Consider the following 1,132,500-nt stretch of genomic DNA (forward strand, 5'->3'; position numbering starts at 1 on the left):
AGGAATGAGTAAATAACTAAAAAATTAGTTTTATTCCTCTTAAATTAGGAATAAAATATTTTCCAATAATTAGGGTTGTTTTCATTTCAGCCCATGATTTGAACCGATTTGGTACTGAACATGTCATTTTGTAGTTGGTCTTAATGATTAGGGATAATAAAGCTGTCTTTATTAACTTCACAACAACAGTAATTTGGGACAAAGATACATTCACCCCCACCAATACCAGCTTCAGCTGAACCGTTTTGTTTATATGTGTGACATTGCTCACAAAAGCTAAATATTTGTAGGGAAGACATGTACTTCCATATTGAAAGCATGCTGCTATAAATGTTTTCATGCCCTAATGGGGACCTTGGGGTGTTGTTCCAAGAAACAATATCCCTTTCTCATGTGATACACACAGAAAGTAGATGTTGGAGCCTTTTTATTATCGGTTTACATTTTCCTTGAATGTTGGTGTCAGCACTTAAGGCTCTGTAGATCACATATCCCCTGGTGTATTTTATATCATTGCCGTTTTAAAAAATTGTTCCATCTTGTAGGCGTTTAAAAACTTACTAGATACAATCTAAATTATGAAGATAACAATATATATGTGTGTATTTTATAACCTTAAATAAAAATAGGATGTCAGTCATCCCAGGGCTGGATTTCTTTGTTTCAGTCTTCCAGGACCATCAGTTCTGCTTATAATTCAGGTAGAAAGGGCCAGGGGGAATTTCAAGTGCATGACCCTTGCCACCTGTGGACCACAGTACTCCTAAGGCTGGACACACTGGGCCTTCTACTGCTCTCTGATCCCATCTTTTCTACTCTCCTGACTTGAATGCTTTTGTCACTACATCTCAGTGCGTGTGTGCCCAGTAATTCCTTTTCCTCTAGAATACCCCTTCAGACCCAACCTTCTGAGATGCAATACTCCACAACACTTTGCAAGATGGCTCTAGAACAGTGGTTCTCAAGCTGTAGGGTCATGACCCCTTTGGTGCCAAGCAACCCTCTTACAGGGGTCACCTGAGATCATCCAGATATTTACATTATATTATGATTCATAAACAGGAGCAAAATTATAGTTATGAGACAGTAATGAATAATGTTTTGGTAGGGGTCACCACAACAGGAGGAGGTATACTAAAGGGTCCCAGCGTTAGGAAGTTTGAGAACCACTGCTCTAGAAGAAAATGGTCTCCCCTTCCTTTGAATCAATCCCCTCTCACGCCTGTCACAGTTCTCATCCTACACCTTAGTCTGTGTGTAGAATCTGAAGGACTGGGTCAGGCTTCATTATCCATTAGAACTTCACAACACCTAAGTAGTGCTCAGTACCAGGGAGACCTGAGAAATATTTATAAATTGAAGGCATAAATGTAACACATCTCACCTATTTGCAAATATAGCTCTAATATATTTGCATGAGAGAGATTTAACTAGCTTCTCCAATACCTTACATAGCTAGCATGGTGATGTGTATTAAATAGCAATAATGTATGAAGACCTTCAACTGGATATCAGTGTAATGAACCCATCTATGTGGGCATCCTCCATGTAAATTATTTAAATGCTTGATCCAAACATCTATTAACACTGGTAGGAACTCTTATACTTCCTGTATTTGAGTTTCCACTAAGGCTACTCTGATAGACCAAGTCTTTCTGATTCAGTTCCTACCTTTTTATATATTAGTGAACTTAGCAGCAGAGTCTTTGAAAGAACAAGGCCAGGGCAGATATTCCTGCTTAAGATTTTGAGGGGGCAAAATCATTTTATGCATCTCATTACCTAATAGAGCCAAAGGACAGTAAGGTTTAGATCTGATAAATGAGATAGTGACCAGATAAAAATGCCTTATTTAAAATAGCAAATGACAATTTGTGGGACTGCTTTGTCCAACCCAAGTTCTGGATAATTTAGGAGATCTTTCCCACACCCTAACTTTCTGGTTGTTCTCCAAATTTACTTGATATGAGACACTTGCTCACATCATGAAACAAAAACCCAAGGCAGCTAAAGGAAAGAGATAAATCACTAGCCAAGGTAAATGTTTTAATACTAAGTTTATAACCTTTTCTTTCCTTTGATATGTGAAGATGCTTAAACTAAATAACAGAAAACTCTTCCTTCCTTCCTCCCTTCCTCCCTTCCTCGCTCTCCACTCTCTCTCCCTCCCTCCTCTTTCTCTAAATATTTAGAGTTTGAGTCACAAAAAATGGAATAAATGTTATATGTAGTGGTAGATTTGTAAAGAAAAGACTCAAGGGAGAAGTGAGTATTATTAATTTTAATAATCTTTGAGTTTTGGTCCACTTTTTAATTAAAAACCTCAAAACTGAATATAGTTGGTAAATATACCCTTCACAGATAATAGTGTATAAATGAATGCTGTACCTACCAAACTTGTCCAGTTGATCTCTGTATTGTTTAGAATAATGTATGTGTGTGATCATACACACTTGTATGTGTATGTGTTTGTGCATGTGTGTGCCTGTGTGCATGTCCGTGTGTGTGTATGTGTCTGTATGTGTGCATCCATTCGTGTATGTGTGTGCATGTGTGTATACATGTTTATGCTTATGCATCCATACATACATGTTTGTGTGTGTGTGTGTGTGTGTGTGTGTGTGTGTGTGTGTGTGTATGTGTGTGTACATGCCTGTGTGTCAATCACATTGCTTTCACACTAATTCCATGAGTCAAGATTAGAATCTCCTGTCCTGGCCCACTGTAAACTACATAAGAAAAATGTATGATGTGAACTGTTTCAGAAGTGTGTATGATTCCCACAGCATGTCCTTTGAAGTGAAAATGCTCATGTTTTAAAATGCATTTCCTAAGGTAAATCATCTGATTTTGGCAATATGAGGAGTTACGTTTGCCAGTACTGAGGAAGCTTGAAGCTTTCCATTTTCCATTTAAGAGACATAAAGGAGGCAGTACTGATTCTATACAATTCAAGAAGATATTTCTCGTGGATCAATATAAAATTAGTTATCCCAAGGTTCTTAAATTTGATTAGAGAGTCTGACCTACAACTAGATATAAACAGTGACTCAACAAGTATAATATCTTCAAAGACTGAATCTTGGAAATACAATGGATGGTTAGTAGAGGGAGGGAGATGTGATGAGCATTTTGTTTCTTGCAGGTGATATTCAGAGTATGAAATGAAGAATGAACGTGGCTGTCTGCAGACTGCCAAGGGCTTCCATTGGAAGCCATGAGTGAAACTGGCAATGGAATGAGTTGTTTGGCTCCTGTTTTCAAATGTGATTACTTTCTGTAGCCAGAGTTCAGATTTGTGGGAAATACTAAATGCATGAATTGATTTTCCCAGGATAGATCTTAATTACCTACCTGCCTTACCTTCTATCTATGTCTCCCTCTGCTTCCTTATCCCAGCCTGTTGTTGTTTTAGTCTCTCTGTCTCCTCTGTAAAGTCATCAGAAAAGAGCTGTCATTGAAGTACACAACCATTCACATCGAGATCCTCCTCCCCATATTTAAAAAAATGGCTTTTTTGAAGTAACTTCAAAACTACCCTATCAATCAGAAATTTTGCTTTTTGAGTAGGAGTTATAAAGGCATCAAGAGGAAAATAGTCACTTAGATCTCTGTTTTGATTGGCTGAGCCCTTTTAAATAATTTATAGACAACTGTAATCACAATATTTCTTGCCTGATGAGCTTATATAACGGAATCAATGATGGGGAAAAAAACCAATACACTAAGTTGTTGCTAGTAACCCCTGAGGGAAATATTTCTCTACCAAGACATCCTTACTACAACTATTGGAGATCTGGAAACGTAACAAAAAATTGAAATTATGAAACCACTGAAGGAAACTATTGCTTGTAATCACCGCCGTCTCTCTCACAGCTTGACTCGATGACAGTTTGATAGGTTTATTGCAGCTGGCATTGGGTTGCTTTGGCTCGCTAAATGGCAGCTATCTCATATGCCCTTGATTGTGCTCAAATTAATCAAACGCTTTTGAAGTGATGGCTTTTGTGTACAGGGGGAAGAAGCATCAATTTTAAGAGTGTTGCATCTTACAAAAAAAATGATGCAGAGATATGAAGAGATGTAAAAGGAAAGCCCATTACTGTGCCACTCGGTCTCAAGAAAGACCAGTGTCTGGGGCTTTTCCGTAGTTTTTCTAATAACAGTAACTACTAATTGTGCTGCAAGTATATTAGCCCAGGGGGTACACCACTAAGACTGTTCTCCGTCAAGCATTTTTTAAAGTGTGATACAGGACAGAGGAAAATAGCAAACAAAATTGACTGAATTTAATGCCAGAAATGTAGTACATGTGTTTGTGTGTGTGTGTGTGTGTGTGTGTGTGTGTGTGTGTGTGTGTGTGTGTGTGTGTGTGTGTATGTCACATTTTTTTCCCATTTTTATCTGTCATGAGGGGGAAAGGTAAAAAATGACTAACTCATCATGAGTTGTTAATCAGGCTAAGCCCTTTATTTCCAAAGTACCTATAACAATGAGAAGGAAATCAAAATTAATGAAAAATAATCCTCTAACTCACTGGGCTCCATTCTGTTCAGTGACCTAGCTATGCTCTGATGGAAAGTAAATTGCTAAGGGAGGGACATTAATTATTTCAGACCACTAGGTTACAAATGCATTAAGGCCACTGGTAGTAACCGACATTTGAGGACAGACTTAGTAAATGGGCAAATAGAATCCATTTAATTGATAGTTATGTAAAGTTATGGGCTACCTGTGACATTTTTTATTTAATACTTAGCAATGGCTCCAGTGGCTTCACTACCACACAGTTGCTCTGTGCTGTGATCTGCAGTATATCTACCATTACCGTAAATCCTTTGTTTTAAAAAAAATTCAGAATAGTTTATACAAATTTTCTCCCCCTCCACCTCAAAAAGTATAGGAAAATTAACACAGGCTTTTCCTTCTATTTTATCATATAGTAATCAAAATACAGAGTCCTAGAAAACTAAGGTGTAAAAGAGATCTGGAAAAGTCATTACTGACTTCTTACTTGGATAATTTGTAAATTTCACAGCATTATTCAGCAAATGCAATGCCATATTTTATTAGCAGAAAAATACCCTCAATTACAACACATACATTTACCCTAACAAGTTTTTTCAAAAGAACAAAAAAATTCAGTTTGTAAAAATCCCAGTTAAAAGAAAAATAAAATGTAAAAAAAAAAAAAATACATGCTTTACAACACAGTGATATTCTGATTGGGAAATTCAGAACCAAAGTTAGTTTTGAATTGTTTTAGGAAATGAGTGACTACATTGAGGGTGGGGATCAGGTTTTCCTGAGCCTCTTTCCATTTTGTTCTTGCTAATTTCTGTTACTAGCTTTATCATATTTTTTGAGGGATGGTGCATTTATATACCTCTTTGTGACCCCATGACCTAATCAGAAATTGTGGATGGTAATATTTAAAAGATTTCTATGTAAAGAACAAAAGTAATTGAAAGATGATTTTCTTCATGAATACCCAGCAAAGATGGGTGAGATAATTTTTTATATTTTTGTTTTTTGAGACAGGGTTTCTCTGTGTAGCTTGGATCCTATCCTGGCACTCGCTCTGGATACCAGGCTGGCCTCGAATTCACAGAGATCCACCTGCATCTGCTTCCTGAGTGCTGGGATTAAAGGCATGTGCCACCAATGCCCAGCAAGTGAGATAATTTTTAAAGAAATAAGGAAACATCCAGTTACATATGCTTGCTCCTTTGAAGGTTTTGCCTCTATGACATTTCTCTATGCATGGTATATATTCAAGAGCTAATTACTAAATTAGCATTGAAATGAATGAAGTTATCTATAATTATTTGGAAAAATGAAGGGAAGAAGTCTAACCAGTAGTTATTTAATAAAGAAAAGCAATGGCTGAATAATGACAGCATCATCAGAGGTAGATGTTAATTTTCTGGTCATTGGTAGTGAAATTATAAAAGGTAACATAATTAAAAAGTGTGACAGGATCAGAAAGCAATTTATTTACCTCACAGAACTCCTGATTGGCCAACTCTAAAGAGATAGACAATGAAGATAGAATATTTCTTTAGGCTCTCGTCTGAGTCTAGATAAATTTGAATCCCTACTAAGGACCAAGTCTGGGGCCATCTCCAAAGACCCTCACCAGAGTCAATATTAGGATTTTTCGTTACTACACTCCCGGTGGGACTTAAAAATTGGAAAACATAATCAGTGTTTGGTTGATTATTCCTCTAAAGCAGTGAATGTTAACCTTAGCTACTCATTACTGTCACCTAGGGAGCCTTTGAAAAAATCCAGATGCAGAGGCCAACCCCTAGAGAATTGAATTTAATTGCTTCAGGGTGAGATTCCAGCAAAGGTATCCTTTAAAAACTCCCCAGACGGTTTTAATGTGTACCCAGGGTTAAGAAGCACTGCTCTAAAAGAAGATAAAATCCACACATTCCACTGTTCATCTCCACTGAAAGAGGAAGGTTTCAGCCACTCTTAAGACAGTCTTTTTTTTTTTTTCCTCCCTGGATGCAACTGGAGTATTGTGGAGATAGCATCAAGTCTGGAAGCAAGCGGCCATGCTTCATTCCATTTCTTGCCATTCTACCTAGGTAATATCAGTCAGGAGAGTCTTGTGGAACAAGAACAATGCTTTCTTCCCTACCTTACAAAATTTGAGGCAGTGTTAAATAAAACAAATACATCATGTACAGGGAAGTCCCTGTGGAGAACACAAAACTGTTATTTTCATCTCCCAGAATTTAACTGCTAGCAATAATTGACAGGTGTAATTAGGACTCTGAGAGACAAGTGTAAGTCTTTAGTGTCAGTCTTAGTGACTCATCAAACATGGAAATTTGTTAGGTTTGGGTTTTTTTTCCCTCTACACGTTTATTCATACATGTACATATTTGCAAAAGAGAAATAAATTGTGGAGTTTCAGTTGAACTTCACTGTTACATGCAAATAGTTAGGAGAAGAACTCTGAGGAGCCAAAGCAAACAAGGCTCCCTAATAGGCCAGAGTGGTCTACATGTAGCTCATATGGAAGATTCTCAGAGACTGGCCTGTCAGTTGTCCTGGTAAAGCAGAAGTTAGCACAGGATACCTGGTGGGGAAGTGCCTCCTCTTTAATGGACAATCAAATTAGGCAGCAATTTCAGAACCTCTTGTTCAAAAGTCATTAGGCACAGAGTTTCCATTCACTCATTGGCTTTTGCATAAGGGCACACAGTGACGGCTCTCTCACCAGGGTCTATGACTGGTAGAGGAACCTGAGGCCTGGAAAAGTCATGACAACCTCACGCTAAACCCAACAGTAACAGAATCCCCAATAAGATAATCAGGAGGAGAATGTCTAACAAGGCAATAATGTTTGCACTGTAGAGCAAATATGAGTTTCTCTCACTGATCTCCAATGGTCTGTTTTCCAGGAAATGTCAACCCAGACCCACTGAATGACTTTCCATCCTGAAGAAGGAGCCCTCTGTCTGCCCAGTCCAAAGTCTTCTACCAAAACAAAGGATTTCCCATTCTTTGGGCGAGTCAAATGACATTCTTTGCTTCTTAAAGACACCCTCTTAGTGCTTGGGAGTTTATTGTTTATAAAACCCAGTCCTTATGTGAATTCTCAAAATACCCCAACTTAACAGTATCAGAAAACAAGCTGGTTCTTTTGCTCTGTCAGTTTAAGAGTACAAGAAAAGATAGGAAAACAGTGGCCCAACTCCTTTACCCTTTGAGATATAACAGGTACAGAAAGAACTAATGTGTTAGGGGAGTAGCCTACATTTTGAGTAAATGGAAACTTACTGCTGAGAACAGAAATTCAAAAGGTTTATTTCCTATTTAAAGAAAAAAAATCCCACAAAAAAGCAACCACTACCAACCACAAACTAGGACTATTATTTTCTCTCTTCTTCCATCCTAGGGGCCTATGGCCTCATTCCCACCTTTGAGTTGTCCCTCTGGCTATTGATGAAGGAGGAACATTGTGCTCTCTCTTTGATGATGTCCATCTAACAGGAGGGATGTGATGCTGATAGATAGCACTCAGTTGTATGTCCACTCAGAGGAAGGAAGATCCATAAGTTCCATATAGAAGTCAGACAGGAGGTTCATGGAGAGTTCCATTTTAGGACCATTTCTGTATTGATTTTCTTCATTCTTTTGAATACAAATTTTATGAGATCGATAAGGAGTCAGAAATAAATATCAGTGAAATTATAACTGAAGATCCCCAAAAGGGTAGAAACCAGATGATCAGCCACCATAAGGTAGGTTCAGGTAGACAGGAGAGAAGCAGGATTTGAAAGGGGAAACACAATGTACACACACACTCTGGAGGGCAAGAGGCAGGCATAACGCTACTATCTGAGGAAGGCCACTTATAAACAAGAGTTTAAGGCCCTTGACTGGCTTGTAGGAGTCCACAGAGTCTGGTCATTTCTCTCCGGTGCCTTTCTCATACATCTCAGGGATCCATAAAATTAAATGAGCTTGATAGACTCAGTCCTACCCTACCATGTGGGCTTAAGAGACAGACCCAAGTCACCTATACAAGTACAAGGGGAAATTTTTTATAGTCTGTTTTGGAATATTTAACTATGTAAAGATGTGTTACATTTATTTATGCTGCAAAATATTACTTTAAGTGTGTAAAGGTATGTTACATTTGCTTCTGCTGCATTTGCTTTATTATGAAGAGATGTGTTGCTGTTTCACCTTGCCTGCCTAAGGCATCTGATTGATTTAATAAAGAGGTGAACGGCCAATAGCTGGGCAGAAGAGGGATAGGTAAGGCTAGTAAGCAGAGAGAATAAATAGGAGGAGAAATCTAGGCTCAAAAAGAACTAGAGGAAGATGATACAATGAGGGAGAAAGAGAGGGACACACCTGGGACAGAAGCCAGGCAGCCACCAGACAGACACAAAAAGCAGTGATTGTAAGCTGTACAAAAGGAAGAAAAGGTTAAAAAAAAGCCCCGAGGCAAAACATTCATTAAGAGAAATGGGGTAAGTTATAAGAGCTAGCAAGAAACGAGCCTAAGCTAAAGCTAAGCATTCATAACTAATAAGTTTCTGTGTCATGATTTGGGAGTTGGTTGGTGGCTCAAAAGAAAAAGTCTGGTACAATAGTCCTCTCCAAGAACAGCACAAGAAGTCTTACATAGAAATAAGGCTAAATGAGTGGTTTTTTTTTATTAAAATAGCTACTCATATATTTTCAAAAAGAGTAAGATCACATTGTCTGGGTGTTTTTGAGACAGGTGAAAGCAAGAGACTAGAGTCAGATCCATGAAGCATGGGCCTTGGACACCAACCTTCATAGGCATCTCTTCAGAATTCCTTTACCTTCTGTTCTGCTTTCCTATTGGGTGTTAAAACCATTTGCATGATGTAAATTAACCATTTATTTTCACTTGATTTTTTTTGTCAAGAAAATTCAGAGAATCATAATAAATGCTTTGATAATTTATGCTCCACAAACTGAAAATTTTAAAAGGAATGGATAAATTTCTCAATACATATGACCTACCAAAATTAAATCAAGATGTAGTAAATAGCTTAAACAAACCCATAATAACCAATGAGTTAGAGGCAGCAAGTAAAAAATCTCCCCTGCAAACCAGGTCCAAATGGAGACATAGCAGAAATCTACCAGCACTTCAAAGAACTAATACCAATACTCCTCAAATTATTCCACAAAATAGAAGAGAAAGGAAGACTTCCAAACTTATTTTACAAAGTCAAGATTACCCTGGTAAGAAAACCAAAGATCAAAAAAATATTGGTCAATCTTCCTTATGAACATAAAAAAAGCCTCTCAATAAAATACCTGCAAACAGAATTTAAGGACATACAAAAAGATTATCCACTTTATTAAATCGGCTTCCAGTGATGGTTCAATAGATGAAAATCAAAAGCTATAATCTACTGCATAAACAGACTCAAGGTTAGAAAACACATGATCACCTCATTAGATGCAGAAAAGGCCTTTGACAAAATCCAGCACCCTTCATGATAAAAATTTGATATCTTAATAACTTTCTCATTTTTTATGATTTAATGGATTCTTTCCAGTTTTCTTTTATATTCTAGAAAAATCCAACCATCTCAACTTAGGTCAAAGTTTTATCACACACACACACACATTCACAAAATCTTCCCTTGCCAGAAATATCTCTATTCTTGTATTCTTTCTTACTTTCCTCTCTTACTAGACTAAACCCTGTGTTTAAGATCAAACATACATATATTGTATGAATAATCATGAGGATTTCTAAGTTTTGAGGTAAACTCAATAAAATACAGAGGACAGCCAAAAATTTTGTTTCTTGTACATTCCAGAGAATGATCTGCCAGACTTGTTTTGGGGTTTTGAATGAGTGTAGGTATCAGATAATGACAAGCAGCAGTCATCTAGCAAAACATCATCAAATCTAAGTTTGCTTAGATTCTTAGTTGGGGTCATCCTTGTGGATCTCTGGACATTTCCCTAGTGCCAGCTTTCTCTTTAAACCTATAATGTCTCCTTCTATTAAGGTATCTCTTTTCTTGCTCTCCTCTATTCTTCCCCTGACTAAATCTTCCTGCTCCCTCATGCTCCCCTTCTATTTCTCCTCCCTCCCTCCCTGCGTGCTCCCAATTTTCTGTTTGCAACCTTGAACAATCAGCCCAAGGAAACTCTTAACAGATTTTAAGAACAATATAGGTTTAAGGCTTCAGTGCTCTTACTCATGAGCCATGTTGTTCTCCTTTCTCCACATCACAGGGTCAGGCAACTATATTGACTCAAGACAGGAGATTTTGACAGACATTTTCAGGCAAACATTATTGGCTCTGAAGAGAAAGGGCCAAATCCTCAGATACAGAGCAGTGACTCAGTGAGTTCAAATAGCACATGACAATAATATATACAAAATGCATTTATTTTCTTATAAAATATAACGATAGCAAACAGGTAGTTTTCTTAAAGGATCAGAAAAGAGAAACTGAAAGAAGAGAGGCAAAGAGAGAGAGAGATCTTGTATCCAGGAGATCTGTTGAATTTAGTGAGAATAGGCTAGATTAAAGTATCTATCCTTTGAACAGTTTACATGAATTTGTTTACATGGGTCCTATCCTGTTATGTCATGCATTGGGAATAGAGATTAACAAAGAGGCAATAAACAGTTGATGCCTTGTCATTGTATGGCTTGGGTCCCAGAACCCTGACCAGGGGCAGCCTGTGAAAGAACAAAGAAAAGACAAACACATGGACTCTCTGATAGAGAAGCAGAAACAACCTGTAAGCTCGCTTATTGTATATTGTGTAACAGGGAGTCATAATTATTGCAAACACCTGAATAAGGAGGTAGGGTTATTACATGCAGATAAACAAGGAGTTCAGTACACAACTGAATCAAGAACGCAGGTTTAGCTAATCTGAGTAGGAGTACTCTGTATAGGGAACAGTCTTCAGGCATAAATATCTGGGGATAGAAAGATACATTTTCTGCACACACTGTCAACACTAACATCTGGGAAATAAACTATTGGGATGGAAGAAATAGAAAACACTCAGGAAGAATAGGTTGTCTCCCCAGTCATAGGCTTCCTCTTACCAAGGAGGCAAGCTAGGCTGTTGGGTACTCAGAGAGAAAATGTTCTTTTCTCCAGACAAGTACCCCTGGACTCTGGAGACTCTCTTCATAGCCTGCCACATATATCTGGTGTCCTGCATAAATTGGAACTAGGGACTGCCACGTTGCTCACTGTTTGTCCACCTAGTGGGCACTATGTGTACCCTATGTATCTCTAGTACTGCCCATCTTAGAGACACTGAAGTTGACATGTGACATGAAATCCACACGTCAGGGAAGCCAGACAACATTTAAAGCTCATCTGTGGCAGGGAGTATCTCAGCTTGCTTGTGGGCTGAGCCTTTAACATATCCATTAAACATTTGCTGACGTGTAGTTTTTATTTAAATTTGTCATTTGTCAGTTTGAGTTCAGATTATTGACTTGATTAAATATTTTTAGTATTGAACAATAATTTTAAGTATGTGTCTTTTATGAAATTATTCTTAATATAAGTGAGGTAGAAAACACTTGATTTTGAAAACACAGAGGGGGAAGTGTAATTAATAGTTTCATATTAGGTATGTTTTTAGACGGTAGCGGTGATTTTATGCTACCCATGACAATAAAATAGAATAAAATTTTGTGACCTCAATTCCAGGACTTTACTAGACTCACTCAGTGAACAACATGAAAGTCTGAAATCTCATTTACATGAATAAATATCATTTTAAGATTCTATGAAACATTTAATAGACCTAAAGATGATTTGCTTTAATATTGGAAGTGTGAATGGAAGCTCTGCCCTCTGTCCTAGACTAGGAGAATCTCTTTGTAATTTGTCACGTGTAATTTGGGTTCAAGTGTGTCTATCACCTAGAGATGATAGAGCAAACAAAAGCTTGGAAGGAGGTGGCACCCTGAATGGCTTGTTTTCCTTAGCTCTGCCAAAAGTAAATATAAAAGGGCAAGGTACTTATGGCATCATGGGTGCGGCAAAAGCAAAGTCACAAAAGGGTGGGGCAAAGGAATCTCAAAGGGGAAAAGATGCAGATTTAGTCAAAGAATGGCAGGCCAGGAAATGCCAGGCGAGAGGGCAAACATTAAGAGACAAGGGGGCCAGAACCTCCAGTTGCTAGGATTCCTATCCAACTATTTAAAGGAGGGACCAAGAGATTGGTTTCTAGGTTTGAGAAAAATACCCCACTTCCAAGACAGAGGCATGGTTGCAAGGCTATGAGGAACATATGACTGATGTGGAGATTTTCCCAGGCACTAGCTAGAAGCTGAGAGAAATAATGCTCTGGGAATTGTCCTGATTTTCTCCACCCTGAGCAGTAGTCTTAGGTTTGGGTTGGACCAGAAGAGAAATGGGAGAGCAAAGCACACTGTGCTTTAACATACTGCTTAGGGCTTTTTTTTTTTTAGATGAACCAGGGTGAAGGGAGCTACGAGGGAGGCTCCAGTGCACATAGGTGCTCTTCAGGAGGATCTCCCCCACCCAAGCACACATCAGTGAGCAGTCTGTCGCCTGTATGTCATGGTGATTTGGAGCCATATCACCTTCTCAGTTGTCTCATAGATGTTACAGGAAACAACAAGGTAAATTGTACATGCACACCAGCATGCAAAGACCTCCCTGAGAATCTTCTGAAATCACACAGTGAATTTGTTTCTCTCATTGTATTGTTCACTCAAATTGCATCATTAAAGAGTGGATCGTTTTTTACTTTCACATCTAAGTGTGTCATCATCACAAACAGCTACATTAAATCCTTGCAGAAGTTCTGAATTGGTCCTGTTCTCTACATTTATCATAGTTTTACAGCATTTAAAGAGATTTAAAAAAAAGCCACTGTACTACTACCAGTTTTTGCTTTTTTTTTTTTCCAAGACAGGGTTTCTTCATGTAACAGTCCTGGCTGTCTTGAAACTCACTCTGTAGACCAGGCTGGCCTCGAACTCACAGAGATCCATCTGCCTCTGCCTCCCGAGTGCTGGGATCAAAGGCATGCACCACTTTGCCCACCCTTTATTTACTAAAATGTTATATTTTAAAGGTACAGATACATGGATAGAATTGCTGGGACTACATACATGTTCAAGAGGGTTATCAACCCTTGCTTCCAGAAAATTCATTGATAAAATTGCAACTGCTTTGTCTAATCTCCTCTCTGAGACCTGATTCGTAGAGGCTTGATCTTTTTTCTCCTCCTCTTTTCCTTTCAGCTATTGGCCAGAGCCTAAATAAGCTTTCTCTTTGGGCTTTTTCCCTAGTTCCCTGAAGCTCCCCTCCCTGACAAGTGCTTACTTGTTTGTTAACTGGCTATGTGCCTGCCATGTGGCTGACCTCCACCTCAGTCTAACTCAAATTACACAGCTTTTTCTCCTCTTCTCTCCTGACTTTCTCCTCCAGGCAGCTGCCAGGATTTATGATTTGCCTTTCCTGGGGTTTTGCTTTTAAACTCTCATAAAAGTTTCCTCGGGTTGTAGAAAAAATTGAGATTCTTTTTTTTTCCAGGAAGGGGTCAGGAGAGACAGTGTCTTGAATGTTAAATATGTAGAAACTCAGTTTTGTCCATTGGTCTACCATTAAGAAGAGCTAGAAAAGTTAACTGCCTCTAACCAGCTCAGCAAGATATGGGTTGTGGAGGTCACAGTGAGTTTATTTAAGACATGTTTATTGTTATGTCTACTCTGCAACAAATTCCGTGCAAACCACAATAGATTTTATAGTATAAGTTTTGAGGATCCTCCTGTCCCCTCAACCCTCACTATTTTTGTATACTGTGGCCCTTCCTGGTTCCTACTTTCAAAAGAAACATATGAATTGCTTGCCACACAGGAGTAACCCTCAAGCAAGGTCTTGGGGGAGGGGCCTTTAACTAATATATACACTCTACACTGGCTCTCAGTTTCCCCATATTTACATCATATCTTCATTTAGCCACTATATAAATCAGATGCCCTCAACAAATTGTTGAGGTATCTTCCTGGGGCCATAACAATGAAGATCCATCTGGTGCTTGTCTTCAAAGATGTAGGAAGATAAAGGAAATCACAGTAATAATTCAGACACAGGGGGCAAATTTTTTAACCAATGTGGATGATTTTTTTGGTAAGAATGTAGAATAGAACACTTCTCTATCACACTTAGATTCAAACTGTCCAGAAGAACTATAGGTGTGTATGCATAATAGGTCCTTTTCAACATAGTGTGGCCTCTAGAGGCACTTCCTGGTAACTTAATTTTATGTCTGAAGATTTTCTAGAATGTGCCACCCCAGGAGTATTACACTTATCTACACTGGTTACAGTTTTTACTATTTACAGTGTCAGAAAGACAATTTCTTAACTATGTGCTTAAGACTTAGAAGATAGTTTTTCCTCTAACTCCTCATATATAGACTATTTCAATGGACTACTAGCCTCATTGAAAAACAACTAATTCACATTTGAAGCTTTCTATGACTTATCAAAACTTATGAAACATTAAATACTAATACCAGAGATCAATAGGAAATAATCAACTTTCTTCTTTTTGCACATTTAAAAAATAGATTTATTATGTCTTACAGAAAATCCTGTCATTTTTATCCCTCACCCCCCTTAAGAAAAGTATTTTATGATCAAACCCATGGCTTACATCCAGCTTAAGTGTAAAGATTGCAAACAGTGTGTTTCTGAAATATCCTCAATGACACGATTTGTCATCTGTACCTGTCATTCCAAGACAAGGCCATTGCCAATAGACATGGGACTTTTTTTCCTCCAGCTTTAATTTCTACCGAAGAAGTTTAAAAAGCCAAATGGTTTATTAGCTAATATTGTTGCCATCAGGTCTTTGACCCTTAAAACATTAACCTATCATTTTAATTAACATGTGCCTAATGTGCTAGCAAAATTGACTTTGGAGAGCCATAAAAGCCTAAGCATAAAGGAGTATTGTCTGTACTGTTTTAAAAAAAAAGGTAAAATAAGATAAGATATCCCAGTCTCTTTCAAAGATCTTAATTTCCATATTTTGAAACACACTGGGAAATGTCAGGAAAATCTGCTCTCAGACACATCAATCACAGGACATTGGGTAGCAAAGAACAAAGCTTTGCAAGGAACAGATTTTGCAAGGCTGGTTGAACCTTCTAAGCAATATAGTTTGTCCTTAAATCGTCTAGTATGTAGTCAATTAAGCAATGGATAAAAATAAAAGCTATGTGAGAGAAATTATAGTTAAGTGAATTACTACTTAAGAGGAGCAATAAATTAATGGCTCAGACAATTTCTGGTGTTAATTCACCATTCTTGATCTCAACTCTGCATAACATTAGGGTGTATATGTATGCAGGGATGTCTTTCTATCTTCAGGTCATTCAAGGTAAGAAAGAATTTGGAGGGAAGACTGAAAACAATTGGGAGGAAGATGTATTTATCAGGATGTCTAAGTTCTTGCTAGCTTGGAGCACCTTCCACCTTATTTCTATTGACCCCCAGAGGAAAGACACTGGCCCAAAAGACTCTACCTTATGATGTTTCAAGAATATAACACATCTTTGTTCCTGTTTCTTCCTCCCATTGCCAGAAATGTCTTCTCAAACTCCTACCTCTTAACATCTTCTTCAGGAACTGGGTTATGGTGTCACATGCTTTTAATCCCAGCACTTGGGAAGCAGAAGTGAGCAGATGTCTATGAGTTTGAGGTCAGCCTGGTCTGTAGAGAGAATCCCAGGAAAGCCAAGGATACACAGAGAACCCCAAAGGCCAGTTCTTCACTATTCTTTCCTTCTCTGAGTGGCATGTGTGAATGCTATCAGTGACATGTATAAAATGTGTGTTTATTGCCTTCTAAGAAATCTCATAAACTCAGAGTAGACAATGATTTGCCCATTCCATTTATATTTACCAAGGTGGGTCCTAGAGTGTAGAGTATAATAGCTGGTCATCATGTGTCTCAAAAGGACTGTTTTGAGATACAATAGGCAAAAAGCAAGAGGGTTATACTGTGGTCTCTGAAAGGAAATATATAGGAAGGAAAATAAAAATATTTAGATGAAAGCATACTCATCCAAACAGCATCTGTAATCTTGTCCACAACATTCAAGAATTAAGTTTCTTTAGATTAGTATTAGAGAATATAATTCCAAGAAATATGTGAACACACAAAATTGAATGCCTCACCAACATGGACACACAGAATCCATGTAGAATTTCAAGTGTGTTCCCAACCTCATAGCTCCGGATTCATTGCTTATGCCCTCCTAATAGCTCTTTGTGTCTATATAAGCCAGATTTTTCATTAGGTCGAAAGTAAGCTGGCTAGATCCAGGCTCAGTTCAGTTCCATGATCTTTTACTAGGACTATGAAGTTTTCTTTAACAGCACACTACAAGATTTGCTTGCAGTCTCTTCTCATTGAAGAACAAAGAACACCTTTGTCATCTTACATTCCTGATTGATGAACATCGGCATGGGATGCTTCAGATCAATTAGGGAGTCTGTATGGGGGTAAGGGCTAGAATAGAAGCTGCTATGTCCAGATGCATAGATACTGTGGAAGGCAAGTCAACACATGAAAAGAGTATTCTGGGGCAACCACAGTGGTATTCAAACACAAAGTCTGGGCAAGAATGGATACAGCAGAAAACGAAACTCTTTCAAACTAGTTGGGGCAATAACTCCTCTAAGTTTCAGGTGAACATTTGTAAAGAAATATAACAAAGTTGAAAGAAACAAAAGAACCTGAGAGGCATGTAGGGGAAGCTGTAGCCATGCCTACTTAGGGGCTGGCTACAGGTGTGCCTGACCACGCCCTCGCATTAAACATCAGTAAGATAACTGAGATTTCTAAGAATATAGGTTGTATTCTCCCCCAAAAAAGGAAAGCTAACACATATGCAGCCAATGTCTCTAAATATTCAGCAGACCATTCTGGGAATGTTCATTTTGCCATAGAACCAAAAGAGACTTAACATCAAAAGAACATTCAGTTTGGTATGCGAATAGATTTCCCAAGAATAAACCTGAGAACTGCCAGGGAGACAAGCCTGATCTTTGGAGCCAGAGGTTTCCTCTAACTCCTCAGCCACAAGCCAACTAGCCCCAAACTCTGTCCATTCTGACTACTACATGGCTTTCTTTCCATTTGGTACTCTTCATCTTCACAGCCACTTCTTTACCTTAGACATCACCTCCCTTTCAGCTGTGATGTTTCAACTGCCCTGTAACAGCACACTGCCTCCCCTTACTCCATGCTATCTGAAACATGTTGAGTTACCTAGTAGAGGGAAAAGTTAATGATCATGCCTCCCCATATGCTTAAAATTTCTGATTAATCTTAAGGTTGAAACTCAAACTCATGCCCAAATCTCCCAGACCCTGGCTTTCTTAACAAACTCTTTTGCAATCTAGCATGCCAAACTCATAATTCTGACCTGTGTTTTTATACCCCCTGTGACTTTATCTTCTTCCATTGCTGTACTTCTAAGCGAGTTCTTCATTACAGAATTCTTCTTACTCTTCCAAGCATAATTTGTTACATTCTTAATAATTGGCACTGACTTGTGTTTGAATCTCTGATTGGATTTGCCTGGTGATATGTGTCTTTCCTCTGTGGGCCACTGGCCTCTCCATAGTAAGACCTGTTTCTCTACCATCTTTGTCTAAGTGGTCCCTAGCACAACACCTGGTTTATGGTTAAAGCTTACTAAATCTTGGGTTCCAAATTCAAGGGATTAATTAAAGCAACTCCAACTTTGAAATGTCAAATACAGAATTATTTTTAAAGATGTTTTAGATGTTTTAGGTAGAAACAAAATTGAACTAACTACTGATATGCATATGTGAAGCCTGTTGGGGGAGGAAATGGAGGTTTTAAGAAGAAATAAATCTTCTAAGATTGATAAAAAAAGAATGGAAAGTTTGGGGGAGTGTTTTTATTTTTATAAATCAATCAGACTCCTTTTTACTTTACTCTTCTGCTTCACCCTCCATGGTTGCTGAAGCAAATCCTTGAATCAAACATTTTATTCTTCAGTCAGACATATGGCATTTTCAATAACATATTCCTGTGTCATGTTTGCTTTAAGGAAAAGTAAGATGCCCAACTTACTTGACTAAATCTGTGAAGAAGGGTTGTGCTGCTATTGCAAATGCATTGTCTTTCCTGCCCTGTCAGTCACAACCGATTTTAAAATATGGGCCTAATCACCTGTATTCCAGGGGGCTTGCCACATGCAGGAGCGGGATATGGAAGAGCTAGAAATCACAGCAAGTATGGATGTGGGCTCCTAGGCGCCAACTGGCGCACATGCAGCCTCCAGCTGGTGTGCACCTGCACTTGGGATCCCACCTCACCAGGACAAGCTCAAGTTCTTGCCCTCCGCCTTGGCACGAGACGGGGAGGGGGAGGGCAGGCCTCTTAGCCAACCTGTAAGAGATTCTGTCACACTTTGGAACCCCAGTAGCTCTGTGAGATGTGCTTGAGAGAGCCAGGTGGTTGGATGTCCTTTTAATCAGAGAACAGAAGCCACATGTTTGCCAATGTTCTGGGGCAGAATTTTTCAGGTCGACCTAGAAATAGAAATCCATTTTTAAAGGAGCATGAGTTTCAAGAACAGTATATCATGTTGCTATTGTGAATTTTATGTGCAATTTCTTCAACTCTAAGGGGTTCAGATAAACTAAACATTTAATATTAACCTAAACAGGCATCATTGTGGGCTGTCCTATGGTGTTAAGAAACACACAGACCAAGTGTCCTTTTTGCCTGAATATACTGCTTTACGAAGAACAGATATGCAACTGTGGAGGATAAAGGGGACTCCCAACAAGCCAGTGTGATCACTTGAAAAAAAACACTGATAATCAGTGGGGTGGCTTGTCACAGCCAGGTCACCCTCACATTCTAAAATGTGTCTGCCATTAGGTCACCTTGGTGCATTAATTTATTTTGGGCCCATGGAATTGAGCTAGGTTTCAAATGTTGTACATTAGAGAAAACACATATGCTGTCTGAGAATGCCCTCCCACATTAATTATAACTAACTCTTCTCAATCATGCTCTCCTTACTCTGTCAGTCTCAAAGCTTTCATGTGTCATGTTGAGATTCTAGTATCGGTATTAATTTCTCATTTATAACAGACTATCCAAGTTTCATTTTCATTTGTGTACTTCCCTTTCATGGACACATATTTACAGTTACTGAATTAATTTCACACATGTAGACTTCAACAGTCATTAGTGTCATAATAATTACAGTAATTATAGGAATAATGAGCCTCAAGTGATCATAGAAAGGCAACTTACTGTAAGTGAGGGACAAAGTCAGCTACTCTTGGTGACCAATATAATCAGGTCCAGGTTGCTTAATGTGACTTTAAAGTTGTTTTCCTGTTGTTTTGGAGAGGAGATTGACCATCCAGCTAAAATTTGACTGATCTAATGGTCTAGTATTTGATGAAGAATGTGATGAGGCTTGCATGTTTATTAAACCCTGTTTTCTAGTTATCATGAGTCAGACCATCAATGTACATAATTCAAAGGACTACAAAGAAGAGATGTGCATGTAATTGATATAAATACCACAAGTTATCTTATTCAGTAGTCAGCAATTACACTTGGTTAATTGTCTCATTAGGAATTCAACAATGGATTTTTTTTCCTTCCAAAAGTGGTTCCATGTGAGGTTAGAATCTTGGGGATCTGTTCTCACTGACTGCAAATTCCTGATCACCTTGACCTTTAAAACTGCATCTGTCTCCACTTTCTGTACACAGCCATGGAGAATGGAGTGACGGCATTGGTAGGCACAAACACTAAAGTCTCATGAGAACCATCTGGTAAACTGAGAACTCTTTGAGGACAAAATGATTCTCATTCATCTTTCTTTCTATTCCCAATGCCATTCTGATTTGTCTTCATTTACACACATAAACACAAGCAAACATGCATGCAGATACATATTGCCTCCCTTAAATATGACACTAGCATCTTAACTGGATTATTTTAACATTCAATAAATAAAAGTAACAGTTTATCAATCCTCACATACACATTCACATGGACACACACAGAGAGAAGAAAAGAGAAAGAGAACAATGATTCAACTTCTGCTCTGCTCCTTACTTCAAGGGTTAGAGTAATATATCATAGTTATGTAAAATATTTACATAACATGTGACATACATCTCTTACCTTTTTCAACAACCTGCAATTGGATTTTGTGTGAAATGTATACTGAATGGATCCAAATGCATATGGATAACATCAGAGTATTAACTGAAAAATTCAAAGAACTTTTACTTTTTGGTTTTCCATATCATGTTGGTATTTAGCAATTTTTTGTCTATACCTGTCTCTGGTATTTAACAATATTATCCATTGGTGAATTATGCCATGATTATCATGTCTTTCTTCTTATTTCTTTCCTTTCCTTCTTTCATTCTTTCTATGTTTCTTCCTTCCTTTCTTCCTTCCTTCCTTCCTATCTTTCTTTCTTTCTTCTTTCAACGTGTGTGTGTGTGTGTGTGTGTGTGTGTGTGTGTGTGTGTGTGTGTGTGATGAGGAAGGGCACATATATGTGTGCAAGTACATGCACTGATGTTTACATGAGAGGTCAAATGAGGACACCAGGTACCCTGCTTTATGACTTTTATTTTCTTCCCTTGAGATGGAGTCTCTCACTGAACCTAGAGCAAGGTTAGTGGGATTTATTTGCTTTGTTTTGTCTCATATATACTTCATAGACAATCTTAAGAATCCCTCTTGTCTTGGAAACACCACTGAACTTTCTGTTAGTCCCTTTAGTTTCATCTATTTCTTTCTAAATTGTAGAACCTCTAAAGGAGACTAGTCTTGGAATCCTGTTAGATGTAGGTATATGAATCTAGGTTTGGAAGTCCATACATTTCTGTTGATTATCTTTTTCTCCATAAAACAAATTGAAATTCAGAAGACAGTACATGTAATACTGAATTTTTCAGATACTAGCCAAAGATCAGCTGCATCAAAGAGTACTGAAAGACTTAAAAGTATGTATTTCAAGTTTCAGTAAGGCTAGGCACCTCCCCTCATATTAAGGCTGGGCAAGGTGACCCAGTATGAAGAACAGAATCCTAAAAGCTGGCAAAGGAGTCAGAGACAGCCCCTTCTCCCACTGTTGGGAGCACTTGGTCCTACATGATGACCAAGCTACACTACTGTAACATATATGCAGAGGGCCTAGGTCAGTTCCATGTAGGTTCACTGGCTGACAATTCAGTCTGTGTGAGCCTCTATGAGCCCAGGTTAGTCGGTTCTGTGGGGTTTTCTGGCAACGCTCTTGACCCCTCTAGCTCCTACAACCCTTTCTCCTCCACCTCTGAAGATTTCCTGAACTTCACCTAATGTTAGGCTGTGGGTTTGTATCTCTTTTGATCAGTTGCTGGATGAAACCTCTCTGATGGCCATTGGACTAGGCACCAAATATAAATATAGCAGAATCTCGTAAGCCATCATTCCATTGATGTGTTTCACGTTTGGTTGATATCCATGGGAGGCCAGCACTTCTTGGACCAGAAATGGAGGAGGAGTGGATTTGGGGTAAAGAGGGAAGGTGGCAGGGACTGGAGGAAGTGGAGGGTGGGAAAACTGTGGTCAAGATGTAATAATGACAACAATAATATTAATTAATAAAATAAAAATTAAGATAAAAGTACAATAGGAAAGTGACATTAGAGTAGGATGCAGCTACAGAACAAGGCTTATCTAATACTTTATGTAAGTGACAATTCACAGTGACTTGCCAATTTAACATCTAACTCTATAGCTCTGCTTAAAGACATTAACTATGAAGGGGTGACCATAAAGAAAGCTGCTTGTTAAATGAAATGGCTGGTAAATATCCCCGGGGTCATCTATGTGTGTCACCAATGACTTAAAGAGGATATGTTGCTGGAGTTGAGGGTCTTCTAGCCCAGGACTCCTTATAATTGGATAATAACATGCCTGTTGGCAGACTGCGTATTTCACTGTTCTCCCCTAACAGATTCTCATCACTTCTTTAAATCCTTCAGTAATGTGACCAGTGTAACTCTGTCCATCACTGTTTTTAAAGGTTGGGCAGTGGGATTCCCCCCAAAAGCATATATTTCAAGCCCTCTCCTCATCCCTGTTGACTTAGAAGCTCTTTCAGCAATGCTCATAGACTCCATTTGAAATAAGTAGTTCTCTCCCCCATCCTTCAGGCAGTAAGTTTGAGAACCTACTCTAAAATTATTGTAGACATATAGGTTCAGCATTAGATAACTTGAGTAGTTGTATGTGTTTCATTCTTTGTAGTTTTTTCTTGTATTCCAGTTATGTTTTTGTTTTGTTCTTTAATACTATGTCATTTGAAATAAAGGAATTAAATATTTCCCAAAAAGTAATAATATATTCCGTGTGTGTGTGTGTGTGTGTGTGTGTGTGTGTGTGTGTGTGTGTTTCTGTGTGTGTGTGTGTTTGTGTTATGTGTGTATACAAGCACTACACAGCAGACACAGAGCCTTCTTTATCAAATCCAAAAATTATATTAATGTATTAACTGAGTTTATGTGCTGGTCTCTCTCGGGAAAGAACCAAAAAAATTAACATCTATAAAACAAATGTGTTTTCAATGGTAGTAGCCAGTTACCTGGGTACATTAATGTAAAAACCAAAGCTCTATAGCAACTCAAAAGGAATCCTTATGGATAATCTTGATTCTCAGTGTTTTTCATATTGTTGTGGTGACATGCATGGTACTTCTTTTATATCCTCTGATATGATGTGATACATCAATGTATGGATTTCTGACTGGAGTCTATTAATTACACATAAAATTAAGAATATGTTTTGCTTGATAACATTAAAATTTGTTACTAAATAATCAAAAGTTTTAAAATAGCAAATTTTTAAATCTTTAAATCTTTAGAGAATTATCTGTGGATCTTCCAAAATGAAGATTCGAGAATTTAAATTTTTCTTTTAATTTTCCTTGAAAAATCAGATAATATAAAGCTACTTTTTTGCCAGCAGACATCTTACACTTTATTGTGTTGACCTTCTGTTAACAAGCTTTAGAGTCAGAATGAAGTGCACAACTGATTCTTTCCCCATATAGGAGTTTTAGAAGTCTCTTAAATATAGTATTTGTGACACACAGTGACACTGTGCAATACCCTTTTGATTAATCTATTTACTCTTTAATGCACAGTGCTAGCAAACATTATGTAAAAGGCAGGTGTTCTCTGACTGGGCATTGCACAGATACTCAAGTAGCTTAATATGTTAGGAGGTTACCTCAGCATGATTGCAATTGTTCTTGGTTGATTAAGATCCGACACTGTGGTATGTCACAAAACATGTTATTCAGTATGTTGCAAGTTGTTCTTTAAAAGAAATATTAACAATGTGATTGCTTGTATTGATTTTCTTGATCATGAATGTATTATAGACAATATGGCAGATAGACGTGGTATATATTTGCATCATTCCTTATTCCTAAGTGGGCTTTAAGGAGGGTAAAGTTCATAAATGAATCATTGAAGACACAAACGAGTGAAGGACAACACTCTATTTTTACTTATTCTTTATCCCCAGAGTGCTTTGTTACAAACAGATTTCATCTTCTCAAAGTTCCTTTGACTACAATCCTCTCTTCACTTTCAGGGACTATATTAGACTATCTCGTTACTCTATTCCCTGTTGTATTAGCTCAGCTTTTCCTTCAGTAACACAATTTATTTTTATCTCGAAATTAGTAGTAGCTTTGTGACTTTTGACAACTCCACATCACCTTCAAAGTCATCCTTACCCTCACCTTTAGATACAGAATGTTCAAATTCAAACTATATTCCTTTTTGAAATACCAATTAGATTTAGAGGTGATATTAAGGTAAAAATGAAAGTAGAAAACACTAGAGCTTTGCTTAATAATGTTATCATCAGTCTCCATGCCTCGGGACTGAGTTTAAGTTGAAACATAGTCCTAACAAGCTCCTTCTAATATGTTCAATAACTCATTTTCCTTGAATGAAGTCCAAGGTACTTCTGATATTACTAACTTTCGCATGATATCGACTATTGAATCTTGTGAGGTTCGACTATATCGAGGGGTCAAATCTTATATTTTGGGGCTCTTTTCATCTTTCAACTTACTGGCCTCTCTCATCAAAATGGAGGTGGTAGGTAGTTTATGTAAGTTTACAGAACATCTACCTTGAATACCAAGTGAAAATAGCCATCAAGGAAAACTCCATGTCATGTAACTATTGTTGCTACCTATTTGACATAAATTCTTTGAATGAATTCTGGTTTTCCCAATGCATAGAACTTGGTATGTAGAAGTCAAGTGAACTAAATAATATGAGTTTCAAATACCAGTAGGAAGTAGTAGCAATCTCCCAAGATGCTACTTGGTAAGTGGAATCTCCTCAGGAACCACTTCCCACATCAATCCAGTCTGTCCATAAAAAACATACTTAAATTTTCCTCCCTGAGCCTGCTGCTAACAGAGGTATTCTTCCATTATGTATGAGACTTTGCTTGTTGCACAAGCAAACTACATAGTGTTCCATTAGTGATTTTCAATTTCATGCTAAGCTTTGCAATTTATTAGTGTTATTTAGGCTAATGTACTATTATTTTGCATATTTTATACCATTTGCTATTTACGAAATGTGATATTTAAGTATTGGGGATCGATAAGTCTAGTATTTACAAATTTGTATGATTAAAGACTAATACCATTGAATTTCCTGCATTGACTTTGTTATGGGAATTATTCTCTATGAAATGCATGTTCTATATTTTTTTGTTAAATCTTTGGACCAGTTTTTACAAAGCTCTATACTAATAAAGAATACTATGCCTTAGGAATATAAAATAACATGTGGGCCAGTCAAGATTATTTTTCATAAATTTTGCTAGGTATCTAGGAAATTTGTATACTGTGTATACTTAATTTGTCATATGCATGCATTTCTACAGTACTCTTAGATACTAGAATACAAACTCTGCTAGACAAATTCTTACATTTGTCTAGCTAGGCTAAATTACTAATGATTAAGGAAGGATCTGTATGATGTATATGGTATGTATAATAGACAATGTTTTCACATAGAACAGCCTCCCTGCCTGGCACACTTGACTTCAAATTTTCATTGTTTGTCACCAAGTTGCAAGGGTGAGAACAGAGATCAAGCTAGAAACTCTTTATCTGGGTTCACACAGCTATTAAAGCACTCTCCTTAAGAATAAGAATTGTCCCAGAGCAAGAAGTAAAGTTAGACTCATACTAAATACAAATCTCTCCTATATTTATTGAAAAGACATGTTAATAACTATTATAGATTATGCCCTATGCTCTCTCTTCCTGCTCATACCATAGAAGAGCAAATGTGCTTCCCTGGAGGAAGGGCAGTCGGTGGGTGCAGCCTTTTATTCCATGCTATTGCTATCTTATGTCTTCCTTCAGGATTTTGGTTTCTGGCTATTTCTGTTTAATACAGCTTTTCACTACTTATGAAAAATTCTGCTGGCTCTATCTCATATGCATTGTCTCTTTTCTTCCCTTTTACTCATCTGTAGGCATTTGAAGGTATTTTCTTACATGGTTTTTCTACATGTTTTGCAGTGAGGGGGGATGTAAACATAGGTCTTGTGCATGTTGAGCAGGTGCTATACCACTGCGCTCACACCTCATTCTCCTGTGTGTTTCAGTTTTTTTCTTTCCTGAATATTTACTGTTTCCCTGACTATCTGGTTTTCTATGAATACCATTACAGTGTTAGAGATGTGCATTGTCCAAACACCTGAATTTGTCTAGAAATACATAAACTAAACAATAAATGAATTTTGGACTTTTAAAAGCTACTTTACCTTTTACAAATCCAGATTTGGGGACGTAAACAATATTGCTGAGTATTTGTGCATCTCTGATGGAGTGATGTAGGATAAATTTATAGGGAGAGTTAGATTCCTGATAGAACACAAAGTGTCCTCGTAAGGGAATTTCTTGGAAAATTATTGTCAAATAAGTCTAATTTTCCTGTTAATGATTCAGTAATAATTTCCTTGGAAATATTTTGGTCCAGTTTTTGGTGAACTCTGGAGGACAATAAAACTATTTTGCCTGAACCTGTATTTACTCACCTCAGAGTTTCCCTTTTTTGTAAAGTAAATGTTCTCATTGTTGGAGTTCAACAATTCGTTCTGTGAAGAAATATTTTTTTGGCCAATCATTTGATACTAAAGGCCAGGAACATAATAAGAAGAAACACACACACACACACACACACACACACACACACACACACACACACACACACACACACACACACAGTGTTGTATCCTACTTTTGAGTGTAGATATCTGTTAGAGCCATTGCCACAGGTGATTTTTGTGTGTACGGTAGTCTATAGTCCACATTCAATGTAGAATGCCTTTAAATATAGAACACTAACTACAAAATTATATGTTGTAAGAGGAAATGACTGTGTAAATAAAATGACACATGAAACCAAAATTGAATTTTATTCACTGTATCAGTATGAGATGCCCTCATTCCCCATATTCCACACCCAGAGAATAATAACGTGGGGTTTACAATGAGTGGCCATTCTGTCCTGTGGTGAGACATTGATGCTCTGAGAACACCAACAGCTGTAAGTTTCGAGGAAATTGGTGACTCCACAATTTCCCTATGGATACACGATAGACATGAATACCCCCTCGATAGTAGCTTCACTGTTCATACCCCTACACCTTTAACATTAGGGTCATTTTCACTACTTAAATCTAAAAAATAAAAGAGCTTTCTGTTGTCTTTGTTGTTAAGATTTAACATCTTTTGGGTAAAGGGAGACACTGAGGTCTGATCTCTCTAAAGGCTGAGGAAGTGTCCTTTGCATAGCATAACATGTGATCTGCCCTCCAGCCTACCCTATGCATGGCCTCACTGGCTACTTGGCTTACCATGTGATCTGTCCTCCATCCTACCCTGCAATGGCCTGCATTGAACACATTTTCTTATTCAGAAAAATTAAATCCATTTAGTAACCAATATCAATGCATTTACTTTTTAACTTCCTCCTTTTCATGAGAAGTTGATCTTTACTGCTGACAAAAGTGTTTATTACATAGACCATATATGTAGATAAATATATATTTAGCAACATACTGACTAAATGCTGTGTATTTTCATGCAAGTGACAAGTATTTTCATAGGTATACTGAGATAGACACTATATTTAAGCACCATTTTTAATATATATTATATAATAACTTTATTTGTATGTAATATTTCTGTCTATTAATATTCCCAGACTAAAAGCTATAGCCTATTATAAGATGTCTTTCAAAGATTATTCAAAAATAATCTTGAAAAAAGCATCTATAAGACTATAATTTTTGCCAGAGACTGCTCTATGTATAATTGCAAAGCCATTTTAAAACTGAAAACAAAATTCACAATGTTAGTCCTTACACAATGGATATTATTTGCAACTGGATTTTGAACTGGAAAATTGTTTCATTTTTAACACATTAATTGGGTGCACAGCATAAATGGAATGTTGAAAGCTTTTAAAATGTGTGATTTATCCCTCCTTTGCCAACAGGCACATCAATACTTTACTGTTCTTAGAAATCATGGGGTTTAGAAGACTCTCATCTAAAAACTTATGTGAATTAAGAAAGCACAAGTTTTGCCAATGTCTGCAGAGGCCCCTCTGGAGCCCTAAATTCACTAAGTACACAGAACCATATCATTTGAACCAGAATTTAAGCCAGAAGACATATGCCTGGTTTAGTGACTCTGGCTTTACTAAAAATGGGTGAAATAGCAATGTTGGAGGGAGATGGCATGACACTATTGGTTGGTGATGAATTCAGAAATGTGATCCTTTCTGTGGTATCAATGAGTTATATTCTCTAGGAAGGTGTCTTGAGTTTTCATGAATGGCCTTCCTTCAGTGAGAGACAGAGAACACTGGCTGTGCACTATGTAACTCAATAATGATTTATCCCAAATGGAGTCAATCTGCCTCTATTTACACTAAGCAGTAATGAAAATCAGAGGGTTTCTATCAAATATAACAAAATTAATCCAAACTTCAAAATGAACTCCAATGGCATTTAGTTTTATCAACTTCCTTGTTGGAAGTGAATAATAAAATAATGAAAATTGGAAATACAAAGATTCAAATGGATGACTCTAGTTAAGGAGAAAGTAACTTTGAGGGATGTATGGAGGGGATTCCTAGAAAATCTGGTGACCTGATGAGTCAGGGTCAGCCACGAATCTCCAAAAATAGCTTTTCAAAGCCTACTTGAGTCTGAAATGTCTTAGATATTAGAGGATTAGGAGATAGAGACTGTGCCAGCTAATCCACAGCTGGAAAAAACTGCATATTCCTTTCTGAGTCAGCTGGGTTGAACATACAGAGCATCCCACACATCCATTTGTTTTGTGGGCCTCAGATGGGTAAGAAAGAAATAAAGGTTTAGCATAAAATTTACAGTTCACTTACAGACTCCCAGTAAGGACTCACATCTCAGCTACAGTTAAGGGTCATCTAGATAATAGATCGGCACCCAAGCAGTTAGGAGAAAACGCCTTCATTAATTGAGTATATAATGAAAGAGGAAATAGTGTCCTCCCAACCAACAAATAGAAAGGGGATAGATGTCACTAAAATCACTGTACAAATCGATTTCTTCTTATGAAAGAAGAAGCAACATCCTGGGAGATATGTAGGCACTTACCAACATCTTAGTTGGACTATTACTTCCATCTTCGAGTTGTGTGAATAAAACTAATAAAATTGTGTACAAGCCTTTTACCAAATTACATTGTTGCCCTAACTAAAACATTTCCAGTGCTGATGAGCAAAGTCATTTCCCTATTGTTGTCACAGTAAGTTGTCTCATGCAAAAAAAAGAAAAAAAAACATCTCTAGAGAAAATGATTAATTAGATTTCAATTATGCTCCAGGAAAAAAAATGTACTTTATATACTCACACTAAAAAGCATTATAGTGTTTCTTTAATGTGTTTAAAAATTCAAAAATATTTTTAAAAGCCACTTAAAAAGTCAAAGCCAAAGCAAGCTAATGGAATATAGTGTCATCCTTCAAGTTGATGTATGCGGCTTCCCCAGGTCTTTATGTATGACATTATGCAGACATTGTTGGTATTTTTCTGAATTATCTTTGAAAATTCTGAAGCACTCATTAGGTTCTCTTGACAGATACACGAATAATCCATGTGGCTCTGCCATAGCTTAAAAAGAAGTCTTGACAAGGCAGAGCTGCCATCTTAGGCATGGGGTTGGGTTGAGTCTCTCTCTCTCTCTCTCTCTCTCTCTCTCTCTCTCTCTCTCTCTCTCTCTCTCTCTCTCTGCCTCCCCACTTTCATCTCCTTTGCTCTTCACACTCTTCCTTCAGTTCCCCCATTGCTTTCAGTTTGTCACACTACTTCCATACTGACATTTTCATTTTTGTATTTATTCTCATTTCCTTCAGTTCTCCTTAGACCTATTTCTCATTTTCTTTTGCTTCTAGGTAACTCTTTCCACATTCTATAAAAACTGCAAATATGTTTCTAACAGCTTTAACTATACTTTGTTAGTCAATATGGTTTCATTAACAAGAGATAAAATTTTAATAACACAGAATAAATCATCGTATACGTTGTTAATAGGAATTTGATACATTTTCTATCAAATATGGCTTGAAATAAGTTTTGGTATTTACTTCTTTCAAATGACATTTAAAGTTTTTTTTAAATGACATTTGTTTGAAAAAGCTACATAGGAAGTTTATATTTCTCATAACTTTCAGAGTGTAACAAAAATTCCTATTTCTAAAGTGCAGTAATATATGGCTTTTACTGAAAGACTTTTAGATTTTTCCTTCAAAGTTTGTGCTACCACATGGGTGTTGGGAACCGAACCCAGGTCTCTTAGACAAGCAGGAAGTGCTCTTAACTACTGAGACATCTCTCCAATCCCCTTAACTCTAATTGTTAAAAATCTTCCATGACAGGAAAAGAAATTTGTTACGTGAGTGGCTATATGTTATTTGCATACATACATACTTCTACTTTATTATTCTTACATTTGAATAAAAATTTTAACATACATAGAAGTGTGACAAAAATTTGCCAGGTTATGTGGCTCCATTTGATGTTTCAATGCACATTTCTGATATGTAAAGCTTAAATCGGGTTATCTATGCTGATATCCTCAAAGATTCAGCCTTTGTGGTTAAAATATTCAAAATCCTTTCTTCTAGTCTTTAAAAATTATAGACATTAATGTTTTCTATGCTCCCCTGTCATGCAAACACACTTAGAATTCTATATCAACTCATTGACCAATACCCCCTTTTCCTCCTAACCCCTACTCTCCCTGACCTCTAATAGCTTTCTTCCTAGTAATAACTTGTATGTAATTGGCTTCTGTATATCCCACCTATGAGTGAGACCAGGTGGTACTTCGTTTTCTATATCTAGCTTATTTCACTTAACATGATCTACAGGTCTATCTGTGTTGCTGAAATTGACAAAATTCCATACTTCTTATGACTGGATAGTGTATGTATATGTATCTCATTTTCTTTCTTTTCTCACCAGTTGATAGATATTAAGTTTGTTACCCATTGAGGGTTATTATGGGTATTGTTTCAATAATTACCTAAGTGTAAATACCTTGTCTACATAATAACTTCATTTCCTTTGGATATAATTCTCAGGAATGAAAATTAATGGATCCAGTGGTAGTTCTATTTCTACATGTTTCATGGACCTTGATATTGATTTGCATAAGGGCTATACTAATGTACATTTCTGTATCCACATATTCACTAGTACTTCTTACTATTATCTTTCATATTATTCATTCTTGCTGGATTATGGAGGTATCTTACTGTGGCCTTGATGTAGATTTTCCCAATTAGTGATGTTGAGGATACTGTATATATGCTTGTTGGAAAAGTATATGTCTGTCCTATTTGAGAAAGTTCGGTTTAGACCTATTAATGGCTGGGGGATAGGGAATTGTTTTGGTGCTGGAACTCAGGGTCTTACACATGCTAGTGAAATGCTATTGTCGTGAGCTATGTATTTAGCCCATATTGCTCACTTTTTGTTAAGTGAGGTTTCCCTTTAACTCTGAATTCCATACACATTCTGAACATCAACCACTTGTCATGTGTGTCCTTTGGAGATACTTTGTCACATTTACTAGGTTGTCTCTTTAACATGTAGCTGTTTCTTCTACTACAATCTAGTTCCTTTTGTTATTGTTGATATTTATTGTTTTTTATTTTATTTCTCTCTCTCACACACAAACACCTCCCATCCCAGTTTCTAGCATCTTACATCTATTTTGAGTGCTTGTTTAACAGGTGAGTGGCAGGGTCTAGTCTGCTTCTCTGTATATTGATATTTAATTTCCTATTCTATTCCCTGAGAAGACTGCTTTCTCACTCTGGTGTTCCTTCCTATATAGAAGATCAGTTTGCCACATATGCATATGTTCACTCCTGGACTCTGTTCTGTTCCCTTTGTGTTTGTGCCCAATGATAGCTCTGACCATGAACTTTTTGTGCTATATGCAAATTGTAGTATTGATTTTTCTGCCTCCATGAAGAATCATATTGATATTTCAATTGGGATTATACTAAATATGTAGAAAGTTTGGGTAACATAAATGTTTTAATAGTCTTGATTGTCCAAATTTATAAATGTCTTTCTTTCCTTCTTTCTTTTCCTTTTCTTTCTTGTATGTTTTCATCTTGGTTAGATTGTCTCATAATTTTTTACAGATTTTGTTACAGAAAGTCTTACCTCTTAGGTTTAAATTTTGTTAGATTATTCCATTATTTTAACTATCATAAATGAGATTACTCTTGATATCTGATTCTGATCTTTGGTACACTGTGTCATGACTGATTGTTGCATGTTGATTTTGTTCCCTACAACCTTGCTGTCTCTTTGATTTGACGGGATTTTCCTGGCCTTTTTGTGATTTTCTAGATAGAAGGCCGTATCATTTGTGAACAGTGACATTTGATATATTTTCCCATTTAGAAGCTTTTGCTCTTTAATTATCTAGTGTTTCTGCTCGAACTTCTAATGTTATGAATAAAAGTGGGTATTGTTATCTGTTATGTCACTCCAGATATTAAAGAATTTTTCAGCTTTTCCCTACTTGGTATAGTGTTATTTATTAAATTTATCATTTATTATGTAAAGGTGCATTTCTTCTATGCCTAATATGTTTTGCATTTTTATCATATAATATGTTGAATTATACCAAAAGTGTTTTCTTTATCCTTCTTTCCAATAGCACATTGTATGATGTTTATTGACTTTTCCCATGCTGAAACTTCCTTGAATACCTGTGATGAATTTTCCTGGATGTGTTTAAATAGTATTTAACCCGTATTTATGTGCTTGCTTTTGGGTTGCTTTTCTAATTTCCATTATTTTTTATATTTGTAGTTATGTTCCTCAAGAATACTGGCCTCTCACTTTGTTTTCTTGTTGTCCCTGTCTGGTTGTAATATCAAATAGGCTAGCTTTACTATCTAGAATGTGTCCAGAAGAATCCTGTCCTCTTCATTCTATAGAATTTGCAGAGGTACCAGCCTTCTGTAGTTCAGAGAATCTGGGAATAATGTGCAGATTTGGCAAGAAAAACACACAGACCTTTTTTTTCTGAGGGATAAAGCTTCCTCATTTTATTATTTTTTCTGTCCCTTGTTTTACTCTTTTATTTTCCTGTTTCCATTCTTCTGTTCTGAAGTTTTACTTTCCAGTGTGTTCCTTCTTCTCACTTATTCATATTTTTCCTTATAGCTTACATATTCCATCAAACTCCAAGCAATTACCATGTGACTATGTTCTATTTTTAAGTGAATGATTACAATACATAAAAGTAAAAAACCATGTTTCTCATTTCCCTTACATGATTAAACATTTTACTTATTACAGGTGAAAAACAAATTATCCCCAAGAATCCACATACATTCATGTCCAAGCAACTTGTTATAGATTAACAAAGTGTAGGTGAGCAAGGTATTTTTCTCAGCTAGTTCTTCTACTGGCAGGATGCATTTTGTAATTACAAAGAAAGACGAATCACTTAATTATCTCAAAAGGATATCTTACTTAAAAATTCTTACAGAAATCACAAATCTAAACTTTTATGTATGAAAACAATCCATCGGCTCTACTTTAAATCCTCAGGGTACCTACCCACTCATCAACATATACATATATATGAGATATATATATATATAGAAGCTGAGAGTATAAATGGGTACAAGGAATTAATCACCACCTTTTTGCAATTTCTTTTGTTGTTTTCAAATTATTTTATAAATTTTATTTAAATTAGAAACAATCTTATTTTACATATCAATCCCAATTCTCTTTCCCTCCCACCCCCCATGCTCCCCACTGATCCCTCCCAATCCAATCTCCCAACCACTCCCCAGAGAGGGTGCGGCCTTCCACGAGGGATCATCAAAAATCTGTCAAGTCATTTGGGGCAGGGCCTAGGCCCTCCCCAGTAACCACCACCTTTGATGACCAACCCATCCTAGCAATACAGGAAAGTCTGCCATCAATTGCCATGCTATCATTGTTTTGGTCCTCTGACCTCAACAAGTCCCTTGTTCAACTATTAAAAGTATGCCTTTCTAATTTTTAAATTGTTCCCCAAGGTTTTCTACCTCAAAGCCATTAGCAAAAACACCATAACTTAATTTTTCTAACAATTCTACATGTCTAAATTCTTTCTAAAAGTGGTGGTTGAATCACTAATCTTCTCCAGCAACCACACTTGGAAAAAGTCAAGTACTATTACTTTAAGTACCAGTAAAACTGCCCATTGAGTTGCTGGAAAGCCCCTAAGTTTTCATACAACTGGTTAGATTATGAAGGATGTGGTAACCATGTAGACAGCAGATTTATGCTCAGTGTGGCTTTGCAGATTGTTCATCCTTGTTCCACGAGTTCCAGTGAGGCCTGGTGGTCCCCTCCCATGGCCTCTGACATAGAACACTTTAAGGATAATTGATATTGGCTCCTGAAATATTTGGAAAGCTGAGGTAAGAGTACCTGAAGCACAAGCATGACAACCGTAATACACATGCCCAGAGCCCACTTAAATGCTGAGTTGGCTGCAAGTACCTCCAACCACAGAACTCTTAGGGTGCAGAAACAGGAAGATCACTACTATTTGATGACTGCAGCCTAATTACTGTTCATACAGCATGACACCAACCTCCTCCTTTGGCCTCTACACATATACATGGCTTTGCACAACTGAACACACACACATACACACAGACTGATCACACACACACACACACACACACACAGAGAGAGAGAGAGAGAGAGAGAGAGAGAGAGAGAGAGAGAGAGAGAGAGAGAGAGAGAGAGAGAAGAAACATAAAAGGATAGAGTAGTGGATGGAATTCAGGATTGCAGCCATCTGGCACTGGAGTTTTCCTTAGCGGAAACATTTTATAGCACCCTCAGTCTCATTGCTTACTATTAAATTGCTAGTGCTTTTGATTCCTTCATGATTCAGTCTTAGTAAAGGACCACATCAAGGAATTTGTCTAACTTTAAGTTACAAAATCTATCAATGCATAGTCACTTTAATGTTTTAAAATAGAAAAGTTCAAGTTTACTTATTATTGGAATCTTTATGAGAACATCATAGATTTTATGGGTGATCTGCTGTGCCTAGTAAGCTTTCTCCTTTGTTTCATTGAAATCTCTCAGAGATATTACCTGTTGGCTTCTCCTTAAAATAGTTTCTTATGTGAATTTCCTTTTATATTTGATTTTCTACTTAATTCCACCCCGCCCTTTCAAAATTATGTGATCTCCATGTTGCATTGCTAGAGAAGGTAAGCAGCCTCAGGATGACAGGGTTTGCTGCTAAAAGAGGTGGCAGACAGGATGGACCTGGCATGAAAGCCATTAGGAAAGGGGCAGCTACCTTTGCCATAGAACATAACTCCTGAGCCAGTGATCTATGTGCAACTGAGTTTATTTCAGAACCCCTCTTGTGCCAACTCCCTCCAAAATATCTCCTCAACAGGTGAGACCTAAGTATCTGGACCCTGAACACTACAAAGGACTCTTAATAACTGGCTTTGTGCCCTGCATGAGATCTACTTGCTTTTTCAAGAGCGCTTTCAGGGTAGGCAGAGGCTTAGTAACTTAAGATGCTTGCTGTGGAAATGCACAGACCTGATTTTGACCCCCAGAAACCATAGAAAATGGCATGGCATAGTAACATGCACTTGTAACCCCAAATGTAAAACACTTGTACAGGAAGGCAGAGAGACAGGTGACTTTTTGGGGTTCAGTAGCCTGCCAGATCTATGTAATTGGTGAGTTCTAAGCCAATGAGAGACTATCTTAAAAAATAAGGAAGAGAACCTTCAAGGAACAACATTGAAGGATTATGTGAGCACCCACATACATATGTTCGCACTTGGGTACAGACAAATACACACACACACACACACACACACACACACACACACACACAAATACACAAATAGTTTCTTTTACAAAGCAACCTCCTTACTTTTTTAGCAAAAACCCATTACTTTCCATGAGGCCCAGTTCATATTAGCATTCATGCTCCATGCCTTCCACAAAACTCCATGATTCAGCTGTAGGACACAGTTATAGTGGTCTCTGTCCCAACCCTCAATTATCCAAATTGAAAATACATCATCATGGGTTGAAATGAATAGCATCACTCGAGGAACATGAGTTGAGTTTTAGTATACCACAAAAAAAGACATTAAAGAAAGTTATCCTTTACAAGTATGAGTTTTTACAAGGTTCTGTCTTCCATGCCGTAGGATAGGTACATCCTGTTGGCCTGGCATTACAACTGAGAACTGAGAAACTGTGCAGGTAACAGGTGGGCAAACACATGACTCAAAGACAGTAATAATATTCGGAATAAATAACAGATCCAGTTTAAGGAAAATAAAAATTTGCCTAACTAAAAGATATGCTTAGAGAGGCATACACGCAATGCAAATTTGGAGCCCCTGTCATCTTTCCTGGAATTCTAAACTTTGCTTGGAGGCCTACTGTGTGTACAAAATACCATGTCCATTATCATTTATTTGAGAGCCTGTAAACTTGGTCACTGGACACACTTCTCCATGCATGAAGCATGTATGACCAATAGATTTAAAGTACCTCAAGTGGGGCTGGAGAGATAACTACGCCATGAACAGGACTTGATGCTCTTGCAGAGGACTTGAGTTTATTTCTAGTACCCAATCATGACTCACAATTACATGTATTTCAGTTCCAGAACATGTCTTTCTCTGGCCCCCATGATCACCAGGCTCATAGGTAGGATGGATATATAATATATATATATATATATATAATATATATATATATATATAATTATATATATATATATATATCCAAACATTCATACATACAAAATAAAGCTAAAGAAATATTTAAAACTAAAATAAAAGGACTTCTAGTGCCACTAGTTATTTAGTTGAGATTATTGCCAAACTCAGAGTTCTGGTTTTGGTAACCCAGGACCTTTTTGTTGTTGTTGTTACCTGGGGAAAGGTTCTAATGAGATAGTTATTGAAGCATTAGTAATGCACAACATTTTTTATAACACACATTATTTTTAAAGCCAATAGTTAGGGTTATTTTAATTCCAGTAATTGAGACCATGATAATTTCTTAAAGTGCAAAGCAGAATACATAGCAAAGACTGACACACTATCAACAGTAAAAATGATTCTCACACCTCAGAGCTGAAGTGAGCACATGTGTGTAAAAGGGGGTTGTGCTGGTCTAAATAGTAAAACCCGAGTGATATATAGAGGAAAATGCTGAGACATCAGAGAGAAGGAGCAAGCCACAGCTACACCTTAACTCCTTAACATTTCAGCAGACCAGAGAACAAGTTCCTGTTTCTCCATTCTTCTGTCCTGTTTCCACCCAGCTATCTTACTTCCTCTCTGTCTGTACAGACCTCCAGAAATCTATTGTTAGCTAGTGGCAAGCTCCATTCTCTTACCTTCAGACAGTCTTTATATGTATAAGCAAGATATCACCCTACATATTCCCCTTTTTGTCTAAAAATAAAAAAGTTTGTAACTAATATAAGAAAAACTATATACAATAAGTATATACAATATAGACAGGCAATAAGTACATTACAAGGTCTAGTCCATTAACATTTGACAAATTCAGAGAAAATACTACATTATCTTTTTGTTTGTTTGGTTTTGGGTTTTTTTTGAGACAGGGTTTCTCTGTGGCTTTGTAGGCTGTCCTGGAACTAGCTCTTGTAGACCAGGCTGGTCTTGAACTCACAGAGATCCGCCTGCCTCTGCCTCCTGAGTGCTGGGATTAAAGGCGTGTGCCACCACCCAGTGTATCACTTCTATTTTCATGTCACATAAACAGCACTCACAATGAGAGAAAACATGTAATGCCCTTGTGAGACTGGATTATTTTGCACAATATGATGATACTATGCACTTGCATCCATTATCCACAAAATGGAATAATTTCATTCTTCTTTATGTCTGAATAAAGCTCCATTGCTGCAGATACCATCTTTTCTCAGTCTATTCAGCTGTTGATGGATAGCTAAGCTTAGTCTATAACATGGCTATTGCAAAAAGTACTATAGTAAACATGACTGTACAAGATCTCTGTGGCATGCTGACTTAGAGTCCTCTGGTAAAAACTCATGGAATCACCTGTGTTGAAATCTTTGTTTAATTTTTTTGGAGCCAGTGAAACCTTATTTTAGAAAGTTTTTGCCTGTATCTGTCTCAAAATATTCTCCTCCTGCAGCTTCAAAAGTTCAGATATTGTATTAAGGTTTTCTGACCTATTTTTGAATTGGTTTCTGTACAATGTGAGAGATGGGTGTCCAGTTTCATCCTTTCAGATTGAGGATATTCAGTTTTCCCAACACCATCTTTTTTACCAATGTATGTTTTGAGCATCTTTTTTAAAATTTAGGTAGCTGTAGCTATGTGGGTTTATTTCTAGGTCTCCTATTCTGTCCACTTGAGGGCATTTCTTTTTGTACAGTACCATGCTGTATTTGTTACTATAGATTTCAAGTATAGCCCAAAATATGGTATTGTGTTACTGCCAAAATCATTCTTTTTGTTGAGATTGCTTTGGCTTCCTGGAATCTTTTGTGCTTTCCTGTGAATTTTAGGATTATGTTTTTCTGTTTGAGAGGAGAATGTAATTAAGATGTTAGCGGGAATTGAATTGAATCCATAAATAAATTTTAGTGATACAGTCACTAAGCTTTCCATTGCATGAGCTTGGAAGGTCTATCCATGTTCTATTAAAATGAAGAGTATTCTGTTGTGATTTTTCCAGTAGTTTATTCTTGAAGTAGGGGACTGACATGATTAATCAATGGATTAAAAATGATTGTTTGCTGCAAAAGATTCCTGTCCACCTAAGTTCAACACCTGGGTCCCTTAATGGAAGGAGAGAACTGACTCTCCAAAATTATTCTATGATGTCCACACTGTGTATACTTGAACATATACACTATTTTCTTTTTTAAAGACTTACATAATATATACAATTGGCACAAATCAATCAAAAGAACTGATGTATATGCTCCACCATTTCTTATGTACTAAGCATTTAATTATCCCAAAATTATATGAAGTCACTGTCATGGTCTTACCCCTGTTGAAGGTAACAAACAGAGATGGTTGTAAAGGTCAAGAATTCAGGGATAGTAGCAATGATTGCAGAATACTATGGGTGTCCTTAATGCCACCAAACTGTATGCTTAAAAATAGTTAAAGGTAGGCGAGATGGCTCAGAAGACATGGGCACCTACCCCCAAACTTGGTATTCTGAGTTTGATCCCTGGGTCCCACATGTGGGTAGGAGAGAATTAACTTCTCCAAATTGTCCACTGACCTCGATGTATGCTCAGTGGTATGTGCATACCTCCAGATACATGATATATGTCTGAAAAGGTAAGTGTCATGCTATAATCATTCTACCAAGATAAAAAACAATAAATACAATAAACTAACAAGTAATTCCAGGAAAAGCAACCAGACAGTATAGGATATCTTAAAGATTAAGGTAATTACTTCAGACTAGTTAAGAAAGAACCATTCCTGAAACAAGTGGCAGTTTGTTGCCTTCATACTTTTAAGCAACTAGAAACTGAACCTTACAAAGTCAGTGCCGAGTAAACTTACTGACTGATTGACCATTAGCTAGACACTTCCTGGATATGTGACATAGGCAAGATTGCCTAACAGGACGATGTCTCCACACAATAAACACAGTAAAGACGACAGCTAATACTCTCGTGTCTAATTTCAAAGTTCCTTGCTTTATAATAACTTTTATGGAGCATTATAAGTTGCCAAACTAGAATTATTATTCATGAAACTCTTGAAATGACATTGGATTTTATGTGTTTAAGCCATGTTCTATGAAAATATAAATGATCCCATAACATTTGCAATCTAATCGGAATTCATCTTATAATGGCAAACACATTTGCTAATTTTGTTAATTATATCACTCTCGTTGACTTTCTCAGCTCACTTTCACTTTTGGTGAAGAGACACTTGTGACATTTAGTGTTTAATGTCATTAGCTTTCTTTCTGAGATGGGAGGGAATATTGTTCAGGAATTTAGAAAGCTAATGTGAGTAAATGCAGGATATAGGTACATCTGTTGACTATGTGCATGCTGAACAATCATGGTCGCTAGGGAATCTCAGCAATCTAGAGAAGAAGGGCTTCACTCTGGGGAAGAAATGGTCCAAGGGAGTTAAGAGGGAGTGCCTGGGCAGATTGCTTTGCCCAGCATGCTCTAATATCTCTTTCCAAAGTGTACTGGCAAACTAAACCAAGCAATCTTGATAAGGCTGACTTAATTAAAGTGCTGTAAGCATAGGTCTTTGCCTTCATGAAAGAAAAGATTTTCATCAAAAGAATTTTATTACAAACCAAGCAGGATTTTTAAAATATTTTATTCACTTATAGCTATCCCACTGATCACTATATGGCTGGAAGTATGGCACAACCAGTCAGTTCTTAATAATGGCTTTTAAAAATCACAGCATGTTCGTCAGTCCCCCAGTACAGGATGAATGTGACATCGGGGACACAAATATCATTACCTTGATAAATTACTGACGGCATAATGATTATGGAAATTGTCATCGACTGATCATCAGTCACAATTTATTTCAAATCAATGTCTACGATTTGTAGACTGGAGGGAAGTTTTATCAAAACCCCTCTGGTAGAGTTGAGCTCTTTGGAGCTCAGTTTCCTCAGAAAATTCCAGCTTTTTCATGCATCATCTGCCATTCATGAATGGAACCACTCAACAGTTCCATGGCCTCGAGCAATCCAAATTAGTGAGAACACTGGGACAGTGCACATGCCTAGGCAAATTGGTGGAGAAAAGCCGTTTAATTTAGGAACCAGTAAATGTGTGCACTGCAGAATCCATCCCTAGGTAGTTTCCTTTCCCGAGTCTTCCAACTGGAAGTAAATGATGATGGCCAGCTGACTTTACTGTACTGTTGAGTTGAAAATAAATCAGTACAAAACCATGGCCTGATAGGCATGTGAGTCTTCAAGCCAATCTACATAACAGGATATTGCCTGCTTTTGTCTGACCCTTGCTGATGTTTCATTACTTTTTTCCCAACACATTTAACCTCTCAAGTCATTTGGGGTCAGTGGGGTCCAAGGAACCAATCTCTGAGGTGTATTTATGTACTGTTTGTCTAATTTTTAAGTTAATCATAATGTATTAAGGTCACAAGGTAACCTGTCAGTGCTAGCTAATGAATGTGTCTAAGGAACACTGTCAGATTCGTGCACACTTCAATAGGTACAGAGATTTGATTTAAATATGGGCAAAAATACTTTCTTTTTAAGCTGCATCTTCAATTGTTGCTACTTTTCCAGAGAACAGAAATCATCTGTGCTTACCCAGTTTTGTTGGGATAGACAAGCTGATGCATAAATTTGTAAAAGGAAACAAACATGTGTGGTACTGAATTCTGTTTTAAATTTGTGTTAGAAAGTTGATGGACTAAAAAAAAACTTGTGTGTGTGTGTGTGTGTGTGTGTGTGTGTGTGTGTGTGTGTGTGTGTGTGTGTAGGGAAGTTGTGCTCATGTGTGTGGGTGCCTGTGGAAACCAGAGACATTGGTCCCTCTGTAATTATAGGAGGTTGTGAGTTACTTGACATGGTTATAAGGAACCTAACTGAAATCCCCTGAAAGAGCAGACAATGCTCTTAAATTCAGTTTTTAAAATGTTTGTATAATTGGTTAATGAAAGTAGATTAAAATAAAATGTATTTTGAAGCTCGTTATGGTGTTACAAAATAGAACAAGCTTTTTTTGTGTTTCTGTAAAGTTTGACAATAGTAATACTAGTCTTAATGCTTTAATACTTTTATTGGTTCTTTGAAAATTCGGTACAATATGTTTTACCACTAGTCCTTCATTATATAGTTGTACTTTCAATTTTGCATGTAATTAGACACTTAGCAAATGTTTTCTGAATAAGAACACAGTGTGGTCAGCAGCCAAGTTTAAAGTTGGCATATACCACTCTAGATCCATCTACATGGCAACTTCCCCAAATCTTAATTTAAAACCAAATAAGATTGAAGCATTAATGTTAAAAAATGCAAAGTATCAGTTATTAGTTGAGCATCCTGTTCAGTGTCATGGGGCATATTTTGGTATCACTCTCACAAGAACCTCCCACAGAAAAGTTGAACCCTCTTTAGTTCAAACTAAAGGAAAAGAATGAAAACTGCTTACAACCAGAAATCAATAGAGAGGCAGATCTGTCTGAACATAAGATAGTTTTTCTTCATGACATGTGAAAATCATGGAAACAAGATTTGTTATTTTGTATTTGATTTTTTGTTTTGCTTTGACTTAGTTTTTTGGTTTTTTGGGTGTTTTGTTCATTTGTTTGTTTGTTGAGACATGCTTTCTCTGTGTAACAGCACTGGATGTTCTGGAACTTGCTTTGAGAACAGGCTAGCCTCAGAAGACCAGACTGGCCTCACTAGATCCTTCTTCCTCTGCCTCCCAAGTGCTGGGCTTAAAGGCATACTTTATCACACCCACCTGTAAACAAGATTATTTCAGTTTTCCTTTTAGAATATGCCTATAATTGGCTTTTGAATCACGAGTTATGTTAGTAAATTTATACCAAGGGTTGGGAGAAAGAAATGAGAAAACAAGGGAGGGAAACTAAGGGAAGGGGAGAAAAGGGAGAGAAGTCATGCTTCCACTTTGGTTTCTTTCTGTGGGAAATTGAAATAATTTGTTGCTTATCTACTTCTGTTGGGATAGACAGGCTACAGAAAAATATGGCATGAAATGAATACATGAACACCGAATTCTGTTCTATTTGGTGTAATAATTTTGATGGATTTCTCTCAAAAAAAAAAAAACATACTGAAACATTGGCCAATAAAAGTAGATTCACCATTCTATCGATTCTGATTCTTCATGCTTGATACCTTGGTGATGAATGCTAAATTATTACCAATATATTTATAAGTGGCCCATCGAGAAGACATTATGGTCCCTCAATGGACACTTCTATGATGACTAGCAGTGTGAGACAGTTCTGTGGTCAAATTTTTATCAATAGTCTGCAGATAGCTGCTTCTCCTGGACTGGCAGGTGCTTTGTTATCTGTTAAATTCATCTTGAATCTAGGACCTCTGCTCTGAACATACTAGAGAAAGCCAGTGTTCATCAGTAAATGACAAATTTGGTGTCTGTGAGACCATCAGCATCTGGGGGAGAGTAGGAGGCAACACGAAGTTGTCCTTTATTGGATGGGTATTTCAAGATGAAGTAGTCATTGACAAGTATTTATAGGCCTTCTTCTTTTCTGGTGGAGAGACATAAAAAAGGGGAAGGAATAAACTAAGTAAATAAGCTTATTCCAAATATAGCCAATGCCTGTGAGAAATTTGGGTGATAGAGAATTATGGGAGAGAAAGGGAGTCACTGAATTAGATTTGAAAGAGAAGACATTACTGAAGAGAAATGTTATAAAATGAGCTTAGGAACCATCCAAGGAAAAGCTTGGAGGTTGGGGGGGGGAATAAATGCAACGAGCTCCCAGAAAAAAAGAAGGGTAGAGTGACTGGAGGACTGGAGGGCTGGAGGGGACAGCATCTCAGCAGTCATAGAAAGAATGCAGACTTTCCTCACATGTAACAGGACAGCCAATGGCAATGGTGGAAAGCAGGGTCCTGTCATTTCTCTTCCAGCCCAAAAGCTTGACTATCTACTGAGGGAGAGGAGTACAGTAAGGACTGTTGCAGGAGCAAAGACTGTTGTTAGGCAGTTGCAGTCAGAGGGGACAAGACAAGTCATTGGAGCAAGCCAAGCAAGGGATTTGGTAACATGGTGCCCTGGGCTGATGCAGCCTTTATAATGTGGTTTTACATGTAGGATTAGCTTTTGTGTGCACTGATAGTCTTTATTTGATTATGAAGTATATTGTGTTTACATTTATAGATTGCAGATTCAGTCCAAATGTATTGTGTGATTGATTTACTTTGTCCTTTGTCATACTCCCACTCTCGGGAGGTTATAGAGAAACCAGGGAGAAATAATCTGGGACTAGTGTCATAGCATAGTTATTTCTAAATGATACTGATGAGGAGAACTAAATGCTGGGCTATTGCTCTGGGTGTGGTAGTATGACTGTCCTACCATGGCTGTTCATAAAGTGCCATATAATACAGGATACTGTGCTAAAAATGACAGGACATGCAAGGAAGAAGGGGGTCAGCTCCTGCTCACATGCAATTTACAGCTTCATGCAGAGGAACATGTTCCAGGCCAAGTCATCACACCGGACAGCATCTTCTCCTCCAAACCAGAACCTAGGGACTTGTGAGGGAGGAGAGACTGAAAGAAACAAAATCACAGTAAAAGAAGAAAGCAAGCCTAAAGCCTTTCAAAGGAGGTGGGGCAGACTGGAGCAGGGAATTCACATGGGCTGCTGTGTTATAATGGAACAGTGGGAAATGAGGCAAGAAAAGAAAATTGGAAGCAGATTGTAGAGGGCTTAATGCTTGATGAGGAATGTGGACTTTGTTCTGTTGGTATTGGGCAGTTCTTGCAGAGTTTGGAGGGAAGAGACATGATGGAGAGGTATTTGGGGGAGATTAATCCAACAGCTGTGTGCAGGCCAGGAGATGACTCAGAAAACATCTGCAATAGGTGACTAGACTTGAGAGGCATTTCGATTTGGTTGGTTCTTCCAAAGTGAAATCACTGTACGACTATGTCAAAGCCCCCGCCTCCCAATGCTCGTTTTGTTAGTGCCTTGTGAGCTATCTAATAAAGCGATTGCTTCTATCAAGTCCTTCATGTAAAATTAAAACAAAGAGTCCCCTTCTACAAAAACTATTTGCCCTTTTCTCCATTATTTTCCTGATTCATAGTGACAAGCTAACTAAAAAACCTGACAAGGACACAGCGAAAGCATAGGAAATTATGAAAACAAGTGAGTGTTTGGCTAAGGAAATGTTTATCACTGCGCCTCTCATCATTATGAGTTAATTACAGGCTCTCAGCAAATACCCCATTGTGAGCTCAGAGGTGCAATATGTTTTATTTGAAAAAGTGAAATAGTGGTTTCCTTTGCAGTTGTTCAGTTGTATTTCCTGCTATTTTAAGGCTACTCAGTGGTACCAATGTACTTTGACAACCAATTATCCCAGCATGCCTTCACAGGGTATTTTAACTATAATGCTTTTTAAAAGCTTGAATTGCAAAAACACAGTTCTGTCTTAATTGATCAGCTGCACATCTAGAGTTGTCTGAACACAGTTTGTGTAATATCTGAATAAATTATAAATTAACTGACCTACGTGAAGTAGGGAGAGAAGAAGCACACCTGTTGGAATGAGAGACATTGAACTTCTTCCTCAAGGATTTTCTCTACACCCTTTCTCATCGTCACTTCAGAGGAAAGATCACATGGAGCCATGGAATGTGACTAAAACCAATCATAAAAGTGTACCATTGGCTTGTCCTCCACAAGTTTTCATCTGGTTTACAGAAATCAGTTGCTAATGATTATTATTGCTATAGCTGTGAACTTGTAAATCTCAGACTTTTTTTGTGTGTGTGTGTGTGTGTGTGTATGTGTGGTATGCCTGCATACACACACATTCATGGAGCCAGTGGAGGCTAGAGGTCAACTTAGGTATCTCTTTTGATTACTCTCTATCTTAATTTTTGAGCTCACTAGTGCTGGATCTCATAGATTAGGCAGGCCTGGCCAGCCAGCCCATAACCTCCAGGGTTCCATCTGTCTCTGTTACCACTGGGGTTGCAGATAGATGTCAAAGAGGCTGGCTATTATGTGGGTGCTAGGGATCTGGACTCTGCTACTCACGCCTACGTTTCTCATGAGTAGTTTTCCAGTTGAGCTAGCTCCCCAGCCCCTACACCACTGTTTTTGGCAAGCTTGATTCAAAAATAGTCAATGCCATCTTCCAAGGGAAAGGTTGTAGTGATAGGTAAATATCTCACAAAAGGTGACTTTAAAAAGTAAACAGTCTCTCTGTTCACATTATCTTACTGTCTGTTAACTGTAATCATCGCTTAAAAGTCGGCATCTATGATTGATTAAGGCATAGGGCCTTTGCTTCATTTACTATGGATTGATTTTTGTTCTTTTTCATCTAGCCATCCCAGTTGGCTTCTCCCAAGTGGGAAATTCAGACAGTAGTTACCACTTTGGAAAGAAAAGATAAGCTGAAAACTGTGGGATGCATTTTTTTCTTAGGACTCCTTTGCCAAGTGTTACACAACTGTATCAAATTTTGTTAGACGTTGATAATGAGAAACAGACACTTCCATGGAAATATAACCAAGAGATTTGCAGTAATAGATGATTTCAGAAAGACACATGGTTCTAAATGGCACTAAGATTATGAGCTTTAGGGTTCTGAATCTTTCATTTTTTTCATGTTTGAGTAGGTCCTATGGTTGATTATCAGGTTGAAGAAGGGCAGAGGGCCTGTCTGCTGATTATAAATGTGCATGTGTGTAAAATTTTCACACATAATATAATATTTCAAAGTTATTTTTATGGGGGCTCAGGGGTCCCAGAACTTAAACAAAACTGCCGATCATTGGCTCCAAGAATTACTTAGAAGGAATCATTGTTATTTTTTACATCCCAAGGAGCCATTCGCAGACTTTTGGACTACAGATCACATAATGTTTATTTTTTCAGCTGACTTTGGAGATTTGAACACTATTTGGAAGCACTTGAGTCTTTGCCATGCTTAATAAAAGTAGGCTAAAAGGTAGAGCTACAACGTTCTTATTTCCAAAAGGCTCCCACAAACAGGGATGGGTATTGGCAAAAATGTAATTCTGAAATTAAAAGAACACAAGTCCAGAAAGAAGCACATCTCACATTGTCTTTAAGAAATCTTTATCGAGCCCTATGTCCTCTGTACTGTAAAGCTCAAGCGTATATTTTACAAGAATGCGGTAAAATGTAACTTTCATTATTCTTTCTGATCATCCATAACAAACAAGACCTCATCCATCTCCTAAGAATGATATTTAACACTAGATGTGTAATTTAGTTGGTATTAATAGTAAGCTTTATGTCACAAAGTCAGCTCGTTGGTCTCTATGAAAGAAGGTGAAATAAATATTTCATGCCAATGGCTCCTGAGGAACATTCTCCTTTCAAATGTGAAGCAATCTTTCAGTGTGCGTGCCAATCAGAAGCCTTTAGCAGATGTAAAATGTGTCTTTTTTACTGCCTTTGAAAATATAAGGAACGCAAGATGCAACTGAAATATTCATTACATGGACAATGTGCAACAAGGTTGGGAGAGCAGAGGGTTTCAGACAGTATTTACCCAATTCTTTCTTTGCTTTTTCTTTCCTTCACTCTCTTTATTGCCACCAAAACTCTTAAATACTTCCAAAGGCTGGTTGAAATGTCTTTCTTTTATAGTTTTCAGGGGTTTTTTTTGCAAATTTTTCACAATATTTAACATCCCCATAATCTTTTCTTTGCTTAGCTCAGTGATGGCTTAAAGGAAGATTACTTTGGTATCATGATCCATATCCATTTAATTTATTGTGTATGAAACTGTATTTTATTATTTTTAATATTATTACCTGATTATTTTGATGATTGGAGGTACAAGCCCAGTTTAATTTGATAGAAAATAGCCTTTGTGAAATAAAATATATGACACATAAGACATAAGAATAATGCATTTTGATGCTAAGACAATATATTTCATAAGAAGCCAATACATCCATTCTTATTGAAGCTACCCATGGACATAGGTATAAGCACAAACAAGAGAAGTTCAGTTCAGACATCAGAAGTACAGAGGAGTTTCCATACTATATAAGGAGCAAATGAAAGTAAATTCTGTGTGTTTTGTAAACAGCAACATAACTGTATTGGGAGAGGTGTTGCTGGCTTATACTGACTCTTGCCTAGGTGATTTTAAAACATGCTACATTATTCATAAGCTGAAAATAATGGAACTTGGAAGAAATTAACAGTCTGTTAGCTATATTAATTTCACCAGTTGCAAGATGAATTAGATGCTATCAGTAACCATGTTTCCTCCTTTTGATTGTGTTTCTTTGTGGCTGAACATTCATGCTTCTTTAAAGAACCATAAGCAATGCATTTTCAACAAAATCACAGTGATGCTGTTACTTTTGTGGAGATTTATTAATACTGACTACTAAATAAAAATGTCACAGACACACTAAATATCATGCCTAAAAAGCATAAAGAAAGGCTACATTACTCTGAGGACAAATAGGAAATGTGATTTGCATTCTGAGAAAAAAATGAGTATCTGGAAATGGGAAAAAATGGGTTAGTAGCAAAGATGATAATGTTCCTCATGATATCTAGGTAAGAAGCTGAAACTGAAACAAATTTGGGTTCTCTGATGTACAAATAAAGTTGATCCTTGGCAAGATTATCAAGAGGCTGGCTGCTATTGACATCTCTTCCTGGGGTGTCTAATATCCCTAAACCTCTCTTTTGGATCCAAGATCTAAAAGTATCTGACAACAGCCAACAATCCTTTTATTAAGTGTCCCATTCATTAAACTTTTTGTGCCTGTCGCCATTCTTTAAGGGGATGAGCCTCAAATCTTTGGGCTGTGCCTCCCTTAGGAATAGACAAAGCTCCATGTAATTCTACTCAGCAAGAAAAACAATAATATGTACTTTAGCAGGAACAACTCACTATCTACCATATCAATAGCACAGCAATTGTACAACAAATCCAAATGATGATCAAATATGAAAGCTAATGATAATGGCATAAATATGTTAATTCATCTAAGTTTGACAATTGAAAACATCGATACTAATCTTGTGTCCCTCCTTAGATCTTAGGAATTCTGATGATTTTCATGTTAAGTTATGTAGCAGAAACATAGGCAAGCACTCAAGCATTGGTGCAGGCAGATACCCTGGCAGAATTATGGTTTAGCACTGTTAATTCTGGAAGTGTGCTAATATTAGTTTATGAACAGCACCTTCTACTACCTCAGCAAATATAAGTAAATACTCATTATCATTTATGAAACTGTACATGATTCAACTTCAGAGGACAAGATGAGTTTTCTAACCACAGTGCAGAACCTTGAAGTGCCACTAAGGTCTGCAGCACAGGGTTGAGTTTGAGAAACTTGGGCATGGATTCATTGACTATGAGCTGGAGAGAAAGAGGCTTTCCCTAGATGGAGGGTCCATCTTCACCTTTGTTCTCTCAGGTACTAATATCTATAAAACTGAAACCACCCATGCTGCTGAGGATGAAATGAGAGGGGAGAAAGATGAGGAGGAGTGAGAGTCTATTATGCCAGAGAAAGCAACAAAGACCTGTCTCCCCCTTCAAAATACATCTTATAACTAACAATTGGAAAACCAGTGTGAGGAATTGAGTTGATCACAATGTTCTCAGTCATTGTTTCAATCCAGGTGTAGAGTACAATCAAATAAGCCAGTCCCAAAAGACAAAGTACCACATGCTTCTTATCAGATGTGAAATCGGTGGTGGGACATGAGTATAGAAGAGGACTTACTAAGATGGAGAAGAGTAAAAGGGAGAAGGAGAGGCATGAAAAACAGGAGCAAATACTATTTATTATGTGCATTTGTGGAAATATATTGAATCCCCTGACTTTGCACAATTAAGAACAGTTACAAGAGGACTGGTGAGGTGAGAATATATGAGACCCAATTTGATATGGTAGACGACTTGCTCTCTCAAGTTTCAATTTGTATCTTAGCTTGCAGCTGTTCCAGATGTAGACCCAATGTGCAGAGAAGTCTTGGCTAGTGCTCACAGTGTTGAATTGCTCTTGGTTATTGAAGCCTCTGTATTTTCAGAGGACAGCCTTCCTTACAAAGGTCCTTGCATTAACAACATCCGACTAGCAGGCCACATTTCCTGTTTATTGTTATCCATTTGCTCCCCAGTGAAGTGATTCACTGTGTCACACCGAGGCCTGTGACATCTACATGTCCAAACATGCCAGCTGTCTGTACAAAAGGAAGTGTGTTGTAATGTGAAATCGAAGAATTTTCATCCTGTTAGCAATCTCTATTACATTATCCAAGTGCTACTAAGTCAATTTACAAGTATCTTTGCCTGTATGTGAGGCCTACAGTTAGCAAAAGTAATTAATGTATTTCAGCAGAGTTGATAGTAGACAATGCTGGTTGAAAGGTAGCAATATGGTTTTGGATATTAGCTTTGGAAGAGGAATTCATATCTTAATATCTACTGTCAATGGCTATTGGTCTAGAATAAATCCTTAATGGGAAGTCCCACCCTGAAAATTTGAGACTTTACTTCCAGAGAAGCCACGGACAAATGTCAATTTGGCTTTTGGTTTGTTTTCCCCTCTTCCTCTTCTTTTTCTTGTCAGTTCATTGAGGATGACAGCGCTGAAGGCAATAGGGGACAGGGAGACATATATGCATTGTGTGGTGGTGGTGGTTTCAGATAGCTTAGGTGTTCTGCTAAAAAATTCTTGTCTAGTTGACTCTTGGATCCTCTTGATGTTGGATCATAGACACACAGAGTGTGGTGAAAATGAGGGGCTTGACTGCTTGCTATAGCATTTTCCTCATTGATGAAATTGGCAGTGACCATAATCAGTGACTTTCTCTGCTTTTTAGTGCTGAAAGAAATGACCATTTTTTTCTACTCTATTTTCATCATAGACTTTTTCCCTCTGATCTTCAGATATATTGTATGTCGCAAGGTCTGTAGTACTTCAGAAATCCAGTCATTAACTCCTCTGGCTGCACTACACTTCCTCTTCTGATGCACCCCTAATGTGTATGCAAACATACTCACTGGGGAAAAAAAACAAAATATAGAAAAAAGATCTATGAGCATTGGAAATGGACAATCTATGACCATAATCCATTTAGTTACAACTCTCTATGAAACTACATAGGATGCAAATTGTCCCAACAAGTTTCTTTAAATCTCTTCTCTATATCTTCAAGAAAAATCAAATTGCTAAAAGCTAAAAATATGCTTTTCAAGATAAGAGGTAATAGCAAGTGATGATTTTAAGTTACCTGATATTCAGAAACCACAGTTTTGATAGCATGGATAAACTCAATAGCATCATAAGTAATTATTGGACACACACTAGCATGCAATGTCCATCTTCTGTAATTTTCTGACATTTGTTACCTGATCCATTTTATTGGGAACCAGGCAGTATCCACTTTTTGTGGCAGCTGAGGTTAAATAAGTTAACACTCCTGATTCTTCTAGAAGAGTGCTTCATGCTTCTTCGTGAGCATGGTGTATAATCATCTCTGTGAACACTCAAATGTACTATGGAGGACTCGAGCTTTGTTTTGACTGCAGGTTTTCCCACTTGCCCAGAGTCAACCTGAGTCTCCTGGCTGCACAAGCCACCCAGGTCATAAGTGAATCCTAAAATTCTGATGTGCAACGGGCTCTGAGATTCATCACTCTGAGTTTATACTCAGCACAAAAACAATTATACAGTGGACCGTCCTTTTTCTTAGACATGACAGCTCAAAGTGACATATTGCACCATGAAGAGCTCTGGCATTTCATGTCCACAGAACTCTAGGTGGTTTAAAGAGGGAAACAGCTGAATCACCTGCGGGGACTTCTAGTGTACTAAATGTAATCACCTGCAGAGATCTGTAGCACACTGAATTATCTGCAGAGACAGAACCCTGGTGTACTAAGTTCAATCACTGGGAGGTCCTCCTCATGTGTTGAGTGTCACTAGCAGACTTAGAACATTCAAAAGAGCCATTCATAGGAGTAAGTGTCCACCATGGCATAGTGTATCTCCATCTAGGGTAACTTCAGAGCTCTTAACATCTATTCAGCACAGGAAAGTGCAGATTCAGGAACATTTTTATTACTAATATTTCCATACAAAAACTAAACTGAGTATCATGTAAGCTCCATGGCCCATAGCTTTTGTAATTACCTTGGCTCTAGCCAAGTCAAGAAAAAAAGAAAAACAATCATTTTCCACAGTAGACCTTGCTTGAATTGCACAGCATTCCAGTCTCTGGACACATTCTTTGTTCTGAAACACACAGCTTGATTTTCCTAATGTCAGGCTCCCCTGAAGATCATTCCATCTCCCGGGTGCCTTCTCCCCCTGCCAATAAGGGAGTCTGTCCCTCTTCTTCCTATTTACATGCTCCTGACTGGATGTTTGCCTGAGTAGGCCCTTCCCTGCTATTCTCTCTCTCTCTCTCTCTCTCTCTCTCTCTCTCTCTCTCTCTCTCTCTCTCTCTCTCCCAATGAATCAAATCCATTCCTCCACTACAGACTCTTCAGATACCACTACCCATTGTCATTATAACCCATTGTGTCAGTCACTCCCAATGAAGACAGAGTGTGACTCATACCCTTCTTATTCACGGCTGAAAGCCAGTCACCTTGCTATTGCATTGCTGTCTGCAATATAGTAAAAGATTCAGTGTCTTGTATGAAAAGTTTCTTCTTGGTTCCAATACCTCTAAAAGAAAAAAGCATTCTATCAACCTGAGCTGAATTAAATTTCCCCCACACTTTATGTCCATACATTCAAAGGTTGGAAGTATTTTGTCCCATGCACCTGAACTGCTATTCCCACCCACTCCTTCCTATTGCAGCTGACATCTCACCTATTCAGGAAAATGATCCAGTCCTCCTGTTGCACTCAAGTAGCCTCTTCTGCCTTCTAATCTCCTAGCCTCTACCCTCCTTTGTTAGTGCAGTCATCTGAGATGTTTGTCACATCTGCTTGTTTACCTCATTTTCTCCAGGAAGAGTTTTGTTTTGCATTGCTACAACTCTATACCACTTACAGAGAAACTGACTGGGAAAAAATGGTATCACAAATGTGTATGTGAAGAAACAGCATCAGGACCGGCCCTCACTCCACAGTTTTTGTAATTTCTTGGTTCTAGCCAAGTCAAGAAACAAGAGGGTTTTTTTGTTTTTTGTTTGTTTGTGTGTGTGTGTGTGTGTGTGTGTGTGTGTGTGTGTGTGTGTTATGTGTGTGTGTGTGTGTGTGTGTGTGTGTGTGCATGAGCATTTGAGTGAATTACTTATTTTTTAGACTTATATAGATTCATATACGAAAGTAAAGACTAGACATCTAAAAGAATGTTTTATGACATAGTGCATTTCTTGTTCTCCTCCTTCAGGCTTGAACCACACTGATTTCTTTGGTTTGGTGACACAAGAAATCTGCCACCCAACTGAGAAAGAATATACCTTTGGGTAAGTACCATAAACATTTCAAAATTATACCAAAACCACAAAGTTTATGTTTTCTTGCTTCATTTTATTTTAAGCCCTTTCTCTCTCTGTCTTACACACACACACACACACATACACACACACACACACACACACACACACACACACACACACACACGCACACATAAATAAATGAAACTTTAAATAAAAACTTCAAATCTTGGTACATTTGGAGAAAAGATAGATTTAGTAGAGAAATTTTCAAAAAAAATTATGGGTTTTTTAGACATTAGCATAAAATCTTTCAGTTTTGTACAATGCTATGGAAACTCCATATCTTTCCTGAAGGAATTTATACTTAGGGTAAAATGTTCTGAAATACAACATGTATTCTGCAAAATGTGCACTATTCTGCATAGCCCCATAGACCTTCTCACAGTGAACATGTTATGTACCAGCAACAAGACTCACTTACGTGGCATTTATTTCTCCAAGATCCCAGCGGGCCCCATCCCTGGCTCCCCTGCTTCCCATATAGCCACCTTCTCTCAGTCCCTTTAGAAGTAACCACAAACCAAATTTCTAACACTGAAAATTGGTTCACCATTCTGGAAGTTACTGTCTTTTTAAAAGACTCAAAATTAAAAAACAAATGAGAAAATATGAGCAGGAGGGCCACGTGACTTCCTCATCTGTGTAACAGCTGTTTACCTGATGATTGGACAACTAATTGGGCTGGTATTGCTGTTATCCTGAATCCCAGCAAACATCACCTGTTTAATTGAGGGTCACTGCTGACTCAGCACTATATTCAGGTTCCCCCTCCCTTTAATATTTGCTTTAATAAATTATGCCCTGCCCGAGATTAGGAAAGGTGTTCACCACAGCCAACGTTTACAACAAATGTCTTTCGTGATTCGAACAAAAGATTCTTTTCACATTGACTGATTAAATTGGCAATTAACATGGACTACTCTAAGGATCCAAGGAAACACACAAAAATACACTTAGGCCAACCAAAGTCTTAATCACACATTTGTTGAAGACTCTGTTGTACTTAGCATAATAAATGAGAAATAAGATCACAGGTTTTTATCCCCACAAAGATAACTGTCTCTCTAGCCATTTCCTATAGAAGGACTACTACCTATCTCCTAATTCCTTACTGATTTTTAGACCTCTTCCCAAGCAAGAGCAGTTACTTTCTGACACCTGAGTGTCTCACTGATTCCAGCAGTATCATGTTGGCTGAGTGTTGGAGAAAAAGATAAGATTTCTCCTTACTCAATATCCTAAAAATAAATGGTTAAATTTTATGGCATTCTTAAATGTTACTGATACTTCTTCACACACTATTAATTTTTATGTTAGTATATTTCTTAAAATAATGTCATACATATCTCATCTCTTTACATTTAATGTCATTAATTATGTGTGGCATTTGGTACAGTCTTGTACATTGCATGTTAAGAAATCTGCTCTGTGGAGGAACTGTTTGACCTAGGTCCTAAATTTTAGGCTATGCATCAGTTTAAAAGGATCTGTAATCCTGCCTTATCTGTCACCTAAATACGCTCTTAAATATGTACTAAATCTGTCTTTAGTTACAGGAATTATGCATGTAAGAAAAATGCTTAAAATTAATAGTTTGAAATCAAGTTTTATGTAACCCTAATGTGTTTCTATACATCTTAAAGGATTTATATGTCATAAAATAGAGTTGAAAAATAAGAATTAATACTAAAAGACAACATTATAGTATTCAAACTTTTTTAAAAAATGGTAATGTTTACAAAAATAATAGTTGGACTATATTCCATTCTGCTATCAATATGTATAAGTGTGAAAAACAAGGAGATCTTTCTGTAATAAAGACACCACGGTCAGACCCACTCACCCAGCTGCAATAGGCCACCACTGTCTCATTTCTATGGTGGGATTCATTTGCCCTGTCCTTGAACTGCAGCTCCATGCAATGACACAATGTCTGCTTTATTTACTTGGAAATTCATCATTTGCTATGACATTTCTTAGTTTCATCTGTGCTGTTGAGTATAGCAGTAGTTATGTGTTTATTATTTTGCTGTTTGGTAGCATTGAATTTAGCAACTGTGCTGCACTTAATTATCATTTTGCAAGACATAGGGTTTGTTTTCAAGTTTTAGATATTATGAATAGAGCTGCTATGAGCATTTTTTGAAGAAATCCTTTTGTGATGACGTGTGTGTGTGTGTGTGTGTGTGTGTGTGTGTGTGTGTGTGTGTGTGTGTGTGTTCATTTCTGTTCAGATAATTTCTGGGTAATAGAATGAGTGTGTTTAATTCTATGAAAAACTCTGTAGGAATGTCACATCTTAACAGATTGCCTACCCCATTTTTATACTCCCACAAGACTGTTTCACAGTTACATTTCTCCCAAATAATCCTTTACATTTAATGTCATTAATCTTCTGGGTTTGGACCTATCTTGTTATCTCCCTATAGTTTTAATTTATACTACTCTATGGCTAGTGATGCAGAACCTATTTTCATTACTTATTGGCTATTCGTGTATTTTTCTTTTTATTTTGGAATATTTCTTCAAGGTATTTGCCCATTAAATGTATTTGACTTGTTTTCAAAATATTTTGAGACATAAACTCTTTGGCAAATATTGTCCAATATGAATATTTCCACCTCATCTGAAATTTGTCTATTTTCTTAACCATACTTTCAATGAATGTAATTTGGGGAGGTCTAATCATTCTATTTTCCTTTATACTGTGTGCTTCTGTGTTAGTCAGGGTTTCTATTGCTGTGAAGAGACACCATGACCATGGCAACTCTTGAAGAAAAACATTTCATTGGGGCTAGCTTACAATTTCAGAGGTTTAGTTCATTATTATCATGGTGGTACCTGACAGTATGCATTTATCTATGGTGCTGGATAAGGAGCTGATGTTTCCATATCTTGATCTGTAGGCAACAGAAAGTGAACTACGTTCCACACTGGGCAAAACCAAGCATAGGAGACCTCAAAGCCAACAGTTACATACTTCCTCCAATAAGGCCATACCTACTCCAACAAAGCCAATAGTGCCACTCCCTATGGAACCCATTTTATTTCTTTTTTTTTCAATATTAATTTCAAACTGTTTGGTCTATTGCTCAGGTTTATTGCTTACTCATACTTTTAAATAATAAATTTTTTATTAATTTATTTTTTACATTCCAAACCCAGTTCCCCCTCCCTCCTCTTCTCCTGCTCTCCCCACTACCCCCTTCTCCCATCTGCTTCATGGAGAAGGTAAAGCCATAGGAAGTCTGCTAAGTCTGTCCCATCATCTAGTTGAGGCAGGACCAAGGTATCTCTCCACCCCTACACCCATGTGTCTAGGCTGGGCACATCTCTCTATATAGAATGGGCTCCACTAAGTGAGTTTGTACATTAATGTTAGGGCTTGGACCCACTACCAGTGACCTCATATATTGTCCCAGTCACACCATTGTCACCTATATTAAGGGAGTCTAGTTTGGACTTATGCAGGTTCCCCGTTTGTAAGACCTGAATCAGTGATCTCTCACTAGCTCTGGTCAACTGATTCCCTGGGTTTCCCCATCATGGTCTTGACTCCTTTGTTTGTATTATTGCTCCTCCCTCACTTTGATTGTACTCTAGGAGCTTGGCCCATTGGTTAGTTGCAGATTTCTGCTTCCATCTGTTTCTGGAAGAGTGTTCAAGCTTCCCTGGGGTTATGGATTGTAGGCTGGATATCTTTTACTTTATGTCTGGTATCAACTTATGAGTGAGTACATACTAAATTTGTCTTTTTGGTTTGGAGTTACATCACTTAGGATTTTTTTTCTAGTTCTGTCCATTTGCCTGCAAATTTTAGGACGTCATTGTTTCTTACTGCTGAGTGTAAGCATACCTTTATATTTTTAATCCATTCTTCAGTTGAGGGGCATCTAGGCTATTTCCAAGATCTGACTATTACAAATAATGTTGCTATGAACATAGTTGAACAAATGTCCTTGTGATGTGAATGTGCCTCCTTTGGGTATGTGCTCAACAGTGGTATTGCAGGGTCTTGAGGTAGGTTGATCCCTAGTTTTCTGAGGAACCACCATACTGATTTCCACAGCAGCTATTCAAGTTTACACTCCCACCAGCAATAAAAAAGTGTTGCCCTTTCTCCACATCCTCTCCACCATAAGCTGTCATTGGTGTTTTTGCTTTTAGCCATTCTGATCGGTGTACAATGATATCTCAGAGTGGTTTTGGTTTGCATCTCCCTGATGACTAAGGATGTTGAACTTTTCCTTAAGTGTCTTTCTGTCATTTGAGATTGTTCTGTTGAGAATTCTCTATTTAGATCTGTACCCCATTTTTGTTTGATTATTTGGTACTTTGATTACTGGTTTCTTGGGTTCTTTGTATATTTTGAAAACCAGCCCTCTGTCAGATATGGAGTTGGTGAACAGCTTTTCCCATTTTGTAGGGAGCTGTTGTGTCTTGTTGACATTGTTCTTTGCTTTACAGAAGGCTCTCAGTTTCAGAAGTACCACTTATTAATTGTTGCTCTAAGATTCTGTGCTACTGGTGTTCTATTTAGGAGGTAATCTCCTCTGTCTATGCTTTCAAATGTATTTTCCACTTTCTCTTCTATGAGGTTCAGTGTGGATGGATTTATATTGAGGTCTTCGATCCATTTGGACTTGAGTATTATGCATGGTGACACATATGGATCTATTTGCATTCTTCTGTATATTGACAGCCAGTTATACCAGCGCCATTTGTTGAATATATTTTCTTTTTTCCAATTGAGGTTTTTAGATTCTTTGTCAAAAATTAGGTGTTCATAGGTGTGTGGGGTCTTCAGTTCAATTCCTTTGGTCCACCTGTCTGTTTTTATGCCAATACCAAGCTGTTTTCATTACTATAGCTTTATAGTATATCGTAAAGTCTGGGATAATGCCCCCAGATTTGTTTTATTCATATTCACCATGAATATGAATAAAGCTACCATATTCACTCCCTGGCCTCCATAAGCTTGTAGACATATCATAATACAAAAATGTATTCAATACAACTTCAAAAGTCCTCATATTCCTAAATAATAGTCTTGAACTTATTTCAAATTATAAAGTTCCAACTCTCTTCTGAGATTCATACAATATCTTAACTGAAATCCCCTGTAAAATCAAAATAAAAAAGCAGATTATATACATATATATATAATACTTCCAACACACAAAGGCACAGGATATACATTACAGGATATATTCTCACAGTTTAGTGAGGAATTACTGGGCCAAAGGCAAACTCCAAACTGCATTTCCATGTCTGATGTCAAAGTGCTCTTCAGATCTCCAACTCCCTTCTGCTTTGTTGACTGTCACACACTCTTTATCTTAGGCTGGTTCCACCCCCTGTTAGCAGCTTTCCTTAGGCTCTCCAAGGCAATCCAGGCTTCTATTTCTAGTTTCACAAATAGCTTCTCTAGGCCTCCACTCTAGGACACCCCTGACACATACCTGGACTCAATATCATTTGTTAGCCATGAAGGAAGATTACATAACTCCTTTCTTCTGTCCTTGACTCTAAAGCCAGAATGATGTGACTGAAGCTGCCAAGTTCTGCTTCTTGCTGGGGCTGGAACATGGCCCCCTCATTCAACAACATGCTAACCAGCTTTCAGTTTTCCATGATGTCCTTCACTGCCTAAGTTGGATATCCTGAAACTGGATCTGTAGACCAGGCTGACCTCAAATTCAGAGAGCCACCTGCTTTTACCTCTGGAGTGCTAGGATTACACGCATGTAAAATCACACTTGGCTAGAAGCATTTCTTTAATTCCTTTTCACAAGTTGGAAACTTAGCTGGTTAGGATCTGCCCTGAAGTCACCATTCTCTTTATTCTGTTTCTTTATCAGTTCATCTCCTTGAACACAGGACTTAGCCCCATTCTACTACTTCTGTGTTCCTTTTCTCCTCAAATTGTACATTTTATATTTTTGCCTTTCTCGGTTGCTCCTTTTCATTATAAATCTTCATTAGAGTTAACACTAACAATTTCATGACAGAGTTTATACTAAGCTATTTTGAGATTTCCTCTGACAATGGAATTAATCCACATCTCTTCACTTTAGCCTCATATAGAATCTTCAGTCAAAGGCAAAAAACAGCCATGTTATTCACCAAAATTCCACAAGAACAATTTCTAGGCAACATACTAAAAATCTTCTCTGAAACCTCCTGAGCCAGGACACCACAGTTCAAGTCACCCTCAGCACCACTTCCATGGCTTCCATGTTTCTGCTAATATGAGCCATTAAGCAGTGCTGGTGGAAGTAGAAGCAAACACCCACAACTAATCACCGAACTGAACTAGAAGCCAGATTCAGAGAAGGACGAGTGAAGAGCACAGAAGTCCAGACCAGGCTGGTGAAACCCACAGAAACAGCTGACCTGAACATCGGGGAACTCTTGCTCCCCAGACTGATAGCTGGAATACCAGCATGGGAATGATCCAGACCCCAGGAACATGGGTTTCTGTGAGGAAACCTCAGAAATCTACGGGACCTCCTGTAGAAGTTCAGTACTTATCCCTAGCATAGGTGTGGACTTTGGGAGCCCATTCCATATAGAGGAATACTCCCTGAGCCAACACACACAGGAGTGGGCCTAGGCTCTATCCCAAAGGATACAATAGACTCTGATGACACCCTATGGAAGGCCTCACTATCCAGGGGGCCAGAAAGTATGTGATAGATAGAGTTTTAGTTTGGGGGGGTGGTAGGGGAGGACTGGTGGGAGAAGGGAACTGGGATTGTCATGTAAATCAATCCTGTTTCTAATTAAAATAAAAAAAGTTGAAAAGGAAAAAAAAGCAGTTCACTGCTTTCCTACTCCAAATTTCTTCAAGCAAAAGCATTGTCAGGCCTATCACAACAATACCCCAGTCCCTGGTACCAACTTATGTTAGTTAGCATTTCTATTTCTGTGAAGAGATACCATTAATAAATCAAGTTCATAAAAGAAGTATTTAATTGGGGATAGCTTAAAGTTTCAGAAATTTGGTAAATTATCTCATGGTAGAACATGTTGGCCTACAGACATGGTGTTGGAAAAGGATTTGGAGTGTCTACATATTAATCTGAAGACAATAAAATGAACTGTGTTCCATACTAGACACAGCTTAAACATAAGGGACTTCAGAGTCCACCCCCACAGTGACACACTCCCTCCAATAAGGCCACACCTACTCCAACAAAACCATACCTCTTAATAATGCCTCTCCCTATGGGGGTCATTTTCTTTCAAACCAAGGATTCTGGGAAGCATATGCCAAAACCAAGTTAAATATCTTTATATAGTACTGGCACTTAAAATTAAATGTGTGATTACCTTGAATTAATTGCATGTGTGGTGTGAGGAAGATCTTAATACCCATCATATATAGTTTTCCTAGTGCAATTTGTTAATAAATTACCCCCTTCAAAATTTGATTCCTGCTTGAATGTCAGCAGATCATCTATGTGTCCTTCTGAACTTGGTATTGTATTTAGTTGAATCATTCCATCATGGCAATTAACCCCACTGCCTGGAGTACCATGAGCCTATAACTGTGATGAGACAGATCACCAACTGTCTTCTTTCTTATGATTTATTTATCTATTTTGAATATGAACTCTACAAAGAAGAGATATGACTATAGTAACCATGTTTACTCCTCCAACCCAAGAACATGTGGCAATATCCTCTCATTTAATCTGTCTTTATATTTTATAAGTTTCCATTGGCACTTTCATTCATCTTTCAAGTTTATTCTTAAATGTTTCATTCTTGTATTGTAATATAAATCAAAGGAGTTTTACTTCTTCTCTATTGTCTGCTGACAGTATATAGATGCATAATTGACTTTTAAAGTATTGACCTGTGTCCTACAAACATTCAAATCTCCTTGTTATTTCCAGTGGTGTTTTGCTGTGTTTTTCCTTTGGATATTTTTGTATTTTAAATAAGCTTAGTTATAAAAATTTACAAATATATAAAAATATCACACACCAAAATTGACCGAGTGTAAATCTGTACAAGGGAATGAACAGAGTTGTCATTGCTATACTATGCAATTAGTCATTTTAATATAATTATTTTTCTTTGTCGTTTACAAACTTTATGCCTCTTTTATGTCCTTCTCTTTTTTGTACAATCTTAGACTATTCAAACAATGTTGAACAGGAGTACTGAGAACAGACATGTTACTGATCCTTTTTTTGTTTGTTTGTTTTTTTGGTTTTTCGAGACAGAGTTTCTCTGTCTAACTTTGGAGCCTTTCCTGGCACTCGCTCTGGAGACCAGGTTGGCCTCAAACTCAACACCTGCCTCTGCCTCTGCCTCCCAAGTGCTAGGATTAAAGGCGTGCGCCACCAATGCCCGGCCCTTGTTCCTGATCTTTAAAGGAAAATGTTCAATGTTTTATAAGTATGATAATGATTTTAGACTTTGTGTGAAGGCCTTCTCAAACAAAGAAAATTTACTTGTATCCTGGTTTTAAACTATTCGATACAATTAACAAATACTGAATTTCATCAAAAGATTTTTTTCTTTCTGCATATACTTAAATGATCATAAGGTGTTTCTACCTTTTCTGATACACTGGTGAATAAAATAGATATTTTCAGGCTAACATTACCCTGCATTCCTTTTATATCCCTTACTTAGTAATAGTGTATGGCTATCTTATATCTTCCAAAGTTTGACTTCATGGTATTGTTAAATAATTTATTTTTATTTATTCAAGAGAGATATGAGTCTCTAACTTTTCTTGAAATATACTTTTGGGTTTTAATACCAGGGTGATGCTGACCTCATTAAATGTCTTGAAAAGTATTTTATTTCATCTTATCTTTTTTTAAAATAATTTATATAGTTATATATCACACAAAACTTGTATAGATGACCACAAGAAAATTCATCAACCTTGATGTTTCTTGGTAAGATTTCTAATTATAAATTCAAATTGCTAAGATATAGAGTTATCAATGTTTTCAGCTTTTTTATTTTAACTTTTGTCGGTTGTATTTTTCAGTGTTTCTACTCCAAGTTGTAAAACATGTCCCAATTAATGTCCAAAGTCCTCCTCCCTTACTCTTAAAAACATGCATGAATATACTCTAATCACATTTCTAATGCATTTTCATTACTGGGTACATTTGAAGTTTAAGTCAGAAGTTCTTTATCAACTAACCCTTCTTTACAATGAAATATTCCTTTAGTCTTAGCACTCAAAGTAGTCTGCATCAATACATATTCATCCTGTATAACCATAGATTTACAAAAAAAAAAGAGATTGGTTCTCAACTTTGCAATAAACAGCCACTCTTCACCTAAATATATGTATAACTCACAGAGAATCTCTGTTCCAACAAAATTCCTCCCTCTATTCCTACCTGCACTCCTTGTTTTTGAATCTGTGTGACTGTACTACCTTATAGAAGAGAAAAGGCAGATTTAGTTTAGCACATGGTTTTAGAGTGTTCTAATCTATCATAACAAGAAATTCATGGCAAAGCCTCTGTGGCAGTGGAAGTGTGTAGTAGAGGCTCTTCACATCACAGATTCTTCTAAAAAGCCCAGCCAGCACCAAAGCTACTAGAAGCTGCTTCCAAAGGCCCGTTGTCAGTACCTACTGTTACCAGGTAGGCCTCCTTTCTAACAGTTCCAATAGATTCTCAAAAGAATACTACCAGCTGGGGAACAAGCACTCAAAACATGAGCATGTGGAAGACATTTCATATTCAAATCATAACACTACTCTATTCATATTCTTTCTGGTACCCTGCCTTGCAAATTCCAGACAATCCAGCAACCTGGTGTCTTTTATCACATGCCTCCGTCTGGTGATGACACAGCTCTCTACTTTGGCTCTACTTCTTTTGATGCCATCTGGAAATTGCCACAAAACAGGAAGCCAGAACAAATATTGCATTCTCTTCATGGGTTTCCTTTCTATGGAGAGTCGTAGTCCTGACTACATGATATCATTGCCCCAAAACACTATCATTTTTTGTCCAGTTTCATTGTTCTTTACAATAAAAAAGTATGTCTAGTGGCAATTACCCTATCAGGCCAGGCAGAGGTTCTTTTGTCATTATTTTATTATCAGGTCAGATAAATGTGATGAGTCTCTGTCTTCACTTTGCAAAGTTAAAAGATATCTCATCATCTTCAACTCTAGACAAATAAAGTAACAAATAAGTGGACACATTTCCCAATTTCTTAAGGTGGTCCCACTTTAAAGCCAATTTTAAATAGCTCCTCAAAAGTATCCCAACTCTCAAAAATATCCCAATTTTTGTAATAATTTGCCCACTTTTTCGAATTATAACACTAAATGTTATACTGATGATTTTTAGAATGAACATCTTATAGTTAAACTTTACCTTCATTATAGAATAGCTTCAATACTCAGTTTATTCTTTCTAAATTACATAGTTACTTCTGTTTTAGGAATAACTTTCTTCTATAACAGTTTGCATACTACCAACTGTTCATTATCTTTAAAATATGTTCCAAATATGGTCACAATATATATTTTAAACAAATCAGCTGCACACAGAAAACATATTTCTATTAGAAAATGTGTTTGGATAGGATACATGTATCCCATTTGCTCAGAAATGCATGCCTTTTAAGAAGGATGTTTGATAAACTTGCCCTTGTTGACTTACTGAGCTCCGAGAACTCTCTGTCTAGGGCTGTGGCTTAGAACCATGTGATACTGGATAAAGGCATTTAAGTGTTATTGGGAGGAGCAATTAAGGCTTGTTATTACAAGCCTTGTTATTCGGAATCCCTCTTTCTTCAGTTAATGGAAGTCTTAGTCATTTACACAACAGATAAGAAGAACTGGCTTTCTGAAAGACAGTAGGGATCTTGAATACACTCAAGAACCTTCAGGAAAAGGAAGATACAAAGAGAAGCATTCCACATTTTCTTATACTTACAGAAGAATGAGTGCCTGTGGTAGATTTGGGAGTAAATGTGTTTTCATTGGCTGTAAATGTGAGGCCCTGTCTTACATTCCTAGTCATACTGTCCCACCTTGGTAACTTAGTAAGCATGATATCAGTTTCTTGCTCACTATTCATCTGTCTTTGAACTTACACCTAGTTCATGCAAACTGAAAATGTGAATGCTTATCCAGTTACTTTTCAATCACCAAGTTATATATCACACTGAAGGCTATAATACATGTTGAACTTACAAATCATATGCAAATATGTTGTATTTTCATACAACTCCTATCCAGCCATGTATTGTTTTTATGTTTTTACATTGAAACCTATTCATAACCTGTTTAATGGCAAGCTTGTGCCTAAAGAAAAATGTGGAGGATACCTTCCATTAAGTAGCAGATTTTCTTTGATGCCAGTCTTCATTGAAGACTTACACTGTTAGTCAGGGCCATGTGTTTTGAAAGGAGCAGCTTGGGTACTGTGCTGTGTCCCCTCTGTTTTAAAACACCCTGAAGGATGCTGTCAGCTGGAAATTTCCGTACCTACCATCTACTAAATCAGATCAGGCCATTTTTATATGATGGTTTGCAAATGTGGGGTTTTTTTTTGAATGTTAAATCTGTTTCTATTTTTCCATCAATTTAAAATGTGTAGAAAAAGTGTTCTGATTGTATATTATCCAATTTTCATCAGCTGCCGGAAGGAAATGCTGTGAAAAATCTGTGATTTAAAACCCTTAAAACTTCTGCTTGAAATGCATGTTTTGTTAAGAACATTAGATATGCGAAGTGTTTTGAACAGAATTTTGATGTCTTTATTAATAGCATTTAAAAGTTTTGGATTTTAGATACTCATAGATTTTGTTCTCCTTGATTACAAGGTCAGATATTTTAGATATGTATTTCAGGAAGATGGTTGAGATTGTAAAGGGGATTTCAAAAAGGAGAGGAAAATAATTATATTATCAATAATAATAAATCAGTACTTCCTAAGAGTTATTAGGAAACTGCATTATTATAATATGTATACATAATCATAAATATCAAAAACACACTTTAAAGTTCATTGTAGATACATCATTTGCTTATGACCTGAATGAAATACAAAAAATCTTGTGATCTAGTTAAATAAAAACTACCAAATGGAGGGCTTCCCTAATTGCTATTGGATTGTAGATGAGAAAAAAAGTATATCCCTTCTATCTAGTGGGATTCTAGTGAAGAATGGAGGCAGTGCATCACAACAGCGCATGATTGAAATGTACTGAGTCAAACAAATTTAAGCACATTTTCACTAAAACTAGCAACCTGCATTTGATATGAAAAATTAGTAGTAGTGAGCATAAAATAAGCCAGTGCAGCAGATGATTTGCTCTTTTGAAGTTATATATGGTTTTGTATTAATTGGAAAAAGGAAAGACAAACCTGTTAATTAATACTCTGTTGGTTGTTTATATTTAGAGTTCTTGTTCTATCAGTGTTCATATTCATCCCTAAGTAAGAGATTGCCAAGGGAAAAAGATAATCACGACTAAAGCACATAGGAGCTTATTTTCTCTTCTAAGGCAAACCTCAAGTAGAGAATGGAAGTCTTGTGAGTTCATTCTGACTTATGTGGCCATTTAGTATAACTCTGTGGCATTAAATCAGGTCCATGGTAGTAACTAACCTTCCAGCCCACACATCTTTCTTTTAGCCTACAGCAAGAGGAAAGGGCAAAGATTTTGTTAGCGCTTCCTATCAAAAGCCTTCCAGGAGGTATCATTAATTCATTAATATACTTTGTTTATATACCTATGGCCTGATGTTGCCAAACACACACACACACACACACACACACACACACACACACACACACACACACACACACTTTCCTACCTGGTGGTTACAAATGCAGTTATCAGATGGATGTCACTCTACCCCAGCTAAAGATGTGGGTTATATTGGTTAAGATGACAACACATTGGAGAGTAGAGGAAGCATATAGAAATTTCTGTCATTCCTAGTAAACATTTTTAATGTTCATAATGCACACTATGGCATTACTAGTTCAAGATGAGCCTGCATGGTATTTGCATGTGACATTACATATAAGGGATATTGTTTATCAGGTTTATGTATTCTAAGTCCAGAAATGTTATTCAGTCCTTAGGTAGGATCCACCCATTCCAACTGTGTGCCTACAATAGAATTATGCAAAGTAATGGATGACTATTAACTTAGGTACAAATGGTAGATAATCTAGTTGCATGGCTGACACACATGTGTGAGTGTGTGTGTGTGTGTGTGTGTGTAGAGAAAGAGAGAGAGAGAGAGAGAGAGAGAGAGAGAGAGAGAGAGAGAGAGAGAACTATGCAGGTAATAGGTTGTATGTTAGGATCATAGAAAAACATCATAGAAAAGGTGATGATAGGGAAAGGGAAAAGAAGAGAAAAATGAAAACTAAATGAAGGACATCAGGAGAATGTCCTAGCAATATATTGGTATCTACTCTGATCAAATGTATCTCTCCATATTGACTATAGTTGTCATAGTATAGTGCATGTTTTTGTCCTGGCTGCTGTTTTATTTATCAACTTATTATATTTGTGGGTGATTATTTTCACATTTATAAATGCTTCGAGTTTACCTTACAAACTTCTCTGAGAAAGCTTTTTGTTCTAACAGTTGAATAAATGACAGCTGCCCCTGTTCCTTAGCAAGGAGATGGCTCTAACACCCTCCTGATTTTTCTCCCTAACAACCGGTCCCCAGTCATTTCTGTACTCTTGTCTTCCAGATATATTTCCCCATCACCCTAGCATCTTAGAAGGATTGAACTGGAGTCTAATCCTTCTTCAGTTAGAAGTCAGCTTCTCGGTGAGTCCTAGACAGGCAGGGACCATTCTGAGGCTGCTCCATGATAACCTATATGTCCTCCTATACTATATAGCCCTTGAACATGGAAGACCAGCCCTTTCTGCCTGGTGGTTCACATGGAGAAAAATAAGGGTCAGGCAACAGGAGTCAGCACCATCAAGTGGTCTAAATCGGAAAGATCAACATTCAGCTCAATGTTTGTACATGAGAAGCTGCCTCAAAAAAAAAAAAAAAAAGAAAGAGAAGAAGAAAGAGGAGGAGGAGGGGGGAGGAGAAGGAGAGGGAAGAAGAAGAAGAAGAAGAAGAAGAAGAAGAAGAAGAAGAAGAAGAAGAAGAAGAAGAAGAAGAAGAAGAAGAAGAAGAAGAAGAAGAAAGCCACAAGAAGAGACTAAGGGAAAAGGGAGAGGGAAGGGAATTGCCTCCAAGGATTTGTTAGAGATTTTCTCCAGCCATGTTATGTTTTTAGCAGCCTTCTTAGCCAATGTTGTGGAGTACAAATTCCCTGTTCCTCTTGAGCAATAGTTGCAGTCTGGCAGAAACTAGGTGGAATTGAGAGAAGGTAGAACAGCAGTGAGCAGAAATGGCTGCCAACTTAAGAAGAGGGAGCCAAGTGAGCGATTCCACTCCTAATGCTCTCATGAGAGTTGATCCCTCATCTATAGGTCTATAGCCCCATTAGAACCTATGAGGGCATTATTTTTAAAATTTGGTGCACAGAAATAACAAGTCAGAGAGAAAACTTTTCAGGTTTTCTTGAAATTTTCCTGTGTTTATCTTACCCATTAAATATTAAAGATCGCTAGTAAGAGGCCCAGATGTGATGCTGTGCTATTTAGCAGAGGCCTTGTACTCTTAAACTTCCTCTTATAAAATTAGTAGGCACACTTGTGGCACCTAGTTGATTGCACAAGCCAAAGTGATCTGCTGAATTCTGCACCTGCAAGCTCCATGCACAAACTGACATTATGGGGGGTGGGGAGGGAGTAGAATTGTTATTTTATTTTTTTATTTTATTTTTCATGATAAGTTTGGACTAAAAAAATACCAGTAGACTTTTTTAGTGTGTCTAAGTTAATTTTTTTCAAAATCCAGCACTTGCAAGTCAATGGGGATGCGATAAATAGGCTGGGATTTTCATTTGCATTGCCCTTCCTGTTCTCTGAAATAATTTATTATAATTTTCATGAGACTTCGTAATATTATTCATTCACTTCATAATTGAAACCTTGTTAAATTCTGCCTCATGTTGATTGCTGACCTATACCAGCCAAAGGCACCTTCCTCCGTGTCTGTACTTTCCAGGTATGAAAGTTAGCAAGTTCAATGGCCACTGCTCACCTTCATGTGTAATTGTAATCCCAGGGAATCACAAAATGGATAGGAGATGTAGTGGGCAGGGTTTAGGAGTGGATAGTGAATTAACCAATGAAAGAGTGGTATAAAGCTTCACGTATGAAAATGCTGGCAATTGTTGAAGTTTAAAACAACAAAAGGCACTAGAACATGAAAGGATGGATTTGGTTTTATCAGCAACAATTAGTTTATCACTTTGATATAAAGTATCATTTAAAAATAAATAAGCGGCCATTTGTCATACTCAAAACACAATGTCACCGTGATACAAGTTAAAGAATATGAAGAAAATCATTGCCAGTCAGAATAGTGCTTGATATTTAGTATGTACTAAATAAAATTATATTTGGTGAATTAAATCATAAAAGAAACCCAATTGAGTTTGGCAACATTCTGTCATGGATGCAGAAGGGCTCATGAAGTACCATCCCCTTCCTTAAGGATGCATAGGCTATTAAGGCTTCTGGGAAATAGAAAAGAAAAAAAAAACAGGTCAAAGAAAAGCTGTGAAAGTTGGAAGTAGCTGATCAGATGAAAGAAAGGGGTAAGAAGTTGGGGAGGGGGGTCAAGAAAAGAGACAGGAAAGAGGGTAAATAAGATCCAACTACATTATGTCCCCGACTGGAGATCTCAGAATGCAGCTCAGAGCATATAATTAGCACATGCTAATAAACCTTAAAAATGTATTTACTAAACCTATACCCTACCTTTGAAAACTGATTAGGAACAAAGACAAGATATGCTCTTTTGCTTGAGTAAAATATTCCTGTAAACAAAAGAGCTCCAGGTTCCCTGGTAAGTGACAAGCCCTTCATCCTTTGACAAAGGCAATGAAATCCATGAAGCGTTTGAAGAAAGCTCCTCCGAGAACTAACTTCAGTAGCCAGGCCCCGGTGGATCTCTGAGAGGTCAGAACCAGATCAGTTCTGTTCCTGAAACGTGTCATGTTCCTTTATTTATTATGTAGTCTACATTCTGTTATTTTACTTGAACTAATTTGAATATTCGGTGAGACTAGCAGCTTGAACATAAAGGTACTTCCTCCATATTCTCATTTATGAGCAGCCCCAACACTAATTCTCCTCCATAATCCCAGGGAGAAATAGGTTCTTGCAATGTTGGTAAAGGGATATAAGTGTAAAACCACATATAGATAGAATGGTTAGTATACTGTTAGTTTTGGTTTTTCAAACCTGAAACCAACAGGAAACAGCTAAATCTATGGAAATGATTCACAGAGAGAAGGTAAAATGCAAAATAAAGGAGATTAAGGAGGCCAGATTTAAATAGAATAATCTAAGATAAATTTGAGCAAAAATGCTTTGCCAGGTCACTAGGGGAGGGGGAGCTATTTGGAACCAGTATTGACTGACCACCAAGCATTAGCTTAGGTCTGGAAATAAGTCTCCCCCTCTTACCCCAGTGTTCCATTGCCTTCCTTCTGTTAGTGTAGTTGGTATGCATTAAAATTATGACAATCCAAAGACATGTGAGTGACATAAGTGTGTTTTCTGGAGACTTAAAGAGCTTGTGGCAGATACAAGGTCTAAACCCTGCCAGGCCAGATCTTAACCCTTGGGTTCCCTGGGTTTCTAACCCTGGAAGCCAAGGCCAGTGATTATGGAAACAGTAACACTTCAGCTAAATGATTAATGTACTTACCCTTTACTGAGCAGCTCGACCATATAATTAACCTAATTTTTAGTTTCAGGCTTTTGACATGCATCCTTCTCAATTAGAGTGATTATTTTTTGCATTATCCCTCACATTCATGTAACTTCTAGGATTTTTTTTTCCCATACATTTCTGAATGAGAGGAAAATATGCACATAGCTCAAAGTCAGAAATTGTAGGCTGGAAACAGCCTGGTGTAATTTTTAACTTTATTTTGGAAGTTGGAGGTTTTAGATAAAAGAACATACATTTCCAAGGACTTCCACAGGCCTTCCTGTTTTCTTGTAGAGTTCTGTAGCAGTAGCCTGGCTCTCTGAGCTCTGACATCATTACAAGAAAACCATTTTTGTGGAGGGAATCTATTCAGTTCTAGTAATAAATTTTAAGGAAGGGACAGAATGAAAACGAGAGGCAAATGTATTAATTATTCGTCTACATGGGAGCTGGGAATTCATTCATTATGTTTGTTCTCCATCACTTTGTGTGCACTAGGGTTTCTGTAGAGAAAGCACACTAAATGAGAAATGAAAGGGATGAGTTATTTCTTCATTCTTGTAATTTCTGTTTCAGCATTTCAGAATAGAGCACAATCTGCCAGACAGGCCACTTCTTGAGTTGCAGGGTAGAAATTTATAAAGCATGTACCCCTTTTAAATTGCATCATAGTCCTTCAAGGAAAACAAAACTAAGACCACAGACCTGAGTTATAACCCTAACTCTGCCCCTCACTAGTTATATTACCTTACACATTTAGCATAAAAGACCTCATTTGTAGAAACAGCACATTAAGACCAATTATTTCTAAGGTCTGCTATTCTAAAATTTTATATTTCCATATAATTATAGGCTTATGTTACTGGAAAGGGCTTTGGTGATATTTCCACAATTTATTCATCAACTCCAACACTGAAAATGAAAGTATAGAAGTAACTACTTAAAGCCATCAGAACAAGCTCTCAATGGCAGTGTTAAAAGAAATAGATGAATAAGGTATGGAGTTATTTCAAATGAGCCACTAAGTTCAAGTTAATCAGAGACCAATCTTGAACATTACTGATCAGTGTTTTTGCTCCTATACCCTTGGGGTTTTTAAAAATCTGTTCCTGAAAAGTCCATCCCTACTCAAATTAATGACTAGGGTTTTGTTTGCATTCTGAATTTGTAAGCTCTTGTACTTATCTGTTATGATAAAGTGGGAAAGGGACCTTGGTGGATCCCATGGTAGGCAAGGGTGACTGGGTTGGAGGAACAAACATGCCAGGCAGACAGAGCTTAAGTGAGAAATTTTATTAGAAATGGGAGGGGAGGAGATAAAGAGACACAGAAACAGGGAGAGGACAGAAGAGAAGAGGGAGACAGGAAAAGTCCTGTCTGCCCTAGGGGAACAGCTGGAAAGAGAGAGAAGAAAGAGAAAAGCAGATGGAGAGGATCAGGGAAAGAGAGAGCAGAAAGAGAGCTGGGAAAAGAAGATCATAAAGGGAGCATAAGTGGGCGGAGTCTTTCTATTAGAGAGGTCCTTTGTATCTGGACTCACCAGGGTACTGCCTGAGTGCATTCTGCCAGGTGACAGGGGCAGGACAGCATAATGCCTGAATCCTTAAACTTACTGAATGTTATATGTTTTTGCAAATAACTTTCTTTGCTTAAATAATATATCTATTGAAAGTAAGATAACTAATGTAGTTTGTATAGCATTTTAAGTAGTGGGTTTAAAAAGTGTCTGTTTGTCTTCCTAAACTGTAGGCTAGCCAAAGACTGAGACATAGTAATCAACATAAAATATATGTTTTAAAAATTTCTGAGTGTGTGTACATGTTTTTGTGTGTATGTGTATCTAGTTGAATTAAAGAAAGCTTAATTGATCCATCCACATCATCCTTATTAGATGTGTTCAGCAAACCTAATGAGAACACTCATATCAAATACCATGTTCACTAACAAAACTGTATTTATACTGTTATTTATTTACAGTTCAATTCTTTTCACCAGGAAGCAATATGCAACAAAAAAAGTCCTACAGTGTTGTTAACTATACATAGAGATAAAAGATTAATACCAGGGACAAAAAGCAGATAATATAAATGTGCCAATCATAAGATGAGTCTTAAGCTGAGCATCATATTTCACTGGAGCTCTCCAGCAGCCAGGGGGAAAGAAAAGTAAGCATGTTCAGTACCAAGGTCCTCATTAGAAGCTGGCAGAAAGCACACAGTCCCTCAAGGGAAATAACACGTTTTGATAAGCATGTTAAACAGGTGTGTTCTCCAGACAAAACCATGTGGAGCCAATCTCATTATTTACAATTCTACATGAATTTATCAGTTTTCTATTGCATCCTGATAGGTTTATCTAGCAATTGGTTGCTGTATGGAACTTTGCTTAGAATTAGCCAGTTCTTTACCATGGTTCACTTACACATCTGTTTGGAATAGAGAAATAACTTAAGTTGAACTGAGTAAGGATCTTTTTTTATTTTCTTATTTTTGTAACCTCTCCAACATGATGATTAGATATAACATATGATTTATCTTTAATCCAGTTTCAGTGGTATTGCTATATCACCATTTTTAAGAACTTTTTCATCATTTAAATAAAAACTGTTCTCATCAAACAGTGTATGCCCATTCTCACCCTCTTTACCTCTAATAAATCTACTTTCAGCCTTTACAGTTTCTGGATTATATGTATCACGTAAGAGTAATTCAAATAACATGTGTCTTTTGTTTATTAGTAGTAATTACACATAATAATGAGTCATTGTGATTTTTGACCAAACATATTTGGTCATATCTACCTCTACCATTCCCCTGATACCTTTATTCATTTCTAATAATGTTCATCCTTTGGCACTGGCTTATTTCACCTGATATAATGTTATCAGGATATTGTGTGAATTTCCCTGGGAATCCATTTCTATTCATACCAGATGTCAAGGACAATATCAGATCAAAGAAACCTATTCACCTAAATCCATATTGGTTCACTAAGTTTACTGGAATTATTTATGGGGAAATAGGAGATAGTTTACTTACAGGACATTGGTGATTTGGGTAGCTGAGTTGCTGAGCCTCCCTGCTCTCTCCAAAATGAAAACAACGATACAACACATGGTCATTCTTTCATGTGTAGCATATGAACAGAATTTTGCTTAAGATCAGAATAATTCACTCCACACATATGAGATACATGCATACATGGATGGACACACACACACACACACACACACACACACACACACACACACACACTTTTCCAGTCTTAAGATACTTTTCATCTCCTTTAGGTTATTAAAATACTCACAGAATTCTTAAGTGAAATCTGTCATTTTTCTAAATACAGTGAGTTCCAAGTTCAGGGAGAAACTCTGCCTTAAAACACAAAGTAGAGATCAACTGAGGATGATATTCAACAATGACCTCCAGTCATTGTTACACATGCAAATACATGCATGCATATGTATATATACATACCTGAAAATGCACACACATAGAGGTACACACAAAAACTGACTTGAATTTTTCCCTGACTTCTCTGTTTCATTCAGTGATAACACTTAATAATGACATATAAGTGTGCATACATATACATGAGCACTCACACAAAGACAGATTTTTGAATTCTATATTTTATACATTGTTGACACTTAACAATTTACATGTTCCCTATATATTTAATGTAAAATAAATAATAAATAATTATGCTGTGGACATATACAAAGCAGTCAGGAATCTATTACCACATTTTCAGGAAAGTCTCCTGTATTCTTCTTTTTGCTACTCATGCCTTCATTTCACATTCAAATTAAAACCTACAATAATCAAAAATATGATTTTAAAATCTTGCATTGTTACTAGCTTAATTTTGATATTATACCTTACTAATAAACTTTAGTTAATGATCAGTTTTAATTCAATTTAATTCAGTGATATTTCTAAATTGGGTAATTAATATCTGACATTATTCCTAGTGCCTGACACCTGCTTGAATGTCCTTTACCATGAGGAAAGTTCTCCATTGAGCCAACATAAATAAAATCTGGAAGCTACAGAAAATAACTGCCTGGAAGAAATTTGGCTCATAAAAGCCCAGCAAATACTTAAAATGCTTTTCTGTTTTATTTCATGAATGCTCACACTGCACACTCCTAAAAGTTTTCCTGATGGCTCACCTTGTTTACCCTAAGGCCTATTCCAGTGGTCTCAGTCACAAAGAGCACCATGAAAACAATCTGCCTTTCTGGACATCATACTGGATTCAGTTGATGACTGGGTTGTCCCAACACAATGCTATATTTTTATGAAAATGTGACAATGGGGGCCTGGAGCGTAACACAGAGGAAGAACAGTTGCCTAGCTTTGTATAAGGCTCTGGATTCTAGCCCCAGAACCACATAAAAGAAATAAAGGGAAAGAGAGACAGAGGGAGGGAGAGAGGTAAGGAGGGAGGGAGGAAAAAAGGAGGAGAGGGGAGTGAGGGAGGGAGGGAAGGTGTCATAAGGAAAACCATAATGTGTTTTGTATATAAAATCATTGTTAAAGGAAATGAAGTGAAAACATAACATGGATGGCAATCATCACATGTATCTGTGAGTTTTATAGACACAAAGGTATTTTATAGCCAGAGAAAGTTTAAAACCCTCCAGATGGGCTAATTCATGCACCTGGTTTACTATGTTGTTACCATAGGCATAATGATAACCATGAGAAATCTGTTATCTGATGACTGGCCATTTTCAATTTCCCTCCATTGAGGTTCATGTCACCTTTAATTTATATGGGTACAGAACTGTCCTGTCCACATGTGTCGTCTTTTCTCATCATTCTTCTCTTCATTCTCTTTTTGCTCTGTGTCCTGGCCAGTCTCCATTGAGGTGAAGGCCCCCTAAGCCAGACCAAAATCACACCTGCCACTGCCAAGTGCATAGGGTCTTCCTATTGACGAATGTGCCTTTCCAACATCTTCTACTATAAAACTCCACACCAAGTGCATCTTACGCAAGATCAGTGTCCCTGTACTGCATACTGTCTAATTCATCTCTCAGGCTCCAGGATACGTTATACAATTTTATATATTCTTAATGTTTTGTGATGCAGCCTCAAATCTGGAACAACTGAAAATACACAACATGACATAGAAGTCTTGAATTCAAGTTATTCTCTTTTAAAGTGTCAGCCATACTCCTGTCACCAAAAGGCAGCAAGGATTTAACAAGTAGGCTGTGAAAGGTGTGTGTGTGTGTGTGTGTGTGTGTGTGTGTGTGTGTGTGTGTACACGTGCATGCACGCATATGTGAGTGTGTATGAGAGGACACAGTGACACAAAATACAAGAATAGAACAAGCTACTAAAATTCATACAATTTGTTTGCCATGGTGGCTGCCACATGCCTTAATTTCAGCGCCTGAGGGCAGAAACAAATGGATCTCTATAAGTTCAAGTCCAGCCTATCTACATAGGGAGTTCTTGGCCAGTCAGGCTGTGCAGTGAGACCCTGATATTAAAAAAATAATTGTATAATTTGAAATTGGTAGTACTCAGTGTTGTTCTCTCAGAAAGGCTTATCTACAAATTGTATATAGTCCATGAAAAGGACAAATTCAGTTCAGACTCTGACCATCCACTGTAGTATTCCAGATCCTCCAAAATTTATGTGTATGGGACTGGGGGGTACTATAGAAACTGACTTGTAAGATTATGGGGGCCTAGGATCTCGAAGCCTGATGTCTGAAGAAAACCAGGGAAGTCATGTTGGAAGTCTAAGTTGGAGGGTTGTATAGATGCTGTGGTCTAAATTCCAGGAGCAGCAATTTCTAAAGGCAAGAAGAGATTGATGGCCAAATTCAAGCATTGGACATTTCAACAACCCCATGTGTCATGGTACATTCATGTCCTCACATACATATACTGATAAGAGGAAGTCTTCCTTACCTGGTCCACCTACACAAATGATAATCTCTGCCCAAAACATCATCACCAAAGCAATGCTTCCTGATCTCTGGGCATCCCACAGACCACTCAAGTAGACATACATCATCATGTGATGTTAGATAGCATATGAATTTTAAGGCATTGTCTGGTATCCAGTTACTCCTGCTTAATTACAACAGTGATGCTTATGGAGAAGGTTTCTGAACAACCTTATTGAATGGCAATAATTAGAAAATTTTCCCTAAGTTTAGTGTTCTCATGACTTCCCTGGTTTTGCAAAACAAAAACAGCATAAACCTGTAACAATTAGAATTGTATTTCCTATTGTAAAATTGTCAACATCTTTTACTGCTCATGAAGTCTATTCATGTAAATGTTACAGTTATGCCCTGGAATAAAGGTAATCTGATTTTATTTTTTATTCTCATTATGTTAATTAATTGGGATTTTATTTATAAGCCCAACAATCTGAATTCCACTGATTCTTAATGAATAATATAGGAAAATATAATTTTCTTTGAATGTTTGGTTGATTGTAAAATGTCATCCTTTGACCTACTCAGACTTGCTAATCAAGAAGCTTAGTCAGAGGAACTTGTGGGTAGATTACAACCCATCAACTGCCCCCAAAATTTATTGAAATTACAGTTTTTGCCAGGTATCACATTTACTGTACCTGAACAAAGCCCAGCCAACATGGTTGAGAGCATATATAGCCATGTCCACAATAATTGAATACTGAGCTGTTTCACCTTAAGCTGTTTTGAATTAATGCAAGACACCAGCCACTGGCTTTAAGTTGTTTAATTATCAGAATTGTCACATTATAGTTATCAGCCCAAAGGGTACATGCTGGGGTTGAATGTGAACATGTGGTACTACCTGATACAGGTTAGTTGATGGCCAGATATGGGTCACTTCAGAAACAGACTTAATAGGATGGAGCACTGTCCCAGTTCTGAAATATTTGTGACTAGCAATCAGATTTGTTCAAAGACTACCTCTATACAAAGCCGCTAAGTGTCAAAAATTAAGAAAACAGAGCTATTAGAATCCTGGGCTAATATGCAGAATTTTTACTACTATTAAAAGGTTTCTAAATGTCAATATTCATTGTGGATTTTTTATTTTGCATATTGGATTATTAAAATCATGATGCTTGTTCTAATGTGTCAGACTGAAATGTGCCCCACTCTATTATTAGAATATTTATAACCTGGGTAGAATACAGCCCTGTCTGTTATTCTCATACAAAGGAACTCACACTTACCTGGAAAATATTCAGTCCCTCAAGGCTGGTGCAGTTTCCATTACCAGGTGTTTAACTGCTCTGTTACTGTGGGGAGGGGTGAGAGCTTAGCTACAGAGCCTCCAGTCCCAATGACCATGGTACTGCCCTGAATTCTATTGTTTTCCTGGATGCTATTGCTTTCCTGAAGCATCAGTAAAAACAAAAAAAAAGAAAAGAAAAAAGAAAAAAAATGGAACTAATTCTTCTGAGTCACCGCACTCTTATCCCAGTTTCCATTCTGACAGTATTGACTACAATCTAAGCATTTTGCTTCACTCAACACAGCTCTTAAAGGGCTTTCCCTTTTGAAGGCACACTCTCGGTGGGTGGTCAATACCCTCATGAAATTGTCAGGCTTGAAAGTAAGATGGATTGTTACTGGAACATTAAGTAGGACAGACAGCAGATGAAATTTAAATACAAAGTTGCAGCTGTTCATGGGCTCAGAAACTTAAATTAGTTCAGCCAAACTGCTAAATTCCAGTAAGAAACAAACAGAAGTGAACCGGCTACCCATTCTCTCATAGGAGGATGATTGCCTTTAAAGAAATTGAAATCTTGACACCTTAGGTAAACAAATTTTGCCTAAAATAACCCCCACCCTAATAAACACTTTCAATCTCATTCATTTATAGTCCCCTGAAGAACAAATATAGGACCCTAAATTTAGTATTTTATTAATATTGAGCACCCTTCATCTGTACAACTTTTAGTGTCATGCTTCCCTCTGCATCACTCCCTTTGAGCATCCCCCTTACAGCCTTCCCGACACCTTTCTTATTTCTGCTTTATTGCCTTTCTGTCCTCTCCCACTCAGCTCTTTCCACATACAGTCTCTTGAGTTAGTACTTTGTCTCTTTTCCTGAAAAATTCTCAGACTGCTTCTCTTTTGTTGCCATCAGTGGGAGCATCATCTACCATTCTCCTTTCCAATCCCTGAACCTGAATTTATTTACAAATATTCATGTTCAAGCATGTGGTCACATTGTGAAGTCAGATTCAATTGTGTTTATTGGTGCAAGTGACTTCCTTGTCTAACTTCCTCCTATCCTATGACTATAATAACCCTTCCTAAATTCAGGGTTTGCCAGTGGGATAGCTTAAGAGATGAATGGCATGATGTTCTTCTTATAAGACAGCTTGACATGGTCAATCCTGACTTCCTGACCTTCTGTGAGCTCAAGATGCCCATCCTGGAAGCAGGAATCACTCTCCGTATGTGCTACCACATGGTTTTAGACTTGCCAGCCACCAGAACCCTCACATGAGTTCCCATTTATTTTATGTTACCCAATCTTTGCACTTGGTTATAGCAGTACCAAATGGGCTAAGAGCCTTTCCAGTTCTGTTAACAGTTTGCCTGTCCCCCTAAATAACAAGACTGTGATGATTTTTCTCTGTCTTGAACAGATGCTATATTGTCTTTTGAGATGCTCTGAATGGATCAAACCCTTGAGGCTACTAGACAAATGTTCCACCACTGAAAATGAACTGCATTCTGGGGTTACCTTGTATCTCTCTCTCTCTCTCTCTCTCTCTCTCTCTCTCTCTCTCTCTCTCTCTCTCTCTCTCTCTCTCTCTCTCTCGATCTCTGTCTCCCTCCCTCCCTCCCTCTTCCTCACTCCCTCCCTCTCCCTCTCTCCAGCATAGCCATTAAGCACTAGTACATGTGCTTCATGGCGTGTCGCTTTGCCACACCTTCCCTTCATTAAGGATTTATATGAACTTCTTTACAAACATTAGGATAGACTTAAAATTCTAGGCCAGCACTTAGACCTATGTGAAAGGAACCTATTTTATCAGTTTTCCACTATTCTCCTGTCTAAAGCTTTTTGCCTTTTTGTCTCCAAAGGCTGCTGACTATTTTTTTTAAAAAGAGGTTCTTTTAATAATTTTTATTAAAATAGAATTACAACACTGTCCATCACCCATTTCCTAACTGTAAACCCTCCCTGGAATCCTGCATTTCTTCCAATCTCAAGTTGGTAGCATCTTTTTCTTTGATTAACATTGTTTTACACACACACACACACACACACACACACACCCTCCACATATACAAATAAATGTATTTATAATCATATATAATATATACATATATATTATATGTGTATATAAACACACATATATATTCACAACTTGCTGAGTCTGGTTTTGTTGGTGGTATGTATATGGAATCAGAACTGTTCACCTTACACTAGACTATCAATGAAGAGTCTCATTTCTGTAATAAGCTAGTTTTCACTCTTCCAGAGTGAAACTAATGACTATTAGTTGCCTGTCATTCTTTGTCTAAAGATGGGAACCCTTGAAGTTTTCCCCCCTTCTGTATTAATATATCCATTGATATTGCCACTATTTTGGTCTTGTTTACACACCCATTTCTAAGAAAGATCGTTTAAAGCTGGCTTTGATCGTTTTTTCCCCTCTTCCAGTGTTCCCTGAGCCAGAGATACAGGGGCTGTGATGTAGATGAATCTGTTGGAGCTGGCCTCCTCCATGATAGGATCTCTGAATTGTGCCCTGTTGTGACTTCCTGTGATGGTTTTCTGGGTTGGCTTCTTTGGTGAGGGGTGGTAGCTACTCTTATCCGTGGGCAGAAGCATAAGATTTAGACTGCGCTAAGAAATTGTGCTGGTCTAGCAATGAATGATATTATTTTACATTCATCTAAAATTATACACAATGCACCCCACAAAAACCATGCGCTAACAAAAACCTATATGGGCACAAGACACTTCCTTTTAAATGACTGGTCAAAACAGTCCAGTTGACTTCCAAAATGATACACTTTATGGACGAAGCCCTTGGTTGCTTCTCAGGAATTGAGTGTGGTCCCTTATTGCTGAGGACACCTCACACTTAGAGCACAGGACTTGGAGAATTTGAGCTGGATCTGACCTGAAAGCCTCTTTCCTGCAGTCTAGCTTCCAGGTTTCAGGAAAAACTCTGCAGGCTGCCAAGGGAGAGAAGCAATTAAACAGCCCTACCCAGCTGTAACACCTGTGAACCACAATTACCAGCATGGCAAGACATGCATAAAGGTGCACTAAGTGGCACTCACATGTCGGTGGCAACCAAAAGCAGTCTAATTGGACTTAAGGTTCACTCACCAGGAGGGAATTCATGCCTGGTCCTGGAAACTTAGCCAGCTTCCAGGGACTAGGGAGTTCATGGATCTTTTTAAAGAAACTACTACTGCCCCTTTACAAGGCCAGAATAATACCTTACGAGATTTTTACCTCTTATCGACTCTCTTAGCCAATTTTGCTTCCTGACATGTTCACATTCACCTTTGCTCCCTTCTTCCTCCCTTCTCTCTCTGCTCTATACCAACCATCTTTAACACTCAGCCAGACACTTGCCCATATACAGACTGGTACCTTAACCAATACCCACCCACGATGCTTTTTCTCCTGTTTTTGAATTGACTCAGAATGACACATACAGTCTGTGGCAGTCTTCAAATGTTATAGGCTGCTTCCAAATTGTTTTCTAATTTACGGAGGATGGATGAATTTCCTCTCAAACAAGATTTAACATTCCTGAGGAGGGGAAACTGTGAATGGTACCATTTTAAATGTGTGAATTCTGCCATTGAATTTAAAAATAACTATTCCTAGGTTCTGGGATGTTTCCCCAATTCAGTTATTTCTGATCCCTGTGTGAGTATCAGAGGAACTAGATCTTTAATGGCATAATCAGATCCCATGTCAAATAAATGACATTAAAAGTGTCATTAATATGATTCAGTATTCCCAGGATGTTCTGGAAGGTTTATATGTATTCTCATTTATTATAAATATATTGAAGCATGATTAAATGAAAGAGACTGAATAAAAAGGAATTTCAATGATAAAATAAGATGTTCTATGGATGTAAGCACTCATGTCTACCTTCTAAGTAACTCTAAGTAAGTGTGTAAAACCAGTGTGATCCTGCCTATTGCACCATCCTCTGGATTCATTTCATATTATTCTACCCACAAAAATCACACACCTATGAAGCAGAACTGAATATAGCATGTATTATACATAAAGGCATATATAATAATTTGATATGTTAGTAATATGCTCACAATAATATATCTGATGGATTCAAGACTGCCAAGACACATTTGTGAAAATATGAAAGTAGGTTATTATCTTCCTCTACCTCACTCCATCCCCATTCCTCTTAGTACCTACTGAGAGTCTGTAGATTCCTAATAGATATCAGTAATTGTAACATTTTGCCTCTGTTTTATCATCTTTATAATATAAAATCCAGCCATATTTGTGATTTAATGTAACTACATATTACAAATGAAATGCTCCTGTGACTAAGAAAGAAAGGAGTTGGCTGATATTTGAGTTTGTTTCCGTGTTTTATTTGCTCTATATTTTATAAATTCTTGTCAAAATAAGACAGTGTATGTATAATCTAAGAGTTTCAGCAATACCAGATAATCCCACACAATTCTAAACCCTTTTCTCTGAAACTTCGGAACTACTTTAAATTTTTTAATTCTCCCACAACTTCAACTACTACATGTTACAGAGCATTCAAATTGTAGCAAAACATATTTTAAAATACTGTGTGTGATATGGGCATGTATCATACATATGATGATACATATGCATGAATGTGTTTGTGGATGTGCAAGCACGGGCATGCTTGCATGTCTGTCTGTGTGTCAGACACATGCATGTGTACAGGTCAGGGAACAATATATGCGGGAGTACACTTCTCCCAGCATTTGCTTCTTTTGAGGATTGAACTCATATTGTCAGGTTTGAGAGCAAATGTCTTTACCAACTGAAGCCATCTTGTCAGCCAGCAAAACATTTTAAATGCCCAGACATGTGCCAACAAGCAAGCATCATTCATAAAGATATCAATTTTCAAATAACCAAGTGAAAGGCTCAGGTAGCATTATGTGTTCCATATCCCTGAGAACCTACTAAGAAGAGACAGTCATCTTCCAGGTGACGGGACAGAATCATTTATTCATTGTGAAGAAAGTGCCACTGATGCTAAATTTTAAAGTTTTATGATAATGAATTGGTATTAATTACTGGAATATGAGTCAGCAACACTATTCTCAAAGATAGCAATGCTGCCTTTTAATCTAAACCCAAATGTGCATTGGTCATCATGCTATAAGATAGCAAGCACTTAGTGCCCTAAGTCTCCAAGAGCTGGGACAGATAAAAGCATTGGGGTAGTTCTAATACCTTCAGATTTGTGTATCATGGAGACCTACCTGCAATGCTCAGACTCCACACGGAGGTACTCCTATCTCTAGGCCTGCCATGGCTGGTTTCACCAAAATAGTAATCCAGTATTTGCTGGCAGCTGATAAATCCATCAAAAAGCAACCAATAAGAACTTATTTGAAGAGTGACATTATCTTGCTCCTGTCAGGGAGCATGAGCAAACTAGCCATCGGTTTACTGTATTTACAAAGAGGAGGGGTGTTTGGAAGTAGAAGGCTTTTTTAAGGTCAGAACCCTTAATCCAAAGCTGCAGAAGATTTGATACTTTGTAAAATGGTAAGTTTTATCAGGCATCAGACTGGAGATTTTTCTAGGTGAACAATCTCCAAGTCAGTTACAGTGAAAAAAGGGAGGGAGTTGGTAGGATGTTGGGGGAAAATTAGAACTTCTACAGCTTAAGATAGAATGATGTCAACTCCCAGATGTCAACAGAATGGGTCCCTGGATATCATTTACATCCAGTTAAGGGTGTTACAGGTGGCAAGGTGTGCATATTCATGCATGGAATGTGCAAAGGGGGACTAATGGCCATAAACATGAAAGGGATTAGAAAATTCATTAATGAGGGTCATTTGTGCAATTCTATTGTCAACTTTAATCATTTGTTTCAAGTGACGTCTCCTTTAGCAAGTCAATCCACAGAAGTTATTTATTTATTCATCAAGAATATTGTGTGGGACTCTTGGCTGCTTCACCTGTAATGTAATTCCTGAAAATGCATTCATTTCCTTCTAATAAGCAGGTCGCTGGGCTTAACAAGTTAACATGATACATTAATAAGTGCTTATTAACTGAATTAGATTTCATTTCTGTCAGTGGAGACAGTGTGATTTCATTTTACAAGAATGCATCCATTATCAGCTTTTTTTTTCTTTTAGAGAGATCCTAAACAAAATCTGTATTTTGTTCAAAAAAATTCTATTTGTATAAATTGAAGCCTCTTTCACAGCTTAGGTCATTCTATAAACAGAATTGTCAGGGATCCAAATTATCTACCTCCCATTAAATATCATTTAGCCAAGTTTATTTAGCACACAGTTACATACAAAGATGGTCCCATTCACTGACTAGCCATCCCCTTCTTGTCCCACTATGCAGCCTTCTCTCTCATTCTCTCTTTTTTCTTTTTGGTGCTTCGAATCACACATAGTAGGTAAACATTTTACCCCTGAGCTGCATTCTCATACTATGGTGTGTGTGTGTGTGTGTGTGTGTGAGAGAGAGAGAGAGAGAGAGAGAGAGAGAGAGACAGAGACAGAGACAGAGAGAGAGAGAGAGACAGAGAGACAGAGACAGAGACAGAGACAGAGACAGAGAGAGCCCTCCCTACCCTTTCTGTGCCCACATCAAGATTCCGCTGTATTTTATTTAATCATGGACCTATTGGAAAACATCTCTCTCACACACCCAAGCTTTTGGGCAGGGGTGGTGGGGCTTATTAGAAAACAGTTATTTTAATTTGTAAGCTCAGTTTCTGGCTCCTCACACCAATATACTAATTGTTTGCTTTACTATCCTTCCTTCTAGGTTAAGTATTAAGTTTAGAAAGTATACTTTTTAGCAGTCACTCTCTGCTGACTGTCAAGTTCTGAATTAGGGGAACAGGCATATCCATAGAAGGGAGCTAGCTGTGAGCTTGGTGGGAGGGAGGGAGGGGGGGAGGAAGGGAGGGAGGGAGTGATGAGTTAAGAAGTGAAGAAAGAAATAGACTTTTTATTCCTTCAAATCTAAAAGCTAAAGAATTAGTTCAACTTTTTTTTCATTTTTATGAAAATGACCTTAGGCAAGTCACTTAATCCCTCTAGACCTCCATTTCATTGCCTATAAAATGAAAGTGTTGAATAAGCCCATCATGATCCCTTTTAAAATTAAAATTCTTCATTCTGATATGTCACACAAAGATGTTGAAGAACTGAAAAGTTTTGCTGAAGTTGAGAACAACGTTCTCAAAAACACTCCACTCTTCCCCATACTTAAAAGTTAACTTCTGCTTTCATCTTGGAATATGCCAGCTCAAACTTTTCCAAGATGCATTTCAAAGTCAGATGGGACAATATTAAAGTGCTCTGGGACCAAGAATGAAGAACTGGACAAAATGTAAAAGGGGGAACCATTTCTTTACAGTGGAGCTGTTCATAAAAAGCAAGATGTATTTTGAGAGAGAGGAGGACAAGGACTTATGGCTTCCAGTTCCCTTTTGCTGTTGATGATGATGTTACCATGGTAACTAGACTGGATTATCTGCAACACAGTTCTCTCCAGGCAGTAGCTTCCCAGCCCTTCCCTGGCCTTCCCTTCATCCTCCTCACAGTTACACTCTAATGGATCTCAGAGGACTCTGCCCAGCTGGTAATACTTGGACCATGGTCATGTTGTGGGAAGGGATCCAAATTTTAGTTTCTCCTATGAGAAAACCACAAGTAAGTCTTCATACTGAAAGACACCCATTACTTGGAAATCTTTTGAGGATTCCTATTCCTTTTACCCACCCTGTGCAGTTTTTCATATTCTTCATAGCCCTTATTGTTAGTAACTTGGGGGCTGCTGTGACCATGTTGCATGACAGAAACAGCTTAAGGAAGGAAGGAAGGATGTGAAGGAAGGAAGGATACAGTTTTGATGGTTTCAGTGCATCGTGGCGGGGTGGGGGGAGGCTGGTGAAGTGGCATGATTCCTGGTGGTAGGAGTATGAGGTAGAGGCTGCTCACATCACAGTGGTCCAGGGAGCAGAGAGCACTGCAGGGACTGAGTCAGGTGTAATCTTCAAAGACCTATCCCTGGAATCTACTTAACAAGGCTGTGGGCTTCTTCCTGATATGACCTTTTTTCTTTCCCCCCCTTCTTTTTTTCTGTTTTGAGCTTCATTCCATAAGAAGATCAATCTGCTCTCCTCGAAAAGAACTTGCTTTATGCACCTGTTTATTATTACTACACTCTCCAGAGCTGATGCTATATTAGAGCATCCTAGGAACTACACATAATTCACCAGCAATTCTTTTTTCCTAAAAAAAAAATGCAGTGGAAGGTGAGAGGCTGTTAGACATGTAACATCCACCTTGGGCTGTTAAGTCCAAATGAAGCACCATTAACTCACTTCATGAGAACCAACTTCATTGAGAAAAGGGAAAGTTCTAACCCCTGATAAAATAGCTGGATGGTACTTCCTGACTTGTGTTAAAATACACTCTGTGAAAGAACGGTAATATATAAGTCAGCTGCTACAGCATTGGAGAGTCACAGAAATAAAGCTATTTAGTTGAATGTTCACACAGTATGAAATTAAACATTTTAGACCATTTTTGTTTCATTTTTAAGTTTTTATGTGGATTCATAACAAAAGTATATTATCTACCCTAAATATTTTATTATTGAAGACCAATATCATTTCTTTCTCCTATTGTATTTATTCTTGCTTTTAGGACAATTTCACAACAGTTCATTGTGAATTGGTTGTAACACCTATTGCTGAGATTAATTTACTACTACATTTTTACACATTGATAAATTTCTGAAAATATCCATTTCTGTATTAAAATTTTCACACACCATCACAACCAAAAGTTGAGTTTATTTTCAAATTTTGAGAAAGGCCTTAGTTCTTTTTTAAAATTTTTTTATTTTAGAAACAATCTTATTTTACATATCAATCCCAGTTCCCTCTCCCTCCCATCCTCCCATGCCCCCACCGACCCCCCCAAACTACCCCTCACCCACTCCCCAAGGATAGTGGAATCCACAGGAAATCATCAAAGTCTGTCACATCCTTTGCAGGAGGGCCTAGGCCCTCTTTTGTGTATATGGGCTGCCATAGTATCCCTCCATAGACAATGGGCTCCCAAAGTCCATTTGTGCTCTAGGGATAAACACTGGCTCCACTGTTAGAGGTCACATAGAATGTCCAGGGCCTCCTAGCTGGCACCCACATTCAGAGGGCTTGGTTCCTTCCACTGATGGTTCCCCAGCTTTATGACTATGATCTCTGTGTCAACTGTTTCTGTGTTCTTAATTGATTCATAAGAACATTTAAAGAAGTATTTTCCCAATGGAAAAAATAAATTTTTATATTGATTCAAACTCAAAAGCAAATAACTTACATTTCAAGTTTAATGAATGATCTTCCTACTAGGATCCATAACAAATGGCAGGGGTGGGGATATCTTCCATTAGTTTACCTGATTTGGATCATTCAAAAGTTTATAAAACTCTAAAGAACAATAAAGAAAATGTGGCTCAAAGTTTAGCATGCTGATAGTTATAAATTCATGTATTCTTTCACATACTGTATATACATGCTCCAAGGAGTACCGTTGACAATGCTACCTGCTCAGCAGTTCCAATATGTTTATTTGTTGTTTGTTTCCCATTCAAGATACATACATCTCCAGGTCCCAATAGACAAATCCCGAGATTTAAAACTCCATTCTCTGCTTACACTGGACCTTCTTGCAATATACTCTTGATGGCTCTCAGTCCCACGAGTCCTCTTCTTCCTTCAGTGCAATTCAATAAATTCAATTCCATGAGCATTAATTGGGCATCTTCCCCGTGTAAAGCACTCAGAGTGAAGTAGAACAAAGGATAAGTTTTGGTCCTTGTCTGTGATTTCACCACAGGAGAGAACTGCTTGCTTCCTTTCCCCTAGAGAGAGAGAGATGTCCCTGGGAACAGAAGTACCACATTTGGGTATTACTAGATTCTTTATTCTCTCTCAAGTGGCAAGTCACTTCATCAAATGTGCCTCTAGTTTCTTCCTGGTTTTAGGACATGCGCTTGTATGTACACACACTCATCCCTATCACTTTATCTAAGGCAACTAAACATTAACAATTTTTATTGTATTTCAAATTCTTCCCTTCCTTGAAGACAACAGTGATTCCTCATTTGTCTAGTCAAAAGGGTTCATTCCAAATACTTTGCTCTCATTTCAGAGCACAATAAAGTTTCCCTTCACTAATGCAAAACAAGCAAACAAACAGAAACCTCTGCAGAACAGCATAATGGAATAAAGCAGAAAATAAAAATTAAATGTATCTGAGTCCCTCAAAGCAACATCAGGGTTGGTATTTTCTCCATCTAATGAGTAGAACATGTTCTATAAACCACTGCTTGGCAAAGTTGAAAACCCATTGGGGAAAGCACAGATATGAGTCTTTCACTTACCTACATCTCTATATAACATATGTCATAGTAAAGTGTAATTCCATTTAGTCAAGGAGCAGCCTGAACAACTATCTATTCAATAGTTAGTCTTCTGACTGTCAGAATTTTTCAAAATGGCTGACAGTTGGTTTATGACTAGCAGTTTGTTTGGTGTGCATGGATATTGACTCAATGGGCTACCCAACCAGGGTACCTAGGCAGCAGCTCTCCTGTGGACACACAATTGAGTTTGGAAACTAAGGAAACTAAGGACTGACTTGTAGCTCGTCTTCCCAATGATATCAAGAGATAGGAGGAATTTGACCACAGCTTTCCTTTTAAAATACCAGGACTTCTATGAAGAAATGGGTAGTGGTATGAGGATACCTAACTATGGACAATGACAGCTATGCAGGTGCATATATTCTATCTCTGTTAACAAAAATAGATCCTATCTACAACAATGATCAAAATTATTGAGTAGTGAATATAATTGCTGGGCTAAAGTGTTGTGGAGAGTTTATTCATGTTGTGACCTGATCTACTGTAAGGGTCTTGAATGAAATTTGGAAATTCATTTGTTGCCAAAAAAAAACCAGAAACCAAACCATTTCTGCTTTTCTCTGGCCACCCAGAATTCGATCCAACATTGAGGCTAAATTCAGTTTTTGATGTCCCAAATTAAAAGAAAGGAAATCTGTGTTAACAAAAATATTTTCCTTAGGTAAGCTGCTTACTATCTCTGGGAGGATTACATTGGAGATCACCCATGGGATTTATTCATTCCAGGGTAGGCGTCTAGCAGCGTACAATATTTTCCCCTGTGGTATGTGCTCTATAATATTTGCAGATATTTACTAAAAACACTCACAGCTGAAGCCCCTCTGCTCACATCTCTCCCATCAGCACACACATTCACACTCTTTCCAGCTGCCCGCTATATTTAAAATCATAGTATTTTGTCACAATATTTTCCCACTCTTGGATCTTGTTTGGTGTAAAGTTCTGAATTAAAATGTAAAATACCAGCCCCAAATACCAATTATATCAATTATATCTAACTATTATATAGTGAAATTTTAGGTTTTAATCAAATTTTATATCCTTCAGAGCCCTTGTAAGCTGTGCAAGAATCATTATAACAAGTTATTTTTCACCTTCCCTGATGGGAATTCCCACTTCTAGTTAAGGATATGTAACAAAACAAATCAAGTACTACTACTGGCTAGTTTTAGTTAAACTAAAGCCATACAATGACAGATGACACATATGGTCTGACCTAAGCCCATATGTTTTTAATAAAGAGGTAAATATGTATGTGCATGTGTACACATATACACATACCTACATGTATATAACCTATATTCTGTTTTTGTTTTTAGCATCCCAGGGGGTTTATTTTTATTGTTGCTTGATGTTCAGGCTAGTACACAGATTTTAGAGCTGTGCTTTTGAAGTCATTAACCCTATATAAAAGAGAAGGATTTAGCTGTCATAATTAAAAATAAAAGAATGAGCTTCTATTACAGCAGTGGAAAAACTCTTATGACATGATCCCCAAGTGTACTCACAAAGTTTCCATCCCTGCCATTGGTTTCTGAACCCACAATCCATCTTGTTATCCAGGCACACATACATTTAGATACTTTTGGTATGTATTATGAGAGAACAGAAATGGATTTCCACATGGCATTGTGTGACGGGATGTATATTACTTGAAAGCAGAATTCTTTATTGAATATTTGGTTTTACAATAGGTATTCAACTTTGCAAAATCTGTATGAATATAAATTATTAATTTGATAATGAATTCTTACATCTGTGCATTGTGATTTCTTGATCCTATCAGTGATTTCCTAGTAAGGACCAGTAGATTTCACTTGCTTGCTCAATAAATATTAACTGGTTGCCAAGCCTAATGCTAATGGTACAATATACCCCTGAGCTCTGTGAGGAAGCATTATGGGTTTGAAGGTGTGACAGATGGGTAGAGCATTTGCCTATCATTTATGAAACCCTAGGCTCCATCCCATCATACAAAAAAAGAAGGCCAAAAGCAATCAACCACATTGCTTTAGGATATACTGATTTCTAGTTTTGTAAAGAATCCAACTACACAGTCAGTTTTGTATACATACATAGTTGCTAAAGATTGTTCAAGTCATCCACCAATTAAAATAGTGTGAATAATGAACAAAACACTTGCCTCCCACTTAGCAGCTAGCTAGTATGTGAAACCGCACCCTCCATACATCACGCTACAGAGTAGCTTGCCTTGGCACATCAATGGCAGGAGCATTTCTAAGACACAGGTTCAAAAGCAATGCCCATGAGTGTTTCTAGTTCCTTCTTTTCCTGCTCAGAGATAGGAATGACAGGTAACAGTTCCAACTGCATGACAGGATGCTCACTCCAACCCAGCCTGTCATCTCTCCAACAGAATATATCATCCATCATCAACTAAAACCAATTACAATGACATTGGGTCATTAAGTTCTCTGAGGTTCATTCTTTATTTCTATAAAGTGCAAGACTTGCAAAAATATTATTGCCAAGGTCCTTCCATGCCGAAAAACACTGTTGCTCTAAAATCTTAAAACCTTTTGCAAATGTGCTTCCTTTCCCGTATATCAAAAGATGTAGCTAATCTTTCAATGAAGACCACATCCCTGGTTTCCCCTACTGTTCTAGACAATCCTTATTTCCTTTGATGATCCTTGTTCTAGGTCTGGACCCATGATGTTATGTGACCAAGATTAAATCCTCAAGCCTCTTCCCTCCTCTTTTCTGTTTTACACTGAAGTCCTGATGATCTCAAACTAATTGCATTGTCTTAAACTCCACATGTATAGGGCAATTATTTAGTCCCAACTTCTTTGCTAAACTTTAAATACATAAGCTGCCTGTTCAATGATGTGTGTATGTTCTTGGAGCATTTAAAACTTAAAGTCTAAAAGTTAACTTTGACTGCCCGGCCATTTTCTACAATCTTGATATTCTTCCAAGGCTCTACGGCTCTGTTAGTCTCACCATCATCTGATCAGTTACATGGTCAAAAACCAGGTATTCTTTTCATCTGCTTTTATTGCACATCAGCCATCAAGGCTGGCAACCTTTAAGATATCCATAAGTTGAACATCTCACACCCTCTGCAGGTACTATATGTAGTCCATATCACCACCACCCTCACCTGGTCTAGGGAAACATGTGACAGGTTTTCTGCTTCCTGTCTTTGTTCCCTGCAACTCAGCATCTGCTTCTTCACAGTCTTTCAGAACAAAGTAGATCAAATAACTCAGGCAAATGAAATATTCCAAGGATTTATGATTGCTCTTAAAGCCCAAGTGTGTACATACTGCCTAAGAGAGTCAGTTAAATGTGGCTCCTAGGAAAATTCACTCCATCAGTGACCTCACTGTCACTGTGCACCACTCTGGTACTGCTGCCCCTGAAGGAACACACAGTTCTCTTCTTCATTTCACTCAAGGCCCTGCTCAAATTCTGCATCTTCAGTCTGACTGACAGAAAATTATCTGTTCCCACTTTGTCTCTCTCCCATTACTTTGCCTGATTTTATAACACATACTATTCTTGTTATAATGTTATACATAATAATGCAATGATAGAGGGGTTTGATAAATGATCTGTGGAATGTGTCATTAGGTTGTTGTATTAGTGAAGACAGTGTTGTGTGTACTTAGACCAACTAAATTAGTTGCAATATCATTAGGTGAGGTAAAATAATGGGATCACAGTTGTGTATTTAATCTATCATTGGTCGAAATGTCCCATGGCACATGATTGCATTTTAATTTTATGGTATGTTTATTGTCCCCTCTATCAATATAGAGACATCTTTAGAGCAATAATGGGTATGTTTTCCTTGTATATTTATAGCTATATATCTTTTATCTATATTTATATTATCTGTGCTTATATCTATTCCTCACATAGATGTAAAGTACCCAGAACGGTGCCAGATACATTATACACATTGAACAAATGTTATACCAGTGATAGACAGCATTCATTCATGGGTTCCAGGCATCTGGACAAATACAGACTGTGTTGCTGTGGAGATCCTGTGTGAGAGATCATCTCCTGTCAAACCTGACAGGGATGTTTGCTATTTCTTTACCTTACTTAGTATTCAAAACCAAACTGCCTGTGATGCCTTGTGCATCTGGTTTCTTCTTGAAATAAGAAACCAGAAGTATAAGTTTTGCAAATAAGAAATGACAAAAAAGGATCAAACTGCAGGAGAACCCAAAGCTATGCAGACCCTGTGTTACTCAGTTTTGCATGGTAATGCAGAACTATACTGAAAGGGGGGATATAGGACAGAAAACATCCAGTGTCCTCTGTCTTGCTTTCATTGTCAGCTCACATTTTATAGAAATCTGGATATAGATAGCTATACCTTGTCTGTTAAAAAAGGAAGTCATTAAACCATGGTGGCACTTCAAAGTGAGGTGCTGCTGTAAATGAAGTTAGATCACCATAGAGCTGTGGGGAGTCACCAATTGTCCTTAGCCTGTTGTGTCCAGGAAGGGGCATAGTTTCCCAGAGCTACCAAAGCATCTACTTTCTTTACTGAATCTAGAAATACAAACATTTAGGTGATACTTCTCTAAAGTTTTGCATCTGTTAGCCACTATCCAGCACTAGATACTGTATGAGGTCTATCTGTCATCCATGACGTGTAGTTTCTATCAACCAAAGAACCCTGATAGCAAATCCTAGCCTGAGTCCTGTGCCTGATATTAGAGCTGGGGACTGGGAAGAGAAGAAATTGAGATGATAAAGCAAGAGACAATTCAGAGAATCCTCCTAAGGAAAAAAGTCAAAGCTAAAAGAAGGCAGTAACCGTATCATATGGCATCATGTAGCCCACACATATATAAAGACTTCTTTATTTTCCCCTGTGGAACAAAGTTCTATTTATTTCATCTCCAAATGTCTTCCCTGTGCATCATACCATTCATTTACATGTAATCAGAGGAGTGGCAGACACGGGTAAACTCAGATTCTGCCATTGCCGCAGTGGACCAAGTTATCTTGGAAGCCCTCTCAAAAGCAGAGGCAGGACAAACTGCAAACTAAATGCCAGAAAAAGCTCTTCTTAGACCCATAGATCTGTTCATTCTGGCTTAGTCCAGTACATCGACGCTTGTTTGTTTGTTCTTGAGACATAGCAATACTGGCGATGTAAGCATTAATATTAATAGCACCCAAAGAGTCCACATAGTGGAGGGCTGTGACGGCAGGAGCCCCATCAATGAGACAGGAACCGGGATTTTCATGTCTAGTCTCACTGAGAATATCTAGAGACTTCTAAGCATAAGTCGCAAGTGAGATTTGAACAGACTCTGAAAGAGGCAGAATGTTGAATTGGGAAGCTTGTGTTTGGGGTTCAGATAAGATGGTGAATAGTGCATGGAATGTGCTACACACTGAAGAAGTGCATGCACTGAGCTGAGGCGTACATTCTTGTCATCACACACTTGCCAGGAAGAGGCCAGAGGGGAGGAGTTCACAGTTATTTTCCACGACATGGAGAGTTCAAGGCAGCATGGCTGGTTCGTGACCCCATCTCATTAATCCAAAGGCACTAAAAATGAAAACAAATCCTTAATTACAAATTAAAACTTCTATCATATACAAAATTTATACAAAATCCAATTCTGTATAGAAAGGTTTTTAGCCATATTATTACGCGTCTACGTATGCTTTTGGTTTTAACTAAAGTTTAGGACTGAGGCATTGTGCCTTGAAGAATCTATTTTTAAGAAAATCTGTTATGTATTTATATTTCATACCCGAGAGTACAGGTGACTGCATTCACATTACCCCTCCCTTCGTATGTATTTATAGAGATTATTCTAAAAACCCAGTTGATTTTCATTTGATTGAGGACACAGAAAAAGCTTAGAAAATTCAGTATGGCCACATTTTTATGTTGCTACCAGTAATTATGCAATGACCTAAAGTGTCTGGTGATAATGGTTCCCTGGCAGTCACTTTTCTATTCCCTTGTCCTGAAGACTTTTGGTTTGCAGCTCTTAAAGTGATGTTTGCAAGCATATCTCTGCTGGAAAGCAGAGCTGTCCACCGACATAACCCCACTACACTGTTTCTACAATTATAAATTAAATAATAATTTAATTTTAAAATATTTAAATTTAATATTTACATTCAATATTGGACAATACATTTTGAAGACAGCAATTTTCTGATGAATGCTTTTAATTTTCAGCCCTCCAATATAAGGAATAATAAAAATGACATTTTAGACTATTCTGAATTTAGGAGCATAAATAGAGAAATTCGGGGCCTAGTTTTCAAGAATAGATACTAACAGGGTAAACAACATTAAACCTGTCATACAAATATGTTTGTTCATCCTGTACATGGTATAATAATATGCAATTTATGGGGTTTACAGACAGTTTAATTTTTTGGTTTAATGTAAAATATTGCATATCACAGTGTGGGTGATGTAATAAGTTATCACTGTTATGTGTGTGACCCATAGAAGATGAGTTCACTAAACATGCCTCAGAGGCCAAGCTCCTACTCATCAAATGGAGTATAGATCTGATTCATGGAAAGAGTTGTGTTATACTTACATGTGTAGAAACACATACGTTATTTTCTGTTTACCCTGAAAAACCACATTAATCCATTCGCTGACTGAATTCAAACAAATGGATTCACACTGCAGAGGAATTCTATACCTTTAATTATTTGTATGTGAATGTATCCATGGTCCATGTGCATACAGTAATGTATGCATACTTGCCCAAATGTGTACAGTGGAATGTTCAGGTACATGTTCAGCCACCACAAATGACCAGTCTTGTCATGGGAACTAGGGATCCGAACTCAGGTTCTCAAGCTTGCCCGACAGGTACTGTATCAAGTGAACCGTCTCCACCGCCTCTTGCAAGCTTATTTTTTCACTTGTTCTTGAAAAGTTTCTGTGAAAATTGTGTACACAGTGTGTCTCTGAAGAAGTCATTGTAAGCTGTTTTTTGGTATGGTTTTCCATAACTTACACACTAGCACCTTTTTAAGAACACACTTACTTGTTGCCAGTTCATAGCTGTTATGAACTCTGCTGCAATGAACCTACTTTTATTTATGTCTCAGGAAAATTTGTTGAGTATATTATGGTGGCTCTCAAGGTACCTAAGTAATTCATTCATAATTTTTAAATGTTTCTTTGGAATCACTTTAATATCTGGGCCTTGCAAAAATCACTGTCCATTATACAGATTTTAAAATATTTTGAGAGGGGAGACACATGAGAACAACACTTCCCAGCCTCCTTCTTATCTTTTCTTATGATCTCAAGCTACATTTCCAAAGAGGTCCAAAAGAAAGGTCATTTGGAAAAAACGGGCCTCTTCAATGAATGGATTAAGGTGGTTGTTGATAAGCCTTTAAAAGATGGCAAAGAAAAAGATGCAAAGAGAGCCATGCTGTGCATTTTTCCCCCCACAGTCTGACCTCTTTGGAGTTACACTAAAGCCAAGCTTCTCTCTTCCCTTGTTTACCAGGTTCTATGAGAGTGAATAAAAGGAAAGATATTCCTGTTGATGAAAATGATGACAGATAAAATGTGTTTGAAGGCTATAAAAGCTCCTCGCATCTGGAGCAGCTGGCAGCATGGGATTGGACTCTAAGGGGAACTCATAGATATCTAATTTGAGCGCTGGTTAAAAGTGAACTTGGGAACAGCTGATTCAGTGCAGTTATCTCTGGCTCTGGGAAGTTTTTGTGATGTTCAGAGGCTGGTGCATAAAAATCCACACAACACATATTTGCTGAGTCTAATATCCTTATGAAAATGAACAGGGATGATTTACAGGAATATATTAGTCACAGCTGTTCTTGTATAAACCAGGATATAGCATGCTATAGCAGGTAATGAGCCATTAAAATTGGCAGAAAAGACTTTCTAATGTCTCAATAATTATGTATATTAAAATACACAGATAGCATACAAATATCAGTGGCATAGAAATCAATTAGATTACATAAAGTATCAGACATGACATGCAGCAAATATTTTCAACCTGCCACAAATAAGGCTTCTCAATAAGACCCAAGGCATCACATCATCTTTGTACCTCACTGTATCTCAAGATCTTATACTAGTGATGGTGTATCAAAGAGAGGGAGTCTAGCACTGTGAAGGAAACAAGTGGGGACCATACAGCAAAGAGATCAAGCCATTGGAACCTATTTAAAGTGTGGTGATTTTAACCACTACAGCGTTTTTTCTTCTACTGTAGAATAAGGTTTTTTTTGAGAGAGAGAGCCGCTTAAAACAATGGTGGAAGCAGAAACCAAATGGCACCATAACCATCCAACTGGTGGGCTCCTCCTGCCTTCCTTTCCCTGCCTCAAACATTCTTCTTTCTCCCCAAAGCTATCTTTCTAAAGTCCCATATGTACTTGATTGCAAATATTCAATTGCCCTCATTCCAAAAGATGGCAAAGTTATCACAACAGAGGCCCCTCTCACTTGATGATATTCAGTGCAGTTGACTCCAGTTGCTCCTCATGCTTTTCACATTCTAGATCTCTCACTTCTCTGAAGGCTGAGCCTATAGCAGAGAATGTGAACCAGTAACCTCAGGCCTTCTGTGTGACGTCTCCCTTGATTCCCCTGGGAAGAACTAGTTCCTCACTTCAATATTCCCACTAAAAAATTTCCGGCACCACAATTATATTGTTGGATCGCATTCAGCAAATATGAGTGTGTTAATTAACTTTGTTTCTCATGCTGTAGTTCAAAATTTAAAATGATTTGTGTTCATCTTCACAGACTTGGCACAATGCATGTTTTGCATCTGTTGTATTTCAATGCTTTTGGATGGATGGATGCATAGATGCATGGATGGATGGATGGATGCTAGGATGGATGGATAGATAGATAGGTACTAAGATACAGGACTTTGAGACTGGAAACGAGTGAATATGTCAGAGAATAAGTAAAGGAAATGATAGGCGATAACTGGCAAAGGTGGATCCTGAGCATGTGATAATGACCTATAGTGGCCTAGATGACTAGGCCACTGGAACCGAGTACCTGGAAAGAAAGAGTCTGATTTTCACCTGAATCAGAAAGCTATGGGCAGGAGACAGTGAACAAAAGGATGATCACTGATGCCCTTTCTGTATGTCAGATACTGGATAGGTTCCTAGCATTCCTCTTTGTTTATCATCACTGCCAGCTTTTAAGTTTATAGATGTGAAAAACAACCATGAGAGTTTTAGGAGTTAGTTGCATTCACAGAAATAAACTTTGAACCCAGAACCATCTGTTTCCTCCAAGATTCAAGAACTTTCTATGAAATAAAAATCAGTATTTGGTGGAATCTATAATAAAAGTCCAAGGGAGCTGGGAAGATGGTTCAGTGGTTAAGAACACTGACTGCTCTCCCAGAGGACCTGGATTCAAATCCTAGCGCCCATGTGGCAGCTCACAACTGTCTGTAACTCCAAGATCTGACACCCTCACACAGACTTGAGTAAAAAACACTAATATAAATAAAATAAAAATAACCATTATTTTAAAAAATATCTTTGAACCTATAATAAAATATCAGGAATTTGAGTCATTTTAGGTGGTTTGAAGTCAGCATTAAAGTGACCTACACTAATCCTGAATTGAAGGATTTTATAAACCATTATTACACACACACATTAACACAGGCAAACTTTGTTCCCCTGTATTTATCAAACTAGGCTAAAATAGAAAAGTTCATTGTTGCCTAGCATTGGTGGCACATGCCTTTAATCACAACACTTGGGAGGCAGAGGCAGGCAGATCTCTATGAATTCAAGGACAGCCTGGTCTACAGATCGAGTGCCAGGATAGGTTCCAAAGCTACACAGAGAAACCCTGTCTTGAAAAACCAAAAAAAAAGAAAGAAAAAGAAAAAGAAAAGTTCACTGTTATGTTTTAGAATTTGCAACAGCCTCATGTATGATTTCAAAATTTATCCAAAATTTGGAATGACCATTCATTCATTTTATAGATATTTGCCAATCCCTACTGGTAATCAAAAAGGAATGAAGAATAATCAGACATAGTCCTTAATGAAATATCTTATTGGAGCTCAGCTACATATACAACACTCTCTCATGACGTAAAACGCCCCATGTGTTATGTGAGTAATGCAAAATAAAGCAAAATCCAATCATTGTTATAAAGCTAATAATGCAAGTGAGAAATACAGTAAAGCCAGGGTGTAGAATAGGCCTTCTCTCAGAAAAATGGATGAAGAGATGGTGAGAAGAATTGAGAGAGAGAAAATGAGGGAAGGCAGAGAGAGAGAAAAGAGAGGGGGGGGTAGGAGAGGAAGGAAGGAAGGAAGGAAAGAAGGAAGGAAGGAAGGAAGGAAGGAAGGAAGGAAAAGAACGAAAGAGAGAACAGGAGGGAAGGGAGAGAAAACAGGGAACAGGACCTGAGAAGAAAGGAAGAAATAACGGAAAGGGGAGAAGGAGGAAGAAGAAAGGACAAGGGAAAAGAGATGAGAAGGAGGAGGACAGAGAGGAAAGAAGAAAGAATAAATGAAAGTCCGTGAGTGTCACAACAATCACAAGCCACGACACTCCAGTGTGCACCATAGGAGAAGGCTACCATTAAAACAATGACTAAGATGTGCAATTTAATTACAGGTTACAGTATTATTAAAATCAGTACCTAGTCAGCAAAAAGGAGCCAGTGGGGCTTGAGAACTCCAGAGCAGTCAGTGTGACTTTACAGATTGTCTTATTAACTTTATTCTTCAATTAAAATCCTTCTGTGGTTTCCTGTTGCTGTCAGGGTGAAGTTTGAAATCCATCAGGACTCTCATACGTCAATCACCTGATTTGCATTGACTGCTGAGGTTTCGACCTTGGAAGATGCTCTCACTCCTCCCTCCCAGAGGCTTCTCTGCTTCTGTTCTTCTGAAAGTTCTTCACCTCTTCCCTTAAAGGGTGTCTCTCTTCATGCCAACTCTCATTTTGTGCATCCCTTTCTCTAGAACATACTTCTCAGATACTCCAGGCTATGTTAGTTCCCCTTTCCATACTCTTACAGCAAGACATCCATTCCAATGAAATTGCAAGTATCATTCTGAAGATATCTGTCTCCCACATTGAACTAAAGTTTCATGGAAGCAAGGATTGCGTACCACCAACTAATATAATTGCCTTTACATCTAACACAAAGAAAGTATATAAGTCAGCTTAGGACTGTGGACTTGGGGATAACTTATTTGATGCAAGAACTAAAGTTAAAAATACAAGGAAGTGATGGTGGAGAGATGGTTCAATGCATGAACTTCTCTCTGCCTCTCTGAAGGACACAAAATTCTCTGCTGGCCTCTGAGAATGCCTATCATTATACATGCACTGGCCTGCACACACATACACACAGACAAGCGGGCAGACAGACAGAAACAGATACAGAGAAATACATGCTGAGAGAGAAAAACCCATGCATATATACATACATACATACACACACACACACACACACACACACACACACACACATATATGGGTTTGGCCAAACGACATATATGGCCAAACTATGAGTGGAATGATTCAATGGCGATATCCTGTTTGGGGTTCAATATTCCAAGGTCTCTACTCTGCATAATGTCTAGCTGTAGGTCTCTGTAATCATTCCCATCTACTTGAGGATGAAGTTTCTCTGATAATGGCTGAGCAAGGAACTTGTCTATGAATGTAACAGAATGTCATTGGAAGTTGTTTTATTGTTACTTTTTATTAGAAACAGTGACATTTTATTTTACCCTTGGTCTTTGGAGTATGTAGTCTCTGGTTCTTAGTCAACCAAGCAATTTTGAGCATGGGTTCCATCTCATGAAGTGGACCTTAAACCAAACCACATGTTGGTTGGTTACTCCTGTAAGCTTTGTGCCACCATTGTACTAACAAGCAAGGAAGACTCCATTGTAGATTAAAAGGTTTGTGGCTGGGTTGGTTTTATGTTTCTCCTTTGGCAGTGAGTGGAATAACTTCCTGTAACATAGATGCTAACACATAGAGGTGAGGCTTTATGTAGACACCAGCCCAACTTCTCTATATTCAATGAATTGTGTTGGTGTTGGCTTCAGCAATGGGACTTTGCCATTGCTTTGCAGAGAGTAACTATAGTCTTGGCAACAACCTTGCTTGTTTAGGTATTCCCATCATCTATTTGGCCAACAATTTAATTATATGTAATCCAATCCCATTACTGGAAGCCTCATTTGGTGACAAGAGATGTCCGGTTGGGGATTGCCCCCTTCACCATTCGTCGGCAATTTCATTTAGATTGCCTTCATAAATGTCTATATTTTAGGAAGCTTCTACTATATTAAGTTTCCTTACTACCCCCTAAATGATTCTTAATTTTATCTGAATCTCCCCATAATCTCTCTCATTCTTCTCTTCCTCCCCCTCCCCACTTGATTTCTCCCATTCCAGCTCCTCCCTTCCCATGCATCCATAACTATCTATTTCATTTACATTCCCTAGGAAGATCTAACTATCCCCACCTAGTCCCTTGCTCTATACCTTATTTCTGTGGTTCTATGGATTGTAGCTCGGTTGTCATTGACTTAGCAGTTCATAATCACATATGAGTGAATACATCCCTTATTTGTCCTTCTGAGTCTGAGGTACTTCCATCAGGATGATTTTTTTTTTTTTTAGTTCTATCCATTTTCCTCTATGAATTTGCCTCTTAGAACAACCTTCAAACCCCTTAAGTTTGAGTATGATGGGTGTTCATTTTCATCCAATCATAGAGTCTTTCATTTCTTTCCTAATTTTTGTCTTGACCCTTTTTTTTATTCAATAATGAGTTGGTAAGTTTCCATGAATTAGTAAGCTTTCTGTTGCTGATACCCAGTTTTAATCCATGATAGTCAGATAGGATGCAGGATGCTATTTCAGTTTTCTTTTGTATGTTGAGACTTGCTTTGTTTCCAAAAATACGGTCAATTTTGGAGAAAGGTTCATAAGGTGCAGAGAAGGTGAATTCTTTTGTGTTTGGGTGAAATGTTCTATAAATCTCTGTTGGATCCATTTGGTTTATAACATCAGTTAGTTCCGGTATTTCTCTGTTCAGTTTTTGTTTGGATAACTTTCTACTTGCAAGAGGAGGGTACAGAAGTCTCTCACTATTAGTGTGTGAGGGTCAATATGTGATTATTAACTTGGGTGTCCTTGTATTTAGTGCATAGATAGCAAGAATTGCAAGGTCCTCTTGGAGTCTCCTTATTAGAACTAGGAAGAAAGAGCCTGGACCAGGGCCTCCATCACCAGTGAGGAAGAATTCCCAGAACAAATTCAGGCTCAAAATTCCATCCCTTTTTCTCGGACTTCTAGCCAATGTGCTTTATTGTTTGTTTGTTTGTTATATTGGAAATTTCTAAGCTATTCATTCATTGCTCACTTTCATCTATTTTTTTCTCTAAAATAATTCACGATCCATGGACATACATGAAAGCACTGGACAATGTAGTCTATTCACGAAGTATCTTTTCCTATAAAAATTTGTTACATTTAGTTTTTCACTCATGAATTATAATCTTGTGGCTTTTTGAATAACACTAATAAAATTTGCATATTCATCATAACAGTAAATAACACAATATAAAATAATAAATATTTAATAGCTTTTCTTCAACAGAGAACAGTTGGAACAATCCAAACTGTTAAGACCTGTTTACTTAAAAACTGACTTTCTCAAAACAGAAGGTAAACATATTGTAAAAATTGTCTGAACTCATGCAAGAGGAATGGAACAAATTAACTCCTTCAGGATCTTAGCCTTCAGGTAGATTCATTTGTAACTGAAAACACACATTCGCCACACAGAATCCAATCATTTAAGTCCAGAACACAAAATTAAAAGTTAAATATCCAGTTATTACTTTTCATTAATTTTATTATTAGGGTGATTTTTTCATATTAAATTAAACGTACTAGATTGGCATACTCTAATTTATGCTGAGACTGGAAGCTTGCTCATGAGTTGGAGGCCAGTCTTGACTGTACAGCAAGACTCCTTCCAAAAATCCAAGTCAACAATGGACTAGTGAGATGGCTCCATCTTTAAGAGCACTGGCTGCTCTTCCAAAGGACCTAGGTTCAGTTCCTAGCACCCACATGATGATTGGCAGCCCTCTGTAACAACTGTTGCTGGGGTTTAAATGTCCTTTTCTGGCTTCCATGGGCACTGAGTGTATGTGGTACATATACATGCAGACAAGACACTCAGATTCATAAAATACAAATACATAAATGTGCTGGATCATGGTAGCACATGCCTTTCATCCCAGCACTTGGGAGGCAAAGGCAGGTGGATCTCTGTGAGTTCGAGGACAGCCTGGTCTACAAGAGCTAGTTCCAGGACAGCCTCCAAAGCCACAGAGAAACCCTGTCTCAAAAAACCAAAAAAATAAAATACATAAACGTTTAACAGTTTTAAAAATACAAAATAACAACAAGGAAGAACAAAGATGTTTTTCAAGTGCTTACAAATTTTTAGTTAGTAAAATAACTAATTCCAAATATTCTGGATTTCCAGTGTTAGTTAGGGATAGACCACCCTTTGCATTTTTCACTTCCTCCTAGCCTGTCTAGTTCTCTCACTCACTTATTCATATTAAACTTCTGTCCTGAGAATATATAAGTTATATACTCAACCCACTGATCATAGAAATACAGCAGGAAGAATGGTCTTCATTTCTCAAAAAGCTTGCAATGTAGTAAGATAATAAAGTAAATAAATTAAGTAGAAAAGACAATTTTAGCAAGACACATCATCTATTTCTTCTGGTTATGTTAACCTTCGTGATAAGATGAAGCACATGTAACTGTAATTCTGGCTTATACTCACAGCCCAAAGCCAATTTCCAGTTTTTGTTACTCAGCGGAGCCCAGTGGGATGTTTAGGCAACAGATCTACAATCAGAAGTTTCTCAGTTGATAACATCTACACCAGAAAGTTGCCATCCTGCTGTCTTAGTTTTCCTGCTTAAGACAAGGTGTGAGTGAGTGTGTATGGGTGTTTATATGTATGTGTATTTGTGTGGGTGGGTGTGACAGATAGACCTGAAATATCTTTCGTAGAGAAAAAAAAAAAGAGTCTATCAATCTCTCTAGAATGTGTCTGTTGGTTTGAGAATATTTAAATATGTGAAGATAATCTTGTTACTTGAAAACGAGTTTTGAAGATGAGTGCTCTTTGCCTTATAGATACAATTCCTAAACACATCTGTAGGAACAGTTGAGAAAGATGATCTTCCCTAGCTCTTCCGGGCCACTGTATGTCTTAGTTTTCTTAACAATGTAAATCCATGACTTGTCTTTGCCGAGATCATTTCTCAGGGCCATGTTTATAAAAGCAACTTGAGGTAATGCCTCCCTCTGGGACAAAGACCAGAGTTTCTTGCTACTTGTTATAAAGGTGAAAGGTTCACTCTCACTCTCTCACTGTTCCTTAGCCTTGTGCAAACCCATTGTGGATTGCATCAATCCGGGCTCATGCATACTACAGTCATGAGAAGGAAAGAACATGATAACACGTATGTTCCTGTGGGGGCTTTGACCTATGGGGTTCTGTCTTTTGTCCAAATCCATAAAAATGTATTACTCAGACCTAGGTTTGCAGCAATGGCCCAGTAGTTAAGAGCACTTATTTCTTTTGCAGAGGACTATAGCTCATTCCTGACACCCACATGGTGGCTCTCAGCCATCTGTAACTCCAGTTCCAGAGGATACAGTCCCCTTGTGTTGGCTCCAAAGGCAACATGTACATACACAGTATATCAACATAGTAATTAAATCTTTTTAACAATTTTCAGGCATGACAACCATTATTGGTACATGGCTGACTAGGTATAGCCCTCTACAACATTCAAAATACTTATTGCCAATGTTGTGTTACTATTTTTTCTTTTTGGAAAATTCTAATTGATAATTCATTAAAGCAGACTAATAGCATGTGAGTCAGAATATTCTTAATTTTACTGTGTTCAGCTTTTACATATCATCCCTCAAACAAGCTTGCACACATTTAAACCAGGCTCAGCTCATCCTCACCATGTGCACCTTCCCTCTCCTGTCTTCAGCAACTTAGAGGATTGACTTTCCCTTCATCTCCTAGACATGTTTGAACACACCCACACAAAGTGAACACAATGTCCACTGAAAGCACACAGGGAGCAAGAGTGGCCTATCGGTCACTTCTCCACTCACTGTAACATCAATTGCTACTTGGACATGTCAAGAGTTATAACAAAATATAGCAGCATGCAATATAATAAGCAGATTGGCAACATATAAATATTGCCATAATTGTATAGATGGCAGGCTGCAGTCAGATAATTATGAGGATGAATAGCCTTATTAATGTCAAATACAATAGCATTTTCAGTAAGCTTACGACAGACTATCTTCTGTTCCTTTGCAACCAATACTGAAGACTTGTGGAAATATGAACTTTCTCTCAGATTCATAAAAGCATATAAAGTGATAGTGACATAATTATAATTATATTAAGAAGCATGGATGACTGCTTGTCAGCACACTTTACATTTAACAATCCTGGGTGTTTTTACATGATAATGGCATAATGACAGTAATGAACTTAGGAGTTATTCTTAGCAGAGTGTCACAGCATAGTGCAATCGATTTCTGCAAAAACCAGAACGCAATCCTCAACCTTATAGGTTATTGTGAATGCAAGGCACAAATTCTCATTCATAACTACTTAATTAAAGAACATTATTGGTTTACCTGTAATTGCTTTAATTTATCACAGTGTTACAATTTATAAGTAATGTGTGTTATTCTTCACTAGTTTTATTGTAATTACACATAATTTACAATTCACATTACTGGATTTCTAATTAGCCTCTAAATATTCTTGCTTATAAAAATGAAAATACTATTTTAAGGAGACTAGGATAATTAACAATGTATTAAATCTATTGGCTATCAAGCATTTGCCAAACAATAAAGTCAACTAATTCAGGCTATTTAGTCAATGGGTTATAAAATTTTATAAAGATATGGACTACTACTTAGTCCCTGAGGTGCCAACAATATTATGTCCATTTCAAAATAATCTTGTCAAAACTCTGGTCCACAGTGTATTTAGCAAATAGAAACATTTACAACCCCTTACCTACCTGGGTGGCTAGTTTGGAAGATGGTTGTATAGGGCTAATCAGAATAACCCTGAATGACTTCTCTATTCTTTGAATTCTCAACTTGCTCAGATCAGTTGGTTATGGCAAAAATGAAAGCAATTAATACTGATAAGTTTTAAAAATAAGGAAAAAAAGGTGTGTTTTATAAAAAACTCCATTGTTTTGGATTTTTGAAAGTTTTTCTGGAGCAGTTTGGGTATAATGCAGCAATAAATCAAAGTCACATGACCTGCCCTTTTTACTCAATGACAAAAGACATGGGCTGCATGTAAATGTTTTATATAGTATGCAGCCACCTGGACAGTATATCTGAAAAAACCTTGAAAATTGATTATCTCACTAAATCAGCCAAAAATTCCTAGGACAATATTCTTGGTCCAGCATTAACCCAGAGCACTTACATAAATGTAAATAACAGTTTTGGTTTATCATTGTTGTTGTTATTTACTAGGAATGAAGCATCAAATGAATTTCTTTTTAGATGAGGTTCTATGTGGGGTTGAAGGAATAGAAGTACTAAGCGATTAAGGAAGAGGAGGTAACAATAGAGGGCTGTGTTGAGGATTCTTCAGAAAAGTTACCAAAAAAAGTACTTATGGTGGGGTGGAAATCTGTAAAGAAATCAAGGGGCCCCCAAGAATCTTCCAGGACAGAATAGAAGACATGGAGCAGAATTGCTACTTTCAAAGACAAGTGTCCCTTGCTTAGAAATTTGGCCTAAGGCCAGCCATCAAATCACCCTGATAAGATTTTTTAATTTTTTGAAGCTGTTATACATCTATAACCTTTAGTGAAAGTGGAACTTTCTACAATTCAGAAAAAAATTGATTATAAGTTTATAAATGGGAAGCAAAGATAAAGTCTTAGAATCTTAAGTTTCACATACCCTTCAAGGCAGCTAGGTCCATAGCTGTGAATTGTCTACTGATTTCATCTGCGTTGCAGTTGGGTTGTGATGAATCAGACAGTGGCATCTGCATTCACTTTCAACTATGGGTAGTCATGGGCTATTAACAGGACTTGTCTGTTCTATTAACTTTCATCTTATGGCTTTGAAAATGCCCACACTCTTAGTCAGTATCATACTGTATACAGGGGCATGATGTAAATAGCTCCTAAAGATTGTGGCCATGTCAGGCAAACTAAGAGTTAACTTCTTCCATGAGTGGGTGTTACTCTGAGGGAATAGACAAAGCCCTGCTCTGAGGACCTCTGCAGAGGCACGGAAGCCTTTTGTGATAATGGTCCCCATTGTAACTGGTCTTGACCCACAGTTAACTCATAGCGGCAACCCAAAGTGTGCATTTCCCCACAGTCAATATAACACTAGCCTAAGGAAGCTTTGTAGTCAGCCCAGAGTATCACAAGAAATACTGTGGAAACAGTGACTCAATCTATTTCTTGTTCAGTTATAATTCATGGAGCCTTGCCTTCATCTCTATCAGACTGTCTTTACCAATGTGCTCAAATTAACTATTAGTTTAGATTATAAATACAACCTGCTTAGGCCTAAAAGCAGGTTTATGAAGTGTTGTAGTACAATATTCCTTGCTTTCTCCGTGTGTTCGTGTGTGTGATTTTAAATCACACTTAAACATACATGGGAATATTGTGTTGGAAACTGCAGTCATCGAAGCAGAGTTTAATGGACCTCATAAAGGGGAAGGACATGCCATCCCTCACTTGATTGCTTCTCAATTAGGACACAGAACGCAATTCCATTCTTCCTTTTGGGTATGACTCGAATCTGTACAGTGCACTACATAAATGATTTTCCATGGCTTTTTAAAAGGCGGTACATATTAATATTTTAAACTGAAGTAATTGCTTCTTGCTCAGCAATGGGTTTCATTTATGAGTGTTTATCCTCAGCAAATGGAAAGTATGGTTAATCTAAGTTAAAAATGGGTTCTTTAAATAGCTCTAATTACATTCTGTTTATATTTGTGTGTATTAGACACTTAAGATTTAATCGGTAGCAGTTCTAACAAACCATAATGTTTATTAGCTGGTTTTAAATTATTGTTATGGATGGCAGTTGAATGGGAAAATAAATGATTTGTCTGCTACAAAACACAGTAAATAAAAGATGGGCCAAAGTTTAGGGAAAGAAAAGATTTTTTAGTACAACTTTAAATTTTAAAATAATTTATTAGGAAGTGGTTATATAAGGTAGGTTCATTTCTGTTTTTATTTTTTATTCCTCCTTACTCTGATGGTAGGACACATTATCCCAATGGTATTATGTTAGGAACATTTTATTTTTAAAATGTCATAATTATCATGTTAAGGCATCAGAAAATGAGAGACTATGATTCACATTTTAATTCCCTTTTTGTAGGTCTGAAGGAAAGTAAATATCAGAAATAATACTAATGTGCTGATTTTAAAAAATGCTTGTTGAAAACATGTGTTTTACATTTGTGTAGCTCCAGATTAAATCAATTCAATTTGCTTGAATTCTGTTTTGAGTAACCAGAAAAGACCTTTGGTTTCTTATTTCTTCCTGAAAAGCCTTTAAAAGGGCTTTCTTATTGTTAGGGAAGATTCTGGAATTGCACATGCATCACATGTTCACACCAGGATGTAAGAGATTCTTAGTCATTTCTGAGATTTTCAAGAGATGCAAAACAAAGTACCCATCAAGAGGCATCCATTAGTAACAGAAGCCAAATCTCTGTGTCACTACTAGCATTCATGACTATAAAATTGAGTGGCATTCCTAGGAAAGAAGCTTCTCCAGTTATCGGTGCCATGTTTTAGACAAGGAAGCAGTCGTGGAAATAATACTTCTCTGTATGACAGATGAGTAAGGGGGAAATATTGTTTTAGTTCACACTTCCTAAGAAGCTCTACTTAGAGAGTCATGTGACACTGAGGGAGACACTCTACCTTTCTCACTTCAATGTCCTTATTAGTAAATATGAAGATAATGGTGGTGTCTGCTTCACAGAGTAAGCTCAATGAAATGATACAGGAAAGCACATTCAACAATGGTCCCTCATAGACATTAGGATGCCTATATATTAACTTCATCTCCACCCCTGCACTATCTTCCTATCACCTCATCTTAGACAGAATCCCACCATTCTTGCTTACTGACCCATTGCCTTGACTCTTACACAAATGACCTCTTTGTACAACATCCCTGAATATTAAGCTTCCTAAAACCAATGTACTCCCTCTCTGCCCTGCTACAACGATGCATGTCTCCAGAAGCAACCATGTTCCTCCTTCCCTTCACACCCAAACCTGCCCAAAGCCTTCCTCTCTTTGCTGAGGACAGTCCCATGCTCACATCCCTGTCACAGGACATTTAAGAACCTAGAGCCATCACTTACTATGCCAAGCTTTTGTGTTACATCCAGCCAGACCTCATTCTTCATATCAGAGCTGCCCCAAGCTGCAATGGGGCCTTTAAATATTCTTGCAAAGCACTTTAATATGTCAGCCTTGTAAATTTTCTCCATCTCTTCAACTGAGACAAACATCACTTCCTTTACAACCTGTTCCCAAGCTTATCCACCTCTCCCTTGCAAATGCATTTGTTTTATGCTGCTTGTAGGTCCCTTATCCTTGGTGTTTCAGTGTAACTATTTATAAACATATCTTCCATAGTTCCTTGCTCATATCTTCAACTTGTAACTCTGTGACATAGTACATACACAAAAAATATCAATAAGGTATTTATCATATGAATAAATAAGTGTTACTCAGTGCTATCGTCTGTCTTGCAGAACTGAGAATGAAGGAATTAAATGGTAAATATCTAATTAATTAATTAGTTAAGCCATTGTAAAAAATGTAAATGCTTGACATGTTTTCCTGTGCCCATATCCTCACTCAATAACCAAGCCTTTCTGAGTTATTTTCCTATGCTGTTTTTTCGGTTATTTTCCTCCTTCTTTTGAGATAAAGTTTTACTCTTTAGCCCAGGCTGACATGAAACTCACTCTGTAGCCTGGTTTGGGCTCCATCTCCCAATGATTCCCCTGGTTTATCCTTCTGAAAGACTTCAAACATGGCCATTACTCCAACCTCAGTATGAAATGTCCCAATTTCATACTGTTGCTAACAGCTTTAGTACCAGAGGTTTAGGTCTTTGTCACTACTAATAACAATCCTAGAGGATGGCAGTAAAGGTAAATATGCAAAATACTACTGGGCTGTGGTTAATGCTAGCTTAGGGACCGTCAGAATTGTAGGAACAAACAGCTATGGAACTAGCTTAGCCTAGGAGCCAGAGAAATACTCAAAAAAGTTGTGATTTGTGAACCAACACCCAAGGAAAGCACAGAAGTGACCAAAAGAACAGGGAGAAGGAATATGTCTTAGTGTTTCTATTGCTGTGAAGACCATGGCAACTCTTATAAAGGAAAATTGAGATCCACTTACAGTTCAGAGAGTTAGTCTATTATCAACATGGTCTGTGGCAATCAGGCAGACATGGTGCTGGGAGGGGAGTTGAAAGTTCTCCTTGTTGATCTTCAGGCAGCAGAAGGAAAAACTGTGTGACACTGACCAGACTTGAACTTATAAGAATTCAAAGCCCACCTCCATAGGCCTCCAGCAAGGCCACTTCCTCTACAAAGCCACGCCTACTCCAACAAGGTCACAACTCCTAATAGTGCCACTCACTTTGGACCAAGCATTTAAATATATTAGTTTATGGGGCTCATATCTATTCAGACTATCACAGGGTGTCCATGCTAGGCTCCAGATCCAAAAGTGAAATGACAAAATAAAATAAAAGAAGAAAAAGAAAGCCCAACCCATATAATACAATTCTACCTAAGAAGTAAAAAGCCCTTGGTTCAGCCCTCAGCATGATATAAAGAAAGCATGGTTGTACATGTCTGTTTCCTCAGCACTCTGGAAGTGGATACAGGAAGATCAGAAATTCAAGGTCATTCTTAGCTACATAGTACGTTTCAGGATATAAAAAACTCAAACTAACAGCAACAACATAATAGTAATAGTAATTGTTATCACTATCATCTATTATTATAGGGCATGGAGAGATTTGTCGGTGGGTAAAAGCACGGTGAAAGCATGGAGAACTGATTCAAGTCGCCAGAATCCACATAAAAGATAGTCATGACCACTCTTGCCTCTAGTCCCTGTACTAGGGAACAAAAGGCAGATCTTGTGAAGTCCCTGGCCAGCAGAGTAGCTAAAACACCAAGCTTCAAGTCAGTGGGAGACCTTATCTTAAAATAAGGGGAAAGCCGGGCATTGGTGGTGCATGCCTTTATTCCCAGTACTTAGAGACAGAGGCAGGCGGATCTCTGTGAGTTCGACACCAGCCTGGTCTACAAGAGCTAGTTCCAGGACAGCCTCCAAAGCCACAGAGAAACCCTGTCTTGAAAAACCAAAAAAAAAAAAGGTGAAGAGTAAGAAGAAGGAAGGAATACTCCTAATGTTCTTCTCTGACCTCCACACAAATGCAGCCTCATGTACAACTGGGCATATCACGCGCGCACACACACACACACACACACACACACACACACACACACACTCAATAATAATATTAAATAATGAATAAGAATATTTGCAATAAGCAGTATGAACAAAGCAATCAGCTTGCTGTTGGAAAGAGATAAAGGGTGAGAAAGATACAGGTAATAAGTTTGTGAAAACAATCCTTTTGGAAGCTGATGCCATTTAATCTAAACCTGCAAGACAAGAAGAAAGTCTCAATAAGTAAACGAAAGTGCCCCAGTGAAGGGTTGGTCTGGGCAGAGCTTCCCTGGTGGGGAAGAACATGGACTATACAGAGGAGAGCAAAAGGCCAGGCCACCACCAAAGCTATGAATAGGAGAGGACATTTGGTGAACCATGAATGGGATGTGGACAAAGGATTAGAATAACCTAGAGCCATCACTTACTATGCCAAGCAGTTTTGTGTTACATCCAGCCAGACCTCATTCTTCATATCAGAGCTGCCCCAAGCTGCAATGGGGCCTTTAAATATTCTTGCAAAGCACTTTAATATGTCAGCCCTGTAAAATTTTCTCCATCTCCAACTGAGACAACATCACTTCCTTTACAACCTGTTCCCAAGCTTATCCACCTCTCCCTTGCAAATGCATTTGTTTTATGCTATGTAGGTCCCTTGGGACTCATGGTGTTTCAAGTGTAGACTATTATAAACATATCTTCCATAGGTTCCTTGCAACATTCTTCACTTTCAAACTCTGGGTGCCTGCTTCTATGTCCACCAGCTATCATATGAATGAAGGTTTAGTACTGTGGCATATGAAATAGTCATCAATCTCATTATCAGGAGAAGGCATTTAAGGTAGCCTCTCCTCTGTTGCTTCATGGTTATGTTTCATCTTTGTAACTCTCAGACATTCTCTTTAAACCTATATGTCTCCCTCACTATTTAGCCTGGTTTGGGATCCATCTTGATTCCCTGGTTTATCCCTGAAAGACTTCAAATCAACTCAACCTCTATGAAATGTCCCTTTCATACTGTTCTAACAGCTTTAGTACCAGAAAAGTAACTAATACATATATGTTATTCCACAAAAGTATAACATTTCATCTTCATCTAGTAGCTGCAGAAAGAACTGGATTCAAATTCTAACCAGATTGCTTATTAGTTGGGAAAATGGTTCTATGTCTTTCCTTCTTTTTCAGTTTTAAAAGGAGACATTTCTACTTTGCAAAACAGTCAAGATGGTTAAAGATGTTTGCATCAAACTCATGACAAAAAAAAAAAACTGTGAAATGGCAGGTACATGTTGTCCTGTATCAGAAGGAGAACAACTTGACTTGGCAGCTCCCATTGAAAGGGCTTACATATTCTCTAGGATCCTCTGAGCAATCAGGTGTACAATTTATAATTTTCACCAGAAATGCCACCCTTAGCAAAAAAAAGCTAAAGCAACATTTCAACCAGGTCAGGCACCCAGAATAAAAGACTCTTTAAAAGGGGGAATAATCTATCAGTTTTGTGAAAGGGCTTTTGGAAAGGCTGGAAGTGTAATGCAATCATAAAACTAAGTGGTACATTGTCCTGGTTTTAAAAGTGGAAATTGTATGCCTCCACTAAAGAAAGAATTTCATTTGCCTCACCCTGCCTGTAGACTATGCCACGCAGACAACTTTATTTTCTATAGGTTAGTAAGTGCCATGAGGGATGATGGGGCGTGGTTCAAATGAAGTTAATTTTAATAGTACAATTAATAAGTTGGGCTCTTCTCCACAGTTAAAACATGAAGAAAAGAATCTGTTTCTTCTCCAAAGCTAAAGATGTCTCCTTACCAGCTGAACAGAAACTCAGCAAGGGGAGGGCTCCGCAGAGCTTATTTCTGGTAAGAGCCACTTGAGGGCGCTCTCGAGTTCACTGCAGCCTGTCCATTCACTCAAAGGGTAAGCAAGTTGCCAAAGAATATCGCTGAAGGTTTGAAGCTGAATCCTCTAAGCAAACATGTCCAGAAAAGATGTAAAAAAAAGCCTTGAAAAAGATAGGGGCCAAGGGTTAACCAATCAGCACTGTGAAGGCCTAGCCAAGGTGCAATAAAACTCGGTATGCCATGAAAGAAAGTCCCTCTGGGCTAACAGTAAATAACCACTGCCTAGGAGTGGAATTGCAATTTCCAACTCCCACCCAGTCTCTTTTATTCTGTCCAAACAAAGACAGTTGCCTGCTGATCCAGAAATTTGTGCATTCCAAATTTACAATGGAAAGCATGATCATTTTTTGAATAAGTATTTTCCTGAGGGCAGCTGTCTGGCAGGAAAACAGGGATGTCAGAGGTGACAGCTACTGTAAACCCAATCACAGCATCACTTAACTCTTACACTAATCCAGGCTCCTATGTGTACTAGTCATTCAATGGCCTACATAGCCAATATGTCTTCTAAGGTTATTTCATTCCTACAAACTCATAAACTGACTGTCCAGCTGTGGTTATACTCAGGGGGACCACCAAAGGTCAGATAAATTAGACAGAGTGGTTTAACATTGAAATATTTGGAAAGCCCTTATGGTACCTGACAAAGATTAACCAGAATAGAACTCCCCATTAAAGTGGACTCATCAGCAGAAAAACAGGATACATGAGCCTGGCCAGGACTGTAATATCATGATAAAACAGGATGAGGCTTCATTGAAAAAGGCAACATTTTGCGAAGACTTGGTAACAAAGAAAATGGGCTCAATGAAAAGAATTAGATAAATATCAGGAGAAAGAGTCCAAAAGAGTTCAAAGTTCCTGTGGTAACTTCAAGATCCCTTACTAGAGGGAAACAATCCTTCTGCATAACTCTTTTTTTTAAGACTTCATGTTGATAGGGAAAGAATTCCAGACATACATACAGCATAATACATGCATCTCATTCCATACATACATACATACATACATACATACATACATCTATAAGCCAATACAGTCACCCAAATTAGAATTCATTGAGTTGGAAATGATTCCAGATTGGTGTAAGCATGGAAATTTTGGCTGCACTAAAGAAAGATTTAAATTTCCACATGTGAGGACATTGGTGTGAGAAAGGGAAAATAAAATAATTCCATGATCATTTTCCATTGAAACTAAATTTTTTGAAGAAGACAGAGTTACATCAAACCAAATTTTCCAAAGAGGAGTTTTTAGTCATATGCAGAAGAAAGGAGGAAGAGGAGGCCTATAGACATGCCTGGATATTAGGATGAGGGTGGTTCATAAAAAAAAAACACAGTAGTCACAGCCATCACAAATGTTTCCTGACTGAGTATTACTGAAGACATTATGCTGTATCTGTCTCAGGTTTAAATGCAAGGAAATTAACTTACCAAGTTTAAGTTAAACATGTCTTAAAAATTGGGTTTTAGTTTATAAAATTCACACCTAGTGATTCCCTCTCTCTTCTTTCCTTTTGTTGAGAATATAAAAATAGATTACATTTTTCCCTTTCATTGGTTGTTTTCCTTAATTAATCCTGAAATTACAGTTCTGATCTACCCCTTCTCTGGGAGAGTCTTATCAAAAGGAATGCAAGCTATGGGGCTAAGATAACAATCGGTCATTAGCTTCAGTGTGTGATGCTGGCTGTGGTCCATGGGCATGGAATTCAAAGCCCATTGTACACAGTAATGTCCAGGGCTTAGTGCTCTATGGCCGAGAGACAAAACAAACTATGCAGAACAGTATCTTTACACAGCCTACATGGATTCACCCCAGAGCAAACGGTCTGAAATATTCATAGTGTGGCATGTGCATTGACATTGGGTCCTGCCGTGTCAGATTACAAAAGAGATAGTTCATTTCAGGGATGCCAACTGAAGTAAACAAGCAAAAAACGATCACTTTCCAAGCACAATTATTTTGGTAACAGTGATTTACAATGATAAAGCTATCACTTAGCATTAAGACAGATAGACCAAAATAGAGAGAGAGAGAGAGAGAGAGAGAGAGAGAGGAGAGAGAGAGAGAGAGAGAGAGAGAGAGAGATTGTGTCTTTCTACTGTTTGATATACTACCTCTATGCGGTAGCTCTTACTAACATAATTTGACTGTCTTCTAAATAATGAGAGAGTTTGAATAAATATTTGTTGCCTGATGATCTGAATCAGATGTAGTCCAGATAAATATAACACATCTGCTGGACTACTCACCAAGCAGATGTATTCAGCATCTGTACTTCATTCTGAAGTGTAGCTTTTCCTTTTTGGCTTAGACACTCAGGATCTCTAGTACCTCTTTCCTTTTGGGAATCTGAAGAATGGAGTTGATGATTTCTTTGCATTTGTGCAAGCAACCAAAGAAACATCTCAGAATGTTTTGGCACAGTGAGTCATCTTCCATTTTCTGGTACCCTTTTCAGATTCAAGATGACTTTTCTGATCTTTAAATATTTTTACACAGCTGGCATTTACAACTTGTCACTAATGCTGGGCACTCTTCTAGATAGTTCAAAAATAGAAGCAAGGCACATGTACCTCAGTGAAGTGTGCAATTCAAAATGGTGATTTTTTAAAATATTTTTTAACAATTTTAAGGTTATTATCCCAAACAAATACACCGATCTAGACATTACACATTGCAGAGATGGATTGAGAACGTAGAGTTATTAAATGTCAATTACAAATGTGAGTAGTTAGTTAGCAGGCTTGAAAGTCATTGAGGTTAGGTACTGTCCTCAGAGTGAGCACCTTGTAAAGCACAGAACTGAAACCCCAGGACTTGGATCACTGGTCCAAAGAATGTGTTCTGAGTCCTATCGCTGACCCCTCTAAACTGCTAGAAAGATTGTACGTATCACTTTTAGCCCAGAGGCTCTCTGATAAAGAACAAGCTCACACGATTATTCTTTCCTCTGAACATAGCATAAAGTCCTAATCCAAATGGGCCTGTGAGTCACCTGTATGAAAAAACTTCTCCCAGGAGAAGTTATCTGTTTCTGAAACTTCCAGGAATTTGGTTTAAAGCCTACTGAATCACATAGGTTGGCATAATGGTCTCTTTGGCCACAGATGGCTGGAGGATGACTCATGATTAAGAGCACTTGCTGCTCTTATAGAGGATTCACCTTAAGTTCCTAGCACCTACACAACCACCTATAATTCTGTAGTTCCACGGTCCTCCACTGTAGCCTCCATAGTAATGGGGCATACCTATGCTACACACACACACACACACACACACATGCAGGTAAAGCACTCATATGCATAAAAATAAATAATTATTTTTTTAAAAAAGCTATTTTTCTTCATGGAGCATGCATGCGTGGTAAAGGTATACACGTCCTTACCAGGAGAGATGGGCATACAACTTGTTTCATGGTTGGTGATTAAAAATGGAAGGTATTTAAAGGTCATTAAGAAAATATGATTTTTTTTCAGCCGGGCGTTGGTGGTGCACGCCTTTAAACCAGCACTCGGGAGGCAGAGGCAGGTGGATCTCTGTGAGTTTGAGGCCAGCCTGGTCTCCAGAGCAAGTGCCAAGATAGGCTCCAAAGCTACACAGAGATACCCTGTCTCGAAAAACAAAACAAACAAACAAACAAACAAAGAAAATATGATTTTTTTTTTTGTTTTTCCAGACAGGGTTTTCCTGTGGCTTTGGAGACTGTCCTGGAACTAGCTCTTGTAGACCAGGCTGGTCTCGAACTCACAGAGATCCGCCTGTCTTTGCCTCCCGAGTGCTGGCATTAAAGGCATGTGCCACCACCGCCCGGTGAAAATATGAATTTTTTAAAAATAATTTTTATTATGTTTCAGTTCTCAAGCACTGTAGCATCAGTGTTCATACCCTTCCAACTTCAAATGTAGAAAGTCTGAGGATGAGCCCTCTGGGACAGGAATTAGTTTTATTATTGAGGTGACCTTGAGGCCTCTACGTCTCTTATGCCATGTAACGATACAGAGAGAAGCTATTTGTGACTCAGGAAGTAGGCCTTCTCTAGACAACACATTTGCCTTAATCTTGGAGTTCCTTGTACCTCGAGCTATGAGAAATGAATTGCTGATGTCTATAAGCAGCCTAGCTGACAATATTCTATTAGAATTGCCTCAATGGACCAAGACATCAGGGGAGACTCTTTTTCATGTACATAGAGAACTTAGTTTAATTCCTTTCATTCTACTTTTCATCAGAATTACGTCAATCTACATTATTATAATAGTTTTCACATTGATTTGGCATCACATAACATTTTTAAAGCATAAATCTTATTATTATAGCTTATGATCTAGCACTCTCTGTGTCGAAGACAGTTCTGAGTTCATCTTATATCCTCTCTAGTATCCAGGAATTCTCTTGGTTTGGTGGTTTCTTATTGTCTGCCAATTCAAGTCAGTCTGAGTCTAGGATTGGAGTACGTCCATAATCTGCAACCAAGTTGATCTGGCTGCATTTGTCTTTAACTTTTCCTGCAGTGTGCATCTATTGCAGACAGGCCTCCCTTTATCTCACTAGCCCCTTCGTGCCATGCTTTGTTCTGCCTTTGATAATTCCACCACAGAAGTGCTCTCAGACCAATGGAAAAACTATAAGGCTTTGTGCTTTCTATCCTTCGTCCAGGATGGCCTTCCACATGCTTTCCTGGTGCAAACTCACTTTTCAAGTGTCAGGCAAAAGGTCACCTTTTTCAGGTGTGAGTGACATTTCAATTCCATTAGTTACTCCCTCACGGATAAGGAAGGGCAAAGTAGCAGGTGAGAGGAGACACTAGGGATGTCCAGGCAATTCTGTTCTTCCCTCTTATTTCCATCTGAAAATGTAATGTTAATCTCTTCAAATATTATAATTATTAATGTCTTAGGATTAGAAAACTGGCTTTTAAAGTTTCACCTGCATCAACACCATGAGGTATATATTTTTTTTATTTAATGGTTAAGGAGGTTGAAAAGAAGCCATGCCCAATATTTATTCCAATGTTTATCCTAAAACCATCCCAAGACACAGGGCCCTGTGTGCCCCATCAATTGATTTCCATCAAAGGCACAAAAGTAATTTAATGGGAAAGAATATTCTTCTCAATAAAATGCAGAAAAAAATTAAATGTATCTTGTTGTTTACTGTAAACTCTAAACAAAATTTAACTCAAAATATAGAGCAACACTAGCTATGGGGTGAATTATCTACTTTTCCTCTCCTATGATTAAAAAAAAGAAGAACCTGATGAAAGCAAATTAAAGGAGAAAGAGCTTATTTTGCTCACACAGTTCAACAGTACAGCTTATCCTGGCAGGGAAGTCCTAACTGTGGGAGCTTGAGGTGGTCAGAAAGAAGGTAGTGGTGGCTGTTGCTGGACCTGAACCCGTGGGATAGTGCCACTCATGCTGAGGGTGGGTTGTCTTATGTCTCTTAACCCAATCTATAAAAATTCCCTTATAGGTGTGCCAAGACGCTGTGTTTTACTCAGAGAGTCTACCCTGTATCAAGTTGATAATCAATATTAACCACCACAAGGAGGTAAATGTAAAAATTTTAACTATATAACTTAAAATTTTAAAAATGTCTTAATCTTTAAAATGTATAAAGCCATAAAACTTAAAAAGCCCTATAAATTAGACTTCTCAAAGTTGACCTTCATCAATTTAAATATTAAAGATATGAAGTCAAGCTTCCAATTAGTAGCATCTAGAATATGTAATAAATCTTTACAACTCACTTATGAAAAATAAATATTAAAAAGGCCAGAAAATGAACATATTTTTGCAAATAGAGAGAAACAAATAGCAGTTAAGCACATAAAAGTCCTTTATTTCAATAGTCATTATAAAAATGCAAACTAATAAACCACAATGAGGTATCATAGCTCACTCATTAAGAAAGACTAATATTCACAAAATTGAGCACAACAAGTATGGGAGAAGTAGAAAACACTGTAGCTCCTATCTTTCACACTGTCATGGGTTGCTGGTGGCTGTGATGTAATGAAATCACATAATCACTGGGAAAAAGCCTTTTCTGTTTTGTTTTTACTGTTGTTCATCTTGCTGTATTGTTGGAGTTTGAATCTAGGGCTTTGTACATGTTGGACAACTGTTCTCCCACTGAGCTAATATCAGCAGTTCTTCATTTAATTTCTTTTAAGACAATGTCTTACTTTGTTGCTCAGGATGACGTTGAACTTGTGGTCTTCCTGCTTCAGCTTCTCAAGAGCACAGGTCTGCATCACTATGGCCGTTTAGTTTTGTTTCTTTTATAAAATTAAGATACTTTTGCTCTCTGACTCAGTAACGGTGACTCAGAAATTTACCCAAGAGAAAAAGAAACAGGTCCTTATGGAGACTTTATGCAAATGATCACAGAAACTCTATTTATAGTAGTTAAGTCTGCAAATGACTAAAAGCACCCATCAATGAATATAATGATAAATAAATATGTATGTACATATTCAGTGGAATAGCACTCCTAAATGAAAGGGAATGGGCTACTGATTTGGGCAATTACTGGCACACACATATACTAGAACTCTATTTTAGAGCTATGGATGTAGCTCAGAGTACAGTGCTTGCCCCACAGGTGAAACAAAGGTCCTGAGTTAATTCCCCTGCACTTACAAAAATATTTTTTAATAAAATTCATAAAGAATAAATATAACCTATAGTGACAAAAGACATTTTCTTAGAAGATGTGCATGGGATTAACTGGGAAAGGTTACAAAAATGCTAAGTATTATTTATTAGACAACAATAAAATATTATTAATTATTAGTAAATTAAATAAGCAATAAATTAAAAATATTAAATATTAATGATAATAAAAGGTTACAAATGATATATTCAGAGCCACAAAAATGTTCTAAGCATTAATTGTGGTACAAGTTCCATTATGTATAAATATGTGAAAACTCATTTATATGTACACTCAAATAAGTGAATTTTATATATGTAAAATTACCTCCATTGACCTAATATGAAAGAAGGAGTACTGAGACATGGTGGTATGAAGGTATGTGCTTGTCAGGGTGTGTAGTCATATATTTACATGATCAAGGAAATACACAATCATATCTTTCTTCTGTGTGATCAAGTCTTTAGGTATAATCCCCTGACATTCACAGAGGTAATATTGGAATTGGCACTTTCATTCTGAATCACATATAATAACAATTTTGGCTTCATGAGATCCCATTGAGGTCTACATTGAGGAGAATACACTAAATACTTAGAACTGTGCCTAACAATTGGTAAAGACACAGAAGTGGGATTTGCTATCCACATGCAATGCCACCCATTATCATTACATATTTATGAATATGAATGAATATTTGTATGATTCTCCTAAAGTTTATCTCCAGAAGACTTACATAACTTACACTCACACCAACTACATATATATATTATCTACATAAGAGTATGCTCTCAGCCAAAAGGGATTCTACATTTGATTTTACATTTCATGTTATGGCAGACATATATACCCACATTTCTATTTATTAAACTCATTCAACTGAGTATGACTATAATCCTAGCACTGTGGAGGCTCAAGTGGAATGGAGTGGAAAGATCATGAGATTAAGACCATCCTGGGATACATAGGGAGACCCTGGTTCAAAGTCAAAAACTCTGTCAAGACCTAAATGCTATCATGACCTTTCCTGAATGCCCTTGAATTATGGAGGCCATTTGTCCTACAAGCTCCCATTAAATTTACCACACATGATTTTGTGTTACAGTTATTATTCTTAATCGTGTATATTCTTAATTCTGGCTCTGACTTAACAACACAGCCAAAGACTATGCCCTGTTTACCTTTATGTCAATTCTAAGCCCTCACTAGAGTTACTGTTACACAGTAAGAAAGTGGTCACTTCTAAAATACGCAAGTACAGGAAGGAAAAAAAGAGAGAGAGATGAATGGAATTCTATTGGAAATGAATCATATTTTACAAAGAAAATGTTGTTCATGTTTGCTGTATTCTCATAGCATGATGAGAAAACAGTTTTTAAGTCTCATCAAATGAGGAGACAATCATAATATATATATATATATAATATATATAATATAATCATTGTGTATCTCACATGTGATACTTCAGAGAGGAAGATCTCTTACTCCCGTGAAATCATTTTCTCCTGTGTTCAGTACATCATCAGCAACACCAAATGAGAATCACCTCATGTCTTTGGACTTGGGGAAATTCATAAAGATGCTCTGGGTTTCCATTTCCTCTTCCTTAAAACAGATGTAATGCTAACAGTCTTGCCCTACTCATGGGGTGATTCTTTATTTTTACTAGAGTTGTTTACCAGGCACTCCTGTGACTGGGCCACAGAGGCTGTGGTCTTGCCTTCACTGTGGGAATCACTTGAGATCCTGTGTGTGAGCATGAGATCAGAATAATAAGTTGATGTTTACACACTGATGAGTACCACCTTATGTTTATGGCAGTCCATTCTGCTATTTATAAACACAGAATTAAGTGTGTTTACTCTATTGAAGGTTTTCCTTGCATTAAAAATACAAGCTTCCTGTTTGACACACAGGTTTTTGATCTACAATATCAAGTTTTACTAGACCTATGAATGTTCTGAGTTCAAAATATGTACAGATACTGATATTTCTACAGTCTGATTTCAATATCCCCATTTATCTTTTGTACTTCTGCTCATAATTTTAAAGATTTTTTTAAAGAATGGCAGTGCTTTGGGACCAAATGTGTCGGCCCTCCCCTGTAATCCCATCATGCAGGAAGAGGACAAGTTTGAGGTCAGCCTATGATACCCTATGATACCATGTCTCAAAAAAAAAAAAACCTAAAATACTAAATAATAAAAGATCAAATGCTTGATGATACTACCATTTCCTTCTCAGCATATTAAACACCTCCCTGGGTATTTAAAAACTGTTATTGATAAAGACACAGCAAATTCCATCAGTAAATGGAATAGTAAATAGTAACATCTTCGAGATATTTGCACCTGTCTTGACAGAGAAGTCATTTTTCTCCAGAAGTTCTCAGGAGAGGGGAGAGTAAGCCCTCTTTGCTCTCCTGTGTTGACCTGTGTGAGTCTGAATTAGTGCAGTATCAGTGGCCAGATCTGAACTGTAAAATGAATCTGTTGGGATTAAGGGTTTAGCTGTTGCATGGCTAAATGGGTCAAGCTCTCTTAACTGATGGATTAAACCCATGCCACCCACAAGAGGAAAAGTTTCGAGTTGAACAAACCTGCCAGCTTTCAGTATTTCTACTGTATCACCTTCTCCCCCACAAGACTCTCCACCTCTCAAGTTTCAGAAGGGAGATGAAAAAATAAATTCACAACTCCAACTCCTTTCTGAGCCAGCCTTATTAAAGTGAGCACTCACTCGCCAAGCATCTGGCCAAGGAAGGCACAGCTGTTATTTGGGAACTGAAGTTTGAAATCTAGAACTGTTGACATCTATCCAGCTTTAACTGTGCTAGTATTTATTCCAACTTGTAAGAATGCTACAAAATATACCTCGCTATTAGCAGGAACACAGAGTTCCTCTCTTGATAACTGTTACTTAGGAAAGGATAAAAAGGACTACAGTGGACCTAACATATATAGGACATTTTAATTGGATAAATCAATAGAAAGCAAAAACAATTTCCTGTAACCTTAAGAGCAAAGAAATGTTTAGACCTGTGGGTGACCCAGTGCAGGAAGTCCAAACTCATGCTTATCCACTTCCAATGGTTTCTTCAACTCTTTCAAGTATCTTGCCTTTCTTCTCATTTTAAGTAAAAAGCCTAAGATGTCACCCAGTTCTTATTGACAGTCTTCTTAATTTTCTATCAATTTGCTTACAGTAAACATTAGAATCATATGTAATGAGTGCTATCAATTTAAATAGAAAGCATGACCCTGAGTGATCTGGGGAAATTACCTTTTTTTAAAAATGTTCCCCTGAAGAGAACCAGAGTCTTGGCTGGCTATGATGTCCCCCAGCCTCTTTCTCCTCTCCCTAACAGGAGGGGTAAGTATACAGAAAGAGAGGCTTTTCTGTTTTATTCCCACAGAGAGTGTGTTCTCCTGCAAGGGCTTGTATCACTGCCTAATGCAGTAATCAGCCAGTGTGCAGTGGAGGAGTGGCAGAGCACGAGAGGAGGAACCATCCTAAAAGGTCTATTATCCTGTCAATATGCACACAGAACTCTCATTAATGTTAATTAGATTTACCCCCAGTACAAGGCGGGGGGGGGGCTAGACCTCAAACAGCAAGTTAAAAAAAAAGCCCATCCAGCAATGCAAAACATAGGGAAAAAATCAGAAATCATTCCTGCCTCCAAGCAAGCTTAACTTGTGTAAAGACATTTATGTGGCCATTAACCCGAGCAGAAATTAGACTTGTCAGCATTACACACAGGATGTATGTAAGGGTAACTGTTCAAGAACAATTTCTCAAATGAACTAAGTGCAAACAGTAGATGTACTCAGTCCATCATCTTTTTAACAGAACAGCAGAGAATGGTTTCATTTAATAGACCCTCTATTCATGCTTGTCTTTGAGACAGAAGAGAATGGATTATATATATATAAAAAAAAAGAATTTCTGACCATGTTAGGAAAACCCACAGAATCAGCTGACCCGAGCTAGTGAGAGATGGGGAACCTGAATAAGACCAAACTAGACTCCCTTAATATAGGTGACAATGGTGTGACTGGGACAATATATGAGGCCACTGGCAGTGAGTCCAAGACCTAACACTAATGTACAAATTGACTTAGTGGAGCCCATTCTATATGAAGAGATACCTTGCTTAGCCTAAGCACGGGGGTGTGGGGTGGAGAGGTGCCTTGGTCCTGCCTCAACAAGATGATGGGACAGACTCAGTAGACTTCCTAGAGGACACCTTGCCCTCTCCAAGGAACAGATGGGAGAGCAGAAGAAGAGGAGAGAAGGGGAACTGGGATTGAAATGTAAAAAATAAATTAATAAAAAGAAAATAAATAAAAGATTAAACATAGGAAGGGAGGGAGGGAGAGAGGGAGGAGGGAGAGAGGGAGGAGGGAGGAGGGGAGGGGGAGGGAGGGGGAGGGAGGGAGGGAGGGAGGGAAGGACCGAGGATGAGAATGAGGATAAGGCTTACCCTTCAGTGTTACATCCCCTGTGAACTACCTTCCCCAAATTGGACCTACCAATGGATTTCTACCACCTCCCTCCACTGCCACCAAACTGTCAATATAATACATCAGTAATTGATTAAGTCAATGATTAAGCCACAATCCATCACATGGCCACCAAACCTTTAACATATGAGTCTTGAGTGGGACCCTTTATATTCAATCCCTCTAAGCACTCTCTGACTCCACGTGTTCCCATCCACTAGCCACTCCCCCAGCTCTAATTTTTTTCAGGCCTCTATGCAGAGTTCACCTCCCCAGAGCTCTCTCTACTACCCACCATCATTGACACAACACGCCCCCTACCCAGCTTCTTGTTTTCCCCTTGTATTTCTCTGCCGCATTTCACTCCACAACATACATGTGTTAAGGCATCTGTCTGCAGCTGTCTACCCTAGAAGAAGGTAAGCTCCCTAAGGCACTTTGTCAGGGCCTCTGCTATTGGACTATCACCCTGGACAGTGGCCCAAATACAGTACCCCTTAAATGAATAAAACAAAATATTGTTATATTCATTGGAGGCAAACTGTATTTGTGCTCTGTCATCAACAGTCAATGAACCAAGATACTATGGCAACCCTATATTACAATAATGTAAAAAGATACATAATGTACATGTTATGTATAAAGATACAGCCATATGTCAGCTCTAAAAACCCTAAATCAAATAGCACCACCTTCCCAGATTTTCTTATTCCTCTTTCACACTGGAATAGCTTATGCATAATCTGGGGATCTAACTCTGTGATAAAGCAGCTACCCAACATGCATAAAATGCTGAGTTTAAGCCTCAACATTGAAAAGCAAAATTTCTTATGTATTAAGTGTTTGGGATTTTTAAATGCTGTCCTTAAGACACATACATAGTTTTCATCCATCCTAATTTAATGTAACAAAAATGTCCATGGACAATGGTCACTTTCATTTTGTTTTACTTATTTTATCCTTGGACTTTTCTCAAAATCAAACTTGCAATGAGAAAAGAGGCAATATCTTCCATTTCATAATCAGAACTGCTAGAAAAACCAGCTTGTGCAAGAGTACACTGACCTGAATTATGAAATCTACTAGTTTTGTGTGTGTGACATGCTGACAGAGGTTGACACTTAGTGGGTTAGTAACACGTAGTTGTCAGCTGGCATTAAGACTTGCAGTCCATTCTGCAGTCAAAATAAAGAAAGAATGACAAGGCCCATATTTGAAATCTGCACTCTAGCACTGTGGAAGCCTGTGTCGTTTGTTTCCATTTGCTAGGCAGCAGTCAGCACTCACTCTGCTTTGCTGAGCAGAGAGATGGGTTCCTTGATGCTTAAACAGTGGATCCATTAGCTATTCACACCTAAATGTACTCTGTTCATAGTGGCCATAAAAAAACAGACTTTTCTCATCAAATTTTTATGCATTTTTCTTAAGTTAATTACAGTCGTATATAATAGAAAAATATGCAAGGAGGAAATCACAGAGAAAGCATGTCTCACAGAAGACAGGATGTTTACTATAACCCCAGTAGTTCCGTGAAATAGTGCAGAAAGTTTGAACCCATCATTAAAGAGTTCAAATAGGGTATATTCTGTTAGCACTGTGTAGGGTCTCTGTAATCCCTGCTGCTCTTCTAAAGGGGTATATTCTACATTATTAAATACACTTACTTGATACGAATATGTCATAATGAAACTCATTTGTTTTGTCTGCCACTTTAGAAATTCATTAAGAGAAAAAGACTACCAATTTGAAAGTCTACATTATTTCCATATGACATTGCATAACAGTCGATCATGGAATAAGACTGTCTAAGAGCCATGGTCTATTTCTCCTTTGTCATAATGCCTATCATGAGTAAAGCAAGCTTTTAAATTCATAAACGTAGTGAGGGATGTGATCTGTGGGTTGCGTTTATATTGTGATCAAGCTATTTATGTCGCCTTTCTTTTAGAAGTGAATCACCCTGCTTCTGAATTGGGACATTTTTCTTGTCCTCAATTGTGAGATTGTGCCTTCTTTGTCTGTGTAATGAATGAGAGCCTTATCTGGAAATTGTTGCATAGCCACACTCCTTTTTAGATTGACTTGGAAATTCAGTTTCATCTTTTCTCTCTGAGTGAATGAATGGACGGAGGAAATCTTCTACCTGTCTGACACTGGTAATTGAATTACTGTACAACACATTAAGCAAAAAAAATGCAAAGTGGAATCAATTAAATTATGTTCTCATGTTTCAGAGAGAGAGAAGGAGGCCAAATGTTGCCAAGTGATGGGCACTGATACTAGGATGGGAAAAGAGATGATAATTCATGAGTCCTTAAGCTAGCCAGGCTCTCCCACAAGGAATGAAAGGAATGAATAACTCAGACTTGTGTAAAGTCATTTCCTTTTTGGGTCGCTTCCAAATGAGCCAATCCATTAGGCAAAGGACATGTAAGATCCAGGTACAGGCATGGAGATAGGTCTCTCCACCTTCTCTCAAAATAGGATGTCAAATTTGGGAGTCAACTGAGTGTGCACCCAAAATTGAACTTCAAAGGGTTCAGTAAAGCTCTTAACATAAAACTCAGCTAAAGAAGGCACATCAGTACCTAGACTCTCAGCCACTGACAAGGGCCACAGTGGCCCAAGGCAGACTGATAATACTGCATATGCATACATGATCTCAGTTAGCCACAGTTGACACACTCAACAACCCTAAAATGCAAGTCTCATTTTTCATCTTCATTAAAATATGTAATGATAATGGGTGGCATTGCATGTGGATAGCAAATCCCACTTCTGTGTCTTTACCAATTGTTAGGCACAGTTCTAAGTATTTAGTGTATTCTCCTCAATGTAGACCTCAATGGGATCTCATGAAGCCAAAATTGTTATTATATGTGATTCAGAATGAAAGTGCCAATTCCAATATTACCTCTGTGAATGTCAGGGGATTATACCTAAAGACTTGATCACACAGAAGAAAGATATGATTGTGTATTTCCTTGATCATGTAAATATATGACTACACACCCTGACAAGCACATACCTTCATACCACCATGTCTCAGTACTCCTTCTTTCATATTAGGTCAATGGAGGTAATTTTACATATATAAAATTCACTTATTTGAGTGTACATATAAATGAGTTTTCACATATTTATACATAATGGAACTTGTACCACAATTAATGCTTAGAACATTTTTGTGGCTCTGAATATATCATTTGTAACCTTTTATTATCATTAATATTTAATATTTTTAATTTATTGCTTATTTAATTTACTAATAATTAATAATATTTTATTGTTGTCTAATAAATAATACTTAGCATTTTTGTAACCTTTCCCAGTTAATCCCATGCACATCTTCTAAGAAAATGTCTTTTGTCACTATAGGTTATATTTATTCTTTATGAATTTTATTAAAAAATATTTTTGTAAGTGCAGGGGAATTAACTCAGGACCTTTGTTTCACCTGTGGGGCAAGCACTGTACTCTGAGCTACATCCATAGCTCTAAAATAGAGTTCTAGTATATGTGTGTGCCAGTAATTGCCCAAATCAGTAGCCCATTCCCTTTCATTTAGGAGTGCTATTCCACTGAATATGTACATACATATTTATTTATCATTATATTCATTGATGGGTGCTTTTAGTCATTTGCAGACTTAACTACTATAAATAGAGTTTCTGTGATCATTTGCATAAAGTCTCCATAAGGACCTGTTTCTTTTTCTCTTGGGTAAATTTCTGAGTCACCGTTACTGAGTCAGAGAGCAAAAGTATCTTAATTTTATAAAAGAAACAAAACTAAACGGCCATAGTGATGCAGACCTGTGCTCTTGAGAAGCTGAAGCAGGAAGACCACAAGTTCAACGTCATCCTGAGCAACAAAGTAAGACATTGTCTTAAAAGAAATTAAATGAAGAACTGCTGATATTAGCTCAGTGGGAGAACAGTTGTCCAACATGTACAAAGCCCTAGATTCAAACTCCAACAATACAGCAAGATGAACAACAGTAAAAACAAAACAGAAAAGGCTTTTTCCCAGTGATTATGTGATTTCATTACATCACAGCCACCAGCAACCCATGACAGTGTGAAAGATAGGAGCTACAGTGTTTTCTACTTCTCCCATACTTGTTGTGCTCAATTTTGTGAATATTAGTCTTTCTTAATGAGTGAGCTATGATACCTCATTGTGGTTTATTAGTTTGCATTTTTATAATGACTATTGAAATAAAGGACTTTTATGTGCTTAACTGCTATTTGTTTCTCTCTATTTGCAAAAATATGTTCATTTTCTGGCCTTTTTAATATTTATTTTTCATAAGTGAGTTGTAAAGATTTATTACATATTCTAGATGCTACTAATTGGAAGCTTGACTTCATATCTTTAATATTTAAATTGATGAAGGTCAACTTTGAGAAGTCTAATTTATAGGGCTTTTTAAGTTTTATGGCTTTATACATTTTAAAGATTAAGACATTTTTAAAATTTTAAGTTATATAGTTAAAATTTTTACATTTACCTCCTTGTGGTGGTTAATATTGATTATCAACTTGATACAGGGTAGACTCTCTGAGTAAAACACAGCGTCTTGGCACACCTATAAGGGAATTTTTATAGATTGGGTTAAGAGACATAAGACAACCCACCCTCAGCATGAGTGGCACTATCCCACGGGTTCAGGTCCAGCAACAGCCACCACTACCTTCTTTCTGACCACCTCAAGCTCCCACAGTTAGGACTTCCCTGCCAGGATAAGCTGTACTGTTGAACTGTGTGAGCAAAATAAGCTCTTTCTCCTTTAATTTGCTTTCATCAGGTTCTTCTTTTTTTTAATCATAGGAGAGGAAAAGTAGATAATTCACCCCATAGCTAGTGTTGCTCTATATTTTGAGTTAAATTTTGTTTAGAGTTTACAGTAAACAACAAGATACATTTAATTTTTTTCTGCATTTTATTGAGAAGAATATTCTTTCCCATTAAATTACTTTTGTGCCTTTGATGGAAATCAATTGATGGGGCACACAGGGCCCTGTGTCTTGGGATGGTTTTAGGATAAACATTGGAATAAATATTGGGCATGGCTTCTTTTCAACCTCCTTAACCATTAAATAAAAAAAATATATACCTCATGGTGTTGATGCAGGTGAAACTTTAAAAGCCAGTTTTCTAATCCTAAGACATTAATAATTATAATATTTGAAGAGATTAACATTACATTTTCAGATGGAAATAAGAGGGAAGAACAGAATTGCCTGGACATCCCTAGTGTCTCCTCTCACCTGCTACTTTGCCCTTCCTTATCCGTGAGGGAGTAACTAATGGAATTGAAATGTCACTCACACCTGAAAAAGGTGACCTTTTGCCTGACACTTGAAAAGTGAGTTTGCACCAGGAAAGCATGTGGAAGGCCATCCTGGACGAAGGATAGAAAGCACAAAGCCTTATAGTTTTTCCATTGGTCTGAGAGCACTTCTGTGGTGGAATTATCAAAGGCAGAACAAAGCATGGCACGAAGGGGCTAGTGAGATAAAGGGAGGCCTGTCTGCAATAGATGCACACTGCAGGAAAAGTTAAAGACAAATGCAGCCAGATCAACTTGGTTGCAGATTATGGACGTACTCCAATCCTAGACTCAGACTGACTTGAATTGGCAGACAATAAGAAACCACCAAACCAAGAGAATTCCTGGATACTAGAGAGGATATAAGATGAACTCAGAACTGTCTTCGACACAGAGAGTGCTAGATCATAAGCTATAATAATAAGATTTATGCTTTAAAAATGTTATGTGATGCCAAATCAATGTGAAAACTATTATAATAATGTAGATTGACGTAATTCTGATGAAAAGTAGAATGAAAGGAATTAAACTAAGTTCTCTATGTACATGAAAAAGAGTCTCCCCTGATGTCTTGGTCCATTGAGGCAATTCTAATAGAATATTGTCAGCTAGGCTGCTTATAGACATCAGCAATTCATTTCTCATAGCTCGAGGTACAAGGAACTCCAAGATTAAGGCAAATGTGTTGTCTAGAGAAGGCCTACTTCCTGAGTCACAAATAGCTTCTCTCTGTATCGTTACATGGCATAAGAGACGTAGAGGCCTCAAGGTCACCTCAATAATAAAACTAATTCCTGTCCCAGAGGGCTCATCCTCAGACTTTCTACATTTGAAGTTGGAAGGGTATGAACACTGATGCTACAGTGCTTGAGAACTGAAACATAATAAAAATTATTTTTAAAAAATTCATATTTTCACCGGGCGGTGGTGGCACATGCCTTTAATGCCAGCACTCGGGAGGCAAAGACAGGCGGATCTCTGTGAGTTCGAGACCAGCCTGGTCTACAAGAGCTAGTTCCAGGACAGTCTCCAAAGCCACAGGAAAACCCTGTCTGGAAAAACAAAAAAAAAAATCATATTTTCTTTGTTTGTTTGTTTGTTTGTTTTGTTTTTCGAGACAGGGTATCTCTGTGTAGCTTTGGAGCCTATCTTGGCACTTGCTCTGGAGACCAGGCTGGCCTCAAACTCACAGAGATCCACCTGCCTCTGCCTCCCGAGTGCTGGTTTAAAGGCGTGCACCACCAACGCCCGGCTGAAAAAAAATCATATTTTCTTAATGACCTTTAAATACCTTCCATTTTTAATCACCAACCATGAAACAAGTTGTATGCCCATCTCTCCTGGTAAGGACGTGTATACCTTTACCACGCATGCATGCTCCATGAAGAAAAATAGCTTTTTTAAAAAAATAATTATTTATTTTTATGCATATGAGTGCTTTACCTGCATGTGTGTGTGTGTGTGTGTGTGTGTAGCATAGGTATGCCCCATTACTATGGAGGCTACAGTGGAGGACCGTGGAACTACAGAATTATAGGTGGTTGTGTAGGTGCTAGGAACTTAAGGTGAATCCTCTATAAGAGCAGCAAGTGCTCTTAATCATGAGTCATCCTCCAGCCATCTGTGGCCAAAGAGACCATTATGCCAACCTATGTGATTCAGTAGGCTTTAAACCAAATTCCTGGAAGTTTCAGAAACAGATAACTTCTCCTGGGAGAAGTTTTTTCATACAGGTGACTCACAGGCCCATTTGGATTAGGACTTTATGCTATGTTCAGAGGAAAGAATAATCGTGTGAGCTTGTTCTTTATCAGAGAGCCTCTGGGCTAAAAGTGATACGTACAATCTTTCTAGCAGTTTAGAGGGGTCAGCGATAGGACTCAGAACACATTCTTTGGACCAGTGATCCAAGTCCTGGGGTTTCAGTTCTGTGCTTTACAAGGTGCTCACTCTGAGGACAGTACCTAACCTCAATGACTTTCAAGCCTGCTAACTAACTACTCACATTTGTAATTGACATTTAATAACTCTACGTTCTCAATCCATCTCTGCAATGTGTAATGTCTAGATCGGTGTATTTGTTTGGGATAATAACCTTAAAATTGTTAAAAAATATTTTAAAAAATCACCATTTTGAATTGCACACTTCACTGAGGTACATGTGCCTTGCTTCTATTTTTGAACTATCTAGAAGAGTGCCCAGCATTAGTGACAAGTTGTAAATGCCAGCTGTGTAAAAATATTTAAAGATCAGAAAAGTCATCTTGAATCTGAAAAGGGTACCAGAAAATGGAAGATGACTCACTGTGCCAAAACATTCTGAGATGTTTCTTTGGTTGCTTGCACAAATGCAAAGAAATCATCAACTCCATTCTTCAGATTCCCAAAAGGAAAGAGGTACTAGAGATCCTGAGTGTCTAAGCCAAAAAGGAAAAGCTACACTTCAGAATGAAGTACAGATGCTGAATACATCTGCTTGGTGAGTAGTCCAGCAGATGTGTTATATTTATCTGGACTACATCTGATTCAGATCATCAGGCAACAAATATTTATTCAAACTCTCTCATTATTTAGAAGACAGTCAAATTATGTTAGTAAGAGCTACCGCATAGAGGTAGTATATCAAACAGTAGAAAGACACAATCTCTCTCTCTCTCTCTCTCTCTCTCTCTCTCTCTCTCTCTCTCTCTCTCTCTCTCTCTCTCTATTTTGGTCTATCTGTCTTAATGCTAAGTGATAGCTTTATCATTGTAAATCACTGTTACCAAAATAATTGTGCTTGGAAAGTGATCGTTTTTTGCTTGTTTACTTCAGTTGGCATCCCTGAAATGAACTATCTCTTTTGTAATCTGACACGGCAGGACCCAATGTCAATGCACATGCCACACTATGAATATTTCAGACCGTTTGCTCTGGGGTGAATCCATGTAGGCTGTGTAAAGATACTGTTCTGCATAGTTTGTTTTGTCTCTCGGCCATAGAGCACTAAGCCCTGGACATTACTGTGTACAATGGGCTTTGAATTCCATGCCCATGGACCACAGCCAGCATCACACACTGAAGCTAATGACCGATTGTTATCTTAGCCCCATAGCTTGCATTCCTTTTGATAAGACTCTCCCAGAGAAGGGGTAGATCAGAAAGTACAGGATTAATTAAGGTCAAATCCCAATGAAACATGTAATCTATTTTTCTCAAGGAAAGAAGTTGGAGGAATCACAGGGTGAATTTTATAAACTAAAACCCAATTTTTAAAATGTTTAATTAAACTTGAAAGTTAATTTCCTTCATTTAAAGAGACAGATACAGCATAATTTAAGTATTTCAGTATATAATCAGTCAGGAAACATTCATCATTTCTGTGAACTACTGTGTTTTACCTTGGTGATGAACCACCCTGAGCATCCTAATATTCCAGGCATGTCTAAATAGTCCAACAATGATGACTCAAGTTTATTAGCATATGACAGTAAAAATTGGTCTCTGGAAAACCATTGAGTTTAGATCCAGTAGTGTACAGTTCTTCAAAAAATGTGAGTTTCAATGGAAAATGATCAAAGAAGTGACCCTGTGGCTCAAGGAACTCCTCACTTCTGTTTAAATACTTTGTAAAAATTTCATTCTCAAATAATGGAATCATAAACAATGAAAATACTTTGCTGAGTTTCTGAATCTCTTATAAAACATGTTGTTTGGGGACAGGGAATGAGCATGGAATGAGATCAGGGTACTTTTCTCATAATCCCCTGTGAATTTTTCCTATCATATCATGAAGTCTTAAATGTAAAAGTGTCTCTCTTGGTTGTCTTACTGTTCTAGGTAAGACTTCAAGTACTGAATTGAATAGATTTGTAGAAAGTAGACAACTTTCTCTTGCTCCTGATATTAGTGGAATTGCTTTGAGTTTCTCTCCATTTATTCTGATGTTGGCTATGGGCTTGCTGCAAATTGCCTTTATTATGTTGAAGCATGCCCTTTGCATCCCTAATCTCTCTAGGACTTTTATCATGAAGGGGTATTGGTTTTTTTATTAAATTATTAATATTTTCACATATACTTTCCCTCTCCCTCTCCCTCCCCCCACCCCATTCCTTCTCCCCCACCTCCAACCTACCCCCCACCCTATCCACCCGCCACTCCCCAGGCAGGGTAGGGCCCCCAACCAGGGTTGGGGTATTGGTTTTTGCCTAAAGCTTTTTCTGCATCTATAGAGATGATCATCCCATTCTTGTCTTTCAGTTTCTTTATATGGTGGATTACACTTATCAAATACATATTTTGAACCATCTCTACATCTTGGAGATGAAGCCTACTTGCTAAACATAGTCACATAATCTTAGGGAGTCTGTCCCCATATTTCCAAACACTAGCACTATAGGGATGACCATATGCCTCTGCAGGGACACCGGAGAACAAATAAGTTCAAAAAAAAAAAAGGACAAATATCTTCAATGGCCCTTCCAGATGTCTGAATGTTTGGCTGTTTAGAACTCTGTCAGTAAATACTGTTAGAAACTATAACTAGCTGGGAATTTGTAAACCTAAATTGTTTGATGGTAAACATAATTGTAAATTAAGATGACAGTAATCATATCAGTAATTCAGAAATGATATGAACAAATGATAGCTTTTTCTTCCACTTCACATGTGATTGTTTTTAAAATAAATTGTAACTTTCTAGAGACTTGGAAAGTTGAGCAAACTATCTAAAGTTTATGAGTTTCACTTCATGTCCATATGGAATGACAATCCCGGCAACTGTCTGTAAAGACATCTTTGCTGACCTCAGACAAGAAAGACATGGCTCTCGCATGTGCTCCCTACCATATTTTGAATAGTCCCACAGAAACTTGAATAGTCATGGTGTCTATCCCCTATGTGTCTGCTAGATTGGACACATCAGGAACCAAAAACAAACTCCCTTAAATACATTCTGAGAGCCTAACAGAAACAATATTATAAGATCTAGCTTTTTAAAACCAATAATAGTAAGTAATCTAATAACCTATTTAGTCCACAGGACCAACTGTCTCATGTTTTGTGGTCATAACTAGAACTGATCTCCCACACACACACATTCACCACCATCATAATCTAGCCCCTTAATCTGTGAGCCAAAACCAATCCTTCTGTCCTTACTTTGCTTTTGTAAGATTGCTTTTGTCACAGCATAGGAAAAGTCATTAATATATGAGTATTCATGTATTGGCATACCATCTGCACATCCCTGTAAATTTCCTGCCCCTACCCCCATCCCCATTCATTTGAGAAGGGCTATATCAATCACTTTTCCTGCTCAGGCCAAATACTTGATAGAAACAACATAAAGGAAGAGAGAAGTGTTTCATCCTCTGGCTCAGGTAATATGGCATCATGGTAGGGAAGATGTAATTTCTGAGATTCCATCTGTCAGTGGCTGGAATTTGGAACTGTGAGACAAGCTAAACCTTTCTGTCCTTAATTTGCCTTTGTCACAGCATATGGCAAGTCATTAATACACATTGGCACACAGCACTCTCTCTGTACCTTCTATACCTGTCCACTCCCATTCATTTGCTTTTGTTACATCTCTGTGGCCATCAAGACACAGGGAGAACCTGGGTCCTAACCAGATACCACAATGACACTCAAGGCTTGCCTTCTTCCAGTGAGGCCCCCACATCCTAAAGGTTCTACAACCTCTCAAAGCAATTCCACCAGCCAGGGACCAATTGATCAATGTATGAGCATGTCCAGACACTTCCCATTCAAATGGTAACAGGGGGGAGAAACTTACATGCCAACAGAGGTTGAAGGAAAAAAAAGTTCAGATTACAATTTTTACATTGTTAACATATCCTCATATAAAATATACTGAACAGAGTTATTAAGTCTCAGAATTACAAATGGATGGAATTTGGGTAGGAAACAGATAACAAGACACATACCACTTAAGTAGGCATTTAAATTCTCTTTATAAAGTAGACGTTAAGAAAAATAAATGCCTGTAGTCTAATAGTTAGGGGTAGAGATAACTTGGGATCCCATCATTTAAACTGGAATTTTGGGCTTTATGTTGCTAAGCAGATGAAAGATGTCAAATAAAGTTCAAGGGCAAAGTTATGCAAATGGAAAATTAATGGCTTTATTTTTCTCTGTTAGGCATCATTTCCTAAGTGTTTGAAGCAAAGTGTATGTTTAAACCACATTTAGATTTATCTTTGACATCTTTCTAAAGAAAAATAGGAATTAAAATGCAATTTATGTATACTGTATTCTTGTACTTCATAGTCTTTCCATTTATTTAGCACTAATGTTGTAGGGAGAGCTATTTTTTTTCAGGAAATGTCAAAAAGTACAAATTACTCAAAATGGTACTGTTGGTTCTAAGTAGACCACTTTGCTTTATAATCATGTAATGAATTCTCTAAATATTAGGACATATTTTCAACAATTTTTAAGCTAATTTTCATGACTCATGATAAGAAAACTGAATGATAAGGAGAAACATACTGGAAAAAAATATCCTAGTACATTTCTGTACCAGCCAGTCATTTCTTCAGGGCAACTTTAAATCTAAGTCAAGTCACAAATGAATTGAGACTGGTAGTCTCACGTCGTCCTTTGGAAAACTATGTATATCACAAAATCTGTATACATTCTGACATAGTTGGCAGCCACTCTTTGAAATAGGCTCAGAATCAACTGAGCATAGAAACTCAATTTGCCTGAGGATATACTGGCCTTTAAATAAAGAGGCCAATATTCTCGGGTAGAACAATGGAGAAATCTCCCAACATCTATAATGTTATGTATGCTAAAACTGTAGCAATCTTGGTTTCAAGTCATCAGCTGCTCATAAAATGATTATATATACTTTTGAGAACCAGAAGTATAATAAATGTGCTTTTAAGCTTACTTGAACACATATTTTTAGGGGACTGATTTCATTACATATTTTCTTTTATTTCTCCCAGAAGATTGTTTTTTCTGTTATCACTCCAGCAGCCCTGGTCATGCAGAATACCACCTGCTGATCACATAGTCCTGTGACAGCCACTGCAGATTGCTAATGGTAACAAGGCACTGGTAAACTGATGACTCTGGATGTCTGATCTAACCCAAGGGTGCAAAAGGCCTGCTCAGAGAAGGCATGATAAAGCTACTTAGGAATAGTAAGACCCAAATTAGGAATAAGTAGATGTGTAAGCAATTATCCATGGGCACATACTACCTTAAAATAATTGGAACCACTGTGCACATTACTTAAAAGTCCCTGATGCCCACTATCAACTTGTATCTTGACTTCTATGCTGGCCCTAAAAAATATAGGAGAAAATATACAATACTCTGTACATAGGCAGTTATTTTACATGAATACATTTTATTATTATTCTGTGATTTAGAAGTGATCTTGGAGCAGATCACTCAGAAATTTACCTGTGGAGAACTTCAATGTTATTTTATAAAACAAACTAATGAATAAGTATGAATACATATTTAACATGTGTATACATTTGTAAGTGGATGAATTTATAAATACATACATAGAGATGTATATTGGAGGAGGTTTGAGGACTACTGCCAGGGTCTCATGCATGCTCTACACACATTTTACCATTCCAATACCCACCAATCAGTCCCCTATGTTTTTAAATGTTTTCTCTGTGTTTAGTTACTTTTCTGTTGTTGTGATAGAACACTATGAGCAAGTCAACTTATAGAAGGAAGAGTTTATTTGCTCTTACGGGTGCAAAGGGATAAGACGCCATCTCCATCGCAGTGTAAAAAGATGGGGGCAGGCAGGTATAGTGAGTGGAGCCTGATGCTGAGAGCTCACATTTCAAACCATAAACATGAAGCAGGGAGAGGGAACTGGAAATGGCCTAAATCCTCCAACTCTCAAAGGCCATCTCCAGTGACATCATTCCTCCAAAACTCCACAACTTCTAAACCTCCACAAACAGTGCCACAAAATAGGCACCAAGTTTAAATGAGAATGTGGGGGACACCTCATTCAAACCACTACATTCTACTCCTTGATCCCCATAGTCTCATGGTCATATCATAATGCAAAATGCATTTAGTTCAACTACAAGAATCCTCATCATCTTTTCACCAAGACATCTGAAGAGCAAAAGTACATTGTCTGTATGGGTTGTTTCTTAGGTGTTCTGTTTTGTTTTTTCATAAAGTCTTTTATTTGAGATATTTAAAAATGTTAATTGTGAAAACTTCAATGACCTTAAATGGGCAAAAAACTAGCTTGTCAGGCTTACTGCTGCTCAAATTTACTTTTTACTTTATTTTATGGTGACCTGCTAGCTTTGGTCACATAAATTTTAAGTTTTATGCCACCATCTTCAGTAAATGTAAGTGAAGATAATTAAAAATCAAAGTTAACAAAAGGAAAAGGGGAGCAGGAGAGAAAGAGGGAGGAAGGAAGGAAAGAAGAAAGGAAAGGAAGAAAGGAAGGAGGGAGGGAGGGAGGGAGGGGGAGGGAGGGAAGAAAAACCAGTATACAACAACTAGACTGAGAACAGGTTTGATTGTAGTCATTAGAACAATTCTCTTACCACCAGCAAAGGTCACTGAGCTTCATGAAGAAGCTACTCCAATTGCCTTCTATATCTCTAATATGAATAGACATAAGCAAGGGCTTTGAAATACTCAAACTGTATCTTAAGTTATTCTAATCGCCTTTCCCACTCTAATTTTAATGTATCCAAATCATCTCTATCATATAAATGATGTTTGAAAATGTCAGCCAGAATCCAAATTCCATAATTTTATTAACAACAAATAGTTGAGTCGAGTCATTGTGGGATCGGTAAGGAGAGCTGATATCTTTACCTGTTCTCCAGGGCCTTTGCCTCTGGGGGAATCCTTCAGACAGTTAAGTACAATAGGTGTTCACCCCTGGGCGCTCTCAGTTTGGGTAATGTTGTTTCTCTTACCTTGCACACCCAGAAAAGTTTGCTTCCCAGCTCAATGGATTAAGGGAAGAGATTTATTTGTTTTGGATAGAGCACTTTGGGCTAGTGGCAAACGCAATCTACAGTGGAGAATCTCTCTGTATTATCTTGTATGTGATAAAGCAAACCCACATGAGTTGCATGGCACAGTGACCCCTCCCCTTTGTAATACCGTAAATCAGGGGCTTGTCCCTTGCCTCCAAAGTAATGTTTACAGTTGCAGCTAACTGTGTATAAGATACTCGAGCCATACTTAAAATAAAAACCACTCCACTCTTCTCGGGATTTTAGCATTCAAATGCCAGCACTGAAATATCAAACTCCTTATCAGTACATAGACTGGAGGAAATAAAATTAAAGAAATGATACATTGAGATTTTTTAAGCTGGATCTACATGGATCTACCTAGTTATTAGGGAAGGGGTGTGTGTGTACTGAGTAGCCTCCCTTTCTCAAGCAGACAGCAGCTACACCTATTTTACTCCAACCTGTGATTGTTAATGTATCTTAAGCTTTCCCAGACAGTGAGGTTTATGCCTTGATGTGTACTGTGAGCTGGTTTCTTTGAATACATTGTAGAATGGATTTCTTCTGAAGATACAGCATGTTACCACTGTTGCAAGGGAAATAATTAGATTTGCTAATTATTTCCCTTGCAGTGCTTACACAGGAGTGATCCCAACTCTTCAGTGAGCATAAAGAAATGAAGTTCAGAATAATGATCTATTTCAGAAAAAAAATGAGTGAGACATAAAAGTAAAATAATGGCTATTTAAACACAAGGATGATTCTAGGTACTGTGTTTTGTGTTCTGAATTCCCCCTTTTTTCTCTGTCATCCCTTCTCTTTCGTTTAATCTGCTGTATAATGTGTCAGAACCAGTGCCTGCCTGAAGCAATATTTGTTTTTATTAAATTTCAAACCCTGAATTTACCCAACAGAACAAAGAAAACAATTTTGAAATTTTGATCTTATCACCAAGTTTCCATTCTACAAGGGATATACATACTGCAGGCCAAGTTTGGCCATAATTCCCTAAGAAAATGTAGACATTTGAATTCTGGAGGAACTGGGATTTTTGTGGGTATGGGAAGTATCTAGGTCTCAGTTACAAATAATAAGCTGCAAACTTGCATGGCCCAAAGCTAAGTCCTCCATGAATTGTATATATTAAATCCAAGCCTCCATCTTCAAAGGCCCCTTGCAGAGGGTAGAATGCCAGGATGAAAGGCCTGATGAAGAGAATTAATGAGAGCTTAATGGAAGGTTGTTGTCTAAGTAGGTGCAAAGAAAAAAATTATCATCATTTTAGGTATTCACAGGGAATTTCTAAAGAGTTTTGTGTTTTATAAGTAATTAACTTGGGGTGATTAACACTCAAAGGTGACTCCCTAAAATTCCGTGGGTCAAGGCTAAATGGCTAGGTGTCACTTCTGTTATGGTTTATAACTATTTTATACTCCATATAAGAAAAAGTCACTAAATCCAGGAAAACTAGAGAAGAGCTGACCTCTCCAGAAATGTTCTATGAATTGATTCAGACTAATACCATGACCTTTTGATTTTGAGGTCTCTCCTAAAAGGCCTCCAGGGAATAAAGGGCATGATACATTCTTGTCGGGGAAAGGATAGACTGATTAAGACCTTTGACAGGCCGTTTCAGAAATTACAAGTGCACCTCCCCTTAAGTGGTGGACATGGAGGCTTTTGTTCCAACTGCACCCAGACACAGGCACTCAGCAATTGGTTGAGCCACCCACAAGGTGATGTGTAGACACAGGATATCAGCAAAATGGGTGGTAACTTTACCAGGTTTTTCAGGGCTTCAGACTCCAGTAACAAGTCCATCTAGTTAATGGTAGATACTCTTGTCAGCCTGTGTCAGGTGATTTGCACTGGAACGTGTTTTTGTTTTGTTTTGTTTTTTCATATACATTCTGTTTGAAGACAAGTCTCACCGTTTTGTTTTGGTTTTTCATATACATCCTGTTTGAAGACAAGTCTCACCGTGTTCTTTTCATTATGTCATTCATTTGTATAGTACTGGAGCATTGCATCCTTCTCACCCCAGCATTCCACATCAGCTAAGTCCTTCTACTCTCTCCCTCGCCCTCCACAACACACTGAGTTCCTTAACGAAGGCAGGAGAAAAAGTGGTCCTCCTGAACATCATACCACAATTGTGTTGATGGCTTTGTCTTCTTCTCATCTGTATTGTGTTACTTGTTTACTGTACACACTCTGCTGAATGTTGCCAACATATGACAAGCACCAGCAGGAAGTCGGCTGTAAAAGCCTGCATTTGCCACAGGTGAGAGCGTAAACATAGATGCAGGGACAAACATTAGCAAAACAAACATGAAAATTAAGATGGAAAAAGAAAGAGAGTGTGGAGTAAGGCATTGATTAGTTGGGTATCTTTTGTCTCTTATTTGGACTGCCAGACTCTAGATGGGAAAAGTTCAATACAATAAATGTAGAAATGTCTTCAGCCTTTTGCATGACCATCTGAGGTCACTGAACACATGAAACATAAGAACAGCAGCTATTAGAAAACTGACAAACTCTAAAAAGCTTAAAAATAAAATTCTCAGGTTGGAGAAATACTTCAGCTGGTTAAGTGCTTGTCTTACAGCCTTGTATACCAAATTTCCATCACCAGGACCCAGGTCAAAATGCCAGAAGCCAGACATGGGGGACACATGATTACAGTCCCATCAATGAGGAAACAGAACTTGGGTTCCCTGGGCAGCAGGTCTAGTCTAATTGGTAAGCTCCAGGCCAATGAGAGAACCTGTCTCCAAACAAGTGTATGGTCTTCTTAAGGATGACAACCAAAGCTGTCCTCTGACCTTCATGAACTGTGGGCACACACATATGTACCCAGACATATGCAAATATGCACAAGCCATAAATACACATAAAAATGAACGAAAAAGTCTCAGATTTAAAAATCTTATTTTCAATTCAATGTTCTTAGTAACTAAGTGAGTTGTGAAATTTAATTGCAAGCCTTTGAAAATAAAATAACTTGCATAGCTAAGCAGGTCACAATGCAGAGACATGTTTATGTCCTTCTTTGTTTATTCCTATAATGGCACCATGTCATCATGCCACCTTACACTAAAAGTAACAACAGCTAACATGCATACTGTCTTATTTCAATTTCTCTGGTTATCTCAAAAAATGTAATTACATGCTTAATTTGTTAAGACAGGGTCAAATATCTCCCCTAAGCGTTAATAACCTATCCTTTTAAATGCTATTTATTTGTTGATGCAATTCAAAAACATGAATCAAGGCATGGTACTCCATTCACAGGTGCTTTGTCTCACGTCTCATCATCTCATTGGCTGTATCTCATAGAGTGATGTGAAGATTGATTGGTGAATTCAGGTGATATCTGCTAATCTATTCATTTATCAAGGTCCTTGTTCTTTCCCCTCAAAATCCTAGTATCCTTAGTTGATTACTGCCTGGGTCCAACATTCCATTAGGGATGACAAAAATAGTGATTGTATAAAACTATCCACTCTTCATCAACTCATTTAAATGCCTGCATATCAATGTGACTGCAAAGCACAACCTTGACACTCTTCTCATAGCCAACAAGAAAGGCTACAATTATTTCTGACAGCAAATGAAGTCACAGACAACATCGGCATCACAGAATCCACAAAGGGCTTAAGGCAAGATATTGAGCAGGGTGAGTTATGGAGACTTCCTCAACAGTTATCAAAACAATTTCTGTGTCATTAGTTTTGACCTGGTGTGGATGAAAGGGGAAAAAAAAGATCATACCTGGTCTCCAGTCTGTCCTAAGATATTTGGTACTCCCCTATATGGCACACTATTTTTCTTCACTTAATATTACAAAGCTGTCCTCCAAGCTCTCTATAGATTTTCTCTATTAGATTATATCACAGGGCCACACAGCTAATGTTGAGCCAACTTCTCACTTTATATAAAAGTTGAGCCGGCAGAAAGCTGAAAATTCCTTTCAAGACCGGGTGTCTTCTGTCTTCCCCAAATAAAGCCGATCCAGGAGAATTAAATGTGAGCTGAAATAAGCTTATCCCCTGGAAGGCCCAAGGGCAAATGTAAGGTTCCATCAAGAATTAGTAAAGGCTCCGAGAATGAAATAAATCCTTGTTTCAAATATAATTTGGGGACATTGTGGACTAGCACCAACCTAATCTTGGAGAGAATAAAAACAAGTTCATCTTTCAAATACACAAAACTCTTTCCACAATGGCTGGGAAATTGGTTCCCACCTGCACTGTCACTCTAGACACAGAAGTAGTAAACACTGTCTCTACTTGACTGATGGAGACTTCTCTTTGACCCACCTCTGCCACCTTGAGAATTCTGAAAAAGGCAAATAAGCATCTCCCTGCTTCCTCTGAAGTAGGTGATAAATACTTAATCCTCCTTCTAACACCCTATTTTTTCGTCTTCTTTCCTTTTCCTTAGATTTTTACTGCAGTTACTTTTTTTAAAAAAAAGGCGGGGGCTTTTTCTGAAAGGTTTCTCTCTCCACTCATCTTCACCATGTATTTTTTTCTAGAGGTACAAACCAAGAGTGATTTGCATTTGCTGTCATCTCGGTTGAGAGAGAGGGTAGTAGCTTTGGTGCCAGCAAGGCTGAGGTTAAAATATGGGCATAGCCAGCCCTCCAATCTGCCTTTCTCTCCCTTCTCCTAACTCCAGCTTTCTCTTCAGTAAAATTAAGTTTATATCTTCCTTTGTGGGTATTAAGTGATATGTGGAATATACCTGAATCAGTGCCTGTAGCGTAGAGGACACTCATTAAATGGCTCCATGGTAGCAGCTACTATTAGTTTTAGAAAGTACCCAGTTACTTAGCACTAACTTAAACTCTGTAAAGTTGAAATTAAGTAAGGCCGTCTGTCCCTGACTTGTTGTCCATGGGCTAGAGGGCATTACCCTGTTGTTCTAACCAGGAGTTTGCATTGCCATCTGGGACTGCACTGCAGGCTGATGATGTTGCTTTGGGTGGGGTCAAGAGAACCACTTTCAAGCCTCCCAAACACTTCCCTATCATGTAGCACAAACTCCAGTCTCTGGGTTTGTAATGACTACCAGCCAGTAGCTCTGTGCAGTGGAATGAAGTGTCTTCTTCCACAGTGGGGACTCTGACACAGCTGTGCTTCTTAGGTTTTGCAACCAGCTCAGCTCTTGACTCAGGCCTCAGCTTTTAACTAACTTGGGCTGTCAGCCTTCTCTCTACAGGCTCTTCCCTGATTTGACCCAATTTTGGTTTTGTTTTGAGAACAAAACTCATCTTATAGACACACACATTGTCCCTCCCACCTGTCACCACCTTCACTGGGCTGGGTGAAGAGTCTACAGTATAGACTTCCAAATTCTATTTCATTGGTATAAGCATTGCTACAGGCTGGCTGATTTTTTTTTTTTTTTTTTTTTTGGCTGTGCTTTGGCGCTTCTGTTTCTCAATGCATAACCAATCTGGGGACTGAAAGTTGTTACACTATATGTAACCCTCTCCTGAAAAGAGTATTCTTCAGTCTCAGCGGATGAAGCCAGTTACACAGACTCTGTGCCATATTTTAGCTTGGGAACCCACATGTGTAACTCTCCTGATGGGGGATGTCCTTCTGTATATATGTTTCTCTTACTGGTTGATGACTAAAACACTGTATGGCCAATAGCCAATAAAGGCAGAAAGATAGGCAGAACTAGGAGACAAGGAAAATACTGGGAAAGGTAGACAGAGAGGTGCCACAGAGGACACCATGAAGAGACAAGGAGGATAGGACACCCCAAGCATTCTCTGGTAAGATAAGGCCTTGTAGAAATACATAGATTAGTAGTTATGGGTTAGTAATTAAGACAGAGCTAGCCAACAAGAAGCCCTGGCATCAGCCAACAATTTCATAATTAATATAGCACACATGTGTTTATTTGGGGCTGAGAAGTGGCAGCAGGACCAGGTGAGACAAGAAACACTGTAACACACCCCTTCCAGCAGATCTTTATGATGATTTATATTTAGTATTAAGTTGGCACTATCTAAAGTCATCTAGCACACAAACCTTTTGGCATGTCTGTGAGAAAGTTTCTAGAGTAGGTTACTTGAGATAGGCAGATGTTTTCTTATTTTTCCTGTTGTTGTGATAAAATGCCCAGTCAAAGGCAAGTTAAGAGACAAAAGGTTTAATTTGAATCAAAGTTCAAAGTTTAAGATTATTGTAGATGGAAGTTTCTGTCCTGACCAGTCCCACAGTCATTTAGTCCCAAATAAACACACAGAGGCTTATATTAATTATAAACTGTTAAGGAGATGGCTCAGGCTTCTTGTTGGCTAGCTCTCTCTCTCTTAATTATTAACCCATTTCTATTAATCTCAGTATTTCCACATGATTTTGGCTTACTAGTGATGCCCATGCCTCTTCTTCCTCAACAGCTACATGCTCTCTCTCTCTCTCTCTCTCTCTCTCTCTCTCTCTCTCTCTCTCTCTCTCTCTCTCTCAACTCCTGGTAGCCCTACCTATACTTCCTGCCTGGCTATCTCCTGCCTGGCCATGGCTGGAACATTATTCATCAACCAATAGAAGAAACATATATTCACAGCATACAGGACATCCCCCATCAGATTATAGTTCATGAAGGCAGAGAAGTCACAGAAGGAGGAGCTTAGGGCAATTGGTCCTGTTACATACAGAGCCAACAGCAGGAGGCATGAATGCTTATCTCGCTTTCTCCATTTTATTAAATTGAATTATTATTATTATTAGTGTGTGTGTGTGTGTGTGTGTGTGTGTGTGTGTGTGAGTATGTGTACACACAGAGATGTATTTGGATGTTTTGAATAAACATGATGGTAGAGCATGCATGCCACAGTGCTTATGTAGAAATAAGAAGCCAAGTTTATAGACTAAACTCTATCTTTCTACCTTTAAGTAGGCTCTAGGAAGGAAACTAGAGGGACAAGGCTTTCACAGCAAGAACATCTACCCACTGAGCCACCTTACAAGCCCTCATTTTGTCCCCATTATAGAGTCCAGGATCAGAGCTCAGGGAATGTTGCTACTCATAGTGGGTATGTCCCCCCAGCTCTTAAGATCATCTGACAGAGACCCAATATCTTAGGTGATTCTACATCCAAACAAGTTGACAATTGAGATTAATCATCGAAGAGGACTCACCCTTAATGCTGAGAGTAGCATTGTATGGCCTGGCATGGAGACTGACTAAAACTGAGAAAGTGAGTTGAATATCAGTATTGATGTTTCTCTGCTCCCATCTGATGTGACCCACTGCCTAGCCATCTGCTATCATGAGGAATTTTACCCTCAAACTGTGAGGCAAAATAAGCCTTCCTTAAGTTGCTTTTGTCAGGTCTTTTTATCACAACGAAAGTAACTAATACAGTTACATCTGGCATACCTGGCTGAGCCTTAAGGCAAGCCATCTAAATTCCAAATAGTCACAACTGCCTCTACCCAGATGAAGTCACCACAATTGGGTCATGGTAGAGGTCTCTGAATGGAAGCTCTCAACCCACAATGGGTTTACATATCTTTTACAATAGAAGATATGTAAAGGGAATAAAGAGCAAGAGAGTGTGTGTGTGAGAGAGAGAGAGAGAAAGAGAGGGAGAGAAACAGAGAGAGGCAGAGACAGAGACACAGAGAGAACCTGTGTATTTCCTGTGTTTAGTTTGTGTATTTAGTCCAAACATCTTGGTCTTGACTCATAAAACACATTACTGGAAAGTATCTGGAAACTTAATGGACCAAATACTCAAAACAAAAGGTACAGGCATTAGAAGAAATAATTTAATGAAGCCAGTAGTCACTAATGATCACTAATTATTGTTAATACTTTAAGACCTTTTTAATTCGAAGTGTATAAAGTTTTATTTGTGCTACACTGTTCTAGATATCTGCTTGTTAACACTATAACTAGAGTTAACAATATTGAGTCAACCAGAAGGTAGAAGTAATGTTAAATTTTCTCACCACAATTTAGAAACTGAAAATTGTTGCATACAAGCACATTAAACATTCTAATGCAAAACTGACATTAGTCTATCATGATGACATTAACTTCAAAACAAGAAATAAAAATTTACAAGATCCAGAAAAATCCAATTGAGGGTATTGTTTCTCTGGTAAGCTTGTTATAAATATTGACTAAATTAATACTTATTGTCACTTGGAAAATTGCCACTGGTTACTTGAAATTATTGATATAATGTCTTATCATGGTTCAGGAAAATATTTTGAGCCTCTTCAATATTTTGTAGTTAGGTAACTGGGAAAAGCCTGGTTTAATTTCTTTTGCTATTGTGTGTTATCAGTCAAAGTTTAAGGCACCTGAGTTTCTGGACTCTGTTGGTCACTGTTACTGCAGTGCTACCTAAAATACCCAATAAAAGCAATGTAGGGGAGAAAGCAATTGTTTTCCTCGATGTTTCAGGTGATTCTGTCTATCATGGAGGGAAGATGCTGTGGGGCAGCCAATGCATGCCATAGCAGCCAGAAGTAGAGGAGAGGACAGGCTAGAACAGAGTTGCCTTACTTCCCTCTTGCTCCATCTAGGCCTGCAGCCCAGGAGATAGTGTCGCCCACAGTCAGGGTGGGTCTTCAGTTTCTTCTCTCTGAAAATACCTTTATAGACATATCCAAAGAAGATCCGCTAATCTAGGCATTTCTTAATCCATTCAAGTTGACAATCTAAAAAAGTAGATTGTCCCATGAACCTTCACCTTTGGACTACTGATATTCCTTGAGAATAACATTTCCTTGCATGTGATTCACTAGAATTGCTCAACGTGTTTTCCATCCTACTATCCAAGGTCTGGAAATCCCTCAGTATACCAGGCACCATGTGCACTAAAAGTCCCATTAAGATATTCTAATGCAAATGAAGGTGAATTTAGGCTACCTAAATACACAAAAATAAACAAACTTACCTAAATTAAGCCTACCAGTGTTTTACAACAAAGAAAATGCATAATAAATTAGTAAGAGCTAAACCAAATATGGTACTATTATTTCCTTAATTATAATAAAGTGGAAGGTCTATTTCTCACTTTGCAGAAATCTTACCCAGGTGGGCAAACATTTTGCAAGTTTGGATTCCACCTGACAAGAAACAATTAAGAAACTCAGTGTTTAATTTGCTAATTTGTTACCTGATTTAAATTAAAGATAAATTAAGCTGTGTTCTTTATTTATTAGCAAGATTCCGGTAAACAAAGTTTAGAGGAATAAATAGAATTGAATTTCTTTGTGACTGATTTTAATTATGAACAAACTATGAAAGACAGCTCCCCCAACTTGTTCCATTTAGAATGATTCCAGGAAGCAAATCTCTGCACCATAATTGGTAGCTTTCAAATAACACCTTCATCTCAAATATTTGTTATTGAAGCTAAGCAACATTCTAGGCAGAAATTCTGAGTTTTATCGATTCTTAAACTGAATTCCTAGCCGTCATTTTAATATTAATGAATGTGATGAATATGTAAATAAATGTGAAATGTAAAATTTCCAGTATTTATAAAACAATTATAATTAATGAGCTTTCACTGTCAATATTGATGGGATGTTAGCACACCATGCTACTAAGAGCTACAGGGTAGTTATAATTAAGCTTGTTAGGCCACCAAAAATTATTGTCACTATTGCTGACTTTAGAATTTTTCTGAGAGAAACTTTATCCCAACTATCAAGATAAAAGAAAAAATACTCTTTTGTCTATCATCTTAAACCTTCCACTTCCTGGGGCTCAATCTGAAAGGCAATGCATCTGCTTAACATCAAGCAGTTGTTAGAACTCTCCTTGAGAATTTTTCCACCATCAGTGATTCACAACCACTTCCTTTATGTGAGCCTATGATATATCTTTTAAAGTCTGCGTTTTAAAGTTATTTCGGGGGCCCACTTAATCAGGGTTACAGAAGCCCTGCAGACTTGCCTTTATGTCCTCCCCACTTGGAGTTTGTCTCTGCATCCTGCGACCTTGTCTCATGGCAGCTCAAACCATAGACTGCAACATTCACTGGTTCAAACAAGCAAGTCTGTGTTTGCTCCATACTATTTGGAGAATAGATGAAAAAACAAACCATATTCATTTTGAGCTATTAAACAGATGTAGCCCCAGGAAATGCCAAGAAACAATAGAGGGGTTTAAAGGTGATTTTAAATATTAACACTCCATTGCTGGTTAGTATTAATGGCATGTAAGAAATAGTAATATCACTACAAAGGGATGGCAAGAACAAGCCCTATGCACAGGGAGTCAATTCTGCTCTGCTTATACTTTCTGTGTCCCTGCTCCTTGCCTGATGCCTGGCATGAAGACAATAATAATACAATAACTGTAAAAACAAATATCCAGGCCTGGTGGACAGGCTTGTCATATCAGCTATTGAGGAGGTTGAGATAGGAGAATGACTAGTGTAAGACAATCCTCAGCCACAGGATGATTTAAAGGCCAGTGTGAACAGTTAGTGAAAGCCCATTGAAAAATTAAAAGCAAAAATAAATTTTGGAGTTATACATCAGTGGTCCAGAAATTTCCTAGCATGCATGAAACCCTAGCACAGAAAAATAATCATGAAAGCAAAGAGAAAGGGAAGAAAAAGAAGAGAAGAAAGAACAAGGGTACACAGTGTCCTCACATTAATGGCAGGGCAGGCATGTTTGGCAAGTCCCATAAACAGAAGAGAACTGGTGTTCTCTCAGTTGACAGGATCCCATGCTCTCATCCTCATTGAGTCAGAATGTCCAGGGGTAAAGAGTTGGCATCTCTATGTGGACATGTGAGTCTGATCGGCTGCGATGAATTTGATTGCAGTAGAAGCCAAAAACTCTGTCCCACCATTTTGCTATAACTCTGAAATATTGTATATGGAATATAGGTCAGGGAATACAAGGAAGGATGCATGGGCTTTGAGGAGCTCCCACAACGAGAAACCACAGACTTTTGAAGTCAAGGTAAAAGTGGGCACGGCTCCCTCAGAGGGCCACTCTGTTGTTTCTGGTAGCCTCAAGCACTTTTTAGCTCACTGGTAGTGTTGTCCCTGTGTCTGACTTTATTTTCCTTGTGAATGTGTCTGACGCAGAATTCTTTAGGAAAGTTACATGAGGGTTTAACTTAATGGCTGAATTTTAATATGCCACCTACAAAGATCTTATTTCTAAGTAAGGTCCTGTTCATGGGTATTACAGGTTGGAATTCAACATCTCTTTGGAAGACACTGTTCTACCTAGAAACAGGTTGTAGTGCAGAGTGTGGTTCTGGGGACAGAAGACAGACTGAGACACTCTGTGCAGAGTTTCAGCACAGGACACCGCCAACTGAGACATTTATACAGTAAAGGAGTTTATGTGTGCTGATACCTTGTAAATCAATGTCAAAACCCTTTAAATGAGTGGAAAATGGTATTCTAGTGCTGAATGTTCTCTTAATATATTATTTTTTTACATTCCAATCCCAGTTCCCACTCCCTCCTCTCCTCCCAATCCTCTCAGTTCTTTCCCATCACACCTCTCATCTACTCCTCTGAGAGAGTAAGCTCTCCCCTAGGAAGTTTACTAAGTCTGTCCCATCATCTCATTGAGGCAGGACCAAGGGAACCCCCTACCCCAGTGTCTAGGCTGAGGAAAGTATCTCTCCATATAGAATGGACTCCACTAAGTAAGTCAGTTTGTGCATTAGAGTTAAATCTTGGACCCACTGCCTGTGGCCTCATATATTACCCCAGCAGCACCATTGTCACCGCAATTCAGGGAGTCTAGTTCAGTCTTATGCAGGTTCCACAGTTATCAGACTAGAGTCATCAATCTCTCACTAGCTCAGGCCAGCTGATTCTAGGGAGGTAATCCAGACCCAGAAAAACAAATATAGTATGTACTCATTCATAAGTGGACACCAGACATAAAGCAAATGATACCCAGCCTACAATCCATAACCCTAGAGAAGCTAGAACCCTCTTCTAGAAACAGATGGAAGCAGATGCAGAAATCCACAACTAACCAATGGGCCAAGGTCCTGGAGTACAGTCAAAGTGAGGGAGACACAATAATATGAACAAAGGGTTTGGGGTATTTTAGTGAAGATAACTAGCTCAAAATCCTGGAGACTGGAAACTACAAAGACATGGTAGTTTCCACATGGTAAGGAGAGGACAATGGTTTCTCATAGAAGAAAAGACAAAGGCAGTACACACAAACTTGCAGAAAAGCTCACATGTACAGCAAAGGCACTCTGATAAAACTTACCCCCCACCACTTCTTCCAGAGCTGTGGTTCTTAACCTTCCTAATGCTATGACCCTTTGATACAATTCCTGATGTTGCAATTTTTGTTGTTACTTTAGAAGTGTAATTTTGCTATTGTTATGAGCCATAATGTAAATATCTGTGTTTTCCTATGGTCTTAGGAGTCCCCTATGAAATGTTTGACCCCCCAAAAGAGCCAAGACCCACAGATTGGGTCTTGCTCCAGAGAGCCTTGATCCAAAAAGTTCTCACAACCTTAATACTCAAAACATCTCTGAACTGAGAATTAAGATTTCAACACATGCTTTTGGGGGGGGGAGTGAGGGAGTACTCCCATAAGCTCACTATAAACCTAGGTAAGACTGGAATTTGCAATCCTCTTGCCTCAAACTCCCAAATGCTGAAATTACAGACATTAGCCCACATGCCTGCAAACACATGAACTACTACTGCTGAACATATTCAAAGCACTAACCCAAAATATGGAGGACTAGACAAACAATAGATTTGGATACAGTCAGTTTGAGATGTTTGTTACCAACCAAGTGGGAATATCAAATAGGCAATTATAGATTCATCAATCAAAGTCCAGAAGACACAACCCGTGTCCAAGCTAAAGAATGTGGACTGGAGAGTTGTCAGTAAAGAGATGGACTGTATCTAAAGTCATGATACTTGATAAGTTAAAGATTTTCATTCCAAAGGAATTAAAGACCACAAGGCCATTGACAGTGACCAAACAAACGGATAAGAGGAAAAATAAGGCTAGGACTCTGCCACTCATGGTGCCAGGAACTGCATACAGAATCAGCACCATGACCTATATATTTTTTAATGTTTCCTCTCTAATCCCTACAAAGCTAACAAGCAGATGTTATCCTCATTTGTTCAGATGAGTGAGCTCAAGCTCGGAGTAACTAAGAGACAGAGAAAGGGAAGAAGTTGGGGGAGAGCTACAGGCAGCATGACACTGTGCAGAAAAGCAAGATCCAGACTAGTCTGCTCGGCATCATCTTCCATCCTTTTCTCTCATTTGCTGTGCAATCCCCTCTCTGTTCTTCAGAGGCCTGGGCTTTTAAATGTACCAGTCATTGCACAGCATGATTTCATTACATACGTTTAAACTAAAACCCATGTTTAAAGTTCTTTGCACAGATCATACACTATACCATTGCCTGTTGATAACTTTACAGAAACTGCGGAAGCCAAAACTCAGCTGATTCCATACCAGAGGTGGAAACTGAACCTAGGACTCTGTGTGTTCACACTCCATCCAGCTTCCATCCTATCACAGTGAATGTGGCTCTTTCCTGAGCATTAGCATAGATTAATTAATCTAATTAGGGAAACTGATGGTTTGGAAAAATGGAGAGACAGTTCTTAAAGATGTTTGACTAAATGAGAAATGAAGTTTTGAGAGGATGAGTTGCCATGAAAATGTGAAAGCAATGAGCAAGAGAACCCTAAGAAAACCCAATCCCCATTTTCTTTGTCTCTATATAAGGAAAAAAAGTACCCAATGTAGGGTTTTTAGGAAAACTGAGACCAATGGCTTTGCTGCACACTGGTCTTACTGGAACTGCCCCTTTCTTCTGTGTTCACCACCAGCTGTGGGATAGCCATGAGTCCCTGATGTCCATGTGGAGGAAAATAATCAGAGAGAATCAGCCTGGCCTGGTTGCAGAGAGTTCAAACTAAGAACAATCAGCATCAGAGACAATAGCAAAGTCAAGGAGACTCATGACTCTGTGAGAGAGGCAGTTCATGCTGATTATGAAGAGGCTAAGCCATCCCAAGTAAAGGTGCTGTGAACAAAGTAGCTCTGGAAGGCCTACAAGCCAGGAAGACAGGGTGTGGGGGCTTCCCAGATAATCATGCAAAGTGCAGGTGGGTGGAATGAATCATTAAGGTAGCATAATGAGAGAGTTAGACCAATGAGGCCAGAATTTTAGGACTAGAAAGGCTTGATGATGCCACTGTCTTATTACAGTGAATGACCCAAATTCACACCATTGGTGATAGGCAGAGCCTGAACTGTTCATGAACAACTGACCTGAGCAGTTTCCTTAAGGGGGGAAGGAACTTTGCTGTCTGACCTTCTCTTGAAAAGAGAGGAAAGAGTATAAATTTGATACAGAATGTTCTAATGGGGACCAAGCACAGAAGGGTACCACACTATCTAGAAGGTAACAAAGTATAAAAATCTAATAAGCCATTGGGAGGCTTGAACCACCTTGTCTTTCTGCTTAAACCAAAATGGAAAATCTTGGGAAATGACACAGTGAGTGAGGCTATAGAAGCTAAGAGTTAGGAGAGTTTGAAATCTCTGTATTTATTAAGTAAAAAACAAATTATCTATAAAAGCAGAAACAAACTAATTTTTTTTTAGAAAAAAACTTAGCTATTCCAGATTCTTGTTGAAAAAGCAAAATATATACTAAATTAAGCCTGATTCTATACATTAAAAACCTCTTGGATGACTACCATGCTGTAGACTAGGGAATTCAGCTTGAAATTTACAGCGCTTATATAGAGTTTTTCCTCCATATTTCTTATGTTTGTATTGCAGTAATGAAGAAATATGGAAGCCGTCTGGAGGCCAAATAATATCTGTAAATTCCCATGGATAAAGCCTCTCTTTATATGTCAAAGTTATGAAGTTCATGTACCGATATGGTCCTACTTTTATTAGTTTTTCTGCCATCAATGCAATTACTGATTGATTAATTCTTATTGGCTTTCTAAAGTAGAAAAAAATATGGCCAGCATAAAACACTGTAAAGAAAGGGGGAGTGAGGTATATACACAGTGAAACTCTCAGGTCTAGGTCTGGTGCCCATATCCCAGCCGTCTCTGCACATGGGCCTGGAGAAGGAGATTTGACTCAAATGGGAGGTTCTGAAGGGACAGAATTGCTGGCAGGTAGGAACAAGGGAGACCAATGTTGTTTCCCAGGCTTGGGGCCAAATGGTGTCAAGTAGCATGAGCTTAACCTAATGAACAACTGCATAGAACACATCTCTGCTCTACCCTTCTGCTCTTCAATGATGAGAACTGACACTAGGGAAAGCAAAACTGACTTGCTTGGTGTCACATAGCTAGTCTCCCTCGCTTCTACTCACACATTTTTTCCATAGGTTCCTGATCAATCTTGTCCTGCCATCATCACAAAAGAAGTCAAAATCAATGACATGTCCATAGCTGATATTTTAAATGATGGAGAATTGCTGGCAAGATGGCTTGGCAGGTAAAGGTGCTGGCTGCCCAGCCCAAGGCTCTGAGCTGGATCCCTGGGATCAGCAGTCAGGAGAAAACTGATACCCACAAGATAACCTCTAACCTCTACATACTCACTGTGGAACACATCTCTCTCTCTCTCTCTCTCTCTCTCTCTCTCTCTCTCTCTCTCTCTCTCTCCTTCTCTCTCTCACACACATCATATATATATTAATGACTTTAAAATGATAGAGGAGTAGACTATCCATTCCCCAAAGTCAGGGGCAAGTTTTTGTCTCCAAGGATAACTTTTATATTAATAAATTCATCTCTCTGGTAGATGGCAGTCTCCTCTGGGGATTCAGGTGTGTTGACTTCAGTGGGTTGTCTCCCATGTAGCTCATGTCTCTTGCCTTGCAAACATTCCTGTGAGGTCTTAAGTCAACTAGGAAAGCTTGGTCTTGTAAGTGAACCCAAACCAAGAATTGATAAAAGATCATATGTATAAAATGAAAGTCTTAGATAAACATATTTCCTTGTATGTATTTTGGAACATAAGAAATTAGCATTTAAGAGTTATCAGAATGACAGAATTATGGAAATTTTATGTATTCACTCAATATATGTCCCTCAGCCACAGTTTAATAGTAAAGTCTGACCAAATTAGCTTATTTACATTGTCCTAAGATCCTAAAAATCCATAGCTCTTTTGCGATATAACTAATTTCTAATTTTCATTTACTTATTTTTTATTAGTTTGTTTATTTGTTCCTGTCTTATTGAGACAGAGTTTTGGTATGTAGCTCAGAATGTCTTAGACCTCACAACAAAGCCCAGACTGGCCTCAAACTAACAAGCTCTTTACCTCAATCTCTTGGGTCTTGAGATTTCATGCACATGCCACTATTCCCAGCCCCAATTCCCAATTTTTACATGCAAAACACCCAATTTTTATTTAATGCAAGCTAGAAAAAAAATGAAAATGTTTACCATGCAAAGAAGCAAGAAACTATTGGGTCAGAAATAGTGCTTTCTGTTACATACAATAGAATGTGCCTTTGAGTCTCATTTTTATGAAATCTTAAAATCTTGTTCTATTTTTTCTTCCAAAGTTGTTTTTACTTTAATGAATTAAATATACTCAAGACAAATCTACTAGACTCAGCATGAAACATAGACCAAGAAGTTAAAAGTTAATGGAAAAATTAGAGGATGCTATCATGAAGAAGTAAGCCTATTACTTCTATACAAAGTGCATGTTGGGAGTTTTACCTTCGTGCAACATTCCTCCTCCCAGAATTCCCATGATCTTTAATGTCATCTCCCCTCTACCATAAATATCCAAGCTTCATTCATGCATTCCCAAATATTTTCAGGATGCATTCTCTTATTATAATAGTTTATATTCCTCAAAATAGGATATATATATATATATATATATATATAATATGTGTGTGTGTGTGTGTGTGTGTGTGTGTGTGTGTGTGTTCATTGGGTTAAATAGCATCCATTTTATTAGTTCTGGTGGCCTAGTTCATTTGTTTCTATTTGCTTTGGGCCACCTAAAAGAGTGTTGTGCTTAAATGAGCAATTGAGGACCTATCCAATGGTCAATCAAATGCACAGGAGTTCCCAGAACTTGTGAAAGAAGGTTGTGAGTTTGAGACCACCCTGGGCTACATAGTGAAGTCCGTTGTAACAGGTGTAAACTCTGGACTTCAAGAACATTGGTCTCTATTCAAATCCATGGACATCCAAACATAGTGATATAAGACAAGAGATCATGCACAGGTTACATCAATATTGGATGCCTTTATCCTTTCTATGTTAAGAAATAAGCTTTTCACCAAGAGTACCTAGGTAAAAGAAAGTGTTCAATTGCTTCCACTTAATCCAGTCAATGTTGGAGAGAGTTTGGACAGAAGAAGAGATGAAAGGAGACATGAAATGTCATACGAAGAAGGGATAACTAAACTGAAAACTTATAGGACATTAAAATAGGGGAAGATAGTGATCATTCAATGTGATACAAATAGAGTAGAAAAAAGAATCCATGACCTGAAATTGTGAGTCTGTGTCTTAGAATAAAGTGAGAGGTTGGCACTGTTAGACAATGTTTTCCTTGCTGCTTCCATTGAGAGGCCCTGTGGCTGAAGAATTTGAGCTGTGATGAGTTGATCCCGGTGATGGAATCCATATGTTTTCATTACGGACTGAACTGGTGAGGAGTTGCTCAATTTAAGATAACCCTATAGAGTGGAATCCAATTTCAGGAGCTGTAAAGAAGAAAGTAGCTGGTTGCCCGGAAGGGCAGATCACACCCACAGAAGACCTTGAACCTGGGGGAAATCAATAAAGCCCTGTGGGTGTAGCAACCAAGAGGGAGCCAGACTGGGGTCCATAATAAATATCAGTGGGAGCAGAAGGGAAAACAATATGAAAGGGAGATGATAGCCATTGGAGAAATAATAGGAAGAGCACTAAAAGGTGATTTCCGAGGTGGGAATTTCAGAGGGGCGATTAAGCAGCGTGAAATCAACTGAGGCAAAATGACAAAAAAAAAAAAAAGAAAGAAAAAAGAAAAAGAAAAAAAGACCATGTTGAAGAACTAATAGCTACTGTGATATTTCAAATTCCAGAGAAAGAGGTCAGTGAGAATCTTTCCAAAAATAAACCTTGTCTGTAATGGGGTGAGGGGGGAACCAGAGTTTTAGGATGTGTGCTTTGGGGAACGGGATGTGCAGTATTAAAACACAGGGGTGAATTTAAAGCATCTTAAAGAATGCCTCCTTTTACAAAGAATGATTACACACGAGCTGCTTCCATTGAGTCAGGCACTCTTCCCGAGAGTAACTTAGGCACTTCAGGGTTGCATTAATCTTCTTCTGTCCCTGGAGCGCCATTAAGTACAGGCAGCGGTAATTTACTAAATTGCATACTCGAAGCCTGAAAGAGTTAATGCGCCTCGGAAAGTGCCTAACATTTACCCAGGGAGTAATTTACACACTGGAAGCATCTGGCTGAATATGGATTCAATTGTTTACTGTACTGCGGGCCTCGCAGAAAGGGGGTCACATGCTTTCTCTTATTGAAAAGTTCTGGGGAACAATTTCTTTCATTTAAGAAATATCCACCTACTGCCACATTCTCCTCTGGTAATCTGTTTTTATCGCGCCGAAAAGAAAAGATGTAGCAAGAAATAAACTTACACTGTTTGATTTGCCAAAGCAAATGCCTTGATTGTAATTTCACCTTTGTTACAGAATGGCTTGGGGTTCTGTCAGGGTGAGTGATACAGGTTTGGGACTGGTTTTGATTTTTCTCTCTGGAAGAGGACATCCTACAAATCTGTACAAATGTTTGTATTTTACCTCTCAGCATGCCAGAGGACCTTAAGGAACGCCATCTAATAAAGAACAGGAGAATTGGAAGACATTCACACATGAATCAATGCCAAGTTATTCTAAGACAGTGCATCAGTACGCATGTTCAGGACTGTTCAAATGTCAACAGACCCACTATGGTAACAATGGTTTTTAAAGCCCTCTGCCTGTGATACAGTCAGTACCACGGAGAGTACACTGTAGGAAGAGAGGGAACACTCAATCCAGAGACATCCTGTGACCCGAGGGGAAGGAGCCCGATAAACTGATAAACAGACAAGTGCGTGTAGAGTTCCAGACATTACGAGAGATGCTTTCAAGACAGCTTTTAACTGCCAAGATAATGATGCCGTTTCCCAGGATGACTGAAACCCAAGGCTGGGATATAATTGCTTGTACATCTCCAGTGCTTGCTTATATTCACAACCGGCATCTTCTGTGTCAGCAACAGAAATGTGTGATCATTTTTACTGACACTACGTCCATTTGCTTAGAAAGTCTAGCATTGCTAAATCTTACAGCCCCTTTTGAAATCCGGGCTCCTTTTTGGGTCAAAGTTTATCTTACCTCTTCAAAACTCATATTAGGTACAGATTTGAGCAGAAAAAAATTTAACACAAGGGCATTTTGTTTTTAAATGATTTTCTGTTATCTACATAATCTATTCCTATTTACTGCTTGTCTGTGCACCAGCATTGATTTTTTACAAATAAAATAATGTTTATTCTTTACTTCTAATTGAAAAAAATGTTGTACTGAAACACACAACACAGAAGAATTTAATCTTAACAGAAAGATTTCCTCACAAAATCCCAATTTTTTTCTACTCTCTACCTGTGGTATTTTAAAAAATATGAAATGTTTTTAAGACACTGTCTATTGCTAACATGTTGCAGTTGATACAAACACAAGTGAATATATGTGCCAAAATCATTGGAGCATACATCATATCTGTTCATGCTTTTAGGCTTGAAATACAAAGAAATTTATAGAAATTATATGCATATTACAGTCTTGCAAAATATATTAGGCCAGCAATGGTACTTTCTGTTTTATGAACTTAAAACAAAAATTAGGAAGACTGAAAATTTGGCTTCTTTTTCCTCTCTAGAATTCCTTCCAGTTGCTCTCACCTAGGTGGAATCGTGAATTTGATATTATTTACTCATATTATGTGTGTGTGCGTATTTCATTTCTTTGTGATTGAAAAAAAACTTTTTGCCAAGGAAAATAAGCCGTGTGTTATTTACCCATTAACCTAGAGCCAAAATGGTCAAGCTAGAATGTTGTAAAAAGCAAAGCAATCATCAGGAAATTATGGAGTAAACATAGTAGGGATTGCTGTGACATTGCCACATGAAGAAATACATTTTAAAAGAAATGCCAAAATCTCACAGGCTTTTATGCCTTGCTTTTTGGCTAAAAGGAATCATATGTGAACACATAGATACCCTTGAAAGAAAGACAAGAATTTGTCTCTAAATATGAACATGGCTGGATTAGAGGAAAAATAACTCAGTAGAGAAATGACAGAGGAGCCTTAGAAGGAAAAGAATGGAAAATAAAAGCATAGTGGTAAGTTGCTGACATGGTCACAAATGGGAGTACCAATGGGAGGCCTTCGGGTGCAATCATTAAGAAAGGGGGTGGGAGCAGATAAGCTCTCACTCTCCAGCCCTGAGTTTCAGTTGCAACACATCTCACTTATTTCAGAATGAAGGCAGTAACTGTGTACACAAAGTCTGTACTTGCTGTTTTCAAAAATACCCTGATAGAAATTTGCATAATTTTCCATGGCTGTGTGCATAAGAGAAAAGTATGCAAGGCGTTTGAAACTTCAGAGTCCCCAGGATGTCCCACATTCCCTGCAAACATCAGGAGCTTTTATGGCAGCAAGGCCACTAAGGTTCCCAGGGAGAAAAAGACAATAGTCTACTATGGGAATTGAGGACACAGACTTTTTATCTGCAAAAGGCTGAGACTGCTATATTGATATCAGGTCATTAATCATCATTAGGTAAAATAATCCTCATCTCTGAACTGGGTAGAGATTACTCTCTTGGTTTTATGAATGGAGGGAATGGACCAGGGTTTAAAAGCCTGATCCCAAGCCACATCCTCCCACCCTGCAATGAAGCTGATCTACCAAATCCTAAATCTATCCACTTTAGCTTCTGCTTAAGCAAAACAATGAGAGCAACCCTGGAACTGGACATAGGTGTGTCCTGGAAAATTGCTTGCAAACTGAATCTGTGTCTAGCAGTTGTGTTTAAAATAAACAAAGAACAACCCAAGCAACCACATATGGATCTTTTTTGTAACATAATTCTTTTATAATATGTTATAAAAACCATCACGTATCGATTTTAAACTTCTTGAGAATAATTTAATGGCTGTTTTTTTAAGGAACCTCAGCCTATGTGACTTTTTTATTCTTTCCTCAAATCCTCTCATATACCACTCCTTGTTCTCTTTCAAATTAGTGACCTCTTTTTTCATTATTTGTTCTTATTGGCTATACTTTTTGTTTATTCCAGTTTCCAATTTTAGAGTTTGTTTTTGAGAGGGAGAAAGAACGTGAAGTTGGGTGGGTAGGGAGGTAGGGAAGGCTTGGGAGAAGTTGGAGGAGAGGAAAGAATATGTTTAAAATACATTGCATGAAAACTGTTTAAGACAATAATGAGAATCTATTAAAAAAAAGAAGAAATCTACAGTCATTTAGCCAATTAGAGTCCAAATAAAATAGTGGGCATTTGTGGGTTTGACTATCCAACTAACGGGTTTGACTTTGACTAATGGGTCATGTCCAGTATACGGACAGAGACAGAACCATTTATGAAGACAGTATAAAATATCTAAAATGGAAAACATATAAAAGAACAAAGAGAAGTGTGCATGTCATTAGAGGCCATTGAACAAAGGCAAGAGAACAGTTTACCCAGAAAGAGCCACCATAAGAAAAGCATACAAGAAATAGGGAATTCATTTTGATTTAGCTTGCTACTCCTGAGCATAGAGCCTGCGCTGGGGTGTGGCTGGTATATTCAGTGACACACAATTAGGAAAAAATGATTTCTCTTTTTCCCAACAGATATCACTGGTGTCTGTTTCACATTCTTGGTGCTATGGTTTTGTCGGGTTTAAACTTGAGCAAGTCTTCCATGTGTTGTCAGGCTCTATGAGCTCATGTGTGAATCTGCCTGTTGTGTGTGGAAAACATCATTTCCTTCCAGTCATTCACCACCTCTGAACTTGCAATTTTGCTGCCACTTCTTAGGCATAGATCTGAGTCTTGATATGAAAAAAAATATAAGATGCCATTTAGAGCTGAGTACTTCAAAGTCTCTCACTGTCTGCACCTTGTCCAGGTGGGGGAGCGGGGGTGTCTCTGTGTTCATTCCCATCTGCCACCAGAAGCATCTCTGATGAGGGTTGAGTGATGTGCTGAGGCCATGACCCGCACAGTTTGGTCCTGGTACCCTGACCAGGGTCAGTGAGAAAATGAAGGAAGAACAGATACATGTACAGAAAACCTGGAATCATGAGGAACATGTGGCATCAAATTCCATAGCAACATAGAAGAGTGGGATTAGCTACTCTTGGTTGGAGGTTCCCCTATATAAGCCATCTCAGGTGGTAAACATATTGGAGGAGGAAGCTGTGGTTGCTAGTGTTTGCACACACTGGCCAATCATTTGTGATCACTTATACTTGGACCAGATGAAAGCTTTGCCTTCCCAAGCCTGACCCAGGAAGAATAACTTTGCCAATCTCCAATGGGTCTGAGACATAGTTCCTTGCCAAGGCTGTGTCCACATCAACAATATACATTTACTCAGGACTTCATCTGTGCTTTACACATTTCTATTGCTGTGACACACCACCACCATAACCAAAAGCAACTTAGGGTAGAAAGAATTTTTTCATTTACAAATCTCAATCATAGCTGGCACTGACAGAAAATCAAAGTAGAAACTCAAGACAGGAACTTAAAGACAAGAGCTGATGGAGAGGCCATGGAAGAATGCTGCTTACCAGCTCCCTCACCATGACTTGCTCAGCCTACTTTCTTATACAACCCAGGACCACCTGCCCAGGGATGGCACTGCCCATTGTGGGTTAAGCTCTCCCATATCAGTAATTAATCAAGAAAATGCCCCTACAGACTTCACTTTAAGCTAATTTAGATGATGAATACCTTTTCCCAAATGAGCTTTCCCCTTCCTAGAAAACTGTATTTTATATGAAGGTGACCAAAAGTAACCAGTACAGTGTTCATTTCATCTCATTTCTCATTTTTCCCCATTTTTCTTAAAGAACAAATTTTCACATTGCATTGTGAGACAACACTGTGTTTCAGGGTACCACACCACCCTGCATTTTGTTTCCATGTCCCACCCCTCCATTATATTTAATATCACTCAAATACTGCAGCTCTGCTATGTTATTTCCAAGATTTTTAGGAGCTTGTTTGTTCTTAATCCTCATCCTTATTATCTTCTCAGGACTCCAAGGAAGGTCTTTATTTCTAAATCTATTGGAGACAAGTTTGTCTATGACTTAACCCCTGTGACCTCTCTCCAACATCCCTCAAGTCTTTGCTCACACCCAGAGTATTGTGGGATGTTTGCTCTCCATCTTGCTAAAGCAGGTCTTGCCAACTTCTTTCGTACCCTACCTTCATTTATATGCAAGTCTTCAAGCCCTATCCTTAATTCTCCTTCCCTTTATATGTTTTCTTATGGGTCATACCTAGAGCTACAAAGTCTTCACAGGACTAACAGGAGGCAGAAACTCATATGTAACCATTAAGTGGTGATAGAGACACACATATGTGCACAAAAGAAAAGATACTTGTCTGCAAAGTGACTCATAGGAAAATATTAGTAACTAAGAAGTAGCAAACATGTTTATCAAAATGTGAAAGAAGTTCTGTTTTGGAAGACAGACATGTGTTTATTGGTTTCTCCAATGCATGTGATCTCTGCATACATAGCTACAAATCTCTATTTCTGGAAGCCCTGAGTGAATATGGAACCAACCCACCTGAAACAAAACTCGTGGACTTAGGACGTGAACCTGGCTCCTTCCAATGTTTCATCTTTGAGATCTATCAGTCTCTCTGTCATTTCTTCTTCTGCCTTTGATCTCAAACTAACCTTGTGGCCATTTTTCCCCATTTATATCTTACCAAAATTGAATTGCATCTGATTCCAAATGTCCTGCTTATACCAATATCCCCAACCTCTGGAAATTAGGAAACAGGAACAAACGTTTCCTCTGAAGTCGTGGGAGGGAATCCAATGAGATGAACACTTCAGGAGCTGCTGGGAGTTGGATAAATGACTGTTCACCCTTCATCATATGCTACACGTCCAACTGTAGTGCTCAACAATCTTGTTCTCAGTTTGATACGGATTCAAAGGAATTGTGTTTCTCAGTTAGGCTGACAATCCTTTTTCACAGCCTTAACCATCATTCATTTGATCCCCTTGCCACAGGTTGCAACTGAAACCTGAGCTGCTACCTTCTCTCTAAATATGCATACAGTACTGCCCTTCAGTTTGCCATTTAAAATGAAGGACTCCTGCAGAATCACATTTTGGTCTAGCTATTTTTCTAAATTTCTGTCAGACAACACCACAAGGAAAATGTCATAGCTGAAGTACACATTTCTAATTCCCATTGGCTTGGCCGGTGTGTTGTGTTTGGGGGGGGATCAGAGAGAGGAAGAGAGACTGACAGAGACAGAGAGAAACAATAAGTGTAAGAAAGGCAGAAGGAAGAAACGACACTCATTATGAAGACTCTGCTAAGTTTTCATGAAAAGAGCACTGTCTCCTTGGTGAAATATGGAGAGTGCCGAGCTACAAGGAAGACAAGGAGGGCAAGCAGAAACAGAAACAGGGTAGTTTAGTAATTAAATGGGGTAGGGGGTTAAACAATGAAATGAATATTTTTTAAATGACAGTCAAAAGAAATTATAACTCCCAGCCCAATTTGCAAAAGAAATAGGATCTGTCCCTTGCTTCTTGCCCTGGTGGCCCTTCTGCTAGCCCACCACCAGGTTTTGATTCTCCTTTCTTGGGGTGGGGCTTTAATTCAACGATAGCTCCTTCTACTTCTTCCACCCTTGCTTAATGCAATCTGAAAAAAGAAGAAGAAGAAGAAGAAGAAGAAGAAGAAGAAGAAGAAGAAGAAGAAGAAGAAGAAGAAGAAGAAGAAGAAGAAGAAGAAAGGAAATTGTTGGTGGTTTTGTTGTCACTTTTCTTGAGGAAGAAGAGGGGGGAAATGAGGGAGAAGGGAAAGGAGTTAGTTCCAGCTTCTACGTGAAAAGGTGAGAGGGAGGGGAACTGTAGGGAAGCCTGGTGCTTTGTCCTCAGTGCTGTGAGTAGCTGTTTGTTAGACATTCAAGGCGAAGCTGGCTCTTAGGTTTACAGCATCTTTTCTTGAAAATGTGGGGCATCTGTTAACACTGAGGTTATCGTGGGACACCTCTTTCGCCAAAGATATACCCATGTCCTGAGATGATGCACACTAGAATCTTAGGATTTACCGTTTTCCTACATACTGGGAGTCACTTGTTAGTGGTTAAGACATCTTTGCTTAATTCTCATGTGTGTGTCTGTGTCTATCTGTGTGTGTGTGTGTGTGTGTGTGTGTGTGTGTGTGTGTGTGTGTGTAACAACAACTAATTGAAAAGAGGCCATGAATGTGAAAGACAGAAAGGGGCAAGCCATAAAAAGGGTTGGAGAAAAGAAAGGGAAGGGAAGAAATCATGTAGTTATATTATAACTTCAAAACTGGAATATATATATATATATATATATATATATATATATATATATATATATGATGGTGCATCCTTTGACAGAGCAGGAAGAATAAGTTACCTGTTAGTAAATGTGGATTGCATAAAGCCTGATTCCCCAGCTATTAGAAACTCTCTCCAGACATTTTCTTTACTATATCTGTACAGTCTTTAACTTATGTTTAAATTTTATATCGTTGTTATAAGAAGATAAATACAAGACCAGACTGGATGTCTACATGCACAAAATAAAAGGTCTACACTATAACCATCAGTTTACATTAGCTACTCTGGTCATTAATGATCACTGATCTCTTTGTATGCAATACTGGTATTAATTTGCCACAATATACTAAATAAGGAACCCTTTCCCAACTGGACTTATTCTGCGATGTTTGCATTTGAAAAATCAACAGATAAGTGATTTGAATAATTGAGGAGTAGGGGGATCATAATCAGATACAATTAGATACATGGGTAAATATTTTAATAAGAAATGCAGTAATCCTGGCTTGAGATAGGTAATGCACTTACTAATTGCGAGCTTAGTCTCAAGGAGCAGGGGAGCTGCTTGATTGTATATCTAAAAGTAATTTGTTACTAAATGATCAATATTTTCAGTCTAATAAAGGCCAGCTTCTGCATGCTGCATGTGGAAACTCTCCTTTAGTATGCATGTATAGTCCTAGCAGCTACAAAAAGGAGTTTGGGTTTATATCTACCTCTCTATAAAAATGTGTTCTAGTAAAAATATTCTTAAAGTATAATTAAGCTAAACTCAGTCTAAATACATGATTAGTATTGTTATAAATATAGCCATTAAAATACCAAAACAGGAAGGACTGTCATTGGTGAATGGCTATTCTCTTCACATCAGCAAATTCAGGGTAGCCATGGACAGACTGTGTGAACCTCCGTGCTCAGTATGCCGTTTCTAAAATGTGTGCCCCTTTCTAAATTACCCTGGCTTCAGCTTTTCCTTAAATAATAGTGATCCAGTGTCATCAATCATCTCAAAGAAACAAATGCTACATTCCAGCCTCCCACACTTAGGGAAACCAGAGGCATATGACTTCGATCCTGAGAGAAAATTTTCCTACTGGAAGGCAGGAGTGATTCGAGCAGCTCCAAAGCCACGGGAGAGACTTGTGTATAAAATCTTACTTACCTGCTTTTTCTCTTTGGGTTAATGTTGTGTGGCAATAAGCAGCAGGCAAGGAGGTTTTATCAATAGATTGCTGCTGCTAACAGAAGCCCACCAACGGCCTCTCCCTCCCTTACAATTACAGCTAAAGGAAACTGCAAATGACAAACTAATAATAATAAATAAACATTAACATCGAACCACAGCTTCCTCGCCATGGAGAGCCAAATGAACAATAAATAAAGAAATAAAAACAAAAGGCATAATGCCTGGGTCACTGAATGACGATACCAATAGCAAACAGGCTCCAGAAAAATACCTATGAAGGGACACAGGTAAATAACAAAGTAACATAAAGTAAATAATTCCATAAAGTAGGTAAACATACAGGAAGAGAATAAAGGGTAAAGATAATCCACACATCATTCACAATCATTTGTTTTCTCTGAGGCAGGATTATATGTGTTTGGGGCAGGCTTTTTTGTATTTTCTAAAAATACAGTAGTGAACATGAATTACTTACACGAATAGAAAATAGTTTTAAATTAAAACTGCATACAAATTAAATGCATTATTTGACACAAAATATTCTCAAGGAAGAAAGGAAAGGAAGTTCCCAAAATTCAACTATTTTTAATAAAGACAGACAGAGACAGAGAACATGTTTTCTACCTTTTCAAGTCTTTTTCCTTCCTCACTAGCAGGAAGGAAAAAAAATACCAAACAAAAGATAAAAGCTGATTCCACTCTCAGCTTCAATGTGGATTCACACTAACCTGTCTTTTCCATTTCAATAATCATGGTGGGCAGAGCAATGGAAGTAAGTCACATGAAAGGTTTCTGCCTGGTTGTTGTTTTAATTAGTCTGGGTCCCTGAATGACACACAGACTTAATCAGGTGGTATGGAACCTGTAGCTGTTAAGTAATTGGTTTGAACCCAAGCACGAGCTGTGATCAGTTGTCACCGTCCAGTGACTACTCATTGGCCCATGTGAAATGGGCTGGTGGTCTCAGTCAAATTCCTTGGGGACCAGCGTCAAGCTCATGAAAAGCATTTCCTAAAGTAGCACTGATTGGTTGACGTTCTCAGCATGAATGAGTGAATAAAGAGTTTGAAATCTAAAATAGTGTTCAAACTTGGGCTACAGATAATAATGCCCAGTATGGCGTTTGAGGGGTTACTACTGTCACCAGCCATTGTGGGAAGACAGGAGTCCCAGGATCTTAATCCAATCCCTGTGTTCATAAACAGTCCAAGCTGAACTCAAGAAAATGGAAACTTCTCTGGACTTCTAAAAATCTTGTGCTCGCCCTTCACAATGCTGCTTTTTACTTAGACATCCCCAGGGAAATTTGAGCAAAGATATTTTACCAAAGGCAACAGGCTGAAACTGACTCTTGTAAACCTTTAAGAAATTCTCAAATGGAGATGTAGCTTCATTATTACCAAACAGTGTGTGTTCATCACTTTAATTATAGGAAAAATCGATAGGGCATAGAAAAGAACATGGCATATTTTGCCTGACATTTGTGCTAGTTCACTTTATTAAGCATGCCTTTCTGAGCAGAAATAACAGGGTAGAATTTACCCAAAGACGAAGGATTGGGGAGCAAAGATTTCTGTTGCATTCAGTTCATCTCCTCTATGGTGGCTTTACCACCTCAAATGGCATATTTTTAGTAAGTGAACATGCAAACAAATTAAAAAGGCAATAATGGATGCATTCCCCCATTAGTGCAACCAGGCATATTACTAATTCACAAATATTGAAACTAGCACTGATTGAGATGAATGAACTTCTCATAACTTAATAATGCAAATTGCACACACAGCAGAGGCCTCTGGTATAACCGGTAGGACTAGAGAAAGGCCTATGAGTGTTGACTGATGGATGACATGCCAGTAGAACTATTTATCTTGTTGCATTTTCCAGAATCCTTTTTACTTTTATGATATTTATTCTCTACTCCTCATCTCTTTCCCTTTTACCTATTTTAAACAAATGCTCCTTTCTTTAAAAGTCACCCTGCCTAGAATTATGACAGCCAGAATTTTCAAGTTAATAATTTCATTTTTCAATAAAGTATATTTTGATCAGTGACACACTGGGGGAGACATTAGCTCCTTTAAATGGAGTAAACACTACTAGAAACAGTTTTCAAAATTTATCACACAAAAATAATCCCTGGTATCATCATTTTATCACACACCAAAAATGAGGGAAACATAAACTTCCTTTCAAAGAAAAATAATCAATGAAATGTCCTTATATCTAAGACTTGTTGTCAGATAAAATATACTACTTAAGACATGGTTTAAGCAGCTCTATAACTCTAAACTTCTACCATGAAGCTTCATTAAAGTATATAAATTAATACCACTGTCAGAGATGGCATTAAGTATTCAACAAGAGTAGACTTAATGCAATTAATAGCAATTAAAATTATACTTTTATGATGTCAGCCACCAGCATTGTAAAGACATAATTGCCTGTAAGGACTTTTATACCATATTTATCCTCTAAAACTGTCCAATTTATATGAAAAATGCCAAAAACAGATCCCATATGGGTACCATTATCTTCTCGGATTTTTAGAAGTAATCTATCTTATCCAGCATGTGCACATTAGGCTAATTTGCTTTAATTAGTTTTTTCTCATTTTGTTAATAGGCATGTTGATGTTAAGTTTTTATTTCCGAGGTACAGATGCTAACTTCACTCGTTATGTTCCTATTAAGGGGTCAGTATCCTTTGTGATATGCAGGACCTACCACTTAAATAGCATCGTCCTTTGAAATATTAAATGATGTAACTTACTGAACATAAAAACTACGTTGCCATAATGGTGATAGTGAACAACTAGGATTCTAGCTAATTAATTAGTAGTTAAATACGAGAGAAGGGTTTCACTCTTTCTGCTGTGACAAGATGTTTCGGTGAGGATATTATAAATTGGGTAAACTAATGATCTCAGAAACAGCCATTGGGGCTTCTCAAAACACTCTGAAGAATTACCACAAGTCTAGTCCACTGTTTAGATTTAATTCGCTGTTTGGGTAAAATAAGAAACTCCTACATCCCAAAGCCAATCACCAACCTTGCCTCAATCCTTACAAGTATTTTTGCTAAAGCAGATAAATTGAAATAATTTTATTAATTATTATTAATCATCTGTAAAGTTTTCTAATGCTGAACTCCCATAAAGAAAGCATATATATATATGAGAGACTATGCAAAGACAAAAACAAATAATTAAAAACTTGCCCATCAGTTCTCTGGGGACAGAAATTTTTATGGGAGTAATTTAGAAGATTGAGCACAACCTCCTGATGACACTTAGAAGGCTTAGGGGAAATATTAGGAGTAGGTTTGCTCTTCTGGAGTTGGTATATATATCCATGTCATGAAATATATTCCTGATGTTCTTACAATCATTTTTTCATCTTGGTTTATTTTCACTATTTCACTGGTTTTGTTTTCTCATGGTGCAATAGATAGAGACATAAAACGTGCAATTTTTTATTATAAAAGTAATGAAATCATAGAGTCACTTTAATGTGTGAAAGCATTATATACTAAGAGTGAATGTTTATCCAATAACCAAAATAAATCAAGTGAGTTCAAACTAGTATTTTCTAGGAAATTTCACAAGAGTTAAAATTGTGAGATAGGGTAAATGTATTAAGAAAATGAAGAATAGATGATTTGGAGATCTTTTAAATAAGAAATAGACAGTAAAAAGTTACTAAAACACATAATTATTTTACATAAATGATGTTGTACATACGAGATTTTGTTCTCCACATGCCTCTGTCTGTTCACAAAAGACATGCTATTTAGATGACAATGCAAATCAATAGTGTTTTATTAAATACCAGCTTTATTCATTTTAGTTTTTTTTATTTCCTGATACACTCACTTAATTCATACTCTCCTAAAATGGGCCAAAATTGTTTTCTTCAGGCAGCCAATATTTGTATTGATAATATCTACAAATTGAACCTTTTGTGTAACTAACTGAAATAATTAAGAAATCAACAAATTGAAAGAATCCAAAATTCAATTGCAAAATTCATGCTCTTTAATGATTACTTTACAAGACTGAATCAGTTTTCTCTAGCAAGAATGTTTCACTCACACACAAAAAAGGAAAGTAAATAACAGAAAGTGAAATAAATTAGCAAGTAAAGGTCCTTTGCAGCCTATTACGTAAGCTTTTTAGATACAATTTGAATGTAACAAGTTCTTCTCTATTCCTTTTGTCTCAGTTGTATTATAAAGCATAGTGATTACTATTCATTGGGATTGAATTACTCTTGTTTATATTTAGTTCCTTGTTTCTAAGAAAAAAATACAATGAATTATACATCTGCCTCTGTCCAATTTGTACAGTGAGCATACACTCTAAGTCAATTGTTCAGCAACAATGGGATGAGTTCAGGATAAAGCAAGACTGCAAGAAAATGTATATGAGAACACAGCTTGGTAACAGAATACAAGCATAATTATTTTGCATTACAAATAATTCTGAAATTGCCACCAGGTTGTATTCAGAAAAGGCATTTATATAGAAGTTAGTTGTTTAGGTATACAATTTCCCATAGAAAATAGCTTAGATGGTTGTCCTAAACTTAATTAACCATGAATATAAATGAATTCTGAAGCATTCGTCTGTGTTTTTGTGTGGAAAGTGACACATGTGTGTGGGGGGAGGTGGGGGATCTTTTCTGAACAGATCTCTTGCTACAGATTCATCTTGGTGTTTAGTATTTTAAACACATTTGAAATCTACTAAAACAGATATCATCACGGTGCCCTTTCACAGATGACAAAATCATTATGCTTCTCAAGATTGACAATTAGGTCCTTTGTTTCCAACTCAGATGTGGTACATATCTAGACTAAGAAAGATTAGCAGGCAAGAGTGTCTATCATTTTTTATGGCCCTGCATTTGTCTCTCAGTAGACAAATGCAGTGTTCTGGTCCCCTGTCTCAGGGATTCTATTGCTGTGCTAATACACCATGACCAAAAGCAACTTGTGGAGGAATGGGTTTTTCAGCTTTCAGTTCTCAGTTCATGCTCCATCACCTGAGGGAAGTCAGGGCCCAAGTTCAGGTAGGATCCTGGAGGTAGGATCTGAACAGAGGCCATAGAGGAGTACTGCTTACTGGTTTGCTCCCCATGTCTTGCTTAGCCTGCTTCCTGAAACACCTCAGGACTTCCTGCTCAGGGAAGGTACTGTCCATAGTGGGTGGAACCTTCCACATTAATCATTACTCAAATAATAATAATAATAATAATAATAATAATAATAATAATAAAGGCTTGCTCACAAACTAGTCTGGTGGGAGCATCTTCTCAACTTAGGTTTCCTCTTCACAGAGGACTCTAGCTTGCTTCAAGTTGAAAACAAAATACCTCCCCTCCCACAACATTCTTGACTTGAAATGGACTTACATTGTCTTTCAACAAACTGCCTTACCCAGAGCAGCCAACTAGTGTGGTTCAAAGGAGCCTGTTGTGAAGGTGGAGGATGCTATGAATTGAGAATCCATGATAGTCCAGACTCCATTCCATTGGCAAAACCAGGGGGTTGACAATAAATTCTCATTATTTTTGCCTGCAAGTTTACCTTCTCTCTTGGGAAGAAGGTCAATTTTGAAAGCAAATGAACAAAAAATGAACAAAACTATCAAAAACTATAGGGGTGGTGTAACCATGGAGAGTAGGGGATCAGTGGAAGAATGAATGGGAGAATTTCCTGGAGCAGATAGCTTTTTCACTAGAGACAGACAGATGGACAGACCTCAGGGTAAGGGCATACATACTGGACAACTCTAACCTAGCAGTTTGAAGAAACAAAAGGAGAGAAGGATGGAAAGAGAAGTGGAGAGAATCAAGCAGACATGGCAGCATTGGTTTGTCATATAGCTTGCTTTTGTGGCATTTTGATGGACTGTCTCCTAGAAACAATGGACAAGAGCAGAGGTTTGTTTTCAACAGATGGTGTTTTTTAGAAAGTTTTAGATTATTATAGGGACAAGCAATGTGCAGGAACTTATCCACAATAGGAGAGTAGAAGTCAAAGTTCACTTATGGCTGACCAGGAAAGAAAGAGGACACTGGGATCAGGGGCTGTTACGATAAATCTTTCCACCAAAAGCCACAAAGCCCCACCGCCACGTGGGCGCTTTACACCAGCCACCCGCCTGAGTTAGGGCCCCAATTAATGCACAGAGAGACTTGTATTAGGTACAATGCTGCTTGGTAAATGACTAGGATTCTCATCTGTTAACTCAGTCTCAATTATCATAAATCTATATATTTTATAAGACTTATCTTATCGGATGCCTTATTGGCATCCCTCCTTGTCGGTGGATCAAATTGCACCTTTGGAGGAAGAGCAGAGGGGAAAAGAGCACTTCCTGTTTCTCCTTGTTAAAATATGAGTCTCCTTTCTATGTCACTTCCTGCCTGGATCACCACTTCTCAACTACATTTCCAAGAATCCTCTTTGACTCCTGGTCCTGTCTAACTTGCTGTTTCGTTGGCCAAACAGAACTTTATTCAACAATCAATAAGATAAACATATACAGAAGTACTTCACCATCAAGGGGCCAGACTGTAACCTTCAAAAATCTACTCCTAGTGACTTCCTTCTACCACTAAGATCCACTTCTAAAGTTTCCATAGCCTCCCCCAAATAGTACCAGAGGTTGAGGATATTCAAAAACTGAGTTATGAATTGAGTCTGACATTTCAGACTCAAATCATAACAGTTATCCAAAGAACATTATTAGGGAAGTGGTGAGGTGAGGACCGGTTTTGATCTCTCTTTTCTCCATCCTCTGTCTGCCAGTTAGAGAATGCACCACGGGGCACAGGTAAGAATGGGATGGAAATGGGAAGCTGAGAGACAATTGTGGGTACTTCAAAGGTATTCTAGCAGAACTGAAGAAAGATGCTCAGGTTTGGGAATATTTCTAAGCAGAAAGAACAAAAAGCAATTAGACTTGCTTCATTGACAGTAAGATCAAAGATGGACACTAGGTTTGTGACTTGTGACCATGGCTTTAGGATGGTGGAATTCTCTGGGGTGGAGATTCTTTCTGGGAGAAGACTACTTTGGATTGGCCCTTTTTTTTCAGAATGGATCATGATGGAGAAAGCCAAAATTAATGCACAGTTGTAATAAAAAGAAATACAACTTAATGAGATCTTAACCATGCAGTAGTAAATTAATAGGGTTGGACATAGATTTTTGAGACAAGCTGTAAGATAAATTATAATTACTATATACATCATTTCTATCTTAATTTTTAGATTCCTTTCACTTACTTGCATCAAACATGAATTATCTGAGACCTCTAGCTGATTCCTAGATACCTAAGCTGGATTGCTTGCTAGAAAAGCAAAAATAAGTGTCCCCTCCTCCTCACACAATCCCCCTTCTTTTCCTCCTGCTTCTCAAATGCTTTCTTCTCTTTCCCTTTCTCTTCCTCTTCTTCCTCTTTGAAACAGCCTTGTTCTTCCCCACCCCCAGAGTACTGAACTTTCAGGTGTATACCACAATATCCAGGTTGCTCTTTTAACTTAATGAATTACTTTTGAAATTTGATCCTTGGTAATATAGTATGAGATTACCCATAATGAATGGTGCCTTTCAATAAAGAAGAAAGACATGAACCTCCTCAATGGAGGAGGGAGAAAGTATATGTGCATGTGTTCATGTCTGATGATCCTAGATTGCTGTATAGAGTAAGGTTTATATTTAATATGATGAGATCATGCTTGGCCTCATATTCTCTTAGAGGAGACATAGATGCCTAGTGCTCTCTGTTATTGATATGTCCCATTCCTCAAAAGGTTCTATCAAAACACCAGGCACAAAGGAAATACTACTGATGCATGTTTGCCAAAAACACGATGGTCAAGGTAAAGTTGGTGACTAATACATGGCCCCACTGAGATGATCCACATACTGAGGATGCATTTCTGGGAAGGTTAGAATAAACCCTAGTACAATGCATTGTGGTATACAACATAGGTCACTGGCTCAGGTGTCTTCAGCTTAACGTGATGTGTGTGTGTGTGTGTGTGTGTGTGTGTGTGTGTGTGTGTGTGTGTAGTCATATAGATAGATGATAGATAGATAGATAGATAGATAGATAGATAGATAGATAGATAGATAGTCACATCTACTCCACAAGATATTGTTTTTAAGAATAGTTTTCAAGGACACAAAAATATTTTGTTGACACAAGAATGGGGTTTTTAACCATGCTTGAATAGAATAATTTACTACAATTTGCCTAGATTGAAAATTTGTTCAGATTTTAAAGTCTACTAAGGCAAGAAGATTCTTATAGATGCTCAGTTTCAGTAACTGGTAACAAAATAACACATTTCTACAGCAGTTATTTTTATAGTGTGGCTATCCCTCACAACACTTCTCTGAATCACTGAGAGTCCATGTGACAAACACATAATAAGGGTTGTATTCTTATAGACAACTTGTGGGATACATTGTCATGCCCAGATTAATTGCCTTTTTAATGGTAAAGAATGAATAACATTCTTTACCTGAGACTCATCTACTGACCCACATGTTAACTGAGAGTGATCACACTCACAAGGAAGATTTATATGGGCACCATCCATAGAGGCCACTATTAAGTACATGAAGAAGAGCAAATGAGGAGCCCAGAATGCTAGGATATCTACATGCATTGCTAGGTCCTATCCTTGAATTCATCTCTGACACTGAGATATCCCTTAGAAGAAGCGTTATTTTCCATAGACACTAGCCATATACCAAACTGACCAAACAGCATCTAAATAACCCTACCGGATAATTTTTGTTCAGCTTTCAGTGTGCAGTTAACAACTTCACTCCAAAATCAGTATCTCCAATTTCCCAGAAGACTACTTAAGCCAGATCCATTGATGAAAGTCCCACCCACATGCTTCAAAAGAATAGGCAGAACTCACCAGACATTCTGTCATCATTAATCCCAGCCCCCATTAGAAGTGCCTGTTAGCTCCAACAACCACATTTGCTTTGGATATCATGAGAAAGTCTTGGTCCCTAACAGGTATATTGAAATAGCCCAAGATAGGGCTTGGGATATTGGATTTTTACAAGACTAGAAATGGTTTGGGCAAAATAATTGGACTCTGAATTTCATGTGATATGGTCATAATAATATATCATTGGTTGTAGGGAGAATTTGAAACAGTGCATAAAAAGCTGCAGAATTCTAAGCTTGTAGTTAAGTAAGAGCTCCTTGCTATACTAGGTTTATTTTCCCTAAGTCTTTCAATTGCCAGCCATTCCTAGCACCAGCAACCTTGTCTCTCTTTCTGCTACAGGATATGTCTGAACTTATCTGTTTCCTATTTCTTACTAAAAAACAAACTGAATTTGGAGTTGAGCATGAGAGGAAAAATCAAGACTTCAACACCAGACAGGTGATCCACTGAAGGCAGGTTGTCCTAGCATGACCAATGTACCTACCAACGGAACTAGGAACCACAGCAGACATGTGAAGTGCTGAGATTGCTCAAATGTACTGTCTAGCCTGGTGCATTTGCAATTGACATTCCATGAATGTGACAGGAAAATCTGTTTTGCCATTGATTCTAGGGGACTTGGTGTGGATAATGAGTCACATAACATGCACACAAAACTCACGAAGTGCTGAGAACACAGTGTTACCATAAAGCATTAACATCACAGCATCCCTGTAAATATATGACTTGAAGTTATTGGCATTTGAGAGTGAATGTGCAACATAAGCTCCCAAATGTCATACAGAAAATCAAAAGTACAGAAGAAAACTTCTAGAATTTTTCAGTATTAAAATAGGCTACATCTCTTTCCAAAACATAATCCACCTGTGAGTCTGTATCACCATAAAATCCAGTAAATAGATTTGTTACTATTGAAATACAAATAGAGCAATGCTTTGTTCAAGGTAAAAAAAAAAAAAAAAAAAAAAAAAAACAAGGAAGATATAATTTTTCACCTCACAGTAAGTTGTCCAATTTTGGTACAAATTCATTGTGGAAAAGAATGGCAGTTCATTAACTTCTAGAAAATTTATGCTTATTAAGTATTTAATGAGTTTAACCTTTATGCTAAATATAAAATAATAAGAAACCCTGTACTTTCCAAACTTTTCAACTATGGCTAAAATCATCATCTATAGACTTCAGAAAATTTAATCTAATTAATTTTAGTGAATGTTTTAGCTTTGGATTAGCCACTTCCCATCAATTGGTTGTCTTCTTTCTCTTCAGCTGAACTCACCGACATGGGATTATTTCATTTCCGAAGACTATTTTTATACAAGCTGAGTAGCTGTTCAGTGAAATATAATCCAAAACTACCCCTTCCGCAGCCAGTAAAATCGTCAGTCAGTGTTGGGGGAGCAACCGTTGAAATGATGAAATAGCAGGAGTGCAGAAAATAAGCAATGGAAAATTCTGCAAAGGCTAAAATTATACCACTGGGACCTCCTGGATCACCGCAACCCTTCTCTGGCTGAGATTTGGGGCTCCCTGAGAATGGAGAACCTGTCCTTTGAAAGGAATCGGTTCTCATGGGGCAAAAATCACCTTCTAAGGGAGCCCTGGCCTTTGAGTGACTGCCTGATATTTATAAGGTGGTGACCACTTAACCCTTTCATGGAACCAACCATCTTGCCTTGATTCAAGGTGATCAATCTGCTATCAGAGAAATCCTACTACATTGACATAATAAGATACAAAGAAGGCCTAGGCACTGGTGCAAAGCTACTTTTAAAATATCTAATCCGAAACAATATAAGCACGAGAATAACTTCATGAGAAGTAACACATTGTAAAAGTTTGTAGTGTGCATTAATTACATCCTCTGTGAAAACAGGAGTCCATAGCTGACTTGAGAGGCCTGGGGAGGTTATCGTTTACTGAACTGGGAAAAAAATAAAAACACGGGAGGAAAATAGGTGATAGGTTAAAATTCTTCATATTAGCTTGAATTTATCAGGAGGAGGAGGTTGATTATTAATAAGGAAACCCAAACTCATCATTTTGAACAGGAAAATTTAAAAAAGAAGCCAAATGTTGGGAATGTTTTGAAGAATTAAATCAAAGAGAGCCAAGGAGTGACTGAAGCAGAGGGAGGCAGTTTTCTTCTTTTCTCTTTTTAAAAGAATCATAATAATTCATGTAATATAGAACAAACCAAAAAATCTTATTTCTTCCTAAGCTTCAGAACTAGCAACACCAACACCACCCACAAAAGCAGTTTATGTTCCAACCGCTCTCTACAATGTCTCGCTTTCATCCTGTTACAGAACCTACTTGTGGTCAATCAGTTCAGCATTAGGTAGTTCCTATAAAATATTTTTCCTAGCTTAATGGATCCTGGTGTTTTTAAATATGAAAAGAAAAACAATGTGCAAAATTGGCTGGCCATTGAAGAAATTAAAAAAAAAAGCATGGCTAGCAAGTATGGGTGGTCGGATGAAACTATCATTTGTCTTGGCAGAAGTAGAGGTGGTCTCTGTTCCTTGTTTTCTATGTATGCACAATTGCTGGATTTGTGAGGCTTTTGGCTTTGGTTTCTCACCATGGTTAGTTCATTCTCATTGTCAGCCTCATAGACTCATAATAAAATAGAGAGTATTAAAGAAGACTTTGGGGGTGTGTCTACCAGGGAGTTTCCAGAGAGGGTCAACTGAGCAGAGGAGACCTACCCTGAATATAGACATCATTACCATATATGCAAGGGTGCCAGACTGTATAAAAAGGAAAAGGTAAAAGACAGACAGGTTTGCTCCACTGTTCAAACCTCTCTACTTCTTGACCCATCCATATATGAGCAAGCAGCCTCATGAGCCTGCTGCCACACTGTCTCTGGACCCATCTCTATATGAACAAGCAGCCTCATGAGCCTGCTTACACATTGTCTCCTGACCAATCCCGATATGAGCAAGCAGGCTTGTGACCACACTGCCTCCTCTGTGATGGACTGGACACTCTCAAAATGGTGTGAGATAATGCATTCTTCCTCCCATAATTCATTTCTGTCAGATTTTTCTGTTGTTGTTGCTACTAAAACAAAAAAGTAGCTGATCTGCCCTCTACTAAACAGAGCCTGCTTATATGTGACAAAGCATTCCAAGTTCTTGATTGGTAACTACCAAGCAAAACGTGGAACCAAAATGTTCCTATAAAGTCTGTTTCTATTGGAGCTGAAGTGGTTCTTTCCCAATATAATACTACTTATTAAATTATACCTTCTGTTAACTACTACTTTTAGTACTTGTTTATCCTAAAAAAAGAAATACAAGATTGTCATAATAAGCACTGATGAACAACTTAAAGAATTTAGTTGCATGTTTCAAAGCACACTGAGTCCTTTAAAGGAATGTGGGCAACTCCTGTGGTCCATGTGAGAAATTCAGAGAAATAAGAAACATCAAAAGTGAAAACAGCCTTTCCTAAAACTTCCCAAGTATATTGAATTCAATCTGCAAATTATAAAGTATTTCTAAAATGAAGAAAAGAGACACTAGATCAAACTGATTAGCTCAATGCTTGTACTATGAAATTCCACTAACATTTCTTTAGCAGAAGCCTGGAATAAACTTACCAAGCTCTTAAAATCACACATCGCTGAAAAAGGCTTCTACATCACTGTCAATTTCCCAAGTTCCAAGTGAACTTCTCATCTTCCCTGTGCTGGTTTTCAACCGGTTGAAGGGAAATGTTCATTATGTTTCCTTTAGAATAGGAGTGACATAAAAATCCCTCCAAAGGCGACCTTGACCCTTTTCATATGAGATCTTTACCATACATAGAACACTTAAAGATACAGAGCCTAACCTGAGGTAGGAAGCTTGTTTATGTCACTGCACTCATTGGTGTTTCACCGGAAGCTGCCGATGCGCGAGGGCACAGGTGGTCAGTGGAGACTTCAGACACAGCGCTTCTCCACCTACTCAGTAAAGAACTAGAACTGATTACCTCTCACAGTCTTTATCACTGTGTTTCCTCCCGCTCTGAGATTGAATTAGGTTTTTCCTGTCTTCTGACTCTTTGTTAAGCCTGTTCTCGTGTTGGGGGTACCAGGAGGCTCGCCTTGGCTATAAACCCAACATTCTGAATTGGTTTCTCTGGGATTAGTACTGCTTTTCTCCAGGGTTGGGGTCCTGTCTCACTCTCCTGTGATCTAGTTCTTACCTGCTGTTGCAACTAATGATTCTAGGTTTAACTTGGATTTTCCTCTTGAGTCTTCAGATCATGGATGAACTTATTAAAAGTAACAAACTGGCACTTGGGCAAATAATGCTGGTCAAGAAATATTGAATTCAGGACTTGGGGTGTTTGTTTCTGTGGACAAGGCTATCGGTCCTTCCTATGGTCTCTGACATCTGTGCTGCTGAAGAAGTATCACTCAAACAACCTATACTTGGTAACATGTTTTAATTCTCATCTGTGGCAGAAAAATCTGAAGTTACTCTTAACTCTTCCTCTGGTCATCACTTTTTATACAGTGGAACATTAGATTTAGGCTAACATCAGTATTGGCACACCTGAACATTTGTAGACATTGTCACTCAATCAACTGCCATATTATACTTGTTCAAATGAGATATGTCGGTTACTTGTTTAATTGGAGGGCCACTAGTGATTTGAATAATGGGTACTTCTGGAAATACAAACACTATATGCACAGCATGAAGGTGAGTTAAGTACCAACTCTACCTGGGAGCCAGCAGGTATTCTTGGTGACTAATTACCACATTTACTTTCTCATAGTTCAGCACCTTTCTAATTACAATTATATTTCATGGCCATCCTATCAGGGTCCTTGAAGAGAATAAAATATAAATCAATATAAGCAAGTAGACTACCAACATTTTTGTACAATTTGAAATATTGTTATCTAAGCATACAGCCGGTAATTCCTTCCAATAACCTGATGTCACATAACATTATATACAGGAGAGTGAAAAATAGACCTAATAGAATCCATGGATTGCCAGATTAAAATGAATTAAATATAGATACATATTTCCATTATGAAATAGCTCATAATTATGTGTCTTAAACTAAGTACTGCAGGTTCTCCAGTCATTTAATTTTTTTTCTAATTTTTTAAAGTAGATTATTACTGTTAAATGCACAGTTAACATGATACTGACTTTTTTCTTATTATTCAGTCATTGTGCAGTGGAGGTTCACAAGAGCGTTCATATGTCACTGATATTTGTCAGTTGATACAGATGTCAAGTGCTATAACATTCTGTACGGGGAAGAATAGATTATCACCCTAGTCCACATGCTCTTATGCCTGTGTCGTACCTTCTTCCCCTGGAGCTGCTTTTCATTTTATGGGTCTTTGAAATATCAAAAAAACATTGCCCGTGCCTAAGGGTGTTGCTTCGTCTTAGATATCTCACATGTTATTATTTGACTAATTCAAGAATATTGAGAAATAATTATCAGGTGTTTTAAGTGTTAATCTGCTTTCTTAGTCTTGTTATTTTAATATCATTGAAAAGACTTATTTTATAAGTGAAGAACTTATGAAAAATACTGAATCAATAGCCATATGGTGGTTAGCTCAAGCCAAAAATATTTAAGTCTTTATAAAAACATTCTTTATAAAAGTATAATGAAGCATTACTTTATTCTTTAAACATAATATCAAAATAAATTTTATTTTGGAAAAGGAAAATTCATATTATGCTTAATAATTCTCCTGAATACATATATCCATATATTTACATATAAATGCTAAAATGGAAAATTAGAAATAGAAATGAGCTTTAGAGAAATGATCAAAATATAAGTGATGAACACTTGACATTTTTATATACAGATCATGTAAATATGCATAATCCAATTCATAAAGAATTAAATAACTTCTGACCAAAAAATAAACCACTCAACTTAATAAGTTTTTTAAAATGATGGATTTTAAAATCAGCTAATTCAAATATGACTTTACAGCCAAACAGTTTTATTAGTATAGATTATTATCCTAAGCTCAGGTTTCACACTCAACAATATACTAAATACTTTCTGCTGTTTTCTAATACTTGTAGTAGTGTAATATCAAGTTTCATAGGCACAGTATTATATTACACTTTATTCAAATCATACTTTACTTTTAATGTAAAATACAGGAAGTTAAAATAGGAACAAAACCTTTTGGTTTGTTAGTAAGTTCCTGTATGTCCTGATAAGAAGTGGAGACTTTGGACCTGGACATATTAAAACCAGTTAACATGTTTTGAGACCATGTGAAGCCTTACAATCTTTAACATGTCTGCTGTGACTTCCGCAGGACCACTGCCTTCAACATCACACTAGCTTCTCAGTGGTATCTTCTCCAACCACTTTGCAGAATTATTCTTCTGTAATCGACAGACATGGAATTTTAAATGTCTTCATGCTCCCAGGAAAATGGCATCTATGCCAGTGGCTATACTTACTACCTAAACTACATCTGAAACACATACTTCTAAGCTTGACATCTCCTTGGAAGTACAATTATACTTGAAAATGTCCAGTCGTATCTTGATGAAGATGGAAACTGAGCACATAATTTTTCCCCTTCAAACACTGATGCTCCTCCAATCACCCCCTGATTGACTGACAGACACCATGCAACACTTGCAGTTGCACAGCCTAGAAGTGGAAGCCATTCTCAGCATCACCACCACCCCTTTCTCACTTCTCATATCTTCAGTTATTTATTTTACTTCCTATTGATGTCTTAGATTCAGTCACCTTCCCTATATCTTGCCATTGTCCTCTCCCAAATTCTTCTACACATTGTCTTATTTATCACTTGGATTTTCTAAATGGATTCCTAACATCCAGTTTTGCATCTCTCCAGCCCGTTATCTGTGCTGTAACAAACCATAGTCTGATAGTCTCATGTGCACACTTCTTAATCACTCTTCATAAACATGAGAATTTCAGCATAAAATAAAGTGTTCTTTCCCATGTGTTCCCTGCCCACCTCACCAGCTTTATCTTGAGCTACATTTCCATGGACTTCTGCATGTCAATTATGACTGTATTGTGGTTTCCAAAACTGGTCAGGTGTGTGTATATGCATATGTGATGGGACACACTCATGACTCTGTGCTCATGAAGAGGTCAGAAGGCCACTTTGTGAAGTCAGTTGCTTCCTTCCACCTTTGCATGGATTCCAGGGACCTAACTCGGGTATCACCAGGCTTGCACAGTAAATACCTTTACCTGCTGAGCCATCTCATCAGCCCTCACCATCATGTAATTTTACAGGACATGATACCATCAGCCTCTCTAATAAACTTCTCATCACTCTGCTGTCCTTAATGTCAATTCTTCACATCTCTTTTCCAGTGAATAGTGGACATTCTAAGAGACAAGCAGAGATGTTAACCGCATCCAAAGCCATCCAGAATCAGTCACCAGTCTCCATGAGTGATATATTCTATACACATAATTTTGAAGATTCGGGTACTCTACAATTAGCTTTTAAAAAATCATCACTTTTATAACTAAAAGACTGGTTCTATTTTCTATTAGCCCCCTCTCCTATCAAATAGAGCATAGATAGCAGATATATGGCCTTATTTAGTGGGTCCATGGTAACATCACTAACCAGTCATTTCAAAAAAAAAAAAAAAACAATCTAGATGACATTTGATGATCCTTATTTATCATAGACATATAAGCAGGCACCATTAGTCAGCCAAAACTGGCTCAAAAGGAATTGAAATTTATTTTCCATTTTAGAAATAGGAGTGAGCCAATTTCCTCCAAAGAGTGTAGTATGAAAGTGTAGATTTTGTGGGAAAGGGGAAAGAATGGAAGACCCAGAGGCGGTGGCAGGGCCCCTCTTATGGCTCTCCCACAGCAGCACATTGGACTCAATTAGATTTATTAAATTAGCTAATTGTCATGTTGGAAGGCACAGGCAAGCTGATCCTGAGATGAGAAACAAAACAAATAGGTTGCAGCGGAATGGATGGGGCACTGGGGAAGCGTTTAGCCTCACTAAACTCTGGGAAGCCCATTCTAATGAGGTGCACCAGGGGCAGAAGAGTCTGCAGAAGTCTCCAAGCTCAGCAAGCATGCTGTGGGACCAAAGGCCTAGCAAGGAGGGATCAGCCACTCCAACTAACATGCAGGGAGACTAAGGAGATGTTTAATTAATGGTAAAGTTTATCAAACCTAGCATGCCAGTCCTGGCTGTGTTTGCTATGAACGAAAAGTCCACGATGAGGAGAAATCTGTGCTATGGACAAATGTGATTCGGGATGCTTAAATTAAGTAACACAAAACCCCTAGAAGTACATTTGCCTACATATTTCCCTTGTCAAATGTACCTCATTTCCAAAAGGGAAGAGGAACCCCCGCCACACACACTCTACTTTTCCTTTCTACTTTGTCAGAATGACTGTTCATGGAAACCTTTATCCTGTTGGCTGATGCCAGGAACCAAATCTGACGGTTGTGTGTGTGCCCAGGCCTCCTTGGGGACCACCACCAGCTGCCCTCCACCCTCTTAAAAAGACTGTTTAGTTGTCAGTGATGACAGAGGATTCAGCTATACGTAATGGCAGCCAGGTGGTCTTATAGTTCCTCAAATCCCCTTTTGTCTTGTTAGAATGTTAATATCAAGGGGGGAAATAAAAGTCACACTTAAAAATAGCATCATGAACATCTTTGTTTTTCTCCATTTGGACTTCCTACTGGATTTCATAAAATGGCAGCCATCATCAAGAAGAGTCATTTCCTTTGCAGGTGTTCAAAAACCTTGGAAATTTTAGTGTTTTGCATTCTTTAATTCATAATTTTAAATTTTAAAGATGACCATATTCATCATATTTTGTTTCTAGTACCTTAGATAAAACCAAGGATATTTGCAGCAAAAAAAATTATTAACCTAATCCTGCATGACATTTGACTTATATTGGGAAACACTTTATATAAGTCAATCATTGTTGATGACTTTAGGAAGCTGATATCATTTTCAGCCAAACAGCATACCTAAGTGGGGGAGATCCCTCTCTGATGATCCGTTTAACATGGTCCATGTTGAGTTTTTTCCTGTTAGAGGAACATTCATGCTACCATGATGAGATGATGTGGATGACTGAAGTATGATGTGAAAACACACTGTACAACAAAAATATCATTATGTACGTGTTTCTAGTCTTTCTTCACAACCTCTCCAGCTTTTAGTACAACGAGTACCAGAGATTACCTGGCTTGCAGGAATCACACTCAGATGTTTTTTCTCTACTTACAAAATCATACTAGATTCTAAATGATCTCGTGTGAATATTGCACTGCTTCTGAATCTTCATGGGTGAGGCAAGCTTTGGTGTTCAGGACATTAGTAAAGGTGGTTTCCACAGCCACTTTGGACAACTCCACTGATGCACCACACTAAGGACTTTGAGTTGATGCCACAGGCATTCTACCTGTGGGACTTTGGTGGGAATTTTGAAAAATTTGGGATTGTGTTGTTAACTAGAGAATGAGATCCACTACCAACATTCATGCCTTCAATGTTCTTAAGAAACCTTGATTTCCTTAGCAAAGCATAAGAAACACCTGTTTGAGTCTGATGTGCCTGTCACATTATTAAAAACGTTATTACGAACATCAGAACTACAAGTAATTCCTTCCCAATAATATGCCAATAACATATATAAATTTAATTTTTTGTTTTGTTTTCTGGGGAATATTTTTATTGGTGGTTTTTTTGTCTTGTTTCTTTTCTTTTAATTTTGTTTTGGATATTCTCAATGACAACCCAAGGGTTTTTTAAAAAATCATTTCTTTCATTTTTGAGATTGTAATATAATTCACAATTTTTTTTTCTTTCCTTTCCTACCTCCAAGTCCTCCCATATACCCCTTCTTGCTCTCTTTCAAATTCATGGCCTCCTTTTTTTTTCATTATTTGTCATTACATAGATATTCCTAAATACATGAAAACAATCTGCTAGGTCTGTACTGCCTTACTTGTTGTGTATGTTTTCAGGGCTAATGACTTGGTAGTAGATAACCAACTGCTGTGCTCTTCCCCAAGAGAGACTATTTCTTGGGCTTTCACAAGTTCTTAGTTCCCTGTAATCAGAGCCCCACCCATAAAGTCTCACCAACATGACTCCATAAATGTGAGCTGAACAAAGGCAACCACAGTTGACTTGCTGACATGGACAGGGGAAGCCCACAAAGCCTCACCCTACACAAAGTTTTGTTGTTGCTGCTGTTGTTTTGGGGTTTCTTTGTTTGTTGTTTAGTATCAGGGATTTAACTCCCGGACATCCTAGGCAAACACTCTACCAACAAATTGCCCTGGATCACTCTTTTCTTTTCAAAGCATTCCCTGCAAATTTGGTATTTTTATTTACTTTAGATTGTTTTCCCAACATTAATCTATTTTATGTAATAATAGTAAAGAGTAACCACTTTTAATGTCAGTGTACCAGTACAAATTGCAATACTAATAATTTAAGGTCTCTATGACAGCATTAATGGGATGGTCGATTTCAGGGTTTTTCCAGATTTCACTTACTAGAAGTCATAAAAACATCCTCCCACATTGTTCTCGAATTTTTCTTTATAGTTACAAAACATTCCAAACACAGTCCATGCACATGTAGGCCCTTTTCTGGTTTTAGATTTGGAACACAGAGCAAATTTGGACTCAGCTACTATGTTTGCTCTCCCTTAGAGCCACCAGTCCTGCCCTGCTGTCCCTCTGTCCTGCCCTTGTTCCCGAAAGCCTCCACTCCCACCCAGGTTATACTGCAGCCTCTTGCTATGTTCCTCCCATTCCTGCCACCAAGTGGAGCAAAAAGCTCCCAGCTCTGAACAAGGGAAGGCTGACCTTGTTTAGAATTTTCTGCTCTATCTAATAGAGATCACCTTGGTGGTATACATATGAAAATGGACTCTTTCCTGGACCAGAAGAGAGGCATTGTATTTCACATGTGTATCATATTTAGTTTGCTTAGAAAAGAGAATATGATTTCCATGAATCTTTTCTTCACCATAAACTTTTGATTCATTGCTTCATTTGTGAAAAATACAGATACAACACACACACACACACACACACAAACACACTGAGCATATACCTATATACACATGCACATATACACATACATGCACACAAACATACACAAACACGCATGCATATTCAGTCTTATATAGAAGCCTAAGATAGAATAAAGTATAATAGGATAGAATAAGACAATGTCAGGTTTTAAAGGAATTTTTATCCTGGCTCTTGCCTTGTATAATACCCACTGGAAAGGAGTTTTAAAATCCTGTAATTTGTCATAGTATTGATTTGCATAACAAACATACATGAACACCCAAACTGGGACATCTTATGAGGCCACCAGCATTGTTAGAAAGACTGACTAAGACAATTTCCTTTTGCTTCTTCACAAATTGAATCACACTTTAGGATTTATTTGGGGTGTCTTTAGGGGGAAAGAAAACAGAGCAGATGTCTTAGAGCTACTGAGAAAGGTAAGGAGCTTATGCTGTTCTATCAAACAATGATGCAAACCACAGAAATCTGTGGTGAGGCTGGAAAATAAATTGTATGTTTCCCTAGAGCAGAAAGCACTGCCAGGATCATTTGGAGCTAGGGACTATCTAATTCTAAGGGAGTGCTTATTTGTATAACCAGATAAAGTACTGTTCATATCTCATCTAGTAAAGGATGCTTCTTGGGATTTTTCAATATTAATTAATTTATGTGCTATGATATTGAATCAGTAACTTTCTCTCCTTTAAGTAGTAGATTTCTGCTAAGAGAATTCTTTGCCCTCCATCCTCTGCAGCCGTCTCCTCTGATTAGCCAATACCACTGTCTCAGAAATTTGTAGTATTTTGTTTTGTTAATTACTTGCTTAAGTCAGGAATGTGAGCTGAATGGGAGAGAGGGGAATTGGCTGAGCTGCAATCATTTGGCCTGTCTGAACTGATTTGAATGGATGGGAACTATTTGCTCCTGAAAGCGTTTTTGTCCAGCAAAACACCTAAGAACTGTACCAGAAAGGCAGCATTCTAATCCCAAACTCTGCTGTTCTTTGACAAGTGACTTTGGTTCCACACTTCCCTCTGACCTTTACATAATGAAGATAATAATATTTGCCCAGCGGTATGGATGAAATCTTCCATTGTGTTGCTGGCAATTCTTCACATTGATGAAGTAGTCCCTGCGTTAAGACTCTCTGTGCTCTGTAAATAAGATGGACTTCACAGTTTGATTCTTTTCCTGAAAAGGTGCATAAATGATGGGATTCAGAAACCACTAGTTACCAAGTATCTGGGGCTGCACTCATAGCTAATATTTGCTGGCAGTTTCCTCGTGATAGACATTGGGCAATATCTCATTTAATGCTATCGCATCTCTGGAAATACTATATTTCCTTTACATTAGAAAAAGAATAGAAACATTGAAAGAGTGAGACAGTTCCCCAGATAACCCAGTGAGCGAATGAAGGGGCCAAAACATGATATAAACATCTACCACGTCCAAGGATTGTGAAAATTAAACCATGCTGAAGTTGTGTCTGAGTGTGTAAGGGAACACTCTTACTCAGATTGCATTTTGGCGTTAGAATAGGGTTAGCTATCTGGTTAGTTACATTACTTCCTTCTGAAACTGCTCTCATAAAATCATTTAATGGATTATTGGTTTATAGTGACAGCAGCCTGGTACCCTACTTCTGGTAGTAACCCCACCCTTTGGAGATCTATCCTTCTATTCTCTAAATTCCTGGGAAAGTAAATGAAAAATAAATTCTCTGAGTCAGATAAACCATGTTTGTTGTTTTCTGGTGGCCTAGTTCTTTGCAAACTGTGACAATGGCAAACCTGTCATCCAATGCTCACTGAAGCCTACACTGAGAGAGGTAGATGGCATGCTAGAGATAATCTCTCTAACATCTCTAGTTCTATAAATGCAATTCCCATCCCATAACTACAGCCACAATGATCAAGTTCTATGGTTTTTTTTTCCCCCATGGAAACATCTTGCTTGCATATACCAGTCCTATTAGGAATGATGAGATCAAAACAAGTCTTGAAAAATCAAATAGACCTTTTACCTCTAGTCTTGACATGATTTCCCTTGGGAAAATTATAGTAGAGAAAATATTTACTTGAGTTTTTCTGGTTGGAAGCATGAGATATGGATGCCTAAAAAGAGCCAGCAAATTAGATATGCTAATTACTGCACAGAGCTAAGTGTCATTAACCAGCCCTGTTCAAAAATGTCCTTGGCTTCCCCTTTCCATGAAACATGTCTGGTAGAGCCTTGGGAACAACTCAAACCATACTTAGCTATGTTTTAAAAGCCAACGCCTTAAGTTGTCACTTGATGTCAATCATGGCACTCCCTAGCATTACATCTGCCAGTGATTTTCCATCACTCCAAAGGTAAGAAAGGAAAACCAGTTTCACATCGACTTTTAAGGTTCTGCATACCCATGTTTTCAGCCCCCAGCCCTGCCTGAGACTGCTTCCTGCTTTCTGTTCGCCAATGAGTCCTGAGAGTTCTTTTCCACACCAGCACAATCAATACAGGGCTTACCTCATGATGGACCTTCCTCTTTACTGGCAAACTTCTCCTAGTATTTCTACTTATTTATCATCACACACACACACCACTTAAAAATACACCCAAATTCATGAGAAATTCTGTTATACCTTACAAAGAATATCATTCTTTTCTAACAAAATGGTTTATCAAACTTTATAGTGTGTGTGTGTGTGTGTGTGTGTGTGTGTGTGTGTGTGTGTGTGTGTGTGTGCTATATTTATACAGAGCATGCATGCTAGTATGCAAGTATACACATCTGTACAGGTACAGTGGAAGCCAGAAAATCAGGACATAGCTTTCTTCTATTACTCTCACTCTAAAGTTATTGCCTCACGGTAGGGTCTCTACCTATGGAGTCAGAAATTTGCCTGTTTCTTTCTTTCTTTCTTTCTTCTTCTTCTTCTTCTTCTTCTTCTTCTTCTTCTTCTTCTTCTTCTTCTTCTTCTTCTTCTTCCTCTCTCTCTCTCTCTCTCTCTCCCTCTCTCTCTCTCTCTCTTTCTCTCTCTGTGGCTGTGCTGAACTTTTGAGGTCCACCTATCTCTGCCCTTTGCCCTCCAAGTCTAAGATTACAGGCACATCCAACCACTCTTGGCACTTGTCTTTCCCATAGGTGCTAGGATTTGATTTCAGAAGAAGCACTCTTATTTATTGGGCCATTTCTCAAGCTCTGTTTAATTCATTTCTCTTCTGGCTTAAAAGCCATCTGGACTTTTCCTACTATATGCAAGCTGCAAGAGGAGAAAAGTTATCCACAGTCCTACCTACCCAGTGATAAATCCTGAGAATTACAATAAGAACTTGAAATCAAGATATGTATAAGCAGTGTGATAGTGGCAGTAGTGTCTTGGAGGTAACCAATGGTTTAAGGACAACTCCAGAGAAGGGAAGTCAATGCTTGGTACTATAAACCTCACCAAGAATCTAGGGGTGGAACACCAAGAAACTGAGGGTGGAATGGTATAGACCCTAGAAGAGAACCTACCTCTACTATTTTGCTAAACTGATACTGTATCCAACTATTTTCTAAATACTTCCGTTGATGCCCATAAATAATTGTAGCTCTAACCCCTCATTAAGGAAGCTTCCTTTTGAAGAAGACAGAGGCAACTACAGAGAACCATATGGGATCAAAGTCTGGAGAATAACTGACTGAGGAATGCCCATTACCACATGGGACATCAATAACACAATCCTTACATCCAAGGCTCAGGGAACATTGTGTTGGTGTGGGCAGAAAGTTGTAAGAGCCAGAGAACCAGCAGCACTGCTGTGAAATATTGTCTTCCATACATGACAGGGATGATTCACCCATCAACTCTTAATAATGTAGCTGCCTTCATAAGACCACATCAATCAATATTCTAGCATGGACGTGAGGAGGGTACATGAGTTTGAAGAGGAGGGATATGGGGAACATGGGAGAGAGGGGGAAAATGATAAAAATACATTGTACTCTTGTTTGAAAGTCTCACGAAGAAACTTTAAATTTTTAATTTAAAAAGTGTTTGGATGGTAAAGAGTAAATATTTAATAAATAAATTGTGAGTAAATAAATATAAGGGGAGAAAGTAAAAATGCTAATAATAGCCTACCTTTCACTCTTCCTTTGAAATTCTTACTTTAAAGACATTGGATCATCTTTCTAATAAAGAAAAAAGAAAAGAGAAAGATCATTTACAGCCTCCCTAAGCACCTGGCATGACAGAAGGAGACACGGATTAGACAAAGGCTCTTAGGCTAACAAACAACAAACCATGGGTTTCAAGTTCACTGTTTTCATTTGCATTTTCAAAGTCAAGCTAGTATACAAAGCTTTCCAGAGAAGGAAAAAGATTCACTCCATTCCTAACCCATTTGTATATACCAAACATCATGCACTGTCAGAAAAGTGTTAACACCTAAGTGAATGAAAATATAATCGATAACGAATGTGGAAATTCAATGTGTGCCTCTACATCTTCAGAATGGCTGTTCTAACTGTATAGAAGCTGGTGAGACGTACCGATGTAGGGTGTGGCTAATCTCTCTGCCTGCTGTATTCTATTTGCAGGTTATTTACAAAAAAGTTTTGATAATAAACAAGAAACACACTTTAAGAATGTATCACATTAATAATAACCCTCCAGCCAAATAAGTTAAAATCTTTAAATAACATTCCTTGCCCTCGGTAGATAGTGACTAAGGGTAGTGGCTAAGTTGCAATAGAAAAGAAAACAACCACAAAAGGAAGAACTGGCTTGTTTTTTCCGAATATAAAAGTGTGCCCCCAGCAGATGCACTTCCTTCGCAGAACACTGTCAGCAGCAGTGGGCCTAATTGCCTTTCATGGAAATTAGCAATGTGTACCTTTGTTTAAGCAATAATTTAGGTCAAGATGAGGGGTCAGTCTATTTGTTCTAGCTTATTTGGGGCTTTGAAGTGGCACCTAAAGCATCACATAAACGTTATTCCTGAAGTCCATTTATTTAAGAAAATGTGATCTTCAAAATAGGGTTTTTGTTTGTTTGTTTGTTTGTTTTTTAGGGGAAGTGGTTTGTCTTTTTTGTTTGTTTGTTTGTTTTATTTTATGTATTTAGCTACTGAATCTCCACTTACCGCTAATAGTAAGACTCCACATATCATGAAGGCGTTCAAAAATATTTCACAGCTTTATTATAGGACACTTGAGATTTGGGGGAGGGAGGGAGGATGCTGCTACAAGTTTTGAGACTTTTTATACTGATGGAAGCTTGCAAGCTTGCAGAACCCGAGACTATGTCGAGAACGTAAATAGGGACCTGGAGCCATTTGCTGCAGCCTCGCCACACAATTCCTGTAGGTTTTACTCCCCACCCCCACCCCCACACCCAATCATTGGACGTTGGGTATCCAGGGGGGAAAAAAGTTATTAGAACTACCCTGTTTGCCAGGCAAATTTTGGACATAGATTATGTCCCAGGGAGGCACTTCGACTGACCCTTCTGGTTTATGACACCGGTGAGCTTAAGTGCCTGTGACTGATCGCTGGCGCCCTGCGCACAGAAAATTGTATCTCAGCAGGTTCTAGCTGGAATCGGGTAAAGAGGTTTGTTCATTTGTCTGTGTGTGTTTTAAGCATTTCATGCCAAGGGGATATTTTGTGGACAATGCACCACAAAGAAAGTGTGTTATTTTTTAAAGATCAAAGAACATTTTTTTCTTATTTGTATAATTCCCAGGTTCAAAGTTCAGTGTAATTGTCATCTGTTGGTTTGTCCTTCTCTCAGGAATGTGGTGATGTGTTATTAATAAAAGAATTCAGAGCCATTCCAGGACCATGGAATTAATGGAGTTACATGGGTCTCAAATAGAAGCATTTTCTATCAAGGGAACTAATTTCACCACTATTGTACTATCAAGATGTTTTATTCTACTCTAAGGGAGAATTTTACAGTAATGTGCTCATGAGTGTATTTTTACTTTTAAGTGCCTTATTAACAATGAAGAAAAATACTGAATATAAAATATAGATTTGGGCCAAAAACCAAAAAAATTACATCAAAGGTCAGGAAGAAAATATTAAATGAAGTTCTCTAAGAGAAATAGTTTTCTGTGAGAAGCTAAAATACTCTTTACCACAAGAAATGTTAAGGCCATCCACTGTTTTGTTTTGTGTCTGTTTTGCTTATAAGAAACTAAATTTGGTGGCCGGGGAGAGGGCTCTGGTGGGCAAAGTCCTTGTTACAGAAGCACAAACACAGGAAGGGATTTCCAGCATCCATATAAAGTCAGGTAGCACACATCTGTAAACCCGGTTTGGGAGAGTGATGCTGTAGATCCTGGGACTTTCTTATACATTACTGGAACCTTCCTAAGACCATATGCAATCATTTTTCAAAGCCTCCAATTCTGAGCTAAAAACTTGTTTCCACCATAAATGAGTCAAAGTTTGATCTCTTTTTTTTATTTTGTGGGCGTATGATGTCCAAACTTTTCATTTATATCACTACTGCTTTTCCATTGTGATTGAAAGATGAGAGCAGAACCCAAATCAGCAAATTGAGCTTGCTATTAAAAAATAACAGCAGGACAAACACATTAGTTCATGCAGTTTCTGGTGAGAAATATTTAAGTAATGTTACTTCAATCAGCAAAATTAATAGCATTCTCTGGTCTCATTGACTAGTTTAATTGTTGTGTTTATCTTTGGGGTAGCCAATAAACTTCAGCATTTTGAAAACTTTAGAATGTATAGGAAAAATTCTGGAGCTCCCTACCAATAGAATTAAGGGAACTCTGTAAGTTCTACACATTAGATGTGAACATGACATTATCTGTGGACTATTGTCACTAACCTCATCACCTGAATTTCACTCAGATCATCCTTCTTGCTACTCCATGGCTGTATCCTGTTTCTCTGGCCCTCTTGCTTCTCCTGTGTTGAGAACACCCCTTTCCAGTGAGCTGCTTGCTATTGCAAGTTGCCTTCTGGTTAATGACCTCAAAATACAAGTGCAATCAAGACTCTTCTACCTTGGATTCTTCCAATGGTCTGTGGATAAAAATTAAAAACCTTATCATGCCACAACACTACTAATTTATGTTGGACTCTCCACAACCCTCTCTGTTATCCAAACTCATTATGTTCCCACATAACCCCCATGGGTTCGTGTGCTTGAAAAACTAATCCCCAAATGGTTGCACTGTTAGGGGTGGTTGTAGAGATTTTGATCCATGTGGCCTTAGTACCAGAGGTGGAACACTGGAAGTGGGTCTTGATATAACCATATCATCTATATGTCCATTTCTGTTGATCTGCCCAGATGTGCAGGAATGCCACCTCAAATCATACTCCAGCTACTGCAAGCATTCACTGCCATGGTGGAAGCTAAGTAACAATAAAGCATTGTTTTCCTATGCCCCTCAACTCTCCAACTATGAGCCAAAAGTAAGTCATCCCTCTCTTACGTTGCTTCTATTAGATATTTTGTCACAGTACCAAGTAAAATACGTACTGTGCCTTTGGCCTCCTGGTTTATAAGCCAACATTTTTCAAACCCATTTTCCACTCTTGCTCCACTGGACCTAAGTGAGCCTCACCACTCTTCCAGGTTTCTATTAGAAATACCTCTTCTCCCACAGAAGTGTCCCATGGCTTCTTGGGTTTTTCTGCCTGATGGTGTTACATCATTTATCTTTACCATGTATGTGTACCATGTGTGTATTAGTGTGAAATTTTGATTAACATCTGTTACTGCTACCTGAGACAAATGCTGTGTCTGGTTTTGCTTACCTTTATCCCTCATAAACCTGAAATAGGACCTGACATGATAGGCACATCATCAGTTTACAGAACAAAAGGAATGAATAAGTAAATACTAACAGCTTTCAAAGAATCTGCCATTCATCACTCTGCTTTCATCTGTGCAGCAAGATTGCTTGAACAAATTTTGGAAGCAGAAATATCTTTCTTTCCTTCTTTCTTTTTTCTTTCTTTTTTTCCTTTCCTTCCTTCCTTGCTTCCTTCTTTCTTTCTTTCCTTGCTCAGATGAAAATGGCAAGTGAGCCCTGCAAATGTTAACTTTGCTGATTGGGAAAATGTGTAATAAAAATTACACAAATTTATGGATCCATTTTAAGTTGTCATATATGTCAAGATCTGTTCATGGTTTGAAATTGTTTCAACAGTCAACAGAGCTCAGAGTGTCCTGTGGGCTAGTTGACATTTTGTTAAGGTACTCTCCTTTAGTCTCCCAAATAGGTCTTCCTCTTGTGTGTTTTGTGATTTTAATAAAGTAATGGATCTTTCTCATGTATTTCTATAGTAAACAGAATGGAAAAAACAAAACAGCATTGTGTGTACATACACACACACACACACACACACACACACACATATATGTATAGTACTCTCATTTGTTAAGCTGTAAATACTACATACCTCCAAACACCTACCTCCAAACTTCTCTATAACATGCAATGCATTCTTTTGTGAGTCACATTACTAGACTTTGTGAGCAACTGTTTATTCACAAAAGATGATTGTCTGCTATCCGAACAGTCCAGTCCAATGGTGTCTATACAAAAATGAACACTCACCTCAAAGCAAGGCAGTAGCATTTTTTAAAACAATACTATTTGCTTTCATTGGTATCTTAAATTCTGTATGCGTACAGTGTTTGTTTACAGTGTTAAACTAATCAGTTTGCAGAGAAAAAATCGGCATCTTATTGTAGAGCTCACCAGGGTTTGTTTCATGACAAAACTGAACCCTGCTGGGGACCACTGAAAGATGTTAAGTATCTGGGAAGAATTTAATCACCCTAAACGGAAAAAAAGCAAGTCCTGTTATACTTTCTCCTTTGTCTGATTTTGCACTTCTTCAGTACACTTGTTCTGTCCTTTGTCATTTGTTTCAAGATAGCCTATGCTAATTGAAAAGCTAGTTGGTGCTAAAGACTATGACTACTTTCATTTGAGTCCAATTAATCTCATGCTTCTGTTTCTGGATATATATATATATATATATATATATATATATATTATATATAGAGAGAGAGAGAGAGAGAGAGAGAGAGAGAGACGAGCTGATTAGGACACATAGAAGTATAATTTAGACTTTTAAATTGTTTTAAAATTAGCTATGGTTATTTTTAGTTTAGAGTTACAATCTTCACTGTAAGTAAAAACAATGTATAGAATTATGTTTTTGTTTTGTTTACTTGTTGAAATAAGTTCATACTATAGTGCCCACCTTTGCCATGAATCCATGGTCTTCCTGCCTGAGCATCTCCTAACCATGTCCAACAGTCGCCATTGGGACACATGAGTCCCAGGATAGGTATATTTGTATATGACGGCGTCACAGTGCAGTGCTTTTTTAATTTTAATTAGAAAGAAAATTATTTTACATGTCAATCCCAGGTCCCTTTCCCTCCCCTCTTCCCCTGCCCCCCCCAACATCCTACTTATTTTATACCCTTTGTGATCCCAAGGGAGGGTGAGACCTTCCATAGGGGGTCTTCAAAGTCTGTCTTATTCTTTGGGATGGGGCCTAGGCCAACCCCCTTGTGTCTAGGCTTAGGGAGTATCCCTCCATGTGGGATGGGCTCCAAAAGTCCATTCCTGTGCTAGGGATAAGTCCTGATCCACTACAAGAGGTCCCATAGATTTCCAAGGTCTCCTCACTGACACCCACATTCATGGGGTCTGGATCAGTCCCATGCTGGTTTCCCAGCTATCAGTCTGGGGACCAAGAGCTCTCCCTTTTTCAGGTCAGCTGTTTCTGTGGGTTTCACTAGGCTGGTTCTGGACCCCTTTGCTCATCAGTCCTCCTTCTCTGCAACTGGATTCCAGTTCAATTCAAGGTTTAGCTGTGGGTGTCTGCTTCTACTTCCACCAGCTGTTGGATGAAGGCTATAAAATGTCATATGAATTAGTCATCAATCTCATTATCAGGAGAGGGCATTTAAGGTAGCCTCTCCTCTGTTGCTTAGATTGTTAGTTGGGGTCATCTTTGTAGCTCTCCAGACATTTCTCTTTAAACCCATAATGTCTCCCTCTATTATATTATCTCTTATCTTGCTCTCTTCTTTTCTTCCCTCAACTCAACCTCCCTGTCCCATCATGTCTTCCTCACCCCTCCTCTTCTCCCCTTCTCATTCTCCTAGTTCCCACCCCTCTCCCCCACCCCGTGCTCCCAATTTTTTCAGGAGATCTTGTCCCTTTCCCCTTCTCCAGGAGACCATGTATGTCTCTCTTGGGGTCCTCCTTGTTTACTAGCTTCTCTGGCAGTGTGAATTGTAGGCAGAGAGATGGCTCAGCAGTTAAGGGCACTGACTCTTCTTCCAGAGGTTCTGAGTTCAATTCCCAGCACCCACATGGTGGCTCACAACCACCTTGAATGAGATCTGGTACCCTCTGCTGGCACACAGGCAGAAGAGTGTGTACATAATAAGTAAATGAAAAGAAAATAATCTTTAAAACAAACAAACAAACAAAAAAAGTGCAGTGCTTAAAGCTTGGCCACCCTACCTCCTTAATCCCCCCTGTGAGCATTTACCAGTATGCTAGGCATATCTTCAGATTTTTCCAGCCGTCTTCCAAGTGTTTCACTTTATCCTTCTCATGGCAAACCCATGGGAAATTCCATTTCATACCATTTGGTAGAGGAACCCATTAAGGCATAGAAACTTTAACCTGACTTCAAGGTCACAAGGACATAGCTGACAAACAGAAGGGCCACAACTTTCAGTTTAAGTCCAATGCCAAGCTATAAACTTCCTGAATTTCCTCAAGAAACTCTAAAATATATATTTGAAAGGTGAAACTCAAATCTAGATAGTCTAGATTTACTGTACGCATACAGAATTTAAGATACCAATGAAAGCAAATAGTCTCTCCAAGTCTGGAGTTCCAGGAGCTGCCTGGAGACTTGCAGTTCAGAGCTAGGCTATTTACCTACTTTCTTTCCCAAGCATGGTGATGCCAATATGAGTGTTCAGGTATATTTTAAGCCTATTTGCTTGGTTAAAAGATGATTTTCAGCCGGGCTTTGGTCGTGCACGCCTTTAATCCCAGCACTCAGGAGGCAGAAGCAGAGGCAGAGGCAGAGGCAGGCAGATCTCTGTGAGTTCAAGGCCAGCCTGGTCTACAGAGCCAGTTCCACGATAGGCTCCAAAACAATACAGAGAAACCGTCTCAGAAAAAAAAAAAAGATGATTTTCTTGCTTGATTGCTTCTTTTCTATCTTCTTTCCTTTCTTCCTTCTGTACTGATCTGTGCTTACAGATTGCCATATATGCAGCAATCTATGAGCTGAATTACTTTCTTCTGTTCAAGAATCCATTTGAAACATCAGGAAACCTCATCCATTCTCTCCTCCCCCCATGCCCTGAATATTTTTTAGGATGCTCCCTCACCAGGGTTCATGAATAGTTATAGGCTATTCTGTAGCAGCACTGCTGCGTACATAGGCATCAGTATGAAGAGTATAAAGGTTTTAAAATAAAACACACACACACACACACACACACACACACACACACACACACACACACACACGGAGTTATATAGCATCCTACTTCCACTTGTATTAATCAATGTGAGAGGTAAACATGGGTGATATTATAACATAGATGACTATATAAATATAAATCCTCATATACATACACGTGCATTTTTGATACATATAGACTGAGCCTGAGAAATCCAAGTATCTATGGTAACAGTAAAGAAAAGATATCAGGAAGTAAGCTAATCTTGATCTATAGTTACTTTCCCTTCCCCATATGATACCTTGCAAATACCTAAAATAATAAAATCATCCAGTAACTATTGCTAAATAAAGCAATAAGTAAAAAAAAAAAATAGAGGGAGTGGGAGAAAGAAGAGAAGCATAAGAGAAAATGGGGAGACAGGGAGGCTTAATCAGTAATTCAGTTGACAATAATTTAGTGCAGTCCAGTCCCCACAGTCTTGGTTCTCTGCTCTCTTCTATAGTTTTATGTGCCTCCTTGTTGCTTTTGTATTTCTCAAAGTAAATCTTCATCTTGGGTTACTCCAATCTTTTATCTTCTCAAATGCCGACTGATGTAGAAACTTCATGAGAAAATCATGAAAGACTCCCCAAGTCAGCTCTGGATAAAGCTGTTTGTTCACTCTCCCTGGATTCCTCCCTGATCTTCTGTGTCCTGTATCTGTAACTCAGAACCTCATGGCGTGATCAGTCCCCTCAGCTTCCTCCACACTGCTCACTTTGTCAAGTCACACATTCTATACAGACCTCACTTCAAAATAACTTCCTACCACATAGAAGATAATGATATTTCTCTTCCTCTCCAAGACAAACTTCCCACCTGCCATTGGTCCTTGTTACCCTATCCACCCCCTTCCTCTGACGTCTGCAGCCTGTCTCTTGCTGCTGGTCTCATGTTCCCACTTTGTGGTGTGCTCACACTGACTGATCCATATCAACCCAGAAAGTCTCTCCTCACCCACACTGATGAAAACATTTCCCTCTACTCTGAAATTTCTCCCCACCCTGTTCCTGGTCATAATCTCACCACCACCACCACCACCACCACCACCACCACCACCACCACCTCCTTTTTCCTCTACCTCTTCCTTCTCCTTCTCCTCTTCCCTCTCCTCTTCCTCCTCCTTCCTCTTCTTTCTCTCCTCTTTCTCCTTCCTCTACCTCTTCTTCTTCTGTAATCTTTTCTCCCAGCCACCATTTGAAGAAAAACTGTGTTAGAAGTTAAAGATGTTCTAGATTGTCAGATTCTGCGATTTCCCACCTATTTTCATTGGGCACCATCAACCATTTCTTCCTTCTTGAATAATCTGTCTAACCCTTCCAAGTGACTCCTTGTCCCTGAGTCCCATCCTTCCCACACTTACTACCTTCTGCCTCTTGTACTGCTTCCTTGTTACCCCCCATTCCTTTCAGGCAGATATTTCCTCAGATTGTAAGCCATTCCCCCCATCTCTTGAAGGGTTAGACCTATTTTGACTGGGGAGATGGCTTAGCAGGTAAACTGGTCACCACTTAAGTGTGAGAACCTGAATCCAAATATCCAGAATGCATGCAATGCTGGGAAAAGGCCTAGTGGAAGAGTGTGCTTTTGGATTACCATGTACCCCCATATGTAATGGGAAGTTCACAGGCCAGTCTGTCTAGCCTACAAAGCACAAGAAAACAGAGCATGCTTCTCAAACAAACTGAAGGCAAGAACCCACACCTGTGGCTGTCCTGTGTTCATCACAAACACATGCTACACTGGCATGTGTGTACCTGAACTCACCCATACCGACTCATGCATAAACATGCAAAGAGAAATATTTTATAAAAATATTGATACCCATTTTATGACTTCCAACCTCATAATTCAACATTTTTAACTAACCTATGAGCCAGACACAAATCTGATCTCTTGACTTGTGTTTGAAAAAATGTGCCTCCTGCTTTCTGAAACAAGTTGCTCCTAATTCCTCTTTTTCTGTTAATTACATCAATTACAAAGTCAATGATATGAATGTCTAAATGCTCTTTTTAAATTTTTAAAATTTTTAAAAATGTATTCTTTGGCAAAGCCATACATGAATATAATGTATGTAGACCATCCTTACTCGATGAGGGGTAAGAACTGCCTCTGACTTGTCTTCATGACTCCCCCAAACTTCTTATAGATTCCTTTCATCGCCCTCCCAACTTTATGTCATCTTCTTTCTCTTTCTCCCCATCCCTCCTTCTCTTCTTCTTTTTCTATAAGCTGTTTCTATAAAGCCATCCACAGGAACGTAAGGTAACCTACCATGTGTCACACCACTGAAAGAAACTGATTCTCATAGCTATCAGCTTCCAAAAGCTGCTCAGCCATGCATAGAAGCTCATAACCACCACCTTGCAGAATGGGATGCTGAAGGGCTTGATCTTATGCAGATCTTGTGTAAGCAACCACAACTGCAATGGATACAAGCATGCAATGGCCCTATCATTTCTGGAAGGATTACTTTGTGTCAGTCTCTCCAATGGGTTTTACAATCTTTCCGCCCAGTTTCTATAAAGTTTCTTCAATGTTGAGAAGAAGGAGGTGTGATACAAGTGTCCCCATTTAGGGATAAGCACTCCAAAGTTCTCTGCACTTTGAGTCTCTCTATTAAAACCATCCTTACTTGATGAGGGGTAAGAACTGCCTCTGACTTGTCTTCAGGACTCCTGAGTCCTCCACATTTTTTTTTGTTTGTTTGTTGATGTTGTTTGGTTAGTTGGTCCTCAGTGTTAGGGGACAGAAGGAAACAAAAGGAACACAAAGGTTTCGATTCAATGTTTGACACACGGAAAGCAGCTCCAAGGGGCTAAATGTTAAAACAAGAAACTCCGGGAATTGGTTTGATTGTGTGAAATGTTTTTGCTCTTTTAGCTTTTGTGGGGAGCCACCATCCAGCTCCCAAGTAAATCACAGAGGCTTATTTTTAAATCACACCAGTCACACACAGTCCTTAGCTTGGCTTGTTTCTAGCCAGCTTTTCTTATCCTAAATTAACCCAACCCATCCACCTTTTCCTCCTGGGCTTTTATCTTTCTGACTTCTGGATATCTTACTTACCTTTTTATTCCCTGGCTGGCTGGGTGGCTGGATGGCTGGGTGGCTGTGTGGCTGGGTGGCTGGGTGGCAAGGTGGCTGGCCTGTCTTCCTCTTCCCTTTGTTCTCTCATTGCTCTCCTCTTCCTTGTTTCTCTTTCTATTTATCCTCTCTGGCTGCCAGCCCCACTTATCCTTGCTATTGGCCATTCAGCTCTTTATTAGGACCACCAGGAGTTTTAGTCAAACACAGTAACACAGCTTCACAGAGTTAAACAAATGCAGCATAAACAAAAGTCACACACCTTAAAATAATATTCCCCAACAGTTTAAGTTCAATAATGGCTTTAAATGACATGCAAAAATAAACATCTCCTGCAATTCACTTTTCATTGACCTTACTGTCGTGACGGCATGTCTCAAGCTTTAACCCACAACAGCCATAAAGTTCTACCTGAGTGGGGGTGTGTGGACCTGGAAGCTCCTAGCAACCCAGCGACGATAAGGACCAAACACAGGCATCTTGTCATCTTCAGAGAGCTCTCAGTTCCATGTTGTAGAACTAGAGTCATTTCTTTATTAGCCATCTCTTCTGGTGTTTCTTAACCATCCTGCCATAACCATGAGGGAACCATCTCTCTTTGTTCTCCTCTCTCCTCGCTCTCTGGTTGCTTGCCCCTAACTCTTAACCTCCCATCCTCACAAGTTACTCACACACCTCTGTCCCTCCTGCCCAGCCCAGGTGAGGGCCTATTCAGATGCTTAGGAGCATAGAGATGCAAATTAGGAGGCATATTACCCTGAGACCAAGGTAAACAATAGTAGCCCTACTGGCATTAACAATACAATGGTGAGGCCGGAGCTTTCCAGTGCTCCATGTTTACTGGAGCTAGAGACTTTGGGCCCCAAAATATTCCATAATAGAATTATTCGGTCCCCCACATCTAACTAAAACCTAATACCTGAAGTTCATTCAGTAGTGAATATATTCCTGACTCCTGGTTACACAAATATAATCTGAGCAGTCTCCAGTTCTTGGTCTAACCTATATTCTGGTGCTATGTAACTGGTGAAGGGACCAGCTCCCCATTTCGGCAGCCATGACAGTAACACATGCTCACTATGACCTTGTCTTAGTCACTAGAGGTTAGGTGCCTGCCTCATGACAAGGAACCAATCAGAAGTTAGCTGGTGGCGCTATGCTTTATGACCCTGGGTGTACTTTATGGACAAGCGCACAGCAATGATGAACAGAGCATAGCAACCACCCGGGGGTCTAACACTGGAATTAGGGATGAGGGGAAGGAAAGACTTTAAACAATTTGGGAAGGTCACATGTTTTAGGTAAATCCCACAACACCTCACTTTTTTTTTTTTTTTTTTTAAGACAGGGTTTCTCTGTGTAGCTTTGGAGCCTATCCTGGCACTCGCTCTGGAGACCAGGCTGGCCTCGAACTCACAGAGATACGCCTACCTCTGCCTCCCCAGTGCTGGGATTAAAGGTGTGTGCCACCAACACCTAGCCACCTCAATTTTGTAAAGGTAAATAAGTCATGCAAAATTCTTCCTTTGCAACTGTAGGGAAAATGTCAAGTGATTCTGCAGTGTTGGGCTTATGGAATCAAGCTTCACTTAGCACACTGCTCAGGAGCTTCTCTCTCTCTCTCTCTCTGTCTGTCTCTCTCTCTCTCTCTCTCTCTCTCTCTCTCTCTCTCTCTCTCTCTCTCTCTCTCTTTCTTGCCCTGGAGACTAATCCCAGGCTCTCATGAACATGCTAGGCAAGTACTCTTCTACTCAGGTAGATCATCAGTCCTCTTTTAACCATTAATGTTGAAATATATTCTCCCTGGCTTGCCAAGTGAGGCCTTGAACTCACCGTGTAGCCCAGCCTCACCTTGAATTTATCTTCCTGCCTTTACCTCCCAAATAGCTGGGATTATAGGCCCTTGCTGACAGTTTTGTTTTGTTTGTTTCTTTGTTTGTTTAATAAATACTAACCAATTTTTCGTGTTTCATTGTTAGAACCCAGCGTACACCGTGTTAGAATTCAGCTTTTACTTTTGAGAAGTTCGAACCTTACATTTTCACATAGAATATCAATAACCCTTTGATCCAGTTTACATCTTTCCGTGTTTTCTATTCCAGGTCAACGGATTTCCTAAGACAAAGAGATTTGGAATTTCAGCGAAAGTGAAGGAGCTGAAGACCTCTTTGCAGAAGAGAAGGTAAGTTGACTTGGGGATCGAGGTGTCCAGCGGGGAGGCTTCCTATGGACCACAATCTGTGGTAACAAAGCAAGTTTGGCAAAGGGGCCACTGAGCCTGGTTTTCACGGCCCCACATCGTTTATGTCAGGGATTCTGTAAGAAGCACCATTGGTCGTATTTGCACTGTTTTTTGTTTTGTTTTTGTTTTTTTGGATAACAAACAAACAAAAAACTTCTATAGACTTTTTTTTTCTGGAAGATTAAGACTAAATGAATGAGGATATTCTAAAATACAGACTCTCAGCACGAGTCAGCTACCAGCAGAAAGCAGGCCAAGCACAATGGACTGTGAGTGTGCATGTTTCCTCCGCTTGGAAGTGAGTTGTTTGGGAGCTATCTTGTTCACGGGAAAGTCTTAATCCTTTCTGAGAAGCACTTACACGGCGACCTTAGAAAATCCAACTTGTACGTGGTTATGTTTTCCCCCTCTTCTTGGTATTGCTCCGTGCGTTTTCTCAATGGTAACCGTGGTCTAGTAATTTAAAGCTTTTGAACCTTGTGAACGGATTCATTGAAAATCACATTCTGAAGGGTTTCCACAAAATGGGAAGTGTCTTCTACCAAATGCTACAAAAGAATTTACACCGGGGAAAGTGACAAGTGTTGTGCTGAGAACGTGGGCACAACAGCTATTTCTAGGAGTTCCGGGTCCCCGGAGCAAATCATTCAAAAGTCCCCGCTCACTGGGCTTAATGAGTTCTGAGTTTCCTTGCTTTCTCCCAATTGACAGTTTCTTCTTTTAATACCATGCAGCATTAAGTTCCCACGAAGCAGAGGGCTTTCTAAATTACGGACTCAGTGCAAAACGCCAGTATATAAAAATAGCAAGATTTTATATGGGGAGCAAAAATAAGTTGTGAGTATAGTTTGTTTTCTCTATTATTAATTCAAATATATTATACCACTTCATGTAGAAATCACTGCAGAGGTTTAGAAGCCAGGAACACAGCTTAAAACTCTATGGCTATCTATAGACAATGTGGTTTTGTTGATGGTATTATTTTGTATTCGAGTTACTAGATTTAAATTAACTTTGTATCCGAAAGAAGAGACTTATTTTTTTAATGTGTGAATTGACATAAATTCAGTACCTGAAAAAAAGAATTACTGTAAAATTCCTCCTGTGAAAGGGGACAGGATAGTTTTTTTTTTTAATCTCTTAATAATAAAATTGTGGTTTGTTTGTTACATAAAATACCAGTGCCTACTGCTGTTTCTTTTTAATATCCTTCCTAGGGAACGATTTTTACTTTTCCCCTAAGGGTGTCTTGGAAAAAGTGATAAGCGAGCCCTTTAATAAGTGCTCTTGTGAGCTCACACATACATTCTTGTATGCTTGGTGGGTAATTAATCAAACCTATGGGCTGTGTGCCGTCTCCTGCATGAGGGGTATCTCTCCTTGCTGGACCTCTGTTTAGATAATGGGGAGGTCTTTGTTTTATTTTGTTTCTCTATTAACATGAAAGCAGCTAATAGAAGGTAGATTTTAATAATTTATTGTCATATATTTCCTCAATAAATGTCCTTGTAAGATCCTTGTAAAAAGATTTAGCATGACCTTTTACACTCAACACATGGAGCAATGGCCCAGGAAGTGTAGTACAATGTTTACCTATACACAGCTTAAAGGACAATGTGTCTAATTTGCTTTGCTGAATTTTTTTCTCTCAACTCCCCCTCCTGACTTGCCTTTTCATTCACGTGTGAATTGTGACAAATCACACTCTGCTAAAGACCTGTCTGCAGAGCTTTATAACAGACATCAAGTAAATGACATTTTTAGTATAAGTTATCATAGTAAATGATAAATTACCATTCCTAGAGAATTCCAGAAAGTAGGTGCATGGCTTCTCTTATTACTGACAGGAATCAGACACTTGAGGCTGGAATGTGAGCACATGGATGTTTTCTGCTAGAAAGATACAGCTTGAACTTCCCTGTAAGCTCAACACCAGCTTCTCAGGTCACTGGTACTGGTGAAACTCCTCCAAGTCCCTAGAGTTCCCAGTATCTCACCTTAGAAAACACTTTCTTTGAATGCCACTCTAATAAAACATGCCAACCTCCCCTTGTCTTTTAAGTACCCTCTCTTCAAACCCTTCTCTTGTCTATTCATGGAAACCACTCTCCCTATACTAGGAGGTTCGCTAGGACAAGCATTTAGTCTGTGGTAGCTAATATATAAACTTGAATGTCTTAGTGTTCCTCTGAGATGGGCACTGAAGGAGATCACTTCATGGGCTGTAATATAGGTCAGCTGCTGCCTATGCGATCCATTCATAAGCACATATTCTGATGAGGAGACAGAGATCTCATTCATGGATCTCCAAACTCTCCCCATATCAGGCAGGACCTCAATGAACCATCCAGACTAGGAGAAGCACAAATATGTATATATACACACACATATGTATGTGCAAGCAACAAGTAAAAACTAAAAGAGAAACTATAAAAGACTTTGTTTCATTAATGAGAGTTCTTGGAGTTCACTTGTTCTGATTTAGATCAGTGAGAAAAATATATAATGTGTATATAATAACTATATTATTATAGTTATATATATTATATATTTTACTAGTTGAATGTATTCTATATTATGTACTATATAGTTTTTCAAGACAGGGTTTTTCTGTGTAGCCCTGGCTGTCCTGAAACTAACTCTGTAGACCAGGCTGTCCTCAAACTTAGAGATCCACATGCCTCTGCCTCCCAAGCTCTGGGATTAAAGGTGTGCCACCACCCAGTTGAGAAAAATATTTTTAAGGTCTGTGTTTTAAACAAAACAGCTAGATTTCATGGTCAGGTACTCTACACCTTTACATGGATACTCAAATAATTTAATTAAGCCTAACAGAGTTTCATAAACAAGCTAGGTATGATGACTCTTGCTCATGATCCCAGCACCTTGGGGGAAGAGGCCAGAGAATCAGGAGTTTGAGGACAGCCATGGTTACATGGTTAAGTCTGATGTCACCCTGGACAATTTAAGACACTGCTAAACAAACAAACAGAAACTAGTAACCAATGCTCAGAAACATTTCCTAAATATGAAAACTAGAGAATGTTGTTTGTCAAAAGTGACACCATCAACTGAATAATCATACAATTTCCCTGGGATGAGGTTTGCTCTTGTTTAAGAGTCAGTGGGAAAATGAAAAAAAAAATGAAATGCAATACAATAATATGTGGAGTCTTGCATAAATGGGTTAAAAGGATACTGTAAACTATTGAAAGTCACAGATTAGCCAAGGGTATCCTTTTCAGTCAGTAAGTGCTACCTATTTCCATGTCTTTATAAAAATTAAGCACAGCACTTCAAAACCTGTGGCTTGAGTGCACACCCTTGGCCTTTGTTTTACCTGCTGTGTTGACCAAAAGAAAAAAAGGTATACAAAATGCCTACTCACACAGGGCTCAAACTGTGTGTTCCCTCCTTCCTCCCTCCTTCCTTCCTCCCTGGGGCTGCTGAGCTCATTATATCACTAGTTGTTAGATAATCAGAGAATTGGATGAGATGAAAGAAACAGCATAAATTAACAATGTCAGAAAACAACATAAGCCATCCTGATGAGTATAAGTAGCTCCATGTTTGTTGTTGTGTAGAACAAAAATCAGAATGGCTGACTGCGGATCTTACCCTTCATCTGGCTGTTTCCGAGTTTTGCAGACACAGCATTTGGAGCAAAGGAAAAGTTTCAAATTTGTGAGATACTGTGGTAATTTTTCACCACGCTGCAGCTTCGAGAAGCTTGATGTCAGGGAGTCTCAAGGGGCCTGAATCCAAGATAAGTGTTCAGGCTTTGACCATTTCTGTTTGCATCAAATTCTGTAGGAACTCTCCCAGTATGATCTCTTCTCCTGTCTTCTATCTAGCCACAGTGGCATTCAGCCTCCATTGCCAAAATCAAAAAACAAACTATAATGGATGTAAGCAGCTTGTTTTTTTTTTTTTTCTAAAATACTTAACTTACGACAGAACATGGATGTAAGAAGAAGTTTATATACAAGCCCAGGAGATAGTTCAGTTACAAAAATTGCCTTGATAGCACGAAAGACTTGAGCCTGATTTCCAAAATCTATGTAAAAGCCTGGGTGCAGTGACATGTACCTGTTAGTACTGGGAAACAGAGTGAGGCTGCATTTTGGGGCTCAGTTGTCAACCTACTTGGCAGGTTCAAGGTTCTTGAAAGACCACCATGAAGATGGTAAATGACACCTGAGGAATAATAACCAAGCTTGTCCTCTGACCCCTCACAACAGTCTTCCCATGTACCTGCACATAATAGCATATACATCCAAAAAATTAGTATTCATGCTTATGTCACTGGATATTTTAAATTGTCAATTAAATTTGAATAGCAGTTTACCTATGGGAAGTTATGAAGTGAATAAAATAGAATTAGGGGTATATTGTCTCAAAGACAGAAATACCTAGTTAAGCCTGTAGGGCTATTGGCAAACTCACGTCTAAGCATGTTACAAAGCACCATTGGGAATTTTGTTTTTTGTTTTTTGTTTCCCCATTTTTGTCTAGGACCATATATGAATTAGTCTAAAGACATTCACAGCCCTTGACAGTTTGAATGTAATCTTTCTTTGTGTTAGATGGGAACCATACTGTAAGATGGCATGATGAATAGCTTTTGGCATAGGTGCATGGCCTGATGATCAGTTCTGAATGCCCGTAGAGGTGAATTTGCAGATGTGGAAAACAATATCTTTGTAGAATACTGTGGAGTGGCTATATATACTAAGATATGACCTTCCCTCCACTAGCTATGCTCTTGTCCCAGTGTCTTCTGTCACCAAATTCTCCCAACCAGGCCCACCATATAGTCTCTGTGATGTGGCAAGAGACACTACCACTGTAGAAGAATGCCATCCATAGTATAAGATGACTCTAAACCTTCTCAATTGCTTCTGGAAACCAAAATAATCAATTTGACAGCACATGGACCACATCAGGGATGGCCAACTAAGAAACAACTTCGCAACATGCCACCACCAGAGAAAAGTCAGGACAGAGGCTAAGTAAGACAAGCAAAGGTAGGAGTTGGAGACAATACTTCTCCAAAGATTAGATAGACTAGCACCCTTTTTTTGCTTTTAGATTTCCAAACAATAAACAAAAAGTAAATAAATAAAGGCAAAATAGTTTTGCATTCCTATTGCTTCACTGTCTAATTCCAACCCTTGTCAATCTTAATTCATTTATCTCTCTCAGTTCCTTAATCTGTAAAATGGAAATGATATATCGCCCTAGCTCTATTTGATGAACACAAAGTTTGGTTACTATTCTAAGGTACCTATGTATCAATTCAAAGTGAGGATGGCAGTACATGACGTACATAGCAATGTGTACCTACTATTTCATTTTCGACAATCCTTTTCCAAGAATGCCATGTTCTATCAGGACTCTATTTTAAATTCCCATTCTTTAGACTCTTGGAATTCAGTGCAGATATTAGCCATGGTCTTATCTTCTATCATATCTCGTTAACTAAGAAATGATGAAACCCTGAAATTAGTGAGTGGAAGACAAGATGAGACTGTGTAATGCTAGTGACTTTTTTTTTTTTTAACAGAGATGGCAGAACTCAAACAAGCCAGGTTTTAACTCTGACCACAATGCAATGAGACAGTTGAGCATTGTGTGATAAAGACCAAAAAGTTTTACATCCAGGAAATGTAGCCAATTGCCAGTCTTCACACACAAAGTCATTTTTTCTTGTTAGGTTCGGAATAAAAAGGTCTGCTACAGGGTTATTTACATAGGTAAATAACCCTGATAAACAGGCAGGCTAAAATGGATAGCAAAAATGCTAAGTGCCCATGTCTTGCATCAGAGAACTCTAGCACTAAAAAGACTATTGCTTTTCTTTTCCCTGATTCCTCCCGAATACATACAAAACACTACCATACTACATGTCTAGCATGTAAGAAGAGATTCATCAATATCTGCAAAACTGCATGAAAGTTTATTGTTTTCCTGGAAAATAACAAACTGGACAGTACTCCTTCTAATAGCAAAGAAATGATGTCTAATACTAAGACTGACACTCTTAACCTTGTGTGGAGGCAGTGAGTCTGCCTGCTTTGAGCTTGACTATATTGGATTTCAATACTGTATACACACTCTCCCCCATCTATCTGCTGTGTGTATCTAGATCATGCATGATTAGATGTACATTCAAATTGGGATCTCTTGCTTGCCATCTTTTGTTGTGGAGCTATTTGTATGACATAGTTCTCTAGAGCTGACTTACTTATTGCTTTGTGAACCTGATCACATAAGAAATATCATAGCAAATGAACTCCATGACCTGTGTATCCTGGTCAAGAAGAAGCTCCAGGGAGTATTCTATGAGGCAGTATAGTTAGCACTCAGATAATACCTACATAAACTTCATCAACATCTATCATTACTAATAGTCTTCCATATGGAAATTCATTTATTTTTTGTATTTTCATACATTCCCCAAATTTTATGTAAGCTCTATATTTTACAATTTTAGGTATTCCATGATTCAAATGAAGATAGATACTCAAGTATAATGGAATATGATTATCCAGAAAGGGATGTTTCCCTAATAATAAATAATTTTAATTAGCATTATACGCAAAAAATACTATCAGAGGAAAAGATTGGCTTCATAGCTTCCAATACATTTTTATTTCTTTCTTCCTCCTCCTTCGTTCCCCTGAGAAAGCCATTTCCTTACTTTATAGACTCTGTGATGTTTACTTTACCCAACCCAGAATTATCACCAGAGGATGCCCCTTGCTGCTTTGTAGCATCTAGATGAGGCTAATAATGATAAATGGTTCCACCATAGCAAGTTTTATAAGAGTCAGGTTTCCAAAAAATTCAATTTGTGAACACAACAAAGCCCCATTGAATTAACAAAGGCGACTTCAACTGAATAGCACATTCAGAGCAAAAGATATTTTTTGTACTTCTATAAAGGCAACTTTTTTCTTTTTACACATATATCATTCAAGTGCCAAAAAAGTCCCTCTCCAGCACTGTTTATCGGGGAAAAAAATATTCCCAGGAGCCAATCTCCCTTCTCCAGCAGAGCAGCAACCCACCTTTCTAAAAGAGGAGCAGATGAGGCTTTTGAAAACACTGCCTGCATGTTGCAACACATTTATTTAAAAATACTGTCCCTATTATTCCAGAACACTCAGAGTAAACCCTTGTTGTAAATGGTGTGATCACCAGGAATGCCAAGTTGTTTTCATGCAAGAAGTTCAAAATCTCCTCTGATGTGGTCAATTAGGGGAGCTTTATATAACTCCTTAGGACTGACTAAGGGGACATTTTGTTGTCAGTTTTTTTAGTGAAGGTTCTCATGTCATCCTGACCTACATAGCATGGGGGAGTCAACCAACAGTTGGAACTTCTCAGAGTTGCTCAAGAAGAGAGTGGCAATTTGTGTGGTGGATCCTGTGAGTGTCTATTTATATGTCTGGCTATAGATCTACCTACCACCCTTTCTCTCTGTTCAATTACTTACCATTGACACACTTCATGAACAAAAGGTCTTTGGTGGGAGCATGATCTTAGAGTAGATTTATACAGAGTGCAATAGGCCGCCATCCAAAGAATGAGGTGTGCAAAGAAAACCCAGGATCAGAACTCCCTCTTCTGTGTCAGATTTTGACCTCAAGACCTGTCTTAGTGCAGTTTATAGCCAGTTTGAAGAGTTCCTTTCCTCTAGCTTGGAAAAGGACAGTGGGAGGTGGGCGGAGAAAGTGCTCCAGCTATTCTTCTCTTCAGAGTGGCCAGCAACCTACTGTCACCTCCTGGGTCCTATACGCCCATTTAAACACCACCAGTTAGAGTCAGCTGGGAAGTTCATTCTGCAAAGCAGTCAAGAGAATGTCTTTCACTGACGTGAACCATTTTCCTGTTCTTTATAGATTTTTAAGACCACAATTACATTAAATGGCAAGCTCTAAAATCAAGGAAAAGTGGCACTCCACCAGAGACCTGATTACTACTTAAGAGGAAAGGGAAACTCTAGGAAGAATTTGAGTAGCAGTAATAGATCATTGTGCCCTGGAGATGGCTTAAATAATGTTTATCTTTAATATATGTGAGATCTGTGATTATACAGAACTATCCTTGAGGAGTATCTCAGTGTCGATCAATGGCCAAGGGCTTTGGCATTGGGTCTCTCACCCTTAAAATATTAACTCATACATAGAAATTGCACCTTTTGTACAACCTGTGTTTTAGGGGAAAAATGGCTTGAAGGAGAAGCTGAGACCCTGAAGGCAGGAGCACTTATTAACACATGTATTTATTCAATACATGTGGGCTTATTATAGGCATTTTGAAGAGTACATAAGCTTAATCAAACTTATGTGTGCCTCACAAAGAGTGCTCAGTGTGATAAAAGGAGGGTCCAAAGCAAAACACATCAAATGAAGCCATTTGTGATTCAGGCCAGGTCCCCACAACTTCTTGTTGCAAAGACTAGTGGAGGACTGCTTAAAGAAAATTCTCTTCTTCAGGCTACTGGGGGGGGGCATTTCAAATGATCTCCAGAGGTCAACTAGAAGCATGAGAGAGTCTGTCTGCTAGGGCAATGTCCAGAGCCCCCACTCTGTTAACTTCACAGGTCATACTGTTCTTGGTATACACTCATTCATTGATAGAAAGACAACTCGCTACACCCGAGGTGACAGCAAGTAGATTATTTTCCTTTTCTTAAGACAAATTATTTATTCACTTAGCAAATTCCCTGGGTTAATACTGCTATGAAGGAAACATGATATTGTCTGGGTATATAATTTATGATTATCAAAAAAGCTCCCCATATCATGTAATTAGATGCTTCAAAACTTTGAGACTTTCAGTACTTTGTTTTTAATTTGGCTTTTTCTACTGTGTAGCCCTGGCTATCCTAGAACTCACTCTGTAGACCAGGCTGAATTTGAACTCAGAGATCTGTCTGCCTCTGCCTCCCAAGTACTGGGACTAGAGGCATGTGCCAACACTCGTGTCTAAGATTTTAAATACTTTAAATACTTATGATCATTGTGACAATATAGTTCTCTCATCAGAAAGTTGTGTTAGACATAAAGCATGAAAGGTTAGCTTAAAGGGGGAGTTTCAAATGTCACTCAGGTTAAAGTTATCAAGAGGGACAGTACTGCCACTTAGGGGACAGTTGGCAATAGCAGGATTCCTTTTCGCTTGCCACACCTCTGAGAGAAATGGTATCATCAGCCAGGAAGTAGAGGCTGAAGATGCCACTAAAGGCTTTACAATACACAGACTGACTCACCAGAACAAAGATTCACACACCTCACATGTTATCAGCACCAAGAAGTTTAAGGATCCCTCCTGATGCTACCAAGACAAGCCCCGTCTTAAGGAAGTCTTCATGGGGAAGACTGATGTGCACATATCCTTAGAAAGGAAGACACTATATCTGTGTCATCAGCAACCCCAGCTAGTTTTTGATCATATCATCACAAGCAAGAGCATAGGGTTAAGGAAACAAAAGTGGAGAAAGCATAGAATGCACACTCTTCTGAACTCAGAAACCAGCAGATAGAAGCCAACATTGAAAGTTACCCTGGGAGGCATCATTTCTCAAGGGTCTACTATGCTATTGAAGGCTGACCACTTACTGATGTCCATTTATTGGCAACAAGCCTCTAGCTGTCTTCTTATTTCCATACTCACCAACCATGCATCTTACCCTTCAGTGGTTTCCATTGTATCTCACTGTATGTCACCACCCTGCTCCATCTTCCCTCAGCTGGGTACTCTACTAGGCTACCAAGCCAGCATGTGGATAAAAAGTGGGGGCTACAAGACCTGCTTTTATAGACAGGGGGACATTGGGAGCAGTGTATTTTAACAAATTCCATATAGAGATATAAATTCTTTCCCCCAAAATAAATATTTTTATGACCAGGATTTAAACTCTGGGTTTCCAGTTTTTTGTTTTTTTTTAAGTATTCTGAAACTCTGATGACCCTTTACATTAATGCATCTTAATGCATTTTGGATTTGAAACACGATTTTTTTATTGCACTTTGGTAATACTGCTTTATAACCAACTAATATGTAACACTTCCACGATACTTCAGGCAGTTTTGCAAACTCCCCTGCAAACCTCAAATAATCCACCCAGAAATTGGCAGTTGCAATACAAATTTCCCATCCTTATCTCATTTGTGTTTCACATGAGCCAAGAAGAGTTGGAATTCTTTTAGCACAATGCTTAGCATTTAGTGGATGCACAATAAATAGCTGATCGATGCACCTGTACCCAAACTGTCACCATGATTAAAAACCCATTCTGATTGTTAAAACATCTTGCCCTGGGAAACATGGTTTCTTGGTGTGAGAAGACCGTTGGATGACCTACTGATCATCCAGGGCTCCTTCAGGCTGCCTTCCAGTGTTTAACTAGACTAGGATAGACATACAGCCACAGGGGTCTACAGTAGCATCTGGGTATTCTCCAGATTCTAGCATGGCAGCTCACCTCATGTAGAGGACTCTTGGCATCCTCTGGACACCCTAGTCCTGCTGGATTGCCTTGTACATCTCCACCTAGGGAGGTCACTGGGGGTAATTCTATCAGAGACAGATCTCCCTATTGTGTAAGAACAGGGGATCCTGATTTTGATTGATTTTGTATTTTGCCACAGGGCTGAGCACACCCTAGAGGTACTTAGTCTGTTAGCTTGAATTGATCTCAGATGTTGGGCTTGGCCTGACACGAACATTCACACAGTAGGATTCAGCCAGTCCTTAAGACTCACTTAACTTTAGATCCAAGGCCCCTGACAGTTGCAACCAACTCTCTTTAAGGTCCACAGGTCCAGTCAAAGATATTAGGTTTGACAGTAGATGAACTCAAAACAAAGATATGTCCTTCCTTCTATGTAAGTTGAAGATATAAGAGCATAATGGGGCAAGAATATCCATCTTCAGTTCAGGAACTATCATTTAAAAGGGGAAAGTCCATAGCCCAGCATTCACTCCTAATTTACCCTTTCATGATGATTCCTTATTGATTATTTTCATCTTCCCTGTGCTCCCCCAGGCCAAACTATATATTTTTTAGTCCAAACAAGAGATTCATACTATTTTCTCCATAACAAGGACCTCTCTCTTCTCATCCCCTGATGGCTGCCCTTTCTCTATCACCCAGTATGCCTGATTCATCCACTCTTTTGATCAAATAACTCTTAATATCCTGATGTTGGGCAATATGCTAAGTGCTTGGAACACAGACATGGCAAGATTCACAGGATCAATTGTGGAGTTAAATTGGGCAATGATGTACATGAAGCAGACACATGGATTGATAACCAATTGTGATGTATTGTTGGAAGAGAAGTTAATCAGAACTTTAGACAGAAAATAAGAGGAGACTGATGCTTAATAGGGGAGGTCATGGGAGAGCAGCAAAGAGTCAAGCTGAGCATTAGAGACATGTGACAGTTAGAGAAAGAGCATTCCAGGGTAAGGAACAGCCAGTGCAACTCTGAGGCAAGAAAACCCCACCTACAAACCTGTTCCCATGATACTTCCCTCATCACCAACCTGCCATGCTGGTCCCAAACCAGAAATAGCCTGTACTTCCTTCAGCTCCTGTGTACCCCATCTGTTCCTCTTTTGTGATGAATCTCACTCTCTGTCTCAGAATAAAGTCATTTATCTCTCTTTACTTGAGGGAACTGTATATGCTGAAGACATTTTTTGAAGTCCCCTTAGAGTGGAACAATAGCAATCCTTGCCTCTTTCTTTTTCTTTAAAGGTTTAGGTGTATGTATGTGTGTGCACACGTGCATGTGTCACATATGTGCAAGTCCCCTCAAAGGCCAGAGAGGGTGTCAGATCCCTTAAAGCTAAAGGTACAAGTAGTTGTGAATGGTCCAATGTGAATGCTGGAAACTGAACTCTGATCCTCTGGAAAAGTGGCAGGTGCTCTTAACTGCTGAGCTATCTTTCCAGTTCCCCTGGCCTCTTTCTGTTGGCTTTTCAAATTACCAACCTTAGAAAGGTAGGCTAATAGGATAAACTCTTGTCACCCAACAGAGGCAGGCAACTTTCTGGACTTTCCAAGAAGTTCCAAGATCCCTATTCAATCCTTTCCTTGCTCCACAAAGTCTAGGCTGAATAAAGAAGAAGCACTGGGTTATCTTGTAGCATTCAAAAGTTAAGATGCTAGTCGCCACTATATTGGTTGCAATTTTGTGGATGCATGGGTGACAACTAAAACACATGACTCGAGTATTTAATTCTGAATTGGGACATGTATCATATTTTTACCTGAAGGTCTCCATCAACATGTCACAGATGTGCTAGCCCTCTAGTGCCTACTGCAGCACTGATTACAGTAGCTGAGAGTCAGAATTAGGATTTCTATTGCTGTGATGAAACACCATCGCCAAGAAAAGGTTGGGGAGGAAAGGATTTATTAGGCTTATACTTCAGCATTGCTGTTCATCACTGAAGGAAGTCAGGACAGGAACTAAAACAGGGCAGGACCCTGAAGATGGCAACTGTCACAAAGGTCTTGTAAGGAAGCTGCTTGCTGGCTTGTTTCCTATGGCCTGTTCAACCACCTTCTTAAAGAACCCATGATCAGCAGCCCAGGGATGGCACCACCCACCATAGGCTGGGCCCTCCCCTGTTGATCACTAAATGAGAAAATGCCTTACAGCTGGATCTCATAGAGGCATTTCCTCAGCTGAGGTTTCTTCCTCTGATGACACTATAGCTTGTATAAAGTTGATACGCAAAACCAGCCAGTATACTGGGTCATAAAAACAACCTATGTCCATCAAGGGAGGAATGGATGAAGAAAATAAAAATGAAATATGTATGCACAATGGAGTTTTTTTCAGCTGTAAGGAAAAATAAGGGGCTATGTAGATAGCTCAGTGGGTAAAACACTTGCCCAGGTCCCCAGCATCAGCAATGATGCTGGATGGGTGCAACAGCCTGCCTATTATTCCAGTACTAAGGAGGGAAAGACAAGAAATTCCACAGAACCAAGCTACCCAGCTAGATTCAATCAGTGAGTTCTGGGTTCTTCTGAGAGACCCTGTCTCAATACATGAAATGCAAAGCAATTGATAGAGGACAAGCAGTGTTGACCTCAGACATCCACATACACAAACATGGCTGCTCACCTGTACACACATATGTGTCCACACAGATGCAAGTACAAATCTTCACATATCACACACACACAAACATGAGACTGAAGTCATAATCCCATGAAAGAAAATGTATGCAAGTGGAGATAATCTTTTTAAGTGATTTAAGTTCATCTCAAAAAGAAAAATACCAGATTTTTTTCTCATTTATGGGTCCTGTTTTATATAGACACATAAATCATATATGTACATATAACTTTTGAGTATAAGTAACTGTCCATGGGAACAAAGGGGACTAAAACAAAGGATTAAAAGTCATAAGGGGAAGGTACCTGGGTATGAGGGATATGCACAAAGTACATTATATATTGGATATTGTTTAAACAAGCATGTACATATTATATATGATGATAGCAGAGAATATGTTGAAAGAGAACAGATGAATTACATAATATTCTCACATGCAGGATAAGAATACAGACTTGGTAAGCAATTTCAAGTCAATGGTCGATGGAAGAGTTAAAAATCAGAACGCACACACACACACACACACAGAAAATGGTTTCACAAAAGAAAACCAGTGTTCTTCAATTGTGTTGTTATGGTATTGAATTCTGCTCAAGAAAATTAGGAGTGGTGTTCTCTTGTTTACTTGCCATTAAAGAACTCAGTGGTACATCTCAGTATCCCTACTAAGGTCCCACTGAGTTTTGTGAAATTCTCCAAAACCCTGTCTGAGTGGAGCATTTGTAAGCTCTGCATGTTGAACCATCTCAGTGTGGGAAACTGACTGAGAGATCTAAGACTGACTGTACGCAGCTCAGTTCCAATTTGTTTTTTAGCAATGACTTTGACATGTTGTACATTATGTCACGTTACAATTTGGGGATAAACGGCTTCCTGTGTCCAACAAGAAATACATTTTAAGAAACATGTCAACCGCACTGTTATATTCCTTGCTGTTTTCAACGTCAGGCATTATACCACATCTTCTTTCTTCAGAAGTTCAGTTACCAGCAACATAATTGATTCCTGGTTGGGGAGGAGAACCAGGGCATTCTAATTTAAATGACCATGGTTCTGTCCAATTCAAAGATCAAACTGGAATACTTCTCATTTTACACAGACTAAGGCATCGTTAAAAAGATCCCAGTGGCAGAGGTTCCATGAATCACACTGGAAATTTTGAAAAAAAAAATATTCTTTTACAACCTAATAAGAATGAAGTGTTAAAGGTGTACCTCAATAGGAGAGCATGCACTTCAAGAGTAAAGTCCCATGTTCCATCCCCAGAAAAGAAAGAAATGAGAAAGGGGAAGAAGGTAGAACAGGAAGAACAGAGAAAGGACCCTATCTGGGGCTAAATACAGATACATGCATGGCACGTTCTTTGAACACAGCAAATATCCTTTATCTGTTGACTGCTTGGTGTTATCCACAATCCCTGCTCAGTATCACAGAACCACCCTTAGAGGGGCAGAGAAACATCCATACACTCGGAGACCTGCCAGTAGAGGAATGTGGGGGTGGGGGGGCAATGAGGGGGGAGGGGGGAGAACAGGAATTCTTACAAAAGTTTGGTAATATCTAAAACTGAGTTAGGGGGTCCTAGTGGAATTCCTCCCCCTTTTAACAACAAAGTACAGAGGGAAAGAATATGCCCAGCTTACTTTGTCTTCCTACTCCGTTTGATCTGAAAGAACAATCAGATACGGCTGATTTCTGAAGAGTGTTCAGAATAGAGGACTCTCAGGATGCCCCAGTGATAGCTATCATTGTCAACAGGAGGCTTCCTGGGTACTGACACCAGCGCTGACAACGCTCAGATGCTCAGCACTTTATCTTTCCTTTCAAACCCGACTGCTGGGAATTCTCTTTATCCAACACACTAGATGATAAGTGTTTAGAGGAGAAATGGATCCGGAGGAGAATAAAGCATGGACCTCAGACACCGCCAATGAGTGCAAGAGGAATCTGGTGTTTTAACGTGAAAACAGAGAGATTGCTGGTGGGGACCCAGGCAAACACAGAAACTGAAATTGAGAGTTGCAGAAAGAAAGAAGAAAAAAGTTCTATCTACCTAGACTCATGTCTCTCTTTTGACCTCTCTTTGGTCACATGGCCCTTTCCCCACCTGCATACCCAGTACCCTCATTAAGTAATCAGACAGGTTGACATAGCATCTAACATAATGAGAAGGCCTTTTTACCGCAAAGGACTCGAAGACCAGATAGGAATCCCCTTAGAGAGTTTCTGCCAAGAAATTCAGCACCCTTGTATCCCAGATAAAGACCTCAAGTTTTAAGGGATAGAGCAGGTTAATCGCTTTTTTAAAATCAGTTTTTAAGACATGGATGTCATGGACTATGCTAAACGTATAAAAGAACAATTGTAACTGAATTACACGATGGGGTTGCCTGTATCGTAAAGTTACAGGGCAGAACTTCAGGTGTTTCTAATTCTGTTATTGTTTAAAGATTTTTTATTAATTCTTTGAGACTTTCATTCAGTATGCTTTTTTTTTAAATCAAATTCTTTCAGTAATACCTCTCAAAACCATCTTCTATAAGCCTTTTTTTCCTTTTGTCTATTTTTATTTAAATTAGAAACAGCTTGTTTTACATGTCAATCCCAGTTCCCTCTCCCTCCCCTCCTCCCCTGTCCCCTACCCCCCACTAGCCCTCTATCCCATCCCCTTTCTGCTCCCCAGGGAGGGTGAGGCCTTCCATGGGGAATCTTTAAGTCTGTCATTCATTTGGAGCAGGGCCTAGGCCCTCCCTCATGTGTCTAGGCTTAGAGAGTATCCCTCTATGTGGAATGGGCTCCCAAAGTCCATTCGTACGCTAGGGATAAATACTGTTATACTACCAGAGGCTCCATAGATTTCTGAGGCCTCCACACTGACATTCAGGGGGTCTGGATAAGTCCTATGCTGGCTTCCCAGCTATCAGTCTGGCGTCCATGAGCGGTTTCTGTCGGTTTCACCAGCCTGGTCTTGACCCCTTTGCTCAACACTCCTCACTTTCTGCAACTGGATTCCAGGAGTTCAGTTCAGTGTTTAGCTGTGGGAGTCTGCTTCTGCTACTGGATGAAGGCTCATGTTTGTCTTTTTTGTGACTGGGTTTTTAAACTGTAAAATTCAGGAGATACTTAATACTTTTCAAGCAAGAACACAGTTGCACTGGGATATACCTGATTTTTTTTCCTCTGTCGAAACTACATTTTAGGGCTATAGATGGTTCCATAGCTACCAGTTGGTGGCATATGAGAGCCAGGAGAAGGTTTGTTACCACTGTCTTCAGTGTCTCTAACCAAATAACTACCAAGAAGCAACTTCCATGTGGGAGGGTTTGTTTAGACCTACAATTCCAGACATAGTCCATGCAGGAAGTCATGGTGGCAGGAACTTGAGACAGGTGGTCAAATTGAGTTCAAAGTCAAGAAGATCACAGGACATGGAGCTGGTCTAAGAAACGTCAAGGTCCCCTGCCCCAGTGGCCCCCTTCTTCCAGCCGGCCCTCAAGACTTGTCCTCATCTGGGACACATTAGCCTACAGGGTATTCTACAATCAATCTATGACAGCAGTAAACTAGATACAGTTTTTTAAATGGAAAACCTAGCAAGAATCAAAAAAAATGAGTATATGTAAGGGACCAATGTTTACTTTACTTCATGCACTTGTTAAATATATTTAGAAAAATTGACATTTAGATTTTTAGATTCTGGTTATACAGTAAACATGGTTACAAAGATGAGGGGGAAGCTGCTTTTTCTGAAACAGCAAGTTCGCTATGGAGTGTACTCCTCTACCTTCTCACTTAAAGAAGAGAACCATAGTGAGAAGCAATAAATACCCCACTTCACAGCTCCCTGGTGCAACTCTTCAGTTGCGTGTAAAACTCTATGAAATAAATAATTTTTTATCAAACTGATTTTTAGTTGGCATTTTATTCCCTGAGAAATTATTTGAAGTCCTTAATCTATGATTATTAAAATGTTTCCCTTCGACTTACGAAGGAAAAATATTTTAATCTTTGAAGAAATGAAATAATTGGCAAGGTGCTCCAGTGTGTAATGAGAGCAGATGAAAGAAATGTGAAATCTTTTTTTTTTTTTTTTTTTTTTTTACTATTTTTGAAAAAGCCGGAACTTCTGAGGGAGAACTCACAGCTCTTTATGCTTTTTTTCTAAGTGAGTGAGGAAGAAAAGGTCAGTCCTAGTACCAAATGCCCAGTGAGTGTCTGGGACAAGATGAAGATGAGGGAAGGATGAGGGTGAGGACGTGGGTGGTGCATGATGGGAGAGGAGCACAGCATCTGCAAGGCAATGGGGGCAAGAATAAAAATCAAAATGTGCTGTTTCATAAGCAGACACAATGCAGTCTGCATCTACAGCCCCAGCTCCGGTTTTAACTGCTATGCCTACATTTGGTTTTCAAAAACACTAGATTTAATATCTGTTATCTGTTTCATTGAGCTTTGTATTGTCTTTTGAAAAACATATCTTAATTTTTACTATATCTGAAAGGAATTCTATTGCTTAAAATATATCAAGATCAAAATTTCTAATTCACCAAAATGCACATTCAAACTGTATCATAAATTCATTTTGCTGATGTGACTTTTAGGTTTCCACGGCATTCCTAAAGCACATGTTATAGTCATTTTTTCATATGATAAGGACAATTTTGGTGCCCTGTAATAGAGAAGGTCCTCTAAAATGATGCATGATAGTATGGATAAATATATGTATTTCTTTTTAAGAAAAAAGCTCCAAAACTGGTATTTTCTTAAGAATTATCTAAAAGTTATGTAGAAACATAGCATAAAAATATTCTATAGTAAGTCCCAAGTTTGAAGGTCAGATTGTGATACGCACAAACACACAAGTTTGCACACACACAAAGAAACAGATGGACTCAAAATGAACTTAAAATATCACAGAGAATTGAAATACCAAAGAACACATATATGTAGAAACTAGTAAGCCTGTCGATTAGGCAGGCAAGTGCATTTTATAGGATCTGTAGCTCTAATAATAGCATATGAGATTGAAACTCATTTAAGATAGCTCTTTGTTTGGGATTAAATAAATTTGTTGCCTCCTTCAATATGCTGCCTGTCTACAAGTTCAGGATTCAGTTCAAGTTTGGCCTAGTAGGTGAAGTGTACCATATCAACCTGCACATTGATATGCACAACATATCAATGTTTGGGCTGTTTCCTATGAAATGATTGAATTAAAAATACCAGAAAGTCAAGTGTGTACGTGTGTGTGTGTGTGTGTGTGTGTGTGTGTGTGTGTGTGTGTGTGGTTTGTGGCTTCTTAGAATTTGTGAGAATTTCAGTCCTACCCAAATAAGCTCTGTTGTCAAGATGGGAGTTAAATAAAGGACTGGAGAGATGGTTCAACAGTTAAGAGCATCCCCTCCCCTTATAGATTACCAAATCCTGTTCCCAGCATTCACACTACTGCTCACAACCTTCTGTCACTCCAGTTCCAGGGGATTTGTCGCCCTCTTCTGGCCTCTGTGGATAAAGCACACGTGTGGTACACACACCCACAAATGCAGACAAAATACTCATGCACATAAACAAACAAATCTTTTTTTTTTCCAAAAAAGAAAGAGTGTCCAATACATTTGTGTTTACTCATCTCTGCAGTAGGCAAACTCAGTGGCAACTGTCTTAGCTGTCACATGTATGTGTGACTTTTAAAGTAAAAAATTTAATTAAATATTTGTACTTTTGGAACCACAGTGAATAGCAAAATTAATAATAAATTCTGAAAGCTTTATGCATATCATAGGTGAACATTTCAGAGACTGCCTCTCCACTCCTCTTCATTGATACTGCTAGCTGTGCTTGGCAAGTCTCATTTAAGCCAGACTTTCAGGCTAACTGTTGAATGTCTTTCATAATTTATGAAATAACGACTCAAAGGTCAGTCTAACATTAGAATGTCTGGACACCTATGAAGAGGACAATGAGTCTCTTTCACAATTTAGTATTTTTTTCACTCAAGATAATGATATGACCAGTAGAATCCATGTTCAAATAGAATAAATATAGAAATATTATAAACTCTAGCTATAAAATCAGGAGATGTCTTTCCCTGTTGATTCTTTGTGAATTATATTGATGAAAGATTATTTTTATTTTTCCATTTGGTGGCCACAATACCTATGCCTAGTATTATTTTTTGCACATACAGTTACACTGTGTTGATGGATTTTGTAGCCTTTTTATGACAGGACAATAAAAAAAAAAAAAAAACCTTTCCACAACCACCAAAGAAAGCATTGGGGTTAAATGACAGGGCTCCCCTAGCTATTTCTCCTGTCACAGAGAACAGTAAATTGCAGCCTGTCTCCTGAGTTGGTGTTTAGACACATTCTGAGATTGATGGTTTTGCATAGACACTTTGGACTCTGAGAGATTTGGAGATGAGTTCAACTAAGAATACCATCAACTTTAAGCTAAGCAAAAGGGCTTTGAAGTGCAGTGTTATAAGCTCTACATAAATAAGATTGTATTGAAACAGTTTTTGTTTCATTTTAATATTGAAAATTACAGGGCCTTCATTGTGTGTCCGACAAAAAGCCAGGTTTTTAATAAATCATAGTGCCTCATCTTAGTGGTTTCTCTTTCTTTGGAAACTGGATCATAGAGGGATGTTGTTAGGGTTTTTGTTTTGCTGTATAGTACTAAAAATAGAACCTAGGCCCTTGAGCATACCCAATAAGCACTCTCCCACTGAGTTGTATAGCCGACCCTCTTTTATGTTTTTAATTTGAGACCCAGTCTCTCTGAGTTTCCCAGGTGGGCCTTGAACTCACTGTAGCCCAGTCAGGCATTGCACTTGGCTCAGCCTCCATGGTAAGGGATTCCAGGCCTGTACCACCCTCCAAAGAAGTTATTTTATTTCTACTGAAGCTTTTCCAACAAGACCCTGCTTTTGTTTGTAAAGATGCAGATGTCCAAAGCAACTCAGATATGATAAATGAACAATCTCAAATAAAAAGTTAGTGTCACATGAGAAAACAATTTAGCTAAGAATATGCTTATTCATTTGTTTTCAATAGCGTCAGTTTATTTTTAGTGCTATGGGAGAATCTGATACATAGTCTTCCAGCTGGTGAATTTGAAAACTTTAAAGGTGATGAACTGAATATTGAAATAAGCAGAAGTCACACAAAGGAATAAGTGTATAGTGACTTAAGCTTGCATTTTTTAGCAGTTATGCTGACTATTTCTGTAAATTAATTTCTCTATATGGACCTATCAAGAAACTCATGAGAGTAAGAGGTTTAAAGTAACAGGTTCACATACAGTGATTTCTTTTCCCTTTAGTCTCAATGTTGGTTCAAGTAAGCAGTTGGATAAAAATAAGTTTTAGCACCTAGTATTTTAAGCACGTTAGCCGTATGTTAAAATGAAGAATATTTTTCTAATGTTCAATCTATTTGCTTAAATGCTCCCATGACATCAAAAAAGTATATTTAGTCAAAGATTGAAGAGATAAAACTGGATCTTATCAAGAATGTTAACAAATGAATCTATATAACAATATTATATTTCCTGGCTGGTAATCTATAAGAACTATTGAACAAATAATTATTGAATAACTATTGTGAACAAGATACTGTGCTAGACAAGGTCACAGATCTAACATCTACTAGGCATGGTTCCTTAGAGTGATCTTATTAGTCATATGTGTGGCAATGTAGATTGTGCAAGATAAATGGCAACTTCAGCCAGAAAACATATAATCTCTTATAAGACTTTCAATGAAAAGAATACACTTCTGACTCAGAGGGTCAGGAGTATTAGAGGAAGGCAAAAGCCAACAAAGGGAACTTTGGAGGTGGAATCGGGAACAACATGCAGATGTAGGTGTTACCAAGTAAGGCTTGCACCCAAATGCACAAGTTTGAACAAATATACTTGAGTCCAAGTCTCACCTACAACCTTCACAAGTTGTATGTTTTATTTGCTATCTCTACCCATCTCTTATTGCCCCACTTGTATGTCTTCATTGTTGAACACTGTAAAAATTTAAATGAGATACCTAAAGTTGTGATATTTTGCTTGTACAAATAAATCCTGTCTGAAGGTCAGAGAATAGAGCATGCCACTAGCTAACCACAGAGGTCTGGGGTCTGTACAGACAGACAGGAAGTAATGTAACTGGGCAGAAACAGGATATAAGCAGAGAGAAACAGGAACTTGCTCTCTGATCTGCTGAAATGCAAAGGAGGTAAGGTGTGGCTGTGGCTTGTTCCTTCTTCTTTCTGATCTCTCAGCATTTTCCTGTATATTTGACTCTGTTGTTTTTTTTTTTTTTATCTAGACCAATTAAGAACTCCCTTTACATAAAGTAGTTGCTACTACCTACATTATTTTTGAGGAAGAAGCCAGACAGTGGTGGTGCACACCTCTAATCCCAGCACTTGGGAGGCAGAGGCAGGTAGAGCTTTGAGCTCAGGGCCAGCCTGGTCTACAAATCACGTTCCAGGATAGCCAGGGCTGCACAAAGAGACCCTGTCTCAAAATAAGAAATAAAATTTTTGAGGCAGAAGAAAAATCCAATTTAACCTTATATGGTCATAGACAATGTATCTGAACAGGTGCAGACAACTCTGAGTGAAGTAAGACATGTGACCTCATTGAGAAATCACCAGAAACTCATTCAAAATGTTTTGGCTAAGAAAATACTGTTAAAATAGCGATTCCAACTGGCCCATGACCATAAGTGAGTCTGGTGTTAGACATAGAGTGGGACAAGAACAGGAAGGACTGTTTGGAAAAAGAAACAGTGAACTCATTTTTTGGTTATAGGACATCGCCATAAAATCCTTTTACTCACTAAAAGCTTTCTGTACTTTTCACTGACGTACAGGTCACTGTAGGAAAAAAACAAAGCAGAGGTGATGGTACCAGCTTGTTTTCTTTTGTTCTGTTTGGATTACTTTCCTTTTGTTGAGATGTTTGTTTGCAAACAAGGGTAAGCTAAGAACACTGGATTGCAGCTGTATTTCTTACACCTGTTCATTTTAGATTTTCCTCCATTTTACTTCCCTGGGTTATTTCTCCCTTCATCAAACACAGTCAATGTCCCTCTGAAACAATACAGAATAGGGATATTCTAAGGCAGACGGGAGAATGTAGGCTCTCTCTATTTTTTTTTTCTGTTCTGTTACCCAAGCATTTTTCTTGGTGGTTTTTTCACTGTCACAGAAATAGAGAGAATGGGCTTCAGTTTATTTCAGTGAGAGTAGGAGTCTGGACCTACTGCTTTGGGCTCTTGTTAGTGGAATTGGAATAAACATTTGTATACAAATATTTCAGTAGGTGTTTTCCATTTTGAGACTCTGTACCAAGAAGTTAATGGTTCATGTGGTAGCTGTGTTTAGCTTTTTTTAGAACAGTTTTCCCAGTGACTTATAGTATTTTAAGTTCTCACCAGCAATGAATGTACATGTGTTTATTTACACACACACACACACACACACACACACACACACACACACACACACACACCATTTGTTTTTAAGACAGGGTCTGACCCTGTAGCCTGAGCTTGCCTTGAACTCAGTCCTCTTGCCTTAGCCTGCAGCCATTTTTGTACAATCACCCATAAGATATATTATATTAAATTAGTAAGCTGCCTTGTGCCTTATGAAGTCACTGAGAACCTAGCTCTAGAAGTGAACTTGCTCCCTCCATTTCAGAACCAAATGTGTGTGTCTCAAAGTGTCCTGCAAGTCTTCTGCAGAGGGGGAGGCTGCTTCCCCACCTCTGTGCTGTGCCATTGAGAAAGGCTGAGAGGATAAACTACGTCCAGCAAACATTACTGTTGTTTACCCCATGGCTTTAAAAATACCTCAGCCAAGGCAAGCTCAGCCATGGCAAGCAAACTCTATTAGGAACTGCAGCTGAGTGCTTCACTGCCCTGGTCAGTTTCTGCTGGAGGTTGTGCACCCTGGTTTGATGAGGTGATCTCTCTCTCTGTTACTATTTGTTCTTTACTGGGAAGATTCACCAGAGCAGATACTCCTAGCTGCCCTGGGACTCCACTGGGAATTCCAGCTGACTGCCCAACAGGACTTCTTTAGTCAATTTCTGCTGGATGTTTTGAGTGCCCAATTTAATTATATTCTCTCTCCCCTTCCCTTACCCCTATGCCTCTTCCTTCTTCTCCCTTTTCTTGTCCCCTACTCTGAGTCTGTCTTGCTATAATCTTAACACTCATCTCAAGCTGAAAATTTGGCCTTTGTTCATTATTTCCCACACCATACAGCACACAACCAGCCTAGTGAGCATAAAATGATTTCTTATTATGGTTTTCTTATACATGCTACCATTAAGCATCTTTTCCTATGCACATTGGCCATCTACAGATCGTCTTTGTCAAAGTGTATATTCAAGTCAACTTACATGTGAGTAGATGTATAAAGTACTGCATAGAAAACAATGAGTTATTCATCAATAGTAACTAGTGAAAACAGCATCGATAATTATAATAATCACAAGGAGATTGAGGTTCTGGCCTGTATTGCACTTCAGTCTACATTTGTGCCTTAAGTTACATTCATAATAAATTAACTTAAGGACAGAAATTTAAAAAGTCCCAGTTCTTCCTTGGATCCTATCAATCACTTGTTCACTGATGTATGTGTTTGCTGTTGTTAAAAATAGGGTTCTTTTAACTATTTTACTTCTCTGTACATAAAAATAGGGTTCTCAAATAAGTTAGCATACAGGGGACCCATTTACATAATTCCATGCCACACTTTTGAATGGCATCTCCTTCTACTATACTGGAACCTTAGTGGGTATCTGCTCTTAGAGCCGCCTTATCTTTATCAGTCCAAGCGTCTTAAATCTTTCTTCCTCTGTCTGCCTGTCTGCCACCTCCCTCCCCACCCTTTACACTGCATCCCTTTGGATCCAAACAGAGAAGAGTAAGACCACTGTGCTGAGAGACATGTAGCATGCCTTTCAAGAACTTTGAGATATTAGCCTTATCTGTCCTGGTTGAGTGATGCTGAAATACAGCTGCAGCAGCTAGATATGACATCTTTGGCCAAGACACATCTTAGATGGATGGAGTGTTCGTGAAAGGACCTGATGGTGCTGGGCTGTAGCTAACATCGAGCATTTTATTCATCCTATAAATGAGTTCCTCCCCAAACCTTACTTGGACTTTGGCGTATCTCAGTGACAGCTGCAAGGGCATTATGTATGTTTAGTTTTAGTTAGAGACCCTAAATAAAAAGGCAGCACAACACTATCAACCGATGATGTGCCTGACCAAGGCTTCAAGAGATACAACCTGGGGCAATAATTAAAACTAGTCTTCCAGAATATATCAAATCCCAGGAGCAGCAAAGGATAAAGAAAGCCTTGGGTGGGCTTTGAAGAGCTCTAAGTTGCCTGCAGAAGCTGAATTCTGCCTCCTGAGATAGAGTCGACTCAGTTGCAGGAGGAGTGGTGATTTCTCCAAGGCCATTCCAATGTGGAGGGACTCCCTGCTCTGTGAGGGACTACCCATTCCTGGTCTCTGCAGATTTTAATCTCCTTACTCTGAAACACTTTTTAATTATGGTTTAAAAGTTTGTGTTATCATTGACTGGCAGTCTGATTTCTCTATCGGGTTCTTTTTTAAAGACTATCTCGTTTTTTTTCCTGTGTTGTTACATTATTGTGAGCTTAGCTGTAATTATTTACACTGTGTTGGTGGATGGTCCTATCTCACACACACACACACAAACACACACATACACATATGCAAAGGAATTTCTAGAATGCCCTGTATGTCATAGAACCCACTGGGTATAATGTGCATGAGTCAATTTCTTGAGACAGACAAGGATATTTTCCATAGCATGTATAGAAACTAAAGCTCAGAAAATTCCAGAAGCTAGCTTACAGAGTCGTGATTTGAATATACCTATGTGGAACCTCAAACCTTAGTTTTGTTTCTCCCAAATCTTCTGACACTTAGACTAAAGCATCTTTGTAATGGTGTTGGAAGAGAGTAACTGAGACAAAGACTGGTGTTCTCAGAGTGATAAATGTCCCCTATAAGCTGGTATACTTGGGGAAACTCTAACCAAACAAGTGAAAGACATGTATGACAAGAATTTAAGTCTTCAGAGAAAGAAATTAAAGAAGATACCAGACAAGGGAAAGATCTCCCATGCTCTTGGATAGGTAGGATTAACATAGTAAAAATGACAATCTTACCAAAAGCAATCTACTGATTTAATGCAATCCCCACCAAAATCCCAGCACAATTCTTCACAGACCTTGAAAGAATAATACTCAGCCATATGGAAAAACAAAAAATACAGGATAGCCAAAACAACCCTGTATAATAAAGGAACTTCCATCCCTGATCTCATCACCATCCCTGATCTCAAGTTCTGCTATAGAGATATAGCAATTGGTATGGTATGGTATGGTATGGTATGGTATAGTATGGTATAGTATAGAATAGTATAGGTCTTGGCACAAATACAGACAGGTAGACCAAAAGAATCAAATTTTAGACCCTGATATTAGCCCACACACCTATGAACACCTGATTTTGACAAAGAAGCTAAAATTATACGATGGTAAAAAATAAAGTATCCTCAATAAATGGTGAAGGCATAACTATATGCTGAAATGTAGAAGATTGCAGATAGATCCATATCTATCCCCAAACACAAAACTTAAATGCAAATGGATCAAAGACCTCAACATAAATCCAGCCACACTGAACCTCTTAGAAGAGAAAATGGGAAGTACCCTTAAACTAATTGGTACAGGAAACCACTTCCTGAACTTAACACTGGTAACATAGACACTGAGATCGACAATTAATAAATGGGACCTCCTGAAACTGAGAAGCTTCTGTAAAGCAAAGGACACAGTCAACAAGACAAAATGGCAGCCCACAGAATAGGAAAAGATCTTCACCAACCCCACATCTGACAGAGGCCTGATCTCTAAAATACATAAAGAACTCAAGAAGCTAGTCACCAAAACACCAAATAATCCAAAAGTGGGGTACAAAACTAAATAGAGAATTCTCAATAGAGGACCTCAAATGGCTGAAAGACACATAAGAAAGTGCTCAACATGCTTAGCCATCAGGGAAATGCAAATCAAAACAATGCTGAGATACCATCTTACTCCTGTCAGAATGGCTAAAATCAAAAACAAAAATGACAGTTCATGCTGGAGAGGATGTGGAGAAAGGGGAACACGCCTCCACTGCTGGTGGGAGTGCCAACTCATACAGTCACTTTGGAAATCAGTATGGCAGTTCTTCAGGAAAATGGAAATCAGTCTGCAATAAGATTCAGCAATTCCACTTAGGCATATACCCAAAAGATGCACATTCATACACAAGGACATCTGTTCAACTATGTTCATAGCAGCATTATTTGTAATAGCCAGAACATGGAAGCAACCTAGATGGCCCTCAACTGAAGAATGGATAAAGAAAATGTGGTACATTTACACAATGGAGTACTACTAAGCTGTAAAAAAAAAAAAAAAAAAAATGGCATCTTGAAATTCGCAGGCAAATGGATGGAACTAGAAGAAACCATCCTGAGTGAGGTAACAGACACAGAAAGAAAAACATGATATGTCCACACTCATAAGTGTATGTTAGACATAGAGCAAAGTATAACCAGCCTACAATCCACAACACTAGAGAAGCTAGGAAACAAGGATGACCCTAAGAGAGACATACATGGAGCCACAGAGAAGTGCAAAGGGACAAGATCTCCTGAGCAAACTGGGAGCACGGCAGTTGGGGGCGGGTAGGAGAAAGAGGCAGGGAGAAGGGGAGAGGGGAAGAGAACATGAGGGATCAGGAAAGTTGAGTTGGGAGGAGAACAAGAAAAGAGATACTTTAATAGAAGGAGCCATTATGGGTTTTAAAAGAAATCTGGCACTAGGGAAATCTCCAGGGATCCACAAGGATGACCCCAACTAAGAATATAAGCAATAGTGGAGAGGCTACCTTAAATGTCCTTCACCTATAATGAGATTGGTGACTACCTTAAATGCCATCATAGAGCCTTCACCCAGTAGCTGATAGAAACAAAGCAGAGATTCACAGCTAATCACTGAGCCCAACTCCTGTAATCCAGTTGTTGAGAGGGAGGAGTGATGAGCAAATGGGTCAAGACCATGATGTGGAAACCCACAGAAACAGTTAACCTGAGCAAATGGGAGCTAACCCCAGTCTGACAGCTGGGGAACCACCATAGGGCCCAACCAGGCCCTCTGAACATGGGTGTCAGTTGGGGAGCCTGGACAGTCTATGGCACCTCTTGCTGTGGAAGGAGTATTTATCCCTAATGCACAAATAGGCTTTGGAAGCCCATTCCCTATGGAGAGATATTCTCTCAGCCTACAAACACAGGGGAGGACCTAGGTCCTGCCCCAAATGATGTGACAGACTTTGAAGATCCCCCATGGGAGCCTCACCCTCCCCTGAGGAGTGGATGGGGGGTAGGATCAGAGGTTGGTTGGGGAAATGGCAGGACAGGAGGGAGAAGAAACTGGAATTGGTATGTAAAATAAAAAAATGTTTTTAATTTAAATAAAAATTAATAAAGAAGCAACAAAAACAAAAATATTCATCTTAAGAGCTAATGTATCCTACTGAAGCCAAAATATGGGGGAGTGGGGAGGGGAATGTAATTTTTTTCTCTGCTTGATAGAAACAGCTTTCAACATTATATTCTCAAAAGAATATTTAATTGGCTTTTAAGTAATAGTAAGAAACTTCCTTTCTTTTTATTGCAAGTTTTCCTAAGGTATCTTAGTAATATGTCTTACTCACATATGCACAAAGATGTCACAAATAATAATATTTTTGGTGATGGATTTTAATGAGTCCTACCAAATATTCAAGGAATAGTCTACAAACATGAAGGATATGGATTATGAACGATGAATAAGTATGTTAATTATTTATATTCAAACTTGATACTATGCATTATCTATGAGTATGAGCATTAAAAATAAACATTTTACATTATACTGAAATACGTGTTGTAAATTGATACAAATCAATAGGCACTAGATGTTATACAAACTTCCACATGGAAAGGAGATTTTAAAAAGTTAAGAGACTATTATGGGGCAAACCATCACAAAATAAAATGAGTTAGAGTATGTTTAGAAAGTCTTGTCAGCCCACAGTTCACTGAATGAAGAAACCAGAATTTGTGAGGGAGTGAGGTCACAAGTGATGAAAACTAGCTTATGTCCATAGTGCATCCAGTCAAAAGCAGAAGGAAAAAACTGAATTTAAATAATTTATAGTGGGAACTTTGGGAAAATAGAATAATAAATGAGATAGAATAGTTGTCAATTATGCCACAGGGAGCCAAATACTCCTGTTAGGTTTCCAACATGAAATGATCAAACATTTCATTTTTAGGTATTTTAGTGTTTTATCGCTTTGTTTTGTATCCCAAGAAATAAAACCATCCTTTTCAATATCCTCCTTCTCTGGCCTTATCATGCTAACTAGAATTAGAAGAGACTGGCTGGAAGGCCCTGATTAGAGCCATATCTGCAGTAATTTCAACCAGTTCCCATCTGCTATATGTCACTAACACCTTCTTCATGGGCCCTTCAATTTTAACATACCCCCTGTATTTGACTGCCCTATGTTAGGCCTAATCAAGTGGGCAAATTTTAAATTCAGAATCTCCCAGATATGTTCTACACTAGTCAAGTGTTAACTGTTTTTCTTTTTTTTAATAAAACTGGGAACACTCATCAGAAACACATATACATGGATGCATAAATATGTAAATGTGCATGAGTACATACACAGTCTTTCACACATAAGAGAAAAAGGAATAGGGTTCCCATTACACACATTTTTCACCCCTCTTCTTCAAGGTCAAGATGGCCAGCTAAATAGATGGTGTGACACAATGCATTTTAATAATATGGCATGATATTTGTGATCATTGACATATGACTAGGATGGCAGGAAATGCTTCCCAGGGTCATAGTTGAGCTGAGTGTTGAATATGAGTGTTTAAGGAATGAAGAAAGCCAAGAGCATTCCGAGCTACCACAGGTTTAGTGGAGACACTGAAGCATGACATTGCCATGTAGGCTTTGGTCTTCCAAGGAATTGCATATGGTTGAGGTTCAGAGTGAAGCAGTAGTGGGAAACAGACTACAACTGTGGGTAGACATATTATTAGTGAGATCATGTTCATTCCCCCTTGATTGTATACCTCCTTTAAGGGTAGATCAAGCTTACGTTTGTTTTTGCATAGTTACACAGTCTCTAATAACACCACACAGAGAAGGAGGGAGGAAGGGGTAGAGAGAGAATGTAAAGATATAAGGGTGAAAATAGCTAGCCAGAAAAACACAAAATCAGTCATATGTAAATCAGAAATGCAAAGTTGAAGGTGAAGCCAGGTTTGTAAAATGAAGTTGATTTTCAGCTGCTTTCTGAGGAAAGAGGTTCGTTCCTTTCCATTACAAAGGAGAAATGACTGTCTGAAAGATCACATCCTGTAACGAAGATGAAACTATCATATGCCATCATCTCCTTCTATAACTTGAGAACCCCATTGTGCTTTATCAGTTTACCATGCCCTGAGTCTGCTTCCTGCTTTTTCCAGGGAGTAGTCCCTCTCTGCCCCCCCCCATGGAACAGCTTATGCTCTGCCTCCCCCACTTGAACCACCAACCTCTCTTCATTTGTATTCCGTTTGTCCTCTAGCTAGGACATTAATGGTGAATCCAGAAAACCTGGATCCTGGTCCCAAAGCCATCTGTAGCTTCCAAAACTTCAGTACACAAAGCACTGGTCCCTTTTCCCATTGGGGGGGCATCAATATAAACACAAATTAAGGAAGGTTATTCAATTGAAATGCTGTGGATGAATCAATGTGGATGGCTGTTTTATTTTCAAAATATGTCCTCATTTTTTCCTGTTCCCCGAGACCTGGCTTGAAGAAAACAAACATCCTCCAAAGGCTGGGTTTTCTGGGTCATCTCTGTGACAGTGTCTTCAAATGTAAACCGTTGGCACCATTCCACTATTCCTCCCTGCTGGGCTACCTGCAGGATCCTGTATAATCATGAAATTCTTTTTAGACTCAAAGATTGACTAATTCCTTTCTCTCTCCATTTGTATTATCATCAACATACATAATGGTACTTCTAAATCATTTCTTATACCCTTCACATTTCTTCTTAATCATTTCTCCTTCTGGCAACTCCTATATTTGAGAGATTTTTTTAAAGTCTTCTAATGGCTACAGAAACCTAAAATCATATTCAAAAGATATCTTAAAGTTCAGTAGCCAAATAATGAGGGGAAAAAGTAGCTGTCTTTGAGAAGTACCAATACACCCAGGAAAAGCTTATTTGGGTGAAGTAAAAGATTATACTGTGTCTGATTAAACATTCATAGCATGTCAGTTACTCTTGGAATTATTGTGGACAAATACATGACAGAAATGACTTAAAGGAGGAGGGATTTATTGAGGCTCGTGATCTCAAAGGTATCAGTCCATCCATCGTGGTGGGAAACACATACTGGTCAGAGCTTGTTGGCCACAGCATAGTTAGTCAGGAAGCAGAGAGAAGGATGCTGCCATTCAGGTGGTATTCTCTTTAGCATTCTTTCTGGGTACCTGGCTCATGTATGGTTCATCCCCTGGGCATTTCCCCATCAATTAATCTCTGGAAATACCATCACCAACACACCTACAGTCTCTTAGACGGTAATCAATCAAGGCAAGTAGATAATGAAGATTAGCCATCACACATAGCTCAAAGCTGTTTGAATCGATCCAACTGTTTTATCTTCATGCCCTGTTTTCAAGAAGATATTTCTACTGCTCAACTGCCATTAAATTGTTTTGAAAATATCAAGTACTTTATGAAATTCCCGAGTATTGTTGCCAGGCTCCTTCTCTGTCCCACCAGCCAGCTGTCAAATAATGACACAGAGACTTCTTATTAATTGTGAAAGCTCTACCTTAGCTTAGGCTTGTCCCACTAGCTCTTTTAACTTAATTTAACCTGTTCTATTCATCTACTTTTGCCTAGGAGCCTTTTATCTTTCTTTCATTCTGTAAGTCCTACTTACCTTTTTCCTCTATGTCTGTCTGTCTGGCCCCTGACATCTTCTTGGCATCTCTATTTCTTTCTTTCCCCGAGCCTAAATTCCTCCTCCTACTTATCCTCCCTGCCAGGAAGTCGAATCTATGCCTCCTCCCTCACTATTGGCTGTTCAGCTTTTTATTAGATCAATCAGGTTCCTTAGGCAGGCAAGATAAAACAGCAACACATCATTACATAATTAAGCAAATACAATGCATCTTTACATAGATAAATGCAACACATCTTTGCATAGTTAAACAAATATTCTGCAATAGAGTATACATCTATTGACTACCAGAGGCAAGGCCCTGAATTTGATTTCTCAGGACCACCAAATAAAAATAATAATTAAGTACCATCTGTAGTCCTCTTCAACAAACAATCATCAATTCGATGGCTCTCCATTGTTGTCTCCTGAGACAAGGTAGAATGTGTTCCCTATGAATCAAGCACTAGTCTTAAACAGCACTGATAATCTCCTTACAGTTTTCAGTGGAATGACAACAATCCATCAACCATGAACTTATTGTTTGTGTCACTGAGCTACAACCTCAGTCCAGTCAACTTGTAGGGACTGGATTCTAAGCAGTAGCCTAATTCATGCTAGGTAAGTACTGTATCAGAGATACACTCTCAGCCCAGCTGAATTATGTGACTGTTGTCATTTATTGGTTTGGCTGATTGGATTTTTCTGGAATTGAAAAGGTCTCACAGGTGCTAGATAAGCCCTCATCACTGGGCCACATCCCAGTTCATAGTTTTCCTGCTGTCAAAGTAAGTGAAATGTACTGCAAAGAGGCAAGAGTGGGTAGATACAGTTTTTCTGGATCAGAAAAAAAAAAACTAAATATAATTTTCAAATTCCTACCAATGATAATGAAATTGAATATTTGAAATGGTGAAGCAATGTGTACTTCTGCTGTAGTCATAATTTGATGGCTTGCAAAGTAAACTCTGAAACAACCAGTTGTTCTTCATCTTCTTTATGTTCCCTGAACTCTTTCTTCCAGCAAAACATTCTGTTGCTCAATCCACTCTGTCTGTTTCTTATGCTCAATACCACTAGGCCAAATTGGCTAATCCAGGAAGCAGGAGAGGGACCCAAAAGGTAGAAAATGATGTTGCAGAGATTAAAATGGGGAGGTCTTGGGGGGGACAAAGTCGTTGAAAGTCAGAGCCTGGACTCTGAGTAAGTCTTCAGTCTTGCCCACATCTCAATCCTTGCCCTGGGGAAAAATTGGGGCTTTCACCAACTTTTTGATCCAGGCAACTGGGCTCAGACAAAAACTAGATGAAAACTGAGATTCCCTGTGGAGCATCCCAGCTGCACCATCCACCTCCCCAGGCACAGTGTTGGCACACCGTCCCCTAGGACCATCTACTTTGCCCCTTCACTATTTGGACAAGGCAGGAAGACATTAACAGAATTAACAGCGTGGGATTAAACTAGTGACTGACTCTTTCTGATCAGAATAAGGTTTTCTACATAATTTTTGGTACCGACAAATTCCAAACTGCTGTAGCATGCATCTTTTTTAATTTAATAAATACTAAAAATTAGTTATTAAGTCTCCTGACTGAGTTCCTGCTCTCTGACAGCCTGCCTTTGCAAGAAGATTCTAGTTGAAACTACTTTCCAAAAGCCAGACCATTTTTTTCTCTCTCTCTCCAAATACAAAATTTGTGTAACTGGATCACACCTTGGCCCTGTGACTACCCTTGGCTCAGCAGCATCCATAGTAGGGGCTTCACTTTTTATGGATCGAGATATCAGCAGTAAGGTAGCAGGGATGCTCAGGAAGACCCCCAGATCAACCAGGGTGTCCACAGATTAAAGAGCATTCCATAGACTTCACCAGGCTTCTAAATCAGGTATCATGAAGAGCACATGGAACAATGGGTGTGGCAGGCTATTTTTAACAACCAGGCAAAGAAAGAAAAACATTATATGAAGGAATCCAAAGAACCCTTTTGGGAATATAACTCAAGCTACCCTCAGAAAACCTTTCTTTGGAGCAACAGTTTTTGTTTGAGGAGGAATTAAAAATAAAACTGCACTGAAAAGCAGCAACAAAAGCTGTTGTGACTCCAGGCTTAGGGATGAGAGATGGAAACTACAGTACTGGGATGCAGGGCAGGCAGCAAGAGGGGCTGGATTGTTGACTTTGCAGGTAAGATGTGGTCTGTGAGAAATTAATGAGAGAAAAGGGTGAAAGGTATGTTGAAAGGAATTAAAGCAGAGATTATGACCTGCAAGCAGACATTCATCAATGAGCTCCATTATGTCTAATCGAAGGGGTGTGTGTGTGTGTGTGTGTGTGTGTGTGTGTGTGTGTGTGTGTGTGTGTGTGTGTGTGTGTGTGTAAGAGAGAGAGAGAGAGGAGGTGACTTTTCAGACAGCTTCATGAGAACAGGAGATGACAGGGAAGGAAAGGGAATGTGTTGGCTCTCTTCCAAATTAAGGGTCACTTCAAACTTCATGTCCAGATGATGACATAGTAGGCCACCAATTCACACAGCCATGGGGTTGCGCTACATGATTAAAGATGGCCAAAGTGGAGACACTGCCTCTGCTAACTCCACCCAGTGTGACTCAGCTATAGCCTGTGTCAGCCCTCACCTAAGAATGCATCCCATATTGCTACACAACATGATTTTTAGAAAAACATCAAAGAAATAAAGATTTTTATATACATATCCTTTTGTAGCTGCAATACTTTATATATATATATATATATATATATATATATATATGCACTCTATGAGCAAATAAAGGGCTGTCTGTGAGCTAAATTTGCTTTCTCTATCACTAATCAGTTTGTCTTTTTCAATAGACCATGTTTAGGGTTACCCAGTCCCCTTCACCCCAAGTCAATGAGACCCTAGTTCATTCCCTTCTGTCTTATAATTGCCCTGGACAAGAGCTTTCCAAATTCTACATGTGCATTGCTTGTCTGGGGAATTTCAGATGGTTCATCTCTACATTCCAGGTCTTCCATACTCTTTTTCAGGCTTCACTTGATACAGATTTCACCATGAACTTGGAATGAGAAGCTTCATCTCCCCAAACTAGAAAAGTCCTATGTATTCCTCTACAGATAAATTTTTTTCATCTCTTCAGTCTCATCTCAGTTCTAATGATAGTCCTTACCTTCTTCCTTGTAACCAAATGCTTCATCTTCAGATCCCTTAATACAGCACTCACAGGCTGGTAAGATGGCTCAGCGGGCAAGGGCACTTGCTGCCAATGCAGATGACCTGAGGGACTCCACTGTGGAAGGGGAGAACTGACTCCTTAGAGTGACTCTCTGACCTCCACATATGTGCCATCCCCGAGAACCCCCAACACACACACAAAAATAATAAATCAGTGTTTTAAAAAAATCACTCACACGTCCTTTATTTTGGTGAGGTCCCTTTTGTGGACAATTAAATACATTTATCCCTCCATAGCCATGGGAATGAGTTCGGGAACCCCTGGCAGATAGGGCAATCTTCAGTGCTTTGCACACCAGCTGCACAATTCCACCCAGATACTTCAAATCATCTCCGTTATTTATAATACCCAACTCAATCTGAAAGTTATAGAAATAATTGTAAGGCTACATTGTTCAGGGAACAACAACAAGAAAAATGTGTGTGTGTGTGTGTGTGTGTGTGTGTGTGTGTGTGTGTGTGTGTGTGTGTGTGTGTGTGTGTTTCAGCACAAAAGTACACACCACCTGCCCCCTAATATTTTCCTTCCTCAGTCGATTGGCTCCATAGATGCAGAACACATCACAGAGGGCTGACTGAACCTTCAAGCACTCCTCCATGAATCTTCTAGCATGTCTTTTTGAAGCCATAGCTCATTCAATATTTTTTTGGAGTTTTGCAGCAGTTTCTCCCACTCAACCCTGAAAGTTTAACTCGGAGATTAACAAATCCTTTCTGAAAAGGGCCAAATAGTAAATATTTTTGACTTTATGGGCCTTATGATCTCTGTGATAACCACCCAGATCTGCTCTTGTACTACGACAGCAACCAGTTACGGTCAGGATGTAAGTCATGTGCTCATAAAACTCTGTTTACAAAAACCATGGATGGCCAGCTTGGTTCAAGGGCTGAGGTTTGCCGAATCTTTAAGACAAGGGTGGAGGGTGGGGGTATTCTTGCAATTAATTGTAGAACTGATGTTTGCTTTAAAATTAAGCCCTCAGAACTCAATTCCAGCTTCTTCCATATACTTTCATTGTACTCAAGGACATGACAGGATTTTTTTCTTTGTGGGTGTGTGTATGTGTGTTCATGCATGAGGGTATGCAAACACATGAGTGTACGTGAATGTCGAGGCCAGAGAATAATTTTGGATGTCATTCTTCAGTCCCTGTGTACCTTTATTTTTTGAGATATGGCCTTTAACTGTCCTGGAGATTATCTCACAGTCTGGCTGGCCAGTGACCCTCAGGGATCTGTCTGTGTCTTCCTACCCTGCACTGTGACTACATACATGCACCACAATACCCTGATTTTTCTCCTTTTCTAGGGATTGAAACCAAGTCCCTGTGTTTGCAAGGCCTTACCTATGGAGTCTTCTCTCCAGCCCACAACAGGATTTTTCAACTTCTAGCTATCTACAAGTATATGTTGTCTAGGTACATCACATGATCATCACTATCATTGAGTGACAATCACTCAAACTTCTAGGTCCAGTAAAGGTTGATGAACATAGTTTTTAGAGCCTCTTGTTCTGAAATCCTGGAAGTGAATTGTCTATCTTTTCACTGTTATGTACTTGAGGGTTTTGGTTCCCTGCTCCTTGGATAATTATGAGGTTCCAGAGAATATGAGCAAGTCCAGTTCCTTAGATGACTAAAATGCCTAACACAGTATTGTTGCCATGGTGTTTACTCATCTCTTCATTCAGTATATAGCTTTAGGTAAATGTGATATTTGGCACACACCAAGTGCAATTGTTTCTGTTGTCATCAAGGAGTCTGGTTAACTAGTGATAATACTAGTGCTCTAATAGAAATTACATGGGTGATAACAACATCTCATAAAGAAAGCAAACAAATCCTGCCTTAGAGAGAGGCATGAAAGGCTTTGCCTCAGAAATTATGCTACAGTGGATTCAGTACTCACCAAGAGTTTCCTTAGTACCTATTATTTATCAGGCATAAGTTTAAATGCTTGCATACTGTGGTGATCAAAACAAATACAAGTTCCTGTATGCCTGTACTTGTTTCCTTGTGGGAAAAGTAGAATGAGTAAATATTAGATGGAGAAGAAGAGTTTTAGTGACATCCCAGAAAGGGCAGGGAACAACATAAACAATGGTCCTAAGTAGATGGGAGCATGGAACCTGTGCAAGGGGACTGTGGTTCTAACACGAAGATCCAGCTACTGAAGGTGCACACAGGTGTGTTAGATCGTGGTCATAAATGACCTATATGACCCTCATCACCTTTAAGGCCTGATATTCTTGAGAGTGAAAGACTAAATGTTAATGATTGCAACAAGCAAAAACCCAGCGAAGACCAACAAACATATTGGGTATACTACCCATAAACTACACAATGATTCTAACATGACCACATTTGCAGTTTTTGAGATAATCCTCTACATGACTAAAACGGTGGCTGGAGGCAGAGCTATGTCAACATGAGGGAATAAATGGCCAGAATATCACTTATTAACTATTATTTGATATTTGTTGCATTTTGATGATTAGCTATTGTAGACATGAAAGGGAGAGTGGGGATGGAGTAGAATGGGAAGAGTTTGCTGAAAGGAAAACAGAGTGAACATAGAGATTCAGACGCCAAGACCAAGACCTCCTCTTGGCACCAGCAGCAAAGCCCCTGGGGAGTCTTTCCAGCTCTGGTCTTGATGAATCTGAAGATTGCAGTGAGCACCACTGCTTCCATTAGTGATTATTAGTGAGAGTATAATAGAGGCTTTGATACTGGGGAAAGGCTGGTAGAGCTAAGTGTTCCCCACTGGACAATGAGTAACAATTTGTGCTCTTGTCAAAATTGCAGACAGATTTCATGTACTCTGAGGACATTAAATGGGAAATCTTGGTGGTTTTCCTGACTCAAGACACAGAATGAAGAGCAAGGAGGTGGAAGGCAGTTTAATATTGAGGGTTCGATATTGGGCACTAGAATACCAGCGTCAACAGTGAAAAGTTATAGGAAGTGACAACCAGAACAGCAAATAAGGGGGTGAGAGCTGTGATTTGTAAGATTGATGTTTTGTGGAAATTTAGCTGAAACTCTCAGCCATGGCTATATTTAGAAGCTAGGTATTATACATAATTCAAAACTGACCTTCACTCCTCGAAGTTTTAAATGAGATGTTGAAATTGTTCAGCAATGGTTCTGATGACTCTTAGTTACTTCTTTCTCTGGCCAAAGCGCACTCTCTGGACAGGAGAATTTTGTTGAGAGAACTGAACACAGTTGGAGCTTTCAGTCAACATGATTGCATTTGACCAGGGAGGCTTCGGTAGAGATGTCACTTCTACTCTTTCCCTGCAGGCACAATGAGGTGGGAGAGCAAGAAAAACTGAATGACCAAGGCTCTGGACCAGAGGTCAACAATCCTTAGTCCCTTCCCTATCACACCTTACTGCTGCTGGCTTCAATGATGATTATTGTTCTATCTTATCTAGGAGCGGTCATTTCAAGCAGGCCCTGTGGAAGACATTCACACAGGTTAGCCATGCAGAGATCCTGAAGAAGGAAGAATAGATTGAACAGGGAGCCTTGCTGATGTGTACACCTTGTGTTTGTTCTTGCAATGTGCTCATTGCTCACTTCTCTATAATCCATTTGAAAACTAATGCGCCAGTAGTGAAATGTAGGTAGAGATACAGTCCTGTGAAATCACTTCTTTCCAAATCCATGCATTCAAAAACAGCCATTAAATGTGATGTTCTACAAATATTTTCATAACATCAGATGTTTGTGATAAATTACTAGTTTAAATTATATGTCAGAATTTATATACAAGTACAATTAATTTTTTAAAAAACAGAAAAGAAACAGCTTGAAAAGTAAAATCCTGAAATGTCTCAGAAGTGTAAAATAATATCTTTAGATTGTCCAATTTTTTTTTACAACTGTGTTATAACTTGTGCCATAAGAAAACATATGTCAGGGCTGAGAATAGAGTTCAGTTGTAGAATCCTTGCCTAGCATGGGTAAGTCCCTGGATTCAATCCCTATGGCCAAACAGAAAACAAACGGGTCTTAAAATATAACATTCAGGGACTGGAAAGGGGCTCAGGATTTCAGAGTAGTTGCTGTTCTTCCAAAGAACCTGAATTCAGCTCCCAGCACCTGTATTAGCAGCTCACACCAGCCTGTAAACCTAGCTCCGGGAGATCTGATACCATCTTCTGGCATTTTTTTGGACACAGGCACACATGGTATAGACCACACAGACACACATACATATATATGAATAAAAACAAAAATAAAGTCTTTAAGAAAATATGTAATTCCAGCATTCATAAAAATACATAGAAGCTTCACTATACTGTAATCCAATAAAGAGAAAATAAGTCTATAACATACCAACATAATGTAATGGCTAAGAATTCCAAGGCCAAGAGTCAGTTTTGTTTTGTTTTTTCCTTTTATCTATCATGTGTGTCCTGGGGATTGAACTCAGGTCCTCAAAGTGTCTTTACCAGCCATGTCATTTTACCAGTCCCATAGCTGTCACATTTGTAAATTAAAGATCATAAAGGTTGTAATCCAGAGTTGTGTGTGTGTGTGTGTGTGTGTGTGTATACACACTTATTAACTAATTAGCATATGGCAGGCTCCCAGTAAACAGTCTTACCAGTCTTACCTTATTTAGGTAATAATCATTTTAAATAGGTACTAAGTTTCTCAAGTTCAGTCAGTGTGTGTGTGTGTGTGTGTGTGTGTGTGTGTGTGTGTGTGCAAAACAAAACAAAACAAAAAACAAAAACAAAATGGTGCTTTAAAGAAATTCAACTCTGGGACTGAAGAGGTGCCTCAGTGGTTAAGAACACTTTCTGCTCTTCCAAAGGACCCAGGTTCAGTCCCCAGCATATCAGGTGACACACAACTTCCTCTAATGGCAGTGTCATGAAATCCAATACCCTCTTCAGGTATCTATGGTCACCTGCACATACATGGCACACATTCACACAGATAAAACACACACACAGCACACACACACACACACACACACACACACACACACACACACACATGCACGCACACGCACACGCGCGCACACACACACACAAACTTTTGAGGATGAGGAAAAAGAAGAAGCAGTAGCTGTCACCTAACTCAAGTGAAGGCAGTGCCAACAAAATACACAAGCTGTGTTTTCATGGGCAAACTATTAGACAGGGAGACTGACTTTTCCCTTACATGCAACTATGTCACTGCCTTCCTGATGTTATTGGCCTCAAATTCTTCTCCAAACAGTTCAGAATGCTACCACCAAAAGATGAAAAGTATCTGATATTTTTGCTAAACTTTTAGGTCACTCTTGTCACTGAGCTGTGTCCTCTATTTTTGGCCCATCTGGATAATTTCAAAGAGGCTAATTGACAATGGCAGCATCTTATTGGCTTAGGCCCTTTATTAGAAATAAGAGCAGGTAGTAAGCGTATATTTGTAGGAAATCAGCCTCACCTAGGAGGACATGGGTAGGCTTAGTTCAAAAATAAATGTATTCACTGAAAAGCCTGAAAGACTCACTTGCATTAACTTGCCCCTCCCTCTAGCTATCTGAACCAAGAAAATGGTACCTTTGAGTTGAGCCTCCTTAACTGATGCTCGCCTCTGACCTGAGCTTAAGTGGAGCAGCTACTGTTTCCTGTTCTATGTCATATGGTCCCTGAATACTGGCAAGCCAATCCATTCAACACTGACAATCACAAATACAGTTACGTGGCAACATGATATCACAGGAGCCGGGTTGTTTTCATGAATGTGCAATACTCAACCCAGTTTATTCGAAGCATTCCTGGTGGTTTTTACTAACGGACATCAAATGTGAATTTGGTGTGATATGAGAAAAAGTCAGCGTCCTTGACAATGTAATATGCCAGACTAATTCTCTCGCGATCTCTCTCTCTCTTTTTTTTTTGAGATGTCAAATATCTACTTTATTATGGTGAGAAAGTGACAGTCAATTTAAATCAAAATTTATGAAGAACATTAGGAGCTGGAAGGGCTTTGGCTAATCACTGTAATGTCCCCAACAAATGGTAAATGAAAGCATAAGGATATTGAGTTAACACAAGTTAAAAGTTCACATACTTACAGAATTATATTAGAAGACCTACAACTTAATTGAATTATCTGAAACTGCTCATTTAGCTTCCATTGTACTAGTGAACATTTATGCAATTTTACTGTTAGATATATAGTAAGTAATAGGCTTGGATTGGGTCAAATTGGAAGAACCCTAATGAGGCAGAACAAAGGAAAGTTTAATCCATCATGAAGCATCATCCTGAATCTTTATATTGAATATTATTAAACAGAGATTTCCCTGGTTAGTTGGTGACTCTCTGGTGTCTATCATTCTGACATTTTGAATAATTGAAAAATCAAACAGGAATTTTGTACATGGGAAAAAATAATCGGGTGGAGAAGAAATATGTTATTGATTACATCATCTGTGGTTTTTCTTTTCAATCTTGCATTTGCTTTATCCACTGTGGATGATGAAGAAGTACCTAATGCTGGGATTTTTAAGATCAAAGCCTTGCTAATAGCTCTCACACAAAAGGTAATTTAGAGATGTAAACAACAGAAACCAGGGTGTCTAATCACACAATTAATATTTACTTCTCTACTTCGTATTAGTTTAAGGTCAGTGAGTTCTTACATCCCAGAGTCTTAGAAAAAGATTTATGCCTTTGAAATTTTTCCGCACATACTCATATACAATTATCATAAATTCCATTCACTATGGGACATCTCCCTTTGCACGGCCCTCCACTTCACAAACGAGCTGATCTTCATAACTGAGTTGCCACAAACTACATGTGTATTGGCTCTTCCCAGGATGGAGCCCCCGCTCTCTCAAGAAGAATGCTAGAGAAAGCTTTTGCTGCTCTTGAAGAAGTGTGACCTTTTAAATTCAATCCTTAGAAAACAACTTAGATTGTAAAGGTGTAATTTTTTAAGCCAGAAACCTTTGGGGAAATTGAGACCACCTTCCCCCTTCCCTGTCAGAACGATATTGAAAGAATAAATTATTTGCCTCCACCCTTGGTAACATGCACATGCACACACTAAGAAATGAATAAGGTAAAAAAAAAAATGGGGCCTCCTGCAGACTTGTTCTTATCTGCTTTCTGGGGGTAGAGATATAAGCTGCCTCCACCCCACTGCATTTACAGAATTAATTCTCATATGAAATGAAAGGTCCCGTCCAATCCTATTTCACGGTAGCTTTGTGTGCTTGACTGTACCAAAGCCAAGGGCATTGCCTGATTGTTCCCTGTTGACATCACTTCACACCAGAAGGTGGCAATTGTTTTAATAATCACACTAACAAATCTGTTTTGCCTTCAGATTGGACTTTTTGAGATAATGTTCATTTGGTTCTTGCCAAGATGATTCCTTTTGAAAGTCAGTAGCGGTTACGTCTACTTATGTCTCAAAATGGAGTTTCCACTCCCATTAGCTCGATAAAAGGTGGTAGCTCTTTTAAGATAAAATGAGCAGCAAAGTTTCTTTATTTCCCCTTATTAAGCCTCGTTTGTTCACTGGGGGAAATCAAAGGGAGACCATTTAAGGTGAAAACTCTAACCCAGCTAGAAAGTGGCAAAGTTTTAATGCATCATAACACCCCCTCCAATAACTCAAAGAAGTCCCTAATTTCTTGTTTTAAAAAATGAATTTCTTCAGTCGACAATGCTATCTGAGAAGGATGGTGTTCAATAAAATTTATGTCAATGAGCGACAAGGAATCTTTCATGTATAAATCACGAGGCATTTATGTGTCACTTACCTCACAAGGTGGCAGCTTCCCATAAATCCCTCAGTTAAACTTGAGCTGAAGAGAAACACCACGTTATGCAAACAGTCTGGACACCTTCTTAACATGTGACAAAACACACAGAAGTATCCAAAATGCTAACAACACACCATCACCACCTGAGGATGTAACTCCTAAGACCAGTTCTCCAGACTCTGCCATCTTTAGATTGTTTGCCATCTGTAAACAGAGAGCTAGAGAAGACAGGAGTGGTAGAGATTAACATTGGCTCAGTAGGACCACCAGTGCCCTTCCCAGATGGCCGCTTTTTCCACAGTAGGTTACCTACATGACAAAAGGAGCAGAGGCCAGGGGTGAGCACTTGAGGATTTTTTTTTTTAAACTGAGCATTCCAGACATTTGTCATCTAGAGAAACAGGTCTGCCTATCAGCAAGAAAGAATTTTAAAAACTGTTTCTTAGTAGCTTTCTCTATTTAGACTTTTTCAACTTTTCACACATGCCTGTTCTACACAAAAGTCAAAAGAAGCCAAAGTATCGCCACAGCTCGTCACCACCAGCACCCCCATAAATCACAAGAAATTGCAAAGGATTTTTTTATTTTTTTTAACATTATGCTATTAGCTCCCATAATACAGAAAAACATTTTATAATATATAGCATATTAAAGCAATAGGAAATAGCATGTCAGATTTCTCATTAGTAAATTCCAATAATGGCTAACATAAAATGTAACTATCGATTAATATTTTCTCTTCCATTCACATCTAAAAGAAAAATATTACAATGTCTTTTAGTATCCGTGCAATCCTGGTGCAGGAATTTATTACAACAAAATGATTTGGCATTCCTAAAGTAGCATGAACAATATGAAAATTTAAAGATAGCTGAGTGCCCATTCTTTAATTTTACTAAAATAATGAAAAACATATATTATTGGAGCTTTCAAAACATGTAAATACTAATTCAAATGAAGCCTCTGTTTTGTACGTACATGGTGCGTGTTTCTGCTTCGTATTAAAAGCCATTTCTCTTCCTTTCATTTACTTCCCTTTGTCCTCTAAAAGTAAAGAGACATGGGCATCTTGAAAATCATCTTCCAGCCGTTTCTCAGCGCTCCTACCCTGGGAACTTTCCTCTTTAACTTTGAAGAATGATCTAGAAGTTGAACTGTGTAATTAAACAATAGAAATTCTGACTCTGTGCATTAGATGCTCCTGCTTTGAACCAGACTGACACTAGATGAAGATGATAACAGGTTCTGATTAATTGACAGGAAATATGCAAATGCAACCTATAGATGATGAAAGCAGGATTGTGAGCAGGAATTAATAGCTGGGTTGCCGCATTTTATATCCCAATTTCTGTTCTGACCCTAGTACAAGCCTCCCAACGAACCTCACCCTAAACTTACATATTATCTGCCATGTATCCTGACATGACAGCTCAATACTCGCTGTATAGGTTACCATTAAGTGAAACCCTGAACACTACGTGAAACCCTGCACGTTTCAGGAGAGTGGTAAAGACACCATGACCCATTTACAAACTCTAGCCACCTTTACATATTTAAAAAAGAGAAACAGAGAGGCAGTCTGCTGCCTCCAATGTCTGTTCACACACATGTCGCCAACCTCATGCACAGATCTCTTTATTACATGAGAAAAAGGGAAGGGAAGCCATGTTGAGAGGAAGAAGTAGGGCACATTGAAATATGTTCAGTTCTCGTTCAGTTTCATTTTATGGTTGCTGTACAAAATAGTGTTTTCGTTTTTGCTTCCGTTTTGGCATACGCTAAGCTTGAGTTTGCTTCTGAGTAAAGACTGAAGGATAGATAAAAGGCACAGTGCAAAGACAAACTGCAGGAGAATGAAGTTACACTTGTGAAAACCTGCCAAATGTTTTGTTTTGTTTGTGGTTCAAGTGCGCTGAGAGATAAAATGGGTCTCTAAATCACAGATGTGCTCAGGGGAGTCTAAACCATGTCTTTTGAGCACAGGGAATATGACATTAGAAAGTCTTAGAAGGACCAAGTTTGCCAAATGCTCATGGAGTGATATCTCTGTCTGTTAAGTTTTTGTCTTCCAATCTGATTTGGTTTGATTTGGTTTGGGATAAAAGATTCCTTTTGTAGCTGAGGTGAGCCTTGAACCTAATCTCCTGGCACTTGTACAGGGATTGCCAACATGTGCCACCATACTCATCTTCACTGCATATGTTTGAACAAAACTTATAACTTCTCTCAAGTTATAAGTTATAAGCCTTAGTTCTTGATCTTCAGGATTATTAGAACATTGTAAGCTATTATTTTGCATTCTACCAAAGTATGTTTGGTCTAAGAAAGTAGTATTACGAGTGGGGAAGGGGGTCGTTGTATGCTTTCTTTAACTTGAGCAACAAAGATTTTCATTATACATAGCTAGCCAGGAACAGATATGGTCCCATACTATCTGAGCTAATCAAAAGTCCACAGCTGCCTTGCGTACATAACTGCAAAAATAGGACTTTTATGACTGAGTACAAATAGAGTAATTGAAAATTTTTCTAATGAAGAGAAATACTTATGTAATGTTGACTTAAAAAATAAGTTAATGTGTGCATGCCATCTGTTTTCATTCAGGTTTAATGTAAGTCAATAGATACGCAAATTGTGTAAAAGTTAATATAAAATACTTTGAGGGCACAGAAAATCAGTATTCTGACCAATTGATACTGAAGGGAAATTCCTCTTCATTGGATAAAAAGGAGGCACATGATGTAATATGAGACCACTTGGTGCTTGATGTCAATGAATATATAAGGAAGTGTCAGAACTATTTTTCTTGTATTAAGCTTTTAGGCTATATTTTGCCAACTTGCACTGGTTGAAGACAGCATTAATATTAATGAAGGATGGAAGTCTGAGATTTAGTGACTCTCATGCCCCAACCCCCACCTTACTTCCTTTCATGCTAAATCCATTAGTATAGATGGATAGACATTAATAAACAAGAAGGACAAAATAGCTCTCCATTCAGGGACAGTTTGATTTGACCCTTGCTATGCACTGCCCATCCAGGGCCTCAAGATCTTTGACCCACTCAAATGACATTTATTTATTGATTTACTTATTCTGTGCATTTCAGACTAACTTTTCCCTAGGTATCTTACACTTTATGTATGCTTAAATTATATGAAAAAAAAAAAGCTAAAATCTCTGACAGAGAGCAATTTATCAAAAACAAATGAAGGACAGAGAATCTGTGTTATCAAAAACAAATGGAGAACAGAGTCTGTATTATCTTTGGAAGCACAGGAAGTCTGAGCCTGGAAAACATTTTTGCACAGTGGCTTCTGCACAGTAGGCACTCCATAAATGCTCACTGAATGGAACTGAACAGAATTGCATTTGTCAAATTCTGAACCATTTCATGTGATCTTATCCTTATTTCACCCTGTATCAGACACATACCTGAAGGGGTGTGCGTGTGTGTGCGTGTGTGCACGCTAGTGTGTTTGAGTCCTTTAAAGAAATAATTTCATACCCAGGAATCCACAGAAAACAGTGGATTTTTTTCAATGATTTATAAATGATTTTTGTTATGAGGCTGGCTATGGTTTTTCTGACTAGTGAAAGAACTTTAGTTTAAAACAATACTTTGTATAATAAGAGGAATACAGAATTCTTCTGGTCTTGTGGGTATTCCTTGTCACCAGGTACCTCTTCAGATGCCACTAAAAGGAATGATGAGAAATGAAGAGGGTTGGGTGTTCTCCCTATCGACCCCTTCAACTGAGAATGCCTAATTCATTTGGTTTATACTATGGTAGATTGGACTTCTCTCTTTTAATGGAACAGCAATGTCACTGCTTTAAACAAATCAAAGCCACCAAGCTTTATTTTGTATTATTTTACTTACTTATTTTCTTGGTGCTGGCTGGTGGTTGAAAGCAGGTTGAATTCAGGCTGGCAAGGTCTCCGCTGCTAATCTCCATCTCCAGTCCTTTATACATTTAAAACAACAGGGAACTAGTAAATAAGATTGAATATGTACAGGTTCCCAATACCTGCAGGTTGAAAGACTATCTTCCAAATTCACCACAAGTTGTCCAAGTTCATCCTTTGGCTGTAATTAAGTCAAAACATCAGCCTCATGAGCATTGTTAGTTTCCTTATAGATGTGACCACAGAGAGCTCTGTCACCTATGTCATTGTAAGAACACAGCATCTACAAAGCTAGGAGTAGTCCCTTACCAGACACCAAGTCAGTCAGAGCCTTATTTCAAACTTCCCCACTTGAAAGAGTAAGAACTAAACATAGCTTTGTAGCTAAACTGTGAGGTTTACAGCATTAGCTCTGTCAGCCTAAATGGACTAATATAACCATTTTACACAAAAAAAAAAAGGGTGAGAGAAAGATAAACCCTCATAGATTAGCCTGAATACATGTCAACCCAAATCTTATAGCCACCACCACATGAACACAAAGGGAGCTGAAAATCAACTACAAATCAATTAAGACACTAACGAACATTGACTTATACTCCCCACTAGCCGCAATAATTTACAACAGGCCATGCCTAATGTGGATGTACTGATGAGAAAAATAAAAGAAACTTAGATTCTCTCATTCCGATGGCAGAAGATGATGTTTTCCTAGCTTTTAAAAAAACCTTACTGCTACTAAAGAATATAGGTAATTACTTAGTTCTTTCAGAATCCTAGAATCTATTTTTATCTCACTCCATCAGGACAAGACTATTTGTTCATTCTATAATTGTATTCTTTAACTTGATAAGATTTACATTTGAAGTTTTATTTTCATTAATTGCTATGACATTTTTATTTATTAGTGTCCCACCAATAATTTTTAAAATGTTAGCCAATACCAACAAATACAAATCAGTACAATAAAGGGTTAGCCATGATTCTTTGACAGATATGCATAGTTTCTTAGATTACAGTGAACTTTAGTACTTCAAATTCTATTTTAGTCATAAAAAGAATATTGGCTCAGCCCACTCGATTTCTAAGCTACAAGGAAAATAATTCTTTTCATTGGTGTCTAAAGAATTATTTATTCGGTTGTTAAACTTAAGCTTTCGACCTCTAAAGAGCCATAGATGGTAGATGACTTTGTGTTCTTTATACAGTTTGCTCAGGTTAATTCACCTTTAGCTAAACGATTGCTCAGAGTGACATTATGCCAAAGACAATGAGGAACTTTTACAGCCAGTCTCTGAGAAAATGGGAGGGTATGCTTTTTCAATTGATAAGCAGAAGCAGTCATGTTTGGCAACAGACCGCCCCAGAGTGGGAACCGCTTTTCAACCTGGGTTTTGTCAGACCAGCAGCTGTTCCATCGGTCAATTAGTGACAGGGGACAGAATGTAGTTTTTAAAATTAATTAGCACTCCCTCCAACTGAGTAAAGATCCCTGGTATGCTTTCACCAACCAAACCAGAGCTAGGGGTGAATACAGGTAAGGAGGTCATAAAGTCTTAGAAATAGTAGTCTTAAAACATAAGAAGGCCATGCAGAGGTTAGTGGACCATACCAAACTGTTGGCAGGAATCCAGAATCCCACCCTGGGGAAATGTAAAGTGTGTGTGTGTGTGTGTGTGTGTGTGTGTGTGTGTGTGTGTGTTGTTGTTGTTGTTGTTGTTGTTGTTGTTGTTGTTGTTGTTGTCTTCAGACAATGATATTCCCTAGTATTTCTCAGCAGCTCATTGTCCTAGTGGCCTTCTCCATAAGGATGTCATCCAGACTCTGTTCCGCATTCAGTCCCCTGAATGCATCCACATCCCACCTCAAGTTTACTGATTATCTTCCTTGAAATCATTAATAATTCTAATGTCAACATCCGTTCTGTCTTCTTCAGGGGGAAAAATGTATTTAATCTTGTGTCTTAGGTTTTATCTTCTACTCCTTCTGTTCTTATATTTGAAATAACATTGTTATCCAAAGTCTAACCTTTTATATAATGGTTTTCATATATGTATGCTTTAATAAAACAAAGTTTTAAAATTATTTTGTATTATAATAACAAGTTGAATGTTTTCTTTTTAATTTAAATTAAAAACAATTTTATTTTACATACCAATCCCAGTTCCCTGTCCCTCCTGTCCTCCCATCCCCCAAGTCAAATGTTTTCTAGATAGTTGAAAAAGCTCTTCTTTACACATGTCTGTTGACCAAGTTTTAGAATCCAGAGAAGTAAATCCCCACTTAGAAGAACGACAAAAGCACGCCCTGCAGCAATATCCAACAGGGATTCAACGGAAATATGGTGAGTTGGGAAGAGCAACACAAAAACAACACCAGTTCGAACAACGCCTAACTACACTTAGGATTTATGTATGTGTGTGAGGCTGTGGATTAAGGCCAGGACTTAGGCATGCTAGACAAGTATTCTAATGCTGGCTTCCCCCCCACCCTCAGCACTCCGTATGCAATTCAGTCTACCTTTGAACCCACTAGGAAACCCGTGATGATTTCAAATTTATGATGTTTCTGCTGCATTCTCCATAGTTCTGGGAATGCAGATGTATACCACCCTGGACTGGCTTCAGACCTGGCATGTTAAACTGAAGAAACTCGATGCCAGGTCTTAGTTGAAAGTGTGAAAGAGAAAAGTGGGTTCAAGTTTACCTAAATGACAATAAAACGGGGAACAAATACAACCCTAGAACTGAGGTGGTTCTCAGTAGTAGTAATTTCAGAAAATACCTGTCAATCCCAGGCCAGGAGAACTGGAGAAAGACAGTAAGATTTCCAAGATGAAGAGCTCAGAATCCAGGGTGCCTGGCACTCAGAAAACTGAGCTTTAACAAGCAAAGAACACGTGCCCATAAGGGGCACAGAATCAAAGTCCTAGGAATATTAAGGCATCTAGAGGCAGAAGTTTTGGTTGTTTTACAGTACAATGGTGATGTCAACAGGATATGGCACCTGAAAGTCCTTTGTCCTCCTCCTTGCCTTCCCATGTCTACCCTTTACAGACTTGACAGGAAATCAACTGCACCATATGAGAAATGTATTTTTGCAGATTTCTACCCCTAACACCGTGATACACAATTCAGAAAAGTAGGCTTAACGCCAAGAGATAATAAGCAAATAATCAGGGCATATTCGAGTCTGAAATAACTCGCTAAGATGCTATCCTGTTCTTTAGAAGACAGGTCATAGCAAGTTTGCAGTTGTGCACCAATCAGTGGCCCAGCAGTTGGTAGAGTTAAACAGATAATTACATTTTTGAGGCAGTATAAAAATATTAAGAATGACATTCGTCTGGGTATTGTATGCCTTTCTCTGCCTGCTTGGTGACTGAGGCAACCAGTCCAGCTCCCAAGCATGGAAAGGTAATCTTTAGTCAGGACAAAATATGTGCTAATAAAATTAAAGTAGAAATGTCTCACCCTCATAGAAGCTTTTCAAGCACTCTGAGGTTTGGCTGGTGATAGGCAAAACCCCAAGTACGTACAGTGTGTCTGGTTCCAGTATGCCTACCTAAGGCTCCCTCCTTGTTGTCTGTTGTGTGCTGGAAGTTGGATCTCTGCCATTTATCTCAATTCCAAAATTCTATTTGCCATGTGCAGCCCTCTCTCATCTTTTACTGCCACTTGTCAATAGATTAACAAAGCCTGGCTCCTGAAAAAATTCACTCTAATGTGTGAGTGACTGATTATTCCCCCTTAGCCATTCCAGAGATGCTTGTAACTTAAAGTATGATAATTACCTACAAGTCAATCCTTTATGATTAAAATTTAGAAAGAAGAGCTTATTTGGGAGCAATTTAGGCAAATAGGGTGGCTCCCACTATTAAACTGAGACTTAAAACTTAATAAAAGTTTTGAAAAAGAAAATGTGGCAGAGGCAGTAGTTTGCTTTTTTTTTTTTTTTTTTTTGTCTCTCTGAACCCTCTCATATAAGAAAAGATTCAAAGGGAACTGTGTGTGAAACCCCAAGACTACATTAACGACAAAGGTAGATGGTAATACGTCCCTATGCATAGCAAAATATAAGCCAGTGAGGAAGAAGTCACCAGCATCCCATAGAAATGCATGCTACGGAGATCTGCGTAAAAGAATGCAGAGAGAAGTGACAATATTTCAGAGAACATGACACCTCCCCCCATCACCACCATATAGCCAACATGTCAACTGTTATGCACCGAGGAGTACAGTGAGCCAGCTTGATGAGGACAGGAGCCATGGGGAGACTTTTGCACAATGCAATACCAAGTAAGTGTAATGGACTCACAAAGGCTGAGAAGAAGGATCGGGATAGTCTGCCATGAGGAATCCTCAAACACAACCCATGGTGTCACTCTTCTACAATAAGGTTTCCCTTAAGGCTGAGTTATTCATCACATCTACATGGCCTTGGAGTCAGGCATGGATTGAAAGAGCTGTGAAATGCTCTAATTTCATTTAAAATCAGACAGGGAAAAAAATTAGCTTGAAGGGAATGTTTTACTATATAACAATATGTCTATGTTTACGTCTGTGTACTTGTAACATATGATTTTTTATGTCTGTTAGTGGAGGAAGCTAGGGCCCACACAAGTTATATCACAGACTCCACACAGAGTAGAAGCAGCAGGCACTGTCATCAACACTGAACAAGATGGGGTCACCTGAGAGAAAGTCAAGGGAAAGTCCCAGACTAATGGCAAAGCCAGTGGAGAGCCGCATGGTCTAAGGACGCTGCCACCGTGCTTTTGAACATCCAGAAAAGCAACAGAGGAGAAAGCTCTGGGAGACTGGAACCACTACCCTGAATCCAGCCTTGTTCTTAAGGTTAAAGAAAACTAATTTCATATAGACGTGAACAACAGAGAAGGACGGAGGTCAGACCCCACACAATGCTATGATAAGAAAAGGAAAGCATGCGCAGCCGAATGACACCCCCACAGACAATGAAAGCACACTAGAGAGATGTGTCCTCAAAAAAGATCAAAACAGCAACCTGCCATTTCAAAACAAGCTAAGACATTACGGAAGCGATACAATACATGAAAGAACGACATGAATCAGGATGAGCGCTCGGCAATGAAGTGGCAGACTTCAGGAAAGAGTTAGAAATTAGAGTGAAAGCCATCTTAGAAATAAAGAATAAACCAGAGCACCAGGGCTTATAAACACAATAGGTGATAGAAATAGAAGGTTTTAAAAGGGGGGAGGGTGTTGGATATCAGAAAGAAAACAATGGAAATATTCCAGAGAATGTGATTAGTAGTGAATGGAGCAAAATTCAAGACAAGAAAGAAGAATAAATACGAAAAGCACTCATGTCATTCAAGAAAACTAACCTGAAATGGTAACTTAAAAATCTATTTTGAAAGGATACACCAGGTTTCTGGAAATCCTGAATAACCAACATCAAGACAGCATCTGATAAAATTAAGAGAATCTATATGTTAATGCTACTGTGTATTTTGTGGTGAGTGTAAAAAAGCACCTCACTGTGTATAAGGAAAAGAAAATCAGACTATCATAGGACTTTACAAAAGCGGTGCTTTGTGCCAGAATTAGTCATGTGTTCAAAATATACAAAGAAATAAAACGTGAACATGAGATTTAACACACAGCAAAGTTGACTTACACATGGAAAAGACATGAACAAACTGTTCCCAACCTGCACAAACACAAGGAGTATTGTCCCTATGAACTCTTCTTGGATAATTAGTGGACAAAAGCCTCTTCAGACAACACATTCCCTAGAGAGACATTAACTTAAGGGCCAGTGCTGATCATTAAATATATATTTGTCCTGGAAAGGAAGGCTAGGTCTGTGCTAAAAGGCAGAGGTACGTATAGTACATAGTGGCTGTGTGCTGTGACAGCATAGAATATAACTACTAAAATTGTAGCTAGACAATATATACGTGTTTGTAAATTGTCAGTGGCTTTGTTGTTGGTGATATGTATGTTGTTTTGAGACTGTTGTATGTAAAATAACAAAAACAAATGAGTAACATGAGATTATTACCTAATTGAATTATTTTCTACCTTCCTAAGAATCAGGGTAGATGCTAGGAAGAGAAAAAGAGGTAGTCGTGGAAGACTGGAACAAACCTGATGTCACAAAGGAGTTAACAGGAGATCTGTCATCTCCAACTTAAACACATGTATTTAAGGCCCTAGTATCTAATCTTTCAACACATGCATTCACTTGGCCCATTGAAAAGGATGTAAAGCAATGACAGCCTCATTGTACTGAGCATCACTCACTCTTATAGCCTGGAGATTTGAATCTTTCCCCCCTGAAGGAAACAAAGATTTCATGAAAAAATAATGGCTGGTTCCAGTTCTGGACCCAGCAAAAAATAAAATGAATGTGGTATATTGTGTGATAGGAGTTAGTTAAGAAGTGAGGTATCAAAGGACTTTAACAGTAAGGGTCAAGCCCAAAGTAGGAGTGTGTGGAAAGGCCATCACTGGCCATATAAAATTAAACTTCAATGGTGATAATCATAACAGTGATTTTCAACATGATATTTCATAAATCTGTGAATTCATAGTGATACTTTCAAGTCACATTCAAAGTATGAGAAACAAATTCATTATCATGAAAACTACTATAAATAAGGGAAAACATACCATTATTTTCCCCTATTTTGTAGTTTCCAAGATAATAACAAGGATCCAAGTAGCAGAAGATAATATCTATGTCAATGTCCCAAATGATAAATTAAAAGGAAATGATATAATTACAAAACCACAATTTTCAACCCCAATGAGTGAGGGTATAGAGACATTAAGTTCCAATGAATACCAAAATAATGAACAAGACAATTAGATAGCATGTGTCTTATGAAGTCTTGCCAAAAGTCCTTGCAAGAATAATGACTAAAAAAGGAACACCAGTATATAGAAAAATCACTCTTAGCCTTGCCAAAGGATGGACCTGGGTCTGACCAGTCCTGGATTCAGATGCCAGTATGCAGAAAATTCCAAAGACAGAGGAACATATTGAAGCCTACACAGAGAATCAGTCAGCAACATGCAGACCAGGAAAATGCTACAAGCTAGCAATCCAAGCTCTCCCACCTAATGAAAGGTAATTAAAAAAAAAAAAAAGAAGATGGGAAAGAAATCTGTGGATAAAGAGACTGCAAATAGATCTACTTTTTAATTGAGCACAATTCCACTATATTTCCTAGGAGTGCACAATTATATGATAAAATAATAAAATTTAAAAACTTAGGGATGTTATTACCAATAAAGTTATACTAATAGCCACTCCCATCTGGACAGAGTGTGTGATTGGATGGGGTGTGCGGAAGGAACTGCTGCTATAGCTGACTCTGTGGTATTTCTTCACCTGGGTGGTATTTGCCTTATAGATTTTGAGCCAGGTGTTTGATTTATGTGTTTTATGTGTCTTAGTTTTACCTTACAATGACAGATTTTGAAACTGAAAGGGCCCTGGAGTGGCTTTTTGTTTCACTCTCTTACCTCCCATCTCCTTAAAGCAACTTCTTGAACTTAGTGTCAGCAGTTCTATCCTGCTGCATCTCCCAAGGCTCCGTGCATTGATGTGACTCTCCCTTCTTTGTTGTTACAGTAGATGGGCAATGAATACTAGACAAAGGTACATCCTAAAATGTGCGACCTTATCAGTTTTCCCTGCTCACACACCTATCCTAAAACAGCAGTAAATTGAGATCAGGCCAGCAAGATGGTTCAGCAGGTAATGGAGCTGGGTGCACAAGCCTGTCTACCTAAGTTCTACTCTGAGTACACATGGAAAAGTGGAAGGAAAGAACCAACTCCATAAAAGTTGTTCTCCGACCTCTACATGCATGCTGTGGCACATGTAACTCCCACACCACATGTTAGAAGCAAACATAGCCTGAAATCCTTATGTCTGAGCTATTATGCTTTGTTTTATTGGTCACTCTCTAGAGGAGGAAATAAGGACATAAATATTTATTTGGCATATATACAATAAGTACATAATACTATATAACAGTGAACAACAGAGACTCTTCTGAGTCTCTATAATATAGAGACTGTGGGCTATGAAGGCTCTGAGGAATACATCATGATTATCATCATCATCATGGATGTTGTCAGCATCTTGCCAGAAGCAGCTGCATAGCTAATCTTTAAGTGTTTATTACTATATGTCAAGCACCTGGATATCATGGTCTCTTGTCTGGTTCTGGTTGCACCTACATAATAATTATTATGATTATATTCATTTCACAGAAAACAAATGAATTTCAGAAACCAAACAATTTGGTTTATGAAACTAGTAAGTGCTAGATCTGGAATTCAAAGCCAAGCCATCAAAATTCAGAGCTCAAGAACTGTAAACTTGATAACTGTTAAGCCAATAAGTGTTCTCTCAATTGGTGATAATTAGTAAACCATTAATGAATATATGAATCCAAATCAGAGAATTTCTAACCAAGGACAAACTATAGCCTACTGGTTGTATGTAGTCACACCACATGTCTTTTTATGGATCTCAAGCTAAGAACAGCATCTTAATACATTTTTATATAACAGAATATCAGAGACTGAGTAATTTATATAGAATAACATTCTATTGGCTCACAAGTTTGAGCAAGTCCAATACCAAGGAGCTACATGAGGTGAAGATTCATGCTGGTTTATAGCATAGCAGGAAGCACACTCAGTGAGAGGCCTTAATGGGGAGAAGGAGATAACAGAAAAGGAGACCAAACCTATATTTTAATTAGTAACATACTACCTCAATAACAATATGAACCCATTCACGAGGGCTGAACTCATGATAGAGTCACTTCTTGAAGGTCCCTCTTCTCAAAGCTATTGTGGTAAGATTAAATTTTCCCATGCAGAGATATATTCAAACCATAGAAATCTGCTTCTGATGCACGAAATTTGTGTCTTTCTCACATGGAAATATATTTATTCCTTTCATTCCTAATTATCGCACCATGAATCTATAAGTACAAAATCTAGAGTCTGAATCTAAGTAAGATGTGAATGAAACCTAGGGCATAATTCAAGACCAAGAATTAGGAGAGAGCTAAGTAGCAGATCATTCAGTGAGCAGCGTAGCTGCTTGTAATCACATACAGCAAGATGCAAATGGAGAGATGCAATTTAATGGTAATATAATTAGAAGCAGAGTAGAACGATTTAGAAAAGTCACAACATGATGACGTGAAGAACACACACACACAATAAACATGGTTGGAAGAACAGTCTAAGGGTGTGGTAATGCTACTGTGCTACAGAGATTAATATGGTTAGAGGGAGCATGTGGGATTCTATCAAGACAATAGAAAAACAACAGCACCGCCATATCAACAATAAACCTGAAGTCATTACAGTGGCCTTTAAGGCTTTTTCTCCCACCACAGGTCCAACAAAACTTTGAGGACAAGTGTTCCCCTTTTTCCCCTCCGCTGCTTCTCCAGCAGCGCAATGTGATCCACCAGCAAGAGAGGGTGCCAGCAGAAGGCATCCTCTATAAGATAAGTCTTATAAAATATATAGATTTATGATAATTAAGACTGAGCTAACAGATGAGAATCCTAGACATTGGCCAAGCAGCATTGTACCTAAATCAAGTCTCTCTGTACATTATTTGGGGCCCTAACTCGGGTGGGCGGCTAGTGTAGAGCTCACATGTGGTGGTGGGGTAGCTTTTGGCAGAAAGATTTATCATAACAGAATGGTGTCAGGAGTGGGATGACCCCATGCTCCGAGGTTCCCAGAGAAAGTGGGAAACCTGCTCTGCGACAGCCTGCCCTGAGAAGCATCCGAGCAGCTTCCTTATGCTCGCACCGTCCCGGCGCTTCTGGGGTTTAAACTCGGTACTCCCAAGATGATAAAGACAGATCCAGATAGAGAAAAACCTCTAAAGGTTTACACTATGTTTAAAAATATATGTAGGCTTGTGTGAGAAAAAAATAACAGGAGGAAATAGAGTAGCCAGTTATGGTGGTGCATGCAGGTAGGATTTGCTGAAGGAAACAGAGGCAGGCAGATTTCCACAGAGAAACCTTGCCTCAGGAAAAAAGAAACAAAAGAAAGTAATAGTAAAGTAATAAAAAAGCCACATAAAGATAAAACATACACACAGAATCTGCATACTATATGCCATATTGTTGTCTTTAAATTGTTTGATTGCCAAGGAAAGACTTACTGCTGCTAAAATACAATTGATTATAAATGCTGCTAAATTAATCCAACTTATACATTTTAAAAATGCTTTGACTTCAAAATTTAAGTCTAAGGACAGGCTACTTGGAAAAAGAATTTCTGTTTGTGTTTCCACAGAAAATAAAAAGCTATCTATTCCTTCCAGACTAATATGGTTTGATCAAGCAAGAACCCCTAAAGCTAAGATGATACAGTCTTACAGACTACAAAATCAAGGACTTGGTCAGATTTCTATGTTTTATCATGATCCTAATGGTATGAACATCGCCCCAAATCAGCAGGAAGCAGTTTAGAAAGAAAGATGCCCATTATCCCAAATATTGTTTATAAATGTTTGTTTTCATTTAAATGGGGTTGGTTATAAATAATAATGAGCATAGTCAATCTCTTTTTAAAGAATAAAAGAGGGAATAGGATATAGGAATGAATACTTTACATTGGTATGGATTTTCATTTATTGATACAACTTTAAGGTCAATTTTGTGATATGTATGTCTCCTCTTATTTAGGTATTGGGTTTATACAGATCTTTTAAAATGATACACATAATTAAATAAGATTATATAATCACCTATGATAGTCAGAACTTATAATTAGGTTAGTTAGGTTTTCCAGATTTACAGAGATGTATTTGAGATGGTTAGGTATTCTTCAAACCTTTCAAAGACCTACAGAAATATGGCATTTAAATGGTTTAGGGTATTTCTTGGCAGTGAGACACAACTGCTCTTGGCACACCAATTATGTCAGAAAGGAGGATGGGCATTGAAGAAACTCGTTATGGAGTTTGCTTTCAACATGGCAAGATTAGCCATTTGGGCAAGAAACTGCTCTTGCCTGGAATGTTTGTTGCTGTATAAACTGGACATGCAGGACCCACAAAAAAATGACTGTTGAACTTACAAAACAAAACAGTACTGAAGGGTTCCTGTTAAAATGGTGAAGTGTGCTAGACACACTGTGGCCTATAGGCTGAAGATGGATGCCCCAACATTACAGAGGAACTTTGGTTGACTGTCCAGGGAGCGAGATGTCCTGTCAATTCTAGAGTTTATATATTTTCCTTCTGTGGCCTTTGATAGAGTTGAAGACAGATAGTTATGGTTACAGTTTTCTTCAGTTATTATAAAAGATAAGTTATCTTTCTTTTTATTTAGACAGAAAAGAGGAGATGATGGGGAATGTACTTCTGTGTATGTTTATCTTATTGATTGTTGAATAAAATACTGTTGGCCAATGAGACAGCAAGTTAGACAGGACTAGGAGTCAAAGAGGATTCTGGGAAATGTAGTAGAGAAGTGGTGATCCAGGCAGGAAGTGACATAGCAAGGAGACTCGTATTTAAGCAAAGGAAATAGGAAGTGTTCCCCCTTTTCCTCTCCACTCCTCCTCTAGCAGCTCAATGTGATCCAACAGCAAGAGAGGGTGCCAGCAGAAGGCATCCTCTATAAGATAAGTCTTATAAAATATATAGATTTATGATAATTAAGACTGAGCTAACAGATGAGAATCCTAGTCATTGGCCAAGTAGCATTGTACCTAATATAAGTCTCTCTGTGCATTATTTGGGGCCCTAACTCATGCGGGTGGCTGGCGTAGAGCTCACATGTGGCAGTGGGGTTTGGCATAAAGATTTATCATAGCAGACAAGATTTTAGGAGAACTAAGACAGACCTGATCTGTCTGTACTTGTGTCTTGGCGCAGTGCTTTTGGGTTACCCAGCTTGTGGCTCCAGGGCCTCAGGTGTAGTTCCGGTATTTTAAGGCTACAAGTGGTGAGTCTTGGCAGTGTTTATGTTGTTCTGATGCTTCGGCCATGGCTGACAACTGGTGGCTTCATCTGTGTTTCAAATGGTTTCTGGGAGGTGTAAGCAAAACATTGCCATATCACAGTGAGCTCATATTTATGAGGGAATTGGTAGGGGTTGGGCTGCAAAAGGAGACAGGGAACCGCTAACTGATAAGAAACTGGGAAGTTCCAGAAAGTTCTTTGAAAAAAAACCACAACAATAATAGAGCTTCAAGATTGGCAAAGCTAGCGATGCAGCAGCAAGTGGACTACCTAGTATTGGAAGAAATACTTTCATGTTTCTACATAAGATTCAAACTCTTTGAGGATGGTTTGACTGATTAACTAGAGTGGTTCAATCAAATACCAGTCAATTACTGGCAATAATTAGAAGACAAAGCCTGTTATATAAGTGCTTGTGATATGCTCTCTAATACCATGGAAAGAATTAAAATGTCCTTTCTAGTAACTTCATCTAATTGTCTCAAGTGATATGCAGGAGAGCTTCCAAGAAACCCTCTTAGATCCAGTTAAAATTGTTTTAGAGTTACACATACAGTGGATTCATTCTGGGATTTGTTCTGGCTTTGTAGCACCATGAGCATGAGACCAAATGGGAAGAGATGAAGAGCACCGCCTTGGGTATCAGATCATCTAACCCAGGCCTCTGCCTCTCAGAAGTTCTATGACCTTATCCTGCTTCTCAGCCCTTTAAGCTTTCCTCTCCTTATCTGTAAACTGGGATCGGGATTGTGTTTATCTCCCAGAGTTAGTGGGAGGATTAGCTGAGATAAGGTATATTTAGTACTTAGGAGAGCGTCTTGGCACTCAGTAAGTGCTCAATAAATGTTCCCAGGCCTCTCAACTGTGTTCCTGCCTATACCAGAAAAGCCATCAAAGTGGTGATTTAAGCATACACTGAGAAAATGAATTAGCTCTATGAAAAAAAAAGCATTCAATTAAAATTAAGATTCTGCTTATATAAACCCCCTTTTAAGTGATCTGAAAGGTACCATTTAAAAAATAAGCTCACAAGAAACAAAGGAGCACAAAGACCTACATTCAAGTGGTATTTACAAATCTGCCATACATGCATGTATTGATGTGTACTGTGTTAGTCAGTTGGTTTACCACCTAAAAACTTCCCTGGATTTTTAAATATGCCTAATCAGTTCCTTCTAGAGAAATAAAATGTAAACCCAACTAAGATAATTTTAAAATGGCCCAAGGCACTAGATAAATATTTTAAATACTAAAATCTGGTGAAAGTAGAGGCCAAAAGCAGCCATCCTTTCATTTTGCCTCTAAGATCTTTACAATTAAGCTCAGAAAAAGAACTTTACATTCATTTGACAGTACTAGTTTTGAGTTCAATCAGTTGCCCCTACTAATTAATAGAGCTGCTTATCTCCCACTCTAAAGTTACAATGAAAGGCGAGCTAGAAAGGGATAGCAGTGCATGGGCAATGCAGGGTGTGCCTGCATCTTCACTGCCAGGCGAAGCCACATAGAAAAGATCTGCTGCCCAGAGCCTCCCATCACTCATTGCATTGGCTCTAGGGGTCCCTTTTTCTGTTGATGACAAACTGAAGAAAAAGAATCCCTTTAGTCAACTTCAAAAAAAATCACCATTTTGACATCAAAGCTTGACTATTAGGGCTCTTTTTGAACCATTATGTTTGTGTCATTATAATAATGGCCATGTGAAAACTGAGTGACAAGTGATTCTTGATATTTAAAGGATGCTTTTCAAGCTTTCTGTGGTGTCGCCCATAGAACTAGAATGTGCCCTGTCTTCTACAGGTTGATACAGATATGCAAATAGCCTTGATGGTACCAGACAATCAATCTTTTTGTTTGCAGCTATTGCACTCTACATTCTTCTAAAGGCCAAGTCCCTAAAACTAAATCACAGTTGTCTTAATCCATGTAGGTAAAAGGATGAGAAAATGATCACTGTTACCCTTCAGCACTATCATGAGTTGGCACCAGGGTAACACTGGTAAATAATAGCTAGTGGGGTCAGAACTATATAGTGTGTCGATTTCTATTCAGTAACTATTCCCTCTGATGACCACTCCCCTTTTTCATTGTTTGTCTAGCTTTGCCTTTTTATATTTTGCATGCATGTGTATATATGTATATGTACACATGTGTAAAGACATCTATGTGTGTATGTGTGTGCCAGAGCTAAATATCAGGTGGCCATCTTCATCACTCCCCGCCTTAATTTTTGAGGCAGGATTTCTCACTGGAGACACTGGCTAAGGTTAAGACTACATGTCGTCACTCTAAAATTTATATCACGAGTTCAGGGAATCAGAACTTAAGTCCTCAGTCTTGAGCATCATGCATTTTACGCACTCAACCATCGCCCTAACTTCCCCAATGACCAATTCCAACTTACCAGTGTGATTCTCACTGAACACAGAACTGTGAAAAAATATACACAACCAGCACTTGAATTTGTCATAAGCCAGAGCCAGCTCATTGCTGGCTTGAACTCAAATTGTCTGAACCATATGTTCCAATGGAAAGCATGACCAGATTGAAAAAGCAGAAATCCAAGTGATACTAGGTAACTACCCAGACTCATCACTGACTCTTGCCTTCTACACAGGGATATTTTCCAGTATTGTAACCTGGGATGCTGAGACTAAAGATACAAGGCTGGTTGCTTCCTAGAATTCTTCAACCTATTTTTTTCTTTAAATGAGGTTAAAGTCTTCTGAAGTTGGTTTTTTATTCTATAAGACAGTGGTACTCACCTTTAGAGTACAGGAAAATCACTAGGGCACTCGATTAATAATGTCACTTCCCAACCTTCCCTTGCCTTTCTGATTCAGTGGGTTTGAATGCTCTGAGATCAGTCACCCCAGGGAGCTCTGTTGTTGGAGACTGAATCTAAGCTCACTGCAGTGGCTGGGCATCTACAACGCTTAAGAGGAATAATACACACAAGACCTTGTCACTTCTGACATCATTTTCAAGTTTGGAACGTTCCAAAAGCCATCAGTTTCAAGAATTTGCCAGACTCCCAAATTTAACAGACAGACTGTATACTCACAAGTCCTTGCTTATTAGAGAGATATGACTCAGGCCAAAGGTAGTCAAGGATACAAGGAGATAGGGTAGATGCTATTGATGTTCTTTTCCCCAAGAAGTCTGGACAAATTGTCAGAATGTAACACTAATTGGAGTATTCCCTATTGTCAAATATATAAAAATTGGAGGCTCCATTTCAGAGGGAAGACTGATTGATCTGTTGCTCCGAGCTTGGTCTCAGCTTCCAGGTTCCTTAATTCAAAGTGCCTCCCCTACACCACAATGTTGGACTTCCTTTTTCTTTTCTGACACCTCTTCTAAGGTGTGAGCAGCCCCATGCTAAGTTGTGTTGTTATTATCTGCTACCCCAAGGCCTACACATATTGCTTCTAGTACAAATCATCCTTCTTCTAGAACAATGATTAAGCTTTTAGTGAACACCCACACCTCAGTGAGATCTCCTGAAAGGTAAGCAGTCAGACTTCTGCCTTTCAAACCACCTTCACCATAAAAATAAAATTCTTAACATCTCGATGAATTAAACTCTATCACAGATATACGTGTATCTACTTTAAGAAGTAGTACATAGGGTACTATGTTATCTATGCTTTCAAGAATCCACCAGAGATCATGGGATATAGTTTTCTTAGAATGAGTGTATAAGAGAAGAAAGGAAGACGTGCTAGTTACTTTTGTCGTTGCCATGACAACATTCCTGACAAAAGCAAATTGAGAGCAGAGGAGCATATTGTGGCTTACTGTCTGAGTGTATGGTCCATCATGGCGGAGAATGCATGGCAGCATGCATATGGGGAAGCTGTTCAGACTGTTTCTGCAGTCAGAAAGCCAAGAGGTCAATGCAGATTCTCAGCTCCCTTTCTCCTTTGTATTAAGTCTGGCATCCCACCCTGAGGGTTGGTGCCACTCACATTTAGGATGTGTCTTGCCTCCACAGTTCAAACTCTCTGGAAACACCCAGAGTTGTGTGTCTCCTATGTGACTCTAAATCCTGACAATTGACAATGAAGATGAACTATTGAATGAATGGTCAATGGATCTGTGGCCAGCTGAAAGTTGTCTAGCAAATGGCAATGTATCGTTATAACACCAGAACCTGACTCCAGGGAAGCGAAAACACAGCCCACGAAACTAGCGAATGCGTGCCTTTGAAAGAAGGGCAGCTCCTTTAGAAGATTGCCTTGCTCTCTCCATCTTTATGTTAATCATGTTCCTAAGTGACTTGAAGATTTGATAGGAAGTTTGCTGACTTACTAAGTATCTTAGATATTTTTCCTTATGATGCTTAACTTCAAGAGCGTGGTGTAGTCAGAGCCATTGTACCACTAAAGGGCTTACTTCCAAATAGTTTTATAGCCCTTAGAGTATCAAAATTGTTACTTTACCCATTTTTTAGATAGGTAAGTGCAATACAATAAAAAGATTAGCATTTTCAAGGAGCATAAATCAGGGTTCTTAAAGTCACTTTAAATGTGTTTTGACATCTTATGTACTTTATCACAATCAGAGAAGTACTCATTTATGCCACTAATAAAACAAGTGATATAACATTCTGTGCCCTCTGTTAACCCCTGCAGCGGCTACACTCGCCATTGCCATCAGCCAGCTTGCTGCTGAGCTTGCAACGTCAGTGAGTGCCCAGCTGTGTGAGACCTTTATTTAACACTCAGCCCCAAGCCCTCAGCAGTATAAATCACGTTTTTACTCAAAAGTATAGAGCTAGCTCTGTTTATATTGGAAGTTATAGAAAATGTTTATCTGCTGTGAAAATACTCACAGTTGGAGATAATAATGCTCCAATAAGAGAACCTTGGATATATGGCTTTATTTCTTTTGCTTTCCAGAAGCTCTTGGGCAAAGATAACTGAGTCAGGGGTACTGTTCCTTCTATACTAAAGTAAAGGTGGAAATAGATGATAGTTTTTCCTGTAGTTAATCTAAGCGAATTGATTTTCAGCACCATTTGATTTACTCCTCTGTAGACATCTGTTTTTTAAAGATTTGCTTCACTCTTTTTAAAGTTATTTGTGTGTGTGTGTGTGTGTGTGTGTGTGTGCGCGCGCGCGCGCGCGCGCGCGCGCGCGCGCATATGGTGTGAAGCCAGAAAAGAAGGCTGGACGCCCTGGAGCTGGAGTTGTGAGACTATCTATATGTGTGCTGGGAACTTAACTCTGGTCCTACACCAGAACAGCAACCCCAGTCCACAACAAGCTCTTTTAGGGGTTGAACCATGTCTCCAGCACCCTCTATAGGATTATATTAAGCAGCCAAGCTAATCTATGCATTTTTGATAAGTCCTGGAAGTAGGATATAAGATTTTTCTGATCCCTCTGAGAGCCTGTAGGCCAACATGAAGAGAAGCTTATGACATCATGAAGTACTAATTCCAATAACAACCTGAATTTTAATAGGCTACAAGTGAAAAATTGAGAAATATGTATAAGGACTATAACAGATCTCAAAACTCAAAATATGATAGCAGACATCTTTCTCTTGTTTCTTTAATTGAATCACTTCACAAGACTTTCACTTTTGTTAACTCTAGGGCTGGATATAGGTTAGTGGTAGAGTGCTTGCCCTGCATGCAGGATAACCTAGGTTCAATCCCTAATACTTCCAAAATATATAAAGAAGGAAGGAAGAATTCCTCCTCTTCCTCCTTTTATTCCCATTCTTCTTTGAAGAAAGGGTCTCATTACTCCTGTGTTCAAGCTATTCTTCCTTAATCTCCTGAGCGCTAGGGCTACAACTCAAGTCTACACTGCCACACTGTCTAGTTCTCCTGATTCATTTTTATATTAGAATAATAAAAATAAGTAGTTCATCACCAAGGAAAATACACAAATTGCCATATATTTAACCCAGTTTCTTGCAGCTAAACATTCTAATCGTTAAAAATATTTCTAAATGCATGCTATGACAATTAGATTAAACTTTGAATCTGAATTTCACCTGTATGACCAACATATTAGCACTAAAGCCTATAAAGTCCTTATTTCAAAAATATAATTTTGGACCAGGTATGGTGGCATGTGCCTGTAATCAGAACAACTAAGAGACAGAGTTAGGATTGCCACAAGTTTGAGGCTGGCCTGGTTGCCACGGTGAGTTCCAGGCCATCCAAGGTTACATAGTGAGACCTCATCTCAACAACAAAAAAAGTTTAGGGCTAATATTTTGATGCAAAAAAATTCTTATGAGGTAGATCCAGATGCTATGACTATAACATATGATTTAGATACTATTTATGTATACTTAATTTTCACATATTTATAACTATAATTTATAGATAGATTATACTATGATTTATATAATATACATATATACATATATATAATGCATATATTTTATACATATATAATGCTATAATTTATGTGTGCTATATACTATTTAAAGCATATTGTATATGATAGTATTATAGTATATAACATATTATGCATATAATGTGTAGACTATAATTTGCAACTATGTATGCAATGATTACTCTATAATTTTATGCATGTAAAAAAAGATTTGAACCATATAATTGAACAGTTTAGATACTGATTTGTTTTTATTATGGTAGAAACATACTACATTTACTTCATCTACTATGAAAGCAAACTCATTCATTTTGCAAAATGGAACCAATAAGAAAATGAGTACATTTTGACACAAAGACAGGCAAGCCCCACGCATAAGTAATGCATCAAGAACAGGTACACATCTGTGACTTACAACTGCCTTGGTTATGTGACTCAACCAGGGTCAATGTAGTGAGGTCTGATTTTCCGTCACTCCCCTAACCATCCCCTTCTAGATTTTATTAAAGCAAGGAATCTATGAAATGTGAATTAAAATCAAAGGCCCTCTATCCTACAAGAACATGAGTATATGGGGCTTGGAAAACGATGAAACTATAGCTTTCAAAACAGAGTTTATCAGACTAGGACTCCTGCACCAAACCCAGCCTACATGATCCTCATCCAGCTTGTCTCATGACTCAAGATATAAGATTAAATTTTTACATCTAATGATTGTTAGCGGGGGCAGAGGGATATTCCTTAAGCAAAAATCCTACAAGAACGTCAACTTCACTCTCCATGAATACAATTTTATTGGCACCCAGCCATGTTCACTCTTCAGGGTCTAGGCCAGGGCTGCTTTCAGCTGTTCTGGCTGAGCTGAGAAGCTGTGGCACACACCCTACAGCCCGCAAAGCCAAGAAAATATTTACCATCTGGTTCTTCTGAGAAAAAGTTTTCTGATCCTGTTCAAGACTACAGACACTTGAGCAGCTCTTTTTGGATCTTGAAAGCCTAATCCAGAATTAAGGAGTGGGGGTTTTCAATTGTGACAGCGGGATTGCTGATAATCATAAGAAAAATCTTCCCATATGTGATGTTAGCTTGATTCCCGATGTACTTTCAAATGCAAGAGTGGAATTCTTCAAAGATGTGAGAAGATGGAATAGACAGCCAGCAATTTGGCATAATTTAGACGTAGGCTTGCCTGAAAGAGCAAGCTGATTTCAGGGAACAAACAGATGACTCAGATGATAGTGACTCCAAAACTATTATACTTCACATGGTGTAGGTAACTTTTTAGACTATGTGAAAATGTACAACTTGGAAACTGTTTAACCAACTAAGACATGCAAGTGATATTGTTAGCATATTGGGGGCTTCCTATAATCTTTTGCAGGCATTCCCAAGTTCTTAAAATCCAAAGCAAAGCATGTCAAATGGCAGGAATACAAATGACTGTATACAGTTTTTTCAGGGTCTCCTATGAAAACATCCTGGACTTGGATTAAGACATTAAGAATTCAGTAACTTTAAATCAGTACTTAATATTTTCTCTCATTTTTTTGTAATTAGCATTCTTTTAGAGCCAATGAAGTCTGACAGGTAAATCAGTATTTAGAGATGTTTATTATTCAAGTGCTAATGCTGGCTTTCTTGCATACATGCTAGAGTTCTGCTCCTTGAAGCAATAAATTATATTGGTGTCCCTCTCACTAAGATCTTTAAATTCATGGATCAAAAGCATGATAAACCATAAGAACCACTCCATACCTTTTTGTCTAGAACATCATGGTTTTGACAGCCAAAGCCAGAACAACTTTCAATGGATGAGGAGGTTCCCACTCAAGAACAGACAGAAAGTGTTTGCAGATACACATCCAATTGGAAGATAACACACTGTAAACAAATATTGACTTCTAAACAGATATGTGCTAAAGGAGTGTTTAATATATGTCCTTAATTTGACAATCTACCTTCAGAGTTCTGCTACAGCCTCCCTCATTTTAAGGAAGACAGTTACAGAGAATCCATGTTCTTATATTGGAGGAAGGTATTTTGGCATAACTAAGATGAGGTATGGGATACACATCCTTTCTTCCTGTGACAAACTCTGAAAAGTAGAGGACTACAAATTGGTGAATATCTTGTTTCCAGGTTATTCATCTGGAGTATAAATAGTCTTGCCTGAATCATAGCTAACATGTTTTCTCAACTCAAAAATTTCCAAATATACAGCTGGCTAGAAAGCCTCCATCCACCACCTACAGTCACATGTTGTTAGGTTTTTCATAATTGTGACAAACGTCTGAGATAAACAGTTCAGTGGAGTGAAGAATTATTTGGACTCATGGTTTCGGCAATTTCAGCCCATGGTCAGATGGCTCTGTTGCTAAGGGCCTAAGATGTGCTGAGACAGAAAGTGATGGCATCGGGGAGTAGTGAAGGAAAGATGTTCATGCTGCCAAGAAGCAGAGAGAGAGAGAGAACAAGAAGGCACGGAAACTAAGATCTAACTTCCAACAACATAGATATACCTCCTCCAACCAGACCCCACCTCTGGAAGTTCCCTTCCCCTCCTCCTCATAAGGCCATTAGATTGCAAATTCCTCAGAAGATGACTCCATTGATGGCAGAAGAGGCTTCAGGTTCCAGTCACATCTTCAAAGCCCATTATCTGGCAAGCAAGAACATATAAAGACATTTTGAGAGATATGTCCGATTCAAACCACAATAAACTCCTGCCTATTTTTTCCTTCAATTTTTGTGCCTCCTACACTTACTAAAAATTTCTCCTTTCTCCAAGATACTATATTTTTCTTAATTAACATTGCTGTGTGGTAATCTCATCCCAGATTTTTTTTTTAAGTTCATCTTGGAGGGAAGATCTTTAAGATACAGCATGTTCTCAAGGGAGGTGAAACATTGCATCCTGCAGGTAAGTTCAGTAAACATCTCAAAGGTGTCAGGAATTCCCTGAAGCTGAGCAGAAACACTAAGCCCCTCACTTCCTAAACTTATATAAGCAGTAAGGTCTGATAAGAGATACACTCAGACAGGCTGACGATCCAACCAGCCAAGGCACCTGGAAGATGTAGAAACAGGCTGAGGTGTCTAGAAGACCCGTATGCCAGCCAAGATGCCTATGAGAGGTTCAGACCAACTGAGACACCTGAAATGTCCCCCATTAGCCTGTTGAACTTCAAGTAGACTTGCAGTGCACTACAGGTTTTCAGATTTCTTGACCTGTCACCTTCTTTGGGGTGAGCTTTTAGTAATGCAACTGTCTCTGAGTCATTTCTGATCTTTAAGTAAACCCCCATTCATACTCCTGGAAGCAATCTCAACTCATTGGCTCATCAGGGTGGCCTTTGGTGATATCTTTACTTTGGTCTGTCACTGGTTCCTCATTTGTTCAAGAACAGTGTCATGTAGCAAACATGACCCCAGACTGTTTGTCAGCACCCTCTCTAGATGGATTTTCTTGTCCTTACTTGGGGTACTATTTGTCAGAGCTGCATTTACATCTGATCCCTCTTTCCTACTCTTATTGCCTCATGGGGGACAAAGACTTTCCCTATACAAGACTCATCAGATTAGACCCCTGCCATGAATTTTACAAAGAACAAGAAAACAGCATCCCTGATAATGCTTAAAAATATTCTGACCTTTTGTATCATCAAAGATAAGGCTAGTTTATAGAATTTTATTGAGTCTTCACAGGGAAAAGGAATCAATGGTTATTGACATCACCCAGTACAATGTGTGTGAAATTATAGTGTCCTTTTTCTATGTGTCTGTGAGGAACTTGTCTTTGTTTAATGCAGCTTTTCCACTGGGACAAGGGAACTAACCTGAATATCTACTCTCCTGTATTTATTAAATGCCAGACATTAAAATGGTACACAGGTTTGAGTATATATATTTTATGCAGTTGTATCAGTCTTTTCATTCTTGGATGTGGTTCATTGCCACACCAGTATCTCCTCTGAATGATGTTCTTCAAGATTAGCTGCTAAGACCTTGGAGTTTCAGCTTCATATCGATTCTTCCTCGGATAAATGCTGTTCACTCTTACTAAAAAAAAAAAGTCAATACTATTGCTAGTTAAGGAGCAGCTGGGAAGCTGGTCCTGATGCTAGCTGTCTGGAGATTATACCTGTAAGATATTCTTAATTCTATAGTTAATAATTTTATTAAACCAGCACTTATTTGTCCTCCTTGTCTGCAAATTGTAAAATATATAGAGCTATTATGTTTAAAACTCCAACTGATTCTTTGAAAGTTAAAACACATTTATACTTAGAAGAAACAGCCTTCTAAAAAGGATTAAATGCTTTACAAAATAGCACCATTTAATGAAGAACATTTGACTCTTCTTTGGTATGGACCAATGTTTCAGAGACAATGTTTGAAAAGGCAGCACAGCTTTTTTTTTCCATATAGAGTTATTGATTGTGTTTTCTATCTTAATTTTAGGAAGATTTTGAGAACATCCTCATATTTGGGTTGGTTTTCTCCCTTGGGATTTTTTTAAGGTCATTCCATAGTTGAAATGAGTCTACAAAGGAGGGGAATGAGAGATAGCAGTGCGTCTTGTAAAGAACTCAGAAAGAAGAGATTGAAAGTTGTGTTCAGGGACTAGAAATAGATTTCACCTGTTCATTTTATCCCTACTCTCTATTACCAGAGATAATTGAGAGTTGACTGAATCTAAATGAATGGTGAATATATACCAGCATAATTTTCAATGTATGAAATGAAAATGTAATATTATTTCAAGTACTTAAATCTTAATACATCTATGTTTTTTTAATCTATATTTTCTTAAATGTAAGTAGAGTCAACATCAAGCATCAAATAAGTATTACACATGAATAAACTATACATGTGCTGGAAGAAGAATGAGAAAGAAGGGATAGAGTAGACATGAGAGAGAAGAAGAAGGAAAGAGAAATCAGAAAGAGGGAAAGAAAGAGAATTAATTACCATAAAATTCTAGTGCCTTAAAAAACACAAAGATTCACTCTTATTACCTCTAATGATTTTGATGGAACTCTATCTAAATGTACTGTTTTAAATGTTTTGCCCAGAATATGCTAAGATAGACACATAACTTCACCTTTTCCTAATGATTCAGGGCCACCATCATAAATATTAAAGAGGAGAGCTCTTACAAATACTGAACGATGGCCAGACATTTGCCCTTTATATTATCTAAAGTCACACTGCCTGGCTGTTTTTCAGTAATTCTGTCTACTTTTAATGTTTTTCAGTTTCCCTCTTTTAAGCACTTCTTTTCTGCATTTGAAACACTTCACATTTCAAAGCTGTGAATGGGTTTGTTAAAATGATATATCAAGAGATAGCAGTCACTTGCAACAAACTTTGGAATGAGTGGCATGAATAGGTAGGTGCATTCTTTTAGTTGGGAATTTTAGATATCTGTTTAAAGCACTCATAATAATCCTAAACTTGTTCCTCCCTTTTCTCGCCTTATTTTTTGCTTGGCCATAACACACATAGCCATACTATTAACTTCCACATGTGAAACTGTAAATTCGAATGAATTGACAATAAAGATGACTTATATAAAATGTGCTTGTGCAAATGAAATGTATTTCTACAAATACATTTGTATTGGACAAATGATGGCTATTTTCTTAGTAAGGGAAGTATATATGAGTACAATTCAGAGCTAGGTGAATATTCACAGGACAAAATCCCCATTGTACACACAACATTATGATTGTGGGAAAATGATTATGTACAACCCCTATTCACAAGGCTTGTGTTTCAAGAATACAGTGGATACCAAAAAAAACTCATAGATAATGCCAACCCCTTTCTGCACTGTTTTCTCTTGTACACACATAGTTATAATATAGATTAATTTAGGAACTGTTCCTGGTACGTGATTAACAACAATATCATAGATCTATAAAACTCCTTTGAATGGTGATCTTTGACTTTTCACTTAAAGGAAGCACTTCCCAACTTCTCTTCCACACATCCAAAGTGAGTATCCTGACTTGTGTTTTGGTGATGTTGCTGAGTATAAAAGGGTGATTTGAACACAGACCCTACATAATTCCAACAATGGAACTAATAGTAAAGGTAATGGCAGGTAAGATACACAGTATAGATACACTGACCAAAGACATGAGTTATTTTTTGATCAAGAGGAAGCAATACAGAATGGGACTATGTCTTGGTACTCAAAATGCCATGTAATTTAACACAGATGGCTTGCTTCTGGAATTTTCTGCTTACTGGTTTTAAGCTATTGTTACGAAGTTGTAAGAAGTGAAACCACTAATAAGTGGGAATGTTGTATAATTGATGTGTACTCAAAACACATATAAATGAACTTTTTCTATATTTGTACATACAATCTATTGCTTTATTTTTGTATACAAGATATAGATGAACAAAATCTGTAAGTTCTTCCCTCAGATGCCTTAAGTTTTAGCATCCATGTTTATGTTTTCACCATTGAAGAGACAATCATGGAATATACATGATTTTACACAGTGTTCTATATGCTTGAAATGGAAAAGTTATGGCTTAGAGTCCCAACGTTCAAAACTCAAAAATTGTTCATGGAAAGTTAAATATTCAAAGCAGCTATCATCCAGTTGTAACCACTCTTTGGGTGTCCTTTATGTACTGGATTCAATATACAGTAATTGAAAAGTTAGTGCTGTAGGATGGCTTTGATACTGCAGTCAATGAGAAGTAGGATTTACTGAGAAGAGGCATTCTACACTAAGAAAAGGCTTACTAAGCCTCAACAACACAGCAAGAGTTTCAGAGGCTAACACCTTGCAATTTCCCATGCAAAAATGTTCAAGTTTCCAGGCATTGACGGTTCACACACCTTTAATCCCAGCACTTGGGATGCAAATGCGTGGACTAAAAAAAATATTTGGGCTCATCTTGGTGTTTTCTTTTCCAGAGAGTGTGCACAAAAGTATACTGACATGACACTTACTCATCTCTATAGTTGTCATACCAAATAGTTTCTCTGCCACAAATCCTCATGCTCTACCTATTCATCACTTCCTTTTCTATTCTTTGGCAACCATTGATCTTTTCACTGTCCACACACCCTTTTCTAGAATGTAATATAGATGGAATCATATAATATGTAGTCTGCTGAGACTGCCTTCTTCCATCTAGTAGTGTGTATTCACATTTTCTCTGGGCTCTTTTTACCACTGAGTAACATCCCATTGCCAAGAAGTACCATATTCAATTTTCCTCTCACCCACTGAAGGGTATCTTGGTGGCTTCCACATTTGGGCAATTATGAATAATGCTTTTATGAATATCTCTGAGGAAGTATGTGTGTGTGTGTGTTTGTGTGTGTGTGTGTGTGTGTGCGCGCGCGTGTGCGTGCACGCGCGCGCATGCGTGTTAAGTTTTTAACACATTTGGGTAAGTGCCCAAGACAATGATAGTTAGTTTTGGTATTAAAGGTATGTTTAGTTTTATAGGGAAATTAAAAACCCCTGTCCAAAGGGCTGCATCCTTTTACATTTCCAACTAAATGAAGGAGAGTTTTTGACGCTCCATATTCTCACCTGCATTTATTATTGTCAGATATTTGAATTCTGATAGGTGTGTGGTGACACTTTCTTGTTCTTTTGACTTGCAACTGTTTAGTGATGTGTTCTTGAACAATTTACATATCATGACTTGACCTATGTATAGCTGCCTAATGTGGCCTTTAATCATGTTGGCCCATTTTGAGGGACGTTCATTTTCACATTGCTGGGTTTCCTGTCTTTTTTGTACATTTTGTCTAGCCATCCATTTTTAGAGATACCTTCTGCAAATTTCTTCTCTGAGATTGTAACTTATTTTCTCATTCTCTAGAGGTTGCATTTTGTAGGGAATAATGTAAAATTGTGGTTAATCCAGCTTATTATTTGTTGGTAATATTTGTTAATAAAGGCATGGGCAATACCATTAATGTTGTACATAAGGGCATTTCCAAACATAACATCATTTAGATTGTCCCCTGTGCTATCTTCTGGAAGTTTTGTAGCTTTACATTTACACTTAAGTCTTAAATCATTCTGAATTAATTTGGAGGAAGGGTATATCTACACTCATTTGTTACATATGAATATCTATTTGTTAAAACAATCCATACCAATGCCTTCATTTCTTTGTTGAAGATTAATTGTATAGTTGTGTGAATCTAATTCAGGGCTCTTTGGTATGTCCCATTGACCTATTCTTTTACCAGCCCCACATTGTATTGATTGTGCCTCTTACAGTGTGTCTTGATGTTGGGTTATGCCAGACTCATGACTTACTTCTTCTCATTGAATGCTGATTTAACCATTCTAGATCTTGTGCCTCTCCATAAAAACTACACAATCAGTTTGTTAATTTTAACACCAAAAGAAAAGAAACATGCTGAGATTTAAGCTGGGATTGCATTGATCTACAGATCAAGATGTAAGAAACTAGTACTTTGTAAACATTGAGTCTAGGCCAGTGAAATGGCTTTAGAGAACTTGAGAACTTGAGTTTTGTCCCTGGAACCCACATGGTAAAGAAAAAAAAATGATTCTTGAAAGCCTGTCTTCTGAATTTCACCTCTTAGCATGGGTGTACACACACACACACACACACACACACACACACACACACACACACACACACACAAAGTATGTACACAGTAAAGGTCTGAATCATAATATCTGCAGATATGGAATACTTCTCCCTTTATTTAATCATTTGACATCATTAATTCCAGTTTACAGTTTTCTTCATAGAGACCTTATACATCACATTCATTTTAACTCTTAGTACTTTTTTAAAAAATTATATGTGATAATATTTTTAATTTCAAACTCCACTTATTAACTGCTGATAAACAATACAGAAACAACTTTGTGCATTAGCATTATTTCCTCCATATATTATTATCACTTGTGATGCCATGACTTATAGAGGTGTTTCTTAGCTTCTTTCAGCTGTTTTTGTATAACTGATCTTGCCATCTGTAAGCAAAGACAGTTATGTTTCTTCACTCCTCATCTGTATACATTGTATTTGCTTTTCCTACCTGATTACATAAGCTGAACCATGTTAGGATATAGTACTGAGAGACAATAAATTGGAGGCCTTCAAGCTTCTAATCACTATAAGATATGTGCTGAATTGTCACTAAAATGGAAAATAAAGAATATCTTTCCTCTTCCTTCCTTCCTTCCTTCCCTCCTTCCTTCCTTCCTTCCTTTATTTCTTTCTTTGAGACAAGTTCTCAGTCTTTTGCCCTGGCTAGTCTAGAACTCACCATGTAAACAAGGCTGGCTTTGAACACTCAGAGATCTGCTTGCCTCTGCTTCCCTAGTAGATGCTGGATTTTGTCAACTATCCTTTGTGCATCCATTGACATAATAACATAGCCTTTGTTCATTAGGTTCTTGGTGGGATGGACTGTATTAATCCATCTTTGAACCAGCCTTGTATAACTCAAATGAGTCCCACTTGGTCATGGTGTGTGATTCTCTGACACATCATTGGATTTGACTTGCTAATATTTTGTCAGGAATGCTTGCTTCTGTGCTCAGATGTGTGAAAAATACCTGTCATGTTTGGAATGTAGGTTTGCTGAAAGGCAGATATGAAATGCTAGTTACAAAGAAAGTGCTGCATATCTTTCCACCTTTAGCAAGGTGTAGGAGGAAGGGGAGAATTCCATGGACCTAGACCTATTATTATGTCTCTGTTTTGAGAAACCTGTGTCCCAGTCTGTGAACTTCATGGGTGCTTCTCATCCCTCTCTCCTACTCCTCCAGCACCCCTTCACGCCATGGGAAAGGATGTTGCAAGAGCAGTAGAAACCTACTTCCCCTCCCCCAAGTAGACAAGGCTCAAATAGAATGTTAGGACATTCAACTTTCATAAAAGAGTTTCTCCCGAGGACAGAACTTACTCAGAAGAACACAAAGTTCTAGCATAATTCAGAATGGTTCTTTCTCTCTGCACATAGCATGAGATAATAACTCTTTTGTGTTTACCATGAGAACCTGGTAGAGATTTGGGGGATTTCAGACACCACCAGACTGTGATTTACCCCATCACCGAGTGCCTGCTCTGTTCATCTCTTACATTTGGGTGCTCTGAGCTTCCAGAGATTCATCAATTATAGCTCAGGGGTTCCTCCATTGCATGATTCCCTCTAAGAGCTCTGCTTGTCTGTTTCTCAAATTTGGGGATCCAGTTATTCCCTGTGGCTTCACGTCTTTCATGGGTCTAGGAAGAATCATTCTTATTTCTTTTGGTCAGGTGTTTTTACTTGTTATGAAAAAAAAAATGAGAATAGCTTAGAGCCCGTACTAAAAACTGAGTGGAAACTAAGTTCAAGATTAATATAACCTACAGTTTGTGAGCACACGAGCGTGCTTGGGTGCGCGCGTGCGCGCGCGCGCGCGCGCACACACACACACACACACACACACACACACACACACATTTCTTTACTGTTAGACACATCTCCTAAAAGAGGTCCAGACACTTAATGAAATGATAAGGTCCTGTAGTAAATCTGGTAGGCTGTAAGAGCTATTCTTTTGATATGACTGGGATTCACTTAGGGGAAGTGTAGTCAATTAAAACTTCACAGAATTTCTTCAGTTTTCATTCTGACACTGGCAATCAGTGGCAATATTCTCAATCTGTCCAAAATTAAATAATAAATACTTTAGAAAATCACACTCCCCCTCCCTTCCCAAGCTATTGTATGTTGTTATATCCTTTATTTTCATTGTCTTCCTTAGTCCTGCAATCACAATTGCTTCATTCAATGGGTATTTATTGAACAGTTTTTATGTCCCGGCCTCAACCATGGATGTTGGTTATTTTTCAGTAAATATAACAAAGACTACTCTTAAATCTATCACATGCTTGGGGAGGTGGCCTAAAGTGGGATAACAAACCCATATAAGACCACAGATAATTATAGGTACAGATTGTATACATAATGTGTATATGTATGTATATATGAGGAGGTAAATTATCTATGATGTTATAAATCAATAAGAGCTATGGAAAAATATACAACACAGTTGGATACATGAGATCAGGAGTGCCAATGGTTGACAGACAGGTCATTTGTCATTTTAAATGGGGTGGTCCAGTAAAGCCTCATTGAAAAAAAGATATGTGAAGGCAGACTTGGAGAAAGTGATGAAAGAAAATGAGTCAGTCCAAAAGCCCAGGGAATACAAAGTGCCTGGTCCCAAACAGGCTCAATATGATCAAGGAAAAGCAAGGAAATCCAATCACCTGGAATGGAACGAAAGAGAAAGAAGGCTCTAAAAGTTGAAGTCTGAGAGGTCATGGGGAATCTGATTGTTTGGGGCCTAGAGATTCATTGACTGTGACCTTTGCCCTCGGGGACACTTGAGATGGGCAGAGTTTTAATTAAAGCCATGATATGATCAGACTTACATTTGTTTGTTTTTGAACATGCCATAGCCAAGAATGATACAGAAATAACAAAGTAACATCTAGTATGCAAATTTGCTCTTTATCTTTGTATCCCATTCAGAATCCTGATCCACTTGAAAGTGATGCCAATTAGGTATTGATCTCACTTCTGATTGAAATAACTAGCTCTAAAATGCATATTAAGGTTAAAATCATGTTGAAAGTCTACTACAGTTATAAAGATTTGCAATAAAAGAGTCTCTAATTGGCTATTTGAAGACATTTTTGACTGCCTGAGACATTACTCATTCCATATTTAGTTTTTCACAGAATAAAGTAGGTTGAATCAGCTTGATTAACCAGAGTCAAACTGCCCCCAAATAAATCCTATATCCTAGAGATGTAGAAAAAACTTTAAAGTAGATCAAGACCATGTTTCTCCACAACATCCAGGACAGCTATGAAGATTCTCACCAGAGTCCAACAAAATAGTACCCTGACATCCCTCCCCATTCACTATTGTCTAAAACTGTGAACTGGAGATGCTCTTGGCATCTTCCCTTCCACATCAACATGGTTGCTCAGCCAGGGCAACTCCAAACACACAATCCTCCTCCAGCTGTGTACCCAGGTCAACAGTAGATCCACACTGCACCATGCTGTTGCCATCACCCACCACACTTCATCTCAATCACTCCACTCCCTTCACCTCACAGTGTAAATCAAGTATAACCAAAGCTGAGCATATTCATATGACTTTTCTTTTAGCATACTGTTGTTTTTCTATATATGGCCTCTGTTTTAGTATACAGTAATAGTTTTCCGTTACATTATCATTTCTTACTGTATCTCCTTTATAAATTAAACTAACTAGAGTTTTGCATGTATAAGTAAAACAGACATTGGTTCTTTCTGCGGTTTCTGGCACTGACTATGAGTCTTGAATGGCATCTCCCGATGAGGAACAAAAGCAACACTATCAAAGAACTATGCATTTGTGTCACTCGTGAGTCCGATTTCCAAGAGAAGTGAGGTTCTTCAGTAACGAAGAATGTTCTAGCTTAGGCACAGATTTAGACAGACAGCCTCAGAATGACTCACAGTGAGATTTCTTTTTGTGAAGCAAACTATATTCAGCTCAAAAATGCCTTAGTCCTGTGGTAATGTTATCTTCTTGCTCTGTCCATGGGATCCTGGGGGATTCTCAGCCAGACCTGCCCAGCCCTTTTCTGTTTTTGTGTGCACCACACTGCTTTAGTGACTACTGATGAAACTGACCACATTTGCAGGAATAACTGAAACCAAAAAAGGGAAGGGAAGAGAAAGGGAGGGGGAGGAAGGGGAGGGGAGGGGAGGGGAATGGAGAGAAGGGAAGGGAAGGGAAGGAAAGGAAAGGGAAGGAAAGGAAAGGAAAGGAAAGGAAAGGAAAGGAAAGGAAAGGAAAGGAAAGGAAAGGAAAGGAAAGGAAAGGAAAGCTCACAACAAAACTTTGTGTAGCTGACCATCTGAGAGCCCCATATGCTCTGGCCAGGTGTCCGCCCCTACAGCCTTAACCTGACTGAGTCCATGAAATCCCAAGACTTCCACACTTCCACTTAGTCCTTAACATGGACTCTTCTAATAGAGAGCTTTCCTGGGAGAGAGGAATGTCATAGATATTATATTTCATGGCCACAAATCACTGATCTGCCATTGCAAAATGTGGCTTTCTGTTGCATACATACATACATACATACATACATACATACATACATACATACATACATACGCATATGTGGTATTTAACACATGCTAATGAGATCAGTCCTGGGAGAATTTATTTGTAGGTTACCCTATATGTATGAAGTTATATTAAAATTGGGGGGCTTCCCATGTAAGGGATTAAATAAAAATGACTTTCAAAGTGTTCATCCACAGGAGCTGCCTTTGTGTTTCTTAGGAATGCATGTGCAAAGGGTTAATGCTATATGTATGGTAGACATTAATGGATAAATTTAAAAGCAGCTAAGAACATAGCATCCTGTGCACAACTTTCACAATTGTGCGTTCCTCCAGAGATAATGGATATCATTATCAGCAGCGCCTGTCCTAGGAAACTTGGCAAGGTTATGATTGTTTGTTACAGCTTTGGTTATATTAACATACACATTAATATTTATAAATATTTGATGTCATGTTAATTTTTCATATAAGATGATTTATGTAATGTTGCAGTGCCCTGTTAGAGGGCATTTGCAATATGCTTCAAAAGGGATCTGAATTGATGTATGTTCTTTAAGGGACTTTGCCTGTATATCACTGTTCTTACAACGCATTATTCTGAACAAAAGTGTTTCAAAATAAATTATGTGAATTGTGGATTTACTCCATTAACATTTTAAATAAAACATAAAGGAAAAGATCATGCTGAACCGACTCGCTACATTTTTTTAAAGGATCTCTGTTCCCCAGAACAGAATAAAGTTTGCTGAATTACTCTTTTTCGAAAATGAACTTACTCAGTAAGCAATGGCTTTCAAATTTTTCTTTAAATAATATTATCTGTGTTATATAGAATGTCACATAGGATGTTCAGAAAAAGGGTTTAAGCTGGGATGGAAAAGTTATAGTATTTTGCGTGTGGTTTCTTTGGTGGTTTTATTCCCTGCAAATTTTCTGTTACTAAAGTATGTTTTACTATGACAATAACAATAGTTGGATATCAAGGGAACCAAACATGAATTAAGGAGGATGTGTTTGACAAATTAAATGTAAGTTATTAAATGAATATTTGCTTTGGGTGGGAAAATATTAATTTGCATCTAGGATGTTAAGGAGGCTTTAATGAGAAAATTAGTTTATGTGTGTTTGTATGTTAAGCCACTATGAAACAATGCATTTGTTTAGCACAACAGTTTTATAAGGTAGTTCATTAGTTCACATTAAGCCAACGACATTATTAATGAAGTTTTATTTATTTTCATTTGGGTCAAAAAGACTGTTGAATATAATCTGGGGAAATGAAATCAGAAAATCAGTTTTGTATAATGAATCATTTCCACATCATAGCAGATGCTGCATCCATGCATTTTCTATAGGGTGTTTAGTTTCCAAGCATGCTCTGCCACTATGCTGTTAATACAAGACTTATTAATAAGATTTGAGCTTTGATGCTTCTGCCCCTTCTTCAACTTCAGTTATTGCTTTTATTGTTCCCCTTTTCTATATTGAGATTCAACTTGCCCTAAAGGCAAAGAAGTTGTTATCCCTTGTTCTTTTGTGTGTGTCCCAGAATGAAACATCACACTACGCTGCAACACCCAAAACTGATTTACTAAAGCTGAGCGTCTGGGAAATCCTTATTTACAATGTGTACCTTGAATGGAACATCTGCCTCTTTTAATCTGTCCTTCCAGATCATTAAGTAGTAGCTGTTAACTTTTCCTTGAGAAACTGAAGAAATCAACTCAAGAAATTAACTTTGATTTGACATTATGAAATTTGGCTTTCTCTTTCCATCTAGTTTCATAAAATTGACAATTAATTTCAGTAAAATGTAATAGACCTTTTCCCTCATATTTTCATACTCAAATTAATTCTGTCATTCCAATTATTCACATTACAAAAAAATTATAGTAGGTCACAAGGGAGAAAAATGCTTTAATTTGAGGCCACCTAGAAAGATCTTTGGCTACAAAGCAAATGGAAATATAGGGAGTAAAGGTTATGTCCCCAGGTGACAGTGAGCCAGAACTGCCCAATGTATAACTAGTGATTCATTTTGCATTCACCTCATACTCATCCTAAAAGAGCTGTTGATATGTATTGTCAAAAAATGAAGTGAGCATGTAACTAAACCGTGTGTTTAAATGACTTGAGTTAGGTTAAAAGTATATTTAGACTAGTCTATTTATGCTACAGACAGGAAACCTATTTATAGCACATAAAGTATGATACAGAGAAAAAGAAAACGTGGACATAAAATATGCAGTATGCTTTAGTTTGAAAACTCTATCCTGCCAGAGATTAATAGGCTATATCCTTCAAAAGTCTGAAAAAAAAATAAGAATCAGAAATTTAAAAAATGTGTGGTCAAAAAGTTGAGAATCATAGTAAATAAAATTGTAAGCATGGTATTAAGACCATATAGCTATGAGGGAAAAAAAAAAAAACCAGTAGATTACCCATTCCAGGGGGGAAAAAAAACAGAAGTTAAAGCTGTAAGTAAAGAGAATGTGTGTGTGTGTGTGTGTGTGTGTGTGTGTGTGTGTGTGTGTGTGTGTAGATAGATAGTTAGATAGATAGATAGATAGATAGATAGATAGATAGATAGATAGATAGATGGACGGATGATGGATGGATGGATAGACAGGTAGATCACATATGTATATAGGTATAGGTATTTAAAGATACTCAAATACATCTGTGTTTCTAAACACAGCTCTATATTATTGCTGTTGTAAACATTCTACTATATTTATAAAATGACAAGAAAATCTAGACATACACAGAAGAGCATACTGACCCACAGTATATTGTTGTATTTTATCTAAATCTAGGAGAAATAAGTTTTTCTTAAATATGCTGTAAGAAATTCATGGATGATTAGGAACAAGATCTAACACAGGATAGGTTATTAACTGGTAATGTGTAATTCAGAATTTCATATTTGAAGATATAAAAAGCATCAAGAATTAAAGAAAGTATGGCATTTGTAAATAAATATTTCATTGACTTAAAGCACTATGTCTAAGTATTTTCCTAGATGTTTGTGGAGAAAAATTCCACTTATTATATTCCTGGAAAAACTGGAGGCCAAAAAAGATAATCCATAGTAGATCAACACTTATAGAAGTAATGGATCAAACTTACACACATACAAATCACAATGCTCTTCAGGGACAATAATACCATTTTTATATTACCACAGCCACCGCATACTTTGCCATGCACTTAAGTATCCTGGAAATAAGTTAAGCCTTAGCATAAATTGCACATAGGTTAGTTTTCAAGAATTCTGCTTTCTTAGTTGAGACTCAGTTTGCAGATTTTTCAAAGAAAGTCAGTGCTGAATAAACATTGTACTGAGCATCATATACCACAAGAAGAAAAAGTTTGTAACCCCGTATTTGTTTTCCTTTGTCTTTAGAGCTGTTCAGTTGTTAGGAAATCTTTACAATTAAGACAAAGTTACAAGGTTGTAGCACCAAGTTACCTGATTATTTGAGTATGTCTATGATTAAAATAACTAGCAGCAATTTTAATTTTTGCTATATGAATTGAAAGGTAAGAACATCTACTGGTTACAAAACCAGGAAATGCTACTCATAAAGGCAAACCTTTCAAGGTTAATAATACCATCTCACTGGATGTTTTCAAAACCTAAGATGAGAGCCTAGAGAGGGGACTTTCTATCCCTTTTTACATGACAAATTTAATCCCAAGATGAACCAAAATTGTTATTCGACTATGTGTTCCTTTTGTTAGACATGATAGCAAAATGAAAGCAAACAGCTCTGGCCAGGTCACCTGAAAAACCACATGGAATTTAATTATTTCTATCACTCTCTATTATATGACCCATGTTGATGTAAATATAAAATATACATGTGGCGGGAGTAAGAAAATGAAGAACAGACAAAGGGATTGCTTTCTACAACTTAACCCTGAACATATGGCATGTCTATACATGTAAAATTAATGTGACCAGTATAATCAATCATTTAACAGTTGATCAGTCACTGCAGGTCACAGCAAAATACTTTGGGCTGCACTAATGTGCGTCTGTTAAGACAAGAAGCCTAAATGGAGAAAGGGAGGTGAAGCCTTAATCGCCTCTCTTCCTGTTTATGAATATAATATGAGTCTGCTTTTTTATTACACCAATTCTGTCACTTACAACTATGGTGTCACCATTAAAACTAGGAAGTGTTTAATGTTTATAATTGAAATTAACATTCTTATCACTAATATGTCATTTTAACTAAAGAAACAAAGGTAGATGTCAGCTTTCTTTCCCGCTCTGATTTCAGCCATTGATGTTAAATTCTGTCTTCATGAAGCACTATGGGTAAACTGTAGGCTTATTCTTTTACTGTGTGATGAGATATAAGAGAAAAACCATTAAAAAGTCTTAGAATGAATGCACAGGGGCCAATACAGATGCGTGGTTTTCCTTCCACTGTGATCTATTGTTATTCACATGAAGTGATTAAACAGGTTCATTATTGTTTTGCTACCACACAGAAACCATCACTATCCCCATTCATTCCCCAAGGTGCCCTCTAACAGACAGTTTTTCAATGATCTGTGATTTCAAGGAGCAGTAAGCTTGCAATTCACCCTGTTTAACTTTCCTTATGCTTTGAAAAAGATGACCAAATTCTAGAATCTAAAGGCCTTTGGAACAGTTACAGCCCTCTTGGAAATTCTTTATCAGAGTGACAAGTATTTATCTTCCCCCAACTGCAGCCAGTCTTTAAAACAGTGATTTTGTTTTACCATCATAGGCTGTACTATAGAAAGAACCATCATTCCAGAATGGAATTTGTGGGCTAGTGTGTCTTTAACTAAGAGTGGCAATGATTTTAGAGCAACGGATAAAGGAATTATAAAATGTGTTACATTTGGACAATTTTATTATAAATCTGGATTGCACATAAAATGGATAATCATGCTGTGGCACAATGGGACCTAAGGTTTTGTCAAATTTAATTATTTGAAGTTACAACTTCAAAAACGGACCCACACAACAACACCAAAGCAGTTTCTTTGTGTGGTTCTGGGCTGAAAACGTAGCTCAATGGTAGAGTTTTTGCCTAGTATACATGGGACCAAGTTGTCAGTCTCCAGTATTGCAAAAAGTAAAAGCATGTCTCTTTCATTAAACTCTAGAATGTATTTCAGCCAATTAATTTTATTTGTGTATAAATGAAGTTATCATCAGAAAAAGTTCCATGTCTCCTGGAGCTATTTATTACTGTTTATGTGTTTGAGCTTTACAATCAAATTTACTTACTCTGATTCTACTGATACTGGACAAACTTTTCACTCTGTCATTGTTCTGAATTTTATAATGGGGAAAATGATGATAACTATTTGGACAGATAAGAGAAAGTTTGTGTGAGATGATGTATGTTGTGTTCTATCTACCATCTATTATCTGTCAATCATCTATCTGTTTAACACTGTAGCAAACTCATGCAAGAAATGTGAGTTAGAAGGAGGGAGAGTAAGGTGAGACCTGGTAGAATGTGGCAATGGCACTAGTGACAAAGCAGAAAGATTTACTTAAACACTTTCTCCATTACTCATAATAAAACCCTTTCATTTACAGTGGATGGAGAAATGGGATTATATCCTTATGTGTGTAATGCTTCTTGTTAAAACCACATCATTGAGACACAAGCAATTGTAAAGGAAATAGGTGATGTGGTGTGTAGACATGGTGCCTTATGTTTAGGAGATATTCAAGGATTTTCATCATGAACATCACTCCTGAGTATCACCTGAGAGCAGTATGAAGTGCTGACTCATAAATGCCCAATGCCAAGGTATATCTTTTTGCCTTTTTGATAGTCTAACTCTGGAATTTTCTCAAAAGGCATTATGTGTTGAATTGACTCCCATTCTATTTCACAAAAGCTTCTTTAATTTCTGACAATATAATATATACTAAATATATATATGTATATATATATATAAGTTCATTTAAAACCAGCATAATCTTAAATAACAGACACAATATTGAACAGTATAATCAGTAATGGTTCCTTTTTTAACTTATCATGCTAGAGATTGAACCCAAGGCTTCATGTGTTCTAACATGAACATGACCACATTATTACATGATATACTCCCATCAGCACAATACACAGAGAGTTCTCTGACAAAAACAGATAATACTGTCCCAGATTCTAAGTTCTTCTATCTACTATGCTTTGGAATGATTCAAAATCTGATTTGGTGGTATCACTGAGCTTTCAGCTTGAATTTCTCTAGAATTCCCTAAAATTTCTCAAGCATTCTTACCATGTTTATGTTATGTGATTTGGTTTCTTAAATGATAATCTCTCATCCAAAAGAATAATTAAATTTCTTTGCAACAATGTTTTGTAAAAAAATCCAGAGAATGATAAAAGCTAAAGTATGCATTAATTTACTGTAGAATTTAATCCAGAACAGTATGTCTTAAACTTTTCTGTATATAAGGGTGATCTAGAAGACTTATGGTACTGTTACTACACTTGGCTCTATCCTTGGAGACTCAGGTTCTGTGTAGCTGAGGCAGGACCTAGGACTGTATATACACTTTCCTAAGAGGTGACTCTAATGAGATAGTACAAAGGTTACACTGTAAAATATTGATCCAGAAAAAGAGTTTTTCCCAAGGAAGAAGACACCAATTGATTATCTAGTGCCTGGATTTTCTCAGCCTTGAAAAGATATACAAATGGCATCATACGAAGTGAATAGGTTGTATTTACTGCTGAAAAAGAGAGGATATGAATTTGAGAGAGAAGCAAAAGGAGAGGGTACATGTGAGGGGTTGGAGAGAGGAAAGGAAGGATGGAAATGATGTAACTACATTGTAATGTAATATAAAAATATATCTAGATAAAATTTGCTGTAGGGGTCAGCAAGATGACTCAATGAATAAGACATGCAGGACTTACACTTTGATTGCAATCCCTGGAACCCAGGTAAGCATGGGAAGAAAGAACAGATTCCATGGTGCCCTTCTCTGGCCTCTATATGCACAAGTGGACACACACACACACACACACACATACACACACACACACACACACACACACACACACACGAGAAACAGAGAGAGATGTATACTAATAAATAAAGGAAAATAGCTTCAAAATGGTTCCAAATTTTTACAGCCTGTTATCAGGATAATCTACAAATTACAGTACAATTATCATCTTCAAATTAATGGAATCAGCCAGATGTGATCGCTTATGCCTATAAGTTCCAGCACTTGGAGGCTGAAACAAGAGGTTTGCTGTAAGCCTGGACTCCATAGCTGACTCCAGGCAAGAGTGGGATGCAAAGTGAGACTGACAAAAAAATCTTCAAAATAAATCCAGGGTGATTATTAATAAGTTTGAAAATAAATATTACCTGTATCAATTCCAGTTCTCAAATCACAGGACAAATTCCTGAGACAAGTCCAGCCTTCTCTCACCAGTGTGCATAGACTCAAAGCCCGAAACGTGCACCTCCATTAAAGCAGCTTGCTATGCCAGGATATCAAATGCACCTTTTCGTTCCAGCCAGCTCTTAGTTTAGCTTTTCGTTTAAGCTTATTCACCCTTCTCATTCCACTAACTCAGTCTCTCTCTTTCTCTGCCAATTTCCTTCCTCTCTTATAGACTCTTAGTTTGTAATCTTCTCATGGCCTACTTTCTGCCCTCCCCCCTTCTAGATATCTTATCCAAGGATAAAAGAGGGGAGGGTGAATCCTGGTCTTTCATAGTTTTTTTTTTTTTTTTTTTTTTTTTTTTTATTTTGTGGTGGGGAAGGGGGATGAAAAGTGCTGTATATGGAGGATAGGGCTAGGAGAAAGCATTGAGCATTAAATACACACAGAAAGAGAGTCAATGACTGGGCTAGAATTTTCTTTCTTGCATTCTGCTCTGGGAAGGAAGACCTAGTTGGCTTTTCACATTTTCCCCCAAACCGAACAAAATCAGAGCTGTATCTGCACTAGAGAAAGTAAATATCAAGTCACATTGCCACACGAGTTAGTTTATCGTTCAGGAGCCTTTGACCATGGACTGGCCTTCATCTACAACATCCTTTTTATGGAAATTACCACGTGGCAGGCCAAATCATGCTTATTTTAGCACATTAGAAGCCAGCCAACGCTGTAGGCAAAAAGAATGCCTTTACTGGACCAGCAAGATGGCTCTGTGGGCAATGTGCTTGATGACACCAGGTTAATCTCCTAGACACAAATGGTGTATGGTGAGAATGGACTCCTGAAAGGTGTCCTCTGCCACTCCCACACATACAAATAAAATCCAAGTTTTAAAAATCTCTCTGAAAAGCTTTACTCAGAGAGAAGTGGTGTTCCTGATATCTCCTTTAAATGAGGGAGCAAATCCAAGACCTTTTGCCTTCTTAGTTACAAAATCACATGACTGAAATTAGGATTAATGGATGATTCAGGTTTGATTTCTAAAAGAAATCAATTGTGTATCAAATAAGCATAACTTTGGATCTAAAATTAAGAAGAAAGGAGACATCGGTCCTTTGTTGTATTTCAGTCTAAAGCTTTAAGGAAGTTGTTTGCCTTGTTGTGCCTACTTGGGATGTATCTAATGGTCCACTTTGAGGACACTATACACAGGGCTAGAGTGTTATCATGAACCCTAACCCTAACCCTAACCCTAGCCCTAAAGTAGTAGTGCCATCAATGGTAGGAACACCTCTCCTCAGGCATCTTCAGACAAAACTATAACTTCTATGATCAGCAACACACAACTATCCATAGGTACAATGTGAAAGTCACCTCTCTGCACATATGTATTTAGTTGATTTTCCACAGAGGAGAAGTTTTCAGAGACAAAAATTCTAAATGATCTGCTGATGATTCCGATTTTAAACTGTTCATTTTGAACACTGGTTCTTATAATCAAATTTGACATGAAAATAGTACTGTCATTAAATTCAAGGAAATACCACCATTTAATGCTTCATCACATTAAATTTCAGATAATCAGTATGTCACGAAGCTGTATGTTGGAAACATGAATTTGAACTTTACTACTGAGCAGACCATACGGCTACATAGCCATTTAGTCTCAGAGCACTTCAGTATTCAGTTGTAGCTTCAGAGAGATGCTTTGTGAGAAAATAACCCATTTATTAATTCCATTTATGGGTTTTAGAGAATACATGTGCATAATTTAAATGTCAATGCTGGCAAATATTGCACTCATATGAACTGCTAGTAGCACCGGAGTCTTTCTTTCGACAGTAAAACTAGTGTCCCTGTACCTGTCTTGGCATAGTCAGGACTATTCTTAGGCTCTGGTATGATGTGTTCTTGTGTCAGACAGTTGTAAATGTTTGTTCTTGACATTTTATGTTATTTTTGCATGTAGATGTGGTCTGAGAGATGGCAGTGTCAGTTTACATAGTAAATTCTGGGAAGGCTGAATCAAAGGGTTAATTCTCAATCGAAATCATTAAAATTATGGTGAACAATACTATTAGGGCATTAACATATGCATTAGAAGTCACCTGCACCCACGGTTTTACTGCTTCTTCATAATTCCACTCACTTGACACCAGTGGCTTTGTCTGACTGCTCTAACCCATCATGATACTTTGAATAAAACAACTGATATCTTTCAATTAGAAGTTGGGTTCAATTATAGAGGAGAGTCCATGATAGTAGCTTATATGATCCATGATGCAAAGGATTGCACAGTTTGAATGGTGGGAAAGAAAAGCTGAAGAAAACTTTAGTGTTGTGGGTTTTTTTTTTTTAAAGTAAAGTTAACATTGTTCTTAAGTGTTTTTAAATGTTCTACTAAGTGTTCTACTCAAAGGTGTTCAATAGTCATCTCCCTACAATAGAAATCCAAGCTTCTTGGGACTTCCAGAAAGATCTTCCAGCAAGAGAGCTCCCATCCCAGTATGACACTGTGTTAAACTTCATCCACTTGTCCAGCTAATTCTTATGCTCCTTCAATTTTACTAGATATGATGTTTTTATTGGGGTTCAGGGAAGCATGGCTAATGACATCAGCAAGCTTTGTAATTTCCCACTGCCAGTCTTCTACACAGCTTACACTTTTGTCACTCAAACTGCACCAAATTGTTCCAACAATTAATCGCAAAGCACAGGAGTGGCGGGGGGACTTTTAAATGGACCCCTTCTTGGGATTTTGTGTTAGAAACAGAAAAGTTCCCATGAACGAAGAGGGTAAGTCAGCTTCTGCAGCCTCTGCCGCTCCCAGAGTCTCACTTTTCTCGGCCACCTCCCAAAAGGAATGAATTAATTTCTCTTCTTGTCCTTTAAATGAATAGTGTAGTTTGGGTGAAATTATCGGGCAATTGCATGCCTTTTATGCAGATAATGCCATTTGATGAAAGCGGTGTTTTGATCTGCTGAGGATAATACAGATCCAGGGTTGGATTCATTGGTGAGAGTGAAGCTGTCTTCTGTGATAACTTCATCTCAGCATGAGGTCAGACGGGGAAAACTGGGATGGGGGATTAAAAAATGACACAGTCGGAGCGGTATTCAGTTCCCTGCTGTGCTCCTGGCTGCACACTATAGCTTATGTTTCTGATCTGTTATGGTATTGTCTGCCTTTCTCTCTCGGAGCAGAAAAGATTGCTTAAAACTTTTCTTTTTTCAGCTGGAGGGATTAGTTCTGTGCAGCCTTTTTAATTAAAGAAACTGTATCTTTTGCCAGGCATTTGAAAGCTGCACACAGGAAGGGCCATCAACATCCAGAACTTAGTACTATTATCTATAACAAAGTGTCAGCTCAAAATTTGATATTCAGAAAGAGGGTAAGGAGGCTACAGAATTATGTTGCATTTTCCTAACCTTCCTGGTGGCTCAAATCCCTAAATGAAGAATAGTAAATACATTATTTTGCATGTGTCCTGAATGTGTATCCATAAGCAATAACTTTGCAGCCACTTTGCTTTCTAGCTCAACTGAGCTGGCTTAATTAAATCTTCTTGAGGATAGCAGTCTGTACTTGGACATGGTATAAGAGGAAATAGATTTTGCTATATATCCCTTTTCTTTACCGAGAGATAATTTTTTAAACATTTCTATTCTGTTGAAAGTAAAAGCAGTAGGAAAGATCTGCTTAATATGTGCAATTTGCATTTAAACAGTGCAACATATAACACGGTGGTACTTTATCACTGAGAACCTTTGCGAGTGTGATCCACGGCCATCATCTTTATTAATCTGGGAGGAGCATGGGTTGAGTCTATCCAACACGATGATGAATTTGTCAGCATGGATGTATATATTTGAGTTGGATTTCTAGTTCAGTGTAACCCAGGTTAATGTTGAAAAATCCTCAAATGTTTCAAATAAGGCCCATATGGTTATCACTTTACAAAGCTCACAGGCTCTGTGCTGTGGTTGCCACATACACATCTCCAAATAAATTCCATGCCAGATCAATTAGAAACAGTCATCCTGAGAAGACAGGAACAAACAGAGATTGTTTCCCCAATACCAGCTGAACCCTTGTCTTGAAGAAATGCAAAGTAGTCACCAGAAGCTTTATACTTCTGACCATTAAAAGTCCACAGGCAATAAAGGTGTTATAACAATGTCACTTTTAATATAAAATACTTAAAGATTATCTCCTTGGTATGAAGCTTACGACCTTTCTCCCTCAGTTTTCAGTAAATACTGCATTTTTCTGCAAGGGAGAAGTGAAATTTACTCTTTGCTTTTCCTATTATTTTTTGTCTTTCTTATGATTATGTTTCTGAAGATAAGGAAGCTACTTGAGCGGTGAGTCCCTATAATGACTAGTATTTCCTAACTATGTATCATGAAAGAGCTCCTGTCAGAGAAGCAGAGAAATATACTTAATAGACACATTTTCCAAGGCTAAATTTATTTTATGGCATATAATTTTTAAAAAGAAGGTCAGAATGATTTGATGTAATAACGACATTTTAATCTTGTATCTATCCATTATTTAAGCATTTATTCAGTGTGTTCTATAGGCTCGTCCAGGAACTAGAACCTGTGGGTTAAGATGATTAAGGTCATGCCTGTACTGCTGTGAAATTCTACTAGGAAGGACCCATGTAAACACAAACAATAACAACAAACAGGGAAGGACCATCACTGCCACACACAGAAAGTACAGTGGAAACCCTGTTAGGCAGAATAGCATTAACCAGGACTTTAAAATCAAGGCATTCCAGGATCAAGGTTATTCCAGATTAAAGAGGCACCAATAGGAGGAGAAAGAGATGAGCATTTCTTGGAATGGTGTTCAGCTCATATTCTACTCAACTATACTATCTCGATACCTATAGTTTAATCTATATTTACAAATTAATTCATAAAGCAGACTATGATATAGCTAAAGGATGTGGTTTTCATAACAAAACTGCCCTTCCATGTCATTAATGCATGGTAAACTTGTTTGAATGCCTACTACCAATACACTATATTGACTACCTATTAAAACTCATCCATTTAATAACAAGTTTAAAAGGGATTCCCTGATAACCATTCATTATAAAGAGTCCATCTTTCCATGTGAACCATATGTTCAACATTGTATGAAGTGCAAGGAAAACTGAGAGCACTTCATGTTCAAAAGATGGTTTGGTGTTGAGAACCCGTCCTAGACCTTGGGGCCTTTTGTGGTGCTCTAGCAAAACTGTGTCAGCAGTTAGGGGTCTGCCCCACACCTGTACTCCATAACAGAGATGGAAGCCACCAGAAGCTCTGTTCACTCAACAACACAAAGTAATGTGCTGGGAAGACAAGGTCCAATTTAAAGGACATGGTGTCTCATCACCAGCCCACTCCATGGTACCACAATGTGGCTACTAAGAGGAGCCTGCATTGCTTCTGTTGAGATAATGGTAATGGAGGTACACTTTCTACTACAAACTTAGTAGTATTTAAATATTTAAATATTTGTTTTAGTTTCCCTCGGAGAATCTGACAAAGGAAAAAAGTTATTTTTGTGAGTGGAGAGCCTGAGAGTCTTGCTAGCTACTTCAGAGACTTGTGTATCAAGTCTAAGTTCTGGTACTGCGAATTATTACAGAACAAGTGATTTTCTAGCTTCAAAGTGACTGGGGAGAACTTTAGGTACCTAGACCTCAGCGTCATTAGTGACCTCACGGTCCATCAAGTCTCTTGTTCCTTATTCTGGTTAAGACATAACCCCTTGGGGAGATCTGTGGATTGGTGGCTTTCCTGGGCTTGTCAAGGGTTGGGTTGGTTGCTCTGGTGTCTGAGATTTAGCTGTCAATGTCCTTCCTGTTAGCCTTTTCCGTGTCTGAGATCCCTTAAGTAGGAGAGATGGCAGATCTGCAACAATTTGGCCTGAGCCTGGCAGTGGGGTCCTCATGCAGGTCTTCATGGTTAAATCAGAAAGACCAGAGACTACCTTCAAATTAGAGTTATGTCTACACTCTCTAGAGAAAAAGGCCACACCTGCCTGACTCAGTGCTCCCCTTCTGTGAGCTTGAAAGATTTTCAAGTCAAAAGAGAAAGTGGGCTTTGGTGACATCTGCTCCCCATCTGAGGGAGGTGGGAACAGCTCACACCTAGTCTCTTAGCTCCAGGCTGGACCTCTGGGCAAGAGAAACCAGACAGCCTTCAAAACACCCTCCAGAAATGGCAAGCATCACCTTACATGTCCAAAGACATGTGGCAGAGGTTGCCATGGTGGGGGAGTGGAACAGCAGAGTAGAGGGCTGTTTGCTCAGCAGCTGGTCAAGAGACTGGCTTTTAGTGCCCTGGTCCAGTTCTGATGGCCCAGGTGTGTTCTTCCTAACCCCAAAGGGAACCTAGAGTTTCCTAGCACTTTTAAATCCTTCTAAGGACACAGGAAACAAGGGGAGACTAAGAGAAGGAGATCAATGCAGCCAGCTTCTTGTCATTGTCATTGGCCAAGCATGGGTCAGACCAGCTGTGTAAAGACTGCAAAGTCTCCTAGGTTTGCAGGGAAGTTTGCTGTGCAGGGCAACACTGACAGCAACAACTTGTATTTCTTCTGCCACTCCAGTTTGTATTGCTGCCAAAGTGAGCTATTCCCTCCCCTGATAGCAGCTCAGCCACAGGCAGAGCAGGGATGGTCACATATCCAGCAGCTTCACTGCTTTCCAGGGATGCATTTGGAGCAAGAAGGCCTTGTACTGTTTGGTTTTGCCAACCAACATTTCCTAAGGGAAATGATGGGACTTCTGAGAAGTAAGTGTGTGTGTGTGTGTGTGTGTGTGTGTGTGTGTCCACTTAGTGTGAAGGTTCAGCAACATGAAAAACTTAAACATCACTTAACAGGAAAGTAGGCTAGAGACAGTCTCCAAGATTTACTGCCATTTCTACATTGTATGACTTCCTTAATTCCTTTCTTCATTTATCAGTAGTGTTAGCCTTAATGAGGCTTTTCAGGAAAAAAAAAAAAAAAAAAGCTGAAGTAAACACTACCCCTCCCCATCTGCCCCTGCAGGAAGCTATTGTGTTTTGGCATCTCCGGGCTGGGGTTGTGTGTCTTTGTTGTATACTCCGGATATCAACATATGAAAGAACAAGAGAGGGGGTTTTGATTTCTGGCCAATTATAATAGTTGCACTCCCAGAATGTTTTTGTGGAAACTGAGCTACAAGGTGATTTATAAAACATCCTTAGATTTTCCTTATGATCATGTCATGGATGTCAATTTGGAGAGAGTTTACTTGATTTTCTTGTAATATCTAGAGCCATACATTCATAATTGACAAACTTGTTATGGTAATGAAGATGGGACGGTGTAATTCATGAGAGTCTGCTTCCTTAGTCTTTTTTGAAGTGTGAAATTCATGTGGAGGTAAAGAGGCTGTACCATCCTGGGGTAACTCCAGATTGTTCCAGAAAGATGTGCCAGGGGGCCTTTGAGTCATTAATGCTCATAGAAACAGGTCGGATTCACTTACTGCTAAGACTTTACAATGCCCAGCCTTGCATTCAGTGGCTTAGCGTCAAGCGAACTCAAACCATGGGTTTGGACGCTCTAGGTAGAGTTTACAAGTCCCTGTGACTTCCACGCTAAACTTTGGAAAAATATCAGAAAGGTTCAGGCTTTTCCCTGTTTATCCAATTGCTAGATTTGTTCTTTTGAACGTTAAAAATACAAATGTATATTTTGATTCCGGCTAAGACAAATTAGGTACCGATTGGTGGAGTCCTCTGTTCTGAAGTTCCTTCACAGAGGAAGGTGGGAGCCAAGGGCTCCGCTGGAGTCTGTTCCCTCTGCCAGCTGCGGGGGACTGACTGGTTGGCAGTAGCTCTGGGCAGGCCTGGGGACTCCCAGTTGCACCGGTGGCTCCAGGCTGGGACCTGGGACCGCCCGGGAGCTCCTCCTCAAGGGGCCATGCTCAGTAATCCTCTCCAAGGCGCACGACCCATGCCTATCTCGGACAGAAAGGTGCCTGACCCATGCCTAGGTGGCAGGAGGCAGGGAGCCAGAAAGCGGCTCGGTAAAGGTTTGGAGAAACTCAAACCACCCGAACTTTCTGCAGTTAAAAAGGCTCCTAGGGTGGGCTTTCCGTTGCCAGGGGTGAGGGCGGGCGGGGCCTGGGGCTGGAGCTCTCCCACCCCCCATGCCCAGTAGAGTTTTGGCGGAAACTTACAAACTGGCCTTGTCCTGGAGGGGAGTAAACTTTTTCCGCTCCCACTGCAAACCAAGTTGTGAAGCAGGGGCAGTGTTGGGCTGCTAATCTGAGGGAAGAAAGGAGAGACACCGGGGTGGTGCTGGTGGTTTGCTGAGTGTGTCCCTGATAGTGGGTACTGGCTGGAGGTCCAGGTACTTGAACCCGGGGGCGGACACTTGTTCTAAACAGAGCAGAGCTGGGGCTTCTGGGGAAGTCTGAGTGTTCAGTGCAGCCCTCCGCTGCCGGAGTCCGAAGGTCATTTGCGCTTTTCGGTCTCCGACAAGAGGACACTACTGGAAGGAAAGACGCAGGTCATTTTCGAAAGGCTCTGTAAAGGACGGGCCGCCTACCAGGGGTGGCAATCCTTAATTACACCCTTCTGTCTAGGAATCCATCTTCCCCGGCAGAGTCTTGCACTCCCACCTCCTCGGGTGACTCAGCTGACCCGAAATGCCCACCCTATGGAAGATCAAGAAAAGTAGTTTTCTAAGAAGGTTAGAGGTTTGATTACACAGAGAAGTGTTTCCACTTAAGTCCAAGGCAATTACCCGCCCCTTCCCCCTGGTCTTCCTCCCGGTCACCCGGAGAAGAAAAGGACAGACTCCCACGCACGTACCCCGCACTTTGTTGGTGCGTGTGAATTTCAAATGGCGCTGTAAGTTCATTAGTGTTTGCAATCAGCGGCCGGCAGACCCCTCATCAGAGCCGAAAGCCGGCAAGAGCCATTCATCAGCATGAAGTGTTATTCATGGCTGACCCCTAAATCACGGCGAGAGTAGTAGATACACTGATTGGTCACAGCATGGGAGCCTCGGTGCTTTCCTCGTACCCAGCGTGGCTGGGAGGAGGGATGGAGGGAGGGGCGGCGGCGTGGACGTGGTTCAGTCCGGCAAATCCCATTTGACAGCGAAAAAAGCAGAAAACCGGGAATCTCATTTTTTGAATAAAGAAGAAGAAGAAATAAAGTACCTGTCATCTTGACAAGTGGCGTAGCGGAGGAGTCAAGGATTATAAATGATCACAGCGAGGTCCAGCTCGCCCTGTGATTGGGCTCTCCCGCGATCAGCACCAGGGAAGCGCATGGTAGGCTCCGCTCCTCTCTCTTACACACACACACACACACACACACACACACACACACACACACACACACACACACTCACACACACACGTGTACGCGCCTGGTCTCGGGCACACTAACCCAGAACGTCCCCCGCCCTTGCCCACAATTACGGTCCTGGATGCTGCTCCCTGGCACAGCGCCCTGCTCGCCTGCTCACCTTTCCTTTCTCTCCCTCCTCCCTCGCCTTCTCCATCCTTCCACTCCCCGGGCCGAGAAGCGAGGACTCGGGCCGGTGGAGGAGGCTGGAGGGACCCGGCAGGAAGCGCGAGGGGGAGCGCGCGGGGGAGAAAAAGAAAGTGAACTCATTGGCGCCCGCGCGCTTCCCTCCCCTCGCCGCGTCCCCGGGCCGCCCGGCTGTGGGCAGCGGAGGAAGTTGTAACACTTGCATCTCCCCCTCCCTCCCCTCTCCTCCACGGCCCCCCTCCCCTGCGCCCGGCGCCTTTGAATTTGGCCGGGGCGAGCGCAGGGGCGGACGCGGCGGCGGTGGCCGGGAAACGAGCGGGCGGCGCGGGCGAGCGGAGCGCGGTAAGTGCGGCGCCGTGCGCCCTCTTTCCTTTCTGGGGTCCTAGCGCCCGGGCCTCGGGCGCGGAGCGAGCGGGGACGCGCGTTTTCCTCCTCGAACCGCTGCTCCGAGAGGCCGCTGCGAGTTGGCCAGCCCTGCAGGAGGCAGAGCATCCCAGCTCGCAGACTCTCGGCGCTGAGGCGTCCGGGTTCCCGCCTCGGGTCCCCGCCCCTCCCTGGCGTCTGCCACCCCTACTGCCGGCTCAGGTGGGAACTTTGGCGGTGCCTCCCACCTGGCAGCTGGGCAGGGTTTTGGGAACTCTGGACTCCCCGGGTTCCACCAGAAAGGTGGTTCCCTGGAGCCTGTAGGGGCAGGGGGTGTAGATGACCTGGCTCCCTCTTGGGGTGCTACCCAGTTTGGGAACACAGGCTCTGGTTCTCTGGGAAGGTATCTGGAGGACTCCAGTGGGACTTCCTGGGAGCTGGAAGTCTTGGGATGTCAGCATTTGCCCGGGAAGTGGAGAGGAGGCTTCCCCAACTGCCAGGCGGCTAAGTTGCCAAGGAGTGAAAGAACTAGGGGCTGAGGGTTCTGAGAGGAGCGGTGATCTCGGCTGAAACTTGATTTGGAAACTCTGGATGGGATTGGAAGCAAACAAAACATACCCTGACCAGTGCATTAAAAAAAAAAAAAAATTACAGATGGAAGAGCCTGTTACTCACTTCAAGTCATTATCGTGTTTTACAACCGATTAAAGGGGGTTTCAGATGTTTCAGTTTGGGGCAAATGATGTGTGATGTTTGCTGAGCCACTTACTAAATGCAATCCAAATTCCCTTCGTGGTGGCACTCTGGTAGGACAGTTGGAAAGGTTAACTTGTTAATTATTATCATGGAGAAACGGTAGCGAGTAATTCCATAGGGTAATAATCCAGCGAGTGCATTTGTTCTCTGAAGTTCTTAGGATTCTAAGCTAGAGAAAAGTTCTCAGGACTTTGGAGTAGATGGAATGGCAATGAAACCCTAAGAACTGGCCTGGCACTTTTTCCAGGGCTCCAGAAAGCTGATCTACCAGAGACCAGGACTCTCCCTCAATAATACTTTTACTTCGTATCCTCTGGCTTTTTGTTTGTCAAACATTTGTAGACTCTGGCTGAATCCACTGGGTGATCTTTTCACAAGGAAAAGCAATGTGTGTGGGCATTACCTTGGTCTTCTGTGGTCAGGTTGGAAAGAAAGAAAAAGAGATAGATGATGGATGGATGGATGGATGGATGGATGGATGGATGGATGGATGAGAGAGACAGGAGATAAATGAGAGGAGGGGAGATAGCTGGCATCTTTGGAAATCTTGAAGAAGAACCCCTTAAAGTAGTATTACAGCTTAACCGGACTGAATCGATTCCCTCTGTCTTTAAAATATGATGCATGACCCCATACCTGTTTGAAAGAAATATTTATAGCCGCTCTACAAATATTAGGAATTTAGAATTAGGAATAGCTATATAATTATAATTTATTATAAATTATAATGTTAAAACCTGTTTTATACATAGCTCAGTAGTCTTATCCTGTGTGTTCCAGAGTACACTTTTAGGACCCAAAACTTCTGTTTTGTATTTCTTAATACATGAAGTTCTTGTTGAAACCTTGAAAGTTTCGATTTTTGATTCTAAATTCAGAGCAAATATTTAATTCTTTATGTAAGAGTAAGAGGTTAGTTCGGTAATAAGACTTGCTAATCCCACTGTAAAATGTCATGGCATTCACAAATTATTCCTAAATTCTTCAAAGATAGGGGTTTATAATGACATTAGTTATTCTAGTGTATATTTCAGAACTGTGTGCATCTCTCTTCCTGTTACATTTTCCTTAACACTGTTACCTTTTAAAATGAAAAGTTTTAACATTTTTTTCCTTTAAAAAGTACTGCTTTAATTGCAGGAAGTATTTATCTTAAATAACTTTAAAATAATATATAATATTATTAAAAAGTAATTCTTTTGAATAAGATGTGATATATCTTACATATACTGAACAGGTTTTGGAAAATGTATTTTGACAGGAACTATACCAGTATTTATGAATTTGGGAAATAATGAGATTCCCCTGTCAATCATATTAAAATTAGCAACCCAGAGTCAAGAATATTGACTCTAATGAATATTAGTTCAATATTTAAAAAAAAACAGATATAGTAGACTTGTGGATAGTTATTTTGTTGAAATGGAATTGTTTTGTGCAGCTGTATTTTCTAGAAATAAGTGAAAGAGGTGAAGTATGGAGGCTTTTCTTACTCTGGTCTTGTAGGAGTCTTCCTGTTTGAGAAAGGAACCTGCTTTATTAGGGTGAGGACAAAGGAAGAGAAGGATGCTTACCTTTGAGTAGAAACAATGCTACCAAATAAAGCAAAAGTTTTACATTTATTTGAAAGGGAGGTAGAGCTAACGGGAATGATCCAGTTAGCTGGTTGAAGCTAATCTTTCTTAGCTTTGCTTTGGAGAACTGAGAGTAATGCCTCTCTTTGTAAAGAGTCAAGCAAATAAGAGACTAGGGAAAACTGAGTGGCTATCACTGTGAGCAGAGTGATCTGTCAGAAGCCCTGAATCAGTGGTGGGCTGTAGGCATGAAAATGATGTTTTTGCAACAGCTGTGGAAGTGCATTTGGGAATACTGGGGTTTATCTTACCTGCAGTGAAGAGTCTAGAAATAAATCCAGCCTGTGATCATGTCCTGTATGAAAGTGCCACCCAACCAACTTCCTTAGGTTATAAATAGTGGTGATTTTAATCTATTTGCACTTTCTCTTTACTAACCTTCATTGCAAATCCCTACCTTTTGGATTGTGAGGTGGTAACAGAATGCCACGGAGGTACTCTGTGGGTGTGAAGCAGGGTGTTCAGGAGTAGTGTGAATTGTCTGTCCCTTTGTTGAAGCTGGGCTTTGGAGACCTGTTAAGCAGCCTGTCTTACATGTAGCTGGTCCACTCGGTGTTTCCTTTGACAGTCAGGTGTCCATTTTAACTCTGAGAGCATCCTTTTCTTTACATAGGTTGAGAACATAATGACTTGCAACTCTGCTTTTACTGTAATCTGAAATTGGTTATGGCTCCTTTGGGTTTTCAGTGGAAATCTGTGTTCGTATTTTCTTCATGAGTGGGCTGTGATAGTCTAGGGAAGAACTTAACTCACACTTGCAGAAGGAAGCTTTGCCCTGAAGAAGTAGCACAATAACACAGCTTATTTCAAAGTTTCAGTAGCCAAGTTGGAAAAATCATTTCTTATACGCTTCTTTTAGAACACATTTAAAACCTAATTTTAGAGATACCAGCTGTTTTAAGAGTCCTAATGGAAATTTTGTGCCTCCAAAAAAGAGGTGGAAAAAAATGTCTTAGTCTGAAAACTGATTAATTGTTGTGTCTTATAAAACCTGATTTATTTTATACTTTTTTTTTATACCAAGCATTACCATTATGAAGCATTCCTTCTAATTGAGATTAATGTTTCGGAGCAAAGAAGTGGTTTGGAGGGGGGCATTCATTTTGAGTGCCGTTGTAATCAATTTTAGATACAGTATTCCACAATGGATCAGTTTGCATCCAAACCTGCCTTATTATGTAGAATTAACTTGTTGGTGATTGATAGTAATACTTCTCTGTCTTGAAAAGTCATTTGTTTCCAAACAAGTGTGATGGTTCGTGAAAGTTTCAACATAGCACTTCTCATAATGAAAATATCTTGGTTGTGGAAACCTAATTTGAGCTTCTTCTTTTTTTTAATAAAAAAGGAAGCATATAAAGCATACGGAAACAAACCATTAATTCATTTCCAACAAAAGTCTCCCTTTTCCTCCCAAAATATAGTTTGTATCAGAGTGTACACTCTCGCACATCAAAAGAGATTATTGTATTTTGAGCCACAAATGGTTATCATTGCTCTTCTTAGGTAATCCCCTCCTGTTTTTTATTTACATCAACATTCCAGTTGAGTATTTTGGAGCTTTTTTAGAACTAGAAATGTGAAAGTGTTATGATTTTATTTCCTAAGTTGAGAGCTACTCTCCTGTCATATCTGCTGGATTGTATCACCCCACTGTGATGTTGGCATTTGTTTCTTATCTGTATCTGCTTGTCTTCAGTTTTGTCAGGTTCTTCCAAAGTATACATTAAGATTTTCTTAGACATTGGTCTGTACTGCAGTATGGATTGGAATACCTGCTTGAAGGCTCTGGAAAACAAAACATTGGAAGTTTAGAAGATTAATCCAGAAAAGTATTCTGCTACAGCTGTGAAATAAAGGGCTTCAGAAGAAAGATAGCTTTGTGTGATGATCTCATAGTGACATTGCTCTGTTGGTCCTAGAGGAGCTTCTTGCTTTATTTTAAGCTTCTGGATAACAGTAGATTTTTGGCCTTGGATTTGTTTTTTTCCAGTTTAAAACACTCATTTGGAAGTTTAAACTGTTAAAATAAAGCAGGTGAAATACCATTTTGAAAGTGTTATCCTAGACACCCATTTTGATACAAACTATGAAAATGCAGAAGCATGTTCTAATATGAATAGATGTTTCACACACCTAAACTAGGATAGGATCCATTCATTTGAAGACATCTTGATAACTTTTTTCATACTTTGACTGAATAACTGAGGTAATTGTAGAGTCAGATCAAACCACATAGACTTTGTTAATGATGATGTACTCAAGCCTGTGCCTTTAGTCATTTGTACGTTAATGTCAGTATCAAGCAACATACTCATAAGTCAGATGAATAGATAGTTGAAAGTAATGAGATGATGATGATGATAATGGTGCCTCTTGATAGTTTCTTGAACTCTTGGAGATGAGGGTTGACAACAAATCTGTGATAGGTGGCAGTCTTAACTGACTTCCATGACTTTGTTCAGATAATAGACAGTTACAATAAGTCTAGAAATATGTGAAGTTACATGTAACACATCAGCAAATTCTTTTTGTATATTTGAAAGTTGATCATAGTTCATAGAGATGATCTTTCTTTCCTTCCTTCCTTTCTTCTTCCTTCCTTCCTTCCTTCCTTCCTTCCTTCCTTCCTTCCTTCCATCTTTTAGCATTTCCCTCATATTTGTGCCAGTCTTCTAGAAACAGGCAATACCTTTTGAAGATTAAATTATTTAATAAATCATAGTGAGCAAAATCACACTTACATATAGAAGCCATTGTGGAATACTATTGGCTGACAAGGTATTCACAAACATTGTGGAATATTAAGTATTGGGAGAGGGGAGAGAATGATGTCATTTGGGTATCATAATGCTCCCATATTATTTAGCAATAGCTAGCTATTTTATAAGTGGGCTGACTGGGTCTCTCTGCCTTAAGCCCAAAAGGAGATAAAGGAAAGAAGGGAGGAAAAGAGGAGGAAGGAAGAAAAGGATAGAGGGGGTGAAAGATGGACTCTGAGTACGTTTTAAAAAGAGTTATGGTCCAAGTGTGTTCTGTGTACAGCACTGGGGTCCACAAGAAAAGCAACATAAAGAGCATATTTTGACATTTAACTTGATTGGGTAAGTACAGATGAAAATTAATGTAGAATTTTTCCATTTTGAAGTATTTGGATTTTAGAACCATGCATGAAAATTAGAACCCTGCTTTCTGAAACTGATTCAAGAATTCCAAATCTTGTGAATAAGTTATATTATAGAGGAAAGACAATGTCTTAACAGTCCATTTTATAGGTGTGCCAATTTTATAGGTGTGTGAATATGGGGCCAAGCATAAGTTTCCATATAGAGATTTAAATAAAAACTCAAAACTTGAATAATGAATAAGATCATTAAGAGGTAACTGACAAAGGTCACTTACATTTGATGATAAGGTTCTTAATCAATGTATTTCCATCATTCTGTCATTTCCTCAATTAATAGTTAAGAGTATGCTGATAATTCTGCTTCCACTTATTAAAACTTAGGAAGCAATAGCAGCCTGGTAATAACTGTCTTCCTACAGTCAGACTTTGAAGCAGCTCTAGTGCCACAACTCTGAGAGTAGACTTGTGTGACAGTGATGACTCCACCACCCCCCACCCTGAGCAAAAGAAAGGAAAGCTGTCTTTAAAAAAGAAAGTGGAATGAGTTATTTCATCTTGAGCTAAGCTCAAATCATATTCTACAGTTCGAATTGCTAGCCCCCTATCAGCACGAGGAGGTGTCTTTTTGAACAACAACGTGATCCCAAAGAAGAGGTCTTCATTCAAGACCGACTCCAGCATCTCTATTGTGTCCAGCATTTGACTCGTGTGCTGGGATGGTCTCTTAGGAGAGCTAATGCATGTGGACTGCCTTCTGGAAGGTATGTTATACAGAAAGTGAAAAGACATGGTCGAATATTTTACTTTTAACTTACAATGAGAAATGCATACAGTATTTTAATATGTTTGCATGAAGCCTTGCATTATATATTAATACTGGGATATGTTTATTTTGATCATTATAAAAGTGAAGCTATTGAAAAGTACATCTATTGTTTGTTTTCAGTCTACCAGATGGTCTTTTAATGTGTAACATCTCTGCTCATACTTTTAATTAAGGAATTTGGAATTTATCTACATGTAGGTGGGAAAAACTTGGCAAGAGACTCTAAAAGCTTCAGCAATGGGCCTCCCTTTATCTAAAATAATAACTGAAAACCTGCAATAGATTTGGCTACAAATTTTATTATTTTCAGAATTGCCAATCATTTCTAGCTAAAGCCATTTTGAAAAAGAAATTTTTAACTTTTTTCCTCCTAGGAATAAAAACAAAAACTCCAATAATGTCATGTTATTTTTATGTGGAGAAGAACAAATGAAATCAATATTTCAGATGATTTTTCCTATTTTGTGTAATTATTAATAGCAAATGTAGGTTAAAATATTGCAAATAAAAATTCAGTGAAGTAAATACAGATAATGGCTCCTAATAGGAAGGAATAGAGGCTCTTGTATGAATAACCATGTTTTGTCTTATGTAAAAGACAACTAATGCTTCTCAGAGGAATATTTCTGAGTCTATTGAGAGTGTCATTAATAACAGAAGAATTACCTGATAAGTTAAAATAGCAAAAAACTTAGCCTTCATCTTCTTAGATAGCACTTTAAATTTTCTCCAATCAATGTTAAAGCACTGGGAAAAACCATAACCCTCCTGGAAACAAGAGAATGTGTGTGTTGCTCTCTGAAACTATCGATGAATTGGAGTTCAGAATAGGGTGAGACTTAGAGAGATGCCCAGATGTTACTCTCAGCAATCAGAACAGAACAGATGTGTCCATCGACACGGTGGTGATAAGCTGGTGTTTCTGTGTTAAGTTAGCCTTCCTCCCCGAGGGCGAATGTTTACAATTGCAATGAATTTTAATTTGGGCAAGAATCAAAATTGTCACTCAAAGATGAGGTACCCTTCTCAGGTATAAGTAGATTGTCCTATCATTTTTTCTGATTAAAAAAAAATAAAGAAACCAAAGTTCTTCCTTAGTCATTGTTTTTGTCCCAATATGTATAATCTCTCAGTGACAGGTCTCTGACACAAGTATTTTTACATACAGTACTCATGTAATTTGAATTACCAACAAAATTTTTTTCACAAATAGTAGTTTTAAAACTTTTATTGTGGCAGGAACTTTGAATCAGTATAAAGTATAAAATGATTTTAAAATGTTTGCTATTTTGTGTTTTTATCCTGATTTAATTTAATTTCTGTAGTGTTTTAATTTGTAAGGTAGTAGACATAATATTTTCAGCAGTCCTAACTTAAAGAAAATAATATAATGCAAAGATATAAATTAAATTTATTTTTAAAATTATTCATGCATGGATATAAAAATTCCTTTATTTAAAATATATTTTAAAACAAAGCAGACCTATGTTATAAATTTGAAAATTCAAATATTGTGTCATTGTGATCATTTATTTATGCATATGGTTTTTATGTGTTACATTTTTCTATTACCTAGGAAACTCTAGATTTTTTTTACATGAATAATATGTCCTCCAGTCCATAATTTAGAAATTAAAAAGATTAGTAAGCAAAATATACAGAAACTCACATCTGTTTTTAAGTTAACTTAAAACCAAAAATCATCCAATATGTCTGGATGTCTAAAAAAATCATCAATATACCTTAATTTAATGTATATCACATTTTACTTTATTTAGACATTTAGATATTTGGAAAATATCATTAAACTATGTATATATACAATCTACATAGATATTCAAATTAATAATATAAATACACCACTCTTCTTTCAAGTATGTAGTACCTTCTTGAATTTGAAGTCATAAACCATGAGTGCATTTGTAAAGTTAAGACCATATTTCAAAGAGTATCAATTCATGGTATTCCAGGTTAATATAATTTCAATAATGTTAATATAATCTTCATTACCATATGATGCTAGCAAGTTGGGTTAACCCTTAGTCAATAATAGAATGGAAGTCTATGTCTTTTCTATGGCCATAATGGAAGTCTAATGTCTTTTCCCTTAAGTTTTAAATGCTATCTTCAGTTTCAAACAAAATAACTCAACTCCAGTCTGCAGATATGGGTACTTGTTTTGTTTGATGCCATCAGTTAGTTCTCTTAACATCATCTGATGAAAGTAGCATTTAAAAACTGTATTGTACTTCAGGTAGGATTTTTAACATATCAAATTTGGTGAATTTTATATTTAGCTATATGCCAAGATTAATGTATACTGCTTAAGTCATTAATGTATCACATTTAATTTAAATAGCAGAGGTTCCTCAATTGACTGTGTAATTAGCATTTAAGTTGTGAAAAGACTATATAATTTGTTTTGAAATTTTTAAATGTTGAAAAAAGATAAGTTTAAATATTTCTCTATCTTGAAAACAATGTTATTAATAATAAGCCATTAGGGGAATCTGTTTATTATTTTTATCTTCCTTTAGAGTACACGTTCTAAGGTATTTTATCATTTAAAATGTAGAACATAATAATTTGCTTTCAGAGTAGACATAAGTTACTAATGCACATAATGATTTTTATTTTCCAAAGGAAGTGTCTTGAGGCTTTGTATTTGAGGCTCTGATTCCTTTAAGATTAACAATCGTTTGTATAAATGGCTAATTTTTTGTGGAAGACTGTTATATACTTTTTATGTTCTCATTATGACTTTGAAAGAGTAGCTCATGGAGCAGAGGCAGCTTGGGGCTTGGCTGACACTCTTTGATGAAGGATTACATATTCTCCTCTAATCTGTGATCCCAGGATCTATTACACAATAGTTTTATCAAGGAGAACTGGGCTAGCTGGGTATGGTTTCATTTCCTCTAAACAGCTGATTCCTTGTCCAGATCCAATATGTATGTGGAATTTTATACTAAATATACATCGGGGGCATGAATCGGTACAATGCTTAAAATCCAAGATCAAAAACACTGAGGCAAAAAAGTTTGTGGAGGGTGCTTTTTGATTAGGTGCAGATGATCAGAGCCCCCCAGGGATTGTGGGGTCCCCAGTCACCAAGTACTAGATAGAGTATCCGGGATGGGGATGTCAATATAGTCTCTTCCCTCTTGCTAATTAATGCTCATAGCAACTTAGTATCTAATGACATACAAAAAGGAAACCATCATAGAAAGGTTTATTAATTTTTTTCTGGCCAGGTATCTAAACTAGGGAGCATGTTATATGCTTTGGTCATGGCTTAAAAGGTTGAAAGCACATTGTGTTTCATGTAGGCATGAGAGGTCAAAATAAGTGTGTCATGGAGAGCTTCTATTTTGGTTTAAGAAATACCTTAAAAACTAAATGGTCAGATGTGCTTATGTTTATATCAGTTCCATTTAGTGAATACCAAATAGAAGACAAAAACTTAAAAAAAATCAAATAGTGTTTAATTGGCACATTTCAATTGTAAAACACAAGTAATGCAAAGTAATAAAAGTAAAATTTATTGTGTGTAATTAATTTGCTTAAATAAATGCACTGTTTCTTCCGAGGCTACTAGCTTGTAAAACTTAAAAAAAAAAAAAAAATATCGGAGTGGCTTATAAAATAGCACAGTGAGAAGTGACAGTAAATTTTCCTGCAGTCTCAGATATTCTACTGTTCTGATGCCTGTTTGTGGAAGTGTGCATCAGCTTCACAAGATGACTGCACTGTGATCAGATTCCTATTTTGAGTTATTTGTGCAAATCCAAAAACTGTTTTCTGTTCCTAAATGCTAAGTTGAAAGTATTTGTCACATGAACTCCCTACTTTATAGCTATTATAATATATGATGCTTAAAATGAATATGGCCATCAAGCTACCTAGATTATGTACCCAAAATTTAATTTGCATCATTTTTGAAGAGAAAGTTTAAATAACATCCTCCACTATCTTACGTAAATAATGTTCAAATTCCCTATTTATGGCTGGCAAAACACAGGGTTTCATATGTGTTTTAAATAGTCAAAGACTTGAGAATCATTCATCCACTTCCCTGTTTCTAGTTCATAGAATATATGTACTTTAATTTAGTGCTTTGGAGTAATGCGGATTAAGGATTTTGAAGAGCTGACTTCCTTCCCGTGTCTCATCAGCCCTGTAGCTGAACCCTTACAATCCCTCTCTTCATTATTCTAAGCCGTTATCGGATTCTAATCTCTTCTGTTGCCACAGCTGTTGGAGAATTTGTTTTTCAATTGTAATTACAAATATGCCACGCACTTCCTATAAATGTTTATAAATGAAGGTAAGGCAAGCAGAACTCTAATGTTTATAGATCCTTAGATTAATCTATTATTGGAAAATTATAGTGTCAGTAGTTACAGAGGAGAATTAGATGTAGTCATGCTCAACAGTGTTGCTCAACTGATACTAAGTGGAAAATAAAAACAGAAAAGTGAGCAATTCCTTAAGAGTGGGTGTGTTTTGATATAATTAACCACGGTGAATCAAGTGGCTACCATACTTCTACTACTACTTCCTAAAAAAGATGGGCCTAGAGAAAACACTTCGGTGTCTCCTTCACCTTTTAAAAATCATCCAAGTATAATGTTATAGAGGAAAATTCCTAAACATTTGTGTTGAATTTGATGTGCCAAGTGGGAATGTGATTAACATCACCTGTGTGCTTAAGACATAGGCATCAATTTAACCCTGTAGAAATGAAAGAGGATGTCACATTTTGGAGAACAATAACAAAATGGAAAAGTCTAGTCATATAGAATCCTTAAATGTTTCATTTGTTGGGGCTGGAGAGATGGCTCAGTGGTTATGGGCACTGACTGCTCTTCCAAAGGATATGAGTTAGATTCACGAAACCCACTTGGGGGCTCAAACTCATCTGTAAGACAGGTTTCTGGGATCCAACACCATCATCTGGTCCCTGAAGGCTCTAGACACGCACAGATGCACAGATATGCATGTAAGTACAGCATCCATACACATGAAATAATAAAAAGAAAGTTACATTTGCCAACTTTTAAGTTCCACAGATCTTATTTCTTTGTGGTTTTCATTTTATCAACATTTGACTTTCTACGATGTGGTGTGACTTGCTAATGTTAGAAATACATGGCAGTGTTTTCCATTAGAAAATTATTGAGTTCAATACTTACATTAATTGTCAAAGGTGCTGCATATAAACAGAGTCCTATTTCTTTTCTACATATTTGAAACTCTGGAGAGCACTTGTTCTCGGCTGCAAGCTCTCTGAAGTACAAAGATGATGAGGGATGGTATGGGGTGGGCTTGTTTTGGAGAAAACAGATGTCTCCATGTGTATGTGGTTCCCTGTTTTCCATGAGAACACACTGACTGTGGCAGATGGCATTCAGAATATGAGGTCAAAATATTTTTTAATGACTGGTACAAGGGAACTTTTGAGAATTTATCAGATGAGCAAATTAATTTATCAATAAAAACTTGAGAATTTTCTCTTTCATAGCTGATATGTTTAGAAATGAATAAGGAGCTCATGCCACTGAGCTTTTAGAAGTCCTAAGGATAAATGTCTATATACACACACATTGCAGTTCTGATTTGAATGTGTCTCTGTTTTTAATGTGTGCTCTATTTACTGAACTTTGTTTTCCTGTGCCAACTCATTCAAATCCAACCCTGAACATATCTAAGTGGTTGTGTCCTAGGAAGCATTGTGAGAAATCAGACTTTATTCCAGACCCATAGAAAGTGTGTGTGTATATTTGAGGCTTGGGTGGAAGAGATAACAGATGGTGATCAAGGTCAGCCAGAAAAGCCAAGAAAGGTAATGAGAGAATTACTAACTTGGTGAAATTGTACTCTAATGGCTCTTTGGATTCCCAAAGAACTGGTGGCATGTTAGCACTAATGTCGCTGGCATGCACCCTTCATGCAGCACACAGCTGTTTTCAGTACCTTGAAGCTTTGTGTTACACTGGAACGATCCTAAAGCAGTAGCTACTACAAACCAACCAATGAATCCTGGGGTTCTATACCACCCATGGCTGTTGGTACACACCAAAGTGGGCTACTGGACACCAGTTACCAAGAAAGAGCAAATCTGAGCAGTTGTCATTTTCCCTGTTGGATTAAATGACAGAATGTGTTTTTGCATGCCTGCTTACAAACACTGAAAGTGAAAGGGCCTGTGTGGCCTGTGTCTGGTTCTCAGGACAGCCTCAGCCACTACACCTCCTGCTGTAGCACTGTCCATCAGTAAATAATTGATGCAGGGATGAAATCTTCCCTCATTCTCCATCAAAATAAAGTATATCCACTAATGGATAGATCTTCTCCACAAAATATCTGTGACATAGACACAGGTAGTCACCTGGGACTGGTCAAGTTTATCCAAGTCTTTAGGCTTTGTGAAGTGTAAATTACCAACAAAGAGGGGTCAGTCAGTATTTAAATAAGAACTAATGCTATGGCTGTGTTCTATGAACCTCTAGAACAAGACAGATGTGATGAAGTTAGATCAGGAGTTTCCAGGGATGGCAGACAGGCAAGGAGGGAATCAACAGAAGCCATCCTAAAGTCATGGACAGCAATAATGCCAGAAAGTAACAGTGATGAGTGGAATTGGCGAGGTCATTTACACATTGCATTTTTATCCCTACAAACATAAGCATTCTCCAATATCCTTCACAGTGTGTAGCTCCTCTTGGGTGACTTTTGACCATGTTTGAAGGAAACATAGGTGGAGAGAAAGACAGTGCAGCACGTTTGATAAATGAAGTCAACATAGCCTGAGAGTCAGAGACAACGCAAGTAGTAAAGACTTCACACAAAAGGACAGACATTTCATCCAAAAGGAGACACCCCATAGAAATAGTTGTTGTCTTGTAAGAATGAAACCTCATGTTGCCAGATTGTGAGATTTTTCAAGAAATGCCACAATATGAATTATGTGAATCTCTAGATCTTTAAATGTTGGCTCATTGGGGGAAAAAAAACACAACACCGCAAAACACACAGATAAAACAAAACACGCTTGCAGGCTGGGCTTGGCAGTTGGGCCACCAGTTTGCAACCTGTGACAGAGAAGCCGAGATCTGCATTATGTATTGGAAAGGCTGCAGATGAGCAGTAGGGCTGGAGCGGAGAATCCCCTGGGAGAAATCTGTGAAGAGCTTGGAGAGGGAGTTTGGGTCCAGATTGTGGATTATCTTAAATGTCATCCTCTTCTACCCATTTTGGAGAAGAAAATGTTTTCAGTTTGCAGTACACTTTTTTCTGCTTTGAAACAGAAACCCAGCCTGCCAGCAAGCCTTCTGTAAGCCCTGTCTGTGCCAAGACAAGGAAGGGTTAAGCCCTAGGAGGACCTATTCCTTTGCTCTAGGATCCAACCACTATAGATCCTGCCGTCCTTGTCTCCATGGTTGGAATATTAGGCTTTGTGTGCGTGTGTGTGTGTGTGTGTGTGTGTGTGTGTGTGTGTGTGTGTGTGTGTGTGTCTGTGTAGGTCAAAGGCAACCTAGATGTTGTTCTTCAAATACCACTATTTTTTTATCTTAATTTTAATTTTTGGTGGGAGTTCTGTCATTAGCTTGAGACCGCCTCCAAGTAGGCTAGGCTGACTAGATAATGAACACCAGAACACCTGTGTTCACCACCCACCTCTCTTTGCCAGGACAAGCAAGCTGTATCAAACCTAGCTTTTAAAAATGGATTCTGGGTATTGAGAGCAGGTCCTTGCGCTTGTAAAGCAAGCACATCTTACCAACAGAATTTATCCTTAGTCCCCCACCCCCAGTACTAGTCTCTTCCCTCCCTTAATACTACCTCTCACTTGCAGGGAACTCCAATAGAAAATTGACAGTCAATTAATATTATTATTACTGTCACAAGTATTCTTCTGATTTTGCTAGCATTAGAATGTTGTCTGAATCCCAATGCTGAATTCTCTAAGAAGGAAAAATCAAAAGTAAAGAGGCCAGTGCATTCCTGTGGGCACACTGCTTCTCATTTGTTTGTGCTGAGTGAATTTGGCTCCTTAGAGACGTCCTCTGGTCACGTTTCTATCATTTGTTGGTTGTGTGACTTCGAGTGAAGCCATGTCCCTTCATGGCTCTTTGCCCTCACCTGGTGCCTGCATGTATTAACATGGTGATGTTGATGACAATGTAGTCATCATGGTCATTGTCAGTGACACTTTATGGCAGATACTATACTCATCAGGATGGTTTTTATGTAGGTTTTAGAATCAAATTTGGGACCAAAGTTCACTTCCCCAGCTATGCCGCATGGTTGATTTATTCCTCTTTCTTTTGTTGTTGGTTTTGCTCTTGGACAATTTCACAAATAAACACACACACATATACAGATATGTGTGTGTGAGAATTACAGATTAACTATACATATACATATATAGTAAATTTTAGTTTTTTTGCTTCCCTATTCACTTCTCTCACACCTCTCCCTTCCACTTAAACCGTTTGTCCTAACAAGTTGTCCTCCCACTGCCGTGTTTTCTTTTTAAGTGTGGCCCACTGAGCTTAATAAGAGTGGGTTTAACTTTAACACAGTTGCTGAAACAGCAGCTCTGGGGTATTTGTGAAGATGGAATGAACAAAACCATGGAGCGGGCTTTCTGCAGGCTTGGGCGCAGAGTGAGCAGCATACAGGGTAGAGCATAGGTGCCAGTAGGTCCTGAAGATGATGCCTGCTTTCCTACAGCTACTCTCTGACTTGGGTAAGAATGACTCAGACTGTCTTAGGCCTTCTGCTGTTGACCTCAAGGGCTGCTTTTAATTTATAAATGACTACTAACAACATTGTTTGACTCGATGAGTTACCCTGTCAATGGTGAGAGGAGAGTTGAAATACGACTTCTGGTTTGGCCCAGAGGGACCAGGGAAGCGACAGCCTGTGATGTCTCATCAAGCAACACACAGTAGCAGGGGAGTATGAAAGGTCCCTGGGGTGATCCCCAAGTCACTTAAGAAAGAGGGTAAAGTCTGTGATGCATTTTAGATATGTGTATAGAAACGATGAGAAGATTCTTGACATTTCAAGGGTATGAAGTTTATCTTTAGCACTTATCTAGATACACTTAGTGATATCACATAGAAAAGAATCTGTTGTGAAGACAGCATTTTACATCTATTCTGTTCATTAAGAAAAGAGAAAACAAATGGTTGTTTCGTCTACATTACTGCTGATGACCTAAAGGTATATTATTTACATTGTAATATTTAGAGATCCCAGGAAATATTATGGGAATTTTGCACTTGAACTGTATAGCATATTTTAAATGCACTGGCTAGGAAAACTTTGTGCCTCAATTTAATAATATATATGAAATATAATAGTATAGCTCGTATAATAAATGCCAAACCAAAAGTAATAATAATAGGCTCTACTCAACTAAGAATAACACCATCTGATTATTTTATGCTGTTTCCCCTATTTTAATCTTACGCATTTATTCATTGCTTTAAATTGTGAGATAGGGTCTTGCTGTGTAACCGAGAGTGTCTAGGCTATTTCTGGCTTCCACCTTCCCAAGCCTTTGATTCCAGGCTCATGCCACCCCCATTTGTTTGTTTCTTTTTAAAATATATGATGCATATATATCCTTTCATATATTAGTTAGCTCAATATATTTCTTAACATTTTGCTGAAAAGGCAACTCTTAGACATTTGTCTGTGAAATGTTAGTTGGCTCCAGCGTAAAGTAGTCTCTTGTGTCTTTCAGCTCTCATGTCTTCGGGAAGCTTTTGTTTATTAAGCATGGGAGCCCAACCAATGGCGTAAGCTTGGGCAGAATTAAAGAAGCCTTAACCAAGTGGTAACTAGAGAAGAATACTGACGGTGTAGGGATATTTAACTCTATTAATTCTGGAGATGTGTAAGGAGCTGTGTTTTCAGTGAAAACTCAAAAACCAGGCATGTAGGGCATGATCCGTGTGGCATTGCCTTAACCTCATCATTTCCAAGGCAGTATTCTTGGTCACTCTCTGGTGCTGTGACAACTTACTGAAACTGTTTTATTTATGGACAGTAGGGATTTATTGTTTACAGTTATGGAGACTGAGGAGTTCAAGACCAAGATTCTTGTAGGTTCGGTGTCTGTGAGAGGGCTAGCCTCTGCTTCTAAGATAACACTGTGAAAGCTGTGTTGACTGGGGAAGGCAGAGGGTGGGAATACAAAGAGACTCTTAGCTAGTTCTTTCCAGTGTAGACCTTGTGGTGTAATCAGCACCTAATTTCCCTCCTCTTGGTGCTGTTTTATAAGGAGGTTAAGCATCATGAATTTCAGTGACTTCACCAACATTCAAATTGTAGTAGTTAGTGTTCTCAGACTGAAGGAGCAAAGCAACCTCTTTGCCCCATTCTCCTGACTTCCCACCCTGTCTCACCCTCCCCGCTTTGGTCACCAGTACTAGAAGTCTAAGTATCTTCTTTATACCAGCTTCATTTGTCACAGCTCCTGTCTAATCAGTCATCCAGCTATCTGATTTTCCTTCCATGGAGTGAGTTTCTGGTACCTAAAGCTCCCTTTCATTCTCACTGCCAGTTTCCTCATCTGGGCTCTGAGCATCCTTCATCTTGATGACTGCAGAATATCGTCCACCTGGGCTTCCTGCCACTGCCTTTCATCTCTCCAATCCATTTTTGTAGATTGCTTCAGAGAATATTCGTCCTCACACCTTGATACGATCATGTCACTCCCCTCATGAACTCCAGTGGCCCGCCTTTACAGGATGAATCCCAAACTCCTTAGCATGACAGTTGATGGCCACACCTCATGCTCTGACTAAGGACCATCTCACTCCATTTCCCAGTGTTTTTGGGTGGTCTATTTTAAGAGTACAAAATCCTTTAGAAATCATACAAGTTAGGTGCTTTATTTTCAAGTGGGACAAAACTTGAAATTTAAAAATGTACCCGTGTGCAATCTTGCCCCATCTCTGCCTGTCTCTATATCTGTCTCTATCTCTTTTATATTGAGTCTCACTGTGTAGCTCTGGCTAGCCCAGAATTCATGATGGCTGGCCTGGAACTTACATAGATCCACTTTCTTCTGCCTCAGACTCTGCCTCCTGAGTGTGGTAATAAAGGCATCCACCACCACACCCTACCGGTGTCTACTTTTCATTATTCTCACACTTGATCTCAGAAACCATCCTGACATAGAGCTTCATTCCCATTTCTGGGTGACAGTCCTCGGCACTTTTCAACACCATCTCAGCCACTCCCTCATCATTTTGTCTTCTTCCAGTTGGGTTGAACATACAGGACTTGCTAACAAACTGGCCTTTAGTCTCCACCCTGTAACCATGTGAACCTTCTCCACACTCGCTGTTATACATACCTATGGTGTCTCGGTTAACTCGATAGGCAGTTCACTGACCACTGAAAGCTTCTCTGAGCTCCAGATCTGTAAACCTTACAGATTATCATCCAAACAGGGCTACTTCAGAAGTGGGCACTGAGCGGAGGCCAGACACTGCTGAAAAGAGCCAGAAGAATGCACCAGCAGACACCAATGGTCATCTTATAACCATTAAACTATGTGACGTGTTCTCTGGGTATCTCAAAGGCTCCAGAAATGAATGTTTTCTAAATTGATAACACTTTCAGAAAATGTGTTCTCCTGCTATGCCCAAACTCTGAGGACAGCATCACTGTCCATCAGATTACCAGGATGGAAGCCGTGCAGGTGTCTGTGGTCCTTTTCTTTGCCTTGTTCCCTACATCTAGTTTGATTTTGCTTCTAGTACCTCTCCAAATCAGAGATTTCTTTTATCTCTACTCATGCCAGTTCAATCTAGGCATGCAGGGCAACTGGACTCAACTCCCACTATGACTTCCTAATGGATTTATGGGCAGTCCTCATTCGTCCCTCTCTGACTTCCCTCTCAGTCTGAATGATCTTCTGAAAATGCTAGTGAATCTTTTTGTTCCTAGTTTAAAATCAACTCATAGTAGAGGAAAACTTACCGCATCTTTTCTTTCTACTTGGTTGTAATGTCCATAAAGCTCAAGACCTTGTTTATTTCATTTCCCTTCATTTAACCAAGAACATAACGTAGTAAGTATCTCATACATAATTGCTGTCTATTGATTGTGTGAGCCAGTGAATGGAGGACTCCGGGTTCCCAGAGTTCACTTCTGAGAATGACTTTGAGACTCTGCGTCCTCCCTCACGCCCCTACCCAGAAAACTTTAAGCTTTTTTGAGTGTATTGACTAAGGCTTTCCATTATTTATTAATTTTGTTGTGTCATTTGGAAAGTGAGATATCCCGTTTATCATATTGTTTATTTGATATCTTCAATCATACCTACCCTTTACAGTTGCATAGAGAACTCTCAAAAAGGACCAGTGCTAGAATCTTACTTCAAATGAATGAATTCAGATTTTCTAAGACTGAACGTTGGTCACAAAGTGGGGGCTGTGAAATGTCTTCCTAGTTTCTAAGACAATCATAGGTGAGAGACCACTGGTTTCAATCTAATCATTGCTCCAGCCCCATATCAAACACCCTGTCCTCCAGGGAAATATCAGGATCCTTCATTTTTCCTTCGCATTTAGTAGCATGTAGTGAAGTGATTATCTGATCAATACTTATTTCATTATTTTAGGATGGCTGTGCTCTTAGATCCATTAGGGCTGAGCTTGGGCATCACATTAGAAACTTGCTGAGGACCGAAAAGTTCCTTTATAATGACTTCCTTTGATTTGACCTGTGTCCATTTGTCACTTTTCAAATACTTATGGAGATAAGCAAATTCAGTATTTAGAAATGAACTTTTGATTGGTGGCTGCCTGAATGGTTTGACAGCCAACACGTTTCTCATCTATTACGTTTTGTTACTGATGTATTAGTGAACTATCTTGAGTAGGTGTTCTGCCCAGTGCCCAGTCTTTAGCCAGGAAAGAGGTAAACATGTATCTTACACTACTCGGAAAATCAACTTTCCCAGTATCTGTAGAATCTTAAACAATGCTTCTAAACTTCCCTGCATTCCTTTGGTTACTATTCTTCCAGTTTCCAATGTGCAACAGACTGAGGAAATCTAAAATGAACACTGTTGAGCTGTCTTTGGGGACTGGGCAGGTATGGATGTAAAACACAGTGTCTGAAGTGTTTGTGTATGCTTAGTGGCTGTGTTTACTACATGGTCCCCTTGGTTTAGGGTGGTCTCTTTCTAAGTCTGTTTCCCTTAAGGCTAGTCAAATGGCAGGTTTGAAAATTATTTCTTTTTTTTCCCCCTGAGGCAAGGTTTCTCTGTATTGTTTTTGGAGCCTGTCCTGAAACTCCCTCTGTAGACCAGACTGGCCTTGAACTCACAGATCAGCCTGCCTCTGCCTCCTGAGTGCTGGGATTAAAGGCATGTGCCACCAATGCCTGGCTGAAAATTATTTCTTTAGGCATGTTTGGTACTTTCCTTAGGGAACAAGAGAGGAAGATGGGATCATTCTCTATGAGGATTGTATCTAGGAGGATAGGGCTTAGTTACTCAGAGATGAACCAAGGAGGATGCCTCTATGTGGGGAGACCTCTTTGCTGCTGCCATGACACAGGAACTTGACACTTCAGAGCCACAACTGTAAAGCCCAGAAGAATCTTAGTATTTCCTTTTAGTGGCCTCATCAACTAAAGTAGATTTTGGCATCATTTTTACAGTTGTCAGAATTTTTTTTTTTGTGGCAGATCCTCCCAAACCACAAAACATTTAGCAGAAAAAAATGGCCACAGTGTGGTACCAATATTTTGAGTAGTCTTATGATAAACTTGGAAATTTGTTTCTTACCAAAATCCTGCTGGCCCTAAAAACATCCAGATGTTTTGCTTGTACATAATTATTTACTGTAATTGTTATTATCAAGTTTCTTTAAGACTTGAAGCAGCAGGAAGTAAAAGAGAAAAAGCAGGCTGCATTTAGAACTTTAACCAAATTTGTTTTGTGGGTGATACTTTGTGTTGAAATTAAAAGGGGCTTCTTATTGAAGTGAGCTTCCAGTAAGATGGGCTTGATCAAATAGAGGTTTAGTGTATGCTGTGTAGGAGGGAACCCCGAAGAGCTAAGTGTCCTTCAAGTTCAGGACTTCTGTAAAACCAGTAAGGTAACAACATCTCACTATGTAATACTTGCCGGGCTCAAGCTGACTGACTACAATGGCTGGCATTTTCCCTGTTCTCACACTTACAAAAATAAAATCAGAAAGCACGAGAGGAAGCAAAAAGACATCTGGTAGCACAAAATGAAGACATTTATCGAAAGGATGCCTTTTTCCCTCTTAAAAGCTGCAAAATGTTCATGGCATCCCATCTTGTTTCAAAGTATAAATTTCACCTAATCAGTTAAAAAAATGTGAAAAGATGACAGAGGATTGAAGACAATATTTTTCTCATATTAAATATCAGCCTATCTTTATCTTCCTGCTGTGTCATGCTTCAATGCATGTGTTACGCTAACTCATGATCTAGAATCCTTAATTAAAAGGACATTTTTGCATTACTAGAATACCTTAAAGAATGGCAATGATGCATGAGGCAAAACGGATTTGGGTGCAGACTTGTGTCTTTCAAAGTCTTGACTTATACTGTCTTTTGCAGAACACCACTTGCTTAATGATAGTTCTTACATTCAATTTTGATGTCATTTTAATTATATTTAGTATTAAAGACAAGCTTGAACTTCTGCTCATGCTGTTATACCTCTCAGTTACATAGAGCTGTGTGAGTTTCATAGAATAAGAAACAAAAAGGACTACTAGACTTAAAAGCCAGACGTGGAATTAATCATGACATCTTATGGAGCTCTTTCGGCATCTACAAATGTCTCATGGATGTGTTGCTGTGACTTAACATGACAAAGGCAGTTGTCACATCTGTAAACTCATTGTGCCATGTGAAGATATGTAACGTGTATCTTCCAGGTGTCACACCAAGTATCAGCTTGAAAAATGTACTCAACTTTTGGAGATTTGCCTTGAATTGGATTCAAGTTGCTATCCCTCTTATCACTACTAATGAGTCAGCCCATTTTATCCTTTCTTACTGATACCAACCGTTTTTCATTTATAAGCCTTGGCAATAAAAAAAAAACTTATATAATTACTATATTTGCCCAAGTTTTAGAACATTGCTTTCTATGTATAAGTTTAAAAATCATTCGGTTATGACTATCAAATTAAAAGGCCCAGTTATTTGGAGAAAGGCAGGTAGAATATATATACATTGATATAATGTGTATGCATTATATATATATTTCTACACAGTGACACACACTTTGTATTAATGAACCATTTCCAAAGTGCTGTATATCAGACTACTATTAATCAGTGGATCTTGAAAATTAATGAGATTAGCTCATAAATCAAATGGTTTTGAAGCCTCTCACCTGGTTAGTTATAGTTAGATTGGTTAATTCTGTTCTCTTTAATACAGTAACTGGGTACAAAGACACCAGCACAGGGCTTTAGAGGGGCCAGATGATCCCACCGTCACCACCCAGCTTTTACTATAAAAGTACTTTCATACTCTAATGGGAGAGATAGCAGAATTTCCCCCCAAATTCAAGCTAAAAAAAATCTGTGCCCTTAGTAAAAGACAGACAGACAGACAGAGACAGAGAGAGAGAAAGAGAGAGAGAAAGAGAGAGAGAGACAGAGGGATTGAGAGAGAGTCTCTTGTGGCAGGTTGAAATCTTCTGAAGAGAAAAATATATAATTTACTACCATGTAAGAAATTAATGAAGCTATAAATGAGGGACTTCTGAGAGGAGACTTTATTTTCCATTTCTTATCAGGAAGTACTGCACATTTGAACTCTTTCTTAGGCTTCACCAAAACGGAATTTTTAGTAATAATGAAACATGTATGACTCCTGGCCATTTTGTTTACCTGATACCTATTGTGAGAGATCTCTGTGGACTGCAGAACTTCTGGCATAATTTACACTGGATTTTGTTAGCAGCAGAAGACCCCTGTCTGCATTGGGGGGTTAAGAATATCCAGTCTCTTAAAGCTGACATACCTAACATGTAGCTATGTCAGCTACAGCTGTTTCTCAACATCAGTAACAAAATTATAGACAGGTTTTGAAGCTTCTGTGGTAGGAATGAATACATATGAGGATTCAACTTGCTGACAGTGTTTATGTAATTTAATCTTACCATCTGGTAGAAAGTAAACATTTTTTTATAAAATTAAAGTTTATAAAGTGAATCACTTACACTTTCCAATTGTTGCGAATGACAAATTTACGAGTCGTTTCAGTGGGGACTAAATGGAGATTCTGCCTGTATTTTCGAACGAAACACTGGAATGCAACTGATGTTGCTGTTTAATCGACAGTGGTTTCTTAAACAGAAAACAAGGCGGCACTTTCATCTCGGATGCAGTGCCCGTCTTTCATGCATTCCCTAAAGACAGCATGCATATTTTTTTTTATTTCTTTCTGTTTTTCTGCAAAGAGACCAAGACTCAGAAATGTTATATGTCACTTACCTCCAGATAAGTGATGTCACAAGTAACGCAATCTGCACTGAAAATATACGCTGTCTTCATTGCATTCTACATGTTTTCTGTAACACAGTGTTCTCAACATAACACAGACTTAGCTGTTATGTGAGTTATTGTGGCAGAATCCAGTGTTTTCATTTTGCAAAAAGCACCTTTCTGTCTCTGAAGTTGGCAAATTAGCAGATTTGTGAAGCTGACAAATTGTTCTGCAAACCCTGCCAAGTTCAAACTTTATAAATCTGACCTAGACGATTTATTTGAAATAAATGTACAGGCTGTTGTGTTTATAGCTCTGCCCTGTGTTAAATTGAAAGTCTATGTTCTATGTTGATGTAATAAAATTTAATTAGTTGTAAGTCAGGTTTTGGTTTAGTAGTAATTAGTTTAGTGTATAATTATTACTTCTAATAGCAATCTGAAATCTACAAGCATTTTGATCTTTTTCAAGTTAAGAAAAAGAAAAAGAAACACCACTGTTAGACTTACAACAGAAATAGCAGTACTGAAATCCCATCAGTTAATTTCATTAGGCAAATTGTGGTACATATTAAGAGACAAAGTAAAATTTCATTAGTGATATACTATGTCCTGTTGATAGGACACCAGCTTTTAAAGTGAATTTCTTTTTTTGAAATATTTATTTGTTTTTATGTTGTCGGCATTTGTGTTTTTCTTGCATGTATGTCTGTGTGAGGGTGTCAGATTCCCAGAAACTGGAGCTGCCATTCGGATGCTGAGTCTTGACCAGGGTCCTCTGGAGTAGCAGTCAGTGCTCTCAAAGGCTTGTGCCATCTCTTCATCCCCGAAAGTGCATTTCTAATGAGGCTGTGTAAAGTGTGCTATCTGTAATTTGACATGATGATGCTATATATTGTTTTCCATGTAAAAGCTGTAGTTGAATGACCAGCATTATCACAAGCTTTACAAGTCATGAGACTATAGAAATACTGCAGGAACAAACTAGTAATGAATTCAGCAAGTATTAATACAGCAATATTGTATTAATTAATTAATTAATTAATTAATTCAGTATTAATACAGCAATACTGTAGTAGCAACCTGTAGTAAAGACTGTAGGGATACTGTAGTAATAAACTGTAGTAATGAATGTGATAAAACTACATTCAATTCAATGAGTTCTGACTCAATTGAAGGGGACCCTATGCAAGCTCCCCTAGCTCTCCTTTATTCCAAATGTCTTATGTTTTGCTTGCTTCTGTGAAAAGTAGCTGTCACTGATGAAGCACTTGTACACAGATATCCTGTTCCACTCAGTCTACAACAGCTTTGAAATAGTATGTTTATGAATTAAGTAATATCTTCATGAGTTACTGTCACAGTGATACTCAACTGGTCTATCAGAATCCAGGACAAATTTGAAAAACCAGAGAGCCTTTCCCTGCTTCTTCCAGTTAGTTCTCTTCCTGACCAGAAACTCATCTTTCCTTGTTGCATAAAATTATGTCTCATTTATAATTTTAAAAATATTTTAGCAGCTTTGTCATCCCTCCCCAACCCCCAAATTTTATTGTCATTTTTAACTTAAAGTTTATGATCTGGACAGATTGGCTGAAATCCACAATAAAATTCCAGACCATGTGTGTGTTTTCTATACCAAAGATTATATATGTCATCCTTTGGCTGTTTTGCTTTAGAACATTTTTTAAAGAAAAATGAAAAGTTCAATAAAGAATGTGGAGTGTAGAAAGCATGGTCTCACTAAGAGCAGCTGAGCCTGTATCACAAGGCTATTATTAAACAGTTTAAAATACAAATTTTATAGCTAAATAACTGATTTTATAAGCTGAGCTTAAGTTTACAACCAACATATAGAAAATATTTAAATTTTATACTTCTTGATAATATTTTACCCCTTTATTCTCCTTTATTAGTAAAGGGCCTGTTTTGACTTCAAAAGAGGTCTTCTGTTATGAACGTTTCCATTTGGCAAGGAGAAAGAAGTGATTTGACATAAAATATTCATGAACTGACATAATTAAAAATATTAACCAAGACATCTCAATTGGCCTTTATAGTATAAGATTATAAATATTTATTTAGATCTTTGTGAAATGTCTTTTGTGTTCTGCATATGTTTTTGGTTTGGAGATTTTTTTTTTTTTAATACAGAGGCTAGCCTTTCAGGTTACATTTATTAACATGTGTTAATCCGGTGTTCACATTCAATATTTATTTGTTCAAGAGGTGTGAACTGCAGACCTAGTGGGTGCAAGACATGAGACAGTGGGAGATGAAAAGATTGCAGAGTGGATGTTCCAACCACTGCCATGTTGGCAGTCTTCAAAGTGGCATATGACATGCCTGTTAAAGTTAGCAATACCAAATAACATAATTAGCTGCCAAATGAGAGAGATTTAATAAAAGATGAGGTTGGCTTGTTGCTTTAGGCAATTTCTGAGACAGTTCCCATCCGTCCTTAGTTTTGTTCTCAATCTTACACAAATTTAACTTTCATCATCTCCATGGCTGCAAAAAGATTTTGTTAATCAAATGCACCAAATATTGTTTAATCAATTAATATAATTTCATGTATTATATTTCAGGCTATCCCTCTGCCCTAAGTGTTTCTCCTGGTTATATTTGTGCACTGACAAGGCATGTAGAAAGCTGAGAAACTACAGTTAAAGTTCTGGGGGAACACAGTGTGGGTTTGCATGTCTACCATGCTGGAACTGTAAATGGTGGCTGAGCCAAGAGGACGAAGGAGTCAAAGACAGCCTGGGCTATACAGCAGGAAATTTTGGAAAACAAAAGCAGAGAAGGGTCTGGAGAGGTAGCCCAGTGGCTAAAGTGCTCATTGCACAAGTAAGAGCACCTGAGTGTGGTTCTGCAGCATCCACATAAGCAAAGCCATTGCAGTGAAGTACAGGAGACGGCAGGCAGACCCAAGGTCCTCCCTGACCTTACAGTTTACCCAAATCAGGGAGCTCCCAAGTCTAGCAAGAGACTCTGTCTTTAAAAAAAGAAAAAGGTGGATCATGATCGAAAGAAGACACTTGAAGTCAGTCTCTGGTTTCCACAGGCACAAGCGTGGGCAGGCTCAGCTGGATACTTGAGGACATGCATACATATAACACACACATAACAAAGAAAAAAATAGCCACTGGTTCAATTAAAAAAAAAATCTTTTTTCAGGGCTGGAAATATGGCCCAGGGGATAAAAGCATATACTGCTCTTGCAGAGGACCTGGCTTCAAGTCCCAGTATCCAGGTTGGATGGCTTGAAACCACCTGTAACTCCAGCTCTGGGGGAATCTGACGCCCTCTTCTGGCCTCTGTGGTCACTGCATGTATATGCCTATGCCACCGTCTCCCCATGAGATAAATAATAAATCTTAAAAACATTATTCATAAGTTCATTCATTAGTGATTCAGTCCTATGATATACAAAAGCTATGTTACAATAAATACAAGAAATATTGGGGGTGGGCTACACTCAGAAACAGGGTGGTAAAGTAAATAAAATTAGACTTAAAGCAATAACTGTAATATTCTGGTGAAATTTTTTACCCAATTCATGCTAGAACCTAGAGACTTCTTACTGTAAAGTAATACTATGAAGTGGAAATGCCCACTGTGGAGTAAATTTAATAATTCTTTCCTGCATGCAAACATTAATAAACATGAACAGTTGAGGAAACTTGGTAACCACGTGCGCATGAATAAAAAGAAGAGTAAATAGGAAGTGTCTAAAGAAAACGGCTGAAATTTTTGTCCTGAATTCTGAGAATAAATGTTTTTATAAAAAGCTATTTTATATTCCCAGCGTGACTCTCTTAATAAATTTTCATGTTTCTATCAAATGAAAATGAAGAATGACACGAAGTTTTAAAATATTCATATATTCATTTAGTCAACAAATGTTTTTTTTTATGTGCCACACACCTAAGGATCCAGCACCTAAGAAACTGCTCTTGGACATACATTTCTCTCTGAAGACAGACCCGCTCTTTCTCTCGTGCATATGAGATGTCTGTGGGATAGCAGAGTGGAATCTGGTAGGATTTGAAGTTCATGCCCAAAGTTTGGTGCAATACATCAGAAGTTTTTGATGATATGCATTTAGAAGTCTTGGTTAAACCCAGGGAAGTTTCAGAAGACATGAAAGAAGGACCTACAGACAAAAATTTTGCAGGAAGCTTTCAATTAGGAAGCAATGTAAGCCTGAGAAACCAGTATTGAGAGTGGGAGTCATGTTTATGGATGTTGGGAAAAATGAAGACAGTCACACCCAAAGTCATTAACCCAAGTGACCAGAAGGTTTTGAACTAGGATGACTGATACAGAATGTGGGGAATAAAGTTTGTATGAACACTTTTGGGTTTGAGTAGAAGGGAGCTGCCATCTGCCTGTTGACCCAAGAATACAGTAGTTGAAAAAATGGGTCATTGAGTATGTAAAATTTTTAGAAATCACTTATAAAGCATATTATTACTCTAACAACAACAGAACGCCAGAAAAGGCTCCAGGATAATAATAATAATAGTGTGTGGTTAAGGATCAAGAACAATTTTTCCTTAACTGTGCTAAAGTTTTAATGAGGACATTTGTGGTGACTTTCGGTTGGCTTTAGGGTTGTTTCTTTGCTAGCACCCTATACACTTCGTTATTTTATTTTTGAGAGTATGACATAAACACACCCTTTCTTCCTTCCCTCTCCTCCCTCCATGCCATCTCATATACCTCTACTTGCTCTTTTCCAAATGCATGGCCTCTTGTTGGGGAGACTTTATGGGCATAGCCTCTGACAGTGCTAGGAGAAACATAGATTTTTTCTTATTTTAATGAAAAGCTCTGGAGTCACCTATTCTGTAACCTGTAACACACCATTCAAAAACCAGAACTTACACAAACCTGATAACTAGACACTGCCTTTCCAGAAATGAAATTAACTCATGCCTGGTGAGCTGTTGACCCTGATGATGAAATTGTGCTGACTCCAGGAATTTTTGTGATTCTACAAAGTAAATTTAGACACCAGGAGTAGTCTGTATGAAAGTATGAATTGTGTCCTAAATTGATAGATTCATAAAAATTAAAATAAAATATACTATATACTATACTATAAAATATACTATATATACATATATAGTATTAACTGGGAACCGATTCCTTTTTTTTTCTTATTTTCTCCATGTTTGGGGAGGAATTCTTTGAAGATAAATGTAGGTTATATGTAGGTTATAGTATCCCATGTCCAGGAGACAACAGCTGGGTCCTGCTCAGCTTAATCGTCCTGTCCCTGGTTTGAGGGAAGTGTGTGTATTAAGAAATAGTAGGTAGAAAAATTATTGATACTAAAGAAAAGACAGAGACACAGGACAGAGTTGGGAGGGCACTCCAGTGAATGCTGGGAAAAAAGCACCAAGTTTATTCCACACAGTCCTTATATAACCCAATCAAAAGGGGAGAAAGCAAAAAGACTTCCTTACCAAGAACAAACAAACATAATTACCTTCTCAATACCCAAAACATCAAATAACCACACCCTACACTAAACTACCTTGTTGGTAAGGTAAAACAACCATTAGTTACTCCTTAGGCCAAATATTCTATTTTCAAGGCAAAACACAATAGCCACACCTTAGGCTAAAAATTCTGTTGTTTAATCTTGAAAGGGCAATAGTGGGTTTGAACTTTGTGACCTTAAGTCAAGATGAAGCAGAGCCTTTTCTGTGAACCCCAACAGCAGGCTGTGTGTTATGACCAGGAAACAAAAGCCCCGGAGACTACTCACTTCCATTTCAAATCTAGAACTTGCACTCTTCCTATGATTCTCACTACCCAGGAATTCATGTACAAAAAAAAAAAAAAAGTCCCTCAGTGGGAATTCAGTCTCCCTGTCTCTGTCTCCTCTCTATCTCTCTCTCCCCCATTCACATTTTAACATGAAACTGGAATCCCTTAAGTTCATGTTACCCAGAAGAAACACAATATCACAGTTGGTCAAGCATTTGGAAGCCTCACCAGGGAGAGGAATGTAGTAGACTAGTTATTGGGAAATCAGGAAAATAATTGAAACCGGAGAACTCTGGTCCATTAATCTGGAGGTTCCTTGTATGGCCAATGAGCTTTGATATCCAATTTAGTGAAAGATGCTCATTTCACTTTCCAGAGCAGGAAAATTAATTGGCAGCTATAATTTAAATTTGGTTTCCTTTTAATTGAAAGAATGTCTAAAGGGAAAGGGAAATTTTTCTTTCCACTCATTTACATGTTTTAAAATCTCTTTTTAAAAAAGTTTTTGTTATTCCAAGTACTGACATTTTCATTATTTCAATTGGGATGTTTAGTTGATTACACACCATCACTAAGACGGAGAAAGAAAGTCTGTAAAGGCAGGAAGAACTGGCCTGGGTCAGCATTGGAGGAATTGCACTTTAAGGCAGCTCATGTGATCATAATACATTTTATATTTTTCTGTTAGAAATTTTGTCAGTGATTCCTCACAACCCACTATTTCTTGTTTCTGTTTGTTTTAAAGAATTTCAGTGGTAGATGGTCAGCTCTGGTGCTGTATTGAAAGCCTCTTTATGCACTTGAAGCAAGGGTAGGTTTCACCTTTATTACCTCAGGTCTTAGTTCAGCCCTTTTTTTTTTTTTTTTAAAGTCTATGTGCTAGTAAATGCAGAAGTATTTTTAAATGCTGTGTGTGTGTGTGTGTGTGTGAGAGAGAGAGAGAGAGAGAGAGAGAGAGAGAGAGAGAGAGAGAGAGAATTATTCCATTGCATAATTTTAAATTCAATTCCCAAACCCCGAAGGGTTCTTGCAGGTCCACCACCAGAACAAAGAGGCAGGCCCATAGGCGTGTGGCCTATTTAAAATATCTGAAAATAACTTCACGATGACCCCCCTCCTTTGTCTTCTGCTGAGACACTGACAACACAGGAAAACATCCAGCTGTTTGAGTGTGAGCCTCTCCTCTGGTAAGAAGATAGACGGGGCTGGAAAGTGGTGTCCCTTAAGAACGATTGCTTCTCTAGATAGGTCAGGGTCTCTAGTCTTCGAGGCAGTATAGAAGGAACCAGTGTCATTGATTTGCTGAGATCTGAAGTGGGAAAGCCAGTTACTATTTTTTCGTTTTTTAATTTTGTTTTTTTGTGTGTATTTCGAAACAGGGTTTCTCTGTGTAGCTTTGTAGACCAGGCTGTCCTTGAACTCTCAAGTACTGGGATTAAAGGCATGTACCACCACTGCCCAGCTTACTATTCTTTTTTTTCTCTTCTTCTTCTTTTTTTTTTTTTTTTTTTTTTTTTTTTTTTTTGGTTTTTCGAGAGACAGGGTTGCTCTGTGTAGCCTTGGCTGTCCTGGAACTCACTCTGTAGACTACGCTAGCCTTGAACTCACAGAGATCTGCCTGCTTCTGCCTCCTGAGTGCTAGGATTAAAGGCGTGCACAACCACTGCCCTGCACAGCCTTCTCTCTCTCTCTCTCCTTTCTCTCTCTCTCTCTCTCTCTCTCTCTCTCTCTCTCTCTCTCTCTCTCTCTCCATTTTTTAGTTTAAATTAGAAACAAGGTTGTTTTACATGTCAATCCCAGTTCCCTCTACTGGACAGATATCCCTTACCAAAATTGAATCAAGAACAGCCTTTTCTTTTCTTAAAAAGAGTCTTATGCCCCCTGAGCTGATCATAAGTTCAGACTTCGCTGAGCATGGCCCTGAACTCCTGGTCATCCTTCTTCTGCCTTCTAAATGGCGTGAATGTAAACAAGCACTCCCAATGCTGGGGATGGAACTCAGGGCAATCCTGAACATTAGGTAAGCACTTACCCCAAATGAGTGCTGAATCCCCAGCTGTTCAGCACCTTTCAAAGAAGCTTATCAGTTTGCAGTTTGCTTTTCGCTTTTGCACATCATATGCCTTTTAGACACTGAGCATTTTGGGGGGATCTGAGAGAAGGGTCTTCATTACACAGATGTAACGAATTGCTACATCACACCCTCACCCGCCTTTTGCTATGGCAGACATGACTCATTTGCTCAAAATTAACTTATTGATTGTTAATTAATAATGTTAATAGTTTAATTTGGGGTTGGGTTTAGTTATAGTGAATCATGTTTTATTTGGTGAGTTACATCTTTAAGAAATGTATGCGGTAAATATAGTTTCCTAAACTCACAGCCTCTCTATCCATCCAAGACATGCTTAGTAGAGGGTGTAGTTTAAGGTAAGTATGTGATTAATAGTTCTAGGAGGATGAATAAATAGTTATATAATTGGCACACCCGAGAGACAGTATACTATAGTACTTAAAAGTGTGGGCTTCAATAAAAATGCATTTTTAAAAATTTTGTCTTCAATGGTAGCTCTGTCATCTCCTGTTTTATGGGTTGTGAGGTACATTCTCTTTTTGGGCTTCAGGGTCATTGCTTTCAAAATGGATACGATGGGACTTACATCACAGGTTTGTAGTGTGTCTCAAAGTTTATTTGCATGAGGCTGGAGGTGTAACTCATTTGTAAAAGTGAAGGTCCTTGGAGGAGGGCTTGTCTATCACTAAAGCCCTGGCTTTAATCCCCAGTACTTTGTAAAACTAGGTGTGATGACACATGCCTGTAATCCAAGCACTTAGAAGGTAGCTGCAGTAGAATCAGGAGTTCAAGGTTATCTCTAACTACACATGAAGTTTGAAGCAGGCCTGGGCTATGTGAGACCATGTATTTAAAAACTGGGAGGCAGTGCCAGGGAGGAAGGAGTTAATAGGGGTTACCCTTAACCCTTAAAGGTAAAAATGCTGGTAAGCTTTCATTACTTTTAATATTGTTTAAACGTATACTATTTAACATATTTTCTTGGGCTCTTCTCTCAAAAATACCTGAATTGGTTCTGGTTGTTGAAAGTTTTACAATTTAACAGTTAAAGACAACAATCAAATGGTTCCGAGAGCATGTAAGCACTTAATCCATGGGCAAAACATACATACTTTTGTTTGATGATTTATTTATTTTGGTACTTCTTTTTCTTGCTGTAGAGATCTTCAGAAAATGCTCATGTATGTGTTTTATGAATTGCAGACTGTGTGAGACTTCCTAATAAATATAGCTACCCCATAGGTAGGAGCTACATTTTATAATTACTTCATCCTACAAGGCATAGCTTCACATGTAATATGTAATACAAATCAACTATTAAATAAACACAGAGTTGATTCTCTCATCCATAACATACATAGCTCAAACTGCTATGTCTTTAATAATCCCAAATGTCTCTAAAATTTGTGGCAACTGAGAATATCCAGATAACCAAGTTTTATTCTTTGAGATAGATGTCATCAATTTCTACTGCCTCACCAAAAATTATGTGGGCCAGAAATAGGCCTTCCCTTATAAATTTTACAGCCAGTTCCTTCGAGGCCAGGGAGAGATCATTACCTTCAAAAGCTGTTGGTCTCTGTGGCTTCTATAGTGATCCAAACAGTGTGGCAATAGCCACGCCCATGGACCAGTACAATAGAATTAAAGGAATGTGGGCCCACAAATATCATATTAACCCTTCCTGAAACCCACATGCTGTGTGTTCAAGAAATCTCTTGTATTCATCTAATTTCTGATAACACATACGTGTTTCTTTTCTAAATATAATAGCAGTTTTATTAACTGCAGAATGTTTTAGTGAAACATTTTGTAAAAAGATTAAATTTATCATTTCTTCAAAAATAATAAAACAACTTATGATCACTTTCCTATAGTGTCCTTAGGCTTCCAACTTTCTCCACACATTTATGACTATGTATTTGTCCTAAGAAAAAGTAAGTCTTATATGATCTTTTGTTTTTCCTAGTTAGTCTTCTTATGTTAGTGGGATTCTAGTTCTTTACCTATGCAGACATGCAGATTTTCAATGCTAAGTATTTCATCCCAAAAGTCAATATTGGTGTGAATGAAATGTATTTTAAAGGAGTAAAACAAGCTTTTCAACCTTTATAGCACTTTAATTCTCAAGTCCCTGCTAGCTGGGGAACTTTTAGTGTCTTCAAGGTAAGAATTTTTCTATTAAGTCACTGAAATAAAGTTAAAAAATTGCTGAGCCAAACACCTAATTCACGTATTCAAACTAGATTTAATTTCAAAATGCTCTTGAGGACCCCTTTCCGCTTATCCCCTTGGGGGTCTTTCAAAGACCAGGTGTCTGGGATTGTCCCCAGCCTTCACTGAAGCACCCCAGGCTCTGGATTAATGTGTGAGAGGGGCCTTTTATTTTACAATGCTTATTTACATAATGCCTGTTCATTTAACCTCACTTGGAATGTGTGGCTAAGATGAACCCACACCCAAGTAGGTCTGCAGTGCATAGCCTTGTCTTTCTGTTGAATTGATTCCCAAATATCCTTCAAATTACATGGGCGGTGGGATACTGTAGAGGCATTTCTTCATTCAAACACCTCATCCTTAAGGGCAACTGAAGGATATGTGTTGTGTTATTATAATAGACAATAGGACAGAAACATTTTAAATCAATATATTTTATTAATCATTCCAGGAGCACAAATCATACTGTGATAACTTTTGTAACCTAATAGCAAAGTATCTTACAAATGTCAATATCATCTCTGATCTGAAACTGTCTTTTCTGTCTTTCATGGAATATATTCATTCACGTAATCCACTGATTCAGCTTCCCAGTTCACAAGGCGTCTTTCTTCATGGATGTATGAATGAAATAACTTCTCCCATGTGCCTTTTGTTTGCTAAATATTCTTTAGTTTAATGCAGCAAGTCAAATGTAATATTAGAAACAAGATGCTGCTTTGATTTTAGACATTTAGAATTTTGAATGTATTTGTGTGTTAGTCAAGAAATCCCAATCTCTGGTATTTCTTCAGATTACACTTTTAATTTTATTCCCGTGCTCTTTCCTCATGAGGGTATAAAGCTTTGTTATGAGCAAGAATGAACTTGGCTATGTCACAGCTTGACTGAAGTTTTATTTAAGAATTTGTAGATGGACAGTCCTCAGTCATCACTGTTGTATGCATTCAAGAAATCTGAATAAAATGTACATACTTTCTGTGTGCAGATAATTCCAGGAAGCATTTTCTTCTTAAAATAAGTGGGCTGTCAATCAGGAAAGTTGAGCTTTGAAAAGCTTGCTTCCATTTTTAGTTTCTTAATGCTTGTTTTCCCCTGGTTTCTATCCAGTGACTTGGAGATGTTGATGTTGCTATTTAGTTAAGTATTTATGGAGGATGACAGTTGCACCCATGTGTCTGTGTACTAGCCTCCTAAGACTAGAGTTCCTGTGACATTTATCAGCTGTCATACTTTACTTATTGGTTTAGAAGTCCTACTTTGACAACTTTCTCAAAGGTATGCAAACTTCATTTGCAACATCTCTTGATGCTGCATGTTAATAGAACCCAACTGCTACTTCAAGTCTGAATCAGTTTCATAGCAAAGCCAGTCTATCTGGACCGGCTCTTTCTAATTCCAATATAAGTACATATGCAAAAATATAAATTATAAAAACATATAAATATATTAACAGCTCAAATATTTTATGGTTCTTGATAATAGGCATTTTCCCTAAGGATTTTAATGGGATCTCTATTTCCTAAGTAAGATTTAACTTTGCTTTCTTTTCCTGTATTAGAACATCATTGTTCTTCCCCCTAACAAATCACATCAGTTCAACAAGATCCCCTCCCTCCCTTTCTCCCTCTCTCTCCCCCTCCTCTCCTTCTTTCTCTCCCCATTCTCTTCCCTCCTTCCCCTCTCTCCCTCTTCCTCCCTCGCCTCCCCTTCCTTCCTTCTCCTTCCCCCTCTTTTTCTCCCCCTCCCTTCCCCTCGATGCAACCCCTTCCTTCCTCCTCCCTCCATCCCCCTCCCTTCCTCTTCTCTGACTCGTTTTATTGCTCCTTTCTTCTTTCTTGTCATCTAAAACTCCAGTGATCCTTTTTTCCTGTCACCTAAATCCCAGAGATTTTTTTTATGAATTTTAAAATTTGTTGTAATGAACCTAGTTTTCTCTGACCCAAAAGACATATGAGTCTCTTTGGGATGCTAGAACTCAAAGACAGCAGACAAACACAGCAACAAAACACTGCAAACATAAAGTGTGTAGGACTGTCTCATTTCTATCTTTATTCTTTGCCTGAGTCTTGAACCCAACAGTATGAAATTTTAAAAACTCCAAATCCTGCTACAACTTCTAAGCTAACATTTTTAAGAGGCATTTGACTGTGTCTGGATGTGAAAAAGAATGTTCTCCCAGATCTTCTGGGGCCCTCCTCTGAGAGTCTTTATTTCTCCTTTGTGGTAGTCACCAGGCTCAACTTTTTAACAAAGCAAGCATCAGAGAGGAGATCAAAACCAAGCCTCTGATATCTGATATGCATAGACTTTGGCTATCTTTTCATAAAGCTAAACAACCTGTTAAAGAATGTGTGTGTATGTGTGTGTGTGTGTGCGTGTGTGTGTGTGTGTGTGTGTGTGTGTGTGTGTGTGTGTGTGTGTGTGTGTGTGTGTAAAAGGTGCTATTCAGGAAGCAATTCTAGTACACAATACAGAATCCAAACGTTTGAGACTGTAGTAACTGTTTATTTAACTACAAAAATGGTCTAATTGATTTCAACAGAGCCAGTTAATCAGTTTGGTTAAGACTTAAAAACTTCATTCATGTGCACATGGCCTGCATGAATGCAAGAGTGTTCCTAACACACATGTCATAGTGTGCTAGGTGAGTGGCCTTCAGCATTGCCTTAGCTTCACGTCACACTTGGATAAATATGAAATTATAGTTCCTTCAGTCAGTCACCAGTACTATTTCCTGGAAAGGTAATAAATTGTAAATGTTGCAGGATGTAGCTAGCCAATACTGTGATTTTAAACTTTTATTATTCATGTGTGTGTTTGTGTTTGAAGGAATTTTGTAGTTAGCAAATTCTGTGGCTTTAAAACAAAGTAATGAGCACTTGTCTCTGTACTCAGGGCATAAACTGTTTAGTGAACTGAGACAAGGGAATCCCAACATGAATGTATGAAACTCACATTCTCATTTGGGGGTAGGATTGCTAATGGGAGCTATTACCCTGTCTGATTGGATAGTTAAACCCTTCTAAATTAGCCACAAGTAGGATAAGAAGACTGGGCTTTAACAGGAGTAGGACTTGGGGATGTGTTGTCATTTATAGCGAACCCCACTCTACAGCAATCTCTTCTGTTACTTTGTGATGTCTGAATTATTTTAGGGCTCTGTGGGTAAAACTGCTTGCTGCTAGGCCCAATAACATGTGGTTGACTCCTGTGACCCACGTGGTAGAAGGAGAAAACTCTCCTCCAAGTTCTCTCTTTCTCTCTCTGTCTTTCTGCCTCTGTCTTTCTCTCTCCCTTAATGCCCAGTTGTGAGCTTGGTGCATAAAAACAAATTGTAACAATAAATTATGCTAGTAGAATTTCTATTAATTAGGGGTGAATTAGCAATTCCCCATTAAAATGTTACTATCTCTTGGTCAGTTATTTCTAAGGTTGAACTTTTAAATGTCGGAATTTGTCCTGTGTGAAGAGAATTAGGAAAGTTCAGAGGGTAAAGTCTGGATGCTCACTGGGATAGATAGCAGATCCTTAACACCAAGTAACATTGTCCTGGAGCAAAGCTCTCTTGAGGGGGGCCATGGGCAGTTCAGGAACAGGAACTGTACGTGTCCCTGTGGGACAGGGATTTATCAGAGGACCTGCCTCTCTTGGATATAGGGTCTTTGCTAATGGCAGCAGTACAAACTGGACCACTACAGTGTGGGGTTTTAAGCCATTTATCAGTTTGTTTGCTTATTTATGAGACAGTGCCTCTACCCTTCAATTTTTCTGTGAGGGTGTGCGTGAATACTTGTGCACTTTCACGTGTGTGCAGACGCACATCTGTGAGCGGCTGTCTGAACACAGTGTTCCTATGCATGCGGCACCACAGATGAACATGCTATTCCTCAGGCATCATCTACTTATTTAGTGACAGGGTCTTTTAATGACCTCTGACTCAAGCAGGCTAGGCTAGCTGACAGGCACCTTCCGGGGATCCTCCTCTCTCTGATACCCCAGTCGGCCTTGAACTTTCAACTCTTCTCACAGGCCTCCCAAGAGCGGGATTCAAGGTAGGAGCCACCACCCTGATGAGAACAAGACCCTAAGTGGAGGCATCCTGACCTCAGTCCAGCTTCGCTCTTGATTTATGTGTGCTCCTATGTGAGCCTAGTCTTCTCTCATGTAAAATGCTCACCTACCTGGATTGTTGAGAAAGTGAAGTATATGCAAAAAAAGACATGTTGTCAGCTATTTTACACATTCTTTTATTTTTTTTCTGATGACCCAAATGCTGCACACAAACAGTTGTATGTATTTTAAACATTTACCCCCAATCTATTTTGATCCACTTTGAAAAACTCAGGACAAACCCTTTTCCACCCTTGCACGTAGATCCCTTTAGTATAATTAAATTATTCTAATTAGAAGAAAATGATTGAACTCAAAAGGTAATCAAATAAGTGTGACACAGAGTGGAATAACCTAAAGCTACATGATCATGATGCTTTGCACGTCAAGATTAGATTCCATGCACCTCTGCGGGCAAACTAGATGTTTGGTTTCATCCGGGTGGGTTCTCTGACTAGACGTTAGTATATTCAGTTAACTTCATTTAACTTTGTGTCAGGTTTTGTTTTTTTTTTTTTTTTTCCTCCCTACACAACCGAGTCACTACAAAGACAGTGTACTATATTCTGAAGCCATAATTCATCAAAAACAATTTACTTTCAATAGTTTTCATTTATATACATTTTTTATTAACATTAATAATTCATGGATTTTTTTAAAGGAATTATGTGGTCAGCTTTCTAACTTATATCCAAGGAGAAGGGATTTTCCTCATGGTTTGTGAATTGATTTTTTTTTTTTTTGTAAATACCAAGTGGCACACCTTTAATCCCATCAGTGGCTGAGGCAGGTGTGTCTCTGTGAGTTTGAGGCCAGACTGGTCTAAGGAACAAGTTCTATGAGAGACGGGCTTACATAGAGCAACCCTGTCTCAAAAAAAAAAAAAAAGAAAGAAGAAAGAAAGAAAGAAAGAAAGAAAGAAAGAAAGAAAGAAAGAAAAGAAAGGAAAGGAAAAAAGAAAGAAAGAAAACATAAGAAAAGTCTTAAGGGGAAAAAACTAATAATAACTAAAATTGTAGAATTTTAATTAAGTATCTGGTTGACTTGTTGTGCAGTAAAATAGGTAGAAAGGTATGCATGTTTAAAAGGCCTCACTTTTGTTATGACTAGAAGAAATACCCATCAACTTGATAAGAATATTACATGAAAACTTGAACTGTTAAATCACATTAACAGCTTTTTTAAAATATAAATTTTCAGATAATTAAAGATGAAATTAGGCTTTTGAAGGCTAGAAGTGCATTTTAGAAGAAGCCAGAATTCCCCAGGAAATCTTGAAGGCTGTAAACACAAAAGGCAGCCTGGAGACATCACACTTTTTAATCTGTTCCTGAGAGCACTTCATACTCCAAAAGGATGGAGAGAGGTCCTTGTCCACACTGCTTCCTTGAGGAGGAGACCTTGATTGCAGTCCATTAAAATGCAGTTGTGGAACCAAGGATCGCTTTGGTAGAAATAATTTCGCCTGCCATGAACTTAAGGGAAGTCTCCAAGAGTGATAAGGAATGGATTGGGGACGGATAATTTCCTTCCATTCCTTGCTAGTTATTCCAGTTGAAGTTCAGCATACTGAGAGAACAGATAACATATGTCCATTTGTTATCAGCATTTTCATTTTTCCCAGGTCCTGAACTATGTGCATATTGGCAGAACTGTCCCAAGTAGAAACTTGCCAAGATTGTGGGAGGTATTTCATAAAAAGTGGCAAATCTTCTCTGGGCCCTATTAATATATTCATACCACATAGGTTTATTTTTATGTGTTTTTTTATTTCTTGGCTCAGTTGTTCTACTTTTACATTTTTAGTGGAGAATAAGATGGCAAGTTTTTAAGTATCCTCAAATTTCTGAGTTTGGTAAACTTATAAATATAGTCTATATTAAAACTTCAAATGGTGTTTGCTACATATATATGAAAACCCAATAGTTATGCTTTCATTTTGATATAGAAAGCAAAGTTTCTGTCTGTTTTATTATTCCAAAATAAATTTTTTATAGATTGCATAAAATGCTGACCAGCAGTCTGAATTTCTAAAGTTGATGAAGTTCTGAATTAGAAGAACTTGTTTGAAATTACAGCAAGAGTGCTGTAGGTTAGACAAGCAGAACATTTTTGTACAACAAAGATTTTTTTTTTTAAAGCAGGCTGCACTAGAAGGTTATTACAAGTTCATTCCCAGTAGATCTCTAGGTTCCTAAGACCGAAGTTTCTGAGGTAGAAGTTAATCAAATCCTTTTATTGAGTATGCAAATCACTTTTCTGGGCCTCTGGAGGCTTGCATGGATGTTTCTTTCTTTAAAGAGTTTACTATTTGATGTAGAAATGAGATAAAATCATATGGAAACATTCCCCCCCCCCAAATTCTCTAAAAATTGCTATTGCATTTCAAACATAAACATAATGAAAATATATCTGAGAACTCTGCAACCAAAGTAGACAGGGAAGCACAGGCGAGTATTTTCTTTTTATGAAGTGGGCTTCCCATTGCTTTCTTACAGATACTAAAAAACTAAGTGAACTTCAAAATCAGCCAGACCTCTTCAAGATAACACATCCATGATTGTTTTGTTATTTGCAGAATGTAATCCAACACACACATTTTGGAAGAGCTGCAGGTTGAACTAGCTAGTTAATGCTCAGAGAGAGAACATGAAATTGTCTGCAATAGGAAGATGAGTTTCACTCTCTTTCTTGAGCCAAAATTATTTTGCCAAAGTCATGTGACAAACATCTATTTTATTCAGATTTTTGGGTGGAAAACGGAAGCTGTCTAAAAGGGGATCGTGAATAGGGCTTGGTTATGTGTTCCATGGGCCTGAAAAATCATCTTATTTCCTTTCCTTTATCTAAGGAGTTGTCCATGCTTCAGGACCGATTTTCTCAGTCCCGTTAACTTTAGTACTGTCTCTGGCTTCCAGTTATCAGTTGAATGAAGTTTGAAGTTGGTGGCCCTGTAGTCCGAAGGGCTTCTTTTGAAATGTTTACTATTGTTTGAGCAGGAGCCCTTTTCCATATCCTTCAGAGTGATCTGCTATTTAGCCTGCTTTGGGAAGGTGATCAAAGGTAGTGTGAGTCGCCCTGGCTCCTTGGCTTTTCTGAATGTAAGTTCGGCATTTGAATGAAGAAGCCAGAAAGGAATAGAAATAAATAACAGCATCCATTCTTACCCTGACAACAAAGATCTTTTAGCCATTGCTATCTTGTTAGTCTTTCTGAGGAGTCTCACTGGACAGCTGGCTCGTTGGTTATAATTCCATCATTACTCCTTCTAACAGCTCCTTAAGCCTTATGTGCTTCAAAGTAGGGCTGAGCAGCCCAGAGCCCTGTCTGTGTCTGGTCCCACCACTCAGAGCAAGAGGCTGAAACAAAATGATGCCAACTGACTTTAAGGCAATTTCCTTTTCTCTGTGGAAATTTCTGCTTCTCATATTGAATCGATTCACGGAGTGAAACTTGACCTCTTGTTACAGTGCATACACTTTGCAATGTGCGCAAGTAATTCAAAATGAAATACAAGTTGTATGTAGAAAATACAAAACCCTCACTCACTATTGTGTGTCCAGCTTATTGTGAAAAATGAAAATGCCTTAAAATCTGCTTTTCTCTTAAGAAGACTGCACTTACCAATGCATTACATTTTTCTGTTCATTGTAAGGTAATTAAAGTAATGGATTCTTACTTGGACTACATTGTAAGCAAATAGTTGATTATATATATATATTTTTTTCATATATATGTATATATATGGAAATGGGAAAATTATGCAATTAATTGAAAGAAAGGAAAAGCCCTCCTTATTAAATACTAGTTTTGACCTTAAGTATTAAAGTAGCAGTTTCATGTCTCAAATTTCCTACATGTGTGTGCATACCCATGTGAGAGAGAGAGAGAGAGAGAGAGAGAGAGAGAGAGAGAGAGAGAGAGAGAGAGAATATAAAAAGATGATCCACTGAAGACAAAACATTAATTTTAACTTTTGTCAATATTTACTATGTGGTAGGGAAAGTTACCAGGTTTGAAAGTAAGAACTAAAAGTATTTGGATGAAAAATGTATAATCACTTTTAAATATATATGTGTCTTATTTAAATTATACCTTTGACGTTGTCCCATTTCAACAGTAACTTCTAATATGTATGCATCCACGCTGTTGAATTCATATTGAAGGAAAGCGGGTTCATGTTTTTAGTAACAGAAGAGTCTTTGCTGGTGTTTAATTGTTGAAGATGATGTCACTGGAACCTCTATCTTCACCACCACTAGTTAGTGGCAAGCATTGCTGAGATGTGTCTGTACACATGAGGAATGCCTGCCAACAGTTTACTGAGTTCTCCACCAATACTGATTATTGTGTTTGTCTTAGGATTTTTGAATTCTGTTCATCAGCCTGGATACCTTGGGTTAGATAAACAGGGGCATATCTCATGCAGATTATAGCTATTTATAGAAAATTCTACCTTGTTGAATAACTTGTGTTAGACATCTCTCTTCTCTAGATGGGGAAGCATTGAGGCAGCTGGTGTGAGGGTGGAGGTGGGAGTATTGGCAGAGATATTGCCTCTGCTCCAGATCTTTAATAAATGTAATTAGTTGAGTTTTGTGCCTTGCCTTTTTTTAAAAATAGTGAAGCAATTGTAGTGTAAAAAGAGCAGTTGTTTGATTATATTATTTAATTAAACAGTTTCCTTTCTTATTCTTTGAAAAGAAAAGCAACTAGTCAAAGCATACAAATAAGAAGAGATTAAAATAAAGGCCCATAAACTCTGCAGAGTACATGAGGCAATCTCATTAATTCTGGATATTTAAAATAGAAATAAAAATCTTAAATATGACAAAACACAAGAACGAGGCTCTTAAGGAAAACCACATTCAGAATGCTTGCTGGTTCTTTGTTTTCAATACACTTATCACATAATTATAAATAAGTTCAGGGCTGGTGTCGGAATGGCAGTGGATTTCCTAGTAGCAAACACATCTGCAGATGATCGCATTTGTGAAGCACAGTTATCTTTGAGAGGTAACTAGCCCTTCAGCATGTCTGGATGCGCCTTGCTTTTCAGTACACTTGTGCAGGCGGTCCTTAGTATTTCCCAGCTTTCCTCAATGGAAGACTAACATGCTAATGCAGAAGTTCCCATCTTAAAAACGGCTTTTCCACTCACCCACCCTTTTATTTATTTACTTTTTTGAAGCGTTGAGCTCAGAAATGGGATTGCTCATTTTATGAAGGCCCTGCTTCTGATGGCAGAAGCCATAAAAGGAAAAAATTCTTTGGTTGAACAGAAATTAATTAGGAAAAAATGAGGAAGGAAAGAGAAGCTCTTAAGTCAGTGGCTTTAAAAAACATTCTAACAGCTGTAATATGAGAGAACAGACTAACACATTTTTTAATATAATTATATGAAAAAGACATTTTTATATTTCCCCCTTCTAGCATAAAAAGAGTTTTTTGTCAAGCTGTAACAATTTATTCCTTATGGAAACTGCTGTATTATTGTCTGATGGCCATTTTAGATCCATAAAACGAAATGGATTAAAGAAAATTAAACAGTATTTTTAAGTGTCTACAGCTTGTGGCATGCTAACAACAATGTATGTGAAACAGTATTAAGCCTTCATTTCCAAGACTTTGTGTGTGTGCTGTAAGATCATACTTAAGTGTTTATCCCTGAAAGTTCATTTTAAGATGTGACTTTGAAATTCTCAATAATTTGGGGGAAATAAAAGAGGTTTCCGACAAATGTAAAGCCATATATGTAAGATTATATATTATACATAACATCTGTTTTATTATACATCACATTGCATTAAGTACTTTATAACTTTGATCACCAAGAAGAATGTTTCTGGCAGTCAAGAAAATTGTAATTGGTTTTAGCATCTCTCACAGATTTTGTGAACTTTGGTAACTGGTCCTGCTTCCCTGTTTGTTGGTGAGAAGACAAGAACACTCCTTTGAATTCTCAGAATATCTAGGAATTCTAACTAGTATCCAGACATTCCTCTGACATGATATGAAATACCCAGAATTGTTCTGTATCTTTACAGATATTTAATTCCCTAGCCAAATATTTACTAGAGGCTTGTAAACTACTGGAGGTGAGTTTCATTTACATGATGCCAAGAGCGGCTTGAAGTTGATGTGTGTGTATGTGTGATTGTGTGTGTGTGTTCACATGTGTATGGGTACTCATGTGTGTTTGCCTGTGTAGAGACCACAGATGTCATTCTCAGTGTGTCTTCCTTAGGTGTCATCCTTAGGAACAGCATCTACATTCTCAAAAATCCTTCACTGGCCTTGAACTCTCCAACTGGGATAGACTGACTGGCCAGTGGGCCCCAAGGATCCTCTTAGCACCAGGATTCCAAGTGCATACCATCATACCTGACTTTTCTTACTCTGATTCTGGGGGTTGAACTCCATGATAAGCACTGAGCCACCTCCCCAGTACAAAGACAGTATTTTGAATGGAGTTGAATATCACTGAGCTATTTCATTCTTCTGAATGCCATTCAATAAGTTCATGAAGGTTAAATGGCACAAAATATTGGCCAACAAAGTCAAGGACAGTGATGTGACAACATCAAGGGATTACGATGCGATCATGGGGTCACTGCAAACAGGAAAGCCTGATGCAGCAAAACAGGAGACCTCTGATGATTGGAGGCTTCCCCATAGCACCTTACCCTGCTGAGTGCTGTAGATATGCAACCACTCTTTCCGAACTGGTGCAAATGTGCTGGGCTAGTTTTAATCATTGGTTTAATTGAATGTCATTCAGCAATTTTAATTCTTGGAGAATTTCAACCAATGTATTTGGATCCTATTCACCTCCCCATCCTTCCCTGACACCTCTTCTCCCTTCCAACTTCTATGCCACAATCTGTAAAGAGGTGCCTACTATAATTAAGTAGTGGTGGTATTAAGTACCCACAGAGTAAAACATGTTTTTAAGTAAAATCCCTAACGGAAATCGGGTGAACAAATTAAAAGAATGATATTACATTTGACACAGTTCTGCTGTGTTTTCTCTATATAGGAATGTACAGTGAATTTTCCTGTCCTCCTCATCTCGTTTTCTACTGACAGAAAGTAACAGGTGACTTTGTTGTGCAGTTCTTGGTGGCCTTCATTTCTGTGCTGGCAGACTATGAAACTCTAGCTCTGGGAGATTTTTCTGGATTAAGTGGCTATGGTAGCTTGAGTGTCACTAGCACATCAATGATTTACAATGTCACTTCATGCAATGAAATGTTCAATATGGAACAAAGGTTCTGTAATGAGGGAGGGAGTGTAACTTTTTGTGCTACACTCATAAAATTGTAGCACAGCCAGGAGTACTCGGTTAGATGTGTGCCCCTAAAACAGTCAAAAGTTGAAGGAAAATCCCTGTTGGGAAATCACACATGGACAGTGCCCAGCACATGACCTTGAGATGAGAAGAATGATTCTGTGGGGCACACAGTCTAGGTTCATTCTGAGGCATCTCCAGGGGCATTCTGGGTGAGCATAGTTTCAGTTCACAACTATACCCATCTCCAAAGTTAGTGATCTTGACCACTTCCAAGAGAGCGTAGACTACAGTGTTTGGAAAAGCATAATTAGCCATGCCCATAAATCAGAAAACACCACAAGTGTGTGTGTGTGTGTGTGTGTGTGTGTGTGTGTAACATGCCCTCATGAGTTTGCTCATATTCTTTATTCATGGCTGGCCCTCAGTTGAGAACTCATTGAGAACTGAATGCTTCTAAGGCCTTCTCTATCCAGAATTATCTTACATAGTTAGACCCAGACTTGTGCGTGTGTACAGCAGGCACCTGCACTTTCCAAGTAGAGTTTTGTGGGTTTCACCCTTATGTTGTTTTTATGCTTTGTGTTGTTTTTAGGATTCTTATCTTCTGAGAAACTGCTCTGCTGTTTCTTCTAGGAAAAAACAAAGTACAATGACAAATGAGATGGGAAGATCAACACACTCCCTATTTAAATTTCCCATTACTTTTTTCTCATCTTACTGGAGGCATGTATATATTTATTGGTATTTTTTGAAAGTTTGAAGAAAATTAAAAATTATTTTCTCATTCTGGGATTTTAGGTTTTTTTTTAATTCATGGATATTAAATTCTGGTAGAATAGAAAGGGCTCGACAAATATTTCCAGAATTCATTGGCTCTAATAGAGTTGTGGGAGGATTTCTGGTGTAGCTCTGAGCATATAAATAATTAAGACAACTAGAGAAACCAGTGTCTACACATCAGCAGACAGTATTTTAAAATGTGCTGTGTTCTTAGGTGCACTTCGCTCTGAAGGTCTCAACCTGAAAACACCTGTACACACAGAGAATTTCTGGGTCTTCATTCACTAGAGCTGTAATTGGCCCTCCTCTGAGCAGTTTGTTTCATGTGATTCATAATAGCACAAGGCTGCAACCAAGTGTAAGAGCAAGCAACTGAAACTGATAATCCCTTTATACTGTACTCTGATGAGAATTAATAGACCATTGGATATTTGAGAACTGAATTACCTGAAGGGGTCAAGTTTAATGTCAAGATTGTTTTCCAAATTTCCTCCTCTCATGTGCTATATATGTCTTACTGTGTTCTCACTGGATACAATTAAGGGTAATTTATTACTGATAAAAATCACATTTGCTTATACCAAACACATACACACACACACACACACACACACACACACACACACACACACACAGAGAGAGAGAGAGAGAGAGAGAGAGAGAGAGAGAGAGAGAGAGAGAGAGAGAGAGAGACTAGGAGCATTTAAGTGTCTCAAATCTACATGACATAATGAAAAACTAGATGTTTTTTACTATTATCTCTTAAATTCCAAAATTACATTTTATTTCATTTGCCCAATGACTTAATGACTTATTTGTTTGCTAAATACTTCCTCTATGCTAAACCTTATTTTAAAATTCACAGATTCCCAACATTTCATTGAAGCATGTTGGCCCTGTGTGAAACAGCAGTGGAAGAAGGATTTTAGGAACTAATGTGTGGCTATAAGTTATTTTATGACAAATTTCATTTTGTGATTAGAATACTATTGAACATAGAGGATAAGGAATATTTCAGACTGACCGATGTGTCATTTGTATAAGTTCTTAAAATTTGGGGCATTCATTTGCATAAGGATTCAGTCTAAATTTTCCAAGGTAGCATTCACAATCTTTCTTAATAGGAATCCATCATTATTTCTTGTCTGTTATTGGCTCATCATTTGAACTATTTTGAGGATCTTCTTGGCTCCCAGAAAAAGTATCTTTCCTACTCCTTTGCCTTCTCTCTCTCTTTTTATAATTCATTATTCTTTCTGTTATGTGTGTGAGCACTTGCAAGAGTTTATATACACTATGTGTGTTCAGGTACCCTCAGACGCCAGAGGGCATCAAATTCGCTGGAACTAGACTTATAAGCTGCTTGATAGGGATTCTGGGAATCAAACCCTGGTCTTCTGGAAGGGCAGCCAGTGTCTTCAGTCACTTCTCTGGCCCTCCTCTGCCTTTTCTCAAACCCATTCTACTTAAGTTCCTTTTTTTCCATTTCCAGTCAAGCACATGCCTATGATTAATAGATAGTCTTAGATGTATCTTCACTTAAGGTGCCATAATGGATCATCCACAACAGCAAAAGGACTCGCTCCCTGTCCTTACAGTGCACATGGTACATCTCACAGGCTAAGCACATGCAGCTAGTTTGATCTGGAACTATTGCTTATCCTTTTTGGATGATTAAAATCTGGGTTTTATAAGTGGGGCTTTAGAGTTTATCTTTTTATCACATTTATCTACAAATATGTCATAGTTCTGTTGACACTAGCAAGGATAGCCAGTTTCCTGGGTTGCATTTTATTCTGTACTCTCTTACCTTGTGCCAGAAACTCCAGGAGAAGCTGGAGATGTTTTCTTGTTGGGATTTAATTTCAGAAATGCTGCTGGATTCATTGTGTTGCTTTTGACTAAATTCCAACTGACTTTCAGATTAGAAACTATGGCTAATCCACTTTTGCAACCCCTATTAGTTGTGGTTTTGTTTTAATTGTAGGAACCAATACAACATTCTGCTATTTATTACATAATTATTGCATTAAAAGAAGAGTCTGTAAACCCAGGTCAGATTCAGACCCTCCACCTGTTTTCGCATGGCTTGCGTGCTAAAGGGTGATTTTCAGACCTTTAAGTGGATGATGGAAGAAATTACAAGAATAGTATTAGATGGCAGAGAAAATTATATGGAATACAACTTTGCATCTGTAAATAGTTTTATTGGCTCACTACCATGCCCTCTTGTTTACATCTTGTCTGCGGATGTTAGGTCTGCCTGTTTGTGTTAGAGTTGAATGGTTAAGACGGAGCCCAGGTAGCTCTGTGAGGCAGAACAGCTCTCTGCATTTTTTCAGCAAGGCATATATATATATATATATATATATATATATATATATATTCATAAATATCCTATGGACTGCAAAACCTTTGACGACAAGACCCATCTTTGGCTCCACACTGCCATTTCTAGTCTATGGATGTGGGCACTTGATTACATGTGTGTATGTGTGTGTGTGGGGGGGGCTGATCTGATGCCTGGCAGTCAGGTCTCCACCCTGTGGACTTTCAGGCAGAGCTGTTTACTGCAGTATGACTTGCGCTGTTTGTTATTAACTGGCACACAGCACAAGTCAGCAGAGAATCAAAACAATTTTTGGCCTGCAACGTGTTCATTATTATTTGGATACTTGGGCTAGTTTTCTGACATGCCATTCTTTCATGTTTTACAGAAAACACTAATTCTCACTTTGCAGTGTGGTTTCCATTTATCCCCAAGGGTACCTATGCATTAGTTTTTGATTAATGGAATGTTTTCTCCTCTCCCAAGATAAGTGTGGGGGATGTGGCCTATCTAAATTGCATCTGCTATGTGTATAAGGGCTGAACAACTGCTTTGTGAGTTAAGCACAGTTAAGTCTATGGATTTGGGTAAAAAAAATAAGCAAATAAATAAAAAGACCCTGGATCTTTCTTCTGTATGCCAGGCACAAAGCTTTCTTAAACTTCTCTCTGTGGCTGGAAAAAATAAAGACCGCATGTGAATTCTTGTGCAATCTTGTTCTATTTAGGCCCATGCACTGAACCAGGAATTACTCACCTAATCCGCCTATCATTATCATGTTTCGTTTGCTTATTGAATTTTAGCAAGAGAGTTTCCAGTACCTTCTTTCATCATGACATTAAGGTAAGCATTGTGCGTTCCCATGAGTGTCTTATTTGGCATGAAGCACTCCGTCATGGGTTTGGAATTTAAGAAAACTAGGAAGAGACTCTTTTAGAAAAAAAAAAAAAAAAAAAACATGTTTCATTGATAAACAGGGTTCTGAAAAAAATGAATGGCAAGACTATGTCAGGAATATAAAAATGTGTGTAACCTTCATTAAAGTGTTTGTTAAATAATGTATTCAGCCTGACTGTGTTTCCCAGCCTCTCCTTTACCCATTATATGTTCTAGTAAATTAAAGCTGGGGAACCTTTGTCAGAGTTATAATACTCAAACTGACATCTAATTCCCCCAGACAATAGGTACAAGTCTACGAGCCTCTCTCATTTCTTTCCAGTCTTTACATTTATTGATTCTTTTGTAGTACTGTTTCATTCAATCTATTACAAACAGCACTGGTTAAAAGTGTGAAGTTTACCACATTTGACCAGAGGCACATTAAAAAACAATAGCATCCTGGCAAACCCTCCACACATCCCTGGGGTGTAACTCTTAATCTGAGGAACATTTTCATCTATAATTACTACATTAAATTTGAAGTGCTGGCTTGATTAAAAAGATTGGCATGTTGATTTTTTTTTTTTGGCTGACCTATTTGGGTAAATGTGGGTTTGATTCATCTATTGTATTACAAATATTTCATTAGTAAGGCCAGTATGATGTTTTGTTTCAGGGTCACCATTTTATCAGAAAGTCTACATTCTTTGTTATCATAGTTAAACAAGAAACTATGTGTGCCTGGCATCTCGCTTTCCCAGATATTATAAATAGATACATGTGTTTCAGAATGCATTTTAGAGTTCAGTATTATTGAGATTGTTATTGAAACATTTATAACCTACTACACCAAATGGCCTCTGCAAGCTGATGGCCTCCGTTAAGCTTTCCCAGAATTAGCATAATATACTTTTTTATTGGACACCATTCCTCAGGATTATGCCTTCTCTACACATCTGATGTTGTAAAACATACTGTGTAAATAATTGATAATAAACAAACAAATTCTACTTTTGCCCTGGTGTACTTCACCAGTTTCAAGACTTTGAAGTCCCTTAAATAATTTATGGTACTTATTAGTTCAGGCAAATCAAACGGTACCCTTGATCCGAGCAGCTTTTTGTCCTCCTTGTTTCTGAGCAGAATTGTTAAGTGGTCTTTCTGATTGGTAGCTAAACCAAAAGCTGCTGAGAACCGCTGTGTCTGTGGTGTTCATGCCAATATATGCTGATGCCTAGGCATTGACACTCCCTGAGTATTTACACTGATGGAATTTGTGGAATTCAGAGAATATAGTCTCAAATCGAAAACTTTGTATATCTTTGAAGGAAGAGGAAAAAAACTTTCATCAAAAATGTTTTATTTTACCTATACCTTCTTCCTCAGTGCTTGTTGAGATGGGGATTGTGACTCAATATGCATTCCTTGGCAAAGATACAAACATGCAGGGAGAAAAAAACACCAACTAAAATATCAAAAGACAGATTATATGAGCCTTTTTTAACCTCATAAAAGCTTGGGCAGTATGCCAGGCCGCCAGACTAAATACTATGCAGTAGTACAATAGACTGACCCGGGTGTGGAAGGCATAGCTACCTGATGGTGAACCGTGAAGTATCTGAAGTTATGAAAGATTTATGGCAAGTGTTGTTTTTTTCTCTCCATGGTCTTCTATGTTATTTATGATTACACGAATCTTAAGCAGAGGTTTCATTGATTTCATAATGAATTCAAGTAAAGATTTTTAGTTCCTGAGTGACCTTTAAAGGTTAGACTGATTACGTTTTTTTGTTTTTTTTTTTTTCTCTCTAAAAGTTTTTGTTGTTGTTGTGATAGAGTTTATGAGAGTATTCAGACGTAATAGTTAGGGTCACTACAGACTGTAAGTATTACTTCAAGGCAGTGAAATAAAACAAGTGCTGGACACGGTCTCACACATACACAACTTTTATGCTTCGGAATTCCTCTTTATAACCCTTCTACTTAAACAAGCGACATATTATAAAGTTTGTTCTATCTTTTCTGTTTTTGAAGGGGTCAGGAAAAGCAGTCTGTAATGGGTCTGCCTTAATATATTGCTGCCTTTTGGTGGGGTTTTGTTTGTAAAGAAGGACCCACAAAATGAGCCGTTCCTTCTCATTACCACGCATGTCTGTGCTGCTCACTTCTAAATGGTGATGATTGTCAACTGGGCACCTGGCACTGGGGATGTAGGTCTGTGGGAAAGCATTTGTCTATAATGTAAGTGGCTATGGGTTAAATCCCTAACCTTGTAGAGAGGAGGGAAAGAAAGAAACAACTGGTCAACCTGTCCCATTGAAGTGAATATTAGAAAGTATTTTGAACTCTGTAGGTATACACAGACACAGATGCACTGTATGTAATTGAATACATAGACAGTGATTCCTTATGACTTTTTTACACATCATTACTGTTGTTTTTCCTCATTCTCCTTCTGTACTTTCCTCCCTTTCTCTTCTCCAGTAAGAGGTCCCCAGCCCAGTTTTTCATTTTTCTTTTCCCTTTCAAATCACTTGTACTCTATTAGCCCCCCTGTCTGCTGGTCCTCCCTCACCATGCTCCCTTTTTCCTTTTCTGGTTTCTGAGGTTACTCCAGGGTGTGTAGACACATCCGAAGGCTTGCAGCTAGGATGCTCAGGTAGAAAGAACACAGCATTTGTCTTCCTGGGTCTGGCTTACTCACTCACTCAATATGATCTCTACTTCCATCCATTGATCTGCCACATTAAACATGGCATTACATTTTTCTTCTAAAAGATTCTTGAAATAGTAGGATAAGCCCAGAACCAGTATTCTCTGAATGTTAATTACTAATCATAACCCTTAATTAATTTGTCAATATGCTGTGTAAAGAATTTTAAAAGAAATTCAAGTGCCAAACCCACAAGATTTCCATTTGTTAAAACCATTAACTCACTTAACTTCAAGTTCCAATTATTACTATTTATGAGGGAAATCATGACCTGCCATTATATTCCCAGAAAAAAATGAACTTCTAACCTTGAAAATCTGCCCCAGGGCTTTAGATAAGTTTCAAGTCCTGCAAGCAGCTTGTAGCTTTGAAATCAATAACCCCTCTGGCAAATTCTTTTTGGAGCCAAGATTAACTAACCTAGAAAGAGAACTTATCTTGGATGGTGCTGCAAAGCCAACTGGCATCCCTCATCTCTTTCCCTGGTATCTCTCTGCTTGGATGGTCCTCAACATGACCCATGGAAGATGCTGCAAAGAAAATCATGTTCTTGTTCTCATACCATCCATATGAAGAAGGGGTTTCCTGGGACTGCAGTAGGCACTAGGCATAGAGTTGCTTAGATCCCACCATCAGATGGCTTAGGAAGAGCTGGGAAGTGTGGCATCCTGAAAATTAGTGTGGGATTGCCTGTCCCAAGGGTCAGTTATTCTCTATGGCTGGTCTTTGATTTTAGGACTTTCCTTGTATCTGTGGTCTCTGGCATCAGACTATCTGGTTGGAAATCTTCACTGGGATGTAAGTTGTTGGGTATAGTAGCATGACATGGATTAATGGTGGAAAAGGGACAGCACACCTGGATGTGTTTCTTTTGAGACTTCTGGTAATATCCATCTTACCAGTTGTGTTACTTTCAGAAAAAAATGGTGATCATTTAAGAATATTTCTCTCCCTCCCTGTTTTCTCCTCCCAACCCCTCCCTCTCCCTGTCTCGGTGTCATTTCTCATACATTTGAGAGGATCATACCATGACATTTTAAAAACAGTTGTTCCCTGCTAGAATGACATCTCCTCACTGCCTTAGTCATGGTTTTTAGTGCTGTGATAAAACACTACGGCCAAAAGCAACTTGGGAAGGAATGGCTTTGTTCTAACTTACAACTCTCAAGTCACAGTTTATCATTGAAAGAACTTGGGGTAGAAGCTGATGAACTCAGGTCGTGAACCAATACCACTTGCTCTTTGAGACTTGCTCAGACTGCTAACTAATACAACCCAGAACCACCTGTCCAGGGTGGCACCACACACAATAGACTGGGTCTTCCCACATCAATCATGAATTAAGCAAATGCACCATAGTTTTGCCTACAGGCAAGTCTAGTGGGAGTGTTTTCTCAATTGAGATTCCTCCTTTCCAAATGACTCTAGGCCATGTCAAGTTGACGTTAACACTAGCCAAAATACATGCAGCAAACCCCATCATTCCTCTCAGACTACATATGCTTGTTCTTGGCTGTAATTGTTCCTCTTCTCTGTTCATGGAATGTCATACATTAGTTTTGATCATCTTTCTGGAGATAGAAGAGCTTCACACTTGAGTACCCAGGTCTTCATTTGTTACCCTCACTAGCTCCAGCAGGTTTTCTTCATTCTTAGTAAAGCCATGGTGGTTAGCAGCCATATATTACAATGTAAAATCCTTGTAGCTGTTTTCTGGTTCTGACTACTATTATTCTATCTGAGAGTCTGCTCCCTATTCTAATAATAAGCTTTGTTGATACTGTGTTTCTTCAAAAATCTCTCGAGTCCAGTGAGTTGGACATTCAATATTTATTATTGGCTAGCTCGATTTTGCTAAGTAAATTGTTCACACTTGGGTTAATAGTAAGCATTAATATTCTTACTATTGAGTGTATTGTCTCTAAGCGGTGGGTTGAAAACTGGGCCATGATTCACTCTGGCCTTGCAGGGTTCAGGGTTCTGGAATTGGAGACATTCTGTTACATTCTGAGATCTGTACTCCAATTTTAACAAAATCTGTTCTGCTTTCTTCTCCCCAAGAGTTCATTTACCACAGAGGACATTATTCAGAAGATAAAGAAAAGTTTCCAAACCACTGCTTTAATTACTTAATAAATACTCAATAAATAATTATCCCACCACGGTATTGCATAGGGAAATAACAAGCTGTGATCCAATAATACAAAAGGAAAAACTGTGTGAAGGGCCGGGAATGGGTACTATGGTGTAAGAGCAAGTATCTTTTGCATATAAATGGTTTACATAGTGACAATAACTTCAGCTTAATTATTTAGCCTAACAGATTTAGAGCAGCAAGCCAGCCGTACATTATCCAGAGTGTCCTTTCCACAGGGCTTCGAATAGTCTCAAAAGTGCAGTGGTAGTTTGTGAGCTCCGATCTCCCATTCTGCAGTAAGATGAAGAGTCAGCGGGAAGGTTTGGAGCAGCCTTCTAATCCCAGGATGCTTTCCTGTTTCCCAACACCTTCTCTAGGCTTTCTAACCACCTGAGATTCGCTTGCATTAGTAAACTCCCTTCCCAGCACAGATGGTTCAGATGATCAGTCCCAGACACTTTAGTGAGCATTGCTTTAGTCAGGTCACCCTGAGAGAAATAACTCTTTTCTGTATTCCAGGAGGAGAGAAGGTGAGATAACATGTGAATTCCCGCATAGTGAGATAGAGGCATACCCGTAGGTGGTACATCAGAGCAGAGCAGGAAGATCCAGCCATGGGGCTCTGGGTTGACTCCATCCTATCAACTCTTGCAGCCACTGGTTGTATCTGTGGACACATGCTGATAGCCTCCTGCCTTGCTAAGAAAGGGATAAATGTCCCAGTGTAGATGGAAGTGGGGTGTGAAGCACTTAGAATGAGGCTGTCCAGGCTTGCTCAATGGCAGTGGGAATGGGTGGGAGCCATAGATGCAAGGGGTGTGTTGCTTTTGTTCCATTGGCATGATGTTGGGAGTAGGAATATCTTTTGTTTTCTGGGTCAGGCTTCCTGGATAATGATGACCCTACAGGGATAGACAGAGAGAGGGAAGAAATAGTGGCACATTTTTTTAAATTCTTTTTTTATATTTTATTTGTAATCTGCATGTATGCTTGCACACAAGAAGAGGGCACCAGATCTCATTACAGATGGCTGTGAGCCACCATGTGGTTGCTGGGAATTGAACTCAGATCCCCTGGAAGAGCAGTCAGTGCTCTTAACCTCTGAGCCATCTCTCCAGCCCCTAGTGGCACATTTTTAACCTGCAAGAAATGAAATCCATGGAGAAAACAAAAGCAACATGGAAGCCATCATTTCTCCAGGCAGAAATCAACATTAGAACAAGACCACAAAAAGTCCCTGGGACCTGAGGAGATGGCTTTGCCAGCACCAGCATGAAGATGTGAGGTTAAGTCTGTGCAACTCATGGAGAAGCTTGGAGGCACAGTGGCATGGCCCTTTAGCCCCAGCATTGGCTGTGGGGGACAGGTGGAGACAGGAGGATCACTAGGACTTGCTGGCTACCTGCTTAGCTCCAGATTCAGTCAGAAATCTTTTTTCAAGGGAGTAATAGGGTGGCACAGAGGATGTCCAGCCTCCTCTTTTGGTCTACACACACACACACCACAATGGAATTCTTAGCATGTATCTTCAGATAACACACTGCTGAAACCCACTTTTTCTCATTTTATATAAACCAGAAGATAGTGTATGCTAGTAAGTTTTGGAGTAAAAAGAAAATGAGTAAAGTTTAGATAGTGTTGAGGGGTAGCTGAGTACGGTCACACTGGAAATGTCGTCATAACCTACATAGTACCAGTGACATGAATGAAGGTCAGTGATGGAGACAATACATTTAGAAACATATATTCCAGTTGTGAATACCAAGAGAAAGAAAGATTGGAGGTGACTGAGAAAAACTGAACCTTCTAGACAATGGATAAATGAGACAAAAACTCAAATAATGGAGAATGAGTTTGTATTCTTGTTTAGCTAACCAGAAAACACCTTCCTCCAAATTTGTCATAAATATAAAGCCCCAGGTCAGATCTTAAGTCACTGGATGTGTATTTTTAAAATTTATCCAAATATGTTTCAATTAAAATATATGTATTTTATGACATGGTTTATATATTTGTAGATACACATATATATGTATCTATATATGCACATGCTTGTTTATATACATTAAATTTATATGTATTTTAATGTATGTATAAAATATAAACATAAGTGGGTTTTATAAGACATCATTTCATATTTTAAAATATACTTTGCTCCTTTTTTACCAGGCTGTAATTTATTTTTTTTATTTATTTTGAAAATTGTATTAAAAAATAGTGGTTTCAAAGACAGAGTTCTTAAAGGTCTACAAATGATTTCTGGAGTACAGAGGACTAAAGAAAATGCCAATATTTCTTGCATAGTTATAGAAAAAGGATCAGTTCAAATTGGCCCTTTTTTTCTAAAAATAGCACTAAAATAGAAATGTGAAGTATTAGAAGTTGCATTATTGAACCAGATTCATCTTTAAAACTTATTTCAGTAACTTAGAATCAAACACTGTGAATAATGTGAATAAAGGGTTTAAAGTAAAAAAAAAAAAAATACATCCAGTTCACACTTCAGGAAAATGAAAATACTACAAACCAAGAGAGCATTCCTACTGAGCTTTTTCCCCCCCAATGCTCTCAATTTAACCAGCTGGAATTATTTTTAAAGTACATTCAATTCAACCTTTTAAAATGACAGATTTGCCTTTTAATGGGAAATATGTATTTCATCATAACGATGGAGCAGAGTGCCCTTGGCGAAGCTACTCTCCACAGAAGGATGCTCCTTTTTTGTCCTCTATGTTCAGACTATAAGGAAGCAAACAGATTACAGAAGATTGACTCTTGGCACGGAAGACCAGCAGTATACAGGCAGACTGATAGAGAGTGATTAAAAATGCAAACTGTTTCTCCCAGTATCTCGCATTCACACAGTGCTGTTGATGACTGTGTAATGAACAGTCCATACGAATAGAACCAGGCAAAGGAGAAGAGTAAGTCTAGAAACTAGAATTCATTTTATAGTGATAAAACATACAAACCACTGATTTGAGTGGTCAAGTACTTTAGAAAAGGTAATCTGTAAATCCCCCTGTTTGAGGACATTTTGGTACCTCGTTCTTAAGTCTACATTTGTTTCAACCTTTCCCACCCCTTTGGCGGGGTGGGGACAGAAAGTATCTCCAGTACCTAAGTAAAAACAAACCACCGATAACAACAGTGCTGAATTAAGCTATCTCAGTGTTTATGTTGATAAAACGGACACACTTTCAATTAAGATTGACGCTTCTGAGACTGGGCTTGATGGATACCGTTTGACAAAACAGGGTCTGGGAGAGGGTAAACATTCCCGGGACTGTGTAGAGTGGGGAGCTGAGGTCAAACAAAGATGCTTATGCAAAATAGAGCAAGAGTCACAAGCATGTTGTGACCCTCGATGAAAGGAGGGGTACAGTAGGAGGAACGGGAGGACCCAAGATGCTCCAGGATCAAGGGCAGGAGGGCGCCCCAGGGGTCTAGAAGCAGTGGGAGGAAGCTCATATTGTCTATACTTCAGGGCTCACTATAGCAACAGCACAAGAACCGGTTTTTAAGAAGGGAAGTTCTGAAGATGTTGATGTCAAAGATAGTGTTCTGGGGCTGAAGGGAGAGATACCAAAGCCAGAAAAACATAATGGACTCGGTAATGGCTCAGGCAGAGTGGACAATAGAAAGAGAAGAATCAAGGGTTCGGATGAGATTCTGAGCCTCAAGATCACACACAAAAAATAAGGAGTCCAGAATAGATAGCAGGATGGAAGATGAGGGTGGTAATGAGTCTGATTCAGACCGATACTTGTTGTGTTGACTAGGGAGGTGTTATCTATAGGCTCGTAAAAGAGAATAGCTTCAAAATTTGTAAAGCTATTATTTTAAGTGGCGGGGGGGGGGAGTTAGGGGAGAGAAAGGTGAAAACTTGTACTTACAAACTAACTTGTCAATCACTTTTCTTTGGAAGGAGTAATTAATCCAAAACGAATTTAGCTTTAAAATATAATAACAATAAGTAAGTGATCACATTGAGATGCTTTGTTACTGTTATTGAACACTGTGAGACATTCAACTGTGGCTTTCAGTACCATGGCTTTTCAGCTCAAGTTATTCATGATGACAAAAGTTGTTCTTCACCAGGACTTCATATAGTGTGCATGTGACAGTCTTTGCAGTCATAGTATTGTTTTCTAAGCCATCACATTAATAAGAATATTATAATGCAATTTCATGGTCCTAAAATTCTTTCTCTGTAAAGCTTACACAATCCAGTTGTTTCAGTTTCATTAAACAAGGTAATAAGTGGGTGTGGTCGCACATGCTAATAATTTAAGCACTCTGGAGGCTGAGGCAGAAGAATCGTGAGTTTGAGGACAGCCTTGGAGTCATGGTGAGTTCTAGGCTACTTGTAACTCTGTCTCAAAAAAGCAAAATAATAATAATAATAATAATAATAATAACAATAATAAAACAGTTTAAATGAATTAAAAGCAAAATAATGCAAATCTCTAAGATCAATTAAAGTGAAACCTTTAATGTTTCTATGCAGTCATTATTCATATTTGAATATTCATGTATACAACACATATGAATGCATATATAGGTTGTAGTTAGAGACTGCTTTTAAAAATTACATAAGATATTCACGACAAATGAATTTGTATTATTTCCCATTCCCCAGAAAGTACTTCTACTTTTCTTTTTCAGCCCCCATAGAGCAGCTGATTCATTGTCCCAGCAGATTTGCCTGCATGCTCATTCTCCATCTCTTTTCCAAATATAAAACAACCCATATGAGGTAAAATGTAGTTTGCAAATAATTCTCTAATGCTTATTGGATAATTTAATACCTCCTTAAGCCCCCAACTCTAAAAGCACACATTGGCTTTGGCTAAAAACAAAGCAAATAGGAAGACTGGAGATGAAGCTAAGTTAGTAGAGTACTTGTCCAGCATGCAGAAGACCCTGGTTGATTCCGCCAGTCCAGCACTGTATATCCTGGGCATGAGGACATATATCTGTAATCCCAGCTTTCAGAGGGTGGAGCAGGAGCAGCAGAAGTTCAAAGTTATCCTTGACTATGTAAGGCATTTGAGGCCAGCCAGGGCTACAGGAGACCCTTCACAAAAGAAACACAACAAACAAAACAAATGAAGCCCCTTCCATACCTGTTCACACTTACCGACCACAGAAATTTTGCAACTGTTTCTTCCTTTGTTACTTTGGCTCTTGTAACTGGATTAGTTCATGTGCTTTTAATTAATAAATAAGCAGCTGTGTTAACTTCAGCTGTGCACGTTACAACTCATGAAAGTCTTCACATGGCTCCCAGCATCCTCTCCTCCTGGCATACCTCTCCCAGGTGCATCTGATGTGCCCATCTCTCAGCAAGGCTGGTCCCAGGCCTGAGCACCCCACTCTCCATTTACCATGAATATATTTCCTTTGAGTCTCGGGGTGCAACAGAGCATTTCTGTGGCTGATTTACACATAGCCATTCTCCTCATGGGGACTCCCCTGGGCTCCCCCAAATCACCCTGCTACATCTGGCAACCAAGCTTGCTCTCGAGCTTCAGTTTTGTTCATTGTGCCCTTGGCACATCATTTTCAAGTCGACAACTCCACGAACAGTCTTATTTATTTGTGTATTTATATATTTGCAAATTCTCTCTCTGACACTTTGCTACACTCATTCCCAGGTGTAAATTTTATTCTTAGAAGCTTGGGGGATTCTCTGAGGTATGGCTCAGGGTGCCCAACACAGATCCGAAGAGGAAGCTGCCATTGTACATTTGAGTCAACTTCAAGTGTACTTGGAAGAATATTGAAAAGTTAAATGAACTGACAATTAATAGTGAGAATTCACACTTCACATTTGAAATGTGAACTGCCTGTCTCCAACCACTGGGTATTTTATTTTTCTGTGAAGCTAGTCAAAAGTAGTTTTTTTTTCTTTTTTTAAAAAAAAATCATTAATTTAGACAATTCATTGAATAGGAAATTTAACATGGGGAGAAAATTCGGCTAAACTAACACATGAACTAATAAAAATAATGGTTGCTTGTGGTTTTTTAAATGTCTGCATGAATGCCCCAAAAGTACATTGCCGCAGAAAACAATACAATTTCACACAAACATCAAGTGATAGGATTCATTACCTTCCCACTTGAAAACGGTTTCCTGGGCTCTGATGCCCAGAATTGTGAGGAAGGAGGAGGACCGAACCTACTCTGCCGTAGGTTTTATTTTCCTTTTGAGTGACGATTGCTCTGTTCCCAGAGCCTCGGGAGAGTTCAAACTCTTAAACGGTAAATGCTGCCACTCCACCCTGATTCTTCCCACTCCGAAGCAGTGCAAAGACTCCATTACCACTCAGCCCTGTGAGAGATTAAACCATTGAGACTTCTTGCACAGTCCAGAAAATGTCTCCTTCTTCCTATACTGTCATCCAAGCCTTGTAATCCCGACACCAAGAATGATTCCTTTACGAATGCCTCATCCCATTGCTAACCTCCTGCTATTTACTGAGAAGTCTGCCAGCACATTTTATGGAGATGCCGGTCCTGGATACATATCACAGACACGGACTCATTCATTCAACAAATATTGACATGGAGACCCATTCGAGTTCTGCATTGGTGAATGTCAGTGGCGATTGCTCATGTGCATGGTGGTTTCTGCTTGCTTCTTTCTTCTCCAGGTCTGTTCCAGATCCCTCGTCCCTTTCCAGTAAATCAATTTCACGTACTTTTCCCGAGGAATGAAAAATGAGTAGGAACTGCTAAGTATTCCTTTGGAGAACTTCTTCCTCGAAGGGAATTTGGCATATCTGCCTGAGCTCTCCAGACTTTCAAATTCTTGGTCTCTCTGGCTCTTTTTAAACGTGTGCTATCCCTCTCAGCCGTTATTATCTCGAAAGCCCCTGCATGTTTTCCGATGTTATGCACTCAACATAAATGTGAGACTCTCGGAAATTTGTTTGCTAAATCATCTGGCAAATGGTCTTGTTGATGTCTGCTGGGCTGCTTAGAGCCCACAGTTGTTAAGTCCTCATTACAGGAGCCCAACAGGGCAAATTAAGAAAACTCCATGTTTGCTTGTTATTTTAGGACTATTTATTATTCTGTGCTTCGGAGGGGGCTGCATATTGGACCTTCTGACCTGAAAGGACTTGCTGTTCTTTAGTCAGAGGTTGCTGTGTGGAATCGGAATCTTTGACCTGACAACAATAAAAGTGATTATCTTTGAGGGGGAGAATGCTCTCATTGCTTTTCCTAGTTCAGCCTGCTGCAAAGTGCAATGTGCTTATTTAAGCGGCTCTGGGTTCATTTGCTATGTCATGTTTTATAACTAATCTGGGGCTTTTGATACTTACAAATTATTTACTTCATTTTTTTTGGTGAGGGGGGCTTAAGCTCTTTGTGGAAATATCATTCCCACATTTGTTCTCTCTGCTCACGGCCAGCATTCCTCCCAACTACTACAAGAAGATATGTGAAGTGGTCCAGCTGCTGCTAAGTGATTGCTGATGACCCTGGCTTTTCTTGGAAGGACCAGTCACAAACTGAAGCTGCTGTATAAGTAACTTACACGTCACCGGGGGTACATCAGTAGAACTACAAGGGCCCTTTGTTCTTTCTAATCCAAAGCAGCTTGGAGGCATCTGAAAAATTTCTCAGTGTGATAAAAGCTGGGAAGAGATGATCCAAAAGCATGTTATGTTTATCAACATTAGGGCCGCTAAATAGGCCTGTTTTCGGTTTTAAGAAGTAAGCCGAAACCCGGAATTGATTATTGACATCCCTTTAAAATTTCATCTTTTGTAATGCACTGTACCCTGTCCAAAGCTTTGACTTTGGCACCTCCTTTTGGCATCATGGCTGTGCTTAAAATACCTCCCCAGTAGCTTAAGTGGTTGCTCCCAAGGATTCTCGGATTTTTCATCTGGTCAAAAATGCTGATGCTGCTCTGGCTTGGAAGAGAATATCCTTGAAGGAGCATGTCTCCCCAAAACTTTACAATCAGTTTGACATACCTAAAAAATGTAAGTGTTGGGCTGGGCAGTGGTGGTGAATGGCTTTAATCCCAGCACTTGGGAGGCAGAGGCAGACAGATCTTTGTGAGTCTGAGGCCAGCCTGGTCTACAGAGCAAGTTCCACGACAGCCAGGGCTACTCAGAGAAACCCTGTCTCAAACAAACAAATAAACAAGAAACAAACAAACAAACAAACAAAAAACCCTAAGTGTTGGGGCCATTGAGATGGCTCAGCAGTTGAAGGTGGTTGGTGCCAACCCTGACAACATGTTTGATCCCTGGGGTCCACATTGTTGAAGCAGAGAGTCAAGTCCTGAAAGTTAATCTCTGACCTCCTCATCAGAGTCATGGAGTGCATACACACCCACACACCTCCCCACTGCACTAAATAAATACATACATGTAAACACTACGTTCTAAATTTCTAAGAGTTGCAAAAACAAGTTGGCCTTTCCTTTGGAAGTAGAGGGGTGGTGTGTGTGTGTGTGTGTGTGTGTGTGTGTGTGTGTGTGTGTGTGTGTGTGTGTGTGTGTGTGTGTGTGTGTGTGTGTGTGTGTGTGTGTGTGTGTGTGTGTGTGTGTGTGTGTGTGTGTGTGTGTGTGTGTGTGTGTGTGTGTGTGTGTGTGTGTGTGTTACTCAGGACCAAACCTAGGTCCTCCCACATGCCAAGCATTGAATGCTGTCCCTGATCCTGTTTTTATTTTTTATTTTGAGAAAAGGTCTCATTAAATTATTTTAACTAGCCTGGGCCATGCCATCCTCCTCCTTTGTCTTCTTAAGAAGCAGAGATCACAGGCCTATCCATCTCTACCTGGCAGGACAGATGATGTTTATACAAATATATTAGCTGTTTAAACAGTAAATGCACACTGTGTGTCCAGTGTGTCTTTGTTCAGCAACAAGCTTTATTGTTCCTAATTGAATTTTGTTGTTCATAAATGCTTTACATTGTTGTTAAATATTGATGACTAGTAAAGTAGCTCCCTCCCACCTTTAGAAAGTTGTGGTCTTCTCTGAATGTCTCTCAAGGTGCCATATTCTATGCTGTTTCTCGGGGGCCATTTATTGCACATCTGCTGATTATCCTCCAGTCTTAGAGAACCACTCACTTCTCATGTAGACTAGAGGGCAGGTGTCATTCAGATGTTGGTCAGTATTTTAGGCTTTCTATGCCAAGTGACCAGACGAAAGTGCTGAAATAACCAGAGGAAATAACTTCCACAATATTTTAAAAACTCAAAAGATAAATAATACTGGATTTTCGGGGGAGGGGTAATGCAAGTCTATTAGTGAGAAAAATGCATGTGGGTGATTGGCATTCTTTGCTTAATTGGAGTTCAAAGTTAGTATTCCCTGTTGGGAAAGTCATTGTAATATGAATAATCAAAACCGTTTTCCACTAAAAGACCATGTATAAATTGGAGTCGGCTGGATTTGGCCTACAGGACTGTAATATGCCTTTCTCTTAAGTGGCTTTTCTGAACTTAGAGCCTGGAAGCATCTGAGTACATGTCACCAAGGTGGCTCATTACATCTGCAGATGCCAGGGCCTCGACAGGTCTTCTCAATCTCTTTTGTCAGAGTTCCTGTTTTGTGTAACTTTGGATTAGCAGACAGAGTGCACTCCTGTCTGTAGAGAATCCATTCTTGCCTGGGCTCTTCACCCAATGCCTTCCCACGGCCACGCTCTCTCCCCTTTAAAACAACACATCATTTTACCTTCCTGTATCTTAGCTAACATCCATTACCTTTCAAACCTGGGTGCTTCGTTTCCCATGCCCCCTGTGGTCAAAGCCATAGATCATTCTTTCCGCCTTCATCACTGCATCAAACAGCCCTCAAGCATCACTGTCATTCTTCCCTTGCCACTCTAGTCTTCGTTATCTGAAACCTCTGCTGGTCACTTGACCCTTGTAGAGACACAACTCCCAAATCTTACCCTCTGCTGATTCCCTCATAGTATATATGAGTAAGGTCGTTGAAAGAGTCATAACCCAGCTCCAGGGGTGACTTCTTCAGGCCTGCTAGTCATTTGTTGGTTAGTGTTTCCATGCAGTGGGTGTAGGGACTAGCTTGAAAAGTCAGTAGGTGAGTAGAACCTTGCACATGGCAAGGGCAAGAGTCTAGTGGTCTGTGAGGTCTGTGGGAACTGAAGAGGAATGTTCAGTTTCAAAAGACTGTGAAACTGGAGATCTGATTGATCCTTTTCTGTCTATTGATAATGGATAAATGATGTCACTGGTGAGCAGGTATGACTGAATTAACTAATTCGTAATCTGTCTCTCTCTCTATGCTTCTTAATATGTCTTGAGACACACACACACACACACACACACACACACACACACACACACACACACAGCTCCTGCTTCCTCTCCCTTCTCTACCGGTTCATTCTTACTCCACCCTCTCCCACCCCCCAAAAGACTTTCTTATGTTATCACATCCTTTTGGATTGATGGCTCCATTTACACTGTAGTCTCTGCCTCTCCATCTCTGGAGAAGCTCCACAGTGGTCTGACTTGCTAAAGCACTTACATGAATTCTAAGTGCTTATCTTTAACTCATCATATCAAAATAGAAAAAAAGAAATTCCCCTCATAACATGCTTCTTTCCCTAACTCATTTTAATCAATTGCTTTCTAGTTTTCTCAGCTTGTAATTGTTACTCTTTATCATTCTTCTCCTATGTCTGAATTCCTCCAACATTTTAGCCCATTTATTTTAGATTACTGAATATTACAATTATATATCTTTTATGTAATGTTTACTAGAGTCCATCAAATTTCTGAAATGTTGTGAATTGGGGCATGGTTTTAGTGTTTTTTTTTTTTTAAATATTACATTTAAAATTTGAGGTAGATTGTTTGGCGTGTTGTGGCACACGTATGGGGTGTCAGAAGACCACGCTTATGAGGCAGCTCCCTCCTTCCACCATGTGGGTCCCAGGAATCAAACTCACATTATCAGGTTTGTTAGCAATTGTCTTTATCCACTTAGCCATCTTGCTGGCTCTGGACATAATTGTTAACTCAATCTTGCTGCCTTTGTTTTTTTCTAATTCTGTTTTATGCATCATTGTCCTAATAAGCTTCTCGAGGTACCTTGTTCCAGGAGTTCTGATGTCAACCATGGCTCTCAATGACCTATTGGGTTTATATTTAAACCTCATATCCCCAGATCTATTCCTGTACCGTGTTCTCTCACTTTTCGGTCTTCTCACACCGGGCTCCATTCTGTTCTTACAGGCTATGCTCCTTCTATATGAGATTTTGTTTGTAGCCTTCCTCAGTCTGGCTACCTCCCTTCCAAAAACTGTGGTTTCTTGCAGAGAAAATACTCTTCCTAGCAAAAAGGAATGTGTCAGTCAATTCCTTCCCCCCCAAAAAAAATCTCATCGGCTCTTTACAGTGGCTCACTTGTTTAACTATAGGTGACCAAAGGAGCCCAGTCACTCACTGTTTGACCTTATGCCACCCTCTCCTCTGTTAGGTGACTTCTAATAAGTAGAGTAATATATAGTGACTCAGGATAAATCAGTCAGCATGTGTCCTGTTGTCACTGTCCTCAGTCTGTCTCCTGAATTTTAACCTCATCTCCAGCAGAGGTGGCCTAGTAGCCTTGTGACTCTTCAAGATTGTTTCTTTTTCTGGCATGAGGTCAAGAGTCATGACTCTTTTTAAAAGCAAGGAGAGTATTAATAAAACTCTTTGAACCCATGACTAAAAGATGTGACTGCTGTTAGGAAGAAGAATAAATACATTACATGGACTGTTTTATATCCATTTGTCTACTTTTTTCTGGTAGGAATCAAAGATAAATTTTGGAAGGGTGCACTAATAAATTAGATTCAAGTGCACCTCTATGATTAATTGTGTTGCAATTAAATATTAACCACTGCAGCATGTCTTATATTTATGCAGTGACTCCCTTTTCTATTTGATATTGTTTAATTATATACAGAGGTATATTAAAAATTAGGCTGTAATCTGAAATATATGAAAGTGAAGCTGAAAAGAAATTTGAGGTGATTGTGAAAATAAACTCCCAGCACCAATTATCTGAGACCCGGTAGATTATTCAGAAATCAAGTTATGACCATCTACTAAAAACTAGTAATCAAATAGTTCAGCTTATTAATTTGTAGAAAGACACAGAATCCTTACCTGCAGAAAGATGGCAATTTGGTGTGATGCTGAAAACTGAATTTCTTCAATAGGCCAGAATTGCTTTCTGAATTACCAGAGAAAATTCATTTCATATTTAGCCTATTTAGTTGTTTTTGTCCTTCATTGTGGGAAATTGATTGTTTACTGACCACATAACTCTAGACAGACAGAGTCCTTAATCCTTGCAGAACCTCCATTTACTCCCCTGCAAGTGGGAGACAAGCCAGTTAGTTATTGGCAGGTTTCTAGTCATGAGTAATAGTATATACATCATGTAGCATAAAGCCTAGGTATATGAAATACACTGAAGTGCCACTAGAAATTTATGTTTCGCCAATTAGTGAAAAGATTCAGTTATCCAAAGCTCACGTACCTGTCTTGACTGGAGGGAAGCAATAGGATTTGGTATTTATTCTCATCTCTACTTTCAGACACAGAGGAGCAAAACTAAACGAACACATAGGGATTCCCTTATCTCTTTCATGGAATTTTATGAAAGATTTGCACTTTTTTTTTTTTTTTCAAGCAAAGCCACAGCTAAGCTTGGGCTGTGCCTGGCTCCCGGGAACATGCAGAGACATGCCCCTTGATGCTTAGTGTCCAGCCTTCCAGCACTTATCTTCTGCACTGTTTCCAGAGACAGAAATCAGATACCCACAGCATCAGCCAAAGAGTGGAACAAGCAGCTTGAAGAGGAGTGGGACAGCTGCAAACACAGCCACGGGGACAAGAGCCCTGGCGGCTGTGCAGGCGGCCATGAGCCACCTCTGCCAGAGACTCCCTTGTTGTCAGGACTCTGGCTAATAATAAAAGGTCAGCAATTGGAGGCTCTCTTTATCTCGACTACTTAAAAAACACCAAAAACTTATGTCAAGTGAGCACTTTACATGTTGTTCACCCACTTAGCCAGTGCTTCCTTTGAAGCAGAAATAGATTGCTTACATACAATAGCGAGAACTGCCTCCACCATCTTCTAGTGCTGCTTGCTTCCCTTCAAGCTGCGCTTTCCTGATCCTTTGATCCCAATACAGTTGAACTCTTTTGAGAGTGGAACAGAAAGGACAGAGTTGAGATTTTAGTGTGACAAGTGGAAGAAAATCAATTTTGACTTCCCAAAGATAGAACTAGTGGGTGCAGAAGATCACTAGTCACAAATACATGTTCTTCACCCGTTGTCTTGGGTGCCAAAAATAAAACTAAAAAACCAATGAGGCACTATTCTGTATAGATAGTACTTTTTTGTCTTTATTCAGAAATAATGGAAGAAATTAAACCTGATATTGGGACCACAGAAGAAACATCAACACCCAGTCTGTTCTATTATTCCTGGTGTTTTGGCTTGATGTTACAGATTTTAAGCCCTCTAGCATTCCACTGGAGGATTTACACATTGATTAGCAGTTAAAAGCATTTGTCTGCAAGTTTAGTTGGATGACTGTTTCTTTAGGAAAACCAGATCTTGCCTGTAATTGGCAGTCCTATTATAAGTGGATATTCTGTTAAGCTCCTAAGAACTTATTAAGTAATTGAATAAAGCAGAGTGCATTTAGTCTCTCAGTTGCACCATATTTCAGAATATCACATAACCTATGAGTCAGTTCAGATGTTATATGTAAGTGATAAAGCATGGGATAAAATTCGATATTGAAACAACATTATGTGAACTATCATACCACCTACAAATACGTTGCATATCAGCCCAGTCACCATTTTCCATAATGATACTATGAAAGATTTAGTGACAACTATTTTTATCCTCAGAATAAAGCTATTATGCCCCCAAAAGGTGCAAAGAAATCAAGATAGACTTTCCATAATTCATAGCATGGTTGTTTCGGATGAGCTTAATTATGATCACGATTCACTTCAATACAGCGGTGATTTATTGCTGTTTGAGAGCTGCCTGTGAATGTCTCATTAGGAAGAGGAAGCAGAGGATGCAATACAATCTCTTGGAAGGCCTATTTAATGTAATCTCCATAATGGAGACACTGCTTCGTCAGGTCTATTTGCATTCCAAAAACTCCCAGCAACAAATGAACCCCACTAATACAATAGAATTTAAAAATTAGTCTACATTTTATGGCTATTGTCTAGAGATAAGAGATGCAGCTTTTCTTAAATGAGAGGGAAAATGTATGCACTTTAGGGAAACTAGGATTTAAATCTACAGGAAAATCTGGGTATTAAGGCAGCATATTACATTGCTTTTTGGAAATAAGATATAATTCTGCTTTTTACCACCTGAGGTGTTTCTTAAACACATGCTTACCTTCTGATCGTCAATGAAGTGTAATAAATTTCACTGTAACATAAGAAAGATAGATTTGTTGGCTTGGCATCTCGTGTATAGTTAGTTCAGCTGTGGTCTTTCAAAACTTGATTCAATGGATATGATCACCTAGAGTTTTCCGTCATTGATCAAAAAGACATATTCAGTACTGTGCTTGTGGATGTCTATAATTAACCTGTATTTGGCTGTATTTGGGGGTGGGGGCTTAAATTCCACTTATTTTTGAAGACACCCCTCATGAAGTGTGAACTGTTTTAAGTTTCTTCCTATGTATAAATGTATTAGTAGAATGATGTAAATGAAGTGTGTAATATTGGCAGGGATTATATCATTAGTGTTACAATGCTATGACAGAGGACCAGTCATCTTAGTAAATGAAATGCATCATGTAATTACACCAGTTTAGGATTAGACATATTGTCATCATTTAAGTATATTCATTTTGGATTTTCCTTCTTGGTCTACAATCTTGAGATCAAAACAAAACAAAACAAAAAACACCATGAAGTTTTCTTTACAACTCCATCTAACTAAATTATGATTCACAAGCAAAATTCCAATTGGAGTTGAGGGACATGTCTGCAATGGTTTGTCATGATTACAGGTGTGACACTCTCCAGTGAAAGAACACATCAGAAACTTTGAAAGAAATGGCCCTGCACTACAGTGCAAATGAAGTGCAAAGAGCCAGAGCTGTCACCTGGGCAGCAGGCTTGAGAGCTTGTAAATGGTGTTTTCAAGAGCTTTAATAGTGGGCAAGGACAAGCAGTTAGTCTAGTTGACTCCTTAGAACAGATGTCATTAAAGGAAAGTGTTGCGCGAATGACTGACTCAATCATTATTAATAAAAAGAAAGAAAGAAAATATGACACCTCCAAAATGAGGCAGTTAGAGTTGAATTGTGGCAAACTATTTTGAAACACTGACTAAATTACCACTTCACTTGACTAGTTTCTATAAAAGATGCAATAGAGGTCTCACAGAGGTCCTGTGGAGGCCTCTGTGGGATGGTATTTTGCATTGGAAAGGTACCATTTTTTCAACCTACAGGATTTTTAAGGGCAGATTTGCCTAGTTTCCTAGAGCAAATCAAAATGTGTCAAAAGCCAAATCTTTCCATTACAGGAGCAGTTCTGTAGTAACATCTGAATCAGTGATCTGTGAACTATGGAGTAGAGAATGGATCACAGAAATCTATAAATCCTATAGGCTTAAGGTATTAGCATGGTAACGGGGTCATCTTTGAATACACAAGGTCTTCTTATTCATATTTGCACACAGCAACAAAACAGGATTTGACTGCAAAGGGACCAGATTTGCACTTACTTTCTCTTCATACTTATGGTGGGCCCCAAATCCCAGGGCTCTACAGACTTCTCTAAGGTAACTGCTCCTTTGAGTCTAAGATACAGATACAGTAACTCACTTTCTCAAGTAATAAACCCTGAATTGGAAGTGACACACTAATTGAATGTGAGGGGAGAGCTTAAACTGAGAGCAGGGGAGAAGTAAAACAAAGGGAATTGCCCCTCTCCTCCTCCCCCACTGGGTGGTCTTAGAGTCCTATTCTCTGCTGACCCCCCACCCCCTTCCATTTTGTTTTCTGGTTAATATCTCCAAAGGCCTGTGAGTTATCTGCAATTGTTCATTTCCAAACTAGTGGAAACTCTGTTGTTTGTCTGCCATTGTATTAGCCAGTCAGAGACAATTGCCTATACACAGCCTCCAGAATGTGTGGTTTCTTGCCAGGTCAGACTGTATCCACAAAAGAGAGGGAAATATTCCCCACCATGCACTCCCGGTGGTTTTCATTGAGGTTCAGATTACTGTGCATAAAATGCCAGAGGTTACTAGGCAAAGCCCCAGTTGCCTTCAAGGCAGTGAGGCCTCTTTTCAGCTTGTTCAGTTCCCATGTGATCCTGTCCTTGACATTCCACTACATTAGGTCAACAAATTCATGTTCTGGCAGGCCATCCCTTGGTACCTTTGGCCATTTCTGTAGAGCATCCATCATCTGGCTTTAATAGTCAACTGTGGTATTATTTACCTGACAGTTTGGTTATTCTACCTCCATCACCAATTTTGCCTAAATAGGAAAATTGTAGGTCACATTTTTAAAGATGATGATTATATAGTTGTGTTTGTTGTGTCTTATACTTTATTTACCAGAGTTTTCTAAGAATAAATGATGCCCCCACCAAGATAGGCTCATGTAGCTCAGGATGACTTTGAACTTTAGGTCCTGCTATCCCAACTTCCATAGTGTAGGGAATGCAGGCGACTTTTGTTGTACTTTATCTGCTTGAGTTTCTAAGAGTAAATGATGCTCTCAATGCATCATTTGTGTAGCCCAGGATAACCTTGAACTTTCCATACTTCTGTCTCAAGTTCCCTAATGTGGGGAATACAGGCATATTCTGTCATGATGAACTTAGACCATCTTTCTAGTTTACTATTGAATTCCTAACTCCAGTCGTTGTGTTTGATATGTTGGTGGTGTCCATAAATGCTGAACTGAGTGATTCTCCACTCCAAAGTACTTATTCACAATCTTCAGACAGTGCTGGTAATCCTACTATTGTAGGCCTTTTCTGGTTCAGTATAAGGTTTATATTCCATCAAACAAGCCACTGGCCATCTTGGTATTAAGTGTTACCAGAATGAAAATGAATGTAATTCAAACTGTTTCAGGTGTGACTTCCACAGTCAATGTAGAAACGCATTTGGCCAGTTTCCCCATCATTTCTGTATGTAACTTTTCTGCAGTTAGTATTTGAGAAGCATTGCTGCAAAAGGGACCGTGACCTGAATGTGACTCCATATGAGATCAAGTGCCTGCAGTTATTATAAAATACCATCATGCCATGTCTGAATAGTCTAAAGAAACGTATTCCAGGTACAAATGCCTCATTAATACCTGTGATAATGGTAACTGACATGGATCGAGTACTTGCTCTATGCCAGGCACTGTTCCAAGCAATATACAAGTATTTATACCTTAAATCCTCCTAGCACACTGATATAACTGACAGGTAATATTTACCATTCCAAAGTTACCAGACAATTAGTTCACACACACCTGCAGCCAGTTATGCAGTAGAACAAACTTGGGACTGGATATTGTGGCCTGAGTTTTGTTCTTTTGGGGGTTTTGGGGCGGGTGGTTGAGGCAGGGTTTCTCTGTGGCTTTGGAGGCTGTCCTGGAACTAGCTCTTGTAGACCAGGCTTATCTCAGACTCACAGAGATCCACCTGCCTCTGCCTCCCAGTGCTGGGATTAAAGACATGAGCTATCACCACACAGCTTTTCTTTTAATCTACATGCATTACTACTGACTGCTGTTATTGAGAATTTCCCTTTTGATTTTTTTAGAATGAATACTAATTTTATGGAACCATAAAGAAAAAGATATTGTCTGTGAAAAAACGGTCTTAAGTATGAAGAACATGACAGCATGGATAAAATAGTTTCCTTGGAAATCAGCCACAGTTAAAGGACGTGACCAAGACAGCTATCATTGTGACAGTAAGGAGAGCTTGAGTAACAGTTAATATTTATTTTATGTTCTTTGTCTGGAGGACATTATTTTAAAGCAGCAGAGGTTCTCTACCTGTGGGTCAGGACCCTTTGGAGGACAAAGGACCATTTTACTGGGGTGGCCTCATAACATCAGAAAACACAGATATTTACGTTACAATTCATAACAGTAGCAAAATTATGATTATGAAGTGGCAACAAAATAATTTTATGGTTGAGGGTCACCACAGTATGAGGAACTGTATGTATTAGAGGGTCACAGCACTAGGAAGGTTGAGAAGCACTGCTCTAAGGGCTATAATGCATTTACTTAGGTGTAGTAAGTCCTGTATTGTAGATGTCCAAGTTAGTTGACCTACGTCATACAGGTTTTAATTGACATGCAGGGTCACTGATTCAAATGATATGACCTCAAAATCTATGTGCTGCATCCATACAGTGAGCAAGAAGACACCTTGAAAATTGCACATTCTTGTGCTATAATCTTGGGTAGAGGGAGGAATGAGGTTTTCTATGCTCATGAATGTCATATCCTTTGAAGATATTTAGCTGTGATTACCACTGAACGTGTTATACAGACAGCTATTGCTCCTTCACAGTGCAATAATTTCATGATAGCTTCCTGGGTGTTAGTCACTGCACAGCTTTAGCCATTATTGCATTTAAACTGCCTGATGACCCTGATAAATAGGTATTATTATCCACGTTTTGTAAAGGAGGAAATTGAGACAGGATCAATTGCTAAAGTTATATAGTAGGCATTCTGAAAGCCCACTGTCTTTCCTGTATGGTATGTAATGTTCTTCCAAATCAGAGGGAGCTGTATGAGAGTGACATTTTAGGAAGTAAAGAATGGTTATATATAGGCAGTTTCATATTATACAGCCTAACCCGTTAAGTGACCATTCCTTTAACTGGTTCTCACTATTAATCTTTGCATACTTTGAAAGGGAATACCGATATATTGGCAAGCATTAATGCATAAGAAAAATTATGAAAATTTGACAAGACTGGTACCTTGGTCTGTAGAAGTGTTAGTAAGCAGCTGACCACAGGTTATAGTTCATTTTATTTATATATATTTAATATCTGACATTATTTGAAAATAATAAAAATTAAAAATTAATTAAAAAATTAATTAAAATTAAAAAACAAACATACATTTCTATTGGTTTGGCTATTCCATAAATACATGTTTTAAAGACCTTATGAGGTAAAACCTGAATGCTTCATTTTATCTAGCCTTGACAAAACATGTGATCCAGCATCTTTAAAAATCAATTTTAAAATATCCAAATGATGCTTTATAATAATTGTTTCTGTTTACACTGCAAACTCATGCAAATTGACATTTATCAAATTCCGCCATCAGTCAGTCTAATGGTAAAGTTTGCTCAATCCCCTAAAGATAAAAACAAACAAACCTCTGTTGTGGAAAAATCCTTCCCATATTATTTGTGAGGACTCTTCTCTGAATTGAATATTTCATATGCTGTGTATGCACTGGGCTTTGCAGTTGCTTGGAAAACATTTTGCATAGGCCAACTTTAAATTTGGCTGTGTAACGTGCAAAAAAAGAGCTCAAAAATCCATTGCCCATGGCCCTGAGTTGTGGTGGCTTGTAGCAAGTCTAGCTGATAAAGAAGACTATATATACTTGGTCTCAGCATTGTTGTACTAAACCATCGATGGGCCTGGTAGGTGGACCCTTCTCTCCTGCCTGCATTCTATTCTGGGATCGCACGGCAAGCTGAAATTCAGGGCAGTGTCCAGAAAAGGGAACCACTCAGTGGAGCCTGGCTCACAGTTAGAATGAGGAACTTTACCAGGAAGCTCTGGCTCCTGGCTAGCCAGTGATCCCTTGGCAGGTAGACATATTTACTTACAAATCTGAAGGCTGGTAAAAGTAGGAGTTTTCTGATTATATTACATGATGTGTTATAATTACCTAATAGCTAGCAGATGGATAGTATACTCGGAGGGGTTGATGGAGTCTTAAGTCTTAACCCCTTTCAGGTTGCCTCAGTAACAGTATTGAATAGTGTGATATATAAATGACCTATAACTACATGGAGGTCACTGTATAGTTTTTTTTTTCCCTTGAGAGACTATCCTTATATATTAAATGTGTTTCTTAGAGTAAGTTTTGAGCCTAACAAAAAGGATGAAGAAAGCTCTATTCACAGAACAGAAAAATTGCCTGTGAATTTTAACCATGAGAATGGTAGGAAGTGCCCGAGGAGAGTGCCTCTCCATCTCTGTATCCTTTAGCAGGGTCTCATTTTACCCCTTCACTCATAAATAATGAAGGTATATGTATGTCAGATTATTTAGAATTCTAGATGAAAGCATGCTTGTTCTGTGTGTGCTTAAGTATCTTCGCTCAAACTCAGTTACACTGCTGCAGGAAATGCCAACGTTTTTAAGCAGTTCTTGATTTCATTTGCACTGATCTTTTTTTATCAAAATAGGAAAGGAAGCAAAGGATTGTTGTGTTTTTGTTCGCTGTAGTTCAAGGGGCAGTTTCTTTTTCAGGTGCTCCCTGCTAAAAGTTAACCGCTTTAAGCCTAGAGAATCCAGTGAATAACATTAGAATATTTAATTGTTTGAAGGATTTGCCATGACATTTATTTCGTTAAAAACAAGCAAATTTATTGAAGTTGAACCTTTGCAACGTGGCTTTTGGACTGTATCCGTTGTCCTAAAATAAAGAGATAATCTAGGAATTGCTACGAAGTGGCAACAACCCAAACTCTGGTTGAGGACCACATGGAAGAGGATTTTAGAATAAAAATACCGGAGCTAAAATCATGACGATCCTGGCAGCCTAACATTGGAAACTATATTAGTTTCCCGTCTTTTAATTGTCGAGTTTGATAACTGACTAATTACAAATTGAGCTGCCTTTCACATGTACACTCAGTCCATTCTCAGAGGTCATGCCTTCACATACATATGCAAGTTTATGTGTCAAGTATTGACTCACGAATTCATTAGAAAAAGGCATGAGGAAATATTTTTCAACATAACATTTTAAGTGCTTTTTTTTTTAATCCTGGCATTTGATATCATATAGACTCAATCTAAGAGCAGGGCATTTTCAGTTTTTCATCAGAATTCAGCACATATTGTATGCAAATGTCATCCTCTCGTTGGAAATACCTTGCATTTTAAGCAAGATCCTATTTTGACAGTTCTTTATGCTGTGGGGGAAGAGTTCTTGTGGAGAGTAAAAAAAAAAAAAAACAGTTTTTGCCTTGGCATATTCATCTTAATTTGATCATTTGTCTTCTATCACGTTTAACCCCTCAATCAAACCACCTGGAAGTCCTTGTTAAAGTTCAAGGCGTCCATCTTCCCCCATCACCGATTCTAAGCAGGAGGTTTACCCATGTTCAACCACCAGAATGTAAGTTGTTCTTCAGGATTGCCCCAGGGAGGTTTTTGACTGCATTTTTGCCAATTGAATTATGATGTGAGATGGCATGGATATTGATCAAATTTCTAAACTGAATTTCCCAATCTTTAGACTGTGGTGTAAACTAACCCACAGGTTGTCATAACCAATCCAGTATGTTTTTAACAATAGTTACTGAAGCATGGAGGGCTTTAAAACTCATTGAAATGTAGAAGGTTGTCTTCACATGTGCTATCAGCAAATTTCCCTTAACCCCTTCCTCCCCGAATTTGGAACAAGCAGCAGAATTCATAGAGAGGGCATTGGTTGTGGGGGGTGGGGTGGGGTGGGGTCCCTGTGTCTGTGTGTGAATGTGCATGAGGTGGAGTAGTCTGTTCTTATTTAACCGGGTTTATGTGGGGAAGCAGGATGTGCTGTGTTTATTTGCTTTATTGTTTATTATGAACATAGAACACAGAGGAATGTTATAGTATCCTAGATAGCATTTCATTGTTCCACAGTAGGGCTTTTTTATTATAAAAATAAAATAAAAAAACCACTATGATGCATTCTCTTTTCAGTAACAGGTTATATATTTTGTATATATCAAGAGCATCATTCTGCCTCATCATTTGCCTTCTAACTTTTAGATATTTACATTTTTTATTAAGGCATTTTTCACTTAGGGTAGATAGAGTCTGAGGGCCCTTCCACAATCTGATGTCTGCTCTGGAAATGGGTTTCTGAAATAACACATGATTTTTTTTTCTGCTGCTGCAATTCACAGGTAAGGGTCCTAACTGATGTGTTAGCCTGCAGTGACACACATCCACCCCTGAGAGATTGTCTGGACCACGTCATTCTTTAAGAGGGTCAGGCTTTGTACATCTTCTGGGTGACCCCTGCCTGGTTTGTTTCTACAGTCTGCAAACCATGTCTGCCCAGGTTCACCATTCATTCAGCATCTCTCCAGTAATAAAGAGGGAGGGCAGAGAGAGGGATGGAACAAGGAATGTGGGGGAGACTGAAAGGCAAAACAAAAAAATCTTTATAAGAAGCTTGTATGACAAATGAGATGGAAAGAGATAATGCCTCTTGCCCCCCCCCCGTGTGTGTGTGTGTGTGTGTGTGTGTGTGTGTGTGTGCGTTGAGACAGTGTTCCTATATGTACCTTAAGCTAGCCTTGAGCTCACTAAGAAATCCAGGTTGGCCTTGAACTCTTAACCCACCTACCTTAACCTCCCCAGCGCTGGGACTACAGTGTTTAGCTTTGTGTCATCATCCACCCCCCCACCCCCGCCTGCCAGTATGTCATTCTACTTTAGTCTCATCTGCTGCAGTGAATCGCATATTTTTGCCTCAAAATTGAGTCAGGCAAAGGAAAAATAGCACAAGAAAGGAAATATATACATAAAGTCAGTACTACATTTAGAATATAACAAAAATATGTTCTCAATCTTTAAATTGCATGGCTCCTTTATTAACATGTCTGTATTTATGGGGTGCCTAATTGGCTCATGGTGGTGAGAGCTGCTTGGTCTGCACGGATATAGAATACAGCCATGAAGTCAGTATTAACAAATGTATGGTTGTTAAGTTGCATGCTTGCACCACATTTTACAACATCCCTCAGTACACCTGATAAGATTCCTTGTGCATCTAAAAACAAAACAAAAAAGTCCTTTAAAGAAGAAAGCAAGTCATATCTCCCTAACAGTAAATGAAAACACTGAGGCTCACAGACATTAAATGCTGTGAATAAATTGTCATAGTTGCCCTTTGTGGTAAGTCTTTGTATAATACTGTTTTCGTGCATGCGAATGTGTGTGTGTGTGTGTGTGTGTGTGTGTGTGTGTGTGTGTGTGTGTGTGTGTGTGTATGCAGTTACAGAACCCTGGCACAAATGGAGATAGATAGGTAAAAAGAAGGAGTTGAATTGACAGGTAAATTATGAGCACTTATATATATATATACCACTTGGCAGCATGGGATCGCCCTTGGTGTGTTAATGTAAGCTGCGGAATGTCCAACAGACAGTTTCAATCCAATTAAAGTGATCTGTTGTGACTGTATTTGACTGGAGGCAATGGAAGAAAGATGGTTCAAACATCTTTCCAAGATTATCGTCTTTCAGAATCCAAAACTTGAGAGAAAAAAAATGATTATGACGTGACTTATTTTACACACTCCCCAATATATAATTGAGCCATAAATCAAGCTGTTTCTGTTAAGATTTTAAGTATCATTGACTGGATTTCTTTAATATTGTAATGGAAACCTGAGACAACTACTTACAGTTTGTATTTCTGGTAGGCATATGAGGGCCTTTAATTAGTACATCCGTTTTTTTTTTCTTGTTGAATATTCAAAATTAGGTAGTGTATGGAAAAGGAAGTTCTGGCTTTCCTGGCTTTCCCAGGGATGGTCTCCAGGCCCTATATTTCTGGCTGGGATTCACAAACAGGAGACAGTTCTTTTCCTGGCATGAATTGTGTGGCAGTTGTCTCTACCTTGAAGCCTCGCTGACTCTACCAAAAGTAATCTTCCCCATGAAATGACTCTGTTTTCACAGGTGAAATTATATAGCTTGGTGTTTATTGCACTGTTTTTAAATTTCACAAATCCCTTTTTACTTAAAGTGTGTATTTAAGTTGTTTGTGGACTGTAAAAATGTGTGTTTGACCATGCTCGAATGAGTACATGGACAAGAAAAATTAATTGGACCTGGTGGATTTGGGGAGTGGGTGGGAGGAGGACACAGGGTGGTAAGGTGGACCTGGGGAGAATAGGAGGTGGGTGTGATCAAGGTGCATTGTATGGAATTCCCAGATAATTTAAAAAATATTATGTTTGGGGAAAATGGGGGTGTAAATGAACCACGTCCTGGTCCAGGTGAGGCCAGGAGAAAATGGTGAGGAGGCATGTACACAGCTGATAACCTATCATGCCAGACTGGTTCATACCTGCATAAGTCAGTAGAGGACACAGGTGAGAAATGTCAGCTCTGTAGTTGTTACATATCCTTTGTTCTGACTCCGTGGGCAACTTATTTCACTCTTGTAGCCTGACTTCCTCCGTGATTATAGATACCTACCTTATGGGTTTTTTTCTGGGAATAAAATGAAATAAGCTCAACCTTGTAGCTTTATGCCTGGTAGAATATTCTTGTACAGCCAATGCACAGCAGCAATTTAGACTACTTTTGGTCTCAGAGTGGATAACTCTTGAAATGGCCCATAATAAAGAATCTTCCTGTTAGTCATCACAGAGATGAGTTTGTCCAAACACAGCACAAACAGACAGACAGACACTGTACTCAGATGGTGAGACAGAGCCTGTCTCTGCATCTGAGAATGTTAGTCAGAAATGTGGGTGTTGGAAAGTCATGTCTTCCAAATTGAGTGGTTATAGTTTTTATCGAGAGCATGGGCCCAACAGCCAAACTTCCATGACACAGGGCCCCCACCATGGCAAGAGCACCTGATTTTCTCAAAGATGAATTTTAATGGGACCTATCAAACTGGGGCCAGACAAATGGAATGATGTAGGACTCTCTAGAGCTGGAACCACCAAGAATTAAACAAAGAGCAGAGTAGATAGCTGGATTTTAGTACAAAATTAGCTGAGGACCAGGGGAGAGGTTGTGGGGTCAGGAGGCAAAGCTTCTGTGACAATGAGGGGCTATGGCAATTGTAGAATTTCAAGGGGCCAACAAGGAAATTGGCAGCATCTCCAAACTGTATGAAGAACCACTTAAAAGCCCCGGGAAAGAGCTTCAAGGATGAAGGGAACTCTTTCTTACTTCGGACACTTGGAAATCACATAAAGGATTGGTCTTTGCTTGGAGTGTAGCCTAGAACACAGATTTCAATATATGATCCAATTTAGCATTAGTGGCAATTTTGTAATCCATCCATGGGGCCCCGAGCAGCTCAGTTCAACAGTAAGCACCATTTGAGAGAGGCCTGAAGTCATCAGGACACATGGATCAAGGACAGTAGCCCTGAACATTATCTAATAGAGCTGGAACCTATATAGCTTCCCTTTGTTCATGGAGTTTGATGGTTCATCCTTTTCCTTGCTAGTGAGTGGGATCCTTAAATGATACAGTCCTGTATTTTCAGAGACATCAGAGGCTGAAAAGCTATGCATGATGTCCCACTCTTGCTGGGCTGGGAGAAAGGAAATTGAAAATTCAGAGAAAGTGACAATCCATAAAAGGAAAGGGGGAGGGAGGGAGAGAGGGAGGGAGAAAGAGAGAGGTGGGGGAGGGCGAGATTGTTTGTTTATAAAGGCTGGATGCTTAGACTCTGCTGCTAAGGGGGAAATGAACCCATCTAGAGCCAGACCTTGAAGGAGATGAAGAAGACAGGAGTCCAAGGGCAAGGGATCTATTTATTCTTGATTGCCTCAATCTAGACATCAGAACTGTACAAGAAAAGAAAGATGACTAATGGAATTTAATGAGTTTCTATTTCAACAATGCTCAAATCGGCCTCTTTAACTTAGTTCATCAAGAACAAAGATATTAATTGAGAAAAACTAAAATAACATGAAAATAAACTAGAGTCAAGATGATGATGAGCCTCTGTGGGGGGGTATGAGAGAGAGAGAGAGAGAGAGAGAGAGAGAGAGAGAGAGAGAGAGAGAGAGAGAGAGGAATGTATAAGTGCATTTTCTTTACTGCAGTTGTGTATGTTTGAAATCCTCAAGCTCCCTTGGTGACCATAGAATGGGAAAAATTTTTACTACCTTGTCTACTAAGCAGAATGTCCCTCTACCTGCTTCTAAGCTGGATAACTCTACAATAGCTAGATGTGGTCTTGGGTAATTGTCTTCCCAATAGCTACAAGAGTGCACGTAATTTTCCTCAACTTCCTTAGTGGTAGTTATAATGTGTTATCTCATTCCTTCTGCTGTGACTCCTAACCTGCTAATCTTTCATCTCCCATCAATAATTCTCTGAATTGGTAAATTCAGTTACTGCCGAAGACAGATCCAAGAGTAGATGCTCATTCTTTCCATAAAATTGAGCCGCAGTGACATTTTTTTTTTTTTTTTGACATTAGCTGAACTCGTGGATCCTTTAAGAAGTAACGGTGCACCTTTTATTGGTCCAGTTTCCCCACTTGTTTTGCAGAGTGGTTAGTCCACAATGCTGGCCTGCATTGTGTTGGTACCCTGGTAGCTCAGTCACTGTCCTGTAGCTATGGATCCAAACACCTCAGCCTTGAAAGCTCAGTCCTTCTCTGACGGCAATCACTTGGTTGTTGGTCAGTGTCATGGCTGTGTGGTCAAAATGAGCCATGGTGGGTAGAGAATTGTGATACATTCTGAATCTTGTATGCTAGAGATGGCTTCAGTTTCTGCTCACAGCACATAGTCTATGTGTGAGAAGCAACAGTTTCCGTGAAATTAGCTTTGAAGAAGCCTAGATTTGGCCTCTTATTATCTTTGTGTATATATGTGGTTGCTTTTTAAATTATTATTTAATTATTATATTTTGTTGTCCTTTCAGTACTCTTTCTTTTTTCATGGCTTTGGAGGAAAGTATCAGTAGTCATGTGTGCCACGCATTCCTGCCCCAGTAGGAAATCCTTTTTCAGCTTTGTAAACTCTCCCCTTTCTTCTTCCATTAGCACCGAGGTTCAGTGCCTTTGAAATTGTTTTTAAAGGAAACCATAGTCCAGTAAGATGACTGCGACCATACTCTGTTAGGAAGGGTCGAGTAAGAAAAACAGTGCCCACTGACTTTGAGAAGTTACTTCCCAGCACAGCCTTTTGGTTTTCTTACAAATAAAATGAAATTTTAGGTGATGGTGTCATATGCTCTCACGTACAGAATCTTGTTTAGAAACTCAAACATATCAAAATTGGGAATAAAATAGTAGTTGGCAGAATCGCGATTGGGGTCAAAGGATTCAAAGTAAAAAAAAAAAAAAAAGAATGTGTAAGATGAAAACCAGTGTAGAGCTCTAATGTCAAACATGAGGACTGTAGCTCAAAATACCGTATGCTACTATGGATCTTCTCTGAGTCGATTTTAATGGCTTTGGCTGTGCCCCCAAATACTGTGACTATATGGGATGATTGACATGTTGATTAGCTCCACTACTGTGTTTGCCATCCCATCGTCATGATACATGTTTCAAACCGTAAACATACATGCAATAAATGTATTTGCATATGTGCAACATGTTATCTGTATACATTAAAGGATGCATGCCAGTTAAATGAATAATTCACTGGTTCCATGTTATACATCGGACAACTGACTCTAAGAACAGATACTTGCTGTCACATTGCACCCTATTGATTTCTCTCCTGGTGCCTCTTCAGGCTACATTTGAGGGCCTACCAGTTCAAAAGGGAGCAGAAGAGATGAAGTCAGCCTTGTCACTGCTAATTGGTGTCTTACATAGATAAATTATCTCGTTATCAGGTGTCGCTTCACTTTGTGACAACACAGCGTCAAGAACATTCGTTAAGAATGCTTAGAGAATGTATTTTTATACTCACAGATATTTTTTGGGGATGAACTATCAAGCTTTTGAAGGACAGGAGCTGATTTCAGAAATCTCTCCTTCATTCCCAACAGTATGGTAGGATTCCTATCTTTGTCTCATTCTATAAAATGATGAATTTTTGTAGGGTGACTAAAAAGTTCTGTCTAAAATGTCTCTGCAGATTTTTTAGCACAAAGGCACCAGTTTCTTTCCCTTTGTAATTCAGAAATCTGAAGTTTTTGTGGTGTCCCACTGTGTAGTGCCAGAGTCCATACATCTGAGGTCACCAGCAAGTCACCCTTGGCTTGAGCTGGTGCATAAATCTTGACCCTGCTCTTATACTAGTTTGGAGACTCCTGGTTTCATGGCTCAGATTATGTAAATATGTTGTTAATGATATTGATGATGGATTAAACACCCAAGTATCTTTGTTTTATATTCTGTGTCTTTGCCAGAAAATAGGCTGTATGGAATATCCCAGTAGAGTTGCATTTAAACTTCCCTCACTTTACATTAACGACGTTTTAATATCAGCTTCAACCTACTTCTCTCCCCCACCTCTCTTTTTGGTAAACAAATACAGTGCCTATGTTGAGTCGAGGATTTGGGGGGAGCTCCAGGAAAATCATTCCTCACATTTTAAAGGTTGTCTGTAATAACTTTGCTTATGCCATAAAAATGTTAATAGCTTTTGAAGAATAAAAACCCCATAATAATTGCCCATCTATAAGCAGAGTCTTACGGTTTTAGCTGCAATCTCTGGTCCCGAGTGGAGAAAGAGTAACATAATACCTTCTATTTATGCATGGTTTATGAACTGATTTTCACATGGGGCTTTGTATTTATAAAAATGCATCTCACTTCATATGCATTTTAACCATTTAATATTTGATTTGCCAAGAGGGCACCATTTTGTTTTTAAGATGCACCAATATGATCTTAGACAATGGATGTCTACACTATTCTGTGCATCCTAAAAGAGTTCTGAAAGATGACTTTGTAAGATCAGACCCCAATTATAGGTCCTTGGGCATTTTAGTAATTCATAAAGCTCAATTTCCATTTCTCTTGCTAACATAAGTCATACGCAAGTAACAAAGAAATTCCTTAATGAATTGGTTGAATATAGTGTATGTTTGAAGAATGTTTCCAATTCTAAAATTTGGAAGGATGGTGTTTAAAAGCACTGTAGTTAGTTATCTCAACAGGTGGTAGCTGGTAATTGATAATTATATTTAAAGTATGTGCATTCATTGTGGTTGGTAGTAATATAGCATTTTTATCCCCAGATCTCAAAGCATGTGTGAATAAATATGCATTATTTCCCTATTTTAAATAGCCAGAGACTCACTGAACGTTAATTAGATATAAGCAGACAGAGAAATTTCATGTCCTCTGCTTGCTTGGAGCTACTAAAAAAGTCTTCCCTAAAACTGGGATAAAGAACACAATGTACCTGCTCTTAAAATAACTGCTTTCTGGGGCTTGGTTCCAGCTCCAAGTGAAGCCCTTCAGAGCACACAATGCCCTTGCACATCCTTTCCTCTGCGGTCCTCACACCCACGCCCACATCCCAAAGAGGCCTCGCTCAGTAATCCTTCTGAATCCTCATCTTCTACCTCTAGCCATTCAGCAGGTGAACCAAGGATAGCCAGATGACAGCATTTCTCCCACCTTTCAGAGGACTTCCAAACCTTAATGAACCCTTTAATTGGGGAAATATTTACTGGCTATCCACCATATGGCGAGTGCTTTTTTAGATGCTGCAACAGAGCGATGATGAGACAGTCAGGCCTCTAATGGAGCTGGCACTCCTGGATGAAAAGATTATGTGAGCTTGCTTCCACCTACTCGAAGCCTTAGCCTGCCCATCTGCACCCATCAACACAAGAAGATGTCTTACCTCATCTGGGAAAGACTTCCCCATCCTGCATATCTCCATTAAGCATGGGAAAGTTTCTGAGCTCTGTTTTCTACAGTTTCTACTAGTTGAATTTTTATTTATGTTAAAAAAAACAATAGGTATATTAAGAGTGGCTTTTCATGCTTCATCAAAACCAACTCCTCCCCTTCTACCCCCTATACTGCCATGATCACAGTACACAGAAAGGCAAAATGGCAAATTTCCCTAGCAAAGAATTGGGTGCAATTCTTCCAGCTAAAAATCTGGAACAATGAGCATGCTACCTGACCCAGGACCTCTCTACTATTCACAGTTATCTAGTCCAAGCCAGGTCTGTGCTGAAGGAAGGAGTAAGCCTCTTGCTAGAGACTCTAGGTTATGGGGTTTGAAGAGACTTTGAAGAGGCTCTGGTTTTCATGCAAGACATCTTTCTTTCCAGGAGGTTCCAGAAACATCTGAGTTTTATTTTCCCATCTCTATCCTCTCCATTCTCCTCAGTATCAGCTTCAAGTCACTAAACATTTGAAACTCTAGACTGCTTCCCAGAATTCCAGACTCACTGTGATCAGGACATTGGACACAAAGGTGTTGGTGTGATGATAGAGATGGAACAGGTTAGCTTTCCTCCTACAGAAATCATCCCGGGGCAGCAAGGAATGGAGAGTCATTATCTTTATACCTACAATCTCTTCTAACACGCACCAATATGCCTATTTTAAAGTCTAGATTAGTCCAACCTTACTGTCTTTCTTAGCTGTAGTCCATTAAATGCGGTACCGCTGTATCCATTAGCTCAGGCTTATATTTCCTGGGCAGCTGTTCACATCTTTAACACAGGGACAGAACCTTGGCAAGCAGTAGAGGGAGGTTCTGGCCAAAGGGTGATGTCCAGGCAGGAATGTCCCTGCTTCTCACCGCACAAGGACCTCTCAGCTGTTTCAAGAGTGACACTGCTCTCCTAGAATAGCATTGCCATACAGCTGATGGGTGCCAGCAACCCTTGCTTTTTGTACTAGGTCTGCCTCTGCAACAGCTGGTCTTCTCACACATCGATGGCATCCCAGGCTTCCCATGCACTGGTTCGGGCCCCAGCAAAAGTCCCAAAGAGTTGTTGAGGGATATGCAACCTCTTCCAACCATTTCTAAAGATCTGGGGGTGGAGGGAGAGAAAATAATAGCTGGAAAGTACCCTGGATTAAATTGGCCAGAGGCCTGCCTGTTTTGCATAGTTTTGTGTGTGCATGTAATATGCATTTCAAATAGTTCGCCTGAACTCTCTGCTCACTGAAAGTGCAATTAAACACTCCCAATTCTGAATTCTCATTCCTCGAACCACAGGCATCTCCAGCAGTTTTGTTTGGTCTTAATTTGCCGTGTTTGAAGAGATTGTTAGTAACTTGCATATAAATGTCCATTGCCAGAGATAGCTTTTATAACCCTGCTGGCCTTCAGGCTGAAAGGGCTTAACAGTTCATCCTTATTCAGGACTCTGGCTCTTCCCTCTGCCCTGGCTCCACAGTTAGTCTTGGAAAAAGTACCTCCTTCACTGCAGACTAAGCACGATTAAATCAAAGAGGGAAGAAACACCCCAGAACCTATCACCAGCATGGTGAGACCAGATTTATAGGAGGCTTAGCAAATGACCTATTGTGTACATGTTACATCTACCAAGGGGGCTGGTTGGTTGTCCATTAAAGACATCATAGACACCATTACCTTTGAAGTATAGAGGGGAAGTGGTTCCAGCAGGAGGAAGACCTTACATGTTACCTGAGCATGTCCTTCAGGTAATCCGCCTAAGTCAGAACATGCAGAAATTTCTCTCAGTGACCCAAATTCCGAGGGACCTTCTCAATAATCAGTTTAGCAATTGGAAGGATGGCAAGCAATGAGGGAGATTCCTTCATGTCTGCCACTAGAGTTTTCAGCGGGTGGAAATGTGACCACCTGGGTGGGAGGTCCAGTGCATGCTCCCCTGATGCATTTCTCTTCGAGCGGGCTGCTCGTTCACCAGTCAAATGATACTGCTGTACGTTATGGGTTCATTTGACTTAGGAAACTGACCACCATGTATGTTACAGTTTTGGTGGGAAAACGTGCATTCCAAATTCCTACATGACTGCCTTAAAAACAAACTTCTGAAATACAACCTGTTTGTAAGTTGTGGACCGCCTGTATTTAATACTTTTTTGGCAGTACAGTATACTTTCAAATTTTTATGCTTCTTATGGAAAAGGACATTCTGGAGACTGTTTAAAATTCGCCGAAGTTTCTTTCTCTAGCATATATTTCATTTCTTCTCTGGCCATTTACTTAACACAAAGCTAGGTCACTGGTGCAGGTTATTTCCGAGCAGATATTCCACACTGTCCATTTCAGTGAAATGTTTTATGGTAAATCCTTCACCAAAAGATAATAGCCTAGGTAACAAGACGCCTTCACTTTTCCCTCCATTATGCAATGTGTTACTTAGGTTGGAATCATTCTCCCTCCTTCAGGAGGGACCAAGGCATGCACTGTCTGCTAGAAATCCCTTAATCTTGATTAAGCCGCTTTCCTATGTTTCAGTCTCTGGAACTTTCTGGATCCTTTGAGTGTTTGTATCATATTTTTTCCAAGGTGGGGAGTTATGATGTGGTGCTCGACTCCTTTATGAGCCTGTGTCACCCTGGAAACAGAGTTAATGTAAGGCCTTAGATCGGTGGTTCTCAAACTCCTTGATGCTGTGACACTTTAATGCCATTCTTCCTGTTGTGATGACCCTCCCACCAACCATCTAAGTATTTGGTTGCTACTTCATAACTGTAATTTTGCTGCCATTAAGAATCATAATGGAAATAACTGATATGCAGGATATCTGATATGTGACCCCCAAAAGGGTCATGACCCACAGGTGGAGAACCATTGCCATAGAGTTGCTGACAAATGCAGAACCTTCAAGTGTACTGTGACGCCTGCATGCTATAGACCATCCTTTCTATGTTCCAAACCCCTAGATTTCCCATTTCAGCCTCTCCAACCTCTGACTTAAAAAGAAAGAATCCAAGCTTATGATCCACAAAGGGCTGGGCTCCTTCAGCAGGGCAGCCTCCATTCTAGGAACAATCCTGCCCTGGGGACACATCTCTCCCTACCAGCAACGCTGCCACACTACTGCAGTTGTTTGCACAGACAGTAAATTGGCAAACAAACCCGTTCCTTCTTCTTATGGTCAAGCCTATGTATATATCAATGGAAACTCTTCAGTGATGAAGTTAGAACTATAGAGAGAGTATAGCTTTGTTTGTTTTTAGAAGAAAGTGGGTGTGCTTTGACATGGATAAATTGTTACACGGTGTCATGGTTATACTGCTGCAGATGGGCACTACATGGAAAAATGAGGAAGAGAAGAGTAAGTGGGAAACCCTGGCTGGGGGTCACATTAGTCTGGGCAGTGTCTAAAAAAAACAAAACAAAACAAAATGCATAGACATCAGGGCAATGAAAGGTATTTGTGGTGGTTTGAATGAGAATGGCCCCATAGACTCATATATTTGAATACTTGGTCTCTAGTTGTTGGAACTGTTTAGGAAAGTTCAGGAAGTGTGACCCTGTTGGGAGGGGTATGTCCCTGGGGGCAGGTTTGACATTTTTAAAGCCATACCATTCCCAGTTAGAGCTCTCTGCCTTGTGGTTTTGTCTCAAGATGTAAGTTCTCAGCTACTGTCCCAGTACCATACCTGCCTGATGCCCTGCCCTGCCATGATGGTCAGGGACTCTAACCCTCTGAAACTGTGAGCCTGAAATCAAACCCTACCTTTTATAAGTTGTCTTGGCTGTAGTGTTTTATCAGAACCAAAGGAAAGTAACTAAGACAGTATTCTATGCCAAGACGTCAAGGCTAATGTGAGTAAATAGACGATCGGTTGGGACCCAGTATGGAGGGCAATGAACACTGTCAATAGCTGATGCACAGTGTATCTCTGTTTATACCCACATCCCCACCTCCACCATTGCACAACCGCACTAGATCTCAGCGGCCTCATTGTAGAGTATTCCAGGAGTGCATCATACTTGTTGGCCACAGCCAACACCTGGGAACACAGCAATGATTCTGAATTGCAAGCATGTGAGCATTTATAAGGGTAAATATTAATAGGTTAAAAAATATGCCCGGTGTCTATAATCTCAGACTTCAAAATATATGTGGTTAGGCATCCTGTCTATATGATGGAGACCTTATGGAACTTATATCAAAAATGCACCTCCTTAGGTAGGTAGTGGTTCTTTGGAGGGAGTGTATCGTGCATATTACCAGTATGATGTGCACAAATTCTCAAGCTGCAGTTTCTGCGGAGCAGAAGAATTGGCCTCCGTGTGCATCAGAGTTTGGGGTAATAATAAAAAGAATGCTATCAGCAGCCTTCAGCGACAGAGTGGATTACCTCTGGTATACATATGCACACATACACACACACACACACACACACACACACACACACACACACACACACACACACACACTCATGCACAGCATGTCTCAGACACAAACTTATTGAATCGGTGAGATTCACAAACTGAATGTCAGGAGGAAGAAGGAAGGTTTGTTTGGGCTTTCATTCATTCTGAGTGTGTAATGCGCTCTCATTATGTCCTATCCTTGTGGGGTTCCGTCTTTGTGTGGAGATGAAGCACCACTGAGTGAGATGTTGCAAACAGGGAGAAAGTACAAAGCAAAGAAGGAAATGGTTCCAAGGGACCTTGATCTTGTCTCCAACTTCAAAGTAGACCATAGTGGTTTCTGTTGGACAGTGTATCATGAGTGAAGAGGAAAAGGGATTGTGAGAAATGTGATCTAAGAAAAGAGAGGCAGCTGGGACTCTACCTGGAGGCAGAGCAGGAGAAGGCAAGAGCTAACTGGTAGACTTTCATATAGGATGCAGTGTACCACTTACATACAACTGTTGGGCACCTACCATGTGCAAGTAACACTGTAATGCTGAGGCTGAAGCAGTAAGCAAACTAGTGTATAGAATTCCCTGTCCTTTCCCTTTCAGGGCTTTGTTTTTAGGTTTATTTATTTGAATTTATGTGTGTGAATGTTTTGTCTACATGTGTGTGTGTGCACCATGTCTCTTCCTGGTACTTGTGATGGTCACAGAAGGACTCTGGGTCCCCTGGAACTGGAGTTACGGGTGGCTTTAGTTGTCATGAGGGTACTGAGAACCAAACCCAGGTCCTCTGCAAGGGGTGCTCTTAACTGCAGAGCTATCTCTCTAGCCCCAACTTTACTTTTTAATTAAAAAAAGATTAAAAATGTGTTTATGTATGTGCACCGGTGTGTCTGAGTCTGTCTGCCACGATGTTCATGGAGATCAAAGGACAACTTGTGGGGGTTGGTTCTCTCTTCCCAAGATGTGAGGCTTGGGGGTTAATCACAGATCTTCAGGTTTGGTGGCAAGTGCCTTTCCCGGTGGATTCCTGTCCTAACCCAGGTGCTTCTTTTAGAGAGGAACTTTCACTGCATCAAAGAAAAGTAATGAGTGGCTTGAAGCAGGTGAGAGAGCCAGCAGCACAATCAAATTTGCATTTCCTTAGCTCTTTGTACAAATAATTCCAAGGGAGGGACTGTGAGTAGGTGGAGGCAAACACAATGGCAGAATCCCTTCTAATTCCCCTTTAGCCAATTACTTCTCTTTCAATGCATTATATACTCTTTTCTCCAAGAACAAAAGTTCACTGAGATTTTGTGGCTTTTGTTTAGCTACCAAACAATGGGTACGTAATTACCTAAAGCTTTACATTTTATAATAAGGCATCATATTTCTGAAATTCAGGCTCTTGGAATAGCATGTTTAAGGAATGCTCCTTAATGGCCACTTCCTGCTAATCTGCTTGCAGTTTCTCTTGTTACTCCTATGTCCATGTGGCTGATAAGAAATGACAAACTATAGCATGTTTGGTTAAATAGACCATCTGCCTATTTGTACTATGGCATTAATTCTCATAAATGTGCCTTCAGTTATGCTAAATGCCTGATCTCTCTGCATGATATGTACATCCATAGCCAGTTACTTCTCTTTCTTATGAGTTTTATAACGAACCATACACATGTGGTTTTTGTAAATCTTAAATTATTTAATGTGAAATTTATATGTGAAATGTTTATACATTAAAAAATTTGCATGTGAGGCCAATTCAACAAGGTCATTCTGATCTATGAAGTGTGAATCTTGTTTTTAAAGAAGTAAAACACAGAGTTCAAAGGGGTCTGAGTTTAAAACAGATCATCGAAGGCTTTGAAGCAGTGAATTTCAGTTGTCTTACATAAGTGCAGATAATGCTGTTGAGCTCACCCTGTGTTTGCTATGTAACATTAAACTCATGGATCCTATAACATTCTATAACCCAGACTCACCCGGACGCCAAAGGATATTTTTTTAAACATGAAGAGTGATATGGTAGTCATGGCTAACACAAATAACAGAGTCCGAAGCTGCACCTGGGAAATAAACACACGGACATTTCTTCCATAAAACTCATGAATATTCAGAATTAGGGAGAACAAAACATGTGTAAGTGAGTACAGGGCTTTTTTTTTCACCCAGTAAGTTTTCTTCATTGTTTTCATAGCTTTCTCCTTTCTAGGCTTTTTACTACTGATAAGAGATTGTGGATTTATAACTGAATTCCAAAGAAATTTTGGAAAAAGTTCAAGTCTGGACTGTGGCATTTAGACCCAGAAATGACAAATGTGTCTGGAAGTGCTGTTCTCCTCAGGAGGAGTACATAGGTTTTTTTGTTTACCACACAACAATATAGCTACTGGCTTAGCTAATGGGTCTGCTTTTAAATAAAGCAAGGAAATGAATGAATTGAATCTAAGAGTAAAGAAGCCTGCAACTCAAATTGCTCATTACTCCCACGTCTTCCTCATGTTTTAGCTGCTTTATCCTCCAGATCAGAGTCTGTGGTCAGTTGTGCCCTGATCCTTCTGAAGACCTTACAGTCGATTGCCCATCGTTTTCCAAGAAAGAAATAAAAGAGATGGGTTAAACCAAGACTTCTGAATGTGGGTGTCAGTTTGGAGGACTGGACAGTCTATGGGGCCTCTGACAGTGGAACTAGTATTTATCCCTAGTACACAAATGGACTTTGGAAGCCCATTTCCCAAAGTGGGATACTCTTTCAACCCAAATGCACATACACGAGGAAGGGAGGAAGGCCTAGATCCTCCCCCAAATGACGTGATAGACTTTGATGATCCCCATGGAAGGCTTCAACCTCCTTGGGAATTGGATGGGGGGTGGCTTGTGAATCAGTGGGGGCATGGGAGAATAAGAGGGAGAGGGAACTGGGAATGATATGTAAATTATGATTGCTTTTAAACTAAATAAATAAATTTAAAAAACAAAACAAACAAACAAACAAAAACAAAGGCCAGGGCAAGTCAAGTGCATGCCTTCTGTCAAGACATTTTGCTCTATTTCTTGCTGACTAGAATGTCTTCCACCAATGATGTCCCTGTCTTGGGTCCCTGTCATTGTTTAGGTGACATCCTTAGAGACAGTTGACCAGCCATCCCCCCAGCCATGTCTCTTTGCCTGTCCTTACACTCTGAAATACAGGGTGCTGTATTAACCTCTTGTTTACCTGAACCACCCCACCCCACATTGTCTGTGTTCCCTTAGGGGAGTAGCTTTCTGTTCTCTAATGGATCTTCCTCCCTCCCTCCCTCCCTCCCTCCCTCCCTCCCTCCCTCCCTCCCTCCTTCCTTCCCTCCCTCCCTCCCTCCTTCCTTCCCTCCCTCCCTCCTTCCCTTCCTCCTTCCCTTCCTCTTTCCCTCCCTCCCTCTTTCTCTCTTTCTCTCTCTCTGATTTGGGTTTTTTTTTTCCTTTTTGAGACACAGTTTCTCTGTGTAACAGCCCTGACTGTCCTGAACTCACTTGGAAAACCAGGCTGGCCTTGAACTCACAGAGATCCACCTGCCTCTGCCTCTAGAGCACTGGTATTAAAGACTTGAGTCACCACAGCCAGCTCTGCTGATTCTCTTAAGACCTAGGATAGTGACATCACTCAGGAAGCTAGTCTTAAAGGAACCATGAGTATATGAGTATGACCATTACTGTTGATGTGTAACAGTCATAGAAAGGATGAAATTCATTTTCACCCATCTTTATTGTAAAAGAATGGTGAAAGAATTTTAAAGCTTCACAACAGTGGGAACACTAGTATTCTTTTTCCCCAGTTATAGTCCATGTCTGTAGATCTGGTGTCTTGTACTGACACCAGAGTCCTTCTGTATCAGAAGCGATTGAGAATACAGGGACAGAAATAAAGGATGGAGATAATTCTTGAGCAGCTATCCTGGATAATTGCCATCTCTGTCTGTATGTTCATAGAGGATAATAATATGTGTTCTCTAAGGATATCCAAGCACATGTGTGGTTCAAAGTCTGGCCTAGAGCCCATATATTACAAATACTGTTCCATTTAGTGCTCGGCTTATTGACCTTTTTTCATTGTTAGTAAATTACATTTTTGTTTCTAAAATTTGGCAGAAGGCTCATTATAATAATACCATTTATGATATTGTGTGTTTCAAAAATATTGGTATTTTCATGCCATCATGCCAATAAATTGTTTCCTTTTTCTCTGTCCTACAAGGATAAAAAAAAAAAACTTACTGTTTTTTTTTCTTTATCTAGTTGAAAATCAGATTGAAAAGATTCCAAATCAAATAGTGGCAGAAAGAGAGAAGAGATAAAATAGAATTGTTGATACTCAGATTAAAACAAAAAGGAAGGGAAACTGCACCTAATGCTTGCTGTTTATAGTAGAACATAATATCCAAAACTATAAAAAAAAAGCTTATGTGGGAAAATTATTATACCTATCTGGTTTTTAATATAATATACTATATATATATATATATATATATATATATATATCAGTTTGATGAATAGTTTGTTATTTTCAGAGTGTAAAAATTGGGTAATTAATTTTAGATCATTTGGCATAATTTGGATTTCTAAAATTAAGTTTCTTGGAAAAATAGAGGAAGAAACTTCACAAAGCAGCATTAATTAAAATGATTGGAGAAAACAATATCGTGGAGATAGTTTCATCTTCGGTGATTATTACACTGAGTAGCATTGATTTCCCCACTTTGCTGGTGACCTTGGTGATGAAGAATCTGGGAAATAAAAAGAAAAGGTTACTGGCCTTTTCCTTACTCTCCATGTTTATCAAGACCTTAATCAGTCCTAGCCACCAAAAATTTCCAAAGATAGACCACTTCCTATATAGACTACTGTCATTGCCTCTGCGTTTGCAACCAGAAACTGGCCTGTGTACTCAGGCCTGCCTCTCATGGCTGCCAACTGAAATGCCAACTGTAACCATAGATTTGGGAGGAAGACACAGATGCATGCTCTCAACATTCTTTAAATATTTTCTCCAGCTACAGTCACAACCTCTGTCTTATCGGGATTAATCCTTTTTCTGGTTCTCTTTGAACACAGTCCCCAGTTAGGCCTCTCAGATGCTGAATAAATTGTGAAACTGTGGTGTCAGGCTTAGAGATAAAAGGAGAGATGCAGACCACGTGTCATCAGCTTACTGATCTTGGGTGAGAATGCCTCAGCCTTGCTTCAAGTTATCCCATGTGAACTTTGAGCAGGTGGGTATTTGCCATCAGATCCCAGCAATTCTTCCCTCAAAGGCCTGGCCTGGCTGCCTGGGAATGCAGAGAAGGGTGCGGTCTGGAGGATTCTGGTCCTTTATAGCTGAGAGGAAGCCTCATGGATCTCCCTCTCCACTTACAGAGTGGAGAGTACATAACTCCCCAGGAATGCAACTCAAGAGCCTACTGGTTTACCTCTATTATCTGATTACTGTATTGAAGTGCCTGAAACCAGACCCATGTGTGGGTCTTCACAAATCTGGTCTCCCAGCCCTCTGAGTCATGTGGATTGTGACTGCCTCTTTTACACTATTATTCTAATGGCTCCATTCAGTAATTTCTCCTTTGAAGCCACCACCTGCCAACCTCATGATCACCCTCCTGTATCTTTTAAGCCTTGGGTATCTGGTTTGAAGATTTTTCTTTTCACAGGGTTCCCTTAGCTGGCCCAGTGTTCTTGTTGATTTGATATGCAATGCTGAAATCTCATCCTCTGGGGAGCTGGTTGTTTTTGAAAGAAGTGGGTAGCTTCATTCTGGTTTACAACGGGCTTCCTGGTGCTTTGCTCACACCAGGCATTTGGTAAAAGTGCACCGATCAATACCTCATCCTTTGATCTCTATTTTGTCTCTGTCTCTGACACTCTCTTCTAATTCATTAAGAAATGTGAGGCTGTCATATATGTACTCTAGCCTTTTCTTCCTTCATCATCCAATAGAGGAAGATCTTCATCCATTCTGTTCAGGGTTGTCTGTCCATCCGTACGCTTTGTGGGATTCCCTTTGCTTCCTGTGGCTCCTCAGATTGTTCTCTATGTCCCTGTATCTACATTTGCTTCCCTTTGCCTTTTTTTTTCCCAGTAGGTTTTAAAACACTGAAGCCCTTACAAGGTCCCTTTGAAAACACATTTTCAACCTTGCCTCCCCTATAACGACTGTCTCACCACCACATTCCTGCCTTGACCTTTGTTCTAGAAAGGGCAGATGATGCTTCAGTGCATGTAAGCACTGCTACTCATTCTATTGCTCCTCTACCTCTGCCTCTGCACATCCACCGAGAAGACAGATCCTCATTGCATTCATAAAGGATGATTTTCCTCCCATGCAACTGATCTCTCTGAAGCCTACTTTGATTTTCTTACTTAAGTTTCCTTTTTTTTCCTCTTTTTTTTTCTTTGCTTGCTTGTTTGTTTTACATCACTGAGAATCAACCCAGGCCATCAAACAGTTTAAGCAAGTGACCTACCCTGAGTCCCCACTAGATGAGACATATGGTAGTTTGCATTTGGGTGGTGGTGATCAAATACAGAAACACAATGGAGAAGAGAGGATGGAAGGATGGAGAGGGCAGTTGGCAAGATGTTCTCGAGGCTTCTGACTTGCATGCCTGAGGCAGTAGTGAAGTCATTCACTGGGTTAGGGAGAATCTGAGTAGACTGTGGGAAGGGTATGCTTAGTTTGGAGTGTCTCTGGGCCATGTGTCAAGTAGGTTTAGAGCTTGGAAAAGGCTAAGGGAAGAATACATAGCTGGTGCATCTGTAGAGATCGTGAAAGGGAAGAAGCAGATGAGAGCTTACGGAATGGATGCGTAGAGGAGAATATCAAGTCTAGAAGAACTGGAGGATTGGGGAGGGCTAGGCACATATGAAAGACTGTTAATGAGACATGGGAGACACTGAGAAGTTCAAGATACTTAAAGCAGACTAAAATACTGGCAAGTTACTCAGCAAGTTCCCATGGCTGATGTCTAACAGCCAAAGGCCTCATAATGACATTTTGCTCAAGGTCAAAGCACTTACATGGTGCTGTCCCATCAGATTCTGTTTTGCAGCAACAGGTAACCTTGATTCATGTACACTTGATGATGTTGACATGGTGATGAAATCACCTACTGACATGTCTCAGGACACATGCTGTAGTTGAGTGATGATTGATATCAGTGGAAGAATTGGAAACACATACCTGTTGTGGGCAAAACATTGTTTTTCTTTTTGTGACTGAAGTTCCAGTACTGAGATAAGGAAATCAAAGGAACTGAGGCCACTGAGGCTGTGTCTCCGTCTCCTTCCTGTGTTTGAAGGATAGGGTCATTCACTCTTTCTGGTACAATGCAGAAACAAGATTGTCCAGAAAATCAGAATGTAATTAAAACTGGTTTTCCTTGCCTAACCTAATCAAAATGTATTATGTTGATGCGTGGAATTGTTTGAACCAGCTGTACGTGTTGGAACAATTTACAGATACTCATTAAGAAGATTTTATTGGAACATGGGAAGCCTGCAAATTACTGTCTTTTCCATCCAAAGCCATTGGTTCCCATGGTCTTCCAAGGTGGCCAGGGCTGTTTCGTTCCCATTTTGTGATTGTAAAGTATGTAAGTTTAGTCATTTGGCCTGACTTCTCAGCTGTTGGAGAAATAGGAAATGTGGAAACAAGGGCCTGCTTGTCTAGATTTCTAACTACAGAACCACTACCCTAGCAGTCCAGGAATATTATTGTGCCCATCATGGATTTGTGCAGTTCTCATGGTTGGCTAATTCTCAAAGAGAAAACAAATATTGTGCAGCCTGATATATAGCTATTTAGGAAATGTCTTTTACAACTTCCCATTTTTCTAAAAGGTTGCAAATATCACTTTACTCCCCACAGGAATATATATTCATGCAAATCAAATCCTATTGAACTTTATTAACTATGCCTGGCTATTTATGTTCTAATTAAACTAATGAGCATCTTGCATTTCATCACAAAATTAACTTTCTAGAGTTTTATTTTATTTCAGTGTCTTCAATCTATAACCAATGAGTCCTTTCCATCTCCTGAATGATGGAATTTTTTGCCTGCTCAGGAAACAGATCCATGGCTTCAGAGCCATTTTTTTTAAAGCCGTCAACTTCTATGCTCTGCTATTATTCCTTTAATGAACAGAGGTCAATTGCTGTGGGGATATTGGCAGTCCATGGCCTGCTGAAATCAGTCTCTTTTTGCACAGGACAGGGTCACTGGATGACTTTACTTAATCTGTGCCCTTTATTCCTTGAGATCCTCTCAAGGCACCAGATGCAATTGTTTTCACGAGCAGAGTCTTCAGAGAATGGGCCTCAGCAACTTTGTTCTGTCTGCTGAGACAGAGATCCTCCAGTCTCATTCAGAAAAAAAACGAAAAAAAGCAAGAGGCCAGGAATCTATCTGATCTTCATGTCTTTGTTGTTGTTGTTTGTTTGTGTCACACATTGCTTTTCAGGTGGCCCCAAGAGTCCATCACAGATTCCTATTGAGGGTATATATTTTGTTTTGATTTTCCATTCCTTTTCAGCCTGCAGTGCTCTCCTTTAAATCCTGTCACAGATCCTAAATGAAGGCAGTGCAGCAGCCCAATTTATTTCAGTTTAGCAACTGTGGTCTGTTTTGAACTGTGGCCATCCAGATGTTACGTCGCCTCTTTAGATTTCATCTGATGGCTATAATCTGTTGAAACTGCACAGGCCCAGATACTTCAATATTACATAGCCGTGGGACGGAAAAATTAATTCTACTCTAGGACCAACCTCAAGAGAGACAGGTGTCAAATGTTACTGCTGTGGTGGGAAGTCAGCAACTGGCTTTAAGATTCTGAACTGTTTTATGTGTGCAGGGGATAGCCATCTGCAGGGGTGACTGTGTGTGAAGGTGGCCATGTGTTCATGCACACATGTGTGTGCAGGCTTGTGTGTATGGAGGCCAGGGATCAGCCCAGAGGGTCATTATTTAGGAGTTGTGCATCTTGGTTTTTTGTTTGTTTTTGGTGTTTTGAGGTAGTCTCTGCCACTGAGATCTGGAGTGCACCAGGAGGCTAGGCAAATTGGCCAGTGACCCACAAAGTCACCTGTTTTCCTAGTGCTGTAGTGGCAAGCAAACAGCATCACACTCAGTGTTCCGAACCGGGTGCTGGGAATTGAACTCAGGACCCTATGCTCATGTGGCAAGTACCTCAGTGAGTCAGCTATCTATCACTCTAGCCTCGGCGCTGTTTTTGTTGTTGTTATGTTCTGCTTTCAAATAAATAGTCAGTAGACTAGTAACTGTCCTTGATGATTTTTATAAGCTTGTCACAGTTAGCAGAGCTAAGAATTTTGAAATGGCAACTTCTGATTTTATTCAGTACCGATGTAACACTCTATGGGAGGGGGCTTCTCTGTGACTCTAGTTCCCAGTGACTCCTCGTTCTAGAAAGCACAGCGAATATCACAGGAGCTGTGCTGTTATGAAACTGCATAGACAGGTACAGAAGGAACAGCACCTGAGGGTGTACATTTCCTGTATGTCCTGAAATAAGGTCTTCTGGAACTCGTCTTCTGATGCCCAATATTCTAGTAGCTAATAGTGACCACTGTCTAGTTAATTGTGGCCTAAGACAGCAGTGGAATTTGCCACCAGCAGTAGCAGCCCCAAGGCCAAGGAAAAGGAAAAGAATTAGAAGAGATTAAGGTATAAAAACAAAAAGAGGTTGGGGAAAATAAAACAGTGCTTATGGATCAGACTCATGTAATAATTGTCACAGTTCCTATGATTAATATTAGACATCGGGCTGGAGACTTAACTCAGTGGATAAAAGCTGTTGTTGCTCTTCCAGACAACCCGGGAACCCAGGTTGGTTTCCCAGAACCCACATGGTGGCTCACAACAGTCCGTAACTGCTGGTCTGGAGGATCGTGCGCCATCTTCTGGCCTCCGCGGGCACTGCATGTACATGGTACACAGCCGCACATGCTGGCCTACCACACACAAACATGAAACAAATATGCATAAATTGATTTAAAAGAGTAATGTTAGACATTGGAATAAAATAGACAATATCAGCCTAGCTTGTGGAGCATTTCTCGAGGTAGGCAGAGATTCATTGTCTAATACATGAATGGTTTGGGGACCAAAGGCATTGACAGGAAGTAGGTAAGATGAAAACGTGGCCTGAGAAAACGGGACTGAAAGGGACAATTCTTGACATCTAGGACGTAGCAATGGAATCCTATCAAGTAAGAACGGTCGTATCTGTGTATGAAAGGTTTTCTGATTTTAGACAGATTTGACATGGATCTCAGAAAGACTTGTGCAAATACTGATTGTATCAACAAGGAATGTGGCAATATAAATCCTCATAGGGTCCATGGATGCCATTTAGCACCCCCTCCCATTTGCCATGCAGTCTCTGCTTTGGAATAAAGCAGAGAGCTTCATTTTCTAGGGAGGAAATTGCCAGTGAGTACATCAATTAAAGCAAGCTATACTCAGACACTTGAATTAAGAAAACTGTGACATAAAGCAATGACGAGAGAGGTTGCAACCATGAGTGACGGTTGTAAGAGGCTTACAACCATGAGTGACGGTTGTAAGAGGTGGTGGTGATGGACTTACTAAAACTTAAGAGACAAGAAGGACACAGGCATGTAGGAAACCATCAGAAAAGAACAGAGATTGGGAAATGTAGGTTCACAAATTGTAGAGTCAATATTTCTGAAGAGTAGAGAAGTATTGGTATGGAGGAAGGAGAAGCCAGTGGGATGATTTTTGGAAAGGGAAGAGTAAGACATTTCACTCTGTGCTGGTTCAGTCACGTATTTCAGCAAGACACTGATACGAGGGAGTGAACACAAAAATTCTGAGGTTTTTTTTTATATAAAAAATGCCATATGAAAATAGCAATTGGAATTGGAAGTAGTTATCTTGAGAAAAGGCAGCTTTGGGGAGGAGAACTGTGGTAGGTGTCTGTGGAATTGAGACATGTTCCATTGGAAAAACTGTCAGGCTATGGCTCTCGAGAGAGAGTGGCCATTCCCCTGATGCGAGCCCTGTTAGAGGTGAGCTGACTTTGGCTGAGGTGGAAGAACTTTGGGCTCTATTCAAAGATGGAATAGCCAGCATCCTAGAGCAGTGGTTTCCGGTTATTAAAAGCTACTAGGCAAGACTGGACAACTATTGGATTCAAAGATATTTTTTAACATAAGTGTGGTACCCAGCAGTGGGTACTGGTCAATGTTTTCTAAAATCATGAATGAATAAGATACTACAGTGACAGTTTGACTAGAGGTCGGCCCTTCAGACGACTATTAAGTCCAGTGTCCTAGACTTGAGGATCCTATGGTTCTAAGCAGGATTGCTTTCAATCTTAGAAAGTCATTTATTTGGGAAAAATAAAGAGCTCTTCACTTGGTGAGGATTCCTAAAGGTAACTTCTCAAATGATAGCCAATACACTGTAGCTTTCAGATTGCAGCATTTCCAGTATTAATTCCCTTGTGTTTCCTAAACCAGAAAAGGCAATAACACAATCACTCTTTTGTAACAACAACATAGAAACTACTATGTAACTTTCAGGGAGTTTTCAGATAATTTGACTTTCAAGTAAAGAATGGGCTATTTTTTCCATTATTATTTTTGTTATTTATTCTTTTTAATTTTTTAATGACCATGCAAGGATTCAGTTTCATTATGGTATTTTTATACAAAATTTGTTTTCTGTTGATCTTCTCCCTCCCCACAGTCATCCTCCTGAATCTCCCCTTGCACCCATCTAACCCCAGTAGCCTCTTTTCTACATTCCTATCACACATGTTCTATTTCTGTCTTCTTACTTCCTTTACACCTTTATCCCCCTCGTACTTCCCTTTCTAGTTATATGACCTATATCTGACCCCCATATAGAAATAGGTATCAACATTTAAAGGTGGGATCTGTATATGGGAGAGAACATTCAGTATTTGTCTTTCTGAGTCTAGGTTCACTCACTAATAGATTTTCCAGGTTCATCCATTTTCCTTCAAGTTACAGTTCTCTCTATTGCTGAATAAAGTTCTCTTCTGTGTATGCACCGTTTACAAAAATAAAAGTCTTGAGCCTTGACCTGAAATTTATAATTTATGATTGCTTTTGGGCTTTTCACCAAACAGATGTGAAATGAATTTTATTATTTTTTTACTCATTATATTTGGTTAAAATTTACTTTCAAGCCATGGGTTTCCTTTTAAAAATATAATCTCAGTAGGCTTAGCTTTAATATTAAAGAGGAAATAATTCTCAGACTGCTTTCATAACTCAGAGTATTGACAATGTTGACTATTGTATATCCATCAAAGGCATTTCTCCGGCACATTCTTTAAGTGAAGTCAATTCTTGTTATTTGCAGTGCCAGTATTCTGATCTCCACCAAGAAGTGAAGACATGTAGTAATATTTTTATTTAATGTCTAGATGTAGTAAGTTGAAAATGCAAGTAGGTAGTTAGGTGCACCCAGTGCCTGGAATGAGCTTGTGTATATCAAGCTTTGACTACCAGAACTGGCTGGAATTCAGCCAGGAAAACTAAAACTTAAAGTCAGGCCTGTTATCCCAGCTCCTCAGGAGGCCAGGCCAGGCTAGTCACAGGGTCAAGTCCTACATATGCTACTGAGTGAGTTCTGGGTTAGCCTGAACCACTTGCTGAGAACAGGTTCAAATTTTAGGAAAAAAAGAAAGCATTAATTGATTAACTAATAATTCATTAAAATAGCTGAGGATATAGCTCAGCAATTAACTACTTACATAGCATGCATGACTCCAGGTCCAATCTCTAGTACCAAGAAGAAAAAAAAAAGAAGACATAAATTTTAAAATAGAGTCTGTATTGAATGGACCACGAAGGAGACCACATGCAACAAATACTTCATGATTCACTGTGTGCCAGGTAGAGTTGGAAGTGCATGGAGGCTTAGTGCAGGCTTAGAGAACACAACAAAACAACAAATCCCCTCTTGTAACACTCCGAAGCCCTAAAGGGTTGTAAGTGAATATTCCTTAAAGCAGTGTCCATGAGCCAAGTGTGACAGTGGATACCCATAATTACAGAACTTGGGAGGTGGAAACAAGAAGAGGAATTCACAGTCTGCCATTCTTGGCTATATCTGTACTGACGCTGTCTAAGAAAAGCAACCAAAGGAACAAAATACCAGCCCTGCAAACTCCAGATACCTGCATGACTGGAGAGTTCACAGAATATACGTTTGTAAATACCACCGGCTTTATTAAAAATGGGGATAGTCACAGCAATGAAATAATAGGACTCACAAGTTCTGTTTGCCATGGGCCAAGAAGTCTTCAAAAGCCCTGTGAAGGAATACTCCCTTTTCAGAGCCCCATTGTCATGTATGTGTTGAAGAGTTAATCTTTCAAAGTAAGAACATTTTTTGTTTCTGTTGACTGAAAAAGGCATCTTCAGAAGTCCTGGTATAGTACACAGAATGCTAAACAGGGGAGAGTTCATTGATAAGGCTTCCTGCTTCAGCTCCCCCAACCCTAAAGTTCTAGCTGGAAGTTTATTTAATGGTGCAGTATTTTCAGAGGGATGTAATAATCTGTTATGCAAACATGGAGTTTGCTCACATTCGATTTTCTTAAATATTTAAAGGTCTCTACAACAGCAGAGACAATTTACCCAGAGTGAGGCGTGCAGCCTTCCTTCACATCAGCAGAGACGCTTTGTGTGTTTTCACAGAGGTTTTTTTGTTGTTGTTATTGTTCCTACTGTAGTTTTTCATGTGATGGGATTAAGTAAATGCATTTTTGAGCTCCGGGGTTTCCAGGTTCTCAGTTGGAGGAACTGAATGTGGCACTCTCATTCACAAAGTTGTATCATGGAGCTGTCTTAATTGTTAGAATGGAGCAAAGTGAGGAGAAGAGGAAATGACAACTGTGCTTTCTGGTGGGTGGCAGGTGGGTCTGCTCAACGAGCAGGGAGTCTGCTCTTTCCAACTCTGAATGTGAGATGTAAAATAAGATGGTTGATTGTTAGTGATCACTAGAGTTCTATTTTTCCCCCCGAAGGCATAAATTTTATCTTTATCCCTTTTCCCCCCCTCTGTGCTGGGATCCAAGTTTTTCCATCTTCTTTAATGGGAGAAATCTGTTTTAGGTTTATGATATATTCTGACAATTTATATCCTGCTAAAGATACTCCCTCAAACTTTGAGTTGGTGCCTGCACATGTAATTCTTGGTCAGTGTGAATGAGATTTGTATCAGGTACACAGACTGGTTTTATTCATTTCACGACAGTGATGGGGACCTCTACATTGGAATTCAGATGTGGCTGTTGCTGCTGTCCCATGCCCAGACTTGTCAATTGTTCTTAATTATTTAAATATAGATACAACTTCCTTTTATGGTACTCCTGATAAGTCAAGCCAATATGAAGTCAAAGCTTTTAAGACCTTTAAAATCTCCCCATCAGACGTGTACTGCTGTGCAAGTAGAAATTGCTTTCATGGAGATTTAGAAGGTGGAAAAATTAAATAACTATGTGATTTAGTGTGCAGTTGGCAAATCAGCATACTTAAAATACATGAATATTAAAATAAAGACTGCAATAAACAGAACTACTGACTTCCTATTTATCGTGCAGCTGACTTTTAAAAAAAAAAGTTTTTTTCATTAAAATTTCCTTTATGGACCTTCAGAGTTCCTTCTCTTGTTATCTTTGCAGATTATGTGTGTGTGTGGAGGCCAGTCCCAGTCACACAATTCACTTGCATATTTAAATTGACATAATTACTCCATAAAGTTTCTGGAACACCTTTGGACAGAGCATTTCAGTGGAGAATGTTTATACATAAAAAGGCACCTAGCTCATAAAGAAAGGCAAGTAGCATTTATTCAATGTCTAGTAAATGCCACAGGCTATTCTGTGTGTCCCCTTTAACTGCATCACAGCTATCCTTTCAATCTGGAACAATACTGCCCTTTGTTGGGCAGACAAGGAAACCCCAGACCATGTAGGCTAAATGTCCGCCTGAAGTCATAGAATTTGTAGAGCAAGGATCTGGACCCAGATTTCTCTGTATCAAGAACCTTGGCTGTGTTTCCTCATCAGTACTGCCCACACACTTGGGAATTTAAAGAAACTGATTTCTTTTCTTTCAATAAAGCCTTTGATCTCTCTGTGTCACACTTTATTTTAAAGTTTAATTCAGTCCTGTGGCTGTGCAGAAACACTACCCTCTTCTTGATCCATCTTTCTCAGTGAGAATTACACAGAGAAGATGATGGGATTATTTGAAATTTCCTTGGCTCCAGGCTAAATAAAACACTTTAATATGGAAGGCATAATTCTGATATGTTAGGCAAAGAAATATTTTCTTAGATTAAAGGAAAAAAAAGAGGTTGGCCTTTGTTTTCTTAAGTGTCCTCTCTGCTTTCCCTTCTCAAAATCATTGACTTCTGGGACAGAAGCACTATCTTTGTAAAGTGAAGCAAGCTTGTGTAAGATTAATTGCCATCATCTAATCTGCATCGCTTGAAAAATGTTAATAGTTACAAGAGGTATTGAGAATGTGACCTTCGCCTCTGCATTGAGATAGTAGATGTCACAAACCAGCAAATGGCTTTTAGGGAAATTGTTTATAGTAAAAAGTGAACTTTTTCTGAAAGAAGACCCTTTTTGTTAAAATAATAGTTCACTTGGCCAATTTTCAAAAGTAACATGGAAGAGTTGAGAGTGTGATTCAGTGGTACAGAGCTTGTCTAGCAGGCCATGAAGCCACCGGTTCAACTCCTAGCATCACAAAAAAATGAATAGAGATGAAATCTGTATAATGAACATGTGGTGTTTGCTTTCAGTCAGCCTACATGTCTTTTACTGATAGCAACATCATCTCTCTTCTTTGAACACTATATTCTCTTTACTTTACATCCTTTCATATAAAGAAGGAAGTTCTAATTATTACATTGAAGGGGGTGGGTATCTTTTTCTTGATGCTAAGGCATGACCTGTTTGGTTGGGAATATATTCCCCTAAGAGGAAAGCCCCAGATCAGATAATCTGTGCAGAGTTTGCATGCATGTGCGTGCTTTAAAACAAAGGCGTGTTCTGAATTCACAGCAACAGGGAAGCTGGATACAGAAAATGGTGGTTTGAGATGATGTCCTGATTCTTGTGTATGACCTCATGAATCAATAATCCTTCATCCCTTCCACCCATGATCTCTTTCTTTTTGTAAGGCCCTCATTTTGGGAAGTTACTGATGTTTTAAAATGGGATGGGGAAAAAATTCTCATTTAAAATTTTCTAAAAGAGGATAAAATAAGAATATTTCACAAGAGTATCAGTTGCTTTAGAAGGATGAATTGGAAAGCCATTCTTCCTGTATTTAGCACCGGGGAAGTATCCACCTTGAGGAAAGGCTTAGATATTCCTTATCCTTTCAGGACTTTTTAAGTAGTAGAAAGCTGTGGTTAAATTCACAGAGTTCTCCTTATTTAGGTAGATGTTAAAGAAAAAGTGGTAATCCTTTTGAAGTGCAATTTTTTTTCATTTAAACGTATCATTACCTGGAGAAATTCGGACATGTGTAAAAAAATCCTTTTATTTCTTTTGCCACAACCTATTATTTCCCTTAAGTTATAAATTTTAGTTATCATAGGATGCTTATGTTCTCAGTTTCAGATTCCCAGAGATATTGAACTAGAACAATCCAGTCAGTGAAGATGATATAACAAATGTATCAGTACCTATTACTTGGACCAACTCCTAGCAAAGCAACTATGATTGACAAAGTCCAGTAGTCTCAGTGCTCTGGGTTTTGATGATATGTTTACACATAGTGTGTATATATTTAGTTATGTAGAGGGACGTCATTTGTCCCTCACGCAGTTCAGTCTGTTCATCCAGCAAAGGACTGAAGGCTGGCAGAGCACTGGAAACTGGAGCAGATTTGAATACAGTAGAAAATAGCGCATTTGTACTATCAACTGCAGGGGTTAGATACTAATTTAGATTTTTAGACCTTGATTTTTGTGTCATCTGGCAAAAATGACAGCCCTTTGGGACTACACTGGCTCTTCCCTTCCTGTGTTAGATGCTTTCATAGTCCTTGTATTGGGAAGACTCTCCTAAGCCAGTGTGAGTACAGAGGTGTCTGTGAGCCCACCATCAAAAGGCAGTCTCAAAGCACAAACCTCATAAACATTTTCAAACATCTAACTGAGAAAATCACTAGCTTGTCTTCAGGAAGAGGGCTGATGGGCAGTGGACATACCATAGAATATAAGGGAAATGAGCCAGGCTTCACTCAAGGGCAAGAGCCACTGTGTTCTGAGCTTTCCACACTGTGGTGTGGAAAGAAGTCAGGACTGAGAATCTGTTGCTTCCTGGGACTATGTTATGCTTTCCCATAGAGAATCTGAGGCTCCAAAATAACCCACTCTTCAAGCCAGTGTTGCCAGCAAGGGCTTGATGTTGATGCCAGTGGGTCTGGATCAGTGTGGAGCCCGGGGCTCCATGTGATAGGGATGGCAGTGCATATCCCTGGGAGGAGTGGTGGCAGGTAGCCAGGGGAGACTTTCCCTCCCAGGTTACCAGGCCTTCCAGACTTGGGCTTCTGTGACTATGGGACAAGATGAATCTAGACAATAGACAATTTGACTGATGTAGATGGCCATTTTGAAAATCCCCATTCTGCCTTGATAGCAATTTTACCCCTGTAGAATAAGGCTGAGGTACTAAAAACGTCTACTCTCAAAGTCTGTTCTTCACCCAACACCATGCCAGGCCTTGACTTTCATACCCTTTGTGTATTTCTCCTTCATTCAGTTATTTCTTTCATTCCACCCGAAGACTTGCTTTTCTTTGTTCTTTTAGAACCTGCTAACTACCCAATCTGGAACTTTCACCTACACATAGCATGGCAGGTGTTGGGATCGTAACCGAGAAACCAGAGTTCTTCTTCCTGGGATTTCTGGAGGTTATTCTGATAATCCAAATTATTTCAACTCACAAGGTTATAAGAATAAAATGCATGAGATAATTGTCTTTTTCCCCCCTTGGCCACAGCTGTAAAGAAGAATGGATCAAATTAGAATATATTATGGGTTCCATCCATTTCAGCTTGTCTTGAGTGTGGGACTATTTCCACATACAGTGTGAGCAGCAGATGATATATTCACAGGGGCAGTTAATAACTTGAAAACTTTCTTCTGAAATAACAAAATTGCCTGATCTTCTGTCAGAGCTACCGATTTGAACATGAATAACAGTAAAGACTTTTGAGTCTACAGTACTGCTTTACCCCGGAGATCGGACTTCTGTTGAAAGTGCAACTAAAGTCCTTAAGACAAGGCAACTCTATATTTTTAATCTGTGACCCACGAATAATTCACAAACCAGGCTATATTATTGGTTATTCTGGATGGTTTTCCTTCCTTACCTGCTTTTCTCTTGTAGTTGAGGCCTTTGGGGCTTTTTTACCACTGGTCTGGCTCTACAACCATGAGTTTTATTTCATGTGTTTATTTAGAAATTTTAATGAATTTTGATATTCTTGTTTCTATATGGAAAAGATTTGGCTGTGTTGGAACCTTTCCATTTGTATAATAGCCCAATATAATGCTAAGTTCAATGGAAATAGTTGTGGGCCAAATTCTCTTGGATTATTATTTTTAGCTTTCTCCTTTCTTTTAACCACTGCTTTAAAAATAACTATTTTTAAAAAAAGCCACCCCTGAGTGCCATTTTCTTCTCTTAGCTTCACAGAGAGCTCCCTCGGAGTGGAATTGGTGTCAAAAAGGGTTCTGATTACATTGAAGGGTTCCTTGTTTGTGGCTACCTTAGGGCATAATGGTTTTACATTTGGCAGCAGATCTCCAACTTGAGTTTTCTAGAGACCCTTGAAGGGCTTCTTAAGGACATCTCATTACTACACCAGGGTGGGGCTCAAGGATTTGCATTTCTAGGGTTTGGGGGTGTAAATGAGTTAGTGAAGTCTTTGTCTTACAAAAAAAAACGAGGACCTGAATTTGATTACTACAACCTACAGGAAAGAAAGAAAAAAAGAGGGAGAGGGATTAGGAAAGGGAGAAGGAGAGAGAGGGAGAAGGAAGGAAGGAAGGAAGGAAGGAAGGGAGGGAGGGAGGGAGGGAGGGAGGGAGGGAGGGAGGGAGGGAGGGGAAGGGCGGGTGGGCATAGATTTGTAATCCCAGAACTGGAGAGTTAAAGACTGATCCCTGGGGATTGCTGGCTCACTACCCTGGGCTGCTTAGTGATTTCAAGGCCAGTGAGAGATATTTCAAAGAAAACAAGGTGGGTGGTGTTTAAGGAAGGGCCCTCAAGGTTGTTCTCTGGTCTACTACATGCGTGGGCACACAAGTACATGCACACTGTTAACACATATGCACCTGCACAAGGGCACACACACATATATGTATATTATATGCACATATTGTATATATAATAATATATTATATAATAATAATATGTATATTATCCATGCATATTGTATATCTCTATATTATAATACCTAGTGTAATGGCAGGGCTATGCAAATGGTTTCTTTACTGTATTGTGTAGGAGGTGGTGAAAGAAAAACTGCCTGTACATGTTTAGTACAGTTGAAAACCATTTCTAATAGTTTCTGTGCACAGATGGCTGAATCCACAGATGTGCATGAAACTAGAGAGCTGCTTATATATTTTTTGTACGCTGAATTGTGGTACAATCCAAGCAAACCTCTGAATCACAGCTGTCCCACAAACCTTAGAGGACACTATGGTTAATGACTCTGTAGAAAGGGCCATGCCAGTAATAGCCTTAAAGTGACTAGTTTGTTTGGAAACAGCAAGGTAATGGAAGTGAGTTCAGAGGACACTGCGTTTGAGGTGAAAGGATGTGAGCATCTGGAGGACACAGTGTACTATGCTTCCACACACTGCCCAAGGACACATCCCTATGGCATTAATGTAAAACCCTGGCTGAATATCTATGAAGGAAATGGACAGTCGCCAAACACAAAGAGACCCACTGGGTTACCTGTGGGTGTTGTCTTGTTTAATTGCAGCCCAGTGACACAGATATGGCTGCCCTCCTTTTCTGATAAGAAACTTAAATGGGGGGCAGTACTGTCCAATGTCATAAAACTATTATATTCAAGAGCTGAGATTCAAACCTGTTCAACCCTCAAACACATCTCTTCTGTGATGCTATACCAATGAGGAAGGAACAAGTGTTTGCTATTTATATTATGATGTCCATTCCCCACATCACTAAATCTTAACGCCAATTTTGTTACTCTTCCTATTTTGATGGTATATTAATGTGTTGTGCATATAAAATAGTCTTGCAATTTAGGTACATATGGTATAAATGTATAAAACAAACATATGTCTGTTGAGATTCTAGGAGAGGTGCTTGCTGTTAAACCTGATGGCCTGAGTTTAAAACCCTGGATCTAGGTTGTAGTGGAAGGAGAGAGGCAACTACTGCAGATCACCGTCTGACCATCACACACACACACACACACACACACACACACACACACACACACACTGTGGCTGGTACATGTTTTCTCTCTCTGTGTGTGTGTGTGTGTCTCTCTCTCCTCTCTCTCTCTCTCCTCTCTGTCTCTCTCTCTCTGACACACACACTATTTAAAAAAAATCAAAGGGAAATTTGCGCATATAAGTAACATAAAATATGTAGTCTACATGTGTAGTATACATTTCCAATCTTTCTATGCATTTATGGGTATGTATACTTTTTAGTGTACATAAAATGCTGTTTTCCTAAGTTCTAAGCCAGTAAATAGGTTGTTAGCTGAATAAACCTCACCAAACAATTTACATGAAATAGTTTACATGATTCCTAATGACCTCATTAAAGAATTAAAACTTATGTCCAGAAATGTTCTCATACGCAAGAGCAGATTCAGTTTTTGGCTCTAAAACTGTGCAGGAGGAGCAATGTCACTGTGACTATTCCAATTGCTTGCTTGGTAAATTATTACAGTAAGCACATGGCCTGCTGAAGAATGTCAAATGTAGGGAGAATTGTGGGATTTCGAGAATACAAAAACAGATCTACTCAAAACAGTGTTTATGCACACTTTTCAAATAAATGGTATGGGTTACTCAATAAGTTTAGTCTTCGCCAACAAGCAGGTAAATTCTTTGTGCATATTATCAACAACACAGGAACACAAAATACTTGAACTGAAATATTAATAACTCTAAAAAATTGATCAGTTACTAGATTGCAATGATTATCGGGGTGCCAAAAAGTAGTAAATAGCAAGGATTTAGGGATAATTCATTAGTTTTAAGACAGACTCTTATTCATTAAATATTTATTGAGTGCATAGTAAAGTTTTAGGCATGGACACCGATGTTTCTTTCATATTGCAAGCTAGCAAGCTTGTCATTCTAAAAGTTGCATTAGTTTTTAACTAAAGCCTTTCACATCTCCAGCACAGAAGTGAGCATTGTCCTTCAGAGACTGGTCCCCAGGAAGGTTAGGGCTGTCCCCATGTTGTGATGGCCTTGGTCTTCTCTGGGACAGACTGGTGATAGACATGTAAGAGCTGGGTACAATTCATCTGGATACCCAGTATTTGAACCTCAGTGTTTCTAGTTATTCACACGTGTGTCTTTACTCTGAAATACTAGGTGTTTAAGCTAGCAAAGTTCCTGCTCAAGATGAGCTGTTTTCTTGCCCCCCCCCCAGGACAGTAAGGAAACTAAGAGAAAGTAATAGGTGCATCGAAGACTACTTGTCAAGATTTGTTCCAGAGTAGGTCCCAAGGGAAGCGTCGTCCAAATCAGGGAAACGCTTCTGAATCTACCTGCTTTGCAGGGTCCCTCTACTTCATTTGAAGGGTGCCAGCGTGTTGGTTTAAAACATGAGGTTATCTCAGGTGCAATTGCATATTACACAGTCTAGGGCATCACCCCATCACCCCTCATGTTATGACTGGATATCACACACACAATTCCAGGTCCTGGTGAGTCATTTTAGCTTGCATTCCATCCAGCAAGAACAAAGGCCATTAGATCCCTTACCACTGAGTTTGAGAATCCCCAGAGAGCTCTAACTATTTAACCCTTTTCCTGAATAAATATTGCCAAGACTGTGCCTCAGCACTCTGAGATTGCTGTTTTGTAGTCCATGAATCACTGGTAGGAGGGCACACAGTTTCAGTGACTTGGATAACACCTACTGAAAAATTTGACAGCAACCAGGAGGTAGGTATTTGATAAACCCATAGCTACATGGCCTTTGTAACAACTAAAGGACACAACTTAAATGAAATTGTAAAGGTTTAATTCAGAAGTTATATTTAAATTGTTGCAAACTATGCGGATGTACTCAAACTTCCTTTGCTTTGAATCTGTAGCAGGTTCATGGTCTTATCAGATAATTCAGTCATGCCCATGTTAGTCCAGGTTTGAGGAACTTTTTTCATCCCTTCATGTTCCCTGAGAATACCTGCTAGTGTCTGTATTGATCCACAGCCATGTTTCTGTAAAGAACCAGGGTACCGGGGAACCAGGCACCATTGTATCAGCATGTCAAGGCCCGGTACTGGGTGGGGTTTCAGACATCTGCTGAGGTGAAAAGGACAGGAAGAAACACAGGGGGAGAAGTTAAAGCCAAGTGATTTCTTTTCACAAAAACAGTGGCGCACAAGCTCCAGGACAGTTGACGTGGGGAGACTGATGCCTACCTGCCTAGAAGTCACTCTGCAAGGCTGTGGAGTGCTTAAAGGAATGAACGAGCAATGCAGCAGGGAAAGGCTGGATGAACTGTCACTGAGGGTGACAAGGAACATGACCCTCTCCGTGGGATCCTCGCTGCACCCACACCCAGTCCATGTCCAGTTGGACAGATCCAGTGCTGGCTCCCCTGCTGCCTTTCCCTGGCCGCCATCAAACACTGAAATCTAAGGGATTTCAGTGGATATCTGAGGAAGCCCAAGCCTTACCCCCAAATCACCACTTTTAAGAAATGTCCAGGTAGAACATGATTAATTAAATTCACCAGTGTATAACCTGGACCCTTTTAGAACAGGCATCTTATAATCAGATATTTTTTCAAGATAGGGTCTCTCTACATAGTCCTAGCTGCCTGGAACTCATTACATAGACCATGCTGGCCTCGAACTCACAGTGAGATAGATCTACCTGCCTCTGCCCCCAGAGGGCTAAGACTAAAGGTGTTTGCCACCACAACTGACTGGGATTCTATAACCAGGATATACTTAATTTTTCCTTTGCTCAGCACTTCAAAGTTCTATCACAGCCAAGTGTTACAGCTATGAAACACCTCTGAAAATTCCATTATGCTGACCTTTCACCTAAGTGTGCAGCCTCTAGAGCTGTCTGACAGGTCTGTAAAACTTCGTGTTACACAAACGTTGACAATAGGTACTGGTTTGCATCCTGTGCTGTCCAATTTCTTAATCCTTGCAGGGCCTATGTTCTCTTAACTCCAGCCGTGGTTGGGTTGTGGAGAATTGTCCTGCTCAGACACCTATTTTCTTGAGGACCCTTATCATGTTTCCTTAGTATCAGCTTATAAGCAATCAATTATTGTCTTACAGCCAGGTTATCCGTCTTTCTGGGAAGTCCAGTATCTAACAACTCCCTTCCTACGTGCTACTGCAAAGACCTCCCTTGAAATCTAGTCTTCAGGGCATCCATTAATTTAGAAAGACCCCAGTTCAGGGTCAGAAGAACTAAGTAGGATGAAAGCAATCCTTGCAAATGAAGCCTTTCCATCCCTTTGTTATGCCTAGGTGAGGTAGGGTGCATCTGTGAACAGGTGCAGCCAGTGGTGCATTGCAATTCTTGTCACAAAAGAAAGGGACATGTCCTTGAAAACTGCTTTGCCTACTTTTCACCGGAGCTAAGAAGGAGGACACTGTGCGAGAGGGAAACAGTAGGGATTTGGAGATGTTTTGATTTCTCTGCTACATGTGATATCTTTGTCTTGGGACCTCAATCCTATAAGCAGTGGCAATATTTTTACAGGGCTTCCCATCTTCAATAAATTGTATAACAGTAATTAATTCTCACAGCATCCATTTGACTAAAGCATTATTATCCCTGTATTATAGAGAAGAAAACTGATTTGCCAAACCCCACAAAGAAAGCCAATGTCAGAGTAAGGATTATCGCTCAGGAGGGTCTAATCTCAGCTCTGAGATGCGCTTTTATTTTTAATTTTTTTTTCCTGTAGGAACAAATGCAGTAGGGATTTTCCAGGTAAATTTACTAAGGGTGTGAACATGGAAGGTGGCTCTGCCCTCGCTGAGCCTTTGTGACCATTTTGCTAGCCTAAGCTGATTAGCTGTAGTTTGTTTTCACAGGGTTCTCTTATAGACAGAACAACATGGGGTGAATTATTTAGTGATAAACATAACCACAAGTTTGGATCAGCTCTTTCCTCATGTACCTAGCCAAGGTACAAGGCAGAAAGGTTGAAAGTACAGGATCTCGTGTGGTCTCCGAGGGCCTGAAACTATGTGAGTGGGTATGGCCTTGAATTTATGATCCTCCTACCTCCACTCCCCAGAGTTGGAGTTACAGACCTGTACCATTTGTAAGATGTACATTCTCAGGGGATCATATTCAGGGATTAGTGAGTGCTAACATCATTCTACTAAATGAGCCATATCCCCAGCCTTGAATAGACTTTTTTTTTTTTTTGCAAATATTGAGTGAAGATATTTGGTTTGTAATCTTTTCCAAAATAATGACTCACTTAAGTGAAGGTCATTAATCTCCACTCTTGAGACTGTAACTCAGTGGAAATGTAGAGATAAGCTGAAGAACCCCCCCTACAATGTTGTTCTATGGTGTATAAACCAAAACTGCATCTCCAGTATGCATTGCTCATGAGTAAATGCCTCAGAATTGGTAATAAGCAAATACATTGAAAGTAGAGAAAACTTGCTAGAGGCCACCACCCAGGAAGCTCAAATCTGATTCTGTGAGAGTGGAGGAGCAGAAGTAGAAAAATTTTAGCAGATATTAACATATCCCAAAATCGGTCTAGGTGTGAAGCTGCATACTATAGGCCCCACACTCAGGAACCCAGGTCAAGAGGGTATCATGTTTGAGATCAGCAACGTGGAATTCTGGACCAGGCCAGGCTCTGTAAAGTGAACTGATGGATCTCCAAGAGCAGCAATAATAAAACACACAACAGAAACAAAATTATAAAATATCGTATCAGTCCCAAACCATGAGTCTACTGTAGATGCAAAGTCATATAAATACTATAGGGAGCTTTAATGTCAATATAATGTTATAATTGATTCAAGGGTAGCCATTTGCAATAATACTTGGGGGTCCTCTTTATCAGGTGAATATTTATTGAATAGGATAGATGGGATCTGTGTCCTCAGAGTGAATCTAGGAAGGACAAAGGTTGATGTGTGTGGCCAAAGCATGCCATCTTGTGATAAGTACTAGGAGAGGAATGAGAAACAGCATGATGGAGTGGTATGTGCTGCCCGAGAGGCAGGAGCAAGGTGACAGAGCCTGTGTTGTGACTCCTATATGGTCTCAACAAATTTTAAACTGGTGAGTGTGATAGTTCTGACTTAAATTTGTAAAAGACAATCCATTTTGAGGCAAGGAGATTAAAGAGAAGAGACAATGAGGCCGGGAAGGGAGACAAGAGTTCAGTAATCCCTGATGGAAACAGGACTGCCTTCTAGACAAGATGACTAACACTGTGTGTGCATGCTAGTCCAGACATTGGGTGCTGGACTTCCGAAGCAGCCCTTTGCCTGAGGTGCCCCTACTCCTTACCCTGCAGCTAAGCCAAGCAGAGCAGGCAGAGGGACTTCAGTGCCTAGAAATGGCGTAGCCAGTTCATAACCATAAATGTACTCAGTTGACATTGTCAGACTTGTGATAATTTCCTAACAGAGAGCATTTCTCACTCCATGTCAATACCTGACAGATATATGACAGAGAGAGGGGGAGCAAACCCTAAGAAGTGTGATGGGGGCAAACTCTTTCTCATTCTTGTGAGTGAATTGACAACATGATACGGGTACAAGCCTCAGCTTTGTTTCTTTCTAACTAAATACTCTCTTAAACATCTTCCAGGAAGGTGTTGTGGATTGTACCACATTTCAATAGTACATGTTGCTTATAAGGGGAAGAAATGCGTACATTCTGTTAGGAGGCAGGTGCAAAACAATTAAGGAGAAATCAGGACAAAAACAGTTGGAGAGCTTGCTTTACCCTATTCAGACTGGAGGAGCAGGCCACATTCAACACAAGGCAATTTAAGGTTCTGAATACCAGGCTTTCCCCTGACAAAGGGACTGTGTAAATTGAGAAATGTGAAGGAATGCCAATTCGGAAATTTGAGCTTTACAAAAATATTTTGGTTTAAGTTTAATTAAAGAGCTTTGTATTGTAAAGATTAAAGCAGGAACATAGTTATCTTTCTAGGAAGGATGTTTCTCCTGTTAATGCTTCAAACCAGAGAGCTGCATCTTCTCAAGTGTCCATTCAGAAGCTCTTTCTCCCACCCGTGGGTTTCTTAGAGCAAGAGCAGGAACCAACAATAGTGTGAGAGCAACACACTGGGAATAGCCTTGCTTGAGGCTAGAGCCAGTGAGAAGGGCAAACCGAAGATAAGGAGGGATGTAGGAACAGGTGCCAAAGAATGCAGAAACTGCTTAACACAAGGTTCCTGTAGTGTAAGAAGAAACTTCTGGAGAGAGCTGGCTCAGAAAATGTTCGAATTGATGGGTATGTAATTTACCTGAGCCAGGCTTCTTGTGTTGTTGCTGTTCAAGTTGTTATTTAATTGTAGTCTTCTGACTGTCTTTTTACTGAGTGTCTTCTTAATGCTTCAGGGACAATGCATTGTAGGGCTAGGGGACATTCTGAGAAGGCAGGAATCCTTGCTGGTGGTAATCCCTAAGGATGGAGATGGTGTTTGGCACAACCACCAACCAGATTCTCCTGATGATCTGTCACCCCCAGTGGACATTTGACAGAAGCCAAGGAGAGGGGAGAGGGGACCTGTTTAGGTGAAGAAAACAAGCCTGGCAAGGTGGTGGGACTTGGCTGGTTCTTTCATTCCTATCCTACTTGAGTTACATAAAAATGAGCCTTCATATGTTTTCACATACAGATGTTCTACGCATTTAAAGATGTTAACTTGTGTCTGCTATAAGAAACTTGCAAAACCATCATTTTGACCACTTGCTAATGAGTTTTTGAGAGGAGCAGATAGAGAAGGCATGGTGGGAGCGGTGCCGGATTCTGCTGCACCCTGGGACTAAAGTGGATTAATATCTGTTCTCATGCAACTTGCATTTTCCTGTGGTAATTAAATAGGAAAGAGACTAAGGTGCAGCTCAGTGGTGATTGTGTGCTAGGCATTGAATGTCCTCCTTAACACAGGAAAAGTGGGAGAGAGATAGGGAGGAGCAAGAAGAGAAGGAGGGGGAGAAGAGGAAGAAGAGGCAATATATAAGAGAACAAGATAATCCCAAAAGGCTTAAGTGCTGTATCTTTGTTTAATTTTTTAAGCTGTTACCTATTAGAGTGCAGAGGAAATTACTTAAGTGGGCTGATGAAGCAAGGCCCTACTGGGGCATGGATTTCACTGAGCCCCAAATAACCAGGACTTACGAGGGGCACTGGGGTCCTTCCAAGGCCAACTCAAAATCCTAGATTGAGGGACGTTGCTGTTCTGCTGGAGCAGTGGACACATCATTTGCCATTTAGCACAGAACATGGCAGATTTTGCCCTTCACAGTCCAAACCAGATGTCTCTCATTGACCTTTGATCGAATGAACTGGACAGAACTGAAGGAAACTGAAGTGGTTATCAGGGGACCATATGTGACATTGTGTTTTATAGAGCAGAGCACTCTTAGGGCCTTTGGCCCTCCAGCCCTCTCTGAGATGAACATTTGTGATAGTGTGTTACACAGCACAGACAGTTTTAGTCAGTCCCTTGCTGTCCCCACCAAGAGGGACCTGCAGTGTATCACTTTTTTAAACGCCAAGAATCAGTAAATATTACTATAAATGAATCTTTAATAAAATCATCAAAAGTATTTTCCCACCCAAAGTGAGTTAATCACTGCCATATTTCTAAACACTGCTGTCCAATTGTTTTAAATAATGCACAGCATTTAGCTTGGTTATTTGCCTGGAGGAAATAATGTTTCAATGAAAATTGTCAGTTAAATTTTCTTAGGCTATCTGATTTTCCATTGTTTATCTTATGCCTATTATCTTTCAAAGTGACATATTTAGTATATTTAGTCTGTGTATATATAGACTTTTCCGCTTGGCATATTTTGATATTCCTCCGATATGTGTAAAGTCTCCGAAATAAAATGAATGGAGCTTTGTGTTATTTACAATTCTACCTTGTTAGACAGAAAGAGCCGTGTTAACTTTCTTTTCACTATTATAAAGACTCATATGGAAGGAGTAAGAAGCAGTCACAAAAAGCCTGCTTGGTCTTTTACGCCCCTGTCTGGCTGTACTGTCTTGACTTGTGAATGAAATGGGGGTATAACATGGAGCTTTCCTGTGAGGTCAGGTCCTTTTACTTTGGGATAGTCTTAAAACCAAGTACAAACGAGGCGGTGAGTGATTGGGGAATTTTGCAACGTGGTCAGAGGAAGATGGAGTTTGGTAGAATTAGTTCATGTTGAATATTCACGGCAAGATTACATGGCATTGCTAACCAAATCCACAGATTTTCCTGCGGTGAAAATATCTCATTTCAGAGAAACCTTATGTTAGGCAAGTATGTTCTTAGAGGTAGAGTTGGGGGGTTTTATGTTGGGATTTTTCTTTTTTGCATTTTTTTATTGTTTTCTTTTCCATCTGTCGAAGGGAAATCAGGTATTTTCAAGCATTCTTTAATATGACAACTGTTAAAAAGCAAAATTATACACTACATTTTGGGATGTGGGTTGCTCGAAGGTAGACGGAATAATAAGCTTCCTGTTCATAAAAAGGAATGTTGTTATTATTGTTTATTTTTATAGCTACTTGTAATAGTATAGACCTTTCTGGCTGAGTTGTTTGGCTGTGTGTCTCCCAGGGACAAATGAGTTACTTAAGCAGTGTGACACTGCCTTACGAAGAGATGACAAAATAAAAGAGTCCACGCTCTGGAACATGTCCTCCGCTGAAAGCAAAACTGCACTTGTTGCCAATAAAATGACTATTTTTTTCTTTATTGTGCCATGTGGCCCATCTCTGTCAATAAATGCTACTCAGCAGGGAATTTTAAATTTTAGGCACCTGAGGAAAATTTCGAAAGCCTTCAATTTAAACAGTAGTGCATTTTGCATAGATAATGTTCACAACTTAGGGAGTAGGCCAACCTTTGGCCTGAAGGACCCCTCTCTGCTCCAGCGCTGTCATGGCGATGCCATTTTGCTCGGCCTTGATCTGGTTGTCCTTTTATGTCTTGTGTGTGTGTGTGTGTGTGTGTGTGTGTGTGTGTGTGTGTGTGTGTGTGTGTTTTCTATGCAAACTGGAGAACAATTTAAACTCATTAGCTGGGTGACCCGTACACACAACCTCCCTGAATTTCCCTTTCCTCCACTAAACACAAGAACAATAGTAAGAAGATCTCTTGGAGCTGACATGCGCACAGCCCATTGTGCACCCCAACGTTATCTTTTGTTGCCATGGTCATGAAAGTGACTTTAGGTAGGATGTGCCACAGAGTCTGCTGTTCCTGGTCGAACTCTACCAGTGGCTTATCATCTAACCTTTCTCAAGTATCACAAGTTCTTAGTGTGCAAGAAGAAAGGAACTGGAATAATCTCCACCTCTTGTGACATTTCAGGATTTGGTTAATTCAAGCTGTTGAAGAGCAGTTGGCCTTTCATCAATGGAGAAGAAAGCCAGTTGAGTACTGTGGGCAGCTTGGTGCTAGAACAGGGTTGGGAATCATGGAGATTTAAGGCAAACACCTATGTCAAGTGCTGCATGTTCCCTGGGTATATATTTAAGTGCCAGAGAGGAGAGGCCATGGAAGCCCACAGTTACAAGATTGAAATGGGACAGCCTGTCAGGTCAGGGAGGGGATACTCAGACCTGAGACCAGAGAGTGAGGAAAATCTCTCACCTCATCACATAAACCAAAATGTGAGAATCCTTGGCTAGCCTGAGAAACCTACTTCAGCGACTAAAATTGCCTCCTTTCTCTTTTTAATGATCTACAGTTTCTGTATTTGCTTCAGCTCTTTTATCATAGCCACATAGTCATTTCTTTTTTCTCCTTTCCATGTGGGCTTTCAAAGTATTTCTGTTGAACATGGCAGATTTAATACACTTAGACGGCTATGGCTCTATATACATGTATATAGTTATTGCATATAATATTATTTAGAATTATTGTCAGTATCATCTTTGACATAAAATATGGATCAAACTCTTCATACCCTGGAAGTGCAATGAAATGCATCATGTGTATGTTATGTTTTGACAACATCACCTATCTTCCTGTGGGCAGTGTTCTGTGACATAAGATGAATGGGTGAGCCACTCATCCCATTCAGAACGTAGCAGTGCAGTAACTCCAGTGGCTAGGCAAGAGGATGCCAAGCTCAAAACATTCCTAGGTGACACAGGGAGATGCTGCCTCCAAAAGCTAAGAAATATGGAGAGCTTCTCCAAGAAGCGTAATTATTAGATGTATAAAATAAGGAGATGCAATAGCATTTATGTGGCCTGTCTCCTTCCTTGGCTCCTTACAAACTTCTCTTTTCAAGCCTTCTGTTTCTCTGCTCTTCTCAGAGGTGATCTCTGTCTGTTGTGGAGAACTCTCAGCAGTCATTCTCCCCATTTGCTTTGTAAGTTTTTCCTGGGAACTCCTCTTCAGCCAGAAGCCTGAGAGCTCCAGTTGCCTGCTGTGTCCCTGGGGAACTCTTTCACGTGAGGCTCTGCTGGGCCCTAGGGGTTGCCTAGCCATTTTTATTTAATTCTTCTATCAAAGGTTCACCAGGGTTGTGAAAACAGTTCTGACACTGCACACTGCTGAGGCTCTTTTTCCACCAGCAGCTTGAGTTCCTCTTTGCCGAGAGGAGACGTGGGCCCAAAGACAGCATCTCCCCCCAGCCACCTTCTCAGAGATAGAACAGGTTCACACAAAGGACAAACCCAGCTTCCCCAGTTCAGGGAGCCAGTGTGGGTATGAGAACCCCACCCCCACGCCTGGTGACAGGCTTCTCAGACTTCAGGCGGGTCAGCAATCCTGACTGCTTCTCATTTAGGGCTTGTCCTTATTTGTAGCCTTCCCCTGAGGCTTTCAAATCAGGTTTTCTCTTTGTTCCTGAGATAGGGTTTGAACCGAGGGTCTTGTATGAACTCTACCATTGAGCTACACCTTAGGCCCCATATTTTTTTTAATATTTGTGACGATACATTTAGCGACCAGTTACTCAGTGTGTATACAACCTGGCGGTATTGGGAGGGAGCTGTTCCTCCTGGTGTTCACTGGCTCACTCAGTCACCAGGTTTCCTTGGATGAGAGGGGAAAAAAGGTGAATGCTGACAATTTTTATGTTCGTTGCACAGAATGGAATTTTTGTCCATAACATTTAGAATACTTCCCATATTTAACAGGAAAAATGTATTCTTAACCAAATGTGAAATCATCTTTGAATAAAAAACTAACCATCTTTTCCTCACCTTCATATTGTATGTCAAGAGTCCTATTTCAGCACATAGATCAGGCTTCAAGTCCTGTGTCATAGAACATGGAACTCTGGAGATGGGTGGAAACACCTGTCAAGCTAGTGTGAAGACCTGACCGCAAGTCCACAGAACCCACACAAACTCATCCCTATGGGGAGATAGATGGGAGAAGGACAGGGTGGTCTCCAGAAGCTCAGGGGTCAGCTAGCCTGAAATATGCAGCGGAGAAGCAGCTAAGAGACTGTCTCAAAGCAAGATGGAAGGTGAGGGCTGAGACCCAAGATTGTCCTTTGACCTGGTGTGCATAATGGCATGTGGGTACCCACAAGGACACACACACACACACACACACACACACACACACACACACACACACACACAATCAAAAGGAACGCTGCTGAAATACCTTGGTACAGGTTCTAACTAGGCTACAAAGGAGGTGGGGAGTATATTTGCTGCTGAAACTCTTTGGGAATCATGTATTAAAAGGGAGTCCTCAATCCCTTTTAACCTCCAGGAAAGAATGGTAGTGTTCTCTTGATGCTCCCAGAGAAGTTTCAGTGGCACCTGTCACAATCCTAGAAGGATCAGCATTTGCAAACCACGGGACAAAATGCCTGTCTTAAATCTAAGATGTGACAGTGTCAGGGAACATAGTGGAGGAATGTCTGTGATTCTTCCATATTGGGTAATTTCTGCTATAAACTCTTGCTAGCCATCTTTAATGAAGTAAAAAATCTCATTGAGTAAGAGATTAGTGTCTGGTCTCTTTCACAGCTTTAAGTAATAAAGCTATCTCTTCTTTTTCTTTAATAGGAACCATCCTGAGTAAACTGGGACAGGTTGTAGTAACCTATCTTTAATGGTTAAGGGAGATAGTTTTGATAGAGTTTCTTGCAATTTAGAAATATTTAATAGTATATAAGCATGCATTTTATTGACATTTGTCTTTTTAATTGTCACTTTAATAACAGATACATTCGAAGATAGTCCCATAGAATGGACATAAACGAAAACTTAAGACCTCTTTCTTGGAAATGTATTTTGGCCATTATATACCATCTCCCACTGAATTTGACTGACTATAGCCCAATGCTGAGTCAATCACAACAATACTACCACCAAAGTGCAATTAGTTTTACCTTGAATATTTTCCTGAGCAAAGAAAGAGAATCATATATTTAACTATAGCTGTGACATGCTTAGGGCCCAACATGATCCAATAATCATTGCTATTTAATAATTAGTTCGAATTTATAGGGCGTTAATTAGAATCCAATAAACAACTTTGTTGTTACTATCTTTTAAGAGAATCTCTGAGGAAAATGTTTTGTTTTTTTAAGACATCATTTATAAATTGCAATTTGTTGGTGCATGGTAGTGGTAAGGAATGAAGCAGGGCTTTAGCTTGTTAGGCCAATGTCCTGTTGAGAGCTGTGCACATACCCTTTGTTTTTTTTTTTTTTTTTGAGATTGGATCTCTTATAAAGCCCAGGCTGGCTTCAAATTTGTAATCCCCCTGCCTCTGCCTAAAGACTGCTGACTTCCCAGGATTACAAAGGAACATTTCCACACCTGGTTTTTAAGATGCTTTGATTATTCAAACAGCAGCTTTGGATGAGACCTCAAGAGTTCTTATAGCACAGTCAGTCATCTTCCTGTGGCCATATGAAGCCCTAAACTCTGAGGAGCAGAGTGTCTTCAGGTTAGTTCAAGGACAGTCGTGACAGTTTGTGGTTTTTATATCGAGGTGGATTTTTGTTGTTGTTTTGTTTTTGCTTAATTTCTCCTTTATAGTGGTTTCCCTTTGTCTTTACATGCTAGTTGCAAAAGCACAGATAAAATTTTTCAGGAGCTCTCATTCCAGAGGTGTGCATTGTCTTCAATAGTTTCAGTTAGGATAATATGTAAAAATGATAATTGAGAAGTATGAATCTGTCATCAATAGACTTTCAGGATTTCTTTTCTTTGTGTAAAACCTAAAATTTTGTTATAAAACTAGAGAAAGAGACTGGATAAAATTATAATCTCGTATCTCCTTCCCTATGCTCATGTCAGTAGTACAGCTCATGAACTATTATTTTAATAAAGAATACAATAGAACTGTCATTACTACAGTCCATTGACAGTTTTCAGCCCAGTATTGGGATCTACAAAAAACTGAGACTTCCCTATTTTAAATGATTTAGAAACTTTTACACTTTAGAAAATTGACCTGAAATAGCAATAGCATTCACCCCTCCCCCCGGAAAAAAACCTTCCATTTTAGGACTCGGAACGAAGCTCGTGAATAGAGAGTGCTCAGAGCCCTTGGCCCCTAGCACCTTACAAATTGTGCATGGTCGTGCAAAACCTGTAATCTCAGCATGTTGGAAAAAGAAGCAGGAGGATCTCAAGGTTAGGGCCATCCTTAGCTACTTCATGAGTTGAGACCAGCCTAGGGTACATGAGACCATGTCTCAGAACAAAGCAACCAACCAACAAGAAATATAATTATAAAAATAATAAAAATAAAAGTATACTTTTAATCTTATAATAATTAAAGCAGTAATTCTCATATAGGTGTATATAATGCATCTATTGTATAATGATTTTCTTCATATTAAATTGAAGGAATTTAAGATAATGGTCATAAGAGCCCTTGTCTTCCTAGCCCAGTGTGCACTTTACACAGCTATGTGTCACCAGGCTCAACATTCTTTCTGGTCTCAAGTGAGAAGGCATCAAAATAATGGAGGGTGTAAACAGCCTTTGGAGCAATTTAGACATAGTAAAGTGGTTTTTATCAGGTCAGTTTTCAATACAGTTTCCAGGTAAAGAAACATTTGTTCGTGAATCCTGTTTGCTTCGGAAGAGCGTATTAGGATTTCTTCATAACTCCCAGCTTTTAATTAACTAGCTTACTTATTTACTGGGGCAGTGTCTCACTATGTCATCTAAGCAAGCTTAGAACTCACAGCTCTGCCTCAGCCTCCAAAAAGAGCTGCAATTGCAGATGTACACCATCTTGCCCAGTATGGGATATTCTGAAATCAGAAATCTCATTAGTCAATTTGGAATCTCCAAAAATGTGCTAGAATCAAGAAAAACAGATGAATGCTTCCATACATGGTGACATGAAAAGCTACCTGAGATTTGCTTTAAAATATTTCTAAAAATAAAACAAAAAGAAAAGGCTGATAGGGTAATAATTTGTGAGGGGAGATGATAGACATATAAGGTTGTTGTCTTTTTTCATAATATAAAAGAATATTTTTCTATAATATAAAAGAATACTAAAACAAAACAAACAAAAAACAGTACAGGAAGCATTAACCCACTCGTGCATCTGGCTTCGTGCTTTTGGTAGTTTGTGGGACCATGGTCCTGAAGCATCCTCTGTGTATCACTTCAACATTGCATCATAGTTTTTTTTTGTTTGTTTGTTTGCTTGTTTGTTTTTGCCTAAAGTGACCATTCTATGGTTTTTCACCTTTTAAAAACGGTTTTAAAGAATCCTTTTTATAAAACCAGAACTTTGAAGAAATAAGAGAGTTTAATTAAAGTTAAAAGATATAAATAAAAAGTTAAGGTTAGAGTTTTATTTCAGGTTACAAAAGCCTGCCCCTCTCCACTGGCCAGTATCACTTTCAGGTGGAAATGAATGAATGAAACTTGAGCCCTGCCTGCTTGCCAGAATTCTTTCTAGTCTGCGATTTATAGGCTGTAGTATTCTGTTCGTGGATTTCCCAGATGATTCCAGAGAGAGACGTATTAACAGGTGTTAATCTTCCACAAATAGCTTATTACAATTTTCATTTTTTTAAAAATGTGGCTTATATGTACAGTGCCATTGGTAACTAAGTAGTCCAGTATTTTAAATATATTTCCCGGCTGATATTGGTCAGTATCACACCATCAGGTAATGCTGAGGTATATTCAGTGCACTGAGATAAAACGAAGGGGTATATGATAAGCCTGTGTTTATGACTGGGGAGGAAGTCTGGCACTCCATTGCATCCTTATTATTTTCCATACCCTCAGCTAAATAGATTAATGGCTGCTAGGAAGCTGTCAGGGGAAGTGTGTCAAACACTAGGTGTATCATACAGTCAGACTGGTGTCGGGTTGGAAAAGTCAGTAATAGGGAAAAGAAAAAAAAAAGGTGACCTTGTACTCTCCACATTGTCTTTACAGTGAGTAGAACAGATGAAACTGTGAATTATTCAGAGCTCCGAAAGCTTATAATTGTTAGCAGTGGTGGCAGCGATAGAAGAGAGAGCCCAGGCTGGTTTAGTCCAAATGTCTGATTCTATTAAACATCAAAGGAATCTTCTCTAAAAACCATCTTTGGGAATTGCGGTGCTGTGGACCCCGTGAAGAATCCTTTCCCCAGTTTGATACCTTTTCAGGAATCTGGGTCAAAGAGGCACAAGTTAATATTTAGCATAGCTTTTTTTTTTTTTTTTTTTAATGCAGAGTCAAGGAACAAAGACGTTCTACTAGGGAGAGGATTTGCTGTTTCAGCAGGTAATCGTCTAGAGTCAGTTCTGCCTGTGACAAAATATTACCTCTGAACTCCGAGGGGGTGGGCAGTTTATGTAAATGATCTTATCTCATTAGTGTAGGTTGGATAGGAGTTTAGACTGGAGAGAAACAGCCTTGTCCACATGGCTGTTAATTGCATTTTTTAAAAATGAACTCTGTGAGACAATAGTCAGGGAGCATTTTTAGCAGTTTTACATGAAGTCTAGCCTTCTTTGGCCATATCTTAGTGGTGTGTGTGTGTGTGTGTGTGTGTGTGTGTGTGTGTGTGTGTGTGTGTGTGTGTGTTATGCATATACTTGGGATCAAATCCAAGGCATCGCTTTGTTCTATTCTCTTGGCCTGTGTTTTGCCAAACTTGTATGTACTTATCCAGAATTCATGGAAGTAACTTTGATGTAAAAGTAGGTTTTATATAGATTTTTCTTACTTAACTTTAGCATGGATATTGGTTTATAACTTTCAGTAATTTCTCTAAAGTTCCTTTTATTTTTCACTTTTCTCCCCAAAGTGAAAAATATTTGTATTTCTCTTTCTCAAAAGTCATAATATTGATGGCACTTTGAAATTTCCATGACATATCTAAAGACCCATGTGGTGCTTGTGTATAGAATTAAAATTTAACATCAGAATTACTTTTAAATGTCAAGACTTTGAAGAAAGACATTTTAATAATATTTACTGCATAATATAAAATGTCATTTTTTTCTATTTTAAGACATTTCATAAAGATTGACTTATAATGTCAAAAATCATTTTACTCATGGAATAAATGGCTAAAGATACTGATGCTTTGCCCCCTGCAGCTCTCCAAACACCCTCGTTTAGTTTGCTCCTGAGTCTCCTTTCTCTATATAATAATCTGATGAGCACACAGCCCCCTCTGTTCTGGGCACTCTTCCATGTTTAGAATTAGCGTGTTCATGGTGCAATTTTTTCTTAAAACACGAATTCTTCTCTTTGTAGAGTCTTTCATGAGCAGGGTTAGAAGAGGCTCCGAATGCTGGCGTTTGGCAGAGCACAGATGAGACATCCCCTTCAAAGCAATAGTGATCAACATGTCATAGGCTTCAGGATAATTACCTCCTTATTATCAGGATCTAACATGTATCCTGTACAATCTCACAGTATATCCACTAATTATATTTAGCTTTCCCAACAGTGGAGAAGAGAGTATCACCTATTCTTCATAGAGGGCACTTTCTAACCCCAAGCCAGCAAACACACAGAAAAACAGACACTCCCATGAGTGTGTTGAATTCTGTGATTCATCTTTATAATGAGGAGAATGTATGGAGGGGACAGCTTTTTCTGTGCCCCTGTGCTCTGATTTCAGGGTGTGTCGGGCTGCTGGCTTTGCCACTTACCTGATGCTGGTGGTAGCATTTTCATTCAACTAAAGGACTCGTAGACTTGAGCATTACAGTTTATTTTTAATGAAGAAAACTATTTTTAAGCAGCATGTACTTATGGGCTAGTATATTGAATAGATGATATTCTTCTAAAGGTTAGTGGTATGACTAGTCATTTTAGGCTAAAGTTAGGAAAGGATGTAAAATGGAGATCATGATGGTTAAAATGAGAATATTTGAGTAGATAAAGGTGAAATTGTACAAAAATGGGCAGATACATACATGGAATTATGACAAGATATGGCTTCTTTGCTCAGGGGACAATGATATCTTGAGAGATAAACTAATGTTAGATACTGTGTGTGTGTGTGTGTGTGTGTGTGTGTGTGTGTGTGTGTGTGTGTATGTGTGATATTGTGACATTAAATGATACTTTTCAGAGGTAATACTTGATCATTGAGAGTTAAAATTGGTTGTTGACAATGGTAATCATTTTGTAGCAGGTGTCACTCTAGGAAACACTTCGTGTGGCTTTCTTGGCTTCTGCTCCTGGCATGGGTACCATTCTGGTGACATTCAGTGCTACAACTTAATTCTTTGCTTTAACCTTATGCTTCTGGGGTCCTGGGGTCTCCTAAATGGGGGAGCAGTTCTTTGTTTTTTTTTAAGTAGGCATTGTCAAGGGCATAGACAAGATAGCTTGAGTCAGCCATCTTCTATCACCATCCAGTGTATAAGACAGCCTCCTAATCACAGAGGGCACTAGGATTGCAGCCTGCTCTGTGTCTCTGTGCAACACCCTACCATCTTCTCCAGTTCCCCTTCCCCATCTGAGATAGGTTCAGTGTGGAACATGAACCAGCTGGTGTCTTGAGCAGAGACTTGGATGCCACTTTCCATCTTCTGTCAGCACCACTATTTCTGCCTCCCAGCTTTGGTTTTCAGTTGATAGGAGAAGATTTTCACCCACAGTTCCCTGAGGCTGATGGGCCCCAGACTCCCCTCTCTCTTCCCACCAACCCTTCCTTGTATATGTAGAAAGTGGTAGGTTATGATGTGGTGGACAGGCCTACCTCTTGCCAAGTCCTGGAAGCGGTGCTTAACCCCAGTTGTGGACAGTTTTCAGAGCATGAGGCACCCAGTGCTTTGCAATCGACTTTGTTCACTGATGGTAAATTCTGGGCAAATTTGTCAACTCATTTGGCTGAAGAATATCATTACATGGGTTACCTCAGAGACCGGGGCTCCCTGTATCCAGCCTTGCTCTCTCTATTTCTCTCCACTTTGCATCCAGTTTTTGAATGGTTGGAACACAAACTGGATTACATCAACCCCACCTGAACGCCTCCAAATACTTTTCAGTGATGGTCAGGTGAAATTGAAGCATTAAGCCAGTATGATGTGAGTGCTGCCTGGCTCTTTCCTCTCCTCACCCCTTCACATTCTGCTTCTGTCTTCATAAACCACACAGGCTAGCTGCTGATGTCTGTAATATGTTAAGCTGGTGTTCAGACAATTCCCTTCTCTTTCTGGACTTTTTCTGGAAATTCCCCTTCCCCAGATCTCTCCCAGTCTCCGTCGTCCTTTTTATTTCCAACGACTGCATCTGTTTATAAGTTCAACTAGCATTTCCTAAGAAATGATTGCCTGACCATCGAAGGAAAGAAAATGTTCCTCCCCTGGAGCGTCCTTTTATTTTTTATTACCCTTCTTTTTTCTCAAAGTACTTGTTACTGAAATGTGTAGACCCTGTTAGTTATGTACATGCATATGTGTTGTGTAAGTCCCATGGATTTTGCATATTTCATTACTGCAGACCCAACATCCAGAAATGTACCTGTTAGGGAGTGAGCTCTCATTCTCAGTCACCAACTGTGAAATGGGTAGGTGCATGGGTTAATTCAGTGCTTAGCTCAAATCCTACATGGCAAGTCTATGGTAGAATGATTAAAGACAGAGGACACCGCTTTTCCACGGTTTGGATGGAGGAGTTACCTTCAGACTGGTATATAAATTGATATCAAACACACTTCAATCTGACCCTGAAGACCTAACTACATTTCTACCAGTAGTCTGGAGCATCCTCATGGACTATGGGGCTATATCCCTAAGCATGGAATAGTTTTCTCTGGGCTAGGACACACAATCAATGAGAGAAAGAAAAAAAAATTAGAAGGGTTGGTGCAGCAATGCATTAAAACAAATCAGGAGACAACTAGTTTTCAAGGATCCATTTTCAAACACATGTAGATGTTTTGAGGAAAAAGGGAAATGAAACATTTACTGAATTTTTTTAGACTAAATGTCAAAGCCATTGTTTATAAAGACCTGTTTCTGTCTCTACTCTCTGGTATATGCCATCACACCTCCTTGGAGGAGGTGGTCATCAGCTCCATTTAAACACAGGTGTCAGAGCTGCCTTGTGGCCACATGAACAACAGTCAAAGATTGATTTAAACACTACAAATGGCTCCTAACTCTCAATGGCTCAGCTTAAAAAAAAAAAAATTTCCTATATGAGAGCAGAAAGACGATCCTATTCAGCAGGAATTGTGTGTTTCAAATTCTGAATCTTGCTCTTATTCTGGGTTAGCTATGATGCTAGACAGTGACATGGAGTCACAGATTCCAGTTAGTCATGCAAGGGGAGGCAAGCAAGCACCGAGGTAGATTGCTTGTTCAGCTGTCGTGTCCGTGGGGTGTATGAAATGTATTTTCTGCTTATGGTCTTTTTGGTATATGATGGGCTTATGAGGACACAGGCCAGTGCACGTGTGTATATTTTAACAAAATTTTATTGAGGGAAATGTTGATAGAAATATAAAGCTTTAGGAAAAGTGAAGTCATAGAGACTCTCCCTTCTCTGGGTTAATGACATTTATTTAGAAGCAAACCCATTCACAGTTTAGTTTAAACATGAACTGAGAATCATGTATATAAGGCTCAGAGGTGTACAAAGGTGGGGCAAAATTATGGCCTGGTAGGAGTTTTAATTTACTGAGATAATTGAGTTTCATACTGTTTTCAGAATACTCTTCCCTGTTATGATGAGCAAGTTGCATCACTGTCTGTTTGCACACGACCCCTGTGTGCTCATCTCTCTACATTATAGGTTAGACTTCAGAAAGATACATATATGCCCCCAGCTTGTTCTTCCTCTGCTCTCCCCCCAATTCGTCCTCAACTCTGATGTACTTCTGATTGTTAGACCCCCGAAAACTCAAGTATCCGGGGTCCCAGGCCAGGTTCGCGGTTACCCCAATCACCAGGCGGATTCGAGAGCTTGCTGCAAACTGCACGAGGCTTTATTCTAATTTAACGAGCTAACCCCATGTTAGCTCGGGTCTTTCACCCACCCGCCATGGCGGATGGCTAGAAAAGACGGCTCCTAGGGTCTCCCAAAAGATCTTATAGGGCAGCGTAAGGGGAGTGTCTAGGGGTACGCACAGGCTTACGATTGGTGTGCCTCCAGCCTTGGAGGGCTTGCCCTGTGTTGATTGGTCAACTGGTTGTTATGGCCCATAGGCCCTCCCAGGGTGGTTGCTATGCTCTCTACATCATTGCTGTGCGCTTGTCCGTAAAGCACACCCAGGGTCGTAAAGCATAGCGCCACCAGCTAACTTCTGATTGGTTCCTTCCCACGAGACAGGCATCTGACTTTCTAGTGACTAAGGTTCCTTGTCACTAGACAGGCATCTGACCTCTAAGTGACCAAGGCAGGTTTATGGCAAGCACGTGTTCGGCTGTTATGGCTGCCAAAAGGGAAGCTGGTTCCTTCATAGGTTATCTTAAAGAGCTACCTCTAAGACTGTCTCCAAAGAAAGTTAGAGGCCAGGAAACAGACTGGAAGAGCCTAGTCATATTGGAATGCCACATCAGTTAAAGATCTAAAGTAGATGCCAGAATTAGATGCCAGAATGATGTAGGAAATAGAGCACGAGGATTGGAAGCAACCATATGTGGTGGTTTGAATAAGAATGGCCCCAAAGACTTTCATATTTGAGTGCTTAGTCATCAGGTAGCGTCATTATTTGAGGAGGATTAGGAGGTATGTCTTTTGGAGTAGGTGTGGCCTTGTTAAACGAATGTTTAAAGTTTCAAAAGCCCATGCTAGGCCAAGTTCTCTCTCTCTCTCTCTCTCTCTCTCTCTCTCTCTCTCTCTCTCTCTGTCTGTCTCTCTCTCTCGCTTGCTTGCTCTCTCTCTGTCTCCCCTCTCCTCTCTCCTCTTCTCCAGAGAGAGCTCTGTCTTTCTCTCTCTCTTCTTATAGCTCAGGATGTAGCTCTCAGCTACAGCACCATGCATACCTACTGCCAGGCTCCCACCCATGATGATAATGGACTAAGGTTTCTGAACCTGTGAGTGAGCCTACAATGAAATGCTTTCCATTATAAGAGTTGTCTCAGTTGTGGTGTCTTTTCACAACAATAGAACAGTGACTAAGACACCATAGATTTGAATTCTATTGTGTGTCAGATCTGGTTCAGAATGATTATATGTCACTGCAATATAGAATCCCAGAGATTGCTGGCTGAGAGGCTGTATGCCATGCAACAAGCCAGACAGCAAAGAAATTGTTAGAGCTACAATCAAAGCCAGCCTGACTTTAGAACATGCATCCTACCCTACCCTGTTTCTTCTCCAAGATTTTGATGGGTGAACAGAGATGCAAAGATGGAGAAGCAGAGCAGAGGACCCAGTGTCCTCCCAGAGTCTGCCCAGAGATGTCCCCTTCACAGAACGCCTTCCCTGCAAGCATGCTCCAGGCCCTTTGAGGCTCAGAGGAGGGGGAGAGACTCTTAATTATATCCCAGGAGTCTTGGTTATATTATTGTTCCCTAGAATGCTTTCTTAGTAATCTTATTAAAACTCGGACATATGCAATAAGGGCCCATAAAAAAGTTTCCCCCCCAAACATTTTTTTCTGCTTGTCTTTTTTCTTTTTTCAGCCCATGAAAAAGCTGTTTTGGCCATACGAGTGCCTGCTGTTGTTTATGGAACAAACTACAATGCTAAAGAACAATTTGGCACTGCTATATTTCTTTTAATGAGAAAAATGTGAGGCCATAAAGATTTATTGTTGGAATATAAGCGACTAGAAGGTGGCCATGTATCATGATACCTGCATCTCAGCTAAGAGACAAAACAAACCTAGCCATTTCCAAGAGTCACCTTGGGACAGGGGAGGCATCTCAGAGACCTTCTACTGTGCACGTATTTGGGAATGTAAAATTCTATGTAAAATTCACCTTGTAAAAAGTGAACAATGCATATCTCTGTAATAGAATTGTTTATCCCACTGAATTAGATTTTGATCCCTTAGGATCCATCCAAGCACAAGAAACGTTTCTCTAAAATATTGTTTTTCCATTGGTATAAGATGTTAGCATTCGGGAACTTTTTACCTGTATTGTTAGAAACGAACTGTGTCAACATCTGCCTCCAATTCAAAAGGACACATTCTTTGTTCACAGAACCTTTAAGATCGCCAGTCTCCATGGCCCTGTGGGTACACACTCATTGCTTTGATCTCTTCTCTTTCTCCACTCTCTGAAAATAGGGATCGTGCTGGGCACTCTCTGCACACTGTGCTTAGGGAATACCGTGCTTCCCGCATTTACTCTTTGTCCTTAAAGAACTTACCATGGGCCAGCCTTGGTGGTACATGGCCAAATCACAGTGCTGGGAGGATGAGACAGGAGGATTGTAAATTCGAGTGTAGCTTAGGCTTGTGCGCAGCAAGACCCTGACTCAAAACAAGCAAAGTGCACTCACAAAATTAACTTGAATGCGAAGCTGAATAAACAAGGCCACTTGAAGGGTGCTAATATAAAATGCTAAGGGGTTGTGGAGGATTCTGCTCACTGTTTCCCATATGGCAGGTTATCACAGTAGAGAGCGGAGGGATAAAATCAGTGTTCACACAGGACACAACTGAGGTGTGAGAGACTCAAGTAGGGGCAAGCACCATACAGTCTGGGGTCTGAGTTTACCATCATGAACACACACACACACACACACACGGCTTGTGCTGAGTACCTCTGTGCTTTGCAACCTTGTCTCATTGCAGCTTTGCTGTAGCCCTGTAAGGTAAGCATTTAATCCCCTGTTTTTTAGCTTCACTGAAGGCTATCACTGCAAGTGAATTCCACGATCAGGATATGAACTTGGTAGGTCATATGTTCCTGTCCTAATGGCTTCTTTGGGGACACTTGGCATGGGAATTCAAAGCGAGCTCCATCCAAACCAGGCTTGGGAAGCAGAGGCAGCCATAAGGTGAGCTGTCAGTTATCTGAGCCCAGGTGGCTTAGGAACTGGGGGGAAGAAACACTGTCTTCCAGGCAGGGAAATCTGGAGACCTGAGTGTGGGCCCCATTCACAGTAGAGAGGGTGGAGTGAAGCATCTGTCTTTCTCTTTCTTAACCTCCTACGCTTTCTCCCCTTCTTAAAATAGGAACGTTGTCCCAGTGAGTATGAACTAAGGAACAGTGTAACTTGTAGCCTGTGCACGAATCCTTGTATATTAGCTAGTGGTGATGTTGGTGCTTTTCACTGGTGTCCTGGCACTGTGCCTGTTTGTTTCTGACACAAGCTAGAGCCCTCCTGGAAGAGAGCACTTCAGTGGAGAAAATCACCCACAGACTTGCCTGCAGGCTCATCTGATGGAGGCATTTTCTCTATTCATGTTTGATGTGGGAGGGTTCAGCCCGTTGTGGCCGGTGCCACCTCTGGCCAGGTGGGTGCATTAAAAAAAATAAAATAAAAAGCAAGCTGAAACTGAGCCAGGGAGAGCAATCCAGTAAGCATGGGTCCTCCATGGTCTCTGATTTAGTTCCTGCCTTGAGCTCCTGCCCTGATTTCCTTTCAGGACCTGTTAGCCAAATAAATCCCTTTCTCCCCAAGTTACTTTGGGTTATGGTGTTTATTGCAATGATGAAAAGCCATCTGGAGCAGATGCCTTAAGACCCTGTGCAAAACAATGGAACAGCCAAAGTTTGCCTCATATACCCTGGCTTCTTCTGGATCTTTCCAGCACTCTCTGACCCTCTGTCCTCAGGCCTCCTCTACATCCCTTACAGGCTCCCAGGGTTCCCTTCCAAAGTTTCCCTCCCTTTGGCCCACCTCAATCAAAACTCTCTTTCCCTGAGCCCTCAATTAATTAGACCTGATTATCTAATTAAACTAATTCGCACTGAGGTATGAATGAGGCTCCACCCTCCCTAGGGATATTTGCATTTTAAAAGGGGAGCTTGTTAACCCAAATGCTTAGACACTGGTGATTAGTGGGACATGAAGGGAAATGTTGAGGGGACTTTCCTGGGTTCCATGTTGCCTAGTTCTTCACAGGCCTGGGTTAACCTCAAGATCTCCTCTTCCAGGGTCAAAAATTTTGGAGTCAGAACTGCAGCTGTCACTGAGGGTGTCCCATTCCATTTGCCTTTAATAAATAGATGACTTTTATTTAAGTTGTGATTTTAGAGGGTTTTCTGCTAGGACCATGAAACTTGAGTTAGGATTGTGAAGTCTTAGACCAGCCTAGTGACTGATAAAAGCTTTAATCACATTTTTTTAAACATTTTCTGCTGTTTGAAACTATGAGCTCTTAATGTTGCTGGAGTTTTTGTTGTTATTGTCTTGCTGCAACGTTAGTGGAGGTCCAAGGACTCTAGTGGCAAACATTTAAGAGTCACACATGGAAGAGTTCTCGGCACGGCCACCCTGAAACAGTCCACATTCACCAGCTCTAACCCGTGGACACATGCTGCTCTTTTCTTGGAAGAATGACGTATTTGTAGTCCAGCCTTGAATTGACATGGGCCAGATGTTGACCACAGCAAGAGCATCTGGGAGGAGACAGCTTTGAAAGCCTCTGGTGTGCCTGTGGCCCTTTCTGTGAAAAGCTCTAAAGGCTGTTTTGTTCCCCAAGGCCAGAAAAGGAGATGTGAAGTCGGAGGTTAAAGCTAGATTCAAGTTAAAGGAAAGCTTCTGAGATCCTTCCCGGAAGCTGTGTCACTACTGACCACAGCCCCACATTAACAAGACAGCTCTTGAGTCCCATGTATAGACACCTCAAATGTAGGTTGTTCTTCTTTAAGACAAGACTTGGACATCCTGAAAATCAGCATAACTTGGATGCCCATTATCGATTATTGATTCCTTAAAGTCCCTGAATGCAACATTATTTTTATTATGCTTTATATTTGCATCTTTCCTTGTTTTTAAATAACTTTAATAGCTCTCTGTTCTTAAAATGTTTAGAGGTAGAAGGAGGCCATTGGCTGCTGTTTGAAATGATTGACAAAAATTGGGTGAGACAGGGTAAGAGAATTATTTTTGTGTGACTGCTAAATGGTTTTACATAATTTCTTCCTGTAATATTAAATTAATTATAGTTCTTGGCATGATAAGAAAAATGGCGTGTATTATCAGTGATATAAGATATAGTGTATCATTCACTTGGGAATATATTTGGAAACTAGTGGTCCGTGTGTACTTTTATACTTTACTATTGCATCAAACTTTTGCAGCAAAAAACAACAATATTAATACTTTAGGGCTTCAAAAAGCAGAAAACTCATATGCAAGTGCAAAACAAATAATAAAATGGGAAACAGTAAAAATTGTGATTAAACCTTTCATCCGATTATTTTTTATTTCCTATGCTACTTGGGTTTTTCTCTTTTGCTTCATGGGAGAAATAAGGATGACATCTGGACTAGAAGGGCGTAACTGTTTACGATGGATGTTTTAGCTGTCGGGGCCTGAAAATTAAAGCGGAGAACTGACCAGCTGGGGACAAACGAAATTGAGTTAGGCTTAAATACTTTGGATTCATGTAAGCATACAGTAATTGTAAAAATTGCTATGAAATCATTCACTATCTTAATATGTTTTACACCAAAATATTTGTTTTCCTCTTAAATGCATGGAAACTGTTGGAGTATTTGAACAAAGTTGTTTTTTTTTTCCTTAGAAAAGGATGGAGAATAAATCATTAAAGGATGAAGGCAATGGATGATTTGGATTTATCTGCAAGTTATATACATCATAAAAGAAATTTCTAAACCAGAAATGTTTATAGTCAGGGCAACCCTTGATCTACCAGAAGATTGTCTGGAAGCTAATTGGCTGTAGCTAGTGGAGTTTTTTTTCCCATGGGTGGGGGACATTATAGACCTTCAGTTCAAGTTTAAAACCTCTGCTTTGTGTCACTGCATTCACTCTGCTCTCCTTCTTTTGCTTATAAAATGAGCTCACTGCCTTTTACAGTGATGTCTTGTCACCAATGTATTTTCAAATAGTATAGGATTGAGACAGTACATTTTTTTCTTGCAACACTGTGGCTCAAACCCAGGACCTATGCTTGTTCTATAAGCACTCTATGGCTAAGGAGGCTCCAGGCTCCATTACTTATTTATCTAATTTTAGGGTGCTAAGGACTGAACCCAAGGCATGGTATATGCTAAGTACCTGCTCTGTCATTGATCTATACCCCGACCACAATACCTCATTTTAAAAAGAACATGTTGTTTGTGGAATGTTTCCTCTCAATATTCTGAGATGTTTTTTGTTTATGATTTTGATAGAATAGCCTCCTCAAAAAAAGAATGTATATTTCTTTTTGAATAGGGTAAGACAATGCTAGAAAAATAAAGACTGAACCTCAAGTAGCCAGGGAAGAAGCATTAGCTGCTACTTTCCTTCTGCAGTGTCTTGTCAGTGAACCTGTAATGATGGCCACACCCCTTGGGCGTGGCTTCATGCAGATGGAAGTGGAAAGAGGAAAGCTTGAGGCCTGGCTTCTTTTTGTGCAGTCTTTTCTCTTGTGTCAGCCAATCCATTAGGACGGGCAGAGAAGCGCTCCCAAGGTTCTTTATATTTATCTGTGGAAGTGTTCACCAATAAACACCCATTTTTCATTTATCTTGTGTCTAGTGAAATCTTTACACCCAGGCCTTCAGCACAGTATATTGGAGTTAATCTCTTAAGATCACTAGTTTCTTACCTTCAAGATGCCAGTCATGTTACACATGTGTATGGAGAACTTCTGACCATCATGCATCAGTTAGTGGGAAGGGATACATTCTAGATTCCTTTCTGTCCTCCCTTTTCTTGGTGAAGCATTTAAATCTAGATGACTTGATTGTTGTCAGAAAGAAAGCCAATCCATGCTTCCCAAAGATCAGCTCTTTTGCTTGTTCGTGCATTTACTAAGCTGTGTGACAGTTCCACTTTTCCTGACAAAAATAGGAAATTGGTAATTTTATATGGTTTGGCCCCACACCTAAATAACTACTTTCCACAATCAATAGGTAATTTAGGAAGCAGGACAGATTCTTTTTCTGACTCTCCCTGCTCTCTGAAGCAAAGGTGCTCTTTAAAATGCATCCTTTTATTCTGGACTTCCCTTCTACACCACAGAATGAAAATGGCGGCCTCTGCTTCTTTGTTACCTCTTAGACTAAAAGCTCTTTTATTGTCGAGGCCCTAGTCCATCAAGGTGCCTAACATCAAGACACATTTCTCTGGCTTTCCTAGAGCTGTGTATCAGCCTTAGGGCTAAGAATAGCTCCTTGTATTAGCCATCCACTCATAATAGCTCCTTGTGGGGTTGACATTCCCTACTTTTCTCATTTAGGCTCTTTTAGGTGGCAAGGCCAAAGAGAGTAGATTGCTTCATGGTAGATACAAAGGGAGAACACAAAACAGCCTCTGGGCATCAGCCACAGTGAAAGCCTGACTAGGCCATTTGTAAGTAACCAGAGTTCAGTACTACTGTAGTTCTTCTGTCCCAGGGCAGGGACTCAATGACAGCTCCAGTGACTCAGTTCCTCCCTCAGGACCTATTGTTTCTTTTAGTCATACATAGAGCTTTCTCTGGCCTCCTCTCTGCTCCATGGCCCACGCAGTTCCCATGGCTATTCTGTGTCTACATTTTTGTGCAAGTCCTTGGTGCTCTTGGAAGGCCATCTGTCAGCCCTTGACCAAGGGGGTGCATCCATCTTAGTTTGATCTCAGAGAGAACCATCTTCTGTCCATTCCTGCATGTGTGCTCACTTCACTGATTCCCCCCTTTTCACTGTGACCTCATAGCCTTATGTAGTTCCTTATTTATTTTTCTCTTTCCACTGAACTAAGAAGTGTATGAGGTCAGGGTACTTGCCCACCCTTCAAGGCCTGGTGGGCAACACAGATCCCAGCACCTAGGAGGTCTTTGACAAAGATTTAAATAATGAATAAACATTCAAATGTAAAAGAAACTCCTTAGGAGAGCTTTCAGTAATGTGACCGAAATCCCAGGCCTTCTCAGGGAGCAAAAGAAGCCAGTAAATTGAGTGGTAGTGCCACATGCCTTTAATCCCAGCACTTGGGAGGCAGAGGCAGGTGGATCTCAGTTAGTTCAAGGCCAGCATGGTCTACAAAATGAGTTGCAGGACAGCTAGGATTACTCAGAGAAACCCTGTCGAAAGAAAGAAAGAAAGAAAGAAAGAAAGAAAGAAAGAAAGAAAGAAAGGAAGGAAGAAAGAAAGAAAGAAAGAAAGAAAAAGAAAAATGGAGCCAGTAGAGTCTCTCTTCAGCTACAGGTAGTTGAAGTGTGGCTGTGCTGGAAGGCTGCTTCTGAGGTGGGCACAATTGGTGGAAGTCTGAGATTTTGTGTGTGTTTGCCCTTGTTAGCTTGGACACTGTTATTTGAAGAAATGGAAGCAGAAAAGAAACATATAGTAGAAAACAAATTTCTACTGACAAGGTTTAAGGGCAGTTCAAGAAAGTGTAGTCTCAGGATGAAATACTAATATAGAAAGAGATACTATGGGTTCTAAGAGTGGAAGAGAAGAACTATGGTAGTGAAGACCGGGGAAAAAACAAAAAACAATAAAAAACAAATCTGAGTCTGCAATGATTAAAGTGTGCTAGGAAGACATCCAGAGGGATGGTTGCAGAATAGATGTTTAGGGGAGTGAAGCTGGGGCACAGCGGTCTGGGAGCCACTGAAGGCTCACGCCTGAAGGAATCCGAGGGTATGGGAAACAGCGAATTATCTAATATTCTGCATAAGTTTTTCAAGTCATACTAGTCTCTCCTCCTTGTTATTAACATCTGCTTTGTTGAAATTTGAGAAAAGGTTGGAGCAAAGCCGTTTGCAGATCTGTAGGTTTTCGATTCAAAGAGTCTTTCTTAATTGGCTATTTTCTGAAATCCTAATGTAAAACTTGACAAAGTCTTCACAACTTGATTGAACCAATGTGGATCAAAGCAAAGGAACTGGGGCCCCTGTTCCTCTCACTGAAGAATATGGATTTGGAATTCATTTATTTTACCCAATGAGATAATGAAGCCACAATATCGTTTTCTAAGGAACACAAAAGATGGTACACCGTGCAGCTTATCTTTGTTCATGTTACAGAGGAACACAGACACTTTGCTGTGGATCAAGGTCATAGAAATTAGGGAAGATTACGCTCTGTCTTTGAGAAGTCTCTAAATTATAGATCTCTGGGTTAGCAGGCAACTTGGGATAATTTAAACCTAGCCATTACTTCCCAAAAGACAAGGTGTTATTATCTCCCGTCGTAGAAATGAGAGAAGTAAATTAAATTACCTGCTGTGGTCACATGACTGAAAAGTGACTGATGGCCGAGCATGCAAAAGATAGGAGGGTGGCAGGCCAGGCTAGAGAAAGCCAGGCCCACCATGCTATTAGGGTGTGTTTTCCATTACACTACAAGCAGAATGATTATTTTCCATTTTGATGTAAACGCTGAGAAAGCCCCACTGTACTCAAGGAGGTCATTTGTCAAGATGTTTCTTTGCTTCCTGGCCAAAAAAAAAAAAAAAAAAAAGAAAGAAAGGAAAGGGAAAAGGGAAAAGAGGAAGGAAGGGCAGAGAAGGAAAGGAAAGGAAGAAAAGAAGGTAGGAAGGAGGCAAAGAAAGAGGAAAAGGAGTAAAGAAGAAAGAGATGTCTACTGAAGTGGCCATTCTAATCCAGATATTGGAAAGGAAGACAGAAGTAACTTTGCTTTATCCTTTTCTGTATTTTAAGTTAAGAGATCCGAAGTCGTGCATCTTAACAAATACAGACATTGAGACATAGGGTTCGTATTGCTGGGTCACAGGCCTGACAATTGTGCTGAGCATCTTGGAAAGTGCTGAAGTGGACAATGACAGCTTCAGAGGTGACAGGTATGGAGTGAGGTTCAAGTCTCTTCCTGTCTTACATTTGCTATTGTTAATTGTAATTTTTTATTGGGATAATGGTCCTGCACAGCTGAGGAGAATGTACTTCACTTTCCAAGTCATAGATATTTCTAGCTAGTTGTATGAGCATGTGTATATGTGTGCTTGCTCGCAGACGCACGCCTTCATATGCACATACCACACCACATATGTAGAAGCCAGAAGAAAACTTTCAGGAATCAGTTCCTTCCATCATGTAGACTCTGAGGATTGAATTTGAGTCCCCAGGCTTGATACTAAGTGCCTTTTCCTGAGGAGCCCTGACCATGACATTCAGAAGACAAAGACTCTGCTACAAGTCATTGGCTCCACCTAACCTTCAGAAAAGCAGTGAAATTAAAAAAAAAAAAGATAGAAATGAGTTGACAGTCTTTCAGTTCCATGAGCAATCCAATTTAATGATTTATTCCCAAATAAGTGACTTCATTTTGTTCTGAAGTGACCTTTGATCTTGTCTCTTAACTTGGCCTTTCTAGTCTACCCATGATGTTTAGGAGGGGAAAATGTACTCTTTGTAATCCATTGCTTCTGTTGCTTTTGAATTATGAAGATATCCTTTATACAGAAGAATAATATCCAGGAGTGGTGGCTCATGTCTGCAATTTCAGAACCTGAAAGATACAAATAGGATCATCCCAAATGATGATACACATAGCAAGACCCTGTCTCAAACAAACAAACAAACAAACACACAAAAATGTGTGTGTGTGTATGTACATGCAGGCTTGTGTAAGAACATGTTCAGGCACATGAGCATTTCAAAGGAAATTGAAAAGAACTGCCTGTTGTACATATTAAACTTTAGTAGCAAAGAGAATTACATGTGGGTTTACCATATCCCACATTTCTTTCAACTTTCTTAAAAACTCTCCATATAGACAGGATGTTTGCAACAGATAGAGAATTATTGTGGGCCAACTATAGCTTGCACCATTCTACCACCCCATAGTGGCTTCACCGAAATTTCTTCCTTCCTTTGCTTCAAGTTACAGTCACATTTGGAACTTGTCTGAGCTTGCCTGTATGAAATTGTTTGTATTTTTAAATAATATCTACAAACATAACATATCCCTCCCTCTATTATTAGCTTTCTGTCACCTCAGCTTTCAGCATAAATACAATTTTGACAAGTAGCATAGTGAGATTTGGAGGAGGGGCTGGAGTTAATTGAGATTAGTGAGAAAAATACTACTGTCAATTTCAAAATTGTTTTCTTTAATTATTTTCAACTCGTGAATAATCAATTGAATGAAGAAGCAATACACACTGAAGACAGTCTTTTAAAAGTCCTGTTCCGAGAGCATTGGAGAAAAGGAAGGGTCTCATTTGATGCTATCCACAATAGAACACACCACTGACTTTTTACAGGTGATGGAGTGGTTTTCTTTTATTCTCCATTTTCCTTCTTTTGACGTGACAGATTGAATAGACTAGTGTGTTGATTACTTGTTTTTTGTCAACTCGACACAAACTTAGACTTCCTTGGAATAAGGGAATCTCAACTGAGGATTACCTCTATCAAATCAGCCTGTGGCCATTTCTGTGAAGTGTTTTCATGATAGCATATTGATGTAGGAGGGTGGGAGCAGCTCGCTGGAGGCTGTGTCACCCTGGGCAGGTGGACCTGAGCTGTATAAGGAAGTTAGCTGAACAATGCAAGGGAGAGCAAGCTGGGAAGCAGCATTCCTCCATGATGTCTCCTTAGCCCTTGCCTCCAGGCTTCTGCCTTGAGTTCCTGTCTTGACCTCCCTTGATGGACTGTGAGCTGTAAGCCCAATGACAGTTTGGTTGCACTGTAGCACCTGGAATAAGTTCACCATCCAAGTACAGAAACGGGGAGGGGGGTTCTCTGTACTTACACATAGGGTTCAGTCACGAGGATACTTGCAGGCATTAGAAGCTAAATTCACACCCCCGGCCCTCATGTAAAAAGCTGAGTTAGAGTCACATGTCTGTAATCTCATCACTGGAGAGGGACTGATAAGCTGAGCTCACTGGCCAAGTGGAGAGGGACTGATAACTGGAGTTCACTTGCCAAGGAACTTAGCTGAATCCAGGAGCTCTGGATTCACCGAGAGACTTTGTCTCAGAAAATAAATAGAGCCTAACTGAGGAAGAAGCCCTACATCAGCTTCTGGCCTTCATACGTATAGGCATGAGTCTCTGCTCCCCCACATACACAAATGCTTCTGGGAGCCGAGGATATAGTTACGCCTCACACCCACAAGGTTCTGGGTTAGATTCCCAGAGCTATAAAAGAGGAAGGAATGTTTCTGTGATCTGAACACACCAGCTGTAGCATCACTGTAGGTTGTTACTTATGGGTCATCATTCACTTGTGTGTTTTTACTCAGCAAACTTTTTGAAGCATCTTTGGATATTGAGGGGGCAACTCTACTTTGCCAAGGGTTCCTGTATTAGCAGTTCGAAAACTAAGATGCATCACACAAAGATTTTTGGTGATCTATGATACGTAGTTTTCCTCTTTGTATCTGTAATCCTTTCCTTTTAACAATGTGAAATGGTGTTTTTCTTTAAAAAGCTAAATTGAAAGGCACCATTAGTTATGATTGGCTAAAAGCAGTGGTCAAAAGAAGATACATACCGGAAGCCAGGACATTGGTGCTGAAGACAATATTAAAGAAATCCATGATAAATCTGTATTTTATTTACTTCTGAAATGGAAAGATAGCTGGGGCTTTCTTAAGGTTTGGGTTGAGAGCTACTCATCTGACAGGTCATTTTTCCTGGCGAGCACCGCTCTGGGGGCATGCATTTTTTCTCATTTCCATCTGGGGAGACAGACTTCTGTCATTAAGAACTGGGCTTCCAGGTCTGAAGACCTGAAATGTCCATGTATGGGAGTCATCGCTTTGACTAATGGAGGACCCTGAGCACACATCATCCTAAGCAGCCCTTCACGGTGTGTCGTTTTTTCCAGCTCAGTTGACTTTTGATAGATCTCACTTTATCAGCCATTGAGCTGGAAATTTCATCACTCTCCTATGCTTTTTGAGTTTTTCTTAGTGTTTGTTTTGTAATAGTTTTTATGGGTGATTAGTTATGTGAATTTCAACGTTCTTGGTTGATGGCAGCCTGTCTTAATTTTGCTCCTGTCTTTCGTAAACCACACCATAAAACACAGGTATATTTGATTTTGGCTTAAGCCTACCTTACCCAAATTAGTATATGTACTTTTCATTTCTGTTTAGTGTGGAAAAATAATCACTGAAATTATTTGCATTGGCTCCAGTGTTTCAGCATAAGCCTACCTACCTGTGTTTGTATATCCTGGTTACTATGCTGGGACACGCGACTGTCTGATAGCTATCAGATGTCAAGATTTTACCAAAGCCCCACTGAACAGTATCATGACAGAAGGCTAATATTTCTGTTCCTGCTGCTGGTGATCATTTTGCCTTAAAAGCTTTCGCAGTCAAGTACAAGAATTGATATTACCTGGCATCTGATTTTACCTAGTTTACATGCATGCACCATCTCCTGTAGTCATATGTCCCGGACAAATGTTCTGAGTTGATACACTGCAGATCTCATGTGCAGCCTGTGCAGGGCTGTGTAGGAGCCGTGTGACCTTGAATGAGTTACTTATTTCCTAAGTCAAAGTCGTCTTATTTGTAAACAAAGGCTAATAAAATAGCTAACGTGTGGTTTTCTCTAGAAATTAAATGAAGTGTAAAACTAACGTTATGGAGTTCTTGCTATGATTTAGTTCAAGACATAAGCGGTTTCGGTGTTTGGTTATTTGTTTTGTGCTGGAAATTGAACTTGGGGTTTTATGATAGTATGAAAAAAAGGATCTCTACCATTGGGCTACATCTCAAACCCTTTTTTTGTCACAGGTTCTCTCTAAGATGCCTATGATAGTTTTGAATACACTATATAGTCTAGGCAAGCTCTAAGCCTTCCATCTTCCTCTTTCTACCACATAGCAGCTGAGATAAGAAGCTTCCACCACTAGACCCAGTTTATGCTTTTCCTAGTCCCTATTCAGAGACATTTTGCACTACCTTGCAAGGATGTAAGGATCATCATATTAAGTGGACATGGTGATTTTTAATAGCTAATATTTAACTCAAAGCTTTCTCCTCCTGTTATTATATTGCATGTTTATCATTAGAATATTTTGCTCTGCCATTACTCTTTTTTGAGACATGTAATTTTTACCCCATAAAAGTCATAGAGACAAGTAAATACAGCATGGTTTTCACGTAGTAGGTTCCTTGCTATTATCATCCGATTCCTACATTCAGGAGAACATAATGAAATAGAGTATAAAAACTCTATCAGATTGACAAGTGGAAAAAATGCACAGCTGCCTTTGAACCAAATCTAATAGTGGCAGGATTTCAAGAAAGTTAAACTTTCTATTAAAATCACCTGCTCTATATCACTAGGGTTTATTGAACAACAAACCATACATAAATCAGAAAATATTATTAAAGACATTATGTGGAAGACATTTAAAAAAATAGTATTTCATTTGGGTTCAGTGGCACACTCCTTTAATCCAAGGGCTGATGAGGCAGAGGCAGGTGGATCTCTGTGAGTTCCAGGTCAGCCTAGTCTACATGGAGAGTTCTAGAAACAAATGGAGACTCTGTCTCAAAAATCAATCAAACAAAAAAGATAGCATTTCAGGATATAAATTTAAAGTAGAAAAGGGCCATGGTAATTGGATAAAAAGTGGTAGTTTGAGAAATTTTTAATTAGAATAAGTCCTTCCTCTTCCAAGCCATTATACCCCAAATTGGGTTCAGTTGGAAACAATGATGTAGCATGGATACCCACTAGAGATCTGTGGGGTTGGATTACTGTATCATGGTCTGGAATACTTTCAGCCAATACAGTCTGGCCTTGTTCATGCAGCTGGAAGTGAGATCCATCAGTCAGTAGACTGCCACCCCCCTGCCCTGGCCTCTTTGCCCATCCCATTTACTTTAAAAGGGAGACCCATGATGGTGGTGGGGTCTAGCTTGCAGAAAGTTCCCCTGTGCTGGTGGAGAACATGGTCCATGTCACGTGGTGCATGTGGCCACCACCGAGCATCATATAGTCAAGCTGGTTTCAGGATTTATTTTTACACGTTTACTGACACATAGCTGTTCTCCCTTGGAAGTAGGGAAGAGGAGATAATGAAGGCAGTGAACCCTTCTGTTTAAAAAAGCAGTAGATTGTTAGCAAGTAACAAGCCTTGAAGACCAGTGAGTGGAGGAATGGGGCTGCTTTTATTCTTTACTGAAACTGTAAGGCATTGATTTACTATAGAAATAATTGCATTATAATTGCGTGTGACTTTTCAGTGCTGTTTGGAATCCTTTATTCCTTTCAGAGTGCCACCAAAATGTTTAGTGCTTCAAAGTATGCCATAAACACTCTAGCGGAGCATTTGTTGAACTAGAAAATTAGGTGTGATTAGACTAATAAACCATTCTCTCGGGGAGCTATTCACAGAGATGGGAGTTTCTTCAGAACCCGTTTTGATGGTATTCAGCTTCTTGACATTTTAGCCATAATTTGTCTTTTAAACCAGATGCTTTCAGATGCAACCCGTTTCTGTTTTCCTATTCTAGTGCTGTCTTCTGCTTCACTGTCTTGCCTTTCCCTGGAAGGATAACTCCCATGGGCGGATTACCATCCAACTGCAGTCCTGTGTATGAGCATGGGTCATGGCACTGGATGAGAGTGATGTGTGGTGCTTACCTCACCAAAGCCAGTTTCATGCTCCTGGTGGTAGTGTCCATAGGAAAGCAACGTTTGTATCTGATTTAAAAACGTTAGGAAGGATCAGAGTTCTGGTCACATTGTCTTTCCCTTCCTAAATTCCTCAGATCTTACAGAAAGGGGTGAGGTGAGAAGAAGGGCTCTATCCTTCAATAGGGATAGGGACAATAGGGAACGCAGCAAGTGATCTTTTCCCATTATGTTAGTATGTATAGACTACAGTGATTTGTAATATATTTGTTTAAAAAAGAAGCAACCCCCATCTGTTCTCTCATAGGTCAGGAAGGCACATTTACATTTGAAATATGTCTTCTGATCTGGGTTAATGAAGCTAACTCATGAGAGCATATATGAACATGTTTGTAAATTAGATTACGTTCTGTAAACATGTTATAAATTAATCTAGACATTCTCTATTTGAATCCTTGAATTATTTGGACCCATTGCTCAACAAACATTTATCACAAAATATTCTAACAAAAAAATCCAATTATGGTAATTGAGACTTTCTATTTATTTTTCATTACTTTTATCATGACAAGTTTTTTGATACTCATAGCATTATGAACTCCATCAAAGGGAAGCCCCACAGGCCTTAAGGAATTATGTTCATAGTGTGAACAGTAAGTCCTGTCAAGTGTATACTTCATCTGCCTGTGTTTTGAGGTTTTCAAGTTGTATCCACTAGGAAGAGCCTGTAGATAAAGGATGAGAGGAAAAGGCATTAGGTACATTAGTTGAAATTGGCATCATGTTGCCAAACTGTAATAAGCCTTTAGGGGAGCTCACTGTTGAATCTACTCAATTGAATGCTGCAATTTCCCATAACAATTTAAAAGGCCTGCAGGCATGCTAAAGTCATAGCTGGATCTTTCAGTTAACACTCTGTAACATGACCCCAAAGCCTCATTTACATCAGAGCAATTAAAATATAGTCCACATTACATGCTTACTACCATGTACTAGAAAAATAATCCAATGAAACATGGCGTTTTCCAAAAATAATCATGAAAATCAGAAAATTCACAAGGTCTTCTTTGCAAAGTGGTATTAACATAACATACATAGTTACTGGAGGTCTTAGTGGCTACAAAAGGGCAGAGGGCAGAGCGGGGGAAGAGGGTGCAATTCAGACTCTTAATAACTAGCAGTCAGGACTACTTGGTGACCCACATGAAATTAGGTTAGTGGTCTCAGTCTGCTCCATTGGTGACAGGTGTCCATTATGCAAAATAATTACCGTAATCAGTGCTAATTGGCCCCCTACTAGTAACTAGAAAGTAGAGGGACCAAAAATTAAATGAGTATTAAAATAATACACCGCCTACCTGCAGAAGTGCAGTCCCCAGACTAGGGTAGCAACTGCCACCATGCTCAGTTGAGAAGCTTATGGAAAAGTTCACTAGTGCTCACATTGGAAGTTAAGTATTTGCACAAATTGGAGTCCTTTGGTAGTGCTACATCCAAATTAAATTTAAAAATCCTCCTGGCATATGGATCATCAGTATTAACTGATAGCACACCTATTGTTCCCGAGATGAACAGCAACTTAAGTTACTTTGCAGCAAAGCCACAGTGGCCAGAGTGAGATCACATCTCAACAGTGGCTGTCACACTTTGGTAATGCCTTTCTAACAGAAGAAACACAGACTAAATTGACTTACTTCACCTTGTTGTGGTGGCTTAATATTTATCGAGTAGCCACAATTTACCTGCTTACCTTGAAAGTGTGGTTTTTAATAATTGCCCTAACACATCACCATGGCATAAAACAGTGGCAAATGTCCAGCTTCCACACTTGGCAGGGAGTCCTCGGGGGAACCAAGGAGACAGACCTTCTCTGTGTGTCTACTAGAACACTCTTGCTTGCAATGCCCTTTTGTGGTCAAGAAGAGCTCTGAAAGAACCCTGCTTCAGCAGACATCTGAGAAGGCAACATTTTTATCTGCTGCCTAGCTGCACTTTAACTCTCTGCTTTATAACTTTATAACTTTAATTCTTGCTTTATAACTACTATTAGTGAAAACGTGAGAAAGATTTTAATGGCTCTTCTAGCTCCTGAGTCTTTGCTCTCATTATCGAAAGGGACTTCTTTTGTACCCACACAGTCCCCTCCTAGGCACTGACAATGACCAACAACATGGCAACCTCAACAGGTGCTCCTAATCCTAGATGAGCCATGTCTACCGGACTTGTAAAGTTTTATAATTATGCATTTACCTATCTTTATGATGTAAAACTTCGAAAAAAATCCAGGGCTAAGTAATTGAGTGCATCTTTCTTATTTTTACTTATCTAATTGGCAGCATTTTTATCATAGTATTTGAGTGTGGTGTGCCATGCATATGCACTTTATGGTGTGTGACTAAACTTAAGATGTCAAAACATTAAATTAGGTGAGTCTGCACCTCGTGAAGAATATTTATATTCCTTGATACTGTTGCATTTCAGTCTGTTTAAACACAAATAGTAAACACTGATGATGAAAAATATTAAAGGGAATCAAATCTTTTATCGTGAAATGCACAGCCCACTTTGCAGGCTGCTTCTAATAACATTGGCCCCAATTCCCATGACGTTAGATGCTACATCTAGACCTTAGTAGCCTGCACCATCTCCACAGCACACAAAAAGAAGGTTTGTTTCTTTTCCAGTGCGTGCGTGCGTGCGTGTGTGTGTGTGTGTGTATCAATGTATCAATGTTTATGTGTATGCCAGTACATATTTGTGTTTGGTGTATATGTATATCTGTTTGCATGTGCATAGAGCCCACAACTCAACCTCACGTGTCATCCTCAGGGATGCTGTCTACTTCCTCTGAGATGGGATCTCTCACTAAACCTTGAGCCCACCCATTCAGAACCCCACCGGTTAGCAAGCACCATACGTCCAACTGGCTTCACTTCCCTGTGCTGGATTGACAGGCTTGTGCCACAACACCCAGAATTTTTATGTGTGTTCTGAGGTTTGAACTTAAGTCCAGATTATCTCCTGATCTCCCAGGAGCATTTCAGCAGCTTTTCAAACAACTCGGGCTCTCAGATTGAACCCAGCTTCACTTTGAAACCTTGAAGCAACTCTGTCACTGGCCTGTCCATCTACCTAGGGCATCGCCACTTCAGCGAGGAAGTGGGATTTGGGGACCTGTTCATACCTTTCTCTTTGCTCCATTGGACAATGTAACATTGAGGGATGGCACTCCCCTCCAACACTGGACCCTGTCTCTCTCTCTCTTCAGGAATCTGCGAAGGTGCCATTTGGCTAGGCTAGCACTTTTCAGAGTTGAGATGAAAACTGTCTGGTGGGCAGGAGACAGAGTGCATGTTTATTATAGCAATTTTGCCTGTGGGTTACTGAGGCATGAATAACTGCAGTTATCCTTTATTCTCCAAGTACTTGTGGGTAGTTATCGGGTGTCCACCCAGTTGTTACCAAAATAAACCTAACACAGCTCTTTCAATCTAGAACCTCTTAACCAGTTTTATTGCTGCCCTTGAAAGCCCTTCCCATGTTTGCCTAGTGCTCTCTACAACCAAGACGTAAATATTTGGGTAATGTTATATGTGAAATCCTTCTTGAAATTATTAGTGTGGGAACTGTGTTTTCCACCTCCTTCAGTGACAGAATTTCTGAATAAGCTCATAAAAATTCAAAACTAAAATTCCATTGAAAACATTTTAGGAAAATACCAGTTTCCTTTTGCGTGTCTAATTCCTTATGCTCTCACTCCCATAACAGATCCATTTTTAACCCAGTGAGCATTCTCAGATGGTTCAGGTGGGAGCCTAATGGTTGTGGACATTATTCTTGGACATGGGACAAAGTTCTTGACTTAATGGTAGTAGCTGGCTTTTGCCAAGTATGCATGTGCCAGCCACCATGCTAAACACCTTTAAATTTATTTTAATCTCCATGGTCTCTCCATAAGAAAGTTATTATCATATGCCTGTTAGAAAATGAAATACAGGAAACAAAGCCCTAAAGACTTTATGTCACCACTCAAGGCCACATGTCTCATCCATGGTAAATAGAGAGAGTTAGACTTTACACGTGGGTTTGTATGATTAAAACTCCTGCGCTCTCTTGTTCTCCGCACTTGTATCAGTATAGATATTTTTAGTTGAAAAATCCAGGGTAGGAACATACTGTTTCTGAATCTGTTTCTAAATTGTATTTCTGTCTCTGAGGTCTGTTTCTTCTTTATAGACTGCAATGGCAGGCGGTCTTTCTCCAGAAATGCAAACAAGCTCTGAGTTTACAACCTCCCAGATTAGTAACAGCAATGAAAAGAGTAGGCTCATAGCCAGTGGCTTTATCAGATGTCCCGGGACTGACCTTACAGGCATGAATTAGGTCACAGGTCCACTCCTGCACCAAGCATGGACATTCAGTGGAGGGAGTTCCAGGACTGTAGTGCTTGGAGTCTGTGCCACGCAAGCCTGATTCCTCATGCTCACTGAGGGAAACACAAGGAAGATCCCAGTTGCCCTTACAACCACCACAAGAGAAGCTTGCCACTATGGGTAACTAGACCATATAGGATGGGAGACAGCTAAAGGGAATTGGTCCTATGTCCCTATCTGAAACACATAGTATCACTTTCCCCTTATTCTCAGAGAAGCATCTTGGAAATGTTTTCAGTCTGTTCAAGTGTCTTGTTGACCCTAGATTGTCTTTCTTACTCCTCAGTTGAGTTTCATTTGGTTTTTATTTTTTTGTTTTCCCAGTACTGGGATCTCAGCACATTTAAATATCATGGTATTTTCAGTATGACAACCTCATGACTGTTAATAGTGGGCCTCTTGATAACCCAATGCAGTTTATTAAAATTCTTTGCTATTCCCCCTCCTCCCTTTTCTGTTTCCTTGTTTTTTGTTTTGTTTTGTTGTTGAATTTCATTGTTTGTTGGCTTGTTTGTTTGTTATGAGGCATAGTCTCCTTATATAGCTAAGACTTCCCTGGAAATTTCTGTGTAGACCATGCTTACCTTGAACCTGACATTTTTGTACCTCAGCCTCCTGAGTAATTGAATTGTTAGTGAAGTTTCTTTAATGTTTAATATTTCTTCTTCTAAGATTTTGATGTGAAGTTCAGTGATTAAGGGTACAGATTTGGAGACTTGGAATAAAACTCAGTCTGTAAAGTGGTCCCAAGAAGTCCTGATTTTGATCCCTAGAACCTTCACAAAAAAACCAGGTGTGGGGATATGTGCTTGTCATCTTGTCCCTGGGGGGGGGGGCACAGACAGGAAAATGCCTGTGCATCCATGCCAGCTAAGACTATCCTACAAGGTAAGTCCCAGGCAAGTGAGAGACCCTGTCTCAAAATAAAACAGTGAACAGCACCAAGGGAACAATGTCAGAAGTTGTCCAAAGGCCTACACACACTCACCAGCACATATACACACTCACACACAGGTACATGCATCAATACATACACATTCTCTTTCTCTCTCTCTCTCTCTCTCTCTCTCTCTCTCTCTCTCTCTCTCTCTCTCACACACACACACACACACACACACACACACAAACACACACACACACACACACACACACACAGGAACAGACATACACTCATGCACTGCATGTGTATACACAGAGACACAAAAAAGAGACTTGGAATAAACAGGAATGGGTTCAAATTCTGATAAACTGCTTTCTATATGACCTTAGGCAAATCAGTTAGTCCCTTTGGGCCTAAGCTCTCTTATGTGAAATGGGATTTATAATTCTTACTTAGCAAGGTTATTATAAGGGTTAAGTGAGGGCATATATGTAAAGTACCTGGCATATTTTAAGCACTCGATAAATAATCAAGCTCAAAATTAATAATTCACCAGGAGCTTTTCTGGCCACTCTTAAGGTGAGGACTCAAAGCTGCACTTAGAAATGACATCTACTCCTTATCTCGGGAGCTCCTCCCAACTGTCACCAGGGCCATCAGGCAGGACTTGAAGTCAAGCACAATGTAGCCAGCTCCAGCTGTTTTTAAACCATCTGGAACACTAGCTTGTCTTCTTTACCACCTAAGGTTTGGATTCTGAGTTGGTGCTCCCCGGTACCTATGGTTTATCAACAGCAAAGAAATAAAGGAAGAGCGGGATACTTGAGTGTGAGCCCCAGTGTGAGTGAGCCCCTGAGTGTGAGACCCAGTGTGACCCATACAGTGGCTGGACTGGAGGCTTTGTGTTCGTTGCATTAATTTTATTTCATCTTTTGTAAAACGGGAAAGAAACTAGGAATTGCCACCAGCAAAATACTTTGTGTGGTAAAGTGTTTTACGAATGGATGTTGTTATTATCAACTTGCATCTGAATGCAGCCCACACATACAGCCAGATCACTCATCCCTTTGAAGATTGGAAGGGCCTCCTTTAGCCAGAACCACACAGCTGGAACAGTATCCAACTTGTCTCTCTGGTTTTTGTTTTACCTGGTGAACATTTGAGGCCATTTTGTTGCCATGCTATTACATATATGACACATAAATGTGTTCTTCAGTTCTCCTTTCAGATGTGATTAGTCCTAGAATTTTAAGGACCAGGCTCGTACTGAGGCATGGGTGGACAAAGCAGCAGTCTCTATTTGGAGAGCTGTGGTTTAAGCCACGGAAAGGAATGCGTAGATAGAGATGATGGGCATTGGTCGATCCAGGCAAGCAGAAACTTTCAGAAATATTATTTACATTTTACTCTAAATGTCTCCAAGCTGGGAAGGCTTCATTTGATTCAGCTCTATTGGATTCTTGAGTGCATTTCCCATTTGTTCTAAGTGTAGCGATTATGGTCTCCCTGCAGCCAGTTTTGCAGCCATGCATAACTATCAAGATGTTGATGAACTCTATTAAATATTCCTTTTTATAATTTTTATCAGAAAAAAATCACTTACACATCCAATCATGCAAAAAAAAACCCTTTAAATTGTTTTGAAATCATGGAAGAAAACATCCCCATTTTATATTACTTAGTAAATAAGTCTCATTATCTGTTTTCTTTCTTTTCTGTTTCCATTTACTTGTAAATATTTTTGAGAGACTTTTTTTAACAATTTGATGAGAATTAAGCCATTTTTTCTTACTGCCTAAGGCACTGTTCTACATATTTTCCAATTAAAAATTTCCCTGTATTCACTTCTATTCCAAAGCTATTTTAGCACACGGTTCCTATTTATTTCATTATCCAAATTTACATATTTGCTGTCTTTGTGAAAAAACATGATGGGTGGCTTTGAGTTTTAAAACAATAAGCTTCCTATTTATTATTTTTAAAATAAAGGCACGAGTCCATCTTTGCTCACAGCTTGACAATATGGTAAGGGAATGTGTTACAAGACTGTGCACGTTAAATATGTACACACCTATGCACATATTCACATATATACAGATTCACAGAAAAACCAAACAGCAAAATGTCACAGAGGGAGTTCTTTTCTTGGTTTATTTTGAATGTTTTCCTTTCTACAAGGGACACATTTTATGTGCTCAGTACGTGATGTCAGTGAGAGAGCAGCAAACACAGGAAGGTGCTGAGCAGTGTTTGGGGAACGGCCTCTTTGCTCAGCTCCTGGAGGAGCCCCTTTGGCCAGTTGTTCTAGCCTAGGTCCCAGTACCCATCCCGGCTCTCTCCTTTTCTTCTCTTCAGGGTCAACCAGCATCACTGCTCACTACTTCTCTGACCTGGTCACTTCTCTACATCCACACTGCGACTTTAGGCACATTTCAGACTGACGCCTTTGCCTGGACTTTCTACATGAAGCTCGGCCACGAGCATTTTCTGTTTCCTCCCTTGTCCTGGATACTCTACCTGCTGAGGATTTTCTAAATTGAAAACCTTCCAGTAACATCATTTGCTTGTTACAACCCTGAAATGGCCACATAATACTGGTGGAGCTTGATGAAGCAACTCAGCCTGCCCTTTGCAGCCCGGTTTTCACCTTGGGGTCCCTCCACATTCACCCCAGGCCTCTCCCTTCACTTGGCCCTATTGGCACTTATCTGCCAAACCCTCCCAGGCTCCCTGTTTTCTGAGTGTTACTCTCTTCGTTGGTCCTATTCTACCTCAAACCCTTTCACTGTACCATGTGTTTTTGTGCCCAGACTAAATCTTATTTCTCCTGATTGTCTTACCTAGATGCCAATTATTCATGCATTCATTTGTTCACTCATTGATTCCATTTGTTTATTTCAGAAAAGTCTGGTTTTAGCCCTTGGTCTCAATTAGATCTCCTCCTCCTCTAGTCTGTCTCTTGGTAACATAACTTTTTAAAGACTTCATATATTCCTGAACTGTTTTTATTTGTGTCATCCGTTCTTTGGCTTGCTTTGCCTGTATCAGAATGAAAGAGCAAACGTCCTGTATCTTGTGTCTCCATTCCCAGCGCTTCTTGCTGTTCCTTGCACATGATAGGCATTCTCTATATGTCTGATAAATACATAAAAAAATCGATGATCAGTGTGCCCTGTATCCATCTGGGTCAGATGAAGATCCACTGCTATGTCTTCTAAATTGCTCCAGTCCATTGCTCCGCATAGGCTAGCTTTGCTTTTTCAACTGACTAGACCCTGCCTAGTGAATGTTGTGATGAGATCACTTACATCAGATGTAGTTGTTGATATCTTTGGGTGAGGCTTTTTCCTTTTGCATCCAGTTATTTTTAACATTTTCATTTGCTTTTAACAATGCTGGGTATCCAACCCACTTGCCTCATTTGCTATTAGCCTCTCAGGATCTTAGAATGTGTTAACTGGGGACAGACCTTTGCATTTTTGGGGATGTATAGATCATTTCTGTTTAATACAGTTATTGACTTAGCTATGTTTATCTGTCATATTGACTCCTGTTGTTTGAAAGTCCTACCATTTCTTTGCTCCTGGCTTCTGATTCTTCTGTATTCTTTACTACTTAATTTTTATTTCTTTTATCAGTTAACAATCTTTTCCTGGCTTATGAGTTGTAACTTCTTGCCTAGTTATTTTAGAGATTTAGGATGTACAGTATCTGGCTTTAACAGTTTACCGTTATTGTTCCATTTTGTGTGCAGTATAAAAAGCTTACAACACTGCTTCTTACTCCCTTCCTTTATGCTATTGTTGCAGTGTGTCTCCATCACACACACTACGAACCCTGAAATACATTGCCATCGTTTTCATTTAAGCAGTCGTTGCACTGCCAAAGATTTAAACATTATCTTACATATTTCACTGCACACTCAACGTTGCCAAGTGCGGTTCTTTGCTTAGCACATCCAGGTTGCTATGCCTCCTTTTCACTGGGTGGCTTCCTTTACATTTTTATGTCATAGAGTCTGCTGATGATCAGCTTTGGTGTATATGAAAATGCATTTATTTGAGCTTAATTTCTGAAATGCTTTCTTTGGGCATAGAACTTCAGATGACTTTTTTTTCCTTCCCGTGCTTTAAAATATATTGCCCTCCTGTCTGTGTGCTTACATTATTTCCATTTGGATGCTCTCAATATACCACACTATTTTCTTTTCTCTGTCCTTGAAAGCATTTCTTTACTACTGGGTTGGACAATTTTCATCATAATTAAATGTGTTGGTGTAGTTTTCTTCACATTTCTTCTGCTTGGTTCTTGAGTTTCTGGGATCTATACATTTTCAGTGTTCATCAGATTTGAAATATTTACACTTACTTTTTTCTTCAAATATTTTCTGTCCTCTCAGTTATCTTATCCCTCAGGGTTCTGTTATCACACTGACTTATTAAAGTAGGTCTGTATCTCAGCAATGACTAGTTCATTGATAGACTTATTAATCCATTAATTTTATTGTATATTGTTTCCAGTTGTCTTCCTGGGTCTGCTACCTCTTTCTTCTTCTGTTTTTATCTAATTTACCATTCTTCATCTTAGACATTGTAGAGTCGCCCTATATTTGACTCTAAGTTTCTTTTTTTTTTCCTATCCTCTATTTAAACTTCAAGTATATGGATACAGTTATACTACTTAGTTACTTTTCTACTACTGTGATGAACACCTCGAGCTAGGTAATTTACAGAAGGAAAGGTTTATTTGGTCATACAGTTCCAGAGGGGTAAGAGTCCATCACCATCGTGACAGGGAAGTGTGATAGCCGGCAGGCATGGTGACTGGAGTTGGTAGCTGAGAGCTGAGGTCTCACATCTCCAGCCACAAACAAGAAACAAAGAAGGATCCCTGGAAACTGGACTTTTGAAAGCTCAAAGCCCTGCCCCAGAGACATACTTCCTCCCAAAAGGCCTCACTTTCTAAACCTACTCAAACAGTGCCACTAACTGGGGACCAAGTAATGCAATGCCCAGTAATATAGGGCCATCTCATTCAAACTACCCTACCACACCTGCCTTCATTTCCATGTCTAATAGCCAGTCTCAATTAGTTGTCTTTCTCTTCAATACTTTCTTGCTCTTTTTACACACCTGGATAAGAAGCACTGTGGATTTAATCTTGTTCAATAATGAATACTTTTATTTATTTTTCTACAATATTCTTTAGCTTTAAGGAAGCACAATTAAGCTATTTGGAAACAGCTGTCCATGTGTGGTCCTGTTTTAAGATTTATGAAGTAGGACCAGAATTGTCTTTGTTTCAGGCCTGCATTCCACACAAAACTGAAGCATTATTTCCCAGTGCAGTCTAGGACTCTTGCAGAGTAGCTGGTGTAAGAGATGGCATATATAGATGAGCCCTGGATACGTTCTCCCAATGTAGGGCCCACAAGTTTTACCCTTGGCAACATATGTCATTGTCTGGAAACATGTTGGTCATGAACTGCTACTGTAGGCACTTAGAAGGTAGAGGTTAGGAATATCCCAATAAACATCACACTACAGTGTAGCACCTCTAAAAAGGAATTTTTTTTCCTTCTAAGAAGTCAGTGGTACTGAGGATGGGAACCCTGCCATAAGCAGCAGCTAGAAAACTGAACCCGGGTCCCCTGCATCAACAGCAAGTGCTCCTAACTACTGAACTAATCTCCAGCTCTCACCTTTGCTCTTTTAGACAGGAAAATAAATTTAGTCCCCCTGACGGGTCTTGCAAGTAAGAAAAAGTGGACTTTATATTTATAGCTGTTTTCTAATATTATCCTTAATAACTGTCCTGTTAAAGAAAACACCTTTGGAGTGTTGTCCTTCTTCTCAAACATCACTTCTGTGACTTACAGTGACACCCTCTGCTTGGATTGTCTTTCATATTTACTTGTGTTTTCAATGAACCATTCTCTCTCTCTCGTGAGAAACTGGAAATCCAAATTATTGGTACCCCATAAACTTAACATTACCAAGGAAGTTACCATAATTTGATTTTATTTTTATACTTAATTATTTCAATTCTTTGGTTTACAAGTTTGCCTCAGAAAATATAATTTTCACTAAAAGGAACAATAACAATTGATTTACTCTTGTGTTCAATTGCTGTTCATCTATTCAATAAAAGAAATACTTCGAAATGTGCACAATACAGGAAGTTATGTTTACTGTTTGATTAACATAACTGGTAATAATTCATAAATAGTAACTTACTAAGGAAATGTGACTGGTAAGAAAAAGGTGAAAATTTCTTGCTATTGTGTATGAATGACTTAATTTAAGTCTTTAATCTAAAATGTTAGGGTGATAAATCAGTGTTTCTCCAAAAATCTACTTATCCTTGGGGGTAAGTTTTTCAGCTCTGAAGTGAGTGGGAGGGTGTTCTGTGCTCAAAGGTCTTCAAGGTAACACTTAAGGATTTGTAGCTCTTAAAGAAAGTAGACCCCAGTGGAAACATGAGTGACTAACTAACGGGTTCTTTCTCTTTGGGGCTTACATGTTCATTTTTTATCTCAGCTCTTGGAATTTTAGAAGTACATTTGACTTTAGAATGTCGATGATAGATCAAAAATTAGAATCCTTGGTATCAAGAAGAGTTTTAAAAATACACAAACTCCAATTAAAAACCAGGTTAGTTTCTAACTGTAGAATTTTTTGAAAGTTGGTATTTGGGGACTTATTATTACTATTGTTATGAAGAACATGTTTTTATTGAGTTCAGTTTGCTGTCAGGTTCAAAGTAGATTTAAATGCTGTATCTGTGGGCTGAAGAAAAGGGCGAGTGGTTAGGAGCATTTGCAGCTCTTGCAGAAGACTAGAGTTTGGTTCCCAACACCCACATGGGGCAGCTCACAACAGCCTGGAACTCCAGCTCTAGGAGATCTGATGTAATCTTCTGGTGTCTTTGGTCTCCTGCATGCATGTGCACATACATACATAGAGACACACACACACACACACACACACACACACACACACACACACACACACACACACACACACACACTCCATAAATAAATACGTGATAAAATAAATCTTTAAATACTGCAGCTACAGTTGAAGTTAGGGTGAACCTATATCAGTGTCCATAAAGGTGGAACTACCTGCCTATTCATCTATTCATTTGTTTACTCATATCTCTTGAGGTACAGATACTCATTCACTGCTCTTGCACTGTACCCCAAGAAACCAGTGTGACCCAGAAGTATCATACGCTGCAATACTCCAAGTACATTAAACCTACTGAGCCTCATAGCACAGTGCATAGGAGTATTGCTCCCTCACCTCTGTGACTGTAAGGAGCTGTGGCTCACCATCACAGCCCAGAATCACAAGGAACATGATTCCACACAAGTCACTAGCCCAACGAAAAGATCACAGTTCCAAGTATAGCATCTACTGAATGTATATCGCTTTCACATCATCATATATGTACGGTCAGAAAATCGAGTGTGTCTCGTTTGTCAGGACCTCTGTGTTGAGAAACAACAAATAACCTAGGTATACAGATGTTTTAAATCTGGCTATGACTTCCAAAGTACTATGAATTTTTTTTAATTGACCTGTTTTTTTCAAGGAGGCAATGGAAATTGTCTGTGTCTAGCAATATAATGTTGTTCTCCTGTCAATTCAATAAGTACAATTTTGGTTGACTTCCTTTGCAATAACTTCATTTTCCAAAGGCTGCACTTCCTGCCCCATTTATTAAGTTCTTTATGTGGAGCCTACGCAAAAATGACCTTCTCCTTTTCGAGAAACCGGAAGTCCCTATCAAAAGATGTCAACAGTTTAGCACTTCTCAAGCAGTTGCAGTTCTTAATCTTCTCATTCTCAGCTGTGAGTGGAGGAGATAACCCAGAAAGCTGCCTTTGAAATCATATTGAACTCATTGACTTCCATCAGAAATGCGTCAGTTGTTGCAAGTGTTACAGTGTAGATTAAATCCTCAAAGAGTTTGAACTATGTACAAAAGTGGAATGGTAGATACAGAGAACTTTTTGTTGTTTTGAGTGCCTAGGGTCAAATTGCCTCTGTCTTTGATATTATATTTGATTTATCTTGATTTATCGTGGCAACTTAGAATTGCTTTGCAAACAAAACTTTGCTTTCGGTGTTATGAATGACCTATAATGTTAAAGTACTGGTCTGACACTGGTGGTGTACTACTGTAGGGTCAGCATGCACAAAGCTGAGACACACAGGATCACAAGTTCAAGGTCAGCCTGGCCTGTATAACATAGCAGAAACCCTCCTCCCCAAAAAAGTAACTGGATAAAAAGTTTAAGACTAGTCTTCCCACTAAAGGAAAAGCAGACAACAAATAATAAGACATTAAAAAGTGAGGCTGATAAGCAGCTAGCTCAGTGGTATGGTACTTCCCTATCATACCCATGGCCCAAGGTTGGTTTCCAGCACCATAAACAAAACGAAAGTTACCTTTAATGCCAATATCTTAACATTTAATTAATGTTACAGTACTGAAATGTTCTCCATTTTCTGTGATAATACACTCGTGTTGCCATATCAGAGAGCCGAATGAGTACCTAGTTTATAAGATCATAAAATTGGATCATGAAAATTAGAAAGAGGGTTCTTTCTCAATTTAAAAGTGGATCTTGAAGCATGACAAAGCATTGTACTTTGGGGTATGGTTTTGCTGATCCTCTTCATCAGGAATGCTATTTTTTGAAATGGATACCAACTTAGGTTGCAACATAGAAGTTCTGCAATGCCTTGGAATTCCAAATGTCTATTGCTGAAAATGCTTGAACTATATTTTCTGGTCAATTAAAAGGCTTTTTGATGACCATTTAATGTCGAGAGTCTGTATAGCGTTTCCTCCAAAGAGCCAAACACTAGTTTAGAAAGGAAATTTGTGTTGAACTTAAGACAAATTTATTCCATGTGTCAAAGGATGAAATTATAACAATGTAATTTAAAGATCATTAAGGCCAATTAATGTCTTTTTCTTAAGATTCCAGATCACTCTGAAACATAGAGTCAGTATTTTAATGGTTTCAGCAGACAGTTTGTTTTTATAAACAGAAAAGGGCTGTTTAAAAAGTGGAAGCAAAGAATGACCAGTCATTTGGAAATTATGCTTCCTGTAAGGTGAGAACAGAAAGAGAAACGGGCTGGCTAGCAATTTCTTCCAGATTAGTTTTTTTAAGAAATAAAGCAATGAGACCATGGTTACCATATTGATTGACACTGGCTCCTTTAGTGAACTTGGATGGATCTCTTTCTCAGAAGGTTAAAAGATATCCCATGGTTTTTGCTCTGAACCCTAGAAGGGCCCATTTGGAGCCTAGTGTAGGAGCCTAGTCTACATTGACTTCCTATAATTTCTATTTAACCATCCCATTGGAAAGCATGTTACTATTTCACTATTTTTTATTCACTCCTGGGTCCTCAGCATCATGGAATGCATTCAGGAAATATTTACCTAAGATAGTTTATGTTTTGTTAGAATAATAAAACCCTCATTGTCTCTGTCCCATTATCTTAGGCTATTTTTCTTTTTCTTTTCTTTCTTTCTTTTTTTTTTCAATTTTTCTAGACAGGGTTTCTCTGTGTAGATTTGGAGCCTGACCTGGCACTCTCTCTGTAGACCAGGCTGGCCTCGAACTCACAGAGATCCGCCTGCCTCTGCCTCCGGAGTGCTGGGATTAAGGGTGTTGCATCACCACCACCCGGAGCTTAAGATATTTTTCATTGTAACTTAAAAGGAAAGCTACGATAAAAAACATTTCAAGTTTTATTAAGAACTGTTAGAAGAATTTGTAGGAGAATAATGTAGTAGTGAATCAGAAAGAGCCAGTAAAAAACACTACATTAAAAATACAGTCATGACAAATGAAAAAGTGATGGAGAAATGAAGATCCTTTTGCACAATATGAAATATTAATAGCTACTTTGAATGGCCTAGTGCAGCTCAAAAGTAGAGAAATGTGGAACACCATTTGAGGAAAGCCCTGATTGGTCATCCATGTAGTGAGGCATGCCATTTGGCTGAAGACGTGGCTTGGAGAGTATTCCAAATGTTTGTAAGCAAACACAGTTGATTATTCGATCATCCCAGTCCAGAGTTTTGTCCCCTCTTTGAGTATCTGGAAGGAAGGCTGAAGCTCAGAGTTAGAGGCCCAGTAGCTGTTGTAGGTAGGGTTTTTCTGTCCAGCCAGCCACTTCCAAATAACTACACTGAGGCTTATATTAGTTGTAAATGCTCAGCCAATAGCTTAGGCTTATTACTAAGTAGCTCTCATATTTTACGTTTACCATATTCCTCATTAATGTTCTGCAACCAGGCATGTTCGCTCATCTCTGTGTGTCTGGCTGGCGACTCTTCTGACTCTGCCCTTCCTCATCCCATCATTCTCAGTTTGGCTTTCCTGCCTAGCTGCATCCTGTTCAGCTATTGGCCCAGTCATAGCGATATATATTTACACGGTGTAAAGGAATATTCCACAGCAAGCTGCCATGTTAAGTGGAAACAATAAAGACTTGTTGACAAGATCAGTGTAAGCAGTGTCCACGTGGGTGAGTCAGAGGCTCCAAGACTCCACATCGGAAGCACATTAAAACGCAGTGAGATGCGTCAAATGATAGTAGACGGTGGAGAAGGGATAGGAGACTCTTTTGCATGGGGAATCTACATGCAAGAAAATGCCTAAATGGAAGTCACAGCCCTATGGATTCAGAAGCAAAGAGAGGACCTGGGGCTAGCCAGGAGTCTATTTCAAATTGATTATGGGATCACTGGGATAAAAAGTAGATTTAGGAAAGTGGGATTGGGGTGGGACAATACATGGAGTATTGAAGGCGGAGCACCTGGGAACCTTTAGGTTAAAATGAAGGACCAAATGGGAAACAATAAAGACAAAAGAGGATCACACAATGCGGATTATCCTTGGGCAGCGTTCCCTCTCCCAGATAGCAGTGGACCCTGAGCCCTCTCTCCTCTGTCAGTTCGGCAAATTCAGGATAAAGACAGTTGCTAAGCAGAGAAATACAATTTTCTCTGTTCCTTCTAATGGATTCTTGCTATTGGCAGTTACAATAAATAAATAAAAAAAGAAAGAAAGAAAGAAAAAGTGCCCCCATCAAATTAGCCACTTGAATTGCCTTAAATATCAGGGTAGGATTGATTGAGTTCACATGCTAGGGAAAAAATAAGTGCTTTTTAAGAAGAGGGGTTTGAGAGGGGGACCAGCTCTTTCCATAGTTCAAGACATTTACGTCCTTAACACATGAAAATTGCCCTCTGAAGCAAAAGTCTTTGTAAGAAAATGAATAAACTATTCAATGCACTTGATGAACTTCCAGTTATAAGAATCTCCAAATTTGCTCCTGTACTTTAAAGAGGTGAATAATAACAATAACATGCTTTTTTTGGTAAGGAAAAAAAGGAAATTTATTTGTATAAAAAGTAAATACTATGGGTGAAAATTTTTTTCCAGTATGGGATATTAAACAAACTACTGCAGCCAATTTTTTTAGCAGCTTCTATCGTGATATTCAACCCTGAGTTTAATTTATATTTTGTATTAATGTGGTGGTATATGTGTATGGGGGGATCATATAATGTGCTTTGTATGAATGTCCAAAGCAGAACCTATTGCCATTATAGACTGTGTTATTAGACTTCCACAGATGCCAATTTGGTATTGAAAATGGGATTCTGCCTAGCAAAGCTGTTCAGCCCATCAGCTGAGAAGGCTAGCAAAGCGTCAGCCTTGAGATGACGATTACGCTGACAGTCATGCCCACCTTTTATCTTTGCAGAAGGGCCAGTGAGACTTGAACTCTGAGCGTGGAAGTTCTAGCAACCAGGACCGATGTGCCCAGAGAAGGAATGAAGTATGGATGTGAAAGAACGTAGGCCTTACTGCTCCTTGACCAAGAGCAGACGAGAAAAAGAACGTCGGTATACGAACTCGTCCGCGGACAATGAGGAGTGCAGGGTCCCCACACAGAAGTCTTACAGCTCCAGCGAAACCTTGAAAGCTTTTGATCATGATTCTTCACGGCTGCTTTATGGAAACAGAGTAAAGGATCTGGTCCACAGAGAAGCAGACGAGTACACTAGACAAGGTAGGTGCACAGTCCAGTAGAACACAAGGCATGCACTTGTGTTCCTAACTTAGAGGTGCCCCTGGGTTTCAAGCCCTAGAGGATAAAATGATTTGCTTTGTCCTGGTTGCTGGTTCTGTTTTTGAAATAGCCAATGGGTCACACAGTGTGCCTGATGAGAGATAGAAAGCCATCCATGACACATGGCCTCACAGACCTTCGTACTGACACAGGTGGAGACTGAATCCTCAGCCCAACATCTATGCATTTATGTGAGAGGTTGAGAATTTCCTACATGATCAAAGTACACGTACAGAAACCTGAAATTCAAGGTTTTCTGAGTTCAAAGAAGGCACTCACAAATACTGCTATTGGAGTTAGAGATGGCGAAGGAAAAGAGGTGTTGAGAGAGAAAAATCTCACAAGAACCCATAAGAATAGAGTTAGGGTTCTAGATCATCTCACGCTCTATCCAGCCCAGCCATCTACTAGTGTCTGTATTATACAAGAGTGAGCCACAATGCACCCTCACACCTTAACACAGCCAACATTTCCCCTATGACTTGCTCATTTGCATATATTCCCTGACCATTTTACACTCTTTTTTCTATCTTCCTGTCTTTCCCAATAATAGAGTGACTTCTGTAACTTTTGTTTGCCATCATAGAATGACTGGTTCTCATACTTTTAAATGAGTAGCTTGTTTTAAGTAAGGCACAGAGTTAACTTTGTCTTGGACAGTATTGAGATGTGGACAAGACTTACCCAGTGAGAATAAAATCCTCTTAGACGTGCATTTCAAATTCCATAGAGTGAATGCCCCTTGGCTAATGTCATCAGGAAACAGAAAAGTATACATGCATACGTTTCCAGCCACCTCACTGACAAAACATGACCAAGAACTTTATATTAGGCTTGAGCAAATCTAGGAAACTTTAAAAAGTGGTGACTCAGAATACCTGTCATTCAGGAGTCTAACACTTGCTCATGACTCCTTTCTCCTGTGTTACCAGAGAAGCCATCCTAAATAACGTGCAAGGGTATCCATTTGTCCAGATCAGTTTGTATTCTAAAATAAATTCATTGGATTTCTTGGAGAGAAATTCCCCCTCCAAAGCATGATGTACTAAATGCTGAAATTTCATGAAAAGGGGGCATGAGAGCTTCCAATTTTTAATTCAGTTCAAAAGAGATACAGAACCCTTTTGGCTGTGTACCCTTGGTTAGTCAGAGGAAACTCACGTGATCCTTATACCATATATTATAATGCCCGAACCCATTTTCCCCCTCTCATATTGTCTACACAGCTGAAAGGCATTATCAACATACATTTTTCTTCATTTTTTAAAAAGCAGGCAATGCATGCCATCTGAACCCTACATGAAGTCTTGCTTTTTTATAACAAAAATGACTGGTTGGTGCCATGTTGTGGGAAAAGTAGTAGAAAGGCCCTCCATTGTCAAGGAGAAAACTCAGTCACACATGTGGCAAAAAGCATCGGGGAGGCTCATCCCCACCCCAAGCAAGCATTTCATTTTGGCAGAGCAGAGGATGCTTAAACAGGTTAAAAATAGCTCACTTAGATTTTCACCTCCTAGGCAGTGCTAATCCAGCACAGACTGTTGTTAACGACATTGGCGACACCATCTGTGGAAACTGTGGAACCCGAGTTCTTAGGGGACCAAAGAGTACTATTACTCAGCTCCTTGCAAGTCAGGGACTAGTGAAGGAGAAAGTGAGCCAGGCTGGCAGATGGAGGCCTCTCATCTGGATCTTAGTGGAGGAGTTGCCGGGAGGGGGACACTTATGAGCAGAAAGGAAAGGAAAAGCCAAAGTGCAGTGTTTCCAGGTACTAGGACCCAGTCCTTAGCTCCCTGAATTAGAATTCATCAAAACCATCAATGCAATGTACTGCTAAGTCTTGCTAAGGTATACCTTGCAGATTGTGCCCTGATGCACTAAGTGGGCTGTGTGTGGTCACCTGATGGAGGCCCCACAGCAAACTCCCAGTAAGACTGGGAGATGTCATGGCTAGCTAGCTCTCCCAGAGTTGCAACTTGCATGTAGGACCATTGAACCTCCAGCCTCTAGTGCTAAAGCTCTGTGCAGGTGACAAAGGGGAAAATAAGTATTAAAATTTCCACTTGCTTTATTACAGTACATTTTCTTTGATTCCCCACTACCCTGTGACGGTTTGGCTAAGGAGAAGTGAGCACATCCAAGCCACCTACAGGATATAAAATTGGTCTGGATTTGTGATAGGAAGATGGGTATGAGCACTAGGAAAGCCTTGTGAATGCTCTCTCTCTCTCTCTCTCTCTCTCTCTCTCTCTCTCTCTCTCTCTCTCTCTCTCTCTCCCCCTCTCCTCTCCCTCCCCTCTCTCCCCTCTCTTCTCTCTCTCTCTCTCTCTCGTCCTCTTCTCTCTCTCTGTGTGTGTGTGTGTATGTGTGTGTGTGTGTGTGTGTGTGTGTGTGTGTGTGTGTGTGTGTGTGTGTGCTGTGTTCCTTTGACAGCCAGAGGTTGACATCCACCTGTGTGCTTTTTCCATGGGTGCTAGAATCTGAACTCACATGAGCCAAGTCCCCAGCCCAGACTTCTCCTCTGTCCTCCTTTTTGCAGCAGAATTGGTAGGTGTAGCATAGAAGTGAATACGCAAGCTTGCTATCAAATTATGTTTTTCTTGAGCAAGCATAATGGAAAATTCTCCCAGGCTTTCTTTTGCTTTGAACCTGACAAATGTCAGTTTTTCCTTACTGGCTATTATGCTGTGGGATTAATTATTTAATTGACAAAATGTGCTCCCTGCCACAGCTCCTGACATCATACACACAATAAAAATGAAAGATTAACAATATTAACGGTAGCCAGAGATCTTTGAAACAGTTCCAAAGAATCATGGTAATTTAGCTCATCTACAGAGTTTTGAAACAGGTTGTTCCCTGGATCCTGCATCCTGTCTGTTCCTTAAGTGACACAGGAAAATGCCATTTCACCTGCAGGAAGGAATAAATAGAGACCCTGTTGATACAATTACATGGGGACCTCAAATGGAGAAATACAAGGTTTTCATTTTTATCAACAGATTTTTCAGGCCTGTCATCACATTTGATTTTAATCAGATTTTTATGGCTTCACTGATTGGCAGGTGACTCCTGCTAATTACATGTTATATTTGAGTCCTGTTAAGCTGGGATGATTTCAGTCTCACAGTTATGGGCAAGTGGACTGGCTCCTATACAGATCTCTCTCTCTCTCTCTCTCTCTCTCTCTCTCTCTCTCTCTCTCTCTCTCTCTCTCTCCCTGGTTCTTGTTGGCAAATGGAAAGAACTGCTCTTTCTGCAGCCCTGCTGCTGTCTGTACATATGAGGGGTTTGGGGGTGCAATGACAAGTTCTGCATTCTTAGATACTATTTCCTTTCATTCCTCTTTGAAGAGAATTTATCTCATCAGGTCAGAGACACATTTCTTACAAAACAGCTGCCTACCATCAGTCCACAGTTTGGGAGAAGGGATAAAATAAAATATTTTTTTCCGTGTTAGAGCTCTCTGTGCTATGCATGTGTGCCTCTAATATTCATGACCAAACAAGAATAGATATCAACCCCAACATGGAATATTGCATCGAGGGTTGAAATTTGAAAGGCACTTTCTCTAATAACAAAACTTTAGTTCCTCTGAACCACAAGCCTACAAAAAATCTCCCCCAACCGCCCAAATAGTTCAAAAACCTAAGTGTTTAATATAGTCTTCTGGCTGGGTAGAGGTGGTGCATGCCTTTAAACCCATAACTCAGGAGGCAGAGGCAGGCGAGTCTCTGTGAGTTCAAGACCAGCCTGATCTACAGAGTGAATTCTAGGACAGGCTCCAAAACTACACAAGAAACCCTATCTCAAAAAATCTTAAATAAAATAATAATAATAATAATAATAATAATAATAATAATATAGTCTTCTGTGTGAGTGTTATGAACTTTAGAATTTTAAAACACACAAAAAATTACTGTGTGGCCACAGAGAGGAAGGTTATCACTGTCGGCATTGTATCTATGCTGAAGCATCACTGAAATCCAAATGGGAACTACATTTGTAAAGAAGGGGAAAGGCAGACTGAAGACAGGCTCTCCCTGTGGTTGCTAAGGATGACTCACCTCTGGTCTTCACTAGCTGTGTGGCCTCACCCTCAGAAATGCAGCCCTGTGGGACTTGCTATCTCTTTATTCCTATCATAATACAGTTCCCAGAACCTCTGATCCCACAAATGTGCTTCATTATCTCATTCCTGGTTAGTCCAGGTTCAGTTCATGTGTGGTTTGGGGAGTTCTGCTGGTAAGTGGTGAGAAAGAGGAGAGGGAAAGAAAAGAAAAAGGCTCCTTCTGAGGGCTACCTCTTCCCACACTGCTCCTGAACTAAGTCTCCCCAACTGCAGAGCTGGGGCCAATTTGCATGGTTAGACAAGCACTGTGTCACCTGGCTACATCCCCCACCCTACTCTGTCATCTTTTATGTATAATTCTGCCCCCTCGTTAAAGAAGAAACAAAAGAACGCTAGAAGAGTGGCCCAGGCTCTCTGTAAATGTATGCCGAGGATTCTGCCATAACAATGGCTTGAATGATTCCTCTCCCACCCTCCTAGCCCAGGAAACTGAGTGATGACCACTGGTCAGCATGAAAATGAGATGAGGAACTATTAGGGTTCTGAGGGACTGAGTGAAGGCAGGTGCTCTTTCATTTGTGCCGCATGAGAGTTCAGAATGGGAAAAAAAAAATGCTGCTGAAGTTTCAAGGTTGTTCTGGACAGAGCCTGGGCTGTCTCTGAAATGAAACCTGTACATGAATGTCCTCTTACAGGGACACCTGCTGCCTTGTCCCCTCAGGCTGGAGGGAAGCCTAAGCACATGCCTGCCCTTTTCCACTCTTGGTATTATGTGAATGCCAATTGGGAGATCTGCTTCAGGCACTAGAAAGTTCTGTTCTTTGAGTGTAGTGAGGACTTGCTGGGGTTTCTCACAGAACCCCCCAAAACCAGCATGCTTAATTGTACCCAACAAGCAGTGAGCAGGATAGGAGGCAAAGAAACAGAACAGAAGGCTTCCAAGGAAAAGGGATAGCAATGAGAAGAGAAGATGATCTGAAGTAAAGTAGAAAAATTTGGGGAACAAACAGGCATGTACTGCACTTTCAGTGGAGTTCCATCCCCAGCACCCACATTGCCTGGCTTACAACCACCTGTAACTCCACTCCAGGTTGAGAGGTTGATCCCACAACTCTGGCCTCCTTGGGCATCTGAAGTCACATGGACATACCCCCGATGCACACATAATAAAATCACCTATAGAAACCTGTAACAACAAAATTTACAACCAATAAAAACAATGATAATCAGTTACTAGAAGGAAAAAAACCTGTAATTTATAAACCAAAAATTAAAAGAGGCTTGGGATATGGCTCTATAGTAGAACACCTGCTTTGGCTCTGAATTTAATTCTCAACACCAAAATTAAAGTAAAAGCAGATAGGATAAAACAAATAGTTTGTTGAAGAAAGGAGTGTAGTCTAAGTTGAAATCCAAATTAATGATTTTTAAGTGACAAATAAAATAAATACCCAAAACAGAAAACAAAACTCAGATACACACACACACACACACACACAAACACACATATCCATGATACATAAGATATACATGTGGCCCACCCACATGATATACATACAGAGTATACACACAAGCACAGCCAAAAAAATGCTTTAGCTTTAAGAATAAAGATACCTTATACTTTTTTTAGAAAGACAAAACAAGTGGATTTTCATTCTCATTTACAAAAATAGAATTATATGAATTTCTAATGTACAAAGTAGAAATTTACAAAGGAGTGAAATGATGTTCACTGGGATAGTAAATGTCAACCCTAGGATCCTGTGCAACTAGAATATAATGAAAAAAAGGAAGGATGTTTTCTCCCATCCATCACTAAGGTTGTAGCCAAGGCCATTTTAACAAGACTGGTCAAGCAAAGCAGAGAATAAACATGTATTATGTATGTGTAATGGAAGCTCATATAAAGAAATGAGGATCCAGGACACAGATAAATGTGTATGGTTATGTTTCACTTTGATGAGAGGTAGAGAATATTGGGGAAGTATGGGCAGATGAAATATTATCTGATACTGATATGGAAAGAATCCTCTACCATGACATATCCCAAAGGATATGATAGACTCTGATGACACCCTATGGAAGACCTCACCATCCAGGGGAAGCAGAAAGGATATGTGATAGGTAGGGTTTTAGTTGGGGGTGGGGGTGGTAGGGGAGGATGGGAGGGACAAGGGAACTGGGATTGACATGTAAAACAATCTTGTTTGTAATTCAAATAAAAAAATCCTCTATTTCAATTTTTGAAATTTTGATACTTTGAAGCCATAAAATCACCAGACAACAGACAGACCACCAATAGAAAGGGCACATAGTGTGCATTGATATGACAGCATGGGAGTCACAGAGAGGATGAACCCTGGAGTAGAGCCAGGTAGACAGTCTGCATTCATCCTAAGCTTCAGAATGGAACGCAATGCCGCCTTGGGTCTTCTGGGGAAAGGTTGTGACATGGTGACCTGCTTCACAGAAAGGAGAGCTAAGGAAAGAATGACCTTTGTACCAGATATTACGAGGCAACAGATGCTCTCTGGGGTCCCAAAGGTTTAGGCTTGATCATTCTTTTCAGTATAACAGACAAAGAAATAATAAATGATGAAAACCAGGAAAAAAAGATATTTAATCCACCCACACATGAGGAAGAAGAAGAAGAAGAGGAAAGGGTGAATCCCAAAGTCTGTCTTTGGAGAACTGATATGACAGGGAATCAAGAGGGATGCATCAGTAGTGCTGCCGGTCTAACTGTGGTCTGGTTGATCACTGTCCTGGTACTAGTTCAGCCAGGTGTCCTTTGCTGGAGTGGGCATCCTATCTCTCAGATTTCCTCTGCTCCATGGTAGAGCCTTGCCATCATGAATGGTCACCCTTATCTTATGAGGGGTTTCTCTTGTGAGACTTAGCTGTTCCTGGATGCCAGGGTAACTGCTGATCTAGGGCTGTGATTGCTACTGGAATATCCCCCCACCCTCTCAGCCTTTCCCTTACCTGGTCCTTGTGTTGCCCACCAAAAGAATTCAGACGAGACAGAGTGTAGCATAGAAGAGTTTGCTATAGAAAAATACAGGACACTCTTGAAGGTCAGAGTGGCCAGTAGCAGAGGAGATCATTGAGAAGGAAGTATTCTCATGGGGTGAGCATGGCCAACCACCCCCTGAAAAAGCAAACAACAAAAACAAAAGACTGCTCTCATGGGGTGAGAGTGACAACACCCAAGGGGACCACTTGGCTGACTTACATTTTTAGTCAGTCTTTATGCTGTTTCTTAACATTTCTTAAACAGACAACTTTCTTGGAAGGTATTTTCCTGTCCAGGTGAGTAAAGGTTCATTTGGATTAAGTCTTAAGGGAGGGCAATAGTATATATTTGTTCTTTGTCAGAGAGTCTTGCTAGATAGTAATCTTCTATTCTTCAACACAGTTCAGACAGTCCCATCTCAACCCAGGGGCATAGATACAATTCAGGCCTCATTCTTTTGTTCAGTAGTCAAAAATCCTTCAGTTTTAGTTCCTGGTTTTACAAGGAACTATGGGTTTTAATGAAAGAGCCCATCCTCAATGGCTCTTCAAGGCCACTAATATCTGACTAGTTTAGGGGTTCAGAACTAGACTTAACGCATTGTGTGAAGATGGCATTATGAGTCCTGGGGATATTCTTTCTTATCTTTGTACCATTAGCAGTGAAGGAATGAGCTAGTCTAGGGGTTGCTACCTCCTAGGGAGACAATCCCTGAGTGATTAACATAACTGCATGCGGAGATAAGCCATGGTCCAAAGTAAAGGATACACATACAAAATGAAGAAGAGATGCCCAGCCTTCAACGTGCTGAGTTACCTTCTTGACCCAAGTAAATAAATGCTTTCTTGAAAACTTTTTTGCTTCCATCATTTTCTCAAATGCCAACCAGTCATATCCAAGCTAGCCCATCCTGAGACCCATCATTCTTGTTAGCCAGATGGGGAAGGTCATGCCCGTAATCCCAGCACTTGGGAGGCTGAAGCAAGAGGAACACTCTGCTTTTAAAGCTGAGCTGAGCTGCATGTCATTTGCCTGTCAGCAAAAATGATACACATTTAGTAAAAATACAGAGACCGTATCCATCCACACTGTGCGACATAGCATTAAAGCAGAGGCAGCGACTTAGCAAAGTCACAGTGCCATAAGGGGGCACATAGTTCTGGCAGAGCAATAGGCAATGTAGAAGAATCACCAAGATGGACAGAGTCACAGGAAGATGAGGCTGGGACTAAAAGTGTTCATGGATCTCTGCGAACTCCAGTGGTTGTGGGAAAGTGATGCTGAAAGTCAATGAGTTCCTTAAAATCACGTCTCATCTGAAGGGAAGGAGGGGAACCCTTAAGAAATAGAGCTTTCTCGGAGCGAAATAATTGCTATCTTGCATTCATGTAATAATGAAAAACATGTATTTGAATATGAATGTCAGGAAAGGAAGGTGATCATTAGGGGAATGGAAAAGCACAATAGACCTACCTAATTAGCAGGGGGAAAGGGGAATGAATAGCAATCTGGCCAAATTAGCAAAAACAGCTCCCAGGAAAAGGAGGAAACAAGGAAAATCATGAATAATCATAAAGCAAGATGGAAGGAATCACATCTATAACGTGCATTGTATGAAATATAAATGTTCAGAACTTTGACATAAGCTATTCACGTGGTTCATAAAAGTTATTGGTATTCATAAGGAACATGCTTAAAATGCCTTCTGAAAAGGTTGAAAATAAAGAGACATCAGGTAAATGCATGCAGTAAACAAAATAAGGGTGGCTTTATTAATATCTATAAAGATAGAAGTTATTATTAAAAATTTTAATAGGAATGGGTGTAGCTCTGAGATAGAGTACTTATGTATGGCCTATGCAAAGCCCAGAGTTTCAAACCCAACCATGCCACAAAGGCTGATTCTTCAACTACATCCATTAAAAGGTGTACTAGTTAACGTTTATAAAGCAAAACGTATTAGGAAAAAAGGAAACCTTGTTAAAACACACTTATAATATGTTATTTTAAATTGCCCTCTTCAGGATCAGCCAGATCTAAAAGAAAAAAATAAGAAAGCACGCTGATAAGCACGGTGGGGTATATGGATAACCCTTGAATTCAGGAAGCTCACCCAGGCAGATCATAAGTTTGAGGCCAGTCTGGCCTATGAAGTGCACAGCGACACCCTCTCTCTAACTACAATATGTACATGTACAGAAATTATAATGTTAAATAGAAATGATTCAGTTACAATATTATGTAATGATTTCAGAAACCAATTAGGTATATGATCTCACAAATAAAACAAAATATTCATGAGATTTTACAATCAAAATATGATCACAAAATATAGTAAAGTTAAAAATAAGTGACAAAAAGATAAAATGATTTTTCTCCCCATGGATTGTTATGTATATTGATTGTGAGAAGAAACAATACAAAATGAAAGTAAAATTTTATTTCTATATTTATAGAAGATGTTAAAAGCCATAATAATAAGAAAATATATTGACAATGAATATATTTGAAAAATAAGAACCAACAATGACAGATTTACCACACATCTTAAGAAATAAGTAAATAGCAGAAAATACACCAAAGGAAATAAAAGTTAGGTGGCCAATATAAAACTATAATTAAAAACAAATGAAAACATTAATTTTTTCAAAAAGTTTAAGGCTAGGCATAATTGCTACAGCGCTACAGCTCTTATCCTATTAGAGACTGACACTGGAAGATCACATGTTTAAGACCTTATCTCTCAATTTAAAGGGAAGAAAGGGAGAAGGCTAGGGGCATAGCTGCATAGTAGAGAACTTGCCTAGAGTGTATGATGCTCTGGATTCAGACTCTGGAGGTACAAAAAAAAAAAAAATTAAATAAAGACTCCTAAATACTAAGGTCCATGTTAAGACCTCAGAACAGAAATAAGGAAAGATGATGGGGGGATTGTATCAACTAAATGGGACTAAGATAGGTATGTGAGAAGCCCAGAAGACTTGTTCCTTCTCAGCAATGATAATTAATCTAGAATATTTCAGAACATGAAGAAAGGCTTGTCGGAAAAAAATTAGCCTTGAGTGCCTTATATTTAATGTTTAAAAGCTGTCTGGCCCAGTCCTCCTCAAGTGAGGCAGGTAAGAGCTGTGTAGACTATGTTGTTTCTCAGTACTGTGTAAAATTTTAAATCACTTTCTTCATGTCAGGGCCCACCAATATATAAAGAAAAGAGTCTGGTAAATCAATTATTAACCAAGTGTTTGTTAATCTTACAGACAATGGAAGGTTTTTTTGGTGTTAGAAAATCTGTTAACATAATAAGGTTAATAAATCAAAATAGTAAAACATGATCTTATCAGTAGATGATGGAAAAGTTTTAGGTAAAATTTAGGAAACATTCTTTTTAAAACATACTAAATAAAAATAAGAAAGAACCCATGAAATACATATGCATAAATACATCATATTTAAGATATATATATAAATATGTCATGTTTAAGATGATCTTTGAAACATCTAAACACTATAAATTGTAAGATACTAGGGTCTTCCATTTAAAATCAGTAGCATATAAGTGATTTACCTAATCTCTCAATTACTAATCAAAATTACTTTGATATTTTGATATCTGCAATAAGAGAAGAAAAATGGTGGATACATATTTTGGAAAAAGTTAAATCAGCAATTTTTCAATATGTGATTATATGCACACAAAACCATGTGTTGTAGAGTATAAAGATAGAATCTGAAGTGCATTTTGGTATGTAAATTAATGCAAGATTAACATATAGACAATGTAAGTACTATAATATATGAGTTAAAATATAGATTTGAGATCCTGATAACATATGTTTGAATCCCAGCCTGGCCATTCATTAGCTGTGTGGCAGTTTTAGCTTAGCCAGAGAGAGTTTGCTTGGAATATACTAAATTTTTTCTGTGCTTTAGTTTTCTTTCTTTGTGTTTTGTTTGTTGTATCTTTGTTTCAAGTTTTATTTGTTCATTTTTGTTTTAAAAAACAACTTTCACTGTATAGTCAAAGACTATTCTAGAACTCAGTATATGAGCAAAGTTGACCTTGAAGTTAGGACTCTTCAGCCTCTACAGTGTGTGGATTAATGGGCATTTTGTTACTTGTAGATTTTAAGTGTGAGCACAAATATGTAAACCACCTAAAAGAATGTCTGGTGCATATTATCTACTGGTATTGTTAAGAGGTCATTTGTTAAGTGATAACTGGCTAAATTTGGATATAAAAATTATGTTGTCAGAATAGCAGCTAGTACTATAGGAGCCTCTACAAGAAATACTATGGGAATGACTTGGAGCCTTCATAAAATGTTGCTGTACAACAAGTAAAATCTGAATGACTAAGAAGATAGTGATTTGGTGATGACAAAATGGCAAGCTGAAAAAAAAATAGTTCTCACAAAACGAATACACAAATGTGAAAGCTATTGAATGATATCCCAGTGAGTTGGGATTATTTTAAATTCAAGTAAGTGATTTAAAATTCATTTGGAAGAATGAAAGTCTAAAATTAGACCCCAAACATATGTAAAAAGGTGACTAGTGAGGCTGTAGTGGCCTTGTGTTGTCTACTATACAGTATTATCTACTATAATATGAAGTACTGTATCACATTTATCTGCTATTGGTACAAATACTAAGAAGGAGTTCAGTGTCACAGGATAACATTTTAGAAATAGATCGTAGTATATAGAGGAACTTAACACAAAACAAAAAAAAAAAAACTAATTCAGTGGGATTTGATAAATGGTGCTGGCACAACTGGTTATCCATCTGGAAGAATATAAAATTGGACCCATATCTCTCAACATATTCAAAAATAAATTAAGATGGATTAAAGACAAATGTTGGTGAAAAAGCAATAAGAATTCTAGAAGTTAATTTGAGAGTCAGGGTAACACATGGATGGCTTGGGCAGAAAGCTCCAAACACAGTGGCTGAAACACCTAAAGGAATTATTTTCTCACAAATAATCTGAAAGGCAAATGGTCCAAGGATCAAAGCTGCCACCCAGGAGTCAGGATCCTTCCATCTTTTTTGCTTGCCAACTTAAGTATGTGGCTCTCATCCAGCAGGTCCCTAAGTGGTTGTTGCATTTCTGTATTCCTGCTGAAGTGGGAATGAATGCAAGGGTGTGTGGCCCCCTTCTACACATTGAACGATTGCTTTTGACTCCCCTGAGACTTCTAGCAGCTCCCTTTTCAGAACTCTGCTACATGACCTTCCTTAGCTACAGGACAAGAAGAAACATACTATTTTTGTTCTGCAGTTCTTACAACAGAGGTGGCGGGGAGAAAGTGGTTGTGAATCCATTTAGTCTGTTTCTGGGACTATATACACAATGCAAAATTAGAGGAGACTTTCTGTGGGAGCCAAAATTCTAGGGGGAATAACATGCTTAAATGATGATTTTTATTTAAAACCATTTTCATATAATCTATGATACCCCAAACAAAACCACTATAATAAAGAAAATCTATTTCTAACTTGCATACATAGAGAAGATACATGTAATAGGGTTAGAGAATTGGCCAGGCATTAAGAGCACTTTTTTTTGCAGAGGACCTGGATTCAATTTCACCACTCACATGGTAGCTCACAACCATCAGCTCCAGTTCCTGGGACTCTCTCTATTGCTCTCTTCTGACCTCAGGGGACACCAGACAAGCAAACATTGCACAGACATACATGCAGGCAAAAGTCTCATGCTCATTAAAAATAAATATGAATATTTAAAATGTATGTATTAGTGAGCAACATTTACAATTTGAAGGCAGACGTTGTGGTGGTTTGAAAGAAAATAGCCCCCAAGGGAGTGGTACCATTAGGAGGTGGTCCTGTTGGAGTAAGTGTGTCACCTTGAGGGTGGGCTTTGAGGTCTCCTGTTCAGGTTTCCCTCATTGTGACTGTTAGACCATTTCCTGTTGTCTACCTATGAAGATGTAGGACTCTCAGCTCCAGCACCAAGGCTACCTGCATGCCTCCATGATGATAATGGACTGAACCTCTGAACCTTAAGTGAGCCACCACAATTAAATGCTGCCCTTTATAAGAGTTGCTGTGGTCATTGTGTCTTTTCACAGCAATGGAAACCCAAATTAAGACAGATATCAATTTGGTGGATAATTGGCAGGAATATACCATTAAGAATGAGGAGCCCTCCTGAAAAGAAAAGTAAGCTGTTTTTCCTCTAATTCTGGGAAAGACAGTAACTGATTCCACAACTCGGCTCTCAGACTCCCAACCGTCACTGACCTTCATTGTCCTTCAATGGATCACTCTGCATCCCATGATTCCTCAGTGACTTACCCAGGGAAATCCTCCCAGTATGGCCAGCAGACGATTCACAGAAGAGTCTCCGGGAAGAGGAAGAAGGGTCTCCCTGGCTGGAATGAAGAGCTCAAGTTTCCAAAGAGGCAGTCTCTGGACTAGGATGCGGCTGATGGAGCTCTTCCGGTACACATGGCTTGTTGAGCTTTGTCTTCCATCCTGGCATCCTCTGTGCCATTTTCACAGGGGAACATAGCCAGTCTTCCTCAACTTCTGCATACAGTACATTCCTAAAGTGAGAACTTACCAAATAGGGGCTGAAGAAGAAGCAGAAAGAAACTATCAACAAAGAAGCAACTCACAAATGGCGCTACCCAAAGCTTTATTCAGAGGATCATGTAAAAGAGTATGAAATGTATAGACAGTAAATTTTTTCTTACAGAGTCCCCAGCAGCAAAGTTGAGATTTGGAGAATCCCTGGGAGAATGAAGAGACAGCAGGATAGGGACACTGGCTGAACTAGTAGAGTGGATCTTTGAGGGGAACACCTCCAATTTTAAATCACCAATGGCCAAAAGCAGAAAATGATCTGCTATGGGAGCCCAGAATGGTTGTCGTTCAGTCTGAGGGTAGGGGACAAAAACCACCTCCCAAGTCAACAACATAGAGCTAAACATGGCTTTTGTGGCAGGAGGCCAGCCCAGAGATGATACAGTTCAATGCGCTCACCAACCGCCCCCCCCCCCACACACACACATCTTTCTCCATTCCTCTCCTTCCTATGTCTGTGTGTTTTGTGACAAGGTCTTACACTGAGTAGCCCAGGCTGTCTTAGAATTTACTGTGTAGCCCAGGCTGGCCTCAAACACAACAGTCCTCTAGCTTCAATCTCTCTAGTACTGGGATTACAGACATTCACCACCAAGAATCGCTTGATTTTTTTTTTTTTTGTAAGCCCTTTAGATTTATCTTAAAGATGAACTATAAGCCAGTTTCCTCTGGCGCTGAAGGAAAATTTAACCCTTTAGATACAAATTTTATCTAAAGCCCTTTTCTCCATTTCCTTCTTTTAAGCTTGTGCGTTGTTCTCATCGGTGTCTCAAGTTCCGTGGCCTACCATTTCCTGTAGCTACAAAACTTTCACAGTTGAGAGAGCTTTGCCATTCAGTAAGTCTTTCAAATAGGTGAGGAAATATGACACCCAGACTTGTCACATTGCTCACACAGACAAAAACTGGTCAGTTCCAGGAATAAGTAGTGTCATTTCAAACCATTTTTCTTGTCTGCTCTTTCATTTTAATTTCTACTATAAAACAGCATAGAAAGCTAGATGTGCTCTGGAATATATTGGAATAGGCAAAATACCTTAATTACAAAAGACTAAATATCAAAGAAATCTTAATGAATTAGACTCCATCAAACTTAAATAGTTCTCCTTACATACAATTCCTTTAAGCAAATGAGAATCTGAGGTATGGCCTACGGAAAAAACATTTCTGTGTGCATGTATATGTGTATGTTTTCAAAGGGCATGTATATAGAATACTATAACATATAGTATGCCAGAGTAATATATGCATAGAGTATATAATAAAGAGTGCCTACAGATCATTTTTAGGAAAACTTCTATAGAATGTTACCTAAAAAATACACAGATGTTTAATATATGTGAGAGGAAGCACACAGCATCATTAGCCACTAGAGAGATGATTACAGATTCAGTTGGATAGCTCATCTACTAGAATTGCTGGAATTAAAAAGAACAACTCTGGTTGTGGTAGGTATTCAGTTATTCAGAGAATCTCATACTTAGGTGGTAGAGGCAAGATGATCAAAAGTTAGCCTGGGATACTATGAACATGTATCCACAAAACACACACACACACACACACACACACACACACACACACACACACACACACACACACACGTCTGGCAAAAAGTCTAGATAGGTTAAAGGACTTGCTGCCAACCCTGATAAATGAGAGTTCAATCCCAAGTCCCAGAGCATGGAGCAGAGAACCAACACCAGCAAGTTGTCCTCTGACATATGTGCTGTGGCATGTTTGTGCCTACACATGCATGCACACAAATAAATAAATATAATGCACTGTGACAGTTTAGAACGGGAGATGATTGGCAGTGCCACTTACGGTTGAATTTGGAACAATGGAGCTTTCATACATTGCTGATGGAGAGCAAAATGTAAATTGGCACAACCCCTTTGGAAACTGGCAATTTCTTATAGGCAGTTATATAAATATAACACCTCCTTCCATGATCCAGGAATTCACTTCCCCAGTATTTACGTGAAACAAATGAAAACATGTGTTTGTAGCCACTGCGTTCATAATGGGCCCAGAGGAAGATCACCAGGTAAATGAATTTAGCAACATGCGGGATATTTGTTCAATTAAATGTGACCTGATGGTACCAAAGAATGACATTAACATGTGACGATGTGGAAAGAACTCAGAAACATTTCACTAATCAAAAGGATCCAGAATCTATGCCACATGGCTCCATTAACATGGCTCAAAGAGCTGACAGGACTGATCTGTAAGAAACAGGAGCGTGCCTGTCCATTAGGCTTAATGGGACATGGGAGAATTGGATGGGCTCGTGCGGAGTTGCCATATCTAACTGGGGCTTGTGGTGGCTGCATTTCTTACAGTGCATAAAGAGTCTGCTTTGGGTTGGTGAGTTTTACTGTATATGAAACTTTCTTAAACAGTAATCCCCCAAACCAAACCAAAAGTAGACATGGTCAAACATGGGTAATTGAATGTGGCACATTTGGGGTTTGTAGCTTTTTCCTCTCATCCAAGTTCAGCCAGGGTGAGATTCCATTTAGTACCATGCGCAGCCACATAGTCTCCACCGAGCTATAACCACAGTCCTCACTTAAAAACAGCCTCAGAGTCCATTGTACCAAAAGGCTCTGTTGAGCAAAAGCATTTTGCACAATATAATAATAATAACACACATGGCATATTCCAGATAATGATGCAAGAATTAAGAGGTGGTGGCATGTCAACGAACTTGCCTTTCAAATATTTCCTCAGTTTCCAAATAGAAAATAAAAAGCCTATAAGCACTTAGAAACTGGTTATGTGTGGGTGAAGGTAGTTGACTATTACTAAATATTACTAAAATGATAATATTTAAATCCTTCCATATAGTGTGTGTTCCAAGTAGATGAAAAGAGTTGAGTTCATATTTCTTAAAATGTAGGACATGAAGGTTATACATATAATTTTAGAGTGTCACAAATAGCATTGGGCAGATATAAAAATAGTATTTATAACTCCTTTGATTAAAATACTAATTATGTGGGACTGCCAAGATGGCTCAGTGCTTGCTGCCATATCTGAAGATCCGAGTTTGATCACTGGGACACACATGGTAGAAAGGAGAGGCCTGACGTGTGTAAGCTGTCTTCTGATGTCCACATGCATACCTCACACTCATACTATGACATGCATGTACTTGCTTGTGCACTCATGTGTGCAGTCACACACACACAAATAAACAAAAGTGATAATAATAATAATATTTATGTCTCTCTGCACCATTTTTACCCTAGCTTTGGGAATGAAATCGAAAAAAAATTCCTTCTCTCATTCTTATTTATGTAATTTGTTTATTTGTATATTTCTAGACTATGAAACTATATTAAGCCTTCAGACATGTTGGCAATTGTCAGAGGAAGATTCAAGAGCCAAGAGGAAAATGCTTTTAATTTTAAAGACTGAAATTTGGTTTAGTCTTGGATGCCATTATAATGAATAATGGGAACCGATCCTAGACTTCAAAAGAAATATGAGCATATGGTCTTACCATTTAGCACTTAATGCTGCTATGAATTTCCAGTTAGACCCCAAACTTTTCATTTCTTCATGTTCTCCCTCACCTCTGTCATCATACAAAAATGTAAGGAATTCCAGGCCTTGTCTTGTGTTTTCTGTTATACCAAGGCTGAGGAAATTTAGCTCTTTGTGTGTCTCAAAAATTGGGTCTTATAAAAAGAGACAAAAACCTGAGGCATTAATCAGATCTACTAGGCTAATTACTGCAACTCCAAAGTTTATTACTTTTAAATATTAACTGCTTAAAATGATTCATTTGGAGATCAAATGATTAATCCCTCTCCATCGCTATAAATGTCAGTGGCAGGATTAAAGGATTTAGATGGTCATGTTTACTCAACCTTAAATTTCTCTACTAAAGACACGAGTTAAGTAGCCCTGGTTTATCACCGTTTCATGTTAGTCTTTCCCTCTTCGCTCTTTCTTTTAGCTCCCCTACCTAACTGATTGTTAACTCATTTTGGCTAAGTAGGCAGCTGTTCTTTCAGGCTTGGCGGTCAAGCAGCTTTGTAGATTACCTACCAGAAGGTGTGAGGAGATAGATGTAGCTTAGAGCCCTCCTCGGGACACAGTGGGAGTAATCCTTCCCCCGCCTTGGCCTTTATGGGTCTGATGTCTTGAGCCCACAGCTTATTGCTAAACTTGTATCCAGTTCCTTGCCACGTTGCCAATTTTGGATACACATTGTGAAGCGCCGTGGGGCCGCTCCAGTCACAATTATTAAACACCTGCTGCTTCATGCCAAACCATATGCATTTTGAGACCAACACCTCCCACAGTCTGCCTATCGGATACCAGCAGATATGTTGTTGTAGGGGTATTACCATCCCCAGGTCTTGGGTTGTTCTAATGCCATAATTAGTAAGTAAAAAGGAAATTCATTTTCACAATACCCTTTTGATAAAAGAAATATTTTAGCATCACTGTAATTGCAGATGGTTGCTAAAATCAGTTTTTCGTGGTTGAGTGTCTAAAACCTTAGTGAGGATTAAGACGTTCTTTCTTTACAAGTCAGGGGACTTAAAACTTAGGTTTTCTCATTTGCTCCACCAACCCTTCCCTTCAGTGTCCATGTGAGTCTCCTCCCCTGGAAGCCAGACAAATCTTATCCTGGGGTGGAGGGAAGTGATATTCCATCACAATCTCTCTACTCACAATGATTCTACTTGAATATGTACCTGAATTTGCCCAGGCCCACCTTATCAGATCTACCTTGGTGAGCACCTCAAATTTCTGGAGACAGAGGGACCCTCCATAGCTGCATTGCAGGTGACTGAGGAGGGGAAATCGTTCCATTACACTTGTGATTGTAGTAATAAGTGTGGAGCACAGAGACTGTTGTGGCCATTCTCTGGAAACTCAAGGTTATTGCTGTGGAGCAGAAAACTCGGCTATTTTTCCTTACCTGTAGTGACATATAAAATACCCTTCCAACCACATGGTACAGTTGGATAGTTAATGTTCAATGCTAACTTGCCTGCATTGAAAATCACATAGGATATTGTAAAGGACATACCTAAGGCACATCTGTGAGGACATTTCCAGACTGAGAGAGGAAGACATGCCTTGGATGGACAGCACCATTCTCTAGGCTCATGGCCCAGTGAAATAAAACTGGCGGGAAAAAAGAATGTGAGTTGGTTTTTGACTTTCCCCTTTTGTCTGCTTCCAAACTGTTTTCTACACTCTAGAGACTGATTGCTCTGAAACCATGAGCTAAAAAATAAATAAATTATTCCTTATGTTGTTTCCGTTGTACCATCATTGTGATGATAAAATATTGAAAAACAGGAGATGGTTCAATGGTTAAGAGCATGCATTGTTCTTGTGGGGGCCAGAATTTGGTTCCCTGCACCCTTATTCGATGGCTCACGGTTACTTCTAATCTCAGCTTCAAGGGATCCAACACCCCCTTCTTGCCTCTGCGGAGTCTGTAGTCACTTGCACACACACACTGAAAATAAAAATGAAGTCTTAAATAAAGAAATAAAAGCTGGAAACACTAGGGCTGTAGCTCAGTGATAGAGCACTTGCTTTGAAGCTCTAGGGGCTCAATCCCAGTACCAAAGTCGAATTCTGTTACATATTTGAGGATCGGCATTCTGCTTAACAAGTGGAAAATCTGATATAAAGATATGTATATGTGTTTCTATTACTGTGTTATCATCTTACATTTTGTGAACACACATTTTTGTGATCATACAGCAGGCGCACATGCTGATTCTACCAGCACCTAACAGAAAACTCTAGTTTTGGACCACTGAAAGAATGTCATCCCATCCCAAAAACACATAATGTCATTCAAGCTCACAACAACCAAGGGGAGTAGTACAAGATATTGGTAGATTATTTTATTTTTGTAATATTTATACTGATTTATCCATCCATTTTCCATATTTGAATTATGGCTGTTTCTTGGGCAAAATGGATTTTTATTCTCTTTGAAGATGATCCATGTATGAAGAAGGAAAAATACACAATTTCATTTCTTCAAAGAAGGAAGGATTTGATGCACAGCTTTTTCTAGAGAAGGTGTCTTTGAATCAGCACTATTAAAAAACAAATCAACAAAGTTCATTTTAATAATACTTTGGTGTTTTTCCTTTATTTATAGTTATTGAGATAGTAATCATAAAAAAGCCTTCAAGTCTATTCTGTTTCGTTGTTTTCTTTGTATCCGATCCCTTTAAATGGACCATCATAAGTTATTTATACTTCCTCCTCTTTATTCATGCTTAAAACACAGGCACATTTATGTCTGTTTGTTCTCTCTTCCTTAGTTTCCCAAAGGGTGATCATACCATACACACTATTGCATAACATATACTTTCAACTTAAAACATATATGAGTGGCTTTCCTCCAGATCTGAACATATACGTCCAAATTTCTGCTTTAAGTTAGCCATGCAATGTTCCATAGCAAATACAGGCATCTCACCCAGGCAGTCACTCTCTGGTAAACTTTTAGGTTATTTAAATTTTTGCATGGATGCCATAGTAAATGTGTCTTGTCCGTGTACGTTTAGGATAAAGTGACTTTGCATAGCATGTAGTTATTAAGATAAATTATCTTACTGGGGAGTGGTTGTTATTTCAATGGGAAGGCATTTTCTAAGGAATAAAATGGCATATTAGAAGACAAAGAAATATAGAATGAGCTACAAATAGAGTCTCATAGCATGTCCATGAGCCAACAGCTTTCAAACAAAGCGTTGCAATTCTGGTTTTCCCCTTGAAATCAGTACCAATGGCCTATATTCCAAAGACTCACTGCAAATTTGAGACCCTACTTTCAGTGTGATATTCTAGAGAAGGAACTGACAGTAATGAGTGGTGTTGAGAACGTGACCTTGGGAATACACTGACTATGGGAATAAGCGATGCCTCTGCTCTCCAGAGCATGTGGCAGGTCTGAGGATGCCAAGCATCTACCTGTGCTGTGACTCAGCAGCCCCTCTCCTAATGGAGAGATGAAGACACATACTGAACCTTGTGTGTGCCAATATTCCTAGTGGTATTTTCATAGTAGCCCCAGATAGACACAACTCAAATGTCCACTGTCTAATGAATGGATATGTGAAAGATGACATATCCATATACTGTAATACTCAGATATGAAATATATGTATTCCTGATACAGGCTAAAATGTTTTCCTCTTTGTTTTTAATTTTTTCAAATATTGCATTTATTTATTTGAGAATGTTATGTGTGTATGTTATATGGGCACACACGTACTAAGGTGTGAATGTGGAGGTAGGTCAGAGGACAACTTTCATGGATTGGTTCTCTCCTCTATCACTTGGGGATCACTGATGGAACTCAGGTCAAGCTTGGGGCAAATGCCTTTACCTCCTGAGCCATCTCACACCCATGTTTGAACTTGAAAAAAATACGGTGCTCAGTGAACCAAGCCAATCACAGAAGAACATACATCATAGGGTGGTTGACTCTAAAATGTCTCAAACCAGCATCTGTAGGATGGAAGTTGATTAGTGGTTACCAAGGGATAGGAGAGAGAGAATGCTAGCAGAAAATGTGAGGTGGCTGATAATTATGGGATCTTTTATGGGGATAGTAAAAGCATTCAAAAATTGACTGTGGTCATAGTTGCAGAAATCTGTGAATCTCCTAAAATGTATTCAATTGTGCACAATGCATACATTGGGAATTCCCCAGAGCTGCTTTCTATATGTCACTCAATTGGCTGACTGCTTATCTAGCAGGCAAGAAGCCCTGAGTTCAGGCCTCATCACCACTCAATACCCAGTGGTGTTGCACACCTGTAATGCCAGCATTTGGGATTGGGGTGCGGGGTGGGGAGGGCAGGAGGATCAAAGATTCAGGCCTCCCTCATTATGGAACTATGATGAGTTATAGGCTAATCTAGGCTACTGATACACTGTTTTAAAACACTCACAGAAAAGTACATACACAAATAAAAAAATCAGACACACGCATACACACACACACACACACACACACACACACACGAGAGAGAGAGAGAGAGAGAGAGAGAGAGAGAGAGAGAGAGAGAGAGAGAGAGAGAGAGAGAGAGAGAACCACCTGCGCCACTTGTTCTCTCTTTTTAGTGTCATTCTTAGTAAAGTCCCTCCTAGCTCTGACTAGGTTCTAGATACTTCAAAAGGTAGGAAGACAGGCTGTGTAGCTAACCCAATTTTCTGATTCCCCTCATTTATTTAAAGCATAAGTGCTATGCTTCGTGTTTGAAGTGTTTGTTCTTATACCATCCTGTCTACTTTGTTACATATCCCAATTCTTTTTTTTTTTTAAGTATAAGCTTATTTTAAAGTGATACAACCTGCCTTGGCTATATTTATTCAATTTTTCCTCTATAGATTTTTTCAGTTTATGAGCATCATAAAACAGAATTGGCTAATCTAATCCAAGCTAACGCTGCATTTTAATCACAGTATATTCTGCCCTCAGGTATACTTTGTTCTTGCTACAATTTATTGTTTTGGTCCTGTTCCAAATTATAATGGGAAGATCTGTTGATGGCCCTGCTGACCAAAGCTACCAAAATTCAAAGTGCAGCAGATAAAAAATAAATACCTTTTTTGCCAATTTTAGACAAACAGTTAATATAAAGACTGTGAAAGGCAAAATGATTAGTTAAATTAATGGGGTTAGAAATGCTGCGAAGAACACAAGGCAAATAAGTCTTTGTTACACAGCTGAAGTTTAGTCTACAAAATGTCTCCCAGGTGTTTATCCTTCGTGGAATTGTTTTTGGTGGCTTCTTAGGCATCCACTCCTCTATATTGCCCCTAGCCCTTCCCTTCGACAAAGCCAGCTCAGCCCTACTGTCTTAGCTCTTGTGTCTCTGCCAGGCAGGGATCTTTCTTCTCTCCATCTCCTCTATATTTGTAAAAAACTGTCTTGTGTTTTTATATTAAAAATAGCCTATGTTACAAACATCACTAGGTCATGGGAAATCATTTGATAGACTAATTACTATGGCTTAATGATTAGTTCTCCCTGTGGGTCATCACACTCAGGCAGAAGCTCCTAACCCAGGAGTGCCTAACCCAAGAGAAGAATCTGTAGCAGTTAGAATTCTAAGCATGGCAGCAGTTCCTCGGTGAGGCATTTTGCAATGATGGCGGACTACTTACATAAACCCCAGCTTTGTTGGTGATGTGACTTTTGGCAAATGATTTGGGTGGGAATCTTAGTTCCCTCTATGATTATCATGTTTGCCAATATATTTAAGGGATTTTCTCACATTTACATAATCCATCTCCCCACTCCTTTTTAGTGCTGTGTATCTATCTTGCCCCTCACACGTGTTAAGCAAGTGCCCCAACACAGAGCACAACATCACCAGCCCAGAACCATCACCTAGGTCAAGTCACGAACACTCTGACAGATGTAAAATGTGGTAGGAAAGAGACTTCAGCGGAACTCGTGGGTGGCTCTAACCTAGATGTATCTGAAGTCAAGCTCAGTGTCCTTCTGAAAACAAAAATAAACTTTTCCAGTCAGTGGAAGAACTCTAGCATCGGTTTCTGCTATTGTGTTTGCTTTATAGTTTAAATTTAATACCAGCCCTAAAGAGATTTGAGTTCTTGTGAGTTACTGACAGCAAATGGTCAAATAATTCTGGAGTTTGGATCGTATGTATTTGTTTCATGAGGATAACGTGCTGGATATTTAGCTGCAAAGCGAGCTATGTTTACATACCCAGAGAGCAATTAAGGACTACAGCTTTCTGCTTTTTTTCCATGTAGATTTATATTAGGATGGCAGTAGGGTAAAAGTCATTAACTTGGAAAATGTCTCAAGTTATAGTTCAGGAAATAGAAAATTCTGCTTGCTTGTTTGTTGTTTTTTATCCTGGAATATAGACATTTCCCAGGATAGGAGAGAGTTTCAGAGGATACAGTAGTATATTTTTCCCCTAACTCTAAAATTTACTTGTATTCCAATTTGAAAAATCTGTGTGTTTGATGGCAACACTTAACTGTTTTAGAGTCTTGGTCCACTTTATAAGTGATCAGTAAATAACAATAAGCAAATTCTTCCATTTACTCTCCAAATGCTATCCATTTACCTCCAAATGCTATCAACCTTGTTTTTTCACTGATTTTCATAGGTGAAATTCACATGAATTCTTTACAAATACAGACAACACCATGTTACCCCATGAGTTTACCTTCCTTCACCCTGGCTGGGAAAAGCAACTTTCCTTTTTTCTCCCCCTTTTTTTTTCTTTTCACTTTTTCCTTACAAGCTGATTGGCCTCCAATCACATCTCTCTGATAAGCACAGTTTGATTTCTAGCTAATTGTAGCAGCAATTTTCATTATTTATGAGTGTCATTGTCAGAATCCATTGGGAAGTCTGACTGAGATAAAGCTGATTCCAACTTCCGATATGACCACAGCAATAAAACAATTAACCACACTAGTTTAAATATGCTGGGCCTGGAGGGGGCTAATATCTTTACAACCAAATATTTACTATATTGTGTCTTATGTTTGATTTATTTCCTAGAAGATTCAACATGCCATTTTATCACAAATAATTTATAATACCCTCTCTTAGAAATATAATGGAGGTTTCTCATAACAGCAAATTAACTCTAAAATATTCATGTAAATCCATAAGATGGAAGTGGGAAAATTAAGACCATGAGTCATATAAATACTTAATATTCATAAAAGATTTGGTAAAGAAGCTGTGTTTAAATCAGACTTTTCGTACTTTTGTTTATATATATTTGCATTATATATTATATATATATTATATATATATATTTGATTCTGGGGATGCCTACTTTTGGGGCCCTCTCATTCAGGCAAGACATAAAACTGGGAACACCTTATATAGGTGTTCTACAATCAAACAGGTTTCAAATTCTCCTTACCCAGGGTGCCATAAAATACTGAAACTTCAAGAAAACAAATATAAGATGGGAAGAGTCATTAATACTCTCAGTCTTTCTGAAGTGTCACCTAATTTAAACACGTTTGCTTTAAGTGATTGCAGTGTCATGAGTTTTATTATGCTCAATTTATTAGTAAAGGCTTGCAGGGTTCATGGCCATTTATTTTCAGGGACCCTGATTGTATCATTAATTTTTAAAAACATATCACTCCCACTTTCTTTTTAGAGTGCACTGTACTTGAAAAACTTGGTTCACTTTGGTCAATACAGATGCTTCCTTCCAGGTGTTTCTTAAAGCAAAACATCTAGAAAAATAGATATGCAGTGCATGGCGCTAATTTTCAGGGTATTACACTGCTAAGTGTTCAGACACACACACATACATACGTCCATGCTTACACATACGTGAACACACATAAAGATGAACACACACATAAATATTTGTGTGCACACTACACACTCACACACACATTTATATTGCTTTCTGAATTAAGGAGGGGAGATACAATTAAAATGACCAAACTCCTGTTTCTACTTCTGTAGTAACTTAACTTCTGAGGTAAAGTATTTTTCACCCAAAGAAGTAACATGTAAGTGGGAAAAAAATCCCTTGGTTAGGACCAAAACCAGGACAAATGGCCATTTCTGTTGCTTCACAATCTGCTAAGCCAAATTCTAGCTTCAGAAACCAGTTCTTCCCTCTGTGGTGAGTTTTCATGGTCGAGCCATGAAGCCATCTTTGGAGGTGCTTTTAGGTTTAAGTTGACAAAGGGATCTAAGCTGAAGCCTGCAACCAGCCCACTGGGCCTCCTTCCTTCCCATAATTGCATCCACTTGACCATATGCCATGCAAAGCTGGTGCAAACACCTGGCGCTGATAGCGGGAAAGCCTGCACAATAGAGTGTTTCTTTCAGGGAAGTTTTCTTTTTTGAAAGAAAAATAAAAAAAGAAATGAAAATACAGGGATCATATACTCACTAGTTGTTATCTCTCTTTCCCCCTAATTAGGACAGAATTTTACCCTAAGGCAGTTAGGAGTGTGTGAATCCGCAACTCGAAGAGGAGTGGCATTCTGTGCGGAAATGGGGCTCCCTCACAGAGGTTACTCCATCAGTGCAGGGTCAGATGCTGATACGGAAAACGAAGCAGTGATGTCCCCAGAGCATGCCATGAGACTTTGGGGCAGGGGGGTCAAATCGGGCCGCAGTTCCTGCCTGTCAAGCCGGTCCAACTCAGCCCTCACCCTGACAGACACAGAGCATGAGAACAAGTCGGACAGTGAGAGCGGTAAGTTGCATTGCTTCCTTTATTTTGTTGGCATTCAGTGGTTCTGTGTTCTGGTTGACCATGATTCATGTTTTCCTTCCATGCTTTCTCTTTCTTTTCTTCTCTTTTTGTATTAATGTGGTAGAGTCCAAGAAATACCTGTGAACAGTGTGGGGACTTTCTGGTGTGTGTTGGGATCAATATTTGACGTAAAATGATTAAATTCTGCAAACACTCAACGGTGTGTTAGATATAGGTTTTTTTTTTTAACAGCTTGTATACAGCGGTTGGGGGGGGAGAAAAGATTAAGTCTGACTTCTATTGGATCATGTCACCTGTTAACTTCTGTGGAATAGGAAAACAGTGTTGGTAAAGTTTACCCTGGAGCCAGCTTGCAATCAAAGATGTCTTTGTAGATTCCTCTTGAAGATATCTCAAAGAAGTTGCAGAATCTTAGAATGGGTGAGTGAGCACACAGAATAGTTTATTAACGGGGCTCAAGTGATTGAAGAACAAATTTGATCATGCTTTAAACTTACTAGCTTATGAGAGCAATTGAAATCTTGGTAAAGAGTGGGAATGTGGCCTTTGATGTCTTTGGGAACTGGATTACTGTGCAATTAAATCCACATAGAAAAATTGGATTTAAGGATGTCTAAATAGCAGCTTTGCATCGTCTAAAAAATGTCATTATAAATTACTTGTGTTTAAGTCCTACTACCAGTATGGGGTAATAATATAAAAAATTTTATATGCAATAATAAATTGAAAAGAAAACTTAATTTTAAGTCAGCACTGCCCCTAAGAAGAATTGGAGCATCAGCACGAGCACAGAGACAATAAAAAAAGAAACCTCTTCCTCAGCTTTTAATATTAGGAATGTGCTTCTCCGTCATTCTGTTATTAATGCATTATCTATCCTATGCATCAAACAGCAAAGAGAAAATTAAACCAGAAGAATTGCATGATGTTTGAAAAGAAAGATGATTGTTTATTAATAATATTTCACCTTTATTATTTATTGAGCAACTTTGTCAGCTTTGTAATGTAACAGGAAGCAGATCTATATTTAGTTTTCAGTTTCAGCTAAGATATAGTATGACTTGGTGCTCCCTACTGCTGGTTAGGCATTGCCTTGCTATTCTTGGGGTGGAGACATTTAATTTAAATCATTAGAAATAATTTATTTTTATGTAACATCCTCTAATACATTAAACCAAAATCATGATAAATTATCAGTGGGCACTCAGTATCTTCATGTTGGAAGTAGGAGTCCTCAATGGAGTCCAGCTTTATTGCAACACCCTCCATAGGAAACAAGGAAGATTCTTTTTCACAAAATGAGTTTCAGAATCCTGCAGCCAGTATTTCCTTCTGCCAGTCTGTTCCCCTCAATACAGTCTGTGTTTACACCAATTTTCGTAGTGGACTCAGAAGTCCTGGACCTTAAATACTTACAATTTGGAATAAATATTGCTTCATGCACTTCACAAGATACTCCTTGAGCAATTACATATGTATACTCAGATGTTGCATTTGGCCTCTTTATTTTTCATAATTACACGACAAAATATTACATAAAAGAATGCAGATAATACATTTGATCCTATAATCTGCACCATAAACCATCTATATCTCTAATGTTTTGCACTGAGCCACCTTGCCTTTTTCACTCCAAATCCTTGCAGCATAACTTTATTTTATATTAGCTAATTATGCATTAATTTCATTATTTTTAATTAGGTATCATGGCAAATCTCCAAACATGTGCTGTGCCATTCCCTCTTTCCTTCCTCCTCCCAGAAAACATGATGGCAAACCTTGTAAACTTTAGCTCTTAGTTTGCCGTTCCCAAGTGGTTGGTAAGACAAGAGAAACAATGTGTGAGTCTTATTAACCAGAGGGGAATGGCTTTGCCTGGCATGCTCACAGACCATGTGCTTAAATACAAGGAAAACAAAGAAAAGTTGTACCTTTCATTCCCTCCAATGGCAGTTAGGAAATGACATCTAGAGTCTTGCTGTGGAACTCTGGACAATTGGCAGCTTTTCTGAGAGTAAACGGATCAGCTAAGAGTACAGAAGAAAGGGTCAAAGGCAATATCCTTTAAGTTAAGCAGTGGTGACTTAAACTTGTGTTTACTCTTTCCTCAAGATTTGGTTGTGATTATTTTTTAAACAACATTTTGTGGTCTGAGACTCCTCAATGAGGTCCCATTGAGGAAGGAAACAAGAGGAAATAAATTGATGTTATCATTGTGAAACCTGGCCCTTTCCTGTGTTTCATATGTGTATCCATAAGAATATTTCAGATACATTTATTTGTTCTGAAACTTCAATAGTTACTCAGAGGGAGCTAAAATTCATTCATTAACTGCATTTACCTCTAAAGAAGAACAGTTATCTGAGGTATGTAGTAGCCCTTAGAACTACGGGTTATGAAATCAAATAAGGGCAATGAAGACATTTTCCCTGATGTAAATATATATATATTTATACATACACACACACACACACACACACACACACACACATATATATATATATATATATATATGCTTTTTTCTCCTTGACATCTTTAAGACAAGAATTAATATTTTTAATTATGTACAGGTCATTTACATTTTTATCATTTTATTTCTTGTGTGTGGATGCTTTGCATGGATGTGTGCCCATGAGCCACATATGTGCCTGGCATCTGTGGAGGACACAAGAGGGCATCCTTGGATTCCCTGGAACTGGTTGCTGGGAATCAAACCTGGGTTCTCTGGAAGAACAGCAAGTGCTCGTAGCCACAGAGCCATCCCTCCTGCCCTAGACAAGTCCTCTTAATACTTTTATAAACAATATCCCCAAAACTATATTTTTACTTCCATTTCGACCTTTAGTCAAGTATTTCTAACCTAAAATTTCAAAAACACCTCAGTTCTGCTCTCCCTGGGTGTTTTAATTTACTCCTTGACAGAATATTGAACTTCCATTTACATTTCGTTGATTCCTCAGTTATTCATTATTTAATTTGATTCATTTTTGTACTAACTTTAGATGTCAAATGAAGTCCTTAATTTGTGTGTGTGTGTGTGTGTGTGTGTGTGTGTGTGTGTAATATTCTACAATACAAAGATGAGAACATGGAAGACTTAAGTAAAACAATTTGTCAGAATGACACTACCTGGGGACCAAGACAGGGCTGTGTTTTCATTTACATGGGAGTTTGCACTGCCTTTTCCATCATTGGAGATGCTGTGAAGGAGGCTGTCTCCCTAGGAAAAGATGTTTATACAGCTATGCAGGCTGAGTGCTTGATGTTCTAATATAACTTCAGAGAAAAGACTAGTCTCTAAAGAAGAACAGATTTCATTGATTTGTTGGCAAAGAGATGCTAGAGCCACTTCAACATGATGCGACTTCAATGGTTGGAGCATTCTGAGAGTAGAAGACCATAGGACCGTGCCACATACCTCACTGTTTGAAGAGACTGCAGACATTCAAAATAAGTGAGAGTGTGTTTTTTTTTCCTTTTTCTAAACTAACTTTTCATCAGTTGTGGCAGTTTACAATTCCAAAGAGTTTGGAGGGGAGAAAAAAAAATCTATATGTGGTGTTTCATATGGAATTCCAAGTTCGGGATATGGGAGAAGTCCTTTCTTGGCATAACTGGTCTCTGTGGTTGCAATTCTTGCTATATGTCAACTGCCTTGAAAACTGACACACACTGGATGGTGGTGACTTGTGACCCTTCTATTACCAGCCACTGCAGGAAGAAAGCCCTTAAAAGGTTATGGAATAAATGTGATGGGCGCCAGAATCAAAGGTAATGTTACCCGTGGTTTTTGGATTATTTTAGGCTTCTTTTCTCCCTCTGATGTGTGGTTAAAAGACCCCTGACCTGATTCTCCACTAATCTGATCTTGATTTTGAATATCTATCTAAATGTCAGGAACAAAGGACTTTGCAGTGTTTTCAAAACATCTATCCTTATGCCTTCAAAATGTTCTCATGTACTTTATTTCCCTGCATTGGCAGCTGGCCCTGCATTTAGTCTTAGTTGGCTAACAGTGTGGTGTGGCAGAAGCTGTCTGAGTGGAGACCTCAGCCATCAGGGTTCACGTCTCCTCATATCTGCCCCCGATCCTTGACCACTGTTGTCTGTGTCACTTAGTCCCAGTGCTTTATATCCTGCCTGCTACTTGGTCAGCTAAACTGCCAGTGGTTTGTTTCGGGGGGTGAGGGGGGGGTCCTTAGTCTTACTTTTTTCTTGTCGTGTTGATCTCTTAGTGTTCCTGGGAAGAGGGGTGATCTTTGATGGAAGGATGATCTTCAGTACTAGGCCACCCAGGGGAAGTTGACCCTAATTTCTACTTCATCATGATTCAGGGCCTAGAGAATCTTCATGGAAGGTTTCTTATTGGCCCCTGGGCCTCCCAGGTCTGGGACCTGGGGCAAGTCACTTAACTTTGTGTTATGGTGTCTACCTGGGTAAAATTGAAGTAACATTGAACAGTACATGGCTCGTTGAGATAAGACAATATTGGGCGTAACTGGATTTATATTGTGGTCAGAACAGGGCTTGGCTATAAGTGAGTGTGTGCTGTCATTTTTATTTATAAAGTTGGAAAATAATTTCCTTGAGTGATGATGAGAATTAAATTAAATGAGAAATATCAAGTATCTGCCTAGCTTTGGTCCATAGTAAATGCTCCTCCCTCTCATCCCTGCTTCCAATCCACCTCTCCCTTATTCTTCCCTGTATAGAGTAGTCAAGTGTGAATAGGGTCTGGTAAGAGGAGGGAAGAGAAGACTGAAGGTCTCCTCTGATGATTTGCATAGTCTGTAATTTCTGTCACCACTTACTGACTCTCTTATTTTCCTTCGAAACCCCACATCCTTTTCAATTTACTGTAATTAAATGAATTGCATTGAATGGAGCTGATAATTAGTCTGATGGCTATAGACTTCAAAGACTTCAGCCTTGCTCCTTCTCCTCCTGGCCAAAGGAAATTTCAAATGTAGTGTTTCTCTCAAAGGCATCTTACTTAGACAGCCAGTCAATTAAAAGACCGTTTAAGTGATGCTCATCAATTCACACAATAAAATAAATCATTCCCATAAGAACTCATTTCTCACCTGGCGTCTTAGCAATGCACCCGTTGCAGGACCCTACTAAAGCCACACTAATTGTGTGTGATGCTGAATTATTAAGGGCTAATTGGACTCACAATGAGGGTACTACTTTGAAGCAGGGTCTTTTCTTTTATGTATAAGATACTTGCTTCACACAGTTAAAACATACATCTCAAGGAACCAGTTTTACTTAGCCTTTGAAATGGGTATTTTGAAAGTCAACCTTCTGTCTGGAAAGAGAAAGTCCAAAAGTTGAGTTACTGTACTTTAACATGAAAAGTAGGTGTGTCCCTTAAACCTATTTGATAAACCATTATTATTATACTGTTTACATTGGCTATATTCTCAATAGATACTTTGCAATTTAACTTGCCATTTCCACCAAATAGGTTCTCCAAAAGTATAGGTAGAGCAATATCCTCTCTTTCTGAGAAGTTGTATATAGGTAAGAGAGAGGAAATAGAAAGGTCAATAAGCTATTTACATTACCAATTAAATTTTATAAGAGTTTGAGAGAAACTGCTAGTGGCATTGCAGTATCCTGTGATGTCCCCAACCTGTGATGCTGTGAGTGACACAGATACTCTTGCACAAGGAACAGTGATTGGATTTTCTGAAGATAATCCAAAGGCAGATGCGGGTTTTCTTCACCAGTCTGACTCCATTCCTCCATCTTTACCCACAAGCATCCTTTGGAAAGAACATTGGTTGTGAGAATTAAGATGGAATTCCCTTGCTGTATGAAATAAATGCTATTTTGTGTTATTTTAATTGTATGAGATTCTGTTACATATACTAAGTTATAGCTTGACTGAAAATTCCATTAGGGGCTCTCTTCTGCAGTGTAGTGGTCAATTCTGGCATGTTCTACTATTGCAAATTCTATTTTGTGTTTTATGTCAGTGCTCTAGTATGTCACAAACAGCTAACAGAGTGTGCTGCTAATCATACTAAATCAAGCTCAGAGTTAGGGTGCTGCTTTGCCAAGTAGAGTCAAATTGTTTCCAATGCATGAAATAATTGAATTTCCTGGGTGTGTATATATTTATAATTTCAATTGCAACTTGCCAAGCTCTGGCTAAGAGCTATCATTTTCCTTTAAGAATGAATGTTCTCACTTCATGGTTGGGTTTTAGTCACTCTTGAAAACAGAAGTAATAATTCAAGTAAAATTTAGAAATACACCAGGTGTAGTGGCACACACCTTTAATCCAAGTACTTCAGAAGCAGAGGCAGATGGATACACACACACACACACACACACACACACACACACACACACACACACACACACACACACACCTGGAATTATAAGGGCATTATAATTGCTGTTACCTAAATATTTGCATATGCTTACATATTCCTATCCTATAGAGATTTTCAGGAAACTGTTTTGTCATTCACTGTATAGATCTTGCCGTTTCCATTAAACCTATCTTACATTCTACATTGTTTTCTTTAAAAAAAAAATTGTATAGGAGATAAGCTCCTTGTATTTAAATTTGGAACCTTCTTACAGTGGCAGAGTTAAAAATCAAAGCAAAGCATACTAAGCACATATTAAAACTGATGATGTATGCTATTTTGATTTTTGAATGTGTTTTTGATATCCTTGAGAAATCCCAGTGGTAGCAGCGAAATTGTTTTAATTAATGAATTCAGCGGCAGTGAATGCTGAATCAGGTTTATGGGTATAATTATCACTGAAATAGAAAAAATAAATGTTAGCGTCATAGAACCTTGGTTTATTTGCCATTTTGAGTGTAGTCAAGTGTTTAAAGAGCAGCTAACTACTTTTCTGTGTGCTATTTAGAGAATAATCTTCTCAAGGCAAGGCATAGTAATTCTGTTTATTAATATCACAGACATGCAGTATTCTATGTGAAAATCTTGTACATTATTTGGTGATGAGTCTGGATGAGCTAGTTTTACTATATTGTGATTTTCTTAAATGCATTGGTTGACTTGAGATGGTTTTTCTGTAATGAGTAGTCTGTACATAAAATGAATATAATAAGCATTTGAATGCATATTGAAATAGATGCAAATGCATATATACACTCAAGAAAGGAGCAATTAAGAATGTCTGATGACTGTTACCTTGACTTTAAATATTATTATTTTGAGTCACACAGAAACTGCAAATTGAATTAAGTCTAGATGTGACTTATTGATTCTATTTCTTATTTAGCGGCTACATCTTCATCCAATGAATAATAAATACTGACTGTTGTACCAAGTGTTGGAAAAGCAAAAGTGAGTAATATGTAGTTCTTGACCTCTAGAAGCTCCCAGCCTAGTTAGACAAATAGGCATGTAGACATGTAATTGGATTTTAATACGGTAAGTGCTAGGACAACAGAATATGCAACGCAAATGTCAGCACAGAATAGATGGTTGCCGGGAAGGATAGGATCGGGAGAGGAGAGACCATTTCATAAAGAATGGAGCAAGTGGCATCAGACCATAGGCTTGGGAGTCCAAGACAGACAAAACAGTGAAGGAAACATGTTCTGGCCAGTGTTATATACACTTAACACCAGCTAGAGTCTCTTTGAAAGAGGAAACCCCAGTTGAAAAAAATGCTCCCACCCAGATTGACCCATGGGCAAGCCTGTGGTACATTTGTTTGCCTGGTGTTTCATGTGAGTGAGGGCAAATCACTGTGATTTGTGCCACCCCCTGGACTGGTGATCCTGAGTGCTATAAGAAAGCAGATAAGAAAACAGGCTGGGTGAGCCATGAGGAGCAAATCAGTAAGCAGTACCTCCATGACCTCTGCATCAGCTTACACCTTCGGGTCCCTTCCCTGTGTGAGTTCCTGCCCTGACTTCCTTCCACAATAGACTGTGATGTAGAATTGTAAGTTGAAATCAACCCATTCCTCCCCAATTTCCTTATGGTCATGGTGTTTTATTGCAGTAATAGAAACCATGATTAAGACAATATGTGGAATCTCTAAGGGCAGTTCCTAAAGTTATAAGTTGCTTGAAATCTGGTGGTTTGAATGAGAATGGTCCCCACAGGCTTGGATGTTTGAATATGTGGTCCCCTGTTAGTGGCACTGTTGGTGTAGGCTTATGAGGTATGCTCTTATTGGAGGATGTATACCACTGGAGCGGGGTGTGGCAAGGGCAGGCTTTGAGGTTTGAAAGCCACATGCCATTGCCCATTTGCTCTCTCTGGCCCCTGTTCATGGTTCAAGATGTTAGCTCTTGGCTTCCAGCTCCAGCCATCACATCTCCACTCTGCTTTAATGGACAGTTATCCCTCTGGAACCATAAACCCAGATAAACCTCTTCCATTAATTTCTTGGTTGTAGTATTTATTATAGCAATAGAAAAGTAACTAATACTGTGTCTGTGACCTGTGAGAGCTTCGATGGTGCCTGTAGCCTCAGAACATGGAAAGAGCTGCTTCATTGAGTATGTCCTTTGTTCTCTGGGTGATAAAGCAACTCTGAGGGGCTTTGATTAGAAGGATGCTATCCACACTTGTACATTTTATAAACTACTTTGAAGACAGCCTAGAATGTGGAGGCATCTTTCCCATGAGAGAGGTACATGACCTTGTACACCTTAGCGCATCTCACCTAATTTCTGAATCTGGAAAAGAAGTTTCTGCTGCAGGAATAAATAATAGAGTTTGAGGCTGCTGTGTTTCAGATGAGGTTTGTCCCCCTGATAGTTCATGTTCTGGAAGCTTCTTCCCCAAGTTTGCAATGCTGGGGTGATGGGGGTACAGTCTTTAACAGATGAGCCTATGAGAGATGGCTAGGTCACTGGACCCTTGTTATAAAGAAGGGATACCGCTTTTTTAGTCAGTTCTAGCTCTCCTCAGACCAGGTTGCTAGAGTGTACATACGGTAATGTACCTCAGTTTTCCTTCCTCTACACAGCTAACTTCCTCTGTGAACCTCTGCATGTTGGATTATAGTCTAGAGGGCCCTGGTCACATGCAGCACTGCTGCTGCTGCCCAGTCTTGGACTTTGGACCTTCAAAACTATCTGATAAAGAACCCCAAACCCTCTTGTGTATAGAGTAGCTGGCAGCAGATATTTACATACAAGGCAGATATTTACATAAAAGTCTAATATAGAAGCCAAGCACGGAAATCAATGAGCTGATTATATAGTATTCAAGTCATCAAAGAGAGAAAACATAAAAATGAGGTCTGAGAACCAGGCAGGAAAGGAGACTTGTTTAATCAAAAGAATCAAGAGTGCATGAAAGGGGGAATATTTTAAAAGGCACTCATGATGTCAACTATGTTGCCACATACCTATAAACCAGCATGTAGGAACAGGCGACAAGAGGATTGCACGTTTGAGGCCACTGTGAGCTACATTATGAGAATCTGATGACAAGTAAAAGTTTGTGTGTGTGTGTGTGTGTGTGTGTGTGTGTGTGTGTGTGTGTGTAGAGCAATATGACTATATTCTCTAGTGTAGGATGTTGGGAATGATGTCTTAATGTCAATTGGGAGTTACAGCGTATTGTTCGTGGTGAAATTAGCCATTTCGGGGACAGGTTGAATTTGAGGTCTTCTTGGAATAGTAACATTTAGCAATATACTGAGCACTTATATATTCCTATATAATGTGTATATGTATGTATATTTGTTACATGTACGTACATGTAAATATGTATATTACATGTACGTACATGTAAATAAATGTAAATCTAGAGTTCAGATGGAAGTCAACATTTACAAAGAGCCAGAATTAAACTTTTGCTTGAAAACAGAGAGACTGAAGAAGAGGCCCCAAAGCTCAAACCTTGAACTCCCCAATATTCAGTTCAAGAATGTAGACAGACCAATGAAAGAAGTCAAGAGGGATTGTCCATTGCGGCTTAAAGGGGAAAACAAGCAAAAAACGTAATTCCCGGAGTGGGGGTGTAATCCCCACACCCATAAACATGCAGTAGTCAGGCCCAGTTAGTGCCAAAGACAGCCTTATGGTGGGAGAGAAAGATCCAGGTTTCTGTCAAATTGCAGAGGTTGGGAACTCAACCAAGCTTTGCCCATGTCCCAGCAAACAGAAACTATTCTTCTCAGAGCTCAGTTTAGCAAGGAGGGGGGAGCTAAATTGGCATCTCCTGGAGGGTGTACAGTGCTCTCCTGACCCCCACATCCTATAACACTTCAGCCTCTTGCAAGGAAAGGAGAAGAGAAATGCAATAAGCAAAGGTGAAGGTGGGAGAGGTGAAGACAAACAATTAAGATGATCTCAAGGGCCAGAAAATGGAAGTACAATATGCCTGGGGTATAGGCTTAAATAACTCAGTTCTTCAAGTCATGATATATTTGCCTTTTATGTACTTGGTGTGTATAATTATATTGATATCTTCTGTCAGGAAAGATACATTGTTTTTGTTGTCACTCCTATTAAAATGGAACTCAGTGCAATAGAAAAAAACTGATGGCATCTTCTGGATCTGAGACTGTGTGTCATCCAAAGGTTTAGGGAGGAAGTACAGTCTTATTGAACATTGTTATTTTCTTTTAAGTCGTTCTGTACAACTGTATAGCTACAGTTACCTCTGCAGAGTCTAATGGAAAAAGGGTAACATTGACTTGTGTGCCTGGACTTCAGGACTTCAGTGGTGTTACCCCATGTACATAGAAGATTTCTTATTGCTTTCTTTTTCCTTCTGTTTATGTGTGTGGGTGTGTGCATGCCTATGTGAATAGTGAAAAAGTATATAAAGATATATGTGTATGTTTATATATTTCTGTGATTCTGTGTGTAGGTGACATTTGCCCTAAGGGTAAATTTATGATAGAAATTAGTATTTCTAACTTTGCAACTGCCACTAGTTTTATATTGTCTTTTTCCACTTTGTTTTTTGTTTTGTTTTGTTTTGTTTTGTTGTTTTGTTTTGTTTTTTAAGACAAGGTCTCACTTTGTAGCTCCGAGTGAACTGGAACTCAGGATGTAGCCAAGACTAGCCTCTAACTTGCAGCTATCCTTTTATTTCAGTGTTTTGGATTCTCGGAATACAGGTGTGAGTCACTACTCCTGGATGGTTTTATGCAAGCTTTTTGAATGTTGTTTCTCAAAAACAAAATGAATACTTAAGAAAACATAAAATTGTATGATTATATTTTAATTTTAAGCAAATGTCCCTGAGACCAGGCCATATTTAAACACACGAATACACACACACACACACACACACAACCCCACAAGATGAGAAGCAAAGAGTCTACTGACTTCCAAGAAAAACTAAAAATAGACCATGAAAAAAACAGAGTGGTGATTACTATTTGGACTTTGCAAATTTGGGATGTGATGGCTTTGAGAATTGAAACTAAATCCACATGATCAAGAGGGAGGAATCTAGTGTTTTGAATTGCTTATATTCAATGCTAAAGTTCAAAAAGAGATCTTGAAATTTTGACATATAGCAGATGGCAATTCCTACAGGATTTGAACATGCTTGAATAAAATGTCAGTTGCTTCGGAAAACAAGTATGAACATTTCCTTATAATGGATTGTGTCTTGGGTTACTCTGTCTGGAGTACCACTGAGGAGAGGGCAGGGCATGAATTGTGCCTACAGGTGAGCTCAGCTGCTCAGAGGGGCCTATTTGGAGTGTAAGGTTTCTGATAATCCCTAGAAATGTTTAAAGCATTAACCACTATTTATAATGTCTTAATAACCCAAGTTAATGATTGTATGTGACAGAAGTGATAAAAGTGGAACCATAAATGAATTTGAGAATAAAACATTATGACTTCTAAAATTCCCCCCATTAATCTATTTTGCTTGCTTAGCCTGACCTGGTCATTAGGCGGGAGATATTTAATTAGTCTCTGTTCTGTATTTACATAGTTTTTCCTTTATATGTGTGGGTATTTTCTTCTTTTTTGAGATTATAATATAATTACAACATTTCTCCCTTTCCTTTCCTCCCCGTAAACCCTCCCATATGCCCCTCCTCACTTGCCTTCAAATTTGTAGGCTCTATTTTATTAATTGTTATTACATGCATATATGTACACACACACACACACACACACACACACACTAAATATAACCTGTTCAATCCATGTGCTGTTATTTGTTTACATGTTTTTCCGGCCGACCACTTGGCACTGAACAACAAATTAGTGTGCCCTTCCCTGGGGAAAACCACCTCTCCTTTGTCTAGCTTTCCTTAGCTGCCTATGGTTCTTTTATAGAGTTGAGGACACAGGGTTTTTTCCCTGTCTACTTCGGCATGTCCATTGGTGTCATCCTTGTTCAGCTCATGTTTGGGCAGCCATGTTGGTGAGACTTTATGGGCATAGCTTCTGATGTTACTAAGAAACCCAATCCCACAGCAAACTTCCTGACCCTCTGGCTCCTTTGGTCTTCCAGCCCCCTTTTTGCTCTGTTCGCAGAGCCTTAGGTGCAAGGATGTTTTGTAGATTTATCCACTGAGGTTGGGCTCCACAACTTGGCATATTAATTGGTTGCGGTTTTCTATAATGGCTTCTATTTGAGTGTGAAGACTACACTTATCTATGGTTATTGGGACAAATGTTTATAATTTTTGTTGGGGATTATTCTGGTTTAGTAAATTAGAAGTTGACAAGTCTCCTCATATATATAGTTAATAAAAATTATGGATTGGAGAGATAACTCGGTGGTTAAGGATGTATTGTTCTTCCAGAGTACCTGAGTTCAATTCGCACACCTACACCAGGTTGCTCACAACCTCCTATAACTCCAGATCAAAGGAATGTCTTCTTCTGGCCTCCATTAGTATATATATAAAATAAAAAACATCGAATACATCTTTACAAAACAAACAAGAAAGAAAATTTCAGTTTTCCCTTTGAGCTAAGATCCTTCATGGTATTAGAGGCATTTCTACAGCAAATTGTTTCCGTGATATGATTTATCATAATTTACCTGTCGATTCCACTTGGCCATCCAGGTTGTTTGGATTTTCACCACTGTAAGTTAGTTGCATGTGGGAAGGCAGTGCAAAAAAAAAAAAAAAATGAAATACCATTGCTAAGATCTATAAATAGGTTTTAGACATTATCTGGTTTGGTAGTTTCTTAACAATCTTACAGCACCAACTATAATCTATATTTTCTGATAACATACAATTGTTCACAAACTGTAATTTATAAATTTTAAAATACATAGTAGGAAAACAGATTTAATAGATTTATGGACATTAGATAACATGTCAAAAGTGGTTATTGAAATTTGTTTTATATTAATAAGCAAAGGATTACTTTTTTTTAGTTTTTTGAGACAGGGTTTCTCTGTGGCTTTGGAGGCTGTCCTGGAGCTAGCTCTTGTAAACCAGGCTGGTCCCTGAACTCACAGAGATCCGCCTGCCTCTGCCTCCTGAGTGCTGGGATTAAAGGCATGCGCCACCACTGCCTGGCCTATATTACTCATTTTAAAGCAATATATTAAATATGTTTTGAATATTCTTATATTAAATATTTTAAAAGGTATTGGGGAGTTGTTGTTTTTTGAGACAGGGTGTCTCTGTGTAGCCCTGGTTGTCCTGGAACTTGCTGTGTAGACCAGGCAGGCCTCGAACTCATAGAGATATGCCTGCCTCTGCTTGGAGAATGCTGGGATTAAATGCATGTGCCACTATACTGCCCAGCTGTGAGAGATATTTTTAAGGAACAAAATATATTTTTTAAATTTAGTTTTCTGGGCTTAGATATTCTAGGTTTTCTAAAGAAGAGACAATTAGAAGACAGGACAGTCAGATAAAATACATTACTGAATGTAATGTAGATAACTCCTAGCTTTGACAGAAAGCCGTAGGAAAATAACACAACTGTGGGGGAATAAAGACCAGTAGAGTAATACTTAAAACATTGTCACCTAAATAATAATGGCATAAAATCACAGTAGATAAGAAATTCACACCAAAGTCTGTGTAACACTGTACAGATATGACAGTTTTACAAGATAACAAAAATAAGCATGAACATAAAGAAAATATCATCATTTAATTGTGGAACAGGATGAACACTGAACAATAGCAGATCTAGTTTAGAATCAAGAGAAAGCTCGTTCTCCCTGGTTCTGAAGTCAGCCCTCAGAGCAGGGCACTCTGTGATCACTCAACATCCAATAAGAACACTCCTTAACACTTATTACAGCCCTTAACTTCTGCAGAAGCCAATATCCCAATGGGTGTGTGCAGTCATTTCCCATTAGAATAAGAACCTAGAATTGCAGAGCAGAACCTGAGACTATCTTGTTCCCATGTGTTTTATTTGCTTTCCATTCAATCTCAAAACAACTGTGGCTCATATTTTCCTGTGCAAAATTATTGACTAAATCACATTCCCATTCAAGGTTCCTAAGGTGTCCTCACACTGGCCAGTGACTTTTGGTCTCATACAGACAAAAGATTGTGACCTCAGTAGCTCAAGTTAGCAGTTGCATTGAAAGTTGCATTGATTTGGGGCTGTCATCATTTGTAGATTTGGATTCAATTCCTGTTTTGTTTAAAAATAGTAAGGGGTCCATGCAGGGGGTCAGAGCACAGCACTTTCTGTGAAGTGTCATACTTTTTAACCTGTCGTCCAAACTAAGCCCTTGCTAAGGGATAAGAATTGAAAGGAGATCTGTGAGTGAGTGAGTGAGTGAGTGAGTGAGTGAGAAAATGACTACTTCTTCCATGTTTTAAGTAATTTGTGTGGAATCTGTAGTTCATTGATAAATTGACAGCTGTCAGGCAAGACTTATTTTCCTGAAAACAACACAAGAAAGGATTTGGATCTTCAGTTGATGCTTGTTATGAGATATGTTTCTGTTTTTTATTGAATTCTTTTACCATTTCATACATGAATACTGTATTTATATTATTTCTACCCTCTTTCCCCCTCCCTCCTTCCATGTCCCACCCCAAGCCCCCTCTCAAACTCATGACTTTTTTCTTCTGTAATTAGTATTCTTTCATAAATGTATATATGTACATATACATGGACACATACACAGAGTTCATTTAATGTTCTTCAGATGTACTTGTGTTTAGGGGTGACCAGTAAGGATTGAATAACCTACCATGAGACTTATTCCTGGAGAAAAACGGCTCCTCCCTCTCCCAAAAGCCACTGATTGCCTACTGTTTGCCTTTTGAAATTTCCCCATCTATGTTGGTATATAGACTGGTATGGCCATGTCATTATGCAGGTCATGTTTAGGCAACCCTATTATTGAGATCTCATAGGTGTAGCATCTCTGTCATGTCTAGAAGAAACTCACTCTCTAGCAGCAGACATCCTGGCCCCTTCTTCACCTGGCCCCTTTTCCACCCCTTCTTCCTTGATGTTTTCTGAGTCTTAGGTCAAGAATTATGTTGAATTTGTTCCAACTCATGCTAGACATTCAACTGTTAATTATTCTTGTATTTTGACCAAAACAGCCTTCCTTTGCTCCAGGAAAGAAGCCTCTTTGTTGAGGGGTGAGAGGTACACTTATCTGAAAATTTCATGGTTTCATTTTTCTCTGCAGCTAAATATAATTCCCTGGGGTATGTTTACCCACTTTTTTGTCATCCATTTGTCAGTTGAATGACATCTACGCTGTCTCCATGTCTTAGCATGGTAGTAAATGTGGCCAAGCAAGCACCTCTGTAGTTCGATATTGGGTCCTTTGGACACGCACCATGGAGAGGTGTGGTTGGGTCTTTTGATAGATTGCTTTTAGTTGCTTTTAGGTTGCTTCTTCCAGGTATTTGTCACAGTCACAGAAAATTGACTACTACACCTACACACACCAGCTCCCCCAGAGTGGAACTGGCAATAATTTGTGCAGTAAGAGAATGTAGTTCTCCTCAGAGAAGTGACATTTCAGTGAGACAGAAAGAGGTTTGTATATGTCATGTATGTCACCCTGAACTTCTGTGTGACTGAATTTACTTTATGTTTCCTAGTTTATATCATTGTCTTACTGTATGAAGGCAAGAGTTTTATAAGCACAGTGGTTTAAGTCAATTTGGCTAGAAGTTTCTTATTTTAGCTTTATAATTAATGCACTGTTTTACCCACAGCCTTTGAATCTGATGTCCCTCAAACTGTACCTTCTTATAAAACCATTTTTAAATGTGTTAATTTTGAATAAGATAGCAAATGTAACTTTGCTAAGTTTCTCTTGGGAATAAACCTCAAGAGAAAGTCAGCATAGGTCAAGATGGGTTGAGTTAAGTCAAGGTGTGCTGATTAAAAAAGAAAAATCTTATATGCTAACTACCATGGTAGGAAAGCCAGGTTTGTTTTTGCATCAGTGAAGCGTAATTTAAGTTTCTTTTGTTTCCGTGTCTTGAAATTCATTACCATGAATTACCATTGTGAAGAATGGCACTGGGACCTTTGCATTCATTCAGTGGAGCTAGTAATCTAGCAAGTTTTACCTTTCATTTGTTCTAACTTTCCAATTACATTTCTAAGTCATTTTGGAGTTTTAAATGCCTATGCGCCAATGCTAACAGTTTTATCTAGGCAAATATTTAAAATTTTGTGATATTTCATACTTTTAGAAAACTTGCTTTGTAGTCTATGCAGAAAGAAGTTCATAGCTGAACACTTACAAGCAGGCACTGCAGCTAGTAGATGAATGTGGAGACTCTAGCATTGCCTAAGTACGTCAGTTATTTTTTATTCTTTTTTGAGACAAGGTCTCATGTAGTGTAGGTTGTCCTTGATCACTCTGTGTGGCTAAGGATGACCTTAATTTTCTGATCCTCCTCTTTCCATCTCCTGAGTACTCAGTTGCCACATGTGCTGCCACACCCGGTTCATGCTGTGTTGGGGATTAACCCAGGGCTTCCTGCACACTCAGGAGGCAAGCACAGTATTAGTAAGCCTTATCCTTGGTTTAATCAATCTTTGAAAAACAAAAACATAATCTAGCCTATTTCAGGGAGAAAAAAAGGAGTCAATAACTTTTTTTCTCCCTCCTCCACAAAGTTTACAAAGAAAGATTAACTGTGGAACATACTGTTTTATTCAACTGTGGACATTCTTGATTTCCATACATGATTCATTTCTACTCCAAATTTCCTCATATATTATTACCAGTAACTTTCTTGAGATACTACAGGCTCTCAAAACACAATCTGGCTCAGTTTATTATTTTTCTGGGAGAATATTCATGCAACAATCAGTTTGTTTCTAGGGGAATGATGTCTGAAAATCAGTTCTGCTTTATGTCACTGTGGAACGTGCCAGATGACTGATGCTCATAATCCAAATCCTGGTGTTAGTTATCTTGCAGACTGGAAGATGTTAGTCATCTTCCTCGTATGGAGGCCTGACAACGTACCACGGAAATAGATAGCATGACTTTTCAGAATTAGCCTGTACCTGGGTTTACTTAGAACATTTCCCTGGTTTTTTACCCTTGTTTATTGGTTTGAAGTGGAGAAATCTGATCCGTGGGCTTCATGTCATTACCCTCTGGCACTTGAGAAGTGAGTCTGTGATTCTCGTTTTCTCAGCCTGCTACTCATCCCTTCATAAATGGATCCTACATTGAGCCTTGGCCTTTTTCATTCAACTTTCTCTCAATGCAGCTCATGTCTCCTTAATTTCGGGGGACACCAAAATCCTCCCCTCTTTGAGCCATCAAGATGCCTCCGAGAGTGATATAGCACTTGCTGGTGAGCCTGTTGACCTGAGTTTATTGTTGCTTTGTGACCTTCACGCATGTGTGCATGCACACACATGTACACACACACACACACACACACATATACACACACACAATAAAAAGCTAAACACACACACACACACACACACACACACACACACACACACACTATATATATATATATATATATATATATATATATACATACAGTCACATACAAGCATGCCCACTCAGTATTTGTACCAACCTTCTATCTCACCTTTTTAAAATGAGGACATTTAATGAAATTTCTCCTAACATTAAAAAGGGTGGTGTCATTATCACAAATCATCCATAATAGTATGTTTCATTCTATAATTTTCATGTATGCATACAACATATTTTTATCCTATTTGTCACCCATGCCCTTCCTTGTTCCACTTGAGACAGCCTCCTTCTTACAAAATAGTCCCCTTTGACTTTGATATCTTTTTTTTTTTTTTTGGAGGCAATAAACTAGCGAATTTCACTGAGGTTATCTACAGGAGCACAGATAAAGGGTTATTTATAGGTGCACAGGCCACTTACCAGTGGCTACACCACAACCATTAGCTCCCTAAAAATCCTCAGGGAGGGGCAGGACTTTATGAGCTCCATGACAGAATGCCAATGGACCCAGTTTTATGAGGTCTTGGGCAATTAATTATAACAAAAGTACTTTAATATCTGTGATACATCTGAAGACCATGTTACAAACAGACATAACCCACATCCTCAAAAGTTGTTTTCAATGGTCAAGTTCACTTGATGGCCCCTTTATTCAACTTTGATCTAAGTTTTAATGTGGACTCTGTGTAACCATTAAAAATGTCTGCCACTATTGTGTTATCCCACCTTTTTGCCTTGACCCATGTGTTTCTTTGTCATTTCAACTTCTAATTTTTTTACAGCTTTCCACAAAATTATTATAGATGACCTGATAAGAATTTTCTCAACTTTCTACATATATCTTCCCAATTTAATGAGTTGCATCTTAATGTTTAATATCTTGTCCATTTTACAATTATCTGTCTTCCTCTGATACCATCATCTAAGTTTCTTTGAAACTGGACTATTGCAATATGTATTTCTTTTCACTTAGAATTCTTAAGTAATAAAACTTACCTGAAGGGCTGATTCAGTAGTTTTCAAATCATATTTCTCACACCATGAATGTTGGTCAGGTTAAAGAGATACAGAGCCAAAGCCAGAATTGCTCGAAAGCCACTCTAGGAGCACCTTGCTTTTGTTTGTGTCTGTTTTAAATCATGCTGGAGAATATCTTATTTTAGTTTGTAACTTAAGGTGTTATATAGGTAAATTATGCAAATTCTCATAAACAAAAGTAGCATGTTATCCATTGCCAACACACTTTCAGAGAAGTCATTGTTCCTGGGGAATAGGATGGTAGCTCTTACTGTAGCCTACTTTTTTCCCCTAATGGGTATAAATCATTAGGAATAAATTGTGTCTGTCATTGTAACCAGTAATTGGTGACATTTTCTTGTCACTATGGGATTATAAATAACAACGATATATATCCTGTCAACAGATTCATTATGTTTTGAAAAACATAAACCTGTAGTCTGTTTCTTTTAACTATATTTTGCATATTTTCCATATTAAGTATGACACTGACATCTTCAGATTTTAAAAATATTTTTGACAGGAGTTTGGGTTATTAATAACCCCTAATTATTTTATTATGCATTAAATTCATTTTGTTTATATTTCTTCCATGGCTTACCTTCCATCCCAAATGCATGTTGTTTGCAAGCAGATGTTTGGTAATTACCAATTAACAGATAACGGTTTTTAAAAGTTAAACCTGCAAATGTAAGTATCTTGGTATACCACAATACATCTCAAGATACAAAGTAATTAAAAACAAAATCCTTAAAATTTTATTTACATAAGAAATAGTGGTTACCCATCTCATGCTGAAGAAGATATTACCACAGACCACATCCCATAGCCACTGGCATCACTGATCATTAAAAGAATGTATCTCTGACCAGTTCAAGGGTCCTGTCACCTATGACATCTCACTGGAAGCATGGACAACATCTTTTATTTTCAGTGGCTTCCTTGGTTTCTTGAAAGTCTCATTTTTTTTCATTCATCTTCAAAGTCATGACCGAAAAAGCCTATGCTGAACCCACTGTCTCTGCCCAGAAATTTCTATCAGTCTTGTACTAGAAGTCTCTGAACCATGACTTGGGACCTCAGCATCTTACCTCTTGCCTAGGACCAATTGGGAAGCTTTTGGAATCCTGTCTCTAATGAAGAGGAATCTTCTGAATACTTCTTTGGCTCTCCTTCGGGCTATGCTACATTTTTTTAAATGTATTTCAATATCTTTTCAATACATTCAATAAAATAAATCAGAAATTTGCTTCAGATCTCATTTCATGAAGCCATTGTTAGCCAAACTTCCATTTTATTTATTCATAACATGCAGGGCAATTGTCTGTGACCTTTCAAAGACCTCAGAGCTGAAAAACAAAGCCTATCACGTTAGAACTTACTCTTTTAAGAACTGCAGTCAGGTGTGTACCTTGGAACTCTTTAGTCACTGGCTTTTTCACTAGAGAGTCCTGTCTTTGTTTTTCACTTTTCCAACTATCATTCAGATATCCTTTTTTCCTCTGCAAGCAGTTGGTTACTCATGGAGTCAAGATAATTTCTTATTTTGTCTTGTGTTAACTGCCTGAATCTCTGTTAAATTTGTTTTTGAATTCTGTTCTTTCTTTGTTGGCCACCTGACACTTGGTCAATATCTTTTCTACTGTTTCTCACCTGAAAATATTATCTAATACTAAAATAGGAACTGTGAGCTAAACATATTCTCTCTCCTTCACAGTGGAAAATTTTAAAAAGTTTTTCAAACATAAACTGCTAAAAATTTTAAAACACAATTAACCTGAATGATGACTTTCATTACATTTGTTGCATCACGACAATGATTTACAATGATTTACCAAAGTGAGCTCAATTTTCTATTTTTCCTTCCCACTTATTTACAAACCACTTCCAAAATTTTATTCAAGTTTATTCCTTTGATTTACTCCCCTGCTTGAAATCATTCCATGGCCAAATACATCAAGTTCAAACCATTTATTTATTTATTTAAAATTCTCCTGAGTCCTGGATAAATAGGTGTATGAAGACATTTAAATTCTTGCTCTTCTTCTATTCCATCCTTTCTTCTAGAAAGTTTTATTTCTTCTTCATTTCTCTTGACCTCTCCAGAATTGCTCCATTTTCCCAGCAGAACCTAGACAGGAGTCCAGTCAGACTACACAGAAAGACTTGCGTTCTTGAAGCTTTCTTTCCTGGTATTTAAATACAAATTGTATGACTCTTTTTTTTCTTGAGTTTCTTGATGAAGACATTATTAACATGGACCCTGTAGTATTGCACATCCCATAAGTAAACCATGTGATTCTTTCCTTATTGTTTTGATCATTGCTGACAACCTACAGGAGTCCCCTTGGCAACCCTTAGAGCTCAAAATACTTCAGTCCCTCAAAGGTCAACTTAAGTATCTCTTTCTTTTAATTGTTCTTGTAATCCAAAGGGTAACTAAACTGGTTCACCTCTAAATTCCCATTCTGCTAGCCATAGTTTCTAAGGCTTTAAGCATTAAGGTATTATTTTGAGACTATGAATCTTGTAGGGAGGGCGAGAAGATCAGGTCCCTATGCCTGTTCTGTGGGCATGTCTAAAGCTGATGCCCAAGTGAATATTTCTAACAACTACAGGTTAGGGTTATGCATGAGTCAGCATTTGAGTGCATGCGAAGCATGCACAAAACCCTGGGTTCAATAAGCAGCAGCAAAGCATAAATGAATAAAATTAAAATTCAGTCACTGACTTAACAGATGGATGGGTGAAGAGCTCTCAGAATGAGACTCGGTATCAAAGAATGTTAGGAGGAATCAATACAAACACATCTTAGTCCTACAGTCAAATCATTTCATTTTCCTAGTGCAGAAACAGATATACGTATGTATAGTCTTCACTCCTTCTGAAGACCTTCATATTGAGGATATGTTTTTAAATCAATTCTGTGACGGGAAAATGAATGCATGGACTTCCATGACATACTGTTTTAATTAGAATTCAGACCATTTGTGCCTCCCTGTTATGCTGTCTTCTTATTTGCATCCAGCAGATTGTCTTTCCGAGATGATTTATCCACATGCATAACGTGAAATTTTAAACATTAAATTTATTGCGCACCATCATTATATATTAAAATTGCTTTCATAATCTTTAGTACTTTAACATGTCACATGTTCTTAGACACATAATTTACATCAAGAATTTCTTCAGCAAGGTCTACACTGTCATCAGGAGCACTTTAGAAATCAATACAGTAGAATACTATTCGGAGACAAATATTTCTGTAAGTACCCCCTGGTGTTCCCATTAATTTGTTTATTATCAAGGTCTTCATTAGGAATATAGTTGCTAATGTAAGCCTGTAATAAACAGAGTATAATTGAATTTTCAATATTTTGTCACCTGGGAGTAATTTTCTTGTAAGACCTCTGCTCTGTCTTCCCACTAATTGTCAGCAGTTATTCAGTATCACCACATTAATGTCACCAAACATCACAAAGGTAGCTACCTGAATGCATTATGTTTAGAGATCTCATTTAAAGCTATTGGTGTTTACTTCAGTTTAAAATAGCATTGGAAATGCGGTAACTGTAATAGATCAGTGTGATTTGAAAATAAAATAGAAACCTCAGCTAAGATCTGTTGGGGAAAAGTTGGAGACCAACTTCTGAGGTCACTGTAGGGAGCTCTCCTTATCGAGTGCTGTTTCAGAGTCAAATTCCATTGTTTATTTGTTTGTTGTGGCCTGTAATTAGTCAGGAATTATATTATATTGTGTTATATAACTCTGAAAATTTGCTGCCAAATGTAAACAAAGACAGTAACAATTGTCAATGCTAGACGTGGATAGAGCCATATAGTCAGAATTGAGCAATCCACACATCTAATCTCAAAGTATCAACCTAGAATAACCTGGATTTATTCTGTTGTCCCTGTGTCACCAACACAGCCTCCTCCCACTACTAAAAATGTCTTGGCTTATTTACAATGGCATATGGTCATCCACACTAAAACATATTTTGAGTTTAGTACCTTTTCTATCTCCTAGACAACTGGCTAATTATCTGTATGGACAAATTAAAAGTTGTGTTTTGATTCAGAAAGCCTACACTTTATCTTTAGCAAAAATTCTCCAAATCAGTTATCTCAGCATGTAAAATCACAGTTAGTTTTAATCAAATATTTTAATTGTATGCTTGTTTATGATACACTATGTATAAAACAAACCACATAAAAAACTTTCCCAAGGAGCATTCGCCACAGTTGCAAGCCAAGGAAACCTGGGACCCTGGCATGCTAGTGTAGGGTCTGATCCAGGTGATCAGAACAACCAGGTTGTATTATGGGGTCATGGGGCAGAAAATCTCTGTATGTGAGTCAAGATTGGCGGAAATGAAAATTGTAATGTCATGTCTGTACTACTGAAGCTCAGTGCTCGGCATACTTTGTGAGCAGCCTCGGAAAGGCAATGAGTTCTTGGAACTGCTGTTCCCATTGTGCTAATGAGGAAGCTAAGGCAAAGAGAGAGTTATCTCTGTCTCTTTGACCCCTGTGTGTGCCATCCTGCAGACATCTGGGGATTTCATGATGAATCAGACATGTTCTCTGTCCTTATAGGAGCTACTACAGTTTGAGTGAGTCTCTCAAAAGTTGGCAGGTTAGTATCTTATCTTAATTCATATGTGGATAATTAGAATTTTATGAGGGCATGAAAGTGGGCCCATATGGTGGCATTAGTGGTTTTATATGATAATGGTTTCCCTGCCTTATCCTGTGATACCTTCTGCCATGCTGACATATAACCAGCAAGCCCTCACCAGGTAAAGAGCCGGTGCTGGAACCATGCATGTTCTTGTACTCAGTCTTCAGAACTTTAAGCCGAGTACCTTTTAATTCCTCGTGAATTAGCCAGCCACAGGTATATTGTTATAGCTTGCAAGTCTAACGGAAGAACAGACGGTATACAGGAAAACCACAAGAATGTATAATCACAGCAACACTGGGAAGGAACTGAATTCAGAGAGTAACTAGGTTAGATGAGGATCAGAGGTAAGGGAAATGGCTAAACGGACATGATTAAAGCTGAACCCTGAAAGATCACTATGAGTGTGGCAGGTAAAAATAAGAGGAGGCCTCTTGGGAAAAGAACAGTGAGGAAAAAGTGAGGAAAGCAGGCACTACAAGGAAAAAGGGGATCCTGGAGAAGTCAGATATCTACAAAATGGGAATGAAACTTACAAAATAGGGATAAAAGGGAAATAAAGAAGATGAGCTTTATATAAGAGTTGGATTTTTTAAAAGTTTTCATTTTTAAGAAAAATCAAGTGTTTTGAATTCTAGAGGTTACTTCCTTCCAAAATAACAATGGGTAGCCGTGAAAGCTTATTTCCCTCTGTTATATTTGATTTGAGTTCTATTCTGGGATGGAATCCAGGGCCATTCATACCCTAAGTGCATGCCCTACCCCTGAGCCACACTCCCCAGGCCCAGGAAAATGTTTTGAACATAGAAAGATACAATCCAGCTTGCCCAGAATGATAGAGCCAACAATTTGAAGAGCTGTAGTTGAACTCAGGCCAATCAGACCTTGGAGCTTTACTCCATATTCTAAAATAGTTCCTTTCTCCTGAGACTCTACAAATAGCCAAGTATATGTCAGAAGGGTATCCACCATTCCTGGTTATGCACAAGGCTTTTGATGATGCTAATCGAGGAAATAGGATATTGGAGTTTGAAATTCCAAAGCAGCTAATGGGAGAGATGCCTGTGTCTAGGATATAAAGGAAGTTCAGGAAAAACTCAGTGGAGGCAAATCTGTCTGAAAGGAAATGTGTGTGCTGCCTATAGGGAGATGCCAGTGATTTATAAAGGTAAGTTAGAGAAAGAAGGGACAGGGCTTGGGAAGCTAGGCTGAAAGCTAAGTCTATAATTCATTAATTAGTATAGCATCACTGAAAGTGTCTGAGGAGGAAAGTGATATCAAAAATATTACATGTCTCAAAAACTTGTGACACACACCTTTTATCCCAACATTCAGGGGACAGAGATAGGCTGATTTCTGAGTTCAAGGTCAACTTGGTGTACATAGTGAGTTCCAGGACAGTACAGAGCTATATAGTGAGACCCTGTCTCCAAAACTAATGGCAAAATTTTAAAAAGAAAACAAAATAACACCCCCAAAACCCATAGTAATGAGATCCTGTTGTGTAGCAGGGGGACAGGGAGCAGGAGTACAAAAGCCCATATGATGGACATTTCTGAGACACATTTGTACAGATGTCCTTACTGCTGGAGAGCTGGATGGTGAAGCCCAGGTCTGGACCACACTGCCTGGTTTAACACTCTATCCAGCCAGCACTAGCTGGCACTCTGCCTGAAACAGTGTCCATTCCCTCCCTCAATTAAACTCATTTCACAAGATTCTTGAGAAAACTCAATGATATGTGAGTTTGCCCAGGTGCTTGGTAGACATTCAGTACTCAAGGCAAGTAAATTATTAAAAAAAAATAAGTAAACAAATAAACAAATCTTTCCTGTGCTCATTCCTAATCAGCTCAACTAGCCAGAGACTCAAGTGGGTATAGTGGTCACCTCTAGTCCCAACTACTTAGGAGTAGACTGCAGAAAGAGTCCTTCAGCTCAGTAGTTCAAAGCGAGACTGAGGAACATAGCCAGAATGTAAATTTCATCATCATCACCACCACCATCCCACTAACAACAACAACACAGCCACCACCATCACTACCACTGCCCACAACAATGCCATCATCACCACCACCATCACCACCACTGCCATGGAATCAAAAGGAAATAATAGGTGCTGCTTTATGAATCACATGGAGTCAGAAGCCTCATGAAGACAGGCACTGTGTCCAGTATGCCTCCTGTTGAGACTCCACTGCTTATTGCAGTGTCTGACATTCAGTAAGTGTTTCATGAATATTCTCCCATTTACACTGAAGCAATACATTATATTAATGAATTTTTGATCCTTGCTATGGGCAAATAGTTTGCCCATAGCATAAAAGACACAAGCAAGACGTTGACCAGCTTTGATAATACCTTGCCAAGCACCTTGAACTGCATACTTCAAAAAAAAAAAAAGAAATCGACAGAGATAATCAAAACACTGTTTCAAAAGTTTCTCAACTGTGGGAAAGAATGTGGCCTGAAAACTCACCAGTTCCCAGAAGTTTAATACGACTACATCTTGCTTTCTTGTTTCATCAAGAGGCAGATTCATTTACCAGTGATGCGACTAGGGTTAACCCAGTCTTTGGCAGACATCCCAGCCAAATTCATTAAAATCTCTAGCACATGGCCTCTTTTTCTCCCTGACCTCATCCCAAACCTTCCTGTGTTTGACCAGGAGCATGGAGGAGGCCTCTAGCTTGGTTACGGGATAGGCCACTGCTTCCTTTCTCTCTGAGCTGGCAAAGAGACTACAAACCCTGCATGTACTTGAGCTTTGACGGGTGTGTCCCAGAAGACTCACCTCCTTGTGGCCCTGACAAGGGACAGCATCAGGCAGCTGTGAGTCTTGGCCAGTGATACTCTAAGGAGTAAGTGGAAACATGACAGCTAGGAAAAGGATTGGCCTGGAAATGCCCCTGATGGAGGGAAACCATAGAAATTAGAGACAGAAAAAGCTTATTTGCCAATTCCCTTCCCAGAGATAAAGTGATCCCTAGTGTGAATTCCTATGTCTTCATTCATACCAGTTATATCTCAGTCAGTAAAGAGAAGGGACAGTGAAACATAGAAAAAGACCCAGAGCTACTAAAAGTTTTAGGTACAGGGATAAATAAATCACCAATATCTACTAAAGTCAATGGAAGGATTTTTGAAATTAACACTAATTTTTTTCCCCTTGTGACCTAAGATTTGAATAGAGAAAGAAATTTCCACAAATAATACCATGGCTGTTACAGGATTTTATGTTTGGTTATTATGGTATTGGGTGCTGAATGCAGGGGCCCCTACATGGGAGTTGAGCATTCAGCCACTGAGCCATGTTTTGGGGCCTATTTTTTTTCCCTAATAAAAAGTTGGGCGTTACATCTGGAGGATGAAAGGAGCTTGCTGCTCTTTTTCTCATCCCTCTTTTTGGCTAGGAAGGGAAGGTTTTGAGGGAACTATTTTTAGCAATGTAAGAATTGCTGTAATGATAGATAAGTCTCCTAGAACATTCTGATTGAGTATTTCAAAGAGGGAAATGTATAGTAGTTTGTTGACTATGTGGGTTTGATTGAGTATCCATAACCATTAAGAGAGACAGATCTTTGTTGCTAAAATCAGATATTGGGACGCTAGTAGATAGAGAATTAGGTCTGAATTGGCTTCTGTTTGCCTAGATTATCTCTTCATTTATAAGAATTAAAAATGAGCTAATTCTTAAAAAGACTATGCATTAGTAATTTCTCTTGATTTTAGTCACTTTAAACTGAACGGATGAGTCATTAAACTGACTTTGATTGTCTGATATAGTTTTTTCACTACTTCATTGTGTGCGGGAGGGGGGGGTATTTTCTGATTATATCCAGACATTTAGTGCATATTTCACATATAAAATACCTCAGTTGAGCAATGTCATTCTCCATTTTCGTTTGTTTGTATGTTTTCTCATTTACACTAGAGGTGTAGGGCTTCTCCATGAAACATGTATAGAACAATGAGTTATCAGGGCTTTCTCCCATTTTTACTGAATGCACATGCATGGTCATACTCTTAAATCCTGATGCAGTCTGCTTAAGGTGTGTGTCCTTTGGTGTTGAGTCTGCCTGACACTCTGGAATACTGTGTCCCTCGAGAGGCCCTGATGCTTCAGCCAGATCAAAGAGTGGCAAGTGCGGAAGCCAAAAATCTCCCAATTCATGCTGTCTTTGAAGACCTCCCTCCCCCGACAAATGTATTCACCCCATCATGCTTCATGAGCTTGCCTGTTTTTGTCGCCAGACGCCAGAACCTGGTAACATCTTGCCCAGCAGAGCTGTAGCCACCTCCCCACCTTTCTAAGGTTTCTCCCATTCATTCCAGATCCTTCTCAGGAATTCAGTTCTGGGACTATGTATTTGTTGTTGTGAAGAAAGAAAAAAATGTATTTTGACTACTTAAAATGATAAGGCAGACCTTATTGAGAGAGATATCTGCAATTGACACTAGATCTCTTGTAACATATCCAAGAGAAAGTGGGGATTTAGATCTCAAAGAACATGTTTATCTGGGTGAGGAGAGTAAAGGATGAACAGTTGTTTAGGGGAAACATCAAAAGTTAGGACTAGGAGACCTTGCTGAACTGATGGAAGTCCTGCTATAGACAGGAAGCATAGTTGAGTTATGAAGGATTTGATCACCTGCCACAGTGAAGTTTTATCTCTCGACTGACTTAGCTGGGCTTTTGCTAGAACTACTTTCTTCAAGCCCACCAAAGTGGAAGGAGAAGGCAGACCTATGTCAACGTCTCACTAAAATGAAGACTCAGAAGAAGCCAACTGAGCTGTGCTGGAGGAAAGAACCACCCTTCAGTGTGACAAGAAACACCATTGTTTTAAGCCATGTTCAGTTAATGATGGCTCTGAAAGAGGCAGGACTGTAATTCGGAGTACAATATACTTGCCCTGTCTGTGTCATTTTGCCATGCCCTCTGCCATATTTATTGGTCCTAAGAAGCCTGGATTTCCGGTTTCAGGCAAGATGGATAATGTATAGCAGAAGAGATTTGATAAAAGTGTTTGGAAAAATGGCTTGATAAAGATGCCCGTGTCTCTCACACTCACCCTGCAAAGGAGATTTTATCAAATGAAAAAGTGAATATTCCTCACATGTGACATTTATTCAGAGATAAAATTAGAAAGAAAGGGAGCTAATGTGTTTATTCTCAGAAAAACTGGCCAAGTTTTCTTTGAAAATGCCTTGTGAGGTTCAAAAAGTTCTTGAAAGTATAAACTAGTACAACCATTTTTTTTTTTTAAATAAAACTATAGAATATAGTCAGGTAGGTGTCCTTCGGGGATTGTATTATATGTGTTTACAAACATGAGTGTAAACAAAGAAATGCATTTCTCATATTTATCCCCCCATTCAAAACAAAGTAGTGTGTGCTAAACCAGCCCTTCAACAGTCCAGAAAATAAGTAGGATTTGTGGGCTGTTTTAGTTTCTTGCCATTGGCTTTTAAAAACACCACCAATATTGAAACGTTTTTGTTTCCTTTGCTATAGCGCCAGGAACATAATAGTCGAGAAGTGAGTGGATATATACACAGCCCAGCCTGCTCCTGCAACTTGAGCCTACACACTGCAGCCTTCCTTGTCTCCCTGATTTCCTGCTCTGCTCCCTCCTCTAATTACTCTTCCTTTTCTGGGATTCCTTTCACGGTTCTTCTCCTTTCTTCTTCCCCTTTATTCCCTCTTGCCCACATTCCACGTTTCTTTTCAAACCCCCTCTTTATTTGCCTACAAGTGCTTCAGACTAGTATTAAATGTCGACTCTGAATAAGCCTCATCCACAAAATGGTTTTACAGATTTTCCTTTTGACAATGGTAATGTTCTGGCCTCCGTGCTGGGGAATTTAAAAGACAGATCAACAACCCCAAAGTGCAGACTCTAATGATAAGCACAGCAAACTGTTCCCTGGCTTTCCACTCTTTTTTTGCATATCTTAAGCAATGTCCCCATTGTTGTCATCACAAGAACATCATCAGGCTTCCGGAAGGAAAGCTGCTTCTGTGGTTAAAGTTAAATTCAGAATTCTCTTGCACATTAAATGTTGACTTGAAATTGTAATTGTACAAGCAAAGAATCTTAAAAAGTGAATCTGGCATGGGGAGATGCTACTTCATATCTTAGAAAGATGTGTTCCTCTTGGCAAGGAAACTTCATTTCACTATGTGGGAGGGACTTTTGTCAAAAGTTATTTTAAAAATAAATGAGGAGAAGATGGATTGGAATTTAATGGGAAAAAATTAATTTTGTGAGTTTACTTGTTTTTTTTTTCCTGCCACTAAGAGAAATTATTTCAAATAGAAGCTTATTCAAAGACAGAATTTTGTAAACTGTTGGTAAATGACACACTTGTTTTCGAATTGTGCAATAAAAATTTGTTTCTGTTCAAAGGATAAAGTATTATTATTATTCCTTTTTTTTTCCCAAGACGTTAGTTGTTGCTGCTGTTAAGAAACTCCTTCTTAGGTAGTCTAAGCCTCCTTCCAGCTGGCTGTGTAGTGGACGATGACCTTGAACTTCTGATTTTCCTGCCTCTTCCAGAGTTCTGCCGTCACAGGTCTGAGCCGCCTTATCCATTTATGTGGAGCTGGGAATGGACCCAGGCTTCCCTGAATGCTAAGCAAGAGCTGAGCTGCTGCTTCCACAGCCCTCAGGCATTCCTATAAACTGCACCTTAAAAATTGTTTCACCTTTCATTTTATACCCAGAATAAGTAATATCAAGCTTGAACGTTAAAACTCTACCAAGAATATTGGAAAATTATGTTCCTATATGATAAGCAGTAAATCTCCCTGTTGGTTCACTCTGAGTGTAAAAAAAAAAAAAAAAAGAAAGAAAAAGAAAAAAACAAAATGGTAAACTTACTAACAACAGTGAGTTAGTACTGGAAGATAGCCATTCATGCCACCATTTAGAAGTTAGAGAAGCATCTTTTCATTTACAAATTTTAATAGGTGTGGCTCAGTGTGACTAGCAGTCCAAATAATTGTGAGTAATAAGTGAATAGTCATAAAAGCACAACCACATAGATGGGATTCTCACAAGGAAACAGAATGCAGACAGGTTGGAATGTAAAATTCATAAACATTGGTAGAGTGCTTGTTTTGAAGAGAAAGCATGACATGTGAACCAAAACCTCAAGCCCTATAAAGAATAGTAATTTTAAAACAAACCAGCAACTCAATCTTGTTTGGGGGCTTGCTCTTTCCTGTGGCTGAGCTCACGTGGATATAGATAGCTCTCTTTACCCAAATGGAGACTGAAGTGTCACAAATAGTGAACGGCCTTTGGATTTGGGGAATCTTGGCACTTTCAGCCATCTGAGTATACTGGATTACATTTTCTGTTCTGTATAGCTGTATAGCTATATCGGAAGCTGTATAGCTTCCCTGGTATTCCAACTCTTCTTCTGGTCGTACCGAAGCACCCCTTTCCTTTGTATGAGTCAGAAGAGAACAGCTGCGGTGAGGAAATGTGAAGGCGGGGTTTAAATGAGTTCACCAGACCTAAGGTAAATGATAAATAGGTGTTTATTAGGGAACCGCTTACACAGATAAGAGTAAATAACAGCTGTGGTCTTCCAGCCTCTGCCCTTCCAAAACCGAAGGGTGCTCGAGTCAGCCCCTCCTCTATACTTGAAACCACGCCCAAAGGGTGTGGCCACCACTACAAGTTCACTGACAAGACAAGATGCTGCTACAGGAAAGTCCCAGAAAGCTACATGGGGAGAGAATATGATTTCTTTTGTTGGCTCACAGTTCTGATGCGTGGTAAGCTGTCTCTGTTCATTCTCAGCCGGTGACGAGGCAGAGCATCATGGGAAAGAGAGCATAGAGGGGTGGAGCTGCCTACATCAGAATAGTTGAGAAACAGAAAGACAGATAAGAAGTGTCCAAGACAGCATATGTCAAAGACACTCAAAAGGCTCCCCCAGTCCCCTTTGAAGAAACCGTGCCCCCATGATGCAATCACTTCTCAGTAGCACATGAGCCTACATGAGTCTTTTGGAGAAATGCTTCATATCCAAATCTCAGGAACACCTGGAATCCAGGATCCACTTCCTATCTGGCCTCCCACAGTAAAGAACTCTCACATCTCTCCCAGGGTAAATCAAGCTTCTGCTACTCTCTTTCTTGATGGATAGCCTTGTCATGTGAGGATGCGAATAATGATGATAAAACATTGTATATACTGTGTAAGTATTTATCGAACAGTTTCTATGCAGTGGGATATGTTAAAATCTTTTGAGGTGGTGTCTTTTCAGCCCCCAAACAACTGTTAAGAAGCAGATTTTGGAACTAAGGGAAAACAGGTGAAGATTTGAGCATGAAGGGGTCCAATACTTTGCAGGTTTCATGGCAACTGTTAGCTGTCCTTTTTCTGACACCCTAAGATTTTCTGCTGGCCTTGCAAGCGTCTAGAAAATCTGCACCATCTCACTTCCATATCCACACACTTACTACTATAAATGTACTTGTTTTTTTTTCCTGGGGAGTTTGGCAGATTAGCTTCAGAAAACACCTGAAATTTTTCTTCTACTTTGGTACATTATCCTACTTTCCAATCTAGAGTTTAGATCATAAGCGAAATGGAATGTGAAACACTCCAGCCACCCCAATTTCTCCAAAACATTTATCTGTATCACAGACTCCAGAAGCATTTTGAAAGGGTTAGCCATCTACAACTGGCCTTTGTTGGCCCTGAGACAACAAACAGCTGATAACCAGTGTGGGGTGGATGTTAGACCTTCCTGAAGGTAGAGGTGCCTTTGAGACCGCCTTTGTACCGAAGCCCCTAGTCAGTGATATTGAACCTGGCCTCTTTCATAACTGAAATTTCAAACATAAATTATACTGTAACATCCCCATAGAAACGTCTGAAGTCATAAATGAAGAGGGATGGAAGATGCCTTTCTCAATACAGCCCACATCATTAATATGTCAAGTCTCTTTTCCCATTTCAATGGAACTGGGATGTTTTCCAGCTTTTTCTCAGATTCTAAGTGTTGTGCCTGTGTCGAGGAGGGCGGCAGGGGGAGGAGTGTAGATGAAAGTACTGGTTTTGTGTTTCACTGATCTGATCCTCTCCACCAGCTGCCCTTCCCACCTGCCCTACAAACGCTGACAGAAACCACACATCCATACAACTTATCCAAACCAGATCCTCGCCGTAGTCAGCCATTTCAGCAAAATGAGTCTATTTAGGTTTGGTAGATGGGGGAGGAAAAAAAAAGAGGTTAAAGAACTATGCCCAGGCCATAGAAATTAGACTTCAAAATGGAGTTAAAGTAATTTTAAAACCATTTTACCTGTCAGGGAAAAAAATTACATGTAATAACTTTAAGAATTAGTCATTTCAGCTCAGCAATTGTGGCACAAAGAAATCTGAAATGTAGCTATCTAACAGGGACTATGACAAAGTAGAAATTAGCTTAACCATACATTATATGATAAACAAAGTCACACATATCAATTAAGCTGTTTCTGGGCAAGCAGGGAGCTGTGTTTTCAAAGCCGCATCTCAGTCCGTGAGTCTTCAAAGGCGGTTTTCGGAAGCAGAGGATAGAGCCTGCGAGGGTGCCCATCGCCCACCTCCCGCAGTATAGTTTTATGTTTCATTGACTGTATTAGCATTAAACTCTTTAAGAGTGACAGGCTGCAGGAAGGAGGTCCCAGGTGGGCCATGGGATCTGCGGGGCCAGCTGTTCCTTAGCTTAGATAATTCTTCTTTCTGAGATTTACAGATCCGTTTTGCATTTGACAGACCACAGCAAGTCTTTGTACTGCCCAGCGCTGATGTTTTAAAGGATCTCATCTTAATAATTTATTAACTGCAGCGTTTCCTCTGGGCTTTTTCTGTGTGATGCCGTCGAGTCACAGAACATTATAAATATGAAGAACGTATCGGGAGAGCGAATTCTAGAAGAGAGCCCCCCACCCCCGGTTTGGTTGTTGTTGACGCCAAAGACTCCTCTGAGAACTCTTGTTGGTTTACCTCGCTGGAAAGCAGCAGAAAATGTCCCATTTGTAAAAGGGGATTGCGCTATCAGTTTTGAGCTGGCTAACAATATGCCCAGATAGTTAGCGATGTGACAGGAAAGCAGGGTCTCCATGTGTTTCCGGGCGGGCATACCTGAATCTCCTGTGTGCTCCAGCGGCATACCGCTGCTTCCACACTCCCACCTCTGAGCTTTTGCTCATGCCGCATGCTCTTGCTCCCATCTCTCTACCTTCAAAGCTCATCCATGTTTGTGTTTGTAGGATGATGTCAAGGCAACTTTTTTTTTCTTCCATGAGGCTTTATTGATCCGTTTTAAATGAACATGCTTCTGCCTTTTCTGACGCGCGGATATTATTGACACATCCTACATTGTGTGATGATTACTGATCTGGAATGCCATGGTGACCCCTGCTGTAGTGTCTTGGTAAGCCCTGTATAGCCCATCACAGGATCCTGCACATGGTAGATGCTTACTCCTTTAATAGAATGGCCATTAACCCAGGCCTGGGCCTGAATCCCCTTTTCTAGTGTTTTTCCTCCCCATCCTTTTTTCTCACTTGCTCTAGTGTTCTCTCTCTCTCTCTCTCTCTCTCTCTCTCTCTCTCTCTCTCTCTCTCTGTCTCTGTCTCTCTCTCTCTCATACACACACACACATACACACACACCCTCCCTCCCTCTCTCCTCTCCTTTCTCATTCTCCCTCCCTCTTTCCCTCCATTTCTTCTTTCTTTCCCACTTTTCCTGCCAGGGCTCAAACACAGGAACCCCAGGACAAATACTCTACCACTGAGCTACATTCCCAATCCCTTCTGTGTTATTTTTCACATATCCCAATTGCATATAATAATTAAATGACATTTTCAACTTCCTATGAAAGTTATGTTAGCACAGAAAACAAATTACTTTCAGAAACTTTGATGTTAGAACTCACATTGAACATTTGCTTTGTGTGTGTGTGTGTGTGTGTGTGTGTGTGTGTGTGTGTGTGTGTGTGTACACATATTTCTGCTCTTTGAGATGAGGTCGTTGCTGTGTTTTCAAGCTATTCTAGAACTTATTGACTGAAGTGATCTTCTTGCCTCAGCTTCTGGAGCATCTAGGACTACAAACATGCACCAGGACTATGTGGCTTTATTTCCATGCAAGGCTTATGCCCATGACTATGACTAAGGGATCACTTGATTGTCTTTGGGCAGATTAGGAAGACAGAGCCCAGAGAATTTATTTAGATTTTTATAGAGTTTCACATCTAGTGCATTTCAGAGGTTAAAACCTGAAGCAGGTGTGCTAAGTATTCCAACAGGACTGATTATAGTTTTTCAAGTTAATTCTGAGTGCTCACTGTTGAATATCTGAAAAGGTAGTAAAATAAAATACTTACTGATCTCTGGTTTGAGGAAGCCTATGTTATAGTGACCTGACTGCAGACTATTCAAGATGATGGAATAGTCATGTTTGCTCTCTACCCAGACTAATAAATAGTTAACAAAAAACATTCCTTATCAGTAACTAAGCAGATTCAATACATTTAATGACATATAGTGATTATCCACTTTGTAGCAACTTTTATTCAAAGGTCTGTCTCGTACTGTGTAAACTCTTAACTGTTTTTTTATAAATGACCAGGATACTAGATAAAGAAAATAATTGGTTTCGCCTTCAATAGTGCTTAACACATATTTATTGACTAGCTCCACAGAAATTTCCTCATTGTTTTTTCATCCATTTTTCAAAGAATTACTTATTTTCATTTTATGTATATGAGATTTTTGTCTGTATGTATATCTGTGTGCCACATCGATTTCTTATGCCTATGGACGTTAATAGAGGCTGCCATTCCCCTGAAATTGGAGTTACAGGTGGTTGTAAGCCAACATGCCAGTGCTAAGAACAGACTTGATCCTTCAGCATGGTAGTCAGTGCCCTGAACAATGAGCCATTGCTGCAGCCAACATATCAACATTTTTAAATTGACTCCTTCCTCTAATCATTTGACCCCCAAAAAGTGATTTATGAGGCCCATCTGAGGGAACATGGCATGATTTTTTTTAGAAAATTCTAGACACAAGCTGATTGAGTTGCTCAAATATTTTGTTCCTTAATTTTAAAAGGAATGTTCCAGATAATGTTCTAGCTAGAATTTCCCGCAGATTTTAGTTGACTGACTTGTAATTCAAGTATCCTCAAGCCAGTGACACCAGATTGAATGGCTATTATAAAAACAGTCACATTTTCAAAGTGAGGGCTGCAACATTTAAACAGTCAGTTGCGGGTAATTCTTCCTCAAGGTGTCACCACACCATTGTAGCCACCTGCTCTACTGTATAGCACCTCGGTAATTAATAAGAGGCATTAACATGTCTTATACCATAGGGAGAGGCAAGATTGAAATCTGTTGAATAGCTTGAACTGGGAAACACTAACTGTTGAGTCACTCACCATCTTTTGCTTTTCTACCCAGCGTGTGTGATCATTTCTGCAAATACAGCATGAGCTAACACTCCCATATAACTTCAGTAGTTTTTAATTACCTAAAACTTGAAAATATGCATTTGCCTACATGGCATGTCCAATCACAGAACCATAACCAGAGCTGAGGAGAGTTGTGAGAATTCAGAATGCAGAGTGGTGAAGATGGATGAAGCTGTGGAGACAAGAGCTATTGCCCCAGGGTGACCCCCTGAGAGCAGAACAGGTCAACTACCTGACCTAGAGGAGTCCTTTCACTTGTAGGTGACATGGATGTGGGAAAAGTGACAGTTTGGGGACAATAAGGAAGTAGTAAGAGACTAAAGAGAGTGCTTCATTATGCAAAACATGAGAGAAATAATGTATTGAGGGAAGTGGGTTTTCAGATGCCAGGACTAAGAGCAGGCAGGAGCAGTGAGACACTAGGAGCTGACCCTTAGGAGAGGAGAATGGTGAGTGTGAAGTCCTATTTAGAGTATGCAATTAAAGGGATAGGAACTAAAGAAGAATGGAAATATTCTTTTTAAGTTATTAGTGTGAGTTGTGGGTGTCTCTGTAAATTGGAATGAAATAGCCAATGGGCAGGGAACAAATAAAGAGCAGAATGGATAGTTTGTGTTAGTGGGGTAAAAAAAAAATACCATCAGGGTGCTCCCTTCTAATGAGTTCCATTTCCATCCCAGTATCTATGTCTTACATCACTAAAAATAAGTAACAGAAAAATGCCTTTTTAAATGACACATTATTTCAGTTAAATCTTTGCATCTGAATCTCATTCCTACTTACTTCCCTGCACTTGTTGACAAGTCATGAAAAAAAAGGGTATGGCACTCAATATTATTTGTCATCTAAGAGGCTTGTGTATCTTCAATAAAAAAGTTGATGGATTAACACTGCCTTAAAAAGAAGGCAGAGTGCTATGGGAGGGGGCTGCATCTGTTCACAAGTTCTTTAGACCTTCTTAGAAGCAAAATAGAAAGGAGAGAAATAACATAAAGAATGCTGGGCAGGTGAAGAAAACAGAGATAGTTATGGATGCAGGCAAGCAGTGCAGAACTAGAGGGCAGAAATGATCATTCCACAAGTCTAATTCATCTACCATGTGTATGCTACCAAAAGATAATATTTTCATCTTTGAATTCCATGGTAAACACAGTAACTTGATTACACTGAGTAGACATTGGCAAGCCCAGCTAATGGACTCTGCAGTTACCATTTTTTAAGATACAGAGTCTTTTTTCCTTGATCGTTTGCTTTGATATTATTTCTAAATACCATCTAATATCCTGTTACGGATTTTTTTTTTAGTAGACTGGTTAACAAAATGTCACCAATCCACGAGAGCTGGCAGGAAGTCAATGACACCATCACAGGAACACTGGCAAGTTAATAATAATAACAATGGCTCTAATATGCATTAGCAGTTTTCTTCTATACCTCAAAAGAAACTATCTGACATCATATCAGAGGTACCAACTGAAGTGTGGCCAGCTGGACGTTGGAACATTGTGCTCATTTCGAGTCTCAGGACTCAGAAACCATGCACCAGACAGAGAATAATTATACTTTTACAGCTGTGATCCCAGATGAACAATTTTAACTCACATAATATAGTGGATTCCAAACAAAATTTAGTATTAAAATAAACATTCCCCTTGCACTATTTCAAAACCTGGGGTGTAGTTATTAGGAAGGTAACCAATGCATCCAAGCTATCTATAAGAACTGTTTGGCCTGTAACTTCTTCGGGAATAATACTGTTTTGTTTTTCCTGCTGCCTAGTTTGGGTTATATTTATTTCCCCAGGGAAGAAACTATAAAAAAAGAATTAACATAGGAATTTTGCTAGCAGGAGAAAGCACCTCATTTATCTACCATTTGCCTCTTAACTGTGGATGTAAAACTAACCTTCCATAGTTGAAACACACACACAAGACTGAGAGACAAAGAGACAGAGATAGACAAAGACAAAAACCAGACAGAGACAGTAAAATGTGTTAGAACTAGTACATCACTTTGAAACCACTTATTTATGAAGAAAATAAAGTCACACACCAAAGTCATGTGGTAATAAGCAATTAGCCAAATGAATCCATGGTGGAGTTTATCTTCTAAAACTGAAGTGTGGTCTTACTGAGTTTGAGAGCACTACATTTTCAAAGAATTCTATGTGAGCCTAGAGGCACAATGTTCTACATTTTTGTTTTAGCCATTTACATATTTTGTTTTGCATGGAAATTGAATTATTTTATGTCACCCTCCAAGATTGCTTGAAAATGTCACCTGCTAAATGAATTGATTTTAGACTTCAGGTAAACATCAGCAAATGAGAATATTCGTAAGGCCCTGCCAAAGGGTTGCCTAAATTCCCAGTTCTCATTTCAGGAATTTGTTAATATGGCATTGATCAATCTACAATTCCCAGATTAAGGAGAAGTGATAGGAATATTGGGTGAAAAAAATGCCACCCAGGCCAGAAAGATAAATCGTTTGGGTTGTCTTTTTGCAAGTTTGAGGTCACGATTCATTCATCTTGTTACTTTGCTATATCCCTTTAGTGGCTTCAATTGCAGGATTAAATATTGAATGGTGGCAGATCATTCAATATATAGGCTCTCATCGTTCGACATTAGAAGGTCTCTCTGGCTGAAAACGGAGCTGTGTGTGCACAGAATGCCAAAGATAATCATGCTGATGATCTAGTCTGTGAGATTAATCCCCCAGCAATATTATCAGACAATTCTCAACACATTGATTTTGTCCGCGATATGACACTTCTGAAACAAATGGATGTACTAAGCATTTTAAGAATAACACTGAGTTTCCTGTGCAAGCCTGGCTCCTTCAGAAAATTAACCCATTAGGAGATTAGCCTGGAAAGTTGGAGCACACTTTCCTAAAGCACCAAATCATCCCCCTAATAAAAATAAAATGTAAAAGATCCGAAAGACTTTGGGGAAGCATTAATTAATTGAGGATTATAAAATATAAAAGAATGACTCTGGGTGAAATTCCATCCTCCTGGCTAACTATGAAGAATGAAAATGGCCAATTAGTGTACTGCGTGGTAAGCACGATTATAGCAGGGATGCCCGAGCCTCCCTTCTAGCCTGAGCTATTACGTTGGAAATTCTTGAATTTTTTTCTTCTGCTCATGCATTTGGGGGTTACTTCCATACTCCATGGGTTAAAAATAATACATTAAATACATTTTTAAAAATGCATTATTTAGTCAAGAGACCCAAGAGACTTAAAAGGATTAATGGATATGCATTTTAAAAATAAAATGTTTTATTTATAAAACATAAAAATTAAAGTTTGACAAGGACCAAGAGGTCACTCTCCCTTCCCTTCTTTCTGACTGTGTAGAATTGTTTTATCTCCCATTTGTCAGGATGCTCTGAAAGGCCCCCAGTGATCGTTTTTCACTTCTTTCTGAGTTGCTAGAATCCAGCATTTCTTCAAGGTAAAATTGTTTTGGGGATGAGGAGGGGGAGGGAGAGATTTTACCTCAAGTTTCCTATTCTTAGAACCAAACCCATTAATTCTCCACAGATGGTTATTTTAAATCATTATAATAATTCCATTTTCTACTACAAACATTTGTCCTCCTTCATTCTCCCCCCTCCCCATGGAAGCACGTTTGGATTTCTCTCACTTTCTCATCAGTCACTCATTCCATTCCTTTCATCACCTGGATTTGTTGCTGGCTCCCTTCCAGCAGGCACAAGGCTTTGTGCAGTGTGGGGTCCAAGTCAAGACTCCATGTTGGAGACTCACGTGTCTAGACAGCAGAAGAGTGGCTTTTGGAGACAGGCAGCTCCAAGTTTTAATCCTACACCTACAATTTATAATGGTGAGCCTTTCATGTATGCATTAACCTCCCCCCATCTCTCAGTCCCTTTGCTTATAAAAAGAATGGATAGAGCCAACAATCTCTACTATGTAGGATAATTGTGGATCTTAAATAAATAGTAATAATTGGTAGAAGACAAGCAAGCAAAAATAGCTATTACTAGCACAAAATACATGCCTTTTGTATTACATTTTGCTTATAGTGTATGTGCATGTGCGTGCCGATGCCATATGCTATTGCATGTGAAACTCAGAAGACACCTTGCAGGAGTTACTCTACTCCTTCCATGATGTGGGTACCTGGAACTGAACCCAGGCCATCAGGCTTAATGGCAAATGTCTTTGCTGAGCTGGCTGCTGAGCCACCTCACCAGCCTTTAAGGTCCACTTTTTTTTTTTTTTTTTTTTTTTTTTTTTTTTTTTGGTTTTTCGAGACAGAGTTTCTCTGTGTTGTTTTGGAGCCTATCCTGGCACTCTCTCTGGAGACCAGGCTGGCCTTGAACTCACAGAGAGATATCCGCCTGCCTCTGCCTCCCAAGTGCTGGGATTAAAGGCGTGCACCACCAACGCCCAGCTTAAGGTCCATTTCTTAAGACATGTTATACATTATTTGAAAATTAATTTTTGCCATGTTTTGATAAATAAAAAAGGCTCCTTCTAAAATTGTTTTCTTCTTTTATGTGTATTGTCATGAGTGCTTACTATGTACCAGGGGCCATGAGAAGTAGTCATATTAACTCTGGTGTGCATTTTCTGTCTATACTCTTGAGGAACCATGGTGCTGGAGAAAGTTAGAAAAGTCCTTGTCCAGGACCCCACAGAAACAAAGATTTTGAAAGGGCTTTTCAAATATAGATATTCCTCTCAAAGTTGGCTCTCTAACCCTGTAATTCCCATGCTGCAGTAAGGCCCATGAAGGCAGACTGCCGGCTCCACCCCAGGTGTCCGCTTCAGTGGGTCCTGGACAGGGCCTGAGGAGTCCATTCACTTACTGCCAGTGTGGGTGCGACAATTGAGAAGCATGGCTTCAAATAGCTGTGCTCTGTGACCTATGTGTCTAAGTTGACCGTTATCCACAGGAGCTAAGCCAAGCCTGACTGAAGTCATCGAGACTCGACAAGGCACAGTCAGCATGGCAGGATTTACTCTTCTGTTTTTAGAACGTCTGGAATGCAGCACCGGAGAATGACTTGGAACCTAGAGAAATCGCTATGCTGGACAGCCTTAGGAAAACAGAAATCTGAGTAAAGAGTGTCTGGTGACAATGACTGTGTGTCTACGAGCAAAACAAAGACCCATTGACAATTAAATGGAACCACAGTGTGGACCTACCTGGTGTGGAGGGCACTGGGCACTGAATCCCTTAGATATTAAACCTGAGCATGTGATGCTTGCTTTAGTAAAGTACATCCAGACCTGGGGCTGTGGATGGCTGTGCACGTGGACTATGCATGGTTTGCCTGTATCTCTGAGGGGACCAGAACTGGGAAACTGAGAAGCACTGAGGCTCGCAAGCTTTCGTTCCTGAAATGACTGTGGTTAGCAAATGGTCACATCTCTTGTCTTTTTGCATATGTCTTCTTCTTTCCCTCAATGGTGCTATTACAGAAATTTAGCAATTGTTGACCAACTGCTACCTAATTTGTATTAACTAACTTAAGCACAATTCAATAGAAATATGTCACTAGGTCATAATTAGCTCTTTCTAACTCTCTGGCTGGGCTTCTAGGAATAAGTCACAGGCAAATAGAAGTTAGGGAAGCTGCCTCCATGTTTAATTGCTGAAGACTGGAAGTGTGATTATCAAATGAAGAGAGAGCTGGAGGAAAGGGAACAGATCACATTTTCAGATTGACTTAGCTGATATCCAGTTGGCCAACTAGATACTGCCGTGGGAACAGCAGTGGAGAGAAGCTCCCCTCACCACCCCACAGCACCCCCCCCCGTGGGGGTGTATGTGGATAAAAAAAAGTCATTACACTAGTGTCAGAAAGCGTTTGATAAGATCTTCTTGAATTTGACAACATCTCGAACCCTCAGAAAACTTGACCTATCACTTGGGAGTTAAAGTAGGTAATTGCCTACTTCAGTTTAATTTGGGTCTAGTCATTTCAGTTCACTCAGCACAATCCAGTGAGTATTGATTGATTGCCTACTGTGTTTACCCTATGCACAGTCCTGAACTTGGCCTTGTGATGTTGAAGTACAATCCCCTGCAGGTTATTGAGCTATGATGTGCAAATTGGAAGAACATCTTAGTTTTAAGATTCATAGGCTATATGCTTACAAATCAGTACATACAGTCTGCAATAGTTAAGTGGCATCTAAATGAATTTGATCTCAACTGCCCAATCAGGACCCTAGTTAAAACATTGATAGGGTAAATATACTTAGGAAAAATGCTTTGGACTGGAAGAGTACCGATACCGTTCTAGAATTCTTATGTGGTAGCTTGTGAATCTCTCAAGCAGGCAATATCTCATCTGTTTATAGAAAAACCTTCCACCTGAATTTTGGAACTGTTAACCATTTCCTTACAGTGAGGACAACTGGGCAGGGTCTGTCAGTATTGATTCCCCCCACCCCCAAAACAACACATGCTGCAAAGGTCTCTGGTACATGCTGTAACTAACTGGTATAATTGGTTGGCAAGTGAAGTTTTTGCACATGAAAATCAGCTATCATTGTTCTTTGCAGCACGGATGAATGATATTTCAACTACCTGAGCAGAAGGAATTCTTCCAATTCTGCTTTCTTTGAGAGACTAAGACAAAACAAGGGCTTCCCTGATAATCTTTGTGTTATGTCATGGCCCATTTGAGCTGTACAGTGTACTCCTTGTTCGTTTTTTTTTGTCATAACCTCCCTAGAAGATGGAAAATATATCCCAAACCGCTGTGCAGTAAGATGATTTCTTGCCTGACAGTTTTCAGTGTTCTATACAACATGTTCTTGTTGTGAGAGTGACATTTATGGTGAGTAGACTCCTGACAGTGTGTCACCTCACCTGACTACAGCAAAGGGGTCTCCAGATAGGTTGTTTTTGCTACTACTGGAAATAGTTCTTCATTTGGAGCATCATGCTACTGGCAAGTATGAATTAACCAGCATTTCTCCTCTGCTGTTTTAAAAACTAGCTTCCAAGACCACATTACCTATTTTACCTTGTCTTGAGCAAAGGGGGAGACAGTTGTTAAGATATTGAAAATATTTCCTTTTATTTTCTGTCTCAATTTTTTTGTTATACATTAGAGACCTTGTGTAATGTTTAATGTTTCAATTTGCTATATTCATTTTCAGTTTCAGTATTTGTCATCCTGTTCTAATTTAATGAAAGCTTATTTGGCTATGGTTTTCATTGGAAAGCAGAACACACATACGACTTTCGGCAATAATATATATTTTTCCTTGTCTTTGGATTTGGACAGCCTTCTAAAATTTTCTCTACTGAAATTCTGGCAGAGCTCTTCCTTCAACATTTGGCGGAGGCTTTGGAATGTTTTAAACATTTGAAGGGACTGGGATCAATTACTGTAACCTAAAATGGATAACCTTTAAGACACGGAGCTCATGTTTTTCCTAATCATCTCATTACATGACATTTTTCTGTTTGTATATTGATAAAACACTGTGTGTTGGCTAAATAAGGCTCATTTCACTTATTTCCAAGTGTGTTGACATTGTAAAACTAGCATATTACATATAACATTGGAGTTATTTTTAAGACATAACATCTTTGTGAATTTAAATATATTATATATATATATATATATAATATATATATATATCTCAGAAGATGGATAAACTTGTAACAATTTACCAGTTAACAAAGTATAATAAATAGCAGAACCATGTATTTCAAATGAATCTTTAAAAGATTCACAATGCAAACAGTTTTAAAGCTATTTTTTTTCTAATTACGGAAGCTCTGAGGGTTCTTACTGATTCTTACTGGGATCATTGCATTACTGACCATCCCTCCCAATATAAAACCCCTTGTTCCTCAGAGACATGTTTACTTAGAAGGGGTCATGTAGTAATATCCTGTTGTTTTTATTTATCAAGTTAATAAAGGACTCATATTACACTCTTGGGTGGGGGGGGGGGGGAGCCAGACATTACTAGCTTCAAGATCATACTTGATAAATGTTAATGTGGACCAGCCCTCTGCTGACAGTATGCAGTGGATATGACCCATGACGGGCAGATGGCTGGAGTGATGGCAAGAAATATTACAGGCAGAGCATTCCTGTGCCTGCTCCAGTGGAGGCAGAATATATTAGCAGAGTCTTCTCTCGGCTCAGAGTTTTTTCTTGATGATGGATTAGGGATAAACTTATAAGCACGTTATTCCAGAGTTTCTCAGAGACCTTAGTTTTTCTTGAATGAAAGGGTCACTTGTACATTTTCCACATTCCTTCATTACTTTTCCCATGGAATCTGACTGCTTTGTGTATTTTCATGTTGCCATACTTTCTTGGAAATAATAGATAATAGCCATCTGTTTTTCATGTCCTAATTGTTTGATATTATTTCCTTTGTGGACTGAACTATGGTTGGTAAATAATTAACTTAGAGGAAAATTGAAATCATCTATATATAATGTAAAAAAAAAAAAAAAAAAAAAAAAAAAAACAGACACCCACGAGGCCAGACGTTTCCTTACTTACTTTGTCCTAAATGACTTTTGATATAAGGCCAAACTTTGTACCAGATGTGTGGTGTTTTATAATAATTACATGGTGCAGGCTTTCAATCATTCTCCACTGAGACCACTCAACATATGTTTTATCAAAATGGTTTTCAGGGTTTTCTTCAGGGCCACAGATGAGCATGGATATTAAGTGAGATGTTGAGTCAGGTTTTATTATCTCATAATGCCAATTTCTCTTGAATTTATCTGTAGTTAATTGCCATAACCCTAAAGGTTTCTTTAATGACTTGAGCATACTAGCAATCAGTTTTCTTATATTTTTTGAGTAGAATACTTTCAAGTGCTCACTTAACACGTACACTTCCTGCTTTCTCTGTCTGCTTAACCAGTTTAGCTCCATATGCAGCAGAAACCTGAAAGAGGGATTCGAGGTACAGGGGAAGGAACTGGCAGGGTCCAAATCCACCTTGAGATCATGTTGCCTATTAACCAACCCACTCCAGTCAAAGTCTTCTCTGTGCTAGGCAGAATTACAGGTATCTATTAATGAAGACAGAGTCATGGGGCAGTGCCGAACTGTTCCCCATCCACCTGTTGGCATCCTCAATTTACACGAGAGACAATGTGAGGGCTGCCCCTAGTTCAAGGAATGGGCTCATCTCTAACTCTGAGCTCAGAACTGTCCCATCATCCCCCTTTTTGGCATGTGAAAACACACGGGTCCCTTACCATGCTTTTCTTGATCATTTCATTCAAAACTAAAGGAGAAATGACCTTTAATGTGTCTGATTTCGTGGACAAGATGCCAAGCTTGGGGATATGTGTAGCTCCTCAATGATACCTTTTCCAGTGCTCTGTGTAGACCCAAGACATGGTGCAAATCTACCAGTCCTGAGTGAGATCTGAATCCTTTTTTGTAGTAGCTGTTCCACATGCCACAGTCCTGTGTGCTGGTGGAGTGCTGTTACAGTAAAAACAGGGTCAGTGCAGATTTTCAAAGCACCGCGTTTTCACTGACGTCCGTGCAGTAGTCAGTTTTCTGAGCCAATGTAGACATAACCAGCCATCAAAATAAACATGTGCCCATCCATGGTCCAACATAAATCAAAGTGTACAAAATGAAAATTTTCCAGTGAGCTTAAAAGAAAATTTAATATAACCCTCCTCCTCTTCTGGAGACTAAGAAAGTTAGTTGGGTTTTCATTGGAATTTTTATGTGGGTAAAAGTTCCTGCTTGCTGTGGTAGGCTAAGATTTTTTTCTTTTCCCACAATTATGCCGTAAACAAAGAGGTGAGAGAAATTAGACTAATAATTTTGGTGCAGCTAGGGGGTGTTTCGTGAGACAAGTCGAAATTTTGTGAGCTACATGATTCCTGAAAATAATTTGAAAGACAACAAAACCGTAAAATCTGATATTTTATAAAACCTCGCATTTTCTTTATTGAGATGGTTGTTTCTCTGACAACTGTGATTTGAAGATACAAGAAAACACATACCCATGTTGGAAATATACTTTTGTCCCACAGCTGATCTGTTGCTGATATTTTTCTTTCATCCCAATTCTGTTATTTTTTGGAGTTCCAGATTCTTGCCTTGGTTGCACATATCATTAGTTGCAAAGACTTGACAGCAGCATAGTCCGGAGCATTTCTGAAGCTGGTCCATTGCATATTCCTCTCATTCGGATGCAGGATGGTGAAGGTGGCAGTTTAGTCAAGTGAAGTGTGCTCGAAGTCCTAGGGTTGATGGGTCAAGAATGCAACCTCTCCAGTAAGACATTTTTACAAAGGCCCAATGACTCTCCTTTCACAGTTCAGACAAACAGAGCATAAGGAATTATTTTGAAATATAATGACAGTACAGCTGTAACAATATAAAGGTCTGTAATAAATAAAAGATTGTGCATCTGTTTTAGAACACCTCTCACTGCTGCCCCTTGTAACTTGCTGCAGGCTTGAATCTCTGCATCTTAACTGTGGGTGCAAATGCAAGAATAGTGTCTACTCTCATTATGTCTTTTGGGGAAGACTCTAGGTGGTTAGGGACACATCGCGTGATGAGCAGGAGGGTGCAATGGAGTTGGAACATTGGATGAAGTTATGCTGATAATCTACTCTTCTGTAAAGTAGATTAGCGTTTATCTGTTTCTCTGAACATAGTGGGGACTTCTATGCTAAGCTAGGTGCCTTCTTACCTCCTCAAAGTTTGGTTTAAGGGAAGATTGTTATGAAGAGTCTTCCTCCTTCCCTCCCTCCCTCCCTCTCTCTCTCCATCCCTCCCTTCCATCTTCCTCTCCCCACCCATCTTCCTCTCCCCCATTTCTCCTTTTCTCTCTTTCTCCTTACCTGTCTCCTTCCCCCCTCTCCCTCTCTCCCTCCTTCCCTCTCTCCTTCTAGTAGTTGACCCTTAGGACTTGTACATGCTAAGCACATGTTGCACCCCTAACCCCAAGGATTATTTTCTTAATCAGCAATAGGAATCAGGGCTGTTTATCCTTGGGCCTCAGAGTTTGCTATTTTATTTTTTCAATCACCATCAATTCAGTCTGATTTAAAAAAAGACTCCTGACATCTTGCTTCCCCCTTTCCCCCAGTAGAAGAATAATCACAATCTTTCCTTTATCCAGCACAGTTAGGTGTCACGAGGACTATTAAATATGAAATTCTTAACAGTTTTTCAGTGTGAAGCCTAAATGTGAATGTCTATGAATGGGTAACGGAGAGTATTCAATCTAAATCTTCCCCAAGGTCAGGAATATTATTTTGGAATATGAAAAACCACCCCGACAAAGGAAAGTAATTCATCACTTTAAAAAACAAATTTGGAGTTTTTAATAGCAGCCACGCTAACTCAGCCCTCTCAGCCATCAATACAGCTTGCCAGAATGTGAAGCGAAAATCACGATGTAACTCTTTTTATGGATCAAGTACAAATGAAGTTGACAGTGTGTGCCTAATCAGAGCTCCGAGAACTGGAAGCTGAAAAGACAGTATTTCCACTTTCTCATGTTGACATGTCATGTGTGCAGGCAGTACAGCTAGACTGATTAAAAATGTCAAGCCTTTGCTATGGCGAGACACTGGGGTTCTCAGGCTGAGATCTGATTTAGGGAGGCTCCAAACGGCAGCAGGCAAACGAAGCATGTTCACTAACTAACACATTCTGTTACATTGTATTCACACAGGACAACATGTAGGAAACCCCATCTATGTAAGCTTAGATTAGACTCTATAGCTGCCCGCTGAAGCAGCCAGAGAAATGGAAGCACAGGCTGTGAGCCCAGACCAAGGTGTAGGACTGTCACCAGTGTCTCACTGGATGCTCTCCTCATCAGTAGCCACCTGGCTGACACTTTTTCATGGACAGCTGCTGTCTTCCTAAGTGGAATGGAGACTCTCAGAAGGCAGCTGGAAATGGCTGCTCAGGAACATTTTGTCAAGTAATGTTGCTCTCACTAATACTGAACTGCATTTTTCATGACTGTGTTGAAAAATCATACCTAGTACTTAGCACCTGGAACAGGTACTAAGCATAATTACTCAGTGCTTCCAGCTGGAGGGCTTCATGAAGACCTTTCCCTGTCAGATTCCAACTGTCCTCCCCTAAGGTAAAAATCACTCCAGGCTTCATTTTTAAAACCATTGGCTCATCTCCCTCCTGTACTTGTCTTCATTGTCCTGAGTGCCTCATATATTATGTTACACTAGGTCATGTTATTAAATTATATTTATTGTATGCACAGTCAAGTGTAATGTTGGTGAGAGTGGAGGCGCAACCCACATACTGACTTACTTTTTGGCTTTCCTTTTGATGTTTTCCTTTGTGTCTATCCAAGATTGTGATTTTAGCAAGAATATGTGCAGGTCTTAGTTCTGTGGAAAAGCACATGTATATAGGGCACTAAATCTGATCCCTATCACTGCACACATATGTGCACATACACATGCATGCATACACACACACACACCCAAATAGATCACATTTATGGAAGTATGCTGTATATTTAAGGATTTGACAAAGGACTGACAAATGGGTCCCCATCTTCAAAACCTTGATATATACCAAAGAAATGGGGGAAATTGAAGTCGGATTTGTCTACTCATTTCACAAATGCAGATGTTCATTGGGAACTTGTCATGGGCTAAGACAGGTAGAGGTGCTGAGGGTGCCTCGGTGAGTAAAAGGCATGACCTTTGACCTGTGGGTATAGTTGTGGACTCCAGAGAGAGCCGTTTTTTTGTGCTACAGGAGCATGAAAGGGTTACACCAAACCTTGAAGAGAGCAAAATACTGTTGAATATGTCAGAGCTTGAGAGTAACGATGGGGCATGTTCACTGGGGAGCAGCATAAAATCAGACAGAGGAACGGGAAGAAGGCTGGAGGCCTGGCCAAGACAATGGAGCCTGAGAAAGAAGGCTCAGGCCAGGAGGCCACCAGTGTGCAAACACACATTGTCACCAGAGATGCTATGGAAGGCGGTGGCATAAAAGCAGTTATTAGGAGGATTAATCTGGCATTGCTATGTAGGAGGAATTTGGACTGCATAAGACTTAGAAGACATGATCAAGGCATGTGTGAATGGAAGTTATGGCTGTGACAGTCGGTATTGGACATTAGAGCCAGAAGGTAGTATGTTTCATAGGAAAACTGAAAAGACTTGGTAACTAGTTTTTTAAACGTTAAAGGAAAAGAAAGCAAAAATAAAAATAAAGCCATATTTCTAATAAAACCATAAGAACAATGCTGAGACAGGTAACAAGAGAAAGGGAACCCAGGTGATGCTACCTGAAGAAGATACATTTGCCTTTGGGCTTGCCAGGTACTTGTTTGTTATTTATATCTTTGCCTGAGTTGTACCTCTGGGAAAGGTGTTGTCCCCTCTCATAACATTCAGTTAAAATATGCTTCTCAAACTTGGTCATGTCTATCTGCCTCTTTCATATCTAGCTATCTATAAAATGTGGAACCAGATCTTTGTGTGTGGCGGAAGATTCTAGAGGAGCTAAATACAGTTTGAGCGCTAGATTCAGAGGGAACTACTTTGGTGAATCTAGCAACATCCAGAAACCAACTAGATTCCTCTCGATCTTAACACATGAGCTGGCTAATGGACACATGCCACCTAGTTATTTTAATCTCTGAGTTAACTAGGTGTTGGTTCTGGGATGCCTGTATTCATTGGCAAGTTGACTTGTTATTTAAGATGGAAGAGCAGGATAGCACCCCAAACCATTCTCACAGTGACAGTAGCTGAAGCTGCCCTTCATCATTATCTTGCTTCGGGATCTCCACCTATGTATGATAAACTTCAGGTAGGTGATAAAGGTTATCTTACTCTTAGACCTATGGGATGTTTTAAAGGCTTCTGAATATTATTTTCTCATCATCGGGCTCCTTATAACCTCCTCAAGAATTCATGGAAATAGGAATGTTGAAGATGGCATTCTGATACTATAAAGTACATTTGTGGTCTGAGTAGTGGCCCAGTGAATAAAGGGCTTGTTGTATAAGAATGAGGCATGTGTTTGGATCCCTAAGCTTCACACAGCAGGTGCACCTATAACTTCAGGGCTCACAGGAACTGGAGGATTCTGGGGGCCTTGCTAGCTATCCAGTCTAGCTGAAGTGGCAAACTCAACATTCAGTTAGAGATCTTGTCTTTAAAAGGATGGATGGAGAGCAATAAAAGAAGACATCAAATCAACCTTTGGTTCCCACATGTGCCCACACTAGCAAGTGTACCGCACAAACATTTATGTACCACACACACACACAGAGAGAGAGAGAGAGAGAGAGAGAGAGAGAGAGAGAGAGAGAGACAGACAGACAAACAGACAGACAGACAGACAGAGTTTTGTGGAAGTAGAGTCGTGAAACAACTGTAATTTTTTTTCCTCTATGCCCTTTGGCAAAATGGACTGTAATAGTATGTGATTAACTACTGACATTGAATTATTACCCTGTTTATGACAAACATTTGCCATCTTTAAATTTAGGCTAACACTTGGCAACAAAATAACCTTAACACAAAGTAGGGAACTAAAAAGTATAGCTTTTTCTTCCAGAATACTATTTACTCTGTTTATATTGAATAAAATTACTAGCAGTGATTTGTGGGTAACTTTCTACAGACAGACTGTAAATAAGAGGGCCAACTGTGTAGCTGAGGCCAGGTCTCAGCCCCCAACTCTGATGGACAGGCTTCTAGCATAAAAAACAGAACAAAACCCAAACAACACTGGCAAAACAGAACAAAGCAAAATCCCAATTTCTTCACATAAAATGAGATTCAGAAAGATGTAAAGGAACAAACGTTTTGTTATCATTCTAGAATTGTATTTTATTCTTTACTTTTTTGTTGAACCCCCTTTTGGGTTGAATTAGTACAGCCAAGATATACCCATTTAAAGATGAATAGCTATTCTTCGGGTCAGCTGCTTCATTTCACAGCAACTAAATTTATCAAAATATGTCAAAATAACATATTACAGGCAAGTGTGACCCTTGAAGCCGCTATAAAGAAAGAGCTAGTAGTAAGTAGTTCAAATCTTTTAAATAATGTCATTCTAACAAGAAAGGAAATGTCATGTTGTTTGTTACTTTTCATAACATTGTAACCGAATGACATTGGTGTTGGGACCCGAGACCTCAAGCATTTGTTGAGTGAATGAATGAATGGATTTTGTTACCAGCTGACCTTCAGGAAGAAGGAAGACTTTGGAAGTGAACATATTAAAGCTATAAAGAATGGCTCTGAATTTTAAAAGTTGTAATAATGAAATTGACATTTGTTCAAAATATATTGCATCATTTAAGAAAGACATTCCAATAAATCATTAGCAAGTGACCTAGTTTTCTAGTACCTTGGCCGCTCTATGCTGTCTTAAGATATCCATTCCTCATTCTCCAATCTTCCTTCTGTTATTGTCAAAAGGTATATTAAAGAGTAGGATGGTTGATGCCAAGGCATTGAAAAGCCTTTTCACAGTTAATAAGCATGTAAATGTGTATACATTCACCTTGGTAGTCTTTTCTTCTTCAGTATAGCAAAATCCTGCCTGTTTCTATAAACTCTCTCCTGAGTTCAAATACCTTCAACTTCCTTCTCAGACATTGCCTCATCTTTTACCCCGATTTTCTATCTTACGGTGAGAAACTTCCCATGGGAAAATGTGAATGGGACCAGAACCCAATCTCCAGCATGCAGAAAGCAGATATGATACCAAAGTGGCAGTTTTCCTCTTCAGGTCCTGGGGCTAGTAAATCATTGCAAAGGTAGAGATAAAAAATTAACAGTTATATGTAAACTTGCAATTCTTCTAAGTTCCATGAAAGTGGCACCAATTTATTACCTAGTCCTCCCAGAGGCCCTTTCCTCCAAATTCCTTAATAGATACTTCCTTCTGTGACAGTAAAACATAAATGAAATGCAGACATAAGTATGGGCTGTATTTGGGCTGTATTTATGCTCACTGAGTGAAATGCTGTGTGTCCCTAGAGAAAAGGCTTAGGTGCAATGACAGACATTTATCTCAAAGGGCGAACTCAAAGGGTCACATTCTTGAAAGGGAGAAGAAGGAATTCTCGGCAGGTCAACATGGTAAAGGTGGGGTGGTTAGGAGTTAGAGTTCGACACAGCTGCTGGCTGTGCTTGGACAATATCAAATAACACTTTACCTATTTAACAAAACAGTTGGAGCCCATGAGATGGCTAGGAGTGTAAGGGCACTTGCTACTAAGGCTGGCAATAAGTTCAATATGTGGACTCCACACAATAGAAAAGAAGAAGCAGCTGCTACAAATTGTTCCGTGACCATGCTCCTCCCCACCACACACACATTCTAATTTTTTATGTGTATCAGTGTTTCTCCTGTGTGTAGGTCTGAGCATCATTGTGCCAGGAACTAGAACTAGAGTCACAGTTATGGATTGCTATGTGGATGCTGAGTATCACACACTGGTCCTCTGGTAGGACAACCAGTGCTTAACTATTACTCTAGACCCAGAATGTTTAATTTTTTTAAAAAAATAAAATTAAATTAAAAACAATAGAGTCATCCTTTCTAATACATGATGTACCAAAATAAGAACCCTTGAGTTTCTTCTCCTAATCATCTTGGGAAGCAAAGAGTAACAGGAGACAGATTTTTATGTTTCTTGTTACCTATTTTATTAGCACATGTTAATTACACATGACAAGTTTCATTATGACATTTTCATGCATGTATATATGTAGATCCTATCTACCTCCAATTTTCCCCCATTCCTATCTTGCTCCCCTCTATTCCCTTTTTCTCTTCCCATCTAGTTGCTTTTCTACATTCCACCATCCTCTGCCCACGTGTATATATTGACTCTGGTGACACAATGAGTTTTCTTAGGATTGCTTGCTGGAATGAGTGCGGAAGGTTATCTCAGGATCATGGACTCCTTGCCTATGGTTACACTACTGAAGAAAATGTCTGTCTTCTCACTCCTCAACAATTAACTGCCTGTAGATCCTCAGGGAAAGGGGAGGCTTCATGAACCTCTCACCCCCCTGCTTTGATTATTGTCCTGTAGATCCTAGGTGGGGGTAAAATTTGATGAGCTTAGTATGCACAAAATCTAGTTCCTTTAAGCATCCTTGCTGTTCAGCCCACATCTCTCTACCACCGTTATTCATTAAAAGCACTTACAGAAAGGTGGCCTGTGTGCAGCCTCAGCCCCCTTTTTCCCAGGCTAGCAGGTTGGGCACTGTATCAAGAAGTGAAACCTCAAGTATGGTTTCTCAGAGGTCACAGCAGCAGAGGGGCAGATAACCAGGGGCAGTTGAAAGTTTAGATAAACAGTGGCAAGCAGAGGTTTCCGATAACTGAAAATTGCTTCATCCTCGATATGGTACTCTGGTGAATGAGGTAAACACACCAAATGAAAGAAGGAGAAAGTGAAGAGTAGGGCAAATAGTTGTGGCTCCTAGCAACTGCCTTTTCCAGCATTCCAGAGGGTTTTCTAGAGACCAGTTTCTGTCCAGCTAAGAACGGTGCCAAATTGGTCCATCAAGACATTTTCAGTCTTACCTCTTGACCACAAGAGTGACTAGTGACTTTTCATCTAATGAGGTACCTGGCCTCCCTCTGGTGTCACCTCAAAAGACATTTGGGTCCTAGGAAAAAGAAGAAAATGCAATTCTTCTACTATAACACAATTTCCGTTCGTAAATGCAGTTCCTGTTCTAGTCTAAGTTGCAGGGAGCAATATTTCCTTTCATCCCAGCAGCCAAAACAGAGGCCTCCTGGTCTCATTTTGACTCTAATAGCCCCAGGAGCTTTGGCTTGGTTCTTTTCCCTGCTGGGAGCAGATCCAGGATTGGTGCTGGATGTTCCACAGTACAAATAACTGCGTGTCTTTCGGAGTATGCATGAGTGTTGGCACCCATTAGTCACTTCAGCTCACCTGAACTGGAGGATAAGGTCCCTGTCCCAGGCTTTGTACTTCTTACATGGGCATTTGTCACATAGACGTTAAAGTAGGGAAAGATTGTTCAGTTGTGGTATTTAAATCCACCCAGAAGACAATACCTTCATGAGACTATTATGATCCACAATAATCTGAACATTTTCCTCAGGTATTGACCTATTCTCAAAAGCATTCTATTCTTGTAGGAACACAAAAATCACATCTATGTTAAATCCCTTTTAGACCCTTCAGTGTCTAAAAGCCATGGATGGTAGGACAATGTCAATAATGAACATTCAAGGATATAATGACCAATTAAACAAGAGACTAATTTTCTTGTTCTGGAAATGATGAAGTGAATAGAAAAGACCTTTCTCTTTGTGACAGGCACACACGTGTGGTCCTGGCAGTATGCATACCTGAACACCATGGCAGGTATGGAGGAGGGCAGTCAGCATGAACAGGACACGCTGGAGTGGGCTTTCTCTGCCTTCGAGGCATGCAGGATCTCTCTTTGCAGGTCTTTACTAATGAGTGCCTCTTAGCTGGCATGTCGCCACTTCGAGTTTTTCTTAAAAAGGAGTTTTCCTCATGTAAAGTAATTTTGTGCCATTCCAGTTGCCATAGACTCCACTGTAATTAATGGCACTCACTTTCTGCATTCAAGTTCTGTGAACACCGCTGCCATGTGAGAATTAAGAAGAGATGAGGGGCTAACAGGGCTAACAGCAGAGCATGCATGAGGGAGAACTTGCCTTAAAAGAAGTCCCAGAGGGCAAAGGGAGCTGGCTCACTGAAGCATGAGTGCCTGAGTTCAAGTTTCCCAGACTCATGTAAAAGCAAGACATGTAATGCCAGGTGTTTGTAATCCCAGCTGCCCTACAGCAGATAGGAGGGGTGAGGGGATGGAACAAAGCAGGACAGGACGGGACATGGATGGGCTCCCTATAAGCTCATGGGGTAACTAGTCTGGTATATGGACTCCTTTGTTCCTTAAAACCTGTTTTACCTGTTCATAAGTGTGTGTGAAACAAGAAAGTGACAACTTCCTTCCCTCACCTTCTCTTTCTCGAGGTTGCTTTAGTGGACTCACAGGCTTCATGAAGGCAGGACTTAAAACACAGCCTAAGCCTGCTGTGCGTCCCCCAGCTGTAGTGGCTTGATCCAAGGACTTATCCCTAAGCCCTGCTCCAGTGGTCAAGAGTCTTTATCGAAATCCTGTCCCTCATAGCTTTCTCCACTTGTGAGCCTAGGGATGGCTTGTCAGTCACCAGGTAGGCACCATTACACGGATTACAGAGAACATAAGTTCCTGATAATAACTAACAAGGTAACTATTTTTATGTTTAAAATGATTCACAGAAGGCTTTGGACTAAAAGTGTTAACTTTTTTGTCTAAAGATGAAGATCCAGGTGATTGTTTTTTGAGGTGTCTGACTGTTTCTAGGAATAAGAGGGAACACCTCAGACATGGTTGGAAACGGGGTTTTACAGTTCCAGAGTCCTGGATAGGCACTGGCTCTCCAAACTTTAAACTGTAAAAGCAATAGCTAAAATGCAGTTGAAAATTCAGAATCTCCTGGAAACACATATGGGTAAGGCAGGGAGGAGATGATTTCAAACTTTCTGATCTAAGTGTGCTGGGGTCCTTGGTTAAGCTAACAGAGAAGGGGAGGGCCTGGAGTTCTCTCCTAAGGTGGCAGTGTTGGACATTACCCTGGTAGGTTTGTTATCTGTTACACTGTAGTAGGAAAACAGGGGAGCCTGTCTTTTGGGGTTCATCCTTCCAGCATCTCCTACCCACTCCTCTTCCCACTTTCTTCATTCTAATCACCACACAGTGACAGATGAAACATAGAACAGAGAGAAAGATAAGTCTACAATTCAAAACAAGATACATAATGTTAAAAGCTGAAAAGTACCAAAGTTAACCAGTAAGGGAAACTGAAGTGAGGAGCTGCTGGACTCAGAGTAGGACATCTCGGGATATGGAAGACCCCAGGATTTCTCATTCTCTTGCAGGATGATAGGAACTGGACACCCCAGCCATCCCCACCCCAAAACACCTGAGTATTGGAGGTCAGGTGAAGTCATATACATCTGCAATCTTAGCACCACCCAGGATGTTGACACAGATGGAAAAATAATATGTAGTTCAATGCCATCATTAACTAAAAAGTGATGCTATAAGTTACACGAGTCTCCCCGACACACACACACACACACACACACACATACACACACACACACACACACACACAACACACACCACACACACACACACACGGGGGGAGAGAGAGAGAGAGAGAGAGAGGAGGGAGGGAGAGGAGGGAGGGAGGGAGGGAGGGAGGGAGGGAGGGAGGGAGGGAGGGAGGGAGAGGTGGCATCTATGTTTGACATAGAGTCTCTCTGTGTAACCTGAAGTGTCATGGAACTCTCTATGTAAATCAGACTGACCTCAGAGTCACAGAGATCAACTTGCCTCTGCCTCTTGAGTGCTCGGATTAAAGGCATGAGCCACTACACCTGGCCCTTACATTTTTGTTTTTAATTATGTCTATGTGTCTGTGTATGGGTGTATGCATGTGGGTGCAGGTGCCTGAAGAGGCCAGAGGAGGGTGTCAGATACGTTGGAGGTTGAGTTACAGGCAGTTATGAGCTGCCCCATGTGGGTACTGTGAATTTAACCAACTCAGGTCCTCTTCAAGAGCAATATCTGCTCTTCATCACTGAGCCATCTCCCTAGCCCCACATTCTCAGTTTCCTAGTTGGCTGGGAAGGTGAATCCAGTGCATAGGAAATGGAAAAAATAGTTAAAAATAAGTATTTTAATATCTGTAATGAGAGATTATGGAAGCAATGGAGTTAGAGAGAGATGGCTTGCAGAAGAGCAACATCAGTTTCCCAACACCCACATCAGGGATCTCACCACCACCTCTAACTCCAGCTCCAGGGGATCAAACATTCCTACTGTGGCCTTTTGGGGTACCAACATTTATGTGCTCAAACACATACACATGTGCACATAAATAAAAATAAAGTAACTCTTAAGAAAGGAGAAAATGATGAAAACAAAATAGAAAGAAGCAAAAAAAAGTTGATGGAAAGAACCAATATTTTTTTGATAAATATATTCCTTAAGACAAACAAACATTAATAGGAAAGTAAACCTCTGGGTTCAGGGTAGTGGGAGAAGTTAGCTACTTGAAAAGAGGGATTAAGAAATTGAAACTGGGCTGGGCGTTGGTGGTGCACGCCTTTAATCCCAGCACTCGGGAGGCAGAGGCAGGTGGATCTCTGTGAGTTCAAGGTCAGCCTGGTCTCCAGAGTGAGTGCCAGGATAGGCTCCAAAGCTAAACAGAGAAACCCTGTCTCAAAAAAACCAAAAAAAAAAAAAAAAGAAAAGAAAAGAAAAGAAAAGAAAGAAAAGAAAAGAAAAGAAATGAACCTGAAAAGAGCATAGAAAAACAAAGAGATTAAACAAAACTGACAATAACTAGAGGACATGGAAGGTAGAATAATAATCTATAAAATGCAACATAGACATAAGAAACATACAAAATCTTGCCTCATGAATTGTTGAATTGTTCCTGGAAGAGCAAATCCAGCATTATTCCCAGAATACACAGTCATATCCCTATTTTTGCTACCTAGTGCTGCGAATAGAACTCAGGACTCCACACTTGCTAGGCAAATGCTCTTCCATGAGCGACACCTCCAAATTGTCTATTTTTAACTAACCTGAGAGGAAATATCCATATTGCACAGTTCTGCGATTTATTGTGGGAATGCTGAAAAGCTTTACTGTTTGTGTAATATATGAAAAAAATCATCCAGAAAGCACACACAAGGCATATCCATAGGGACCACATTCCTACTGTAGAAGTTAAGTCACTCAGAGCAGATTATCAGCCTGACTTTTAACTTTAAATCTTCCAATACTGTGACTAAAAGAATAAAGCAAGATTCAACCAATTTCATTTGTGCCCCTTCGATAGATTTCAGCTTCTATCGTTGTCTAAACCATGGTGTACACTTCCTGCCTTGAATGCTAATTGATGGCATTCTGTTAGTCTGCACAGCATTTGGAAATATTTTAATGTTGCATAAGCCTGAGGATTTTAGATGGACCTGAAACGGGAGAGAGGAAAGGTCAGATTTCCCCTGCATCTTCATTGGTGCTTTCTGACCATGGTGATTCTCGAGCCTCCTGGCACATCTGAATGCCTGGGTGTGTCATCGTTCTGGCACTGCGGTCTTTGATTCCAAAAGCAAGCGTAACATTTCAAATGTCGGAAATGTGCTATAGATTTTTTGGCAGTGGGAAAGAAGTCAGTTTGACTTTCATGTCTTCAAGAAATATATGATGTTATGACCAAAATTAGTACTCTGAAATGATTTTACGCTAAATATAAATATATAAATATATAGTTCTTTCGGAAAGAACTATACACATCTATGAAATATATATATATAATATATATATATATATATATATATATATATATATACCTTTTGACTGGCAGCCAGGTCTGCATATTTCTTTTTACTAGAAATCAACTTTCATATATTCATTTATTCACTTGGCATGATAAGAGAAACAGACAAGAAGGAAAATGCACATGAAATTTTCAACTAATGTAATGTAAGGTTTGTTGGCACAAAGGATTCATTTACCTGTGGGTTTTTTTTGTAATTTTTTTATTAGTTCAAATTAGGAACAATCTTGCTTCACATGTCAATCCCTCCTCCCTCTCCCTCCCCTCCCCCCAGCCCTTCCCCCAACTCCCACCTGCCCCACCCCATCCGCCCTCCACTCCCCAGGCTGGGTAGGGCGCTCAGTGGGAGTTCCCCAAAGTCCACCACATCATCATGGGCTGGGCCTAGGCCCTTCCCCATGTGTCCAGGCTAAGACGTGGGATGGGATCTCAAAGTCCCTTCTTACACAAAGGAAAAATACTAATCCACTACCAGGGGCCCCCTAGAGTGCAGGGGCCTCCTCATTGACATCCATGTTCAGGGTTCTGGATCAGTCCCTTGCTGGCCTCTCAGACAGCAGTCTGGGGTCGATGTGTTCCCCCTTGTTCAGGCCAGCTGTTTCTGTGGGTTTCACTAGCCTGGTACTGGCCCCTTTGATCTTCATTCCTCCCTCTCTGCAACTAGGTTCCAGAGTTCAGTTCAGTTCACTTCCATCTGTGGGTGTCTGCCTCTGCTTCCATCAGCCACTGGATGTGGGCTCTAGGATGACATAAAAAGTAGTCGTCAGTCTTATCATAGGGGAAGGGCATTTAGGCTATCCTCTCCACCACTGCCTAGATTGTCAGTTCATGTCATCATTGTAGATCTCTGGAAATCTCCCTAATGCCAGATCTCTCCTCGAACCTATAATGGCTCCCTCTGATATGGTATCTCTCATCCTGCTCTCCTCTATTCTTCCCCCAACTCAACATTTCTGCTACTCCATTTCCTCCTCTCCCCCCTTCTCTTACTCTCATTCTGGCAGCTCCCTCTCCCCTACCCTCATGCTCCCAGTTAGCTCAGGAGATCCTGCCCCTTCCCATTCTCAGGGGTCCATGCATTTTTCCTTAGAGTCCCTGTTGTTTCCTAGTTTCTTTCATGAAGAGGATTGTAGGCTGGTAATCCTTTGCTGTATGTCTAAAATTCATATATGAGTGAGTACATACCATGTTTGTCGTTTTGTGACTGGGTTACCTCACTCAGGATGGTTTCTTCTAGTTCCATCCATTTGCCTGCGAATTTCAAGATTCCATTGCTTTTTTCTGCTGAGTAGTATACCATTGTATAAATATACCACATTGTCTCTATCCATTCTTCAGTTGAGGGGCATCTCGGTTGCTTCCAGGTTCTGGCTATTACAAACAATGCTGCTATGAACATATGTCCTTGTTGTATGAACGTACATTATTTGGGTATATGCTCAAGAGAGGAATTGCTGAATCTTGAGGTAAACTGATTCCCATTTTTCTGAGCAACCGGCATACTGATTTCCAAAGTGGTCTTACAAGTTTGCACTCCCAACAGCAATGGAGGAGTGTTCCTTTTTCTCCACATCTTCTCCAGCATAGATTGTCATTGGTGTTTTTGATTTTAGCCATTCTGGCCAGTGTAAGATGGTATCTCAGAGTTGCTTTGAGTTGCATTTCTCTGATGGCCAAGGATTTTGAGCACTTTCTTAAGTGTCTTTCAGCCATTTCAGATTCCTCTGTTGAGAATTCTCTATTTAGTTCTGTACCCCACTTTTTAATTTCATTGTTTGGTGTTTTGGTGGCTAGCTTCTTGAGTTCATTGTATATTTTGGAGATCAGCCCTCTGTCAGATGTAGGGTTGGTGAAGATCTTTTCCCATTGTGTGGGTTGTCAATTTGTCTTACTGACTGTGTCCTTTGCCTTACAGAAGCTTCTCAGTTTCAGGAGATCCCATTTATTAATTGCAGATCTCAATGTCTGTGCTACTGGAACAATGTTCAGGAAGCAGTCTCCTGTGTCAATTCGTTCAAGGATATCTCCCACTTTCTCTTCTAGAAGATTCAGTGTGGCTGGATTTATTTTGAGATCTTTAATCCTTTTGCACTTAAGTTTTGTGCATGGTGACAGGTATGGATCTATCTGCAGTTTTCTGCATGTCCGAAGATACTGTCTTTCTTCCATTGTATAGATTTAGCATCTTTGTCAAAAATAAGGTGTTCGTAGGTGTGTGGGTTAATATCAGGGTATCAATTCGATTCCATTGGTCTATCTGTCTATTTTTGGGCCAATACCAAGCTGTTTTCAGAACTATGGCTCTATAATAGAGCTTGAAGTCAGTGATGGTGATGCCTCCAGAAGTCCCTTTATTGTACAGAATTGTTTGGGCTATCCTGGGTTTTTTGTTTTTCCATATAAAGTTGAGCATTGTTCTTTCATGGCCTATGAAGAACTGTGTTGGGATTTTGATGGGGATTACATTGAATCTGTAGATTGCTTGTGGCAAGATTGCCATTTTTACTATGTTGATTCTACCTATCCAAGAACATGGGAGATCTTTCCATTTTCTGGTATCTTCTTTAACTTCTTTCTTTAAAGAGTCAAATTTCTTACTATACAGGTATTTCACTTTTTTGGTTAGAGTTACCCCAAGATATTTTATGTTGTGTGTAGATATTGTGAAGGGTGATGTTTCTCTGATTTCTTTCTCATTGCATTTATCATCTGTATAATCTGCATTTATCATCTGCATTTATCATCAGTAGGGCTACTGATTATTTTTAGTTAATTTTGTATCCTGCTACTTTGCTGAAGGTGTTTATCAGCTGTAGGAGTTCCCTGGTAGAGTTTTTCACTTATGTAGACAATCATATCGTCTGCAAATAGTGAAAGTTTGACCTCTTCCTTTCCAATTTGTATCCCTTTGATCTCCTTTTCTTGTCTTATTGCTCTACCTAGAATTTCAAGTGCAATATTGAAGAGATATGGAGAGAGTGAACATCCTTGTTTTGTTCCTGATTTTAGAGGAATCGCTTTGAGTTTCTCTTCATTTAGTTTGATGTTGGCTGTTGGTTTGGTGTATATTGCTTTTATCATGTTTAGATATTTTCCTGTTATTCCTGTTCTCTCCAAGATCTTTATCATGGAGGGATGTTGGATTTTGTCAAAGGCTTTTTCAGCATCTAGTGAGATGATCATGTGGTTTTTCTTTTTCAGTTTGTTTATATTGTGAATTCATTGATGGGTTTTCATATGTTGAACCATCCTTGCATCCCTGAGATGAAGCCTACTTGATCATAGTGGATGATTTTTCTGATGTGTTCTTGGACTCGATTCGCCAATATTTTGTTGAGTATTTTTGCATCGATGTTCATGAGGGATATTGGTCTGTAGTTCTCTTTTTTAGTTGTATCTTTGTGTGGCTTGGGTATCAAAGTGATTGCAGCCTCGTAAAAAGAGTTGGCAATGTCCCTTCTCCTTCTATTCTGTGGAACAATTTGAGGAGTACTGGTATTAGCTCTTGTTTGAATTTCTGATAGAATTCTGCACTGAAGCCATCTGGCCCTGGGCTTTTTTTTTTTTTTTGGTTGGGAGGCTTTTGATGACTGCTTTTATTTCATTAGGGGTTATAGGTCGATTTACACAGATTATCTGTTCTTGGCTTAATTTTGGTAAGTAATATCTATCCAGAAAATTGTCCATTTCCTTTAGATTTTCAAATTTTGTGGAGTACAGGTTTTCAAAGTATAACCTGATGATTCTCTGGATTTCCTCTGTGTCTGTTGTTGTGTCCTCCTTTTCATTTCTGATTTTGTTAACTAGCATGCTCTCTCTCTGCCTTTTGGTTAGTTTGGATAGAGGTTTGTCTATCTTGTTGATCTTCTCAAAGAACAAACTCTTTGTTTCATTGATTCTTTGTAATGTTTTCCTAGTTTCTACTTTATTGATTTTAGCCCTCAGTTTGATTATTTCCTGGCGTCTATTCCTCCGTGGTGAGTTTGCTTCTTTTTTGTTCTAAAGCTTTCAGTTGTTCTGTCAATTCTCTAGTGTGACTATTCTCCAGTTTCTTCATGTGGGCACTTGGTGCTATGAACTTTCCTCTTAACACTGCTTTCAGAGTATCCCATAAGTTTGGGTATGTTGTGTCTACATTCTCATTAAATTCTAGGAAGTTTTTAATTTCTTTTTTTATTTCTTCCTCAACCCAGGAATGGTGCAATTGGGTGTTATTCAATTTCCACAAATAAGTAGGTTTTCTCCAATTTGTATGGCTGTTGAATTCTAGATTTAAAGCATCGTGATTTGATAAGATACAGGGGGTTATTTCAATTCTTTTGTATCTGTGGATGTTTGCTTTGTTGCTAACTATGTGGTCAATTTTAGAGAAGGTTCCATGTGGCCCTGAGAAGAAGGTATATTCTTTTGTGTTTGGATGGAATGTTCTATAGATATCTGTTAAACCCAGTTGGGTCATAACTTCTGTTAGATCCTTTGTTTCTTTGTTAAGTTTCTGCCTAGTGGTCCTTGTCTAGTGGTGAAAGTGGGGTGTTGAAGTCTCCTACTATAAGTGTGTGTGTTTTTATGTGTGGTTTGAGCTTTAGTAATGTTTCTTTTACAAATGTGGGTGCCTTTTTATTTGGGGCATAGATGTTCAGGATTGAGACTTCATCTTGATGGACTTTACCTGTGATGAGTATAAAATGCCCTTTTCATCCCTTTTGATTGATTTTAGTCTGAAGTCTATTTTGTTAGATATTAGGATTGCTACATCAGCTTGTTTCTTGGGCCCATTTGATTGGAAAATCATTCCCCAACCCTTTACTCTGAGGTAATGCCTATCTTTGAAGTTGAGGTGTGTTTCTTGTATACAGTAGAAGGATGGATTCTATCTTTGTATCCATTCTGTTAGCCTGTATCTTTTTATATGCAGGTTAAGACCATTGACATTGAGAGATATTAATGTCCATTGATTTTGGTTCTTGTTTGTTTTGGATTTATTGTTGGTGTTGTCATTGTATGTGGATTTCACCCTCCTGTTTCTTTTCATGTTTGGTAAAATTGGATTATCTATTGCTTATGTTTTTGTGAATGTATTTATCTTCATTGGGTTGGAGTTTTCCTTCCAGAACTCTCTGTAGTGCTGGATTTGTGGATATGTATTGTTTAAATCTGGTTTTGTCATGGAATATCTTGTTTTCTCCATCTTTAGTGATTAAATGTTTTGCTGGGTACAGTAGTCTGGGTTGACATCCATGATCCTTTAGTGTTTGTAGGATGTCTATCCAGGACCTTCTGGCTTTCAAAGTTTCCATTGAGGAGTTGGGAGTGATTTTGATAGGTCTGCCTTTATATGTTACTTGGCCTTTTTACTTTGCTGCTCTTAATATTTTCTCTTTATTCTGTAGGTTTGGTGTTTTGATTATTACGTGTCAAGGGGACTTCTTTTTGTGGTCCAGTCTGTTTGGTGTTCTGTAAGCTTCTTTTACTTTCATGGGTGTATCCTTCTGTAGGTTGGGAAAATTTTCTTCTATGATTTTGTTGAATATGTTTTCTGTACCTTTGAGCTGTATTTCTTCACCTTCTTCTATACCTATTATTCTTAGATTCAGCCTTTTCACGGTGTCCCATATTTCCTAGATATTTTGTGTTAGGGATTTGTTGGACTTGAGATTTTCTTTGGTGATGACTGTATATCCTCTAGAGAGTCTTCAACAACTGACATTCTCTCTTCTATCTCTTGAATTCTATTGGTTATACTCACATCTTTAGTTCCAGATCGTTTATCCAGACTTTGTATTTCCAGCATTGCATCATTCTGTGTTTTCTTTATTGTGTCTATTTCAGCTTTCATGCCTTGAACTGTTTCGAGTGCTTCCTTCATTTGTTTGGTTGTTTTTTCTTGGCTTTCTTTAGATTCTTTAAGAGATTTGTTTATTTCTTGAATTTTTGGGTTTGTCTTTTCCTCCACTTCATGTAATTTTTTGCTTCTTTTTTTCTTCTATTTCTTTAAGGGATTTTCTTGTTTCCTCTTTAAAGGTCTCTGTCATCTTCCTTAGATAAATTTTGAGGTCCATCTCTTCTTCATCCTCTGTGTTGGGCTTTTCAGATCTTGCTGGTGTGGAGTCCCTAGATTCTGGTGGTATCATATTGGCCTTTCTGTTGTTGAGTATGTTCTTATTCAGTCTTCTTCCCATGTCTTCTTCCAGTGAGTGCAGGTGGGGTCTCTATCTCCTCTCGTCACCTGGTGGTGTGTGTTGGCCAACACTTCAATGTCTGCAGCTCTGGATGGCCTTGCCTCTCCTGGTAGTCTCCTCACTTGGTAGGGGTCAGGCCGGTGGAGAAGAGGGAAGGAAGAGTGAGGTATTTCTAGACTGAGGGAGCTCCTCCCTGCCTGGACTGGTCCACTCTAACCAGGTGCAGGCCCAGAGAGATCTGGGTTGAATGGGAAGTTAGGTGGGAATAGGACAGGGGCAGAGGGTACACTCACTTCGTTAAGGGTCAGGCCGGCGGAGCTTCCCTGTGTTTTTAAATATGTCTGGTAGGTAATCGTATGTGAACAATGTAAGATTACCAAATTGCAAGTGTATAGAGAACTAGAAACCTAAAAAAAAAAAAAATGAAGCCAAGAAGAGACAATCAGAGTAAGCCTTTAATTTCAGCACTCTAGAAGCAGAGGCAAGCCATCTCAGTCTCTGTGAGTTCAAGGCCAGCCTGATCTATATGAAAAGTTCAGGGCTAATCCAGTGAGACTCTGTCTCAAAAAGGAAAAAAAAAAAGAATCCACTAGGATTAAACAAACTCTTCTTTCCTAAAATTAAAAATAATCTTGACAGAGTAAAAACTGACTTTTAATATAGGTCGGGGTTCCCCCCTCCCATTTTGACCTGCTATGCTTCTGTTGTGTTTTTATGTTTGTTTGTTTGTTTTCACCTCATATGGGTTAGTTATACTAAGCCATGTGTAGTCATTTAAAAGGAGTTGTTTGGCATGCATGTCACCCTGAGACAAGTTATAATAAATCCAATCCCCTCACCTCCCCAGCATTCCATATGTTAAATTAATTAAAAATAAAACTTCTAAGTGCACTTCTAGAAGTACCAAGAAATTGTCTCAGCTAAAAAGCACCTGGAGCCCTTGCTTTAGAATCCCCATGGTTAGCTGCTATAGTATTTGTGAAAATTTGAATAATATAGGAAACGGAAGTCTTAATTCACATCCCGAGAGCAGTGACTTTCCTCTCCTCTGTGTCTCCATTCATATACCCATAATGCATTTTATTTTCAACAGCTGCCTAATATGTTATTCAAGTTAAAGCATGGCTGAGCGTTGTCATATAAAACCTGGGGAGACATCAAGGAATGTGATATTTCTGCCCAGCTGCAAAAATGGTGACCCTGTAGAAAAAAGAGTGAGAATAATAAAACAAGGAGACAGTGAAGGTATTAATCTTTTTCTTTCCTGTGTTTCCCCTCTCATATTACTTTCTTTAAAAAAAAAAAAGAACCAAACACTAATAGAACTCTAACCTTTGAAAGTTCTTTGAGTCAAGTGATTTTTCATAATCAGGCTGTCTCATGATTGTTTTCCTTTCAGTTTAACATTTCTTTTGATTCACGCCATTTTTTTTCAGGGTTCTTATGAAGTTGGATCTTTTCCCTCTTGAGTTCAGTTGAGGTTAACTAGCTCATGATTTAAATAAGGTCACTGACTATATGCGTTTGACCCAGTCAAGACTACTCTTAAGGTCATAACTGACTAACAACAGCAAAGTAAATACTACCCAGAATTTCTTGTGAAGTAATAAATGTGTTTCTACAGCTAGGCAAAACCCTGTTAACAACATGAAAAGCTCCCATTCCCATTGATCAAAATACACCAAACCTGTGAAAGTTACTTTTAAAACTGACCATCTTACAATCGTAGATAGGCTGTGATGCTGCTGGTAGCAGCATTGTGATTTGATCAACATTTTGTCATTTAACACATCTCTGATTATCAGTGACAAAGTCCTGAAATGGGAGATAGTGAGCTTCTGTTTCTAGCATGGTGTTAGGGCAGCAGGAAAAAAAACGTAGTCAGTAAATCCTCAGTGGCTTCATTAATAATCCACCCTGTATAACGTTTTCAGGTTTATTTGTTCCTTGGTAGTCAAATCCAAATTTAAGTAGAAGGTATTGAATTACTGTAGTGTGATGATCATTGTATCCCTAAGTGGTATAATTTTTATCTTTGCATTGTTTTGCAGTTTCACATTAACTTGTAAGATAATAATAAACAGAACATTCATCAAATACAGTCTCTTAGGAAGAGGTAGTGATATGTGACTTTAATCCCAGCACTCCAGCAGGTAGAATTTTGTGAGTTCAAGGCCATCCTGGTCTATATAACTAGATCCCAGGCTACACAGCTACATAGTGAGTCTCTCTCTCTCTCTCTCTGCTTCTCTCTCACACACAGCATATATATGTGCATTGATGTTTATGTATACACATATATAAGCTAATTATCATTTTTAGTAAAAACTAAAAATTACTTTGAGAGAAAAAATTGTACAGCTGTCCACAATTGTCAAGAAACAAAGAAAAAGGAGTTGTTAGAACAAAAAAGAGGTAAGTTTTATTTTCCTAAATGGCAGATAGATTTTTCATATTGTATTTGAATGAACAGTAAAAATCACTCTAGGACAAAGCCAAAGGAAAAGCCAGGAAGTCAATCATTTTAATGTTGATGTTGTCTTTATTTTTTTTAACACAGAAATGTTCTTTGGAAATGTAGATGATTGGAAATAATTTTTCTTTTTATATGAGTATCTGCTATCTGTGTATCTCTCTAAAACTAAGATTTACATTTCAAATATTTAATTTATTCCTGAAGATTTGCACGTACATGTTTTTTTAATATTCCTAATTTGGGAGGAGGACTATAATTTTGCCCTAAATTGTAATAAAAATGAGTCATGATATTATTATTTTCAAACATTTATCTGTGCAGGTGCTCACATAAAAGTGAAAGCATATTTAAGATTTGCCTTGGAAACATGTTTTTGAAAATATCAGTGAGGAAAAAGCAGGCCAAAAAAGCAGGGATACATTTCAGCCCTAATATATTACATGTTGGGATTGCTGCAGACGGGGAAAATTGGACTGAAAGCTGGGCACCCAAACAAAAACTGCACTTGGTAAAATCTCACTTTCCAGTGAAAGTTATCAGGTTAAGGGTGATAGAAGGCAGTCTCCAGGAAGCACCCTTGATTTCCCTATGTAGCTTGTAATGTTCTTTGCTTACTTGGAAATAATGACAGTCTGGATGTAATAGACTGTCATTTCCAAATGTGAGTAACTGTTGGGGCTAAGGATTATTTTATTCAGTTTTCCAGTGTTAGGGATCATGGGAGTATAGAACTAAGAACATTAGAATTACAAGGAAGGGAACCGGACATTGATCCCCAGAGTATGACGTGACTGTCTTTCCTCTATCAGCCTTTACATCTCCCTTACCTTCTGTCCTTGGAGGTATTTCTGAAAAATTGTTATAAACAGAAAGTCACTGATAATATGGTTTGGAAAATTTGGAAAAGTCTTCCAAATAATGCTGACTATTCTCAAGCCCCAGAACCTTTATTTTAAAGGTGTACTTGTTGTTTTATGTGTATAGGGGTTTTGCCTGTGTATGTCTGTGTCCCATATTTTCTGGTTCAAAGGCTAGAAGAAAGTGTTGGGTCCCTGGAACTAGAGATAAGGATGGCCATGAACTTCTCTGTGGGTTCTAAGAATCAACTTGGGTTCTCAAGAAGAGTAGACAATGCTCTTAGCTACTAAGGCATCTCATTTCTGAGCCCCAAAGATATTTGAGACTTGTGTTTGTATGTTTTTGTTGTTCTCTCTCTGAGACAGGGTCCCTCTGTAACTCTGGCTGGCCCAGAACTCACTATGTAGACCAGGATGGAATGGAATTAACAAAGAGCCATCTGTCCTTGCCTCCCAAATGCTGGGATTAAAAGTGTACACCACCATTTCTGGCTTCAAATGCCACTTCATGATTGACCACAGCAGTCGATAGAAAGTCATTCATTATATACATTTTATATGTAATAGATGTATACATTTTATTGGTGTTTTTTTTGGTGTATTTGAAACAGGGTTTCTCCGTGTAGCACTGGCTATCCTGAAACTCGCTCTGTAGACCAGGCTGGCTGTGAACTTACAGAGATCCACCTGCCTCTGCCTTCCAAGTGTGATTTCTGATCATCAGAATATGGTCACTTATTTTAAGAGGAATGATGTCTGGGAATGTCTGTGAAGTGAGTTTTGTCTAGATGCTTATAGATCCTTTATCAAATTAAAAAATAGACCATTCTGCTGGAAAACTCAGTCAGTTGAAAGAGATTACATTCAAAGCAATTAAAGGAAAAAGTATTTTCAGCCATAGCTGCTATGAGGGCAGAACCTTTCGTGCAAGACTATAAACTATGAGTATTAATGTCAGGGTCGACAAGAGGATTCCTGTCAGATCCTAGGTATATCCAGAGAATGACTGGCATAAAGACATGCAGAGTTGGAGGTATTGTGACCAATTGGTCAATTCATAGTGTAGAATTCTATTTGGGAATCTTTGTTTGTTTGTTTGTATGATACACTTTGAGAACTCTACTCAGTGTAGAGGAATGATCAGTTTTCTTGTGCCCTGCACATTCCTCCTGTTCGAAACCATTTCATTAATCTTTACATTTTTCTTAATGGGTACAATTTGATATCGGTTCAAAGGGGAGGGGAGAGTTGCCTGCCATGGAAGTGTAACCGGTTGTTCCAAAGGTAAGGGGACTTCATCATTGGGTCCTCAGAGATGAAGCTCTCCAGTGTGCCATCATGATCAGGAAAACAGCATTTTAAAGTGGGATCTCACCCTTAGACTGTATTCTATCTTCACAGCCATGCTCTCCTCACCACAACTACACTGATAAAGAAGAGGGTTTATAATCCCCAAAGTAGTGGTTTCCCCGTGTGAATGGCTGCCCAGTGGGTATACTCATGGCATAGCAAGTTAGCATCATTAGTTCATTTGAAAACCAGACTAACTGTACAAACTTATTTCCTATTTGTTGTTGTATACACGCAGAATTTCCAAAGGAACCTGGAAGGAAAAGGAGTCTGTTAGTCAGCCTCTGGCCCTGATTGTCCTCCTGATTTGCATATCTAGGGCAGGGAAGAAAGCACTACAGTAGGAGAATCAAAGAAGGCACAGGTCTCCTCTCTCCTTTTCATATGGATCAGATCTGTTTTGTGCTTATTGGGAATTCTTTTAAAACTAAAGAAAATAAAATGAAATGAGCCATGGCCAAAGGAGGACAAAGGAAAAGAGAAGCAATCAAAGACCTTTCTAATCAGCCAGGAACATTCAGTTCTTGATTTACAGCTCAAATCGTCTCCCTCATCTAGCTAGCATCCTCCTAACCATGGCCTCTAGACCAAGGTGGTCCTCAGAATTCCCCACCTCCACCTCACCCCACCCCACCCCACCCTTGTTGGTGCTGGTGCTCATCTCGCTGGATTACCGTTGGTTGATGGTCAAGTGGACTGTAGCTCTGCAACTCTGCTCATAAATTAAGGAATTGCCCTGAGAAATGAATCCCATTGTGGCTAGAGAGAGACTGGTTTTTTTTTGTTTGTTTGTTTTTGGTTTTGTTTGTTTTGGGGGTTTTTCGAGACAGGGTTTCTCTATGTAGCTTTGGAGCCTATCCTGGCACTCGCTCTGGAGACCAGGCTGGCCTCGAATTCACAGAAATCCTGCCTTTGCCTCCCGAGTGCTGGGATTAAAGGCGTGTGCTACCAACGCCCAGCTGAGAGAGACTGTTTTAACCCAAAGTCTTAAATGCTTCTGGTAAAGTACCTCTCCTTTCCAAGCTTAGTCTTCCTTTCTGTCCCTGTAAAAACTACTTGTAATGCAGATGTGTTTCTTCCTGACTGAAGAATTCTGCAGCCATGCCAATATTTTTATAACGTAATAGAGGTACTGTTTATCAATGGGTGCTATATACCCCTTTTTAAAAGAGGGTAAACTGTAATATTAGAAGTTAGAAGTTACTAAAGCTAAATAGGCAATGGACTACGGTCCTGCAGAAAATAATAATAATAATAATAACCTTCTTTGAAAATAGCATCAGGCAACAAATTTGCATCTTTTGAAACTAGGCCCTTTAATTCAGTGGTGACAGGGTAGGCTGAGGAATTGTGTCGTTTTGACCTGTTGTCACTCTGACATTGCCGCTTCTGTTGTTGGCTCCCAGTAACCTCATAACCAAGTCCCCGTTGCCTTAAAAATTAATTATGATAAGAATTTCTTTTCACTTCAGACTGTTCAAGAATGCCTCACGTGCAAGCTGCAAATTATGAAGTGTAAATTAGGGCATCACTGAGCAGGAAGGGTCCCAAGAAACCAATTTAAGAATTCTCTCTGGATTTAGTGGGGACCTGGAAATAGTCCGTTCGGGAGGAAGAACTTGAAATTAGAATCGACTTGTCATTCAATTCCATGACATAGTGGGATCAGCCTTTGGGAGAGCATGTGCTAAATATATGTGGACCAAAAAAAATTTTATTTTAAATTTTTACTCCTATTGTACAATTCTCAGAGCTTTATTATAAAATAACCCCTTGCAGTTGCCAGATAAGTACTAACTGAAGACTTGGAGCAGTTCTGGAAGGGGTGGGGATGAAGAATGTGATGTCCAGGAAGTTTAAGAGGTGGGAGAGGGGTCATGTTGCTACTACTGGTGTCTTTCTTCATTGGGAACCTTGTCCCCAGCTTCAAAGTGATAATTGCCTCAGTGATTTGAGGTAATCTGAACTCCAGCATAAGAGCAACAAAAAGGTAGCTATCTGGGTGGCTTTAAAAGTGTCATCACTAAAACTTCCTTAAAAACCATCTTCCTGGAGAAGACCTGGAGCCCCAGGCATCTTTGATTTCCAGGCCTTTGTAAGATCCTGGTGCAGGCATGAACTTGCTCCCCGCCTTGGTTTTCCCTTCCATTGACCTCTGTGCTTTGATTTCTCCACTTTCCTTAGCAACTTGCCAATTAGGTTTTTCTTGTTGTTGTTTTGGTTTTTTTGTTGTTGTTGTTGTTGTTGATGTTTTCCTCAGCTGTTGTAACAACCTTTGCCTGCCCATTCTCTATGTGTGCACATGTGAGATGAGTGTGCACATGTATGTGTTTGAGCCTGTGTCTGTAGTTTTTCAAAAACATTCTTTACCTATCATTTAATTTTCAGGGTTCTGCTTGCACTATACAGAGTATTTCCTCATAGGGACTTAGAAAGGGAGATGGGGCTAGGAGGAGAAAAGAAAATATTGGCCACCCTTACACATCTTTAAAACATTTTCTTCCAGATCACCTTGTGTTTGTACAAGTTAAGGTTGAATCCCAATGTCTCTGGATATATGAAATCCTTATTATGAAAGTCTTCACAGCTGTGGACGACCTGGGCACTTTATTCTTTCAGGCTGTTCTGTAATGTCCTGTATTGTGGATACAGTGTTTCGAGAAGTCTCTTAAAATGGTGTCAAGAAACCCAGAACACAGAAATACCAATATGAAATACTCTTGTTTTCTAAAGTACACAAGAAGCCTCATATATTAATATTCTCAAACTCCAAGGTGGCCAACTTATTTTTAAAACAAGAAACACCTGCTTATTATCAACTGTAACAATAACACCTTTAATTTTGAGAAAATCTTTTTGGCAGCTGATAATATTTCAAGATTGAAAATAGTTTTAATGTCTCCTAATAGGCATCTTATAAGGCACAGAGAGATTATATTAGAATTTCTCTTAGCTTTCTGTTAAGCTCAGTGACATTGCACTCATGCTTTTTTATTACAACTTTAGCTGTTACTCTAGCATATCATAATTAATGAGAAAAACAAAGTTATCAATGCAGTTGTTTTTATCTTACTATGTTCTCAACTCAAGGGGGAAAATTAAGGCAAGATTACCAGAGATTTGTGAGCACAATATATTTTTAGAAAGTCAGTTTTCACTTGAAATAGCATATGAGAATAAAATAAAGCGAATGAGAATACATGTAACAGGTAAACAAGAATAATTGTTTGATTCGCTGGACTTGTGTGTGTGTGTGTGTGTGTGTGTGTGTGTGTGTGTAATATACTGTTCTACATATATATATGCATGTACACATATATGGCTATTGTCATGTGATGAATGTAAATAATTAAAATATTTAACTATAAAAAGTTTTTTAAAAGCATTAAGAGCAATAACTCAAGCCCGTTTCACATAGAGGGATACTCCCTGAGCCTAGACACAAGGGGGAGGGTCTAGGCCCTGCTCCAAATGATGTGACAGACTTTGATGATTCCCCCAGGGAAGGCCTCATTCTCCTTGGGGAGCAGAAAGGGGATAGGATGGAGGGTCAGTAGGGGGCAGGGGAGGATGGGGGAGGGAACTAGGATTGATATGGAAAACAAGCTTGTTTCTAATTTAAATAAAAAAACACATAAAAAAGAGTGATAACTCAACCAAGAGCTCTCCTCAGAAAAGCGAGAAGGACTGAAAAATATATAAAAGTGAGATGTTTGCATCAGTTTGAAGTATGAAAACAACTTGATTAACTTTTCCTTATCATTGTGTTTTCATCTTCTCACTCTTGATACTTTCAGTCAAGCCACTCTTCCCAGCATTTGCCCTGTAGTCAGTGAATTCTGCAGGAAAAAATTTTACCATGGGTTTTACTATTTATGGCTTTTGCTTTTCTTTCATTTGTTCAGTTGCTGTCATTTCTCATTTGGGCTTCATGTTTTTTAAAAATGTACATGACCAAAAGAATGTTATATATGAATATTTAAAGCACATGTTTGATTTGAGGACTTTGCACCAGTCCTGCCTTACTCTTGCCTTTAAAAGAAACAAAACATGGACTAATCATATAATCTGCCAAAAAAAGTGAACCATACTAACCCCTTCTTAAGTTATTAGAAAAAATGGATGTTGTTTTTAGGGGCAAGATGGGGTGTCACTGTCCTCTTTTTTTTCATGGCCACAGACTTTTGTTTATTTTTAGTAATTGATAGTTTAAAAAAAAAAGAGCTAGAAAGGAAAAACTATTAATGTGAAGGGAAATGCTGTTTTATGATTTTGTTTGTTGTTGTTTTTTTCTGTCATTGTACCAAGTTTATATGTAACCCCACTGAGAATAGACAGATTGGACAGTGAATGTTCTCACATTCTCTTTGGGGTCGTGTCCCAGCATACTTCAAAAAGAGTCCTGAAATGCCCCCTCAAAGTGTAGGATTGCACATTGATCCTTATTTTCAAATTGCACAAAATGTCTGATTCTTGGGTTCTGCGACTCATTAGCTTTATATTTACCCCATTCTTGAAGCTGGGCACTTTAAATAATGCCTTTAGGAGGTAAATAACATTTTATGTTATTTGAGGGATTAGGCTGGACTCAATTATAGCATTAGTCTCTGGAGTAATATGTTTATGTTTTTATTTCTCAAAAAAATAAATAAATAAAGTCTACCACCCAAATTCTTCAGGTTACCCCCGACAACCACCAAAGCCTTTGTTTTCTTACACATCCCAAATGCTGATCTTGTCCAACTCATGTTAACCTTCTGTGTAAGGATCACAAATCTTTAGATAATCTCTTATATCTTAGTCATTTATTTTCTGTCAAACATATAAAAACGAGTCTTGGTAAGACATTCCATTAAAAAGGGAGAAGGGTTGGAGGACCATTTTCCTCTGTGGTATGCATTGAATTTTCTGGAGTCACTGATGAGACACAGATGTTTCAAAGTGCCCACAAGGGTGCTTACTCAAGATCAGACTGATCCCTGCTTAATCTCTGAGACCTTGTGCTTCTATGCACAAAAGAGATTGCCTTCTCTTTTTTTGCTGAATGAACTCAACTGAATTTGTAACTGATAAATTTGAATTAAAAACACCCAAAGTGGAAATAGAACATATTAGAATTTCCATAATAGTTTACTATGCATTTCTTCCCAAAATGTTCCAAACATAATTCAGTTTGGGAGTAAATGTCTCTCTTGACTTTAAACTGTGCCAATATTTACATGAGAACCATAAGTTCGGTTCTAGTGGACATTTTTCAGTATTCTACAATAACAAGTAAATGGCTAGTTCCTTCCACATACTCATGCTGGACAACCACAGAGAATGTTCTACTGTACTTTTGAATATTTGATTTTGCTAACAAGTAGGAAGAGATATGCTACCCTTTAGAAAAAAAATTACAAAGCTGGGCTGGGGAGATGGCTCGTTGGATAAAGAGCTTGCTTTGCAAGTGAGGCAAAGCTTTGCAAGTGAGTTTGAATCTCCATAAGCTACATGAAGCCTGACAGAGTGGCCCCCACACATCTGTATTCCAGGTCCTCCTATGGTGATATGGCAGGGTGAGGCAAGATAGTCCTCGTAAACTAAGACCACTTCTTATGGCATAGATGGCATATGCAGCGGTCAACAGCCAAGCAGCCCCGCCTCAAACAAGGCTGTCATCTCAATCCACATATATGCCATGATATTGCATGTCATACTCACATGCATGAATAAGCAGGTGTGCACCTGCACACACGTGCGCGCGCACACACACAGACACACACACACACACACACTATAAATTATACTAAACAACTTAAGATTGTTGAGACAATTTCTAAGATAATGACTAAAGATTGTCGACACAATCTCCATACTTTACACAAATAGGAAGAAAAAAATGAGCCAATGAGCCACCTCAACCCTGGACAATTAACACTATACTTTCAATGCAAGTTAAAACCAAATTGAGATTAACTTCATGAATACATGCTGTGGCCATCTACTTGCAATTCAAAATATCTAGTCCATATTTCAGTGTCCTATTATCTTTAGGACTTGGATCTTTTTCTGTAACTAATACTATGCAACAACAGCTTTGTCCCATTATCTGTTCTGACAAATATCTTTACTCTTTGCCTGAATCAGACACTAGAATTCATACTTTCACAAGTATAATTTAAAATAGATAATTATTGAATATATACAAAAGTTCTCAGTCTTTCAGAAGGAAAATATAATACCCTCATGTTCATTATCTGCTGAAAAATATGGAATTTCCAAACATGTTTCCAAAATATTTGCTTTTCAGTTTTACATATTTATATTTCTAATTTTTCTCCCCCATGCTGAGGCATCTGCTCATGGCTTCCAGCTTATTTTCAAAATCTCTTTGTGTTAGTGTTTGAGTTTGATATTCAAATTCTGCACGTGCTGGATGGCTTCTGGAGACCGACCTCATAAGACGTTTTGGACTTACAAATTTAGCTCAGAACCTTAGTACGGAGTAGGTTTTTATCATCTTGGAAAATATCAATCTTATGCATATCCATTAAGCACAGTCCCTGTTGTTACTTTTGTTTGTTTTGTTTTTTGCATTTAGACTTTCAGAGATATTAAAGGTTGAAACCGCATTTGCAGTATGTGCAGTCTCTCCAAAAGTTAATTTTACAAAACGCAGCTTCATAACCGAAAGGAGGCTTTTCTTTGTTCTTAGAGGGGATCGGTATATTTTGAGAGGAATTTATCCTTTGGGAGGGAGAGGAAACTGCATTCCCCAAGATGGAAATTCTTGGCTTGTTTTTTCCAACAGAATTATTACTCATTAAGGTTGAAGTCAAGCTATGATTTGGACTGTATGTATTTTCTGCTAATTCACTTAAAAAATGCCTTCCTTCAATATATATTCCCTGCAAACTCTAAGTGCACAGGATAATATATGTATCCGTCTTTATCTATGGCTATAGAAAATGACATAGATAAATATCACTTTGTGCTAAAAGTAAGCCTATAGTAACACAGAGGTCAGTCTTGAGTCACACGGCTCATAAAACAGACTGAATTTTGAGTTGTGACATCCACACAGAATGTGATACTGCTGAATTTTCATATTAAGGGGTTTTGGCTGAAGGAACTCAGACACATACACAGTATGGCCCCAAATAATCTTGCCAAGAAAAGTTGAGTTTAAAACGTTGGGGAACTGATCCAAGAGTAGGCCTTAAACATGTTGCATTCATTACTCGCAGCTGTGTACAAGAGCAGCGACTTTTCAACCCACCTACAAACCCCTACCCAAGGCTGTCACTTTTTTTTGCCAACTTGCTGCCCTTTGTGTTCTCACAAAGAAAACTATGATTGACGGATGATCCTACAAAATATTTTCAGGCAACTTAAAAATGTATGTTAATATATATTCTGTAAACATAATACTTTCTAAAAGACGTTGCTTTTTAATATTGACTGTGTTATTTATGTATGTGCATGTGTATGCACATGTGTGTGGGTGCCTATGGACACCTGAAAAGGGTGTTGGATCTCTTGCAGTTGGCGTTACAAGTGAATGTGAGTCACTCAATGTGAGTGTTAACCACTGAATTTCAGTCCTCTGCAAGAACAGCAAGAGCTCTTAACCACTGAGCCATCCTTCCAGCCCCTGAAAAGGCATTTCTTATTAGCTTAGCTTTGTTAAATATTAATTAAACAAAAATAAGGAGATAACCAACTCGATTCAAAGAGGTGCTTTTTGAAAAGTAGGAATATAGAGGTATTCAGCTTACCTAGGGGGTAAGGATTTATTTTATAGCTACCTGGAAAAGGGCAAAACCGGATATCCATTCCTGTAGACATGAAAGAAATAAATGCCAACCAGTACATACCAGAAGTTGCTCTATCAGGTCTCAGAGAGTGGATGAGTGCTAATATAATTCCATAGGTGGAGTCGGCAACTTTTATTTTATTTTATTTTTTTCTTCGTTGAGTTTGAGACAGGGTTTCCTGGCCCTTTCCTTCCTGGGACTTCCTCTGTAGACCAGGCTGGCCTCAAACTCAGAGATCCCCCTGCCTCAGTGTTCTGAGTTCTGGATTTAAAGGCTTGTGCCACCACCACCCTGCTGAGTTGGCATCTTTTGACAAACTCATATGTCCTGTAACTCTGCTTCTGTGACCTCTGGGACTGGTGTCCCATCATTTTATATCTTACCAAAAGCTTCTCTCGGCTTTAACTAATCTTGGTTGGTTTAACTAGTCTTCATGCAGTGAGAGACTGTCTGTGTAAAGCAGGGAAGAAATGGCAGATCCTTTTATGGATATTGGCTCTGCCAATACTACTTATGCTTTCTTTAGGTCAGCCACTGCTTCCATCAAACAGCTGGGGTGGTTCCAGAAAGGCAAGTAAAGAATCCAAACGGGGAGGAGACCTTTGGAAAGCTTTGCTTGGCTTGAGTGGTCTCTATCTCTTTCCATAAATGCATGTATTAGGATAATAAAAATCCATTTGTTAAATATATGCTACATTTGAAAAGTGCTTTATTTTGCTCACTTTCCTAACACAGTGTTGTGATTTCTTCAGGAAGAAATGAATAACAAGATCAAAAGAGGACTAATTTGCATTGTGGGTATTTTTCCTATCTTTACTAATCCTTGCTAATGGACTCACATTAGTATAAGTTCTTCTTTGCTCAAATAAGTGTAAAAATCAGTGTTATTTTGTGTGCGTATAAATATGTGTGACACATAAGAGCAAGGCCCAATGTTTCCAGCTACCAGAAAATGTATTCTCTTTAGTCTACTAGCCCAGCAGATCCACAGGCAGTTTTTATCTAAAACTATCATAAACTCCATTGTTTTCATTGGTAACATTGATTTGAGATTTTGGCTGTTGAATATCCAAAGTGAGAACAATCTATGCCTTCCAGAAAGGAGACATGTCATTTGCACAGTGAACTGTGCAAAAGGGGATGGATGGTGGTGCCTCTTCCCTAACGCCTACAATTCCGGGAGACCATGTGCTTGTTAAGCAGTTTTCCATGTTCTTGTGCCTTAAGCAATGGCATACGCCTTTAAGCCAAGCATGCTGGAGGCAGAAGTAGGAGGATCTCATTGAGTTCAAAGCTAGCCTGGTCTACATAGCGAGTCCCAGAACAGCCAGTATTATTACACAAGGAAAGCTCATCTTGAAAAGCCAAAAAAGAAAAAGGAAAACTAACTTCAAAGTTTATTTGTACCTATCAAATCTGTATGACTTCCAAAGCAATACATAACTGTACTCCATTTCACTACGAAATCTATTTGTATGCACACATATAAATAGAATAAGAAATTGTTCCTACGTGTCATATAGAAGAGTATAGAAAATATATTTTATATATTTGTTATATTATGCATATCATACCTATGTTTTTCATGATCTGGGTCCAATGTTCATTTCCTGATGGTGGTGGTAGTTTTGTTATGCCCGGTTTAGCTTTTATTTTTTGTGATTCTGATGCAGCCCAAGATCTTGTGCATTCTAAGTGGGTACTTGACCCTGGAGTTACATCTCACCCTCATGTGCAATAATATGAATTATTTTCAAGATAATATGCACAGTGTAACAAGTACAGTGATTTTTGTATTTTCGTAATTCAGTGAATGTCTGCAATAACCAAATGGCATTCAGCCCTCAGGAGACAGAAATTATCAGGACTAAAGAGGGAGATATTTTAACTGAGACATGAAGGTCCAGTGAGAATTAGCCAAGGAAAGAGGCTGTAGTAAAAGAGAAGAAACTGTGAGCACCACAACATACGTCCAAAGTTAACTTGCCTGGACAAGCTATATCACAAAGTGTCTTATAAATTTGCTGAAGAGTTTGAATGTTTTCCATCTTAGTAGCAATGGGGAATGTCCATTTAAACTGTTTTCAATCAAAGAATATGATGCTCATATTAAGTTTCCTTGTACCGATTTTTTCTAATGCAATATGAAGAATGCAGTCGAGGAAAAACGATGGTTGAATTAACAAAGTTGGTGACCATGATGATGATGGAACAGACTGAATGTGATACAGACCATATGAACTAGTTTGATGTAATGGAGGAGATAGTGAGGATTAAAGAGGATGTTCAAATTTTCTGGTACCCAAGTTTGTGTTTTGAGCATTTGGATGGAGAGGAAGGTTCCGTTTAGGTTCCTCCTAGCAGAAGGAGCTAGAGGTTTGTGGAAGATTATTGTTTTTGGTTATTAGCCTGAAGATGTTGCATCTAAAGTTTCTAAGGGGAGAGCCTGTTGAAGACAGTAAGTAATTGGCTACGGGTCTAGCTGGCAATTCAAGCAACAGAATAACAGAATTTGTGATTTAGATGTTGGAAGATGGCAATGGCCTAGGAAGTCAGTCAGAGAGGGACAGAGAAAGAAGGGAGTAAGGGCATTTGGGCAGAGGGAGTGACACATGTGACACATGTAATGCTAGGAAAAGCATAGAGCCGGATCCGAGAAAAGTCAGATTGTCAAGTGTAAGCTACAGTCTGGAACGGACTCCTTAAAGGAGGCACTGAGCAATTTGTTTTATTCTTTAGTCAGTGTGAATTTGAGCTGGGAAGACTGTTTGCAGATAAGTGACTGGGAAGATTTAGGTAGAGTATGGATTGGAGTGGGAATGCAGAGACCATGAAGGGGGTTTCTAAGATTGATTTAATAAGGTTTAGAGATGGGAAGCTTCTGAAGTAAGAAGTGTAACCAGGAGAGGTAGCTGTGAAAATGGAAGTGTTGTGGGATACTCCTTTACACTATGTGAAGATGTGTCACTGTGAATGGTTTCAGAGAAAGCTAAATGGCCAATAGCTAGGTAGGGACCTCTGGATAGAGAGACTGTGGAAAGAAGAGAGGCAAAGTCACAAGCCAGGCATGGAGAGGAGACAGGAGGTATAAGATGGAAAAGAGGTAACAGAGATTTAAAAACATGGGTTAATTTAAGTTATGAGAGCTAGTTGAGACAAGCTTAAGCTAAAGGCCACACTTTCATAATTAATAAAGAGTTTGCACGCCATTTTGGAGGGGCTAGCGGTTCAAAAAAGCCCGTTGTATAGAAGTGCCACAGGTGCTTCTGAGTGGAGACGTCAGGAGCTGGGGAATAAGATAATGCTGAAAACGATGAAAAGGAGAAAATCAACAGAGCCTGGTTTGGGGAAAGATATATCCTCTGTGTGTTTCAAGTTTTGGTTTATTTCACAGAATTGTAATTGAAAGTTTGTACATCAGTCTATTGTATTTTTAAAGGTTTTTATTATCATTTTGTGTGTCTGATGTTTATGCATGTGACTGAATGATTTGCGTATATGTGTGAGTGTGGGCACATGCGTGCCACATTTGTGTAGGGGTCAGGGGATAACTCAGGTGTTGATCCCCCTTCCACCTTGTTTGAGTGTAGCCTGCCTCTAGGTGGGTTTTCAGATCTGAACTTGGGACCTTGAGCTTGCATAGTAAACACTTTTTCCAACTTAGACATCTCTCCAGCCCATTCTTTTTGCTTTGAGTTTTTCAAATTGCATCCCAGATACAGACCAGATGACATTTTTCTATGCAGAATAATATAAGAACAATAACAACAACAGCAAAAGACTTAGAAATTCATTCTATAGTAAAGTTGAATGAGAGTCCCCAGGATCCTTGCCAAGTGATGGCCAGTCATCTTTTCTGGGCTGGCCACTGTGAGGAAACCCAAGAATGCAATGTAGCCATCGTCGTTGAGTTTGGGTCCTTGGCTTTTGCAACAATCAGCAGAACACTGGATGCAGAAAAGATGTGGAACATTTCCACAGGGATTGCCAAGGCACAAGTGCTTCTTTGCTGGTACCTTTGAAGTCTGTAAAAACAAATCCTGGATGTGTCCCAAGAAGAGTCCGATGCAAATTCAAACAAATCAAGAAGGCTAGATGCCGTTTCCACTTAAGTAGCTGTCTGTTTTGGGGGATCATGGGAAGCACTGTGATGGTCTTTTCTGGTGGTCTTTGCCAGTCCCGTGGTTTTATGGAAGTTATGGTTTTGTTCAAGAGAGTCAATTTTCCCTGCCAGACTGCTAGAGAAAGCTATTTCCCTCCAGTTGTCTTGTTTCAGACAGTCTACAAATAGTGTTTTTTATAGTGTGACTTCTATCTTCAGTGTTTACACTCCAGGTGAAGCCTTTCCTTTAGTGTCTGTGCGAGTGAGTTGGTTGATATTCTTTTCCTCTTTTTGTATGGGACACAATTCTCCCCCCCCCAAAAAAAAAACTGTATAAATTCCCAATGAAAAGAAAGACAGGAGTCCCCAGCCTGTGGACCTAGTGTGAAGATGCTTTTTAAAACCCTGCCCATTGAAAGCTGCTTATAATATGGAGATTAGACATTCTGTCTCCAGCTTGGGAACAGGGCTGGCATCAGCTAAACAGGCAACTGTGGGCCTCCCTGCCTGCCTTCTTAGGACCAGAGAAAGGCCCCAAAGGAGCAGCTGCCAGCAGGGAGCAGTTGGACAAAATAGGAAATTGGTTTGAAATAGCATAGAGAAAAAGCAGAGGAATGAATTTAAGAATTTTTCAAATATTCCCTTTTTAGGTGTATGCAACCGCCGCCGCCGCTGCCTCTGTAGATGAAGATAATCTTTAGTTCTTCCCTCAAGAGGGAAGGAAGGCAGTGACCCTACAGCTAGTTCATACAGCAGAAGGACCTGAAGTTGGTTTATTCCTTCATAGTTGGAAGAAAATTGATATGGATTAGCGCAGTATTTTCTTTTACTATCCATCTTGACCTCTTTGAATATTATAAACATTCTAATTTTAGAACAAGAAAAGCAGTTTTTCTCCCCTCCTAGGTATAATGATGTTATTTTAAATCTCATATTAATCAGAGGAGACTGGGCAGCTTCGTGTGCAACTGTGAAGGTGGCAAGGATGTTCGTTTTCTAACGACAGCAGATCTCGTCTTTGCAGATACCTGTGGGCACATCTTACTGCCATTCTCCTCTTTGCTTAAGGGGGCACCGTGTTAGCAATATTTAGAATTGCTAGTAAGCAAGGGTTATCTTTGCCTTATGCAAAGGAGTACGTTGCCAGGTGTGCAACCCTCCAAATATAAGATGAGTGATGCTCTGCCTTCATGTAGAGTCCCCCTTCTTATAAGAAGAAAGACCTAAGCAAAGAGGGGTGAGTTTCCATTAGGGTCTGACATGGGGTGATACTTTATGGTTTCTTCAGGCAGGAAATGGGTGATGCATTCAACTTTTGGTCATAGAGAGACTTCTATTAGTAGAGCCCCTACTTGAAGCCACTGAGAGGATGTGGAGCCATTAAAGAAAGCTTTACAGCACAGGGGTCGCATGCAGCATCATGACCATTCAGTTAACAACAGACCTCAGTGAGGACAGTGGGACCATGGGATTGGAAGGAGCTGAAATCTTTCTATCACTCATGATAAAGCAGCCCTTGTGACATTTGAATACAACCCATTACCAACGTGTTTGTGGCAATGGTTGTGTAAGTAAGCCCCTTGTGCCACCCGTTGTATAAAACTATGGAGCAGACAGTTACATTAAGTATGTAAAACTTGATAATGATTATAAAGGATGTTATTGGTTAGTGTGTTCATTAAACTTCATCCCTAACCATCCATTATTATTAGAATCTATTAACTCCCATATATACATATATATATATATATATATGTATATATATATATATACATATATATATACTCACAAACACACCACCACAACCAACCACCATCTGCCATGGTATCCCAGAAATGTCCTATGTAGTTCCTACTTACTTGGGTCCTTAATTGCACCAGAAAGCCATACTAAATAGTTGGCCTATGTTTGTTAAGCTCTTCCAAAGTTCATGCAGTGACAGGGCTGTCCAGTGGCTAATTTATCCAAAATATGTGCCTGTCATTAAGTGTTGAATGACTGTATTAAAGGATGAGTAATAGACACACATCTGGCTATGGTTATGTCCTTGCCACCAACAATGTGATAGGTGCATGATAACATAGCTCACACACAGCTTGTCAACTGTCTAGGCTCAAAAAAAAAAAAAAATCAGATGCTGATCTCTGAAGGAAAAAACAAAAATTCTAATTTATCAGTTCTGGGGATTGGATCAATGTTGGGATTTTATGCATACTGGATAAGAACACTGAGGTACTGGAGCGATGGCTCAGTGGTGAAGAGTACTTGCCATGCTTGCAGGGGCCTAAAGTTTGATTTCCAGCACCCACATCAGGAAGCTCACAGTTGCCAGTACTCCAGTTCCAGGGGATCTGATTCTTCCGTCTGGCCTTCATGGACACACATATGCTTGTGAATTCACATTTGTACACACACACACACACACACACACACACACACACACACACACACACACCAATAAAATAAGTCTTAGATAACAAAGAACTCTGCTGCTGAGTTCTGTTGCCGGCTCTCTTCCCTCTTACGTGCATTGCAATAGGCTGTTGTTTTTCACCATGCAAAGTTAACACAACAGGCCGAGTTAAGAAAAAAACTGGGTATTTTGGATGACCTATCTCCATTAGAAGTCTACATTGAGAATGACTATAAGGGCCCTTCACTTCACTCTTCAAAAACAAAATAAAACCTTAATCTAAAATTTATAATGGCTAGACTGTTGAAATAAACAAATCAAACAGTCACATGCAAGAGACACAATGGGATAGAAAAGGAAGAACCTTTAGGAACGAGTAATATCGTACCAAACCAGAACATGCTGGGGACATTGTTCAGAGGCTGATCAGTTGCCTAGTGTGTGAGGCCCTGTGTTCCATCCGCATGCAGCAAAACCCAACCACAACAACAAAAAGCAACAACGACTATTGAGTTGAGTCAGGAATGCTAGTAAATGCTTGTAATGACAGCAATTGGGGGTCAATAGAGTTCAAGGCCAGCCTTGGCTACATATGTCCAGGTCCAATATGGGGTGCCAGAGATTTGAGGTGGGGGCAGGAAGGGATGGGGGGAATGAAACTGAATGGCCATTTAAAGGAAGAATGTGAAAGTCTTGGAAGACTCCTTTTAGAGGGAAAAATGTAGATAAGACATCCAGCATCATAAATCTAGATAGAGGGTATCCTGATTTCTGGAGCTCTGTGATGTTTCTTCTCACCATTTGTTAAGTCATTTCAAGTTGATGTATGCCATATTTATCTGGAAAACAATTTATCTGCTTTTTTCTGTTTGTTATTGTTTAACATTATTTTTAATATTTTTAATTATGTGTATGGGAGGAGATGTACACAGGAATGCAAGTGCCCACAGAGGTTCAAGGTGTCAGATCCCCCTGGAGCTGGGGTCACGGGTAGTTGTAAGCCCCTGATATGGATGCTGGGAGAGGAACTCACATCCTTTGGAAGAGGAGCATGTGCTCTTCACCACTAAGCCATTTTGGTTTTTCGAGACAGGGTTTCTCTGGGGAGCCCCGGCTGTCCTGGAACTCTATAGACCTGGAACTTGGCTGACCTTGAACTCAGATCTGCCTGCCTCTGCCTCTAGCTTCTGGGATTAAGGACATGTGCTACCACACCCTGTCTGAAAACTTACTTTTTTAAAGATAATATATATATGCCCAGTTGACCCTGAACTAAGAATACCAGGACTCAGTGTGCTAGGATTTCAGTGTGGGCCACCATGCCTGACTTTGTTGTAGAAGGTACTGATGTTCTCTTGCTTTATGTTCTTTTCTTTCGCCATGGGTCCACTCCATTATCATCCACAGGGTGTTTATTCAGGGTACTCTGTAGTATGGATTAAAAAAAAAAAGATACCTGTTCATCTGAATTTCAATCACTGATTTTCCTAACTTGGAAGAGAATTCATGGTTTCTTAAATTGCTTTTTAGTATGGTTTCTTAAAATCATCTTTTTATTGTATGGATGCCCCACTATAATTTAGGACTTTTCTCTCTGTCATAAATTATTATTAAGCACACTGTAATCCAACTGTACATTTCTGGTTAGGGAATTTCTAATTCTAACCATCTTTTTGAAACCCAGCCAGAAAGTCTTTGAAGGCAGACTTAGGCAACATCCCCCATGGAATACAGACCCCCTGAAGGTGTGATTGTTTAACATGGACGTGTGCCTACACGTGAGCTCCTTTCTGCTTATCCATAGAGCTGGCATCATCTGAACCAAGTCTTACTGTAGTTCAAGTAGCATATGGATATATTGATCTAATGCATAATATTATGAAATTAATTCTAAAAGACTCTTTGTTGCTCCACCTTAATCTTTGAAGCTCATTTAAATGACCACACTGCACAAGCGTTTTGTTGAAAGTCTTGCAAAGGCCTTCAGCCAGAAATAATAAAATTCTGTGTGTTTTCCCAGTGGTGTCCATTTTGATGTCAAATTACCACCATGAATAACGGCCTTTGAAGTGTCTCAATTGTCTGGTGTCTGAATCTTCATGTGGACTTGTGCCTCAGTGGTCATGATCCCTTGTTTGTAGAAGCCTCTGGAGCCATGGCCAGTTAGTTTAGCATCAGTTAGTTGCCCTTATTTTATCTTCCAAGGTTTCTGGCAGACTTCATTCCCTCTGTACCAGTTCTCCTAAGAGAAAGATAACACTAGATGTTTACAATCTCTCAAAAGCCTAAAGCTCCCAACTGGAATTCTCCTTACCCAGAAATTGCTTTGTCTACCTGTTGTTATTGATACATACTTTTCCATATACATTCTTGTTGTCATGCATATGTATTTTATATTTTATATGAGCTTCCTGCTGAAAGTGCTCCTACAAAGACCCTAAAGCATACTTGAGTTTTACAAATTGGTACAGACCCTGTTTAAGAATTTGTCTAAAAAAATATGGTACTCCCCCTACTCCAGAGCATTTAAATAATGAAGACAGTATTTTTCCAAGTTTTTGAAGCTAGCCTTGTTCTACGTGGGTTAAGGAAGTCCTTCTAGTTAAAAAATACCTTACGTGTTTTGAGCACATGTTAGTCATTCAATAAATGTGAGTGGAGTTAAAATATGGAAACTTGGAAGAAAAAAAAAATCCAGCTGTACACTAGTATCCATTTCCTCACATCCATTTTCTTTTGAACAACCATTAAAGCTGACATTCACCCCATTATTATTCAAGCTTTTATTATCCTTTAGCTCACAAATTGCTTCTTCTTGCCAATTTTAAGAGCTTCCATTGTCCTAAGTATTAATCTGCAACATGGAGTCTTGTTAACCGCCACCGACGCGTTACCACTCCCAGACCATGAAGGCTGTCCTCCAGGGCTTGTCATCTTACACTGATCATTTTCTCCAATTTCCTCGAGGTCGCCTTCTGGCTCCCTAGTACTGACCTCTTCTACAAGTGCTCATATGTCAGGAATCCCCAAGATTCAAGCCGGGTGCTTGACTTTCTCAGTTTACACATTGCCTCTAGGCCTCAGCTGTGATCATAAATAGCACTCTACAGGGCTAGGTGTGTGACTCTCTGGTGCAGAACTCAGTCATGCCTTTATCTTCATCTTCTGCCTGGCATGCTTCACAGACAACTGGTAAGACGCTCACTTCAGATTTTCTTTCACTAAGCTTCTTGTCCTTCCACTAGACTTTATTCTTTCCCTGGGCTTCCATCTCTAGTTGAGGCTTGGAGAGTTTGTAGAAAAGTTTAGAGAGGAGCCATCAAGATGATGAAAGAGCATTTTAATAGTGATGTTTGAGGAGATGGTAAAATAACAATAACATGTGTTTAGCATGACTGTAGGTTTTAAGGGAGGATTGAAGAATAATCATCTTATGTACATGAAGGGCCCTTATTGAGAAACGGTGGCCAACTGTTCCTCACTGATAGCTGCTTCTAGTGAAGCATTGGCTATCAATGGCAGATTTAGAGGGACACTCTCAAAACATTGTCGTGTATTACTTAGAAGTATATGGTAGAGTACAGCTTTTCAGAAAATAAAATTTCAGGACACAGTCTTAATTTTCATGAATTGTATTTGAAAGAGATCTGAGAGACATCTTCGCCTAGATTGTGAATTGTGTTTATGTCCAATGTTATAAGCTTGTGATTTTTATGACCAAAATATTTATATTATAGAGTTTATAATAATGACTCAAATTATCAATGATGGTAAGTGCCATTAGGTCACAACTTTTGTCCTCAAAATGTATGTCACTTTAGTGGTCCACGTGGGTGGGATTGTAGCATCAGGGGAGAAGGAAGAGAGACACAATAACCACATCATCATACTCTAGTAGATGCAAATGTCTGAACGATTTTAATGAACAAGGTGTTTCTTTAGTTCGGACTATTTGTTTCTAATGATCTAGCCATACACAAAGCAACATCTACTTAGTACCTAATTTGTACATGTTAAGGCGTCAGCAGAAGCATTGTTCATTTGCTGGACATTTTCCTTACCAACAGTCTCCATCTCTGTAATGTATTTATGGTCAGGAAGGAGTTAGGGGCAAGAAGACAGGCAGCAAAATATGTAATAAAGAGTAATAGAAAAGAGTATTTACAGAACTCAATGGGAGCACCTAATGGTACCCTTTTTCCAGACTTAGCCAATCAGGAAGGCTGAAAGGAGGGACTTCCGTCCATGTCACATTGTGGACAAGCTGTGATTGGTCGGGTCAGAAGCAGCCATGTCAAGCGTATAGCAAAGTGATCTTTGAAAAGAAATTCACACATGCATTATGTTCACAAAACCAAAGAACACACTCATAAAACAAAGGAATGTATTGAGAATATATTTTATGTGGCTGTTCCATGAAAACACCACAAACCAACCCATTGTCGATTATGTACATTTGTTTGTTGACAAAGATCCAGAAATGACTGGTGCTATTGATCATCTGGAAAATTTCGGTATTATAAAATTTAAAAGGTAAATGTCAAAGTTGGCATGACTTCTGTGTTCCATTCAGTACATGGAGGAATTGACTGGTACTCTCACCATGACAGTCAGCTTCTTCTTTGGTGGCACTCATCTCTCCCTCTCAGAATAAGTAGTTCTTGGTTTTCTGAGACAAAGAAAAATATTTACAGTAATATATGTGAGTTCACAGACATGCTGCCTAGTTTTTTGACATTCACTATAATGGTTCTGAGGCCAGTGTTTTGTGGAATGGGGAGGGGAGTGATTGAAAATGAGTAGTCCAGATTGATGACATTGCTGTTTAATTGAAATCATTCATTCCTGTTTATTTATCACATCTATATTTATTGAACTTGAACTGTCAGAGAATACATGCAACATATTCCTCCAAGATATATTCCTGTCTGCAAGACCTAAAATTAGGTGAACCCCAGTAGGTTGCCATGCATGGACAGATACTGCCATCCCTGGGTGGGCCTGGGAATTAGTATTGCTGCCTACATTCATGTGCTAGAGATGAGCAGTGTTTCTTCCATATTAGCCTCTCTTGTACTTCTGGAGTTTGTTGGTTCACAGATGGAATGAGGTTCTGTACTCGAGATTGCCTTCTAATATTGGCGTTGGGTGTTGTTTGGCTTGGTCCCTCAACTCTTGCTAGCATTCAGTTCTTGGTGTCCCTACTCCTAGCTGACTATTGCTGGCCATCGGATTCCTTTGGAAACTCTTCACTCCTGGCCTGTCCAGTTCTTTACCAGGTAGGAATGATCTCCGTTTCTCACCCTGTTCTCCCCCACTTGGAAGCTTGCCAGTAAGGAGGCAGGAGCTCACCAAGCTGCTTGGATAGAGTACCTTGCTTGATTGCCCCCTGCAAGGAAACCAGACCTCATCATACACCCAGGCCCTGCTTCCTCCTCTCCCCTGTCTTCACAGACTGGCAAGGACCCAACACGCAGCTGCCCAAGGTCACCCGAATTAAGACAGAAATAAGGACCAGGTTTTTTTGTTTTTTGTTTTTTTGGTACCCAGAGGCATGATTGCATAGCCAAAGGAAGGAGTCGTTTCAGGTCTTTATCATGTACTGGATTTAAGAAGCATCTGTTTTCTTTTGGTGAACTAATTTAATAGCTTTGAAAACAAAGAGAGAATTTTATGTTTTAGAAATGATTTCACGTGTGGCAGTTTCATATAGTTGTAAAATAAGTATTATCTTGTAGGTAGATTTACCTGTTGGTTAAATTAACAAATCACCTAGATATGATACTATATCTTTAGATTTGTTGAACATACCCATGAGCAATTATGACCCTGACCTTCCTTTCAAGACTGTTTGCATGTTGCCCTTGAACTTTAATAGAAAATAGAACCAGAAATATGATTTGGAATAGAGTTTTAGTTAACTTACAATAGAGAATATGTGGTTGTTATAAAGTTACATTGCTACTGAAAACATGCTCCCAAAACTTGAGATAAATTCTACAATTGTATGCATAACATGTGACCACAGTAATTGTATAATTATCATGTACCAATTAATGTTAGCACAATTATTACATACAATTAATATATACAGAATAATTGAACAATCATTATGTATCAATTGATGTCAGTATATTGTAATTTTGGTAGCAAACAGTTTCTTTAACATATATTCTAAAAAATATTTTGAAATAAATGTACAATTCTTAGTAGAATCCTTCTAGTAACAGACACATTCTGGCACATGATATCTCTAATTCAACAGTTAGGAACGTTTTATGATCATTTTGTTCCTCTACAAAATTTCCAGCTTTCAAACAATACTAATATTGGCACACCTTTTTATTTACCCTCTCGAAGTATTTTCAAACCCTGAGAAATTAAGGTATTAGCCCTCTTTGTTCCCTTTCTAAAAGCCACAGATTATCGTTTGTAAGCTGGAGTGTTATGTTTTAAAGTAGGTGATGTAACTTGTCTGGATAAATTTGGCTTAGAAAGTGAGCTACATATTTAAAACCACTTTAACTATTGGGTCAATTCTGTGACTCAGTTGTTTGACTCAGAAACCCTTACTTGGGACTTAGCCTAAGCCTTGGCAACCTGTAAATAGGTGGGTACACTCTGAATCTCCTTAGGTTCCTCCAGTACCCTCATCTTTAAAATGGAATACTACTATTACTACTTACTCAAAGGGCCTTAAAGAATTTAAGTGACATGTCAGGTTGTAGCACTTGCCTACCACTCCAGTGATCCTAGGCTTGATATCCAGGACAAAACCAAAAGAGATATGTACCAAATGCTGAATATAACGCTGTCATGATATGACATGGTATAGGCGTTTGAGTTTTATTTTGTTAGTATCTCTGACAGTCTAGTTGCAGTGCTTAATAATTATCAGGGAAAATAATCATCTTCGTTTCAATTGCATTCTGATTCTTCAAGGCTGTAGGCCTAAGTAGGGAAAGGCCAGAAGTACTCTGAATATGAAGCTCAGTTAGTACCAGTTTGAAGTAACAGCTCATTCTTGGGCCCTTTAAAAAAAATACAATTTGCTTTGATTTGGTTTGGTTCATGCATTTTTAAAAATCTTCCTTGTGGTGTGCAGTCATTAGGGTTTTATGCCTAAAGAACTGAATTCAGTGATAAGTAAAATTCATTTAATATTGCAAGTATGATTCCATGTGGTTATTTATTCACAACATAAAATAGCCACATAATTCAACATATTTAATAGTGTCTGCTCATGCAACTGTAGGGAATTCTGCAGATCTTGGACAAGAACTACTTGAGTTGTGAAAGGCAGTATCCATAATGCTAATTAACCCCAGCATCATCAATATGGCAAACGATGGTAGAAGAAAACAGGAATTGACTGTGTGCCTTATGCCTGTACATTTCCCCATGGGACCCTTTGGTGGGCTCTTGTATTTTAAATGATTGTGACTCCATGAATGGATGGGTGTGGTCACAAAATCATGGTTTTCCTTAGAAGATGTATGTTGAACCCATCCTTCAGGTTTCAGCAAAGGAAATAGTTTAAAAACGTCTCTTCCTCTGTCTCTTCCTCATCAGCAGCTGCTGCCTCTACTCAGCCTCTCTGAAAGTCAACCCATGATAGCTCTCGAGGGATGTTGTCTTTGTCTAATTTGTAATAATCATTTTCGTATTTAGAAAAGCTAGAAGTAGACTTACATGTAGCATACTTGCTGTATAAAAATTTGCCTAACCTGGATCTGATATTTATAAATGGGCATTGCTCAATTAGCATTTTAAATTGGAATTTTAATAAATGCTATCAATCAGTGACCAATTTGCATACCATTTATCTGGGGGAAATGAGAGTGCCAAATATCGGTCTTCTTAAGATCCATCTTGCCCCAAACTGTGATTTTATGTAAGCTCTTTGAACCATTCATTCTTCCATGATAATGTCCATCTTCCTGTGTCCTCATGTTCTGGTCCAGATCTGCAAATTGTGGTCATCAAATTCAAGAGATACATTTCCCAAGGACAGACAAGCCCCTGGGTCTTGGCGAGTTTGAACTGTGCAGTGTTCTGCCTAGTTAATTTCTCTAAGACTCCAAGAACAGCTTCTTCATGCTCTCTTTTCAGGTTATGTAGTGTGTATTTGCAATGACTTGGGGCTATACATCCTTAGATGATTCAAGCATCGCTAGCTCTGTGAAAGGATTCTTTTCCAAACAGTTGATTTAGGAAAGTATTTATTTAAGAGCTTAGTTTTTTGGTTTTTTTTTTTTTTTTTGGTGCCCTACAAAATATCTATTGTTCTCTTTTTTGACCCAATTTTACTAAAGAGAATTTCAAAACCTTGAAATAACTTCAAATTTTAGACTGTCAAAGGAATGTCTAAATTTTAAATAATTGCTAATTGAAAGTAACTCCTATGATATCTTAATAAGGCCAATTAAAGCTCGTCTATAGTGATCACTCACAACACAGTGTGGAATGAGGTGTGCTTGGTGAATCATGGTTTTTAGAAGGGCCTTCACTATGAAAGAGAAGAACAGTAAGATGTGGAGGCTTTGCTTAGAGCTATGGAGCATCAACAGCTATTTCTAGGTCTGATATGGCATGCTTGAGAAGGTAATGAAGATTGAGAAGGGGAAGTCTCTAAGGGGAAAGGTTTTGCATTCACATTCTTGGACCCTTAAATATAAAACTTGTCAAAGCTGAGGTCAAGATAATAGTCCTCATCCCCCATGCAAAAAAGAAAAAAAAAGAAAGAAAAGAAAAAAGCAAACATGGTTGTTGTTGAATGCTGAGAATGTGGAACATGATTATCCTTTACCAGAAGGGGAAGTGGAATTATGTGGATTCTTGAAAACTATAAAGGGAAAAATGATAATTTCTTTGCTACAATATTATCTTTTGGCGTGTGAGAGTGAGTCTAGGTAAGAGAATTAAAATGCAAAATGAAAACTGGTAACAATATATTGACTAAAATGAGTGTTATACAGTGTTCTAGTTTTCCTTTTTTATATAAAAGGAATTGAGTTAGGAACTGTAAGAAAACACAGGTAAATCTAAAAATCCTTGAACAGCCAGGCATTCTCGGCGTGATGGAGGTAGTGTTTGAAGGGGTAGGTAGAATATTCTCGAAGAAGGAGAAATTAAAAGAAAGGCGGGACGTTGGACCCGAGGCGATGAAAAAATTATAAAAGTGGAACCTAAAAAGGGGAACGGACAGTTTGGGAAACAAAAAATTAAGAGCAGTAATATTGAAGTATGTTTTTATTTAAAAGTAAAGCTGGTTAGAACACATCAGCTGTTGCAATCAGGTTGGCCAGCCTGGCACTTCATTCAGAGCTCAGACCCCTTGGTCTTTAGCTTCCAGTCCCAGTGCCCCTGGTGAGTCTCCCAGCATCAGGGGAGGAGGGGGCGAGGGTGGCGAACACCAGGGCTCACTGCCGCCCCTGTGTCGTCCCAGGGCTGAGAGTGGCTGAGCGCTGTGACCGAGGCCCAGGGCGAGCGCGGGCTGCGCGGGTCCCCGCGGCGCTCCCAGGCGACACCCACCCACGCGCTGCGCACGCCGGGCCGGGCGAGCAAGAGTCCGGGCCGCGCGTGGACTGCTCCAGCCTGCAGGTACGAGCTGGCGCGCCTCTGCCGGGACTTAGTTGGGCCGACCCGCGGTGAGGTGGCGGTCTCCCGGGTGGTGGTGGCGGCGGGGGTGCAGCCGATGCGGTGCGGATCCGTGGCGGAGCAGGGCTCGGGATTCAGGATGAGCGGGGAAGGAGATTCTTTGTAAGCCCGGGAAAGTAGCGCGTGTGGAGAATAAGGACGTTTGCAAGATGCACAGCAGCCTGCCGAGAACAGTACGGGAGCACACACTGCTGCCTCGGTGTGTGTGTGTGTGTGTGTGTGTGTGTGTGTGTGTGTGGTGTGTGTGTGTGTGTGTGTGTGTGTGTGTGTGTGTGTGTGTGTACGCGTGCGCGCGTGTGCCTGTGTGTGTGTGTACCCTAATCGTGTGTGTGTGTGTGTGTGTGTGTGTGTGTGTGTGTGTGTGTGTGTGTGTGTGTGTGTGTGTAGGGGCGACCGCTCCCTCTAGGGTCTCCGGAGCATGCCGGCCGAGCAGTTTGCGAGCAGTTTCCAGGCGGCTCCCGCTCGAGTGTGCATGTGTGAGCGCGCGTGTGCATGCGTGCGCGCGTGTGTGTGTGTGTGTGTGTGTGTGTGTGTGTGTGTGTGTGTGTGCGCGCGCGCGCGTGTGTGCAGACTGTGGCGAGTGCCAGGCAGCGGCCCGGCCGCGGCGGGGCCCGGCCCGAAAGGGTTAAGCGTCGCCGCCGCCCCCTCGGCGGCCGGGTGTAAACAGAGCAGCTTCAGCCTATCATGTCTGGCTGCCGCTCGCAGCCGGAGCCCCGAGCCCGGCGCTGTAACGCGATCCGCTCCAGACCCAGGCAAGTTGGCAGCGCCGGGCTCCGCTCCGCACGGCCACGGCGAGGGCGCGCAGCGGCAAGGTGGGTGAGCGCGGCCTGGGCGGTTCCACGCGCGGATCCACGCGCGGAGTGCCGCTCCACGCTCCCGGGCGCGCGGCGGCTGAGGCTCCCTGGTCCCCTCGGTGTGGGTCCCGCGATCCGTTGCCCCCGGTGGCGTCGGGATGGGAGGAGGCTCTGTGCCGGTTGGGAATCGGTGCAGAGGCAACATTAGCATCTGAAATGAGGTGGCTTTTTAACCCCTAAGGGGCTAGATTTGAAGGATTTAGAAGAGGCAGAGGCAGAACTTTCCTGAATACTCTTCGTCACACGGAGTGGTGCAGGTAGCCACGGAGAGATGGGAGTCTTTTGTTCCCGGTATTTTTAATTAAATGGATTTCTGAAATGAGTAATATACAGTTCTAATCCACGAGGTAAAACTGCCTTCTTCTTCTTCTTCTTTTTAACCTCCATGTGTTCTTTGACTTTTGCCATATATCTTTTGGAATTTGTTTGGAGCAAGTCTTAGCGGTCATGATTTTGAATTATTCATGTCAGAAATGTTTAAAAATCTGCTTCGGACGTAAATGAATCAACCTTTTGGTTCCATTAACCAAAATCCATCATACTAATTGCTTAATGGGGGGGAAAGGTACAAAATAATCTTGCTAATTAAAAGAGCAGGTTTTCGCAGGCGAAATACTTTGTCCCTTTTTGTCGTGAGAGAATTTTAAGGAGCACAGTCTCTAAAGAAAATCAACTTTGCAGATGAGCGTCGATGTAGATTTCTTCTGTGGAAAAGGAGTTGGGGATAGTTGGGGAAAACTTATGTAGTTCTAGTGGAAAGAAAAATCATTTGCCTATTTGTGTGTATTTTAATACAAAAAGATCTGCGGCAGCTCCCAGAATGAGAAGCCACATTTCCGCTCTCTCCTGAGCTAGCGTGTACCTCAGCAATATCTTAAATGATACATACCGATGCATGGGCCTGTGTCTCAAAGTCATGTTGTCTCGGAAAGCCTAATAGAATCAAATTCAGTGTTTTAAGATGGTGTAGTTACAGATTTGATCCCCTTCCACTAAAGTGGAAATACTTTCGGTAATTGAAAGCAGATTCAAGTCTGGCGTGGTGCAAGCCAAGGTTTTCATTTTTTAAATAAACCTTTTGTTCTCTGCTTTTAAATGTTTCGGGGAGCCATCCAGAGACCTCTGTGTGCTAATTATTAAAGTAGTTTTTCAGAAGGGATTGAGAATACCCAGAGAAGGCATTTCAGAAATACAGCTAACTTAAGAAGCTTCCCTAGCAATAGCGTGTTTGAGTGCAGCGTTCAAGCTGCACTGTGCCCCACGTTTCTCCAGCACATTCTCAGGCATTCAAGTGCAACTGTAGTGCTTAAAACACAACCCCCAAGCAGAGTCCATGTGTTTACAGTTGAAAAACTTGGGGAATTTTTGGGTTCTCCCATTTTTTATCCTGTGATTTGCACAACCTAATGATGAATTTAAATCCAGTGGAAAAGAAATGTTTAATTTAAAGAGATGTTGATTACACGCTAGCTGATAGACTGAAATTTAAAAAAAAAAATGATTGCAGGTTGTTAATCTGGTTCCTGTCTCATCTCTGGGGACTAAGTGTTAAAAGCTCTTTAAAACATGACTGTTAAGGACTGAAATTAGGGTAAATTCTAAACAAAGAGTCTCTTGCTCTCCTAGCTAAGAAGATAGAAGTGAAAGAGGCATAAGCCCCTCACCTACAGGGCATGGACTCTAAAATGAATTATGGACTCACAAGAGAGAGAAAGTTCAAAGAGTTACACTTTTTAACAATGGTAATTGAGCTCAGAAAAATACAGGTATAGCCTGAATATTTAATCGCTAGCTTTTTAACCCGTTACATGGATTATTAATATAAGAACAGCATAACTCGTGGTTTGATTTCCTAGAGACTACTTGGTAGCTCTGCGTTTCAACCTTTTTTTTCTCATCTTCCAGACAGGAGTCTTTTGCACACATTTTAATCAATTTGAAGTGAGTAACTCATCTCAATTTAAAAGGCCCTAGGTTACTATTTCTCACGCAAAAGCTCTCTTAAAGAAATCATTTTTAAAAATTATTAGGGAAATATTTACCAACAAAGAAAATCTCACCAACTTTTGGCATTGTTACGTCATGTTTCTTAGATGCCAGTGGCCTAGTGTATGGAATATTTAATTTTAGTTTTTTTTCAAAGATTTTGGTAGAGAAAAGGCAATTAACATGGGCTCCATTGTAGATTTCTAAACACTGATTTCACTGTAAAATCCTTATCTAAACATTTAACCTAACCTTTTTAAAATTTTTTTTTACTTTATTTTATTTTGCTTTCCTTTGGGACTGGCTTTTATGCCCTTCCTTATATCTTTCTTTTTACTTGGCTTGGGGGGTGCATGGGATCTTCTGTCATCCAAAATATTACATTCAATTTATCATGGGACATCTGTCTTTCATAATGTAGACAAGTGGCAGAGGAGGCATTGTCTAAATACAGTGATCTTTATAATTAATGCCATAAAATGGATTAAAATGCTGTATCCCAGGTATTCATTTCCTTAAAAGGGGCCACCAGAACAGCGTTGCTAAGCACCCATCACCACTGCAAGCAACAGAAAATGACCCAAATTAAAGAACCTGTTCTAAGCTGTATTCTTGTATTTTTTAAAGTGCATTTCAAAGGGTTTAACAAGACTCATTCAATTAGCACAGAGAAAGGGACCATTTTCAGCTCTGATCAGCAATTAAGAGATTGAGTGCTGGAGCATCAATTCTTTATGTTTGTCATTCATTTTGTTTCCTGGGCTTTAATTAAACAATTGTTAAGAAAGATTTTTTTTTTTTTTTTACAAACTACTCTTCTATCCAGAAGTAAGTCTGAAAAGTGGTCTGGTCATTGGTTTTAAGTTCCTACTTAATTTTATATTAACTTTTCCTCACTTTTAAAAAGTTTGTTTTTACACTGATATGATATATTACAACTTTACTGGAATCTTAGTCTGTGCAAATACATACCTGTGCCTACGTGCACATGTAGTTTAAATTAAAATGCAGCTGCAAATGTTCTGGCTTAACTTAGACGTGAGCACCTTTGCAGCTATCAGTTGAGAAATTGCATCTTCTTACTGAACATTTGGATGTGAAAATAGTACCAGGAAGGAGGTGACATGATGCCATGAATTAAGAGAATAAACAGGTTTTGGTTTTCAGTCCTATGGGTTTGATCAGTTTGTTCAAAACTTCTGAACAGATTTTGGTTCAAGACCCAAACCACAACTGTTAGAATGCTTAATGAATTAGATTGTCTGGTTAACTGGTTCTCGGCTAATACAACAGTCACAAACACTTGTGAACTTCCCAGTGGGGAGAGAGGAACAGAAAATGATGGGATGTGGAAAACTGGGAGAGGGGAAGGTGAGGATTCCCAATGGTTTAGATTAAGGGGATTATCTAGACTTTGGCTATATCTCATTGATCAGGGCAGGTCTGAAGCATATAAACATGGCTTTTAAGTATTCAACCATAAGTGCTGTTTTGGCTGTGATTGTCTGTGAAGCATTTACACATCCTGAAACATGGCTATTTCAATGCCAAAAATAACAATTTGATTCTTGCATCCAAAAGAGATGGTTTACATTAGGAACTGATTCTATTTAGACATATCAGGTTATTTGGCACTGCATGTTTGTCTTGCTAAAGATAATATAAGATAAATAAAATTTGCATGACTTATTGGAGTTTTTTTTTTTAGAATACCAAGTTATTATAATACTAATTTATTAGGCCTTTCTTGAAGTCTCCTGCAATTTGGAATACATAGTTTGATTTTTGACACATCAAACTTTTTTCTCTTTAGTAGAGACAGGGTGTGTAGAGATTATAGATGCATCTAGCAGGTTTGAAATTATACATTTTAATATTTAAGAAACCAGCTGTTTAAAAATTGATGCTCATACATTGGCTTTAGTTACAAACCTAGCTGTTAGTTCCAAATCCTATATTTGAGATCTGAAATAGCTACTTTTAATTTTCACTACGTCAGCTTAAAAACAACCCCCTTCTCTGGTATCCCAGAAATAGTTTTTGTCAGAGACATAAGTGGTGGCAAACTAACCTCACAAGGGAAAGACTAGTTAAAAATGAACAGGCAAACATTTGTGAACAGGTCAGATTTAAATGGTAGTGAGGTTTGCAAAGCCACATGCTGTAGTGATTTAGAGGAAACATCTCTTTAACATTATATTTCTCCTCCCTTAATTTTAAGAAACGAGAGGGGATGAGCTTCCCAGAGACCCATGAAAAGTAGTCTGAACACTTTTTTTTTTAAATGCCTTTTCTTTTTAATAAAAGGAAATCACCTTACACAACAAATTTAACATGGTTAACCTTTTATAATTATTTAACCATTATTTCATTTTACCTCCTGCTTGAAAGTTGTACATCAGTAGAGTGGACACCTGGCTGAGCTCTTAACAGTTTATTTGTCTTTCAATTCCTGTGATAGTAGGGGGCAGTACATCTCCTTAATTATCTTTGTTCAGGGAAATGGTGAAAGGCCAGGGTAGTTAAACAAGGCCATTTGGATTTGTGAGGTCGAAGGGAGATGCAAGGAAAGTGGTTAAATGCATTATCATCTTATTGAACGCATCATCAGTAAAGTGACCTTGATGGAGGTAGAAAAGGCCATGTGGCCATTTTTACGACACTCACCCCTGCTTGTTTTATCACTGACAAATTTTCACATGTTGGCTTATCATATTCCATTCTTTTATATTTCATATGCTTATGTTCTATTGTAGAACATCAGGCTGAATGGTGAAAATTGGAATTAGTGTCTTTTTTGAGTGATAGTAGATTTTCCCTTGGCTACTTTATTTCAAACACATTGATACATGTATAGGGAGATAGCCCTTTGTAAACATGAAGGTGATCTGGCTGGCTGGCCGTTCTGTATTTTCTCTTAAAGGGATCTTTTTAATGACGATGGTTAGTCGCTGTGCAAAGAAGCTGCTCTTCTCCTACTTCTCAAATTGTTTTTCACGCTATTAAGGGGACTTGCCAACTTCAATTTCTGCAGTGGAAAAAAAAATGTTTGTTTTAGCAAGCCTGAGTGTGTTTACTTGAAGGTTATTCAGGTTTTAGTGTCCCTGTTGCTACCATTCTGGAGTCACTACTTCCCGTGAGAAATTAAAACAAAATTGTAAGATTTATAGCTTAGATTTCTCAGCTTTGTTGTCGATAGTCTTCTTCTTGTGATGTATTTGAGATCAAGTTTAATAAAACAGAATTCTTGCTTAACTACTTGAGCATGTATTGTTCAATGGCAGAAGAGTTTTATTAAACACAACACAAGACACAGGCTTTTGGGGAACTTCAGTTAAAGCAATCAAGTGTGGCATGTAAGAGTTTTGTTTTCCCAGGCTGAGCTGTCAAGCGTTACTTATTGGAGGTTGGCTTATGCTACATTTTACGAAATTCTCTTTTGTTACAGTTAATCAAAGCTAAACACAAATCTTATCACAAGAAAGAAGTGGGGAGGGTGCTATTATCAAATACCTGAGATGTTATGTCAAGCTTTTCTGGAGATACTTTCTTATCATGCTGTGAATTACATGATGCTGAAATCTCAGGAACTCAAAGTCACTGAAAGTAGTTCCTTCAGGAGAGTTACAATGTCGCTTAAAAATCTTGGGTTTATTGCATTAAGAACCCTTTATTGAAACGAAAAACATTGTGTTATCGTAGTGTACTTAAACTGAGTTATGAACTATTGTGTCTCCCACTTTTCATGTCAGGGCCTAGATTCAGCCTGTATTCATCTCTTAGGCTGTTTCTCTAGTTTGCCACATGGCTGCCTTGCCTTCTGTCTGTCTCTCTTCCAGCACCGTCATTACAAATATTCTGAATCTTTGCCAGACCGTTCCTGATCCTTCCTCAGCGTCCGTTGCTCTTTGGTTCCACCCATGTTCCAGCATTTCCACAGTCTGTGCTGTATGGGTCTCTTCTTCCTACTTCATCAATCTGTCAAGAGCCTGCTGGTGTGGCATTTCTTCTCTGAAGCCTTTCCTGATTGCCTGGAGCAGAGCCGCCTTCTCTGTGTCCGTGGCAGTACTTGCATATGTACATACATTGCATACGTGTGTGTGTGTGTGTGTGTGTGTGTGTGTGTGTGTGTGTGTGTGTATATATATATATATATTATATATATATATATATGTGTGTGTGTGTGTGTATATATGCACTTAACAAGTCATAACCGAAATCATCTTTATGTTTCTCTCTCCCCTACCTACCAAGGAACAAGTTGTTTCAGGTCACAACTGTGTCTTACTCATCCTTACATACCATCATCAACCACAATGCTGAGACAACCATTGTCAATAAATGCTTGTTGAATGAATATAATGAATATACTAAATACAGTTTGACTTATTGGTGACTGCAAGTCATTATTGTGAGCATCAGTTATTTTATTGGTCTGTGTTAAAGTATTACAGTTTCCTTAGTTGCTGTTGAAGGCAAGGTGTATCTTTCTAAATGGTCCTCTGTTGACGGTGCTTGTTATTACGGCCACATTGTTTTGAGCCTTTACTGTGCTAAATGTTTTATACAAACCATTTCAAAGCTTCCCCAAACAAGAGATTTCCCCATGTTACTGATAGGAGAATGGGTTCCATGGGTCATAAATGGTCAGACATAATTTGAACGTGTGTCACCTCTAGCTCTCAACCTGGGATCCTACTTATCGTGTTGTTGTTAAGCATTCCCAACCCTTCTAGTTGGGGATCAAAACCCATGGCTTCCGGCATTCAAATTGAGCATTGTCCCAAATTCTACTATTAACTCTTTAAAATTACTTCTGTAGTTCAAATACAGGAATAAATTTTAACGTTTTTCACTCCTCCCCTTTGCATACTCTCTGTTTTCATTTCTTATTACTGTACCATTAAGCAACCAAGATTATTTTTTGATGTTATTTTAATGTAGGCATAAAATAGGAATAGAAAAGTTCTAAGTTATGACTCTTCTCAGACCTAATCTTATTAACTTTTTTAGTTTGAGCTTCTTGGGAGCCTTTTTTTTTTTTTTTTAAAGGAATACACTGTTTCTTTGCATTTTGACTCAAGTGAGATTGCTGAATAATTGAATTTTGGGGAACTGTTGGGTAAGAACTTTTAAAAGAGGTTCAGAGAGCCATAATAGTACATTTGAATAAGAAAAGAATATCACACAGTTAACACTGATAAAGACACTTAGTGGGGATGGGTAAGTCCAGAACCTTGACCATACTAACTAGAATTCACACAAGCTACACCTCTAGCTCTGGAAGGACTTTTCTGATTTTTGAGCTAAAGTTGTATGTTCTTCAAGTGAGCCTTGAACTAGACTCTAGCCACTCTCTGGCCTCAGCCTCCTGAGTAGCTGTGTATCACCCTTTCAGGCTCTAATACATGACTTAAACTAGTAACATCTAATGAGAGTCTTTTGCCTCAATAAGGTAATGAAGGCTGGTTAGCTCTTGTCAGCTTGACATAGACTTGGGCAGTGCCATCCTGGGTCAGGTGGTCCTGGGTTATATAAGAAAGCAAACCAAGCAAGCCATGGAGATCAAGCCAGTGAGTGCCATGACTCTGGTAGTTTGTGGCCTCTGCTTTAGTTCCTGCCTTGAGTTCCTGCCTTGGCTTCTCTTGATGGTAGGTTGTCAACCATAAGTTGAAATCACCTATTTCCTCCCCAGGTTGGTTTTGGCCAATGACAACCTCAACAAAACTCAGACTAGAACAGAAGGAAGACATGTTCTTATTTACTTACATGTGCATGTTAATGTGTGTCTGCATGTTTGGGTACATGCATGTAGACACCAGAGATCGATCTCAGTTGTCTTTCTTCAGAATCCACCCAGCTCTACTTTGAAGCTAAACTTGTCTACTTGCCTGGTCTGTGACTTGGGGATCTTCTTGTTTCTATTCCAATACTGGGAGCCACCACAGTCCTCTGCTTTTTAATGTGGATGTTGAGGTTTGAACTCAGGCCTTCTTGGTTGACTGGCAAGGGTTTTACTAAATGCACTGTCTCCCCAGTTGGGGAAGATACATTCTTTAGAACGACAGTTTGGAGTAAGGACAGTATGTCAAAAGGGCTGGGGTAGAAAAATAATTTTTTTCCTTTTATTTCTTTTTTTTTCCTACTAAAAGAGGTAAAGAGTGCTATTCCAACAGAAAAAAAGACTCAATTTCTGTTCTCTTGCCCTTATGAACAAAGAAGCCCACACAGTTTTTAGAAAGCCAATATAACTCACTCCTCTTATGAAAAATGAAAATAAATAGAATTGGAGACCTTAAGAACCCTAAAGAATCTTGAGAATCGTTTAATTCAGACTGCACATTTGTTTAGCAGTAAGGCTAAGGCCTAATAGCAGTTGCAAAAGTTTGCTTTGATAAGCCCTTGTGTGTTTACTTTCTTCTTTCTCTTCCTTTTCTTGCTTCTTTTTGCTTCACTGGAGTTTGATGACAGGGCCTTCCTTGCACAGGCCAGGCAAGCAGCCCACCGCTGAGCTTTATCTGACCCATTTTATTTTTATTCTGAAACAAAGTTTTACTAAGTTACTGTGTGGCATTGGATGGCTTCCTAATTAGAGTCTTCCTGCCTCAGTTTCCTGAGTGCTTGGACTACAGGTGTGGACCAATGTCCAGGCTTTGTGATAAAGTCTTTATATAGATGTTTATTTCCAAAGCAACTCATGTAATTAAATAATCTTCTAATTCCCATCTCGTTAAAGTCTAAACCCAGTGAGAACTAAATAGGTCATGTTTTCTCTCATGGGAATGACTGGAGATGTTAATTGTATGGGAACCAGGGTCCTAAATATATATGTAGCAGGCTGTTCATGAAGTAAACAGTTTCCTCACTCCTTATATTATAGGTGAGGCTTAAAGAGATTAAATAATGTACATAAGGTTATTGAACCACTAAATTACAAAATGAGATCTGAACTGAGGTTTGCATTGTACTCAAATTTGTATCGTTCATCACTGTTTCCCCATAAGTGTGGTTCTCCAGCTAGGATTTGTTTTGCCTTTAGTCCTAGCTTTGCATTCCATGTAAATTCCTTTTACTATCAATCATGATCAGGAATATGATGGCTGTGTAAAATGTTTTATCAATAGTACCACCATTGACTGTTGCAAAGATTTCCTTATTTGCTCAAGGCAAGTTGTTGCATTTATGAACAAGTTCTTATTAAGGAAGCAAGTTTTCTATTGTGTCCTCTTTTTGATTTTGATTTTAGTTTTATTTTTGTGAGGCACTATCATAACTGATCACCTATGATAAGGCTGATGTCCATGTCCACCCCCTGATTAATATCCAACAATGATTAGCATCATTGATTAGAAAATTAGTAAATTATGCCCTCATTGACATTTCTAGTTCCCATTTAATAGCTTGTTTACTTAATTGATAGCTAATGTGTTTACTTTTAAAAGCTATTAACACATCAAAATAGTATTTATTGAACCTGGCAAAATGATAAATTATGTTTGTGTTCACTCCTTTATTCCCAAGGCTAATCTATAGGTGGTCTCTCTCTCTCTCTCTGTGTGTGTGTGTGTGTGTGTGTGTGTGTGTGTGTGTGTGTGTGTGTGTGTGTTTTAGTTTGCTGATGCTCTTTACCTAGAACATCAAGTAAATTAGCATAATTACTGGGAAGTATGACCTTGGAAAAGTGGCCTGACTCTGCTGGATCATCTCAGCTAATGGATATTTTTGAAACAATGCCGTGTCTAGTAGAAGTTCTGTAGGGTTTCTTCACTTGATTCAAAATTCTCCAAAGAAAAAAGTAACTTATGAACAAGGAAATGTACACTTTCACATTTATTTTTATGCCTCCATCCGTCTATTTCTGTGCATGGTTTACACTTTTTCTAAGGGTATGCTCCAAGAAGTGAGTCTCTGATGGCTGCTTTTGTTGGTTCAGCTGACAAAATGAAGAAGCATCATCTCTGGCAAGGCAGCCTAAGAAACCAGTGTTCTGCTAACCAGCTTTCAAGGCAATGGCTGCTATGTGGTGGGCTGCCTCTGCTTCTCAGTGTGCTTCCTCCATTGGTTCCTAAAAGGAAGAGGCTGTCTTCATTATGAAGAGATGATGACGGCTCCCGTGTTCATTATAGTACGGTTTCCCGGAATGGTTTTCAAACCATCCTTTTGAATGGAATTTGTATGTGAGACACAGTGATAGTTCTTGCTCCATAGGCATGCCTGTTATCATCCTCCCAGGGTCAGTGCACCAGCATTTGGCTGTTCCCAAAAAACAAAAGTCACATCAATGCTCAAGAGCGAGTACTTACTGCAGTTAATTATATCCAGAAAAAAAAGTGATGCTAAAAGCCTTCTAAGCCTTTTCAAAGAGAAATTTCGGTGTCTTACTGAGAAAAGACTGCATCGTTTGAGAAAGGCCCTAAGTCCTGCCTTGCTACTTTGAAGGCAGTAACAGTCATCTGAACAAGTTGTAGCATATTTTAAAAGGCTTTCTTTTTTCTTTTTTTTAATTATGTGCCTGTAGGGGGACTAGGAAGTAGGGGACGGGTGGGTATGTGCACTTGAGTCCAGGTGCCTATGGCGGCCAGGGATACCAGATGCCCTGGCTGTTGTAGAGGACCAGTATGAGTACTGGAAATGCTATGTGTCTGCTGCATGAACAGTATACACTCTTAACCACTGAGCTGTGTTTCTTGCCCCAAACTGTAGTCTTTTTAGGAGCATAATTGCATACAGTATGTTATAAACCTTTTCACACGACACAAGCAAGGACTGAGCCAGGATGGTGTCTGTAATGGACAGAACAATTAAATTGAGGATTTCAGAGTCTAAAACTATATAGTTGTTTTAATATAAGTCGTTCGGTGCGCAAGCTCCATAGCCTTTTGAAGTGATTAGGTTCTATGAATTCGTGATAATGTATTTGAGTTCTTTAAAGTGCATTTAAATTTCATGCATATTACATTTCATACAAAAAGCAAAGCTCAATGTTCACTTGAAGCTCCTGGTTAGAGACAGGGAATTTAAGATATGAGCTCATCCATAAATTGAAAATAATTATTTGCTTTCATCTCTGGTTACCAACATAGACTTCTGATCTTTTTTTTTATTTTTAAAAATTAAATTTTATTTCTTTATTTTGTTTGCGGTTATGTAACCAGTTACATGGTAGAGAGTGTACATGTTTTGTGCCGTGTTTTGTGGGTGGGGGTCAGAAGATAATGTCAGCAGTCTGTCTTTCCATCCCAAGAGGACCAGGGATTGAACTTGGTTTGTTAGGCTTGGTGGCAAGCCCTCGTACCCACTGCGCCATCTCACTGGCCCTATATCTGATCTCTAACAATTAATACTAAGTATTGATACTTCAGTTTTTCAGAAGTTGGGCATTTGTATTATATGTATATTTTCACCTCTATTGAGATGGAACATGAGTAGAATTAAACATTCCAAAATTTAAATGTGCATTTATGGAGACAGTATTTTTTTTATATATTTAAATTGTATCTCTGAGATTGGAGAGATGGCTCAGTTAAGAACACTGGGCATTTTACCAGAGGTCCTGGATTCAATTCCCAGCACCAACACGGTAGCTTACAACTGTTACAACTCCAATTGGATTCCAGCAGGACCAATGTCCTCTTCTGACTCAGATGTACATACAGGCAAACACCCATACGATCATATAATAATGTAAATTCTCAGTAAAAAATATCCCAGTGTATATTTTGTAAAGTGCTTCCTTAGGCCTCGTTTTAATTTCATGTCTTGGAAGGGGACTACTTGACTATGTCTATTACACTAATCCCCTTTGTGTGAAATGGAAGCTGTCTTAAACAAAGACAACCAGTTCTAAATTCTGATAAAAGGACAGCTCTTCAGGTCTCCAGAACAGAACACCTTGAACATGGACTCAAGGTAAATCTGAAGTAATATATTGAATTATTTCTCTATTTCTTAATCGCCAATAATAATTTTTTTTGGATGAAGCTTTTCTGTGTAGGAGACTTCTATAGTTACATTTAATTACACTGTTACAATTTAGGCAACCACAGTCTGATGATTGTCTCTGTCCCCAAACCTGGCCAGCATTCCCACATAGATGCCAACCATGAAAAGAACACTTTGTTCATGGTCAAAAGTAGTATACAGCTACGAATTATGGGGAAGAGAAAAAGGGTGGGTTGGGTCTCATTTCCTTAATGGTATTTTAATTCCAATTATCAGTAACTTTTAAGTTATTATACAGTTATGGTGTTATAATTACTGTGACAGTTTTCTCCATATAAAATTAGAAACTGATAAAAACTGTTTTGTTTTATATACTTAGTATATGTAATGATTATTTTCCTCTTTTTTAAATTTTGAGACAGCTCTGTCTGTGGTGTAGACTGACTCTCCAGTTCTCAGTCCTCCTACCTGATTGCCCCCATGCTAGGACTGATGGTATGGGCCATGCCACCTGCCTTGTGTTTGCTCCTTTCTTAAGGGAAGTCGGGTCATAATTTTAAAAAGTGAATTTGCACAGCATATATTGAAATTCAAATAACCTCCCGTCCATTTAAGCTAATATACTCCCAGTGTATACACCCAAGCAGTCGTTAAGAATCCTACAAATCAGACATTTGGGGAAATATACAATATCTTCCTCATTGTATTTCCTGCCTCAGATTTTTGTCTTTAAGTTCAAAAATGACCAATTTTCTGATACCTCTTTGATCTTATGCCCCCCCCATCATTGTGTCATCTCAAGAAAACATTTAAGCCAGATTGAATTAGGAATAGAGGATATGGGCCAGTAACAAAGAGAAGCCAAAGCAGGGCAGGAGATGGCACACGAGCAAGATTTAGAAGTGGAAATGTGTGAGGTAGATTTGATCAGCTAGTCAGTAACTTACCTTGAGCATGAAGTTCATGAAAAGGAATTCTAGAGGAAGAGATCAGAGAATGGCATTGAAACTAGTGTGTGTGTGTGGGGGGAAGACTTTGAATCTCAAATTCGAGTGTTTAGCTGTTTATTAAGGAGCCCACTGGTTCATTGGCATGAAACAGGGATTTTGTTAGTTAAATTGAAAATGGAAGGTAGTAAACATATTCACAATAATTGATGGGCTTTTCTTACTGTGATCCCAGTGTCTCATAACTTCTGTTAAATTGCTTAAGTGCTATAGGTTGTCAATGTAGGCTTCCCAATGGCAAGGCCTTCTGTACACTGCTTAAATGCTATAGGTTGTCAATGTAGGCTTCCCAATGGCAAGGCCTTCTGTACACTGCTTAAATGCTATAGGTTGTCAATGTAGGCTTCCCAATGGCAAGGCCTCCTGTACACTGCTTAAGTGTTACAGGTTGTCATTGTAGGCTTCCCAGTACACTGGTATCCTCAGAGCCTACAACTGCCCCTGGCACAGGCTTGCTGCTCAGTGATTGTTGGATTGAAAGAGTGAGTACATCAAGACCCTGGGAGTTGAAATAACACTTTAGGGCTGTACGTGGGCAAGCTATGACAGATCAAGGGTTACAAATAGTTTGGTGTTCAGTCCCATGCTAACCTTTCATACAGGTGTTTCCATTAGCCTCGCTGTTATCTCCTCTTCCATCCTCAAACCCAATCTTTTCAATTGACCTCATCTATGAAATCATTGCAAGCTCTCTCCAGAGGTAGTGAGTATTACCTTCTCTGAACTATTTCCAGGTTGTATCCACTTACAGGCAGGGTGGGTTAACTCATTCCATCCCTTTCCGAGAAGCCCCAATTCCAGGACCAGAAATAGTGTCTTCTAATTTTGCTTTGATCAGAAGGAAAAATAGGTTCTTGGACAAAAATTGAAAACATAGAGTGAAATTGCTTTTGTCACATTGGAAAAGACCTCTTAAAACTGACATACCTCCTTTTTTTTTTTTCTTTGCAACTGAAACAATAGAAGCAGTTACAATTTCCCTAGCTCTATGTAATGACCTTGCGAATTCATGATTAGCTCATCATATTGCAATTTAAAAGCAAAAGGAAGAAAAGTCAAAATGCTGTCCTGATCCTGAGTGGCAAACCTTGAAAGTACCTGTGCCACACAGGGAACCATTGTGTGAAAGCATGGCAAGAACTAGGTGCCACCTTGTCACTATTGTCATCAGCATTTTAGTGTGTGAATATCAATTCTTGTGTCTGCCGACAGTGTATTGCTGTGTCTTAGAATGATTGATAGAGGACTTTAATCCAGTAGTATCGCTTGTGTGTGTATTTTCAAGTGCCTTTCTTCCCAGGAAAGAAAGCTCCTCATTGCTAACATCAATAAAAATATCAGGAGTCACGGCTCTTTGTGGATGAGGAAGTGGAACCCTGTTATCAGCATGCAGAATTGTCACTGAATTGTTTTACCTTCTTTAAATTTAGAGATGAATGAAGACCTAAGTGTGAAGCAAGATCGTGTTACACCAACACAATAATGCCTGCTCCTGGAAGTTTTTCACTTAGTCTCTTAAAAGTTGCTAACATTAAATAATAAAAACAGAATATATATATATATATATATATATATATATATATATATATGTGAGATATAGCTATCAAGAAAGCTAGATCAGAGAAATGTATGTTTTAAATTTTCTTTTGAGAATTTTAGCCATTTACATATACAATTAAATATCATTCCTGCCTCCATTTCCTTTCATATCTTTAATATGCTTCCTTCCGACTTCTTTTTTGCTTGCTTGCTTGCTTGCTTGTTTTTGATGCCTTACTAAGTACAGTTAGAGCCCTCCGTAAGTTCATAGGTGTGGGGCCACCCACTGTGACCTGGGAAGCTTACCAGGGATCATGTCCTCACTAGACAAAGACTCTCCCTCAAGAAGCAGTGGGACCTGGAGTTCATTTACTCCATCTGCGCCAGGATTTAGACTGACTTGATCTTGCCTAGTAGGCCTTGTGTAGATAACCACAGCTACTGTGAGATCCTGAATGCCGAGGCTGTGTAGGACAGCATTTCACAGGACGCTTTTCCTACCCTCCAGCCCTGCTGCTATTTCTGCCCCCTCTTCATGATCTGCTCTGAGCCTTGGTGGTGGTGGATTAATGTCAATGTCCTGTTTAGGAATGAGCACTAGATCTCTTTCTTCTCTAGGACCAGTTTTGTGTCTCTCCATTAACTACTGACCACAGCTACAGAAAGCGCCTCTGACCAAAGGCAACCTCTCTTTTATTGTCGATTGCTCTACTTTGACTTATTTCATCCCTTATACATGTGAAATCATGCGTGTTTTTCTTTCTGTGTCTGGCTTATTTCACTTAAAAGTGTCCTCTGTGAGAAACAGAGGTCCTCACTTCAGAATAAGAGAATTCACATTTCAAATTAAGAGCACTGGAGACCCAGAGATGTAAAATCAAGGCAGTTTATTTTATGACCTTGCAAAGTCGAGCAGCAGCCCAGAATGGCAGAGGCACTGACTGAGTCAGACAGTGATCTTTCTGAGCCCTAGCTCATGGCCCTTCCTCCTGTTTTGAACAATCAGGAGGGTACAATATTGTATGTCTTCTGGGTCTAAGCTTTGCCCCTTCACTTGGCATTTGTCTCTTCTCAACAAGAACTGTGTATGGATTCATCTCTACCTTTTACGTTGGATACATCTGAAATTTTACATGACACATGATGTTGCAGGCAAGGTTGCCTATGAGCAACCACTGTGGGGCTAGACAAGCAAGCATTAGCAGGGACCTAGTTCTCTGTTCATTTGTAGTTGGGCTGAAGCTGGCTTTAGACAGCATTGAAAATGGTCATAAGGTTTTATTTCTAACAATCCCTTCCTCCTCTTGTTTTTTCCTCTTTGGTCTCATTTTCATATTTATTTTAACCTTTTAAACTCGTTTAAATTTTTGAGGGGGTTCTCTTTATCATAGTATATATGGTCTCATTCAGCATTTAGAATCAACTCATTCTGTTTATATAAATAATCAATCCAATGTACTTTTTTATTTATCTTTAACTTTCAGACTAAAGCTGATTTAGATCCTGTAGCTGTTTGGCTCCTAGTCTTTGATTATTTGGAACTCCCCCAGGGACTCCTTTAATATCAGTGTGCACAATAGGAACCAAAAGAGTCTGGCGTAGGTCTCTTAGTTTGGGTTTTGGCCTGGACAGATTATGTAGGAGAATCAGAATTCTGCCTTGTGGTAGTTTTTTTGGGGGGTTAACCTTGTTAAGTTCAAGAAATACTTGGTGTATTTTGCATACAGTAAGATTCATATCATTTGTTGTTGAATTAGAAGGTTTGTAAATGTGACCCTCCTTGCTGCCTAAATGATCAGCATGCCAGCCCCAAATGTGTTTGTTCCTTTGATGCCTGTTGAATAAATGAACTCAGTATGCATCTTTGAAGGTCTTTTGGCATGTAACGCAGACACAGTGTCTGTGATAATATCATTGAGGTTTTGGGCAGGTGGAGGGGATATTGATCACCGGTTCTCAGGTGGCATGAGTAAAATACCCTCTCAACCTATTAATTTTCTACTGAAGTTTTCTTAAGAAGGAACACACTAAGATAAACAGTGCAGTGATTTTATGTAAATTGCTGTGATAAGACAATGTTTTCAGGAGCTAGGCAACAAATATCTATGTTCTCCCCCAAATTTCGTGTGTGTGTGTGTGTGTGTGTGTGAGAGAGAGAGAGAGAGAGAAGAGAGAGAGAGAGAGAGAGAGAGAGAGAGAGAGAGAGAGAGAGAGAAGAGGGAGGGAGGGAAGAGGGAGGGAGGGAAGAAGGGAGGGAGGGAGAAGGGAGGTAGGGAGGGAGGGAGGGAGGGAGGGAGGGAGAGAGAGATGTTCCTGTGTGTGTGTGTGTGTGTGTGTGTGTGTGTGTGTGTAGGCCAGAGTCACCTCAGGTGCCATCCACCTTGTTTTTTGAGACATGGTCATTCACTGGTCAAGGATTCACTGAGTGTGGGTTCTACCTCTCACAGCGGTCTAAGCTATGGGGATTTGAAGTGCATCACTCTACTACCAGCTCTTCTTCTGTGGGTTCTGAGGATTGAACTCAGGTCCTCATGCTTGTGCAGCAAGCACTTTACCCATTGAGTTATGTCCCTAGCCCTTCCCACCAATTTTGTTTGTAGAAACCTGATCCCTCCTGTGAGTACTTTGGAAATGGAACCCATCCAATATGGGGCCCTTCTAAATAGGATTACTGCCCTCACAGAGGGGAGCATTCTTCCCCTGACCTGACCTGTGAAGACAAGGCAGTCTGAACCAGAAAAAAAAATGGGTCTTCAACCTAGAAGCTGTTGATACTTTTTTTGAACTCCTCAGACTAGGAACTAGGAGAAAGAAACTTCTGCTGTTCATAATCCATTTAATTTATGGTGTTTGATTCATGTAGCTGAACCTAATATATTAGACAAGTAAATGAATATTTTTGTCTAAGTCTTGGGGCAAAATTATAAGAACCCAACCACCGGTTGTAAACTTAATATGCTACTGGAATACTTTAATTTAATTAGATTTGATGAGTACCTACTGTGTGCTTGATATCAGTACTTTATTAAGATATTTAAGATTCAAGAAATTCACTTAGGTGTATATAGTTACAATAACAGATAAAGCAATAGTTGTCATGTCTTCTAAGTAATAAATGTTAACAATATAGTGAATAAATATTTCAAGTTTTTAAAGTTTTAATTCACATGATTTTTGTTCTGTTTCTTCAAAAAAAAAAAAAAACTGAAGGTGGGTTTGTGTCTTGCTTGTGTTTTAAACTTTTGTGAACATGGAGAAATTGGCTGGAGATGCAGGTCAGTGGCAAGATGCTTGCCTGGAACATGCAAAGCTCTGGGTTCAATGCTCAATACCACAACATGAATGGATGAGTGAGCAGATGAATGAATGAAGTGGATATAACTAAGTCAGTCCGTGACTTCAAACAATAGTGCTGGTCTGATGGCTTGTGATTTTAGCATTCACTCCCAATGACTATATGAGAAAAAGCGCCATTTGAGACCACGAAAGATTCCGTATGAACTTCTGTTTTATTTTTCCTTTTAAAAGATATTTGAAAATGCCTTAAATTCCCAGTCCTGCTGTAACAAATACTCACCGAATTGCTTAAAACAAGTGGATTATTTATTCTCGTGGGTTGACAGGCTAGACATCTGAAATCAACATGATGTCGGTAAGAGCCATGTGTCTGCCTAATGAAGGTTCCGGGAATATCCAAATAATATCCCTGTGACTCTTTCAGTGTCTGGTGGCTCTGAAAGTTCTTGTTTTGAGACTGGGTTTCAGTCTTCACTCATCTTCATGTGGCTGTCCCTCTGCAACCCTGTGTATCTTTCCTCCATCTTACAAATACCTCAGCCCTTGGGTTGGAGGCCTACACTCAATTCAGCATGACTTTGTCTTAACTAATTATGTCTGGCAAGACCTTACTTCAGATTCGGTCCCATTCTGAGGTTCTATGTGCACATGGATTTTTGGGAGGATGCTTTCAAGCCATTACAGAAGGAAAGCGAGGTAGTGCAGAAGCTGGTTAAAAACTCTTTTTTTTTTTTTTCTGTGAAGTTTCCCTTTTCAGTTTACTGTTCCATACAGATACATTGTAAGTTTTCCTGCATACTCCCATTCTTTTCAAGATGTTAATCTGCCCAAGCTGACCTGTGTATCCTCTCTTAGAACCACCTCACATGGAAACTCCAGTAAGAAAGGCACGGAGTTCAAATGTTTGTTGTTCAATCCAAAGAGAGATTGCATTTTCGTTCCATGCTTCTTTTATATTTCAGAATTTGAAAAACCGAGAGAGACAGAAAACTTACTAGCATAGTCCAGTTGTATTGTTTAGAGACTGTAGTTATGCCCCCCCCACTCCACAACTGCATGCCACAATCATTCATTATGATAAGTTTGTGAGTGTTCTCTGATCCGTGTCAGTCCTCTCCATGTTGAACTCACAAGCTGTTTTTAATGAACAAAGGACATGAAAGAGAGCCTCATCAGTAAAGCTTATTTGTAATTTACTTTGAAATTATCCTTGACTTTTGATTGATTGATTTTATTTTAGTAATACAAACTATTTATTTATACCAGAAAATACTTTTTTCTTAAAACCAACATTGTGATAAACATGAAACTGTGCTCGGTGAAAACGAAGAGTTATCTAGGTCAGGAATTTCAGTTTTATCATCATCTTTCAAGAGAATAAATGACACGCTGGAAGTATAAAGTGTTATATTCCCAAGGACTGATGTATAAGATCTTTTTCTGTGAGCTAGCAGCTATTGGTGAATTAGATATGAGGACGGCCTTAACACTAGAGTAGATTATAGAGAAGAGCCTCAGGCACAGTGTCCCTGCCTTATAATTTGACTTCAGATCAGTGCAGCCACTAGAAGAACCTGCATGTGTATGGCATGTGTATGTTGTGTGTATGGCGTGTATATGTTGTGTGTGTGGCATGTGTCTGTCATGTGTATGTCGTGTGTATGTTGTGTGTATGCCAAACTCTTCTCATTGAACACAACCTGTAAAGATCCCATCATGAAGGAGCCCTAGAATGAGGTGTGCTTTAATGGAGTAGAGGGTGACAAGGCATTCTCAGACAGACACTTGTTACCAATCATCTACGATATCTTCAAACACCTGGAAGATCTCCTATACATATGAATGTTTTCAATTATGAAGATCTTCCAGTAACATCTTGGAAATAAGCAACAGAATTAGAATTGGAAAAAGCCTCAAGTGGCCAACAATGCTAGGCTATCCCCTAAAGTCATTAGAAAGTATGGTTTTTCCTTCCCTCCCCTTCCCATCCCCTCCCTTTCCCACCCCCTTTTTTTGACAGGGTTTCTTTGTGTAGCCTTGGCTGTCCTGGAACTCACTCTGTAGACCAGGCTGGCCTTGAACTCACAGAAATCTGCCTGCCTCTGCCTCCTGAGTGCTGGGATTAAAGGCGTGCGCCACCACCGCCCAGCTAGTATGAATGGTTTTTCTGTACTGTAGGAGCCTGGTTTTGCTGGGTCCTTACGGTTGTTTGTCTTGCTGTACAGTCCTGTGTGAGCTGTCAGTTCTTAAGAGAGAATAATATATGTTTGATCAAAAACCAATTTAAAGCAAACAGATAAAATCAACTTCCAATTTATTAAACCCATATTTTAGAGAAAGTATTTATGCCATAATGATGCCCAATCCTTTATGTGCTGACTAAAAACATGAATTTAAAATTTAAAACAATTTCCTCGTAGTAACCAGAACAGTCCACAAAATCCAGTGTAACCCACAGTGTGACTTTTTTGTTTTTCAGAGATGGTATCTTTCCTCAATTCTGATTCCTAATGCCAAGAACTCAGTTCCTGCAACTAAGCATTGGCTTCAGTTTGAGCCTATGGTACCCCAGACCATCAGTGAGGATAGGGGCAGATAAGCCATTCAGAATGCAGAAAGAGAAGAATAACTCTGATTGGCTGCTCAAAGGAGAAAGAAGGGTCCTGGGAAATTTAAAGGGTCCTTGATTAATCTTTGACATAAGTAAAATGTATTTTAAGGACTAACAGGCCTTTTAGTGCAGTTCCAGGCTAGAGGTTGCAAGTAGAGATTTGTTGTGTCTACCCATTATATATAGTAAGCTGGCAGAAACCCTGCTCCATGGGATGGGTCTGCGTGGAGAATTTTTGAAGTAGCCTCAAATCAAAGTTCTCCATGATCCTCAGGGACTGTGCGAGACCTTTGCTTGCATGCCTTGAACCTTCTGTTTGTGAATGCATCAGTCACAGAATTTAAGTAAACTCGATTTGGGTTAGATTTTCAGTAATTGAACTGAAGATTGGCATTGCTTTCCTAGAGGAGAAATCTCACAGTAGCTGAATCCACCATATCTGATAATATGAGTAAAATTGTGCTTGCCTTGATTTTATTTGCATGTGTTTCTCTGCCTGGTTTCTTGTGGAAATTTTACTGTGCAGTCAAGCGAACAAAAGCTAGACAGCCAGGAGGGAGAAAAAATAAAGATACTTTCAAACATGCTTAATTATCCTAGGTCTCGTAAGACTCCACTCTAGTTAGAGGTAAAATGCTAGAACATTCAGAATTTCTAAAACAGTGTAAAATGTCCTTCTGTGTTGTTAGGAGGATAAATGCACTGCAGTGTGTGTGTGTGTGTGTGTGTGTGTGTGTGTGTGTGTGTGTGTGTGTGTGGTGATTTTCTCATCTATGTAATATTCACTTACATATTAACATACATGTGTGTATTCCTATACTAACTTTAAGTATATACTACTTACAAATATTTAAGAAATAATATAGTTTAAGGATAATTGCAGGTGAATAGATCCTTTAAGCAGTATTTCTTAGGTTATAGCATATCATACATCTTCCTCATCCCTTCTCTTAAAAACTGTATTCCACAGTTGACTTTTATTTTAAAGCCTCATTAAATCATCATTATAACCAGAGATAATTAAGATGATTTATTTTAGTAGAATGTATTTCTCTGGACTCATCCTCTCTATCTCTATATCCAATTAAACTTTCTCCAAAAGTTAGAAGAGTCGTTCATTTTAATTACTAAAGATACCCATGGGGGAATCCCTTGAGTGGACTCTTGAATTTCAAGGGATTTCTGTCTTGGGAGTAAATTATCTAGGAGAGGCTATAGCCTAGTTCTTCAAGCATTTCTCCCATCTTGAACTTTATGTAGCATCCCCCTCGCATATAACATACCACCTTTTCGCATCATAAGCTTGCTCGTTATAGTATCTGCACATTTTTATTAATAAGGGTGACAAGAAGTCTCCTGCATGCCCCAGACCCAACGTCAGCATCCTTTCTTCTCTTTCTAGTTTGTAAGCTTGGATCTTGTCAGACATCAGTCTCTTTGCTTGTTTTCCTGGGACCCAAATAACAGCTGTCAATGTAATCTGAGCACAGCTTTGTGCCTATTCCATCGGATCTTTTAAAAATTATTACTCAGTGTAGACTTTGTGACTTCATGCTTATTTCTGTTCTGAATGGGCTGATTTTTTACTGTTGAGAACTTTTTATCATCGCAATTCAATGAAGTCAGAAAATGTAGCTTGGGAATGGTAACTAGGTTACCATTGAGCTTCTTTTTGTGTCCTAGACCACTCTCATCAAACCCATTGCTTATGTACTTGTAGAATTTGGATGAACTGGGTACCCTGTCACAGACTTTTACATTGAAATCTGGTTTTCATCACAAGTAAAACAAATGCAAAAGACCACCTCCAGGGTGTGGCAGATACTGATATTTTGACTAAAAACACAACCTCACAGTTCTGAAATGTCCATTAATAATAAGTACCGAGAACCCTAGCAGTTCGAGACACCCCATCATTTACTTACCCATAAGCTCAGAAACTTGCATGGAAATGTTTTTCCTTTTAAAAATTCCTTTTTTCATTCTACTGTTCCTTTTATTTTGATGTAACATATCTTTATTTTGAAATATATATTTGATACATCCATAACTCCCTGCACCTATAAATTTAAAAAGTCCCATCAATGAATATAAATTTAAATTTTAGAGACCTGCTGTAGCCCATGGTTCTAAGATATCGACACAAATAGCCTACACTGAGTTTAAATCCAATTACATCCAGCACACAGTAGATGCAACACCAAAACACATTTCAATAAAAATTATTATGTAGTATAAAATTCTGTTGGAAAATGTACCTCGTAATGAGATTCGATGGTGCTTGTAATGTTTTGTTGAATTGGGAAACTGTTTAATTGTTCACTCCTCTGCTGTCCTGGTGTAGGGCACTGCCTTGCGGTGTGTTTCTGGCTGGATGCCTTTCATTTTTGGAGTGAAGAAAAAAAAAAAAACAAACCTGCTATGCAGAAAACACTTCAAGGCAAATCAGATCAAGGCCTGAAACTGGTGTGTGTTGCTACTTCTCAGGTCTCCATACCCTTATGGTTTTGTTCTGTGCATGCAGGACCCTGGCATAGCACAGGAGGAAGGTCATTGTTCTCACAGATGGTGCTTTTTTTTATGAATGAGCAGGCATATATTATTAGCGTTAGTACACATTAAAGTGCATTGTAACTTGACACCCACGTTTTCCCTATATCCATTAATTGAAGTTCTTATTTGCTAATTACTTAGGTGAGTGAGTGTAATTCACCTGGAGCACTAGTTAGTGTTGTGGATGGCACAATTCCTATATGAGGCACTTTTCATGTATTTTAGGATATCCAGGGTCCCCAGACTCGTGCTCTCTAAATGCCAGAACTATTCTTAGGTATTAAACAGACATTGGTGGGAAGGTGGCTCCACAGTTAATTGCACTGGCTGCTCTTGCATAGGACCAGGTTTAGTTCCCAGCATCCACATGGTAGCTCAACAACAGTGGTAACTGCAATTCTAGGAGGTTCAATACTGTCTTCTGGCTTCTCTAACACTAGGTACCCACATGGTGCACATACATAAGTGCAGGTAAAACATTCACATAAAACAAGATAAATCTAAAAACAAATTTAAAACACTGTGGCCACCAGATATGGCAGCATCCCACCCCCCCCCCAGCCAGACACCCTGTTTTTAGTTTCTCAAGCACTGACTTAAACTCCCAAAATCCTTTTAAACCTGATTTTACAAGAAAGTTTTTAAACACCTGTTAAATTGTTACCATCTTGCACTACTGTTTGGTTTCTCTTCATTTTTCTGTTTCTTAAAGTTTTTCTGTGTTTGATGTGTGAATTCAAGCCTTGCAGGTCTTCACCAGAGACATCTAGTTCAATATATAATTTTCATTCAAGTTAATGTTTTTTATATGATAACTTTTACTTCACATAATATTACTACTGTGGCTCCTACTGTCTTTTTAATAGAATTTACTTCGTTTGTTTATGCCTTAAGGTTTCCATATAAACCTTCTCAGTGTATCTGCTGTGTAACACTTTTGGTCTTTATGGGCATAATATGTTCCAAGTCAGGTGGTATCTTCTTCCTTAGACCCTCCCTCATCTACACCTCAGCTATTTTGGTCTGTTAGTCATACCTCTTCAGGATATCCCTATATAAATACTGTAATGCTTCAGAGATCTCTCGGGTTCATTTGAAGCTTGTCATAACTCCAGTCAGTACAGCACACATTTTTCGGGTTTCAGGATGTGATGGGTTCCTTTCTCTGTGGACAAACTATCTCCTGGTTCAATATATATGAATCAGTTCAGTTTCCAATAGGAGAGGAAGAGATCATTAGATGCCTCTGTACAAATTGCTATTTCTGTTAAACTTGATTATTTGTAAAACCTTTATCCTTTTAAAGACTATATCAGTGATTTGCAAGTTATATAAATATAGAATTCTTAACAGTGGTGCCTTGGTTTAAGGATGTTATGACAGAATACTGTAGACTGTAAATTATACATCAGAGGAATGTATTTGATTCATGATACTTAAGACTGGGAATTCTAATATTGAGTTGCTTCGTCTAGTGGAAACATCTTGCTGCTTTAAAACATGGTGGATGGCATCACATGGCAAGAACAAGAAGGAAAGAGGTAGAGAAAGAGAATTGGGAAAGCAAAAGAGAAGAAAAGGGGGCCGTACTCCTCTCCCATTTTATAATTTACCTCTTTGTATTATAGTGACCTCAGTTCATTAGAACAATGCCCCCATGAACTGCTTGCCTCCTTCGGACCCAGTTCTTGCTAAGTCATAATGCCCCCCAAAGTGGCAGTTCAATTTCATTTTGACTTTTGGAGCCAACATCCAAATCAAACCACAGGAAATGGAGTGTCTAGTATCTATGTATATTACTCAACAGTAGTCGTTCTTTTGTTCTCTGTAGTTTTGAGCAAGTTTAAATATTCAGCAGAACTGCTGGACAGAGGTTGTAGTAAAGAAATCCCATCATTTATGAGAGTGGCTATGTCTTCATATGATGGATGCAGGAAGGAAATGTCATAGCACTGGAGGAAATTTTGTAAGCATTTTGCAGTTCTTAAAGGATTGAAACTTTAGTGGCCTGCATTATTAGAAACCCCACAGTCTCCCTAATATGTACACATACTTCTTTATTCAGTCCATAAATATTACTTGTGGAAATAACAAGTGGTATTAGGCCCACACTTGGGGATTTAATCTTCACTGACTAATTTATCTGAAGTTTTACCTTTCTGCAGTCACAGATAGTTTTCCTATCTGCGTCTATTGAACACTTTCAGGTGTCTATCTCTGTCTTTATTGGATAAATAATAATTTAGTATTTCTCAAGCAGCTGCAATAATTGGATTCCAAATAAGAATCTAAGCTTTGCAAGTGTTGTCCTATTCAAAATCTGATCTCTGTGCTCCAGTCTCTCTAGGACACTCAGATAAGTGCAAGACATGAGATGGTACAATTTTAGGGGGAATTATTTAGCATGGATCTTGAAGGCAGGTTCCCACTGTAACTTCTCCACTTTCTAAATATGGCATTCACCATTCCCACACAAGCCCCTGAGGATATTACTGGACTCATTCCAAAGTGACCTCCACTCAACTAAGTGGTGTTCCATCTGATAGATTCCCCGGGCTTACTGCTTGTGTAAATGTCTGTCCTTATCTAAAGCCATTCAGACTCTACCAAGGCTTTACTTTTCCTCTGTTTCCAGATTTCATAAACAGATGTAGCCCCCACCCTCCCCCAATCTCCCGTCAGTCAAAACAGATGATGTGGCTATGGTTCATGCATATGATTTTAAAGTTAACTATTGGAGGTGGTGAGGAGAAAAAGATTGGGGAAGAAATACAAAGTTAAGGGCCAGCTTAGTGGCTTCTTCGATGCTAGAGACACATATTTTTATTGCTTGCTTTCTTTAGTTTTCCAGTATGAAGCATTAAGGCATGGGTCTCATACATGCTGGGCAAGTACTCTGCCCTGAATCATTTCCCCATCCATTTTTGAACTTGTTTTTCTTATTAATTTAGAGACAGGGTCTAAATTACCCACCCTGGTCTTGAGCTGGCTCTGTAGCCCAGGTAGGCCTTAGGTTTACAGTCCTTCTGACTCGGTGCTCTTGAAAAGGTGGGATTATAGGTCTGTGCCACCGTGCCTCAATATTGCTAATTTCTTTTAAGAATTCAAAGGTATTTACCATTTACTGATGGTGCTTCTAAGACCATGATGCTTAAGTAAGCCATTGCAGTGTTTTTCAAGATTTATAAACTGGGCAGTCACACATGTAATACAAAGGTTTTCTCCAGGTTTTATCAGGCTGAGTTGATACTCTGGGTTTAAACGTGCCTTCCTTAAACCTCTTCATCAGTTGCAGAAGTGAGTGGAACAGGTCTTCCAAGGGGAATGTGTATAGTCTTGAAGATCGGATGTTGTGAATGTTCAAATAATAAATCACTAAAAGGAGGGGCCGAACAAGTCCCCTCCCATGATATAGACCAGTGCTGACATTGCTTTTTAACACTTGAGTCTTCTGGAAGGTTAACAGTGTCTACATTTTGCAGTTTAATCTATTTCATAGAGACACGATGTATCTGCAAATATTGCATTTCATGAGTATTTACTTGGGGGCTTGCTTACAGTTTGAGAAGGTTAGTTCATGGCCTTCAAGGCCAGAAGCACTATGGTAGCAGACAGACATGGTATTGCAGCCATAGCTGAGATCTTACATGTGATCCACACCTTACAGGCAGAGGAGGCAAGACTGGGCCTGATGTGGGCTTTTAAAACCTGAAAGGCCACTTGCAGTCACATGCCTCCTAATCCTTCCTAAGCAGCCACACACTGGGAACCGTACATTCAAATATATGAGCCAAGCAAGCCATTGTTCCCATTCAAACCATGTACTACAGTACATGATCACCTTAGAAACTGAACTTAAAATTACTTCTTCCTCCTCTGGTCTTTGCTCCATCATGGATTCAGTCTTGTTTTCCTTTTCATGAGTCTGTCTTTGCTCTCTGGATTTGACATCTGCTTGAGACTGTTTCTAAAGGAGAAGGAATTGTACGTCAGTTGCTATGGAATTTTAAGTGCCTTCATAATTTTTAATTCTGACAAATATCGTGGAGAGCTGATGACCAGAAGACAATGTTTAAAAACAGGTTTTCCTTGTCTTTTAGCTAACAACCAGACTTGTTTCTCATGACCTTGTACTCAGTTACTACAGGGTCTCTAACACTCTGTATATTAGGGCAAAATCGAGATTGAAAAAAAGAAATATTTATGAGTTAATTCTATGTCAAATTCTAATTTCAGGAATGGTAGATAGCATGGTGACTGTTCTTCTAAAATTAATTTTAGCAGTGCTTTGTTTACTGCTCTGTTTTATTGGTACTGTTCACTTTTTATTAGTTATCTTGTTTGGAGACAGATCTGGTAGTTCAGTTTGGCCTCAAATTCATGATCCCTCCACCTGTGCAAGACTACTTCTCAATTCCTGTTTTCATCAGATGATTTGATTTCATGAGGACCTTTAAGCACTCTTCACACAAGAACCTTAACGAATGTCGACAGTTGTAGAGTTGCCATGCCACCTGTTTATAAAAAGAGCCCTGGTGTGTGTCCTTGCTGAGTGTTATGTGTTCAGGCCCTTCTAGAGACAAGCATGAGACATTCCCCGCCCCCCAACGTACTACATCCTCAACATTGATTGACACTTCTGGAGAAAAGAGCCTAATTGCCATGGGCACACCAAGTAAAAATAAACAAGTAAACAAAGATATCAAGTATAATTTCTTTCTTTGAGTTCATACAGGATGGAAACTGGAAAATAAAAATAGATCTACTGAGAACCTTTCAGGTTTGCCTCTGAAAACCCCTCCAGGGATCTCTGCCAGCATGATGTCTTATCAGGATCATTTCTCATTGCCTTCCAGAATTTTCCTCTAAGACAAGCAATGTTAATAAATTCTATTAGCTTCCAAGATTACACTTTGGAAAATACAGTCCGAGCTGTTTAATAGATTTTGTACGAGGTGCAACATCACAGCTGACATCAGTTAGATTTAACATCAGTATTTGCTTAGAAATTTGAATGTTAGAGAGCACAGAGATACTGTAATAATTGTGGTAATAATCCTCTTTTGAAGTACTGCAAGTGTTATAGTTCTCGTTTTTTTTATAAATACATGCTAAAAATTACAAGTCCAGTGTAATTTAGTCTAATGCTGTGAAGTGTAGGGAAAACTTGTTTGTTATTTCCGTATTCAACTGGCTATTTCTTTCAACACCAAGTCCAAGTTTGGTGTTTTTCATTCTGCTCCTGTCATTCTTACATTATTTTAGCAAGTAAAATTTGTGCTTCATCTTTGCAATTTTATTTTTGTTAATGATTAATATCCTGTAAAGAAGAAGTGTGACATATGGTGTAAAATTTTGCTGTTCTATTTTTCAAGATCTTTTTATAGACCCCATCACATGTTTTCATAATCATTGACTTTCGTCCTCTTACAGTGGCTTAATTTTTTGCCACCAGAGGGCAGTATAAAAATTGATTTAGTTAATAAGCATAATGTTGCTTTTTTTTTTTTTTAACACCATTGTTCTAGGTAACACATGGACTAGTGGATCTAGATGACCTCTTTTCAGCCATCTAGGAAATATATAACTCTGAGTGAAGAGTGTCATTATGTCTCGTTATTGGTTGTAATTTAAATTTTTCCTTTTTTGTTCTTAGTGTTAAATTAAGATTGTCAATGTTATCCAGTAATGTAGGCCTAGAAATTCATGATATTTAAAACACTTTGTCTTATTACACTGTGGATTATTTTGGGAAAGTGGAAAGGGGAACCTTTGGAGTTGATGGTTCTTGGCTAAATTTTATATTTAAAATTTTTATTTAAAAATTTTTATTTTTATTTGGCACGCTATAAAAGAACATACTTTACTAAAAGGGATTCTCATATTTTAATGTTTCCCAATTGTATTAAAAATCAGTTGGAAACTATAAGACTCAGTAAGTAAAATAATTTGGAGGCTAATACTTGCACATATTTTGGGTTTACTTAATATAGTAAATTATCAGTTAGCTCCCTGTGAAATATAAAAATGTAATCTTTTAGCTTGCCAACTTGAAAGTCTCTAATTTTCTAAAGAGAACACAATTATTGATGGCTAAAAGTGTTACAATTCTCTAATGACTATATATATATATATATATATATATATATATATATATGCTTCTAGTGAGCTAGCACAAGACACTTTCAGGAACTAGTTTGGCTCTGCTTTTATATTATTTTAACCTACCTTTTATTTATTTTTATGCATTTAAATTCATTGATTTGAAAGTTATAAATATATTTATCATAGTCAGCCCACCATCCCCAAACACTATCCCCTCAACTCAGGCTCATGAATACTTAATTACTAGATTTGAAAGTGTTTCGTGTCTTGTTAAAAATGCAAGGCTTATGATATTGAATGTGCAATTTTGAAGAAATGAGGAATGCCATTTGTTTTTATTAAGCTGGGATTTGAATGTTTGAGGAAAGCATTGAGGGAGGCATTTCTTCAGAAATTGAAGTAATAACCCTCATTTGTAGTGTTGAAAATAATGTTTTTACAGCATACCCATTCTTTATAAATAAACACAGGAGTCCATGTTTGGAAGGGATGTATTTGCTTTCTGTGTCCACCGATAAATTCTTGTGGGTGTTTTTTTGTTGTTGTTCTTGTTCTTTTTTGGTTTTTGTTTTGGTGTTTTGTATCTGATCTTTTCACTCTATGGGGAATTGTACAAAACAAAAGAAACACACACAAAAAAATAGAAGTGAACCTCGTTGATCTCTAGATGGGATTACTGCCTTGTGGTGGAGATACCGATGAACGGATTTAAGATTTCCAATACATAAGTAATTTTTATGATGCAGTTCATTCTTTCAAATAAGGAAATGGACGAGCCTGTGAAATTATGTGTGGGCATTCAGGAAGTGGAGAGAACAAAAGTGAGCAGTGGTGGTAATCTACAATGGGATCTGTATTGCAATCCCTGGCAATGGCTGATAATAGCAAGAAATGTTTGGATGTATTTTCAGAAATTGTACCAGCAATTATTTTGTTTCAAGAATTGACCTGTGGTGGGATTTTTAAGGCATCTTTGAAGATAGCACATTTTTGATTTTTGTTCTCTCTGAACAGGGTTAAAAAAAAAAAAGTCAGTTGTTTTGGGCCCGCTCTGCTTTCTTTACTGTAATTGGCACTAGAAATAAAACAGCACTCAATAATTACATTGTTCAGATGAAATTTTGTGATTTTCTGTGGAGTCAAATCAATACTGATGTTTCACTCTCACAGTCTCTCAAAATGAAGGTTTCAGGCCAGGAGTGGAGTTCCAGGGGCTGTTGGCAGAGCCCATCATATGCAGAGGTTTCCTAGAGATGCAGTAGGCCAGCGTCCTAAGGATCCCCTGAAAAGTTATAATTTCTTTCTGCCAAAGCATTTCTGAACATATGTAATGTTTGGAACTTAGTTTTCCAGGTCTGTTCAGTAACTGATGTAATAATAATCTCGTTTAAAAACGCAGATGCCCGCCTATAAGTATTTGATTGATTTGTTAAAAAAATAGCATCAGTAAAAATAAAAACTTAAAATTTACCATCTAATTGTAGTTGGGGAATTTAAAATGAAGACAGCAGGGGTTATTTAATGAGCAATTGTTGTGATATCTCTGCATGTTAGAAAAAAGAATGTAGGTATGTTGTGAAATTTTCTTCTCCTGGTTTCACCTCTGGATTTGTGTGATGAGCTCCCAGGTGACTGTGACTGAAGTATGCTTTGATAGTCAAATCTCAGGTGGTGTTCTTGAAACCATTGTTTCAGGGAAGATATAAAGGGGTATCCAGGGAGTGCTTCCAAGGTTCATACTGGTTCATTTCATTGGGGTTTTTTTTGAAAGGCTTAGAGAATTTCTAATTCTTCCCACTAAATCTTAAGCTGTTTCTGTTTTCAAAAAAATAATCATCTAATCCTTTTCTAGGGGCTTGAGTTAAGAACTTTTATTTTGCCAAAGTGGATAACTGACAACTTAATGTTAAACCCCCCAATAATAATTCAAAGGTAATTTTAAGTCAAGACTTAAATATATATTTAAATAAACAGATAGAAAGCATACCTTCTGAATTAAGCTTTAAGTATAGCTGTGAGACAAAAAATATAAATGCAAACCTAACATTAAAATATTTTATATTGTACACTTTTTAACAATAAACCTCACCTTATTTTTTGTTTTAACTTACCCTGACTATTGTGAAATTTTATATGTTTAGATTATGGCTCATTATCTGCAGCTTTAAAATATAGTTTCATGTGAAGGTGTCATGACTTCATGTTTATTCTAATTTAAAATATATGAGTATAAAAATTGAAATGAAATACACAATTATATAACTTCTAACTGGCAATCAGTGATTCTTAAAATGTGCATCAAAATGTCAGAGGTGATATTTGTTGTCTTTCATTTTCTTGCTTCCTCTATTATATCAATGTGAGAGATGATATCATACAGTAATGAATCAAATTTTTCCAGTACAGTGCAAAAAATCTTGTAGTAAATGTAGGTGCCGTATTTTTAATTGATTATATTTATTTCATTTTACTATGTCTTTTGTTTTTTCATTTTATTTTTGGTTTTTGCTTTTTGAAACATGGTTTTTCTGTATAGCTTTGGCTGTCCTAGAACTTACTCTGTAGAACAGGCTGGCTTTGAACTCATAGACCCTCACCTGCCTCTGCCTCTCTAGTACTGGCATTAAAGGTGTGAGCCCCCAGCACATAGCAGTTGGTTTTATTTAAATACTATTCATCAATTAAATTTTTATTTCAGTATTTTCCTTTCAATCTGAAACTATGCCATAAGTTATACACTGAATTTTATTAAGCAATGTACTTAAATTAGCAAAAACTACAAAGATAATTTTAAAAATAATCTAAATTAGCTTTTATGTGGATATACTGAACTAGAAGCATTTATTGAAAATGTATTTTAAAGGATAATTATTAGTTTACTATATATACATGTTTTGATTACAATAATAATTTAAAATATATTCTTTGATATTAATGCTAATGAAAACTCCTTTATATGAGATACTATTATCTATTCTGGATGCATTAGTACATACATATATACATAGACTCTAGTTTTCTTCCAATTACATAGCATAAACACAATATAATGTAGACACTGACAGAAAGCTCATTGCAATATAATCTACCAAATGTTACTGTTGAGTGAGTCTATGTGATTAAGTTTTGACATAGCACAATAGAATCTTAACTGTACTTTTACATCAGAATGAGAGAGAATAAATGATATTTCTTACATAACCTTTGAAATTTCTAATATGATTTTTGTTGCTCCTCTTAGAAAATGCATACAGCATTGTTTTGACACTGTAGGATAGGGTTGCCTCTGAGACATTTGCATTATTTGAGAAATACACTTCCATGTCAGTTCTTTCTAGCAACTCTAAGTAGGTATTACATAGGAATAGATCTATTGCTATGACCTCCCATCAGATATCTTTTTTGTAATCTAGTATACTGTATTTAGAAGAAGTCGTATTGGAATAGCAATAGTCCTAGGAGGCAGGTACTAAGTTTAGGTCTTCAATGCATGAGTTAACTTAGGATTTCAGATTCATCTTCAAACTTAGTCTTTCTGGTCTCATTTTAACTTCTTACATGTCTTATAGTTAAAGCTTTTTCATGGAATCTATGATCATTACCCAAATTCTTGTAAGAAAAAGTACATGCTTATTCTTTATGTATCTGTTTTTTCTTTTTGGATGATGACAGCACCACAATCTAATATGGGACTCACCAGTGCATCTTATATGTATGTTGCCAAAAATTGTTTACCTGGCATGCCTACAGTAATGGCATTTTGATGGAAAAAAATAGTGTTGTGGTTGTCTCCATGGCTACATTATAAATACATCTTTGCAGGATTGGATATAGTTGTGCATGTATTTAATCCCAATATTGGGAAGGCCAAGACAGAAAAATGTAGAGTTTGAGGCCAAAATGTACTACATAGTGAGTTTGAGGCTAGTATCAGGAGGCCAAAGTGCACTACATAGTTAGTTTGAGGCTAGTATCAGCTGTGAGTAAGACTCTGTCTCAAAACAAGAAATAAACAGTGTGTGTGTGTGTGTGTGTGTGTGTGTGTGTGTGTGTGTGTATGTGTGTGTGTGTATACACACGTTTGAATTTTTTCAGAACTCTTATTTAATACACTGTTGTATGCCATATTGCAGGGCATCCACAAACTAACACTTTAATATCCTGTTGTAGTTCACAGATAATAAAATGAGCCTAAATGATCAAGCAATTGAATTTCTCAGATATTAGGGCCATTTCAACAGCAATTCTGGCAGAGAATTGACCTTTGTTTCTTAGTACTTAAAGCTGAAACTATCAATGGCAGACGGAGCAATGTGCCATCGCATATAACTCAACCAGGGATTCTATCCAAGAAGGCATAGAAATATAAAAATGTCATCATTATATCCAATAGAATGATACTGAGTTCATGGATATAGAAGTGTGTTTTTCTTACTCTGTTTGTTTCCAGATTACAATGTCTAGCACACAGTGGAAACATTGCAGGCTATACAGATTAATGTATTTAATACTAATGTAACTGTAAAATCAGGTACTATGTTAATCATTTCCTTAAAAGGAAACTTGGGCTTATGGAAGATATTAATTAGCCTGTTTGGGGGGGCACACAGGTGAAGATGGAATTTGAACCTAGTCATGGTGGTTTTAAAGACTGAGTCTTCCATCATTGCCACACTACTCCTCATGGTTAAGTGGTGAGGCTTCCAAAATTCCATTGATTTTGCTTGCTTGATTTTTTGTACATAGCCTGCTTAACAGTGGTTATCTTACCCCATGTATGCCTTGTTGTTACTTAAATGCATAGGGGGAATGGAGGAAAGTTTTTAAAAGTTAGTTAATATAAATTGCCCTTTGAAAAGTATTAATTAGTTCATGAAAGATTCAGAAAATATCAAGAAGGATGACATTAAAGAAGACCTATCATTTCTGGATTTGGTAGCCATTTGAAATGTATTCAGATTATGCAAACGAATCCTTAGGAGACTGGTAATTGAGTGATTTACTGTTAATGATCTCAAAGCCTACTTGAGTTGGAGTTGTAGTTGACAATAAAAATTATCATTTAATATAGTATAGTAAATTAACTGTCACGAATCCTCACTTATGCTGTAATTAGACATTTTATGTATCACTTTAACTGAGAATAGCACATAACACTTCATTTAAATACTAATTTTTTCACTTTTTTATTAACAATATGTTCAAAAACATATCTTAGTTGACATGTGTTGGACACAAAGATATAGTGTGTTCCTTGCAGACAGCAAAGAAATTTAGGATTCCTATATGGATCTGTCTTCTGAAAGTGGATGAAGAAACTGCTTTTACAATGCTTTTTGAATCTTTACTTTTTTTTCTTTTTAGATAAAACAAAATACATTTTGTCTTTATATATAAATACATTAGTAAACTTATTGATAATGGACAGGAGTTAATTCATATTATTTGTCAGTATTCTAAACAGTCTAAGCTGGCTAATTTAAAATATAAGAGTAGTAGAGGTCCCTTTGCTTAATGGTAACTAGATTTTTATTGAGCAGTTCTGGTGTCAGTGATACTGTGTGAGCCTTTTGGTACACTGTTGATGTCTCTGTTTTAGTCGATTTGTGGACAGAGGCAGATAGTGAGGAAACCGTAGAGTAACACTAGGGGACTGTTAAGTACAGGGTTCCCTGGGCACACAGAGGGGAGCCTGCCTTGGTGTCCTCCATGGAGTCTTTATGTACAAAGCTGTATTTGAGCTGGGACCTCAGCAACAAAGAGACACAGAAGAGATGGGTGAGAGAAGTCAGCAAGTGCTGGAACCCAACCTGGGGAGGGTGCAGTGAGCTTTGTGGAGACTGAAATCATCCCAGGGCATGAAAGGAGATGCGTAAATGCTCTTAGAGGCCAAATGCAGACATTGGGCTTTACACTGGGGCTAAGTGCAAACCACTGAAAGAGTTTTGTCAGTCATTAGCCTTTTGAAGACCATCTTTAAATCAGAGTGTGGTGGCTCATGCCTGTACTCCTAGTACCTTCGGCAGGAGTTTAGAGATAGCTATATAGGGAATTCCTGGTCAGCATGGGCTACAATGCAACACCCCATTTCAAAAAGCTAACAAACAAATCCACTAAAACAAAACAAAAAACCCAAGGAAAAAGATAAAGGCATTTTAATAATTTCCTTTTTTTAAAGAAAGAAAAAATGTTCTTTGTTTCATTCTGTTCTTCATAACTATTTTATTTTTTGTATGACATCGCTATGGGGAACATTGCATGCCAGAATGAGGAGCTGACACTAAAGAAGTTCTTCTCAGTGCATGGCTAGGTCCCAGTTTACTGATTGTAATGGAAAACAATGTGGGTGGAAATCACACTTAGTCCTCCGAACCTCAAAGACGTCATATCCTGGTAATACAGGCTGATTGTCGAGTGTCAGTTCTTTTTCTTTGTGATCACATGTTTGTTGGGAAGCTGCAGTTCCTTCCTAACGTCCAATATCATGGGACAGGAACGCTCTCTATGCCATAGGTGTGGGCAAAGATCAAAATTGAAAGTACATTGCAAATTTGGAAAATTGCAAATCAAGCCATCACAGTTCAGTGACTGTATGTTAACTGGCAGGATTACTTCCCAGAGCAGCCTCCATTTTATGGTAGGGGAGCTAGGAGGCATTGGTTCATGACAATCAGCCTTGATCTTAGTATATTAGAGTGCAGTAGAATTGTGTTTCATTATATCTGCATATCATGATTATTTAAAGATGGAGTAATTGAATAAGATCAGCAAAAAGTATAGTAGTAAAATTCACAAAAAAATAAAAAATAAAATAAAATAAATTAAAAAAAATCACGTAGTGTCCAGGTCACCTCAGTGCAACATCAGAAATTCCAGATGCTGCTGCACATTTATTTCAGGAGAGGCCAGGGTTTCAGCCTGAACAAGTCTTACCTCATCAGCCAAGTGCCTGAGATGGGTCCAGCTGAGGATCAGGTCCCCCAGAAGGACGCCCTTGGGATTTTAGGTCCTTGGCATGCATTGCTTTATTACCTGGGGAACTGAAATGTCTAAAAACCATTTCCTGATGGTTCCAGTCCCTTGCCTTCTGGATGATGCTACTTACATAAGCTAGGAGAGGATCAACCACTGTATTCTGTGGTCAAGCTCAGCTCTCTCTTCACTGGCATTCCTCTGTAGCATGCCTTGCCCCGGGGGCTCACTGTGTTCTGAATGACAGTGATGTTGCATCCATAGTGGATGTTTCCTTCCACTCTTTTACCCCAGAACATGAGCTCCAGGGATTGGAGAGTCCCCGGGGTATGGAACAGAGTGGAGAACCAATCCACTATAGAAAACCCTGTTTACAACCAAGGTGAGCCTCTGCTGCCATGTGGTCTCGTGTTTCTCTCATCTAGTGCCAGAACATCTGACTGAAAGCCTCAGATAAAACGTAAAGTGCCTTTTAATTCTAAGTAGTGGTTATTAGTGCAATTATTTCATGTCTTACCTTCTCAGGCTTCTTAGCTTCCCTTTGAATCATCGTAATAATGGATTCACTGTACTCACTTACCAGGTATCAGGGTTTGTATCATTTAAAAACTATAGTTTTTGAAGGAGAAAAAAATTACTAATTTCATTTTCATAATGTGTAAGACCATGCCTTTGATATACGTAGTAAAATTAACAAATGTTCTTCTCTTTCTATTCATACTGTGGTGTACTCAATATATCTGCCACCAGAAATTTCTGATTGGCCATTGCAGTTTGATTGGCACAATGCAGTTGTGCTCAATTTATGACAACAATATGGATTGGATATTCATGTTTTATAAAATATAAAATGAAATGTTTTATCTATTTAAAAAAGTTGAGCCAAAGTAACATACACATAGTAAAGGGTTGAGTAGTGTGTGTGTGTGTGTTGTGTTGTGTTGTGTGTGTTGTGTTGTGTGTTGTGTGGTGTGTGTGTGTGTGTATGCCAGGGGAGGTTGTCAGGTGTCCTGCTCAATTATTCTCCACCTTATTTTTTGAGATAGGGTTTCTTGCCAAGCCAAAAGCCAGGCTGGTGTCCAGCAAGTCCCAGCAGTGTTCCTGTCTCTACCTTCCAACAGTGCCAGGGTCACAGGCCCTGCCAAGCTTATTACATGAGTTATGCAGATTTGAACTCAGGTCTTCATACTTGTGCCACAAGAGCTCTTACCTGCTGAGCTCTTACCTGTTGGTGTCTCCCCAACACCAAGGCTGGAGGTTTGTTTGTTTTTTTTTTTCCTTATACATCCACCCCCTCAGGTCTCATGAGAACACATAGTAGGGGGCTTGTGAATGAATATCCACCTAATGCAGTAAGGCCGTTTCCTTCACTACAAACAGCCTTTCAGAGTCTGGGCAAAGTCCTGCAGGAATTCAAGAATGTATTGAGTTGAAATAAATTGTAAATGGAAGTAATAAGTTTTGAAAGTAGGGTTTGCAGGGAGCAGGGTACAGGTGGAGATTTGAACAGTGAGTGGACATTGGATAACCTGGCAAATCCACAAAGCAATATTGATTAATTGCTTCCAGTTGATCTGAAATAAATGGATAATATGCCAGAGAATGTGTTGACAGGCACAAAGAAATGGGCTTTACAACAACTCTAAGGTGTCGTTGTTGAAGCAATTTGTTTTTAGAGGCCAGCGTTAGGTACAAAGAAGTGGAGCTTAGGCTTGAAGCCACTGAGCTAGTGGTGTCAGGACCCAGAAAGGGATCTAGCAAATATTAGAGGTAGAAGGACTGGGGGTGTAGGCCAGTCGACAGAATGCTTGCCCTTCATGAATGAGGCATTAGGCTCAGTGCCCAGCATTTGTTCACTGGGATTCATTGTAAACTGGGTAATTTGTGCACACAGGTAACCCCAGCAATAGGGAGCTAGAGCCATGATGGAGTGTGTAAGGGCATCCTTGGGTGTGAGTTGATGATGCCAAAGAATGTGTGCTGGAGGCTGGGGAGATGGCTCAGCAGTTAAGAGCATCTGCTGCTCTTTAGGGGACCCCTGTTGATTGCCAGCACCCACACGGTGCCTCACAGCTGCTATAACTCCAGTGCCAGGAGACTCGGTATCCTCTTCTGGCCTCCACGGGTATCAGGCATGCACATGGTGCACAAATGCACATATACACAGAAAACAAAAATAAAAAGAAATCTATGTTTAAAGAGGAAGTTCTAGTAGTATCAGGGGAAAAAAGAAAAGAAAAAAAGAAAAAAAGGGAGAAGATCCCAAATTCAACCGAGAAGTTGCAAATACTAGGTGTCAGGGAAGAAGGAAGTGGCAGATGACCATTACAAGAGCGCTGTGTCACAGAACACTAGGCCAGAAGCTTTGGCAAAAGGAAGGTTTTCATTCCGATTGAGCAACTTTAACACAGAGACTGCAGGAAGACAGCTGCGTCACGTGTAATGTAATTTGCATATAAAGCCAGTAAGGGTTAATAAGTTATGTGTTCCCAAAGAATGCTGGAACAGATGCTTGAGTCAGGAGGCAGGGAGGAAAGGGGGGGAGCAAAAGAGGAAGATGGGGAGGGTGGGTCTGCAGAAATCTGTATCTCCAGGGTGGGCGAGATCTTCCCCTCCTTCTTTCCTTCCCTCCCTCTCTCTCTCTCTCCCCCCTCCCTCCCTCCCTCTCTCTGGCTGGTAGAACCCACAGACTTGCTAGATGTATGCTCTGCCACAGTACTACATTCTCATCCCCCCTTTTTTTCATTTTCAATGGCTCTAATTATATATACATGTTATCAAACAGTTTTTTAAAGGGTCGCTTTGGTCTGTTTTTCATTTTTTCTAGTTCTTTTTCAAAGATTTATATATTTCACTTGGTGTGTTTGAAGGCTTTGCCTACAAGTATGTGTGTGTACCATATGTTTGCCTGGTGCCTATGGAGGCAAGAACAGGGATTTATATTCCCTGGAACTGGAGTTAGGAATGATTGTGAGCAGCTGTGTGGGTGCTGAGAACCAACCCAAGGAACTCTGGAGGAGCGGCCAGTGCTCTCTAGCTGAGCATCTCTCCAGCCCTTCGAGTTGTTACATTTTAAAACATGATTATTAAATTGACTTTGGGATCGTGAATGAAAAGTTTTCAATGAGCGAAGGCTATGAAAGATAGGCTTTGTAATGTGCTATACTCAGCAGTGGAACAACATTCGGTACAAAATTTCATTCTGCTTTTAATGCATATTTGATTTTTCAAAGACATTTTCATAGCAGCTTTTTACCAGAAAAAAAAAAAGAAACATTACCACGACTTTAAATGGTTTTGTATAGAAAAAACAAAAACCAGAATTATATCTCTTCAAGAACTGTGAAAAAAATCTGGTTATTTCAGTAGTAAGTTTAAAAGTGAGGGTTTGTCTTGAGTGACACAGTGGAGGAAAATGCACCATCACATAGTGGGCGTGTGTAAAATATTTAGACTTTAGCAGAAAGAAAAACTGTTACTGAGTTCACTGTGGGCAAGAACGCCATACTGTTGGGATGGTTGATGGTGTTCTTATGACATGTTAAGCAACTAACACAATTTTACAAAATCATTTCTTACTGCCTGCAAATTGTCCAAAAATTTCTTTTACAGCAAAGATTGTACATGCTCCCTAAGCCAAGCAAGTGCCGACTCCCCTCCTTTTGCCTTCCCTTCTTCCTTCTTCCCTGTTTTGGGGGCTTTTACTCTTAATTATTATATTAAAGTTTTCTCATGATAATCATAAGAATACAGTTTGTCAAACATTTTTAGTCAACACCTGTTTTAAAGGAGAGTGTCCTTGCAGTAGGAAATAAGTCCAGTAGACTGATTTCTGCCTTTCTCTTCTCTGTTTTGCTTCTTCCTTCCTTTCAGCACTGAGATAATGCCAAGACAGAGACAGTGAGAAAAGGTTATTACTTCTTCAACAGTGATTGGTGCTGGACTGCATGAGCTAATTAACAATTTGTCAGTGAAAAAGGCAGGTAACTTCTTGTCCAAAGGGAGCTTACACTCTAGCGTGGGTACAGATTATAAAGTGGTACTTAGAGAAGAAGTGATCAGCCATGATGATGGGATGGCATCGGAGCAGCAGTGGAGTTGAGTTGATGATGCCATAGAGAGTGATGTGGAGATGGGGTGTCATCCTTGGACAGGGATGCCACATTTGATCTACAAAATGAGAACCGGCCATCCAGGCAAAGATCCAGGAACAGTGTTGTGAGCAGGAGGAGTAATGTAAGTCCCAGCCTATAATGAAGAATCAACTTGGTCCTATTGCAGACTAGAAAGTGGCCAGTGAGTGAGGCAGAGGGTGGACGGAGCAAGGCAGGGCAAGTAGGAAGGGGTAGAATTTGGAGGATGCTGAAGTCTTTGGTAGGTACTTTTGTTTTAAATGGAGTAGTGTGGCCTGTTGTATTTTTTTCTGGACGATCTCGGGTGCCTATTGGGTGTCCGATGAATGGCTGTCTCCTTGACAGAAGTTAGAACCTGACAGATTACTCTAGCTAACATCGCAAGAGGCAGAACTTGATGAAGGTGTGTGAGAGGGATGTGATCAGATAGTATTCAGGAGGCAATAGCTCAGCCAGGAAGAGCAGGAGAAACAAGCAGAGCCATTCTACCAAGTGGTAAATAATTTAGAATCTGAAAGAAGCAATGGGACTAAGGGGGCCCTTCACAGAAATATCCAAATGTTTACTTCGAACTCAGTAGAAAGCTTGACATCAGATCATGGATGAGGTGAGCCCAAATTCATATTTTGGTGCATGAACTTTCCTATAAGCACTGGAGTGCCCCTGAAGTGGTGGCACTATACTACAAGTATTTGTGAGTCTGAACTCTGTGTAGAATGTGCTCGGTATGGGTGCTGCCTTTGCCAGGAATGTGCTGTGCAAACCTAGGATGAGCTTTATTTGGTCTCCATCTGTGAAATGGAGTTAGACTAGGTGCTCTCGTAGGCTCTTCTTATGTTTTAAGAAACCTTTCTTTCCAACCAAACAAACGCCACTGACATTTTAAGTGTACGTAGAATTGTGTTGTTTCATCAGTGTAACACATTGGTTTGTGTAGAGTTGTTTGCAGCCTTAGCCCCTTTAGGGTGTCTTTACTGCAACCTTTTCCAGCCATGTATGTCTGCATTTGCTGGTCTCCTTTTGAAAGAACAAATCTACTGTACTAGCTGTGTCTGCATTACATTACATTACATACATACATACATACATACATATTCCCACTGTACAATACAGTGAGCATGATAATAATGGCCTTCATGTAGATAAAATCGCCTTATTTCTTTTATACTAACATTTCTCTCTATTACCTAGTAGAGGAGTTTATTACATAGGAATTAACCCAAGTACTCATGTCAGAGTATAATATTTAGGGGCTCTGGTTTTCAATTGCTTCTCACAATGGTCACCAGAGCTCTGTAGAAGCCTCTGCATCATGCCCCTGCTTGGGTTCCTAACCACAGTGAGCTGATGGCAAGTGTTAAGAAGCCACCACCTGACCCAAGTATAGCCCTCTCATCCTCACTACATCCCAACACAAGTTCCCTGGCTGCTAGGCTGACAGTGCAGTTATAAACGGTTCATCTCTGCTGCTGTTCTGAAGTCATATTTTGGCCTTTTGAATATATATAAATCTTCAAATGCTTCATTAATAAACAAGCCTCCTTCAGAGGTGGGGGTTTGTTGTGTTGGATTTTGACCAACATGACAAGCACCCACCATTGAAAGGTGTTGCTTAGGATAGATATGTTGTTATTAGATTTTGCAACTTCAGTCATAAGATGTAGTTTCTTTTGTCTTAACTTTTCATCACTTTCCTTCTTGGCCTTGGAGAGTCTGGAGGACATCCTCCGGTGCTCCCCTCTGTGGAGCCTTTTGAATTGACAGTTCACCAAAACCACTTGTCCTATTGTAGTGGGCGTGCAAAGATACCAGGCTGCAGGGGAAGTAGTGCTGAATTCTGGGTGGTGGTAACTTTAAATTCCATGGTAAACTATGTGGGACAGACATTGATCAAATTATTAAGGAAGAAGTTTGCTCGTTTGTTTTTAGCTTAAGAACTGCTTGTAAAACCCACTTTTGAACAATTTTGCAAGTGATAGTTTGAGAAATCATTCCTGGGTGCATTGGTACAAAATAAAGGAGCTACTTGGCATGTCTGGTATTTGGACATCACATGGAGCTTAGCTTGTTAGCTGTCAGCCTTGGAGCACAAAGAGTCAAAACAGCCGGCATTGATTCCAGAGCATTTGTAGCCACTGTGGTTTCTACGATATGCCTACCTTGTAGTGCTCATCTTTGCTCTAGACTTTACAGGATAGTGCACATCAAATGCTACGAACGATTTTGAGAAAAGCAAGAACCCTTCAGTCAATCAACAAGAAATGTATAATTTCTGACTTCAGTTTTGAGGCTTAGGAAGCCTGTTCTATTGCTCTCTACATACTGATAAAGATTTATAATGAGTATTTTCTCTGAATGTAGTGTGGTCAGTATGGTTTTTAACTAACCACATTGACTTTGAACCCACCCTACACATGCCTTTAGATACCACTCATTGTAGCACAAATATTCCACGTAAATTTTGGGTGGTATTTATCAGGTTTAGTTTGAGATACATGGGATTTTGAGCAGGCAGGAGAATTAATTTCACAACATGTATGTTATTGAGAAATATTGTTAAGCAATGTGGTATCTGTTTAATTTCTTTACCTTAAGAATTTGCAGCAAAACCTGTATGTAATACACATCAATTTCTATGGAAAAGTTCTTAGAACTTCTAACTAATTTCATTAGCCAGAAGAGTTAACATATATGTATGCAAACACACACAGTTTTCATGATGCTTAAAATTAGCCCATGGCCTGGCATGTGCAAAGCAAACACACTAAACTGGCTGCTACATTCCTAACTTGTATCAACGTGGTTAGGTTTAGATACTTTGAAATATTTACATCTATACTTTTTTCAATGCATTATGTTAATGTTAAAATTATATCAGTAGGAAATGTCTTCAAATTTGCTCAAGGGTTTCATTAAATTTTTTGAAGTATGTTAGTGAAAATTGTGGTTCTTGCCTTCCCCTCTTTTCTTTAGACATGGATTATATTGTTGATTATAAGGACTCTCCAAGGTGTGCTTTTCAGTAGCCTTAAACTTTACCATGGATTTTAATTTGAGACAGGATCCCCTTCTAACAGGGGGACGTCGCCTTAGTGTTGCATTACACTGTCGGCAGGTGCTTCTGTGAACACTGGGGTAAGGTAAGAGGAATGGATTGGGGTGCAGAACCGTAATTGGAAAGAGGAAAATAAATCCTTCCCTTTCAGTTGCTTCACCGATTCCCAATGTTCCAGGTAAAGTGCACCTGCTGAGTAGCTGAGGAGAACAGGTACAGACTAGCATTCCATTAATTTCAGAGGAATGGCAGTGGGTTGCATCTACCCAGTGGATGGCCCGAGCTGGAGGAGAAGATGGACTGCAGGCATGGGACAGAGCTGAGAAGAGTAGCCCAGATTGTGTGTTCTCAAATCGAGGGCCAGTGACTTTAGCATTTCTTAGGAGGCGCTTGCGTTATATCTCTTCGAATTCCTAGTGGCATTCCATGTTTCTGTAGTATTTGAAGTCACGCTAGAATTATGCCAGCATATGCTAAATTTATGCGATGTTCCTCAGTATTATAAGCTAAGATTTCCTGAAGTGATTTTAAGATGTAGCAGACTGCAGAGCACCCTGAGAGGGCCTTGGTTTTGATGACAATAATGAGATATATGGTATGATGTCAAAAACTGTCTTCCAGTTGACACAACAACCCATAATTTATAGATTGCCTGAAAAAATTAAAAGACAAAGTCAATTATAACTAATTATGATGCTGCCTGTGCTTGAGAAGTTACTATATCCTTTGGGATAAAGGAAGTAATATTCATGTCAGTCAGGAATCTTTAGCTACAGTTTCCTGGTTCTATCTTAAGAATTTTTCAGTTTCGTTTCGTGAGAATCCGAAGCCACTGAAAGCCTGAAACCACGCTATTTTTAGAAATAACCGTAGTAGCTCCTCTCCATCACTGCACACTTGTTCCTGTTCTGAACTCCGTGTTTGTGCCAAATCTTCAGAGAGATTACTGGAACTTTGGCTCCCTGGTTGCTGAATCAGTCAGAAACGAATTGTAAAGTGTCCTGGAGAAAATAATAACAGTCAGCTGAGTTACAGCACACAACACCATTGTTACCCATCTTGCTCCTGCTTGCCTACTCTCAGTAAGAATTAAAAATCCCAAGCATGGCATGTTTACTACTTTTGTGCTTATCATTTGTGACCAGCATTTTCTTTATAGGACCAAAAGCCACATTATTGGCTGATGATACTACAAGGCTAGTCATTTTATCTTCTCAAGAAAAGAAAGGGCAGAGAGCCTTAGACTTTCTAACGTTTACTGTACTATGGAGGAGACATGGCATTTTTTCCTTCTGAAGAAGGCTAGTTAGTTATTAGAGGCAAGAAAATGTCTTCCTTATGTAAACGTCCTTAGTAACCTCATGACTTGACAAATTAGTAGTTGCAGATCCAATCACTGCTGAGCCTTCTCTGTGTCTGCTTTGATCATCTAGCAGTTTGTAAGTATCCTTGGAGCTCTGGGTCCCGTGCTGTGACTGGCCACAGTGTGTGTGTGTGTGTGTGTGTGTGTGTGTGTGTGTGTGTGTGGTGTGAACTTCTTGGGTAAAATAAAAAAGACCACTGAGAGTAACATTAGAGAAAAAGACAATACATGTTCACAGCCAGCAGGCAGCAACTGAATTGCTTGAGTAAAGCCATAAAGTGTGTCATTTTGTGTATTTTGGATTTTGTCTCATTGGGAGCTTTACCAGGTAGTGACCTAGAACATGGGCCAATGACATCAGCTCCTCCTAAGAACTCAGACTCTGCTTCATGCTGAATAAACCTGGATTGTAAAAATCCTCTCAAAACGAACTAGCATTAAAACCGAACTTCCTTTGATAAGGCTGTAAGGCACGCCTATGAAAAGTGATACCACTTTGAGTGAGACTGTGTCAGCATTATGGGATGTTGTGTTGCTCATAACTGACACTAATCCATTAAGGGTGCGAGGGTCATTTATTTTCCCCATGAAGTCATTAAATACCATTATGGATTTCTGTTCACTCAGTTAGATTGAACCTTCACTTTATGATCATTATATACATTAGCGATGTCTTGATTTTGTGCACTCTAAACAATAAAAAAAATCACACTTAGAGTTTAAAATAAAGAAATCTTGTGGCAATTAGACCTAAAATATCAAAGCCAACTATGAAAAATTCTGTAGTTGGTTGCTTAACTCAAAATCATGTTGATCTGGAATTATAAAACTCCTAGTGTTTGAAAACGTAGTTCATGTTTACTGTACGTTGAGAAAATAAAACTAATAAAATTGGAATGCATGTCCATCTAATATTCCCCACAGTGACTTTTTTCATATATATAATCATTTTGGGCATATTACTCTTCCATTTTTTAATTTTCCAAATTGGGGAGGAAAATGAAGACATCCTTATATGATGTTGTCTTTATTTTTATTTTTATTTTTATATGATGCTCTCTTGCAGCAGCATAAATATTATGAGTGACTAAAGAGTCCTTGTTATATGACCCATTCTTATGTTAAATGGCTTCTTGAAATGATACAGCCTTGATGTGTCTACATTATCCCTCACAATAGCCGGTGCCAAGAGATACAACAGTACAAAGGATTCTGTGTTTCATTTGAAGGTATGCTTTAACACTACAAGGAAATCATTAGCCTTTTTTACTTTGGCTATGATTTTATTGATTTCTCTTAGCCTATCCTTTCAGAATTTGGGCAGAAATTGATGGTCTGTACATGAGTGAGATGGTGGTGATTGGATAGGGAGACTTCGTGGAAACTCTGGAAGCAATGCAGGAGGACCATTTCAGCAGCATCCCTGAGTCTGCGCTCTCAGCACTTTTGCATCCTCTTCTTGTGGTCCTCATTGAAGGAAACCCGAGCAAAGCTGTGATCTTAATAAATGATGACAAGCCCCTTGCCTGTCAGACAAAGGTTCCCTCCTTCGTCCTCTAAGACAAAAACTTAATGGAAGATGCTCAGATGGGCGCACTCTCTGATGATACCCCTTAAGTGCTCACCCTTTCCTGATGCGAATATTCAGAGAGCCGTGAAGCTGCAAGTGGCAGCATTTAATATTGTCTTTCTCATAATGCCTGAATAATTTTCCAGAGACTGATCGCTGCAGCTGCAGTGAACATGGTTATTTGTTTATTCTTCACCTTGGTCCTGGTGGAATGCTGACCCAGCTCATCCTCAGGGCTTCCGGGGAAAATGGTTTCATATTCATAGAGCGGATGGGTTCTTTCACATAAACACCAAACTGAAGCAAGCAAGAGCCACTTTAATAATAGGGAAACAAGGGAGCTGATTCTGTAGTTGCCTTTAAAGAGTGAGCCCCAAAATGATTTTATTAATGAAGAATTGTTCTGGTGAGAAAGGAAGGCGGCCTTATGTATTTTTTAATGGATGTTTGTGAGAGGAGAGGCAAAAGCATAGGCTGTCGTGGTGAGTTATGGGATGTTTTTTTGAGATTTCCCTCTGGTGGCGTTGCTCATTATGTTAAACAGTCTGGCTTCTAAGCTACTGTAGTTTTCGTTTTATGTGTATTGGCCTTCATTTGCTGAAATGCTTCAAGTTCACAGTACTAAAGTCATTTTGAAAACGGGATGTAATTACCAAGGTATCTTATGCTTACCAACAGCTTTTTTGGATCAATTTAATTATCATTACTTGTGGATACTGTAAATTGAATATCCCTTCCCTAATTACATTAAACTCAGGGGTTAGCTGCTTAAACATCTAAATGAGAAAAGTTCATCCTTTGCTATAAATAGGAGAATTGTTCTCTTATTTAGACTGACCTTAGAAGTTAAGCATTTTGCACAATATTGTCAGGTGAGCATTATAAAGACAGTCCGTAATGAGATCTGTAATGAGGAGCTAAGGTATAATGGCCCTTGGAAAAAGTTAATTTATTCAGCATTTCCTTACTGCATGGCAGAATGAAAGTTTGTGTGTGTCCAGACCCTTTTTTAAAAGGGGCCACTCACAGGGTGCTCGGTTTACTCCTGTCTGCCAGTAGTTTGAAGTGGTTTAATATTACGGTTCCAGCTTAATGGAAACCACCATTAAAGCAGTGGATTAGTCTTGCCCTTTTAAATAGAGCTAATTTATTTAGGGCCTTGGAATGCTGTTTTCCTGTTTCCGTCTCCCTCCCTCTCTTCTACATAAATGATACACAGGAATTTATTCAAGCCACTTACAGAGTGCATTTTTCTAAAGGGGAGAAATAACTTTATAGTCCTAAAAACAGGAAAGTGTGTGTGTGTTCCTGTTGTGGAGAAGCAGCCTTTAATTAGTTGATGTTTGTGTCTTGGGTTGGCGTGCCTTGTCTGCTCAGCCCAAGTGATTTTGTGCATTGTAAGAAAGTGGAGATAGTTCCAGTGAAAGATTTGATTGATTTCTGCTTGTTATAGTCATTGTCAATCTTAGGGCCATTCATAGCTACTTGCTTTTATTTACTTTGTTTTCTTTCTCGACTGTAGTTCATTAAAAATCTGCCTGCGTACTCACAATCGAAACTCTTAAAATACAAGCGTGATGACTTATTTCCACAGAACTGCGCTCTGTGCATGTACTTTGTCATTTATCATTAAAAACACCCCACAGGATAAAACAAACTGAAGCTAGATATCTTAGCATGTGACATAACTCTTGATTGAGATCATTGCCAGAGATTTTTATCCTGTAAAATAAATAGCTAAAATCATTAGTAAGTACTGGCTAATCTCGAGACTTGGATCAAAACACATCCTTTATCTTCTCTGGATTTTTCTAATATGCTATATGCCAGAATATACCAGGATAACAAAAAAGAAAAAGAAAAAGGAAAAACAAACAAACTGTGGACTACAACATTAAGCAATTGAGAAATGTTTGGGGGCTCTTCATTTTCCTAACTAGTTTCACACTATACTCAAATCATAGTGGGGGCTATTTATATGTGTGGGTATTTTAAAATTGTAAATGACCCTTCATCCTAGGAATTTACTTTTGGTGTGCTACCTGGCAAAATCAAAACTGCAGAAAATTTGAAGTTGAATTTATACAAGCTTTTGAAAACTTGGCACCCCACACAGCATTCTGGTGGCTAGAAGTAGGAAATGGAGTATTTGTGCTAGTGGCGGGTCTCAGAATCCATAAATACTGAGGTCTGGGGTTGTGTTTCTCATATTAGAGGACTATCCATAGGCAACCGAACTTAAAAACCAGGCGGCGATGTTAAGCTTCTGTTAAAGTTAGATTCCTTCTCAGTTCATTAATGGTCTTAGCTTTATTCCTCTTTATCGAAATAGGCAATCCCAGGTAGAGAGTTAAACGTAGATGTGTGTAGATTAGGTAGTAACTCTAAAGAGCCCTACACATAGCTCCTTCAGAAGGGGACTCTGAAGCATGCTTAAAGAGTCCAGTCACGAAGTGATGAAAATGAAAACCTGAGCTCTGGAAGGGAAAGGAAGGTGTGGCAATGATGTACGCATCAATGCAAGCAATGTCTTTTTTTTTTTTTTAAAGTTAGGTAGGCGGTGTATGTGTTGCAGGTGGTATGGATGTTAGCGCATTCGAGTATGACACCTCCTAGTCTGAGAGTTGATGTTCTCAGCTCAGAATTTAATTGCTGACTCATGCAATGTGTTTCTGGAACATCAAGTAGTTCTTGTTGGTGACCATTGACACACATTAAATTTAGCTCAGAAATTAAGAGTCATTAGGAAGACTGTTCATTACTTCTCCCTTCTTGAGAATTTTGTGTGCACTGTAGAACAGTTATGCCTCTCCCCATGCCCAGTGCCATGATCTCTTTTCACTACACTAATCGTCTCTCACTGAGATGGTACTGAATGGGCAACATCTTGCTAAAACACTTCTTTCATTAGCCTTTTCAGTGGCTTCCTGTGCACTTTTAAGTTTCATTAAAAATATCTTATTAAACGGTGTCCTTATTATGGATCTTGGTGCAGTTCACAGGGTGATCTATAAAGTTGCATGCCTACAAATGTGGCCAATTAGGCAAGTTTTCTCATAGCTCTTAAGGATATCACTAGCGATAAGTACTTACCTGAACTTGTAGGGGTTCAGTAGTATAAATCAGGTTGAAGTCTGACAGTAGAGGCATGGATGTAGTTTTACCTGTATATGGTCTCTGGTCCTCAAGATGCACAAACAATGACAAAACTGAAACAACCTGGCTGGTTAATAAAAATTAGTCCTGTGGCAATGAGGACCAAAAGGAGCCCCTGGGTCATTCAAACTACAGTCATCTGAACAATGTCCTTACAGTTGGAGGTTAAAGAACTCACTCATTATGTTCAGGGAAATCAGATCTCATATTAAAGCCTCCTTTGCGAAATAACCATGGACATTTAATTTCCACAAGTATTCGAAGTGTTGGCCCCACAACCAGATCTCAAGGGAGTTGCAACAAATGATTTCCACAGCATCACGGGATTAAGAAGGGGACCACGTGTTACTGAGATTCAGATTTGTTACTGCAAAGTCTTTTAGTGAAAAGCTGTCCACTCTCATCAGTGTGGCCCATGGCTTGATTGACATTTGGAAATTAGGAAAAAAATACCTTCCCTGTTCTCTCTTCTTTGATTCCCTTTGGCAAGTCATAATAAGTAAATAGTGAAAATTTAAAACATGTGAATACCTCAACTTCATCCTCATGACGGCACATTAAGTCTCTCCTATTACGAAATTGTTCTGCCCAATGCACCAAGGGTACTGTGGTGGGGTCTACTGTCACTGTGGAGTCAGTGTTAACCGACTCCAAACTATGTAAGTGTCCAGATTTGAAGTTACCTAAATTCACTTCTCCTCTCCTCGATAGATAGATAGATAGATAGATAGATAGATAGATAGATAGATAGATAGATAGATAGTTTTTTTCTTTAAAACTTTTGTAGGCCATAGTCATGTTGGATTCATAAAAATGAGGTCACAGATGTCATTATAAAGTGTATGTGTGTTTGCAAAGGAAACATAGTGGAGCTGTCTCCATCATTTATTTCTCAAACAGTGACAAGGCTGGAACTCAAAGGAAGGGAAAACAGAGCTTGAAAAAAGGCTCTTCTATGACATTGATTTACTTAGCAGCCGAAATAGTGTCCTGAAATGTTGGAAGATGTTCAGGTCTTTTCTAAAGCTGCTGCAGGAAGAGCAGGACTCAGGAATTAAACCAGGTAACCAAGACACAATAAAATTGAGTGAATTTAGGGGTTGACCATCAAATTACTAATTAAGTAAATGCTGAAACATAACATGAAAATTAAATTGTGTTCTAAAGATCATCTTCAAAAGATATATTGGCAGCTATATTAAAAGACTCAAGAGTCACATAGTCAACCAGCTTTTCACTCACCTATACTGTAACTCTGGTCTTGTGTTATATGGTATTTGGTTTCCCATATTCTCCAATCCTGACCACTTTGTTTTATTGTTGTTGTTGTTTTTTTTTTTAACTAGAAACCAAAGTGCAAACTACTACAACCTTAAATAAGTCTTATTATGCCTGTCTGCTCCTTTTCTTCCCTCTTCCTCTTTCTAGTGTGTGAAGAATGGCTTAGGTGCAAACTCTGCACTGTGGGTTTCTAGAGTAGAAAGAAAATGAATAAAAAGACAAAAGAGTAATTATGATTGACTAACCTTTCTTCTTCTGTAGTTAGGCACATCTGCTGCCCTAAGTCAATTCCTCAGCCATACTCAATAGTGGAGCATCACTTGATAATGTTAAAAACAAAACAAAAACAAAAGATCCAACCCTAAGTAGCCAGTATAATCAGTAAATACAGGGGGGTGGTTTAGCATATTCCTTAAACATGCTGATTTAGACCTAAATGGTTTCCAGTAATTATCAACAGAACTGAGGCTCTATTAAGGAGAATGAAGTCGGGGCACACATATGGCACATTCCTATTTAATGTGTGTGCAGTGTGTATTTGAGTGGGAAAGTAATGCAAGGACACAAACCTAAGTGGTAACATATGTATTTCCAAGTGAATAGAGCTGGGGATGGTCTGTTCATTTATTCATCTTGATTTCACAGACTTTTAGCTTTGCTACAAAGATGGACATATAGCATTAAGTATATAAAAAGTAGAGAAAGCTTTGTGGTATGAATATGGGGTGATTTGATGCATATCACTCAGATAAGCTATGTCAGGCAAACAACTATCATGCAGGAGTATTTAGTCCAAAAGGAGCAGTGAGCCCACTGGCTTCAACATTACACTGATAATCAGCATAAAACTGACCAATAAGGAGAGACTAAAAATGAAAACTGGGGAGAGAAAAACCCCAAATTTGAAAGGGATGTTGACATTTAAAAATAACGGAAGAGATGTCTAAAGGGATTTTGTGCAAAACTGGGTTACACATAATCATCCCGTGGCATTGGTCTTATAGCTTCCATCTTGGGCTCATTAGCAGGCCTTTCCCCCAGATTTTATGACTATCAGGCAGGAAATATAATTAGTAGGGTTTATATCAGAGTGAGTTGAGTCATATTTTGTAGTGTTTGTTCTTTCATAAGCTAATTTTACCTCAACTGATTTAGTTATGTAGTAAAGAGGATCATACTGGAAGGCCCATCATGAATGGCTGTGGTGCTTTAACTGTTTCCTTGTACAGATGCTTACACTTTCAACTGTTTATTTGTCCTTAACTTGGCCATAATATCCACATCAATAGAAAACAGCCTACCATTTCCTAGTTTTAGCATCTTGGATATTACTTGTGAGATGTGCATAGTTACCTTGTGTGCTTGCGTGGCTTGCTTTCTTCAATATAGTTATGTGACTTTGTAATTTAGCAGCTAAGCATGCATTGCTAACAGTGTTCTGTGCAGACCTTTGTTCTTTACTTCTTTTGCTAGAACAAATCCTTGGGGTTCAAAGACCCATCACAAGGGAAGCGTCTTCTCAAGTTTGGCATATTAAAAATGTCCCTTTTCCTCCCTTTCCTCTGAATGTTTATGGGTGAATATCTTTTATCTGAAGTTGGTTTATTTCTCCCTAAGAGGATCTTCTGCTTTTGTCCCAAGGTTGAACAACTCAACTGCTAATTTCTATATATAAACTTAAGGAGTTGACCATTTCCCCAAGTATTCTTTCTTTGGAGTAACATCTTTCTTTCTGTGAGACAAGACAATCTTTGTACTTTCAGCCTACACCTGTCTTCTGTGCCAACCATCTTTGCCATTTGTCTTACTTGTGGCTTCCAGTGTTCAGCTTCTCCAGGTTGCTGTGGGCCGATTCATCTGTCTTCTCAATGCTTCAGTGGCCTCAACTGCTGACTCTCATACTCTTCTCTCCTACTCTGCTTGTCCCTTACTGTTTTCTTATCAGGCAAACTTCTGCCCCAGAGCCTTTGAAAACTGTAGACCTGCTTACACCGGCTCCCTTCATGTACCGCTCCAACAAATAACCGGAAATCTCAAGACTGTATTATTTGAAGGTCACAGGTTGGCAGTGGTGTTTCTGGAGCTCTCTGGACTCAATTTCATTTCAACATCATGTAGGGTGTATGGTTTTCACGATACAGGCCAAAACTCCAGGGAGGGTGCAGCCAGGCTTAGAAAGTGCATTTAAAGCTTTTGGTGAGGTTTGACACTCCCCACATAATCCCATATTCTGTTGGTCCAAACTCTCTGTCAGTTGTGATAAGGTCAGGAGAAAAGAGCCAATCCTTCCATGCTTCGCTGTTCTCCTGATCCTCACTCCTACTTCCAGTGTTTTTGCAAATATCAACACCTGTGGGCTCCCTTAACTCCATCCTAAATTTGATTACACCCTCACTCCTTGTTCTCCTCCTCTGTTTTTTTTTTTTTATTTCTATTGCTCCCTGTCCTCCTCCTTATGCTCTTTTATTTCTATACTGTCTGATGTATTACCTCAATCCTGTCAGGTTAAAACAGAATTACCCATCCTATATGTTTACTTATTCAACTTTCTGTCTTCCTCAGCTAGAACATTTGCAGCTTCAGGAGGGCAGATAATTTGTTTTGTATATTGCCATTCACTTGGTTTCTAGAATAGTGTGTGTGGCACTGAAACTACTCCAAGTCTCCTCTGTCCTTCGAAATCTTTACCACATTCACAGACTGGCTCCGTGCTTGGACAATTTGTGGAAAGCACCCTCCCTATGGTATGAATGACCTTATGGCTTACACTCTGGCTGTCATTTTCAGATGGTCTGGAGAGAGAGGAGAAAAATACTTTCTGCCGACTGACTTTCAAAATAGACATCTGACTTCTTTAATGTTTGTGAATTAAGAATCTTGTTGTAATATGCTGGCTTTTGTACAAACGATAAATACAGATTTAACAGAGATTTGTTTTAAAAGGTGAATGTTCACGCAGCCGCTATGTCAGATCAACTAGCCTAGGAACCATCAGGAGATGGGTTTTGGTTGGTCTGCTGCCATCTGTGTAGATTTCTTGTTCTTCCTTCATTTTGCCAAACCTAGCAGGCCACCTACTCAAAAGTGTATCAGTTCTTTTGCAGATGTGAATGGAAGGGGCTCTGTGGCGTCAAAAGCGTTCTCTGCACTGAATATATATGGCATTTGTAATTCCTATTCAAAGGCACTATCTGCTATTTTTAGCATGACTTCTAACCTTATGAAAGCAAACTGCAACCCTTCTCTTTGTAGCTGTAGGCCAGCCTTTTCTGTCAGTGCAATTATTTCCGATCAGTTGTTCTTCGTGGCCTGGGACTGTGCTTTTCTGTGAATCATTTGGGCATTGTCTTCTGTCCTTGTTACCAGTTACCAGTTGGGATCTTCCCAGTCCAGGTCTGTGCTCCCATGCATGTATTCTCTCTCTCTCTCTCTCTCTCTCTCTCTCTCTCTCTTTCTCCAGACCTGTAATGGTGATGTTGCTAGGGTGATCTTATTCCTGTTACTCATGTGATAGACTGGAAACTTGTTAACTATACCAGAATGCTTATTTGTTGACAAACACGTCAGGATGCTCAGGGAGCCATAAACCTAAATCAATATCATCAATATCAACTAAAGCCTTCTGAAATTCCTCCCATGGAATTACCTTTAGAGCCAGCTTACAAGCTGCATTGAAAGTCTTACTGTGGAGCCCGCTCTCCTTTCTAATTAGACAAAGTCAGTACAATAATGTCTAAATACACTAACCATTCTTTTCATTACAAATAATGCGTGGATATTTAAATATCCATTCTGTAAATATGGAAATCAGTATCACACCCTAAACTATGTGTTAAAGATCTCACAACTTCCAGACAGCATTCTAAAGGAAGCGAAGCATCATGGGAAAAGTGCCTATTTAGATATCTAAATTAATCTACTGTAAGAAATCCACTCTACCTTTTTTGCCAGACCTCTTATGGCTCTTTTGTTCTTCTGTTCATACCCCAATCTTGCTTTCCTTGTGAGATTATCACTGACTCTATAAATCATTCCTTCATTGACATTGCCATCGAGTACTCTCTGAAACAAGCCTTATATAACAAGGTGGAAGGAGACAGGCTTCGGGCTTCTCATTAAACCAAAGCATTTATTTTCTTTTTCCTCTAAGGAAAAGAAGATATTGTGTATGAAGTAAACTTTAAAGATAGTGAAATTCCACACTAGTTATAGATAGTGGGGACCTATAGTGATTGCTAATTCAGATAGAAACAGCAGCTCTGACCCAGATGGGAAAGAAATTAGGAAAGCCCCATGAAGACAGTCAAGGACAAATTCCACCTGAGCATAAAATATACAAGACTTGACAGTTCGAAGCACCATGTCTGCCCTGGCACACCTGTCCTGTGCACATGCTGCTAATACAGCAGACAGCCTATTAGACCCTTCTCTTTCTTGCTTTTGTTTTTAATGTTTGGGGATAATCTGCTATGGTGGAAAGTGCATGATAAGGAGAAGGAAGACCTTAAGTTTAATATTATCTTCAAATTAGGCTCAATATCCCCATCTGAACGTGAATGTGCTGACAACTATATGATGGAGTTCAATGCTAATACATAGAAATCATGCTTGTGAAGACTCAAAAGGAGTCAAGAGATGGCCTGAGACATGATGAGCGCTTGCAAATGATACCTGATTTCTCTCTGCCTCCCTTATGGAAGATTTACGTGTGTGTGTGTGTGTGTGTGTGTGTGTGTGTGTGTGTGTGTGTGTGTGTGTGTGTGTGTGTGTGTGTGTTAGAGTTGCATGCTGTGTTACATTGAACACAGATCCACAGCTGAATGTCTGGTTTCTTGGTCGTCCCTATTTAAATTCTAGTTGGGTTATACCATAGGTGCATGTCCTCTGAGTATGTTGATGGAGTATATTTTGTCACATGAACCCATAGAGACTGTATATAAAAGATTAAAGTACAAAAGGAAATTGGGTCTGAAGGAGTGTGGAAGAGATGATCACAGAGGTAGATACTACACACTTCTTCCTATGAAAGAGTTCTAAGATACCCCATGACCTCCTCTTACTGCTTCTAACAGTACATAATTGCTCGATTGCATGGTTCTTCCTATCTTAGCAGTTCATTGCCTGCAATATCTGGTGAGTGAGTATAGGTTTGTTAAGGTTGTCTGTGTTTCATCTTCCTGGAGGACACTGGAGTGACTCTGTCTGTCATGCTCATGGGCCACGATGCCTCTTTTGAAGTCGGGTTGCACATTGCAGAAAGTGGAGCTGTAAAGTAGGTCACAGTCCTAAGAGAGACACTGAAATCAACATCTGAAATTGAAAAGCTATTCTCCATACGTATTAAGTTTTTAGGTTATCACTAAGAAAAAAGTACACTAAAATTAGGCAAAATAAAGGAAGCCAGGGTCATTGAAAATGTAAAGACTATGGAATGAATGTTAGACATTTCTTTTTGTCATTTTCTTACATAAATATGGCTAAAACCCGAAGGCACCCTGAATAACATTGGGTTTCTTGATCTATGAGTTGAACAGCTTCAGTGTTACCTTATTCTTCTAGCATTGGTGCCTTTCTCTGTTGTCAAAACCTCACTGCCAGGTATCTTTAAGAATCAATTATCGGGGACTTAAATATTTGAGAACAGTATCAACCCCTTGGTTTGATCCCCCACCCCCGACGCCCCAAGTCATGCTTCCATAGGCAATTGCATTGGCTCTTTCTTTAAAGTCAGTAAGTGTTAGGTTCCCTTAGTTCACTCTTGCCCAGGATCTCTTAAAGCATGACATTCAAAGAGAAATTTCCATAGAAGGGAGCGCACAGCAAGTAACTAGTTAGTGTTCTTTTTAATGGGAGAACTTTTGGAAGCAGCCGTTTTTACATTTTCAATTTTGAGAAGGAGACTCTACAAGAGATTTAATCAAGTGTCTGGCAGACGGCCACTGCCCAGCTACAGTGGGTCCAGATCCATCTCTTCAAATGCCTAATGTGTAATTATTGTCATTCCTTTGGCAAATTATGGCAGATAGAGAAAAATGTATCTTGAAGGATAGTGCTTTAATATTATCTCCATGTCACAGTCTTATATGTAATTGGTCACTTCCCAGACTTAAATCGTGAGTGCGTCTGTAGTTTAAACCCCACCTTGGTCACAGAGAACTGTGCTTTCTCATGTCCTGGAACAGATGAGCTGGTTCCTTACCCTCTGGTTAACGTTCAGGCTTATGTATTGTGTTTCATGGCTTAGAAGCCTGGTTCTATTACTGTATAGTGTGGTCATCTGCCATCATTAACTCAACCTTGGTAAGAGTCATTTTTTTTCTTCATAACTTGGGGGTGGAATATACTTTACCTAAACAAGCTGTCATGGTGATGAGATGCCCAAAGAGGACCGATCTCACAGTAGACCCTTGCCACCATTATCATTAATATTCATTATTTTTATTGCCTCTGTTACAAATATTTTGTGGAATAGATCTGCATCTTCAATAGTTTATACCTTCTCCTGAAGTGACTCCTAGGAACTGGCTCTGGTATAATTATTGTGAGACATATTCCACTGGGTAGTTAATTAAAGATGGATACTCTAGATAGTTATGCATTGAATTTACCTTCCCAAATTGATTTGCTGTCAAAAACTACTGAAGCTGGATCATGGTGGCATATGCCTTTCATGCCAGCACTTGGGAGACAGAGGCAGGCGGATCTCTGTGGGTTTGAGGCCAGCCTGGTCTACAGAGGGAATTCCAGGACAGGCTCCAAAGCTACAGAGAAACCCTGTCTTGAACCACACCCCCCCTTCAAAAAAAAAAACAGATAAAGAAAAACAATAACAACAAAAAACTACAAAAAAGTGACCTTATCTTAATTGTCATCACTATCATGATTTTAGCTTCATGACTGTGGCAATATAAATTCAGTTAATTATTGTTAATTCTCTCATGTTTGCTTCAGATGCACAATATTTTTTATCCTTCATTGGTAATCAGTTTCCTATACTTTCATATATCAAGTAGTTGAATAGTAAATGATAGGATCTTTTATTCAGCATATTACAATTTAATATAGTCTGATCTATACTGATATACTTTTCTACTAATCAGTATGTAATTAGCTGTCAGATTTTGTGCTGTTGAATAAGAAACGAGGCAGTGAGGTCTTCTTGTCTCTGAATCAAAGTGACAACCTGACTTAGACTCTCAATTAAGCTTTTCAGCTTCCTACCTGTTTTCTATTGGTTTCTTAGGTGGGAACGTTTTCTATGCATGGACAGAAACAGTTGATAAACTCAGCTCCAACAGAGAAATAAATTGCATGCCAGCTATAATAAGTCATCAGTGTCCGGTAAATTTTCCTCTGCTTCTAAAAATGTGGCAGTATGATGTAAGAGTCAATAATTATTTACTGCTAATTCCCTAATGTTGGCTTCTGATGCCCTTGTAAATTGTGATGTAACTAAATTAAACAGAATTATCAGTTACTTAACACACTCACTCTAAAGTACATGGCTGGAAATGGCTGTGATAATCTAGCAGGTTCCTATATGTGTTAGTGAGCACGTGGGTACCCATTCCACAGTCCAGTGTTTGTTCATCTTTGTGTGTTAGTGAGCAAAGGGGGGTACCCATCCTGCAATCCAGTGTATGTGCATCTATTCCTGGCTTTAATGAAAATTGCCTCTGCTGACCAAAAGTTTGGGACTCCGATGGCACTATATCCTCTCACATGTGTTTAACCCCATTTCAGCAATGACAGATTTTTTTGTGTTAATAATTTTTAGTATGAATTCTTGAGGGAGTCCCAAGATCTGTTTTAAACTGTTTTCGCCCTACTTAATAGAAATAATTTGCTAAGCATTATGGAGTGCTTGCTTGGCCGCCTTGGTACTTGCTCATTATTGATTATATTTCATGCACATTTATTTGATCTTATGATAATGTGAAAATCAATTATTTCTCTGTTTCCTAAGGTATTTCAAGGAAAGTATTACATAGAATCTTATTATCAGATACATAATTCATTTCAATAATTGTCAGGAGAACTAAATACCTCTCGTGAATAAACACCATGCCCCCCCCCCCAAAGAGGATGGAATTAAATCAGTAAGTGGATGGAAAATACTTAGGGAAATACAGGTATGTTGTTTTTATTTTAGATCAACATAAATCTGCCCCAAACCAGAAGGCATAAACATTTGAAACAAAAACACAGGTGTGCCAACTAAGATCTCAGCTGTACTTTCACCAAATTCTGTAAAATTTAGTTTAAAAATATCTCTCTTGACCTTCTTTTAATTTCTCTGTTGTTGTCATCACTAGAGTATAGTTTCGTAGCAGTAAAGGGTCAGTGTTACACACTCTGTATTGCTTTAACTATCACTATTTTTAGAAAATTGCCTGTGTCCTCCTTTCTTCTTCATTGATGTTTGGACTTTCTTTCTGGGATCCAGAGGTTGCTCATCACACATCCTTACCAGCTTTTCCCAAATGTAAGGCCTTCCGTGTCCTTTACCCAGCCCCCCTGCCTTTTTAGGAAACCTTGAGAGCTGAGGTCTTAGCCAAAAACAAGCTTGTTATGGCTGCAGTTTCCCTGGGGTGGTGGTGGGGTTTCAGTAGATAAAAACACTTTCCGTACTTAAGTGTGGGACATATCTGAGTTTGCATTCCCAGGTCCCATGTGGAAGCCAGGTGCATAGTGTGACTTTGTGTGGTCTCAGCATTGTTACAGGGAATTGAGAAACGGGGAGAAGAAGATCCCCAACTAGCCTGGCATACACAGAAATAAAACAAACAAAAACCCCAAAAGACCCTGTTACCAACAAGGTTGAAGGTGAGAAATGACATCTGAGGTTGTCTTCTGTCCTCTGACCTTAGTGTGTGTGAGTGTGTACGCACGCACACATACTGTACAAACCAACAAAACAAAATAAAAATCAAACCTTACCGCCAGCAATATTTATGGAAAGGTAGAAAGTATTGCATAAAGTCATGCTGTGAGTAATTACTTTGTGCCACTTATGTTGATCATTTTTAATTTTAAAAGGTTTAGGTCTAATTACACGTATGTGTGGTAGGTTGTGCGTGTGAGTACAGGCACTGGAGGAGGTCACAGGTGTCAGATCACTGGAGCTGGAGATAAAGGAGGATGTAAGCTATCTGGTGTGGGTTCTGGGAACTGAACTTGGGTCCTCTAGAAGATCAAAAACACTATTAATCACTCAAGCACCCTCTATTGAGCCTTTAAATCTAACCCCTGTATGTACCATTCTCTCTAGGCATAACAATGTGTTTATTAAATTGCACAGGACTTGTTTCCCTTACACTCATGGCAGAAGTACAGCAGCAAAAGTTGGTAGTTTCTCAGCCTTTGGGTGAAAAGGTTCAAGATACTGAAATGGGTTGGACTTTTCTGCTTCAACCAAGAAAATTAATAAGGTTACTGCTTGGTAGGCTCCTGATGAGAGTCAGGACAGAACTCAGTCTTAATTTTTAATCTTCATCAAGCTCTGCCCTGTCAGCTTTCATTCTATTTGTTGCTTTAAAAAAGAATAGGAGGAGGAGGAGGAGCAGAAGGAGGAAGAGGGAGGGAGGAAGGGAGGGAGAGGAGGAGGAGGAGAGAGAGAGAGAGAGAGAGGAGGAGGAGGAGGAGGAGGAGGAGGAGGAGGAAGAAGAAGAAGAAGAAGAAGAAGAAGAAGAAGAAGAAGAAGAAGAAGAAGAAGAAGAAGAAGAAGAAGAAGAAGAATTCTTTATTTATTTTGAGGTGATGTCTCATTCAGCCCACACTGGTTTTGAACTTGCTATGTAGCAGAAACTGGCTTTAAACTATTGATCCTCTTATCACTACCTCTCAGTAGCTGTGATTACAGGTGTGTGTCAATGTGATTACAGGTGTGAGTTTCACTGTATAATGAAACTCATTCACTATGTAGTCTGCCTGTCACCAAGTCATGGCAGTGTTTCTGCTTTGGCCTCTTGAATATGGGATCATAGGTATGATGCACCATGCACAGTTTTGAAGCTGCTATTATTATTATTATTATTATTATTATTATTATTATTATTATTATTATTATATCATATTTTGAGAATGTAGCACTACTAAGTCAGGATAAAATTGTTTGTATTCCTTTAAACTCCATCCTTTAGAGATAGAGAAGACAGCCATGTTGGAACATTCCTTAAATCCCAGCATTCAGAAAGCCAAGAAGACAGATCTATCTGAGTTTGAAGGCAGTCTTCTTTTCATAAAGTTCGAGGCTATCCAGGGATACATATACCTGCCTCAAATAACTAAGTAAAGAAATAAAAAAAAATGGAGGTGTAAATCAGTGACATGCCTCTTAAGGGCCTGGCTGGAAAAGTTAATATCCAGTGATAAACCACTAAGTGCTGGATTCTTTGAAAATGCTTTGCATGTCATTAAACACCCCTATCCTAAAAGGTAAATATTATAAGAACAAACTGAGCTATTAGGAAATGAAACAAGTACATTTTCCAACTAACCTGTGCTATCATGTTGCCATGACCAAAACACGTGACAGTAGCATCGTAAGAAAGGCTTGTTTTGACTCAGGTTTCAAAAGGTTCAGTCTAGGGTCCTTCATGGTAACAGTCTCCTCTGATCCCAGCCCACAGGAGGCACAGGCAGTCTGAATTCAAGCCCAGCCTGGTCTATACAATAAGTTCAGGACAGCTGGATTACATAGTGAGACTTTGACAAAAATAAATGTGTAAAAGACAACAAACAGGTTAGGTTTCTGTTGTTTTCTTTAAGTTTTAGTCCATAATAATGGCGGAAGCTGGCCAGAGCTCTTGATGCTATGGTAGAGGCCCCTACGATAGTAGAAGACCCAGAAACAAAAAGGAGCAAAGACATACTTCAGGAGAGCTCTGGCGACATACTTCCACCCCTGGAGGCTTCTTCAAAGTAGTGACATAAACTGAAGGCCGTTTGTTCAAATCATGAGTCTTGGGGACCTTGCAGATTCAAGTCAGAATATAGCCCACTCTGATTTTTAAATGGCAAAATATTGTCATCCCAGGTAGATCGGCCGTTACACCCAGGGCATATGGCTCTTACTACTTATTTCTGTGATAGTTATCATAAAGAGGTATGTGGCCACGTGTTGTCCAAGAGCTGTCCTTCTCTCTACTCAGGCAAAACGATATTCCCTAACCATCCTCCACTCCTTTGCATCTGAATGTGGGCATTGTTAGTGAACTGCAAATGAAAGTCATGTGCCAGTACAGATGCTTTTAACCACATTGAAAGTGTGCCTTCCTGTTGTCTCTTTTTCCATTTCCTTACTGCAAACACTCAATTGTCAGAGAAGGTGACTAAGCCACAGAATAGGCAGAGTCCATATTTAATTCATCACCTGGAAACACACTTTTCTCTGGAGTCCAAACACTGAACCCATGTTAGGCTGAAAAAGTAGAACTCGGTTATTTTGCCCCATTGACCTTTAGTGGCTTATCTGTTAAAGTAGCTCAGGCCAGCGTACTAATACAGACGTAAATGATCAAATGTTACTCCAGGTAGAACTGGGAAATTTTACATATTTGATAGAATCACAATGCTGTTAGTTATTCCTGAGGTTTCTAAAACGTGTGACAAGTGTGTTCAGTGTGTGAAAGAGTCATTGCCTTTCTTTATTAAAACGCTCTGAAAATACAAGCATATTGAAAGTGGCACCAATAAAACGGTAACCTGGTCCTTGAGCTGCCTCCATTTAATCTGGACCAAGTGATTTACTCCCTATCACCTTCAGTTCCTAATATCTTACATGAAACCATAGATTGAAGTAAAGTCGCTAAACTTACATTGTACAGAAATGTAGTCTGTGTCCTTTTAAGGGTGGAAATACTGCCCGGTTTATCTGTGCTTCTGCACTAGTTCCGTTTTAGCATGTGGCAAGTGTCAGTAAATAGGGACTGCATTTCTGGTGTCTGATGGGAGAACATGATACCCTTTTAGAACACATTCTGGCATTTTGGGTCAATACCCAAACGTGTATGCATTCAAGTTGGCCCAGTATTAACATTTAGGATTATTTATGAATAATTCAAGTGAAAAAAGCCATGCGATAAGATAGGATCACAGAAGCCTCATTTTAACCCCAGGAAATGCTTCCCATAATTCATTGTAACAGAGGGGCCTGGCAGCATTTGGCAGATTCACTCGCTCTACAGTTTTCTTGCAATTAAAAGTCAAGTAGCAAAGGCTGTATTTGTATCCTGAAAGTTTGTTCTAGAAAATGTACTGAAATACAAGCTACAGCTATAGCTGTATGCTCTTATATATTTTTAACACCCTTGCATACTTTTTACCCTTAGTAAAAAATTACAAGACAACTTACATAGAAAATTAAAATACCTTAATGCGTTAGTAGTGGAATAACAGAGCCAATCTTTTTACTTTTTCAGTTTGACTTGTAGGGTAGAATAGGAGATGAGCCTGGAATCCAAGCACGGGCCACATGTATGGGTCATGTATGGATATACAAAGCCTTTGGATTTTATTTCATAAGTACTAAGGGAGTTGAGGTTTTACAATTCTGTGAAGAAGTCTGGCTCTTAGAAAATATTGTGAAACAACAGACTCAAGAGCTAAATTTGATTATTATTTATAGCACTATAGTAGTTGAGTTGGTAGAGATATGTAACAACACTCTTTATTTTCTGTATTCTGTCACCGTGACATCAGGGTCCTTTCTCCTCACAGGACAGCCACTGCTGGCATTAGAGGATTAAGTAATTCTAATACATAATAATCTTTCCAGTTAGTGCAATTTTTGAATATCAGTCTACCAAATCCAGAACCCACATTTAGCCATCTTCTTTATGTGTCGTCTGGTAGGTTTCTTGATCTGACTGACCACGTTTATGCTAGGCTCCTTGCTCTGTGTCTCAGAGCACACTAGCCAATGCTGACCTTGTTGACCCTTCCTTGCTCAAGCCTTCCCAGGGAACCACAATAAAGCCTATGGCTCACAGTTCCCCCTTTCCTCTGCTTCCTGACGAACCCTGCGCTTCCCTGTGTCCCTTGGAGAGAGGTGTGTGGCATTCTTCCAGTTCCTGGGCCCTATGAGTAACAAGCCACCTTTTCAATGGTGGTGACTGTCTAAACTCTTGCCTCACTGTTTGTGATCAGTGCAGGGTATTTTAAGACTAAGTGTTAGTGACAGAAATGAGAGGAGGAAGAGTAGGGGGAGAAAGGGAAAGACTGAGATGTTTGGATATTGTGGTGGAAGGTTGTAAAGAATGAAGAAATGTGGGAAGATGGTAGCTGATTTCCACTTTCAGCATAGATGGTTGGTTTCTACTTCTGAATCATTTACTGAGATGTAATGGTCTAGGTAAACAAAATTCTGGGGGAGGGGGAGGTAATAAATTTGCCTTGGCTCTTGTAGAGTCAGGAGCCAGAAAGACATCTGTATAGACATGTCTACTAGGCTGTAAAGATGTGTCCTGAGAAATGGGATTAAAACTCATGACCTTGGCACAGACAGGTACTAGTACTCTTTACATTCAGTGCTTTTACAGTTTTGATGCCATTTGTCCTCCAAGTTCATGTATTAGAGGCTCATTCCTGCTGTGGTAGGATGTGTGGAATCACTTTCTATTATTATTATCATTAGTCCTTTGAGATTTTTGTATTTGTTTTGATCATATTCACCTCTCCTCTTATTTGCCAGATCCACCACCCTACCCTCAAGTTTGTGTCCATATTTTTTAAACCCTCTAACACTAATTTGTGCTATGTAATATTTCTGGGTGTGTGACCTTCCACTGGTATGTAATCAACTTACCAGGGCCTACCTTCTTAGAGAAAACAGCCTGGCCTGTAGCTCCAGTAGTTTCATGGCCAAGGACGGGATTTCATTCCCAGTGCCCATCTCTATGCTGAGGTTTGGTCTGACTTGAATTTTGTAGGTCAAGTGCATTCTGTCAAAATTCCTGTGAGTTCATATGTGTCCTGCTGTGTCCAGAAGGTACTCTTTCCTTGTGATCACATACCACCTCTGGCTCTTACCCTCATCCAGCCCCTCTTCTGCAATGATCTCTTAGGATTTGGGAGAAGGGAGTGGGGTACTGATGATCCATTTGGGGATGGTACTTTTAAATGGGACCTAGAGAGTACTTCCTTAGGTCATTGAGGTATTACATATAGAGGAATCAAGGAAGTTCTCCTGGGACCTCTGAGTCAGCCACCCCAAGATCAAAGAATAGTTAGTAGAGTCTGTAATGTTGGGACATAAGACAAGAAAGAACATTTTACAGAGAGAATAATGAGCAGTGACCAATGGGAGAAATAGGAAGGAATAGGAAAGTTGACAGATGCTAGATGGATTTGTCATTTCCATCCACACTGTGGTGTGAAGAAGATTTCGGTTGTGTTCTGAGGGAAGTAGTTTACAGTGGTACAAAAGAATGAACGGGAGTCAGGTGCAGTGGCACACACCTCTTATCCAAACTCTTAGAGCCTGAGACAGGAGGATCAAAGGTTTGGAGGCAACCTGGGCTATGTATTGAGACCTTGACCTAACGAAGCAGATGCAAAACCAAACAAAGGGGGCAAAGAAGGCAGACTTAGAGTTCAGAGTTTGACCCCAAAGGAAAATATAGGAAGCTGATGATAGTAATGAAGGAAGCAGAGAAAGGATCCTAGTGAAATCTCTGGAGCAGGCTGTTTTGTTGGTTGGCGGTGCATGTTAAAGACTAAATAAATGTTGCTGGACAATTTTGAGGTAAGACAAAAGTCTAAAGAAAGTTGAGAAAAAAATAGATGAGAATTCTCAACCACCAGAAAAATAATAATTGAAAGAAGGTGGCAACCATTTAATTGCTCAGCCTCAAAACTGACAACCTAGAAACTAAAATCAAAAATCATAATAGCTGTCACCCTAGATTTAGAGAGACCGAAAAGTAGCCTGGTTAAGTTAATGTATGTGACTATACGATACATATATATATATGTTTGTGTTTATGTTTTATTAATAATTGGTGCATTTATACAGTTCTGTTGGTATGTTAGTTTAAGAGACTTAGTGACTATAAAATGGTTGAACATAGGAATGAAATTAATGGAGTAGATTTTTTTTGAGAAACATCTTTTTTAAATACATATTTTGCATGACTTAGAGTCAGTCACCTCGGGAGAAAAATCGAATAACTTAACACTGCAAGTTTGCCTCAAATTCTGTGGGTTTTTGACATTCTGATATGTGTTCCAATAAAAGACGAATCCGTTACTGCCTTGAAAGACTCAAACGGATCTTGCAAGGTTATTTCATCACATTTGAACTAGACAAACAAAAACTTGTACCTCCACCCATTGCTTTAGGAGGCGGTTTGGTGGTGTGTGCACCAGTAGATTGTATCCCTGTCTAATTGACAGCCTCACCGTGGCTACAGCTGATTGGAGAAGAAAACATATACACTAGTGTGAAGTCTAACACAATAATTTTCCTTCCATTAAGTATACTGATAGTCGGCAGTGATCCCATGCTACATTTGATTAAAATTTCCACATTGTGTGGCAATGAAATAGTGAAGCAATGTGATGTGCTGGGGTGTGCATTGGGAACTATTGATTCTGTTAAAGCCTCATGCAAGTCAGTCTCTCTTTAAATAGTACTAGAAATAACTACTTCCTACCATGAGGGCTTATGGTTATTATTCAATGAGCTAACAAGTGTGGAAATACTTTGATAAGCAACAAAATGGGTAAATTGTGTTACTGTTCTTTTTCACGCTAGCTCTATTTAAAGCACTTGCTGTCTGTTCGGTTTGCTTTTGGCCCCTCCTCTTCTCTAATCCCCATGTCACCATGACAACCCTTTTTGTTAGTTCCCTACCTCACAGCCAAGTAGACGTCATACTTGGGCACCTTTGGAAGTTATGAACCTTTGGAAAAGTGACTATCCTTTCTCTTTTATGTATTAGTGATAGGAATATTTTTGTAGGGCTCGGCAGATTATTTAATGAAGTTTGTGATGCAGGTGGGGAGATACCCCACACAGAAATTTGCTTGCTACATTTTGTAGTACCTGTTATACACAGGGCATTTTGCTGGGCATTTCCTCTAATTCTTACTGCAAATCCCACAAGCTAGAAGAGACAGCAACATTTGGAAACTTACTCCATTTTGTTTCCAGTGCAAGGTCCATGTGGTAGCCTCTAGCCAAGTGGGACAGTGGAGTAGTTAAACTGTAACTAGGCTGGCTTGAGATGAGTAAATGAAATAAAAGGTTGTACCTACTACAAAACTTGGATTTTTCAAGGTTTTAATTGCACATATACTAACTACTTATGTGCATTGAATTTATACTGAAGTGATATTTGGGTATGTTTTAGTTAATTTTGTTTAGTTTGTAAATATATTTAAAATTAAAAGTATATGTGTGACTTCCATATGTCTCTAGCAGGACAAAAAAGAATGTGAAAACACAAGAAAACCAAATTCCACTTGACTATCCAGAAGTGACTGCTACTAATTTTACTACCTTCCTGATGTTTTTAAGTTAAAAGTTTTTATTTCCTCCTATACTTTATTTCAGTATGTGAAGTATGCTCAAGAGAAAGAAAGTGTGGTAGTAACCAGAAGAAAAGTACTAACCAGAAAAAAAATTGAACAGATCCTGAAGTTGTACACATTTATCAATAGTTTTACCTAGTAAGTAAAAAAATATATAGTTTAGAATTTCTAGATTATAATTTTTCTAAGATATGTTAGAGAAATATAGATGAGCAGAAGATACAGTCAGCAAAAGCTGTTAATATCCACAGTCTTGTCATTTGTATAGAATTGAGAAAATGTCTGCTCTAAAGATGACTTTTAAATGAGATTTACTAGGAAGAGAAACTAAACATATATATGCACAAAGAACTGGAAGTAATACTGTTTTTTCCCCATGCTTTGTGATCCTGTGGAAGCTTTAGAAAGACTCTCCAGAATGAGCAAGGGTTGAGCAAGGTCAAGTTGCAACACACATAAATAAATATCCATATTGAAAAATAAACTGTGGTTCTGGTTCTAGCAACAATCAGGTTGTAGTCTAGTCTGTGGCTATCAAGTCCATTTCCATTGGAGGTTAATGCAAGTGTCATTTATAGACAGGATCACCGTGGTGTGTTTAGTGTGGTGTAGCCTCAAATTAAAATCGTTTCTATTGCTTGGGGTTTAGAATATGTATGGCTAAGTTTGGGCATGTGTTCCTGGGTTTAGCTGAGAGTAGGTTCTTTCACATCTTGCGCCTTTCAAAAAAGTGAATACAGAAAGGGTTTGCATTAAATTACTCCTGTGACATGTAGGAGCAGGCATGACAGGCTGCTGCTGCTTTTTATTACACAGCAGATGTCGGCATTTCAAAACAAACACAAACTTTTCCCCTAGAAGTCAAATTTCTTCTCTCTGCATCAGTTTTGGACAAGCTAGTGTAGGCTTGTGCCTTCTAGAGAGTATGTGACATTATTTTTATAACAAAGTGATTCAAAAGAAAAATAATTTTAGTACCAGGAAATTCATACACCAGATCTTCTCTTCCCTCATGGGCCATAGTTCTAATTATTTTTTCTAATGGTAATTGATAACCAGGTGAATTCCCTTGTTCCTGCAGCCTTATAGATTTTTTTTTCCCTCTTAGCTTTCTTTCGAACAGTAGAAAGTCTCCGAGTTCAAATCTGTGCCAGAGTGACTTGCTCCTTTTGTACATTAACAATAACTTTGTTGAGAGCCGGTTCAAGATGGTTTGAGTTCACATTTGCATCAGAAGGTAATGACAGTTCAATAGCACTTGTATCTGAAACCTGGGAAAGATCCTTTGCAGATCAGTGTTCAGTGGGTCACCATCAGTTAGGGAAGGGAGTATCAGGCACTCCACAAAAAGTTTCACATGTTTCAAAGTGTTCTCTCTCAGGGAAAACAAAAACAAAAACAAAAACAAACAATTCATCATTCTTCAAGACAGTGAGGGGACTGTAGAAGCATCTCTCCTTGCTTTAATGGATATATAAAGAATTGGCAATGCCGATTTTCCTAGAGGGAGGTTTCAGACCAATGTCAGTAGTTAACGTTGTTAAGAGGAGAGAGGAATGATACAGTTATTACTTATCATGATTTGTTTGGGCTTTTACGGCAGTGCTTTTCCATGCTGCTGTATTCATGTGTGCAGCTGTAATTCAGATATAACTGTCACCACAGGCTGGCTGCAGAAGGCTGCAGTCTCCATCTGAGAGGGAAATGCTAGCACCAACTCCTATAGGTTGGGTAGCAAAATGGGAGCTCAGAAGTATAAGATGCACTCGAAAATAAAAAAAAATAATTGCCACTTTTTTTCTAATAATATAAAGTTTCCATCTAATGTACTATTTGTAATCAACTACTAATTATTTCAGTATACTCCCTGGGCTTTTAAATTTCCCATTTCTTTTAACAACTTACAAAATGCCCTGACCAATAAATAAATAAATAATTAACTTTTAGCACTCAGATTTGATTTTTAAGGTGCGTAATGGTAATAACTTTTAACTTGCAAAGTTGCAGTCTGCAGTGGTTTATGTTTTCTCTGATTTATTGGGGTCAGAATTGCCCTTTCATGTTCACAAAATAGTTTTACTTATGAAGCAACTTGGGTCAAAGAAAGAAAATAGTCAGTTTGCATACCAGAATAATCAGAGAAAAAAGAAAATCCGATGAGTTGTAACTCAGAGTAGCTATACAGAAATGTTGACTGTAACTGCTCTCATATGAGGAGAAAAATGAGCTTTAATATTTAAGTATTATTCATCTGTGATATATATATCACATATATAATATATACTCCCATTTTAGGTGTGATTTTTAGTTGAATCCTCCTATACCAGTTCAGACTCAATCTGCACACAGAACAAAAGGAGAACACTGTCACCCCAGAATCTAGTTTGGATCTGGATTCACCATTGCTACTTCCTACTTTCACCCTTTCATTTGACATATTATTTCTGCTTTGTCTTCAGTTATCTTAGTCCACCCTAACCTATGGGGATAGGCAAGGTCCCTTTATGCACAATATCATGGGGAGGGGCAACCTCCAGTTAAATAATGACGATGCCCTAGTGGAACACTGCAACCTGGTAACCTGGTAATCTACCGTATATCCCCTAAAGTATTGAAAATGGGCGGTTTGAAACTCTGAGTATCAGTGTAGACTCTGGTATCTTTTAAGCTTTCCCCCACCTTTGGTTGGGAACTGTCCTTATTGTTTTTTCTTGAGTTGGAAGGGGATAACTTTAGGCAAGCCTCCTTACAATTTTTACTGAAAAATAGTCCCTAGAGGAGTTGGGGAGGGTGGGGAAACAAGTTGTGTTGCTTTATGACTTTTTGTAAGTATTCTAAGCATTTTGTAGGCTTTTACCTTCCTGTATATTTGCCATAGTTAGAAGAATTTGCTGTAGAAAAAGCAACTGGAGACTGTAACTGGAAAGCTAACTGTTCAGGAAGTCCTTTCAGAGGCTTTTCTCTCATCAGCTCCATTTCCATCACTTGCCTACAGTATGAATAGCGGGCATCATCAATGTCTCCACTTAAAGACTTTTAAGAGGTAATTGTTTTGTCGGCTTACCTGGGCCAAAGCTAAAGGACAAGGGGGGAGGGGAAGCAAACTCAAATTATGGAATTTATTATTTTGAAAACTTCTTGTGTATGTTATCATATCAAATGATGATTTGTCGAAATTTGGCGTTGAGAACCAAAATAGCACTTTTCATTGATTCAGAATGGTACCTTAGTATGCTTCCATACTGATGAATCTTTCTAAACACAAATCGTGCGTTTGTTCAGACTTACTTAAGAGTTGGAGTTTTGAAAGTTCAGACATAACATAGGTATACAACATGTCCAGAACAACAAGGACTTGAGGATACATTGCCATTTATGCTCCTCAAAGCTTGGTGCTACAGATCATGCCTTCATGTCTGTCTGTGAACTTTCTGCTCCTATTCTTTCCTTTACTTTGAATAAATGACAAATGGACAGTCATAAAATTTACAAAGGAAATATGCTTTGGGGGCATTTTGCAAAGCTGTGTCTTATAGTGTATTAGAGACATAAGATTTTAGTAGGTTGTTGTAGCAGCTGGCTCCTGGTGTCACTTTAAACCTCAACCCATGTTGTGGGATTTGCTTTGTTATCTACAGTTTTACAGATTAGGACGTGGTGGTTTAGGAGGTGAGGTGCTTGATCCGAGGCAATACAATAATGCCTGCCAAGCAGAACCCATGGCTTATCTGATAGCAAACACCCAAGCTTTCCAATAAAGTACATTTCCTCTTCTTTATCCTTACAGAAACTACCCATTTTTCAGTATAATCATTGCTGTGCGTGATGTTATGTAAATCATCACTCCTTTCTTTTTCCTGTGTGAAGCTTGCCCTTTTCTCTCTTTGAATTCCTAATCTTTTTCTGAATTTCTAATAATATCTGAACTCTTGCTTATGTAGGAATGATATGTGGATAATTACATTCCAAATGTTTTCTTTAAACATCCAATGTTATCTGTAGTTTTGGATTTGAATGCAGCTATTTCAATTAAAGAAACTAGTAGTAGTTAAAAGTCATAGGAGATAACACAGTAGAAGACTCGAAATGGGATCTTCTCATGTTTTGCAAGCTCCTTATCTACCTTGTTTTTTCTTACTTTTTAAATATACTTTTCTATTGATTTGTTTTAGCTTCATGAAATTGGAATACATTTTTAAGCAGTTGTCATAAGAAGCTTGTTTGCTGCCAAGTTAGAAGAATAAACTATGACATTGTTACCACCACGATCCTGTGCCCAATCACAGATGATTAGGAATGTTTCAAAAGAGTCACTGGTCTGAAAATCAAAGATAGTCCATCTTGTTACTAAAGCAAGAAAAAAAAGTAACATTTGCTTATAGGAACTAAGGGAGCTATTACTTGGTTTATTTTAAAAAAAAAAACACTATATACTTAATGTAGCATTTTACTCCATTAAACAATTAATTAAATAGATAATTGATACTGTAATCCATGATGTCACACATAGTATAAGATAATGGTTGTATGATTTTTATAGACCTTTTATACTTTGTGAACATTGATTTTTTTGCACATGTGTATAAAATTAGATAAGAACTTTTAAGGACCTCTTTCATCCATATTATTCTTCTATACTTGTGCTAAAAATTAATCTTTAAAATTTATCAAGATTAAAAACATTGACTTAGCATCTAAACTTCCATTATTGGTAACCTGATGTTTCCTTTAGTATCTGTGCCTAGAATTGCTCCCATGAAGAAATTACAGAAACATTCTTAAGATAATTTGCTAAATTAAAAAAAAATCTGAAGTGGGAAACTAGGCTTGTTCTCTTATCTGCATGTGTTAAGACAATAATTTCCTATTTGTTAGCACTTATTCATACCAAAAGTCTCTGTTATGTCAAAGAAGTATTGTAGCAAATTACATATGAACTTGAACATGAGCCCGTTTGTAGCACTTCCACTCAGTCTTGTGTAAGGCTTGCACTTCAGTGATAGAGGGCCAGTGTTCATCTTTACTCTCCACTCAGGGTACGTAGACATTATGGTGAGCTGCAGCTGTCTGGGTCTTTAATTTCAGTAACGTCATGATTGCTCTGCTTGCAACTAAAACTCACCTGGGCTCGAGTTTGCCAATTTCTGTTCCTGTAATTTTGAAGAGGTTTCTGGGTCTTGTTTCTAGTACTTCTCTTGAACAAGAGTAAAAGAAGGAAAAAATGACATATTGGGGTCAGTGCGGTAATGGAACTTGAAGGGAGTTGGGAGGGATGGAGGTGTAACATAGAAGGCTGAGGCTCTGAAGACAAACCCTAAAATGAGTTGACAATGAGCTGCTATTGTATCATGAAAAGACTATGTGATTTTTTTTTCTGTGTTTTAGGAGTAAAATGGTGATGGATTTCCAGCTATATAAAAATAACCCAACCTTGATTTTTGTCTTAATTTTTAACTTTCATATCACTTAGGGTTGGTAAGGTTGTAATGAGGCAATAATTTTAAAAATAATGAGTCTCCTCTCAGCTCTATCAACTTTCAAAGCTTATCTGGGGTTAATTATTAATTATTAGAAGCCATTTCCTTCTTCTGCCTACTAAAGTTGTAAAAACATATTTCCCCACTCCATCCCATTTGCTTTATCACTGGGATATACTGGAGAATGACCAGAAGCTTCCCACCATTGCCAATGAGAAGTTCCTTTTCCTATCCGGCTGTTTATTCATTCTTATTCATTTGTTCCTTTACATGCTCATTTACTTGGTCAGCCTCTATGTCTGGGCCAGGGCATCCTGAATATAAATTGCACTTGGTCACTGACAGAACACTCATGGTGTGTATAGTATACTTACTAAGAAAAGTAACTTAGTGATTACCATACAGTATGTCATGAATAGTAAGTAGACATATGTGCAGGTGCCCAGTGACCTAAAATTATATTAAGGAGGGTGGGGTAACATTGTTTTAAGCCTTGGATCTAACCTATAGACTATTAGAGTTCATGTGCTTGCTTGGTTTGAATATATATGTAAGCAAAATATCCTGATTTTAACCAGTAAAGGTAAATTGCTCTTGAGATAACTGGGAATATTTGTGAGTTAGTGAAAAAAATCTTCCATATTAAAATTACTTTATGGATTTGGCCAGCTTTACAACCTGTTCAAAAACACTCACTCAAGATTTCCCCTCCCCTTTCCTTTTTCTATCTTTTTCCCTGCCCCCTGCACTTGTGAAAGAGCATTGTTGAGTGAGACTAAGATAGCAGCCTGGTGTTTTTCTTTGTCATGGAATCTACATCCAGATTTCAGGGACATCACACTCTTTCAATCTAGCACCTCGATGATATTTTACTTTTACACACTCTACAAATTTTAATAGATCTTTCCTTTTCCTGGGTTATGGTATTTCTGATTAGTATCCTGTCTACTGAAAGGGTTGAAGTATTTCATAAAATATGTAAAAGAGGGAATTGTCAAATGTAGGGATACAATGAGGTAGTCTACACTGTTGGTTTTGAACTGGGCCCCTCAGTCTTAGCAATATCCACATTTACAACTCCAAAAGCATGTTTATTGTGAGTACTAGCTTGTGTCTTGCAGAGGGTTGGGGGAGAGGGCAAAATTGAGCCCAGTTGAGAAGTGCCCATCTATACTGTGGGGATGCAGAAGATGTGTTTCAGATGTAGAACAGGCAAGACTTGCTTCTAGATTCCCTTTGCAGGCTGTAGAAGGGGAAAGAGCCAGCAATGACTGTCCTGTATTGGGCTTCCATGGCAAAGGTTGATGTCATTTCCTGGGATGGGGAAGACGGGAGAAACATAAAATAAATGGAGATAAAGTAAGACAGTTGTGCTGCACTTGGACATAACCGTGTTTAAGTGCAAAGGAGACGTTCAAGGAGGAATTGGGTCTGGGCCTGCTGCCCAAAGGAGACTATTTCAGAGCAGTCTGAGCAAACTAGAACATCTGTGGAGAGAATGTTGTTAGAGAGAAATGAGTGGCATTGAAAACAAGTTTGTGGAGGGCAGAATGGTGTGGACCCAGCGTCCAAGAGTACAAAGAGGGGTTGTGGTGTTGTGGGAACCAAGAATGGTGAGGAATGTGTTTCTTAGACATTAACTAAGAAAAGCTGGCTATAGTTTAATTATAAACAAATAATGGCTAGCTTTTAAAAGATAAGGTCCAAACACAAACTTTTATAAAAACAGCGACAGAGAGAGAGAGAGAGAGAGAGAGAGAGAGAGAGAGAGAGACTGACTTAATGTGTGTCATGCCATGAAACCTAGATGCTTAGATTTGTAAATCCTAAAGACCTGTGTCCTTGTCTTGCACTCTGTTTTTGCAAAATCTTTTTAAAATGGCAACATGAGTCATTTACAATGTTCAGAATGGCTGTAAAGTGAAAACAGACAGTGCCAGGGCTTGGTAAAATGATCTCCAGGAGGTTTCACGGGACTCAGGCTGTGGGCATGCTCACAGAGAGAATTTGATACAGTGAGAGGATCCAAAGCTGGGGTGAGCAAAGGGTAGAGGCAGGAGGCTGGGGTAGAACACAGAACAAAACAGACACATGCTTCCAGTAGGCCTCCCCGCATCGGGGGACATAAGACATGCTTAATCCCTCTCGCAGTGAGTTATGACAACACTTGTGAAAAGTTGTCTGCCGGGAACACTCACTAGAGGTTCCATACCCAGGGCTTTGTGAGGGATTGCTCGTATGGACACAGTCTGCCTCACGCATACCAAGATTCCAGACTCACAGGAGGCAAGCAGGTTTGGCTCAAACCACAGTTTGTAAAAATAAATAAATAAATAAATAAATAAATAAATAAATAAATAAATAAAATAATGTAAACGTGGTAAGCTGCCATGCTTATTAGCCTGCAAGTGGGAACCTTCCTGAAATCTGTGTCAGCAACTGCCAGCCAAGGGCTGGCCCTCCATGTAAGCGTTTTTAAACCCTCCCAACCCTGCTATGTTAGCCCTCCAATTCCCCCACCCTTTTTAAAGAAGTCCAAAGCCTAGCAAAATACAAGCATTGTTGGCACTAAGACTAAATTGAAATTGGAATGGACATTTGATTAGTAAACTGAAATCCATGTCATTTGAAGAACAAGTAAGTGAATTCTCCCGGGCCTGTATTGAGAGGCGGCATAGTATACAGTCAACCACCATGGACCATGGTCTGTGAGAGCATCTAGTCACAGCACAGGTGAGTCATCACCTTCCTATAGTTCCATTTCTGGTCATGAATGTACCAGTTTGAACATTTAACACACATGAGTAATGTGTGTTAAACTTCTAGAATAATGGCTACCATGAAATAAGAATTCAGAACCCCTTGTGAAATTGGCCTTGTGCTGCTGGTAACTGCAGAACAGTTGTTGTAGCTGTGTTTCTTAAGTTAGACAGGCTGTTACTTTTCTTGGATTAATCAGTTGCAATATCCACCCTACCGTATTTTCAGCTAAATGGCTTTCAGTTTTTCAATTAAAATTCCACTTGAACAGTATCAGAGGCATTTTAATAAAAAAAAAATTTCCTGAGCTCGATTAGTTGATGAGCAGTAAATTGCTCATTTTTGATTACCACATTAACTCTTTCTGGCCATTAGGGTACCATTTAGTAAATTACCTCTTTTAGTACAGTTCTCAAAATGTTCCCCAAGTGACCAGAAATAGTTAATAATACACCAACAGACTGAGCCATTTGCTACCTTCTCGCTGTCAGATCAGTCTCATTATACTAAATGTTTTCCCCTTTTTTAATTGTCGTTTTCTTTAAAAATGAAATATTGAACATGGTTATTTATTTTTGTAGCCTGTATGAGCTCGATGAAATGTACGCTGAGTTCTGAGCACCATCACCGCTTTATAGAGGGACTTCAGACACTGGAACTTACTCATAGCGTAGACTCTGCATCCCATGGTGAGAATGGGTGCATCCCGTACAGTGCTGAAAGCCATCACAAGTGGCTCTAGGTTATTGTGTCAGAACTGTCAGGTCTTGTTACTGTGCCTCTCTAAGTGCTTGTGTGCTAGACAGAAGTACACCTCCTGCTAATTATAGCAGGTCAGTTTTTGTTGGAGCAAGGATACAGTCTTTTCCTAACAAACACAGTAGCAGTCTTTCTTACTGAAAACTCAAAGCCAGGCTGTGGTGGTATAGACCTTTAATCCCAGCAGAGGAAGGTGGATCTCTGAGTTTGAAGCCAGCGTGGTCTACAGAGTGAGATCTAGGACAGCCACGTCTACAAGAGAAACCCTGTCTTGAACCAACCCCCCCAACACACACACACACACACACACACACACACACACACACACACACACACACAAAGAAAAGAAAAGGAAACTCGAATCCAATTTCTACCTCTTTGTGAATGGCCCTTACCTTCTTAGGAGTAGAAACTTTCCATCTATTGTTAATGTGATACCTCTAACACAATTTTTTTTTCAAGTAACCTGAGAACAGTCACTGCCACATCCTTGGGAAGAATGCCTAGTTGACACCTTAAATAGTCACCTTTACTCAGCTTTGACCAAATGCCGGGAGAACAACTGGTTTTGGTCACAGTTTCAGACAGTTTGGCCCATAGTTGTTTAACCCCTTGCACTTAAGCAGAGAGGGCATCACTGGGCTGAGAACCTGTGGCAGGGAAGGCTGGGGGGTATGCAAAGTGAGGGATGGAACATGATTATACACCCAGTGACCTATTTCTTCCAGATAGAGCCCACTTCTCAAGGTCCTATGATCCCCAAAAAGTAGCTTCTTCACCTGGGGAAGCAAACATTTGTTGACATGAGCTTATAGGACACATTCCCTATTCAAACAGTAACATTCCTCCAGTACTAAATTTGGAACTTGAAATCTTGTCTTTGAGTGGTATAGGCTCATAAAGACTTACCTAAATGTTAACTGAGCTGCTACTGCATTACGTGAAATGTTACATTGTTTCCAGTGATATAAAACTAATGATCTAACCTCCCTCAGTCACCTACCTACTCAAAAGATGCTTGCCAAAGAGAGTTGTGAGCTGTGTACGCTAAAAATAAAACAATGAATAAAAACCTATCAAAAAACTTGAAGTCTGGTTAGGGAGATGATTAATGAGGACGCCAAAGTGTAGAACCATCACATCTATAAAGGCATAGTGAGAGGAAGGACTGTGCCCAGCTCACTTAGAGAGCTCAGAGATGGAGATGCTAACCCAGTTCAGAAGTCTGAGAAATTTACCTCCAGGACATGAAAGTGAGCTGCATCTTACAGAGCAAATAAAAGTCACCCCCAGGCAACTGGGCATTTCTAGGAGAGAGCTTGAGGCTGAGAAAATGTTTGTTGTTGATGTCATGTGAGAAACAGAAAGTTGGGAAAGTAAGATTGCCATGGTTTAAATTATGCTAATGTTTTTAAATCTGACTAAAAGAAAAGCACATCACGGCCATAATGAAGACAGGAGGCCTTTAGCTACTGTTTTTTTTTTCTTTTTTCTTTCTTTTTTGTTATTGTGCCCTTTCTCCAACCCATGGGGGCAGTCCTATTATTTTCTCCACCTTATAGATGGTGATAACTTTTTTTTTTTTACTCAGCTTTGCTTCCTGCTTTGTGCGAAATTCCAGCAACTACAAACATAACATCATTAGCTCTCAACACCTCATCCTTTTTTTCATCCAAGAGAATGAGCAATTTGCTGAGGAATCCTCAGTAAATGGGCAAATCCAATTCCAGTCTCATTTTCTTGCATAAGAACAGGACTGAAAATGAGTTTTGTCTGAGTGGAAGGCTGGGAAAGGACTGCAAGTGCTCAGAGATCTGTGGAAGTCTAGAGAAGACCTGTGGAATGCAGACATCTTGAAGAGAGGAGAAGCTGTATGCTCACCACTTCTAGTTGGTGCCTGAATGATCCAAAACACCATCTTTCACTTAAAAGTTTTCCAGTTTGAGAGTAAATCGCATGGTTACCGTAGGCAAAGAAAGGGTTATATAAAAGTCATGTTGTGTAGTAATTAGCACAGAGGGTACCATTGGAGGAAACACTTAGATATGTTAAGATAATGGGTCCCACCATAGAGATGGGCCAGATCACAAAGGAATCTTTCTTTCTCATGCACTTTGTAGCCACTGGTACCTACACTATTTATTTACTTGTCCAAGCAAGCAGGCCATAATTTGATGGACTTTTAGTTTATAGCAAACTAATTTGGTATAGTAACTTACTCCCTGTCCTCAATTGGCTCAGTGCAGAAATTCTTCTCCTGTGTATGTGTGTGTGTTGGGGAAGGAGGATATAACTGGAAAGCAACCACTAATAACCAAGCTATAAATTTACCTTAGATTTTTTTGTTCTGCCTTGGAAATCCCATAGAGCTTCAAATAAAAATGCATTAACTCTTCCAATGGCAAACAGATTCTCCTTTTCTATTTCCAGACTGCCTCTCATAGACGTATTTTGGAGAATTTTGATATTTGCCCTAATTTTTTTTTTCTGTCTACAAAGGAACTGTTGTCATCTAGTCTCCATAGCATAAGCAATGTACTTCTTACCAGGCTTGGACAGAAGACTCTTATTTCAGCTGTCCACCAAATTACTGTTATTTCCTATTGCTGCTTTATTTTAAGAAATAATTTTTCAAATGTGTAGAGCACATGTATTTGTAGAACACACATTCTTACAATATTTCTGTAGTAATGGCAATTATTCATAACTCATACTGTATACATTGTTATATGCTAGTCATAGTAGTCATGCTTACCTCTCAGGGCCAATGTGAAAATTGAATTAATAAAGATCTGTAAGTGTATGTGAAATACTTAGAATACTGGCTGATGCTCAATATGCCTACATGTATTTGTTATCGTCAGTTTTCCAAAATAATACGTTGCCCTCACAATGAAGACTTCTGTACAACGTGCAGAAATCTAATAGGAGCTAATGCTGCATGATGATATGTTTTCTTTTTCTTCTTTTCTTGAGAGTGCAGGGTGCTAAGACAAAGTCCCATTCTGTAATCCAAGCTGATCTCCAACTCATCATCCTCCTGCCTCAGTCTCCAGTCCTGGCATCATAGACATGCGCCCCGCCTTGCTTAGTGTGTTTTAATGTGTATTAGAATTGCACAGTCAGGCTATATCGTTTTTTCTGTTCCTGGTAACTATTATTACTGGTGGTATTTTTGTTTTCTGTGCATAGGAACCCTGTCCTCAGGGCTGACAAGTCTGTACATTGTAATTATGCTCTGGCAACCCAAGTCAGCTGCCACTGTCCCTGGAAAAGCATTGGAGCTTGTAAGGCATTCTTAGAAAATTAACATCCAAATAGCTTCTCAAGCCTCTCTTCCATCAGTGTGGCCTTGTTCTAACAGTAAGGCTTCAAGACCATTGAATAGGAATGTCACAGCTAATGCCTCTACTGGGCATCTGAGCAATGGAGCTGCCGTTATGCCTGCCATGCTTTTTAAGCTTCAATGAAATTCCAGTTAGAAATCGTGTAAGGTTCCTGAGTGACTGATGACAGCTCACAAGAGGGTCAGAGGATCAAGCCCTGGCTGCCAAGAAAACTACACTTTTCCCGCTTCCTCCCTGTACCCACCAGGAAGAAGCAGTGACTTGGGGGAAGAGAAGAAAGCAGAAATGACTTCTGCTCATCTTGGGCCAGGTGCCTGTGTGTTCCTGCTTTGGTGGCAAATTCTACCTGTGCATAAACAATCCCTGCTGGTTTAGGCTTCTCTCCTAGGCAGGGAGCCCATCTCTGTCAGCCAAGATGAAAATATCTGTGTAATTGCTACTTCTTAGCCCTTGCTTCTCCTGTTATCAGAAAGCATAGATTCACCTGGAAAGCTTTCGATGTTTTACTTGTCAAGAGCAAACTCTTCAATGCCTTTCCATTTTATATCAAGCAATTCATTTTCCCCCATGCTTGTTTGCTTTAGGAATACTGTTATCATTCACTAAAGTCTGACGGAGAGCTATACTAGGTGCTTAGAGGAGTATCCAGATAGAGGGAAGATAGAATTAAGTACAGCCAGATGTGTTGGCCCATATCGATAATTTCAGTAGTTTGGGGTTGGAGGGAGGAGGGTGAGCCTGAGCTACATAGAGAATGTGAGGCCAGCCTGAGCTACATAGGAAGACCTAGCTTTTAAAAGGGTGGGGTAGGGTCGAGTAAGAGGAAAAGAAAGACATTGTACAGTTAACTGTATGTTTCAGTGGGGAAGAAATGAGGATTGTGAAATCACGGTGTAAATAAACTCTTAGGAAACTGATACATATCTACTATTTCTTCTTCATAAAAATATCTTGTCTGGTTCCTAGGGATTCTCCTTATTAATCTCAGCATCCTGGGAACTCCTAACATCAATCAGTGTATAAATTAGTAGTGGTTTCTTAAGGTAGCTTTCAAAATACTAGCCCTTATAGGCAGTATGTCATAAACTGGAATTTACAATCATCGTGTGTTAGTGCTTACCTTTTAGACATCCGTTATCCTCTACTGTGTACAGATTTTCTTATCTAATTCAACCTTCTAGTAATTTTTGAGCTCTTGTATGCCGGTTGTTTGCACCAGTTGCTTTATCCTTTTCATCCTGGTCCATTCGTCCTAACCCAAATCCTCAGCATCAGTTAAGCATTTATTTACCACTTCTGGCTCTGGCAGGGTGCTTTCTCTGGTTTCTTGGCATGTGTACTCAGATCCTCCTCCACCCCTGTGTAGGATGCTCTCTCCTATCATCATGAACATGGGATTTTGTTTGAATGCATGCTCCCAATTTTGTTTGATTTCTGCCTTTGTTCAAACCTTGTCAGTGAGACTGTCCCTTCATAATCTTGTTGTGTCTAAACAATGGACTTTTCGCCACCCGTATTTAGCTGTAACTGTGGTTACTTAATGTTAGTTTTGGATTGGATATCTATAGTTACATCTCTGTGTTGTCTCTCTTATTTTGTATTGGAACAAGATGCAGATAGATTCCTGGACTTTTAGCCCACTTGGGCTCACTTACTACTCACTAAATAAGTAAATGATCCCTGTCCTTTCTTACCAACAATGAAAGGAAGATGCCCTTCTATTGCCTACTTCACCCCTTCCTTCAACTTCTATGAAAGGAACAAAAATCTACAAAAAACAGGGTAATACTGTGATATTGCCAAAGATGAAATGGCTACTGCTTTATATCTGACGTCAAAAGATATACTTGGCTGGGCAGTGGTGGCACACGCCTTTAATACCAGTACTTGGGAGGCAGAGGCAGGAGGATCTCTGTGAGTTCAAGGCCAGCCTGGTCTACAGAGTGAGTTCCAGGACAGCCAGGGCTGTTATACAGAGAAACTGTCTTGAAAACAATGAAAAAAGAAAGGAAGGAAGGAAGGAAGGAAGGAAGGAAGGAAGGAAGGAAGGAAGGAAGGAAACTATTAAAATATTACATATTAAAATATGTAGAAGGCCTTTCTTTTGAAAGTGCAGTTCTCTTAGTTCATCCAGTGTATAAAGCACAAGTTCATTGGGTTTTTATTCCTGTTGCTGGGGCCGGAGGGGGTTGGGGGTACCCTGAATCTTGTTCTCAGTTCCACGTCTTTTCACTATTACCCTTCATTTTCAATGGAAACTTTTGCCTGGAAGTTTCATGCTCACCATACTTCGGATTTACTTCTTTTATTGCTAACCTGGAAGCCGTTGTATCCAAAGTTGTGGCTCTGTAGATGAGTGTTCTCAGGTTGCCCACAAGTGCAAACTGAAATGTGTGTGTTTGTTTAAGGGAGCCATGAGCTCATCCTCTTGCTGCTGCTTCCTTACCATGCCGGGTGACTGAATTGTTTGTCATCTCTCCAGGATTTGTGTTTTATTAAGCAAGACTTCTTAAGCACTTTCTATTTGCTTTTGTCTGTTCTTTTTTAGCTTGAGTAAAAATGCTAATGGTACTGACATTTAGAAGTTTAAATATAGAAATTAATTGGCCTCGAATAAACTCTTGTGTAGTGTTTGTTTTCTTTCACATTTCATAAGCTTGTGCCTCTTCCTTATTTAGTAGTAGACTTCAGTGTAGTAGGAAGAAATATGGCTAGTTTGCAAAAGGTAGACCCAAGAAGAGTTTGATAAACAATTTCATTAGCAATTAATGGCCAGGTGGTGGTGCATGCCTTTATTCCCAGCACTTGGGAGGCAGAGGCAGGTGGATCTCAGTGAGTTTGAAGCCAGCCTGGTCTATAAAACAAGTTCTAGGACAGCCAGGACAGTTATGCAGAGAAACCCTGTCTTGAAAAAAGAAAACCATTTATTTATGGAATGCCTGAGGCAAAGGGTATTTTGCTAAGTACTGAGGAATAACCCATATCATGGCCCATACCTTAGAGAGGTCGTGCATGATGAAATGATCACACAAAGAAAGTCAATTCACTATTAAGATAGAGTTTGCACAAGCAACTGTTAATTGGAGACTGGGGTTTGAGAAATGAGACAGAGTAAAGGAAGAAAGGATGGGGAGAAAGAGGGAGACTAGAGGGAAGAGAGAGCAAAGTGTGTATGTACGCACATGTATGGAGAAAAGACGAGATATTGGAGGAATTTGGAACTCACTGTTTGTGGAACCCAGATAACAATGAAGTATTATGCAGAGGTGAACTGTATTGAAGAACTAGAGTCTTCATTCAAAGGAAATAAAGAATAAGAGGCATTAGATCGTGTGACTACATTGGTATTTAAATTATTGCTTTGGTACACTACACAGAAAATTGGAGACTTCAAGGAAGTAGGCATGGAATTAGGAAGTAGTCAGGATGTTGGAAGACATTTGTACACAATTACCCATAGACACTGAATGGGAGAATATTGAGAAAGGAGATTTCCAGGCTGAAGCCACAATTAGAAGTTACGCGGAAAGGATAGACAGTAGCCACATTCTGATTGGGCATTCTGATAGGCTTTGGCACCACAGGTAGATCATATATTGTATTTTATTTTTAATTTTTGAGACTAAGTTTCTTCATTATATAGACATAGCTGTCCTGGAACATGCTATGTAGATCAGGCTGGCCTTAACCTCAAAGAGATCAACCTGCCTCTGCTTTTGACTTTGAGTCACTTTTGTAATATATAAGTGGATATATCAACCAAGAGGAATGTCAGGGCTGTAGTGATGATTAAGTAGATGATAATTGAAGCTGTATGGATGAGATTGTTCAAGAAAACTACATATAGAGGAGAGCTCTGAAAATTTCTGTATCTTAATAGCTCAACAAAGGGACAAGAGCCTAACAAATGGACAAAGGAGGTTCATCCAGGGAGTCAAGGAGGAACTGCTGAGAGATTGAAACACCATAGCAGCACATGAAGGAGAACCAGGAATATCCCAAGAACATAATCTTGTAGAAAACCATCAAGATGGAAACTGGAAAAATTTGAAAGTACCTGATTTATTTACATGGAGACTGTTTATGATCTAGAATCATTACTCGTCTAGAGTGATGGGAATGGAAGCTAAGTGTATAATGGATTACGTAGTGAGTGGTGAGTTAAATGAAGATGCTGATAAAGGTAACGTTTTCAAGATGTTTCCCTACGAATGGGAAAGAGGAATCACGTGGTAGCAGCAAGGAGAGTCAAGCAATAGTTTGCTTTTTCCTTAAGGAACAAAGAATTGAGTATGTTCAAGTGTAGCCAGAAATAGGGACGGTACTAGATATTGATAACCAACTTTGTAATCCATTTGTGTTAAGATCAGTCAAATGATTTTAAATTTTCACAAGTTAAATTTTTTCATATAAATTCAGTCCATAACTAAATTCATTTATTAAGCAAATATTTACTGAGTTTCTTCTATGTGATAGGCAGTAATCTAAGTTCTGATGATAACTTGTTGAAATTAAAAAAAAAAAAAGAAAAGCCCATGTCCTCTTCTATGCTGTGAAATAAAACTGTATTCTCATTCCAAAGAACACTTCGCTAGAAATTCAGTGTGTGATGCTAAGGAGAGGGTCAGAAAACAGATCTTAACTGTTTAAGTCCGCAGGATTGCAGAGAAATGTTTGGTGGCATTTCATAAGCCATCATTAATAAAAATTGTATCGACACCCACAAAGGGTGCCTATCATTTGTTGGATGCTCAATAGGAGAGTTTGATACAGCAACTACAACTAAGGAGTTTATAAAAAAGCCGCCTCCTTGTAAAACAAACACAGCATTTGTCAAGTGCCTCCCTGCCTGCAAGGGTCTTTTCATTAATGCTTTAGTCTAACATCACATTCATTGGAACGTGACCTGTGGAGTTTCTCAGAGGCCTAGAGATCATCAACAGTGGTTTTTCCTGTTTCTGCCAGATGCCTAGGGCACATCTTATGTGGGACACTTAATTCCTCAGCAAGGTTCTCAGACATAGGTAGTACAAATTCAATGGGCAAACCTGTTTGAGGCCAACATCAATCCGGGTTGTAAATTCTCAAAGGACCTGTTTTTCTTTCCCTCAGGAGGGCAAGATCAAGCAGGCAAGCTTCTAATATCACTGTATTTGGAGTTTGTTTTTTTGTTTTTTTTGTTGTTTAGTTTTCCCTATATGGAGAATGCAGCCTCTCGCTTTTTCTGGGAGGGTTTCTGATGAACTGTCCTTCCTGGGCTCCATCTTTACTCCAGGAAGTCTGCATACTTTTTTCGGTGACGAAAAGTAACAGCCATCTTCTTGTTTCTCTTGGTTTCCACCTAATCTTACTATTCTGTAATTCCTTACAAACTCAGTGATGCAAATAGATTTTAAATTTGTATTCTCTGTTTATATTTTTAGTTATTAAAAGCTGTGATATTGACATCTTACTGTTAATGAAAGTACCAACTGTCGACTGCTAGTTAAGTTAGTCCTCTTAGAAGCTCTGTAGAGGAGGTATAAAGGATACAGGGCTTGATGATGTTTGTATGACTCATCCAACCTCAAGCAACCAGGAGGAAATTCTTGCAAAGAGTTTGATCCCAAGCAGCCCAGCTTTAGAAACCATATCAAAAGTCTGTGATGTAATAAAGACATCGTAAATGCTTGTAGCTAGTGGTTGGCTTGCATACTTACCTGAGGAATGGACATAGTGGAGCTGAACACATGGAAGAGGATGGATGGATGGATGGATGGATGGATGGATGGATGGATGGATGGATATAAAATATCTCAATACATAGCTCAGAAGGTCTAATTAGTAATACTGAATATTAACTAATATAGCATTATTTATTTGAACAAATTCAAAAAGAGGAGGGAAGAGAGGAAATATTTTCTGTTCGGGGAGTGTAGAATTATTCTGCAGTGTGTGGTAGGGGACATTATTTGGTTTGGGGGTTATATGTGTCTTCAAACATTTAACTTTGCTTTCCTGTAGTGCAAACAAAGAGTAGAGACTGCTAAAGAGTTAATCTATCCACAGGTTATCCTGGAGTGAGGGAGTTACTTCTGGGTGATAAGCAGAATCCCCATGATTATCTGGGATTGAAACCCCTCCCTTTGTTAGCATAGGTAGCTTCCAGAGAGGTTCTATCCGAATCCGTGTGTGGATACACATGTGTATCTGAGTATAGAATTAGAAGTCTTTTCTTTGTTTGGTTAATCGTAGGCATGTAGCTTGTTTATCAATAGAAGCTGCTGGTCATGGAAAACTCTGAATTGATGATATTGTCTTAGTTTCCTAAATTGTGAATTTGGCAGTTTTTACAGAATACATTTCTTCCTATTTCTTCGTATATCTCAGTGTCTGATTCTCATGACCACACGGGGATGTTGACAAGTAGTCCCTTCCATCTGCACATTTGTTTTCTGGATGGCAGCGATTGTGATCAAGCAGAACAGTGCAAGCCAGCGTGATTGCAAAGCAAATGCTTTCCCCTTCTCAATCAAGAACACACTGCAAATCCCTAATTGTGGATTTCCTTGTGCTAGCTGTTAGTAGAAAGCAGAACACAATTCTTACAGATTTTTTAATTTCTAAACTGTTTTGCAGTTACTTTTTCTCAGTGGGCTTTTTTGTTATTTGGTAAATTGTTTTTGTATTGCCATGAATATCACCTCATAACTATTAAATATTAATAACCAACATTCCTTCCAAATAAAAAATAAGCTGATACATTCTCCCTTCTATGGTATCTTAACCTGTATCTTAATGTTTTAGATTTTGTTCAGTTCCTTCCATGCCATCTTCATCCAATCCATTGGTTATTGAACACATACATTCTCTCTACCCCATGCAATCTCCATGGCAACCAGAGGTGGTTGCTAAGTGCTGGTTTCATTCAAGCTGTTTTGATGCCAAATGCTAAGTACCCTGCCACGATACGCCTATGTAGTGTGCACTGATGCACTCTCTTCCATCCAGTCCAGGGAAGGAAAATAACAGTGTTCAGCGTTCTCAGTTTAGCTGAATCCTATTTCTTGCATTGTGTAAGAAACCAATTCACATTTTAAAATTGATATTTCCTTGTTTAAAATAAATTTGATGAGTAACATTGATATTTCCTTATTTAAATTTTCCCGGTAATATTTTATGATCACAGATATTTATGAAGGCTGAGAAGTGAGTGCTTGGAGCACTAGCCAGTTTCTTGTTTCTAATCTATCACCTGCCATTTCCCTAATGATAAATAAGAATTCCCCTCCCTTATCTGCTCGGGTCAGAAAAGGGCAGCTTTGCTTGGTTATTCAAATTTTTTCCAATCCAAACCCTGTTTTTCCTTTCAAGAAAGAAAATCTGAAATGACTGCAGATATACCATATTCATGGTAGACACAGAAGTTTTAGGACCTTGAAGTGACTGTGTTTAGAATACATGCTCTTAATTCCAACACAAATTGCTGAAACCTCGGCCTGAAAATGCAAGGAACACACTAAGTTGCACCTTCGCAGCTCTGTTGAGGGGAACAGGCTTGCTTCCGGACCTCCCTATCAGGCAGCCTGTTGACTCTGATATCTGGTTACACATTTGGCTTGGATGTTCTGCCCCAGAAATGGCAAATTTGTAGCATCTATACTGGCAGTCCGAATGTAACATATGGCAGACCTCAGTGCAGCCTTTCCTACTGAGCCCAAGGGCAGCTTTGAACTCTCCAACACAGTGCTCACTACTGAGTGCTGGTTTTGTTTTGCAAAGAAAAGAAAAGCTACAGTCCCCAAATTTTCCCCAGTTATTATTTCTCCATTCTGTGTTATCCATCACCTTTTCCTGCCACACACCCATCCCCTACCGTGCCACCCAGACTCAATTTGTGATTTCTTTATGATGTTTCAGAACAGATTTGCTTTTGAAAAGTACATGGTAGAGCTAACTCCCCCTTTTAGTATGGAAACTGTGTGATTATTCAAGCAGTGGCAGAGTAAAGATAGAATATTTAAATTGCTTTTGGGATTGTAATATAATTATATCTCCCTTCCCTTTTCTCCCTCCGAACCCTACCATATTTCTTTCCTCATTCTCTTTCAAATTCATGGCCTCTATTTTCATTATTATCATGTATGTGTGGGGGATATTCTTAAATATGTAAATACAGCTTGCACAATCTGCATAATGTCACTTGTGTGTGTATGTTTTCAGGGTTGACTATATGGTATTGGATAATCACTTGGTGTTCTTTTTCCTGAATATTTTCCAAGTCTAGCCTTAATATAATTATCATACACCTAGTGACATTGCAGAAAATATTAATTGCTCCAGAATTATGTGTTTTTTGGGGAAGTGTGTGTGTGTGTGTGTGTGTGTGTGTGTGTGTGTGTGTGTGTGTGTGTTTATACATGGTGGGAACACACATGCGAGCTGGTGGGTGTTACAACTACATAAGCATAAACTCCATGTTTATTGACCAAGAACTCCACTTCAAAGAATTAACCCTGTTCATAAGAAAAATCATGGTTTGGGAATGCATTTTAAAAGAAAGCATTTTCTTTGAGTTCCTTTCCAGTCAAAGGTGTGTGAAGACACCATGCTAAGATGAAGTCTGTAATAGCATAAAAATCCCTATGGGTAGGAAGGAGTGTGTTTGAGTTTTCCAGCTCATCTCATGGGGTCTCAGGAATCCTTCAGTGCTTAGCTGATAGTGTTTTGGGATTAGGAATGTGGACTGGGTGGGTTCTTGGGAGAGTGGGAAGACAAATGTTAGGTTTGTCAGCATCTGAGAGCCACAGAAGCGCTCTGCCATTGTCCTGGTCACACTAAGAGGACTCAGCAGTTTCCACCAAGCAGCCTCCTTTTGAAGGATTTTCTTCGCATTTGTGATCCTTTCAGGAGTATTTTCTTTTAAAATATCATGCATTCTTCTCAAGAAGAATTGGCCTTTCAGATAATACAAAGAAACACAGGATACTTGTAATCTGTCAAGTATGGCTGCAAACATTAGGGTATTACAGACAGAGAGAATACGGGCTCTGAACAAGCCTGGCTGTCTAATTATAAATCTGCCTTCTAATTCGGTTTGACTGCAGAGAAACACATCTAGGCAGAGGAAATGAGAGGCTGTGGTTTCATTCAGGATTTGCAGCTTGTATTTTCATGTGTAAGGGGAAAATCAAAATGGAAATCCTACTTTGGCATGACGGTAAAGTATGGGAATCATACTTAGATATAAAAATAGTTTATGGTTTCAGAAAAATTTTATGGGAGCCTAACACTTCCTGTTTTACGAAGAGTAACTTTAAAAGATAGCCATGATGACCAATAAGATTGTATGCAATAGCCCAGGTGACCATTAAGATAATTTGGGAATTTTAAAATTTTAAAATGTCAGCACAAACTGTTAACAGGGGGTGCAGAATAGAAAGCAATGCTAAATAGCTTATGTGGCCATACGTATGTATGAGTGCATGTGACTGGTTTATAAATTTAAATGCTTTGATTTCACAAAATAGCAGTGGTTCCACCTTTGGATCTAAGCGCTGGGATCTAATCCACAAAGGGGATGTGTTGGTGTCCTACCTCTTCTGTTTACCCAAGCTGAGCCCTAGGGCTCCTGACCCCGTGCGGTTCCTTTTCCTGAATTTTCCCTAGTCCTCTCCTACAGCTGTGACTTTAATCTCAGGTGATAGCCATACCGTGTCTGTCTCTGCTCACTACAGATGTTAGTTTCAGCATCTGGCAGACTCGTGCTTGATTTTGTTCTGTGAAACCTCATTCTGACTTTGTTAGCCTCTGAAGCTTTCTTAAAGTATCTCAGGTTTCTTGAATTTTCATCACTCAAGACGAGTTATTAATATTTCTAACACGGGGGATATATATGTGGAAGATCGTCTATCAGTATGAATCTATCCTTCCTTAATGTGAACCCTTTGAGGTTGAAATAAAAGCTATCTATTCTTGTAACCTCACAGTTCATGTGGTGCCTGATCCCGAGCAGTACTGAAGAAGTGTTTGTTGAATAAAATGTGTCCTGAGGTGCAGGAGACTAGGAAAGGAAGATGTTCCTGTTGCTGTCTATTGGAGGGACTAAGCAGTGCTTCAGGGAGTGATTCAATAGATGATGACTTAAGTTGTCTCTGTTAGAAGGAGAAAAGAAGACAAGCCTACCCTTGTTATACAGTGCTCTCAGCGAACCTGACATGATTCGTTACTTTTATACCCCATGTTCAGTTCTCACTCATATCCCTCTATATAACAATGTAAATCAGAGGCGCGGCATGACTATATATACAAATAAATACACGCTCGGTTAAGTGAATTCTATTAAGAAAGGCCTTTTAAACTGTCATGGTTAGACATAGTCCTAGTTAAAGCATAATATATCTACTATAAAATATTTGAATCATTGAAAGCATAATAATAATGTGCAGGTAAAATTTAAAAACGTAAATTCAATTTAATGAGACTGAGCCAAAATATTGTTCTTGGTGCACATGACTTTGTGTGAGAGAGCCCCTGTTCTTTATGTAGAGCAATAAACATTGGTAAGTGTGCATCTGTATTTTAAATGCCGTGTCTTTTGCTGTATTTAAATTTAAATGATATGTGACATTTGGAATTGACAAGGATGTTTGTCAGCTTGGACTTTGGCAGCAATTTCTCTTGTGTTAGCCTTTTTCTCTCCCCACCCCTCCACATCACTTAAATATTAAAAAAATGAGACCCTGTCTCAAGGAAAAGCTTTAGGGAAGGGAACAGGAGGATAGAATAGAGCAAAGGGCCAAGGGTGTACCACTTTGTAAACTAAAATTTTAAATATAATAAACTAATATGTTAATCATAACTCGATTTGCTTTCTGGTGATGGGTGGCATGTAGGTTTCCAGAGATGGCTGGAAAGGCGCACAAGACTCGGTCCCCATGCCCAAGAATCTCTGTCTGCTTATGTAGTGTTTAAATATTGTATTCTGCATCGGTTAGAGCTTCATCAAATTCAGTTCTGCCGTACTCCTTGGGAACTTGAAGACTGTTCTGAGAGCCACCAAGCTAATTAAAGGATTAGTAAATGAGACTCGTGTGAAAAAAAAAAAAAAACCTCAAGAAGAACTGAATTATTTAGTAGAGAGGAAAGAAAGCCAAAGGGACATATATTAATTGTTTTGAAGATGTAATGGAAGATGGCCATCTGGTCTTAGTTGGCCAAGGTTAGGCAAGAAAATGGAGGATGAAAGTCTAGTATGTGGTATTTAGGTTGTAATTGGAGATGAAAGACCATGTGAATGAATTTAATACAGGACCCATTAATAAATATGCTCCTGACATTTTTCACATGTATATCCTATTTAAGTGTTAGAAAGTATCTTCGTTCACCTAAGTTAAATATTAACTGAACTTAGGGATCAAATAAAAAAGAATGTTAAAAGTTACCTGTCGTTTTTTTGAAGCTTGCCAGGACCAGAGCTGACAATTTAGGACACGTGTGAAATTGAACCAGTCAAAACAATCAGCCCTAGAAAGGACAGTCTTGAGATGAGCAGGTTCCAATTGCCTTTATAAACTTCACTATTTTTCAGTTCTGGGAATTGAACCAGAGCCTCATTTGTGCTGAGCCTATCTGCTCTACCACTGAGTTCTAGCGCTAACTCTGCTTTTATAAGCTTAATAAGTCATTAGAAAAATTGAAAGTTATTTACCCAAGAGCAAGAATTTTGACCCTCCAAATAATTAAAGTTGGTTTTTAATCTCCCCACCCCCATTCATTCTCTCAGTGGCACACTGATAGAAGGGCATATGGTAAGAGTTAATTCCCTCACTGACTTAGGTTTGAAAACAATATTGCTGGTAGACTGGACAAGACTCATTTGCTCCACAACAGCTTGATAGCCTGAGTCAGGATCTGTAAGCCTCCAAAGAAAATGGAGATTCCAAGTCCATCTGCTTCATGATTTAACTTATTTCAAAGGATCTCATTTTAAAGCCCATTTGCTTCTGGTGCCAACTTTCCTCCAAGCAGAAGAGCCCCAAACTCAATCCTTCCTCTTTGCCAAATGAATATTTTTATGTCTGCTCCCTTACCCAGTACCCACTGCAAGCTAATATGCCATAATCCACTTAGGAAGGTGTCTCAGTTATTTCCCTTCATAAAAACATCTGTATCCTTTTCTCTGTGCTCAGTCTCAGACGCTAATGCATGCATGAATGTTACCTGACTAGCAAGAAATTAGCCTGGGAAAATGAATGGCTTTAGGGTGAGGAGTTGTTGGTTTTCATTCTCTTGGTTTGGGAACGTTAAAAACAGAAGGGTTTTGTTTTCTGCGTATCATCATCTATCTCTAAGTTAAGTTTTTTCTACCCAGCTTTAAACCTATAGTTGCTATGTGAAAGATGTGTTTGTGCTGTTATTCTAAACACAGAAACATACATTTGCTCATTTTAAGTACTTCAGTTTTTGACAAGAGGTAATTAATTAACTCTTCTGTTCCTGTCTGAACATTGAGTTGCTCAAGTCAGGTTTTATAGTGTGCTCAAACCATTAGCTTGACCACATCATCCTTCCAGCTTGTGTTCCTCAGAGTTACTGGGTTTTACCTTCTGTTCATGGTGTGGGACCTCAAACTATCACACGGCATCCTTGGCCTTACTGTTTCATTATTGATATAGGCAAAAACAGTGCCATCTCATTTGAATGCGGGATTGTTCAGCTTTCAGAAAACAGTGTCCTTTATACCAGTAGTTCACTGCATATGTCTCTAGGAAAGACTCCACACTAGTCACAAATTCAGAGGTTTGAAGAGAGCAGAGATCCCTTCTAGAAAAGGACACCATCTCCCGGATGACTGAGCTACTTCGGAGGCTGCATATCTTAAACGTGATGGTACCAGTGGTGCACGACTTTCGCACAGTGAGAGGATGTGAGTGTCAAGAGACTGTGGAGGGGAGGATTGACTCAGAGCAGAGCTTCTCAACCTGCCCAAAGCTTCCACCCATTAATGCAGTTCCTCATGTTGTGGTGACCCCCAACCATAAAACTATTTTCATTGCTACTTCACAACTGTAATGTTGCTACTACTATGAATTGTAATGTAAATATCTGTATTTTTCTGGTGGTCTTAGGTGACTCCCCATCCCCCACAAAAGGGTCATTTGAACTCCCACTGGGGTCTCGACCCACAGGCTGAGAGCCACTGCTGTAGAGGGGGAGGAATGAAAGTTTAGAAAGCAACACCTGAACTAAGGCAAAATTGCCTCCAAAATCCCAACTAGCTTAGATCTGGAAGTTTGCTTCTCAGTAGCTCTCGAGAGCCAACAGTTAACGTGAGGTGTGTCTGTATTCTTCATGTTACCTTTTCGTCAATTTTATCTGAACTACTTTGAAATGCACAATAAAAGCCCAAGTCAACTATGGCCAAAAAAGACAGGAATTTCAGAAATCTCACTAATTTGTGTGATTAAACACAGAAAAATCAGCTTCAGTAGCTCTTAATTTAACACTTGAAAACTTGATGTGATGATCAAATTGAATATTTCTACACTCGTTAAGAGTAGTTATTTTGATTTTTAAAACTGGATTTGAGAAGTCTGTCTTGCTATTTTGCATAGTGTATACACACATGTACGTGTGTGTGTGTGTGTGTGTGTGTGTGTGTGTGTGTGTGTGTGTGTGTGTTGTGTGCAGCTTGGATGACTTTCCTTATATGTTAAAGAGGGAGTATGGGGATGGGATGAAACTAACATTTGTTTCATGCCTAGTATGAGCAAGCCAGTATGTCATGCCCTCAAGCTGCTCTCTTTCCCTTCTCTGTCTCTCTCTTTTATGTATATGTGTGTATGCATTGACATGTACATGGTATGTAACTTACTGTCCTAGCCCTGAGAGTGTGGTATCAAGTGTGTGTGTGTGTGTGTGTGTGTGTGTGTGTGTGTGTGTGTGTGTGTGTGTGTGTGTGTGTGTGTTGACATGTACATGGTATGTAATTTACTATTCCTAGCCCTGAGAATGCAGTATCATTAACTCTGTTTTACAGGTGAAGGATACGTGGCGCAGAAAGGTTAAGTAACCTGCCCAGGGTCATGGGATTATTAAGTGGCAGCTCAAAAGCAGTTCAGTTGAAAAACCATGAAGAAAAAAATAATCAAAAGAATTATGAAACCAAGCCCACTCCATCATATTATGCGGGCGTGGAGAGGGCAGTGTGGAATTTATCTTCTTTGCAGCTTTAGTTTCAAGTTTCCACTTCTCTCCTTTTCCTTTTAAGCTTCTTTTCTCTTTGGTGTGATTTATATTCCCTTTTTTCCTTCCTCATCTTTCACTGTTCTAAACTAACAGCAGTGAGCAGTTTGGAAGGGTGAGGAAAGACAAATAGGGGGTGGTGGACTACCAGGATCTCTATAGGTTTTTTATGCCTTAAGCATACAATACAGTAATATCCCTAATCTTCCAAAATAAAAATCAGTGAGCATGGAGACTTCCTTAGCTCATGCTAATGGCCCTGTGACTGCATGTTGAAAATGCATGATAAATAGAAAGTCGGGCATAATTAACATAATAATCCACTTAATGGAATTCACTTATGACTAACCATTCAGGCAAGTTTGATTCTGGATCCTTCTCTGTTGTCCAATGCAGTTTATTTTTTATCATTATATTACATTATATTCCAACTCTATGTTGGAACAACTGGCAAGTCACTGTAATGGTTAAAAAAACAAAAACTTGGGGCTGAATGGAGGACTCAGTGATTAAGAGCATTCACTGCTCTTACAGAGGACCAGGGTTTGATTCCAAGAACCAATGTGGCTGCTCCCAACCATCTGTAAATACAGTTCCTGGGGACTGATGCTGTACTCTGGCCTCCATGGGTACCAGGCACAAATGTGCACAGACATACATGTAGGCAAAACGCCCATACACATGAGTAAAATAATCATTACAAAAACTGAAGAAATGCAATTTCACTCTTGCTCCTCTGTTAATAGCTGAGCTATTTCAGTCTAACTAAAAATAGTGTACGTCTATGGTGAGCATTGTGTTGGTAGGATTCTGGGAAACACAGTAGTCATGCATGCTTTAAAAAGTCAGTGTGGTACAGTTAAAGAAAAATCCTAAATGAATTTGGAGCCCTAAACGTGGACTTGGATCTTAAACACATTTAAAACTGCAGATTTTGGAATACAGTATTGGACCTGTTTATAGTAGGTGTTCAATAAGTGAGCACCGGGTTAACATACTAACATGATAAGTGAGCGGGTGAGTGTTCCTCACAAGTGCATGCTACCTAGCTATGGAAAAACAAAAGTCAAAAACAACAAATTACATGAAATGAGCAAAAGCCATGTCAGGGTGAGCCAGTACCTCAAGAAAAAAGTGCAGATGTCAACCTAAGCGTACACCGGAGGTCTTCGATGAAACCCTTCAAAATGCAACAATCACTTGTTATCTTGACTAATAATCTGTAAGTTATAGGTTTACAGTTTTATAAACATTGATTTTTTTCAGTTACCAATCCAGAATTTATATTATACAACATATATATTATATAATTTATAGAGTGTGTGTGTGTATGTGTGTGTGTGATTTAAAACACTAAAGAGATAACTTTTCAGGTCCTGGTGCTTATGCAGAATGTAACAGAACACACACACACACACACACACACACACACACACACACACACACACACACACACTCTAAGAGGTTAGCTTTGCTCTCTGTCCAGATGCAGGAGCTTGAATCTCTTGTCCTTAGCCCATTAAGAGCTGCTGAGGTTTTCCCCTACTTCACTGCCCTTTTCATAGGAATGCAAGAATCTGGCTGGAAGGCACAGCAGCCGCCTCCCTCCTTCCTAGCCGACCCAGGATTCCCATTGTCGGATGCACTGGGCATGAAAGCTGCATTTTACAGCACAAAGGCTCCAATAACATTTACTTCGGTTGGCTGGGAATGAAATGCACACAGGCACTGCTCAGTCTTGGTTGCTTAAACACCAGCTTCCCTTGGCTTCTTGCCATTTTGTGCATTTCAAAGAGACAAGTCCTTTAAGGAGAAAGTGTTTTCCTTGTAACTTGCAGTGGAGTAAACAGACCATTCAGGCATAGTTTATTGCATTACAAACTCAACTCTGCAAACTAGTCCAAAATTGAATACAACAAAGTAATTAGCAAAATCATTTGGTCCTTAGAATTCATAAACACAAACTGGGCTATTTATAAAGGAAAACTGTTCCTTTCTAAACAGTCACTAAAGCCTTTTTATACTTACAGAATGGTAACTTAAATTGTGAATATTTTACTTACTAAAGGTAAATGTGCACCCCCCCCCCCCGATACAAATACTTTCTTCAAATATGCTTAGGATAGACTTCATTGGATTAATATGGAAAATCAGAACGTTATACTTTAACCTAACCTTGAAGTGACAGTGACCAATCCCTCTGGGACCAGCACTTGTGCAAACTGGTTTGTGGGAAGTAACTTGGAATTTCTGTTGCTCCTCCTAACTGGAGTGCTGTTTCACAGGTATGTGCCATCATGCTTGGCTTTGGAGGGCCTGGGGATTTTTACTCAGGGCTTCTAGCATACTAGGCAAGCACTCTACCCACTGAGACAGATCCCCAGCTACCCTATCTCCTGAGGAAAGAAACAGAAGGGAAGATCATACATAGCAAGTGTCCATAACTTTAAGTAGGCTGACCCCACTGGGATAGGTAAAATGCACATACATGTTGCGTTATTTTATCTCATCTGAGTCCCCATGATTAGTCCAGGAGGGGCAATCACCGAAACAGAACTCCAGATTCATTTCTTCTAAGTAGCATGTTTTCTCTACCGTACACATAACACGTCCTCAGTCACCCAACATGGCTACGAGACATTATCTCTTCTCTACAGTGCATTGACCTAGACTTTTTGGTGGCTTTATTCTTTATGAGAACCTGAATTTCTAATGTCATGTAAATTATTGGATGTAATGACTTCTCATACCAGTCAGATCAGACTGAAATATCGAAGGGTATGTGATCAAACCCATACACAGATTTAAGGCATTTATTACTGGGATCTTATTTATTGCTTGAATGCTAACTCAAATCACTTACTTTTTATAAACTAAACACTAAACTTCACTTTTACTCATAAGTAAATTATAATGTATTTGATTTCCTGCAGTTTCCTCCTTTTTCACAATTTGTTGAAAGAGCTAGCTCTTGGTTCTTAATATTTTTCAAACATTTTTTCTTTTAAAGGAGGGACTAGTGTCTTATTTAAGGTGACAAATGAGCCATCATTCCCGAAGAAACCTAAACAAGCCCTTGTTAATCTGTGTTAATAGCCTTCCTCATTGATGAATTGGGCCCCTGCTCAGTCTAATCCTCACATTGTCTCTATCCAGTGATGCTCACAGAGAAGCCACGGGGCACTCAATGACAGGAGCCAGAGTTCACAGTCCCTCTGCTCCCCACACATTGTAATCAGCACCCTGGGGCATACAGGTGCAGACTCACTTCTCTTCCCCCTGGCTGTACCCACTGTCTGCTCTCCCCACCCACCTCCAAGCATTGCACTGTCATCCATGGGTTGAAAATCATTATCTCTGCTGAACTGGAGGTCCCTTGGTTAGGCTTAGATGTGAAGAGGCGTGGCCTGCATCACAAATGCTTTTGCCTTTATGGCTCCACCATCCAAACATGTTTACACTTCTCTCTGTATAAATGTGCATTGCTGGTAAAATTCACAACCTGCCCATTTCTGAGCTGCAATCCTCATTCACTTTGGGCTGGATCTGATTGTCTCAGTTTGTTGCAGGCATGAGAAAGAATTGTAGAGAGGCTCAGAGCTCTCTGCCTGGTGCCTTGTCAGGCTTTCATCTGCAGCTACAATCTGATTTCCCTTTCATGTATTACAGAAGGGCTTAAATGGCATCGGAGGTAATCTTGAGTTTCTGGGTTACTTTTTAGTAGCTTGCCCTCGATGGAGTGCAGAGGAGGGGAGAATGGGGATGACCCTGGCCTGTCAGTACATGCCGGTAGCAAAACAGCTTCAGAAAACAAGTGAAGCGCTCCTAATGAATTGTGCTTTGGGTTCTTTGAATCTGCACAGCATCTCCATCAGGGTTTTACAGCTGGACTCTAGCTGTAATTGCTACAGGGATGAGATGCACAACATGCGGTGTGGAAGCTAAGTACTTATAGTGTCTTAGTGGCCAAAAATATATGGCATAGTAGGAGCATCAGGCTTCATGAAATTCACACTTGTATATCTTCTTCATGTTGCTCACCCATTTCTGACATGCTGCTGATTTGCCAGCAGGCGCTCTCGATGAAGGTGATAAAAATGGCAAAGCTGAAAGATGCCGTTTCTTAAAAGACACTGTACATCACTTGTGTAAGAGGAAGTTCATTGGGGGTGTAAATGCATAAACAGTCTCTGTAGCCATTCCTCAGTAAAGACAGTTTTAATCTCATCCTTTCGACAACAACAACAAGAGATCACCGCTTTAATCTCATTAGAATACGCTACAAAGTGGCCCGCATTAAAGTATTTCTCCTGATGTAAACAGTAATTCTGCGATTTTGGTAGCCTTAGCTCTCAGACCCCTCGCTCTGCTTTGTCATTAGATATAAATCAGCTTTATGCCTTTTCTAGAGGTGCCTGAGAGCTAATGGTTCCTTATTTGAGATTTTATAATTCTAAAGAGAGTAAAATTGATAGTTTCGCTGGAGGAAAAGTATCATATCCAAAATTCTAATGTGTAAGAATAACGAAAATACCCATGCTGGCCCACCCTGATGCCTATTTAAGGCATAATCAATGAGGCCTGGAATTTAATAGCATCTCCTTGGCATCATTGTCCTCAAGGTATTAGCTGTGACTGCTGCAATCCAGTTAGATTTTTCTGCACAATCCCTTCTTTCTTTTTCCTTTTCAATTTTTTTGTTTTCTTTTGTCTGAGGAAATCAAGCTCCTTGTGTCTATTCAGCAAGATGTCTTTGTAGTCAGTTTACATTAACTTACATCTTTCAAGCGGTTTCTAATGTTAATTCATATTTATACATACTATTTATTGACTCTGAAAACAATAGAGTACACTGAAGAAAATTATTTAAGTTAGTAAGAAATGGCATAATGCAAAGATTTTCCCAGAACTCCCTGAAGAAACCATTGTCCTTGTTTCCATAGAAATGAGTTCCTTGGGTTTTGGTCCTTAGGTGAAGTTGTTGGATTTTTGCTTTTTGTTTTGGGTTTTATTTTTTAAATTACAATGAAATTGTAAACACTCATCAAAAACTCCTTTGTTCTATTTAAAATTCAAATTTCCTTCTCCTGAACTTATTTAGCTACCTTCCTGAGATTGTAATATCTAAGCTAGAAAGCAGTTCCTGAGTAGCCAGAAGCTGAAAGAAAAATTTATAACTTATACAAGTTATCTTATATAAACTTTAAGATTTTAAAATATTTTAATTCTCAAAGCTTGTAGCTTCTTTCTCTAATTTTTCACCACAGGGTGGTTCACTTTAAGTTTTATTTCATTCAGAATTACTTTGTCGCATACATCTTTATTGAAACTTTTAATTTGAAAAATGGAGAGTTAAGAATCTCTACATTCTGTTGAGTTATCTGCACAGATACACACACACACACACACACACACACACACACACACACACACACACACACACATACCTCGTTCATTATAAAACAAAACAGATAAGCTACCAACTGGAAAAAATGTAATGGAAATTGGAATAACAATTTGTACTACACGTTCGTTCTCAAATGTCTTCATTAACATTAGGTTGATTTTATTCTGGTCTGCAGGGCTTGAACCATTTCATAATCTAAAACTTGGGTTACTCTCTAGAGTTTACTTCCACCTTTCTGGCTCATGCAGATGGACAGACTCCCCAGTTTTGCTACTAGACACAGATGTGAAGCATGTGTAGCTTAGTGGGTAAGGAAGAGAGGTGTTCCAGGGAGCCATGGCTGGTGTCCTTGGTTCTTTCCTAAGGGCTAATGTCATTGGTGGATGTCCATGCCTGCTCAGTCCTACAGAAAGGGGCATTCATCTCAGGAGCAGGGATAAAACGGGTGACTGTCACGTCTGCATCATGCTGCCCCCTCAGTACCCGTGGGCTGGCATGGGGAATCTAGCAGCTGTCCTTATGGTGCACCATAAATGAACAAATCCTACTTGGCTGAGTAAGTGGGGGAGGAGCAAGGAAAACTCTAGCTAGCAGTAGCATTGCAACAGAAAAAGACACGGACAGAGCTGAGCCTCATGGAATGACACTGTCTTTCAGTTTAAACCTAAGAGCTGATGTTTGAACACATTTTAAAAGTGGCGTATGTGATGCCACCATCTATAGAAAAAGAACTGGTCCTATACAAGAAAAGCATGGTCTGATTTGTGGGACACTTTCCAAGTGTTTGCAAGCCCTAGGTTCTGTTGTCACTGTCTACAAATAGAGCAAAGCTGGAGGGCAAGAGATGAGAGGATTTAGCAGTTGAAAGAGGGGGACATAACTTGGATGGACATCTTTTACAGTGACTTCTCATACAACTATGTGAATTGCTTATTTTAAAACTTGTTTTTAATTTTTATTTGCAACTAAATTTATTAACATGGTAAGTTTATTGATTCAAATTACAAAATTACAGAATTTCATACTATAAATGATAGCTAAATAAAAGCGAATCACTCATATCTTTATAGCTCTGCACAATTTGAAAAATACTTTCAAATATGCAATGCCACAACAAAATGACTATGGCATGTGGTTCATGGAAAATAACAAAGCTAAACTATTTCAATGGTGACTGTACTTTTACAGAAACAAAATTTTAGAAAGAGAAATCGGGAAAGTAATATACCAAACTGTAGGACTATGGAAGGTTTTTGGTTTTCTTTATTTACAATTTTATTTTCCTATAGTTCTATTTTTCTGAGTTTCTGTATAATATTTTGATGATGAAATCATAAGCATTTTAGTGAAAAAATGTTGATGTCTATCACATTTGCTTATGCAGAGAGACCATGACTGTATATTTAATTTTCTAAATAAGTCTTAGGGCAATAATTACATGTGTGCTTAAAAACATACGTGCCACATGGACATGAGAAGGAGATTCATATTATATAATAATATTTTGTACTTATTCTAAAAGAATGGTTATTTTTTGCTCTACTGGGGATCAAGCTCAATGCCTTGAATATACTAGCAAGCATTTTACTACCAAGCCACACATACTGCTCAAGAAAGGTTTTGAAAGTACATGTAAGACTTACATATGTACAGAACACCAATGCTTATACATCAAGTATTTGCATATTCACACTGAGTTTAAAAAATAACCCATGCTGTATTACAGAGTGAATGAAAGGGATTTTGCCAAAGATTGGTTTCATCCCCCCCCCCCCGCCCCCTGCAAAAAAATGTTTGCATGAAGATAGCCTTATGCTAAAGGAGGCATTAAGCCTACTTATTTTTTAAGTGAACCAAGTCTTAATTCTGAACCTCCCATTCCACCATGGGGTTAAAACCCCACAGGTGGGCATAGTCAATTTATGTTTATTATCAAGTTTCCAATCCCACACTAGGAATAGGATTATAAAATTATCCACAGTAAACACTAGGAATAGGATTATAAAATTATCCACAGTATGGTAAGTGCTAAAAGATCAAATTGTACCTTCCAAAAATTCAAATATGGAAGCCATTAGCCCCAGTATAATATTTGAAGAAAGAGCCTTTGGGAGATGGTGACGTTTAAGTGAAGTCTTGAGGGTGGAGCCCCTGTGATGGGTGTAAGTGGCCTTATAAGAGGGTAGCAGGACTCCCTGCAATATGAGGACCTAGTGAGAAGGTAGCTCTTTACCATTTAGGCAGAGATGGCCCTTCTCAGGAACTGCAGCAGCTGACTGACACTTTAGATCTTATGCTTTTACTATCAAGAACTGCAAGAACAAATGCACTTATTCGAGTCACCCGATCTCTGATAGTTCTGGTTCTTTGCTTTTCTCCCCCAGAATTTCTAGGTGAACAATACAGTAAGAAACATTGAGAATTTACCACTGGTGCCCTTAAGAAAAATATTCATAAATCTGTACCAACTACCATGGCCTCATGGGTCCATATTAATCCAAGAACTTTCTGAATTGTGTTTGTTCCTCTCTGTCATTTGGTCTCACAGAAAATAAATGTATGGCTGTCCCTCATGAGACCAGGCATAGGGGAGGCTGAGAGCGTGAGTGGGTTGTCCCTTTCAGGCCATCTTCCTAGACTCCCTACAGTCATCTTTCTGCTTTCACTACTTTACCAGACACGGGAGGGTAACACCTTACCACTTCTGGGACCCTCTTTTCCTTGTTATCCTGCTTGGTGAGAGCAGCTTGGAGCAGGAATCCTCAACCCACCACGTCTTGATTAATTGATACTCTCTCCCGATCCTGCACTGCTAGTCAAAGCCAGTGGGCTGGAGGCAGAGCAATTAGCTCAGAGACCCTAGCAATTTTTCACAGCCTCTCCCATTTTCGAATAGGTCTAAGCATTGAAAACACAAAGATCAACCATCCTTGTTCCTGTGATCATTTCAAAATACTGCTCTGTCCATACAGCTATCTGAGAGATTAGGGTTGGGGAAAGAAAAGGGGAAATTTTTACTTTTGACTTGATGTAATTCCATAATATTTTTAAAATAAACTTCCTTTTGGAGGAAAAAAAATCACTTGCATGTATTTTGTGTCATTTGATCCTTATAGCAATACTACTGTAGTGATGTGCAGTTACTGTTATCTGGATTTTAACAAAGGCAGAAATGAAGTCACTCGCAAGTTATAATTATCTTTTGATCTGAGACACGGAATTTAAAAAAATGGGAGTCAAACATGTAATGAGTACCTTAAGTATGAAAGGCATGTGCTAAGGGTGGGGGGACTGTTTAAAATGACTTAATAAGGACGACTGTCTCTTTAAGCCCTGGTTGAGTGAGAAGCCTTTCCAGTGCCATAGGTTTTTAAAATTGATTTCTCATTTGAGATGATGTGCTCATCCCCCATCCCCAGAGGTGTCTCCATTCAGAGCTGTGTGCTTTCATATTTTCACTGCTACCAAGTCCTTCCCTGCCCTGCCCCTGTCCTGGTCCATCCTGCACACCGATTGACTGCACTCCATCATACAGTTTCTGATTCAAATGGGCAAGACCTCAGACCCTAGAGTGGCTCTGGGAGTTTTCCTAAAACAGTCTCGGCTTTTGAGTTTCAGTGTTACTCTGAACCGTGGGTAGGAATGAGGCACACTTTAATCCCAGCCTGCTTATCTATCCCCTCTCACTGCTCTACCGAGTGCCTCCCACCTGCTTCCTTCCACACAAGACAGTCCGCCCTCTCTCTAACGTGACAGCCCTTCAACGACATCGGACACACACCTTTACATTTTCATCCTCGTTTCCATGTTGGACACCCGCCCCCAGTTCCTTTCTGACTGTATCTGTTCCAGCATCTCTAAAATGTTCCCATTTGTGGCATGCAGTAAATATTTAGTCCGTATTTGCCCCATGAGCTAAAGAATTGCTAAAGTACCCCAACATTACAGTGTGTCTTTGGTTCCTGATCTGTGTTTTATTAAGAAGGCATGGGCACATGTCCTCCATCTGGTCGGTGATCTGAGGAAATTCTACAACGACAGAACATCTGTTCTCTCTCTCTCTCTCTCTCTCTCTCCTCTCTCTCTCTCTCTCTCTCTCTCTCTCTCTGTCCTTTAAGCTTCACAGAAATGTCAGATATTTCTATGCCAGGGTGATTTTTAAATATCCAGGTTTATTCCCTCTCCCTGGTTTTCTGTTTGTTTTTGAAGCTCACATTGCAGCATTGTTTTATAAGTACCATAATTGAGTAGGTGTAGTCTTACTTATCTCCTGAATTGGAAACATTTCCCGTTTGGTTTGGGTTTTTATTCACCAGTGTGTGAAAAGTTCCGGCTTTCATTAGCATTCGTAGATAACTAGGCCATCACTAAAATGAGGCAGCACACCTTGATTAATGGGCTCAGTTACGTCATCATGTTCCAGGTAGCATAGTGTAGAAGGTTCCCGTTCTAATGGAATCAGAGGGAATCATGAAAGATGTTCCTGATGGAAGCGATCGTTTCTGTTTACCACCTGGTTCATTGTACAGATTTTTTTTTCTAACCTCCAAGATAATAAGCACTGCCTCCCCCCCCCCAGGAAAGCTGAGACTATAAGAAATCAGTTAATTGTCTTAAATAGCTGGGATGTCTGTGAAGATTTCGAAGCTCCAAATGAAGTTGTATGTAAATTTTAGCCCCTATTTTAGCCCTGTCTATACTAAAACTGTAGTTGAGGTTGCTGTTTCAAGTCCTCTTAGTTAGGATAGGGCACGGGAACTCTGTGGTTGTTCAACATTTGAGTATCTTGAAGACAAAAGATGTGAAGTTGAACCTGTGGAGAAATGAGCTTGGTTTGCTCTGCACTTTTGAAATCCGTGCCCTCCGCACCAGATAGCAACAGTGTGTTTTCAAACCAACTCAAATCGCAGACCCTGTGAAATCCGTGCCCTCCGCACCAGATAGCAACAGTGTGTTTTCAAACCAACTCAAATCGCAGACCCTGTGTTTTTACTGTCGTTTCACACATCCACATTACTCTCATTAGACAAAACACCGAGAAAACCACATTTCTGACCCACATACATAAATGGATTAGACATCGAGAGTACTCTGTTTTAGAGAAAATTCTCCTTGAGATGCTTTAGGAAGGGGAGGGAGAGGCATGGGGTCTCCACATCTGTTAAATGAGCATTGGCGTGTAGGACTGAATGCCTTCTTCTTGTTCCACTTCAGCCCAGCTGTTGAAGTAAACTTGAAGGCGCCCTTAATTACTGCAGATTTCAATAGTGTGCTAGGGATTCAGTTACCTAGTTCCAACACTCTGATCAAAGGGAACCCATTTACTTTTATATACTATTGTTAGTAAAAAGCATTCCTCCTTTGGATGTTTTGCTCCTGCAGTATTCTATAAAAGGCCAGACAGATTTCATCATGTGCTTCCGAGAATAACCCCTGCTACTAATCACATGTTACTTGGGAGAGCCCTAAGTTATCCCCGGTCTTCTTTTCTTTGGTCTTAGTTCAGTGTCACTTTCATCATTTATGTTGTTGAACTAGAGATGTTTGTGCACATAGGCTATTTCATGCCCATGGGGAAAAAAAAATAGAGAAAAATAAACATACCCTCCCCCCGCCATTTAAAACTTGGTTTGATAATGTAGCCCGAAGAGTGTTTGCCCTGAGTTGTCTATCCCAATCAAAGCTTAATTTACTTTGAGGTCTACCTTATTGTTGCTGGATCCATGACTGTTTCTGAAGCCATGGAATGAAGCCCTAACCTGGCAGGCACTCAGCCCTGGGAACCAGCACAGCCAAACCAACACGCAAACTCTGGTCTGACTTCCTCAGGGATATCCAAAGAATGGCTGAGAACGAACTATCACATATTGACTATTTCCAAGGCAATCATAATCCCAAGCTATCATATCAGTGTTATGCTCACGGTCCCTTCTTCCAGGCCATAATGTAGCATGTTAAATGGATAAACTGCACAGCTCCCATCAGCTCTCCAATTTGGCTAAACATGGGGACTCTGCCTTTGTGCCCAGTCTCCCAACTGTCACTTAGTATTTAAAACAATTGCATCTGTGTGGTACCTGCCACCATGTCTACAAAATTAAAAAGCTCTGAGTATAAAGTGGTTTTCCCAGATAGTATATGGAGGGGGAGGCAGGACTTTAATCACACAAAGACCACAGTCACTCAGCACATCCCCAAACACACCAGGCTAGCACTGAACTCACAGAGGCCGTCCTGCCTCAGGCTCCAACTTGTTAGGATTATAGGCATGTGCCACTACACCCAGCCTTAGAGAGTAGATGTAATTTATTAGAAGTATCTTCACTGGAGGTGCAGGGTACACAGTTTATGTGGGCTATAAACTATATAGCATTTCTGTTTGTTTGTTTGTTTGTTTGTTTGTTTTTTTCAGAATTAATTTGTCTGTAAAAGTGATATGCTCTTCTTTATTTTCATGTGTAATGAAGGCCATATTTTTCTTTGGTGTGATGGAAGGCTTCCCCCACCCCATAAATGTAGCAAAAAGGTGAAGCTTATGTTGCTCCATACCATAAGGATATGTGGGGGGAAGAATTAAATACCAAAACAAAAACAAAATGCTTCTTTCTATATGCAAAGCTTAACAGTTGTTCATACAGTTAAACACTCACCCTGTGATCCAGTTTTTATAGTTTCCTTTATTAGAAAGACATAAAAACACATTGAGAAATGTTTGTAGAAGCCCTTTTTGGGGTGGAGCTCAAGACAGGGATTCTGTGTGGCCCTGACTGTGCTGGAACTCACTTTGTAGACCAGACTGGTTCAAATTCACAGAGATCTGCCTGCCTCTGCCTCTGCCTCTCTGCCTCTCTGCCTCTCTGCCTCTCTCTGCCTCTCTGCCTCTCTGCCTCTCTGCCTCTCTGCCTCTCTGCCTCTCTGCCTCTCTCTCTGCCTCTCTGCCTCTCCTCTCTGCCTCTCTCTGCCTCTGCCTCTGCCTCTCTCTCTCTGCCTCTCTGCCTCTCTCTGCCTCTCTGCCTCTCTGCTCTCCTCTCTGCCTCTCTGCCTCTGCCTCTGCCTCTGCCTCTGCCTCTGCCTCTGCCTCTGCCTCTGCCTCTGCCTCTCTGCCTCTGCCTCTCTGCCTCTGCCTCTGCCTCTCTGCCTCTGCCTCTCTGCCTCTGCCTCTGCTGGAATCAAAGGTGTGTGCCATTGCCACTGCCAGGCAAGAGCCTTATCTTTAATCTTGAATTGGAAACAAATGAAATGTCTGTCAACAGAAGAGATATGGGGAATTCATGCAAGGAATAGTATGTAGCAGTAAAAGAGAGTAAGCCACTACTATGCATATCTCAAAAACATGCCATGCAAAGCAGCCCAGGTATAAAATGATGCATGCTGTATGTTTCCTATGGCATGAATACATAAATCCACAAAATACATAAAATACTAAAAACTTCATCAAGGGTCTGCCCTGGTGTGGGAAGAGGAACATTATTGTCTGAGAACATACAAGAGGATTCTTTTCTAGTAAGGGGATTGTTTAATGTCTTGTTTTGGATAATTGTCAGGCATTCACAGTTCTGAGCCACATAAGGTCTAGGCACTGTGTTCCAGTTATTTTGCATCAATAAAAATAGGCAAGAAAAATCTGTGAACTTATACAGTGGAATTCTGAGGTCAGCAGAAAGAAAACTCTTAACTTAAAACGTCAGTGGTTCAACTTTGAGAAAAGTGGGATGCTCGAGCCATTTCCTCATCTTGAGGGTGAAGAACTGACAAAGGTGGACAGATGTTTCTTTGAGATCGAATCCATTGTATGTGTATGACATTCTCAAGAATAAAGGAAAATTAAAAAGAAATTTTAAAACAAAATGGAGTCGTGAGGAGAAGTGAAGAGGGTAGTAGTATATCTGTACCACTGTGGAGACAAGCAACCTGGTTTTGTGATGCTGAGTAAATGAATGTGACAGCCACTGGTTACCAAGTCAGTGAGGCAGTTGGAGTCGGCAGGTCTATGTCTTCTTCGGCAGCCTTCTCAAAAGAGGTAAGATTTGAAGAAGAGATCAAACTTAAATGAAGTACATGTAGAGCTCTTAGTTACTTTCTTGTTGCTATGACAAAAATATCTTGACAAAAGTGACTTAAGGGAGAAAGTTCCGCATTCCAATTACAGTCCATCATGGCAGGGAAGTCACAACGGTAGGTTTGAGGGAGCCATAATCAGGGCACCCATAATCAGGAAGGAGTAGAATGTGTGCATACTGTTGTTCCGTTTCCTCTCCTCATTTGTACAGTACAGATTCCTCTGCCCAAGGAATGGTCTTTCCCACAATTAAGATAGGTCTTCCTACAGCAATTAGTGCAATCAAAATCATCCCCCCACAGGCATGCCCAGAGGCCTAACTACGTGTAATTCTAGAATCTGTCAGGTTGACAATTAACTGTAATTACTGGGTTATTATTTATATACAGTTAAGTCAAATGTATTGTTAAACTTTGCTTTTCTTCTTTTCATTTTAATTTGGCTACAAGAAGTTCTAAAATTGCATCTGTGGCTCCCAGGCATGTCTTCTGGACAGTAGAATGATTGTTGCCGTAGCAAGGCAGAGTATGGCGATGCCAACTCTAGGACAGTGATAGTGGAGATCAAGAGGTGCTGGCCAAATCAAAGAGCTATTTCTTAGGACAGAATTGAGCAGTCCAGGCTAGTGATTGTATTTGTCCTGCCCAGGGTTATGGAGCAGGACAAACCAAAGACTGCCCTAGTTTTCTACCTTATGTGGTATTGATTGGTAGGAGATGTTATATACTACACTAGACAAGCACCAGAATTCAAGGGATACAGAAAGATGGTGAAAAATGCTACACACCGAATCCCAAGTATTATCTTCCCTGCCATTTTCATTTCTGTGGATGTGAGATGTTAAGACTTAGGTTATTTTGTTTAGTTGAAAAGATCAGTCAGCTAGGAATTGGCCGAGCTGGGGTTTAGACCCATTACAGTGGTGACTCTAAATGAGTCAGAAACTTGGAAAAGTCTGGAGAATAAATGATGCTTTGAGCTGCATAGGTCTCACAGTGGGGTTGCTATTAGCCAAAACACACTTCAGTGGGAAAACTGACAGGACACACATGATAATTGCAAATTCAAGATTCATTAGAAGAGGATGAGCCTTCAATGCAGAGATACAAAATGAGCCCCTTTTCATGCACACAGCTCCAAACATGATCAAGTTACAGTACCTATGGGAAACAGCAGGCATAGCTTTCTGTACTGTCTTACAGAGGGAAAGAAACAAGAAGGGAGGGTCAATATCACAAGAATATTTGTATTTGAAAATTTTAATCTATAGGTTGTTTTCTTTGTATCTTCTTATCCTTTAAGTTTCCTTTTAAATACAAGCTAATGAAAATTTTACTTCCTTGGGTTACATTTTCCTAGTACATTTTGAGAACGCATCAGACAATGCAAACTCCTATTTGAAAAGTAATTATATAAAAATAACCATTACAATTACTATTTAAGGGATGTACATATTTTCTACTGTGTGAAACTAACACATAAGACTGGGAATTTTAAAACAATGCAACATAATTACAAAAGGCTGTGAAACAAAAAGGCCATTCTGGAACCCAGCAATTAGGGATGGTAAGAATTCTTTTAAAAAGGCTTTGGATGGAGTGAGTGACAGATTTGCATGCAACAGTATATTTCATAAACAGCCCCAAACCAAAGATGAAGCTTAAAATGAGAACACTGTTGTAAGGAAGTTGCTTATCTGTCATATTGGTCCTTTCAACCACACGAAATAGCCGTCAATCTGGAGGGACCTGTTTAAATGCCAAGGACAGCAGTACAATCTTTTAGTGCACTGCATCTCTTGTTAGAGTAGGCTCACCTCCACACGGGTCTAAATTAATTAGTAGTGCCTTCAAAAATGACATACCCACGAATGATTCTATGATAGAGCTGTCCTCAATGACATAGTCAATGTTAAGAAGCCTACACATTTGCAGATGGGGGAACCTGTTATTAGTGGCTTGTAACTCTTCCGAAATTGTAGCAAACTGACATGCTAGTCAGTTCTACCCAGAACTAGGTAGGGAAAAAAATCAGAGATATTCATGTTAAGAAAGTTCTTTTAGTAGCTTTGAAGAGCAATGGTGTTGCTTCCCTTGATTTCATGGTGAGCCTTGTGTACAAGCACCTATTCAAGATTGGCAGTTGCTTGATTCCCGATTTTGTTGGATTTTTAGGAATTTGGTGGTAGAAGGAAAGGGGAGAACAAAACGTGCCCAATAAGTTAATAATAGCTGGGGCTGGAGAGATGGCTTAGTGGTTAAGGGTGCTTGCTGCTCTTATGAAGAGGTTCAGTTCCCAGCACTCACACTGAGCGACTCACACAGCCTAACAACTCTTATTTCCAGGGTGCCTGATGCCCTCTGCTGGCTTCTGTGGGCACTGCACTCATGTGTTGAACAACAAGCACACACAGGCACACACATGAATAAAAATAAATGAATAGATGATTTAAAGAACAGTGACATCTGATGAGGTGACAGCCTTGCAGTTTGGGGAGGGTGAGTGAAGTGGTGAGAGATTCATGTCATCTATCTCGGTTTCAGGGTGTGACTTTGGTGATTCTGTTTATACCAAAGACCAGTCCAGCTGTCTTCTTTCTTGACCATTTGTTAGCAGTTAAAATTTCCATATTCCTTAAAATGCTGAAACTCCTAAAATAGTTGTAAATACACATTTTCTACTGTAGGAAAATGACACTTGGATTCAAAGCCAGGTCCACCTGACTCCAAATGCATTGCTTAGTTTTATGTATTTCAGCATCGTAAGAGTAGATACTGAGTTTTGTTTAAATAATCATAGCCTGTGGGAATGTAGCCAAGCACTTGTATATATAGGTACTTTCATAGAAAATACTTTGTGGAGGCTGGAGAGGTGGCTCCACAGTTAAGAGCACTGTCTGCTCTTGCACAGGATCCAGGTTCAGTTCCCAGCACCCACATGGTATCTCAAAACCATCTATCATTCCAGTGCCCTCCTCTGATCTCCACAGGCACCAAACACACATATGGTACACATCCATGCTGGCAAAACACTCATACAACATAAAAAAAATTAAAAGGCATTTATAATACATATTTACTATCTGCATTTTTCTTAAATTTCATTCTTAATCTTTGTGCATATGTGTATATGATGTATGTGTACATGTGTATTTTTGTGTGTGTGTGTGTGTGTGTGTGTGTGTGTGTGTGTGTGTGTGTGTGTATGCATACATGTGTGTGCCAGAACTTGGATAAGTGTGTGTACAGACCATCAGAGGGCAGTTTTAAGCATCCATCCTTGCTTTCTGCTGTGTTTAAGAGGCCTCCTCATCTCTGGGTACAGCAGACCAGCGGGCCCATGAGCTCCTGAGGATTCTCCTATCCACCTGCTACCTCTCCATGAGAATTCCAGCATCACAGATGTGTGTGCACTCCTGCATCTAGCTTTTACACGGCGTCATTGGATCTGAACTCATTGTCCTCACACATGCATGGCAAGTGCTTTGCCTACCAAGCCATCTCTGCGGCCATATTTAAAATAAATTACCATGAACTGGTTTTCACGACTTCTAATTCATTCCTCAACATAAACATTAAACAAGCTTTTGATAGAAAAGTCAAATTCTTCAATCACATTTTTTGGGCATCATAAAACCAGTATAGTGATAAAATTCTATGTGGTACCATCACGGCTGTTTATAAGAAACGGGGGTATAATAGAGAGAAAGCAAATGTTGGAAATCTAATATACTTGTGTTTTAGACTGGTTTTCTACATTGAACAAATATCAGAAATGTTTGTGACTTCAGAGCAATATACCAGAAAACTTTAATATTTTCCCTCAAGGATTTGAAGATGGTTACTATACTAGGGGAGCAGTGGGAAGAGGGAGGGGGAGCCCTTAAGCTTTATATCAAATGAATTTTGTATAATTTAATATTAAAAGAAAACATATTTATAGTTCAAGTTATCCCCACATGCTCTAATGCTTTATTTATTAAAGAAAACACTTGAGATTCTCACCTCACACATTATTGAAATGATTGCACTTCCACAGAATTCCTTTTCACATTTGTTATTATTTATTACTGCTTATTTTTTAGACGAAAAGTCAATTTCATTCAAGAATGAAGATAAATAGATTAACTATAATGAAATGTGGAAAACTAAAGTAAATCTCTCTTAAAGGGAATTTAATTCACAGTGCTTCCCTTTTTATTTCAAATGCAGAAAAGTATTTTTGATTTTTTTAAAAAAAAGACTTAGTTGCTAAATATGGTACCTTTTTTGTTTGTAGCTCGGAATGCTTTCTTACAGTCCATCCAAAGCCCCATAGCTTTTCACTAAAATGAACATCAAAAATTCAATTTAGTTATAGGAAGGTGGGAATTGGTGTTCTTTATAGGTCTTTCTTTCAATCATTTAAAGTGTCTACTTATATCACTCATCCTTTTAACACTGGGGCTCCTACTCCTATCAGAATTGCAATTTACCATGGCTTCATTATTTATTATTTATTTATTCATTAATTTATTCTTCACTACATTGCAGAAGGGACTCTCATTGGAAGGGCTTACTTACAGATGGTTGTCATTCGCTATGCATGGCCTTATGCATTTATTTATTGCCGTCTCAACTAAATTGTATCTATGAAACTTCTCCTTTTATTGGTTCCTTGCTTAGGAAATGGAGGAAGCATCTTTAAGCAAATGATTTCTCCTGAGCCATTGTATAAAGAATTATTTAAAAATTTAAGATGCTTCATCGAGACATTTATAGATAGGTACCATGTGTTGTGTGTTTAACTGAAAACACACAAAAGTGCATTTTTTTTGCCTTTCCCATGTAATTTCAAATGATAAAAGCAGGTCAACTCTCAGCAACCTTAAAAGTGATTCCATTTTTGTTGCTTGTCACTCCCCCACCCCACACACCACCCAACTTTCTTCCACATCTGCCCTCTACAAGATTGGCTAGTTAGAAGGTAAGATCATCTACAAAATGTATTTCAAAAAGAACCTTTACATGTGAGTGAGGTTGTTTATTTGATTCAGGGAATTGCTTCTCCTCACAGCCATAAAGCTCTGTGTGTGTGTGTGTGTGTGTGTGTGTGTGTGTGTGTGTGTGTGTGTGTGTGTGTGTGTGTGTGTGCGTGTGTGTGTGTATGCATGTGTATGTATTTGTATGCATATGTATATGTATGTGTGTATACATATAATTTTTTGCAAAGCATTCATAGATGTGAATGTCTTTATCCTGATTTCATCTCTATCTCTAACTTTTGCTAAACTTAAGGTTAACATAAGATTTTAAACACTTCATTTTATCACCAATTTTTGCTTCATAAAGGATAAGAAAAACCCCTTGTTATAGCATGAGCTATTAAGATATTTTTGTTTGAAATTTAAATGGCCACATATTTCTTCTCATGCATGTATGTATACTGAAAATTTGATTAAGATCAATGGTCTATTGGTTTCATCCTGGTATTTTGCTAGATGTTAACTACTAAGGAACACCAGCTAAAGACTACAGAAATCCATTATTTCCTAAAACTACGTGTGAACCTATACTTCAATAAAGTTTTCAGTTGGAAAAACAACCATTGGCAAACTTCTGCTTAAAGAGCCAGATAGTATCGATGGCAGGCTTTTTAGAGGACTGGGTTGGCAAGAACTCAGACTCTTTGTTGTAATACAAAAGTGCTCAACTCTTGAAGGAATGGATGTGTCTCTGTTGCTGCAAAAGTGTGGCTGTACAAACAGATAGCAGCCATACTAGTTTGCAGCCCTGTGGTTCTAAAAACTGAGTTTAAACATTCTGTCTGCTAGTAGCTCCAAGAAAAAGAGCAAAAGCTTACTGTATATTTACATGCTTTGACTTCAGCCTCTAATTTTCTTTTTCAAATATAAAGAGAAACATGCTCATTTATTTTAAATGTTCTAGAAAGCCCTACTTTGATACCATTCTTCAATATTTTGGGAGATCAAAATAAGTTGATTTTGAGTTCCTTGGAAGAAGCCCTTTTCAGACAAGGAATTGTATTAAAAAGGAGAATGAACGGGATTTCTGTGCGTTCTGGTGCTGAGCATGAATAGTAATGAGGTAAAAGAGTAAATAACCAAGATGGGATAGCCTTTCTCTTGAGTTTCCTCATTCTGTCATAGATTGAACCTGTACTGAAAGAGTTTAGGCTTCAACCCATTATTCTCATTTTCTAATGGTAGTGGAACATTGTATTAAGCAAAATTAAACAGGAGTAAAACTCAGGGTTGTGTTTAGACAATGTTAAGAAAATATACTGTGTGAGATTTGGGTGTCTATTCAGTAGGTTTTTGGAAGTTGAGTTGTATTTACTCCATCCTGCCACACCACGAGCACAGTATCAAGGAATCAAGTTTGTTTCCCTATCACTAAGGAAGCTCTTCCTCTTGGTGTGGCTCTTTCCCCTTCTGCTTCTTTGTCTGTTTTTAATGTGAATGGCATACATGGAAAACATCTTGAATATGGAATAAAACAAAAAGAATTTGCCATGGACAGACACATGCAGTAAGTCTTTGTTCGGTGCTGTGGCATGTTACAATTAAATATGTGCTTTACTATGTAAGAAAAGAGACAATGGGAATGCTTCAGGGTGGAGATGAAGGAGGGGGAAAAACAAAGATTAAAATTTAGCAGAAATATCATGGTTCTGTGTAGACTTCCAGAGTGATAGGGTCATAACAAACATGGATTAAAAGATGAGATTTTGTGATTTAAAGTAATCTTAAAAGATGAGAGATAATTCTGGACATATTCTGACCATCCCCTGCTTGATTCCTTTGGCTTTTGCCTTCTCTGCCCTTCATTGTGTATGCTGACCACTAATTCAGTTCGGAGAGTGCACTGAGTCCTCAACAACCCTGTGGATCTACTACATTCAAAATATTGAAAATTCATTTAGCCCAAAAGAAAATGTGTAAATTTAGGGAATCTATTAACACTAATAGCTATGACATTCTCACACAAAAATAGCAGCAGCGCTTATTTTATCCAGTTTCAGTAATGTTTGTGAACATTCCTCACTCAGAATTCTATGAGATTGCTCACTTAGATGTCAGAGCAGATAATCATATCTAAACCATTATCCACATGTCCAAAACGTATTTATTTGCTTTCCACCTCTTCTTCTCAAGACTTTGTAGAGATACCATCTTCCCAATACATCCTGTTTTCATGATGACCAACTTAACAATAGTGGTCCTTCCCTGCAGTTCTAACCGCCCACCCACCCAGCCCACCTCTGCCTTGTACTTTATCAGATCACATTCCCCATCATTGATTTATTCATTGGGTTATTAAGTCATTATTTATTGTGCTTACTGTGTATTTTTTAATCACCTTCTCTGGCATGCTACAGTGTAAGCCCAGCACAGACACATTTTTTATGTATGTGTTTGTTTTTAACTAATGCATCCTTCGTGCTGTGGAAGATGTTGGGAAATATTTGTAGAGTGGATGAATAAACCATTTCCCAATGAGTCTTCTTGACTCCCATGCTCAAAAAGAAGGCTGGCATCTCACAGCTGAATTGCTGCTGTCATGTGGCCTGCATACCCTGGCAAGCACTCAGGATGATCTCCCTCTGACTTCTTTGTTTGAAGGAACTCTCTCTGAGGAACCTCAACTCAAGAGAAAACTCTTCCACTTGGAGTTTAGGATTCTGTCCAGAATCCACCCCATGAAAAGCTGCTTTATAAACCAGTATCAGTAATGACCCTCACCACCTTTTTAGTGGTGACCACTTTAAGAAGACCCTTTGCTTCTCTCTTTAAAGCCTGAATAGATGTTAGCCTACACTTCTAACACTACAAACTAATTCTAAATTCAAGACAACCTTTCTTAATTATCTCTCTTTAAAATACTTTTCTGTAGTTGCTAGAAATGTAGATTTGTGTTGTAGCCACTACAGACCATGTAAGCTCTTTATCCACAACTAGAAGATAGGCTCTGTTAACCTAAGAAGCCAACCTCCTTTTGTATTCTACAGCACTGCAACATTCTTTCATAAATAAAATTTGTTCTGTGGTTTGGCAGAAGTAAACCATTGCTGAGATGAGAGAGAATAAAATTTGAAAAAGGAAGTATCAGTTGACCATGGGCAGGATGGAGTGAATGTAGTCAGCAGGGATGTCAGCCTCTTTTTATGTAGCTCATACCCACTCTTCAGACAGTGATTGCCATTTTATTTCATGAATGAGTAGGATGAAGTATTGTGGGATATTAGTTTAAGATGTATTACATTTGTTTATGCTCTGGAATATTTGTTGAATGATGCAAAGATGTGTTGGACTCTTGTGTGTTGCATTTGTTTTACTCTCTGAAACTGTGTTACTTTGCCTGTCTAAAACATATGATATTGACCTAATAAAGAGCTGAATGGCCAATAGCGAGGCAGAAGAAAGGACAGCCAGGGCTGGCAGGCAGAGAGAATAAATAGGAGAAAAGAGCTAGGAGTAAGAAAAGGAGAAGGGGAGGAATGATGGGGCCAGTCACCCAGACACTTAGCCAGCCACGGAGTAAGGAGGAAAGAAAGATATATAAAATAAAGTAAGGTAAAAAGCCCAGAGGCAAAATGTAGTTTTAACAAATGGGATAATTTAAGTTAGAAAAGCTGACTAGAAACAAGCTGGGCATTCTTAAGTAAGAATAACTCTCTGTGTATTTATTTGGGAGCTGGGTTTTAAAAAAAAAATCTCCATGAGAGAAGGATGGGGTACGAAATGGAAATAAAGAAGAAGAAATACTGTAGAACACTTTGAATAAACTAAGCATCAAACATGATTAAATATGAAGGATCATAGAGAGTAAGTCAAAACTGCCACCAAGCTTTGCGTCACAATATGGTGATTTCAGGGGAAATACGAGATAACTGAGGAAGAAAGGATGTGTTGGACAGAATGTATGGGAATACGATGGATTTAGTTTGGGACAGATTGATAATTTACATTTAGAAGACAAGAAATATGTTTTCCTCTAAGACTTTTAACAGTAAGAATAATAACATTGCATTGGCTGCCTTGGATTTTTTTTTCTCAAGTTGTGTCTCTGGGTTGGGTTTCTCTTTTCCCCTCTAGCATGGATATCTAGACAGACATCATATTTCCAACGAAACTTTTAAAGTCACACCAGCGTATCTTAAAGCAAGGTTATTATGGCACCTCTGGTAGGAGAAAAGTGAAATTAATTGAAATGTTCAAATCATTATAATTTTTTTTAGTTCTCATTTCAAATTTAATGGGTCGGTGCCCACTACCAGAGGGGGGATTCATGGGGAACTAATTTACCTATGAGAAGGAACTGGGCAGCATTCCGGATGCTTGGAGGACATTGCAGAATGCTCAAGTTCTTTTTGGTTTTTGTTTTTGTTTTTTCCCTGGCGGCTGCTGCCTCTGCTGTGTGTAGGACATAACTGAGCTTCAGGATGTGCCCTGGACAGAATCTTAGTCAGTCTTGGCTTTTGTTGATATCTAAAAAAAGAGGTTTGAGTCCACCTCTCAGCCCCGGGAGTTAAAGTAAGTGGAGACAAAAGTTCTCTTTTGAGAGCTGTCATTTCTTACGTTGACATTATTAATAATGTGCTGTCATGCTATTTTGGAAGCTTGGCTCTTATCTTTTGTTCTACTCTTCAAGACTCTTATATGGAAGGGGTGCCGAACACTGGAAGGAAGCTGTGTGTACGAACCCCACTAGCTCCTTGTGTAACCCGCAGCTAATGTTCTCTGAGAAAATACCATTTTAAATCTCTGCCCCACTCCCCTTGTGATTCTTTCACCAATGACGTTTTCAGAGCTCTTCACAAAGATCTCGTTTTTCCTCAGTGAGGATGGAAACTAGACGACGATGTGACCATTTCACTGGGAGTGTAACTTCCCTTTTTGACAGCTCCATTAGCTCTGCTGAGTTATAAATCTTCATATTTCAGACTTGGAATCAGAAAGTGTTTTCACGATGCTAATCTTAGCAAGCAACAAGCATGAATGAAGGCATGACAGCCATCCTCTCTCTTTGAGGAACTTATCTGATGTAGCTCAGTGCTGGGGGGAATATTTACTGCTAAAGCTGATGAATCAGCTTTGATTGCTGGTCACGTGGGGTACATTTCGAATGTAAAGAATGCTTTTGAAGCCACTTTCCATCTTTTAAAATATGTGTAATAATGGTTGGGTGGAACGGGTTGTACAAAATTCATTGTTTGAAGGTTAATTAGTATTCTCTTTTAGAATGCCTTCTCTCTTGCTGGAATAATCATTTAATTGCATTTGTCTGTCACTTCATTTTGGTGAATATTTTAAAAGTCAAATTGTGTATTTAAGGTGCGCTTCCTCTAATTGCTTTGACATTCAGAAGCACACGACTAAACATGTTAATATAAATGATACTTTTAATCAGCACTAATTCTCTATTTTTACAATGTACATAAGGTTAACAGGTTTAAATTACCTGTGTTATCGTAACAGAATGAGACAAGCTATCACAAAGGAAACCAGTACCATTTTGAATATAATATAGAAGTCACTTGGCTATTTTCATCATATTACCAAAATATGGACTGGGCAGCATTTGGTCAGTTAGGGGTTTAAAGAGTTGATAGTTGTTTGTAAACAAAAGAAAGCCATTAATGTTTAATAATACTGTCTTGAATATTTGCTACTAAATAATGACAATGAGCAAAGGTGAGCCTATGGGATTGTGTAGCACGGTGCTGTTTGATTTCCTGAGTATAACCACAAAGAGTGTTGGGGAAAATGCTATGTGTTTACATTCCAATTGTTCTGATTTTGTAAAACAACCTGCCAGCCCCACTGTGGCTGTGAGAGCAAAAAGAGGAGCCTCTTCTTTTTCATCAGTCTTTTCAAAGTTTGTTTTGGTTTTGGGTTTTTTGTTCATGGGTAAAATGTACTACTTCAGAAAAATTAAAAGCTAAAACATTAGCCACATATGAAAAGTATTCGTCTCTATATAAAAAAATTTAGGAAAGAATTCCCAAATCACTGTTTCATAGGCCTCCCCCTGTTGAAGTGCGTTGTGCAGTGTCCCTACACTGGAAGGGTGTTCACCAGTGGCTTGCGAAGGCATTGTTGTCTTTTCCTCTCTGGAAGCTGCTCTGAGCTCAAAGCTAACTAAAGCTGTTCTTCAATGTAAACTTAGGTTTCTCCAATCCTATCTAGAACTCATGTCTTCTTTTCCTCAGTCATGTGGGCTGAAACAAAAGTGATATCAACGTTGACTTTTCTAGAAAGCTTCCTGATTGTCACTGTCACTGTCAGATGTCATTTCCCCAAACTTTTCCTCACAATTAAAACAGAAATGAATTACAATAATTTAAGGTGATCATGAGATTAACTGTGACTATGGATGTTGAGCCCATGATATTCTCAACTTAGTGTTTGTCATTTTCTTTATGGAATTTCCTCCCTGTGGTAGAATATTATTTTCAGATGTGTGACTTTTGTTTATGCTGTATTTGTTTAACTCTGTAAAGCTGTGTTACTGTGCCTGTCTAAAACCCCTGTTGGTCCTAATAAAGAGATAAATGGCAAATACTGAGGCAGAAGCAAGGATAGGTGGGGCTGACAGGCAGCGAGAATAAATAGAAGGAGAAATGAGGAGAGATGAGCAAGAGAACAAATAGAGGGCATCAGGGGCTAGCCATTCAGCCACCCAGCCAGCCAAGGAGTAAGAAGGAAAGTAAGATAGGCAGAAGTAAGAAAGATAAAAACCCAGAGGGAAAGTTAGAAGGGCTAGAAACAAGCCAAGCTAAAGCTGGACAATTCATAACTAAGAATAAGCCTCCATGTGTGAGTTACTTGGGAGCTGGGTGGCGCCCCCCCCCAAAAAAAAGCCAAAAAAGTAAAACATCTCACAACACTTTCCTCTGAGTTGTATACTGTTAATTTGAGCCTGAACCTTTAATTATTCCCTTTTTGTGGTCACTAGGCAAATGATTTGCTTACAATGAAGAAATACCAAACACAAAAACAAAATGAAGAAAACTATATGAGTCCCTTTGTTTCTTAGTCAAGGTGATTGTCTTTTAAACACACTGTGTTCTTGAGTATCAGAAGTTAAAGGAATTGTTACATATTGGATGTGGATGTGTTGGGATGTTTTTTTAAAAAAAAAAATCGATTCTAGCTAATGGACAAATGTTTTTAAAGTGAACTATTGCCATTCCTTCAGTGAGCCACATACAGCTGAAAGAATTTAAGTAAACACCGAGGGAGAGACATAGATGGCCCTTCGCTACAGAAGAGATGAGAATGGCCCCAAGTTCCATGGGGAATTAAGGTCTAAAGAGCCTTTTCCATGTGCGTTATTCCCTGATTTCTAGGACCAGATAAGTAGTCTCTAATTTTAAATGTGCAGTTATCCAAACAAGATGAATGTTCAGGGTAAGGCTGGATGAGAATGTCAGTCTTAATGTTAGTATTTTTATTCCCCTTTACACTAGACACATAGTTGGCAAAAGCCACATTTCTGTGCAATCCCTGAAGACTGTGGCTAACTCGGGAGAGATGTAACCAGATTTATCTTGCGTCAGCTGTGGAGGCAAGGCCCAAGGGAGACACATACCAGCAAGAGGCCCTTGCCATTGTCCTTTATAAAAGTTTTGATCAGTTGTTTTACCTTGACTAGATTTATATTTGATAAATGGCCATCTGATAAAGCATGACACATTTCAGACTAGAGTTAACCACCGAAGCTTTAAAGCGTGGATTTTATTAAAGTGCTGTAGAAGCTGGAAAAGACCTTAGCAGTTATAGTCCGTCCCCTGGCACAAGTATTACAGTAAAAAGGAACCAAAAGGAGACAAGGAAGTTATGTTAGGGAAAGTGCCCCGACCTAGATAAATTGACTCACAATAAAGGGACAAAAGCCAAATAGAATCATCTCCTTTTTTTCACATAACTAACAATTAGTGGATTGTTATGATTGTAATACAGAGACTCTGGATCCTTACTACACGAAAATGAGGTGTTTGGGTTTCATAATTACTGCAATTATTGATAATGCCTGCTTTATCCTAATAGTAAATTATATTTTAAAAGTGAAACATGTACTTTGGCAGCACAGACCCAGTCATTGTTCAGAATTAATATATACTAGAATCAGACATAGCATACTTTCCCTACCAGGGAAATAGTGGACATGTTTAATGATAAAGGCTTTGTAGGTATGTATAGTATGACTTTTTCTAAATTGCTATATTAAAGCAGATATTCTTGAGGATCTCCAGATGGGAGCATGTGACAGATTCAAGTAGAATTTTTTATTGATACAATACCAGTTTCACCTCATTTTAAAACTCATGATTTTTCAACCAAGGGGTATAGTTATTGTTAAACCCTAAGCCATCTTTCTAAAGGAAAAAAAAACTTGAAAAAGATTTGTGAAAACAGCCTGCAATAAAAATCACACATGCTTCATAAAACAGTGCTTGATAGATATCACTTGCACCATTAAGAACTAAACGACAAAGGATGTAATTTCAGTTCTGGCATGCAATATTAATCGAAACCCTTTAAAACATCTTGCTGATGGGAACTACGACAACGTGACATTGAAGAATTACGAGCTGAAGACATCTATCTTAATCAGATTTTCAAAGTAAATGCCTTAAAACATAACGTGGCTTCATTCATCTTTACGTTTGCAAATGTTTTGCATTTGAAATGTAAATTGATGAATGCAAATAATACAAATTTGATACATCAAAGTGTGAGTTTTGAGATGGAGCAAGTTTTAGCTGCATATAAGATAGTCTTTCCTGTAATCAGGAAATTTCACTTTTAAAATATAATTTACTATTAGGATAAAGCAGGCATTATCAATAATTGCAGTAATTATGAAACCCACACTACTTCCATCTTCCATTTTGTGGCACACATAAGTAAACACTGAGGGCTTTTCTGAAGTATAAGAGGCATATATGTGCTTTATAAATTGAGTAGTAACATGGTATATTTATAAAGACCTTGTCAGAGAAAGTAATTATCTTATGAGCCTCAACCTTTGTTAGTTAAAGAGAAGAAAAAAGACTTCAATTACCTTATTTAATCGAATGAAAAATGCCCCCAAATTAATACTTTAAATTAAAATAATCCTTCATAATTTTTAGGTATACATTGTTCTAAGTGTTAGATTTTAATCTCCTGCATAAGAGTCACCTCATTTTTACAGATGAGAAGCTAAAGAACTTAAAATAGGAAATGGGTTAACCCAACTATTAAGTTTGAATGAGGAGCCTGGACCCAGCTAGTAATGGACTGAGTGTCTGTGTAGTCCAAGTTTAGTAAGTTGAGGCTCTCACTCTCGTGATGACCTTTAGAGATAGATTGTGCCTCTGAGAAGGTTAGGAAGGCTCAGAAGCCCCAAGGGTAGAGTGCTGAACCTGTAGGATTAACATCACTGTAGGAAGAGACTCCAGAGAACTGCTCATCACATTCCCAAGCCCAGCCAGGGAGGGCAGCCATTCAAGCCAGGGAGTTATCACCCAAAACCACCCCTTCCACCCCTTAGTGGGGACTCCTGACCTCTACAGCTTAAACATAGAATCTAAAATAAGCCTCCCGGTTTGTGGTGTTTAGTTACAGATGGTTGAGATCTCACACACCAGGACTTCTCAACTGTTATCATTTACTTCTATGGAAGTTTTTAAATAAATTGATGCTAAATTGCTTGTGGGCTGATGAAATAAAAGATCAGAAAATCTGTGAAACCTTGTATCATGCTGTTGCTCCTCTGTGTTGGCGGCCTGGTCCTTAGTACCCAAGAAAGTTGCAAGCTTCCAGCTACACTAATTACACCCATTGCTTCTTTAAATGTACAACAGAAACTTTTAATTGCCCAGCTGTTGACAGCCCTTCAGATTTTACAGTATAGGCAGTTGATACAGCAATATCAAATTTGTTTTCTAATTTTTGCCTTTGTTCTTTCCTAGGCTAGGCCTGTGTTCTTACTGTGTCAGCCTGGCTTTTGTAGATGTCAGTCAGTAAAATGTTAGAAAAAGTGTGCATTGGGGCTTGGGTAGTGTTGCATTCACATGCAAAATCTGTATCCCCAAGATAATAGCAGCAAAGAAGGGGAATCAGCAAGTAGACATAAGAGCTTCAGCAATGACTATTCTTTTATCAAAGAACATCAATGCATGTTTTCCATGGAGCACTTCACCAGCAGTGCATATGCCATGAACAGAAAGAATGTAGCAGTTGTATGGAAGAGCATTGCGTCTATGTAACAATGTTAATGATAGCATAGCCTTTCTGCCTCAAGCCGTACTATAATTGGAAGGAAGCCCTAAACAGAAGATTCAACTCAGTTTCAGTGCATTAGCAGCCATTGTGGCCTCAACTGCAGAGAACGAACGATATCAAAATTCTAGGGAAAAATTTTCAGTGTCAAAGTTAGTGTGTTTTAGGAAACAATTTCAATGCAGCTATTAGGGAGCTTCTTTTCTGATTACTAACCCATTCTGTGGTTGCAGAAACATCTAAGAAATGAAAATCAGGTAAAGATTCCAATAAAAGGAGAATCTCCTTTTTCTACAGTTCATTAAACAGATTCTCTCACTCCCTCCACCACACCCAGGTCCTCACACATGCTAGTTGGTCCCTCTACCCCTGAACTACCCCTGAGACCTAGATCAACTTTTCTCTTAAGCTTGAAGAACATACTGGATTTTTTTAGCAATTGTTTTTTATTGTGATTTTACTGTCAAAATTGGCTTAAATTGGTGAGTTAAGTTTTGCTGATGTGACAACATACTGAGGCAAACAGCTAAGAAGAGGAAAGATTAGTTTTGATTCACAGTTACCAAGGGCTGGGCCCTTGGTCAGCTGGCTTTATTCCTGTTAGGCAGAAGCCTCAAAGTGGAAGGATGTTGCTCACCTCATGTCATTCAGGAATGACAGAGACAAAGAGAGGGGATAGACAACATATAGCAACATATGCCCTTCAAAGACCCCGAGACCCAGCTCCTTCAGCTGTGTCTCACCTTCCCATGGGACCTTGAACTCATCAGTGGGTTGGATCTAATTTCCTCACATCAGTACCACCAGCACTGAGCCTTTCCTAGGGGCATATCACCCAAATTATCAGAAAGTGTAAATCTGATGCACAGTGATTTTCACTATAGGTAGAGGTAGTAGATTGCAGCAGATGTTAGCAGAGATTGTTTTTTTTTTTTTGTGAAGGTATCTTTTTAAATATGTATTGCAGAAAATAATGTATTTATGGCATAATATGATGGAGTTTTATAACATTCTCACTCAAAATAAAGTGATTTTATTATTATATATCTGAAATGCTTCATATTTATGACTGAAGGCAATCGCATGGGGCTTTTTGTTCTCTTCAGTTTTAACATAAGATGAGCTAACGTGTTTCAAGATTGTATTGTGCAAAATTTAAAATAGGGAGAATTTTAAAAACTGAAGATCTTCAGATTTAGCCTTAGACCCCTTCTCAATCCCCACTCCACCCCAACTATTCTTTTGAATGGAGAGAAAAACTGAAGCCTAGTAGTTAATTCATTTACACAGAATTACATTTAGCTGCAGCAAATCTTCACCCCAGGTTCTCCTGCATCCTTTCCTAGCATCCTCCCACTGCACCACACATTTTCTTTAATAAGGACCATGTTCTCTGAAAGCCATCACCAATTCTGCACTGTTGGGAATATTTGATTTACTTTCATTCCTCCTAAGTCATATAATGATACAGCTTTCAGTTGCCTTCCAGTCTGTCCTGACCCATATTGCAAATGTGTTTTATTTATATCATACTGTATATGCCACTTAAAGTCAATAAAAGTTAATTGCACTAAAATCAAATGCTCATTAGGTAATAAGGAGAGAGAACAGTGTTTATTGATCATATGCCAACAATTCTTTATTGTCAAAATTGAGACACCTTTCTTTCTTGTTTGCTTATTCTCAGGTAAAATATTTTTTAGATGAGTACATGAATATCCCCAAAACATACACAGAGACTTTCAAAGGTTGTTTTCATACTATTTCCCATGCATGTACAGTAGAAATGTTCTATGTGTGTTTCTGTTAGAAATAATTATGCACAACTGTGAATTCTATAGAGGATAATATATCTGTGGCATTACTGGTGATAATTACATGGCCAGATGAATTACTTTAACCAGCAAGGCAACCGCTTACACTTATTTTTACACACTGAACTGTAAGAGGGCTAACAGAGGAACTCTATTTGAGCTTCAGTCATAGAAGACATAGTAAGATTCATCAAAGGGAAGTATGCATCAAAGAGAAGTATGATGGTTTGAATAAGAATAACTTCATATAGACTCACGTGTTTGAATGCTTAGTCACCAGGGAGTAGCACTATTTGAAACAGTTATAAGGATTTGGGGATGTTGTCTTATTGGAGAAAGTATGTCACTGGAGATGGGCTTTGAGGTTTCAAAAGCTCACACTAGGCCCAGTCTCTCTCTGCCTACCAATCAGGATATAGAACTCTCAGATACTTCTGCAGCACCAACACCATATCACCCTTGGCATAATTATGCCTTGGTTAAAATATATAACAAATTTGCAATTGTATGTGGGATAGTTATATCATGTTAGGTATAATTATGACATGGTTATTGTTTTCATTTGGATATTAGGTATGACATAAGGAGATATGATTGTCATGGATTGGTGATGGGTATTCTTGATTGACTACATATGAAATAAAATAAAACCTACATGCTGGTCACACCTATGAGGGATTTTTCTTCATTAAATTCTTTCATATGGGAAAACCTATTTCTTATCCGGATGTTTGAGGTAGGAAGATACACCCTTAACCCAGGTCTTTTGAGGTGGGAAGATTCACCTTTCATCTGTGCCACACCTTCTGGTGATAGTCTTTACAAGTAAAGGACATGGAAGAAGGAAGCTTTCTCTCTCGTCTTTGCCTGCTTGCTGTCACCCTTGATAGCAAGTCCATTCCTTCACTGGCATTAGAGCCCACTTCTTGTAGGGGGCCTTGGAATTATATAGCATATGGCAATTGATAATTCAATTGTAGACCCACCAGACTCTGATGGAGATAATCCTGTCTAACAAGGCTTACAGGGCCATTGACTTGGAGAACTGGTTGCCTGTATCTGTAATTTCTCTCATGTTCCACTTCATTTCTTCCCGAAGAGTGCTTTAGGTGTTTCCCCCACTGCTTGTGTGTTTATCTATTGAAAATATTCTATCTCCTGGGCAGACACATATCTGTAGATGGTCAGGAAGATGACTTCTCATTAACGGTATAATTTAGGACATATATTAGGACATGCTTCATAGCTAGATCTATTGTTCCATAAGGCTGTAAGACACTGAAAGCCTGCTTTATTCCTTTTATTTAGACTAATATAAGAAAATAGCAATTTTTTTCCAATTCTCAGTCTAAGAAAAACAGTACACAATTAGCTCACTTTTACCTCAGAGCAAGTTCAAACTAGAAGTTAATACTAGTCATGAGACATTACCTCCTAAATAAAAATATTTCCTCCTATGCTATTCTCTAATAACAGTTAAGAAAAGCAGAGGTCATATGGAATGAGAAGGAGGGCTCTATATTCTGTGGAATGTTGCAGATATAAGCATGGTGTTTGGAACTTTGGAGAAGGCTGTAGAAATCCAAAGAATGTTCTGCTCTGTCCTCCTGGGATTCTTAGAGCACGCACACTGAGCTTTCTCGTTCTTTCTGTCTTTAATGATGCATTTGTAGATAAGCATTCTTTATCATTCTGCTGCTGTCTGAGTGATTTTCCTAGTGATTTCCTGCTCTCCAATTGATTGTTACTCTTCATAGTCATTCATTGTACACTTTGCAAACCATCCAGCGAGATTTTAATTCCAATGGCTGTGTTTCTCCCCCACCAGACTCCCTCATTTCCTTTTCCATAATGTCTAATTCTGGTGATGTAAATGTTAAGTCCTTAAACAAACTTCAGACAAACAGCAGAATTCCCTTTGCAAATAGAACACGTCAAGGGTCAAGGCATTGCCCAGGGTTTCTGGTACAACGGAAGCATTATATCTGGTCTCCTCCATGCAGGTGAAGAAGGTTCCAGAGATTCACTTACCTCTGGGAGGTACAGTGGCTGCTCTGATGCTCTCAGCCCTCCTCCCTCCCCTCCTAAAGCAAAGGGTAAGATCAGCTTCAGGGCTGTCGTGACCAGCTGCTCTCTCCTAGAACTTGGCACATACTCAAAAGATGTGCTAAACACATTAGTCCATAAAAGTTCTCCATGACTCTCAGCCGGGCGTTGGTGGCACACGACTTTAATCCCAGCACTCGGGAGGCAGAGGCAGGCAGATCTCTCTGAGTTCGAGGCCAGCCTAGAGCGACTTCCAGAACAGCCTCCAAAGTCACAGAGAAACCCTGTCTCGGAAAAAAAAAAAAAGTTCTCCATGACTCTCACCAGCACCCTCAGTGTCTCATTTTTGAGAGCAGTCACATCACCTTAAGTAGGAAGTATGGGGGATGTACCCCACAAAAAGGAAAGATCTGAGGAACTAGGCCTTTTTGTTTTTCTTCGAAACAGGGTTTCTATGTGTAGCCCTGACTGTCCTGGAACTTGCTTTGTAGACCAGGTTGGCCTGGAACTCACAGAGATCTGCCTGTCTCTGCCTCCTGAATGCTAGAATCAAAAGCATGTGTCACCATGCCCGCTGTCTTTTTTTTTTTCCTTAATCCTCAGATGGAAGTATAACCCTAAGAAACCAAAGCAGATTCTCCTGATCCTGGAAGTGGAGATAATTAGCCCATCTCTGCACACACAAGTACCATATTCTTTGTCGTGGCGAGTCTCTGGGCAGCTTGCTATGTGTCATTAAGGATTTTCATAGGCAAACATCTTTATATAAGTAGTTTTTCAGTCAGTTGTATGGATGATGAAGACAAAAAAAATATTATGTGTTTAAATTGCTTTTGGTTTTCATTCGAGTGTGTGACCGTCTGATGTGAACTTATACCAGTGAAAAAAATTCAAACCGTGCTGTATCTTAACGAGGGGTTTGCAGAGGCGCTTAATTCTCTCTGAGAATCAGAAATTAAGTAATAAGTAGAGAGAGCAGGTTTGTATGAAAGTGATTCCCTGAGTGAGGTGGTACCTTTCTTTGCAGATTCGAACTGTGCCATTTTCGATGGTTATCTTATTAATGCAGTGTTTTAGGGTGGGGGATGCAGAGGAGAGTAAAGAGAAGAGATAACTCTTCACTGTCAGTCCTTTGCTTTGATGTGTCCTCTGTTAAGTCTGTGACATGGCTTTAAATATGTGTTCTCTGACTCACACCCTAGCCACATTGACAAGGTAGGTTGTTGCTAACTGGTTTTTTCCTTCCAAGAGACTTGGAGAGTTACCTATAATCCATTTGATATTGTTTTAATTAGAATTTGTTATTTCCACTGCCGGTGGAAATCAGTTCCTAGCTCTGAACCTTGCTGTACTGGGCTTGCTAGCATACCAGCCCTTTGGAGACAAAGCAGAGCTAAGCCAGCCTCTTGGTTATGCATACTAGGAAATCCTCCTGGAAGCCCTGCTCAGAGGAGCTAAGAGGAGTATGACCTTAAAATGCAGAAAAGCAGAGGGCTTCTTGTGTTTCAGTGTGGTGACCTGTTTTAAGAGGGAGGTGAATCCTAAGAGGAAAGGCTTGTTTGTCTGTCACAGTTGGAGAAGGTGAAGATCAAACTTGGTAGTGAGGTGAGAGTGAATCCATTTTAGATAGGGAAACATGGGCTCCCACCCACCTCTTCCCACAAGCAGATGGTTGGAGCATTGGAGTGGCAACTCTTAGCAGGGCAGACAGCAGGTGTCAAGCCATGCTTCAGCTTGCTGGCTTACTGTGTTCTGAATACCCCATACCCTGCTTCTCAGTGTTCTTTAGCGAGTCTGCAAATGAAACAAAGTTCCTCAGGCTGGTTGTATAGCTCAGTTGGCTGGCTAGCATACAGGAAGCCCTGGATCCTGCCTTTGCTTCCCAGCATCAACATAAAACAGCATAAAACCAGGTATGTTAAAGCAAGATAATCAGGAGTTCAAGGTCATCCTGGGGGAGTTCAAGGCCATCCTCTGGAATTCAAGGTTATCCTTTGTTGTATAGAGAGTTTGAGGCCATCCTGGGCTACCTGAGAACCCATCTGAAACAAAAAGAGAGGGAGAAAATGTCTCTATCCTTTCATCCTCACTCTGCACTCCCCTGCCTCCACCGTCTCCTGAGTTTTTCCCTCTCCCCAGTTCCTCCCTTGCCCTGTCTTCCTTCCTGTTTGCCATTTACTAGCACACTGCAGTTTTGCTCTATTCGAAAGCAGCCCAGTATTCCAGCTCCCTTCAAATTAAGGTATGTCTACCCTGGGGAACCTCTGCAAGCCAGCCTGCCTCCCACATCCTGGGAAGGAAGAGAGGGAAATCATGAAGGAGGCAGTTGGAACAAAGCAGTTTCCGGGACTGTGGCAACTCTTGTCCCAACTGTGCACACCTGCTCAGTGCAGGCTTTAGCCCCTTCTCCTCCACTCTTGCCATCACACTCACCTGTCACTTGTTGCTACACAGAGCTCACACGTCCAGATGCAAACGCCACTGAGACAAAGCTGTTTTACTTCCCATCAGGTGTTATTTTTCTCTCCCAGCTTTCACACTCAAAAGTCCATTTCCACTCTGCCCCCACCCCCTCCAGTACCACAGCCTCCTCCTGTAAACCACAGAGGTGTTACAGCAGAACTACAGGCAGCACTGTGGCATGTCAGTGGGACGTTCCATTACACACACACACACACACACACACACACACACACACACCACAAAACCAGCTGGATGTGGGGGTGTGCCCCACAATGCCAGTTTCTCAGGAGGCAGAGGGAAGAGGATTATTCGAACACATGAATTTGACGACTATCTGGACAGCCTAGCAAGACTGTCTAAAAAGTTACCCAATTCATCAAATGTGCCCAGAGTTGATGCTCTTTTATATTTCCTTGGTATGACAAGATCAAGGTTCTTCTAGGTAGAAAGGCAAGAGTTCGGTTTACCTTTGGTTCCTGTGACATTTGGATGAGTTTATTACTTGTTGAAGCAAGGCTTCCCTCCATGCACTCTGATTATTGTTCTAACTACAGTATTCATGGTTGACAAGGTTCTTCACTTACTTTGTTTTCCCTCAGGGTGTTTCATCTTCCCCAAAGGGCTTGTTTCTTCCCCAGTCTTTATAACAGCTACCTTAACACCAGGCACTATGTCTTTCACATCCTTAAATATGCTCTGAACAATTAAGTAGCATTGAAGAACATATTCCATGAGAAATAAGTACCCAGTTTGTTGTCCTTTGTGTGGACAGACATTTCAGGTCACTAGCTGCTGACAGTAGGGTTGTTGAACAGGAAGAGTTGTATGAAGGTTCAGTTCTGCCCCGGACAGAGCTCCAGTAACACAGAGTCTGGGGGGAATCTGTAAAGAGACTGATCTAACGAGAATCTGCCCCATTCTCCACTAACTTCTTTGGCTTCTAGCACTAATTGTCAGCACACCTGTTTGCTGTCTACCGTGAGTCCAATCTCCCACACAAATAGATTTGACACAGAGGCAGATGGCCTTAAGTGGCACTGTTAGAGAATGTTCTTTGATAGCCAAGGTGGCAAAGTGAACAGTCATTCCTGTCTAGCCCCTGTGTTTAATAAAATCTGAGTTTTAAAAGTGCCTGCCATGCTCTTGCCACTATTTCTCTGAGGAGGCAGACAGATCTCTGTCTCTGCCTGCCTCTCTCTCTCTCTCTCTCTCTCTCTCTCTCTCTCTCTCTCTCTCTGTCTGTCTTTCTCTTCTTTCTCCCTTCCCTTCCCCACTCCCTTTCCCCAACAAAACTTCCTTCCCATGTTTAAAAAAAAAATAAGCATCTGTCATATATTTCAGGCAACTTAATAAATGAAATCAAGTAGCTGTTGGGCTCTCATGGAATCTGTAAGAGCAGTCTGACCATGAGAAAGGAAAGAAGAAAGGAGTAAGACTCGATAGTGATTGAGTGTTTTACATAATGCCTGAACCCAGAGAGTTTACTTTTTTACACAAGATAGTTTTTAAAAGGTTATTTTCCAAAAGACGGTTACATACACATGTGTGCACTCATGAGGACCCAAGTAGACTCTTGTCTGTGCATGCGAGCGCATAAACATACAACACACACACACACACACACACACACACACACACACACACACACACATATTTATTTATTTGGAAACATTTACAATAATAAGCTTCACAATATATAGAAAACATGTATTTGATAAACCAGATGGCCTAATAATATATGTTAAATACCCTTTCATGTTGTAGCTTTTAAGAATATATAAAATATAAGCATCCCATTTTTACAGATCTTTTCCAAGGGTAGATTTGAAATATCAAAACAACTGGTTTGGTTGTAAAACATGTTCCTAAAAACTAGTATTTGGAATGAGTGGCTTTGTTTTCCTTCTCAGTGAGGTGATCAAAATATATTGTATGAAAAATTTAAATAAAAACTATTCATTATTATTTAATTTAATAATAAATATTTGTTTATTCTTTATTTATAAAAACAAGATGTTTGTACTCACTTTTTGCTGCTGTGGTCCAATACATGGGAAGACAGATCAAGCTTTCAACATGTGAGCATTTGAGGCCATGTCATATGGAAACACATATAAATGCCATGAGATCAATAACATTTTGTAAAGAGTCTTTGAAACACGATATTTTGTGAAGGTGTTATGAAATCCTAAGAAACTCACAGTGCGCAGAACGTTGGCATTTACAGAATTCATTTGGGAAGTGAGGCATCTTTACAAATACCTTTTCTACTAAAAAACAGTATAGGTAAACTCTGCTTTGTACACTGTTTAATACTGTTTAATGTAATTCCTCAAAACATATACCCATGCATACTTTTGCTTAACTTTTTTCACACAATATATTTTGATCGTGTTTTGCCCCTCCCACAATTCCTCCCAAGCCCTCCTCACCTCCCTATCCACCCATCTTTATATTCTTTCTCTTGCATTTTCTCTCTCTCAAGAAAAAAAAAAACCCACAAACACAAAAATCAATAGGACAAAAACTATCAGAAGCAAATGAAACAAAAAGTACATGGAGTTGGTTTCATGTTGGACAACTACTCAAGGCATGGGACCTGCCCTGCAGTACTCTATCGGAGAAAACCACTTTTCAGAAGTTATCAGTTGCAAACAGCTTCTTAGTTAAAGGTGGGACTCGGGTGTCCACTTCTGACTTTCAGCATGTGTACCCCATCTGTATTGACCCTATGTGGACCTTCTGTGTGCTACCACAGTCCTTGTGCGTTGATGTGTACATCAGTCCTGTTGATTCTGAAGGACACTGTTTCCTGGGTGTCATCCATCCCCGATGGCTCTAACCATCTTTCCACCTCCTCTTCCGAGTAGGTCCCTGAGCCTCTAGAGGAAGGGTTTGATGGAGACACACCATTTAGGATGGAGTGTTCCAAGGTCTCTAACTCTCTGCACATTACCCAGCTATAGGTCTCTGTATTTGTTCCCATCGACAGCGAAATGAAGTGTCTCTGAGGGGAGTTGTGCAAGGTACTGATGTATGAGTGGGGCATGAGCTCCAAGTTGAAGTAAAGACGTAAAAGGGGTCACAAGACCTGCAGATTTAACTGTAGTACAAAGGGGGCAGAAAAAGGAACCATGAAAAAGAAAGAACAGGTAACTTTCTAAAGAGTTAGACAAGCCGTAAGTGATTGCACCAAGAGAAGTCCGGAGTGTTGCCTTTCTTAGAGGTTGAAGCAAGTGGGATTTGCATACAGAAAAAGGAAGGACGATGTTTTGACAGATTAAAGCAAGTACAACTTAGAGGAAAGATGGATGCAGACGGTGCCTGGGGGAAAGTTGGCCAGATTGTGGCGAACTCCCTTTTCTTTTTATTCTCTTTCCATTTTAATTTTTATTTTATTTTATATGTTTTGCCTGCGAATATGTCTGTGTGCTGCTTGCATGCCTAGTGTCCACAGAGGCCAGGAGGGAGTTTTAGATTCTGTGGAACTGGAATCAGGGATGATTGTGAGCCATCATAGGGATGCTGGGAATCAAACTTGGGTACATCCCCTGAAAGAGCAGCAAGTGCTTTGAACTGATGAGCCATCTCTCCAGCCCTGGGGCAAGCAGGCAGGCAGGCAGGCTTTCTTTCTTCCTTTCTTTCTTTTTCTCTTCCTTCCTTCCTCTCTTTCTTCTTCCTTCCTCCCTCTTTCTTTCCCTCTCTTTCTTTAAGATTTATTTATATTATTTTAAAATTATACATGTGTATGTGTGGGATGTATACATCTGAATTTTGGGACCCATCAGATCTCTTGACAGATGTGAGCTGTCAGGCACATGTGCTGGGAAATGACCACATGTCCTCTGAGAGAAGAGTGCATGCTTTTAACTGCTGAGCCATCTCTCCAGCTCCATGTGTTGGCCTTTCTGTGACCAAATACCACATTCACTCTGAGGTTGCTTTTATGTTTGATGGACATTAGGAAGCCTTTCGTAACTTTCCAGAATGGCATTGTCATCCTCAGATCCGTGTCTCATTGATGCATGAGGTCTGTTTGTCCCAAATCCATATATCCATTACCCTCCATGGATTAACTCAACCCCAGAGGCCAAAGCTGTAGCCTGCATTGTTCGTATAAGGGTCCACCCACCAGAGTTAGATTCCCAAGCATTTTAGCAATTTCCAAGTCTAGATACTATTTCTGTTACTTTATGTCCATTTTGAACCTTGGACCTAAATGCTTCCCTGGATATTCAGTGATTCTTTATGTACAGACTCCAAAACAAATTTTCTCTGTTCTCAGTATGAGTCGTACTTACATTTGTTTTAGGCAAATATTTTGCTTTTTAAAAAATATTCCAAGTCACACAACTGATCATATTTATTCTTTGTGTTGGAAGCCGTAATGTTGACAGCCAAATTTTTATGCCACTTTAAAACTGTAGAGAGCTGTGTAGGCCTAGATCTATCTTTCTCTTTCCCACTTTTGTTCTTCTGTCGTCTTTTCTGGCTGTGTTTAGCTTTATCTCATCTTGCTAGGATTTATATGCTTGCTCCGAGTGGAATAGATTGGTGGAGATAAATACACATTCCAGCTATGTCCCATTTGCCTGGAATCTTGAGAACTGATGTGAATTCTGAGCCCGTGGATATTGCTTCTGTCCATGACATGCTGTAGAATTCAAATGTTTGGCTGTCCTGCTCAGACTTTCCCATCAAAGTTTGTATAGATCAGGGCCTTCAGCATCTGGACCTGCTTTCCTGCTAGACCTCTTGACTGTGTAGCCAAATGAAAAGTGGTCCCAGAAGCAGTAATGCATTCGTAAAGTAGCTGCATAGGCCACTGGAAATACTGCCTGGTGAGTCCTTAGTAAATGCTTCCAAAGTGAACAAGTGAAGCTAGAGAAACACAGCAGATTTCTGATGCCTTTCATGTTTGTGCTTATATGTTGATTTTTGTTTGTTTGTTTGTTTAACGTTTATTATGTATACCGTATTCTGTCTGCATGTATTCCTCCAGGCCAGAAGAAGGCACCAGATCGCATTACTGATGGTTGTGAACCACCATGTGGTTGCTGGGACTTGAACTCAATTACCTCTGGAAGAGCAGTCAGTGCTCTTAACCTCTGAGCCATCTCTCCAGACCCTGTGTTGATTTTTTTTTTAAAGAAGAACCCTGAACTAACTTTCAAATACATGACAGGATCTTAAATTTATTTAGCGTTTAATAGCAACCTGCACATCCATACTGGTGATTTCCTCGTTCACTTTGTCACTGACCCAGCACATCCCTGTAACAGAGTGTAGTTATATGTTTGTGGAATGGATGGCCAAATGTAGGAGTAAATGGACTACTGAGTAGATTTTATTGAATCTGTAGAGTTGTATGGAGATCATATGTCATGGGGCTCTAGCATGAACTCCTCACAAAAAATTAACTTTGGTTTCCCAATTCCTAGATGCCTCTGTTTCCCTCAGCAGTTTAGTAGCTGCAGTAATAGACATGTGTAAAAAGCGCAATGCCATTCTTGGATGATACCAAGCTAAAAAGCATCGAGTCATCTGGCCCCTCCTGCCTTCTAGGCAAAGTCTCATCACCTTTTCCTTTGAACTGTTTCTGCCTTTCTCTCTTTGTTTCCATTCCATGCCCTTATAGCTGCCGCTTGCCATGGCATCATACTATGAGGAGCTCCCCAAATGTGTCTTACAGCTTTCTGTGGAGAATTTCATCATGCACACCAGTGCTGAGGAAGACAGCCCTAATTAATTACATGAGACCTGAATAATGAATCTTCCGTGAGGTTTAACCTGGTAGGCTTTGTTTTGTGAGAGAGTTTCAACTCTGTACCATTTTAGCCCTGATATTTCTTCAAAAGCTTATTGCATTTTAAGTAAGAGTTAGACCTTCATTTGTCCTGATCAGCAAGGCACTGAATAAGGGAAGACTTTTGAGGTTTCTAGTGTGGGGAACTTCATGAATAGAGGCTGTACAAGGCATTTGCTTGTTTTTATGTATTTAGATATTTTTTCTGTGCTTTTCATTTCAAGAGTGAGAAGTTGCTAGCTATTAAGTTACATGATAGGGATTATTAGACACAGTTAGAAACACATAATCACTGATGTTGCATGTTGTGGGAGGAGCTATTTTCATTGCTGGTCTGCTAAAGAAGTTTGATAATATAGTCACTCTTATACATCATGTATTCATTTCAAGAAACCAGAATTACAGTGTGTGACTGTATTATTTACCTTAATAATCACTGTTGGATTTCACATAGTCTATGAAAGATAGTTGCTGTGTTTCCTATTCTATTTTAATATAGGTATTTATATTAATAGCATGATTTAATAAGACATTGTAAAAGTATGTTGCATTTTGAACTATATTTAATAAAAATAGGCATCTTATGGGTGGAGGAAGATAATAAGTTTGACATTAAATTAAGGAGTCACCCTTCTGGTAAAATATAGTATTTGCCAATTCAGTAAACTACACGTGCAAAGCTAAGTCATGCAAAGTAGACCTCAGATGTAACAACAATCTGTGATGTTTTAACTGACACTTTACCAGCTCTAGAGAATTCCCCCACAGTTAACAATGCAATTGTTGTGATTGTATTTTGAAACTGGACCTCTTATGATTCTAGTTTGGAACAAACTATTTGTACCACTGATCTAATGGCAGGAGTCGCTCTGGTCATCTATGACTCGCTCCAAAAATGTAGTTCTACTGCGTACTGTGAAATTGGAAAATCTGGTCTCTGTGTGTTCTAATGGATGTAACGGTCATTAAGTATATGAGGCTTCTGACGTCGTAATCAGATGTGATTCAGCCTGCTAAGTATCCATGAAGCAACATCTGCTTCACAGAGTGACCTTCTGCTACAGAGTGCTTAGCGTCTATTAGTGGATCATAGCACAGAGCTGCCTTGTTTGAGAGGCACTAAACTAGAGCAGTGCACTGCTGTTTAGCAACTAGCTTGTAATAATTTATTGCAGTTAAATAAAGCTTAAAAAACTCCATTAAATAATTACAGGGATTATATGCATTCCGAAAACCTTTGTGTTCTACCAAAATCACCCATTTAATTTCAGGCTTGGTTTGTTAAAAAAAAAAAAATCTGATATCTAAAGGCACATTAGAAAAGCTGTCAGATGTTGTTTTCTGTAGGTGTTAATAAAACCAGATGAAAAAAAAAAGTCTGAAACAAATTAAAACCAAAAGCAATTTTGCCATCTGTTGTATATTAATTAGAACTTTGCGTATCAAGGGTAAACTTGGTCTTTGAGAATGTCACTGAACACTCACTTAATAGAATAATATGCAAATGCCTTAGGTTGTGGATTTTTATGCAGTTTTTAATTCTGAATTATCTCCAGCAGCTCTGCAAGAAAGTGGCTAGTATGTATGCACACCTGCATACACGTGGAAACATATAATGAGTTTTTCTTTGTTTCTGTTTTTCTGCAGAGCAACCTGCAAACAACCAAGGGCAATCTACCCTGCAGCCTCTGCCGCCTCCCCACAAGCCGCACTCTGCGCAACACCATCCATCTATCACTTCTCTCAATAGAAATTCCCTGACCAATAGAAGGAACCAGAGTCCGGCCCCGCCGGCTGCTTTGCCCGCCGAGCTGCAAACCACACCCGAGTCCGTCCAGCTGCAGGACAGCTGGGTCCTTGGCAGTAATGTACCACTGGAAAGCAGGTAACACCTCTGAGGGAAGTCTCCACACCATTTGGTCGTTAAGATCACTCAGTGCACAGGCAGGGTGTGTGCTATGATTGAGGCAGGGTATATGCTACGATTGTCAACCATGCATATTTTGAAGCCTCTAGAATTCAAATGTAAACTAGTCCAACACTTTTCTCACTAACAGAAACTTATCATAATTATACCCCCAGTGTTTTATCCTTTTTAAGATCAGTTCCGTTGCTGGAAATTTCTTAGGAGCTGGATCAGTGAGCTTTTTCATCTTTTCACATATTTTGTTCCTAATGAGAGGTGAGACTCTGCCACCTCAGCGAAACTATTCCTAACTGCAATCTCTCTCTCTCTCTCTCTCTCTCTCTCTCTCTCTCTCTCTCTCTCTCTCTCTCTCTCTCTCTTTTACATCTGTAGTTATCAGGCAAGTGAGGATGGAAGGGGATATAAACAGCGGCTGTCAGTCCCATGCAGCTTGATGTTCATGTTTGACAGCTGATTGGGTGTAGACTTCCGCTCTTCTACGGCCTATGTGTTGACCATTTTCAGACATGTTTCATATCTCATGGTGGACCCCACCACCACTCCCCAGAAGAAAGCTTATGAATAAGTCAGATGATCTTGTGTTAAAAATATCTTTAGTTTCTTGCAATGTGAGGGGGATCAGACTCACTCTTTAAACTTCATTCCCACATTATTTCCAAAGACACTCAAAACAGAGGGCTATCCCCCGAGGAAACGCCCTGTGCCCAAAATACAGAAACCACCACCAAGCTTCTGGGTGAAGAAGCCATCTATCTACTCATTCTTAGTTCTGTTAGAAAATTCCTCCTCCTAGGCCTCGGCACTCTATGGGGCCCCTGGTAATGTATCAGTATTTTTCCCTGGTGTAAGAAGGGACTTTGAGAGCCCATCCCATGTGAAGGGATGCTCCCTCGGCCTGGACACATGGGGGAGAGCCTAGGCTCAGCCCAGGATGATGTGGTGGACTTTGGGGAGCTGCCCCCCCCCTGGAGAGCCCTATCCTCCCTGAGGAGCAGAGTGGGGAGAAGGTGGAGAGCTGGGAGGCTGGAGGAGGGGAGGGAAAGGGAGAAGGGATTGACATGTGAAGCAAGCTTGTTCCTAATTTGAACTAATTTAAAAAAATGAAAAAGAAAAAAGAAAATTGCTCCTCCTAGGGAACACAATCACTGTCCCTATAAATCCTGTTCTCGGGGTATGGCCAGACAGGTTGTCTGAATCCTACAGAAAGCCACTTTAGCGCTTTTGTTGATGATGTCTGTTTAGTCTTCTTGTTCCATCACCAACAATAGTATAGGGTGTGTGATTCAGTGTGGCTTCTAGCATGGGCCAGGTCCCAGTGTCTGTCTGCTCACATGAAAATTGAACTTGGTGCAAACTATCCAAGGCTAATCCATTTCATTTTTAAATATCTCCTGGTCCTTAAAACCCCAGCTTCTTTCTTCAGACCCACAGGGACAGTCACTGCTCCTTGGTGGTGTGGCATAGACGAAGTATCAGGCTTTACCTTCTTAGTCATTTCTGGGTGGCTTGGCAGCAAGCATCCTCTACCGTGCCTGCTACTTATTTCTGTGATTCACTAACTTTTTATTAGTCACGTAAGAAATGAATTATCAACATAGAGAAGCTCAAAAATAGTGAACTCTGGACCCACGAGAGAGAAAATGATCCCCTGTCTCCCATACCAAATGCAGAGCCCATGGCTAACTTCAACATTTAAATGAGCTTCCGGGAGAAGAAGCCATCTTGTGATTCTTGCCATCCGTTGTTCGATCTATACCAATTCTGCCCTGAGGATGGGCTCGCAGGAGGTTCTCACCATTAGTTATCAACAATAAAAATCATTCTGTCTTTTCTTTCACTGTTGACCCAAAAAAGGTTACAAAGAAGTCTTGTCTTTTTATCTGTAGTGCCAGCCAATAGTAGTTGAGTTTTATTGTTTATTTTTGTATTTCCCTTCTGGGAGAAATTAGGAAAAGAAATAGAAACAAAAGTAAGCAAACAGGAGAATTCTCTTCATCCAAGACAAAGAATTGTGCACATGGATTTTTTTTTTTTACACAAGGTTATTAGCATGGACCAAAATTTACCTGGCTTAATTAATTAGTACCCACTGAGCAACTAATCAACACTGATACACTATTGTCATTTTGTAAATTTTATTAGGAAAAAAGTAATTTTCCAGTTGAGTCATCAAATTGAATATGGATAATTGCATTGTAGTTGACAATAATTGTCTTGACAAAGATTTATGAAATATGTCGAGTTAAATCATCAGAAACATGTTTAATTTTAGTGATGTTGTACAACACAAAAGCCTCAGAAACTGCTAATAAGAGAGTCAGTATTCCTTGAAGTCATGTGTTATGGTGAAGAAATTTAGAATAAGTTTGAGAAAGATAAGGTGTACCCTTGCTATTCCTCTTGTAGTAATTTTGGCTGGATGGGATTTCAGAAGGAAAGTAGATGGTTAGATGACAATCCATGCCATCTGTGTAAAAGCATTCCCAAGGGAAGCAGTTACCAAGGTTTTCTTACACTTTAAGGTTGTACCATTAATGAGTCATCAATGGAATGACCTAGTTTTGTGAATGGATATGGAGGGGGCAGTTAATATTATCTCACTAGTAATTAGAAAGAGTAATGCATTTAGCAGTTGTGTGTCGAATTAACAAGAACCTAACCTGCAGTGTAGTTTTGTTGTTCTTCTCATTAACCAAGGTTCACCTCTTATGGTGGTGCTAATAAAAAGAAATGATATTTCAACTTGCAGACACTCGGTGAATAACGCTGAGCCGAGAAGTGAAAATCTCACACTGCATGGACACAGTACTACTGTGGTTTCTTTAATAGTCTCACTTGGTTGGCCCTCTCGAGGTGAAGAAGCAGTCTTATTTATCATTGATTTTTTTTTCTTTTCTAGTTAAGGTTCCCTATTGAGTGTGATTCTCTAGCTCAGTTTCAGCTTTATTAACAACTTCATCCCTGCATGTGTCTGCCTTTAACTGCCCTTGGATCTAGGGTACCATTTCATCCCTGGCATTTATGTAGCTTTTACACACACTTGTTTATAAATCACTTTTCTATCATGTTTTTTATACTTTGCTGTGTATATTTTATCTTTTTTTATTCATCAACTGTTTTTTTTCATTTTTTATTTGAATTAGAAACAAGATTTCTTTGCATGTCAATCCCAGTTCCCTCTCCCTCCCCTCCTCCCCAACCACCCCCCCCAACTAAAGCCCTACCTATCACATACCCTTTCTGCTCCCCAGGGAGGGTGAGGCCTGACATAGAGGATCTTCAGAGTCTGTCATAACCTTTGGGATAGGGTCTAGGCCCACCCCCGGGTGTCTTGGCTCAGGGAGTATCCCTCTATGTGGAATGGGCTCCCAAAGTCCACACAGATGCTAGGGATAAATACTGATCTACTACAGGAGACCCTATGGATTTCTGAGGTCTCCTCACTGACACCCACGTTCCTGGGGTCTGGATCAGTCCCAAGCTGGTTTCCCAGCTATCAGTCTGGGGACCAAGAGCTCCCCATTGTTCAGGTCAGCTGTTTCTAGCTTATAACATTTAAATGTTATAAGCTGGAAAGTATAAAAATCAGTTCTGGGCTCCTCAAGAAAATGGGAATCAGTCTACCACAAGATCCAGCAATTCCACTCGTAGGCATAAACCCAAAAGAAGCACATTCCAACAAAGACATCTGTTCAACAATGTTCATAGCAGCACTATTTGTAATAGCCAGAAACTTGAAGTAGCCTAGATGCCCCTCAACCAAAGAATGGATAGAGAAAATGTGGTACATTTATACAATGGAGTACTACTCAGCAGAAAAAAAAAAAAAAAACAATGGAATCTTGAAATTTGCAGGAAAATGGATGGAACTCAAAGAAACCATTCTGAGCGAGGTAACCCAATCACAAAAAGACAAACATGATATGTACTCACTCATATGTGGATTTTAGACATAGAGTAAAGGATTACCAGCCTACAATCCACACTGCCAGAGAAACTAGTAAACAAGGAGGACCCTAAAAGAGACAAACTTTGTCCCCTGGAGAAGGGGAAAGGGTCACCATCCCCTGAGCAAATTGAGAACATGGGAAGAGGGGGGAGGGAGCTACGAGAATGAGAAGGGAAGAAAAGGAAGGATGCAGAGGTCATGAGGGAGCAGAAAGGTTGAGTCAGGTGTAGATTAGAAGAAAGGATTTGTGATAGGTAGGGTTTTTAGTTGTGGGGGTAGTAGGGGAGGAAGGGAGGGAGAAGGGAACTGGGATTGTCATGTAATTCAATCTTGTTTGTAATTCAAATAAAAAATCAGTTCTGGGGAGTTACAGGTATAGATTTTCCTTCCTCTTGCCTTGTTCTCTTTCTCTTCTCTTCAGATATAGATAATATTTGATAAATTTAGCTAGGATAACCCATGAAAATCTCAGTAACTTGTGAATGTACAGTTTATATGAATAAGCACAAGAAAGATAAATGCCTTTCTGCCCTGTCCCACGCAGTTCACTATAGCTTTAATTTTGATTTATTAGAAAGCTTTATTTTCACTAGGTAAGTTATTACTTCCACAAAATACATATTTTCTTCCTCTGATGAAGAAGGAAGCAAATATCATTTGCTATTCCTGGAGACAATCAATACTGCCACACATTCTACTTTTCTACATGATAACCAGCTTTGCCCCTTTTGCAACCTCCACTGAGATTCAAATAGTCAAGATTCATGTCGAGAACCCAATTAGTTTTAGAGGTTCAAAATGAACTTAATCTGTAGCAGTCAGCCCCTACACGCAATACGGAACACTGACCCTCACACTCCCTTCTCCTTAAGTTCAGGTATTGCACTTGGGAGCATTAGCTGTTTAGGGCACTGAGAGCCTAGAGCTAGCCTGCTGTCTGTCCTTTATGTTATACTTCAGCTCCTTCTGTGTATAATCATAGCTGCTACAAGAACACACAGAAGCCAATGAAAAGCTTAGACTTGACCTAGCCCAGCAATAGCACTTATGCAGGTACAGTTCAGGAACTCAAGCCTTAACCCTCAGTGATTGTAAGCTTAATTGCCTGCCCTAGTTTCTATCTATGAAGTAAACAGCTTAGTAGTTAACTTTCAGATGTTAACAAAATAGTTCATTCGTAGCCATTTAATAAATGATTTATTAAAGTCTCATTTTATTATGACATTTGTTTTGGCATTGATAATTCATTAATTATGTTCCCATAGCTTTTTACCTAGCAGTTCAGTACTGTTCAGCTAATTATTAATGCATGAAATTGCATATTAAATTACCTCTTTATTAGTGCATTTTTAATTTGACTATTGAAAGCCCTGGGCTTCTTTAATGTAAGATCAATTGCTATGCATTTTAAAAAACAGAATACTCAGGTGGAAGCATTGTTTACTCACTACATTATCCTTTTCCCTCCCTTTTCTGTACTTTCAAATGGCCCTAAGGAAAGCCAGACAATCATACAAAAGGCCAGGCTTGAGTCCATCTCGCCTGTAAAAACTGTGGACAGTCTCCCACACATGGTGACCTTATGATACCAAGAGAAGTCTTTTCCACCTGAAAACTTATACATCCACCTCCTGAGTGAGAAGGAAATGCCTGTCATTAGCAAATCAGTGAGTAGTAGTAGGACCGTCTGTAGTTACAGCCATTGCTGCAAGTAAAATGTGCCTGGGCAGGTAACCCATTAATTTAAATTGACTGGCTAAGGTCTCGCCTTTGTTAAAGGTAGCTTGGGGATACCCAGGGACTCCTGTGGGGAAAAAGAGTGTCACACTCTAGAAAAGAGGTGTAAGAGAGAAGCCAAAGTTATTGAACACAAATTTTAAAATCAGACCTGGTCCTAGGCTAAGAAATTCTTAACCATTAACAGGTTTTATCCTCATGTTTTTAAAGTAAACTTTTCTAAATGTGTGTGTGTGTGATTAACAGAAGTCAGTTGGATCCTAGAGCAATGCTGCATAGTCCTTTTTACAGTACCATAGAGTGTTTCTTAAAGGATCTATAATGAGATGTGATGTGTGGGCATCTGTGAGAGAGGGAGAAGATAGCAATACAGTGCAGAAGGGTTTGCTCAATGCTACTTAAAGCATATTTCAAGTTGCCATGTAAACTCCTTTTTCTTTGTGAAAGAATTCAGTGCCTTAGCTCTGTGTTGACCATGGACTCCATCCAAACAATGGCAATTCTATAACGTAATCCTCTGTTGTCCCCATCATTGAAAACTGTATTCCAAAGAATGAAGTTCATTTTAAGCCTGTGGTTTCTTGGTCCTAGGGTGGTGAATATGAAAGACCAAAGGTGAGGGTAGCCTTTGATTGAACGCAGTTGTGACTTAAGAATTTGAAATTCTCTGGTTTCTATTTTATTTGCCACCAATACTTAATCATTAATCATTTGTTTATTCATTCACACAAAAAGCTCCTATTGAGTTCTACATATGGGGATCCCAAAGTAATATGTAAATCTTTTTTATTTGTCTTTTCTTCGAAGTAACAAGAGACCATCCAGTGAAGACAGGAAGAAGATTGGCGTGGGCCGTAACTCAGTGGTACAGGACTAGCCAAATACATACAAAGCCATGAAATCTGACCCTAGCATAAGAAAATGGAAAAAGAGTAGATTGGATGAAATTTTATTAGAGAAGTTGAAATGGAGGCATTCTAGTGGAAATATTATATTGAAGGCAAACTTATGTTCATAAAAACATAAAACAAAACCCAAATTTGATTGTGAATTTACTCAAAGAATGAGTCCATGTGTTTCTAGTATAACTGAGCTCTCCCAAACCATTTTTCACATTTAAGTGTCCATTCTAAGAAAGTCTAAGCCAAAAATTCATGGATGGTTACAAAGATTAGTGAAAGCAAAGTCATGATTTGTTCAATGTAATATTATTACTTGCCTATTATAATGCTATAGATTTGACTTGATTGTATAGTAGACATTGTGCCAATAATTAAAATGAGAAAATTGACTTTTCCCCAACAGTACCTATAAATGAAGGTCGTATTCATGAGTCAGTATTGAAAGCCAGTAGATGCTGTAGAAATACAAAACAGTTTTGAGCATCTTGAGAAGAACAAGTAAATGCTTTGAATTCACTTAGACCTAACTTAATTTACTCCTAGTTAAGTTTTTAAATTAATTAAATTTGTTCCTTGACAGTTTTGTACATCAATATGATGTGTTGTGAGTACACATTCCCCACCCTCTTTTACCGCCCCTCCTACCCCTGTCACACACACACCCTTCATCTCTACAAGCCCTGTTCTCATGCTCATGCTCATGTCTTTTTGTTTGGTTTTGTGATCCACTAAGCTTGTCCAGAGCCATCTGTGTGACCATGGTTTTGGAACTCTCACCACTGAGTACATAACTGAAGACACTGACATTGCCTTTCCCAGAGTTGATCAGTGTCAATAGTTCAGCAGGGAGGAGGCTTCCAACTCAGTCCTACCTTTATTTCTCAGTATCTAACAGTCAAGTCTTCAGCAGCAAGGTCTTACCATCTAGTTTTTGTGAGCAATCAAGAGGAATGGTAGAAGCCTGCACTGACATTGGAGTCTCTAAAGCCTCCCTGATCAACAGTGTCAATCCTGGCACTAGGATTTTTGCTTATAACCAATGGCTTCTGGGAGTATCATTATCAAGCCATGCAGGATATCTCCCTTCAAACTCTTTTTCTTAACTTATTATTTTTATTGTTTTTTATTTTAATTAGAAAGAAAATTATTCTACATGTCTATCCCAGGCCCCTCTCCTTCCCATCCTCCCCTGCCCCTCCCCCAGCTAACACCCTACCTATCCCATACCCTTTCTGCTCCCAAGGGAGTGTGAGACCTTCCATGAGGGGTCTTCAAAGTCTGTTTTATTCTTTGGGATAGGGCCTAGGCCAACCCCCTAATGTCTAGGCTCAGGGAGTATCTCTCCATGTGGGATGGGCTCCCAAAGTCCATTCCTAAGCATAGATTTCCAAGGTCTCCTCACTGACACCCACATTCAGGGGGTCTGGATCAGTCTCATGCTGGTTTCCCAGCTATCAGTCTGGTGACCAAGAACTCTCCCTTGTTCAGGTCAGCTGTTTCTGTGGGTTTCACTAGGCTGGTTCTGGACCCCTTTGTTCATCAGTCCTCCTTCTCTGCAACTGGATTCCAGTTCAGTTCAAGGTTTAGCTGTGGGTGTCTGCTTCTACTTCTTAACTTATCATTTTTAATTGACCTAATTAAATACCAGGCTTCCAAATGGCTTTTACAGACATTCTTCATTTGAGTTAATCCCACCACCTTGATATTCCATATTCTTTCCAGTCCTAACCTACATTTTAATTTGTATTGTTTGCTTGTATTTTTGTTTATTCTAAGAGGATCTTGCTGTGTTACTCAGGTTCTGAACTCAAACGTTCTTCATGCCTTGGCTTCCCTCATAGCTAGGACTTTAGACCTGTACCATACCTGGCTCATGAGTTTAATCACCTTCCAATTATTTAAAAGCACAGGAAATTTTTAAATAATATAATATCTACTCAAATAATGTATTCATTAAATAATGTATATCAAGCTCCTTGCACATAATATTTTTTTAAGTAATGAACAAATGACAATAGCAGGGGCATAGGATAAGGGCACCTAATTGGTTAACAATTGAACAAAAGTAATATGTAATAAAGTAGCTGTTTTGTTTTCCCAGAAGATAAGATGCATTTGTCTTACCTGGCATATTTATGCCTAACTTTATGTGTGAGGTAGGCCAAGCATAAAATTAAACCATGATTAATTTTAGCAGGATAAAATTTCTTGGTTTTTCTCTTGTCGTCACTTTGCAAGAAGTATGTGGATTTGTTTTAGGCAGGAACCCCAAGTGTCTTAGTTTGCTCTTAAGAAAATCATCTTCCACCACCAGAGAAACTAGGCAACAAGGAAGAATCGAAAAGAGACATACATTGTCCCCAGGACAAGATCTCCTGAGCAAATTGGGGAGAGGGGAGTGGGAGCTAGGAGAATAAGTATGTGGGTGTCAGTGAGGAGACCTTGGCAATCTATTGGGCCCCTTGTGGTGGACTTATCCCTAGCATAGGAATGGACTTTGGGAGCCCATCCCACATGGAGGGATACTCCTTGAGCCTAGACACAAGGGGGAGGGCCTAGGCCCTATCCCAAAGGATATGACAGACTCTGAAGACCACCCCCATGGAAGGCCTCATTCTCCTTGGGGCACAGAAATGGTATTGGATAGGTAGAGTGTTAGTGGGGGGCACGGGAGAAGGGGAGGGAGAGGGAATGGGGATTGACATGTAAAACAATCTTTTTTCTAATTTAAATTTAAAAATTTTAAAAAGAAAATAGTCTTCCAATAATAATGAAGACAACTATCCATATGCTTGAAACATTTAGCTAACTAAAATATTAAGTATTTAAAATGAAACAGCAAAAGCCTTGATGGGTAAATTGTCTCTACATCATTTAAAAGATAGAACTTAGATTTAAGTTTTATTTAGGATATGAAAAGCTTTTGATGTGAATTTGTCAAGTGATAGTTATTTTTTGATTTTGTATTTATTTATTTGGGCTTTCAAGGCAGGATTTCTCTGTGTAGCCTTGGCTGTCCTTGAACTAGCTCTCTAGAACACGCTGGTCTCCAGCCCACAGAGATCCTCCTATTTCTGCCTCCCAAGTGCTGTATTAAAGGTGTGCACCACCACCATGCAGCAGTAGTGTTGTTTTTATTAACTGAAGTGAGCTGGATTTTTTTTTTTTAGTAACATTAAGATGCTAAGAAAGTGTGCACTATCCACTTTCTAAGGCTTAATTTATTTTTTAAATCATAATGTCTCTAAGTTGTAATATTGCATATTCAGATAATATTTGATTCTGGATAACCAGTAATTTGTACAAAATATTCATATATGGTAACTAGTTTTCATAAGACCTAGGGAAACAAATTCTTCATTACTTCTAACACATTTTTAGTCACTTCTCTGTGAATATCATCAAAGGAAAAGGCTCTGATGACCTTTTCCTTGGTCATAGTTAATGACTGTGACTTAATTGTTATCCTCTTCCAAATATGACCTATTCATCAAACACTTCTTCCTTAACAGCAGCCGAGTGAGGATTTCTCTTAGTCAACCTTTCCCTTTCCACGTGGTCTATGAAATTACGTGTCTGTCCTCTTTGCACGAAGGTTGCGTGCACGTGTGCATTTAGATATTTTGTATGTGTGAGTAGTTTATCTCTACTGACTGTTGCTACATGGTGATTGTTTTTAAAAAAGTATTTTCCTATGGTTAATATTCCTACAATATTACCACTGTGTTTTTACCATAATTTCACCCTCTGGTTTCATTACCAATCAATTATTATCCTGCCATAGATAGCTGCATAGCCTTCCTGCACAACTGTCATTTACTTTTGCCTGATTGTATCTGTCACCTCTACCTTCGAGCCTGAGGAAAAGCCTGCTTTCTGGGAATCCTTCCTTCTTGGCCCATAGGATGAAATTCTTGGCCATGCAATCAACCAACCAAGCCTAATAAATCCCATTTGATACGCCTTCTGATTCTGCTGTGGCCCTCTTTATGATTTTGTGTCTTCTCACCTCATACAAGACCACTTAAAATGCTTCCACCCAAAACCATCCTGTTCCAGTTACCACCAGAGTAATGTATTATTGCCACTTTCTGGTCATGGCGTAGTGGGGCAAAGCTGACTTTGGACTCACTGTGTACCCCAAGTAAACCTTGAACTTGTGGTCTTTCTGCTCTAGCCTCTGAAATCGCTGGAGTTGCAGACCTGCACAAGGAGGCCAGAATGAGTCCCTTGGTAGAATCTGTGGTGTTTAATCCTTCCTGAGCAGATAGGCGTTCAGTTTACAATAAATTGATACAGATGGATAGATTAGATAGATAGATAGATAGATAGATAGATAGATAGATAGATGTATACATATATAATACATATATATATATATATATATATATATATATATATATATATATATATCCTTGGCAGGTGTAGTGGCACATGCCTTTAATCCCAACACTGGTGAGGCAGGGGGATCTCTGCTAATTCAAGAGCAGCATGATCTACTTTGGAAGTTCTGGGTTAGTCAAAGCTACATAGTAAGACCCTGCATCCAAAGTAAATAAAGTGTGTGTGTGTATGTTTGGTGGCATGTTGATGACAATGCTTGTCCAAATGGTAAGTCAGAAAATATGAACCCTTATCCCATTTGTAGATTTATCTCATTTTGAAGATTTCTAGCGCTAGGTAACTTAACGTTAGTAAATGACTGGCCCATATATGTCTAAAAGCAATTTCCAAGATCACACCGTAACCCACCCCAAAAGGTTTTGAAAAACTTTGTGCTAAATGACACACTCACAAACTACTGATACTAAAAGGTGAGGGCATATGGCCCAGGCCCTACTCTTAGCTTCCTCTCATGATGCCCATTAGACATTAGCGCCTTCCTACCTAATGAATTGAAACGGGAGGAAGGACATGGGTTACTGAGGTGGAGGTACACAGTGACCAATATACAAGGTGTACATATGAGAAACTGTAAAAATATATAAACCAATACAAACTTTTTAAAAAGTCTGAAATAAATAAATACAAATAGGGCTAGCAAGATGGTTCAGTCCTTAACATATTTGAGTGACAAAACACCCTCATGTTTTTGTAAGTGAATTTGGTAGATTATATGATTGACTAGTGGGGTTTCAGAGGTTGGCCCACACACAATGATGTCATCACCAGGAGTATATGTTCATATTCAGTATAACTACATATTAGTATGGAAGCAATTGCTAATATTTTTATCTAAAATATTAAGAGTGTTCATCCCAAACCATTTTTGGTACAACTGCTAATAACTCATATTAATTCAGGTAGTAGTAATGAAATTATCTTGTTTATAAGCTTTTCATTTAAAACATTTTTCTTCCTGGGAACACCTCCTAGTGTGAAAGCTGTCCAAAGATAATAGCACATCAATTCCGAAGTGAAATAGATTTGAGATCCCAACATGCTCCCAGCAGGAAGGGGTCGTTTATCTGTATCACTAACATACGATGTCACAGCTAGAATCCTTACATATTTGTTCTTTGGCTTCAATGTCAAAATATAGAATTTACATCCTTAGATTGACTACTTCCTTGGGAGATGTTTCATTTTCTTGCCTAAAATATTTTTATTTAAAGTTTGTAACAAAATTAACTTTCTATAATATTAAGAGACAGCTTAGAATGTAAATATTTCTATTTTATAGTTATATTGTATATTACTAACAATAAAAGTTTTATAATTAAATTTATTACAATATTACCTTTGTATGGACACCAAAATTATCCATTTTGAACAAGCCAATTCTTAGAATATTTACATACTCCGACTTGTACACGAGTCTACATTTTTTTTTCTAGAATCATGTGTTTTTAAAAATTAACATATAAAATGGCCAGGGTACAAACAATGGTCTGGGGTTTTCACTTACTAACAAGACACTAAGAGTGTTTGTTATTTCTGAACTGTTTTGTCTTCCCAGTTAACCCTGGAGACTGGCCTTTCAGTTTTGAAGTCCCATTTGCTAATTTGTACTCTTAGTTATAGCCTGCATAACATGCTGCCTCTGCCTAACTACCGGTTGAGGGACTTGGTCTTAAACTAGTGTTCTGTACACTTTTAACTCTCCCCTGAGCAGTTAAGCACTCAGCAGCGTTTCTCCTGCTTACACCCTGGAAAGCCTGTTTTAAGAGAAATTCTAAAGGATCAAAGAAATGACTTGAACAGTAATAGTAAGAATTCACTGTGGGTTTTTCTTTTTCAATTATGTTGGCATTCTGTTCCCTCTGAACTTGAGTGACAGAATTTTTTTTAGTGTGTTGTTTTGTAGATCACAAGGGACCCCTGCTGTGACCTTTGCCAGGGTGTGGTAGTGCTGCCTAGGTGGCCAGCCCTGGGAAGATGGCCTTGACTGCCAGGTCTTTGTCCTCACCAGTTTCAAAGAAGGAGAAAAACTAGGAGAATGCAGGGCTGCAGAAGGAAATATTTCTATTCCCTGTTTCTCAGAAAGCAGATGATAAAGGAAACAAGGGCATTGGGTTTGTTTTTAGGTTTTAAAATATTTGTAATGGCACTTGCCACAAGAGTCTCTGCTAGTAAGGAAAAATAAATAAATTTTAGAGCCATCTATAAATTGGTAAACTTTTTAAGGCAAAAACACATTAAGAATGTTCCAAACGGGAAGGTTGATGAGTAGAAATTGTATTATCTATTTAGTGAAGCAAAGCATCAGGGGAAGTTTATACATCTAAAGTGAACTGTTATGTGGATTTGTCCGTGGTTCAGAAATCTAAATGTTAAATTTAAGAAGAACGGAGAACCACCTAATGAAGGTTCTGGTGTAATAAGAAGTGCCATTGGTGGAAGTTCCAGAAGTGTGTGGAAACACAGATGCTAGAGAATTTAGACTGGGAGAATTTTCCAGAAGTGTGTGGAAACATGGATGCTAGAGAAAGGAGACTAGGAAATACAATGCATGCTGGTGCCCCAGTATACTGTAAAGTTAGGTGCATCGACATGGTAGATGTTTAAAAACAACAATGACATTAGAAATAGCCAATAATTAGGGCAGAGTTCTTAAAACAGGAACCCAAAGGTACAATAAAATAAAAAAAAATTCAAGGATGTTGAAGGTTAAAAAAGTGAAACAACGAAAAAAAGCCTGAAAATATAATGACATAAAAAAAAGTAAATGATATTCAAGCTTGTCCAGGTCTGATGGATTGAGCCTTGAATTATATAAATTTCCTTTCTTCTAAGTTAACTACTTGGAGTACACTATGGGCAGTGACTTTCTTTTTTTTTTTTCTTACTCGAAATCATTTATTTAATGATAATAATAACTGATGAGAATTTAGTCCTGAAAACTTCGCAGATGAAGCCTGGGCTACATAAGAAAACGCTATATAGTTTCTTCTGATAAGCTGAGGCAGGATAGGGTATGTGCTATCTCTTCAGGGCTCTATTTGGTCTCAGTGAGTATGCTGGCAAGAGAAGCATCTGTCTCAGTGGCCATGTCCTTCAACACATCTGGGACAGTCCCATCTTCTTTCACATCTTCAGGAACTTCTCCTGCATATACTTTGCTAACTAATTCCAGCCCGATATCAAGTTTCTTCCCATTACTGGTATCATATAAATAGATTTTTGGCCAACTTGAGTTTCCAGTCCGGACACAGCTAGAGATCTTGGCGATCAATGGCTTGGAGTCAGCAAAATGAGTGAGTCTCAAAAACTCATCTAGAGCTTCCTCTTCCCACTGTTCACCTGAGGGGTCAATTTGTGCCAGACTGCATTCTATTGCTTGAAAGGGAAGGCTCAGGAAGTCACTCCTGAGAGCCCTGAGTTCCTTCAGTGGGCGATCTCCATTATTTCCCCAGTCTACAAAATAGACATCCCAGTTCCCATTTTCCAGTGTAGCAAGAATCTGCGCTCGATACCAGGAACCATCTGCAGAATAACGTGCTGCTACAATGTCTCCTACCTGCACAGTCAAGTCTTTAGGCAGACTATTTTCATAGTGCTGGTCCATCTCAATGAGAAGTTGATCCAACTGGTGGCTGTGGGAGCCAATGATTTGGATCCAGAAGTGGGTAGGGCGTTCATAAGCAGAAATGTAGATGTCTAGACCCTCATCCTTATGGAAACTGAAGTCAGGACTGGGAACTTTAATCATGGACATCTCTGGACTGTTCTGGGCACCAGAATTCTCAAGGCTGTCATTCCAATGTTCCTCCTCCCAGAAACTTTCTTCTGGTCCTGCAGCAACCATATCACCAGCACCTTTGCAGCAAAAAAACTCGATGGGTACAAGTGGCATCAAGGGGTCATTCCATGAAGCTTCTTCACCAGCTCCATCTAGCTCCATCACTGAGAGTTTCAGAACAGCCAGGCCTCCACTGACAAACCCCTGGCGATCAGCAGGAACTCCCGTCTTCACCAGAGTGATGCTGCTGTATATGGGTTGTGACTTTCTAAGATAGGGTCTTTTGAATTGACTTGCTCATGTTATACAGTCTTGATAGGAATATGTCTAACTGAACCCCATGTGTAACTGAATCCTCCATCCTTTATTTCAGGGGTTTCACAGAGTTTCAGGGCCAACATCCTAGGGTGATAGATCTATTTCCCAATCAATTGTAAAGTCATTGTAAATAATTGTACAGGGCATCTCTGGGTATGTATAGAGAATAAGTTGCTTGAAGGTAAGAAACACAAACAGCTTCAAATAACAGTGAATCGTTTTCAGGGGCCAATGATATAACTCATTGAGTAAAGTGCTTGCCATGCAGGCATTGAGACCTGAGTTCAGCCCTTCACATCCCTGGGAAAGCTGGGTGGGGTGGTGCTTGCTTTCATCTTTGTGTTAGAGAGGCTAAGAAAGTTGGGCCAGCATAGAAAGGGCCAGCCCTGGGTCCCAGTGAGAGATAGCCATCTCAAAACACAGTGGTTGACTCCTGAGACATGGCACCAACGTTGACCTCTGCCAACGTATGACGGCACACATATGTATGTTCACACATGCCTGCACATACACACATACACATGCACACAAAATGGTTGCTTTTCCGTATGAGTTTACTTTCTTTCCTTTCTGTTTATTCATTATCTGTAAGAATTTCGTATCTCTTCGCATCATTATATAAGGCCCTGTTCTGTTTTTCAACTTGTCATCAGCTATGAACACCTTAAGTACACACCAGATAGATAATGTAAAATTTGGAACTTAATACTGAAGACTTTAAAGACTAGGGGATGGGTTTTAAGTGTTGAGAATGCTTAGGTTGTAGTTCCTATCATCTGTCAGGAATAATTCATTTCAAATGCTGACAAACTTTTTGTCTAATACTCTTTCTGCAGTACTTAATGAAGACTTGAGGGCCACAGATAATTAAATGAGTAGCAGCAGGTAACGTGAAAATAGCCAGTCACAGTGAAATGTTAGATATTTTCGTCTGTTTTACAAGTGTCATAAAATGAATCCCAAGAAGCCAAGCCATTGTTTTGGCACCAGTTATAAATTAACTGTTTCGAACTCAGGACCTAATTTTACCCTCCATGCATTTCCAGGTAAATTTAATCCACAAGTATGGGATGCATTTGCCTTAGATCTAAAAATGTCATTTTGGGAAAGGCGTTTGATGTCCAGGAAATCTTGTGAGACCTTTAATAAGCCTCTTAAATCCGGAGAGTTATGTTTTGCCGGAAGCAAAAGGAACCTATGCCTTGAGTTTTTCTTACCTCTTAAGTGAAACCTGGTTACCGAAAAGATTGCCAATCTGGTCAAATGCAGCTGGACTCATTGGCATGTTACTGAAATCAGAGCTTCTAATGTGAAGAAATAGCAATCAGCATATAGCCTGGAAACCTCTTATAGATTCTCCCACAAGGTCAATGAGGGCAGGGAAGTAAGACATTTTATTTAAACAGTTTAATGTAAATCACCCTCTTTGCCCAACAAAGACCCTAAAGAAGAGGATCAACAGAGCCTGTGTGGTAGTGACATCCACCCTATAGTGTAGAAGAGATACACACTATACCATAGAGTGCAGTAGATGAGCACTATGCAATAGTGCACAGTAGAGGTTCACTGTAAGATGGTATATAGTAGATAATGCACTGTACGATAGCCTACAGTAGATGCTTGCACTATGCGATGGTGTACAGTAGATGTTCATATTACACGATGACGTACAGTAGATGCGCACTGTAACATGGCCTACAGGAGATGCACACTGTACAGTAGTGTACAATACAATAGAAATATTTTCCATGCATCTTTTATGTCATTATTAGAGCCTTCAAATGTGCCTTAGGGACAGGAGCCAAACACCAACTGCTACACTCTTTATTCTGATCATTTTGATTGTTAATCTCTAAAAAGGTTTTTAATATAGTGTAAACATTGAGGAAAACAAACTGTTTTCTATGGTGATAACCACATATGTAGTTAGGCTAATTAAAATTTTATTCAGTAGTTGCACACTTTTCTGTTTGACTTTTTCTTTTCTCTCCTAATCTCCCAGTAAAGAAATGACTCAGACGACTTAGAATAATGCTACCACACATTTTTCAGAGGAGATTTTTTTCCCTTTGGGTGCCTGAAATTTCTAACTTCTTAAGCCATTTACTTCATATTAGAGGAATAACATGATTATATTAATCCTCTGAACAAAATATAACTATTAACCCATTTTCCTTAGTGACTCATAAGTATGTGAAACTTCCATAATTTTGTACTTTGGAACTAAGTATTGATTATTGATATTTTATGTGATACAGTTTAGAAAGGCACATTTAACATACCCAAAATATATTACCACTGAAAATTGGTGGTAAGTTGTGTGATTATTAATTAGAAAGACAGAAATCAAAAGTGAAGTGTTACTACAGAACAGTGCAAACCTGATCAGACACAGGATAAAAAACAAAATGACAAGAATATGTTTAGGTCTGGGATAAGAGTGGAAAGAAATGATGCCTGCGCCTCGAGAGTGAATTTGGTTGCCCAACATGCAGGTTAAAAAGCTGGGTGTGGCAGTGCCCACACATAATCCCAGCCCTGAGAGGCAGAGAAAAGAGGAGATCCTGTGTCATTCGGGGAGGGTATGGTTTGGACACCCAGTCTAACCAGGTGAGTGAGTGGTTCAGTGAGTGACCCTGTCTCACACAGTGGAGAACAGAGGGAGAGGACACCTCCGAAAGGCACATGCAGACATGTACTTACAGCACACACTCACACGCACACCAGTGGGGCAGGGAGGAAGGGAGAATGAACTTGGACAAAGAGATAGGAAAAACAGGCTGTGAAGGAAAGACTGCTGGCTCTCTGACTGTTTGAATACCCAGGGTAGAAGAAGGGGACAGTCAGGAAGGAACAGTTATTGTAAATTATGGAAGATCCTCAGAGAGAACCAAAGACTAGAGTTACTAAGCAATGACCAAGAAGACAGGAAATGGGGACAGCAAGAAAGAAGAGGAAATCCAGTTGTGACATGACCCGTACACAGACGCATCATAGAATCCATTAAAAATACAAACTAGAGCACAGGGTAGGAATGGAATTGTAAAGGTCGGTCCAAAGGCAAATCAACAGAAACAGATCTTTCCATTTTCAAAGACAAAAGAGCAAGCTTTAATTGCGCTTCATATCGAGTAATCCTTGCCATTTGTACAGTCGCTGGCTGCACAGCGTTCCAAGTTAATGAGGCGGCGGAGCTCTGTTGTTCCTGTCCCCTTGTTTTTGTTGTTAAATAGATTTCCCCTCCCCTCCCGATTCCAAAGCCACAAAGCAACTGTTAGTGTTCAGTGACCTTCCGCACCAGCTGTCTTTGGGGCTTTGAAATTGATTTTCCTCATCTCGCTCTCTGATAGTCTCTCTTCAAGTGTGCTTCTCTAGCCCATCGCCAGAGTGAAAACAGTGGCACAAATAGCTGAGGAACTGGAGGCAGGCGTCACGCAGGGCGTCATTAGAGACATCAGAGCAGAATCAGCCGGCCCGGTGTGCTCTATGTTAAAAAAGCAGCCGAGGCTGCTTTATTGCTAAGTACAATGGGGGGGGGGCATCCTCACATGAGTCGCTTCTCCTTTTCCATTCCCAAATATGGTTTTTAGTCTACAGTCTTTCTTCTACAAACCTCATATGGAAGCCAGGTGAAAAACATGTTTGTTTTTTTTTAAATAATTTTTTTGCAAAATTTTTATATGTGGGACACACATTCCTATAGCTGAATGGCCTGTCCAGGAGCTGTAGGACAAGAGGCTAATGACATGCAGAAATGGGCCTCATGGAGAATTTAAGTGACAAGATCGCTTTCCCCTATGGAAAGTTGTTATGCATGCTTTGTACACTGAATTTCAATGTTCGTGAAGTACTTGTGGAGTTCTAAGCATAAAGAAAATGCTATACTGAACCTTAGGGAAAGCACAAAGGGGCTTAAAGGCCTGTGTTGATGATAGCATAAACCTCACAATGTTTTCTCTGTTATGCATTGCAATGGTAAAGGCACCGATCGGTATCTTTCAAAAGATGACATGCTATCCAAACCTCAGCACTCCAGCCCAGGTCTACCACATGAGGGACCACATGTTTTCTACTATAGCAAATACATAGGCATGGCTTTTCCTTCTATACCTAAGAACATGTACACGTATGTTTTACCATATCGATTTTGAAGATTAATTTGACCTGAAGGAGTCAGTCATCTTGCAAATGATGATTTCAAAGTAAACCAATTTAAACCTTTACAAATTCTTTCCTTACATATTAGAAAGGTATCTGAAGGTCTTCAGTGGCATTATTTTAAAGTGTAAGACACTCTGGGCAACTCCTTTTTCAATACTTTCAAAACATTGGCATTAATTATGTCCTGTGTTGCCCATACCCTAATCTGAGTCTCTCTTAATTTGGGTAGTCATTTAGATAGATAAGGAGAAAATTCCTTACTTCTGGGAATAAAAGTAACTCCTTTCCCCTAAAACTTAATGCTCTCCTCAGCAGTAGACAAAGCAAATGTATGCATTTAATAAGCCAGAAACACTTTGGAGCAAATGGGTTTTCAGTTCCACTACCATCGATCAGTAATGTCACTGAGGATTGAACCAGGAGTATTTTGTGTCTTTTTAGACATATGCTGTTCTAATGAGGTACACCCCTGGATCCTACATTTGTGTTTTTAGTAATACATCACTGTTGCATTGTATTTACCTAAAGAAAATAATTTCATAGCAATTTAACTTGTATTTGAAAGGGAACACCACGTGTACTGATGTCTCGGGTTTGCAAATAGAAGCAGAGATGTCCCATCTGAAGTCAGCATCTAGGAAACTCATTATCTCATTATGCTTCTCGGTGTTCACATTCCTAGTGTCTAGTGTTAAGGGCTAAGGTCATGGTTGTGAGACTCTCCCAGACTCAGGTCCAATAGTTTCATTAGGAAACTATTCTGACCACTTCATATTAGTCAATGCTTTGTTGCTGTGACAAAGTATCTGAGGCAGCCAAAGGAGCATATGGTTCATTTGAGCTGAGGATTTTAGCCTGCCATGGCCTGCTCCATGGCTAGGGAAGATGGAGAGGAATAATGTTCTTACTTCATCATAGCCAAGAATGGGGAAAGAGAGGCGTAGAAAGGGTTTTGTGTGTATGTGTGTGTGTGTGTGTGTGTGTGTGAGAGAGAGAGAGAGAGAGAGAGAGAGAGAAGAGAGAGAGAGAGAGAGAGAGAGAGAGAGAGAGAGAGGTGGACCATTACCCCAGTGACCTCCTTGCTTCAAGTAGGCTTCACCTCCCAGTTTTCATCACCTGCCAATAATGTCATCGCATTCTGACTCCATCCATTGGGTAGGAACACTGATGCATGAAATCTACCGGCTAAAACCAGCCATTCCTAGAGGCTGCCAACCCCTCAAATATGTCTTTTTCTTTTCTTTTCTACACGCTAATATTCCTAAAATCATGAGCTTTTTCCTTCCTCTGCCCAGCACTCTCCGTAGCACTTGCTATGTTTGAAGTATTTTACAGTCTTCTGCAGTCAATTTAAATCTCACAAGCCCTATGGCATACATAAATACAGAGAGAAGTTAGGGAACTTTTCTAAAGACACATACCTAGTGAATAGGAAAGAAGATTTTAAACATTAGCAGTCTAGCTTCCTGGGTCTGTGCTATGAAGTCCTTAACCTGTTTGATATATTTAGCGTTTTTTAAATACACAGTAAGCATGTGAGTGGAAAATACTTAACTGTGAACCTCATAAACGCATCTTGCATAAAGGCTATTCCATACTATGGCAGAGAATGAAGAGACCCCTTTAACCTCTTGAATATAAAAAATTATAGCCTGCTGACTACATTGGACACCTCTAGAATAGGATGTAATAATAGTTCATGTTAGGGCTTGGGATGTGAGCGGTATTGTCATGCTAAATGAGAGCCAGGAAACACGGAGTGTTTTTCCATTTGAACACTTTTTTACTGTTAACAAGAATCTAAGAGAACACAAAGCTGAGATGGTCATGGGGGGGCAGTGTTGAAGGGGGAATAGGGTATTAATGTGCTCAAAATACATTGCATACATGTATGGAATTCTCTAAGATGGAATGAAAAAGTAAACATAAAAGAATCTTAGAATTGGCCACCTTTTCCAAATGATTTCCTACTCAGTGTTCTTATCATCTGTTTCTTAAATTGTTCCTTAAACATTTCTAGGCTGTGATTTTGAGGGGGGGTTTGCCCATTGCTGTACAGTTCAATTAGGGAATCTGTCTCTATTCAATCTGCAGCTGCTGGGCTGACCTCTTCATTTCCTTAGGCTTGGTTTTAAACTATATTCTGTGAGTCTCTCCCTTCACCAGTCCCCACAAGGTTTACCTTGCTGATTACATTTGACACGTGCTAAAAAACAAGATAGTTGACCACCTCAGAGACTTTACCCGTTGCCCTTGCCAGGCTCAAGAGTACCCAGCAACAGGGGAGTGGACTAGAATGAGAACACTTCCGTGGATAGCTAGAAAGTCAGTCAGGCAGCAGAACATGGGCAGGACATGGGCACATGCTTCTACATGAGCACACATTCCCCTGGAATGTGCATACAAGCACAACTATGAACTATGACTAACTTTATAATATGAATTATGAAGAGCTACTCATGAGTCCATTGGTCACCATACAAGTCAGTTCTCTCCTTTCACTGTGTGGTTTCTAAGGATGTCCCAGCATGCTTTTGTTCGGGAGACAGTGTGGTTGGGGTAATTCCATGGTCTCTCGAGATGTCCACTTGATACCACGGGGATAGTTGTGAGCATATGCCTTGCTATACACTATCAAAATCATTCTTCAGCCACTTTTATGATATAGTCCTCAAATTAAAACATTGCCTTAAATTTTAACTTTATGAGGGTAAGTGAGATGGATCATCAGGTAAGGATGCCTGCTGCCAAGCCTAACAGCCTACAGGACATACTTGGAACCCACTCAGTAAAAGGTGAGGACTGGCTCGTACAAGCTGTCTTCTTGTACGTGCTCCATGCTATGGCTGCATGTGTACACACACACACACACACACACACACACACACACACACACACACACACACACACACACACAAACACACACACCAAACAAAAAAATAAATACCACATGAGCCAGGGTGGGGGAATTCTGCTGGTAGCGTATGTATGGCCTTGGGTTTGATGTCGTGTACCTCAAAAACTAGAGGTGGGGTGGCATACATCTGCAATCCCAACACTCAAGATAGAGCAGGAAGATCAGAAGTTCAAGGTTATCTTCAGTTGCATAGGGAGTTCAAAGCCAGCCTGGGTTACAACAAAATATATGAAGTAAATGTGAGGAAGGAGAGAGAGAGAGAGAGAGAGAGAGAGAGAGAGAGAGAGAGAGAGAGACTGACCCTGCAAGAGACAAAGAGAGATAGTCCCTGTGTGTTTGTACTTTGTCATATTTTAACACATTCCTATCGTGACATGTCCTTGTCTTATGATGATATTCTCTCTTTTCGCAGGCATTTCCTATTCAAAACAGGGACAGGGACGACGCCACTGTTCAGTACGGCAACCCCGGGTTACACGATGGCATCTGGCTCTGTTTATTCACCGCCTACCCGGCCACTTCCTAGAAACACCCTATCAAGAAGTGCTTTTAAATTCAAGAAGTCTTCGAAGTACTGCAGCTGGAGATGCACCGCACTGTGTGCTGTAGGGGTCTCGGTGCTCCTGGCCATACTCCTGTCCTATTTTATAGGTAAGAACAAGATTTAAAACCATTTTGCCTGTCAATTGACGCATTGCAGTATTGCTCTGTTAGTTTTGTTTATTTATTTTAGACAAGAGTATATTATGAGGCATTATCTCGTAAAGTCAATGTTGATGACATGTTTTTTTTGGAAATAGGAAATTTTTAAGAAATTTCAGTAGATATGATGTGTAGAAAAACTGGCTTGCTTGACAGTTCATTTCTATAAGTGCTAAGTATATTCTTGGATATGAATGTTATTGTATGTTTGTTATTTGATGTCATCACATTTCTCATATTGGTAACTATGACATTTCCTGCAGACAAAATCATTCATGGACTTTCAAGATTCAACACTATGTAGGAATCTCCTTCAATTCATGGGACTCTTTTTTTTTTTTTTTTTTTTTTTTTGGTTTTTTGAGACAGGGTTTCTCTGTGTAGCTTTGGAGCCTAACCTGGCACTCGTTCTGGAGACCAGGATGGTCTCTGCCTCCCGAGTGCTGGATTTAAAGGCATGCACTACCAACGCCCGGCAATTTGGGACTCTTTTATCTGTGGTATTATGTCTTTCCATGAACTCAGCTGTCTACATGTATGTAAACCTCATCACCAAGGACTATTATCTTCTACTCAGGAACACTCCATAAAACCAAGCCTCTTAAAATAATGAATGGTTACATACCCAATCATGTATGTGAGGTTTTCACCTCTTCTAATGCATTGCTCATGTTTTCACTTAGTCAAAACCCAGATGCTGGGAGCTCTTGTTTACCTTTTGTTTAACTATTTCACAATGTATTAGAGCATTTATACTGCTGGCAATGGCTTTCCCAAATGTCAGAAACACTATGTGCTATTTTGATCTGCTTCTATAGAAGAGGAAAAGCCCTCCACATTGAAATGCTAATGGGATCCACTAAGATAAATCACAGGCTGTACAGTTTATACACCAAGAACAACAGCCAGCGATGCATCTCCAAGTTTACAAAGCAATTTGTGATGCCCCATGAAATTCTATCACTGAAGATGAGTATCCCAGAGCTCTGTATAGAATGCTATATGCTCTTGCAGTGGGCCTCTCTCTGCCAGTCTCTGCAATAGTCCTCAGACATAAATTACATACTCTGGAATGTGAAGTAACCATTTTGAGTCTCTGTGGTTAATGGAAATGCAGAACTCTAGAGCATGAAAGAACTTGGGAGATAATTGAGTCAGGGATGGCAGCCGTGTGGCATGTTATGGACTGTTATTGCAAATTCTTAGACCGTGGATGACATCACTAATGATTCAGAGCTTAGTTTCACTCTGCACATGGAGACATCCTCATTATCCTCATCAAAATGCTCAGACAACCATCCAACAGTCAGAGGAAAGCAAGATGAAAATCTATCCATCATTTTTTTTTTTTGGCCAAGTTTTACTTCCTTCTCCTAAGATAGGCCAGGTACCATACTATTGCAGTGTCACACCCCCGTGAGACCACACTGTGCTTCGCATACTCTCAGGTGCATATCACAGCTGCCCGGCAGCACCGGCATTCAGGGTTAATTTCTAATACTCAATTAGAAAATACCCTAGCCATTAAGAGAATCCTCTCTGGTTAGCTACATAAATTATTTGTAGCTGTCAGACGTGTGCTGCTGAAGAATTTGAAATGAATTTGAAATGTGTGAGCCTTAAATGGAACTTGATCAATTACCCAACTGTGTTTGTAGGGGATTTTTTTTAAACATGGTGCATGCCAGACAGATGCTGTGGAGGGGCTGGGATTCGGTATTGAGCTGATGAGTTCTGGATCTGTTGTGATTGGCAGGTGTCTATCCTTGAAGTGGTTTGAAGGCCAGTTTGACATGATCTTATTTTTGTAGTGTGACTGCCAGGAAAAGTATCGTTTCGGTGTGATATTACATGGCTGCCACTTGCATTCGTTCTAAAGGATCCTATAGTAAATATAATTATCAAGCTTCTAAATAAAACCTCAAAAATATCCTCTTTCTTTCATTGCCTGATTCATTATTCCGTCATCAGCATCCTACTTGGTATCTTCTGGTACTATTGATGCATGCTTATTCCCTTTACTTTTTATTTTCTCCATGTGAAAACATGAAAACTGTGTAGCTCAAACACTCAAGTCCTCCTTTCAGTTACGCACAGGTGTTTACAGAACATTTGTCTTGATTGCATTAATGTCCTGGGAAGGAAGGAGATAAAAATCAGCTTAGAATTTTCACTGACTTTCCTGTATTTGAATGACTGTCACACTGACACAACTGTTTTAAAATCAGATAAAAAACGTTTTGTTTCTTCATCAGTTCCTGTGATAAGACTTTTTTGATTAAAGATGTTGCCTTCCCCACTTTGAAAAGAGAACAGACTGGGAAAGGGTGTCCTTGGCTAGTAAGTGTACCTGTAAAGCAGAGAGAGGGGAGAGAGGGAGGGAGAGAGATTCCTGCCTGGCTGGCCAGATCAGTCTGATAAAACACAAGCATCACTAGGGAGACAGTGTCATCCTCAGATATACTCCACTCCATTCATATGAACAACCCCAGCCTCAGACCAAGTTCTCCCATCTCTCAGGTTGATTGTTAATATGAAGCAAACACTTAAGAAGTGAGGGTTAAAAAAAAAAGCTGAAGGAATTATTCCAGAATACTCAAGAATGTTCTTTGTACCTTCCAGCACGATGATGAAAAGTTAGGGGAATGTATCTGTCCCCTGCCTCTTTCCTGAGGTGAAGTCTCGGGAGGGTCAGGATGGATAACTTCTGAAAGACAGGGAGGAGGGGGAGAGTCACAGGGACTTTGCTGTTTGCTTTTACCTGTTTCTGTCAAAACCTCAAAGAATACAGAAAGGCCTATGAAGAAGGTGAAAATTAACTTCAATCATAGGACATCACTCTAAGATTTTAGGTAGGTAAAGGGGCCTGCTGCCGAGCCCAGCTGTCTTTTGATCCCTGGAACACACCAATGGAAGACGAGAACCCGCTCCCTCAGGTTGCCCCTTGCAGCTGTTGTCCCATGCATGTGTGCAGCTTGAAACTCATGCTGGACATTTTTCCCACAAGTCTTTCCTCAATTATTTGCTAGAAGCTGTCTATATCATTTTATTTATTGGCTACTTCTTAATGAGTCCCCAAAGCGCAGTGACTGTTGCACGCATGTGACAATGGACTTGTTCATGTGTCCATGTGTGCTCACTTGATCAAACGCTTTCATCAGTAGAAATTCTTTGAAGGAAGTTGCTACACAGGTGCACTTTGAACTTTGTAAACCATTTTAATGTCACTACTATTTACATAAGCACCTATGCTACCATCAACTTTATATTTTATTATTTTTAACCACTGCCAATCTCTTAGATTAAACATCTTTTGTTTTAATATATTACTAGTTATAACTTTTAATTGTTTGTTGGTCTTTGTTTTTTTTTAATTAAACCAATTTTCCTCCATTTTCCCATTGGAGGTTATGTGTGTATTTTTATTTCCTGGGGGTGTGGCATGCACATACCACAGCATGTGTGTGGAGGTCAGAGGACAACTTCTGGGAGTCAGTTCTGTCCTTTGACTGGGTATGTTACAAGGATCAAACAGTCTGTCAAGGTAGGCATCGAGCACCTTTACCCACTGAGTCACCACACTGGCCTTGTATTCTTTGTGTGTGTGTGGAGTGTGTATATGTGAGTGGGTGTGAATGTATGAGCATGTGTGTGAGAGTGTGTATGAACGTGTATGTGTGAGTGTGCACACTCGTGTGTTGAGGGTGGTTGGGAACACGGTCTTGCTATATAACTCTTGCTAGAGTGACGATGGCTCTGTAGAGTCAGCTGGCCTCAAACTCACATCAATCCCCTGCTTTCCCCTCATGAATATTAAGATTAAGGGAGGGATCCACCACACCTGGCTTCTCTGCTTTGTTTTGTTCTAAACTTGAAGCAGCATTCATTAAAGATGTGAATATTTTACCTGCCAAGTTAAATATTTTTATAGCATTATTAATTTAATTGTTGATTAGATATCTCAATTTTCCTTGCAGTTTATAGCTTTCACACCATACCAGTAAGGTCTATATTTAATCTAAGTAGCTTTCTAAAACTTCCCTTAAATTTATTCAGGAACTTCATTACTTTTGGTTGGGGCTAGGCATAGATTCAGGGCCTCCCACATGCAAGGCAAGTGCTTCGCCAGTGACCTGCAAGTGGTCAATTGGCGAGCTACGCTCCAGTTACTCAACGACCATTTTAAGTCAGCATTTTATTATATCCTTTGATAGATATCATGGGTCCAAGTTGGCTCTTTGTCTAGAAACTCAGAATCAAGGTATCAAGCTGTGTGTCAATCATACCTTTAACATTGCATGCTTTCCTAACACTCAGTGGCTAAAATAACAGAAAACGAAAAAGAAAGTAAATACATAGCTTTAGCTAAAACATTGAACTAAAATATGTAACTAGGTTTGTTTGGTTGGGGGGAGTGTATGGGAGGAGGGGAATATATGGTTACATGTTACATGTCTGTCTATGTGCATGTGGAGTACAGATGTCTTCATGCTTTCCACTTTATTTTGGGGGGCAGGGTCTCTTGCTGAACCTGGAACTAGCTCACTGTAGAAACAGACTGGCCAGAAAGATTCAGATGTCTGCCTGTTTCTGACTCTCCAGCAGTGGTGTTACTGGCATGTGTCACCACGCCCAGCATTTCACATGCATGCTGGTGAGCTGAACTCCATTCTTCATGTTTGCAGGACAAGCACTTTATTGACAGAGCCGTTCCCTCAAGCTGATGATCTAGCATGTTTTCTTGAACTGGAGCTTGAGGGATGGCGTGCGGGTAGGGGGCGGTGCTGTGTGTAAATCATACCTTTAACATTGCATGCTTTCCTAACATTCAATGGCTAGAATGTTAGAGAGAGGCCGATGAAGAAGGCATGTGAAGAGGAGCTAAGATATTAAAAGCAGTGCCTAGGGAATACCCACCAGACATTGCTTGAGATCATATGTAGATCTCCTGGTTTAATTCCCACGGCCCAACGGGTTATCTCCATGTAACTAAAGTAAGCTGTTACTTCGAAAGCAATCCTGCCTAAAGTCACACGGCTAAGACATGAAGGAGATGAGTTAAGAAATTGTTAAGGAACCCATTGTATTTTATTTTGACTGTATTCCATGAGGTTTCTAAAGGACTGGAAACAGGAAATTTAAGAAATGTAGACATTGGAGTAGAAAAAAATCATCCAATCTATGTTTGTTTATAAGATTGCTTTTGGGGCATTCCAAAAGAGGTAACTGATGAACAGGGTCCAGGCTTGAAGGTGTCCAGGGACCACCTGGGGATCTCACTGAAATTAGGATTGTGAGTCAGCAGATCTGAAGTGAGAACCAAGATTGTGAGTTTCCCAGAGGCCCGCAGGTGCTGCTGCTGGGGTCCATAGAACACACTTAGGCATCAAGGATCTCCGTAGGGCTGTCAAATGCTCCGTTTGATGATAGAAACGCCCTGTTGGCACACTGTCCAATTCATTAGCCACCAGTCACATCTGGCTGTTGAGCGCTTGAAGTGTGGCTCATTAATTTAATGAACTGAAGTTTCCCTTTTCCTCTTAATTAATTGAAACTTGAACAGCCACAGGTGGCTTGTGGCTACCGTTTGGAAACTACAGGATGAGAACCTTGGTAGAAAACCAATGTTAAGTCAGAGACCACGGGACCTGTGGAGGAAGGAGCAGAATAGAGACCCCTCAGCTGATATAAAATGGAGTACATGCGTTATCATTTTGCATATCCCAACTGAAGAAAGAGCAGAATTTTTCTCAGCAGTCACATGATGTTTTTCTTTCCTGAGCTCGCAATTAAAATCCTCTCTGATTCATGACCTTTAGGTGATAGGCCTTTACGCAAGGGAGAGCCCTCTGGTTCCTCAGCACAAATGTTAAGTCTGAAGATAATACTGATTGTGGAACTATCAAAAAAAATACCTGACCTACTTTGCTATCCTCTAATATACTCATCTTGCTTTTTTTTTTCTTCTCCAAAATGAGAATTTTAAAGATGAACAATACCAAGTAGAGTAGAAGGGGCAGAAAGATAGTCTGTTGCTCGCTCTTGGTGCTGTTTGCGTTCACAGTTCCACAGTGAATGAGAGTCTTGATGCTGACACTTTCCTTACAGAGGACTTTTTTTTCCCCTCTGGTGAAGGATAACCAAAAGTTTAATAGAAAAAGATCCAGAAAGCCCATTGCGAAATTCGAGCATGAAGAATATTAAACACAAATCAAAGTCAAGGTTGGACTTACATGGACTAGAGCTGCAACAAGCTGTTCCCATCAGCCTTCTCAAAAGCAGCGTGGTTGACATTCAGCTTTGTATGGCAGAGTCTGCAGCTCTTCGGCTGTTTTTCCCTCACAGGGAGCCTCCATGGTATCTGCACATTGTGTTACTTTTCCCATTGCTGGGACAAAATACCTGGCAAAGGCAACTTGAGAGAGGAAGCGCTTATCTTGGTTCACAGTTGCAGGGTGCTGTCAGAGAAACCATGGCAACAAAAGCTTCAGGCAGCTGGTCACATTGCAGTCACAGACAGGAAGCAGCAGAGGGAAATGAATGCCCATGCTTAACTGGCTGTTTTGTATCATCAACTTTGGGGCCCTGGAATGTGATGTCAGATTTAGGGGGCACTCCTCCAATTTATTAATCTAATCTATAGTTATCACACAGGTGCTCCTAGCTTTGTCTCCAAGGGGATTTTAGATACTATTGACAGTATTAATCATCAACTTAACCATCTTTCAACTTAAAGAACACTGGAAAAACAAACATATTATTGAAATATATTATGCCAGCATAGTTTCTTAGCTTCTTGCCCTTTTGACGAGGTTTTTCCCTAACCAATAATTCATTTGACAGCAGATGTTTGTTCTCCCATTTATAATATATAATTCAGTGATGGTTATGGTCACCAAATTTTGCAACTGTCATCCCAACCAATTTCAGAGCATTTCTGTCACTCCCTAAAAAGGAACTCTGTGTCCTTTAACAGTCGCTTTGCAATTCTTTGTGACAACATGGTTGGGATTTTTTTTCCTGTAGCAGAAAAAAATAACTGAATTGGGGGGATTATAAATTCACTTCCCGAAGACTATAGATAATTCAGCATTATTTTTCTTTTGAGCTCCTTCCTGATGTGTGCTATTAACCAAAGAACCACACGAATTTCCAATTTTCCTTTTCATTTTAAAATATATGTATGTTGTTATTTATTTCCATTGAACAGCTGCTACCAAGTGAGTCCTAAAATAGATGTTGTCATCTGTCTGCTAAAAGGGCTGTTTAATGACGGGAGCATTCCCTGTACCTAGTAAAAAAGCAACCTGCAGAGGCATGGTTCAATGCAGTTAGGATTTCTTAGTCGTTATCTGGGCTACTTTTGAGCATATTTGCATTTTTTAAACATCTTTCCCTCTCTGTGTACCTTGAAATTGATTATGGGACTAGCTGTATGTATGCAATTCAGGGTCAGAAGGAAATACATGCCAACTCTTTATGCATCATAGAAATTCAACCAGTTAAATATATACGGCAAAATAAAACATGGGGTGACATTCTTTTTTTTCTTTTTGGATGTGCCTTTGTAATAAAAATACTGCTTTCGTGGGTCATAGGACACACCCATGCCATGAATTACAACCCAGTGTTCACTACAGTTTCTTCCTTAACTGTTTGATGCATTACATTCAGAAAAAAAAAAAATTTTCCCTGTGATGGAAAAGGGAGCATTTTAATACTAATGTGATTCTAATTGTGTTATAATAAACTGTGTTGCCTGGATTTTAGAGGAGGAATATTGGAAAGTGGAAATTTTGGAATTAATATTTTGTTTTTGTAGCCACAAAATTAAGACCCATCAAAGCATGATTCAATGGTGGATGGAAGCCCAGAACACAACAGCTAATCTGAGGGGAAGGAGAAGAATAGTGATGTGATTAAACATACCTCAAAAGCATTCAGAATCTTTGAACCCCAAAAGGAGGAAAATCTAGCAAGATCTGAACTCTAAAAAACTGCTTTTGTTTTGTTTTGTTCCCAGTGAGAGCAGTGCTTTGAGTCTACACTCATTCTACCCTCACTGAGATTTGCCAGTCTCATTTTGTCTTCTGTCCTGGATTCCAGCAAGAAGCCTTAGTGGTGAATTTTCATAAGCACTGTTTTTCCATGCCTAGCACAAAGACAGAGAAAGGAGTAGCAGGTCGTGTACAACTCAGTGTAGTCCACTACCAGCACTGTAAGACCATAAAGTGATTCCTGAATGAACTCATATGGGAAAAGCCTCTATCATTTGTAGCTGATTTGTGGCAGTGTAAATTTTGGTTGCTTTTTATTAGCATAGGATAGTATGTTTGGTTTTGAGTTTATCCTCTTGTTTATTATTTCCACAAAAGGATAAGCACTTTCCAAATCAGGAACTCTGCAAGTGCTTATATACCCCCCAACCCCCTCAAATGGTCTATTTTGATCTTAGCTTGGTATGAGGCCAGCTAAAATAATATCAAAATTACTGTGTGGAGGCAGATTTTTTCATTTGAATATAGGGATCTCTGGACTTGGGAAATATTCTAGATTGGTAACAATTAGAAAGAACTTGAAATCAGCACAACTTCAGCTTGCACTAGTGATAAGTAGCTTGTCTGTGACATCCAGTGACATTCTCTGTCTTAGGCTATGGTTTTTGTAGACTATAGCCATATCTCCAAACCATAACAACTAAGAAGCACCATAAAGCACTTAAGCATCCCCATGCTACCATGCAAAATTACCCAGTTGGTGTGCCCACGGCATTTGCGTCTACATTAGGGATACTGAGAGCAGTGTGTTCAGAGAGAAAAACCCAAAGAGTAAAGAGAGGAAGGGTAAAAGAATGGTTGTGTAGATGGCTAGGACTTCTCAATAACTTTACTATAAAATCTTCACATTCCACTGCCCATATTCAGTGGTTCCATCTTAGAATTGAACAGATGACACTAACACATTTTTTATGTTACATGTGTATTGTTCCCACATTATCTGTAAATCTCTACAGACTGCTCACCTTGTCCTTTTGTCCTTCTTCCTTGGCATTAGAGATTCTAAATGGTTGTGTTAGTTATGTGAACAGCATCCATCTGAATAGAAAGGATTCATTCATCTACACAGCCAGTGACCATTCATTCATTCAGCAGGTGTGTTGATTGGTTACCACTGTAGACAACACACTGTCACAGATTCAACAGTGATAATAGCATAGTCAGTGCCCTCTTGCAGATTGTAATATTTTGGAAGAAAGAGGCACCTATCAATTAATTACAGTTACCATGGCTACTTAAATATAAAAGGTGAAGACAGCTGGTTTAGGAGCTTCTGACTCAATAGTAGAACTCTCCCGTGTGCTGTGACCAGGAAAGACAGGATGGAGGCGGGGGACAGAGAGGGAGAGGGAAGAAAGAAGAGAGAGGTGAGGAGAAGAGAGAGGGAAAGAGACCAGAGAAGAGGGGGAGGTGGAGGAGGAGGAGGAGGAGGAGGAGGAGGAGGAGGAGGAGGAGGAGGAGGAGGAGGAGGAGGAGGAAAGGGGAGGGGAGGCAAGGATAGATTATTGGAGACTAGCAGAACATATGAAATTCAACGCTTACTGAATCTGAGAATTAGAGAAAGATACTTCTGCTAAGACCTGCATTTTGACACAGGGACAAACTTTACATTTTACCGCATGACCTAAATGGAACTCCAAAAGTCACTTGTCAAAGACAAAAATCTACATGCCACTTAGAGGAAAGTTTTGAGATGCATTTTTACTTTGTTGACTTAGCTACAACTTTTGTCACAGTTAACATCTATAAGTGGAAAGAAATGTTACTTTAGAAATTTTGGGTAACTGAGCTAAAATTGCCACAACAATTTATAGTCTTTTTTGTTTCTTTCTATAATATACATACTTTAAAATTTTATTTATGCAGCATGATCAGAGAAAAGTTTTTAAAACCCTTAAAGGAAAGCAATTCTGAGTAGTTTAAAACATTTGTTGAGTACTCTATTAGTCTGTGGTGAAGAAGTTTTTGGTGTGTGTGTGTGTGTGTGTGTGTGTGTGTGTGTGTGTGTGGTGATGTGTATGTATGGTGTGGTGTGTAGGTATGTGTGTGTGTGTGTGTGTGTGTGTGTGTGTGTGTGTGTGTGTGTGTGTGTTGTGCTTGTGTGTGCTGTGTGCCAGTGTGTGATGTGTATTATGGTGTGGTGTGTAAGTGTGTATGTGTGGTGTGTGTTTGTTTGTGGTGTTTATTTATGGTGTGTGTAGGTGTGTGTGGTGATATGCAAAAGATGTGGTTTGTGGGTGTTTTGTGTGATTTGTGTTTGTGTGGTGTATGTGTGTGTGGTGTGAGGGGTGGTATGTGTCTGAGGGTTTATATTTCAGGGGCTATGCATAGATAAATGTATTTTCTCTTTGGTCACAGAAGAATTAGCACATCTGATTTCTGTTATTGGGTCAGCGATAAAGTGGCAAGAGCATCACTTTACTCTTGTTGGGCATCCTGCTTTGTTGTTCTGAGGCAGAAGCTCAATATATGGTTTACGCTGACCTCGAATTTTTACTACTCTACCTCTCAAATGCTGGGACCTACAGCATGCCCTACTCACCTGCCCTCATTGTGCATTTTAACACGCATCAGACAGTGAATCAAAGAACAATTGTATTTTCTAGCTAGACCTCCTTCTACACAATGCTAAAAAACTATTTAGTGGTTTAAAAATGCATGACACTTCTGGCCCTTCCTTCCCCAGTTCCATCTCATGCTGGTAATTTACCCATGTTTCCAAATAAGAAACCAGTATCCCTGTCCTGTGTGGCTTTCTGTGCTGGCACCCAGCCTGACTTGGACTGCTTGGGGGTGGGGCAGGGAGGTCTTCAACTTAATGCTTCAGCCTCAGGCTCATCCCAACTCTGTTTTCCTACAGCACACTTTCTCCCCCAACCACTTTCACTGAGCCTTCCTGACCCCCAGGAGAGAAGGCTTTTTCCAACCCACCCTCCTTTCTTCTCCATGGCGAAAGCATGCGATAGCATCCACACGACATGATTGCTATAGGCAGCTTCTTCAGTATGAAGCACTTGGTTTGGAGAGGAACTTGTGGATTTTTGTTTGCTTTTCATATTCTCCTCTTAATTAATACTAATGCCTCAGTCACTTTAATTCCATTAACTATTAACTATTGTTAATACCCCTCTTAGACATTCATTCCATTAAACATAGCCAGTCTTGAATATCTGCTTTAGATATGGAATTCACAAATATGACTAAGACATAGTCTTTACTATGGTGATCTCACAGTTTTATAGGAGAAACTATGTCAAATGCACATTTCACATTATAAGGTTTTTCTTTGATACCATTTTTTAAGTTTGTGAGCCTCAAAACTCAAGGTTTGAATTTGTACCTCAGTACTGCATTTGCTAGCTGTGTTATTTAGAGCTAGGTACTCCCTCCCATAAACCCTCAGCAATATGGACAAGCCATAAATAGGAGGAAGATAAATATGATCTGAAGAAAAACTAGATTGTAGTAAATAGTTAAGTTTAGTAATAATTATGCACTACTGCTTTGGGGAAATATTTAACAAAATAATCCATGTGCCTTACAAAACTGGAAGTGGGTACTTAATGTTAGTTGATGTCATCACTCTCCCTCCCCCAAGTTCTAACCCAGGCCTGGAACTCACCATGTAGCCCAGAGTGGTTTCAAACACACAGAGATGCTCCCTGACTGCTGGGATTGTCAAGTGAGCCACCCCACTTGGCCTCATCACGCTCTCATAACAGGCCAAGGAACCAAGTATTAATGTCCACAGCTTTTCAAAAATGGAAGTTTTAGGTGCAGAAAATCACTTACTTATCCATTCTTAGAGCCAGTGAGGGACCGTATCTGGATCATCTCATTTTGAATCTATATTATAGGGTTTTTTTTCTGCTCAGGGCTAAGAATATGCAGATTGTATATGGACAGGATAATTGACATTTGAATGACAAAAAGAAATTCCTCCCATTTTGAATTCTTGTCCTGTGATATCTTATGAGGAAGGTCTCAGGGGAGAATTTCTCTGGCTGTCTAATACTTCTTTCATGGAAATTAATTTGTAAGCATGCATTTCTACCTCAATTTTACTGATATTGTTTATGGTTCATTCCATTCATCCTGAGGAATGCCTTCTGTTTACATATAAGATTCTGGGTTTGGCATCAGGCTTTCAGTTTTTTTCTTAAAGTAAGTACAATAAAATTTTTGCCAGTATCGCAAACAAAAATGAGATATATAAATATGAAATAGCCACTTTTAAAATAATATTGTAAAATTCTTAATTATGTCATAGAGGAGTTGGGCCCTCTGTCTTTTTAATTGGTTTTTTAAGACAGAGTTTCTCTCTCTGTAACAGCTCTGGATGTCCTAGAAGTTGCTCTACAGACCAGTGTGGCCTCACTTTTTTTTCCTGCAGATCTTTGCTTTAGGTCTCTTCATTCTAGATCAGTGGTTCTCAACCTATGTGTCACAACTCCTTTTGGGGGGTCAAATGACCCTTTCACAAGGGTCACCTAAAACCATGTGTGTATCAGATATTTGCATTATGACTCAAAACAGTAGCAAACTTACAGTTGTGAAGTAGCAATGGAAATAATTTTATGGTTGGAGATTACCACAACATGAGGAACTGTACTAAAGGGTTGCAGCATTAGGAAGGTTGGGAACCAATGCTCTAGATCTTTAATCTTGTCATTGGCCACATTCCTGGCTGTAACAAGCTAAGTGCACAGAGCAGTGACTGAGCATGTGTGAGTTGCCTTGAATTTGTAAATAGAACCCAACCGTATTATTTCAGCCATCTCCAATAATCATAACTTTCATCTTTACTTTCTATTTCCAGAGTAAAGCTATTTTTAGATGCTTTTAGCTTCTTCAGAGACGTTCTTTCTGGTCTCAGGAAGGAATCACACATAGAGAAGAGATGAATGTTTAAAGTGGGAAAGTGGGCCATTTATTTTTAGGCAAGGAGAGTGAGACCACCAAATGCAGAAGCGAGCTGCCACCGGGAGCAAATCTCCTGGGGCCAGACACTGCAGCTACCTCTGGTTTGTTTTGAAACACACCCACAAATGCTCTACAAATAATCATTAATAATAGTAAAATTATGTTAATAATTATGCACAAGGGCTCTCCCAGGTGAATAATTCCAGAGGAGCCTGGAGTCACTGGCTTCCCAAGACCTTTCCTCACTCTGTAGTATGGGGTGAGATGAAAGTCAAGGGAGAAGAGGTTAATGTCATCTGTCACAATTTTCCACTGCCTGCTAGGTGCAGCAGGAATATGGAAGCAGGGAAGTTGATGTCACAGGACACCCCTCACAGACAGTGGAACTCGATGAGGAAAAAGCTCACAGTTTCTGTTGTGTAAATGAATACTAGTAACCCACCTGAGCTGCCTGTGCCCAGACCCCAGAGTGGTACTGAAGTTGTTTACAGTTTCTATTTGGAAACTACATGTTTGCATAGACACGCACACATGCACACTTACAAATCATTCTCTCAGGAAAGCAACACCTTTTGCTGAAACTAGACTGTTGTAAAGGGGCTGTTTTTGTAGATTTTTGCCATAACTTAGTATACCGACATTGCACTAAGAATCTTCTTATTTTAATAGTTTGACCTTGTAATGATGTTAAGGTATGTTAACATTTCAAGGATTTCCTTTTTGGGGTCCTAGGTTCTATGACTTTTATTTTAGTGTGTTGATGTATGTATGTTGGGGATCAAATGGGCAAGCGTTCTACCACTGAGCTACACCTCAGCCATTCTATTGTGTTTTATAAAAATTCAAATGAAGCTGAGGGGGAGCGCATATGCTTAGTTAAGTCATTAGTATACACAAACATTTGTTGCATAGTTCTGAAAGCTGCCTCAGAAGAAAGACATCCAGATGAAGAAGGAGTCGGTACTACTTGCCTCTGAATTGGGCTTTACCACAAGCTGCTAATAACTGTCACTAATGAGTCCTCTGCCACCTTTGCAGATAGAGGCAGTCAGGGAATAGTATACAAATCACATGAATGTTCTTGAAATATCTGTATTTTTAAGGATTTTTATTTATTTATTTATTATGTATACAGTTTTTGTCTGCATATAGGCCTGCAGGCCAGAATAGGGTACCAGATCTCATTACAGAGCCACCCTATGGGTGCTAAGAATTTAACTCTGAACCTCTGGAAGAGCAACCAATGCTCTTAACAGCTGAGCCATGTCTCCAACCCCTGCCCTATTCTTTTTTTATTTTTTTATTTTAATTAGAAAGAAGATTATTTTGCATGTCAATCCCAGGTCACTCTCCCTCCCCTCCTCCTCCCTGCCCTATTCTTTAACATTGTCAATTGTTCCTCCAAGGTCTTCCAGCCTGGTAATGGCTTGTCCCCTTTGGCCTAACCCTAACCCTAACCCTAACCCTAACCCTAACCCTAACCCTAGCCCTAAACCTAACCCTAACCCTAATCCTAACCCTAACCCTAACCCTAACCCTAACCCTAACCCTAACCCTAACCCCAACGTGTTGGCATTCTTTCTGTTAAACTAGAGAATGAATGATTCTTTTGATCAGTGAGTCACCCAAACTAGAGAAAACTAGAAACAGTAGGGAAACAAGTCTGCCTTAGAAATCCTAACTTCATTCTCTCTGTGACCAAAAACAACAGCCTGATTTTCCCCAGCCTCTCCATTGGCTGTCAGTGGGCAGTGGGAAGGACCATTTCCTAGGTATTATCTGTAAGTGTTTTATGCTACATTTATACTGTAAGAAAAGACTGACTTTTAGAAGTAGAATTTTAAAATATTGTCATGCTTAAAATAATATGAATCAAATGTGGCAGAAACAAACATGAGAGTTAAATCTGTTTATTTCCATCAAGACATGTTGATGTTTATGACCTCATGACAAAAAAAGAGGGAGAGGAAAAACACAGTAGAAATATAAAATACTGTTCCTATACCTTTTCTCTCTTCTTCTTCCTCCCTAAATCTGCTCTTTCATAAGCCTGTGATTTTAGAGTGTTATCTTAAATTCTCAGAGGAACTTGCCACATCAAATATTGGTTCTTTTGAATACAAAAGTATCACATAGTTGATAAAGAGAATAATTTTCTTTCTCATAATGACAACTGGAAAACATATGGGTATGAAAGCCTGTGTGAGAAATACTGATTTAAAAAAAACATATTTGGGTCAGCAAAGTATAGGCTGTTGAAATAATATTAGCCTTAAAAGTTAATAACAAATAGTAATGGATTCGAATGCCAAAATATTGCCTAACACATTCTGTCAACATGCATATAAACACAGCAGGAAATCCAAAACAAAAGCTAATTTATGGGAAATGATGTCCTCCTAATGATGGCGTAGACTGTGGGGGGCCACATTATAAACTACAGTCTTTACATAAGAGTCTTCATTTTACATAGAAAACGTTTGCTTTCTGGAGTATGTATCAAGTCTAATCATTACCCTATATTTAAGGGTATTTTTCTTATTTTTTTCAATGAAGCCTAGTCATTCCATATGTGCTCATGTCTATTTAGATAGTTATGAAGTTAAAAGAAAAAAATGAAAAATTCAAGATACCCAAGGAATCATCATGTCTTATTGTGCTTTGACCTCTGCAGGGTAGTTTTTAAAATAAAGCTAAAAAAAAATAGTGTCTTGTAATATGTTGATATTTTATTGATGCCGCCCAGATGTGGGTATTTTTTTCATTGCTCAAGAATACAAACACCTAAGTGTTTGTATTCTTAAATTCCTAAAAGCCCAGGAACTTGCTAGAGTTCCACAGATAGATGGAACCAGAATTGGGACTAGGACCCAGATGCCTTCTTATATAAACAAAGGGCTCCAGAAGTTATCTCAGGCCATCTATATTGCATCAGTCCCCTTAAGTGTGAAAAACTCAGCTCTGGATTTTATTTTCCCGACAGCTTCTATTAAGGGGATCGTGATGAATCTTCCTCCCAGAGATTATTTTTGGGAAGACATACCATGATGGATGAGAGATGAATGACAAGAAAGGGAAACCCTAGACCTTTGCTCGATTGGGTAAACATTCGAGATTTGGGAGACTGAATAAAACTGAATCGCAGATACTCGGGATGTTTTTTTTTTTTTTTTCAAGTCAGTTTTTCTCGCCAGATCTCAGTCCTCACGTTATCTTGTGCAGCTTGTCTCTGTGAGATGGCTTCCTGGCTCCTGTAATATTAAACAGCATTTAGGCCATAATGGCAGGCCTGCTAAGAGCCATGCTTGGTGTTGCCAAAACCTTAGAGAGCACTCCTCAGGCTTCAGGTTGCTGATGGCAAGGGTGTCTGCCTCTGTGTTCCCTTCACAACAGCCCCTGTAATTTGCTCCAAGGTTCTGGCACACTGCTGGACTCTGTCACCAGCTGTCACCACCCCCTCTTCCCATCCACACTTGGCAAGATCTGAGGACTCAGACAGCCAGTAGAAATAATAGTAGCTGTGGTAACAACTTTAGTGGCATGGTCCCCAGAGACAAGATCACATTTGGCACCTTTTCTCTCAACAGGGATCTAAAAATGGCACTGAATTTGCTACTTGGTGGTATATAATTTTATTTAATTACACATTTTTGGTTCAAGTATTCCACATGCTGGCTTCTAAGTGTCAAACGAGCATATATTGGTAAAAACACTGGCATCCACCCCCCCTGCTTTTTATAAGGAGAAGGTAACTATAAAGCCAATGTGTTTGTTCATTTTCATACACCTTGAAAAACAGGGAATGCATGCTATAATTTCTCTCATTGGGATAGTCTTCAAATCTAAAAGAAAACCCTTCATAAAATTTTACTGATGCATTTTTACTAACACACTGTCTCAAAATTATTTCAACTCACCGTTTTCCCCCCCTTTAACTTCTACTAGAAAAACCTATAGGGAAAAAAAAAACTAGAGGTTATTGACAGAATGTTTTTCAACTACATAAGAAATATTGTTATTTTCAACATCATAAAATTGGTTATAGTCTAAGGATACCACAGCCAACCTGAAAAGAGACATCCTAGGGCTGGCGATATGGCTCAGCACATAAGCGCCCTTCCCACTCAAGCTTGGAAACCTGTGTTCAATTCCTGGAACTCACATGAAGGTGGAAGGAGAGAACCGGCTTCACAGAGTTGTCCTCCACTCCCCATACGTGTACCGTGATAGGTGTGTGTAAGCATCTATACACAAAAATAATAATAAAGGAAATGTTTTATAAAGACTCAGTTTGGAGCAGACTGTGCGGCTATAGCATGGACGTCAATAGTCATTTGTGACTTGAAAGCCATGTAAGCCACTCTGAGAGTTGATATTATAACTTTTGATCATTGGCTTGAACAGTAATATTTTTTAAAAGCTCTTTAATTTCATGAGGAGAACTTGTCAGATGTTTACAACTTACTTGAAAGATGTATTGCAGGGAAATCGTCCAAGATATCTATGTTCTCCTGACCCAAAAAAGGGTAGGACAGTAGATGGTTCTTCTGACTATTACCAGGTCAACACGGGGGCCCTCAGTCACTCTCCACCTTATTTCTTAGAGGTCTGTGTTTCTGCAATGGAATAGTTTCCTGAGAACTCAGGGTGACCAGATCTCTCATGGGATCCACTGATTGTTCTAGGCTGGCTGGTAGGCCAGCAAAAGCCAACGATTATTTGTCTCCACCTCCACAGCACCAGGACTGCAAACACAGGCTACCACACCCAGATTGTTAGACACATGCTGGGCATTCAGGCTCAGTTCCTCATGCTTATGTGGCAGGCATTTGAACAACTGAGCCGTCTCCTAGCCCAGGGGTTACATTTTGATGACTAATATTTGCTAAGTATTGCCACAAATAGATGGCCTTTATATCTATCACCTTCATTTGGTTTTACTGCAAATTATGAAATAAATACTTATAATTTCCATTTCATAGGCAAGAAAACTGAGAATTTCAGAAATTGGATAATAACTGGGAGCCCAGTTAAGAAACAACAGAGCTACTATCCAACCTCAGCATCAGTTGATACATTGCCACACATAAAGTGATGTGGGGAGGGAGAAAGGGAGCCCAGGAAGCTAGGTAATTATAAGGCTTTCTAGGTATGTCAGGGGTAAAGCATGAAGTTAAAAGTGAAGCCGTCTACAAATACTTTTTATTAGAAATACCAATCCCAAAGCCATCTGTCCACATGGAATTACAAGTTGAAGGTATGAACACAATTAAGATGAACGAGAGATCAAGACCAGGCCTAGTGAGTGTTCACACTACTGGGTTACAACAGGGAAAGAGTTGTATAAGTCAGCGGGGAGCAAATGGCCTCCAAATTTAGCAGTGTCAATCAAAATACTTTTATCTCAAGTTTCTGCCTGTTGTAAAGTCTGGTTTCAGTGTAGCGATGTGTCTATACCTCAGGCTGTAGTCAGACTGTAGGCTGGGTTTGACATGTCGTTTACAAGCATAACGGGTACTGGAAGAGTATACTTCCAGCTCACTCAAAGGGTTTTGATGGGCCTGTCTCTCACCACATGGGCCTCTCTGTGAGTCTGCCTGATATATGATGTGGCAGCTGCTGTGCCCCGTGACAAGCCATGCAAGGGAGAGATTTGAACAACCAAAATAGAAGCTCAAGCCTTTTATAACCTAAGATGAGAAAAGACATTCCATGATGCCTGCCTTATGCTTCCCATTATAAGCAAGTTACTAAATCAAGCCTGCACTCAAGAGGAGGGGAATGTATAAGGGGATTAGGAATACCAGGAGACAGGGATTATTTTGAACCATCTCAGAGGTATCCCACGACAGTGGTCTAACAGGCTGGCTTATTTTTGCTTAAGTATGTGTGTGTGGTAATGATCTTGCTTACTCCGGGACCCATGCTGACAGCACTGTTCAGTGTGTTTCTATGACCCCTGCATGGCTATGCAGCAAATTACATGGGTGCTCTTGAATCTGAGTCCAGGAAGCATTACATCTTGACTGTAGCCACATTTTATGGTTGAAAACAGTTACATGCCTTCAAGGGACCAGAGAGGAGACACTCTGCAATAGATTCTCATAATATTCACCCAGGAGTTGTTGAGGGCAACTGAGAAACAGCAAAGTTCTGGGGGGGGGGACAACAATAACAACAACAAAAAACAAAACAACAACTACAAGAAAAACGGGCAGTTTACCAGAGGAGGCCAAAGGTATTGAAAACTGGAGACTAGGATGTTGACAAATACCACTACTGTGTACAGAGAGACTCAATAGAGGCAACTGGATGAGGTAATTCAAGAGATGCTTTTAAGCACAGAATAAGAATCTAGATGTGTATGTATCACACTTCATTTATTCCTGTGTCCATCAATATACAGGCCATGATACCACCTCTTGATTGTCTTGACAAGTGCTACTTAGACAGGGCTCTGCAATTATCTATGAGACTTCACCTTCCATCCTTAGAGGTGTAGCAAGAGCTGGATCATACAGTCGTTCTGCTTTTGTTTGGTTTTTTGAGGGATTACTATACTGTTGTCCATAAGTCGTAACATTTTACAGTGTTCCCAAAAGTTCATATAGGTGTTAGGTGTCTTCATCCCTTGCCAAGACAAATAATAGTTTCAAACTACAGAGCAGTCTGGGAGTCATTAACACAGCACATGAATTTTCTTGATCATATCGATTCCTTCCTGACACCTGGGGTTTGCACTAAACAGAACCCATTCCACTCTTCCATTGTCCTGCCCCATGATGGAGTCAATTCCATTCTGTCCTGCAGCCACACTTTGTGTGCACCTTGATGCTAGTTACCTCTTTGTCTCTTAGAGAATGTAGCAGCTAGTCTAGAAGATAACAGCACTTTCGGGGAAGGCTTAGAAAAAGCAAGTGCATGCTCTCCATGAAGAATGTAGCAAACACTTTACTGTGGGTTCAAATCCGCTTTCTAGCTTGGGATTCAAGAATTGGGCTCACCCATCTTTATTTGCAGGTGTATTTTATTAGGTTAATTTTCTCTCTATTTATCTACCAACATGTTCCGTGTAGTTCTATTGCACCCTGCTTAGTAATTTCTGGGACACTTTTGGCTTTTTGAGTTTGTTGCCTGTCCTTCTCATTAACCCCACGTTGGATATACATTTAACTAAAAGTATATATGAGTGTCAGACTAAATACCAAACAATGGCTGTTTCAAAGTAGGTACTGTCCTAAAACCAAACAACTCATTGTCTTCTGTTTCCACTGAGATATTAACCAACAAGTGATATCATTGGGTGTGAGGACCATTAATCAGCATGCTAAGTGGAAACAGCATCCATCTTGTTGATAGTTTCGTAATGATGTGTGTGTGTGTGTGTGTGTGTGTGTGTGTGTGTGTGTGTGTGTGTGTGTGTGTAATACAGCTGTTACCCATCTGGCAAACAATAAAATAGCTCTCCTAACACAAATGCCCTATTACTTTTTCACACTTGATATCTGTATGCAATCCCAATAGATTCTCTCTACCTTTCAAAGTCTACTAAAACCAATAATATGATCAAATCAACCATTCAAGAAAATGCAATGTCCTTTTTACTATTAAAACATGACAGTGATGGTAAACTATTTTTCTTGGAAACTTTGCCCCTGTGGATTACAGGTAATGGTTTGTATCTCCAGCAAACCAACTGGAGATTTCAAACATCAGATGTTGAAATGCACTGAGTGTTGCCTACCAAACCTTTGCTTAGCAACAAAGAGTACTGAAGTGTTCCTAAATTGCGATCTGTGAGTCAAAGCAATCTGTAGTCCTCTGACCCTGCTAAACATTGAAAAAGTGTCCCACCCCATATTGCTAGTCCAAGGAAAGAGCAAAAATTCAAACATTAAGCTATGGTTTCTGCTGTATGTGTGTAGTTTGTATACTGTTGTAAAGTTGAAAACACAGAAGGCAAACCATTCAAAGCCGAGATGTCTGTATTGATTGTTGTGTGCTAGAAAACACCTGTCAACCCTTGCTGTCTGCAGAACCAGCTCCCATTATGTTCTTCAGAAATTGCTGAAGTATGTAAAACCTTGAGGAGTGTGTGAAGCGATAAATGTTTAGAAAGCTCCTGACATTTCACTGCTCACACACTATGTAATTTAATGCAAAATGACATATGAAGATATATCTCCTTGTAAGATGATGACTTATATATTCTAAATATATAAGTCTAAATATATAATTCTAAAGTCAGAGTTTAAACAGAACCACTGGAAGACCATAAACAAGGAGTATGCATTTATTTATGCATTTATAACAGATATGCACCATAGACATCACTATCTATGTTTGCTATATTTCTTCTAATATTGTACATTTATATCAGGTGTTATTAACAGGATGTGATACTGATAACAAGATCCCAAAATTATTGACATTTTAAGAATATCCCATCTCTCATATAGACTAATAATAGACTTTCGCTCAACTGATTTTCATATATTATATCGAAGGAGTCATTTATTAATTAATAATATGTTCTTCATTCTTATGCATTTAAGATTTATTTTATTTTCACTTTTTCATAAATTACTATCTTAGCTGCCGAAGTGTTTCCTTAGGTTTAAATTTTCAGAAGTTAGAATTCTTGCTCATTTTAATTCATTGATTTAACAGATAATTATTGAAACGTACAAGGTAGCCTTAGTCCTAAACTTAAACCAAATGTCAGACAATGTGTTCCACTTGGAACTCCAGCTCCAAAGGATCCAGTGTCCTCTTCTGGAGTCCAGAAATACATCCCCATGCATGTGCGCATACACAGACACACATACACATGACATTAAAATAAAAACCATCTAAAATAAAGAAAGGCACCAGTACATTCAGGAAAGTCTTCCCCCAGGTGTCAATCACTGCCATCTTGAGTAATAAGGTGGATTTTACAGTGAGTTGGCAGCTTTGTAGTTAAAAGGGACATTTATTAAAATGTGTTATGGTCTAGATAGACAACACCAAATGCTTTGAGAATCTAGAATCTAGATCTAGAGTGCATAAATGAAACCCTTATATAGCAAAAACTATCCCGCTGAATGCCAACTATGCTTCATATGCTCTATCGAGAATTCTTACGTCAATTAAATAAGCTTGGCATGCCTCATTTTTAAGTAAACATAATACATAGCATTAATTTTTCAAAGATCAAATACGAGATTAAGGATTGAACAAAAGCCTACGTACATCCAAAGCCACTGCCCTTTGCCCTGGTACATTGTATTTTTCTTACTATATTATTTGGATATTTAGCATCAGTTCTCTGTCAGGGGCAATTATTATACTACCTCTGAGATAGTTTCTTTTTCCAGTTCTAAATTCCAATGAACATAATGATTAAAATGTCAAAACAAAGTTGTCTTTCACATTACACTACTGTGGCCATCATTGTGTTTCCCTGTAAATATGCAGCCTCCCTGAGGAAATATTCCAAAGTGTGATCCATGGCGATAAATGTCTAGTCATTGTTAATGGTTAATATGCCAGTGACGTGGTCTTCTAAATATTTTAGACAAATTGAAAAAAATAATTTACTAAAATTTAAATTATGGTACATCTATACACTCATAATCATATCACATAGTTCTTTAGTTATATTTTCTAAATGTTTTAAATAAGGGACATTGATTAAACATAAAAATACAATAAATGTCTGTGACTTATAAATTTATAAAGTCAATATCATTCTCACTTCAAAAACCCACATAGATTATTCGATGGGTGCATGTCGTTTGATCAGTGATATTACTGAATCTATGCTATAAATTCAAAACTTATTCATCCCAATTAAAGATGTTGCACTTTTAGCTAGACATGGTAGCACATGCCTGTAATCCCAGCACTCAGAAGGCAGAGACAGGTAGATCTCTATGAGTTCAAGGACAACCTGGTCTGTGTAGTGAGTTCAGGGACAGCCACGGTAATGTAGAGACCCTGTCTCAAAAGAAAAAAACAAACAAATGTTGCACTTACTTTTGTTTTACACATCTAAATCTACTGTGATCATCCCATATGCCATCAAGTTCCTCTGTGAAACATGTTTTTGCTTTTATCACAATCCAGTGGAAAACATCTTGGTTGTAGAGAACACAGAGCATTTGTAACAGTGTGATAAATCTTCAAATGACCTGTGGTCAAGAAGATTTGGCAAGTACCACTTCAGAGAATTCTCAAGCTTTCTTATAATGTGGAAAACAGACAAACCAAAGTAAATAGTGCTTAAGACCTTCCTGGTACCAATTAGCAGCGTAATGCTCGATCATTATTGAAGCACTGTCATCGTGCACAGCACTGCGCCGTAGATTGCATGTGTTTGAGGGATTCTGCTTTATAATTTGTATTGCACAATTACCCCCGTTATTTCAGAGGATGGAAATCTGAACTTTATATATGAGTCTTGTTAGAAACATGCTAAGCGCTTGCCTTTGGAGCTCGAAGCCACAGACCTTTAAACAACTTGTATGCTTTACCCCCAGCAATGCATCTATTTGGCCTCAACTGGCACTTACAGCAGACTGAGAACGACACATTTGAGAATGGAAAAGTGAATTCTGACATCATGCCAACAAATACTGTATCGTTACCTCCTAGCGACAACGGTAAGAGAAAGAATCGTGGAGCCTGTGCTCTCTTTAAACGTCATTCTCCATCAATGTGGTTGTAGCCATGTTTGCATTCCACTCATGTGGGAAAATAGGCTTGTAGCTGGTAGACATCGTCTGCTCATGAGGACTTTTTGTGAATTTATTGAAAAGTTGACCGTTCACACTTTTATTATGGGAATAATATAGTTGTCTGCCTTCAGGGGGCTAATGATTTGGCTCTTATTATTACAAGTGTGAGTTTTGTTTTCAGTAGACAACTGGAGTACAGTTCAGAATGTCATCTCTCGTGGTACCTTGGGTATATTAAGTTTTCTTAATTGGACTTGTACATGGAGTTGTGATACCCTATTAATCTTACTATAAAAGCTTTTATATATAAACTACATTAAAGGATTATAACTTACTGACCATTCCCGGTTGCCCTTTGTCCAAACCTTTTAGAGTTTGCACTTTGAGGTAATAGAGACTTTTCAATCAATTGTCTCTGAATAAAAACGGAACTTCAGCGGCTAGAGGATGCTGTATTTCATTTTTCCAATATAAACCCCTCAAAATGGACACGTGCATATGTATACTTGTGCTGTGCATAGTTTCATGTTATTTCTGTGTATTAAGGTACACACCTTGGCACTTGCCCCTTCTGACATTCTGAGTGATGTAATGATGTTATATCTCAAAACAACCTGCCAGATGTGGGTCTCTTCTGTCACATGATAAATTATTTGCTTTAAAGAATTTCCTTAGCTCTTCTGCCTCTGTTTCCCCCTGGGGTATTTGTACTGCACTTTGCCACCAGCAATTTCCATTTCATGTGCCTTGTTTCTTTGCAAGGCCACAACAAAGGCAGGGCTTCTTTAATAAGCATCTCTTTTTCATGCTCTCCTTTACTGCTAGGCTAGAGTTTTGAACATGTTCTCACTCATTACCCTCTCATCTTTTACTTTAAAAGGACTCTATGACAGTGTTTCTCAACCTGTGGGTCTCGACCCTCTGGGGAGGGCCAACGACCCCTGCACAGGGGTCACAAAAGACTGTCTGTATATCAGATATTTGCATTATGATTCATATCAGTAGCAGTATTACAGTTATGAAGTAGAAATTAAGATAATTTCATGATTCCTTCCCAGTGTGAGGAACTGTATTGAAGGGTGGCATCATTAGGAAGGTTGAGAACCAGTGTTCTGTGGTGCTTCTCTTCCACCTAAAGGGAACTAAGGAATTTTACACTGTAGATTTTTCACAATGTTGGCAAATACCCCCCATATGGAACCTTTTATACAAAGAACTATAATCTGGTATTTGCCATGTCACCACAGGGCATCACTGTAGAGTGGGTTAATGGCAGAGAAGAACATTTTCCTAATTGAAACTGTGAATACCAGGTTTCATACAGTAAACTTTAATTAGCGTTACTGCCATGCATTTTTATACATTGGTGCCATATGTAAATAGATCAAGAAACTACACAGAAATTTAGATCTATTTGTTTGTGTTTATTGAAATTGAGACTATCCCTGTAGGAGGATGATCACCACAATGCTATCGAAGTGGTACTTATTAATTACAGCAGAGATTAATTTTGCAAATAACATCATAATTCTCAAACATTCTGTCTTTGTTGTGGACATTTTGTTTATCGGCAGCATCCAAACCTGTTGTTATTAAGATGGAAATGTAACTAATTGGTGTCACTGAACTAAAAATGTGGGGTACTGAGTAAGCTGCTGGTTATAGATGCTCACTCTAGGCTCAGCCCTGGCTCCTGACATTTCTCTTCCAAGGAATGCCAGCCCATGTCAGCATCTCCCAGTGTACATAAGCATATATTCAAATCTGAATCCTTCATGTGCTTATTGGGCAAAGTGAGTAGTTGTTCAGGTTTGCAAGGACATTTAGAATAAATAACTCTAGAACAGACACTCTGGGATCATATCAGTTCCACAGCACTAGAACCACACTATAGGACTACAATTTCTTTATAGTCTCTGAGAGATGTCTGAAAATAGTTACTAAATAGTTACTAAACCTGGTGACTGTAACAGCAATACATGTCCATCAAACCTGAACACCATGCACATGTACATATATATATATATATATATATATATATATATGAAATTCCTAAATTAATATTTGTCTTTACATTGAAAAATGTGCTCCAGTGCTTTCTATTGTGTTTCACTATATCTCCTTCAACAAATGCTAACTATAAAATAGTTTCATGTTTTATGGAGAGCTAAAGTTTCAAAAACTACTCCTCTCACTAGACCCATGGCTGACATGTGCCACTGGAGTAACTGTGTAAGTTTATCCAAAGGAACTCTTCCCTGGCTGTATAAAAAAAACCCAAAGTGGGTGGTAACAGTCCTCCCTTGACTATTCACTTGTGAACACTGGAGAACTGGCCTCCAGCTTCCCAATAGAACCATGGCATCTATGGAAGTTTCAGTCCAGGAAAAAAATAAAAATAAAAAGGTCTGTGTCTTGGCACAGACTTTGTTGAAAATGTGACCTAAACAAGTCACTTGTCTACTTTCTCATTGTTCAAATAGCCCAAAATCCCCATCCATGTCTCATGCACGAATTTCCTTCTGTTTTTCAAGTAAAGACTCTTGGTATTTAGTTCTTCAGAGGGACAGAAGGAGACTATTTGCAAGAATGGAGGAACCTATAATCTGGTTCCTCTAAAAAAGACCTGTTTGATAAACTTATGATACCTGTGAACCATCACCCACCACTTTAGATGTGCAAACTGCTCCAGACAGCAGATCACATGTTCTCTTTGAAAAGTCTGACACCACAACCTTAGAGAAGCCTTAAAATCTGTCACAAAATCCACTAGGAGAATTAACTGTGCTAAGCATAATGAGGAAATTACTCCCCAGGTTTGAGATGCAGTCCTCTTAACTCTGGTGGTACTATTTCGTTTGCATTTTGTAATCATCATTCAAGAAACAATGGCTGTGTTAATGGCTCTGTAATCTTTCTGCTTACCCTCCTTCGCCAAAGCTTCTCAAAGGCGGTTGCTAACTAGAAGGAGAATCCATATTACAATGCTGCCCTTTCCTCATCATTCCCAACACTTTCTATGGCTGAAAGTTGTAGGGGTGATGTAGCAGAAGTGTGGGGTCTCTGGCAACACTAACAGAAATGGACAGAGTGGATGAATAGGTGAGATTAAAGTGTGGGTCTCAAATAACTTCCCTCTAGAAACTAAAATTACTCCCTGGACCAACAGATTCATTTAGCCTAATGTACTGGAAAGAATTGCACAGGACTACACTTGGATGCCAGCTCCTTCGCTTGCTTACTTTATAACCAGTTACTTAACCTTCTGAGCCTTGGTTTCTTCACACGTAAAGAGGGACTAATAACACTTACCTCTTGGCTTACCAACCTCAGCAGCCTGGCTCCCCACTGTATTTTCCTTGCAGTGTTCTAGTCTCCATACTCCCCAACAGTTATCTCAGATCTCCCTCTTCTGCTCCAAACCCCGTCTTGCATTCTGTTAAACCATGTCCTTCAGAGGACATCTCTTGCTTTCCTATAAGCAAACCTCCATTCATACACACGTTCGTTACTTTTCTCATAGTGTAACAAAATACTGGACAAAAGCAACTTAAAGAACAGAGGGTATGTTTGGGCTCACTATTTGGTACAGTCCTGCTTCTGCAGTATTCCCTTTACATGGCTGGCCTCAGTCACCACCACCAATGAAACTCATGCTTTGCAGGGTCCCATTGCTGCCAGGTGCACCATTGAGTATTCTTCTCTTTTCCTCACATTTGAGGCTCTTGTTTTTAAAATTCCTCCTTGGAATACTCATTCTCATAGAATGTATAGCACCACACTGACCAGGTCTTTATTCCAGTTTTAGTAGCAATATCCATTTGTATATCCAGCTCTTCCCCTTTCACCTGGTCACTAAACATCTCAGGATCCTGGTCTGTCATATAATTACACTTGATCGTGTCTGTGCTTGTCTTTAGTTACAGTATATGTAACTTTGACTCAATAAGTACATCCTAGGTTATATTCCTTAGCTCCAGACATCAGCTATAGAAAACCAATCGGTGCTTCTGTGGAACATTTCCACTAGAGTGTCTTCTTGGCCTAGCAAATTCCAAGTGTCAAAAACTGAGCGCATCAACTATTTGGCTTCCTAGTGCTACATAAGAAACCATACCAAAGTTCACTGGTTCACAGAAACTGTTTTTCATCTCTTGCAGGCCTGTCAGTTGTCTAGGCAGTTCATATATTTTTGGCTAAGACTTCTCATGCAATTGCCTCCAGATGTCTGAGGCTGCCTGAAGGCTCCATTAGGCTGGAAGTCAAAGACTGCTCGCTCAACTGGGCATCGGCTGATGTTATATATTTACTTATGCTCAGCTATGCTGTGGCTGTGGGAAAGAGCGTCTGAACACAGCCTTCCATGTGGTTTGGGTTTCTCAGAAAGTAGTAGCTGGTTCTAAGGAAGAATATCCCAAGGGGGCTCATTCTTGTTGACCTACACAGAAGCTCAGGGCTTCTTCTGACTTAGCATCGGACATTCTAGTCCATCAGGAAGTCATGTACCCTGGCCAAGTGGCAGAATGCTTACCTAGGATATATGAGACCCTAGTTCAGTCCTCACCCCCACAAAAGTATTTCACCTGAGGTCATCTAAATGTCATGATCAACAGAATTAAGCTTCCTTTGTTGTAAGGAAACTTTAAACTTTATTTCAAACAGAGTTTTAAGTTAAGCCAGAATTAAAGTTCCATTTCTTTTTTAAGTTATGCAACTTAGATTTTCATTTTGATTTCTTTTTCTTGAACAGTGTTTTTGTTGTTGCTGTTTGGTTTTTCAACACAGGGTTTCTCTGGGTAGCTCTGGCTATCCTAGAACTCTCTGTAGACCAGGATGGCCTCCTCAAACTCACAGAGGTCCTCTGCCTGCCTCTGCCTCCCAAGTGCTGGGATTAAAGGTGTGTACCACCACTACCTGGCAACAGTGTTGTTTTTAATACACTTTAATTAAAATATAATTACATCATTTTCTCCCTCTAACCCCCTCCCATGTGACTTCCCTCCAGCCCCCCTCATGTATCCTCCTCCCTCTCAAATTGATGGCCTCTTTTTCTTTTATTATTATGCTACATTTTGTATATGTACATACATATGTATGTACATATATTCTGCTAAGTCCATTTTCGTCGTTTGTATGTATATGATTTCAGGATGGCTCACTTTGTGTAAGATAAATTGTTAGGGGGTCTCTTCCCTGGGAGAGGGCAATTCTTCCTCTCAGCAATGATTAGTTGCCTGTACTTCTTTGTCTAAGGGTGGGACCCCTCGGTTTTCCCCTTTCCATGCTGGTATGTATGGTGGTATTACCATTTTTCCTGTCAGGTGTATGCAGCCATTTCCAGGAGACACAGTCTCCTGGAGGTCCCCTGGCATTTACACCCTATTTCTGAAATGTTCTCTGAGCATTATTAGGTACAGGAGTTGTATTGAAGATGTAGATGTTGGAGCTGGGCTACCCACAGTCCAACTGAATTGTGTACAATTGCTTGTTTCCTGTATAATACAGAACTTCATTTACTGTATACATATGCATATATATATATATATATATATATGTATGTATACAGAACCATGTATATGTATGTATACAGTAAATGAAGTTATGCCACTTGGACTGATAATACTCCCCAAAATAGCCACTATCGAACAAAACTACCAGTATCAAGCATGAGTAACCTCTATTTGAGTTCTTGGTCAGTGTAGTCCAAGTGATTCCTGAAAAAATTATAGGCTGTTGCTATTGAGCTTGGTTGTTTCTAAGAGACTGAAGGTAGTCTCTGTTGCTGAAGTCACTGAACACTTAGAACAAAGGTTTCTGATTATTTGAACCATATATAACCTGAAAGCCTCCTTTCATTTTTTAATATTTGCTTCATTCATATATTTTTTTAAAAAATAGTAATAAATATCTATAATTCAAAACTGTTTCAGCAAGTTTTATTTTTTTGACTTTAAAATATGTCCACAATTTTTTGTTAGTCTTCCTTTTTATTTTATTTTAATTAAAAAGAAAATTATTTTACATGTCAATCCCAGGCCCCTCTCCCTCCCATCCTCCCCTGCCCCACCCCCCCCAACTAACACCCTACCTATCCCATACCCTTTCTGCTCCCAAGGGAGGGTGAGGCCTTCCATAGGGGGTCTTAAAAGTCTGTCTTATTCTTTGGGATAGGGCCTAGGTCAACCCCCTTGTGTCTAGGCTCAGGGAGTATCCCTCCATGTGGGATGGGCTCCCAAAGTCCATTCCTATGCTAGGGATAAGTAATGATCCACTACAAGAGGCCCCATAGATTTCCAAGGTCTCCTCACTGACACCCACATTCAGGGGGTCTGGATCAGTCCCATGCTGGTTTCCCAGCTATCAGTCTGGGCAACAAGAGCTCTCCTTTGTTCAGGTCAGCTGTTTCTGTGGGTTTCACCAGCCTGGTGTGGACCCCTTTGCTCATCAGTCCTCCTTCTCTGCAACTGGATTTCATTTCAGTTCAAGGTTTAGCTGTGGGTGTCTGCTTCTACTTCCATCAGCTGCTGGATGAAGTGAAAGCCTCCTTTCTGCTGATCTAGTTTCCATAATATCAGAGAGTACTATGCAAACTGCCAACAGAGGGAAGCAATAGTCCTGAACACCTATGCAGCCTATGAACCAGAACACTTACCAGCATGGCAAGATCTCCTAAAGGTGCAATAGTGGCACTCATACCATGGTAGCAACCAATAGTTATCCTAGCTGGACTTAAATCCCACTTAATGGGGCTTTAAGTCCTGCACTAGAAACCTAGCCAACTAACTGGAGCTAGTGGGGGCACAGATTGTGGAAGAGAACCTACTACTTCCACTTGTCAACATAATTCATTAACTGCAGTCTAAATCTGTTATACACAGGTAAGTGTAGCTACCATCCCCTATTAAAAGATCTCCTCTTGGTAACAAATAGAGACATTACAGAAGACTCACCATCTTGACCATGAATACAAGGAAACTCATTGTACAGAGCATGTGGGGTAGAGACTGTAGCCATCTTTGGAAAATGATTGTTATACCATTTTTCTTTCCAAATTTTCCTCTTATTCAAGGATTTCTCTGTCAGGAAATAACACCTAGTTACCTGTTTCAGAAGTGTAGTGAGAGTTACATATGAATCCTATTTTCTTACATCACCCATTGAACCCATTGACAAGCCCCAACAATGCTAACCCCCTATCTCATGAATTCCATCATTTTTCAACTGACTACAGCAGCCACCTGTTTGTGATGGCACTACCTTTGCTCATCAATTCTTCAGACACAGATGTGATAACAGTACCTCATCTGAACCCTTTCAGCCACTTAGGTTCTATCCACATGCTTTTAGATGGCTTAGAAGTCTGTCCACATTCTGGCTGTTCACCATACCCTTAATACAGAAGTGATACAGCAAAGAGATGTACAAAGTCTATGTACTCTGCAGCCAATCCCACCTGACATCCTATCCAGCTTTCTATGACTGTCTTTATTACCTGGGACAGTTCCTCTAGTTTCTTTCTGTCTCCAAAACTCATGGAATTTTCCTGATAAACTAGTTTTGAATAGTACTATAAATGATGTGTAACACATAATATATGATTAAAAGATACAAAGATGTTTACTATTACTGTGCTTTCTTTGCTAAAATGCAAGGCAAAGATTATTATTTTCCTGCTATTGTCTCAAGCTATTAGCATAGTTTTTGATCTAGAATAGTTCTTTTCACCAGTATCTGGTCAAAATACTCTACAAGTAGTATTTGTTGAGTGAAAACATATATACATATATCTATCTATTTGTAGATAAATAGATATATGTATATAAGTGTGTGTATATAGTTATACATATATAGTGAATAAATAATATATAAAGTATATAAGGGGCCAGCACAATATCTTGCCTAAAGTACGTGCAATGCAAATATTGGTGAAATAAAATAATTGAGAAGTGTTCTGTCACTGGCTGGCCTGTAAGCAGATTGCCTTGTCTGACTTCTTGCTTCTTTATGGAATAATAGTTTGCTTTAAATTTGATAATGGTGTCGGAAACCAATCCATGACATGTGTCACTAATTATTGGTTTGCATTTTTTCTATGTATTTATGATTTACAACAAAAATCTTTAAAGCCTAGCTCCTGGAATTAGTATGAATTCTATCTTCTTAGGCTGTAATAGAAATCATTTAATCATTTATATTTTTGGTTACTTGGAGGATTGGATTTTATCAAAAAGTCTTGTTATTTTTCCTTTGAATATGTAGTGCTCATTCATTTTAGTTTTTTTTTAAACATATATTATACGATATGCGCTGACCAAGGCACTGAAGTAAATAGCAGCTTGGGGGAGAGGGGAGACACCCAGGACTGTCACAGATACATGTTCTCAAAGCATCTGGATTGTTAGGCAAGAGAGAAATCAAGCAAAGAATTAAAATGAAATAGAAAATCGCAATAGGGAAAAGCAGGTAACACTTTTTATTGAAAGCCACATGAACAAGAGGCAATGAGGTGAATGCTCAAATTTGACATAAGCAAGCCTGAGATAATCTAGGAGTAAAGTGAAAAGCCATAAATGCTGGTTAGTGTATGAGTTACTTCCCATCAGAATATCTCACATCAACACCATTGGTGTGGAAAGATTCATTTTGGCTCCTGCCCATGGGGATTGTCTGTGTTCCTCTGGCTTTCTCCATTGGCTCCTTTTAGTCCATCCAGTCACCCCACTTAGAATGGTGCCACCCACACTGATGGGTCATTAGTCCTCCCTGGAAACACCTTCGCAAATATGCCAGCAGCCCCTCTCACAGGTGGATCCAAACCCAAGAAGGTTGGCAATGATTGATCACCACAGCCACTGTAACCATGGAAAATGACTCCTCCAGTATAAAACAGACACGAAAGCACAAGCCTCTCCTTTCATGAGAGTAGGAACGGCAAGCGTGGGCATATAAATACACATGTATGCAGTTCTCCAATTTACGCAAAGTTACAGTTGCACTTAAATTTTATGGGAGTGCTCATTGCATGCCCGTTTCCTCATATATAAATAGCTTCAGAGAACTGGATTTTACAGCAGGTTACTGACTGCTTATGCACTGAAGAACTGGGACTAAAAGGGCTGCAAGAGCACTGTGCTTTGTTCAGAATTGTTCATAGTAGTTGTGCTGTTGCTCTCTATAATGTTCCTTAATTAGAAGCTTTATTGACTTTGTCCATTAAACTAGTGCAAAGCAGCTATGCTTTATTCTACATGGATTGTAATGTAATACCTGTATCCACATGTTAAGACATGTGGTCCTGTATAAACAGGTATATTCTCCCAGAGATCTTCACAGTCAGGATACAAATGAACCTATGATTAGGATGAAATTAGATTGTGGCTATTGGTTGTATATAGATGCCTAACTTTGCCTCCTGTCATTTTAATTATTAGTGCCTCTCTGGGACCTAGGATGGTTATTATTATCTGCCCTCCTTAACAGTTGTTGTTACACTTTGACACGAGGATTTTCTTTTCACCCTTTCATTTTAATCACTACTGTCTAATTTGCTCACATTCTAGAGGGCAATTTGTGATATGTGTGGGGAAATGTTTAGTGTTTTGTAACTTTAGATGATTCTTGAATATCGTAAGTTTTCAGTTGCATACCAAACTTCATAATTGCCAATATGATTTTAAATACTCTGATTTGTCCTAATTGATAAATTTATCTATGGAGTTTTCTTTAGAGATCAAAGTACTTTTTAAAGCCTTCTTTAAAAGGCCACTGTAGTTATATTCTCATGTAAGCTGGGAAACCTGTCAGGCCAGGAGTAATCACTTTGTGTACACAGTCTCTTTACCTTTTCCCACACCAATAACTGGATTTTAAGACATTAAGACTGTTGATGAAACAACTTGCAGTTAGTGAAAAGAAAAAACATCCAGTAACCCCCTCATTCGGGCATAACAGACCATATTGAAAATTTTTTCAAGATGGTGCCCGTTGTAATTGAAGACTTGGGGCATCTCATTCTGAATGTGAAGCTTTAATTGGTTTACTTTGGAATACACAAGCTTTGAGTCTGTGTGACAAGGCACTCTGTTCCCTGGCTTTGTGTGTCCTCCATTTTTCCTTCTTGTCCTTCTTGCAAACCCATGCACACAACCTCTTGCATTTCCTGTGATCGTTCCAAGTTCAGGCTCTAGGAGTTCACAGAGGTAATGGTCTCAGTGAGGGACCACAAGACAGATGGCTTTCCTTTATATCCTCTGAAGCCAGAGTTCTCTGGAATTCAGGATGGGATGAAAGAGTTCTGTGTCCAAGCTTTTCTCTAAGAGCCCCAAGAGATTCAGAGGAAGGCTTGATGCAAGTATTTACAAGTTTATCAAATAGTGGCAGTTGCTGGCTGACTTCCAGGGATGTTTACAATTAAAAAAATTTTGAAGAACACTAGCAGAAATAGTACAGACCTGGTCCAGACAAAGTAAAGAGGTACCTTGGCTTGAAAAGCAACAAGACAGGTTTGAAAAGGCCCTCTGCAAACCTACAGCTCACCCTATATTCAAATGAGCAGCTTAGGCAAAAAACAGTGCACTGAGCTAAGCTGCCTGTCACATGCAAGAAATCAGTAATGGTCTTCCAGCTCCACACTACTGATGTTTATCAAGAGGCCTGCTTTGCCTCTCCCTGATAGAAAAACCACATCTTAAGATCTTAATAACAAAACAAATAGTGAAATAACCTGAAGCAAATAGAAGTTAACAGATACTTAGAGACCAGACTCCTATTTCATGGAAAAGTCTATAAAGATAAAAGACCTTTGAATTGTATGGTACTTATACCGCCTTAACAAGACTATACATATTTCAGTTACATTTACTTTCCCGAGATCATGTGATGGGTTCTGTTTTAAATCTTTTCTGCTATGTGAAGTTGAGGTTCCAGTTACTACTTGAACACAATCAACTGCCTGTGACCTAGTTATTTTATAAGTGTGTTAGGTGTTTGAATGGTTAGCATAAAAAGAATCAGAAGTAACTGAAATGAGTAAGGACTTTCTGGGTAACTTACATATTCATATGTGAATATTAAAGGTAAAGCAAAAATCTGCATGTATTCTATGCCTAGTTTTGTTTCTTAAAAATACAAACATGAGAGATCTTGCTACAAAGTAAAAGGGTGAGAACAGGAGGGTGTCTTGTAGGGTGATGCCATTCAATTATTTTGGAATTTGTTTTGTTGTTGTTGTGTGTCAAAAATGGCATTATGGTGTGCTCACTGGAGGTATGAGGAGGCCCTATCTGGTGGCACTTCTGTTACATTTCACTTTAGCTCTCTGGAAGCAAAGAATGGACAGCTTCCTTCTTGGTAAAAGATTTGTTACACAGTTTTTAGAATCCATTCTTGGCTAATAGTGCATACCACACCAACAAAGGCTTTACCAGGGCTCAGCAAAACAGTCCTGATCACGTCTGTTATTCTTACTGCACCGCATTTGCTTCATCTGATATACTTACAATGCAGTGAAAAAGCGAACTTTAATTCGCTTGTCCACTTTAATTCACCTTTGCTATTATAATATCTTTGAATGCTTTCATCTCATTATGTGCTTTAAATATATCCATTTCATTAGCTCATTTAATTTATGGGAAATATCTACTCTATAATTTAACTGACAGAGCTAGTGTTCATTAAAATCAAAATTACTTTTTGTCAGAAAAAAAAAATCTGATGTGTTTTCCAGTTCAGATAGTTACTCTGCATTTTGTCCCAGACTCTCAGTTTGGCATCCCCATTCTGTGTAGAGACAGAACTTTACCATAAGCTTGACAATTACAATAAATAAGACATTGCTGCGTTTTGTATTTATTGCCTTTTCTCTATGTTAGTCTGAAGCTAAAAAGCATTCTTGGACAGTGACAGAAAAGTGACAAAGCCATCAAACAAATTAGCACCCTTCCTTTTTAGTGTATATATCTAATTCCAAAATGTGCCAGTAGCCCCAAGCACTCCATTTCGAACTTCACTTTACCCTTGATGGAGGTACCACAAGACAGAGAAAATCAGCAAGACTTGCCTTAGAGTTACTGTGTCGAGTAAAGAAAGGGAGCATTATGAACCAAAACGCCTGAAGTTTGCCTTTGGTCAACGTAGGAACCGTTATGTCACAATACAGCATAGGCTAGGTATCAGATGTGTGGGATATCCTGCTATAAGACAGCATACACAGGAAGGTAGTTGGAAGTCTTGAAATAAATTCCCTAAAAATTACCTCTTTTGTTGTTGATTAGTCTTACTGGTGTTCTCATGATTGGACAATCAACAGAGAACACAGTGACTGCCAAGGATTCTTCCCCGCAACAAGCTAGCAAGCAGTTGTGCAAATGACGAAAGCCCAGAGTTCTCTACTCATAGTCAGTTCTTCGAGGAGAAAGAAGCTGATCTTGTCAGAGCTCAGTCTCCAGGACTGTCCCTCCCAATTCCATTGACAATCACAGACACAAGGTCTGCCCAATCATCTACACATTGGGGTTCCTTCAATATACCCCCTCCCTTGATTTGACTAATTTGCTAACCTGACTAACAGGACTCAGGAAAACATGTTTACCAACATGTTTGAAAGGGCATCACAGAGGACACAGTGGAAAGATATGTAGGTCAAGGGAAGGAACAAGCACAGTCCCCTTAGAGCTCTGAGTGACCAGCTGTCCAGAAGTTCTCTGAACCCTTCACGTGGGGTTTTCATGGAAGCCTCATAACATAGACACAACTGATTAAACAAACCACTGGCCATGTGATGTTAACTCAATCCTAGGGGTTGGGAGGTGGGACTGGAAGACCTGTTCTAACCGTGGGTTGGTTTAGCCCATCCTTGAAGCCTCCTATGGACAGTCAACTCAAAGGAACTCAGTAGCATACAAATACACTGTCACTTCAGAGAGTCTAAAGATCTTAAGAATTGTGTCCCAGGAAATGAGGACAAGTACCAAAAAATATTTCATGGTGCCCTGAGGTCATGACTGTGGTTATTGGAAGACTCCCACAGGCACTTGGCTTCCAAGAGTCTATAATATTATGACATAATTGGCCTTTTCATTTTGGATGCAGAAACATCATAACATCTACTACTGCTCTGTCAGGCCCATTCAGTCAGCTGTGAGATGTTTTGTTTTGTTTTTCATTTTTGGTTTTGTTTACACATTTTTAAAAAGCCCTCTTCCTGAAAAGAGGCACCTGTTAAATTAGCTATAGGACTAATTGCATAAGTTGCTATCCTACCTTGTGTCACAACACGTTCTCATATTATTTCAGTGGAAAGGATTTAACCCCTTAAAATTGACAAAGCAACAAAGCAAAAATATTAAGCTACATATTAAGCTACTTTGAGAGAGTGAAACCTGAAACCCCAGAAGCCAGAACTCAATTGCTATTCTCGAAGCCAGTATACTTGGGCAAAGATGAAGCATTAAGGGAAAACAATTTGGAATTGATGCCAGTTCATACTCACCAGCCCCCAAAGCACAGGTGGACTCATAAAATTGCTAACATTTACTTCCATCAGCATCAGAGGGGACCATCACAAAAAAGCAGACAGGATGGCCTGCATAAGCTTCAAAGGCAACAGAAGAGGTGGTGGCTAATAACAGTAGAGTATAATAACAGTGTTCGATGAGTATTACCTGGACAGATGAGCCCAAATGGGAACCATACCCATTTTTAGGAGGGGTGTGTACACAGCAGATTTGACTGGAGGAAAGGCAGCTGCTGTCTTCCACTCTCATAAAAGTTGTCTCAGTGCAGGCTGATGCTGCATGCTGACAGCCCCAGCTGCTCTGGAAGCTGAGCCTAGAGGACCTTCAGAACAAGGCCTGCCTGGGCTGCAGAGAATTGCCTGGGCAGCTTACACAGAAAATCTCCAAGTAAAAGGAAATGAGACCCCGGTGATATACCTCAGTGATGGTGCATGTAAGGGCCCACCATGTGCAAGGCCATAGGTTCAAACCCTATCACTACCCACCTACCCACCTACCCACCTACCTACCTGAATTGCATACACACACACACACACACACACACACACACACACACACACACACACACACACACACACCTTACCTCAGGATTCTATACTATAGTTGAATGAGTTCATATCTTACTTGAAAGAGGTGACTAGGTTTAAATGGTAATTTGAAACTATTTTTGTTTTAATAAGAAGCATGGTTTCTACTGATATGAAGACATGGTTGGGAACTTGAATCATGATATCATATTTACTCAGGCACACACTTCACTTCTCAACCTTAGTTTCCTTATCTCAAAGTGTCCACCTCACAGGGTTGTTTTGAAGTTTAAAAAACAACATAGGCCAAACTATGTGTAGTGGGTGTTCAGCAAGACAAATCCCATTGTCCCCCAGCACCTGAACTCTTCATCAACCCGAATTCTAGGCAGACATAGGGTTTGCAGAAGCTCCTTAAATGAAAAATGCTGTCAAGCATTTAAAAGTGTCACTGGGTAAAGCAATATATCTGTCTAAATAAGAAGCAAAATGTTTTGTGTATTCTAACTTTGCTCCAATGAGGGTATATCATAATAAAACAATGTTATATGGAAGGTGCACAGTTTATGTAATAAGTGGTCATGTATGAATATTCAAAATGATTGCTAAACTGGTTTGAGAAAAATAGACTATAAGTTAAAAATGCTTAAGCATTATTACCTGCTAGGACTATGGACACTGAGAAATAAGGGACTATATGGAGTCATAAATAATGTTGTCATGTTAAGCTTTCTTGTATAACGCCTCTCTGCATCATACCTGGGCTGTTACGGCCATGTTCCCATTCTTGTCTCCCTCTTCAGGCTTCCTGTACTGCTGCACTTTAATGCTCCTCAAACAATGGAGTGATTTTACCTTTAGTCTGCTTGAACCTTTAATGGGTCTCCATTTAGCTATAGCTGGCCTTTGCAACTGATGGTAGATGTGCCACTGTAGGGTACAGTAGTCCCGGGGAAAAGCAATCCTGGCATTTACTAGAAATATACTCTCCCTCAAACCTCACACTTATCCATGAGTGAATCTGTTGTGGATGGCTTCATGTTCTTTCAAGCCATTGACTGGTAACTCTCTGCCTTACTCATCTATGACTGTAAAGCATGTTTCCTAGTAATCTTGAATTCTGTTTCTCTGATACAGGGGAGGGGAGGGGAAGGTGGTGAGGGAGGGAGGGAGGGAGGGAGGGAGGAGGGAGGGGGGAGGGAGGGAGGGAGAAACACAAGAACACTTGTGCATTGGAGTTCCATTTATACCTTCATATAATTCTTCCAGCCTCTGTTTTTAAACTACACCAGAAATAGCAGGCATAATAGTAAATATATGCAATCCTTAAGAAAAGCCATAATAATGCTTGGAAAATTAAAATCAAAAACATTTACAGAACAGAAACACCAACTCTGCGGGCATAAATATTATTTTCTTTTACCAGGTATCGGCTCCCTCTGGATGTAGATACTTTCTTCCCTTTCCAGTCTCACTTCCCATTATTCTCCCAGTAAGCCCATTAATGTCCTACATTCATTCATACTGAGGACACAGAGCTGAGTACTTGTCTAGACCCCACAGGAGTTCAGAGGTCATGTGTCCATCCCCATTTTCCAGAGGAGCTTTCGTGTCTGAGGTTTTGGTCTCTTCCAGCAGGTCCCTCTGCCTCTGACAGGGCCATGATTTTTAGATTTCAAAAATTCTTCTCTTGCACATGCAGCCAAACATGATATTTGTTGTAACTTTGTTTTATTGGTCAGGGTTTTCTAAAGGAAAAGAACCAATAGAATGAATATATATATATATAAAGGTTATATAGAGTGACTCACACAGAATAATCTGGTTGGTCCAATAATGGCTGTCTTCACACTGGAGTCACCGGCAACCCAGTAGCTGCTCAGCTCGTGAGTTTGGGTCTCCCAACAGTCCCAACCTGGCACTGAAGACCTGGAGAGCCAATTGTCTTCAGTCTACATTAGAAACCCAAAGAAGCTGGGTTCTGATATTAGGGAAGGCATGTAACACCAGCAGTGGTAGCAGCACCAACAGAGCAGATGAACTTGCCAGTAAGAGAGCAAGCAAGCAAACAGGCCAAAGCAAAGACTTTTCATCTAGGCTGCCACAAGGAAGTTGCCACCCACATTTAGAGTGGGTCTCCCACTTCCAAAAACCTGATCCAGGAAATTCTTCATGGGTGTGCCTTGCAACTTGCCTTTTAATTGATCCAATCAAGTTACCAACCAAGATAAGCCATAACACTTAACCTAACCTGTCCTTTAAAGTCCAGCTTCCAGTGGCATGGCCTACCCCTGACCCAGCCACATGAAGCTTTAGATTGTCACTTTAGTTCATCGGCTTGTAAAGGTCATCTCTTCAACCAGGCAATTAGCTCAGTGAAGACCACGCTGTGTAAGCTAGAGTAAATGGTTTCTAAGATGCTGCTCTTGGGTTTGTATTTCTTATTACTATGTCAGTGTTCTGTCCCTAGCAGACACTTAATAAAATGAATGCAATATTAAATTAACAAGTCGTCATAGATAGAAGGCTCTTTCCCCTCTTTAGGATAAGACATAATTCTCAGATTTGAGATTAAATCTTAAAAATTTTTGAATTAACAAGTTCTCTGGAGGCTATTTCCAGTTTAATGAAAACGGAAAAAAAATGGTAAGTCAACTTTTTATCAAGTTAAAAGGGTTGGATTTGATAGAGAATAATTTGCTTCCTGTCTCTTCGGCTTCAGGGAACCTTTTCTTTGTGTTTTCACTTGCAGTAAACTGTTAAACCCCCACCTGTTGCCAGGAGATCACCTAAGAAAGGACGTTGGCCAAGAGGCAAAGGGGAACACCAACCCCCAAAACAGCCTTGGGTCAGATTTCTAGATCCTGGCCATTGTGCTGGGAGATGGCAGGGATTCTCAGGGAGCAGAGGGTTGTTTGTTTGTTTCCCCTGAGGGTTGAAGGACATTGGGGAAGGGTGGCACAGTATGCCCCCTAGTACTCATGGTGGGTCAAGAAATAAGAAGTCTTGTGTCAGGTGACACTAAAATTTAAAAGAATGTAGCCTTGCCCCCTCTTTTGTTTCTTGATGCCCCACTACCCCTACTTACCTCTTTTGACATACGATTTTTTTTTATTTTTTTCCTGGTGTATGACTTAAAGAGGACGACATTAAATGTTAACATTGATTGGTTCCTTAAAGATTGGCTCAGGGATCTTGATAATCCGTTTTGCCTTAATTCACACTCTGCAGAATTATAGTATGGTTAGATAAGCACCAGACTAAATTCTCTCCCAAGAAATAACAAGGCGTATAATTTATAAGGCATTTATGTTTCAAATAAATGAGAAACACCGTCTGTGTGGAAATAGCTTCAGTGATCACCATACCTTGGGGGGAAGTTGGAGAATTTTGACTTAAATGCCTTAAAGAATGTCAGATGAGGGTTAGTAAAACAACACTTCACCAAAAAAAAAAAAAAAAAAAAAAATTCTTAAAGTGAAAACAGCAAGGGAGTATCACACGTATCAGAAGGAGAATTCCTGAACAATGAGGGGAAATAACTCTTTGAAAAGAACCCTGTTATTTTAATGTTTTGTTCTTCATCGCTGGATCTCTCACATTCAGGAAAATTAGGTGGAATTACACATGAAAATAACACCATAGATTCTGGAGAACTTGATATTGGCCGGAGAGCAATTCAAGAGGTTCCCCCCGGGATCTTCTGGAGATCGCAGCTCTTTATTGATCAGCCACAGTTTCTTAAGTTCAACATCTCTCTTCAGAAGGATGCATTGATCGGAGTCTATGGCCGGAAAGGCTTACCACCTTCCCATACGCAGGTAAGAGTGGGGGTTGTGACTTCAATAAGATGAGGACTCCTAGTTTGCATTTCCAGATGTTACTCTAGCCTGGAAACTCCGGCTGGTGGTTGAAGCCATCACATCTAAATGGATCTTTTGCAACAGAAGGAAGTTTGACTGTAGCTTCTGAGTCACTAGTAGGAAAGGGGGCCTGGCTTGCATTGCAAATGATTGGTTAAAATGGCTAAAATGTCTGAGGAACTTAATGAACACTGAGCATCTAGCACACTGTAGATTTTCTAGGATTTTGTTGTCATTTCAGATGATTTTATACCTTTCACATCACAGATGCACGCATATTCATCTTAAGTCTATTGATGTTTGGTTAAAGCAGTTTTTGAGATGTCATATTTATTTCTAGTGAAGAAAATATGGAAACACAAGTATAATAAGCAAGATAATTACAAAGTTTCCCAATTCTAACCACCATCGTCTTTGGAAATAAAGGAACAGTAAGATGAATAGGCAGACAGTGCACAAAAAAATCAAGCATTATGGAGTCGATATAGTCCTCAGCCTACTAAATAAATCTACAGCACTTTAAAGTCAATTCGTTGAATGGAAATACCTGCACTATAAGAGCTGGAGAACCAAAATGTCCAGAGTGGAACTAGAACCTAGTTGCACAGACCTGTGGTCACAGGTAGTCTGAAGTCTGAAGCAGGAGAATGACAATTCAAGGCTAGCCTAAGCAACTTAGTGAGATAAATTACAAAGTTAAGAAAATATACTAAGACTATGACTTCCCCTGAAGTCTTTGAAGCCCTGACATCCTAAATTTAATCCCAGCTACCATAAAATAAGGAAATCCATAATAATTGAGTCATGGTTTATGCAATTTGAAAAATGTGATTTTTGTTACTTAGAATAGGTCTCATGGGGGGTGAGATATAATAGAGGAGACCCTGAGTTTCAATCTCTATCACAGGGTGGGGGGATTCCATAATGTCTTAGAGAAAAAATATTTGAATTATCTACTATAAAATTGGAAGAGAAATTTTTCCAAGATGTAGTATGCTAGTAAGTAGAGGAATTAAAAAGAATACTAGCTAGTTAATTAACATTTAGATGAACTTGACATATTTTATAATAAGTTTATCTCCTTGTGGAATTCCATATTGGTTTTTTATTTCATTTTTGTACAGACTTCATACTCTGTGGTTCTTTATAATCTTAGAGTATGAATTATGAAAATCTGGCCAAGTACTAATAAAGAAATCACAACTTGAAAGAATGCACAGCATGTTTTCTAAAACATCTATGGCTTGGATGCCTGTGTAATTTTTGACTACTATTTTACAGTATATTCTCTTATCTGTGACATCAAAGTAAATACCTTGGTTCTTCTGTGACAAACACTTGTTATAATATGCATGCATCCAGTTTAAAGTTTTAACATGGATTCCAGTGTGATACTGACTTTAAACCTCCGAAGGATAAAGATAGACACTAAAAAATGGAAAGCCATCCCATACCCATGGATTGGAAGACTTACCCATTGTGAAAATGGTCATTGTATCTAAAGCTATTTGAAGATTTAGTGCAATGCCAATCAAATCCCCATCTCATTAGTCACAGAGATATAAAAAATAAAAATATATCAATGAAAGTGAGTCTGTTGAACTCCAGTTACTACAGATAGATTGTATCTACATGAGCAGTCCAGTAAGGTGCAGAAACCTCTCTCCACATGAAATTAAGTTCTTTTTCTCCAGTTGCAGGGAGACTCCTCTAAGTCCAGCACATCTGTGAATGTGCAACCTGAAGTTTTCTGAAAATGATGTCTGATTGGAGCATGTGTGTTGTGTCCAGGCATGGTAGCATGCACTTGAAAGATAGACGCTAAAGGGCTGACAGATAAAATGCAAGGCCAGCCTGTTCCATGTAGCAAGTTCCAGGCTAGCCGGGGCTGTTTTTAAAAGCATGTTTTGTGTTGCATGCTTTAAAAACGTTGGTTTAAGGATATATAGCTGACTTTTTGCATGAGATTGGAACACATAAAATTAGGGAAATGAAAGATGCAGTCTCACGTTTTCTTACAATTGCTCTGTTATTTCAATACAGTGCCCATCTTCTTTTCTACCACCGTGTATGTATTTGTGTAGGGTATGCTTTTCCTTAAGCCTTGGTTATTAGAGTTCCTTCCTCTGGCTTATTCAAGATCAGCAGAGCAAACAGCTGGTTCTGAGTTCAGTGTTTAAACATGAAATATGCTATAAAGCAGCCCAAATTGAACATTTCTCTGTTCCTGGGGAACATTAAATAAATCAACCTGAAATAATTAAAATTGGCCAGCCCCTCAGAATAGTCACTTGAGTTTTGAAAGTCAAAGTCTTTGTGACCCTTTATAAAACTGTCCGTTTGATCGTTGCCAAGGAACCAATTGACTTTCTTCTCACCAATGGCCGATTTATTCTCCTGGACAGTTGGAAGCCTAAGGAAGCAGTTCTGTGTTCTACAGCTCCTGTGCTGTGGTGTGCTACACATTTTCCTGAAGGCTGTTTCAGAAAAGAGTAGAAGCCTGAGTTCTGAACACACCCTTTCCATTTTTTGGTTTTATTCCATGAGTGACTTTATAGGAGTAATTTAATGCCTCCAAGATTCAGTGTGTGTTGGTAAAATGAGAGAGTTGAATTGGAAGATTTCTAAAACTTTTCCTTCTCTGTGTTTCAGTGAAATCCAGCAAGACTCTACCACCATCAGAAACTTGGAGGGGAGTTTTTAAAGGCTGAGTGTGATGGCATGTGCTTATCATGCCAGCATTTAACAGGCAGGGCAAGAGATTTGGTAGCTAATGGTCAGCAAGGCCTACATATCAAAGCTGGCCTCAAAAAACAATAGTTGATTGAAGACACAGCCAACCACTCACTAACTCTGAGGTCCCATCAGTTTAATAGCAGAAACTGAACTAAACAGTTAGATAGATAGTCTTAGCTCTTTCAGAAGTAAACTAGCAAGATACCAGAAAAGGCCTATTTGCATTTTTACATTGGCTGATTAAATAATAAAGCACTGAAAAGAACTGTAAGCAACATTTTCTTCTATTGATTTTACACAGCACCTTATTAATACATTGAGGTTCTAAGAAACCTGAGAAAGAACTTCAAAGTGTATAACACATGCACATATGGGTGTATATAGCACACACCTTATATATTTATATATATAGGTAATAGCATAAGAATAAGGTAATATCATGAGAAAATTTCCCTGCAGTAGTTCCAGTTTATCCCATCCACATATATAAACTGTGTGATAGCCCTCCACAGTTTGAGACTGAAGAGTTAATCCAAAGGATTTCATACTGAAAATAGAATAAGATCTTTTGAGACTCCTCCCCTAAGAAATCAGTTCATAGACAGTTCCGGCAGAACTCAAACTTACCTGTATATGACCACATAATGCCTGAGGAGCAAGCCATACAACTTGGTTATGTTGAGTGGAGATGGTCACAGTGTAAAGAAGGTAGTTTTGAATCCCTCTCCTGATGTCATCTGTGAAATGTCATGATAACAATCTAGATCTGGGTAGATGGGTAGAAGCCACCAGGCACTTCATGGCTCCCACCACTGTTCCATCGATGTTCAGGTGTGGTACACATGCCCATCACTTTGTTGGCAGTGATGACTAACTTTAGACTTGAAAGGCCAGTTAAAACTCAAAATTTCTCCCCTTTCCACGTGCAGTTACATAATGTTAAGAGAGAAACGTATTTGTGATGGGCCACAAAAGGGAACTTCCCTCTTGCTTTTCCACAATAATATAAATATCTACTGATGAATAAATGAAGATGACTTAGTTGAGGAGGAGATACCATTCAAATTTAAACTTTGTTCTCCTCTCAAATCATGAGGGAATAGAATTCCAGTGAATGTTTTACAAATAGCCAGAGAAATCGTTATTTTTGTTCTTGTAAGAAAATTGAAAATTTTTGAGTGCTAATGAAGCTAGCATATATTTTGCTTATGTTTTGCATATTACTACCCAAAGAACAAATGCTCTTATTTAAGTAAAGATTCCATCACATATTAATTTCTCTTATTGCAATAATAAATGTCTATGGTCTGCACAGTGGCAATCTATCTAAACATACTTCCCAGAAATCCCAACAATTAATTTTATTTGATTGAATTAAGAGAGCCATATAAGAATTTTTCCTACAACAACCATTCCATTTGAAGAATCAACCATAAAGTATTATGATGCACATATATAGTACTACAGTTTTGTTTTATGTATAGTCTGTATCTGCATAAATCTATGAGCTTTTACACTAAATATATCTCAGAAGTAAAATGAAACTGACAAGTATATAGCCATAGAAGTCATTAGTTAAAAGGTTTACTAAAACCAATATCGAAGAGACTTTTCAGTATCTTTCAAATTCACTGACATTTGCTAACAAAATTTTACCTACCCTATTGTTGTCAACAATATTCCATAGTTTAAATTCTCCAGCTCAGTTCTTTTGACCTCTGATGTCTGTGGTTAATAATTGTAGTAAGAACAGAAGGTAGCTTCAAGGATAGCTACTATTATGTCCCTTACTGTATGCTGTTGTTTCTCCATCCCACCAAACCCATCTGTTAATCAGTTTATTGACTTTAATAAAGAATATGAATGTAACCTAACTGTATTTATGTGAAAATTCCATGAAAGTTTGTATGGTTGCATTAGCATCCCAGGAGAGAAATGTAGTGCTGTGCAGGAAATGACCCCAACTCTGCAGCAAGGTACACCCGTATATAGACCAGCTGCACCACTTTCTAGGTAGGCGGTCCTGCTGAGCCTCCTGAGGAGTCCCCAAGAGTAACCATGACTGCCTTGCCCAAAGAGCTGCTTCCAGGAATAAGACTGATCCCAGTACAGGGTAGACAATACTAGTTGCTATAAATAGGCGTCAAGTAGGAGTAGATCTTAAGCCGATCATAGTCTAAATAAAATCACATCGATTTCATGTTTATATCTCCAGACTGCCTAAATTTACCAAACTTGTTATCAGTCAGGAGAATTGAATTTGGAAGTCTTAACTCCCTGAAAAGGAAGAAGACAATCACTTCAGTTTAAATACAAGGGGATACAACAGGTGGTCCTTATCCTCATAAATCCCATGCCTAGAAGGCTTCTGTCTCTTGGATCTGTCGTTCAAGAACGTCCTTCTTGATCTGTATTTATTTGCAAAAGAGAAAAGCTTTAAGAAGTAGCGTAAGCATGTTGTTCCTGGCCATTAACACCGTTTCCCTTACCCTCGTCCCCAGTACGATTTTGTGGAACTCCTGGATGGCAGCAGGTTAATAGCAAGAGAACGGCGGAATCTGGTGGAATCTGAAAGAGCCGGGCGGCAGGCGAGATCCGTCAGCCTGCACGAAGCTGGTTTCATCCAGTACTTGGATTCTGGAATCTGGCATCTGGCTTTTTATAACGATGGTAAAAATCCAGAGCCGGTGTCTTTTAATACCATTGTTATAGGTAAGAGCCATCGGCCCTTAAAGCATTCTTTTCCTCCAACTGCCCAAACTCTGTGCAGAATAGAAACCGAATCATTTTTACCAAATTTGAGTAGTTCCTAGGGTGATGAAGCACGTGTAAGATGTACTGGTTTTGAATTGTTCCTTTGTGAATATATGGCAAGCCCTAGAGCTCCATAAGAAATATTATAAACTACTGTGGGGAAGGGAACAGTTTAAAAATCTGCATTTGAAGCGTCCCTGCCTTATGTCACTTTGCAGATAATCATGAGTCGATTTGGGGGTTATAGAGTAAGCTATCTATGATTGCATCAACACCTAACGAAAATGAATAGAGTGACCGCTTCTGAGAGAGGCAGGCATCATCACAAATGCTCCCTCTGTCTCTCTTCCTCAGAATCTGTGGTGGAATGCCCCCGAAATTGCCATGGAAATGGAGAGTGTGTTTCTGGAACTTGCCATTGTTTCCCAGGATTTCTGGGACCGGATTGTTCAAGAGGTATGCAAGTTAGATTCTCTTCTTAAGCCGATCTAAGTAAGCTGTAGAAATACATCCAGTTGAGAAAACTTAGCAACACAGGAAACAAAGGGGGGGTGGGAATGGCACATCACTTGTTCTTTTCGAGGCTCAATGAAGAACGTGGCTGTTGATCCTCTGTCATGTGTTATTTCGCAGCAGCCTGTCCGGTGCTCTGCAGTGGCAACGGGCAGTACTCCAAGGGCCGCTGCCTGTGTTTCAGTGGCTGGAAGGGCACCGAGTGTGATGTGCCGACTACCCAGTGCATTGACCCGCAGTGTGGGGGTCGTGGGATTTGCATCATGGGCTCTTGCGCTTGCAACTCAGGATACAAAGGAGAAAATTGTGAAGAAGGTAAACATGTCAATATTTACCGAATCCTATTGTTATCTCTATAAAAGAAACAGATTTAATCTGTAATCTACAGTTTGGCAAATGAATCTCTCTTTCACATGCTTCTTTATGAAAGCAATTTTTATTTCCATATTTATTAATGCATTGTTTTATTAATGTTTTATCTAATAAAAAGAACGAATACCAAAGAACCCTTTTGTTCTGTTTCTGTAGCATGAGGAATTCTTTTCTTTTCTTTTCTTTTCTTTTTTTACTCTGAGAAAGCAAGCAAGCATTTGTGTCTTGAAACCCAACAAAGGACTGGCTAGTTATTTGTTACTTTTTAGCTTTTTGCATTGATGCCAACTTCTGTGGCATCTCTATAAAGAACAATTGAACATAGTGAGTAAGAACAACTTTGTACATGTGTTCCATCACTGTATGTGATGATGAGAGTCCAGACCCTATACTGTAAAGCTCAGTTAAACTGGGGTTTGGGGTGTTTGGTTTTTTTTCCAGAAAGCAAAAAAAGTGCCATTTCCGTTCTCCAATCAAATTGATTTTATTGATCTTCACTCACAAAGTAATGCAATTAAGTCTCTGGAATTAAATTTTCAGGCCATTGACCGTACAAGTGTAAAGTTTTATTGAGTCAAATTGCTAAATTAAATCTCATCATCTAAAGCACATTAAAGTGAATTAAGAAGGATAGAGTGTGCAACTCATTTATTTCTCAAACAATTTGAGGATCCCATGCAGCTGTCAGTGGTCAGTGGGCATGGAGCAGGTCAGCCTGGACAGGGTCTGCTCCCAAATAGGTGGTAGTTATGGCTGTGCTTAAGCAGAGCACAGAGCGATTGTCTGAACACTCAAGAGCATGTTTGTCTAATTCATGAGATGACAAATCCTTTTAAGGGTCTCGGTTGCCTAAATGACATCGGGTTGGTTCTTAATGCTTGGTTGTATTACAGCTCTCTGCTTTTTTAGACACAAGTTCTTGATGAGCTGGATGTTTGATTATCTAGAACATTCGAATGAATTGAGAGTTGATTCTTTAGCCTTCATGTATGATATCTTTCAGCTTTAATAAATATGTTCTCATTTAATGTACCTCAGTGGGGAACTGTTTGAATTGCATTATCACAAAGTACTACTATGTAACAAGAAAAATAAATGGGGACAAAAAAAATTCCCTAACTTGAACTAATAAAAAAAATTTTTTTAAATAAATAAATAAATGGGGACTATGATTATATACCAAAATAAATAAATAAATAAATAAATAAATAAATATGTTCTCATCTCTTGACACTAGCGGACTGTCTAGACCCTGGATGTTCTAATCATGGGGTGTGTATCCATGGGGAATGTCACTGCAATCCAGGATGGGGTGGCAGCAACTGTGAAATACTGAAGACCATGTGTCCAGACCAGTGCTCAGGCCATGGGACATACCTTCAAGAAAGCGGCTCCTGTACTTGTGACCCGAATTGGACTGGCCCAGACTGCTCAAATGGTAAGGTCAATTAATATGATGCAATAGAGTATTCACTGTAATTTACTCAATGTTGGAGATATTTGACTTTTTTAAGCACACTTTGTTTAAAGATACAAATGTTTAAAAATATGAGGTAGTTATTGTTTATAAGAAGGAAATAAATAGGTAGTTTATTATTAACAATTCTTTCTTCTCTATTATTGGGGTGATGGGGGAATGTCCTTTTTTTCTTGGTAATGCTGGGTAATGCTGGTTACAACTTAAGAACTAATTCCATGATATTCCCAGTCATTAGTCACACAGTGTGAGAAGATGCCATTCAGCTTGGAAAATTACAGTTTTAATTGGGAGTAAAGATGAGCACACGTGAACTAATTAGATGCCAGTATAATATCATACCAAGTGTTACATGGAGTAATTTGCTAAACTCAGAGGAGTGATCCCATCTTGATGAACACTGGAAATTTTCACCGGGACTTCTATTAACACTTTGCCTTCATTTAAACATGACAGTCTCAGGGGAGGGGTGGGTAAGGGGCCATTTGTGACTCAGGAAACTGTTAGAATGTGTCGAAGGACTTGGACTGTGAAGTCAGATACATGTGTTCATAGCCAAGTCTATTTCATGGATCTTTAGTCTTTAGAAAATTACTGAGAGTCTCAGTTTACTCATCATAAAACCCTGGAGTGATCCTCACTGTGGTACTTCGGGATGACCTAATGTATGTACTTAGTATAAGCTGCCACTCCTCTAATCCCAGCTCTCCACAGACTGAGACCAGAGAAACAAAGGTTCAAAGCAAATCTGAACTTTATATCAGGGTTCTCTCTTAAAAAATAAAATAAAAATAAAACAAAAGACGTACTTGGAACAATGAGTACAAATAAGTAGCTCCATCGAATGATTTTAATAATGAGATCCAAATACCATTTCTACCACTTCTGCAAATGCAATTTGGAAACCACAGTTGTGAGAAAGTTGTACACTAGTAGTTAAGTTTGGATGCGCTAAGAGAGGAATGGCCCACAGAATAGAGTCTCATGCACAGACAAGTGTTGATGCTGTGGTTGTGCTCAGGACATTAGCAAACCGGTAGTAGTGTGTAAAGGTGAGCTATATCTTGTTTCCATTCCTCGCCAATTCAAAAGAGCTTCCACTTCAAAGTATTCACTGTATCCCCCAAATAGCAGAGCCATGGAATGAAATTATTTTCTTTATTAATATGACCTAGTAGTATAAAGTGAATCAAAATACTGCCATGCAGATCATTCACATTGCTGGTTAATTTTTTCCCAAAGATTTATTATTTTGTTTTTATGTGTGAGTGTTTTGTCTGCGTGTATGTATGTGCACCACATATATGCCCAGTGCTCACAGAGCCCAGAGGGAGGCATGGAATCTCCTGGAACTGGAGTTCCTGGCAGTTGTAAGCTGCCATGTGGGTGCTGGGAACTGAACCCAGGTCTCCTGAAAGAGCAGCCAGGGTTCTTAGCTGCTGAGTCCTCTATGCAGCCACACGTTGTCATTTATAAAGACGGTGTTGGGGAAACTAGTATCTTTATAGATTCTGCTTTCTTGGCACTCTGAGAAACTTGTCTGACATCTCTTCTCCCTGTGATCAGAATCTACCAAGCAAATTCATCTCTGATTCTGCAAGGAGAATCCTAGAAATAACAAAGTTTTCTATAAGCTGATTTGTAATAGTCTTACAGAGTTTCTTTTCAACCAAGAGTGAATTTTCTCATTTCCTGTCTCCCAGTTTCTCCTCCCTCCCTCCCTCCCTCCCTCCATTCCTCCCTCCCTTCCTCCCTCCCTCCCTACCTCTTTGATTGACACTCCATCATTGGCACTTACCTCTCATAGCAGACATAATTTATTGTGTGTTTATGCCTGTTTTGTCAAAATAATAGCCCAAAACTTTGGTTAGAAAATTCATGACTGCCAACTGTCTAGGTTGTAGAAGGGCCTAAAGAGTTTTAGGGGATCCTTGCCAACTGATATTTACCAATCGTGAGTGCAGGACACTAAGTTTGCATTCATTCAGTTTGTCCAGTTTTTTTTTAAGAAATACATATTTGGATTATAAGAATCAGAATAAGCATTCATTCATTTCTGAATTGTTACTTACATTTCCAGCTCCTGTACCAAAAAAAAAAGAAGAAAAAGGAATGGAGGGAGGGAGGGAGGAGGGAGGGAGGGAGGGAGGGAGGGAGGAGGAGGGAGGAAGGGAAGACTAGACAGACAGAGAGAGAGAGAGAGAGAGAGAGAGAGAGAGAGAGAGAAATGCATTGCATAAAGAAAATCCAGTTCAGTTTAATATAGGGATGAGTAAGTCTCTGTCTCTCTGGAGTGCAGGTCTAGTAACACTCACTGGGAAGCACGCAAGCATGCTCACTATAAAGTAGCCCTTGCTGGAATGACATTCATTCCAGTCTGCTTCACACACTAGCTGTAAAATAACACATGCTGGGATGTCATCATTCCAGTATGTTACACACACACACACACACACACACACACACACACACACACACGTGAGTGTGTGTGTAAGCTCAATCGCTGTAAAGTAGCCCTTGCAGGGATGTCGTCATCATTCCAGTTTGTCTCACAATCTCATCCAAGCAGCAGAGGAGCAGATGGAATGCCCACTGGCTTTGTTCCATGTAAATCTTACACACTAAATGACTAAAAATGGCATCCATCTTCACAAAATCATCTTGCCATAAATATCAAAAAATAAATGTTAGTTCAAAGATTAAATTGGCTATCCATCTCATGTATTATTTTATGTGTTAAGATTAGATGTCATCCATGCTGATATAGTGACTTTACAGTTGAAAATTAAAATAAAAATTCTATCTAAATTTTAAAAAAACCTTCTAAAATCTAAATACAAATAGCAGGTGGGTGGAGATATTTGTTCTGTTCATCTTTATGTCTTCAATTCACAGCAGAAGTGTAACACATTAAACTCAATGTACAGACAAGTAAGAAATGAAGTGTTCTTCTTCTTTTGGAGAATAGATTAAATACAGAAAAGTATTAAACTTAATTATCAGCTGTGAAAAGACAGAGACCTTAATGTAAATCACAGTGAGTTCAAACTGCTCATGCATAGCCTTTGAAATCATCCCCTTTCATGTCGGACCCCTTCATCTACTGCTTCATAGCTCTTATTTACAGCTTGTCCCAATATTATGGTTCACTCACATATGTGGCTCAACATTTACCAGCAGTATAAATCTAAGGTTTTTAACCAAATGAATCCTAAAGGAAAACACTGCCAGCTACCTCCTTTCCTATTGTAAAAATGACCTTCAGATATCTAGATTCAATAAGAGTGTAGAATTTATAACCAGAACATTGGGTAAAGCTATTAAAAGAGGGAGAAAAATGAATTATTTCCATGAGAAAGTTTATAGGTTTGAAGGCAACAGAGTTTCCCTCTATCTTCATCAGCAGCGTGTCCATTAATTAGCCCTTCAATTCCACTTCAATTAAATTAACTCTAATTAATAAGTTCATTACAAAGATTGACGCACCTTGCTCACAGCCAGTGTGTTAGATGCTGATAAACAACTTCACCCTAATGAAAAATTGATTCCATTGAATAAAAGGAGGACCTCCAAAAGACACCCCTGTTCTGATGCTGAGCAGATGTTGTGTTGCTCTAAAGTTAATCAAACCTTCTAGGTCTCTGAATAAAAAAAATTAATTCAAAGGATATAGAAAACCATAGCATAAGGTAAAGAAGAGACACGACTCTCTCCCAGTTAATGCCCTGAGTGTTGCTTTTCAGAAATGTTACAGTCCTTACAATGCCTTATTATGGTGTCAAAAATAGATAAGGATGTAGATAAGGAGGTGCCCAAGAAATATCATTTGGGGACTGGGTGTAGAAATAGGGGTATGTGGTGATATAAATACTTACAACATTTTATTTTAAAGAAATAAGGCAACCATCTCTTTTCTATTTGTTACAAATGATTTTGGAATGAAAACTCAAACTGGAACAGTAGTTTTGCCGTCTGAGAATAAAATCCACAGTTAACTTTATACATAAAGAATAAAAACTCAAATATCCTTCAAAGTTCCCTCTCCCTGTCCTACTCCCTCTTTCTCAGTTAGACCTAGTTAAATAAAGCTCTTAAGAAAGCTACATAAAAAAAAATTACTTCAGACATCTGAATTCTTTTTAAAGGCTTAATCCAGTGTTATACAGTTTGAAGGCATTTGGTCATTGTGTGCCTTTCAAGAATTCCAGGAGATGAAAATCTTTGTCTTTCAAATGACAGAGTTGATGTGTATATATATTATTAAACTGGTTTTCTATTATGTGGGCTAAGCAATTTGTAGCTGTCAAGAGTACGAATTTACTAAATAGGAAAAACAACATTTCCCCTTATTTAACCAGCATGCCTGCGTGTGAACAAGCTAATGCACTTTCTATAATAGAGTTGCCTTAAAGTTTCTGAATATTTAAAAAATTTAAGCTTTGGCTTTAGCAATCAGCCCTTTTCATTTTTCAGTAACTGTATATAATGCAATTTCTGTTAAGTACTTGACACACTTAGCTACTCAAATATCTCATCATTTTGGTGCGCATGTTTTTTCTTGACTGCAAAGGGGTAGTCTTATATATTTATATATGTCTATTCTATATACATAGTGTTTTGTGTATAATATATCTTTATATATAAAGAAAATTTCCCAAACAATTGTTGTGTGTGTTTTATGTACCCACATAGCCACATATAAAATTAAAGAAGATGAAAGAATGTAAAATTCTACCATTCATAGTGCCTACTCATTGCAGCTAAAATTAACTTGGTGTACAGTTCTTGTGGTTTATAATGACTTTGCTTTTCACTTTGACAAATGCAAGAAGTAACCCCAAATAATCTTCCTTCTCACCCCCAACCCATTCTTTTCTCTTGTCTGGATACCTCTTGCTGCAATATAGAAATATGCTCAGTGGACTGCGGCTCACATGGTGTTTGTATGGGAGGCACTTGTCGATGTGAGGAAGGCTGGACCGGCCCAGCATGCAATCAGAGAGCTTGCCACCCTCGCTGTGCCGAACATGGGACCTGTAAGGACGGCAAGTGTGAATGCAGCCAGGGATGGAATGGAGAGCATTGCACGATTGGTACGCCAACCAAACTTCTCACTATTTATCTGTTACATTCTTTTCTGTGCTGGGACCAAACCTATGTACATGATAGACCACTGAGCTCCACCCCTAACACTTAACATACTTTTCTCTATCCTCCATTTACTGCAAAAGAGATCAACGTCTTGGCTGTTTTTTAATTTAGAAGCAGCTCACCTCTTCAAATTAATTTTTTTAATTTTCTTATATACAAAGAGGAGTTTGGTTTTCGATAACTGTCTACATTTTACGGTGTTAATTCATTTCTTGTTAGAGAAACTCACCTGAATGTGAGCTATAAGATTTAGCATTTGTTGCTTAGTATAATGGCCATACCAAAAAAAAATGGGCTCACAGAAAGAAATTTCTGATTTTTGTTTATAAGCCATTCATTTTGGTCAGTTGCGATGCACTTATACACAGCACCTACAGAATACTCACCCAACTACCATGATGTTGCTTCCTTATAAATTCTGGCTGCTAGTGTTCTATATTGATATTGCACCCCCTAATAACAATCATACTTTCTACTTTACATATTTTTTTTAATTTTCTCAAATCCATGGACAGGTGATGTCTAGAATCACCTGTCTTAGTCTTTTGGTTTGGTGAGTTTCTACCAAGGAGGTTTGATTTTATTTTTACCTTTACACTGTGATCTCACTAGAAGTAAAATAGAATAAGCCCAAGTGTGGCTGTACTTTGAGGCCTGACACATCTTCAGACATGTTGATGTTCACCAGTACTTGTAGATTGAATAAAATATCAACCAAATCTTTCAGACCAAAAATGTTTTTTGTAAAAGAAAAAGGGGGTGAAAGAGGGTTGTACCTCACGAACATTTAACATGGATTCAGAGGTTTCTAGAACAAATAAAATAACGTCTTTTCAACATGCACAATATTCCCTTATCATCCAAGTTACAGAATTAAAATGCTCAGCTAATAAAGTGCATTAAAAAGGTAAAAGAAGTAATAAATCCCTACCTCACTTCGTTAAAAGTATCCATCGTTGATTATGATTGACAGGCTGACAAAAATTTCAGAAGGTAAGGTACCATGTTTTCTGAAATATTTTGTGATCATAGGGTAAAATTTGATGAAACTATTTGGGATCACGTCAGTAATTTAAACAATGTATTCTTCCAATGTGTCTGTATGATGTATTTTTTTTCTGCTTACAGGAATTGGGTAGCAAGAAATTCCATCATGGGAAAATTGAAATCACACGTGTGTTCTAAGAGTGTCATAATTCTGCAGTCATGTGCAAATACCTACCCCTTCACCCCACCCCAAAATTAAAGTCAATCTCTTTTTTTAAGTTAGCACAATTCTGTCTTTACCAACTTTATAGAAGGCTCCTTGAATGTTGTTGTCATCCCTGAAATCCATTTCAAGGGTCCCACCATACCCCCATGTTTGGTGATCTGTGAAGATGCTAGGACTCAGGGGTGACTGTAGTTTATGGAGAACAGAAGGAAGGATATATCAGAGCCTTTTAATTGAGTTGCTTTATACTCCAGTATAGGAAATAAGGAACCTGCTTGGATGTGAATGTTTTAAAATATGTGGAACCCCGATAGGGCTGAGGCTTTAGCTCAGTGGTAAAATGTCTGCCCTGAATACACAAGGCCCTTGGTTCAATTCTCAGTGCCACCAAAAAGAAAGCGATAGAGAACCTTTTAATCATGCTTTGCTCTTTCGTGCTGTTAAAGTAGCTCCAGGTTTTTCAAGTGAACATGCGGTTGCCCTTCTCTGTCAGCTTACTACCTGTGTGTGTGTGTGTGTATGTGTGTGTGTGTGTGTGTGTGTGTGTGTGTGTGTGTGTGTGTCACAAAAAGCCCACGAGCCATTTGTGAGCTGCTGGCCAAGCAACCAGGAAACGGTGGAGCGCTTTCTCGTTTGGGACAATTACTAGTCTGTGCAGGTCCTCTCAATTCAAACATACATCTAGCTGAAAGAAACGTCATCTTAGGAGAGACCACTCATAAATCAGCGAGATTTTCTTTTTCCTTTCTCCATATTGTGTGTCATTTCATAGAATACAGACAGGGAGGTTAATTGAAAGAGAGGTGGGGGAGAAATGAAACAGTTAGAAGCCAGCACAGGTTCTCAACAGAAAACAAAAGAATATTCATTAGTCATCTTACTGTCTTCATAAACTCAGTTCATGCTTTCATAAAACCATGGGCATGTTGATAGTAAAATAGTTAGGAATTCAGTGTACTCACCGGACACTTGCTCTTACCTCAGGGGGTGCCATCCTGATATTTTTATTAGCATACTCATATTTCCCTCTTGTTACAAATCACAGGTCCAGTAAATTAGGTGTGTTCATCCACAGGACTTGTGCCAAGTCCTCCTTTCTTGGGTTACAGTTGGACTAGTGAAGCATGCAGATGGAAAATGAAGCAATGGGAGACTGATTTTCAGCAATATTGTGATTAAAAGAGACATCTTTCTCTGCCTCCGTGGAAGGCACTTAGGATTGTTGGGCCCTTTTATGAATAAAGGAACAAAGGGAGTTTTAATGAAAGAGCCACCCCGTATAGGCAACAGTACTTGCCGTTAACGTGATTTGACAGTCATAGCCCATAACATTAATGTAGCTGTGAGGTTGCAGTGACATCCCTTTAGGCTGTGGCTCACCCCATAGGTGAAAGGATTATCCTACAGATGTGCCTGCATTTGTTTTTCATAAGATAGGAAGCAGGTAAGGATATTGTAGAGGACCCCTGTGAAATGTACTTAAATATCTTACAAATAATAGTTGACATAGTTTGAGTATCGTGTGGCTATCACCGTATTCAAGAAGGCTAAACAATTCTGGAATGTGAGAGTTGGGGCAAGTCAAGTTTAGAACTGGTGTCTGATAGTTCAAATCTGTGAGCTATGAGACACTAGTGAGTTATGACCAAATTGAGTGAGTTCCTGTCTCACTGGATTCAAAACTTATAAACACGTGAAGGCAACTGGGTTGGTTCAGTTCAATCTCCCGGCGAAAGAAGGGACAGCCGTATGTGGTTGGCCTGCACCTCGACTTAACTGGCCATAGACACAATGCAGATACTACCTCAGCATCTGCTAGATGTTGTTCATAAGCAGAATGCAAAAACAACTAAATGTATCAGGCAGTGAGAAGTCCTAATTGCCTTGTTTTGAGTATACATTAATCTATAACTTCCACAGGGGCCTTTCATTTTAGCTGTTATTGAAAAGATTTTCCCCTGTGTTATCCATTTATACCTATCTGAGTGGATAGGATAGTGAGATGAGATGGAGAGATGGAGACCTGAAGAGGCCATAGGGATGTTGACTAACATTTGATTGTTCTCCACCATGGAGAGTGGTCACAAAGGACAAGAAGGTTCTGCAAGTTCTTTGGCTGGATGAGTGCCTTCTCTAGCTGATCAGTATTTTCCATTTCCCTGGGGAACCACAAAGGAGAAAATGGGCTTATATTAGTAACAGTGAAGAGCCATGGGTTGGAGAACATACGTAAATCCTAGAATAAGGTCCCTCTGAAACACTTGCATCTCCATTCCAGTAAACCATAACAGACCCAGAATTCTGTAGCTGTGGGGTGGAGGATTGGAGATTCTGTCTCCTCTTCTGTGGTAAAGCTTTGGGGTTCATTTTAGAAGGGGGCTTGTTTTTAACTTCTTTCAAATCCATCCTCTGTCCCACAGGATTAAGTCTCTTGGATCCTTGCCCTATCTGAAGGACCCTCAGAGTCATTTGCAGTTAAGAGGTCCTGAGATCCATTTGTAGACATCACCTGCCCCGCTCACTTTTACTTATAAATTCATTTCAGTGCCAAGAAGCATCATTGAACACCTACTCTGTGATACGTATTAAGTACCGTTCCATTTAAAGGGGTATTTAACTGTTTTTAATATACAGGCTTTGAATTTTTCAAAGATAGGTCTTTAAGTCATTTCTGTGATTCGGCATGACTTGTATCTTAACTGTTCTTAGCATCAGCTGGAGTCTTTCTAATGGAAAGTGATAATAATAATTGATATTTATGTGAAATTTTAAAATACAGCGTTCTGATTTCAGAGAGTCTGAGGACTTGTATCCTTGCTGAACAGTTAAGTGACCTTGAGCAAATAATTTACAGTCTCTACATGTGTATTCTCTTATGCAGGTTGTGAATATTACATACATCACAGGTTTATTTGAATTAAATGAAATGCTATCCTATTAATTATAACACTTACTCAAGTGCCTATGAAAAGAGTTCAGGAGCTTTGAGTTTTGGTTTTCTTAATAAGTATGAGTGAGACAAACTGCAGCCCAGACCATGTTTTAGGTGTTGATATTTAAAAAATAAAATAAAACAAAGGTGAAACCATCAAGGTCTGGTACAGGTGTCTAATCCCAGCACTCGGGAGGCTGACACAGGAGGAACACAAGTTCAAGCCGATCCCAGATACAAAGCAGAACACTGACTTAAAATGCACAATTTATGGGGCTGGAGAGATGGCTCAGTGGTTAAGAGTACTGACTGTTCTTCCAGAGGTCCTGAGTTCAATTCTCGGCAACCCCATGGTGGCTCACAACCACCTTTAGTGAGATCTGGTGCCCACTGCGGGAGTGCAGGCAGAAGACTGTGTACATAGTAAATAAAAAAATCTTTTAAAAAATAAAATAAAATGCACAATTTAAAAAAAACTGTCAAAGGCATTTACTTAAAGAGTTCATAGAAGTCTTGCCTTGTTGTTAATAAGACAGAACATATGTCAGTGTGGATATTGTTTAACAAGAGCCTGTGGGGTGGGAGTGGGGGTTTAGAGAGTTGTTTTTGAAAATCATGATATAAGAAAAGAGATAGGGGTATTTTTCTTCTAGTAATGTCTCAACTACAGAGTTGTTTATTGAACGACATTGATTTTTCATGTACTTTGAGGCAATTCAAATGGAAATTTGACCTAGGGGAAATACTAATTCCTTAAAGCTACAAAAGACTGGCTATTTGTTTTTATTCTAATTCCTTAGTATGTTGGGAAACAAAATCATTAATGATCACAAAGACGTGCTGGCTGTTTGCTCAAACCAAACTCAGACATACTGTACTGCACAAACTTCCATTAAACAGCGAGGTTGCTCTTGGCTTTGGGACACTGACTACTAGAAATGGAAAAGGCGATGTAACAGCTGGGGAGTGACCTACTGAGCAGAATGACCAAAACCTTTGCCAGTGTGGCCAGCATAGGTTGCTGGGGGGGTTTTGTTTGTTTGTTTGTTTTTGTTTTGGTGGTGGTGGTGATGGTGGTGGTGGTGGTTTGGTTTGGTTTTTTGTTTGTTTGCTTGTTTTTCAAGACAGGGTTTCTCTGTGGCTTTGGAGCCTGTCCTGGAACTAGCTCTTGTATATCAGGCTAGTCTCAAACTCACAGAGATCCTCCTGCCTCTGCCTCCCAGGTGCTGGGATTAAAGGTGTGCGCTAATATCTGGGATTCATCTACATTGTGCATGGAATTTTTAAAGTATTCTTTTGTTCAAATGCTATTTATAATCATCCTGTTCTCACTCCACCCTCCGAAACAAGTGGATTAAGTTACTGCTACACAGCTGAATGTCACTCCCTGGAAACAGTTTTCAAATTACCTAAAACCTCTGTTTCTTTCGTATTCCTATCCAGCACACTTTTCCTTGTGCACAGCAGCACTAGAACAGCTGTAGGACCCTTCAACAATTCCAACTAGGGAAAAAAAAATTATCTGGGAGATACATTGAGTTTAGATGGGATGAGATATGCTTATGGGATGTGAAATCATTTCTGTCTGTGGTTGTTACTGAAAATATTCTAAATATTCAGAAATACCCCTGTCATCCACTCACTTACCTAGAGCCATATACTATCATGGTCAGAGAGTATATGAAATTATCTCATGTTCTGCGGAGCCTGCAGCAGACAGAAATAAGTGTTGTAGGAGAAATAAGGCTTGGCATATATACAAATAGAATTTTTTTTTTGGTGTTTTCAAGACTGGGTTTTTCTGTATTGCTTTGGAGCCTGTCCTAGAACTCAATGGCTTCGGACTCACCGAGATCCGCCTGCCTCTGCCTCCGGCGTGCTGGGATTAAAGGTGTGTGCCACCACTGCCCGACACAAATAGAATTCTTATTATCTTACAGATATAAATCCCTTTAAGTAGTTTCCCCTGATTAGGATATATTAAACAGCCCAGTGTGGTGTAGCCAGAGCTACACAGAGAAACCCTGTCCTAAAAAGAGAGACAGAGAGAGAGAGAGAGAGAGAGAGATGTTGGATAATAGAACTTATATAATTTCATATGTGTTAAAACATTTTTAGATAAGTCATTTTCTTTTGAGGATTTTATCATGAAATTTGTCTTTAATAATTTGTCCATCAGTGGTGAAGTCACATGTGCTGGGACATGTGTCACTCAATCATCAGAGCCCATTCAAAAAGGTTCCCTGTTTATATGGTATGATATACTGACATTGGCAAATATAACAAAAAATGCAAAAAAACACTTCAAGGAAGACATAAAGCAGGCTAACCAATTTCATCAGTTTCCAGTATGTCAGAACAACTTCTTACACAATAGAAAGTCCTGAGATCTGTACTTAGTACTAAAAATTTACACGCTACTACCAAATTTTGGAGCCAAATGAAAGTTTTCTAATCAATAATCTAATCAATAAAGAAAAGCTTGTTATACTTCACATTGAGTGGAGATGAAATCTTGTTTAACTGTATAGAAATGTTTCAAAATCATTGTCATTTTAAGGAGGCAAACTGTCATCCCATAATAATAGAAAAAATGGCTATTAGTGACATTAGTAGGCATGTAGCAAACATTATGTCCTGGTATTTGTGCTAATCATTAACTTAAAATTTTTCAACTTCGTGGTGATTTTTTTCTTGTTCCAAATAATTCTTGACTTGTGTACAGCACTTCATCTACCTTGCTGCTGCTTTTCTTAAAGAGGGTCACCTCCCAAGTTATGAAACTTTCAGTCACCCCCTCAAAAAAAAAAAAAAAAACCTATGTCTACCCTGGCCCCTCTGTATCATGTGGCATGATAGGAAGTTACAGAGGTCTCCTATGCCTCTGTTTCCTCAGCTGTAAAATGTGAATAAAATAACTGCCCCCTCCTGGAGTTGCTGAGAATATTGCATGGACTAAAACTATGGTAGGCACAGTCCTGGCACCGAGTAAACACCCCACAGAGGTGCCTCATCATTGCTGCTATTATTAGAACTTCTGGACTGACATCAATGACAAACTGAATGAGACTAACGCTTTCTTAATGAATCATCTCCTCATCCCTACTCATTCCCTCTAAGAAACAGGAATGCCTACAAGAAGTAATCACTTCTCTTCCCAATCCACTGAAAGTGAAGCCAGTGGCTCAGTGATCTGCCATCCATGGTGCAGAAGAAGTCATCATGGAGCCATTAGGTATGGAGTGGTTTGGGAGGAAATTTTCCTAAGTCTTCTAGGCAGTGGAAAGTCAGACAGGTTGAAAGCCCTTCCATAAAGTGTATGGCATGAGAACTTGTTGAGGGGTGTCCTACTCTGCAGTCTCAATGGTGCTACGTTGATAAAATGTTGCATATGAGTGGCAGATACTGGTTCCTAGGGGAATGGAGGAAAGCCCCATTCCAAGCCCACATCTGAAGAAACCAATCTGGTTTTCTAATGTCTGATTTCTTCTGGAGATGATCTGAGAGTCCATCTGGGGCCTGTCCAATATTATCTTTCTCATTTGAGTTCTAACTTATTCAGTGAGCAGTTTTATACACACTACCGCATCCTACACAAATACCTTCAGAACTGATATGTTCTCAAGTGAGGCCATTCAGTCTCTACCATAAGTGAAAGCCTGCTTTCTCTGAGCTCTCCAAGAGATGGGCACCCGCTTTGATTAGGATGTCAGTGCTCTCTTTACTCCATCTTGGTGAACCAGAGGTTTTGTTGCTGCTGCTGTTGTTGTTGTGGTGGTGGTGGTGGTGGTGGTGGTGGTGGTGGTGGTGGTGGTGGTGGTGGTGGTGGTGGTGGTGGTGATTATTGTTTTGATTTAACCACTTGGCCTGTTTCATTTCTGAGAAGAAAGGAAGGAATGCTGGGTGGCTCTGTGTTGTCTATGCAGTTAGAGCTGTCTATTTTGATGTGGTTTGTTTGACCTTTGAATGCTTCTTCTCCCTCCCATGTGAATCCTTCCTTGGTATTAGTTTGATTTTTTTTTTTACAGTGCTAATTTCATCGCAAAAGGATAGGAAGTTGTGGGTTCAACTCAGTGATAGCCAGGGTTGTGAGCCATGGCAGAGCCATGCTTTCTGCCAATGTCTTTTACTTAATGGTCTATAACCTGATGAGTGAGAGAGTAGTCAACTAACAAAAACTGATTTGGTGATTCTTGATTAAGTGGAAGCTTGATTAAGTTGGACTTTGTGTTTCTGACATGGTTTCGTCTCAAGCACTGCGTGTCAAAGCCTTTGAGTCACTCAATTTCTGCTTTTGTAATCCATGCCCATGAGGCAACGGTGGTGTAATAAATTTGCACTCTTCTATGAAGTTTTTGTGAAATGCATTATAATGTTAACTCCATGGTCTCTCTTCTGGCCTTCTGCATCCTCCTAGACTTCTACACATGATGTATGTATGGTGATGTAAGGTAAAGTACCAAATGATTAAATTTTACCCCATACCATTCAAACCTTCAGAAAAGCTTGCATTAGAATTTTCATTTGGCTTTGCAACCAGCTTGTTATAGCATTGGTAAAATCATCTTCCAATGGGCTTCCTTAGCAGATGTTCTCCAGTCATGGAGAGAGCTTATTTTTTAGGGTACCCATTCGCTTACCCCGAAGGATGGGGTGCAGTGTAAACACAGTCAGTGTTTGCTGTTAGAATCTCCTTGTCTTCGGCTCAGTCTCTCTGTTTTCTGTCTCATCCTTGATGCTGTGATTTCTCAGGAGGCAGCAGTGTCATCGGTGTCAGAATGCTACCAAAAGGTAACAGTGTCGCTGAGAGGTGTGTCACTTCACAGGGTGCCTTCATGACAGGTGTATTGCTTAGGGAACTGTTAATGTGCCCCAGGCTTTAGGAAAGGAACAATGTTTAGAACATCTGGAAGTCAATTGTGAACGCCAGTTATTATCCTGGGGATGAACGTATCTGGTATGTTTTTTCCAGGCAAGTGATTTACACATTGCCTGTAAGGACAGAACCCTCGAAGTCTTTCAAAGAAATCTTTCTTGTCTACTTTCCTGACCCTGGTATGATAGACAAATTCTATCTTGTCCTGAGAGGTTGTGTTCAGATTCCTCTAAAGTCTACCTCCTCTGTTAGAACTTGGATCCCAAAGTGGTTCCTAAGTTAAGCTTTTTCTACCCAACTTACTGGAAGGCATCTTGGCTTCAGAAACATCACCTTTCGTATAAAATAGAGGGTAAAAGCCCTGGAGACTTTTCTCAAGTGGGAGCAGCACTGAAGAAAATGCCAGTGATTCATGTTGCCTTGTGATCACTTAGGTTTCATGAAGTATGTCTTCTTTTTTTAGATCTGAAAACAGTATTCCCTCTTTTCTTTCTGTCATCTATTTCCCACCTGAAACTTCATGGGTTTCCTAGCTAGTTTTAGTTGGGACTCAAATAACTGTCTGTGTAGTTGAACTAGATGTTGGGAAAAACAACTTATAAGTCATAATCCCCAAGGATTTGAGGAGGGAGGAGTGCTGCTAGAGTTTGAACTCAAGATTTAACACATGCCGAGCAGGTTCTGTGCCTAGTCTATCGAAAGCTCTACTTCCAGCCCTCAAGACATCATTTTAGCTGGGCATCTCACGCCTTAATCCCAACACTCGGGAGGCAGAGGCAGGTGGGTATCTGTTTGAGGATGGCCAGGCTACACAGAGAAACCCTGTCTAAAAATGTTTGTTTTTTTATTGTTTTAATCCATTAACTTAAATTAACATGTTATATACCAGATAAGATCCCCATTGTTCCTTAAATCACGTTCTCATCTTAAGTCAGTTTGTTTTACGTGTTTTTTGAAAAACGCTGTCTGGTGGAGGAGAGGAGGGAGCTTCCATTCCACGCCCTGCAGACTTAATAATTTAAGACTATAATAGAAATAAGATGGCAAGAGGCAGATTAAGAAGATATTTCAGGTCTGTAATGGAAACAAACTAACAATAGATTAACAGGAAAATAAGATATAAATGCTGAGCAAGTGCATGGAAGTAACACACAGTGTGAAAAGTCAAGGATCAGTTCAAGTGTGAAAACCTGCAGAAAGACATTGAGACTTAGAGTTTGGGGCGGGGGTAACAAGATAGATTTGGGGTCTGGAGGCTCCCAAGAGGTGCAAGCCATAAGAATAAGGGATAGGAAATACACAGAAGAAATGTAAAGGGTCTACAGTAACACTTCCTAAAATGGCTGCCTATGACAGAGCCTCTCTAGGCCAGTTCAGACCTGTGGTATTCTTTTGCTGAAAATAAACCTTGTTTCGTAAGATGTTTGTGACATCCAGGCCTTGCCACTCCTCCAGAAGGGAGTTACCTTCGGTAGACCAAGCAGCTTCCGAGGCATCTCCCTCCCCCACTCATACAGGGGGGAGGCAGCCAGGAGGAGGTTCTAGGGACCTTGTTCACCCTCAGTTCAAAGCACTCAACACACAAAGCGGCATACTTCTAACTCGGAATAAAAGCCTAGCAAGTGATGAGTGATATGTGTTATGTGTCGCATGGTTCTATTAGGAGTTTGCTGTTTGGTCCTGGGCTAACACACTGGACCATCTTTGTCAGTTTAGAGCACCTCATTGCTTTGAATCTGCAGAATCAATCAAGGTCTTGATTACCACCAAAACTTAGCATCTGGGTGGTTTTAAGACACAGTTGACTGGATATGCAATTGAACAAGAAACAAAAATGAAAATAATTCTCTTCAGAAGCCTTTCTGTTGAAAAGTTAAGATCTGTGGCATTTGGGAGCGAAACCAGGTACAAAATATTGTTTTCAACTAACTCAGGGTACCAGCCAGGAAGGGAAAGGGTACAAAGTTGCTACATCTCCAAACCCTTCGTAGGTAACAGCTAAGGTGGTCCTAATGTGAATTTTAAGTGATTTTTTTCATGTGTGCTGAGATTGACACTATCCTAAGGATGTCAATAAAAATGAGTGGGAGGGTGCTGGCAAGACTTATCATTGAGTAAAGTGTTTGTTGTGCAAGCCTGAGGACCTGGGTTCAGATCTCCAGCATCCATGTAAAAGCTCAGCATGGTTAATGCTCCTGTAATCCCAGCACTGGGAGGCTGAGACTGCAGGATGCCTGGGATTTGCTGCCCAGACAGTCTAGCCAGTCACTGACCCCAAGGTTTAGTGAGGGACCTTACCTCAAAGACAGATAGATGAGAGAGAGAGAGAGAGAGAGAGAGAGAGAGAGAGAGAGAGAGAGAGAGAAATTACATCACTTGCACACTCACCACACACACAACACAGAGTAAATTTTGATTCACTTTATTGTAAGGGTGAAAAGTAAGTCACAATTTAGTCCTCCCACAGTATTGAGAAGTGTTCTATCAGTGACAGAATTTCTCTTTATTATTTTGTGAATCCAGCGAATTGAAAACAACCTCTTTTATTCTAAAACGGTTTCCTTTTAACCTGCCTGTTTTTGTTATTGTTTGCTTTTACTTTTCATCTATATAAATTTTTATAAGTTTATTAGTTCTTTGAGAGTTTCATCCACATTGTAATAATATTCAACCCCACTCCCCTCCACCCAATTTGTGTGCATTTTTATTAACCCATCAAGACCTATTTGTGCTGCCCCAGTATTCATAGACATGCGCTTTTCCGCTGGAGTGTGGTCAGCTTACCAGGGCCTTCACCTTTGGAGAGAACTGTCTCTCCTTCTTCCAGCAGCTAACACTTGTCAACAGCTCCAGGGTGGGACATCCTGCTCAACTTCCATGTCTATGCTGGGATTTGGTCTGGCTTGAGCTCACACTGGTCTCGTGCACGCTGTCACAACCATTGTGACCCCATATGTGTCCATCTGTGTCCAGAAGACAGTTTCTTCGAAGTCATCCACCAACTCTGACTCTTAGCTCTTTCTCTCCCCTCTTCCACAAGGATCTCTGAGCCTTAGGAGGAGGGAGTCTGATATTTACATCCCATTTTCTCATTCTCTGCACTCTGGGCAGTTGCAGTCTCTGTCTTGTGCTATCTACTGCAAATCAAAGCAGGCATGGGACCTATGTTCCTTAGACAAGTCTTGAGACCTACCTAATTTCAAAAGACAAGTTTGCCTCTACTGGTAGTCTGTACAAAAGCAGTGGCTCCCGCACCCTTGCATGTCTACTGTATTCACAGATAATGGTGTGACTGAAGCCAATTTTTTTCCTATGGTTCTTCATGAGAGGGTCAGTGACCCTCTCCTGTTTGAGTGCCTCTTTAATGAAATGGGAAAACAACTGTCTGATATATGGCTCTCATTTCTGGGCTTTAACAGGCATGTGCCTTGGGTAAATTAAGGAGCGAAGGAGGTCCTTAAATATGAATACATTGCCAGATGCTTTTCCATTAAACTCTGTTGGTTGAATGAAATTAGTAAATAATTATGTTGGTGGGGAACCTACTATCTCCAAATGTGATATAATGTCTTCCTTTAACAACCGAGCTTAATTTTTTCCTATACACCAAATTAGTTTTTAGGGCAATCTACATTGCAAATCGACTGATTTGCATTAAAACTATGCCTACTTGTTCTGATTTGTCAACACCTCTTTTTTTTTTTTTTTTTAAGTCTTTAACATTAAGCATGGGCGGGTAAAACCATCTGCTTATGGAGCTCGCCCGAAGCTCGCTCAGTTAGCACATGAGACAGGTTACAGCTGTTTAATTGTTAGGGTGCCGAATGAGTCCCTTCCTATCCAAAATTAATATTTATATATGTGTGCATAGAAAGCATGTGGTTAAACATAAGTGATCTAATTGTGAATTAATGACAACAGGTATTCATTCATTAGTCCCCGCATGAACCATGAGGTATAAAATAGTGAATTTCACATTCCATCCTGCACTTGACTTGTAAGATGGGTCCCCGATAACAGTTAAATCATGCCAGTGAGCCATCCACTCCCCGTATAGCTGTCATCAGATGTAAAAAGAAAACAATCTATGTGGTAATTTCATATACTTTAGCTCTTTCCGGCACTCCAGTCTAATGTCCTTTGAGCTGTGACCAGTGTCAGCCCAAGTCGCACAGTGAAAGTCGAGATTTGCAAGTTCATAGACACGTGTCACCCACACTACTGAAAAGCTTGTCTTAGCTGAGGATGGACTTCCTTTATTCCAAAATGGTGAGACACAAATTTAAATTTGTAGCAGTCTGCTATAAAAAGTTAACAATGTATATTCCATCTGCTCAGTAGATTTTGTAGTGAAAAATAGAAGGAAAAGGCCCAGCAAAGTCACAATATATGGGGAGAGACATACGTGTAAAAGAGGGAAGATAAAGACCTTGGTTTTTAAAAAGTTACTGCAAAAGTAAAAGAAAACTTCTAAGTGGATTGTTTGGTACTTATGTAGACACCCAAACTCATTTAGAAAGTGTTAATCTACCTTCCTGAAATGAAATGACTAGTGAAGTAGTGGTGTAATTTCATCTAAAATGCTGAAACACAAATTGATTGATATGTATAGCTAAGACAACAAGTATTTGAGTGACAAGAGGAAAACTTTTTTCTACACACACACACAAACACACATCATGCATGCATGCACACATGCACTGGAATTGTGACCCCCCCCCAGTGAAAATTCATTCATATAAAGAATGTACCTACCAAAGGAATATCTATTGACTGGGAGTTTGAGGAGCCCACCCTAGCATTTGTACTCCAGAACACATTCCATGCAGTGTGCAAAACAAATCATTAGCCACCCTCAGCTCATCTGTGTAAAGTCAAGCTTTCCCCTTCTTTCTGGTTTCTTAAAATAAGTTACCTCATGAGTCTAGGTTTTGCAGATATAAACTATAAATAATATGAGTTACTGATGCCTAGTATCTGTTGACTGTATACCCTGGGCTGAGAAATAATGCAAAGTGTTCTTCCTAGATTGGCTACATTATGAGTAAAGCTGTTAAAGTAGGTGTTCCTTCAGGAAGCCACAGTTCAGAGAAATTTATCTGTAGACCTTCTCTATGGTGTACCGCTAGCAACCAAGATAAATAACCCTGTTCCAAATCCACTAGTCATTCCCAAGCTCATGGTGGCTGAAGCGCTAGTCTAGACTGCCTGGTAAATCGTTTTCAGTTGCTCTTGCATGTTTGTATTTCTTGTAGAAGTATTTTTACTAATAACTATTGTCATAAACTATTTGTCATAACTATTTGTCATAAAAAATCTGAATTGCCATAGAGACAGATGAAATAACAGTGATGCCAGTTGGCTCAGTAATAAAATGCCATGGTTTTTTTTTCAGATTTTTTTATTTGAATTAGAAACAAGATTGTTTTACATGACAATCCCAGTTCCCTTCTCCCTCCTGTCCTCCCCTACCACCCCGCAACTAAAACCCTATCCTTTCTGCTCCCCCAGGATGGTGAAGCCTTCCATAGGGTGCCATCAAAGTCTATCATATCCTTTGGGATAGGGCCTAGGCCCACCCCCGTGTGTCTTGGCTCAGGGAGTATTCCTCTATGTGGAATGGGCTCCCAAAGTCCACACCTATGCTAGGGATAAGTACTGAACTACTACAGGAGGTCCTGTAGATTTCTGAGGTAGCCTCACTGAAACCCACGTTCCTGGGGTCTGGATCAGTCCCATGCTGGTATCCCAGCTATCAGTCTGGGGAGCAAGAGTTCCCCGATGTTCAGGTCAGCTGTTTCTGTGGGTTTCACCAGCCTGGTCTGGACCCCTTTGCTTTTCACTCATCCTTCTCTGCATCTGGATTCCAGTTCAGTTCAGTGATAACTTGTGGGTGTCGGCTTCTACTTCTACCAGCTGCTGGATGAGGGCGATCGGGTGGCATATAAGTCACTTGTCAATCTCATTATCAGGGGAATGCATTTAAGGTAGCCTCTCCTCTGTTGCTTAGATTGTTAGCTGGTGTCATGTTTTTAGATCTCCAGACATTTCCCTAGTGCCTGATTTCTCTGTAAACCTAAAATGTCTCCCTCTATTATGGTATCTCCATTCTTGTTATCTTCTATTCTTCGCCTGACTCAAACTTTCTGCTCCCTCATGTCCTCTGCATCCCTCCTCTTCTCCCCTTCTCATTCTCCTAGCTGCCTCCCCCCTCTTCTGGTGCTCTCAATTTGCTCAACAGATCTTGACCCTTTCACCTTCTCCAGGGGACCATGTATGTCTCTCTTAGGGTTCTCCTTGTTTACTAGTTTCTCTGTCAGTGTGGATTGTAGGCTGGTAATCCTATATGTCTAAAGTCCACATATGAGTGGGTATATATCATGTTTGTCTTTTTGTGATTGGGTTACCTCGCTCAGAATGGTATCTTCGAGTTCCATCCATTTTCCTGCAAATTTCAAGATTCCATTGTTTTTTTTTTTCCGCTGAGTAGTACTCCATTGTGTAAATGTACCACATTTTCTCTATCCATTTTTCAGTTGAGGGGCATCTAGGCTTCTTCCAATTTCTGGCTATTACAAATAATGCTGCTATGAACATCATTGAACAGATGTCCTTGTTGTATGCGTGTGTTCCTTTAGGGTATATGCCTAAGAGTGGAATTGCTGGATCTTGTGGTAGACTATTTCCCATTTTGTTGAGGAGTCACCATACTGATTTCCTAAGTGGCTGTACAAGTTGGCACTCCCATCAGCAGTGGAGAAGTGTTCCCCTTTCTCCACATCCTCTCCAGCATAAACTGTCATTGGTGTTTTTGATTTTGGCCGTTCTGACAGGAGTAAGATGGTATCTCAGAGTTGTTTTGATTTGCATTTCCCTGATGACTAAGAACACTAAGAACACTTTCTTATGTGTCTTTCAGCCATTTTAGATTTCTCTATTGAGAATTGTCTATTTAGTTCTGTACCCCACTTTTTAATTGGATTGTTTGGTATTTTGGAAACTAGCTTCTTGAGTTCTTTGTATATTTTAGAGTTCAGCCCTCTCTCAGATGTGGGGTTGGTGAATATCTTTTTCCCAGTCTGTGGGCTGCCTTTTTGTCTTGCTGACTGTGTCCTTTGCCTTACAGAGGCTTCTCAGTTTCAGGAGGTCCCATTTATCAATTGTTGATCTCAGTGTCTGTGCTACTGGTGTAATGTTCAGGAAGCAGTCTCCTGTACCAGTTAATTCAAGGATATTTCCCACTTTGTCTTCTAATAGGTTCAGTGTAGCTGGATTTATGTTGAGGTATTTGACCCATTTTGACTTAAGTTTTGTGCAAGGCGATAGGCTTGGGTCTATCTGCAGTCTTCTACATGTCCGCAACCAGTTATGCCAGCACCATTTGTTGAAGATGTTCTCTTTGTTCCATTGTATAAATTTGGATTGTTTGTCAAAAAATAAGGTGTTCATAGGTGTGTGGGTTAATATCAGAGTTTTCAACTTTATTCCATTGGTCTACCTGTTTATTTTTGTGCCAATACCAAGCTGTTTTCAGGACTATAGTTCTGTAATAGAGCTTGAAGTCATGGATGGTGATGCCTCCAGAAGTTCCTTTATTGTACAGGGTTGTTTTGGCTATCCTGGGTCTTTTGTTTCTCCATATAAAGTTGAGAATTGTTCTTTCAAGGTCTGTGAAGAATTGTGTTGGGATTTTGATGGGGATTGCATTGAATCTATAGATTGCTTTTGGCAAGATTGCCATTTTTACTATGTTGATTCTACCTGTCTAAGAGCATGTGAGATCTTTCCATTTTCTGGTATCTTCTTTAATTTCTTTCTTTAAAGACTCAAAGTTCTTGCTGTTCAGTTCTTTTACTTTTTTGGTTAGTGTTACCCCAAGGTATTTTATGTTGTTTGTGGCAATTGTAAAGGGTGATGTTTCTCTGATTTCTTTCTCCACCAATGTGGCATCCGTATATAGTAGGGCTACAGATTTTTTTGAGTTAATCTTGTATCCTTCCACTTTGCTGAAGGTGTTTATCAGCTGTAGGAGTTCCCTGGTAGAGTTTTTCAGGTCACTTATGTAGACTATCATATCATCTGCAAATAGTGAGAGTTTGTCTTCTTCCTTTTGGATTTGTATCCCCTTTATCTCCTTTTGTTGTCTTATTGCTCTAGCTAGAACTTCACGGACAATAGTGAAGAGGTATGGAGAGAGTGGACAGCCTTGTGCCTGATTTTAGAGGAATTGCATTGAGTTTCTCTCCATTTAATTTGATGTTAAAATGCCATGATTTTATGAATTATTTTGCAGGAAAGTTTGAAAGATTTTTAGGAAGATTTGATTTTAGGAAGAAAGATTTTAGAAAGTTTTAGCAGAACTTAGAGCTTGTCAAATAAAGATAACAAATGTGAAAAGAAAAATAGTTTAAAGAACATTAATTTATATTGGGAAAGATTTGTGGAGGTTACAAACTACTTATTGAAAGGCATATGTATTTCCTTGCAAAATTTAAGTTTATATCCAATTTTATGTCACCTGAAATTATTAGTCTGAATACTTTATACAGACATTGGCCACTGAACAGTTTGCTTGTATAAAATTGATAGATTAGATTTGTCACTAGTATCCTCTCCTGGGTGTTGGGAGAGGCATGAAAAGTTCCTGTGTGCATATCCATGTGTACTTTCTCACCTCAGATACAGGAAAACAGCATCCTTGTTGTATCATCTTTTAAAGAAGCTATGTGTTTCCTTATACATTTTCATGAATAAGCTATAGTTTATCCGGGATGAGTGAAGAGGACGGTTTGATTTTTTTTTTTGAATCAGTGTTATCCAAGATAAGAAAAAAACTGACATAAGAAAGATCCACTGTGATTTACTTACCTAATTAACATTCTACAAATTTTTCTTTCTTTTTAATTTATAAATGTTATTTATTTAGTGAGGCTGGATTTCGTGTCACCCAGGATGGCCTCATGTAAGTCATGATGACTCTGTAAGACACAGAATATGACTCTGAGCCTCTGATAGGAGATAACTTCTGTCTCCACTTGAGTTCTGGGGTTGCAGACAAGCACCACCTTGCCTGCTTTATGTGTTGTTGGGGATTGAACCCTGGACTTCATACATCTTAGGAAATGCCCTAGCAGCTGAGCTCCATTTCCAGTCCAACTCTTAAGTATCAAATTTCCCAAATAGACAAAGATAGTGAAATTATGTTCCTAGGTAACACATGATCTATTCTGAGCAGATCAGTAGATCATCACTGTACTTTCCTCTGACTAGTATTCTTAACAGTACACAGGCTCTGAAGTCCTTGCTTTGGCATCTCAAATATCTAATTATTGGCATAAAAATTTATAGCATGCATGTATATGCCCTGGGGCCTGAACTCAGAGCCTTACTCATGGTAAGCATGGGCTTTACCACTAAACAACCTTCCCAACCATTTGTACTGTATTTTTGAGGGTGTCCTGTGAATCGAACCCAGGGCTTTGTATGAACCTTTTATGTACTTGGCATGTGCTCTATACTGAGCTACACCCTCAGCTCATATGATGTTTTTTTAAACATTGTCAGTGCTCTCTAGCTAGTTTCCTTCCCGTATCAAAATCCACCCCACCCCACCCCACCCCCCGCCAGCCCTTGGCTCTACAAAATCTTAAAATGTGTTTTCCCTATGTCATTCAGTAGACTCAAGGACTGAAAACTGAAGGAGACGTGTGTTGATAACATGTTTCTGTATGTGGTCCAGTGAAAGAAACCCTGCCATATGCCAGCAACCATTACAGAGCTCGCTGCAGTGTGTGCCAGACAATAGGCTTCTTCTTGGACAAGTTCTGCATATGCCATCATCAATGCATCTGTACCTGCATTCCTAGTGCCCCTCAGTTACCACCATTGTAAATATATAGTCCTCAGTCAGGCATATGATCAGTCAGGCATATGATTCTAAACTGAAGGAAATGCCAAATACTGTCCTGTACGAGGCCCTGTAGCTCACAATGGCACCTTTCCAATAGTGGTGACCTTACCAGTGTGGCTGATCTTAGAGCATCTTTTCTCTAGAACCTGAATTATTCTAGCCTGGTTTAATCAGAAAGTTTCACTTCACTCTTTGGGAGTGCCTTGTTTTAAGTAACATTCCAAACCAGGGTAGGTAAGGTAAGGAGCAATATATTCATCCAGAAAAATTCATGCATCAATTTTCCAAACAAAAACAAAAACAAAACCCATGAAGATGGGGGGATTGCATGAATAAACTTTCCAGGATATTCAAAGCAGGTCTTCATCAGAGTACCAGTTTCAGAGAGTAAATGGCCTCTGAGAAAGTGCACTGACGCACATATGTGCACAAGCTACTTTTCTTTATATGACACCATCTCACACTTGCTAGATGTTGAAATTCAAATTCATTGGCTTTCCTAGATGGTGTAGGAATATTTTAAATTCTTTCCCCATAATCTTAGAATGCGGATTCTGTTATTTTTAAAGCATATTTTAATGGACCTACGTAAACTCTTTAAGAATATAAAATTGTTTTATGGTGTTTAAAATTATGTCGGTATCATAATCCTTTATGGTGTGGCAATCAGTAATAAAACAGTGCAGTGAGTACCAATTAAGGAACATCAACTCAATGGGTATGCAGCCTGCATGCTGATTTAAACAGTTGCTGATTGGAATAAATGGATTTAATATGTACTTATTTGCAGACGGTAGCTTCTCTGTCACCCTACTAGGGCTGGTACATGAGCAATCTAAGACTGATACTCACTTACAACTTTAATGAGATACTAATGTGAGTCATTTTTTTAAAATCTATGCTAAAGAAATTATGAAGCACACAATGCTAAATACAAAAGCTGCCCTCCAATCCAAGGACTTTGCAGTTATAGCCCCAATGGAGAAGGCATCCTTGTTTTACTATGTACTTCTCCGACTGAGTTATCTTCTGCCGAAGATAGGCCCCTAAGATTTGATTCTTGTAATTAAAGAGAGAAATATTTCCAGCGTTCTCAATCCTCTATTATTTGCTTATGTCTAACTTAAACCTGAGAGTCAATTCAGCAGCCCCATGGAAATACTGTACTATTTAATAGGTTCCAACCAAGCACACTGTCGACAGCAGAATCAGTGGGAATTCTTCCTAACCACACGCATCAACAGCAATACACAGGCATTTTCTGCCCTCCCCCCACCCACAACCCTGTGAGCTACTTAATATACATGAAGCCAACGTGGCTGCTTTTGTTTCTTCTCTGTATTTATGAGAGTCAGTGTGACGGTGAAAGGAAAGCCAATGTGGAATTCATATCATTCCAAGCAGACATTCAGGCATCCACATTCCTCCTCAGAAAAGCATGGGCACCCCTTGACCTCGTTTTTAAGGGAGCAGCCTTCTTTGGATATAGCTGAGCAGGTCTTCCTGGTGCAGCATTTGTAGGTCAACTGAACTGCCTGCCTCTGTTCTTGGTTGGTTTTAACACTTGTTTCCCTCCCTCTTATTGTGTGTGTATTTTTGCTTGCTTGTCTACTGGTTTCCCAGACTGCATGGTACAGCAGTTCTTATCAGAGAATTGTGAGGTCCTCTTACCTACACTGGGGTATGGACGGTTTAATAGTTCAAGTGTAGTTGCATTTAGTCTTGCTTCCTTTCATCTGCAATGTTGAACTAATGATTTCCACTTTGTCCGATGTTTTCATTCAGGTAAACCCCTCGACCAATCCCACAGCACGTGGTGCATATTCTCTGCCTCACACAAGTTCTGGGTTCCCTGAGCTGTAAACGTAACTCACTTGATGAAACTGTGAGCTTTGGTGTTCAGTTTCCTGACTAGGGTTTTGCCTTTGCCAGTTGCCAGTGATGTGATCTTAGAGGAGTTATTCCAGTCCTGTGCTTCAGTCTCTTTGTCCCTAAAATGGGAAAGATAACAGTGCTACCTCTTAACCCGAAGGAGGGTGAAAATGCATCAGCTAATATATTGTAAATGCTTAGCATGGTTTTCACATATAATTAACAGTCAGTAAATGGCAGTTACTGTTGACACTGCTGCCTGTGAGTAAGTGGATGAGGGTGAGAGTGAGATGCATATGGGTGACAGAGCAGGAGAAGATTTGTAAATGGGGTAATGCCCACTTTCTCTTCTTTCCCAATGGATAGCTTCCTCATAGAACATACTAAAGCCTTCATAAGAAATGTATTTAATCACTTCCTATAGCACATGCTAAAGCCATATAGACCAGGTAACAAGAATACATTGATTACCCCAATTCTAATGGAAAATATGTATGCATTATCTACATAGTCCCGTACGTCTATAAAATTCATTAAAGCCGTGTATTTTCACTACAGTCCTTAGCTGAACTGGCAAAGTGATACTGTACCTTCCTACTCGGCATGTTAGGATTAATTGTAGCCTGTGAACCTTTCCAAGGGCCGGAGAGTCCAGACCCACTACTAAATGGGAATATAAGCTGTGTGTCTCCCTCCACATACAATGAGAAGGCATAAAGGGAGAAAGAATTCTTAAAAAGAGCATTGAGAGAAGTGTGTGCAAAGGATACTGGGACAACCCTTTGCTTTGCTGACACTGAGAGCTCAATGACTGGTGTATATGATTAGAAGAGTTTGATAAGCCAGATCTTTCACACCCAACCTTCCCTAGTCTTTGCCCACCGGCAAGTAGACTAGGGACCTCTAGTGCGTAGACTTGAAACCTACACAAGCATTTCATTTGCTGTGTCCCTTGCATCTGGATATATTTTTTTGAAAGAGAGAAAGTTAACGCCAGGAATTGGGCACACCCTATAAATGATGTCTACACCCTGACATTTGAAGTAGAACTCCTGTGATGGTTAGTCTTCACTGTCAACTTGGCTGGGTTTGAGTCACACATCTGTATAAGACTGTGAGGAAACTTCCAAAGAGGACTAAGGGAGAAATATCTGCCCTAAATAGCACCAGCATGGACTGGGAACTTGGATTTGTTTGTTTGTTTTTAAGGAAAAAGCAGCTGAGTGCTTGTATTCCCCTTTCTCTGCTTCCTGGTCAACCATGATGTAAACTGCTCAGCTCTTCCACACTCCCCCTGCCTCGCTGGACTAGCACCTCTGAAAGACAGCTAAAATGAATCATTCAGTCCTTTAAAAGTTGTTTCTGGCTGGCATTTTTGTCACAGCAATGTAAAGCTAACTCATACGATCACTTCCTATTACTCAAAGATGCCGTGTACAAGGCAACTGAAAGAAGATGGCGCCACCCCAGAGCTTTGATAGATGCCTATTGTTAAATAAAGAATGATTGCACTGCACTTCTGATCCCCTGTCAGCAATGCTTCCTACTGGGAAGAGAAATGATTTCTGAATCTCCAGGACAATGGGGATTCTGCATCATGACATGGTTCTTAGCTATGTGCAGAGCCAGGCATCCTGCATTGTTGGCTGTGTACCCTGCACTCTGTTGCACCTCTTTCTCTCCTCTAGTCTGTATTTGCTGTCTCCATTATGAATCCTGAGCTGGTGATGAAGATTAAATAAATGAGTAATATGAGGTGCTTAACCTGGTAGCGTGAACTAAGCCTTTCGTTACCTTCAGGAAGCAAGGCTTGAACCAGAGTACTGCATACATTTTCTAACATCATTCTGAAACTGGTCTAAACTTAAAGATCTGCCTGGTTCAGAGGTAGATATGTAGAAACCATTAACACACCTGCCCCTGCCAAGTGTTCATAATCTACAAGACATTCAGAAGCAGAGCTCATAGAAAAGTCTCGAATTATCTTGACCACTTGTATTTGTAGCATGTGTAGTTTGCAGAATCCATCTGTCACCAGTTCTCTCAGATCCGAAACCCAAAATAAGTTTTAAAACTCATCACCCTACAGCAAATGTGAGAATGCTCTCCCTACATTCTGCATGGATCCTCTTCAAATATACATACTCCAAATGCCAAGGAAAGAATTTTGTGAATAGACCATAATAATAACTTTTTTAAAAATGACTAGTACCCACCTATAAGAAAGTTCCATTCAATAAAAAAAATTTAAAACTTAGTAGATCTAGTTGATATTTTTTTAACTTTAAGTTAAAACATTCACCTTCAAAGTAATTTTTCTGGAATTTAATGTGCATCTCAGCAACTGTTAGGTAGATTAATTTTTAACTATCCTGTATTGTTTTTATGATTATCATTCCTAATGGCTTCTTACAACATGCCTGCATTTCTCTGCTAATTTCCTGTAGTGGCTTCTATAATGATGTTCTTAATGTTGCACTTATTTTCATGATTATTTTAACCTCATGTATCCACATTTCCTCTCAACTTCTTCATTATTTAGAATCAGGCTTTTGAGGTATTATCAGAAATTTCACTCTTCAAAGTAAAATATAGGTTATTGTTTTTCTTAATCTTAAGCTATCACAATGATTCTTTATGACATTTAATATGCTCCTTGTGATATGAAAATGATAAATCTTGGTATCTTATGCTCAGCACAAATATTCTTATAGCTGATTTTTAGATTTAACATTTAGCTGTATTAAATATTTCTAATATTTAAAGTGTTGTGATAATTATGATTTATGTGTATTTTAAATCCATTTTCTAATTTCAGCTCCTCTTCCGGTATCCTCCTGACCCAATGACAACCCTGCCTTTACTGTAAATCAATCTATTGCTTTGCATAATTGACTCTGTTTGCTAAATTAACAGGACTGACTGGTCAGAAAATAATTCAGTCCCTCATAAAACTACTAATCTAGATCAAAATTTAGCTGTGTTCTTTATTTTGGTTGCATTAACTGAAGCAGATCTGATATAAAAACACATGATATACTCACCAAGTGTAATCAGTGTAACTAATTTTATAAGCTGATAGAATTCCCTTGGAAATGCTACCATGCCTGTATTGAAAACCCTAGATTATTAATATCATTACGATTATGTGCAGATCGTCAAATGGGCTATTACAGAAAGAACTCTTGCAGATTACATAATACTTAGAAGGAATGATTAAAAACTCGTATCAGTGTCGTGATGCAGTAATACATTTCTCTTTTAATGCTTAAGAGATGAATTATGCTTACTAAGTTATGATCTAATGCCATTTCTTCTTTCGCCTTAATTTCCCTTGTAATGTATTGTCAATTAGCCATAAACGTTCTTATTTTTAAAGGCAATTCAGAAGCCTCTAATGGAATCCTGTGGCAAAGCAAAAGAATCTTTTTGTATACACAGTACAAATGTGTCAAAACCACTTATGGGTTTGTTTACCCACATGACACAGCCAGCAGACCTGAGTGTCTCATGTGAAAGTTACAATTTAAATCATTCTTTTAAGAGGACCACTGCCACTTGCATGTATCAGTAATGAAAAATAATCAACATAAGCATCTTTGAAAAGCAATTTTAGATCATTAAAGATGTATGAATTTTGACAAAGCAGGAAGATTTGAGGCTTATTAAGAATATATTAGGTCTCTACCATGAGTGCAGGCAGAGAGGCTCTATGTCTCTGAAAGATAAATGGTACAAGGACAGCCAGAGACAGTCTTGGTCCAGCTGGCCCTGTAAACCTGTTGAGAAAAATAGAGCCTATTTTCAAGATGGTTCTTGAGATGAAACAATGGCTTAGACCACTCCTGTCCCCTAATGGACCACATATGCGAAACGCTCGTACATCTGGCATTGAGCCAGAGGCTACTGGAGACTCCTCTGGGGCTTCATATGCCTTTTCCAAATAGAATGGAAATATCTGTCTGATGGTTCTTCATTTCTTTCATTTCCCTGTTGCTTATTTATTTATTAACTATTAGACTTTGATTACTGTAGATCTCATAGCCATATATTTCCAAAATCATTTAGTCATAAAGACCCGAGTCCACTGACTCTGCTTAGAGGAGTCTAACAAGAATGAGAGTGTGTGAGTTTTCCAAAGAACCCGTGCAGGGAAATATCAGTGTCCCCCAGACTGACCTCGAGAACCTAATTCCTGGCATCATGACCACATTGACTAAAATTGACCATAGTGCATTTTAGACGATTCGAAATGCATCTCTGTCATGTGATGTGAATTCTATGTCAGCTGCAGCTACTCAATTTGCATGTGAATTCTGAAATTTTCCTTGTCCCATGTGACACTTCTGAAATGTCTGTCTGTTCTTTTTTTTCCTTTTTTAATTTCCCAAGCTCACTATTTGGATAAGATAGTTAAAGGTACTGTATATCTACTCTTTGTTGACATATCTGCATAAATAACTATATAGTTATGTATCAGATTGCACTAGGTGTAACAGTAGACTTTTTCATGCATATTTCTGTAAACTATAACTTGGGCATACATTATGTGAAATGCTTCAGATTTAAAGTATTGAGACTTAAATTGTCTTTGTCTCATTTTTATAATTTTGGGGTTCTCACAGATTTCATTCCTATTTAAAACAATAGTTTTCACTAAAACCAAAACTGAAGATCACAGTACGTTTGCTGTTTTTTGTTTTATTTTATTCTGCCTCTAAATCTTCATTGTTAGCAATTCAGCTAATGAGCTTTAAATTATAAATTAAAGAATCACAAATACTCTTACCACAGAATAAAAATTGTCAATCTAAAGAACATTCTGGCTAACATATGTTGAGAGAGAAAGTTCTCATTGAGCCTTCAATGAAAACTTCTTTGCCTTTTTCTAAACATCTCAGGATATATATACATATATATATGATACCATAATTTATGTTTTGTTATTCTATCAAACTACAAAATCTCATGCATGCTGTTGCATCAGAACTGATAACGTTGATCAGCAAAAAACAGCAGAGTCTCACGTCTTCAGTTACTGTAGACATGGGTGGAACAGTGTTGTACGCAGAGAAAATCCCTCCCTCTTTCTCCTCAGAATACCTATTTTCTTTTCCTTGTTTGTGCTTTCCATTAGAATATGAAAATATTCATGGCAATATCCAGGCTTTCCTATCATAATTCCGTGTGCAAGCAGCAACTGCTGCACATTGGCAGTGGGGCAATTAAACACTTCTATTTCAAGAAAAATCACATACAAACACATCTATGAGGAACACCTACCTTTTATATATTGAGTAATCCATAGGCATAGACAGTAACTGTCTGAAAACAAAATAAACAGAAAAAGTGATCTCATCCTAGCCTGATGGTATCCATAAGTATAATTTTTGTTAGACTATCAAAACAGTCTTCTTCCTGTTGACTGTAATTGTAAAAGCTTAGGAAACAGAACATCTCTTTGAGGTATTTCCTTCTCAAGTTCCTCACCGGAGACCAACACATGAATAATCATCTAAATACAGACTTAAACATCTTACACAGATTGCTCCATTAATTCTTATACTCAACACAAGTGAGGCATTTTCATGATAAGGAGCTATGCAACACCCCCCAATTGCTGGAGCAATTTTACTACACGTATTTTATAGCAAACGATTAATAGTTAGCCAAAGAGACTCGCTCACTAGCCAGGTCATTGCAGAGTTTAGAACACTTGATCCTTGCTTCTGTCAGTGCCATGTCACACTCATAAACAGGGACTTCAGAATTCACCTGAGTGTCATCCTTCATAGCAGATCATGTTGGCTGCATGCCAGTTGTCATCAGTAGGAAGTGACAAAAATTTGGTTTTTTGGGGGAAAAAATTATGTTAGACTGAAACAATTTTCAATTTTGGATATATTAAATTAATTATTTCCCAAATTTTCCCTTCTTGCCCATAAAAGCAGACAAGATAGGATACAAAGGTAACAGCATAAAAGCCTTAGGGAGATTGTCACAAAATATCACTCTTCGCTATCTGTCTTGAAGCACGTCACTACCGTGTTTTTGTTCAGTCTATCAATGTTTTATTGTGGTCCTTATGGTATTTCATTTTGTCCGTCCTAAGTAATCAAATATGCACAGCTCCTACATTTAGTTGGATATCCTGTCGGTCCTGTCCCATCCGTATGCAGCCTGAATCCTAATGTTTGTTAGAATAGACGCTAAAGCTGCTTCACTATTTCCTGGGCTTTGCTTATTCTGTGAAAAGGAATGTACTCTTGGCATAAAGTATAGTCATTAATACTGACCTATACTTTGTGCAGTTATTTAATACACTGTAATTTCACATGAATATTCGGCAACTCTGAGGCCAGATAAAATTAATGCTCTCTTTTTAACATCATTCATAAACCCATGTCCACGCTCATGCTCTTGAATTTAGGGGAATTTTTTTTAAAGCAACAAGGTGCTGTAAGAAGTTGTGTCCTGAGAAGCTCCGAGCAATATTTGCAACAGATTAAAAATTGGAACAGGGGGATCTGAAATTATTATCCTGAGATGCTTTTCCAAACCATACACTATACCTTGTTGCTTTGTGAAAGGGGGAAAAAAATGTCAAGTTAATTTTGTCTGGCCTGAAGCTATTTAGTGGGTCATTGCATATATTTCTGTCCTACACAGGTAAGTGGTGTCTCAAGGGTCAGGCCAATCAAAGATGCCACTTGGATAAGAATTAGATTCCTTGGATAACGTTGCTGTTTCTATCCATGTGCAATTACAGTCTCTGTGCTGTTTATAAAGGCCTGTTCCCACTAAGTGTCCCGTATCTGTTTTTTTTTTTAGGTACAAAGGCTTTCAAAACTCAAATCACTGTTTCTTCTCCTTCCTTGTCTTGACAGAGGGTTGCCCCGGTTTGTGCAACAGCAATGGGAGGTGTACACTGGACCAAAATGGCTGGCATTGTGTTTGCCAGCCAGGGTGGAGAGGAGCAGGCTGTGATGTAGCCATGGAGACCCTGTGCACTGACAGCAAGGACAATGAAGGAGGTAAGGAAGCCTGAACCTGAAACCAAGTGTGTGCCAGAGCCTGGGTTCGTAAGTTACAGTGACTACATAGTTATCTGTTGAAAAGAAAAAAGCACAAACAGATCCCTCAAGATTAGATTTGACTGAAAATGTATGAGGGCTGATGGATTGATGGCACTCCCTAATTTTCCCCGAAACGAATGCCTGATGATTATCGTTCATGGAAAAGGCAAGGTAACGGAACTACTGTATAATGTCCATTGTTCTCCGTTCCTTTTTCTCATTCCCTGGTGACTATCCTTCTCAACAATGGTATTCAGGACGCTGTGCATTGGGAGTGAGCGCCACAGCAGTATTTTAATAACTAAACAAGCCAGAAGACACCAGGCATTTTTCAAGCTCTTCTGTTGAAAGCCATCCGTAGGAAAAGGGGAAAAACAGACAGCAACAGAGAACAGTCCCCTTGAAGCTGAATTCCACTGTCTTTTTATCCTTAACTTTACACCCCTATAAAAGGATGGAGATATTCCACCCAATTTAAGCCTTCGGCTAGGAATAATTACTCTCCCCTTTGAGCACATCCCCCATGCTATTGTATTTTAATTTCACAGAATAGAGAGTGGGAGTTGGTGATGGAATCCTTGCCCCTGACAGCTGTTTAATTTTGACAAACCATTAGGAGTGAATTTAGTGTCGGGTGTAGTTGCTGTCAAAGTCTGAGATCACCTACTCAGTGGCTTAAGTTGTTCCCCTCCACAGTGCTCCATGCCTGCTCTTCTGCAAGGTCGTCCCCCTGGACAGTAGTGTTGGCCAGAGAGAGCGAGCAGCTTTTAGACGCAGGCAGATTTCACTGTCATGTCCTCCACGCCATATTTACATGGCCTTCAACCAGATCTGTAACTCTTTACATCTCAATCACTTCACCTACGAAACAGGAATAAAAGAGGTTTTGAAAGTTTTAAGAGAAAAATGTATGTAGATTGCTTGGCATGTTGCAGCCACTGTTTGTCTGGGTTTTCCTTCTTTTGCTTCCTGAGTGCTTATTTTGACTAGTCATGGTTGTCAAAGAGCAGGTGGAGTGGGCCGAACTTCTCCAGTGACCTGAGCCAACATCCCTCTGCAGCCATGTGCCCTGGTCCAGCCATGTGTCTGGTTTTCCTGACAAGGAGCTGAAGACTTTCCTTGTAACTTTCTCATAGACTGTTTCACCATCTTCCCTGTGTGGTTTTCCTTGGCTATCAAGAGGAGCCAGTAACTCTACATATAACTCTACTTCATTGCTCCCATCCCCCAGCCCTCACTCCTAATGGATTCCAGCAGTCTCTAACCCTCGTAGCTCTCCTAGCTGATAATACCATGTTGCCCAAACCCCTCGACATCACGTGCTTTCAGAAATGGCAGCGTTAATCCTCTCTGAGACATGGTCCAGATGGCAACCTAACTCCTTGCTTTCCCCCAAAGAGAGCCAACCCCATTGTCTCTGGTGCCAGGGGAGGAGAAAAGTGACTCTTTCTCCTTGATTGTGCATTCCAGGTTTTTGTCTTCCGAAAAGAGATTACTTTGAGGAGGTCCTCCTGGCTCTCAGAGGGATGCAAACTGCAGGGCCAAGCCTGCAGAGACAAGGCAGAGTAATTTAGGCGCTAATCAACTCTTTGGTATTATTATCAGCCAAGACAGTTTTTCCTTTTCCTCAAAAATTTATCAACTGTGAATTGGCCTCATTCCCCTTTGTTTATCCTTATTAGCATGAAACTCTGCTATCACTAGGCTCCTCTCTCTGAGGGAAATCTGAGCTGATAGCACACCTCCTGTGAATTCTCTACTTATCTCTCATAATTCTCACGGCTGCCCCTAACCTAATTTTGTTGTTCTTCAAAGAAGGACTCTTAGAGCTGCCTTCATCATGTCCTGAGGTGGTAACCTGTGTGCCTGGTAACCCAAACTAGAGGGTTCTTGGATATGTGCACAGGCTATGTACCTTAGAGGCAGTATCTTCTACATCAAAAACCAAATCAGGAGACATGATGTATCTTAAATGGTCAGGATAGCATGGCAGAAGAACAGTGGAACAGAAGGCTTAAAATTAGGGCAACACCAGGAATTCTAGACCATGTGGTGAGTGGAGCACTGCAGAGCCATTATCTAAGCTAAGTTTGATGTCAGAATGTTGAATTAGCCAGTGAGCCACCAAGTTACTTGACTCAGCACATTAAGTAACTAAAGAGAAGAAGCAGGTGAAGAGGTTGATTTGGCTGTAGTTGGGATTTAAGAATGAATGTGTGTGTGTGTGTGTGTGTGTGTGTGTGTGTGTGTGTGTGTGTGTGTGTGTGTGTGTGTGCTCTTGCCTAGTTCAAACACAGTCTTTATAAAAGAAAGGGGAAATGGCTTACCATCCCAAGAAGTGAAAAAGTTGAAGTATGGACATACAGTATACTAGCGGTCAAATTAATCAGTACATCCATGTGGATAGCAAAAGGATTCATGGTATGTTGATAGACTTATATAGAAATGTCCTTATGAAACCCAACACAGTGCACAATAGATATACACTGATAAAAATCAATAAATAAATGTTTAGAATTTAAAAAAAAACTGCACATAGGGAAATAGCTTAATTTCTTCCCCAGCCAGAGTTTGTCTTCTACTCCAAACTACTTCCCTTTTCCCAACATGACCAGCTCCATTACCACTGTCTGATTTTAAAGAGCCTTGAAATCCTCATCTCATCAAGAAGGTACCAGTCTTTGTCTTCCTGGGTCTTTCCTTTCCTGTTGTCTTTCAGACACAGTGGCTCTGAGATGTTCAAGCAATGGACTAGAGTTTCAGAAGGAGCAGGAAGAAGGGACCGCTAATAGAAAAATGGAGCCATGCATCCGTAGTCACTCTTAACACCTATGCACTCAAAGGAAGTAGCCCTGTCTTCTTAAGGTTCAAACAACAGCTGTCATATGACTGGGTAGCTGTGGCCTTCTAGAGCTAAGGGCAGTCTTTTCCTCATGATAAGGTCTCTGCTCTATGGAATCAATGTCAATTCCCTTCTTACAAGCAACTCCAAATTTCAGAGAGAGGCCACTGAAGCAAGTTTTAAAATACAAGCTAAGTAAATAAAATGGTGGGTAATAGCATTGGAAAGAGAGGGGGAAAGGGTTAAAAGCAAACAGAATCATCAGAGATCATTAAGGACTTCCTCCCAGGGACTCCTAATAGTATCAGAACATAGAATGGCATTCCAAATCTCCAGGCATTGGAGCATCCTGGTAGAATATTGACTTGGGAGAAATGATAATTGGTTTGGAAGACAATTGGTTCCTACTTTAGATTAGAGATTTGGTTACCATGAATCCTTTTGCTATCCACATGGATGTACTGATTAATTTGACCGCTAGTATACTGTTAATAATTGGGAGTTTTGTTGTTTTTACTTTCCTCCTGGTACATAGTAAATATGTGTGTGTGTGTGTGTGTGTGTGTGTGTGTGTGTGTGTGTGTGTGTGTGTGTGTGTGTGTGTAAATCCTGTGTAGTAAATTTGTGTGCATGTGTGTGTGAATAAACATTTTTCTTTAGACTTTTAGAAGGGAAATTGTGGAATAAAAGGGCATTTTAGGTTTTCATTTTTATAGCTCCTGCCTTGTTGCCTTGCAGGTAGGTTTTAACCACTACACATTTTATTGGAGTGAGATTGTTATTTGCCCATGGTCACACTCTGTACATAAACATTGTACATAAATGAAATTGTTCAATAAAATGAAAAACGGAACCTTTTTCTGATGAATAGTAATATCCCCCATTTTATCATTTGTTTGTATCTCTAATTACTACTTAGACTGGTAATCTTTTTTCCCTGTTGTGCTATAGTTGAAACCCAGGGCTTTCTGCACATTGGACCCCCTGCTACTGCGATGTATCCCTGCCCAGATTGATGGCGCCTCTATAGATTTTTTTTTCTCAGCCTTTCATGTTATTATTTCTGGTGTCTTGATATTTGTTTTGATGATTGCTTACTTATTTCTCTTATTTGTTTTTTTTTTCCCTAGTGAGTTGCGTAGCATTTTCTCCTTGAATTCCTAGAACCACTTACTCTTTGCTGGGTGTGTCATACATATTTTACGAAGAATTTTTACTTCTCTTTTGACTCTGCAAAAGTCTTTTGTGGTGTCTTTTGGCATACAGACATTTTTTTCAATTAATACAAAGTAAATGTTTATGAAGGTCACCTCTTTGTTTATAAACTCTAGCTGTGGTTTCTGAACAAGAGCCTTCTAAGATTATACATAGATTTGCATATGTGCCATAGTTTCTTTCTGATACATCTAATAGTTCTATGGCTTTCTTCATACCCAGCTAGTGAGTAACACCTTTAAGCAACTATTGCAGTGAAAAGCATACAAGAACTCAAGGAATACATAGTGTCTAAGGATAGGAAATAATGATACAGGAAAATCAGAGGGCATTTCTGAGCATCATTTGAACTTGTTTAGATAAAGTTCTTGTCTGCAAAGCCAAGGATCTGAGTTCAGTCTCTAGAGCACATGTTAAAAAAAATTTAAGCCAAGTGTGGTGGTGCATGCATGTAATCCCATTGGGGAGGCAGAAATAAGTAGTCCCTGAGGCCCATTGGCCAGACAACCTAATCTACTCTATGAGCCTATGAGCGTTCATACACATACATGCACACACACGTGCCTGCACAGAAACCAAGAATTTTGAGAGAGATTAACTCAGCTCATTTGGGTGATGGTTAAGGTGAAGAAAAGAAAGAACTCAAGTTAGAGTAGATACAGAGAAAAAGGAAGGGAGAAGTCACGAATGGACTTCAGGCTTCTACTTTGGATGTGGAGAGTTAAGTTGTGGTTGGAGAGATGGCCTGGTGGTTAGAACACTGTGCTCTTCCAGAGCAGAGCTTGCTTCCCAGAACCCACACTGGGTAGCTCACAGCCATCTTGAACTCCAGCTTCAGTATGTCCAATGCACTATTCTGGCAACAGTGAGAACCTGCACGCATGTACACGTACGCACACACATGCACATGAATAAATAATAAATATAATTTTTGAAGAGAAAAAGTATGTAGGTAGATTGAAATTCATTGACATTGGAAGTAAGGGAATGAACAGGTGCAGAGAAGAGGGGAAGATGTTGTGGAGGAGGTATGTTACGCTTTAGACGCCTGTATAAAATGCAGCTAGAAATATCTAGAAGGCAGGGTTTTTTGTAGGTCAAAAATAATCACACTGGAGTCAATAACGTATATGAAATGAACCCAAAGACACCAATACAGCACTGGTTCCCATAGGCCAAGAATGAACTGAAAGTCATAGCCCATTCCACAGTGCAGAAAGGAGCCCCACACATGTTACCAAATGCTTACCAGAAAGAGTCATGCACAGTGCATTGCACACTGATAAAACCTCACTACCACAATACAGCCTTTGGACCTTGTAGTGGCTGAAGATGATGATAATTATCTTTAAGGAAAATAGGTTTGTAGCATTCTTTCAATCAGTAAATAAAACCTTTAAAACAAATGAAGTGTCCATACTTCGAAGAAAAAAAATGAGAGTATGGGCAAACAGAACAAAGTCACCATCAAAGGTAATCTAGGAAAAGCTTGGAGTCTGAGTTTCAATAATTTGACCAAAAAGTGTACTGATTAAATCTGACAGAAAAATATATCAAGAGTGATAGAAAGTGATTTAAAGCTGTCATCAGAATAGGACAATGTAGAAATCTGGAAGCAAGACCTGAGGTTGGCCGTTGTGGCCACAGGCTAATGTTTGTAAATAGACATTTATTGAAACACTGTGGTTGCATTCATCCATTTCTCTATTGTCATACCCCTTTTGCAGGGACAATTTCATATACATGGCTCACAAAACCTAAAATGCCTATTATTTGGCAATCTATAAAATAAGCTTACTAACCACTATTAAAGACCAATGAAAATGCCTCAGAAAAGAGAAGAATGTATTTAAAATATGGACAGAATATAGCTAAAGCAATAATGTTAAAAACAGAGTGGAGGAGAGCATAAATTATATACCTATTTTATATCACAGTGCCACTTACAATGCAACCTAAAGTGAAGAAAAACTCTTGACTAATAATTGAGGTTTCTATTCAATGAGCTTTGAAATTTTCTGAGCTTTAGTTTTTTTATGATTAATGTTATTAAATATGGCTGCTATTCTAGGCTAAATGTAAGCCAACATAACATTCTTGGGACTACGGTGGAATCCCAATGATTTGGAGAAGCTATTCCACGGAGACAATTTTGCTACACTGTACATTTGGGCAAGTAGGTAATCAACTTAGTTGTACTAGATAGGCCTCACTGCTATGAGAGCAGACAAAGAATGAAAAATGTTTTCTCAAGTTATAGGAAGCCAGATTCATAACCATCCGTCACTTGCTTGGGCAAGTTACTGATAAACTCTACAGAAAAATAACAAACAGTGTGTCCCTGCATCTTGCATGTTGAAAATGAGATTCTTTCCCTGATGGATGTTAGCAGAGAGGCTTGTAAAAATGCATTTCCAACTGATTAGTTCAGAAGGTGTCAATCTCAAGCAGTTTTATGACCTGCAGACTACATGCCAGATGTACATTTGCTTTTTATAAACTAACAAAGATGAATGACTAAATCTGAGCGTTCCTCTTTGGCAGCTGCACCATATATTGCCTAAGGGAAGACACTGTGAGAGAATTAGGGTGGGGATCAGTTAACCCCTAATTTGCCAGATTAATGGAGATAAAATATAAAACTAGCAAGTACTTTCCCTTGTGACGGAGTGGTTTTAAGTGGGAGTCTACAAGAATATGAAATAGCTGTGTTTAATTACTGTCTGAAGCATGTGTAGTCACAGTCAAAAGCTGCTCGCCAAGAGTACCTATGTGAAGGAGATCATGGAGCATAGGTTTAAAAGTCCCCATAAAAACAACATATGATCATAAGTCACCATTAAGTAGTTAGAATAGGTTTTCAGGGATTGTTTTATTTTGTTTTTGAAGCCAAAAATGGTGTTGAAGCAATAGGCCAAGAGAACTCGGTCTTGAAAACTATCCTTCTATTTCAAGAGAAATGGAGAAAAAAAACCTATCTCTTACATTATTATAATATATCCTTGTGAAGAATAGGGCCACAGCATGGCCTCATCTTTCTTCCACTAGAAATAGCAAGAAATATTTAGGCATTTTTCATCTTTATGGCTTTTTCAGTAGGAAAGAAATATTTTGATAAATTTATATGAGGTTTCAAAGCTCAGAATCATTTGATTATCTCAACACATGGTTTTAGATTTTTGTCACAGAAATAAGCACGCTGCTCAAATAGTTAGCAGCCCATGACCTTCGGAATATGCAACATCTACATAAAAAAAATGCCAGCTGTAAGGAAAAATATGTAATATCTCTCATTAGAAATTCAGACCCATTCATTTACATGTGGATAGAAATTACCACAAACATTTAGGTATGTAAAAAGACACCAACATCAGAAGTGTAAGTCAAGTAGCCCTTAGTAAACACGTTTCCTCCAACTTCTAAGGAAATAATGAAGAGAATTGTAGTTGCTATCTATGGATGCTCTATTCCTTCCAGTTTCAAGGAATTAAGGAAAGTCCAACCCAAATAGACTCACAGTAAAAAGGTATGCCTTAGCTTCTAGAACTAAAAAGCCCAGAAGGTCCAGTGCCTCTTACTGAAAGACTCCAAGGAGGCCGCTATCTATATAACCCGTTGGGTTTTGCTCAAGCTTTGGACTCCACTTCTTCTGGGACTGATGGACTGATTTCCAGACAGGTTTTGTGGTGGCACGAAGATGGTTGGAGCATCCCTGGCTTCATAGCCTTACGTCTTATCCCAGTGGACACTGGGGACAGAGAGTCTCCTCGGGTAATTCCTGAAAGTCACCCTGACACTTTAGGTCCCCAGAAAGCACAATGAAGGAGTGCATGTGCATATGCACATAGTCTGAGAGCTGAAAGAGCTAAAATACTGAAATGAGAATTTAGAGGAAAGGGTGGGAGTGAGAGAAGTAAGCACAATGCATGGACAGAGTGGCTAAGGATTATATCCCCTCCGTCTCTTGTTTCTTACCTTCCCTGTGTTGCTGTTGGCCTCCTCCTGGACAGGAAAGTTAATTTGATTTAAGTCTATTTCTTTTGTAAAAGAATTTAGCACATTTTTATTTGGTGTGTGAGAAGGGAACACATGCTACAGCGGGCTTAGGAACATCAGAGGTCAACATGCAGGAGTTAGTTCTCTCCTTCCCACTAAGTGGGTCTTAGAGGTCAAACTCAGGTCATAAACCTTTGACTGAGTACCCATCTTGCCAACTCATCAACATAGTTACTTCCTTTTGAATGTTTGCCATCAGATAATGAAAGGGCAAACTAAGTATGGTATAAAGCAAATAAATCATTAGGATAAGTTTTTATTTATATAAATAAAACATAAACACCATTTAAATATCTTCACCTGAGTTTTCCATAAGGTCACATTACAGTCTGATACTTGAGTGGAAAGATTTTTAAACTGTCTTGTCAGTTACCCAAGAGCGTTTGGTGTCTTCGAGCAATTTTTTTTAACCTGTTCTCAGAGATACGGTTACCAAGCAGGTCCAGTTTTATGTATTCAACAGGTGAATAAATGGGCTCAAAAGATGATATCATCACATTGATTGACAGCCACTTACATATCACATGGTTGGTGATATGCCTCATACAGAATACATTCATACCTCACTTCATGGCAGAGGTTCATTCTGAGAACTGCATCACCAGACTATTTGATCACTGTGCAGGTATCTGGATGTCTTCCACAAACCTAGACATATAAGGCAGTCAATGCCCTGGGTTAGGGTTAGGGTTACAGTGCCATGAGATATTTGAAGCTTCTGTTGTCATATCATGTCATCACATCATTTAAAATAACCTTTCCATTAATAGGAAGGAATATACTCTAAGGTGATGGCAAATGATACCATGTAACAAATAATAAACTAGCAACAAAATCATCAATTGCCACTATTAAATATTATGTGCTTGATGTTATATTTGTGCAGCCAGATTTATGTGACTGGCTGTGCACTGGGTAAGCATGCAGCATTAGGAGGCAGTATCTCAGGTCTTTCGGCACCACTGACTTACATGATAACAGAAATAACATGTAAGTATCTCGTGGTGCATGACTATAAGCCACCAAGTGCTCCTTTGTAATATTCTTGGAGAAGACACTGGTAACTGTATCCATGCTCCTTTATGTTAGGAAGACCGTATGTCCATGCTTCGTGGCTGACATTTTGTTGTTTTGGGTTTTGTTTTTGTTGTTTCTGTTTTTCAGGACAAGGTTTCTCTGTGTACCCCTGGCTGTCCTAGAACTCTCTCTGTAGAGCAGGCTGGCCACAAACTCAGAGATCCACCTGGCTCTGCCTCCCAAGTGCTAGGATTAAAGGTGTGCACCACCACTGCCCAGCTCTGATTTTTTTTTATACCCTCCATTGTCATGACTAATTCACACTTCCATGGTTTTGTTTTGTTTGTTGTTGTTTTGTTTTAATAATACTGTATGTTAGGGGAAACAAATTAGAATATCCTACTTTAAATTTTTTTAAATGGCTTACTTCCCTCTGGAGCATACTTTCCCCTTCTTAGAAGAATGGGTTCTATGGGAGGCCGATGGCTAACCTCACCCATCTTATGGTAGCTTGTTTATGTTAGCACCTTCCCTCCACGCCCACTTTGCATTATTACCTTTCCTGATCGTTAGAGCTTCAATAGTACCTAACTGTTCTCTGTATGTGCTTAGTATGGGAAGTCTTGGCGCATTTCCCTAAAATATAGAGGGCTCCAATAATTGTGTTTACAACTTGTCCTGATTCCTTCCTACTAATAAGGTGCTCTAATCAGTTAAACCTCACTTGGAATAAATGTTACATCATTACATTCAACCATCCTCAATCTAGATCTTCACTTTCTGTAAAAGCAGATGCAAGTAGTATATCTGTATTTCTCCTGGCTTAAAAAAGGATGCCACATAGAGACCACTGTCCTATATGGAGTGGCAAATCAAGTGACACGGAACAAACCCACCAGTAGGCACGAGGCACTGTGTGCCACGGCACGAGGTGCAGATCCGTCTAACTGGTTCGCTACTGTCTCTGCAGATGGACTCGTTGACTGCATGGACCCTGATTGCTGCCTACAGAGTTCCTGCCAAAATCAGCCCTACTGCCGTGGCTTGCCTGATCCTCAGGATATCATTAGCCAAAGTCTACAGACACCATCTCAGCAAGCTGCCAAGTCCTTCTATGATCGAATCAGTTTCCTGATTGGATCGGATAGCACCCACGTGCTCCCTGGAGAAAGTCCTTTCAATAAGAGGTTAATGCTTGCTTTCCTTATACAGATTCATAAGGGCCTTGAGAACTGTTCTCTGCACTTTCTGTGAAAAGCTGATGAGTGTGTGTTGAGGAAATTGATATATAGATATATAGATATATAGATATATATATATATATAGTTTTTCCTTTTTCGGAAAATTTTTCATCAAACTTCGCATCTCAAGCATTTTTGACACAGTTCACATACTTTGTCAATTTCGGTATCTGAGACATAACAGGACACTCCGTTAAGGAGTCAATAAATCTTCATTTAACCAGTTGATTCTGCAAGCGCTGTTGGAGACATTTCAGAAGGCGCGATGAAAAGACCCCAAAAGGCAAAACAGAAGTGCACTTTTTTTTTCAGCTGAGCTCACTAAATAATATAAATTATGAATTAATGGAATGGAGCTGCTAACGGCATAGCAGTGGCGTTCAGCTGGTGCTACACAGGGCAGAAATGACCTGAAAATCAACCAGTAACTGAAAGCAGGTGTCTCGTGTCTCACTGAGCAAAAGACAATGATTTACACAGAACTCCTGGGTCTGCAGGCATTGAATAGCATTAATGCACGGAGACCCAGGAGCAGATTGAAACTTGCTGCACACATGTTCCTTATTGCCCCCTTAAATCTTGTACTTAGTGATCCCAGCAGATTTACAGATTGCCCCAGAATTAATTGGAAGGTATACTTTTCTTCAAATATGTCATACATATGATCTATGAAAAGAAGCATCATTTATAATTTTTAAAATTCATCTCTTAAATTATTAGTCTTGATAATGCTCCAAAAAGCAGATTGCAACAAATTAAAACTCAGGGTAAGCACCAGGCATTTAAAGAAGTAAATTACACTGAATTAAAAGGAACATTGTCTTGATGTGTTTCAGGTCTGCTTTTTGTGAATAGACTTTGATTGTGTTTGAGAGTGATATTTTATCTTTAGTCTGAATTATCTGTAAATCATGAAGATGTTGGCCTGGGAAGGCAGAGATTCATTCAAACACTTGTGCTTTTTCCACAGCCTCGCGTCTGTCATCAGAGGCCAAGTCCTAACCGCTGATGGAACCCCACTTATTGGCGTCAACGTCTCGTTCTTACATTACTCAGAATACGGATATACTATTACCCGCCAGGATGGAATGTGAGTCAGTCACATAACACAGTCTCTGTTTGAAGTACTTTAAGCATAAGACTGGGCATTCATCCATCACCCATCATGTTTTATTGTCTCTTTTTTTTAATAGAAAAGCAACAACTCTCAGACTGTAAAAACCTGGGACAGTGAGAGAGGCGGAGATCAAGTCATGTACTCATATGCTATAAAAGTTCATTCCCTTATCTGAGGCGTGATATAATATTGTGGTTTTATCGGAGAATGTTTTTTTTGTCTTTGAAGATTCCTGTTGAAATACTGATTGATGACTTGGTGTCTGTAACTGAAGTTCAGATGGTTCCAAAGAATAGAGAGGAAGTTTAGGGAAATGCAAATAGATGAATTGGTGACTAGGAAGGGGGTGTGTGAGTACACTATGTAATTCCCTATGGGGATGGATTTGAAAATATTTAATAAAAATTAGGAAAAAAAAGATTATTTTCTTTATGAATCATCTTAATTTGAAGAGAGTGTTAGCCTTTGTATGGTGGCAACTCACTAAGTTAGTCACTGTAAGGTAACAACTCACCAAATTAGCCACTGAATGGTGGAGCTCACTAAGTTAGTCACTGTATGGTGGCAGCTCACCAAGTTAGTCACTGTATGGTGACAACTCACCAAGTTAGCCACTGAATGCTGGAGCTCACTAAGCTAGTCACCATATGATGGCAGCTCACTAAGTTAGTCACTGTATGGTGCCAACTCACTAAGTCAATCACTGTATGGTGACAACTCACCATGTTAGCCATTGTAGGGTGACAATTCACGAAGTGTACTTCGTCTGTTCTAGGTTTGACTTGGTGGCAAACGGCGGCGCATCTCTGACTTTGGTATTTGAACGCTCCCCATTCCTCACTCAATACCACACTGTGTGGATTCCATGGAATGTCTTTTATGTGATGGATACACTTGTCATGAAGAAAGAAGAGAACGACATTCCCAGCTGTGATCTCAGTGGGTTTGTGAGGCCAAGTCCCATCATTGTGTCATCACCCTTATCCACCTTCTTCAGATCTTCTCCCGAAGACAGCCCTATCATCCCTGAGACACAGGTAAAGATTACAGCTGGCACGATTGTCCACTCACCAGTTACCAAGGGATAGTTTTTGACAGTTGTGGGATTCTAGTGCTTTCCTGTTTCTGTAACACATGGCATGTGTGCTAGAGTAGGAAAATGCCTTAGAAACATTAGCTCTCTAAAGGTATTATCTAAATATAAGTTATGTTTTAAAGTCTAATAATTTGTATTTCATAATGCCTTAGCCTCTATGGGAATAAAATACCTAACTTTTAAAGAAATAGTTATATTAAATGCTCATTTTACCTATTGAAATAGCTATAGATTGTTTCCTTTCCCTGTATACAGATATAACTTTCAAATCTTAAAGGAAGGACATTAGGTACAACAGTAATTAACCTTATGCTAAAATTACAAGTGCAGGCCTGTAATTCCAGCCATCCAGGAGGCTGAGAGAGGAGCATTTTCAGTTCTGGGCTTTCCTGGGCTACAAAATGAATTCAGAGCCACCTTGTGAGACCCTGTCTCAAAATAAAAGATAGACAGGGCTGAAGAGATGGCTCAGCTGCTAAAAGCACTTGCTGTTCTCCCAAAAGACCAGAGTTCAGTTCCCAGCACCCATGTCAGACAGATCCCAGCCACCTATAACTCTGTCCCCAGGGAATCCATCTTCCCCTTCTGGCTTCCCACAGTGCGTCCACACATATGTTAAATGTATACATCTGTAAAACTTTGAAAATAAGTCATTTAAAATACATCAGACATGAATGAAATACTTGTTCTATAGCAGTCACTGTAAATAGGAACCAGTCGTAAACCAACCAGAGTGCTGCCTCTCAGTGAGCTCATCAACCAAAATGACTGAAGAAACCAAACAATTAATATACACCCGCCCACTCCATCCGTACACAATACCAATGAATAAATGTCAAAACGAAAATAATCAAATGGGAAAATAATTTAAATGGAGGAGGGAAGAGGCAGAAGAAAATCCACGCAGGAGAGACTTTGAATTGTTCAGCAGTATGGAACCGAGGGTCGGGCTAAATGGGATCACAAAGTACATAACTGAGCAGAAACAGACATAATGAACAGACTCTTGCTTACTTTATTTCCGTGCCTGTCTGGCCAGAGCTCAGGCAGCAAGTATGCTGAACTATCAAAAAGGGGGGAGAAATAGCAGCAAGGGAGCAGAATAGACGGACATAGGGAGTCAAGTGCAGGATGTCGCTGCTGAGTGTTTGACAGGGTCAGGAGTGGGGCTAGCAGATGATTCGACTGGCGCAAGCCAAGTTAAGGGTGTATTTTCCCATTTTGGCAGGATTTGTATTTCCTAGTAATAAAATGTAACATGGTAATGTTAAATTACATAGGAGAAATGGGTGCTCTCATGAACTAAATTACAGATATTTGTTCCATGGAAATAGGCTAATGATGACAGCAACAATAATCGGTTATTAAAATTAAGAATAACATAATATTTTGAAATAGAGAAGCAACTCCTAGCAGGTCACAGGAAGTGATTACTAATTAATTCCCTTGCAAGTAAGAAAGACTATCAAATGTATGGGAAATTATTTTGAAAATAAATTAAGAGGAAATATATCATGTTTTCTGGGCCACTCAAGAGTCATAGAAATCTTTTCTCCAGACTAATGCATTGGCATTTCATCCTGTCACAATAGAATGAGTTCCCTTTAGGTTATCCAGTCCTCATCCTATTATGCTTTTCTTGGACATAGGGAGGCTTTAAGAAGTTTCTGAGTGAATGGAGTGGGAGGATAAAAATAAAAAATAAACTAGAAAGATTCACTGTGTTCATAAACTGCCTTCCTTAAAATGACTCTTTGACTGAATCCAGTCAGCGTAGTTAGTCAAGACCCCAGTTGTATGACATCGACTTGTTAGAGCTGTGCCTTCGTAGTCTCTTGTCTCTCATCACATCCCTCTTCAAGCCACCTGCTTCACAGACCACAGTGAAAGTTGGTTCAGTCCAGTGCCAGCTTCTAGCTGGTTTACTTATGCACATTGATAGTCATGTCCGGAACACCTGGAGCTTAACTTCAGAAATTAAAATGGGGAGGTAGCAAACTGTGTACACCATTCCTAATTGTGCTGCTTGAGAGACGGAGTGAACACCAAGTCCCTATTCCTAGATTCTTACATCAGGAAAGGCAGTCATTTCAGACTGAATCATTAGTGTATACAGTGATGTAGTCTAACTTTAGGAATATCATCTGATTCATGGTAGAGGAGGTGGTCGGTTTCAAACATAGGTTATTTTGTTTATTTGTTAGGATTTCACATGTGAATACTCTATTTACACCATTTCTGCCCCTCTCTCTTCTCCAACAATTCCTCCTATGCCCCCACTCCTTCTGAAATGTATAAATAAGCCAAATGAGTCTCTTTGACGTTGCTCAGATGTGTGTGTGTTCATGGCTCACTGCTTGGGATTGGATAACTGACCTGGAGAGACTGATTCTACCATTAACTACCCATAGCTCTTCAACTAGGGTTGGGACCAGGTGAGATTTACCCTATCCACCTGGGCATGTAAGCTGGTGGTGGTGGTGTTTTTCAGATCTTGTTTGGCCAGTAACTATATTGTTGAGATTTCATGGGTGCAGTTTCACACACACAAACACACACAGAGTAAACATGTCCTGGTCCTCTGGTTCTTGCTATCTTTCCTATCCATCTGTGATATTCCCCAAGCCTTACATGAATTTTTTGGCATTGGGAACACCATGGTCAGTTGTCCGCTGCAATTTGACCAGTTGTGGATTTTTGTAATAGTATCTGAAGAAAGACGCGTTTTTTGACAGGAGGTGAGATAGGCACCCTTAACAAAGGCAGCCTTGCATGTTACAATATACATGAGATAGATAGATAGATAGATAGATAGATAGATAGATAGATAGATAGATAGATATAGATAGATATAAAGAGCTATTATTAGTCACAAAACTATTAAGAACATTAGTAGAAAGAATCTCTTTAGAAAACTCTTTAAAAGTTTTTATATACTATACAAATGTTTTTTAAATGGTTAGGTAATATTTGGGCATCTGATATTCTTATACCCACCTAAATTTGTTCCCATCCATTGAGCTATTCACATTGACAGCTAAACATAAGGTTAAAAATACATTTCTTGTACAGTAGAGGAATCCTTACATGAATAAAAGTAAATTTTTAAAATCAGAAATCAAAATCAACTTTCTATAGTCAAAAAATATATTTTTTCTTATATGTGCATTTTAGTTACTCTCTGAGAAAAAAATAGCACAGCTTTAAAGCATTAGCTCATATACTATGCAATTAAATATGAGAATATGCTGTTGTTACTTTACATCTCAACATGTGTATGGAATCGACTGCTATTTAACCCAGATGAGTCTGCCTTCCTTGTTATTCCTATCTTTCTCACAGTGACCTGGGTAGGCTAATGATTCCATAGATGTAGGATTAGTCTCTAGGGACCAGCTGATGTCATATCTCTCCGTTCTGAGCTAACCATTGTATGAGTGCCTGCTCTGGTCTCCAAGTGACTGGAATAGTGAGTGAAACTCCTGTGACTGCCATCCAACAGCTGTATGAAGAGTGTGATTAACTCCGGGTAAATGGCAAGAAGCGTTTTGGAGGAGGTCATTAGGCTGGCAGCAGAGCTGTTTATAATTATTGGATAAAATAATGGCTCAGATGTTATCTAGGAATGATGGTGACCCTGCTGTTTCTTGTTTCCTGTGTTTTGCTGGATTCTGTTTGCTGTATCTTCTCAATGTGGGTATACATGATGCCAGTTAGAAGCGTGTGCTTTTTTTCAAACGTAGGTCCTGCATGAAGAAACCACAATTCCAGGAACAGATTTGAGGCTTTCCTACCTGAGTTCCAGAGCCGCCGGGTACAAGTCAGTTCTTAAGATCACCATGACCCAGGCAGTCATACCATTTAACCTCATGAAGGTCCATCTGATGGTAGCTGTGGTTGGGAGACTGTTTCAGAAGTGGTTTCCTGCCTCACCAAACCTGGCCTACACATTTATCTGGGATAAGACAGATGCATATAATCAGAAAGTCTATGGCCTGTCGGAAGCAGTTGGTAAGTTTGGTGGAAATGCCCTGTGCATTGAAAAAGTGAATTCAAGGTCAGAATTATAAAGAAAAATTATCAGGAACCTGTCCATGGCCAGCAGCTGAATAAGCAGATATGGTGGCAGCAAGTTCATCTAGAAAAATCACGGGCTGGTTGTTCTTGATCCTCTCTAGGAAAAGGAAGGTATCTCATTTCTAACCAGAATCATCTTAGAGATTTCAGGGTATTGCGTTCTTTCTCCTTCCTGCTGTTTCCATGTTTTTTGCTTTCCCTGTGGTACCCCCTTCCCCATGTATTTTTCTTCCTTCCGTTGTAACCTGACCTCACTACTTTTTATCATCGTGTTAATGTTTTCTGAATGTGACACTGAGATGATACCAACCGACATGGTGTTTAGCAAAATATCAAACAAAATTTGGATCCAGGCATTGTCTCAGCTCCTCTGGCCAGAGGGCCAGTGGCAGGATGAACTGAAAACATCAAACTGCTTGTTTCACTGAATAACTAGATGGTACCATCAAAGCTTGACATGTCTAGTACAGCTTCAAGCTCCAGCCAGAATATCGGCAACTAAAGAAAAACATGGAGTTTACATTTTCAATTTTACTTAAAATTACATTTTTTGCTCTCCAAAAGTAATATCTAGTTTAGATTTGAATTGTTTTTCATCAATTAGATAGTTACTACTTTTCCCTTTTTTCCTAAAATTTTAAATCCTTGGTTCACTGTAAATGCTGAAAAGTCTTTTCGTTGTGAATTGGAATTAATTTAGTATTAATTTTGCTGTCTATCCCTGATATGCAGAAATACTTACCATAAATATTTTCCATAATGAAAGTTCTTAGGAACTAAACAATTCTGTTTATTTATATAACAAATATTATTTTAGTTGACTTTGTCTAATCACAATTTGCTGCAAATTTACTTGATATGATTTTTAACTAGTTTCTCAATTTGGACTTAATATTGTGTTGGGAACCCCTTGTGAGAGTGATATGGGTGGGAAAGGGGGCTTATCATCTATTAAATCAGTATAAAATAACCTTTGCAGATGGTTGTTTTTTGTCTTTCATATGGTCAAATCTCCTTAAATAAAAACGAACTACTTAATAAATGAGTGGCACAGTGACTCACTCACCTTTAATCCCAGCACTCGGGAGACAGAGGCAAGCAGATCTCTGTGAGTTTGAGGCCAGCCTGGTCTACAGAGCGAGTTCCAGGACAGCCTCCAAAGCAATACAGAGAAACCCTGTCTCAAACAATGAAAAAACAAACAAATAAATAAATAAATGAGTAGTGCTATTATCTCAGAACACAATTGTGAATTTCCCTCCAAATTGTAAGACACATCTTTTTCCTGTGTGGTTGAGAGGATGTGATGTGATTTGTTTTGCTTACAGTGTCAGTTGGATACGAATATGAGTCATGTTTGGACCTGACACTGTGGGAAAAGCGGACTGCTGTTTTGCAAGGCTATGAGTTGGATGCTTCCAACATGGGTGGCTGGACGTTGGATAAGCATCACGTACTAGATGTCCAAAATGGTAAGTGCCTGCCTGCAGTTAACGTTGTCCACCCTTACACAGACCACACTACAGCACGGTTCTATCCTGTGGACACTGTAGGAGTAGAATTAGTCAGAAAAAAAGGGATAAGGAGATAACTTGAGGACCATAAAAGGCCTGGAATTACATAATTCTCTTACTGGATTTTAAATGTCCCTATGTTCGTTTTCACAGTAATTTTCCCATTAGAGCATAAGTTGCTTACTTTGGTGAAATCACTCTGTCTGTGTGAGTATATTCTCCACAAATTCAGTATGAATTTCTAATTGCACACTGAAGCGTGTGTGTCGAAGGTTCCTGTAAGGGATCACCAAAACTGGAGGCAAAGTGAATTAGTTTAAGTAAATATAAAAGCCTGTGTGACTTTACCAATAGATTTCCAGTAGATTTGAGACTCTTAGGCAATTAATCTGCTCCAACTGTGTAGCTGAGTTTTTTTTTTTTCCCAAGCTCTATTTAGTCTTCATTAGGAAAAAACAAACAAAAGAAGCAAAAACCTGTCACTCAAAAATATTGTAGCTTGATTTTGTGACTATTGGCAGAAATATAAATGAATAGTTTCAGGAAAAAGAAACTAAAATACTATTTCTGGCAGTCCTGATAATATGATAATAAATGTCCTCCAAAGAAACACATTTCAGACATCCCAAACCAAAAATACATCATAGCACATGTGGGAATGAATTCTGTTGCCTCTACTCCTTTCTGACATTCTATTTGTGTGTTTGTCCACATGTCAGAGCATCCCAAGGTGCCTTATTTATAAAAGTGGAGCTGTAAGGTAACCAACTCTAACCTGTCTTAAGCCTTCTCATACTGAGAAGTCTCTACTCTCCTATAAATAGCTAGAGATGTCTGTGTTTTCTGAGTCAATCCCTTTTGACTTTTTGGAAGAGTTGGAATGCTGGATGAGACTATTACACAATTGAATGTTCATGGTCTCCAGTCACCTTTGGAGTGATGACTTTGATGTTTGCTCTCCCTTTAAAAATAAGAGTAATGGGGCCAGGCAGTAGGGGCACATGCCTTTAATCATAGCATTCAGGAGACAAAGGCAAGTGGATCTCTGTGGGTTCAAGGCAGCCTGGTCTACACAACTAGTTCCAGGAATGCCGGGGCTACACAGACAAACTCTATCTTGAAAAATCAAAAAAAAAAAAAAACAGTATATCAACTATCTAAATATATTGATTGGGAAGTAGTTTCCAGGTCAGTATTTGAGGAGAGGATGACAGGTAAAGCATGGGTCACTCTGGAAGAAGAATAAAACAGAAGTCCTTCTCACACCTTTCCTGGTTTTGCAACAGTGTTTGGCTCTGTTCCTTCCGATGTGTCCTGGTCATCAGTTTGCAGTCCCAAAGGCTGGGAACAGGGCCCATCTCAGGCACCACACACAGTACATACATTATAAATGCAGGGGTGGTGTCTCCTGGGGGAGCAGCACTTGCCTAGCAGGCAGAGCCCTGGGTTTCACCCAGGTCACCCAATCAGCCAGGCTTGTAGCACACACCTGCCATTCTAGTTCCTGTGACAAGGTGAAGGCAGGAGAACCAGAAGTTGAGGATCATCCTTGGCTACATAGGCAGCTTGAAACTATCTAGAAAACTTTAAAACTTCAAAAGAGAGGAAGAAGGGACTCCTACCCGTGAAGAGCACTCCATATGTTGTCTCGAAGCTTCCCTTGAGTCATCGCTGTTATTTGAAGCGTTGGTAGTCACGGTCTGTGATGTGAGTAATGCTAAGGCGAATCGTGGTCTTTCAAAATGCAGAGACATGTGCCAACCATGCATGTTAATACTCCTGGTTGCATTATTTAAAATTATATTCCACGCATTTTCCACATATTTCCCTATCCCTGCATGAGTCCCTCACAAACAAACATGGGGGAGAACTGTCCTAGGTATGTTTTAGTTATAATGAAAATACAACATAAAATTCATAGCCAGTTAGCGACAGGATTTCTCCAAGGGACTAGAAAACAATAGGATGAGTATAGGCATCAAGCCTCAGCAGGGCCCCTGTAATTCACCACTGTTGGGAATACTTGATTGTAGCATTCCAAAAGATTAGGAAGTATACAGACGTTGTGTAGGGTCACATAATATAAACATATATAAACAAACATATCTAGACCAGAATAATATATAGGAGGTTTTTATTATAATACTAGGTCAGATTTTAAAACTGAACTGCCAAAAATTCTCTTTCAAAAAAAAAAAAAAAAAAAAAAAACTGCTGTCTTATAACATGTTACTTTAAAATGTGAAGAGACCTGAGTCCTACAATGAACTGGTTGCAGTCTACAGTTTTATCCAAGAGCAGTTTGACAAGTGGTGGCTTTCCAAAGTGACACATGTCTAATTGAATGAACAAAGTGATTTGTAACTGTGGCAAACAGGATGAGCTATAGATAAGGAAGAAGAGGAGACACAGACGACCGTTGGTTCAGGCAGCCTTGAACATGCAAATAAATATTGTAATGCTGACAGTTCTGTTGTGTTGTCAGAAAGGAAACTCAAAAAGGCAGTCATTTGAAGTTACAGCACAGGTAACTTCTGATAAAAATTGCAGAACCAACTCTCCAAGGAAATTATACTTCCATAATCGTCAAATAATGTAATCACAGAAAGGAGAAATCTTAGGTTATCACCCTGCCTTCTTTGAATATTCAAGGCAAAAAGCATTTCATTTCTTGTTATGATCCAGACTTATTTAAATTATTTTCTCTTAAATTTGAATAAACCTGTTTTATCATTCCTGATTTCTTCATGTAAATTTGCCATGATTATTACATCACCCAAATAGCAAGGCATTTAAAAACGTAATCACAAAATACACCTAAAATGCACTGAGCTATAAGGGGAATGCAATTATTCTGATCACTTCTTCACTTTCAAATTATCCCAAAGTGGAGGAAAAATCACGTTTTCAAGTTTCTGTCTGGGCTTTCACAAGCTTATTCTTTTACCAGTCTATCTGTTGAGAAGTACAGTCATTAGCTCTGAGAACTACTTTGAAGCAGAGAACACCCAATAAGTACAATATATACAGCTCTAAACCCAAAGTAGCTATCGGTTTATACAGCTAATAACACGTCGAGGCATGTCACAAAATATGCATAAGATGGGAACAACGTGACAAGCAGATCTGCACACGGTAACATTGAAGTGAACCAAGGTGAAGTCTTGATGCAAATCTAGTTTCTTACTAGCAAAATATTGAATATTCCTTTGGGTTCTCAATGAAGGCCATTATGGAGGAGACTGACGTTTTTATCTTTGTAAAGTTGTTGACATTGTCATGTCTTAAAGCAGAGTTCACTTTGAATAGCAAGCTGGCCTTCGGCATCAGTTTTATTGTGTTTGGTATAGGTAGATAGATTTACATACATACATGTATACATATGTATGTATGTATGTATGAATGTACAGCAGATGAATATGAAGCAAGACCCCTTGACAGTATAGTAGAGTCAAAAATAGGCCTCCATAGGACAGAGTATGGCTCAGTGATACATTGCGTGCTTACTATCGTGAGACCTATAAATAACTTTGTTTCCATAAAGTACTTTTTGTAAACTCACGGAAAATTCATAAGAAACTCACATTCCCAAGGTACACTTTTATTAATCAGGTTAATATGTAATATTTTCCACATTGATTAACAATTAGGCAAACTTCATGGTCCCTACAGAATATTATATAGAGCATGGTTCTCAAACTTGGTTGCACATTAAGATCACCTGGAGAGTTTTTAAAAATCTAAACGCTAAGGCTGCACCCAGACCAATTAAATCAGCGTCTCTGGAGGTAAGGATCAGCCATCAGAATTTTTTTATGGCACTCCAGACTATTCCAGTGTGTAGGCAAGATGGGGGCATCACTGTTGTTGAGAATTTGGGTTTCCAGTGACTTCTCTTAGTCCTTTGCCCCTCTCACTAACCTTTCTATTCATAACAGACAGTATTTTTTTTAAATATAACCTATGTAATTTATCATGTAATACCTTAACGTTTCCGGTTCTAAATCAGAAAGACGCTGCATGATTGTGAGGTTTCTAGGGGACATGTATGCCTTTCATTATTCATTTACATCATAATGAAAATGTGCTTCTTCCAGGTATACTTTATAAAGGAAATGGGGAAAATCAGTTCATCTCCCAGCAGCCTCCAGTGGTCAGTAGCATCATGGGCAATGGTCGGAGGCGCAGCATCTCATGCCCAAGTTGCAATGGCCAAGCTGATGGAAACAAACTGCTGGCACCAGTAGCGCTAGCCTGTGGGATCGATGGCAGTCTATATGTAGGGGATTTCAACTATGTTCGACGGATATTCCCTTCTGGGAACGTAACAAGTGTTTTGGAACTAAGGTATGTCTTTCCTCTATTGGGGGCCTTAATCAAAGACAAACATATACTTCAAAATGAAGTTGGATGTGACATGTTGACTTATTTATTTAAACATGCATCCCCACAGTTTAAAACTTACCCTAGGAAGAGCATAGTGTAAAGTTGTCTGATACGGAAAATGTTTTACTCATTCCAGTGATTTTTTTTTCTGTGAACTAACAGGTAAAAGGATAAAACTTTAATTTCTTTAATTTTCCTCAGACTAAGTCACACACAGCACAGAAATTCATCTTTTATTTCACAGTGGTTGAAATGGAGGCCTAAGATGTTTTCTCTGGCATCAAGATGTGATAGTTAATAAGCAAGAATATTGGATGCTCAGTTGGGTTGACCCAATCATTAGCCATAATTTGAATAGTAAAAACAGCATGTCATTGTCTTGCTTTGTTTTAAGTATGATTATCAACCAATTCTGACAGCGGTTTGATAAGCTTTGCCTTACAACATTTATTGTCAGTGTTCTCTTGGCTTAAATTGGAATTTTCCATACAAGTAATTAAAACCCCAATATTGATCTCATTCTATTTAAGAAGCCTTTTCTAACTCTGCTTTTTTTACCTTTCTTTTATCTGCTTCCACCAAGAAATAAAGATTTTAGACATAGGTAAGCATCCTGCCTAAAGGTGATTGCATATTTTCCAATGTCCTTTTTATGTTTCAATGTGACTCTCAGAAATTGTTTTTTAATACCATCATCTTGAGAGGGAACACAGACTCACAGAACATCTAAGGAATTAAAAGTGCATAATTGGACAATTACATAACTTGCTGCAAAATATATTGTGTGATGGGATTTTAGAAATATTTTCAAGTTGGTTCATCAAAAAAAATCTTGTCATGAAGAATTCTAATGTGCAGTTACTGACTTATGTAACCTAAGCCTTATGAAACAGAACAAAATTTCAAACATAGCAAAGCCTACAGAGGTAGTGTTTGACCAGTATCCAGGATAGATCATGTCTTACTGGCCACAAAGCTAATTCGGTTGGGCAAACTATTTAATAAAATTAATCTGAAAATATTGTACTATGGAAATTTTTTAAGTTATATATCTGACCAATATGAACATACTGCTATGGACCCTCACTGAACTTGGGAAAGATCCCTCCTCTATAACATCCTACAGGTTTATCTCTGCATGTTTTTTCTAATTTTCCTAAATTGGAAGAGCTGTTAGATTCAAGAAGTAGTGTTTTGTTGCCATTACTATGCAGGGAAAGACTTTCTTTAAAGGTGAATATAGAGTACTGCCAGCCCCAAGGTTGCTCGTATCCTATTGACAAGTACACTTGCCTGAAGAAGTTACATACAGTAAGAGCCCTGTTAGAACAGTCTTCTCTAACAGCCTTTCTCTTAATGAAAAAAAATATAAGAAAAGCAAGAAGGCTTAGACATGCCACATCTAGTTGGGCCATCTAATGCGATGATATATTTAAAAGGTAGTGTGATATTTTATGTCAGATATCTTAGATGAATGAGTCAATATATCTCACTGGAGCTGTTGTAGAGATTGACAACTAGCAAAGAGTGGAGTCCTCCTAACATAAATAGTCATTGCAGATCAGAGTACCCAGACATGGTCCCAGAACCCTTCCCTAAGATTCTGTATTGACCTTATACTTTCAACTAATGGCCCAGTCACACGCTAAGATTAACACTAAATCTCCCCAGAACACTGAGCATCCTGTTAGAAGCCCCAACAGAATATCAACACTTCTCTGCTTGTTTTCTTGGTAACTATGGAGAAACGAGGAAAGTCAGACAGGTATGCACAGCAGCCCCATATAAATGCTGCAGGCGATGTAGGAAAGACCATGAAAGCCTACCTTTTAACAAGCTGGCCTATTATATACCAGGCATCGGGCCAGATACTTCTTGCATGTTATTAGTGAGCCACACAGTAATCCCTCAGGTTACATATGAGGTAATGGAGGTTGGAAGACATTACATCTCATCCCAAGATACACAGCTAAGAAACTGTAAACAGAGATTTGAACCCCTCTCGTGGGTATGTGCTTTCCACCGTACAATATATATATATATATATATATAATGTTCCCCATGGCTAGGATTCTATAGGGAGAGTTCCTAGAAATGAAAAAATAAATAAATGAATGAATGAATGAATAAATAAATAAAAGCTAGACTTATTTCACAATCATTTTGCAAGTTATTTACAATTATCCTCTCTTAAAAAAAAATCTCTGGGTTTGGAACTTTGTTGATCTGAGTACTGCAGTAGAGCATGAAGTCAATATATACTAACTCATTGCATTTGGCACTGACACTTACTGTAATCCCTCTGCCCTGGTCCTCTGTCAGCTTTCTCTGTCTGTGTGTCATTCTGACCACATTTGATCCTCTACATTTCCTTTCTGTGCCACCCGGGCATAACTATTTGTGTTGTGTATTGATACGCATGGGTGTTAAAACTAACAGTGTTAAATGGTTAGTCCCCATGTGCCAGACACTTTGATGAATAGTAACCTAAGACTAAGCTCTCAGAAACTCACATACAATAGCAAACCAGCCATTTATGTGACTGACTGACATCTGCAGTATTATTTTTTGACACATCCTGTACACAACTGTCCCATGAAAATGGTTCTTGTAGGAAGAGATAGCAACATAGTAAGGAAGGTTCCAGAAAGTGCTGATATTTGAGCTAGATCTAAAAATAAAATCTGTTTACTCAGAACAGCAAGAAGAATGACATTCATGAGATGAAAACACGATAGAGAGTAAACAAATATACTGGGGTCTAAGACAAAGGAAGCAAGATATCCCAGGAGTAATAATACCCACCCAAATAAAGTGGGGATTTGTGTGGGTAACAAAGACGCAGTTTGAAGCCTGTTATGGTCAGCTTGCTTAGGGCTACCTTAAGATCACTAAAAAAAAAACTACTCAGAGAGTGAGGAACTATTTTAGGGTCAGGAACAAATGGCATGTTCAAAGTGGCCTTTTGGAATATGAACATGCTTGGTAAGATCACTTAGAAAGTTAATACACTCGATCATGAGAGGGAGCATATCTAAAAGAGAAGACTTAACAGTGCAGGAAGTCAGCTGACAGGAAGCCAGCCAGTGGAGGGGCTGTACCTCCTGAGAGGTTGAAGCACCTGGATTGCTGCAAGTTTGCAGCCACTCTGGTCTACAGAGTGGGTAGAAAAATGAAAGGCAAAAATGTACAAGGGTTTTGAGCTCCATTCATCAAACAGATAATGATATTGTCAGTGCAGTTCATGATTTAGTGTGTTCAATAACTATCTAAATTGACCTAATGAAAATCAACATACTTACGCTCTTCGGTGTGTCCCCATTTAGCTTCTTAAAAACTGAAGTGATTTCCAAACCTAGTGTGACAAGCCTGTAATCATAGCTACTCAGGACACTGAGTCAGGATTGCACAGTTCAAGGTCAGCCTGGGTAAGAGCCGAAGACCCTCAAAATAAGGGGATAAGAGGCATGCGTGTAGCTCAGCGGTAGACCCCATGTCCAGCATGTGTAAGGCTCATCTCAATCCTGATCACGAGAAGAAAGACATTTCTTACAGGGAGGAAGGGAAGGAAATGGAATTCCTGTCAGAAACTTCTTCCAGTTTGCTAGCCTGACTTTCATTACAGCCTCACTTTTCTGCGTGGCAGAGCAGTTGTGAGCAAATCAAGGACAGGCAACAGGAAGAAAGGAAGTCACAAAATGTGTCTAATTCTACATATAGGAATGGCATTGTCAATTGTAGATGATTTAATCAATGTAGGCTAACTGCTTCTGCTCCTCTTCCTGTATGGCATACACCATAACTTGTCATTAATTATACTAATGGAAGCCATAATAAAAAAATTGGCCAGGAATGTTAAGAGGCAGTCTTATTATTTAAAGATTCAAATATGACACTATTATGCCAAGTTATTAAGTACTGCCAAAAAATTCTGTAAAATAAAATTCCTTAGTTATATTTAGTTATGCTCAGTCATCATTTACTTTTTTTATTTAACTGGCAACACTGATACGATTGTATAATGGGTTTCTGTTTGATATTATATCTCTCCCCCTCTGATGTTTATTACTTTGCTAACAAACCCCTTAATAGATAGCAAGTTTTAGCTCACCCTTGTTCAAATTCCTTAAGTTCCAAACTAAAACCCTTAAGTTAATTCATTAATACCAGCCAAGGGGCATTTAAACATATAGGACTAAAAATAAAATCAACTTTGTGAATTTTATATTACCAATTAAAGGATCAAAGAAAATCTCTATCACAAGTCTTATGAGATTGAATTAATTAAATTTTTGATATAAAATTATCAAAACTTGAGTCAGCATTTCTTCCTGATTTACTAGAAAGACCATCTCCCAGGTCTCCATTTGAAATCATCTAAACAGTCTTTGGGTTACCAGAAAAGAGGCAGTTTTGCTTTTATACATAAATAGAATTTGTTATGCTTCTTCTAATGCTTTGTGCTGTGAGAGCTGCGGCACAGTTTCCAAGTGAAAAGATAACAAGTGTTAATAGCGTGCATTTTCTGTGCCGTTCTCTGCAAGTGTTTCTCTTGTCTCCGAAGGCTGAATGATGAGAAAGTAAATGAGTGTAACCAGCCCGCACTTGCCCCTGGGTCTGTGTCCAATCGGCAAGACTCTAGGGAAGATGTCTTGATAACTGGCATCTAGGTCATCCTCAATGAGTAAGAATCAAGGTGCAGTATACAGCAGATGTTGGCTGGAGCTCACCTCCTGGCTCTTTGCAGCTGTTAGGCACGGCTGTTATTTTTAAACCCTTCTGAAACAGCAAAATCTCAGCCAATCCCACAGAAATGCTCTGTGTTTCTATTGTTGAACACAGATTTCCCCAAAACACAGCCTTTGTAAATCCCTGTGCCCTGAGGCCAACCACAGATCCGGTCCAGGCATCGTGGCCTCCAATCACACCCTGGATGCGCTTCTCATCTGAAGCCCACTGCCTCTATGTACCAACACACTAGCCCCCTCAGTGACCTTTGGGACAATAGAAAGCAGGTTCTAATGCACCCTGTCAGGGAATTCCTCAGGCTTAAAATTCCATGATCTTTAATCAAACTCCAGTTGTGTATGTGATGTAGAAGTCCTCTGTCACCTGCCTGTCAACTTAAAACTTTCCACACTCACTTTTGTCCTAGTTTTTTGCTTTGTTTTGTCTTGTTTTATTTTGGGAGGTGGGGTGGAGGGTAGTGTCCTTTAATTTTATTTTTAGAATTTCAAATTAGATGTATTCCCATCATTTCAACTCCTTCTGCTTGCCATTCCTGTGTCCCCTCAAATTTGACTTCTTTATTACTGTTATGTGTGCCTGTCTGTGTGTGTGTGTGTGTGTGTGTGTGTGTGTGTGTGTGTGTGTGTGTGTGTGTGTGTGTGTGTGTGTGTCCTATTGAGTCCATATAGTGTGGCTCATATGTGAATGTGTTTAGGGCCAACCACTTTATTGTATAGCAAGCACTTTACCCTCTGGCCGCCCCCTCCAGCCCTGGGGCCAACCACTTAAAATTGGATAGCCTATCAGAGAGCTCATCCCTGAAGAAAACTGATATATTCATTCTCTCTCCCTCTCCATTTCCCCCCTCTCCCTCTGTCTGTCTCTGCCTTCCTCTCCCTCTCTCTCTCTCTCTGTCTCTCTCTGTCTCTCACTCTTGTCTCTCTGTGTGTGTCTCTGTCTCTCTTTCCCATCAACTCTTCATCTAGGACCTTGTAAAATTTCCCCCATCCATGTTGGCATGTCAACTGATGGTACCATTTTTGTCCCATTTTAGCTCTATAGAGATGCTTCCCACCTGTGTGAAGCCAGGGTCCAAGGAGTGGCTGTCCTTTCTTTCACATTGTTCTGGACAGTAGAATTATGTGTGTAATGAGACGTTTCCTTCCTTAGATTTTGTGAAGCTGTGCTGTTGATTTGGAAGTGACTGTGTCTTCAAGACACTGATGCAAACAGTAATCCCAGCACAGCAGACGTAGAGGCAGGTGGACAATGAGTTTGCAGCCAGGCTAGACTACTTGTGAGCTCAAGGCCAGCCTAGGTCATATGATGAGATCTATAACAGGCAGAGTGGTCCTCACCTCTTTCCTATAGGTGTACAAATAACAAGAGAAAAATGTCATAACCAACCAAAAAGCTGTTCACAGTTGTCATATACTCAGGGAGATAGGAAAGACTAGAGAAGTCTCTCCAATGGCACACCTTTTAAATAAACCCAACCTGATTGACCTCATACTTGGTAAATAACTGTGCATAGCTGAAAGGCCAGCTCTCAGACTGTTGGTAGAAATGTGTTCACAACTGTACCATTGCTCTCAAAGGAAAATGGTGTCATCACATTTATCATGGTCACTTGGCTATTTATTACGAATCAGACTTCTGAGATGTTCTTATTCTCTCAATTGATTCTGAGTCCTTCAGAAAACTGTTTATCCTTAAAATCTTCATGTATTCAAGGCCTCTTGGTCTAACCTGACTCTTCTTGCTAAAATATATCAAAGGCTGAAAAGAGACCTAAAGACTGAAAAGGTTAGGACTGTTGTGTGACTGGCCTCACAGCCATAGACCCCTCTTGCACTCCAAAGTCCCCTACTGACTACATGATCGGCTCTGCTCCCCCACCAATGTGAGACACTAGTAGAAACTATGAAGTTATTGTAACAAAAGCCCCTCACATGGAAGTACACACATTCACCACCGACACAAAACATGACATTAGAGTTGGTACTGTAAGACTGCTCGCTATAATGCAAGAAGACCTGGGTTCAAAACTCCGGCACCCACATGAAGGCTGGACACATTTGCACGTGCCTGTAACTCCAGCACTGGAAGCAGAGGCAGGTGCATTCCAGGTCCTCTCTGATCAGCTATTTTAGCTGATTTTACAAACTTAGGATTCAGTGAGAACCTCTATCTCAAAAAATAAGCACAGGGTCCATAGAGGAAGACCAGACATCAACCTTTGGCCTATACACACATATACCACACACACTCACGCACAAAAAATTAAATATAAATTAAAAAGGACATTAAAGATTAAGAATTGTTTCATTATAGTGTAACATAATTAGCATTAAAATTTTGCTATATCATTATAGTTAAAATGTTCATGTTAGGCTTATACTACATTTTTTGGGGAGTGTAATAGAATTAAATCATACCCTCCCTTCCTTTTCACCTCCAAATTCCTATGAATTCACCCTTTGCTCTCTTTCAAATCCATGGCCTCTTTTTCTTAATTGTTGTTGTTGTTTTTGGTGGTGGTGAGTGTGTGTGTGTGTGTGTGTGTGTGTGTGTGTGTGTGTGTGTGTATGTGTGTGTAAGACTGTTGATCCTGATCTCAGGATTCCTGTTTCCTTGAGTTCTTTATGTAGGGCTGAGGCTTCATGAGCCTTCCCCCTTCTATGTCAGCATGTCATCCTTGTGCAGGTCATGTTTAGGCGGCCATGGTGATTCATGTGTGTAGCATATCTAACATTTCTAGGAGACGCAATCTCACAGATGTTCACTAAACAAACATATGACTTTTAATGTATTTGATCATAAAGAGATGGAAGGAATAGAGAAGTGGGGTGAGGGGGGGGAAAGGAGAATATAAAGCCAAGTATGTCATCAAAAGACACATTATTTAATGGATTCTGTCTTTGCCATCTTCATTGAAACAAATCACTTAAACTACTTTTGCCTTTTCCAGAAGACTATATTTGCACATGGTCTAAAAGTCATACTCCTAGGAAAGTAGTGTTCAGAGATTGCCTTCCACATTTAAATAGATAATCTCATTTTACCCCCATAGTTCTGAACAGACATTGTCCCAGTACCATCTGCTTTTCTAGACTTCTATAGAGCAACTACCAATGAACATAATGCTACATTCTTGGGCAGGAGGATATTGTTTGTGAGATTCTATAGCAAAAGCAAAGCGATGATTCCTGACAGTAATGAAGACATTGGTCATGTGTTAAGTCCATGGAGAATGTGCTGGAGAGGTCTTTCCACAGAATAAACTTCATCTGTCTGCCGGGGCAAACATAAATAAATAAATAAATAAATAAATAAATAAATAAATAAACAAACAGAGAACTTGCTAGTTTATTTTAGGCTAGAGCATATTGCCTCTAAGGGTAATTATTTTTAAGAATGACTGTTGATGGGGACTGGAGAGATGGCTCCACAATTAAGAGCACGCCTTGTTCTTCCAGAGGACCCATGTTTGATTCCTCACCCTCATGGAAGCTCCAAAGGCCCAAACTCCAGCTCCAGGGGATCTGATGCCCTCTCCTGGCGACCATTGTCACCAGCATGCACACGTACAGGCATATACAGGCAAAACATCCATACATGCAAAATGTGAAAAAAAAATAAAAATAAAATAATAAAATAAAGAATAATGACTGACAAGTGGTTAAGTCCTCAACACCAAACCAGAAAGAAAAATATCACAGTCTTAAAAATATCTCATCTCAGAGACTTGGTACCTTGGATCACAGTCCCTTAAGCCATTATCACTTAGCCTGTTCTTTGCCCAGCCTTTGACAGTGTGTTGCAGCTTATAAGCACTTTCTCCTGATGTGTTTTATTTCACTTTTCATTTCCCTCTGTGTGTGAGGATTAGCTCTCTCCTAATATTCCCATGTGAATCTTTCTACAGTAGCAACCCGGCTCACAGGTACTACCTGGCTACGGATCCTGTCACAGGAGATTTGTACGTTTCTGATACCAACACCCGCAGGATTTATCGCCCCAAATCACTCACAGGAGCAAAAGACTTGACTAAAAATGCTGAAGTGGTTGCGGGGACCGGGGAACAATGCCTTCCTTTTGACGAAGCCAGGTGTGGGGATGGAGGGAAGGCTGTGGAAGCAACTCTCATGAGTCCCAAAGGTACAGGCAATTATCAATTTAAGCTTTTTGTTTGACTTTATTTTCTTAATAAAGGTAGAAAATTCCATCTGATTTATGATTGTGTTTAATGCTGATAAACATTATTGTTTTATCTTCAACTATGTATCTGGAAAGCTGTTAGCACATCTACTGTCAGGAAACAGCTAGATGCCAAGTTGATTTTTACAGTAGATACAAGGTTCTTGACTTTTTAAAAACAAAAGTCATCATACTGGGGTTTTTTCCCCAACTTTTCCAAGACTGAAGCCACCACTCTATATTATTCGGGTCATGTCCTATTAAACTTCAGATTCCTTCATTGTCCTGGAATTTCCTTGTCATGAATGAGTCCCAGGCCTCTTTAAAAGCATCACTAAGCAACCCTATTAGCTCTCACCCACTTCAGAGCTGTTCAACTTTTGTCTCTATGCCATGGGAAAATCTGCTGGCTATGAGGAATTTGGGGAGGTAACGGGCTAAAATTCTATGTGATAAAAGCTTTTAAGGAGTCAAGATTGACTCCTTACTCAAGCTTTCTGCCATCCATTACAATGGGTTTGGGTTTGGAAACTTTTTTTTTTATTTTCATTATAACTAGTGAGATTCTGTGAGCAAGGGCTGGAAAAAAATATTTGCTGTACTGAATTATTCATAATGGCAAATTTCATTGTAACAAGGTCAGCTAAATACTAACCTCTACTCAGATCTGCCTTTGTTGGAAGAATGTCGTGACCATAAGTCGGCTCTAACAGAATCTGAGCCTGTCTCTATAATGTATGGCCTACATTGGAGCTATAAATGTTATTTTGTGTTGGAAGCATACAAGTACTGTGCCTAAGTGGTTCATACATGGGAGAGAGATTCTTAGAGATTTGGGTTCTTTGTTGTGTTTCTCTATTTACATAAATGTACTTGAACTGTAAATGCCTGTGCGTGACTTTTTTTTTTTTTCCTTTTCTTAAGATTTTACAATCAGCAATCTTTTTTGGTTGGTTGTTTGGTTTTTAGTTTTGGGGTTTGGGGTTTTTGGAGACAAGGTTTCTCTCTGTAGCTCTGGCTGTCCTGGAACTCACTCTGTAGGCCAGGCTGGCCTCAAACTCAGATCCACCTGCCTCTGCCTCCCAAGTGCTAGGATTAAAGGCGTGTGCTGCCATGCCAGGCTTTACAATCTGCAGTCTTACCTGCTACCTACCACCCACTTTATGCCAAGGCTAAGTTTTGAATTTGTCATTGGGCCTAAGGATTCAATAAAAATTCATCATTTTATCTTAAAATGGTAACACTTACTTCTCTTGGATAAAGGAATGGCGATTGATAAGAACGGACTGATCTACTTTGTTGATGGAACCATGATCAGAAAGGTTGATCAAAATGGAATCATATCAACTCTCTTGGGGTCCAATGACCTGACGTCAGCCAGACCTTTAACCTGTGACACCAGCATGCACATCAGCCAGGTACCGTAGATAGTAAGCCAAGCTGTTCATCTTGCTTCCGAGTGATTTCCATGTCAGTAACTGGTGATGGCACCATGTTAAATTGCATCTGTCAGGCGTGGCAGTGGTTACGATACAACTGTTCTGTTTAAGTGTGCATCAGGAGCTACTAAAAGTTATATTCTTGTGTAATTCTGCATTTGATGAATTAGGTGAAATACAGCACAATTATCGCTAAGAAATGCTAAGCGTGTGTAATAAAATTCCACTAAAGTAACAGCATGCCGACACTCCAAAAAGAACAAAACAGCTTAAGTCCCTAATCTTTTGATTGCATAGGCTCCTTGAGCACAAGAAAAAAACACACTCCGATTAGTCCCAAGGGGCTTATATTTAGAATTAGGAACTTAACTATTGGCCTGATTGAAAACACAATAGAATACTAATGTATTCATAACCTAGGAAGCCCTGGCATTTGGCTGTTATTACTACTACAAGGAGCACATGTGTTCATACCTCAGCGATATCTGTTGACTCACTTCGTAGCAGTTCATTTTCTGTTTGGCTGTAACCAGCAAATCTTTGCATGCACTGCATTTTTAAATAAGATGTTATTTCCTACATCCATCTCCACTCAAAAATTATAGCTTTGTTTTACCACCATTATGAGGGGGGCAGATTTTTTAAAAACAGTTTATCAAATTAAGGTTAATTTCCCTGAATGGTCTAATTTACTCTTCTAGCAAATTAACTGCACTGTAGTAACTGACTAACCAGGTCATTTCTTTCTTTATTAAGGTACGTCTGGAATGGCCTACTGACCTTGCCATTAACCCCATGGACAACTCCATTTATGTCCTGGATAATAATGTAGTTTTACAGATCACTGAAAACCGTCAAGTTCGCATCGCTGCTGGACGGCCCATGCATTGCCAGGTCCCTGGAGTGGAATACCCAGTGGGGAAGCATGCAGTGCAGACCACACTGGAGTCAGCTACTGCCATTGCTGTGTCCTATAGTGGGGTCCTTTACATTACCGAAACTGATGAAAAGAAAATTAACCGAATAAGGCAGGTCACAACAGATGGAGAAATCTCCTTAGTGGCTGGAATACCTTCAGAGTGTGACTGTAAAAATGATGCCAACTGTGACTGCTATCAGAGTGGAGATGGCTATGCCAAAGACGCCAAACTGAATGCACCGTCCTCCCTAGCTGCCTCTCCAGATGGTACGCTGTATATTGCAGATCTGGGAAATATTCGGATCCGGGCCGTGTCAAAGAATAAGCCTTTACTTAACTCTATGAACTTTTATGAAGTTGCCTCTCCAACTGATCAAGAACTCTATATCTTTGACATCAATGGCACTCACCAGTACACTGTGAGCTTAGTCACAGGTGACTACCTGTATAATTTTAGCTACAGCAACGACAACGATATCACTGCTGTAACAGACAGCAATGGCAATACACTTCGAATAAGAAGGGATCCGAATAGGATGCCAGTCCGGGTGGTGTCTCCGGATAACCAAGTGATATGGCTAACCATAGGCACCAATGGATGTCTAAAAAGCATGACTGCTCAAGGACTAGAACTAGTTTTGTTTACTTACCACGGCAACAGTGGACTTTTAGCCACCAAAAGTGATGAAACTGGATGGACAACATTTTTTGAGTAAGTATAAGAAAATTTTACTCTAGCTATAAAATGCTGATAACATAATAGAGTCTATAATAATACATGCTTAAGTTCTGAAGGATACTGTATTACTGAGGTTCTAAAGTTTCTATAATTTTTTATCTCTTTTTTAAAAAATACAAAATTATGAAAATTGGATGCAGAACCTTAGAATAGATCCATACATGTGAAAGTCCTCAGAGATTACATTTCATTTGGCTCTACGGTAAATTTACCTCTCCTTAGGAACTGACATTTTGCTCCTAGTACACTTAGCAGATTAGTGACAAACCTTTCAAAGAACAACCTTAGCTTTAGTTTTAGTCCTAAACCCTCTGGGTTTGGATTTGCCTGGTTGATAAAGCCGACTGTGGTGGGAGCTTTCATCGAAGAACTTGGAAAATCGTTCACAATGAACTTGGCTGGTTACCTCAGTACCTCGAGTGTTATTCCTATCAAATAGAGGGCTTAGCTTTTCACCGTCAGTTATTGGAGAAGATAAACCACACTTTAAAGGACTTTACCACCAAATGCAAATCAGGACGTTGGCTGCTGTTGGAAAGCATATGAGGTTAGGAGGCTTCTGAAGCCAGGGCATTTGTGTGGAGAAGTGGCCCAGGTGATATGCTCTCCGGGCACATTTTGTGAGGTCAGTGAGAGAGAAATGAAAATTAGCTGTTGTATATTTTATGGTGTGTGTACTTTACAGTGAGCGCCTGTGTAAAATCATTTCCGATTGCTTGTTCACTTGACAAACATCACACAAGCTACCAAGGGGAAATTAGGTGCACCAAGATGACATGTTGACAAATGCAAACTAATCCTTAGGATAGATATTTTGAGTCCTTTCGTGTCATTTCTCACAGAGATAGGCTGAAGCAGAAGGATTCTTCTCCAAGAGCACATCTCTAAAATATCAGTAAATTTTAGAAAAAGTCATTCAGTACACAAATATTTTCTGTACAACTTCTCTGGAACGGATAGCACACAGAACACTTAGTGCCCCTGTAGTTCGAATGGCTTTCCTTTTTTGACAGGTTCCCTTTTAATAAAATGAACGTTCCCCCAGCAGCATGATTTTGTCAGAGGAACAAACCTTTACAATTGAATTACATTAAAATTCTGTACTTAGCATTCCTTTCCCTCATTTCAGGATCGCAATAGGAAAGGAATAAATTGGGAGTTAATGGAAGGCGCTTCCTTTGCAGCGCTTTCAAAGTGATAGCAGGCTGTGTTGCCAAAGAGGGAGAAGGCACAGAGAGAAAGTGCAGCCATCAGATAGGCCGAGGCAGGAGAGCAGTCCTCATTAGGAGATCTTCAGCAATGGTGGTGCCTCCGGTAGGGTTCCGCTTTAGTTGAAAGCAGGGAGAGAAAAGAGAGGCTAAGTTTCCGGTACCATCTTAAGACTCGAGCTCTGCTCTGTGGGCCATTTTTGAACATGTCCTTGTTCAGTCCAGAAACTGACACTGCACAGTTCTCTATGTGGTGACTACCAACTGACAAACTGGAAGCCAACAGAATGGTTTACTGAGGACCCCCAAATTCACTCAAGCCTGGGAAATCAGAGAAACAGGCTCACTCTATCAGTGGGGTAGATGTGGTACCATTTAAACGTGTTTGGATGTTTTTTTAGAGAAATGATAATGACACAAAAATTATATACTCCTCTATAATATATGATATATAATATATATATATAATATATATATATATATGCACACACACGCACAAGCACTGTCAGGAATCGAGGGGTTGATTGGCAAATCAGTCTTGTGAATATAATGGAAAAGCATTGTTCTTGGAAGTCTCAGTTGTGTGTTCACCACTACAGGCTCATCACATGTCACATTTGTGTAGCCATTAGAAGGTGCAGCTAAGAGAAATGACAGCAAAGGTAACTATTTGCAAAACCATTTAACACACATACAAAGTCTCTTGGGTATATTTTAAGAGGTTATTAGACCAAACAGTATATGCAAATTACTTTTCTAATAAAATTAACAGAAGTATTCATTTAAAAAAAAAAACAGTAACACATGTGTATAATCCCAGCACTTGGGAGGATGAGACAGGCTGTGGACCAAGAGTCTGAGGCCAGCCTGGATAACACAGTGGGTTAAAAGCCAGAATGAACTATATAGGCAAACCTCATCTCAATGTTTTAATTTTTTAAAAGTTATGTATTGTTTATTTTCCTCTACATATTTTCAGCAAAAATATAATTCTAAAAGTTGCCAAGAATCATGTATGCTGTTTGAAAAGGTACTGAAAAGTAGAACAACTAGCCTAAGGAATTCAGAACTGCCAGGTCTGAGTGAGATGGTTTTTATTGTTGTTATTCTGTGTGTGCTGGTGAAAGGGGCCACTTCTTCCAAGGGTCAGAACCTCTAAAGCCCCCGTTCTGAGGCTCGGGCACACAAAGCAGAGGGCTTGTCCTCTTGGGGGCAAGACCCATTCTCATAGACCATCACGTTTGTCTGTGATCCTTGAAGGTGAGAAATGGGCAAAACTAGCCCCTACTTCCGCTCCCAGTAGCCTTGACCACAATGTCTGCTTACTGTATCCTGACCTTCGTAAATGATTGCTGTGAGTGACCTCGTGTGTAGGATGGGACCTCTGAGTCCCTGCAATTCGTTTTCAGACTTCTGGGACCTTTCTCAGCCCATCTCTAGGCTGTCATGGCCAAGCCACTGGAGGAACCATATGCTCTGTCCCCTCTGATCCAACCAGGGAAACAAGCATGCACTCTTTATGAATTACCCAGTTAGGAATGGTTGAAACCCAGCTGTGTCCATCGCTGACTCCGACATTGACCTTGGCTATCTGCTAGCTGTTAGTCACTTAGCCAGTATTAACCACCCTCCAACCTTGCAGGAGCCTCAAGTGCTGTTCATCATGCTAAACTCTCTCGTTCCTCTCATCTACGTGATTGGCTGGTGGCTTTTCCTTGGCAGGGTTAGCGCTATCCCAGCCAAGGTGGAGCTAAAGTCTCTTACTGTTGCATCACATTTAGCTGCTTGTCTGTAGCATAGTCTGGGATGTCCTCTTCTTGTTAGCAGCCATCCTTACTTACCATTTAGTCTGTCACAGTTAGCCACGTTGGGAGCAAGGATATATGAAAGAACAATAGTGCCTGTCCTACATGCGTTCCTCAAGGGACTCAGGGAGCCAGCCAGCCTGCAATTACTAGCCCAGATCCAGTGTCCCTCCTCATCTTTCTAGCTTGCTACTGGTTTCTTACTCATCTTCCTTGTTGTCTCAGTCTTGGCCATGTTAACCCTTCATCTTCCTCCTGACACCAGCCTGTGTTCCAACTGTAAATACATATGATCTACTAGGCAGTTTTCATCCCAGACCCTTTCCCCTTGCTGCCTACAAAGAGCTGGCTGCTTGGGCCCCCCTGTGATTTTGTAGTTTAGGTGAACTGATGTCCTGGTAATATTCAGTCTCATGTTTTTATAGTCCTGTGTGTCTAATTCAGACACAGAAGGACACGTGAGAAGTTTGTAAATAAGGGATTTGATGACTTTGACGGTGGTCAGGGTTTTAACAAAACCACAAGGAGATTTTAACAGGACAAAAAAATCATCCCTAACTGAGAAACACCTGTTTTCTGTGACTTTCACCACACCAGTCCTTTAAGCCGGTACATGGTCTGTAATCATATTTTGGCATACATACCTTATGTAAGAAACAGCAGTTTTCAGTCCAAATCCCCACTTGTTTATGGCCAGATTCTCAGCTAGCCTGGTATGTGAACGGGTTTGAAATTAAAGCTTTTATCAAGTAGAAACAGATGGAAGACCTGGAATCAATCAATTTGCCTACTGTAAAAACATGGTTACCATAGTTCCCGCCAAAGACATTTTAAAGGAGAACAAGTTCAAATTACTTACCTTGAGTGTTTTCGTTTTATCATCTTTTTTGTTGGTGGTACAAACTTTAGTCTTCCATTAGCATTTTTGCAATACTGGTGTGAGTACAAATAAAATGGGAAAATATTTTTTTTTGTAATGCAAGCTGTTGTCTCCATGGCTCCCACAACTCATGGAATGTTGCTATGCACACACGGCCCTCCTCGTAGCTTTTCGTTGAAGAAAGATTGGAGGCAGATGTCTATGATGTAGTCGGGTGAATATTGCATTTGTTGAGCAGAGTCTAATGAAACCTATTGCTGGCTCTCCCCAAAGCTCCTTTTGAAATAAAACACTATATAAATGATCTTTTGCTTTCTGGGATAGTTCAAACCCCTGCACCAATACGGAAAATGTCAATATTTCCCATTTTTCTTGTCCATCTTTTGATGATTATCAATAGTAATTGTTCTCCTTTTCTCCTTTTCTTCATAAAATAAGAACTTCTTCAGTTGATCTTGTTGTTCAAATAATTGAATGAGAAAACTAAAGACTTCATGTTGATATCATTTTATTCTGAAATACTGCTTTTAAGGATCTAGGGCAGCAAGAACTGTGTATATAGCCGGTTGTGGTGACATACCATCATAATCCCATTGATCAGGAGGCAGAGGTAGGAGAATTAGGAGTCTGAGGTACACCATCAAAAGTTCAAGAGAAGTACATAGTAAGGCCCTGTCTCCCAAATGCGAGGGTTAGGGATAAACTGGTTCAAAGATTGCTTGCCAAACAATGATAGGCTGTGGAATCCTTGTCTGCATAACAGAAAGCAATTGAAAATTGAAAAGAAAGCTCTCCTCCAACTGAGCAGATGCCCAAAGGAACGAAGGCCAAGTGGAAGAAAGTGGTTCCTCCCCTACCATTGTGAAGAGACAGGAAGCCAAAAGTTAGGAATCTTCTGTTAGAGAAAAGGCCTAGGGAGGGCTGGAAAGTTGGCTCAGAGGTTAAGAGCACTGGCTGCTCCTCCAGAGGTCCAGAGTTCAATTCTCAGCAACCACATGGTGGCTCACAACCACCTATAATCAGATCTGGTACCCTCTTTGGGCATGCAGGCAGAACACATACACAATAAATAAATCATTAAAAAAAAAAAGGGCCTAGGGACTTTGGCACTGAACAGGACATCCAACCCAGAAGAGAGCTTTGTCAAATGTCCCTGATACATCAAGCTTCAGCAGCAAAGGCCATCTTCTAGAAGCGACTAAAAGCACCTCCTGCCAATAACCAAGGCCTGGGCCAGCAAAACAGCTACTCAGCACCTTAAGCTTGCCCACAGCTACAGGCCACAGACAAAGCAAGTGAAGAAGCAAGGCTACTGGCGGGTGTTGAGAAGAAGGCTGCTGGATAAGGGCACGTCCCCACTAAGAAACCTCCCGTCTGGGGTTGGAGAGATAGTTCAGAGGTTAAGAGCACTGGCTGGGCTGCTCTTCCAGAGGTCCTGAGTTCAATTCCAGCAACCACATGGTAGCTCAAACCATCTATAATGAGATCTGGCACCAGAATATATATATCTTTAAAAAGGAAGGAAGGAAGGAAGAGAGAGAGAGAGAGAGAGAGAGAGAGAGAGAGAGAGAGAGAGAGAGAGAGAGAAACCTCCTGTCCTTTAACCAGAGTCAATACAGTCACTACCTCCATGGAGAACAAGAAGGCTCAGCAGGGGTGATAGCCCACAACACAGACCCCATTGAGCAATTGTTCTTCCTTCTTTTTTTTTTTAAGAAGCTGTTTGTCATTCTTTGTTTTAGAGATTACAACACATACAAGTGAATTTTTTCAAAATACAACACATTTCTTCTTCTACTATAGTCATAAAAATCAATTCCTCTGTAAATAGTACTGAAAAATCAACTAAAATGAGTTAAAATTTACAAAGAGTTGTTGGGTTTCAATCAAGATTATTAATTGTTCTTCCTTCTTACCCTGTGTCATAAGATGGGGGTCCCCTACTGCCTCACAGGAGGAAAGCCAGGCTGTGGCAGCTGGTGCACAGAATACAGGCACCACTGTTGCCTTCACGAAGGTTGACTCAGAAGACAAGGGTGCTCTGCCTAAGCTGATGGAAGCTGTCAGGCCAATTACAACAACAGATACATTGAGATCCACCGTCACTGGGGAGGCAGTGTGTTGGGTCCAAAATCCTGTGACTCCCCTTGCACAGCTGGAAAAGGCCAAAAAGGGCAAAGGCCAAACAACTCGCCACTAAGCTAGACACAATGTTAAGTTTTCTGTACATAAATATAATTACAAAATTATCCTCCAGAAAAGGAAATTAAAAATAAAGCAAGCATTTTTCCATGCCAGTGTTGTACTAGTTACCAGAGAGGATTGGGGGTTGGGGTTGGAGAATGATTCCCTTCTTAAAGCTCTTATCAGCCACCAATAAGATAAGTAAGTCTCTAACTTAGGATACATAGGTGATTTCCTAAGCAGAAGAGACTTCGTTTCCAAAACTAGACTTGTAGCAGTTTCTCTGATGCTGGTGGTTGTTCTGTCCCTATTGTAATTCTTTTAAAAAGTAGCTGCTATTTTCAGATATACCACTAGGATACAGCATCCAAAGGCTTTCACTCAGCTCTGATATCTCAGGGATTGAATAATTATCTCTAAGTGGTTGTCTATGACCCCCTCCTGACTTTCTGGACAGCAGAAAGAAGGCCCACTGTGTAACTGTGAAGGTCCACTGTGTGACTGTGAAGAAAGCCCACTATGTGACTGTGATCCACTGTATGAGTGTGAAGGCCCATTGTGTGACTATTCTCTAATAAACCTAGTTACATGGTTTTGTTTTGGGGTTGCTTTTGGGTTTTGTGGTTGCTGTTTTTCAGACAGGGTCATTCTCTGCAATCCCGGATTCCCTGTAAATTGCTCCATAAACCATACTGGCCTAGATCTCACAGAGATCCACCTGCCTCTGCCTCCCAGGTGCTGGGATTAAAGACGTGTGCCATCACCACCAGGCAACATGTCCTACTCTTTTAAAAAACAATTGCCCTGTGCTATAATTTCTTAGCTAAAGTAATTCCAGAGAGACCACAAGGATCTCACCTGCTAAAAAATGTATTATTTAAAAAGCTCATACCCAAAGTGAAACCACAGTTCTTACACTTGAGTGCACACAGAAGCAAGTCTAGTGTGTAGCATTGGGCGATGGAATAAATTATTTACTAGGAAATGACATTTCGCAGCTCTCTGCTTGCTTGCCCACATAAAATACAAGGGTTTGGGCCTATCTAGAGGCGCTTCTTCTGGCTGAAGAAGAAAACATAGGGGGAAAGCTATGAATTCTAACGGATCTGCACACGCACATCAGCAGGTTAGTGGCAATTTTCCTGTCTTGGGAGTTAGAATATTTGGAGCTGGGTGTTTGTGGAGCTGCTTGATCGTTGGTGAGCTATATTCAGATTTACAGAGCAAATAAATGAGTTTCAGTGTTTCCCCATTTCTGTAGGTATATATGGGTCTCCAGCTCCTCATTTGGGTTCTTTATTGTCCCTCATTCAAGCTTTGCAATTTCAGAATGAGCTTCTGAACCATTTCTTTATAATGAACCTAACTCTGTGCCCATGACACAGACCCACAACCCACCCACCCCCACCTATTCTGATACCCTGGGAGAGTGTGGGAGATAGGACTTCAAAGAAGAGTGGGTTATAAATGGCACCCGTAGGGCACTTTCTAATCCAAGACAGTATACAGAAGGCACAAATAACATAGGAAAACTCAAGGGTAATTATTCCAAATTAGGAAAGATGCATCCTTGCTTGTTGACAAGGAATCCGGCTGGAATCACCCAACAGTGGTATGTTCTTATACGGGCATCCCCTCTGATCACGACTGATGAAGGAACTGATTAGAGGTAGCTTCCACCTGATGGAATGGGGATATCCCCTTCTTTGAAAAGCATGTGACAAACCACAGGTCATTGTTATTTCTGTCTGTAAGCTGCATTAAGAATTAAGTCCCCATTTTACAAGTAATGCAACTTACAGTGATATTTGATATCAACTCCCTTTGATATTTCCCACGTCTTTCTACCTTTGTGAAAGACAGTATCTAGGAACTCAGGGCTGGCTTTGGAGTGATTTCAACAGCAGATCATTGAAAACTATGGGGAAATTCTAGCACTGCTTTCCATTGTTTGCTGTTTTGTTTAATTCTCTGGTAGTTTTTTGCCTGTATCAGGAAGTCAGTGAGAAGTGTGTAGATAGTTAAATACAGTCACTACGGTACATTTCAAACATCCACCTGAACACTATAAAGGCAATACTGTCATCAATATTTGATTTATTCCAATTCCTCCTTTCTGTATTCTAGATTTAAAAAAAAGAAGCAAGAACAGTAACTAGTTTTTCAGAGTCTGTCACATCAGCTGCAATGTGGAAATGTTTCCGTTGCAGCAAAGCTACATTAACTCTTTCAGTGTGATCCATTCAGCAAATTAATGTTCTTGAGGTGCTAAATTACTCCATAATGGCTCAAAAAGCAGTAATTCAGCCTCTGAATGTGGACTTCCCTCTGTAAAACAACTGCCTACATTGGGTAGGTGCTCTGATCGCCTCATATGGCACTTCATCAGCATCCCTTGCAAAGCAATTATCAGACAATTTACCCAAAGACCAAGACACACACTCTACACTCTAAATGGTCATTTGAGAAGAAGAGATTCTCATGTGACAGATCAGGATAGCTTTCCCTTTTCACTGTCATGGAGCTAAAGATTGACAATTGAGAATTTTCTAGAATTGTGGGTCATCTCCAATTCATGTTTGAGATAGTGAAATGAAAGCCTGTACAGAAGTCCTCATTCCTTCCTCCTCGCTCTTTGGCTTTCCCAGGGATGCATTGCAAATAGTAAAAGCCTCTTGTTTATATGTCTGGGCCCAGGAGTCCTTTCCAGACATCCACAGCCTAGAGATGTTGACCTGAGGATAACATTACACTTCTCTCAAGCCATGTCAAGGCAAAGTTCTTAATTACTGCATTACAACAGAAAACTGATTAGCAAACTGTTAGATATTTCAAAATTCTGAGGCTCTAGTAAGGAGAGAATTTTGGTTGAATGGGAAAGGCTCTGGAATAGAGTAAAAACCTTGACTCCAGGACCAATTTTGTCACTCCCAACTGTTACGTTTGGGAAGCCACAGACCCACCCTTATTTATGAAATGAAAGGTTTCTCAGTAATGAAAAAAATCCCTTCTTACTGTAACAAATCTGTGATTCTATCATCCTTCCTATTTCTCTTGGCCTCTGTAACACTTATCCCATAAGAAACATTTACTAGAAGTTGACTATTTCCTTTGCTGAAACACTGATACATACTGCATCTCTGTTGAAACTAGAGTCTTGTGTATTGCTGTGCTGGTGGTGACAACAACCACCCAGTGATAAATGAAATTCCCGTGTAGAATACCTACCTTCAAAAAAGTTTTCTCCTCATCCCAGTCTTTCCCTTTTCCTCATGCACATCTATTTCCTGGGCATTGGGTCCAGTGTGTGTGTGTGTGTGTGTGTGTGTGTGTGTGTGTGTGTGTATAAAAAGAGAACAAAAAAGGATGAGTTTGCCCCCTGCACACTTCTAGAACTGGTGGAATATATCCAGGACGATGTTCAATAGAGCAAAAATTCCTCATGATGAACGGTCCAGCAATTCTACATTTCAAAACCTACATAAACATTCATGCTCCTCAGCCAGCACACAATTTTGAAAGGTGGGAGGGGATGAATCCTTTGAGCCCCTAAGGGAACTCTTTCTGGACCTCTCTGGTTAGATGACTGTGTCTCAAGGCCTATGCGTTATCACTCTGTCAGTTCTCCTATACAGGTTATGACTATGCAAAGAAAGAGGCATTGGGTCACCTTTCTTGAATATGATCCTTGAAAAAAAAAATGATTTCTGGGGCCATCTCTCGCTGTACTGCATGTTCAAAAGGGCTGCCTGAGCTACAAGAGGAAAGTCTGCTGTTGTCTATCTTCTCTGAACTCGTGCTATCTGAAGAGCTCAGAGCAAAGAGAAAATGGCAAGGTGCCTGCAGACTACTGCCCTTGGTGGTTTTGTGGAACAAGCACAGGTTAGACCCTGTCACTTAAGAGAGACTTCCTAAGGAAACTCAACCAAGCAATTGTAAACTGGTGTAGCCCACTCTCTCCTGTCTGCTCACATCTCAAGATCCCCTGAGCAGGCGACAGAAAATTTGTGTTAAAACAAAACAGTGCATTCTTTGGTCTTCCTTGATTGCCTCTTTTCATGTCACTTTGATAATAGGTACATATGAGAAGACCCTGTCACCTTGAAGTCACTTGATTCCTCTACTTATCATGATGTTAGCTGCTTTTTCTAATGTCTCTCCAATTTTTGAGGATTTCCTATTGAATTCAAAAGAAATAAAAATTTGCAAAATAATTGGACTTAGTGTTACAAATCACATTATTATTAACATCAGAATGCCAAACCAGCCCACCATCCAAGTATAAATGAGTTCTGTTCTGGTTTGCTATTGGTTTGCAAGTCCTGCATCAAGAATGAGGCTCAAGGAATGACTCCTACTTCATTTTTAGTTCTGATAAGGTGGTAATTGTGTCATTTACCATAGTGATGGATAGGTTGTTTTAAATTAGCACTATAAGGGAAATTGTCACAGCAGGTTGCAACAATGAGTATATCTTATTTTTGTTTTTACTGGCTCGATTGAAAGGAAATTTAAGCTATTAGATGTAGAAGATGGGCAGTAAAGCAGAGCCCATGAGTCTTTTAGGGAAAGCTTACTGTGATTCAAGTCTGGAAGCCAATCCATATACCTACTGAGATAAAGTAGAAGGCCCTGGGAAGATGAGAAAGTCCATCTACAACTATATTTGAACATTCTACTAAAGAATCCATTTTAACAGAAGCACTGAAGTCAAGCAAGTTTTAAAGTTTTGGAGAACTGCAAATGGTTTCCACTTGAATAAATTTACAGTATCAGTAGTCTATTGACATAGAGTTGTTAAGAGTGTAGCTTAGTCAGTGTTTCTCTCAAATGAAAATCTACTGCAGATATTTAAACAAAGGCGTATTATAGTTATAGTGTTCCAGTTATATACCAGTAAGTGTGGGGAGAGGCAGGTACACCAGTTGTCAAAGTCCAGGGCAGCTGTGGGAATGGGAATGTAAGTGTGTGAAAGAAATTATGAAGGAAAAATGAAAAGTTGTGCATGTCTGGATGGGAAGTAGAGAGAAGATCTCATCTCAGGATGAGAACTGGGGATGACTGGGGTTATGACTCTGAGGCATTTACTAATAATCTCTCTGCCTAGGAAACATAAAAGGAGTTTTGAAAATGCTCTCCAAAAGCTAAAGTAGCAAGCCTAGGCAAAAATGCAATCAAAATTAAAGTCAAATAAATAGATAGCCATAAAAAGGGTACCCCTTTGCTGCAAGAGCAAAAGGTCGGTAAGAGCCTGAGGGAGAGTGTCTTTTCTAAGCAGAGTCCTTTGTGAAGAGGGGTCAGCTGGGAGCAGAGAAGAATGTGCTGTGTGATGAATCTGGAGCGATGAGGCTACTAGATGAGCGGAGTAGTGAACATGAAGTTGATGTTCTATTCAAATTCCCTAGAGCCTATTGCATTGTAAATTCAAAAGGCTAATAAAAGAAAAACTACATCTCTAATATAGGAATGAGTTGGGGAGGTCTAGTGTGCTGAGGCCAAGCCACTAACATTAAGCAGAACTGCAGAGCTTCACATAACAGAGGCAATGTCCAGCAGTATATGGACTAGATGGAAAGGTCTCTGATCTCCCAGGGTCAGAGCATTTAAGTTGGTAATTGCTGGTACATTGCCTGCATTGCCTGAGGTATATATATATGATTCTTTTGTTTCAACTCCTTACCCAGAATCCTCTGGTCACTTTAAAATCTCTCACTTGTCTCATTTTCGTTTCTCTTTGACAAGGGACCTAGCCTGTGAAAAAGTCTTCACTGAAATGAAGACCTAAATAAGGCTGATAATTCTGTTCATGATTCTTTTGTGGGGGTTCATAGCACAACACCCAAAGGCCTGGCATAATTTATCGTGCTGAGTGCTGTAAGTTGAAAGGAAACTAGGAAAGTTCTGACCTCTTCCCACCTTCCTTTCTCCTTCCTCCCCTCTAGAAGCATGTCATAGAACCTGGAAGTCCTCTTCCCCAAGATGGGTCACAGAAACTGTGGTTCCTTTCCTTGTAATACTGAAGGGGTCCCTCTCTGTCCTTTCTGCTCTTAAAGTAGGCCACAATACCCTCATTCCAGTCCCTACCTAAGGAGACCTGGTAGAATCTGAACAAACAGAGAGAGGCCTTGTTTTTCTGGTCCCTCCATTCATCACCATCAGGTCATATATGTCTTGTCCAATAACATCTGCCCTGCTGGCCCTGCTTCATCCGAAATAAACATAAAAGTACACACAGGAGTAACCACACACACACACACACACACACTCACACACACACACACACACACACACACACACACACACACACACCTCATATCCCTTGTAATAAGCAAGGGGTGGTACTAACAGCCTCTTGGCCTGAAATCAGGCCCTTTCTGCCTTCAGTATGATTAAATAATCTGTTTATGAAACAGTGGGGTTAAAAAATGGTAGCTCTTTACTTGAAAGCCCTCTTTGGTCCCCGATGTTTTCCCTATGTTTTGAGTAATCAGCAAGTCTAGGGAACTCTCGCTGCCTGCCCTGACACCTCATGATAAGCTCCCTCAGTGCTACCTGTCACAGTCAGCCTTATTGAAATTTTGGTTTCCTAAAAGCCTTCCTCAACGCAGCATCCCCGTGATGAAGCCTGCTGGAGGCCTGACTCTCCTACAGAGTTCCGATGTGAAGATTCCCAGCCCCTAAAGGCTCAGTGTCTTAACTTACCTTTCTCCCAGTCCTAACAGCTTCACTGATGAGTACCCCAGACCTCCAGTACTCTCAACTCCCTCATCCCTACCCCACCCAGTCCTAGGATAGCAGAGATAACATCTCTGCCTACTTTCTGGTCCCTCTGGGGATTCCTGGTTCCCAGGGGACACTCAATGTTAGGAGGCTAGCTCACATATGTGACTATTTTGTATTCTTGTTGGATTCTCAGTACCCTTATACTGATGGGTAACTAGACAAGAAGATACCCTGATGGCTCTTACTCATTCCTGGCCATCCTTCTTCACACACTGCCATCCTGTTAATGCCTTAACTTAGATTTAACCACTTGTCCCGAAAACACATATTCAGAACTTCTGGGGCCAAACTGTTAAACTGGGCCATTGGGGAGCCCGCTTATCCTTATGTTGTTCTAACTGTACCATCTCCAGAGGTTACTTGTATTTTTATTTCCCAAAGAACCAAAGGCTAACAGGTTGCCTTCTGAATGCTCAGCATCCTGGGCTGGATCGCTGTGTGCTCAGCCTCCTGTGATAGAAAATGCCTGCCCAGCAGGAAATGGAATGAGTGGTAAGCCAATGAAAGCATCAAGTCAAAGGTTGGCATGGCAAAATGCTTTCTGCAGGAGAAAGGTGAAGTTTCTGCTTGAGATTGAATGGGGCTGGGAAATACAAACCGGTGAAAGGGCAGGTCAGCAGCTACGGCAAGAATGAATCGGCGCTGCTGGCGAGTAGGATGGTGTGTGTATAAAGCACAGTTCTCAACTTTGAGTCGTGGCCCTGTCATTTACAGAAAGGACAATGGGCCTGGGGTCAGGTGCCTTACAGTTCCACTGCCAGCTCAGCCATGAGAGCCTGAACAAGTGATGTAATCACATCATCTTCATCTTGCCATTTACAAGATGGGGGAGGGCTAATGCGATACAGAATGATGTTGAACTCTAAAGGACTCAGGAACTGGGAACAGTACAATGTGATGCAAGAGTTATACCGATATAAGCCTCGACTTGAGACTGATTCTGTCCATAATTCTATATTTCCACTGTGCCATGTGAATGAGCCTGCGCCTGCTTGTTTCGAGATCAATAATATCTTCAGAAAAGCAGTGACAGCAGTAAACTATTTTGGATTTCTTTCATTTATGCCTTAATCTTCTCGGGGCTCTGGGATTGCTGAGGAGGGAAAGACATCTGCTTTGTTTCTTTGGTGCTGCCTTTTCTGAGTCCAAGCAATGATGACGCTTAATGGTGCCTTCATGTCTCCCCTCCTCCATCTCCCCCACTTCCTCCTGAGTGCCCATTCCCATCACGGCAGCTGCGTGGCAGGCTGTCAGACCATGTCAGTCAAACCTGAGATCTCACTGACCCTGAGCCCCCTGAGTTAATGGGTCAGCACACCACCAGGCACCGAGCAGACCTCTGTCTTCGCCATCTTTATTGTCTGGGATCGTCTACCGGCAAACAACATTTGCTTGCTTTTCTGCCCTGCGTTCCGTTTTGCTCTGTATTTATACTTATTGTTATGATTGTATGCTTGCCCACCCAGGCCCTCTTTGTCCTCATCTAAAAACATCAATTCTCAACTATCACTGATTCTGAGCTTGCTACAAGGAAGCTTCTAAAGTTTTCATTGAGAATTTCGAATTTTTTTTCCCTATTCAGATAATGTGGTCATCTTTTTACAGTTTCCACTGGTGATGCCACAAGTGGAAGATTCAGAAAAATTGAGTTCTTAGTCAAGTGTTGTTCCTGTAGTACATTTTTATTATCACGGCATGGTATTTAAAATGGACCCTAACATTTAAATAAGCTTCCCATATTTGTATGCTAAAAAATAGGCATGTAATAAAATATCAAAGAACTGTTAAATGTCAGGAAATACCGTATCTCATTTCACTAAACATAATAAGTCACTTGCGATAGCTCACAGTCCTCAAATAGCAATACAGACGAGAGACGTTGGGGGCTGGAGAGATGGCTCAGCAGTTAGGACCACTTGCTCCTCTTCTAAAGGAGTTCCAGCACCCACAGCAGGAACTCTAGATCCATGGGGGTCCTACACCCTCTTCTGGATTCTATGGGCACCCACATACATGTGCACATACCCCAACATGTACACGTAATTAAAAATAAATCTTTTTTCTAGAAAAATAAAAAAACAGTAATCTTTTAGAATGACTGTCACTGTCACTACCACCAAAGTCCTAATTTCCCATAAATTACATCAATCACTGAGATGTTGTTAAAGTCTTTAGAGCTAGGAAAGCAGCTTAGCCACAGAGCATTTGCCTAGCTTTCACTAAGTTCTGGGCACCAGCCCCGACACTGTCCAAAGAGTCTTTAAAAGGCTTTCCTTCCTTCTAGTTAATGTGTTGAAAAATGTGTCGAGATGCTAAAATAATACTTTAAAATGTGTTTGAAGGGAGGACATGCATGTATGTCTGTGTGTATGTATGTATGTATGTATGTATGTATGTATGTTGCATGGTCATGGAGGGCTTGGTTGATAAAACTTTAAAAGCACAGAGCACTGAATTACTTGGTGGAAATTTGAGGGAATACTAAGGAATTTAATATCAGCAAACATGTTCCCTTTGAAACAGCAAATTAGATGTGCAGGTGGGTTTTGGTCACACTTCAAAGACTAAAATGCTGAGATGGAGAACTATTCTGTTTACCCTTGCTCTCACCAGTGAGATTTTTCCACGTTAAACAGGCTTCTGATTACTTCAAAGCGTGTTTGAAGTCCTCGCTCGGCACAGCTCATGCACAAAGACAAATACTCCTCCAAATTTGTGCTGCTAATACTGGTATTCCGTAAATGTATAGGTAAAAAGGGCCAGCCATTTCCTTGTTAACACCACACGATGACTCTCTCATTCAGCTATGACAGTGAAGGTCGCCTAACGAATGTTACATTTCCAACCGGCGTGGTTACAAACTTACACGGAGATATGGACAAGGCTATCACGGTGGACATTGAGTCATCCAGCCGAGACGAAGACGTCAGCATCACTTCCAATCTGTCCTCAATCGATTCTTTCTACACCATGGTTCAAGGTAAAGGCAAAGCAGAATTTGAAATGAATAATGAGCAAGTTATCAGTGGCATCCAAGTAGAGTGTGGACCTTCGTGATCTAAGATAAGCCAGATGAAAGGAAGGGAATGCAGGAACATTTAGACACAGTAGTGAAATAGTCAAGGCCCTGCAGGCAGTATTATATGTATACACACACACACACACACACACACACACACACACACACACACACACACACACGCACGCACGCACGCACTCACGTGTATAAAATAATGTAAAATAATTCTAGCCTTGAAAAATGTCTTTTTCCATTCTTATTTAATTTAACAACTTAATTCCAGCTCTTGGTATGTGCCACCCTGCCAGGTTTTCAGAGCATGCCTTTTTCAATGCCATCTCACTGCAGTACCTTGAGGTGAGGTGCTGTGATCCACCAGGATGTAGTATTGGAAGCCACATACAATGATGATTTTACCCCAGGTTTGTGTAGTATCTGAACTCTTCCACAGCTTGGAATGATTAAACCTTCGGTAAACCTCTCCTACTCTGCTTGGATTGACTTGCTGTTTTTATTTCTTTTTGTTTTCTTTTTAAAAATATATCCAGAGTTATTTTACCTTCATTATAGTGGCTGTTCTTTAAACTATTAAGAGCCTGCCTGCTAAGGCCATAGCCTGGGGGAATCCAGTTCCCTCAGACAGTAGCTCTGTTGCTGCCACTAAAGGTAGCTTTAACTAAATCTCTATTGTTCTAATAAAAAGAGATTCAAAGGCTAGAGTGAAAACCCATGAGCTCGGAGAGTTGGAATAGCAACTGGCTAATGTTCTTTCTTTGTTGGCAACCTGGAAGCCACTCCCTTCCACACCACCCCAACCAAAAATCAAAACAAACAAACAAAAAAATGTTAAGTTCTTCCTTGCTACTTCCTGCCAACCAGTTGCTAACCCTGCCTCTCTGAGCCCAGGTTAATTTTATTAATTAGTGAAAATGCCACACACCTTTACATAGTTAACAAATGCAGCATAAACAAATGTAACGCATCTTTGCCTAGTTAAAATAATATTCCTCAACACATCAGGCAACCTCTGCAATCTTCTAAAAGCAATATTTCTTACTTGTATTTCTTCAGTGAATGGTCCTATATTACTCCAAAGTCTTATACTGAGACAGAGGCACCAGTCTATAATATGAAAGGGTTTTTTGTATAAAACATTAAGTGGGTTCATTTTCTTCAAAGTCGGTTTTGGGGAGAATATCACTTTGAGTACACAAGCTACAGATACTGACTTTTCCAAAGTGTCTTTGAGAAAAGACAACAGGATGCACATGGGTGGGGGGGCAGGGATTCCTCTAAGATCCTAGAGGTGGACATGCTGCCTACTCAAAGGGTACATGCTTGGTCTACTGATCACCCCAAAGGAGTCACTGGTACTTTTAAATTCTCCTAATGTTCGCCTTTGATATTCAGCCAAAACTTTGGTAGCTTGAAATACCACAAGTCCAAGCTGTCCTCAACTCTCTGGAAGGACATCTGTATTCATTATTGTTCTCACCACCATGAGAAAAACACAATGATAGAAGCAACGGAAGGAAGGACTTATTTAGCTAACAGGTCCAGACCATGGCTACTTGCCATGAGATTGGGCAAAGACATCATGGCAATGGAAACACAGAGTAGAAGAGATTCTTCTCCTCATGGTATACTAGAAGGAGATAGGGGAAGGGAAGAGGAAGGAAAGGAGAGAGAGAGAGACAGGAAAAGAGGGAGGGGAAGAAGGTAGGTAAGTAGGATGGTATTAAGTACCTGCCCTAGGGATGTACTTTAGGGTGGTACAGACAAGGTACTACCTAAAATTATCAGAGACTCCAAAACTAACCTCACCTAACCTAAATCTTTTTTGAAAGGACACTAGCTATCCAGACATAACAACATCATTAAGTACCCCTTTTGCTTTTGTAAGTGGGCCTCAACGTTTTAGAAATATTTGTCAGTTCTGAATGCACTCCTGTCCGATGTTTAATATAGACGGAATAGTTCATGGTTTTCTCTGCTTCTCGTTTTTTTAGACCAGTTAAGAAACAGTTACCAGATTGGTTACGACGGCTCCCTTAGAATCATCTATGCCAGCGGTCTAGACTCACACTACCAGACGGAACCCCACGTTCTGGCTGGCACCGCGAATCCCACAGTGGCCAAAAGGAACATGACTCTTCCCGGTGAGAACGGACAGAATCTGGTAGAATGGAGATTCCGGAAAGAACAAGCCCAAGGCAAAGTCAACGTTTTCGGCCGAAAGCTCAGGGTAAGTAATACTGGGAGAGAAAGAGGAGGATGTCCAGCTCCATGCTCTATCCAACGCTGCTCTGTGTATACAGTCTGCCTGCATGGGCGAGACTCGCCACCTGCCACCCTCATCTGTCTACAAAAGTCATGCCAGCCATCAAAACCTTCAAATGATTAAAAGGAAATTTTTCTCTGAGAAATTTAGAAATTGCATAAAACACACTTCCAGATGCACGGTTTTGGTTATCAGCTGAACCTTGTCTTGCTAATGTCACCCTAACTTAGGACCATAATCTTCCTTCTCTCACTCTTGTTAGCCGTGATGGCTTCATTCCTGCAGAGATGGGCATAAGTTAGAATTGGTTTAAATATTCACAGTTTTCAAAGAGTGTTGAAGGAAACAGGCCAGCCATTGAGAGGAGACGTCTTTCTTTGCAGTCTCCATATGTTTGAACTGTGGTTTGGACGTGTATTAAGACTTCAAGCCACTTTGATGATCCCCCGTGGAGGGCTTTACTATCCCTGGGGAGTGGGTGGGGGTGGGTTAGGGGGTCAGTGGGGAGGATGAGAGGGCAAGGGAATGGGGGGATGGACATGTAAATAAAAAAAAAGACTTCCAGCCTCAGAACCTCTCTCCATGCTGTCTCCTCGCAAAGGACAAAACCCCCACCTTTTATTGGTTTCTTTATGAGAAATGTGGTGTTTCTCATTATGCTGGTATAATTGAGCTTTGCAAAATGGTCTCTGCATTTACTTGTTGTTGTTTTTTTTTTTTTTTATCACTCTTACATTTCAGGCCAAATGCATCTGGAAGGCAAGCTGTGATTTATGGTAGCTATTGGGTAAAGACAATGTAGATTAAACACTGAAGCGTGGGTTGCAAGAAATCACCTTCAGCCACAGTAAAGAGAATCTGATTCATTCTTTATATTAGCAAACAGAATTTTAGTTCATCAGGTAAATGTAGATGATTCTCCCCAACATTACCACTAAAAAAATTGCCATTAAAAAAATAAATAAATATCTTCAAATCAGGACGCTCAAACAAAACATGAAGCTTATGCTAATTCCCCTCTTTTTTCTCCTACAGTCCAAATGCCTAAATTATTATGCTAAGGGGCCACCATTATTTACCTTGGCAATTCTTCAGGGTGAGAAACAGCAACAAATTATTGCTTCTGGCTATTTCCAAGAAATAGAAATGAAATTTTAAAAAGAATCAATGGATCAAACACAGACTATATCCAACTTGTGAGTTATATTCTGATTGCAGTCAATCACGAGGCTGGTGTTTGGGGATATAATACATGGTCTCTCTAGCCAGGACTAAATGCAGCCACCTCATCCCTCTGCCTGGCTCCAGTCAGCCCTAGGTTGGTTTTGGCAGACTGGAGTGAAATGAAGCTGGAGGGAGGTGAGGACTGTGAGAGGGAGACAGTCTAGAGAGGAAGATAAGCCTGGTGTCCAGCTAAAGCAATGGACAGGGAAACACTCTCTTTCTGCTGATTGTCCCTGGACTGTGGTCTATTGCCAAGTGCACTCAAGTTTCAGCCTGCCTCTCCACAGAACCTAGGAAGCAGTGGCTGTCACTTCTTGTCTCAGCCCAGGCCCTCCTCAGCCACTGCAAAAGAGGTCACAGGTTTTGCCTCAGTGGTTCCTGGAGTACATATGGTATGCACACATGAGTCATAGGCACACACATATTAGTCATAGGTGTACACACACACACACACACACACACACACACACACACACACACACACACACACACACGAGTCACAGTCACACATCCTCTGTGGATTCCAAGAGGAAAACTCCAAGGAGGAAAATGCTGATGGGAAGGGCTGTTTGAGGACTGAACCTGGGGTCCACCAAGATGGGGAAAAGAAGTGAGAGCAGGAAGCCTGTGGCCACATATGACCTGAGTCTGGAGGACCACATGCATCTCCCCCTACCACCCTCCACATGTCTCCTGAGCTGAAGAATTTCTCCTCTGTCCTTTTTAGTATTTCCTAGCAGAAGGTTCTTTTCGTTTTCAAGTTTTTGACATAAATTTAGCTACTCGCCTGACACATGGTGGACGCTCAAATATTTATTCAGTGGATGAAGGAGTGAGGAAAGAGAGCCTTGCAATATGGATTGTCTGTGTTTCGTCGCATGCATGTAGATCATCAGAGGAAAGAGGCTGTGTGAGAAGTGTCTGGCCTTGCTGATGTCCACTTGCTGTAAACAAACCTAACACTGCATAGAATAGGTGTAGCAGATGGGTGACTGATAGATGGATAGCTAGTTACTATACAAAGTGTGTGTGCATAAAATAGATTTTAAAGTTAAAGGGAAGGCAGGAAGTAGAAAAGGGAAAATTCTAGTAGGATATAGCAAATGCATTTTCTGTGAGGCAGTTCTGGGGACAGGAAGAATGAATACAGTAGGAAAGAGACACATGGAACCTGGCAGCAATACAGGAAAGCATGGCAGAGTGAAGATCATTCAGTGGCTTGCTTGCTGGTAGCTAAACATAAAAATAAACATGATGGGTTGGCTCAGTCAATAAAATACTTACCTTTCAAGCATAAGGACCTGAGTTCAGTCTTTATAAGCCACTTTTAAAAGTCAGGCAGGGTGGCACGCTTGTCATCCCAGCACTGGGGAGGCAGAGACAGGTACATCTATCCCTCAGATTTTTGAGACATCCAGCCTAGCCTAATGGGCATGATCCAGGCCAATGAGAGATTCTAATCAAAAACAAACAAACAAACAAACAAAAAAGGCAGACAATTGAGGAACAACATGACAGGCTGTCGTTTATCCTCCACCCACATGCATGAACAGACACACTCACAAATAGATGCATACATAGTAGTTGCTTGGGTTGTCAGATAATAGTTGGTAAGGAGATGTGGAATGGGGCTGGGGAGATGACTCAGTAGGTAAAGCCTGTAGGCAAGAATGAGGGCCTGAGTTGAGATTCCCAGAATTCACACCAAGCAGGGTAGATTAGCAGACATCTACGATGGCAGCAATTCTACAGCAAGATGTGAGGCGGAGACAGGAGACGCCCCATGTGTGCATACAGGCTAGCTAGCCTTGAGTCCAGCGGGAAGATGAAGACCAACACCCAAGGCTATCCTCTGACTCCCACCATGCTTGGCATAAGCATGCCCATGTTCACACATGCACATGCACATACAAAGATTTTTAAAAAAAGTCATCCTTAAAGGGCACAGACCAGTAATCCCAGCATTTAGAAAGCTAAGGCTAGAAAATCATGAGTTCAAGGCTAGTCTGGGCTACATAGTAACACTGTCCCCAAAACGAAGTTGATAAATAGTCCTATGTTTTATCCATGCTGTACTTTGGGAGAAAAATTCATTTCTTAACACCTGCCCAGAGTTGATGTTAAAGGAATAATTTTAGTGAATCATTTCAAAAAGAAAAACTCAGAATTTGAAAGCCCGAAGCATGTTTTGAAGGCATACATAAACACGATAGCATATTTAAATCTCTCACACTCGGCCCATCACATTTGTGTGGTATTTTCAAGCAATGTTCTGTCCTGGATTGGGATCACACATTTAGTTAGCTCTCATGACGAGTGAGTACGGCGGAGACACACAGCCATCTGTGGCAGTTGATGCTCCAACAGGGCCTCTGAGAAGGCTTCATGTTGTCACCAAGTGTGCTGGGTAACAAGCCAGCCCTTCCCTCCACCTCGGTAACACTTCAGAAGAGTGTGCATAGCCCGATTGTGCTGGCACTTCCTTTTAGGCAAATTGTTTAAGGTCATTATGAGTTTAATTCTCAAGCACTCCAGAAGGAAAATTGTAACCGTTCCCCTCTCACTGTCAAAGGATGCTGTGATTAATTACAGTCATGTTAGACGTAGCTATGAAAGTGGAGATTTTTTTTCCATGCTTGCTTAAGGGAAATAAAGTCCATCACAAAGGCAGTCACAGTGACCCCTTCACCATACCCTGTGTTGGGATTCACTTTCAGGCTGAGAGAAGTAGAATCCTGACTAAAGTTTGCATCTTGAGATGACATGTTCATTTTAGCCTCATTTTTTGTCTTTGTGTGTGTGCAGATACACGTGTGTACACGTTCATGTGGAGGCCACAAGTGAATTTAGGTGTCATTCCTCAGGAGCCATCTACCTTGTTTTGCTGAGACCAGTCCTGTCACAATGACCAGCAGCTAGCTGTATATTATACTGACTGCCCAGCAGGCCCAGTGACCCTCCTGTCTCTGCACACACCACAGTCCCCAGTTTTTGTTGTCATTGTTGTTGTTGTTTGTAGTATGGGTGCTAGGAATCCAAACTCAGCTCTCCATGCTCAGGGAGCAGGTACTATACTGAGTGAGCCATGTCCCCAGTTCCTTAAACTAGTATTTTTATAATTTCAAATATTTATAAAATCCCCACTGAAATAATGTGCTTGTAAGTACAATACCAGAAGAAGATTTAGGTGTTTAGAGAGATGGCTCAGCAGTTAAGAGCATTGGCTCTTCTTCGAGAGGTCCTGAGTTCAATTTCCAGCAAACACATGGAGGCTCACAACCATCTTTAGTGGGGGTCTGGTGCCCTCTTCTGGCATAAAGACATACATGCAGATAGAGCACTCGTACATAAAATAAGTAAATGGGGGAAGGGAGAGAGAGTTGGCGGGAGAGAGAAGACAGACAGACAGACAGACAGACAGGCAGGCAGGCAGGCAGGCAGGCAGGCACAAGCCTTGTTTAGGGAAACAGTATTGGATCTCAGAGTGGACACGATCCTTGGCCACTGCAGTTAAATTTACAATACCCAAGAAAGGCGTGCTTGAATGGGAGAGAACAGGATGTCTGTTAGTGTGTTTTAAAGTTTTATGTTTTAAATAACAGTGACTAATATCTGGAAACACTAAGAACGTTTAAGACCTTGCCAGGCAAACTGGCACATACCTGCAGCCCCAGCAACCTGAGAGGCTGAAGCAGGAGAATTGCCCAAATCTAGAAGTTTGATACAGCTATACCACAAACAAACAAACACACACACACACACACACACACACACACACACACACACACACACACTTTGATTTGTGTTAAATGTAAAGAAAAAATTCCACCACCAACACCACTACCCCCAGAAACTTGTTAAGGATACAAGAAAGATATTGTATACAGTATTTGGATAAAAGAAAAAAAGTAAAACATCTATACCCCTAGTGCCCCCAGATGGTGACATATTTGGTATAGAGACCCATACAGTGTTGACAGTGATGATGGAGGGTTGGTGTCATATGACCATCCTCACAAGCCAAGGAAGCAAATTAGAAGCCAGTAGCAGGCTGCAGGTGAGCACAGATGAGCTCCAGACCCCGTCTTTTGTGATTCACTGATCATACCAGATATGCAGCCCAGAACTCTGATACTGTAGCCAGAGGAACACTGTGGAAATAAAGCAGGGTTAGTGAAGGCAGTAAAGAATTGAAGTACAAATTAAAATGGATGCAAACTAAAATACAAACAGATGGGGCAATAATGTCGGCAGTATTGTGGAAACTACACAGTCTTTCATGGTTATTCATAGGATGGCACAACCTAAGGGTTTGTTTTTTTTTTTTAAAGAGGGCAAATCTGAAAAAACATGGGGTGGTGGGGGACATCCTACTAAAACAAAATTTGAAAAACCCAAAAGCCCTAGTGGAATCAATTAACTTATACAAAAACCTCTTCTCTTTTTTCCCTCTTGAATACTGCTTTTATTAATTGATAATTTCACACATGTGTATAATTTTTTTGATCATATTTACCCCCGAACTCCTCCCCCAACTTCTCCTCCTGGATCCACCCTCCTCCCTCTCTCAACTTTGTCTTTTTTTTTAATAACCCACTGAGTATATTTTGTTTTGCCCATACACTCACACATATACACTGATGTGTGGTTGACCTACCAAAGTTTCTTGCATCCAAAACAATGCCTATAGAAATGAAAGCACTTGACTCTGCCAGAGTGGAGTTGATTTGATATCAAATCTTTCTACAGACCTGAGAAAAGATGTTTGTAATATTAGCTATAACTTCCTTCCAAAGAATCCTGCACACTATTGCATAATTCACGTAGGCAGGGGAACAACTGATGCAGAGGCATTTCTTCATCCGGAGAGGGAAGAGGGCAGGAAGCCTCCAGCTGGCTGGCTCACCATCTGCAAACCCTGGGCAGCGCAGCCCAACTTCCATGTTTACACGTGGTCAAAACAGATGCGGGGCAGTTCAAAGCCTAATAGCAGGCTGCTCCTAGACCTTGTAAGGCTTTAGAACTCCTGGGACTTTGTACACAGGCGCGCGCGCGCGCGCGCACACACACACACACACACACACACACACACACCATATAGACCTCGATACACACAAATTTCTGCCATGATATAATGTAGTGATTTTCTTTCTCCATATAAACCCTTAATCTCCATGCTGAACTCCACCCTTTCTCATTATTTGCAAATCACCTCTTGGAAGTATTTCCACCCAAAACTCACTTCTTTAAGACTTATTCCGTACCTCTCCATGGACTTCACACCTCTCCCCTTGAATGGCTAATTAGAAGAATTTAGGTTTAAGGAATATTTCTGCTTGGAATGCAGTTAGTATCAGTGATGGGATCCAAAAATAATTTTGTCACAGGTTTTACACAAATGTTTGTGTATAGCATATACATACATACGTATGCATACATGTGTTGTGGTTTAAAGTGATGTGTTTGGCTGTCAGGGTGACAGGTGGCAAATCCTCACAGTTATCCTAACTGGAATCAGAATCTCCTAACAGGTTCAAGCACATCCCTGGGTGTTTCCAGAGACCATGCACTGAAGAGGGAAAACCTACCCTTCATCCCAGTGGACTGAATAAAGAGAGGGAAGAGACAAAGCCAACCTAATGCTATCACTCTTCCTTTCTCTGTTTCTTGACTCACTCTACTTCATTCTCCCCCATCCTTGATTGACTGAATGAACTTGAACTGTGAACCAGTCAGTCCTTCCTTTACTAAGTTATTCTTTCAGGTATTTAACTCACAGTAACAAAAAGCTAAGGTAGTATGTAAACACAGGTGTTACAGATGTGGACATTGTGTGTGCTTGTTAGTTGTGTTGTGTTTATATAGAAATGTTGTATACATCGCATTTTGCTTTCTGTTGCTATAACAGAATACCTAGCGTTATGTAGTTTATAAAGAAAAGAGGTTTATTTTAGCCAGTCATCCTAGAAGTCCAAAAGCGTAACACCAACATCTGCTTGGGTTCTATCAAAAGCCTCAAAACAGGAAGTAGAGGAGCAATTGGTCATGATTAGGAAGGGACAAAGAACATGCCTTTGAGAACCTGCTCTTGAGAGAACAAATCAACTCCTATGAGAACTGTTTCTGTCTTGAGAGAAACAAGAGTCCTTCAAAGCTCCATGTCACCATCCTGTTACACTTCATCCTAGGTTTTGGCAAAACAAACCACATCCAAGCTGCAAAACCAATCGCTTTGAGCTGTTCATTTGTTAACTCTAAAAGTTCCAGTTAAAATGTGGCCATACACTGTCATAGTTGCTCCATGTAATTTTTAACAATCAAAAACATCTACTGAGACCTTTGGTATGTACAGACCACCATCCACACCAGGGTACCATAGAAGACCAAGGCCTGAACAAAGGCATGGTCCCTGCCTTTCTGAGGTCAGTCTGCAAACTGACTACTTGTACTGCAATAGGGAGTGTTGGCTCAAGTGCATCCGCCTTGCATCACAGACAATAAAAGCCAGATTTCATCAGAGGTCCTGGACATGGCATCCGGCATTGGAGAGACTGATTGCAATGATACAGTGCTAGGTTTATAAATTAAGTGCAATGTCCAGCCTGTGGGTATGTGTTAGGAAAGAACTCTCAAGTCTGGACCAGCTCCCCAGATGTTATCAAAAGAAAACAACACTCTAAAAAATTGTGATTTTTCAGTACGGGGCCCAAAGCAATGATCATGTTTGTAACCTCCTGCTAGTTCAACTCATTAATAATTTACAGTAATGTGGGCTCCAACTTCTACTTAACTGCACTTCAAAGGGTTAGAGTCGCATTTACCACTGTTTTATTTAATGTAGCCATGATTAATTCACTAAGTAATTATTTTTTTCTTTGTCCTTTTGAAGGAGGAGTTTTGAGTGATTTACATAGGGTGTTGTTTATCACTGGAAAATCTTTAAAGCAAGCACATTTTGAACTCTCTCCCTTTGTCTGTCTCTGCTTCTCTATCTGTCTCTCTCCTCGTTCTCTCTCTCTCTCATCTATTGCTTTCAGTTTACAAATTTTAATTAAAACAGCTGTGAATGAATGCCAGGCTGTCTTTCTGCTTTATAAAACCTTGTGAAAGAACAGTTAACCTATTACCTTGTCCTTGTATCTAAGAATTTGCTAAATCAATTTACTGGCAAACAGAATCAATCACCATAAACAGTATTTAAACAATCCTGAGAACTCTGATGGGTGAAAGGTGGCTAGCTCTGGAATGACAAGGTGTTTTCTATCTCATTTTGGTGACAGGTCAATGGACGAAACCTCCTTTCAGTCGACTTTGATCGGACCACCAAGACGGAAAAGATCTACGATGACCACCGGAAATTTCTACTAAGGATCGCTTATGATACATCTGGGCACCCAACGCTCTGGCTGCCTAGTAGCAAGCTGATGGCCGTCAATGTCACCTACTCATCCACAGGTCAAATTGCCAGCATCCAGCGAGGAACTACTAGTGAAAAAGTGGATTATGATGGACAAGGGAGGATTGTGTCTCGGGTCTTTGCTGATGGTAAAACATGGAGTTACACATACTTAGAAAAGGTATGCCTGTGTTCCAGTGTTCAAATGGGGAAGGGATGATTAGCATTTTCCAACAATCACACAGAGCAGGGTGAGAAGAAGGAAAAACAGCAACACATGACTGAGTTCTATTTGTTATTCTAAGTATCCCTGTGGCAGTCACAGGGGTGCAGGGTGATGAATTTCTGTATTAGCAGAGTAGCTACGCCTTAGTTAAGTTCTACTATCTGAGACCCTTTTAAGTGATTTATGCTGTAAACAAACAAGCAGTAACACTGTGCACCTGCCAAGCTCTTCCACTGACAACATTCACAAATTAGACCCAGAGCTTGCAAGTCATTTGTAAATAATTTCTGCTCCGGCTCTTTCATTTAAGAGAGAGCTTGCATTAGTACAGTTAGAACTGTCAGTTGTGTGTTGTCCCTGGCAGAGCTTCAACAGAACCATAAAAAGCATGTAGGGCCTATTTATGCATTATTAACCGAAAGAGGCTATTTTCCTAGAAAGCCATGCTTTCAGATACCGTGTGATGTCTCTCTTTCATTTGCATGTAAGAGATAAGCATCCTGACTTGGGCGCTTTCCCATTCCTCAGAACTGTGCACAATGCCACAGATGGAGATGTAGAACTTGGAGATTTACACGTGTGCAGGGCCCTCAACTGTAGCCTGTGAAGCGTGAGGTTTGGGCTGGGGTCAAGAGGAATGGAAATGGAACTCACTTTTTAAAGAGTAGAATCCACTGAAGAGCATTTCCATGGATGCTTCATGTGCCTTTGGGACAAGCATCAGCCACAAAAAGTGATTTGATGTTGGATTCTTATATATCTTAAATCTTCCAGCCTTGTATTCCCAATTACACAGTGCCTAAGTCACAGCCTCAGCTCCTGACACAGTCACTGCCCCCAACCCTGTGGACACTGAAAGTTAAACAAGGAAAGCTCTGTCCTCCAGAACAGTCATGAGCCATGCAAATCACTGCTGCGTTCACCTCAGCAGTCACATTCTCTGCTCTACAAAGCCCCTCCGTCTAAACCTAACCCTTTGTGCAAGAGCCCATCCACTTCACAGCCCCACCCCCACCCTGAACCAGACTCAGAGATCAAGGAAGGATGCTTTCACCTTCAAGCAGCACGCCAACTCTAAATGCTTCCAGCAGGGATCCTCCTGACCAGACTCTGTCTCCTCTCCTTGGAAGAGACTCACTCTTGGCCATGGACTGTTAGATGACAAACTCCCTCCTGCTTCATCATCACACTGTAGCCACTCAGCAGCTGTCTAGAGACCACGGGCTTAAGCTCCCTGTATGCATACCTGCCTAGGAACTTATCTTGCCATCTGATAGGTATTTCATGCTCCAGTCTAACCAGCCCCAAGGGGACTTCTGCAAGCAGGAGGGCCAGAGATGGGAACATTTACCCCATTCAGACTAAATGCATAATAGGGAGTAATAGAAATACCCCAGCCCCCACACAATAGTAGGTGTTTTAATGTGACTAAAAATGTTCAAAGGAAAGCAAAAGGAGAATGCTCCTTTGCTGGTTAGAGCCACTTTCACACCGTGACAAAGACAGTTACGAAAGCCATCTTCGTGTATGTGTGAAGATGAAAACACCCAATGGTACCTTCCTTCTCCTAAATCCCTAAAATCCTCCCAGACTGTATTTCCTTCCTTACTAGGATAGGCACACTAAACCCAAACGTATTCACAGCAAGGCTAGTAGTAGTTCATTAATTTCTGTCAAATATGACTTTAAATGCCTACAAAACTAACTCACATGGAGGTTGGTTGTTCAAGCCTTCCTCAGAAGAACACAAGCCATGTGTTGGCTTTCTGTTACTATGACAAAATGCCTGAGACATAACCCTTTCAGAAGACAGAGTTTAGCTCTCAGATGACTCAGTCCACAATCACTTGGCTGCGCTATGACAGGGTGTGTTGTGAGGTAACACAACAGAGAAGCTTGTGTCAAAGTTGCTCATCTCATGGTGGCCAGGAAGTAAAGGAAGAAGGATTCCAATGTCCCCTTCAAAGGCATGTTCCCAGTGATGTAACTTCCTTCCATGAGGCCCTGCCATTTCAAAGTTCTGCTGCCTCCCAGGCTGGTAACCAAGCCATCAACATAAGGTCTTTGGAAGGCACAAATGTAACAACCTACATATAAAAATTGTTGATGCTCATGGCCAGAGAAGAGAGTCTTCGGGAGCCTAAGACAAGAACCATTGTTTTTTTTGTTTTTGTTTTTGTTTTTGTTTTTTTTAATGCAGTAGAAAATAAAAAGAATGAATCTTGACCAAAGATTATGATTTGTTTCCATGCCAGAATCAAGAGTAAGTCCCGGGGGATCCCACCTCACAATCCTCCATGTTTGGCTATCATTCCACCTTTTTTAAAGGGGCGGGATCAGAGGAAGCTGCATCACAGGAAGCACCGCCCGAGATCTGCATTACAATTGGACCTTAGTCAGGCAACCTCAGGGTTGACCTTCTCTTCTATTGGCTCACTAAGTTGATGCCAACTATCTTTCTGTAGTGACCTGGGTAGGGGAGTAGAGATTGTTTTTACTTGTATGCTTATTTTCTTCATAACTTAATACCAACACTTGCCAACAATGCCCAGAAACCATTCTTGTAATTCCTAAAGTGCAATTCAGATTTGGTATCTGCAAAAGGAATTATGAAAACATTAGACTTGTCTATACAGATCCCAGATTTAGACACCACATCTAAATCCATATTTCTGTGAGGGGGATTTACAACTCTGATTCACTGTGTAGCTGATTTAGCCCTATTTGCTGACATTGATGCTTTATGTACACATTATCCATTTTCAGCTAATTTTGTGTCTCTTCTTCATAAATAATATTTTGGCTTTTGTTCCTCCCCCCAGAATACAGGAAATTAAAATCAGATTTGAGTGGCTCTTCAGTCAAATAGGGGGAAGGGCCACCTTCCTAAATAATTGCTAATTATAGATAGGATTGCATTTCCCCCTCTGCTATTTTCCCCTTGAAATATTGTCTTTAAACCAGCTTAGTCTGTGCCTGCATTATGACTTCTCCAAATCCATTGACAATCTGCTGGTTGGCTGGGAATGCCTGGAAAAAGAATGGCACAATCATGACAAGTAGCACATTATGGATCTTAAGCCACTAATTGCAGAACCCTCCACAATTAAGCATCCAAGCAAATTAGGCAGGAATCATTAACACCATGTAAGGTCAAGGATAACTCAATTAAAATGAAAACCATTTTCTCAGGCAGAATGTTCCTATGTGTTTGTAGTCACTAAATCTACTTTTGTGCCCCCCTCCCCATTTCATAAACCCTGGATAACAGCCTGTGCTCTCTTTACAGTCCATGGTTCTTCTGCTCCATAGCCAGCGGCAATACATCTTTGAGTATGATATGTGGGACCGCCTATCTGCCATCACCATGCCCAGTGTGGCTCGACACACCATGCAGACCATCAGGTCCATTGGCTACTACCGCAATATATACAACCCCCCAGAAAGCAATGCCTCTATCATCACGGACTACAATGAGGAAGGGCTGCTTTTGCAAACGGCTTTCCTGGGAACAAGTCGGAGGGTCTTGTTCAAGTATAGAAGGCAGACCAGGCTATCAGAAATTTTATACGATAGCACAAGAGTCAGTTTTACCTATGATGAAACAGCAGGAGTCCTAAAAACAGTAAACCTTCAGAGTGATGGTTTTATTTGCACCATTAGATACAGGCAAATTGGCCCCCTGATTGACAGACAGATTTTCCGCTTTAGTGAAGATGGAATGGTAAATGCAAGATTTGACTATAGCTATGACAACAGCTTTCGAGTGACCAGTATGCAGGGTGTCATCAATGAAACTCCACTGCCCATTGATCTATACCAGTTTGATGACATTTCTGGCAAAGTTGAGCAGTTTGGAAAATTTGGAGTTATATACTATGACATCAACCAGATCATTTCCACGGCCGTAATGACTTATACAAAGCACTTTGATGCTCATGGCCGCATCAAGGAGATTCAATATGAGATATTCAGGTCACTCATGTACTGGATTACAATTCAATATGATAATATGGGCCGGGTAACCAAGAGAGAGATTAAAATAGGGCCTTTTGCCAACACTACCAAATATGCTTATGAGTATGACGTTGATGGACAGCTCCAAACAGTTTACCTAAATGAAAAGATCATGTGGCGGTACAACTATGACCTGAATGGAAACCTCCACCTGCTGAACCCCAGCAGCAGCGCGCGCTTGACACCTCTCCGCTACGACCTTCGTGACAGAATCACCCGCCTGGGTGATGTTCAGTACCGCTTGGATGAAGATGGCTTCCTTCGTCAGAGAGGCACGGAAATCTTTGAATACAGCTCCAAGGGGCTTCTGACTCGAGTTTACAGTAAAGGCAGTGGCTGGACAGTGATCTATCGGTATGATGGCCTGGGACGGCGTGTTTCCAGCAAAACCAGTCTGGGACAACACCTTCAGTTTTTTTATGCCGACCTGACATACCCCACTAGGATTACTCATGTCTACAACCATTCCAGTTCAGAAATCACCTCCCTCTACTACGATCTCCAAGGACATCTTTTTGCCATGGAGATCAGCAGTGGGGATGAGTTCTACATCGCCTCAGATAACACGGGGACCCCGCTGGCTGTGTTTAGTAGCAACGGGCTTATGCTGAAACAGATTCAGTACACTGCCTATGGCGAAATCTACTTTGACTCCAATATTGACTTTCAGCTGGTAATTGGATTCCATGGAGGCTTGTATGACCCGCTCACCAAATTAATCCACTTTGGAGAAAGAGACTATGACATCTTGGCAGGACGATGGACAACACCAGATATTGAAATCTGGAAAAGAATTGGGAAGGACCCGGCTCCATTTAACCTGTATATGTTTCGGAATAACAACCCTGCAAGCAAAATCCATGATGTGAAAGACTACATCACAGGTAAGGCTTTTTTTTTTTCTCCCCCTTCCAAGTGCTAAATTACTATTACCATTAGATTAATACACAAAGTAACTAGAGTTGACCTTTCGGATGTATTCATTTCTCTAAGGATCCATAGAGAAACCACAAAGGGAAAATGAAATACAGTTACTTCCTACTCTGCCTGACTATGCTCAAGGCCATGGTTTCTGAAATGACACAGAATTCAATCATCTGAGGAAGGGAAGAGACACAGAGAGCAGAAAACATGCTAAATTCAGAGTCCCAAAATGGAAACACCAACCGCTACAGTGCTGTGGCTTTATAGTCTAATTTTTTTCCCCTAGACCCGGTTGCCGTGTTGGTTCACTTTCTGTCATCATGACAAAATTTCCAAGATAATCACTTACAAAGAGGGAAGGTTGATTAGGACTTAGAGCTTGGGAGTCCCATTGGCCCCCATGCTTCAGACCTGTAGCAAGACAGCATGTAGTACGTCAAATACATGGAGAAGCAAACCAATCATATTATCGGTGTGGGGGGCAGAAAAAGATATCAGAATCCTGTAATCCCCTTCAAGGGCATTCCACAATGGCATGAAGACCTCCCACATGCTTCCCTTCTCCAAGGCTCCACCACTGCCCAGCAGTAGTACTCCAAGAGTCAAGTCTTTCACCAGTGCACATTTGGCATCTGATCCGTGGCCTTAACCATGAAATGGATTGGCAGTGGCTACCTGTGGCATCAAATGTAAGAGTGTAGAATTGTGTATCAAATAGTAATGACCTTGCAAGGGGTTTCTACATACATATGTGCAATTATAATGAAAATAATCCATGTAAAACACACCTTGCCTCATCCCTGACAGATGCCTCACACCCTCCTCAGGACAGTAATGGAGCAGTTTCTCTGGTCTTCTTATGTGACGACACTGCTAACGTCCACACTAGCTTTATCACTAATGTGGAGTGACGTCCGGGCTATAGAATGAGGGCCTTTCTAAGGTGTAATCCGTGTGACTCTTTTGGGAATGAAGATTTAAAGAACCAGATTTCACTTCTGCCACCACAGAGGCATGTGATAAAACACAAACAGGACTTTAAAAGTCTCACTGTGGTCCCCGTCCTGAACTGACATCGTCTCCCACCCACTTCTCCAAGAATTTTAGATTCTCCTGCTTCCGGCCTCCCATCCCTGGTTTATAATGCCATAACTCAACGTATGCTTCTCAGGGGAAGGGTTCTTTCTCTGTAGTTGTTTTGCTTTAAGGTCTTTCTGCTGTGATTTGGCTTGTGTTGCTGCCCCATCAGCCCGCCTCCTTTCCAGTTTAGTATTTGAGGCACACCGAGCTCTTCTTTCCTTTCTTAGGACCGGTGTCAAAAATGCCTGTTCATCTCACATCTGCTTTCCCCTTTCCAAAGGGCACAGAGCTTTTCCTAACTCCCTTCCAGGAGCCCAGCTGTAAGTCCCCTCCTTCAACTTCACCAACAACTGACTCAGCAACACCCTGTGGTGTTCTCGGTCAGCCCATATTCACATTCAAATCCCATTCTCTGGATAGGCGGTGCTTTTTGATACTGAAGACTCTGGGTTTCAAGTGAGCATACATTGTTCAGAATACAAGAAACTCTGCCCTCAATACAGCAGCATGTGGGTAACAGAATTTTCCCCCAAGTTCAGGCCTCCCTGTAGCCATATAGACACTCTCACAGGAAGGTAGCACTTTCCATCCGCTTGAACCTACGGAGACTTCTCCCCCCACCCCACGAGCACACACACTCTGCCACCCCATTTAACAGAGAGAACACCGCTGGTTTTGTAGCCATGTGACACCTGGACAAAGGACCTGCCAGCCTGGCAATGAGGTGAGAGTTTGTGCCCTAGAGAAGGAAATGGGAAGCAAGCAGCTCTCCATCATTCTGACAAGCAGTTTACCAGTGGTTATTTGAGGGGTGCTGACAAGGGCTGACTGAAAGAGTGGAAAGCCCACAGCTCCCGAATTCATCTTCTCCTAGCAACACGGACTGCAGGGAATGCCACTGCAGCACTTTCTGAAAAACATCAAAAGAGAGATGGAACGGCATAAAATATATTAGGTGAAATGCAATTTCAAATTTTCCAGCAATGTGCTTAATATATAAAATAATCTACACCCAACTGTACTCATAAAGCGGCGAGCCTGCTGAGTGGCTCTGTAAATCATAACCTCCAGAAGGGAAGAAAAGCCTTATTCTTTGCTTAATGGCTTTCGGAGTCACATGACAGTGTTTGAAAATACCACTCTTAAAGGTTTCCATGTTCTCTCCCCCCAAAAGTTAGTCTCCACCTGTGCACCACGAGCCTTTGAAATCAAGGCTGGCAGAAATCAGAGCATCAGTGCCCTTGGCCAGGGTTGCCAGCTTTCAGCATTCATTTTTGATTAAGAATCAACTCGTTTTAATACTCTCCATCTAGGGCTTTTTCCCCAATAGAAAATGGCTTGTGGAAGTCCTGGAGTCTTTGCGCAGTTACTCTTGAGGGCCAATCACACACCTTCTACTTAAGACCAGCCTTTCCTAAGCATGAACCTCATTTGCTTTCTGCATCTGTGTCTGGAATTCTCACGCTGCTGTGCCTTGCTATTGCCGTTTTTTATCACTATTACCAGCACAGGATGCAATTTTGCGCTTCTGACAGTTTATCTACCCTGTCTAAGTGAGTATCTATTACTCTCCATTTTCTGCAGGATTCGCCATAGTTCTGCTATTGAGGTTACTGTCTGCATGTCTAAAAATAGACCTCGGATTTACAATGGTAGGAAGAAGCCAAATACCGGGTCCTTTTGAGATGAATATTTGTGAAATTGGATTTTTGTTGTTGTTGTTGTTGTTGTTTTTAAGGTAAGGATTAAATTTGTGAACGCGCTCAATAAATTCTTACCACCTTTGACTCTGCATGGTCTTCTTCTAGATGTTAACAGCTGGCTGGTGACATTTGGCTTCCATCTGCACAATGCTATTCCTGGATTCCCCGTTCCCAAATTTGATTTAACAGAACCTTCATACGAGCTTGTGAAGAGTCAGCAGTGGGATGATGTACCGGTAAGAAACAGAAAGCAGAACGAAGGGAAGGCCATGAATGGAGTTCTTGTGTCTTGTTTACCCACGCCTCATTGACCTACCCCTGTGAAAACTGTACCAGAAACAGTTTTTCTGTTTCTTTTCTTTTCTTTTTCATACTCTTGAGGAAGGAAAACTGACAGTCCTGCTGCATTGCTGTTCAGCATGCTAGGGGCCTGTTGAACAGGCCGAATCTGTTTCTAGCGATGCTAATAAAAAACATGGAAATACACTATCAAAGGGTAGTAAAATGCAGAAGCTTGTGGTTTCTTGTGGAAGGCTTCTACAGAGAACCCCAGGAAAATGCATTTATGGCACCTGGGAGCTGAAGGCGAGACTCAATAAACAGGAGAACAGGGATTCAGATTTCAAATTAGCAACCCACAAACAGTACTGAGAACAGCATTTGCAGAAAAGCGAAAATAAAAATGTCCTCTAGTAAGACTCTGTCTGTGACCAGGTATTGGTACGTTTTTCCTGAAACTAACAGATCAGAGCGAGAGGCCGGGCCCTGTGGTGAGAAATAAACTAAGAAACAGAATGGGAAATTGTCACGTCAAAGCTGCTGTGTCAGGAAGTGGCTCTTTAAATTCCTGTCATTCAGAGCTCAGAAAAGAATGCACAACAAAACACCAGGGCTTCTAGCTCAAAGCGAGAATAATTAGAGATCAAGAAATTGGGTTACCACTTAATGATAAGAGAAGTGCAGAGTTACTAGAAAAGTTAATCCCCACCTTCAGCAATTCCCTACCACGTTTGTGAATACAAAGAGGCAATCATGATTAAAACATACAAATACACACATGGCATATACAGTGCTCAGAGATACATTTTTCTGATAAAGTTTCTTAGCACATACACACAAAATAAATAAATAAATAAATAAACTATGTTTCAGATGGCATCTTATTTAATAAACAAAATCCACCAAGCATCTAAGGTGTGGAAACCATTTTAACATTGCTTCCCTCTTTTTTCCTTTTTTAGATTTTTTTAAGCTGTGTATATAGTGATTTGCATGTGTGAGTGCAAGTCCCTTGAGCTTCAAATCCAGATGAGGGCGTAGGATCCACTGGATCTGGAGCCACAGGCAATTAGTTGTAAGCTGCCAGATGTCGGTGCTGGGAACCAAACTCCGGTCCTCTGCAAATGTATCTGCCCTGACAAAATGTCATGAAGACACACTGAAGTCCCCTAATACATTTGAACATGCATGTTCTAACTATGACTTAACATGTCTGAAAGCACTTTAGTCAGCCAACACAAATGGATTTGTCAACCTTTTCCATAGGCAACCTTTCAATATGGCTCAAGTTCTCTGTCAAGAAAAGTGAACTTACGGACAGCTTGGGGAATCACGGGTAAAGATACCAAGCAGCCTTCCTAGTGCAAGGGCTTTCTTTCAGTGCTGCAAATGAAACACATGTTCCCGTTTGGTCGAATATCTGCTGCTATAAGAAATGGCTTTGTTAGGATACTCTATTTTCAAGCAGCTTGCCAGTGGAGATGATCCACTGTCTATGCGTCTGCATGAAATACTTGTTTTCCAGAATTTAAGTGTTCACACCCACATGGCCCATAGTCCACTGATCCCTGTGCATTTCCACTCTGCCTTTACGCTGGTGACTCCCAGCTGCAAACTGTTCAGCAGTACAGGAAGCACCAAAGACTTACAGCACAAGCATTTCAAAGTATATGAGAGCTTGGTGACCCTCTGTCTGTGGCTTGCTGTTGAGCATTCGGAGAGAAAGCTCCTGCTGGGGCCTGGTAGACTGGCTTTCTGATGTGGGGTGGCTTGAGGAAAAAAAAAAAAAAGCATCTAGAAATGAAGATGAAAGGTAATAATATGAATAGTTTGCCCGAAACTAAAAAAGCTGTGCAATATATGTGAGGAGATGTCCTTTAAATATTTATTGTATTTTTTTAATTTGTGTGTGCACACACACTCCACTGAACAACACCTGTGTAGAGGTCAGAGGACATATTGGTCAAGCTTGGCAGTAGGTGCCTTATCCAATGAGCCATTCACCAGCCAATAAACTCTCTTTTTGAACATTTTTAAAAAAAACTCGTAGAATGGGGCCGGGGGGGGGGCTGGAGAGATGGCTCAGAGGTTAAGAGCATTGGCTGCTCTTCCAGAGGTACCGAGTTCAATTCTCAGCAACCACATGATGGCTCAAAACCATCTGTAATGAGATCTGATGCCCTCTTCTGGCCTGCAGGGATACATACAGGCAGAACACTTTGCAATAAACAAACCTTTAAAACAAACAAACAAAAAACTAGTAGAATCACCATGAGGGAACAAGATGCCCTTCCATCCTGGCTTGTGTAGGCCTTCTAATCCCAGTAGAGCCCAGGAGTTATCAATAAAGGTTCTACACCTCCACTCAGACCAGTCTTGTTTGCTTGTTGGTGTGTGCTTGTTTGGGATTTGGGTTTGGGGGGGTGGGGGGGAAAGGGGGTAGGATCTCACATAGCTCAGGATAACCCTGAACTTAATACATAGCCTACGGTGGCCTTGATCTCCCAATCCTCCTACCTCCACTTCCCCAACGCAGTGCTTATAGCGTGGGGGTCAACAAGCAACCAGGACCTGCACACACTAATGTTCTTTTAACCTCTCTCCCCTTGTGTTTTGCTCTCCAGCCCATTTTTGGAGTTCAGCAGCAAGTGGCAAGGCAAGCCAAGGCTTTCCTGTCCCTGGGGAAGATGGCCGAGGTGCAGGTGAGCAGACGCAAGGCGGGCGGCGAGCAGTCGTGGCTGTGGTTCGCCACGGTCAAGTCGCTCATCGGCAAGGGCGTCATGCTGGCGGTGAGCCAAGGGCGCGTGCAGACCAATGTGCTCAACATCGCCAACGAGGACTGCATCAAGGTGGCAGCGGTGCTCAACAACGCCTTCTACCTGGAGAACCTGCACTTCACCATCGAGGGCAAGGACACTCACTACTTCATCAAGACCACCACGCCCGAGAGCGACCTGGGCACGCTGCGACTGACGAGTGGCCGCAAGGCGCTGGAAAACGGCATCAACGTGACCGTGTCGCAGTCCACCACGGTGGTGAACGGCAGGACTCGCAGGTTCGCCGACGTGGAGATGCAATTCGGTGCTCTGGCGCTGCACGTGCGCTACGGCATGACGCTGGACGAGGAGAAGGCGCGCATCCTGGAGCAGGCTCGCCAGCGCGCTCTCGCCCGGGCCTGGGCGCGCGAGCAGCAGCGCGTGCGCGACGGCGAGGAGGGCGCGCGCCTCTGGACAGAGGGCGAGAAGCGGCAGCTGCTGAGCGCGGGCAAGGTGCAGGGCTACGACGGGTACTACGTACTGTCGGTGGAGCAGTACCCCGAGCTGGCCGACAGCGCCAACAACATCCAGTTCCTGCGACAAAGCGAGATCGGCAAGAGGTAACCTCCGGGCCACCCCTGCGCAGCGTCTCCTGTAGCACAATCCGAAGCGGACTCTCCAAAGAGCCTTCCAGAACGACACTGCTCTGCAGACACACACACCGCAGACACACACGCGACACAAACCAGAAACAAAGACAACTTTTTCTGAATGACCTTAAAGGTGATCGGCTTTAAAGAATATGTTTACATACGCATATCGCTGCACTCATTTGGACTGGAAGTATGAGAAGGAAAAAAAAAAGCATAACGAGGCAACGTTTTGCTCTGGCCCTCTGTACCTTCGAGGCACTGTATTTAACAAAGGTTTTAAAAAGAAAAAAATGCGTACAATGTTTCCAGATATTACTGAATTGTCGACCTTTGCTTACAGGAAGTAATCTCTACTTAGGATGTGATGATATACATAGATCTGTTCATTTTAAAATGTGGGGCAAAGTTACTGTTTATAGAACCCAACTGCTTTCCCGTGCTGCTTTGTAAAAGGACATTGGCACAAGGGACGTCTGCTTCGGCGGGGATTTAATAATGGATTTTACTAACATGGCTTGCCCTGGGAGGGAAAAACTGACGAATAGAATCCTTGTCACTGATAAGCAAAGGAAACCCTGATTTTTTTGTAAATTATGTGAGACAAGTTGTTTATGGATTTTTATATGAATTACAATTTACTGTACATCAAATATTAGTCTCAGAGGAGTTAATTTATGTAAAGTGTTTAAAAAGTTTATACTTAAAAATAAAATGATAAAAACATGTGAACTGTGTGATTTTTTTAAAAGGATTGCACCTTTTGTTATCTGTTATAGCTGTACAGTATAACTTATTATATTGTAGAGATATAACAACTTATGCCTATAATGTCCAGAAGTGTTAATATTTTTGTATTAGGTTGAACAAAAACAATGTGCAACTTTCTATCACGTAGATGGATAGGACCGTGCAATCCTAAATGGGTGGCTAATCAGAGAACTCCTTTCTCTTCCTTCTCTTTCTCATCAAGCCAGTGTCCTCGACCATCGTCAGTCAAGAGGCACAGTAGATATCCAAGGCTGGTGGAATGTGATGGAAGATATGGGGGGAGGGGGAACAAACAGAAAACAACGCAAGGGGGAGAACGGGTTCTCTGACCCTCTCTAGACCCTAAAAGTCAAGCTGACTTAATCGACCAGAGCTTTTAATACTGTATCGTTGTCCCTCGATGCTCCATTGCACGATGGAGGGAAGAGACCACAATCTGATGCTCGGAAACATTTGTGGAGAGGGAAGGATTTGATGTCATGGTAACCATGAACATGCTGTATCTTAATGTCTAGGAGAGATAGCAGAAACCGAGCAATAGTGAGCCAGGGGAACCCGCCTGTCAAGGTCACTCTGGTGAGTCTTGGAGTTAAACCCTTCGGTCAGCAAGTGGGACCAAATCAGGAAGTCAAGCTCCTGTAAGCCCACATGGCCTGACCATCACAGGGCCTTATTTGAGTGGGCAGCCTGTGCTTGCCAGGGGTACCCTGGGGATGGAGTAGGAAGGAAACTGACAACAGTGCCCCTGACTGAAAGCTTGGGGTTCCACCACAAACACCATCTGCACTTCTTGTGCCAACCCAGCCGCTCTGACGAATCTTTCGTGAGCACTGAATTCAGCCACAAAAATATTTTTAGAAAATATTTCTCAGTTCATTGAGCTATAGTACACACTGTTTTCCTCTATGTATAATGGTGATAAATATAGCAAGTGAACATGTCGTAAATATAAAGGTTCAAGTGATGTATTGAAAATAATTTTCTAACTGCTTTGTATGTATCACATACTCTAAACTGCACAGTAGGCGTGTTATCAAACATTGGCTGGGAAAGTTTCGAAATAGCTACTGAATTTACAGTCTCAGTGCTATTCTTGTCGCTGTGTATGTGGTAGGGCATACCGAAGTAATTAATCTTCTAATGAATGCTGATATTTTATTAGAATGAAAGCACAGATTAGCATTAATATTTTTTATCCTGGAAATCCTTTGGCAAGTACTAGGAAGCCCAAATTTAGAAAACTATGAGATTTCAACCACGTAAACATGGCTCTGTTTGACATTTTATTTTTTAACTGTTAACTTAGGTGTTTGCAGTCCTGTTGACTGGGACGTCGGCAGGACTGCATTTAGCATGCTGTAAGTACTTTTGGGTGAAATAGGCTCCAAGTCTAAATTCTCAGAAATGTCTGTGATGTATTGACCATGAAAAATGTGTACCACATGACGGAAGTGAAATTACACTCTTACCATCTTCTCAACGTGGACTGGTCTTTACAGGGGCACCAATAAATGACAGATTTGGAGAGTCTCCTGGTGCTTATTTTAGAAGAAGTCAAATCAACCCAATTAGTGTCTTGTTAGTACATATAATGAGCCTATTTCTTTCTAAAAAGGCTTGTGGTCTGGACGTGCTTTTACAAGAAATAGTGACCTTGGGGAATATGTAAACATGAGATCTTTTTCTAAGAGTTGGGGGGCGGGAGGTTGGGGACTGTATAATGACAAGAATTAGCTTACAAAAACAAAAGAAATTGATATTCAAAGTATTTTAGGCAAAGCCAGTCAAAATGCTTTCATGATATTTTGAGATGTAAATTTTTGTCTGATTTGTATTGTTCTTTTCATTTGCCTTCTTAACTTTATATGTGACCTGAATTTTCCATAACTTGATGACTATAGATTGCATCTAGGCATTCCAATAAAAGCCAACCCAATGTGTGTGCGGTTTATATATATTTTTTTCAAAACTTGGACTAGCTAGAATTGCTTTTGTGTTTGACATGGACACAGAAGGAGACAGATCTCAGGGTGCTGATTCAGCTGTGACCCAACTGATGAGAGCTTTTATTACCGGTTTTGACTTCTTGTTTTGTATTTAGTATCAAAATGACAGCTCAGAAGAGCACCCTTCACAGAGGACCCTTCCCCTGGCCTACTATAGAAAAGTGTTAACTACGCCTCCACAAGCCAAACACTAACTATAGAGAAGAATTGGGGGGGGGGAGTCACCCATTACTGCTGAAATGCAGGTCTCTTTCCTGTGATGTTGGCATTGAGTGTGCTTAATTAAAACACTTGATTAGAATAATCAGTTTGGGCCTGATAGGTTCTCAGCCTCCTGGAGATGTCTAAATCTACATATAGACCGACTGATTAGCGTTTGCTTTGTTCAGTAATTCCAGGTTGGCAGGCCAAGGCTTTGATTTTTGTGTGGAAAGCCAGACTTCCCCTTGCTTGCTTTACAGACAACCTCAACATAGGGATGCTACAGGAATCAGGTCACTCCACTTGGCTAAAGGGTCTAAGTTTCTTAAATGAGATTTTAATATGCTCGAAACATAGGAGCCCAGAAAACAAAACAAAAAACACTGTGTATTCCAACTCTTCCTCTCCACAATGCTTTTCTTGTCTGAGCAAGCACAAAGACAGTAGTGGAAGTGAATTTTAGATAATGAACTAGGTACCGGGCGTGCCACTCCCCCAGCATCTGTGCATTTGTGTTTACACTTATTGCTTGTTACCTAGTAGTCACACGAACCCTCGAGCCCTTAAAGGAAATGATGATGAGAGGATCCTGCCTTTGAAGCCCTAGCCACGCCCCACTCCTCTCCCCATTCATCTTTTCTTTCATCTCAGCTGATCCCAAATGCAGCCATTCCTCTCACCTGGTAAACAGCCAATCAGCTCTCTGAGTGAGATGCTTTGGGGAATAAAGGAGTCCAGAAGAGGGAGCCTGAAGGCACTGATCCATGACATGCTCTGTCTTTGACAAACACCACCTGAGCAGTGTTCAGAGCTTGCTGTACTTATAGGACACAGCCCACCCACAAAATGCCACCACCCAACCCAGGCGGCCTGGAATGACATTTAGGCTCCTGCAGAGGGAGGCAAGACCTCCAGCAAGCCTTGAAGGGCAGCGTAGCAAGATCTTACCCCTTCCACAGATACCCAAACTATCACACTGTCCTGAGGAAAAATGAACTCAGCCTAACGCTCCAGTCCACAGCATGCAGTAAATTCTAGAAGGTGAGGGAGAAGGAACATGGAGAAATTTGAGTGAGTTGTCCAAGTAGCATGGAAGGAGGTCCACCCAAAGTGAGCAGACCCTCTGTCAGGCAGCAGCCTTTCCTGCCTTGCATAGTCACCAGATGGCATTCCCCAGAAGGTTCTGGAGATATTACCACTGCTGTTTGCATAGGTCATAAGATGTAGTGTGCTTTATGCTCCCTTCTAGCTGCCAATGTTTCTAGCTTCTTGGCCCCCTCATGAAGAGAAGCAAGTCTCCCATGCAATAATAATGGACACCCATCATTTCTAGAGGAAGGGTGAGAGCTTTTCCATAAGTCACCCACTTGACTTTGTCATCCTACAGAGGCCATGGAGTAAATTAGAAGTTGCTTATGTTGTTCCTACTCACCTTAACCACAGTAATAAGCAAGAGAGCCAAAGAGGTATTGATACACTGCTGGAATTTACTACCCTCTGATTCAGGCCACATAATGAATATCCTCTGATGCCCACGTTCTCATTTGTTATGCACCACCTCTACAAGCAATGGTCTCTTGATATAGGTTAATTACTTATAAACTTTTAGGTAGATTCAGTAAACCTTTTCACTTATGAACCGACTTAGAATTCTTTCATGGAGGAATACAGAATTCCTGGAGCCCTGTGTATAGAGAATTTGCTACAAACCAGTGCTGAGCCTAAAGTAACATCATTATTCAGTTTAGAGTTAATGGGCTCCACAAAGCAAATTTAATAAATCCTTCTGGGATCTAAGCAGAGGAAAATTAAAATTAGAAGTATAAATTGTGACTTATAGGGCAAGAGAGTGGCTTGGTTGCAATCTTCCTGCTAGGGTGAATTGTGAGCGGCCATTGCATTCGGCCTGCACTAGGAAGGGAGATCACGTTGTTTTGCACGTTAGAGCTTTCCAGAATTCTGCCCACAATGGCTATTTCCATCAGACACAGCTCACCATTGAACTCACAGGGATTACAGGTGGTCCGCTGGGCAGAAAGGAAGACTCTAAAATTTTACAAGTTAACTTTTATCAAGGTGAGGGGAGCATAAATGGCCAAGGAGGTAAAATGACAGGTTCTCTGACGTGAGTGAAGGCTGAAAATAGAACTGCTCAGAGGAAGTCTGAGGGAGCACACCAACTAGTATCCCCCACCTCAGGGTCTTGTCACACAGAGATTAGCAACTGTGTAAGGGACGGTCCACCCCATCCCAAACTGTCCTCCAAGATAAATGGACAGGAAGTCAATTCTACCTAGTGCAGAAAAGACTCCTTAAAAACCATTCTCGGGCCTCCTGTCTGTACATCCTCGCCCATTCTTTTCTTACTCCTTTTTCTGGAATGACCCCAACAAGAACTTCCTGGGATGTGACCAAAAAGACTGGGACTGCTTCCCCTTAGGAGGAAAACCATGCAAGTCCATTGATAAGCCATGTGATTTTAACTGCTGGGGATATCATAGGGAAGTCGTCTTTCATCCCCAACATTGACAAAAGGTTATAAGCAAGCAGTTTTCAAAGTCTCACTTCAAGTGTGACATTATCTCCAAGGTCAGGCCTTGAGATTTATTTATGCGGCATTCTCAAGCACTGAGAAGGCACACTGCAAAGTACAGACAAGTGGAGAGAGGACAGGGAGGGCGGGAGTGGCGGGTCAACCCAGCTCTCTTGAGGTAGAGAAGGGAGAGACCATCTTTCCACAAGTTGGTCCTCCATTCCCTCTTGCCTTTCCCCCTTCAGTTTTTCAGGACTCTGGTTTCTTTGGGAGGGAGAGCCTGTCCCAACATCTGGTGACACCCTAGAGGAGTGAGCCTCTGCAGAGACCCGTGTCTGGGTCATGGCGGCCGCGAGGCGCTTTCATGAAGGGCTCTTGCGCCCCCTAGCGATGGGCTCTGTAGGTGCCGACGGTCTGTGCTAAAGCTGCAGCAAAGTCCAGACCAGAAACAAGACAAAACATAAAAACAATGGGCGGCCTAAGATGTCCCTCTATCCTTCTCCGGATGGGCCTATTCAAACGACCCTCTCTGGTCCCATTCTGCTCTGCCCACAGACTTTCATGCATAAAGCGATTCCTTCTGCTTCATGCACCGCCTCACTGAGGCCTGGTCCTTGCCATCCTCACTCCAGTAAGATTTCCCCTCACGCCAAGCAGAAACTCTGTCAAGCCATGTTCCTCTCGCCTGACAGATCAAAAGAAGGCCCTTCCTCCCAAGAGTTGTCCGCGGGCTATCTGAGCTTCCGCAGCCCACTCAGAACAGTGATTTCTGAAATACATTGTTTACCTTCTTCTTTCCATGTTAACAGCCCTGTCGCTGGGAAGACCTTCCCAGAAGGACAGATCGTTTAAATTCACAGTGGCATTTTTATTTCTGCCCAAGCTAGGCTCTCACTGAAAGTGCTAGAATGACAGGCGGCCTGGAAAAAGCACACTTCTCCTGATTCCACCACTCCCTTCCTCCCTCAGCTTGGCTTCACTGCCAAGGTGAGAAAAAAAAAAAAAATGGACTTTCAACCTTTTATTTATTCCTGGGTTGTCATACAGAGAAGCCAGTAGATGTGGAATGTAAGTGGCAGCATGTACCTACCTTCAGAGATCATCCCTGGCTAGGTAGAACCTATTGATATTTGTGGAGGCCCCCTGGGGATTCAAATATGTAGATCCATTTGCCCACTTTCTCTCAGAGACAAGAAAGGAGACTAAAGATAGCAGGTGGAAATCAAAATACCATGAAAGTCTAAATAAGGTAGAACCCTACAGCTGCATGAGAAGATAAAAAACGAACAACTAACTAGATGTCCAGATTAATGGAACATCTTGCCTTTCCCTGACAGTACCACCAGGCCAGGCAAGCTGGGGGGGGGGGGGCGCGCAAGTATGTCCAGCTTGTATCTTCACAGTTCATCAGTTAAATGTCCCTCAGGTACCCCTGGGAGCTGGAATGCCAGGGAGAGATAGACTGAGGCTAAAGACACGTAGTCACACATCCAACTCGCACACGCCAAGAGCACTGGAGAGCCAGTCTTTGCAACTGGGGTGTCAGTCCTGGTCTTGGCCCCTGTTTTTACCTGCTGCCAAAGCAATGGCTGGCTCACTTCTTTCATGTTGCTTCCCTTCTCTGGCCTCTGCCAAGGTACATGAGGGTCCTGTGCACACAGCCCCTTCCTGCTGTGACAGCTGTGGTTCTCTTTGGTGGCTGCTTGGGAACCAGCCCTAAGACCCAAGTTGTTGCCTCTTAAATACAGGCAGTCAGCATGCCAGATTCTGAGGTCCGGGTCATAAATCTGCACTCTGTTGGAGTTCTCCACTCTTTTTCTCAGACCCCTCACCCACTGTCACACCTAAAGGCTGTATGCTACACCAGTAGGATGGGTAAGGGAGGCAGGCTCCAGCATGGGGCTCTTTGAAGGCAACAGGTCCCCAATTACTTCCCGCTCATTAAACTGTGGACGTAGCCTTGCCTGGCTCTTGTAAATCAAAGAAAACACGACTAGCCTTGCCATACTTGGGCTCTGTCTGCAGCCTCCGCCAATTAGCACTCTAGTTAATCAAACTTTAGAAGGTCCCTGGAGGGATGGGGAAACTGGGAGCAGTCCGGAGCAGAAAAGACCCATTTAGTCTCAGCTCTGCCAAGTTGAAGGCAGCATCAGTCAGTTTTCTCCATCTTTAAAGTGGGCCACTCTGTACTTCCCATAAGCTGTGTGTGTGTGTGTGTGTGTGTGTGTGTGTGTGTGTGTGTCTGTCTGTCTGTCTGTCTGTCTGTCTGTCTGTCTGTCTACATGCGCACTTACAAATGGAAAAGAGAGTGGAGAGATAGAACAAAATTGTTTGGGGTGGTTCTAGCCTGATGCCTTTGAGCATCTCCAGGAACTCTGGCTGCCCCAGAGCTGAGCTCCCTGAGCTGTTAGGACAATTACTTGCAAAAGGAAGGGAGCTCTCTCCCTGGTCCCTTCCACCCTAGCACTGAATCTCTATCCTAAGATGGTGTGAACAGTCGGTGAATTTCGAATCCCATAAGAACCATATGGAATAACATTCTGCTTCAGAAGGCTACCCACGGCCAGCTTCCCAGGCTTAGCCCCATTCAAGACAAGGAAACTGACTGGCTGAGGGAAGTAAGCAAAGTGCAGTAACCCAGCATCCTTGAGTGTGTACCTGATGGGGCACCATGTTGTTCCCTTCTCCTGGCAGCCTCAAAGGCCAAGAATATACTGACCCCTCCTGTTCATGGGTCCAGGAAGTGTCCCTACTCTACCTGGCCCTGCTCAGTGTTCTGGAATGTCTGGAATCCACACAACACTACAGGCTCTGCTAATGAGTATCCCAGATGATGGCCTAACACCAAAGCCACAAAATCTAGAGTAGAGGGTAGCAAAAAGGGATTGTGATATTTTTTTTTAACCTATAAGAATCACATTGTGTTTCAAATGCTCTTCTCAGAGTGGCAAGATAAATGCCAAGCTCTCATGAGGCTAGGGAGTAAGAGTGGTAGGAGAGTGACCTCACAGTCCTCTTACGTCTCCCCAGGGACCACTTGGAGAAAGGCTACTCTCAACAGAGTCCCAAAGGGAGCCTTTTCTCAGGGTGAGTGAGACAGGGCTTCTAAAGGAGCTGTCAAAAGAACCTGTGGAGGAGGTAATCAGAGAGGGGCCTGGCAGATCTGCCCTGCATCCATAGCTTCTCTCCTGTGTCCCCTCAGACCTGGCATTGTCACCCCCAACCCTCATTAGCATCTGGAATCATACTGAGAAATTGATCATCTAGCTAAGGACAAAGCATTTGAAGTAAGGCCTCTAGTGACACTGACCACCAGCCTCACACAACCCTCAGTAGGATCTGACTGCAGCCCCAGACAACATTCACCCTCTAATAAGATGTCTGGAGCCTGAGCTGAGATCTGAAGTCTAGAAAGAAAGATAGACAGACCAAAAGAGCATATCCCTCCCTTCCTCCATCCTCCCTCCGTCCCTCCGTCCCTCCCTGCCCCTCTCTCTCTCTCTCTCTCTCTCTCTCTCTCGTCTCTCTCTCTCTCTCTCTCTCTCTCTCTTACACACACACACACACACACACACTTCTCCCTTACTAGGGTGGGACAGACACACCCCTCCCCCACAATCTCTGCTCCTCGGTTCTCCCCCTGTTTAAAGTGGGTCAAGACTTCTGCCTTGAGCCCTCCTTCCCATCATTCTTCCTGAAACTGCTTGAGACACAGGCAGAGGTGATACCCCTTCTGCTGTAACTGGAGAACTGGCCTGGTGGACCCTTCCTTTTCTTACAGTGGGGAGACACAGTCAATCAGGAAAGCAACTGTACTGCAGTACCTGGTCCCCTGGGAGGTCCCTGATCCCCTGGAAGGTCCCTGGTCCCTATCCTTCAGTTTCTCACAGAGGCCTTTGCTAACCATAAAGGCCTCTTGGAATTGCTGTGGCCTTGAGAGAGGCTGGGCAGGAGCTACATATCGGAGATGTTCCCTGGATCCCCTGGTTCCATTATAGTTCCCCATGACCCTGAATTTTAGTAACAAGGAATAGAAAGCCAGAGAGGAAGCCATGGAGGGCCAGAGTCTCAGTGCCTTTGAGGGTTGCCATCCAGGGTCTCAGCTGTGGGTCTTGTCGACCAATCGCAACTCACATCAAAACCCTTGCAAAGGCCTAGCAGCTAGGTCAGAACCGGGGGTGTGGGAGGCACTCTGGTGGTAAGTGCAGGGGAAAGGACTCTGAAGTCCCAAATCCATCAAGAACATTAGACACAGACAAAGGAACCTCAGTCGATGTGGGGGAGTCAGACAGGCTTCCACAAGGGGTGAGGCTGACGGGGCAGGGGAGGGGGATAGGCAGCAGTGTTCAGGGATGAGGAGAAGGGCAAAGCGTGCAGGCAGAAGTGCGAGCCTGACTCCACCTGGCTCTTGCCACTGGCTATGCACGACTTAACATTCTGCATCCCCTTCTCTTTTGCAGAATGGGAATTCTAGCCCCATGAGGCTGCCATAAGATTAAGCCAGTTCGTTCACATCCAGTCTTCGAACAGCACCCTGGAAGCTTACATGCTTCCTGTGTGGCTCCTAGGTGCCACTAGTCAGGGTCTCAGGTTGATCCACGCTGTGTAGACTCAAACTTCTGTGGGGAAACGAGTAAGTCCTCTCCCTGCTACTCTTGGCTCGGGGGAGGGGGCGGTCTGAGACCCACATGTTATTTGGTAGGTACACAGACTGCAGTCCAAACAGGGATGAGGAGGTGGCTGGTGGCAGATTCCTGGCCATCTTCTCAGTAGCTGGTTGAAGATGGTCCTGTCTGGGTTTCAGTCCAGAAAAATATATGTCCCAAGTCTTCCGGTGAGACTTGGCCTGCCACTGCACAGGCTAGTAACCACCCAAGATCCACAGCTACTGTAGAAATAACAAGAATTGAAACTGTGATGCACATGGCCTCCTAGCACACCCAGTCCAAGCATGAAGTCCCGTGTTCCCAGCCTCTACTCCAATCCCTCTCTGGCATCCTCAGGTCCCACATGCTAAGTGTATCCTATAACCCAACTATGTGGAATGTGTCCCACTTTTGAAGAAACACTACCATCCTCTCATCCTTGAAGGCTTGCAGACGCTGTTCCCACTGCCTTGGGTACCACACTGGCTCCCCATTGCCCCTATTCCCTTCACCATAGCCAGTCTGGTCCCACTCACAAACAAATCCAGCTTCTCAGATCACTGGATCCTTAAGCAAGGTGGCCCAGAAATGCAATCCATGGTTAAGGATGCACCACCTATGTCCATGTTCCAGACACCTTACAAAACACAAAGTGGCTTCTTTGTTCCACAAAATATCCAAATGCCCCCTGGGAACTTGACCTTTGTTTCAAAAATAAACTTTAAATTTAAAAGCTGCCGCCATTTGTAATGGAGAACTTAGCTAAATTATTCAAGAGCTAATTAACAGCTCCAAGTAGAGACAAAGCAAGTGATTGACTCCCATGATGCTCAGGGCTCCATCTCAGTCATGAAGACCAAGTACCTAAAACCAACTTGACCTGCTCTTGTATTGGAACAATAAAATCCTTGAGAAGCCCAACCAGTTTCCAAGATTCAGCTAGAGTCATTCTGTTGGCCCTACTATGCTCTCCTGCGATTCACCGAAGACACATTGTGTGCTATGAGCCACATGAAGGATTCAGATGCTGCATCCCTAGTGAGCAATGTTAACCCCAAAAGTTAGTTTATATTCCTTTCCTGTTTTACAAAGAAGACCACTAAAGTCAAGGGCATGTGTGAGAAGCTGGGCCAGAACTTGAATCCAGAAACATGTGGCTTCAAAGCCAGAGGCTTTCCCTCCTGGGTGTCCTGCCCCCACAGCACCAGAGTCACCCTTTGGTATCCCTTGAGTTAGTATCTCCAGTCTCCATGGCACTGGGCAGGTGGCTGAGCAGTGAATGACTGAATTGATGAACTAATCAATACCCTCTGTCTAAGAGCACTCCAGAGATCACCTTTTCCGAAACCCTGTCCCTGTTGGTCAAGGACCCAGACCCCTCTGCATCCATACTCCCCAAACCTTCACCTCTGATGCCTTGGATCTCATGTCTGATCCATCTGATACAATGAAACACCACTCCGTACTTGCCAGCCACTGAAGGGTCCTTCCAGATAACCTTCCCTGCTGGTGCCCACTCTTGCTCATGAAAAGAGCAGCAATACCAGCCATCAGTCCTAAAGAAAAGCCTTCCACAGCTGGCCCGTGAGGCTACCAATGGCCCCAGGATGCCCCGCCCATTCCCATGGGGTTCCTAGAAAAAGACCCTGGTAACCAGGCCTTCCTGCTACCCAACGGCACACATTATCACCATGATGCTGGATTGGGTCCTCTGGTGTACATCTCATGTGGTCCCTTCCCTGCTGACCCTTCGGGGCTTTGTTTTTAGGATGCAGGACAATCACTCTTTGTGTTACCAGGCTACGTTCTCAGAGCTTATTCTCATGTCCAAGTGAGACATCAGGGCCACAGAGTTCCTCTAGGACTCCAGTGTTGATCCCCCTGTACCTCAGAAGTCCCTCGGCGCCCTGCCTCTGGCCACACTGACCACCGCTCATCTTCCTTACCTAAAGACCTAAAGCTCCCTGGCTTTCACCTTGAATTTCCTGTCCCTATTCCTAAGATTTCAGCACAACTCTGCCAACTGGCTTCAGGTTTTCAAACTGCTCCTGAGTCCCCTGATTCACTGCGCACCACTGCCACCTCCCCAGTCTCCCCCCTCCCTTTCCCCAGGAGGGAAATTGAAGACAGTTTAAAATAGAACGAATCAAAGTGCAGAGACTGATGCCAAGTGCTGCACAGCGGGGATTGCAGTAGGCTCAAATCCCTCCTGCTGGAAGGCCTCCCCCCCCCCACCCCGGGCAGGCGCCACAGAAGGCCCCCCCTTGCCTCTCCCCGTATGTTCAAATCCTGCCAGATTCTTATCCAGCTGGTGGAAGGGATGTTCAGACTGCAGGCTGCTGGCAGAGCCAGCAGGGAGGGGTGCCAGCCTATGTAGAGCCTCTCTAACTGGAACAGCCAGCCGGCCACCACCTCCACCAGCCCTTCTGTGAGGCCCGGGCCTGATGACTATGGCCAAAGGAGAGGCTGGAGAAAGGGACTTGCAGTTGCCAGGTAAAAGGCAGGACACACAGGCCATAGGAATTTTAAATCAACAATGAATAAGCTGCTCATATGAATATGTCCCAGAGAATACTCAGAACATGCCTATGCTAAAATAAATGTTGTATCTGTTGTCTGTCTGAAACTCAGATTCACCTGGATGCCCTGTGCCGTGTAGTTTTATGTATGTGTGTGAGAAATCTGGCAACTCTGGTTGTGGCTTTGGAACCCAGCTGTGACTATTCCCATCACACTTAACCCTCCAATGAAGCAAAGGGAAAGTGGAAAGGAGGAAGGGCTCATCCTCCTGTTACTGGAAACCAGTACCACAGACTGGGGGGTTTCTAACAATGGAAATTACTGTGTGCACTCAACCGCCAGAATCTCTGAAGATGCTAAGTGAGGCTGGCACCCTCCTGGACAAACTCCAAAGTTAATACAATTCAAGGCAGATCTTTTTGAAGTAACCTGAGCCCTCGCCTCTTTAACCTCTTAAACAAGTGTACCATGGCCTTGAGTTAAGCATGCCCCAAAATGTGCCTGCTGTCTTTCCTTTTACAATGGTGACCTTAAACTAAGCATGAACCAAACAATGAGCAGGCTCAGGAATGGGTCAGTCCCTTTTCACAGAAGTCGCCTAAGACAATGGGGAAACACGGATATTTGCATTATGATTAATTACGGTAGCAAAATTATAGTTATGAAAGTAATTTATGGTTGGGGGTCCCTACAACATGAGGAACTGCATTAAAGGGTTGTAGTTTTAGGAAGGTTGAGAACCTCTGCCTTATATGATAATGGAGAGCCTCTTTGAGCAAAACATGCTGCCCTTGTCTGGAAACTTCTAGATCTACACAATCATAAAGCAACAACAAAAATAATAAAGCTGTGGGGCATGGTGAGGGAGTTTGCTCAGTAAAATGCTTGCTATACAAGTAGGATCTAAATTCAATCCCCAAAAAGTCACATAAAACAAGCCAGGGATCCCAGACATAGAGACAGGCAGATCCTGATGTCTGAGTGGCCAGCCAGCCTAGCCCACTTTGTAAGCTAAACTCTGAGCCAGTGAAAGAATTTGTCTCCCCAGAACAAAAACAGTGGTAGATGGACAGTGACTTAAGAAAAGACACACATACACTCAAGTACCTACTTGATATGTCCACAAATCCCTAAAGAATGTTCCAGAATAGCATGCTGTATACTCCTTGTATAGGAGTAACAAGACAGACACTACTAAATCCTCTTCTTCAAATACCTTATTAGAAAGGATACCCATCCTGATGGCCCCCAGACACCAGTGTGACATCATAATGCTACTATAAGAAAGTTCTAGAAATGGTGTGTGTGTGTGTGTGTGTGTGTGTGTGTGTGTGTGTGTGTGTGTGTGTGTTTACACCTGGAACCAGCAGCTAAATCTATGAGCCATGTCCTTGAGTTCTACCTGAGGAAGGGAGAATTGCCCCAGGCTCAATGGTCTACACAGTTCATGTCTTCATGCTCACCCTCAGACCAGACTTCATTTGAGCCAGGGTCTGGGGCTTGGCCACTGGGGTGCAGAAGCTGAGGAGAGCCCACAATTCCAAAAGGGGGTGACAACTGCACTAGTTTCTAAATAGCCTCCCTAGATTTTCCTTAGAGGGATGGGGAAGTGGCCAGTGGCTGTTCCCAGGTGAGCTTTTTTACCCTCTTAACTACTAGAGCCCTGTATCTCTGCCCATTGGTAACTTCTGTTGCTGCAATGGCTGTGTCTGGAATCCAGGGCCCAGATCTTCAGGAGAGTCTGCAAAGCTCTGTTATGTTACCAAATAGGCTGGAGTCCTTCACATATCATATGGGGCTTCTCTGACTAAAGAAGCCTTCAGCTATCTAATAGCCAATAATTGGGTAATGGAGCTGCTTGTCTGGGTAGCCATAACAAATAGTAACAGAGTAGGCAGTAGTGTGTAACTTAATGCATCAAACACACACACACACACACACACACACACACACACACACACACACACACTGAGAACTCTCCCGTTGGCTGGGTCTGCAGCAGAACCCACGATAGTCTGTGCTTATGGTAGCTTCCTTCTAATCAGATCAAAGTCAAAGCATCCTTCCTCCCTGTCCTTGGCCTGCCGCAGTCACCCTTCCATACATGTAACATTCTTCAGAGAAGTGGGGATTCAAAGGCTGAATCTTCCATTATGTGGCTGCCGGCTGCAGATGGTCTGGCTCACATGGAGAGATTCAAAAGGAGGGTCTTTGATGCATTTAAGATACTCTCATCCTTCCAGGTTCCATTGAGCCTTCTAGTGCCTTGTGGAGACTCTGGTCTCTAGAGCCTACTGGGCATCAATTTGTGTATCTTTTGTAAAGTGACCGAGATAGGCCCTGACATAATTAATGGAATATTGTAATACAAAAGGAGTACCTCGTTTCTGAGTAATCAGTTCACACACATCCGCTGGGGCCCCATCTTCAGTGGGCACACTTTGTTCAGACATGCAGTCTTCCTCTGATGGGGAAGTGACAACTCATTGTCCCCAAGGGGAGTGCCAAGCACTGAGAGCCCATGCACAGGGGAGAAGCAGCTCCGGTTAATTGCAGGAAAGAATATAAGAGATTCTTGATAATCTACAGTTCCCTATCTATCCCTAGGCCAGAAACAACTGTGTGACCAGGAAACCTGGCACTTCTTAAGAACAAGAACATGAAAAGGAGCTCAAAAACAAGCCTTGTCCTGGACTGTATATGGAACAGGAAGGATTGCAGGCAGGGCAATCACTCTCTTTCCCATAGGGCCTTCCTAGGGGATGACAGACGGAGGAGTGAACGTAATCGGAAACTTGAATTTCAAAGGTCTAAGACAGAGAATTTATTGTTGTAATCAAATAAAGCTTACAGTCAACTTCCTCTGACACGCATATAATGATAGGCAGAATCATTACAGTGCTGTTGGCACTTAGGCCTAAATGGTAATCAATTCCCCTAAGTGACTGCAATTAGAATGTGTCTTGCACAGACCCACACATGTGTGAGGGTCTATGGAAGGGAGCGGGTTGGAAAGCTTGGTTGTGTCTGGCTCTCCCAGGGAGACACAGACCTTTCCACTTCCTGTGTGGAAGATTCTCCATCATTAAAAATTAGGGCTGGGCTGAAGAGATGACTTAGTGGGTAAAAGTGCTCGCCACACAAGTGTGAGAACCCTTGTTCAAGTCCCCATAACCCATGTAAAAAATTTAGATACATAGTGTTAGCATCTGTGATCTCAGCCCTCCTGAAGGCAGATAGGAGGTGCAGACAGTCCTGTGAAGAGCATAGACCAGCTGGCCGGATGTAGATAGCATGAAAACAATGAAGAGACCTAGACTCAAATGAGATGGAAGGCAAGGCCTTCTGACCTCCACATGTGTGATAAAACACACACATGTGCACATACAAACATGCATGCCTGTTATGATTTTTAGAGCTAATAACTCTCTTTGCTATGCTGCTCCTCTGAGGTGTCCTAGAACAATAAGCCAGACAATGTCATTCAATTTACTGCTTTCTGTTCATGAACCAAAGCCCCCACTGTCCTCACTAAGTACACTTAAGCAGATTGCTTTCCTAGCATTCAGCTCCTACCCAGGAGCAACCAGAGTGACCACCGATCTGCTAGCCTCCCTAGCACCATTCAGTTACAAAACTAACTGTATAAGAATTCTGGACTATATACCATAGAAAATGGACAAGAGAAATTATCTCAGATTTAGCCTTGAAAAAAATCTTATCTTTAAAAATCTCTTATATCATCCTGGGTGGTGGTGGCGCATGCCTTTAATCCCAGCACTGGGAAGGCAGAGGCAGGTAGATCTCTGTGAGTTCGAGACCAGCCTGGTCTACAAGAGCTAGTTCCAGGACAGCCTCCAAAGCCACAGAGAAACCCTGTCTCGAAAAACAAAAACAAAACAAACAAACAAACAAAAAAACTCTTATATCCAGAAGGGGAAAGTCTAATCCCAGGGCAAAAATTCAAAGTAAATTTCTTCTTAGATCCTCCTCCCCACCACTCAGATGTCCTCTAACTCCTGGCATCTTCTTTCTTCTGCCTCTCGGGAGTCCAAAGCTTCATCTATCTAAAACCCACTCCAGCTTCCAGTGGCCTTTGCCTCCCCACACAGCCTGTGATCACCACCAACTTTTTCTTTATTCCTTTCCTCGGAGTGTTATTCTCCTGAATCAGCTCCCGGGCCAAGAGTCTCCCCTTCGCTGTAGTGATGATCAAGGCAGACAAGAAGCAAAAGTATGGGGAGGAAGACTGGATGAAGAGAATGGACAGCCAGCAGCAGACAAGGGGAAGTACTTACAAAACATATGACTGAGAAAGGACCACTATACCAAATACCTAAAGGCTTGTTAAAGCTCAACAATCAGCCCAGGCCATGAGTAAAGGTGGGTGTTTTTATCTCAGTACTCAGGAGGTCAGAAGCAGGTACATCTCTTCAAGCTCTAGGCCAGCCTGGTCTACATAGAGAGTGAAACCCAGTCAAAAAAAAAAAAAAAAAAAAAAAAAAAACCCAAAACCCCAAATCCACAAGCCAGCTAAAACTGGAGCAAGACTTGGCAGATACCTCAGCAGAAAAGGCAGGCAGAATGACAAATTAACATAAGAAAGACATTCGCATAGTGGATCTGAGGGTTGAACATCAGGACAGCAGTGAGCTACTCCATTCAGGTGGGAGTCCTGGTAGTGACAGCACCAAATGCCTAAGAGGAAGTGGGACAACAGGCACTCCCTTCTTTACAGGCACTTAAGAAGACAGTCCGAAGTTACCAAACTAAACACGTCCTTCCCAACTCTCCAGTGGTTGCCATCTTTGGTACTTTCCAAAAGGAATTTTAAATTTATTAACTACCCCGCAAATCCTGCACTGTGGATATTTATAGCAGCTTTATTCATAAATGGCCAGACTTGGAAATAACCTTGAATGGTGTTCTTTTTGTAAGACAGGGTCTCACTCTGTATCCCTGGCTGCCCTTGAACTCACGGAGAATGTAATCATTGTCTCTGGGTAATGACACCGGGGCAGTTCCTATTCATCACTAGTGATGAATGCTCTGTTCTGATGAGGGACAGTGGTAACGGTGGTGTTGCATGTGTGTCTTCCTGCCTGTCTACAAGCACCTCACCTCTTCTTCCTTCTCCTTTCACAAACCTACAAGCATAAATACCTTCTCCTGGCCTGCGAAGATGTGGGCATGGTATCAAAGACTCCATTAAGAAGTGTCAAGCCTCCTCCCCTCCCCACCTCCTACACCAAGAGAATGGTTATTTCGGAAATGGGAATTTAGCACAGGGAATTGGTCACAGAACAATGGAAGGGTGAAAGACAAAGATGTGATGTTGAGTGACACTTAAGTTACAAAGATACCAAAAGCAAGGCAGCGATGACTGCCCTTATACAGGGAGCGGCCGGAGGCCTGGCTTTATTCAAAGCTAGAAGCTTAGAGAAAGGACTTCTCCGGCTAAGGACACAGGCCTCCAAGCTGGAGGAGCAGCCAAGTGCTGCTGGCTAGCTAGTTTTGAGAGAAGCTGGAAGTGGGAATGAGCTTCCGCTGCCACCAGGACAGCACAAAATACTGCAGTTGGAGCTGTGACAATGACAGGAACAGTAAGCAAGCAGGAAGTCCCATCTCCCATTCCTCTCCTTCCCCTGGCTTCCGATACTCCCTGTTGGCTAACTAAATCAACTGGCAGAGGAGATGGGCAATTTTCAGAGTCCCAGGCCAGGAGCAGAGAGGCGAGAATGGGAGAATAGGTTCGGGGCTGAGCGATGCAAACGACTGTACGACTCACTCTGCTGACGATGGCTCCCAGTTCCAGCATTTGGCATCTCTTACTAGATATCCAAGTGCCTTTTTGTGGTAAGCTTGAAAAATTCATATCCTACAAAGGCCTTTAATAGGAACCGTGTATTTCAGATCAATCTATACACCAAAACCATTCCAAGGCTTGCTTTCAGTGTCTGTAAGCACCCTGTTCACACAGGAGTGGGGAACTGCTGTGAAAGGTCAGACTGCACAGAAAGCCACCTATGTAGAGAATAGGCTCCAACTGCCAGGTTCCTCACTATTCTGAAGATGCCTTCATCACCAATCCCTCAGTTACTGCCAACTGGCTCTGCAAAAGCTTTGTCTTCCCTGGGATCCCATCACATTTATTGCTATCACTGCAATCTCTCTCTGTCTCTATCTCTGTGTCTCTCCCTCCCTCCCTCCCTCCCTCCCTCCCTCTCCCTCCTCCCCTCCCTCCCTCCCTCCCTCCCCCCCCTCTCCCCCCCCCCCTCTCTCTCTCTCTCTCTCTCTCTCTCTCTCTCTCTCTCTCTCTCTCTCTCTCTCTCTCTCTCTCTCTCTCTCTCTCTCTCTCTCTCTCTCTCTCTCTCTCTCTCTCTCTTTTCTCTCCCCCTTGCTTTTTTTCTGGAGCCCAACACCTTTATCCCCAGGACCGAGGTAGAAACTGAGCCAGCACTCCCCCTAGTGGTGGTCTAAAAATTCCTAATTTTTATTTGGCTCTTAACTCTAGGCCAGGCATTGTACTAAGCTGATTTGGATGCCCCCCAAAACAAGAAACTCAATCTCATACAGTTCTCCCCCAGTAATGGATAGGGCAATGGTTAAAAACATCTCTTTTAGTTGACTCCAAACATGTCTTTGATTCTCAACCATTCATCCTTATCTGGCCTAGAGAAATGGAAAGAGAAAAACGGGGATGGAATAGAATATTTTAATCCTGCTTCCACAAATGTCAATGTTATACTCAGCCCATAACCACCTGCACCAGCCACCATCCCCATCAGCCCTTCTCCCCTTTACACATGACTGTTTTAAAGGGTAACTGTGCCTAGTTACCTGTGTGGTAGAGCACACCCAGAATAGAACACACACACACACACACACACACACACACACACACACACACACACACACGCCTGCCCATGCTCCTCTCATCTTTCAGGACAATATACAAGAGTTGTTTAACCTGAATCACCTCTGATAACCCCACACCAGCGTTTCCCAATCCCAGAATCCTTTCCCGTTCATCCCAGACCTATGAAGGTTATGTGTTATACTGTTATGTGACCCACACAATACTTACGGGTGTCTCACTTTCCTGTTGTTTGTATAACTTGAGAGAAGCCGTCTCAAGTCCCCAAAGTCTCTCACAGCCTTCCAGCAACTGAACCCCTGTAGGGTTCTGCTGAGGCTCTGAGTTGTGGCCCCAGTCCCCAGGATCAGTGCCCACAGGAAGCAAGAACATATTCAGAAGGAACAGTAAGGGGCTTTCTTCCCAACTCCTCTCCTGTCTTAGGACTCTACCTCCTCTTAAGATGGTGCCCACCTCTTCTGGATGCAGGCTCTTCTGTGGATAGAGAGCTGGTAAGGACATCTCCCACACTCTATCACCAGCCCTCCAGTGCAGTGGTCTGGACAGGTGCACTGTCCTGCTTGCTAAATGCCCAATGCCTCCAATGTGTTCTTCAACACCTTTGGACCATCTCAACTCATTCGTCTTCCGTCACGGCTCATGCAAGCTCAGCTACTCATTGACTATGGCCTCCGAGTAGACGCACACCTCCCTGCATTAGGAAATATCCCTGTACACCAGGGCTGCTCAGATCCCCTGTGAAATTCCCTGCTTCCCTCCTCCTTTGCATCAGGCAGTAAAGGACCCTCCTCCCATCGGGACTCCACTTAGTCCTATGCCTCTAGTACAGGATCCCATTACAGTTCATAATTTAAGAACCTGCTCAGAGACCCAGTAATGCAAACAAATACAGTTTTAATTCAATACAGAAAATCTCCCTTGTTTTTAATATGCATTCTAAGACTCCTCCTGACTGCCTGAAACACAGAGTACAGCCAAACCCCCATAAATTTGGTCGTTTCCTGTGTGTGTGTGTATCTCTCTCTCTCTCTCTCTCTCTCTCTCTCTCTCTCTCTCTCTCTCTCTCTCTCTCTGTGTGTGTGTGTGTGTGTGTGTGTGTGTGTGTGTTAGTTTTTCAAGACAAGCTTTCTCTGTGCAGACTTGGCCACCCTGGAACTCACTTTGTAGACCAGACTAGCCTTGAACACATGGAGATCTGCCTGCCTCTGCCTCCCACGTGCTGGGATTAAAGACGTGCACCACTATGGCCCAGCAGGTTTCCCTTCCTATTATATGCCTATGATAAAGTTTAGTCCCTAAATTTGACCCAATAAGAGAGCATCAGCGGCAATAAAACACTTATAATACCATGATAAAAAGATAAAGTGTGTCAATTATCTCTTTCTGGAATTTTCTATGTAATATTTTCACATTATGGTTTGTCAAAACCAAAGGCCCAGAAGGCAAACTGTTACCTAAAGGAAGATTATTAGAAGTTTTAAAAATCCAGGGCAGAATCCTTCATGGTCTTCATGGGATCCTATTTTGGCAACGTGTCCAGACGGTAAGTTAGCAATACTCCATCCAAGGGCGGCCACAGCAAGGGAGGGATTTGTTCCTGATGCCCACACAGTGACTTTCCGCATTCACTCGGCTGCTGAGAAGGCTTTTTAGTTAGGGATTTTTTTTTTTTTAATAGCAAGTGCATTTTTTAAGAAAATAAAAAAGGTGTTCTATATAGTTGACTTGTTCCTCTGATTAAAAATAAGACGAGGGAGTTTTTTCATTCTCCAGGGTGCCCACTTAGGGAATCCACCATAAAGTGATTAGTGAGACAATTACAACCATGACCGAACGCAACAACATCGTCTCTTCCGCTTAAGTGCAACGAGAGTTTTCCCCTTGCTTTGCTGTTTATTGATTCCGTGTGCTTTCCCTTCTACCTTAATGATTCATAGTTTAAACTTGTCTACATGATTTATATGTAGGCTTGGAGACACCTATTATTCAGCTCCGCTCTCGAGCGAGCAACTGTGTCCCTCGTCTCCTTTCCTCCATCTTTCTCATCATCCAGGGGGCGGTGGGAGTAGAGAAAGCTTGCGGGCATCTTCTGAACGTAGAAGGGAGGAAATCATCTCCAGAGACCAGAAGCAGAGAGAGCTGATTAAGTTGCTGAGGGTCAAAGCTCAAACTAAACACAAAGACTCAACACCTCGCTTCCTTTTCTACAGGACCAGCTTGTCTTGGCAGATCAATTCACCTGGCATGGCTTCCATCTTGATTCCTGAACACAGGGAGAGCTACAGCTACTGGCCCAGTCTGTCCCGAGGAAGACGATATTAATAACAATGACCGTGAATCACTTTTTCTGCACAGTTATTATCAGCGCTGTGTGGGTGCTTATTATTATTAATAATAATTTGCTGCAGACTCTACCACTTTTGTGTAACAATGAGTACCTGGATTCTAATTATCTGTCTTATTTTAATATTTATGGAATTAATCAAACTTTTTAATGGAAAACCCCACAATGAAATTACCGAGAGCATGCTTCAATGAAGACAGATGCGACACACTGTGGGAAACGACAGCTCAACTTTATTAGCATTATCCAGATCCGACTCTGTGATGCAGGCTGGCCCCTGAGCTAAACTGGCCAGCAGCCGCATAGCCTGGAGCCCTCAGCCAAGAGCCCCTCCTCCTCCTCCTCAGGGATGGGGGACCCCATCTGTGGCCTGGAAGAGGCACTCCCACAGCACACTGTCACCTGTGCCCCAAAGACAAGATGACTTGCTCAACCACGCTAACCTGTTCACACAGGTAGCCATACTAGCCGAGTGGGTGGTGTGGCAAGTGGTCCTGGCTAACCTGATGCCCCAGGGGTGGAAGGGCTGCTAAGCTGGGCTCAAGCACAGCTGGAAGATCAAGGAAGATACTCCTTCCAGGAGGAAGAACTCTAAGGCTCAGCATCACTTTGGTGCCATGACTCATGTCAGCAAGGAAAGAAACACCACCTATATAGTATTTTTCAAACCCAGAGGACTGGGAACCTGGCCTGACAGTGATCAGCTCGTGGCTACCTAAGACCATGCTAAAATTCTGCAACTTTCAGGGCCAGAATATAGGGAAGGTGACCTGGTGTGTTGCTACTACACCAGGTCCTGGTTGCCGTGTTGCCACATGGTCAGATCTGTGCAGAGTGTTTTCTGTCTGTTCCCAACCTTCAGTTTCACAAACAGAAGTATAGCTTACTAGCCCAGCAATTGCTTACCTCGTGGAAGGCCCTGGGCTCAAACCTCAGGAGGAGAGGAGAGAAAAGGAGAAGAGAGAGAATGGAATGTGGGGGGCATGGAGAGGGGCATCTACTCAATTTTTAGTTTTACAAAAACGTAATTGCTTTCTTCATTTCATAAACCATAGAAGAAGGCTGGTGGTGTTATCCAGCTTGCTCAAGTTCACAGAAAATATTACTAGGAAATACTGGAAAATGTGGGGTTTGAACACAGGCTGTTTAACACCAGGGTCCCTGCTCCCAGCCCTGTGCTCTCTGACCCTTCCCATTCTCTGAAGCCCACTTGCTACAATTCTTCCATGCAGAGAGGGGGGGCTGGGACCCTCTGGCTCCAGGGTGTTGTACTCCTAGAACCACAGTTGCCTTTATCCAATTCGATTTTTACCTTATTCTGCCCAACTCATCCTAAACACCCTCTGGAGTCTGCAGCCAGAACAGGCACAGTAACATCAAGCTGGGAAAACCTCTGGGGCTCAGGCTGGCCATTGCCAGGGATCCAAGTACCCATACCTTCTCTTTAAGAGGGTAGATGTGATCCTCCAGATAGAGTCCAGAAGATTAGATTCCAACGCATAACCATGATTCCACTGGTGCCCTCTACACTGGCTTCTTGCCAGAATCATCCAAAAAGTACCCAACGTTGAGAGTCCCACCAACCAGAGGTGTCTAAGGACTGGTGATGTGTGTGTGTGTTTAAGGGTCTCGCCTTATTTCAAGCAAACCTTCTGTGAAAAGATACGGTTTGGAAAGAAAGGCAGCTGTGTGAAATTTACCCCAAGACATGATTCCTCTTCCTACAGCTGACATCCTCTTGCCCTGTATGTGAACTCTGAGGTTGCATTCACAGAGAGCTCGCCCACACTCTGTGGTATGTGCTCTCCTTTTGTGAAGCATCTCTCTTTAATTGCCTGTGCTCAAATCTATGTTTAATCTCCTTTTGATAAACTCTTACTCTATTTCATCCTAGTTTTTGTCCTGAAAATATTTTCTGACTAAAATCAGGAATCTCAGCTTTACCTGTGTAGGGGGTCTCCAAAAATAAGCCCCCAAACTTCTACAGGTGACAATATGGAGCTGTCTCTGCCCCCTACCTGACTGTTTCGGCTTTACTTCAGCACTGTAGAAGACAATTCAGTATGTAAGTAAAATAGGGCCAGTGAGATACCTCAGCAGGTGAAGGTGCCTGCTGCCAAGCCTGACAACCTAAGTTCGATCCCCAGGACCCACACAATGCAGAGAGAGAACCAACTCCTCCACATGCCTACTGTGGCATGAGTGTCCCCCACCCCTCCACATAAATACATAAATGTAACATTTTAAGTAACTAAAATATATAGTTCTGTGTCGTGAAGCCTGAGAATGAAGCTTAGATTTGCATGAGGTACAACGAGAAACATCTTTAACTTAGTACATCTGGTAAGGGAGTCTTGATTCAAAGTTCCTCTCATGACTGTTACTGGTTAGCCGCTCAATAGACTTGTGAAGTAGATGCTATGATTATCCTCACCTTTTAGTGAAGGGACTTAGGTTTAGTGACAGACAAGTGCCAAGGCAAGGAATTGAACTCGGAGCCATCTGACTCAAGACACAGCATGCATTTCACAGGAGGGCACGCCTATTCAAATGCCAGCCAAGATGCATCCCCACAGGACAGGGCAAAAGGAGACAGTCCCTCGCTGGGAAAGGCTGGGAATGTTGGCCATCGCCAACCAATGCATTTTCAAACTCCTCTCCTCTTGACAGTTTCTATCTCCCTTCCCATCAGAGAACTAATTTATCAAGGGCCTTGGAGACTTCTAGAAGATCACCTAAAGAGGACAGGCCCAAATTAGAAATGTTTATCTTGTCTCAGATGACTTCGTGGTTCAGCTTTGCCAGAGAACACTTTTTGGGGGAAGAAGTCAAGCAAAACTAACCTGCATTGACATTCCAGGCAGGGAGGGGCCTGAGCACCACGGATGAACAAGGGACTCTGCATTCATTTTTGAAAAAAAAAATTACATGTGTGAGTATGATATGTGTGTGAGCGGCGTGTATGTGTGTGAGTGTACACATGTGCTGTGGTCGACATATAGAGGTCAGAGGACAACCTTGAGTGTCAATCCTTGCCTTCTACCTTGATTTTGAGGTATGATCTCTTTTCCACCACATGTGGACACTAGGCTAGCTGTCCTGGGTGCTTTGGCGCATTCTCTGGTCTCTACCTCTTATCTTGCTGTAATCACACTGAATTTACACATGCATAGTATTACCATATCCAGCTTTTTTAAAAAAATTTTTTAGTAAGAGTCTCACTATACAGCCCTGTCTGGCCTAAAATTGACAGAAATTTGCCTGCTTCTTTCTCTCAAGTGCTGGGACTCAAGTCATGCACCACCATGCCTGACTTTACTTTTAGAAAGTAAAAGTCCCTTTTAGCTTTTGTTTGTGGATTCTGGATATCCGAACTCTGGTCTTCATAATTACATGGAAAGCTCTTTGCCCATTGAGTCACTGGGAAAGAACAGAAAACTGAACCCCTGGTAGAGTATAAAGTCTGATTCTGGTTGGATCTTTTGCAGGAATCATGGGAATTTCAGAGAATATGATTTTGCCAACTCTGGAAGCCTGAGTCAGCTCCCGTCTAAATATTACTAACAAGGACATGTTTATTCTCCTTTCTGATGCTGATTGGACGTGCTGTAAAATTGAGTGTTCTGTGGTTTTCCTTCACTGTGCCTCTAAATTATGCTGACAACTCTCTTCTCTTTTCCTCTGCTAGAATCTAGTTTTAATTAATTTTCAGTAACAAGTCAATCGCCCTGTTTGTTTTCCCCTTCAAAGGGTGTTCATCACCGGAGCCACATTAGTCATAAGTGACACTTGCAAACTAAAATCAATGTACACACCACCGAAGACATCAGAGATACCAAAGGCCAATTAGGTCACCCAGATCAAGCCTGGAGCAGTTGGCTCACCAGTCATGGGAAAGCCTGTGACTCTGTGCTCTCCCACCTTGGTTCTCTGGAGGAACTGTCACAATGGACAACAACTGTACTAGTTAGGGGTTCTCTAGAGGAACAAGACAAAGAACATATATATAATAACCAAAAAACATTAGATTAGCCTATATGGTCGCAGGCTGGAGAGTTAGCCATGGCCATCTGCATGCTGGAATCAGAGAATGCAGTATCTGTTCACTCTGGGAAGCTAAGAGCCCCACAATGGAAGTCACCAAGGATTCAGGCTCAGAGTGATGCCTTGGAGAATCACTCAGTCAATGACAGAAGCAATAGATGCCCTCAAGAAGACTAGAAATGGCTATCCTATATGCTAATAAACTCCAGGTCCACCCTCACAGACACACCCAGAATTATGCTTTATCATTCCCCTCAGTATGTTTCAATACAGCAACGTTGGCAATCAAGATTAGCCACCACATCCTTGTACTCCATCCAGTCCTTTAGGCCTTTGATCAAGTAATGACTGAGGGAAAAAAAATATCAAAGAGGAAGGCAAAGGGAGAAAGGAAAGGGGCTGGCAAAACAGAGGCGTGAGCCAGGAATGCAGAGGGAGGGAGGGAGGGGTGGGAAAGATTCAGCTTGTGGAGTTGGTATCCTTGAAATGCCCACTGGACGAGAAGTCACCAATGCCTACACCCATCACAGGGAAGAAAACATCAAGAAGGAGAGGAAGGAGCTGGGAAGATGGCTCAGTGGGTATGAACACTTGCTGCATACACATGGGGACCTGAATTTGGCCCCCACCCCCCACCCCATGTAAAAAGCTGGGTGTGGCTATACACACCTGTAACCCCAGTGCTACGGGAGGTGGAGGCAGACCTGGTGGAGGGTTCTGGAAGCCAGCCTACCTACAGGCTTAGTGCAGGCCCTGGGTCAAGGAAGTAAGATGGAGAGTAATAGTGCAGAACAGCCATTGTCCTTCTTCTGACCTTCATGCTTACACACAAGTACATACACACACTCAATCTACACACACATGCACCATACATTCACACATTGCACGTGTACACATACATGCACACACACACACACACACACACACACACACACACACACACACAAGGAAAGCATGAAAATAAAGAAAGACCACTGTGATGAGAACAAGTAAAGGCTACTTTCTCATTCAGAGTTTGCTATACTAAGAAAATTGGCCTGTCCAGGGAAAAACTCCAAGACAGGCGTTGCAGTGCAGAGGGAAAGCTTCTAGTCTACTCCAGCTGGGAAATTCAGCCTAGTAAAAGTGGGATGTCCACTGTGGTGAGTTAGGGGAACACATTTGGCACTGTGATGACTTAGGGGAGCACATTTGCTTTCTTGAATTCATACTCAGTTGTAAGCAGGAAGCAAAATGCAAGCAGCTGTCCATTACCCACAAGTCCTCCACACTTGGGGCCGACTGATAGACAAGGTGGTGTACTGGTCTGCCTCCCAGCAGGCTGGCTTCTGGAGTTGGATCTAATGACAGTGGGCTGCTTTCCTGGGCGGGTGGCTGCAGGAGTCTATCGGTGCTCCATTTCCACAAAGGGTCTGACTGTTGTCAGTACATTCAGCTTCTTTGGCAGTTCCAATTAGTTTGTTTGTTTGCTTGTTTGTTTGTTTGTTTGTTTTTCTCCTGCTCTCGGCATATCTATTCTCACCAGTCATCATTTTTCTCCTGGATCTCAAATTCTAAGGTTTGATTCCATCCCGTCAAAATCACCAGTATCTCCCATTTGGATTGCAGATACTTCTCTTAAACAGCTTTCAGAGTCAACCATTGGCAACAGCAGAGTAGCAATGCTTCACCTTGCAGGTTCCATGGAGATGTGGAGGTTGTCTTCCCCACCTCGGTCTGGTGAATAGCCATGTTGTATGGCATGGAGGGAGTATAGCAGCAATGATGCATATTCCCTGCCAGGTGCCTTCATCAGAGACCTCTGAGAGACTCCACAATGGGATGAGTTTTCTGCTCTTCCAACTCTTTCCACTCTCCCCTCTGGTTCTGCATCCTGAGGCTACTGGGGTATGAATAGAAGATGGCCATCTGACCTTACTCTAGGCTGACTCCTCTGCCCTTGCCTATTCTCTTCTGTTGGGAAAATGGAGTAGAACCCTGTGGGCTGGAACTACTTTTCTCTTTTTGGCCTGTGTACAGTTTCAAAGCAAGTAAATAAACAGAAAATTGGTACTTGGAGTTCAGCCATAGTGGCAATTGACGCCTGGACACTTGACAATACTAAGACCAGATCAAGTTCAGAGGCTCAACCTTCTTTCTTAAAACCCTTTTCCTGGGCTGGAGAGATGGCTCAGCAGTTAAGGGTACTGACTACCCTTCCAGAGGACCCAGGTTCAACTCCCAGTACCCACATGACAGCTCACAGCTGTCTGTAACTCCAGTGCCTGGGGACCTTAACACCCATGGCAATTAATAAATTAAAATTAATTTTAAAAAATCCTATTTCAATAGGCTTTTAAAAATCACAAAATAAAACCCTTTTCCTGGTTTCCCATAGTCCCCCTTCCTGGGTGCATTTGGAGGGACCTCACCTCCAAGGACTGTCTTAACATAGAACCACAAACTGTGTGCCTGTTGTCATCATCACAGTTCTAGCACAAAAGTATAAAGTCAAAGTACCTAAAGAAGCATACATCGTTGCCCCTTACAGTTTCTGGTTTGCCCCTTGCCTTTGCTGGCTTGTGTAAGCTTAAGTCCACTCCTCACACGGCCTTCTCCTTATACCTCTCACCCAGTCCTCCCATGCCTGTGTCCAAGTTTTCTCTTCTGTAGGGACTCCAGTTACAGTGGATTAAGGCTCACCCTAATGGCCTCTGAACTTGACTAGGTCTGCAATGACCCCACTTAGGGACAAGGTCATATTCTAAGGTAAAAGGAACTGAGACCTCAGGCTTTCTTTCCAGGGGTGCTTTCAAATCTTCACCATGTGTCTACAAGGCCACCCCGTAAACCAGTCCATGTCTCTCTTCCTCAAGCTAGGACCTCCTCTACTCACATTGCACACTCCAGACACACAAATGCAGTTTCTCAGTCTAGGTAATCAACACCCCACTCTTGTATATCCGCAGAGCCAGGTGACTGACAAGCCTTGTCTAGGAACTGAAGAAAGATCTCCCAAAGGAATGCTGTGAGACATGAGTTCCAGATGTTTCTCTGAAGGTCTCTTCAGGGAAAACTACATCTGTTCTCTGTCTTTAGAATCAGCATTGTCTCCACCAGTGGGGATGACATTTTCATGCCAGTGTGTCCTGTGTACACTGATTGATCTATCACCTGTCCTGTGCTCCGCACTCCATGACTTACTCTTCCTTTTCTATAGACTTGGGGCTCTCTGAAAGAGGTTGACTAGATTTACCAAATGGAAACAGACTGGTGGTGTTCAAATGTACACAATTTACATTAAAATAATTCAGTAAGGATGCAGAGAGGAGGGAGGGGGGAGGGAGGGAGAGAGGAAGGGAGGGATGGCTGGAGGGAGGAAGGGAAGGAGAGAGGGAGGGAAGACTCTAATCTACTCTCTAGGAGAGGTTGTCTAGCATTTGCAAGGAACAGTGGTCTCACATTTAAACTAGTCTGGACCACAGGCTTCATTCATGATCATGAGATGTGAGAATTTACTTTCCCATGTGAAATGAATGGTGCTGAAGAGATGGAGTTGCCTAGAAACAGATTGTTTCACTTACTCGAATGGGTTATAAGAATGAGAGTTGCTACACTATCGTCTTTGGAAAGATTGAATTTCTACCTAGTACTGGGGATATGTCTCCCCAGATGTTTCTTCCAAGATACCCAACAGAGTCTGTTGCTTGGTTTGTTCTGAACAGTCCTGGATCCTACAGGCAGAATTCTCTTATATAGGTCTTGGTAGATCTTTCTGGAAGGTCAGTGAACAAGAACCTAGTCAAGCCAATAGGCACAGGGAGGGTGTTTGTATTTGACCTGCTAATCACTGAAGACTTGTCAGCAATCAGAGACTTGCTTTCAGCAAGACACACCATCTGGAAGTGGAGTTGGAGGACAGAATTCCAACCTCCCACCCACCCAAGCCCCCAAAGGCTAGAGGTATTTCCCAAGGAGAGTGGACAAATCAGTTCAGGTCTGTTCTCCACAGAATGATGTGGTTAGGTAAGCAACAGGAAAACACTCCCAAGCTCACACTCTGACAATTCTGTCTCTGAAGAACTAGAGACAGTCATTCGAAGGAACTCTTGTTTCTGCTGAAGCTCTAAGTTTTTGATCTCCTGGCTGTCTAAAGGTTGGCCAAGGCAAGAACATCATGCCACTCAGTTTTCCTTGCCTTAACTCTGAGTTGGTCCCCTGAAGGGCTATCGCAGACTAAAGAGATTCAAGAGCTGAATGTGACAGTTCCACCTCCCTTACTTCCAGCCACACCCGAGAGGCATTGTATGCACAGAGCCCAAGACTAATGTAGGTGAACTTTTCTTTCCCACCAGCCAGCTCCCAAATAACCACACAGAAACTTATTATTCATTATAAATGTTCGGCCAATAGCTCAGGCTTGTTACTATCTAACTCCTACAGTTGAAATTAACCCATATTTCTTATCTACCCTCATCTTGCTTCTCTCTGCCTCTCCTCAAGACCACTCAGATTCCACTCTGCTTCCCAGCATTCTCTCTGCCCCAAAATTCCTGCCTAACTATCAGCCAATCAGCTTTTTATTAACAATGAGAACAACACATTTTCACACAAAGAGATTATTCCACAGTAGTCTGACTTTCTCAAGTCAGAAGTGAAGATTCCTTCAATGCCTCAGATGAAACTGGCTGGAGTAAGGGAGGCCTTGATCATGCCTTGCTTGGTCCATTAAGGTAGATGGGGAGAAAGGTGATGGTCTCACCGTGATGTGCAGAGAACAGCTCACTCCATTTTGTCCATGTGATGGTTAATCTTGGTTGTCAACTTGACAGGATCCAGAATCTCCTGAGAGATCCTGCTGTGGGATATTTGTACACTGTGTGAAAACATATTGCTGTGATTAGTATAATGAAAAGCTAAATAACCAATAGCTAGAAAGAAGTTAGGCAGGACTTCTAGGGACAGAGAGGACTCTGGGACAACAGAGGGTGTAGTGGCCAGCCAGACTGAGACGAAACAGGAAGTGCAAGATGAGTGAGCAGCAACACCACGTGACAGGACATAAATTAGTATAAATGGGTTAATTTAAGTTATAAGAGATAGTTGAGATAAGCCTAAGCTAAAGGCCAAGCTTTCATAATTAATAAGTCTCCATGTTGTTATTTGGGGCTGGCAGTAGAAAAGAAAGTTTGTGTGCAGGAGCACCTCTCTCTCTCTCTCTCTCTCTCTCTCTCTCTCTCTCTCTCTCTGTGTGTGTGTGTGTGTGTGTGTGTGTGTCTCTGTCTCTGTCTCCCTGTCTCTCTCCCTTTCTCACTCCCTCTCCCTCTCCCTCTCCCTCTCCCTCTTCCTCTCCCTCTCTCACCCTCTCTCTCTCTCTCTCTGTGTGTGTGTGTGTGTGTGTTCCCAGAGAATACTATCTGAGGGAAGAAGACCCTCCCTCAAAGGGATGACATCTTGCAAAGGGTGGCTCAGCATGAAGGACCCAAGGGGAAATCATTGCTCCCTGCCTCCCCTGGTGGATTCACTATCCCCGTTGCTTTCCCTGGCTGCTGGTGCTACCAGCCCTTGATAGTAGATAGTATAGTAGCACAGTAGATGAGACAAAGGGACTCTAGCTCCCTCAGTCTTCTAACATGTACTGAACACAGACGACTGCCCAGGAATCTTCCAGACCTTCAATACCAGACTGGGACTGCTGAGTTACCCAGCTTCACAGACAGAGTAGCTATGAGGTCCTAGGCCTTGCCTAGCATGCAGACTGCCATTGTTGGACTATCCAATCTTGTACCTCTAGGGAACCCTGCCTAGTACAGCCTACTTCTGATTATTCAAAATTCTCCGAAGTAAAAATCTCCTGGAGAGGGCCCGGCAAGATGGCTTAGTGGGTACGGTACTTGCCTAGCAATTCTGAGGACCTGAGCTTGCCAGGACCCAAGTAAAGGAAGACGGAGAGAATGGACTCCTCAAAGTTGTCCTTTGACCTCTACACATGCACCGCAACTTATACACATATACAATGATAAATAAAAAAATCTTAAATTCTTGTAGAATATAACAAATAAGTTATATAGTGATGCTTGGCTTTATATTATAATACATTATTATGTCCTAAGTTGAGTGAGCCTTGTATAAACATTTTGTGTTATACAGTAAACATATTGCATACAATGCAATCTATATTATAAAAGGTTAAAAGCTTATTAAAATAAGCATCTCTCTGTTTCTTAGTCACTTTCTTAGGGCCAGAGCCTGACTTGAGATGTAAAACAGCTGGAGTTTATGCAAATGAATGCAAATGAGGAATCTCAGAGAAGATTCTTTGCCCTATGAAGTATGTGGAAACTCATGGAGAAGCCTGACACACAGGCTCCTCTGTTCAAATATGTCTGCCCCTGATCCAGTCTGCCCCACCAGATCTTCCAGAAGCTGCACTCTGACCCTTGGAACTCTGTGGTCCATTTCAGGGAGGGCCTGATTGTCTAGGGTAGGAGCAGAAAGTAGATCCTTTCCATTCTAGGAGTCCCTCAGTTTGGTTCTCCAATGCTAAGCATCCTTACCCCCAAAACTTCCAAAGTTAGAATCTCAACATCTGAGATCAGGCAGTAACTATGAGTGTAAGGGGAGGGAGCAGAAGAGCCTGGAGTCGGTGGGTCCATCTGAAGCGTTTGAATTTACCTCTGAAAATAAAAGCATTATCTAAATTTGGCCTGTGACTTACCACTTTCCAGCCTCTGGCCTCAGACATTTGAAAAAAGTGGGTCAGAGAAGACAAACAGATGGTGAATGCCTTATAGAAAAGGGAGAGAGAGAGAGAGAGAGAGAGAGAGAGAGAGAGAGAGAGAGAGAGAGAGGAAGGAAGGAAGGAAGGAAGGAAGGAAGGAAGGAAGGAAGGAAGGAAGTGGAAAGGCACCTGGCGACAGCTGATGACATAACTTAACTGCTTTGGCGGCAAGAGCAGGCTGCAGCTGCAGTAGAAACTAACAACTTCCAGACTGCATAAATGAGTCAATGCATTTTTGTTTCTAGCCAAATGGCAATGTCCTGCCACTCTTCCTAAGGATATTCCAGAATTGAGGCAAGGAGTTTTGGTCTCTTTTTTATTTATGAAGACATGCCTGAGTAAATGAGGTTGTTAATCTTCAATTTGGTCTGAATTTCAGACAAATTGTCCTGCCTCAAAGGACACTTGACAGGGGTTTGAGTCTGTCACCTGGGGTGCTGACTGAGAACACCCTTGGCCAAGCCATCTGCTTGCAGTGTTCCATTGAGCAATGCTCCCATTTCTGACACCCTTTAGCCAGAGAGAAGAAATGCAGAGGTCCTTCCAACCACTGAGGTGTACCAGTGGCCTGCTCTTATTCCCTTTGAAAGGCCTGCACTTGGACCTCCGGTTTGTTTCCTGAGAACAGAGCTTTCATGGAGAGCGGTCCTCTGCCAGCAAAGCTACTTTCATCAAGCTCTCTGCCACCATGTCAGCATGATTAGGGTGCATTTAAAAAGTAATTAAAACGTTGTGCTGAACATCAGGACTTCTGCTGGGCCACCGAGGAGAAGCCCTTTAATTAGATCCTTGGAAAGCCTCAGTCACTTCAGAGGCAGGCTGCAGTGACAGGGAACAGGGACCCAAGGGCAGGAGACAGCCACCTTTCTCTCATTTTTTCCTACTGTCCTTGATGGAGAGGAGTTCAACTAGTCAAATCCCTTAGCACACTGCAGAGGTACAGTGTTATTGGTTTACATCCTGTCCCATGATCTTACATGAAACTCATCCCCCATACCTCAGACGGGGTCTGTATTTGAAGATAGGGACTTTTCATAGGTAACCAAGTGAAAAGCAGATCAAAGTGAGCCTTAATTTCATAAGTTTGGTGTCTTAGTCACCGTTCTATTGCTGTGAAGAGAAACTATGACCAAGGCGATTCTTATTTAAAAAACAAAAAAGCATTTAACTGGGGGAATTACTTACAGTTCCAGAGGGTTAGTCCATGCTCATCATGGCAGGAAGCAGACAGGCATGGCGCTGGAGCAGTACCTAAGAGCTTTATATCCTGATCTACAGGGTCAACGACACATTGCCTCCAATAAGACCACATTTCCTAATCCTTCTCAAACGGTTCCACTAACTGCGGACCAAGCTTTCACACATATGGGACCATTCTTATTCAGACCACTAAAACTGGAACCCTTACCAAAAAAAAGGGAGAGGAAGATTAGAAAAGAAAAAGCAGAGAGGTAGGAGGTGTGATGGGACCTAAAGAGACAGTGACCTACTGGCCAAGAAGAGAGTCTGAGTGGCCCCTGCCTCACATCCCTCAGAGAGCATGAACACAGATCATATCTTGGTTTTTTTACAGACTGCATTGTAATGCAAATACAGCAAGACTGAACACACAGAACTGCCCAGGAACAGCAACAGGGCTGTAGGGAGCCGTCCCTGCATTCTCCATTACAAGATGGCGCCTGCATCCGGCAGGCACTGAATGTAAACAAGTTAATGCACGCAGGTGCTGGGTAACTTTCCATTCCTTGATCTCTGCCTATTCCGTGGCGTCATATGGTCCGATGAGCTACAGCCAATCATGGGGTGACACGTCCCAGGCGGCGGTTGCCAGCCTTTATTAGGGGACGGGATTCTTGGCTCGGGGTCTCCGCTCTGGTAAGCTTATGCTCTCCTCTCAAGACACATTAAAGCTTTACTGCAGAAGGATCCGAATGTCCTGTGTGGTTCTTGCCGGCGAGACTATCGCGCGGGACACAGGGCTAACTGGTATAACCATTAACTAACTTGTACTTCATTACCGTGGAACTCTCTAATCACTTCCCTTGCAAAATTGCCTGCTTCCATGATACATGCAAACACTTCATATGAAAACAGAAATGGGGCCAGCCATGGGTGGCTCATGCCTGTAAGCCCAGCACTCGAGAAGCAGAGGCAAGTGGATTTCTGTGAGTTCAAGGCCAGTCTGGTCTACAGAGTGAGTTCCAAGACAGCCAGGGCTACACAGAGAAACCCTGTCTCGAAAAATTTAAAAAAAGAAAAGGAAATGGGGAGTAAACCCTACCCTGGAAAAAAGTCTCAACCATTGCTAGAATTGCCCATCTTTCTTCTGCATGAATAATCACTACCCCTGTTAACGTTTTTTCCATGAAACAAGCTGCCTAAAACCTCACCAAGGGGATGGAGAGATGGCTCAGAGGTTAAGAGTATTGACTGAGTCCAATTCCTAGCAACCACATGATTCACAACCATCTATAATGAGATCTGGCGCCCTCTTTTGGCATTCAGGCAAACATTCTGGCAGAACACTGTATACATAATAAATAAAATAAATCTTAAAAATAAAAATAAATAAATAAAATCTCATGATGTCATGTACACTTTCTCCAGAAGTCTAGACTCACTGTCTTGCATGCAATGTGGGGTCCAGGGTAGCTTGGTACACACCTGCCACTTGGCTGCACTGCTGCCATGCCAAGGCTCAATAGAGACCAACCAGAAAGTAATCCTGAAGTTTCAGTCTATCCTAAGGCAACACCTGACTACAGGGTAGACCACAAACTGGGACCACCCAGGCACCACCCAGGAACAGACCAACCAAGGAGTAAAGACCTAATATTCAAAGGAAATACCTGATGTTCCAACCATTGAAGATAGGATCACCAGATGTCCCTTAGCTCAGCACACACCCATCCCCTTTCACCAAGACACTCCTAGACAAATGTCAGCCAATCAGGGGTCCTGAACCTTAGATTTGTCTCACCCTACCCTTTGCTATGATAAAAAACCCTGCCCAGCTGAGCTCAAGGCTCTCTTATCATGCCAACATGTTGGACATGTGGAGAGTTCAAGTTGAATAAAGGCTCTTGTTTTTACATGTGGGTTTCAGTCTCCCCGGCAGTTTTGGGGGGATTCTACAAACTGAGCATAATAGCTTATTAGGATCTTTTCCTGGAGCACATTCTTTGCCTCTTTTTTTCCATTTTTTTATTTCATTTTTCATTCCAACCACAGTTCTCCCTCCCACTCCCACCTTTGTTTCTTCTCTAACACCCACAATTAAATCTGTATTAAAAGCGTCATCACAATAAACTCCAACTTTGCTTCATTCTGCCTTGTCCAAAATTTGTTTTCTGTTTTGTATGTCAAGATCCCAACTTTTCCTGAGTGAAGGCATGGGGCCACATCTCCCACAGTGGCACTGACACACAGAACTAAGATAATTCCTGTTGTGTCAAGGCAGGATAAAAAGACAGGAAAAATTAAGGGAAGAAAAGAAAAGAGTCTCTCACCCTGGGACTAATTTTGTCTGTCCTGATGACTGAGAGACAAGAAACTTCAACACAACTGATTCAGACAGAATTTCATTCAGAGACAATGTGTGTTTCCCAAAAGAAATTGCAAATGAGGTTGTTAAAAACAACACATGACCTGAGCTTGTTTCATTCCAGAATGTTCATAACCTTGAGTTTTACATTAACACCCCTTTCTCATCCCTAAATCTAAACAGCACACCTCTGGAAACCACCCTACAATTTCATTGACAAAAGAGAATTCCTTAAGAAAAATGAATAAGCTGGACGTTGGTGGCTCACGACTTTAAGCCCAGCACTCAGGAGGCAGAGGCAGGTGGATCTCTGTGAGCTCGAGGTCAGACTGGTCTACAGAGCGAGCTCCAGGACTGTTATACAGAGAATCCTGTCTCAAAAAACCAAAAAGAAAAAAAATTAATAAGCCTGCTCATATATTCTTACTTCATTTTCAAACTTTGCTTAATCTTTAAATCATGTGGACTGTATCCTTTGGGGGATTCTAACTATAAAGTCATAGTGTAAGGACATGCTCCTGGATGACCCCGCCCCCTAACGATGGGTGGGGCACACACAGGAAAACGTGCTACATCATCATCTCGTCACCGGTCACGCATCACAGCCTGCGTCAGGACTCTGCGCATGCGTGAAACCTCAGTGAGCATGCGCAGTCTTCCCTTTAAAAGGTCCAGCCTTCCCCCCCCTTCCTTCTCTCTGACAATCCAACCCCATCCTCACCCCTCTTCCTGTAAATAAACTTCACAGGTTGTTCATCCGTAGTTTCCTTTTTTTACATCTGCAGCTGCAGCGTAAAAGAATAACATTGGCGAGAATAACACATAAGATCTCATATATAACCATTACAACTGTCTCCTGAGAAGCGTCCTCCCATGTTTTGTATGTTATTTTGTACTTATTTTGTATGTAATTTTGTCTAAATACTTAGTAAACTCACTAACTTTGCTTCACTATGGCTGGTCCTGAACTTCTTTTCTGTGGAATAGGCAAGGATCTGGCAGGTTCTTGAAGAAGAGAACTCCTTAGCCTGCTGGCAGAAGCGCTGGGTTATCTCTCCTGTGTTGCAGACATCTTGAGAATGGTGGGGAGAGGAGAGAGTAGTGAGAATAGCAAGAGAGAGAATAATGGGGGCAGGGAGGAAACCTGGCCTTTACAAAGAACTAGCTGCAACCTGGAACAGCCTAGGAGCTAGCAAATGCAGTGCAGGAGGAGTGGGGGAGGGGAGAAGGGCCAGGAGGCTAGTGTGGACTTTGAAATGTGCAGCAGGACTTGTGAATAGGGACTGAAGGAGTCTGGAGTCTTTGATATGTGACCACGGGTACCTTCTAGGGAAGTGGCCCTTTCTGACTGGCAGAAAACAAGTTCCTGAGGAATGCTGGCAGCAAGGCTTTTATTCAACCACAGAAATCCTCCTGTAGTCCAGCTTGAGATGAGCCAAGACTGTCATTTTTTAACATATGTACTGCCATTTGGAGTTTGAGACCTAACGAACAGTAAATTCACAACTTATGGCTGTCTCGGTAGCAAAAATTTCCCAGACACTTCCTTTTCCTTGACAGTCCTGTCTAAGACACACAGTTTCTTTAATTGTGATCTTAATTACTAATATTAACTCTCAAATCACCCATTACATGTCGCATCATAAATATATCTGTATCTACCTATCAATGTAGTGAAGGGACTGGCCCCCTGTTTTAGCAGCCATGACATGCTGATATGTGTCTCCTGACCTTGCTCCCCTGTCCTGGTCACTAGGAGGTCAGATGCCCTCCTTGTGGCAAGGAACCAATCAGAAGTTAGCTGGTGGCTCTATGCTTTACAGTTCTGGGTGTGCTTTACGCACAAGTGCACAGCAATGATGCACAGAGCATAGCAACCACCCTGGGAGGGCCTATGACCATAACAACCAATTGGCCAATCAACACAGTGCAAGCCCTCCAAGCCTGGAGGCACACCAATCATAAGCCTGTGCGTACCCCTAGACACTCCCCTTATGCTGCCCTACAAGATCTCTCTGCAGCGGTTTGAGCTGTCTTTGCTAGCCATCTGCCATGGCAGGTGGGTGAAAGACCCGAGGTAAAATGGGGTTAGCTTGTTAAACAATAATAAAGCCTCATGCAGTTTGCAGCAAGTTTTCGAATCTGCCTGGTGATTGGGGTGACCGAGGTCCTGGGCTGGGACCCCAGAGGCCTGAGTTTTCCTGGGGTCTAACAATATGGATGCCAGGGGCTGTGGTGAAGTTTCCACCACAACAAGGACCATAACCTGACCAGGGCTGCTAGATATTCATGGCCCTGGCCTTCTACTTCAGGTGCAATCTCCAGTTAGAACACAGAAGATGGACTTGCTGGGTTGCTGGAACTCCTTGTCTCTCTTCCTAATCTGACCACACTGAATAAATCCTGCTTGTTGGTTTTCACTGTTAATTTGGCTTTTTTAATTGACTTTAAGGATAGGTGGCTTATGGAGGCACAGGCTCCATAAAGACTGTTGTAGACCCCCAGACACTCCCCTTGCTCTACCCCAATAAATTTCCTGCCCCACAGTCCTTCTCCCTCCACCCGCTGTGTCAGACAGACAGAGGACCGGAGTTAATACAGTTAACTTGTTAATTAACTAAAGTCTTTTTGCTTTTGCATCAGATAGGTTCTCTTGGTGATTTGGGGGTTCAGAATTTGGGCACCACAGGGGAAGCTTCACAAAACAAATGAGAAGTTCCAGAGCAGTTGAATGGGAAAAAGGAAGGAAGGAAGGAAGGAAGGAAGGAAGGAAGGAAGGAAGGAAGGAAATCTACAAAGAAACAAAAGGACAGGTCCTAGGTATGGTGGAGAAAGTTTATTATAGATAGATAGGAGAGCATAGCCAGAGGGAGGGGCATCTGGGAGAGTCCAGAGTGAACGAGACCCTGAGTCACAAGAGGAGATTGCGTGGAGGGTGGGGGTGGCGTGCAGCAGCCAGAAGACCTCACGAGTTTACATGAAAAGAGCCTAGGTAACCAAAACAGTTGGTTCTATAGGGAAGAGCAGCTGGGGCAAGGGCAACCCTGTCCCTGGGCAGGAGAAGTTTAGGGTAGGGGGCAGCATATGCCAGCCAAGAGGGCCCTGTAATGGGTAGGAACTGGGGGATGCTGGGAGATCCTGGGGGCCAGGATTACTTTGGTATGCTAAATAGACTCCTCAGCCATTTGTCCCAGGCTTGGAACCTAACAGTACCAAGAAAAGCATGCTGAGGCTTTGTCAGTATCTAAAAGAAAAAGATAGAAAAGAAGAAAAACCCTTGCTCGAAAAACCAAAAAGAAGGAGGAGAAGGAGAAGGAGAAGGAAAAGGAGGAGGAGGAGGAGGAGGAGGAGGGAGGAGGAGGAGGAGGAGGAAGAAGAAGAAGAAGAAGAAGAAGAAGAAGAAGAAGAAGAAGAAGAAGAAGAAGAAGAAGAAGAAGAAGAAGAAGAAGAAGAAAAGTAATTGAGTTGCTCAGGAAAGTAGACAAGTCTCAGCAGGCCAGCCTCAGTGCTATGGTGGGGACCTACTAGCAACTGGGGTGGGGTGGATGGTTTGGGGAGTGCATTATCTCATTATGGGGATAATTATTCCTCCCATATCCCTATTGTTTCCCCAGATGACTCCGTTTTTCTGGGGGATGGTCTCCTAGCCGGGTGATTGATAGACCCTGCTGGATTAACCCTTAAGGAAGGAGACAAGAGTGTTTAATGTTCTCATTTTTGAAGCAGATCAAAATGTGTCTCTATCCATGGCCAGAGTGTTCCATTCTGTTGGCCAAGGGGCCTGCAGAGTAGTAAACTTAATGTTTCTGAAAGCCCCCCGGAGGCTCAGGCCCCCAGGATTCTGGCCTAGGACCGAGATGACCCCAATTACCAGGCGGAGTCGAAAACTTGATGCAAACTGCACAAGGATTTATTATTGTTGTTTAACGAGCTAATCCCATGTTAAATTCAGGCCTTTCATTCACCCGCCATGGCAGATGGCTAGGAAAGACAGCTCAAAGCATTTGCATAGAGATATTATAGGGCAGCATAAGGGGAGTGTCTAGGGGTACACATAGGCTCAGGATTGGTGTGGCTCCAGGCTTGGAGGGCTTGCCCTGTGTTAATTGGTCAACTGGTTGTTATGGCCCATAGGTCCTCCCAGGGTGGTTGCTATGCTCTGTGCATCATTGCTGTGCACTGCACACCCAGAGCTGTAAAGCATAGCACCACCAGCTAACTTCTGATTGGTTCCTTGCCACAAGGCAGGCACCTAACCTTCTAGTGACCAAGGCAAGGTCAGACAAGCATGTGTCTTATGGCTGCCGAAATGGGGAGCTGGTCCCTTCAGCCCAAAGTCCACCATGAAAAAGTAGTTAATCCTAAAAGACCTCTATGGCTACTGTGACAACCCTTCCACCAACCCAAATGATGAGAATGTAACCAGAAATCATCTAAAACCTATTGCAGGTTCCCCTAACACTCTCCCCCAAGTCTCTACCAATGCTGCTGGAAAGTGCCTTGATTTATGAATGTCCTTTGTCCTGTGACTGGGAAAGTCCTTATAAATGCTTCCACATTTGACCGTTTCTTTCAGGGCAACTGAAATATGGCTCCTGGGCCATTCAAACTGGGCTCAGATGATGCTATCTCTTATACCCTTGGAGAAAAGCAGAAGATAAGGAAGTTGAAGGCATCTAAGCATTCTGCCCGTCCTGTCCCCAAGTCAGAGCCTTTATAAAAAGCAACATAAGTGTTTTGAGTCTGACTAATGCTTGTGTGGAAAGCCAAAGTCACCAGTTTAGCTTTCCCAAGGAGGGTGCTGCCTACATGGGAGATCTAATCGCTACAATTTTATTTCTGTTCCAGAATCAAATAAACATTTTTATCCCACAAATTTATGGGAAACTGCTCTCTCCCTGATATGTGCATGCTAATGCACTTCCTGCCCTGCCAGTGTTTGCAAAAAGCATTCTCAGCCTTTGACAGGTAGGAAATTTGCATTTCCATTAGTGAGGCCTTTGTCAATTGTGAGTCATAAAAGCCCCAGAAGAATAGGGAAGGGGGAAATGTATTGTGCTGTAAAAGGGGGACTTTATTGCATGGTTCAAGGCAAGGTACCAAAGGAGACAAAGCCTGTTGAGTAGGCTGCAGCAAACCCCCAACGATCCAAGAACTTCTGAAGGCTCTTGCCTGTCACAGGACAAGCAGAGGGGAGGAGCGCCTAAGTGTGACTTTACTTGTTCACAATGTTTAACATTCAAATCATACACCCGATGGAAGATGATAGGGGAGCTTGGTCCTGCTAGTCTGGGACAAGTGTTCTTGTTCCTGCCCCATTAGCTACAGCTATAATCTTCTCATTTTGTATGTCCCCTGTTTTGCCACAGCAGTTCTGGCAGGGCTGAGGGCTTGATTTGTGTTTGTGGTTTGTTTTCCTCTTTATGTTCATACAGTCAAGATGCCCAAGAAAAATAAAAGCTCACGAATTCACTAGCAGCGAAAAGAATGATGCCGATCGTGCTGCTCCATTTGTTATCTTATTTGCCCTCCAAACTCTGTCCCTAAACACTTCCAGTTAACTAATTCAGAGGCAGCACTAAATGCCGGCGGGGGGGGGGGGGGGGGGGGGGGGGTGTTTGTGGAGGAGACACTACTGAGTCCCGGGATGGAAGGAAAACACGACCTGGATTGGGAACAAAGGCAAAGGAGGGGCCAGAAACAGTGAGGGACCCCCTTAAGGAGACCCGAAGCTTCTCTAGGGCTCTCCTGAGTCACCATGGGGTAGGGGCTCCTTAAACTCCCCGTTGCTGAGAAGAAAGAAGGCAATAATGGTTACTTGATAAGCAGAGGGGCACACTCTTCTTCAGCAGTGGGACGAAGTCCAAAGTGTCACCTGTCTAGGTGCAGGCTGTAGGGTTTGTTCCATAGGTGAGCTATCTTTGCCACATGTGAAAGGTTCAGGCATTATGCTGGCCTGCCCCTGTTACCTGGTTGAACAGGCAATACCCTGGTCAGCCCAAGGTTCCATGGGAACTAGGTCTGCACGCAGGTGCAGAGGACCCCTTTAAAAGATAGGCCCCTGCCCATTTACGCTGTTTGTCTGTCCCGCTCTGTCTCTCTGTTTCTCTGTCCTGCTCTGTTCCTCTGTTCCTCTGTCCCCCGCTCTGTGCGCTGTCTCTCTATGGCGACCGGCCATGGAGGTCAGCCATTTACCCTGTTCCTCTTCTTAGTCTCCCCATTCTGCCGGGCATTATAATAAACTTATAGTCTTATGTCTCATGTCTCAGCATTTCTCTTTTCCTCTTTTTAAACAAAAGAATAACAACATGCAGCCCCTATTGATTGCAGATACTGTTTGAGTGACAACTCTATGCCAGGCACTGAGGGTCCAAAAGCACGGGTTGGGCCAGGTCCTCTTGATAGTGGATGCTAGACAGAAAGAACTGGAATGAAATGGCCCTCTGCAGCCATCTGCTCCCGTTTGGAACATTTGATTATCAATATGTCAGCTCTCTGTGAGACAAATGGCATGATCAGTGGTCAGTAACACCCTGCTTGATAGGGAATTATTTTTATTAAGGAGGCAGATTTCGAGCACTATAATGGGAAATCTCCAAGCTGCTTGTAAGTCATTTCTATCACTGGTCTTCCATGGCTAGATTAAAGAAACAAACGAGTACTGCTTGCCAGTAAGTGATGGAAATTCAGAGTCTGCTTATAAGTAACTGCAAGGTATGGTGAACCTTATCAAGATAACAAAAGGATCATGGGAAAGAGAGGGGCAGACACCACTTTGGAAGGTATTGTTATGCTCAGTTCCTGGAACCAAAAAAAAAAAAAAAAAAAAAAAAAAAAAAAAAAATCCACCACCAAGGAAGTGATTCACCGAATGCAAGAACAAAGGTTTTTTTTTATTTTTTAATAAACTAATCCCATTAACTCAGGTCCCTCCTCCGTTCATGGTTCATCACAGTGGGTGGAAAGAGAAGGGCCCCAGGGAACCACAAGGCAGGGAACTTATTCGGCAGCATAAGGGGAGTGTTAGGGGTTCAAAACAGTCTCAGGACTGGTGAGCTTCCCGGCTTAGATGACCTGTCCTGTGTTGATTGATCAACTGGTTGTTATGGCCTATAGGTGTTAGGATATACACCTGGCTGACCCTGCCCCTTAACGATGGGCAGGGCACACACAGGAAAATGTGCTACGTCATCGTCACATCACCTGCCAAGTATTACGGCCTGCGTGAGGGCTCTGCGCATGCATGAAACCTCAGTGAGCATGTGTTGTCTTCCCTTTAAAAGGTCCAGCCCCCTTCCCTCTTGCTGTCTCTTCTTGGGTTGGCTGACAATCCAGCCCCCCCTTCTCTTGTCAATAAACTCCTTGTGGGTTGTTCATTCGTAGCTTCCTTTCTCTCCACCAATAGCTGCAGCAAAAGTCTAACAATAGGCCCTCCCAGGGCAGTTGCTATGATCTGCACTTCACTGTTGTGCCACCTTTACCGTAAAGCATGGCCAGAAACATAAAGCACATCCAGAGTCCCGCTAGTTAACTTTAGATTGGCTGCCATGAAGAGGGTATCTGACCTCCTAGTGACTAGAGCGGGCCCAGCAAGGTCAGACATGTGCTGAGCCAGAGGCTGCTTTTCTGCATCCTGTCATGGCTGCTAAAGCAGGGGCCTGGTCCCTTCAGGATGAGAAGGCTGTCTGAGAGCAAAGACACGAAATGATAACATGACAACACGGAACTTTCCAGAGAGTACAAAACTATCCACAAATTCCCAGGGCCCCATCAAGCTGTGCCTCTGAAGCATCAGGAAGACTGGGTGCTAAGGGAAGAGAGGTCCTAGCTCTCTAGCTAAAGCCCAGCTCCAGGATCTTAGAGAGTTTAATCCGGTTCCATTCTCGGTGGGACACCAGGAGAGGATTTGAACCCAAAAGTGGCATAATTCATCCAACTTTTGTAAAGTATTTTGTAAAGCTCTCCCAGGTATTGACAATGGGAAGCAAAAGAGAAGCAGTTTGGTTATGCTATTGCTGAAACCAGGATTCTGGGGTCTTAAGAGAGAAAAACAATAAACCCTAAACATTCATCTTTCTTGCTGAGTTTGACAATGTTTGAGTAAAAAACAATGTAATACCAGGTGGAAGTTAAAATACCATCCTCTGTTGATAGACCAGGTCCAACACCCAAAGGTTTCTTAATAAAGATCCAAAAATCAAACAGTCCTTCACCTAAATAGGTTAAGAAGGAAGAGGAATAAAGTATATAAGTTTCTCCAATCTGGACTGAATATGTTTACCCCAAGAGCCATAGACTAGCTAACAAAAACTACAACACCAAGCATGAGAAGTTCTCTTTTGAGTTGTTGGTCAGAGTTGTTCAGAAACTTCTAAAACATTGGCTAGTGACATTGCCTTTTGTTGTCTCCCAGAAGTGGAAAGTATTGCTTAAATGACTAGGCAGCTCAGAAACAGAACCCAGAGTACCTAAGCTGGGTCTGACCTCAAAGCTCCTTCCTTAGGACTTGCTTTCGTAGTACCAGATGGCAACATGCAAGCTTCCAAAGGAAGGAAGCAAGCAATAGTCCTAGCTAGCTATGATGCCTGGGAGCTAAAACCACAACCAGCATGGCACAATAACCTTAAGGATGCAATAGCGGCATGCATACCTTGGCATAACCAGTCGCTCTCTAATTGAACTTAAGGCCCACCAAACAAAAAGGAAATCATGCTCATCCCTTGTATTGAAAACGTATTCAACTACTAGGAGCTAGTGAAGTCATGGATACTGGAGGCAAAGCTACAGCCACGACTTTACTATGCCAGCATAAACCCTAACTACATTCTACATATTTATCCTTATACTCACAGACAAGCATAGTTCTCACTCCTCATCAAGGAAATTTCTCTTTGCAAATGATGGAGGCCATTACAGAAAATCACAACCAACCAAAATACAGACCTATGGAACACAGTCCCAACTGATGCATCTACAACACAATCCCTACACCTAAGACTCAGAGATCATTTTGAAAGAGGGATTGTAAGATCCAGAGGAACAGAAAATTTGCTGTCAGAGAAGCTACATCCATGAAGTCTTACCAACATGGAGAGCACCAAAATACATGCCAAAGTGGAAGAGGGGAAAGGTCAGGAGGCCTCAAGGATACATAAAGATTCCACAGGAAACTGAAGAATGTTGAGAACTGATAAAACAGTCTTCCCCAAGGAATTGCACACCAACTGGTAATCCAATAAATACCAACTGATCAGTCCTGAAAACAGATACATACAAGTGAATATTACATAGACTGAATGAAAGACCCCCAATGACTCAGGCCCCCAGGATTTCAGCCCAGGACAGTGGTGACCTCAATCACCAGGTAGAGGCAAAAGTTTGATGCAAACAGCAAGAGGCTTTATTGCAGTTGTTTAATGAGCTAACCCCATGTTAGCTCGGGCCTTTCATCCACCCACCATGGCAGATGGCTGGGGAAAGACTCTGAGATCTTATAGGGAGGGCAGCGTAAGGGGAGTCTATGGGTACGCACAGGCTCAAGATTGGTGTGCCTCCAGGCTTGGAGAACTTGCCCTGTGTTGATTGGCCAACTGGTTGTTATGGCTCATAGGCTCTCCCAGGGTGATTGCTATGTTCTGCGCGTCGTTGCTATGTACTTGTCTGTAAAGCACACCCAGAGCTGTAAAGCATAGCACTACCAGCTAACTTCTGATTGGTTCCTTGCCAGGAGGCAGGCATCTGACCTCCTAGTGACCAAGACAAGGTCAGGCAAACACGTGTTAGGCTGTTAGGGTTGCTGAAATGGGGAGCTGGTCCCTTCATGAGCAGGTTTCGTTTATGTATATAGGACACACACACACACACACACACACACACACACACACACACACACCACCACCACCACCACCACCACCACCACCACCTCCACCACCACCACCACCAACAACAACAACAACAATTAAAGAAAAAGAGGTCATAAATTCGAGAGGGAGCAAGGTGGGGTACATGAGAAAGGTTACAGGTAGATAAAGGGAAGGAGATGAAATGATATAATTATAATATAGAATTAAAAAAAAAGAATACAAACTTCTTCAAGTCTGGTTCCCAGAGGAAGAAGGCCAAAACTGGGTCAGCCATGCCTTCCTCATTCTTTCCAGGTACCCATAGCTTGCTTGTCTCAAGGATAAAGGGATGAAGGAGACATAAGATGCTAGTCAGGACAAGAAGGAATGCAAAAGGAGGGCTTGCAGCCACCCGCACTATTTGTGACAAATAAATATGGACATGTCAGCATCTTCTGAAACAAATGGTATGACCGGCATTTGTGTCTACATCTTTCTGGTGTAGACAGAGTGTACCTCCCCAGTTGCGGGTCAGCTTAGGAGTGCTTGATGTACAAGTACCAGGGTTAATACCTCTGTCACAAATATTGTGATTGGTAGTCAGTAACTCCTTCTATGTATGGCTAAGATGGCACTTGGTGATACCCTCTTGTAAAAACAGCAGATGCTCCCTTCACCCTCTACCTGTGTAAAGGAGAAAAATGTAGCTTTACAACCAAAGAAGACCAACCAGAAGTTGGAAGATGAAAAGCAATACATGATGCACCTGAGAACAAGAGAAAGAAATGAGAAGTCACCTTCGACTTAGTGAGATATGAATTTACATACTCTAATACTAGGCTGCTTAACGTACTTGCCCAGAATCCTCCAGGGTTGAGCCTGCCCACTCCTTGACCTCTGCCACAGGAAGTATGAATTCCCTTTCTGGTCTTCCCATCTTCCCGGTGGTAGTCATAAACTCTGACTTGCCCTTCCTCCTTTTGTTTTTGGTTTTATTTTTCTCTCTTTTACTTCAATACGTTGACCTGGCGCTCACTTATGAGTAAATTTTAAAATCATTTTATCTGTGAAACCAAGATCCTGCAAGATCCTGACGATGGGGTGGGAGAGGCCAGGGATGACAATGACACAGGGGTCTATCTCGATAGTAAAAAACATCTCAAGCGTGGAGAAGCATACTGCTTCGTATGAGATGCTCATCACGAAAAGAGGACATCTGATGGCTTACAGACTCAAGTATTCGTTGTCCAGCACGGTGCTGGCCAGCCCTAGCTCTGGCCTGGGGCTAGCCCACAGCTTAACCTCTCTGTAGGAACTGTTATTAATTATAATTATTTATAATTGTTAATTATAATTATAATAATTAATTAATTATTGTTATAATGACTGTGGCATTCAGAGTCATTCTTTCGATCAGGACTCTGAGCTGGCTTCCATCCCCCAACCCCCACCCCTGCACCCTCTTCGGACTTAAAGGGACTCATTACACACCCTCTCATAGCATCTGTGTATCTGAGAGTAAGCCTGGGTTCCACTGCTCCTACATGTCCCTTTTACAAGTTAGACAATTCCCAGCTCCTCTGTAACCTTTGCTCGTTTCTGCTTTTGATTTGCTGCCGTTCTACCTTTTCGCTCTTAAAATTCAGAAAGCAAAGCTCTGCATGACGCCCTGTCACGGAGCCTGACCTCGTTGTGTGTGCACAGCCCAAGGGTTGCTCCCTGGCGCTACTGGGTCTTGCCCAGTTCACTCTGGCCACACTCTCTGTCAATACCACTGCCCCACTAGCTATGGGATTCAGCTTCAGAGAACCCCCCCCCCAAGTCCCCAGGGCTTTGTCTGCTGTGCTGTCTCCCACCTGGATCTGCATTAAATAGCTTGTATTCAATCCTTAAAATCATGTTACCCATGTTATTTCTGAAAGGTGCTTTATAATTCATCAGACATTCATCAGACTTAAGTTTGCCTGAGCCCTGCCAATATGGAGACATTTACTTCCCTGTGTCCTGCAGTGTCTCAGGGAGACCAGCTTCTTGGGTGTCAAAGAAGCAGCCTTCCTGCACTGCTCTACCCCTGACCAATGTTTCCCAAACTAGATATTCTGGATGGCATTTGGATAGCATCACTTAGCGATGAGGGAAGATAAAGTATAATAGGCCCAGAAGCAGGTTACTGAGCCGGAGTTGTAGCACTTGCATAGCATACACGAGGGAGACCCTGGATGTGGTGATGCCTAACACTAACACAGAGAAGAAGATGATAAAGAAGAGGCAGAGGAGGAAGAAAAAAACAAAACAAAACAAAAAAACAAAGTGGGCTATTAGATGAAGGCCAACTCCAAGATCACAAAGCCTGTCAGACTGATGCTCCACACACAGGTGCATGAACTCTATGCACTCTAAGCCATGATGGTTTCCTGCATGAACTCTAGTCCCTTTAAGCGCTCATCTCTTGGGAGGTCCTATGCTACCTATGGCCCTAGGATGTTCTTGCTTCCAACACATCAGTTTCCTTCTCTTATAACATTGCTACCCATGAAAACTTTCCAAAACATTAGCCCCGTACTTACCATGCCCTGTCTTTTGGACTGAAGCTGTCCAACAGAGCTTTCTGTGGGGGTGGCACCTTCTATGCCTTCTATGCCTTCTCTTTCTGGTCAGATGACCACAAGTCACATTGAAATATATCTGACAAGATTGAAGAAATGAATTTGTGATTTTGTTGCATTGTCATTTAAGTTCAACTGGCTACATGAACCTAGTAGCTCACTCAAGGTTTCTCTGTCATCTGTCCCCTGGATGCTGGTACTCGGCATAACTTGGAGCCATCTGGGAGAGATGGCTGGGGTTTGGGCAGGTTTGGACCTGAATGAATCACACTGCTGTGATGTGAAAGAAACCAACAGCTTCTATGTTAAACTACCGAGAATTTGGAGTTCGCCTGTTTAAGTGGCTGCTACCACCTTAACAAGCCAGGACAGCATGCTGCTCTCTTAACATATCAGTTAACAAGGCAACATTGAAGTTGTATAAGACCCAATGCTTGACCACAAGGAGCTCCCAATCTCTAGTCCATGGGATACATTCAACCTTGTGTGTGGCCCAAGTGGTGAATTCTCTCAGTGTTTTTGACTATTGTTTTTCAATTCAATTAAAAGCTCATGATAGGGGCAGAGAGATGGGTCAGAGGTAAAGAGCACTGGCTGCTCTTCCAGAGGTCCTGAGTTCAATTCCCAGCAACCATGTGGTGGTTCACATCCATCTATAATGAGATCTGGTGCCCTCTTCCGGCATGCAAGCATACATGTTGGAAGAACACTGAACACATAATAAATAAATAAATCTTAAAAAAAAAGTTCATGAGGGATCAGACCCCACATCTACCATTGATGTACATTGCATTTTTTTTTTTTTTGTACTATTGCATGTGTCACCTGCAGTAGAGAAGCTTAGGAACTTTCTCCCCTTGTGGCTCCCAGGAGGGGTCATCCCTGCTGATACCTGGATCTGGGACTTCCTGACTCTAGTGCTAGGAGACAATACATTCCTGTTGTTGTACTTAGGTCATCTGCTTGTGGTACTCAGTGGTCATAGCGGTCAGTCTAGGAAACTAGAGGATGCTTCATTCACTTTCTAAAAGGATAATTCAGTCATGGAAATTTTCATACATGAATAAAATGTATCTTAACCATATCTGCCCCTCAATTTCCTTCTATTTTCCCTACACTGCCCAGAATATGCCCCAACCATCTTCATGTCCCTCCCTTTTCTTATAACCCACAGAGTTATAACACTGCCTATTGGAAAAGTTACCTAAGTTTACTGGCTGGATCTTGGCAAGTTGTCATTACCACACTAAGTTCCTGGATGCAACAGCCATGTCAAGGCCCAAAGATGGTGTTTCACAACAGTCCTTCCCCATGCTCTGGCTCTTGCCTTCTTTCCACCCCCTTTTCCTCTGTGTTCCTTGGGCATGAAGAGTGTGGGGTTTCAGACAGAGGTCCTATTCAGGGCTGTGTAGTCAACAGTCACTCATTCTCAGCACTTCGACCAATCATAAACCTCTGTGTTAACTGCTGCCCACTGCAAAAACAGGCTTCTCTGGCCAAGGCTGAGAGCAGCACTAACCTATGGGTAAAACTATGATGATCTAGAAGGCCGTTTGACCTGTCCAATTCTCAAAACAACAGCAGTAGGTTTCCCCTAGGGCCTATGACTTCCTGATACATGGCCTTTTCACTGGGTTTATAGGAATATTCATTCACTTTCTTCTTAATGCGAAAGGATACATTGGGACTGAAAAAGAACCTTGTGTGTTGCAGATCCCCAACTTGAGGAAATTTATTTCATCAGCCAGCTGGATGTTGTAACATCACTGTCTCCCCTCATGGGGTAGCTAGATATTCTCCAGGGTGCTTTGATTTCAAAGTTGCTATCCCAGATTTCCTGGTGAACACAGGTAACTCTTACTTTCCTTATCCGGTTGTTTCATTATCCCTTAAATTAGGGAACACAGATAACACGCTTCATGATCATTATCATAAAAAGTAGGAAAATGTCTATTCCAGCCTGCTAGGGGCTCACGAAAGTGGATTAAGAAGATGTGACACTTATGCTAGGGGACACTGGGTCCAAGGCCAGCATTTTGACAGCATGATGCTGTTTATCTTAATTTACTAACTTGTTCAAAGTGTGCTTACTTAATACCTATTCTGCATCATGTATTGGGAGATGTCTGGTCAGAGTTTTGAAAATTAGTGGAAAGAATAGCCTAGAAGGAAACTTGGCTATCTGTTTCATTTCTGTACCTGCCTGTTTCCTGGGGAGGTATCGAGTGAAGGACCATTAGCAAGAGCACAGTAATTAGCCAAGGGCAGGCAAGAGGTAGGAGAGCTGCCAGCTATCTGCAGTAGCAGTCCCAGTGCTATCTGTCTCTCTTCCCTACCCCTGGGGTCCATGCCTTCTGCAGCCTGTCTGCAGCCGCATTAGAACCCTGCTGGTGACACACTTCAGCCAGGCTGGTCCTGGGAAGGCAGAACTACCTGCTCTCTGGCAACTTGGAAGTCAAATGGAGAAAACACACACACACACACACACACACACACACACACACACAAAACAAACAAACAAACAAAAAACGTATCTTTATCCTGAAAGGATACCTCTACACCTGGCCACCATGCCCTCTACTGAGTTCTGGCAGGGCATGATCCTGTCTGCCACACTTGAGCGCACCACCACCAGGAGCTGGGTAGTTCGCAGTTGTCATCCTCATCCAAAAGACAGCTGCTCCAGCGAACCAGAAATTAAACTTCATACCAGCTGACAGCCTTTATCCGACAAAATGGCAAAAGCCATCCCTCTTGGTGGTGGTGTACAACTTCTCGGGGGCTCACATGGATAACTTCTTGGGTATTCCCCCAGCATTTCCTTCTGACCCCAGCCTTCCCTATACAATTAATGCCCTTGACTAGAAGCTCAAATCACACAGGTCCCCGAATGACTGGCCATGCACCAGCGTTCTCCATGCCTCTGCTGCAATGCCTGAGCACTCTGGTTTATTTTGGCAAAAACTTATCCTAACTATGGGGATATCACCAATCTCCACAAAGTGGAAAGGGGGGAGGGGACGGAAGGGGAGGAAAGGGGGAGGGGAAAGGAGGAGAGAGGAGAGGGGAAGGGGGAAGGGGGAAGGAAGGGAAGGGGAGGGAAAGGGGGAGGGAAGGGGAGGGGAGGAGAGGAGAGGAGGGGAAGAAAGGAGAGGAGAGGAAAGGGAAGAGGAGGGAAGGGAAGAGAAGGGAAGAGGAGAGAAAGGAAGGGAAAGGAAGGGAAGGGAAGGAAAGGGAAGGGAAGGGAAGGGAAGGGAAGGGAAGGGAAGGGAAGGGAAGGGAAGGGAAGGGAAGGGAAGGGAAGGGAAGGGAAGGGGAGGGGAGGGAAGGGAAGGACACCCAATGTAAGAACAATGGCCTAGGCTGTGGCTTGCCCTGCTGGCTACGGGTCTCTGCCGTGAGTACCTGAGCATAGTGTTCTGTTTATCATTGAGAGCAGATGTCTAAGCACCTGGCAGAAGCTGCAGTGGGGCAGAAAAGGTGCAAAAGGCACAGTCTCTCACACTGAGGCAGAACCGCGGGTTTCATGACCTCAGAGGTGGGGTCTAGCAGAATCAAGCGGCGTCATTGAACCTTCTCTCTCTGAATTGAAGATGGTCCACCTTGTGCTCAGTTATCTTAGGATGCTAAATTAACTGACAGTTGTTAAATGCCTTGAACTAGGGAAATGCTACAATAAACAGCACTTCTCATGAAGCAGTGCTGGTAGGAATCTGGGTCACGACTCACAATCAGTCACTAGTGATAGTATGTGGACTAGATATGTTTCTTGGCAAAGCTAAACAGACTTCTGATTTCTATTGTTTGGGCTGACCGATGTAAGAAAAAAAAAAACACTTTTAAAAGATGGGTTGCATAGAACTTTAAGCTGGCCTTGAACTCAACATTCAACTTTCAGCTGAGGATGCCTTTGAGCTTCCGATACTCATGCCTCTACTTCCCTAAGTGCTTGGGCTACAGATATGTACCATCAAGTGCAGTTTTACCAGGCAGGCCAGGGATCGAACATGAGATTCCATACTTTGCCAATTATCTTACTAGTGTTGTTATGGCTAGAGTCTGAAATACGGCCACAGGCACACATTCTGCATGTTTGTTCCTAGGCTATTTTGAGAGACTGTGGAGGGGCTGGCCGGGGCAGGCCCTCGTGTAGTCTAGAACCCTAGTTCGGGCTGAGTTCTGCTTCCTGTCTACCACGATGTGAGGGATTTTTGCAATGAACTCCAGCAGCCATGAACTTGACCATGTCTTCTGCACCATGATGGGTTAAGAACCTCTGATATCACCAGCCAAAATAAACCTTTCTTCCAGTGGTTATTCTGTCATGTATTTTGTCTCAGTAAAGCAAAATAACCAATAAACGCCGGGCGTTGGTGGTGCACACCTTTAATCCCAGCACTCGGGAGGCAGAGGCAAGCAGATCTCTGTGAATTCAAAGCCAGCCTGGTCTACAGAGTAAGCTCCAGGACAGGCTCCAAAGCAATACAGAGAAACCCTGTCTCAAAAACAAAATAATAATACCAACAACAACCAATAAAGATGCTCACCATCCAGCCTCTAAATCTTTACCCACACTGTTCCTCTACCTGCAGAGCCCTTCCCCATCCACATTGCTCCCGCATCCCTCCTACCCTCTTCTGCCAGCTAGTGCCTACCTTTCAGGTCTGAGAGTGGCCTGGAATGGCCTCCCCTGTGTCCTGGCCATATACTGCCACCAGCCTGAGCTGAGGTTCCCCTCTGGATCTTTGGCTTCATCCCCCTGCAGCTAGCTCAGAATTTGGCATGGAGTGTGTTTTCAATAAATACCTGGGGATGGAGATGGTGATCAAAACTCCTACCTCAAAACTGGCATGATGAAGGAATGCAAAAGGGACCCTGCTACTCCCTCCATGCCAAATATCTTTGATGCAACCCAAGCCCATAAAGGCCTTCTAGTGGGAACACATTGGTTTCAAGGCATCAATAGCCATGTTCCAGGTTCTGAGCCACCAAACATGCCCACATTCTGCAAGGTTTCCCTACTCACCCTAGACAGCTGTCTTTTCACTCAACAAAGACAGGCCTTTGTCTTACCCATCTGTTTAGTTTGCTTTCTGTTGCTGAAATAAGATACCATGGTCAAAAGCAACACAGGGAGGAAAGAGTTTTGGCTTCTACATCTCAATCACAGTCCATCATTAAGGGGAGTAAGAACAGAAACTCAAGGCAGGAATGGAAGCAGAGAAGCAGACCATGGAGAAACACTGCTTAATGACTGTTCTCCAGGGCCTACTTTGTCATAAGACCAGGACCACCTGCCCAGGGATGGCAGCACACTCTGCCCTCCCCTCTCAATCATTAATGAAGAAAATGCCCCTACAGACTTGCCTACAGGCAATCTGATGGAGGCATCTTCTCAATCGGTTCCTCTTCGCAGGTTAACTCTGTGTAAAATTGACAAAAAACATAAACAGGATACCATCCTAAATTGTCTTCATATTGCAACCTCTTCAGGCAAGTGTGGTAGCCTTCCAGTACATCCCAGCACACGAGGGGCAAACAGGGATTCCCCAGGGCAAGCTGGCTAGCTACTGTAACCAACTGGTGAGCACTGGGTTCAGCAAGAGAGAGAGCCTGACTCAATAACGTGAATAGTGATCCAAGAAGATACCTGACTTCAATGTCTGGCTTCCAAAGATATGCACACACATAGGCATCCAGATACTACACACACACACACACACACACACACACACACACACACACAGAGAGAGAGAGAGAGAGAGAGAAGAGAGAGAGAGAGAGAGAGAGAGAGAGAGAGAGAGAACGAACAGTTTTAAAAGTTATTTTATTTTTGAATGGTATGTCTAACTTGTGCATATTAGTGGGACCTGGGGAACCATTTCAGCCCATACATGCAGCGAGCAGGCACTTATGAAATCCAGACCCCTACAGACACTTACTCATGTCCACCCCCAGTCTCTGGCAGTCACAGTTGTACACACAAGTTAACATTTTCAGTTTCCATATATGAACAAGAACAAGTGTCTTCCAGTGTCTGGCTTCTTTCTCTTTACATAAAGTCTTTTAGTTTCATCAATTTTGCTTCAGACAATAGGATTTCAGTATTGTTTATGACTCGATGATATTCTGGTAAGTATATGTACCATACCATCTGTGGTGGTTTGAATAGGAATGGCCCCTATAGACACATGTGCTTGAATGCTTGGCCCATAGGGAGTGGCACTGTTAGGAGGTATGGCAAGAAGCTGATGCTGGGAGGTCTTCTTCAGTCACTTCTTCACCACATACATACATCTTTTTGAGACCAGGTCTCTCACTCTAAGACTAAATGGTTTAATAATACATGTTTTGAGGCTAGTTTCTAATGAAGTTTCTGTCTATGAGGATAGCAGTCTGCGGTGGCTAAGGGGAGAATAGTAACTCCTCACACTGAAGAAATGGCATGAGATAGGAAGGCACAGAAAACATCCTTAGAGAGACCTGCTGGCTGTGCTCTAAGTGGCCTTTCCTCCTGTTAGCAAGCAGGCCAGCCTCAAACCTTAGCATGGAGGGTCCTATATTCATACAAAGAATGGAGGCTCCTATCTTCTCACACAGACTCAAGTCCTAGAAAAACCAGATTCCAGCACCTCAGTTACTCATAAACACTAAAGGACTACACAACACTGTACCCCATTGAAGACCTATGAACTTGAGTCCCACCTTACAGACAGCCTCCCTTCTGCTCCTGCCTGACCAGCATCTGAAGTAGCCAAAGACAAATAGCAGCAACTTTACCTCAGCTGGAGCCAGAAAACAAACTGTGGATTAAAGTTGCTGCAAGTCAAAAAGCCTGATCCAGACAAAACACTCCATTGTGACAGGCAGCATGAATTGCCCAATAAACCACTGTGACAGTTGGTGATGTTCCCACCACGTTCCCTTCGGGAAGACAAGGGAAATACATTGTTTCTGAAGGGGGAGAGTAGGGGAAGCCATTTTTCTTTTTCTTCAGGAGATCATGGGGAGCCATGGAAAGATGGTGAACTTGGAAGTCCCCAAGACACTGGCTCACTTCAGCAGCCCTTGGGAGAGGAAATAAACTTCCTGAATTTCAGTGTCCTTGTTTATGAAATAATGTCCGCCCTGTCATGGTGCAGGAGGCTAACAGAGCTCATCTAGCATCTAGCATAGCTTTCTTCCCTTCATGATGCAATGGAGAGATTCTTCAACAGAACACAATGATAAATTGCTTGTGAAGGGTCAAAAACACCACAACTCCAGAACTCTTAAAATCCCATGCTGGTTAGGCACAAGTCACCATTCTCTCTTCTGACTCTTAATGATGTGAAGCTTGGGATGAGGCTACTCAGTATACTTTCTCTATGGAAACTTGCCAACTGCTCCTGTCCAGAATCCATCACTTGGGAGAATGTGGTGGTAATTCTTGAACACTACAGTAGAATGTATTGGAGGAGCTGGAATTCGGGAGTTCTGGCCTGGGTTGTAGAAACCCGACTCCAGAGGCAAGAGCAGCCCAGATGTCTGGACACTTTACAATGAAGGGTGCAAGCTAACCAGTCCTTCCAAAATTAAAGTGTCTGCATGTTCTTAGCATTCTTTTCTCCATTGCCAAATAAGGCATATCTTTGTTTGTTTGTGTTTTTGTTTGTATAAAATCAAGCTAGTCATGAACTCATGATGTAGCCCAAGCTGGTCAGGAACTCATGATGTAGCCCAGACTGGCTTCAAGCTTACAAGCCCCCTGCCTCAGCTTTCCCTGGTGCTGAGATTCAGGTTAAGTGCACTCCGTCAAGCTAATGATACATTTTTATTTTTAATCTCTTTATTGGATATTTATTGTTTGCTTGTCTGTGTATATGTGCACACACCATAGTACATATGAAGTCAGAAGGCAATTATGGGTCCTGCCACTATGAATTCCCAGGGATTGTACTCAGGTCATCTGCAAGGACAACAAGTATCCTTAGTCACTGTCTCTCCCACCATAATGTTTTTAATTAGTCATTATGAATGTACTTTTCTTAGTCCTTTCAAAGTATGATCACATTCAGGTTCTTTGGCCTTTCTCTCTCTCTCTCTCTCTCTCTCTCTCTCTCTCTCTCTCTCTCTGTCTGTCTGTCTCCATTCAAATGAAAATATTTTTCTTAGATCCTGGTCTCATCTCCCATAGAGAACATTTGTGCTTTTCAAGATGGGTGTTTCTCCCCAGATTCTGATGGGGTCAGCTCAGCTGTTTCTAGCCAGGTTGTGAATGTCTTCAATGCAACACAAATCTTCTTCAGGTCTGTTGAGACCGACAAAGTTATTTTTCTCAATGTTTCTGTTTCTTGTAAGGTATCTCTGGCTTGATGGCTTTATTCAAGGGTTCCCAAACAGGATGTATGGCTGCTCTGTTTTCTATTGGCCTGGGCCACCTGTCCCTTAATCTTCATAGTTCTACTTTATGTGGGAGTTAAGCTTGGTTGTCTGTGGGGTCCAGAGTCTTTGCCCTCCTTGTGAAACAGATGCTTAGTATATTAATGCAGGGCTGAAACATTTCTCCATTTTTACTTAGAACCTGTCACTTTGCCTTTTCTTTGACCTGCGAGAGATTGAATTGCAAGAAAGATCCGTCAGGCTCTGTTGTTTCTTCTTGTCATTGTTTTGAATTCTGTGCTTTTCTCTCTCTTCAGGGGAAAAAAAAAAGCTTTATTAAGTATGGCTTAATCAAAGAACAACCCTCTCTGATGCTCCTAGTATATTCCCAGAGTTAACAACCATAAATTTTAGAAATTTTTTATCACTCTAAAAATAAACTACACAAGCGTTAGAGTTTTTCCCGCTTTCCTCCCCGACAGCCCTAGGGGAACCACCTGTCCCAGTTTGCTTTCTATTGCAGTTGATAAAGACAGTGAACAAAGGCAACGTGGAGAGGAAAGGGTTTATTCACTTTAGGGCACTTACGGTCCATCAGCAGGGAAAACCAACCGTCCAGCGGGGCTGGGACATTGAGCCAGTGCTGCAGCAGAGGCCATGAAAGAACACTGCTTCCTGGCTCATACTCAGCTTTGTTTTACAACATAGAATGACCCATCCAGGGGTGGAGCTTCACAGTGGGCTGAGCCCTTCTGTATCAATCATTAGTCAAGAAAATACCCTGAGACTTGCCTAGATGTCAAGTCTGATGGAGGCATTTTATCAATTGAGGCTCTCTCTTCCCAGATAACCCTAGCTTGTGTCAAGCTGAAAAACCCAACTAGTTTGGCACCAATCTGATCTCTTCTGAAGGCTCACTTGCCTTGAATATTCCACAGAATATGGGATCACATATAACACATGGAGTTTTGCTCTGATTTCTTTTATTTGGTATATTTTCAGAGTTCATCCATTGTGTCATATACATTAGTATTCTGTCCCCCTTCACTGTCCAGCAGTGTTTTGTGGATCTGCCACATTTTCCTAACCTACTCATTAGTTGATGGCTATTTGGGTATCATTCAGGGGCTGTCATTTATAATGTTACTGTGCGCATTCATATGCAACTTTTTGTAGATACCCAGGAGTAGATTTGCTAGCTTATTTATCATGGTTTGGGGAAACATGCTTCTCTGAAATATTATAGGGTCATTTTCATCCATTGATCATGGAATTTGTCTAGATCTTTATTAAGCAAGTATGGACAAGTGTTAAAAGTCTTCACTTAGCTGTGGTAGCAGGAAAGTCCCAACATTTCAATGATTCAACATGTTCAATGTTTATTTCTCCTCTGCCTGCCAATGAGAAGTCACTGGTTGGCATAAGCACATCTGTTTCTGAAAACACCCAGGTGTAGGTTTTCCCATGAGTGACACACAGTCTCATAGCTACAACTCAATGCTAGTGAAACTGGAAACACAGACTGTCAGGATGAGCTGCTGCTCCCAGAAGCAAACTTCATGGCTCGATAAAACAATTTTAAAATGTCACTGGTCAGTTAGCTGGCTGCCACACGTGGGTTCAGGAACGTCAGTATGCTGGAAACTCATGGCACATGACTTACTAACAGGGAGTTATGCTAGGAGTTCAGTGAGGATGTGAAGGGGGATTTGCTTCTTTCCATTTGTCTTCTGTGTCCAACCCAACAAGTAGGAACTGTTAAGTGGGGTGCATCTGTAAGTTTGAGATCACTCCTTTTATCCATCTGTACATTCCCTGACACCATAACTACTGCCCCTATGGAGAGGTCAGCCATGGATCTTTGCATTTGGGAAGCAATCTAATTGGTCTTCTCCAGTAGTATAGACCCCTTCCTCTTCTCAGTAGGACTGTGAATCAAAGTACTCCCCTGCCTCTAGCCACGGGATGGACATTTGTCCCACAGTACATGGGAATGACCCTTCTCCCTGGAATTTGAACCCAAAGTAAGGTGACACAAAAACAGACACACCCAGAGGTCGGGGTCCTGAAGAGATATTGTCCAGTCCTTTCAGCCTCTGACATCTTAAAATGCTGCCATCCATCCCAGGTTTCTGGAGCCCAGTGCCTTAGCTTTGACTCTGTGTGTTGCCCCGGATCCTTCCACAGAAGCTCTGCTTAATTAAGTCAATGTTGGTCTCTTGTCACTTGCAACAAAGGATCCTAACTAACACGCTACCTAAGGCAGGAACCTGAGGATCCTTCCAACACCTCTTTTGATCTTTTAGCCTTCAAGTCCTATAGACTCTACAACCTGCACAGCCTTCAGATCTGTCTCCTTTCTTGGAGAACTCCATTGCTAGAGTTCCGGTTCTCGCCATTATCTGCCTGAACTTCAAGAGATTCCCTTCACCACTATTTCTGTGTTCCCATAGAAACTTTTCTAAAGCACAAACACAGGTTTTAGACATTATAACGGCAACATTGGTGCAGTGGAATGGCGTGTTCATACATTTGCTGGAAGACTGTTTTTGTTCCAACCATTTTCAAAGGCAGTTTGACCATCTGCGCCAAAGAGCCGCTACAAACATAATACCATAATACTCAGCACCATTTGCTTGCAGGAATTTTTTCCCACTAAAGAAAGACTCACATATGAAAATTTATATCTGAAAATTTCTCTGAAACATTCATCTATTCATTCACTCATTAAGTACTGAATGCCTGCTCTATGCCAGTAGTATAGGTCTATGATTAAAGGTCTATGATTGCTACTCAAAATAAGATTATTGAGTGCACAAAATACACAAACAGGGAGAAAAAAGAATAAATCAGCAGTTATGGTGGAATGGCATGGGTCTATGTCATCACTAAATGTGGCATTTTAGGGGAATATTTAATGGTACTGGAAAATTTACATTAAGGGGTGCAGGGAACCGGTTCATAAGTATATAAAATATAAGCACAGTTCAACTGGGCGTTGGTGGCGCACGCCTTTAATCCCAGCACTCGGGAGGTAGAGGCAGGTGGATCTCTATGAGTTCGAGACCAGCCTGGTCTACAAGAGCTAGTTCCAGGACAGCCTCCAAAGCCACAGAGAAACCCTGTCTCGAAACAAAACAAAACAAAACAAAACAAAACAAAAAAAAATAAGCACAGTTCAAAAGGCTTAAAAGAAACCTTACACAAAAAAATATTAACAGTGGTCAACTCCATCAACGAGACTAACATTTAAAAAAATCTTTACCTCTTTCTCAAATTTTAATAATGAAAAAGAAAACTAAATATTTTTGCCAACACACTCCAAACTCAATTTTATTTTCAGCTTCATTGGACCTTTATAAGAGTTGGTCTTCTTCTTCTTCTTCTTCTTCTTCTTCTTCTTCTTCTTCTTCTTCTTCTTCTTCTTCCTCTTCCTCTTCCTCTTCCTCTTCCTCCTCTTCTTCTTCTTCTTCTTCTTCTTCTTCTTCTTCTTCTTCTTCTTCTTCTTCTTCTTCTTCCTCTTCTTCTTCTTCTTCTCCTCCTCCTCCTCCTCCTCCTCCTCCTCCTCCTCCTTCTTCTTCTTTTTTTGAGACCAAGGTCCTTCTATGAAGCCCTGCTTCCTGCTTGTCCTGGAACTTACTATGTAGAGCAGGCTGGCCTGGAACTCATGGAGATCTGTCTGCCTCTGCCTCTGCCTCTGCCTCTGCCTCTGCCTCTGCCTCTGCCTCTGCCTCTGCCTCTGCCTCTGGAGTGCTGGGATTAAAGGCAGGCACCACCAGGCCTGGTTTGGCCAGTTAATTTTTAAAGGTCTTAAAAAGCTATAACAAAGCACTTTCATGTTTCTGCACTATGAAAAACCCATCAACCTGCTCCTCACCTATAGAATAGAGGGGAAAAAACCTCCCACCTACTATTCATCCTGCATCTCCAACGCTGCATCACCTCCCTGCCTCAGTTACCAGAGCAGCTGTGTGTACCTGAGTTTCAGGTCTTTCATACCCCAGGGCCTTTTCCATGGCGTGGTCCCCCTTCATACAATTGCTCTTGTCCATCTTCATTCACTCAACAAATATTCATGATGTGCCATTCCCGAGCCAGTCTGGTTACATGGACTTTGTACTTGAAGAGTCAGATCTGGAGCATACGAAGGTGAGCATGGGCAGCATTGGTTTCTTATTTCTATTTTAACAAATTACTAGAGACCCAGTGGCTTTAAAGATCACAAGTTTATTCTCATATAGCTCTGGAGGTCAGAAATCCAGAGTGAGTCCCACGGGGCTGAACTCGGGTGCCAGGAGTATTGTTTCCTTCTTGGGGCTTCCTGGCCTTTGTCATCTTCTGGTGGCCCATTGGGGTTCCTTCCTCCATTTCCAAAAGCCAGTTGTTAAATTTCATCTCTCTTATTGGGTACCCTGCACTCCTCTAAAAAGGATGTATGATTATGGTTAGGCTCAACTAGGTAAATCCAGAATGACTTCCTCTCAACAATGTTCATTTCATCACAAAAGGAGGAATATATATACATATATTTGTATGTATATATATTCCTCCTATTCCTCCTGCATCTCCAACTCTTTATCACTTTGCTACCTCAGTTCCCAGGGTAGCTATGTGTACCTGAGTTTTTGAATACACACACACACACACACACACACACACACACACACACTCAAAGGTTCCAGGGATTGGAACATGGGAATCTTTTGGAGGTGAAAATCATGTGAGGGAGTCAGAGGAGGCCACAGTGACTAGGTGACATTCAAGCTCCATCTTACCACTCTTGATATCCTTGGTATTCATAAAGTTGCTCTGGGAAAAGAATTCCCAACAGGTAATGTAAGCGTCCCTTCTCTGCAAAGCCCTGCTATCTCTATTCTATGCTGTGGTGAGTTGTTGTGGCCAAGACTGGACTTTATAGCCCATCTCAATCTATTTGCTAAGTCTGGGTCCATGTAGGGATTTTCCCTATAGCTTGTGAATTTCTTCAGGACACAGGCAATGAATTATCTCCCCACCCCCTGTCCTGCACTCTGCCAGGCATGGTAAGTGGCCAGTGAGTAGCTGATAAACACTTGACTACATGAATGAGACCTGATCTTAGAACCAAATATGAATTCAAACTCTGCACCTCCCACTCAGCAGTTAGAGAAATTGGCAAGGTTTCAAATCCCTCTACCGCCTCTTTTCTCATCTTGGAACAGGATGACAGGGATGTCGCTTGCCTGCTAGGATTAATTTGGGAATCTAATAAGGGTAAGAATATGTAAAATGCCTAGTGCTTGGCTTATGGTGGGAATTTCATTAAATCACATAAAGCTGTGTTTTATAATATTGGGGGTGAAGAGCAGTTCACAGAAGAGAAGTTACTGAAAATTTGTCCCCAGTCATTTCAAATAAAGCTGAGCCCCTGGAGCTGAGTGCATACTCAACAAGGCACTACCATCCTGACGTAGGCCTTTGGCCTCTGTTGGCAAAATTCTTTGTCTCACTCATACTGTGTCCCACTGGGGCTCAGAGTATACTTATTTCATGAAACATATGTGTATGAAGTGTTCACTGTACCCCAAGAACTCCCTGGGAACCAAGGGCCCACAGATCACCAAACAGTCTCATTTCAAGAGAGGAATGACAGAAAGTAAAGATCTTGACTCAAGCCTGGGAGGGAGTGTGTATACTCTGGGTGACATGAAGATGATATTTGCTTCACAAAACTCCTCGGCCTGTTTGACTGCATTTCAGAGTTTGAAAAGAACACAGTATTTTCATGTGATGTCCCCTATTTTCCATGCAGACCCTGGGCAGCAATACCACTTCTTGTCTGAAATGTGCTGACACACCATTCTGCTCTCCTGTACTGCAAGACTCTCCATGACATCTTCCCAGCTCTGGACAGGAACATGCATGCACACGTGTGTAGAGAGGCAGGCAACAGCATGGGAACAGCAATGGTCTCTCTGGAAGTTTCCACTCGTTATCCATGTATTGCCGTTCAACCATTGCATTTGGTGTCCCCAGACTGTGGGATGTCACCATGTGTGATGCTTCTGAGAAAATGTGAGATTCCCAGTATCTTACTTATTTTTCTGTTACTGTGTTAAAAATACTCTGACAGTCATAACTGAAGGGAGAAAGGATTTATTTCAGCCAGTGGCTTTGGAGTCCATCAGTGTAGGGAAGATAGGACGACAGGCAGGGAAGACGTGGTGGTGGTGGGGTCAGGAGGCTGACTCTGCATTCACACTCAGAAGGCAGAATATTACCAGAAGTGGGGCTGGGCTACAAAACCTCATAAACATGAGGTTTATGTTTGGAGATGGAACATCCTAAAGAGTTCATAACCTTCAGAAACAGCTGAAGAACATGTACTCAAACACATGACACTCACACGCCCCCTCACGGGGCATTTCTCATTCAAACCACATCTGGGATGTATGTTGACATCATGTCCAATTTGCCTGCTCACTCTACGAGGTTAGGTCCTCAACGTCAACTCCTGCCTGTCCACCTCCGAATCAATACCCATTCCTGGTTGCTACAGCACAGACACTGTTGTCATGTATAGTAGTGTCTGGCCTGGTGAGAAACCACTCACAGGGCTGTGGTCATACACCTTGCTCTTTACTGGCAGTGACAGAGGCAGCTCCAGGAGAGCCACCAGTCTGGTGGCTATGGAAACGGATGTGTGGGCCAGACACTATGACTTCCTAGGTCTCATCCAGGTATGCGAGCTTGCCTGCCTTCCACTGGCTCCAGCTGACTTTGGCTTTCCTCACTGACCTCAGGCCTCCTGCTAAACACATCTTTCCTCACCATCAGCCCATTTTCTTGGAGGTGCACCTTGAATTTTCTTTTTTGACTGTTTGTCCTGGATACCAGTAAGAGTTCAAGAATGATGGGAAAGGACAACGTGGCCATGGAGTCTATAAAGACTGGTCTGGCTTATTTTGAAATTTACATTTGGTTTTAAGTCATAAAAGGGCAATAAAAACCTTACGCTAAATAAGGCAAAAGGATCCCATCCGGGGGGCCTAATCCCTGCCCCGTTCTGCTCGGCTTCTCCCCTTCATTATGCTTATATAATACAGTATGGTTTCTATTGAGTGTTTCCTTCCTGTTTTTACACTTATTCTTGCTTCACTGACTTTATTATCGGCAGAATTTTGCCGCATTTTTTTTACAAAGCCATAAATACTATTCAATTCAACAAATGCATACAAATGGTTTCCATTAGAATTTTAATCTACTCTCCAAATGAAAGAAAAGCTTAATATAAATCTTTTTAAATTACCAGAACATAAATTCAGACAGGGACAGCTCCACCTAGACTACGAACATGGGGTCACATCCTGCTGTCCTCGCTCATAAATTAATTGAGGTCTCTCGCTGCCGTAAACGAACAGTGCATTCCGGAAAGATCATATCTGTCAAGATTGCAGATTGCTTTCCCTCCGACTTTGTAAAAGTCACAGCCTACAATACCTTCATTATGCCGATGAGAATGGCTGTCTCCCCAACTGGAAAGAAATAGGTGTTTTGTTCTGTTGGACCAAGATTTACAGAATGCAATTTTCCTCCATGCAGGAGATATGACAAACCTACTGGAAAAAAAAATGTCATTTCACAACTTCTTTCATTTCATCACCTTTTTTTCACTGTGAGATGTAGATTCTTTCCCCGGTGTGAACAGGCTGCAGTGACATTTAATGGCTAAGTGAGGTAGTCACCGGTGAGTGAAGGCCTCTTTCCAAGGGGCTAAGCTGAAGAAAGTTCATGTCCCCTTCTTTCGCTCCCTGTCTGGAAAGGTCCCTGTGTCTGCTGCACAGTAAAGGAAGGAATTGTTGAGTCCTTGGACCTACTTGAACATGAGAAATCCCATGAGTCTTGACGATCCTTTGAAAACAGCTGAAGTGCCCTCAGTTTCCCGGGTCCCAGGTGTCTTCTGCATCCCAGAATTACAGCCTGCTTGCTCTGCCCTTGGGCAACAATGTCTCTCTCTCTCTCTCTCTCTCTCTCTCTCTCTCTCTCTCTCTCTCTCTCAGGAGGACAAGTGAAGGGCAGAGTTGGGGCTTGGATTTTTTTCCCAGCTTCTAGTGTCATAACCTAATGCTGTCTAGCAGAGCTTTTGCATATTAAATCGCCTTTTAGCCACTGGGAAGGGGGTGGTGTGATGTGTGGAGAAAGGGGCCCTTATGTAAATGTATGATGGTTGACACGACCCCACTGAGAAGAAAGGGCAAGATTAACTGAGAGACCAGGGGTCAGTAAACCCCAGGAAACATCACTCGACAAAGCCACTTCCCTCTCCTTGAGTCAAGAGCCATTGCCACCATTCTGGGCTCTTTGCCTACAGCCATACCACCCCAGATCTGTCACCGCTTGGTCTCTGGGTTTTGGTGGGTGAGAAAAATCCGAGGAGGTGTGAGAAGGGGTCAGGAATTGTTCTTTGAGTCCTGAGAGCTTCTATGAGCTTTGCATAGCAGAGAGGAAGAAGACAGCTAGGGCAAAAGGGAGGCTCTCTCTTTCACCCCTCCCACTCGGGGCACAAGGCTGGCCCTAGGTGACAACCATACTGCAGGAAGGCTATCCAACCAGGTGGCTGCTTAGCTGCACTGGGCAGGAAAGGCAGGACAATGTGCTAGAGGGGCGGTGTTCCCACAAGCTGGTGAGATTTCTGCGCGTCTTTCTACAAATGACTATCTCTAGCCACATAAAGTGGTATAATAGCCTCTTCGCTTACGGAGTGGTGAAGGCTGCTTGAGTGCTTATTTCTTGATTCTTAGCCCATTTGCTTCCCATTAGCAGTAATCCCAAGCCTGAAAACTCCAATCACTATGTGATAATAGAAAGATTGCTCGGCCATAGATTCTCGAGAACACGAGGTCCAAATGTGTTGGGTCCTATGCATAGCCATGAGCCGTCATGCTTATTCCACAAGGGCCAGAGGAGCAGCGGCATGTCCTCACAGCATGTCTGTACCTAGGGAGCTGGTAGAAACTGGCCTGCTGTTCCTGAGAGTCAGAATGCTGAGAGAGAGGGAGAGAGAGAGAGAGAGAGAGAGAGAGAGAGAGAGAGAGAGAGAGAGAGAGAGAGAGAGAGAGAGAGAGAGAGGAGAGAGAGAGAGAGAGAGAGAGAGAGAGAGAGAGGAGAGGGAGAGAGAGAGAGAAGGAGAGGGAGAGAGAGCACAGGAAGCTTGGTGTATGTCTGTTGGGTAATGTGGTCGTGGTTGAACTGAATTGCATCCCCCACCCCCTACCACCAATTCGCTTGAAGCCCCAAGGTGATGGTATTTGGAGATAAAGGCTGTGGGAGGTTGTTGCGGTTAAATGAAGTCTTAAAAGAATTGTCATCAGGATGAGATTAGTGACAATTATGTTTGAATCTGAAATGTCCCTCATAAGCTTATGCTCTGAGTACCCATGTGTCAGCACGTGGTGCTATTTGGGAAGGCTGTGGAACCGTTAGGAGATGGCGTCTAGTTGGTGGAAATAGGTTATTAGGCCTGGGCCTTTGAAGTGTGTGTTAGTCACAGTTCTGCAGAGGAACACTGTAAGGATTCAGGCATTATGCTGGCCTGCCCCTGTCACCTGGCAGAATGCACTCAGGCAGTACCTTGGTCAGCCCAGGGTTCCATGGTTGCATGGTCAGCACACAGGTGCAAAGGACCCCTTTAAAAGAAAGACCCCTGCTCTCTTTTCCAGCTCTTCTCCTGGGGGCAGACAGGATTTTTCCTGTCTCCCTCTTCTCTTCTGTCATCTCTCTGTGTCTCTGTGTCTCTTTACCTTTTCTCTTTCCTTCCCCCTTCCCTCCCCTTTCTAATAAAACTTCTCACTTAAGCTCTTTCTGCCTGGCATGTTTGTTCCCGCCTTGGTCACCCTTGCCTGCCATGGAATCCACCAAGATTCACCTAGTGCTTTATCATAGCAAAACTACTGACAGAATGAATATACATTGCAATGAGGCTTTATTTGATTAGCTAATGTGATAGACAGGTGTAGCCGTATTTTGTCTTTTAGGGCCACCAGCTCACCAATAGCAACACGGAAACTTACTATTAATTATGAAAGCTTGGCCTTACCTAATCCTAAGGGATTGTCCTACTAGCTCTTATAATGTAAATTAAAGCGTTTATTTTAATGGACATTCTGTCATGTAGCTCGTTACCTCATCTCTCTGTACTGCCCATGTTGCTTCCTCCATGTCTGGCTGGGGACACTGCCTTCTTCTTCCCAGAGTTTTTTCTCTTTATAGACTTTATTATTTTTAAGTGATTTTTTTTCCTGTGACTGTCTATACCCATTTTTTTCTTTCTTCAGCATCTAAGCACATTTTTAAACATACTGTACATTTTCCTAGGTTTTTCTGTGTCTGGACCGGGCTTTACTAACCACCTGCAGCATTCTCTGATCATTTGAGACAAATCCTAAACTTCATGTCAGCTACTATATGGCTCAGTTTATTGCATGGAACTGGCACATGGTGCTGGTTGGCTACTGGGAGCTGCATCTCTGTGCATCTAACACCAGCCTGCCCGAGAGACTGCAGGACTAGAAATCTACATTCACTCCTTGTCCAGAGTTTTTCTTAGCTTTCTCAGGCCCTATGTTTGGATATTTGAGCCTCCACATTGGACACCATATGTAGCAAGTCTTTCTCTGTACTGCCAGCTCCCAAATAAGAACATGGAGACTTCTTATTAATTATGAAAGCTTGGCCTTTAGCTTAGGCTTGTCTCAACTATCTCTTATAATTTAAATTAACCCATTTAATCTATGTTCTACCATGTGGCTTTTACCTCTCTTCCATTCTGTGTGTTCCAGTCATTCCAAGTCTTGATGGTGTCCTCTTCCTGTCTCTACCAGGAAGTCCCACCTATCTCTCCTTCCTAGCTATTGGCCATTCAGCAATATGTCTTCACACAGTGTACAAATATCCCACAACAGACAGCAAAGTCCAACAAGGGTTATTGGCATGCATGCTGCAGAGACTAGGAACATAATAGCTTCTCAGATCACGAGGCCGGATGCTTTGACAATCTCAATTTGGCACTGTAGAGCTGAAGAATTCCTAGAAAAGCAGCAGTCTTCAGTCTATGTGGAAAGGCTGAAGGAGCTGCGTGTCCACGGCAAACAATGGCAGCAGCAGGGGCAGCAACGGGCTAGGCTGGCTTACTGGCAAAGAAGGAAGACAGGCAAGCAGAACAGCATTGCTTCCCCCTCAAGCCTCTTCATATCAAGACCTCCTCCCACAAAAGGTCCTATCTACCAGTCTTCTTCCTTCAGTTACTCCTTGCAGAAAACACTCTCACAGACCCACCCAGAGGCTTGTCTTTTAGTTGATCCCAGATCCAATTAAATGAACAATCACAATTCACCGTCACAGTGTGGGCCCTTCTTCCTGTTATGTCCTCTGCTCCCTGACCAAGATGTGATCAGATCCCATGACGCCTTTCACACTACCTCTCTCACAAAGAGCTACGCTGCTCTGCCACAGCCTTTCCCATCGGTGGCCTGAAGCCCCACCCTGAAACCATGAGCCCAAGTCAGTCTCTTACGTTGCTTTGGTTAGATACTGTATATAGTCATGGCAATGCAAAAGTGGCTGATACACAGTCCTTATAACAGACCAGAAAGCTCCTCCCATAGTGCTTCCTGTCACGTGAGCACACAGTAAGACTGTGGCCACCTGAGTTTGTCAGAGTCCTCAACAGGACATGGGTATGATGGCATCCTGATCTTGGACTTCAGAACAGTGAACAGATGTCTGTTGTTAAGGCCTGCTGCAGTTGTGGTGTCCTCCTAGAACAGTTTAAGTTGACAAAGATAGGGTAGACAAAGAGCAAGTCATGAAGTCCAAATCAGGCAAGACAACCTTGGAACTGAACCCAGATTGCTCATCCTTAGTCATTCTACAGGCCAAGACAGCTGTTTGATTTTCAGTTGTGGCAGGCAACATAACATGAATTTCACTAAGCCTTCCTTCCTATATGCACATTGATGTGGAACCACACAATCTCTTCTCAGCTTGTAAAACCGAAATTCTGCCCCTTAACCAACTCTCACCCTCCCACCCTCTTGCCAGCCTATACTCCTTTTGCCTCTATGAATCTGCTTTCTTCCCACATCTCCTAAGAATGGCATCAGAAAATTTTATCCTTTATACTTTATGCTTCTTTCATTTAGTGTTATATTCTCCAGATTCACCGTGTTATTGTAGACAGTAGGACTTCTTCCTTTTTAAGACTGAATTATATTCCATTGCACGTATATGCCAGTTTGCTTATGGGGCCATCCATGGAGGAATGGCTTCTGACTCTTGACACCTTGCCATGAGCAAGGGTGCGGAAGTGGCTGGTTTACAGATACCAGGCATTATAGCATTCCTCAAATCTGTTATATGCTCCTTACTCCACCTAGCACCTCCTGAGCTCTCTCTCTCTCATAAGCACCCCTCACCCCCAGCACTAACCTACAGCCAGGTCAGCGCTTACCCTGGCTGAATTTCTTATCTGCCTGTCCCGGGCATTCAAGACAGGATGCTAAGCTCCAACATTCTCCAGTAACAACTGTGGAATGCTGGCCACCCCGACACAGACCTACAGAGAACTCTGGAAGTCTAAGTGCCAAGACTTGCATTTCTAGAGCCTGCGATCCTCCCCTGAAACCTGGCTGGTGCTCCTCTGAAAGTGGAAACCTGCCAACCTACAGCCCAGGGACACTGACAACTCACTTGGCCGGTGAGCATCGTCACAGCTGTGTCCAAGAAAGAAAGGCAGGAGGAACAAGGTAACAGGCAGGAAGCCCACTCCGGGACAATGAGGCTCTTAAGAGTCCTGACTGAGCAGCGGGCTAAATTGAAACATCATCCCAGTGCCGCAGAGTGATTGCATTGAGGCGCATTGGCAAAACATCAGACAGCAGGTAACATGGCTGCCTGCGCAGGAGGGCTCCAGCTGACTTCCTAATTGGGCCAAAGCTCCTCCAGTGTTCTGGAGTCCACTGGCATCAGCACCAGTGGCTAAAACACTAATCCTCGAATCAATTAAACCATGTTCCCATCCTTCCCTGAAGCCACGGGACTTATTCTTGTGATCAGTAGTGGCTTTGAGACCCACGTTCAAGGCTGTGACCCCAGGTAGCTCGGAGCCTGCTGTGTCCTCTTACTGCAATCCTGGCGGCTTCTGCTCACTGTCCACTTTGCTCCTCTTCACTTAGACGCTCACAGTTGATGGCTAACCAAGGGGTTTGATGGCAGGCTATGTTCATTCCGTAGTAATCCTCTCTGCACACACACACCATTCACCATGAGTCTCCAGGGACTGAGGAAGCCGCATCACCTCTTAGAGTTGGAAATGCATTTCCGAATCCTCTACCTCTTGATCCCTCCTCCACTGTTTGAAATATAAGCAGTTACTTAATCAAATAAGGGATATCCCAATGGGGCAGCAAAGGCCTGGGTTGCCTTTACTGTTGACTGATTGGTTGGTTCGGATTTTTTTTTTTTTTTTTTTTTTTGAGGAAGGGTCTCATTGTGCAGTTCAGCGCTGGCCTAAACTCGTGGGTTTCCTCCCTCACCATCGGGAGTGCTGGGCTCATAGGTGGCAAATTTTTTAAATACCGCTTCGCATTTCCCCCATCTTGCTTATGCTGAATGTGACAGGGAGCTGCCTCAGCCATCACCACTGGGGATACAGCGAGAACAAAGGGACCTAGTGGTTATTAGGCTGCTGTTTGTAGGAGTAAATGAAAACTCAGGGGCGCCCTTCCCCCAACCCCTCCCGCTTGTAAGGTAGTCCTGGAGGAAGTGCTGAACTCTGAACTCAGTTCCTCCTCCATCAATGTCTCTTCTAATAAGGCATAAGAATCAAGGTCACAAAACATGCAGGCAACATGCTAGCCGCATGGAATTTCTTTTAAGTAATACTTTTCTGATTTATTTTATTAAGAAATTAAACTGCTGATCCACTTGAACACACACTAGCAGATAGTAAATGTTGCTTATTATAAAAATGCTAATAAATTGTTACTTTTTTGTTGGGTTTTTTTTTTTTTAACTAACCACCAAATGGCTAACAAATTAAATTTAAATCATTAAGTCTGATCTTCCTGGAGAGGAATCACAGGGGGTGGTACATTAGAGAACCGTTTTTATTTTGTTTGGTTTTAAGCACAAAGAGCCCTTGCTGACTCCTGGCTAGCGCCACCCTGGCCCCTTTCCAGCCGGCAGTGAGCATCTATCTACAGGGCAGCTGACTGGGAGGGGATACAGTCTGGAGGATGCCCGGGTACCTGGGCTGCAGAGTCTGGATGCCTCAGCCTCATTAGTCCTCACTCTAACCAACCGAGCTAATCAGCACAGACACTTCGCTGCTCCAGTGTTAATCGCCCTGTTTTTTGTAGCCTCTTCCAGGATTGCCATGGGTAATTAAAAGCTCCACCATGAAGGTCAGACAGCCTCGTCTGGGCTTAGAAAGAACAACTGTAGTCCCCTTTCGAGGGAAAAGAGAAAGAAAGCATGAGGTTTCCCTAGGTGGACACAGTTTTAATTTGAACTCAAAACTCAGCAGTGTTGCAGTTTGCCCAGGCTGCTGGATATTTCATCTTCCTGAAATGCACTCTGTAACTGGACTCACTTTGCCACCTCTTACAAACATGTGAACACAGGAGCATTAATACCGAAGAGTCTAGGGTACTCTAAATTTGTGGATCAGTAATACACTTTCATTTGTTCAGCAGCAGCAAGCCATGAAGGCCTGGTATATATCAAGCTGTTTTACCTTTTTCCTTCTGCTGAAGCAATGATATTAATCACACTTTGTGTAGTCACTATGATACAAGAGATAGAACAACAGGTGAGGATAAATTGTGCTAGTCAGATTCCTTACTGTAACACATGATCTGTAAGAGCCAACCTAAAAAGAAGAAAGGGGGGCTGGGGAGAGGACCCGAGTTCAGATCCCCCAAACCCATCCAAGGCAGGACACAGTGGCCTCCCTCTGTAATCCTAGTGCTTCTACAGTGAGATGGGAGGTGGAGACAGACTCCCTGGCAGCCCATGGACCAGCTAGCCGGGAGTTCACAGTAGTGAATAAAAAGCAATTCTGTTTCTAGATAGAAGGCGACACAAATGTGAGGCTGTTCTCTGACCTCTTTGTGCTGGTCATAACACATGTACATCTGCACATTGGTGAACACACACAGTTTCTGGGTTTTTTTTGTTTGTTTGTTTTTTTCAAGACAAGGTTTCTCTGTGGTTTTGGAGGCTGTCCTGGAACTAGCTCTTTTGTAGACCAGGCTGGTCTCAAACTCACAGAAATCCACCTCCTCTGCCTCCCGAGTGCTGGGACAAAAGGCACATGCCACCAACACCCGGCTCACAGTTTGGTTTTTTAAGAGGAACAATTGACTTTTGCTCACTCACTCCTAAGTTTTAGCCCATGGTTAGCTAAAGTGCCTTGCAGGCTGGAAGCACTGTCATCTGAGGTACTCTGCACTACACAGCTCGACAGGCTCTTCCGGGGCATCCACATTAGCAGAACTATCTCCAGCATCATGTGTTTGCCTTTTGCACTATGCAGACATTGACACTGATGCTACAAAACCAGGGGGGAGGGGGGGGAGGGAGGGAGAGAGAGAGAGAGGAGGGAAGGAGAGAGAGAGGGAGAGAGAGAGAGAGAGAGAGAGAGAGAGAGAGAGAGAGAGATGCCAACATCAACATTTTAAAAAGCGACAAAACTGTAAGGCAACACTACTCTTTTTACTTAACACCTTTGGCTCTTCTGGAGGATTCAACAGTCCTTTCTCATAAAACAGTATCTTTTGTGTTAGCATGAAAAAGGGTTGTCATTGTTATTTTAAATGAATGAAAACTTAAAATTTAAATTTTTAATGCACTACATACCAATAGCTCTAATCCATATAAACCAAAGTCCACTGGTATTTTCAATAATTTTTAAGAGTGCAAAGGGACCGTGAGACTAAAAGTTTGAAAACTGCTGATTCCCAGGAATGTAAGCACAAGGGAACAGGAGAAAGCAGTTTTCTGAAGAATCATCACGCCCCATGGGAATGTCCTATATTAAAGAGGCTAAAGAGACATGACAATAAAGGCAACACTAAGCCCTAGATGAGACTGTACTTTGGAAATGCTACAAAGAAAATTATTTGGTCAAATTTATAATGTCAATAAATACATTGTGATGATGATGTATGAAAATATCCCTGTTCTTAGGAAATAGACACTAAATATTTGAGAACCAAAGGCTATGATGTAAACTAAACTCAAAAAGAAAAAAAAATGTGTCTAGGTTGATAAAATTCTTATGATAATCTAAAAAAAAAAATAAGGTTTTCCACAAAGGAGTCTGAAAATTAATATAAATTACACAAAACCTTATGAAATATAAAAATCATATAATCAGACTGCTACCCAATTTTCCATGAAAGGATATGCAGTGGCTATTACCATGACTTGTAGCTGTTATTCACCCCCTTCTCCACAGCCTCCATGATAGAGCTTTGAATGCTGAGTACCCTTGCAGCTTCCTTTGTAGCTAGGACGTAACCAGCTGTGACCAATAAGATGACAGAGAATATTAGCTGAGGGGTTCTGGGAAAGTTTTGCTTTCCTGACCCAAAGGGACATGGGATCTTAACTACTACATACTACCTCTCTCTCTCTCTATCTCCCTCCCTCCCTCCCTCTCTCTCTCTATCTCCCTCTCTCTGTCTTTCTCTCTCTCTCTCTCTCACACACACACACACACAAACACACCACCCTCAGATTCTTGCATTTAAAGTGACTGAGATACCTAGACTCTACAGAACAAGCTTGATATCAAGTAAATGCCCATGAGACAATAAAGGGGAAAGCCTAGATCTCTGTTGACATATTGGGCCCCTGACCTGCTTCCAGGCAAACACATGAAGTTTCACTTCATATTGTGTGACGGAAGAGCATCCTACTGTTCAAGCTCCCGAGTCAGGTGTCTGCTGTGTTCAGCTGCACCCATGACTGATGTCCACTCACTCAGGAAAAGGAAAAAGAAAGCAAGAATCAGGCCACAGCACTGTGCAGAGGAAGCGACTCCAAAACAAAATGCCTACTTAAAACCTGGACCAAATGATATCCTTAAATTCTTAAACAATGCCAAGATGCAATAATTTTCACTGACAAGAGTTAAAACAAAGAACCACAGGACAGTAAGTATTCTGCAGTGACTCAAGGTTAAGGCAGCTTCCAATCAGATGGGGTTCAGCACAAACATCATTCTGGGTGCTCTGCCAAAAACATCCATTATTGCCAAATTCCTAATTCAAAACCATATATAAGAACACTTTAACTCAAACACAGAAGTTAAAAATAAGACATTTAAAAAGTAATCTTTTTTCTCTCTCAAAGATAAATGTGCCCATTAACTGCAGATGCTAAAAGGGAGATTTCTTCTTCTTATATTGTAAGTGACAATTGCACGCCCCTCCCCCCCAAGCCATTCACAAGGAAGTCGACTTTAAAAAAAAATCTGGCTCCTACACAACAGCTGCTTTGCTTAACTGAAGTGTGATTGGGTTAGTAACCTTTAAGTAGAAATATTAAAAACATACTCCGGGCGTTGGTGGCGCACACCTTTAATCCCAGCACTCGGGAGGCAGAGGCAGGCGGATCTCTGTGAGTTCAAGGCCAGCCTGATCTCCAGAGCGAGTGCTAGGATAGGCTCCCAAGCTACACAGAGAAACCCTGTCTTGAAAAACCAAAAAAAAAAAAAAGCATAGATTCAATTGTGCAAGCCATGGTAAGGACAGGCAGTTGGGCAGTGACACATGCATGTCTTCTTGTGGCCTTTATCATCTAGTTAGGGCAGGAAGAGACAAACACGAAATGAAATGTTTCAATAACATTTCCAGACAGTGGCAGAGACTGTTCTTCAGGAAGACTGTTGGTGGCACCATCTGTGGCAAGGTATCAAAGAGGAAAAAGTCAGCTAGAAAGGTCTGAGAGATGTATAGAGAAGGCAGGAACCCAGCTCAGTTCTGAAAGATGTACAGAAATGTACGGATGGCCAAAGGACATGCCTTGAGAGTCTAAGAAATGCTACCAGATGTTGGATTGGGGTGATTGTTAGTAGAGACCGTACTTGCTGTGTGAGCATGAGGACTAGTCTGCAACCTACCCTAAAAATCTAGGTATGATGGGACATGCCTGTTACCTCTGGCAGAGGCAGGAGAATAGAGGTGTGTGTGTGTGAGAGAGAGAGAGAGCGAGCTCTGGGAAGCCTGCTGGCTAGCCAATCTAACTGAAATGGCTGTGTTCCAGGTTCAGACACAAAGACTAAAGTGGAGAGTAAAGGAAGACATCTAACACTGACTTTTGTCCTCCACACACGTGCACAGGCAACCATGACTGCACACATATGCACACATGTGTCTAACACACACATACACAGACCCAAGAGGGTTTTGTTGTTGTTTCCAAAAGGAATGATAGTGAGCAAGATGTGGACCTGGCTTGAGAGGGAACACAGTGCTCGAATGGAGACATGGCAGCTGATGAACAAAAAGGGCAATGTTTCTGTTTAAGGCTCCAGGCTAGAGCTCCTTGGGTTCCAAAAAGTAGTTCCCTTCCTTCGTCAGGAGCAGATGACATCTTTTCCCTTGATCAACAAGGGATCTCTCTCCCAATTTTCTACAGAAATATTTAACTCAACTGAATCAAAGATGGCAACTTTTCAACGTCTTTGACCTTCCTAAGAGCCAGGCTTCTAGAGTGACCTGGCTCTGAGGGATGGCAGCATTAACAGCAGACGATAACAAGGCACAGCTCAGGTGCTGGAAGCCTGTTATTCAGTTTGATAAAGAGGAGGGCTTCATCAGACTCACACTCTCATCTGACCATCAGCATGTTCGAAGTTGGTAGCATCAGAGAATCCAATGCATGGCCAGCACTCAGTAAACACTTGGAGATTCATCCTCTACTCTCAGAAGAGTTGGCACTGTATACAGTCCATCGGCAGGTCTGAAAGAGCACTGGCTAACTAGCATTCAAGAGGAGTTCTCATGCCAGCCAGTGTGATGCTTTCCCTGTAAATATTACCAGGCCCCTGAGTTCTGGGCTTGGGGATATTTTGCCTGCACCTCAGCACAGCTCATCACCACATTCTTGGAAGACATGTGTTTGCAAAGTTCTCTTCTCTTGAGTTCCAGTCCTTCCACTGAGCCCAAGGCAGGCTGTCCCGCTAATTACCAGCTACCATTTTCAGAGCAGCCTTACTGTTTTTAAAAACATCAACTACAAATAATTTGTCTAGAACTAAAAGCAAGACAATCTTCTCCCTGAATCCCTTGGACAATTTTGCAAGGATTAATCACCCACTCCACCCCAGCCAGGGTTTCTCTGTGTAACCTGGGTGGGCCTAGAACTTGCTCTGGCCTTGAACTCACAGAGATCCGCCTGCCTCTGCCTCCCAAGTGCTGGGATTAAAGGCGTGGGCCACCAGAAAACTTTGTGTAGGGTGGACCTAAACTTGTCATATTCCCCCCTCCATCTCCCAAGTGTTTGGATTATAGGTCTGCCTCTGCATTTGGCTTCATCCTAAATATTTTTAATCCTCTGGTAGATACAGACAGAAGATGACCAGTTATCCCTAGCACGTAAGAAATTCGGATAACTCAAAACAGGAGTCTGTTTTTATTAATGAGATTTTTCTCTCTTCTTATTTTGCTTCACGTGTCATTAGGAAACATGACTAATAAATTCGATCATTTTCACTGCTCGGTCTTGTCGGACTTCAGAAGTCTTTAGGGACATGTGCAGAAAGGGGGGAGGAGATGTGCAAAATGTCAGGAAAACAGTTCCTATCATTTCACTCTAACTTTTGCCTTTTAATGTAGTTCTGCCAGCAGTTCCGTGAAAGATGGCTTCCTCATTGCCATTTATTAGCCATGACAGACAGCCACAGCAGCTCTCAGATAGTCTCCCTTCGCCACAATTATCCAGCAATGCCTTCGAGGCAAAAGAGTGTTCAGAACACCCTCCTTCTGGAATGCTCTTCCCAAAGGCAACAGTTCAAAGCACCCTCTATTAGCTGGAGCCCTGACATCTGCAGAAACTCTGGACAGGACAATTCCACTCCTCCTGGTGTGATGGCGGAAACCAAGACATAATTACCTACAATCCAGTCACCAGGAACCCAGGCTCAGCAAGAGTCCAGAGAAGGAGCGCCTACATCCACAGCATCAGCACCCTACAAACCCACCTTCCCGCCAAGAGGAAAAGAAAAATGTGGTTTTTCACTACAATTCAAGATAACAAGCTGAGACAAAGCGGAACACGTATCAAAATTAAGTAAGTGTACTCATGACCTATCTGTAAACAGGACACAAAAATTACAGCTTGCTAACGGGGCTTACAACTTACAACTTTTAGCAACAAAAATCAGACTGTATTTTCTGTCTGTCTCTTTTCTGATTTCTTCTACCTTCCTTTTGTCTTATATATTTGGATGAAAACCAAGCGCAAGAGGCTTGAAGAAGAGAAATAAACTGAGGAAACAAAAGAAAGAGGGTCACAGAGAAAGGGGAGAGTGGAAGGGCTTGGGACCTGAAATGTAACAACAACAACAATCACCATCTGTGACCTATCAGATGAGCTCATCAGAAACAGACATGGAAACTGGGTAGCAACAGAGCTTTTCCTACCACTGAAATCTATCCATAAAAAGAACCACAGACCAGGGAGATGCCTGGGTTGGTGAAGGCACTTGCTGTTCAAGCCTTGAACTCATGCAAAAAGCTGGACGTGAGTGCATGCATGTGAAACTCCGGGGGACCGCAGAGCAGTGACAGATGCAAGAGAGATGCCTGCCTCAGAGCAAGGCACAAGGACAGAACAGAAGGCCCAAAACTTCTTTCCTACCTCTGCATGTGCACTGTGGCATGGCACACACACTACTCCCCCCAACTTTAAAAGACTACACTGTATTAAAAAACAAAAGCATCCCCCCCCATCTCGGAGAGAGCACGGCATTAATACTTCCAATAGTCTCTGAGTACAAACCTGGGTAGTGTGCTTTGCAGACAATATAGAAACAATACAAGCGGTGAGCTGAGCATATTTAATAAATAAAAATGATTGTGTTTTGGTGCTGGTAATTTTAATAAAAATTTAATAATATTGGTAAAGAGCCAAATTACGAAACGCCCCAGAATACAAAGTTAAAAAAAAAAAGAAACCTCAGAGATGAAATAAAAACCCATGAAAAAATAAGAGCACCCTAAAAGGTAATAATCTTTAAGATAAAGAAACCATTTTTACCAAAGGCACTGAGCACGTTTAACATAAGTTAAATGAAATTAAAAACAAAGCACACAGCGGGGAATTCCCCAACCACACTGATCAAGGAGATGCTGCCTGTGTGTCTGTTGGAAGACACAAATGAGGCACCGTCACCAGTGGGTCTAGAATGGACCACCTCCAGGTAACAAACTCTCCCATATTCTCTCACAGGACAGGAATTATGTACTCTCTGGTTGTGGGGTGCCCTCGGAAATGAACCACCATGTTGGCACGTGGAGCAGGAATGACATGTTTCCACAAAGCAGGGGAAACGGGATGGGGGGGATGCCCCACACCACCCATCCATACAACTCCAGCTGTCACCACACAGTGCCTGGTCTAGGGGGAGTGATAAGCTGCCTCCTCTAGGAACCACTTATCAGTCGGGTAAATTTAACAGTGCTATGTAACCAACAAACCAAGGATAAGAGCTGGAACCACAGGGGTGGGTCACTACCCTCCAGAGGGACGCAGTGCACTTCGATGTGTGTGGCAGGAAAGCAAGAACTGAGAGATTTCCCTGGTTCAGTTGTGCTGTTCCTCTGCCGGGACAAGTGCCGTCCTCACCCATCTCTGGGTAGGAGGGAGGGAGCTCCCCTCAACTCTGCAACAAACACTTGATAGCATCACATTTGGTCCTCTTTGTTTTTCCAAGGGTGTGACAAGGTATGCTTCATTTGGGCCAGATGTTCACATCACCGTGAGTCCATTCATCCTGACTAAGAACACAAAGCAATATTTGTATGTCCTAGCCCATGTAGCATCGAGGAGTGGCTGTTGGAATTCGGTGGATGACTAGAGAGCCTACATTTTGCTCTAACCCTCATCCCAGCCAGATAGGCTGCCAAGGTGGAGAGACTTTCACTCCAGCCCCGTGAGCAGGCCCTTAGTTTCTCAATCAAACTAAATCAACAGCTTAAGCAGATGTAGATCCATGTGTCAGTAGGGACAGTAAAGAAAATTTAAGGTTTTATATTCTTTAGATGTCTGTGTGTGCTGCACCAGCTATTAAAAAGTTATGTGCTACTTCAAGATAAAAGGTAGTGGCGGCTTCTTAGAGGAGAGGAGCCTTCTTCTGGGGATTTAACGAGTCGGAACTCACTGAAGCTTCTGACTCGGACGGCTGTTAATTGAATCAAAGTCAATGACAATCTTGCTGTACTTCGGTGTGAATTTCCTAAACATGAAAAACAAGATGCAGAAAGGAATTATCCAATGAGTAGTTAATTTATTTATTTCAGCTTAAACTGTATTTCCAGGGCAGAGAGAAGAAATATCCTGGGACTCACTTGATATTTTCTCTCTATAGGAGCCAATTATAGTGCCCCATACTGAGAGGAACACGGGGCAGGAAAGACTAAGACAAGAACGATGCATGGGGTGGCTCGGCTTGTGTGTTCTTCAACTATCTTGAGTTCATGAATTATCCGGGAGTCAAAGGATTTCTAACGAGTTAGCAGCACAACATGATATCCGATTACAGTTTCCCCATCATATTTATCTTATTTTCTAGGAACTCTCTGCAGCCAACTTGAGTTGCTCTAAAGCAAACACAGTACACTTTCTTTTGCCTCTGATACATAGAAAGACAGCTCGTTGAAGTGGGGGGGGGGGATTTTCTAAATCAAGTTCCACAAATGCAAACAATAAGCCCTCTGCGTTTTTAGATTCAACGAGTCTACAATAATGGCAGATACTTGGGGACTTAATAAGAGAGCATGTAAGCAGTGCTCCTCCATGGTCTCTGCTTCAGTTCTTGCCTCCAGGTTCCTGCCCTGGCTTCCAGGATGCTACAGCAAGCCAAACAAAGCCTTTACTCCCCATGTTACTTTCAGTCAGTGTTTTATCAAAACAACAGAAAGCAAACCAGGGCACACAAGGCACAACAAACCAAGACATGCATCATGCAAAAGTCCTGTTTCCAACTGGGCTGGGTGGGTGGTGTCACTTGGGAGACTGAGGCAGGAGGCAGCCTGTTCATACAGAGACCGTGTCTCAGAAAACAAACAAAATGTCGTCTCAGAACACAAACAAAATATCGCACATCTCTAACAAGGAACACAGGAATGGGGCAAGTGGCCCATCATACAAGTCTTACCACGGCTGGCCAGAAACATAGTAACACTTTGCAAAGCTTCCCATTCTAAAAACAATTTTCTGCTGCTCACAAAAGACGGGCAAAACACAGAAGTAAAACATAACCGTCACTCTGCAGAGATAATCACAGAAGTCGGAAGGGCTTCTGCTCTTAATTCAAAATGTTGCTCAGAGAAGAATTCCTGGTGTCTCACCCTGGCGGGCCGCTTTCATCCTAAACTATCTCCACTAGAGCCCTGCACATGCAAAATTTATAAAGGCTTGGCAGGACTGGCACAAAAGTTGTAAATTTTTAAATTTCTTGCTACTTGCATAATTAGTCTAAGCCTTAGAAAGTCACTAATATTAAAATATAATCATTAAACAGGCTGTCTCCAGATATTTTTGTCATAACTCCATACCTAAAATAATCTTTAGAGGCATATGCCGTCACATTTCCAAAGACACTGCCACAGACTTCAGGCCAGGCTACATGTATTTCTAAACTGGTTTCCCCCACCTACCTGAACGTAACCCCAGCCAGTTTAAACATGAGCCTAGCGGCCGTCGTCTCTTCACTGTCATGGTATTTATCCGACATGAAAATAACTTCTTTTATACCTGAAAAGGTAACAGTGGAAGATAAGCATGAACACAAAATGCAAAAGACAGGCAAAAGAGACAGAGCCCCGTGCCTATGATTAATTACCTTTCCCAAGTGAACTTCCAGACAATGTCCAGTCACGGAACTACTCATCTATGGCTTCCCAGTACATTAGAGGGACCGCATTTAATCTGCCTTCCAGTCTTTATGGATTTTTTTAAATATACAAATGCAAAGTGAAAACATGTCAAGCCATCAAGCCTTGATCCAATTAACAAATTTTCTTTATGGCAGGTAAGCAACTATTCTTTATTCACCAAGCAATTACTCAACTCAAGAAGCCAGTGTGGGGAGTAGAGGGTGCTGGCTAATCCAGGGGTAGGAAGCATGAGGCCTGCAAGAAAGGCTCTGCTATCACTGTGGAGGGCATGACCCTCAGCCAGGATTCCCAAGGGCCTTCTCCTGAGGGCTGCTCCGTACACCCTTCAGAAGGGATGAACCCACAAACTGCTCGGTCCATGCACCTGCTGCTGACCTCTTCACCTGTGACCAGCTAAGGTTCGGTTAACGGCAGCAGCTTCATGGGCACCCACGCTGCCTGTGGTCTGCTATCAGCCGACTTCTGCTCTGACACCCAGGGGGCTCATGATAAACAGTCCCTTTAACCCACACATCTGGCTAAACGTGCTAAAGTCTTTAAATCTCAAACCGAGAGCTTTACGGAGATAAAGTGCAGGCTCCCTCTCAGATGTGACAGTTCAAATACAGGTGTAATATACAGAATACAACGTGGTAGGCTTATGGCAGATGTGACATAATAAAAGGAAAGCCCCGAGTAACATTTGAGTCTCATGATATTTATATGCAAAGATCTGCTTAGATCCTCAAATATCTACCATGTATTAGATACAAATTAAAATTTGATATACAGACTCCCAGCTGACCTTGTTTCTGACAGAAGTTCATTTTCCTCCCTCCCCCCTAATCTATGCACAATATGTCAGAGAATGGTAAATTGACAGTAATTATATGCAATGCCTGTGTTTTTTTTTTGGCAGCTTGCAGTTTAAGAAGTTGCAAACTAAATTAAAAACATGCTAAGGATCACAGAGGATGCAATTAGTCTTAGAATGCCTGGCACCATTCAAAAACCAAACATGGGAAATACCCTGCAAAGTTGATAGTGCAACTAATTTAGATCTAAACAATAACAATTTAAGATCAAACACACCTGCACGGAGCTGCTGATGAGCGGGCTCCGATGCAAATGTGACAAACGGAAAGGCCTGGTTCCTACCTGCTTGGATGATGAGCTTAGCACATTCATTACACGGGAACAAGGCGACGTACATACTACAGCCCTTCACATCAGCCGAATTCTTGTTCATGATGGCGTTCAGCTCCGCATGGCATACTGTGAAAGAAAGAGACAAGGGCTTAGGCTGCAGCTCATGAAAGGGTCACTAAGTCACTCTGTCTCCACCTCGGAAATAGCATGGAATAGACTCAATAAAAAATAATTGATTAGAAACAGCAACGCCAAGACTACAAAACAAGGGCCACGTGATCTTTCTGATTACCAGGGAAGGGAAGCTGTTCCAGCAGTTGGCCTTGGTGTGTAAGCACCTAGAGCACCAGGAGGGGCTGAGGTCAAACACCTTCACCCACCCTAAGCGGAGCAATACCTCACTGCTCCACAAGACCCTGGGGTATTGAATTGCCCACATAAAATGGCTCATTTGTGTGGTGATCAGCATGGCTGTTAAGAGGTCAGGGGGCATAAGAACACAGGAAGAAGTAAAGCTGAGAATTTGTATCCTCAGGGATCTGCTTCCCCTCACCATGCTCTGTCCACTTGTGGGGTGGGGGAATGGATAACCAGCTATTTATCTATTTTAAAAACACACTCATCCACTTAAGGGCAATGAGCAGTCAAGTTCTCTACATACAGATCTGCCCCACCAATGATTACAAAGGATCATGCAGGCATCTTTGCCTGAGTTCGAGGTCAAAGGAAGCACCCCCCTTCCTCTCCCTAGCTACCAAAGCTGTCCTGTTAGGCTAGCTGCTGCTACTCCCTAGCCACAGAGTGAAATAAAGGGAAAACATCAGCACAGAAACAGTTCTGAATCCCTCGGCCTGCCCAGCAGGCTTTCCACCTGGCCATCGAGTAGCATTAATGAAGGTCTGGGGTGTGCTATCTACAACCACCGTGCACACTCAGCATTTATCCCCAGAGGAGCTTCCAAATCAGTATGTGTTCCATACTGGAGAGTGATGGTCTAGCCTTGGGAACTTTTAAGAGAATCCCCAGATGACTCAAATGTGCAAATAAATCTGGGAAGCCCTGCTCTACAGAATTCTGAGATTCCCCTAACACATGCTATGCACACAACGCTAAAACAAGCAGTTGCTGGTGCAGAGCGCAAACCACACACAATTCCCAGAAAACAAATACGGGTCCCTTCAAGGATCTGCTGTACCCTCCATCTCCAGCCACCAGCTTCCCACATCCAGTAAGGCTGTCACTGAACAGTGGCCTAAGCTCATGACCCTGGACATTTCCATCACTACTTGCTCATACAGTCGGGCACATTTATCGGGGATCTATTCAGAGTTAGAAGGATGAAGGACCAGCCTCCTGGCTTTGCATGGAATAGCAACTACTATGTTTGTGCATACTAATATCCTCAAACTAGGAATTAATTCCATGTATTAAGAGTTCTTACCTGCTGAGTGAAAAGGTGATGGTCTCTGGCAATACAGGGAACTAAAGAAACAATCTGGAATTCATCAAATCACAGGCCATCAGAGAGCAATGGCTGGCCAGAGGGGCTTCAGTCCTGTCCCCCAAGACTCACTGCCTAATAAACTCCAAGGCCATGGAAAGACAAAAAAGAGCAGGGCTCAGAAAGGGTTGGATTGGCCACATGGCCAGTGAACTTCAAGAGGAATCCATGGCCCCTTCTCCCCTGGTGACCAAGATGACAGGATGGAAGCATTAACACTGCTCAGTGTTAAAAACAATTAGATATAACTGTTTTCTTTATGCCCCCCTTGGGGGCAGAGCTTAGCCCTCTAAGTTCTTTGTAGCTTCCCCCAGAGTCTAATGCCATGCCAGGAACATAATGGTGTTAAATATTTATTGAATAAATAAAGGAGGAAATGCAGATCCCAATTATTGATGGTGATGTTGGAAAACAACAGATGTTCTCCTCTGTTCATTATCAGAAACGGACTTTCCCATGTAAAAGGAGTTCTGTGAATGGTGCCAGAGTTAACAGACATTCAGAACTTCGAAAACTCTGCTATGTTACCACACAGCACTGTGGTGTCCTCTGAAAGAACTGTCATGGTGACCACAACTACCCTTTGTCTAACTCTCCTCAGGCAGCGTGGAACAAATTTATCATTATAAGTTGAGGCTCATTCGTGAAAATCACCCTAAGAAACAGATCACCTCGGGAAATAACTGGCATGGCGAGAAATGGGCCGTTTCCAGAAATAAGGCACAGGATTCTAAACAGGAGTCCTTTGTCTTACCAAGTCACAGGATGAAAAATGCAGAGCTGCTTATTAAGAGACGATGAGGTCATCTGGGAGACTCGAAGACTGTCAGAATACAGGCCAGCTCATAGCCCACAAGCTTATACCCTTACAGTCAAATGACAAGATGACAACAAAAAAGAAAACCGTGTGCTCTGAGGAGAGGAGACGACAGACCCAATTCTCAACTGCTCTTACTCAGTCCTGCACCCCATTTAACAACACACTGCTTCCCAGAACCTCTTCCCTACCAAGGCCCATCTGACTAATATTGGCCTCCTGGAGTCATAAAAGGTTCAGAGAAGCCCCAACCTGGGAGAATACCCTCATGCTGGACTTGACCATCTCACTCCCACCTTGAAACTCCCCAGACTGCCTCTGTTCAGGGCCTCAAATCTGCCCAGGTGCCTTTCTGGCCTAACACTTGACTCTCAGGCTGGGGAGGGGGTCTCCACAGCTTCTGCATTACTGCTTCATCCATCTGTGGAGAACCACTAGGTTGGGCCTCAGGCCTAGAGCCCCACAGTGCCCTTAAGGAGGGATGACAGACCAACTTGATAATGGTCCACATGGACCATTATCCAAGTGGAACCCTTGGGGCCTAATTCTCAGCTACCTATGTGCTTTGAGAGCAGGTAATCTGGACAGCTGCTTCAAGCCACAAAGCTTGCTTAACACACACAGGCCTGGCATGGCTTGTCCCGGTCCCGGATAGCAAGTCCAAATATCTCTCCCGAAACTTGCAAGTCCTTACCTAGAGCAGACAGAATGAATGGGCTTTCAGCAGGGAACGGCACTAGTGCTCAAGGCCCAGTCTGCCATTAGAAGGCCTGTGAGCTTTCAATAAGGAGAGTGATGTTTGCATGACTAATACCAGCTCTGGGAAAGTATATTTTGAACTAAAAACCAAACAAAATAAAAGTGAGGGTGTGAGTTCAGATTCCTAGGATCCACATAAATGCTGGACACAGGACGAGTGGTGATGGTGCACACCTTTAATCTCAGCACTCAGAGGCAGGCGGACCTCTGCAAGTTCAAGGCCAGCCTGGTCTACACAGTGAGTTCCAGGATAGCCAAGGCTGTCACACAAAGAAAACCTGTCTCAAAAAAACAAAACAAAACAAAACGATGGGCACAGTGTAATTCCTGTAAATCCCAAGGACAGTAACACTGGAGGCAAACAGATTTCTAGAAGCCCTCTGGTCACTAAGCTAATGAGGTGGAAAGTGCCTTTAGATGCATACCCAAGGCTGTCCCCAGATCTTCATACATAAGCCATAACCCATACCTGTGCGAATACACACACCCAGACACATACCCAGACAGACAGACAGACACAGACACAGACACACACACACACACACACACACACACAGAGAGAGAAGGAATAGTAATAAAAATAATAAATGGTAAAGGCAATTTTTCTTTTCAGAGACAGGGTTTCTCTGTATAACAGCCTTAGCTGTCCTGGAACTAGCTTTATAGACCAGACTGGCCTTGAACTCATAGAGATCCACCTGCCTCTGCCTCCCAAGTACTGGGATTAAAGGCATACACCACCACTGCCTGGCAATAAAGGCAATTTTTAAACTATCAAGAACATTAGCTTTTGGCTTTTCCCTAACATTCTGGTTCGTTGCTCCACCCTCTGGGACAAGCTCTCACAAACAAAACAGAGGCTCCTCTCTTGGCCAAGCCCAAGGCTCAGCCCTTACTCCCAGTGTTGAATGGTGGCTTCCCTTTCTTCATGTCCTTCTCCCTTTAACATGTACACAGTCCTCATTCCTTCAGCAGAGGTCAGACACTTGGCACTTTAACTTCCTTTTCTAGAAGAAATCATTTCAACAACTGCTAGTCTAATTTTAAAAATAACTGTCTCATTGTAATGCAGATATAACCTCTAGTTTTCTTCTATCCAATTTTTTTGGGGGGTTAGGGCATATTAATTATACAGAATAATAGGTTTCACTGTGCCCTTTTCATACATGCATAGAACATTCTTTAGTCATATTCACTCCCTGTATTTATGCCCCCACAACCCTCCCACCCCTGCCTCTCCCTCCTCCTCAGCCTGATCCTGAGTCCTTGTCTCTAACACCCTTCCTTCTCTCTCATCCTGCCTGATTCCGTGTCTGTCTGTCTGTCTGTGGTATTTTGTTTTTTGAGGCACCGTCTTGCTATAAAGCCCTACCTGGACTGGCCCTCATCGTGTAACCTGAGCTGTTCCTGAACTCAGGGCATTTCTTTCTTCAGCCTGAGCCCTGGGATCACAGGCATACACAACCAAACCCAGCAAGTCACAAAATCAGTGAAATGAATTTAGTATCAAATTTTGCTTGCTTGAGGGTCCTGGGGACACCTAAAATCTGAAGCAAAACCCATAGCATGCCCGTGTTTCAAAACTAACCATACCTGGTCCTGCCTGGCAGTGCTAGTGCGTGAGGTTTTATACTCACGATAGTACAGGACAAAGAACCTGGAGATGCACAATGCTTAACAAGTATTCATAAGGCAGTCTAAAAAACGGTGAATTTTCACATTATTAACTAGACATGCATATCTACGGCTAAGCAAAAACTTAAGTCCCCAAATAACGCAGATATCCGATAAGCACAAAGAGTAACAACAACAACAAAAAACCCCTCTAATTATCCCCAACATCATATAAAAAGAAAAGAACAAGTACTGAAAATACCAGATTAATGCACAGAAAGTGCGATGATCAGAACAGAGCCTGTTTCAGGTGATTAGGAGTCAATTCATACACTTTGGTCTTTTCTTTCTTTTTTCTATTACTAACTGTCAGAATTCAGAACTACATTAACCTTGGCCCACTGAAAAGAGATTGTATAATTAGAAAACTATATTTTTCAAATTCTCTCTCACTGGGGCTTGATTAATCCTCACTGTCTCATGTAGGCGGTTCTCTGGAAGTTTGACAAATTAACAGGATGTACTCCATCCTTGTTAGATTTAAGAGATTCAACATTTTATAGATTTGACTTCCATCGCATTTGATGTAAGACTAATACAATATCTATTTTAGACACCAGTACTATTATAGCTACTCAAGTAGAAAAGGAAAATAGAAAAGAAAAAGAAAAAAAATCTGTATGATGCTAAACGAATTCCAAGTGCTAAACATAACCTGCTAGTCAGTGTACCCGACAGTGACCTTAGTCTCCTGCTGAGACATGATGACAAACACTGGCGCCCCATTTCTCTTTTCATGGCCTTCACCCTGCAATCAGTAACTGACATCAAATGGGGTTCCCCAATTTAAGGCTGATTTATACACATCATTAACAAGCTGTCTTACCTCTGTTCTGATAACCACACTTTTTGCCATTATTCTCCAAATTAGAATCTAAGTGAGTTTACTCCTGGGGTTCCAGAGTGTCAGAGTCACTAAGTCTGGGCACATCTCTGGGAGCACGGCCATGTCCACCTCTGCCCTCACTAATGTGTGGATGGACGCCTAATGGAAGCTTCTACCCAGAGGAAGGGCACACGCTTCTCAGAGACCCATCTAAGGAAATGCTCCACAGAGTCCAGAACTAAAATGGAGTTTCAACTACTTGTTTCTTAATTATTGAAAGATAGCCTGACAAGGCCTCATATGTCACTGTCAGCCTTTCATGTATCTCTCCTTCAAGTCAATAATTAACAACAGCCAAAGCCTCTGAAGTTAAACGCCACAGCCTCCACTACCTAGGACACTGCCCAAGCCAAAGGCTCATGTTTTATGGCTACCACCGAATCTACTTCTAAACAATGTCACATCTGTGTAGTAGTAGGCATCAGTGCTCACAGACCGCCAGGAACACCAGGAATGTTAATCACACAGGGTTGTCTCTTCCAAAAGAGGAAGTGAATACCTGTTTCCGCCCAGAAGACTGGGAGTGGGATGCTGTTGATGACCAGGTGACCTTTGCTATCTGTAGAGCCAAGACTCACCCAAATCCTCTCCCTCACTTCCCTGAATGTTTATCCCAGACTCTCCTTCCCCAAAACTTTAGCTTTGTTTCTCAGTCAATAGAACCCAGCCTTGAAGTCACAAGTACTTTCACAGCCTGCTGCCCTCTGTGCTGTCTCAGCCAGAAACCACACTAGATGCTAGACCCTTAAGTCACAGAACCCATCTTCATGGTCACATGTATTTTGCAAAGGAGTTTGATGAAGTCACCCTTAATCCTCCTAGTGCACTGGGAATTGCATTACATCAGGAGACTTCTTCCCCCAAATTGTACTGTGTTTAAATATGCTTACAATATACCACCTGGTGTTAGCTTCCACAGCAAGGGTTCTCAACCTTCCGACCACTGCGAACCTTTAATACAGCTCCTCATGGTTGTGGTGACCCCCAGCCATAAATTTATTTCACTGCTACTTCGTAAATGTAATTTTGCTACTGTTATGAACCATAATATAAATCTCTGTTTTCCAAGAGTCTTAGGTGACCCCTGTGAAAGAGTTGTTTAATCCCCAAAGGGGTTGTGACTTACAGGTTGAGAACCACTGCTATGGAAGTTTTTGACCCAGGACTAGCTAAGTTCTGCTGTCCTGAGTTTCATTTTTACCTATCCGGGATCATTTCCCTGCTGGTTGTGACACTTGCAGGGAGCACTCCCCTCCACCCCCCAGCTATACCTGGCCTTCTCCTATAGCCAGGTTTATAAACTGTAAAGTAGCAGGATGATTAATTATTAGGGTTTTCCAAGGATCTGAAGCCCCATCCCCTCAGAATGTCACTATCCTGTCTTTCTCTGTGCAGTTACATGGAGAGCACACGAGGAACCTGGAGGGAAGAATCATGCTAATGAAGCCTTTGTTACCACCAGTCAGAACTTTGCAGAGAAAGGATGACTTCAACCCTAGGAGATCCCACACGATGGTGAGGACTCCTGGGAGACAGACACCAAGGTCTTCCCTGAAGGCAGAGGTGACAGTGGACAGCACTTTTGCCTGGCCCACCAAAGGACTATGTGTGCACACTAATGCCTTTCCCTTCCCCCAGCCCCACATCTAGCCAGTGACCTTTCTCTCCAGGAGATCATGGACTTCAACCTCACAGCCTTTTGGCATCAAAGACACACACAATTCTGCATGAGACATGATGGTATAGTTTGTATGTAGAAAGGAAAACAGCAAATTGAGAACACAGAGAAACCCAGCCCCAGGCTGGAAAAATGTCTATTAATTTCCTATCTCCACCCTGTACCCAGAGAACAGGTCTAGAAAATGATGATGGAATGGAATCCAGGTTTAGAAAGGAAGGCACAAGCTACTTTCTCAAAAGCAGCCAAAATCCCCCAGGTTCTGAGCAAGGCTTGAACTTGTAACTACACAAGCCCCACTGGCTGCTGCAGCAACTTCCTGGGGCCACTCTTAGAATGGCATACCCCAGTTCTCAGGGCTGCTGCTGGCTCTGCCTTTCCGTTCTACTTCCTCCTCATGATGCCCACTTTGCTGTCCATCACCCACCACCTCTCGGTTCAGCACCCTGACGGACCAACAGATGTGAGCTTCAGTCTCCAGATCAGAGAAACAAGAGAAAAAAATCCCTCCATACCCCCAACCCGCCCCTCCCCAACCCTATTGGGACCAGGCACCATGCACAAGATCCTCCTGGTAACTGAAGTTAGGGTTGCTTCCTACCCTGTAGGGCAGCCAGGAGTAAGCGGGTGGCCCTGGGTGGTGCACTTCAGCTGGACCACAGGAATACATGTTTTTTTTTTCCCCCCTCTCTGCTGCTCTGTTCCCATCCCATCCTCTACCCACTTCCTCTGCCTCTCAATAGAGCTGCTGGTAACAACTCGAGGCACCCAGGGGAGCCACTTAGCCCCAATGGTAGTGCTTAGGGCTAAAGACATTTCTGACTGTGGTGTTTCCATTATTGATAATAAAGCCCCCAGAACTCTAATTACATTGCTTCCCTATGTGCTACGGGCACACAATCAGGTCAGGAGGGGGAGGATGTAGAAATGACTGCATTTCATCCATGGCTAAGTCAGGCCAACTCCCTTCCTACTGCTCACGTGAAACACACGTGCAATGGCTAAAAGGCACTAAAAAGGCACTGGGAGCAACAAAGCGCCAACCACCCTCTGACAGCCTGTCATGTAAATACACACAGCCGGGCTTCAAAACTTGCCTCTTGGGCTCCCAGCTTTTAAAGGGTAAACTGGAAGTGCATGGAGCACTGGAAGGAGAGTCAGGATCCATCTGTGCTCTGGAGCTCATTAATTCCAGCTCCACAAGGCCTGCTTCAGGCAGCTCACTGATACAGCCTCAGTGCGGGTGATGAGTGGGATAAGCTGACCTAACTCTAACTCAGGATTCTCCAATCCTTGAAGGTTCTGAAACTGCCCTACATTCCTAGAACGGTCCTCCAGCAGCTGCCCCCAGGCCTCAGCATCCTTCTCCCAGCCTTCAAGCCAGCTCCTGCTCCAGCTCTTTCGGCCACCTCCCTGACACGCATTAGAACTGCTGTAAATCACATTCCAGTGCAGCTCCAGCACTGTGACCACTGTCTCCTGACCCCTCTCTGCCCTAGGTGTCCCCTCTTCCTCTCACTAAACAGGACCCTTGGGAAGCCATCCCTAACCCTGTCCTCACCTCTTTTTACTTTTCTTGGTTTTTCTCACTCTACTGGATGATTTGATCAACTAACAAATGCCCAACACAAAACAAAAAACGAGAAACAAAAAATAAGACCTCCCATCTCACAAACTACACTGTGCAGGCTCCTGGTCCTTCTGGTCTGTCAGAGCCACACACTTCAAAACCCTATCTAAGTAGTACCCACATCCTCAACTTCTATCCCTCCTTCAACTTGCTCCAACTTGACTCTGAAGCCTATCACTGTTCAAAGTGCCGCTGGCAACACCAACACCTCAATGAACAGACACAATAAAGAGTAGACCTGGGCATAGTGGAAGGCTTCATTCCCATCCCCTCCCCGCCCCCTCTTTTTCCCTGAGCTCTATGGCCCTCCCTGCAGTCGCACTGCTCTTAAGCAGGCCCTTCCTCTTATACCCACCTCCAAGTGCCAGAGGACTCATGAGTTAGAACCACCTCCTGTCTCGGTACACACTCCCCTCTTACACCACCCATGGAGGCACTCAAAGCCAGCAGGGAGGGTATCACCAACCTGGACCTCTCTTCCCACCCGTGCACGTGCAGTTTGCCAGGAGCCTGCACAGCCACCAACTTTCTTCACCTCCTCCAAACCTTGCTTCTCCTACTACCAGCTCCACTGCATCGGACTACAGCCTGGAACTGCTGGGGAGGAGTGATTCTTTCTCTCCAACTCCACATCAACATCAACCCATCTGCTAGATGCTCGCTCCAAATTATCTGCATTGTGTATTCACCTGTTGCTCCTTGCTCCAGCAACCTCACGCCTCCAAGCTTCCTCCCTCATCTACCTCACAGCTGAGCTCCTGTTGCCACTCTTGCCCCAAACACCCATTTCACACACATAAAACCTGCCTTAGCCTACATGGGTTGCTCTAACAAATCATTAAATCACAAACAACAGACACTTACATCTGACAGATCTGGGTGTTGGGAAATCCAAGGTCAAGGCACTGCGAGATGTGGTGTCCGGAGAAGGTCCCCTGCCTGGGTTGTAAACAGAATTTTCTCCCTGGGTGCTCAAATTGCAACTCTACTTTGCCTGTGTGTCAGTTTGTGTTCACATATGTGCAAGTGTGTGGAAGCCAGAAGTTGACACTGGGATATTGCCCATAATCACTTCTGTAAGTTTTTTGAGACACGGTCTCTCACTCAACCTGGAATTTGTGGATTCAGCCAGACAGTTGGTTAAGAAGCCCCAGGATGCTCTTGTCTCTGTCCCTCAGCACTGGGGTGATAGACAGGCACCACCATACCTGACTTTATGTGGGCTCCAGGGTTCCAAAGTCAGGGCTTCATGCTGTGCGGCAAACATTTCACCCCCTGAACCATCACTCCAGTCCCTCACTGAACATTCTTTGTAAGGGTACCAACCAAAGGCTCTGCCCTCTTGATCAACCGACCCCTTAACACCACCGCTTTCGGGGTAGCCTACAACGTTGGTTGAGGGAGGCACACAGTCAACCCAAAGCACAAAACAATAATCCATTTAAATCCAAACTACTTAACCCACTCTTGGCACTCAAAGCCTGGGCTACTACTTTTCTTGGCACACACCATCTCACCAGAAAGCCTAACCCACGTAGTCCCTACTGGGATGCCTCTCCCACCCCCGAACACCAACCTGCCCATTTTCCCTGGTGGCCCCCATGTGACCCTTCAGATCTCTCCCTCAGAAAGGGGCAGTCAATAATGTCGGTTTATTTTATTAACATCTACCTCCTTCACTCTTAACTTGCAGATGCTGTGAAAGTAGGCCAGAGTGTGTGTGTTCTGTTTACCACCGGCACAGATCCTGGCATGTAATACACAGGCAAGATGCCCCACAGTAGTGGGTAAACGGATACATGGAAGAGTACTCTGCCAAAACCCAATGACTGATAAAATATATTTCTAAAACTGAAGCAACATGGCTTGAGAGGACAACCTCTTCATTAGCTGACAAGCTCAGGCTGGAAAAGAATACACAAACTCAGGCTGGTAAAAGAATAGATAATTCATTAGTATTTATTTTAAATTCTAAAAAGGGTTAACTCATTTGCAGGGGGAAAAAACTCCAGAGTTCTGCTTCACTTTATTCACCTAAACTCAAAATTAATGGCATTTCAACAAAAGTCTTTTAATTGCAGAATTTAAAAATTCATACTCAGTTATCATATTCAATATTTTAAATTTACTATGGCATCTATCATTTGAAAGAAGCTGGTGCCGGCCCTTCAGATGCAGGGCAGCAGTGTGCTGGCCTCGGGTGTCACTGTGCTAGTCTGGGTGGCAGTGTGCTAGCCTTTGCTCTCGCCACAGTCAGCATTCACCATCGGCGTTTGCCAATGCCCAGTGTTCATCTCTGTTCAAATGAAGACCATTACTGCCTGATTCACAAGAGGGCTTCTCAAGTTCTTCCCACCTGGTCTTAGACTTGGTCTCTATTCTCTGCACAATTCTAAGCAGGTCTCACGTAGTCAAATACATTCTCTCTCACTTGTATACAGATCCTCTACTCTAACGCTGTTTCCCAACCTTTTCTTACTTAATACCTTTTAATCTCCACATTTACGGGGTAGCCCTTAACTCCTTAACCACTCCCTCCTCCTCACAAACACTGTCTCTAGCTGATTTATATTTACATTAGAACTGCAGAACTGGAGAGCAGCTCAATGGTGACAGAACACTTGCCCAGCATGCACAAGGCCCTGTGTTCAATCCCTAGCATCCCCAAATGGGACCAAAACTAAAGCAAAAGGGAAGGGAGGTAGTGTACCACTCCAAGGGGCACCACAAAGTCACAGCATGCAACAGAACTCACACAGGACGGTTGGTAGGGGGTGGTGCAGAGGCGGCCTCTGGGCCAGAGTGGCGGGGGGTGGGGGGGTGGCTTGCATTTTATAAGGGATATACACATGCACACAGGGAGAGTAGGGGACTCAGTGGTTGCAGTAGTTACCGTGTCACATCTTGGCTGCTGCTGATGACATGTCCTGCTAGGTCCCCGAGGGCAGGCTGGTGTAAACGCCTGAGTGCCAACAGATAAGAAGCCTGACTCTATCTACTAATTCACCCATATATACATATGACATTCTCCTTGTCACTCACAAACAACTTTCACAGCCTGCAGCCTTGACCAAGGCAGCCTTCAGAGTTCATTAAACAGAGTAACAGTAACCACATGCGATCGGTTACATTATTAGTACTTTTCCTTGAGATTACAGAACTGGCAGTCTTCAGCAATGATCTGTTCCATAAAGAAAATGAGAGGTTGGTAAGATGAATTGTCTCAGCAGGGAAAAGCACCTGCCATGCAAGCCTGTCAACCTGAGTTCAACCCCAGCACCCACATAAAACAGCCAAAAAGATGCAAAAGGCCAGATGCAGGTTTATGAACATCTGTAATCCCAACATCCTTTATTGCAAGTGCTTTACCTAGGTGGAGCCAGAAGAATCACCCGCCAGTTCTCAAAAGCAGGCATGCACACACAGAGGCAGTGAGATTGTTTAAGCGAGGGAGGGAGACAGAGACTGAAAACACCACCACCACGGGGGAATAAACAAAGCAGATGAGGAACCCAGGGCTCCTGATGGCTGGCCCAGGGTCTTTTCACTAGAACGTGTTTTTCACTGTTTTCAGTAAACTGGGGTTAATTGAGCTGATATTACAGGCATGCACACCCCGATCCAGACAGAGATGTAAAAGTAAAGAGTAACATAAACCCAAAACCCTCTGAGAACCAGATTTCCTGCCTATTTCTGGGAATGAACCATGCATGTGTGCTGACTAGTTTTATGTCAACTTGACATAAGCTAGAGTCATCAGAGAGGAGGGAGACTCAGTTGAGGAGATGCCTCAGGAAGATCAGGCTGTAGGCAAGCTTATAGGGCATTTTCTTAAGTCGTGATTGATGGGGGACAGCCCAGCCCATTATGGGTGGGGCCATCCCTGGGCTGGTGATCTTGGGTTCTATAAGAAAGCAGGCTGAGCAAGTAGGAGAGTTGCCATTAAGGTGCCTACAGGCTAACATTGGCTACACAGCCAGACTGTGTTTTGAGGGTGAGGGAGCTGGCTGCAATTATTATCATCAGAAATATCCATTTATAATGGAAGTGGAAAAAATATACTAAAGGCCAGGTAACACAGAACCAGAGAGACAAATGCCGTATGCCCTTTCTCATATGGGGAATACCTATAGAAGACAGGACACTAGAAAGGGGTTGGGTGGGGGCTACAGAGGTGATAGAACACAGGTGATATGAAAGGGGGAAAAAAGAGAAGAATGGGGCGATAGTGGCAAGGGGGACAGGAAGGCAGAGCAGAGGCGGCAATGGGGGAAGGGTCATATGGAAACCTACTATTTTATAAGCCCCACCCCTCACGCATGCACGCACTTGGGCAGGTTGAACTGAATAGGTACCCCTACTCAGTAGAGAGGAAGTGGGGAAAAGATAAGACTTCTCTTAGACACCAGGTTATAAAACAAGAAGCCTAGCGTCAGGTATAGGATACCTCCCTTTGTGCCACTGTCAGGGAGTCTCGTACACCCCCCAAACAGCACAGGCAATTGCTACTGCTCTTAGCTACCCACTCGAACTTGATGGTAAGACTAGTACTGAGGCCACCTTCTGTCACAGGACATGGAGGAATCAAGCTGGTACTGACCAGTCTTCCCCCCAGCTGGTTTGCTTTCACAGAGCTGGAAGGCGCTTTGAAGGCTGCTGCGGGAGGGAGGCAGTGTCATCAACAGTCTCATCCAGCTATGAACCTCATGAGTGACAATAACAACCAACCAGGCAAGAGCTGCCCATCGGCACAATGGCGGTGTAAATGTTATGCAGTCAACCAACTCTCTTGAAGATACTAACTTTTCTGCAAACCTTTTATTCCAAGGAGGAGTACCAGACTCCCCTTAGCACACTTCTGGACATCAGCTTGAGAGCCACTATTTCCAGCTCCTCTGAGGCTTCAAAATCACTCTTTGTAATACGGAGACATATGGGTGTTTTTATGGCAAGGTCTAATAGGCACAGTCAGACACTTTAGCTTTTCCTACATCTGCTCTTTAGAACAGAGACTACTTTGTTACTGTCCATCCTTTCTAGATATTCATAATGGAATGACCACTGATGCTTTAAATATAACTGACCCTGTGCCAAAAAAGTACATACTTTATTTGATAGAAACCAAATACATCAATAAAAATTATCTGTTCCTTTCTGAAGGCGACTTATGAAGAATTGTGGTGAGGAAAAGACCCCCAATACATCCAATACACCAATACATTCCCACTCTATGGTGACCTGACTGTTGATACATAAAAACAATCTACCTGATTTCCTTCCTTCACAAGTGTTCAACGGTTTTTTCATTGATTACATTAGTTACTTGCACAAAAGTCCCAAATTAGACCTGCTGTCAGGTTATAACTCCTGGACGGCTAGGCAGAGGAGGAATGGCAGGAAGCTACATACAAAATAAAATCCTGCAGAAAGAGAGACAATAAGTCATCAAATCCACGGATCTGCCTAACAAAACCGGAGGGCATTCGGTTTCAACCAGAGGAACAAATCTCATCTTAATTACTAAGAGTCTCTCAAAGTGTCGAGGAAGGCACGGCTTAAGGAGGATCAGCCCCCTAACTTCTTGATAAATTAGTTTCTCAGGACTAACCTTTTGGATGCCAAAGAAATACATCACATGTGTGGCAGTCAGGAAAATGTCAGTGTTCAAGGGGGTAAGGCAAACGGCTACGTAATCACTAAAGTGACATCTCTGCGTGCTTAACAATATGCTAAACACGAAAAATAAAGATTAAATTTAAATAGAGAATTTAAAGAAGCTTTGCCACATGCTGGCAAAAGTGGTGAAAGTTGCCATGTGGATCTGTCACCTTAATTCATTCCTGGTTTTCCAACATTTCACTCCCTGCACCATCTTCTCTGTGTGCAAGGGATCCATTCCTATGCTCATGTCTGTGTGGGTATGCGTGCCCGTGCATACACAGAGGCAGAGAAGGACTCTGGGTGTCTTGCTATATCACTCTGCTTTAATTCCCTTGAAGCAAGCTATCTCATGAAAACTGGAGCGAGGCTGTGAGATCCTGTCTGCATCTCACAGAACCAGGGTTGCAGAGGTACGCAGCTACACCCTGCCTTTTTTTTTTTCCCCTGTGGGTACCAGGCATTTGGACTCACAGCCTCATGACTGTGCAGCAAGCACTCTTACATACTGTACCATCCATTCCCCAGCCTCAGCAGCACCGTATTCCTTTTAAGAGTATTTCTGTGGAAATACTGCTAGAAGTCCACAACTCCATTTCTGCCCAAAGCATTCAGAGTAAAGTTGCCACCCACTCCTAGGGACATCAGGACTGGAGTCCCTGTGACATGGCCAACATAGCAATCCTGCTTCCCGACCAACGAAGAGGCATGCTCACTCACCAAGTCCTTCACCACGGGTAAACAGCAAGGCTGCAAATGCAAGGCATCATGGACAAAATTCCTCGAAGCTTAACTAGGCAAAGAACGTGACTCAACTACAGCCATGAAGTCTATAAACTGTGTCATCCAAACTTGCTACAATACCCCAAGGAATGAGCAATATCTGAATTACCAAGCGGATTTTACCTCCGTGTTATAAAATTGGTATTTTGATGAGATGCGCTTCACTGTAATGAATTTCAAAAAAAAAATGTCAGCTGAACACTTCATCATGAGTTTAGCAACCCACCTCCTCCTCATGAAAATCAAAATCTTCCCCAGTCTTTTCATAAGGCAAATTAGATAAATTTGCCGCTTCCAGGTTTTTTAATGGTTGCTCATCTGGAAAGTGCTCACTCGAACAAGCCTGCTTTGTTCCTGCCACTGACTGGCACAGGCGTTACACTAGCTTTTGGATTTTTCAGGGGTGAAGAGGGAAGGAATGGAAGAGCAGTTTCTTTAGCAGGGGGATTTTCATTTTCCATATTAAAATTTAACCATAATCAAACAGTTTCATGAAGTTTTGATCCTAAGCCTGGAAGAACAAAAACACCCTTTCAAAACGCCTCTCTAGAGAGACAGCCCAGATAAGGCTGTCTTTCTACTATGCTACAAGCATTCTGCATTTCCCTTCTCCCCACAAAGTGTCAATCAAGGCTGATGACTTCAAGCTTACGGAAAGAATGAAGGAGAATTAAGTTGCGTTATTATTGGTAAACTCAGATTTACATGATTTTTCAGGCCTCCTGGCTTAGTCACTTTGGGTTGCTATGACAAAATACCTTATTTCATTCTTATGCTGAGTATCAACAGCATGTTGACTTCCAGTGAGCAGCCTGGTCCAGGTTTACAAGCTACCTTGAAAAGCAAGCCCTCTCTGGGGCACCTTTATAAGCATACACACGCCCTTGAAGACAGTACAGGAGAGTTCAACCTTCAAAGCCTAATCACCTCCCACAAGCCGAACCTCCAAATACCATCACTTTGGAATTAGGCTGCCAACTTATGAATTCTAGAAAAGACAGAAGCAACCCTCGGCACTTCTCTGAAGAAATGTTAACATATGTCATATGCAGGCAGCTTTCAGTTTTCTGATAGGCCAGGCCACCACTCCCCAGACACTTGATCTGATGTGTAACTGCTATAATCTGCCTAACTAAAAAAAAAAAAAAAAAAAAAAAGGAAAGAAAAAGAAGAAAAAAAATCAACACCTTAAAGAAACTAAATTCCACAAACAGACAAGGAGAGTGCCCTGTAAAAGGCTCCCAAAACAACACAGGCTACTGTCACTGCTTCCAGCTGTCCGTCAGAACCAGATGGTAAGAACTCTATGAAGATGCAATGCTACAACATACTTTGGTTGCAGAAAGAGAAACTAAAATGGAACTGACCTAAAGACTTCCACCCTGCTAGCTAGCTTTTACAGTGCCAGAAGGTTCTACAGACAGAAAAAAGCATCAATGGTATTACCCAACAGTGAACCCCCCTCATGCTATACTGACCAGGCCAGATGTATCACTGGTAAAATAGTGGCATGAGGTTATGGAGATAACCAACCATTCTTGGAGTAGATTTGAGGCTAGTTCCACAGGATGAAATTCATGCCTGATACGGAAAGCCTGGACAAAAGCTCTTGATGAAGCCGGACAGTGGCAGTGCAGGCCTTTAAACCCAGCACTCAGGAGGCAGAGGCAGGAGGATCTCTGTGAGTTCAAGTCCACCCTTGTCTACAAGCAAGTTCCAGGACAGCCGGGACTGTTACCCAGAGAAACCCCATCTTAAAAACAAACAAACAAACAAACAAAAACCAAAGAAAACCAAACAGGGCTGGGCGGTGGTGGTGCATGCCTTTAATCCTAGCACTCGGGAGGCAGAGTCAGGCAGATCTCAGTGAGTTCGAGACCAGCATGGTCTACAAGAGCTAGTTCCAGGCCAGGCTCCAAAGCCACAGAGAAACCCTGTCTCAGAAAAACCCCAAAAGGAAAAACAAAACAAAACAAAACAAACAAGGAGCTCTTGATGATGGAGATGACCACCCTAGAGAGGATCACACTACTACTACTGTCTTGCTAAATGGGCATGTTGTCAAACTATACTCTAAATATTTGTGTTTATACACAAAAATGTATGCTTCCTTTAACCTTGGCCACGGAAACTTCTCCTGCATTAGTCAGCAGTCAATGCAGTGACTCATAACTGACTATTGTAGGGGAGTAGGTGACTATTGGGTGCTCAGCCCTAAACGGCACACCTGTATCAACACTCACCCCCTCCAAGGCTCAGGAGGCATCACAGAAGAGGAGGTGGAAAGAGTGTATGAAGTGGACGATGGGGACATGTGCTGTGGAATGTGTCTTCTGGACATGGCATGACTGTTGCACACATGAACTCACCACGGCTGTGGCTACATGCACAAGACCAATCAGTGAGATCAGTCAACATTCCAAAAGGTAGCACCAACTGTACTCAGTGGGTTACCAAAAATAAAAGAGGAAATGAAGGAGGGAGGCAGAGATTTTAGAGTGTCTGGAGGGAGGAGCTGAGGTGTGTATGATCAAAATACATTGTTTACATGCATGAAATTGTCCAAGAAGACATACCAATACACACACACAGACCCTGACCAGGAATCAGATGCCACCCTATACATAGAACATCACAGATGGTACTTTGAAAGGGGAAGAAGCAGATGCTGTAGATTTAGAAGCCTGGGATACTATGGAATATACTAGAAAGGACTTAGTGGGGTCCAAGCAAGTGCAAATGCCACATGATAAACGAGATATTATCGTAGACCTGATTTCAGGCAGCACTTTTTTGTCATTAAAGATCGGAAGCTTTTCCATTTAAAGGAAGGAAGGTCTTTGTATTAGATGTTTTCCCCATTACTGTAACAGGATACCCAACAGAATCATCCTGCCACACTAGGAGAGGCATGGGGGCAGGACTGTGGAGGCTGGAGCCTCTTGTTTACATCATGGCAGATCAGAAGTAGAGAAGGGGAAATGCTGGAACTCAGTCTGTGTCTGTGTGTGTGTCTGTGTGTGTGTGTGTGTCTGTGTGTGTGTGTGTGTCTGTGTGTGTGTGTGTGTGTGTGTGTGTGCGCGCGCGTGCGCCTCACTACTGATCCTGACCTTTTGTTTGTTTGTTTGTTTGTTTTGGTTTTTCGAGACAGAGTTTCTCTGTGTAGCTTTGGAGCCTATCCTGGCACTCGCTCTGTAGACCAACCAGGCTGGCCTCGAACTCACAGAGATCTGCCTGCCTCTGCCTCCCAAGTGCCGGGATTAAAGGTGTGTGCCACCAACACCTAGCTAATCCTGGCCTTTCTTAATCCAACAAGGTGACAACAGAAATTTGTCCTTAGGGACCTGCTGACTCAGCAGTTAAGAACCACAGGCCAGAGCTCTTGAAAACTATCAAAGGGTTCCATGCATCTATCCTTTCTTGTTGAAAAGCTTGGTCAACATTAACAGGTGAGGGAAGAAAAGAGTTAATAGGATCCAGTTATGGCTTTACTTTTTTTTTTTTAATTAAAATTTGTAAGCTTAAAACAAAAGTTTTAAAAAATGCCTCGTAACATTCTCCTAAATCCCAAGCAATCAGAACATTCACTTCTCAGTGGCTTGAAAAGCCCTGGAAAGTCAGGAATGAGCGCAAAGTGTTCACACGGCCATCATTTAGACTTAGAGCCCAGTGCTACATGTATTATGACGGTAGTAATACTAAATGCCTTTTAAAAACCATTTAATACCTTCTACAATTTTTATGGTGCATCAAATTACTAGGTTATTCTCGTGGAAGAAAATTGTCTACATCTAACACAGCTACACATAAAATGAATAATTGATAAGCGAGGGCAAAGAGCTCTGAAAACCTAGAGGTATCATATGGATGATAAAAAATCATGTAGACAGACAACCAGTGCTCAGAAACCCAGCAGCTCTTCAGTAAAGAACAATCAGGGAGATTGGACAAATGCCTGTGTGGGTTTAATTCCTCCTGGGAAACTGCTCCAAAGGTACTCTGCCCACCTTTGACAAAAGGCCACAGTTTCAGAACAAAGCCAGTCAATATGAGGTTACAGAGCACCAGGCAGTGTGTGCAAATGTAATTCAGTCTCTGGTTTAGAAAGCATCATTATAAACAGGTACCCTGGGCTCTCTGTGACTAAAGGCTCCACTTTGACAAGTGTCCAGTGACCACTGGTGACCCCACCAACACTGCACTCTACATCTACTGGTATCTTTAGCAACCAGCCTGAGCACCCCAGACTGACATTCCGTGTGAGAACTCCTCCTTCCCGGAGCTCGGAGCAAGGACCAATATGTCACTGTCCTGATGCAGTGAAATATTGACTGCAGTTAAGTCATACATTTCAATGTAGATCTTCAACATATCGACCTTTTTGCTTTGACCATTTTTTATGAGACATCGAACTGTATTGTGAAAAATTATTTTTGCATAGACCTCAAAACAACTAATCATTTCCCCTTCTTTTTTCCCATCAGAGGCTTGTGGAATCAAAACCGGGGTGACAGTTTCTAAAATACGCTAGTGCTAGCACATTCTTCAAGTAACTCACTGCCATTAGCTGCCGGCAGGCCTTGGAAGAGACAGTTTCACACTCTCCCAATTTTGTCTATGTTCTTGCCACTTCTACCAGGGGTGAAATTAAATTGGCTGTGTAACTACTCAGTCCCCTTAATCAGGGAACTATTTTTTATGCCCTTGAAAATCCTGGATGCTTTACAGTTCTCTCTACCCTTTTACTCAATACCTTCTCTTCTTCCAGGAGCCTTTCTTCTTTTCCATTCAAACTGGCAGGATTTGCCCTTAAGGAGTTTATAAAGAAACTTCTGGGGCATACTTAAGAAGATTAAGGTCCAAGAACATTAGTAAAAAATACATAAATTTGACTAAAGGCAGACACATGCACTTCCTTACAAGGAATACCCAGAGGGAAAGCCTACCAGAAGAGTCAACAAACAGGACAGGTCTTACACAGACACCTTGAATGTGATTTCCTGAAGGCATAATCCTTCCCATTTAGATGACCTTAATCTACTTTGCTTCCAACACAGTCAATCTGTTCATCCTAAAACATAAAAGCCAGGTGTAACATTACAAAAAGCCAGACAGAAAAATAAAAGGAAAAGGCAAAGCTGACTGTCCTCCACATCACCTCTGGAGGGTTTCCCACTGGGGCTGGGCTAGGCAAAGACTGGAGGAAGCACCTGCTACGGTTTCCATCTAGAATGTCCCCTAAGGCTTATGTTTTGAGCACTGGGGTTCACCACAGCTTTTGAAGCTATTGTGACAGTGTACAGCTTTTTAACAAATGGGGTTCACCTAGCAAAATGAGCCACTGAGGTCATACCTCCTCACAGTTCTGTAGAGGTTGGCTTCTAGTCCACCAGATATGAACAGACACTAACCACCTTACACTACCAAGGCCAAGGACAGAGCCACCCCCAATACCATGCCATCCCCACCATGATGGAATAAAGTCCCTTTCAAACTGAGAGCTCCAGTAAACCTTTCCTCCAAGCCCACCTTTCCTGGACCACACCTTTAATCCCAGCACTGTGGAGGCAGAGGCAGGCAGATCTCTGAGTTCAAAACCAGCCTAGTCTACAAGGGAGTTCCAGGACAGCCAAGGCTACACACAGAAAAACCCTGTCTCCAAAAGCCAAAAACAACAAAAAAACCCTTTCTTCCCGTAAGTCATATCTGTCAGTCTGGTCACAACAACAGCAACTAACATAGCATCCTCTCCTAATTTCAAGGTAAATAGCCAAAGAGCCAAGGCAAGGCCTTCATTTCTATTACTGCTGCCTTTGGTTCTGAACATGGCCCACGGTGAGATGACAGACCCAAGCAATAGGAAGAGGAGTCTCACCATCCACCTCGCGATGCCCAGCTTGGTCTCAAACCAGCTTCCCAGAGATGAACTTGACCATGAGGCAAGAGGAATCATTGCTTGGTTAGCATAAGCTTCACTTAGCAAGCTGCCTCCACTTTCCCAAAGAAAAGGAACAACCTACAGAGCCACCTCACGTGTGTCCCTGCTGTCTCTGCAAAGGGCTGTGGCCTTCATTGCATGCTCTGGTGTCTACAGGCTCTCGGGCCCCTGGGAAGTACACCAGACTCACAAAGACAGCAAGGGCCAGCACTCAGGACCAGCCTGTATAACAATGCCTATGCTTCCATCAGTGGCTCTCTTTGAAACTTAAGAGGATGGGAACAGGAGGCGCTGGAGAGAAGCCTCAGCTCTTAACCGCACTCACTGCTCCAGAGGTAGACCCAGGTTTGATTCTCAGCACCCACATCAGGCAGCCCACAAACATCTGTAGCTCCAGTTATAAGGGACCTGACACCCCCTTCTGGCCTCTGCAGTCACTTGTAATATGTATTGCAAGATATTTGATTGCACTGTGTATGTCGCTGTGATTGGTTTAATAAAAAATGAATGGCCATTAGCGAGGCAGAATTTTCAGGGCAGAGAGGATGCTGGGAAGGAAAGAGTTTCAAAAAAGAGGCAGAAGACGCAGCATGGGCTTTACAAAGCAAAGGTAACCGAGCCATGGAAAAGAACAAAGGTTAAATGATATGGATTAATTTAAGTAATAAGAACTAGTTAGAAACAAGCCTAAGCTACCGGCTGAGCTTTCATAATTAATAAGAAGTCTCTGTGTCATGTTTTGGGAGCCAGCTGGCGGGATAAAGACTCAGTACACCTAAGTAGTGCATATAAACTCATGCAGGCACAATGCATGTACATAAAGATAAAAATATAAATCTTAAAAGGAGATAAAATTATCAAAGAAGTAATTACAACACTGTTTAAAAGAGGAGGAAACAGGAAGACAGGGTAGTTCATGACAAAATTTTTTCCCTTTCTACCCGTTGATGACTAAAAGGGTCTTTCCTAAGTTTTTCAATGAAGCACTCAACTACGACAAGATGCAATCTGAGGATACCTTACCATAGGGATATTTAGTATCCAGCTTATTTTCTGCTGTTCTCCTCCAAGGCAACAGGTCATCGCTGCACCCATTTGGCATTCCATTGTACCCGATCCCAACGATCTTGTTTTCCGTATTCACAATGCAGGCTCCAACCTAGAGAGAAACATTGCCCAAAGGTTTGGTAACCACTGGGGAGGTGGCACAGAAGCATGAGGGAACACCCCACAAAGGTCAGCAGATTACAGCTGCAGTTTTTAACCTGTTCTTTGTGTCTATCTATGCAAGTATCTGAACATCCGCCTACAAAACCGCTTTACCTGGGAACTTGGATCCTTGCTTCTTTGGGCTGATAAGAAGGCCACCGCCATGAAATACTCAGGCCATTCCAGATAGTCATCCCGTTTTTTGCAGGAACTGTCACTCATGTTGGGTCTAGAAGTCATTTGCCACTAAACATGGGGAAGAACAAATTGTCGGTCTGCTTTCCAAAGAAAGGCATCAGCCCTAACCCCTGGGCAATGTCAGCTGTACTTACTAAACAGAAATCACAAAACATGGGTCCTACCCACTTTAAGAGCCTCACTTCTAGCTAAAGCAGTCATTAGTTCTGGGTCTTATAGACCCAGAACTCAGGAAATTTGCCCTCCAGGCCCAGTGTAAATAAATAAAAAAATAACATTTGAAATGAGGCCAGTTCGGGAACTAAACAGGTGATCTGTCCCTTTCAAATGGGAAAAAATAAAAATAAAATGCCAATGCTAAAGCCAGGTTCTGTAACGAGGGCTTTAGGGCCAGGTCTAGATGGTCTCTACAATGGGGGAAGAGGTGGGAGGAGACACAGAACTTCAGCTAGGAGAATCCACTCACAAACTAGGGGAAGGACAGCAATACAGGGTCACCCTATTTACTGAGAAATCTTAAGGTGGGAATTTCCCAAACTCCCCGTTCAGACTTCAGGACAATATCTAGCAGTGGAAGGCAGATACGAGGAAGCACAAATAATAGCCAACGGCTCGGTCGCCCTTGCAACCCTGCTTAACAGGGAGACTTCCTGACTGGACTTGCTTCCCGCCTGCTTTAAGGTTTGGAGGGGGATGGGAAGGCACCGCCGGCTGCCGGTCTTGAGAAAACTCCCTGGGGCTCTGCACCCACCCACGAGCAGCTTCAAAACGAGGAAACTGAGGCTGAGATGTCACCAGTCCAGGGAGAAACCGCTCCACCACAGCCCGGAAAGGACGCACAGTCCTGGCAACTCCCCTCCAACTCTGCTCCAGCTTCTCAAGTCTCCAGCATGCCCACCACGTGGACGCCAGCAGACTCGGGGAGCTCCCTCCCTCCTCCGTGGCGAGCCCGCCCACGAGTGGCCACGCACGTGCAGGCGGAGCTCAGGACGAGCCGGGTCCTCCGCGAGGGGACTCCCCAGCCGTCCGCTCGCCGGGAGTGCAGACCACACTCGCACCGTCCGACCGCCGCCACCGCCGCCGCGCGGGACGGAAGTCAGGAGGGAGGCGGGCCCGCGCGCGGCGGAAGGGTGGGCGGGGACCAGTGCGGCTCTCACCCTGGCGTGGTCGCGACCCCCGGTGGGCACGGCGGTGGGGTCCTTGGTGCACAGTGGGTCTGCAGTTTGCCGGGCATGCGTGGAGTCACCCTCTGTCCCGAGGTGGCAGCGGGATTCCAGCATTGCGGTTACCTTTGCGGTTTTTTTTTGTTTGTTTTGGGGTTGAGGGTTTCGCTGTGGCTTTGGAGGCTGTCCTGGAACTAGCTCTTGTAGACCAGGCTGGTCTCGAACTCACAGAGATCCGCCTGCCTCTGCCTGCTGAGTGCTGGGATTAAAGGCTGCACCACCACCACCCAGATACCTCCCCTGGGCTTTTTTGCACTGGTGGTAAAGGCGTGGGCTCAGAAAGGGACCTGCATGCCTGAGGGCTTGGTTTGTTGTTGTTGTTGTTGTTGTTGTTGTTGTTGTTTAGTTGTTGATGCTGAGTGTGATCCTCCCAGCCCTCTGAATCCATCAAGAACCTTCTTAAACAGTTACTGTAAATACAGAAAGGTGAATAAAAGATCCACTGATTCTAGATACCGGGCCAAGGAATGAAGGGACCTGGTTTGTGTTTCTATAATAAGCCCTACAGGCTGTGTCTTCCTAGCCAGCGATGGCTTTTTAGTTTCATATAGAAAGGGTATAGGGCGTGCAGCTGTGCCCTGAGGCCTATACTTCGAAACTTCATTTGCATTGACTTTTTGGTTGACCAGGTTTAGAATTTCTACTCCAGTCCTGTGAAAGACCCTGAGATGCAAGCTAAAGCCTTCTCCAAGTCAGTCAAGATGCACACATGCTTGCTTGACAGTCCCCTGGTAAAGTTTGTGGAGGTCATATGCCCCAAGGAACTACATCTGATTCCTTCGCACATCGTTTACTGGACTCAGATGTTAGACCCTTAAGTCTGGAGGAACTTTTTTGTTCCAGCACAGAATGACAAGCGTCCCTGTTTGTTTTACCAGCAGAGCTTGCAGCTAGCACCCACACTCCATACCTTCGCTCCATAAATAAAAGCCATTGCAATCATCACCAGTTCTGACCTGCACATCCCCAATCTCAACTGCTAATCCAAACAAAAGCTTGTTAACTGTATTAATTTGCCTCACAGAGGAAGAATGATGAGAATAAACAGTTGGTTCTACCTAATTCCTCACTAGCACAGACACATCATTCTTCATTTCCATGGTCCAGCCTGTAGATTCCATAATTAAATTATGTACTGCTCTTGGTGGATGCCAGGAAAGCAAAGGGGGAAAATATTTCACTGTTAACTATAGATTTTTTTTTTGTCATGATAAAACTCAGGCTTGAAAGAGCCACATAGATTAAACTGATGATTTTTAATGTCAAATTAACTTTAGTTGACTATCACGTTGCCACTAAAATTCATTATGTCCTGAGCAAGTGGTTTCTCTCCCCCACCCACTGCTTGGTCTTTGTCACCCTCATCTATTGTCCTTGGGTCTTGTTGGAGTCATTTCTCTTCTTACCAACATACAACTAATACATCAGCAGTTACTGCTGGTCCTTCAACCACAACATCATTAAGCTTTAAGCTTTCTTCCTTCCTCTGCCGTGTAAAGACTGTCATACATAATTTAGATACTTCTCATCAGTCTCCATTTTGGTCAACTCACACACACTCCCCTCTGCAATAAATTGAGGATCCTGCTTGTGGCAAACAGTTACCCACACTGTTCCTTCATTTCCCCGAAAGTCCCTCATCTTACAGAGGGTATCATTCATGATACAGAAACACTCCTGACTCATACTTTCACAGCTAGAGGTTTCAAATTTTCTGCACCAACAGTAAAACCAGACAGCCAAGTGAGAAAAATGCATGCCTTCCTATGTCTTGCTCATTAACACCTTGTAACTCCAAGTGTGACTGTAAATGTTAAATCTCTCGATAATACCTTTCATTTTGGCTTATAACTGAGGCTCTTGCTTCACCTACCACAGATCCAGGAGCTTGCTATACTTTCACCCATGTCTAGATTTCAACTCCCTCGGCAAAGTGAGGGATGTCACAAGGATGGACAGCATCAACACGGTCGCAAGGGCTCTTGTCAGATTTTAGCCCTCTCCGATGCTTATGGGATGCTGGGTTATCTGTGTGTATTACATTACTTAGAATGTATTTCAGTAGTTCAGAAGTGTGTGTATGGGGCAAGGCAGGTTGAAAAGGCCAAAGTAAAATTCTGCTGAGGCTACCCTGGAAGGGACTTTGATGGCATTCGTAGATATTTGCCCTACCAAGATACCACCTAATAATTCTCTTTCTTGTTTGCCAAGAAGGAAAATTCTTTTTAACTGAAGAACCAGAGGCCGGAGCATGGGAAGCAGTCAATATGTGCATCATGTTTGCTGAGTACAAGAACATAGGGCTTTAGTCAGGCCAGACTATGAATTACTTCATAGTACCCTAGTGACCTTCAAAACATACTTACTTGGGCTTCTGTTGAATTAACAGTATACATTTAATAATTTTTTAAAAAATAATTTTCTACTGCATACTAGTGTTATAAAAAATCACAATAAACAAACTAGTTCTTGTTACTGCCCAGTTAATGAAGAATAAATGAACCTTACTGCTGGCCCATTTAACTTGTAAATGCTGTTTTTAATAGCCTATTGGGATATCTGTGTCTTTACTGGAGTCTGTTGGCCTATCTATGTATCTTATGTATCTATCATGTATGTATGTATGTATGTATGTATGTATGTATGTATGTATGTATGTATCTACTTAACTACCTACATACCTAACCACTCTATACAACCATCTCTATTTATGTACTTCAAAAAAGGATCTTGGGTATCCAGGCTGGCCTATAATTTACTATGTAGCTGAGATGACTTTGAACTTCTGATCTTCCTGACTCTGCCTTCCCAGTGCTGGGAATACAGGTATATAATCCATGAGCACTCCACCAACTGAACTACATTGCCAGTCCCATAGTCATGTTTCTTTTTATAACCCAACAGTGGTGGATAGAAGTTACTAGTTTTCGAAGGATTTGTTATTTTATGTTTCCACCTTACAGTCCAAACTAGAATAGATTGTTTAAAGCTTAAGTAAGGGAAGATTGTATTACCACCTATATGACAAAAAGGTTGATGACATTGTGGAATATTAGTTTTAAGATGTATTACATTCATTTATGATGTTTAATGATGCAAAGATATGTTGCATTCTTTTATGTTGCATTTGTTTAACTCTGTAAAGCTGTGTTACTTTGCCTGTCTAAAACATCTGATTGGTCTAATAAAGACCTGAATAGCCAATAGCTAGGCAGGAGAGAGAAACAGGTGGGGCTGGCAGGCAGAGAGAATAAATAGGAGGAGAAATCTAGAGAAGGCAATGAGGAGCAAGAAAAGGGGAAGGAGAGGAGGATGCTAAGGCCTAGCCATCCAGCCACACAGCCAGTCATGGAGTAAGAAAGAAAATCATATAGAATAAAAAAAGGTAAAAAGGCCAGAGGCAAAACATAGTTACAGAGAAATGGGATAATTTAAGTTAGAAAAGCTGGCTAGAAACAAGACAAGCTAAGGCCAGGCATTCATAAATAAGAATAAGTCTCCATGTGTTTATTTGTGAGCTGGGTGGCAGGCCCCCAAGAGTTAAAGAAAAAACCAACTACATGATGATAATATAGAAACTCAGTATATGATCTCATATATATATATATATATATATATATATATATATATATGAGAGAATATTCCTATCAGATATCTTAAATAGACTTTTTGTTTGAGTATAATACAAATATGTATAATATGTAATATATAAATAAGTATATACAATATATTATGTATATGGGGTATATACCCCAGTTATGTCTTTCCAATGAGTTAAGGAAAAGTACAAATGTGGCAGGATGTGGTGATATATTATTTATGATTTATTAAGCTTGCCTGAGGATTCAGAAAGCAAAGTCAGCTATAAGACACAGAAGCCAGGCACATACCTTTAATTCCAGCAGCTAGGAGGTGGTGGTACACACCTTTCATCCTAGGAGTCAGGATTAAGAGGTAGACAGATCTCTCTGAGTTCAATGCCACCCAAGGGGTACATGAGATTGAATCAGTTCTAAAAGAGTAACAGATCACACACCTTTAATCCCAGCACTAGAGGGGTATAAAAAGACAGAAACAGGGTCTCCAATATTCAGTAGGAGGCATTGATTCTCCAGCCACACTGAAGATAGGAGAGATTCATTTCTCCAGCCACCTTGAGGATAGGAAGACATTAAAGTCCTGGATTCTCCAGCCACAAGGAGAGGCACATAAGGAGAGGCAGCAGGATCAGACCATCCAGCCTGAGGTAGTGGTAAGAAGCTAGTGGCCAGCTACTTTGCTTTTTTGATGTTCAGCTTGAAGTTTGAATCCCAGTATCAGTCTCTGGGTCATTTATTTATTCGTGTTACAGCAAGAGGCTATACTAGCCATTATTAACTTCTAAATAAAATTTAACAGGGGATTTCATTTACAACGGTTTTTAGGCATTCACCTTGTTATTTTTCTGTGTGTATCAGTAAATACATTGATCAGTAAATATTGGCCAACTAAATAAATCAGAAGAAAAGAATTGCTTTATGCCAAACCACGTGTAGTCTCCAACATGTAAAGCAAAACTCTGCAAACTTTGGTTATTCCTCTCTATCTACCTCATTTTCTGTGTGTAATAGAGAGGAATTTGGCACATGGAGAGACATTTGACAGGCGAGACTTTAGGGCAGGTGGGTCAGCAACAAAGGGCAAACAATTGTTTTCAAGGCAAAAAAAAAAAAAAAACCAACCAGCTCTGAAGTTTTGTTCTTGACCCCAAACTAGCCATTTGTAGCCTCCAAAGTGAAGGCAGCCATAAAGGCTTTCTGCCTTCTTGTATTATGCCAATTCTCCAGGTGGCTTACTTTCCCTCTACAGACCTGAACTTGTAGCCTCCTTCATACATAACTGGTTGAAGCTGATGGAAATTACATGTCTTATCACTTCTTACAGGAAAAAAAGATACAGAAAATGTAAATCTAAAAGAAATGGGCAATTTTCTTGTAGCACTTTGTACTTGTGTGTAAGTTACTGAGTGCCAATCATTCCACTTTTTAAAATTCAAATTTGTCAAGCAGCATGCAAGTGTTCAGTGTTGTACTGGAAAAGTGTTGTACTGCTTCAGAACCGTCGCTGCCCGAAGAGAACTGATCTGATTGCTGGTTTTATAGAAATATTAACAATCTCATTAAACACACCCTTTGCTCTGGGGTCAGTGTGGAATCTCTAGAAGGGTAATAGGCAAGGTATTATGGCTCCAGACATAGAGTTCTTTATCGACATTGTGCTCACCATTTACGTTTTGGTGTGTGTTTTAGCTGGAATAACAAGGAGAATTCCTAAAAATTATTGTAGGTGAAAGCCCTATTAAATTTTATTTACAACTTAATGGCTAGTATAGCCTCTTACCCCATCATGCCTTTTCTTAAGTCACTAGAGACCTCACTGGGGTAAACTTCTTCAATAAAAAGGGAGGAGTCAAATCAACATTTTGGTGTCACAGCTCCCCATAGAGTTGTATGTTGAGGGGGACACTTGTGACCCTGCCCTGAGAACAATAGGTAACAAACAAAATGGGTAAAGGAGCCTGTCCTATTTGAATAATTGTTGATCCTATTCACAGTGAGAAGTGCTAAGCTCTGACCCAGAAGGGGAAGGAGAACATAGCCAACAGAGCCTGGTCCTATCTGTGGTCACCTCTGACTGCTGCAGTGTTTGATAGGTAACTCTAAGATGACAGAAGGCAAAAAGCTGTCAGCCATGAAGCTTTTTTTAAGATACTATGATCCCAGTGATGCTGCCTTCAAATGAGCCCCGGACTTGAGAGTTAAATATCAACTGAAGGCAGTGGCAAGGCTCTTGCGGAATCATCCCTACGAAAACGAGTGGAAATTTAATAGTTTGGTGGTTACAGTAACCACTATCCTGCAAGAAAAATCAATATCTACACAGTGTTAGAATCACACCAAGGGCTCCTGGAGCTGAGCCATTTCAGTGAAGAATAAACCCAGATTCATTAGAGTAGAAAGTCAGAATGTGGTAGGAGGTCAAACATAAATACACCCTGGGCTCCATTGTCCAGAAACCGAAGATGCTCTCCTTTCAGGAACCCAGCGCTTTTTAAAAGCATAGAATTTACAGAGCTGGAAGTGACCTTAGCAATCATTGAGTCCAGCCCCTTCTTTTTACAGATGAGGAAATACTGGCCCGGGAAGATCGCTTGGCTTGCTGTAGGCCACTCAACGGATCTGGTGAGATTTTTCTCCCACCACACTCTTGTAGAATCTATGAATCAAACCACAGCCCCTCACTGAAAGTGCCCCTGTGGAAGGAGCCACATGAAGACTTGGAGGAACAGAAGGTGAAATCAGCCTTTGCTCTCTCTCTTTGTCTAAGAGAAAACTATGTGATGTGTTTGCAATATTAATGATTAAGTAACAAAGTAAGACAACAGTGAAAGAGTTGCCTACCCAAAACAGCAGGATTACTTGGAGGTTCGGGTGTCTTCTGCCTTAAAAATAAAGCCCCTACTGCCTATCTAAACTGTAGGCTATGAGCACAGGGCTATCCCTACTTCATTCAGTATTGCTTCTCCTCAATATCCTAACAGTTCATAGGCCATCTTCATTGGAGGCGATTGGGTATGTATAAAATATTCAAGATACAAAGAATAGGAGCCTGAGCAGACATTCAGATCTTTTTGCTGTTTAACTGTGATGGCACATGTCTATAATTTTAAGAGGCAGAAGCAGGAGGATCATGAGTTCAAAGCCACCTTGGGCTACTAATTCATTTAAAAGCCAGCCTAGATTACATAGAAAGACCGTGTCTCAAAAGAAAAAGGACAAATAAAAATAACTGAATGAAAAAAAAGTTGTCCTACTTAATCCCTGCATAACTCAGGAAAAGGGTTTCCATTGGCAGAGATCTGTATTTGTTTCTGGAACAAACCCCAGACGAAGGGCTGCGTGTGCCATCTCTGCATCTCTAAAGAGGAAACTTCCATAAGTGTTCAACACAATCACAGTTCCTAAGAACCATGAAGATCCCAGCAAGCAAGCAAGCACCCATGCACACATGCACACATGTGAACACACACACACACACACACACACACACACACACACACACACACACACACTGTTTCATTCCTGCCTTGTTGAAACTCCAGAGCTAACATTACTTTTAGATAAATTACTACTATCTTGTCACCCGCACAAAAACCATCCCATGAAATAGAGAAATAAGAGCATGCAGCAGTCCACCGTCAGGATTGAAGAAGAAAGTGGCTGCATATGGCTTAGACACAAATAGCTAAAAATTAAAGCTAACTACTGAAAACCAAGAATATCTTGAGAGTAACTCTTATTTCAGCTCTCACTCCCTTGATATTTTTATATACATGGCTCCAGGAGAAACGCAGAGGAGTATTTTTCTTGAAAGTCTTTGTTAATCACCTATTTGCCAATTCGCCCCCTTGCTATTCTCAAGTCACAGCACAAATGACACATATTGGTAACAGGAGAGATAGCAAGTTTACATCCCAGAGTGTGACTTCATCTTGAAGAAATCCATTGTGTTTGTAATAGCTGCCATTCCAGAAGCTTCTATGAACCAGGTACCCGTAAGGAGGAAAGAATTTCATTTTATAAAATGGTGGGAAATTCTATTAGCAATTTTTGTGGCACATTTTAAGTGGGTTATTATTAGATGGAGATGACATTTCACGTGCAGAAATATTCTTTTCTTGAGAATCAAGTGTCATTCAAAAGAGGGAAAATTATTTAGGATTTTTTTTAAAACATCAAAGAACCCTCCCTGAAAACCTATGCTTCCAAAAGCCTCCATCTGTGGAGGAGTTGGATTTCTCTTTGATACAAACACTAACGTTATGATGGAATGACTTTGGCATATGTACATAAGCACTGATCGGTGAAGCAGATTCGTCACTGTGTCCCCAGCTAGACCTCAGCACTGATGGGCCAAAAAAGCCCAGCTGAAGGTCGGAATTAGTCATTCCCGATGCATAGCACAAAGACCACCCCCCACTCCTGCCTCATCCTATTGGAGATTCATTCTCCCGCTGCACGTCTGGATATTACAGTGGTACCCAGGATGCTTGAAGAGTTTTTCACTGCGTTTGCCTTTGCAAGTACACATTTGGCTCAGCAGAAGCTAAACATTTTAAGAGCACAGTAAGAAATAGGCCAGAAAACATCAAAGCTTTATAGCTTTTAAAGAAAGCTTGATGGTCTTGCTGGTACAGCTCCCTATGATACGGTTCAGTTGTGATAACAATGGAAAGTGTATCAGTGCAAACTGCTGATGAAACTATCAGAAAATGTAGCCAAGGGTCTTTTAAACACATTTCAAGAACTGTTCTTTTGAACTGTGCCTCTTAGCCTTAGCAAACCTCTTCAAGATTTTAAACAGGGCTTTGGCTGAACTGCCGAGTGAGAACCTGAAATTATCTTGTGCGCTGGAATCAATATCAAGCAATATTTTCTCTTTGAGAGAAATTCAATCTGACAGAAAAGAATAGGAGCAATAAGGGAACTGGGACCCTGGTGAAAATGCTTGCCTTCCAAAGATGCCGTAAAGGAGTACAAATTAGGTGATGTCACCAGAGGCAGAAAACCATAGTGACAGAGTAAAATGTATCTGCGCATCAGAATACTTCATTATCACTACCACAGGTCACTAAGCTTCACAGAATGCATCCATCAGCCTTGATGGCCATTTGTGGTAGCTAGATGGCGCAGTGCAGCGGGGAAATGCACCTCCCACCCCCATCACAAGGACGGCTGGGTTCAAACAGAGGCCTGGGCACACAGCCCAGGCTTTGTTAGTCTCAAAGTGCTCTCTAGTGGCCAATAGAACACAGAGTGATCCTGGGTACAAGAGTCACTTCAGGAGAGGATTCAGAATTTAGCTGTGTGTGTGTGTGTGTGTGTGTGTGTGTGTGTGTGTGTGTGTGTGTGTGTGTGTAAGAGAGACAGAGAGACAGAGAGACAGAGAGAGACAGAGAAAGAGAGACAGAGAGAGACAGAGAGAGAGAGACAGACACAGAGACAGATAGAGACAAACAGAGAGAAGTGAGAGAGAATCCCCTTTGTCTTTTCATCTTCAGGATCCATGGGAACCACTGATGGGTAAACCTGGGGTTTTCCGAGGAGGGTGGTGCCAGCCATCAGCTATTGAACTCAGCTGTTCTGTACTGCATATCAGGGACGTGTCAAATCAACGGGAAAGGGTCTGGCTTTGAAGGGGTCCCCGAACATTGCCAAGAGGTTCATTAGTTCACAGTAATCAGTAGAACAGAGTCTATTTAGTGTTGTCATCACTCTGTGCTGTGCTCCAAAACTGTTTTAGGAAAGGTGAGAAAGTTCAAGCCCAGAAGCACGAGTACATTCCAGGCTGAGTCCCACACTCTAGTTCTAGTGTGCGTGTAACCCTCAGAAGCACTATGTTGTAGGAATCCTTCCCAGCACCCACAACTCCCACCTTAGGCAAGAGTTGACAAACTGCAGGTGGAGAGCCAGGGAGGAGTCACAGGAAGTAACAGGTATTAGGGCCATATAAATGTCAGGTGTATCTCCAGTCCTGCTGAAGTCATGTGACAGCAGTAAAGGTTAAAAAAAAAAAAAAAGACTGTGGGGGGTGGGGCATAAATATGGCTCTACTCCATCTTGAGTAAAGGCCAGAGAGTTCAAAACTATCCTTGGTAAGTCATAAGACCTAAAGATCTAGCTGGGTGGTAGTGGTGCACACCTTTAATCCCAGCACTCGGGAGGCAGAGGCAGACGGATCTCTGTGAGTTTGAGACCAGCCTCAAACTAGACCAACAAGAGCTAGTTCCAGGACAGCCTCCAAAGCCACAGAGAAACCCTGACTCTAGCCCCTCCCCCCCCCAAAAAAACTGAAAGATCTAAGGTGTGGCTACAGTAGGATGCTTGATCTTGGCCTTGGATGTCTTATCTAAATAACAACAAACTTGGTATGAGGTGTGGTTACTCTTGACCATCAAGGCTAGATAATGAGAAATTAAATATAAGATGTGGTTACCAAATCCTTGGAGAATGGAGGAAGAAAATTCTGTTTGTTCTGTATACATAATACCATGTTCCCCTTTTTGATTAAGGTATTTAAGAATGGTGAAAAATAAACTGGGGCATTGAGTACTGATTGAATTGCCCTCCTGCTTTTATTCTGTGTCTCTGTCTTTCTTTTAGCTAGCCTTTTCCCAATCCATACTCCCCCTCTCAGGTACAAACCATGGACAAGTCGGCTGGATCTGACTGCAGTCCTGAAAAGACAGCTTCCTACAAAAGACAATGGTGTGCTGGGGGAACTGTGAATTCCGTACGATGTTCACATGTCTAAAATATTGTTATTTTGATTTTAGTCAGTGTGTGTGTGTGTGTGTGTGTGTGTGTGTGTGTGTGTGTGTGCAGATGGCTGCTCAGGCGAGTGCGTGCAGAGGCCATAGCAGGATATAAAATATCTTTCTCTATTGCTCTCTACCCTATTGCTTTGATATAGCATCTTGAAGTGAGTTAGAAGCTGGGTGTTTTGGCTCCAATAACTGGCCAGTGAACTCTCGGGATCCACCTGTGTCCTCCCAGTGCTTCGGTGATAGGTACCCACAGCCATGCTCAGCCTTTACACACTCGATGAGGGTTCAAACTAAGGCTCTCAGGTTGGCAGAGCAAGTCCTCTTACCCACTGAGCTGTCTTCCCAGGCCCTCATTTTAGTCATTTATTCATTTATTTGTTTGTTTGTTCATTTATTTATTTGGTTTTTCTTTCTTTGATTGTCTTGGAACTTGCTCTATAGATCAGGCTGGTCTTGAACTCACAGAGATCCGCCTGCCTCTGCCTCCCCAGTGCTGGGATTAAAGGCATGCACCACCACCAACCAGCCGGTCATTTTAGAAGGTTAAAAACCATACTGGGCTCAAGGGCCTCATGAAATCAGTAATGGGGTACCCCTAAACACAGTGGGCCTTGCTGTCCAAAAGTCCTGTGACAAGCAAATCAAATCTGAAGGCCACAGCTGTGAGTGGTGGTCTCAACAACTGCTTTGTTCCCTCCAAGTGTATATTGAAATTTAATCCTCAAACAAGGCTTCATGACACAGCCCTGTAATCTCAGCTATTGAGAAAGCTGACTCAGGAGGATCTCAAGTTCCAGGACAGCCTAGGCAACTTAGTGAAACATTGCCTCAGAGTGAAAAGTAAAGAGAGGGCTGGGGTGGGGTTCAGTAATAGAGCACTGACCTAACAAGCATGAAACCCGGATTCAAACCCCAGCACTGAAAATGAAAATAAGAAGAAAGAAATGAAGTTTAATCCTCAAAGTTCTGTCAGTGGTGTTTGGAGGTGAGGCTTTGGGAAGTAATTAAATCTCCCTTACGTGAGACCATGAATGTGGGATACTAGGAACCTTATGAAAGTGGGAAGAGACTCAAGTTGGCTGACTTCCTGTCTTACCATGAAATTCCCTGAGCTCCCTGGGGATTCTGTAGAGGGTCTACTGATGACAATGGCCTTCCCACATGTACCCATCCAACCTTGACCTTCCTGGATTTCACAGTCATGAGCCCAATGGACTTTGATTTGTTAGAGATGACTCGGTCTCACTTCTGGGTGACAGCACCAGCATACAGTCTAACCAGTCTACCTGTGACCGATGCTCCATTAAGTATCACTGGTGCAACAGATCTGCTCCTGCCAGCCACACTCATTATTTTTCATAAACAGAAAATCTAAACCTGGTAATATCTATGTTCTTTGGATGGATGGCTGAGACAGGTCAGCAGGTTAAGTGTCTTTGTTATGCAAGCTTGACAATGTGAGTTGGATTCCTATATAAAGGTGGAAGGAGAGAACGGACTATATAAAGTTGTCCTCTGACCTCCACACATGCATTGTGGCCCACCCCGCACATCATATACTTGTATATATAATGTGATAATAAATAATATAAAATAATAAAAGTACCTATGATATAAACACTCCAGAGGTACCTGGAGTGAAGGATCAGGGGCAGGGAACCATATATATTGAGTTTGAAGCTATCTGGATTTCGTGAGACTCTGTCTCAAAAAACCAGAAAGAAAAAGGAAGAAAAGAAGAAAGAAAAAAAAAGAGAAGTTCTATAGGGAAAGCTAGTCAACAGCAGGATGAAAAGAGAAAAGCCATTGCAAACTATGTCCAATGGTCCTGGGAGAAGCACAGTATAAGACAGCATCGTTTCTGAAACAGATGGAAGACTTGATGCCATATGGTGAACGTATTAGAAATTCATGGAAAAGAATATATAAAAACCCTCACAGGTGGCCATCCAATCACTTTTAGCAGTAGGGAAAGCCACGTAGCAGGAGTTACTTGTCAGAGTTGGACCTCCAGGAAGCCAGCGCTCCTGCCTTCAAAGGTGTCAGACACTCTTCTTTTGCAGTCCAAGCAGCACTTGAAAGCCATAAAACCCAGGTGAGCAGACGAATGAAAATTTTCTTACTCTTCTAGAACTTACATTAACTTCTCCTTAGAGTTCTTAGGCAATCTAGAAAAAAATATGAACATTGTCATTTCAGGTCTTGGTTAAGCATGCCCTCCCACCTTTTTCTATTCAGGAAGAGAAACAGTTTCAGAGTAGAAAGTAATGTTTTCTCAGGGAGAAGGAGTTTGGTCCTCAGGATACACACACACACACACACACACACACACACACACACACACACACACACACACACACACACACACACGGTCCCTTTGTCTTCCCAGTGGGGGACATCAAGACTCACTAAGATGCAATGGGTCCCTCGAGAACCAGGCACTTCTCTCCCTTCAACCTACTGGATGTCCTGTCCCTTTTGTCTGATCCTGCTGGTCAGTGGCTCAACCCTCTCAGTGCAGCAATGGTTGGCAGCTTCTGCACTCTGCTGCTATAACACCCCTCCTGACAAATCCACGCATGCACATGTGAGCATTCGAACTGGCTTGAAGGACTACAGTCTAGGTCCCTGTTCTCATTTCTTGTCCCCAACAGGAAGCAAGCGGCAGCACTAATGCTTATCTGGAAAGAAACACAAAGAAAAACCCAAAGAACAATTGCTTCCTGACCTTCCATCTCTCAATTTCTCTCTTGACATAAAATTCAGAGGTGTGTTTGTACATGAGTGGGGGCAGGAAGATTGTTGGAGGAATGTAAAACATTTTCTCAACAACATTCTAGAGATACCTACTAAACATCTAATACCTACCCAGCACCTGGCATGCCTGGGTGAATAAAACAGACTGGGTAAATTCCCTTCAGCAGATGTGGTAGCTTGAATAAGAATAGCCCCCATAGGCTCATCTGTTTGATGCTTGATCCTAGGTTGGTGGAACTGTTTTGAAAGGGTTGGGAGGTGTGACCTTGTTGGAGGAGGTGTGTCAGTGGGGACAGGGTTGGAGGTTTCTAAAGCCCATGTCATTCCCAGTTAGCTCTCTATGCCTTGTGCTTACAGACTAGGATGTAAGCTCTCAGCTTCTGCTCCCTCACCATGCTTGTCTGCTTACTGTCATGTTCCCTGCCATCACAGTCATAAACTCTTACCCTCTGAAGCTACAAGTCCCCAGTAAACTTCTATAAGTTGCCTTGGTCATGGTCTCTAATTACAGAAATGGAAAGGTAACTAAGAGAGCAGGGGAGGGATATACTTATCAGGCAACCAATTCATTCAGCATTGCGACTGGTATAAAGAGCCATGAAGTAGGGAAGAGTTTCATCTGGGATGCGGAGGCCAAAGAGAACATGATTTCTACCAGACACAAAGTAGAATATCCAGACATGTGTGTCACAGTTAGGATTTCAGTTGCTGTGAAGAGACACCATGACCACAGCAACTCTTATTAAAGGAAAACATTTAATTGTGTGGTTTACAGTTTCAGACCATTATCATTCTTGCAGGGCATTGTGGTGTGCAGGCAGACATGGTGCTGAAGAAGGAGCTGACAGTCCTACATCTTGATCCACAGGCAACAGGAAGTGAACTGAACTAAGGAGAGCTTGAGCATAGGAGACCTCAAAGCCTGCCTCCACAGTGACATTCTTCTTCCAGCAAGCCATACCTCCTAATAGTGCCACTCCCTATGAGCTTCTGGGGGCCAATTACATTCAAACTACCACAAGATGTTAAAGCAATCCAGAAGGAAGAAAATGCAACAGTATTGAATTATGGGTAGGACTCAGACGATTGCATTGAGGTTTGAATATTCCGTTCATAGTAGGGAACCCACAGGAGAAATGAGTGGAAACACGAGAAGGCTGCATGGTGTCCAATTCTGAAAGAGAACTCAGCCACTGTAGGCAAACAGAGAGAAGGAGAGCAGCTAGAAGACCATTGCAGATGTCCAGCAAGATAGGATGTGCTGGTTTGGACCAGGTGGAAGGAAAACAAGAGATGGAGGGGATGACTCCCACATTGCTTAAGCAACATATGGACTAGAGACTCAAGATTTTCTCCTTCTTCTGTTTTTGTTTGTTTGTTTGTTTGTTTGTTTTTGTTTTTGTTTTTTGAGACAGGGTTTCTATGTGCTTTGGAGCCTATCCTGGCACTCACTCTGGAGACCAGGCTAGCCTAGAACTCACAGAGATCTGCCCGTCTCTGCCTCCTGAGTGCTGGGATTAAAGGTGTGCGCCACCAATGCCTGGCCTTTCTTCTGTTTTGTTGTTGTTTATTTGCTTGTTTTTAGACACAAGATCTCACTCTGTAGCCCAAGCTGTCCTGGCACTCACTACATTGCTTAGGCTGTATGAGAGATCTTACTAAGTACCTGTGGCACTGACCACACCCACATGTCACAGGTGCATATGTGAGCCTGTGGGACTTTGGTCTGGGAGAAGGACAGGCTTGCACTCTCTGCGTTCTGGTCAGGTCTTGGAGAGCAGCTGAGGTTGGATGCTCGGAGTGCTGACCCTGGGTTATCAGTTTCTCATGTAAGTGATTTCTCCATAATAAAATTAACCTACATCATCCCAATCCCATGTATCGTAATTTGTACCACCACATTAGGCTATCTAAACACACAGCAATCCTCCCGCCTAAGACTCTCAGTTTTAGAATTACAGGTATAAGCTCAGGGTTTCACAAATAGCAGGCAAGTACTCTACCACCTGAGCTATAACCCCCAGCCCTGCAAGATTCCATTTTCTAAGACAGAAAAAAAAATGCCTGGTCTAAAGATGAAAGTTTATAGAAAACCCTAAACTGATTAGGGAGGAGAATCTTTCAGTTGCTACCAAGACACCTGAGTATAGACCACAAGTCAGCTTTCTCCCCTTTCCACATTTTCCACAGCCATCAGCTCATACCCCCTGAAGTAGGAGTGAAAGCCTCGGACACTGGATAGAAAGGGAACTCTTGAAACAGCCCAGTGTGTAAGATGATGGGTGAATAGGATGCTCAAAGAGAAAGAGAGGATATGGCAAGAGTTGGTCCCACCAAATCTTTGCTTGTAGAGTTACTGCTGTATTGGGAATTTCAGTGTTGACATGTGTCAATAGGTTCCGGAAGAATTAATAAATTACAGGATATACTGCCAAGAGCATTTCTGGAAGAAACCAACATAGATAAGACTCAAAGAAGATAGTAAACCAGGAGGGGAAGAAGAGGTTACAGGGTGAATTGCTATAAAAGGGGCTTCTTCTAATTCTATATCTTGGTCCTTTAACTCATAGTAACAGTGCTTCAAGAAATTCTATTCCAAGACCTAACACTAATGGACAAATGTGACTTAGTGGAGCCCATTCTATATGGAGCAATACCTTGCTCAGCTTAGACACAGGGTTGTGGGGGTGGAGAGGTGCCTTGGTCCTGCCTCAGCTAGATGGTGGCACAGACTTAGACTTCCTAGGGGAGGCCTTACCCTCTCGGTGGAGCAGATGGGAGGAGGGGGAGCAGAAGGAGAGGAGGGAGGGGGAACTAGGATTGGAATGTAAAAAATAAATTAATTAAAAAAGAAATTCTATTCCTTTCCCCCAGAAAGCCTTATTTTTCTCACCTTTCAAAAGAAGGATTTACGGGGATTCTTAACGGGGTCATAGACCCATCCATGGATGCAGAAGATTTGAACTCAGATCCTCATAGCATTTTTATCAGTCAAGCCACCTTCTCAGCCCCACAGAAAGCTTTTAACATTAGAATTCCTTCCTTCCTTTCTCCTCTCTCCCTCCCTCCCTTCCTCCCTCCCTCCCTCCCTCCCTCCCTCCCTCCTTCCTTCCTTCCTTCCTTCCTTCCTTCCTTCCCTCCTGGAACTTGCTTTGTAGACCAGGGTGACCCCACTCTTAGCACCTCCTTGGCCACCTGCCATTGTCTACAACTCCAGCTCCGGGAGATCAGACACCTTTTTCTGGCCTCCTCAGGCACCAGGCACACACACCATACACATACATATATACATGCCGGCAAAAGACTCATACACATAAAAAGCAATATCTAAAAAAAAAAAAAAAAAAAAAACTAAGGTGGAGAAAAATGTAGGAAGCCACCTAATATTGACCTATGCCTTCTACATGTACACACACAAACATGAACATACATGTGTACTTACAACATACATACAGAAGCATTTTTCAAACAAACTTGTTAAGAATGACAGACTATGGTTATGTATGTAGAAATATCATCATTGTAAATTATTAAAATTAATGTTTTAGCAATGTTGATGAAATAAAAGCAATTTATAAAAATAATATGAATTTCTTTCTTTCTTTCTTTCTTTCTTTTCTTTTCTTTTCTTTTTTTCCCCCTGAAACAAGGCTTCTCTGTGGCTTTGGAGGCTGTCCTGGAACTAGCTCTTGTAGACCAGGCTGGTCTCAAACTCACAGAGATCCACCTGCCTCTGCCTTCGGAGTGCTGGGATTAAAGACATGCACCATCACCGCCCAGCAATAATATGCATTTCTATAAAACTGGTTTAAATACTCAAAAAACCCATAAATCTACTATGTAGAAAAATATAGGGCTGGAGAGATGGCTCAGTGGTTAAGAACGCTAGTTGGGAGCCAGGCATTGGTGGCACATGCCTTTAATCCCAGCACTCGGGAGGCAGAAGCAGGCAGATCTCTGTGAGTTTGAGGCCAGCCTGGTCTACAGAGAGAGTTCCAGGACAGGTTTCAAAACAATACAGAGAAACCCTGTCTCGAAAAACCAAAACAAACAAACAAACAAAAAGAACACTAGAGGTCCTGAGTTCGATTCCCAGCTAACACATGATGGCTCACAACCATCTGTAATGAGATCTGGTGCCCTCTTCTGGCCTGCAGGCATACATACAGACAGAACACTATACATCATAAATAAATCTTAAAAAAATAAATTAAATACATGAATAAATAAAATGTACGGTCATACATTTAAATTATTTTTAAATTAGAAAAATATGAGAAATCAAATACCAGATAGACAGTTAATAGATAGCTAGATGATAGATATACAAGATAGATAATAGATGATAGATACAGATGATGGATGGATAGATGGATGGATGGATGAATGGATATTATACAGAAAACTAACACCATTATAGGGTAGATTAAAGGGGTTTGAAATAAATGCATTCATACCATATTCATGGGCTGGAAGATTCTGTAATGTAAAGATATTAAGTTCTTCCCCAGTTGAAATTTAGAATCAATGCAACCCAATCAGAAGCCCAACAGGACTTTCACTGACCTTAACAGACAGACTGCTTTTCTTTCCCTTCTCTTCCTCTTCCTTGTACTTCCTTTTGCTGCACCCTTTACTACAGTTCCTCATGTTGTGGTGACCCCCAACCATAAAGATATTTTTGTTGCTGCCTTATGATGGTAATTTTGCTACTGTTCCAAATTTTGCTACTGTTATGCTACTGATAGGAGACCCCTGTGGGGGTCATGACCCACATGTTGAGAACTACTGAAAAGTCAAGGGTTGACTTTATGGTTAGAAGCCTAACAGACACTACATGAATCTAATGCTCAATGTTATTATGACTAATCATGGCAAACATTGAAATCCTGGACCATGAGAGAGGATGCAAGAGACCACATTGGTTCTGTGATATTTCTACCGAGAGTGGATAACCTGGATCTAGCAATGATCCAACAAGGACAGATCTATATTGCTGGGCATTTTACAGAGCAACTGGCCTGTAGTCTTCATATGGAGTCAAGAAGACAGCATCTATGGAACCACTGAAGGAACTGTTCCTGGCTGATGAGGAGCAAAAGGACATGCGCTAAAGGTAATGTGTCCTCAGCTGAGTCCTTGGGACAACTGGTGAGGCTTGATGACAATCCAATTCCAGTGCTGAACTCCTGATTTGGATGGCTGTGGGTGATACAAGAATGTGATGGGTAGAGATACATTGACGTTTCCAGGAGTGATGGTACAACCTACTCCCAAGTGGCTCAGAAAACAATAGTTTTTGATCTGTACTTGAAGCTTTTCTTTGAGTTTAAAATTGTTTGAACATTAAAAAAATAAATTAAAATACCCAAGAAGAGCCAAGGTGCAGCCAAAGGAGAGTAAGTTGGAAGACGCTGTACTACTGAATACCAGGAGGTATTAAGGGATGCTAACAAGGACCATGTGGCACTTAACGCCACAATGGTAGAGAAATGGACTAACGAGGCAGGAGAGAGCACACACAAACAAGCCCACTTTAAATGGAGACTTCCTAAATTACTACTTAGTGCTGTCGAACAGTGGGGAGAAAAAGAGCAAATAGTGCTGGGCTAATTAGAAGACCATATGGAAAAAGTTAGACCCCGAGTACTCCAAGCACATGCACAAGAATTAAATCCAGGTGGATTGCACAGCCAATGTGAAAAGTGAGCAATAAAGGAGAACTTTCTGAGATGGCGGAAATGTCCTCGAATTAATTCCACGCTACCTAATGCATTTAGACACTCATTGCATATGGCTCTTGGATTTACTTTCAACCGAAATCATCCTGTGTAGGAAGTGGCTATGTGCTGGACAGCACAGATTTTCAGGGTAATTGAAGAAAATGTCTCCATAATTTTGTCTTAGGAACATATTTTTGAAAATAAAAATATTTAAGGGAGAATGATACATTGTACTTGATTAAAATGAAGAATTTTGTCCTGGGACCAACAAAATGACTCAGTGAATAAAGGTGTTTGGCATGGCCGCCTGGCCACCTAAATTTAACCCCCAGAAGCCAGGGAAAGGCAGCAGGAGAGCAGTGAGCCACAAAGCTGTCTCCAAACTCCACACGCACAGCATGGCATGCAAACCCACTCACACACACATACAATAATAAACACTTTAGAAAAAGAATCTCTGTTCCTTATTAAAAGAATGAAGGAGGGCATGATAAATCAAGGAAAAACACATTATAAAATTGATACAGGACTTCCAACTAAGAACTCTTCCAAATTGATTAAAAAAAGATAGTGCAACAACTACAAACCCACATATGATATTTTAGCAGAGACCTCACAAAAGGTGATATGAAATGGTATATAGAATATATATTACACTCAGTATTATCATCAAGAAAATTAAAGTTAGAAACCCAATCATGTAATGCTATCCTCATGGTAGGTTGACTAAAATGAGAGGAGTGTCAATAGGAAGGGTGGACTTGAATGATTAGAAGCTGGCCACTCTCGTATGTCAGAGATGAGAGTCTGCCCTCTTAAAGCTATTTTGGACAACTGGCCTTACCTGGTAAACTGAGTGTATGCACCCCCTCTGACCTAGAAATTTCATTCTAGGCAAACATCCACATAAACATATACACATACACACTAAGACATGTGTTTATGAATAGCTATTCTCATTATTATTCATAATAGTATAAAATACAAAATAATCCACAAGTATCTAACAACAATAAAATGGTAAACAAGGGTTGGGGAGATGACCTAGAAGTCAAGAGTGCATACTGCCCTCAAAAAGGACCTGAATTTAGTTTCCAGCGCCCATGGTGGCTGACTTACAACCACCTGCAATTCTAGCACCAGGGGATTCAATACCCTCCCCCTCTTTTGGTCTCTGTGGGTGTTGCATTCATATGTACAAATCTTCCCCACGACATACATACACAATTAAAAGTAAAATCTTTTTTAAAAGCTAAACATGCCGGGCGGTGGGGGCGCACGCCTTTAATCCCAGCATTTGGGAGGTAGAGGCAGGCGGATCTCTGTGAGTTTGAGACCAGCCTGGTCTACAAGAGCTAGTTCCAGGACAGCCTCCAAAGCCACAGAGAAACCCTGTCTCAAAAAACCAAAAAAAAAAAAAAAAAGATTTCTGTATCGGTACCGCGACACTATTATATAGCAATAAAGATTAATGAATTACTGATGCAGGCAGCGTGGGTAAGCATTATGTACAGCAAAAGAAACTGATCCAGACAGTAAACTCTTCAAATTCAAGGCCACCTTTCCATTCTGTGCTCTGCACTTTTCTGCCTCCCCACAGTGCTCTCTGTCTCTCTCCCAGGCTCTACCAACAGTGAACACTAGGGTAAGACTGCAAGTGAGGAAGAGAAAGGACCACACCTTCTCAGAGCATCAGTTGTTACTGGTCCTCAGTTTTTCCTCCTGCATCTGGCTAGAGGTCAGAGATTCACCTCCACAGCATCTCTCCCTTATCTTTTAAAGGTTAACAATTACAGTTTCTTCCCTAAGTCTCTTCATCCCTGGAGGCGATGATTGTCGCAAACTCGCTTGTCTTCATGGATCTCTTTTTATCACCACAGTTCTTCAAAACCCAATTAGAAATCATTGTATTAACTTATTTTTGAAGCCCAGGGAAAGCTCAGTTGGTAGAGTGCTTGTCTAGCACACACAAGTCCCCCAAATCAACCCTCACCACAGGAGAAAAAAACTCTGCTAAAATAACTGGTATGACGTCTACAAACTGACTTCTCTAAAGCTGAAAATAATACCACGATTCCATTTATATAAGACTGTGGGATCTTTAGGGAGAAGCGTGGGGGCTCTGCATTGGGAAGATACGGGGTGAGCTGACTCCTGGGAAGCTGGCCGAGTTCTCCTGACTGCCTTTGATGCTGATGACAGTGTCCCCCAACATGATTAATTCATTGAGCTGCTTGATCATGCTGGGCATTTTTCAGTGTGTAGGGTTTTTTTTTTGTTCACTTTAATAATAATGTTTTAAAATTACACTTATGTTAGTTTTAGAAAGTAAGACTCCTGAAAGTGAATGATAGCATCTTGTACATGTGCTGTCTCCCAGTATAGACTACCAGCTGGCATCATGAGCCATGTCGCTTACATGAGAGAGACAAAGTCCCATGCTCAGAGATTCCATGTTAGCCTAGATACAATTTATGGACTGGAAGCTTTCGTGGGCTCTTGAAGAGTTCCTCACACACACTGAGGCCTAAGGACCACGAACATTGACTTCGTCGTCTGTGTCTATTGGACACTCACTACAAGCATGATATACGTTATAGGAATGAACATTTATCAGATGTTGTAGAACAAATACAAGGCTATATCCATATGCAAGGAGAATGTAAAGCTTGTCATACCCCTATGAAACCAAGCATTGGATTTACCCATCCACATTCCCACAGGTGAGGGATTTCTTGTAACAACAGCTACTAATGGAGCTGAAATAATGTGAGACTTCATGATCAGCCTTCATCCCTTATTGAAGTAAACACTAGAAATCTAGAAAGTGATTTGGATGATTGATTTGGATTACATGCCAGTTCTTGGCTCTGGACCCTTGGAGACCCTGGTGGTAACTCTGAAAACTGTGAACATATGCAAAGACACAATTTCTATATGACTTCTAGAGAGTTGTGTCTTCCATCTGTAAGCTTCCCAGGGACCCGTAGAGTTTGGGCATTACAGGATTTGTCCTGTAAAATTTCTATGTTTTGTAGAAATCTTAACTCCTTAAGCAGGTAGGGTCTTTGAGGTTTACTGGCTGACCTGCTTTGGATGCCTCAGAATGAGGAGACACTAACAAAGGAGAAGTCAGAGGGTCCCATTCTAGTCCTATTCCTAGCAACAACGGAAACCTTACACAGACTACTGATGTCTATGTAATATTATGAAATTTTATATTAATATAACCGTTGTTATCCTGGAGCAGGGGATGACCTGAAGAAATTCCAAAAGAATTTGGATTACATTTTAAAATTGAGACTTGTATCATCAGCTGTGATAATAGCTGAAAATCCGCCAGGATTTTCTCTGACAATAATACATATTGTGTTGAATTCTTTGTTATTTGAGTCATCATGCAGAAGATTATGTGTGAGGAAAATAATGACTTTAGTAATCACATGAAAACCAGTATGACATATGCTAAGTCTACTTTAGTACTAAGGTCTGAAGCCAACAAAAATTAATAATTGTGTGCTTTTATTCATTGTAAACTGGCATCCAGTGACAAGATCACCAGACCCTCTGATGCTTCCTGTTCCTGGCAGAGTGTAAACATTCTAGGTGTGGCTTGAAAATCCACATAAAGCTGATTGTTGTGGAGTCCCTTTATACAGCAAGTTACATGGACTTTTCAAGGAAGTGGTTCACCCTTTACATGACTTAATAGTCTTACCCCTCCCCTCCCAAGAAAGAAAGGAGGGAGGGAGGAAGGAAAGGAAGGGAGAGAGGGAGAAAGACAGGAAGGAAGGAAGGAAGGAAGGAAGGAAGGAAGGAAGGAAGGAAGGAAGGAAGGAAGGAAGGAAAAAAAACAAACTGCTCTAGCTTCATTCTGTTGCTGTGATAAATATGACCAACAGCAACTTAGGATTGTTATTTCAGATTTCATGTCCTTCACTGAGCAAGGTTGAGGCAGAAACTGGAGCAGAATCAATGGAGGGATACTGCTTACTGGCTCACTCCCGGCTCATGCTCAGTTAGCCTTCATATACAACCTAGACTCACCTGCCTAGGGATGGTGCTGACTGCAGTAGGACGTACCCTCCCACATCAATTACCAGTCAAGATGGTCTTTCACAGACATGGCTACAGGCCACTCGGATGAAGACGATTCTTCAACTGAATCTCCCCAAGTGATTCTACTGTGTGTCCAAGTTGATGCTAAAAATTAAACAGAATGCAGACTGATTTTAAAAGTTTTATGACTAACCAGACTTCCCCTACTCTTTTCTTGGTAAACTATACTTTTAGATACTCTCCTTTGGTGATATATGGTTTATGATTTAATAAAGCTTTATTGAAGATGAGAAAAGCAAAGCAGCTAGCCAGTAGCTCTTACCTCTACCAAGGCTGAAATGGAGATCCTGTCTTCCCTGTGACTGGAAACTGAATCTCACATGAGACCCTTTGTTTCTTCCTTATATACCTCTCTAGTGCTGGGATTAAAGGTGTGAGCTCTGTTAGTCTTTTAAATTGATTCACTCTCATGTAGCCCCAGGTGGCCTTGAACTCACAAGAGATCCATCTTCCTCTGTCTCCTGAGTCTTGGGATTAAAGGTGTGTGCCACCACTGCCCAGCTTCTATGGCTGTGGCTAGCTTTGTACTCTGATCCCCAGGCAAGCTTTATTAAATCATAAAAAATATATATCACCACACACTCCCTTGCTGGAAACTGCAAAACTAATGTGCTATAGCAGACACATATCAGAAACACTTTAAGTGACTTATGAATGCCATCATTGTCACTAACTTAACTGAGCACTTTATGTGAGGTAGCAATTAATTATCCCAAAACTCAGTAGGGATGTTGTTATCCACATTTTTCAGATTAGAAAATTGAGTTTATGGCAGTTAAGCTATGTATCCCAGATCAGATGAACAGATTGTAGAGCCAAAAGCAACTGCATTTTGCTGCCATTGGAATGGGATGGATATAGGCCAGGCATGGTAGTGAACGCTTTTAATCCCAGCACTTGGGAGGCAGAAGCAAGCAGATCAGATACGAGTTCCAGGACAGCCAATACTAGATAGTGAGATCTTGTCTCAACAAGGGGGGGGGTGGATGGGAAATGGGGGATGGAGATAGAGTACATCAAGACAATGGGTGCTGAGAAACCAGGGAGATTCTGTCTTTCACAAATACTTAATGTGAGAACTATCTGTGTTGTGTTCAAGAAAAAAAATTAGTAATTTGTAAAGTACTGTATACTGGATCATTGCAAGAAGCTGCTGTATACACATGGTTCCATTGAATTCTCATATTAGCTGACAGTGCAATTAACTCTCTGATTTCTTGGTTTATAAATGTGAAACATGAATCAGAGACTTAAGAACCTAGACTAAGATCAATGACACAGGAAAGACTTGAACTGAGATCAGTTTGACTTCAGAGTCCATCTATTAAGCATGCTGCTATACTGTGTCTTGGGACATATGTTAGGTGTCTTCCTCATTACTGTTACAAATGATATTTAAAGAAGGAAGGGGTTGGCTTGGTTCATAGTTGGAAGGTAGAGCCTGTCATCGGCAAGGAAGGCATGGTGGCAGGAGTAAGAAGGAAAGGAGTAAACTGAATATGGGTGCCCAGCTTACTTCCTCCTTTTTATTCAGTCTTAAACCCCAACCTAGGGGATGGTGCCGCCCACTCGACACTTCCCTGCCTTGGTAAAAATATTTGGGAACATCCTTGTGGACAGATACTCCCGGAGTTGTGTTTCTATATTGATCCCAAATCCTACTAAATTAGTAATAGAAATCAACCATCACGGGGCACAAAATTATGCCTGTGGTGTAATGCCATTTTTTTCTATTTTTTTAATTTAAATTAGAAACAAGATTGTTTTACATGTCAATTCCAGTTCCCTCTCCCTCCCCTTCTCCCCTGCTCCCCACTAACCCCCATCCCATCCCCTTTCTGCTCCCCAGGGAGGGTGAGGCCTTCCATGGGGGATCTTCAAAGTCTGTCATACCATTTGGATCAGGGTCTAAGTCCTCCCCCATGAGTCTATGCTGAGAGAGTATCCCTCTATGTGGAATGGGCTCCCAAAGTCCATTCTTATGCTAAGGATAAGTACTGATCCACTACCAGAGGCCCCATAGATTGCCGATGCCTCCTCACTGACACCCATCTCAGGGGGTCTGGATCAGTCTGATGCTGGTTTCCCAGCTATCAGTCTGGGGTCCATGAGCTCCCCTTTGTTCAGGTCAGCTGTTTCTGTGGGTTTCACCAGCCTGGTCTTGACCCCTTTGCTCATCACTCCTCCCTCTCTGTAACTGAATTCCAGGAGTTCAGTTCAGCATTTAGCTGTGTGTGTCTGCTTCTGCTTCCATCAGCTACTGGATGAAGGCTCTAGAATGGCATATAAAGTAGTCATCAATCTCATTATAGGGGAAGGGCATTTAAGGTAGCCTCTCCACTATTGCTTAGATTGTTAGTTGGTGTCATCCTTTTAGATCTCTGGACATTTCCCTAGTGCCATATTTCTCTTTAAACTTATAATGGCTCCCTCTATTATGGTATCTCTTAGGTATGATGCCATTTTAATGGCAAAATATGTATCACAGTTACATTGTGTATATGTGTAGAGTAGACCACAAGGAAACACAAAAGAGTTAAAGTCCTCAACAAGGATCAGACCACCCATTACCTTTATTGTCTTCGGCATCCTCTTCTTCCTCCTTCTCCTCCTCCTTCTCCTTCTGAGACAGTCTCACTATGTAACCTTGGCTGGCATGCAACCTGCTGTTGCATAGAAGAGGCCAGCCTTGAACTCAGAGGACCACCTGCCTCTGCCTCCCCAGGGCTGGGATTAAGGCATGCACCACTACTCCTGGCTTCTCTGTATTTTCTTATAGTTCTCAATTTTTCAAAATTTTTGCTAAGTATCTACCTTTGAATCAATTAAAAACTATATAAAGCAGGCACACTAGCATTTAATGCTGAATATCCTCTGAAATCCACCCTTTACAGGTGACAGGCAATCATCTCTCCCCTCACTGCTCAGCCTTTTATGCCTGCTCACACCAGTCCCACATCTAATGTAACCTCAGCCTGACCTGGAGCTCACATAGAGAAGGGATAGTGCCACGTTCCAGGCCTCTCCCTTCAGCCACACACAGCATCCATCAATACCACTTTCTCCTGCTACTGTTCTCCAGCACTATTCCTCATGCCCACCCCCCATAGCCAGTCTCAGCCTGTGTCTTGACAACTTCAATAACTACACGGATGTGGTATACCCAACACTCCAGCCAATCAGTTTCTCAGCTCCCCGGAGAACTACAGATTAATCTTTTCCTCCCCCACCCCACCTACTTTACTATTGCCATCCCTTCATATGACTGCACACAGACAACTCTTAACCACAAACTCATAGTGTCAACGTCACTTGATGGGGGACTTGCGCCACATTTCACCCTTACTGTGTACTGAATGCTTCATTTCTGAGCCTCCTCTGTCCTTTCCCTTTCTCATGCTTTTTTCCCTAGATTAGAATCTGTGAGCCATCATTCTAACACTGCAGCCCCCGCCTCCCTTCATCACATCCCTCTGAAGATAAACAGACTTGTCCACCAGCTCTATTGGCTGCACCCAGAACTATGCCAGATTCATGCAACCGATTGCCTTGGCCCTCACTTTAGAATTGACGATTCCACACCACAAATGGGCTTTCATCCTAATACAACAACCCAACGAGATAGGTGACAGACAGGGTAAAGATGATCGTCTAAGTAAATGATGGCAAATTGTGAGTGCTGGCCACTCTCCTTGGCTTCTGCTACACACTCTCAACACGCCAGCCCATAAAGATTATTGTCCTTCAATCTCTGTTTACTACTGGGCAAAAAAACTAAGCATACCCTTTGCACAATCCCTTCCCTGGAGAAGGTTTATTCCAGCAAATGATGTAGATTTGATCTCTGCCACTGTCCATGAGGTGACTCCTTTCCAGGAATCGCTGCCAATCTCTCTGCTCTCCCATTTTCCATTACAGAGTGAAGAAGCTCTGGATCCAGAACACAGTTATTGCAGCTTCATTTCTCACACCACTGGACTGACTGCCTCTGTACAAACCAAAATGAAGGAGACAAGAGAAGCTATAGAAAACCGAAAGGGACCAAGAGTCATCTGTTATGAGCGATCAGTCCCAGCTAGTGTTGTCTATCTGGTGGGTGCTTCACTTAGCAGAATCTGAAAAGTGGGAGCCTGTTCTTACATGGTCCTCAGGTGTTCCTAAGACTCCCTCAAGAATAACTCACTTTCCCATGGTCTTGACCATGCAGGGGAAAAAAAAAAAAAAACAACAAAAAACAGTAAGATGAACTTCATCGGGAAGGCAAAGGGACAGAATAAAAAGAGAGGAATTCTTGGAGAAGTGCAAAACACCCTGAATGAGATGAGAACTTGTAACATGAACTTTCTTTCTTGGCCTGGCTAGGTCCCACCCACCTTCTCTGCCCCAAAGAAGCACATGGACGCTAGATAGTTATAAATCTGTTGGTCAGTGACTATGGTTTCTTATTAGCTAGCTCTGTCTTAATTACAAACTCATTTTTATAAATCTTAGTATTTCCACATGGTCTTATCTTACTGGAGAAAAGGTCCAGGGACCTCTTACTCCTCTGGCATCCTACATCTCAACTTTTCATTGTCTCCACAGAGAAGAGAAGAGAAGAGAAGAGAAGAGGAGAGTGATTTCCTGTTTTTCCCTGTTTATATTCTGATTCTGCCCAGAAATGTCACTTCGTGGAATCACATGACGATTCCTCTCTGCCTACACTTCCCAGAATCTTCCTTGTCTCCTAGTCCTACCTATCATCCTGCCTGGCCAATCAGTGTTTTATTCATCAACCAATAAGACAAACATATACACAGAAGAACATTCCCCATCAAGAACCTCTCCCTCGAGGGGTCTAGGCCCAGCACAGGAAGATTTGGTGGAGTTGGTGGAGCCCCGGTTGGGGGCCCTACCCTGCCTGGGGAGTGGTGGGTGGTGGGGGGTAGGTTGGAGGTGGGGGAGAAGGAATGGGGGTGAGGGGAGGGAGAGGGAGAGGGGAATTACATGTGAAACCAGCCTGTTCCCTAACTTGAATTAATAATAATAATAAAAAGAGAAAAAAAAAAAAAAGAACCTCTCCCTCCAAAGAAGGAAAGAAAACATTAGGTCCCATCATCCCTATAATGTGCTCCATAGACCAGTGCTGCCTTTGAGCTGTTTGTTAAGTGGGTATAGGTTCAGAAATTATACATACTACAAGCTTGAGAATTGAACAGATTAATTCTGTCTGCTAACTCTAATTTTAAAAGAGAGAGACTTAGCTTTTGTCTGTCCTTTTCTCAAGAAATTTGCTTTATTATATTTTACAGTTGCATATAAAGACCTAGTAAAATTCTTGGCATGGCAGCAAATGGTTAAAGTCCTAGCAGGAAGATTACAAATTTAAGGCTACCCTGGGCTACATAACAAGTTCAAGGGAAGCCTGAACTACACAGTGAAATCCTGTCCTGAAAAACCTAGTACATATTGTGAAGAAAACACTAGACATCCTTCCCAACTGTTGAAATGCTATGTTTTGGCTTCTGTATGTTCAAATAATGTCCAGGGCAAACACAGCTACCTCCAGTCCTTCCATCTTGAGGGCTTTACAAGAAAGCCATAGGCACCGCTAGCCAGAAAGGAACAAACACTTTGAGAAGGGCAATTATGAACATGACAGAAGGAAAAGAAAAGATGTTGTGTCATGTTTTTTGTTCATTCATTTGTTTCTTAAGGGATTAAAAAGGCAACAAATGGGCTATGTTTTCCAGATAGGAAGAAAGAATTAGAACCAAGAAGTAAGATGTCTCTTCCTGAAGTCCAGAGAGAATGGTAGGAAGGTACATGCAGACACAAATGAGGGAAGGAAAACAAAGCATGCAAGGATGCAAAACAGAACTGTGAGAGCTGTCATAGCAACATACTACACAGGCTAGACCCCAACTTTGAAGGATCACCAGAGCTACTTTACCCTGAGGCCCCAATCTTTGGTCTACAGACTGTAAGTGGTTGTACTATTTCATCTTTGGCCTACAGACCATATCTGACCTTACTATGTCTGCACATGGCCTTCCTTAAGTGCATCAACATCCCTTGTGTCTTTCCTTTTATAAAGACACTGATGGAAGTGGATTTGGGCCCTAACTTTGTGAGCTCATCTAATTCTAACTATTCTGGAGACCTGATGTCTAACCAAGGTTACACTGGGAGTTAGAACCTCAACATCGAAATATAATGGGAACAATCCAGTATATGACAGAATCTCTGCTTCAGTTGCTACTGAGAACTTTCCTCGATGTGCCTATAGGACAGCAGCAGAGATGTGTGGACCGCCTGAGCTGAAGACAAAGATACATTTGAGAGGTCACAGCAGTATAAATATCAGTATCATCAGTGATGTTTTTTCCATGCCTTACCCTGTATGTGATGTATTTCCCATTCAGCTCTGTTTAAGTCAGAGTTAATAGAGGAACAGAATGAATACATATTAATATATTATATATACATATATATGTAACAATAACTCTTTCTGCCAGCCACCTGAGTTCCACCACCACGTTAGGGATCCCAAATAACATAAAGAGTCTTATATTATTTACAATGCTGCTGGCCAATGACTAGGACTTCCTTATTTGCTAGCTCTGTCTTAAGTATCAACTATAACCATTAATCTATATATTTTATAAAGACTTATCTTACTGAGGACGCCAGCGGCATGCGTCCTCTCTTTCCCAGAATCACATGGTGACTCTATCCCTTTCCTAGATGGAAAGGCCTAGAACATGATAGTTATTCAGTCCATGAGGTTATATGTCTCAGCTTGTCTTCAGCATATATTGGAATACTGAAGAAATGTGTTCTAATACCAATGAAGAAATACTTGGGCAGACGGATAGATGAACTTGCCAGTGACAGAGAGGGCAAGCAGACAAAAAACAAAATTTTTCTTCTTCCATGTCCTTTTATATAGTCTGCCACCCAAAGGTGTGACCCAGATGCAGGGTTGGTCTTCTGACATGAAATGATTCAGGTTTATGGTGGGCTTTTGCCTTAGTTGAGGTTTTTTTTTTTTTTTTTTTTTTTGGTTTTTTGAGACAGGGTTTCTCTGTGTAGCTTTGGAGCCTATCCTGGCACTCGCTCTGGAGACCAGGCTGGCCTCGAACTCACAGAGATCCGCCTGCCTCTGCCACCCGAGTGCTGGGATTAAAGACATGAGCCACCAACGCCCGGCAAGGTTTCTATTGTTGTGAAGAAACACCATGACTAAGGCAACTCTTTTGTTGTTGTTTTGGTTTGGTTTTTTGTTATTTCGAGACCGGGTTTCTCTGTGTAGCTTTGAAGCCTATCGTGGAACTTGCTCTGTAGACCAGGCTGGCCTTGAATGCAGAGAGATGTACCTGCCTCTGCCTCCTGAATGCTGGCATTAAAGGTGTGCGCCACCACTGCCCCACAACTGAGGCACCACATAAAAGAAAGCATTTAATTAGGGACTTGCTTACAGTTTCCCATAATGATGGGAAGCACAGCAACATGCAGACAGGCATGGTTTGGAGTAGTAGCTGACAGCTTTACATCCTGATCCACAGGCAGCAACAGGCAGAGAGAGAGAGAGAGAGAGAGGGAGGGAGGGAGGGAGGGAGGGAGGGAGGGAGGGAGGGGGAGAGGGAGAGGGAGAGGAGAGGAGGGAGGAAGGAAGGAGAAAGAGAGAGAGAGCGAGCGAGAGAGAGAGAGAGAGAGAGAGAGAGAGAGAGAGAGAGAGAGAGAGAGAGACTGGGCCTGCAATGAGCTTTTGAAACCTCAAAACCCATCCCTAGTGATATCACCTCCTCCAATAAGGCCACACCTCCCTCATCCTTCCCTGACAACTAACTCATCAACTCAGGACTTAGAATACAAACATATAAACCTATGGAGCCAATCTCACTTAAATCACCACAGTTCTCCCATCTCAAGTGATCCAGTCAAGAATAATCCTTCACAGGTGTGCCCAGCTGCTTGGGTTTTAGTTGATATAGATGTAGTCAAACTGACAGCTAAGGGTGGCCATCACAGGCTCTCCAGAACCTGTGTTCCTAAGACAGCTTCCAAATAAGCTGTCTTAATAACTTGAACCCTCAGCTTTGCTGTGCTCCCACGATCATAGACTGTTCACTAGAAATGAAGGAAGTCTGACAGGCACCAGCTTACCGTAATGGTGAATCCTCATTATCAACTTGGAATCACCTGGGAGGCACACTTCTGACATGACTGTGAGAGAATTTCCTGAGAAGTTAAACTGAAAAGACAAAACCCATTCTGAATGTTGGAGTTTAAGACTGAATTAAAAGGGGGAAAGGAAGAAGCCAACTGAGTGCCAGTATCTCACTATTGTGCCTTTCCTGCTGTGATGGACTATGCCCTCAAGCTGTAAGCCAAAATAACTCTGCCTCTGTTAAGTAGCATTTTGTCAGATATTTTATCAGCTGAGCAAATTGTGCATCACCGACCATATGCCAAGCAGGCAATGGGAAGTACACAGTACCAGCTATGAGGTCTTATTCCCCCAAATCTTCAATATTCCCATGTAGACTAGTCAAGCAAATGTGACCAAACACACCAAATGATGACTCTAGGTTAAAATTATATACCCACCACTGTATTCCTTAGTTTTCTGTTGCTTCACCAAGGCAATTTATAGAAGGAAGTGTTCATTTTGACTCATGGCTCCAGAAGGTTAGAGTCCAACCTTGCCGGGCGTTGGTGGCTCATGTCTTTAAGTGGTAGGCACAGCACAGCAACAGACAGGCATGGTGACTAAGGCAGGAAGCTGAGAGCTGACGCCCTCAACTATGAGCACAAAGCCAAGAGACTGAAATGGGAATGGCATGAGGCTTTTAATCTCAAAGCATGCCCCCAGTGACTTATTTCCTCCAGCAAGGTCATGCCACTTAAGTTCCCAAACAGTGCCACCAACTGAGGACCTAGTGTTCAAATTCCCAAGACTATAGGGGACACTTCTTATTCAAAATACTACAGCCATTTCAAATTTTTCATTGTTTTGATTTTTCTTTTAATAGCAAGGTGGGGGAACACTCCCATTGTTTGTGAATGGTAGTCTATGGAAACCAACATCTTTTCCCCATGTGTAAAGCCTATACTTATTTTCTAGTATATTAACTAACTGTGAACAAATGGTTGACCTTCATTCAATTCAAATTGTGGTTAATATAGCTATATATTATGTAATAAACTTATCTATAGTAATATTTAGATCTCTTAGGGAAGGAGAAAACCAGAAAACTCATATACACCATCCTGCTTCTGGGGTGATCTGGACTCTAAATACAGCATTGACCAAATGTCGGCACACACATTTGCACATCACAACAAAGGTAGAAGTTTCCAAGTTTCAACTGACTTTTCTTTTACCACTTTTAGGATCTGAGATTTAGATTCTACATCCTTTTTGAGGTTATTACAAAATGTTGTGGACTTCATGCATGGAACAAACCCTTTAAATGTATTTTCTCACTCAATTATTTAGACTCAATGTTTATGTGATAGTGTTGAGACTCTGAATAAGTTTCCATCATATTCAAAGTATTGCTACTCTCTGGACACCTCAGGGTAGTTTCTGACATAATGACAAATATAAAAACTGAATGGCTGAACTTGTGGGTATAAAGTAGTTATATTATAGCATTACAAATTATCTCTCAAAAGAACCTTTCAGCCACATATTAGAGTTCATTTCTATAACATAAAATTTCATGTCTACACAGGGAAATCTCAGGAATAGTTACTTTATATGGTTCTGGGCTTTTCTTCCAGTATAAGTGGAAAGAATGCCTCTGGCATTACCATAGAATACAAAAGGAACGGTGTACCTTACATGGCCATAATTGCTAGGAATAGCTATAAAGTGTGGCTATGTATATCTAGTTAAACTTGTATTTTATATTTTAATGGCTTATTATATGTAAAATAGAGCAAAACTTTAATTGGTAAAGTGACAATGGAATAGACACACACTCTCCTCTCTTCTATTCATTGCAGACTGTATTCAATTTCTCAAGCTAATGCTATACCAGCTCCCATGATACCCTGTTCTGGTTTGCTTGTGGTAGCTCTGGCTCCTCAGCTTTATTCTTCTTTCAAAATTCCTTTTCTTCTAACTGCTCTTCAATAACTTCCCCTAGAGCCTTTGCCTGGCTCTAGCCACACTCTATAGTCTCTGAGCATCCTACCCTGACATCAGCTACCAATGGTGATTCCCAGACATGTACCAAAATGTATCTTCAGAGCATCAAATCCAGCTACACATTTCTCTATTAGACATCTCTACTTGAATGACTCACTGGTCCTCAGAGCATGTGTTCTGAGGTCATATGGAAAGGTCATAAACCTTTCAGTATTTTTCTTCCTGTATTCCCTTGGTCATCAGGTAACAGCTCTACCTCAACACCAAATTCTTGGATTTGCTTTCCAACCTTGCTTTCTGTTTTTTGTTTGTTTGTTTTTTCAGTCAGGGTTTCTCTGTGGCTTTGGAGGCTGTCCTGGAACTAGCTCTTGTAGACCAGCCTGGTCTCGAACTCATAGAGATCTTCCTGCCTCTGCCTGCCGAGTGCTGGGATTAAAGGTGTGCACCACCACTGCCCATTCAACCTTGTTTTTTAAGAAAAGGTCTCTCACTGAACCTGGAGCCTGCCATTTCAGTTACACTGACTAACCAGTGGTGTCCAGGATTAGCTTCTCCCTGCCCCAGCACCAGCACTGGAGTTACAGATGAGTGTGGTCAACCTCCAGCTTCCTAACTCTCTCTCTCTCTCTCTCTCTCTCTCTCTCTCTCTCTCTCTCTCTCTCTCCTCTGGAATTCTCTGAGACAACTTTATTGTTGTTGCTGCTGTTCTCTCTCTCTTTCTCTCTCTCTCTCTCCCGCCCTCCCCTCCCTCCCCAAAAGTTGGTTGTTCAATAAGTGCTTTGATTCTATAAGCTAAATAGCTTTTAAATCTTTCTCCCCTGTTCATCTTTGGTTTTTAATGATTTTGTTGATAGCTCAATAATTTCAGTAACTTTCCAAAAATATTTCCCTTTGGGAGACTGCAAATCCACTCTTTGTGTTGTTGCTAGAATGATGTTTTTAATATACAAATGATACCTTCTCCTGGTTAACTCCTAAGGGAAACTCAAATCCCTTGGGATGTGCTACATGGCTCTTTTCCTATTCACACCCATCATGCCATGTTAACAAATTGGGTCCTGGGTCCTGCTCCATTGCCTCACACCTCATGCCTTTGCCCACACTGCTTTCCTTCCCTGTCTACCACTGGCCTGCTTACCTGCTGCCTGCTGCCCTTGGAGTCAGCTCAGCATCATCTTATCTGGGAAGGCTGCCCTAACTCAACCCGTCTGCTTAGGTATCTTTCTGTGTGCTGACACGATGCTAAATTTATACATCAATTACACTCTACAGTATGATAATAGTGGCTTATCTTCCTCTCTATACATTTCACTGGATTGTGAAATTCTTAAGCGTCAGAACTCCTCCTTTATCTCAGTGTCCACATGACCTTGCACAGCCTGTTTGCTCATCAGATATTTATGAAATGGGATTCTATATTAAAACTTATTGAAGAAAACTTTTAGCATATCATTTATAGCATCAAATTTAACAATGGTGCCAATAGCCATAGACATTCATTTTTCAGGATACCAGAGATCTATTGCTTTAGAAAGGAAAAAGGAAATTTTTAAATCATCTCCAGAGGTAGTAACTAGACATCAGGAATAAAGGGGTTAAAGAAATATTGGTTAAAGGGCAAAAATTTCAGTTATGCAGTGAAACAAATCCAAGAGTTCTACTGCAACTAAGCATGGAGGGAAATGCCCCAATGTCCAGTACTTGAGAGGGTAGAGCAGGAGGGTTGCAAGTTGGAGGGTAGCTGGGTTACACAGTAAAATCCTGTCATGAAAATAAAATTGAGCTGGAGGGATGACTCAGTCAATGAAGTACTTGCCTTGAAAGGACAAAGACTTAAGTTTGGCTCCCAAACACCACATTAAAAATTAAAAGTCACTGGGCAGTGGTGGCACATGCCTTTAATCCCAGCAATGGGGGGTGGGGGACAGAGGCAAGCAATCTCTGTGAGTTTGAGGCCAGTCTGGTCTACAGAGTGCAATCCAGGATAGCCAGGACTACACAGAGAAACCCTGTCTCAAAAGCTAAAAAGGAGGGAGTCAGTCAGATGTGGGTAGTTTGCACTTATAAGCTAGCACTGGGGAGGTTCAGACAGCCCTGTGGCTCACTGCTGAGTCATTCTATGTGACCCACTGAGTTCCAGGCCAAAACGAGACCTCATATTTAAAAAGATGGATAGAACCTGAGGATGGATACCCAAAGTTATCCTCTGGCCTCCACATGTATGTACACAGACATGACCCTGCACACCCATAAATACAGACATAGACCTAATAATTTTTACAGTTAATATCTGTATATTATACACATAAAATATGCTGAGAATACATTGTATGTGCTCATACACACAAATGTGACAAGCATATGAGGCAACGCATAGCAGCCATTCCATAGCATGCACATATACCAAAATATTGTGTTGTGTTGTATAAATATACACAGTTTTACCTGTTGATTAAAATAATAATAATAATTCTTTAAATTAAAAAAAAACCAAAATGATCTACAGAAAGTTGCTGGACAGGCTTAAATTTTCTAATGGCTTTACAATAGAACTGTCAATAGCAGATGCTGCTCTACGTTATCAACACGGTTTTTTACTTGTCTGAAAAATGTAACCACTTTTCAACAGCACTGACATCGTTCTGGCTTTCTAAGTCATGTTCATTTGAAATGTAGCTGGCTGGAGATTTAAAGAGAACATACTCTTTCATCATTTATGGAACAAGTATGCAGGTTCGATAATCTTTATGGGAGTCATCAGAACCCATGATTTGTGACAACATCGGCTGATGTTTTACAGACTACCCACTACTCCCTCAAGGCAGAACTGCAGACTCCAACAGCCAACAGTGGACGAAGGATCCACTTACCTGCTAACTTAAGTTCCTGGGGCTCACGACTTCATTGCATTATGATATTTGACAGAAATTCCTTCTCCTGTTTTCAATCATTCTTGGTTATAAAGTTATCAAATTATGAAAACATGAGGATTACAATCTTTTTAAAACATGTTCCTGTCTGGGTTGGGTTTTTTTTTCCCCACAGCAAAATGAGATTATTTTTATTAAAAAAAAAAAAAAAAGACTTACTGAAATCTTCACTGCTTTGTATTGTCAGTTGTCTTTCCATAGAAAAGAAGCTGTTCCTTCAGCATCCAGAACAGGAATATCTAGCTCAGTCCTGTGGAATACCACTTAAGGGCTAGGATGCTAGAAATATGATGTTCCATAAACATGGGGAAAGTTAGACAAGCGTGCCCACTACTCAAAGATTAGAAGACAGTATTCCGAAGTAGTGGTCAGTGATGGTTCAGCACCATGAACTATGGGACAGTGGTCCACTGCCTCAGATGTCTGGATTTATTTCATTTTTAAATATTCCATGTATACATCCATGACCTAAAAGACTTGTATTAAGTAACTGAGTAGAATATACAATAAAAAATGTTTCAACTTCTGTTTGTAAGTAGTTTATCAAAAATTAAGCTGTGCTAAAATTAAATATATTTAAGACAGAGTATTGACTTATTCTGTTTTTTTCTTAATTGTTATAGCAAAACATTTGAGGTCTGATACTTTATGAAGAAAGGAGTTTGTCTGTCTCACAGTCAGCAAGATGCCAGTGTCTGCTTGGCTTCAGGGAAGAGCCCACAAGCTGCATCAGAGCGAGTACCAGGAAAAGGAAGCAGGTGTATGCGAAAGGAGCTTGAGTTCCAAAGACTCTGAGAGAGCACACAGGATTGCTTTGTTAATAATCCATTTTCACAGTAGCCAATCTAATTCCACAGAGAGAAAACTCACACTTCTACCCCCACAGAAATAGAATCCATTCATCAGTAGGCTCCTTCACGGCCTAGATGCCTCTTTAAACCCTCTGTTTTCATACCACAGCAAAGTCAAATATATAATTTACAGATAACTGCATGTACATTAGGGGTGAAAGTTCAAAATACTTTTATTGATATGTACACAGATGAATACGATTTAAGCTTTCTACTAGAAATGTTGGCACATTACTGAATATTTTGGCTAACATGATATCAGAAAAGGGAAATATCTTAGTCACTGCTTTATTGTTATGAAGAGACACCATGATCAAGACAACAATAAATCATTTAATTGAGGGCTTGCTTACAGTTTCAGAGGCTTTGTACATTATCATCGTGGCATGCAATGCAGGCAGGCTCTGGAGAGCAGAAGCTGAAAATGACCTCCTGCGCCATAGGCAGAACGAGGCACTCTGGACTTGACATGGGTTTTGAAATCTCAAAGCATACCCCACAATGATACACTTCCTCCAACCAGGCCACATTTCCTAATCCTTTGAATCCTTTCAAACAGTGTCACTAAGCATTCAAATATATGGTCACCATTCTTGTTCAAACCACCACAGGAAATTTTAAGAAAAATAACCTAACAGCAACATAAAGGCGTTAACTCGGAGAGTGTCAATAATAAAGTTAGGAGGCTGTGGCAGGAATCCAAATGCTTCATTCACGATTGAGGGAGACAGAAAGCCACGGCTGTAAGAATTTTTTTATACAGCTGAGAGTTCGTTGGTGGCGCACGCCTTTAATCCCAGCACTCAGGAGGCAGAGGTAGGCGGATCTCTGTGATTTTGAGGCCAGCCTGGTCTCCAGAGAGAGTGCCAGGATAGGCTCCAAAGTTACACAGAGAAACCCTTTCTCGAAAAAAAAAAAAAAAATTTTTTTTTTTTTTTATACAGGAGTACTTTCTGTGGCTCAGGTTTGAATTTACATCTAGTTCTGATATGCTGTTCAATCAGCTTTTGGGGACATGGGGGGTGGGGGGAAGAATTGCCCTCGGTAATTAAGGGAGACTTCCGAAGTGCCACAGCAGAGCACCAAACAAGGGACGGAAAGGTTCAAAAAAGTGGTTGTGCTATGTTGGGGGCATCGCAGCATGATTCTGTTCTCTAGGGGCACACAGAAGACCAGGTTTACCGAGAGCATAAGGAATTTCCTGGAAGGAATTTGTGCCGGTCAGTTTTCTGTTGCGGTATGAAACACTTGAGGCAGGCAACCGGTGAGGAAAGGCTTATTTGGGTACATGGCTGCAGAGGTTTGGTCCACCTTCCCTTGGCACTATTGTCTTTGGGTCAATAGAAAGGTAGCATGACTTTGCATTGTGTGTCCAAGGAGACCATTCACTTTACGGCATCCAAGAAGTAAAAGAGAGGAAGAAGGGAGAGGCTGGAGGCCCACTATTCTCGTCAAGAATGCATGCCCAATGATCTGGTCTCCTTCCACGAGGCCCCACCTCCTAAATATCCCAGCGCCTCTGAAAAGCATCAGGGCCACCAGGCTTTCAGGGGACTTTCCAGATCCACACTCTATCAGAAGCTGAACAGGGGCCGTCTCCTAGAGGCTGGAGCTGACAGGATATTATACGAGGCTCTGCAGTATCAGTGGGAATGTCAGTACTCAACTAGCAGAGGTCACGTGACAGAACCAACAGCAAAAGGCAAAGTGGATGCAATTAGCATTAATTCTGCCTAACCATAGCCTCAGGAACAATAGAACCAAATGACCAAAGACTGAACTTACAAGCACAAATAAGTTTTTTTTTTTGTTCTTTTAGATTGTTTGCCTCGGTAATTTTGTCACAGCCATGCCATGCTGGCAAATACAAAAGAGAAACGGGAGAAGGGATAAAGAAATAAAGAGAAGGATAAAGAAAGCGAGGGTGGATGAAAGAGGGGCTGGGAACACAGCAACTCAATACTGTAGAAATGAGAACTGAGCCTGCAGAGTATGGCACTTTGGCACACTAATTATTTTGAGCTGGTTATCTTGAGACACTTCTAACATAGGCTGTGACTCTGAAAAGCTATTCTTTTTGTAGGAAAAGTTTACACCTATGAAGGAAATTTCCATTTGTAAGGCAATCACTCCCTCTGTACCAGGACGAAAATTATAACAAAACCTGCAGAGACTCAAAGCAAGCTTGACTGAAGGATGTGTAGCAAACCTTATCTTTGTTTAAGGTGCCTTCCTGCCCATTCCTTAACCATTTAAAAACAAAAACAAAACAAAACAAAACAAAACAGGACCTTCCCACACAACAGTCTTCCTTTGTTTTTGAAGAGGAAGCTATTTAAGCCTCAGGCTTAAACCCTTTCTTTGCAATCTACTCTAGAGATTTATTTATTTCTTTCTCTTGTGTACACGACGTTTATATGTTAATAAACTTCTATTTGTTTTTCACTCGGTAATCTATTTTTGTCTCAGGGAATTCCAGTCTCAGGGAAACCAAAGACACAGTGTTACCTGTAAGGATGAAGCAGAGAAATGGTACCTGTGGCGGGCCCTGCCTAGGTGTGTAGCTAAGAGAACACAGCAACAGATCTAGTGTAAGAGGTTTATTGGGTGGCCTGAGGGGGTGTGAAAGGCCATCTTGGAGTAGGGACAGGAGAGAAGCAGACACAGAGAGAACAGGCAAGAGAGCAAGAGAGGAGCAAGATGAGCAAGAGGGAGCATTGACAGACTTTTAAGGGGTGTGCTGGTAGCTGATGCTGGAAATGCGCCGTTCCTGGGGGCCAGAGATGCTATCACTGCTTCTGCTGCCACCACACAAGGCAGGCTGGCAGAGAGCTAACATTACCCCTGGCTGAGAGCCAAGTTCAGGGAGCATCTCTGAAGGGGGTCTCTGGTGCTTGTGTCCCCAAAACAAAGAATTGGACAGAGACAGTAGTTAGCAAGTGAAGGGCGAGCAGTTACTAAGAAAGATCATACTGGGCTGGAGGAGGGAATAGGATCCCCTTGTACAAGGCTGCGTTTTTTATGTTGCCTTTGCATAAGCTTTCTGGCTTGTTTGCATAGTGCAGGCTATGCCACACATGCTCCATCCATTGCATGCATCACATGTCTTATTAGTCTATTAACACTCCACCCAGCGTCCTAGACCATGGACCTGATTGTTCAGGTTCCAACAGACCAGATTGGGCCATCCACTGCCTCAAGAAGAGAGATGAGCAAGTCTTGATGAAGTAGGAAAAGAATTTATTCAGTGTGACCATACTGATTAGGAACAGGGGCACCACTGTCCCAAGTCCCAGCTTTAGCATTAACAGTCCCAGGACTAAACAGGGGAAGGACAAAAGACACGCAGGGCTAAGAAGGATTCACAATCAAACAGTCTTGGTGGCTTGGTTGATCATTAGCTCAAGCAGGAGGTCAGCTGAGTCCAGAAAATTATTTTTGCTTGAAGGAGCAATTTGGTTTCCATCCTGAGATGGAAATTGCTCGCACTTGGGCGAGTAGAGGTCTGTTTCCATCCCAGGGTGTAAACCTGCAGGATTTAGTCTACCTGGAATTTGAATGAGATAAACCAAGAAGAACCAGATTGAGAGTTGTCCAGAAGAGCAGAGAGGGCCGGTCTGCACAGTGACTGGGACCTCCTGGGGGTGGGGGAACCCCTTTTACTTTATTTATTATGCATCCATGCAACTTTTATTATAACATACTGCTATAATTATTCTAATATATTATTGTAGTTATTTCCATGCTGTGCCTAATTTAAAAATTAAACTTTATCAGTGATCTATATGTCTAGGAAAAACTGTATATAAAAGTCTGCACAGTTTCTGGCCCCACTGTCTTTTAGGACAAAAGAACAGACTAAAGCTACAGGTTGAGGTATGAGGTGTTGGGACTCGCTCACTGGGTCTTGGTATCTACCATCCTCAGATAAGGGGGGGCTAGTGTACAAGTAAACATCTACTTAGAAGAAAAGACAGGAGAGGTATCTAATTGGAAAACAACATTTAACCAAAAGAGAGTATAACCAGCCTGCCTAGCGGGAATGGGTATATTCTAGAAACAATATGCATCTCTCTTTGGCTGCCAGACTATTGATAGACATGATAGGCTTCAAGAAATACTATTAAACTTCCCCAGGAATCAGGAGATGGAAGCATAGGTTGAAGTCGTGAGGGCAGTCAGAGGAGAAATCTGTTTCTGGAGACTTAGAACTGAGACTCGGAACCCACATCTTAACGGAACTACTTAGAAATGCACACCTCTCAGCTTCTATTTGAGACCAGGGGAGGTTGTTGCCCCATCTCTTTGTCCTCCTTCCCAGTGTAGCCACACTAGACAAATCTCCTTTTTCTACTTCTCACTTTCAGTTGGCTCATGTAATTGGCTTATTGAGGGCAGGTAGACAAACCTGGTGTTGAAACACAGACTGTGACCCCAAATCCCACAACAATAGCTCTATTTGGCAGGCTCTTTTTCCCCTTCCACAAACATACTAGATACATAAACTGGAGGTTTAAGAAGAAAATTATATCAATAATCAAAAATAAAAGAAAAATTTAAATGTCAAAAGAAATGAAAAAACAAATTGTATTCTCTGCATACCTACATAGTAGTATATAGCCTTTGAATTTTTTAGCATGATTTTTATTAATTGTACATGTATGGGTATATCTGTGGGGAAGTACAAGTACTCATGGAGACAAGAGGAGGGTGTCAGATCCCTTATTAATGGTTGTCAACTGTCCAATGTAGATGTTGGGAACCAAACTCAGATCCTCTGGAAGAGCAGTACACTGCTCTTAACTGCAGAGCCATGTCTTCAGCTACATGTAAAGCTTTTGAAAGATGAAATTAAATGAGCAGTAGTGTTCAACAATAAAATAAAATATTTAATACTATTTAATAGAACATGTCAAGGCATACTATATTGAGAACAACCGAGACAAGTACAGGGACCACAGGTCTGGAGTCTTGCAGTCAAATAGAAGAAGAGAACTCATCTTCAAATATAAGAGGGAATTTATAGCCAATTGGTATGGTGGGGGAGTCTATGGGAGCAAACATCAGAAACACAAGCACCGTCCTGTACACCATGTACACCAATGCATGTGCACGCGGGCGCGCACACACACACACACAAATAAAAATCTTCAAAAAATTTAGCTGAAGGCTGGGCATTGGTGGCGTATGCCTTTAATCCCAGCACTCAGGAGGCAGAGGCAGGCAGATCTCTATGAGTTCGAGACCAGCCTGGTCTACAAGAGATAGTTCCAGGACAGTCTCCAAAGCCACAGAGAAACCCTATCTCAAAACCCCCCCAAAAATATTTAGCTGAAACAAATTATATTTTGAAATGTTTTAGAAATCATATTAATGATAAATCAATTAGTGATTCTGGCTAACCCAAGCTGTCTTAGTTAGGGTTCTTGTTGCTGTAAAGAGACACGATGACCATGGCAGCTCTTATGAAGAAAACATTTAATTGGGGTGTCTCCCTTACAGTTTCAGAGGTTCAGTCCATTATCATCATGTCAGGGAATATGGTGGCATGCAAGCAGACGTGGTACTGGAGTAGTAGCTGAGAACCCTGCATCTTTCAGCCAACAGGAAGTCAGCTGAGACACCAGGCAGTATCCTAGGCATAGGAAACCTCAAAGTCTGCCCCCCCTAGTGACATACTCCCTCCAACAAGGGCATAGCCACTCCAACAAAGCCACACTTCCTAATAGTGCTACCCTCTGTGAGATTATGGGTGCCAATTACATTCAAATTACCATACTCCATTCCCTGGCCCCCATAAGCTTGTAACAATATCATAATGCAAAATGCATTTAGTCCAACTTCAAAAATCCCTACAGTCTATCAGAGGCTCAACAATGTTTTAAAGTTCAAAGTCTCTTCTGAGAGTCGTGCAGTCTCTTAACTGTAATCACCTGTAAAAATCAAACTCAAAAAGCAGATCATATACTTTCAACATACAATGGCACAGGATATACATTGCCATTCCAAAATGTAGGGAAGGGAGCAGAGTGATGAAATATTGGACCAAAGCAAGACCAAAAATCAGCTGGGTAAACTCCAAACTCTGTATCTCCATGTCTGATGCCAAAACAATCTTTAGATCTACAACCTTCTTCAGCTTTGTTGACTACAACACACTTCTTTCTCTTGGACTGGTTCCACTCTCTGTTAGCTGATCTCCTTAGCAGGTATCCCATGACTCTGGCATCTCTGACATCTTAGGTTTTCCAAGGTAATCCAGGCTTCAACTTTACAGCTTCATTCAATGACCTCTCTACTAGGCCTCCATTCAGGGATGCCCTTGACACATGCCTGGCTTCAGTGGCCAAAACTGCCAAGTTCTGCTGCTTACTGGGGCTGGAACATGGCCCCTAGTTCAATTACGTCTTCACCAGCTTTCTGTCCTTCACTGCCTAAGTTTGCCCGTCCTGAAACTTGCTCTGTAGACCAGGCTGGCCTCAAACTCAGAGATCCACCAGCCTCTGCCTTTCCAGGACTGGGATTAACAGTGTGCACCACCACACCCACTCTAAACTTTTCTTTAGTTCCTTTCCACAAATTGGGAATTTAGCTGGCTGGGATCTTGCCCTGAGGTCAGCACATGCTTTATTCCATTTCTTAATCCGTTTATCTCCTTGAACACAGAATTTAGCTCCATTCCACTTCCTGGTGCTCTTTTTCTCCTTAAAATTTACATTTTGGAATTTACCCTGCTCAGCTTGCTCCTTTTCATTATAAATCTTTATAAGCATAAAAACTAGTAGCCGCACAACAGAGTCTATACTAGGCTGTTTTGAGATTTCCTCTGCCAATAGAATTAATCCAAAACTCTTCACCTTAGCCTCAGGCAGACTCTTTGAACAAGGGCAAAAGGCAGCCACTTTCTTCACCAAAATACCACAAAAATGATCTCTAGGCAACATACTAAAATGCTCCTCTGAAGACACTTGGGTGAGCCCCCCACAATACAAATGACACTTAGCACCACTGTCTTCCATGTGTCTATTAGAATGGCCCATTAAGCAGTGCTTAAAGCATTCCACTGCTTTCATAATCCAAAGTACCAAAGTCCAAATTCCTCCAAACAAAAACATGGTCAGGCCTATCACAGCAATAACCCAGTCCCTTGTACCAACATTTGTCTTAGTTAGGGTTTTTATTGCTGTGAAGAGACACATGGCCACAGCAATTCTTAAAAAAGAAAACATTAATTGGGGTGACTCAGTTTCAGAGGTTCAGTCCATTATCATCATGATAGGGAACACAGCGGTGTGCAGGCGGACATGGTGCTTGAGTTGTAGCTGAGAGTCCTACATCTTGCAGGCAACAGGAAGCCAACTGAGACACTGGGTGATGCCCTGAGCATAGGAAACCTCTGGACCTGTTCCCACAATTACATACTTCCTCCAAAAAGGCCATAGCCACTCCAGCACAGCTACACCTCCTGGTAGTGCCACTCCCTATGAGACTATGGGGGCCAGTTACATTCAAACTACCAGGTAAGCTAGCAAGGTTCTTGCTGGACATGGCTTTGGGAGCATAAGCATCATCTAGGAGATGATGGCAGATGAGGGACCTGCTGAGATATTGGGAGGTCATATATTAAAGATGAGGCCTCAATGACTTAGGATTCTTTTGCTAAAACTGGATACTACAAGAAGGTGCCTAGAAGACTAAAACTCAGCCCCTGGAAGAGGTACACAGAATGACCAAGGCTGCATATGAAGGGTCTGAGAGCATCCACAAAAAGAACTGTGCCATCAATATTTTGGTATGTTTTATAAAACAAGTCTCTCTCTCTCTCTCTCTCTCTCTCTCTCTCTCTCTCTCTCTCTCTCTCTCTCTCCTTCATTTTTTTAACTTGCATGTGTGCTTACCTTATACTGTGACGTCTTCCAAAATAAGAGACACTTGGTATTTTTATTGTGCATGGGTAATATATTTACAGATCCATGCTTACTGTGAGCTAGGCTATTTATAGTATTTTGACAAAGCAATCCTATACCATGTAGCTTTCATGATATTAAAAGTTACATAAAACAAGTGGCTGGAAGGATGGCTGAATGGTTGAGAGTGTTTTCTCTGAAGTCACAAGGACAAAATTTGGGATCCTAGCACTCACATAACACACTGATGTAATACCTTTAGCCCCAGCTCCAAGGTCGGCAGAGCCAGGAGGATTGCTGAGGCATGCTGTCTTCCAGCCTAGACAGACCCTGCCTCAAAGCATAGGCAGAGTCATAGAGGAGGACCTCTGATGCCCTCTTCTGGTGTCTGTATGCATGCACCACCATGCATATTGATGTATGCCAATGCGTGAGAATGTGACACACACAAATAAATAAAATCTTCAAAAAAGTTAGATGAAATGAATTAGATTTTAAAATATTTTATAAACCAAATTAATCAAGATAACAAGTATCCCTGGTTCATTTATACTGTATATTCACATTTACACTGTAGTTACAGGATCATAGTGCATAGACCGCACGCCCTCACAACTCAGGTGACAGAGACTGGACCTCACATGAGCAGCATCATTCTGGTTAGCAAGGGGACACTGTATGAAATTTAAGAAGGCTGGAAATGCAAAGTACTTGTTTTTCTGGAAAAAACTAAAAACCCACACTTCCTCATTTCCTCCGGGACGTGGTGAGAATCCCTTGCAGTCAGGCAAGGGCTAATTGCTCAATAGAAAACACTGGTGAGGCTCATTGTACTGGGATTCTATCCATATGTGATTTTCATTCCCAGAACCAAGTCCTTTCATCTGTTCCCGTGTCTTCCAAAACTTCAATACCCTTGTTGGTAAAGAGTACAGATTGTCATTTCATTTTTGAGAGTCATTCAGAAAGAAAGAATCATACTACAAGCTTGGGACCAAGAACAGATTGAATTCATTAAAAAAAAAGTACAAGCCAAACTGTTCATCTCTGGTACATGAAAAATTATCACTGTTGTTGTTAAAACCATATGCTCTAGGTAAGAGGACAGGTTTTGTATTCACTGTGACATTTGTTCTGAGGAATGTTAATGCACTTAATGCTAGTATGTGCTTAGCAGTAATTTGCAAATTTGAAAAGCAACTCAGAGTTCAAAAATGAGTAAGGGAAATACAAATCTTTTCCTGAGGTATTTCCCAATTGTGCCTTGATGTTAAATCATCATTTAACTATGATGATTGTCAAATACTATGATATTTGACAATGTTTTATAGCTCAAGGTATGCAGATTTAACTTTTTGAAGTTTATTTGTGTGTGTGTGTGTGTGTGTGTGTGTGTGTGTGTGTGTGTGTGTGTGTGTGTACACCACATGTGTGCAGGTACTCCAAGAGGCCAGAAGAGGACATAATTGCTGAGCCATCTCTCCAACCTCCAGATTTAGCATTCCTTTTTAGAAAATATTTATTTTAATTTTTGTCTGTGAGAGTGTCTACAACGTGTGTGCCATATGTGTGTAGATACCTGAGGAGGCCAGAAAAGAGACTGGATCCCATGGTTCTGCAGAAAAGAATAAAAAGATACCCCAATAAGATTTACAAGAAACAATAGGAACCATGAAGGAGTAGAATGACATATTCCGAGAGTTTGAAGGAATAAAAAACATAACCTTGAATCAATCCAAACTTGAACAGTAAAAGTGAAGTCATTCCTAGATAAACAAAATGGTTATAATTCATTTCTAGCCAGCTCAGCAGACTCCAAGGCTAAACCTAAGTGATCACTGACACCATTGTCTCATAACAACATTTGACAAAATCCAGCTCCCTTTCTCAATGAACCAGTCAGCTATAACCCTACTCCCAGACAAAGTATGTACATTCATAAACTGGAACAAGAATGTTAATAGGTTTGACCCATAATAGTAAAAATTTAAAAGCAATTAAAATGTACATCAATTAATGTGTGGGTGAAACAATAAGCAGTGCACTCATACAATGAGACATTACTCACCAATAAGAAGAAATGGTACACTAATGCATGCTATGCCATGAGCAAATCTTGAAACATTCTAGATGGGGATATGGCTCAATGGTACAGCGCTTATCTACTATACACTGAGACTCATGGTTCAGGCTATGGCACTATTGAAATTTCAATTCATATGAAATCGCAAAACCAGAGAGGTCTCTAGACATAGAAAGTATATTAGTGGTCACCTGGGACTAGACAAACAAAGGATTGGAAGATGATGCCTAAAGGTATTCTTTGTGGGCGTGTTAGTCAGCTTTACAATACTGTATTGCTTACTTTTCTTTATCATACTATGATAAAATAGTATGACCAAAGCAACTTAAGAAGAAAAGAATTTCTGTTGGCTTGAAATTCCAGAGGTCGAGAGTCCATAATAGTGGACTCATGACATGGCAACAGGAGCAGGAAACTGGCTGATCACATTTTGTCTGCACACAGGAAACCCGAAGAGAGAAGAGGAAGTGGGGCAGAGCTATAAACTCTCAAAGCCCGCCCCCTAATGTTGTGCTTCCTCTAACAAGCCTCCACTTCTAAAGATTCCATAACCTCCCCACCCAGTACCACCAACTGGGACAGAGTAGACACACCCATGAAGGAAATTTCCCATCCATAGCACTCTACAGTCACTGAAACAAATATCTGAGAGGCCAACTTAACTTCTAAAGGGGAAAGCTCATCATTTTAGAGAGCCCAGCTCAGGATGGCTCATCCTGTGCTCTGGGGAAGTGGTAGCTTATGTGCCAGGGACACATTGAAAAGCAAGATTGCTTACATCCCTGGAGGAAGTCTAAGAGGGAAAGATAAGAGCCCCAAACCGTGTCCTTAGTAATCTAAAGACCTCCTACCAGTCCCCATGTCTTATAGGTTCTCTTGCCTCCAATATTGCCGTGCTGGCAACCAAGCCTTGACCACATGGGCCTCTGGAGGACATTTAAGATCCATGCTACTGCAGAGGGCAATGAAGATTTTCCCAAAATTGTGGAGCTGAAGATCAGAAAAGCAAATCAGCCAGCCACTAGCTCTTACCTCTACCTAAGACTGAAAGGTGTTCCTGGCTCCACTAAACCTCAGACTGCAATCCCAGACTGCTATGCTCTCCTCAATGTGGTTGGAGAATCCCGAGACTGAATGCCTGATCTGAGACCTTACTCTTGTCTTATATATCTCCCTAATGCTGGGGTTAAAGGCATGTGATCCCAGGTGCTGGGATCAAAGTTATGAGCTCTGTTACTCTTTTCTCTTGTGTAGGCCATGGTGGCCTTGAACAGAGATCTGTCTACCTGTTAATCCTGAATCCTGGAGTTAAAGGTATGTACCACCATTGCCTGATCTCTATAGCTTGAGGCTCACTTTGCTTTCTGAATCCTCAGGAAAGCTTTAAATAAATCATAAATAAGATATCACCACATCTCTCTCTCTCAATTTCTCTCTATCTCTGTATGCAGGTGGGCATATGTATCAGTGTGTTATTATTTACATAAGTTATATCTCAAACTCTTCTTGGTCTCAAGAGCCCAAGGCTATAAAGATCTCCCATGCATAGACTCGAAATGTAGTGTAGAGACCGTCTCAAAGGATGGTCAGAAATTTCCACTTCATTTTCTCCCCCGAAGCTCGGTGTGTGATCATCTCAGCTTTGCCAAAAGAAGTGAGCAAAAGCCAGGCATTGGTGGCACACACCTTTAATCCCAGCACTCGGGAGGCAGAGGCAGAGGCAGGTGGATCTCTGTGAGTTCGAGACCAGCCTGGTCTACAAGAGCTAGTTCCAGGACAGCCTCCAAAGCCACAGAGAAACCCTGTCTTGAAAAACCAAAAAAAAAAAAAAAAAAAAAACAAAAAAAAAAAAAGTGAGCAAAGACAAGATGAGTAAAATGTTCTCTTACCAGACAGAGTGTCCCTGACCTTGCAATTGTCTTTCTGCCATTCTTGTCAGCTAAGATAGTGACAACATTGGCCTAGAAAGCAATGGATCGAAGATAGTTAGAGCCACTTATTGCATGGAATGTGAGCAAGTGTCCCTGCAGAGACAGAACACGTGCCCTGAACTGCGACATGAATGGAACACAAACTGCTATCTTATTTGATTCTCAGCTTTACTTAAGTAGAGTTGCCAAGGAGAGCTGCTTTCTGCTTCCTTTTGTTGTCTTCTCCATTGTGCAGTTCAAGATGGAAAACCCTTCCTCGGACTACAGCTCCCAGGATTCACTAACTACTAGGAAAGGTCATCTAAGAAGCATGAAGTTTTGAAACAGCAAATTGGCAGGAGAAGACCCATCTGATGGGTGCTCAGCCAGGCTCCATATACCAATCATCTCCATCGTCACACACAGCTACCAAGAAATGGTCCCCCCTGTGAACTGCTCTCCCACAAACCAATAGCTAGGAAGTGTCTCTCACCAAGACAACAAGGCTGAAGCTAATTTTTTTTCAATCTATTCTAAGTAAGTATGTACTAAGTATCCCCATTTTAGAGAAAAAAATTATCCTAGGTGAAATGAATTTCGAAAAGTTGGTGTAATATCACCAGTGAGCAATGCTATGCCCGACCTCATGGGTAAAGAGACATTCAAATGTGTACCACTGAAGACAAGGTTTATTCAACATCTTCATGGCCCCTCCCAAGCCCCTTTGGTTGTAATGGATCTTTTCCTCACGTTCCCAGAATCCTCTGGGCAGCATTCTACTAAGGGTGATGTGACAAGAGTTCACTGTCAACTTGACACAATCCAGAATCACCTGAGAGGGAGATGTGTGCTCTGGACACATTTGCAGAGCAATGGTCCTCAACCTTCCTAAAGCTGCAACCCTTTAATACATTTCCTCATGCAGTGGTGACCTGCAACCACAAAATTATTTTTGTTGCCACTTTATAACTGTTATTTTGCTACAGTTATGAATCATAATGTAAATATCTGATATGCAGGAAGTCTGATATGTGACCCCCGTGAAAGGGTCATTTGACCCCTCCCTCAAAAAAGGGGGTTGTGACCCACAGGTTGCAAACCCCTACTATAGAGGCTGGAGATCCTGTGTGGTATGAAGGGACAAGAGTGAAGCAGCGGCTTGTGTTGCTCCCTCTCTGTTTCCTGACTTTGTGTGGTGTGACCAACGCTTCAAGCTCCTGCTGCCTTGATTTCTCTGCCATGATGAACTGTGAGCAAAATAAACCGTTTTCCTTTGAGTTGTTGTTGTTATCACCACAACCACAGGAAAGAGAGTTATGACAGAAAGTGGTACCAGGAAGTGGGGCCAGTGCTGTGGATCTTTGGCCATTGAAACTGTTCTGTGGCTGGAATGGGAAAGAGTTTGGAACTTTGGTTAGGAAAAGCGTAGCATAGGGGAAATATTCTTCTGGGAGTTTAAGAGGACAAGAATATTGAAAGAAACATGGACAATGGGAGACCCAGATCAGAGGTGAACAAGGACTCTGCTAGGAAATGGGCTAGGGACTATTCATCCCTGTGGTACTTTGACCAAGAATATGGCTTCATTCTGCCTGTGTCCTGAGAACCTTAGTGAAGATGAGTTTCCAGATCATGGACTCATTTGTTTGGTAAGGAAGCATTCAGGTGGGTACTGAGAAAGTGTCTGCAATTGGTAAAGAGATGAAAACCACCAGACTAAATGATTTGGGCTACACTGGAAGGGCATGAAAGGTGTCCTGAAGGGAAATCTCCCTCTTTTGAGGCTCCTCTTCTGAAGATCCACATTCATTTAGGAAGAAAAAGCCTGTGCTCAGGGCTTCCCTCATCCACAAAAGCAGCTACCTCAGAAAGTGTTGGCTCCAGGTTACTTTCATCAAGGAGTTTTATCACAGCAACAGGAAAAGGAGTCAGGACAGGTGATAAAGAGACCTGTACACGTCTGGAAGATATGCCTCGAGTTTTCTTATCCTCTGCCCTGTGACTTTAAGATGCTGGAAACATAGAGCCCAAGGAAATAGCCCAGTCATGAAAGTTCCAGTTGGGTAAACACAAGGACCTGAGTTCAAATCCCCAGCATCCTCAACCCCAGAACTAGGGGAGATGTAGGACAGAAAAGGATCGATCCTGGAGCTCATTGCCTGTCTAGCCTAGCAAACTGAGTTCCAGGCTCTGTGGGAGACCCTGTCTCAAAACAGAAGGAGGACAGTTGTTAGTTAAGAAGGTACTTTGGCCTGGTGTTGGTGGCACAAACCTTTAATCCCAGCACTTGGGAGGCAGAGGCAGGCGGACCTCTGCGAGTTCGAGGCCAGCCTGGTCTCCAGAACGAGTGCCAGGATAGGCTCCAAAGCTATACAAAGAAACCCTCTGGTCTCCACAGACACATATATGTATTACACATGTACACATCACACAAACACATAGCTACACAATGCACCCCCCATCCACCAACACACACGTTGAGAAAACGATGGTGGTGGGAAACTACCCCAGACAGGTGCTGGGGCACCTTCCCTTTCTAACGGTTCACCATACGCAAACTTTGTTTCGAGTACAAAATTATTTTCTAGTATATAAAATTACCTCCAGTTTCTCCATATATACTATTTACAAAACATTAGCTTCATGTTTAAATTTGGTTCCCATTCCCAATTATTACTGTGTGTGAGAAAGATTCCAAAATCCAAAACCCAAACAAACATTTTTAAAAATCCTAAAAACAAACAAACAAAAAACCAAAACTAAACTCTAAAGTACTTCCAAGCAACTTCAAAGACACGCCCCCCTGTCCCACAAAGAAAACTCCCACAGTAATGGCTTTATTATTTAACATTATTTGGCTCTGTATATCTACACACAGAATTGGTCTGTGGGTACAAGACTGACCGAACTAATTCCAAAGGGTCCAGAATGCTCGGCAAGTTTCCATCATCAAGGAACTCCAATGGTACCTTCCCTATCATCAGAAAGTGGATGGAACTTCAGTATCCCTGGTAGCATTTGGCAAGTGTCCAGAAACATTTTGAAACCCTCAAGTATGCTCATGGAGGAGTATTTTTTAAGGTACCAGCCAAAGGGTGGGTGCTTTGGAATATGCATTCTCGTGCCTCAGAAGACTCTAGGATTGCTGAAATTACGCTACCACCTTGAAATCCTTGTTATTTGTTTGTGGAGGAAAAAGGCTTATCTAGTCAGAATCAAACATAAAGCCACATGCAACTGCATTCTGTGGTATTAATATTCTGTGAAATAAGGTGACATTAGAGAGGGATTAGCTCCCGCCGATGCACGATTTTACATAAATGAACGCCTGATCCTATAGTTTCTCAGCAGAGCTTCGAGGCTGCAAATCACAAACACAGCATCAGACCCTCTCGCCTCTCCTCCTGTGTGCCCTACACAAACAGTAACCTTGAATCATGATTTCATTATCGTAGACAGTAAAATTCCATCAACTATCTAGAGCACCAGCAACATCAAAGTTATAGAGGGAAATCTAAGCCCAAATTCTCAGTTTACCCATTTCAGGCAATAATCTACAAATCCAGCTCCCACATATCCGAAAAGTCATAAATATTCAACACCTTGGAGTCTTTTCCAACGCTCAAATGAGAAGGCACAGCTTGCTTTTTAGACTAAGTTTTGAACTGCAACTCATAAATAATGAGGTGTGTCACCGAAGACCAAATAGTCATCTTTCCTTTAGTCTAAACAAAACATCCTGGGAATGGGCCTCAGAAGAAAGATTCTTGGCGACATGTGGAGAAGCTCAAGAACATATATCTGTTCTTCTCTATAAATACAGTTCTAGCTACCAGTAGCTACTGCATAAGCTGTGCATTATATCACACTTGAGGCTTTTTAGCGGGTGATTTTTTATACTCATATAAGTTGTAAACAAGACATTCTCTGTATCCGATAAGTTACTAGCCTCTGAGACCGATAAGGAAAATTTTGAATTGACAATTTTCTTCAGAAAAGCTGTGAATAAAGAAGCCTGGCAAGGAATAACTAAATAATATTCTCTTCTATGTAACGGTTCAATAAATCCAGTTTTTTCCCTTCTAACTAAGATGTGTAGGTGCAATAAAGGTAAGTAACATTGCATGCCCCAGACATATTTTACATATATTCTAGCTAAACACCAGGTACAATCTAATTTCCACAATAAGCAAATTGGAAAACCCATGCATCTTAATGTTTGATTGGTTTTTGCTTTAAGAGCTAAAAGAAAATTTGCATAACAGACTTTTTTAAAAGATAGAATCCTACTATATGGTCCATAGTGGCCTGAACCATGGTATCCTCCTGCCTTAGCCTCCTGAGTGTTGAGATTACAGCTGTGTGCCACCATTTCTGGCAAGAGATAGCTTTATAAGGTTTATCAGAGTTAAAATTGTCCTTTGAAAGGTTCTAGCATGTGGTGGAAGGCAGATCCATAAAAATGCATAAATGCATTTACAGCCAATCACTCTAAAAATCCATCATCAAATGATTAATCCTGAAAAGATAAAACTATAAAAATAAGCATATGGCTCTTACAGACCAAAATAAGACATACTAAGCCAAATGATTTTTTTAAAGATTTATTTATTATGTATACAGTGTTCTGTCTTCACGTATCCCTGCAAGCCAGAAGAGAGCACCAAATGTTATTACAGATGGTAGTGAGTCATCATGAGGTTGCTGGGAATTGAACTCAGGACCTCTGGAAGACCAGCTAGTGTTCTTAACCACTGAGGCATCTCTCCAGCCCCCTAGAAGAATTTTTTAATATTGATTTATTCTGTTTTATGTACATGAGTGTTTTGTTTGTGCGAATGTATGTTACCCTACATACACACCTGGTGCTCAGAGAGACCACAAAAATGTATTGGATTCCCCTTGAACTGTATTTATGGATGGTTATGAGCCATCATGGGGATGCTGGGAACTGAACCCAGATCCTCTGCTAGAGCATCGAGTACTTTTAATCAAGGAGCCATCTCTTCAGCCTCCTGAAGAACCTTTTAACTAGAGTTGCTCCTCCATGCTGAAAGCCAGATGCCTAGCAAGACCATCTCAGCCCATGAGCCTTTGTAGAAAAATGTACCAGCCATGTTCTAGAACTGGAGACTTAAGTGAGGCTTACACAATCTGGCTAAGAATGAACACAGATATATACAAGCAACACCAAATGAACTCAGCAGGTTATAAAGACACACACACACACACACACACACACACACACACACACACACACACACACTTCCATATATTAACAATAGTAATTGAAAAGGAGGTCATAAATTGAAGAGGGAGCTGTAATGGGAACATGAAGAGTAGGGGGGAGAAAGGGGAGGGCAGAAATGATGCAAACACAGTACTCATGTATGAAATTCTCAAAATAAATGTTTGTTTGTTTGTTTTTAAAAAGGAGTGCCACCCCCTCCCTTTGAATAAGAGCTTGGAACACTTCCTTTTGTATGTGTGCAGTTCTTTTTTTTTCCATTTTTAAAATTTAAATTAGAAACAAGGTTGTTTCACATGTCAATCCCAGTTCCCTCTCTCTCTCCTCTTCCCCTGCCCCCCACTAACACCCTACCTATCCCATCCCCTTTCTGCTCCCCAGGGAGGGTGAGAACTTCCATGGGGGGGGTCTTCAAAGTCTGTCATATCCTTTGGGATAGGCCCTAGGCCCTCCCCCGTATGTCTAGTCTGAGGGAGTATCCCTCTATGAGGAATGGGCTCCCAAACTCCATTCCTATGCTAGGGAAAAATACTGATCTACTACAAGAGACCCCATAGATTTCTGAGGCCTCCTTACTGATACCCACGTTCATGGGGTCTGGATCAGTCCCATGCTGATTTCCCAGCTATCAGTCTGGGAACCATGGGCTCCCCCTTGTTCAGGTCAGCTGTTTCTGTGTGTTTTACCAGCCTAGTCTTGACCCCTTTGCTTATCACTCCTCCCTCTCTGTAACTGGATTCCAAGAGTTCAGTTCAGTGTTTAGCTGTGGGTGTCTGCTTCTACTTCTATCAGCTACTGGATGAAGGCTCTAGGATGGCATGTAAGTTAGTCATCAATCTCATTATCAGGAGATGGCATTTAAGGTAGCCTCTCCTCTGTTGCTTAGATTGTTAGTTGGTATCATCTTTGTAGTTCTCCAAACATTTCCCTAGCACCTGATTTCTCTTTAAACCTATAATGGCTCCCTCTATTATGGTATCTCTTAACTTGCTCTCCTCTATTCTTCCCCCGACTCAACCTTCCTGCTCCCTCATGTCCTCCTCACCCCTCCTATTCTCCTCTTCTCATTCTCCTAGCTCCCTCTCCCCTCCCCCCATGCTCCCAATTTTCTCAGGAGATCTTGTCCCTTTCCCCTTCTCCGGGGGACCATGTATGTCTCTCTTAGGGTCCTCCTTGTCTCCTAGCTTCTCTGGTGGTGTGGATTGTAGGCTGGTAATCCTTTGCTCTATGTCTAAAATCCACTTATGAGTGAGTACATATCATGTTTGTCTTTTTGTGACTCAGAATGGTTTCTTCTAGTTCCATCCATTTGCCTGCAAATTTCAAGATTCCATTGTTGTTGTTTTTTTTTTCCACTGAGTAGTACTCCATTGTGTAAATGTACCACGTTTTCTCTATCCATCCTTCAGTTGAGGGGCATCTAGGTTGCTTCCAGGTTCTGGCTATTACAAATAATGCTGCTGTGAATATAGTTGAACATATGTCCTTGTTGTATAAATGTGCTTCTTTTGGGTATATGCCTAAGAGTGGAATTGCTGGAACTTGTGGTAGTTGTGGTAGACTGAAAATGGGTTTGTGTGTAGTTCTGAGGATTGGATCTAACTCAGACATGGTCTCACTATATTTCCCAGAATGGTCTTGAACTCACATTGCAGGCAGGGCAAACAGCCTGTGCTCCTCCTGCCTCAACCTTTCCAGCAACTGGAATCACAGACCTCCACCTCCAGGCCCCATACACTGTTAGCTTATATGTTTATGACTCTGCAGAATGTTTACTCAAGCCAGGTGGTGGTAGAGCAAGTATTTAAGCCCTGCACTCGGGAGGCAGAGGCATGAGGCTCTCTGTGAGTTCAAGGCCAGCCCTCTCTAGAGTGAGTTCCAGGACAGGTTCCAAATCTACAAGAGAGACCCTGTCTTGAGAAGTGTGTGTGTGTGTGTGTGTGTGAGAGAGAGAAAGAGAGAGAGAGAGAGAGAGAGAGAGAGAGAGAGAGAGAGAGAGAGAGGAGGGAGGGAGACAGAGAAAGAGAGAGAGAGAGAGAGAGAGAGAGAGAGAGAGAGAGAGAGAGAGAGAATGTTCACTGAAGTGCGTTGACTTCCAGCTGCTCCAGGCTGAAATTCTTGTAGTAAGTGATGTGATTCAACTTGATCTCTCCCTCTCCTCATTGCCTCCTCTCCCCCTCCTCTCCTTTCCTACCCTTCTCTGCTCTCTTCCCTTCCTCTTCCTGTTTCACTCTCCTCCCCTTCTCTCTTCTCCCAGTCTCCCTCTCTCCTTTCTTCCCTCCTCATCCCTTTATCTTTCCTCTTCTCTCTTTCTCCTCTTTCCCTCTCCCAATTCTTCACTCCTGAATCTGTCACCCTGTCAACAGCCCTCTAAAACAAGTAACATTATCATCTTTCCATGTACTGTAGCAACATGGGACTCTACTGGAAAAAGCAGAGGCCAGCACACAGGGCCATTGAACACACTTGCAGTGCTCCATCTTTCATTTGGCTAACAGATACATCGAGACATTTGTCTTTAAATCATACGTAACTGTTTTTTATTATTTGTATTTCCTACACCAGGCATGTGGAGTTCAGAAGACAACTGGCAGGATTCAGGTCTCTCCTTCCACCATGTAGGTTCTGGGGAACTGAACTCAGGTAATCAGATTTGGTAGTAAGTGCCTTTCCCTGCTGAGCCATCTTGCTGGCCCATATCTGTTGTATATACTGTGTCATATTTTAGTATTACACAATTAAAGTTCCCCTTAACAGGGTTAGCTCTCTTTTACCATGTGGTCATATTGCTGCTTCCCTAACACTGGGCACACACGATCAGCTAGTTTTCTCAGTCACTACGGAGTTGAAGGTGCTGTGCACCAAACCCCTCATCACATAAAATTAAGCAACATTTCAAACAGAGCACAAATACGTGCCAACCACTTGAGCAAAGAACCCCATGACAGAACCGAAGACCCGAGTGTTACACTCAAGGCTTTGCAGGCTCAGCCCCCTCCACTACAATCCTGGCCATGATTTTAACTAATTGGAAAGTGCACTTTAACCTAAGAGTTGTTATTCTCTCTTGCAAATCCACAGCTCTCATCAGCAGGTTTTCCCAATGGCCCTCAGACACTCTGGCCAACCTTCAAGCACTATTATATCATGAATTATAATAAGCAACTAGTTTGAACTTGGAACTCCAGGCCCAATATTCAAATTACTTTTCATAACAACTTGGAAAATCATATTTATGTCACAGTAGCTTTTGAGGGGACAGTAACATGTGACTCTATGCAAATGAATTGCATGTGCTCAGAAATCTTATTTTCCACCCTTAATTTAATTTTAACTGTAGGAAAACTGTATCTGCCTAGAGGCTACTGTAAACATACTCTGAGCCTCCCCCACCTTAGGAGTTCCCTAGAATTCTGTCCATGCTTTTTAGACTCCATATTGGTTAGACAGCTAATACCACAAGAAAAGTTCACGTCTCCTGGGCTAGCCAGCAGAGCTACAGAAAGCCAGTGTTGCTGTAACAGAAATTCTATCATTAACTGGGAATTTTCCAGTGACTAGAGGAAGAGAGAGAGAGAGAGAGACAGAGACAGAGACAGAGACAGAGACAGAGACAGAGACAGAGACAGGGAGGGAGGGAGGGAGGAGGGAGGGGGAGGGAGGGAGGGGGCATCATTACAGACTTCTTGAGAGTGACTGGAGCCAGAACCGGGAGTCATGGGTGTGTGACGACTACATGGCCTTAAAGTAGCTGTTAAGTCACAGAACCGTAAAGCTCAAAGGTAACTTAGAAAAGATTTAACTCAAATATCCTTAGGGAGCTCAGGCTCTTGGAGGCTAAAAGCCTCTGTCAAGGTCATCCAGTAAGCACTGGACAAGATCACGACTAGAGTCAAACGTTTTCTTGAACTCCCTGCCCCACTGACTCAGGACATTGGATGGTAAGGAGTAAAATCAGAAGTCTTAGTCTGCCACATGTCTGCATATCTGCATATCCCAATTGTTTGCTGGTTAGTGGCTTCCCAGGCTAGTGACATCTACTTAACATCTGTTTTCCATCCATCTTTGCTTTAACCCTAAAAACTATATACATCTTTCTCACTGAAATAGTGTCACACAGGAAACAAATGTCCACTGGATATATCTTACCTGCCAATTATATAGCTACTTGCTGTTTAGAGTCAAGAACTGGCAATCAAGCTGGGTGGTGGTGGTGAACACCTTTAATCCCAGTACTCAGAAGACAGAGGCAAGTGAATCTCTTGAGTCTGAGGCCAACATGGTCTACAGAGCAAGTTCCAGAATAGCCAAGTTTACACAGAGAAACCCTGTCTCAAAAAAAAAGACAAATAAACAAGCAAAGAACTGGCAGCCAGTGCCATTGTAGAGAGTATAACCAATTTCATAATATCTGTCAGCAGGAATTATCTTGGAGAAATGTTTTCAGGGATGAAAATAGAGATCAGTTTATAGGGTGATGGCTTTGCATGCATGAATAGCCTGGGGCTCACTTCCTAGCACCAAATGGGGGACTATCATGTAAATTGAAATGTAAAATTAATGTATGATTTAACAATTGCACTTTTCCAATGCAAACTTCTCCTTAATTAACTTGGAACTTTTGTTTTTTCGAGACAGGGTTTCTCTGTGGCTTTGGAGGCTGTCCTGGAACTAGCTCTTGTAGACCAGGCTGGTGTCAAACTCACAGAAATCCGCCTGCCTCTGCCTCCCAAGTGCTGGGATTAAAGGATTGCACCACCAACGCCTGGCTTTTTTTAAAGATTTTATTTATTATGTATACAACATTCTGCTTCCATGTATATCAGCACACCAGAAGAGGGCACCAGATATCATAACGGATGGTTGTGAGCCACCATGTGGTTGCTGGGAATTGAACTCAGGACCTCTGGAAGAGCAGTTGGTGCTTTTAACTTCTGAGCCATCTCTCCAGCCCCTAACTGAGAACTTTTATAATACCTCCGAGCATAAGCCCCAAAGAACTGATACCTGGGATTCCTATAGATATTAATATACAACTGTGCACAGTAATGTTATTCACAATTGCCAAAAGTGAAAATGCTGTGCCCTTCAACAAATGACTTGGTAGACACGCACGCACGCGCGTGTGCACACACACACACTGAATGCGATTGTTACTCCCTTTTTACAAGCAGTGAAAAAGAAGATGGCAAAGGATAAAGTCTCTAGGAATGTGACTCTCCTCCTGGACAACAACTGCATGATCACAGTTGGCAACATCACCCTTTTGGAACTCAGGAGTCTGTCGAAGGCTTGTAGATTCCAGGGTAAAGCTTGAGTGGCACTTCACTGTAACTAATTTTGGCCAGTGTCTCTTAGCTCTTAGCATGGTAGCACCTCCAGGCCCGAAGCAGGCAGCTGAACAATGTGTAGGAACCAAGGGACTCAAAAGTACCAGTTCCCCAAGTATCCAGGGTCTATGCTGTGACCACTGGTTGCTCATTCTTGTCACAGAGAGGCAACTGAAAAGATGTAGCCCGTGCTGTCCTGTCCCATGTTGTCACAAGCCCCTTCACTTCTGCCGGAGTGACTCAGGGGACTGACGGAGCCTTCACCTTAGCCTGTGGCCCCCATGACTTCTCCCTTTTCCTCTTTCAGAGTCCAGATATTAAAACCATTAGTCCATTCGCAAGCAACTGAATTTATGGGAGAGATGCAAAGTGGCCATGCATGCCCAAGCCAGGGCATGCCTTAGGCCAATCTTTGTCACAGAGACTGACCACAATAAGAACAATAACAAGATGCAAATCCTACTGGGCATGGTAGCACAGGCACTTAGACTGGGTAGAACAGAGGCAAGAGGATCTCTGTGGGTTTGAGGCCACCCTGTTCTACATAGCAAGTTGCAGACATAGCAGCATAGAAGAAGCCTCACTAAAAACACAAAATACAAATAATTTTTAAAAAACAAAATCTGGGTAAAGGCAAGAATATGATTCTAAAAATCACCTGGGGTAGAAAGATAGCTCAGCAAGTAAGAGTATTGACTGCTCTTCCAGAGGGCCTGGGTTCAATTCCCAGAACCCACACAGCAGCTCACAACTGTCTGTAACTCCAGCTCCAGGGGATCTGATGCCTTCTTCTGACATTTGTGGGCTCCTGCACATATGTGTACTTACATATACTCTCAGGCACACACATACACATGATGTTAAATAAATATTTTTTAAAGAACAATCGCCTTATTGTTAGACTCAAGAATACAGTTTTCGATTAAATATAAAATCACAAAGCAAACAAAGAAACAGGAAAATATGGCCCATTCTCAGAATGAGGATCAAAAGGAGCTGCCCCTTGAAAACCTTACGAGGTATGAACAATTGCTTTAATTGCAAAAATTAGAAAAAACAGTCTCAAACTGAATGGGAAATCTCCTCTGTACTGGCTAGTTTTTTCATAGAGCTGGAAAGTGCTATGTAGCCTGCTGGGGGAGAAAAGACATCAGTGGAATTAGTGATGGAACCCAAATGCTGAAATACTGACCTGTAGACCAAGTTGCACCTACTGGTGCAATAGTAGCATGACTGTTATGGGGTAGCTATTTTCCATAAGAGGGATGTTTGTACTCAGTACCACTGTAGTTCTGGTGATCAGGCCATCAAGCCCATGGCTGGGGAAGTCCTAGGCCCTAGAGCTGAACTGCTTTTTCTTATTTTAAATTTTGCTTAGTGGTCATACTTACACACACATATAATGATGAGTGCTTATCCCTAATCAAGACATGTATATTAATACCACTGCTAACAAGACTCAGGGAACATTTTGGAAGACAAGACAGAAAGAGTTCATGTGCCTGAAAGATAGGAAGTACCATGAAATACTTTCTTCTTCTAGACACTACATGGCTAGCTCACTCACAAACTCACAGCCTCTGGGTTGCCTGCATAAGAACTGTATAAGATCAAGCCCACCAAAATTCTAACACAGATGGAGAGATGATCTCCAGGCCCCAACCATTTTTGTTTTGTTTTGTTTTGTTTTTCGAGACAGGGTTTCTCTGTGGCTTTGGAGGCTGTCCTGGAACTAGCTCTTGTAGACCAGGCTGGTCTAGAACTCTCAGAGATCCGCCTGCCTCTGCCTCTGCCTCCTGAGTGCTGGGACTAAAGGTGTGCGCCACCAACACCAGGCTGACTTCAATCATTCTTGAGGTGCTGTTGGTTGTGGATAGATGCTCAGGGAGAAAGAGTTATTATTTTTTGAGGATGTGACCACTGGTACAGTCTCCAGGCTCTAGTGAATGGCCTCACACCCATGCACTATATGGTTGGTACTAACTGGACTTAGTGGGTTATCCAAAAAAAAAAAGAGAGGGGGGAAGACACGAAGTTGGGGAAGGCAAGAGGAGCATAGGAAGAGTTAGTGTAGGAAATATGGAGTAGGTATGATCATATAAAGATAAAATGACCAAAATTGTGTTTCTGGTGGCTCCAGAGAGATGTATGTCACCCAGATGGCAGAGTGATTGTAGCATGCACAGAACTCTGGTTTCAGTCACCAACACTGCACAAAACCGGCATGGTGACACACAAACCTGAGATCCCAGATCTCATGGATGGAGGCATGAGGATGAGAAATCCAAGGTCATTCTTGACTACAAAGTGAGTTCACAACCAGCCTGGATTACAGGAGACACTGTCTAAAAAGACAAAATAAAGCAAAGCAGAAACAAATGGCAAAAGTGTGGTTTTGACAGCCAGACAGAATGATAGAACAAGGGAATTGAATAGAAACCCAAAGGGAAGTGCTTACATTTATCAGCAAATGCCTTTCAGACAAGGGCTTTAAGACCTCAGAATGAGGTAAAGACAGTTTCCCCAAAAACAACATAAAATACCTTGGGGGTAACACTAACCAAAAAAGTGAAAGACCTGTACCGTAAAAATTTTGAGTCTCTAAAGAAAGAAATTAAAGAAGATACCAGAAAATGGAAAGATCTCCCATGCTCTTGGATAGATAGGATCAACACAGTAAAAATAGCAATCTTGCCAAAAAGCAATCTACAGATTCAATGCAGTCCCCATCAAAATCCCAACACAATTCTTCACAGACCTTGAAAGGACAATTCTCAACTTTATATGGAGAAACAAAAAGACCCAGGATAGCCAAAACAACCCTGTACAATAAAGGAACTTCTGGAGGCATCACTATCCCTGACTTCAGCTCTATTACAGAGCTATAGTCCTGAAAACAACTTGGCACAAAAATAGACAGGTTGACCAATGGAATAGAGTTGAAAACCCCAATATTAGCCCACACACCTATGAACACCTGATTTTTGACAAAACATCCAAATTTATACGCTGGAACAAAGAGAACATCTTCAACAAATGGTGCTGGCATAACTGGATGCAGACATGTAGAAGACTGCAGATAGACCCAAGCCTTTCACCCTGCACAAAACTTAAGTCAAAATGGATCAAAGACCTCAACATAAATCCAGCCACACTGAACCTATTAGAAGACAAAGTGGGAAATACCCTTGAATTAACTGGTACAGGAGACTGCTTCCTGAACATTACACCAGTAGCACAGACACTGAGATCAACAATTGATAAATGGGACCTCCTGAAACTGAGAAGCTTCTGTAAGGCAAAGGACACAGTCAGCAAGACAAAAAGGCAGCCTACAGACTGGGAAAAGATATTCACCAACCCCACATCTGACAGAGGGCTTATCTCCAAAATATACAAAGAATTCAAGAAGCTAGTCTCCAAAACACCAAATGGTCCAATTAAAAAGTGGGGTACAGAACTAAATAGACAATTCTCAATAGAGGAATCTAAAATGGCTGAAAGACACTTAAGAAAGTGTTCAACACCCTTAGCCATCAATGGCTAAGGAAATGCAAATCAAAACAACTCTGGGATACCACCTTACTCCAGTCAGAATGGCCAAAATCAAAAACACCAATGACAGTTTATGCTGGAGAGGATGTGAAGAAAGGGGAACACTCCTCCACTGCTGGTGGGAGTGCAAACTTGTACAGCCACTTTGAAAATCAGTATGGTGACTCCTCAAGAAAATGGGAATGAGTCTACCACAAGATCCAGCAATTCGACTCTTAGGCATATACCCAAAAGAAATACATTCATACAACAAGGACATATGTTCAACCATGTTCATAGCAGCATTGTTTGTAATAGCCAGAACCTGGAAGCAACATAGATGTCCCTCAACCAAAGAATGGATAGAGAAAATGTGGTACATTTACACAATGGAGTACTACTCAGCAGAAAAAAACAATGGAATCTTGAAATTTGCAGGCAAATGGATGGAACTAGAAGAAACCATTCTGAGCGAGGTAATCCAAGCACAAAAAGACAAACATGATATGTACTCACTCATGTGGATTTTAGACATAGAGCAAAGGATTACCAGCCTACAATCCACACTGCCAGAGAAACTAGTAAACAAGGAGAACCCTAAGAGAGACAAACATGGTCCCCTGGAGAAGGGGAAAGGTTCAAGATCTCCTGAGCAAATTGGGAGCATGGGGGGAGGGGAGGGAGGTAGGAGAATGAGAAGAGGAGAATAGGAGGGGTGCGGAGGACATGAAGGAGCAGAAAGACTGAGTCAAGGGAAGAATAGAAGATAACAAGAATGGAGATACCATAATAGAGGGAGACATTTTAGGTTTATAGAGAAATCAGGCACTAGGGAAAGGTCTGGAGATCTACAAAGATGACACCAGCTAACAATTTAAGCAACAGAGGAGAGGCTACCTTAAATGCCCTCCCCTGATAATGAGATTGATGACTGACTTATATGCCACCGATATCCCTCATCCAGAAGCTGGTGGAAGTAGAAGCAGATACCCACAACTAATCACTGAATTGAAATGGAATCCAGATGCAGAGAAGGACAAGTGAAGAGCAAAGGGGTCCAGACCAGGCTGGTGAAACCCACAGAAACAGCTGACCTGAACATCGGGGAACTCTTGCTCCTCACACTGATAGCTGGGATACCAGCATGGGACTGATCCAGACCCCAGGAACATGGGTTTCAGTGAGGAAAGCTCAGAAATCTACGGGACCTCCTGTAGTAGTTCAGTATTTATTCCTAGAATAGGTATGGACTTTGAGAGCCCATTCCACATAGAGGAATACTCCCTGAGCCAAGACACATGGGGGTGGGCCTAGGCCCTATGCCAAAGGATACAATAGACTCTGGTGATCCCCTATGGACGGCCTCACCATCCAGAGGGAGCAGAAAGGATATGTGATAGGTAGGGTTTTAGTTGGGGGGTGGGGGTAGGGGAGGACGGGAGGGAGAAGGGAACTTGGATTGTCATGTAAAACAATCTTGTTTCTAATTCAAATAAAAACAAACAAACATGTACACACACACACACCACACACACACACCCTGATTAAAAAAAAAAAAAAAAAAAAAAAGACAGTTTCCAAGAAAGGTACTAAGAAAGTGGATACGCACATTCAGAAGAGTGCGGTTGGACCCTTCTCTAATAGCATGCACAAAAATTAACCTGAAATGAATTACAGACCTAACTTACTCTAACACTTTTAGTGAGGAAAAAGCAAACAGAAAAACTAGGAGCAGGAGAAATAACTCAAACGGTTCAATTCCCAACCCCCATCTGGTGGCTTATAGCATCCATACCTCCAGTTCCAATGGATCTGATGTTTTCATCTGGCCTCTCTGGGCACCAGGCACATATGTGGTGCACAGACATACATGCAGGCAAAACATCCATTACACATATACAAAACATAAGATAACAAACAAAATTTTAAAACTACATCAAAATCTTCGTGGAATTGATTTGGACAATAATGTTTTGAATATGACACTAAAGCATAGACAGCCAAAGGAAAGGACCAACAACTTGAACATAAAATTTGTGCATCATAAAAACAGTTTCAGCCGGGTGGTGGTGGTTCATGTCTTTAGTCCCAGCACTCAGGAGGCAGAGGCAGGCAGATCTCTGTGAGTTCCAGACTAGCCTGGTCTACAATAACTAGTCCCAGGACAGCCTCCAAAGCCACAGAGAAACCCTGTCTCAAAAAAACAAACAAACAAAACAAACAAACAAACAAACAAAAACCAGTTTCAGCTGGGCAGCAGTGACACATGCCTTTAATCCCAGCACTCAGGAGGCAGGAGAATCTCTGTGCGTTCAAGTCCAGCCTGGTCTACAGAGCAAGTTCCAGGACAGCCAGGGCTGCACAGGGAAACCCTATCTCCAAAAACAAAAACAAACGAATGAACAAACAAAAAAGCAACCCAACCCACAAACAAGTTGTACATGAAAAGATACTCGACGACTAACCATTAAGAAAATAATGAAGCCGGGCGTTGATGGCGCACGCCTTTAATCCCAGCACTCGGGTGGCAGAGACAGGCGGATCTCTGTGAGTTCCAGGCCTGCCTGGTCTCCAGAGCGAGTGCCAGGATAGGCTCCAAAGCTACACAGAGAAACCCTGTCCCGAAAAAACCAATAATAATAATAACAACAACAATAATAATAATAATAATAATAATAATAATAATAATGAATACTATGAGAAAACACCACTTCTCACACATTAGGTAGCTACTATCAAAAAAATAAAAAATAAAAAATAAAAAAAATGAGCCATGCCTAGAACCTCAGCTGCTTAGGAAGCTGAGGCAATAAAATCACGGTATGTCTGAGCTACAGTGTAAATTCAAGGCCAGCTTGGGCAATTTAGTTATTACGTTTTTGTTTAAAAAGAGAAAGGCGTAAGATGAGACATATTGACTTGTTTATTATAAAGCCCGTAAGTGTATGGAGACTAAGAGAGAAGAGGAACACGGGTAATGGCTAACCACCATAGCCGGTAGCCATAGAGAGGCAGAGAGAGAGTGTAGGGGGGAGAAGAGAGAGTAAAGCAGAAGCAGAGAGAAAGAGAGAGAGAGAGTAAAGAGTAAAAAAAAAGTGAGCAGCAGGGAAGTTGGGACTTCTAAAGGGAAGACTGTGGATGCCCACTGAGGTTCCACGCATGCCCAGAGCCCTCAGCAGGCCATAATGTGTGGCGGGTGCTGTGGTGATGATGCAGCACATTTTCCTGTGCGTGCCCTGACTGTTGTCAGGGGGCAGGGTCTGTCTCTTAAAGAGATATTGCCAATAAGTATTAAAGCCTGAACCTTTCAGTTAGGCCCTATCTCAAAATGCATATCAAAAGAAAGGGTAGAAATCCAGCTCAGTGGTAGAGGACTTGCCTAGCACACTTGAACCCCTGAGTTTAATCAATGCTACCAGAAAAACAAAATAATAAATAAGGTGTCACAGTCAGCTTCAGCTGCCAACCTGACACCCTTAGGAAGAGAGACCGTCAATTGAGGAATGGTATCTCTTGGATTGGCTTTTGGGCATGCCTGCAGGGCATTTTTTGATTGCTAACTGATACAAGGGATTTACATTCACTGTGGATGGTGCCATCTCAGGGCAGGTGGCCCTGGTTTGTATAAGGAAGGTGCCTAAGCAAGCCAAAGGCAGCAAGCCAATGTACATCGTTCCTCCAAGATCTCTGCTTCATTTCTATCTCTGGCTTCTTGTTTTGAGTTCCTGCCATTGCTCCCCTCAATAATAGGCTATAACCTACAAACCAAATAAACCCCTTTCTCCCCAAGTTGTTTTTGGCCATAGTGTTTCATCACAGCAACAGTTAAGCAAGCCAAGACATTAGGAGTTCCACAACAAAAAAAATAATAAAGAAAAATAACAAGTAGGGCTGGAGAGATGGCTCAGTGGTTAAGAGCACTGGTTGCTCTCCCCGAGGACCAGGGTTCCATTCCCGGGACCCTCATACAGACATACATGCAAGCAAAACACAAATGACATAAATACACAACTTTGGGGTGGCGGTCGAGACAGGGTTTCTCTGTGGCTTTGGAAGCTGTCCTAGAACTAGCTCTTGTAGACCAGGCTGGTCTCGAACTCACAGAGATCCACTTGTCTCTGCCTCCTGAGTGCTGGGATTAAAGGTGTGCGCCACCACCTCCCACCTAGGAGTTAGCACTTTTCACAAAGGAAAGAACAAGAACTGGCCAAGTTAGAGAAGCTGAAACAGTGTGTATTGTTATTTTGTTGCTTCGGAATGTGAAACGGTGTATCCTTTGTGAAAACCAAGGGAATTCTTCAGAGTTAAAAAGCGCATTACTGTCTGATCAACAATTTGAAAGGAGGCTCTCAAAGAGTTATTTTTTGTTCATCTGTGTCTGTGAGAGCATTATCCACAGTACCTAAATGCTGAGAGCAGCCCCAGTGTCCACTGAAGAATGAAAAGGCAAAACACAGTCTGATAGAGAAGCAAGCAATCTTTCAGAGGAACGGAATTCTTGGCTAGAGAGACGGTTAGGTGGTTATCAACACATTCTGCCCTTCCCGTGGATCAAGTATGGGTCCCAGAATCCACATCAGACAGCTTACAAATGCCTGCAACTCCAAGAGATCTCTTCCCTCTGGCATCCTTGGACACCTGTACTCATATGCACACACCCACACACAGGCACAAACCGAACACATAGCTTTACAGATGAAAATAGCTATTTTTAAAACAGGATGAAATTTATGGGTGAACCCTTGGAAAAAAGTATGCTAAGTGACAGAAGCTAACCATGAGCATATAAATACTATGTGATCCCACTGACATGAAGCACTTGCAACTCGGGCATGAAGACAGGAAGTAGAATATTAGTTGCTAGGGGCTGAGGCAAGGAAGAATGAGGAGGTGTTTAAAGGCCCAGAGAGTTTGTTTTACAAAATAGAAATGGATGATGGCAATGGTTGTAGAACAGTGTATAACAGAAGTATTTAATACCACTTTAAATGGTTAAGATGGAGCTGGATATTTATCCAGCCTTTATCCCAGCACTCGGGAGGCAGAGGCAGGTGGATCTCTGTGAGTTCCAAACCAGCCTGGTCTACAGAGCGAGTGCCAGGATAGGCTCCAAAGCTACACAGAGGAGAAACTCTGTCTCAAAAAAACAAAAAAAAAAACCCACTATAATAATAATAATGGTTAAGATGGTATGTATATTTTAACACAATAAAATAACAGAAATGAATAGGAAAATAATCCTGATGCATATTACAACATGAATGGACATTGAAGGCATTAAAACAATGGAATTAAGCCAGACACAAAAGAACAAACACATGTTTTCATTTCCTTAAGGCACCTGGAAAGAGTCAACTTCATGGAATATTAAGTGGGACAGTGGTTCCCAGAAATGGAGGGGTGAGGGGGAAATTAGGAGCTAATATTTAGGGTGGGGATGATGAATGTTCTGGAAATGAATGGCGGAGATGGTGTCACAACTAAGTGGGTATACTTTCTTTTTTTGAACTATGTTGCCTAGGCTGGCCTTGATCTCACAGCAATCCTCCTATCTCAGCCTCTTAGCTGGTCAGATTACAACCCTGTACCACCAAGCCTGACTTCTAAGTATATTTACTTAGTGTCATCAAGCAGTATACTTAAAACATCTCTGGACTGGTGATTTTCATGCTGTGTATATCCGACCACAATGAAAAAAAGGGAGATTTCTCTATAGAATTTATGTAGAAGGCATGAGAGAATGGGCAGGCTTAAAGAAGAGCTTCCTTCTAAAGAGACAGGTTTATCACTAAATTATGTTTCTTCTTCCTGAAAGCCAGGAAGGAATTGATGTTGGGATATGAAACACTCCTACCAGCATGGCGGGACATTGCAAGGGAGCCACTGTTATCTTGATCCCTGTACCTGAACAAATCTGCTCATATTTGCTGTGGCACTTTGATGTATACCCCAGCCTGTGTAAACTTCTCCTCTTGCCCCCGACCTCGGGGGTGACCTGGCACGCTAGTGACTCCTAACTGAGGTAAATGATACAGCCCGGAAACAATGACGACTGTTAGATCTTTCCCTTTTATCTACCTCCTTCGCTTGTGAAGTGTTTCTCCCTAACCCCCTCCTACCAGGTATCAAAACCCCAGATGAAGAAGAAAAGAGTTACCTAAAGCATTGTGTGCCCCTGTAAGAAACCCAATTATTTATGGTCACAGGAGCTAGTTTTTTTTTTTTTTTCAAGCACTTTCGTGAATGACCTAAATGTACAGTTTCCTTCCTAAGATGAACGGTGCTCTTCCTTCATCCTGCGTTTATAGTCTTACAGTCCCTTTCCTCCTTCAAGATGAAGACACTAGTAAATGAATATAATGTTGGACCTGGTTATGATTACAGGGTAGGCTCAGGACTCTAGACCTCTCTTTCTTAGGATTTTTTGAAAGATGGCTAAATAAGACCATGGACGCCAAAGACTTCTGCCTTGTCTGTGTTCTGTCAAGGGTAGGTAAATAACAAAAAAGAATTCGATCGTTGCAGCCATTATCACTGTCCTCTGAATGCATTGTGGGGTGGAAGTCTTGACTTTCAACGTGTAAAGTCGAGAATGCCACATTAGTGGAAGACTTCATTTTGTTTTCTGGAAAGATGTCACACTACTCTACCCTGGTGCCTATGACATCCAAGCACCTGGAGCATTCTACACGTGACCTAGTCTAACAGACTCCATGAACTACAGAGATGGAGGCTCTTTGAGTCTTCATCCTCAGTAGTGCCCCTTTCATGCACGCCGGTGGAAGGGAACCACTGTTCATTTTCTTGAAGGCATTTTGCCATTCCTGTGTGTGAGGAAAACCCACCAGGGAATCCTGGGGAGTTAGAGAATAAAAAGTCAGGAGGAGACCTAGCAGTGGGTTCTACTTATTAGGCATAGTCTATTCTTTTTCTGGATTTCCATGTTCAGGACGAACAGGTGGTGTCACGGGCCCTATTATGGACCAAAAGTGGGTTGGCCAGTTCACTGAACAGCCACCCCTGGGTGAGTCAGGATTTTCTTTTTCCCTTTGCCCAGCAATGCTCAGCCTTAAGAATAAAGTTACTCGGGCTGGAGAGATGGCTCAGAGGTTAAGAGCACTGACTGTTCTTCCAGAGGTCCTAAGTTCAATTCTCAGTAACCACATGGTGGCTCACTACCACCTGTAATGAGATATGGTACCATCTTCTGGCGTGCAAGCATATATGGAGGCATAATGCTGTATATATAATAAAAAATAAATCTTTTTAAAAAAAAGGATAAAGTCACTCCCACCACCAGAAAGAAGGGTCCCAGGCATTTCCCCCAAGGGACTCCCACCTCCCCCAGAAATGTCAGCACTATCAGCATACTGATATCTCTTTTTCTGCTCTATATTAGTACTTCATAACAATGACAAGATCTCTACATCTTTCCAAGAAGCAATTTTAGCCACACTGTGACAGTATTGTCCCCACTCAAAAGTGCCTAGAGTAGATGTGGTGAGAAGATGCTGTAGTGTGGCACCTTCCTATGGCCATAGGAAGGCACACTGACACTGGGCTGGAATATGCCATGTCTGCACACAGGCTCCACCCTTCCCTACCAAGACCAGCTAAATGTAGGATGTGCCCACACTTTCTCAAGGCTCAGTAGACTCAGCTAAAGGGTGGGAACCACACCTCTCCTCAGGATTGTGATGGCATGTGTGGTACACCAACACACACTTGTCTCTCTGAAACATGCCTGCATCTGAAATACATAATTCTGAGGCTAGGGATGTAGTAGGTAGAGTGCTTGCTTAGTGTGCACGAAACCCTGTGTTTAACCCCCTGTGCTACATAACACTAGATATGGCGGTGTACTTGTGTGCCTGGAGAGGCGGAGGCAGGAAGACAAGGCAAGGTCGTCTCCAGCTACATAGCAAGGCCAAAGCTGGTCCTGAGGCCAGCCAGCCTGGTCTACAAAGCAAGCTCCAGGACACAGAGAAGCCCTGTCTAAAAAAAAAAAAAAAAAAAAAAAAAAAAAAAAAAAAAGGGAGGAGACGGAGGAAAAGGAGGGGGGAGGAGGAGAAAGATACAACATTTTGTTTTATGAGATCTGCTTCACATTCTTAACACCATTTATTTCCTTTCCTAGAAACACACTGGATTGAAATCTAATTTACAAATGAATGTAATGGTGTGAAATGTTGCATACCATGAGCTAGCAAACATAACCATGCGTCAGGGCAAAATAAAAAGCTACACACATGCTCAAGTTTTGCAATTCCTTTATGCTGGGGAAAATCTGGAGACATTCATCACCCTCTCCTCTGCACGTCCCTTCTGTGATCAACTTCCGTTATTCTTTATTTACAGCGCCATGGTTAGGATACCAATGAGATAGAAATTGGGTTTGGTTTGGTTTTGTGAGAGAAGCTACATCAGGCTCCACTCAAAAGATATTTAAACCAGCTTAGCCACCTGGGTGAAATTTCAAAGATGACTGACTTTCTCTGGTTCATCCATCTATGTGTTACTATCTATTTCAAAGTCAGGGTTAGTTTTCTTTAAAATTTACCCTATTGATGGTGATGGTATAACTCATGGGAGTGTTTGGGAAGGTCTAAGTTGGGATGAGAAGGACTTCATAAAAGTGTGTGTGTGTGTGTGTGTGTGTGTGTGTGTGTGTGTGTATACATATATACGTATATATGTATAAAATCTTCAAAGCAATGCGTTTCTAAGGTACTCACCTCCTATGGAGTAGAAAATGTACTTTCATGAATGCTTAAATTGAATAAAATCAGTCATTTTACGTAAGTAAGTAGTCAAGATTTGATGACACTAAATATTAAAAGCTAAGTTGAGCTTGGCATCACAGCCCATGCATGCTTCTTCCATAAGTGTGGGTGGTGAATGACAGGTGTTCCTGATTTGGGTTGTCATGAGCCTTTAGATTTTGTATGTTGTCAGTGACCCCTGGGAACAGTGAACGTGCCTCCTTGTGAGAGAAAATGCACAAGTCTACTGTGTTCCTTGTGTATTGATTTGCGGGTTTGTTCTTGCCCTAGACACAGATAAGCAGTCTTCAGTGTGTGCAGTGTACAAAAGCAATGGCTAACACTAGAGGATGACCATAAGGTTCATTTCCAGTTCACTCACAGTCCATTATGTACCCAGTGACTATCCCAGTTATTAAGCAAGGTTGCTTACAATGGCTGATGTAACCTGTCCCACCTGCAACTTCAGCTGAGAAATGACACTCATCTCTACTTCCCTTCTGCCCTAGAACCAATCACTGCCCAAGGGGAGGGAGGACAGCTAAGTGCACAAGGGAGTCTGAGCTTCAGGCACTTTCCAAAGGTGTGTTCCTCCTCACAACCCCAGGGTGGGGTGGGGAGGCTAACTTCAACCTCTTAGGGTCTAGTTCTCCTCAAATGTATAGGCATAAATGTATTGGCACCCTGTCTGTCTTTGGGGATAAACTCTGTGCTGTTAGCTATAGCAGTAGGAACTGAGTTTAGACTGCCCTGGCTTATCACACAGCTCTAAGTTGGCTTCTATTTAGGGGATAAATTTTAAGCTTAAGAGGCCAATCCATATTGCTTGATAGAACAAATACTCATCGCTGGCCATTTGAGCATCTTATCTACAAATGACTACTACTTTTTTTTTTTTCAGAGTATTTCTAGAATCAAATAGGATTTTGTGTCCCAGAACTGTTTGCTTTTGGTAAAGGCTGATATCCAAATCCAAGTTAATCTGGAACGTCCAGGCACCTGGGGCCACAGATAGTGACAAATGAGACTGTCCCCATAAACACAGATGGCTGGTAAGCTTGTGGTAGCAAGGACTCATTTTCAGGTATGTGATCAGGCATGATGGAGCCAAGTTATTTTCTTTTATGAACTTTTAATGTTTTTGGCATACTTGAGAAGAGCAATAAAAATGAAAAAGCATTCATCAATATTAGCAGATCTCAGTAATCCTACTGTTGCATAGTAATATCATCAATTATGTACGGTTCCCACAGGGCAGTGGGTTTCAAGGGAGTGAAAACTGAATACAAAGACTTCTTGCTTTCTATCCAGCTCCAGTCATTCGCCCCCAGCACGCCCCACCCCCGTCCCTGCCCGCTCACAGCTATCTGCTGGCAAGCCAAGGCGCTAGGCCTTGAAGGACTAGGTGGTCTTCCTCCGGTTCTTGGCGAGTGAAGCATGGCTTTTTAAGAAGTGACTTGGTCTAAAATAGCCACTTGCTCTTCAGCACAAGAAGCACAATTTTATTTTGAGTGTGACATACACATTTGCCCTTTCTCCCTTTGTCTGATATAACAGCTTGACATTTTGGTGGCAATCACACACACACACACACACACACACACACACACACACACACACACACACACGGTGTAGAGACAAACGGAGACAGCAAGCTAGGAGACAATATTGTACTTTTGCATGTGAGCTTCTCTTTACCGGCCTCTGGGCTCAGGTCTTGGCATGTTCCTGGTTAGTTCACACCCTGGAGGCCAGACAGCAAATGGAACCTGCTCACCTCCTGAAGGTGACAGTATGAGACCCTCAGGCTGAGAAGAGCCTGGACTGAGGTGAACACAAAGTGTAGAATGGTGCTGGTGGAACAGGACAGGATGGAGAGAAAGAATAGTGCTGGGTTTTCTCGTCCGTTGTTCACAGGACGAGTAGCCCGAGCATGCGCACGTGGCTGGTGGGTTCCCACATCACCGATCCTGTTCCTGAGGAGCACCTCCGAGCTTAGCCCACTAACACGCCGCCATTCCTCTCAGACATTCTGCCTTCAGGTTTTGGCTTCCTCTCCTTTCTGACGAGAGCATCTCAGGTTCCTGGTGGTAGAAGTGTGTGTGAGACCACAGCCTGGACATGGGCAGAGGTAAGGACCTGCCGTCCAGTGGTCTGCTTTCTTCAGCTAGATCAAACCTTCCAAAGTTCCACAGCCTCCCAAAACAGCACCAGCAGCAGAGAACAAGCCATATAGCCATGAGCTTGTGGGACATTTCAGATTCTTCAACCTTTTCATCGTCTGGACCAAATTTTTGGCCAGTTAGAACGTCACAAGTGCAGCGTAGGAACCCAGGCCAGGCACACTCAGATCAGACAGGTTGGGAAGGACTCAGCACGGTCTGCCAGACTCATAACCAAACTTCAGTAGGTGGTAAAGCCAGTCAAGGACCAAGCCTTGTCTTACAAGACTGCAGAGTATTATGACAGCTCCTAGACACTGGCAGAAGCTTTATAGGGATAATAATAATGATCATTTAAATTTCCCAGGACACTTGGAGTGACACTTATACATTCAGAGTGACAACTCTGTGGATCATTAGGGACCTCGGTTCCTGCAAATGGAAATCTTACAAGTTGCCCTCATTATTCGATGTTTTCTGCTGTTTTGTTGTAAGTAATTGACCAAAATGAATCCTCTTTATAAGAAGTTGTGAGAGACGTGGTGCCCCGCAGAATTCTTACCAGCCAGTCACACAACAGAGGGACCCAAGCTAATCAGACCAAGTTAAACTTATACAATAATGTCATTGATGGAACCCAGCCACTCCAAGGGTCATTATAGGAAATGCTTGATTACATTGACTGTTGTCCTATCAGGCCTTCTCAGTTTTTATTGAGAAGAGTCTCAGTACAATTTCTCAGAAGTAATTTTAATTTTAATTTTAATTTTAGATAGATGCTGTACGGTTCTTGGTCTTGCTAACCGTCCTCAGCAAAGACTGCTTAACTGACAGCAGCACTATATATACTCAAGCTGAGCTTTAGTTTTAGTTGCTGTCCTTCAGCAAATACCTATTGAGCATCTGTTAGGACATATCCATCAAGGGATCTAATGCTTTCAGCTGGTTCATTCACGTAAATATACACAGAACGGGCAGAAGACGAAAGAGGAGGTGACTTCTGTTGGCAGGAAGTCAGAACACAGCCTGAAACATCGGTTCAAGTGGAGTCAGCAAATCAAAGCTTATCAAAGACATTTTCCTTGCTAAAATCAGAGTGCATCAATGTCATTGAAAACAGGATGCAGACTATGTCTGACATACTTTAAACCATTTAAAGACAAGCATTTGTATGCTGCAAGCCCCAAACAGGTGGCCACTCCAATGAGGACTTTCTAAGCCATCTGCTATTCCCCTAATGAGGCTAGTAACTATCATTGTTTTCAGTTAGGCACTGGGGGTCATGGGGATTTGTTTATAATGGAAGCTTCAGTGCATCACAGTAGAAGCTAACGGAGTCTTTCTTCACCGAGGCTAATTACAGATACAATAAAACATCTTTAAGAATCTCTTGGAGTCCAGAGAAGAACCTGAGTTGGCAAAAGAGCAAACCATAGTACTCACTCTGTTCTCTTCTAGTGATTAATATTTAACCACTAACAGTCCCAGGCTAACGACAAGTCCTTTGCTCGAGGTCGCTTAATCACAGGTTGCTCTGTAAGCCATCTGGATCCAAGGATGTTCACATGGAAGAGCTGTGTGTGGAGTATGCAGACCCTTAGCAAGGCCCACAGGTGGTTTTGAGCATGCTTTGTGTTGTTTTGTTTTGTTAAATGAATGTCTGCTTGGAAATTATGCCCTCCCAGTACCCAAGTTGAACCTTCTGGCTTAGTTAATTCAGAAAAAAAAAAAAAAGTGGCATGCATGAAACTCTGTGGCTTAGACTTATGGAGACAAAGAAACCTGAAGGGCCAACTCAAATTTTACTTTTCAACCAACATTAGAGACCTAAAGATGTAATCCAAATTACATTGGCTTTGAAAGTCTTTCGATAATGGCAGTATCTCCATGGTCCATTTGGAGGAAAATTGTGGTCTGTTGCATTAATGGATGGCAGCCTCCTCATTGTGGCATCATAACTAGGAAGACTTGGTCACAGTATGTTCTTCCATGGTTTCCTGCTGTTAACACTGTCAAAGCCTGAGGTGTCAGAGATGAGAAAGGCTTTCTATTTAGTTTGAACTGCCTGGGGGATGGTGATGTGGTTCACAGGTAGAGCCCTTGGCTCCCATGCATAAGCATCCAGGTCTGATCCCCAATACTATGGGAGGTGGGAGAGAGAGAGAGAGAGAGAGAGAGAGAGAGAGAGAGAGAGAGAGAGAGAGAGAGAGAGAGAGAGAGAGAGAGAGAGAGAGAGAGAGAGAGAGAATATACAGCTATTAATAGGAATAAGAAACAACCATGAGAAGGGAAAATAACCGATTTGGTGAAGTGTTTCTCACTTATTCCAAAGTTTCCAATGTTAAAGCTAGCTCAGGAATATGAATATACCCATGTCCTGGAGAAGGACAGCCAGATTTGAAACTTAGAAAATGGAGGTGAAAGACAACAACTAGAGCTGACATAATCCAGGGCTGATCTAAAGGGTCCTCTGAAAATGTGCTATAGACACAGAAGATACTGTGCATGATAAAGCTGATCTTTAGATAAATGAGGGAGATCAAATTATTCACAAATAATGCTGATTATATTGGTTTCCAGGGAGAAGTGAAGGGATATCTTTAAATAGTGTGTTGAAATAAAATCTGAAGAACTTAATCAGTTAAAGAAAAAAAAACTTCTAAAAATTCTAGACAAATATTTATATAGTCTGAATACCCCTTAACTGAAATACTTGATAATAGAAGTTTATATTTGGATATTTTTTGGATTTAGGAACATTGGCACATGTGATGAGATATTTGGAGAATAAAAACAAAGTATAAAACCCAAATTAATTTGTTTCACATTTACCTTTTGAACAGACCCTGAGGATAATTCTATACAGTGTTTTTAACCATTGAATGTAGGAAGAAAGTTTCATATGGTAGGATTTTTCCACCTGGGGCCATTATCATATTGGCAATCAAATATTTCAGGTTTTGGAGCATGTCCAATTTTTAATGCTTGGATTAAAGCTGCTCAATATTTAAAACTTATAGAGGTGACAGAAGCCAAGGGACAGTCTGTAATTCAGATCATAAGTCACTTCCAGAATTCTGCCACGATGCCGGCAACTCCAGTGGGTATCTGTAAGCTTGTTTACCTATCTACAAAGCAGAAATTTAAAAATAAAAGAAAAACCTAAAATGGATTAGGTTTCAACATTGCATGTGCCTATAAGCTCTGTTGATCATTTTGATGGATGTAAATATCCAGTGAATACGGTATACTATTTTCTGCCTTATGTGCTTCCAATTAACATACATGATACTGCTTATTATATATGCCTTTTCATTTGTCTTTTTGCCTTACCTTTTACCTTCATTTCATAAAAATGAGTTGGTGGCCCAAAATGGTCTACTGTAACATAAAAAGCAAAAACATCTCGTGCACATTGCAGTTCAGAATAGCACCTTCCATGTAGGTAATCAACAAGACTGGAGTACACACGCAGCATGTGAATTCTTGCATGCTGGGGCAAGTGAATCTGTGATGATGATGACTTCACGCGTGCACTGAGAAGGAAAGTGAGGATAGGATGTAGGCCGATGACTATCTGAAAATTAGATTTGTCCAAGCAAGTCCTGTCATTGTTGTTTTTTTTCAGTGTATTGTCTGAATCAAAATTTTGTCATATAATGACACAAACCATCCAATTGTCTGCATCATGTTCACACAAACTAGGTGACCTTTCTGATGCCCATAGGACATTTCCAAAGGTAAAAACTAAGTATTATTTTCCAAATAGGAGAGTAATCAATTGTCTTGTGAAAAGCAAAAAAGAAGAAATATCAGTAACAGGGTCAGGGTTATGACAATTAAAAATTTGTATTGGAGACATAGCTGAGTGGTTAAAAGCACTTGCTCTTCCAAAAGACCCAGGTTTGATCTCCAGCACACTTAGAAGGCTTAGAAAGGTCTAGAACTCCAGTTCTAGAGCATCCAGAACCTTCTTCTGGCTTCAAAGGTCCCAGGCACACACAATCAGTGTGTATATATACATGCAGGCAAAACACACACTAATTATAAAAAATGAATAAACCTTTTTTGAAAAGACAGCGCAAACTTACAGGAATATTACTTAGGCAAACAACCAAAAACCAAGACAAAAAAACAATTTCAAACATAAAACCAGAGTAGTGAGATGGATTAGAGGACAAACTCACTTACTGTGCAAGCCCAGTGTCCTGGGTTAGTGTTCCTGAATGGAACCCACATGAAGCTGGAAAAAGAGAACCGACTCCATAAGGTTGCTTTCTGATTCCATATATGTACTGTGGCATGAAAGCCCACATATGCACATTACATGCATACACACAACAACCACAATAATAAATACAATTTATTTTAAACAAAGCATGAAGCCAGCCCTGAAGTTCATGGCTGATATTATATGCCAGAAAGCAGAAAATGAATGAGTTTTGGCAAAACATCTGTTATCAGAAGCCACTGGCTGAACAACACACTGGATCAGTGATGGAGTGAGAGTAATGAATTCCATGTTCTCTTCTCTGTGGGCCAGGAAAGCTGAGGCACAGAGCACAAACTCTCTCCTTGTATATGTGTAAAAAGACTCCATGTTTTTAAAATGTATCGATCTCTAAAGAGCCATGTTATATAACACAGACATTTGCTTATTTCATTAAAAATTATTCAGGAAGCTGAAAGGTCTTTATAACCACAGGCATCAAAGCTGATAGAATACCAGAAGTGCACAAACCAGAGGAATGATAGACTAGAGTTCCAAAGGGGTGTGCCCAAGACTGGAGCTATGGCTCAGGGTAGAACGCCTGCCTGCCTGTCTGCCTAGCTGGCTGGCCTTGGATTTGATCCCTGACCCTGCTAAGAAATAGGAAATGAAAGATGCACCTCAAACTAATGCATACACTCTCTTAGTTATGGGGCAAGTGGTGGACAGAAGACACCGTTGGCTCTCAATGAGAGCTGAATGAAATAACGGAATATGTCTATATAATGGAACTGCCATGCTACCTGTCCCCTGTGTGAGGAAGACAATGGTGAACAGAGCTTGCTTTTCTAAACTGAGGAATGCTGGTAACTTAGAGGAAAACATGACCACACCAAAGTTCAACCTTTAGACAACTTCGATGAAGTCATTGTCATCCATAATGACCCTTCTGTGACTGGCAGGGACTTACTGCCAATACTTAAATGGGAATACATTTTCTGGATCTCAAGTCCAAACTCTGTCTTGCAGCTTTGACTTGACATGAGTGTTGGCTTAGCATCTTACAGAGCAGTGAACACACACTGTAGCTGAAGCACTCATCATGTTTTCAAGGATTATATTCCATAGCATGCCAAGAAGCCTGACAAGCCGTTAAATACTGCCTGACATCCTGGGGCATGAGACATAATAAGAATACACTAGCACGTGGGGACACTGTAAAGGGGTGAGAGACAGTGAAAGTGGACCATAGGTCACTCCCTAATAGATTCTCCTCGACAGTAGAGTTCCAGATCAGTAGCTACCTACCACATGCCAGGTCTGGGTTAATGCATTCTGATAAAGACATCAGAGCCAGGACAGCAGCTAAAACTGAGTGTGATATGATTGCATTTGTGACTGTCCACTGCCATGTGCCATGACTCATTAATATTCATTTACACTTTATAGGAGCTAGAGAGGTAAATTAGATGGGATTATGAGGAGCCCATCTATGAGCTACATAAATTCTGAAGGGTGTCAGTAATTCTGGCTATCTCAGTCAAAAGGGAGTTGTGTTAGGAGCATCCATATGACTTTTTCTTTTCTATTTGTTTCATGTTTTTTCGTGTGTGTGTGTGTGTGTGTGTGTGTGTGTGTGTGTGTGTGTGTGTGTAAGCCACCACACAAATGTGGAGGTCAGGGGACAACTTGCCAGAGTTTTCTTTCCTTTTACCACACGAGTTCCAGGGCTAGAACTCAGGTCATCAATCTTAGCAGCAAGTGTCTTTACCCACTGAGCCTCTTGTGGGCCCATGTGGCTTTTTCTGCATAACTATTATTCTAGGAGTCAAGAAATTCTTGTTCACAAAACTGATAGAGAGACACTGCCAGCTAACTGGTGTGATCGATTCATGTGTTATGTATTCTAGACCAAGGCAATGATACCTGGGGCTGGAGTGGCTGGGGTGGGTAGAAGAATGTTTCTGAAACTGACAGGACCCAAGGACTCAATGTGCGATGCTATTAAGGACATGTATGTATGTATGTATGTATGTATGTATGTATGTATGTATGTATGTATGTATGTGAGAATATGTGCTTACACATCTGTGGAAGCGCCTTATTAAGGCCAGGAGAGAGTGTGGGTCCCCCAGAGGTGGAATTATCAGTGCTTGTGAGTCACCTAATGTAGGAGCTGGAAATCAAATCCCATCTTTGGAAGAGCAGCCAGTGTTCTTTGCCCTTGAGCCATCTCTCCTGCCTCCTGGTCTCTGATGTTTTGTGAGTCTCTTATCTTCAGTGCTGTTAAATAGATCAGTTCTATCACATCATCTCATGTCAGATTGGGCCTAAGAAACAGTGCACTGAGTTTCTCAATGGCCGGGTATCCTCATCAGTGCATCCTTATCTCCTCCATCAATGAAGTGTCTTCTCAAGACACACAGAGAGGCCTGTGCTAGATTCCCTATTTCTCTGAATGTTTTGGTCTTTTCTCAGAAGCCTCAAAAGCTCTGTCTTTACTTCATTTCAGGCAATCCACTACATTTTTCTGAGTTGCAGAGTTATACAAGCAGTGTGGTAGACCCTCTTCCTAGGGCGCTAAGCCGGTCTCTTTCTGCTCTTACATTCCGACACTTGGCTCCAACACTGTCATGGTTTATCAATCAAACATACTCAACAGTTTCGGAGTGTGTTAGCCACAGTCTGAGGGGCTTGATGCCAGCTCCTCCTTGAGTCGGGTAGCATTGACATTTAACCCTTATGAGTTTGTAGCCAGTAGATACGCTGCAGATCACAAGTAGGACAAATAGCTTACTGTCTTACTCCAGACTCTTCAGAAGACAGAAAGCCAATGTGCTCTAACAAGGTAGTGAGGGCCACATCTACAGCTCCAGAGCCTTCAAGACAGCAGTTAAAAGCTTTCTCCTAGAACTCAAACCCAAGCCATAAGGCCCTGATCTTTGCCATTCATATTTAGCTCTGGACACCTTTGTCTGTGTTTGGCAATAAACTAGCGTAGCACGATTAATAAAAACCCTAGAGACAGATATTGGGGTTCAAGCTGAAGATCAGAAAAGCAAAGCAGCCAAACCACTAGAGAGTTCTTACCTCTACCAAAGCTAAGACCAAAGAGGGGTGATCCTGTCTTCAGTATAACTGCAGACTGCAATGCTCTTTTCCAAAATCTCAACTGCTCTCTAAGACTGCACTGAGCTCCTGCCTTAGACTAGGAACTGAAGACCCATCTCAGATTAAAAGGAGAATGCAGACTTAAGAAACCAGAGCAAAGGAAGATGAAAACAAATTCTAGGCTGGTGAACACAGCCAATGAAACAATGCCTGCCCCCAAGAATAGGCGAGGAGTGCCACACTGGTTTGGATGGCCCTGCTTGTGGATGCTGGGAATCATCCTTAGTGCCCCCGGATCTCTCCGTCCTGGTTTTCTACCCATCATTGCCTGTGGCGGGAGGGAAGGCTGTAGTCTGGCTCTTTCTCTATATCCCAGATGCCTTGAGAAACAGAAACTCTGTTTTTACACTTCCCCACGTCTCCTTGGCCCCACCTAAGGACTAAATATCTTCCTTACGTGGCAAGGCAGGAAACAGTGCTGACTGGGACTATCCATGGCTCAAACCTATGTAACTCCAGGATTCACCAAGGAAACAGACCAAACCAAGAGAAGCTGAGAAGTAGAATATTTTCTGCCAGGCAGAATGTCAGAGTAGCAGTGCACAGAGAGAACTGGGCAGAAACTCCAAGTTCAGAAGCAGTATTGTTCAGGAATTCACAGACTACAGTGTCCACAAGAACACTCAGGTCAGGTCTACAGCTAAGACCCTGTACACTGAAGAAAGAGGGCAAAAGCCCCACCACTCGGGTCTGAACCAGTAGAACATGGTGTTTCAGAGGAACTCAAATACTTGCAAAGGACAAAGTCTCATGAGCATGAAAATAAACAGCTGGACACAAGTTGGGTTCGAAGCTGGGTGGTGGTGACTTTGATTCCAGCGCTTGGCAGGCAGAGGCAGGTGCAGATCTCTGAGTTTGAGGCCATCCTGGTTTACAGAGTGACTTCCAGGACAGCCAGCCTACACAGCAAAACCCTGTCTCAAAACACCAAAAATAAATAAATGAATAAAAGTCATTTTTGCTCCAGTCTTCTTTTACAAGACTTATGTGGTACTGGGCCTAATTGTTTGTGAGAATGAATTCATTCTGTCAAATTAAATAGCATTTTCCACCACACTGGTCCCATAATTAATCAAGAGCTCAGAGTTAAGATTTTAACTGAACTGAAAGCAAAAGCATGTGACAACACTTACTGATGTTTATGGGAAAGAGAATCTTGCAATCCTTGTCTTGGGTACACCAACAATGCAAAGGTTTCCGTCACTTTCCTCTACAGCATCTTGAGATCAACGTGAGAAACCCAGAGTCTAGGAACTGGGGACCTGAGAAAGGTGTCAGCATCGAGGGGATATGGGGAGAAGAGAATGCTGCTGGCGTGGACCTCTCTCAGGCCAATGGGAAGCCATCCTGCCTGTGTGAAACAATAGACTCCCACCCCTGTAGAAGTAGGTCAGTATTTTTCATGCTGTAGGTTCTAAAGCAGTCCGTGGTACCACCAAAGCCCAATCCTGCTTTGTAATCAGCCTCATTGTTTGGTGGTTACTTGAAGAATAGGTTAGTTGCATCGTTGTATTAGCTTCCCAGCTTGATGGTTGAATCCATGAGTCCAGGTCTTTTCCTGGATAGAATGGGCATCCTCAGAGGACACTCTGTGTGCTTCATATATTGACTGAGTAGAAATCAAATGATGACCGACTATATGAGAACAAACAAAGGCCATTTATTCCAAGGTTGCTATAGGAGCGACTTGCCACTGCTGTCTTGCATCTTGGCAATCCAAGGGAGAAAACTAAAGTGAAAGTGTCATAGTGGGAAAGGAGGGGGCCTTGGGTGTGCCTTGCTCGGGTCCTCTTGGCATGGGAAGCTGCAAGAGGGCCAAGGAAAATAGGGCCTCCTGTGAGTTTGCTCATGGGTGCGTTTTTTACTCTTTTGTTGATGTTGAATGGGGAACAGGTGTAGGGAGACACTGTAGCCCCGCCTCCTAGTAGCCCCAACAAGTGTGCTGGGACACGCCCGCCCGTGAGGGCGTAGTCAGGGGAGGTCTAAGATGACAATTCTACACGTGAATAGCCCCTTCTCTCTGGCCTTGTTGTCCCTGGCATGCTCTGGCTTGCATTTGGACTGGTGTTTATCTGAATAAAGAAACCTTAGCCTTACGGACTACAGATCATCTTTGAGTGCACACAGCATGCAATAATCTACAAACAGGGATTAAAATTAAGGACACTATAATTTAAGCCAGGTGGTGGTAGTGCAAGCGCTCAGGAGGTAGAAACAGGTGGATTTCAGTGAGTTCAAGGCCAGCCTGGTTTACAAAGTAAGTTCCAGGACAGCCAGTGCTGTTACAGGGAGAAACCCTGTCTTGAAAAACAAAACAAAGAAAACAAAAAACAAAGGACACTATAATTTATTAATCAAGTCCTGGCCATTCAGGCCACTAGTTAGAGGGGCGATACCAGTTGTTATCAGTTGACTTTCTATCGGTCTGTCTTTTGGCCAAGTGACTTCCTAAGCTAGGGTTACAGTTATGGTTAAGGTTCTGCCTATCTATGCTCTAACCCTTGACCATTTACAGTCTCTTAATTAATTGAATATCCTTTCCCCCAACTTATATCAAGGAACAGACTTCTCTAGAATAGTTGGGAAACTGTAGTTCTCGCTAAGACTTTCCCTAATGTGTCTAGTATGCTTGTAGCCTTGAGGGCTGTTTCAGATCCCATCTGGATTTGGAGAATCATATCCAATCTGTGATGATATTTAAGACAGGTTTCAAACAGAGAATAACAACCATACAGTAGTCAATTTAGAGGCTACACCTGGTGATTAAAGAAAACTAGGAAATGGAAAGGTGCATCTCAACCTGTGAGATGCCTCCTGTGGAGTTACTTCAAGTAAAATTGAAACCTGAGTGAGGATTAGAAAAGTAACCATTGGATAAGTATTGATACACTTCACATATTAAATAATGTTAAATATGAGAAAATGACTTGGGCAATAACATTCTTTTTCGTTTTTTAAGACAGGGTTTCTCTTTATAGGTATTCTCATTCTATACAGTTTAATCTTAGTATTTGTCTTAATAATTGTTAATTGTGGGACCACATTCTAGTGTGTGTGTGTGTGTGTGTGTGTGTGTGTTACCAAGTAGAGCCATATGCTCAATGCTGTAGCCTTAGGGTAGACTTTGGGTCTTGAAAAGTGCACAACAAACCTAACAAAGAATAAGATTCTAGAATAGGTTTATGACTTTTGTTAGGCTTGGCGACACACATTTGCTATATAAGCACTCGGAAGGCTGACGCAGGTAGATTAAAAGTTTAAGACTGCGGGGTATTGGTGGTACACCCCTTTAATCCCAACACTTGGGAGGCAGAGGTAGGTGGATTTCTGTGAGTTCTAGACCAGCCTGGTCTACAACAACTAGTTCCAGGACAGCCTCCAAAGCCACAGAGAAACCCTGTCTCGAAAAACAAACAAAAAAAAAAAAAAAAAAAAAAAGAAAAAAAAAAAGAAAAGTTTAAGGCCAGCCTGGGGCTACATGGTAAGTTTCAGGTCTGAACTGCATGGTACAACTTTGTCACTAAACTAAACATGGAAGGCTTGCTGTGTATAGTAGGACCTGTCTATAACCTAGCTACTCCAGCTCAGAAGAAAGAGGCTAGATGGCTAAGAGTTTGAGCCCAACCTAGGCAAACAGTGAGACTCTATTCTGGTTTGAATGAGATGGTGTTGGGCATTGGAATAGCAGATCCCCAGTTGACGGCAATGCCTGGGGAGTCTTGGGAAATGTGGCTTTATTGGAGGACATATGTTGCTGGAGACAGGTTTTGAAAGTTTGTAAGACACACACCATTTTGAGTTCATTCTCTGTGCTTTGTGCTTGCTGTTCAAGATGTGAGCCCCAGCTGCTCCAGCAACCATGCCTGCTGTCCCATTCCCTGCTGAGATGGACTTTAGCCTTCTGGAAACTTTAGCCCAAATAAGCTCTTTTGCCTTGGTGGTGCATTTCATTACAAAAATAGAAAGGGAATCAATACATACCCCATTCGAAAAATCAAATAAAAGACAAATAGACAACTTATCAGCTGACAATTCTGATCTACATCTTCACAGTGTATGTTCATAAACTTTAATTACAGCTATTAATGGGAGCACTGCATATGGCCAGACTATCCTAAAATGTAAAGTAGCAGATGTCTATAAATATTAAAATCCTGTAATTATCAGTACAGTTCATTAATTATCTGTCATTGGGATCTTACTTAAAAATAGGACTGATATTTATTGCCAAACACTCAGCCATTTTATGAATAGGCCCTGTGTGAGGAAAAGAAGATGAAACAGGATGAGGCCTCTTTCAGGTGCTATTTTACTTCAGTAACCACACGATCAGAAGTATTGTGCTGATTTTGAATACATTGTCCTAGTTTGAATACTGCAAACCAGAATTTAATCTGAGCTGAAGTGCACTTAACTTCCTTTGCCTGTAAGTCTGTCCTACTAGATTCAAACAGCCATTTGTTTGTTGCTATTTTTCACTTACATTCTCTTCCTTTGTTCTCACTACTTCCCCATTTCTAATTCCTTGTAAACTTTCATCTTTTTTTTTTTGTTTCCTAAACCTTTGAACTATTTATTGCCCAAACCATCTCTAATTGTGAGAGCAACAAGAGTCTCCTCTGCATATTTTATTCCTTGCCAGCCTGCCTGAAGGCTTAGGAATGTAGAACAAGTGAAATAAAGAAACTTGTTAATAAGCATTGTCTCTGCTGGCCGTGAAATTGCTACATTTCTACATGTTCTGCACAAGGGCGTTGGGAAAATGGGATTAATTTCAGTTACTCTATCATTAAGTTAGATAAAGACTTGCACTTGATGTATTGATAGCTGTTTGCTGATGCCCTCACTATAGACAAATTAAGTTTTAAAAGTTCGATTTCTGAAACATTGCCCAGTTGAAGTATCAAAGGGAGTGGGGGATGTCCAAATACATTAAAGTGAATGGCAAATAGTTTTCTTTAAAATTCCATTATTGGGCCCAGTGAGATGATTCAGTGGCTAAGGGTGCTTGCTGTAAAGCCTGGTGATCTGATTCAATCCCTGGGACCCACTGAGGAGAGTGAACTTTCAGAGCACTGTGGTACTGTGGTATATGGACTCTCTCTCTCTCTCTCTCTCTCTCTCTCTCTCTCTCTCTCTCTCTCTCTCACACACACACACACACACACACACACACACACCACACACTCACAAATAAGTAAATGTAAAAGAAAAAACTTGAAATAAACCCCATTATTTGATAACTCTATTTACATTTTTAAATCTACCTTTTTTCTGCATACTTACTAAATTTCTGGTGAGGTGTGATGGTAAACACCTTTGATCCTAGCCCTTAGGAAGCAGAAGCAGGAGAATCCCTGTGAATTCAAGACCAGCCTGATCTATATAGTGAGTTCCAGGCTAACCAGGACTACACAAAAAAAAAACTGTTTTTATTGTTGTTTAAATTCATCTTTTTCCTGAAATTAGAAAAAAAAAAAAGCCCTATTAGCAGCTTTTTCCTAATTTTTAAAAGTGTTTGTTCACTCTTCTTTCTCCAGGGTCTCATCTTACAAAACATCATTACCACTTCCTGTGTTATTTCAATTGTGTTTTCATTTAACATGTAGACGATCTAAAACTAAACATCCCCGTTCAGAAAAATGCTACTGCAAACTCCTGTCCCCACAACATTCCTTGTCATCTCCTCAACCTTGCTTTGGACTCTTGTTTTTGTAAGGGGGAGGGGAGAATACCAGCAGAGGAAGTCCTTGTACCAATTTCGTAGAAACAAAATGGTACCACAAGCTGATGCTTTCAATTTTATCAGATACTGTTTCTGAATGTTTAGAGATGCACCCATTTCTTTTCCCATTAATATGAAAAATATCAAAAACACAGGTCTCTCATCTCAAACTGTCTCTGTACTCTGGGGAAAGTGCAAATCATCCATGAAACATGTTCAATTCTATGTTGCTGGAGTTCATCTCTCAAAATTTATTTAGGATTTTGGTGCCTATTCATAAGTGAAATTCATTTATATATTTTCTGACATGTACTATTCTAGTTACTGATGTAATAGTTTTGTTTTTTGGGTCTTTTTTTGGGTCTTTTTGTTTGTTTGTTTGTTTGTTTGTTGTTTTTTGTTTTTTTCTTTTTGTTTTTCAAGACAGGGTTTCTCTGTGTAGCTTTAGAGCCTATCCTGGCACTCGCTCTGGAGACCGGGCTGGCCTCGAACTCATAGAGATCCACCTGCCTCTGCTTCCCGAGTGCTGGGATTAAAGGCATGTGCCATTAACGCCCCGCTTTTTTTTTTTTTTTTTTTCTGGTGTAGTAGTTCAAAAAGTGAGTTCAGTAACCCTCACTCTTTTTTATTTTTAACTTAAAAAGTGGTTTTATATCATCCAGGAAACCATCTGTTGCAAACTTAACACTTGTAGGTTTCTGGGGTCTTCTCATGGATTGACTTTAACTACCTGATAGTCATGATTATTGACATATGAAGTTTTTCTATTCCTTTTCAAGTCCCTTTTTGTAAATTACATTTATTTTAGGAACTGTCCTTATCTTTTCCTCATTTATTAATTCTAAGTTGTAAATTCTCTTATAGTTTTTCAAAACCTCCACTTCTTGCACAAGAACTTATTGTATTCTCAGTAAGTGTGTGTGTATTGCATCGATTTCTGCTTCTTATTGCTTCCCCAATGAGTGTTTATCTCATTAATTTTCTATCTTTTTTTGTACTAAGATACATAAGTAAATGGCTATGCTTTTCGTGGAATTGTAGTTTTGCATAAAAACTGTTTCACAACCACTCATTTATGTATTTTCCAAGTGAAATCGCTCATGGCAAATTATTAAATCAATCTACCTCAGTTTCTTTGTAAAGTGGCAATGATAACAGATCGTTTGGGGTTGTATATAGAGGATTCCATAAGCTGATACACAGAAATGTATAGCAGAATGCTCAACTCCTGGTAGATGCTCAGTTGCTGTTCAAATTTCTGACTAATTATATTTCCTTTTTTATTTATTTATTTTTAATTTTTGGGGGGTCAGGGTCTCTCTGTGTAGCACTGGCTGTCCTGGAATGAGCCTTGTAGACCAGGCTGGCCTCCAACTCACAGAAATCCGCCTGCCTCTGCCTCCCAAGTGCTGGGATTAAGGGTGTGTGCCACCACCTCCCGGCTGACTAATTACCTTTCAACTATGGATTTTTTTGTTTGTTACTTTTAGAAGTTTTTTTTAATTTTTAAAAATATAAAACATTGTCTGTTATTAATTTCAATCAATTGGATTTAGATAAGAGAATGTGAACGATATAGTTAAATGGGTTAATCCTTGTCAAATCACAAAATCATTTTTTCATTAAAAGAGAAAATACAACCCTTACATTCATACAGAACCACAAAAGTCCCTGAACCAAAGAAACCTTGGAAGAAGAAGAGGAGAAGGGGGTGAAAGAGAGGAGGAGAAAGAGGAGGAGGCAGCAGCAGCTACAGCCACTGGGAGGATTCATCACACTTCTGGACTACAAAATATATAATGAAGTCATTGGAATCAAAAGAAAGAAGTGCTTGTATAAAAAGATTCCTAAACAAATGGGGCACAGAGGGAGGGAGGGAGGGAGATCAACCCAGCACTTATGACTAGGTTTTTCTTCACAAACACACAGTAGAGATAGGGCATTCCCATCAACAAATGGTTTTGTAAAAACTAGTTGTTTACATGCCGAAGAATGAGACTCTCTCCTACTGCATATGAAAATCCAATCAAACTGAACTCAAGACTGGAATTCAAACTACTGGAAGAGAACACAGTGGGAAAGCTCCTTAAATCTGGTCTGAAAACAACCTGGGAGAGAGGGTGAGAGAGAGAGAGGCCTGGAGTCAAGGTAAAAAAAATCTTTGGTGATGTGTGTTTGTTATTCCAGCACTGGGACAAGGACAGGAGGACCTCTGGGGCTTGCTGGTCATCCAGCCTAGCCTAGTAGTTGAGCCCCAGGCTGATAAGAGACCTTGTCACTAGAACAAGGTGTGTAACTTCAGATGAACGATCCCTGAGGTTGAGGTTGACTTCTGGTGCACACACACACACACACACACACACACACACACCAGGGAGTAGAGAAAATACTTGCCATCAGACATTTAATAGGGGGTTAATGCGTCTCAATACTCAAACAATCCAATGTCACAAAAACAATCCAATTTTAAAATGGACACAAGTCCCAAACAAACGCTCCTCGAAAGAAGGATTTTGATGGCTAAGGGGTGCGTGAGAAGATGCTGAGCCTCACAAAGCATCAGAAAAATTCAGATTAAACCATAAAGAGAGGTCACTTAATACCCACTAGAGTGCAAGGGAAAGTACTGGCAAGGACAGACGGAAACACGCTTGTGCACTGCTGGTAGAAATGTTGGTGAGCATGGCTATTATGGGAAATGGTGTCAATGGTCCTCAAAAAAAGTAAACTTGAATTACCATGTGATCCAGCAACCCACTTCTGGGACCATATTCAGGGCAACTGAAATCAATGTCAGAAGGATGTCTTCCTGTGTTGTGGCCTTGGTCACAGGAGCCTCAATGTGGAATCAAAGATTCTGTCAGCAGCTAAATGGGTAAAGGAAGCCCCGTACACTTACATGGTGAAATACTATTTGTGACGTTTAATTTTCACCATCAGTCTGACTGGATTTGAAAGCACCTGAGAGACACTCTTTTGAGTATGGTTTTGAGGAAGCTTCAGCAGAGGTTTGACTGTTGAGGGAAGACCCACCCGAAGTGTGGTCAGGACCATCCCATAGTTCCCCAACTGAATAGAAAGTGGAATAGGAGAAAGAGAGCTGAGCAACAACATTCGTCTCTCTATGCTTCCTGACCAAAGAGGCTCTCTGATGGGTTGCTACCACCTCTCACAACTGCTCCTTCCTGCCAACTGAGAGTGTCATCTGAAATTTACCCTTCCTCCTGTAAGTTGCCTATGTGGAGAATTTTGTCACAGCAATGGGAAAAGAAACCAACACATTACCTATCCCTAAAAAAAAATGAGCCAAATTCTAGTATCTAGGACAACATGAAAGAATCTAAGAGATATTATCATGCTAAGTATAATAATTCAGGCACCAAAAGATTAGTACCAAATCTAACATATATATGGAATGAGGGTTGAGGAGACTGGAAAGATGGCTCAGTGGTTAAGAGGACTGGCTGCTGTTCCCGAGGACTGGAGTTCAATTCCCAGCAACCACATGGTGGTTCATAACCATCTATAATGGGCTCTGAGGCCCTGTTCTATCTGATGCCATGTTCTGTCATCCAGGCATACATGCAAATAGAGTGCTCATATGCCAAATAAATAAGTATTTAAAAGTGGAAATTTTCAAAAGAAGAAGTTGGATGCATAGAAATTGAGAGAAGAATAGTGATGTCTTGATTAGGATTTTTATTGCTGTGAAAAGACACCATGACCACAACAACTTTTTTTTTCAAGACAGCCTTTCTCTGTGTAACAGCTCCGGTTGTCTTGGAACTCACTTTGTAGATCAAACTCAAACTCACAGAGATCCACCTACCTCTGACTCCCAAGTGCTGGGATTAAAAGCATGAGCCACTATGCCCAGCTAATGGCAACTCTTATAATGGAAAACATTTAATTGCGGTGAGGTTTATTCCATTAACATCATGGCAGGAAGCAAGGCAGCATGCATGCAGACAGGGTGCTGGAGCTGAGAGTCTTTACATCTTGATCCAAAAGCAACAGGAAGTGAACTTAGACACTGGGTGGTATCTTGAGCATATATGAGCCCTCAAAGCCTGCCCCCACAGTGACACACTTCCTCCAACAAGGTCACACCTCCTAATAATGTTGCTCCCTTTGGGGAGCATTTTCTTTCTAACCACCACAAATGGTAATCAGTGGCAGCTCAAAGGTACAATGTTTCAACTAAACAGAATGATTACGTCTGAGAAGCATTGTGAATATAAAATGAATATAACTGATATAACCAATGTATTGTGTGTTTCAAAATAATAGAACAGAATAAAATTCAAATACATCATCACAAAAATGTTAAATGAGATGACAGATATATTGATATAGATGCATCTTACTCTAATTACTCCATATTTTGTGTATATACATATATTAATGTCAGGCTACCCCCATAAATGTAGCACAATTATGATTTGCCTATAAAGATAATATAATATGGGCTGGAGAAATGGCTCAGCGGTTAAGAGAACACATTGCTCTTTCAAACACCTGAGTTTAGTTCCCATCATCCAAGTTAAGTGGCTCACAGCCACCTGTAACTCCATATCCTGAGGATCGGATGCCCTCATCTGTCTTCCTTGGGAACTTGAAGTGATGGAGATAAACGGATAATTATGAAAACCAGTGTCCTGGAGTGACCCTCTGGCTCTTCGGGAACATCATAGCAGCAAAATGAGTTTGACCCCTCTCCTGTTTCCCACTTTGGGTGGAGTGGCCATGTGCAAGGCTGAATACATTTTTTAATTAATTAAATAATTAATTAATTAATTTTTGCTCTGAACACTAAATAGAAACTTCAACCTAGAGGGTTTTTTTTTATGTTTAAATGTTTATTTTTGTCAGAAGAGCTGGCAATATTCTGTTGAAAGTTTTAGTCTACTGTTACAATAAGTATCCCCACACACACACTTGAAAAACACCCTCAAAACATCCCATTCCTTGAAGTAAAGAACTTCAAAAAAAAAAACTAATTCTTTTAAAGAAAAAATATTAAAATTCCTTTAGCTTGATAACTAGAAATAATCTTTTCTTGTTCTACACTGGTGAACATAGCATTTTAGACAGCAACATATCTCATCACAGGTCTGAACCTACTGTGCAGATGGCCTTCCTTCCCATCCCCAGCCCTGAAGACTGCCTTTACTTTGGTCTTATGAACGTGAGGCCACTAGGTCCCTCAGTTAAGAAGGATGACAGTAGTTGAGACAGTCCTTTTGTGACTTGCTTGTTTCCCTGAATGTATTGTTCTCAGAGTTCATCCATGGTGACGTAGCTATTAGGATTAGATCTAAACAGATGTGGTATGATTTATTAGGGCTTGGGCGGCATATTAAGAAGATGTTAAAAAACAAACAAAATAGAGTCCCAGGGTGTGGTTTGGTCATAGAACATGGGTTGAAGCATGCTCAAAGCCCCAGGTTCTACCCCAGCACTGCAAATAAAATAAAATAAAATGGGAATGGTCCCACCCAGAGGGCAGAGAAGATGAAGGAATGAAGACCACGGGAAGCTGTAGGTGCATCACTCAATCAGGCAAACTTTGACTTCATAGAGCTAGTGATGGCTCAGCTAGTAGAAATACCTGCCTTGTAAATACAAAATGCTGAATTCAATCTCCAGACCTATAAATAGGGCTACAAGGGGAGCAGGCTAGAGAGATGGCTTCATAGTTAAGAGCACTTACCAATTTTGCAAAAGACCCAGGATGGTTCACAGTTAACTCCAGTTCCAAGGACCTGGCACTTCCTTCTGACATCAACAAGTACCAGGCATGACAATAGTGCACACACATATATGCAGACAAAACATCCATACACATAAAATAAATAAGCTAGCTGGGTGTGCAGGTGCACGCTTTTAATCCCAGCCTAGGAAAGTAGATACAGTGAGAGACCCTTTCAAAAATTAAAAAATAAACACACAAACAAACTGGATGGGCCCATAGGAGTGAATGACACCTGAGGTTGTCCTGTGGCCTCTGCACATATTCACAAACACACACAGGTCTACCTGCACACATGAGCACATACATATACAGCATTGATTAAGTAAACTAATAATGATGATGTTTTGGATGTTAAAAATTAAACCATAGAAATACAATTAATATAACCATGATGGTGCACACCTTTCATCCCAGCACTCAGGAGGCAGAGGCAGGTGGATCTCGGTGAGTTCAAAGCCAGATGGATTACCAAGACTTTGGGGACTACATAGAGAGACCCTGTCAAAAAACGGAGGAGAAAAGGAAGAAAGGGAAAGAGGAAGGGAAGGGAGAAAGAAAGGTAAGGAAGGAAGGAGGAAGGGAGGGAGGGAGAGGGAGGAGGAGGGAGGGAGGGGGGAGGGAAGAAAGAAGGAAGAAAGGAAGAAAGAAAGAAAGGAAGGAAGGAAGGAAGGAAGGAAGGAAGGAAGGAAGGAAGGAAGGAAGGAAGATAACTACCATAGTCTCTACAGAGAATTTGCATCCAATTAAAATCACAACTATCTATGCTCTTTGACTTAGCAATCCCACCAAAAATTCTAGGGATTTCTTGGAAGGTAACATATCCCATGCCATGATTTGTCTTGACTGTTTATTTTGCTTGCAAGTAAGGATATTTTATATAACTGTATCCTTGGAATAAACAAAGTTCTGAAATGTGAAATTCCTCAGAATTCTCTGAGTTTTGGTGGCTGTCCTTGTGGCATCTTTGGGGTTTTATAAACCTCATTGCCTGAAAATTCTCTACACTCAAATCCCAGTTTAAGTGCATTGGGGAAAAAAAATCACATTATTTAGAGTGCATGATAAATTACTCTGGGAAGTAGCAAATATTTTTCTATTATAAACAAAATAGCCACTGATTTATCTGTTTTTCAGCTGCAGAAAATGGCCTGAGTGAAGTAGACTACATTTCCAAAGCTTTTAAGCTATTTGTTCAAATTCAGAATAAATTCTTCCCCAAAACAGTTTTATTACAAATGATTATACTCGAAAACAACCTTAAGAAGGCTGATTTAATCCACAGTGAAATGATTTGAATATTTATGATAAAAATAGTAAAACACAGCATTTATTATTTCTAGAAAATTGAAAATGGAAGAGACGAGTAATCTTTTTTCTTCTATGTCAGTGTCTCATAAAGAGTATGTAGAAGACAAGCAAACAGCACAGCTAGTTGCAAAGACAAAAAGAGATTTCTGGAGAATTAATTCTAGAGTCGCCTGAGGTATTTAGAAGTTAACAGAAAAAAAAATCATCAAGTTTAGGATTTTCATTTGTCTGGGGGGAAATGTCTAACGGCATAACACTTATGCTTTAAAGTTGTGGGTAGTATCACTGATGGCACAAAAAGAAAAAAAAAAAAAAAAAAAAAAAAAAGGAACCTCAGAAAGGAGAAGGCAAACTGGGGAGCCAACGAAGGACTGAGAAAGTAAGGGGGAAGGGTTTGAGTCCCAAGAGCGAAATAAACTTGATGGCAAACCGTAAAACAAAGGAAAGGTGGAGGCAACTGTTCCCTGACTAATTGTCACATTGTCTGGCCTTCTTAGGAGTTAGTAAGAGCTCATTAAAGAGAGCAGAACCCGGCGGAACTCCAAGGTAGGATGCTCCTGAGTGGTTGGGGGGGGGGGGCAAATGTTAGTTACCTATATTGACCACCAGGTGGCAGCAGCAACTCATGGCCCCTCGGTTGTCCCAGAAACAAAAGTCAGCCTGCAAATGGCTCATAAGAGGAAGGATTCATGTGGTTTTTCTCTCATCAGGTAAAATACAGCTAAAGTAATCTCGTTAATAGAATGTTGTTCCCAATGTAGTATCCACATACCCCCCCCAATATTTCTACACCTTTAATTATTAATATCAAGTCAAACACACTTGGAATTGGGTCAAGGAGATGGCTCAGTGGCAGAGGCGCTTGTCATCTAACCTGGTGACCTAATTTGATCCCCTCGACCTTCATGGTGGAAGGAACCAATTCCAGAAAATTGTCGTCTGACCTCCACTGATGTTCCATGGTACATGAATACACACACACACACACACACACACACACACACACACACACACTAAATTTCTTAATTAAAAAACACATGAAATGGGGGGAGGTGGCAACAGTTTTGATGGTCAATGTTCAGAAAGAACTATTGCTACCCCATGATGCCTTTAGCCATGAACTGACCTATTTCCCCAAAACACAATTATCCGATGCTTTATTATTTCAGGCTCAATCACATATGAATACTCCTCTGGGTATTATTAAAATAAAAATCAAGTCAAACAGATTAAAAGTTTTATTTTCTTGCCCCCCAAGGAGCTCCTTCTTTAAAACCTTTCTTCCAGTCCATGCTGAAGGATGACACCAAAATAGTTTGAAAGTTGAAGAAAGTAAAACAAATTAGAAAGTAAAATGAATCATTCTTAGGGCATGTTGATAGAGGTCGGCAGAAGCCATTCGGAAGTCAAGACGCGCAACCTGAGAGATATATGTTGCTGTGGTTGTTTTCTCTGTGTGGTGCTGGGAACCAAACATATGGCCTCACACAGGCTACGTCATTTCTCTACCACCGAACTGTACCCGAGCCCTGTGTGTGTGGCTTTTGTCTCTGATTTAGCTTAGTATTTGTTGCTGTGAGCCTTACTCTGTGTGATGTAATCATGGTCGCTTTCCATGCTCCCCCTTCTCAACGTTCAAGCACTCCCTTTCTGCTCTCCACGGCCAATCAATCAGCCGTGCTCCCACCAGTAGAGATTCTTCTAGCTCTTAAACATGGGAAGTTCTGAGTGCACAGCCCACAGCCATCTTCCCTCAGATCTCTCCCTACGAGCATCTGTGATGGCAAATGAATGTGTGAACCCCAGGGCTCCCAAATCGTTCAAAGTGAGATTCCATTTCTCATTCATTCAACTCCACACAAGGATACCAACAATTTGGGCACAGGTCATTGACATCACTGGGCATGCATTTGATTGGAATGGATTAGGTTTTGTGCTTCTGACAACTTCATGAGTGCCCCTTGGCATGGACCATTGTAAAGCGTGCGGAAAGGACAGGGCAGCCTTGAAGTTCTAAGCCAAGGTGCAGAAGGATTGAAGACACACATCGAATGTTGTCAACTCCACAGTCATTGTATAAAGGCGATGAGAGTGAATGGAGGTAAAAACAGTGTTTCTGTTAGGGCAGGGTGGTACTTGCTGTTTATCCCAGCACTCAGGAGACACAAGTAGGTGGGTCTCTGTGAGCTCAAGACCAGCCTGGTCTATATGGTGAGGTCCCCAGACTATCCAGGGCTACAAGTGAGACCTTGCCTAAGGAAAAAAAAATAGCTATCTTAGGGTTTTTATTGCTTCAATAAGACACCATGACCAGAGCAACTTTTTGTTTGTTTGTTTGTTTTTTGTTTTTGTTTTTGTTTTTCAAGACAGGGTTTCTCTATGGCTTTGGAGGCTGTCCTGGAACTAGCTCTTTTTTTTTTTAAGATTTTATTTATTTATTATGTATACAACATTCTGCTTCCATGTATATCTGCACATCAAAAGAGGGTACCAGACCTCATACCGGATTATTGTGAGCCACCATGTGGTTGCTGGGAACTGAACTCAGGTCCTCTGGAAGAGCAGAAGGTGCTTTTAACCTCTGAGCCATCTCTCCAGCCCTGGAACTAGCTTTTGATCTGCCTGCCTCTGCCTCTCGAGTGCTGGGACTAAAGGCGTGCGCCACCAATGCCTGGCTGACAACAGCAACTCTTATGAAGGAAAACATTTAACTGGGACTGGCTTACAGTTCAGAGATTTAGTCCATTATCGTCATGGCAGGAAGCATGGCAGTGTGCAGGCAGACATGGTGGGGGAGAGGTAGCTGAGAGTTCTACATCGGGATGGCCCCACAGCAGGAAAAGAGAGTGAGCCACTGGACCTGGCTTGAGCTTCTGAAATTTTAAAGCCCCTCACCCTCCCACCCCCCCCACCACCAGCTGGTGATACATGTCCTAATCCTTTCAAATAATGCCAGTCCCCATGAGCCTATGGAGGGCATTTTCATTCAAATCTCCACAATAGCATTTGTGTAGAAACTTAGAATCTCCTCTATTTTATTTACCATATGGATACAATTTGGAGGGACATCTTGTTTTTACCAGGACAACACATTCGCAGAAAAAAAAATTATTATTATTTGCAGGGTCAACCACCCCACTAGTTTTAGAAAAGTCTTTCATGGAAGCAACATAAATTACATGGGTGATTTCTTTGTTGTTTTTTTTTTTTTTTTTTTTTTTTGATTTTTTTGGTTTTTGAGACAGGGTTTCTCTGGGTAGCTTTGGAGCCTATTCTGGCACTTGCTCTGGAGACCAGGCTGGCCTCGAACTCAGAGATCCGCCTGCTTCTGCCTCCCAAGTGCTGGGATTAAAGGCCTGCTCCACCAACACTCGGCACATGGGTGATTTCTTAAAATCAGAGTTGGTTTTTGTTGTTGTTTTGCGAGTATGTTTGTGTGTTTATGTGTCTATGTGTGTGTGTATGTATGTATGTGTGTCTGTATGTGTGTGTATATATGTGTGTGTTTATGTGAATGAGTGTTTTGCCTGAATGCATGTGTGTGCACTACAGGCGTGTATAGTGCTCCTAGAGTCTGGGAGAGAGCATCAGATCCCCTAAGTTGGTTATGAGCCACCGTCTAGGTTCTGTGAGCTGAACCCAAGTCCTCTGCAAGTGCAACAAGTGCTCCTAACCGCTGAGCCATCTCTCCAGCCCTTGTTTGTATTTTTTTTAATATCCTATAAAGCTGAAAAGGAAGGACATCTAACAGATCATAGGAAGCCATGAATGCCAATGGAAGTAATTCCACCCCTTGCCTGTTAATTAGGCAAGGAATTACACCAAATTTCAGAGAAGAAACCAATATAATTTGTGCTTTAGGGGAACATTTCTGAAGGGTAGAGATTTAAAACCAAAAAGAAAACAGGACGTAATTACAGAATAGTGGGCAAGAGGTACTGAATGCTGGATCCACATAGTAACTGAAAGTGGTAAAAGGTAGACATTGAGGAGAACTTTTAAAAAATGGGTTTTATTGCCAGACGGTGGTGGCACATGCCTTTAATCCCAGCACTTGGGAGGCATAGACAGGAGGATCTCTGTGAGGGAGGGTAGGTAGACCAAGAAAGAGCTTAGGGGCCCACAGCCCTCCCACCCTGACTCCACCTAATCTAATCTGACCTCTGATATTCAACAAGACTGGCCCTGGTATTTAGACAGATGAGCCAAGGAAACATTTGGATTCTAGGTCAGAAAGTGACAAAGGGACCAGAGAGATAGCCTGAGAAGAATCCAGAGAGATAGGAAAATCAAGTGTCCAAGGACAAGGAACCTAAGGACAAAATTTGTGGTTGCCAAGGTACAAGTTTGCTGAGTCTGCCACAATGAAGGACAGGGAGTTAATAATCAGAAGTTTGCTGTCTTACTATTCTGAAGATAGAGGCCCATGATCGTGGTTGCTTTCTTCTTCTTCTTTAAAATTGAATATTGTATTCTTGGTGTCGGTGTGTGTGTGTGTGTGTGTGTGTGTGTGTGTGTGTGTGTGTGTGTGTGCCACTGCATATATGTGGAGGTCGGGACCAACTTTTGGAGGTCAGTTTTTTCCTCCCACCACGTGGATCTTGGGGATTGAACTCAGGTCACTGGGCTTGGTGGAAGTACACTTACCTACCGAGCCATCTTGCAGACCCAGGTTGGTTTCTTCTCAAGGCCTCTCTCCTAAGCTTGTAGTTGGCTGCTTCTCTACTGTGATCTTCCTTGTGTGTGTGTCAGTGTTGGGATTCCTCCTAGAAGAAAACCAGCCATACTGGATTAGACTTTTGCAGTGGCTCTCAACCTTCCTAATGCCATGACTCTTTAATACGGTTCCTCATGTGATGGTGACCCCCAACCATACAGTTATTTCCATTGCTACTTTGAAACTATAATTTTGCTACCGTTATGAATGTAAATATCTGATGTGCGGGATATTTGGTATGAGATCCCCAAAGGGGCTGCAAACCGCTGGATGAGAGTGGATAGGCGCTCATCTAAGTTTAACCAAATGGTCACATTGTGATGTACCAGTGATTAGGACTTCAGTGTGTGGACTCAGCAGGGGCCACATTCAAGACAAGACAAGTTATAATCTCCAGAAAATTCTCTCGATCAAGCATATGGGGTAGAACAGCAACAGCTAGCCCTCCCTGTGTAGACTATATGTTGGGCCAAGTCATGAGTACTTCACAAAGGCTAGTCCATGTAACACTTGCTATAGCATGGATATTAATAAGAGGCTAGTGTGTCCAAGGCCAGATCCCCAGGGCAGTGATAGGATCATGAGCCTTGTGAATGAATTCGTCCAGTCACAGACTCGTAGCTGGAGGAGCTTCTGTGGAGGGTCTTTATTACCCGTGTGAGCTGGCCCCCTGGGCTTCCCCACTGTGGGAGGTAAGAGGCTGTCCCTCCATCATGTTTCCTCCATCACCTGCTGACTTCCCACTGACTTAAAAGCAACCAGGCCAATGGACAATGGGCTGAAACCTCTGAAACCATGAGTCAAGATGAACTCCTCCTCTTTCAAGTTGATTTGCCTCAGGTATTTTGTCACCATGACAAGAAGCTAACTGCCACAGGACTCAACGTCATGGCATAGGTGCTATTGGGTTTAGCACATCTTCATGTAGAGGAGGGCACAGAGGCACTAGGGGACTGAGTGACAACTCCACTAAGGTCACCCAGACAATAAGTGGCAGAATCTGTGTGTTCAGCTTCAGTTCCTGAGTGTGCTGTCCACAGGGAGCCCTTGTCTTAGTTTGGGCTTACTATTGCTGTGAAGAGACACCATGACCACGTCAACTCTTATAAAGAAAACATTTCATCGCGGGTGGCTCACTTACAGTTTTTGAGTTTCCGTCCGTTATGATCACGATGGGGAGCATGGCCGCATGTAGGCAGACGTGGGGCTAGAGTTGAGAGTGCTACGTCTTGCAGGCAACAGGAAGTCAACTGACTGTCACACTGAGGTAAGTTTGAGAGAAAGAGACCTCAAAACCTGCCCCCACAGTGACACACTTCCTCCAGCAAGGCCACATCTCCTAATAGTGCCACTCCCTTTGGGGGCCATTTTCTTTCAAACCATCACACCCTGAAGGTATGATGTGATTGAACACTAAGTAGACATAAACCACTGACTATTCACACACTCATAGGTGTTAAGTGAATTATGGTGGATAATACAGCAGCCTGAAGAGAAAGGTGGGAAAATTAAGTAGTAGATGGTTTTAATGCCCCAGGTTGAAAAATGAAAAGAAAGCAACCTTATTAAGATTTCAAATACATACATTTACTTTGGTTATAATTCTAACCTTTGGGGTTAAATTCCTCCCCAAAGGTACTATAAAATGCAAAGAAAACATTCAACAGTGCATTTTTTTAATGCTTAAGATAAAGGTTTTCTTTTGACTTTGTGAGCTCTTTTGACCCCAGGTTAGCCTAAAATACAGGCCTGCGGAGAAGACAGCTCACACACAGACAGATGCACAACACAGAGAGACAGGCATGCATGAACCTCAACACTCATGCACAGAAATAAAATGAGATGAAATGAAATAAAAACCATGATCCGGGGTTGGAGAGATGGCCCAGTGGTTAGAAGCACTTGCTGTTTTTCCAGAGGACCCGAGTTCAGTGCCACATAAGGAGGCTCACAACTACCTGTCACTAACTCTACATTAAGATCAGACACCTTCTGCTGGCCTCCTTGAGCAAGCACACACGCACACGTTCACACATAATAAAAATGAATTTAAAAAATAAAATAAAATAAACACAGGGCCCAATACCAAGAGCTGTGGAGAGAAGCTTGTAGCCTGTCACTCCCAAGAAGCACAGCCTGTTAACTTTGTCAAAGACAGAAGAATTCTCAAGAGAGTAGCACCAAAGCTGGGAAATGGTTCTAGAAAGGTTGGTGACAAGCGTCATGTCTTAAATCCCACTTCCTAGAGAGACAACCTTTCTAGAACCATTTCCCAGCTTTTGTGCCTGGTCTACAAGAGCTAGTTCCAGGACAGCCTCCAAAGCCACAGAGAAACCCTGTCTCAAAAACCAAAATAAATAAGTAAATAAATAAAATTTAAAAATAAAATAAATAAATAATTTAAAGCATGCTTTCTTCTTAAGCTATTGTAAATTCCATAAGGAGAAGAACAGAGTGGCAAAGAGAGACAAGACTGTCAGAAGACTGCCAGTGGGTGAAAGATGAGGGCAAAGAAAGATGGAGGGAGCAAATGAATTCTAAATGCTGCCTGCCGCCAGGCGCACCCAGACATGTGATCCCAACACCCATGTGATCCCTGAGGTGGGTGATAAATTGAAAACTGGACGGTAAGGTGACTGCAAGGCTGCCCAGCTAGTCTAGTGCAACCAGGAACCAAACAAAGACCTTTGTGACCCTATTCCCTAAGCAACAATGGGAAGGGGGGGACACATGTCGTTGTGTCACATAATTGAAGCTAAGGAGTAGGTAGGCATTGTGGAAAAAAATGGCAACATTTAAGTGAAAGGTTTCTGAATCTACAACAACAAAAAAACGTGTAACAAAGCTGAGATGTTTTCTAGCAGGGCTTGCCTGTGTTACAAGGTGTGACTTCACTGCAGCCTTGATTCTGGACTGCACACGGGAAAAGCATATTGGGCACGAGTCACCCCGAGCATTGCCACTGACCATGCCTGAAACAGTTGATCTCAGACTGGACTGCCAGATGTTATTGGCTGCAGTGTTTCACTGTGCATAGAAAGTTTTGTAAACCGAGCACTGGTAGTGCACGCCTTTAGTCCCAGCACTCAGGAGGCAGAGGCAGGTGGATCACTGTGAGTTCGAGGCCAGCCTGGTCTACAGAGCGAGTGCTAAGATAGGCTCCAAAACTACACAGAGAAACCCTGTCTCAAAAACAAAAACAAACAAACAAAACAAAAAGAGAAAAGAAAAAGGGAAAGAAAGTTTTCTGCTTTTTTTGTTTTGTTTTGTTTTTAGTTTTTGGTTTTTCGAGACAGGGTTTCTCTGTGTAGCTTTGGAGCCTGTCCTGGAACTTGTTTAGTATTCCCACAGACTTACATTTCTATGTATTCCAAATGTATGTGTATTAACTCTGTGTCATTAAAAGAAAAAGAGGAAAGGAAGGGAGATGGCAGGTTTTGAATGCTCAGGCTCTCCAGCTGGTCTCTGAGCAGGGCTTCAAGAATCCGGATGTCAGCCCTTCCTGTGTCAACTTTTCACAGCTCTCAGCAGCATGACTGTGTGTGTGTGTGTGTGTGTGTGTGTGTGTGTGTGTGGTGGCAGAGCTGCACACCTACAGAGACTCACAGGCGAGGTGTGAAGCCGGAATGACAAGTTGTGAAGACAGAGTGCAAAGGTGTGAAGCCAGAGTGGCAAGGTGTGAAGCCCAGACTGGAAAATTGTGAAGCCTAGATTGGCAAAATGTGAAGCCCAGAGTGCAAAGTTGTGAAGCCAGAGTGCAGAGGTGTGAAGCCAGAGTGCAAAGGTATGAAGCCGGAGTGGCAAGGTGTGAAGCCAGAGTAGCAAGGGTCTTCACCACTCAGGAACAACAGGGTGGACTTAATTGACAGGAAGGAGATTATCTCTTCCCTCTCTGGTGACAGTCCCTAGCTTATACCTTAAACTTTTCAAAAGAGGCCATGAATTCTGCCACCAAAGAGAAAAATGTAGTTGTGCTTAACATATCTCTTATCAAATCTTTATTTTTTTCCCCACCAAGTAACCAAAGCAAAACACAGCAATGAATGTTGTAGCCATCTTACTCCAATGAACAGCTGGGTTGTTCAGAACCTGACAGTGATTTGATGGCTGTCTCTCCGTGTGCATGGATGCTGTGGCCATTCAAGAACACACATGTACATAGATTTGGAAGCCAGAAGACAACCTCTGGTGTCATTCCTCAGAACCTGACTGAATCCTTTCCCGAGTCCTGGATAACTATGGATTTTTTCAGCTGAATATTTGCAAGTGTTCTTATGCATTGCCTTATATAAACTGCTATGCAAACGGTTTTGCTATAGGCAACCTTTCTAAAGTTAAGTGCAAATTAGTACTAGTGCTATGACATGTGTGTCTGCCTTCTCTCAGTTAGCTAGAAACCCACCGAGAAGTACAGCTGATAGGTGGCTTTAGTGTACCGTTAGTCACAAACATCCCAATCTGCGGTTTTTCTGGGCATTGAGCCCAAATCAATTCTGTGGTGCTTGACCGTTTATGTTTGTTTTATTGGATGTGTTATAAATTCTTACTCTATTGTTCATGATACTTCGATAGATAGAAGTATAAAAATGGACTAGCAGGCTGGGTATTGGTGGCGCACGCCTTTAATCCCAGCACTCGGGAGGCAGATGCAGGCTGATCTCTGTGAGTTCGAGACCAGCCTGGTCTACAAGAGCTAGTTCCAGGACAGGCTCCAAAGCCACAGAGAAACCCTGTCTTGAAAAACCAAAAAAAAAAAAAAAAAAAAAATGAACTAGCAGATGTGCGGTGGCAGTACATGTCTTTAATCCCAGCACTTGGGAGGCAAAGGCGGGTGGATCTCTGTGAGTTTGTGAGTTCAAGGCCAGTCTAGTCTACAGAGTTCCAGGACAGACTCCAAAGCTACACAGAGAGACCCTGTCTTGATAAAAAAAACAAACAAACAAAAATGAAAGAAAAAAGAAAGAATGGACTAGCATGGTGGCACCTATCTGTAATCTTGGTTTATGGGAGGCTTGAAGCAGGAGGATCAAGAGTTCAAGGCCATCTTTGGTTACATAGTGAATATGAGGCTGTCCTGGTCTGCATGAGACACTGTCTCAAACAAATCAAAATGTATTTTCTCATGCTGTGTGTATATACAGATATATATATAGATATATGTGTGTGTCATAAGTTTATGCGTTATATTTCTGTCTGTACATCATCTGTCTAAAGTATAAGATTATAAGTTTACAACCACAAAAGCAGAAGAAATGACTTTTTATTAGTTACAATATAAGAGCCAAAATAGACAAGAGAATTTTCTGGCCTTCATGGCAGGTCAGCGACCATCTGTTTCCTCTGTATTTAGCTGTCTGAACAGTTGGGCTGCATTTCCTCTGCATAATGCTTAAGTTTTAAGACCAAAAAGCTCTGTCTAAAGACAGCATACAGATGTGTGGCATGGCAAATTTAAGTTTGCATTTATATGCCCCTCAGTTTTATATCTGAGATAGCTGATGGAATTTGGTTTAGAATTATATAATCTTGCACAAAATGTATAATCTTGCACAAAAGAGCCATTTAAGAATACGGGATTTTTAGCCGGGAGTTGGTGGCGCATGCCTTTAATCCCAGCACTCGGGAGGCAGAGGCAGGTGGATCTCTGTGAGTTCGAGGCCAGCCTGGTCTCCAGAGTGAGTGCCAGGATAGGCTCCAAAGCTACACAGAGAAACCCTATCTCGAAAAACCAAAACAAACAAACAAAAAAGAATACAGGATTTTTGAGATATTGTCAGCCCATATAAACTGTAAAAGCAAACAATATTATTTAGAATTAGTACTGTTAGAATTTTTTTTCTGAATCAGGCAATGATGTCACACACCTTTAATCCCAGCATTTGGGAGGCAGAGGCAGGCGGATCTCTGTGACTTTGAGGCCAGACTGGTCTACAAAGCAAGTTCCAGGACAGGCTCCAAAAAACAAGAAAAACCCTGTCTACACAGAAAACCTATCTCAAAAAAACAAAAACAAAAAAATTTTTTGTTTGGTTTTCTGGAGTTGGGATGTGCTTCAGAACACTAAGCTAATATGGCCCTGAGATTGACTCTCAGTACTACAGAGAAGAAAAAAAAAAAAAAACATTGTATTGGTAGCAATTGTGTCTACATGTATGTGTGTGTATCCTGAAACTCTAATAACTACTATTTTACCAAAAAATGGTATTTGATAATGTCTGTATACAATACAATAAAGATTATTGTTGCATACTAAATAAATGATGTTTCAGAGTAGCCTGTGTGACCTATATTCCTCGGCATTCACCTGTGGTGGTTTGAATGAGAATGACCCCCTTAGGCTCATATGTTTGACTGCTTGGTTCCCAGCTAGTGAACTGTTTAGGAAGGATTAGGAGGTGTGGCCTTGTTGCAGGAGGTGTGGCCTTGAGGGTGGGCTTTGAGGTTTCAAAAGCCCACACTGGGCCCAGTCTGGTTTTCTCTGGCTGCTTCCTGTGGAAAAGATGTAAGCCGTCATCTACATGCTTGCCTGCCTGATACCATGTTCCCCACCAAGATGGTCATGGACATGTAAGCAAGCTCCCAATTAAATGCTTTCTCTTGTACAATGCCTTAGTCAAGGTGTCTCTTTACAGAAATAGAAAAGTAGCCAAGGCATTACCAATGCTGTAGAAATTGGAGTAAATTGAATGCCTATCAAATTGAAATCACAGGCCCTGAAGAAATCTCGAGAAACAAAGGCCTAATTCATCACAGGTGAAAGAATTACCCTTCTCTGGGGGGGGGGGGAGGATTATCTCCATACGTTTAAAAGATGTCTTCCAACAAGGAGAGCTCACACTGCATCATTCTTAGGTTGGTTTGATGTTTGCTGTTTTGAAGAAGTCGTCCCCTGAATTATTTTCCTTTAGTGAAGACTTTACTTGAAATGATTTTGCATCTGTGGTTTATGGTGTGGAATGCTACCACACAAGCTGCACCCAATCCCTCATAAAGCTAAAAGCCTTCACAACCATTTGTCCTAGTAAGAAATTTAGTGCTTTGCCATCCACTAGTTTCCAGGCCAGGGAACGTTTAGTTATCACACCACTGAGTCTACTCCAGTCTTGCCGCCTCCTCAGTCTCCTCTGTTCTTCCCTGGCTTGTAGATTGTGTCTCAGTCTGGGCTTACCTGAAGTTTTCCCATGATTAGATGGAGTTAGGCGCTAGGGGCAAAGCACTTGAAGAGATGGACTGCCTTTCTTATCAGTGTATTTTGGGGGACTACACTAGCCATATGACTTACCACTAATACTGTTAAGCTTGATCAAATAGTTTAGGTAGTGTTTGCTGCTACGAAGTTACTCCATTTTAACAATGGTGTCACTACCTCCAGGCCGTACTCAAGAGGTGAAGGGTTAGGACTCTTCCTCTCCTACTTATTCATTCATTCGTTCATTCATTCATTCAATCAACCAATATTCTGTTTTTGGACTCATGTTTAATTTGGGCTAGAATCCTCTGTGTTTGGGGTTTTGTTTTTGTTTTGTTTTTTGTTCAGACAGGGTTTCATTTGGTAGCCTGAGATAGCCTTGACCTCTATACATAGTCAAGGAAGACCTTACTAGTCTGCTTCTCCTGTCTCCTCTACCTCTCAAGTGCTGGGACTATAGCATGGCTTGGTTTATAATCCAATTCTATGTTACTTATTCTGTTGCTCAAAATATTCCTATAGTGAGACGGGTTAGTGGGCAAAGTGCTTGATGTGCAAGCATGAGGTAAGTTGGGAGCCCTGAATCCAATGTAAAAGCCAGATACAGAGTGTACATCTGAAAACCCAGTCCTGGGAGGAGGAACCAGGCAAGTCTCTAGGGCTCATTGGCTAGCCAGTGTAGCAGAAGTGGCAAGCTCCAGATTCAATGAGAGACCTTGTCTCACTAAATTAGTAAATAATAAGGTAGAGAGAGAGTGATAAAGACACATAACCTAACTTCTGGCCTGCACACATGTACAGACAGGTACATACACCTGTACACACACATGTGCACACACATGCACAACACACACACACACACACACACACAATGTATTCATCATGCTGCTATCATGTCTAATTCCATTACTATGAAGCCCTGTAATGTACCACTCATTGTTGCCTTCCTTCGCTGCCTCTCTGCAGTGATATAGCTAAGAACACAGACATCAGGGACAGTCCCTTGGCTTGAGCCCTGGCTTCATGACTCACTAACTGCATGGCCTTGGCTTAATAAAGTCAATCACCTATGCTTCAGTTTCTTTGCTTTTTGTAACAGTTGTATTCAGGAGTTGTTTATGATCTGATAAAGCCACTAGATACCAGATTGAAAAGCCAAACACACTAGTTAGCCATAGAAGCTGGGCAGTGGTGGCATAGACCTTTAATCCCAGGACTCAGGAGACAGAGGCAGGTGGATCTCTGTGAGTCCAAGGCCACCCACCCAGGGCTACATGAGAGTGAATCAGTCTAAAAGAGAAACAGAGCTCACACCTTTAATTCCAGCACTAGAGAGATATATAAGATAGGAGTAGGGTCTCATGGGAGATTCAGTTTCTAGCCACAGGGAAGACAGGATCTCCATTTCAGTCTTGAGAGAGGTTAAGAGCTACTGGCTGGCTGCTTTGCTTCTCTGATCTTCAGCTTGAACCTCAATATCTGTCTCTGGGTTTATATTGTGTTACACAGGAGGCCGAGGCAAGTAGATACCCACAGATACAAGGCCAGACTGGATTATATAGTGAGTTCCAGGACAGCCTGTGCTAGAGAATGAGATACTCTTGTCTCAGGAAAAAAACAACAAAAACACTGACTAAATGGGTTTACACAAGTAAAACGCATGAAGTAGTGCGCTGCTCACAGTAAAGTGCTACATCGTTAACGTTTTCAAAAGTCTCAATCAGATTTACTTGACAAAAATAATCAACAGCCAACAGGAGCCTGATGACTAAGTTTTAAAGGTGTTTGTAAATATTCAAAAATCAATATACTACATAAAGGAAAATCATCCCAGCATGGAAAAATATCCATTCATTTAATATTTATTCTCCGAGGATCAGTGTGTGCCTCTGTGGCAAGTCTTTTAACCATTGCTTCTCCACACTGCACTCTGTCCTTCAAATGTGACGTGGTGGTGGTGGTGGGGGCTGCTCTAACTCCCTCTTACCATTCTTATTGTTTTTCTGCTGCACATAGCTTCTTTATGCTCGAAACCTGAACTTTTTTCTTTCTTTTTTTAAAGTTTTGCATCAAGTCAGATCTTCTTTTGGGTGTGAAGTTTTTTATTCGACTCTGTAGCATTCCATCATTTTAATATTCCCAGTGAGAAAGCAGTGCAGCAGTGTTGGTATGCGGCTTTGGCATTTTAGGAATATTTTAAATCTTTGAAGTGACAGTTCCTTTAAAAATGGAAAAATATCTGAAATATTTAGGCTTGACAAAGATACAAACGATGTGTCCGGAACTCATCATTTATACTTATGTTCTTGGGACACTATGCAAGTTCTGTAGGCAGCCTGCTATATTTCCCTTGAAGCGTATGCCTATTGATCTGCAATTAAATGAGGTCTTACATGGTTAGGAAAAACTAAAACATTACAGATCTGGCGAGAACATTTAAAAAAGCCTCTTAATTAGAGAAAGACTGTGCAATGTCTTACTTTGGTTCCAATGCTGTGATTAAAAACTCCATGACCAAAAGCAAGTTGGGGAGGAAAAGGTTAGTTTCAGGTTATAATTTATAGTCTACCTTGAATGGAAGATGGGGCAGGAACTCTGGAGGTGGGAACTAGAGCAGAAACTGTGGGGGATGCTGCTCACTGACTTGCCCTCTGTGGCTCACTCCGCCTGCTTTCTTCTACTGTCTAGTACCACCTGCTCAGGGGTGGCATTGCCCACAGTGTGTGGGACCCACAATTATCAAACAAGGAATTGCCCCACAGACCTCCCTCCTGGGCAATCTTACAGAGGCATCCCCTCTTCCAAGATGACTCTACCTTATGTTAAACTGACCAAGCAACCAACCAGCATGTGGATCTTATTCTAGAAAAGCCAAAGGTCATGCCTAAACATAGTATTCTGACTCTCTTTCCCCAAATCTTCCAATATAATAAGCTGAGCCCGTGACCAAGCATTTTAAACAATGGTTCCAACTGACTTCTCACCAGGCAAATGTGGAAGAACTGATAGAATCTAAGTCCGGATTCTGTACGGGGGAACTAAGGCCCAGGGGGAAGATGACCGCCCATCTCATAGGCATCAAGCACCTACCTTTCTAGAGCACTGGGAGAGTAAATCAGGAATGTATCAGGAAAGCTGGGATGGCGCTGTACACTGCTGGTGGGACTATAATCTGGTACAGCTGTTCTGGCAGATAGTTAGGCAATGCATGTCATCATACTAAATGTGCTTATTATTGATTCAGTAACTTAGGATGGAAAAGGTATTTCTTTTAAAAAAAACATTTTTTAACGTGTGTGTGTGTGTGTGTGTGTGTGTGTGTGTGTGTGTGTGTGTGTGTGTGTTTAGATTAGAGAACCATTCCTATGGAGGTCAGAGAACAATTCAAGGGAGTTGGTTCTCTTCCTCAAGTCATCAAGCTTGCCACCAAGTGCCTGCACCTGGTGGGACATCTGTCCCTCCCGCAAAAGGTATTCTTCAGTTGTCATACTGACCACTTGCATCAGAAGCACCGGTGTTGCTGGGGAGGATATTGACCTCAAGACCCCATTCAGATGGACTAGATCAGACTCTCCGGGCACCGAGGTTGTCAATCTGCATTTGTAGAAGTTCCCTGTGAAGCTTTCATGTTCACTAAGGGTTAGAAAATGCTGTCCTATCAGGAGAACCGAGCCTTAAAAAATCAGAAGGGCAACAACATAGAGGGGCATCCTCTATGGGTATCAGCGTCCAGGGGGCACAAAACCGTCCACTTGTGTGGGGAATGAGATAAACAGGGTAAGGATGGGTTTCCTAGAGAAGAGCTTTGGGCAGAGCATCAGAGCCCAAGAGGATGAATGGCTGAGGGGACAGGATGCCCTAGTGTGGGGAGTTTGAGCTTGAGGGGTGAAGGGGACCCCTGTGCAGGTATAAGGAAGGTTTTGATGAGGTATGGAGGCCTGAGTAAGGAGAACATCTCGGTGAATGAAGGGAAGTGACAGTTCTGGCAGATGGTTCTACGCAGAGGCATTGATGAAATGCGTAAGTGTGTTTGGATGAGGAGGGTCAGATTTCCCACTGTTGGAGAAGGGTGCTCCGAACACGGGAAGGAAACAAAAGTACACCAGCCTGAAGATTGGGTTTGAAGTAAAAGAACTGTGTGGTTTAGACTGACAGACAGACAGGCCTGCAAACACTTTAAACACAACAACAGTGAACCCTCCTAGCTGTCCAGCCCTTCTGTCTAAATACTTTTTTCCCCTCTCAGAGGAACCAGAGTCTCCAGAGAAATGGGGGATGCCAGCTTTGGGATGGAGAAGTGAGTGTGTTTGTCGCTTTTTTAGTTGCTGTGACTCCATGACTGTCATGGGGTGGGGTTTGCTCTGACTTACCGTTTGAGGGGGTGTAGTCCATCTTGGAAGAGATGACATGGCAGCAGGAGTGTGAGGTCATGTTGCATCAACAGCCAGGAAGTAGTGAGGGGACCGAAAGTGCCACCAGTCCCTACCCTCACTCCCCCAGTGTCCTGTTTCTTCAGTAAGGCTCTACTTGCTACATTTTCTAAAACCTTTTGAAACAGTGCCACAAAGAGGGGTTCCAAGTCTGTAGGGGGTGTTTTACACTCAAAATACGAGGACCCTAGATTCCTTCTCATAATTTGAAGCAGAATGGTTCCCACCCCCAAATGTGAGTGGTGCCTTCAGGTGGGAGCCCAGATAAATAGACATGGAAGAAGGAAACTACCTTTTGCCTGCTTGTCTTCACTCTTGCTGGCAAGCTCATCTGTCCCATTTCCAAAGCATTCCTTCACTGATATTAGAACTGACTTCCAGATAGTTGTGATAGCACAAGGCACTAAGCTCAGCACTCAGGAGACAGAGGCAGGAGGATCTCTGTGGGTTTGAGGCCAGTCTGGTCTACATAGAGAGTCCCAGACCAGTGCCAGGCTACGAGAGAGAGAGAGAGAGAGAGAGAGAGAGAGAGAGAGAGAGAGAGAACACAAATGGCAAATGAGCAAATTCTTAAGGTTTCCATTGTAGACTGAAGACCAGCAGTTCTCCAGGAATCCTCCGGGCCTCCAGTGCAAGACTGGGGCTGTTGAAACACCCAGCCTCATGGACTAGACAGTTGCTAGATTCTTGGCCTCTCTTCAGTATGAGACAACCCAAACCACATCCTATAAGCCAGTCTAATAAATCTACTTTTCAAAGTGTGCATGCATTTTGTGTGTGTGTGTGTGTGTGTGTGTGTGTGTGTGTGTGTGTGTGTGTCAGGGTTCTATAGAGCAGTGGTTCACTAGACTCCCATAAGGGTTAATATCAGATATTTTGTAAATCAGATATTTACATTATGATTCATAAAAGTAGCACAATGACAATTATGAAGTAGCAAGGAAATAATTTGATGGTTGGGGGTCACCACAACATGAGGAACTGTATTAAAGGGTTATAACATTAGGAGGGTTGAGAACCACTGCTCTAGAGGACCAGAACTTACAGAATGAATCAATTTATCTATCTGTCTGTCTGTCTGTCTATTCATCTATCTGGTTATGTATAAAGAGATTTGTTAGAACAACTTACAGGCTGTATGTCAGCCAGTCTTACAATGGACAACAGAAGTCCAAGAATCCGGTAGTTGTTCAGTCCACAAGGCTGGATGTCTCAGCTGGTCTTCAGTATACACTGGAATCTCTAAGTAAGCTTGAATGCCAGTGAAGGAATGGACTTGCCATCAAGAGCAAGAGCAAGCAGGCAAAGAGAGAGAGCTCCCTTCTATGTCCTTTATACAAGCTGCCAGCAGAATAAAGGTGTATCTTCCCACCTCAACAGATCTGGATGAACCAGGTGGTAGCACATGCCTTTGATTCTAGCACTCGGGAGGCAGAGGCAGGCAGAACTCTGTGAGCTTGAGGCCAGCCTGGTCTACAGAGTGAGTTCCAGTGCTACACAGAGAAACCCTGTTTTCAGAAACAAACAAACAAAAGAGATCTGGATGAAGAGTGGCTCTCCCTACTTCAAATGATTTAATTAAGGAAAAAAAAAATCCCTCACAGGTATGTCTAGCCATTTGGGTTTTAGGTAATTCCAGATGTAATCAACTTGACAACCAAGAATAGGCATCATTGTGTGTGTGTGTGTCGGTCTGTCTGTCACATGCTGGAATGTTTTGTGTGGATACTTGTAAGTGGAAGCAGGGGGAGGGTATTAGATATTCCCCTCTATCACTCTCTCAGTTCTTTGCTTCCCTCAGTGTTGCTCAGTGGTGGGGTTAAAGACATGTGACCACACCTAGCTTCTTTACAGGATGGCTAGTAATTGAACACTGGTCCTTATACTTGTGAAGAAGTTGCCACCACTACAGGATGCCTATGGTACAGTTAAGCCCATTTGTAAACTAAAGTTATTTAGTAATTAGATAAAGTTTATTTATGTATGTATTTTTGGTAATCCTAAGATTTAGGAGGCTGAGGCAGAAGGATTGCTACAAGTTAGTTCAAGGCCAGACTGGGCAACATAGTGAGTTCTAGGATAGCCTAGATAAAGAGACCTTGTAGCTCTAGTTTGAACTAACAGTTTGGAGAGATAGAGCTTTGAATTACCATAAATGGATCTTATTTGTCTACTTGTACTACAAGTCAACTAGCAAGAGAACTACTGAATTATTTATTTATTTATTTATTTATTTATTTATTTATTTATGTTTTTTTGAGACAGGGTTTCTCAGTGTAGCTTTGGAGCTTATCCTGGCACTCGCTCTGTAGACCAGGCTGGCCTTGAACTCACAGACATTTGCCTGCCTCTGCCTTCCCAGTGCTGGGATTAAAGGCGTGCACCACCAACGCCCAGCCTGAATTCTTTTTAGAAGAATAATCTTTAGCAAAGTATTTGCCTCTACACTAAATGTGCTAATGGTAGGATTGCTTCCCAGGGTTGGAATAGGTGTTGAGTGATTCTCACACTTGAAGACAATTCTGTAGCATTTGTGTGGGTGTGACAGGGGTGGGGGTGGGGTGGGGAGGTGGAGGGAGGCTCCTTAAGACATGAGCCTGGAATCAGGAATTGTGGAGGAACACTGCTTGCTCTCTGGTTCCCTAACAGGTTAGCTAGCATCTTTGTACAGCCCAGGCTCATCTGCAAACGCCACCCACAGTGGACTGGGCCCTCCTGCATCAATTATTAACAATCAAGAAAATACCTATAGACACATCCACCGATCAATCTGATCAGGGCATTTCCTCCATGGAGGCTTTCTGTTCAGATGGCCCTAGCCTCAAACTGTCAGCAAATGATAACTAGGAGAAACACCTTTCTATCACAATTGTCAAAATATTTTCCTTTTTATTTGATTTGACTATCTCTCATTCAAAATAAATTTGGGAAATTATACTATAGATAGGTTTCTTTCTTTTCTTGTGTGTTTTTTTTTTTTCTTTTGTTTCAGCCCAGGCTGTCCTGGAACTACTTCTGTAGACCAGACTGGCCTCGTAGTCACAGAGATCTACCTGCCTCTGCCTCCTGAGTGTTGGGAGTAAAGGCGTGCGACACCATCACCTGGCCTAGATAGGTTTCTTTTAGGTATTTGTTGTTGTTGATTTTGGTGTTTTTCTTTGTGGTGATAGTGGTGGTGAGTAGAAAGACAGTGCAATTTTTTTATAGCCCAGGCTGGCCTTGAACTAGATGAGGATAACCTTGAACTCCTGATAAGCTGCCTCTATCTCTCAAGTGTTTGGGTCACGGGTATGTGTGTGATGTTTTTAAGAAAGTTGTCTTCTTATCTGAAGATAAGCTGAGATTGGCTTTAAATAAGCTCAGGGTTTTTTCTTTTCCATCCACTCCCATGAACTCCTTGCTGGGTATACAGGCCTAGGCCACACTTTTTTCTTACAGACAGGTTCACACCATTAAGTTAACATCAGGAAACAAGGACAGAGAGAGGGAGACAGAGAGACAGAGACAGAGAGAGACAGAGACAGGCGCACACACACACACACACACACACACACACACACACACAGTGCCTACAGGGAGGCCAGAGGAAAACCTCTGGTATGGATCTCTGCCTTCCATCTTGTCTCTGGCTGGGTGTGATAACTCATGCCTTTAATCCCAGAATTTGGGAGGCAGAAGAAGGAGGATCTCTGTGAGTTCAAGGCCAGCCTGGTCTGCCTAAGAGAGTTCCAGGCCAGTAAGGGCTACATAGAAAAAAGACAAGACATGAGATAGAGTCTGTTTGATGTTCATTGCTGCATAGGTCAGGGTGGCTGGCCTGTGAGCTCCAGAGCAGTCTCCTGCCTCTACCTCCCACCTGCAAGGAATACTGTGAGTGTGTGAGTACAGACACGTGCTACAGTGCCTGGCTTTGTGTGGGAGCAGGGCACAGGTCCCTCTGAGAACATGCCAAGTGCTTTACCCATCTAACCATCTCCCTAGTGTCCACAATCACATTTAAGGGGGGGGGGTGAAGAAGCTGCTTTTTCCATACAGTATAAAGTTGGGGTAGAGGAAAAGCTGCAAATTACAGGTGGTAACACTGAAAATAGAACGCTGTATTACGTCTATCCCTGAGTATGCAAATGGATCCTCTGATAGCCTTATACAAGCTCAGGACATCTGAGCATCTTTTCTTTGTAAGATGAGTTGGCTTTGGCTTTTGATGGAGGTGAGGGATCAAACCTAGGGTCCTCTGGGTGCTAGGCAAGTACTTTACCACTGACCTACATTCTTCACCTAAGCCAGGGTGGAGGGGTGGGGGAGGGGGAGGGGAATTCTTGTTGTTCACTATCTTCTTGCTAATCACAGAGTCTGCTCAGTGGGGTCTCCCACGAAAGATTAAGGTAAAGCCTTACCTGGCTGGTGTCGCATGTCATTGAGTCAAAATGACTGTTTTGGCCTAAGGTGTTGGTACAATAATTAACTGGAAGAGAAGTGGTTATGGTAATGAGAGATTCCAGTTTGGCCCAGCACTGGGAATTTTTTTAAAGATTAGCATACTTAGCTTCTGAAAGACTTTTTTAGATGATAAAGCTTAGGAAATGTGGGTTAGGTTACCTATTTATAATAACTAAACACACTGTTTAACCAATTTGGTTGCACAAGAACCAAAAAAAAAAAAAAAAAAAAAAAAGCTCCTAAGTTTGATTGAGAAAAAAGAGAGAGGGAGAGCATGTCCTCTTTATTTATAATTTCCGTTTATATAAAATCCTTGATCTCCTAGAGAAAACACGGGATAATAAAATATTGAAACCAGTTCATCTTGCCTTACACAGAGTCAATTCACTAGCCGAAGAGTAAAGGCTGTGGACAATGGTTTGTTCGAAGTCGGTTTCCACGCTATCGACTAATTCTTACACACCTCACTGGAAGTGGAGGCCATAAAGAAATAAACAAAATTGTATCACGTTACCGAAGAGGTACAGGCCAAGAATAGGATTATAGACGAGCTACTTAATTCAGTTCCACTTGCATTGCTTCCTCCCCAGACTCATCCTGTAGCTTCGGCAATCTACAAACTTCCAGCAGGTTTTCCAGCGTCCTGACCTTTTCAATGAGCTGTGTGTGCCTCTTTGCCAAACATCACTCATTTCTAAACTCAGATCCTGTATCAGATTCCCCTGTGGACTTCCTCATCTCCCCTCATCCCCAGCTCTGAGTTTCTTTCAACTGCCTGAAAACTTGGACGCATCCCAGATCCTCCTTCCAGTCTATTCACCTCTCCCTTCTTAATCTAATCAGTTGCAAATTCTTCCCAGGTCGTTCCTTTTCGTCCCCCATACTTTATTTCTAATCCTAGCTCTTGCCTGTCTCAAATGTACACTATCACTGTGACCTCCTTGACTGGACGGCTCCAGCCAGTCTTGGTTTCCTTCACGTCAGATGCATCTTTGAACTTGGCTTGTCCATTTCTTTCCACAAACAGGTCCCCGCCGTGCATGTCCATTTTGGTATCACATCTGTGCCCTAACCCTTCTCGTGATCATTTACCTCCTGCGTAATTCTTTGACAGTTCCGCTCTTGTAACAACCTTCCTCCCTTAAGGACTGTGCTGTTCTCTTGAGCTGGTGTTTAGGAGACTATGTGGGTCTTTACATTTTCTGTCCCCACCCCAAACTGCATTGTAATGCTACTGAAGTCACCTAGCAAGTGCCTTTTTGCCTCTTGATTATCCTCTACTGAATATAGTTGGGGCCTTGTTCTTTTTAGATAAGAACAAAAGTTGTGTTTACCTGATGCTTTTAAAAATACTTGCTGTATAGAGAGAGTCAAAATTTCATTTAATCAGCCCTTACTGATAGCCGACAGTGGGCTTTTTGTGTGTGTGTGTGTGTGTGTAATAACTTCCAGTACACATCCTTGTACATCTTTGGGAACTTTAGACTCCATAGGCAAATATCACTGCACTGGGGTTGCTGGATTCAAATTATGCCTATTTCAAATTCGGATGTAATGACAATTTTTGTAGTATTTTAATACTTATGTGCTTCCTTGTTTATTGTATGTATGTGTATAAACATTCCTGTGGGTGAAAGTGGGCGTGTGTGTGGAAGTGAGAGGGCGACCTCAGGTCTATGCCTATCATCTTGAGACAGTTGTTGTTTTTCTTCTATGTAGGCCGGGCTAACTGGTCCAAGAACCTCCCCTCTGTTCTCCTCTGAGGAGTGCTGGGATTACAAATGTTCAAACCAGCTCTGTACTTACTGAGCAGAGTACTTACCACCTGGGCTATATTTCTTTATGGGTTTTTTGTTGTTGTTGTTTTGTTTTTTGTTTTGTTTTTGAGGCAGAGTTTTGAGTAGTCCAAGGTAGTTTGGAACTTACTATGGAGCCAAAGCTGTCCTTCAACTCCTGGTCCTTCTGTCTCCACCTTCTAGTTGCTGAGGTTACATCACCCTCTACTTTGTTTAATATGCTGCATCCCAACAAACTATTAGCACTTGTGAATATATAAAACTAGGAGCAAAAGGAAGTTTGAGGGCCAGAGAATAGACTCTGTGGTGGTCAGTTTGTGGTAATCTGGCATCCCCCTACACAGCCTGCATACTTTTCCTCGACAAGGACCATCTGAAGCCCAAATCAAACTGAAATGTGCCCATCTCTATATACAGCAAGTCTTTAAAATTCACAGATATGAATACAAATGAAGTTTCACTGCTCATCGCTTAGGGAGTCTCCAAAGGAATTACATGAATTCAGAACTTAATCCAAATAAAAAAGGCCCAAGAGTTGCAGCCTTCCTTTCTGTCATTTGAACTGTTTCTGCTTAATGTTTCCCGTGCCAATCATCAGAAGTGAGCCTGTTTCTTCTTGCTTCGAAGTTTTGTCTATTTAGCGTTTCTTTTTGAAGTCTGGTGATTAATGGAACAATAAATGCCACCAAATGCCATGAGCCACTTTGTATTCCTCATCGTCTTCCTAGAAATTGGGTAATATTTAGCTGAAAGCTTACCAAACTTAGTTATACTGAGGACTCCTGTGCAGTCTCCACCCCCCTGAAGCAAGCTGAACAATTCTAACACCAGTGCCAACTGATATACTTTTGAGTTATAAGGTGTCAGCGTGCTAGCACAATGAATATTTTCAAATTCTTCAGGGGAAACGAGAAACTCACTCAGCAAGACTCAAAGTAAGATGGCTGGTTTTAGTTGCTGATTGCATTTTGGCCATGTGAACAGGCCACTCAGCACAGAGCGTTACACATCAATAGAGGAAGAGGTTAATTTTAGACAAGCTCCCTGTACCCACCGGGATGTGTCATTCCACTGAGGAGTGGGACCTTGACCGATCATCTCCGGATTAGTGGGTCGAGGCAGAATACAGGTTAGGGAGTGAAAGCTTCCCTCAACAAAACATAAAGCCCAGCTTTCACAGGCCTTGGCATTATAGGGAAGACTTAGAAAGATATAGTGAGCCATTTTTCTTGGGAACCCCTGTTTCTGGTTGTCCTTCCCCCAGTGCTCCTGGCTTTCCAGGGGGAGGGGAATTTCAAATTTCCTTCCTTCCTTCCATCCTTCCTTCCTTCCTTCCGTCTTTCTTTTCTTTTTCTTTTTTTTTTTTTCTTTTTTTTTGGTTTTTCGAGACAGGGTTTCTTTGTGGCTTTGCCTGCCTCCGGCTTCCGTGGTGCTGGGATTAAAGGCATGCACCACCACCACCCAGTGAATTTCAAATTTCTGCTCCTGTAGGAACTGTTTCATTCCTAAGATTCCCTCTAAGGCAGTCGAGTTCCCATCTAGAAGTCAAGCCTCGGCCCTTACTGTCTAGTTCAATGCTCAACTTCTTCAACTGATGCCCAGATACAGAAAATGTCCTGATGCCACGTTCTAACAAAATGAAAGTTGTTACATTAGCAGGTTATTACTAGGTTGTTGTTCGTTAGCAGGTAGGATTAAGAGAATTGGCCACAAGAAACAATGACTGGGCTCTGGGGCCTTTCTTGTTAAGGTGCTGCCATTTCAAGAGAATCTGCTTAGAGACCCCGAAGAATGCCAGTTAAGGGCAGTGGTGCACAGAAAGCTGTAAAGGTTTGGGAGCAGAAAGGCTCCCAGACAGGAGGTCAAGGGACATTGCAAGCTCAGTGTCCTGACTCTGTCAGGGCTTTGTCTTCTTAGGAGTCTGACATCCCGTTCCTACCCAGTGAGGACCAACACTTAATAGCTGAATAAATAAATGCTTGTGAGAGAAGATTTACATCCCATACCAGATGAACCCTTCAAGAAAAGTGTGGCCTCTGACCCCTGCTTTAGGCTCCCTTCGGGGTGATCCTCAACAGCTTCTGGGCCCGATTGATTGGGATTGGTGTAGGGAACTTCCTGGGACAGACAGCTGGAAGGAACTAGAATATTGGACGCGGCCATGTCCCTTGGACTTAAAGCCAGCCGGGAACGCCAGATGCAGAGGGCCCTGGCCCTGCCTGTGCAGCGCCCCGACGCGGCAGGGAGGCGCGGGTGATTCGGATCCCCTGGGCCCGCGCGTGGCGAGTGGCGGCGACAGCGGCAAGGTGGCCCTGTCGCTTCTTAGGATCAGGCCGGTGTTCCCCGGTAGGCCATTAGGGCGGATGTGTCGCGGCGCTCACGGATCGGGGACCCGCCTTTACTTTGCTCCCCGAGGCCCGCGAGGTCCTTGGTGAGGTCACCGAGGGCCAGACTCCCAGCAGAGGGCTCGGGGGCGCCGCGGTCCCGGACACGCCCCGGACACACTCCCAGCGTTTTTGCACACTTCCCCACCGCCGGGAACCGCCAAGGCACCGGGCGCGGCGTGGGGGGAGTTTCTGTGCCCTCGCTGTTTGTTAGGACTTCTTCCCAGGACAGCATTCCCCACCCTTTCCTCTCGAAAGTCTTGTGGTTTCCCTAGAAGACGGAAAGAAGTTGAGAAGCTTGCAGACTTTTCTTTTGCCATCTTTCTCGTCCTCCCTCCTAAATCCCCCAAAGGGTCTGGCCGCAAGGAGATAACTCGGGGTGGAGAGGAGGGAGCGAGCTGTGCATTCCTTCGCCCTCCCGCCTCCCACCTGGTCCGCCCGCTCCCCTCCCCTCCCCCCTCCCCCAGCCCCCGCGCGGGTGCAGCCCCGCGTCCCGCCGCGGCCACCCCGGCAGCTGCAGGGTTAAGCTCAGGAATGTGGCGGCGAGGAATGTGCATGCAGATGAGGCGAGCGCGGGGCGGGGCCGGGGGCGGAGCGCATGCTAATCGCACGCAAATGAGGAGGCCAGTCGCCGCCGGGCCGTTGCTTCGCGGAGCTTCCCGGATCCGAGCCCAGACGGCGTCGGCCGGGGCAGCCTGGGCGCCGCGACCCTCGGCGGCCACAGGGGGACGGGGAGGAGGAGGAGGAAGAGGCGGAGGCAGCGGCGGCAAGGAGGAGGAGGAGGAGGGCTCGCTCGCCAGTTCCGACGCAGACATGGTGGACTGATCCCCGGCAGGGCTGAGAGCAGGGATTCCCGAGGCTTCCCCGCGCGTGGCCCGCCGCGCGTCCCGCGCCCCGCACGCCTCTCGCCGGTGCCCGCGTTCCCGCTGCGCCCCGTGCCCGGTCCCTATGGAGGCGCCGCTCGCCGGCGAGGCCGCCGACCATGCCTAGGAGGGCCGGGAGCGGGCAGCTGCCGCTACCCCGGGGCTGGGAGGAGGCCAGGGACTACGACGGCAAGGTCTTCTACATCGATCACAACACCAGGAGGACCAGCTGGATCGACCCCCGGGACAGGTGGGAAGCGGGGCCCCGGCCGGGCGTGGGGACCCGCCTCGGAAGTGTGGCGGCGGCTGTTGTCTGGGAGACCTGGCGGGCGCGGGGGGCGTGGGGCGTCGCCGGCCCCGCACCCCTGAGGTCTGTGGGGTAGGCGCGGGACCGCCGGCCTAGGCGCGGCTATATCTATCTGCCCGCCAGGCGCCCCTTCTTGGGCCCCATCGCCCACCGCCTTCCCCACGCCCCTCCTGGGCTTGTAGACACTCCCTGCCCCCAAGGGAAGGGCCGGATTGGTGCTTTGGGCTGGCACCCCAAGTCCAGCTAGCCGGCTCAGGGTGAGGGATACTTGAGTCCTCTGTAGACCTCCCGTGCTCTTTAAAGTTGGTCAGATAGAGAGAGAGGGCACCTTTCGACCTCTGCAAGGCACTCTGGGCTTGGGGCCTCCCGGAGGCCTAAGTGCACAGTGAGCAGCTAGCCATCTGGGCCACCTGTGGCATCTCTCCAGCCATCCTTGACTCCTGAGCTTTGACTGCAAACTTTTGCTGGGTATACCACCAATCATGCCCTGGGTTCCGAACATGGAACGTGGTGAGGGGTTCCACTCCTGGCTGGACCTTCGTAGCTTTGCTCCTCGGATTTTAAAACACTGTGTTGGAGTTTTGCTTCTGACTATTATTTCTCACCTGATAACTTGGTCAGATTTTCTTGCTGAAGTGGAATTTTCACTGGGACTGAACCCTTGCTACGGGTAGCCCAGACTTGAGCTTAGCCTGATTTTGCACAGGTCTCTTAATACAAGCGTTTTGTTTCTGCCTGGAGATCTGAAGCACACAGGCATCTAAGAAGTTCGGTGTCTCTCAACTTACTTTTTACTATTAGGGAGAGCATTTCTTAGAATTAAAGTTGTTAGAAGACCACTAGGAGGGTGTGTGATGGTGTCACACCTCTGTAAAAACCTCAGCACATTGGAGGTGAAAGGAGGAGGATCCAGAGTTCAATACCAATCTGGGTTATGAGAGACCATATCTCAAAAAAAAAAAAAAAAAAAAAAAGAGAAGAAAAAAGAAAAGAATACTAAGTTAAGAACACTTTTATTTGTAAATTTGAAAATTGTCCATTCCAGGAGCTATTCCCCTTTGTTTTGTTTTATATTTCTAGAGTGCCTCATACTGTATGTAGCTTAGGTTGGCTGGTTTGGAACTTATTATGTAACACAGGCTGGTCCCAGACTCACAGCAATCCCCCTGCCTCAGCCTCTTTGATGCAGGAATTATAGTTTCCACCTACCACGTTGGATTAGTTCCTTGTTGTAAACTTAACATATTCTCAGGGATGTCCCTATCATTTGCAGTTTTATCATTTCTGAAAAGTCTTACTGGCTTTTTATGCAATGTGGGTTATAGTCTTTTCAGGTGCTTTTCTTGTTAAACAACCCCCACCCCTTCTTAGTTTGAACCGGAAATGCTTTTCTACTTGATATTCCCAATCACTCTTTTCCTAGAACTATTATTGTATTTAAAAGTTATTAAAGAGCAGTTATAGGAAAGTCCTGATCATCATAAATTCATGGAACAATCCTTGTTAAATTATCCATGAAGATGTGGGTTTAGGCTTCCCTGCCACTGAGGAAAGACACCTGTACCCAGGCCCCACCTCCCCACAGCCCCACGAGCCATTGCTGACCTGCTGAAAGTTATGACAAGAGTCACGCCTTCACAGTCTCTGCAGGCATATTAGTTGTCATAAACTTCATGCTCCAAGCCTGTTACTTAAGCTGTTGCACTTTGAAACTACTTAACAGATAGTAAATGTTGGTGCCGATGGTGTGCACACAACAGCGCTTTGTGAGGCACCTGTATAAATATTTGACTTTTACAGTTGTGCGTGTGGCAGTTCTCTCAACTCTCGGATACTCGCAGTTTCAAGTTAACTGCAGCCCATGCTTGTACTTTCTAGGCATTTACATCCTTTGCCGCCTCAGCTTTCAAATGTATGTTACTTCATCTCATTTGTCTACCAAAGAGGATTATAAGAATATGCAGTGGCTGGGTGAAGCAAATAGGAAGCGAAGTTTTATGACTTGGCTTCTCCGTATCACTACTTCTTACACAAGCCAGACAAGCCTTTTACTTTAGGCTGGAATGGATTGTCAGTTACTGTGAATGCTGTTTTTAGGAAAGTGGGAACCAAGTACTATGCCGGGGACAAACAGTTTTGACTAAGTTGTATTCTTTTTCCCATTTTCCTTGCAGCTGTTAGTTAGGTCTTTGAGTACTTGGAGATACACATTTGAATTACTAGAAATATTTCTGAGTTTTGGTATGAGAACTTAAAAGATAGTCCATGAAATCAGCCACTGTGACGTTGTTTTCTTTTTATGCATCTGAACAACAGTATGTCTTCCTACATAGTGTCAGGACTGATTAGAGAAGATATTTGGAGTAACCACTAACTGTTGTTAATTTTGCTACACAGCAAACATATGGAAAGAGAGATGTTACCCAGGCCAGTAGGGAATTCCAGGGTTCTTTTTGCATGATCAGATTACAAACCCTGAAAGGAAAAAGAAAAATGACTTGAGATACCGTAGGCCCTTAGTGGTTTTGGATCTTTAAAGCCACTTAATTGAAGTGGTTGGAATGACTTCCCCTTCATTATTGTTATTTTTATTCCGTTAAGAGTGAGGATTTTGCTTTTGATAGTTAGTCAGAATTCATCTAGAATTTATGATTGGATAGAGAATTATGCTGAGTGAATGGGAGGAGGCTGGTTTTTTAAATTAATTTTTATTTAAATTAAAATCAATCTTATTTTACATACCAATCCCAGTTCCCTCTCTCTCCCATCCTCCCAGTCCCCCCACCATCTCCCCATCTCAACCCCCATCCACTCTTCAGGGAGGATCATTCCCATGGGGGATCATTAAATCTGTCATACCATTTGGAGCAGGACCTAGTCCCTCCCCTGTGTATCTAGGCAAAGAAAGTAGCCCTCCATAGGAACTGGGCTCCAAAAAGCACATTGGTACACTGGGGATAAATACAGGTTCCACTGTCGACCCCAAGCCCCCCAACTGACACCCACATTCAGGGGGCCTGTTTTACAGCAACATAGTTTCATTCAAGGAGTACTGCAGCTGGAGCTCGGGGACCCAGTCGCATGATGCAGACTTTGCTGGGATGCACCAGATCTCTTACTGCTCTGTCATGTACTAAAGTTGGACTGAGTTTCGGCATCAACTGTAAAATGTGGACAATATCACATCCTCATGGGGATGTTTTCCAGCTCATGATTAGGATTCAGCCAGATAGTATTTTTGTCTGTTCCATGAGTGTGTAGTGCCCTTGGAGGCCAGAAGAGAGCATTGGGTCCCCTGGGGGTTGGAGTTGCAGATGATTGAGAGCTGCCATGTGGATGCTGGGCATTGAACCCTGCCTGGGTTCTCTAGAAGAGCAGCTAGTGCCCTTAACTGCTGAGCCATCTCTGCAGCCCCTCCCCCCCCCAACACTTTACCTTAGGGATTGAGCAGCAGTTCAGGGAGACTCTGGTAATAGTGGAGAGCACATCACATTCACTAGGTTCTGTGAAGGTGATCTCTTGTTTTATTCTCCCATCAGTTCTCTGAGGGACCAGAGAAACTAGCACTGGTCAAGCTTGTCATCAGGGTCTGGTACTAGGCAATGTGACTCTCTAGAGCAAGGGTTCTCAACCTGCCTAGTGCCTGGACCCTTTAATACATTTCCTCATGTGGTAGTGACCCCAACCATAAAATTATTTCAATTGCTACTTCATAACTTTAAATTTGCTACTGTTACAAATTGTAAAACAAATGCCTGTGTTTCAGATGGTCTTGGGTTACCTCTGTGAAAGGGTCATTCGACCCTCAAAGGAGTCTAGACTCACAGGTTGAGAACTACCACTCTAGGGCTTGTGCCTGGTTCCTTTGGCTTCATGGAGGCTTTGCTTCCTGAGGGTGTTATTTTGTGGGTTCTTTTGTGGGCTCACCATGAGCACTTTTTGACCACCCCAATTGGTATTTATAGTGGACCATAGATCATGGCCAAATGGGCTTGGTTTTTTTGTTTTGTTTTGTTTTGCTTTGTTTTGTTTTTTGTTTGTTTCTGGTTTTTGGTTTTTCAAGACAGGGTTTCTTTGTGGTTTTCTCTGTAGACCAGGGTGGCCTCGAACTCACAGAAATCCGCCTGCCTCTTCCTCCTGAGGGCTGGGAGTAAAGGCGTGTGCCACCAACACCCGGCTGGGCTGGGCTTTTAAAGCACTACATTCAACATAGGAGAAGCTCTGGGAAGGATTCATGGCCTTTTGAGTAGAGGGCTGAGTGGGCAGGCATTACAGTTTTGCATACTTCTTCTCATCGTTGTCCTGGATGCTAGCCAGAGATGCAATAATTTTGTTCAGTGAGGCTTACAGGTTGCCACACAGAGCAATTTTATGTTAAGACCGATGGACTCTAATCTGTAGCTTATACCTAGGGTCAGGTAGAGAGTGAGTTGTATCTTGGAAGTGAGGAGACTTGTGTGGTGGTGCGTGAGTGAGTGAGGGAGGGAGGGAGGAACAGTTGCTCAAAGCATCGCTGATGTCAGAGCAGCCTGTCCACACTCAGTTGGCACTCTCCTTTTCTTTCAAATCGGAGTAAGTAATGGACCAACATTTCTCAAGTCTTAATTCCTTCTTATTGCCTTATGTGTCCTTTGTGTATGGTACATGTGAACTAAATGTTGGTTAGGTCAGTTAATTGAAGGCTAAAATCAAAGAGTGTAATTTGAGCTACTCTCCTATTTTAGTTTCTTATTGGGCTTTCAAAAATATATATATACCCTGAGCTACCAACAACCAGAGACAATCAATTTTCCAGTTGGATTAGAAATAATGAGAGAAGTGAGCTGCTACATCTTGAAGAATAATATAAATATGTGAATTACTTATAAGAGCAGAAAACGGCACCGTCAGCTCCAATAGTCTTAATTGTATTGCCATGGTCATAGTTGTTGGATATTGTCCCTTCCCAGCAGGCTCAGCGTCTGGGTGCCAAGTGATGCTGAGAGTTAGCTGAGTGATTATGGTGTTTGAAGTTGTAGAGGGGTTGTAAATTGAGTTTGGTTTTTAATCACTCGAGGAAGTGTTAAACCAAACTATGATGTCTCCTAAGAATCCCCATAGAAATATTTCCAGCTTTCAGCACAGTTTGCCACTATGCTTGCCAGAGTGAGCAATTGTTGCTTGGTATATTTGAATGACTAAGGTTTCTTCTGTGACTTTAATGGTCTGCAGTTTGCTGTTTAATTTTGCTATAAGGTTCAGGACAATAGTTGGTTTTTTAAGAAAGACTGGTATTTATAAACACGCTATTTGTTTTGAGTTGCAAATTGCTAAGTTGTCAGCTACAGTCAGCCATTGTGACATGTGGTCTACAAGCAAGTGGTATTTAACTTTAATGAGAGGAAGCCTGGTACATTTCGAAGTGTGGAAGCTGCCTGCAGGCCCTGCTTTGCCTTGTAAATGGCATTTGCTTCCTTTTCTTGGTAAAATTCTATAGAAAGTGAGTTTTCTCTGTGTGTGACCAGCTTCATCTCGCTGGTGTGGGAGTTGGTGATACTGTGTATCACCTCATATGTTGGCTTGAACCCAGTGGCTGTTAATGGGAGCCTGGTTTGCTGTAGGCCTGAAGTAGAGATTATTCTTATGGTATGTGGGTAGCTCAACCAAGGTTTAGTTTGGTAAGTTACCAAATGCTTGACACCTATCAGATTGATTTTATTATTATTATTATTATTATTATTATTATTATTATTATTATTATTACTACTACTACTACTACTACTACTATTATTACTGCTACTATTAATGTATTTATTTTGGAGACGGTCTCTAGCCTAGACTGGCATTCAATTTTCTGTGTAGTTGAGGATGACCTTGAATCTCTGAGCCTCCTGCAGGATTCCACCTCCAGGAAGAGGAAGAAGATTGCTGATGACGATTTTGAGTATATGTGGGTGTGATGTGCATTTGTATGTGTGTGCACTGTACATTTGTGTGCCATGTGTGTGTGCATGCGTGTGTGCACTCTTGAAGGACTAAACTTGATGTTGAGTATTTTCCTGCATTGCTTTTTACCTTATATGTTGAGTTGGGGTCTCTCACTGAACCAGAATTCAGCAATTCCAGGTCGTCTAACTAGCCAGCAACTCCTGAGAATCCTGAAGAAGTTAGGTTTTAATGCCAGTGGAGGAATGGACTTGCCAGGGACAGTGAGGGCAAGCAGGCCAAGAGCGGGCATGCCCTTCTTCCCTGTCCTTTATATAGGCTGCCACCAAAAGGTGTGGGCCAAGTTTACGGGGGAACTTTCCACTTGAAAAGATCTGGGTTTAGGGTGGGTTTTCCCATCTTAAATGATTCAATCAAGAAAAATCCTTCATTGGTGTACCCAGCTGCAATGGGTTTTAGTTAATTCCAGATGTAATCAAGTTGACAACCACGAATAGCCACCATACCCTGTTTCTGCTTCCTGAGTCCTAGGATTCCGGGTGGTCTCCATGTCTATCTGCTTTCATGTGGGTTCGGGAAACCTAACCTCTGGTCCTCACATTTGAACAGCAACTGCTTACCTTTTGAGTGATCTCCCAAGCCCCTTTTCTTAATTTCCTTTCAAAAATTTAAAATTGTAACCCCCCCCCCACACACACACACGCAGACAAGTACGCACACATGAATGCACCTATGCAGACACACACGGAGTCTTGGATACCACAGCCCCAATGTGGAGGTCGGAGGATAAAATGTGTGAGTAGGTTCTCTTCTTCCATTGTGGGAGTATACCCTGATCATCAGGCTTGGTTCTCTAGCCATCTCATCAGTCTACTGAACTTTGTGAGTCAGAACCTCTCTCTGTAGCCCACAGCTGCTTTGACATCTTGATTCTTCTGTTTTACCTTCCCTAGTGCTGAGAGCACAGGTCTGTACCTCCTTGCCTGGCCTTGGAAAACTTGTAGAAACTTGCCATAGTCAAGGGTGTTACCCAGTATACTATATTTTTGCTTTGTGAATGATTTTTCATATATTGTTACTCTGCTTTTAGTAATAACTCATAGTTACAAAAGTGTAATATGAGAATATTTGAGAGCTGGAGAGATGGCTCAGTGGTTAAGACCACTGACTAATCTTCCAGAGGACCTGGGTTCAAGTCCCAGCGCTCACCTGACAGCTCATTACAGTCTATAACTCTTATCCTAGGGGATCTGTGGCCCCTTCTGGCCTTTGAGAGTGCTGCATGCATGTGATACACAGACTGCAGGCAAAACACTCAAACACATTAAAAAAAAAAAGTGAGTATGTTTGGAAATAGAACTACCTGGGCCGTTATAGACTAGCAAAATTAGGCTTTGGGGATTGGTTCTTCACCTTATAGCTTATAAGGAGTTATGGAAGTAGAATCTTCACTGCTCTTGTGTGTGCTCTGGCCTGTGTTGGTTAACAGTTGTGAATGTGAGCATTGGTAGTAAATGTTGAGCTACAGAGAGTCATGTTGTAAATTCTTGTTTGAAATTCTGCCTAACTAATAGACTGTGGAGTGTGTGTGTGTGTGTGTGTGTGTGTGTGTGTGTGTGTGTGTGTATTTTATTGATGTTTCTCTGTTATGTAAGAAGGCCGTTTTATTAAGTGGCAGTGACCCTCAATAAAATTTAAAACATGGTAGGCAACTTTTACTGCAGAAGATTTGAAGGACACACAGTTTGGTTTAGTGTAAAGCTCTAATCCCTCGGTTTCCTTTGCATGTGGTAGTCAATAGAGATAAGGGTTCAGTTTTTTCTCTCTTGAAATTGTGGGGAGAATGGTTGCACCAAATCTGTGTTGTCACCATACTGGACAAGGTGAAGGTTTTGGGTGGTCAGTAATCCTCTTTTCCTGATTATCAGGGAATTTGAATTTGGTTGAAACAGTTCTTAAATTTCCTTTCCCATTTGCTTCTGCTGAGTGGTGGAATTTATGACACTTCTCTTAAGACAGTTAAAAATGTGAACTGGTGTTTGACTTGGCAGGATGTTTAGTGCCCTGGTTTGCTGTAGATACCCAGAACCACTGTGGGTGTCTGACTCAGTCCTTGTCTTCGCTCTACCGCTTTGCCTGTAAGATGTGTGTAGATGCATTCTTGTCGGGTTTCCTAATGTCTTATATTCGAGGAGCACACCTGCATGCCTGCATCACTAATGAATTCATAAAATTCATTCCTGTCCATTGAGGATAGAGACTGGCTTTGTATGTGTACCACTCTTTCTGCTCCTCCTTAGATTACCTGTCCCCAACGGGCACAGCACTGCAGAGCTCTGTACCTGTAGAAATGAGATATAAGCATTTCAAGGGCCCTTTCCAAGATTTTTCCCAGATGCAACCATTTGCCCCTACTTAGTTTACCTGGCATGACCCCTAGCCATTCACTCACACATCCACAAGACATGTATTGAAATCACTATACAGACATATGGATGAAGAGGATATAGCGTTAAACAAAATAAATAAGGTCTGACTTTCATAGATTTTTATATTCTAGTTTGGTGGGGGGGGGGCAAAGAAACTAATGTTCTTCATTCTTCACCATCGCCATGGTGAAGTGACAATGGAGTCATTAGAAACTGCTTTGAGTTGAGGTTCTTTGTTTTTGAGGATCTATGTTTAAGTAAGAACTTCCATCCACTTGGAGCTCTTGTGGGGGAGACTAAATGGTGCAGGCCTAAGAAAGGGCCATGGAACTCCCAGACCAAGGCTTTAGGGCATGATAGCCTCTAGCAGTGTGTGGCTATTGCACAAGAACTAATGGAGATGACGTTGGACGTTTGATGTTGGAGTTTCACTATCCACAGTTGAAGTGTGCGCTAAAGAACATTCCCTTCAGTTTGGAAGGTTCTCTTGGGCTGCCTTCTCTCAAACAGATGTTGTGGTTGATGTGTTTTAGGAAGCTGAACTGGAAGGCCCTGAGTGGGGCTGGGGGACTGAGGCCGAGAGAGAAGGATCTGACCATTTCCATCTTGGAGAATGTCTCACTTCAAGCTTTTGGAAGTCCTTAAAAGTTGGAGATTTTTCGTTGGGCATGGAGAGTGCTATAATCATACCTCTAAGGAGGCAGGAGCAGGGTTGTGAGTTTGAGGCCAGCCTGAGCTACAGGAAGGTTAGTGGTAGAGTGCTTGTGCTTGTGCCTGGCTTTAGGTTCAGTCCCCAGTATGGAGAAGAAATTGAAAAGACTTAAGACTGTGTTTTATATGTAAAGATGGCTCAGGTGGTAAAGTGCAACCCAACCCATGTAGCCACAGTATCTAATCCCAGCACTCCCACTGTGAGGTGGGAGCCAGAGACAGGATAAATCACCTCAGGCCACACCGGAACAGACACAGGCGGAACACTGGCTGCACAAGGAGGAAGGCAGGAACCAACTCCTGCCTTTTGCCGGCCACATGTGAGTCATGGTGTGTGCATGCCTGAGTGTGCACATGCACACACAATACATGAAATAAATACAAATGATAAAGGAGACCACTCCTCTCTGGAGAGGAGATCATAGATGCTGCTTTGTGAGGAACTGTTGGAGCTTGGATTATAACGATGGCCTTTTCAATGGGAAACAGTGAATGGATTTCTGTTTTCAGGGTAGAAAGAAAGAACATGCCAATGGTTTAGGTGCTCGAAACCCGAGAACAGGGAGGATTGAGGCTTTTTTGAATTACTGTTGGGCAAGGACCAAGAGGGGTGTTGTTGGCATTGGAAATTCAGTTCTTTTTCAGATGTCTAGGTCTAAGGTGTTCAAAAAGGATGCCTAGTAGACATCTGGACATAGGAGCTGGAGTGAAGAGGATGGCTCAGAACTGGAGATCTAAAGGGGGGATACATAGCATCTAAAACTATTGACCCTTGAAGCATGTGCCTGTGTGTTTTCGTGTTTTGAAAGTGTTCTAGCCAGGATGGCTTAATATTTTTTTCCCACTGGAACATATGTAATACTTATTGACACCTACTGTGCCAAAGATGATAACGATGCCAGTAATGTTTGTAAAATACCATTTACTGAACTTTTCTCATGTTGTCTTAAGCTATGTGAGGGCAGGCACCATGTCTTTTTCACTGTTGTATTTTGGTGTCCACCTGCAAGCAAGCTCTTAATTTATTGGGCAAACAAAACCTTTGATAAGCCCATTATCACTCTCTTCTGTGGTTCGAATGAGGCTTGAGTTTGTCCTTCATAGACTCAGGGGATGTCTTAGGTCTTCGGGGGCTTCTCCGAAGAAAGGATGAAAATTCTCTAAAGAAGGACCAGCTTGGCTACACTCCTGTCTGTGTGGCTTCCTATACCGTGATGCCATCTACCACAAGGTCTTCACCAGAGGTGGGTAGAAGGAGCCTTGGACCTAGACCTCAAGATCTTCTTTCTTAAAAGAAGTTAAACAATTTTGGATACTTTTGTATTATGAAAGTGAGATAAGGCCAGGCGGTGGTGGAGCACGCCTTTAGTCCCAGCACTTGGGAGGCAGAGGCAGGCGGATTTCTGTGAGTTGGAGGCCAGCCTAGTCTACCTAGTGAATTCCGGGACAGCCAGAGAAACCCTGTCTCGAAAATCAAACCAGACCAAACGAAACGAAACTAAACCCAACAAAAATCGAGTTAATACATCCCCAGTTTAGCATCTGGGAGCTTACAAGTTTAACTGACTTGTCTTGAGAACTCAAAGCTTTGGAGGGGTGGCAGGACCAGGCTTGTGTGTTGGACTTCAAGGCTGTGCTGTACAAGTTACTCGTTGTCTACAAGTTACTCCTTGTAGGGCCTTTACCCTCCTGTCTGGGGCTTGGGGGTCATAGCTACTTTTAGGACTTAGTCTAAATATCATCGTTTGAAACTTCCTCCAGTCTTAGCTGCACATTATCTCCCAGGACCTTAATTGTTCAACTTGATTCTCGCTTCTGTAATGTGTACAGTGCTTGCCACCTCCAGCTGCACTACTGCCTTCTCAGAGTTTGGCCTCTAATCTTCCCAGGCAAGTGGGTAGGTACCACTTAGTCAAATCATGCACAGCATTGTTTATTCATGCCCCCCTCAGGACACATAGCAAAGATACCCTGTGGGTATTAGTTGCACAAATTCAGACTAATTTGATTCTGTCACTTCTGCCTTATTCCAGTGTTTTAGCTTCTTTCAGAGGCTGAGATCTGACATGCTGTAAATCCTCTTTATCCCTGTCATCTGGTTCTAAAACCCCTTTGCCCTTGGATTGTGGGCTCCCCAAGCTGTGCCCTGCCTGAACTGACTGTGATGGAGCAGACCTTCTGATAACGCCAGGGCTGCTTCCGGAGCCTGCCTTTCCTGGGCATCTCTTTTCATCAATGTCAAACCTGATGTGATCCTCTGTGTGAACAAGCCTGGGTCCCACCTCAGATGTGTGAATTACAGACCTTATTGGAATTCCTTTCTACCCTGAGGCTTGTAATTGGTCCTAAATCTTGGGTGGGGTGGGGTGGGGTGGGGGGGTGGGGCGGTATATTGTTAACCTCAACCATATTATAGTATGCTTTAAATGTTTTAGATTTGGATCCACAATCAAGCGCCTTTATAAATAGCAAGTGGTAGAAGCTCAGGGGTAAGGTGTTTTGTTTGATTTGCTTAGCCTATGGGCCTCACCTGGAAGGATCCATTTAGAACAGTAATTGAAGAGAAAACACTTGATTTGTACATTTTCTCTTCCTGTTCCAAACTGTACTTTTTTGGAGTTTGGGGTAATTGACCAACATACCATATATCTGCTTCTCTTTGGGCATCTAGTGTTCCTAACACTTCTACTGTTTACTTCCTCAGAGAGCCAAGTTTGTGAACTCTAATTAAACGCTTAGATTATGCATGCAAAAAGTCTTTTGTTCCTGAGTTGCTATGAGCAACAGTTGGAAAAGTTAACCTTCCCTTTCAAAAGGAATTGTAGACAAATATGTGAATTTTAGCAGATTTTTTTAAGAAGTCATCATTCAGTGTTGAGAGTTCTACCTATGACAGAAACTGCTACTTGACCCTAATTATGGTGAAGGAAGAAGGCAGTAGATGTGAATAACCAAGGGACATATTGACAGAACATTCCTAAAATACTATTCAAATGAGACGAGGCTTTGCTGAGCTGTGTCAGAGTAGCCAAGCATTGAGTATTTTAGCCACTTGTCTGACTGGATTTTCTCTTGTGATCTAAAAGAAGCCGAGTGACTGCATGGCTTGCATGGAAAGGCCATGACTTACCTGAAGTTTCTTAACGTATTAAACATTCTTTTTTTTTTCTTTCTTTCTTCCTTATTCAACGCTATCTCCTTTTCTCTCTTTCCCCACGGTGATTTTCAGCGCTTCCACCATCCTGTCCAAATCTGAGCCACTCCTTCCTGATGACTTCTCAGACCTGTTGTCTGATTCTGTTGTCTGATTTTTTTGATTATATTTCTGTGTGTTTTTTACGCTAACAGTGCTTACCTAAATTAGTGGCGGTAGTGAAGAACACAGGTTGGCCCACTTGGATGAAAGAGCCTTGCCCTCAGCTCTCCCTGCCTTTGAACACAGATAGGTATTCCTCCTGTAGACTCTTCCAAAAGCCACTGGGAATTAGGCTGGACTGTGGACGTCAGGTTCACAGCGGTGAGGAGTGCCCTGACAGAGAGGTTGATAGTGATAATATAATTATTTTTCCCTCCTAGGATCCAGCACTCACTGCATGCTCTCCTCTACCCTAGCTCTGTTGAGAGCTAGTCTGAGACCCTAGTCTGACATAGTTTGTGAGGGATTCTGGAAGGGCCAGCTGAGGGTCCATCTTCAGGAGTGCGGGCTGTCACACTTGTTGCTCAATGGAACTGCCCTT

The 1,132,500-nt window shown here is 40.3% G+C and overlaps 4 protein-coding genes across 5 annotated transcripts in view; 2 read left to right on the forward strand and 2 right to left on the reverse strand.

Annotated features, from left to right (window-relative positions):
* Positions 1 to 302,718: 302,718 nt before the first annotated feature.
* Tenm3 (teneurin transmembrane protein 3) lies at positions 302,719 to 893,377 on the forward strand. The gene is made up of 28 exons (XM_027391059.2): positions 302,719 to 303,148; positions 457,935 to 458,243; positions 483,963 to 484,241; positions 714,641 to 714,878; positions 737,499 to 737,737; positions 761,292 to 761,414; positions 779,137 to 779,351; positions 784,631 to 784,841; positions 785,238 to 785,339; positions 785,517 to 785,711; positions 787,006 to 787,206; positions 792,153 to 792,338; positions 820,087 to 820,233; positions 830,376 to 830,592; positions 831,617 to 831,736; positions 832,539 to 832,800; positions 836,603 to 836,870; positions 838,265 to 838,408; positions 842,548 to 842,797; positions 851,493 to 851,725; positions 853,028 to 853,182; positions 853,960 to 854,834; positions 870,526 to 870,701; positions 872,750 to 872,985; positions 881,526 to 881,822; positions 885,157 to 886,768; positions 889,697 to 889,827; positions 892,495 to 893,377. The coding sequence occupies exons 2-28, from the start codon at positions 458,012 to 458,014 to the stop codon at positions 893,248 to 893,250; spliced, it is 8,100 nt and encodes a 2,699-aa protein (XP_027246860.1). The 5' UTR covers positions 302,719 to 303,148; positions 457,935 to 458,011; the 3' UTR covers positions 893,251 to 893,377.
* LOC103160643 (tudor and KH domain-containing protein-like) lies at positions 728,887 to 731,293 on the reverse strand. Its single transcript, XM_035452398.1, is given in 2 exon segments — positions 728,887 to 729,937; positions 731,226 to 731,293. Coding segments are annotated over 2 exon segments (1,119 nt in total).
* Positions 893,378 to 971,454: 78,077 nt separating the features above from the next.
* Dctd (dCMP deaminase) lies at positions 971,455 to 999,431 on the reverse strand. Of its 2 annotated transcripts, none has more exons than XM_027391060.2 (6): positions 999,109 to 999,431; positions 998,274 to 998,405; positions 997,974 to 998,109; positions 975,636 to 975,752; positions 974,259 to 974,355; positions 971,455 to 972,835 (listed from the first exon to the last, which is right to left on the reverse strand). In XM_027391060.2, the coding sequence occupies exons 2-6, from the start codon at positions 998,397 to 998,399 to the stop codon at positions 972,757 to 972,759; spliced, it is 555 nt and encodes a 184-aa protein (XP_027246861.1). In that variant the 5' UTR covers positions 998,400 to 998,405; positions 999,109 to 999,431; the 3' UTR covers positions 971,455 to 972,756. The 2 variants fall into 2 exon arrangements, with proteins under 2 accessions (XP_027246861.1, XP_027246862.1); XM_027391061.2 differs by having other exon boundaries at positions 999,329 to 999,422.
* Positions 999,432 to 1,119,198: 119,767 nt separating this feature from the next.
* Positions 1,119,199 to 1,132,500, forward strand: part of Wwc2 (WW and C2 domain containing 2) — a 152,954-nt gene continuing 139,652 nt past the window's right edge. The window contains exon 1 of the mRNA XM_027391062.2: positions 1,119,199 to 1,119,641. Within this exon, the coding sequence (XP_027246863.1) occupies positions 1,119,511 to 1,119,641 (131 nt within the window). The 5' untranslated portion in view covers positions 1,119,199 to 1,119,510. The remainder of the gene's footprint in view (positions 1,119,642 to 1,132,500) is intronic.

Source organism: Cricetulus griseus (assembly GCF_003668045.3).
Source record: "Cricetulus griseus strain 17A/GY chromosome 1 unlocalized genomic scaffold, alternate assembly CriGri-PICRH-1.0 chr1_1, whole genome shotgun sequence".
Classification (NCBI taxonomy): domain Eukaryota; kingdom Metazoa; phylum Chordata; class Mammalia; order Rodentia; family Cricetidae; genus Cricetulus; species Cricetulus griseus.

Coding starts and splice junctions, on each gene's coding strand:
- Tenm3 (XM_027391059.2), top strand. CDS start 458,012: ATGGATGTGAAAGAACGTAGGCCTTACTGCTCCTTGACCAAGAGCAGA. Junction 737,738..761,291: donor ACTCCTGTCCTATTTTATAG/GTAAGAACAAGA, acceptor CTTTACCCCCAG/CAATGCATCTATTTGGCCTC. Junction 836,871..838,264: donor TGGCCTGTCGGAAGCAGTTG/GTAAGTTTGGTG, acceptor TTTTGCTTACAG/TGTCAGTTGGATACGAATAT.
- Dctd (XM_027391060.2), bottom strand. CDS start 998,399: ATGACTTCTAGACCCAACATGAGTGACAGTTCCTGCAAAAAACGGGAT. Junction 975,753..997,973: donor GGATACTAAATATCCCTATG/GTAAGGTATCCT, acceptor TTTCTTTCACAG/TATGCCATGCGGAGCTGAAC. Junction 972,836..974,258: donor CTGGCTGGGGTTACGTTCAG/GTAGGTGGGGGA, acceptor TTTCATGTTTAG/GAAATTCACACCGAAGTACA.